Source organism: Sus scrofa, chromosome 1 (assembly GCF_054392235.1).
Source record: "Sus scrofa isolate SSC_HxYL_T2T_F1_AM1 chromosome 1, Sscrofa_HxYL_maternal_Yorkshire_Landrace_v2.0, whole genome shotgun sequence".
In the NCBI taxonomy this organism is placed as follows: Eukaryota; Metazoa; Chordata; class Mammalia; order Artiodactyla; family Suidae; genus Sus; species Sus scrofa.
In genome coordinates, this window is record NC_139383.1 from 281509530 (window position 1) to 282607844 (window position 1098315).

The window sequence follows — 1098315 nt, forward strand, 5'->3', positions numbered from 1 at the left end:
GGCATGCCAGGAAAGTGGTCAATCGGAGCAAAGGCAAAGGGAGATGAACCCTGATGGACCCCAGGGCCGGACAGCTATTCCCGGACTCCTGTAGGGAAGAGGAGAGAAGGGCACCTGCCGTGGATGGGGCGGGGGGGTGGGGTGAGGTGGGGTGGGGGACACCAGATGGGAGGCTCCCGAGTGTCCAGTACGTGGGATTTTTAACTTTATTCTGGGAAGATTGTAAAATTCCTTCAAAGTCCTCAACTCTCTACCAATTTAAAGCAATAAATCTGGCCAGTCATGACCTCTGGGTGGGGGAAGAATGATTTGTTTGTTAAAGGAAAGAAAAATGGTTATAGTCAGTCCACGTGAGGAAGAGGACAGGATCCCGAGAAGTGAGACGTCAGGAAAATTTCTCACTCGAAAAGCCAGGGAACCTCAGCCCTTATACCGGAGGCCGTTTGGGCGTTCAGGTTTTAGTTCTGAGTAAATTAAAGACGCTTGGAGTTCGTGCCGTGGCGCAGAGGAAATGAATCCGACTAGTGAACCATGAGGTTGCAGGTTGGATCCCTGGCCTCCCTCAGTGGGTTCAGGATCCGGCATTGCCGTGAGCTGTGGTGTATGTAGGTCGCAGACGCAGCTCGGATCCCACCTTGCTGTGGCTGTGGTGTAGGTTGGCAGCTGTAGCTCTGATTCGACCCCTAGCCTGGGATCCTTCATCTGCTGCGGGTGTGGCCCTAAAAGAACTACATAAAAAAATTAAAGACTTTTTTCATACATGTATTGGCTATTTGTGGGTGGTTGTTATTGTTATTACTGTTATCCTCTGCTTTTCTAGTGGAATGTCTATCTTTTTTTCTTAATCACTTTTTTTGGTTGTTGTTTTGTTGCTATTTCTTGGGCCGATCCCGCGGCATATGGAGGTTCGCAGGCTAGGGGTCTAATTGGAGCTGTAGCCACTGGCCTACGCCAGAGCCACAGCAACGCGGGATCCGAGCCGCATCTGCGACCTACACCACAGCTCACGGCAACGCCGGATCCTTAACCCACTGAGCAAGGGCAGGGACCGAACCCGCAACCTCATGGTTCCTAGTTGGATTCGTTAACCACTGTGCCACGACGGGAATTCCCTTATTCACTTTTGAAAGCTCTTTCTATAGGAAGGATTTCTCAACTCTGCCAGGCAGCAGCGGGGGATGGAATGGTCTCTGCTCTTTCTCTAGGGCTCTGGATGCCATCTCTGTTCACCAGGCTCTCCCACACCCCTTCCTTGGCCCAGGCCCCAGAGCCTGGTGGAAGATAACAGGCACGTGGACACAACACGGTCCAGATCTGGAGCACAGAGGGAAGGGTCCCCGCCTGCCCACCTGCTGCGCCTGCCCCGCCCCCACCTCCAGGTGGAAGATGCCACCTACAGCTCCTGATTCTTCAGGCCTTCAGGAAGTGGCTTCTGCCAACCCTCTTCCCTGCAGGGCTGCCCCACCCCTCCCCACCCACCCCACCCTTAAGCATGTTTAGAAATAAGAACCCAAAGGTGAAGGAGAAGAAAACTCTACTTGGAAAAGGGAGGGTCCAGAAGGTCAGAGCCAGAGCTTGGACAGAGGCCTGGAGGAGGCACGGGATCTGCCCCAGAACACATAGTTGGGTCCAGGCCAGGCTCCTTCCTGGTCTTGTAAGAAGGGGGAGGTCCCTTCCTTGCCTGGTTGGCCCCTCTCCCTCCCCGTTGGCTCTGAGCCCCAGCTCTGCCCTCCCCACAAACCTGTCAGACCTGAAATAGCCCAGGAGAAAAAAACAAACACCTCAGGTAAACAACAGGGAGTGTGGATGAATCAGGATCTTGTTTTTAAGGAATATCATGTGTCCACCACTGTTGATCCAGTTGGCACGGCCCGTTGTTGCAAGGGACCCTGGCACCCCGCCTAGACCTCCCCTCTTTCTTAACTGTGGGGTGATGGAAGGAGACCCAGCTCACCGGCCAGGTTCCATCTGCCACCTGGCCTCCGGCAGCTAAAGTCCCTTCTTGCTCCCCCTGGTGGCCAGCTCTACCACCACACCCAAGTCCAGGCTCCATGACTGCCAGCCTGGTGGAATGCCCTCCCGTCCCCTGGCTTCCCTGCCTTCCACCTCACTGGGCAGCCAGCTGGATTGTTCCCAAACACAAATAGGACCGTGCCAGTCCCCTGCTTCAAGCCTTCTGTGGCTCCCACTGGCCTGGAGTTAAGTCAAACCCTAGCCATGGCATTTAGGGGTCCTGCCAGTGCCTCTTCTGTGCCTCTTCCCCTGGCACTTCTCTAGTCATAGTGACCTTTCACATCCTCAAACTAGCCCTGCTCCATCCTCCTCGGCTCCCACACATCCTGATTCCCTTTCCCGGCTTTGCCCCACCCAGCACTACTCACCCTTCAGACCTCAGCCAAAAGGACCCCTCCACTCCCACCTCTCCCGGACACTACACTTCTCCTTTTTCACAATCAGCACTTTTATAATTACTTTGTGTGTCATTACTGTTCCCTTCTGAGAACAGCGATGGCCTTGTTCCATATCCCTAGTGTCCGACATAATGGGAGCTTGGGTGAGTGGTGGGCACTGCAGGGAAATTGACAGGGGGCACCCACCTGGTCCTGGGACTCAGCAGGCTGGTTCGTACACCGGCCTAGGCTCATGCCTGCCGTGGCCACACCAACTGCCCTCCCCGTTTGATAGCAAAGTCTGTTCTATAGCGTCTCTGCCAGGCAGAGCCTCTGCTTGCATACCTCCAGGCACAGGGTGCTCACCACCTCCACAGGTCATGATGCCCAGTTGAACGCCACAGCCCCGAAGTCAGACAAAGTGATGTTGAAATGCCAGACAACAGGCAGGGGGTGACAAATAATAGTAACAAGATGATAAAGACCATAGGAGTTCCCATTCATTGTGGGCTTCGCCTGTACCCAGCTCTGCCTCGTTGAATCTTCACCACAGCTCTGTGAAGGAGGCCCTTTGGGGGGACCCTCATCTTAAGATGAGGAGAGAGAATTCGGTCTCGGTGAGGTGAAGTGACCTCCCCAAGGTCACACAACAAGTAAGAGGCGAAGATAAGGCCCACACACAACTCTGCCAGCTTCAGAACCGTAACACGCCATGCTATACACTGCATCCTTCCAGACCCGGTCCCACACGCACATCCAGTTCTCAGACATAAAGTGGGCTTCTCCGCTATGCCCACCATTCACTCACCCCCTTTTGTCTTTCCCTTAGCAGTGTGATATGAGCAGGAGCTCCCGCTGCGGCACAGTGAGTTAAGAACCTGACTGCAGCGGCTCAAGTCACTGAGGAGGTGCAGGTTTGATCCCTGGCCTGGCACAGTGGGTTAAAGGATCTGGAGTTGCCATGTAGGGCACAGCTGAGGCTTGGGTTCAATCCCTGGCCTGGGAATTTCCCTGTGCCACGGGAGCAGCCGTAAGAAAAAAAGAGCATCTCTCCACGCTAATGAATTGTTCATTCTACACACTTTGAATGACTGTGGTGGTTATATGACCCACTAAACTTTTTACCTATAACTGGACACTTTCTTATTTCCTAAGGATAAGTTTCCAGACGTGAAACAGCTGCCATAAACTTCCTTTTGAGGCTTTTGACGCATGGTGACAAATCGCCCTGATGAAATGATGGTAGCAGCCAGCAGCCCCCCGGCACTTGTCATACGTCCCTTGTCAAGAATCCTCGTGTCATGGTGACTGATGCACTAGTCTAAACTCCCAACTCACCCAACCCTCCCCAGCGAGAGCCCCCAGGATCAGGGACCCTGAGCCTGGCCCAGGTCCTGACTTCCCAGCAAGCCCAGGAAAGAGGCTGGCTGCCGAGCCAATGTTGACTGTCACCCCAGTTCCTCCAGGACCGGCCAGCAGGGGTTTTAGGCCCCACCAAGCTCTGCCCAACCCCTTTCATGTCAAGCTTGATTTCCTGCTGCGCCAAAGCTGCCCCTCACCAGCTGATGACTCAGAGCCTGGCCAGGGTGGCAGGGCTGGCAGGGCCTAGCCAGTCCTCCCAGTGACTAAGCTTGCGGTGAGCCGGGGCGGGGCTTCTCAGGGTGGGGCCACCTCCGCCCCAGGGTGGCCCTCCTTCCTCTCTCAGGATCCTAAGGCCTGCTGATTTTTGCCCTCTGGCTTCTCCAGAGAGAATGAGAATAATCCTGGGTTCTGAGTGCCGGAGTGTGTCGGGGGTGACTGAGCTGCCCCCTGGGGGGCACGGCCTGGAGGATAGACGTCATTGTGGGGAGAAAGAGAGGAGGTGGTTGGGGGAGAAGGCGAGGGATTTAGGGGGGAGAGCCCAGCGCAAAGGTTTAGGGTGAGGCTGCTGCTGTGTAAGGGGACGGGGTCAGGGACCCTGGGGCCGGGAGACTTCAGGACCGGGCCTTACCACCCCATCTGTCACCTCCACAGAATTAGCAAAGTCCAGTGACAATGGTCTCGGACAGTCTCGTGCCAGGGCCCTACGTGGCTTGGCAAGGGTAGCACAGACTGGATTCAGCCACCATCACCTCGTCCATCAGACACCTTTATAAAGGGTTTGACCTGGAGTTCCCGTTGTGGTTCAGTGTGTTGAGAACCTGATCAGTGTCCATGAAGATATGGGTTCGATCCCTGGCCTTGCTCAGTGGGTTAAGGATCTGGCGTTGCAGCAAGCTGTGGTGTAGATTGCAGATCTGTTGTTGCTGCAGCTGTGGTGTAGGCTGACAGCTGCATTTTTGATTTGACCCCTAACCTGGGAAATTCCATATACTATGGGCGCGGACCTAAAAAAGGAAAAAAAAAAAAAAAAAAGCATTTGACCTGTGCACTCAGGCAGGGAGCCCCAAGCAAGGAGGCAGCCGCAGGGGCGGTTCCTTCTCCCAAGTGGAAAAGTGCATGGGGTGGGTTTTGTGTAGTTTATTTATTTATTTATGTATTTATTATTATTATTATTATTTTGGTCTTTTTGTCTTTTTAGGGCTGCACCCGCGGCATATGGAGGTTCCCAGGCTAGGGGTCTAATTGGAGCTGCAGCTGCCAGCCTTCACCACAGCCACAGCAACACGGGATCCTTAACCCACTGAGCGAGGCCAGGGATTGAACCCGCAACCTCATGGTTCCTAGTCGGATTCGTTACCCATGGCGCCAGGACGGGAACTCCTATTTATTTATTATTTTTTGGCCTCACCTGTGGCATACAAAATTTCCTGGACTAGGGATCGAACACAAGCCACAGCCACAACCAAAGCCACAGCAGGGACAATGCCAGATCCTTAACGCACTGAGCCACAAGGGAACTCCCAGGGATGTTTTTAATTGTCAGATGTCTTGGGTCCGTGGAGGTGCAGGAGGGGAGGAGGTCCACTGAGGTCCATTTAGTGCCTGAAGATCAGGGATCCCAAGCATTCTGCCAAGACGGCCAGGCCTGCACAGGAGCAAAACCCTCCCCTCCCCGCAAATCCGGGGCTGAGACCCCTCTGCCGCCCAGTTCATTGGGAAGAGGATCATGCTGCCTGTAGAGGGAATCTCCCAGTGTTCGAGGCGCCTTTAAGATATACTATCTCAGAAGTCCCATCATGGCTCAGCGCTAACAAACCTGACTAGTATCCACGAAGACTTGGGTTTGATCCCTGGCCTCGCTCAGTGGGTTAAGGATCCAGCATTGCTGTGAGCTGTGGTGTAGGTCGCAGATGTGGCTCGGATCCTGCGCTGTTGTGGCTGTGGTGTAGGCCGGCAGCTGCAGCTCCGATTTGACCCCTAGCCTGGGAACTTCAATATGCCAGGAGCGTGGCCCTAAAAAGACAAAAAATAAATAAATACGCTATCTCAATAACTAGGCTTGACCCATCCCTGGCCAGGGAGAGCAGCTGACATTTGCATTGTCACCTAGTAATAATGATGGTAAGGACATAGGCATGACACCGAGAGGTCCCCATGTGCCAGGCATTCGTGACCTTCCCATGAGGGCTGCACTATTACTGTCCCCATTTAGCGGATGAGCAAAGGCAGGCTTGGAGAGGTAAGGCCAGTGACAAGGATGGGACAGCTTTTCCAACCTGGGCCTCCTTCACTCCAAAGCCCTCCCGTCCCCCACCCCTGCCTCCCCCGCTGGTAGGACAAAACTCGGTCCATTTGACAGATGGGGAAACTGACACACAGACATCGTCACTGCTCCCCAGAGAGCCACTGGCAGAACCAAGGCGTCTGAGCTTGTTAATCAGGAGCCCTCCCTTCCCGCCCCTTGGCCAAAGGCTTCTGTCTGTGAATGTAGGTGTTTTCATAAGAATAAAAAGCCCAGAGTTCCCATTGTGGCACAGTGGTTAATGAATCCGACTAGGAACCATGAGGTTGTGGGTTCAGTCTCTGGCCTTGCTCAGTGGGTTAAGGATCCGGTGTTGCCCTGAGCTGTGGTGTAGGTTGCAGATGTGGCTTGGATCCTGAGTTGCTATGGCTCTGGCCTAGGCCAGTGGCTACAGCTCTGATTCAACCCCTAGCCTGGGAACCTCCATATGCCGTGGAAGCGGCCCTAGAAAAGGCAAAAAGATTAAAAAAAAAAAAAAAAAAAAAAGGATAAAAAGCCCCAAGGAGAAGTTCCCACAGTAGCACAATGGGTTAAGGATCCAGCATTGCTACAACTGAGACATGGGTCACTGCTGCAGCTCAGATTCACTCCGAATGAAACAATGCAACACACTTTCTTTTGTGTCTGGCTTCTTTGGTTCTATGTCATGCTTCTGAGATGAATCCATGCTGTTACTTGTATCAGTAGTTCATTCCTTTTTTTTTGCTGTATAGTATTCCAATGGATGGATACACCACAAAATGTTTATCCATCCTTCTGCTGCTGGACATTTCTGTTGCTTCCAGGTTGGGGCTATTATAAATAAAGATGCTACGAACATTTGTGCACAAGTCATTTTGGGAACGTACACTTTTCTCCTGGTGACTGGGTCATAACTAGGAATGGAATTTCTGGTTCATAGGGTAAGTATGCCTGTTATTGGAAACTCTCAAATATCTTTTCAAAATGGGCATATCATTTACATTCCCACCAACAATGTATGAGTTCCAGTTATTCCACATTCTTGCCAACATTTGGTATGTTCAAGCCTTTTAATTTAGACTTTCTGGTGGCAAGCATGGTTATCTCATGGAAGTGGTTTTTTTGTTTTGTTTTTTGTTTTTTCCCTTTTTAGGGCCTCACCCGCAGCGTATGGAGGTTCCCAGGCTAGGGAACCAGAGCTACAGAGTCTGGGAACCATGGAATCAGAGCTACAGCTGCTGGCCTACACCACAGCTCACAGCAACGCCGGGTCCTTAACCCACTGAGCAAGGCCAGGGATCGAACCCGCAACCTCATGGTTCCTAGTCGGATTCGTTTCCGCTGCGCCACAGCAGGAACTCTGGTGGTTTTGTTTTGAATCTCTCTTATGACTAATCAAGTAATGAGGCTGAGTATTCTTTCATATGCTTATTGGATTTTATTTTTCATTTAAATCTTGAGTTATTACAAAAGTAAAACATGCTTAAAGTAAGACATTTAACTCAAAGTGTATAAAGTACAAGATGAGGAGTTCCTGCTGTGGTACAGTGGGTTAAGGATCTGGCGCTGCTGCAGCTGTGGAAGGATTCGATCTCTGGCCTAGGACCCTTCATATGCCTTGGGTGTGGCAAAAAAAAAAATGTACAAGATGAAAAAATGTACCTTATTCTCCCCATTTCTTCCCCTGGCATTAGCTAACAATTTTTTATATAGCCTACAAAAACAGATATAATTACATTCACATGCACATGCGTACTTTCATTTTTAAACCGCTCATCAAAAAATCCTTTCTTTGGAGTTCCTGTTGTGGCACAGCGGAAACCAATCTGACTAGTAACCAGGAGGTTGCGGGTTTAACTCTGGCCTCGATCTGAGGGTTAAGGATCTGGCGTTGCCATGAGCTGTGGTATAGGCTGCAGATGCGGCTCGGATCCCACATTGTTGTGGCTGTGGTGTAGGCCGGCAGCCGTGAGCTGTGGTGTAGGTCACAGACTCGGCTTGGATCCCACATTGTTGTGGCTGTGGCTATAGGCCAGCAGCTGTAGCTCCAATTTGACCCCTAGCCTGGGAATCTCCATATAACGCAGATGCAGCCCTAAAAAAAAAAAAATAATAATGATAATCTTTTTTTTTCTTTTTTGGCTGCACCCATGGCAGGTAGAAGTCCCCGGGACAGAGATCAGACTCATGCCATAGCAGTGGGCTAACTAGATACTGAACCCTCTGTGCCACAAGAGAAGTCCAAAAAGCCTCTTGTTTTAATTGAGCATATACTATGTGCAAATTTTAAGCTAAGGGACGGACACACATCTTACCACTGAATCTGTTCAAGAACTGTGATAATTAGAGGAGGAGACTAAAGCCCAGAGAGGTTAAGATGGTTGCCAGAGTCATACAGTTCATAAGTGGCAGTGCCCACACTTGAACCCATAGTCAAAGCACCAGCTGGATTAACTGAGCTATTATCCTCTTACCACCTTAGATTCACTCACTCATTTGTTTTTCATTCACTTAGTATATATATATATATATATATATATATTTTTTTTTTTTTTTGCCTTCTTTTTTTTGGGGGCCATGCCCACAGCCTATGGAAGTTCCCAGGGCTAGGGGTCAAATTGGAGCTGTAGCTGCCAGCCTATGCCACAGCCATAGCAACTCGGGATCCAAGCCATGTCTGCGATCTACACCACAGCTCACAGCAATGCCGGATCCTTAACCCACTGAGCGGGGCCAGGGATCGAACCCGTGTCCTCACATATGATAGTTGGGTTCCGTACCACTGAGCCACAATGGGAACTCCAACTTAACATGTATTTTTGAAGACCATTCCAGGTCCTGCCCTGCCTTTCAGCTCCACAGATGAGCTGAGGCATCAGATGAGTAGATTCACTAATATAATTTGGGGAGAAGCAGGTTTGATGGAGAAGTAGAGGGGGCAAGCCAGACCCAGATTTGGGGTCAGGAAAGGGTCCTGGAGGAAGTGATCCCTGAGGGGTGTGCAGGATGCCCAGAGGAGAGAGGGTACAGAGACAGCCTGGGTGGGAGATGGCCACCGAAGGAAGCCCACCTCTTCCCTGAGGTGGAGCTGGGGTTGAGTGGCAGCAGCTGGAGTGGAGAGGCAGTGCCAGCAGTAAGACCTCGTGACATTCTTAAGGGACCTGGCTCCACTGAGAGCATAAATGCAAACCATGGAAGGGCTGGAGTCACAGTCTTCAGATTCCAGGGTTTTAGGATTTAATTTCCTTTCCTCCCATCTTACAAGATTCCTTTGCAAGGAGCAGTGTTTCCACGGCTTGGAGGCCACCCAGCCACCATGCTCCACAGCTGTCCCCAGGGGCAGACTGGCTCCAGGATTCTGGCTGCCTTGTGGGCCAAGTAGGAACCCACTGCCCCCTGGTGGTGACCAGGATGCAGCCGTGAAGGGAAATCCGATTTCTGTAGGATCCAGGAAATGCGGATGGGGGCAGGGGTCCTGGGGTCTGGTCCTCCCCCCCAAATTTGCCACCGCCTCCCAGTAGGTTTCTCTGCTGTCTGGACCACTATCTTGTAGTCTCTACACAGAAGCTACGGGATATTTTATTATTATTGTATTTAAGTAAGTTATATTCGGTAAATTGCACAATCTTAAACGTACAGCTTGATACTTCTTTTTTATTTTTATTTTTTAAAATATTTATTTATTTATTTATTTCTCTTTTCTAGGGCCACTCCCGCAGCATATGGAGGTTCCCAGGCTAGGGGTCTAATCGGAGCTGTAGCCGCTGGCCTACACCACAGCCACAGCAACGCGGGATCCGAGCCGCTTCTGCGACCTACACCACAGCTCAGGGCAACACCGGATCATTAACCCACTGAGCAAGGCCAGGGATTGAACCCGCAACCTCATGGTTCCTAGTCGGATTTGTTAACCACTGCTCCACGACGGGAACTCCCGATACTTCTTTTTTAATGTAATCATCCATGTAACACCCACACAGATCAAACAATAGAACATTCCCAGCCCTGGAAACGCACCCAGTTTCCCCTCCCCCCAAAGGTAAGCTGTATCTTAATCTCTGTCACTAAAGATCTGTGTGGCCTGTTATTAGGATGCAAAGAAATGAAACCATTGTGTAATGTGCACGCTTGCCTCTCGGCTGTCACACTCAGCACACACTCAGGTGCTGTGTGTATTTACACCTTTCCTTTCTGTGGTTGGGCAGTATTTCATTGTGTTGATGAACAATTTTAAAAACTTTTTATTTGGAAATAATTTCAAACTTACAGAACATTGGCAAGAATAAAAATGGTACAAAGAGCTCTCTTGGGAGTTCCCTTGAGGCGCAGTGGGTTGAGGATCCAGCATTGTCGCTGCAGGGGCTCAGGTAACTGCTGTGGCATGAGCTTGATCCCTGGCCAGGGAACTTTTATATGCCATGGATGCAGCCCCCCCCCTAAAAAAAGAGCTCCCTTGTATGTTCTTTATTCAGATTAAACTCTAGTTTATATCATAGGAGTCTATCTATATACACACACATATATAATAAGAATGTATAGATGTAGGACTTCCCTGGTGGTTCAGCAGGTTAAGGATCTGGTGTTGTCACTGCTGTGGCTGGGGGTGAGGGTGGGGGGGTCACTGCTGTGGCATAGGTTCCATCCTTGGCCTGGGAACTTTTGCATGGAAACATTCCCATATGTGTGTGTACGTGTGAACACAATTTCTTCTTAATCATTTGAGTGCAGACTTTATCAATCATGGCCCTTCACCCCTAAGCATCTCAGTGTATGTTTCCTAAGCAGAGGGATACTTCCTTGCATAACTACAACTCGGTTTATTTATTTATTTATTTATTTTTTTATTTGTTGTTGTTGTTGTTGTTGTTGCTATTTCTTGGGCCGCTCCCGCGGCATATGGAGGTTCCCAGGCTAGGGGTTGAATCGGAGCTGTAGCCACCGGCCTACACCAGAGCCACAGCAACACGGGATCCGAGCCGCGTCTGCAACCTACACCACAGCTCACGGCAAAGCCGGATCCTTAACCCACTGAGCAAGGGCAGGGACCGAACCCGCAACCTCATGGTTCCTAGTCGGATTCGTTAACCACTGCGCCACGACGGGAACTCCTACAACTCGGTTTTAAACTTAGATAGAATTCATATTGCTTCAATCTTTTTTTTTTTTTTTTGCTTTTTAGGGCCACACCTGTGGTATATGGAAGTTCCCAGCTATAGCTGCCAGCCTATGCCACAGCCACAGCCATGCCAGATTCAAGCCACATCTGTGACCTACACCCCATCTCAGGGCCACACCAGATCCTTAACCCACTGAGTGAGGTCAGGGCTCAAACCGGTGTCCTCATGAATGCTAGTTGGTTCGTCTCCTCTGAGCCACAACGGGAGCTCCTGATTCAATACTTTTATTTAATCGAACATTCACACGCTTTTTTGGACCTAATAGCATTTTGCCAAGCATTCTTCCCTCTCCAGCACAGGATCTGGTCCTAGACCAGCTACTGCATGTAGCTGTCACATCTCTGCAGACTGTGTCAACCAGGAACACGTCCCCAGCTCTTTTTGCTTTTATGACTAAAACTGTCATTCTCAACTGGAAGCAATTTTTGACGTCCAGGGTACACTGGACATCTTCTGGAGATGCTTTGGGTTGTCACAACTGGGAGTTTACTACTGGCACCTGGTGAAGAGAGGCCAGGGGTGCTAATAAACATCCTACTATGCTGATAAACATCCTACTATGCACAGGAGAGCCCCCTACAACAAAGGGATTATTTGGACCATAATGTCAATAGGGCCAAGGTTGAGAAACCATAGACTGGAATGAGTTTTGTTTTGCTTTTTTTTCTTTATCTTTTTAGGGCAGCACCCACAGTGTATGGAGGTTCCCAGGCTAGGGGTAGAATTGGAGCTGTAGCTGCTGCCCTACACTACAGCCACAGCAATGCCAGATCCGAGCTGCGTCTGCGACCTACACCACAGATCACGGTAACACCGAATCCTTAACCCACTGAATAAGGCCGAGGATTGAACCTGCATCCTCATAGATACTAGTCAGATTCGTTTCTGCTGAGCCATGAGGAGAACTCCCTAATTTTTTATTTTTTGGCCATGTCCGCAGCATGTGGAAGTTCTCGGGCCAGGGATTGAACCCGTGCCACAGCAGTGACCCAAGCTGCTGCAGTGACAACGCTGGATCCTTAGCCCACTGTGCCACAAGGGAACTCCTTAGAGTGATCTTTTATTTGTTTAAGATATTTATTTTCTTTTTACAACCCCACTTGGGGCATAGGGAAGTTCCCAGGCCAAGGGTGGAATCAGAGCTGCAGCTGCAGGCCTACACCACAGTCACAGCAATGCTGGATCTAAGCTGCATCTGTGATCTACAAGGCAGCTTGCAACAAAGCTGGATCTTTATCCCACTGAGCAAGGCCAGGGAGGGAACCCACATCCTCATGGATACTGTGCTGGGTTCCCAACCTGCTGAGCCACAACGGGAACTCCTAGAGTGATCTTTTAAAAATGGAAGCACATCCCATCACCTCCTGCTTAAATCCCTCTGATGGCTTCCTATCACTCTCTGGATAAAATCCAGGCTCCTAGCATGATCTTAAGCCCTAGGTGACCAGGCCCCAGACCTTGTCACCTCCCTCCCCTCTTTGTTTACTGTGTTCCGACCACACCAATGTGTCTTCTCCAAAAACGTCCCCAGCTCACTCCTACCCCTGGCTTTTGCACCCCCTGTTCCTTCTGTCTGGAATACTCTTCTCCCAATTTCCACTTGGTGGGCTCCTTAGCACACAGATCTCACCTCAAATGTCCTCTTTCTTTTTTTCTTTTTTCTTTTGCTTTTTATCTGCGGCATATGGAGATTCCCAGGCCAGGGTTTGAATCAGAGCTACAGCCACAGCCACAGCCACACCAGATCCAAGCCACGTCTGTGAACTATACCACAGCTCAGGGCAACACTGGATCCCTGACCCACTGATCGAGGCCAGGGATCGAACCTGCATCCGCATGGAACTCATTTCCGCTGCGCCATAATGGGACATTCCTCAAATGTCCTCTCTTTGGAGAAGCTTCCTGACCCCCCAGAATCCCTCTCCCACTGCCCAGCTTTAGTTTTCTTTTTTTCTTTTTTTTTTTTTTTTTGTCTTTTTGCCATTTCTCTGGCCGCTCCCGCGGCATATGGAGGTTCCCAGGCTAGGGGTTGAATCGGAGCTGTAGCTGCCAGCCTATGCCAGAGCCACAGCAACTCGGGATCTGAGCCGCGTCTGCAACCTACACCACAGCTCAAGGCAACGCCGGATCGTTAACTCACTGAGCAAGGACAGGGATCGAACCCACAACCTCATGGTTTCTAGTCGGATTCGTTAACCACTGCGCCACGACGGGAACTCCAGACGCTAGTTTTCTGATAATGCTTCTTATTATCTGAAGTGATCTTGTTTATTTAATTACATGTTTATTGCTTGTTCTCTTTCCAGACTGACTATTGTACAGGGGGGATTTTTAATCATTGTCTTCACTACTATACCCCCGGCACCTGAAACAGGTCCTATCGCAGTTAGGATGCAAAAGTATTTGTTGAATAAGCAAATAAGGCCTAATGATTACAAGAAGGGCCAATAGCCAGGCAGACCTCACACAGAATCACTGCCCTGCCACTAACCAGCTGTGGGCCTTTGAGTAAATGACTTTACATCTCTGAGCCTCAGCGTCCTTGTTTGTACCTGAAGGTATACACGGTGCCTCTATCACAGGGGTGTCCCTTGATCTGATGAGCCAAGGCCATAGCACATGGCTGGGCATATAGTACTTGATACACTATTATCTGTAGTTCAGCCATAGATGAGGCAGCAGTTTAGAGACGGGAACTGGCACAGACCCATCGAGACTCTTTCCTTCCCATGATCCCACATGAAATCCTTCTCTTGGCCGTTTAAAGCTCTTGTAAAAAAAATAAAAATAAGTAAATAAACACTTCACTGCCTTTTCTGGATGCATCCTTATTAAATAGAGACACTGTTTCGGCAGTACCCGGCATAGAGGAACGAAGAAGGAGGGAAGGCGAATTCCCACTTTGGCGCAGTGGGTTAAGAATCTGACTGCAGCAGCTGGGGTCGCTGCGGAGGTGCAAGTTCGAGCCCTAGCCCAGGGCAGTGGGTTAAAGGATCCACCCTTGCCAAAGCTGTGGCATAGGTCACAGCTGTGGTTCAGATTCGGTCCCTGGCCTGGGAACTTCCCTAGGCCGCAGGGGAGGCCGTTGGAAAGACAGACAGAAAGGGAGAAGAAAAGGAAGAAAGGAGGAAAGAAGGAAGGGAGGGAGGAGGTAGGGTGTTCTTGCCTTTGGTTGTGCAGAAGAGGTGAGGTCCTCTGCGGAAAAGCCAGCGCTGGGTTAGAGGGCTGAGAATTAGGATGGGGTTTGAAGCTTCCTGGTTTTAGTGGTGTAAGGTGATGGGAATGGGAGGCAAAATAAGAGGTGGGTGCCCAAATCTCAGTAATCCAGGTAAATAACAGTTGAATGCAATATGTTTTAAACATTAAGATTAGTGCCCAAAATTCCATGATGGACAAAATACTAAAAAAAAATTTTTTTTTTTTTTTTTCCTTTTTAGGGCTGCACCTGCAGCATTTGGAAGTTCCCAGGCTGGGGCTTGAATTGGAGCTGCAGCTGCCAGCCCAGGCCACAGCCGTGGGAATGCCAGATCTAAGCCACGTCTGTGACTTACACTGCAGCCCACGGCAACGCCAGATCCTTAACCCACGGAGGGGGGCCAGGGATCGAACCCTCATCCTCATGGATACTAGTAGGGTTTGTTGCCACTGAGGCACAACGGGAACTCCCAAGATATCAACATTTTAAACAAAACCAGGATTCCCACCAGTGCTCTGCTAAGCCACGTTGGAGCCTGGGGCAAAAGGAAAAATGGGGATCCCATCAACCCTGTCCTGGCCCTCGGGGTCCTGCTATTCCTCTCGTCTACATGTAGATGGTGGGGTCAGCCTGGTTTTGAAAATAGTGTCTGCTGGTCCCTGGCTTTTCAGATCTGGGGGATTTAAGTAGATGCTGACCTGGCTGGATGGGCAATCTGTGATCTTTTTTTTCCTTTTATAGGGCCGAACCCAAGGTACATGGAAGTTCCCAGGCTAGGGGTCAAATCAGATCCCTATGCCACAGCCACAGCAATGCCAGATCCGAGCCATGTTTGTGACCTACACCGCAGCAACACCAGATCCTTTAATCCACTGAGCAGAGCCAGGGATTGAACCCGTGTCCTCATGGATACTAATGGGGTTTGTTTCCACTGAGCCGCAACGGGAACTCCCGATCTGTGATCTTGAATAAGTCCCTTCCCTTCTCTGAGCCCTGGTGTTCCTATCTGTAAAGGACTGGGAGCTCAAATTTTAGCTCTAGCTCAAATGTCTGAGCTTCGGCTTCTTCATGTGCCCTCATTCCTCCTGTCACACCTTTTGGAATGGAATTGGTTTTATTTATTTTCCTTGTTATTATTATTATTATTGTCTCTTTGCTATTTCTTGGGCCGCTCCCACGGCATATGGAGGTTCCCAGGCTAGGGGTCGAATCGGAGCTGTAGCCACCGGCCTATGCCAGAGCCACAGCAACTCGGGATCCGAGCCGTGTCTGCAACCTACACCACAGCTCACGGCAACACCAGATCCTTAACCCACTGAGCGATACCAGGGATCGAACCCGCAACCTCATGGTTCCTAGTTGGATTTGTCAACCACTGCGCCACGACGGGAACTCCTCCTTGTTATTATTATTATTATTATTAAATGGCTGCACCTGCAGCACATGGAGGCTAGGGCTCGAACTGGAGCTGTAGCTGCCACCTATACCACAGACACAGCGACGTGGGATCCGAGCTGCACCTGCAACCTACGTGAAACTTGCAACAACACCAGATCTTCAACTCACTCAGCAAGGCTAGAGATCGAATCTGCATCCTCACCGACACTAGGTTGTGTTCTTAATGCACTGAGCCACAGTGGAAACTCCGGAATATAATCGCTTTCACTTTAGCACCTAACTGCAGGCTCTACATGCTCGGATTGATTGAACACTTAATTACAAGAAACCTGGGAGTTTGGAAGAGCAGAAGCTCTATTGTACAAAGCATTATGGCCTTCCTAATGCGTATAGCATGGTACAGGGGCTCACTCAATGCTCTAATTTTTTTTTTTTTTGTCTTTTGTCTTTTTAGAGCCACACACATGGCGTATGGAGGATCCCAGGCTAGGGGCTGAATCAGAGCTGTAGCCACCGGCCTACACCACAGCCACAGCAATGTGGGATCCCAGCCACGTCTGCGACTTACACCACAGCTCACGGCAACACCGGATCCTTAACCCACTGAGCGAGGCCAGGGATCGAACCCACAACCTCATGGTTCCTAGGCAGATTCGTTTCCCCTGTGCCACAATGGGAACTCCTCAAATATTTTTTATGGTTGAAAGTTATTCATGTTTTTTCTCTTGTAATATGTTTATGTTATGAATTAAGTTGACTGTGTTTCTAGAGACAAACTCTCTTATTCTTGGGGGTGAGAGAGGAGACTCAAAAGTGAAAATGGTCTATAGTTTTCCTTTTTTTTAAAAAAATTATGTTTTGGTACTAAGGATATGTCAGTAAAATGGATTGGAAATTTTTTATATTTTCCTATTGTCCAGAATAGTTTGTATAATATAGGAATAATCTGATTTTTTTTTTTTTTTGTCTTTTTAGGGCTCTACCAGTGCCATTTGGAAGTTGCCAGGCTAGGGGTCAAATCAGAGCTGCCGCTGCCAGCCTACACCACAGCCACAGCCATGCCAGATCCGAGCAGCATCCCCAACCTATGCCTCAGCTTACAGCAACGCTGGATCCTTAACTGACTGAGTGACGTCAGGGATCAAAGCCACATGGTCATGGATACCCATGGTTCTTAACCCACTGAGCCACAGTGGGAACTCCATAATCTGATTTTTAAAGTCTAGGTAAAGCTCATCTGTGGGGAATTCCCTTGTAGCACAGCAGGTTAAGGATCCAGTGTTGTCACTACAACGGCTTGGGTCCCCGCTGTGGCTCAGGTTTGATCTCTGGCCTGGAACTGCTTATCACAGAACCTTTGGAATTGAGCAAGCTAATGGCTTCATTACCATCATTCGAAGCTTGCTGGGAAATGTTTTTAAAACCTCTATGTGAGTAATGACATCTTTTATTCCACCTGAAGGAACAAATATCATGGCCAAATGATCATACCAACAGAAGACCAAGTGAAAACCCCCTGTGCTCACTTCAAGGCAGATGGGCAGGGGCAGCTTCCAAGGTTAACTGTAGGTGATCTTGAGCCCAAGGGAAAGCAAGAGTGTATCTTCCTAATCAACCCGGGGGGAGCCGAGGCCATAAATTTGAGCCACAAAAACCCTTGGTCCCTTTAGGCGCTACCCTATTTCTCTCCACCATCGCAACCAATCAGTTCCCAACCAATCACTGGTCCTCAGAGTTGTAGTATATAGACAATTTTCCAGATGGTATCTGCCTTAATTTATGGGTATGGTTAGGCTGAGTATCTTTGGTATGATCGGTTTGTTCCCAGCAAGAAAGTGCCCTCATATGCAGGTGGCTATATCATGGCATCAGCCAGATACGTCCATCCCATACCTGGGGAATAATGCCACCCAAGAGAACAGCTGTTACATTTTTTGTTTTCGCTTTGGCATACTGCACTACTGGGATGCACTAACAACATCTAGTGAAAAGAAGTGTTTATGGCCAATTCAGAACAGGTGTCATTAACTGGCCAGATTCGAGGGTCCCACTTAGTGACACCAGCAGTAGCTTGCTTGATACTAGAGTTCGCTTCCTCTAAAAGAAAATTTCGAAGGGTCATCCAGTTAGAGCCTCGGAGAGGAGAAATTCACCAAGGAGTCGTGGACAGAAGGGAGTGACCATAATCAACCAACAACTGGATTAGTTTTTAAACTCTGCATAGACTTGTGCCCATGACAGTAAAATACTGATATACATAAAAGCCCCATAATCAATAAAACATTATAAATAATGAGAAAAATCAGGTCCAGCATTGTAGAATAGGTGTCTACTTCTTAGACTGTCTTCTTGTCTTGGTGTGGGTGTAGTTTCTCCTCCACTTGATTATTGTTTTAAATGATTTTTTGGGATTTTGTTTGTTCGTTTGTTTTGTCTTTTCTAGGGCCGCTTCCCACGGCATATGGAGGTTCCCAGGCTAGGGGTCTAATCGGAGCTGTAGCCACTGGCCTATACCACAGCCACAGCAACACGGGATTCGAGCCGCGTCTGCGACCTACACCACAGCTCATGGCAACGCCGGATCCCTAACCTACTGAGCAAGGCCAGGGATCGAACCCACAACCTATGGTTCCTAATCGGATTTGTTAACCACTGCTCCACAACGAGAACTCCTGTTTTAAATGATTTTGAGGTCAGCAGTCCTCTCTATAGACCAGTGTGGTGAGGGGGCCCTTTTTAAATGGGGAACATAAATCCCCAAATCCATCCCCTCCAGTTTTGCTGTGCATGAGCTAGTTAAGAGTACCTGAAAAGGGTCCTTCCATCTAGGTTAGAGAGAGTCCTTTAAATGATGGGTTTTCCAGGATGTATGTATGTTTTCCTGGTTGCAGTCATGCGGCGTCTGATCTTCATCCAAATATGGATTATAAAAATAAGCTTCAGAAACAAACTTAGAATGTCCTTTTAATAATTACTTTCAATAACGTAACATAGCAACAAGGAGCTGCTCAGGAAGGGAGTCTTAGGCAGTAAATACAAAACCTCAATTAACAAGACTAGAATTTAATAGCCACAAAGGCATGCTGCAGAAATGTCATTTTTCTATCATTATCTTTCTTGCTGCCAAGTATAGCCAAATGAAGACTTATCTGTGTGCAGAGTAAGTCTGGTTTTAGTAAACTTGGCCTGAATACGTGAGCGTAATTGATCAACTACACTGTAGGCTTTGTATTAATTAATTGATTTATTTTGATTTTAGGGCTGCTCCTTCGGCAAATGGAAGTTCCAAGGCTAGGGGTCAAATTGGAGCTGAAGCTACTGGCCTACACCACAGCCACAGCAACACCAGAGCCAGTTCCTGTCTGTGACCCACACCACAGCTTAAAGCAAAGCCAGATCCGTAACCCACTGAGCAGAGGCCAGAGACCGAACCCACATCCTCATGGAGACTAATCAGTTTTGTAACTGCTGAGCCACAGTGGGAACTCCAACAGGCTTTTTAAAATCCACTTTACTGGAACTTTTCATAAGGAATCTCAGACTGAACCTTTAAAAACTGTCTCAAGGCCAGGAAAGCCATACTAAGGACTTACCATTAGATTCTGCCTGCAATTTCAACAGATTGGGGTGGGTTCCTCTCTTCTTGATGTTCCCAAAATACCTTGAGACTCCTGCACCTGCAAGGAAGTAGCCTTCCTTATTCACCTGATAAGGCTGCTGGGAGCCCATGAGTTTCCAAATTCTGGAAGGATCAGGTAGAGAGAAAAGCTAAATGTTTCAATTCTGCTTTCTTTCAATTTACCAAATTGCTATAAGTCATAATTAGCCTAAGGGGAACTTTCCCTTACATATGGAAAACAAAGATTAAAAGCCAGTAATATTTCAGACAAAAATCCATACAAATTTTGACCATATTCATCAGTTCACTCTGTCCTATGCAACCCTGATTCTTGATCTCGATCTTTTGTTAACATTTTTTTTTTTTTTTGGTCTTTTTGTCTTTTCTAGGGCCGCTTCTGTGGCATATGGAGGTTCCCAGGCTAGGGGTCCAATCGGAGCTGTAGCTGCCAGCCTACGCCAGAGCCACAGCAACGCAGGATTCAAGCGTCGTCTGCGACCTACACCACAGCTCACGGCAACGATGGATCCTTGACCCACTGAGCAAGGCCAGGGATCATACCCGCAACCTTATGGTTCCTAGTCGGATTGGTTAACCACTGTGCCACGACGGGAACTCCAGTTAACAGTTTTTTGAAGCCATCCGTTTCCATTAGAAATCTTTAATTTCTTACCCAGTTAAGCAGTATGATCTGAAAGTGATCAGAAACCTTACTTGTCAAAAATCCTTTCTGGGAGTTCCCATCGTGGCGCAGTGGTTAAAGAATCCGACTAGGAACCATGAGGTTGCGGGTTCGGTCCCTGCCCTTGCTCAGTGGGTTAAGGATCCGGTGTTGCCGAGAGCTGTGGTGTAGGTTGCAGACGTGGCTCGGATCCTGTGTTGCTGTGGCTCTGGCTCACGATTAGATCCCTAGCCTGGTAACCTCCATATGCCCTGGGAGCGGCCCAAGAAATAGCAAAAAAAAAACAAACAAAAAAACAAAAAAACAAAACCCTTTCTGTGAATCTTCTTTTTTTTTTGTCTTTTTAGGGCTGCACATGCGGCCTATGGAGGTTCCAAGGGTCCAATTGGAGCTGTAGCCACTGACCTACGCCAGAGACACAGCAACTCGGGATCGGAGCCACATCCGAGACCTACACCACAGCTCACGGCAATGCTAGATCCTTAACCCACTGAACGAGGCCGGGGATCGAACCTGCATCCTCATGGATGCTAGCTGGGTTTGCTAAGCTCTGAGCTATGAAGGGAACCCCTCTGTGAATCTTCTTAAAGATAGTATCCATAAGGGTGCAGGTTCGATCCCTGGCCTTGCTCAGTGGGCTAAGGATCCAGTGTTGCCGTGAGCTGTGGTGTAGGTCGCAAATGTGGTTCAGATCCCGTGTTGCTGTGGCTGTGGTGTAGGCCAGTGGCTACAGCTCTGATACAACTCCTGGCCTGGGAACTTCCATATTCCACGAGTGTGGCCCTAAAAAGCAAAAAAAAAAAAAAAAAAAAATTTCACTACAAAATTCTTACCTCATTTATTTAAATTGCTTATAAAAATTCATACCAAGTTATTTTCTTGCTGACAAATTTTGTAACAGAGATAATAAGATCTTATTTGACTTTTAGCAAAAATGGGTACAAATATACTTAATGCTGATGACTCTAATGACATGTCTGTAGTAATTAAACCAACAAATTAATTTTAATTCCAAATATTAATTTAATACTAAATATTTCCCAGATCATGTGAACCCAAAAATCATTGGGTTAATTTATTTTTTATTACCGAGAATTTATATAAGTGCTTAATTTTGCTTTAATCCAATTTAAATAGATCTCATTTACAAGTTAATTTTGGTAATACCGTCTGAAGGTAGAGACATATTTTATCTACCATGTACATTCAGACAAACACAATCAGAGGTCTTATAGCTTCATTTTAAAGTTTAGTTATGGGAGTTCCTGTTGTGGCTCAACAGTAATGAACCCAACTAGTATCCATGAGGATGCGGGTTCAATCCCAAGCCTCGATCAGTGGGCTAAGGGTCTGGCAGTGCCGTAAGCTGTAGTGTAGGTCACCAATTGGCTTGGATGTGGCATTGCTGTGGCTGTGGTGTAGGCTGGCAGCTGCAGCTCCAATTGGACCCCTAGCCTGGGAAGTTCCATATGCCATGGGTGTGGCCCTACGAAGAAAAAATAGGTTCCCTTCGTGGCTCAGTGGTTAACGAATCTTACTAGTAACCATGAGGTTGTGGGTTTGATCCCTGGCCTTGCTCAGTGGGTTAAGGATCCCGTGTTGTGGAGAGCTGTGATGTGGGTCACAGACATGGCTTGGATCCCATGTTGCTGTGGCTGTGGTGTAGGCCAGCAGCTGCAGCTCCAAGTCGACCCCTAGCCTGGAAACTTCCATATGCTGTGGATGTGGTCCTAAAAAGCCAAAAAAAAAAGAAAAGAAAAGAAAAGAAAAAAGACAAAAATAAATGAATAAATGAATAAATAAATAAATTTGAAAAAAAAAATTTGGGAAGTTTCCGTCGTGGCTCAGTGGTTAATGAATCCAAGTAGGAACCATGAGGTTGCGGGTTCGACCCCTGGCCTTGCTCAGTGGGTTAAGGATCTGGCGTTGCTGTGAGCCTGTGGTGTAAGTCGCAGACTTGGCTTGGATCCCGAGTTTCTGTGGCTGCAGCATAGGCCGACGGCTACAGCTCTGATTAGACCCCTAGCCTAGGAACCTCCATATGCCAAGGGTCCACTCTAAAAAGACAAAAGACAAAAAAAAAAAAAAAAGACAAAAAAAAAAAAGAAAGAAAGAAAATTTAGTCATGAATATAAAACTCACTAGTCTGGAGTTCCTGTCATGTCTCAGCAGTAACAAACCCAGCTAGTATCAATGAGGATGTGGTTCAATCCCTGGCCTTGCTCAGTGATTCAATCCCTGGCCTTGCTCAGTGAGTTAAGGACCCCAAGTTGCTGTGGCTCTGGTATAGACTGGCAGTTGCAGCTCTGATTCAACCCCTAGCCTGGGAACTTCCATATGTCACAGGTGCAGTGTAAAAAGAAAAAGAAAAAAAAGATCTAGATATCAGAACTCAGTGGAGCACCTGAGGAGAACCAGGAAGCCCGTGGGGCTCAAAGGATCTGTGCCAGTACCAAGCACTGGTTCTGGGTTCTGGGTAGGCCCCAGGTGTCCTCTGGAAAGCATCTCTGATATCCTGCCAACTATGCCAAGCAAATGTTGATGAGAAAATCACTCAATAGCCAATCAAAGAAAGAGAAAATTTTATTCAATCCAACCTAAAGATTCAACCCAGGAGAGTCTCTCCAAGAGCTCTGAGAAGTGTCCTGCCCACCAGAAGCCAAGAGAAAAATTATATATGGTTTTTGAGATGGAGGATCATACATCAAAATCACATACTGGCATTTTACATAAAGTTCACCAAAGATACATAGTCCAATTCTGATGTACTAGGCTGAGCACAACTCCTTGCAGAATTGAGCAAGGACTGTTATCTTCTAAGGAGTTACATAGGTGGTGTCAGAAGATGAAGAAAAAAAAATTTTTTTTAATGAACTTCATTGGAGTATAATTGACTTACGAAATTGTGTTAGTTTCAGGCGGACAGCAAAGTAAATCAGTTATACATATTTATAACATATTTATAAATATATATGTTTTGATATAATCTGTATTTCTGCCACTGGGGAGGTTTGGTTAATGCATAACGCACATTGAACTCTAAAGGGAAGGAAGGCGGCCCGAATGGGCAGAGAGAAAACTGCATGTTTATATTTTTCTTGTCTTAAAATATGAATCATATTTCATCAATCTGTGAACCAAATTAAATTGGCACGATTGAGAGTAGTTCCTTTTTTTTTTTTTTTTGTCTTTTTGCCTTTTCTAGGGCCGCTCCCTCAGCATATGGAGGTTCCCAGGCTAGGGGTCTAATCAGAGCTGTAGCCACTGGCCTACACCACAGCCACAGCAACGCAGGATCTGAGCCACATCTGCAACCTACACCTCAGCTCATGGCAATGCCAGATCCTTAACCCACTGAGCGAGGCCAGGGATCGAACCCGCCACCTCTTGGTTCCTAGTCAGATTCGTTAACCACTGCGCCACGACGGGAACTCCTGATAATGGTTTCTTGTAAGTCATTCTTGGGAGCATGTTAGTAAAATGCAGTCGTGGTCATTTTCTTCCTGTGGTGTCAGAAACAAAGCTGCAGAGGTAAGGTTATTACATTGAACTAAGGTAATATTAGGGGAGAAAGTAACAATAGCACCTAAGAATATATGTACATAACATTCAGCTTACAGAATAGTGCTGAGCGTGGTGAGAGTTTAGAAGAAACTCAACTGAGTGTGGGATAGAAACACTTAAAGGAACCCCCATGACTATGTCTTCAATAGCTTACAGAAGAGAGCCGCTGCTGAAATAGCCCTTATTCAAGGTAGAAGTCCTTTGGCTACTGAGTCTAACAGCTGAGAGTAATATCCTATGAATCCATGTTGATCACCACGTTTTGGGGTTCATACCCCTTAAGCATTTCCTTTATCTTCAGTACAAAGAGAAAAAAAATGTCTAGTTATAACCGGGGGAAGCCAGAGCCAGCGCTTGAGTTAAGATGGGCTTCAAGGTGCTTATGACGGCTTTTCCTCTTGGTGTCCGTTCAATCAGATTAGGCTGGTCAGACTTAGCAATGCACCTACAGGTTGAGCAATAAGTGAAAAGTTAGGCAACCAATTCCTGTAGCAACTAATTCTAGTGAGTTCCAGAAGTCCTCTCAATGACTTTGTTTATTTGTTTGGGGGAGTGCAGCCAGAATTCCTTTCATTCTTTCAGAATCAGTCAATAGTCCATCCTTAAATATTAAGTGGCCCGAGACATTTACAATAGGTAAGCATTTACAATAGGTAAACAATAGGGATTTATCGGAGTTTCCACAGTGGCTGAGAGGGATAAGAACACTACATAGTGTCCGCAAGGATGCAGGTTCAATCCCTGGCCTCGCTCAGTGGGTTAAGGGTCCAGCATTGCCACAAGCTGCATTGCTGATCACAGACACGGCTCGGATCTGGTGTTGCTGTGGCTGTGGTGTAGGCTGGCAGCTGCAGCTCTGTCTCGACCCCTAGCCCGGGAACTTCCATATGCCGTATGTGCAGCCAGAAAACTAACAAAAAAACCTGGAGTGTATCTTTGGACACCTTTTGTCCTGTAGATGTGAGTTTTTGTAAGAGATGGTATCCTTTGGGGGGATCAAATTTAGTTTGGGAACCTAAATGCCAATCATCGATATACTGGATTCAGGTAGAATCACTAGGAAAATCTACATGAGCTAAATCAGCCTTGAGTATTGGAGAAAAGTAAGCAGGACTTTCAGGCCAGCCCTGTGGCATAAACTGCTCGGGGCACCGATGACCTTCCCAGATGAAGGCAAAAAGATATGCTCTTTTCCCACAGGGGTACAAAAGAAGACGCTGCATCAGTCCTAAATACTGAAAAGCAGCAAGTATCAGCTGGAATGGCTGACAGCAGTGTTTGTGTGTTCAGGACCATGGGAAGTCAGAGAATCACAATATTTATAGCTCTCAGATCTTGAATAATTCTCCAGTCTTTCCCATTTGGCTCTCCCACTGGTAAGATAGGTGTGTCACCAGGACTAGTACAAGGAATGAAAGTCCCTTCTTAAGAAATTCCTGGAGTTCCCACTGTAGCTCAGTGGTTAACGAATCCGACTAGGAACCATGAGGTTGCAGGTTCGATCCCTGGCCTTGCTCAGTGGGTTAAGGATCCGGTGTTGCCGTGAGCTGTGGTATAGGTTGCAGACACGGCTCGGATCCCGAGTTGCCGTGGCTCTGGCATAGGCTGGCGGCTACAGCTCTGATTGGACCCCTAGCCTGGGAACCTCCATATGCCGAGGGAGCAGCCCTGGAAAAGACAAAAAGACAAAAAAGAAAGAAAGAAAGGCCTACCATTTGAATTGTTTATGGCAGCGAGGGAGAGGGCAGTGAATGAGGGTAGGATTAAGCACTGCTAATGCATGGAGTTCCTGTTGTGGCTCAGAATAAGAACCCAACTCGTATCCATGAGGACGTGGGTTTGATCAGGTTCGAGCCCTGGCCTGCTCAGTGGGTTAAAGGATTCAGCATTGCTGTGAATATGGTGTAGGTCAAAGACTTGGCTCAGATCTGCTGTGGCTGTGGTGTAGGCCGGCAGCTGCAGCTCTGATTAGACTCCTAGCCTGGGAGCTTCCATATGCAGCAGGTGTGGCCCTAAAAAAAGAAGAAAGGAATTAATGCAGGATGTACGGTGGTGGTCTGGCAGTTAGGATTCAGCACGTTCATAGCTATGGTCCAGGTTCAATCCCTGGCCTTCGAAATGAGCTTCCCACATTAAGTCCCCACACTTAGCCCCAGCCTCTAAGAGGGCTTTTGAGGTTTCCCCTCTGTTATTTCAACCCCTTCTATTGATGAGGAGGGGAAATACCCTCTCGTGGTCCTCAGAGCACCCCTATTCCTTTTTAGTTTTGCCATGTTCCTGATCCCATTTAAATTTACGGCAATCTCTTTTTAGTTTATTTTATTTTTTGGCCACACCGTGGCATGTGGAAGTTCCCAGGCTAGGGATTGAACCCGTGCCATAGGAGCGACCCAAGCTGCTGTAGTGACAATGCCAGATCCTCAGCCTGATGTGCCACAAGGGAACTCCCTATAGCAATCTCTTTTGAGATGACCAGGTCTTTTGCAATAAAAACAAATATGGTCATTTCATTTTTGGCCAGAGTTAGAAAAAGTTATTTTCAGAGGGCCACTTTTCTTTCTTTCTTTCTTTTTTTTTTTTTTTGGTTGCTTTTTAAGGCTGCATTCGAGGCATATAGAAGTTCCCAGGTTAGGGGTCCTGAGCTGTGTCTGTGACCTTCACCACAGTTCACGGCAACACCAGATCCTTAACCCACTGAGGGAGGCCAGGGATCCAACCCGCATCCTCATGGATCCTAGTTGGGTTCGTTGCACTTCTGAGCCACAAAGGGAACTCCTCTTCATTTCTTTTTTATTTATTTTTTACTCAAGTGTAGTTGATTTACAATGTTGTAGTCTTCCTTTTTCTTTCTTCTGGAAGGTTTCAGAGAGCTTGTCTGCGATAGTGACAAGCACATAAGCACGCAGTGCGGCCCAGCCCAACTCGTGTCTTTTAACTAGCTTTGCTAATTCTTCATCTAATCCTTTTAAGAAGGTTGGATTCAGAATTGGATCATTTTGATGATTTTGAAAATCATCACTCAGGAGCCATTCCAGAGGGCCGTTTGAAGGTTTCCTCAAACCTCTCGAACTGAGCTGAAATAGTTCCTCTGGGCTTTTGTCTGCATTGGTGGGTCATGTCCAATCTATTTTCTTAGGGAAAATTTTGGGGATGGCTTCGTACAAAGTTCGAGAAAGTTCTGTACCCCTGAGAAGATCTGCAGGCTCAGGCTTGTTAAAACCTTCCACAGGTGCTTCCTTTCTGCCTCTCGGAGCCCTTTTTTGGCTTTCCTCTCTGATCCCAGCAAATACACAAGCTGATGGCAATCTGAAGATCCTGGCTCAAAGGTCCTCACGGATCAAATTCTCGAGCAGACCCTAAAGGATCTTGGAAAGGGTCTGGGCAATCCTTAGCTAAATATTTAAGTTCTGGAGTTCCCGTCGTGGCGCAGTGGTTAACGAATCTGACTAGGAACCATGAGGTTGCGGGTTCGGTCCCTGCCCTTGCTCAGTGGGTTAAGGATCCGGTGTTGCCGTGAGCTGTGGTGTAGGTTGCAGATGCGGCTCGGATCCTGCATTGCTGTGGCTCTGGCGTAGGCTGGTGGCTACAGCTCCGATTCAACCCCTAGCCTGGGAACCTCCATATGCCGCGGGAGCGGCCCAAGAAATAGCAACAACAACAACAACAAAAGACAAAAGACCAAAAAAAAAAAAAAAATTTAAGTTCTGCTCCAGTCCAGGAAGCAGACATAAGCGCAGCCTCACGTCCTCCTGTACGTTTCTCCGTTAGAGGCACAGGAGGAGGTAAAGCCAGGTCATGGAAGTGCAGAAAGGAGAGGATAGACCAGCGGCTGAAGGAGAGGAGGGAGGAGGAGCAGAGGAGAGGGAGGCTTTTGAGCTTTTCTCCAATTAGCAACAGCTTCTAATAATTTTCAGTTTCCTGTAAAGGTGCCATGGTATCTATCACCCTCACGCTTCCAAGCTTCCAAGTACCAGTTGGAAAATGCTTCCCATTCTGTCTCTGTGATTTTATAGCCGGCTTCCCCCACCCCCCGCCCCCCAGCTTTTCCATTGTGAATGCAAGTAAACGAATTTTGGCAAGTTGAATGTCCCCGTAATTTAAGAGTTAAGTTCTGGAGTTCCCATTGTGGCGAAGCAGAAGCTCATAACCATGAGGTTACGGGTTCCATCCCTGGCCTCGCTCAGTGGGTTCAGGATCCAGCGTTGCCGAGAGCTGTGGTGTAGGTTGAACACACAGCTCAGATCCCACATTGCTGTGGCTGTGGCGTAGGTGGCTACAGATCTGATTCCACCCCTAGCCTGGGAACCTCCATACACCGCAGGTGCAGCCCTACCTAAAAAGCCAAAAAAAAAAAAGGAGTTAAGTTTCTTTCGTTAGACCTTCCCGTCTTAACAAGTACTTGCATATCTGGGCTGCCCCACCAGGAGCTGCTCAGCCTTAGAAGCACAGTTTCCCATCTTCTTTTTGTCTTTTTATAAGGTCAGAACAATTTCTTTCTTTCTCTGTATTTTTTTGGCTGCACCCGTGCCATGTGGAAGTTCCTGAGCCAGGGACTGAACACATGCCACGGCAGTGACCCCAGCTGGTGCAGTGACAATGCCAGATCCTTAACCCGCTGTGCCACCAGGGACATCCGGGTCTGAACAATTTCTAAGCACAGTGTCGTGGATCAGAGGTGTGTATCTTGTGAGCTTAGCTCCCGGAGGTGTTACCTTCGAGTTGGTTCTCCTCTTTTTGTGTCTCAATTTCTCCGGCCAGTGTCTCAATTCACAGAGGGGGCTCAGAGCACCGAAGGACCAGTTTGTACATGTGTCCCTGGACGAGCCGTAAATAACCTAAAGTGTTCCGATAATGTGCCCTGGGGGACCGCTATTCATCACCAGGATTAATCTTTCCTAGGTTCTCAGTTGCCTGGAGACCCCTTGTGGACAGGAGGAGCAAAGGCTCCTTTTCTTCAGAGCTGAATAGGTTGTCTCTCATTGAGTTGTTAAATAGCTCGCTCAGACCCTGTATACATAATCTTTCCAATTTAAGTCAAATTAAATAAGGCCAGCCAACCCGGTTCACTCAAAAGCTCCTTCTAGGCTTTCCTGGTCTAGGAATATCCCTCCAGATTCCTGCCTAGAAAATTCCCCCTGAGTCCCTTTCACCCAGGAAGTGTGCCAGTATCCCCTTAAGACTCCAAGCCATCTTCTTCTTCTTTTTTTTTTTTTTTTTTTTTTTTGGTCTTTTTAGGGTCGCACCTGTGGCATATGGCGGTTCCCAGGCTAGGGGTTAAATCGGAGCTACAGCTGCTGGCCTACACCACAGCTGCAGCAACGCAGGATCTGAGTCGTGTCTGCAACCTACACCACAGCTCTCGGTAACACTGGATCCTTAACCCACTGAGCGAGGCCAGGGGTGGTATCCACATCCTCATGGATACTAGTCTTGTTCTGAACCTGCTGAGCCACAGCGGGAACTCCAAGACTCCAAGTCTTAAAATTGTAACAGCTCAGATAAAACTCAAGACTACCTGATGGGCTTGACAGGTGCATACCACCATATACAAGATAGATAAGCCACGAGGATTTTCTGCATAGCACAGGGAACCATATTCAATGCCTTAGAAAAATGGAAAAGCATTGGGGAAAAAAAAGGCTACAGCTATATATGTATATATAGCCAAATCACTTTGCTGTATACCTGTAACCAACACAACATTGTCAATCAATTACATTTCAATTAAAAAAAAAAGCCTCAGGACCATCCAGAATGAGGTCCAGATACCAGGAAGAACTCACCCAGGCACCTGAAAGGTGCCATGAAGCCTGGAGCTCAAGGGGCTCGTGCTTGGTACCGAGCGCTGGTCCAAAGGAGACTCCAGGTGACTGCAGGTGGGTCTCTTTGATATCCTTTGCCAAACAATGTCAATCAATAATCAATCTACAATAAAGAATAGAGAAGAGCTTGATTCGAGCCACGCTAAGGATGAAGAGCCCAGAAGGAACCTCTGAGGGCTGCCCTGTTAAAAAAAGGTTTTCAGGAGTTCCCGTTGTGGCACAGTGGTTAACGAATCTGACTAGGAACCATGAGGTTGCAGGTTCCATCCCTGGCCTTGCTCAGTGGGTTAGGGATCCGGTGTTGCCGTGAGCTGTGGTGTAGGTTGCAGATACGGCTTAGATCCTGCGTTGCTGTGGCTGTGGTGTAGGCTGGCGGCTACAGCTCCGATTCGACCCCTAGCTTAGGAACCTCCATATGCTGAGGGAGCAGCCCTAGAAAAGGCAAAAAGACAAAACAAAACAAAACAAAAAAACCACAAAGGTTTTTAGGACAGTTTCCCACCCTGCAGAACAAAGGACATACATCATGTTGACAGGACTACATGCCTTCAAGGTCTCAAAAGATAGATTCACTGTGTACACAGTGAGACAGCAGGACTCTGGGAAGGCAACCTTATCTTCCAGGGAGTGTTGCCATGAATGCCATAGGGAGGGAGTTATTTATTCTTCGAAATGGACATTCTTTACCTTAATGATGAAAACAGATGTGCTGTCAAAGGGAGTTCCTGTCGTGGCTCAGCCAACACGAATCTGACTCATATCCACGAAGATGCAGGTTCGATCCCTGGCCTCTCTCATTGGGTTAAGGATCCGGTGTTGCCGTGAGCTGCGGTATAGATCGCAGACTCAACTGGGATCTGGCATGGCTGTGGCTGTGGCACAGGCTGGCAGCTGCAGCTCCGAATCGACCCCTAGCTTGGGAGCCTCCAAATGCTGCGAGTTCAGCCCTAAAAGCCAAAAAAAAAAAAAAAAAAAAAAAAAAAAGGTAGATTTTCTGTGTGTGTTTGACAGGCCTGAATCAAGCTGTCTTAGTTCACACAAAATTCAGGGTGAACCATGTATAAGCCATGACGACATCCCCTTACCTCAGTACATGAAAAATGTCTCCCTCAGAATGCAATCACTCTTAATTACCTTTCTAATCTCTCCCTCAGTTTTTTGTTTTTTTTAATTTTTTTGCCACACCTGCTGCATATGGAAGTTCTGGGGCCACGGGCCGAATTCAAGCCACAGCTCTGGCAACGCCGGATCCTTAACTCACTGTGCCAGGCCCAGGATCCAACCCACACAGCTGCAGAGGCAACTCTTGATCCCTAACTGCTAGGCCACAGTGGGAACTCCCTCTTCCATGGTTCTTAGTCTGTTAAAACGTTCTGCTTTTCAGGTGAATTTTGATAGTTTATATTTTGCTGAAAAAATCATCTTTCCCTTTGCTATTTCAATTTATTACCACAATATTTTAAATGATTACTTTTTTGGGGGGCTGTACCCACGGCATTCGGAAGTTCCTCACCCAGAGATTAACTCTAAGCCACAGCAGTGACAATGCTAGTTTCTTAACTACTAGGCCACTAGGGAACTCCTGTTTATCTTTTTAGTATTTTTTTCTATTTAATCTCCGTCAGCTTTCATCTCATTCTCCCCGCTTCTCTCTTTTATTTTATTGCTATTTTTCTAATTTCCTAGGTTGAATATTTGATTTGCTTATTTTTTTTATTACTAGTAGAGCACTTAAGGCTTTAATGCTTAATTAATTTTCATCCAAGCCCAACTTTAGCTGTGTCCCAGGCAGTTTTAGTATCACTTCCCTTTTGAGATGCTTTTTAACATTAAAAATATACTGTATGACTTGGGTGTTGAAAAGTGAAGGAAAAAATACGTAACGTCCAGGGAATTCCCGTCGTAGCTCAGCAGTTAACAAATCTGACTAGCATCCGCGAGGTTGTGGGTTCGATCCCTGGCCTCGCTCAGTGGGTTAAGGATCCAGCGTTGCCGTGAGCTGTGGTATAGGTCACAGCTACAGATCCTGTGTGGCTGTGGCTGTGGCTGTGGTGTCGGCTGACAGCTGTAGCTCCGATTTGACCCCTAGCCTGGGAACTTCCATATGCTGCACGTGCGTCCCTAAGAAGCAAAACAAAAAACATAAAGCCCAACCCCCCCATCATTCTAGGACTTCCCTGAAGGGGAAGGGAACACACAGGAATTAGGAATGACGATGGGCGTAGCAATGGCAGAGGATTTGATCTTGCTTCTCAAGGAAGGAGACGGGCACTGTTTCAGCAGGATGAGGTTCAAAAGTTGGGTCAGCAATAGGGTTGGTGGGGTGGTGGGGTGGTAAGAAAGGCATCTCAGAGAAAGAATACCCTTGGCAGGAGATTTCATCTTCAGAGTAAAAGAGGTTTTTAATTTCTTTTCTTTTCTTTTTTTAGCCTCAGAGAAAATGCCAAGGAGGAAGAAAAAAAAAAAAAAAAAAAAAAAAAAAGCAAGCTGTAACCCAGGATGCAAAATGTGAAGTTCTGCCTCCTCTCTTCCTCCCTGAGGCCCCATCAGCAGGAGGATTGGGGGCGTAGGGGGTGTTTGCAGCCTTTCAGCAAAACAGGGCAGAGAACTGCTTATAAATATGCTCCAACTGCTCTGAGGCTGCAGCGCTTTTGCTAAGGAAGGCGGCAGGCATTTTTAGGTTCCAGGGTGGGGTGTCCCAAACAGATGGCTTCAGATTGTTGGGGAACCATTCAACAAAATAGCTGCTATTTTTATTTTCTATATTAAACATCTGTTCACAACAGGGCATGGCTGTGATGCATTCAGCAACAGCTGTGGAAGGGTCACAGTTGAAAGAGTGGAAGGGAGAGATTTGGGGGTTAAGTGGATCTCATTCAGGGGTCCCTGCAGGCCTGGGCAGCGAACCCTGAGCCTCTGGACAATCAGACCCAGGACAACTGCTTGCCTCCCCTGCTGGCCCAGTGGAGGCACCTGAGAGACCTCCAAGGGTGGGCAGGCAGCGAAGAGGGAGTCAGATCCCCAGGGTGGACCCCTTGTGCCTACATGACTCAGAGAGAGGGAGAGACAGCTGGTGGGATTCAGTACAAGGAACCCAGGGCCCAGGTGATGCATAAATAGGAAATGGGGAGACCGATGTCCAGAGGGAAGAAGTGACAGGCAGGACCCCGAGGGCTGGACACCTGGCTCCCCCGGCCGAAGAGTCCTGCCGCGTCTCCACCAGCGTGGAGAAGGCTCTTGGCCCTGACTCTCCGTGTGATAAGGTGGGGAGGCGGCTGCTGTCAGGGAGAGGGGTGAGTGGTGAAAAGCGAGGTGGGAGGAGAGTAGACAAAAGGAGAAGGAGGGAGGGGAGGGAGGGAGGAGGGGTGTGAGGAGGAGGAGGGAAGCTGGAGGGGCCAGAAAGACAGCCTGTGTTTAATTTGAATTGGGAGGAGCAGGCACCCCTGCTCTTCCTAGGCTACTGAGAGCTGTTCAGAGTCTGCTTTTTTTTTTCTTTTTTCTTTTTTGAACTTTTAAGTGCGAATTGCAACGATTTTTCATTTTAATTTCTTATTCATATTTCGATTGATTGATTGATTTTGCTTTTTAGGGCCGCATCTGCAGCACATGGAGGTTCCCAGGCTAGGGGTCCAATCGGAGCTACAGCTGCTGGCCTACACCACAGTCACAGCCACGCAGGATCCGAGCCACGTCTGCAGCCTATCCCACAGTCCACTGAGCAAGGAAGGCCAAGGATCGAAGCCACAACCTCATGGATGCTGGTCGGATTTTGTTAACTGCTGAGCTACGACGGGAACTCCAGGGTCTGCTTTATAAGACAGGGGTGCTGGAGGAGTGGTCTGCTGAGAGCCTTAGGGCACCTCGTCATGAGCCAGGAGGGGGTTAAGTTATTGCTGCAGCCTAATGATGGGGCAACCACCCTCCCAAACATGCTGAGCCAGCGCCTTAGTGGGGACAACGGGGAGGGGGTGCTTTCTTTAAGAATAACAGGAGTTCCTCTTGTGGCTCAGTATTAATGAACCCAACTAGGATCCATGAAGATGCGGGTTCAGTCCCTGGCCTCTCTCAGTGGTTAAGAATCCAGGTCTCAGACTTGGCTCAGATCTGGCATTGCTATGGCTGGTGGCATAGGCTGGCAGCTGCAGCTCTGATTCAACCCCTCACCTGGGAACTTCCATATGCTGCAGGTATGGCTCTAAAAAAAAAAAACCCCAACAAAAAACAATGGAATTCCCTGGTGGCTCAGTAGGTTAAGGACCTGGCATCACTGCTGTGGCTCTGCTCCCTGCTATGGTTTGAGTTCAATCCCTGGCCCTAGAACTTGGCATGCCACTGGTGCAGCCAAAAAGAAAAATAAAACCAAATTAGTGACAGAGCCTTGGAAGGGACCATGCACCTTCTCCTCTGCTCAGAGCCATCGCTGGGGTCTCCTCCCGTGTCCTCTGTGACCCAGGTCTCACCACCTCTGTGGGGCCAAGGAGGTGAGAGCAGGTGGTGCCAAGAGCATGGACTTGGGGGTCAGACGGATGAAATAAAATGTCTATTTTAAGACAGGACAAGAAAATTTAAACATGAAGTTCCATCTCGCTCTGTTTGCACCCCGCCTCCCCTTTAGTGTGCAGTGTGCATCAGCCTTATACACTAACCAGACCTCCTCAAAGATGGGAGTGCCTACCCAACCATAAATATCTTTCCTTTCCTTTTTTTTCTTTTCTAGGACCGATCCCATGGCATATAGAGGTTTCCAGGCTAGGGGTCTAATCAGAGCTGTAGCCGATGGCCTACGTCAGAGCCACAGCAACACAGGATCCGAGCTGCATCTGGGACCTACACCACAACTCACAGCAACGCCAGATCCTTAACCCACTGAGCAAGGCCAGGGATTGAACCCGAAACCTCATGGTTCCTAGTCGGATTCGTTAACCACTGTGCCATGACGAGAACTCCTCATTCTTTTTTTTTTTTTTTTTTTCTTTTCTTCTGAGGCCAGCAATGTAACTTCTTAGATTAGCATTCTTTCCAACTCGGTAAGGAGTCTTGGTGACCTAACTGCTCCTTTTTTTCTTTTTGCTGTTGTTGTGTTTTTGGGTTTTTTTGTTTTGTTTTGTTTTGATCATCGAAGCTCAGTTTTATTTTCTGTGGTTAAGAAACATTTAAGCACCAAACAAAGCAAGTGGAGCCTGAGCGCACAAGGGCCAGTACAGGCAAAAGAATTGGTCCCCATAAGGAAGTGGCAACTACAGCAGGAATCACTGCCCCAGGAGGGCTGCGCTGTTGAGGAGGTGACACAAGGTTCCACCTTAGCCCCTCTCCCCTGCCCAGGGGGCCCAAAGCTCTGCATGGTCCGAATCGCCAGGAAAAGCTGGTCAAGAAAGTTTCCGATGGAAAATCAGAACCCTGGGGGCTGCCGGCCACCTGCGGGGCTGCTGTGCTTGACCCTGCCCTCAGGGCGCAGGTCTCACCCCTGCCCTCTCCCAACTCTGTAAGGGGTTACAGTGACTTCCTGCTCGCTTTGTGTGTTTTTACCTGGACTACGTGTCTTTGGTAAACTTTACATAAAATGTCAGGATGTCGTTTTGATGTGCGACCCTTTGTCTTAAAAATGTATGTGACTGTGCCTTCAACTTCTAACCTGCAGAACAGCTCCAAACAGCTCAGAACAGTCTGCCTCTCTGTGTTACCACCCTCAGTTTGGCTCAGATAAAATTCTCTTTTCCTTCTCGATTGTTAGTTGAATTTTCATCAACAAGACCACTCTGAGCTGGCTAAGCCACTTCCTGTGTGACCCAGGCAGATCACTGCATTCTCGGAACCTCAGTTTCCTCATCTGCAAAATGGGCAGGATATTAAACCTCCTCAGGACCACTGCAGGAATTAAATAAAATATGGGAGTTCCCATCGTGGCTCATGACTAGCATCCAAGAGCACACAGGTTCAATCCCTGGCCTCGATCAGTGGGTTAAGGATCCAGCGTTGCCGTGAGCTGTGGTGTAGGCTGCAGATGTGGCTCTGGATCCTGCATGCCTGTGGCTGTGGTGTAGGCCATCGGCTACAGCTCTGATTTGACCCCTACAACTGTGACCTACACTGCAGCAGCAATATCAGATCCTTTTAACCCACTGTGCCAGGCCAGAGATCAAACCTAAGCCTCCAAAGGATCAGAGCCACTATAGTTGGATTCTTAATTCACTGCACTAAGGTGGGAACTCCCAGGAAGCCCTTTAAAAAAAAATTATGTGTAACATACATCCAATAAAGTACATAAGTGAGAAGACCGGTGAATTTTTACATAACTATGCACTCGTGCTGCCACCACCCAGATCAAGATACAGAACAATTTCAGAGCCCCTGGGGCTCCCACGCCTTCTCCCCAGTCAATGCTCCTTACTCTCCGCCCCCAAGAGAGAGTTATCCTACTTTCTAGTGTCTAAGATTCGAAGGTTCCTAAAACTTCATTTGCATGGACTCATAGTGTGTACTTTCCTATCTGGCTCAAAAAGGTTCCGAGGAGTTCCCTCCTGGCTCAGCAGGTTAAGGATCTGGCAGTGTCACTCGGGCCAATGCTGTGATGACCGTTCTATCCCTGGTCCTAGAACTTTTGTGCGCTGTGGGCACAGCCAAAAAAAAAAAAAAAAGATTCTGAAATAAAGTTAAGAGTTAAAGGAGTTCCCATCATGGCTCAATGGTAATGAACCCAACTAGTATCCATCCATAAGGCTGTGGGTTCTATCCCTGGCCTCGCTCAGTAGGTTAAGGCTCCGTGAGCTGTGGTGTAGGTTGCAGACGTGGCTCAGATTTGGCATTGCAACGACTGCTCCGGTTCAACCCCATATGCTGGGAACCTCCATATGCCGCGGGTGTAGCTCTAAAAGACCACCCCACCCCAAAAAAAAGACAAAATAAAATTCTGAAGCAAAACATGAACTGTCGTTTGTTCTTTGGAAGGACCGCACAGGGATTTGCTTATCGCTTTTCTGTGATCCCTTGCGACTCCTCCAGAAGTTCTTTTCCTATTCGTTGTCATTCTTGCAGAAAGATACGTCCGTACTTTTTGGAGAAGTGTGGACAACAGTTCCCCTCACCTCTCAGGCAATCCTCACCTGTCTGCATTCTGACTTTTGCCCAGGTCACCAATGACTTCTCAACCACTGATGTTTTAAAATTTTAATCAGGAGTTCCCGTTGTGGCACAGTGGTTAACGAATCCAACTAGGAACCATGAGGTTGCGGGTTCCATCCCTGTCCTCGCTCAGTGGGTTAAGGATCTGGCGTTGCCATGAGCTGTGGTGTAGGTCGCAGATGCAGCTCAGATCCTGCGTTGCTGTGACTCTGGTGCAGGCCAGAGGCCACAGCTCCGATTCGACCCCTCGCCTGGGAATCTCCACATGCCGCGGGAACGGCCCTAGAAAAAGGCAAAAAGACAAAAAAATAAAAAAATAAAATAAAATTTTAATCAAAGCCTTGGGACATGAGGTACTGTTAGTTACTCCATCTTTCTGCAGCCTGGCTCACCCTGTGCCTCTCCGACCATTTCCCTTCTGCCTCCTTCTGGTCTCTGCTCCCTTTGCTCTGCCTTAACCTGGAGTGTTTCCCAGTGTCCTTCACATGCCCAGTCCCTGACCCCTTGTGTCATCTATGTCACTCTTCCTGGCATCATCCACTTCATATGGCCTGACGAGGATGCCCAGATCTGACTCCTGACTTTGAACCCATATTCAACTTTCTCAATGAAGTCTAGCCCACCAATCTCCCTTACAATTCGACCCCGGAGTTTCCGTGGTGGCTCAGAGGGTTAAGAACCTGACACAGTGTCCATGAGGATGTCAGTCAATCCCTGGCCTCACTCGGTGGGTTAAGGATCCAGCATTGCCACAAGCTGTGGTGTAGGTCGCAGATGCAGCTTGGATCCAGCATTGCTGTGGCTGTGGCGCAGCTGTGGCAGCTGCAGCTCTGATTCGACCCCCAGCCTGGAAACTTCCATATGCCGTGGGCACGGCCCTAAAAAGACAAAAAAAAATAAATAAATAAATAAAATAAAATAAAATAAAATGCAGCCCCCCAGCCTAATGCTGATTACCCTACTCTATTTTTATCACAGCATTCATCACCTTTGAACACACTATACAGTTTATTGTTTACGTATTTACTGTGTTTCCCCCTCTAGAATGTCAGCTTCACATCCACGGGTAAACTTCTCTTTCATTCATTGTTTTGTCTGCGATGCCTAGGATAGCGCCTGGTACACAGTAGAGGCTCAATAATTAATTTTGCTGAATTAATGAATGCCACCACACTTTGCCTATGCCAGAGTGGCAGCCTTTGTGTCTCAGTCTTTGCTTCTGCTTTTGTTTTCCTTTTTTGGCTGCACCCGTGATACATGAAAGTTCCTGGGTGTCAAAATCTGAGCTGCAGATCAAACCTGAGCTGCAGCAACTCGGGATCCTTAACCCACTGTGCCAGACCAGGAACTGAACTAGCGCCGCCACAAACACAAGTCAGATCTTTAACCCACTGTGCCACAGCAGGAACTCTCCATCATTTTATCATAGCATCCCAGACCAAAAGAAAAACCTAATAGCTCTGCTTCCGAAGCAGTCAGGACCAAAAAACTTCTGTTATATCCTAACAACTTAGCATCATTTGAAAAAACAGTACTTATAAATTGAAAGAAAATAATTTAGTATATATATATATATATTTTTTTTTTTTTTGGTCTTTTTAGGGCTACACCCTTGGCATGTGGAAGTTCCCAGGCTAGGGATCAAATCAGAGCTGCAGCTGCCAGCCTACACTACAGCCACAGCAACGCCAGATCTGAGCCGCATCTGCGACCTACACCACAGCTCAAGGCAACACTGGATCCTTAACCCACTGAGCGAAGCCATGGGGATCAAACCTCATTCTCATGGTTCCTAGTCGGATTCGTTAACCACTGCGCCACGACAGGGACACCTACTATAATTCTTAAATAACCACCATTCCTCACTAATAATGGGCACCTTTTCAGATCTGGGAATCAATCACATCAGACATAAACACCCTCATCTCCTACCCGACACTGATTTTCATGAGCTATTTGCTTCTTACCACATCAACTGCTGAAAACACAGCTTCGCAGAGATATACTGTCATAGAAAGAAATGAAGAAGAGTCTAATGTTGAAACTGTGAACACCTTCTGGCTTGTAGTTTCCATAGTGTCCAACAGATGACAAGAATCACTATTTCTTTTCTAATTTTTGTTTTTTAGGGCTGCACCTGCGGCATATGGAGGTTCCTAGGCCAGGGGTTGAATCGAAGCTGCAGCTGCCAGCCTATGCCAGAGCCACAGCAACTTGGGATCTGAGCCGCGTCTGCAACCTACACCACAGCTCACAGCAATGCTGGATCCTTAACCCACTGAGTAAAGCCAAGGATGGAACCTGCAACCTCATGGTTCCTAGTCGGATTCGTTTCTGTTGCACCACGATGGGGACTCCGTATCACTGTTTCTTTCCAAAGTTTTTAAGAGTCCACTGTGCTCCTCTTGGCTGTGGCACCCCAGGGTGCCTTGCACACAGTTTGGCAATGGTAGGCCTAGGCACTTTTCTTTGGATTTGATCTTCTCTCTCTTCTCAGCCTCTAGGCTCAGCTCAAGTGCCACCTCTTCCATGAAGCTTTCTGACCCCACTGGCCAAGAACAAACCACATCTAAACCAAGTGATTTCTCCACTTGGAATAAAAACTTCTTCCTCTGGGATCCCATGACAATTCAATGTGTATAAATTATTTTCTGGTACCCAAAGGGTAAAAAATGCCCTATTTCTTTATTTCTCTAAATTGATCACAACTCTTTTGAAGTCCCCACTGTCTGAGGTTGCTGAGGTTTCATTTGAGTGGCATTTGGGGGGGTGTAGGGATCAAACCTGCACCACAGCAGCAACCCAGGCCATACCAGTGACCATACCAGATCCTTAAGCTGCTGAGCCACCAGGGAACTCCTGAGTGGCATATTTTTTTCTGGTCTTTGTATCTGTTTTAGGGCCACACCTGTGGCATACGGAAGTTCTGAAGCTAGGGGTTGAATCGGAGCTGCAGCTGCAGGCCTACACCAGAGCCATAGCAACACAGGATCCAAGCTGCATCTTCAACCTACACCATAGCTCACAGGAATGCCAGATCATTAACCCACTGATAGAGGCCAGGTATGGAACCCGCGTCCTCATGGATGCTGGCCGGGTTCAATAATTGCTGAGCCATGACAGGAACCCTGTGGGGTTTTTTAACCCTTCTTTTTTTTTTTTTTTTTTTTTTTTGGTCTTTTTATGGCCACACCCATGGCATATGGAAGTTCCCAGACTAGAGGTCAAGTTGGAGCTGCAGCTGCCACCCTACACCATAGCCATGGCAATGCCAGATCCAAGCTGCCACGGAAACCTACACCACAGCTCATGGCAATGCTGGATCCTTAACCCACTGAGCGGGGCCAGGGATCAAACCCACATCCTCATGGATACTAGTCCAGTTCTTAACCCACTGAGCCAAGACAGGAACTCCCCGAGTGGCATTTTTATGCGGTTCTCTCTGTGTTTCTGGGCTGGACCAGGACTGCAGGATTTCCACCGTCCAGGCAAAAATGAGCTGTCCACACCAGCTGTCCTCACAGGCTGCCACCACAGTGCTCACCAGTCCCATCAAACATGTTTGGCCCTAGGGAGTTGCTGTTGTGGCTCAGCAGAAACGAACCCGACTAGTATCCATGAGGATGTGGGTTTGATCCCTGGCCTCACTGAGTGGGTTAAGGATCCAGAGTTGTCATAAGCTGTGGTGTAGGACACAGAGGCAGCTCAGATCCAGCATTGTTGTGGCTGTGGTGTAGGCTGGCAGCTACAGCTCTGATTCAACCCCTAACTTCCATATGCCATGGGTTCGGTTCTAAAAAGCAAAAAAAAAAAAAAAAAAAAAAAAAAAAAGTGGTTGGCCCTGGAGTTCCCTCTGTGGTACAACAGGATCAGTGGCATTTTGGGAACGCTGGGACGTAGGTTCGACCCCTGGCCTGGCACAGGTGGGTTAAGGATCTGGGGTTGCTGCAGCTTCAGCGTAGGTGGAGACTATGGCTGGGAACCGATCAATGCTGGGGAACTCCACATGCTGGGGGCGGGGGCAAAAAAAGGAAAAGAAAAAAAAAAAGTGGTTGGCCCGAGTCTGCAGCCCCAGAGCCAGCCTGAGCAGAGGGACTCACTCCTGGCTCTCAAGGCTCCCAGGGGACGTCCTGGTGCTTGGTGCCAGGCACTCACACCACCACCACCCCTGTCCAAAGCCCCGACCACTAGGGGACTCTGTGCCTGGGGGAGAAGTTGGTGCCCCCTCAGAACCTACTGTTGGAGGGAATCCAACCTCTCGCTTTGGGAAGAGGTATTTGTCCCCCAGAGTTTGCATGCAGGAAGCCTGGAGGCTGGATGTCACCCACAGATGTGTTTCGTTTAGCCAGTGTAGTGTTACTAGTTTTTGTTTTTTAAATCTATTGCAACATTTAAACTTATTGGGAGATGTTGACGGTTCTCCAACATCTTGGTTTCTTGATGGCTGCATGGAAACCAGTAATTGGAGCTGAGTAAGACTGACCCCTGCACAAGGCACATGCTTTGCCACTGGTCACATTTGTGGTTTTACACATGTCTGCCTGACGCCTACAGTCCTTTGAGTTTGAGATCATGGCTTAGGCTTCTGAAAAATTTAGCCTTTTTTTGGGGGGGGGTTCTCCCCGCAGCATGTGGAGTTCTAGGGCCAGGGATCAGATCCAAGCCATAGTTGTCACCTAAGTCACAGCTGTGGCAAGGCCGGCCAGATCCTTAGCCCATTGTGCTGGGCTAGGGATTGAACCTGTGTCCCAGGGCTCCAAAGATGCCACCAATCCTGTTGCACCACAGCAGGAACTCCAAAGCCTTTTTCATTTGTTTGTTTTCTCTTTTTAGGGCTGCAACTGCAGCATGTGGAAGTTCCCAGGCTATGGGTCCAATCGGAACTGCAGCTACTGGGCCATGCCACAGCCCAGCAACATCAGATCTGAGCCGCGTCTGCGACCTACACCACAACTCACAGCCTTTTTTTTTTTTTCTTTGTCTTTTTGCCTTTCCTAGGGCCGCTCCTGCGGCATATGGAGGTTCCCAGGCTAGGGGTCGAATCGGAGCTGTACACCAGAGCCACAGCAATGTGGAATCCCCGCCTCATCTGCAACCTACACCACAGCTTACTGCAACACCGGATCCTTAACCCACTGAACGAGGCCAGGGATCGAACCTGCAACCTCATGGTTCCCAGTCGGATTTGTTAACCACTGAGCCACAATGGGAACTCCTCCAACTCCAGATCTTTAACCCACTGAGAGAGGCCAGGGATCCAACTCATCCTACTGGATACTAGTGGGGTTCTTAAGCTGTTGAGACTCGAGGAGAAATCCAACAAAGCCTTTTTGATACTGTATTCCAACTTCAAACACACAAAAACTGTTAACTCACTCTTCCCTGCAATGATGTACCAAACTCAAGCACTCCAGGCCCTGTGGTTCGTTATGGGTGTGGGGAAGGGGGTGGGGGGTGCTGCGCTAGGGAAAATTCCGTTTTCATTCTCCGCCAGTGAACCGCAGCAGCAAAAAAGGCAGGATACCAACTGAACACTCCACAAGTATATTCAGCACTGATTTACTCAGATTCGCGTTATGTCATTTTTAACCATATTAATGGCTAACATTTATTGGGTCCTTAACAGGTTCCCAGTATCAGGTAAAGAAGCTTCAAATCACTATCTTGTTGAATTCCTTAGAAATCGCTTCTAAAAGAATGCGGTAGAATCTAAAATCCTAGAGATCAGGAGGGGGTTGGGGGGGGTGAACCCGGAAAAATGCAGCTGATGATGCAGCTTAAAAGCGGAAGGGAGGTAGGTGCAAGCCGGAGACTGTTGGAGAAGCCCCAGACTCTGGACCCAGGACCCCGGGTGGGTGGGGGGAAGCAGGCCGGTGGGTCCGCGGTATCAGCAGGTCTGAAAAAGCCAGCTGCGCGGCTGTGTCGGTCTCTCCCTGGTCCGCCCCATCGCCTGTTGTGGATGGTCGAACCGCCTCTCCCTCGGTTCTACGTCCCTCTACGCCGCTCCCTGTCCCTATTCCCCGAGTCCCTCGCTAACTTCTGCCTCCTCCGCTCTGCATCCTTCTCCCCACCTCCCTGGCTCCTGGCGCAGTCGCCAAGCCGCAAGCAGGCGCCCCACCGTCACGTGACCAGAGCGTAAATCACAGGACTGTTCCCACTCCCAGCTGCTGACCCGCACTGGGGCTCTGCAGAGGCTGCAGGCCGCGCATGCGCAGCTGCAGGCGCACCTGCCCGCCGGGAGGGCGGGGCCGCGGACCAACACAGAGCATCCAGCCCCTGGACCTTCGCCCCTCCCTCAGGCTGGGCAGGGGCGCAGGGAGGAGGACCCGCCTGGGTCCCAACAAACAGGAATTTGGAGTTCCGGTTGTGGATGTGCTCCCAGCAAGCGGTCCTCCTGGCCGAACCTGTCCTTAAGGCAGGGCATTGGCGCTGCCCTCCGGGCGCTGGATGTTGCCCCCCTGGGCATCAGGAAGTAGGACCGCAAGTCCTGGGTCTGCCCTTAGAGGCGGGTAACCTTGGACAAGTGACTTAACCTCCCTGCGCCCCAGGAAAATGGAGTAATAATAGCACTGACCTCGTGGGGCTGTAGTGAGAATTCGATGAAAATTCATGAGAGCCCTTTGCGTGGTGCCTGACGTGTATCAAACGTATGTGCAAATAAAAAATACAGAGCAAAGAATAGTACTGTGGGCTGACTGAGGAAGGATTTTATCCTATCGTGTAGGTCATCTCTCTAGCTCCTCAGAGCCACCTTTGAGAGAAGCCGGGAAGCTTTATTGTCCCTATCACTCAGATGGAGAAATCAAGGCTCAGAGATGTCAAGAGGTCTTAAAACAGGTCTTACACCCCACATTCAGAGAGATTCCAATCTGACACTCCAGTCTGGGGTTCCCGAGTTGAGTTCACAGTCTGTCACCCTACTCCCCTTTTCAACCATTCTATTTAAAATAACATCTGTTCTGATTTTTGCCATCTCTTGTAAACATCTCAGGTACACATCTGCAGGGAAGAATTTCTTTTTTTGTGCTTCCTTCTGCAGAAAATAAGAAACGGCTGTTTTATTTTCTGTGGCCTTTGAGGAGGTCTCCAGGCAGATTCCAGGTCAGTCCAAAGTCCTGGAGGTCTGCAATGAGATCTATCCCAGGAGTTTTCCTCCCCACCCTGGCCCTCAGACTCTCCCCTCTGGTCACACCAGCCCCTCTCTGTTCACGGAAAAGTCAAACTTCTTTCTTAGCACTTGGTCTCTGCACTTTCTGTATATCTACCTAGGACACTCTACCAGACCCCTGTTGCTACCTTTCACTCATCTCAGGAAGCCTGCCCTGACTGCACCCTGCCTGATCTGTCATTGGCTCTTACAGCCCCCTGTCTTTCTGCTTCAGCACTTAGTGGAACAGTAACTCAGTGCTGTGTGGGACTCCTTGATTCCTGTCTGTCTCCTCGGCTAGAATACCAGCTCTCTTTTTTTTTTTTTTTTTAAGGGCAGCACCCAGGGCATATGGAGATTCCCAGGCTAGGGGTCAAATCGGAGCTATAGCTGCCGGCCTACACAGCCACAGCAACATGAGATCTGAGCTGCGTCTGTGACCTACACCACAGCTCATGGCAATGCCGGATCTTAACCCACTGAGCGAGGCCAGGGATCGAACCTGCAACCTCATGGTTCCCAGTCAGATTCTTTTCCGCTGTGCCACGAAAGGAACTCCTAGAATACCAGCTCTTGAGGGCAGTCTCTGTTGATATGTGCCAGTGGGTCACAAGGAGGGATCGTGTGGGATCACAAGGGCATCTTAGGTCCCCTCACATTTACAAATGATCTCCTCCTTTCCCAAATGCAACCCAAGGCTATTAGGACCTTCGTTGGGTAAAAAACAGCCTAGACATGAAGAGATGACAGATGAACATTTTTCTGCCCTAGGAAGTGACAGGAAGTTTCTGTTGAAATAGACTGAGGTGAGGGTGAGAAGATGGCCAGATCTTTGTGTCCTGGGGCTGGTGGCTGAACTAGAACAAGTGGCCTCTTGTCCCTGTATGGCCAGTGTTCACTATGTGACCTTGGGAAAATCCTCCTTTAGGCCTCAACTTCTTTAGTTGTTGCTCAGTATTAAATAACTAGAATTGGATCTTTCAAATTCTAGAATTAGATCTTTCCTTTGTCGCCAGCAAAACACTTATCTTCCACGATCTCCTCCATCAATAAAATCCAGCAGGAGTTCCCGTCGTGGCTCAGTGGTTATTGAATCCGACTAGGAACCATGAGGTTTCAGGTTCGATCCCTGGCCTCGCTCGGTGGGTTAAGGATCTGGCGTTGCAAATGTAGGTGTAGGTCGCAAATGCGGCTCAGATCCCGTATTGCTGTGGCTGTGGTGTAGGCTGGTGGCCACGGCTCTGATTAGACCCTAGCCTGGGAACCTCCATATGCCGCAGGTGGGGCCCTAAAAAGACAAAAGACGAAAAAAAAAAAAATCCAGCAAAAACTGACCTGGGACCGCTTTGGTAAAGATGAATTCCAGGAAAGAGATAGTGAGCAGAGTCATCTCACAGCACATTCCTACTAGATTTGGGATCTAGATATTTCTAGACCTTGGTTGCCCAAAGGCTAGGATGGATGTCTCTCTTTTACGTGGCTAGGGCTCCAATGCCTAGAACATATAGCAGTGGGATAACAATAAATCTTTGCTAATGAATGGTATACAACCTGAGAGCAAGTCTGGTGTTCCTGAGCCTATTTTTTTAAATCTGAAAATGAAGATTAAATGTCCAATTATTGTGAAGATTTAATAATATGATGCATGTAAGGTATAGAGTTTGAAACATAAGAGCTCAGTAAATGGTGGATTTATGGATATGGGTACTCAGGCAAAGCTGGGGTCAATAAACCTCACGTTATGTTGTGGCTGGGATGGGTACTGCTAATAAGAGATCTAGCCTCTGGGTTCCTTTCGTGGGCAGGGGGAAAATGGGAGGCTCTCAGAAAGAGGAAAGGCAGGATGGAACGAGTCAAAAACCTTTGGCCAGGGTTTCAGGTGCGGAGGGACCCTTAGGATCCAGCTCCCCGGGAGCGCGCGTTGGCCAGGGCGCGCGTGGCGCGTGAGGCGAGGGGGACGGCGCGGCTCTCTCGCCACCCGGGGACCGCCTCGCATCCAGCCGCATCTCAGAGGGCGGGGCCGAGCCCCCGGGCCGCGGTGCGATTGGCCGAGGCGCGCGGGTGACGCTCACGGCTGGAGCTAGACCTGCCCCCGGCCGGACCCGCCCCCGAGCGCGCGCCGGCGGGTCGTCAGCCTCGCTCTGGCTCGCGCCGCGCCTCCGCGCCGAGTCCGCGCGTCAGTCGATCCCGAGCGCGGCTGCCGGGCGGCGGGCTGCAGCCAGCGGAGCGCGCCGATCCCGGGAGGCGGCGGTGTCCGCGGGCGTCTAGGGAGGAGGCTCGGAGCCCGGAGATTCGCGCAGCGCGATGGCCCCCATTGGCCTCAAAGCCGTGGTCGGAGAGAGTAAGTGGAGTCGGGGTCCTCCGCGCTGGCGGCCGCTACGGCTGCCTGGGAGAAGCCGGGCGCCGAACCTGCCCGCAGTCCCCCGGCCGCTGCTGGCCGCGCGCCCGACCCGGCCCGGGGCTCCTGGCTGGGAGGGTCCCGTTATTCCGGCGCCGCCCTCCTCGGAGGGAAGTCCCTCCCGGCCTCCTGCGGCCCGCGCCCGCTTCCCTTCTTCCCCCCTCTCGGCTTCCCGCATTCCTCCCCTTTCCCCCACCCCTCCCCTCATCGCCTCGCTCCTAACCCTTCATCCCACCCCTCGCCTCTTCGCCCCGTCCCTCCCCTCCACCCAATCCTTCTCCTTCCTCTTTACCTCCACCTCCCTCGCTCCATCCCAAGCCCCTTCACCGCCTGCGGCCCATTACCCTCCCCGGCACCCCATGCTTCACTCCCATTACCTTCCCCCCCGTTTCCCCTCTCCTTTTCCTGGCCTTCTTTATTCCCGAAGCTCTTTGATTCCACTCCTTTTTCCGTCTCCAGTCCCTCCCACTTTCCCACCCTCCTTGTGGAGTCGTGACGAGCGAGCTCCAGGCCTGCGTCCTCCTCCCTCTTCCTCCCCCCCTCCTGGGAGCCGGAGCCGCGGTCCCCGGCTGCGGAGACCCACCTGGGAGCGGCTCCGCGCGCCCTGGCTCAGACGCGCCGCTCGCCCAGCCCGGGCCACTCCTGGCAGCTGGAGAGGAGCCTGTTTTCCAAAGGCTTGGCACTGCTGGGCTGAGGCCGCCTCACTCCTCCAGATCCAGGATCTTGGCGTCAAGGGCGGGGTCTTATCAGGGTCCTGAACCGCCGTAAATCACCCCGGAGACGAGCAAAGCTTTACAGTGCGGCGGGAGGAGTGGCCCTGCCCAGCACCGCAGTCTGCAGTCTCCTGGTCGCAGGACCTAGCTGGTGCTTGGTTTCGGGCAGTTTCAAATCACTGTTGCAGGGAGGATATGGTGGTGCCTGGGTTTGGACGCAAAGCTCAGCGTAAATGGATTTTTAAAAATGGATGATGGTGGCGAATGCAGGCTGCAGCGGAGTGAGGGCTGACGGTGGCAATGTTTGGAAAACGGTGTCCCCACTGCTAAATAGGATTGGTGATACGTGTAGACAATAGTGCCTCCTCAATATTTTGGCTGTTTCTTTAACAAAACAAACAAACAAAAAAAAATGAGAGAGGACTGCTCTGGCTTTTGCTACCTCTTTTGGAATCGAGAGAAAATTAAAACTGGACTTTTCTCTGCAGGAGAGGATAAGAAAGAAAATGGAATAAAAATGGTGGAAGTTACAGTTTCCTTTGCAATGATTCTCTCCAATTAAAGCGCTTCCTCTCTCTCATGTCTTTGACTGTAATGTTGCTTTTGAGCGTCATAATTGTTTCTTCTTCCTTATTCTTTTCATTGATATATAGAAAATATTCTCATGTGTACAACCTTATCCGACCTATTACATCAGAAGAAAATTGTTATACAAAGGGAGCCCAGATGACAAGGTTTTTAAAAAGTGCCCACTCTAACACCTGCCTTCTCCATGCAGTAAAGGTTCTGATTCACGTACCTTCTATTTTTAAAGGCAAATCCAAGCCTTTAGGACTGGAAGGACCCATGGGAATCCTCTAATGTCAACACCCTCATTCTACCCGTGGGAAGAAATGGAGGCTCAGAGCAGTGAAATGACTTGCCAAAATCAGTGTTAGTTAATTTTTTAAAACCTGGTGTCTTTGCAACATTGGTAAAAAAATAACTTTCTGTATGGTTCTAGCTATAGCATTTACTTCCAATACCCTTTTTAAAGGACTGTGCAATATGGCATGTGTCAAGTTACGTGTTTTGCATTCTTTTAAACGTTGTATTTGAATAAGGTGCTTTTAAAACAAAATCCCTACGTATTAGAGAGATCACATTTTTGCTTCCTTTGCCATTACCCTTGTTTATGCAGGTAAACTGCCCCCCCCCCAACCCTGGGCCTTTTTTTAGAAGCAAGTATCCGAAAGAAATGAATATGTAATATGGTCAAACTAAAAACAAACAAACAAACAACAGTTCTACATAAAATTGGTGACTGTGGGAACAACATTTTATGTCCATAACAGCTGAGTTTGGTATACATTTTGGAAAAAATTTTGCACTTCTTTGTCAGTGACATAAAGAATTCTGTTAATTCTGACTCCTAATTTCAGATGGGGTTTCTAGCTTTGCCTTTTTCCTCTAAAAATAAAAGTAAAATAAAGATTTTTTTTTTTAAACCAAGCACACCAGTTTAAGTGTCACCTTCACAGCCTGGCCTTCCCACTCTAAAATAACACCTCCTAGTCACTGTTTATCAGATTCCCTCATTTTATCGTCTTCATAGCACTTAAAATCATCTGAAGTGATTTTGTCTAGTTTTTTGCTCTTGAGGGGTTTTGTTAGGGCCTTTTTGGTCCTTGTTTGATTGTTTCATCCACTCGATTGTTGCTTTTGAGAGGGCATGGTCTTTATCTGATATGTGCACCCCCGTACCCCATACTGAAAACGGTGGCTGGTCATAGTTGGCAGCTAATAAATATTCACTGAGTGAATCATTGTTATTAAGGATATGATTAAGAGCAAGATAAATGTCATTTGGGGCTTCCTGTCACATCTTCCTGAGTTGAGTTTTAGAGTGGCAGTAGGTACAGACACAACAAAAGCAGAGAACAGTGTTAGCTGTTGATTCAACAAATGTCTGCTCAGAGCCTGGTAGGAATTATGGGGGTTACAGGGATGACTCAAATAGGGGACAGTCTCACCCCGTTGTGACAGACACAGACAGTCCAGAGATGCTCTCCCTGTCACTCCCCTGACACCCTCAGGGCATAATGGGTGTATTGCACTCCTACGGGCTGGTCTCACTCAGACCAGTAGCTCCATCAGGGGAAAATAGGGCTTTGTTTCATTCTTATGTTGGTAGTTAGTGTGAGAGTTAGTGCTTCATCCTCCCAAATGTTGGACAAATGATTTCATCTTTATGTGCAGTGATTCAGAGAATGGGCTCCGGGGTGAAATTTTGATCCACCGTGATGAGCTGTGTGACTGTGGCAAATAATGAAGCCCTTTTGTGCCTCAATTTCTTCTTCATCTGTAAAGTGGGTAATAATAGCACGCACCTTGTGGGGTTCGCTGAGTCTTAAATGAGGTCATGCCGGTGTAGTGGCTAGCACGGTCCTTGACCACAGTCAATAATATCGCTGTGAAAAGACCCACAAAAAAAGAAAACAAAAACAAAACAAACACAAACAAAAAGATCCACGGAGAAGGTCAGTAAAAGGGTTAGAGGGTTTCAAGGAGAGACGGAGTCCCTGCATCCTGTGGGGTGGGTTTTCGGGGAGAAAGTAGAGTCTTACATAAACTTTTTTTTTTTTTGTCTTTTTGCCATTTCTTGAGCCCCTCCCACGGCATATGGAGGTTCCCAGGCTAGGGGTCGAATCCGAGCTGAATCAGAGCTGTAGCTTATGCCGGCCTACACCACAGCCACAGCAACGCTGGATCCTTAACCCACTGAGCGAGGCCAGGGATCAAACCTGCAACCTCACGGTTCTTAGTCGGATTCCTTAACCACTAACCACTGAGCCACGACGACAGGAACTCCTTAGGTAATCTTCTTGAAAGAGAGGCAAATGAAAATGGAAGGATAGACCTGAAGAACCTATGGATGATTCGTTAACCTGACCCAACTTCTATCTCCAGTTCTACTCATTTCTTTACTAGTTTCCCTTTCTTTCTATAAAATGTAGGGTTTTTTGTTTTTGTTTTTGTTTTTTTCTCCCCTGCTCTCTACTTTGCAAAGAGATTGTAGGAGAGAGGAGACTTTTCTTTTCTTTTTTTTTTTTTTGGTGGCATTTTATATCTATTTTGTGTTGATGGATGATGTCTCAATTATGTAAATCCCTGTTGTAATCCACAATTTACTCTTATTCCCTGAAGTTTTGTCAGTATGTTTCAAAGATGCAAGGATTACAAAATGTACTATTTTTCTTGCTTCCTAGCTGTTAGCAGTTTCTCCTCATGTTGGTTTATAAGAGTCACATTCTTTTGGAAAAGAATGTCATTTCAATTTGTCCATTAAATACATACCTTTTTCAGATGGGGCTGTGAGTCATAGAATGTGTCAGATGTGTCTTCAAACCAGATTGAAGCAGTTTTCATTCATTCCTCCTCTTATTTTTTTGCTTTTCAGGGCCGCACCCACAGCATATGGAGGTTTCCAGGCTAGGGGTCGACTCAGAGCTGCACCTGCCAGCCTACACCACAGCCACAGCAACACAGGGTCCAAGCCGCATCTGCAACCGACACCACAGCTCATGGCAATGCTGGATCCTTAACCCACTGAGCAAGGCCAGGGATTGAACCCTCAACCTCATGGTTCCTAGTTGAATTTGTTTCCGCTGCACCACGGCGGGAACTCCCCATTCTTACACTTTTTTAAAAAGGAGACTTTGGTTAGCATACACATAGTGTAAGTATATTTTGACATATATTAAATATATGTTATGTTTTTTCATTTTATAATTGAAGTATTATTTGCATAAGTAAAATTTACCCTTTTCAGTGCACAGTTCTTCAAATTTCAGCCATTGCATCAGTCATGTAACCACTACCGTAATCAAAATACATGATTCGCTTTGCTGTGCACTTGAAACTAACACAACACTGTAAGCCATCTATGTGCCAATAAAATTCATTAAAAAAAAATACACGACAGTGCCATCACCTCTCCAAAGTCCCTTGTGCTGCCCCTTTCTAGCCACCCTGCTCTCCCAAAGCCAGTTCCTGGCCACCACCAAACTGTTTTCTGTCCCTATAGCTTTGCCTTTTCCAGGCGGTCCTATCAGTGGAATCATACAGGATGTCGCTTTTTGAATGTGCCTTCTTTAACCTGGCGTAATGCGGCTGAGAGTCAGCCGTGATACCTGTGTCCAGAGTTGATCCTTTCTGGTTGCTGACCGCTCTCCTGCTGTAGGAATGTACTACAGTTTGTTTCTCGCTGCCCCAACTGAAGCACATTTGAGTTATTTGCACTCTGGGGCAACTGCAGAGGCTTCTAGCCCGCGTCCATAAGCATTCGCAGGTTTTGATTTGTAAATACCTCGGAGTGGGATTAATGGTTTTGTGTGATAAGCATGTGTTTAACTTTATAAGAAACGGTCAAATTGCTTTTTCCGAGTGGCTATTCCATTTTATATTTTTGCCAGCATCCTTATTAGGACTTTATTGTCAGTTTTAAAAATTTTAGCCGTTCTCGTAGGTAGTGGTATCTCGTGATTTAAATTTGCATTTTTCTAATGACGAAAAGAACTTTTTAAAGCACTTTTTTATGTATTTATTTGCCATCTGTATATCTTCTGCGGTGAAATGTCCAAATCTTTTGTGTATTTTTTTTATTGGTTTATCGGGTTGTCTGTTTTCTTATTGAGTTTTGAGAGGTCACACACACACACATATGCTGGGTACCTGTCCGTCAGATACATGAATTAAAAATCTTTTCTTGGGAGTTGCCATTGTGATGCAGTGGAAACGAACCCAACTAGGAACCATGAGGTTGCGGGTTCGATCCCTGACCTTGCTCAGTGGGTGAAGGATCCGGCGTTGCCGTGAGCTGTGGTGTAGGTTGAAGATGCAGCTCGGATCTGACATTGCTGTGACTGTGGTGTAGGCCAGCAGCTGTAGCTCCGATTCGACCCCTAGCCTGGGAACCTCTATGTGCCACAGGCACGGCCATGAAAAAGACAAAAAAAAAAAAAAAAAAAAAAAAATAGTATTTTCCTTTAGCAGAAGTTCGAAATTTTTATGGAGTCCAATTTGTTAATTTTTTATTTTATGGACTGTACTTTATCCTATCTAAGAAATCTTTGCCTAACCCACATTTACAAAGATTTTCTGTGTTTATATGCTTTTTATTTTCTGTGTTTTCCTCTAGAATTTTTATAGTTTTAGGCTTTGTATTTAGTCTTTGATCCATTTAGAGTTAATTTTTCCACATTATGGGTTATGATCAAGGTGCATTTTTTGGTGTATACATACTTTTTTGTTTGTGAGTGTACAGTTGTTCCAGCACCATTTGTTGCCAAGACTATCCTTTTTCCCCATTGAATTGTCTTTGCTCTTTGTGGAAAATCAATTGACCATCGTTTTGGGTGGGTCTGTTTCTTGACTCCCTGTTTGGTTCATGGATCGGCATGTGTGCTTTCACTGACACGCATTCTGACTCTGCTACTGTTGCGTTAAAGTAGGACTGGAAAGCAGATACTGTGAGTCTTCCAACTTTGTTTTTCTTTTTCAAAATTGTTTTGGTTCTTTTGGTTCATTTGCTCTTCTATATACATTTTGGAATGAGCTTGTCAATTTCTATTTTAAAAAAATCCTTCCCGTCTGGCACAGTGGTTAACGAATCTGACTAGGAACCATGAGGCTGTGGGTTCAATCCCTGACCTCACTCAGTGGGTTAAGGATCCCGGGTTGCCATGAGCTGTGGTGTAGGTCTCAGACACTGCTTGGATCTGGCATTGCTGTGGCTGTGGTGTAGGCCGGCAGCTACAGCTCCAATTAGACCCCTAGCCTGGGATCCTCCATATGCTGCAGGTGTGGCCCACAAAAGACAAAAAAAAAAAAAAAAAAAATCCTTCTGGGATTTTATTTGGAATTGTCTTGAATCTATAGATTAGTTGGGGAGGGCGTTGACTTATTTTAATATATTAGTTTCTTTGCTGTATTACAATGTGAAAATAAAACTTCTTAGCTTCACAAACAAGGGAGGAGCCCTATGATAGGGAGAATTGCACCTGACTTAGCAAGATTGCAGGATACAGAGTCAATTTCCAAAACTATATTGTATTTTTATATACTAGCAATAAACAATTGGAAATTGAAACCTGAAATAGTATCCCTTACAAAAACAACAGCAAGTAAAATAGTATCTCTTACAGTGGAACCAAACCATGAAATACTTGGGTAGAAATCTAAAAGGGTTCGTTCTGGACCTGCATGCTGAAAGCTACAGCCTGCACCTGAAAAGGCTGATGAAAGATATCAAAGCTTAAATACACGAAGAGCTATACTATGTTCATGAATTAGAAGAATGTATGTTACATTTATTATTTTTGAAAGTGTATTTTCCATTCTCTTGGGTAGGTACCTAGGAACAGAATTGCTAGGACGTATGGTAACTCTAAATTTAACTTACTGAGGACCTTCCAAACTGTTTTCCTAAGTGACTGCACCATTGTACATTCCCACCAGCAGTATGTGAGGGTTCCAGTTCCATAATATCCTCACCAGCACTTGTTATTGTCTTTCATTATTGCCGTCCTAGTGGGGTGGACGGGTATCCTATTGTGGTTTTGATTTGCAGTTCCTTAATGGCTAGTGATGTTAAGCTTTTTTTTTTTTCCATATGCTTATTGGTCAATTGTGTATCTTCTTTGGAGAAATGTCTACACAAGCCCTTTGCCCAGTTTTAAATGAGGCTGTCCAATTTACATTTTAATCTACATATTATTTTCTTTTGAAATTATTATTTTTACTCTGCCTTTTAAGTGTAAAGGTAGGAAGCTTCAATAAATGATAAGTTTATACTTAAATCTGACCAGTTTAGGAGTTCCCATCGTGGCACAGCGGAAATGAATCCAACTAGGAACCATGAGGTTGCAGGTTCGATCCCTGGCCTCACTTAGTGGGCTAAAGATCTGGCATTGCCATGAGCTGTGGTGTATGTGGCAGATGCAGCTTGGATCCCCTTTGCTGTGGCTGTGGTGTAGGCTGGCAGCAACAGCTCCGATTAGACCCCTCTCCTGGGAACCTCCATATGCCGCAGGTGCGGCCCTAGAAAAGACAAAAACACACACACAAAAAAAAAAAAAGAAAAGAAAAGAAAAGAAAAGAAAAAAAAAAAGGAATGACCATCTAGTTTGTCCTATTTAATCTAATAATGTAATAGAATTAATTAAATGTATAGTAATCATTGTATTTCTGAAATAAACTTTACTTGATAGCTGTGCACTATTCATTTTCTGTATTATTCAGTTCTACTTATTATTTTTGCAGTTATATTCATTCGTATTTGAGCCTACTTGCTGTTCTTTGATCATTCCAACTATGTCCCCACCTTGGGGCTTGGCATCTTGGAATTATCTGCATGCTAATCCCCTTAATTCTTTTGGTCTCCGGTCAGATACCACCTCACCAGTGAGGTCTCCTTTGACATCTTTGTATAACATGGGAAATATCCTCTGCTTTCTTCCATAACTTATTATCCCCCCACCATGCTGAATTGTCACATCAGACATTTCATACTAATGGGTTTGTTTGTTTATCCCGGCCAAATGAAAGCTCCATGAAAGCATAGACATTGTTTTGTTCACAGCCGTGTTCCCAGAATGCAGAACAGTGCTGGTGCATAGTGGACACTCAATGAATATTTGGGGTTTTTTTGTTGTGTTTTGTTTGTCTTTTCAGGGCTGCACCTGCGGCATATGGAGATTCCCAGGCTAGGGGTCTAATTGGCACTATAGACACTAGCCTATGCCACAGCTACAGCAACACCAGATCTGAGTCACGTCTGCAACCTACACCACAGCTCATAGCAACGCTGGATCCTTAACCCACTGAGCGAGGACAGGGATCGAACTTGAAACCTCATGGTTCCTAGTTGGATTTGTTTCTGCTGCACCATGATGGGAACTCCCAATAAATATTTGGAATGAACAATTGAATGCTATGTTGTGTATGTATTATTACTCCTCTCTCCCTCTCTCTCTTTCATCTTTTTCAGATCTTCTGCAACAGAATTTCTCTCCCCTTAAATGAACTGGGAAGCTTCTCATCTTTTTGTGTGTTTCAAAATGGGTCAGATAACATCAATGTATCATTCTCTGAATGTTAGAAATGATTTATCCATAAAACTATTTGAATTTCTTGCTTTCTAGGGGGGAAGAGGATAAATATTTGAAAGTCTTTTAAATTTATTTGTGTCCCAATTGTTTTTTCAAGCTTTCTGCTTCTTCTTGTTTGCCGGTCTCTATTTTCTTTCTTTCTTTTTTTTTTTTTTTTGGTCTTTTTGCCTTTTCTTGGGCCACTCCTGTGGCATGTGGAGGGTCCCAGGCTAGGGGTCTAATTGGAGCTGTTGCCGCCAGCCTACACCACAGCCACAGCAATGCGGGATCTGAGCTGCATCTGCAACCTATACCACAGCTCATGGCAACGGCGGATCCTTGACCCACTGAGTGAGGCCAGGGATCGAACTGGCAACCTCATGGTTCCTAGTCGGATTCATTAACCACTGCACCACGACAGGAACACCAGTCTCTATTTTCCTATAAAATAGACCTTTCAGGGAGTCCTCTTGTGGTGTGGCAGGTTAAGGATCCAGCATTGTCATTGCAGTGGCTCAGGTCACTGCTGTGGTGTGGGTTCGATCCCTGACTCAGGAACTTCCACATGCCATAGCAGTGGCCAAAAAATAAATAGATACATAAAATAGGCCTTTACTTAAATTTTTCAAATTTATTAACTTTAAATTTCTGTGATTTAAAAAAATATCAGGGAGTTCCCATCGTGGCTCAGTGGTTAGTGAATCTGACCCAAACCATGAGGTTGTGGGTTCAATCCCTGGCCTCGCTCAGTGGGTTAAGGATCTGGTGTTCCGTGAGCTGTAGTGTAGGTCACAGACACAGCTCAGATCCCGTGTTGCTGTGGCTCTGGCATATGCCGTTGGCTACAGCTCCAATTAGACCCCTAGCCTAGGAACCTCCATGTGCTCTGGTGCGGCCCTAGGGAAAAAAAGAAAAAAAAAAAAAAACCAGGTGTTCCTGTTGTGGTGAAGAAGAAACAAATCCAGCTAGAATCCATGAGGATATGGGTTTGATCCCTGACCTCACTCAGTGGGTTAATGATCTGGTGTTGCTGTGAGCTATGGTGTAGGTCAGCAGCTATATCTCCGATTAGAGCCCTAGCCTGGGAACTTACATATGCTGTGGGTGTGGTCCTGAAAAGCCAAAAAAAAAAAACAAAAAAAAAACTTCTCCATCAGTATTTGTGATCTCTTTTTCCATTCTACCTTGTTATTATTTATGGAAATACCTGCTAGAGATTTGTCTATTTTAATTATCTTTTTAAAAAAATTAATTCCGGAGTCCCCGTCGTGGCGCAGTGGTTAACGAATCCTACTAGGAACCATGAGGTTGCGGGTTCCGTCCCTGCCCTTGCTCAGTGGGTTAACGATCCGGCGTTGCCGTGAGCTGTGGTGTAGGTTGCAGACGCGGCTCGGATCCCGCGTTGCTGTGGCTCTGGCGTAGGCTGGTGGCTACAGCTCTGATTCGACCCCTAGCCTGGGAACCTCCATATGCCACGGGAGCGGCCCAAGAAATAGCAACAACAACAACAACAAAAAAAAGACAAAAGACCAAAAAAAAAAAAAAAATTAATTCCTTCCTTCTGTAGTGTGTATGTATGTGTTCTTATTCTAATTTCTTGAATCAAATCCCTGGTTAATTTTTTTCCCTAATAAAAGCATTGAAAGATATGAATTTTCCTTTGAGTACAGCTTTGGTTGAATCCCCTAGGCTGCCCCTACCCCCTATCATAGTTCTTAATATGCAGTACTCTTGCCATTTATTTCTAAATGTAGTCTTCTTTGTTTTGGACTAGATGTCACTCTTCTGATGGAGTAATAACTAGTTTAATTTGGGGTTATATTTCCATAAGAAGTGGTTTTGGACTCAAGTATTATCCATGTGGTACCGATCAGATGTCAGAGAGCATAATGGCCACAGGATCCAAAAAGGGCTTTTGGCTTTTTTTTTTGTCTTTTTCAGGCCCCACCTGCAGCATATGGAGGTTCCCAGACTAGGGGTCTAATCAGAGCTGTAGCTGCTGGCCTACACCACAGCCACAGTAATGCCAGATCTGAGCTGTGTCTGCGATCTGTACCACACCTCATGGCAACGCCAGCTCCTTAACCCACTGAGTGAGGCCAGGGATTGAACCCGAAACCTCATAGTTCCTAGTTGGATTGGTTTCTGTGGCGCCACGACGGGAACTCCCAAAAAGGGCTTTTGGAATGTGCACTAAAAGATTTTCCCTTGGGTGTTTTTGGCACACAGCACCTCTTAGACAAACAGGTGTTTGGCAGCTAATGAATATTTTCTTTAGTGGAGTAGTCAGGCCAAATTTTATAGTTATCACTGGCAACTCAGCAGCCATAAATCTGGAACTCCAGTCCTGTGGCTGTCCTCTGCAAGAAGGGCTCGGGGAATCCCCAACACGATCCTCTTAATTCGATTGCTTTGATCAGTTGCTTCTGTGCAGGGCTGTTGCAGCTAAAGTTAGGGTGAAATAGCCAAGACTTCATTTTAATTTCAGCAAGTATGAGTTTTATGTGTTTTTCCCCCCATGCTTTTTTTTTTTTTTTCTTTTCAATTAAAAAATGTCTTTGTAAATCAGCAAGAAGCAGTGTTGTGGCGCAGAAAGCATTCTGGACTAGGAGTCAGAACATCCAACTGACAGTCTCAGATCTAACCCCTTATGGCTGGGTGATCTGGACTTGTTATTTAACCTCTTTTTTCAATTGAGAATTCTAATCCCAGCAGCACAGAATTCTTTTAAGGCTTGCATTAAAAAATGATTCAGGGAGTTCCCGTTGTGGTGCAGCAGAAACGAATCTGACTAGGAACCATGATGATGCGGGTTCCATCCCTGCCCTTGCTCTGTGTGCTAAGGACCCGGCGTTGCCGTGAGCTGTGGTGTAGGTCACAGACACGGCTCGGATCCCACATTGCTGTGGCTGTGGCATAGGCCGGCAGCTGCAGCTCCAATTGGACCCCTAGCTTGGGAACTTCCATATGCCGCAGGTGCAGCCCTAAAAAGCAAAATAATAATAATAATAATCATTCAAAATAATTGCTTGGGTTATTACAATAAACAGTTGCTATAACAGATTGTTATTATTTTCCATATATGATTATTGAGCTAAGGGTCTGCTCAGCATTATGAATAAGTCCTTAAAAGTGTTAAGGAATCCAATCATTCATAGTTTTGACAGGCACAGCATCTACTAATCGCCAGATAACAGCCAGCTGTTGCCCACTCAGTGCTCTTTGGGAAAACATGTGTTGGTTAAAGCAAAGCAATTGCTTCTGATAGACACTGATCTGATCTTAATAGATGTCTCTGGGGCTCCAAGCTAAGAGTAACTACGAGTGGCTCAAATTGCAAGCTCTCACCAGGCAGATTTCCAGTATTCCTTCCTGTTTCTTACATGCCATTGCTATTTCACTTTATCTAAAACTTTTTTTTATTATAGTTGATTTATGATATTTCATTTTAAACGTCTCCCAATTATTTGGCCTACAAACTGACCTTCTAGGAAGTGAATGAGGTATTAAGTACTTGCTGTGCTAGGAAAGCCTATTTTATTCTTGGGAGCAAAAACATTTAGAGAGATATGGAGAAAAGCAGAGAAAAACAAATTTTATTTTTATTTTTTTGTCTTTTCTGGGGCTGCCCCCGCAGCATATGGAGGGTCCCAGGCTGGGGGTCTAATCGGAGCTGTTGCTGCCGACCTATGCCAGAGCCACAGCCATGCCAGATCCGAGCCGTGTCTGCGACCTACACCACAGCTCACAGCAATGCCGGATCCTTAACCCACTGATCGAGGCCAGAGATCGAATCCACAACCTCATGGTTCCCGGTCAGATTCGTTTCCGATGTGCCACGACGGGAACTCCATGGGAGCAAGTGTTTTTTATTCATTTAACCAATATGTACGCAGGCTCTCCTCTGTGCAGGAAGCTGTACTCAGGGCGTGTAATGGTGTGCATGGAGACCTGGTCCACGTGTGATTCAGACAGACAGGTAATTCACTGGGGAGGTGCCCTGAGAAGGCACTGTCGTGTGATGACGTTAGAGCACAGGGTGGAGCCCCCCAAAGGCCTGGGGAGTGAGGGCGGCTGGGGAGACCTGGAGGCTGGGGAGGAGCTGGTCAGGAGGAGGGCGGGGCTGGGCCTGCAGAGAGTAAGTCACAGAGTAATGTCCAGCTTGGCAAGAAAGGGGGACAGGGTCAGCCCGGCTGGAGCTGGGGGGCCGAGGGAGCGTGCAGAGAGAGTTGGAGAGGTGCCTGGGTGCTCTTGTCCTCGCAAAGGACGTTTATCTTTTTTTTTTTTTTTTTTCTTGCTTTTTTTTTATGCCCCAGCCACAGCAAGGCAGGATCCGAGCTGCATCTTCCACCCACACCACAGCTCATGTCAATGCAGGATCCTTAACCCACTGAGCAAGGCCAGGGATCGCACCCATATCTTCATGGATACTAGCAGTTTACAACCCACTGAGCCAGGACGGGAACTCCGGGACCTTTATCTTTATTCCAGGAGCACTGGGACACCGCTGATGGTTTTGAGTCGGGGAGAGACCTGGTTAGGACGTGGCTCAGGAGTCAAGTTGCTGGTCGGTGTGTGGAGGAGGGAGGGGGGTTCAGGTAGGAGCTGTTGTGGCGGTCCAGGCTGGAGTTGGTGGTGGCGGGAATGGTGACCTCTGCCGGGGCGGAGAAGGAGCGGCCAGTGGAGAGAAGAAAGGTGACTTGAAGGCGTCTTCGGAGGTGGACGTGTCAGGCTATGGTGATTGATCCTGTGCAGAGGATGAAGAGGTGGAGCTGGGGAAGATTCCTGGTTTCCTGCCTTGGGCAGCCGATGGGAAGGCCGGGCTGTTCACTGAGATAGGAAAGGAGAAGAAGCAGGTTTCCCGGGGAAGATCAGTGTGCTTCTGGGGCCTGTGGACTGTCTCAGGGCAGCCGTGCTGAAAGCCTGGGCTGGAGATTGGGGCGGGGTGTCAGCAGGTGTTGGAAGGAGTAGGAGTGGGGCCAGATGGCAGAGGAGAGGGTGCACGGTGGGAAGAGGGCCTGGCTTCACCCCCGAGGGACACTGACATTGACAGCTGGGTGAAGGAAGAGTAGCCAGCAGGCTTGAGAATCGGATGGGAAAGGAAGCTAGCAGAGCAGTGGTTATGATTTTGTGACTCCCAGAGCTCATCCTCAAATCATCCCAAAGCAGGCCTGAGCCAGCAGCCCCGAATCTTCATCTAGGAATCAATCTTGGGGTTCCCCGGTGGCTCAGCAGGTTAAGGATCTGACATTAGCACTGCTGTGGCGCAGATTCAGTCCCTGGCCTGGGAACTTCCACATGCCGTGGGTGAGGCCAAAATAAAATAAATCTTTTTTTTTTTTTTTTTGCTTTTTAGGACCGCACTCGTGACATATGGAGTTTCCCAGGCTAGGGGTCTAATCGAGCTGCAGCTGCCAGCCTACACCACAGCCACAGCCATGCCAGATCTGAGCCGCATCTGCGACTACACCACAGCTCATGGCAACACCAGATCCTTAACCCACTGAGCGAGGCCAGGGATCGAACCTACAACCTCATGGTTTCTAGTCGGATTCATTTCTGCTGCACCACAACGGGAACTCCAGAAATAAATTTTTTTTTAATTTTAATTTTTTTTAAAAAAGGAATGAGTCTCCACTCCAGCTGGGGGCTTGGCAGCCAGAAACTTCAGGACTTCTTGCTGTGGTGTTTCCCCTGTGTCTTAGAGTCAGTCTTGCCTGTCTGAACCTCATGGTTCAGGACAGTTTTGAAGAAGAAATGAGATGATTGTAGTCAGTTGTAATGCAAGGCTCTGAGGATTGGAGTGTTGTGTGGTGTGTCACGATGCCCTCAAACGGTGGCATCTTGGCACTGGGATCACTCGTAGGATCGTCTAGTCCCGACTCTCCTCTGGAGCAGGAAGTCAGGTGGCACTAGTCCGTCTGCTGGATGAATGGCATTGGCAAGTCTTTTCCTTCTGGGTGGCTGTAGGGGACACACTGTATCGTTTTCATGCTCTGGGCCAGCGTAGCTTCGCAATGACAGGTGTGAGTACTAGGAGTGTCACCGTAGTGGGGGGGGGAGGCTGCTTATACTGCGCTTAGAGGGAGCTCAGGACGTTCCAGCCGATTCTAATCCCGCCGCAGATAACCCTCATGAACTTCCTTTAATGGCCGTAGGAACAAAGCTGCTTCTGTCTGGCAGCTGAGCGGGCAAAGGAAGACCCTTTCGGCTTAGAGGGGCTCCTACTCGCCCCCGACTCTGGGGGTGATGGGGTGAAGAAGGCTTGCTGACCCTTTTCCCTCATAATCTCTTTCACCCATCTTCCTAATCATTGTAGCCAGGAGGCCTTTCCCTGGTCTCTGGACACGTCGATATTGTTGGTACCAGTTGCGGGGGATTTGAAGAAAATAAAACACTGGAGCAGAGCGAGAGTCTTTCTCTGCTCCGTGTGAATGTCACACTGTAAGCTTTCAACAATAGACTACGAGGAGGCCAACCCCTGAGTGTCCCTCAGTCGACAGACCTCATCATATTTCAGATAAAAGTGCTTGGGATTTGAAGATGAGGTAGTCATGTGGTCACTGAGAGTTTTCTGGTTTGCTTTCCCTCCAATAATCTTGTGCAGGTGATCGTGGGGGGAGGTCACCTTATCCTTTAAGGAACTTTGAAACTCAAATTAGTGGAGTTCCCGTCGTGGCACAGTGGTTAATGAATCCAACTAGGAACCATGAGGTTGCGGGTTCGGTCCCTGCCCTTGCTCAGTGGGTTAACGATCCGGCGTTGCCGTGAGCTGTGGTGTAGGTTGCAGACGCGGCTCGGATCCCGCGTTGCTGTGGCTCTGGCGTAGGCTGGTGGCTACAGCTCCGATTCGACCCCTAGCCTGGGAACCTCCATATGCCGCAGGAGCGGCCCAAGAAATAGCAACAACAATAACAACAACAACAATAACAAAAAAAGACAAAAGACAAAAAAAAAGAAACTCAAATTAGCGCAATAAGGTTTTTTGGGCTTTCATTGAGATGGAAAGATCTGGTCAGTCTCTCTTAGAGAGAGAACACTCATGCTTCCTCTGCCCTCCCCCATTCCTTATTAAAAAAAATATGCAACATACTGAGAAGCAGAAAAAATAGTATAATGATTACTCACATACCCTCTATCCAGGTTTTACAATTGTTAACCCCTTGCTATTTTTGTTTTTCTCTCTTTACACAAGTGCTTTTAACTAAAGGGTAGGGTTAGGGTTAGACCTTGCAGGAGGAAAAAAAATAGTGAACTTGAAGTTAAAGGAATTGAAACTCTTCAAAGTAAAACAGAAAAAAATGAGTGGAAAAAACAAGAGTATCAGCAAGCTTTGGGGAAACTTCAGGGAGCCTAATATATATAAAGGTGAAAAGAATGAGGGGGTCAGAAACAATATTTGAAGAAATATTAGCTGAACCCCCCAAGTTTGATATAAACTATAAACTCTCAGATCCAAGAAGTTCAGTGAACCCCATAAGCAACATGAAGAAATCTCCAAGGTACATCATAACCAAAATTGCTTAAAAGCAGTGATAAAAAGAAAAATGTTGGATTTCCCATTGTGGCTCAGTGCGTTAGGAATCTGACCAGTATCCACGAGGATGTGGGTTCATTCCCTGGCCTTGCTCAGTGGGTTAAAGATCCAGCGTTGCCATGAGCTGTGATGTAGGTCACATACTCGGCTCAGATCTGGCTTTGCTGTGGCTGTGGTGTAGGCTGGCAGTTGTAGTTCTGATTGGAAACTTGCTTATGCCCAGGTGAGACCCTAAAAAGAAAAAAAAAGAAAGAGAAGTGTTTCACTAGAGAGCAAAGATACATTACATACAAAACAGAGATAAGGATGGCAGCAGATTTCTTGTGAGAAACAATGTAAGCTAGAAGCAGCAGAGCAGAGCAATTATCTTTAAAGGACCACAAGATACAAGATATTAACCTAGAATTTTATACCCAGAGGATATATCCTACAGCAAGAAAACTAAATAAACACCTTCAGACATTAAAGAAAAAAAAGGTTGAAAGAATTTATCAGCAGCAGATCTGCACTACACAACATGATACCCCAGGGAGACCTGGTTCTACACAACGGAATGAAGAGCACTGGCCATGGTAACCAGGTGGTAGAAATAAAGCCACATTCCTGCAGAGACTGGTGATTTTCCTCCACTGTACCACCGTTACCCTGGACTTCCACTCACATCCTCCTGGGATTTTTCTCACCTCTCGTTTGGAATCGTCCTGTCTTCTGTATTTTGTGTCTTCCTTTCTTGGTCTACGCGCTCCTGTTTTGGTGGCGCTCTCTCTCCCAGGAACTTCTGAGAAAAGGAAGATAATTATATTGAGACCTTGCGTGTCTGAAAATATCTTTTTAGCCCTCATACTTCATTGGATAGTTCGGAGGATCATGGGATTCTACACTGGAAATTGTTTGCCTTTAGAATTTTGAAAACTTGGCTCCACTGTCATCTGAATTTCCAGTGTCGCCTGTAAGAAATTTGAAGCCCTTGGATTCTTGATCTTTAGTATGTGTCCCGTATCTTCCCCTCTGAAACTTTCACTCTGTCCCCAGAGTTCTGGACCTTCATAGCAGTTTGCCTTGGTAGTTTCCTGTTCTTATCCATTGTGCAAGCCTAGGATCAGGAAACTTTTTCTGTAATGGGCCATGCGTTTAACTACTTTAGTTTTTTTACGACTGGCCCCTTTGTTGTAAAGCAGAAACTATTACAACCTTGTAAATTAACTACACTTTAATAAAACTTACGTGAAAATAGTTTTGGAGATCTATATGTGACCTCTGCCACTTCTTATTTTCCCAGCCCTTTAAAAGTGTAAAGGCTGCTCTTATCTTACGGTCTGTGCAGCAACAGGCTGTGGGTTGAATTTAGTCCCTGGGCTGCATTGAATGGACATTCCCTGTGCCCCTCCAGTCTGGCAACTTAGGCTGTTTACTTCCAGGAACACTTCTTAAGTGACTTCACAGTGATTTCTTCCCAGTTTTCTCTGGATGGAATTTCTACTATTCAGATGTTGACCCTCTTGGACTGGTCCTCTAGTTTTCTTATCTTTTCTCTTTAGTTATTTCTGTCTTTGGCTCCTTGCTTCCCCCCCCCCCCCCAGGAGATTTCCTCAAAATTATATTGCCACCCTTCTATTTAATTTTTGTTCATTTATCTGTTCTTTCAACCAACATGTCCAAAAATGATCAATCCTGCTCCCTTGGTGAACAAATCACCTATCAACCCAGAAGTCTGTTGTGTTGCCTCCTTCTTCTTCACCCTTGATTTTTTTTTTTTTTTGGTCTTTTTTTTTTGCCTTTTCTAGGGCCACTCCCGAGGCATATGGAGGTTCCTAGGCTAGGGGTCTAATCAGAGCTGTAGTCACCGGCCTACGCCACAGCCACAGAAACGCAGGGTCCGAGCTGCGTCTGCAACCTACACCACAGCTCATGGCAACACCGGCTCCTAAACCCACTGAGCAAGGCCAGGGATCGAACCCACAACCTCATGGTTCCTAGTCGGATTCATTAACCACTGTGCCATGAGGGGAAATCCCACCCCTGAATTTTTAAGAATTTTTTTATTGTGGTAACATTGGTTTATAGCATTATATAAATTTCGTATGTGCAGCATTGTGTTTCTACTTCTGTGTCCCCCACAGCGTGCCCACCACCAAACCTCTAGTTTCCATCTGTTACCCTACAGGTGCTCCCCTTTACCCATGTGGCCCCCCAGCCCTCCCCAGCCCTGCCCCTCTGCGAACCACTACTCTCTTCTCTGTATCCACATGTTTGTTTTTGTTTGGTTCGTTAGTCTGTTTTTTATATTCTTCGTATGAGTGAAATCATATGGTATTTGTCATTTTCCATCTGATTTTTCTTCACTTAGCACCATCCCCTCAGGTTCCTTCCATGTTGTCACAAATGGCAAGATTTCTTTCTTTTTTTGGGGGGGGTTTCCCTTTTCTAGAGCCACTTCCCACAGCATATGGAGGTTCCCAGGCTAGGGGTCTAATCGGAGCTGTAGCCACTGGCCTACACCACAGCCACAGCAACACGGGGTCCAAGCCGCATCTGTGACCTACACCATAGCTCATGGCAACACCAGATCCTTAACCCACTGAGCAAGGCCAGGGATTGAACCCGCAACCTCATGGTTCCTAGTGGGATTAGTTAACCACTGCACCACTATGGGAACTCTAAGATTTCATTTTTTGTTGCAGCTGAGTAGTATTCTGTTGTATGTATATTAGGTTGTTTTTCTCTCTTGCCTATTGTAAAAAATGCTGCTGTGAACTTGGGGGGAGTGTGTATCTTCTCAAATTCGTGTTTTTGTAGCCTTTGGGTAGATACCCAGAAGTGGGATAACTGGATCAGATGGTAGTCCTATTCTTTTTTTTTTTTTTGTGGCTGCGCCTGTGACATGTGGAAGTTCCTGGGCCAGGGATTGTTCCTGTGCCACAACAGTGACCCAAGCTGCTACGGTAACAATGCCAGATTCTTCACTCACTGTGCCCACAAGAGAACTCCTAGTAGTTCTGGTCTTAATATCAAATATTAATTTATAAGTTAATTAAAATTAAATTAATATTAAATAATTAAATTATTTTGAGGATTCTCCATATTGCTTTCCATAGTGGCTGCACTGATTTATACTCCTACCAAGAGTGAGTGTTTCTTTTTCTCCACATCCTTGCCAACACTTGTTATTTCTTACTTTTCGCTCCTATTTAATTTTAAATTTCTGCTCTCATGTTCTTTAAAATTTTTCTAATAGCTCTTTTTAATTTTCTTTTTTCCTAGCTCCCTATTCTGCTATACAGCACAGCCTTTGTGCTGTATTTTAGATTCCACGTATGAGTGATATCATCTGATATTTGTCTTACTTCTGCACTTAACTTCACTTAGTATGAGAATCTCTAGTTGCATCCATGTTGCTGCGAATGGCAGTACTTCCTTCTTTTGTATGGCTAAGTAGTATTCCATTGTATATACATACCACATCTTCTTCATTCATTCGTCTGTCAATGGACATTTAGGATGTTTCCATGTCTTGGCTACTGTGAGTAGTGCTGCTATGAACATAGGGATGCGTGTATCTTTTTGTCCAGATATAGACCCAGGAGTGAGATTGCTGGATCAGGTGGTAATTGTAGTTTTAGTTTTCTGAAGAGCCTCCATACTGTTTTTCCTAGTGGTTGCACTTACATCCCCACTGACAATGTAGGAAGGTTCCCTTTTCTCTACACCCTCTCCAGCATGTAGACTTTTTAGCGATTTAGCCATTCTGACCAGGGTAAGGTGGTACCTCATTGTAGCTTTGATTTGCATTTCTCTAACCATTAGCAGAGTTAAGCATCTTTTCCAGTGCCTACTGGCCCTCTGTATGTCTTCTTGGGAGAAATGTCTGTTTAGGTCTTCTGCCCATTTTTTAATTAGGTGGTTGGTTTTTTTGTTGTTGAGTCGTATGCGATGTTTGTATATTTTCCTGATTAAGCCCTTGTCCGTGGCATTGTTTACAAATATTTTCTCCCATGCTGGAGGTTTTCTTTTCGTTTTTTTTTTTTTTTCCCCCACTCTTTTAAGTTCCATAGGTACCTGGCACTGCCAGTTTCTGAAACAGTTGAGGATTCATCCATGTACTTTTGGTGGGTTTTTAGTGTTCCTGACTGCTGCATCCTGCCAAGTCAGTTACCACACATCTATTGTAGAAAATGAGACTCAGAATTTTAAAATAAGACTTTATCTTTCAAAAGAACTGCATTCCAGGAAGAAAAGAAGGGAGTGGCCACCAGCCGGAGGCTAGGGACCACCACACCCAAGTTTCTTAGTAAAGCAAAACCACTGGCTTTGGGGGCCACTTTTATTTTCTTTCTTTCTGAAAGGAGGATGGAAATAGTCTGCTGAAGTCCTTGGGCTCCCTGTCTGAGCAGCAAACAAAAGCCTGATTAAACAGAAACAGGTTTAAAAAGTATTTGGAACATCCTACGTTCAGCTATTTCATTCTGAATTTGCTTTGAAGTAGGAAATCAAGTGAAACCCAGGGTCACTTCTTTTGATTATTTTGTCTTTTTAGGGCCGAGCCCTCGGCATATGGAAGTTCCCAGGCTAGGGGTTGAATCAGAGCTGCAGCTGCCAGCCTACACCTCAGCATAGCAACCCGGGATCCAAGCCACCTCTGCAGTCTACACCACAGCTCACAGCAGTGCTGGATCCTTAAACCACCGAGCAAGGCCAGGGATCGAACCTACGTCCTCATGGATGCTAGTCAGATTCGCTTCCTCTGAGCCATGATGGGAGCTCCCGGGGTCCCTTCTAATACCGGGTATCCCCTCCTAGACCCCAGTATACATCCTCAGTGGACTGGTCTTTGGCTCAGAAGCTTTTACTCAATTATACAATTTGGAGGGAGAAACGTGACCAGTCAGTTCAACCCCACACGCATCCTTTAGCAGAAGTCTGGGCAAAGACCACTGTCCCAGCGCAGAACCAACTCATACTCTGAGGGTGATGTTCAAATAATGCCTAGGTGAATAGGGAGGGGGCAAGGGTAGCCCGCCTATACATTTTTGTACAGTATACATTTTGATACAAGTAGACAGCCAGAGAGAATTGCCTCTGCACTAGGTGATTTAAGCAGAAAAGAAAAAACAATCTACACGGGAACTTTGTGAAAGTTTGGTAGGGAAAAATGACATTCCTGTTGTGGCTCAGTGCTAACAAATCTGACTAGTATCCATGAGGACGCGGGTTCGATCCCTGGCCTCCCTTAGTGGGTTAAAGGATCTGGCATTGCTGTGGCTGTGGCATAGACTGGCAGCTGCAGCTCCAATTCGACCCCTAGCCTGGGAACCTCCATATGCCATCGGTGCGGCCCTAAACACACACACACACACACACACACACAATAGAGAGAGAGAGACAGAAACATGGCATTAAAGGCTCAGGTAGAGGATTTATTCTGGAAAAAGACCACTGGTATAGAGAAAACAATTTAAATCATTCTCATATGTAAAAATTACAAGCCAAGAGCTTGAATGGGAGGTGACATGAAATAACGCAGTGGAAAGCAGGCCAGCCTGGCCAAGGAAACAGAAAATGAAAAATAATAGGATTGCAAAACAATAAACGGATTTGAAAACATAAGCAGAATCTGTTCGCTAGAGTATGGACAACTGACTTGCGACACTCACCCATCCTGCACACGGTGAAAATTTGCACAAACTCAGCCATTTCTTCCGGCTTTTCAATGTTCCTTCTCTTTGGAGCTCCACCCTCGTCCTGTGCTTGATCCGGAGCCCACGTCCCAACAGGATGTTTTCTTGAAGGTTCCAGAGGGGGCTTGACCTTGTGGCCTTGTCATGCTGTGTGAGATTAAACATTTCTTAGCATCCCAGACCCAAAGACCTGTAGCAGGTTCACTCTTAGAGCAGAACAGATTGGGCTGGTCAGAATCTTGGACCTTGGAAGTAAAATGATTTCTGCCACCACTGTCATGGAGAAGACACTTGACCCCTCTCGGGGTCAGTTTCTTTATAAAATGAACTAGATCAGGGTGTCTCACTCTCGGCACTAATGACAGTTTGGGCTGTGCGCGCTTGTGCATCGTAGGATGTGTAGCAGCTCCCCCCACGCCAGCCTCTCCCCACTAGATGCCCATTGCACCTCCAGTCGTGACCATCAGAAACACCTGCAGACATTGCTAATGTCCCCTGGGGGGGGCAAAAAAAAAAAATCACTTCCCACCAAGAAGTGATCTTCTGTCTGCTCTGGGTTTCCCGGCTGATACGAAACACGCTTTCCTCCTTGTTTCAAGGTGTATTTTCTCTAATCCTCTAGTCCTTAGGGAAACTCCCGTTTAGGTCAAGAAATGTGATTTGGGAGTTCCCGTCATGGCGCAGTGGTTAATGAATCCGACTAGGAACCATGAGGTTGTGGGTTCGGTCCCTGGCCTTGCTCAGTGGGTTAAGGATCCGGCATTGCCATGAGCTGTGGTGTAGGTTGCAGATGCGGCTCAGATCCCGCGTTGCTGTGGCTCTGGCCTAGGCCAGTGGCTACAGCTCCGATTGGACCCCTAGCCTGGGAACCTCCATATGCCACAGGAGCGGCCCAAAGAAATAGCAAAAAGACAAAAAAAAAAAAAAAAAAAAAGTGATTTGGAGCCATTAAATGCTACATCTGCCCATTTAAGATACTGGCCACACCTTGGGATCCCGCCAGGATCAAGATAGATACGGGTTCTCCATCCCTGCACAGCAAGCAGGCATGACTGCCGTCGTCCTGCGCCTGTAGACGAGGAGGGCCGGGTCTTTGCAGAGAAACAGATGCAGGCTGGCAGATGGCATGCGGCATTCACCGGCGAGGTCTGCTGCAGTTGCTGACGCAGGAGGGCGCTGTGTTTTCCCTCTCTCCCTCCCTCTCTTTTTCTCTCAAATTCTTCTCAAAGGACTGCATGCTAATCCCTCTCTTATATAAAAATGGCCCTCCTTCTTGAGACCTTTCTTCTCAAAAAAAGTCTTATTCCGCAATACTTAACGGGAAACAGCAGTGCTTTCTGTCCTGAAAGACGAATTGCCATTTAACCACCTTGGTCTCTGTTTGGTCCTTCCGTTTCAAAATATCCATATAGCTAAATAGTAATAGTATTTATTATTGATTTTAAGAAGAGGCATTGATTGATTTTTCTATTTGTGTGTATATATATGGTTATTTCACATCTTTTATCCACATTGTAGGCAATCTTAATTTGAAGAAAACAGCCTTTATTTATTTTTTTTGGAACTGAGGGGAAGTGAATGTTGCATCTAAAGTACCACTGGGGGAGTTCCCGTCATGGCTCAGTGGTTAACGAACCCGACTGGTATCCATGAGGATGCAGGTTCGATCCCTGGCCTTGCGCAGTGGGTTGAGGATCTGTCATTGCCATGAGCTGTGGTGTAGGTCACAGATGCAGCTCAGATCCTGCATTGCTGTGGCTGTGGTGTAGGCCAGCAGCTATAGCTCCGACTCGACCCCTAGCCTGGGAACCTCCATATGCCGCAGGTGCAGCTCTAAAAAGCAAATCATCATCATCATCATAATAGTAATAAAATACCATGGAGAACTCCTATTTCTAGCCTCTTTTTGTCTCCAATTTGAGATTTTCTTTCCACTAATCAAAGTCCTGAGGTCTGTGGGGCTTTGTTTTAGAGATGTAGCTTATTAACCTTTTGGCTCTAAACCTTATGAAAGAGTGGGGCCAGTAAGATCGAAAATGAGGATTTCCTGTGAAAGAGAAAGTGACTAGGGATTCCTCTAAGTCTGTCCAGCATCTTCACAGGCCGAGGCTGGGATTCGGTGTCTCAGATGGCAGGCATTTAGCGTCACATACTCCTCTAGAAAACGGCAGCCACCCACGCTTCGGATGTCCTCACATGGGACATTTGAGTCTTATGCAACCTTGGGGTGTGCTCCCCAGGGCGGTGCCATCAAGCCACCGTTCTCCCATCTCCCCACGTTCTAAGGCTTGGGACCTCCTCCCTTCTCTCCCCTTCCCGCTGCCCTGCTGAGAAAGCAGACTTCAGGAGGGGTTCTCTTAGATTAAGCAATTGCCACTCAACAGTAATAGGGAGCCCTGTGCCTGACAATTTGGGGTCTCTATTTTGGTCTCTCTCACTTCTGCAGTGTACAATTTAGATACAAAAATATATAGGAAACTATCATTTTAGATAACTGATATTTTATAGGCTACCTGCCTTGGGACAAAGACACCATGGAACAGCTCCATATTAAGCAAAACTGCATTGTTTGTTTGAGCTTTTTACGGCCGCCCTTGTGGCATATGGAAGTGCCTGGGCCTGGGGTCAAACTGGAGCCACAGCTAAGGTCTGTATACCACGGGCATGACAACACCAGATCCGAGCTGCATCTGTGACCTTCACTGCCGCTTATGGCAATGCCGGATCCTTAACCCACTGAGCAAGGCTAGGGAGCCAACCTGAATCCTCCCGGAGACAACGTCGGATCCTTAACCCTTAACCCTCAACGGGACCCTCTCGAGATGCTTCTGCTTGCCAACCTGAACGGGCCAGAATAGCCGTAGTGGACCTGTCAGTTTCCTCTAATAGAGAGCCCTCTCCCCAGCAATCCTTGTGTAAGAGTCTCTGGGACTTTTGACCTCGGGGGGGGGTCTAAATCTTTGGGGTGTCAGGAGAGTGGCGGCCCGGGAGGGGTGTGTCGGTGGTTACGGAGAACCCCTGGGTGCGATCCCCTTCCTCAGCCTTGAACAGCGAGCCCCGCCTGGCTCTGCGCTCAGGGGCTCATTCATCCTGCAGTCATTTGCTATCATCATGTTATGCCAGATGCCAGAGACGGGTGGGAGGGAGGGGAAGGGAATTGTCGTGTTTGAAGGTGAACGAAAGGGCTCCGTGTTCAAGGAGCGGGTACAGTGCATGGCTTGCTGCGTCCTCCTCGAAGGGCGGCTCCTGCCTTGAAGCCCACGTGAGACCCAGGCGTGATGCCTCCTAGTGCCGCCTGCGCCACCGTCTCCTCCCTGGAGCTTGCTGAGTCTCTCCGTTCCTACACCGTCCCATCCTAGGTCCTGACTTGGGGACTTTGCCCCTGCGCTTCCTATGCCTGGAAAGCTCTCCCCCCAGATCTTGACAGGGTTGGTTCCTCCTTGGCACCTCCTCTGAGGACCTTCTCCCAACTCCCCCCCCCCACCCAAGTCTTCTTCATTAACCCATTACATTTCCTCTGAGCACTTAGCACGCCTGAGTCGTCTGGTTTATCTCCGTGTGTGTATTGGCCGGCTCGCCCCTTGCACATCAGGTGTAAGCACCTTACCAGCAGGAGTCTTGTGTAGCTTGGTCATTGCGGTCTTCCTGGTGCCTGGAAGGATGTCTGGCACACAGCAGGTATTCAGTAAATCATCACTGTTGAATGGGTTAAAGAAGATGTAGGTGGAGGAGTTCCCGTCGTGGTGCAGTGGTTAACGGATCCAACTAGGAACCATAAGGTTTCAGGGTTTGATCCCTGGCCTTGCTCAGTGGGTTAACGATCCGGCGTTGCCGTGAGCTGTGGTGTAGGTTGCAGACGCGGCTCGGATCCCGCGTTGCTGTGGCTCTGGCGTAGGCTGGTGGCTACAGCTCTGATTCGACCCCTAGCCTGGGAACCTCCATATGCCACGGGAGCGGCCCAAGAAATAGCAACAACAACAACAAAAAAAAAAAGACAAAAGACCAAAAAAAAAAAAAAAATTAATTCCTTCCTTCTGTAGTGTGTATGTATGTGTTCTTATTCTAATTTCTTGAATCAAATCCCTGGTTAATTTTTTTCCCTAATAAAAGCATTGAAAGATATGAATTTTCCTTTGAGTACAGCTTTGGTTGAATCCCCTAGGCTGCCCCTACCCCCTATCATAGTTCTTAATATGCAGTACTCTTGCCATTTATTTCTAAATGTAGTCTTCTTTGTTTTGGACTAGATGTCACTCTTCTGATGGAGTAATAACTAGTTTAATTTGGGGTTATATTTCCATAAGAAGTGGTTTTGGACTCAAGTATTATCCATGTGGTACCGATCAGATGTCAGAGAGCATAATGGCCACAGGATCCAAAAAGGGCTTTTGGCTTTTTTTTTTTTCTTTTTTTTTTTGTCTTTTTCAGGCCCCACCTGCAGCATATGGAGGTTCCCAGACTAGGGGTCTAATCAGAGCTGTAGCTGCTGGCCTACACCACAGCCACAGTAATGCCAGATCTGAGCTGTGTCTGCGATCTGTACCACACCTCATGGCAACGCCAGCTCCTTAACCCACTGAGTGAGGCCAGGGATTGAACCCGAAACCTCATAGTTCCTAGTTGGATTGGTTTCTGTGGCGCCACGACGGGAACTCCCAAAAAGGGCTTTTGGAATGTGCACTAAAAGATTTTCCCTTGGGTGTTTTTGGCACACAGCACCTCTTAGACAAACAGGTGTTTGGCAGCTAATGAATATTTTCTTTAGTGGAGTAGTCAGGCCAAATTTTATAGTTATCACTGGCAACTCAGCAGCCATAAATCTGGAACTCCAGTCCTGTGGCTGTCCTCTGCAAGAAGGGCTCGGGGAATCCCCAACACGATCCTCTTAATTCGATTGCTTTGATCAGTTGCTTCTGTGCAGGGCTGTTGCAGCTAAAGTTAGGGTGAAATAGCCAAGACTTCATTTTAATTTCAGCAAGTATGAGTTTTATGTGTTTTTCCCCCCATGCTTTTTTTTTTTTTTCTTTTCAATTAAAAAATGTCTTTGTAAATCAGCAAGAAGCAGTGTTGTGGCGCAGAAAGCATTCTGGACTAGGAGTCAGAACATCCAACTGACAGTCTCAGATCTAACCCCTTATGGCTGGGTGATCTGGACTTGTTATTTAACCTCTTTTTTCAATTGAGAATTCTAATCCCAGCAGCACAGAATTCTTTTAAGGCTTGCATTAAAAAATGATTCAGGGAGTTCCCGTTGTGGTGCAGCAGAAACGAATCTGACTAGGAACCATGATGATGCGGGTTCCATCCCTGCCCTTGCTCTGTGTGCTAAGGACCCGGCGTTGCCGTGAGCTGTGGTGTAGGTCACAGACACGGCTCGGATCCCACATTGCTGTGGCTGTGGCATAGGCCGGCAGCTGCAGCTCCAATTGGACCCCTAGCTTGGGAACTTCCATATGCCGCAGGTGCAGCCCTAAAAAGCAAAATAATAATAATAATAATCATTCAAAATAATTGCTTGGGTTATTACAATAAACAGTTGCTATAACAGATTGTTATTATTTTCCATATATGATTATTGAGCTAAGGGTCTGCTCAGCATTATGAATAAGTCCTTAAAAGTGTTAAGGAATCCAATCATTCATAGTTTTGACAGGCACAGCATCTACTAATCGCCAGATAACAGCCAGCTGTTGCCCACTCAGTGCTCTTTGGGAAAACATGTGTTGGTTAAAGCAAAGCAATTGCTTCTGATAGACACTGATCTGATCTTAATAGATGTCTCTGGGGCTCCAAGCTAAGAGTAACTACGAGTGGCTCAAATTGCAAGCTCTCACCAGGCAGATTTCCAGTATTCCTTCCTGTTTCTTACATGCCATTGCTATTTCACTTTATCTAAAACTTTTTTTTATTATAGTTGATTTATGATATTTCATTTTAAACGTCTCCCAATTATTTGGCCTACAAACTGACCTTCTAGGAAGTGAATGAGGTATTAAGTACTTGCTGTGCTAGGAAAGCCTATTTTATTCTTGGGAGCAAAAACATTTAGAGAGATATGGAGAAAAGCAGAGAAAAACAAATTTTATTTTTATTTTTTTGTCTTTTCTGGGGCTGCCCCCGCAGCATATGGAGGGTCCCAGGCTGGGGGTCTAATCGGAGCTGTTGCTGCCGACCTATGCCAGAGCCACAGCCATGCCAGATCCGAGCCGTGTCTGCGACCTACACCACAGCTCACAGCAATGCCGGATCCTTAACCCACTGATCGAGGCCAGAGATCGAATCCACAACCTCATGGTTCCCGGTCAGATTCGTTTCCGATGTGCCACGACGGGAACTCCATGGGAGCAAGTGTTTTTTATTCATTTAACCAATATGTACGCAGGCTCTCCTCTGTGCAGGAAGCTGTACTCAGGGCGTGTAATGGTGTGCATGGAGACCTGGTCCACGTGTGATTCAGACAGACAGGTAATTCACTGGGGAGGTGCCCTGAGAAGGCACTGTCGTGTGATGACGTTAGAGCACAGGGTGGAGCCCCCCAAAGGCCTGGGGAGTGAGGGCGGCTGGGGAGACCTGGAGGCTGGGGAGGAGCTGGTCAGGAGGAGGGCGGGGCTGGGCCTGCAGAGAGTAAGTCACAGAGTAATGTCCAGCTTGGCAAGAAAGGGGGACAGGGTCAGCCCGGCTGGAGCTGGGGGGCCGAGGGAGCGTGCAGAGAGAGTTGGAGAGGTGCCTGGGTGCTCTTGTCCTCGCAAAGGACGTTTATCTTTTTTTTTTTTTTTTCTTGCTTTTTTTTTATGCCCCAGCCACAGCAAGGCAGGATCCGAGCTGCATCTTCCACCCACACCACAGCTCATGTCAATGCAGGATCCTTAACCCACTGAGCAAGGCCAGGGATCGCACCCATATCTTCATGGATACTAGCAGTTTACAACCCACTGAGCCAGGACGGGAACTCCGGGACCTTTATCTTTATTCCAGGAGCACTGGGACACCGCTGATGGTTTTGAGTCGGGGAGAGACCTGGTTAGGACGTGGCTCAGGAGTCAAGTTGCTGGTCGGTGTGTGGAGGAGGGAGGGGGGTTCAGGTAGGAGCTGTTGTGGCGGTCCAGGCTGGAGTTGGTGGTGGCGGGAATGGTGACCTCTGCCGGGGCGGAGAAGGAGCGGCCAGTGGAGAGAAGAAAGGTGACTTGAAGGCGTCTTCGGAGGTGGACGTGTCAGGCTATGGTGATTGATCCTGTGCAGAGGATGAAGAGGTGGAGCTGGGGAAGATTCCTGGTTTCCTGCCTTGGGCAGCCGATGGGAAGGCCGGGCTGTTCACTGAGATAGGAAAGGAGAAGAAGCAGGTTTCCCGGGGAAGATCAGTGTGCTTCTGGGGCCTGTGGACTGTCTCAGGGCAGCCGTGCTGAAAGCCTGGGCTGGAGATTGGGGCGGGGTGTCAGCAGGTGTTGGAAGGAGTAGGAGTGGGGCCAGATGGCAGAGGAGAGGGTGCACGGTGGGAAGAGGGCCTGGCTTCACCCCCGAGGGACACTGACATTGACAGCTGGGTGAAGGAAGAGTAGCCAGCAGGCTTGAGAATCGGATGGGAAAGGAAGCTAGCAGAGCAGTGGTTATGATTTTGTGACTCCCAGAGCTCATCCTCAAATCATCCCAAAGCAGGCCTGAGCCAGCAGCCCCGAATCTTCATCTAGGAATCAATCTTGGGGTTCCCCGGTGGCTCAGCAGGTTAAGGATCTGACATTAGCACTGCTGTGGCGCAGATTCAGTCCCTGGCCTGGGAACTTCCACATGCCGTGGGTGAGGCCAAAATAAAATAAATCTTTTTTTTTTTTTTTTTGCTTTTTAGGACCGCACTCGTGACATATGGAGTTTCCCAGGCTAGGGGTCTAATCGAGCTGCAGCTGCCAGCCTACACCACAGCCACAGCCATGCCAGATCTGAGCCGCATCTGCGACTACACCACAGCTCATGGCAACACCAGATCCTTAACCCACTGAGCGAGGCCAGGGATCGAACCTACAACCTCATGGTTTCTAGTCGGATTCATTTCTGCTGCACCACAACGGGAACTCCAGAAATAAATTTTTTTTTAATTTTAATTTTTTTTAAAAAAGGAATGAGTCTCCACTCCAGCTGGGGGCTTGGCAGCCAGAAACTTCAGGACTTCTTGCTGTGGTGTTTCCCCTGTGTCTTAGAGTCAGTCTTGCCTGTCTGAACCTCATGGTTCAGGACAGTTTTGAAGAAGAAATGAGATGATTGTAGTCAGTTGTAATGCAAGGCTCTGAGGATTGGAGTGTTGTGTGGTGTGTCACGATGCCCTCAAACGGTGGCATCTTGGCACTGGGATCACTCGTAGGATCGTCTAGTCCCGACTCTCCTCTGGAGCAGGAAGTCAGGTGGCACTAGTCCGTCTGCTGGATGAATGGCATTGGCAAGTCTTTTCCTTCTGGGTGGCTGTAGGGGACACACTGTATCGTTTTCATGCTCTGGGCCAGCGTAGCTTCGCAATGACAGGTGTGAGTACTAGGAGTGTCACCGTAGTGGGGGGGGGAGGCTGCTTATACTGCGCTTAGAGGGAGCTCAGGACGTTCCAGCCGATTCTAATCCCGCCGCAGATAACCCTCATGAACTTCCTTTAATGGCCGTAGGAACAAAGCTGCTTCTGTCTGGCAGCTGAGCGGGCAAAGGAAGACCCTTTCGGCTTAGAGGGGCTCCTACTCGCCCCCGACTCTGGGGGTGATGGGGTGAAGAAGGCTTGCTGACCCTTTTCCCTCATAATCTCTTTCACCCATCTTCCTAATCATTGTAGCCAGGAGGCCTTTCCCTGGTCTCTGGACACGTCGATATTGTTGGTACCAGTTGCGGGGGATTTGAAGAAAATAAAACACTGGAGCAGAGCGAGAGTCTTTCTCTGCTCCGTGTGAATGTCACACTGTAAGCTTTCAACAATAGACTACGAGGAGGCCAACCCCTGAGTGTCCCTCAGTCGACAGACCTCATCATATTTCAGATAAAAGTGCTTGGGATTTGAAGATGAGGTAGTCATGTGGTCACTGAGAGTTTTCTGGTTTGCTTTCCCTCCAATAATCTTGTGCAGGTGATCGTGGGGGGAGGTCACCTTATCCTTTAAGGAACTTTGAAACTCAAATTAGTGGAGTTCCCGTCGTGGCACAGTGGTTAATGAATCCAACTAGGAACCATGAGGTTGCGGGTTCGGTCCCTGCCCTTGCTCAGTGGGTTAACGATCCGGCGTTGCCGTGAGCTGTGGTGTAGGTTGCAGACGCGGCTCGGATCCCGCGTTGCTGTGGCTCTGGCGTAGGCTGGTGGCTACAGCTCCGATTCGACCCCTAGCCTGGGAACCTCCATATGCCGCAGGAGCGGCCCAAGAAATAGCAACAACAATAACAACAACAACAATAACAAAAAAAGACAAAAGACAAAAAAAAAGAAACTCAAATTAGCGCAATAAGGTTTTTTGGGCTTTCATTGAGATGGAAAGATCTGGTCAGTCTCTCTTAGAGAGAGAACACTCATGCTTCCTCTGCCCTCCCCCATTCCTTATTAAAAAAAATATGCAACATACTGAGAAGCAGAAAAAATAGTATAATGATTACTCACATACCCTCTATCCAGGTTTTACAATTGTTAACCCCTTGCTATTTTTGTTTTTCTCTCTTTACACAAGTGCTTTTAACTAAAGGGTAGGGTTAGGGTTAGACCTTGCAGGAGGAAAAAAAATAGTGAACTTGAAGTTAAAGGAATTGAAACTCTTCAAAGTAAAACAGAAAAAAATGAGTGGAAAAAACAAGAGTATCAGCAAGCTTTGGGGAAACTTCAGGGAGCCTAATATATATAAAGGTGAAAAGAATGAGGGGGTCAGAAACAATATTTGAAGAAATATTAGCTGAACCCCCCAAGTTTGATATAAACTATAAACTCTCAGATCCAAGAAGTTCAGTGAACCCCATAAGCAACATGAAGAAATCTCCAAGGTACATCATAACCAAAATTGCTTAAAAGCAGTGATAAAAAGAAAAATGTTGGATTTCCCATTGTGGCTCAGTGCGTTAGGAATCTGACCAGTATCCACGAGGATGTGGGTTCATTCCCTGGCCTTGCTCAGTGGGTTAAAGATCCAGCGTTGCCATGAGCTGTGATGTAGGTCACATACTCGGCTCAGATCTGGCTTTGCTGTGGCTGTGGTGTAGGCTGGCAGTTGTAGTTCTGATTGGAAACTTGCTTATGCCCAGGTGAGACCCTAAAAAGAAAAAAAAAGAAAGAGAAGTGTTTCACTAGAGAGCAAAGATACATTACATACAAAACAGAGATAAGGATGGCAGCAGATTTCTTGTGAGAAACAATGTAAGCTAGAAGCAGCAGAGCAGAGCAATTATCTTTAAAGGACCACAAGATACAAGATATTAACCTAGAATTTTATACCCAGAGGATATATCCTACAGCAAGAAAACTAAATAAACACCTTCAGACATTAAAGAAAAAAAAGGTTGAAAGAATTTATCAGCAGCAGATCTGCACTACACAACATGATACCCCAGGGAGACCTGGTTCTACACAACGGAATGAAGAGCACTGGCCATGGTAACCAGGTGGTAGAAATAAAGCCACATTCCTGCAGAGACTGGTGATTTTCCTCCACTGTACCACCGTTACCCTGGACTTCCACTCACATCCTCCTGGGATTTTTCTCACCTCTCGTTTGGAATCGTCCTGTCTTCTGTATTTTGTGTCTTCCTTTCTTGGTCTACGCGCTCCTGTTTTGGTGGCGCTCTCTCTCCCAGGAACTTCTGAGAAAAGGAAGATAATTATATTGAGACCTTGCGTGTCTGAAAATATCTTTTTAGCCCTCATACTTCATTGGATAGTTCGGAGGATCATGGGATTCTACACTGGAAATTGTTTGCCTTTAGAATTTTGAAAACTTGGCTCCACTGTCATCTGAATTTCCAGTGTCGCCTGTAAGAAATTTGAAGCCCTTGGATTCTTGATCTTTAGTATGTGTCCCGTATCTTCCCCTCTGAAACTTTCACTCTGTCCCCAGAGTTCTGGACCTTCATAGCAGTTTGCCTTGGTAGTTTCCTGTTCTTATCCATTGTGCAAGCCTAGGATCAGGAAACTTTTTCTGTAATGGGCCATGCGTTTAACTACTTTAGTTTTTTTACGACTGGCCCCTTTGTTGTAAAGCAGAAACTATTACAACCTTGTAAATTAACTACACTTTAATAAAACTTACGTGAAAATAGTTTTGGAGATCTATATGTGACCTCTGCCACTTCTTATTTTCCCAGCCCTTTAAAAGTGTAAAGGCTGCTCTTATCTTACGGTCTGTGCAGCAACAGGCTGTGGGTTGAATTTAGTCCCTGGGCTGCATTGAATGGACATTCCCTGTGCCCCTCCAGTCTGGCAACTTAGGCTGTTTACTTCCAGGAACACTTCTTAAGTGACTTCACAGTGATTTCTTCCCAGTTTTCTCTGGATGGAATTTCTACTATTCAGATGTTGACCCTCTTGGACTGGTCCTCTAGTTTTCTTATCTTTTCTCTTTAGTTATTTCTGTCTTTGGCTCCTTGCTTCCCCCCCCCCCAGGAGATTTCCTCAAAATTATATTGCCACCCTTCTATTTAATTTTTGTTCATTTATCTGTTCTTTCAACCAACATGTCCAAAAATGATCAATCCTGCTCCCTTGGTGAACAAATCACCTATCAACCCAGAAGTCTGTTGTGTTGCCTCCTTCTTCTTCACCCTTGATTTTTTTTTTTTTTGGTCTTTTTTTTTTGCCTTTTCTAGGGCCACTCCCGAGGCATATGGAGGTTCCTAGGCTAGGGGTCTAATCAGAGCTGTAGTCACCGGCCTACGCCACAGCCACAGAAACGCAGGGTCCGAGCTGCGTCTGCAACCTACACCACAGCTCATGGCAACACCGGCTCCTAAACCCACTGAGCAAGGCCAGGGATCGAACCCACAACCTCATGGTTCCTAGTCGGATTCATTAACCACTGTGCCATGAGGGGAAATCCCACCCCTGAATTTTTAAGAATTTTTTTATTGTGGTAACATTGGTTTATAGCATTATATAAATTTCGTATGTGCAGCATTGTGTTTCTACTTCTGTGTCCCCCACAGCGTGCCCACCACCAAACCTCTAGTTTCCATCTGTTACCCTACAGGTGCTCCCCTTTACCCATGTGGCCCCCCAGCCCTCCCCAGCCCTGCCCCTCTGCGAACCACTACTCTCTTCTCTGTATCCACATGTTTGTTTTTGTTTGGTTCGTTAGTCTGTTTTTTATATTCTTCGTATGAGTGAAATCATATGGTATTTGTCATTTTCCATCTGATTTTTCTTCACTTAGCACCATCCCCTCAGGTTCCTTCCATGTTGTCACAAATGGCAAGATTTCTTTCTTTTTTTGGGGGGGGTTTCCCTTTTCTAGAGCCACTTCCCACAGCATATGGAGGTTCCCAGGCTAGGGGTCTAATCGGAGCTGTAGCCACTGGCCTACACCACAGCCACAGCAACACGGGGTCCAAGCCGCATCTGTGACCTACACCATAGCTCATGGCAACACCAGATCCTTAACCCACTGAGCAAGGCCAGGGATTGAACCCGCAACCTCATGGTTCCTAGTGGGATTAGTTAACCACTGCACCACTATGGGAACTCTAAGATTTCATTTTTTGTTGCAGCTGAGTAGTATTCTGTTGTATGTATATTAGGTTGTTTTTCTCTCTTGCCTATTGTAAAAAATGCTGCTGTGAACTTGGGGGGAGTGTGTATCTTCTCAAATTCGTGTTTTTGTAGCCTTTGGGTAGATACCCAGAAGTGGGATAACTGGATCAGATGGTAGTCCTATTCTTTTTTTTTTTTTTGTGGCTGCGCCTGTGACATGTGGAAGTTCCTGGGCCAGGGATTGTTCCTGTGCCACAACAGTGACCCAAGCTGCTACGGTAACAATGCCAGATTCTTCACTCACTGTGCCCACAAGAGAACTCCTAGTAGTTCTGGTCTTAATATCAAATATTAATTTATAAGTTAATTAAAATTAAATTAATATTAAATAATTAAATTATTTTGAGGATTCTCCATATTGCTTTCCATAGTGGCTGCACTGATTTATACTCCTACCAAGAGTGAGTGTTTCTTTTTCTCCACATCCTTGCCAACACTTGTTATTTCTTACTTTTCGCTCCTATTTAATTTTAAATTTCTGCTCTCATGTTCTTTAAAATTTTTCTAATAGCTCTTTTTAATTTTCTTTTTTCCTAGCTCCCTATTCTGCTATACAGCACAGCCTTTGTGCTGTATTTTAGATTCCACGTATGAGTGATATCATCTGATATTTGTCTTACTTCTGCACTTAACTTCACTTAGTATGAGAATCTCTAGTTGCATCCATGTTGCTGCGAATGGCAGTACTTCCTTCTTTTGTATGGCTAAGTAGTATTCCATTGTATATACATACCACATCTTCTTCATTCATTCGTCTGTCAATGGACATTTAGGATGTTTCCATGTCTTGGCTACTGTGAGTAGTGCTGCTATGAACATAGGGATGCGTGTATCTTTTTGTCCAGATATAGACCCAGGAGTGAGATTGCTGGATCAGGTGGTAATTGTAGTTTTAGTTTTCTGAAGAGCCTCCATACTGTTTTTCCTAGTGGTTGCACTTACATCCCCACTGACAATGTAGGAAGGTTCCCTTTTCTCTACACCCTCTCCAGCATGTAGACTTTTTAGCGATAGCCATTCTGACCAGGGTAAGGTGGTACCTCATTGTAGCTTTGATTTGCATTTCTCTAACCATTAGCAGAGTTAAGCATCTTTTCCAGTGCCTACTGGCCCTCTGTATGTCTTCTTGGGAGAAATGTCTGTTTAGGTCTTCTGCCCATTTTTTAATTAGGTGGTTGGTTTTTTTGTTGTTGAGTCGTATGCGATGTTTGTATATTTTCCTGATTAAGCCCTTGTCCGTGGCATTGTTTACAAATATTTTCTCCCATGCTGGAGGTTTTCTTTTCGTTTTTTTTTTTTTTTCCCCCACTCTTTTAAGTTCCATAGGTACCTGGCACTGCCAGTTTCTGAAACAGTTGAGGATTCATCCATGTACTTTTGGTGGGTTTTTAGTGTTCCTGACTGCTGCATCCTGCCAAGTCAGTTACCACACATCTATTGTAGAAAATGAGACTCAGAATTTTAAAATAAGACTTTATCTTTCAAAAGAACTGCATTCCAGGAAGAAAAGAAGGGAGTGGCCACCAGCCGGAGGCTAGGGACCACCACACCCAAGTTTCTTAGTAAAGCAAAACCACTGGCTTTGGGGGCCACTTTTATTTTCTTTCTTTCTGAAAGGAGGATGGAAATAGTCTGCTGAAGTCCTTGGGCTCCCTGTCTGAGCAGCAAACAAAAGCCTGATTAAACAGAAACAGGTTTAAAAAGTATTTGGAACATCCTACGTTCAGCTATTTCATTCTGAATTTGCTTTGAAGTAGGAAATCAAGTGAAACCCAGGGTCACTTCTTTTGATTATTTTGTCTTTTTAGGGCCGAGCCCTCGGCATATGGAAGTTCCCAGGCTAGGGGTTGAATCAGAGCTGCAGCTGCCAGCCTACACCTCAGCATAGCAACCCGGGATCCAAGCCACCTCTGCAGTCTACACCACAGCTCACAGCAGTGCTGGATCCTTAAACCACCGAGCAAGGCCAGGGATCGAACCTACGTCCTCATGGATGCTAGTCAGATTCGCTTCCTCTGAGCCATGATGGGAGCTCCCGGGGTCCCTTCTAATACCGGGTATCCCCTCCTAGACCCCAGTATACATCCTCAGTGGACTGGTCTTTGGCTCAGAAGCTTTTACTCAATTATACAATTTGGAGGGAGAAACGTGACCAGTCAGTTCAACCCCACACGCATCCTTTAGCAGAAGTCTGGGCAAAGACCACTGTCCCAGCGCAGAACCAACTCATACTCTGAGGGTGATGTTCAAATAATGCCTAGGTGAATAGGGAGGGGGCAAGGGTAGCCCGCCTATACATTTTTGTACAGTATACATTTTGATACAAGTAGACAGCCAGAGAGAATTGCCTCTGCACTAGGTGATTTAAGCAGAAAAGAAAAAACAATCTACACGGGAACTTTGTGAAAGTTTGGTAGGGAAAAATGACATTCCTGTTGTGGCTCAGTGCTAACAAATCTGACTAGTATCCATGAGGACGCGGGTTCGATCCCTGGCCTCCCTTAGTGGGTTAAAGGATCTGGCATTGCTGTGGCTGTGGCATAGACTGGCAGCTGCAGCTCCAATTCGACCCCTAGCCTGGGAACCTCCATATGCCATCGGTGCGGCCCTAAACACACACACACACACACACACACACAATAGAGAGAGAGAGACAGAAACATGGCATTAAAGGCTCAGGTAGAGGATTTATTCTGGAAAAAGACCACTGGTATAGAGAAAACAATTTAAATCATTCTCATATGTAAAAATTACAAGCCAAGAGCTTGAATGGGAGGTGACATGAAATAACGCAGTGGAAAGCAGGCCAGCCTGGCCAAGGAAACAGAAAATGAAAAATAATAGGATTGCAAAACAATAAACGGATTTGAAAACATAAGCAGAATCTGTTCGCTAGAGTATGGACAACTGACTTGCGACACTCACCCATCCTGCACACGGTGAAAATTTGCACAAACTCAGCCATTTCTTCCGGCTTTTCAATGTTCCTTCTCTTTGGAGCTCCACCCTCGTCCTGTGCTTGATCCGGAGCCCACGTCCCAACAGGATGTTTTCTTGAAGGTTCCAGAGGGGGCTTGACCTTGTGGCCTTGTCATGCTGTGTGAGATTAAACATTTCTTAGCATCCCAGACCCAAAGACCTGTAGCAGGTTCACTCTTAGAGCAGAACAGATTGGGCTGGTCAGAATCTTGGACCTTGGAAGTAAAATGATTTCTGCCACCACTGTCATGGAGAAGACACTTGACCCCTCTCGGGGTCAGTTTCTTTATAAAATGAACTAGATCAGGGTGTCTCACTCTCGGCACTAATGACAGTTTGGGCTGTGCGCGCTTGTGCATCGTAGGATGTGTAGCAGCTCCCCCCACGCCAGCCTCTCCCCACTAGATGCCCATTGCACCTCCAGTCGTGACCATCAGAAACACCTGCAGACATTGCTAATGTCCCCTGGGGGGGGCAAAAAAAAAAAATCACTTCCCACCAAGAAGTGATCTTCTGTCTGCTCTGGGTTTCCCGGCTGATACGAAACACGCTTTCCTCCTTGTTTCAAGGTGTATTTTCTCTAATCCTCTAGTCCTTAGGGAAACTCCCGTTTAGGTCAAGAAATGTGATTTGGGAGTTCCCGTCATGGCGCAGTGGTTAATGAATCCGACTAGGAACCATGAGGTTGTGGGTTCGGTCCCTGGCCTTGCTCAGTGGGTTAAGGATCCGGCATTGCCATGAGCTGTGGTGTAGGTTGCAGATGCGGCTCAGATCCCGCGTTGCTGTGGCTCTGGCCTAGGCCAGTGGCTACAGCTCCGATTGGACCCCTAGCCTGGGAACCTCCATATGCCACAGGAGCGGCCCAAAGAAATAGCAAAAAGACAAAAAAAAAAAAAAAAAAAAAGTGATTTGGAGCCATTAAATGCTACATCTGCCCATTTAAGATACTGGCCACACCTTGGGATCCCGCCAGGATCAAGATAGATACGGGTTCTCCATCCCTGCACAGCAAGCAGGCATGACTGCCGTCGTCCTGCGCCTGTAGACGAGGAGGGCCGGGTCTTTGCAGAGAAACAGATGCAGGCTGGCAGATGGCATGCGGCATTCACCGGCGAGGTCTGCTGCAGTTGCTGACGCAGGAGGGCGCTGTGTTTTCCCTCTCTCCCTCCCTCTCTTTTTCTCTCAAATTCTTCTCAAAGGACTGCATGCTAATCCCTCTCTTATATAAAAATGGCCCTCCTTCTTGAGACCTTTCTTCTCAAAAAAAGTCTTATTCCGCAATACTTAACGGGAAACAGCAGTGCTTTCTGTCCTGAAAGACGAATTGCCATTTAACCACCTTGGTCTCTGTTTGGTCCTTCCGTTTCAAAATATCCATATAGCTAAATAGTAATAGTATTTATTATTGATTTTAAGAAGAGGCATTGATTGATTTTTCTATTTGTGTGTATATATATGGTTATTTCACATCTTTTATCCACATTGTAGGCAATCTTAATTTGAAGAAAACAGCCTTTATTTATTTTTTTTGGAACTGAGGGGAAGTGAATGTTGCATCTAAAGTACCACTGGGGGAGTTCCCGTCATGGCTCAGTGGTTAACGAACCCGACTGGTATCCATGAGGATGCAGGTTCGATCCCTGGCCTTGCGCAGTGGGTTGAGGATCTGTCATTGCCATGAGCTGTGGTGTAGGTCACAGATGCAGCTCAGATCCTGCATTGCTGTGGCTGTGGTGTAGGCCAGCAGCTATAGCTCCGACTCGACCCCTAGCCTGGGAACCTCCATATGCCGCAGGTGCAGCTCTAAAAAGCAAATCATCATCATCATCATAATAGTAATAAAATACCATGGAGAACTCCTATTTCTAGCCTCTTTTTGTCTCCAATTTGAGATTTTCTTTCCACTAATCAAAGTCCTGAGGTCTGTGGGGCTTTGTTTTAGAGATGTAGCTTATTAACCTTTTGGCTCTAAACCTTATGAAAGAGTGGGGCCAGTAAGATCGAAAATGAGGATTTCCTGTGAAAGAGAAAGTGACTAGGGATTCCTCTAAGTCTGTCCAGCATCTTCACAGGCCGAGGCTGGGATTCGGTGTCTCAGATGGCAGGCATTTAGCGTCACATACTCCTCTAGAAAACGGCAGCCACCCACGCTTCGGATGTCCTCACATGGGACATTTGAGTCTTATGCAACCTTGGGGTGTGCTCCCCAGGGCGGTGCCATCAAGCCACCGTTCTCCCATCTCCCCACGTTCTAAGGCTTGGGACCTCCTCCCTTCTCTCCCCTTCCCGCTGCCCTGCTGAGAAAGCAGACTTCAGGAGGGGTTCTCTTAGATTAAGCAATTGCCACTCAACAGTAATAGGGAGCCCTGTGCCTGACAATTTGGGGTCTCTATTTTGGTCTCTCTCACTTCTGCAGTGTACAATTTAGATACAAAAATATATAGGAAACTATCATTTTAGATAACTGATATTTTATAGGCTACCTGCCTTGGGACAAAGACACCATGGAACAGCTCCATATTAAGCAAAACTGCATTGTTTGTTTGAGCTTTTTACGGCCGCCCTTGTGGCATATGGAAGTGCCTGGGCCTGGGGTCAAACTGGAGCCACAGCTAAGGTCTGTATACCACGGGCATGACAACACCAGATCCGAGCTGCATCTGTGACCTTCACTGCCGCTTATGGCAATGCCGGATCCTTAACCCACTGAGCAAGGCTAGGGAGCCAACCTGAATCCTCCCGGAGACAACGTCGGATCCTTAACCCTTAACCCTCAACGGGACCCTCTCGAGATGCTTCTGCTTGCCAACCTGAACGGGCCAGAATAGCCGTAGTGGACCTGTCAGTTTCCTCTAATAGAGAGCCCTCTCCCCAGCAATCCTTGTGTAAGAGTCTCTGGGACTTTTGACCTCGGGGGGGGTCTAAATCTTTGGGGTGTCAGGAGAGTGGCGGCCCGGGAGGGGTGTGTCGGTGGTTACGGAGAACCCCTGGGTGCGATCCCCTTCCTCAGCCTTGAACAGCGAGCCCCGCCTGGCTCTGCGCTCAGGGGCTCATTCATCCTGCAGTCATTTGCTATCATCATGTTATGCCAGATGCCAGAGACGGGTGGGAGGGAGGGGAAGGGAATTGTCGTGTTTGAAGGTGAACGAAAGGGCTCCGTGTTCAAGGAGCGGGTACAGTGCATGGCTTGCTGCGTCCTCCTCGAAGGGCGGCTCCTGCCTTGAAGCCCACGTGAGACCCAGGCGTGATGCCTCCTAGTGCCGCCTGCGCCACCGTCTCCTCCCTGGAGCTTGCTGAGTCTCTCCGTTCCTACACCGTCCCATCCTAGGTCCTGACTTGGGGACTTTGCCCCTGCGCTTCCTATGCCTGGAAAGCTCTCCCCCCAGATCTTGACAGGGTTGGTTCCTCCTTGGCACCTCCTCTGAGGACCTTCTCCCAACTCCCCCCCCCCCACCCAAGTCTTCTTCATTAACCCATTACATTTCCTCTGAGCACTTAGCACGCCTGAGTCGTCTGGTTTATCTCCGTGTGTGTATTGGCCGGCTCGCCCCTTGCACATCAGGTGTAAGCACCTTACCAGCAGGAGTCTTGTGTAGCTTGGTCATTGCGGTCTTCCTGGTGCCTGGAAGGATGTCTGGCACACAGCAGGTATTCAGTAAATCATCACTGTTGAATGGGTTAAAGAAGATGTAGGTGGAGGAGTTCCCGTCGTGGTGCAGTGGTTAACGGATCCAACTAGGAACCATAAGGTTTCAGGGTTTGATCCCTGGCCTTGCTCAGTGGGTTAAGGATCTGGTGTTGCCATGAGCTGTGGTGTAGGTCGCAGACGAGGCTCGGATCCCACGTTGTTGTGGCTCTGGCGTAGGCCGGTGGCTACAGTTCTGATTCAACCCCTAGCCTGGGAACCTCCATATGCTGCAGGAGCAGCCCAAGAAATGGCAAAAAGACAAAAAAAAAAAAAAAAAAAAAAAAAAAAAGACGTAGATGGAGAAACAAACTGGAGAATGGAAGACGTGGAGTTGGAGGAACTGTAAGAAACCAATTAGACATCACTGGTTTCTCTCTTATTAGGAAGGTCACTTCCCTTGAACACGGATGCGGATGGCGCTGGGGGTAGCCAACCGTGCAAAGTGTCATTCTAAGACCAGATTGAGTGCTTTACACACATCAAGTCATTTCACCCTCCGAGGCATGTGTGGTCATTCCCAGTTTACAGGTGGGGAAACTGTGACACAGAGATTTAGTAACTTGCCCACAGCCACAGCAAGGAAGTGGAGGAGCAGGGATCTGAACCTTAACTGTATTTTAGGAGTTCCCATCATGATGCAGCAGAAACAAATCCGACTAGGAACCAGGAGGTTGCGGGTTCGATCCCTGGCCTCACTCAGTGGGTTAAGGATCTGGCGTTGCCGTGAGCTGTGGTGTAGGTCACAGACACGGCTCGGATCTGGCATGGCTGTGGCTGTGGTGTAGGCCGGCAGCAACAGCTCAGATTAGACCCCTAGCCTGGGAACCTCCGGATGCGGCCCTGAAAAGACAAAAAGACAAAAAAATAAAAATAAAAAATAAAAACTATTTTAAATATGCGTTTCCTTTTAATAGGGTTTTACATTATATTCAAAATCTTGATTGGTGAAAGTGATGTGTTGTAATTTTCTTATTTCCTTGTCTGTATGAATAACATAGTTTTTCAGTGACATCACAATAGGTGCCTTTTGTTAAGCGCCTCTCTTGTGCCAGACACTTTACCAGGCATTTTGTCTCGTTAATCTTCACAACAGGTCATTAGACTATTATATTTTTACTTTTGCAGATGAGAAAACTGCAGACTAAAATGTCTTACACTTGCCCAAGGTCCACAGCTAACAAATCCCTGAGTCTGGATTTTCCGTGATGTGTCTAACTTCAATACTTCCCTTGGCATTTTTTTCTTTTTCTTTTCTTTTCAGGGCCACCTCTGTGGCATGTGGAATTTCCCAGGCGAGGGGTCCCATTGGAGCTGCAGCTGCCAGCCTACGTCACAGCCACAGCAATGCCAGATCCAAGCTGCATCTGCAACCTACACTGCAGCTCACGGCAACGCCGGATCCTGAACCCACTGAGTAGGGAATCGAACCCACATCCTCATGTATACCAGTCAGCTTCGTTACCACTGAGCCACAACAGGAACGCCTTTTCATTTCTTTCTTTCTTTCTTTCTTTGTCTATGTTTTTTAAGTTTTGTTTTTGTCTCTTTGCCTTTTCTGGGGCCGTTCCCAAGGCATATGGAGGTTCCCAGGCTAGGGGTCTAATCCGAGCTGTAGCCCCTGGCCTATGCCAGAGCCACAGCAATGCAGGATCCGAGCCACATCTGAGACCTACACCACAGCTCACGGCAACACTAGATCCTTAACCCACTGAGCAAGGCCAGGGATCGAACCCGCAACCTCATGGTTCCTAGTCGGATTCATTAACCACTGAACCGTGACGGGAACTCCTTAAGTTATTTTTTTCAATTATAGGTGACTTACAATGTTCTTCCAATGTCTGCTGTACAACAAATGTGCCTCATACGTATCTCTGCATTCTTTTTCATATATTCTTGTCCATCATGGTCTATCCCGGGAGACTGGATGTGGTTCCCTGTGCTGTACAGTAGGACCTTGTTCCTCTGGCATTTTTTCTTTTCTTTAATGTAATTTTATTTATCTTATTTATTTTTGGCATTTTTTCTTAATCCTGTGGGACGGGAGTGACCTTGCCCTGAGTGACTAACCTGATGGCCTCGCACTGTGGTGGTTCATTTAAGAGGCTGCCTTTCGGAAGAACTGCTACTCGTGAGGTGGCATACCTGGAAATTTCCCATATTCGGAGCAGTCAGAGACGAGGGCAGTTTGGCCTGAGTTTACACTCCCTTAAATCCCTCTGCAGAGTGGAGGCACTTCTCAGTCCGTCTGGGGACATCTGGTCTCCTGGTGCACAGGTGCAGACTGGCGGGATGCTCTGGGGCCACAGAGCATAAAATATTTGAGTCCCCCGTGGTTTGGGGGACTTTGGTGATGCCCCCACTTCTCCCGAGCTTCCAGCCTAACTAGTATTAGTCGTGTGGTTTCAGCTGTTTTGGGGGCTGAGGGCAGTCACAGGTACCAGGGCTGTAAGGGCTGAGCTTCGAGGGGAGGGGTTTGTAGCTATCCCTAGAGTTTGCCCCTGGGGGCTCCAGTGGGCATACGGGGTGCCCCTGAAGGTATCCCACGTAACCTAGAGCACCTGCTCTTTGTCTCAGGACTTGGGAGGGCCTTGTTGAATTTGGGAGTCATCCAGGACCTCGAGGATGTGGTTGAGAAAGAATCTACTTTCTTGCTCTTCGGCCCCGAGGGAAGCAGAGTCCACCAGGGCCTTGGGTCCTGGCGATTAAGGAGACGTTGATGCTGCGCTGATGTCTGCTCTGTCTACACAGACTCGGTGGCGGTGGATTAGATGTCTTGGCAGTGGCTGCCCGTGGTTTGAGAGGCAGAAATAAGACCTTCTGGCTGGAACAGCCTTGGAAGCCTTTAGGGTTTCTCTCTACCCACAGAGGACACGTAAGGGAGCTGAACTGTGATTGCCAGGGATTATTTATGAGGAAGTAGCCCAGCCCGCTTGATTCTTAATGCTTAAATGAGCTCTAATCCTTGTTTCCTTTTCGGTATTGGATTAGAAGAATGTAGGGCAGGCTCAGAACTGGCTGACAACAATACCCACAGCAAATATAGACCCCGAAGAGTTTCAGAACAGGAATCAGTAGGCAGGAAGAGTTGAACCTGCAAGCGGTATTCCCAGCCAGTTTTTTTGTTTTTTTTTTTTTTTGGTCTTTTTATCTTTTTAGGGCCACACCCACATCATATGGAGGTTCCCAGACTAGGGGTCTAATCAGAGCACCCCCCAGCCAGTCTTTAGCACTTGCAATCTTTGTTTTGATTTTCTGATTATATCTCTGCCTTCCCCTGTCAAAAGGTGACTTGAAGTCACTGAATTTAATTTTATGTAGCGGTGAAAAAAAAAAAAAAACTTGATCCTCAATAATACAAAAAAAATATTGAAATATACCATTTTTTGCAGTTCCCATTGTGGCGCAGCGAAAACGAATCCAACTAGGAACTGTGAGGTTGCGGGTTCGATCCCTGGCCTTGCTCAGTGGGTTAACGATCCGGCATTACCGTGAGCTGTGGTGTAGGTCACAGACGAGGCTGGGATCTGGTGTGGCTGTGGCTGTGGCGTAAACTGGCAGCTGTAGCTCCGATTAGACCCCTAGCCTGAGAACCTCTATATGCTGCAGGTGTGGCCCTCCAAAGACAAAAAGACAAAAAAAAAAAAAAGGCCATTTTCTGTGGTCAGATTAGCAAACAAAGCTCAAGGTATTATTTTATTTTATGTTCAGTATGTTATTTGGAGAGCCACGCAGAATACTGACGTCACTTGTGCTTTGGGGAAGTAATTCAGCAGAATTTATTAAGAGCCCAGCGTACTTATACGCTTTACCTATTCATCCCATACCCAGTAAGCTCTCCTAACAGGATAATTTGTGCAAAGAAAAGCCCTGGAAACAAAGATGTCCACTAGTACATTACTTTTAGAGTATTTTTCCTATTACAATAACTAATCCATGCTCGATGCAGAAAGCTTGGGAGAACATAGGAAGGCACAGATGGGTGCCTAGGAAATTAATCATAATCTTCCTGCACAAAAATAGCATTTTGATATAAAATTTTCTATTTTTTCCTATGCATATATCCTTTTTTAAATTTTTATTTATTTATTTATTTATTTATTTAGTCTTCTTGCCTTTTCTAGGGCTGCTCTGTGGCATATGGAGGTTCCCAGGCTAGGGGTCTAATTGGAGCTGTTGCCACCAGCCTACGCCAGAGCCACAGCAACGTGGGATCCGAGCCGCGTCTGCGACCTACACCACAGCTCACGGCAACGCCGGATCCTTAACCCGCTGAGCGAGGCCAGGGATCGAACCCTCAACCTCATGGTTCCTAGTCGGATTCGTTACCCACTGGGCCACAACAGGAACTTCCCTCTGCATATATCCTTTAAAAAATAGTTGTAGCAAGCCTTTTTGCATAAGCTGCGTATCTGGGACATTTCCTCCTTCTGTTGTACTCACCTGGGCAAACTCTAACCTTAGTTAAAACCAGCTCTTCTTTCTTCCCTGGCTTACACCTAAACACTCAAACATTTTGGGAAAAAAGAAGAAAATCCCTCAATTGAAGTGCTTGGTTTTGTGTTAAATTTATGGTTATGGGGTTCCCATCGTGGCTCATCGGAAACGAATCCGACTAGTATCCATGAGGACGCGGGTTCGATCCCTGGCCTCACTCAGTGGGTTAAAGATCTGGTGTAGGTTGCAGACGAGGCTCAGATCCCACATGGCTGTAGATGTGGCATAAGCCAGCAGCTGTAGCTCCAATTCGAGCCTTAGCCTGGGTGGCTCTAAAAAAAATAATAATAAAAGAAAAGAAAAGAAAAAATAAATTTAGGTCATGAACCTCACGTTAGCCCTTAGAACTGCTGAGAAATGCTAAAACGTCTCTGTAGGAAATCCGCATCCCAGGCTTGAAGAAGATAACGTGACACTGTCTTCCTTCGAACCTTCCACGTACACCACCACTCCCCCCACTCGGCACCAGCGACTCATCTCTGAGGAAGCCCCTCTCCTCTGCCGCCACTCTCCAGGCCCGCCGGTGCCCCCTGCCTCCTACCCCAGGTCAGGGTCTCTTCTTGTGTCTCAGACCCCAGCCTCTCCCTCCTCAGGGACCTCCGTCTTTCTGTGAGCCATCCTCTCTCCCTCGTCATCAGTCTCGCGCTCTCTTTTGGTTTATTGCCAATATCACTAAAATGCTGTAATTCCTCACATCTTAGAAAAACAACAGGACGTTCCCATTGCGGCTCAGCGGTAACGAACCCGACTAGGTTCCATGAGGACGCAGGCTCGATCCCTGGCCTCGCTCAGTGGGTTAAGGATCCGGTGTTGCCGTGAGCTGTGTGGTGCAGGTTGCAGACACAGCTCGGATCTGGCATATGGCTGTGGCTGCGGTGTAGGCGGGCAGCTGTAGCTCCAGTTCGAGCCCTAGCCTGGGGACTAACATGCCGCGGGTGCAGCCCTAAAAAGACAAAACAAATGAAAAACGCTTCCTTGAGTTCGTATTCTCTGTCTCGCTTTCAGACCCTTTCTCTGCTGCCTTTTATAGCAAAACCGCTAGAAAAATCAACTAGTCTGTCTCCTCGTCCTCTTCCTTTCAACTGGCTTCATCCTTATGGTTTCACAGGAGTGCTCATCGGGGTCAATAAAGACCGTGTTTCTATCCCACCTTACAGAACCTACAAGTGGGATTCTCTCCAACTTTCCCTCCTACCACCTCTATGTGCTCATAATGCTCCGACTGTAGACAGTGGCTAAAGGGCAGTCTCTCAGGCTCCACAGTTACCCCCAGCTACCCGTCCAAGGGCGCCTCTCAGTCTTGGATCAAAAAGGGACTCTAGGGAGTTCCCGTCCTGGCGCAGTGGTTAACGAATCCGACTAGGAACCATGAGGTTGTGGGTTCGATCCCTGGCCTTGCTCAGTGGATTAAGGATCCGGCGTTGCCATGAGCTGTGGTGTAGGTCGCAGATGCGGCTCGGATCCCACGTTGCCGTGGCTGTGGCGTGGGCTGTGGCTCCGATTAGACCCCTAACCTGGGAACCTCCATATGCCTTGGGAGCGGCCCAAGACATGGTAAAAAGACAAAAAGCAAAAACAAAAAACCAAAAAGGGACTCTAGGTATTTTCCTACAGATCAGTTCTCCTGGCCGGAAATCTTTGCTGTCCCTACATCAGTTTCTTTGTTTAAGCCAAAAACCTAGGTGTTATATTTCTTTACCCCCCACCCCACCCCGCCGCCCCACACACTCAGTTCAGCAGCTAGCCCGGTTGGTTTTATTTCCAAACTGCCTATCAAATTCACCCACTTCTCGCTGTCTCCACCGCCATCCATCATGGCTGGGCGATTGCAAAGTCCTCCCAGATCTATTCCCCGCATCAGTTCTTGCCCCCCCCACCCAGTCTTGTCTCTACAGCACATCAGGTGACATCCCTACCCTCGGTGGCTTTCCAGGGTCCTTCAAATAAAATCAAACTCCCCTCAAGGTCCTGTGATCTGGCCTCCAGCCTCAGCCTCTCCCATCTTCAGTTGCAAGAACCTCTCAAGCTCCTCTTCCTTTTGCCACCCCAGGCCTTCGTGTCCCTGGCTGCCCCTTTCCCAGCCTTGAATGGCTGGCATCTTCCCCAGAGGGGTCTTGCCTGACCACCTCTTGGGTCGCTCTCCACGTCTGGTTTTTTCTTTGCTGCTGCAGCTCTTATGTATTTGCCTTGGAGCCCCTGTGAGAAGCCGTGAGTGCCCTTTCTGTTTTGTCTGCTCCCTTCACTAGAGTGTAGACTCCAAAGGAGTAGAGCCATGTCTGTCACTGTTCATCCCTGGGCTGGGTCCTGGGCTCGCCCAGCGGTGGGAGCGAATGAAGGAGCAGGTGGTTCTTCCGTGTCATTCTTTTTTTTTTTTTTTGTCTCTTTGCCTTTTCTGGGGCCACTCCCAGGACATATGGAGGTTCCCAGGCTAGGGGTCTCATCAGAGCTGTAGCTGCCATCCTACACCAGAGCCACAGCAACGTCCTAGCCACGTCTGCAGTCTACACCACAGCTCACAGCAACGCCGGATCCTTAACCCACTGAGCAAGGGCAGGGACCGAACCCGCCACCTCATGGTTCCTAGTCGGATTCGTTAACCATTGCGCCACGACGGGAACTCCAGAAATGAGGTTTCTTAATGAAGAAAACATACTATGATATTATATATACAGCATGATCTTCGGTATCTAAAAGTTCATGGGAAAAGCGAGTAGGAAATAAACTAAAGTGTTAACTATGTATTTCACATTGGCAGGATTATGAGTGATTTTTCGTCTGGATTTTTTTTTTTTTTAAGAAGAATACAAGTAATACAGGTATACAAGTAAGAGAGGTTTTCTCTGTTTTCCAAGTTGACTGCAGTGAGAGTATGCTTTCTTATAGTCGGGTAAAAAGTTCTTAAAAATTTTAGAACCCTCGTATGACACCTCAGATTATCGGAGATGGTCCACAGCAGAGCCAGGAACCCCTGTGCTCCAGAGAACCTCCTCTAAGTGTTTGAAGCACACCTGCTAATGACAGCTCTAAGCCTTTGAGCCCTTCCAGGCCTGTGGATGACTTCTCTGTGGCCGGGTAGACTTGCGTGTGGTGCAGCAGCGCAGAGAGTGTGGCTTACAAAAAATGTTAATTTGCAGTGAGACCATTGTCCCACAGATGTGCCCAGGGTTGGAAAGATATCACAACTGCCTTTCACATCTGTTTCTGGAGCTTGAGGGGGCCTCATATGGCCTGGGGTATTATTATCCCAGCATCTTACTCATTTCTCTTAAGGCAGTGGTTCTCAAACCCTCGACCTTTCTAGGAATTTGAGGTCAAAACTGTCTTCTTGAGAAGACTGAGAGGAGTTCCCATTGTGGCTCAGCGGAGACGAATCTGACAGGCATCCATGGGGACGCAGGTTCGATCCCTGGCCTTGCTCAGTGGTTTAAGGATCTGGTGTTGTGGTGAGCTGTGGTGTAGGCTGCAGTCTCGGCTCAGGTCCTGCCTTGCTGTGGCTGTGGTGTAGGCTGGCAGCTGTGGCTCCAGTTTGACCCCTAGTCTGGGAACTTCCATATGCTGCAGGTGCGGCTAAAAAGAAAAAAAGAGTGAGCGGTTATCTGCCTTTTCACTTTCATTCTCTCAGGATTGCACATTAGCATTTTCCAGATGCTCTGTGACTCACAACAGACTATCGCAGAAGCAGCTAGGAGAACCCAGCTGTCCTCTGTGAGGCCAGACATTGAGGAGTTGCAAAAATGTAAAACAATGCCAATATTCTCACTTTTATGGAAAATAAAAATAGCATTTTAGTGAAATAGAACTATATTACCGCAGGATGAGTTTTTGGTGATGAAAATGAACTAATAGACATTTTTAAGAAATTCTCCGCTTAACTAACATAATAAATGTCAATAGATATTTACCCATATACATAAACACGCTTTGGTGTCCACGATTTTTATTTATTTATTTATTTTGGCCGCGCCTGCCGCATGCGGATGGTTCCAGGGCCAGAGGTGGAATCTGCGCCACAGCTGTAACCCGAGCCACAGCAGTGACAACACTGGATCCCTAACCCACTGAGCCACCAGGGAGCTCGCTCAGGTTTTAAGACTGTGAAGGCGTCCTGAGACCAGAAACGTTGAGAACCACGGAATGAAGGAAAAGCTTATGGTGGATTGATGAGGGCTCAGGAGCCCGACGGGTGGAATTGCAGGACTCAGGAGAACAAAGACGATGGAAGGGCAACGACCTAGTCTCATAGGCAGGGGTTGGACGTTCTTGAAATGACATTAACCTTTTTCCTCCTTCTCTCCCTCCCTCCTTCCCCCCTCCCCTTTCTCTCCCTTTGTAGAGATCATGCATGATGTGATAAAGAAGGTAAAGAAGAAGGGCGAGTGGAAGGTAAGTAAGAGAGCCCAACGGACGACCTTGAAGCTGAGTAGTCCTTGCGGACGATTTGGAGGGCGTGGAGCTGGGAAGAGGCGCACAAGCCGGACCGTCCTAGCGATGCCTGCAGCAAAGGCCCCGCCTTCCAGGCTGTAAATGTGGCTGGCGCTGGGGTTCAGCCTCCCTTTAGGACAAAAAAGTACACCCTAAAAAAATACCCTCCCATACGGATTTCTCGGAGTGGGGGTCCTGCGGATGATTTTTTCTTTTCTTTTTTTTTTTTTCTGCATTTTTATGAGAGATTCTTTTGTCCATCATGGGCCAAGGCACTTTAAGCTTCAAAAATTAAGTCACACGCGTGAGAAGGAACACACTCTCCTAGAAGCTCGGGTTCAGTGGGGGAAACCAAAGCTAACACGTGTCTCCGTAAACTTCTGGCCCACGAGGAAGCATGGATACGTCCACGTTCTGTGTTTCGGGGCGCTCTCTGCATTCCGACGTGGTCCACGGGGCGGGGGGGTGGGGATCGCAGCAGGTGCCCTCCGGGCTGTGAGGTGTTTCCTCTGCCTCCAGGTGCTGGTGGTGGATCAGCTGAGCATGAGGATGCTGTCTTCCTGCTGTAAGATGACCGACATCATGACCGAGGGCATCACGAGTGAGCCGCCCGCCCGCCCGCGGGTCTTCTTTCTCCTCCCTGTTCGTGGTTATCTTGCTGGACCGTAGGTCCTCCAGCCACCTGGGTGGTAGGACGGCAGGTCCCTGAGCGAGACCCCCCCCCAGGGTCTCTTGTTCATCACGGACTCCCCAGCACCTAATCCGGTGTTCCAGCCCCAGTACAGATGTGGGAAAGGAAGGCTCCGGCAGGGAGGAAAAACAAAAAGACAAGGAAGAAAGGCGGAAAAGGCAGGCGACCCAATAGAAAAAAATGGACAAAAGAGTTAAACAGGCACTTCACAAAGGAAAAAATCCAAATGCCCAATCAATACGCGAAAATATGCCCCCCCCCCTTTCGTGGGCAGGGGAATGCAGTTAACACCAGCATGAGGGAGTTCCCGTTGTGGCCCAGTGGAAATGAATCCGACTAGTAACCATGAGGACGTGGGTTCGATCCCTGCCTCGCTCCGTGGGTCAGGGATCCGGTGCCATGAGCTGTGGTGTCGGTCGCAGATGTGGCTTGGATCCCATGTCACTGTGGCTGTGGTGTAGGCTGGCAGGTGTCGCTTGGGTTCGACCCTTAGCCTGGGAACCTCCATATGATGCAGTGCGGCCCTAAAAAGCAAACAAACAAACCAGAGTAAGATACTGCTGGGAGCTCAGATTGGGCCATTTAAACTATGATGGTACCAATGACAGGCAATAGAAAAATAGGAACAGTGATAAGTGTCAGTTGGTACAGCTACTTTCAAAAACATGTGGTATCTAGGAGAGTTGAGGTATGCATGTCCCCTATGCCAGCAAGTCTTCGGTTAGATATGTGTCCTGGACAACTCAGGTACGTGCGCCCAGGAGGTTATAACAGCCCCAGAGCGAGAACAACCAAAACGTTCATCAGGAGTAGAAATAAGTGGTGGGACAGTCACACGGCAGAATACTATATAGCAGAGAAAAGGAACCAGCTCTACTTGCTTACTCCAGAATGTGAGTGGATCTGATAAACATGATGATGAGCCACAGAGGCAGGCTACGGCGGAGTATCTAACAACCTGCTTTATTTATTTATTTAGTCTTTTTGCCATTTCTTGGGCTACTCCCGCGGCATATGGAGGTTCCCAGGCTAGGGGTCAAATCAGAGCCACAGCCGCCGGCCTAAGCCAGAGCCACAGCAACACGGGATCCGAGCCGCGTCTGCCACCTACACCACAACTCAAGGCAACGCCGGATCCTTAACCCACTGAGCAAGGCCAGGGATCAAACCCGCAACCTCATGGTTCCTAGTCGGATTCGTCAACCACTGAGCCACGACGGGAACTCCCTTAACAACCTGCTTTAATTCACACAAGGTTCAAAACAGGCAGAGCTAAGCTGGACTGCTTTGGAAGGCAGGGGTAAGTGAGTCTTAAATTACCGTGAAGAGACCTGATCGCCATCCCTGTCATGACGGTGGCTCTCTTTGGAGGGAAGGGTGGAAATTTCGATGAGGGAAGGGATGGAGGTGAGAGAGGGCCCTTCCGCAGTGCTGATGGGTTCGGTGTCCCGACCGGGGTGGGGCTTCTGCAGCATTTGCTTTTTAACTATCTGTATGTTTATGTTTAAATCACTCTTTGGAAAGTGTGTCATAATTTCACAACAATAGGTTTTTCAAATAAGTTAAATCACCAGTTCAAGGTCGCTAGCCAGCATCACACCTGAGACTAGGATGCCAGCCTCCTGGCTCCTGTCCCGAGTTCTTTTTCACATTTGCGTGCAGCTCAAGTCTCAGGAGCTCCTTTCCCAAGAGATCATGTGTTGTAGTCTGTGAAATAGCGTTGATTGAAAAGCAGTCTATTTTGAGGTATTTATTTGCATATATCACCTGCAAATGGCGCCATGTCCATGTGGCACAGGGCACGCATCCTACACTTTATCAGGTGACCAGTGAGACGATGACTTTCCCAGAAGTAGCTGGGAAGGTCATCTTCTTTCCAGGTGGAGTAGCTGACATACTGTAAAAGAAACCAGCACACCCAACACCGGTGGTTGGCGGCTCTAACAAAATGTGATGTTTAGGCTTTGCGCTATTGAGAGGAACCGTAGTACACAGAGGCTGTGTTTGGAATGTCTTCATTTGATATACACAGAGGAAAATGAGAAAACCATCCCGCCGTAGAGAAACAAACCCAACGTGGACATTCTAAAAGAATTGGGATTATCTAGAACAGATGAGAAAAAAAAAAAAACCGAAGGTTTCTCTTTTTCTTTTTTTTTTTTGGCTTTTAGGGCTGCACCCTCAACATATGGAGGTTCCCAGGCTAGGCGTCGAATCGGAGCTGTAGCCGCCGGCCTACACCACAGCCACAGCAACATGGGATCCAAGCCACATCTGCAAACCTACACAGCTCACGGCAACGCCAGATCCTTAACCCACTGAGTGAGGCCAGGGATGGAACCTGTGTCCTCATGGATACTAGTCAGATTCATTTCCACTGAGCCACGACAGGAACTCCCAGTTTCTGTTTTCAATCAGAGCAGATGAAGGAATTTACTTTAGCTGGGGTGGGAAGTGGAAGGTATTTCGCGTGATAAGAGTCCAGGTTTCCTACCACCTTGAGAATCCGGAGACGGGAAAGCAGCTCCTCTGGGGAAGGGGCCTCGAGTCTCTCCTCCCCACCAACTGGAGATTTTGTGCTGCCCGTCTGAAGGCGGCCTCTGTCTATGGCTTCTGGTTTCACGATTTCCGGTTGTGTTTCCTTACGGTGGGCTGCTCTTGTGTTGTCTAGTTGTGGAAGACATCAACAAACGCAGAGAGCCGCTCCCCAGCCTGGAGGCCGTGTACCTTATCACGCCCTCTGAGAAGGTAAGCCCACCCCGGCAGAGCCCTGGCTGCGGTGGCACGTGCTGGCTCCGTGTCTGTGTGGCACAGTGTCTGATGTTTCTGGGTGAAGCACGCACTCAACACACTGCTCTGTTTAAGCACACACTCCACGGTCGGGGGAGGCGGGGGGTGCGTTAAGCTCTCAGCCAAAAGCCAGGCAGGCCGTGTGTCCACACATCCTCCCTCTCTGGGTAGGGGCTCATTTAATCTAGGGAGCCCCCCCCCACCCCCCCCCGCCGCCCTGAGAACTTGGCTCATTTATTCTTTCAGATTCATGTCCTCAGCATCCAGTTAGGGTTCAGATACGCCTGCCTTGTCATTTTAGGGGCCTGGTTCAAAGCAGCATCCAGCTGCACCGGGAAGAACTAGGAAATACGAACAAACCAATCACAGGTTCTGAAATGGAAACCATGATTTAAAAACTTCCCCCAAAACCAAAAGTCCAGGGCCAGGCAGCTTCGCAGGTGAATTCTATCCAACATGGAGAGACGCGTTAACACCTGTCCTTCTGAAATTCTTTCCAAAGATCGCAGAGGAAGGAGCATTCCCCAAGCTCGTTCCCTGAGGCCCCCATCACCCTGATACCCAAGCCAGACAAAGATACCACACGAACAAAGAAAATTACAGGCCAGTATCACTGATGAACATAGACGCAGAAATCCTCAGCACGAGCATAGCAAACCACCATCCCATGATACATTACAGGGATCACACACCATGATCAAGTGGCATCTTTCCAGGGATGCGAGGATTCCTCAATATCCGCAAATCTGTGTGATACACCACAGCAACAAGCTGAAGAGCAAATCAGCATCCAAGCAGAGGTCCACTCCCTTGCTTTCAGTTGCTAGTTGTCTTAGGTCTTTTAATCTATGTAAGTCCCCCCCACACACACTTCCCCAGTTTTCATGTCTAAAAACTGGCTTCTGTGTGAGTTTCTGCAAATGCAGCTAAATTGCTAGCACTTCATCACAGTGGCTCTCCTGGCAGGTTTCTGACCACTTTCCACATTTGTGGGTCCCTTCTGAAGAATGCAAATTACGGTGGCTCCAAAGAAGTGAGCTAGAATGCGCTAGGGAGGCTGCTGTTCACCTAAACTCTGAAATAATGCTAATCTGAAGTCCTCAGAACTCAGTTCTGGCCAAAGAGGGGTTAGAACTATACATCAGAAATCCCCTGCTCTATTGTGCATGTAGCTTAAAGCCCTGGATCTGATCAGGTTCAGGTGTGGGTCCCGTGTGCTTCTGGAATTAAATTCATTTCCTTTTTTCCCCTCGCCACAGTCGGTCCACTCTCTCATCAGCGACTTTAAGGACCCACCGACCGCCAAGTACCGCGCGGCTCATGTCTTCTTCACCGACTGTGAGTATGACTGTGAGCTGCCGCCCATCCTTTTGGGTTAGCGTTGCTGCACAGCCAGACTGACCCCAGACCAAGCCAGGCCAGCAGGGAAGCCATGGGCTGTTCCCATGTTTGTCCTGATCTTTTATCTTCAGAAGGCAAATTGCATAAGAGATAAAAATAAACACACACACATTCAAACCTGCGAGGTCAGGCAGTCCTTTCGGATGAAAATTATCTCCTCTGCTGAGGGCTAGCGTGTTGCACACTGAGAAGAATTTTCTGATGCTAGCCTTGGTGTTTCACTCTGTAAACACCTACCTAGCACTATATGTGAGCTGCAGTGCATTTCCGTCTGCTTTTCAGCTACAAAGTGGAATTTTTCCCAGGTGGTATTCGGATCAGATAGAACGGTAATCATTGTTCCAGAATCTCTTTTCTTTGAGGTTTTTGTGCAGAAGCATCCCGGTCAGTCTTTGGGTTTTTGTTGTTAGGTTTTGTTTTTTCGGTCATGGTGCACAAGTGGCTTGATGTGGGATCTCAGTTCCCAGGCCAGGGATTGAACTCAGGCCGTGGCTGTGAGAGGACCAAATCCTAACCACTAGACCACCAGGGAACTCCCTCGGTCTTTGTTAATAGCAAAGAGAACTGAGTAGGGCTGGACAGTAAAGCGTGCACAGTAATAACAGTTACCCCAGTGCTCCCTCTTGGGAAAATCCCACAAGACTCGCCACTGAGAAAACAAGGAAAGCTTCTTGCAAAGAATCACTTTATGCTTTTTGAAGATGGGTGGCAAAGAAAGCAGGTAGATAGGACAGTAATAATAAACCAATAACATATTTCTGGGAACCTGAAGCTATTTGTCTGGCCCAGGAGAGTCCTGACGAGTGGGTCTCCCGAGCCGCTGGGTTCCTTAGAGGCCCTGGGGAAATGCCGACATCACATTTCCCAATGATTCTGTTTTTCTTATTTCTCATAAGTATCTCAAATGCGTAGTGTTTGTTTATATTACAGGCTTTTTCCTTCTTGATTTCTCCTGGTTCTTTTTCTTCCTCTCCTAATATCAGAAAGTAAATAGTTTTTATTAGCTCTCAGGAGCTCAGTCTTTATTGCCATCTGTTACTTTGTTATATGTTGAGAGCCCTGTAGGTGGTTTTATGTTCCTTTTATGCCCTAGAGGTAGTAGGCTTGAGTATGGGATGAGATTTCCTCCCCCACCCAGGGCCACACCTGCAGCATATGGAAGTTCCAGGAAAAGGGTCAAATCGGAGCTGCAGCTGCCGGCCTACACCACAGCTCACGGCTTAATCCACTAAGCGAGGCCGAGGATTGGACCTGCATCCTCATGGATACTAGTCTGATTCATTTCTGCTGAGCCACAACAGGAACTCCTGGGATGAGCTTTCAATTAGCTTTTTTTTTTCTTCTAAGTTTTATTCTGTTTGCCTTTTAAAAACCCCTAATAAAATAAAGGATTCACTGGACACGTGTGACTATTGAAATGAACCAGCCAAAGGACAGGAAAACCTACTGACATTGTCGTTCTCACAGCTTGTCCAGACGCCCTGTTCAACGAGCTGGTAAAATCGCGAGCCGCCAAAGTCATCAAAACTCTGACGGAAATCAACATAGCCTTTCTCCCGTATGAGTCCCAGGTGAGGCCGCGTGGGGAGGGCATAGGAAGCCTGCATCCTGGTTATTCCAGCAGGAGCTCTGGCCACGTCTGAGAGGGTGGCCCTGGGGTGCAGTCAAGAGAGCCGGGAGGGACTTGCTGAATGTCGCCTGGTGCGTGGATGTTTATGTAACGGAAAGGGTATTCCTTAGGGGTCTGCCGGAGAGGGCCTCGTCTCAGTTATTTCTGACTCTTTCCAGCCACCAGGCCCTTCCTGATGTTCATTTCATCCTCGCTCGCAGTGTTCGCTCCTATTGGCCAGCTCCGAAAAGCAGCCAATCCAGAAAGAGCCTGGGCGGGGCGGAGGGGCAGGGCTCCGCCCACACCCATCTGCTGCGAAGGAGGCTGTTTTTATTTTATGTGAGATAACCTCGGCTTGTCATGTGCTGAAGGAACAGATGGCAGCCTTTGCTATGAGCTGTTAACGCTTCGAGTGCCAAAACCGCTCCCCTTGGAAAAACGCACCGTCGTTAAACCAGTAAAGGTGAAGCTGACTGGGAGCGAACGTACCAAATGTATACCTTAGTATTTCAAGGTTTGTTAAAATGCCTCCTCCTAGCAAAAAAAAAAACACACCTTTTATGCATTTGGTAGAGGTAAGAGATGATGGTGGCCTATTGGGTCTTTACAGATCCGCTTCTAGATGCCAGAGAGTGACGAATTCTCAGGAGAGACGAGATGGGGAAAATAGTGTGAATATTTTAAAAAGACAATCTCCTTCCTCTCTCACTTGGCAGAAAGCCTGTTCCCAGCTTGAGGCCAGGAATTTTTTTTTTTTTTTTCCCCTCTGCGTGAGCCCTGTCACCACCTGGATTGAACAAAATCCAACTTCAGTGTATTCAACCATATCTGTGTATTTTTGAAAAGTAATAAACTTTTCTTTTTTCTAACCTCAGGTTTTCCAGATCAGGGTAGTTTACATAAGAGAGATTCTGAAAAAACACTGATAGCTGGTAGGTTGAGAGGAAATTTTAAACTTCTAGAACCCTCAAAAAAAAAAAAAAAAAAGAAAGAAAGAAAGAAAAGAAATACTTAGAACATATTACTGAGGATAGGAAATTATTAAATCCATACAAATCTCCTTCATCTGCCACAGCACAATTTCTAGCTGGTACCTTATTTATGTAAACTCATAATCCCCATGAGGTCTGATAGGACCTCCTCCCCTGCTCTCCTCCTGGGCTCCTCATCTGTTGCCAGAGAAAGGACTCCCCTTGCCTCAGGGCTCTGGCACATGCTGTTCCCTCCTCAGGGAGCCCCCTGCTGGCAAGAAACCCACACCTCTTTCACACCTTCAAGGAGGCCTGTCCAGCCGTGGTCCTGCTTATTATTTCTCATACACTTGCCCGTTTCTCACTTACTGTAACGTCTACTTTTCATGATGTTTATTGTTTATTGTCTGCCTTCTGCTGCACGATGGCGCACTCCTTGAGGACAGTAATGGTTTGGTCCCTAGCAGTTCCCAAGTGTTTAGCGCAGGGCCTGGCATCCAGCTGACACCCAGCCGTGTTTGTAGAATAAATGAAAATGTGTTCTGTAGCCTCGGTACCAGGGTTGGTGGAAACCCTGACAGTTCACAATTCTGGAAGTGTGTGTATATGTGTGTGAGTGTATAAAAATCCCCTTCTCAAGTGTATTCCTTGGACTCTGCTGACTCCTTCCAAAGCCATACACACAGACACACACACACACACACATATATATGTCCTTCTCAGGTGTATTCCTTGGACTCTGCTGACTCCTTCCAAAGCTTCTACAGTCCCCACAAGGCTCAGATGAAGAATCCAATCCTGGAGCGCCTGGCAGAGCAGATCGCCACTCTGTGTGCCACCCTGAAGGAGTACCCAGCTGTGCGGTATCGGGGGTAAGGCAGTGCACCTGTCTGTCTTCCGTGGCCTCCCATGTGTCTGCCGGGTGAGGCTCCCTCTGGCCTTACGATTCCCGTGGAAGTTGACTCAAGGGGGTCAAGATTTGAGCATCTCAGATTGGTACTTAATTTTTCCAATGTTTTTGTTTTTTTCTAAATTCGATTGTGAAATATACCAATACATGCAGAAAAGGGCACAGCATACATATATTCGTTATCATAGCTAAATGCGAACCCCTGTGTCACTGCAACCCGGGGTTGCCTGCAGTTGTTCGTCTCTTTTGAACCTGAAAAAACAAGAACTGTCTTTGCAAAAGACAGAGTTCCAGAGTAAGATCAGATACAAAGAGAACAACCCTGCAAAGGACACGTTCTTCAGATTTTATGAAGTCACTCACTTATCACTTACCTGACGTATAAGTGCCGGGGGGCCCTAACCTGAAGGTACAGCCGTTACCCTTAGAAGGGCCTGATCTGGGCGGATCGGTCAGATGTGTTTGTTCTAAGGTGTGTGGGCCTGAGCCGTGCACACCTGGGATGTGGACCTGGGAGACCAGTGCCTCCGGACGGGACAGGTCCCGGGCTTGGGCAGCCAGTGCAGGGAGCTGAGAGGAACAAGAATGGCTGCAGACCGGAGGTGGCATCTGAGCTGGGTCCTGGAGGACAGGTTCGGATTTCAGCAAACCAATGAGGACCAGAGGACAGACGCGTTGTGTGGCCAGTAGGGAGGAGCAGAAGCGTGATGTTGGAAAGACACAGGGGCAAGTGTGAGGAGGGTTGGTGGTCCAGCAGGACATGTGCGGGCCGGGAGGCAAGGTGAAGCCATTTCTGCGTTTCTGGGGGGCCTTGGACGCCAGGTTTGGGGTATTGCTCTCCAGTGGTTAGCACCGAGCAGCCTTGGGCGGATTTGCATGGGGCGGGGAGGTGAATGCACTGCCACGGGAGTGTGATCAGGAGCCCCAGTCATGCAGGAGAAGCCGGGCGGGGTGGGCGGGCTCCTGCAGGAGGAGGGAAGGGCCCGAGCTGGAGGTGCCAAGGACCCTCATCGCCCCTTGTCCTCAGAAATGTGCACCCACAGGACAACGCCTCCCCTCTCAGGGTCCTCACTGACAGAGCCTGCTGGAAGTTGAGAAGTGGGGGCTTGGGGTTCATTCACTGGTGGGTGAGGTTGGGAGCAGAGCTGCTTTTGTGCTGAGCGAGGCCAGGTGGCCAGCGGGAGCCACGATAAGCCGAGCTGGGAGGAGCCCAGCAAGTGCTGTCAGGCTCACAGAGGGGGAAGGTCCAGAGGCTCATGCTTGTGTTTTCCCAGCTCTACAGGCGCAAACATCATTTCCAACAGAAGCAAAACAGGGTGCAAGAGAATTTGATTTGAGGGAGGGGAGAATCGGGTGGGTCAGACTCTGACAGCCTGATGATGGGAACAGGTTTGGACCCTCTGCTGAAATGTGCTTGGAAAGACTACCTGTTTCCATTTAGATAGGTTTTTTTTTTTTTTTTTTTTGATCATTTATGTTTCAGGCACTGAGCTAAGTATTTTATTTGTCCTTTTTAATTATACGTGTACCATGAGTGTATGTTCGTTGTAAAATCAATACCTGTGAAGCTCCTGTCTCCCTCCACCCTCCCGCACCATCCTGGCTTCTTCCCGGAGGGCAGACAGCGCCATCGATGGGGCGGGGCGGTCACCCTCTGTCCCTCCTCCTTTGTCAGGGAATACAAGGACAATGCTTTGCTGGCTCAGCTAATCCAGGACAAGCTCGACGCCTACAAAGCGGATGACCCGACGATGGGGGAGGTAAGTCCGGACTCGGGCCCCACGTGGTTCTCTCACCCAAGGACCACGGTGTTGGCGTGGCAGCCTGGGCACTGCTGGGTTCCATTGCTCACGGAGCCCCACCCCTGAGCTCTGAGTTCCAGCCTTCGAGCAGGCGACACGGAGTCTGTCCTGTGCTGCCCAGCAACCAACTGGTTTCTGTTCACTGGGACTTCAGTCCGGTGTTGGCACTGAAAGCCCTGCGTCCCGGGAGCCCCCTCAGTAGAATGGTATCAAAGCCGGGAAATGGACATTGCTACAATCTCCAGACCTTGCTCAGATCTCACTAGTTTGTGCACATGCACGTGTGAGTGTACAGTTCTGTGCAGTTTTGTCACGTGTGTAGAGTCATGTCACCACCACTGCAGTCACGACACACAACTGAAGTTCCCGTTGTGGCTCAGCGGATTAAGAACCTGACTCACATCCACGAGGATGCGGGTTCGATCCCTGGCCTCGCTCGGTGGGTTGGGGACCCGGCATTGCCGTGAGCTGTGGTGTAGGTCGCAGACGCGGCTCGGATCCCACATTGCTGTGGCTGTGGTGTAGGCTGGAAGCTGCAGCTCCGATTCAACCCCTAACCTGGGAACTTCCATATGCCACTGGTGTGGCCCTAAAAAGACCAGGAAAAAAAAAAAGGAAAAGACACAGAATTCTTCCTTTACTGTCTTAATTTAAAAACTGCCCCCCGCCTCGTCTCAGGTCAGCTAGATGGTGGGTCACCCTATATATAGCTGAACCTCAGTGGAACTCCCTTCATAAGCTCGCTTTGGACCCCAGCCACAGGTTGAGATCTGTGTCAAGGGACCCTCATTATGAAACAGACACACTGGATTCTCACATGGTATGTGCTTGGTGTCCTCGTCCAGCGATAACTGGACTTGGTGCTACTTGAGCCAGAGTCCATGTCCTGCCTTTTACAGGAGGGGTAGCTATGCTAGTCGGAAAAGCTGGACCTATATGGGGCAGGTTGTGAAACCATTCATTCCCTGGGTCCTTCTTCCAGGGCCCAGACAAGGCACGATCCCAGCTCCTGATCCTGGACCGCGGCTTTGATCCCAGTTCCCCCGTCCTTCATGAACTGACTTTTCAGGCCATGAGTTATGACCTGCTGCCTATTGAAAACGACGTATACAAGTAAGTACACAGACCCGGAGTGACTGCAGCTTTGCAAAGGAACCAGACACACCTGTAACTTATGTAATAAAAGGATGTTTTTAATCCTAGGGAAAGCAGGTACATTGACAGAGTCTTGCTGATAAACCTGCAAGCTTTTCTGTGAGTTCCCAAAGTCCAGGTGCGCCACCAGCCGGAAATCCCTGCCCTTGGGGGAGACAGCAAGAACTTTAGGTTTGGAGTTCCCATTGTGACGCAGTGGTTAACGAATCGGACTAGGAACCATGGGGTTGCGGGTTCGATCCCTAGCCTCGCTCAGTGGATTGAGGATCTGGTGTTGCCGTGAGCTGTGGTGTAGGTCACAGACACAGCTCGGATCCTGTGTTGCTATGGCTGTGGCGTAGGCCAGCGGTTACAGCTCCGATTCAACTCCTAGCCTGGGAACCTCCATATGCCACAGGTGCAGCCCTTAAAAAAAAAAAAAAAAAAAAAGAACATTTTTCTTGGTAGCAATCACCAGCAACTTAGTCTCTAAAAACTTACTTTTCTTTTGTTGGGCACAGATGATATTGTTCTCATGTCACTTATTTTATAAAGTTAATTGTAAAGGTAGTGGTTTCACAATGAAGGTTCTAAAAATACGACTGAATCTCAGCTTTTCCCCCTTGGGGACCTATAATTCTTGCTTTGCTTTAGATGTTCATGGTTTCACACGTGGAAGTTAGCTAAGAGCTTGTGGCAGCAGCCGTGAAATGCCCTTTGGGTCCCCCACATGTGAAGGTGGTGTCCCAGGCCTTTCCCTGCAAAGAACAGGTGTGCCCTGTCCCTTTCCCTCACAAGCGCCTCAACCCACCCATGACCTGACTTCACGCCTGAGCCCGCTTCTCCGCTGGAGCCAGATCCACGCACGCTGGGGATTTTAAAACGGGACATCAAGTCCCCTGGCTTTGATAAGACCTTTGGGTCTCTCCCTGCCCGAGAAATTGTTCGCTTTGTTCCGTGCAGCAGAGCTGACACACAGTGACACATCGGAGGGTCGGGCCGTTTGCTGTGCCATCGCTGGGGAACTGGATGAATGCTCCGGGCTGGCTGTCTCCTCTGTAGGTACGAAACGAGCGGCATCGGAGAGGCGCGGGTGAAGGAAGTGCTTCTGGACGAGGATGACGACCTGTGGATAGCGCTGCGCCACAAGCACATCGCGGAGGTGTCCCAGTAAGAGCCCGCCCCGCACCCCGCCCCGCCCCGCCCCGCCCCAGGGCTCCCCGCGCCCCCTGAAGCGGGCTCTGTCTGCAGCACCCTAGCAGCGTGATGCTTAGGGGCTCTGTTACTGGAGCTCAGGCGGCGTACACCTGCTTCAGGAAGTTATGGAACACATTCTATGGTAGGGGTGTTTTTAGAATTTTTAGAAAGCATCTGCAGCTCTCTCAGCGAAATGCTTTATAAAGACTAAACATTTAAAGCCAGTTTATTCCATTGGAAGATCCAGACTCTGCTACCTACAGTTCAGTTTTCTTTTCTGAGCCAGTGTGTCCCCTTCCTCCCAGCTGTCATACCTAAAATTTCTGAGCAAGAGCTGACATTTACACTGATAGATAGACTGATCTGTATACCCAACCAGTACCTTGCTCAGAAAATGTTTCTGGTTTTTTTGTTTGTTTGTTTGTTTTGTTTAATTTTGTGTGCGTGTGTGTGTGTGTCGTTTTTAAGGACCACACCCACGGCATATGGAGGTTCCTAGGCTAGGGGTCTAATCGGAGCTGTAGGCATTGGCCTACACCCCAGCCACAGCAATGCAGTATCCGAGCCACATCTGCCACCTACACCACAGCTCATGGCAATGCTGGATCCTAACCCACTGAGCGAGGCCAGGGGTCGAACCTGCATCCTCATGGATGCTAGTCAGATTTGTTTCCACTGAGCCACGATGGAAACTCCATCGGAAAATGCTTCTAACACTGGAGAGAGAGAGAGAGAGAGTGTGTGTGTGGGTGTGTGTTTGGTCAAGGCTGCACCCATAGCACATGAAAGTTCTCAGGCCAGGGGTTAAATTAGAGCTGCAGCTGCCAGCCTACACCACACCCATAGCAATGCAGGATCCCAGGCCCACTGAGCAGGGCCAGGGATCAAACATGCATCCCCATGGATACTAGTCGGGTTTGTTACCTCGGAGCCATGACAGGAACTCCCTAACACTGGATAATTTTTAATAAGAACTTTAAAGTGTAGATAACAAGTCCGCTTTTGCGGAAAGACACATTCTGCTACATGGAGTTGGTGATATCCTTAGGAAATTCACAGGGAAGAGTGAGAAAATTCTATAGCCTGAAATAGTGCTGTTATTTAGAAGAATAGGCTCTGAACTTTTTGGATCACTCAACTTTAGAAAAATGTTAGGGAATTCCTGTTGTGGCGCAGCAGAAACAAATCTGCCTAGCATCCATGAGGATGCGAGTTCGATCCCTGGCCTTGCTCAGTGGGTCTGAGATCCAGCATTGCTGTGAGCTGTAGTGTAGGTCACAGACAGGGCTCAGATCCTGCGTTGCTATGGCTGTGGTGTAGGCCAGCAGCTGTAGCTCTTATTTGACCCCTAGCCTGGGAACTTCCATATACCAAAGGTACGGCCCTAAAAAGCAAAATTAAAAAAAAAAAAAAAGAAATGAAAGATGTTAGTTCACGTTTCCAGTATTATAATTTATGTATGAAATATGTGCCTTATTATACTAGTATGTATGCTTTACAGAATAAACAAAAACATGAAATTGAAAAGGATGAAGTAAAAGTATATAAATAGATTTCCTAACATTTTCTTTTCTGTTCTCAAATTTTCTTGTACACTCTGCTCTGGAGACCCCTGGTTGAGAGCACTAGGAAAATGATGTATCTCTCTCTCCTCTTAGAAAACCATTTTAATTAATTAATTAATTAATTTTTTTATCTTTTTAGGGCCGCACTTGTGACATATGGAGGTTCCCAGGTGAGGGGTCTAATCGGAGCTGTAGCCACCCACCCACACCACAGCCCACAGCCTACGCAGGATCCAAGCCGAATCTGCGACCTACACCACAGCTCATGGCAACGCCAGATCCTTAACCCATTGAGCGAGGCCAGGGATCAAACCCGCAACCTCATGGTTCCTAGTCGGATTCGTTTCCACTGTGCCACGACGGGAACTCCTAGAAAACCATTTTAAATGTGTCGCTCACAGGCAGGCAAAGGGCCACATATTCCTAAAGGAAGAATCTTGCTTGCGTTGCCCCAGTAGCTTCCTTCTTCCTTGTCGAGGCACCGGTGTTGCCCTGGCGCTCAGCTGCCTCCTTCTGTCTTCCAGGGAGGTCACCCGTTCTCTGAAGGATTTTTCTTCCAGCAAGAGAATGAATACTGGAGAGAAGGTAAAAGCTCCGGGGCTCTTTAGGTTAATCCCTGCTTATCCCCTGTGGGCGGGAGGCCGCCCCCTCCGCACAGGACTAGTGAGTTGGGGGCTGGGGGCCGGGGCAGTCAGGGGCCTCTTTTCTCTGATATCATTTTGTCTTATTTTTTATTTGAGATGGAGATCCAGAGTTCTCCATCTGTTGATATTTATAGAGAGCTTCTTTTTGTTACCCTGAGAACTAATGTTTACTGTTGTGAATCAAGATTCACTTTAAGCCAGAAGAAGTTGTGAAAGCTTTTTTAGCTTGCAGTAGACTTAGAATTCATAACCTAATTCACCTGGCCTCTCCTCTGGGTTTTTTGGTGTGTTTTGTTTGTTTGTTTGTTTGTTTGTGGCAGTTGGGAGTTCCCGGGCTAGGGATCGAACCCTCACCACAGCAGTGACCACACTGGATCCATACCCAGCTGAGCCACCAGGGAACTTCCTCCTCCTGCCTATTTATCAGAGGCGTTTCACTCCTCTTTTGTTGGGAGAAATGCAGCTCTGAGTGTGTCCCTCCTTCGCTTAAAACCATTTAGTGACTTCCTGATCTCAGTAGAACCGAGCCCCACCATGGACACGCCAGGTCATCAGGCCCCACAGCTCTCATCTCTGCCTCCCTCCTCACCCCATCGCCTTGCTCAAGCCATGCCTGAGTTCCTTGCATTAGCCTTGCCTCACGAGGTCCCCGTCCTTTGGCTCAGGCCTCATTCTCTCTGGGAAGCCTTCTGGACTTGAGGTGCCTCTACACTGAGCAGCCACACTCATGCTTCCCTCCACGGGCGCAAAGCCACTCCCTCGGGAATGACTCTCTCTTCTGGATGGTAGCACCACGAAAGCAGAAAGTCTTTTTTTGTTTGTTTTTGACATTGCATCTGGCACCTGAAAGTGCCTGATAAATAGTAGTCATTTAATACATTCTTGTTGGAACCACGCGTGGGATTAGGCGGGTCCCTCAGAAAGGAAGCAGACCACTGCCACCTGTCAGGAGGCAGATTCCAGCCTTCTCTTACCTTCTCCCTACTTTCTACCTGTCCACACAACCGCAGCCTCTCTGCGGAGAGGGAATGTGACCCTAATGCCAAGACAGCTTGAGCTGCATGTGCGGAAAAGCAGTATCGAGAGGGGAAAACGCTTCTTTCTGGGGCAAGAATTATACTCTCAGCAACTCTCTAGGGCAAGAAATAGAACATACCAGACTTCAGAGGTCACATCCCCACCTAGGAGACAGAGTATTTGGATCAATAATTTGTTTGAGCCAGAGACCAGAAGCTCTAGACACGTGATCCTGTGTTTAACAGATGCCTTTGGGGGGTTAGAGAGCCTGTACTCAGGAGGTCCCCAGTTGCCTGTCGTCCTGGGCTGCACCTGTGCCCCCCGCCCCGCTCCCTGCACAGGCTCTTAGTTCTCATGCCAAGATGAGACCACAGGCTCTTCTTTCCCTCTAGACCACCATGCGGGACCTGTCCCAGATGCTGAAGAAAATGCCCCAGTACCAGAAGGAGCTCAGCAAGGTATGACCATCCACCATGACCCGTTCAGATCAGGAGTATAAACAGCTGCCCAAAGGCTCCTCAAAGCCCCCCTACACTCAGTGATTCGTGGAAATCCGCAGGGTTTTAGTCCTCTGCAATTTTTAGGAGAAAAAAATATAAGATTGGGATGGAGAGCTTAGTTCCAATGACTTTCTTTTCTCCTCCTCCTCTTTTGTTCTCTGTATCCTTCCAATTGCCCAACCCCACGGGCCTGAGAGAGCGCTGGGAGGAAGCCACGCTGACCTGGGAGTCACACAGCTCTCCCTGCACAGGATTCCCTAGGAGCCTCCAGCCCACAGCAAGGAGGCGGGATTGAGCGCCACCTCCTGGAGGGAGGAGTATCAGAAAATCTGTGAAACCATCGTGCCACCCCCTGCCCCCACCCCCACATCGGAATTCTCCTTCCTCTTGGCTCTTCCAGAAGGTGGTCTGTCCCTCTCCCCGACGCGCACAGTTCTGTCTGGCGGTGTCTGCGAACCGGCTTGCACGTGTGGTTTCTGTCCTTTATGAGGCTGGAGATGGCTCTGGTGCCCAGGGCCGTGTTTATACACAGCAAGTGCTCCGTTGATGCTGCACGAATCAGCGCGTGATTCCTTGACCACACGCTCTCTGCTTTGTCCTAGTATTCGACCCACCTGCACCTGGCAGAGGACTGCATGAAGCACTACCAAGGCACCGTGGATAAACTCTGCCGGGTGGAACAGGTAGGGCCTTTCCTTCCCTTTCTCCTGGGCCCATGTATTTGCAGAATGTTAACATCTGACCTTGAACCTCCTGCAGAATCTTAGGAAATGGAAATGGGAAAGCCCACTAGCTCGTGTGGTCTCACCTCCCTGGAGCCGGTGCCGTTCCGCTCCCAATGGTAGGGACCAGATGGGTCTGAATGCTGTGCCGTTTGGGTTTTGCATGTCTGACTTTCCGGAGGCTTCCTGGAAGGGCAGAAGAGAGCGAGATGGAGCCTGAGCCCTCTGTTGGCAGGGCTGGCTGAACGTTATATCTGGAGTGTCTTTTCCTCCTGCCGTGGCCACACCAGCTTTGGAGAAAGAGCCTGAAAAAGAGTAGTGCAGTCAGAAGTCAGAAATTCGACCACAGGGAGTTCCCATCATGGTGCTAAAGAAACAAATCTGACTAGGAACCATGAGGTTGCAGGTTCGATCCCTGGCCTTGCTCAGGGGGTTAAGGGTCCATCGCTGCCGTGAGCTGTGGTGTGGGTCGCAGACGTGGCTCGGATCTGGCATTGCTGTGGCTGTGGTGTAGGCTGGCAGCTGCAGCTCTGATTTGACCCTTAGCCTGGGAACCTCCATATGCCACAGGTGTGGCCCTAAAAAAGCAAAAGAAAAAAAAAAAAGAAAAAGAAATTTGCCCACAGTCACCCTGCTCACAGCTAGGATCAGCGTGCTGTCTCTGTCACTGATTTGTTTGATGTGCTTGTTTCTCTCTGGTTTATTTTCCTCGTCTGCGAAGGGAAATAACACCGCCGCCGCGTTTCGCAGGAGCATTGTGTGGAGTCACTCGTCCTGACACTCCGTTCCTCGTGCGTGATGATATGAATCAACTAGGGTTGTCTTCTTCTTCTTCTTTTTGTTTTTGGCTGCCCCTGCGGCTTGTGGAAGTTCCAGGTCAGAGACTGAGTCCGGACCACAGCAGTGACCTGGGCTGCTGCAGTAACCACACTGGATCCTTAACCCACTGTATCACAAGAAATCTCCTTGGGTTTCGGGGGTGGTTTTTTTTTTTTTTTTAAGGATCTGCGTCTAAGGAAAGGGAATTAAATTAATGATTCTAAATTAAAGTCCATTTTTACGGAAAAAAACAACCCGAGTTCTCAGTGTGAGGCTAAGATTGAAATCTCCTGGTTTGCTGTGACAGGCTCAGCTTAGGTTTGTAAGACCAGCCGTGATTTCATGGACTCTCTCCTCCAGGGAAGTAGCCCTGCTGGCATCCGTCACGTTCGTGGGTGATCTTTGCAAACACAGAGATGTCCTCTCCAAAAGTACTTGACTGTCCAGAAAGCAGGTTATCCCTAGATCCGTGCAGATGCCGTCGGGATTCATCCAGAAGTTTATATTTTTTCAGAAGTGCTCGGTGGTATTTGCTGAACTGGTCACATTACAGTTGACCTTGAGGGAATTAATATCAGACTCAGGCCCTGCTGGACACATGGCGACTGAGGCGTCCCTGAGGGTGACAGGGCCTTCGGGAGGGGCCCTGCCTTACTCTGACCCGGGCTGGGCAGAAACCAGAACTCGAGATCATACTTATGACGGACCCCTGGGATCTTGAGAGGAAAGGGGGAACCTTCTGGTGACCTCTGTAAGAGCTCTGGAGCAAGTTGCAACCACGTTCAGAATAAGACCAGATGGTGTGGTTTTTTTGGTTTTTTTTTTTTTTTTTTTTTTTGGTCTTTTGTCTTTTTAGGGCCGCACCTGAGGCATATGGAGGTTCCCAGGCTAGGGGTCTAATGGGAGCTATTGCCGCCAGCCTACACCACAGCCACAGCAACGCCAGATCCGAGCCACATCTGGGACCTACACCACAGCTCATGGCAACGCCAGATCCTTAACCCACTAAGCAAGGCCAGGGATCGAACCCGCAACCTCATGGTTCCTAGTCGGGTCCATTTCCACTGCACCACGATGGGAACTCCAGACCAGATGGTTTTTGATTTGCTGAGACTGATGCGCTGCTTCCTTGGGCCATCGAGGCTGTATCTGCTTCTTACCCGAGTGGGAGCAGGGGGGCCCTAGGCCGTGCTAACTTCACTCTTTATCCTCCATTCTGTTGTCAGCCCCCGTCCCTTCCTCCATCGTCCTCAGTGGTATTCGCAGGTTCAGGAGCCCTTGTTCTTTGCTCTTCTCCCTAAAAGTGCTTGGGAGATAAAAAACAGAAGTTAAGAACCTGGAGTAGTAGAGGCTCCGCAAGCCTGGCCTTCAATGCCAGGGGGAGTGGAGCCCAGAGAGTCCAGCCAGGCAGAGGCTCCTTAAACTATCAAGGCTTCTCAGGTGTGGGAAGTGCATCCCCTGAAGCCCTGATCCCTCTGCCGGGCTTCATACCTCTCGAGGACAGACCAGGATCGAGGCTTTCCCTGAGGCCTTGGCACAGGTGCACGCACCTGCACGGAACAGCCTACAAAAGATGGTGAAGAAGGGCGCTTTCTGGCTTTGGAAAGCGAAACCCAGGCTCTTGCTACGGCCATAGACACCGTCACCGATTACAGCAGTGCTCATCACAGCGCTTTATGGGAGCACGAGTACCCGTTTGGAACCTTCGTCACCCACGCTACAAATCCCAGACATCTTTGCACAACCGGTGTTGTAACAGTTCCCGTCTATGCAGACTGTGGCAGAAACAGAGCCAACGTGGTATGTCTTCTGCAGGACCTGGCCATGGGCACGGATGCCGAAGGGGAGAAGATCAAGGACCCCATGAGAGCCATCGTCCCCATTCTGCTGGATGCCAATGTCAGCACTTACGACAAGATCCGCATCATCCTTCTCTACATCTTTTTGAAGAACGGTAGGAAGGGGGGAGTAGAGGAGGGCCCAGACCTTCTTGGGGGAAATGAGGCAGCTGGGAAAGAGAGAGAGAGAGAGAGAGAGAGCAGAGCGGAAAACAGTTTAAAAGACAAAACGCTCAGTTCCCGTCGTGGCTCAGTGGTTAACGAATCCGACTAGGAACCATGAGGTTGCAGGTTCGATCCCTGGCCTTGCTCAGTGGGTTAAGGATCCAGCATTGCCATGAGCTATGATGTAGGTCGTAGACGCTGCTTGGATCCCGCATTGCTGTGGCTGTGGTGTAGGCTGGTGGCTACAGCTCCGATTAGACCCCTAGCCTGGGAATCTCCATATGCCGCAGGTGCAGCCCTAGAAAAAGACAAACAATAAAAAATAAAATAAAAGACAAAGAAAAGGGAAGGAAAGGGGTGTTGAAGACAAAGATCCAAGGGGCTCTTCACGCCTGAGGAAGTGTAATGCGGGCAGATCACTTGCAGCTGGAGGCCGAGTGTCCTCCACCACCCTCCGCCCCGCCCATGCTTCTGGAACTGATCAGAGGGACGAGACAGTTAGAAGAGGACAGGGCGGGGACAGTGGGGAGTCCTTTGGCTTTACAGCCAGCTTATTAGAGCATTTCTGCCAGATACTTTTAACTTGCCTCCAGCTATAATCTGCGCCTTTACATAGCATATTTTACTCACATATAGTTGACCTTTAGGGTTCATAAGTATCCATGGTGCAAAAGATGGACTCAGAGGAGTTCTTGTCGTGGCTCAGTGGTTAATGAACCTGAGTAGCATCCATGAGGATGCAGGTTCGATCCTTGGCGTCGCTCAGGTGGGTTAAGGACCCGGCGTTGCCATGCGCTGTGGTGTAGGTCGCAGACGTGGCTCGGGTCCTGCGTTGCTATGGCTGGACACAGAGACTTCTTTGTCCAAGTTGTCTGTGATACGGGCCAAGGGTGGGGGGATGGCTGGGAAGCAGGAGACTGTGGAAATACAGCCCATGCGGGGCCGTAGCTGATGGTCATAGTCCAGGGACACAGTGGCCAGAGCGGAATTGGCCTGATCTGGTGCAGTAAAGCTGATGTACAGATGAGTTCCCACTAACCCCAAGGAGGCAGAAGGGGCACGGTGCCCCCTCGAAGGTGGCTCTGCCCCTGGGTGTGGGTGGCTCAGTGGCGGGTGTGGTGATCGGGGTTTTGTTCTCAGGCATCACGGAGGAGAATCTGAACAAGCTGATCCAGCACGCCCAGATCCCACCAGAGGACAGCGAAATCATCACCAACATGGCGCACCTCGGGGTGCCCATCGTCACCGACGTGAGTGCCAGCCTTGCCCGCGGCCGGGGGGCAGAGGGGAGGCAGCGGGTCTCGTCTCTTCTCCCCGGACTTAAAGCGCTTAATGATACACCCGGCTTCAAGAAAGAAAAAACATAAAATCAGAGGAATGCAGAAGTAGAGGGTAGATTAAATAGTGGTGTAGCCAAGAACCCAGGCAGCCACATCGAGGGGTCACAGCGTCCCTAAGCTGAGCCATGTCTGTGAACCATCCCCAAGTTGGCATCATGCTGGCTCCATCCTCCAAATCTTGAGTCCTCTGGCTCTGCCGTGGGACACTTAGGCTAGGTGTCTCCCTTGAGGGTGAGAATACAAAGCTTGGCATCAGGCCGTCTTGCCACCTGAGTCTGCTGCTCAGCGCTGACTCGGGACTGAGTCAGGGTAGGTGTGGGCTCTGGAAGAGGCGGGGGCTCCAGGACCCTGGAGAGCCCTCCCCTGGGAACCTCGCCGTGGGAACCCCGCTTCGTGCAGGGAGTCGGTTGACGCCTCAGTGCTGGGAAAGCAGGGTTGTAGGTGCACTCCTGGAATCTTAGAATTGAAAGCTTTATTCCAGAGCCATCAGACCAGAGACCTGTGATGGGGTCTGGTTTGGTGTTTTCAGACCCTTGATCACAAAGGGGCCGAACGAGAATGGCCATGATCCATTCAGTGCAGCCCATGCTGTTGCAGCAAGACCAAGCGATAAGTCGAACCCAAGCAGTATCGTCTCCTGTCATCGACAGCAAACTGTTTTGTTTATTTAACTCCCTGGATTGGTAAAAATAGCACTTAAGGTGTTTGACCCACGTTTGCCATTTTTCATGGCTTTAAAGAACCACGTTTGCTCCAGGTTCTCGGGCTGGCGTCCGGGGGGCATGTTCTGGGCTTTTCCCGGAAAACCTCCCCTCTTCAGGCTTTGCCAGTGCCGGCTCCCCGCGGGGATGCCGGGGTCGGGGGGGGGGGGAGTGGGGAGGGCCCGTGAGGTCCCACAGGCCCGGACCCCGGCTCAGTCTGCTCTCGTGGGCTTGCCTTCAGTCCACGCTGCGTCGCAGGAGCAAACCGGAGCGGAAGGAGCGCATCAGCGAGCAGACCTACCAGCTGTCACGATGGACCCCGATCATCAAAGACATCATGGAGGTCAGTGCGGGCCGGGGCGAGGGCGCAAGGGTGCGAGGGCAGCCAGGCCCGGGCTTGCTCTGCAGGCCCAGAGGCTTCAGCCTCACCTACCCTTGGGTGGCGGTTTTCTCTCCTGGGGGATCTGCCTCCAGGCCTGGGAAGGTTGGTGACGAGCAGTCCCAGGACACCGCCCGATGCAAATCCCTGGGATCCACGGGATTTACCCCCATGGTTGAGGCCCCTCGATGGCCCCTCGATGGTACCAGACACATCCCAGCATCTGGAGGTCAGAAGGGTCGCAGGCTCCACACTGAGGGTGCCGCGGGGTGGGAGGGCCTCCGGAAAGGGACCGCAGCCCGCACTCCTCTCCCACCGCTCCGCTCCCTCAGCCCTGCATCAACCAGAGACCCTCCGGGCACATTTCTCTTCCATCCCACCCCTTGCCTGGAGTGTGCCCTCTGCGCTCCGCTTCTTGAATCCTGCCTTTCTGCAAAGTCCCCTCCAGTCTCCCCATCCCTGTACCCTGACCTACCCGTCTGGATGCCCAGCACCACAGAGACCTCCCTGACTCCTGCCAGGAGGGTCAGGGGTGCTCTTTCCAGGCGTGTGTGCTGCTTGCCGTGTTGGGTCATCTTTTTTTTTTTTTTTTAATCTTTGTAGGACTGCACCCACGGCATATGGAAGTTCCCAGGCTAGGAGTCCAATCGGAGCTGTAGCCACCAGCCTATACCCCAGCCTCAGCAATGCAGGATCTGAGCCACAGATGCGACCTACACTACAGCTCATGGCAATGCTGGATCCTTAACCCACTGAGCGAGGCCAGGGATCAAACCCATGTCCTCATGGATACTAGTTGGGTTCGTTATTGCTGAGCCACAGCAGGAACTCCTGGGTCATCTTTTTAGACCTTGGGCCTGTGCCCACCCCTGACGTGTCCTTTGGCACCATGCCTTGCACACGGCAGGTGTTTCGTATCTGTGACCATCAGCTAGTCCAAGGGCGTCCCTCCCTTCACCCCCACCTGTAGCCCAAAGTCAAGTAAACCCTGACCCACTGCAGCTCTGGATGGGACTTGGAGACGGTCTGCCCAACTCCTGCCCTTGACAGGTGGCCCAGCCTGGGGTCCAGAGAATGAAGGGACTTGCCCAGGATCCCTTTGTTAATTCATAGCAGTCCAGGTGTTCCCACTGAGTTGTACATTAAAATAAGCACATTTTAAAAATACATAGTGAGTCATCTTCCTATTTTTAAAACCCACAAAGCCAAAGGATGGGTGACCATGAGACATCTAGAGAACAGTTACGTTTCCTTGCTCGGCAGAATAAACCCTCTGTCTCATTCCCTCTTTTGTTCTCTGCTCCCTTTTCCTCCCCCTCCTTCCCAGCCCCCCAGAGAGACACGTGTGGGCTCCGCACAGGAGCTGCGAGGAGTATAGACTTCTCAGCAGCGGGCAGTGGGTGGCTGGATCCACCTCCCAGATAATCGGGCCCTTGGACAACCCAGGGCGTCAGGCCTTCTCTTGCTTGAGAGACTGCCTGTGCCAAGGCTGCGCAGGACGCATGGCAAGTGTTAGGAGTTCATTGGACAGAATGCGACATTTCTTAACCTCCCGTGGCATCTAAAAGAGGAGAGAGAAAAGAATAAGTTGGAAGAGAAGCAAGAAAAACTAAAGTTGGTTGAAAAAAAAAAGAAAGAAAGTGAAGAGCAGACCTACAAACTTTATGATATTGTATCTGTCGGTTACGGAGCATCAGGTCCGCCCTGAGCTGGGCATGAAACACCCAGCCGTGGGCAGGCTCTGGTTGTGACAGACCTGGCCATGGCGTTGGCTCAGTGCCTTGTCTTCGAATTGTCTTATCTTGGTTCCGTCAGCCTTGTTCCAGCCGATGGCGAGTCTCACCGCTGGCTCTCTTCCTTCCAGGACACGATTGAAGACAAACTGGATACCAAGCACTATCCTTACATCTCCACCCGCTCCTCGGCCTCCTTCAGCACCACGGCCGTCAGGTGAGTGAGCGTCTCTGAGCACGCAGGCGAGCAAGCGGGACCCTGTCTGGTTGGATGGCGGCTACACCGTGGTCCTGCTGTGATGCCGCCGGATCCGCCAGAACCCTGCCCTGCTTCTCATCACAGGCAGGGTGCAGGCTGAGTCCTTGCAGTGGCTCGTGAGGCACCCCCCCCCCCCCCGCGCGCGCCGGCTTCCAGGTCTCCCCGACTCCTCCTCACGCCTCCCTCTTCTCACCTGCTTCTGCCCCACCAGCCTCCTTGCTCTTTCCCCGACCACCGGGCTTCCTTCTGCCTCAGGACCTTTGCACTTGCTTTCCCCTCTGCCAGAAATGACCTGTCCCCAGATGTGTCTGCGTGGCTTACCTCTGACCTCCTCCAAGTCTCTAATCGATTGTTACCTTCTCCCATCTTCCCCAACCACCCTGTGTTAAAAAAAGTACAGTACACTGCAGTTCCCATCATGGTGCAGTGGTTAATGAATTCGACTGGGAATCATGAGGTTGTGGGTTCCATCCCTGGCCTTGCTCAGTGGGTTAAGGATCCGGTGTTGCCTTGAGCTGTGGTGTAGGTCGCAGACACGGCTCGTGTCCCACGTTGCTAATCGGCTCGCGTCCGATTAGACCCCTACCCTGGGAACCTCCATATGCTGTGGGAGGTGGCCCTAGAAAGGGCAAAAAGGCAAATAAATAAAATAAATAAATAAATAAATAAATAAAAGTACACAAAAACAAAACGCTAAAGTTACAGTACACCAGTGTCCCTGGCAGCATGATTCATAATAGCTCAAAAGGAGAAATGACCAGGAGTTCCCGTTGTGGCACAGTGGTTACGAACTTGACGAGTATCTATGAGGATGCGGGGTTCAACCCCTGGCCTTGCTCAGTGGGTTTAGGATCTGGTGTTGCCCTGAGCTGCAGTGTCGGTGGCAGATACGGCGCAGATCCTGCGTGGCTGTGGCTGTGGCTGTGGCCAGCAGCTGCAGTTCCAATTCAACCCCTAGCCTGGGATCTTACATAGACCACAGGTGTGGCTCTAAAGCAAAAAAAAAAAAAAAAAAAAAAAAAAAGGTATATTCATACAATGGAATATTATTCAGCCAAAATGAGGCACGAAATACTGATTTGTGCTACAACAGCGATGGACTTTAAAAATATTAGACCAGGAGTTCCCGTTGTGGCACAGTGGAAATGAATCTGACTAGGAACCATGAGGCTGCGGGTTCAATCCCCGGCCTTGCGCAGTAGGTTAAGGATCCGGCATTGCCATGAGCTGTGGTGTAGGTTGCAGATGCGGCTCAGATCTGGCATTGCCGTGGCTGTGGTATAGGCTGGCAGCTGTAGCTCTAACTAGACCCCTAGCCTGGGAACCTCCATATGCCTCAGGTGTGGCCCTAAAAAGCAAAAAAAAAAAAAAAAAAAAAAAAAAAAATAGACCAATGAAAGAAGCCAGTCACTAAAACCCACCTATTCTATGATCCCATGTATATGAAATGTCCAGAGTGGGCAAGTCTGTAGAGATAGAAGATTCGCGGTTGCCAGGAACTGGGGGTGGGGGTGAGGGTTAGGGAACGGTGAGGACCGCTAACAGGTACAGAGTTTCTTTTGGGGGCTGATGAACGTGGTCTAGGATTGCCTTTGCTGATGGCTAATGATTCTGTGACTACACTGAGCACCACTGAATTGTACGGTTTAAATGAGTGAATTACATGATGTGTGGATTTATCTCTGCTACAGAAAATAATGAAAAAAATCACAGCCCCCCACCCCTTCCTGTCTCCGTTCCCTGCTTTCTTTTCCTCCATGGGTGACACCACTGCTTAGTATCCCAAGTATTTTACTTAGTATCCTAAGTATTTACTGTCAGTCTCCTCCCTCCTGAGGGCAGGGATTTGTGTCTGTTTTCATCCACAGTGCCCAGAACCAAGCCTAGCAGGTAGTGGGCTCTTGGTAGAGTCTGTCGTCACGTTTCATTATTCATTAATTTTAGTGATTAATTAAGAAAGGCGTGAATACAGAGAACAGAACTGTGGTTGCCAAGGAGGAAGGGGGAGGGAGAGAGATGGACTGGGAAATTGGTGTTCATAGATGCTAACTATCACATTTAGAATGGATAAACGCCGGGGTCCTGCTGTGCAGCACAGGGAACTATCCCAAGCTCCCGGGATAGACCACGAGGGAAAATGATATTAAAGAATGTAGGAGTTCCCGTCGTGGTGCAGTGGTTAACGAATCCGACTAGGAACCATGAGGTTGCAGGTTCGATCCCTGGCCTCGCTCAGTGGGTTAACGATCCGGCGTTGTTGTGAGCTGTGGTATAGGTCGCAGACGTGGCTCAGATCCCGTGTTGCTGTGGCTGTGGTGTAGACCGGCAGCTACAGCTCTGATTGTACCCTTAGCCTGAGAACCTCCATATGCCGAGGGAGCAGCCCTAGAAAAGGCAAAAAGGGAGTTCCTGTCATGGCGCAGTGGTTAACGAATCCGACTAGGAACCATGAGGTTGCAGGTTCGGTCCCTGCCCTTGCTCAGTGGGCTAACGATCCGGCGTTGCCGTGAGCTGTGGTGTAGGTTGCAGACGCGGCTCGGATCCCGCGTTGCTGTGGCTCTGGCATAGGCTGGCAGCTACAGCTCCGATTGGACCCCTAGCCTGGGAACCTCCATATGCCGCAGGAGCGGCCCAAGAAATAGCAACAACAACAACAACAAAAAGACAAAAAAAAAAAAAAAAAGGGCAAAAAGACCAAAAAAAGAAAAAATGTATTATATATATGTATGACCGAGTCACTTTTCTGTATAGCAGAATTGGCACAACATTGTAAATCAACTATCATTTATTTTTTTTATTTTTTATCTTTTTTAGGGCCGCACCCACAGCATATGGAGGTTCCCAGGCTAGGGATCGGATCAGAGCTGTAGCCTCTGCCCTATGCCAGAGTCACAGCAACGCCAGATCCGAGCCACATCTAGGACCTACACCTCACGGCAACACCAGATCCTTAACCCACTGAGCAAGGCCGGGGTCAAACCCACAACCTCATGGTTCCTCGCCAGATTCGTTTCCACTGCGCCATGACAGGAACTCCCTCAAACTATAATTTAAAAAAAAACAAAGGGATAAATACACCATCTGCCTAGAGCCCCCTTTCTCAGCTTCATTCCTGATGGGCACGTAGCTGATGGAAGGGTGGAGGCCTTGGGTTGATTGGGTTTCTGCCACGTGCCGGGTGGATGCTCAGATGTCTCTCTGCTCAGGAATGTGAGCAGACCAGCAATCCACGCTTCCACCTCTGGGGTCTCCAGCCCCTGTGTTTTCTTGGCCGCCCGTGATGCTGTGTGTGTGCAGTTTTGCAAGCTCTTTGTCTCATTCCTCACTGCACCGTACTCATCCATACTCACAGCATCCTCTCCGGCTGTGCTGTGCAGGCCACACCCCCACGTGCCAGTCCCTGGGATTTGAACACAATCGTTTCTCCTCCAGACTCTCTTTTCTGCCTCCCGTGTCTATGTGGCCCAGGTTTCCAGGAGAACCCCCCTCAGGACACGAGGCTTTGTCCCTCTGCTCATGCTTTGCCTACCTGTCTTCTCTCTCCACGCCCCCTTCTGTTGTCACATTCAGGCCTGCGTGGCACCTGCATGGCTCCCACCCTCACCCCCTCCATGCCAGCAGAGGCCAAGTGTTTATCACCAACATTGGAGAAAATTACAAAATCCTCCGTACACAGCCAGGCTGGCTGACGCTGGCAAACATGATTTCCCAGGCAAAAAAGTGACAGTGAGAGCCTTGGGCTGGCCCACATGGGCCCCTGGTGCCTTTGAGATTTGGAAAGTGACTTTAATGCTGTCGTAAGTCAGGAAGGAGGGTAAAGATGCCACCTTCTGGGGGAGTCATGCTCTCCTCGTTTTGTCTTGATTTTTGTTTTTGGTTTCCCCATTTTCTTAACCTGGAAAGCAACTCATTTCTCATTGTTTCTGGGAACAAGGGGAGGCCCGTGGAGGGAAGCCAGGGATAGAGGGGGGCACCTGGGGAACTGTCCCATCACTGGAATGCCTGCCTTTCAGGAGGCAGCTCGGTGTCGCCTCCTCCAGGAAGCCTTTCCCAGGGATGCCCAGTCATCCCTAGACGGCCCTCCCCTGTGTTTGTCCCCAGGGGCACTGAGTTCCTCATCCATTGCAGCATAACGCAGACCCACCTCCTTCTCTCGCCCTCCTCGCCCCCCTTGCCACCCCCACCCCCAGTGAAGCCAGGCTCTCCTGATGGACAAGGGCCGTATCTCACTCTGGTCGGCTCCACGGTGCAGGGGAGGCCCTGGCCCCGTGAGACACCCGGTGCATGCGTGTGCAGTGAACCAGTGTGCCAGCCTGAAGACAGGCCCTGGACTCTGTGGTCACTGCTCCCTCCAGCCGAGGGTCCCAGACAAGCCCAGAACTGTACAGTCCGGGGAGAGACACCTGGACCAACATTAAGTGGGTGAGGCTGTGGACCGTCCACCTTGAAAGCCCAGCTGAGCCTGTCTGTCACCCCCGTGTTTCTCAGAGGATAACAGGCTTACAGCCCAGGCGCTCATAGGGATTCTCTTCCTTGAAGCCACAGCACTCGATGGTTTGCACTGCAGTTCAGTGCCGCCAGCACTAGCTGAGCACCTGCTTCTTCTGCCTTGGTCACGGGTGTACAGAACGGATGTGTGAACAGGTCCTGCAGGTACAAAGTTTAAGGGCTGCGAACGCAGATACACGTAATTCATGTCTTTCTCTCTCCCTCCCCTTCTCCTGCCCCAGCGCCCGCTATGGGCACTGGCATAAGAATAAGGCCCCAGGGGAGTACCGCAGTGGGCCCCGCCTCATCATCTTCATCCTGGGAGGCGTGAGCCTGAACGAGATGCGCTGCGCTTACGAGGTGACCCAAGCCAACGGAAAGTGGGAAGTGCTCATAGGTGAGTGGGGCATGTTTTCTGGGGGGCAAGGGGCTGCTTCACTGCACTCGGACTTCATTCCACGCTTTGGTGTTCCATCCTGTGTCCGGCTCTCCGTTGCCCCTGCAAAAACTTGGTCTGGCAACATGTTTGTAGGCGGCGGACGCTGCAGAACGAGGGGTTCCGCCCCTCACGTCTGTGCTGTGTCTCTTGACGTGCCGCGGCCTCCTGTGGTGGAAAGTGCCTGGCCACAGACCCAGGCTCCCCCTCCTGCTCTGCCACTGCCACGCGGGTCCCCTGGAAAGTGCCTCCCCTGCCATTTCCATACCCAACAAAATGGGGTGAAGAGCTCCCACTGACAGCCTGAACGAGCCTGCGAAGGGGCCTTGTCCATTTTCTGGCCTCGGGCCTCATGTCCAGATCTCAGTGAACAGAAGGTAAATGGTCACGGCTCCGTTACCTGCCAGCTGGAGGTGCACAGACGAGGCGTGCAGGCAGATGTTGCCCCAAATGTATTGGCCTGACTGCTGGGCTCTGCTAAAGGACCCCCGCCCGACCCCACCCCCCAGCCAGTTCCTGCCATGTCTAAGTCTGTCATACCCCTTCTGGTATTTCCTGCTGGAGGAGCTCTCTTTCTTTCATAGGAGCTGACTCAAGGCAGCAGGAGAATATTTTTCTCCTTTTTCGTGCCTGTGGGAGCTTTGGGAGCCCCCCCAATTTGGGGGCTAGAAGAAGGCTGAGCTGAGAAAAGCCTTCCTTTTGTCCCATCTTGCCCTCAGCAGAATGGAGTTGCCCCCACCCAAGTGGCCTCTTGACCTTGACTGGCAAGAAGCTATTAGCACTGCTGTTCCGGCTGGGCCCTGGCCTGGCCCCTTATCTCAATTAGATGTGTCAGGTTTTTGGGAAGTTCCCGTTGTGGCTCCGTGTAAACGAATCTGACTAGCATCCATGAGGATGCAGGTCCGATTCCCGGCCTCACTCAGTGGGTTAAGGATCCGGCGTTGCTGTGGCTGCGGTGTAGGCCGGCGGCTACAGCTCTGATTCAACCCTTAGCCTGGGAATTTCCATATGCCGCGGGTGCGGCCCTAAACACACACACACACACACAAATTTTGTCAGTTTTATATGTCCACTTTGGCACAAGTCACAGTGCTCCCCAGGCGCTCCGAGAGCAGATTGCGAGGACCAGTCCATGTGGCCGCTCCTGGGTGTATCCAGATGGACGTGGCTCTGTCTTCACACCCCGCCGTCCAGAAGCCGCCATTCCGTGGGGAGGTCGCCCATCCCCCCGCCCCTCCCCACTCCCTGAAGCTTCTCCTGTCTGGTCCCCATGTCTCCCTGGGCTTTTCCCCTTTTGGCTACCCAGACCCCGGCGACCGAGCTGTCCGTGTTCCCCGCTTGCATACGTGTCGCATGAACGTGTTGCCTGAAACACAGCCTTCCCGGGCCGAAGCCGTCTCCGCCAGGCTTCCGTGCAAACCCCTGTTCCACGTGGCCCCCGACCTGCGGTCCCTGGTTGGGAGGTGGAGAACCGGGCAGATAAGGTCGCCTGTGCGTGGATCAGTGGCGGAGCCTGGTGCCAACAGACCGCTGACGTCCGCTATGTGGTTTCGTCCGCCCTGTGCATGGCCGCCGTCCCTGCAGCCCTGTGCGCGTGCGTGGCGCGTGCACCGCGCATGCGCCTGTGGCTCGCTGTCCCACACCTCATTGGCTGCATGGCCTCGCCCGCCCTGTGCATGCTCGCCGTCCTCGCGGCCCTGTGCGCGTGCGCTCGCACCGCGCGTGCGCCTGCGGGTGCGGCTCACTGTCCCACACCTCATTGGCTGCATCAAACGCGGGCCTAAGTTGGCATGTTCCTGTAACGTACCTTTGTTCCAGCAGTCAGCCGGCCTCTGTTCTCCCGCAGGTTCTACTCATATTCTCACTCCCACCAAATTTCTCATGGACCTGAGACACCCCGACTTCCGGGAGTCCTCTAGGGTATCTTTTGAGGATCAGGCTCCAACAATGGAGTGAGAGCCAAAGAAACAAAGTAAAAGCAGCTTATTCCAGAAAAGAAACTCTTCCCCGCTGAAGGGCTTTCTTTGTTTATTCCGTCACTCTTTCTTTACTTTTCCCTCTTTTTTTTTTTTCTTTTTAAATTATTTGTTGGATTTTTCTTTGAACGAGAAAATGCTTGCACTTCTTAACACCGATTGAAAATGTGTCCAGTGCTGCCCCTCACCAGCCCCGCCCCGCCCCCGAGCTGCCGGTGCAAGGGCTCGCTGGGGCCTTGGGTCCCCTGCCACTCAGTCACCTGCCGCCCCCAGGCCTGAAATCGGAAAGGACAGTCCTTTAGCTAAAGAACTGTGGGCACAGTGCCCATGCCTCCTGGCCCCGGAGCGAATGTGTGGGCTCCAGGCACAGAACATGTAGCCTCTGGGTTGTGCTGCAGTCTGGGAACCCGAGAGGGAGACCAGCAGGTCCAAGAAGGCGGGGGTCCAGTGGAGCTGCCCGGCCGACACCTGATCACGGTGGAAGGCTCGGCAGAGGGCATTAGAATAGACCCCCAGTCGGTGGTAGTTAGACATGTTGATGCCTCTTTCCCAGGACAGGCACGTATCCTGAGGGATGATTTCTAAGAGGTGATGGGGTCTAAGCCATCTCCCATGTGGTGAACTCCAGCCATCAGTGAAAAGAGCTCGAGTCTCTTATTCCTCTGGGGAAGATGGCACTTAATAGTCATTTGCTCTTGGAGTTCCCATTATGGCTCAGAAGGTTAGGAACCCGACTAGCATCCATGAGGACGCAGGTTCGATCCCTGGCCTCGCTCAGTGGGTTAACGATCTGGCGTTGCCGTGAGCTATGGTGGAGGTCACAGATGTGGCTCGGATCCTGTGTTGCTGTGGCTGCGGTGTAGGCTGGCAGCTGTAGCTCCAATTCAACCCCTAGGCTGGGAACCTCCATATGCCGCAGGTGCCTCCCTAAAAAGACAAAAAAAAAAAAAAAAGATTATTTGCTCTTTCGGTAATTGCTTTTATTTTAATTCTCCTGTGGATCCTTTCAAGAGCTGGGAATTACAACCCTCTCTCCCATCGAGAGCCTTTGAGTTAGAAATCTGTTTCCAACCCTGTGAGCTGTTTTAACGAGCATCTCCTTCCCCACCACGCTTGTGCCTTTGTCTCAGTTACCCAGGAGCCCATCCATTGTCAGTTTGGCAGATGATCCAGGTTTTATTCCTGTCCTCATTCCTTCCACGCTCACTATGGGCTGGGAGCCTCCTGTGACGTGTTCAGGGAGCAGGCTGACACTGAACACCTCGCTGGGGCGGAGTCATTCCTTCGCTTCACTAGGCATTCTGTGATGAGGCCATGTTTTGTGTACCTGACTTTGTCCACATCATTCACAATGGACCCCGAACCCCCACCCCCAGGCTGAGATGTGGCCTGATGAGTCACAGAGGATGAGTCACCTGTGAGTGAGCAGTGGACAGACCTGGCCTCTACCCCCAGCTCAGCCACAAGCACCTGTGAGACTGCAGGAGGCCATTCCCACTGGGCCGCAGGATGCAGGACGCAGGGGCTGGTTTGCAGGGCCCCTGTCTCCCAGGGCTCTGACCATCTGTGATGCAGTCCTTCCCACTGGTGCACACACTCTGGCCACCCTCAGGGGAAGGGACCTCAGAACCTGGGCTGGGTGACATCAGAAGTGTGCTCATTTGTTTAAAGAGAGCATGCTGCATTCATGGAGGACTTCCTCTGCAGGTTGGACCAGAGGCTGCCCTGGTTATCTCGTCCCATTTCCTTGCCTTGGCCCGAGCTGGCTGCCCCGGCGTGGTAGGAAGATGAGCAAGCAGGGGTGGTGGTGAGCCTGGCCATGGCCTTGGGCTAACCTGGTGTCCTGCCTGGGCTGCCTTCCCCCAGAAAGTGAGGCCCGTGGGTGTGATTGTCTTTCGAGGCTGGTCATCAGAGACTCTGGGTCTGGGTGCAGCTGGCAGGTGGCCAGACTACATGTGCTGTGAGATGTATTTTGAGACCTCAAAGGACAAATATTCCAACGAGGCTGCAGCAATGGCAGACCCCTTGTCGAGTCTGAAAGTATCACAAACCCAGACCCCAAGGGCTCCTGCCAGGATTCACTCCAGGATGCCCTGCTTCGGAAGAGCCCTCTCTTTGCAGACTGCTCTCCTCTCTTTCATGTTCAGTCAGCAGAGGGGGTCTCAGCTGCCATCAGAGCAGAGAGCACAGGGGCAGACTCTGGTTGTATGTTCTTGGCTCCTGAAATGCTTTGTCAGGCAGTGGTGGATTTGAGAGAGTTCGGTTTTTTTAAAAAAGCGAGGAGTTCCCATTGTGGCGCAGTGGTTAACAAATCCAACTAGAAACCGTGAGGTTGCGGGTTTGATCCCTGGCCTTGCTCAGTGGGTTAAGGATCCAGCGTTGCCGTGAGCTGTGGTGGAGGTCGCAGATGCGGCTGGGATCCCGTGTTGCTGTGGCTCTGGCGTAGGCCGGTGGCTGCAGCTCTGATTGGACCCCTAACCTAGGAACCTCCATATGCTGAGGGTGTGGCCCTAGAAAAGGCAGAAAGACAAAAATAAATAAATAAATAAATAAGCTAGGCGGAGCCCTCACACCAGGGAAGTCAGAAAGCAGATGAATATCCCACTTGGCCCCTTCTGTTGTGACAGCCCAGGTGACCAAATTCCAGGACAGTGTAGGGCATTAGATTGCCGGGTGGTCCCCTCCCACACATCCCTGCTTGCAGGAACTTAGCTTTTAAGAGAAGATGAGTTTTCCCCTCTTGGCAGCACATAAGCATCCCCAGCGGGCACCATGCGTGGCTGCTGGTGCTGTCCCCCAGCCCCTCCCCCTCCTCCTGGCCCCTCTGTCCTGGAGCTGAGGCCAGCTCCCCAGGTCTGGGCTGAAGGGAGCGGGCATGGAGAACTCAAGTGCCACCAAGCCTCCCTCATCTCAGTCCCCTCTCATCAGTCATTCCTCCCAGCCATGCACAAAACAAAATCTTTTCATTAGATTGTCACCTCTGCGCTCTGGGTGGTTTATGTGAAAAGCACTGACCATTAGGGGATGGCCGGGAGGCTGTCGGGAGCTAATGAGAAGAGGTAGAGAGGCTGGCTTCGATTTCTTACACAGCACTTACACGGGGCATAAGTTTTGTTGAATACTTTGCTCTATTCTAGATCGGGGTCAGATAAAGTTTCATTTTTTTCAGTGGGACTCAGATTTGAATCTGAATTCAGAGCCCGCCCAGTGCCCGGCTGCTCTTCCAACATTCCCTTGCAAATCCCCTCCACAGGGCGCCCGGAATTGAGAGCAGTGGCGTGGCTTCTGGGCCTGGCTGTGCCACCAACCCGCTGCAACCCAGTGCCCCATCACTCTGGGCATCTTTCTACCCAGAGGACCTGAGAGCCAATTCTTCCACGCTCAGCAGGTCACCAAACTCACCTGGGCTGCTCTTAAATACAGCATTTAAATCCACCATTCCCTGGTGCCGCCCCCAGTCGTCTGAGTCAGCAGGTCTGTTTCAGCCAAATCTAGGAGCAATTAGACCAGCTGATCTGTAAGACCTTCTGATTTTCAGATTCTGTCAAAGAGGAAGGAAGGATTTTGTCCTGGCAGAACTCCCTGTGTCTGGCCGCCGGCTGTGACCGTCTTTGGATGACTTTGTTTTGAAGACCAGTGTTCACATTTCAGTCTTCCAGTTCATGCAGAATAAGAACCGTCAGGGCAGAACCCACGTGCTCTTTTAAAGGGCCTACATGGTCAGCCACCCGTGGGTTCTAATGAGCCCCTTCGCAGTGTTTGCAGTGGTGAAAAGCTTGACCAGGGTACTAAAGCAATGTGGCTGAATGCGTGGAAGAATTGGCTCTTGGGTTAACACCTGCCGGTTTGCATCCTTTAGTGAGGGCCCAGGGACATGCCTGTTTGCTGGCTGCCCAATATTCTCGGTCCTGGACGTTTTTTGCTTTCAGTCACAGATGGTCAGCAATCAGATAATGAAGTTCTAGGAGTTCCCGTTGTGGCTCAGTGGGTTAAGAACCCAGCATAGTGTCTGTGAGGATGCAGGTTCCATCCCTGGCTTCACTCAGTGGGTTAAGGATCTGACGTTGCCGTGAGCTGTGGCATAGGTTGCAGACGCAGCTCGGATCCCGTGTTGATGTGGCTGTGGTGTAGGCCAGCAGCTACAGCTGCGACTAGACCCCTAACCTGGGAACTTCCATATGCTGCAGGTGCCTCCCTAAAAAGAAAAAAAAAAAAAAATTTTTTTTTTTTTTTAAAAAGAAAGTTCTAAAGTGTGGATTCCTTCCCCTCGTTTTAGCCTCCCCCTCCCACCCACCCCCCATCTGCATCTGCATGTAAGCAAGGGTAGGGACCACCTGCCATAGACATCTGCCCAGAGGCCTTCCGATTTCCCTCTAAACTGAGTCTGTCCTCTGGTTCCTGGAAGCCTGAGGATGGCTGCAGGGGGAGGGTGTCAGGGACAGTGTTTCTGGCACATACATGGCTTTAACCCAGAAGCCGCCCAGCTAATCCCAGCACGGAGTTCCCACAGCTGTCCCTCGGGTATCAACGCTCAAACCGCATCGCATTGCGTTTGGAAGGCTTCTGTTCTGCCAGGGGTTCTGTTTAGAATTTGGGGGCGTTTGTCTTGTTTCCTCATTTGTGGAGCAGCCTTTGCCCTGTAGGACTCGTTGGAAGGTTGATACGGTCACAGAAATGAGTGTCTTTGGGGGAGAGGCATGCCCTTAAAAATGCCCAGGGACACACGGCTGACATCGGTGTCGCATTTGCTGACGGAGCCTTAGGTCTGCACAGGCGCTGGTGCAGACTGCGCGCTCCAGGCATCGCACTCTGGGCTGTAGCCGTCGCGGGGGTGGGGGTGGTGGGGGCGGTTCCTCCCTCAGAGCAGTGTCTGGGTGGCTGGGACTTGAGCTGCACAGAACAGGATGCTGAGAAGCCTCTCAGGCCAGGGAGGGTTTCACGACTGTTCTCCTGGTCTGCACGGACCAGGAAGGCTCCAGGCCTGCAGCGCCGGCAGCCGCGGGTCAGCTGAGCAAGCAGTGGTCAAGGGGCATAGGGACCCTGGTGTTTGCAGTCATGCCCAACAAGCCAGCCAAACCCTTCTTCTGCTGCCCTCAGGGTGGGCCTCTGGCGTCCTCTGGTTTCTGGCCCCCTCCTCCTGTGAAGGCCCACTCCCTTGCCCGCATCTCCAGGGAGGCACATTTTCAAGTACGGATCTCTTTTGTTCAGTTCTTCTCCCACCGGGATCTCTCCCTTTGAAGCCTCCTGCTGCTGCATGCGTGCAGGCCTCATGCTCACATGTCAGTCACTTCCGTTCTGTTTGAGCAAGTCCATGTCCAAACCACACGATCCATGCATCTTTTTTTACTGCACTTATATTCGATCTCTCGTTCTCCTTCCGAAAAGGACTTCATTTATTTTTTTATTTTTTTATTTTTGCCGTAGACGTATATCTAATGCCATTAGCTTAAATTTTTGCAAGCATTTCTAACCTCTTACAATGCGCGGTCTCTGCAAGGTAAGGCCTCAGGTACCCCGGCCCTTCCCCTCTCACACCTGAGGTCCCTCCCGCCACAGCATCCCAACCAGCTGGCGCCCGGAGGTCACCGGCTTCCCCAGGGTGCTCTGTCCGACCCCTTGTTCCCTGCCTGCCCCGCTCTCTGCCCACATGGTCCCCAAGCCAACCCCTGCCCCATTCCCCGCCTCTTCCCCTGCTGTCTGGTTTGGAATTTCTCTCCCTGTTTCACCCCTGAGTCCGGGAGAAAATTAGAAGCGCAGCTGTCCTGTCCCCTGGCCGATGGTGCTGAGCCCTGGCGGAGAGGCTCCTCCTTCCTTGGTCCAGCCCGGGGCCCCTTCTGAGCCAGAGGATGTGTCCTGTTTATCCACAGGCCCCAAATGCCCCCCTCCCCAGGCCTATAGTGATGTGGCCCAAAACCCTGTCCCCAGCCCCCTCCCCTCTTCCACTAGATCAGGCCGGGGTGGGGGAGGGGGAGCGGCTGCAGCTCTGGGAACCGAGACGGGCAGGAACCGGGGAAACGAGTGCGAAACCAGGCGCCCACGAGCTCACGGTCTCTTCTGCCTCCCCCAGGATCCACGCACATTCTCACCCCACAGAAACTGCTGGACACGCTGAAGAAACTGAATAAAACAGATGAAGAAATAAGCAGTTAAAAAAAAATAAGCCGCCCCTCCAAAAACCAACGCACCCCGTCCCCGAAGTGCTCGCAGCCCCGACCGCTGACCGCCTCGGTTACTCTGCCGACGACCCCCGTCCCTCCATCGCCTCCCCCAGCCCTGCACGCCCGGCCGGCGCTGTCGCCGCTGCGTTCTCGTGTTTGCTGGTGCCCTCTTCTCGTTTGAAACGAAATCATGCATTGTGTTTTTTTAAAAAGAGTATCTTCTATATGTATCCTAGAGAAGCAGTTCGGTTCGAAGAGACACGCTGCCGATGGGTTTCGGTTGCTGGTTAGGATGAATGGACAGCTCCTCCCCGTGAGTCATGATTTTATGACCTTGTACATAACCCAGCGTGACGTGTGTAAATTGCTTGCGTCCGGAAAGGTAGCCGGTTGGGTGTTTTTAGAAACCCGTTTGGGGTTGCTCCTGTCCTTCCCGGGAATCACAGCGACGCCCGTTGGAGTATTTCAAACTGAGGAGTCCTCTGTCGTCCCAGCCCAGTCCCCACCCCTCGGTGCTGGCTCTCATCCAGATAAGCTTGGGAGTGACACTCAGCTGACAACGCGTGAGGTTGGAGCTTTCCCCAGGGGCTCGTTCCCCTGGGTGCGGGGTGGGGGCTGGAGGTGTCCACGGAAAGGCAGGCTGGGTGCTGGGTGCGGGTTGGCACGCGGTCTCTGTCACTGTGCCCGGATGAGTGACGAGCAAGCGCCCCCTGAGGACCTGGGTCTCTTGGAGAAGCAGTGAGACCTGGTCCTTCTGACCAGAACCCATCCTTCCCAGGCATCACCCCCGCACCAGAGCTCCTCTTTCTCCAAGGGGTCAGCCTGGGTAGAGTCCAAAGGGCAGGAAAGGAGTAGAACAAAGTGGGTTCTGCAGGCTCCTGGTGGAGGCCCTTTCCTATAGAGCACGCTCTGTGCCCCTGAGGCTTCAAACCGCTGGATTGCTATGGACCCTGTTCCCACTCAGATTATCCTCAGTTTAAGATACTTCGTAATTCTTTCATTTGTGTAGCGTGGGGTCCTATGTCATCATCGTGCTTGTAAGAGAAAAAGGGTCATTTTATTCTCTGTATAAAAACATAGCTGTATAAAACTTAGCTCTCATGCAGAAATCAAAGACGCAAATGCAAGAAGGATGTTTCGGCGTCCTCAGGACTCAGCAGCTCGCTCTCCAGAAGGGAGCGCACTATTTGTTCTGCTGCTGTTGTCGTGAACTCTAATGACAGTGGAAGTCACAAAAATGTCCCTCGCCCCGCTCCCTTGAACTCCCCGCAGACTGTGCGTGTATTCCTGTCTCGTGCCGTCGTCGTTGCAAACGTGGTGTGTGCTAGTTCCCCGAGGCCCCCCACTTCCCTTTTAGAATATGCCCCCCCGACCCCGCCGCCCGCCCCGTTAGATGCATCGTGGCGTTCTCTTCTCAAGGCTTTGAAATCTCCCCTCTGCACTCAGATTAGTTTTCAGGTCTGTCTCCCTTCTTTCCCCCCCCCCCCACTCCGACGAGATCTTATTTCCTTCGGACAGACTGTAGGTACCTGCCTTGGTTTGTTTCTTCCCGTTCACTGCTTGTTTTGTCCCTCCCGGATCCTCGACCAAACAAACGATGCTCATGCTTCAGGACCTTGTGTGACCAACACGTCAGTTTTCCTTTCTCTGTTATTTATATAAAAATAATTTATCAAAAGGATATTTTAAAAAAAAAAAAAGCTAGTCTGTCTTGAAACTTGTTTACCTTGAAAATTATCAGAATCTCAGTGTTTGGAAGTATTGAAGCACAAACTGTATCATCTCTGTACCGTTCTGTACTAAAGCACTCGAGTCTAATAAATAAATAAATCAGCGCCCATTCGTGGTGTCCAGGGTGACTGGCGGTCCGGTTTTACTTTGGGGAGCGGAAGGAGAAAAGGCTCCCTCCGTGGTCCTCTAGGGAGGAGCCCAGCCACCCTGACTGTGGCTTGGAGCCTTCTGGACCCGGGTCGGGGTTCCTTGGTTAGGACCTAGGGCTGCTTCATGTCTGGGAGAATCTGTGAAGCAACTCCACTGCCTGAGATGAGGCTGTTCTTCCATCGTCCTGTGACTCTTTATAGAGGATGTGTCTCTATCTCAGAGATGGCAGGGCTCCCTCCTCCAGCATGTGGTGGCGGTGCATTGAGGGCACAGGATGAGGTCACTTTATCAGTGTCACTGCCCTCCGTCTCTGTTCCTGCGGCCACACCATCAAGCCTTCTCAGGAACGTCTTTGCAGATCTAGGACGCGTCCCCTGCTGGTCATGCAGCCTGTTCGAGACCTGGGGAGACTGGGAGGCCTTTGGCCCGATGTGGGGAGGAGACCTTTCAGTTAGGGTTGAGGTCACACTGGAAACCTGCTAGAACGAATGCTGGACCCAGGGCAGTGGCGTCCTTTGTGGGAACTTCTGTTTCTACTCTTTTTTTTTTATTTTTTTTTAATTTTTTTATTTTTTGGTCTTTTTGCTATTTCTTTGGGCCGCTCCTGCGGCACATGGAGGTTCCCAGGCCAGGGGTCGAATCGGAGCCACAGCCACTGGCCTACGCCAGAGCCACAGCAACGTGGGATCCGAGCCACGTCTGCAACCTACACCACAGCTCACGGCAACGCCGGATCCTTAACCCACTGAGCAAGGGCAGGGACCGAACCCGCAACCTCATGGTTCCTAGTCGGATTCGTTAACCACTGCGCCACGACGGGAACTCCCTGTTTCTACTCTTTTGTCCAAGTCACTCTCTCATTCAGGTCCTCCTCTCCCTCATGGCGTTAAGAAAGCCAGCTAGTCCAAGCCAGCTAGTCAAGGCCATGGATGCACCATGGAAGGTGTGTCCTCAGAACCAGGCTATTGTCTTGCCATAAGGGGGGTGATGATGACAGTGACATTTATTGAGTCCCTGCTCCAGGCAGGCCCCTCTCGTACCTTGTCTGTTGGGTGGGTTCCATTTTACAGATGGAAACGCTCAGAGAGATGCAGTAACACACGAAGCTCCCTCCAGCCAGGGAACATCATCTCTCTCCGACTGTTCCTGATGGCCTTTGACCCAGCGTGTCTGGCACCTCTTTCTATTTCACCCCCTCCCCCCATCACTGCCCAGTGGCAAACAAGCCTGGCGCTTCCTATGCTCCTGGCAGAAGACCTGGTTCTCCTATGACACAGCACAGATGAAGCCTGCAGGCCATTCCTCCAAAAAGGCTCCGGTGGGGAGTTCCCGCTGAGGCCCAGCGAAAACAAATCCAATTAGGAACCATGAGGTTGCGGGTTCGATCCCTGGCCTCGTTCAGTGGGTTAAAGAGGATCTGGTGTTGCCATGAGCTGTGGTGTGGGTCACAGATGCAGCTCGGATCTGGCATTGCTGTGGCTGTGGTGTAGGCTGGCAGCTGTAGCTCTGATTAGACCCCTAGCCTGGGAACCTCCAATATGCCGCGGGTACAGCCCTAAAAAGAAATTTAAAAAAAAAAAAAAACAGTCTCCAGTGGTGTTAAATACTCTTGCAGGGGCTAGGTGTTGTGAAACAAACCAAGGCATAGGGCGTTGACTCGGTCACTGAGCCATCCTGAACCAGGACAGGCCAAGAGCTGCAGCCAGTTCCTCCCTATGTATCTTGCTGAATGTTCTCAACAACTCTAGGGGTTAGATGTCATCATTAGCCCTATTAACAGATGGGGAAACAAAGGCACGAAGACAGAGTGACTTCACCCAAGCTGGGGGCGGACCTACTTTTCCTGGAATGACACCTGCTCTATAAGGGGATGCTAGGAGCTGGCAGCCCCTGCTCTTAGCTCGCCCCTCCTGGTGCAGAACCTCCACCCTAGGAGCTGGTGGGGGTGGGGGCTGTCCGGGTGCAGGTGTTTTTAACCTGCCACACCTGGAGTGGCACCTCTCCAGGTAGGCTTGTGTGGGGAAGAGTCTGCAACATGGGAGGGAGAAGATGAGAAAGGGCGGCAGTCTGTCCCTCCCAGGATGAACGTGTAGCCCCCCGACTAGGAACCAAGAGGAGAGGGAGCCCCCATCTTGCCTGCCCAGAGGAGTATGCCCGCCCCAGGGTAAAACTAGCAGTTTGCAGAATTGGGAGTGAGCATGTTTATTTCTGACGCCGAATGCACACTTTCCACACCATCTCCCCAAGTCTCTGGCACCACCTGGGTGACCAACAGTTATGTATGTTCTTACCCAAGGGATTTATGTAGGGAAGGGCTCAGTTCCATGAAACCACCCACACTTCCGACATTAGCCACCAACCGGGTGTCCACACTGCCACACCTGCCCAGCTGACTACAAATTCCGGGGTTCTCGTGACACCTTCCTTGGGTTTGCTAATTCATTAGAACAACCTAAAGTGCTCGGAAAGCGCTCTACTGACTGGTTTATCATAAAAGGTACAACTTGGAGTTCCCATCGTGGCGCAGTGGTTAACGAATCCGACTAGGAACCATGAGGTTGCAGGTTCAATCCCTGGCCTTGCTCAGTGGGTTAAGGATCCGGTGTTGCTGTGAGCTGTGGTGTAGGTTGCAGACGTGGCTCAGATCCCTCGTTGCTGTGGCTCTGGTGTAGGCCGGCGGCTATAACTCTGATTGTACCCCTAGCCTGGGAACCTCCATATGCCGCGGGAGCAGCCCTAGAAAAGGCAAAAAGACAAAAAAATAAAAAAATAAAAATAAAAGGCACAACTCAGGAGCGGCTAGATGGAGATGCATGGGGCAACATGTGGGCAGGGGGCCAGAGGGTGTGAGGGTACCCAGGAGTTCCATGCCCTTTCCAGGCACACCACCCTCCCAGCACTCAATAGGTTCACCACCCTGGAAGCTCCCCAAACTCTGTTTAGAAGTTTTTATGGAGGTGTCACTACAAAGGCAGAGTTGATCAAATCATTGGCCACTGGTAACTGAACTCAATCGCCAGCCCCTCTCACCTCCCCAGAGGTCAGGGGTGGGAGTCGGTAGCTACTGAAAGTTCTAACCCTCTAATCCTGAAAGCCTGGTCTTTCTGGTGAGCAGCCCCCGTCCTGAAGCTATTGCCCCTCCATCACCTCATTAGCATAAACTCAGGTATGTGGAAAGGGGCTTGTTACAAATAGCAAAAGACACTCCCCTCACTCAGGAAACTGGAAGGGTTTTAGGGGCCCTGTGGCAGAAGACGAGGGCAAAAAAAAAAGATGCATATAGATTTTATTTTATTTATTACTATTATTATTTTTGTCTTTTTAGGGCTGCACCTGTGGCATATGGAAGTTCCCAGGCTAGGGGTTGAACCGTGGCTATAGCCAGTGGCCTACACCACAGCCACAGCAATGCCAGATTCCAGCCACGTCTGTGACCTACACCACAGCCACAGCAGCAGCACCAGATCTCAGCCTACATCACAGCTCACAGCAATGCTGGAGCCTTAACCCACTGAGCGAGGGCAGGGATCGAACCTGCGTCCTCATGGATGCTAGTCGGATTGGTTTCTGCTGAGCCACGGTGGGAACTGCCTCACCTCCGATCTGCACCAAGGGGCAGGGTGGTGATTTCTAGGACTCTGACCCACTCTAATATTCCCATGTCCACTTATTTCCACTTGAGGGAAGGAGGGGTCTCCCAAAGCCCAAAAGTATGCCCAGTACTCTCTGAGACGCCAGGGCCTGGCACACCCAGGCCTACAGCCTCTGTAGCACTCTTGGCCTTGGAGCAGGAGGGTGGTCTCCCAAGCCCAGCCTTGCCAGGAAGAGGGAAGGTCCCTTTAAGCCCTACCTCACAGCCTCAGCTTGTTGCTATGTATGGGACCAACTTCCTTAGCAACCACCTGGCTTCTTAAAGGGGCCCTGGAGGAGTGGTTGCCACCAGCCATGGCTCCGAAAAAAAAGGCAGGCAAGGGGGCCAAGGAGCCCGAGGTCAAGAAGAAGAAAGGGGGCAAGAAGGACCTCAGCCTGGCCTACAAGTCCATGGAAATGCCCGTAAACGAAGAGACTCGAGAGTTCTACCACATCCAGATCCGAGACCTGGAAGACAGGCTGGCCCGGTGGGTGGGCAGGCAGGGAGGCTGCGCCTGCTGGGTCAGAAGTCCTGCTCAGAGCTGCCGCTGTGCAGGCTCAGCCAGTGTTCTGTGACCTGTGTTCTGGCCTCCCATGGGGGGTCCAGACCCTACCCCACCCCAGCCTGTTTCCTCATAGGTATTGGGGACACAGCGGTGCATGTGACAGAGGCTCCACCCTCACGGAGCTTTCATTCTAGTGACGTCATGAGCATGGGTGCTGGCTGTGGTCTTGAGCGTTGATCAGGGGGCACAGGGGGAGATGAGGCTGGAACCTCAAAGGCCTGCTCTAGGAGGGTCCAGGGAGCAGCCCAGCTCCCGGACCTCTGCCCTGCACCTGCCTCAGGTACCAGCGGAAGTGGGATGAGATGGCCGTGCAGGAGAAGCTGTCTCGCCAGGAGTTTGAGCAGCTGGCCAACAACAAGAAGGAGATTGTGGCCTTCCTCAAGCGCACGCTCAACCAGCGGGTGGACGAGATCGCGGACCTCAACGAGCAGCTCCAAAGCCTGCAGCTGGCCAAGGAGATGGAGAAGGATGCCTTCGAGGCCCAGCTGGCCCAGGTGCGCCACGAGTTCCAGGAGACCAAGGACCAGCTCACCACTGAGAACATCATTCTGGGTGAGGGGCACGGGCGGGCGAGCCTGGGGGCCCACGCCGGGGGGGCGGGGAATCCACGTCTCCGGCTCTTTGAGACAAACCCTAGCGCTCCCACTGCCTACCTCTGTGACCTGGGGCAAACACGTCTCGCTGATCCTGTTTGCTTGCCCGGAAAATGGGGATAAAACGTCTACCTTGAGTAACAGCTTTGTGCGGCTTCCCGCACCTGTCTTCCGTCGTAATTGTCCCAGCAATCCTGCGAGGCAGGAAATACTCTCGTGACCTGCCACTTTGTAGGTAAGGAAGTGCTTTGAGCAGGTGGAGTGTCTCGCCCAAGGTCACCCAGCTGGTTGTGAGTTTCAATGACAGCATGAGTGCCTGACCCAGAGAGGGAGTTCAAATTCAGTGGCCATTGTCACGGGCACTCTCACGAGAGAAGTGTCAGGGGAGGCTTCTTGGGGTGGCAGAGCCTGAACCAGGCTTTGTAAGATTCATGGAGGAGAGGAAGGGCATTCCAGATGAATCCATAAAGGTGGGCAGGACTGCGCATGGCACGTGTGGGGGCAGGGGTCTGGTCCTACTGGATGGAGAGGTGTTGGGGGGGGCATCGCTCAAGGCCCCTCCTGCCCCCACCCGCGGGGCCCTCCCCTCCCCTCCCTGGAGGCAGCCCCTCACCAGACCTGTGCCCTGCGGGTGGGGCAGGGGGAAAGCTGGCAGCCCTGGAGGAGTTCCGGCTGCAGAAAGAGGAACTCATGGAGAAGTTCATGCTGATGGAGGACCAGCTGCGGAAGCAGGAGGGCGAATACAAGGACTACGTACACAACCTGGAGAAGAAGTCGGTGCTGGACAAGGACAGGTGGGCGGGCCGGTGCCAGGTCCCAGGGCGCCCCCGCTGGGACCCAAGTACAGCCCGATCCTCAGACCTCCGCCGGCCTCGGCTGCCAATCGAGGGGGGACTGCACTAGCTCCCTGACGCCCCCAGCTGCTGCTGCTCGCAGTCCTGGCTGATTCATGGGGGGGCGGGAGGAAAGAAACGGGGTCCCGGTTCTCACGCCAGCCTTGGAGAATCCCTGGACTTCCTTTTGCCATTTTTTGTGTGTCCTAAATTATGCTTATTTAATAGTTAATGATACTTTGATAGGGTTCAAATTCCCAAAGGTACCATGGGTGTGGAGTCAAAAGGCTCCTGCGTGTGGCCCTGGCCCCTCCTGGGGGACAGGGCCTAGCGGTGGCCCTCGGCACTCTGGGGACCCTCACAGGGGCAGGGGCCTGAGGCCTGCGCCCCCTCTGCCCGCTCCCCCCACCCCTCCTGATCAGACTGAGGAAGGAGATCATCCAGCGGGTGAACATGGTGGCCACCGAGTTCCGCAAGGTGGCCACCAGCCAGATGTGGGACACCACCAAGCGGGCCATCCTGGAGAACAACACGGTGACCCTGCAGCTGGCGCAGATATCCCAGCGAGGCCTGCAGCTGCTGCGGGAGAACGAGCAGCTCCGGGGCACCCAGGGCAAACTGTCCCAAGAGCTGGAGCTGTTGGAGGACTCCCAGAAGGTCATGGCCAGGCACAGCAGAGGCCACCAGAAGGTGTGCCCCTCCGGGGCCTCGTTTCAGGGCGTCTGGCGCAGAAAGCAGGAGGGAACCCTAGGGCAGTGGGAATCGCCTGGCAGCAGTGGCCCGGGGCCCGGAGCCAAAGGATGAGGGAGGCGAGAGGGATGGGGCTCTCCGTGCGCAGGCTCTGGCTCCCTCTCTGGTTCGTATTTGGTTTAAAGCCCCCATAACTGGTTGAAGGGGAACCCATCCCCGGGGACCCAGCTGCTGTCCAGGGAGGGTGCGGGGCTCCCAGGGCCTCCGCTGGCCTCTCAGGGGCGCGGGGGGTGGGGGTGGCACCTGCGGCGGGCTCAGGGCACGGCCACCTGCCCACACTGCAGATCATCCTCATGCTGACGGAGAAGTGCCGCGAGCAGCAGCAGGGCACAGCAGAGGCCGAGCGGCTGCGCCTCCTGCTGAGCCAGGTGGAGCAGAACCTCCTGCAGCTGCAGAAGGACAACCAGGCGCTGAGGTGCGGCCCGCAGATGGGCAAGTGGTGGGAGCAGGTGGGAAACCCGCCCCCTCTTTGTGGCCACGTGGTTCGGGCCAGCGACTTCCCTTCTCCTGAGGGGCCCCGAGGATGCATCTGACAAACAGGCTGAGGCCTGGGGATGGCCGAGGGCCCCTGTGGGCTGGGGAGAAAAGGCAGCCCCCACCGCCACTGAACGGGGAGGTGGCTGACTTGTCTGGATCCGGCCCCCAGGACCCAGAGAGACCAGCTGAACCTGCAGCTGGAGCGGCAGCAGGCTGAGGCGCAGAGGCTACAGCAGGAGCTGACCAAAGAGCAGAAGGTCCGGGTGAGCCTGGAGACGGCCCTGGCCCAGGCCACCTCCTTCCTACGGGACATCATGCAGGTAAACGGGAAGTAGGTGGGAACGGGGGCCCGGGGAGGATGACGCCAAGGACAGAAACTGCTCAGCAATAACTGGGCCACGAGGGGATGGCCAGGCCAGGGGCCCCGTCTTTCCCCTGAGAAATTCTGGGCGAGTTTGTCCTTTTCTGATTCTGCGCTTCAGAGATCCCTTCGAGGGAGTCTTCCAACCCCAGGTGGGTGCTGGGGTCACTAAGGGCCTGAGCCCACCCACATCTCTACTGCAGATGCAGCCAGAAGGGGAGGATGGTGACCTTGACACAATGTTCCAGCTGCAGCGCAAGGAGATGCTGCAGCACCTGCTGGTCATGCTCAGCTCGGCCATGGTCCTGAGCCCCCAGCTGGCTGTGTCCCCTGGCCAGGAGAGCCACCAGCCCTGGGGTCCGCCCGAGGAGGGGTGAGTGAGTTACCCTGTGCGACCTCAGAGGCAGCAGCTATGGGACTTGTCAGTTGAGCCTGGGCCAGAAATCTGGCTCCTCAGGGCCTCTCTGAATCTCACCTTCCTCATCTATGAAACGGAGATGCTGACACCAGCCCCCTCCCCATAGCCAGCGGAGCAACCAGCCACTCGCGACGGGGTCTCTGCTGCAGCAGCTGTCCAGCATCACACCCTACCAGCCAGGGGATCTGGGCCTGGTACCTCGACAGATTCACATCCCACCCAACCCTGAGGACCTCAGGCTGCTGTCACACACCACCCGTGTGGGGGGCTTTCGGGCGCACAGCATCCCTCAGGTGAGGGAGCCAGGGGCCCTGGCGACAGCAGGATGGCAGCCAGCCCTGGGTGTAGATCATGGCTCTGCCACACCGCATCTGTGTGGCTTCACCTCTCTAAGCCTCCATTTCCCCATCTGCAAAATGGGCTGAAGAAAGGTGTGACTAAGCCTCAGTGGGCTAAGACATACCCACACATCCCCTGGGAGGGGGGAGGGGGGCTTGCTGGACCCTGTGGGCCCCTCTTCCATGGGAGGTGGTGGGGAAAGGTGGGAACCCACCCAAGGAAGCCTCGGCTTCCAGGCTGGCATCTTTATTCTTACAGATCCATACCTCTGGTTCTGCAAAAAAGTTCAAAAAGTTCAGTCTTCCTGGAATTTCACTACTTTCTAAGTAGGACATGGAAAGAAGACCAATGTCCTATCCCAGAAAAGGACCGTTGCGGCCAGTCTCCCCTTTAGTCCACAGGCAGCCTGGGGCAGCCCCGAGGAGTGTAACATAAAAAACAGATACCACAGGTTGGTGTGGCACCTCTCTGGATGTGGCTGGGTATGTGGGCACAACAGTCAGGCAGACAGCCGGGTCCCCTGGCATCAGGGGCCCAATGTAGGCCCCTGGCTTCGCTCACGGATGTGGTCCAGGAGCAGGTCGGTGGCACGCTCTAGCAATGGAGGCAGCAGCTCCTGCTCGGCGAGGGAGAAGCGGCCCAGCACGTAGGCCTGAACTGTGTCTGGGTGTGTCGGGCGCCCGATGCCCACCCGCAGCCGTGGCATGGCCTGTAAGGGGGCCAGAGGGGCCCAGGGAGCTTTGGTGAGAACCGGTGGGGACCCTGCACTGGCCCACCCCACTCCGTGCAGGATAGAGGGGCTGACTCACATTGGAGTTGAGGCAGCTAATACAGGAACGCACTCCATTGTGGCCCCTGCAAGGGATGAGAGAAGGTCAGTTAGGGCTTCCTTGGTCCCATCACCCTTGACCCTATGCCCTGTGGACACTGGGGTCGGCAACCCTGCCCCATTCCAACTGGGACACAAGTTTCCTTATCCCAGCCTGACCAGCTCAGGGCCTCACCTGGCGCTTCCTCCCAACTTCAGAGCCAGTTTCCCCAGTGGCTTGTCCAGCTCATCGTGCACCAGGTAGACCTCCTCAGCAGTCAGCCCAAACAGCTCCGCTTGGCACAGGGGAAGAGAGGGCCTGGTTACTGCTGAGCCTTCCCCACTGAAGGCTCCCCTGAGGCGGGGCAGCAATTCACTCCACTTGTCACATAGAGAAATTGAGGCTCTCACAATTACCCAAGACCAGGCAGCAATTGGAGCTCAACAGGCATCTGGAGCTCCAGGTGAACCGATCTGTGGCAGCCTAGGCTCTGGCAGCCTCCCGGCAGCCCACCCCCGGGGGCCGTCAACTCACCTGCTCTAGCCACGCTGCGCCCGTTGTTGTTCATGAGTCGCCGCGGCCGGAGCAGGACCACCTGGGCATCCCCGAGCGAGGCCAAGGCGAGGTCGGCGGCACAGCGCGCGTCGCGTGCCCAGCTCTCTGCCACACCCAGCCGCCGCGCCAGCTGCCCGAGCACCGCCATGCCCACGCTGTGCCGCGTGCCGGGCAATCCAGGGTTCCCCAGGCCGGCCACCTGCGGGTGGTACCAGTGAAACTGAGGCTAAACAACTCTTCCCCATCCTCTATCTCACAGCTCTTCCCAGGACCCAAAGCAGAGGAAGGTAAATAGAAGGCAGGGCTGGAGTGGGTTAGGGGCGTGAAGAGGGGCCCAAGAATCCTCGGAGACTGCAGAAGGCCGAGTAGAAACTGTTCCTCCCCCGGGGTGGGCAGGCAGGGCGCCCCGGTCCAGGAGCAGAGTTCCTGGGAGTTTGGAGCCCATCTGAGCATCGGACCCATTTCTAGATAAATCTGAGACAAGGAACTGGGGGGACTTTGCCCTGGAGCTAGGGCCTGGGAGCCCCTAGGCTGCCGTCCCCCACTCCACTCACCAGCCACCGCTTCCCCGGGGGCCGGGGTTCCAAAACACACCGGCTCATGGTCCGACTCAGCCACAGACCCGCGCGCGAGAGGCGGGGAGGCGGCATGTTGCCCCCATTCACGGTCCGGACCCCGCCTCCTGACGTCAGCCAGCTATTGACCAATCGCGGCCGCCATCTGTCCAAAAAATGGCCGTCAGCGCCCAATCCAAGGCGAGTTACGCGGCCGCCACGCTTCTGAGGGGCGGAAGCGGCTGGGCGGTGGCCTTGTCAGGACGCCCCCGCGCATTCCGCTACAAAGTGTCGCCTTGTCCTACGCGACTTGTTGGGGACTCTCGGAGCCTTTGCTTGGCCTCCAGATTGGGAAGAAGGAGCCATGTGTTGGCCTCAGCTGTAGGCCTGCCTCGACGCAGCAACCAGGCAAGTCCATTCCTCTTTGTAGACCTCCCCCTCCCCAGCTAATAAAAACTTGCTAGCGTCCTTCCGGCTCTGTTTGAGATTGGATTCCAGGGATTAGAGGCTTTGGATTCCGGGGGCGTGGCTGGAGGGGCGGAGCCTGTGAGTATCCTGGAGCTGATGCCTAGCAACGTCAGGGGTCTGGGCGGGGAGGCGGGTGAGAGAGCAGGCTCAGGCCCTGGGGTCTTCCTGGAAGGGGGCCTCATGACAGACTCCAGAGAGGTGCGAGAAAGCTAAAGCAGAGGCAGAGGGTCGGGGTAGAAGAAACCGCGTCTGGGTTCGCAGGAAAGGTTTTAAGTAGGAGAGATAAACTCAGTTCGATTCAGGAAAGTCCCCGGCCGCTATGCAGAGAACAGAGGGCTTAGGACATGTAGCTGGTGGGGAGGTCAGAAGCGTGACCAGAGCGGGCATACAGGCAGAGATGGCATTGGCCCAGACGAGAGGATGAGAGAAGAGGAGGCATCTGAGAGAGCTTTAGAAAGTAGGATAGACAGGACTTCAGAACTGATGGGACATAGGTTCCTGGCTTGGGTGGTTGGCAGAGCAGGTGGACTCATGGTGGTGGGAAAGCCTGGGGCAGAAGTCAGGTGAGGTGCTCAGTTTGCCCTACTGCATGTGTGCCAGGGTCCCACAGGATATGCAAGAAGATGCTGCACCCCCAGGGCCTGCGGCTTGGGGCAGGGCCTGAGCAGCAGGCAGAGCTTTGGATGTCAGTAGCTGGAGGTAGGAGCTGAGGGAAACCAGGAGGAGAGCAGAGGACAGTATGAGCCTGAGACCCCTGGAGAGAGGTTAAGGGGAATGTGGCCAGCAGTGCCCACCAGACCCCAGATCCTGCCTCCTCCCAGGCCTCATTGTCCCCCCACCTCCTCCATCCTGTAAAATACTTGAGAAGAGTGTGAAAGTGGAGTGGGGGTTGTCTCTGAGGCCAACTCCGCTTGCTGTCGCTTGGTTCCAGGATGTTCTGGAGCTTGACCAGGCTCCCTCACAGCCCATCCCAAAGCCATGGGTGATTCCGGTCCCAAAGGGGATCCTACAGTACATCTTTGGGACCAGCCAGGTGTTCAGGAACTTCGATGATATAAAACCAAAGTCCACGGGGTTACCAGTGCTCCTCAAAATCAAGGAGTAGTGAGTACTACCTTGCCTCGGGGTCCCAGGTTCCTACCCTGCACAGCCACTGACATACTGTGCAGCCTTGGGCCAGTTACTCTCCCTCCCTGAACTTTAGCAAGCTCCACTGTGTAATAGGGCTCTTCCATTTCAGCAGAAAAAAGGCTGCTGGCCAGGATAAGCTCCAAGAATACCAGCCTCCCCTCCCTGGGTCTCTGCCTCTCCGTCTTGTTTCTCTACCCAAGTCCCCCTCCTCCCAAGTCACTCCCAGAGGCGCCAGCTGTGTGCCCTGGGCCAGTCCCAAGTCAAGGCCAGCCCCTGCGCCTATGCCCCTACCCCGCAGCTACCAACAAGGCCATCGGTGCTTGGAGCAAGAAGACTGGGAGGTGGCCGTGCTGTTCTTCTCCCGAGCCCTCCACCTGGACTCCCAGATGGTGAGGGGAACGGCCTGGGAGGGGGACGGCCCCCTCCCTGTGGCACCTGCAGGCCTCTCCTCTCAGAGCCACTAAGTCCCTGCTGGTCAAGCCTCAGGGCAGATTGTGGAGAGGGGAATGGCAGCCTGGGTCCCCTCTCCCTCAGATAGAGTTCTATGCCTTAAGAGCCGAGGCCTACATCCAGCTCTGCGACTTCTCCTCGGCCGCCCAGAACCTACGCATGGCCCACGCCTCCCAGCCAGACAACACCAACTACCTGGAGCGGCTCACCTTGGTGCTTTACCTGAAGGTGCCTGGGGCTGTCCCAGGCCCACACATGGGGCACCCACCTCACACCCCCGGCCCACTGGCTCTCCCCCCAGCTATGGGGGCTCTCCTTGTTCTGGAGACCAGCCCTGACTCCCTGGGGACCTCCTTGTCCCTGGGTCTGTGTCCCCATCTGCTGCCCCTCTCAGGATCTCTCCCACCTCCTGAGTTGGTTTGCCACCAGGGCTGAGTACAGTTTTGCAGCACTGTCCTTTGGAACTTTATGCAATGATGACAATGATCACTGGGCACTGTCCCACCTGGTGGCCCACTAGCCACATACGGTTGAGCCCTCAAAATGTGGTGATTGAGACCGAGCCGCTAATTTTTATTTTCATTTTATTTATTAGTTATTTTTTGCTTTTTAGGGCCCCATCCATAACATATGGCGGTCCCCAGGCTAGGGGTCAAATCAGAGCTACAGCTGCCAGCCTACACCAGAGCCACAGCAACGCCAGATCTGAGCCGCGTCTGTGACCTACACCACAGCTCACGGCAACGCCAGATCCTCAACCCACTGAGCAAGGCCTGGGATCAAACCCGCAACCTCATGGTTTCTAGTTGGATTCGTTTCTGCTGCACCATGATGGGAACTCCTAATTTTTATTATTTAAAAATTTTTTATTTGTTTCTTTTTGACCACATCCGCAGCATACAGAAGTTCCCAGGGCAGGGATCAAACCCCAGCCGAGGCAGCAAACTGAGCCACAGCAGTGACAATGCTGGATCCTGACCCACTGAGCCACCAGGGGGCCCCCAACTAATTTGTAAATTGTACTTCTGTCTCCCTTCCTTTCTTGGTCTGGCTGGCTGGCTTTCTTTCCTTCTTTCTCTATTTCTTTCTTTCTCTCGTTCTTTCTTTCTTCCTTTTTCTTTTTTGGCTGCCCCAAGGCATATGGAGTTCCCAGGCCAAGGATCAGATCTGAGCCATAGTCCTGACCTAAGACAAAGCTGCGAAAACAATGGATCCTTAACCCCCTGTGCCAGGCAGGGGATTGAACCTGTGTCCCAAAGTTCCTAAGACTCTGCTGATCCCATTGCGCCACAGCAGGAACTCCTATATTTCATTTTAATTAATTTAAATGGTACCCTTAGGAAGCAGGCATCTATTGCACCAGGCAGCACAGGCCTAGAGTCTAGAGGCTCTAAGCACTGAATAGGTAATAGGCCCCCCATTTGCAATGCAAAATAACAATAATATTAAATCGTAAAACACCAATAAAGTCCTGATTTTGTTTTTTTCATTTGACACTTTGGTGTCTTTGGGTTTGTTTGTTTTTTGGCTGGCTCCCAGGCCAGGGATCAAACCAGCACCACAGCAGCCACCAGAGCCCCTGCGGTGACAACTGCCAGGTCCCCAACCTACTGTGCCAGGAGGTTTTTAATGTCGATAATTATTCTACTCTGAAAAAGAAATATTCTAATTTATTTTTTAATTTTTTAATTTTTTGTCTTTTTGCCATTTCTAGGGCCGCTCCTACAGCATATGGAGGTTCCCAGACTAGGGGTTCAATCAGAGCTGTAGCCACCGGCCTATACCACAGCTCACCACAGCTCATGGTAACGCCAGATCCTTAACCCACTGAGCAAGGCCAGGGATCGAACCCACAATCTCATGGTTCCTAGTTGGATTTGTTAACCACTGTGCCACGACAGGAACTCCTGAAAAAGAATTATTCTTAAAACCAAACCACATGCTTAAACCTGTCTGTTTGGGAGTCCAGTCCTGCCATTTCCTATGTGGCCTTGGAAAGGTTTCTTCACCCCTCTGAGCCTCAGTTCCTTCGCCTAAAAGGGGAATGTTAGCTAGTCCCAGTGAGAAAACAAATTCAGGTTCTTTTTTTTTTTTTTTTCTTCTTTTCTAGGGCTGCACTCACGGCATATGGAGGTTCCCAGGTTAGAGGTCAAATCAAAGCTGTAGCTGCTGGTCTACACCACAGCCACAGCCACGCGGGATCTGAGCCGTGTCTGTGACCTGCACCACAGCTCACGGCAGCACCAGATCCTTAACCCACTGAGTGAGGCCAGGGATCGAACCCGCATCCTCATGGATCCTAGTCAGATTCATTTCCACTGAACCACGACAGGAACTCCAAGTTCAGGTTCTTAACACAGGGCTCAGCACCCAGAGCCCCGGCCCAGCTGGAGCCTGTTACTCTTCGATCTGCTGTTCTTGTCCACCGCTCGGATGTTCTCCGTTTCTCTCAGTTCCTGTGTCTGTCCTGCCGTCTCTTTCTGTCTCTTGCTGTCTCTCCAGCTCTGTATCTCTCTCCATCTGTGTCTCTTAAAGTCTCCCCCAGATCTAAAGGGCTCTGGCCACCCCCCAACATATGGCTGCTGTCGGGCACCGGGGGGGGGGGGGCTGTCACCAGCAGAAGTGACTGCCCCCTGTGTCCCCAGGGCCAGTGCCTCTTCGAGCAATGTGCCTTTCTGGATGCCCTGTCTGTCTTCTCCCAGGCATCTGAGCTCCAGCCTGAGAAAGCCTGCTTCCGTTATCGATGGTGAGTGCCCCAGCCGCATCCATGCTGTACCCCCAGCAGCCCCTTCCTGCCCCTTCACCTTTGTCCTCTGCCCTCAGCATGGCCTGTCTCCTGGCCCTCAAACGGCATCACGAATGCTTGGCATTCGTCACCAAGGAGGTGAAACATGGCACCACCAATGCCGATGTCTACATCCTGCGAGCCAGGCTCTACAACTTCTTCCACAAGGTAGAGCAGGAGGGTGGGATGCAGGGTGCAAGGGGGGGGCCTCTCCATCTGGGCCCCAAGATTATAGGAGGCGGCCAGGCTGTCAGCCAGCCTTGAAGCCACATTCCCCAGGTATGGGGGGCGGCTGTCCTTCCCAGGGAGAGGCCTGGACCAGCACTGACCACTCCCGCCCAGGCAGGTATCTGTCCCATTGTCACTCAGCCCTGACTCTGTGTCAGGCCTGCGCGGGGCCCGGGAAGCCACAGGGGAAACACCTGTGCCTTCCTACCTGCGCAGAACTCACGGCCCAGGGGAGACGCCCCCTAGCGGATCATCCCACAAAGAATGACTCCACAGCCGTGTGAAGCACCATGAGGGGCACCCGGGCAGCCGTCAGATATGAGACTTGGGGTTTCAAGGGAGGAGGGACTGCAGGGATCAGAGAGCATCGGGGAGTCCCCGTTGTGGCTCAGTGGGTTCAGAACCATGAGGCTGCGGATTCGATCCCTGGCCTTGCTCAGTGGGTTAAGGATCCGGCATTGCTGTGAGCTGTGGTGTAGGTTGCAGAGGCAGCTTGGAGCCCTTGTGGCTGTGGCTGTGGCTGTGGTGTAGGTCAGCAGCTGTAGCTCTGCTTCAACCCCTAGCCTGGGAACCTCCATATGCCACAGGTGCGACCATAAAAAAAAAAAGACAAAAAATAAATAAATCTAAAAAAGAGAGAGCATGGGGCAGGGTCTCATGCACTAAGGAGGACCCTGACTTCTTCGAGGGGGCAGCAGAAGGGCACTCCATGGGGCAGTGGGCCTTAGAAAGATGCTTCTGACCAGGGGAAGGGGCAAATCAGGTGCCGGAAGCCTAGGCGTCATCCATCGGGAGAGGAGGGGGGCTTGGGCAGGGGGGTCATGAGGGTGACAAGGAGGGGGCGAGTTCCACAGACCTTGGAAGCAGGACCAGAGGCTGACCGGGGGTGAGCTTGAGGGAAGGAGAAGCATCCAGAACAATGCCTGGTTTTCTGGCCTGGCCTGGGTACTTGGGATGGGAGTTGGGGGGCACAGGAGGGAGGAGGAAAGGGATGGGCTGGGTGTCCCTAGGGTGTTGACATCCCGAGCCTCCCAACTGGTGGGCTGGGCTTCTCTGTCCCACAGGTGAGTCAGTGGGAGCGTCTCCTTCAAAAGTAGGAGACTAGTAATTATTGACAATTATTGTTGATTGCTGGGATTTTTGCTGCTCCCCACGATGCACAGGCACGTTCCATGCACTGCACTCATGTTTCTCTGTAAGGCTGGCAGTAACCCTCTGCAATAGACACAATCTGTGTCCTCTTTTCACAGATGAGGAAACAGGTCCAGAGGGGCTGGGTGGCTTGCCCAACGTCACACAGCCAGGTCTCAGTGGTGCTGTCCTTGAACCCAAGTCCCCCTAGTCCAAAGCCCTGCCTCAGCCTCTGCCATCTTCCCCCTCCCGACTTCCACTCACACCGGGTGTCCACACTGCCTCACTCATCCTCCAACTCATGACCCTACAGGACATGGGGTGCTTGCTCAAACTGTTTGTTGACTGACTAACAGATCCCCTCACCCCAGTGGAAGGCAATTTGCCTGGGAGGGTTTTCTGCTCAGGCCTAAATCTGTTCTTGTTTAGAAGTTGTCTTGGGCTGGGAATTCCTGTCGTGGCTCAGAGGAAATGAATCTGACTAGCATCCGCGAGGACGCAGGTTCGATTCCTGGCCTCGCTCAGTGAGTTAAGGATCCAGCGTTGCCGTGAGCTGTGGCTTAGGTCACAGACGCAGCTCGGATCCCATGTTGCTGTGGCTGTGGTGTAGGCTGGCAGCTGTAGCTCCGATTGGACCCCTAGCCTGGGAACCTCCATAGGCCGTGAGTACGGGCCTAAAAAGACAAAAAAAAAAAAAAGGAAGTTGTCTTGGGCTTAAAGGCCAGGAGAGTGGGGGGCGGATGTACAGGGGAGACTAGAGACAGCGTGACAGTCATGGTCTGGAGACCACCTTGCCCCCACCGTGAGTGAGCCAAACAGAGGTCCTCCAAGGATGAAGCATCTGTCACCCCATTCTCGAGCAAAACCCACCAAGGCTGACCTGGCTCACCCGAGGTCACAGATGGCAAAGGGGCCAGAAGTGAAGGCGCCTGGGATGGGATTTTCTCACAATCCTCCCTTCCTCCTTCAAGATACAGAAAAGGCAGAAGGGCAATGTGGGGCCACTGAAGCTGGGTGCAGGTGCTGACCTGCCCAGAGAAAGGCCCCTCCAGGCCTGGAAGTCTGCCTCCCCACATGGAGCAGGCCATTCAGCTTGGCCTGTGCCCTCCCGAATGCCATCCCTGGTCCCTTGCAGCCCAAGCTCTGCTATCAAGACCTACACAGTGCCTTGCTCTTGGATCCCAAGCACCCACAGGCCAAGGTGCTGCTCAAGGTGATGGTGGGCCAGGCCCAGCAGGCCCGCCAAGATGCAGGGATCCTGGCCGTGCAGGGCAAGCTGCACCACGCACTGCACTGCATCAACTGTGCCATCGAGAACAACCCTTTGGACCCCGGCCTCTTCCTCTTCCGGTACTGGGTGGGGAGATGCTGGTCTTGGGTCCCAGGCCCTGCCTTGCCTCAGATGTGTTGTGTGAACGCAGGACAGCCCTCGCCCCTCCCCAGGTCTCCGGGGCCCCATCCAGCTGCTGGCAGTCTTTCCTTACTCCCCACTGGAGTCAGGGGATCCTGGGAGGTGGTCTCCGCTACTGCCCCTGGAGGAGGAGCAGGCAGTAGCAAGACTCCTGTTCCCCACCCCTGGCCTGCTGAACAGTTTATTCAGGAGGCTCAGCCCAGCTCAGTGGTTGAGGCTTGGATTTGAATTTGTGCCGGCGGGCCCCCACCCCTAACAAGGATCGACCAGCTCATTCCAGGCCATTTAACTTCCTTGAGCCTGGGTTTTTGCATATAAACAGTGGAGCTAAAACATCTGCCCTGTGTATAAAAGGTCTTACTCTAGAGACTGGCACATGCATGGCTCCCTAAAAGACAGAGGGAAACTATTTGGGCAAAAAGTCAAATTCCCAGTGACTAGCAGGCTATCTGAGTAGCAATCCAGGAGGCCCACGGGCCACCCCTAGTGCATGAGGTGGGAGGCCCCCCCATCTCCCCAAATCAGAGGGCCCAGAGCCGCAGTCCCTTGCATGGCCACCCGTAGGCCGTGGGGGCAATTTGGCCGTCCCTCCCTCCCGCTAGGGGCACCACGTACCGCCGGCTCCGGGAGTTCGACGCCGCCGTGGAGGACCTCCTGAAGGCGCTGGACATGATGACCGAGCACCAGGAAGACCTGATGCAGCAGGCGCAGCGTCAGCTGCTGCTGGCCTACAACGACTTCGCGGTGCACTGCTACCACCAGGGCGCCTACCAGGAGAGCGTGCAGCTGCTCAACAAGGCGCTCAAGGACGAGCAGCAGGAGAAAGGCCTCTACATCAACCGCGGCGGTGTGTGGGCCCCTCCCCCAACCCCCCCCATTCTCCCCCCCGTGAGCCGCTTGCCTCCCCACGGCCTGGGGTGGGCCCTGAGGGAGGGGGGAAGGAAAGAAGGCAAGAAGAACCATTTCAGACTCAGGGTCCCACTGACATCCTTTGGGAAGCATTGTCTTAGACCATCTGACGCCAGTCCTTCAAGAGGCTCGGATTCAGGCAACTGGAAAAAGGTGACCAGAGGCACGGAAAATCTCTGCAGGTGCCCCCGAGCGCCCAGGCTGTTCTCGGCCGCTCGTTGCAGGCCCCACTCGCTGGGGGTGGAGCAGGCTGGGCTGAGGCTCCTGGGCCCTGAGGTTGTGGACGCTCAGCCCCCGCCCCCGGTCCCCGGGCTCCAGATTGCTTCTTCCAGCTTGGCAACCTGACCTTTGCTGAGGCGGACTACCAGCAGGCGCTGGCACTGAGCCCGAAGGACGAGGGCGCCCACCTACGAATGGGCCTGCTGCAGGAGAAGCTGGGCTTCTGGGAGCAGAGGAGCAGGTGCGCGCGGACTGGGAGGGGGCGGGGCTGGGGCGGGGCGGACCGGGCCGTGGGCGGGGCCAGGAGGGTCGGATGCCACCGCCCCCTGGGATCCCTGGGTCAAGATGCCTCTGCTCTCCCAATTAAGTCTTCTAAATATCAATTTTTATTTTCCAAGTTTTCACTAAAAGTCCTTCCCCCCCCCTTTTTTTTTTTGTCTTTTTGCCATTTCTTGGGTCGCTCCCGCGGCATATGGAGGTTCCCAGGCTAGGGGTTGAATCGGAGCTGTAGCCACTGGCCTACGCCAGAGCCACAGCAACACGGGATCCGAGCAGCGTCTGCAACCTACACCGCAGCTCACGGCAACACCGGATTGTTTAACCCGCTGAGCAAGGCCAGGGACCGAACCCGCAACCTCATGGTTCCTAGTCGGATTCGTTAACCACTGCGCCACGACGGGAACTCCCCCTTTTTTCTGAATGTTGTTATTATAATAATTGTGCTTTTTATAAAAAACTTAAGTATTCATAACATACAACTCAGAACATGAAAGTTCCTTCTAATATCTACCTACCAACGCCTCCTCTATTCCCAAAGTTTGGTAGATTCCTCCAGATTGATTGCTCTGCATAAATTAGAAGTTATTGGAGTTCCTGTTGTGGCGCAGCAAAAGGAATCCAACTAGGAACCATGAGATTGTGGGTTCAATCCCTGGCCTCTCTCAGTGGGTTAAGGATCCGGCATTGCCGTGGGCTGTGGTGTAGGTTGCAAATGTGGCTGGGATCTGGTGTGGCTGTGGCTGTGGAGTAGGCCGGCAGCTGTAGCTCTGATTAGACTCCTAGCCTGGGAATCTCCGTGTGCCATGTGCCACAGGTGCAGCCCTAAAAAGCAAAAAAAAAAAAAAAAAAAAAAAATTGTTATTTTTCAAAAGTGAGATCATGCTAAACTGATTTTTGACTTGTGACGTTACCTATAGGATTACCTCATTCTCTCTCTCTCTCTCTCTCTCTCTCTCTTTTTTTTTTTTTTGTCTTTTTAGGGCTGCACCTGCAGCATATGGAGGTTCCCAGGCTAGGCGTTGAATCGAAGCTGTAGCCGCCAGCAATGCTGGCTGGATCCGAGCCGTGTCTTCGACCTACACCACAGCTCAGAAAAATGCCAGATCGACTGAACAAAACCAGGGAATGAACCCGCATCCTCGTGGATGCTAGTCCGGTTCGTTAACTGCTGAACCACGACGGGAACTCCCTCATTCTCTTTTGTCATTTGAAAAGTATCCCATTCTGTGGAGGTACCACAATTAATTTCTTTAGACCATAGTCTGCTGCTGAATATTGGTTCTGTTTTCAAAATTATAAATAATGCAGTCATGAGAACTAGGACATATGTTTTCATGCAGTCATACTAGTTATTCTGTAGTCAGATGGCTGGAAGTTAAACTGTTGGGTTAAAGAGTGTGAAAATTTAATGTTTTAAAAGATAATGCCCAACTATTCTCCAATAACACTGAACCAATATAAACGTTCCCCAGTAAAGTCTTGGTTTCCACAAACCTCCCTAGCACAGGGTATTAAGACTATTTTTCAATTTGCTAATCTGGTAGGCAAAAAACACTCTCTCGCAGTGGATGGACTTTGCTTGTTTAAATTGCTAGTGCACAGCAACATTTTTCACGTGTTATTGACCATTACGGCCGTGTCCAAATCTTTTGCCTGTTTTGCTACTAAATTGCTTATTAAAAATTTTTTTAAGTTGTTTGTTTGTGGTGTTTTTCCTGTTTTGTTTGTTTGTTTGTTTGTTTGTTTAGGGCTGCCTCCACAGCATATGGAAGTTCCCAGGCTGGGGGTCCAATTGGAGCTACAAATGCCAGCCTGTGCCACAGGCACAGCAATGCCACATCTGTGACCTACACCCCGGCTCACAGCTACGCCAGATCCTTTAACCCACTGAGCCAGGCCAGGTAGCGCACCTGCGTCCTCATGGATACTAGTTGGGCTGTTACCGCTGAGCCACAATGGGAACTCCCGTAAGAGTTCTTTGCAGGCTAGGAAAACCAGCTTATTATCTGCCTTATGTGCCAAATATATCTCCCCTGTGTACCATTTTCCTTTGTGATGTTTTTGCTCTTCAATAATGAGATTTAATGATAATCAAATTATGTTTTTCTTTTGTGGGCTGCACCCACAGCATATGGAAGTTCCCAGGCCAAGGATCAAATCTGAGCCGCAGCTGTGACCCATGCTGTAGCTGTGGCAACACAGGATTCTGTGGCACAGTGGGAACTCCCGATTTTTTCATTTTTAGCTGCTGCGTTTATGACATTCTCAGAAAGGCCTTCCCTACTCCAAGATCATAAAAATGTCTCCTTAGGTTGGGATTTTACACTAGCATTTAAGTGTGAGGTCCGTTAAGAGGGGTGTGGTGGCAGGGAACAGAGACCAGCCTGGTTTTCCCCAACTCCCCAGTGGGGTCCAGAAGCCTCCATCCCCCCACCAGGTGGCCCAGCTCAGAGCAACCTGTGCCCCCCTGTGTCCTGCAGGCAGTTCCAGAAGGCAGAGAAACACTTCTCAATGGCCATCCAGCACAATCCCCAGAAGCCCCAGTACTACCTGTACCGCGCCAGGAGCCGGCAGTTCACCCAGAACATTTTTGGGGCCCGCCAGGATGTTGCCACTGTTCTGCTCCTTGACCCCGAGCAGCCAAAGGTGTGTTCCAGCTGGGCCAGGAGGGTGGGCTCCAGAGTCAATGCCCCTGGCCACCTGAAGATACTCCCTGTCCCTAAAAGAAACCTGGTTTCCTAGCAGTGATAAGAGCTGCTAATCCTGGAGCACTTACTCTATGACAGGCACTATTCTTTTTTTTTTTTTTTTTTTTTTTTGGTCTTTTTAGGGGGTTCCCAGGCTAGGGGTCTAATTGGAGCTGCAGCTGCCAGCCTACACCACAGCCACGGCAACACCGGATCCCTAACCCACTGAGCAAGGCCAGGGATCGAACCTGCAACCTCATGGTTCCTAGTCGGATTCGTTAACCACTGAGCCACGACGGGAACTCCTGCCAGCCCCTATTCTAACTTCCTCAGCTTGCATCACCCTGTTCAACCCTCTTCACCTACTAGACAGGTAACATTATCATTGCCCCGCAGTTCAGAGGAAAGCGGATAAGGCTCAGAGAAGTCAGTGCCCTTGGGGAGGTCAGACCCTCATCTGACTGGCTCCAGAATCCTCGATCCGACTCACCATCAGCATCCCCTCCCCAAGTAATTCCTTTCTCATGATCTCCAGAAGGTTCCAAGGCAAGAGGGTCCAGCCCTATAAAACCAACAACCCCTTCTTCAGCCCTGAGAAGGGCCCCTGGCAGCGCAAGGCAGCGCCACACCACCTGCCCACCTCCTGGCCCACAGTTGCATCTGGTCACCCTCTCTCCCCGCAGCTGCTCCCGCTGATGACAAACCTTTTCCCGGGCATGTCAGTGGAGGAGGTGCTGGGGAGCCAGACGGCCCAGCTGGCCAGGCTGCAGCTGGAGCAGGTGGTGGAGCACAGCCTGCGGGCCAGGCCCTCCCAAGACATCATGGGGTAAGTTTCTCCAGCCAGGCCTGCAGGCTAGGTGCGGGGGAACAGCTGGGGTTGAGGGCATCTCTGACCCCAGTTGCCTTCTCAGACCACTGTCCAGTCCTGGGGAGGGTGGGGTAGATCAGGGTGGGGGGGGGGCCTACCTAGCACTCTGGGGTCACGGCTTGGCAGGCAGCTCAAGGAGCGGGAATTAGAGCGCCGGAAAGCCCAGACCCTGCAGTTCTCGTGGAAGCTGGAGCAGCTTTCGCTTGAGGCCTCCAAGGAGCTGGAGGCCACTCGCCCGAGCCTGCGGGCAAAGCCAGAAGGCCCAGAGAAAGAGGCCAAGGCCCCTGCCCATGAGGAGAAAGAGGTGAGTGGCCCACATCTGGGGGGGGGGCGGTCCAGGGTGGAGTGACCCCAAGGCAGGGCTGCTGAGGGATGCCAGCTGGCTGGAGGCTGGCTTCTGGCCCGGCTCTGCCACCCCTCAGTCATCACACAGCTGTGTGACTTGGGCTGGGGATATCTTGCTGCGAGGGGTGGATGGACCCAGGAAGGGGCACAGCTGGAGGGGGTGAGCGAGGCCTTCTCACACCTCATCCATGCTCACCTTCCTAAGTTCCTCTCTGGGCACTGGCCACCTGGGCCAGAATTTTCTTAATTCTTGACTTCATTTTTTTTTCCATTCACTTTTTTGTTTTCTTTTTTTTTTTTTTTTTTTTTTGCTTTTTAGGGCCGTACCTGCGGCATATGGAGGTTCCCAGGCTAGGGGTTGAATCAGAGCTGTAGCCACTGGCCTCTGCCACAGCCACAGCCACAGCCACAGCAATGCGGGATCTGAGCTGTGTCTGACCTACACTACAGCTCACGGCAACACTGGATCCTTAACCCACTGAGCAAGGCCAGGGATTGAACCTCATGGTTACTAGTTGGGTTTGTTTCCACTGCACCATAACGGGACCTCCTTGAATTCATTTTTAAAAACTTTCTATTGAATGGTGGAATTCTCTGGTGGCATAGCAGGTTAAGGATCCGGCGTTGTCACTGCTGTGGTGCAGGGTGGATCCCTGACCCGAGAGCTTCCACATGCCACAGGTGCAGCCAAAAAAAAAAAAAAAAAAAAATTTAAAAAACAATAATAAATAGAAGCTTTTTATTGAATAGACTATAAATATAGAAAAGGACACAAATCATAAGTGAATTTTTGGATGAATTTTCGCAAACTGAATAACCCCATGACACCATTCACCAGATCAAGAAAGAACACATCCGGAGTTCCTGTTGTGGCTCAGTGAGTTACCAACCCGACTAGTATCCACGAGGATTCAGGTTCGATCCCTGGCCTCACTCAGTGGGTTAAGGATTCAGCGTTGCCGTGAGCTGTGCTGTAGGTCACAGACATGGCTCGGATCTGGTGTTGCTATGGCTGTGGTGTAGGCTGGCAACTACAGCTCTGATTCGACCCTTAGCCTGGGAACTTCCATATGCCGTGGGTGTGGCCCTCGAAAGCAAAACAAAAAAAAAAAAAAAAAAAAAAGGAGAAAGAAAAGAAAAAAGAAAGAAGACATCCCTAGCTCTCCAGAAGCCCCTTGTGCCCCCTTCTAGGTCCCTGCGCTCAACCCAGCCCCTCCCCCAAGGCTGTCCTGATTCCTGCCACCATAGACACACCATAGACAGGAGCAGCTGTCCTTCACAACGGAGGATAAACCCGGAGCACCCCCTTGCCTCTGGCTCCTTTCACTAAGCCTCCACATTTGTGAGATGCCTCCACGTGGACCACTCCGGCTCAGTGCTGTAGACAGATCCACGCAGCCACCATGCCAGCTCTTTACTCACTTGACTGCTGAGGGACAGCAGGTCCATTTTTCTTCTTCTTTTTTTTTTTTAAGAGTCATAGCCATGGCATATGGAGGTTCCCAGGCTAGGGGTCTAATCAGAGCTGTAGCATCCGGCCTACACCACAACCACAGCAACGCAGGATCCGAGCCGCATCTGCGACCTACACCACAGCTCACGGCAACGCCAGATCCTTAACCCACTGAGTGAGGCCAGGGATGGAACCCACAACCTCATGGTTGCTAGTTGGATTTATCGCTGTGCCACGATGGGAATTCTCCATTTGTCTTCAAAGGAGACCTTACACCATTGAAGTAAACAGAGTGCCAGCATCCCTTGCCAGAAATGAAAGGGAGACCTCTGCGTTTTCCTAGCTCCCATTAGAATACAAAAATACAGAGTTCCCATCATGGCTCGGTGGAAATTAATCTGACTGGCATCCATGAGGATGCAGTTCGATCCCTGGCCTTGCTCAATGGGTTAAGGATCTGGCGTTGCCGTGAGCTGTGGTGTAGGTCACAGACGTGGCTTGAATCCTACCTTGCTGGGGCTGTGGTGTAGGCCGGCAGCTAAGCTCCAATTCGATCCCTAGCCTGGGAACCTCCACATGCTGCGAGTGCAGCCAAAAAAAGGCAAAAGACCCCCCCCCCAGTATATATATATATACCCACTCCCCCATCTCATCCCGTGCATCCTCCGAGGGTGCAGGTGTGACCAGTAGCCGAGAGCCTGGCTGTGGATCCCACAGACCTGGATCCCAAGGCTGCTTCCCTGCCTCTCCGCTGAGTGCCCAGGGCTGGCTGCTTAGGTGTTTCCTGGCCCATGAAATGGTGATAGCGGGAGCTCCCCCCACATGTGCGGGGAGATGAAGCTGGATGAGGCACATGAAGCACAGGGAAGCCCCTCAGTTTCTCACGAGCCATTCCCCAGGGTATAGCACTTCCCAGTTTACAGAAACCTGTCTCAACCCCTGAACTCATTTGCCTTTTGCGGGTAAGGAGACGGAGGCACAGGCAGCCTTTTTTTTTTTTTTTTTTTTTTTTTTGGGTCTTTTTGCCATTTCTTGGGCCGCTCCCATGGCATATGGAGGTTCCCAGGCTAGGGGTCCAATCGGAGCTGTAGCCGCCAGCCTATGCCAGAGCCACAGCAATGCGGGATCTGAGCCATGTCTGCGACCTACACCACAGCTCACGGCAACGCCAGATTGTCAACCCACTGGGCAAGGGCAGGGATCAAACCCGCAACCTCATGGTTCCTAGTTGGATTCGTTAACCACTGCACCACGACGGGAACTCCCCAGGCAGCCTTTTGACCCAGCTTTTCCCACCGCACCACATCTGTCTAGCCTTGGTCAACCTCTCCGTGTCCCCATCCGGCCCTACCCTGTGCCCCTCGCGGAGCCCTAACCCAGCCTGTCTCTGGCCCTAGGCGAAGCTGGAGCCGGCCCCCAGCACGGGGAGGTCCCTGACCGACAGCTACATCAGCCAGACCTCTTCAGGCTCCACCAGGGGCTGTAAGTTACCCTGCTCCTGCCAGACCTGAGTGAGCCAAAGCAGGGGGGCAAAGGTCAGGGGTCAGAGACTCCCAGGCCTGGGTGTGAATTGGGCTCTGCTACTTATGGCTGTGACTGTGGATGGGGAGACCCATCCCCACTTTGGGGGTAGGGGGTGTGGGGAGCCCAGCACACAGCCCGGGAGTCCAGCTCTCACCATGGGGCTCTCCGCCGGGGCTGCCTTGCTCCAGCCTCCTTCCCTGCTCAGGCCTGTCCGTTTTCTCTCTGCCTCCCTGGTCTCTCCCTGAAATAAGCCCACAAAGCCTATGCCTGTCCAGGGGGCTTCCCCCGACCCCCAATTCTGCCAGGCGCCAGTGTGGACGGGACAAAAGTTAGAACCCAGGCAGGCATGCCGCTCTGAGTCCCGAGGGCAGCTGTGGGCCGGCCGGGGAGGGATGGAATTAGCAGCCACTCAGCAGATGTGCTGAGCATCCCAGGGCTAGACGCTGGTTACAAGCATGAATGGCACAGTCTGTGCCCCTGGGAGCCCTTGGTCCTGAAGGAAAGAGGGACACAGGTAAATAGATAAGCTGAATGGTCCAGACAACCCTGGAGTCCAGAGAGCTGGGGGTGCACTTAGCCCCCTTTGCAGGGTCAGGGAGGGCTTCCAGGACCCCAGGGAAGAGGGGCAGCCACATGGGGGAGGGGTGGAGAAGGGGAAGCTGGCAGGCAGGGCACCGGGCCCACAGAATGCAAAGGGCAAGGGGCGGCCAGCAGAGGCGAGGCCATGCCGGGGCTCAGCACCTCCCTCCCAGCTACGGCCCTGCCTCACCTACAGGGCACAGCTGGTCGGGAGGGCTGGGCTGGTCTGGTACCATCTGGCAGCCCTTCCCCTGGGCCATGCAATGCCTCCGGGACATAGGCAAAGGTGAGGCCTAGAAGCTTCCCTGGCCTGGAGCCGTCTGGGCAAGATGGCCTGACCGCTGCTCTTCCTTCCCAGTCAGGACCACATCCCCCTCAGAGACGGAGACATCCACGCTCAGCTGGGAATACAGGAGTACTTCAACCACTGCTGGGACCTCCTCTACCTCCTCGCTGCTAAGGACACAGGCCTCAGACTCGGAGGGCAACGGGGAAGACCTAAGCCTTAGCCGTAGCCCCAGAAAACCCCAGGCATCCCAGAGCCAGAGCCAGGGCCAGAGGCCCAGCAGTAGTGAGACTGCCCTGGTCCAGAGCAAAAGGCCCAGCATGACTGAGGCCGCCCAGGGCCAGAGAGAAAGGCCCAGCACGACTGAGGCCACCCAGGGCCAGAGCCAGAAGTCCAGCAGTAGTGAGGCTGCCCAGGTCCAGAGCCAGAGGTCCAGCAAGACTGAGACCCCCCAGAACCAGAGGCCCAGTGGGACCGAGGCTGCCCAGGGCCCAAGGCAAAAGCTCACAAAGACTAAGGCCACCCAGGGCTCAAGACAGAGGTTCAGAAAGGCCAAAGGTCCCCATGGCTGGAGCTGGGGACTCAGAAAGGCTGACCAGAGCTGGCGATTGATCCAGAGTCCCAGGAAGGCCTTCTATGACGCACACTGGAGCCTCTGCGACTCCGAGGCCACCCAGGGCCAGGGCCAGGGCCAGAGGCCCAGCACGTCCAAGGCTGCCCAGAATGAGAGCCGGAGCACAAGCTCAGGTTCCAGCAAGACTGAGGTCACATGGGGACTGATCCCAAGTCTCAGCAACAGCCAGACCGCTCGGGGCCTGAGACAGGACCCCGGCCCCGGCAGTTACTGAAGGGGCCGTTCGGCCCCCCTCACTTCTTGCTGGGGATGTGAGGGGGTCTACCCCGCCCCAACCGGCACTCAGGCAACCCCCTCCCGAGCAGTGAGAATCTTAGCCGACTTTCCTCTGGTCCCAGGGCTAAGTTTATTGTATCGGTTCCCTTCTTTTACAAAATGAAAAACTTGAAAAGCCCAGGCCAAGGGGCAGCTCGAGTCCCTCTGTGCATGGAGACAGAAGCCTCGGCCTGGCTTTCTGATACTGACACATAGGGTGTGGGGGGAGAGGGGAGGGGGTGCTGGGCCGGAGCAAGGCCAAGGGCAAGAGATGCAGGAGGAGGGAGCAGCCATGAGCCACCATCCCTGAGTTACAGTTCACATTTTAAGAAGGCTAAAAAAAAAAAAAAAAAAAAAAAGAAGGCTCAGGCTGGAGGGCAAGGCTCGCTGAAGTTCTGGGGTGACCAGTGGTTTCCCTGAGGAAGGAAGCAAAGGCCAAGATGCCCACAGAACAGCTGCGAGGCCAGCGCCTGCCAAGAGCCCTCCTCATCTTCACGCGGTGCTCTGGGCCCCACGCTCCCCGAGGCTCAGGACAAGGGACCCTCCGGCAGAGGGCCCAGGGCTTTCCTGCCCAGCCCGGCCAGCTAGAGGAGGACCAGGAGGCCACCTGGAGAGTCAGAGGAAGAAGGCGATTCGGGAAGCCACTGTCTTGCAGCCATTGGAGGAAAAGAGCTGCTCGTCCTCAGGGAAGAAGGTGGTGCTGTCCAGCACAGCCTGGACGACCTCATCCCGTGGCTCCAGGCCCAGATGGGCCAGCTCGTTGAGCACACAGTGCCGCACGTGGTGTCGCTGGAGCGGTAGGAAGGGCACCAGGACGTCCAGGAGATGCTCTTCCATGATGCCCGAGCGCCAGAAGCCATCTGCAGGCGGGAGCAATGGGGAGAGGCTGTGCTTCCCGGGGAAAAGCTGGGCCCCGCCCCCAAAGGGAAGGAAGCGCGGGAACTCGCTGGGTTGTGTGTGTGTGTGTGTGTGTGTGTTTGGTTTTTCTGGCCACCCCCGAGGCACATGGAAGTTCCCCGGGCCAGGGACTGCATCCAAGCTGCAGCTGGGGCAACATGGGATCCACTGCACTGGGCTGGGGAGCGAACCCAGGGCCTCCACAGCGACCTAGGCGGCTGCAGTCAAGCTCCTAACCCACTGCACCACAGCGGGAACTCCAGGAATGCACTGGTCTTAATCCTTTCAGTCACCTTCCGGGTGGTGGGCTCAGGGAGGCCTTCTGACAGCTCAGAGGGACAAAGCCTGGGCTCAGCAGTACCAGGCCAGCGGGCCGAGCATCACACCCTGGAAAGCCTGGCCCACCTCAGGGAGCACGGCCTGCCCCCAGGTGTGACCTGGGTAAGGCTTCAGCCCTCATCCACCCAGGGGTGGGGTCCCCCGCCGAACTCACGGTGCGGGTTGTCCATCACAGCCTGGGAGACGACTGGCTCCAGCTCCTGCAGGCGGATCTCCTCGCGGTCCCGGCGGCTGCGCCACGCCTCCAGGGCCACCTGGTTGATCTGCTCGCCACCAGTGTTGCTAAATAAAACCACGGGGGACGCAGACAGTGAGGGCAGGATGTGGCTCTTGCTTCCCCAGGGCCACCTAACTCGACCTGAGCCTGGAGGCCTGGCTCAGTGCCAGCAGGAGGCAAACCAACTGAAAACACCACAGGAACCATTTGCCTTCCCTGGAGCTTGTGTCCCTGACCGTGACCCCTGGAAATTTGCCTATACACACTCTGCCCTGAACAGTTTATAGGACACTTTTAGGTCCCTTAAAGGACTTTCCCTCCTCGTTCCACCTCGAGGAGGACAGTGGGGAATTAGGATTGGCCCCGCTGTTCAGAAGAGGAGATGGGAGCTCAGAGAGGGAAAGTGATTGGCCTGAGGAAACACAGCGAAGACTCTCAGAGGTGGGAATGAAACTCTAGCTTTGTTTCATTCCCACCTGTGTCCTCTGGGTCTCAAAAGAGGGAAAAACCTCTTAACCCAGCAGGGGTTCCACAAGGAAATGAGGTTTAAGAGACTGAGCCCAGAATGGGCTTTGAGAATGTCAAAGGGAAGCCAATGACCTTGAATGACAGAAGCACCAGTGAGCGTATGGAGGATGCTGGGAAAGTCCAAATGGGCCTTTGGGGAATGGTATTCTGCAGTGGGACCACAGGCCAAGACTGGATAGCTGAGGAGTTCCCATTGTTTCAACAGAAACAAATCTGACTAGCATCCATGAGGACGCAGGTTCGATCCCTGGCCTTGCTCAGTGGGTTAAGGATCCAGCATTGCTGTGGCTGTGGTGTAGACCGGCAGCTACAGATCCAATTCTACCCCTCGTCTGGGACCTTCCATGTGCCTCTGGTGCGGCCCTACCTAAAAATAAAAATAAAAAATAAAAATAAATTAAAAAAGACTGGAGAGCTGAGACCTCTGAGAAGTGTCCCCACAAAGCCAGCCCTACCTGATGAAGATGAAGATGGCTTTGCGGTAGTTGGTCCCATAGACAACCCAGGAGGAGCCCAAGAAAGGTCGCAGGACCTCTATCAGGCCTGGGGTCAGCTTGTCCATCTCATCGAAGAGGAAGAGGGAACGGCTGCAGGCAGTGAGATTCCCCTGGATCCAGCTCTTGAGATCCTTCTGTGGGAGGCAGGCAAGAGCATGTGGGGGGCCTGGAGATGCTCCCCCGGCCCTGGACTTCTTCCCAAGGCAAGAACTAATCTCCTTCCCAAGAAGACAGGTCTCCCAGAGAGCCCCAATCCCTTAATGAGACTGAGGGTGAAACTGTGGCCCAGAGAGGGGTAGAGACTTGCCCAAACTTGCACAGCAAGTTAGCAGGAGAACAGGGACTCAGACCCAGGCCTCACACCTGCCTGTTCAAGGCTCCTTCCCTGAAATCTACTGCTTTCAAGAAAAGGGATAGGCTCCTTCCTGCTTCCTGAACCTGCCCAACAGCGTTGACAGCTGAAACAGATCAGCCTGGAAGGAACCTTGCATTCAACAGCATCAAGAGTGACATGAGCTAATATTTCCTGGGGGCTTACTCAAATTGAGGCTAAGTGCTTTACAGAGAGAGGATAATGCAGACAGACTGGCAAAGGTAAATGTTCAATAAAAAATACCTGCGAATCTGTAATGTCCCACACAACAACCCTAGCAGGTAGGTGCCATGACTGCTCCCCAGGAATTAAACCGAGAACTCCCTGCCAGATGGCACCATCCCAAGCTCTGTTCAGGATGGGTCCTGAGAGCTGAGGCTTCACCTGGCTGTGTGGCCTGGAGCGAGTAAGGGATTCCCCTCTCTGGGCTCAGGTCTCCCTCCCTTGGGTCTGGCACCCCACAGGACAATGGTCTAGGACGCCACCAGCCTACCTTGTAGCGCTCCATGTGGCTGGGGTGGGGGAAGTGGATGACGGGGGAAAAGTGATGCACATGGGGGCTGCGGAGGCCACCCCGGAAGAGGTAGTGTGCCAGCAGGGAGCTGACATAGGACTTGCCGGTCCCTGTCCAGCCATGCAGAGAGAGGACCAGCGGCTTGGTGGGGGCTGGGTCCTGCACGAAAGCCTTCAGTGCCTTCACCACCAGCGCCCTGGCCAAGTGCTGGCCCGCCAGGTGCTGGGCCAGGTCACACTCCAGACCTAGGACCACAAGAAGGACAGTATCAGAGCTGAGGACACACGCCCACCACGGAAGAGGTTCAGGAGGCAAACCACGTCTGGAACCTGGTCTAAGGATCCGCGTGTTCTGGGACAGTTTTACGAGCGGTCTGCGGAAAGGGAGAGTGGCCCTTGGATTCTCTGGTCATAGGAGCGACCCTCAGGCCTGATTCAGCTCGGCAGCGCCCCCACCAGGTGGCCCTCTGGATTGCGTTCGGACCTAAGGGGGTGCGAGCTGTCAAGAGAATCGCCTCCAAATCCCTGCCCATCTCCAAGGCAGGCTTCTCCCTTGACAGCCAGTCCAGTGTGGAGGCATAAACGCCCCCCACCCCTGCCAAGGCCCAGCTGTCAAAAGACCCTCTCCATCCTGGCAGGACTGTGCCTAGACCCCAGATAGGCATCCCCAAACCCTTGTCCCAAGCCCCGTGCCCTAAGCTCCCAGGGTCCCTCAACGTCAGGCCCACTTCCGGCCTTGGCCGCCCGTAAGTTTGGGGGTCCTGCCCCCCGTTCTCTCCTCCAGGTCCGGCCCCGGAGCAACCCTGGGTTCCGAGAGCTCCCCGGTCTACCAGCTCCCCCAGTTCAGGCTCCCGAGGCTCCTCACCCTGGAAGTCTGGCCGGAAGTCACATTCACAGAAGGTGCCGAAGTTGCAGCGCAGCGATGTCAGGTCCCAGGAGGCGGCCGCGGCCGAGACCAGCCCAAGCAGCCCGAGGAGCGAACTCCAGAGGCTGCAGCCGCACGTCGCAGCCGCCATCCGGGTGAGGCCGGAGCTGGGTCTGAGGCCGCCAACTGCCTCGTTCGAGAACTACAACTCCCGACGTGCATCGCTCTGCGGCAGCCACCGTCTGTAGCCTACAACTCCCGACTCCCCTCTCTCCCCTCTCAAAGGCCCGCCCCTTGGTCGTCCCGCTGCAGGACCGGAAGATGATCTACAGGGGGAGCCCGCGAACCGTCCAATCCAGGACTGCGGGCTGCGTTTCCATGGCTACGGTAACTAGGGGGACCATCACAGTAGCTCCGAAAGAATAATAAATAAAGGATTATGACCACAAAGGGTGACGTAACAATTGTAGCAAAAACTTGTGGGGGCACTTTACACCTTGCAAAGCGCCCTTTCCGTGCTCTTTTTTCTCTTTTATATGATAAAAGAGCGCTGATAGATTTTGGTGAACACCTACTATGTGCATTAGTGTGAGGCGCCTTATATATCTTGTGATAACCGTACCTGTCACACAGAGGAATGGTGATATTTCAAGGAGGTACAGGCACATAAAGTGTGTTGGCTCACAAAGCAATCAATAGATGACCATTGACAATCCATTATGAAACATGGCTGTCCCTTATGTAGCAGCTGCTATGTGCTTTAACATCAAGCAAAAGGGATCAGATCTGTTATTGTCCCCATTTAACTGAGAAGGAAATTGGGACCCAAGAGGTTAAGCCCCTTATCCAAGGCCACCTGGCTAGTGAACAATAGAACAGAACCCAAATCTGGCTGCTGCCAAAGATCTAACACACCGTCACCCATCCTCTCTTGGTCAAAGGCAATGGACCTTGGACAATTCAAATTCAGTCAATAGGCTCCCCAGGCCTCTAGTCTGGCCTGGCATCATGTGGATCTACATTGCCTACCTCCCCAACCCATGAAATCAAGACAACTGCTTTCATGGCTCTCCTCAAAGATTCCCTGCCCCATCTACCCTTTGTGGTCATAATCCTTTATTTATTATTCTTTCAGAGCTACTGTAATGGTACACACACGCACACGCACACACACATATGCATGCACGCACACAGCACGCAGCAAGGATTTCTGTGGCCACGTTTCAAAACCTGAAAAGAAATTAGTGGTTCCCACTTTTGGGAGCAGAAAAGGAAAGAACTCCAGGTCAGGATGCCCAGATTCCAGCCTTTCTCATTCTGAGGCTGGAACCAAGGGCAAGTCCCTTCTCCCTCCAGTTCTCGACCTCCCTAGGGGAGCTGGAGTCTTAGATTTCAAAAAGCCCTTCCACTTCAAGTATCTGGGATCCTTGGCTGTACCTTTGTGCAGAAGCTTTGCTATGGCTTCTGGAGGAAGGGAATGGGGTGGGGGAGGGGACGGGGGGGCAGGATTTCTCTGTTTGGAATTAGTTACCTTCCCTACTGGCCTGTGGGCTCCTCCAGGACAGGAGCTGGGTTTTAGTATTGCCTGTAACTCTGGCTCTGGGTACAATCTGGAATGTTTCAGGTGCTAAATAAGTGTTTGTTGAATGAATTTTTCCACCTTTCACGTGAGAAAAGATGGTTCCTTCCACCCCAGGGCCCCCTGAGAGATAGAAGAAAGTCATAAAAGTTTATTATATGAAAGAAAGAACGTGGTTTCTGTACATCTATTTACATAACAGACAGATGTATTTACAGCCAGAGGGAGGCCTGGGTGTCCGTGGGGGACAGATGCCTGGAGAAGCAGGAGGAGGCGTGAGAAGCCTCCCGCCGCTCAAACACAGGGCACCTCAGCGGGAAGTGGAGAAGCCGAAGCTGGAGGAAGAACCGGGCATTCCAGTTCTTCCTGAAGGGAAGCTTGGTGAATGAGTAGCAGGTGGGATGGAGCCCAGAGTCCACGTAAGACCCTGGCGGTACGAGGGAGATCCTGGGTTGAACCCAGAACATTCTCAGGCTGATCACAGTGTCCCTGGGGTGCTCTGGGGAGAGGTCTGTGCCCTTCTGGCCCCATTGCTGCCCGCAGCTGCAGAGGGGAAGGGTCCATGGCGGGGGTGTCACAGCTCGCTGGAGCGGACGGCAGGTTCCAGCTTGTGTGACAGGGCAGTGAGGACCTTGTCAAACTTCTCGTAGCGCCGGGCCTGGCTGCTGCTGGCACCCTGGCTGCCCCAGAGGAGGCGCATCTGGAACTCCGTGCTGAAGACCTCGAGGAGCTCCGGCCGGGCCTGGAACCCTGCAGGGTGGGGCACAGGGGTCAGGGGACTGCTGTCCAGCTGGGGCGGCTGGGGCTCCTGCTCAGAGCCATCACCTCCCTTGGGGCCCCATTCCAAGGGACCTCCCCCCACCTCTGCCAGGGACCCAACAAGGTTAGTTGAGGAACAAGACCAAGCAGTTCAGCACCTAGTCTCTGTCCTACTATTGGTAACACATAGTTTTATTTATTTGTTTATTTATGGCCGCACTGGTGGCATGTGGAAGTGCCCAGGCTAGGAGTCGAATCCGAGCTATAGCTGCTGGCTACACCACAGCCACAGCCACGCAGGATCTGAGCCTCGTCTTGCAACCTACACCACAGCTCCCGGCAATGCCAGATCCCCACCCCACTGAGTGAGGCCAGGGATTGAAGCTGCATCCTCATGGATACTAGCCAGATTCGTTTCTGCTGTGCCACAAAGGGGACTCCCCCTGCAATGAATTTTTATGACTTAAACATTTCGTAAAGACGTAGGAGTTCCCGTTGTGGCTCAGCAGAAATGAACCTGACTACTGTCCATAAGAATGCAGTTTTGATCTCTGGCCCTGCTCAGTGCATTAAGGATCCAGAGTTACCGTAAGCTGTGGAATAGATCACAGGCACAGCTTGGATTGGGCCTGGCTGTGGCTGTAGGGTAGGCCAGCAGCTGTAGCTTCTATTCAACCCCCAGCCTGGGAACTTCTACCTGCTGTACCTTCAGTCCCCCACCACCCCCCAAAAAGGAAGAAGTAAAAGGTGGATTGTCTGAAGGCACTCTGTCTCTTCTCCATTTCAAGCAGCTTGTGAGCTTCCTGAAGGCAGGGCAGGTCTGCCTCAACCCCAGGGTCCCAGGGCGAGTGTTTTGCAAAGAACCTTGCAAAGTGGGCCTGTTAGGATGCCCACTTCACAGATTAGAAAGCTGAGGCGTAGAGAAGCTAAGATACATAGCTATGGTGCTCTTTGAATCACTCTGTGTGTCCCCCGCCCCTCGCCCGACCTGGTGCCTGCCAGTAACAATCATCAAACTTTCTGAATGAGAGAAGACAAGGGGTGAGAAGAAGAGGTCGGGGAGATGGGGCACAAAAGAGGGATGGAGAAAGGTTGAACGGATGCGTGGAGGAGAGGAGAGAGCAAGTCACGCGGAGGGAGGCCCCCAGATGCCACCTGTGACTCACCCTGCAGCTTGACCTCGGCGTTGGTGTGATACAGGCCGCCGTGGTGTGCCACTGTGCGGGCGGCCTCCAGGTGGGCCAGCACCACCTCCACGCCGTGCTCCGTGCTGCCCCAGGGCTCGGGGCCCTCGGCTGGGGCCGTGTCGCACTCCAGCAGAGTGATGAGCGGCAGCACGTGGGGAAACGTGGTGTTGCTCAGCGGGGGGCCTTCTGCAGGGCGGAGACAGCGCTTAGAGGCCCCACCCTCCACCGCGGTCCCAGAAACTTGAGGATGTGTGGGGGAAGGGGCCTGCCGGAGGTCCCAGAGAGAGCCCCCCAGGATTCGGGCTCCTGAGACAAACCCTCCCTTTCAGAGGCCTCCAGCTGAACCCACTGCAGCCTTGACCCAGCCCTGAGCCCCGCCCGGGAGGTGACATCCGCTGGTGCCAGGTGCGGAAAGTGAGCACAAGGAGAAGAGCAGCCCAGAGCTCAGGCAGGCCTTCATTCTCTCCACCCTGGGGGAGTCGCTGCCCATCCAGAGAGGGCTGCAGTCTGTCCAAGGTCACACAGCAAGGTGGGGGAGGTACCTTTGCCCTCATTGAGGCTCTTGAGAAACGGCTTGAGCTTCTTCTCATAGAGGATGGCGCCCTCTGTGTGTCGCTGCCGCAGGGTCACCCATGTCTGCTCCAGCCGGGCAATCTGGGGAGACGAGACTGTGAGCGACCAGCCAGGGAAAGGGCCTGCTGGGGCCACAGGCCACTCTCCCCAGTGGACACCCAGATATGGCATAATAATGATTAGTGTGGTCACCAATCACATATTGGGGACAGTGCTGACAGCTTTTCACGCCATGTCCCACGAAGCCCTTGAAACAACCTGTTTTACAGATGAGGCAGCTATGGCTCAGAGTGGGAGCGAGTGACTTGCCCGAGTCATTCCAGAAAGAAGTGGCAGAGCTGGGACTTGAACCACTGCCTCTGAGACCCTGTTGTTACTGTTCTCAAGGCAAAGGACAAGAAGTGTAGTGTGGGTGAGGACCAGGCTCTGAATTTAGACAGACCTGGTTCAAATCCCAACTTTTTCAGCCCCGACTGTGTGACCTTAGCTAAGTACTACTCTGCCTCAATTTCTCCATAAGTGAAATGGGGACAGTAAAGGCACGCCCCTCAGGAGATTATTTTGAGGAATCAGTGCCTCTAAAGTACTCAGTGTAGCACCTCGCATATACTCGGTGCTTGCTACTTGACAGCCATTTCATATTTATTCTTTTTTTTTAGGGTCGCACTTGCAGCATAGGGAAGTTCCCAGGCTAGGAGTCAAATCGGAGCTACAGCTGCTGGCCTAGACCACAGCCACAGCAATGCCAGATCCTTAACCCACTGTGCAAGACCGGGGATTGAACCTGCATCATCATGGATCCTGGTCAGGTTCGTTAACCGCTGAGCCATGAGGGAACGCCTTCATATTTCTTCTTTAAACACATATAATGCTCCTCAGTCATTTGACAGGTGGGGGAACTAACTGGAAAGGCTCGGTCTGGGAGCAGGTTAGCACTTAAAGGGCTCAGTTCTCCCAGGTACCCTGTCACCAATGCTACCTAGAAAGTCACAAAGGTTTTCCAAAGGAAAGAATCTCAGGGCTCCTCCAGACAGACTACCTGATGCCCGGCCCTACGTGGGCCCCTCAGTACCTGGGCCATATCTAGGGCACCCATGACTGCTGCGAAGCTGAACATGTTGCCCATGGTGCCCCGAAGCTCCGCCGCCAGCTGAATGGTCTTGTGCAGAAGCGCAGCCCGCTCCTCAGCAGAGCCGGTGCAGCCCAGGATGTCCACCGCCAGCATGATGGACATGGTGTGGAACCTGTCGGAACGGTCAGGTCAGAGGGGCGGGGCCGAGGACCCAGGGTGGAGGGGGCGGTCCTTGCGGTTGGGCTCCCGAGCGAGCGAGCGGAGCGGCGGCAGAGGGCAGAGCCAAAAGGGAGAGATTGCAAAAGGGGGCAAAGAATCAGGGGGCGTGGCCAGAGTGAGGACGAGCAAAGTTAAGGACTTCTGATTGGTCATCATAAGTCAAGGGCGGAGCCAGTGACCCTTGAGCGACAGGCTGAGGCGCCCGTGACCGATCGGGGTGTAATTCACCGGATTAGAGCTGTTCTAAGAAAGAAAGGAGAGAAGACAGAGCCGATGATGCGCGGGCCAAGGCTCATGGATTGTGATCGTTTAAGAGGAGGCACAAGGTGAATTCGGAGAAAAAGGACTACGTCTTTGGGAGATCAAGATTCCTTGGAGCAGGATATCGAGAAGTAGTGATTGGTCAATGGGATGGAGGCGTGGCCAGGACCTCTGGGGAGCCGGGGTGAGAGACTGGGATTGGCCAACCGGCCACAGCGAAGGGCAGCGAAGACGCCTCGGGGGTTCCCCGTGAGTCTCAGTGAGTGCTTGCCTTACCTTTCCAGCAAGTCTAGTCGTAGCTGCCGGCCGTGGGGGAGAGTGAGCAGCTCCATGCCCCAGCGGACTCCCATTAGGGTCTGCATCTCCTTGGTAACGCCCAGTATCCTAGCAACCTACAAGGACGCCCAGAGGGCTGATTAATTTCCTGTCATGGCTGGCCCAAGCCATCTGGGAGTCAGAGAGCTTGATTTAGGAGGGCAGCCTGGCTGGGAGGCCGGGTTTGAATTCCAGCTCAACTGCTAACCCTCCGACATGGAGCAAATGAGCCTCATTATCCCCATCTGCGAAACGTGGGATAAATGGGAAAATGCCCAGAGGTGCCCAAGACACCCTTGCTCCAGAGGGAAAACCTCAGGCCCAGGGAGGGAAAGTGTGACCAGGTAATCAGTGCCGCCCAACCCCCTCCCCCACCCCCCGCCAACTTCAACTTCAGAAGAAGAAACCCAGGCGTAGAACAAGTCAGGAGCTTAGATGGTCAAGATTCATTCAAAGCAAGGGCCCAGAGGTTAACAATGAATGTACCCTCCGAGGCCATGAGTTTTGTCCACTAGGGGGGGTGGGGGCGGGGAGTCTGGCCTTTTCTATTCCCTGGACCAGCTTGACGACTCTCACCAGGCTCCAAAAGTGTCCCAGGGAGCCAGACACTTGATTTTCAGGACTTCTTGGTTCCAGTGTCAAACAGACATCTGGAAGAAGCAAGAATATCTCGGTTTTTGCTTTTTTTTTTTTTTTTAGGAGAAAATGGAGGCCCAGAGAGGTAAAAGTGATTAATCAGAGTCACACGGCAAGTGAGGGACAGCCATAAAGTGAGAATCCAGACCCACTCACTATCCTTGGGAATTTAGGGGCCAGCTCCTCCCCACCCTGACCCCTATCCCAAAGCCAGGGGATAGAGGTGCTGCCCCTGCCCTGTATGCACCCAGCACCTACCAGGCAGTCAACTTTGGTGACGTGCCGGGCCAGCGTCCGGGCATCAACCTCTGCCAGCAGCTCCTTGACCTTACGCAGGAGGCCCACCTCCAGTGGCCGGTTATCCTTGGGAATCAGTAGTGACTGGAAGGTAGCCGGGTTGAAGGAAGAGGTGACTTCCACGACAGGGACTGTGAAGGTCTTGCCCCAGTCCCCCTCAGGGGCCCCATTTTCTGACAGTTCCTTTAGCCTCTCCCCATAGCTCACGGCCTGGCGGTTGGAGGCCTCAGCTGCTGCCCATTCTCGGCTGCCACGGACAGGAGGCTGCAGCTGGCAGTAATGGCCAGAGTCCGGGTCGCTGTAGCTGCTGAGCGACGGTGACGGGGAGGCCTTGCAGAGAGTGTGGGAGGGGCTGGAGTAAGGGACCTTGTCCGACTCTCCAAGGGGCTTTGGGGCACTTCCGGGACACAGCTGGGGTTCGCTGGAGCGGCGGGTAACAGGGGAGGCAGGCAGAGCTGTGGCTGAGGGGGCAGCAGGGGCGGCCTGGACACGGGTCACTGCAGGGAGAGAAAGAGAGAGGACCAGTTACCATGGCTCCCTACTCAGTGAGGTTCCCCCACCCCCTTCCCAAAGGACATGCTCCATCCACCCTCCCGGGGTGAGATCGCCACCTCCCCCACCCCAGCCAGGCCCAGCAGACTCTGGCACACTGACCAGCTCTCGGTGACACTCTGAAGTCACCGGGACCCCAGAGTTGCACTTTCCTATCCTTAGGGTTGCAGGCCTAGTGAACCACTGAACGACTCGAAGGAGCTTTCCCTGATTCAGAGAAGCTAAGCGCTTGCTGGAGTTCACCGGGTGGAATTACTTCTCAATGAATCAGTAATAGTGATTTATGCTGTACGTGTGTTCTGAGAGCTGGTGACAGGCTGGAGATACACTGGTCAAAACTGTAAAACCATCATTTAAAATTAGAGGTGATGTTTATTGAGCTCTTCCTGCCTGAAAGATCCTTCTCTGCACATTAGTCTATTTAAGCCTCTCAGCATCCTATGAGTAAGTACCTTTTTTTTTTTTTTTTTAATGGCCACACTTGCGGCATATGGAAGTTCCCAGGCTAGGCGTCAGATCTGAACTGCAGCTGCCAGCCTACGCCACAGCTACAGCAGGGCAGGACCAGAGCTGCATCTGCAACTGCACCACAGCTCACAGCAACACTGGATCCTTAACCCACTGAGCGAGACCAGGGATCAAACCCACATCCTCATGGATACTAGTTGGGTTCTTAACCTGCTAAGCCACAATGGGAACTCTGAGTAAGTACTTTTATGGTCCTCATTCTACAGAGGAGAAAACTACAGCTCAGAGAGGCCAACTGACCTGCCTGAGGTCACCCAGCCAGCAAGAGGTAGAGCTGGGATTTAAAACTAGCTGTTAGGAGTTCCTGTCGTGGCGCAGTGGTTAACGAATCTGACTAGGAACCATGAGGTTGCAGGTTCGATCCCTGCCCTTGCTCAGTGGGTTAACGATCTGGCGTTGCCGTGAGCTGTGGTGTAGGTCGCAGATGCGGCTCAGATCCTGTGTTGCTGTGGCTCTGGCGTAGGCTGGCAGCTACAGCTCCGGTTGGACCCCTAGCCTGGGAACCTCCATATGCCGCGGGAGCGGCCCTAGAAATGGCAAAAAGACCAAAAATAAATAAATAAATAAATAAAATAAAACTAGCTGTTAAATCCTCACTCCTGGGTACTTCACTGTGCCACCCTGCTTAGAAATTGTCCAATAAATAATTTGCGGTAAGGCATTTTAACTTGTACACTCAGGGGTGGTTGTTTTGAAGGCAAGTGGGTAGTTATGACAAGCTGGCGGGCTTGTGTTTAGAGAAGAATTTGTGACAACCCACAGACCGCGACAAGGCAATGGAGCATCTCCCAGCCAAGGTTCCTCCCGGGCTGCCCCTCCTTCTGCACGCTGTGCCTGCCACGTGGACAATATGCAGTATGGCTTGTTGAAAAGATTATTTTTTTTTCTTCCAGAAGTGAACAAGTGGCCTGTTTCTAGAGTAGGAATTTTCTTTGTATTTAAAAAAAGTGCAGCATTCTATGGTTTCTGCTCAATTTTGCTGTGAATCTAGAACTTCTCTGAAAAAAGCCTCTTTAAAAGAAAAAAATAGGGAGTTCTGAGTCTCAGTCCCTTCATCTAAAAGGGGGATATTAGGGGAGTTCTCGTTGTGGCAAAGCAGAAACAAATCTGACTAGTGTCCATGAGGATGCGGGTTCGATCCCTGGCCTCACTCAGTGGGTTGGGGATCTGGCATTGCTGTGAGCTGAGGCGTAGGTCGCAGACATGGCTTGGATCCCACATTGCTTGGCTGTGGTGTAGCCCGGCAGCTGCAGCTCCAATTTGATGTCTAGTCTGGGAACTTCCATATGCCGCAAGTGCAGCCCTAAAAAGCAAAAAAGAAAAAAGAAAAAGAAGAAAAGAAAAAAATAAATAAAGCAGGCATCACTAGCCTGGTTTGAGCCCACCACTTGGAATCAGGGATGCATTAAATTCCAGATGATACAGGGTCTGGCAGGGCACCCCACACAAGGGGCGGGGACTCAACCAAGGGGGGCTGAGTGTGGCTGTCTTCATGCACTCCACAGCATTGGAGCCCAGATTCAGGAACATTCAAGAGAAGGCACTGGAAACCACAAGCGCAGTGCCTGGTACCCAACGGGGACTCAGTGAATCACCGCGGAATGAACAAGCCATGGATGTGTGTTGCACAACTGACATCGAAAGTTCCACTAGCAACTGTTTAGTGTCAACTCTTGCAGGGCATTGCTCTCAGAAAAGAGGTACAAACACAAGATCACACACTGTAACAGAAGTCATCAGAGACCACTCACAAATGCACCCACAAGGTCACTTCCACCAGATCCCCCTACCTGCCCCCACCCCTCCGTGGGCCATACCAGTACTGTAGGCGGGGGAGCTGGGGCTCTCGGAGATGGGGGACATGGGCGAGTGCAGGTCTGGGATCTGGTCCATGCTGAGTGCACAGTTGCGGATGGATTCCCGAGGGTGGGGCAGTGATGTGCTGTGGAACAGACACTTTTGTGAGCAGAGAGTCCCAAGGTCAGGGTCCTCAGCCAGCATTAGGACCCCCTTCCCTACCTCCATTCTAGATCTGCTGAACTTCAGAGACAGAAAAGGCTTGGAGAGTATCAAGTCCAACCTCCCAACTGACAGGCACAAAAACTGAAGCCCAGAGGAGGAAGGGCTTGTGCAGTCCACAACCTGCATGACTGCTCTCTTCCCTGGGAAACTTGCCCCCAACTTGGAGAACAATCTGGGGAGAGGAACTAGCAGGAAGGGTGGGAAGGCCAAGGGAGCCAAGCCCACCAGCCTGGCCCCTCCTCACTACACTCAGGCTGCCTTGGGCACACATGGCCTAAGGATCCAGGCGCCGTTTTCATCACTGGTTCCAAACCACAGGCCAAGCGGCAACTCCTCCCAGGGTATCCAACCAGCAAATCCTTGGCTGACAGCACCCAGCTCAAACCCAGGGAGATGGGACCTATCCAAGGGCTGGTAGCACCGGATAGCGGGTCTCACTGCAAAAAGCCAGGGAGGCCATAGGAATTTAAGGGCACAGACTTTAGAGTTGCAGACCTGGGCTTGAAGCTCGGTCATACCACCCTCTATCAAGCAATTTCCCCTTTCCAAGTCTATTTCGTCATCTGCAAAGTGGGGGCGTGGACAGAAGCCACCTGCCAGGGGCATATGGGAATCAATGCACAGAGAGCAGGTGGGTACACAGTAGGGCCTCAGGAATGATTTGCTGCTGTGGCTTTTCTTGGGCTCAGAGCCTTGTGTCACCCAGCCCCAGAGGCAACTGGATGTCTTAACAAATGTTACTTAAAACATTCCATTCCTGTGCAGTGGTCTGCACGCGGCAAAGCTTGCCTTGGCCTAGTTACGTGGGGTGGGGAGAGGTAGCATTGCCAACAGGGACCGGGCCCCTGCCAAAGGGCTCCCCCTAGGCCAAAGGGGGCTGTTTGAGTGAGGACCCTTTATAGGTAGGAACACGGAGGCAAGAGAGGACGAATGTCAGGGCCAAGGGCCCACAGATGCTCAGAGCAGAACTGCGATGGCGACCTGTGTTCCAAACCCCCACTCAGCACAGCCCAAGCTTCCTCCCGCCCCTCCCTACACGTGTGGCTCCAGGGCAGTCCCTTCAATACAGACCAGTGGGACCAAGCGTCCTCTTTCTCACCAATCCTCTCATTACTGATGCTCCCCTCCCACCACCGTCACCTGGGGAGACGGGGGCCTAGTGTGGGTTCTTACACACCTGTTGGGGCAGCCGTCACTGCGGGTGACCTTGTCGGCAGTGAGCCCGTCGGTCATGGTGACGCTGCGCCGCTTCATGTGACTGCCCTTGGGGCCCGAGGGGCTGGCGGGGCTGGCAGCCTTGCCACTGCCCTGGCCCAGGCCGTAGCAGGCCTCCAGGTAGCGCAGCGGGAAGGTGCGGTTGACCGGGCAGTAGATGATGGCGCCGCTCTGCTCGGACACAGCCTTGCGGCTGCCCACGTGGTACCTCACAAGGGCGGGCACGTGGTCAAAGCTCTCCTGCTCGAACAGGTACTGGATGTGGGTGTAGCTCTCGCCCGCCTTCACCACCACCTTGTTGATCTTGAAGTGCAAGGCCTGGTTGCGCCAGCGGCACGTGAGCACGTAGTCACCCAGGCTGGTGAGCGAGTCCCGGATGAGGAAGTCGCCGTTGCGCTGCACCAGGGTCTCCGAGACCTGCAGGAGGCAAGGGTCTGGCTGGAGCAGGGCAGGGACAGGAGAGGGCCGGACCAGGACCTGGAGGACCCAGGGAGCAGAGATACCGGAGGCTTGGGATGGGGACACAAAGACCCATTTTCAGAGGGTGCGAGTCAGCCAGAGGCCCTGGGTCTGGGGCATAGAGGCTGAAACTATGCCCCAGGTCTGAGATCTTCTCCTACTCAGGGTTGATCTTGCCAGAATGAATTCCTTTTTTTTTTTTTTTTTTTTTTTTTTTTTGGTCTTCCTAGGGCCTTACCCACTTCATATGGAAGTTCCCAGCAGGGGGTCTAATCGAAGCTGTAGCCACCGGCCTACACCACAGCCACAGCAGTGCAGAATCCAAGCTGTGTCTGTGACCTACACCACAGCTCATGGCAATGCCGGAACCTTAACCCACTGAGCAAGGCCAGGGATTGAACCTGCGTCCTCATGGATATTAGACAGGTTCGTTTCCTCTGAGCCATGACAGGACCTCCCCAGAGGGAATCCTCAATCGTCATTACTCCAAACACCACGTGTTCTGGCAAGTCTCTGGGCCTTTTTACCTTTGAGCTGTTTTCTCTGCCTAGAACCTTGGAGGCATGAACTCCTATCTCTCTCACAATGGCCTCTCTCTTGAGCACCCCTCCCTTGGGACAGCCCATACTGCCCACCAGGCACTCCACTCTTGCTGTCTTCTCCCACTGGGCTCTGACTGTCTGCCTGCCTGTCAACCCCACCCTGGACTGGCAGCCCTCAAGGGAGGCCACCACCTATTTTATCTCTGTATCCTCAGTGTCCAGCACAGGGCCTGGCAGAGGGGATGCTTGATAAAGATGTGGAGCAAGAAGGCAAGAGGGAGCAGGTGGCTTTCAGCCCAAGTCTGTACCATGGCCCAGAAGCTCGACTTTGTCAAAACTGAGTGGTCTAAGGACTGATACTCAGTAACCAAACACACAGAGGCTGATGTATAGATCCATTAACAGTAACAGTAAAAAATAATAGTAGTAATAATAATAACAACAGCCGCAAAGGACAATGTTCATTGAGCTCACTGCATGCCAGACATCGTGTTAAGCACGGTATACGCATTACTTCATTAAATTCTCGCAACCAGAATTCCCACTGTGGCTCAGCGGAAACGAATCCAACTAGTATCCTTGAGGATGCAGGTTCGATCCCTGGCTTCGCTCAGTGGATTAAGGATCTGGCATTGCTGTGAGCTGTGGTGTAGGTTGCAGATACAGCTTGGACCTGACATTGCTGTGGCTATGGCTAGGCTGGCAGCTGTACCTCTGATTCGACCCCTAGCCTAGGAACTTCCATATGCCGTGGTTGCAGCCCTAAAAATCTAAAAAAAAAAAATTCTCACAACCAGCCTTTAAGGTCACACAGTCAGCAAACAGCAGAGCTAGACCTTATCCCAGCCTACTCTGATTGAATCCATCAAACAGTAGACAGAGCTTCTCTAGGCTGGCACTGGCTGAGACAGTGGGTGGAAGGATCCAGGGCTGAGGTCCCAACTCAGTCTGCTCACCTCCCGGGGGATGCGGCCATGGTACCAGGCATGGCTGCGGAGATCCGTGCTGCTGAGTTTGAGCTCTTCCTCCAGCTCCTTGTGCAATTTCTCAGGCGAGGAGTCCAGGATGTACTTCTCCTTGGAGAACTGGGCAGGAGACAGCAAAAGTCAGCATCCAATCTGAAACCCCTCCCTCCATCTCTCCCAACCTCCCCCACCCCGGGTGAACTCATTCCTGGGATGCTAGGAACACTTAGGCACAGATGCCAGAAAGGATCCTCATCCGTGAGTCCCTATTCCAGCAGGAGTAAAGGGATCTCAATGAAGTGCCTACTGCATTCCAGGTCCTGCACTATGTGCTGGGGCAATAAATAAACCTGTCCTCAAGGAAGCTCCTAGTCTAAGAGGAGAGGCAAAAGCAACACAAGCATTTGAGCAGACTGTGGTCAGCACCACAGTGCTGGACAGCGGCAAAGAGCCCAGGAGCTTTCCAAAGGGAGGAGATGGAAGTCCATGCCAGGTGGAGTGCTCCAGGAAGGCTTCCTGGAGGAGACGGGAATCACAAACTCTCATTGCACACTAAATTGATCTTGAAGTTGAGAGAGGGAGGGTTTCTACAGGTGAATAAGGCAGCAGCTACCCAGGCAAAAGCGTGGACAAAAACAGAGCTGGATGGATGAGGATATACTTTGTGACAATGAATTATACAGGCATGGAGGAGGCAGCTACTAACAGGGAGGCCATTCCCCTTCTCCTTGTGATGACTTTTACAATTCCCAAAGCCCTCTCTTCCTTGCCATCTCAAGCAATCCTTGTTAGATGGGGAAACTGGGGCCCAGCAGGGACGCCCAAGGTCACTCACTGGGGATAATGCCCAGGGTCCCCGTTCCACGTGCCCAAGGGGGAGATTCCTGGTTTCCTGGTTACTGTGACCTGGGGTTGGAGGCCAAAGAACAGAGGGAGGAGAGCTCCTGGTGCCTGATACACCCCACAACAGAACCTAGCCCAATCTTGGCTGTGGTGTGTGAGCTCTCTGGGCCTCAGTTTCTTCCTCTGTAAAATGGGTATGATTGAAGAACCTGCCTTACCACGTTGCAAGGATGAAAGGAGCCAATACTCTGGGGCACTGAGACTACCCCACAGATGTCCTCGTCACTGTGAGGACATGTGACATTGCTTCCTCTCCCTTCCCCAAGCTCCAGGCCCTGCAGGTGGCTGGTCCAGGACAGTTAGATCTGGCCCAGAACTGGCCATGCAGCAGAACAGATGAAGGGGGACCCTGAAGGGCCTGGCTTCAGCCCAGATGACAATCTCTCTCCAGGACCCCCCAGTCCCCAGGGTCCAGTGTACTCCAGGCCACTCCCTGAGTTCTCAGAGCCTAACCGCGGAGCTCCAGTGTCCACCCCTCTGCTCCTGCTGCCTTGCTTTGCTTCAACCTGGACACGCTGGTTGCTGGCTCTGGAGACATCTAGAATCTCCGACTCCATTATTTCAACATGGACTACATCTTCTATTTCTACACAAAACTGGATCCAACAACCCGACGGGAATTTCATCAGACATAGACACCCCCCACTCTGGGACAGGTGCTGTGCCAGGGACTGAGCTCAAGGTCATCAGGACAGGCAGCCTCTGACCTGGGGGAGCCACACTGACACTGACAAGCAATCCCAGGGGTTCTGAATGTTCAGAGATGCACAGGGAACTCTGGGAGCAGATGAGCGCATCCCTCTTCATCCAGCCAGGGAGCCGAGTCCCTCAAGAGGCGATGATTCCTCTGAGGCCTGAAGGACTGAATGAGCCAAGGAACAGCATCAGGCTAGGGATAGCCTGGCAGGCAGGTGGGTAGGAAAGAGCTCTGGGAAGAGAGTAGCAAAGTCAGGGCCCTGTGGGCAGAGTCAAGGTCTTGGGGTGGGGGTGGAGTGGGGATGGAGGAGAAGCTTCATAAAGGCTGGGGGTGGCAGGGGCAGGTGTAGCAGGGCTGTGAGGCTGCCTTGGGGAGCTAGGGTTTACTCAGAGGCCACAGCAGCGCTGCAGAAGGGTTTTTAAGTGTCGGGACAGGTTCGATCTGCTGTATGGAGGGTGGCCTAGTGTTTTCCAGGCAATGGCAGGGCAGGGTGGGGACCACGACTATTGATCGGGTATGGACAAGAGGGCAGAGGGGTCAAAGAGGATTCCAGATAGAGAGCCTGGGAGGGACAGTGAGACACGCTCAGAGGTGGGCAAGGTGGGGGCAGGAGCAGTTTGGGGATGGACTCTGAGGACAGATGGTGGGAGTGGGTGATGTTGATGAGTGAGTGCTCGGGAAAGGCAGGGTCTGGGGATGGGGATTCTGTATGCCCTCTGCCCAGGGTGGAAACTGATATCCCAGAAGGGCAGGGAGGCCCGAGGCAAACTGAGATGTGGGCCTTCTCAGATGCCTACACCTCTCCATGGGGCTCCCTCTTTTTCAGACCCCTCTCCTAGACCACATCACACCTTGGGGAGGAAAGAGTAGGAGTCGCAGGGGGAGACCCCTCCTTCATGAAGAGTGTGCAATTAGGAAATTGCTCCAGGGGAGTACCCTTCATGGCTCAGTGGTTAACAAATCCAACTAGGAACCATGAGGTTGCGGGTTCGATCCCTGGACTTACTCAGTGGGTCAAGGATTGGCGTTGCCCTGAGCTGTGGTGTAGGTCTCAGACACGGCTCTGATCCCATGTTGCTGTGGCTCTGGCATAGGCCGGTGGCTACAGCTATTGATCTGGCCCCTAGCCTGGAAACCTCCATATGCTGCAGGAAGTGACCCTAGAAAAGACAAAAAGACGGAAAAAAAAAAAAAAAGTTGCTCTGGTTCCTGAGCTGGAGCAAGAGGGACGGGGGTCAAAGAAGGGGAGAGGTGCTGTGTGGTAAAGAACTTGGCTGCAAGACTCTGCCTGCCACTGTGTGACCTTGAGCCAGTCACTTTCCCTCTCTGGGCTTGAGTAGTCTCACCTGTAAATGGGGGTGGTGGGGGAACCGGGCTCCACTTTTCCAGCCCTAATCAACAGTCTGGGAGCATCTGGGTGGGGGGACATACTTGGTCATTCCACACACCTGAGGTTAGGGAACCTTAGGGTCCCTGTGCCCTCTTCCTCACCTTCGACCTGGGGGTCCCTAGCTCCCAAGGGGGGTTGGGTGCTGGGCACGAATGCAGCATCCCTGCGCTCGGTGCACTGCCATTGGCCAGAGATGATCTCACCTCCTCCCCGCCTGCGAGCGCCTGATTGGCGGGTGCGGGGATGCTGCGCTCCGCCGGCGGCGGGGCAGTCATTCAGGCGGGCTCCGAGCCTGTGTGTGAGCCTGGGGGAGCGCAGAGGTGATGCGCCTGGCGTCCCCCAGGGGGCTCGGGAGGCAAAAGCGCGGAGACCCCGGGTCAAGGTCTTAACCCCTTTACCCTAGCCGGTGCCCAGTAAGCCCCCTCTAGCTCCCTTCAGTCTTGCAACCCTAAGCATAGCCATCCCCAGATGAAGCTCCGCAGAGAGGCGGGGTCCGGGTCCTCCCCTCCACCCCCTTCCGTTTAACCCTTTCACCACCACGGCGCCTTCCCGCACTGCCTGGCCAGCTTGTCTGGGAGACCTGTGCCTGGAGCTTGCCCGAGCCCACCTAGAGACAAGAGGGTGGCGGGCACTCTGGCCCCAGCCCGGGCACCCGTAGCATCCCTTCAGCTTCCCACCCCTCATTCATGCTTTGGGACCCCAGCCCAGCGCCCTCGGTACAATGGGGAGTCAGGCTGCCTGGGTCAAGCTGCAGGAGCGGAGTGCTCACTGGAGGACCGACAGGAAGCCGGGGGACCCCATCTCCCTGTACCCAATGCCCTAGCTTAGCTCCCTCCTGCGGAGAAGGCAGGACCGGAACAGCAGCCTCCGCAGCCCAGAGTCCCGGGAGTGGCGGCTGGACTCTCACCCTGCGAAGTGTCTGGGAGCCCGGAGGTGAGGCTGGGGCGACCCCGCCCCCTCCCGCAGCCCCTGCCCGGCTGGACCCTGCGCGGCGCCACGGGCTGTGGCTCCCCGGCTCCCGGGGCGAGCGGCCGGGGGTCCCAGCCCGGAGCGCCTGGCGGGAGCCGAGCCGCCCCCTCACCTGCACCTGCACGAAGGAGCCGCGGTAGAAGCAGCAGGCGGCGGCCGACAGGGCGCTCCACAGGCTGCACCGCTCGGTCATGGTGGGGCCGGTCGGCCAGGGCCGGGACGGTGCGGGGGGCGGCGGCCGGCGGGGCAGGGGCGCGGGACCGACCGGGCTGGGCACCGGCTGCGCGTGCCTCTCGGCGGCGCGATTACCTCATCGTCTTGTCGGGGGAGGAGCAGGGAGGCGGGGCGGGGAGACCCCACCCTCCAGCCGGCCCCAGGAGGGGAGGGGGCCATTGTTCCTCCCTCCGCCCGCCCCCGGCTCCCCGCCCCTCTCGCCCCCAGCGCTTCAGCATCCCAGCTCTGCATCCCCGGACTCCAGGCTGCTGGGGCGCGCTGGGATGCGGAGTGGAGGACCTGCCAAGGCGGACGTCATGGTGTGGGGGGCGCAGAGGGATGGAGTGGGACCCCCTGGGGCCGGCGAGGGAGGGGGTGTCCTGCCTCCCCCACTGGCCTTACCCCTCACTGACCCGGAGGGGGCAGAGACTTTGAATTAAATCATAGCTAAAGCTGGAAAAATCCCTTTATGCGTTTGACCAAATCCTTTGTGGCCTTAGGAAATCTCCCAGAGCCCAGGATTTCTCATCTCTGATTTGGAATCGGGGTCTCTGCTGAGAATTTCGGGATGTTCGCTGACACACTCCGGGAGTGCGGGTGGGGGTGGGGACAAGAGACTCCATAAGGCCCAACGGTTTGAGAATTAACCAGGATTCAACCCCTCCCCGCAACCAGCCCCTTCTCTGGGAGTCCAGATTCACTACTCTGGAAAACATACCTGTGCTGATCTCAACGGAACTCTTTTGAGCATCGGCTGAGCTGAGGCACTAAAGTTGCCAGGCATAAAGTAAGTGCTCAATAAATGCCTGCTATTGTTTTCAAGCTTCATGTCTTAGAATCTGGACTTTTGGTCCTAGAATCATTGGCTCATCAAGGCAAATAAAGTCATCACTGACTGCATCAGTCAGGCCTGGGGCTCAAATCCTTTTGACAGGCTATGTGACCTTAGGGAGAGGAATCCAACTCTCTGGGCCTTAGACGTTTGATTATTTTCTGTAAATACATCTGAAGCTCTGAGCATGGAACTTGGAATGTTATAGTCTTGGAACTTTAGGATCCCTGCCTTAGAATCAAAGTACTCACATCGTGGTCTGAGAACCCTGGAGTTCTGGAAGCTGAATACCTAAAGTCAGGAATGGACTTGGTAACTGACTTTTTTGTTGTTGTTGTTCTCCTTCTGCTTTTTAGGGCCTTACCCGAGACATATGGAGGTTCCCAGGCTAGGGGGTCTAATCGGAGCTGTTGCTGCTGGCCTATGCCACAGCCACAGCAACACCAGATCTGAGCCGCGTCTGTGACCTACACCACAGCTCACAGCAATGCCAGATCCTTAACCCACTGAGCAAGGTCAAGGATCGAACCTGCAACCTCATAGTTCCTAGTCAGATTCGTTAACCACTGCGCCACAACGGGAACTCTGGAACTCCCCAATGGCTTCTTATCTGAGTCTTCTGGTGATGGCCGGGGACAGGAATCTGAGCACTTCCCATAGTGCTCATTACTAGTCACTTACACACAGTTTTATAGGCAGCATCCTGGGTGATGGCGTGTCCATGGGGTCAGGAACCAGACCGGGCTGCTCTGTTGCAGGCCCAGATCTCCCCTCCATGGGTATGGACTCATTGAGCCCACAGCCACCCTGGCTTGGAGGCACCACTGTTACCCCATTTTACACAGGCAAATATGGAGGCTCAGAGAGGTGACACACACTCCCCCAAAGTCATGTGGCAAGACTAGGACTAAACATGGGTCTGCTGGATTACAAAACACAAGCCCAAACCATTGTGCGGTTCTGTCCTGGTTCCCATATGGGTCAGGAACCCTTGGTCCACAGAGCTGGTGCTCCTTGCCCTCAGCTGTGTGCAGGGGCCCTGGCTCGGGGTGGGTGCTCCTGGATATGGAAGGCCAAGGGCTTTGTCCACAGTCTTGGCATCGACTAAGCTGGGACTGCCATCCCAGGTCTGCTCCGCAGTAGCTGTGTGGCTGTGGGCAAGTCATTGTAGTTCTCTGGGCCTCAAGTTTCCCATCTGTCCAATGGGCTCAAGAAGGACCTCAATGCCCAGGGCTGAAGGAGGAAGTCAGAGACCTCCTTCGTATAAGGAGGGCAGAGCTGCCTCCCTTCCAGAGCCAGCAGCCGGCACACACTGTGCTGTGGGACTCTGCACACAGTGAACACTCAAAACGTTGCTGCGTTACTGCCATTATTACCATTTCAAAACTGCATTTTCAACATTCCCAGTGCCCGGGACACATTCAGCTTGTGATCAATGTGAGCTGTGCCCATTGTCTGTGATGCAGAACTGAGTCATCCTCTCCTGCCCCCGCCTCCCGGCACCAGCACACGCTCGGAGACCAAGTGGGATTAGAGCCAGTCTCCGTGTGGCCACACCCCTGGGGCCCTGTCCAGCTGGCAGCTGGCTGGGGTCCCGTAGTAGCAAACTTGTCCTGAGTTTGGGGCCGGGAAAGCAAGATGGCAGGCATGAGAAGATGCTAGAAACGAAAGCAGAACCCCCACGCCACCCTGACCCCCAGACCCACTCCTCCCGGCCCAGCCCCTCTTACCTTCACATAGTCCCCGCCAGCTTCCGGCTCTCCGGTGGCCCTGGAAGAAGAGAAGAGGGTGAGTGTCCCCAGCCCTGCCTGGCTCCCTAGCTGCCAGCACCTGGTCCTTGGGGCCCCAGAGGCTTCATCCTGAAGGCAGAAGGCAGGACTGCAGCCGATGGCACTTGCTGGAATCTGCTGGCTAGGCTACTCCTCCCCTCTCTGGCTGTGTGACTCTGGGCAAGTCCCTTCACCTCTCTGAGCCTGGCTCTACGGTCTGTCAGTCAGGGTAATGACAGCCTCTCCTTCATTGGCTTGTCTCCAGGACGCTGGGAATTGACGAATGCTACATGCTTAACGCGGGGCCTCCTCCCTGAATTGCTTTTCACTCAGCTCCGAGATGCTGGGCTCTCCTGGTGCTCTCTCCCCCCACTGCTCCCTGGCTCCAAACATTGGTGGCCCCAGACTGGCCCTCAGCCTCTTTTCCTCCTGCCACTCACTCCCTAGTGCTGAAGGACCCGCTCAGTGGCACACCATGGCACCACTGCTGGTGACAGTTGGCTGCAGAATTGATCCCCTCCCCTCAAGGGTGGCCAAGATGGGGTCTACAGAGCCCAGGGGTCAGGGTGGCTGCTTATCCCCGTTCCTGGTGAGGGCCTCTGTGAGCCACTTCTTCCAACTTTGGCCTTAAATGCCGTCCCTCCCCTGATGCAGCGGGGACCTGCCCCTTTGACACCAGACTCATAAGCCCAGCTGCTCCTTATGTTCCCCCATCAGATGTCTGAGATCGTCTTTTTTTTGGGGGGCCGCACCCAAGGCATATGGAGGTTCCCAGGCTAGGGGTCCAATCAGAGCTACAGCTGCCAGCCTACACCACCGGCACAGCAATGAGGGATCCGAGCCACATCTGCGACCTACACCACAGCTCACAGCAATGCTGGATCCTTAACCCACTGAGCGAGGCCAGGGATCGAACGTGCCACCTCGTGGTTCCCAGTTGCATTTGTTTCCGCTGCACCACTATGGGAACTCCTGAGGGCATCCTGACTTTCATATCCAAAACAGGGCTGCTGACTGGACTGTCCCCGGCCCCTGCCACACCTCTGCTCCCCACATCCACTTCCCATCTCCGTTGATGTCAGCTTCGTCTTTGCTGCTTTGTTTGGCCAAACCCCTGCAGTCCTCTGGGCCTCCTCTCTCGCTCACACTCCACACCCAATCCATCAGGAAATCCTGCGGCTCTCCTTTCAAAATAGATCCTGACCACTTCTCTCTGAGTGTCAACTTTGCCCCATCTGGGACGCCCTCTGTGCCCTCTGTGGAACGCACAGCAGCCTTCTTGCTGTGTCTGCTCTCATACCTGGCGGGGGGGGGGGTCAGCTTTCCCTCCATGGCCCAGGCGCCACTGAGGTGAGAGGCTAAGTGGGTCATGGTGCGCACACCACCTCTGACCCTCCAGGGCTCCCATGTCTCAAAGAACAAAATCTAGGAGTTCCCTGGTGGCTCAGCAGGTGCAGGATCTGTCACTGTCACTGCAGCGGCTGGGATTGTTGCTGTACCACAGGTTTGATCCCTGGCTGGGAAACTTCCCCATGCTGTGGATACCCCCCCCCAAAGGACAAAATCTAAACAGCCCCCTTCCATGGTCTGCAAATAGCTGGTCATGTAATTTACCATCCAAACCAGGACTTTTCCTCCTTTATGAGAGTAAAGTGGGTGCCATGTTTTGTCTTGTTTTGTTTTCTTTTGGCTGCACTCATGGCATGTAGAAGTTCCCAGGCCAGGGACTCACCCCAGGCAAAGCAACTACCAGAGCTGCTGTAGTGACACACTGGCTCCTTAACCTGATGCTCCACAAGGGAACTCCAAGAGGATGCCAGTTTTTATGCCAGAAAAACAAGTGTAAATTGGCTCATATGGGTGTTCCCATCATGGCTTATCGGGTTAAGAATCCGACTAGTATCCATGAGGACATAGGTTCGATCCCTGGCCTTGCACAGTGCCTGGCATATCCTAGGAGCCCAAGAACTATTTATTGCTTACGGAAGGTAGGAATAGTAAGCACTCATCCAGTATTAATCACTATCATTATTATTATGGGCCCTGGTTCTCTGGCTGACACATGCCTCAGTATTCCCATCTGCAAAATAGGGAGGAAGGTCAAACATCAGAGAATTGCTTCCTTAAATACAGAAACCCCAAACTTTTTCTTTTTCTTTTTTTTTTTCCTTTTTAGGGCTGTACCTGCAGCATATGGAATTCCCTGGGCCAGGGGTCAAATCAGAGCTGCAGCTGCTGACCTATGCCACAGCCACAGCAACTCGGGATCCGAGCCTTATCTGCAACCTATACCACAGCTCACGACAATGCCAGATCCTTAACCCACTGAGCAAGACCGGGGATTGAACCCACATCCTCATGGATACGAGTCAGATTCTTAACCTGCTGAGCTGCAAGGGGAATTCCCAGAAGCCCCAAATTTAAATGTAAATGTGATAAATCTAATTAAATCAGTTAAAAATGACAACAACAAAAAGCTGAGCTAAAAACAAAATAAAAACTGGGGGGGGAGTTCCTGTCATGGCTCAGTGGAAATGAATCCGACTAGTATCTGTGAGGACATGGGTTCGATCCCTGGCCTCTCTCAGTGGGTTGAGGATCCAGCGTTGCCATGAGCTGTGGTGTAGGTCAAAGACACACCTTGGATTCTCTGTTGCTGTGGCTGTGATGTAGGCCGGCAGTTACACCTCTGATTCGACCCCTAGCCTGTGAACTTCCATACACTGAGAGTGCAGCCCTAAAAACAAAACAAAACAAAAAAACTGGGGAACTGGGGGATGAGGTGTGTGTATCCAGGGCTGAATTCCACGCAGGGTTCCGCCTAGGTCCTGAGGCTGCCTGACAGTTCTCCGTGTTAGGATCCAGAGTCTGCCAGCCTTCCTTCTTGCCAAGTCCCTGGATGGGTTCCCTCCGTCCAGCAGCGGTGGGAGGGAAGGGGAGTTGGGGACCCATCCACCCCCACCCATACACCTCACCTCGGCTGCTCTTCCTGGGTGAGGTGTCCCATCCCAGCGTTTCCGGCCATTCAGGCCCGGAAATCCTCTCACTGCCAGGAACACATTGGCCAGGACACCAGGATCGCCCAGCACTTCCTCCTGCTTCCTGTCCACTTCCCCTCAGGCTGTGGGCAGGAGCAGAGCTTTGGGGAGGGGGTCCCTGCACAGGGGATCAGGTGGCCGAGGTGGTGAAGCCAATGGGAGTGATCAGCGGAGGCTCGGGCCCCAGAAGCTGAGGGCCTGGAGCCAGAGTCACCCCCATTGCCTCTCCCTGGCCCCCTCTCCCTCCAGGATTTCCAAGACAGAAGGTGACCACGGCTTACACCCACTGCCATCACTTGCCTGGACTACGGCCAGCCCTCATAGCTGCCCCCCGCCTGCAGCTGTGCCCCTGTGACTTGTCCTCACCCGAGCAGCCAGGGCAGTCCTGTTAAAATGAAAGTCAGATCACAGCTTTCCTCTGCTCCAACCCCCGGGGCGGCCCCTGGTGTCACTCAGAGCAGGAGCTGAAGTCCTCATGACACCCCGCTGCCCCCCAACCCCCCTGACCACACTCCAGGCACACGGGCTCCAGCCCAGCTGGGCTTCTTGCTGCCTTTTGTCCCCACCTCGGGGCCTCTGTACTTTCTGGTCCCTCTGCTAGAACACCCTCCCTCCGGAGAGCCCCCAAGCCCCTCCCATCTCCCTTGGGGCCTTTACTAAAATGTCCCCTCCTCGGTGAGGCTGTCTCTGCCCACTCATCCGAAGGTGACATGTCGCCCTCTCTCTGCTCCCCACCTGCCTGCCCCGCTTCGCTCTTCTCCTTCGCGCTGCATCCGACCTGACACGCCTTGACTATCTCTTCTCGCTGGAACACCAGCTCCACAAGGGCAGGGGTTGGGTCTGCCTAGAAGGGTGCCCCACATCCCATAAAGATGCTTTTCAATGACTGAATGTCACAGCCACCCCTGGCATCCGGAGGACAAAGTCTAGTTCTCCTGGGTTGGCCCTTTGCCACCGGGCCTCTGCCGGCCGCTCCTCCTGTCTTTGTTAGGTCCTCGGTGCACTCAGGCTTCCTCCAAAGAGTTTACTCCCTGCAGCCTCAGGACCTTGGCACATGATACTCGCTTCACCTAGAGGAATTCCTCCTCAGCCTGCAGACCTCAGTTTGCTTGGAAATTTCTGGAACATTCTCCCTCCCTTTGCCATGCTCAAAGGCAGGAGTCAAAGCTTTCAGTTTTAAAAACTCGGCTCCGTTCATTAATTAATTTCTTATGTTATGGATTGAAAAGGCCCTTCCCCTCTAACATTAGCGGTGAAATCAATTTATAAATAATAGTGACAATTGAGCTAAATCAGTTTCATTAATCAGCTGCATTAATTATTTAAATAACCAACCCCTTTAATTGCCTGTATTAGCTGATTTGTTCCTATAACTGATAGCACTTATTGCATATATTAGCTTAATTAATTGGATTAATGAGCAGTAATTAGAGCCTGTTATCCTTTATTTCCCCAATGAAAGTTTCAGTCTGAGCTTTCCCTTCAGGGCCTCCATCCTGGCCTGGAAGAGAGGATGAGGCTCCCCCAGGACCCTGGAGGTGGAGCTGTGGTCCTGTTGGGCCTCTTTGCCAGGGGCAGCCTTGCCCTGCTGAGCCCTGCTGCCTGCTTGCCCTCTATCTGCCCCCACCCTGGGCCCCCAGGAAGCCTGCCCTACTCCCTGGGGCCTCTGGGCCTGATGATATAGCCTTGAGTGGACACTTCCCCAACCCCTACCCCTGCTACTCAGCTTCCCCCCTGCCCTCCCCTCTCTAGGCTTCGACTTCCTCATCTGTGAAATGGGCATATTTCAACTGTCTTCCCAGAGGGGCTGCAAGGATCCTATGAGAAGGAAAAGGGCATGATTCCTCAGCCCCAGGGACTTCTCTCCCTGTCCTCGCCTCCCCACCCCAAATCCTCCCTCCTCCGGCCCCTCCTGGGGGACTAAAAATTCTCTCCCTCCTCTGCTCCAGGCTTCACTACCCCCAGGCAGAGAAGAAGGCCTGCTCTGTGCCCCTTGGACCTTAAAAGCCAGTAGCAGAGAGAGCTGGGCTGGAAAGCCCTCTCTCTCCTGGGGACAGCCCTCCACCATGGGGCCTTTGGGATTCCCTGCCAGGAAGGCCCCTGGCTTTAGCTCCTGCCCTGCCCCCTCTCCTGCACGATGGGCCACCACTGTCCCAGAGACACCCCTGCTCCTCTCTGCCATTGTGCGCCCTCAGTCTTCTTGATTGAGCTGAGCTCCCCAGCAGAGCTCAGCAAAGGAGCCAGCCCTGAGAGGAGAGGGCAGAATGGGAGCCACTCTTCCCAGGGCAGAGCTGAGGGGTCGGCATCCCGGGAGCTGCGGAGACTGAGCCTCCGCAGGAACTGAGCAAACAGGGAAGGTGAGCAAAGTGCTCAGATTAGACCCGGGGGTCTCTGCTTTGTTCCTTGCACAAGGCGGTCTTCCCCAGAAAAATGCGGACTCCTCCTGGATGGAGACAGGGAGACACTGGGGAGGGGAAAACAAAGAAAAATAATATTCCAACCAGACCAGGAGCCCAGCAATGACACCAGGAAGAGGAAAGGGAGCGGAGATGGACCGAGGAAAGACCCTTTGGGGCTGGGAGGGAGGAGGCTGTGTGACCCTGGGCAGGTCCCCCTGGCGGGACCTCAGTTTCCCCTCCTGTAAATGTGTGTGTACTGGTACGTCCTCGGCCAAGTTCAGGATAAATGCTCTGCCTCATCGCGTCCTCACAATGACCCCGTGAGGCAGGCACTGTTGTTGTCCCCCATCTACAGAAGGGGACACTGGGGGGTCAGAGAGGAGGAGGGGATTTCTCCATGTCGTAAAGAGAGTCAGTGGGCCTCTGGGCTGCAGATATAGCCGACCCCTGCCCCCTCCCCCGGCTGTCATGCCTCCAACGTCCAGCCTTCTGTAAACAGGGTCCCCTGAGGGTGTCAGGGGAGGTGGCTCCAGCTGGGGTTGGGGGGACCGTCCACCCTTTCCGAACCAGCGCCGTTCCCACAGCCTGAGGCGTCTGGGGGTCTCGAGGGCTGTGAGAAAGTCTCCACAGGAAATGAGAGCCAGGAGCAGCTGGGCCCCTTCGGAAGACAAGGACCAGCCGCCCAGAGCCTGAGGAGGCTGAACAGCCTGGGCCCACCGCAGCCCCCTCCCCCGGTGGGTAATCACTACCAGATGCCCGGCAGCTGACGTCACTTTGCAGGGCTGAGAGGGTCGTGGGACTCTGGGGAGGGTTGGGAATTCTTGGACCAGAATCAACATTCCAGAAGGAAATGGGGGGGGGGGGGGTCCTTGGTCTGTTCTCAGTGCCTGGCACCAGGGCTGGGGCAAGGGCACCACGGGGGTGTCCCGGCTCTCCTTTGGGGTGCCACCTTCTCCAAGTCACGGTTTCCTTCCAAACAGCCCTGGGTGGGGTGGGGAGGTGGGGTGGGCTGGGTCTCTGGGAGGGAGGAATGGATGCTCGGGTGAGACACTTTAGAACAAGGAGGTCTGCAGTCAAATCCTTCTCATAGGAGACAGCCTCGTAAAACGCAAGTCACAGCGGGGCCCGCCTCTGCCCAAGGCCAGTGATGGCTGCCACCTCACCCAGAGTCAAAGCCACGTCCTTGCCGGGCCTTCCAGGCCTGACTTATCTGAACCCGTTTCCTCTCTGGGCCTTATTTCCACTGCTCCTCTCCCCAGCCCCCATCTTGCTCTGTTCCAGCCACTCGCATCTCTGCTGCTCCTCAGATGTGCCAAGGATGCTCCCACCCACCTCAGGGCCTTTGTACCTGCTGTTCCCTTGGCCTCTGAGACCCTTCCCTTCCGCAGAAGTCAAGAGGGTTTGCTCCCAGTCCACCTGAAACTAACATAATATTGTACATCAAGTATATTTCAATTTAAAAAAAAAATACAGGGAACTTTATCTAGTCACTTGCGATGGAACATGATGGAGGATAAAGTGAGAAAAAGAATATGTGTATGTATGACTGGGTCCTTTGTTGTATGGCAGAAATTGGCAGAACATTTCAACTATAATGGAAAAACTAAAAACCTTAAAAAATAAAATTAAAAAAAAAAGAGGATAGGTTCCTTTATCTCCTTCACTCAAACATCAGTTTCTCACTGAGACTTTTTTTCCGACTAATTCCTTCCTAAATTGTCATCACCAGCCACTCTCCCCCAAGACCAATTCCGCTACTTGATTTAAATCTTTCTCCATAGTGTTTTTCTCCTCTGTCTGACCTGTATCTTGTTTGTCACCTGTCTCCCCTACACTGGCACAAGGACTCCCTGAGAGCAGGGTTTTGTCTGCTGATCTAGAAGAGTGTCTAGGGCATAGGTGCATCTCAGTAAATACAGAAATGAATGAAATTCCAACTCAACTGTGTCATCTCCTGCAAGCTGTCGATCTCACAAAACCTCCAAGTCTTCCTCTGTCAAATGGGCTCCTATGACCCCCATGCCAGGGGGTTCTAGAAAGTCATTTGAAATCAGGATAGAAAGAGCGCTGAGAGTTTTACTTGTTGCAGGAGGTGAAATGTGGCCTAGTGGTTAAGAGCTTGGCTTTGAGGCCCTCAGGTCAGAATCAAATCTAGGCTGTGATACTTCATCGCTCTGTGACCACAGGAAAGTCCCTTTCTCTCTCTGAACCCCAGCCTCTTCACTGGTAAAATGCAGCCAATAGAGGCTCCTTCCTTGTGGGATCCATGTGGTAGAGGGCACCCACTGGGTGCTCTAGGCAGGGCCAGCCAGTTGTCCTCTGGTGGGACCCTGGCCTGACATTTCCTGTGTGTGGGTGTGGGGGGTTGGGGGCCTTTCCTTCCCTCCCTGAGCCTCCACTGCCTCCTCTGTGACATGGACAGAGGTGGGGTGTCAGGGCCCCCTGGACCACTCTTTCCCTGCAGAAGGCCGAGGGTGCCGGGGGATGTGGGGAGGCAGGGTTGGTGCTCCCCTTTTTCGGAGCTCAAGGCTCTTCATTCCCAGTGCTCTTGGCCCCTCCTCCCTCCTTCCTCCTCCTCCCCCATGATCTCAGCAGGGAACGGAGCACCAGGAAACTCCTGCGGCCTCACCTCTTCCCCTTCCTTCCTTCTGCTCCAGGTGCACCCTGCTTCCCAGGGGGTAGGGGAGGGACACGTCTCCCCCAGCTTAGGCTGTTCCCTGAACAGCTATGCGGATGACCCTCTTGGGATCCTTGGGAATGAAGCCCCCAGTCTTAGGGGCAGGTCCCAAATGCCCTGGTCCCCAAGCTGGATGGATCCTCAGAGACCATCCCAGGCCCATCTTAGCTGCTGGGGAGACTGACGCCCAGAGTAGGGCAGGGCAAGCCTGGAATCACACAGGCAAAGCAGCTTTCCTGACTCCAGCACCCACCGGGCTGGGCCTCACCGGCTCCTAGAAGAAATGCTCAAAAATTCCTGGCCTCCTACTTGGCCTGGAGGGTAGGTGAGACTCTGCGTCCCAGGGCAGCAGGAAGGGGCTCAATCTGATCTGCTAACCCCACACCCCTCAGGACCCCTGGACATCCAGATGATTGGGGTGGGGTCTTTATTTCCTCCATCAGCTCCAGGCCAGGCCTGATGCCAGAATCATCTCTGCCCACAGGGGAGGAAGACTGGGTCCTAGGCCTGGCATTCTCAAGGTTTCTCAAGATCTGCTGGAGGGGAATGGGCTGCCTAGTCGGTGAGGGCCTGTCCAAGAAGGTGGAGTTAAATCCTAATTCTGACTTTCATTAGTTGTGTCAAACGGGGCAAGTAACCTCTCTTTTCTCATCTGTAAAATGGGGATGATGAAAATGCCCCTCTCCTGGGACCGTTGTGACAAGAAGACGCCCAACTCTGTTCCGGGACAGAGTTACACCAAAAGAAGGTGTAAAAGTCGCTGATGCTAAACTCGCGCGCAGGTTTGTCAGCAGCCCCAGGAGCACGGATTTCCATCTCTGACAACTCCCGTTCCCCGGCGGCGGCCCTCTTCGGCCCCAGCTCGGCCACTTACCCTCTGGGTCCCAGTGCAGGGCACCTTCGGCCCACAGCAGTCATGGTTCCCTGCCGGTTGCCGTCTGCAGCCCGGGGACCTCCTCAGCTCTACGGCTCCCGCCTCTCTCTGGCTGCGGAGCTGTGGAGCTCAGCGCAGGACTCCGGGGGAGGAGCCTGGCCGGTAGGCCACGCCTCAGGCACGCCCCTCCGCCCTCCCTGGGGGCGGCTGCGCTGCCTACTCCTCCCTCTGGGAAGGACAAGCCCCGCCTCGGACACGCCCTCCGCCTCCGGTCTCGCACCGCTCTCTCCCCCATCTGTCAGAGTCCGGGCAGGAAGGCCACGCCCCCGAGCACACCCCTCCTCCTCGCCCCGCCCCGCTCCAAGGCCGGTTCCCCCAACAATCCGTGCGCCGCCTGGAAAGGCCCCGCCCCTAGACACGCCCATCCTCCCCGCTTCCTCAAACTCCCAGCGCAGTTCTCAGACTTTGGGTTACCTAACAACACCCCAGGACCTATGAGGCCCTCTCCCCTACATACAGTCCTTGCTCCACGCCCGAATGAGGCTGAATTTAAGAGGGGAAGGCAAGAGAAGGCAGCCTGGAGCAGCCAGAGAAGGTGGAAAAGTATTAGTTTTAGTAATCATAAACATAAGCATTTCTATTTACTGAGTGTTTGTGCTATGCCAGGCACTGTGCTAGGATTTTACTAGTATGATATTCTTGAAATCTCACCACAATCCTACAAGGTAGGTGCTATCATTGTTCCCATTTATAGGATGAGAAAACTGAGGCCCAGAGAAAGGGAACAGACTTGTCTGAGGTCATGCAGTCAGTAATAGGCAGAGCCTGCACGGGATTCCCTCTGCAACCTTACAAGGGGGGATGTCTGGACCAACTCCCCAGCATGCAGAAGCTGCACTTGGTATCTCAGGGCATCTGTAAGATGGAGGAAATAGTATAATCTTCTGCAGAGTTTTCAGGGAGTAACATTTGACACCCAGTAAAATAGAGACTTACTAAATGAGAGCTGTGGTCATATCATCACTATTTGTATTTTTGCCTCAACTCCACTCACCCTATAAACAAGCTGAGTGACAAACTAGACCAGGTGGAGCAATGGGGTCTAGCAGAAGTAAAGGTGGTGATTCGAGTGTGGGGGCCCAGAGCCAGGATCCAGTGATTGGGCTCAGGCCATGCTGGAGGCTGCCTAGGGCTTTGGAGTCAGGTGGGTCTTAGTCCGAGTCCTAACTTTGTCCATTTGGTAGCTACACAACCTGATTGGGGCAGATGACGCTCCCGCACTCAATCTGTTTTCTTATCTGTCATATGGAAATAACAATATCTCCTCCCCAACTGTGTGTGTGTTTTTTTTTTTTTTTGAGAATTAATTATAAGCAAAGGGCTAAGCACGGTGCCTGGTCTATACATTGGTTAATGTGTTGGTGTGTTTGTATGTGTGTGTTTTGTTTTATTTCTACCCAGATGTGTATACTGGAGGCTCCTCTCCAGGCTCGGTTGGCAGGAGCCTGGAGACACCACCCCTGCAGGTCCTGCCCTGCCCCTCCCCCGGTGGGCACCTACCCTTCTGAAGGTACATTCCTGGGGTCTTTCTCCTCTTCTATGTCTGCCCCGGGGTCCTCAGATTTCTTTGTGGGATCCACTTCCACTGCTGAAGGGTTGGGTCTCACTGCTGGGGTGTCTTCCACAGGGTCATCTGTCTCCACTACCATCTCCTTGGCTGCCTCCAAGCCTGGGGGGTCTGGCAGACCTTGGCGCACAAGGTGGCCCTCAGGGCCAGCCTCCCGGGCCTCCCGGGTGGCCTTTTGGTCCCGAGCCTTCTTGATTGCTGGGCGAGGCATGGTGCCCATGTGGCTGTACATGTCACTGGAGCGAGCATAGGCCGGGGGGCTCTTGGGGACTGTCACCATGTCATCCTGCGTGGCATCAAAGGTGTGAGGCTCCAGAGGGGGCTGGATATTGTTGGGGGCCAAAGATCGTCTCAGTGTGAAGGACCGAGGAAGGTTGGAGAGACTCCCAAAGCCTTTGAACTTGAAGAACTCTGGTAGGGGGGAGGGGAAGGAAAGGAATTAATTGCCTTCAGTAATAATAATAACAATAAAACATTCGCACAGTTCTGCTCACTGAGGGTCCGAGGAGGGTGGGGAGCTTCATTGACAGCCCCTCTAAGTGTTATGGTATATATGGCAGCTCTGGAATCACATAGCCCTGGGCTTGGATCCCTTGAATTCCACATTCTAGCTGTGTGACCTTAGGCAAGTCACTTGACCTCTCTGAACCCCATTCTCCACGTCAGTAAAATAGAGATTACAGTACCCATTCTATGGGCAATAGGAGTATTGAAAAAAAGCACAAACCCATCACACAACTAACATGCCTGGGAGTTCCCATCGTAGCTCAGTGGCAACAAACCCGACTCGTATCCATGAGGATTCGGGTTCGATCCCTGGCCTCACTCAGTAGGTTAAGGATCCAGGGTTGCTGTGCGCTGTGATGTAGGTCAAAGTCTCGCCTTGGATCCCACGTTGCTGTGGCTGTGGTGTAGACTGGCAGCTACGGCTCTGATTAGACCCCTAGCCTGGGAACCTCCATATGCCAAGGGTGGGGCCATTAAAAATCAAGAAAATAACGAGGATAATGATGACAGTGATGACAACAGATGCCTTTGCATTTGGCAAACATGCTCCATGCTTTCAATACGTCACTGGATTCTCAGCCCAACTCCATGATACAAGTTGAACCTGCCCATTTTCCAGATGAGGAGACTGAGGTTCTGAGCTAGGAAGTGATCTGCCCGAAGTCACACAGCCGGGAGGGGAAGCATGTATATTGTGCGTGTGTGATGTGTGTGTAGGGGGTGGGGAGGGGGTGTTTGAACAAGGCTCTGGGCCCCTGTGGGGAGGATGAACTGAGATGGGGCTTGCGGGGAGCGTGAGGGTCCCACTCCCTGCGGTTTTCTCCTTCCTGTCAGCTGAGTCCAAGGTCGGGACTCAGGCAGCCGTGCTCGGGTGATACCATCTCCTCATTTCCGCAGGGGTGCCTGTCTGTCCCCTCCCCTGTGTCCCCAGCTGTGGGACTGCCTCTCCTCACAGCCACCACCATCTGACTGACTTCACTACAGCCCCCAGATAAGCAAAAAGGAAAAACTGTGTTTTCCACTTCCTTGGCCAGTTCGGCCTCCTTGGGAACTGGCAACCGCGTTGGAACGTAGGATGCCCCCTTTTGACTGGAGAGGAAACTGAGGCCCAGAGAGGGGAAGGGACTTGCCCAGGGTCACAAAGCAAGGCTGAGCCTGGACATGGGCCCAGGGCTCCGGACTGCCGGGGCCAGTGCTCTGGGGCTTTCCTTCCCGTCCTGCCCACCCTCCCCTTGGTCTTAGCCTCCGCTTCCCGACAAGCTGTCAGAAAACGCTGATGCTCTGATCTCAGAAAGCTACGCCGGGGGCAGAAACCGTGCCAATGACAGCCCAGTGCCTCCTTTCTCAGCACCGCTTGTTTTGTCTCTTGGACACTGATGGGACCAGCAGATCACCAACCTGGGGAAGCAGAGTGATGGGGGGAGCGGAGTGAGGTGCTCGGGGTCCCAGCATCCCTGCAGGTGGGGACATGGGACAGTATCCCATGGCACGCCCTCTCGCCAAACTCAGCCCCAGCCACCCCCAACCTGAGACCCCCACGTGAACCAGCCCCAGAGGCAGGGGACCGAGTGCCTGCAGGTCCCTGGTCCAACCCTGAGGTCACAGGGACCCAGAGGAGGCACAGGCGCAAGGAGAGACTGCGAGACTGCGGGTGGGGAGAGACAGAGAAAGCGAGTTGGGCAGAGACCGGCGAGGGAAGACCGGAGATGGAGAAGCCAAACCAGCGGGAGAGAGTGGACCAGAGTGATGGAGAGATGGCCATATGGAAACCCAGAAGCAGAGGCCTCTGGAGAGAGACAGATGGACAGAAAGAGAAAGAGAAACAAGGCAGAGGGATGAAGAAACAGATGCAGAGAGGCTGCGGTGGACGGACAGACGGAGGGATGAAAGACCGCCCGAACAGCACCCCGCACTCACTGAACTTCTTGCTGGCCTTCTTGGTCCCCTCTGTCATCTTGGCAAGTCGCGCAAAGCCCCTGGCCGGAAGGCAAGTGGCCCCTGGAAGCTCTGGACATCAATGCTGAAGCTGAGATGCCTCCCTCACCTCCCCTTCCCCTTTCTCGCGCCCTCTCACTCGCTTCCTCTGTATATTTTTAAAACAGCGAAACTCCCACAGCCCCACCCTCCTCGTCCTCTCCACAGGGGGCGGAGGCAGGGGCCTCCCCCAGTCCCCAGTGGGCCTCCTCCTTCGCCTCGCCAGCGGGGATGCAGGGGGCAGACCACAAGCGCATGGGATCAGAAAGGTCTGGGAAATAAACCACAGGCTCTGGGAAAGGAGCCCACTGGGCTGGGGGGCTCTGGGGACCTGCCAACAGCTGTCAGGGGGTCTGGCCAGCAGGCTGGGAGGGTGCAGGGGAGTTTATTCTAAGCCTCAGTGCTGGGGGACGCCCTGGCAGTGGTGGCTGGGAGAGTGCTGTGGTTTGGCTGATAGGCTCTGGGACCCAGACCCAGATTCAAGTCTTGGCTGGCCACTGTGTCGCCGTGTCATCCTAGACCAGGAAGCTCATCACCCCAAGCCTCGGTTTCCTCTCTGTGAGTGGGGCAACGGGTTGCCATGTCCACCTCTCAGGGCCTGGGGCTTGTTCTAAAGCCTGGCCCAGAATCACTGCCCACCAAGGCACAGTCACTCCTTTTCAAGCTAGCAGGGATGTGGCCATAATTTGGTCCAGCACACCCATTGCACAGAGATGGGAAAACTGAGGCACAGACAGGCAGAAGATTTGGCTCAGGTCGTATAGTAGGTTGGTGGCCCAGACCAGGCTACAACTGGCCCTTCCAGGCCTCTTAGCCCACTGCCAGGTGCTTTTCCACCTTATAACCAACGTGTGCGTGTGTGTGTGTGTGTGTGTGTGTGTGTGTGTGTGTGTCTAGGTACACTCACATGGGCAGGACAGCGATGAGGAAGTGAAACCTCCCCTGCACAGGTTGTTCCTGACACCTGTAGAGGTTTCCAGCAGCTGCTGGGTTGGGGGCGGGGGAGCTGAAGAACCAGGAGCTTCCAATCCTGATCTGAGTGCTGTGGACAAGTCACTTCTGCCTCTGAAGCCTCAGGCACGTAGTCTCCAGCACGGGCGTGAGTGCAAGGCACACAGTGAGCTGCGGGGGCTCCAGCAGGTTTACGCTGGACGTTTTTACACTGGTCCCAGGGCTGGCAAGTGGGACTGTGAGAGGGGAAGTCCAAGGTCAGATGGGGCCCCTTCTGCATCCTCCGTAACAATAACGACTGTTAACAACGACCCGATCCCCGACTACCCGCCAGGCAGAGGGCTCCGGCCTTGGGCCCTAAACGGCAAACGTTCCTTCTTTTTGTCCTCACTCTACAGATGCGGACACGGAGACCCCCCAAAAGTCAGGTTACCTGGAACTGGGTCCTGCTTGTCCAGCTGTGGAGCCCAGGATCCCAACTCCCACACTCACAGCTCCCGCCACCCTCTGGCACCTGGATGAGCCGTCTGGGGGTGGGGGAGGGGAGGACCGCTGGACCTTCTCCACGGAAAGAAGGGGAACCTGAGCCCCCAGAAGGGAAAGGGACACAGACAGAGGCAGCACCCAGGCCTGGATGGGACAAGTGTTCCAAGTTCAGATGAAAGCGGGGGAGGCTTGGGACCACAGGCTTGGGAGGACGAGGGGATACAACTCCAGCTCCTTCTATGGAGCACTTGACCATGAGCCGGGCATGAGCTGGAAGCCTCCACGGAACCCTTACAACAGACCTGTCCCATTTCACAGATGAGGAAACTGAGGCTCGAGAGGGGCAGAGACTGGACAGACAGATACCTAGACGTTCTAACTTCCAGACCAGTACCCCTGCCCCCCTCTGGGGTGTTATCAGAGGAGGGAGAGGGAGGGGCTCGTGGCCTGGTAGCAGCAGGGGAGTCTTGGAGTGGGAGGTGGAGCGTGGGTCCCCCAGCTTCCCTCCCAGGAGGCAGCTGCAGTGATTTGGGCTAACCGCTAAGGCTATGGCATCACTTCTCAGCCAGGGCCACCCCCACGTGCTGTGTGATCCTCCCTAAGGGATGTCACCTCTCTGAGTCTCGCTTTCCCCACCTGTGAAATGGGGTCACAGTAGCCCCTGCTTCCTGGGATGGCTGGGAAGACCAAAGAAGGAGATATGTTGGCCCAGGCCAGTATGCCTGCCCGTGGCCTTGGTAAACCCCAGGGGGCTGTTTCTGAGGAATGGGGCTGGTTCAGGCCAGCTCCAGAGTGGCACAGGCCAGGAACAGCCCGGAGCAGACGCCTGGTGCGAGCCCTGGAAGTCTCGGCCCCGGCGAGGCGGTGGAGGGGCCTTGTCAGCACTAGGCTGGCCCTGCCGTTGGCCCAGGCGCCAGGGCAGTTGCTGAGTCCCTGGGAGAATGAATGGGGCTCAGTGTGGTGGCTCCGTGTAGCGGCTCCGCTGATCTCAGAGTCCTCTTTGTGCTGCCTCGAGTGGCCGTTGGGAGTGCGGCTGGGGACCTGCTGGCGAGTGGCTGTCCCCAGGGCCTTCCTCAGCCAGCGCTGGAGGCCAGCCCAGCCCCACTCTGCAGCTCTGAACACACACACACACACACACACACACACACACACACACACACACACACACACACAAGTGCTTTCCCGCCTCCAGGCCTTTGCTTGGGCTGCACCCACTCGTCCTTCAATGGGCTCCATCTTTCGCCTCCGCTGAGTCCCTGAGGAGCCCTGTTCTGATATTTGCCCCCTTCGTCCTTGCATCTCTTCCCCCGTCCATGACACAGTCACCTGCCATCCAGCCAGGAACCATTAGGGATTGGAGGCTTTCAACATCACAGGCACAGGCATTGGATGCAGGCAAACCTGAGCTCAGACCCCACCCGCATGACCTTGGGCGAGTCACATCCCCTCCCTGAGTTTCATTGTTCCCATCCATGAAAGGGGGACAGGGAGTTCCCGACGTGGCTCAGCAGCAACGAACCCAACCAGGATCCTTGAGGCTGCGGGTTTGATCCCTGGCCTCGCTCAGGATCCAGTGTCGCCGAGAGCTGCGGTGTAGGTCACAGACGTGGCTTGGATCTAGGGGTGGCTGTGGCTGTGGTGTAGGCGGGGAGCTGTAGCTCTGATTCAGCCTCGAGGCTGAAAACTTCCATAGGCCACAGGTGTGGCCCTAAATAGGGGACAACTACGACGTCCCTTACATGATCCTGTGGTAGGGAAACAACACGTTTATCCCAAGAGTGTCATCTGGGTTATATTCACTCATGTCTTTATTCGCATGTTCCAAACAGAATGTCCTGAGAGGAGCTGGACTCAAGCATCCCTATTAGCCCCGTGCCTGCTATCCTGCAGGACTCAGGAGATACCAGTTGTCTTGCATGGGGGGACAAAGGCAACTGGCTTGGAATCGCAGCTCCATAGCTCTCTGGCTGTGTGGCCTCGGGCAGGCCACTTCACCCCTCGGAACCTCGGTGTCCTCGTCTGTAATCTGAGCTCCATAATGGCCACCTCCCCAAAGGGGTGCTGTTGAGTTCCAGGGGGCTGACACATGGCAACTCGGGGCCAGGCACAGGCAGTTCCCAGCTGGCGTGGACAGAATATCCGTGGAATTGCGGGGCTGTGGGTGTCACACAGCCATTGTCTGTCCTGTATCCTGTTAAGCAGGGACCCCTTGTCTCCCCAGACTGAACAGCAGCCAAGAGCAGCCCCCGGCCTGAGCCTTTCTGTTCTCCTTCCATACACCCTGCATCCTGTTCCAGATCAGGGGGTGAAAACGGAGGGTCCAGGCCAGGGTCAAACATCTGGCCAGGGGCTCCCTTTCCTACTCTGTGCCTCAGTTTCCCTAATGCTCTCAGGGCCTGCTCAGTCAGTCAGCAAACAGCCTGAGGACCGGCCACGTGCCTGGCCTGGCCGGCTTAAGGGATCCATGAACACAGGAGAGAGGTCTCTCAAACCAGCACATCGGGAGTCAAAGGCAGTGAGAAACTGTTTCTGGCTAGGACCTCATTTCTTCTCCCTTCCCCCTGGGTGGGCTGGGGTCCCAGGCCTGCGCAGCCCTCTAAAGGGCTTCTGCCTACCTGCCTGCCTCCCCCAGGGAGGGCTGAGAGGCCGAGACCCCGAGGGGAAGTGACCGGCAATGTCAAGGTTCAGGGCAGGGATGGTGGGAGGTGATGACACCACCGGAACTTCTGCTGAGGCCTCTGCCCACAGGATGTGACTTCGGGAGGGTTCGTGAGAAACACACAGGGGCTCCGGCCTCAGAGTCTGGGGTGGAGGACACCCAGACCCGTGGCAGACCTCCCCTCCCACACCACCCACTGGCATCCTGGGCACCCAGCTGGCAGGGCTGTGCCGTGTCTGTGTCCTAACTCCACCCCGAGCCCCAGTGGGCGGGATCCTGATGCGGGTCATTGCCTGAGGTTGGCACCTGACTGACCAGGGTCAAGAGAGCTGTTTGACCCTGGCCGGGTGATGTCATCTCTGAGTGTCAGCGTCCTTCTGTGTACAGGAGAGGTAATTACAGTATAATACTGCTGAGTGAGAATTGAGATAATTCCCATAAAGTGCTAAGTGTACTGTTTGGACCATTTATTTTCCCTCCATAAATTGTAATTACTACACTTCTTATTATTTTCTCCCTCCTTGACCTCCCCACCCCCGATTCAGCCAATGGCTGCCCTGCTTCTAGTAGTGTACCCAAGAAGCTGACCCCAGATCGCCCCCTGACATGCCTAAAACCCTCGCCAACTCCCCACGGCCTTTAGGGGAGGGCTCGCGGCTCCTCGCCCGACCCTCAAGACCCTCCCTGAAAGGGCCCTCCCCGGCAGAACAAGCCCTCTTGGGACCCTAGGATCAGCAGACCCATTCCTGACTCCTACAAGGGAGCTTCAAGGCCAAGCCATGTGAGCTAAGAGCTGGAGAGTAAGCCGGGGAGGGCTTCCTGCTGGTTGCAGAGATACTGGGGTGCAATCAGGGTGCACAGCCCTGGAGACGGCAGGCCCAGGGCCTTAGGAACACTGTGGCCACAGCCTAGGAGGGAAGCTGGAAAGAGCCTCAAATGTCACGATTCGACTTTTCCTGAAGACAGTGGAGGGACTCCACCTGGGACTGATCTGGCGGATGCTGGGAGGGGGACAGATGGAGAGGGCAGACTGGGAAGGACAGGTCCCAGGGTCCACTGGCAGAGGACTGGGGAGGAGCAGGCAGATGGAAGCGGCACAGAGGAGACAGAAAAGACAGCTTTGGGGGGAGGCTGGTTGTTGAGTAGGGCTGGAAGAAGAAACAGGAAGCTCCTGGAGCCAGGAAGATGCTGGGGAAAGGCCAGGGGAGGGGAAGGGGGCAGAGAGCCAGAGAAGGAGATGGGTGAATGGTGGGCTTGGAACTTGGCATGGACAGCGGGCCTCAAACAGTACCACTGCTATACTCCTGGACAGACTGTAAATAGCCTGAGTCAGAGAATCCTTTTCAAATTCAGACAGACAAGGTTCGAGTCCCAGCTTTGTCACTGTGTAACCTCGGGCAAATGATTTCACCTCTCTGAGCCTCGATGTGCTCTTCTATAAAATGGGTTAGTGACCCTAACTTATGGGGCTGTTGATTCAGGATTCCGCAGGAATGCCCAGCACTTGCTGAACACACAAGGGTTGTCGAATAAATGCTGGCTACTTTTGTGACTACCGACCCAGGCACGACCATCTTGGGCACAGCTCAGCTGGGACGGGGGTCCTGGGACTCATCCCTGCCTCCCAGAGAATAGGGGGCCCGGGAGTTGCTCGCTTGCCGCCTCCAATGTCGCCGCGCCCCCTGGCGGCCATCGGTTGCCATATCAACGGCGGCCGGCGGGGGCCCGGAGAGGCGGGCGGTGGGGGCCGTTCTCTCCTCTCTGGACCCGAGGCTGCTTCCTCGGCGCCTCCCTCCTTTGCCTGTAGGGGGGCACCCGGAGCTGGGAAGGAAGGGGTTCCCTGAAGCTGCTGGCATGTGTGGGTAAACTGAGGCACGCGGCGAGTCGCCCAGCAGCCAGGTGTGGAGCGCGGGGCCCCACCTCCGAAGGCGGAGGAGGGGCCGCGGGCGGTGACGCGCCGAGGGCGGCGGGCGGACAGCGGGCGGGCGGGCGGCAGTGGCGGCGGCGGCGGCGGCGGCGGCGGCAGCGGCGGCAGGTGCGGCCGCGAAGGGTGGGAGGGAGGAGGGAGGGGGCGGGCGGAGGGGGAGGGGAGGGCGAGGCCGGGGCACCTCCCCCTTTATAACGCGCCCCCTCCCGGGCTCTCGGGCCGCCTCCTCGTCGGCTCTTTCCGTCTGGCCCCCTCGTCCGGCCGCCCCGGGCCCGGGCCCGGCCAGGGAGCCCCCAGGCCGAGGCTTGGGGGGCGCCCCCCCTCCCGCCGCCCCGCGCAGCCTGGCGGAGGCGGCGCCGTCGGAGGAGGAGGAGCAGGGCACTGCGGCTGGCCCCGGATCGGGCGCCAGAGCGGCAGCGGCTTCGGCAGCAGCGGCGGCCCGAGCCGATGCAGCGGGACGCACCACCCCGAGCCCCAGCCCCGGCGCCCCGGCTCCCCGCGCCCCCGATCGGGGCCGCCGCCAGCACTGGCGGCGGCGGAGGCGGGGGCAGCGGCGGTGGCGGAGGCGCCTCTGCAGCTCCGGCTCCTCCTGGCCTCCCGGGAACTACAAGTCCCAGGGGGCCTGGCGGCGGACGGCGGACGGAAGAGGCGGGGTCGGCGCCGCGGGGCCGGAAGTGGCCGTGGAGGCGGAAGTGGCGCGGCCGCGGAGGGGCCTGGAGCACGGCGGCGGGTCCCGGAGCGGGAGCGGCGGCGGCAGCGGCGGCTGGAGGTGGCGGCGGCGCACTGGAGGCGGCCATGGCAAAGCAGTACGACTCGGTGGAGTGCCCCTTTTGTGATGAGGTGACCAAATATGAGAAGCTCGCTAAAATCGGCCAAGGCACCTTCGGGTAAGGCTGGGCCCCCAGGGACCAGGAGCCCTGAGCCTGCACCCCTCTGGACCGATGTCGAGACGCCCAGGCCCGTGTCCAGTTGGTTGGGAAGCCACCTAGCCGCAAACTTGTCCCCTGGTCTCGCTAGGCCGCACCGCAGCCCGCCCGTGCCTGACCGAGCCGGCTGGCGGGGAGGAGCCTGAGGCCCTTGATGGGAGGCAGGGAGGGGTTGCAGAGAGGAGCCTGTGAGTGGAGCGGGATCTCTCCCAGCAGCGGCGCCTGGGTGAGGAGAAAGGGCAAAGGGAAGGAAATAGAGGCTCGGAGAGGGACCGAAGATACCGCGCGTTGGTGTAGCCGAGGGCCCTCTGTACCCGGCCCAGCCCCGCCCGGGATTCCCTTTCCTGCCCTCCTCTGGTGGGGGCGGGGCGGGCCCTGCGGAAACGGCCTCAAGAGTCCTCTTGGGTCCCCCTTTCGGCCTGCAGGGAGGTGTTTAAGGCAAAGCACCGCAAGACCGGCCAAAAGGTGGCTCTGAAGAAGGTACTGATGGAGAACGAGAAGGAGGGGGTGAGTACGGGGCGGGTGGGCAGGCCTGCTAGGTCCCTTGGGCAGAGGTTGGGTTTCCACCCTGCTTCTGGGACTTTCATGCTGAGGTTGAATTTATGTGTTTAGGAATTTCTGTGTTCTACGGAATCTGACTTTCAGGTTAAATCTTTTAATTCAAATGTTTTAAAGAGTTTGATGTTTCATTCTCAGGTGCACGTGGTTGGTGCCAGGAGGGGGAGCTCATGCTTGCACTGAGTGCACCCTGGTTCCTGAAGTTAGGAAGTTTTTAAACACTTTTCCTTTGGGCTTTACTTTTGTCGAATGTTTAAAAAAAAAAATCATATGTCATAGCCCTAAAAGAGTAACTGGTATTCAATTGAAATGCTCCCCCCCCCATCGTAGCTCTAGTCCAGTTTCCCAAAGACCTGCTTCTTTATTTTTTGTCTTGTTAACCATGTAACAGGTTAAACACGGGTGCAGAGCTCTACATTATGAGTTTAAAGAAACCGTGCAGCATTTAATGGCTAGTCATAAAGCATTTGTGTGAAGTAGCAAAACTTCAAGTCATCGTCTGAAACCAGCTCCCGAAGGGGTACTTTCTACTAGTATGCCCGTGTTCTAAATATGGCATCTGAGGCAGCTCATTTCAGAGCCCACGATTTGACTCTGTCTCCCAACCTTCGACCCTTACTGTGGATCCCATGGCCAGTTCCTGGGTCAGTAGTGTGCTCTCCCGCTCTTGACCTCCTTGTCTTTCTCTCACCCAGTTCCCCATCACGGCCTTGCGGGAAATCAAGATCCTCCAGCTCCTAAAACACGAGAACGTGGTCAACCTGATTGAGATCTGTCGAACCAAAGGTAAGCTGTTTGGATCTTGCCCTCCGTTTTCAGGTGGGGAGAATGAGGCTTCTCGCCTCAGGTTTTGCTGGCGGAGCTGGAACCGGACCCACTTCACTGCCTCTTCTTAACCCAGACACACCACCTGCAACTGCTTTCCCGGGTCCTTTTGTGGGAGCAGGTGCTTCCCCAGGGCCTGCCACAGCGCCCGGCCCAGAGAAGCACTCAGAAAATATTTTACCCGTGCAGGAATGGGCAGCCACATACCCACTGTCCATAGGTTGGAGGGGGTAGGAGCTGGTTGTGGGAAGATGAGTTGCGTGTGAGGTTTTTGATTTTTTTTTTTTTTTTCCCACCCCTCTCTTTCTCCCTCGTGCTTCCTGACTCAGCTTCCCCCTATAACCGCTGCAAAGGCAGCATATACCTGGTGTTTGACTTCTGTGAACATGACCTCGCCGGGCTGCTGAGCAACGTCTTAGTCAAGTTCACGCTGTCGGAGATCAAGCGGGTCATGCAGATGTTGCTCAATGGCCTCTACTACATCCACAGGAACAAGGTGGGGGCCGGGGTCGGGGGTCGGGGGGAGACCCAGGCTGGCCTGGGCTCTCCGTGCGGGGTGGGTGCGGCTCAGGGCCCCTGGCTACCCCCGCCCGTGTGCTTCCCGCAGATCCTGCACCGGGACATGAAGGCGGCCAACGTGCTCATCACCCGCGACGGGGTGCTGAAGCTGGCCGACTTCGGGCTGGCCCGGGCCTTCAGCCTTGCCAAGAACAGCCAGCCCAACCGCTACACCAACCGTGTGGTGACGCTCTGGTACCGGCCCCCGGAGCTGTTGCTCGGTGAGGACGCTTGAGCAGGCCTAGGAGGGGCAGGAGGCTGGGCCCTTAGCCAGCCTCCGCTCCCCCCTGCCTGGGCTTCTTGAGCTGCCGGCCCTGGGGCCCCGCGCCTCCGGAGGCCGGGCTCAAGGGGCCCTCCTGGTGTGCTCTTCTCAGGGGAGCGGGACTACGGCCCCCCCATCGACCTGTGGGGTGCCGGGTGCATCATGGCGGAGATGTGGACACGCAGCCCCATCATGCAGGGCAACACGGAGCAGCACCAGCTTGCCCTCATCAGCCAGCTCTGTGGCTCCATCACCCCTGAGGTGCGTCGCCAGGCTGTCTGGGCCCCGCAGGCTGCAGAGATCCAGACCTCTCCTTGGTAGAGGAGGGGCAGGGCGGGGAGCAGAGGGAGAGGTGGCTGGCGGAGGGTCACAATATGCTCTTTGGGGCCACATGGACTGTGTTCACCGGCTCCATCACCGGTTAGGTCAATGCTTTTGGGCGAGGCTTCTGAACCTTTCAGAGCTGAGCTCCTCTTCCGGGCAACAGCCGGCTGTATCGGGCTTGCAGGCAGTCGGTGTGAGAGGGCCTGGTGCTTAGCAATTGCCACGTACAGCGGTTACTGCTGCCTTTACCTTGGAGGCATCCAGTGTGCCCTCGGGGGCGGTCTGGGAGCATCTGAAGCGAGAAGTGTTGGTCCCTTCGGGTGCTTGACCTAACAGGCCACGTGGTTCCTGAACTCACGCCATCCTCCTTCCACGCCTCCCACCCCAGGTGTGGCCAAACGTGGACAAGTATGAGCTGTTTGAGAAACTGGAGCTGGTCAAGGGCCAGAAGCGGAAGGTGAAGGACAGGCTGAAGGCCTACGTGCGTGACCCCTACGCGCTGGACCTCATCGACAAGCTGCTGGTGTTGGATCCCGCCCAGCGCATCGACAGTGACGACGCCCTCAACCACGACTTCTTCTGGTCCGACCCCATGCCCTCGGACCTCAAGGGCATGCTGTCCACCCACCTGACGTCCATGTTCGAGTACCTGGCCCCGCCGCGCCGGAAGGGCAGCCAGATCACCCAGCAGTCCACCAACCAGAGCCGCAATCCAGCCACCACCAACCAGACGGAGTTCGAGCGCGTCTTCTGAGGGCCGGCTGCTGGTGCTTCTCGCTAGGGCTGTTTGATTTTTTCCTTCTGCTCTGTGATTTGCGTTGTGGAGATGATGGGGCATTTGAGTTTTTTCTCTAGTGCATATTTTATTTAATCCCCGCCGGGGGCGTCGGGAGCCCGCCGCGCGGACTGGAATAAAGCTGTGGCTGAGAGTCCAGGAGGGCACCTGGGCTGCCTCACCTTGTTCCCAGGCTTTGGGGACGATGCCCAGAGGGTCTCCATTGACTTTAGGACAGGAGTGCGGTGGGAGGAGCGGTGCCCCGCACCAGTGACTTTCTAAGAGATCCCAGCATGCTGGGAGGAGGGGACAGGCCCCTCACCCGTCCCCAACCCTCCCTGTGGGATGAGAAACTTGCTTAGGGGACCGAACCAGCCTCGAGAATGGGCTGTTCTTGGCCTCACCCTCAGAAGCTCTGGGGCTGGCAGGAACTCTTGGTTTTTTTCACTAGGAGAGTTTTATCGTGTTTCTTTTGTTTGATTGTTCGGAGACATTCCTGGCTGCAGTTTGGTCAGTTACAATTAAAGTTGACTTTTTCAGTAAGTGTCTGTGTCCTGTTCTGTGTTCAGATCCCCAGCTCTGAACCCTGTAGCTGGCTGTTGGGATTCGATTTGTCAAGTCTTGGTTCTTTTCTTGGTCCCAGTTCCTGCCTCCTGACACAATTGCAAAAGACTTGTTTTGTTTTTTGCTTGAGTACCAAGAACATTTGCTGTCATGCTCCCCAGAGGGCAAATATCATGAGACACCCCCGCCCCCAGCCGCCCCCGCTCCACTCCTCTCCACTCAGTGTCAGAGGAAGCGGGGAGACAGATGAGACAGGGGGCTTAGTCCCCTGATGAGGGAACTGGAGTGGGCCTGCTGCCAGCTGCGTCTGCCGTGGTGACCTAGGTGGGCAGCACCGGCTGTGGCTGGTAAGCAGATGTGTTCAGCCTTGACTCATGAGCACAGGAGGCTGCATTTCACCTCATCAGTGAAATGAACAAGAGTCAGGTCTGTAACTTGCAGAGTCCTCAAGCTGCTGAATGGGGGCGGCTTAGGGCAGGCAAGAGAAAAAATGATCAGAGAGGCTGAAGGCTCCAGGAGCTCGGGGAGGCGGCACAAGCTTGGATCGGGGTGGTTACGTGGTCAGGAGGACAGAACAGTGTGAAGGCTGGGTCACGAGTCAGGGTCCGAACTGGGACCCTTGGCGGGACAGCACCTTCTGGTGGATACGTGTCCTGAGGATCCGAGTTCAGGGACAGGCACCTTGGAGGCAGACTTGTCCTCTCTCGGGTGGAGTCTCTTAAAGGCGGCCTGGGAACAAAGCTGGGCAAAATCTTGACCGAAACTCTCCTTAACTTTGTAGGTCTTAAACCAAATCACAGCTTCATAAAAGACCCGTGAGAGGAAGGGGGAAAAAAATCCTTTTTTTTTTATGGTCACACCTGTGGTGTATGGAAGTTCTTGGACCAGGGATCAAGATGAGCACAGCTGGGAGAAGGTCAGATCCTTTAACCAACTGTGCCCGGCCAGGGATCAACCCCACACTTCCACAGACACCCAAGGCACTGTAGTCAGATTCTTAACCCATCGTGCCACTGCAAGAATGCCAAGAAAAAATATTTTACTGGTGTATTCGTTTCTTGGGGCGGGCTGCCAAACACGGTGGCTAAAACAAATGGATTCTGCTCTGGAGGCTGAAAGTCTCACATCCGTAGGTGAGGGTGGGGTTGGTTCCTCTGGAGGCTCCGAGGGGGCATCTGGTCCAAGCCCCTCCTGGCTCCTGTGGACCCTGGTGTTCCTGGGCTGGTGGATGCATCGCTCCATCCGCCTCCGTCTTCACGTGGTGTTCTCTGTGTGTGTTCTGTCTCTGAGAACACCAGTCATTGGATTTAGAATCCACCTTGATCTAGTAGGACCTCATCTTAGCCAGTTACCTTGCCACCTGCAAAGACCTTCTCAAATAGGGTCACATTCTGAGGTTCCAGGTGGGCATGAATTTGGGGACGACTCATTCAACTCAAACCCCAATTACAACAGCAGAGAAGTGTCCTGGTGGCTTTCAAGTCTATAGGTTTTGAATGACAACTGATGTGGGAAATTCACAGGGCTGCCCTAAATTTCAAGGTGCTGGTTTTTTTTCTCTAAAGAATAAAAAAGCTTCTATAAAAGCCTCAGGCTTTTTGTTTGTTTGTTTGTTTGTTTGTTTTTGTCTTTTCTTGGGCCGCTCCAGCGGCATATGGAGGTTCCCAGGCTAGGGGTCTAATAGGAGCTGTAGCCGCCGGCCTACGCCAGAGCCACAGCAACGCAGGATCTGAGCCGTGTCTGCAACCTACACCACAGCTCACGGCAATGCCGGATCGTTAACCCACTGAGCAAGGGCAGGGATCAAACCCGAAACCTCATGGTTCCTAGTCAGATTCGTTAACCACTGCACCACGAGGGGGAACTCCAAGGCTCATTATTCTTGAGCCAGCAATTCCATTTACAGAAACATTTAGGAGCAGCTGTACACACTCATTGGCTATGTATTTCAAGGGACAGACTGTTCCAGACCCAATACAGCCATAAAGCAGTGGCCACCCCAATGGAACTTGCACTGTAGAGGCTCAGACTAGTCTGATGGGAGAAGTTCTATGGAAAACAACAAAGGGTGGCAAGAAGGGAAAAGATTTGGCCGTGGGGGTGGGCAGTTGAGGGAGTTAGGGGGGCGTGAGAGCAGAAATCCCAAGAAAAGTGGGGGAATGTATGGGAGCAAGGAATGGGCACAGGTGCCAAGGAGAGAGCTCTGTACAGAGAAAGGGGCACGATTGGATGGGTCAGAAACTCACACTGGGAGTTCCCTGGTGGTCTGGTGGTTAGGACTCAGTGCTTTGTCTGCTGTGGCCTGGGTTCAGTCCTCGGTCTGGGAGCTGAGATTCCACATCAAGCTGCTGCATGCCATGGCCAAAAATAAAAAAGTAAAAATAAAAACAGGGACTCTGCTGAGAAAAACTAAGGTGGCAAAGCTGGAAACTGAGAATGGTTAGGGCTGTCGTAATAATATGGGCAGAAGGTGGCAGGGACCAAGCTTGTCATGAAGCTGGCGGTGAGGAGTGGATTTATAGATTGCTGTGAGGGGAAAATTTGCAGGTTGGGTATGAGTTTGAATAAACGAGGAGTTGGGAGCCCTAGGCTCTGGCTGGAGGGAGGACCGGGCTGCTATCCCTGAGACAGAGAAGGCTGCGCAGGTCAGGCTGGAGCATGGTAAGTCAGAGACAGACAGATGGACGCCCAGGCTGGAGTTGACAGGTATATGTCTGAATCAAGTTCAGCCCTCCCCCGCCCCCACCAAAGTATAGATGCACCTTTGGGAGTTGCCAGCAAGGTTCCTTTTTTTTTTTTTACAGGCATACCAAAGGCACATGGAAGTTCCCAGGCTAGGGGTCGATTCAGAGCTGCAGCCGCTGGCCTGCATTGCCACAGCAATGCCAGATCCGAGCTGCATCTATGACCTATGCCACAGCTTGCCGTAATGCCAGATCCTTAACCCACTGAGCAAAGCCAGGGATGGAACCTGCATCCTCATGGACACTCTGTCAGGTTCTTAACCCAATGAGCCACAGCAGGAACTCCCAGCATGGTGATTTTTTTTTTTTTTTTAAGTCCCAACACGAGATGATGAGGGAGGAGGGGAGAAGGGAGACGGGGCCCACTGGGGCACTCCAGAGATAAAGGTCAGGGAGTTGAGACAGCAGGTGAAGTAAGAAGAGACCACAGGAGGAGTGCGTACCAGAAGCTAAGAGACGGTGTTTTTTTTAGACATGGGAGTTATCCCTTAGACGCGCTACAGATGAGGGCACAAAAGACAGGAGTGAGGGCGGACCCTCAGGTTTAGCCACGTTGACCTCCGTGGTGACCTTGGTGAGAACCACGGGGTGGATGTCTTGGGATGAAATCCTGCCAGGAGCAGTAGGATCCTTGGAGAACAGGAGGAAGGGGACCAAAGACAAGAAGCAGCAACAATGACTGTAAGGAGAATTCGGGAAGGAGCACGGGAGCCGACACATCATGGAATGATGCACTAGGGAGGGCACGTGCTGTCCCGTATACAAAAGAGCCATGCAGCAGTTCCCGTCGTGGCGCAGCGGAATCCAACTAGGAACTATGAGGTTGCAGGTTTGATCCCTGGCCTTGCTCAGTGGGTTAAGGATCCAGCGTTGCCATGAGCTGTGGTGTAGGTCACAGACATGGCTTGGATCTGGCATTGTGGCTGTGGTATAGGCCAGCAGCTGTAGCTCCAATTTGACCCCAAGCTTGGGAACCTCCATATGCTGTGGGTGAGGCCCTAAAAAAAAAAATAAAATAAAAAAAAAATAAAAAAAATAAAAAAAATAAAAAAAAATAAAATAAAAAAAATAAAATAAATTAAAAAAATAAAATAAATAAAATAAAAGCAAAAGAGCCATGCAGCCTCGGGCACAGTGGGCCCCACCAGGGCTAGAACCTCAAAGACCATGTCCCGACGCTGTTCTCTGCCACCTCCGCCTGGGGAATCCATGACGTTCAGGGCATCCTTGCTTGTGGAAAAGCATAAACCTCCATCAGCTTCCATAAGTTAGAGCAGCGCTTCCCCAAGGTCAGTGCAAGCCCAATCCCCATCTCATCCGTCTGGATGGGGTACCTCTAACAAGGGGACGATGCTCTACTGCCCGTGGGGATTTGGGTGCACAGATAGAGCACGGAGCTAGGATGGGTTGCTGGCAGCTGTGTGCAAGGATGAAGTATATACACTGTGAGAGAAAGATGCTTCACATACACCAGGTGGAAAGAGCAGATTACAAAGTATCTCCTGCTTCTGTTCTTTTGTAAGAAAACTGGAAGCAACCACACTAAAACATTACCCATAAATTGGTACAACCTCTATGCAGAACAGTATGGAGGTTCCCTAAAAAACTAAATATGGAACTACCATACGACCCAGCAATCCCACTCTTCGGCCGATATCTGGAGAAAACCATGATGTGAAGAAATCCACGCACCCCAGTGTCCACTGCAGCGCTATTTACAATAACCAAGACATGGAAGAACCCTAACATCCATCAACAGAGGAATGGATAAAGAAGATGTGGAATATACTAATGGAATATTAGTTGGCCATGAAAAAGAACAAAATAGGAGTGCCTACTGTGGCATAATGGATTAAGAATCTGACTGCAGTGGTGCGGGTTCAATCCCTGGCCCTGAGCAGTGAGTTGAGGGATCGGGTGTTGTCACAGCTGTGGTGTAGTTTGCAGCTGTGGCTCAGATTCAATCCCTGGCACAGGAACTTCCGTATGCTGTGGGTGTAGCCATTAAAAAGATAATAATAATGCCACTTGCAGCAACATGGGTGGACCTAGAGATTATCATATTAAGTGAAGTAAGTCAGAGAAGGACAAATATCACATGATATCACCTATATGTGGAATCTTAAAAAAAAAAAAAAAAAGATACTGGAGTTCTTGCTGTGGTGCATTGGGTTAAGGATCTGCATTGCCCCTGCTGTGGTGTAGGTCACAGCTGCTGCTTGGGTTCGATCCCTGCCTTGGGAAATTCCATATGCTATGGGTGCGGCCAAAAAAGAAGATAAATGATACAAAAGAACTTATTTATAAAACAGAAACAAATTCACGGATTTCAAGATCAAATTTAGGGTTACTAAAGGAGAAACCATGGGGCAGAGGGATAAATTGGGAGGATGGGATTAACACATACACTGGACCATGTATGGAACAGATGACTGGAGTTCCCATCATAGCTCAGTGGTTAATGAATCCTACTAGGAACCATGAGGTTGCGGGTTCGATCCCCGACCTTGCTCAGTGGGTTAAGGATCCAGCAGTTGCCGTAAGCTGTGGTGTAGGTTGCAGACGCGGCTCAGATCCTGCATTGCTGTGGCTCTGGCGTAGGCCGGTGGCTACAGTTCCGATTCGACCCCTAGCCTGGGAATCTCCATATGCCATGGGAGCAGCTCTAGAAATGGCCAAAAAAAAAAAAAAAAAATAGAATAGATGACTAACCAGGACCTAATGTACAGCACAGGGAGTCTACCCCATGTTCTGTAATAACCCATGGGGGACAAAGGAATAGATATATGTGTATGTGTAACTGATTCGCTTTGCTATAAACCTGAAGCTAATAAAACATTGTAAATCAACTATAACCCAATGAAAAAAAAATTACCCATAGTTATTTTGTGTGGCTCTATCCTTTATAATTCTCTGTGTTTTCTCATATTTCCTGAAATCATATTTTCACTCATGCAATTAAACTACATTTTAAAACAACCAGGAGTTCCCTTCGTGGCTCAGCAGTAAAAAAAACCAACTAATATCCATGCGGGTGCGGGTTTGATCCCTGGCCCTGCTCAGTGGGTTAAGGATCTGGCATTGCTGTGAGCCGAGGCTCGGATCTGGCGTTGCTGTAGCTGTCGTGTGGGCCAGCAGGCAGCGGCAGCTCCGTTTGGACCCCTCGCCTGGGAACTTCCATATGTGGGTGCGGCCCTAAAAAAAAAACCAAAACCAAAACCAAATAACAACCACCGAAGCAGCCGCTAAACCCTGGAGCTTCAGGTTCTAAGCTCCCCCCGCCCCCTTCCCATAGAACACCCCAGAGAGGAGGCTGGCACTAGCTGGGCAGGTGTGGGTCTGACCCCCTTCAGCCTTGAACCCAGGTGTGATGTGGGTTTGAACCCCTTCTGTGGAAGGAGGTGTGTAGCTGGGAATAAATGCTCCTGTGGGGGCATTACCCCCAAGGAAGCCGACCTAGTCCCCGATACCTGGGAGTCTCCGGAATACTGGAGTGCGTGCGCCGCGGGTCTGGAGAGGCCGTGGTGGAAATGGGACAGGCCTTTTACCAGCTCCTTTGGTTGGATCCTCCATGCCACCCTGGAAGCCCAAGACTGGGTCTGTGTCCTGGCTCTTTTTGATCACATGATCTGGTGACACAGCCCTCGCCCCCGTAGGCTTGGATGTTTAAGCTTAAGGACAACCCTGTGTCCTGTCCCCCCGCCACCAAATGCCAGCCTGGCAGGGCCAGGGCAAACGGCCCTAACGGTAAGGGGAGGTGAGCCGTGCGTGATAAGAGAGGTCAAATAAAGCCAGCCCCACTGGGCAGGAAGCCCAGCCCAAGGTCTGGATGTCTCCCAACCCCCCCCACCCCATCCCCCGCCGCACACCCTTGTCTGCCGGCTCACCTTTATCCCCCGCTCAGTTGTAATTTAACTCACAGGGAGATTCTGACAAGTCCTGCGCGCGCCCGGAAACCCGCCAGGGAGGCCCAGAGATCCCTGGCCGATCCCAGATGAAAGCAGGAACTTATCAGGTAAGATTGTCCTCCCTGTGCTGACCCCCCCACACACACACACACCCCAGATGTGAGGGGAGGCCCCGAGAATCCCCCCAACTCCACCCACCCCCGGGGCCCAGGGCTGCCCGCAGCCCCCGCCCAGGGCCAGCTTGGCAGAGGTGCCCACACCTGAGTCATTTACGCCCCATCCGGTCGGAGAGCGGGAAGCACAGGATGAGAGGTGCCAGGGCCCTGGCTGCCTCCTGGCCAGTGGCTGAGACGCTGTGGTGGGAAGCACCCATGGCACAGCTGGGCCCATCTGGGCGTCCTCTCTCGGCTGAACCCGCCTCCTTCCAGGTAGGAGAACACGATGACGTGGGGGCAGGTAGGCTGCCCCCGAAGCCTCATTTTCTTTCTTTTGAACGATGGGTGTAATTCACGCTCAAGGGTCTGAGGCCATGGGCAGTGATATGGGGCCCCAAGGGAAGAACTTGGCCACCATAAGCCTCGAACTGAAGGCCTGGGGTGGTCAAGACCCCCCATCCGTGGACCTCACAGCCCCCCTTGCACCCAGCTGGAGGCTCCACAAAAGCCTCCTACCCAGTGTGGGTGTGGGGAGTTCTGGACGGGGGGGCTCCGTAGAGGAGATGGGCCAGCTGGCATGGGAGGTGGCAGAGGCTACCTCGAGGGTCCTCCTGTGGGCCAGGGGCTGTTGGCAAACTGGTCTTCATCTGATTTCACTCTCAGGGCTGATCTGGGAGGAAAGGCTGTTGGCTCCATTTTTAATAATAATAATAAAGTTGGTGATGCGGATGGCAACTTGGATCAAAGTGCTTGTTACGGGGAGTTCCCTGGTGGCTCAGCAGGTTAAGGACCCGGCGATTGTCACTGCTATGGCTTGGGTTGCTGCTCAGGGGTGTGAGTTTGATTCCTGGCCCAGGAATTTCCACATGCCCCAGGCACAGACCAGAAGCAGTGTTTACTCCCTTGGTTATCTGCCTTTTGTTGATCTGAGACAATTGTTATCTGTGTTTTATTGATCTGAGACAATGACTGCATTTTATAGATCTGGAAGGTGCAGTTAAGAGCATTTAAGGACTTGGCCTGTTAAAGATTTCTGTCCGCGCTCTTGCCTGGGGCCCTTGATCTGGGTTCCGGGTCCAGCATCCGCCGTTCACCCTGTTCAGCCCTCTGCGGCGGGCAGGACGGCCACCCCTGCTTTACGGAGGAGGAAACAGTGCTTGGGGGGTGAGGACATGGGCTGAGCCCAGGCCCACCAGCTGGGGAGCTGCACAGCCTTCCAGTTTAGCTCGGCCAAGAGCTGAGGATGAAGATCCCGGGCTGGGCTGCGAAAGTTTGGGGTACTAGGTTCTGACAGATGCTCAGCCTCACCCAGCCTCAGCTTCCTCCTCTGTAGAATGGGCACCTTGAGGCTCACGAGGCTCCAGCAGTTCCGCCAGCGTCCCGAGGGCTGCCACTCAGACCTCTCCCACCCCTCCCGCCCCGACAGACAGAACCTTCTGCCCAGCAGCAGAGGAGGGACGGCTCCAGAACCAGGGTTGGGGAAGCTAGGGCCCCTTTTGAGGTCACCTAGGACTCTAGAGAGATGGAGTGACCTTTCCAGGGCCACACCATGCCGTCCCCTCCCCAGGAGAGAGAGAACTGAGGGTGGCCCTCCGCGTCCCCCGTTACTGGGGAGCATGGCATTTCACAGGCTTCTCATGGGCACCCCAGCCCCTGCGCCCCCCTCGCCCTGGTCCCTGTCCGGTGGCCTGGTCATCTGGTCAGCTGGGTGCTGGCCGGGAGGTGGCTCTCACTTCCGAGCTCTGAGGTGCCAGTCACTGAGTGTGGAAGGAATTGCTTACTCTTGTTCCCACTTATGCATGTTCCTGGGGAAAAATTATAAAATAACTAGAAGCAGAAGGAAGAAAAAAGTCCCCTCTAGCTTCCTCTCTCAGAGATAATTACAATTACCATGCGGAGAATAACACCCATACCGTTTTCTAAATTACAATTATTTTAAAAATGGGATCCCAGCGTTCCCATCGTGGCACAGCAGTCACAAACCCAACTAGGATCCATGAGGATGCGGGTTTGATCCCTGGCCTCGCTCAGCAGGTTAACGATCCAGTGTTGCCATGAGCTGTGAGGTAGGTTGCAGACATGGCTTGAATCTGGCATCAAATCCAGCTTTGGTTTGAGTCCTTGCCTGGGAATTGCCATGGGCCACAGGTGCAGCCCTGAAAAAGAAAAAAGAAAAAAAAAAAAAAAAGGGATTCCCACTGTCCATAGTGCTTCATTAACAGGTTTGTTCCCTTAACAGTCGTCTTATATGGAGATCTGAAACACTCTTTTGAAAAACACTTATTTTGAAATGCTAATACAGGCACATGGTTCAAAATTCAAAAGGTACAAAAGGGTAGATGGTGGAAAGACTGTGGCAAGAAGGTGAGCTGAGACCTAGAATGACCCTGAGCTGGTCAGGTGAATGGTCAAGGCCAAAGGAACCCCCAGTGCAAAGGCCCTGAGGCTCTGTCCTGCGTACACTGTTGGTGACCTTTGGCTGGCTGAGTAACCCTGCTGTGCCTCAGTTTCTCATCTGCATAAAGGTAATCACTGTACCTTAAAGCTACTGCAAGATTTAAATGAATACCTTTCTATTCTATTCTATTTTATTTTATTTTATTATTTTATTTTATTTTATTTTATTTTATTTTATTTTATTTTATTTTATTTTATTTTAATCTTTTTAGGGCTGCACCTGAGGCATATGGAAGTTCCCAGGCTAAGGGTCTTATCAGAGCTGCAGCTGCCAACCTACACCACAGTCACAGCAATGTCAGATCCGAGCCTCGTCTGTGACCTACACCACAGCTCATGGCAACACCAGATCCTTAACCCACTGAGCGAGGCCAGGGATCGAACCTGCATCATCACGGATGCTAGTCGGGTTCCTTACCGCGAATCTCCCAGGGGAACTCTGCTGCAGCAGGCTTTACAGTGGTGATGCCTGCAGACAACAGGAGGTCAGCAGATGCTCATGTTGGTGACTCAGCAAAACAGGATGCTTGAAAGTCAGACATTGTCATACACCCGGGACAGCAGGAGACCACTGTGGAGAGAGCGTGTGAGCCCCGGGACCCCACGTGAGGATGCTGGAGGGGAGAGGGCCGAGCCAGCAAGGTGCATCCAGCAAGGCGGGGAGGGGGACTGGGGTAGGAGGTGTCAGGAAGCCCAGAAAACAAAGGGTTTCAGGAAGGAGGGCATCAAGTCACCAGGCGTGTCACCTGCCACCGGAGATGGAAGGCGATAAACTAGAGCACGTGGGGCTCTGAGCACTGTTCCAATGTTCCAACTGTTTGTTTGCTCAGGGTCATTTTTGGAAGTAGTAGAATTGCAGGGTCAAAGACAGGCCCATTTTTTTTCTCCCTTCTTTTATTTTATTTTATTTTTTGTCTTTTTTGTCTTTTTTTTTTTTTTTTTTTTTTTTTGCTTTTTCTAGGGCCGCTCCTGCGGCATATGGAGGTTCCCAGGCTAGGGGTCTAATCAGAGATGTAGTTGCCAGCCTAGCCAGAGCCACAGCAACACGGGATCCGAGCCGCGTCTGCGACCTACACCACAGCTCACGGCAATGCTGAATCATTAACCCACTGAGCAAGGGCAGGGATCGAATCTGCAACCTCATGGTTCCTAATCGGATTCATTAACCACTGCACCATGACGGGAACTCCAGACAGGCCCATTTTTAAGGTCCATGGCCCCTCCTGAGACACTAAATCCATTAACACCTTTGTACACAGTGGGGTGAGGCTAAGGAGAGACTACCTCACTGAGGATATGGAATTCTGTTTAAGGCAAGTTTCTTTTTGCCCAGTGACAGAAAAGGGTTTTCTAGGAGTTCCCATCGTGGTGCAGTGGTTAACGAACTGGATTAGGAACCATGAGGTTGCGGGTTCGATCCCTGGCCTTGCTCAGTGGGTGAAGGATCCGGCATTGCCGTGAGCTGTGGTGTAGGCCGCAGACGCAGCTTGGATCTGGCATTGCTGTGGCTCTGGCGTAGGCCAGCGGCTACAGCTCCGATTAGACCCTTAGCCTGAGAACCTCCATATGCCGTGGGAGTGGCCCCAGAAAAGGCAAAAAGACAAAAAAAAAAAAAAAAAAAAAAAAAAAAAAAGAAAAGGGTTTTCTTGTAAGGTACTGGATATAAATAGATATTCAGAGGTGGGGGTGTCCTTATGTACATATCAGAGGGTCAGAACCGTGGTGTGGTCATCAGAAATATACCCTCCCTGGAGTTCTCTATGGCACAATAGGTCAAGTTGTCACTGCTGCAGCTCAGGTCACTGCTGTGATGTGGGTTTGATAACCTTGCCCGGGGAACTTCCATATGCTGAGGGCAAGGGAGGGTAGGGGGTGGGAAAGAATTGTACCCTCCCTGCTGAATTCTAGGCTTCTGCATAAACCGGCTGATGAGCTTGAACCAAAGAATCGTGGCTGAGGGTGGGGAAGGGGCAGCTGGACTCCTCTAGTCCAGACTCTCTGGAGTGTAGTGGCCTTTGGAGACTCTTGTCCTCATCAAGACCCCCTCTAGAAATCATGAGCTGGGACAGAGCTCATTTCAGCCCTTATCTTGCTAAGGAGGAGACTGAGTGTCAGACAGGATCAGCAAGGGGTAGCAAATTGCCCAAGGTCACAAAGCATTAGGCTGCAGACATTGACCAGACAAGTGGTGGTGAGTGGGGACAGATTTTAGAGTCAGTAAGTCTGGGTTTACATCTTGGCTCTACCACATACTGGCCATGCCATCCTGAGTGAGTTGCTTACCTTCTTACCCTCTTTGTGCCTCCATTTTGTCACCTGTAAAATGGGTCTAATTGCTAATTCATACATTTTTTTTCTTGATCTTTTTGGGGCCACACTCGCAGCATATGGAGGTTCCCAGGCTAGAGGTCGAATCGGAACTGTAGCTGATGGCCTACACCATAGCCGCAGCAACACCAAATCTGAGCCACATCTGCAACTTACACCATAGCTCACGGCAACACCAGATCCTTAAGCCACTGAGCAAGGCCAGGGATCGAACCTCATGGATCTAGTCAGATTCGTTTCCACTGAACCACGACAGGAACTCCAAATTTATACAGTTCTTGTGAGGATAAAAAGAAATTGCAGGAGTTCCCGCTGTGGCACAGTGGGTTAAGAACCCAACTGCAGTGGCTTGGGTTGCTACAGAGGTAGCCCCGAGTAGTGGGTTAAAGATCCAGAGTGGCCACAGCTGTAGCATAGGTCACAGCTGTGGCTCAGATTCAATCCCTGCCCCAGGAACTTCCATATGCCACGGGTGTAGCCATAAAAAAAAAAAAAAAACAAAAAGGAAAAGAAAAGAAATTGCAATGCTAAGTATGGGCTAAGCGCTTAATAATAGCTAAAAGAACACACCCGAAAAAGCCAAGAGGAAGAACTTAGGGGAAGGGTGTTTCAGGCTGAGGCAACTATGTAAATGTAAGGTTGGAGGTGGAAGAGGCCAAGGCCAATTCCTGAAGTCTTTGCCAGCTGTCATGATGGAGCAGGAGACGAGGCAGTGACTCGGGCAGATCTGAGTTTAGAAAGCCCAACATAGTGCCTTGGCTGACCTGCTGTGTGACCCCAAGCTGTCTCTCTCCCTCTCTGGGCCTCAGTCTCCTGCCCCTACAGGTTCTAATCAGGGGTTGCAAATATCCAGTCTTTGTAAGTTTCCTTCTTCACTGGCCATGCGCCCCCTAGACAGGGTACTCCAAGAGTCAAGCCTTGTCATCTGTCCCCAGAACCCAGCATCCCCCACACCCAGCCCAGGTCTGGCATAGAGACCGTGTCTCACCAAATGAAGGAGTGAATGGACGGATGTCTTTGGGAGGGTGGGGGTTAAAGCAGGATTCCTGGCCCCTCACCCTCCACACAGGTCTGCAGACCTGGACCCTGACCTGCTAGCCAGTTCCCCTGTGCCCTTGTCTTTTCTTGGCCGTCCAGACAATGGCTTTGTTTCCATTGTTCTTGCTGGAGAATGAGAATGCGTCGGTGGTGGCACAGTCAATAGTAGTTCTCCAGCTGTGCCATGAAGGTGCCTTTGATTTTCTCCTTTAGAGGCTTCTCTGTTTTCTTCTACAAACCTCTATGGGATTTGCAAATAAAAAGCAGTAATGCAAAGGAGATAAGTGGACCTCAAAGAAAATACAAGGGAATTTTAAACATCAGAAAAAAATACTCAGAGTTCCCGTCGTGGCTCAGTGGTTAATGAATCTGACTAGGAACCATGAGGTTGCGGGTTCGATCCCTGGCCTTGCTCAGTGGGTTAGGGATCCGGCGTTGCCGTGAGCTGTGGTGTAGGTCGCAGACGCAGCTTGGATCTGGCATTGCTGTGGCTCTGGTGTAGGCCGTGGCTACAGCTCCGATTAGACCCCCTAGCCTGGGAACCTCCATATGCGGCGGGAGTGACCCTAGAAAAGGCAAAAAGACCAAAAAAAAAAAAAAAAATCAACTTCTTTCATAATAAAATAAATGCAAATGATAACCACCCCGAGATTCCGTTTTTCCGCCTGTGCGTTGGCCGGATCACTGCTGATTAACAGTGTGTGCTGGTGAGGAAACAGCTGGTGAGGAAACAGCTGGCTCCTGCCCCACGGGGGTGTGGGGTTGGAAACTGGGTCCTGTCCCTCTGGAGGACAATGCGGCAATCTGTGTTTAAGGGTTAAATGCAAGTCACCTTTGACCCAGCAATTGTACTTCTTGGAATTTATCCATCAGATGTGCTCACACATGGAGAAAATGATGTTACCCATTGCAGCATCACTGGTAATAGCACAATGTTGAAAACCTAAATGCCCATCAGTAGGAGACCGACTGAATGTATGACACTCTTCTCTCACAAAGGAGTACTCTGCTGCTTTGAAAAAACAAAAATGAGCCAATGGAGCAGCTCTTATGTACCAGCACAGTCCAGAATAAGGTCCAGAAATTAAAGATACGTGGAAAAAGTACAATACAACATATATTCACTATCTTTGAGTATCTTTGCTACAATATTTATTTGCTATCTTTAAGTATAAAAGGGAAATCAATATATATTTTTATTTGTAAATACATAAAATGGAAAGATCACAAGAAACATAACTTTGCTTTTTTTGCAGGGCGGGGCGGGGGGGCACATGTGTGGCATATGGAAATTCCCAGGCTAGGGGTCAAATCGGAGCTACAGCTGCCGGCCTACACCACAGCCACAGCAACACCAGATCCAAGCCACATCTGCAACTTATACTGCAGCTCCTGGCAGCACTGGATCCTTAACCCACAGGGCAAGGCCGGGGATTGAACCCAAATCCTCAGGGGTACTAATAGGGTTTGTTACCACAACGGGACCTCCGGGCATACGCCTTTAAAAATCCTTTGTGGGAGTTCCTGTCGTGGCGCAGTGGTTAACGAATCCGACTAGGAACCATGAGGTTGCGGGTTCAGTCCCTGCCCTTACTCAGTGGGTTAACGATCTGGCGTTGTCGTGAGCTGTGGTGTAGGTTGCAGACACGGCTCGGATCCTGTGTTGCTGTGGCTCTGGTGTAGGCCGGATGCTACATCTCTGACTGGACCCCTAGCCTGGGAACCCCCATATGCTGCGGGAGTGGCCCAAGAAATGGCCAAAAGACCAAAAAAAAAAAAAAAAAATCCTTTGTGCCTCAGTTTCATCACCTGTACAAGGAGGGTCATAAAAGTTGTACCTATTTGATAGGGTTTTGATGATTAAATGAGCAACTAATGTGGAAGGTGTTTAGAGCCAGTGCCTGGCCCTGAGAGGCGCTACCTAACTGTTTTCTAGGTAAATATCTTACAGGGATCCCTATAAGCTTATGATTTGAGTCAGAAGGTTAAGAGGCAGAAAATATTGTCACTTGCATCAAAGCCCTGTGGATGTCTAGGTGTGTCTGTGATTTTATGACTGTCGAGAATCATGAGGGCGAGGCATGGGGAGAGGGAGAAGGTTAAGCAAAAGAAACATATGTAAAGCCTCTTTATGGTCATTTTTATGAAGTTATGAAACTTTATCCATGGATACATACAAAGTTACAATGATTAAAAAAAAAGGAAACGAAAGGAGAAGAGGACCTGTCTTCCATGGGGCGGGGGTGGGGAGCCCCTAGCAGCGATATGGAAAGTGGAAGTCTAGCCAAAGACAGCATCTTCACAGCATATATATATTTTTTTTTTTTTTTTTTTATTTTTATTGGAAATCCAGCCAATGACAGGATCTTCACAACATACATACACACACACATATATATATATATATATATATTTTTTTTTTTTGTCTTTTTGCCATTTCTTGGGCCGCTCCCACGGCATATGGAGGTTCCTAGACTAGGGGTCGAATTGGAGCTGTAGCCACCAGCCTATGCCAGAGCCATAGCAACGCGGGATCTGAGCCACATCTGCAACCTACACCACAGCTCACGGCAACTGCCGGATCCTTAACCCACTGAGCAAGGCCAGGGATCGAACCCGCAACCTCATGGTTCCTAGTCAGATTCGTTAACCACTGAGCCACGATGGGAACTCCCATTTATTTTTATTTTTGTTTTTTTGCCTTTCTAGGGCTGCTCCTGCGGCATATGGAGGTTCCCAGGCTAGGGGTCGAATCGGAGCTGTAGCCGCCGGCCTATACTACAGCCACAGCAACTCAGGATCCGAGCAGTGTCTGTGACCTACACCACAGCTCACGGCAACGCCAGATCCTTAACCCACTGAGCAAGGCCAGGGATCGAACCCACAACCTCATTGTTCCTAGTCGGATTCGTTAACCACTGGGCCACGACGGGAACTCCTATATATATATTTTTAAATTTACTTATTTATTTGCTTTTTAGGGCCACCCTCAAGGCATATGGAGGTTCCCAGGCTAGGGGTCAAATTAGAGCGGTACCTGCCTGCCCACACCACAGCCACGGTAACATGGCAATGTATATGTTTACTTCAAAATCAAATGGTCTCTTGTGTACTGGTGCTGAAATCCCATTAGCTGTTAAGGGATTGCCTTTTATCTGTGGAAAGTTCTCCAGAGGGTTTTTGCAGCAACCCCCCACCCCCATCTCAACACACACACCTTTCTGGACTTCAGCTGAAAAAACACTGCTTTTTTCCATGCTGGCAGTTGGGGCCAAGAAAGTCATAGACAGAAAAAGTTCTGAGAACTTCAGGACACATGGGGGTCCTCCAGCCACAGGTAGGACACATCATTTCCCTGGCCCTGGATCGTTCTCCAATCTGGAATCTTCCAGTGTAAATCTGATCTTGTCAACCCTTCTTAGGACCATTTCATTGTCATCTAAATGCAGTGCAGGGAGTTCCTGTTGTGGTTCAGTGGGTTAAGAACCTGATCAGTATCCACGGGGATCAGGTTCAATCGCTGGCCTTGCTGAGTGGGTTAAGGATCCAGCGTGACTGTGGCTGTGGTGTGGGCCAGCAGCTGCAGTTCCGATTTGACTCCTAGCCTGGGAACTTCCATATGCCACAGGTGCAGCCCTCAAAAGACTAAATAAGTAAGCAAATGCAATCCAGGAGTTGCTGCTGTGGCTTGGCAGGTTAAGAACCGGATATAGTGTCTGTTCTGGATGCTGGTTTGATCTCTGGCCTTAGTGGCTCACTAAGGATCTAGTGCTACCCCAAGCTGCAGCGTAGGTCCCAGATGTGGCTCGTGTCCAGTGTTGCAAGGCCGTGGCTTAGGCTGGCAGCCACAGTTCTGATTCAACCCCTAGCCCAGGAACTTCCATATGCCATAGGTGTAGCGATAAAAAGAAAAAAAGAAAAGAAATGCAATCCAATTTCTTATAAGGCTACCAGGTCCTGCTGGATGTGACATCCTGTCCCTCCATGGTGATGAGGCCCAACCCTGTGGAAGTGTAGTTCTCTCAGGTGCCTAGTTCTCTCTCCCATCTTTTGCTTTTCACATAGCCTTCCCTCCCTTTGCCTAAAAAGCTCTCATCCCGCCAACTCGCTGTCTGCCCTCCAGCCCCAGGCCTCCTGGGGCCGGGATGTCTCCTCTTTCAGGAAGCCTCAGGCTGCTCAGGAACTATTCGAGGTCTCAGTAGCGAAGGTGCCTGGTCTATTACTGCCCCGCAACTCGGCTGTCAGATTCAGGAGGGCTGGGACCGCTTCCCCCGCAGCCTTGGGTCTCTGCGTGGAGTTGGGCCATCAGGGACCTCCCTGAAAGTGTCCGCTAGCTCTGTCATTCTGTCCTGGCTCGGAGCTGGTTCCGGTCAGGAGCAGGAACTAGCTATTTTGGGAGAGAGGATGGTGACGAAAGGAGTGAGTGTTTCTCCAAGGGCAGAGAACGCCCCCGGGAACGTGCCCCTAATAAACATGGACGAAGCCCCCCAGGGCTTGCCCCTCACAACGATGGCGTCCTGCAGCTTCTTATTGGTGCCGGCTCCTCGGACAGCGCTGATTGGTGAAGGGGAGGGGGCGCGTCGGGGGCGGGGCCAGGAGGGACGTGTTTTTTGGTGGTCTGGGCCTAGCGAGCAGCTGCCGGCGCCTCTACTATGTCGCGGGCACGTAGCCACCTGCTCGCGGCTCGCTTCCTGGCAGCGGTTCCTTCGCGTGGTGCAACAACCGGGGTCGCAGCGAGGCGAGGGTTGAGCGCGTGGCCCGCGCCACAGGAGCCCGGCATGGAGTATCAGGTATCCTGCCCGCCCGCTGGAGGTCATGCCATGACACGTGAGCCGGGCCTGAGTCACTTAGCATCCGGCCTCCGCCAGCTGAGGCAAGGGGCGGGGGGAGGCGGGGGGCAGTAGCCTGGGACTGAGGGACTCGGGGAGCGGGGACATCCAGGAGTCTGGGGTGGGGACAGGCACCAGGAAGTTGGGCCCCGATAACGGGCTCTGAGGTTCTGGAGTTCCAGTGTCGCCGGACCCAGAACTAGCAGTTGGAGTGGGACCGGGGAAAGGGATCCGGGAGTTCAGACTGGAGAGATCCAGGAATATAGATCGGGGGCTGGAGTCTCCAGGATTCGTGGAGATCCACGCATGCCTCGGGGGAGCGGGTGGGTGGAGGGAGGCAAGGACTCTGGAGCAGTGGGGTGGGGTAAGAATCTGGAAAACAGAATTTCCGTTTGCTTCTGTGCCAGCGGCCAGTTGCCAGAGAGCAGAACCTGATGCTGGCCAGGCAGGTAGCACCAGTTTGATGAGAATGGGGCCTCCAACCAGCACTGTGGCCCTGCGGGGAAATAAACCGCAGTCCCACTTTCATCTCCCAGGCTGAACTGTCCTGAGGCTACACCTACCTGCCTCCTTGTCTGGGTGACCCAGGCACCCTCTTTCTTCCTCTGAGACTCCTCTTACTCATCTAGTTGCTTTTTTGTTTTTTTAAGGGCCGCACCCATGGCATATGGAAGTTCCCAGGCTAGGGGTCCAATCGGTTCTGTAGCCCCCCGCCTACACCACAACCACAGCAACACCAGATCCAAGCTGCATCTGCAACCTACACCACAGCTCACGGCAATGCTGGATCCTTAACTCACTGAGCGAGGCCAGGGATTAAACCCTCATCCTCGTGGATGCTAGTTGAGTTCCTAACCGCTGAGCCATGACGAGAACGCCCACTCATCTAGTTGCTTTAAGCAACTCTTCTCTCTCCGAATGTGGAACCCCAGTCCTCAGGGCTGAGCATGGAAGCCTCCAGGAATTCCTCGTCTAATTGCTTCAGTTCTAAGACCCCTGTGGTTCTGTGGTTCTGGCCCTACCTTAGCAGGAGCCCACTACAGTGTCAGACTAGAGGGAGTGGAAGGCAAAGGCGTGAGGGTGAAGCCTGGGGAGGAAGCAAGGCCAGTCCTGTTAGCCAATCTGCCTGCTTTGCCCGGCACTCCCTGGGTGGAGCCCAGCTGCCCCGGGCTCCCATTTCTGCCGGAGCTGGAAAGATGCCACTTCTTTCTCACTTAGCGGTGCCTAGCCTCTAAAATGGGGCAACAGGACAGGCAGGCCTGGTACCCAGGCCCAGCCGCTGGGATGCTGGGTGCTTCTGCCCCTATGGACCCTCAAATGAACCTTAATCTGTTGCCCGGGGGCTGGTTGCCAGGAGGCTGTGCGCACACTCAACACCCTGCAGACCAATGCCAACTACCTGGAGCAGGTGAAGCGCCAGCGGGGTGACCCCCAGACACAGCTGGAAGCCATGAAGCTGTACTTGGCACGGAGTGGGCTGCAGGTAAGGTGGGAAGGGCAAGTGACCCGCTCCTGCTCCTCCAATCTGTCTGTGAGTCCCGTGGCTGAGCGGGGACCTTGTCTGTCTGTCCCAGGTGGAGGACCTGGACCAACTGAACATTATTCACATCACCGGGACCAAGGGGAAGGTGAGGGATAGGGCGCAGGTGTAGGGCGGCCCCTTGGGGGATGGTAGGGTGGGGGCCTCCCCAGACAAAACCTTTTCTTTCCAGGGCTCCACCTGTGCCTTTGCTGAACGCATCCTCCGAAGCTACGGCCTGAAGACAGGATTCTTTAGGTACTGAGGTACAGAGGGATGTGGTGTCTCCTAGCTCTCAGGGGGGCACTGTAGAGCCAGCCAGCCCCTCAGGGCCAGGGTTCCCCCCCCACCAGGAGTTCAGCTGCAGGTCTCTTCCCAGCGTTTATTCATTCATCAAACCCTCGATTTGCGCCATATTGGCCCAAGTTGATGGCAGTCTCCAATTTTCATGATGGAGAAAAATGAGAGGCGGGGCAGCAACTTGAATGGCTAAGTGGAACACACAGCCGAAATAAGTCAGATACCTTTTTATTAACTTAACTTCCATCTTCAGGAGTTCCCTTCGTGGCTCAGTGGTTAACGAACCCGACTGGGATCCATGAGGATGCGGGTTCGATCCCTGGCCTCGCTCCGTGGGTTAAGGATCTGGTGTTGCCATGAGCTGTGGTGTAGGTCACAGATGCAGCTCCGATCTGGCGTTGCTGTGGCTGTGGCGTAGGCTGGCAGCTGAAGCTCTGATTCGACCCCTGGCCTGGGAACCTCCATATGCCCTGGGGTGCAGCCCTAAAAAGCAAAAACCAAAAAAAAAAAGAGTCTGTCTTCAATTTTTAAATCACATAGAAATATTTATCAATTAGGCAGCTTTGCAATAAGGAACAGAAAACCTGGCTTTTAAGGGCTTAAATGATAAGGGTAGTTTATGTTGTCCCCATGGAGGTCTCAGGGTGGCCAGCAGAAGGGAGCCCTTCCTCCATGGCAGCCTCGGCTGCTGCGTTGCCCTCAAGGCAGTGCTCCCCCTTGGTTGCTCTCAGGCACCTAAACTCACACCAGAGGATTGGGGGTGGCTGGGGGGCAGACATGGGTCCCTCTTCTCAGGAGCTATACCTGCCTCTCTTAAGCCCGTCACTGGTAAAGCAGTGAAATTAACATGATGATTAATTGCTCAAGATTCGGCCCTTGGGCTTGGGACATTCAAGATTTTTGCCACCTTTTATCTTACATCAGGTGACCTCTGTAACCAGCTGAAACCAGCTGACTGAGGTCATTTCCAGCCAAGGTGTTTTCTCTAAACAGTTTTTTGTTCAAAATATGTTCTTTTGGGAGTTCCCGTGGTGGCTCAGCGGTTAACGGATCTGACTAGGAACCATGAGGCTGTGGGTTCGATCCCTGGCCTCGCTCAGTGGGTTAGGGATCCAGCGTTGCCATGAGCTGTGGTGTAGGTCGCAGACTCGGCTCGGATCCAGCGTTGCTGTGGCTCTGTCGTAGGCCCCCAGCTACAGCTCCGATTCGACCCCTAGCCTGGGAACCTCCATATGCTGCGGGAGGGGCTCAAGAAATGGCAGAAAAAAAGTTCTTTGTTCAAGAAATGGAGAGGACTCCTAATATGAGAAGGCCTTTGAGGATTCAAATATAAGCCAATAATCTCCCTTCTAAAATAATTTTTTGGGAGTTCCCACATGGCGCAGGGGGTTAAGCATCTGGCATTGTCACTGCTGTGGTGCAGCTTCTGTGCCTGGCCTGAGAACTTCCACATGCCGCAGGTGTGGCCAAAAACAAAACAAAACGAAATAAATAATTTGGGATTAAAAACCCAGCCTTCAACTTGGGCCCATGTGGCCTCTGGGTCAGTCCAGGGGGGCCTTGCCCTCAGGGGGCTGGAAGACCCATGTTATGGGGACAGATGTTGGCACAGTGACGGATCGGCGTGGGATGGGGAAAGCATGGGGGCTGTTGGAGCCCAGAGAGCGTGTCTGACCAGCCTGGTGGGGAGGGACCCGGCCTGGGAGGCCGGGATGAGATGCTGGGACTCTGGAGGGCCGGCGGAAGCCACAGAAGGGTTTTCAGCAGGACAGGGATGCGGTCAGATTTGTTTGTCCGAAGGGCAGGTCTCCCTGTGGGGAGCGGGACAGCCTGGGGTCTTGGGAAGAGAGTCCCAGTAACCCCAGGTTTTTTGGCAGCTCTCCCCACCTGGTGCAGGTGCGTGAGCGGATCCGCATCAACGGACAGCCCATAAGCCCTGAGCTCTTCACCAAGTACTTCTGGCGCCTCTACCACCGGCTGGACGAGACCAAGGTGCCCATGCTGGAGGGCTGGAGGCGGGGGAGCGGGGGGGGGCAGGTGGGGGAGGGGATCGGAGTGGGGGGCCGGTCCCCGAGGGCTCAGCACCTCTCAGGACACCATCTCTGATGGGACCCTGTCCACAGGATGACAGCAGCTGTGTCTCCATGCCCAGCTACTTCCGTTTCCTCACGCTCATGGCTTTCCACGTCTTCCTTCAAGAGAAGGTGGGTGCCCACTCCTGAGAACTTCCTCCGTTGGAGGCCTTGGCCAGGGGACTCTCAGCCAGAGGCTCCCAAGGGGCATTCAGGGGCTCCCGTGCCCCCTTCCATGCCCTCTGATTGTCTGCAGGTAGACCTGGCAGTGATGGAAGTGGGCATCGGCGGGGCTTACGACTGCACCAACATCATCAGGTGAGGGCAGCTGCCTGGGCAGAGGGATGGTGGTCAGAGCCCGGGCAGCCGGGGACAGGGGCATCGTGGCCCTTTCATCTTCCGCAGGAAGCCGGTCGTGTGCGGGGTCTCCTCTCTTGGCATCGACCACACTGGCCTTCTGGGGGACACGATGGAGAAGATTGCGTGGCAGAAAGGGGGTATCTTTAAGGTGACCGGGCAGCCCTGGGCAGAGGGGGTATATGGACAGCCTGGGCCCGGCCCTCAAGATTCAGGGGCAGGGCCGGGTCATTCGTATCCCCTCTCAGGATGAAGTCTTGGCATCTGTGGGTTCTTTTCTCCGCTTTGTGTGGCACTGGAACAAGTTGAGGCCCTTCTCTGGCCTCAGTCTCCTTTTCAAGGGGTTCCCGAAGGTTCTCTTGCGGGGAGGCTGGGTGGGCTGCCCAGACTCCGGGATGCAGGGGCCAGAGATGGGAAGTAGAGGGCCCTGGGCAGCCCCCAGCCCATCTCTCTGTCCTCCACAGTGTGGCGTTCCTGCCTTCACCGTGCCCCAGCCTGATGCCCCCCTGGCCGTGCTGAGGGACCGTGCTCAGGAGATTTCAGTGAGTCTCAGAAGAGCAGCTGGGGTGGGGCTGACGAGCAAGATGCTCCATCCCTTTGGGCCTCAGTTTACTCAGCTCAGCTCACCCAGCTGGAGCACATCTTGGTTCTAGGAGCGGGGTTTGGTGGGTTCTGGTCAGCTGATGGTATCAGGGAGAGCCCACTGGCCGAGGAGGCCACATCAGCTCCCCTGACCAGCTGCTGGCCCCTCTCCTCTGCAGTGTCCCCTCTACCTGTGCCCACCACTAGAAGCCCTGGAGGAAGGGGGGCCACCACTGACCCTGGGCCTGGAGGGAGAGCACCAGCGGTCCAATGCCGCCTTGGCCTTGCAGCTGACCCACTGCTGGCTGCAGCAGAAGGGCCACCAGGGTGAGTGGGCAGGTGAGGGGGTGGCAGGGGACCTGTGGAACCTGCCTCTGAGAGCCCCACTCAGCCCTCCCCTCTCCCCCCCGCCCCCCCAGATATTGGGGAACTGAAGACATCCAGGCCAAGCCTCCTGGGACAGTTGCCCCTGGCACCTGTGTTCCAGCCCACGTCCCGCATGCGCCATGGTGAGTTGGGCCTTCCTGCCAGCTGGGCCCCTTCAGCTGTTTCTTCTGGCTTCCTGTTTGAGAGGTGAGGGCAATTTGAGATGGGGCCTTAAGAGAAAGGACTCTCAAGTCACTAAGCGTCCCTGAGTCTGAGTTCATGTCCTCACTCGAGCCTGTTTCCCTACCTGCCACATGAGATGATGGCAGGACTCACGCTGAGGTGCCATCCCTAAGGGACTGTGCCCAGAGCCTGGCAGGTATGGGATAAAGTGCCCAGCCAGTGGTGGCTGCTGTAACTATCATCTTTGTCATATCATCACATGACAGTGAGCTTCTTGAAAAAAAATGGTGGTGTTGTCAGGCTTCTTGCTTCCCCGTAAAGCTTCCAGCACACAGTAGGTCCTCGTGGCTGTGAAACCTCATCAGCGGTTCCAGTGTGCCCACCAGGTGCCAGGCCCCATGTCAGGGCCATGATATTATAGTCCTGGAACCAGACAGATACATCCCAGCCTCAGGACTCATGTTCTGTGACCTAATCTCTCCAAGCTAAGGATTCTCCACCTGAAACCTGGGTCTAATATATGATAGCCTGCTGCCCCCTATCAGGGCCACCTGGAAGATTCCAGCAAATGAGGCAGCCAGAGAGTTGATCCCCGTGATGGTCGCCCAGGAAGAGGCTTCTGGGCTGATCAGAGTAACCAGCCTTAGAGCAGCGGGGCCTCTGCAGGCAGGCTGAGTGGAGGACTGGGGTAGGAGAGGGGGTAGGTGAGCTGCCTCGCGGCTGCTGCAGAAGAACCACCTTGCTCTCGCGGCCCTTTCCTAGGGCTTCGGGACACGGAGTGGCTGGGCCGGACACAGGTACTGCGGCGTGGGCCCCTTACCTGGTACCTGGACGGCGCGCACACCACCAGCAGCATGCAGGCCTGTGTGCGCTGGTTCCGCCAGGCCCTGCACCGCCGCGAGAGGCCAAGCAGGTGGGCGGCGGGCGGAGGCGGGGATCCGGGGGCAGGGGCGGGACTTGGCCAGTGGAGAGGGGAGGGACCTGGGGGAAGGATGGAGGGGGGAGCGGGGCGGGGGGGGGGCGGAGACTGGGCCTCCGGAAGAAGGGGGTGGGACTTGGGGACAGGGTCGGGACTGGGACAGTAGGGAGGAAGGGAAGTTTCTGGAGGAAGGATGGGGCGGGGCCCGTGGAGAAGGGGTGGGAGGTGCTGTTCTGAGCGGCCGCCACCTACCCCCCTCCTCCACACAGCGGGTCGGAGGTTCGAGTCTTGCTCTTCAACTCCACCGGGGACCGGGATTCCGCGGCCCTGCTGAAGCTGCTGCAGGTGAGGGGCTGGCCGGGGGCGGGGCGGCAGGCAGCCCAGCCCTGGTGCTGACTTTGACCCCCATCGGCGGTGCCTTATCCCTGCGCCTCTGTTTCCTCAGCTGTAGGACAGGACTGTCCCGTGTCCTGAATTGTACTGAGAAGTACAGGTACACGCACGGGGCACAGGGAAGTCAAGTCACAGGCCACTGCCCTCATTCCCCTCCATGGTCACACTCAAGCCCAGGGTGACAGGGAGGACCAGGTAGGCGTATAGGAGGCAGGCTCTGGACCCTGCCCGTGTCAGGCCCCTTCAGCCACTAGCATGTGAGCCTGGCTAAGAGATGGCAGCTCCCTGAGCCTCCATTGCTTCTCCATAAAACAGGGGTGCTCCCTGCAGCTGCGGCTTCTCCTCCTTCCTCCTCTTGCTCTTTTTGATAGCATTTGCATTTATTTAGATTTTTTTGTACCTGCTTCTTAAATTTGGTGTAAGGAGTCCCAGGGCCATAAAGCATACACGGGCTCTTCTCTGCCCAGGCCCGAGGCTGTCGGTCAGGGCTGACGTGGTTCCTAGGGATCATTTCCTGTTTCACAGACCGAGAAGCCGAGGCTCTTCTTCTTTTTTTGGCATTTTTAGGGCCGCACCCATAGCATATGAAAGTTCCCACGCTAGGGGTCCAGTCGGAGCAGCAGCTGCCGGCCTACGTCACAGCCACAGCAACGAAGGATCCTTAACCCACCAAGCGAGGCCAGGGTTTGAAGCCATGTCCTCATGGATACCAGTCGGGTTTGTTACCGCTGAGCCACGACCGGGACTCCGAGGCCGTTTTTTTTGTTTTTTTGTTTTTTTTTTTTTGCCTTTTCTAGGGCTGCTCCCGCGGCATATGGAGGTTCCCAGCTAGGGGTCTAATTGGAGCTGTAGCCACCGGCCTACACCACAGCCACAGCAATGTAGGATCCGAGCCGCTTCTGCGACCTACACCACAGCTCACAGCAACACCGGATCCTTAACCCACTGAGCAAGACCAGGGATCGAACCCGCAACCTCATGGTTCCTAGTCAGATTCGTTAACCACTGAGCCTGTTCTCATCCAGGACCTCGCTCCTTTGTGTTCAGTAGCTGAGCCGCTGTAGGCAAATGCCACACACCCTGCACCCTCCCAGTCTCTGTTTCCCCATTGGTGTTGGGCGGTGCTGCCCAGGCCATAGCGGTACCCAGGTAGATGCAGTGGGAGCACTGAAGTGCTGGGTTTATGCGGCATCACCCCAGTTCAGCTGGCGAAGGGCATCGCCAGAGACGGGGACATGTTTGTGGATCTGGGGGGTGCTGTGTGGAGGCCGAGATGGGGGAGGGGGCATCCTCTCGGGGCTCTGATGCCAAGCGCTGCCTCTTGGCCTTCCAGCCCTGCCAGTTTGACTATGCCGTTTTCTGCCCTAACCTGACAGAGATGTCATCCGCGGATAATGCAGGTAAGTGGTGACAGGCATGGTCCCTGGGGTGGGCAGAGGCGGGAGCCCTAAGAGGGCTCATTCTGTTGGTGACAGTGGGGGCTTTTGAACTGAGGGTCTTGGGCAGGAACTAGATTTATTTTCTTGTATAAATAAATACCTTTTGGTACATTTTGAATTTTGAGTGTGACTGCAGTTCTAAAACAGAATTGTCAGGGAAACCATTTTTCAAAATGTAGGTTATAACCTAGTGGTGGTTCTTTTTTTTTTTTTTTTTTTTTTTTCCTTTTTTTTGTCTTTGTCTTTTTAGGGCCGCACCCGTGGCACATGGAAGTTCCCAGGCTAGGGGTCTAACGGAGCTACAGCTGCCGGCCGACGCCACAGCCACAGCCACACCAGATCCGAGCCCTGTCTGCGACCTACACCACAGTTCACGGCAATGCCAGATCCTTAACCCACAGAGCAAGGCCAGGGATTGAACCCGCAACCTCATGGTTTCTAGTCGGATTCGTTTCCACTGCTCCACAATGGGAACTCCCCAGTGATGCTTCTTGAAATCAGCTTAGTGGGTCTCCACCAGCATTTGTTTTGGCTGTGGCGTGCAGCAGCTTGCTGTGGGATCTCAGTTCTCAGACCAGGGATTGCAGCTGGGCCACAGCAATGCAAGCAGCGAATCCTCCCACTAGAGCATCAGGGACCTCCAGGCACTTTAAATTTTAAATAAAAGAGAATAGGAAAGAGAGTGTCTCTGGGTCTTGCCCAGAGTAAGGGGAGGTACCGTTTTGATTCTGTTCCAGGTATACATGGACGTGGATGTGAGTACTGGGTTGTCATTGCAAAATGTTTTTTTACCATAGGTCATGTTAAAAGTTTCTTTCTTTTTTTTTTTTTTCAAGGGCCACACCCGTGGCATCTGGAGGTTCCCAGGCTAGGGGTCCAATTGGAGCTGTAGCCACCGGCCTACACCACAGCCACAATAATGTGGGATCCGAGCCGCATCTGCGACCTACACCACCAATGCCGGATCCTTAACACACTGAGCGAGGCTGGGGATTGAACCCACATCCTCATGGATGTTAGTTGGGTTCATTAACCGCTGAGCCACGATGGGAACTCCATGTTAAAAGTTCCTTTGCAATAATCTGAAACATACAGACCCCCAGGCCCCGATCAGACTGGGGAATAGTCAGGGAATCTGCATTTGTAGAAAAACTTACGCCCACTTGGTGATGGACCGTCCGTTTTACAGATGAAGGTAGTGCGTCTAGGGCAGAAGGATGTGCTCAGTGAGCAGAAGTCCCCGCTTTGAAGCGAAACCACCCGGCCCTGCCTCTCACGTGCTCTGTGACTACGGGCCAGTCACTGAACTTTGAGTCTCACTTTCCTCCTAGCACCCACTGCAAGGACCAGTAATAGGCATGTTTATTTTATTTATTTTGGGGTTTTTTTTGGCCATGTCTGCAGCATGGGGAAGTTCCCCCGGGCCAGGGATAGAACCCGAGCCACTGCAGTGACACCACCAGATCCTTAATCGGCTGCGCCACTGGGGAACTCGCAGTGATGCCTCTTTCGAGCCTGGCCTTAAGCAGGTGCTTGCTGCATGCATCCCCTCCCCCCACCCCCGTCTGCCTCGCTGATGCGCCTGTCCCTGTGCCCCACAGACCAGCAGAACTTCACAGTGACACTGGACCAAGTGCTCCTCCGCTGCCTCGCACATCAGCAGCACTGGAGCCACCTGCAGGAGGAGCAGGCCAGCCCAGGCCTCTGGAGCACCCCCAGCTCAGAGCCTGGTGGGCCCACATCCCTGCTGCTGGCGCCCCACCCACCCCACACCCACAGCACCAGCTCCCTCGTCTTCAGTTGCATCACCCACGCCCTGCAGTGGATCAGCCAAGGCCGGGACCCCGTCTGGCAGCCGCCCAGTCCCCCACGGAGCCTCCTCGCCCACCCCGTGGCAGGCAGCGGGGCCATCGTACTCCACGAGGCTGCTGCCATCCACGTGCTGGTCACAGGCAGCCTGCACCTGGTCGGCGGCGTCCTGAAGCTGCTGGAGCCCTCCCTGTCCCAGTAGCCGAGGCAGTGGGGCTGGAAGTGGGGTCCTCCCACACCTGCCCTGCGTCCCTCCATGAACTGCTAAATGACATGCCTCTTGTGCCTTCCTGATTGTGTCTAGACTGGCCCAGGGACTTGAGCTCTGGGAAGTGAAGTAGACAGCTGGGGGCAGGAAGCGGAGATCAGACGCCCTCTGACTCCAAGCCTAGGATGCCCTCGGCTTCTCCTTCCCGGGTCCCCCGCTGACCCTCCAGCCCATCCCGCTCCCACCCTGTTTGTTTCCTGCCTCAGGCCCAGCTTAGGGCGTGAGCTGCTTGGCCAGACCTGGGGGCCCACGGGGCCTCCTGGCTGCTAATTTTTAGCTTGCTTCCTCCTTCTGCGAAAGGAGAAGGTCCCTACCTGGGCGGCCCCGGGTGGCTGGAGAGAATTAAAGCCTTTTTTTTTTTTTTTTTTTAAGCATTGGCTAAACATTTGAGTGACTCTTGACCTCTGGCTCCCCCAGCCGACAGAAGGGGGACAGGGGCTGCAGCTGGGACAGAAACCAGATTGTGTAGGCGCCCTGGCTGTGTGGCCTCCTGGGACAAGTCCCTCCCTGCCCCTGAGCCTCAGGGGGCCTCTCTGTGAAACGAGAGAAATGAGTCAGTGTTCACTGACCACACACCAGGGGCCGCTCTGCAGGCCTCCTTGCGAGACCGAGAATTCTCATCCATTTTACAGGTGAGGGGACCGTGGCTGGCTTCAAGAAGCCCTGAGACCTGCCCACAGTCACAGCTGCTAAGTGGCAGGTCCAGGATTTGAACCCAGAACGCTCACACCAGTTTAGGTCCCCCCCCTCCTTGCCCAGCCCAGCATTGGTTTCATGGTCTGGTTTATTGGTGGTGAGTATACAGGGGTGGGCCCAGGTCAGGCAGCCTGGCTGCCTGGGGGCAGAGGGGGGGGGTGTCTCTGTGTGGCGGTTACAGGGAGGAGCTAGGCTCCCCCACTCCCAGGCTGGGAGCCCCTAAACTTCAGTTTCCCCTTGGAAGTTGTGCCAGTCCAGATGGGGAGGCCGCTGGGAGCAGGTCCAGGTGGCTCTGGGCCGGACCTCTTCTGTTCTCGTGGAGGAGGTGCCTGTCAGCCTGGGCGGGCTGGGCTGAGTCCGTCTGGGAGTTTTCAACTCCCACCCAGCCCAGGTCAGTGAGTGCTGAATCCAGGTTAAATCACAGCCCCTTGGGTTGCTACGACAGCGTGGACATGTCGGGAAGTGGTCTCTTTCTCCGTGGTCCCGGGCAGCTGTACCCCAAGCCCACTGGGTTTGACGGTTCGGTGGGGTGGGGTGGGGGGACCCCAAGCTGTTCCAAGCTGGTGCCCTCCCTGGCAGCAGGCCTCTGAGAGGGAGGCAGGAGGGGAGGGCGCAGAGGGCATGGTCCGTCCTTGGCCGAATGGAGGGGTTGGGGTCCTGGGATAAGTTCATGGCCAGTGGTTCCCAGCTGGCGGCTGCTCAGTCTCTCCTGCTGGGCCAGGGCTGGTGGGGTGGCCCCCAGGGCTCCAGGCTGGGCGCTACGCCATGCTGCTGGTGGAGCAGGGCGTGCTCTGCGTGCTCCCGATGCTGTGGTTGGTGCTACTGCTCTCCGAGGAGGCCGGGGCAGCCACCGCCACCACGGGCTCCCGCTTGCCGGGGTGACCTGGGGGCAGGGGCGGAGGTCAGGGCCCCGGCCAGGGCTCCCCACTCCCCCAGAGGCGTCGCCGGGCTTCCCCAGGTGGTGGCGGAGGGGGCCTGAGCACTCACTGAGGGGGCCTGGGATACTCACGCGTGTGCGAGTGGATGTACCAGAGCGCGGCGGTGAGCAGGGCCCCGATGAGGAAGGCGCCGAAGGTGATGCCCAGGACAGCGGGCAGGACCAGGCCTTTGTCTGCAACCAAGGGAGGGCGGCCGTGGTCAGCACTGCTGCCGCCTCCCTGCCCCCCACCTGGGGCCAGTCTCAGCCCGGCCACTGACCCTGACTTCTCGGAACCCGCTTCCTCATCCGGCAAGTGGGTTCCTCGTACCCACGTCTGGCTTTAGGCTGTGGACCATCCACCCAGAGGGTCCAGGCAGGTCTTGTGGGCCATGCCTCTGCCTCCCCAGGCTGGTGGAGATGCCTTTTAAAGGAGGATGAGTGGTATAATCTGAGCAAAGAGTGAGCACAGCCTTAGAGTCTAGAGCCTGCCTGTTCTGCTGTGTGATCTTAGGCCAGTCCCTGCCCCTCTCTGAGCCCCGTACTATGGTAGGGATGAGCCAGAGCCCCTCCGAGGGCTCTTTGGCTCTGCTCTTGGGTTTTCCCAAGCTTTGTTCTTTGCACACTCCTGATTCCTGTGTGACTATGGGCCAGCCTCCGCTGGGGCCTGAGTGCCCATCCATGCAGTGGGGTTGTTTAGCCTTCGGTTGCGGGCTGGGCGAAGGGGCTCAGGTGGGATGGTGCCTCTCCTACCTCTGCCTTCAGTGTCAAGGTCTCTTCTGCCCAGTGGGGGCGAGTGGGGGCCCAGGGGGAACTAACAAAGGCTGGAGGGCGTTGGGTGGAGGGCTGAGAGGAACCTTAAGAAACATGAGGCTATGGAGTTCCCGTGGTGGCGCAGTGGTTAACGAATCTGACTGGGAACCATGAGGTTGCAAGTTCGATCCCTGCCCTTGCTCAGTGGGTTAACAATCCGGCGTTGCCGAGAGCTGTGGTGTAGATCGCAGACGCGGCTCGGATCCTGCGCTGCTGTGGCTCTGGCGTAGGCCAGCGGCGATAGCTGCGATTCAACCCCTAGCCTGGGAACCTCCATATGCCGCAGGAGCGGCCCAAGAAATGGCAAAAAGACAAAAAAAAAAACCCCAAAAAACAACAAAAAAAAAGAAACATGAGGCTAACACTGTTCCAAGTCTGGTCCGATCCAATCCTGATTCGCGGAGGCCCCGCAGCAAGTCAGCCAAGCTCAGCCAAGCTCAGCCAGGGGCCGGGGGGATTAAGAAGAGCCACAGGCCTAGAATCCGATCCCAGGGTGCTCACGAGCAAAGGTTCTCTCTCTAGCAGATGCAGCTGTGGGTCCTGCTCTCTGGGGTTCTCCCTGCTATGGGCCCAGACCCTTCCCTCTGGGCTGAGCACTGTACCCCACCCTGATCTCAGCCCCTGGAACCCTGGAGAGACTTCGGGAGAACTCACCAGGCAGGCCCGGGCTGACGATGTTCAGTCGCGTGGATGCAGTCTTGTGGACATCCTGGGGGAGGAGGAGAGCGAGGTGTGTGGCCCAGGCTTCGAGAGGCAGCTTCCAGGCCTACTGCCTGGCTCTCTGGCCCCGGCCTGTCCCCGTCCACCCCGGAGCCTGGACTTGGGAGATCTGCTGAGGGGGGGTGCAGACCAGACAGTCCTGCTACTGGAATGTTTCCTGTGAGTTTCCCGGAGCCCCCAACTCCCCCGAGGACTGTGGGGACACTGTGTCCATTACACTTGTGAAAGCCTGGGAGGGGGGAACCAGGCTCCCCGTGGCTGGGGGAGAGGCCCACTCAGGAGCAGCCTCAGCGGCTTCTCTGCAACAAGCATCCCCCAAAGGAAGAAGTGTGATCAGTAGCTGCAGAAAATCAGAATGGTGTGTCCTGTGTACTAACCCTACTCCCCGAGGTCTCCTGTTTATTGAGATGCTATTGGTGGTCACACTACGTGGACAGATGGGTGGGTGGGTGGAGGATGGAGAAGGATGGCAGGATGGATGGGTACCTGGGCTGGTGGAAAGCCTGCAGATAAATGACTGGGTGAGATGGTGAGAAGAACCGACTCATTTATAGATGACTGGATGGGATGGGGGCACGATGGCTAGATGACCGCGTGGGATGGTGGATAAGGACGTATCAGATATTAAACTGGTAAGAACAGACACTACACTTGATCTTAGCCAAAGGGCCGAGAAGTGATGAGATGGTGGATGGATGGATAGAGAATGGTTGCAGCTGCATAGCCTACCCGTGAAAAGACACAGCATAGCTGTGGGGTGGCAGAAAAAATGCCACATGCCTGCCTGGGGCCATGTCTCTTGCCCGCTGGTCCCACATCCTCCTGGGCCATCGCATTCCTGGAAACCCCTGATCCAGAAGTCGCCCTTGAAGCTGGGCCTGGGCCAGGCCCCACTCACCAGGGACCAAGTCCTGGGACGCAGGGCTACGGTGCAGCTGAGGATGCCCGCCGTGGGCATGGGCACTACGTAGCCACGGAGGAGGAAGCTGAAGCGCATGTCCCCACCAGGGCTCGGGGACAGCAGGCTCACACAGCTGCTCTTGGCTTCCTGGTTCTGGATGAGGTCCACCATTTCCACGTCAGGCCCCAGATTCAGTTGGCAGCTGTCCAGCTGGGTCATGAGCTCAGGGATGGAGGGGGACATGCTCACCTGCGTGGGCAGGTAAGGGGGACAAGGCAATGGTCAGTTAGTCTTAACTCCACCCTACCTGTTCTCGTGAAATCAGCTAGATTCACTCTAGAGATGCTGCCCCACAACCTTGACATTGCAAGGACAGTCATGGGCCTGTGCTGGGAGCAAACGAGGAGGGGAGGTGACATTTCCACCTGTGCCTGAGCCCTGCCTTTGCGCTTTCTCCCCCACCGTGCACCCCGCTCGCTCCCTCCTCCTTCTGGGAAGTCGGGTACCACCGGGTGCAAAGAAGAGCTGAGAAGTCAAGTGCAGTACCTGCACAAAGCCCTGTTGCCCCAGCTCGATGGTGTTGGAGGCCTGGAGGAAGTGCGGGCTGAGGTAGAGGCCCAGCTGGAAGGAGAGGCTGTCCAGGTTGATGCACTGCACCTGTTTCTGTGGGAGACGGGAGGGAGGCTTGGTCATTCTGGGAGGCGCCCCGCCAGGGGAGTGAGTAGTGGGAGCAGGAGGCATGGTCCAGAGTGATTGCCCGATCCTCATCCTCACTTTAGCCGTGCCCCCCCCGCCCCAAAAAAACCCTAAACTGATATTTATGAAGAACTTGTCCTGAGAGTTACCCTGTGGCAGGGTGGGTTAAGGATCGGTATTGTCACTGCAGCAGCTTGGGTCACTTCTGTGGTGGAGGTTCAATCCCTGGCCTGGGAACTTCCACATGGCATGCTTCCCCCCACCCCCACCCCCGCTGCCAGAAGACCTCCCCGAGTCATCTCAGTGACAGCTTATCAGCTCCCCTAGAGGGGCACCTTTTCTTTTTTCTTTTGTTTGTCTTTTTTTAGGGCCACACCAGCGGCATATGGAAGTTCCCAGGCTAGGGGTCTAATCGGAGCTGTAGCCACTGGCCTGCACCACAGCTGCAAGCTGGCCTACGCCACAGCCACAGCAACACTGGATCCTTAACCCACTGAGCAAGGCCAGGGATCGAACCTGCGTCCTCATGGATACTAGTCAGATTCACTTCCCCTTTGTCACAACAGAAACTCCCTGGAGGCACCTTTTCTTATGCCACTATTAATAGGATCTTTGGGCCCAGAAAACTTAGGTGATTTGCCCAAAAGCGCATATGTGCTTGAAACCTCTGACTTGAGAGGCTAAGACTATAACCCTAACAGTACTGCTCCCGTTGAACAGAGGGGAGCCTGAGCCACACTGGAGACCCATTAGTTGGCCAGGATTGGGGCCTGAGTTTCCTGAGGCCTGCTCCCTCCCGGGCCAGGAAGGGGCCCCAGGACCCTGGACCAGATGGGTTGGCATGGCGACCGTCCATCTCACCCGCTGTGGTGATGAGCTTGACAGAAGGTTGATGACCACCTGTGGGAACAGAGCCAAGAAGCTGGTCAGAGCCCAGAGGGTACCTCACCTAACATACCCATTTTGGGGGGGCGAGGAGACGGAGCCAACCAATGGCTAATCTTGTCGCGTCTTTCTACTGAGAACCTCACCCAAGGTCCCAAGCGCCCCTCAGCCCGGAAGATCAAGGAGGCACCTGGAGGGAGCACGGGCTAAGTCGGCCCCAGTACCTTTCCCTCCCCAGCTCTTACCTCGTTGCTGATCACTACATTTTCTGCCACTTTCATGCCACAGCTGGAGTAGGTGCCACGCAAGACAAACTTGTCATCTGTGTCCTCGGCCTGGCAGCTGGGGTCCCAGAAGGTCAGGCTCGTGATGGTGCACCCCAGAGTCTGGAGCAGGGTTGGGGCAGGGGAGGGAGGGGGCACTGTCAGGAGGCACAGGGCTCCCTGGGGTCTGTCCCTCCCTGACCATCCCCCAGGGGTCCCAGATCACAGCCATGCCTCTGCTCCTGTCCCCATTTTTGTTAGGTCTCATTATCTTAAACCGTGTAAGACATAAGACTTTTCCTGAACTTGACTCCCTTTTGTACTTAGCCATATGATCGGGGACATCAGGAGTGTTTTCTTTTTCTCTTTTTTAAATTTTTGTTACAGCTGCTCCTGCCGCACATGGAGGTTCCCAGGCTAGGGGTTGGATTGGAGCTACAGCTGCCAGCCTATGCCACAGCCACGGCAACGTGGGATCGGACCCACATCTGTGACCCACAGCTCAAGGCAACGCCCGATCCTTAACCGACTGAGTGAGGCCGTGGATCAAACTCACGTCCTCATGGATACGAGTCGGGTTCGTTACCACTGAGCCACGATGGGAACCCCCAGGAGTGTTTTCTTCTCTACAGATATAAGTACTCAGAGAAAATGTGTGGGTGTTTTTCTCTCTCATTTTTAACAAATGGTATCATATGGTCTATCATGATTTAATTTAGTTTTCCCACTGAACATTAAATCCTAAACATTTTTGGAGTTCCCACTGTGGCACAGTGGGTTAGGAATCTGCCTGGTTAGGAATCCACCTAAGCAGCTCCGTCACTGCGGAGGTGTGGGTTCAATCCCCACTGGGTACAGTGAGTTCAAGGATCCAGCGTTGCTGCAGCTGCAGCACAGGTTGAAGCTGTGTCTTGAATCATCCCGGGCCCAGGAACTTCCATATACTGCGGGTGCAGCCAAATAAATAAAGTACATAAATAAAAATAAAATAGACAGACTAGAAGAAATCACAAAGGAGAAGGTGGCCAGCTAGGATGGCCCAAAGTTTTAAAATGTCCAAAAAGTTTAAAAACACTCTGGCCAAAATTTAAAGAACTGTAAGAAACCAGGAGAGATGATTTCAAAAAGAATGATGAACAAAGGGGCCAAAAATGTCTTTCTTCATGTAAAAAAGCTTATAAAAATCAAGAAACAGGAGTTCCCATCATGGTACGGTAGTTAACGAATCTGCCTAGGAACCGTGAGGTTGCAGGTTCAGTCCCTGGCCTTGCTCAGTAGGTTAAGGATCTGGCGTTGCCACGAGCTGTGGTGTAGGTCACAGACGTGGCTCAGATCCCATGTTGCTGTGGCTGTGGCAAAGGCAGGTGGCTACAGCTCTGATTAGACCCCTAGCCTGGGAACCTCCATATGCTGCAGGAGCGGCCCAAGAAATGGCAAAAAAAAAAAAAAAAATCAAGAAACATACCAAGCAACAATGCCAGAGAGATTTCAGTTACTATCGGTCACACGGAGCCAAACCGACACTTGCCACTAATCAGAGAAGTAGAAATTCAAACAAGAATCGAACAGAATGTTCCACCTCCCACAGTGGCAAAAAAAAAAAAAAGTTTTTTTGGAGAAAAAATAATAATTGGGAGAGAGAGAGAGTCAAAGTGTTCTCATTAATCAGCAGTGAAAGTTGGAATCATCTTTTGGAAAGTGTGTTGGCAACATGTATCAAAACTTCCAGAATGTTCACTCATTCTGACCCAGCAATCTCACTCATGTGGAAACCCATTCTAAGAAAATAACCCTATTTAAAGAAAAAGTTCTTGGAGTTCCTGTCGTGGCGCAGTGGTTAACGAATCCGACTAGGAACCATGAGGTTGAGGGTTCGATCCCTACCCTTGCTCAGTGGGTTAAAACGATCCGGCGTTGCCCTGAGCTGTGGTGTAGGTTGCAGACATGGCTCGGATCCCATGTTGCTGTGGCTCTGGCGTAGGCCGGCCACTACAGCTCCGATTGGACCCCTAGCCTAGGAACCTCCACATGTCGCGGGAGCGGCCCAAGAAATGGCAAAAAGACAAAAAAAAAAAAAAAAAAAAAGAAAGAAAGAAAAAGAAAAAGTTCTTGCACAGTGACACTTTCTGCATATCTACAATATTACAGAGTTGGAAGCAAACCCAAAGTCTAAAAAGGGAGGAGGAATTAATTACAGCATGTCAATATCATGGGATCAAATGTGCTTCTAAAGTGATATTATTAAGCACATACGTCAAAGTTCTAAAAATACGTTAAGTGAATACAGCAGGAAACAGGCAATTGTATCCAATAGGACTGACTACACTGTGTAAGAAACACACTGAGGGAGTTCCCACTGTGGCACAGTGGGTTAAGAACCTGACTGCAGCAGCGTCAGGTCGCTGTGGAGGCATGGGTTTGAACCTCAGGCAGCGCAGTGGGTTAAAGGATCTGGCATTGCAGTGGCTTGGATTCAATCCCTGGCCCTGGAAGTTCCGCATGCCATGGGTGTAGCCATAAAAAAATTTTTTTTAAGTAAAGACAAAAGAAAAACACAGAGAAAACATTCCAAAAAGAAAACACACCAAATTTGTTGGTAGCCATTGTCTTTAGGCGGGGAGACTGCGATTTTCTTCCTTTCTAATTTTTCCACGTTTGAAAAAAGCCTGTGTTACTTTTATAATAAATATCCCTGTTCTTCAATCAGGCAGAGATCATATTGTGTGGATATTCTGCGGGGCCCCTCGGCTCAGCCTGCATTTAGGATGAATAATGATGACCATTCAGGACCTATTTATTGAGCATTTACTGACCACATCCGGCTCAGGTAATTCTCACCGCACAGGAGGGACCATTATCAACCCCATTTTACAAGTGGGAAAACTGAGGCTTGCAGAGGGATGTGATTCATCCTCCTGCCTGGATCAGGACCCCAAGGTTCTTGGGCTAGAGGAAGGACCAGCTGCCCACGTCACCTGGACCGGAGGCCAGGGGTGCCCTTACCGAGATGAGATCTTTCCTGAGTACCAGAGTCATGACGTCGTCGGAGCACCTGGGCTGGATCAGGGACAGGAGCAGGTCCTGGTTGCAGCCCTCCCCGGGAGGGGTGATCTGGACCGTTGTGGGTGAGGGCTGCAGCCCACTGCCTGCAGGGTAGCAGAGACGGCCCGGCAGACAGTCACAGCGGGCTCACTGAGCCCTTAGGCACTACGCATGTCTACAGCTAGCTCGGTACTCTCATTGTCCCCAAGTTGCCGATGGGGAAAATGGGGCTCTGACCAGCTGATGCAACGTTCAGTGCACACAGCAGCTTGACGTGACCACCGAGCGAGCCAGGGAGAGGGCAGGGGGAGGCGGGGAGGCAAGGCAAGGGAGCCGGATGCTCACCACAGCTGCGGTCCTGCAGAGAGATGACGCTAGCCAGAGGGAGCTCTACAAAAGATGCTATCACACTGGCGTTGAGCTTCCGAGCCTCCTCCAGCAGGCCTTGGCGTGTGTCTGGGAGGTTGACGCCTTGGATGTTACTGCCTGGAAAGATCTTGAAGGAGTATTCACCAGTGGTCTAGGGAGGGGGAGAGAGGCAGAGCGGAGAGCCACAGACACCGTCAGGGGGTGCCCGCAGGCTAGACAGGGTTTGCCAGGTCTCAGTCCTGCTCTCTCCTTTCCTTCTGCTGGTTCCCCTGCCCGGGGCCACCTCCCCTCACCCTCTGTCTTTTGTCTTATTAGGGCCGCACCCGCTGCATATGGAGGTTCCCAGGCTAGGGGTCCAATCGGAACTGAAGCAGCTGGCCTACGCCACAGCCTCGGCAACCCGGGATCCGAGCTGCATCTGTGACCTAAACCACAGCTCATGGCAACGCTGGTTCCTTAACCCACTGAGCGAGGCCAGGGATGGACCCTGCATCCTCATGGATACTAGTCAGATTCGTTTCCGCTGAGCCACAACGGGAGCTCCCTGTTTCTCTTTCAGTTCTGCTTAGGGTTCATCTCTCCAGAAAACTTCCCTGACCCCCCTTGGGATGGGTTAGGAACCCCCTAAGGGATGATGGAAGGCTTCCTGGAGGAGGTGCCATCTAGGTCAGGGTCTGAAGGTAGTGCACGGGAGAGGTGGAGGGCAGAAGGATTATCATGTGTAAAGGCTCAGGGCTGGGGTGATGGTGCAGGGAGTTTGGGTTTTTGCTTTGGGGAGCTTTAGGGAGACCTGAAGGGGGCTGTCTGGGTCTCAGAGCAAGACTCACCCAGGCCTTCACGTTGTGGTTGGCGTCGATGAGCCAGGACACGTAGGGCGGACCCTGCAAGATGAGCACTGCCTCGGGATCCCTCAAAGCGCAGCTCAGCTCCACCTCCACCGTCACTGTCCGGGGCCTGTGGGGAGACACGCCCCCGCATCAGTGCGGGCAGGTATGACTGTGGGGGGCCGGCGAGGGGCGGAGGGGCTTGATCTGGACTTGTGGGGACCCAGACGAAGCTGGGGGTCGGGCGAGCAAAGGCTACGCTCTTAACCTGGTGCATTGTGGGTCTGTGGGATGGACATGGAAATGGGCGGGGCCTAGAGATAAGTGGGGGCGACTGTACTCTAACCAGGCCAGGGGCGGGGCTGAGAGTTGGAAAGGGCGGGGCGGGGCGGAGGGGGCGGGGCGGAGGGGGCGGGGCGGAGGGGGCGGGGCGGAGGGGGCGGGGCGGAGGGGGCGGGGCGGAGGGGGCGGGGCGGAGGGGGCGGGGCGGAGGGGGCGGGGCGGAGGGGGCGGGGCGGAGGGGGCGGGGCGGAGGCGGACGTCCTTACCAAGCCTCTGAGCCGGGCAGGACCCTCAGGATGTGCGCCTCCTTGTGGCCAGTCACCCCTTCCAGGTGGCAGCCCAGGACCGAGGCCTGGGTGTGAGACTTCCATTCCAGCGTGTGGCCCATGTCCTTGCGGGGTTCCAGCGTGCAGCGGGATGGTGACGTCGGGGCTGTGGAAACAAGCACACCTCAGTCCTCTCCTGGAGCAGACTGGCATCTAATAAACAGGGCCACCCTTGACCACAGTAACCATAGGGTGAGCAGGATGGAGCAGCAAAGAATGTGGGGCATGGGAGGACCTGGGTTCAAATCTCCCCCCGACTGCTTACGGCAGAGTCACCCAGGGAAGTCCCTGGCCTCTGCTTCCTCATCTGCCAACACAGGGCTAATTTAAGGTGTGACACCATGGCATAAGTTAGGGATGCAGGCCAGCAAACACCAACACATCACTTTCCTTTTATCTTTCTTACAGAATTTACCATGACCTGAAGTTGTAGAATTTGTGGACATGTATGTCATCGTCTCCCCGCTACGGTTTGTGCCAGGAGGGCAGGGTCTGGATCTGTCCCCTCAGAGTCACCAAATGCTAGCATAGGGCTTGGCACGAGGAGGTGCACAACAACCAATATGAAAGTGCTTGTTTTTGTAGGTCAGACAATTGACAAAGAGCAGCCATTTCGCATGGTTCAATCTCATAGTTGGTGAAGGAGGACTCACTGTCCTGATAGAGCACTGACTTGCTGTGTGCGATCTGGGGCAAACCGTGTCCCCTCTCCTTGCCTTCGTGTCCACGTGAGGAAAGAACCAGAGGAATTCAGATTCCTCCAGAGCTGAGTCCTGAGCCCAGAGAGGCTGTGGGGGAAGCTGACCTTGGTCCAGACGGAGGAGGATGCTTTGGGGATTGTCCAGCTCAGCAGCAGAGATGATGGAGCCCTTTGTATTTGCCCAGAGGAAGAGCTGGTTCTTGGTAGTGGAGGGTGGCAGCTCTGTGATCACGGCTTTGGGGGCCTCTTGGAGGAAGACCAGCTTGGAATCCTGGAGAGACACGTGGAGGCTCAGAGTGCCATTCCTGGGCCTGAGTCCCCTCTGTCCCGTGCAGAAAGTCAGGAGGGGATTTGAGGAGGCGGCTGGCTGGCTGGGCAGAGGAGGCCAGGGCTGAGGCTAGCGCATCTGAAGTCAGCCCGCAGCCCCCTAACAGGGGCCCCCCAGAGCCAGATCTGCACCATCTCCTTTGCACACCTGGGGGCCTGGATGGACACACATTGGTGTGCAAACACCACCCTCCCACCCTTTCATAGTCATCCTCATTCAACCCACATTTGTGACCTCAGGTGACTGCCCCACATTCTAAGGGTCTATGAAGGACAATGCCTGCCTTGCCCATCCCTGCATGGTGCCTGACACATAGTAGGCACTGAGAAATGTTTGTCGGACTTTGTGCCGGGCCCTGGGCCTAGCACTGGGGATCCTGACATGGCAGCTTCACCCTGATACCTGGCACACAGCAGGTGCTCCCTGCACATGGGAAGGGAGAAGGGAGGAGAGAAGAAATGGACGGGTAAAAGAATGAGTGAAAGAGGAGTTCCCATCATAGCGCAGCGGAAACAAATCTGACTAGGAACCATGAGGACGCGGGTTCGAGCCCTGGCCTCACTCCAGTGGCTTCAGGATCCGGCGTTGTTGTGGCTGTGATGTAGGCTGGTGGTTGTGGCTCCGATTGGACCCCTAGTCTGGGACCTCCATATGCCTCGGGCGCAGCCGTGAAAAGACAAAAAAAAAAAAAAAAAAAAAAAAAGAACGAGTGGAAGATAAACAGGGACGGGCTCTGCCTGGGCAATATTACCATCCAGAAACCAGCCATTTCTGTCATCTGAAGCAACAGAAGACGGAAGATATTATTTAATAAGAAGCAAAGGAGCGAGACACGTCCTCTGGAGGGACAAGGACGAGAAGCTGGGTGTCTCCAGCACCTCATTGCCTCCACTGCGCGTGCTTCAGGAGAGACCCTGGAGGACCGGGGAAGGAAATAGCAAGGACTTCCTGGGGCAGGTGCTCTGTTGAAGCCAAAGGATTCAGAGAAAGCTTTTGGGCCACTGACTTGGAGTTCTTTTTCTTTCCATCTCCAAAGCCAGAGGCATTGCGCCAAAGCAACAGCAGCATGAGGGCTTCAGGCTAGATACTAAGCGGGACTGCCTGACAGTGGCAATAGGCAAGACACCATAGAATGGTCCACCCGGAATGGAGCAGGACTTTAACAAGGGCGCAAAGTGTTGAGCACCTGGGCGAGGAACCCAGCCCCCACCCCATGGAAGGGCTGGAGCCGTGGTTTTAAGCTGGAGATCTAGCTCCTCAGGGGGCACTTTTACCCGCCTGACCCTCAGGGTCATCTTATAAAACCGGGAGGTACTAAGAATTCGAGGGCAAGGCATTTGTCCATCTCCTGGCGCTGGGTCTGGCACAGAGGCCTGCGCCCCCAGTCAGGCTGTGGCCCCAGTGACCTGGCCTGTCTCGGCAGCCTCTCTGTCGCCTCCAGTGGCATCCTGACTCCGGAAGCTGCAGGCCAGAGGCCGCCCGCCGCCCTGGCGGTGCCCCCCCACCAACCCCGTGTATTCTTGGCCCCGGGAGGAAGGCATGGCTGAGGCCAGGCCGTGGCTGCCGTGATCTTCCGGCTGCCCCCTGCATCACTCAGAGCCCCTGGGGCCTAGGTCCCTGAGGGTCCAGGATTGGGAAGGGGGAAGGGAGTGGAGGAGATTTGAGAGGGAGGAGGAGTGGTGGCAGGGCCTCGCTTGCCTGAGCTGGGAGCGGAGGGACGGGCCCCTTGGGGTTGGTCCAGCTCTGTCCTCCTGGTTAGTTTCCACCTGCTCCTTCCCTCCCCGGACTTTGGTGCCGGTCAGCTCTGGCTGCCTCTGGGCTGTCCCTGCCATCAGTCCCACACCCACAACTTCTTTTTGGGTCTGGCCCGTCTCCCAGGCCACCGTGGATCGGGGTCTGTCTTCAGGTCCCCAGCTCCTCTCCCTTCCTCTAACGCTATGGTCTGAGCGTTGGTCTGTTCCTCCCACAACAGGCCCGCCCTCTTTCCATTTCCATTTTACGCTGCTGTTCTCTCCCACTCGTTATCTTCCCCAGGCTCTGGCTCTCTCCCCTCTGCTGTAAACAACAGCTGCTCACATCTGGGGGCCCCCTCCCAGGGCCTTCCATGTGGAGGAGGCGGTGGGACAGTCCACCCCTGTGCCCCCAGCCCTGAGTGCCCCTGGTTGTGCGGGTTCAGCCAGTTGACCTCCTCTCTCTGGGTGGACATGTCTGTGCTTCAAATTTGAATTTTTAAAAAACACTTTTTCTCCAATGTAGGCTGTGTTCGTTAGAGCAAATCTTGCAAATTCGACAAAATGGAAAGTACAAAACGGACAGCGTCCTGTTCTCACTCCCCGGCCGTCACCACTCTTAGCGTTCTTCCTGACCTTTTGCCCCTCTACGTAAATATTTTCAAAGTTTTTGTAACTTTTTGAAAGACAGTGACAAGATTATTTGATGGGATATCATCGACTCCAATTCTCCCATTGGACAGATGGGAAAATTGAGGCTAGGAGCGAGGACGGGAGTTGGCCTGGGTTGCACTTGACCCTGATCCCCAGCTCCCGCTGTGGACTCCACCCCAGGTCCTGTTACCCTTGGGGTTCTCTCTCGAGGGCCCCATGAGATGCAGCAGGCAAGGCCCTGGCGACGAATGTCAGAATGAAAGAGAGAAGCAGAAGACCTGGGCCCGCAGAGGTGACCCGCAGGGGCCTGCCGCCGTCAGTGCCTGAGGCCGGGGTTGAGAGTAACACACTCACGTAGGCCAAGTGGAGTGGGATTTCTGGAACTTGCAACGTCAGGTGGATATTCTTGTTCACACTGAGGATCAGGAGCACCTCTTGGGGCCGGGCGCCGTTTGGGTTGGTCATCTGGACAGTCAGCTCCAGGGTTGACACCTCCTGAGACGGAAGCAGGCAAGAGACACACACACAGAGCAGTCAGCTTGCACCGGCTGTGCCGCCCAGATGAGGCGTGACCATTTCTTTTCATCCGCTTCCACTCCATTCTCCCTGCCCAGCTTGTCTGCCCCTGTCTCTCCGAGCCCAGGACCGTGCCTGGCCCTCAGGAGGCACCCAGAAAATAGTTGCTGGACAAATGAAGGATATGAGTCCAAGGAAATCCAAGGAGTTTGTTTGTTTGTTTGCCACGGGTGTGGTCAGAGGAAGTTCCTGGGCCAGGGACCAAACCTGCGCCATAGCAGCGACATGAGATGATGCAGTGAAAAATCACCAGATCCTTAACCTGCTGTGCCCAAGGGAACTCCACCCAAGGAGATTTATTTAAAGCTGCAACGAGCCTGAACTTTATCCAGTACTGAGTCGAGGTTTGTTATTTCCATTGAGCACCTGCTCTGTACCAGGCCTGTGCACAGGTGTATTGACCTAAGTGTACCCTGTGCCCTTTCTCGGTCCCTATGCAAGAGTGCTGAGGCAATATTCTTATTTGTCTGACTCTTTGAAAGTACTATAATAGTGGGAGTTCCCGTTGTGGCTCAGCAGAAATGAGTCTGACTAGTATCCATGAGGATATGAATTCGATCCCTGGCCCAGCTCAGTGCGTTAAAGGATCCAGCATTGCTGTGAGCTGTGGTGTATTTCACAGATGAGGCTCGGATCTGGTGTGGCTGTGGCTGTGGCCGGCAGCTACAGCTCTGATTCGACCCCTAGATTGGGAACGTCCATAGGCTGCATGTATGGCCCCTCCCAAAACGTCCTACAATAGTACTCCCCATTTTACAATAATACTCCCCATTTTACAATATTTTTGTTTGTCTTACACTTTTAAAGTACTAAATACCCATATTTTTATTGATAGAATACCATTATTTTGATAACGTATAAGGATGTGAAGTTGAAGTCATTTCTGTCTTGAGAGGTACCGACTGCACTAAAAAAAATTTTTTGTGGCCGTGCCTGTGGCATGCGGAAGTTCTGGGGCCAGGGACGGAACCCGTGCCACAGCAGCGACCCAAGCTGCGGCAGTGACCACACCACGCACGTCCTTAACCACTGAGCCACCAGGGAAGTCCCTGACTGCATTAAAATTTTTTTATTTTTTATTTTTTTTGCTATTTCTTGGGCTGCTCCCACGGCATATGGAGGTTCCCAGGCTAGGGGTCGAATCGGAGCTGTAGCCACCAGCCTACGCCAGAGCCACAGCAACGCGGGATCCAAGCCACGTCTGCGACCTACACCACAGCTCACGGCAATGCCGGATCGTTAACCCACTGAGCAAGGGCAGGGACCGAACCCGCAACCTCATGGTTCCTAGTCGGATTCGTTAACCACTGCGCCATGACAGGAACTCCATGCATTAAAATTTTTAATTGATCACAGTGTATGCATTTAGGATGCTTTCATAACAACAACAACAACAATAATAATGCCTAACACTTACATAGTGCTTACTACGTGCATGGTCCATTCTAAGCGCTTTACATGTTGAGTCATTTAATCCTCACAACAACCCTAAGAGTTACCATTGTTATTCTCACTTACCGATGAGGAAACAATACAGAGAGGTTAAGTCGTTTGCCCATGATCACACAGCAAGTAAGGATGGAGCTAAAATGTGGACGGGGCAGGTCTCCCCTCTCAACCACTATTCTGTCCCACGGTGTTTTTCTTTTTCAATTTACTTTAATTTTTTTGGCTTTTTAGGGCTGCACCTGCAGCATATGGAAGTTCCCAGGCTGGGGGTTGAATCGGACTTGCATCTGCCAGCCTACACCACAGCCACAGCAACCTGGAATCCCAGCAGAGTCTTCGACCTACACCGCAGCTCATGGCAATGCCAGATCCTTAACCCACTGAGAAGGCCCGGGATCGAACCCCCATCGTCATGGATACTAGTCAGGTTTGTTACCACTGAGCCACGATGGGAACTCCCCATCACATTTTTCTGTACCTTCTTATTCCCAAGAAGAAAAAGAACACAGCAATCCACAAGGCAGAGCTTCTATTGCGAGAAGAACCCCTGCTCAGCTAAAAGCCTCTCTGAACCAATGGCATATGAACAGGTGACTCCTGAAGCTGAGACAGGTATGTGACTTAGAAGCCCCACCAGGAACGCACAAGGACAATGATGAATGCAAACACTTCACAGAAACGCAAACTCCAGCTGCTTGCAAAAGCTGTCAGTCTCTCCAAAGAGACAAAAAGCTGACTCCCCCAAATCTCCTCAAACTTAGCAAAAACGGGAAAGATAGTTCAAGATGAAGACATCGGTGGAAAGATTTTAGATTTAACTTCTATTTATCTCCTGGCCATTTCCCCAACTGATGCCACAGAGCCAGAGAGAGTGTTTCAGCTGCTGGAAAAATCTGCCCAGAAATATTTCCGTAACTCAGTAATGACATCATAATCACTCTTTGTAAAAGTTTGCTCTTTGAAACAAAAAAGAGCAAAGAATATTATTTCACTTTCAATGTTTCATAAAGGAGTTCCGTTGTGGCTTAGCAGAAACTATTCAGACTCGAATCCATGAAGATGCGGATTTGATCCCTGGCCTCTTCAGTGGATCGGGAATCTGGCATTGCTGTGAGCTGTGGTGTAGGTTGTAGACACGACTGGATCCGAGTTGCTGTGGCTGTGGCTATGGCTGTGGCGTAGGCCAGCAGCTGTAGCTCCGATTGGACCCCCTAGCCTGGAAACATCCATATGCCCAGCTGTGGCTCTAAAAAAAAAAATCGTTTCATAAATAATTTTTTAAATGAGCTATTTAGGTTGCCTTTCTTTTCTCTCTTTCTCTATTTCTCTTTTTCTCTCTTTCTTTCTTTCTGGCTGCACCTGAAGCATGCAGAAGTTCCCAGGCCAGGGATCGAATCTGAGCTGCAACTGATGCCGCAAAGCCAGATCCTTTAACCCACTGTGCCAGGCTGGGGATCGAGCCCACGTCTCTACAGCAACCTGAGCTGCTGCAAATTCTTAACTCACTGTGCCACAGCGGGAACTCCCATAGGCTGCTTATTTTTGAATAATTATGTTTATGTTAATTTCTGGTACACTGAAACGATATGTCTCAAATTTAAGTTTGGATAAGTTCACATATCTGATTAATGTTTTCTAATGGGTTGATAACTTTTGGCTTTTAAGATATTTTGTTTCAACAATCTTTTAAAAATATGCATCCTTGGAGTTCCCGTCGTGGCTCAGTGGTTAATGAATCAGACTGGGAACCATGAGGTTGCGGGTTTGATCCCTGGCCTTGCTCAGTGGGTTAAGGATCCGGCGTTGCCGTGAACTGTGGTGTAGGTCGCAGACGCCACTCGGATCCTGTGTTGCTGTGGATGTGGTGTAGGCCGGTGGCTACAGCTCTGATTCGACCCCTAGCCTGGGAACCTCCATATGCCACGGGAACGGCCCAAGAAATGGCAGAAAGACAAAAAAAAAAAAAATATATATATATATATATATATATGCATTCTAAACACTTTAAGAATTAAATACTGGATTTAATATCATATTTTGGTGAAATATAAAATACCAATCTAAATACCAGAGTAACATTTTGTTCTAGGATAGTGATCGCTGCTTGAAATTAACCAGAGTGAAGGGAAGCCCACCCCCCCGACCTTGGTTGGTGATTCCAGGAAAGGCCTGGGCACAGCTGACATGTCTGAACCCACCCCAGCTTTCTTACCTTAACTACCTATGTATTATTAACTTAAACAATTGAATATGATCACACAACCATGTGTATGTGATAAAAACCACTCACCTGTCCCCCTTTTTAGGGTCGCACCTGCAGCACATGGAAGTTCCCAGGCTAGGGGTGGAATCAGAGCTGCAGCTGCCAGCCTACACCACAGCCACAGCAACACCAGATCCGAGCCATGTCTGCGACCTACACCACAGTTCATGGCAGGGGCGGATCCGGATCATTTAACCCACTGAGTGGGGCCAGGGATCAAACCCATGCCCTCATGGATACTAGTTGGTTTTGTTTCCATTGAGCCACAAAGGGAACTCCTCACCTGTACAATGTAATTTAATTTAATTTTTTTAGGGATGTACCCGTGGCATTTGGAAATTTCCAACCTAGGGGTTGAATCAGCGCTGTAGCTGCCAGCTTACACCACAGCCACAGTAATGTGGGATCCGAGCCATGTCTGTGACCTACACAGCAGCTCATGGCAATGCTGGATCCTTAACCCACTGAGCGAGGCCAGGGATCGAATCTGTGTCCTCATGGATGCTAGTCAGATTCGTTTCCGCTGAGCCATGGTGGGAACTTCCTCCCCTGTACACTTTAAATGCAGATGTTTTCACAATAAAGCTGTTGAAAAAACCAACAATCGAATATCACTAATCTCACATGGTTCCACCTGAGCTGTGCCCGGCCCTGGGCTATGCTCTCACCAAAGCAGGGTTCTCCCCTTTCACAGATGCAGCCGTTGGGGCCCAGGGACGGCACCTGCCAAGGGGACTTCCAGTGAGTGGCAAAGTCAGGTACCCAGCGCACACCCGAGTGGGTGCCAGAGTGGGTGCCTGGTCTCCTTGGCAGCCCGCCTGGACCCCGTCCTCCCGCTCATCCCTGCTGCTCCCAGACGGTCCCCACAGATTGTCACTACCCAGCACCCCCTGGCCGCCTCGCTAGAGGAGTGAACCTTGAGGCCCACACTTGGTGAGGAGATGGGCCCCGTGGTTTGGAGATGCCCTGGGCTGCAGCGGACGAGGACACCCATCCTCTGCCCTTTGGTGCATGCCCAGGGGCCGAGGCACTGCAGGTGACAGAGAGCGGCCGGGAGCGCAGCCCTGGAGCTGGGAGGAAAGAGCCCTGCGGACGTCCATTCCTGCTGCTGCTCTGCAACGCCTGGTTCTCTGTGCCTCAGTGTCCCCATCTGTGGGGGGGGGGGGCAGAGAGACGGGGTCGGGAACCGCAGTGAGGTGGGGCTCTGAATAAAGGAAGTTAAAAAAGAGAAGCAGAGTTCAGGGTCGGGTCGTGATGAGAGTGAGGAAATTAGGAGACTGGAGCTTCGTGACATTTGTCAGGACACTCAGCTGTGCTCCCCGGGCTCCCCCACCAACCCCACCACTCAGTGGCCACCAAGTTCCCGTCCCCTGCAGAGCTGGGGGCTGGGGGGAGGGCATGGAGACGGAAGCCCAGAGAGGGGCAGACAGGGGCCAGGGCCACACAGCAGGTGAGCCGTGCGGAAACTCAGGAAGGCTGGAGAGCTGGGCTCTGTGGGGTCTCTGAGCTCCCAGGCCGAGCCGAGGACCAGCCGGTTGCCAGAAAAATCCAGTCAGGGTTTCCACAGCAAACCCTTCCATCCCATGGTCCTGACTCATCGACGCAACCATTCACATGCTCAAACTTCCCTCTCCCCTCCCAGCCCAGAGCCCAAAGGCAAAGAAAGGGGCCTGGCTTGGCCCCCACCCCAAGTTCCCGGTCTTCCCGAAGGCATTCTGGGAATTCTGGGAGCCCAGCCGAGGCGGGCAGGCCAGCCAGCCCCTCACCTCCAGCTCTGCGACCTGGGCCGGCCCGGCCCCCTCCCCGAGCCAGTGGGCGGGAGACCGTGTTTCTATTTTTGGACCCATGTCCCACAGACGCCATTGTTGGCCCAGCAGTCGGTGGCAGGAAGGGGGGATTTCGGTGAGGAGGCCCTAAGCGCTAGTAGCCACTTATAGAAAGTCGCTTCCAGCAATTCTTCTAGGAGTGGAGACTTGGGGCTGCCTGTGGCCCCCACCCTCCTAGGGCCAGACTGGAGCCGGCCAGGTTGGAGCCGGCTGGCCCTGTGCTATCCACCCCGGCGGACTCAGACAGCACATGCAGGCCGGGGAGCAGGCCACGGAGGTCAAAGCCGGACTGACCTGCATTCAGACGTGGGCTCAGTCATGAGTCTGTGACCCTGGGCAGTTCCTTCCCCCCTCTGAGCCTCGGCTTCCTGATCTGGAAAATGGGCTTCACAATATGCCCACTTCGCAGACTTGGGAGGATTCCGTGAGGATTTTCTGCCTGCAAAGCGGGTTGTTCAGGGCCTGGCTAAATACACGGTGGTCAATGGGTTTTACTCCCTCGAGTCCCTCCCTGCGCACTCATCCCAAGGGCTGCCATGTGGCTGGGGAGGTGGGCCTTGGGGCTGGGTGGCAGTTAGCCGGGATTGGGACATGCTTCAGCCACACCTCACTGCAGCATCCCCTCTCGGGGCCTCAGCCTCCCCGTCTGTGGGGGGGGAAACCAGCCTCGGTGACGGTCTGGTATTGTGTGGCTCCTGGATTCCGTCCTGCCTCCTGGGGCTCCCGGTGTTTGGCATCTGAGAGTTGTGGTCCCCAGCCGGGTGACCATAGAATGGGCTTCTAGAACTCCCGAGAGAGACACGCTACTTTCCCCAGCTGAGGGTCCCTGGTCAGCCCACGCCCTTCCCACCTCCCCAGTTCATTTGTCTGAGAGGCCAGCACTGGGCCCCCGCCTGGGGCTTCCGTGCTTCTCAAAGGGGCCAGGAAAGAAGGCAAACTCTGTGCTCCAGGAGCTTTGGTGGAAAACAAGGCTAACGTCCCCAAACAGCCAGTGACACCACAAACCTCCTGGGGATGGCCAATCCGCAAATGCTTAGACACACATATATATATTCCCTTCCTTCCACTGTCCGTCCGTCCGTTCATCCATCCATCCATCCATCCATCCACCCATCCACCCATCCAACGTTTATTCTTGGTGACCCTGAGCTGGACACCAGGGATACAGCAGTGAAGAGCAGATCTAATCCCTGCGCAGTCTGTCCGGCCCCCCCAATCCACGCCCCTCCACCAAGCTTGCCCTTGAGCTCTGTAAGAACTGGAACAAGCACACAAATGGCAGCCCTAGCCCCAGTTCACCCCAGTTCTCTTCATGTGGACACATACGGACAACCCAGCCCGGATGCCCAAGCTCGGCCAAGCAGCTCCCTGTATCCCTCCCCGCCATGGCAGAGTCAGTACCAGGGCTGCCCACCTCTGCCTTCCCCATGAGTGGCTCCAGGGCAGAGGACAGGTCTGCTTTCTCCCTGCACCAGCAATGCCCACCCTTAGTCACCTGGGCCACCCTCCAGGTGTAGGGAACCTGACCGCAGCCACACAGTGCCCGCTCTAGAGGAAAGGACACGAAAGAGCCCCATCTGACCCCAGGAGGAGGCTCAGCACAGTGGGGCAGGAAATTCTGGAGTCCTGGGTACCCAGGGCAGGGACAAGGGGTGGGATGCAGGTCCCTTTGGCCCTGCAGATCCCCCACCTGGAAGCGGGCCAGAGCAGGGCTGGGAATCGTGGGGCACAAGCAGGGGCTCCCTTGCCCAGGTCTGAGGGACTGCCCTGCCTCCCACAGCCCTTTCTAGCCTCCCAGGCTGGTCTGGGGGAGCGGGTGGGCCCCCTGCTTTCCTGCTGCCTGAGCAGTCTTGTTTGCTCCTCTGGCCAGGAGGAAGTCAGTGCCAGAGCCCAGCACCAGAGCCTCTCTCTGCGGGGCGGGGGGGAGTGAGGTGGCGTCGGCGCCCCGAGTTTGCCCCGAAGTGGGGTGAATCATCGGCTGCCCTGGCTCTGGTCTGGCCGCCTGGGGTTTGTTAGGAGGACAGCAGATCAGCGTAGTCGGCCTGACGGGAACCGCTGAGACACCAGGCCGGTTTCCTGTCTCTGCGGGTCAGGATGTGACCCTGGGCCCCCTCCCGGAATCCAGGCTCCGGCCTGCCCTTCGGGGACCCAGCGAGATAGAGCCCCTGCCCAGCGGCCCCCTCATCTGTCTGCAAGCCTCCCTAGCACACACACTCCCTGAACCTCTCTTCCCCGAGGCTCTTGGCCGCCACAACTCATCTGCCGCCCACCCACAGGAAATCTGAGGATTCAGAGGCCACGCAGGGATGGACAGGAAAGCCGTTTCTCTGTGCCAGGGTTTGAAGGCGGCCATATGTCGGGAGGGATCAGGCTGGCTGCTGAGACGGCCGCCACCCACGCGCTTCAGCTGCCAGCTCGTGTTCTTGCCTCTAGGCCTTTGCTCACGCAGTTCCCCTCTGCCTGGAATGCCCTTGCCACCCCTCTCTGTCTGGCTGGAGTTGCTTCCCCAATGCCCCCTTCCCACCCCGTGCGGTGCTCATCCTCCCGGGGCCCAGAGATCCTCGACCCCCTCCCCCACTGCTGCTTCCATCACTCGGGACCAGGGCTACTGATGCTCACCTCTGCCTCCCTCGGGAGAGGCTCAAAGGCAAGGCCAGGTTTGCTATCTCTCTGCACCATCAATGCCCAGCACAGGGTGGGCACAGAGCAGGCACCTGGCGAGGGCTGGTTGAGGGCGTCTGTTGGGCCATAGACCCCGCTTCCTGGGGGCTATCTGGGGAGGAAGTGCCTTCCAGGGAAACCACAGGTCTTTCAGTGTCACAGCCGTAGAGTCTGGCCCCCTCCTTGGGGCCAGGAGGCCAAGAGCACCCAGTACCATCAGGCTAGAACTCCATGGCTCCCTCTGCAAATGGATTCACAGCCCCCACTTCAGCCCCCAGCAGCAATAACCCTTAGGGATCAAACTAGTTGACTGACGTGAAGATATTCTGGACACGTAGCGAGCCCGGCCAAATGAGGGTATCAACAAGGGAGACAGGGAGCCCACAGAGGAGATGACCTCATAACAGCAGGCAGGAGTTCCTGTCATGGCTCAGTCGTCACGAACCCGACTAGGATCCATGAGGACGCGGGTTCCATCCTTGGCCTTACTTGTTGGGCTAAGGATCTGGCATTGTCAGGAGCTATGGGGTAAGTGACTGGCGTGGCTCGGATCTGGCGTGGCTGTGGCCGTGGCATAGGCCCGCAGCTACAGCTCTGATTGGACCCCCAGCCTGGAACCTCCATATGCCACGGGTACAGCCATTAAACAAACAAACAAAACTACAGGCACGGCGACTGTACACAGAGTTGTGGCTTTGGGCAGGTTGGCGCTCGATATTTTGCCTGCTGGATTCTCACCGCCCTCTGGTGAGGGAGATACGATTATCTTATCATCTCCACGTTTCCCATAGAAAACCAAGGCTTGGGAGAGGAGGTCCAAGGTCATGCCCCTGTCAGGAGTCAGGAGGGTAAGGTTCAATTCGAAGATTATCTGGCTCCAGAGCCCAGCCGTGCATTAAATCATACATACATCCAGCCAACAGTCATTGGTCTACTCCAGGTCCTGAGCCAGATCTGCTGCTCCATGATTCTTTGGTGAGTCCTGGAGCCCAAGGAACGCGTGGCTATTGGAGCGCGGGGAAAAGGAGCCCTCTCTGCTTGCCCAGGCACAAGGTACTGGCCACTGGCGGATCCAGAACTGGAGCCCCCTTTCCCCGAAACCCAGCGCTCTTCATCACCATCTCAAACAAACACACCCAGCAAGTCCTGGAGCCTGCAGCCCAGCTCCTTGAGTTAAAAGCTGGATACTCCATGGACTGAATTCTTCAAAAGAGGCAGAGGGTGACGGGGAGATTGTGCTGTCATCAGCTCTAGGATGATGTGTTGCAACGGTACCCTGTCATGCCCCTAAAAACCCTCTAATGACTATCCCTGCCCACAGGATAAAGACCGAACCCCTTACTGTGGCAACGGGGCCTTGTCTATCTCCCCAGGCCTGCCCCGTGGTGAACCGTAAGCTCCCGCCACCGCAGCCCATGTGTGGCTGACCCCAGTCAAGGCCCACTGCCCTGCCCGTGCATTTCCTCTGTCCTCTGCTCTTCCCCTAGGCCTCCTTCCACTCCAGGAGTTCCTGACGGTCCTTAGCGTTTTTGCTTCCTCCAGGAAGCCCTGTCTAATCCCACAGCGGCGGCGGGGCTACCCCTGCCCTGAAGGCACTAATCGCCTGGCTTCTGGCTCTCTGTCTACTCCCCTGTCTCCCACGGGCCTGGGCGCTTGGCCAAGAGCCTTCTTTGGCCACTGTTGAGTGATTGAGGCTAAGGGGGTCCCGGTCACCGAGAAGAGGCACAGAGACCTGAGCATCAGAACCAACAGAATGAACCTCCAGAAGGCAACCTCATTTTTCATGCCATCAGCCGACTTGAAAAACACTACAATGGCCATGGAAACCACAGAACGTGTGTGTGGCACTATCTGCACCTTGGGGATTATCGAGGCCCACAGTCCTCGCGGCAGGCAGGGTGGTGGGGAGCAGGCCCCCCGATATTGGTGGTCTGGGCACCGTCTTATCACTGCACAAACGCAGGGCAAGCTAACAGTTTCGGGGGCCGCAAGTTCATCCCAAGCTGACACCGCCAGATGTGGCCACCAGCCCAGGCAGGCCAGATGCTGCCAGCACACTGAGACCCACTGGGGAGCCAGGTGACGGCCTAGCTTGGGGTCTCCGGGGATCTAGTGTGAACTCTGGCCTCAGGCATGCGATTTCACCTCTCTAGGCCTGCCACAGGCCGCTCCTCCCCAAAGTGGGGAAACGGACCCTGACAGAGGGGAGGCTTGGTACACGTGAGGTCCTTAAATTAGTTCCTGGCCCTCGGTAGGCTAGCACGGAACCTAGCACACAGCAAGCACTCAATAAGTGTGTTATTGCTATTCTCAAGAGGGACTCAGGTAAACTCATGGTGGACCTTCTTGCAGGAGGGGAGAGGAGTCGCTGAGATGATGTCATCTGGGAGGTGTCTGGGGGGCTACCTGGCCGGGTCACAGTGTTCCAGGGGTGACATTCCAGGAAGGGAGATTTGGGCCCAACTGAAGGCAGCCCTTTCTCAAGGTCAAAGCTGCCTAGAGTCGAGTCATGTCCACTGAGAAGCAGTGAGCTCCCCGCCACTGGAAGTACCCAAGCAACAGCTTGCCTGGCTCTTCCCTCCATTGCTGGCCAAACCCGGCCCTCCCCACCTGGGTCTTGTGGGGGCATCCAGAAGCCTGCCCTGGAAATGCCGCCCCTGATGGGCCCTGTGAGCTACCCATGTCACCTTCCTGGCAGGGACCCTGGTGAGGACGCAGCCCACTGCTCCAGGGACAGCCACAAGGAAGGCTCCCTTCATCCCACAGACCCATGGCCGTTTTCTGGACCCTCTGCCATTGGGCACTCACCTTTGAGAATTCCAAGAAGAGGATGTGGACACCCACGGTGGCATTGGGGACGTGCGCCACACAGCCCTCAGAAACCTGGCTCGTGGTGTATGTCACCTTGGGGTCCACAGGCTGTAGGTCGCACTGGACTCCTTCTGCAAGACCTGCTAGGGAAGCACAGGCAGAGAGAGCTCCAGTTAAGAACAAGGTGGTGAAAATTGCTCCCACTTTCCAAACATCACCTGAGGGCTTGACACCAGCTAAGGGCTTTATTGCATCTCCACGGCTACCCTATGCGGTAGATAGCATTCTACCCATTCCACAGATGAAGAAACGGAGCCTCCGAAAGGAAAAGGCGCTTGCCCAGGGTCTCATTGCTAGTAGGTGTAGGGTTGACAGATAAAATGCAGGACATCCAGTTACATTTGAATGAGTCAAAAATTAAGTAATTTTTTTAAAGTATAAGTATCTTCCAAACATTGCATGGTTGCATGGGCCTTTTTTTTTTTGCTTTTTAGGGCCTCACTGGCAGCATACGGAAGTTCCCAGGCTAGGGGTCTAATCGGAGCTGCAGCTGCCAGCCTACCCCACAGCCACAGCAACGCAGGATCCAAGTTACATCTTCGACCTACTCCACAGCTCATGGCACCATCAGATCCCTGAACACTGAGCAAGGCCAGGGATCGAACCTGCCTCCTCATGGATGCTAGTCGCATTTGTTTCGGCTGCGCCACAGTGGGAGCTCCACATGGGGCATGCTCATCCTAAAACTTTTTTCACCGTTTCTCTGAAATTGAAATGTAATGGGATAGCCTATATTTTCATTTGCCACACCTGGCAACCCTCAAGGTGGGCAGGGCCCACATGTACCTGCACCCAGGCCCCCAGGCTGGTTTGCGCCAAAGGGTCTGCGACCACCCACCCCCTCTTGTGCCTCAAGGCGGCTGGGAGGAGCGGGCCGGGGAGGGTTGAGCGTCTCCTGGCCGCGAGGGACCGAGGGAAGCCCAGGTTCGGAGGGCGGCAGAGGGAGCAGGCCGCAGAGCCCGCCGCCCGGAAACGCAGGTCCCGAGGGAAGGGATTGGAATGTCACCCTGACCCAGCGGAGAAGGAAGAGGAAACGAGGCCCCTACACCTCGTCCTAAGGAATGTGCCGGGGAAGAGGGGGTGCTCCGGAGGAGGGAAGGAGGACAGAGAAGGGGAGACTGTTTGGAAGGTTGTGTCTCCATCTTGTCGCGCTCACTTCCTGTTTTCTTGGAGATCAAAGATGGGCGGGGAGGGACGGGCCACACGTCCCGCCGACGCCAGCTCCGAGGGGCCGGGGGGAGGCGTCTTCCGAATCCCAGACTGTGGGGCTGTCTTTGGCCTGACCCGGCCTCCTTCTCCGCTTTCCACCGCCTCGTTGGCTCAGGACCCCCAGAGGTCAGAGAAGGACGCAAGATGGCCGCCCCGGCCACGGCCACGGCCACGGCCACACCACCCGCCAGCAACACCTTGGGAAGGGCAGCTTCGGGACAAGGACATTTGGCTTCTAAGTCCTTGCCGTGGCCCTGGCCGGTGGGCCAAAGACACCCCCCCCCAGCGCCTGGGTAACAGGCATTTGCAGGAAAAGCAAGATTTTAACCTGGAGCCAGACTGTCCTGGGTTTGAATCTCAAGCCCAACCCATCGTAGCTTCTGTGGCTTTGGTGAACTATTTCACTCTGGGCTTCGGTTTCCTAGTGAGCTAAGGACTGTAAGCACCCATACTACCCGTAAAGGTGGTTGAAGTCCCTCCTAGGACAATCATTTGATTGGCTTAGGCCACTGGTGAAGAATCAGCCGTCTAAGGGGACAGGTGAAATGGTGGGATGGGGTGGCCTGCAGGTGAGGGCCCTCCAAGAGGGAGGTCGCTGGTGGTCTCAGGCTCACATAGACTCAAGGGCTGGAAGGTTCTCCTGCTCTCCCACCCCCCGGGACCCTCCAGGCCCCTCCGTGCACCCCCCATGCCCTGTCCCTATCAGTGAACCCTTCTTGGCTGTCACCTAGTCCCCCTCTGCAGGTGGGGCGACTGAAGCCCAGAGAGGCCAGAGTCACAGCACACAGCTGACCAGGCCGGGCTCGGACCTACTCTCCCCACACGACCCGGGGTCTGGCCCACAGATTAGCGCAGCGCCTTCTTCCTTCCCTTCGGACTTTCCCTGCCCCCTCCCCAGACTTCCAGGAACCCCAGTTCCTCCCGGATCACTGGGGCCGCCCGGGGCCACCTCCTCCATGCCGTCAGCGGGAGAGGCCACAGGCCTGGCCATTATGTAATGATCAGATAACAGGCCAGGCTGGGAGATCAGATAAGAGGTCCATTTATTTTGGGGCCTTTTCGAGTCCTGGCCGCCCCCACCCCGCAGACGAGAATGGGGAGACAGGAGGGAGTGTGACGCCCGGGGCCCGTCTCCCGGAGCCGGAGGCGGGCCCAGACAGAGCTGAAAACAATCCCCTGGCACCAAGGGAAACTCCAGGGCCTCCTGGGACCTGGGTTGTTGGAGGCGCCGCTGGGGGCCTGGGTGACCCTGTGAGAGACCGACCGACTGACCTGGAGCCACTGCTCTGCCTCTGTCCCCTCCCTCTCCGCCCCCACAACCCATGAGCACAGAGCCACCCTGGGGACTTTCCAAATGGCTACCCCAGCACCTGGGGAGGCTGAGTGGATAAGAGTCAGGCCAAGCCAGCTCTGGAGCCAGAGGGTCTGTGTGGAATCCCAGCTCTGCCTCTTAAAAAGCCAATCACCATGAGCAAAAGCTTCATTCTCTGAGGCTGTTTCCCCATGTGCAGAATAGCTGCCATCATGCTTACCGGGCACCAGGGACTATTTTGAGGTGTTCCGTGAGTTTATTCATTTGATGCTCACAGCAGCCCTACAAGGTGGGTACCAATGTTATAACCATTTGACACATGGGGAAGCTGAAGATTAAGGAGCTGCAAGAATTAGCCTGAAGGTCCCCAGCAGTTATGTGGCAGGGCCTGGATTGGAATCCAGACAATCCAGCTCTAGGGCCCAGCACCCCCTTTGCAGGCTGCGTGAGGCCACCCACGTACAGAGCCTGGCACCCAGTAAGTGCTCTGGACCCCGTAGCTGCGACTATTTCTTGAAACCAGAACAGATCCTTTTTAAGGATCTTTTCTGCTTTTTCTCTTCTTCAATCACCCAGCCTCCCTTTGCTCCTTTCAGGGGCCAGTCATGGCCTCACAGTTCTCCCTGCTTTCAGCCCACGACTGCCCCTGGGCCTGGCCACCAGCGAGGCCTCAGCACTCCCTTCTCCAGTCTGTCCAGGGCTGCCCAGTGCCCACGGGTAAGGCCACGCTCCACAACCTGGAATGGAGTTTAAAAGTGCAGGGATCTGATAGATGCGGAAGGTTCAGATCCTGATTCTGCCACCTTCCAGCTTCCTTCCCACACCTTGGTGTTATTATCTATAAAACGGGGGTGGTAATCCTCAAAATACCTTCCTCAAAGTGTTGGCCGGAACACTGGTCAGTTGACGCATGCACAGTGCTAAGCAGGATCCTGGTTATTTATGTTCAGCAATGGGGAGATGGAATTTTTCCTTCAAACACACCTTGTTCCTTGCCTTTGCCATGGCTTCTCCCAGACTAATGGGCTTCCTTTTTTTTTAAGGGCTGCACCTGCAGCATATGGAAGTTCCCAGGCTACAGGTGCAGCTGCTGGCCTACACCACAGCCATAGCAATGCCAGATCCTTAACCCATTGAGTGAGGCCAGGGATAGAACCCAAATCCATGGATACTAGTCAGGTTCATTATCACTGAGCCACAATGGGAAACTCCTGGTCTTCCTTTATTTGACCACTTCTGTTCAACTCCTATTCATCCTTCAAAACCCTATTGTGAGAATCTTCTCATCAGAACCCATCCAGTTGTGCTCTATGTGAGAGGGCCAGTGTAGGTTCAGGAAAGGGACCAAGTGTGCAGGGTGGGAACGTCTGGCATCGTCTCCCCAGAGACAGCATGGTGTATGGTAAGGCCTGAGTTCCATCTACTCACTTCTTTTTTTTTTTTTTTTGTCTTTTTGCCCTTTCTAGGGCTGCTCCTGTGGCATATGGAGGTTCCCAGGCTACAGGTCGAATCTGAGCTGTAGCTGCTGGCCTATGCCACAGCCACAGCCACAGCCACGCCAGATCCGAGCCACATCTGCGACCTACACCACAGCTCACGGCAACGCCGGATCCTTAATCCACTGAGCAAGGCCAGGGATCGAACCCGCAACCTCATGGTTCCTAGTCGGATTCGTTAACCACTGAGCCACGTTGGGAACTCCCGCATCTGCTCATTTCTGAGCTGTGTTATTCCAGCAAATTCCTTCAGCTGGAGAATGGGGGTAACAGGAGTGCCTGCTTCATCAGGCTTTTATGAAGGTTAAGGCTGACAGTGCACATGACAAGCCTAGAGCAGTGGCTGGCATTCAGTAAGCACTGAATCTGTGTCACCTGTCGTATTTGTCTCTTCAGCCCCACCTCTGTCACGGACATTGAAGTCAGCTCAGCCCTGGATGAGAGTCCTCTTCAGCTGCCAGGGCTGAGGCCCCAAAGCTGGGGCTGGAGCTAGAAGGAGGGGCCCAAAGCCAGGGCAATCAGGGATCCAAGCCTCCCAGGCCCAGGCCACCAAAGGTGCTGGAGAAAGAAGCTGGGTTGAGGAGCAGACAGCCTGAACCTGTCACTTGTCTTGAGCCTCAATTTCCTTGTCTATAACCTGGGCATAGAGACACAGGGCTGCCTGATGCCTTGGGGACACAGAAGAGCTGGTTCTCTCCCCGCCACCCCTGCCCCCGGTCAAGATCAGGTCCCCGAGCAAATAAATAGACCAGGCTAGACCTCAGAGGGCCCAGTGGTGACCCACCTGCAACCATGAGAAACAGATCCATTCTTTCTCTCCCTTTGGGTCTTAGTGTCACCATTGGTCTGGCCGAAGTGAGAACCTTAGTGGTCATGCCCCCTTGCCCCCCGGGACACACTGTCCCCAGGGGGCCATTGTCTCCTGGATCACACAGCTCCTGCTCCAGCCTCTTTTTCCTCCTGGCAACTGGGAAGCAGGCCCAGGGCAGGTTCTGAGAGATGGCAAAACTGTGGTTTATACCCCACATCCCTAGCCCGGTCTTCAGACAGTCCCAGGCCCTCATCCAGGGGGCTGGCAGCAACGGGGACTCCAAGTCACCCCTCCACCCCATCCTCCAGAGAACACTCATCCACATTTAGGAAACACTCTTTGATCCCAGCCACCCAGCCTGGGCCACGCACCTCCACTTCTGGGACTCCATCCAAGCGAAATACTCCAAAATACAGGAAAAGGTGCATGTACCAAAAACGTGCATCATAGTAGTATTTATAACTGGCCCCAAAGGGGAAACCACCGAAATATTCAACAATAATGAATTCACTAAGCCAATGATGAGATGGCACATCCAAAGAAGAGAATATTCTATGACAGAACACTGTAAACCAGCTATAATGGAAACAATTAAAATCATTATACAAACTAAAAAAAAAATAAAAAAAGGATGGGACCTGGTGAATGGTCTAGGATCCACTGATATTAAATAGAGCAGTGGTCCCCTTTGCATCCCACCATACCTAACAAAAAAGATAAAATAAAATAAAGAGGAGAATATTCTAGAAGCACAATGGGATGGTTTTGGAATCCATGTGACAACATAGAAGAAAACTTCTGGGACGTCAGAAGAGTACACAAGAGCTCCAAATTTGATCCACCTGCATTAAAATTAAACAGCTAGACAAAAACTAGTAAGCAGTCCTCCAGCGTGCTAACAATGCCGGTATTAATAAGGGAGCCAGGGAGGTCATTTTTCCCCCTCTTAACTATTTTCTTTAAGGAGCCAACTAAAGTGAATATCTGGTTAAATGACTTTTTAAAAATCTCTACGTGTTTGTCCTTTATTTTATTATTTTATTTTTTGCTTTTTAGGGCTGCACCTGCGGCATATGGAGGTTCCCAGGCTAAGGGTCGAATTGGAGCTGCAGCTGCCGGCCTACGCCACAGCCACAGCAACGCCAGATCGGAGCCGTGTTTGCAGCCTACACCACAGCTCACGGCAACACCAGATCCTTAACCCACGGAGTGAGGCCAGGGATCGAACCCGCAACCTCATGACTACGAATTGGGTTCATTACTGCTGAGCCACAACAGGAACTCCTACATGTCCGTTCTTTACAAAAAAAAAAAAAAAAAAAAAAAATCTAACAGGACAAAATAAAAAGTGCGTCTTGGAAAGTGAGAATCCCCTAGAGGAACCTGGTGCTAAAGAGCAGGGACGTTGGGGTTTTTCTTTGTGTGTATTATGTGTTATCATTATTTTATTCTTACAGAAATGGAGTCATTGCTGTCTGGGCGCCTAACGGTGTGTTCCCAGACATACATGCATAGCCCTGTAGCTCTCAGATCTATGGCTTTTTCTTGGTAGTAGCTGTGTGCTATTCCCTTGCCTATAATCCATGTCGTGGGGCCCAGGCTGGCAGACACGGGGTGTTTCCAGTTGTCTGGTTTTGATTACAGATACCTATGCACTAGACATCTTTACAGAGCTGGGCAGGTGACGGCATGGCATTGGCGTGACCAACTAAGTAAGTAGGTTACACACGTTACAGTTTTGAGAGATTCTGCCAAGCTGTGTTCCTAGAAGGCTGGACTCAGGTTTGGGGACCTGTTTGGTCCCCTTTTGACCCCCTCCAGCTTGCCTGAGTCCCTAGCACTCCTACCCCCTCCCCTGGCACAGAGATCAGGCTTCCACCTCTGGGCCCTGGTCCCCACCTGCCCTCCACGGACCTCCATTTCCCAGACTGTAAGGGAGATGGGTGCCTTGGAACGATGAGCCCTTGAGTCTCTGGGTGTCAGAAGCTCCTCGCAGGAGCAGATGGATATGTTATCTGGGGCTTTTCCAACTGGCTGTTAAACACAGGCATTATTCAAAATTAAATTGCAGAAGCTTCCAATTAAAGAAGTGTGCATCTATGAGAGTCATAAACATCAAAACTGATTACTTCCTCATTATTTTATCCCCTTTTATCTGTGCGCCTGAGGTTATCGACACCTGTTGTATCCGTGTGGTGGAAAGAGCAGATAAATGTATATTACTGTGCGGTGGCCCCGACGCCGTGTCTGGGGAGCTGGTAGCTCGAAATCAGCCGAGTGGGGACGTTTACACCAGGGCCATTGACAAACATGGTCTCCCCACCCCCCGCACCCCGCTGTTAATAATTTACCAGCACACGGCTGCCTTCCACCCGACACAGCCAGACCCTAACGATCTGGGCCCATCTTTCACCGATGACCTGGAGGAAGAGCAGGATCTCAAGCTAAGAAGGCTGGGGCTGTGGGAGGAAGGCAGGGCAGCCTGGAGGCCAATGGTGGAGCTCAGGTGGGGCTTCTGTCTGAGCGGGTCCCAGCCTCCACTTCCTCGCCTGTCAAATGGGACCATACAGGCCGCCATCTTGCTGGGTGATCGGGAGCTGAACCAAGACAGGGTCAGAGCCAGGGTTCGAGGGAGCCGCCGGGGCAAATCCCCGCTGGGCCACTTCATGTCTGCGACTGGGTTTCCTGTCTGTCAGTGAGGCCGGGGTAAGAGCTTTACGAATGGAGGATGAGGGGTTTTAAAATGCTCCGGGGTAGGGGAGGGTGGGAGAGGGGCGGCCAGGCCACCACCACTGCCACCACCACTTTTCCCATCCTTTCCCCTCACCCCAGATCCTTCAGGGAGGTCCCTGATGTCCCAGAGGAGAAGGGCCGTCCACGAGGCCATGCTGGGGCTTTAGGTGGCTGAGGGACCCGGCACAGGGAGACCCACAGTGAGAGCGATGAGGGCGCCTCTGCCTGCCCCTCATCTGGTCATTTTGGAAGACAGCAGAGGCCACGATGGCCCGGAAAAGCCCCCAGGCTCAGGAGCCTCTGCAGAGCCCTGCATCCGGCCTGTGCCCCCATCTCAGTGGCTTCTTGCGAGACCAGAGGCAGAGAGAGGGCTCGGTCTGTCTGAAGGGTTTGGGTCCCAGGGAAGGGGAGAGTGGAGGGTTTTAAAACTAATCATAAAACAACAACAGCATAGACACGAGCAGCCGGCCTGAGGGGTCTCTACAAGCACCGCCTCACCACCGACTTTCCCCACAGCCCTAGGGGAGTTCTGTGACCACCCCGCTTGGCTCAGAGGCCCAAAGGCCATCCCCCAAGATCACACCAAGTAAATAACATGAGATTTGAACCCAGAGCCCACATTCTGACTGTGAGGCCATGCGTCCCCCCTCCCCACACGTTCCTTAGATGAGACACTTAAGGCCCAGAGAGGGCAAGAGAATCTCCAGGAGCTGCCCAGCACGCTGGGACCTGGGCTTCCTGGGGAGAAACTGGACGTAGCTGGGAGGGCACAAGCCAGAGGCCCTGGTTAAGGAAAATAACTCATCCTTGTCTGCCTGAGTCTATAAGGGCTGAAGGTTCTGGTCCTGCCAAATCAGGATAATTTGTCACCCTATGGTACCCCCAGGACAGGAGCTCAGGGCACAGGAGCTCAGGGCACAGGGAGGCCAGGAATACTTGGGGCCTGGTCTGTGCCCCAGGGGCCAAGTCTCCCCACCCCGGGTCCCTGGACACCTACCTGTGGGGCCGAAGCTGCAGACGGCCAGCAGCAGGGCGATGGCCTGGGGGAGCATGCCACGGTCCATGCTGTCCACCCTGGGGTCTGTGCGCTGGGCCTTATCCGGTGTCCAGGGGCAGGGCTGCCGACGGGCGCGGGGGCCGGCGTGGGCTCTCTCGGGGACCCAAGGGGAGCAGGCAGCTGGAGCGACAGCGTCCCTGCTCCAGCCTTCTGAGGTGGCGGCCGAGGGGTCAGGAGAAGTGGGCACGAGAGCGCAGGAACGGGCCGGGGGTCGCTGGCCAAAGGATGAGCGGGGAGGGGCGGCTGGGCCTCCGTGGACGGCGGTGGCGGCGGCGGCCGGCCCGGCCTGTGGATGCGGATGGAGGCTGGGGTCTGACCGGCAGCAGTGGGGAGCTCCCGGCTCATCCAGCCTGGCCCGGGGAGGCAGGAAATGCGCTTCCTTAGAGAAGGGGCCGGGCCAGGCGGCCTGCCAGGCGGGGAGAGGAAGTGCCACGGGCTTTGTCGCTGGGTGGGGGGCCCTGGGGCGGGGGGGGGGGGGCATGGGGTGGGAGGACCCAGGCTCCAGGCTTGTCTCCCTACACACCCCACCCTCCCTCCCATCGCACCCTCTCCGGGACTGGCTGGTGGGGAGCGTCTGGCAGCCCCCACAGGGCAGATGCAAAGAATCATCCCAAGAGCCCACCAAGGGGGAACGTTCGGGGGCCAGGTTTGGCCAAGGTGCTTCACGGGGAACAGCTTAACTCACTGTTCCCATTTTGCACAGGAGGAGACCGAGGCCTGATGCGGTGAGATAACTGGCCCAAGAAGATGGAGGAGTTGGGATTTGAACAGGGCTCACTGGGCACCCCAGCTGGTTTACATTAAGTGTGACGCTGGGCTGGTGTCCCCTTGTTTTGTAAGCAGGAAAACTGAGGCCCGGGATAGGGGAGGAACGCTCCCGAGTCGGCACAACCCAGCAGCTGGGGCTGAGGTCTCAGGGCCCAGAGAGGACAGGGGACGTGCCCAGGGCCATGCACTTTATGTCTGCCCTCTCCAAGCTTGGAAAATCCTTCAGGGACCAAAGACATCCCAAATGAAGGAGGACACACGTGCATGGCATTTCTGGAGTAGGATGGCCCTGGGTTCTAGACCGCACTGTGCTTGCTCTGAGCTGTGGGATCCTGAGCAAGGGACCTCCAGCCTCAGTCACCCTGCTCGTAAAGTCGGGTACACCCCCGCCTTCTTCACCAGGCTGTTGTGGGATTTCCATGGGCCTGGCGCTCCGGAAGTGCTCCCACATCAGTGCTCCCTGAGGTTGGCAGACAATCCCAGAATTGACCCTCGTTCATCTTGCAAACAGTGAGTGGCCTCCAGGGAGCTGGACACAGGTAGTGCTTTGGGTCAGACTTACGTGCTCAGGGAGGCTCGGAGGAGGAAGCCCCAGTTGCCTGGAGGAGGTGGTATTCAGGCCTGGCCTGCCCAAGACTGGGCAAGTTGTGTGTGTTGTGGGGGGGGTGGGCAGAAAAAGAGGTGAGCAGGGCATGTCAGGCAGGGGACCAGCCTGAGCAGGGGCACAGAAGCAAGAAGTGGCCGACCACCATGGGACAGCCAGAGGCACAGTGGGGACAGGAAGCCTGGGGAGACAGACTCTGGCCCTGCTCTGAGAGGGGGTTCTTTTTTTTTTTTTTTTAGAAATAGACTCAAGGAGTTCCCGTTGAATCCAACTAGGAACCATGAGGGTGCGGGTTCGATTCCTGGCCTTGCTCAGTGGGTTAAGGATCCGGCGTTGCCGTGAGCTGTGGTGTAGGTCACAGACGCAGCTCGGATCCCACGTTGCTGTGGCTGTGCTGTAGACCGGCAGCTGTAGCTCCAATTAGACCCCTATTCTGGGAACCTCCATATGCTGCAGGTGTAGCCCTAAAAAAAAAAAAAAAAAAAAAAGGCAAAAAAAGAAAGAAATATACTCAAATTTATTTGTTAAGTAACAGAGGAAATACTAAAAGAATTGAGAGTTGAGGCAGGTGGTGGGAGTCAGGGCTGGGAGCAGTGTCGTTAGAAGCTGTGTGGGGCAGCTCGGCTTTTCAAGCTCCAAATATGTATTACGGATTTCAAAGTTGAAGTCAAGGACCTTGAAGTGTCACACCCTTTCTCCTGTGTCCATGCTGAGTCCCCGAGGCTGGATGTCCAGGATCAAGGTGGCACCCGTGTCAGGTCGGATGAGAGTTCTTTCTTGTGGGTCCAGATGCTCTTACCTGGCACAGAGGACGGGAGGGAGGGAGAGATGGAGGTGAGAGGGGGTTTTTGAATGCCTGGACTTTATCCTGAAGGCCACAGGGAGTCACAGAAGGTTCTGGAGCAGCAGGAGCCAGCAGCACAGGCTTTGAGAAGACAAATCTTTCCATGTGCTGTGGGGACCCACAGGGGTCATAGAACCAGGGGTCTTCCTCTTTACACTCCTAGGGGGTCATTGATGGAGAAATCGAGGCCCCGGGGAGGTAGGAGGAGGCAGGAGCCCGGGTGCCCCTGGAGGGAGCAGAGGGCAGAACAGGAGTGTGTTTGTCTCTGCAGGAGCTGACACCCTGCCGGAAAGGGCGGGTGTGGCTCCTTGGGTGGGGATGGGGGAAGGGTCACTTGCCCAGCCCCGCTGCTGCGGCTGCGCAGCCAGGTCCCGGCCAGGCATGGGTGTGGGGTCACAGGAGACGCATCCTGGCCCAGTAGGCCAGGAAAGCCATGTCAGGGTGGAGGGAGCCACCCTGAGATTGGCAGCCCCTCTGCCTTTTCCTGCAGATGTGGAGACTGGGGGGGTGGGGGCACCACAAGGCCAAGGGGGCCTTCAGTGGGGGCTGGTGGGGTGGTTCTGAGGTTTCCCCAGGCTCCCCTAGCAGAGTCTGTGCCCCAGGGACAGTTAGTTAATCCAGTCCCAGGCTCTGTCCCAGGCCCCACCCTAGGCGTTCACCTTATCAGCTCCGAATCCTCACAGCCACCCCCCACACCCCAGGCCTAAGTCACACCATTGACGGAGGAGGAACTCAAGGCTCCCTGAGTTTGAGGGCCCAAGCCCCAAGCTCACTCCTCCCTGCTGCCCCCACCTGAGCTAAACTTGGAGAGGACAGAGCTCCCTAAAGCAGGGGGAGTTGTTATCCAGAACGGGTGTCAGGGCATCTGAGGCCAGAACATGGACCCCATGGGTGGTTCTTTTCCAACCCCCGCCTCCCACATCCCCCAGGCGGCGTAAATAAGACCCACTGGGAGTTCCCGTCGTGGCTCAGTGGTTAACAAGTCCAACTAGGAACCATGAAGTTGTGGGTTCGATGCCTGGCCTTGCTCAGTGGGTTAAGGATCCAGCGTTGCCGTGAGCTGTGGTGTAGATTGCAGACGCGGCTTGGATCCCACATTGCTGTGGCTGTGGTGTAGGCCGGCAGCTACAGCTCCGATTCGACCCCTAGCCTGGGAACCTCCATAGGCCGCGGGAGTGGCCCTAGAAAAGCAAAAAAAAAAAAAAAAAAAAAAAAAAAAGACTCACTGGGTTTCTCTAGAAAGCAGGAGAAGCTGCAGGTGGGCACCAGGCAGAACTCATAAGAAACTTCCAGGGAGAAAAAAAACCTACAGGCCACACTGGAGGGTCTGAAGCCTTGACCCCAGGTACCCGGGGAAGGAAGAAAGATTGGGGACCCCCAGGGTGGAGAGGAGGTCACCCTGAAGCTCCCAGGGCACCCTGAGCCTCCCCCCCCCCACCGCTGTGTGAGTCTCTCTGCTCCACCAGAAGCCCCTCGAGTGCAGGGCCTTTGATGCCTCTGTGCTGCGGTGTCCCCGGCACAGAGCCTGGGACCGTTTGGAAATTGAGATTTATTTACTGAAAGCGTCAAGTGCCCTGGAAGGTAAGGCAGGGGCAGGGCCGTGGGAAACACAGAGAGAGAGGTCTCGAACCTGCTTCCCCGGGGAAGAGGCCAGTCCCTCGGCCGTGCTGCCTGTCCCTAGGAAGTTTCGCGGTCATCCGGCCTTGCAGGTGTGGATGCACCGTGGGCTGGTGGCCTCTCATTTGCCCCCCAGGGGCTCGCCACATCCCACCGGACACACCTCCCTCCTCCCATCCCCTTCAGCCGGGCACAGTTCAGACCAGGAGTGAGGAGGAAGAGTCACCGCCAATTGGTGGCCTCTCTCTGTGGATGGCTACAGCCCCCACCCAGCCCCTCCACACAGCCTTTCAGGCCGAGGGTGGTCGTGGCCCCCACGCTGCCTGCCCAGGGTTCTGCACTGTCCCTGGGGCTCCCCTCCACCCTGCCGGCACCTGAGTCAACAGACCCTTTATTAAACTCTCCTCAGTTGATCCCAGAGGAGCGTGCCATCTGTTTCCTGCTGGGCTTGAGCTGATACAGATGTTTTCAGGTGCCTCCTATCCACACGCCAAAGAGACATGTGGCCAGTGGCCAGGCACCTCTGCTTGGACCTCAGAGCAGGCAGGTGCACAGAATCTGCTCCTTCCTCCTCCGGGCTGGCCCGGGAAGGCCAGGGCCACAGGAAGGGATGGAGCACGTCTACACTGGCCAGCACGTCTACGCTGGCCGCTGGCCACCAGAGGAATTTTATGTAGCCCCCTAGGGACGCCCCTCTGAGGCGCTGGTCTGTCTCCAGCTCCTGCCTGGAGCCAGGGGCTGTTGAAAACAGCAGGGCCTGACCCCCAGGGCAAGGGGGTGAGATCGAGGTATTGAGGCTCTGCCCTGGTGGCTTCGGGCAAGACCTTAATATATTCTGTCTGGGTCTCAGTTTCTCCCCCTGCACAATGGGAGGGCAGCCGGCTGGCCTGACGCAGCTCAAAGCCTTGGAGAACAACAGGACGCACCCCACGCTTCACCCACTTGCCCACCCCGGTGCCAAACGCCACCTGGTCGCCACTTTCACTGGCTGAGACGGTCAGGTTGTCATTTTACAACGGAGGAAGCGGTGCAGGACAGCAGGGCTGAGGAGAAGCAGAGGGTTCTTCACATCCAGGCCTGCCTTTCCTCTCTTGGCTTCCAGAACATTCCATCCTGGTTCCCCTCTCACCTGGTCACCTTATCTGCCCCCTCACGTATCTATCTCCCCATCCTCCCATGCTCAGGCCCTGGACCTCTTCCCGTCTCTATTGACCCTCATTCCCAAGTCAAGGTGTCTCACAGCTCTGTGGCCATGGCCTCATGTTCCAGCACAAACCTTCAGACTCAGGCTCAAATAATTGAAACCAACATTTTTGTGAACCGATCCATACCCTTAGGATGTGCGTCCATCCTGTTCTATTTTCTTTCCAAGACGGATCACAAGCCCCTCTATTGCTTTTATTGTCTACGGATGGCTCTTGGCCATAGAATATAACGTCCTAAATGCTCGAGACTCCAAGCGTAGACTTGGAATCAATCTCCTGGGAGCTTCTCTCAGGCCCCAGGCCAGACCTGCTGAATCAGAACCTGCCTTTAATCTCTATCCCCAGGGCACGCAGGTGCACGTGCAAGTTTAAGAAGTCCGGTTCTTGGCGCCTTCCTTCAAACAGTTTTAAATAACATCCCAACTTTGTGTCTCCAGCCAGAACTCCCCCAGGCTCCTAATAAGCAGCTCAGACCTCACGCATCCCAAACCGGTCTCTATTCAGCCTCTGCCAACCTCCCCCTGCCTCAGTCTCCCCATCTCAGACCCTGGCAGCTTAAGACTTAAGGGTGACCTTGACTCTTTCGGTTATGCCCTTCATCCAACCAACAATAAGCAAATCTTCTTGGCTCCTCCCCCAATTACTCATGGTTTGTGGGGTTCCCACCACCACACCTACGGCTCTGCTCACCACCAGCACCTTCTGGAATATTGCTGTTACCTCCTTACTGGGTTTCCTTGCTCCCAGCCCTTTCTGCAAGTCCGATTTGTTCCTCCTCTGCTCAGTGCCCTCCGAAGGCAACCATCTCACTCAGTGTGAAAGATAGAGTCGGAGTTCTCATCGTGGCTCAGTGGATAATGAATCTGACTCGTATCCACAAGGACGCAGGTTCAATCCTTGGCCTCGCTCAGTGGGTTAAAGATCTGGCGTTGCCATGAGCTGTGGTGTAGGTTATAGACAAGGATTGGATCCTGCATTGCTGTGGCTGCGGGGCTGGCCGACAGCTGCCACTCCGATTCGACCCTTAGCCTGGGAACCTCCATATGCCATGGGTATGCGGCTCTAGAAAAAGAAAAGAAAGAAAAGGTAGAGCCCCTCAAATGGCCCGTGAAGCTCCCCATCCCTCTCAACTCTGCTCTTCCCCCACTGGCTCAATCTACTCCCGCTGGTCTCCTTGCTCTTCCTTGAACGTACCAAGCACATGCCCACCTCAGGGCCTTTGCACTTGCTGTTCCCTCTCCCTGAAACTCTGCTCTCCTGGATAACCACAGGGCTTGCTCTTCATTTTTTAAGTCATAGATCAAATGACATATGATTTGGCTTCCACTGCATTTTTAAATTTTATTAGTTTTTTGGCCAGGCCTGTGGCACATGGAAGTTCCGGGGCCAGGGATTGAACCCATGCCACAGCATGATCCAAGCCACAGCAATGACAATACTGAGCCACCAGGGAAGTCCTCCGTAGCATTTTTTTATTCATTTATAGTTTTTTTTTTTTTTTTCCTGGCAAGATTGGCAGTGTATGGACGTTCCCAGGCCAGGGAATGAATCCAAGCCACAGCTGTGACCTCTGCCGCAGCTGTGGCAACACCAGATCCTTAACTCACTGTGTGTAGCATCCGCCCGTGGCATTTAAAGAAGTTTCTTTCTTTTTTCATTTTTTTTTTAATCTTTTAGGGCCACACTTGCAGCATATGGAGGTTCCAAGGCTAGGGGGTGAATTGGAGCTGTAGCCACCAGCCTACACCGCAGCCACAGCAACGTGGGATCTGAGCTGCATCTGCAACCTACACCACAGCTCACAGCAATGCCGAATCCTTAACCCACCAAGCGAGGCCAGGGATCGAACCCATGTCCTCATGGATACTAGTCAGGTTCATTAACCACTGAGCCACGACAGGAACTTCCCCCATAGCATTTTAAATAGCCCTCTTCCCACACCACCAGTTGCTCCCTGGGCACATTCACCAGCTGACATACTATTGTTCACTTTGTCTCTCTCCCTCTCTAGACCAGAAGTTCCACGAGGCCAAGGGCCTTGCTGTGCTTGCCGCTGAATCCCCATCACTCGGAACGGTGCTGGCTCATGACAGGTGTTCAATACGTGCTCATGCCATAAAGGAATGGACTTAACCACTGGGCTACACAGCCTGGGGTGTCATAGGCTGTGATTCTGAGTCTCCAGGATGTGGGTGTTGGGGTTGTTCGGAGCCCAGGGACAGGAAGAGGACGAATGAGTCCCCAAGAGTACAGGGAGGTGACCAGGGACAGTGGTCCCACCAGACTCTATTCCGGAAGAATGAAATGCCTCAGAGTCTCCCTCTCTTTCCCTGGGGAATGGTCCCAGTACCCGGTGTTCCCCGAGGTCTAGAGAGCCCGGGAAAACCACCTAGAAGGCAGGAGGATTCCACAGGCCAGGATTCTAGATCCTCTGAGTTGTCGGCATCCCGAGATCATAGAAAGGGTAACTGAGGCACCCCATGAACCACGGTGGGCAGCAGAGGCAGGAGACCCTGCACCGGAATCCCAGGAAATTGGCAGAAGCAGGAGAGACAGGCTAGGGTCTAGCCCTGTGATCCTGCCTCGCTGTGTGACCTGGGGCAAGCCACGCAACCTCTCTGAGTCTGCTTGCCAGAGAAGAAGCCCTGTGCTTGCAGGCTGCGCATGTCCAGTAGGGCTTTACACCCGCCCCAAAAGCCCCCCCAACCGTGGAGCCGCCAGGCTTTCCTGTTTACTTGAGGCCCCTCTCGCGGCTGGGAGGCGACAGCCTTGGCCTCCTCTGCTCCCCGCTTCCTTCCTCTCCCACTTCAGCACCTCCGGCCAGGCCCCCAGGGCCCCGAGGCCAAGACTTAGGGGCGCATTCCATGGGGGGGGCATCTGAGGACACCACCCCAGAGGCCCTACCTGGAAGAATTCCCTCTCTGAGACCCCGAGGTAACAGAAGTGCTGGACCAGTCCTCTGGTTAGAATGTTCTGGCACCTTGGGAACAATGATAGCCTGAAGTGTCCCCAGGGAAGGTGAAGAGTGTGACAGCATCTACTGCCTCGGATCCAAGGCCACGCCCACTGCTCAGCCCACCACTAGGGGAAGAGCACAGGCTGACCCTAGTGATGCCCCTGGGCCACGCCATCCCCAGCTCCCGCCTCCACAGGGCAGGTCCACTCTGAGCCCCCCAAAGTGTGGACCGAGGACCAGCAGTTGGGGCCTCCCCCCCAAACCAGACCCGCTGAATCAAAATCAGCTTTTTTTTTTTTTTTGGTCTTTTTAGGGCCGCACCCACAGCTATGGATGTTCCCAGCGGCAGCAACATGGCATCCAAGCCTCATCTGCAACCTACACCACAGCTCATGGCAATGCTGGATCCTTAACCCACTGAGCGAGGTCAGAAATCGAACCCGCATCCTCATGGATGCTAGTCAGGTTCGCTAACCACTGGGCCACGATGGGAACTCCCCAGAATCAGCTTTTTTTTTTTTTTTTGTCTTTTTTCTATTTCTTTGGGCCGCTTCCACGGCATATGGAGGTTCCCAGGCTGGGGTTGAATCGGAGCTGTAGCCACAGGCCTATGCCAGAGCCACAGCAACGAGGGATCCGAGCCGCGTCTGCAACCTACACCACAGCTCACGGCAACGCCGGATCGTTAACCCACTGAGCAAGGGCAGGGACTGAACCCGCAACCTCATGGTTCCTAGTCGGATTCGCTAACCACTGCGCCACGACGGGAACTCCCAGAATCAGCTTTTTAATAAGACCTAGGAAGATTCCTGCTCAGGTTAAAGCTGGAAGCACTGCAGGTCTGACCAGCCTGCCAGGCTATCTCTACAGCAGCTTGGGCTGCTCCCAAAAAACACCCTTCCTGAGCCTCTCCTACTAGTTATTCCTACCCCAAAGCCTTCACCTGAATCTACAAAGCCTCTACACTCACTTGAAGTTTACAAGAAATTCAGGGGACGCAGGAGCGAGTTAAACAGCACCCCGAGGAAACAACAGATGAATCTGGAAGGAGGAATTTTCTGCAGGATAACTGGTTCCTTCACGGGCCAATATCCAAGAAAGAGAGGGAAGGACCTTCTGGGTAAAAGAGGTTAAATGGACATCCCAGCCTGTGGCCCTGGGTCGCGTCTTTGTTTGACTGAAAACACTTTTTTGGGGACGATTGGGGAAAGTTGCACGTGGTCTGATCATTATCTATCAAAACATTACTGTAAACCAGGGGTTCTGAGAACTCTGAGCTGTGGTTACACAGGAAAACGCCTTTATTTATTAGAGAGTCATTCTGAAGTCAGACTTCAGGGGCGAAATTTTTCCTGTCTGTAATTTACTTTAACATAGTTCAGCAAAAACTAAAACAACAAAGAAATATGGGGAAAGATTACCAATTACTCACTGTTGGTGGTGTGTCTATGATGTTTATTACATTATTGCCTCTAATGTTCAGTTCGTTTGAAAGTTTTCACTAGAGGAGTTCCCGTCGTGGTGCAGTGGTTAACGAATCCGACTAGGAACCATGGGGTTGCGGGTTCGGTCCCTGCCCTTGCTCAGTGGGTTAAGGATCCAGCGTTGGCGTTGCCGTGAGCTGTGGTGTAGGTTGCAGACGTGGCTTGGATCCTGTGTTGTGGTGGCTCTGGCATAGGGTGGCAGCTACAGCTCCGATTAGGCCCCTAGCCTGGGAACCTCCATATGCCGTGGGAGCGGCCCAAGAAATAGCAAAAAGACAAAAAAAAAGAAAAAAGAAAAAGAAAGTTTTCATTAGAAATAAGGCTCTGGAGTCCCACCGGGGCGCAGTGGAAACGAATCTGACTGGGGACCATGGCGTTTCAGGTTCGATCCCTGGCCTCGCTCAGTGGGTTAAGGATCCAGCATTGCTGTGAGCTGTGGTGTAGGTCTCAGATGCGGCTGGGATCTGGTGTTGCTGTGGCTGTGATGTAGGCTGGCAGCTGTAGCTCTGATTCGACCCCTAGCCTGGGAATCTCTACGTGCTGCAGGTACGGCCCTAAAAAGCAATTAATAATAATAATAATAATAATATTAATAAGGCTCTTTCTGAGGCTCCCATTGCTCTTAGGGGAAAGACTAGCTACTTGAGTCAGCATTCAAGGCTCTGAAAGCCTGGGAGTTACTGCTGCAGCACAGCAGGTTAAGATGCGACATTGTCTCAGTGGCAGTGCAGGTTCGCCCCTGGCCTGTCGCAGTGGGTTAAAGATGTTCCATTGCCACACCTAAGGCATAGGCCGCGGCTGGGACTCAAGTTCAGTCCCTGGCTTGGGAACTTCCATATGCCACAGGTGCAGCCAAAAAAAAAAAAAAAAAAAAAAAATCCATGAGAATCAGGCCTCCACCACCTGCCAGGCTTGTCTCTCGCTGCTGCATCCCCTCTGGCCTGTACTCTAGTCCCTCTAAGGCCTCAGTTCCTCCTCACCGCCCCCCAACATTCAACTGATCCTCTCCACTTCCATGACTCCGCAGAGCTGTTCCCTCTACCCTTCCATGCCCTCTGTCTCATGGTGAAGCCAACTCCTAGGTATCGTCAAGGCCCCACTCCAGAGCTCCAGCTCAAGGAAACTCCTGCCACCAGAGGCCCCTCTGAGCTCTGTGTGCTGAACTGCCCAGAGCTGGTCTGGGTTGAGTGCGACAGATGGAGTTTTGTGGCCATGGCTGCCTTTGTTCCGGGAGCCACAGCACACTGGGCAGGGGACTTGTGGCCCTGTCTTGCCAGCATAGCAGTTGTTCCGGAAAGTTGCAGAATAAACAAATGTGAACGAAGGAAACCCTCAAAAGGAGTTTGTGGTGACAAGGATGGGGGGCTGGGGGGAGGGGTTCCTGGAACTGTTAACTTTTTTTGTGGGTTTTTTTTTTTAAATGGCCATACCTGCGGCATATGGAAGTTCCCAGCGCCAGTTCCTTTAACCTGCTGCACTAGGCTGGGGATTGAACCTGCACCTTGGCAGCGAGCCGAGCCACTGCAGTCTGCTTCTTAATCCATTGCACCAAGGGGAACTCCCTCAAGGGTTTTTTTTTTTTGTTTGCTTGTTTGGTTGTTTGTTTTTTTTTCCATGAATAAAGTGATTCTATGGTGAGTAGTTTGGGTCAGCTTAGGTTTTCATGAACTGAAGGTACACCTGATTTAATGAAGCTGTCATTTAAAAAAAAAATAGATAATGAAGAAGATTTTGCAGGTGAATTTCCCCAGCTCTTTATCATCTTGGGCGTGTTTCCCCACTTGTCCTCACCACCCTGACATGGAAGGTGAGTGCGTGGGTGCGTGCGTGTGTGTGCATGTGTGCGTGCGTGTGTGTGTGTGTGTGTGTGTGTGTGTGTGTGTGAGCCCTGTTTGACAGGTGCGACATGGAGACCCCAAAGTGGGAGGTCATCGAGCAAGGTGGCCTTTCCGCGCGCCCCAGTTGGCAGGGGCAGAGAAAGACCAGCTACCGAGGCCTTCAGCCCACACCACCACCCATCATCACCTGCATGATGCCTGCCTTCTAGAACCTACCTCCCCTGTACCATCATTTCTTGATGTTCTTCTTTCCATACACTCGCCTCTTATAACTTAAATATGTTTATTTCAAAGGAAAGTTGAAATAACTGCTGTAAATGGAACACCAGCCACGCCTGCCATAAGTAGAAGGGGACACACAACGGGCACCTTCGGCCCCCACAGGACTTTGTTTCAGCTGAGGGTGGCCCGCTGAAGGCCCTCTTGGCTTCAAAGGGAGCCAGCTGGGCTTGGGACAGGGGTTAGGGACACGTGAGCACCAATGGAAACTTTCTCCATGATGAGGTCCGAGAGTGAAAGAGAAGAGGCAAGATGGTTCTTCCCGGGATTCTCGAGCACCCACCCCAAAGCAAAGCACCTCCGCCACTGCCCCCCCCCCCCCGCCCCCCGGCCAAGGCTGCTTGGTCTCTCATCCCACAGGCCGTGGTAACTGACAACACCCCCCCCAGCTCAGTGTGTTCTCGTCCTAACTTTGGGGGCAGGCGTGGGGGAGGAGCCTAGTGTAGATTTGGGAATGGGCTTGGGAAGGGCCCGTTGTGACCTGTCCAGGGTCACACATTGGGAGGCACCTCTGACCATGATGCCGCTTTCAAGCCCCATGCACCTTCCAGACCCTCAGAGCTTCTTGCACCAAGGAAGCAATTCACTGCCCACTCAGCTGATGGGTGCCGACTCCACTGCCCAGGAAGCCCCCACAGCCCATGACAATGCTGCCTGCCACAGCCCAGTGCTCGACGGGGGCTAGGGCCAGAGAGCAAACTCAGAGAGAGATGCGGGGTCAGGGCCAAGGCCATGCAGCAAGGATGCAGTGGAGCCCAGGCCAGGGCCCAGCTCTGCCCAGCCACAAGTCCCCAAGAGCCAGGATTTCGCCCAGGTCACCCAGCATCCCCAGGCCTGGCACAGCCCAGGGCCTGGCACGCTGAGCTAGGAGGGAGGCTCTGGCTGAGGTGGGCTGAGGGCCCCCGAGGAGGAACGGGAGGGTGAGGGGCTGGAGCCCCAAGGCAGGGGTGGCCATACCCCGTGATGGAAGCTTGATGGAAGCAAAGAAACAGGAGTAAAATCGAATGTCCTTGGAAATTCCTTTAGTGTTCGGCTGTCCATGAAAACAGGATAAAGTGGCTTCCTCTGCCTGTGCTCCAGCCGGGCAGGGCGGCGGCGCTGAGCGCAGGCCGGGAGGGCCCAGTCAGGATGAGGGCAGGGCGGGGCTCTGAGCAGGGGAAGGGGCTCCAGCTTGGCTACTTGAGGGTGTCCAAGTGGGTGCACACCTGCGAGAAGACATCGTCCACGGAGCCTTCGGCATTGACCTGCGGGGAGACGGGCCATGAGCGCAGGGTGCCAGGAAGGGCTGGGCGGCACCCCCACCACCGAAGCAGGGGGCTGAGCACCCCTAGAGGCCAGGCCAGGCCCCCCTGAGCCCGGCCTTAGCGGACAGCAGCCTCTTATGGAACCAGTGGGGAAATCAAGGCCCAGATAGGAGGGCTGGCTGCAGGTCACAGCAATTTGAAGCCCAGCCCAGCAAAGACCCAGGTTTCCAAGGGCACCGTTGGGCCCGCACCTTGCGAACGATGCCACGTTTCTCGTAGAAGGCAATGACGGGCTCTGTGGCCTTGTAGTAGGTCTCCAGCCGCTTCTTGATGGTCTCTTCGTTGTCGTCCACGCGCCCACTGGTCTCTCCGCGCTTCAGGAGCCGCTTGGTCATGGTCTCAGGGCCCGCGTCCACATACAGCAGCAGTGTGGGCTGTCCGATCTGCGAGGGGGCACACTAGTCTAGTCACAGGGGCCCTATTTCTGCCCCCTGGGGCCGTCTTGTCACCGTTTTCTCACTTCTGAGGCCTCCCTGGAGACCTACCCAGACCTTCAAGCCCTTCCCCAGCCCTGCCCCTCCTCTGCTCCAACCTCCTCCATGGCTCCCCAGTACCCTCAAGAGACAGTCCAAACCCCTTTACCTGCCCTGCCCACCCCACTCCGCATCCCCTGCGTCTCCTTTGCTCTCTTGTCGGTGGTCTGGGCTCTGACCCGCCTCCTCCGGGCCAGACCTTTGCTCATGCTGGGAACCTCTGCTGGGAACCCCTTCCCTTAATATCAAAGGCTCGCCTTCGGATTTGAGCTAAAATCTCATCCTTCTAGAACAATCTTCCTGGACGTCACCGCCACCACCAGTCCAGCTCTCTGGGACATGCTCTTCCAGTCCCCTTGACTTGGGCCGAGCTTGTCTCAGGAGGGCCCCTGGTTAGTTATTCAATGTCCCTCCCCCCGCCAGGCCGGGACCCCCTGAGGGTAGGCAGACATTTCTGATACCTGTTGGATATGAACTTGACAAAGGAATAAGGGCTGAGTGAAGGTGCAAGAGACCGCTGAGCTCTGGGGGTTCTGAACAATGTCACTGTCAGAATAAGCATTTCATCCACCAGGAAGATTTGGAAGGTGCACCAGTCCTCCTTCAGTGAGGCCCAGGCGCCCCCTGGTGTCCAGAGCCAAGAACACCAGGTGCCCCGACCTCCGGAGGCCCCAGTAGGGCTGGGCTCTGTGCGAGCTCAGCACCCACAGTAGTGCCCCTGACAGCCCCAGGAGGGACGAGGACTTTCATTAATCGCATTTTCTAGATGTGACCCTGAGGTGACATCACACCTAGTGCATTAGGACGTGCCTCAGCGCTGCCTGGCCTCTGACCTCAGGGGCAATGACCTCCCTGCCTGAAAGAAGCCCAGTCAATGTGCCCATTTCAGAGACAGGGAAACTGAGGCCCAGATCAGGACAGACACTTTCTTGAGGTCCTGCATCCACTCAGAGGTCAAGAAATATAGTATCCTCCCTCTGGATGAAGCTCAAAGCTACGGAAGCCCAAAGAGGGTCCAGCCTCACAGAGACGGGCAGTGGAAGTGGAGGTCTGTCCTGCTCCAGGCCCACTAAGATGCCCAGTCCTGGAGTTCCTGTTGTGGCTCAGTGGAAACGAATCTGACTAGGAACCATGAGGTTGTGGGTTCGATCCCTGGCGTCGCTCAGTGGGTTAAGGATCTGGCGTTGCCATGAGCTGTGGTGTAGGCTGGCAGCTGCAGCTCTGATTACACCCCTAGCCTGGGAACCACCATATGCTACAGGTGCGGCCCTCAAGAGACAAAAAGACAAAAAAAAAAAATGCCGGGTCTTCCCCGCAGGCATCCCCACTGCCAAGAAACCGCCCCCCCAGCCCCCGTCCCAAGTCCCCAGCCATCCTCGCTGACCTCGCCCTCCTCCTAAGCACTGGCAGCTTCATCTGTTTCCACTGTGTGGCCTGTGACATCGGAGGTCTGGGTGCACGTGTGTGTGTGTGTGTGTGTGTGTGTGTGCACGCGCGCGCATCTCTGTTCGGATGACTGCATCTGTGTACACACGTTGCATGTGTGTGTATACATGACAGGCCTGTGCACATGAGGGCATAGGCCGCTGGGCTTGTGCGTGTGCATGTATGTTTCTGTCCCTAGGGGCCCAGGGACACGTGCTTGTTCACCTGTGTGCACATGGGCCAGGACATGTGTGTTTGGGGGAGGGGCCCCCACCCCGTGGAAGGCCTTCCCATGGGCCCCCGCTCCAGGCAGCCCAGAGCCACCCTCCTCAAGGCCCATTCTTTCCAGCCAGATTCCCTGTGGTGCCTGGAAGGGGACCAGACTCCTGTCTGTGACATTCGAGGCCTCAGCCCAGCGGGAACCTCCCTCTCCCTCATCACTCCTGGTGGCCCTGTCCCGCTGATTCTGTTCTCTGCACACCAGCCTCACCCTTCCAGCCCTGTCCATCCTGTTCCCTGCCCCCTGACCATGTGTTTATGGGGTGCCAAGCCCCACTTTTGTGGGTTTTTTTTTTTTTTCCATTTTCAGCTGCCCCATAGCATATAGAACTCCCAGGCCAGGGATCAGATCCCAGCCACAGCTGCGACCTACGCCGAATCCTTTAACCCATTGTGCCAGGCCGGGGCTCGAACCCATGTCCTGATACTGCAGAGATGACACCAATCCCCATGGGCCCCAGCAGGAACTCCCCTCCCCAAGCCCCGCTTTTGAAGGGTGCACTCTCTCTAATCCCCATGCTGCCCCTCAAGGCAGCTGCAAACTGTCTCTCCCCATTTTGCAGCTGGGGACACTGAGGTTTGGTGTCAAGGGGCTGAGCTGGAACCTGAGGCCAGGTGTGTGAACACCCCACCCTGGAGCCTCCTCTTCTTCTATAGACTCCCCTCTAGACTCTAGAAAGACTTCCAGAAGGTCTCCCCTGTTTTCCCTCCTCCCTCCCTCCTTCCCTGCATCTCAGCAGCCTCTGCCTGGTTCCCCCACATTACAGCTCCAAGGCCACCTCCCCCCCGCCCCCCCACCCCCGGCCAAGTCACACCTTACCTTCCGCTCAAACTCTTCCCCCTGCTTCACCTCCCGGGGGTAGCCGTCGATCAGGAAGCCTTTGGAAGTATCTACTTTGGCCACCATGGCGTCTCGGAGCATGTCCAACACTGTCTCCTGGGGCACGACAAAAGAAGGGGGTGCCATGAGCCCCCCTTCTCCACTCCTCCTCGGGCCTCGGCAGCCAGAAATGCCCTCTGCCCGAACACAGATTTCCTGCACAGGCTTCCCCCTCCAGGAAGCCTTCTCTGAACGGTGAAGACTCGACTGATTGATCAAAGCCTTCATTCATTCATTCATTTCTTCATCCGCGGACCAAGCCTGACGGAGCCCCTCCCCCCTGCAAACTCACAGGCTACAGAGGGGACAACCACACAGCTGATTTACAGTCCCCAAGCACCACCTGGGTCATATGGGCGAAGAAGGGGAGCTACTGGAGTATAAAGGTGGGGGGGGGTCCTTAGCCCCAATCTGAGGAGTCAGCAAGGCCTAAAAGCCAAGGCGGAAAGAAGATTCTAGGCAGGAAGGAGTGTGATCAGTGTGAGGGGACAGAAAGGCTGAGGGGGGCGGGGTAGAGAGCTGGAGGGAGCCTGGGTGGCGTGAGGCTGGAGGGGTCCGCAGGGCAGGTCCTGGAGGCTCTTGGGAGCTGCTGGAAGGAGCTTTCTGCCAAGGGCAACGGGGACCCTCGGGAAGCTTTGGAGCCGGGGAAGGTCAGGATCAGCCTGGCCAGTGTGTCATGGGCTTTGCTGGCTGGTGTCCACTCGGGGCCACCATCGCCCCCCCACCCCGCGCCCCGCAGGGGCCCACTCACCAGTGGCACCAGCTGCCCCTTCTCCATGATTTCCGACAGCATCTTGCCCCTGGCCGAGCCCGAGCTGACCTCGGCCCGCAGGAGGTCCCCGGTGGAGAGGTGGGTGTAGCCGTACTTCTGGACAATCTTCTCACACTGGGTGCCCTTCCCCGAGCCGGGCCCGCCTGCAAGCGCCCCCCCCATTCAGAAGCCCCGAGAAACAGGGCCCCAGCAGGGACAGGGTCTGCCCGGGGCCACCCAGCGAAATGGGGGCAAAGCCCCGGGTGCAGCCCCCGGGCCCAGGCTCCCCCCCACCCCAGGGCCTGCCCTGTTTGCTGCCGCGCCCGCCTGCCTTGGACTCACCCACCACAAAGATGATCTTGCTTTTCTTCAGCTTCTCTGTGGGAGAGAAGAGAGGAGCAGGGTTCAGGGACTCACTGGACAAAGAGCCAGAAGCACCTCCGGAGTCCCAGGCCTGTGCAGGGCCTCAGGCAGCCGGACAGACACGGCTCATGTCCTTCTGGGGAGGCAGATGAGTCACAGCCCATAGAGGCAAGGAAATGTCAGAGAGACTGGGGCAGGTCAGGGAGAAGTGGGGGTCCCCGGCGGAGAGACCCACAGAGACAAAGGCCTGGAGGCTATGGGCTCGGCCCAGGCTGGGAGAGGGACCCTCTTGGAGGCTCAGAGGCCAACCCTCTCGGTCCCTCCCTGTGGGTGGCTGGACCGAGGTGCCAGGTCACCTCTGGCTTTAGAGTCTTCCACACTGCGGAGGTCTCGTGCCGAGCAGCAGGCCCCCATGGTCCTGTTGGGCTGTGTCCCCAAACCTCCCCACTGCCCACCCACCCCCAGGCCCTGGGCCTGCCCCAGGCCCTGGGCCTGCCTTCTCTGGGCGGTACCAGTGCCGAGTTGGCAACCACAACACGTGTTGCCCGGGAGACGGTTGCCAGGGAGGAGGGCTGTGGTGGGCATGTGGAACCCTTGCTCGGAGACGGAGGCGAGCTTAGGTTTCAACCTCAACCTCCTCGGCGCTCAGAGCCCAGCAAGCCCACAGCCCCACCAGACAGAGGGCAGCCGAGGCCTGGAGAGGCGGGGGCCTGTTTCAGAGATGCCAGACCGGGCGCTGGACCGGGGCCTCTTCCCAGGCCGCCCGGCCTTCCCCTCGCTCTGTGCCCTTAGGAAAGGAGTTCCTGTCCCAGTGGGGAGGTGAGTTCAGCAGCTCCCGAGGGCCTTTCCAGCCCTGGGGCTGGAGGTAGAGAGGCGCTGTCAGAAGAGCCCCTTTCCCAGTGGGCTCCCCGCGTCTGCTGTCATGTGATGGGTCCAAGCCTGGGGGGGTGGGGGGGCCACAGCCCAGTGGTGGCCGATGTGTAGAGCCCCAGGGGTGGAGGAGGACTGCCGGCCTCAGGCCGCGGCAGCAGCAGCAGCAGCAGCAGCAGCAGCAGCAGCCAGGCCTGCTGGGCTCCTTTAAGAGTTGCCCAGGCTGAGGCCCAGCACCAGGGATGGGACGGGTGGTGCTGCCTGGAGGTGGGCCAGCCGGGCTCTCTGCCCAAGTCTCCGTCCAGGTCCCAGCCCCTCGGAGCCAGGAGGGCCCAAGACATCCTCAAGACCCACCCCCACCAGCCCCGGAGAGGGCCAGGAACGTGTCCTTGATAACTTTGGCATTTGCAGGCTCAGGGCGTCTGCACAGGGCAGGCCTTCCCTCGCCAGCGCCACCCCCTCTCCAGAAAGAGCCAGAGACTCAGCTCTATAAATACCAGTGTTGGAGGTGTGCTGTGGGGCCCTTGGGAGCCTCCAGGAGGCCCCAGCCCTTCTAAAATTAATCTTGGAGCTGGCACATCCCCTTCTGGCTGCCCCAGAGCCACCTCCAAACCTTCCCGAAAGTCTCCCCAAATCACACCCCCTTAACAGATGGGCACACTGAGGCCCAGGCTGCGGGCAGAAAAGGGGAGGAGCCTCGTACCTTCCATCCTGCCGCGGTCCGGGGAGCCGAGTCAGCGCTCTGCAAGACAAGGTGGGGCGGGTGAGGGGGAGTCTTCCCCACGGGCTCCGTTCCTGCCCAGCCGGGCGGGGCAGCCAGGCCCTGACCATCCCCTGAGGGAGCAGGGGGACGCTGGGGGGCAGGAAAGGCCCAGGAGGCTGAGAGACCTTCCTGCGTGTGCCTCCGCTGCCTCACCTGTCACAGGGCACAGCAGCCCACTCCTGTCCACCTCTTCCCTCGGGGCCTGGCTGGTGGTGAAAAGGACACCAAGAGGTGTAAACGGCTAGCTGCACCAGCAATGGCGGAGCTGCTCTGCTCACAAGTCCCAGAAAGCCGGCCCTGGGTCCTGCGTCTGCCCCGCGCCTTGACAACGCTCCCCAGGGCCGAGAAAAGCCCGGGAGGCGGCCCGATGGGAGGGAAGCTGCACGCATCTTCATTGAGATGGCCTGGGGACCAGGGTGCTCAAAGGGACGCAGACACCTGAGGGGGACAAAGCCGCAGGGCCACGCATGTGGCCACAGCCCCTAGGATCCTTACCTGCGGTGGGGGGACCCAGGCTCTCCCCATTGCCCAGGCTCAATTTCCACCTCCCCCAGCCCCAGGGGGTCCCTGCCCCCTCTTTTCGCTGCTCCATCTTCTCAGCGTGGGAATCAAGCCCACCCCCTCCTGGATCCACCCCTCCTCCTCTGCTTCCCCAATCTCCCCCTGCCCCTTGCTTCCCATTAGTCTTTTCAGAGTTGCCAACACACATCTTCGGCCCCCACTTCTTTTTTTATTTTTTTTCTCTTTTGGCTGCCCCATGGCATATGGAGGTCCCAGGCCAGGGGTCAGATCCGAGTCACCGTCACAACCAAAGCTGCAACTGCTGCAACCCCGGATCCTTAACCCACCGTGCTGGCCTGGGGATAGAACCTGCGTCCCAGCACTCCCAAGACACTGCCGATCCTGTTGTGCCAAAGTGGGTACTCCTGGCCTCCACTTCTTTATTCCCCACCCACCAGCCCTTCCCAAGGCCACCAGCAACCCCGTCACAGACACTTGACCCTCGGCCAGCATTCCTGCTGCCTGGGACGCCCACCCCAGGCCTCCAGTCCACCCTCTCACCGTTGGCTTCAGGACCCCCATCTTTGCCCAGCCGGCCCAGGCCTCTGTCCCCAGCCTCATCCATCCACAGCCTCTGGACAGGCCTGGAGACCCCGCAGACACCCAGACACTAGACAGTGTCTGATCCCGCAGCCAGAGGCCCGGGTCAGCACAAGCACCTTCTCCCCCACCCACCTCCACCTGACACGTGCATGTCCCAGCCCTGAACGTCTCCCCAGGCTGTGACCTCCCTGTCACTTCCTTGTTCCGAGCATGAGAACCGGCTTCTTCCCCAGCCTCCCGTGGGCCTCCCCAGCCTCATACCCACCAGGTCATCTGCAGGATTTCGTCTGATAAGCATCAGACCATGTCACCCACCGGCTCAAAACCCTTCCACGTGTGGCCCCTTCGGTTCCCCACATAAAGCCTAAGGAAGCTGACAGGGCCCGGCAACCTGGCCCCCACCACGGCCTACAGCCTCATCAGCTGCTGTTGGGCCTGCGTGGAGCTCGCTTACCCACCGTGATCGTGTCCCCCTCCAGGTCCCGGCTAAGGTTGCACCCAATACCTGGATGCCTTTCCCCAAGGTGCTACTGTTTAGGACTCAGTTCAGGTGTCACCTCCTTCAGGAAGCCTTCCGGGACTCTGCCCTCCACTCTCACGCTGGGAGGTGCCTCCTCCGACCATCTCCCAGCGTTGCACAACCCTCACTGTTCTGGGCCTCTCTGTTGTCCTGCAGGCCTGAATCCCGCCAGACTGGCCTTGGCCCTGGTGGAGCAAAAGCTGGGAGCTTTGCTTCATCCTTACAGTCATCTTGGGAGGGAAGTGAGGCTTGTTTTTTGGGGTTTTGTTTTGTTTTGTTTTGTTTTTTGTCTTTTTAGGGCCACACCCGCAGCACATGGAGGTTCCCAGGCTAGAGGTCGAATCGCAGCTGTAGCCTCCAGCCTATACCACAGCCACAGCAATGCCAGATCCTTAACCCACTGAGTGAGGCCAGGGATCGAACCGACAACCTCATGGTTCCTAGTCAAATTCGATCCTGCTGCACCACGACGGGAACTCCCAGGAAGTAAGGCTTGGAGAGCAGGAGAGACTTGCTCCAGGGCCTGGCTGGGGTCATACATGGGGCCGCATTTTCTGTTGCCCTGGGCCTGGCAACCCCTAGGTCCTTCGGCAGCTTTGCTGACCGTCCTGCCACCCGTGGGGTATGAGTTATAGCCTCTTTCCTGCTGAGTGTGCTTAAGAAAGGGTCAGAGCGGCCAATGTCCCTCCATAGCTGGTGGGGGAGGGAGAGGGTCCCCAGGCCAGGGACAGCCTGCAGAGACACCCTGAGGAGTGGCCTCGACCTACCCTGCCCCACCTGCTCCTGGTAACCTAAGCCCCTCTGTCCTGCTGGCACCTGCCATTTCTTGGCCCAAAATAACTTGGTTGTGAGGAGTCCACACAGAGGCCAGGGGTCCGGGACAGAGTTAGGTTACGGGCTCAGCACCCAGGCCTTATAAGGCCCCCAAGTCAGGGCCAAGGTAACTCCTAGCATGACTAGGTGGTCTGCTGAGGGGCCTGGGGAACAGAGGCCCAGAGGGACAGTGACTTAACCTCAGTCACAGGGCAAGGCCAGAGCGAGACCCAGGTTTCCCAGCTCCTGACCAAAAGCACCTTCCCAGGGGTTGGCGATTGGCTAGGGTTCAAATCCCAACTCTATCATTCAGCTGTGTGACCTTGGGCAGCTGGTATGCCCTCTCTGGGCCTGTACCCCCAGGCTCTGTCCTGCTGCTGCTCAAGAGTCCTAGGTAGGTAGCTGAGCAATACTCAGGAAAGGCCCCGTGGGCTGGGCCCCCGAGCTCCCACAGAGCCCCTGACCTTTCAGGAGGCAGGGGCAGGCACAATCATGAGGGGGCTTGCCTTCCGTGCCCCCAGCACTCGAAACAAGACGGGATCGCTCCTCCTATCCCCTAGTCTGCTCCCGCCCCGGTCCTGGGGCAGGGAGTCAAGCCACAGCGCCCCCTCCCCGGGCCCGCCCGAGCTGGGCCGTGCCAAGGGCAGGGACCTGGAGCCCCAGGAGTGCCAGTGGGACAAAGGGGTGACTGTCACGGCGGCTGGGACACACACACACACACCCCCATCCACAAAGGCACACACAGTGTGGCACAAATACCCAGAGCAGAGCCTGGAGAATACAAGCAGGCAGATGCATTCAGATCACAACCAAGAATACCAACACACAGCCACACAAACCCCAAGAATACCTTGCCACACGCAAGCACGCAGACCCCCCTCCCCAGGTGCGTGTGGCTCCCCCACTCCCTGCAGGGGCGCCCCCCTTCACGTGCACAGGCACACACACGGGCACACACTGACCTGGGGGAGGGGTGCGAGTGGGCTCCGGGGCCAGTGCGTGCCCTACCCGTCCTGCCGGGCCGCCTGCAAAGGCGACTATTTATAAGGCTGTCAGCAGCGCGCGGCATGCCGGGAGCCAGCGTTCTGAGCTGCCAGGGAGGGGGGTACGGAGGGAGGGAGAGCGGGAGAGCGGGCCGGGAAGGGAGGGGGCGCTGGACCAGAGCGGAGCCCTGGCGGGAGGCCAGACCGGTGCCCCTGCCATGCACCCCCAGGTGGCTGTGCCTGCAGGCGCATGGCTCCTTCACAGTTTTTCCAGAGGGTTTTTCATTCCTGCATTACCTCCACTGTGTCCACATCACTCCAGGGGGCCGGGACCAGGGACAGTGGCTGGGGGTGGGGGGAGGACTGAGGCTCTTTGCACAAAATCCCACCCACAGCAAGTTGGTGGCAGAGAGAGGCCAGAACCAGACAGAGGGTGACTGAGGCATGGATTCTGGGGACTGTGCTGGCCAGATAGTCCCCCAGCCCCTCCTCAGATCCTGCCCAGAGGCTTTGGGGCCAAGAGCCACCTGGAACTCCTCCTTCTCTGTTGAAAGGGGCCCCAAACGATCCTCTGGGCCTGAAACCCCTCAGGACCCCAGAGATTGCCCACATATCCATCTCCCAGATGGTGACTGTGTAGAAGATGATAAAAACCAGCCCTGGAGTTCCCGTTGTGGTGCAGCGGAAACAAATCCGACTAGTATCCATGAGGATGCAGGTTCAATCCCTGGCCTTGCTCAGTGGGATAAGGATCTGGTGTTGCCATGAGCTTGGGTGTAGGTCACAGATGAGACTCGGATCCTTTACTGCTGTAGCTGTGGCTTATGCCTTTAGCTGTAGCTCTGATTTGACCCCTAGCCTGGGAACTTCCATATGCCACCCGTGCAGCCCTAAAAAGCAAAAAAAAAAAAAAAGCAGCCCTGCCCCCATGAAAAGGCTGTGGGTACCCAGATGGGGGAATGATAATCCTGATGAAAAGAATAGCTCCAATTACTGAGACTCACTGGCACCAGATGTTGGGCAGAGCACTGGACTCAGACCACGTCTGTTAGTCATTAAACGCCGAGAAGGAAAGTGAGGGTCACAGCTGTAAAAGAACTTGCCTGAGGTTCCCAGGTAGAAGGTGATGTATTTACCCAGCATTCTGCACAAGACCAGGACATAGCAGTAGCTGTTCAGTGATGTAGCAGGACAGAGATGAGAGCCTAGGACCATGCAGTTTCCGAACTCATGCACTTGGAGTTCCCTGATGGCCTAGAGGTTGAGGACTCGGAGTTGTCACTGCTGTGGCTCGAATCTGATGGAACGTCTGGCCTGGGAACTTCTGCATGCCGCAAGCACCGCCAAAAACAAAACCAAAAAAAAAAAAAAAAAAAATTCATGCACCTGACCACTAGATCACATCAAGACATTGAAGGCAGCAGCTCCAGATGGTGGAGTGGGTTGAATTTGGAATTTGTCTTATAGGCACTAGGGAGCCACAGAAGGTGTTTAAGCAAGAGGGTGAGACCAGCTTAGATGGGTGGTTTCTTAGCAACAGCAGCCTGGACATCAGGAGGCCTGGATCTGCTCCCAGCTCTGCCACCTGTGACATCAGACAAGGTTCTCATCATTGGGATTTTAGTTTCCCCATCTGTGGGGATGCGGGTGAGTAGTACGTCAGAGGATCTGCCTTAGAAATTTTCTGACAGTGTGGTGGGAATGTAAATTGATAAAACCACTATGGAAAACAGTATGGAGGTACTTCAGAAAACTAAATATAGAACTACCATATGACCCAGCAATCCCACTCTTGGGCATATATCTGGACAAAACTCCTTGAAAAAGACACATGCACCCATATGTTCATTGCAGCACAGTTCACAGTGACCAAGACATGGAAACAACCCAAATGTCCATCAGCAGATGAATGGATTAAGAAGATGTGATATATACACACAATGGAATACTACTCAGCCATAAAAAGAACAAAATAATGCCATTTACAGCAACATGCATGGAACTAGAGACTCTCATACTAAGTGAAGTAAGTCAGAAAGAGAAAGACAAACACCAAATGATATCACTTATATGTGGAATCTAATATATGGCACAAATGAACCTTTCCACAGAAAAGAAACTCATGGACTTAGAGAACGGACTGGTGGTTGCCAAGGGGGAAGGGGAGGGAGTGGGATGGACTGGGAGTCTGGGGTTAATAGATGCAAACTCTTGCATTTGGAGAGAATAAGCAATGAGATCCTGCTGTATAGCACAAGGAACTATATCTAGTCACTTGTGATGGAGCCTGATGGAGGATAATGAGGAAAAAGAATAGGATGTATGACTAGGTCACTTTGCTGTGTAACAGAAATTGACAGAACACTGTAAATCAACTATAATGGAAAAAAATATAAAACATCTTTTAAAAAAAATGAAATCCTGGAGTTCCCATTGTGGCATATCGGAAACAAATCTGACTAGGAACCATGACGTTGTGGGTTTGATCCCTGGCCTCGCACAGTGGATTAAGGATCTGGCGTTGCTGTAAGCTGTGGTGTAGGTCACAGACACGGCTCGGATCCCGTGTTGCTGTGGCTGTGACATAGGCCGGCAGCAACAGCTCCGATTCGACCTCTAGCCTGGGAACCTCCATATGCCACAGGTGCAGCCCTAAAAAGACAAAAAGACTAAACAATGGTATCTTAATGTTGATGAAATAAAGCAGACCCGAGAGAGCCAGTGTGGACACAGCATCCCCTGGGTAGAGGTGGGACTTTCACACTTCTGACTTCAAGTCTTCTTGTGTGTGTGTGTGTGTGTGTGTGTGTGTGTTTTTTAATACAACAAGCATCTATTACTTTACAGACAAAATGACTGCAACATAATGTCCTCGAAGATGTGTTGCTAAGTGAAATAAGCCAGTCACAAAAAGATAAGTAGTGTATAATTCTAGTTATGCAAAGAATCTAAAGCAGTCAAATTCACAGAAACAGAAAGTAGAATGATGGTTACGAGGGCCCGAGGGGAAGGGGAATTTGGAGCTGCTGTTTATTAGGTAGAGAGTTTCAGATAGGCAAGATGAAAACGTTCTGGGGATCCATTTCACAACAATGTAAATATATTTAACACGACTAAACTATACACTTAAAACCTGGTAAGTGGTAAATCTCATGTTTTTATTACAATAACAAAATAGATTTTTAACTCAAAAATTGCATAATATTTCAAGTACTCGTTTTGCTTCTTTTTTGGCTGCCTTGCAGCATATGGAGTTCCCGGGCCAGGGATCAGATCTGAGCCACAGTTTTGACCTATGCCACAGCAGCGGCAAGGCAGGATTCCTGAACCCACTGTGCCAGGCTGGGGATCGAACCTGTGTCCCCGGCACTGCAGAGACTCTGCTGATCCTGTTGTGCCTCAGCGGGACTCCTCAAGAACTTGTTGTAATTATTTCCTTTGTTTATGACTGACGGATTTTCCACCAACACTGGGATATTACAGCTTCAGGATTTTTTTTTCCCCCCAGCTATAATCTAAAGAAAGAAAGAAGACAGGAAGATAAAGAGGAAGGCAGGCCCAAGCAGGGAAGGAGAAAGGAAGGAAGGAAGGAAGAGAGGATGGGAAAGAAAAAAAGTACATGGAAGAAAAATCTGGAAGATTATACCTTAGACTGTTAACGGGAAATAGGACTGGGTGATGCTCTAGATTTCTATCATCCAGTGTTTGTATGGTTCAAGTTATTTTTAAATATTAAAAAAACACCTAAAATGTAATCACACAAAATGCAACCAATTTTTAAAAAACATTTTTTAAAATATTCTGGTTAAAAAATAATTCCAAGGAACCAACACTGGGGCATACAATCGGGGCAGCGACTCTCTGAGGTTCACGGCTGGACCCACCTGTCCAGCACATGGGGCTCCCATGTGGGGCTGCCCCAGGCGGGCCTGACCGGACCACTGAGCATCCGTGGGAAATAGCTGGAGTGGGGCTTGGGGAAACACACGTGGGATTTGCAGCTGGTGGAAGATGCCTCCTCCCCCAGGGAGGGGTAAATGGGTGACAGCGGTACCAGAGGGCTCTGAACCCCAAACTAGGAGGTGGGTTTGGTCCTGGTCACAGTGGCGTTTCAGAGCAAAGCTGGCCATGATGATGGTCTTTGGGAAGATGACCTTGGTAATAAGCAGACCCGTCTGGACGGGTCCCATCTGAGGCAGTGAGAGCATGTGTGGTTGAGGACGAGGCCTCTTGCCCTCTCCATCCTCCATCAAAGTCTTATCTGCTGATGCTGAACGGAGCTTGCCCAGGGTCCACCCCAGCAGACCACTCTTGACTCCCTTCTTCACGCCCCGCCCACCCGCCGTGGGAAAACAGAAGAACCAAGCATTCTGAGTGAAACTCCCCGGAAAAGGCTCTGCCAGGACCCAGATTCCCAGAAGCCTTTGCGTGGGGCCGGAAGTGCGTCGTATTCTCACCTTCCCCTCCCAGGCAGGGCCTCAGGCGCCCCACGTGATGACTTTGCAAGGAGTCCCCTCTCTCGGACACGCTTACCGCCACCATTACTGTGTCTCGTTGCCCCGGGCCTGGACTCTGCAGCCTCCCGGCCTCCTGCTGCCCACCCGGCTGCTGGCTGCCATCTGAGCGAGGACAGCCTCTCTAAGCAGGAAGGATCGAGGCTTGGCCCCGCCTTGGACCACCTGGCCCCAAGCAGTCTCATCTTCCACTGTTCCCTCCTTCTGCAGCCTCCTTACCCAGCGAGGCTCTGGGCCCCTTCTTTTTTTTGTCTTTTTCTAGGGCCACACGTGCTAGGCTAGGGGTCGAATCGGAGCTGTAGCCACCAGCCTAACACCACAGCCAGGGCAACGCGGGATCCGAGCTGCATCTGCACCCTACACCACAGCTCACGGCAATGCCAGATCTTTAACCCACTGAGCAAGGCCAGGGATCGAACCCGCAACCTCATGGTTCCTAGTCAGACTCATTAACCACTGAGCCACAACAGGAACTCCTCTGGGCCCCTTCTTCCCACCCGACATCCCTTCCCGCATCCGTTGCACCTGACACAGCGCCCGGCACGTGGCTGCCTGCTGAGCAAGTGTCCACGTGAACTGAGACAAAAGCAGGGGCCATTCCCGCCGGCCAGTTCCGCGGCCCCCATCCTGCTGGCCCAGTGCCCAGGAGAGCTCTTTCCTGTCCCCAGCAGGCTGCCTGCCCGTGTCTCACAGTCCCTCTTTGTTAGGCCTCTGCTCCCAGGGGCACCTTATCTGCCTAAACAGGGTGTAATCTCCCAGAGTCACGACCCCCTTCCTCCTGCCAACCTGGGGTAAACTGAGCCGTTTTGCTGAAAGGCTGCAGGCGGCAATGAGGCACCCTCGACTCACCACACCCGGCCCAGGGCTGCTCACTCCCTCCTGCCGGGGCCTGCACTTTGGCTGCGTGCCTTCAGCACCTCTCGGCCCACAGCCAACCTCTGACCCCGCCACCTGCCTTTCCCCCTCAACCCGCTGCTCTGGCCTCCTCCATCCTGTCCCCCACAGCTGCTTCTGTGACAGCCTCTCCCATCTCCCTTCTCTTGCTGCCAGAAGCTCTTGCGCCCAAACCTTTGCAGGACTCTTCCTGGGAAAAATGTCACCTCCTCCAGAGCCACATTCACGGCACATTGTGTGGTTCTTTGTGGCCCTTACTGCCCTGAACCAGTCCTGGGGCCTCCTCCCTCAATCCCGGGCTCCTTGGGAGCAGTGTCTCCTTTCAACCAAAAGGGAATTGGGGCTCCAAGAGGGGAAGTGACTTGCTCAAGGTCACAAAGACCAGGGAGGCTGGACTGGAAGAGCCAGGTGGGCTTGGTTCCAGAAACCCCCGCCCCCGCCCTCACCCCGGCCCCCGACACCCAGCCCCCAGAGCTACCAGGTCTCCACCCAAGCTATAAAAGGTATGACTCACTGGCTGGCTGACAAAGCTGGCCACCCCTCCCCACCTGGAAGGCCCGAAGCCCAGGCCTGTCCAGCCCAGACACAGGAAACGGAGCCAGAGCTTAGGTGTGTTTATTCCTGTACAAATCATTACAAAACCAAGGTTAGGGTAGTGGCCAACATCCCCCCCTGCCCCAACCTGGGCCCCAATGTGCAATGGCTCACTGCTGGCCTCCTCCTCCTCCACCTGACCCCTCCCATTCCACGGCCTCCACCAGGAAGCCCTCCAGTCTTTCCTTCGAGACTCCAGAAGAGCAGCGTGGGGAAACCCACCCCACTGAGGCCCAGCAATAAAGTGCCTGGTGTAGAGTGAGGGGACAGAACCCAGGTGACAGCTCCCAGTCCCCTTGAGCCTTTCCAGGCCCAGCGAGGGGGAGGCCCCAGCAGCTGAAGACAAAAGGGCTGCAGGAAATCTCAGTTGGGCTGGGATCCCCCCTTTCTCAGCCCCCAAAGCTCCTGAAACAGGTGGAAAACCTCACTGCTGGATGGCAGAAAAGGGGGCCTGGCTCTTTAAGAGCCAAGCTAATGGCAGCTGGACAGCGGGGCTAAGAAAACCGCCAAAAGTTTATCCTTTCCTTTCAAAGTCCCAAAGCCTGAGGGAGCTTGCGTAAAAATACCTTCAAGTTTCCAGGAGGAGGAGGGAAAGGGAACCCCAGACTCTCAGGGAGCTGAGCACCCCAGCAAAGGGTGTGGCTGGAGGAGTCCAGGCTTAACGGAAGGCAGACTCAGGAGGACAGGCCCAAGGTGGTTGCTGAGGAAGGTGGGAGGGTTCTCGGACCTGACACAGACAGAACAATGCCCAGAGAGGGTTCGTCCAAGGTCACTCAAGGCAGAGCCAAGACCCGACACCAGCCTCCCACTCCTGGGACCCACCCCCAACCCCCCAAATGCCCCAGCCTGGCCTCCAGACAGCTCCCACCCCCATGCAACCTCTTTCTGGCTCTGGGAAGTGAGGGGACAACACAAGGTTCCCAGCTCCTTGGGACAAGACCCCACTGTCCCAACCAACAGGACGTGATCTGGGGTCCATCCTGGGGCTCTGAACCAAGGCCTCATGGGAAAGGACATGACCTCAGCCTCAGATTACTCAGAAATACCCTGATTGACTCTGCTCAGACCCTGACTGGACAAGAAATACCCTCAACACCTGATTAACCACATAGAAGCCCAAATCCCTGATTGGCCCAGAGATTCCCCCCAGGCGCTGAATGGCTGGAGGATACACCCTCTTCTGGCCTGATTGGCCAGAAGACACTCCGGCCAGCCTTGATTGGGCAGGAGATGGCCCTCGGTCGAGCGGCTGGGCGGAGACCCCTGCTCCTGTGTCCCCTGTGAGAGTCCCATGGCGGGGTGGCCTAGGTCCAGGAGGGGTGGGAGAAGGTGATTCCGTACAGCTGGGCCCAGGACGAGAAGACCCTCTTCTCCGTGATGAAGCGGTGGTGGTTGCCCTTGCGGCTGTGCTCATTCTGGATGTAGGTGACACACTCATCCGGACCCTTGGGCTCATAGTAGTGGTAGGGCATGTGCTGTAGTCGCGGCCGCTGGCTGGGGCAGAGCAGACGGGGCCATAAGGGCAAGGTGGAGAAGGGCAGGACCCTGCCCTTTCCAGCCCCTGACCTGCTGTAGGGCCTCAGTGGGGGAAATCCCTGCCCCTCCCAGAAACTCAGTTTCCCCATCCGTGAAATGGGTGTAGGGTAGACTCGCTGTGGGACCCTCAATTTTTTTTTTCTTTTTTGTCTTTTTAGGGCTGCACCTGCGGCATATGGAAGTTCCTGGGCTAGGGGTCAAATTGGAGCTATGGCTGCAGGCCTACACCACAGCCACAGCCACCCTGGATCTGAGCCGCCTCTGTGACCTACGCCAAAGCTTGTGGCAATGCCGGATCCTTAACTCACTGAGCGAGGCCAGGGATCAAACTCACATCCTCATGGAGACTATATCAGGTTCTTAACTCGCTGAGCCACAACAGGAACTCCAATTTTTTTTTTTTTTTTTAATGCAGTAGAAACATCCTTTCCCCAAGAGGGTGGCACCGTGGGGTGAGTGGTAAGGACTGTAGGTTCTGGAGCCTGGCCCCCACCCCTTACTGTTTATGGGAACTGAGGCTGCTCACAAAACCTCCCCCTCCCCCTTCATAGATTTTCTCATCTGTGAAATGGACAGAATAGTGCACCTTTTCCTTAGGCTCACTATAAGGCATAAATAAGACGATAAAAAGCCACGCTTGGGGAGTTCTCGTTGTGGCACAGCAGAAATGAATCCGACTAGTATCCATGAGGATGTAGGTTCAATCCCTGACCTTGCTCAGTGGGTTAAGGATCCGGCGTTGTGGTAAACTGTGGTGTAGGTCACAGTGTGCTTTGGATCCCGCATTGCTGTGGCTGTGGCATAGACCAACAGCTGCAGCTCCGATTCAACCCCTAGCCTGGGAGCCTCCATATGTCACAGGTGTGGCCCTAAAAAGCAAAGAAAAAAAAAAAAAGCCAGACTTGATACATGGTCAGCACTCAGTAAAAAAAATAGCTGTCACCTACCGGGCTTTTCATATAGTAATAATAAAAATAGTTATTATTAATATACTAGACGCTGGCTTATGGGATGGAGGCCCCTGAGGTAGTTCCAAAGAGCCTAGATTTCTGCAAAGAGGTTCGCATACCAGAAAACAGAGGCCCTCGAAGGCACCTCAGCCAAGGCTTCCAGGACCCCAGCTCACCCTGTGGCCAGTGGCTGGGCACCACCCTGGGGATGCTCACCTGCAGTAGTCGGGGGGGACCATGCCATAGACGTGCACGTGGTCACACAACTCCACCGCAATCACCATGGTGAACCAGCCTGTGCTCAACCACGAATGGGACTTTTCCCTGGGGGCAGAGGGGGTCACGATGAGGGGCCAGGCAGGCAGGGGTGAGGCAGGCAGGGAGGAAGGGTGAGCCCGCACAGAATTTCCCAGAACACCCCCCACCCAATCATGGGGCCCTCCCCCCACTTAAATTACCCCCTGACCACCCTGCCGTGGGAGCAGAGGCGAGCTGGCAGAGCGCTTGTCTGGACAGAGCTGATGAATGTGGAAAGGGGTCCTTTGAGGAAAAGAATAGGAAGAGGGCATGCTGGGAATTAACTCGTGGGAAGACTGGTCCCACTTGGGCAGGCTGGGAGTGACCAGGACCACAGAGCATGGTTGGTGGAAGCAGCTGTGTACACACTAAGCGCAAACTCCTAAGGGGAGATTTACGGCCAGTGCAATAAGGCAAGAAAAAGAAATGAGGCATATAGATTGGAAAGGAAAAAACAAAACTGCTTATTTCGATATCTTTTTGCTATGACCATTTGCAGAGAAAATCCCAAAGAATCTACAAAAATATCCTAGAACTAATAAGTAAATTTAGCAGGACTACAGGATATAAGGTCAACACACAAAAATCAATCATATTTCTATCTACTAGCAATGAATAATTAGAAACAAAAAAATTTAAATACTATATACAATAGCTCAAAAAAAAATTAAAAATATTTAGGTAGAAATTAGGAGTTCCCATCGTGGCACAGTGGTTAACAAATCCGACTAGGAACCATGAGGTTGCGGGTTCGGTCCCTGCCCTTGCTCAGTGGGTTAACGATCTGGCGTTGCCATGAGCTGTGGTGTAGGTTGCAGACGCGGCTCGGATCCCGCGTTGCTGTGGCTCTGGCGTAGGCTGGTGGCTACAGCTCCAATTTGCCGCCTAGCCTGGGAACCTCCATATGCCGCAGGAGTGGCCCAAGAAATAGCAAAAAGACAAAAATAAATAAATAAATAAATAAAATAAAATAAATAAATAGAAATCAAACAATATATGGATCTATATGTGGGACATATTAGGTTAAATAAAAATATATTAAATTTGGAGTTCCCATGGTGGCTTAGTGGGTTAAGAATCTGACTAGTATCTATGAGGACATGGGTTTGATCCCCAGCCTCACGCAGTGGGTTAAGGATCTGGCATTGCTGTGAGCTGCAGCGTAAGTCACAGACACAGGTCGGATACGGCATTGCTGTGATTGTGGCTGTGGCAGGCAGCTGCAGCTCCCATTTGACCCCTAGCCTAGCAACGTCCACATGCTGCAGGTGCGACCCTAAAAAGATTTAAATATATATATGTATGTATATACATATATAATATAATTTCACTTATTCCTTTCATTTTTTTTTTCCATTTTTAACCACCCCACAGTATATGGAGTCCCTGGACCAGGGATTAGATCTGAGCCACAGTTGAGACCTAAGCCACAGCTGTGACAACACCAGATCCTTAACCCACTGTGCCAGGCTGGGAATTGAACCCATGTCCCAGTGCTCTCAAGATGCTGCCAATCCCATTTGCCACAGCAGGAACTCCATCACTTATTTCTTTTTCTTTTATTTTTTTAAATTTTATAGCTGCAACCGAGGCATATGAAAGTCCCCAGGCCAGTAATGAATTTGAACTGCAGCTGTGACCTGCAGCTGCAGGCAACACCAGATCCTTTCACCCACTTCTCCAGGCCAAGGATCAAATTCGCCACTCTGCAGTGATCCAAGCCACTGCAGCTGGATTCTGAACCTACTGCGTTACAGCGGGAACGCCTCTTTTTACTTCTTAAACGTGGCTACTCTAAAACTTTTAATTACTTATGTGGCTCACATGATATTTCTATGGGAGAGCCCTTGCGTAGCTTCTCTAAGGCGATGAGTCAGAACGGCGCATGCTCTTAGAATAGAGCATGCTGGAAGCAACTGCGTGCTTACAGCAGGATGTGCGGAGCACGGTCAACGTTTTCCATGCGGCATGGGGAGCTCGCCTACAAAGACACTAGCAATGACCGTGCAACCTTAGGGCAGAACACGCTGGAAGCCCTTGTTCTTCCAGAGCAAGGCACGCCCTCCTTGGGGAGATGTGGCTGCGCGGAGCGTGCTGGGAATGACTCACGCTAAGAGCTGGACCTGAAGCGAAGTCCCCTGGGAAACCCGATCAGAAGGTGGCCGGAAGTGCCCACACCCCCAGAGCAGTGCATGCCGGGAGCAACAGGCCCTCTGAGCGGAGCAGGCCGAGAGGGAGGCCAGGGCCGGCCAGGGGGAGCGAGCCGGAGGCTGGTACCTGTCCTTGCCTGTCTCACTCCGGAAGAGGTCGTCAAACTGGCGCATGCGCCCGAGAGACACGGCGTAGGCCTCCAGGTTGGGGAAGACCAGGCCTGCCCGCTGGATGACGCGCACCAGGCTGCCCTGCGGCTTCTGCATCTTGTTCGGGGGACCCCAGAAGATGAACACGGTTTCAGGGGTCCGGTTGACAAACTCCTGGGGCTTCCGCAGCACACGGAACACACTGGAATGGGCCACCACGCGAAAGGTGGTTTTGTTGCCCACATCGGCTGAGTAGCCCGTGGTGGGTGCGTCATTCATGCGGATCGTGCACTCGGCCCGCTCGATCTCGGGGCCTAGCTTGGTGCCCAGCAGGTGGCTAGAGCTGGTGACAATCACACACTGGTGGCACCGGGAGGGCAGTGTCTGGGGGAATAAGGAAAGCCAACACTGTTAGGACCACTCAATGCCAGACTCCGTGCTCCATACAGCCAGGCCTCCAGCAGGCAGGCATATGATGCCCATTTTAAAGACGGGAAAACTGAGGCCCGTTCCTTCAACATTCAAGTATTCGCAGCAAGCTGGCTAATGGCCAAGTACATGGGACAGAACAATGAACCAAAGAGACCCCACTCGTGCCTATACGAAGCTCACGAATGGGGAGACAGACAGTGAACAAGTAAATGATAAGATAACACCCGCTGGTAAGTTAAACATGCTAGGAAGGAAATGAAATAGGGGCAGGGGATCAAGAGTGGCAGGAGTGAGGGCTGCTCTAGGAAAGTCACGCAGGGCGACCTTTCTGAGCTGACACCTGGAGGACAAAACGGAACCGCGGAGGAGAAAGCATTCTTGTAGGAGAAAGAGCAAAACCAGAGGCTCTGAAGTGGGATGACCATGGTGCAGCAAGAAACAAAAGACAGCTGCTTGGCTGGGGCAGCGTTAAGGAACGGGACAGCACAGCATGCAAGGATGTCCCCAAGGTCACACAGCCGAGGAGTGCAGGGCCAGGATTTGAACCCAGGTCCATATGGCCATGGAGCCTCAGCCCAACTCCCCAGAGGAGACATCCTTCCCTATCACCCACGCACGGGACACCGCCTCATCCCTAGGAAAGGGTGTGGAAGCTGCCCTGAACCTGTTTTCCCATTGGTGAAATGAAGGGGTTGGACCCACACGCTGTCCGAAGCCTATTTTCTGCCGGTGGAATTCCCACACACCCTTCAAGGCTAAGCTCAGCTGCCACCCGCTCCAGGCAGCCTTCTCTGAGCCCCTACTCCAAGATCCAGCAACAGGTCCCCTGAACCTGGCTTGGCCAGCTTTCGTGAGCTCTGCTTTTCCGCCTTCCCCCAAGCAGGCTGGAAACAGCTACAAGCCAAGCTCGGTCTCATCCCCTTCGGCATCACCCACACTCAAGCTGTCCCTTTTCTCCCTTTTGAATTTCTCTTTCAAGGGTCCTTAGCATAGACAAAGTCTCAACTAGGTGTTAATCTGTTTCTAAACACCTGCTAATAGGCTTCTTTCCAGGCTCTACACGCTGAGTACACAAAGCCCTGAGAGATCTAGAAGGGTTGGTGAGGGGGTAGGGGGCCAGGGAGACCTCTTCCTGGAAGGTGGAGCCCATGCCTGAAGCCAATAATTTTCTCCCTGATTCCAGGGAGAACCTCAGGGCTCAGAGGGCTGCAGGGTGAACCCCAGCAATACAGCCTGAGTTTCGTGGCTACCCAAGGCAAATAGAAGCATAACATCTGGCCTCTCTACACAGCTCTAACTCAGCAGGTGTTGGGGAAATACCCTGGGTCCTCCCCTCCCATGCTGTGTGGCCTTGGGCAAGTGGCTTCACCTCTCTGAGCCTCGGTTTCCCTGTCTCTTCAAGGAGATAAGGCCAACTGCACATCCCCAGGTATGAGGATCACGGCTGATCACAGTGCCCAGCACACAGCAGGCAACTGACAATGGGTAGCCGTTACTATTACTGTTGTGCGGTCAAGTACCCTAGCATCCTGCTCCCGAACCCTGTGTAGACCCCCCACACACAGAGACAGAGATCAGTGAAAACTAGAGAGCTTTCCAAAGGGATTCTGACTTGGGAGATGACAGGGCATTAGCACTAAGGGTGACACCTTGGAGAGAACTGAGCCCCAGAGAGCAAGGGGGGTACTGATCCAAGGTCACACAGCAAACAAGGGGCTGAAGGCTCTGGATTCCTGGGGTCCACCCTTTTCTTTAGGAGGGATAGAGGACGTAAGAAAAGAAGCGGAGGAGTTCCCATTGTGGCGCAGTGGTTAATGAATCCGACTAGGAACCATGAGGTTGCGGGTTCGGTCCCTGCCCTTGCTCAGTGGGTTAAGGCTCCGGCATTGCCGTGAGCTGTGGTATAGGCTGCAGACGCGGCTCGGATCCCACGTTACTGTGGCTGTGGTGTAGGCTGGTGGCTACAGCTCCGATTCGACCCCTGGCCTGGGACCCTCCATATGCCATGGGAAGCGGCCCTAGAAAAGGAAAAAAAAAAGAAAAGAGGTGGAAGAGGAGGAGGTGGGAGCGGCGATGGTGGGCGACGGGGGTGGTGGGTCACCAGGCAGCCCCCAGGAAGCGCCCCAAAGCAGCTGCCCTACCTTGTTGCCGAGCAGGGGGACGTAGCCGTCGGTGATGCTCCATTTCTTGAGGTTGACGGGCCGGCGGGTGCGGCCCAGCTGGGAGCCGTAATGAAAGACGTCATTGGCGCTGTTGGAGCTGTAGAGGATGAGGATGGTGATGAGGGCAAAGAGGATCACGAACACTGCCGACCGCTGCTCCTGGAGAGGGGAGAGGCCAGTGAGGGCCCGGCTGCCGGCAGGCTCCTGCTCTTCGTTCCAGACCAGTCCGGGCACCACCTCCTCCAGGAAGGCCTCCTCCAGCCCCCTGAGGACCACCCATCACAGCACCAATTACACTGGATTCGAACTGCCCTCCCCCTCAATTAGGCTATGAGTTCTGAGGGCGGGGACAAAGTCAGCCTTGATCCCCCCCCCCCGTATCTCAGCTCCCAGGACGGGGCCCGGAGTGCGGAAGGATGCCGGGAGACAGGTGGGACCTTCAAATGAGAGGGTCCAGGTCTTTCCCAAACAGTCTCCCAGAAATGTCTGTCATTCATTTAAACCAGCGTGGAAAGGTCCTGGTCAGGAATCGGGATGCGTGGGTAGCTGGTGTACCAATATGCAGCAAAGGGCGGGGAATGGGATCTCCAGAGCAGCCACTGGGATTTATTTGCCCAAGGTCTGCAAGAGTAGATGGGACCTGGGAGTCCTGGCTCCCTGTGCCGGGCCCTCTGTGCTGGGTATCGATGTATTGCTTCTCAGTCCGGGTTTGCTCTTTTGCCTGTTCTGTGAAAATGCATCTGGCCCTGGACACGGTTTTCCCGGCCCGCCAACTGCATAATAACCTTTGCCAGTAGAGGGCGCTGCAGAGGCATCTCAGAAGGAAAGGCGTTTGTTGCCTGGTTCTGGGGGCTTTGTGCCTGGTTCTGGCCCATTTGCTCCTACAGGGCTCATGGCTTTTCCAGTACACGATCCAGTGCTCAGGGGCCAGTAGCTTCCTCCAGCATCCCCCCTCAGGCCGTTACGAGGCAGTGGGCCTCTGACTCCTGCTGTGATCACAGCTTCTCCTGGTTGAGCTCATGCGACACACTCAACCACCTGTAACACCCAAAGCACATAAGCGTCCCCTCCCTGGAGCCATTCTGCATGATGCCTGAAGTGCCTCTTGGGAGTTATCACTGGTGAACAGCCTTTCCTGTAACCTGGCAGGTGGATTTATGAACACCCCACCACAGTGCGTTCTCTGCTATCCAGTGGGCCATAACAGTGTCCTGTCCAGCAAGGCCTGGATGTCAGCCCTGAGGGGTAGTGGCTGCTCCTTACATCTGATATTCCTGTATCCCGCAGAGTTCCAGTGACTTGTTACTCGGATGCCCAATTATAGTTGAGAATTCTTTATATGAAACATCCTCTGTTCAAATTACTGTGTGGTTTCTTCTCCGCATTGAACCCAGACACAACCACAGTACCCCACCCCCTGGCGCTCAGCCTGTGCCAAAGCTGTGGTGCAGTGGATCCTGGGAAAAGGGTGTGCAGGACCAGACACATAGTAGGTGCTCAAGAAAGCATAAATGAGTGGATGATGGGGAACCCTGGTCCCCTCAGAAGTGATGCTTGAAACACTGTCATCTTTGATGACTGCCCCTTCTCCCAGCCCCCCATGCACCCCCACCCCTCCACCCCCACCTCCTGCACAGGACTCTACAGTCATATACTCAGTCGATCCTTTACCGCAGATGGACAAGGCAAGCCTCAGAGGGCAGAGGTAGACATGGGCTCAGAGCAAGGCAGGAGCTTGCCCAAAGTCACAGAGATCCATGGCCACAGAAGGGCTCACACCAGGGCCTCCCAGGCATCGGCTGCTCCTCCGCAGGGAAGAAAGAATTGTGATGGCCTGGGTCTGAGGCGGATACAGAGGAACCCATTTCGTGGAGGAAAATAAGACGCTGAGATGGGGACAAGAAATGAAGGGGGGGAGTTCCCGTCGTGGCGCAGTGGTTAACGAATCCGACTAGGAACCATGAGGTTGCGGGTTCAATCCCTGGCCTTGCTCAGTGGGTTAAGGATCTGGCGTTGCCGTGAGCTGTGGTGTAGGTCGCAGACACGGCTCAGATCCCGAGTTGCTGTGGTTCTGGCATAGGCCGGTGGCTACAGCTCCGATTTGACCCCTAGCCTGGGAACCTCCATATGCCACGGGAAGCAGCCCTAGAAAAGGCAAAAGGGCCAAAAAAAAAAAAAAAGAAGAAGGGGGACTTACTTTGTTGCTACTCATCTCTCTCCGGCGGCGTCTGCTGAGGGGCAGGGGCCAGCGTCCAGCAGGGGGCCCAGGGGTCAGGGATGTGGGCTCACACCTGCAAGTCACAGAAAGGGTTATGGCCCGAGTGCCATCCCATAGGTCCAGCTGGTTCTAGGCTACACCCTCCCCACCCCACCAGCTCTCCTGCCCACCCATGATTTCAAGGCTCAGGGCTGTGCTCATTTTGCAGATGGAGATGCCGTGGCCCAGAAAGGGCAGGAACCAGCCTGAGGTCACAAAGCCAGGTGGCGGCAGAGCCCTGCCTCTCTCCCTGCCCTGTGTTCTCTCTCACTCTGCTCCTGAGCAGGGACCTCCACACACCAAGGCTCTCGAAGGCAGCCTGCAGGCCTAAAGCTGGCTCCTCTGCTGAGGCCCTGCCACCCACCCAGCTGGAGCCCTAGTCACACCCCAACTGTAAACCTTGCCTTTCGTTCCTTTTTTTTTTTTTTTTTTTAGGGCCCCACCTGTGGCATATGGCAGTTCCCAGGCTAGGGGCTGGAAGTTCCCAGGCCAGGGGATGGAAATTCCCAGGCTAGAGGTCAAATGGGAGCTGCAGCTGCCAGCTTACACCACAACCACAGCAGTGCCACATCTGTGACCTACACTGCAGCTCATGGCAAGGCCAGATCATTAACCCACTGAGCGGGGCCAGGGATCGAACCTGCATCCTCATGGATACTCGTGGGGTTCTTAACCTGTTGAGCCACATTGGAAACTCCTGCCTTTTTGTTCCCGAGGCTTTGAAATAAAGCAACATTCCTTGTAGGGTCCCAAATTCCTCAGCGCTTACACCCTTCTGGGTCTCGCATACAGTGGTCCCTCTGACTGGGACACCCACCAGTACCCTGCTCAGGCAACTCATCCTGCAAGCCTAGGGTGGGCCAGGAATGTCCCGTGTGCCACCTCCCCGATGGGCTGAGAGCTCTCTGAGGGCGCAGGCGGCACAGGGCCTCACTCACATTCTCCACTGTGCTCCAGGGCCCTGGAGATGGATGCAGGAGGACCACTGAAGGACTTCGTTGTTGGTTATTTTTTTCGTTTTGACTTCGCTCATTATTAAGTAAGATCTTGGGGGTTAAGGGCTCAGAGTCATCTGTCCGATGGCTATAATCACAGCCCCACCCTCAGAGGCGGGGCGCGGGGGGGGGCGGTGTCTCTGGGGACCAAGCAGCCTTGGGTAGCCTTTCCCTCGTGCCCCAGCCCCAGGGGCCTCGGTCACCTCTGCTCCTCCCTCCCCAAAAGACCCCGCCCCCCAATCCACGCAGGGCGCAACTTCTCTGCAGATCTCAATGTCCCCACCTGTCAAAAGGGAGAAAGTACTTGTGTCCAGCCACCTCCAGCAGAATCGAGGCCAGAAGCCACTAAGAGAAGGAGAGCACCAAGAGGGAGAAACTGGGGCCCAGGGGCTCCCCAGCTTCGTCCTCCCCTCCGAGGCCTCCCAGCTCCCGCCACTATCTCCGCCCCCTGACCTAGCAGCTGTTTACTCCTACGCTGTCACCAGGAAGAGCCGGAGAACCCCAGGCCAAAGGAGGTGCCCCCACGCCACTCCTGATTGGTTAGGCCCTAGCCCCTCCCACTGCCCAACCCCGCCCCCTCTCCTGGGACCCCCCCCCCACCGCCTCCAAGCCCTGCTTCAGGTTTCGCTGCAGCCAGACTTCAAAGCCAGTCGGGGAGGCCCCGCGACTTTCATCGGCGACTCTCATCGGGTCCGGTCCCTGCGGTCCAGATCAGGAAACTGAGGCTCATCAGAAGGGAGGTGCGGCGTGTCCTTGGTCTCATAGCCCCTTAGGGCAAAAGTCGTCCAGAATCCCTGGGTCCCCCATCTGCCCGGACGCCTCTGGCATTCCAGCTGCCTCTCTGAGCTGAGCCTCCTCTCTCACTCCCTTTCCTTCACTAAGCTCCCAGACACACCAGGAGCACTCCAGTTCCCAGGCCCAGCCCCCACTTGCCCACCTTTGCCTGAGCAGTGCCCTCAGCCAGGGCCACTGTACCCTTGGTCGGCCCCATCACAGTCCTGCTCTGAGTAGGCCGTGATCAGTACAGCTTCTCAAGTTCAAGTGGGAATCCCGGTTCCACCACTTACTGGCTGAGGGGCCTCGGACAAGCCATGGGACCTCTCTGAGCCTCAGTTTCCTCATCTGTGAAATGGAATAATAAGAATAGGTAACTCACAAGGTTGTTAGGCTTCAAGCAGATATGGCAAGGGTTTGAAAGTGCTTGGTCAGTGCCAGCCACTGTTAGTTTTCTGGTTATTCATTGTTCAAGGCCTGCCTGTCCATGAGCTTGCCCCAATCCTCTGATGCCTAGCCGGGAAACTTCCCTCTAATATCAATGAAGGCCGAGCCCTTGCTAAGCACCACCCACTCACTGAGTCTTCCTGGTAATTCTGCACAGTAGGGGCTCTTATCCCCACTTCACAGACGAGAAGACTGAGGTTCAGAGAGCAGAGCACTGTCCAGAGCTTGCTGGGGAACCTTGTTTCCTGGTCCCAGGGTTGAGCCTGACCAGATCTCCCTCAAGGATCCCTCAGGGCTGGAACTGACCAGACGCCACGACTGTGCGCCCAGCCCCCGGCCCAGCAGCAGGGAGCAGGCGTGTTGGGGAGCAACTTGCTCAGGCTAGGGAGGCTGCAGCCCAGAGCTCTGAGCCAGAAGCGTGGTCTCGGCCCCAAGGTGGGCCACGCCGAGGGGCTGAATCATGGGCTAACCGGTGGGGGCCACACCCTGCCCTCTGTTTGGGGGCTTTGCTTCTCCTAGCTCAGGGAGTCCTGCAGGGTCAGGACACCCCGATGAGCCGCGTGGGAGGAGAGCTCCCCGAAGTCGGGGGAGGGGAGCTCCTATTTCCAAATGGGGGGGGCCCGAAACCGTGGGTCCACCTGGGAGGGGGGCGACTCACCCTCTGCGCACCGACTCCCCTGACCTCCCCCCCAGCTCCAGCACTCTGGGGAGTCCAGAGCTCCAGCCTCAGCTGGGGAGAGAAGGGAGGCAGGAAGGCGGCAGGGTCTCCGAGCTCTAAGGGGGAAGTCAGCGGCAGGAGGCCCCGCGAACCCCACGACAGCCCTTGGGCGCGAGGGCCAGGATCTCCAGGCGCAGTTGCCAAGAGTGAGTGGGTCTAAAGGAGCCCCGGGGGCCCCCGCATCAATCTCCATCCTCAGCGGCTCCCGACCCCCCACACCAGGGGCGCTGACAGCGCCCCCTTCCCGCTGCCCGCCCCCGCGCGGCGCCCGCTCACCTCCCCGGGGGAGCGCCCGGCCCCCGGCGGCCCCCGAGCCCCCTCACGTGGCGCCGGGAGCCGAGAGCCGGGGTCCGCGCTCCTCTGGCCGCCCAGGCCCCGCCGCAGCCCCGGCCCGCCGGGTCCTAGCGCCGCCGCTCGCCGCTGGGGCCCAGGCCTGGGAGGCAGGCGGAGCCTTGAGGGGCCGCGGATGGCTCCGCCCCCGGGCGGTGCAAGCGGGGAGTGGGTGAGCGAGGCGACCCCGGGTCCCCGGGCACCGGAGCGCCTCGATTACGCCTCTGGGCAGCCTGTATGGACAATAACAACAGGCCTCGGGGAACCTTTAGTGTGGGTCAGGCCCACTTCTACCTCTGTTTACTGGCACCACGACTGGGATGGAGAAACTGAGTCCCAGAGCGTAAGGACGCTTGGAATCAGCAGAGTTTCAGGGGCGTCCCTACCCGGGGGCCTCCAGTGCCCGACACCCAGCAGTCACCCTGGGTAAACTCAGGGGTCCACTCTTGGGTTCAAGTTCAGCTCTGCCATCTACTAGCTCTGCAGCCTTGGCATGTTACGCTTCCCGGGGCTTCGGAAAATCGGGAGAACCACCTCACCGGCTGTGGTTAGGACTTAAACTGTTGCATTCTTATAATTATCTGGATTTTCATCACATCATTTTATGTCATAGTGGAAAATAAGTAGCTACGCTGGACGCCTGGTTACCCTGCCCTGCTGAAATGTAAGATTCAGTTCAATAGGCACGCACTGGAAGATTTGTCCAGGATGTGTAAGTGAAGAAAGCAAGTCTAAAAAAATGCATTTCTAGGAGTTCCCATCTTGGCGCAGAGGAAACGAATCTGACTAGGAACCATGAGGATGCCAGTTCGATCCCTAGCCTCGCTCATGCGTTAAGGATCAGCATTTCTGTGAATTGTGGTGGAGGTCGCAGATGTGGTTCAGATCTGGCGTTGCTGTGGCTCTGGGGTAGGCCGGCAGCTGTAGCTCCGATTGGACCCCTAGCCTGGGAACTTCCATATGCCGTGAGTGTGACCCTAAAAAGCAAAAAATGAAAATAAAAAACGCGTCTCTATAATCACTTTGGAAAACAAAGTTGGAAAATTTTGTATTCTGCTCCTGGGTGTATACCCTGGAGAAATTCTTGCAAATGTATGCAACAGAGTTCATAGCAGCATTGCTCGAAAGAATATAAAACTGGAGGAGTTCCCATTGTGGCGCAGCAGAAACAAATCCAACTAGGAACCATGAGGTTGCAGGTTTGATCCCTGGCCTGCCTCACTCAGTGGGTTAAGGATCCGGCATTGCCGTGAGCTGTGGTGTAGGTTGCAGACACAGCTTGGATCCCAAGTTGCTGGGGCTCTGGCATAGGCCTGCGGCTACAGCTCCAATTAAACCCCTAGCCTGACAACCTCCATAAGCCACAGGTGCGGCCCTCAAAAAAGACAAAAAAAAAAAAAAAAAGGAATATAAAACTGGAAATAGTTCATACATCTATGAAGGAGAATGGAATTTTTTTTAACATTAGGACACAGTCACAGGGTGAAATAATATCCTATAGCAGGGGAAGTGACATGGCTAAATCTTACAGACACAAGAAGTGAAAGGGACAAGTTCTGGAAAAACAATGTAACTACTCAATACACTGTTTAACCATAGGCTAGGCAATAGGCCACCTCTCGTAGCCAGAGACAGGAGATAGTCTTGCCTATCAGAGGATTGAAGTTTTAAAAGCAAAAGTCAAAAACGTGGGCAACTCGGTAATCTCTGCAGGGAGGCAGGGATGCAAAGAAAGAATAAAAGGAGTGCAATTTATAGTAAGACTCTGGTCTTTGAGACGTAGGTTCAAGCGGTTCATTATATCATTTTATTTACAAGTTTAGTAGTATAATTTACAAGTATAGTGCGTGCCCTCTTTAGGGTGCATCACACTATTTAAAAAGGTGAAAAAAAGAAGGAAGAAGATGGGGAGTTCCTGTCTTGTGGCTCAGTGGTAACCAACACGATTAGTATCCATGGGGACTCGGGTTCGATCCCTGGCTTCTTTCAGTGGGTTAAGGATCCATCGTTGCTGTGAGCTGTGGTGTAGGTCGAAGACTCGGCTTGAATCTGGCGTGGCTGTGGCTGTGGCTATGGCCGGTAGCTACAGCAACGATTCGACCCCTAGCCTGGAAACTTCCATATGCCGGCTCTAAAAAGATAAAAAGAAAAAAAAAAAAAAGAATCTGACAGCAGTGGCTTGGGTTGTTGGGGAGATGCGGGTTCTATCCCCAGCCCTGTGCAGCAGGTTAAATGATCCCATCCTGGCCCTGGGAACTTCCTTATGTGGTAGGTGCAGACATTAAAAAAACAAAAAAAAAAAAGGAAGAAGTAGAAGATAAACCAAATGAAAATAAAAAGCTACTTTTGCCTATTATAAGTAAAGTGTCAAATAGCAGTTATTTCCGGAATGATAAGATTGTGGGTGGCTGTTTTCTTTGGGCTTAGCTGTATTTTCCAAAATTTTTAAGATAATGGTCACACCATGTTTTTATATTTAAAAACTTATTTTTAATTTATAAAAAATGAACTGCACATATAGCACGATTCCTTTTTCTTTTTCTTCTTTTTTTTTTGCTTTTTAGGGCAAGACCTATGGCATATGGAAGTTCCCAGGCTAGGAACTGTGAATCAGGCTAGGTGTTGAATCAGAGCTGTAGCCACTGGCTTCTGCCACAGCCACAGCAATGTGGGATCTGAGCCACATCTGCGACCTACTCCACAGCTCATGGCAACGCCAGATTCCCCGACCCACCGAGTGAGGCCAGGGATCAAACCCGCATCCTCATGGATACTGGTTGGACTGTTTCCGCTGCACCACAGTGGAAACTCCCCTCAGCGTGATTCCTTTTTTTGTGCACTATCTATGCATATATGTTCGTAAATGCACGCAAAAGGCTTCTGGAAGAAGCCATGCAGGGCTACAGGTAGCAGTTTCCCCTGGAAAGTGGATGGGGGTGGGGGTGGGTGCTGTTTTCGCTTTATAAACTTCCAGGTGGTCTGCAGTGGACTAATCTGGTAAGTTTATACCACTTTGCTTTTAATTAAAACCAAGGTCAGAAGTTCCCATTGTGGCTCAGCAGTAAGGAGCCTGACTAGTGTCTATGAGGATACAGGTTCGATCCCAGGATTCTCTCAGTGGTTGAAGGATCTGGCACTGCTGTGAGCTATGATGTGGCTCTGATCGTTGCTGTGACTGTGGCCTAGGCTGGCAGCTGTAGCTGGGAACTTCCATATGCTGCAGGTGTGGCCTTAAAAAGCAAAAAAAAAAAAAAAAAAAGAAGAAGAAAAACAAAGACATGAGCCACAAAGTCCAGCTTCCAGGTCACAGAGGCAGTGGAGAGGGGTGGTGTGCAGATGGCCATTGGTGCCTGCGAGGCTTCCTGTCCCTCTGGTGTCCACCTCCACCCTCTTCCTGAGCCTCAGCGCCGCCCTCCACACCCGGGCCCTCCTAAGTGCCTAAGGCCACAGGACAGAAAACCACAGAGCAGGGGACAGGGCAGTCGTGTGGGAAGCCTGATGAACCTGACTGCTGGGGGCTCAGAGAAGGGAAGCCCGTTGCTTGGTCACAGGCAGGTGAGAGGCATTGGGTCCCTAGCCCTTCTCCCAGCCCCAGGCCAATGACCCAGACTCTGGAAATAAAAGGGTGGGACAACCCAGGTCCTGGATCAAATCTAGACCCGGAACCCGGAGCTCCCCTGTCAGGCCTGGCCTGTCTCTGGGCCCAGGCTTACTCCAGAAGATTCTGCTCTGGGACTGGCTTCCCTTTCCTGGGCCCCCCAAACAATAACAGGCACTTTGATAATAATAACGAGGATAAGAAAACCCACAGCTCCTGTGTTGGGTGCCTTCTGCACTAATAAGCACTTTGCAAACACACCTCATTGAATCCTTAAAATAACCTGTGACGTGGCATGGCCGTTACTCCTGCTTTCCAGAAAGCGAAAGTGAGGCACAGAGAAGACACAGGGACCTTCCCCCCCCCACCAGGGCCTGTCTGCGGAATAACCACAAGCCTTTCTGGCCCCCGAAAGCCCCAGGCATGCCCCCATATGCATGTCGGGACCTTCACGAATGGGAGGTTGTGCCAATCCCGACCCTGCCCGGAGCTGGTGGCGGGTCCTTCCGGGAGTCGCTCCCCTATGGTCTGGGGGGTGGCCTCGGCTGCAGCTCTACCTGCCCCAGAGTGGCGGTCCTAGGTGTGACACCCCCACACCACCCCTTGGCAATCTTTGCCCTGGTGGGATTTTTGATGCCACAGGAGACTGGAAAAAGCCCTCAGGGGCCTCTGGGCAGTGGGCCTGGGACCAGGAAGTTCCTGCTTCTTCAGAGAAGGAAGTTGGAACGGTCAGGCTGGCCCAGGTGGCACTGGGCATGTGGGCAGTTGGTCTGGGACCAGGAAGTTCCTGCTTCTTCAGAGAAGGAGGCTGGAACAGTCAGGCTGGCCCAGGTGGCACTGGGCATGGGGGCCCAACAGTGCCTGGAAGAACCAAGGTTCCTTTCGTTGCCTGATTAGATGAAGTTTGAGTGTGAGCTCCTGGCCTATCCCCGAGTTCTTTCTGAGGAGAGCCCTCTTAAGATAGCTCCAGGCCATGAGGCTCAACTGCCTTCCCCTCTGTTCTCAGGAGGAATACATGGGCCCCCAGCAGGCCTGCTGAGGAGGCAAAGGAGCCAGGGTACAACAGGAAAAGAGGCCCGGAGAGGGGCCCACACCAAGCTGTCCCCCCTCCAACTCCTCAGAGCTGGGAGGAGGCTCCTGTTCCCCAACTCACCTCCTGGAAACTTCGGGAACTGCAGGGGCAGAGAAGAGGGTCCAGAGAGCTGTCAGCAGACCCAGAACCCGTCACCAGTCATCTTCATCGGCCTGGAGGAAGTGGCTGGCAGAAGGCTTGTGCCAGATCACCAGTCCAGAAAGCCAATATTTGGGCCAACCCAGCAATAAACACTACCCAACCAAGGGCAGGGCCGAGACAGAGGTACCTCTGTGCACTGGGCCCAAGGGCTGGGCCAGCATCTCCGGGGAAACAGAGCAGGAGGAGGAGAAGGAAGTTCCTGGGAGGGGGTGGACTTGGAGTCCCAGCAAAACCAGTAGACCCTGGGCCTTGGAGACCCCGGACCTGAGCATAACGCTGTGAGCAGAGCCAGCTGAAAGAGGTTGGGAACCTTTCTGCCCACCTGTCTGTCACCACCACGGAGAGCAGGGCCAGGAGAGCAAGGGTCACCCCATTGAAAATGGTGCCTGGGGAGTTCCCGTGATGGCTCAGTGGGTAAGAATCCGACCCCTGGCCTCGTTCAGTGGGTTCAAAGATCCAGTGTTGCTGTGGCTGTGGTGTTGGCCGGCAGCTGCAGCTCCAATTGGACCCCTAGCCTGGGAACTTCCACATGCTGCAGGCGTGAGCCTAAAAAAGCAAAAAAAAAAAGAAAAGAAAGAAAATGATGGCTGCCACACATCAAGTGCCAGCCTTGGGGATAGGCACTCTACAGTGTTATCACTTTAATTCACACAATCCCGTGAATCAGGAACTCCTTTAGTACTTTTTTTCTTTTTTTAATGCCCCCTTGGCGTAAGGAAGTTCGCAGGGTTGGGGTCCAACTGGAGCTCCAGCTGTTGGTCTACGCCACAGCCACAGCAACGCCAGATCCAAGCCGCATCTGCGACCTACACCACAGCTCGCGGGCAACGCCGGATCCTTAACCCACTAAGCAGGGCCAGGGATCGAACTCACATCCTCATGAATGTTAGTTGAGCTCATTACCATTTTAGCCACAAGGGGAACTCCCTTTTAGTACCTTTGACAGATGAGGAAACTGAGGCCTGGAGGGAGGCACTAATCGGCCAAGGTCCCACAGCGGGAAGTGGAGCCAGAATGAGGCAGGTCTGACTCCCCAGCCCTGAGACCGGAAGTTCCCCCACCAACAGCCCCCCTTCCCCGCCTGCCAGGTTGCACCCCATCCTTGCCTCTGCCCAACACCTGTTCAGAGACACTCACCACCACACTCACCACTGCCAGGCTGGCAGCTGTGGCTTGGCTGCCAGCCTGCTCCCTCCCGCGGTAGGCTCCCAGCTTCCCCCAGCTCAGGGCTCTCCTCCCACGCCCGCAGAGGCCTCTGGGCCCACCCGGCACTGGGGAGGAGGAGGCAGGGCACAAAAGGCAGGCCTGTGGGCAGATGCCAGGTCTCCAGCCTCTCCCGAGAAGGCTGCGGGAAGGAAGGGGTGCATCCTGGGTCACCCAGACTCCCAGGCACAAATGGCTACATGATTTATGAGGTCCAGTGCAGAACGAAAAGGCGTGGCCCCTTGTTAAAAATATATACATATATATGAAGAATTTTAAGTGGCGACAGCAGAACGTTAAGTGTGGGGACCAGGCACTGCACAGATCACACGCCAATGAAGCAGCTGAGCCCCGAAGCTGGAGGCTGGAATCCTAGGGCTCCATCCTGGCACCCTGGCCCTCCATTAGTCCCCTGTCTCCAGGAGAGGGAGGGAGGAGGGAGAAGGGAGGAGGGGTGGTAAAGCAACCCCCCCAACTGTGGGCCCTTCCCAGCACCTCCCTCCACCCCCCACCCTGCCCTGTGCAGGGCCCAGACTCAGGCTCAGCTCTCAGACCTGCGATGGCATCCTGGCTCAGCCCAGTGGCATCACCTCATCTGTAAAACGGGCTAGCACTAACCTCCCCACCCCATCAGGTGGCTGGGAGCTCTGTTTTCCCTTTTCCAACCGAGCAAACCAAAACTCAGAAGAGAGCCCTGGGCCTGCCGTCTGCCTTCCTAGCAGTGTAACCAACTCCTGAATTCATAGGGAATTTAACTCACAAGGCCCTTGGAATTTGACCCAGGACCAGGAAGGCAACACGAGGTGAAAGAATTTCCTCCCACCCTGAGTTGTTTCCTTCCAGGCCCTAAACTCTCCTCCCACACAGTGAAGCGTTGGGAGGGTGGGGGGGTCCCATGGAAGTCTCTGAGCTGGGGCGTTTCCGGGGGCCAAGCACAGCCATGGAGCCGGACTCCCTGATTGGGTGGGGAAAGTGGGTAGGCTCCTGGGCAGATGAAAAGGCCAGAAGCTCAGCTGGCTGCAGTCTGCCCTCAAGGCAACCAGTTACGGGACCGTGGCAGGGAGAGGAGCCCCGATCCCCACCCGGACACATGACAGCACCCTAGAGAGGCTTTCAGAAAACGTTTACCCGTACACTCCAGAGGAGTCACAGTTCAGGGAACCCCAAGCTCTGGGCTGCCCGGACCAGGGCGACCAGCTTGAGACATGTGGCACCAAAGGCAGATCGGGAGGGAGTGTGGAGACAAGGCCCGGGGCTGGTGCATGGTCAGGGTCGTGCTGGTGTGTGGGGGTGCCACCAGTCCCCCCCTCCCAGGGGCAGTGGGGGCAAAGGCCACTGGACAGACTCAGAGGTGGGACGAACCCCGAAAGAAGATTCGGATTACTCGAGGGGCAGGGGGTAGGGAGGAGAGTGCAAAGGTTGCCATGGCCCCCCCTGTCCTCTCCTCTAAGTCTAGAGGCCTGAGATGGCCCCAGGTGTCCCCAGGCCAGAGCAGGAAGGGAGCTTAGGTCCGCCCGGCCTGGGGCAGGAGGCAGGATCCATAAATTAAATGATTCTGGTGGAGTGTGGCTGGCCTGGAGAGGCGCCGCGGCCAGCTGGGCCGTGAGGCTACTGGGTCTTCCAGGAGGGGTGAGCAAACACGATAGGCCTCTTCTTAGCCCAGCGGGAGAACACGGCCTTCTCAGTGATGAAGCGGTGAGCACTGCGGGGCGCCCGCTCGTGCGCCAGGTACATCTGGCACTCGTCCAGCCGGCCCTTCTCGAAGTAGTGATAAGGCACCGAGGGGTGACTCTTCTCCCTGCAGGCAAAGGACCAGGGCCAGGCGTGAGGCACCAGAACTCGCCCGCCTCCCGCCAGACCCTGCCACCCACCACGACACCCCTCAGCAGGTGCTACGGGCCACAGAGCCCCACACCTGGACCCAAGGGAGACCCGGACGGATACGGGAGGGACAGGGCAGCCCCCGGGGATCCCAGAGGCCAGGGTTCGAGCCCTGGCTCTGCCTCTTGCCAGCTGGTTGACTCCAGCCCAAAGACACCCTCCATGGGCCTCAATGATCCATCAATAAACCCGGATGGTGAGTATCTTCTCGGCTGAGACCACGGGTCAAAAAACACAAAATGCCCGGTGCTGAGGTCACAGTGAGGGACTCCTTGTTCCCCATGGCTGGAAGCGGCCAGCCCCAAGCATCTACCTACACCCTGGCCCCGTGTACACGGGCAGCCTGGCCAGGTGCCACGGCAGAGGGCACACAGGCTACTGCCATGTCGCCCACGTGCCCAGTAAAGACGTGCCAAAGAGGACAGAGGATGCAGACATGGGGCCCTTTCTAAACTTGGACCATGTTGAACGGTCATAATATCACAGGGCCAAGCTGACAAGGACTGCATCATTGGTTATGGGATTGTGGTCGGGAGAGGAGCCCCGGCGTTGCGGTAAAGACGGTTGGCCTTCTGGCAGCCGGTTCCCTCTCTAAACTTTCCACAACCTTCTGAGGAAAGGACGATGATTTTCCCTCTTTGACATGAGGAAACGGAGGCACTGGGTGGTGGCAGCCGGGCCAAAGGCCAAGCGGGCAGAGGGGACGTTGGGAGCCAGCCCTGCTCCAAAGGCTGGGCTCCTTCCCACCGGGCACCAGGCCCGAGGGGTGTCTGTGCCTCGGCCACCCACTGGGAAGCCCACACACCCTCCCGCGTGGACAGGGCCCGCGGTGTCCTCGCCCGGCTGGCCTGACCTGCAGTAACTGTCGCTAACCATTCCATAGACCACGATCTCCTGGCACAGCTCCAGGGCGAGAATCATGGTGAACCAGCCGGTGCTGAGAAACGAGCCTGACTGCCTCCTGGCAGAGAGAGGGAAGCAGAGTCAGCCCGGCCGCGTCCCCAGCTCCCCGTGGAACAAGGCGCTGCATGGCAGCCCTGCTCAGCTCTCTCAGGGCACAGCAGGGGTTACCCTCCCTGCCAAGAGCCTCTCACCTTGACCCCCACAGCGGGGCTCGGACGCGGGGGGGAGGCTGGGGAAGGGACAGATGCAACCCAAGGCCATGAGTGGACAAGAGGGAGAGGCGGGGTGCGCATCTGGTCTGTTCAACTGCTGCCCACGTCCCACGCAGGACGTGGGCAACCCCACCCCCAGGGGTGGCGCGGTGACTCTGATCACACCCTCTCCTCATCTGAGGGACCAAGCTCGGGGAGATGGCAGGAGGCAGCAGAGGACAGTTGCTGAGACTGGGGAAGAGGGTTGTGTGGAGTCAAACGGTTCTTCGATTTGAACCCTGAATCCGCCCTGGGCATCAGGTTGGCTCATGAACCTCCCCGAGCCTCAGGGACCCATCTGCAAAGTGGGGATAATTATGGGTGGTTATGGACCAGGCACACGGTCTGCCCAGCTCTGCCCCAAAGCCCAACACCCAACTCAGAGCAAAGGGACCCTGCATCCACCCCAGGCCTCAACTCTCTCCACACAGCAGCGCTGGTTCCTCTCCCAGCCGAGGGCAGCTCCCTTCCACCTCTGCCAGGGGCTGGGGGTGGTTCATTCATTCAAACTGGACACACCTGCCCTGACCAGCGCGAACATGGCTCAACAGAGGGAGTGGCTCGGGGAGCCCTGCTGGGAAGACCGGGAAACACAAAAATAGGATGACGGATGTTGGGAGCGGGGTGCTCCTCTGATGGGGCGGTCGAGGTGACCCGTCCTCCACATTCGAATGTAAGACGTCATTCGTGGGAGGATCTGGGGGAAGAAACGGCTCGTGCAGGGCCGTGCGGATGTCATCGGAGGAGGACCAGACATCCAGAGTGGCTGGAGCAGGGAAACGAAGGAAGATGAGGTCACAGAAGCCAGCGGGGGTGGGGGGGATGGGGCAGATCACGCGGGGCTTGGGGGGGTGGGGGGAGTCTGGGCTTCATTCTCCGTGTGAGGCAGGCGCAGAGCTGCCGTAGGGTCAGGGTAGGGGACGGATGCGATGAATTCACTGGGGCAGTTGGAGCTCAGACCCTAGGAGGTGCTTCAAGAGCAAGGGAGGATGGCAGCCGAGGCCAAGGTGGCACCCGTGGGCATGGAAGGAGATTCAAGAGGCCATTGTACATGGCAGGTGATGAAACAAGAGGACTCAAGGAAAAAGCCCAGGTGTTTGGCTAAAGAACTAGAGTACTTCCTGAGCTTCATTCTCCGTGTGGGGCGGGGGAGGGGGGGGAGCCAGTGTGCAGAGGAGGAGGCAGAGGGCTCTTTGGGGTATGGGAGAATATGAGATCTTACATAAGAGCTTGAATGCAGCGTGCTTAACCCAGTGCCAGGTGCACGAACTGTTAGAGCTTTAACTGTTACTGTCATATCTGGAAGGAACTTCAGAGACCATTTCAGGTGTCAGAGCACCCCCTCCAGAGGGAAGAGCTCCCTGACACTACCTCACAGCATTTTTTTTTTTTTTTTGGCCACATCTGTGGCATGTGGAAGTTCCCGGGCTAGGGATCGAACCCCCACCCGGGATCGAACCCCCACCCCAGCAGTAACCCAAGCCACTGCAGTGACAATGCCAGATCCTTAACCCACTGCACCACAAGGGAATTCCACCATTTGGATTTTTTTTTTTTTTTTTTTTTTTAATGGCCACACCTGCGGCATAGGGAAGTTTCTAGGCTAGGGGTCGAATTGGAGCTGCAGCTGCCAGCCTACATCACAGCTTGCGGGAACACCAGACCCTTAACCCACTGAGCGAGGCCAGGGATCGAACCCGCCTCCTCACGGACACTATATTGGGTTCTTCACCTGCTGAGCCACAAGGGGAACTCCTGGAATTCTTGATCCGTATAATAATTCAGTGAAGGACAGGCCCTCTGATTCCTGACCCCCATCAGAGAACAGGACCACGTCTGCCTCTGTCCCTGCTGACCCCCGAGAGCCTGACAGCGCAGACCCGTGATGGACAAGAGGCTCCTCCAGAAAGCAGCCCCCCGCCACCCCCACCCAGCAGGGAGACCCCAGCCGGCAGGCCCCCAGCTCACCGGTTCTTGCCCGTCTCGTCCTGGAAGACCTGGTCGCAGTAGGCCATCATGCGCTCGGTGAAGGTGTACACCTGCAGGCCTGGGTACATCCTGGTGAGCTGCAGCAGGGCGCGGTAGGTGCGGCCGCCCAGCTCGCGGTCCATGTGCCTGCCCTGCCCCCACACCACGTAGAGCGTGTCGCGGGCCTGCTGGAAGTAGTGGGAGTAGTTGCGCAGCAGCAGTGGCACGCTCGTGTGGGAGATGACCCGCAGGGTGCTGCGCCGACCCACGTCCGCCTCGAAGCCCACGGTGGGCGCCTGGTTCATGCGCAGCACGCACTCAGCACCGTCGATCTCGGCGCCCAGGCCCGAGCCCAGCATCTGGCCCGAGCTGGACACCACGGCACAGCTGCGGCAGGGCTCTCGGACCAGCGGCTGCAGGGGGAAGAGGAGAGAAAGAAAAAGAAAGTCACGCCTGGGCGCACAGCTTCCACCCCCCGCCCCGACCCAGGAACTCGGAGCCCCCCAACCACACCTAACACCTGTATCAGCTCCCAGTCTTTTTGTTTTGTTTTGTTTTTGGCTTTTTGTCGTTTCTAGGGCCACTCCCGCAGTATATGGAGGTTCCCAGGCTAGGGGTCTAATTGGAGCTGCAGCACAGCAACACGGATCCCAGCCGTGTCTGCAACCTACACCACAGCTCAGGGCAACACCAGATCCATAACCCACTGAGCAAGGCCAGGGATCGAACCCGCAACCTCATGGTTCCCAGTCGGATTCGTTAGCCACTGAGCCACGATGGGAACTCCAGCTCTGAGCCTTTATCAACACATGTTGCAGATGAGGGAACCGAGGCTGAGCAGATGGAATGACTTTCCCAAGGTCGTACCAATAACAAGTGGCAGAGCTAAGGTTGTGTGTTCAAAGCCCCCTGCTTCCCCATCTGCCATATTCTTGGCCTGGTCTCTATTGCTGAGGCCCTAACAGGCCCCACATCAAGGTTCCGTATTAGGGTTACTGAAGCAAATATTTAGAAAGCAATTAGAGTGGTGTTTGGCACAGACTGGGTGTCATGTATGTGTTTGTTGGGTAAATATGAACCTCAGCTCTTCAGAACCACCCTTCGGTCACTCTCTCTTCTGCCTGGGTTCTGCTCACACCATCCCAGTTTATAAGTAAAAGTAGTCTTTAGGGCCCACGACAGTTTTGGGAGCCTCTAACTCTGAGCCTGAGTCCTGGCTCTGCTCCTTCCTAGCGGTGTGGGGTTAGGCAAATCACTTTTGCCTCTCTGAGCCTCAATTACCTCATCTGTAAAATGGGGATGAAAATAGCATCTATGGAGTTCCCGTCATGGCTCAGCGGAAACAAACCCAGCTAGTACCCATGAGGATATAAGTTCAATCCCTGGCCTCGCTCAGTGGGTTAAGGGTTCGGCATTTCCATGAGCTGTGGTGTAGGTCACAGACGTGGCTTGGATCCTGCGTTGATGTGGCCATGGCATAGGCCGGCAGCTACAGCTCCGATTGGACCCCTGGCCTGGGAACTTCCATATGCCACGGGTGTGGCCCTAGAAAAGGCAGAAAGACAAAAAAAAAAAAAAAAAAAAAGGAACCAGCGTTACTATGAGCAGTGGTGTAGGTCCAAGATGCGGCTCAGATCTGGCATTGCTATGGCTGTGGTATAGGCCAGCAGCTGCAGCTCCAATTTGACCCCTAGCCTGGGAACTTCTATATGTCGAAAGTATGGCCTTAAAAAGATAAAAAGACCAAAAAAGAAAGAAAGAAAGAAAGAAAGGAAGGAAGGAAGGAAGGAAGGAAGAAAGAAAGAGAAAGAAAGAAAGAAAGAAAGAAAGAAAGAAAGAAAGAAAGAAAGAAAGAAAGAAAGAAAGAAAGAAAGAAAATAGCATCTCCTTAACCAGGTTGTAAGGATTCAATTAAAAGTGCCTGGAGGAGTTCCCTGGTGGCTCAGTAGGTTAATGGCCTGGTATTGTTGCTGCTCTGGCTTGGGTCGCTGCAGTCGGATCAACCCCTGGCCGGAGAACTCCTGCTTGCTGTGGGCACAGCCAAAAATAAAAAAAAATAAAAGTGCCTGGAGAGTGATCAGCACAGACCAAGGGCACGATAAGGGCCCAACCCCTACCTTGTTATCCCCCCCAAAGCCAACAAGCCTGCAAACATTCACTGGGGGTCAGGGCTCCCCAAAAAGGACTTGCTCCTTAGCCCAGGCCTCCATGCTCTTCTGGGGGAACACAGGTTTACAGACGCCTGTAAAGGTTATGGGAACATTCGTTCTAGTCAATAAAAGACACACTGTCGGAAGCCGCTCAGGGACATTTTCTGTCTGACATAAGGTTGATTTAAGAACTCATAGCCCTGGACACCTGCTGTCTAGCACGGGGGAATGGACTCGATAGTCTGTGATAACCTATATGAGAGTGGCTATGTGCATATCTATCACTCTGCTGTACTACAGAAATTAACACAACACCATAAATCAACTCTACTTCAATACAATTTTCCTTTTTTTTTTTTTTTTTTCGTCTTTTTGCCTTTTCTAGGGCTGCTTCTGTGGCATATGGAGGTTCCCAGGAGAGGGGTCAAATCGGAGCTGTAGCCACCAGCCTACGCCAGAGCCAGCCACAGCAACGCGGGATCCGAGCGGCGTCTGCAACCTACACCACAGCTCACGGCAACACCAGATCCTTCACCCACGGAGCAAGGCCAGGGATCGAACTCACAACCTCATGGTTCCTAGTTGGAGTCATTAACCACTGAGCCACGACAGGAACTCCAGCTCTACTTTAATAAAATTTTAAAAAGTCAATCAACTGTACGTTCATAAAAAATATTTAAAAAGGAAGAAAGAAAAAAGAAAAACAGCCGGTCATGTGGGTGGGGGCTGGGGGCAGAAAAGAACCCATAGCTCCATTTTCCACGCCCCAGTAAGAAAGAATAACACAGTCTCATTCTGCCCTCCGTTTGAGCCTGTCCTGACAAACTGGGTCTGTTCAGATCCAAAGTCACCACCAGCCCCGGGAGGTGTTCTGCTGGTCCTGCAGAGGGTGTTCAAGATACTTCGCTGATCCTTCATTTATAAAAATCAGCCCTTTTAACATTCAAAACATATTTTCTGCTTCTCTTCACAAACTCAGAGGATCTGGCCACCCTGGGCCCACGTCCCCATGAGATCTGACTGTCTGAAATGAACACCGGCCATGACTATGGAAAATAGGGCAGCGTCCACCCAGCCCACCTCACCATTTGTCCCACCTAGCCAAACCTGTGTGGCACTTAAGTGTGTCCCCACCCTGCCCCAGCCGTTTTCAAATCTTGATCAAAGATTTACACAGCACCTGTCCCTCACACTGTCCATGGATCATCGAGTTGAAACTTCGAAGCAACCCGACCGAAGCAGGAACCTCCTTTTTCAGGTGAAGCAACAGAAGCTCAGAGGAATGAAGACCTGATCCAGGTCTCCAAGCCAGGGTCCCGGATCGCCCCTCCCTGTGAGCAACACTCAGGAAGCCACCAAACTCAGAACTGGAAGCCTCCTGCACTGGGCAGCACTGGCGCTGGGCGGGGCGGGGGGAGGGTGCCTTTGAATGGAGCTGCTGGAATCAGGGTACAAGGTATAAAGTGCCCTGAACCTCACCAGGCAGAGCAAGGAGGTGGAAGTGGCTGCCGTGGGGCAGGGGGCTCAGCTATCTTGTCACCCCTGAGCTCCACTGTCCTTGTCTCTCCTACAGGGAGAGCTCTGCGACTGAGGCTGACTTTTTTTTTTTTTTGGTTGCACCCCCAGCACATGGAAGTTCCTGGGCTAGGGATTGAACCTGCGCCATAGCAATAACAATCCGGATCCTTTAACCACGAGGCTGCCAGGGAACTCCTGATGTGACTTTTATCTGTGCCATCGGTATCCCCAGCAGGGATCAACACCAATACATACTTGCTGGACAAAGAGATGGTGGGCAGACAGTTAAATGTACAGGTGCACAGGACGCATGTATGACCCTCTGGGATGACATCTGTGGCAGTTCCAGGTGGCCGCCCTCTCTGACTCACCTGTTTTATCCCAGCACCCAGCAGAGAGCAGCCAGGTGATATTTGTTGAATTAAAAAAAAAAAAAATCTGGAGTTCCCATCGTGGCTCAGAGGAAATGAATCTAACTAGCATCCATGAGGACGTCAGTTTGATCCCTGACCTCACTCAGTGGGTTAAGGATCTGGCTGGCGTTGCTGTGGCTGTGGCGTGAGCCAGTGGCTACAGCTCCAATGGGACCCCTAGCCTGGGAACCTCCCTATGCCAACCTCCAGATGCGGCCCTAAAAAGACAAAAAAATAAAAAAACTTCCTCTTAGAACTTGGGCCTCAGAGAGGTGAAGCCACTGGTCAGCTGGTAAGCAGAGGAGCCAAGCCCAGGGTCCAGGATGGCCTGCCATGAACTCAGTTCACACTGCCCCCTAGAGAGCCGGGGTGGGGGGGGCATACCCTGGCAGCCTGGGCTGGGCCTGCCCCCGACATGGTGCCCCGTCAACTCACCTTCCCATCTGGCACACTGCTGTATCCACTGAAGTGCAGGGGCCCCGGCACAGTGGGCCTGGAGTTGATGGAGAGGTGGGGGTCCAGGCAGAGGGCCAGGCAGAAGGGCAGGCAGGCCCAGCAGCACAGCAGGATGTAGAAGCCAGAGAAGCCCAGGGAGCAGAGGATGATGAAGAGGAGCCGACCCTGGGGGAGACAGTGGTTATGGGGTGGGAATGGGGGGCCCTGGGATCCCGGGAGGCTTCTGTGGGGGATGGGCAGGGGGAGTGCACACCCTGGCTCCGTAGTTTCCAGCGCATCAGCAGAGTCCACAGTTTCTGTGAACCAGGACTTCCTCTGGGCTGCCAGGCTCAGAGCACATGGGCCCGAGATGAGCCTTATTATTCTTCTCATCTAGATAAGGAAATCAGTTTGGGGAGAAATGTGTCACTCAAAGCTCAGGGGAAGATGGCTGCAGAGTGGGGCCTTGAAATCTCGCTGCAAAGCCCGTGCTCTTAACCAGAAGCTAAGGTGCACTGTGCTGGGCCACGTTGGTTACCACCTGGGTCTCTGGTTTCTAATTCTCTTGCAGCCTGCCCAAGGCACAGGTCCCTCTGCACCCCTCAGAAACTACCTAGCAGCCTGCCCAAGGCACAGGTCCCTCTGCACCCCTCAGAAACTACCTAGCAGCCAGCTGGGGCTTTTTGAAAATTAGAGGCAAGGGAGTTCCCGTTGTGGTGGAGCGGAAATGACTCTGGCTAGTATCCATGAGGATGCGGGTTCGATCCCTGGCCACACTTAGTGGGTTAAGGATCCAGCGTTGCCGTGAGCTGTGGTGGAGTTCGCAGACACAGCTGGGATCTGAGTTGCTGAGGCTGTGGCACAGGCCGGCCGCTGGAGCCCCAATACGACCCTTAACCTGGGAACTTCCATATGCCGTGGGTGAGGCCCTAAAAAGCCAAAAAAAAAAAAAAAAAGAAGAAAAGAAAAAGAGAGAAAATTAGAGGTAAAAAAAGCAGCCCCCATCACTTCCTGCCAGAGACCCACCCTTTTCTGCCCACAAGCCACTTCAGTTTCTAAAAATAAATCTGCAGGCCAGCTGCATGGAGGAAGGGGGTTCAGCCCCTGAGGCCCCAGGCTGTGCCTGACACCTGGTCCCCTGCCCACAGGGGACCCAGAGGCCTTGATTCAGGCAGCTGTGGCTGACTCCTCACAACAGCCAGGGCTTTCTCCAGGGGCTGCTGAGTAAAGTCAAGGGCAGCTACACTGAACTTTCCCAACATATCCCCTCCCAGGCAGATGCTCACCTGGGTGACCTTGGGGACACTCACAGGAGGCAGTGTATTATCTGTATTTTACAGCAAAGAGGAGCAAGGCACTGAAATCAGAGAGAGAATGCCACTTGCCTGGGCCACACAGCCTGCCTGATCAGGGACGGACTTTGAGGCCAGCCTGCCCTTCTCCTCTGAGCCGCGGAGTCAGAAGGGACAGTCAGTTCTGGGGTGGGAGGGGCTTCTGAGGCTGCTGTGCCAGAAGCCACCTCTGAGTCCCCTGTGAGCCTTCCCCCTTCCTTCACTTACCGGAGGCTTCATGCTGTCGCTGCTACTCAGCAGGCTGGTGGCTGCTGCCTCCAGGGATCAGGCCGGGAAGGGACCGGAGCCGGGGACCTGCCAAGAGCCAGAACCTCAGAGTTGGGTCCCAGGCCTCTGAGGAAACTGGCCAGAGAAACTGAGGCAGGAGAGGGTACAGGCCAGAGTCAAGGCAGATGGCTTCTGGGAATCAAATGCCTTAAAGTCCCCAAACACGGGGAAGCAGTGTCCCCATCCTAAAGGAGCTAGAATCGGTGACCCTTGGGAAGTCCCTGCCAACCCAGGCGCCATCGTGCAGATGGAGAAGGAGGCGGACACGGGGAGACCTCGGTTCAAGGTCACCCACGGAGTCTGGGTCAGAGAGAACCAGGAGCCTGGAGCCCCGACTCCCATCGCATCGTTCCTATTTCACCAACGGAGAGGCCTGGGGCGGGACAGGACGAGGGATTCCCACCCCACTCCCAGATTCCACCGCCCCTCTCCCCGGCCGGGCGCGAACCTGGAGGGCGGCTTGGGACGGGCCGGCTGCTCCCGATCCGCTGCTCGGAGCTCCATGGCCCGTGAGCCGGACTGCCGGACTGGAAGCCGGAGCCCCGGGGCGGAGGCGGCGCGGCGCGGCAGCTTCTGGAGGCTGGAAGCCGAACCAGCACCGCCGCCGGGGCGGGGCTTGCGGGGACGGGGCGGAGACAGGCGCGCTAGGGGCGGGGCGAGGGACGTGAGCGGCGGCGGCGCCGAGGCGGCCAGGACCCGGGACCCCGCCTCAGCCGCGGGGGGCGGAGTCTGACCTCCCGCATCTCCCCTCTTCCGCGCTCCCGCGCTTCGCCCAACCTCCTACGGGGGATGGGAGTAGGTGGGGCGCAGAGGGAAAAAACAGCCTGGAGGGTGTCGGAACCTCTGCCCCGGTTCTCCGGCCACCGGACTGGAGTTTCTTCTCCATTTCGGAAGCCGGCGAGGGTAGGGTGGGGGTTAAGCGGGGTTTTAGGGTCAGGCGGCCCCGGGTATCAAGATAGTAGGGTTGCCAGATTTAGGAGGTAAGATAGAAGATGCTCACTTATATTGGAATTTCAGAAACAGCCAATGCCCATAATTATATGAAAAAAATCTGAAATCTCACCGTAACTGGGCGCCCTGTGTTTTCTCTGGCAACCTTACCTGCACCACCTCTGACGGCGTGACCTTCACCTTGAAACTGACAGTATTAAGGGCCTGAACCTAGCCAGAACACAGGTTGGGACTTGAACCCACGTGCACCAGGGGACTCGAACCCAGCCTGAACCTAGACTGGGACTTGAACCCAAGGTTTGGGGGTCTTTTTTTTTGGTCTTTTTGACATTTCTTAGGCCGCTCCTGCGGCATATGGAGGTTCCCAGGCTAGGTAGGGGTCTAATCGGAGCTGTAGCTGCCAGCCTACGCCAGAGCCCCAGCAACGCGGGATCCGAGCCGCGTCTGCGACCTACACCACAGCTCACCGGCAGTGCCAGATCGTCAACCCACTGAGTAAGCGCAGGGATCGAACCTGCAACCTCATGTAAACCCACGGTTTTAAATTAGAATCCCTCATTCTGTGTCTGGACTCACTGAGGCTGAGAAGGAATTCAACCTCAAGGTTGAAAGAACTCAGCCAGAGACAAAGTGATAGGCAAGAAATAGATTTATTAGGATAGGACGCTTTGGAGAGATGGAAGCTCTGCCTCCAGGATCTGGTGCTTTTATCATCCAAGGGGAGTTGGGGTTGGAAAAGCCCGCCTCTTCCTTTCTGGAAGTAGTAGCTCCTCCTTAGTAAGGTGTGGATTCAAATCCGCAGAAGGGTGGTCTTCAAATTCTTGCCCTTGGTCTGAATATGCCTGCAGGCCTCATCCCATCCCCCACCCAACGACCTGAGGCCGTTCTCAAGGCTCCACTAATGCAGCAAAGCTGCCTTGTTCCCGATAGCTTTTGTGAGCAATTGATTTACTTACAGGATCTCCCCTAAGTTTCCCTCATTATCCGTGGTCCTTTATTGGGATTTCTAAAAATACCTGTGTTCACCCCATCCCTATCAACATGAGCGTCAGTTTCTCCCCTCTGTGCAGTGGGGATAATAATAGCGCACACATCCCAATGAGACAGTGCAGCCGGGGGGACACATGGCAGAGCCAAGATCCAAACCCTGGGCTGTCTCACTTTGGAGCCAGGGCTCTGACCACTTACTTTTCCCTTCTCAAACGCCTGTGTTTTGTGGCAGGGCCCAGTGGTAAGACCAGGTGAGAATCAGACGACTGGGGAATACACAGAACAGAGCCAGTATTTGATTTACTTATTTGTTTTGCTTTTCCAGGCCACACCCTCGGCATATGGAGGTTCCCAGGCTAGGGGTTAAATCAGAGCTGCAGCTGCCGGCTTACACCACAGCCACAGCCACCGGGGATCCAAGCCTCATCTGCGACCTACACCACAGCTCACGGCAATGCCGGATCCTTAACCCACTGAGCGAGGCCAGGGGTCTAACTGGCGTCCTCATGGTTCCTAGTCAGGTTCATTACCAAGGCACCGCGGCAGGAACTCCCTGCAGTATTTAATTTACAAGTCACTTGGTTTACTGCACACAATTAGTGTACAACACACATGAGTCAAAGTAAGAACAATAGAAAAGGGGATTAAAAAAAACACTCCAAGTAGTTTGGGAAGGTGGCGTCTCAGCACAAGTGAGCACTGGGCTCTGGTTCAGCTGACTGGGACTCATGACAAAGGTGAGTGGGAAGGAAAGACACACTTGCTTCTGCTCCAACAGAGCATCTGTGTGGAAGAGCTCTCAGCAGCGTGGAGTCTTCCAACAAAGATCTTCAAGTAGCTCAGCTCTGCGATCTCATTTTAAGGGAATCTGCCTGTAGGGTATAACATGATGCCCCCAAGGGATCTCATCTCGATCTGTCACTCTTTCTTCACCAGTAAAGTCTTTCCTGGGAAGCAAATCCCTTATCTAAGGCAACACTCTTCATTTATGACCCTCAGAAAACGCACAGTCCTGTATTGGACCGTTCACAACAACCAATATGGAAGTTCCCATTGGCCACTGGGACTCCATCTTTGAATTGCTAAGCTTAAATCCGATGAGTTTCACACAAGATGAGTAAGAATCATAGCACCAAAGAAATCATGGCATAACAGCCCCCTTTTCAAAGTGTCCTCCAATTCAAAGCCAGCTCAGTGTAGGGTCCCTGCAGGTGCTGAAATGTGTCCCATTTGAAGGCTCACATGGATCCCTCAGGAATTTAAGACTCAAGTGTGTTCTGGGGCCAGAAAGGTTTGAAGGGGCAGATACAAGGCAAGAGGGAGGGGTGGGCCTGCAGTGAGGTGGAGAGCATACTTCCCATCTAAACTGTTTTTTTGGGGGGGGGCGGAGTTCCCACTGTGGCTCCATGGGTTAAGGACCCAACGCAATGTCCATAAGAATGCCTTGCTTAGTGGGTTAAGGATCTGACATTGCCACAAGTTGTGGTGTAGCTCAAGGAGGTAGCTCGGATCCTGAGTTTCTGTGGTGTAAGCTCTGACTGCAGCTGCAGCTCCAAATTGACCCCTAGCCAGGGAACTTCCATATGCCACGGGTGCAGCCAAAATAAATAAATAAATAAATAAAACCCTCCTCATAGACTCAGCCCCAAGGGGAAAATGTGATACCTTCCCTATGGATTCACTGATCACCCACAAAGGCTAGGGAAGTGACAATTCCTTCCAAAGGGAGGCAAATCCCTGCTGGCTAGGACCCCATGGAGACAGGGACGTACCCATATGTCCTAGGCTCCCAGAGGAGATAAAGCTGTCACATCCACCATGGAACTGACTCTGGGTCATCCCATAGCCTCAAATGAAGCTCTTCAACTTGGTTTTGGCAAAAGTCCTCTCTCCTTACCCTGATCTGCAAGTCCCTGCGCGGTCTGAACACCTGCCTCCTCAGTCACCATCCACCCACCCTGGCTGCCGTTCTGATCCTCAATCTTGATGCGCTCCTTCCTGCCTCAGGACCTTTGCACTTGTCACATCCTCTGCCTGGACTTGTCTATTCACATGGCCAGCTCTACTTGTCATTCAGCTCAAATATCCTCAGAAAGGCTCTCGCCAGGTCCTCTACCCTACATCACAGCCCCATCCCTCTTGTCCCACCTTGATTTATTTTTTTCACGGTACTTGTCAATGTGTATTAACTGGCTTTCCTGTTTGCGGTCCACCTGCCCATTAGCCTCTAGGATCCACTTGTGTTCTCAGGGCATTTCCAACACCTGCGCAAATGTCTTTGTTGTTGTTGTTGTTGTCTTTTTAGGGCCACATATAGAGGTTCCCAGGCTAGGGGTCTCAACAGGGCTTTGGCTGCCAGCCTATGCCACAGCCGCAGCAATGCAGGATCCCTGTGTCTGTGACATACACCACAGCTCGTGGCAACACCGGATCCTTAACCTCCTGAGTGGGGCCAGGGATCAAACCACGTGCTCATTCATGGCTACTAGTCAGGTTCATTACCTTTGAGCCACAGCAGGAACTCCCAAATGTCTTTTTTTTTTTTTTTTTTTTTTTTTTTTTTTTTGGCCAAACCTGAAACATGTGGAAGTTTCCCAGCCAGGCATCAAACCCAAGCCACTGCAGTAACAGGGCCAGATCCTTAATCCGCTGCACCACAAGAGAATCCCTAGATGGTTGCGGGTTCGATCCCTGGCCTTGCTCAGTGCGTTAAGGACCTGGCATTGCTGTGAGCTATGGTGTAGGTCACAGACGTAGCTTGGATCCTGCGTTGCTGTGGCTCTGGTGTAGGCCAGTGGCTACAGCTCCGATTAGACCCCTGGCCTGGGACCCTCCATATGCCGTGGGAAGCAGCCCTAGAAAAGGCAAAAAGACCAAAAAAAAAAAAGTGAGAATCTCTAGATAATGTCTGTTGAATGAGCCACTTAGAAGAGCCAGGAGGGAGTTCCTGTGTGGCTCAAGGGTAACAAACCCAACTAGCATCCATGACGATTGGGGTTCGATCCCTGGCCCTGTTCAGAGGGGTAAGGATCTGGCATTGCCACAAACTGCAGTGTAGGTTGCAGACACGGCTCAGATCCTGTGTTGCTGTGGCTGCAGCTGCAGCTCCGATACGACCCCTAGCGTGGGAACTTCTGTATGCTGTGGATGCAACCCTAAAAAGACCACAAAAAAAAAAAAAGAAGAAGAAGAGCCAGGAGTCCTGGGCCCCATGAGACAATGGACAAACCACTTTCCTTCCAGGCTCAGCCCTGCCTCAGCCCATTGCCAGATACCCAGGTGGAGAGGGAACGGGCCATCCCTCTCTGTGAGCGTAGGGACCCAACTCAGCCCTGTCGGATCCAGACCCCAGGGAAATATAGGGCCAAACCCGAGTTTCCTGCCATGCTGCCCTTCCACCACAGACTTTCCATGACCCACCCACTTCTCTAGTGACGACCTTACCACACTCTATGTCTCAACTTCCTGCTGAGCCAGAACGAGAAAAGCTCTGTGGTTTGGGCCCGCTCAGAAAAGTTGAGTAATCGCCCAGCGTCCCACAGACGGCTGGGGGTGAGGTCAATTATACACATATTCCAGGAACCCGCACTCCAGCCCTGCACCCTGAGACTTCCCTTTCCAGAGTTCCTGCTGTGGTACTGCGGTAGAAGGATCTGGTGGTGCCACAGCTGTGGCTTGGACTCGATCCCTGACTATGGAACTTCCATATCCTGGGGGTGCTGTGGGCAAAAAAAAAAAAAAAAAAAAAAAACCCAGCGGAAATGATCACAACATTGTAAATCAACTACTTTTCAATAAAACTTTTAAAAATGAAAGAAAAAAACATGGAGTTCCTGTCGTGGCGCAGTGGTTAACGAACCCGACCTAGCAACCATGAGGTTGAGGGTTCGATCCCTGGCCTCGCTCAGTGGCTTGAGGTTCCAGCGTTGCTCATGAGCTGTGGTGTAGGTTGCAGACATGGCTCGGCTCCAGTGTTGCTGTGGCTGTAGACCGGCAGCTACAGTTCCGATTAGACCCCCTAGCCTGGGAACTTCCATATGCCATGGGTGCAACCCTAGAAAAGACCAAAAAAAAAAAAAAAAAAAAAAAAGAGAGAGAAAGAAAAAATTTTCCCTTTCCTCTCCCTACTCTACCAGCAATTTCCCCTCATTTTCTCTGAAGGTCAAGGGCAGAGCAGTGTTGGATGCAACTGAGTGGCTACCCTAAGGTCTGGAGTCATCCAGTCCTGGGGGCCAGCCCCCTCCCACCACACTGCCCCTCCCCCTACACCCTGAACAGCAACCATGGTGCAATATTATCCTCAAAAGCCAGGCTCTCTTTTTCCCCAGATCTTTGCTGTGTCCTCGGCCTGGGACCCACTCAGGGCTGCTTCTGATTCTTCTGGTCTCAGTTCAGAAGTGAGAGTTCCCACCCCATCAAATAACGAGGTAGGGGCTCCTTCCCTGAGTCCCACGTCCCCATGTTCCTTCGCAAGGCTTTGTCACACCAGGTTGCTTTTGTCACTGTCCCCCAACTGTGAGTTCTGTGGAAGTGGAATCTAGGTATCTTGCTCCACCCCAGGCCCCCATTTCCCAGCAGAGGACCTGTCGCATAGCAGGTGCTCAATAAATATTTAATGAGTTAGATATTTCCATTTTAAAGATTAGACCACTGAGGCACAGAGAAGTTTAGCACCTTGTCCTGGTCACACAGCCAGGTCCCAAAGAAGCTCTAGAAGAAAGGCCCACTTGGCCACGATCTGACTGGCCGGGGGTCAGAGGGAAGGCTGGAGTTTCCTGGAGGAGGGAGAAGGAATGACCAGGGGCTAGGCAGGCAATTTGCTTCTCTGCTTCCGGTGACATCTGTGTGTCCACGTCGCCTGGTCTGACCACAAACCTCTGCTCCCATGTCATAGATGATAAAAGTGACACCCAGAGGCGGGCAGATCTTATTCAAGGTCAATAGTGGACCCCAATCTAATGCATCCCAGTGCTGCAGGACGGCCTCAATACCCCACTTGCATCCGTAGAGGAGCAGGAGGGAGGGGGGCCACCCCAGCCTGAGGCCAGTGGGCCCTGCCTGAGCCAGGGGCAGAGGATTGGGAGGCCTGGCTTCTCGGGCCACTTACCAGTGCAAAACCCCCTTAAAGTCTCTGGACTGCAGTTTCCCCATCTGGACGACAAGGGGGCTGGGCTGGAGCTTTCAGATGCCCTCCTTCCCCAATGAAGATAGGGCTGCAGAAGCTGGTGTGTAAGAATACACGCTCCTGAGTTCAAAAGGTATATTGAGCCCCAACCCATGCACCCTGTCGGCATGGATTGGCCGTTCCCACATCTGTGTGCCTGAGGCTTATGAGGTCAGATAAACTGGGCGGCTGGTTGCAGCATTTATTGCTGAATGATCTTACTCAGTCCCTTCACCCCTTAAGCCTTCATTTCATAGCTGTAAAAAAAAAATGAATATTAACTTTTTTTTCCCGAAGATTAAATGAGCTAACACAGGGGAGTCCTTGGCACGATGCCAGGCACAGCATCGCCATCAAAAGGAGTTCATCATATTAACTAGGGGGATGCTGCCCTCAGGAGGCCAACGGGAGGAACAGCAGGCAAGGGGAGCCTGACCCTCTGCCCAGGCCAGGCTGGAACTCGCATGCCTGGCATGCGCCCATTGTCCAGGTGGGAAGAGTGTGGTCGGACGCTGGTCACTCGGTGTGCGCCTCTACCCACTGGCAGAGGCGACGGGCGTAGCGAGCCGGGCTGACGGTGGAGAAGGTCCGGCCCGGATAGCACAGCGTCTTCCATAGGTGCTCCAGCCGCTTGCGAAGCCCGTAGACCGTGGCGAGATCCACAAGCCCCAAGAAGTAGCGCTGCTCCGGCCCGTCCAGGATGTGTAGGGCGTTGGGTGCGTCGGGCAGCAGCCGGCGGTTCTGGGCTTCCACCTCCTCGGGGCTCTGTACCCCTTGCATAGACCTGGGGGCCGACAGAAGAATGAGGTTACTGCTTCCTCCAGGGAGCCCCAGCCAGTGGACCCAGTGCCCCAGCCAGTGGACTCAACATGCAGCTGAGTACACTGCAGTAGATGGTCTAAAGCTGCGCCGTTCATTAGGCAGCCGCCAGCCAGCCACGCTCGCCACCAAGCACTTAAATGTGGCCAGTCCCAATTTAGATGCGCTCAATATAAACGTAAAATACATACTGAATTTCCAAGACAGTATGAGATTACAATGTAAAATACTCAAAAATGTTTATATTGATTAGATGATGAGATTGTAAGTTTGGATGTCTGAAGTCAGTGAAATATACATTAAAATTATTTTTGCAAGTTCCCATGGCAGGGCAGTGAAAACGAACCCAACTAGGAACCATGAGGTTGCGGGTTCGATCCCTGGCCTCCCTCAGAGGGTTAAGGATCTGGCGTTGCCGTGAGCTGTGGTGGTCAGCAGCTACAGCTCTGATTAGACCCTTAGCCTGGGAACCTCCACATGCTGTGTGTGTGGCCCTAAAAAGACCCCCCAAAAATTATTTTTATCTATTTCTTTACTTTTTAAATTTTTTAAAAAAGATCTTCTTTGTGTGTGAGTGTGTGAGTGTGTGTGTGTGCACATTTTGTTGTTTTGTTTTGTTTTTAGGGCTGCACCTACAGCATATGGAAGTTCCCAGGCTAGGGGTCTAATCAGAGATGCAGCTACCAGCCTATGCCAAAGCCACACCAGATCTGAGCCGCATCTCTGACCTATGCTGCAGCTTATGGTAACGCTGGATTCTTAACCCACTTAGGGAGGCCAGGGATCAAACCCGTATCCTCACAGGCACTACGTTGCATTCTTGACCTGCTGAGCCATGATGGGAACTCCTAAAGTGCTTGTCTTAATCCCTGAGTGATTCTTTCTTTAAAAAAATGCTTTTATTTTATTTTATTTTATTTTATTGCTTCTTAGAGCTGCACCTGCAGCATATGGAAGTTCCCAGGCTAGGGGTCAAATCGGAGCTACAGCTGCTGACCTACACCACAGCCACAGCCGTGCATCTGGATCTGAGCCGTGTCTGTGACCTACACCACAGCTCATGGCAACGTTGGACCCTTAACCCACTGAGCGAGGCCGGGAATCAGACCTGCATCCCACGGATACTAGTCAGGTTCATTTCTGCTGCGCCACAGTGGGACCTCCCAATCCCTAAGTAATTCTGTTTAACCACAAGGTGAGTCTTGGAGGATTGAAATCCGAGTAGTTAACCCAATACTAACAGGAATTCTCGGAAGATGCTGTACAACTTCTCCTTTCTCTGAGGCTCAGTTTTTCACACCTCTGAAATGGGAATGGACCCACCCTCTCAACGACGTCCTGGGTCAGCATGCAAGGATGGACAGCATGCAAGGGGAAGGCAACACGACGGGAGCTCTGGCTGTAGTGCAACAGGATTGGCAGCATCCCTGCAGCACTGGGACACAAGTTGGGTCCCCAGCCCCTGGTTGGGTCCCCAGTGGGTTAAGAACCCAGCATGGCCATAGCTGCACTGTAGGTCGCAACTGCGTCTCGGATCTGACCCCTGGCCTGGAATTCCAAGTGCCGTGGGGTGGCCAAAAGAGAAAAAAATAATGAGGACGAGAACATGACAATGGCGCCAATGGTGGTGACCTCAGTGTCCTCACGTGGAATGACTGGCTGAAGTGGTAAAGGCTTTTTCTTTTTTTTCTTTTCTTTTTTTTTTTTTTTTTTTTTTTTGTCTTTTTCCCATTTCTTGGGCTGCACCCGTGGCATATGGAGGTTCCCAGGCTAGGGGTCGAATCGGAGCTGTAGCTGCCAGCCTACACCCAGAGCAACGCGGGATCCGAGCCGTGTCTGCAACCTACACCACAGCTCATGGAAACGCCGGATCCTTAACCCACTGAGCAAGGGCAGGGATCGAACCCACAACCTCATCGTTCCTAGTCAGATTCGTTAACCACTGAGCCACGACGGGAACTCCGGCAAAGGCTTTTTCTAGAGCCAATTAAATAGGTCTGAAGCCTCCAACAGCTCCACATCCCCTTCTGGAAAATGGGCCGAATCTTCAAATCAGCCCTGAAGCCCTTGTCCAATTAGATCTCACCTGTTCTTTTCCCTGCTGTAGTCCACCCGTGCCCACTGCCCCCGCCTGCCCACCAGGCTTCCCCAGCCCTCCACCGTCCACACACACGTCACTTTGCAGCCTAAGAGCCTTTGCCTGTGTTCCTCCACCTCGCGGTCTGTCTTTTCCATGCTCTCATCACCTCATCCTTGCTGTTGCCTCTGGGGGGCCCACCTGGCTGTGCGGAAGATGAGGCTACTGCCCAGGCCCTTCTCATCCTCGTGGAGGTGCTGGAAGGCCATCAGAAGGCTGTAATCCAGCACGTTGAGCTCCCGGAGGAAGGCGGTGTCCAGTTCCATCTGGCGGAGGAGCCAGCTCCGCTGGGGCCCTGCCGGAGCATCAGTGCCCCCACCTGAGTGCTCGTCGTGCGCCAGGCAAGGTGCTGAGGGCTCCACACGCATCTGCCCCAGGAGGGCAGGGATCATTACTGTCCCATGTCACAGACGAGGAAACTCATCTGTAAGTCGCCTCAGTCACCTGGCTAGAAAGTTGTGGCGCTAGGATTCAGGATTCTCTGCCTGACTCCAGGATCTGGGCTCTTAATGACTCAGGAAGAGAGTGGTTCCAGGGACCCCCTTCCGACCTGACTCTAAATGGAGGAAGACTAGACAGGGACTGACCCCCCCTTGGCTCACCCAGGTTGATGGTTTTGTCCTGAAAGTTGAGGTCTTTCAGCACCAGGACAAGGGGGCTGCCCTCAGGGACAGGCTCCACCCAGCGGCTCACCTCGCAGCCTTTGATGTCATACCTGCGGGGGCAGGCGGGGTGGGGGGACAGAATTCAACGTTATACACACCTGAGATATACAAGGACTCTCACAAGGGAATAATAAGGAACAAGAGCCTCCACTGTGTGCTGTTCAGTCCGCAGCACAGCCCAATTCCATTGCTGTCCCCATGTCAGAGATGAAGAAAAAGGCTCAGAAAGGTAGCTTCTTTCCCCCCCAAGACCACACCGTGAGTGCAAGGCAGAGCAGGACTTCCAACTGGGGCCCTTCAATGCCCAGTCCAGGCTTTCCTCCTGCCTGGACCTGTCTCTTGGCACAGCTATCCCTGGGGTATCCCAGACACAGGGGTCCAGCCCTAGAAGCAGCACCAGAGGACACGAGGAAGTCCGTGGCCCTGGGGGAGCATCACTGTGGAGCTTTCGGGCAGAGGCAGGGCTAGGAGGCTCGGCTGGCCATGGGCAATCAGAGGCTGGATTCGAACCCCTGCGCCGCAAAGAGCTGCTGAGTGGCTTTCCCCTCCTCGGTTCCTCATTGACAAAATTGGAACGACAAGGACACCTCCCGCTCAAAGACGATAATGAGCGCCAAGCGCCCCCTGCATACTGAGTGCTCAAGAGATGCTGATCGTGGGTATCGACCCGTTAGGAGATCTTGGGAACATCCTTTCTCACTGGACCTCGGTTTCACGATCTATTTATTAGGTGAGGGTGCTTCAGGTGGCACATTCGGGGGGCGCCCGGGCCCTGGGAGGCAGACTCACCTCTCGGAGATGCGGCCGGTGGGGTAGAAGACGTTCTGCATGATGATGAAGTATTTCTGGGGAGGGGGGTAGGGAGTGAGGGAGGACAGGCTCTCACCCGCCAGCCGCCCCCTCCGGCCCGGCCCCCTCGCCTCGGCTCACCCACCTTCTTTCCCCGGGCCACCCGCAGGCTGTGCACTCCTGAAAGGGGAGAGGGCTCCAGGTGAGGGGACCCAAACTTGGCAACCCGGGGTCCCTTCCGCCCCTGTCCCATTCCAGGCCACGCCTCCTTCTTGAGATCTGCCGCATCCCGAGCCTTCAGGCCACGCCCCCGGGGCCCCTCCTCATCTTGGGGCGGGGTCTCAACTCGACTGTTCCCTAGATTTAGCCCCCGAGACGCCGCGTCCCCAGGCCCGGCTCTGCCCACATAACCTCCTCCCAGGAGTGTCCAATCCCAACCTCGCCCCCTTGGGGCCCCGCCCCAGGTACTGGTCCCGCCCACCGATTCCCCCGCCCCTCCTACCTTGCCTCTAGGACCCGCCCCCTCACTGTACACTCCCCCCAGCTGGCCCCGCCTCCCGTCCAGTCCCCTCCACCCTGCTCGGGCTCAGGTCCCTCCCTCCCCGGATCCTGGAACCGTCCCACACCCTGGCCCCCTCCCCTTCTCGTTCTCTGTCTTCACCCCTCCCCCGCGCCCCGCTGTCCTGGGTCCCTGGGTCCCTCGTACCCAGCAACCGCGCCAGCAGTGAGTGTGGGTGCCGCTGCAGGTGCTGCACGTAGCGGGGCAGGTGGGTGAGCAGCGCCCGCACCTCCCGGCGCCTCTGGGTCTTTAGGAAGAAGCGCTGGTCGTGGCTGGGGCGGGAGAGGGAGAGGTCACTGACCAGGCGGGGCAGGGGGCCGCCTCCCCACCGCCCTCTTGCCTCCCGCCCTCGGCCGCAGTCTCTCCCCTCCTTCTGACCTCTGTCTGGCCCTGACGCTCCCTCATCTGGCCATTCATTCCATCTTTCTACCAAGCTTCCCCTTCCACCTCCGACCAGACTCCTACTCTACCCCACCCCTGCCCCACCCCTGGCGCCAGCTCACGACAGGAAGAAGCTGGCCTTGCTCTTGGAGGTGCTGAGGAACTGCAGGTAGGGGCCTCCGGGTCCCAGCGAGGCCTGATAGTCCTCCTCTGCCAGCCCTAGGGAGCGCCGCAGTCGCGCGAAGGCAGGGCCAGCCAGGGTGCCCAGCTCGAAGCCCTGCGAGGAGGAAGAACAGCCCCAAGAGTGTCCGTGGGTCCAGGCGTGTGCAGTTGGCCCTAGGGCAGAGGGTCGGGGAAAAGCACACCAATCCTGCAAGGCCCGGGGTCGTAGGTTCCTCCCGCTGCATAGACGGGGAAACCGAGGCGGAGAGGAACACACTCCCTTCCTTGCAGCAGTCTTGGGCTTCCTACCTCGTGAACCTGGGTCAGGACCTCTGCGAAATCCTCCTCCGTGGGCAGGCCCTGGAGCAAAGAGCAGAGGGGCTTACAGAGAGTCTCAGGCACCCACTGCCAGTGCAGGGGCTCCAAGCCACCTGCACCTGGCCTCACCCTCTTCCCCCATTCGATTCTCCCAGTGCGTGGGGACCACACCGGGTGCTCCGGAGTGGCTAGCCCTCGCAGAGCTGGAGGGAGGATGACAGTGACCTGAGGCAGGTCTTAGGTGTGTCCCATCCACAGTTGGGTCCCTAGCACCAGCCTCTGAGTTAAAGCCTGCCACATGCGCCCCGGCCCGTGTTGGCCAAGTGCCACCGGGTGCCCTCCCAGTATATGGGGCTGGACTTGAAGCCTGGGAACTCAGCCTAGCAGGAGCTACTAGTGCCTGATTCAGCCTGGGAGGAGCAGGATCTGAGAAAGCTCCCTGGAGGAGGTGGCCCCTAAGTTGAAATCTGAAGGGTAGTGGAGAGGAGAAGCAGGGGGCTCACCAGGAAGGGAAGGAGAGCCCAGGCGACAGACGTGGGGAAGGGAGGGGTGGATTGGGAAGGAGGCTGGACAGTCGGCCCTTGTGCTTGAGCCAGCGGGACCCTGAGGCCATGTTGTATTGGGGCACTGGGGAGCCATGGAAGATTTTCAGCAGGTGGAGAGAGTTAAAGGACTCCTGCACTCTCCCTGGACCTCTAGGTCCCTGTGCCAAGACCTAGCTCAGGGGATGTGGTCACTCTATGCACACGTGTGCACACACACAAACAACACACATGCTCACCCAGGGCCCGTCCAGCTGCTGAGCTTGCAGTGGGCGACCCTTTCTGCTGAGCCAGCCTGGCTCCAGCCTGAACTCCGGGGAGGATGGGCCAGGCTGATGGGGTGGGGGTGGGGTCCCTTCTCCACCTTACACCCTGGCAGAACTGGGAGGGCTTGAGACCAAGGAGTCAATCCTGCCTCCCATTATACAGATGGGGACACTGAGGCCCAGAGAGAGGCAGAGGCCCATCTAGAATCACACAGCAACCACCTGGGTCAGAGTGGTTCCTCACACTCCCAATGGACCCTGGGCTTTCTGGCTTCACGGTTTCCTGGCTTCAGCCCCCACCCAAGAATGTCCCTCCCTTCCTGCACAAAGCCCCTGCCTTCCTCCGCTTCTAGCCTGCTCTGATCCCCAGCCCTGCAGCATTAACGGGACAGGGCAGCAGCCCGGCCTTGCTGTCAGTGCTGTGGAGGTGCATGGGAGAGACTGGCCACTCACCGTGGGCGGATGGTCCATGGACACTTGAATGGCAGCCCACAGCCCTGCCTGCATCATACACGTCAGTGGGTGCAGCTCATGCTCTGGGCCCACCTCAAACAGGCCCAGGCGAGACTGCCTTTCTCGTAGACGCCAGAGGAGGCCACGGCGGCCAGAGCTTGAGGTGGAAGCTCTGCATCCAGCCTCCGGGGAAAGAGCCAGGACCTGGGGTGGGAGGCACCAGAAGCAATGAGCAGGTGGCAGCATCCTGCAGGGGAAAGATCCTGCTGGGAGTCCCACAGACAGTGCTTGCCAGCTCTCCCCTCATCTCTCTCTGCCTCAGTTTCCTCGGCTGTAAAACGCAGATAAAGCTGGTACCCATCTCACTGGGTGTTGTGAGGGGATGGTGCCTGGCAGGCGATCAGCACCCAAAATAGTGATGGTTATTATTTTTGGGGGTAAGATTTTAATTTTTTTCTATTATAGTTGCTTTACAATATTCTGTGAATTTCTTTCTTTCTCTCCCTTTCTTTCCTTTTTTACTTCCTTCCTTTCTTTTTTGTTTCTTCCTTCTTTTGTAAGAGTGATGGTTATTATAATCAGTGTGTAGAGCATTCCTTCTGCAGCCAAGCCTGGTCCAGGACTGACTGACTCTTCTCAGCAGCTGTGTAACCTTAGCTAAGTCACTAACCTTTCTACATCTCGTTTTCTCATCTGTAGAATGGGAACTATAATAACTCCTTCATGGCAGGTAGTAACTGTTGTTGCTGTTGAGTTTGAGCTCCTTGCACAGAAACTCTTCATAGTAGGAGCTGTGATGTCAGTGATTCAATAATTTATTCCGCTCGCCTTTGCCAAGTTTCTCCAGCCCAGTGAGGAGGGTCAGTAAGAAGCTGAGATCATAGCTGCTGACCCGTTAGCAGAGAGAGCACCCACCATGTGCCCAGCACTGGCTGAGAGCTTGACCTCCTAACAGCCTCATGAAGGAGAAGCTTTTATGACCGTCTCCATTTTCTCCGAGAGGAAACTGAGCAAGTTCTCGGGGAACACCCGCCAGACTCCCCGCATCAGACCTGCGGCCCCATGTGGGGCGTGTCCCAGTCCCGCCCAGTGCAGGACCCCTGCTGGGCTTGGATGGGGGTGTGTCCGCCCCGCACGGGGAGGGGCGGCCCGGCCCTTGCCCTCCAACCCTTTCCTTTCCTGTCCTCTCTAGGGTCTGCACCTACCTCGCGGGGCCCCGGGCTCGGTGCGGCCATCGCCCCCGCAGCAGCTTCTCGGGCACTGGCCGCGTCCCCCGCCGCCCGGCAGCCCGGCTGCAGGAGCCAGGCCCCGCCCCTGCTCCTGAGCTGACCAATCGCGTAGTGCAGGTCCCGACTGCACCCAATCCGAGAGGGGGCGCGGGCGCTCGCCTGCAGGTTCCGCCCCTGAGGCTGCAGCATCCTTCGGACCGCGGTACAGGGCGGGGCGGGGCCGCTGAGCGTTCGTTGGGGTCCCGGAGTTGGGGAGTGGGGAGGTTTGCAATTCCCTTCCTGGGTCGGGGGACTCGGGTCTCGGAGCGCTCGGGGAGGCGGGTAACCCGAGTCTAGTCCAGCCCACTCCGGTGTGACATTCCCCCCTATCGTTCTTTTTAGGGTGAGGAAACTAAGGTACAGAGAAAGAAGTGACTACCTCCAGGTCACACAGGAAGTCGGGGGAATGCGTTCATTCAACACTTATTTTGAACACTCACTATGGGCTAGGAGCAGCGTAGGCCGGGGGGAATTTAATGGTGGCTGAGAAGGAGGAACACAGCTGCCAGCGTGAGCTTTTAAAAGCATAAATCAGATGATGTCACTCTCCTGCTTAAAGTTTCCAGTGGCTTCCCACCGCACTGGAACTCCAAACGTCTCGACTTGGCGTTAGGCTCATCTGTCTACTGCCAGTCCTGTCTCAGATCACTCTCCCTACACCCAGCACACGGCCACGGGGCAGGGGGCAGGGTTCCCAGGTGGCTCTTTGCAGATGCTGTTCCTTCTGCCTGAAATCCTTTCCCATCAGACTTCATTTGCTTCATTTTTTTTCACTTTGCCCGACCATCTCCTCCCCTCTGTCATGATCACATCGCCTTGATTTTCTCCATCACACAACACAGTCAGAGACGGTCCAGTTCATTTATTATTATCTCCCCTCATCCCCACACCGCACTTGCCCAGAGTGGGAGTGCGGAACCATGCCAGGCTCCTTTCCTGGCTCAGTATTTGGCACAAACTGGTGTTGGAGAAGTGTATGCTGAACCAACGTGAGCAGGACGTGCAGAGAACTTCAGTGAGCCCCAGGAAATAAAAGGACAGCGTGGCTGGAGTGAGCGAGCGTACAGGATCTTGCCATCCATGGGAGGAAGAGGAATGGGAACCCAGAGAAGCATTGTATGAGAAAGATGCTCAAATGTTTTCAAAAGCCACTGGCGGTATTGCAGTCAGTTTGGAGGGGGCCTTGTGGGCAGGGAAAGCAGTGAGGAAGCCTTTGATGAGTGAGGGCAGAGGATGGGCTTTGCATCAGGAAGGTGCCTGCGGAGGGAAGAACTGACAGGATTGGGGGGGGGGTCATACAGATGCGGGGTGGAAGAGGAAAGCCAAGATCAGCTATGGCTGCCAGGCTCTGGCTGGAGTCAGGGACATGGATGACAACGCCAGTCACAAGAAGGGGCAGGCATGAGGGGAGAGCCGGATTTGTGCAGGGGGGTGGGGAGTCTGAGAATTCAGATCATGATGGAATGAATCTGAGGTGCCAATATGACATCCAGTGGGGATGTCAGGTGGGTGGCAGGTGCATGTGCAATAATCAGGGCTCAGGAGAAAGCTGGGCTGGAGCCTGGCTAGGGATGAGGTCACCCCTAAGTGTGGGGTGAAAAGGCTCTGTTCAGGGCAGAAGACGAGCATGGGTGAGAGGGAGAGACACACACAAAGTAGAATGGGTCATCCAGCCTCTGAAGGTGCACCCGGGGGGATGTCACTGGCCAACATCGCAGAGGGGGGCCAAGGAAACATGCTTTGGATTTAAAGATTGGACGTCACGGGTGGTCTGAGTGCGGCCCTCCTAGAACGCTGCCAAGCACCGTGGAGGTGAGCAAATGCCGGGACTTCCTTTTGGGAAGCCTGGCTGTGAAGGAGAGAGACCTGGAGGGAAACACTGGGTTGATGGGGCAGAGAGGGGGGGATCCCTTAAATGGAGCCTGTAACACATTCATCGAACCCTGAGCAGACCAGCTGGGAGGAAGAGGCTGTTCCCTTGAGAGGGATCCTAAGACATGAGGTTCCTGCTACAGCAGTGGGAGGAGACAGGACCCAGAGCCCTGGCCAGCAGCTCTGCCTGGCCCGGAGGGTGCAGAGAGGAACAGGGAAGGACAGGCAGGTGTAACGGCAGTTGGTGTCTTTTCTCTGATGAGGGCGGCCCCTCTGCTAAGCGGGGGAGAACGAATGTCCACGATGTGAGGGGATGAAGGCTTACACTAGGCACTGTGGACAGGAGAGCTGGCTGCCCAGAGGGACACAGTGCCACTGCCGGGGACTGGGGCTGGGGCTTGTGCCAGCCAACCTGAACACAGTGGAACCAGCCCTGCTCTGGCTCACAGCAGCCCTCGCTGCTCAGAGCCACGCTAAGCTGGGCGGCCGGGTACCAGAGATAGATGATGGGCTTGAGCTTTCAGAGGACTGGCCTGAGGGTCCTTAAAATACCAGGCCGTGCTGGCTGAGCTGGCACAGATGAGGCAGGGGAGAGGGTGATGTGGCGTTGGCAGACTGCCATGCCCCACGGACTCCCCGGGAGCAGCATCAGGCCAGACCCATGTATGACCCCAGGAGGCCCCTGAGGCACCCTCATTGCACAAACCAGGGTCTCCTGACCTGAGACCAAGGCAGAAGCCAGCTCCCAGCCCCCTCTCCAGGCCCTGGGCCGCCCAGCTCCCCCGGTCAGGATGGCACTGAGACAAACACACCGTCAACGTTTATTGTTGTACCCCCCCCACCGCCCCCACTACAGACGGGGCTGGGGGCTGGGCCTCCACAAGAAGCAGTCAATGGGGGGCCCTACCGTGGCCGCCCTAATGTGCCGGCAGCCTGTCAGGCCTCCCCCCAAGCTTTCCAGGTCCAGAAATCCTCGCAGGGCCTGGGCCTATGTCAGACCTGGGAAAGCAGCCTTTGGGGAGGAGCAGGGTTGGTGGGGAGAGGTCCTGTGATGGCCCAGAACCTGCCAAGTCCAACACCAGCATGTGACAGGTGGGGAAGTGAGCCAAGAGTGTAGACCCGCAGGGAAAAGTGCCGGGGAGTCCGAAGGTGGCGGAGGGCAGGGGCGATGAGCTGCATCTTTCGGGCACTGAGCCAGAAGGGGGTGAGAGGGAGACTTCCAGGGACGCCTCCCTCCTGGCTTCTGGAAGGGGGAGGAGGGGAGGGGAGGGGCTCTGGGCAGTTGGGGGGCGAGTCCTGAACAGCTCCGTCCCCCTTGGGCCGGGGGGGGCCTTCAGGGCAGCTGGGCTTGAGGGGGGCCTCAGGGCCTGGATGGGTCCTGTGGGCCCCCCGCCTGGGTCTGCCCTGGCGAAGAAACGGAAAGGGCCGCAGCCTTATCTTGGCCTGGCCCTCACTGAGCCTTTTTGGTCACCTTCTGGCTCTTCAGCATCACGGAGGTGATGAACACTCCTGGAACACACGGGCCAGAAAGGCCAGTTAAGGTCCTGGCTCAGGGCTGCTGGGAGGCCGGAGCAGGACAGAGCATGACAGAGGGACCCGCAGGCGGGGCCAGGCACCGACCCAGCCACCCTCCAGGTTCCCCCGGTCATTTCCCGAGTGGCTTGCTAAGCCACACCCCCACCTATATTCATTCAACAAACATCAGCTGAGGGATGACCACAGGCCACCTGCTGGATTTGTGTTTCCGATTTTACAGGGAATAAGATCCACCCAACCATCCATCGACTCAGCTAGTCGACCATCTGGCTGCCTACCTCCCCAGCTGCCCACTCAGCACCTACCATCCACCTACCCCATCATCCAGACACCTGATTGCTGACTCACTCAAATGACTTTTTTGAGCACCAACTCAGTGCCACAGCATGTGCTGGGCACCGAGGACACAGTAATGATGAAGATACAGTCTCTGGCCTTAGGAAGCCCACACACTAGACCCTGGGAGTCGGAGGGGTGCAGGAATCAGAGGCCAGAGTGACAAGGGGGTGAGGGGTGATGGTGGTGGTGGTGGTGGTGGAAGGAGCAGGAAACAAGGAGACACCCCATTAGAGTCCAGTGAGCCTGAGGATCGAGAAGCCTGCAGCCCTGAGGGATGAACACGGAAACCCCAGGGGGTGAACTGAGGGCAAGGAGCCTCCAGCAGGTGTACCGCAGGGGCCAAAGTACAGCCGCATGTTCAGGTGTAGGAGAGGGTCATGGGGTCCCTCAGACACCCCGCCCAGGGTTGGGAGAACTTACCCACAAAGAGGAGCAGCAGGAGGCCGGCGGCCAGCGGGATAGCAACAGCATAGGCCCGGGGCAGGAAATACTTGTGGATGACATGCTGACTGTCAATGAATGGCTGGCACAAGGGCAGAGCTCCGGTGAGCATGCCTGGCTCTGCTGAGCGCCCCAAGCCCAAACATCCCACCTCCTCTGTCTCAGGGGCTGACCCCGTCAAAGCGCTGGGGCTGCATTTGCTTTTCTTTAAGATGATGGCATCTTGGGTGCTTTGGTTGGTTCCCTTCCTTCATTTTTCTACAAGTGGTATACTAGGTACTTCCCTGGTGCCTGCTCTAAGCTGCTGCTGGGGACCTGGCTTAAGTCCCCCACAGCTTAGCAGGGGCAAAGGGTACATGAGGAATCCCAATCTGGGCTCCAAGATCTTTTGTTTTTGTTTTTGTTTTGCTTTTTAGGGCTGCACCCTCGGCATATGGAGGTCCCCAGGCTAGTGGTGGAATCGCAGCTACAGCTGCCAGCCTACATTACAGCCACAGAAATGCGGGATTTGAGCCGCATCTGCAACCTACACCACTGCTCATGGCAATGCCGGATCCTTAACCCACTGAGCAAGGCCAGGGACTGAACCCGCAACCTCATGGTTCCTAGTTGGATTCGTTTCCACTGCGCCATGACGGGAACTCCACAAAAGTTTTCTTTACTAAGATTTTTCTCCCAAAGAACATCAAGTTCTGCAAGATTTTGCTTCCCAGAGTTCCTGTCGTGGCTCAGTGGTTAACGAATCCGACGAGGAACCATGAGGTTGTGGGTTCCATCCTTGGCCTTGCTCAGTGGGTTAAGGATCCGGCGTTGCCATGAGCTGTGGTATAGGTTGCAGATGCCGCTTGGATCCCACGTTGCTATGGCTCTGGTGTAGGCCGGCAGCTACAGCTCCGATTCGATCCCTAGCCTGGGAACCTCCACATGCCACGGGAGCGGCCCTAGAAAGGCAAAAAAAAAAAAAAAAAAAAAAAAAAGATTTTGATTCCCAAACACACTGCACATTTTAACACATTTTTCCACCGGGGGGGGGGGGGATATCCCAAAGACCCTCACAAAACCCATTGGCACTTGTCATGCCCAGGAGCCCGCAGGATAACCAGAAGGACTAGAACTCCCATTAAAGGCACAGGACCTTACAGTGTAGTGGTTCAGGATTCTACCTTAGGTCTGAACCTTCTCCTTGAGCCTCGGCTTCGTCATCTATACAATGGGGACACCGCTAGTGTCGTCCTCCTACTGCTGCTCTGACGCTTTCATTACATGGGCAGGTAGGCCTGTCACGTGCTTAAATGTTAGGAGTTGGCTTCAAGATCTAGGGATAGGAGGTGAGAGCGGACGAGGAAGCACACATACCAACAGAATCACCCAGGTGGTGTAGTACGTGAAGATGATCAGGCTAACGGCGACGAGGCCGAGTCCCACCACCTGGTCTGTCCCTGTGGCCTGGAGAAAAGGGAAAGCTCAACTGAGGAAGTGACCCTCCATTTAGGTGCACTAACGGAGGGGGGAGTTGCCGCCTGATTACGCCCATTCACTCAGCAGGCGTATCCGACGTGGCTGACGAGGTTTCCATTTCCTGGCTTGAGACAGAGTGCAGGCTAAAGACCTACCACCCGTACGATGGGCCGGCGGGAGAGTGATCCCGGCTCCCGAGAGCTCAAGCCTCAGCTTCTGAGTAGACCTAGGACCCCACACCCAGACGCCCTCATTCCCAGGACTCCCAGCCCCAAGCTCACCATTTCCCCAGCGCTCCAGGCACCGGAGCCGTAAGCCACATCCGGTTCCGCATCCGGGCCCTCCTGGCCTTGGGCCGCGGGGCCCGTCGGGAGTCGTAGTCTTTAGGCAGTCCCAGGACTACGTCTCCCAAGACAGGCAGGCACCGCCTCCCCTTTGCATTTCGGGAAATGTAGTTTTCAAGAGTATTGTGGGCCGTGTTTCCGAATCACCCTGGGAAATGGGACCCAGTGGGGAACCCAGATAGGCTGCATTTATGGTCTCAGTCGGGTCGAACTCGACCCAGAAAAAAACCCCATCTCAATATCCGAGTCCCAAGGCCAGAGCGGGATGGGGTGGGGGGTCGAAAGTCCCATATTTGAGACGGGGAAAATGAGGCTCAGAAAGAGGCAAGCACTTGAAGATCACAATCCGAGTAGAGGGTGCAGCCGACTCCAGAACCCGAGGGCGCTACTTCCTGGTGTGGTGGCCCCAACTCTTCTGTTGAGGGTAGGGTGCAGAAAAACGTTCACCGGATAATGCTGAGGGTGGAAGCCTTAACTAATTTTACTCCACAATCTCTTAATGATACTGCAGAAGCTATTCCTACCCTAAATATGGAACAAAAACAAATAAGAAAAGTAGTGCTGCAAAACCGAATGGCCTTAGACATACTCAGTGCAGGCCAAGGAGGTACCTGTGCTGTCATAAAATCTGAATGTTGTGCCTATATTCCTGATTATTCGCAGAACGTGTCTGATTCCCTGCGAGATCTCCGGCAGCAGATTCGTGAGATGTCTGATCCAGCTCCATCCAGCTTTTAGAGCTGCCCTCTGGAACGGGTTGACCTCCTCCTCCTCCTGATGGAAATATTTGCTCACCATAGTCATCATTGTGATCTTGAGCCTTTTATTTGGACCCTAGATAATTAATTGTAGGTCTTGCTTTGTTATGTCCTGATTAAAAGCTATCAACCTACAGATAGTGAAAGAAAGGGTACCCAAGGTAATGTATTGAAGCCCACTCAACCGACCGTGCCATGAGTGGAGACCTAACCACTTTCCCTAAGGACACCCCTTGTCAGCAGGAAGCAGTCAGAGCAGTCGGTCATTGTCCCCCCGCCTCCAAAGTTAAAGTCTCCAACTCTGGGGGCGGGGGGGGCACTGAGGCAGAATACTCACTCAGGTAGTCAGTGTTGGGAGCTTGGGCTTCGATGCATTCTTGGATATGTCTATTGATTAACATTTGCGGCTAAAGGGCTCCAGGGAGTAACACCCCCACAGGCCTTGTTTCCTACAGGGAGTGTACCTACGCCCAGATGGACATTAATTTCTAAGCCCCCGTGACTCAGGCTACGGGAAGAGAAGGGCAAAGACACCATGGGACTTACGGGACATTTCCACCCCTAAGACCCTATTGGACAAGGACTGATGTAGGTAACTGGGCAAGGCCAATGGGAGAAAACCACAGCTTTCTGGACCTCACGTTGGTTACCCCCCCCATCTTTAAGGGATAAGAACCCCAATAGAGAGTGGGGCTCTTCTTGCCCTTCCCAGCTGTCCTGGGAGCTGTTTGCTTTCCTGTAATAAAGACTTTGCTTGCTTGCAAAAAAAAAAAAAAAGAAAAAAAAAGATTCACCAGCCTGGAGTGGGAGGAGGAGGGTCTGGCTTGAGTTGCTGGGATGGGGCTGGTTTTGATTGGCTGTGAGGGCACCCCTTTACCGTTGCCAAGCTTCTCTGGCGAGCCGCTCTTCACTGCAGGAATGAGGCCGGGGTGGGGATCCTCCCTCCCCTCTGCTTCTCGGGTCCCGTGTGTGCCACAGCCCAGACAGGCCTTCTGACCGGTGTGCAGGCCCCTCCCTAGGCCTGGAGGCCAGATCACCCACCAGGTCTTCAGCTCGAGGCCTGGAACACTGTCTTCCCACGGCTAGAGGCTGCTTTTCACCCATCAGGTCCACTGGAATCCCCCACTTCCCGGGAAGCCCTCACTGCGGGGCAGCGGTTCTGTCTGTGCTCCACAGCAGCAAGTGTGTCTCCAGGAGGATACTTGTCACTGCATTTTATTTTTATTTTTTAATTTTTTTTTTTTTTTTGTCTTTTTGCCATTACTTGGGCCGCTTTCACGGCATATGGAGGTTCCCAGGCTAGGGGTCCAATCGGAGCTGTAGCCACTGGCCTATGCCAGAGCCACAGCAACGCGGGATCCACAGCTCACGGCAATGCCGGATCCTTAACCCACTGAGCAAGGCCAGGGACCGAACCCGCAACCTCATGGTTCCTAGTCGGATTCGTTAACCACTGCACCACGACGGGAACTCCCAACTGCATTTTAATTAGCTGATTTACTTTTGTGGATCCAGCCTAAATGACTATGAGCTCCCTGAGAATGGGGTCTGTGGTCCCTGCTGTATCTCCAGGACCCAGAATGAGAGCTTGGCACAAGTAAGAGCTTCCCATAGCCAAGCAGCCTGAAGATTTGGCGACTTCTGGAATGCTGCAGAGCCCAGTGTCTGGGGACGCCAGGCCTCTAGAGGGGTCGTGTGTGCTGTCTTCACTTGGGGAGATCAGGTCTGAGCCTGGCATGGCCTGCTCCAGCGGGCAGCATCTCTCTCCTTGGGTCTGAGCCCATCTCAAGGCTGAGAGGCACCTTCTCCCCCTACCATTTGGTACACTGAATTTTCACTTAGCATTACTGTTCCAAAGGAGCAACCTTTGGGGGCCTACAGCCCAATTCCTTCCCTCTTGGTCTCAGGAGAATCTGAGCTCAGCCAGGAGCCAGCTTTCCCTCCCCGGAGTGCACAGAACAGAGGAAGGGACAGAGAATCAGCCTCCAGGGTTCACAAGGGCCAGGAGTGGGCGCTGGCGCTGAGAAGGGCTAGGGATAACGCAGCGCTGCTGCAGGAATGAGGCCTGGTGGTCTGGATCTTTCCAGCTTGTCCAAAGTCCTGAGGCTTCCTGCCCCTTCTGAGCAGAAGTGGCCCAGGGTGACTTGTCTCTCCCGGAGCTTGGCTGTGGAAGCTCCTCTGTAACTGGAGTCGGGGGCAGGGAGTGAGCGGTGGTCCAGGCCTGGAGACAGGGCTGGGAGGTGCTTGGCACCCGTCACTGGCCAGGATCCCCGTGGAGGGTAGTATGCCCACTTCCTCATTTGATCCACGACTGCATTTGCAGCTGAGCTATCTGAGGCAGAGTTATTTGTCCTCAGGCATGCTTGTCAGAAGCCACCCGACCCTGGGGAGGTTAGAACTTGGTCTCATCTATGAGATGAGACCTGCCACCTCCTAGGTGTGAGACGGGCAAGAAACTGCCCTTCTGGGCCTCAGTTTCCTCCCTGGAGTAGTAGCAGTGGTCATGACTCTGACTGCAGCCAGGACGTGGAGAACCCTGGCCACCTACATCTTCCCCACCCCTAGAATGTCACCTTATACATCTGGCTGTTTCTTTTTTATTTTTATTTTTTGTCTTTTTGCATCTTCTAGGGCTGCACCTGCGGCATATGGAGGTTCCCAGGCTAGGGGTCTAATCAGAACTATAGTCGCTGGCCTACACCAGAGCCACAGCAACGCGGGATCCAGGCTGCGTCTGTGACCTACATCACAGCTCACAGCAATGCTGGATCCTTAACCCACTGAGCAAGGCCAGGGATCGAACCCGAAACCTCATGGTTCTTAGTTGGATTTGTTAACCAGTGAGCCATGATGGGAACTCCGTTTCTTCTTTTTTTTTAAAAAAAAAGTTTTCAATATTATTATTTTTTTTTTTGCTTTTTAGTGCCGCACCCGCGGCAAATGGGAAGTTTCCAGGCTAGGGGTCAGATCGGAGCTATAGCTGCCGGCCTATACCACAGCCCCAGGAACACAGGATCCGAGCTGAGTCTGAGAACTACACCACAGCACACAGCAACGCTGGATCCGCAACCCACTGAGCAAGGTCAGGGATCAAACCCGCATCCTCATGGATGCTAGTCGGATTCATTTCTACTGCACCACAACGGGAACTCCCTATTTTTATTTTTCAAATTTTTTGGCCATGGCATTTAGAAGTTCCCAGGCCAGGGACTGAACCTGCACCATAGCTGCAACCCAAGCCACAGCAGTGACAAAGCTGGATCCTTAAACTGCTGTGCCACCAAGGGAACTCCCTACATCTGGCTTCCTTTTGACGCCATCGGTGACCCCCGACTTCAACACAGTAAAACAAAATACAAACCAACACGCCATAACAAACAAAAACTGCAACATTTAATTTTTCCCCCAAACCAAGACACTGACACTAGGCTGATTTCCCCCTTACAATGTTATTTTCTACAACAGGAGCTGGGACAGAGATACGAACACAGCCCACTAAGTCGGGGTCGGGGTGGCAACATTCTGTTAAGAGGGGCATTAAAAAAAAACCCAAAAAACCCTCCCCTCCCCCCACTTCCCCGCTCACCCCTCTAAGGAGAGGAAACCACGGCCATTCTCCATCCTGGCAGGTCATGCCATGTGCTGTTTGTAGGGTGACCGGGGGCGGGGGGGAAACCCTAAAAATATTGTAGATTTTTCTTTTCTTTAACTCTCCTAGTAAAAACGTTAAACTGGCTTTCAAGAAGATTCCAAACTAGCATTGCATAGACCAATTCCTTTCCAAAAATATCTCTAATATATTCTTTCTATCTCTCTCTATATATAGGATTTTAAGTCCGGAGCTGTGGGCACGAGTGGGGATTCACTGAGCTCGAGGGGACCAGAGGGCCGAAGAAAGGACTCCCACGTGGGGATGAGGCCGGGGCGCCAGGCCTCCGGCTCTGCCAACATCAATTTGGTTGTGGCCAAATTCTGTTAGTCCAGTTACCCCGGCCCAGGGCCTGGCGTGGGAGGATGTGGCAGGCTCTGTCTCCTTCTGGGATGACTGTTCAGACCTCAGCTACCGTGTGGCTGGGGTGCCTGGTTTGGGGAATTCTCCCCAACAGCATCGAAGCCAGCTCTCTTATGCCTAATGCCCCAGAACTTTGAATCGGACCTCAAATACACCCTGAATGCATCTCCCCACGGGGTTGAGGTCATACAGGCACAGAAGGGGCTCACTTCAACCGGAGACGGTGCGGCCAACCCTCTTGTAAAGTGCCAGGTGTCTGTGGGGCAGGAAGGGACTGGCCGAGCTGACCAGAGCCTTCTCCAGCCAGAGCAAATGCTCCGTCCTATCTCAGGAGGCACCTTCTAACATTCACTTTCTAAAAGCGTTAGGTAATTAAAAACGACAACAAAAATCCTAGACATGCTCTGGTCCCAATGCCAGGAGGTTCCAAGACCGAGACTCTAATTCTTGCCAGTGGGGCAGAAGGGCAAGGACCCCTCCCAGCCTGGGGAGGGTCCCTCCACCCCCACTGGCACCCCACCCAGCTCCCCAGCCCTGCTGGGACCCAGCCAGTGGGTAGGGAGAGAACAGAACCACTCCCTCGCCTGGGGGAGGAGAAAATACCAAACGGTGAACTCTTAAAAAAAAGAAAAGAATGGAAGGAAGGGGAAAAAAAAAAAAAGAGGAAAGAAAAGGGAAAAAGTATTGGGCTAAGTAAACGCCAGCCTGCTGGGTTTACGCAAAATAAGTGAGGTTGAAGAGTGGCAGGGGAGTCTGTCCGGGAACTGGCTGGCAGCCGGAACCCACCTTCAAGCAAATGAACGAGGATGAGGTGGGGGGGGGCTGAGAGTAGAGGATTTGGTGGGGGTGGGGTGGGGAGGCGAGGCTGCTCCCTGCTGGGAGGACCCCACCTCTCCCTTGCCCAGGGAGGGGATGCTTTCAGAGGAAGGCTGAGGCTCTCCCGGCCAGGAAGCCAGCTCCCAGCCAGTCCAGTCTCAGCCCACCTGCCTCTCCAGCATAGCCCCTGCCTGGGCCAGCTGACCCTGAGGGGAGAGAAGGGGCACTTGGCCTGCCCAGCCCAGCCCAGCCAGGCTGCTGACCTCCAAGGGTTGGGGAGGCACCTTGCCCGGCTTCCTACCAGAAGCCAGCTGCTCAGGACCCAGCCCTGGGCAGAGGGGACCCACCGACCACACTCAGACATTTCTCAGCATGGGGCTCAGGGCTGAGCTGGAGCTAACCGGAGAGGGGGGAGGCAGTGCCACGTGCCAGCCGGGCTGCTAGAACTGGGCCACTGACTGCACAGCAGGCAGCACCCAGGAATCTTTGGGAAGGGCTCAGAGGAAGGCAGGCGAGGGGCTGGGGGCTGTGCTGGAGACAAGCGTGTGCAAAGTGCAGGCTGCCGGGGCAGCAGGAGAACATTCGTTGCAGGGCGAGGTGGGGTCTCAATCTGGAGTGTGGGTGGGGTTTGAGGTCTTGGTTCCCAGGAGGAAGCTGCCAGCAGGTCCCCTGGGACACAAGGGAAGGGACAGCTGAAGCACTAAGCAGTCAGAGGGCCATGGTGGCAGGATTCTGGATGTGGACTGGCCCCTCCAAACACAAGGGGGCAATGGAGCAAGGCCCTGCCAGGGCATGGCTGAGCCGGCGCTCCTGGAGTGAGCAGGGACATAGGACAAGAGGCCCCTTGGGCACAGCATCCTTGCTTGCAAGGGTGCTGCCACATGTCCTCGCTGAGGGGCCAGGTGGGTCCCAGCGGGGCCATCCCTGCCGCAACCGCCGTGTTTATCTGGCCCACCTGCTTCCCGGGCCCATGTGTCCTGCCCTCTAGTGGTTCAGGGGAGAATATTCACAGTGGTGCCCAGGGCCCTGGGGGGCCAGGAGGGTCCCATCATGGGTGAGAGGACAATGGAATGATGCTTTGGGGCTGGAGAGCACGGAGGAGGCACAGATGAGATGCAGCACGGACGGTGACCTGAAGGGGAAGGCCCCTTGTGGAATGACGTGGGTCGGGTCTGGACACCCGTCGAAGGCAGGGCCCTTCTCCAGTCTGGACACCAGCTCCTCAATGGCTTTCAATCACGACTGGCTCGTAGACCCCAGAAGAGACCCTGCAGGGAGATACCAGTCAGCTTGGCCTCCTCAGTGGTGTCTGGGCCTGACCCTTGGAGGTACTCCCCAAGCAGATGCTGTTAACCAGCCCCGTTCTTCAGAGAGGGAAACTGAGGCTCAGAGAAGTCGAGTCACTTGCCCAGGGCAACAGAGGTATTAAGTACATGGGGTCACAGAGCTGGCACAGACCAGGCCCAAGTCCTGCTGGGCACCAGCAATTTGTACGCTGGGGTGTCCTACACCCAACTTTGTGGCAACTCTGGAGGGAGGGTCTGCAGCCAGTCCCGCTTGACAGACGGAGAACCTGAGGCTCAGGAGGATTACGAGTCTTGCTAAAGTGCGGCAGCGGCCTGGGGAGACTGGCTCTTCTCTCCAGTGAAGCCAGGCCCACCCTGGGGCTGTGGACATTCAGGGGCCGGCATACAGCTCGGCAATGACCTTGCTGCCAAATAGACTGGGTTCTCCCCTCCTGAATCTGCTTCCTCACCCTTAGAAGGGGCTAGAGAGGGGTGTCACAAAATCCCAGGAAGTGCCCTGGTTTTTTTTTTTTGGCCGGTTCCACCCAGGGCAGCCCAAGAGGCTGTGGAAAGAAAGCAGTTGCAATTTCAGCCTTAGCCAGCAGGGGTCAGCAGAACAACACCAGAGGGCAGGTCTGGGGACCCTGAGTGGCCCTAGATTTTTTTTTTTTTTTTTTTTTTTTTTGGTCTTTTTAGGGCCACACCTGTGGCATAAGGAAGTTTCCAGGCTAGGGGTGGAGTTGGAACTCTAGCCACCAGCCTACGCTATAGGCATAGCAACGCAGGATCTGAGCCACATCTGCAACCTATGCCACAGTTCATGGCAGCGCCGGATCCCCAACTCACTGGGGCCAGGGATAGAACCTGCATCTTCATGGATACTAGTTGGGTCCATTACCGCTAAGCCACAGTGGAACTCCAGGCCCTAGGTGTTTAAATGGGCACTTTCCCACCCCGCCCACAGGAAGCAGAGGAAAAGGCTCCAGCATAGCCCCGCAGGTGGGAAGCTCCTCCACTCACTCCGTGAGCCAGGCACACAGGAAGTAGGCTGTAAACGCACGACTGTGAGAGGGCACCCTATAAACTGCCGAGCTCAAGCCAAAGCTTGATCCTATCAGCCCTCCATCTCTGAACACCATGCAGGCAGAAATCTGCTTGGCTCACTGCCGGAACCATGGCACCCAGCTCAGGACGTGGTGTCAAGGTGCCCAACTAATGTCTGTTCAATAAACAGACAAGTCGTCTAGGAACCATGAGGTTGCGGGTTCGATCCCTGCCCTTGCTCAGTAGGTTAATGATTTGGCGTTGCCGTGAGCTGTGGTGTAGGTCACAGACACAGCTTGGATCCTGCGTTGCTGTGGCTCTGGCATAGGCCGGCGGCTACAGCTCCGATTCAACCCCTAGCCTGGGAACCTCCATATGCCATGAGAATGGCCCAAAAAATGGCAAAAAGACAAAAAAAAAAAAAAAAAAAAAAAAAGAAAGATGTATGAGGGCCCTGCCACGTGCGAAGCCTGGTGCTAGGCATTTTCCAAGGTTCCTCGGAACCCTCAGAACCCACCCTGGGGTGTTTGTCCCAGTGTTCCAGGTAAGGTGCTGTGACATTTGACAGACAGGGGAACAGAAGCTCAGGCAGAAGTGACTGGTCCAAGGCCACACTGACGAGAGCTGGCATTCGAAGCTAAGGCAGCGGGCTGCTGAGACCATATGCTCTCACCATGGTGTCCAAGCCATACCTGTAACCTGCCCAGAACCTTCACCCCTACCTGTTGGCCAGCTGGATGCCACTCAGAGTAGTGGAGCCATCGCGGCTCACGAACAGCCGGAGGTTGCTGTCTGTGGGGACAAAGGAGAGGGTGGAAGCTGAGGGGGGCCCAGGGCCAGGGAGTCCCTGGGCATCCCCCCCAGCTGCCGGCTGCCAGCTCACCCTCAGTATTGCTGCCATCAGTGAAGTCTTGGCTCTGCACGATCTTCTCCACGATGTCGTCAGCATCGATCCGAGTGTCATCCACCCAGGTCGGGTGGCTCTCCACCGAGTCCTTCTTCCTCCTGGGGTGGGGCGGGCATTGTCACAACAGTCAGGGCAGTAACAGGCCCGCGGACCACAGGTCCGAGCCCCTGCCACCCTCAGGATGCTCTAAGCACACGCACGTTGAGAGCCGGTTCAGGTTGGTTTTTAACCCTCACACCCTCCCTACGCGCTGGTGCTGCTACGACCTGGTTTTAAGAGAGAAGGACACGGAGGCCCCAGAGGTTAAGTACCAGCTTCTGAGAGGCCACAGCGCGGAGGCAGGCGGGGACCTAAGGTGCCCTAAACCACACACAGCAACCACGGAGCATGCGCGCCGGGCCCTCGAGTGCAGGAGCGGGTGGCGAGCCCCCACCCAGCCCCCTGGGGGGGCCCCTTGCCCCCGTGTTTCAGGTGAAGAAGCCAAGGTTCGTTCGGGAAGCCAGCGCAGGAGTCTGCGCCCCAGGAGCCCTCACACGCCTAAATAGGTGCCCGGCCTTAGCAAAAGCCTTACCGAAAGGAGCGGTCAGACAGGTGCGGGGGCCGGGGGGGCCGCGGCGGCTTCTCGGGGGGCCGGTGCTCGCGCTCGCCACCCTCGGGGCCCTCCACGGCCATGCCGAGGCCGCCCGAGGCGCTGCTGCTGGTGGACGTGTTGCGGCGGTGCGTCAGGTCCGAGAGGCTGGAGGAGCGCGAGTGCTCCGTGCTGTAGCCTGGCGGGAGGCCGCGGGGAGGTCATTACGGGGGGGGGGGGGGGGGGGGTTGGGGGGAGGCGGGAGGCCGAGAGCCGGGGGGGGGGGGGGGGCACTCACCGGAGATCTTGGACTGCTGGCTGGCGTAGCTGGAGTTGCGGGAGTGGCCGGAGTGGAACACCTCCTCGGGGCTGGAGAGGTTCTGGTCCGGCTCCTCTGGCACCCCTGGAAGTCGGGGAGGCGCAGGGTCACCGTGTGCCACCCTCGGCCTCTCAGAGTGGGGCGGGGGTGGGGGCCCACGGTGTATTTGCATTTAAGAGACCGAAAAGCCGGGGTTCGGGGGGCAGCAACCTGCCCTGAGCCAAGGTCATCCTCCAAACCCAGGTTCCTTCCTTCGGGCCCCAAACATCCGTTAGAGGATGTTCTCCAGGCAGGCCCTCCACTGGGTGCCCGCAACGGGACACGGGGCGTCCCGGGCACTCGCGGTGGGAAGGAAGAATGCTGAACAAAAACGGCCCACAGGCGGCCACCACTGGTGCCAGGGTGCAGAGGCAGAGCAGGCAGGTGGGGAGCTGACACCTGGGGATCAGGGGAGGCTCCTCTGAGCAGGTGGCTTGAATGCCAGGCCTTGGGGATCCTGGGAGGGAGCCGGCCAAATAAGGCCTCAGGGAAAGGGTCTTCCAGACAGAGGGAGCAGCATGAGCAAAGGCCCTGAGGCTTAGACGCTTGGGTCAGTGTCGCTTGAGTGGAGCAAATAAAGGTGGAGGGGAGCAGCCGACAGCGCTCTCCCAAGTCACCCACAAGCCCAACTTCGAAACGAAACACGCTTGCAGGCACGAGCAGCAGGAGGTGTGGGGCACCCCATCGGGGTCTCTGCATCCAGGGAGCTGCCAGGCGGCTGGGGGAGAAAAAGGCAGAAGATCCCACCATCGCAGGAGAGGCACCCCTTCTGCTTTACACAAAAGGCGCCGTATTGCTGGGTGGCCTGATCCCAGATCTGTCCTCTGGGGATCCCCACCCTGAAGCTGGGGAGAGCAACAGAGCTGGGGAGCCCCCACTCTGCGTGCAGCCCCCAGGCTGAGGCAGGCAGGAAGCCCAGCTTTCTGCTCTGGGCCCCACCTAGCCGCGTCTGCAGGAGAAAGGGGAATGCAGGAAAGCTGGCCTTGGGGTCAGTGTCCCTCACTGCTCCCAGCCCCCCAGGGGCAGAATCACCCAGAGGACAGGGCCCGAGGTCCTATGCCCTAACAGCTCTGGCATCAATGAGGCCCACCATGCTGCAGCCTTGCTTACTGATCAGCTTGGGGGCAGTCAGCTCCCAGCTCTGCCCTCCCTGCACCCAGGGAGGCAGTGCAGGCTGCAGCCTCCTCTCCTGGTAGCACCGCCCCCTTCAATTGCTACGCTGATTCCTCTGGGGCTAGAGGCTCATGTGCATTTTCCATAACATTAGTAATAATGATAATTTAGTGGAAACATGTGCTGGGAAATACAGAGGACACTATATGTGCCAGGTAAGGCACACATGTTTGCTTAGTGCAGCCCCAGAGCCATCTGGGACGTGGTCACTACCGCTGGTCCCATTTTGCAGAGGAGGAAGCTGAGACCTGGAGAGCAAGACAACTGGTCATGGTCACAGAGCAAGTAGCAGAACGAGAGTGCCAGCAGGTGCTTTTGCCAGGAACACCACCCCCCACACCCCAGATTCAGCTCAAATGCCACCCCTCCAGGGGGCGTGCCCTGGCCCTTCCCAGGCGGACACCTTCTGTGTCTCTCTCACAGCTGTAGGCGGGCATGCATTTGACTTATTCTCTCACTGACCCCTGTCGCTCCTGCTAGACCAGGAGAGCCATGAGGCCAGGGGCCTGTATCGTCCTCAGTCCAGGGTGCTTCTGTGATCCTGGGGCCACACACAGTGCCCGGCTCACAGGAGGGGCTCAGACGTCTGCTTAACGTAAGAATGGGTGGGCGAATGCCACCCCACTAGCCTTCTCTTCTAAGTGTCCCCCTTGGGACCTGGGGATCTGGGAAGATGAAAGCCTTGGGCATGGGGGGGGGCAGGAGGGGAAGAGTACCTGAACTGAGGATGGTGGGCCGGGCCTTGGAGGGCCGGGACCCCGTCAGGGAGTTGGTGCTGCTGCTGCCGCTGCTGCCTGTCCCGCCACCCTTGCATGTCAGCTGCAGGGAGGAGTCTTGGCCTGGGATGGAGATGGACTTGGCAGTGGACGGTGGCCTTAGGGAAGACAGATGGGTGTCACTGGGGTGCCCCATTTCAGGGTCAGAAGGGGGAACCCAAGAGCCTAGGGGAGGGACGGGCCCCCGCCCCCGCCCCCGCCCCAGCAGCCTGCACCAGCACTCACGTCTTGAAGCAGGGATCTCCAGAGAGCAGGAACATGCCAATGGTGACCTGGGCGAGAGCCGGAGACATCAGCCACGCCTCCTGCACCCACCCAGCCCCAGCGCCCGTCCTCCTTGCACCTCCCGGCTCTGGCTTCAGATGGGCTTGGACTCTGATCCTGTCTCTGTCCCTTGCTGGCCCAGGCAAGGCCACCGGACCTCGCTGAGCCCCAGTTTCCTCATGCAGAGAAGACTAATCCTGACCCCTTCTCCAGGGGGCTAGTGGAGAGGCCACTGGGTGTCTGGCACGGAGGGACTCAGGAGCGGACGGTTAGCTTCTGTCATTTCACAACTAGGGCTGGACCGTGGGGCCCTCAAGGGTGGGGCTGCAGACACTTCATCCTCAGCACCCCTCAGGCCCTCGGAGCGGCCAGGCGGGCGGGAGGGAGGCTCTCAATGCCCACCTGCTGGGGAGCGTCTCACCAAGACCGACGTGGTGGAAGCAGGGGCTTGGGAGTTTGCTGGATAAAGTAAAGCAAGAAGCCACTGGCAATGCAACACCCACGTGGGCAAAGATTTTGGCAGTGGTCCAAACAAGGCAAGGTGTGGGTCCCCCACTCTGGAGTGGGAGAGAGTGACAGGCACGGGATGATGGGGTGAAGAAGAGGTGCACAGAGCCCGGGGACATGTCCGACAAAGAAGGTGACCACTGGGCTGAGGCTTTTTTTGACGGATTATTTCACTGGGCCACGATAACAACCTACGAAGTGCGTGACGGGTCCAGGCTGCAGAGGAGGGAACTGAGACACCTCGAGAGACCTGACTGTGCAGGGAGCTGGCCTTAAACCCAAAGCCACCTGCCCCCAGGGTCCCCTTGATCTGGCCTGAGGGTGCACAGGGCCACCGGCGTGAGGCCGAAAGGCCTTGGCTCTCACAACAACCAGCCTGGACCTTTTCAGGGGCCTCCGATTTCTTCTGCAAAAGGTCCACCAGGAGGCCCCATGCCCACCCCGTCCTGCCTGGCTCTGCTGCACACACGATGCCCCAGCTGGGTCAGCTCACAGAGGTGTGCTTAGGACAAGACTGACCTTCCCAGCCGGGCAGACGGTGTGGCGACAAGCAAGAGAAGGGTGCTGGCAGCGGACGCCCACATATCCATCCCAAGAGGCCAAAGAGGCAGCTCCCTGGGGGGAGGGCGGGAGCTTTCACCTGCCTGGGCCCACTGAGCAGCCGCCTGGGTCTGCCCGGGGCCAGGGACGCCAAGCCTGTCTGCTCACTGATGCTCTGGGAGCTCAGGCAGCCTCCGTCATGTGGGGCAGGGTTAGGAGCTGGGCTGCAAGGGCAGCTCTGCTTGTGACCCCAGGTGGAGGAGCTAACCTCTGGGCCTCACCCCCTCCTGTGCCAAGCTGAGGCCATAAGAGATACCACCCCCACGGGGCTGCTGTTGGGCACCACGGGATAAGGGGTGGTGGGCACGTGGTGATGCTGATCTCGCAGAAAGTGCTCACCAAAGCCTTGGAGGCCAGCCTCGACCCCAAGATGGATGGGGAAGCTGAGGACAGTGGCAGAGTCAGGCCTCCGATGGGGTTTTCTGACCTCAGGGCCCACATCTTCTCAGTGTCTCTCAGGGACTGAGTGAGAGAGAACATGGATTCTCTCTCTCTCCCTCCTTTTTTTTTTTTTTTTTTTTTTTTTTTGGCCTCAGCAGTGCAGTTGGCTTGATGTGGGATCTCAGTTCCCAGACCAGGGATTGAACCTGGGCCACAGCGGTGAAAGCACCGAGTCCTAACCACTAGACCACCAGGAAACTCCTGAGAACCTGTATTCTTAACAACCCTCCAGGGGCCTCTGACAAAGAGCATGTTTGCCCCCCGCCTCCTGGTGGCCGCAGGGCCCGGTACCTTGAGGATGGAGTTGTCCTGTCGGGTGTTCTTCGTGTCATACCCCTCCAGCAGGCAGCAGCGCACGGTGGAGCCTGAGCCTGCAAACTCGGCCAAGTTCAAGTCAGCAAAGCCCAGCTGGGAGGGACAGCGGAGAGTGTGAGAGGCTTAGGGGTATGTGGGTGGCTAGGCTGGCAGCCCAAGGGTTAGCATGACAAGGTGGCGAGCGGGAGGGGAGGCAGAGCCCCTGGGTCCGCCCCACAGCCCAGAATGACTGTTGCATAACCGGCACCCAAGGACAGAGGCCCCGGTTGGTGGCTCCGACGTGGCAAAGCCAGGGGCTCACATCCCTGAGCTGCACAAAGCACCCTTTGTGCTGCATCCCAGCGTGCACTGGGGCAGCGCCCGAGATGAAAAGACATTGTTGTCTGTGACACAGACGCATTGTTCCCTGGGAAACAAGGCTGAGCTGTGGGAGCCACCAGGGCAGCGGACAGGAGGGGGGACGGCCCGTGGGAACTTGGCGCTGGGATGAGGGGCGGGGGACCCTCTGCAGGGTGGGCAGGAGACCCTGGTGGGAGCTGGAGTGAGGGGCTGAAGGGAACTCCTAGCTGCTCTGGGCTGCAGAGGGAGCCGGGGTGGGGAGGGAAGTGGGACAGTGTGACAACAGGGGCATGAGCTAACGAGGCCTCCTAAGTGGAAGCCAAGTCTGCCAGACTGGGAGGCTGAGGTGAAGGTGCTGGCCTTGGGGACTTAGAGCATAAACCAAGTCATGAGGGACATTTACTGTGCGCCTGCTGCAGGCAGGTCTCTACTGCAGAGCTGAGGGCACATGCTCCAAAATCAGGGACTCGGGTTCGGATCCCAGCCCTGCTGTCATCTCAGAGCAAGCCCCACTTTACAGACCAGGAAACTAGGGCTCAGAGCAGCCAGTGACTTGCTCAGGGGCTCGCACACCTCCACTGGCAGAGCCAGGCCTGAAACCAGGCCTGATCGCCATCAAGTCTCAGGTTCCCCCTCTGATGAAGGGGAGCTGAGCCTGGGCTGGTGGTCTGATGAGAGAACAGAAGGGAGGGGCCTGGCAGGCCTGACACGTGACACAGCAGGTTGCTGGGGGAGGTGGGCTGCTCCGGCTGTTTGCTGGCAGTTTCTCTGCTGCCTGGGCAGCTGTCCTCACCCACGGGCGTTGACAGGAGGAGAAATCTCCGCTCTGACAGGGCCTTCCAGTTCTAGCCTCCCTGCCGTCTGCGTCTGGGGAGGGCGTCAGCGCCCCAGGGGGGCAGGGTGCACAGCCCAGTCCCCTGAGCTCCCTGAGCTCGGGTTGGGGAGAGGGGGGGCAGGAATCGCCCTTGGACCTTCCATGCAGGGTCAGGCGAGGCAAAGGAATGTCCCCTCTGGACTGACAGAGCGCCTTCCTGGGCCACAGAGGGTGGGGAGAGTCGCCCCCCCCACCACACATACAAGGGGACTTAGGGCAGAGCAGGCTGATTCAGAGCCGTCTCCTCCTGCCTTCCCCAGCAGGAAAGGTTTTCCTGTGTCTGTGGGCCCAGGGAAAGCCTGGCAACAACACAGATGCACAGCGGCGGGGGCTGCCTGAGCCCCCTTCCCCCTCCCCCAGCAGGCAGGTGGGCCCTGCGGCTCTTAGAAAGCAAAAGGACATCTCTGGTGACACAAACACATGCCCCGGTATATTGGTAAGCAAAAAAGCCAAGCTGTGGAAATCTGTTTAGGACAAGTCCATCTTGTGAATTTAGAAATCAGATGGTCCCAGAGTTCCCGTTGTGGCGCAGCGGAAACGCATCCGACTAGGAACCATGAGGTTGTGGGTTCGATCCCTGGTCTCGCTCAGTGGGTTAAGGATCCAGTGTTGCCGTAAGCTGTGGTGTAGTTGCAGATGTGGCTCGAATCTAGCATGGCTGTGGCTGTGGTGCAGGCCGGCAGCCATAGCTTGATTCCACCCCTAGCCTGGGAACCTCCATATGCCACAGATGCGGCCCTAAAAAGCAGAAAAAAAGCAAATAAAATCAGATGGTCTGCATGTGCCCAAGTACACACCGGCGAGCCCCTGTGTGACCCTCTGAACCACATGCACGTGTTTTAGTTACTGCTCTCCATGGATGATGTATTTCATGCATTTTTTTTTTTTTTCCTTAAAGGGTCTGGGAAGAGCCTAACCAATCGAAATGGTGGGATCTGGGGGTGGGGGAGGCCTGAGGAGGAACAGGGTGGAAACCACCTGTCACTCTGGGAACCTCTGTGCTATGTGTGCTGCAACAAGCATTCGCTGTGTGTGTGTTAAGCGCAAAGATGGTCAATACAGATATCGCCAAAAAGTAATACATCCATGGAGGGCAGGGTGCCTCCTGTTTGGGGCAGAGACACAGATGGAGCGTCTTCATGCCAGTCCAGCCGGGCCCCAGCCCGCCCCCCCATCCCCTTCACGCGGCCCTGCTTACCTTGGAATAAGCCTTCCCGCCTTTCAGCTCCTGCACGGGAGACAGACACAGGCACGAGGGTGACCGGGGATCCCAGGGACCTCGTGGGTCTCCCCATTCCGCCCCACCCCCCCAATCTGCCTGCCAGGGGAGGAGGCAAGAAGACGGGCAGACCCAGTCACTTGGGGCACGGGCCTAACGCCACCAGGCCAGTGGCCCCACCGGCCCCGCCACCTCACCTTGCGCACTGACACCCGGAAGACGCAGGGGTCCAGCAGGCCGGTGGCCGGGTTGGCGCTCATCTTACACACGAAGGTGAACCTCTTCCGCCACCGCACACAGTTCTCCTGCACCTCCTCCCTGCGGGCCAGAGAGGCAGTGAGCACAGGGCACAGCGTCCACCTTTAGGGCGTGAGGGTCCTGCTACCTGCAGGGGTGGGGAGGGGACCTCTCGCTTTCCACTTTGGATCACAAAGTGTATTTTCAGGAGTTCCTGTCATGATGCAGTGGAAATGAATCCGACTAGGAAACATGAGGTTGCGGGTTCGATCCCTGGCCTTGCTTAGTGGGTTAAGAATCTGGCGCTGCCGTGAGCTGTGGTGGAGGCTGCAGACGTGGCTTGGATCTGGCGTCGCTGTGGTTCTGGCGTAGGCCAGCAGGAACAGCTCCGATTAGACTCCTAGCCTGGGAACCTCCAGATGCCGCGGGTGTGGCCCTAAAAAGACGAAAGACTAAAAAAAACAACAACAAAAACACAGAGATTATTTTCATAACAAGAATCCGCTTTTGTGGGCATGTTATAACAACGAAAAAAACATAATAAAAATGAAAAAAACACAAGGCGGGGTGAGGTCAGGCTGGGGGCAGCTGCCTCATCTGCTTCGGCACTGCCCAGTCCCCACCCCCACCTTGTCCTGGGCCCTCGGGCAGCTCCTTGGCCTGCCATTCCCTCCCAGCAGCCAGATTCCCACTGGCCATCTCCAGTGACCCTCACAACAGGGTGACCAGATGGGCTACCGGCCCTTTTTACAGATGAAGAAACTGAGGCTAAGCAAGCTGCCCAGTATCACCCAGCCAGGAAGGGGCTGGCCCTGCGCCTGTGCTGCTGGCTCCAGAGCCCCTTCCTCCCCGCTAATAACGGCAATGATGATAGTAACGACAGCGGCTCCCACTCAAACAGCGCTTCCTACGCACCAGGTACCACCCAAAGCACTTTACAAAACCAGCTGCCACTGGAGCTGCTCCAAACGGCGATCCATGGTCGCCCCAACCCTCCCAGCAACTGCCCACAGCGGCCACAGTCAGAGTCCAAGCCCAGCTTCAAAGGAACCGGGAGCCCCAGGGCTAAGACCCAGGCCCGAAGCCCACCACTGGCTCTGGTGTCACCGCTCAACCCTCCCCACTGGGAGGAGACTGGCTCTCCAGCCCCTGGAGCTCCTGCCAGGCCCATGGAACAGGCCCAGGCCCCCACATTCAGCACCCTGTGCCCTGGGAGGGAGCAGGAGCCCGCAGCGGTGGCGGCAGCGGCAGCAGCGCAGCGAGCCTCTCCAGCTGCTGCGGGGCCTCTCGGGCCGGGGGTGGCAGGCCCATGGCAGAGATAGCTCGCCCACAGCCCGCCGGGCAGGCGATGCTCAGGAAGGGAGAGGCCAAGTTTGTCCCTCGGAACAGGAGCAGCGGAGCAGACAGCTGGGGAAGCGACTGCTTTACACCCTGCGGACCCAGGAGGCTGGGGTTAACGGCTGGGGGGAGGCGGGGGGCGCTCAGGTCGGAGGGTTGGGGCAGGTTGAGCAGCTCCTGAACCCAGGGTTGCTTGCTTTTCACAGCAACCTGGAAGGCAGACTCCATGCCACCCCTTCCACGGCTGAGGGTGCCGAGGCTCCTGGAAACTGCCCAAGGTCACACCCCCAGGGACAGACAAAGCAGGATCTGAACTCAGGACTGGCCAACTGCAGGCTCAGGGCACTCGGCCATCACCTCAGTTCACAGGCCAAGGGCTCGGCAAAGCCGGGCAGACGGAACCCACTCTGCAGCCGAGGCCCCCACCTGTGTCTGAGTGCCAAGTGTGTGCCAGGCGCTGGACACTGCAGGGGACCTGACTCACAGACTGACATCTGACAGTCACCCAGGAATGACTCGCTGTCACCAGGAGGGGCGGGAGGGCTGAGTCAGGGAAGGTGACTGGCCGCAGGGAGGGGGCATCAAGCCCAGACCCGCGTGACAGATGAGGCGGGAGGCCAGTGGGGGCGATGGTTCGGGCAGAGGGCACCGCGTGAGAGAGGAATGGACACGCTCTTGGTTTCTTGGCCGATGAAAGCCCCGAGCCGAGCCTCTGTGAGGCGCTCCCTCTCGCCCTGCAAGGCTTTGAGGTTGGGGCTGAGGCGTCCCCCAGGTCCTGCCGGGGGTGCAACAAGGACGATCAGGCGGACCTGGGCTCACAGCCTCACACTCTGTGCAGCTCGGGCTGGGGCCTGACCCCTGCATCGTCATCGATACAACGGGCACCACTCACTCCCTGGCAGGCACCTGCAAGCACGGAGCGAGGTGAGGCCTGCAAAGGGCCGGGCTCGGGAGGTCTGCGAGACACGGCTCATCTGATGAAGACACTGGGCGTCTAGAGGGGCTAATCAGCAGGCTCTGACCTTGTCAGGAAGCTGAGCTCCCACAACCCCTGCAGACTGGAACAGAAACGTCAGGGCAGAGACGGAGGGGAAGAAGGGAGAGTTCCCAACCCCCAGTGGATATGGGCAGAGACCCCCCCCCCAGGAAGCAGGTGCCGCAGGAGGGGCAGGAGCCCTGGGCTGGGGCATCATGTGAGCCAGGCACGCCGGCTCCCCTCGGTCATTCATTCAAATAACTGAGCACCAGCTGTGTGCGAGCCCCTGTTCTATGCACGGGGCCACGGTGGGGACGAGCTTGCATTTTGCTGAGAGTGGAAAGAAAGAACTAAAACTGTCTGTATGGGCAGATGACTTGATCTTATATGTAGAAAACCCAAAGAAATCCACTAACAAAAAAAAAAAAACTATTCAAATACGTGAGTTCAGCCAGGTTGCAGGATATAAGATCAAGACACAAAACCCAATCATTTCTATATAGGAGTGAGCTTCCACAATGAAATGAAGAAAACAATCTCAGCTACAGGAGTATCAAAGGAATAAAATAGGTAGGATTAACTTAACGAAAGAAGTACAAAACACATACTCTGGAAAACTTAACAGTATTGGTGAAAGAAATTCACAAAGACCCAAATAAATGGAAAGACATCCCACAGTCATAGACCAAAAGACGTCAGATGGCTAAGATATAATACTCCCAAATGGATCTAAAAATTCAATACGATCCCTAGCAAAATCTTAGCTGGCTTCTCTTTAGAAAATTGACAAGCTGATCCTAAACCTTGGAAATTCAAGGGACCAGAATACTCAGAACAATCTAGAAAAAGCAGAACATGATTAAAGGATTCACACGCCTTGATGACAAAACTTCTATGAAGCTACAATAATCATGAAAATATGGTGCTGGAGTTCTCCGAACTCCGGGTTAAGGATCTGGTGTTGTCACCGCTGTGGCTCTGGTTACTGCTACGGCACAGATTCAATCCCTGGCCTGGGAATTTCTGCAAGAGATGGGAATGGCCAAAAAAAAAAAAAAGTGATCAATGGAATAGCATTGAGAGTTCAGAAATAAACCTTTGCATTTATGGTCAATTAATTTTCAACAAGGATGCCAACAGGGGAAAGAAAAGCCTTTTTAGGAGTTCCCGTCATGGCTCAGTGGTTAACGAATCCGACTAGGAACCATGAGGTTGTGGGTTCGATCCCTGGCCTTGCTCAGTGGGTAAGGACCCGGCATTGCCGTGAGCTGTGGTGCAGGTCACAGACGAGGCTCAGATCTCAAGTTGCTGTGGCTCTGGCATAGGCTGGTGGCTACAGCTCCGATTAGATCCCTAGCCTGGGAACCTCCATATGCTGTGGGTGCAGCTCTGAAAAGAACAAACAAAAAAAAAAAAAAAAGAAAAGAAAAGCCCTTTTGGGACAACTGTATATTCACATGCAAAAGAATGAAGTAGGCTCCATTTCTCCACCATATATAATAATTAACTCAAAATGGATCAAAGACCTAAGTTTAAGAGCTAAAACTATAGAATTCTGAGAAGAAAACATAGGGGTAACTCTTCATGATCTGGGATTAAGCAACAGTTTCTTAGATATAACACCTAAAAGTATAAGCAACGAAAGAAAAATATATACTGAACTTCATAAAAATTTTTAAAAATTTGCGATTCAAAGGACACCATCAAAAAAAGTGAAAAGGCAATACACAAAACGAAAGAAAATATTTGCAAAGCATATATATGATAAGCGACTTGTAGCAAGAATATATAAAGAGCACTTACAATGCAATAATAAAGACAAATAACCCAGTTTTTTAAACGGGCAGGGAGCTCCCATCATGGCTCAACAGAAACCAATCCAGCCAGTCTCCACGAGGATGCTGGTTCAATCCCTGACCTCATGTAGTGGGTGGAGGATCTGGCATTGCTGGGAGCTGTGGTGTAGGTCGCAGACGTGGCTCGAACCCTGCATTCCTGTGGCTGTGGCTGAGGCTGGCAGCTGCAGCTCGGATTCGACCCCTAGCCTGGGAACTTCCATACGCTGCGGGGGTGGCCCTAAAAAGCAAATAAAATAAAATAGGCAAATGATCTGAATAGAAAAATTTCTCCCGAGAGGATATATAAAGAGCCAATGAGCACCTGAGAAGAGGCTCTACATCATTAACCCTCAGGGAAACACAAATCATAACTGCAATGAGTTAGCGCTTCACACCCACTACAATGGCTATAATCGAGACAGGTAATGACAAGTGTTGATGAGGATGTGGAGAAACTGGAACCCTCGTGCACTGCAGGTGGGAATGTGAAACGGTGGCGCTGCTTTGGAAAACAGCCTGGCAGTTCCTCAAAAGGTTAAGGAGTTACCATATGATTCAGCAAGCGTACTCCTAGGTGTAGACCCAACAGAAATGAAACACAGGTCCACACAAAAGCTGGTACACACAGGCACAGAGCAGCATTATTCATCACCAGAAAGGGAAAGCCAGCGTTCTTGTCGTGGCTCAGCAGAGACAAATCCGACCGGTGTCCATAACGATGTGGGTTTGATCCCTGGCCTCGCTCAGTGTGTTAAGGATCCCGTGTGGCTGGGAACTTCCCTATGCCATGTGTGCGGCCCTAAAAAGCAAAAACAAGAAAGTGACCCAGATGTCCATCAGTGAGGGAATGGATACACAAAATGTGGTACATCCATACAACGGAATGTTATTCAGCGATAAAAAAATAAGCATCTAAACATGCCATGTTGTGCATTCCCCTTGAAAACATTATGCTGGAGTTCCCGTCACGGCACAGTGGAAATGAATCCTACTAGGAACCATGAGGCTGAGGCCCCCTGGCCTCACTCAGCAGGTTAAGGACCCGGTGCTGCCGTGAGCTGTGGTGTAGGTTGCAGATGTGGCTCGGATCTGGCATTGATGTGGCTGTGGTGTAGGCCGACGGCTGTAGCTCCGAATAGACCCCTAGCCTGGGACCCTCCATATGCCACAGATACGGCCCTAAAAAAGACAAAAGATGAAAAAAAAAAAAGAAAAGAAAAGAAAAATGTTATGCTAAGTGGAAGAAACCAGTCACAAACAACTATAAGTTGTATGAGTCCATTTCTATGCAATATCTGGAATAGGCAAATCCTATTATGAGACAGAGAGACTGATGGTTGCCAGGGGATGGGGGCATCGGGGAAAATGGGAATGACCGCTAATGGGTATGGAGTTTCTTGGGGGGGGGGGGATAAAAATGTTCTAAAACTGAGGGTGGTGATGGTCACACACCTCGGTGGATGGAGGAAAACTACTGAATTGTACACTTGCCTGGGTGAATTGTGTGGTTGGTGAATTACAGCCCAATGAAACTGGTACCCAACGAAAACCATGGTAAATAAAGAGAAAAATGGAGCAGACAGAGCAGAGAAGGAGGGCAGGGAGCACTTACTGGATGGAGATGAGCAGGTGGGGGCTGCTACTGTGGGCGGGCGGTTGGGGAGAGCCCTTTGGCAGCGATATCTGAGCACCGGCTGGAGGGGAGTGAGGATGCAGGCTGAGCAAAGACCGGGAGGAGATGCGTGAAGAGCCAGTGCCAAGGCCCTGAGGTAGACATAAGCTTGGCAGATGGAGAAGCGGCCAGGGGACCAGGGAGGGAGCTGAGGGCGTGAGGCTGTCTGGGAGCAGGGTCAGGTCACGCCGGACCTTGAGGGCCACGGTGAGAACTTTGAAATGGTCCTCTGGCAGAGGCCCTGTCCTTGACTCTGGATGCCGGCTCGAGGCAGAGGCGGAGAGCAGCGGGAGGCGGTGGGTGGAAGGGGAAAGGCACACATCACTCCCCAGCAGCCGGAGGACCATGCTGGAAGAGGGGAGTGGGGGGAGCCGGGGGCGGCCAGGGCACCCCTGTGGACCCTCAGACCTCTGCCCACCCCCTCTGCTTGCGCGAGCCACCCCAGGAGCTGGAAGCAGCTGCTGGAGCCTTAGGAGGAAGCTCCCAGGGCTGGGCGTGTTGAAACACCCAGAGGAATTAGGATTAGCATCTGGGAACAAAAGCCGCTATTGCCCTCTCTCCCTTCCCCTTCCCCTTGGCGAGTCTGCCATGGGAACGCTGGCCAGGAAGCTCGGGGCCGCCTGATCCTGGTTCCTGCAGGCCTGGCCAGAGAAGGCCACGGAGCCCCTCCCCGGCTCAGGTGACAGGCGGCTTCAGCTTCCTCTCCGCCTGCGGGAAGGTGGGCCGGGCAGGGCTCACGGGATCAGCTCTGGGCCTCCCTCATGTTTCCACAGGGCTCTGAAAACACACTATTAAATGCCACCACTCCCACGGGAAGAAGCTCACGGCCTCGCCCTGGCCCACCCAGGAGGTCACAGCGAGGATAAAACGAACACCCCAGCAGTGGCTATTTCCTGCTGGCCTACTGTGTGGCCCCTGGAGCTCTTCAACATTGCAGGGTGGGTGTTATTGTGGCCACCTGACAGACGAGGACAAGGAGGCTCAGAAAGGCCGAGCAACGCACCCACAGTCACGGGGCAGTGAGCAGCAGAGCCCGGGCTCGACTCCAGACCCATCTGGGTCCAGAGCCCGTGTCACAGAAAGGACAGCCCTGCAGCCACCTCCAGGGCCCTCTGGGCAGAGAGCTGGGCACCCCCAGCCAGCTGTATGGGGTTCCAGGCACAGGGCAGGGATGACGGAGGAGATGAGCTCAGGCTCAGGGGTGGAAGTAGGTAGGGGGCATTCTTTTTTTTTTTTTTTTAAGGCAAGAAATAAGATGCCAAGCAGGGGGCCGGGAGCCCCAAGTGAGAGCCGGCCATGCCAGGTTTGAGGAAATCGCAGGGACTTGATTCACTCAAAAGCCTCTTATTAAGCACTACCTAGGTGCCAGGTAGCGCCGAAGGCCCTAGAGACAAAAATAATGAACGAAACAGAGAGAAATCCCTGGGTTCAGGGGGCTTATCGTCTGGCAGTCGACAGGAGACTGACAAAATGAGCCAAAAATACAAGAGACGGTGGCGGTCACGGCTGCGGGGAGGAAGGAACCAGGGAAGGAGGCAGGCAGTGCCGAGGCCCTGGGAGACGGAGGGCAAGGTGGTGGCTGGGGAAGTGACAGATATCCGAGCGAGGAGCTGAGGAGACCCATGCAGCAACCTGGGGGAGCAGCAGTCCAGGCAGAAGGAACGGTCAGTGCAAAGGCCCTGCAGTGGGAATGTGCCCAACAGGTTTAAGCATAAGGAGGCCAGAGCCAAAAAGCCACTGGGGAATGACCCCCAGGAATAGCAAAGGCCCACGGCAGCACTGCTTAGAGCCCTGAAGGCTGACTACGACCCTGAAAGCTGAGCGCCATCTGACATCTGCCGTGACCTCGATGGACTGTGGCCCCAGGGGGCAGGCATGGGGCAGGCACGGGGCTGCCTGGGTGTCGCAAGTCTCTGCACACATCCCCCAGAGGCGGGAGGGGCAGTGAGCCACCGTCTCAAAGAGGGAGAGGGTGAAAAAATGATGATAAATGAGCATCTCTGAGGAAAAATCATGAAGAAGATGCTGATGAAGTAAACACGGGACAGGAGTTCTTTCGTGGCGCAGTGGGTTAAGGATCTGCTGTTGCCACTGCAGTGGTTCAGGTTACTGCCATGGCACAGGTTCGATCCCTGGCCCAGGAACTTCTACATGCTGCAGGCACAGCCTAAACAAACAAACACAGGATGGTGCTTCCCCGCACCCTACCCCGCTCACCCTGCTGACACGGCTCACATCACATACGTAAAGAAATGTAAAGATGATGGAACCAAGCCCGAAAGGACACCGTCCATAGCCCTGAACTCTGGGCTCCCGAGCCGAGTGGCCTGCTCCACCTGCACAGTGACAGGAGGATACAGCAGCCGAAGGAAGGTGGGAACTCGAAGCAGGTCTGGCTAAGGTGGGGTGAAGGACCTCAGACCTTCATGTCTGTACAAGAATTGTTTCTGTAATTCAAACTGAAACATGAGAACAGGGTGTGAGGTTAAAGGGCTGGTCAAAAGCAAAAGGGATCTTGGGAGTTCCCCTCGTGGCGCAGCGGAAATGAATCCGACTAGGAACCATGAGGTTGTGGGTTCGATCCCTGGCCTTGCTCAGTGGGTTAAGGATCTGGTGTTGCCATGAGCTGTGGTGTAGGTCGCAGACGTGGCTCAGATCTGGTGTTGCTATGGCTCTGGTGTAGGCCGGTGGCTACAGCTCCGATTAGACCCCTCGCCTGGGAACCTCCATATGCCGTGGGTGCAGCCCGAAAAAGGGGAAAAAAAAAACAAAAAAGCAAAAGGGATGTGAATGCCCATCTACCCTAATCAAGGCCTGGGCTCACCCCCCGCCCTCCCAGCAGGACTGGGCACCCCCTTAGTGAGATATGAAATGGCACGAGCCCCCTAGCCTGGGGCGTCAGGGATTGAGCCCCGGCTCCATGCTGCCAGGCACAGGTAATTATAGAGACTGGGTTTTCAGGGGAGTTTCGTTTTTAGCTTTAAAATATACAATTAGACGCCCAAATCCCAGGGAGGCAGGGTGAGCCCTCTCCACCCACCACAGCCGCTGGTGGCCATCACAGCAGCGTAATTCAGCTATTTCTGGGTTGTCCTGAAATAGAGCAGAGCACCCGACCAGGCTGGTGTCCCTCGGAGCTCCCCTGGCCCCAAATCCGGACCACAGCCTCTGTTACGCTCCACAAAGACTCACTGTGGGTGCCGGCTGGGTGCCAGGCCCTGGGGTGTGGGGACACAATGGGAGCAGACCTCCTCCAGGGTCCCCAGCTGCGTGGGGCCTCGGACTTTCACAAAAAGTGACTGACAACTGCCGCCAGCCCGAGGAGGTGGAAGGGGCCACGAGAATGCTGAGCAGATCGGGGCCTGACTTGGCCTGGGGACACCAGAGCGGGACCTCAAGGCTGCAGTGAGCCAGGTGAAGATGCAGAGATGGCCCAGGCGGTGGGGACAGCCCAGCAGGACCCAGAAGGACAGAGGTGGCTCTCAGGAAGAGGTGGGAGAAGGCTGGGGGATGGGGGAAATCAGGCAGGTAAGGGCAAGGCTGCACCCAGGGACCCAGAGGCCCGTCACAGGGGCCGTCGGGGAGACGGCAGTGCCCTGTCCAACTCCCTTCTCCAGTGCTCAGCCAGAGGGGCGAGGCAAGGAATTCTGCCAGCACCGTGTGTGTGTGGCCACGTCCCAGCATCTTCCCCGTGTCAGGGGCCAAGAAAGGCAGCTGGCACTGTGGGACCCCACACAGAGCAGGGGCACGTGGCCTCTATCTGCTGCCACCGCCTCTGCAGAGCCCAACAGAGTTGCACGGAGCGGGACACTGGCTCTAGGACACCCTCTGCCCTCCAGGTTCACCTTTAATTAATCAGCAGTAAAACCAGGTCCTGTTCATTGAGCCTGTTCTACGGGACCCCAGGCTTTAGACACACAACCAACTCTAGCTCAGTCCTCGGAGATACGTGCCGTTGTTGTTACTGTGCTTCCCATCTCACAGACGAAGAAGCCACAGCCCAGAGGTGGCAGAGCAAGCCCGAGCAAGACTGGACAGAACGGTGGGGCTGGTCGCTGACCCCAGGCCACCCCTTCTCGTGTGGGTTCTCCCCAAAAGCAGGAAGGCAAATGCACACCTGGGGGAGGGAATGCTTCGTCCCAGGCCCCCAGTGACCGCAGAGGCGTCCAAGGCTATATGAAGGGGGAGGACCCAGCTGAAATGAGCCACCATCTTCAGGCTCTCAGGCGGGGGAATTTGGGACTCCCAGCTAGAAGCCACCCTAGAGTCCGGATTCGGAGGTCCCCCGAGGCTGGTTCACTGCCACCTCCCCAGCACCCCGCCCAGACCAGCGTCACCACACAGGAAACACAAGATCTCAGAGCTTAGCATCTCCAGGTCTCCACCGTGCAAGTGGCAATGGGTCCACGTCACAGGAGCCACCTCTTGCCCACAGGCTGCCTCACCACAGCATCCTCATAGACAGGGGCCAACTGGGGCCTTTCCCTGGAGTCGAAGCAAAGGCACAGCACAGCCAGCAGGCCAAGAGAAGGGAACCCAGGCCATCAGTGCGACAGCCCTTGGCAGGGCTCCAGGCAGACCCCACACCCACCCTCAGCACCTCAACTTCCCAGCTACCTGGTGGCAAGCACTCTGTCTCATCACCACTGTGTGCCCAGCATGGAGTCTGGTCTGGCAGGGGGCAGCTCAGTTGTGGCCACAATCTAGGGGTGAGGGTGGGGAGACCTGGGGGGCCAGAGCTTCTCAGACTCAAGCCAAGACTGAAGAAGTCCTTGGCTTGTCACAAATGAGGATTCCCAGGCCCCACCAGAACTCCGGGCTCTGCTACGGCGGGGTTTCCAACCTCGGCCCCACTGACACTTTAAGCCAGTTGCACTTGTCATGGGGCGGGCCTGTGCATTATGGGATGTTTAGCAGCATCCTGTCAGAAGCACAATTCCAGTTGTAACAACCAACAATGAGTCCAGATATTGCCAACTGTCCCCCTCCCAGGAACAAAGTCACCCCTGGTTGAGAACCACTGCTGTAGGCCTTGGACGGGACTTTTTTTTTTTGGCCGTACCCCCAGCATGTGGAAGTTCCTGGGCCAAGGATCAAACCCACGCCACAGCAGCAACTCCAGCCACTGCAGTGACACCACTGGATCCTTAACCCAAGGTACCACAGGGAACTCCTAGATTGGCCCTTTTAAACAGGCTCCCAGGAGTTTCTGTGGTGGCTCAGAGGTAACAAACCCGACCAGTACTCATGAGGACGCAGGTTTGATCCCTGGCCTTGCTCAGTGGGTGAAGGATCTGGTGTTGCAGTGGGCTCCAGTTTAGGTCACAGATATGGCTGGGACCCAGCGTTGCTGTGGCTGTGGTGTAGGCTGGCAGCTACAGCTCCAATTGGACCCCTAGCCTGGGAACTTCCATATGCCTCAGCTGAAGCCCTAAAAAAAAAAAAAAAAAAATCCAAGCTCCCAGGTGATTCTGAGGCAGGTGCTGGACACTGGCTGGCGGGGGGGCATGTCGCTGAGGACTGAGTGGGACCCCAGGGACCTCCCAGCCCCATGTGCCCCTGGGTTCCTAAGAGGGCTGGTCCCCGGATTCCTCCCCTCTGTCCCTGTGGAGAGAGACCTGGAGCACAGCTCCCTCGCGTGAATCCCTCCCTGGGCCGGCAGCTCCTGGGGGCAGTCAGAGGGCCCCGCCTGCACCTCCTCAGCCACGGCCACTCCGTGATCTCCCCGTCCTTGGCCGGGATCCTGGAGGAGCGAGCGAGCGGTCACAGTGATGCAACCAAGGTTCCCGGCTGATGAAACCCAGCCCGGGCGGGAAGAGGAGAGAGTCTAATAAGGAAACAATTTAAATCGACAACATCTGCCTCTGCTCCCCTGAAGAGAAGAGCATACAGCCGCCTGGGGAGGGGCCCACCCCGGGGACCAGGCGAGGCATCCATCCAGGGGCGGCAGGACGGTACACAGCCTTCATTCCGGCGACGTGGCCGACGTGGCAGCCCAGCAGCTCCTGCCAGGAATTCAGGGCCAAGTGCAGGGAAGCAGCTTGCTGCAGTGCTGCCTCAGCCAACCCCTTCTACTGTGACACGACGAGGCAGGAAGAAGTTCCTAGAAGTCCAGCCGCTCAGGCTTGGCGGGGCAGCATCAGGGTCAGGAGTGAGGATTCTGGAGTCAGATGCACCTGGGTTCAAACCCCGCCCCTCTCCGGCCTGTAACCTTGAGCTGGATCAAAAACCCAGAGTGGGCAGGTGCCAGCTTCCCGGTTTCACAGACACGCAGCCTCCCCGCTCTGCCGTCTGTCCTCAGCGGCGGGCCCCACGGGCGGCGCGCAGGTGCTCTTCCGAGGGACGCGAGGCGCCCCCCCCACACACACTCTTTCAGCCCAAGGGGAGAGCAGGAGGTTGAGAGGAATCCACAGCACACGGCTGGCTGTGATCAAGTGCCCGATCCAACCCTAGGCACCTGGGGGAAGGTGCCCCGCCACCCCGGGTGGCCCAGCCTGGCTCCTATTTCCGGGCACCCGCCTCTGTGCCAGGTGCTGTTCAAGCACAAACCCTCTGCAGGCACGAGCACCACCCACGTCACAGATGAGCAAACCGATGCTCAGGGAGTCCACAGGTCACGCACAGGCTGAGGAGTGAAAATGCACCCCGAGCCCTGCCTCAGGAGCGCCCACCCCCACCCCGTCCTGCAGGAGCGCTGGTGAAATGCCCCAAAATAGAAAAGCTATTCTCGGGGGACCCGTGACATCAGTCAATGTCCCTCTGCTCTGCGGACGGACCCTCCACCATGAGTCTCAAACCCGGGAAGAGACGGCCTGGAGACCAGGGTTACCCTAAAGGAGGGGTGGCCGCGAGGTCAGAGTGCACGGCCCGTGGGGCATGGCATGGGGCCAAACCCAGCAAGACCTGCTGGTGTTGGGGACCAAGCCTGGTCAATCCAGGGTCGAAGGGAGAAGTGGGAAAACGTTCCTGTTAAAGTTCATAGTATCGGCTTCCTGACTCCTGAGCATCTCCTGCTTATCGGGCACCGAACGGACAGCTCTCCCTGCCTGACCTCCTAGAATCCACACCCCAAGCCTGGGAGCTAGGTACCACCATCCCCATGTCACAGGCGGGGAAAGAGATTCGGAGCCCAGGTCTGCCTGGGAGAGGGCTGTGATCCGATCAGAGCCCAGAGCTGTCTGACCTCAGAACCTCCAATGGGGTCCCAGACCTAGACGCTCAGAGCAAGAAGCCACAGCCGGGCTGTGCAGCGACCTCCCCTCCCTCAGGACCCATGGCTGAAACACAGTGTCGCGGGGCTGGTTCTGCTCAGGGAGTTTAGTTTCCCTTCCCGAGCCCCTGAGACGCCCAGCAGGAGTCAGATAGGCTGGAGTTCAAGGCCAGGATCTGCCATCCACTGGACACTTGACCCCTCTGGGCCTCAGGCACTGCTCTGCCCTGTGTCACGGGGTTGCTAAGAGGCCTAACGAGAGAACAGCTCCTGGCACATACCCAGAAGGCACTCACACAGAACCGGGGACAAGGCCACTGCCATCAGAAGTAACCCCGAGAGAGATGGTCCAGCAGGAAGCCAGGCCCGCAAGGCCCGATGGAAGCCCCGCTTCCCCACTCCAGGACCAAGGAGTGGGACATTTCCCCAGACCTTGAACCTGGCTGGGACATGCCGGGAGGTGGACTGGCAGGTAGCCCAGGCATGCTCGGGCCGCTCATGGCTGACTCATGCCTGGGTGGTGTTTGAATCACCCAAGGAAAGAAACAGGAGGGAGGGATCCCCGTCCCCGGAGCCCAGGTCCTCGAATGGCTGGACTCGAGTGAGTCACAGGGATGTCCCTGTCCCCTGAGCCCCTACGCAGCCCCACTGCCTTTCCCGAAAGCACCCTCCCCACAGCTACTGCAGACAAATTACTTCCTCTTCTGGGCCCCGGTCTTAGGTTTGGTGAAAACGGAGGAAGGCGGCAGCTCCGTCCCAGAGCGCAGAGGTCCTGGAGGCAGGCCCTTTGGTTCACCCACTGCTGCTTCCCGTATCCTAAGGACGACACCTGGCACCTGGGAGGACTCTGATGACTCAAATGGTGACATTCACCACTCCCAACAAAGGCTGCCCTAGGCCTTTCTGCACGGCTATTTCCACCTGCAGGAGGGGCCTCTGGCTCTCCGTGGACATCGAGGGGTCAGAGGCCATCACCATCTCTGGATCTGCCCCAAGGTGTTCCCACAGCTCCCTGGACTTCTGAGGGGACCGGGGAATACTCAGGGACCACTCAGCCAGAGTCACGTCTCTCACAAAACCAGCACAGACTCGGGCCCGTTTTTCCGGCCAGCTTCAGCAGCTCTCGGAGACTCCAACCACAAGACAAAGCACTGGGGGCCCGGTGGGCCCAGGAGGCCCTGACTCACCAACTCCACCGCCCCCCGGACACTGGCTTCGCCTGCAGACTCGCGGACTGACCCCGGGCCGCCTGCCACCCCTGCCATTCGCTTGCTCCACACACACTACCTGCGCTCTTCTTTCGAGCCGGGCCTGAGGGGGACACTTGAGATCCACCCAGAACAAGCCTGGGCTTTGGTGTTGTCTGCATCCAAAGCGGGCAAGGCCATCCTCACCCAGATCTTGGCCAACAGGAAACCCTCAGGAGGGGCTGGAGCCCTGGGTCAGGGCTTCTCTTGCCTCCAGGGAAAGTACCCGAAGGCCAACCCCAAGACAGTGGTCAGGCCCAGGGCAGGCAGGGCTGCGGCTCCACTCCTCGGAGGGCTGCTGTGTCTAACGGTCCCCCCGCTGCCCCCAGGCTCATGGGCCTCAGGGCAGGGACCAGGGCTGTCTCGGCCACCGTTGGGCCCCGTACCCAGCACAGGGCCAGGGCAGCAGTCTGGCTCTAATCGCAAGTGTTTGCCAAAGGAGTGAACCAGGAAGAGGGAACAGAAACAATCAAGGGGAGAGAGGAAGGAAGGTGAACCTTTCCTTCCTGCCCCCACCCTGGATCCCCTTCGGTAACTGCCCTGGAGTAATACCAAGCCCTGCCCGCCTTTCCCAAGCACCTGCGCTGTGCGGGGGGCTGTGCTGCGGGCTAACCCACTTAATCCAAGCACCAAGAAGGGGCTCATCACCTCCTTTCACAGAAGAGGAAAGCAAGGCCCAGAGAGATCCTACGATCTGGCAGCCCCAGGAGCCTGCCCTCCCTCTGAACCGCCAAGCCCCACACCCAGCAGCCCCTGCCAGGGTTTCTAAGAGGCAGGAGGAAAAGCCCCAGCCAGAGAAGACTGTTGGCAGCTGCCGGGGTGAGTTATGGCTCATCAAGAGCGATGCTTATGAGCCAGGACGGTTCAGGCCGCCCTGCCAGACAAATCCTGGAAAGACCCCAGGACCTCCTCCAGGCTTTCAGGTGCCCGGCACCACCAGGGAAAGTGTCTCGAGGCTGGTTCTCACAGACACGTGGCATGTCAGCACACAGCTGGCAGGCTCTCACAACTGTCCTGTGTAACCAGCCCCTGGAAGGAGGACTTTCTAGGTCCCGGAAGTCCCTCCAGACATGACTGCATCCTCCTGACTTGCATCAGGATGGGACTCTTTTAAAATCAGAATGCTTTTGAACTTCACATAAATGGCATCGATCAGCACGCTCTTGCGTCTGGCTTCCTTCCCTCGACGTTGTTTGTGACACCGTCCGTGTTGTGAGCAGCAACGGCTGCTGCGTATTAGGCTTGAGTTTTGTTTTTCATTGTTCCATGATGACAGAGGTGAGAAACAGTTCCCAGCTGACAGCCACCTCCCCTTCTGCAACCTGGAGTCCCAAGCAGTCAGCCGCAGGGCTGCCCTTGGGGGTTCTAAAATACCAATCCGACTGATTCACAGCCTCCTGAGGCTCCCCTCTCAGGTAAGTCCAAGCCCCCCGCCCATGGCCTCCCTGACTCCAAGTCCTCAGGCCACTGGCTCTTCCCCGCTCAGCACTCTCGCCCTGGCCTCCCTCGGCCACTCTTCTCCCACCACCCGCTAACCTACTCATCCCTGGGACCAAGGCCAGCATGGCTTCCTAGGGAGGGGCAGCACGGGGGCAGGGCTGTACCCCAGAAAGCCACACAGGGCCCTTCCCCCCCCCCACTCCCACACAGAAGGTGCTGAGGAAATTGTCCCGGAGGGACTGGGGGGTGGGGGAGCCACAGATGTGCTGCCCCCCATGTCTGCAGAGTCCAGTGCTCTCACAGAGGAAGTGGTGGGAGGTGAGGGCGCTTTGCGTGCAAAGGCCCAGACTTCTGTCTCCCCAGCACCGGGCTGAGCACATCCTCCCCTCTCAGCAGGGTGAGTCTGGTTTCAGCTGCCAGGTAACCCTGATCAAAGTGGCCCTCCGGCCCCCACAGGAGCCACCCCACCCCATTTGATGGAGGAGGAAGCCCAGGCTGAGGGGACAAGGCTGTTGGCCATGGTCACAGAGCCAGTGAGTAGCTGCCAAGGTCCAACTGCAAAGCCCGGGGCAGGGACTGGCCTCCGCCTCCTCCCCATCCCCCTAGGAGCATCCCCACTCCAAACAGAGGGTCCACCCACCACAGCCCATCACTGCCCCCAGCTGCCTCTCAATCGCAGCCTCTGAGCCCATGGTGGTGCCCAGCTGCCCGGTACACAGGCGAGGGCTGCTCCTGACACGCACTGATACCTCCAGCACCAGGGCGGGGAGGGGCCCGGCCCAAGCAGCTGGCGATGACCAGTGCTCAGTCCAGCACCATCAGTGCCCACGCTGCTTCAAGGCCAGGGAAGAAAAGTCCCAGCCCTGTGCCAGCACCAACCCTTGGCAGGAAGCTCCGGCACTAAGATGCAACTGAGGCCACTCTTGCCCACAGACTGGGGCAGGAGCTGAGAGGCACGGCCGTGGATGGCAGGGCCCTGAGATCAGGGCCCACAGGGCCGAAAGGCCTCTCAGAGGAGGTGGCTCTTGGGCTGAGCAGAAGTTCAGCCGAGTAAAGTAGTGGGTAAGGGAGCTTGGGGATGAGGCAACGGCCAAAGCAGACACCAGGAGGGTAAGGTGTAGCCGAGGTCAGCAGCCAGGGCCCCAGCCTTCTCCCCAGCTCCCCCTGGCCCCGACCCCCAGCCGAGTCTGCCCTCCCCCTGGCGGGGAGCTGTCTTCTGCCTGCCAGAGTGGGTTCCAGAGCTGGCTGTGCAGAGGGCCCCTTCCTGCAGGCAGAAGCCCCCCACACCTCAGCCCCACCTCGCTCAGGGCAGTGTTCCAGCTCGCCCTGGCTCAGAGCCAAGCACCCCAAGACAAGGCAGGTTCAAGCCAACAGGGGCAAGAAAAGGCACAGAACCCCCGGGGACCCTGAATTCCAGCGTAAGGCTCAGCTCCTTAGACACCCATGTGCTCCTCGCCCACCTGCTGGAAGTGCCCTCGCACACCACACACCTGGGACCAGAAGACCTGGCAGCATCACGGTCAGCCCTGGCCCCCTGTCGCAGAGGGGCAACCGAGGCCAGCCAGCCCACCTTCTGGACCTGGCCGGGGACGGGGGCGGAACAGACGGCGGCACAGGGCTCCTACCACGTGCCAGGAGCCAAGCTGGACATCTGACAGGCATTATCTCACCGCAGCGGCCCAGGAACACTGCGCGGCAGGCACCAAGAGCCCCGCTCGGTTGGGAGGGCCACTGAGCCTTGGGGACCAAGTCCCCCACTCAAGGTCGCACCAACAAGAGGCAGAGGAGGATGGGAGTGTCCTCCCCACCCAGGCCTGCAAGGGGCAAGGCACCAGCCTGACCGCACAGGTGGCGAGTCCTCCCCAGGGCTCCTTCCTCCCAACCAGAGGGGCCCCCTCCCAGGTGACCTCTGGGCAGGGAGGAGGCGGGTGCTTTCAGGCCTGCATTTGAGAGCTGTTCCAAGCCCCCAGCACCAAAGAGGCTTAGGGCAGAGACCAAGGCTTTGCAATGACAGCCTCAAGCAGACATCCAGGCCAGACACAGGCTGGCAGCTTCAGGCCTCACCAAGGCCACCAACGGCACAGTGTGACCCCATGGAGAGCCAGAAGGTCCAGGGGTGACAGATCTCAGGTCACAGAGTACATGTGGGGCCCAGGGGGCAGGTCTGGACAAGTCCCCAGAACCCAAACCACTTGCCAGACAAGGTAGATAATGAAGAAAGATACCCCACGCCCTCGCCCCATGGCAGTTCCAGGTTTCGTTAGCAGCAAATCTGATTTCTCTGCCCAGCTCGAACCTTTCCAGGCCTGTCTGATGAGATGAGGGTAAATCTACACCAGCTGCCACGCGTGTTATTCTGCTCATCCCAGCAGCAGGCAAGTGACCACGCAGTCACTACACGGCCATCACCAGACTCCACACACCGCGTTCCCAGGCTCCCGAGGCTGGTGGGCAGACGTGCTAGCAGCTATCACGAGGTCCAGACAGGGCTTCCTGAACACAAGTCAGGACTTCCAGGTCCTGAACAAGCAGAGTTCACAGGCACTCGGGGCCATCAGACTCCTACTAAGAAGCCCTGGCCAGAGTGGCTCCCAGGCAGAGCTCAGAGGAAACGGTCTCAGTGAACAGCCCTGGCTCCACAGAACCAGATCACCTCGGGTCAGGGTTCTACCACTGCCAGGCTGGCAGGCCAGTTGGTAGGGGCTGCCAGGCTGGCACCTGCCAATGGTGTGGCCAGCTGGCGAGAAAGGCAGGTCCAAGGAGCAGACACCAAGGCCAAGCACAGGCTGGGCAGCTTTAGGCCTCACCAAAAGCACCAGCAGCAGAGTCTGACCCCAAGAGAGCTCTCGGAGCTGGCCTGGTGCCATGGCCTGGCTGCCACGGGTGGCCTCTGCAGGCTGCCAGCAGGATGTCTCTCTGCAAGCACCCGCCTCTTCAGCCCCCAGCTTGCACACACAAGGCCGTCCACAGGAGCCCCGGGGCCAGGCTGGCAGACCACAGTCAGGGATCCAAGGGTGTGCACTGGGGCCAGGAGGAGCCCAGAGCGGGCAGCCCAGGGCAGAGGCAGTTGCAAATCCCCTTGGGCCAAATGCTGCCACGTGACACTGCTGCCAGATCTTCCTATTTAAAAGAAGCCAAGAGTCTGGATTTGTATGCAGTCAAAAACTAAGAGCGCTGCAGAGGGCAACAAAACCCTGGCCACATTTGGCCACTGTGCTCTCTGTACTTGCACCTTCCAGCACCTACTAAGTGCCAGGTGTGGTGCTAGGGACAAGGAAACCCACGGGCCCACCTGGCCTGCCCACCTTCTCTCCAGTCTGCCCACTCTCCTCCTTCTGCTGCCACAGCCCAACCAGGCCAGCACCACCAGCACAGCCACTCAACTATCCTTATTGAACACCGGTCCGGCCCCCTTGCCTCTTCTCCACCTGGCAGCCAAGAGCCAGTGTCCTAATCAGCAAACCAGGCACCCTGCTCCCCTGTCCCTTGGCTGGACCCCCAAAGCCAAAAGCGGTCCAGCCCAGCTACCCCATCTTCATTTATTCCAGCCGGCCCCAACTGTGCCAGCCTCTTGCTTCGCCCTGGACCAAGTGCCTTCCCACCAGGGGCCTTTGCCCAACCTCTTCCCAACCTGTCTCCAGTCCGATCCCCTCTGGCCCTCAAGGCTCTGTGAAGGGTCACCTCCTGGGGGAAGTCCCCCCACCACAGTGATCGGTCCCATCCTGGGCCGTCATGAGCGCCATGAGGGCAAAGGCATGTCCAGCCTGGGGGTGGGGGCCCAATTGACACCTGCCTAACAGATGGACAAATGCCTCCACAGTCAGTCCTGGGAGGACCTGTCCCAGATCTGCCCAGCTCTGAAGTCTCCGAGATGCCCCCAGACACACCGTCACCACCCCATGAAGAGGAAGCAGGGCTGTCTGGTCCCAGTCGCTTCTGAAAGCCCAGGACCAAGAGGGTGCTCGCTAAGTGTGGAATAGGGACCCATGCCTGCTGGCCTCCCTCGCCCTCCCTGCTCTGTCTCCAGCGCTCCTGCACCGAGCACGGAAGTGGATGCCCTGCCTGCCTCGGGGTCCCATTGCACCGCCACATCCCTGTCCCCTTGGGCCCCAGGGACAGAACCATCTGTCCATCTCCACACCAACTCCATGTTAAGGCGAGTGAGAGCAGGCCTTGCGGGGCAGCAGATACAAGCAGTGTCTGCAGCCTTTTCCCAGGAGGGAGGCAGAGGGAAGCAGAGGCCCAACCAAGCCTGCAGTGTGTGTGCAAAGACCTGGCCTAGCTGCAGGGCTGACCTGTCCAGGGCCCTCTTCACACCCCCAAATCCTAAACATCCCTCGGAAGCCTTCCATGCCCGCCTGCTCAAGGCTGGGCCCATGGAGGGGAGGCAGCCTCTGTGCTGGAGCAGGCGTGCCCTTTTTCAAAAGGCTGCCCAGTAAAAACCTCACTAAGGAGATCAGTGAGAATTCAAGGAAAGAATGAGGGGGGAGCCTCCCTCAGGCACCAGGTCTGCTGCTCAGATGGCCAGGCTCCCAAGTCCAGGGCAGGAAGCCTGGGCACCCTCTTCCCTTTCTGGCCCAGCCCGCTCCTGCCTGCAAAGAGGGGGTCCTAAGGCACAGGAACAGAGGTCAGAGCTGACCAGAGTCCACGCAGCTGTGCCCTTAGCTCCTCGTATGAAGTGACCCTGAACCACGACATTTCTGCCCCAGCCTCGGCTTCCCTATCTACTGGCCAAGGAGGCACGCTCCGCCTGGCTCCCCCAGGGGGAAGTCAACGCCTCCCTCTCACCACCAGCCACGTGCACGGGGCAGGCCACCGGACCAGTGCCAGCTGGGCACGGAGACTACTCAGGATGTTTGGGATTCCTCCTGCCTGAAAGACAGATTGGCTCAAGGCTGGAAGCCCGCCCTGGGGAGACCACAGCCTGGCCCACTGCTTCCCAACTCACCAGACTTGGCTGGGACCTCTGCATCCCTCGTGGACCCCTGGGGAAGCCTCCCTAGGGCCGTTCAGATGCATCTGCTTGGAAGGCCTCTGGCAGAGACCTTGGCAAATGCCCAATGAGTCCTAGTGCCAGCCCGTGCCTGGCCCTGAATCCACAGCAGTGACTTCAGCCCTGCCCCCACCTAAGGCCCGGAGGCCCCTTTCCCTCAGATCTCACGGGATCTGGCCCAGTGCCTTGAAATGATCCAAATCTGGACTTCCCAGTACCACCCGATGCCCCCAAAAGAACCTCATTCAAAGGTTCGGGGACATTCCATGGGGCTGTTGCTGCTTCCAGCCCTCTGCCACCAAGGCAAGGCAGGGCCCTGGAGCTGGACCTGCCTGAATTTAAATCATGGCTCTGCCACTCCCTAGCTGAGGGACACGGGTCCATCGCTTTAGGTCTCTTGACCCCAGCTACCTCACCCGCTCACGGGGTGGTTCAAGGAGTCACCCAACCACGCAGTCGAGGTGCTCCACAGGCCCCTGGGACCTAGTGGCGCACAATCAGAGGCAGTTTCAACTCTAATGATAAAATGGTTATTTTCGGAGTTCCCGTCGTGGCGCAGTGGTTAACGAATCCGACTAGGAACCATGAGGTTGCGGGTTCGTTCCCTGCCCTTGCTCAGTGGGTTAACGATCCGGCGTTGCCGTGAGCTGTGGTGTAGGTTGCAGAAGCGGCTCGGATCCCGTGTTGCTGTGGCTCTGGCGTAGGCCGGTGGCTGCAGCTCCGATTGGACCCCTAGCCTGGGAACCTCCATATGCCGCGGGAGCGGCCCAAAGAAATAGCAAAAAGACAAAAAAAAAAAAAAAAGGTTATTTTCCCAATTGCATTTCCAGCCAGGTGGCCTCTCTGGATGGCCAAGGAGATTAACAGACGTAGCACTTGCAAAACTCTCAGCACAGCGCCTGGCACATAGCACAGGCCCTGAGAACACAGTAGCTGTGAGGACGATGGGCTGTAAAGAGGCCTCAGAAAGATAAGGTTGGGGAATAGTGCAACGTACCACCTGCTCTACCTGCTCAAACTGGGTCAGGCTGGAGCTGTGTACCCGGCTGTTGCCATGACACCCAACACACAGGGAAACACTCTGGCAAGGAGGGTGGGTGCTGCAGGAGTAGGGCTTCAGGCCTGCTTCGCTCAAATGCCACCCATGCCACCGCCGCAGCCGCCACCTTCTGGGCCGGGTCAGGGGTCCCGGGGGTTAGGGGCTAGCAGTATGCTGCTGATCTGGGCCCAGCATCTAAACAGGTCTTGTCACCGCTGACCCTACCCCAAGTCCAAAACCATGGGGTCTTGGCCCTCTGGAGGGGTGGGCTGTGAGGAGGGCCCCCAGTGGCAGGGCAGGGTGTGTGGGGTGGGAGTGGAGGGGGCAGGAACCCCAGAACCCCCATCTCCTGGGCAAAAGCTGAAGTTGCTCTAAAGCAGCCTCAGGTCACGACGTGTCTGTTCCCTCCGCTCATGCTTGCCCAGCAGCAAGGAAGTACCCAGAGCCCACCAAGTGCCCAGTGGTGTGGGGTTCGATGTCAGCTCTTCCCTCATCAGCCACTCAGGTTTCATCCAGGATAAGGGTTGGGAAAAGCTGTGTAGGCTCAGCCAGGTTCAGGGACTCCGTGGCCCCTTGTCAAGAGGGAAGAAGGGGAAAGAGAGGTGACATCCAGATTTTGGGGGCTGAGACCTGGAATCTTCCAGACTCTCCCAGATGAGGGGGCAGGTTTAGGGCAACAGAAAGGCTGACAGGTAAGGTGACAGTAGCTCCAGAGCCTGGGAAGCCAACTGTGACTTCAACCCGGGGCTGAAAATCAACTCCTCAGTAGAATCCAAGGCCCTGCTCCCAACCCTTAGCTCCCATGTAGGTCCCCTGCTGACTCCAGTTGGTCCCCCCAAGACCTAGGAGGAGCTGGGGCCTGGGCCCGGGCCCCTCTGCCATAGTAACCATAGCTCCTGCAACAATCTGCCTGCACCAGATGTGTTATACCTTATCCGGGCTCCACCACAACTCTAGAAGTAGGTATGACTTCTCCCATTTCACAGAAGAAGAAACTAAGGCTCAAAGTCAGAATAGTGCAGTGGTTAAAAGTATATCCTGAGTTTGAATCTGGGGGTTTTTTTTGTTTTGTTTTTTGTTTTTTTAGGGCCACACCTGCGGCATATGGAGGTTCCCCAGGCTAGGGATCGAATCAGAGCTACATCTGCCGGCCTATTACCACAGCCACAGCCACAGCCACAGCCACACCAGATCCGAGCTGTGTCTGTGACCTACACCACAGCCAGGGATCCAACCTGCATCCTCATGGGTACCAGCCAGGTTTGCAACCCGCTGACCCACAAAGGGACTCCTGGGTTCTGCTGTATTAACCGAGGCCCATCACTCCTCTCTGAGCTTCAGTTTCCACAGCTATAAAATGGAAATAATAATCTCACAGGCCCCCACCCCAACCTTCACTTTGCTCCATGGCAGAGTCAAGGCGTTAAGTGAGAGGTGCTAGTAAAACAGGGTGCAGAGCACCAACAATTGCTGGTTCTTGGAATCAGAGAGGTTAGGTAACTTGCCCTAGGTCACCCAGCCAGTGAGTGGCCCACCGACCCCAAGGCCCTAGCTCTGAGCACACAGCCCTTTCCCAGAAATCTTGCGCTGCTCTGTGGGTGGCCACGGGATCACAGCCTTCCCAGGCAATGAGGACGGCCTCCCACCCCCACAGCAAAGGGCAGCCCTTGTCCGAATTCCTCAGATAAGCAGCTCCCAGCCTGAGCGGGCCCAAGTGCAGAGAAAAGGGGCCCCACCCCATCCTGTACGGAGATTCCTAAATCTGGGTTAGGCTGAACGGCTCCTCTCCCTCCTCCCAGCAGAACCTCTGACCACCAGATTCATCCAACAGGTTTCCCAACAGGCCAAGTTCAGTTGACAACCGCCTCCTGCGAGGTCCCTGGCAAGCCGTTTTCTTCCTCTTTCTGGGCCTCAGTTTCCCCATCTGTTAACAGGCCTCAGAACTATGGGACCACAGGGAGCCCTGAGGAGCAAAACGCCAGACCAGTGAAGGGTCCCAGTGGGTCTGAGGCACTGGGCCAGGCCCTGCACCGCATTCTGTCTGCTGAAACTTCTTCACAACTCTCTTGACGGAGAGACCTGTCTTGGGCCCTGAGAGTGGCCGCTGAGCTAGGACTCAAACTCCCATCTGTTGGACAGCAGGACTGCGTGACCCCAGGCGGGCCCCGTCAGTGGGTGGGCACAGCTTGGAAGCTCAGCCGCCCTTAGCGATGAGCTGGGCAGCTGGATTTGCAGGATGGGGAAGAACACAAAACTAAACTTGACCAAGCCTTTTCTTTGAGGCTTTTCTTTGCGAGAGGGAGGCAGACTCCTTGACAAGGGCATTTGCAAGGCAAAGCAGCCCAGCTCCAGCCAGAAGAGAACGGTCACTCAGAGGGGGCTGGGCAGGCCAAAATCCAGCCACCATCCTCCAGCCAGACCAGGAGTGCCTGGGGCCGGGCCGGGCCTTCCCCAGGCGCCACGTTGTGCCAGGGAACCTGTGGCTGGCTGGGGCTCTAAATCATATGACAGCCCGAGGGGTCAGCTGGGTGCAAGATGCCCTGGAACATTCCTCCCCTTCTCAAGCCCTTCCAGGACAAACCCGGCTGGGCTCTTCATGCAAGTCTGCAGAATGGGCCTACTGTAGGCTCTGAGCAAGGCCCCAGAGGGGGCTGAAAAGAACAGACCCCCAGGTATTCGGCTGACCTCTGCAGATGGGTGCCCGGCACCCTGCCAGCTTCCTCAGGCCCAAACCTCCCAGACAGCTCAGTCCTGCTTTGTGCAAACCTGCTCCCGCCCCATCTCTATGACTCCCTGGGCCCCAAGGGGCACTTCCACACACACCAACTGGTGAGATCTCGGTCTTCATCCCCCTGCCCTGCGGGCACGACTGCCCCCAGCTCCTACCTTGACGACAAGCTGACAAAATCCCCGCCATCCAGCAGCCGGACCTTGCAGAAGAGGACCCCGTTCACGAAGGGGACCGCCGTCAGCTCCTCCAGCGTGAAAGTGGTTTGGAATTTGAATTTCTTCTTTTTCATCAAGAAAGCCATGAGCGAGTTCCCTGAGTCTGAAGCCCCGAAGGCCAAAAAAAGGGAGGGAGCCAGAAATCCCCAGGATTCCTTTCCCTACACCACACCCCCTCCTCAAAACACCAGAGCCGGATCCTGCCCAGATGGTGGCTGAGGCGGCAGAGCGGATGGAGATCCGAGTCCAGAGGACGCAGGTCTGAAGGACCAGTCCAGTTCGCAGGCCGGATGGCTTCACCCTCGGGGAGCTGGGGCTCGGAGAGGTTCGGAGTGGCCGGGGGCTTCACCGGCATGTAAACATTGGGGCATGGCCCAGGAGTCAAAGGCAGGGATGGCGGGCGGCGCGCGAGGGGCCGAGCTGGGGGACAGCATCCCGAGCCGCGGTCCCGGGGGAGCTCACGCCGCGCGACCGGGCGCGGCGGGCGGACCGGTGAGACTGAAGGCGACGGGCCGCCCGGTGAGGCCGAGGGCGGCCCCGCCCCCGCCCCGCTGGCGGTCTGGGGAGGCGCCCACGCCGCGCCCACGCCCCCGCACCTGGGTGCCAGGCAGCCCGCGCAGGTGAGTCGGGGGAGGCTGAGGGCAGCCCCAGGGGGCGGATGGGAGCTCGGAGGGCCTCGCCGGGAGTCGCGTCGGGAACGCTCCGGGCCGGGAACGTCCGGCCGCGGCCCCCTCCCAGCGGGCACCGGGCCGGGCTCCTGGCAGCAGGGGCGCCGCCTCCTTCTCGGTCCTGGGTCCCGCGCCGCGGGCCCCGGTGAAGCTGAGGCGCCCTTCCGGCCGGCGGGTGGCGCCCGCTTCACCCGCCGCCTCTGCCGAGCACCCCGCGAGCAGCAGCGCCGCCGCCCGCGTTCCCAACGCCGCCGCCCGCGCTCCCAACGCCGCCGCCCGAGCCCGACGCTGCGCGGCGCCGCTCCGAGGCGCCGCTCCGAGAAAGCCGAGGCCCCGAGCGGCGGCCCGCGAAGCGCTGCCGAGCTCGGGAGGGGCGGGGCGCCGACAATCCAGCCCGCCCACGATTGGGCAGCCCGGCGGGGCGGGGACGGAGCGCGATTGGCGGACGGCGGCGTGGGGCGGGACTCGCGGGAGGCCGAGGCTGCTCAGGGCGCTTGGATTGGTGTGCCGCCCAGCTGGGCCCACCTCCTCGGTCGGGGCGGGGCGGAGGGAAAGGGAGCGGGGCCCCGGGAAGGCAGTGGGAGGTCGCGGGGCGGGAAGCCGGGGCCGGCGGGCAGGCGAGGAGGGGGGCGCGAGCAGAAGAAAAGAGAAACAATGAAGAGAAGAAACAATATGAGCACTGTGGGTGAAGTGTACCTCCAGTGTCCTCCCAGACTGGAGTTCATTGACCCCTAAATCAGGCCCAGAACGTAACGAGTCTCATTTTTCAGAAAACACACCCAGAGAGGTGGCCAGAACTAGACCAAGCGGGTCTTTGGCTTGGAATCTAGATCTCAGCACTGAGAAGGAAGTGCCTGCAAAGGCTTTTCCAGGGGGGGTGAATTGAAGCAGTTCATCACTGCAACATGTGATAAAACTAGCTTCTCCCTTCTTAACTGCTATCTAAGCCTTTTGTTGTTGGTTAGTTTCTTATCTAGTTGTGCCTGGTCTCCCTGACTGCTTTAACCGCCCTGGGCGCAGAGACCACTTCGAGAGCCTTTTACCTCGCAGGCCTTCAACAGATTGCAGTTCACTGAATCAGTCCCCAAATGTTTAGGGGCAACCTGCTCTGAGCCAGGCTCAGACCTAGGGGGGAGCCTCGTGGGCCTGCCCTCTCCAACCTCTCCAAGCTCAGGATCGAGTGGAGAAGCAGACAGGGACCCAGGCAGAGACAAGTCTGGTGGATAAGGACTGCAATAGTGGATGTACAGGGAACTGGGGGAGCTCAGTGGAGGCAGGGGTGGAGAGGAAGGGGATTCAGAGAGAAGGCTTCTCTCTCAAAGTTATCCAAGCTGCAGGCAGGATTCAGGCAGAGGGAGCCTCAGGAGGCCTGGCAGCCAGAGTGGGCAGTGCCCACAGAAAGCTCGAGTACATCCATGCTGCTGCACAGTGGCTAATTGAGAGAGGCAGCAGGGCAAGAGGTGGGCCTAGAAGGCCTGTAGTTACAGCTGAATCTTTTCCTTTCTGTTTCTTTCTTTCTCTTTCTTTTTCTCTTTCTTTTTCTCCTTCTTTTCCTTTTCTTTTTCAGCTGCACCCCTGGCAAATGGAAGTTCTCCGGCCAAGTAGCCAATCTGAGCAGCAGCTGCGACCTATGCCACAGCAGCACCCATGCTGGATCCTTAACCCATGGTGCTACAGCAGGAACTCCTATAGTAGCTGGATCTTGCGGAGTCTTGTACACCAGAGTAAGGAAGGAAGCCACTTACACGTTTTGAGCAGGAGAGCAACCCAGATAGTGTTGCTTTTTGCTCTAAGAAGGCTTGCTCTGACTGTAGGTAGTGTGGACCAGAGAAGATGGGAAACATGGGTGAGGGGCCTGTGGTGGTGATCCGGACGAGAGATGATGACAGCAGAACCACAGCACGGAGGGACACCGGGGGGGGGGGGGTCTGAGAGTCATTTGAGAGACAGAATCAAGGGGACTTGAGAAGGAGTTAGGTGGGGACATGTATCTGAGAGCCCAGGTTTCTGATTTCTTTCTGCCTCCCAGCCATAAAATGGATGGCAACCTGTACATCTCTCCAGTTTGCCCCATAATTTCAAAATCAGAGTTAGCCAGGTAGGAGAAAAATGATAACAGCAGCTCCCAGTGTAATTATGTATACCCATTTACAGCCAGGGAAGTTGAGGCCTGGAGACTTTACATCACCTAACTAGGGTCTTGACCCTGGAGCACAGGTTCTAGAGTGCTAAGCTGTGCTGCTCACACTGTGTGTGTGTGTGTGTGTGTGTGTGTGTGTGTTTAGGTGGGGTGTTCTCCTCCCTAATCCTGGCTGGGCCTGCACCACAGGGGAAGAGCCTGTGGGCTACCTGACCCCAAGAGGGGATTTCAGAGGAGGGAGCCGGCCGAGGATGTCCCCAAGGCCTGGCTGGCTTCTCAGCTGTGACTGTGAGTAACCCCAGGCCTCTCCAACAGGAAACAGGGTGGGCCTGGCTGCCAGACATAGCTCGGGTGGGGTATTTATCTCTCTGCAGCCTTTGGGATGGGAACCCAGGAAGTTCCTCTTCCCCCATTTCCCAGGGGGGTCCTGGGGAAGGGAGAAATCTAGGTGCCAGGGCAGGATGTTGCCAAATTGGGGGCGAGAGAAGCCTGAGCTAGGATCCTGGCTCTGCCGCATATCGGTAGAATGGCCTTGGTTCAAGACACTGAGGCTCAGAAGCTCCAGATGGAGAGGCGGTTCACTGCAATCGGGCTGGGACCACTTGGCTCAGAGCCAGCAGAACTGGGTCTGAAATCTGGTAGATGCAACATTGACCCCCTGGGTCCCACAAACGTTGGGTGTAGTTTTGCATGCGTAGGAAGGAATCCTGAAGGAGACACCCTAAACTTTCTCATCTCTGAGCCACAGTTTCTTCTCCTATAAACTGGGAAGAAGAATATCAACCTTTCCAGAATGTCGTGAGGTCTTCAAGAGGCTGTGCCTGCAAAAGGCTCAGGCCTGGAGGGATGTGGGGTCTGAGTGAACAGTCAGCAGGGGCGTCCAGACCATCCCCTCCTCACTTCTCCAGCCGGCAACACCCCCCTCCCCGCCCCCCGACCCCCAGATTCCCACCCAGAGCTTGTCCACCTCCCTGAAGCCCTGATTGGACTTAGAAGGAAACCAGTACCTAACAAGGTAATTCAGACAAGTGGTCTGGAGAAGGAAATCCAGGGGAACGAGAGAGAGGATGATTGGACTTGGGGAGGGGGGGTTTGATGGAAAAAGGCCCCAAAGAGCATTATCTTAGCCCAGAACCACTTAACAAGGGGGCCCCAAGCACAGGGGGCAGAGGCATAAGCTGGCATGTTTCTGGGACTCCACGTGCCTGGAGGGGAGCGAGTAGAGGGAGGAGAAAGAGGCATTGAGGAGTTCTCCCATGGCGCAGCAGGTTAAGGACCTGGCGTTGTCACTGCGGTGGCTTGGGTCACTTCAGCGGCGTGAGTTCGATCCCTGGCTTGGGATCGCAAGGAGCCCACTCACCTGGGCCTTGTGGGCCTGGGATGAATTGAGGTTTTATTCTAAGCCTCAAAGGGGGTTATAAGCAGGTTGGTGACAAGATCCAAAATACCTTTTCGAAAGGTTTTTCTGATTGATATTTGGAGAACAGATTATTCATCAGCAGGCAAGATCAGAAGCAGGCAGATGGGCGTTCCCGTTGCGGCTCAGCAGAAACAAATCTGACTAGTATCCATGAGGACGCAAGTTCGATCCCTGGCCTCACTCAGTGGCTTAAGGAACCGGCGTGGCTGTGGCTGTGGTGTAGGCCAGCAGCTACAGTTCTGATTCAACCCCTAGCCTGGGAACCTCCATATGCCATGGGTGAGGCCCTAAAAAGAGCAAAAAAAAAAAAAAAAAAAAAAAAAGAAAGGAAAAAGAAGAAGAAGAAGCAGGTAGACAGATGAGAAGGCTGTTAACAGCCATTCCAATAGCAAGCTGGTGGCTCAGATCAGGATGGAGCCAGAATAATGGGAAGAAAGAAGGAACACCTATTGAGCAATCATAGCTACTCACTAGAACTTCTTGAATATTCCCTGGATTAAGAAAAATTTTTTTAAAAATTTTTTGGCTGCCCTGCAGTATATGGAGTTCCCAGGCCAGGAATCAGATCCAAGCCACAGCTGCGACGGCAATGCTGGATTCTTAACCCCCTGTGCCAGGCCAAGGACTGAACCTGTGTCCCAGCACTCCAGAGACACCATGGGTCCCATGGCGCCACAGCAGGAACCCCTATTCCCAGGATTTTGAATTTGACTGAATACCACTCAGTTCTCCAAGTCAGGAGATAAATGAGCATCGTCAGCACTGGAGTGGGAGTGAAGAAGGAGTGGAGGGGATGGAGGAATTGAGTGGGACTGCGGCCTGTAAGTAGAACCACAGCTGGAGCAAGTGGGATAGGCTTAGAGAATCCTTCCCGTTGGCCAGCCCTGGACCAACTCTTGCGATGCCATTTTCGTCTCTCTCTCTCATTACAGCATGAGCTTCACAGGGTCGGACACCTCATCCATGGTGTCCCCACATCCAGTTCATGGCCTGTCCCATGATGGACACTTGTGACATTGATGAATGGTTGTCCAAGGAATGGATGTATAGATGCATGATGTATGCAAGTATATATGTATTATGCATGGATGCATGGATGGATGGATGGATGGATATATGGATGGGTGGATGAATGAATGGATGGATGAGTGGGTGGATAACTGTAGATTTAACCATGTTTCTTCCTACTTTAAAGCTCCTCAGTGTTGGAGCTCCCCTCGTGGCTCAGTGGTAATGAACCCAACTAGTATCCATGAGAATGCAGGTTCAATCCCTGGCCTCGATCAGTGGATAAGGATCCTGAGTTGCCATGAGCGGTACTGTAAGTTGACGATCTGGCTTGGGTCCTGCGTTGCTGTGGCTGTGGTGTAGGCTGGCAGCTGCAGCCCTGATCGGATTCCTAGCCCAGGAACTTCCATATGCCGCAGGTGTGGCCCTAAAAAAAAAAAAGCAGAAAACCAACAAACTCCTCAGAGTTGCCAATAACTATCAAACTTCAGTGTGCATGGGTCCATTTAAAGTAAGTTACCCAGATGTGGAGAAGAGTACAACCACTATGGAAAACAATATGGAGGTACCTATACATAGAACTACCACATGACCCAGCAATACCACTCCTGGGCATATACCTGAACAAAACTTTCCTTGAAAAAGATGCATGCACCCGCATGTTCACTGCAGCACTATTCCCAAGAGCCAAGACTTGGAAACAACCTGCATGTCCACCGAGAGACAATTGGATTAAGAAGATGTGGTACATATATACACAATGGAATACTACTCAGCTATAAAAAATAAAGTGAGTTACCCAGGAGTTCCCTCTGTGGCACAAAAGGATCAGCATCTCTGCAACACCAGGACCCAGGTTCAATCCCCGGCCAGCCACAGTGGGTTAAAGGATCCGGTGTTGTCGCAGCGCAGATCACACCTGTGGCTTGGGTCTGATCACTGGCCTGGGAACTCCATATGCTGCAGGGCAGCTAAAAAAGAAAATAATAAATAAATCACCCAACAGCGGTACTCATACATGCATAAGTTCCGTGTGTAAGATAGCCTCACACCTCTGTCTACTATAGGAAAATATTGGAAGCAGCCTGATATCTGGCAGTAAAAAGAGGCCTTGGGGGAAAGGACTATGTCTTTTTTCTGTGGCAGTTCCCAGGCCAGGGACTGAACACACGCCACAACTGTAGCCAGAGCCACAGCAGTGACGATGCCAGATCCTTAACCCACTGGGCCACAAGGGAACTCCGGGAGGACTGTGTTTGGTCCTCACTCCATCCTCAGCACCCAGGACAATGCCTGGTACCCAGTAGCACTAAATAAATACATATTTGTGGAATGAAGGGAAACTTTTTGTTGTTTTTTTTTTAGGGCCACACCTGGTGGCATATGGAGGGTCCCAGGCTAGAGGTTGAATCAGCGCTGTAGCTGCCGGCCTGTACCACAGCCACAGCTCACGGCAATGCTGGATCCTTAACCCACTGAGCGAGGCCAGGGATTGAACCTGCGTCCTCATGGAGACTAGTTGGGTTCCCTACCACTGAGCCATGATGGGAAGTCCAAGGGAAACGTTGTTAATGAAATGCCATGCAGCTGTTGAGAAGGATGCTGGAGATGCATGTGACAAGCCGGGAGATGGCCACCCTCTCATGGCATAGCAGGTCCCAGAACAGTATGTAAAGGGTCAGCTTAGTTTTGTCAAGGACCATTTTATTTATGGTTGCAGAGAAAGGAATTTTGAAGGATATGCTAAATTGTTACCAGAGGCTTCCAACAGAGGAGAGGGTTTGAAGGGAAAGGTTTATTTTAATGAATATTCTGGGATATTGTTTGGGTTTTGTAATATGATAACTGTATTTTATAACTTAATAATATATAAGTATAAGGATATTATAAACGAAAGGCCTTCCACGCTTCTCTAGCACCCTCTGGATAAAGTCAAAAGTTCTTAGGGAAAAAGACATTTCAAGAGTTCCGTTGTGGCTCGGCAGTAATGAACTTGTACCCGTGAGCATACAGGTTCGATCCCTGGCCTTGCTCAGTGGGTTAAGGATCCAGTGTTGCTGTGAGCTGTGGTGTAGGTCGCAGATGCGGCTCAGATCCCACATTGCTTCGGATGAGGCATAGGCCAGTGGCTACAGCTCTGATTCAACCCCTGGCCTGGGAATTTCCATGTGCCACAAGTGTGGCCCTAAGAGAAAAAAAAAAAAAAAAAAAAAAGAGGCCCTTAGCCAGGCATTCAGGCCCCTCTGGAAGCACCTGCTCAGCTTCTCCCTGCCTGCCTCTCCTGGGCCCCTGCAGCCCTGCTCAAGTGTCCTGGCCTTGTCCTCCTGCCCACCTGGGCACCTACTCAGTGTCAAGCTTCAGCTCAAGCATCTTCTCTCACCCCTTTCCCCCACATCGGGCACTGTACTTGCTCCCTACGCTGTGCCCCCATGTTACCAACCATCTGCATGCAGAGAAAATGAGGGTTCTGCTTCCAGTTTCTGTCACAATAGCTGGTGCATACTTGGCACTCAATAGAAGGGAAATGGGATGGCAGGAGGAAACAAGAAAAGAAAGAAAGAGAAAAGGAGAGGGAGAGAGAGAATGGGTAAGAGGGAGAAAGAAGGGAGGTTGGGCTGGAAAATGTCACTTGCCCAAATCACCCTGAGGGCAGCTACCCAGCTGGCCTGCTCGCTCCGTCACCTGACACCCAGCCCAGTGCCACGCCAAGCTGCCTTCCCAGCGCTGCTTGCCAAGGGCGTACGGTGCTGATTCACCGGTGACTGGGCTCCAATTATCTGCAGAACTGGAAAGGCAGCCGAGCCACCCCGGCAGCTGACCAAGGGCGTATCGATTTGTTCTGTGCTTTTCACTAATATCCGAGCCAGTCACACAAGAAGATAAAGGCCCCAAAGGACTCACCCACAGTGATCTGTCCTGCTTAAACCTCCCACGGCCAAGGCCACAAGTCTCCCCGTTGATCAGCCAACTCTGCCCTTTGCAACCCAAGCCTGACTGACCATCACTCACAGGGAGTTGTCATGGTTCAAAACTCAAGATCTAGAGTCAGGCAGGGGCCCTGGGTTCTGGCCCAAGGATTACTGAGTCAGAGTGCATTTACATATTTACTGTTGAGAGATGCTGCCAAACAGCCTTCAAAAAGGTTGGACCCATTTATACCACCCCCAGCAGTATAAGACAGTGCCCAGGCCCCTACTTTCTCCGTCTTTACCAATCTGTTTGGAAAAAAGCAAAACAAAACAAAAACCCTATACTGCTATACTTGCATATCTTTCTCTAGCATCTTTTCTTTCTTTCTTTGGCAATTTGAATTTGTGTAAATTGCCTAACCATATCCTTTGTCCATTTTTTAAGTAGGAGTAGTCATCTTTTTATTGATTCATCACAGCTTATTACATATTGTGGATATCAACCTCCGTTATACATGTTAAAGTATTACCTTCACTTTATCAGTTGTCTTTGGACCTTGTTTATGGTGATTTTTGCCTCACCAAAACTCTAACTAAGCCCCAGCAAAGAGATAGGAGTCAGCCTATTTAGTGGAGAGAGCACTGGTTTGAGTCAGGACCCCAGGTTCTGTCACCAGTTCACTGTGTGACTTTGAACTAGTCCATGACCTCTCTTGACCTGCTAAATAAGAGCATTGAATTTAATGGTCTCTGGGGACCCATCTACCTCCGTGATAATAATAGACAAACATATTATTTAAAAAAATAGTAGATAATAGACAAACACTATTAATAGAATTTTCTGTAATGATGGAAATTTTCCATCTCTGCACTGTTCAGTATGGTAACCACTAGCCACATGTGGCTGTTGATCATTTTAAAAATGTGGTTAGTGTGACCGAGAAACTGAATTTTATTTTATTTTTTATTTTTTAATTTTTTTTTGTCTTTTTGCCTTTTCTAAGGCCGCTCCTGCGGCATATGGAGGTTCCCAGGCTAGGGGTTCAATCGGAGTTGTAGCTGCCAGCCTATGTCAGAGCCGCAGCAATGCAGGATCCCAGCTGCATCTGCAACCTATACCATAGCTCATGGCAACACCAGATCCTTAACCCACTGAGCAAGGGCAGGGATTGAACCCGCAACCTCATGGTTCCTAGTCGGATTCGTTAACCACTGCACCATGATGGGAACTCCTCCGAGAAACTGAATTTTAAACTCTATTGAGGAGTTTCTGTTGTGGCTCAGCAGTAACAAACCCGACTAGCATCCATGAGGACTTGGGTTCAATTCCTGGCCTCTCTCAGTGGGTTAAGGGTCCAGTGTTGCCTTGAGCTGCGATGTACAGGTCACAAACAGGAGTCAGATCCAGCATGACTGTGACTGTGGTGTAGGCTGGCAGCTGCAGCTCCGATTTGATCCTTAGCCTGGGAACTTCCCTAGGCCGCAGTGCAACTCTAAAAAGACTGCCAAAAAAAAAAAAAAAAAAAAAAGAACAAGGAGAAAAAAACCTCTATTGAATTTATATTAAAATTGTAAATAGCCACACACAGCTAATGGCTGGCAGATATTGGATAGGACAGGTCTGGACAGTCTAGATCCCCCCAGCTCTGGGCGAGCTGTGATACAAAGTGTAATTAAAGCAGACAGAGACTCCCTGTGTGACTTGGGGCAGGTCAGTCTACCTCTCTGAGCCTCAGTTTTTCCATCTGTCCAGTGGGGCCCAGAGCAGTCCCTGCCTCCCGACTGGGCATATCTGATTGGTGAGTATGGGAGGGCTGAGTCCCAAGGCCTGACTCAACACTGTAAAATCTGGCCGGATTCCCAGGCCGAAACACGAAAGTGTGTTTACCCCATTTCTATGATGTCCAGAAACCCACGGTTAGCTTTCCCCAGATAGCCTCAAGGTCAGCCTTTCTTTCTTTCTTTCTTTCTTTCTTTCTTTCTTTCTTTCTTTCTTTCTTTCTTTTTTTCTTTTTATGGCCACACCCATGACACATGGAAGCTCCAGACTAGGGGTCTAATCAGACCTGCAGCTACCAGCCTACACCACAGCCACAGCAACATGGGATCCAAGCCACATCGGCTACCTCTGCTACAACTTGCAGGATCCTTCACCCCCTGAGCAGGGCCAGGGATCAAAACCGCATCCTCGTGGCTATTAATCAGGTTGGTAACCGCTGAGCCACAAGGGAAACTCCAGCCTTACTTTCTTACACCAGGGCTTCAGCTCTAAGACGGCCTTCAGCTCAGGTTTCCAGATTACTGATGGGACAAAGTCCAAACTTCAGCCGGTGTTCCCAGCACTGAGCACTGGCCCTACCCTTGCAGTACTGTCATTCATACAACCTGCAGGTCAGCCCAGCCGCCTCGCCACCCTCGCCCTCTGTCTGCCTCCTAGCCCAGCCTTTCCAGGTCTGCCCAGCCCTTCATTCATTTAGTTCATTCGCTCATCTTTCATTCACAGGTGTTCATCATGCCATCTGCTCTGGGACTGGGCCTAGGGTGATGGGCACGCAGATGTGACGAGAGTTGTAATAACACGGCAGGGGGTGGGGGGGGCGGATCAGGAGGACGTCAGAGAGCGTTGGGGACACAGAAGGCACCCGACCTGGTGTCCACGATCAGAGCAGACGTCCCTGAGGAAGTGGCATGTGAGAGATGAGGACAGGGCCAGAAAGGAAGGTAGGCAGGCCCCGTCCTACAGGAGAGCCTTACTGGGCATGTTAAAAATGGTGTACTTTATCCTAAATGTAATTAATTGGGAGCCATGGAAGGTTTTAGAGAGAAGATGATGTGATTATTCCAGGCCAGCTTCCTACCGGGTCTGGAAGATTCAGGAATTTAGCCCTTTAACCTCCCCTTCTCTGCCTGCCACCTGCATCTCAAGATACATCATGAGCACACAGTGCCCGGGGCCTGCCTTCTGCTTATCATGACCTGGGTTCAAATCCCGGTCCGGCTACCCTCTGGCCCTATCAGTTCAAGAAAGTCACTAACCTCTTTCATGGTCAATGCCCTCGCCCATAAAATGGAGATAATGACGAGTTAGTGCAGTTATCGGATTATCAGGGGAAAGTGTATGGCAAGGAGCCACTTAGGAAATGGAGTCCAGTTAAATTCCTTCTGGGCAAAATCAAACCAAAGCCTGGAGGGGGCCCTTGGGGACTTCCTGAAGGGCAGGGAGCAGTCCCAGTTCTGGGAAGTGTCCCTTTGGCCCTGCTGGCCTTGACGGGGTGGAGGGAAGGCTTGGCTGAGGCCTTTCTCGGACAGCCTCGCCATGTGCCAGGCGACCCCGGAGGGGACCGCCTGAGCTACACTTGACCTTCGGGACCTTTGTAGACCCCCCCCACCCCTTGAGCCAGGAGTCAGCAGATGGACACAGAACTTATATAACTGGCCAGGAGTCCGGCACCTTTCACCCAGTGATCAGGGCTGTGTTTACAGAGCTGGTGTTCCCAGGTCACCTCCCTGTCCTCTCACGCACCTCTTAGGCACACACACAGCCCTTTAGCCCTTGCTGAGCTTTGCTTGTTTTCTGATTTCTTAGTCACAGTCCCTGGCTTTACTGTCAGCAACAGCATTTTTTACATTTTTTTGGCCACCCTTGCAGCATGCAGAAGTTCCAGGGCCAGAGATTGAACCCAAGCCACAGCAGGAACGATGCCAGATCCTCACCCGGCTGGCCCACCGGGGAACTCCACCAGCTATTACTTTTCAATGTGAAAACCATCAATGGTGCCATTTAGTGGTGAGGCACTGGGGGAACAGCGGGGACAGGGGCTGCAGCAGGGACCAGGGTGGGAGTCCCAGAGTCCTCTGCCTGTTAGCTCTATAACCTGGAGCCCGTCACTTGGAGACTCTGAGCCTCAGTTTTTACAGCTGTAAATTGGGTCTAGAAGCCATACATACCTCATGACATTCTTTTGAGGACTCTACAAGACTGTAAAGGACATAACAGGCTTTGTAAATTACCTGACATAAGGGAAGCACGCATCAGATGTTAGCTGTTAAAGACATTTCTCCAAAGAAGGTACACAGACGGCCAATGGGCACATGAAATGATGTGCCATGTCACCAATTGTTAGAGAATTGCAATTCAAAACTACAAAGAAGTTGAAGTTCCCATGCAGGGCAGTGGGTTAAGGATCTAGCACTATCACTGTAGTGGCTTGGGACATTGCTGGGGCGCAGGTTTGATCACCGGCCAGGGAACTTCCACAGCTGCAGGCATGACTCCCAAAAAACTGCAATTAAGTTTCACCTCACACCAGTCAGAATGGCCATCATGAAACAGTCTACAAATAGGGAGTTCCCGCTGTGGCTCAGCGGTGAAAAATCCAGCTAGTGTCCATGAGGACATGGATTCGATCCCTTCCCTCACTCAGTGGGTTAAGGATCTGGCATTGCCATGAGCTGTGGTGTAGGTCACAGACACAGCTTGGATCCAGCATTGCTGTGGCTGTGGTGTAGGCCAGCAGCTGTAGCTCTGATGGGACCCTTAGCCTGGGAACTTCCATATGCCACTAGTGCAGCCCTAAAAAGAAAAAAAAAAAAGAAAAAAAAAAGTGGTCCTCAAATAATAAATGCTGGAGAGGTCATGAAGAAAAAGGAACCCTCCTACACTGCTGGTGGGAATGTAAGTTGGTGCAGCCACTATGGAAAACTAAAAGTAGAGTTACCATATGATCCAACGATCCCACTCCTGTGCATATATCCAGAGGAAACTGTAATTCAAAAAGACATATGGAGTTCCCTTCATGGCTCAGCGGTTAACAAACCTGACTAGGATCCATGAGGTTATGGGTTCGATCCCTGGCCTTGCTCAGCGGGTTAAGGATCCGGCGTTGCTGTGAGCTCTGGTGTAGGTCTCAAACCTACACCAAATATTCAGTTGAAAAATGTACCATATCTTCTCTATCATTCATCTATTGATGGACATTTAGATTGCTTCCATGTCTTGGCTATTGTAAATAGTGTTGCCATGAATATTGGGCTGCATATATCTTTTATTTTTATTTTTTGCTTTTTAGGGCCGCATCTGCGGCATGTGAAGGTTCCCAGGCTAGGGGTCTAATCGGAACTATTGCTGCCGGCCTATGCCACAGCCACAGCAACGCCAGATCCAAGCTGAGCCTGCGACCTATACCATAGCTCATGCCAATGCCGGATCCTTAACCCACTGAGCGAGGCCAGGAGTCAAACCCGAAACCTCATGGTTCCTAGTTGGATTCGTTTCTGCTGCGCCACGACAGGAACTCCTGTTTCATCATGTTTATGTATCATATATATTTCTGTGTGTGTGTGTGTGTGTGTGTATGATACAAATGAACTTATTTATAAAACAGAAACAGACTCACAAACACAGAAAACAGACTTATGGTTACCGAAGGGGAAAGGGAGAGGGAGGGATAAATTAGGGGTGTGGGCTTAGCAGACAGAAACTACTACATATAAAGTAGACAAACAACAAAGGCTACTGTATAGCATAGGGAACTATATGTAATGCCTTGTAATAAACCATAATGGAGGCGTTCCCTTTGTGGCGCAGTGGTTAACGAACCCGACTAGCATCCGTGAGGTTGCCGGTTGGATCCCTGGCCTCGCTCAGTGGGTGAAGGATCCGGCGTTGCCGTGAGCTGTGGTGTTGGTCGCAGACGCGGCTCAGATCCTGTGTTGTTATGGCTGTGGCTGTGGTGTAGGCTGGCAGCTGCAGCTCCGATTCGACCCCTAGCCTGGGAACCTCCATGTGCCACAGGTGCGGCCCTGAAAAAACAAAAGACAAAAAAAACCCCACAACATAATGGAAAAGACTATGCAAAATATATGTAAAACTGAACTATTTTACACCCCAAACTAACACAACATTGTAAATCGACTATATTTCAATGAATAAATAAATAAAATATCCTCAAAGTTAGCTATTAACATCATACTGTGTTTGTAAACTGTCCCTTCGACTCAACTCATAATGCGGCAGTGAGGAATTTAGCACCTGGGGTTTTCTTTTCTTTTCTTTTTTTTTTTTAGGTAATAATACAAATTTAACAGTAATGTCATAAAATAAACAAACATATGAAAATCAAGTATTGAGCATTAGACGTTAGAAAGAACATACAGGAGTCCCTGTCGTGGCTCAGCGGAAACGAATCTGACTAGGATCTATGAGGACGCAGGTTCCACCCCTGGCCTCACTCAGTGGGTTAAGGATCCGGCGTTGCTGTGAGCTGTGGTGTAGGTCGCAGATGCAGCTCAGATCCCGCGTTTCTATGGCTCTGGTGTAGGCCAGCGGCTACAGCTCCGATTCGACCCCTAGCCTGGGAACCTTCATGTGCCACGGGTGCGGCCCTAAAAAGACAAAAGACAAAAAGAAAAAGAGAAAGAAAGAATATACATAAAAGGAGTTCCCGTCGTGGCGCAGTGGTTAATGAATCCGACTAGGAACCATGAGGTTGCGGGTTCGATTCCTGCCCTTGCTCAGTGGGTTAAGGATCCGGTATTGCCGTGAGCTGGGGTGTAGGTCGCAGACGCGGCTCGGATCCCTTGTTGCTGTGGCTCTGGCGTAGGCCGGTAGCTACAGCTCCGACTGGCCCCCTAGCCTGGGAACCTCCATATGCCGCAGGAGCAGCCCAAGAAATGGCAAAAAGACAAAAAAAAAAAAAAAAAAAAAAGAATATACATAATAAATTCAGCATAGCACTGATAGTGCTACAAGAGAAGGTTTTAAGGTTCAGATTACAGATAATAACAATCAGGCTGCTTTGTCCTCAGAGTTTCCAAAATTCTGTTTTTATTACTGAAAGTATCTGGATTTCAATCTTTTTTTTTCTTTTTTTTTTTTTTTTTGGACTTCAATCTTAAATGATGTAACACCTGGGACATTGCAATTGAACCCAAATGACCATCACCTTAACGACCCAACTAAATCATCTCACAGGGAATTAAAAAAGAAAGCAAACATGTCCCCCCTTTGGAATAGCAGTTACCAAAACTGTAACACCTGGGGTTTTCTGATGCATCCCAAGTTCCTGGCTGCCTGATATCCCCAGGCTAGGAACTGGGAATCCTGAAGTCTAATCCCCTGTTTGGCCTTGGGCCTCCATCCTCCCAGGCAGCAGTAGCACCGTGGGGGCGTAGGATGGAGTCTGAAGCCTGCTAAGGGCCCTGCCCTCTGCTTCTGCATTTCAGAACTACAGACCCCAAATTTTCCTTCCTTCCTTCAACAAACGCTGCCCAGGGTTCAAATTCCAATACCACCACTTCTTAGCTGTGTAAGCTTGGACAAGTTCTGTAACCTCTCTGTGCCTCTGTGTCCTGATGTCTGCAACGGAAATATATTACCCATTTCCCAGGGGAGCTATGAGCAGTGAATGAGAGTAGGTTTTTGTAAAGGGCTAGGTGTAGTGTCTGTTTGACTAAACCAAAGACCGGGGGTACTGATGCAGGCACTAGGGAACCAGTGTGCACACTCGGGAAAGCCTCCTGACCTCAGGGAGGTTTTGTTGGCCGGGAGGGTTGATGTGGCCCCGGGGACGCAGCCCGGAAGCAGGACCCTATTGGCCATTCTCCTGCACGGGGCTGGGCTTTCAAGGAGGCCCCGATGCTCTGATGCTGTCACCTCTTTTTGTCTCAATAACAGTAGTTTCTGTGTATTGACCTCACCCTGGGAGCCCATGCTCTGGGCTAAGCCCAATGCTCCTAAGCTGTCCTCAAAAGCCAACAGCCTGCAGGGGGTTCCATCATTGCTATAGACTGAATATTTGTATCCCCCCAAAATGCATATATATTTTTTCTTTTTTGGCCACCCCGCAGCATATGGAGTCCAAGCCAGGGATTAGACGCCAAGCTGCAGTTGTGACCTAAGCTGTGGCAGCGCCGGATCCTTAACCCACTGTGCCAGGCTGGGGGTCGAACCTGTGTCCCAGTGCTCCCAAGATGCCACCAATCCCAATGCGTCATGGCAGGAACTCCATAGGATGAGTGTCCTTGTCCCTCCCACCCTGTGATGGCATAGCAAGAAGTCAGGCCCTCAGCAGATACCGAATCTGTCAGCGTCTTGACCTTGGACGTCCCAGATCCTGAACCAGGAGAAAAAAATTTCTGTTGTTTATAAACCACCCCGTCTGTGGTATTATGTCATAACAACCAGAAGGGACGAAGGCAATCATTCGCCTCATTTCACAGTCAAGTTTATGTCCATCCTTCTCCCAGGCCTAGCACGTAACAGGCCAGTGAGGAAGGGCTGGGGAAGGAGGAAAGAACCAACAAACCCAGAACACTACTCTCTCTCTTTTTTTTTTTTTTTGTCTTTTTGCCTTTTCTTGGGCCACTCCCGCGGCATATGGAGGTTCCCAGGCGAGGGGTCACATTGGAGCTGTAGCCACCAGCCTACACCAGAGCCACAGCAATGCGGGATCTGAGCTGTGTCTGCGACCTACACCACAGCTCATGGCAACGCTGGATCCTTAACCCACCGTGCAAGGCCAGGGATTGAACCCGCAACCTCATGGTTCCTGGTCGGATGCGTTAACTACTGAGCCACGACGGGAGCTCCTGAACACTACTCTCTTGATACTCATTCTTCCGTGGGGCGAGCATCATACCAGGGGTCAGAAGCCCTTTTGCTCCATTGTCCACACGAGGCTCAGTGGAAGCATTCCCGTGACTGTGCTGTTGCCACTGTCCCATCCTCACTATCGTCACAGCTGACACGTCCCTGAACACTCAGTTTATCCCTGCCCCTGGTAACTGATCCAAGGTTTTCAGCATATGAATTCTTTCCATCATTACAATAGTCTCATGAGGCATGTCCCATTTCGTGGATGAGAAAACTGAGGCAAGCCAGGGGATCTCATGCCCAGGGTCACATGGGTGGTGGAGGATGGGCTGATTTCAAATCCAGGCAGTCTGCATCCGGGGCCTGAGCTCTTCTCCCCCGCTCCCGGCTGTGCCATTCAGACTTTCTCTTTCTCTTTTAGTCACTGCTTTGTTGATTTCAAATGTCTTACATGCTCCGCAGCAGATTGAAACTAGAAATCAATGACAGGAGGAAAACTGGAAAAATCACAGATATGTGGGAATTAAAACAACAAGAGTGTATTGTGTTAAGCAACCAGTGAGTCAAAGAAGAAATCTCAAGGGAAATGAGAAACTGTCTTAAGAACAAATGAAAAAAAAACACAACCAAAATTTATGGGAGGCAGCAAACATAGGACTAAGAGGGAAGTTTTACAGCAGTAATGCTTACATTAAAAAAGAAAGATCTGGGAGTTCCCGCTGTGGGGCAATGGGATCTTTGGCCTCTCTGGAGCAGTGGGACACAGGTTCAATCCCCAGCCTGGCCCAGTGGGTTAAGGATCTGATCCCTGGCCTGGGAACTCCAAAGGCCGAGGGGCACCCAGAAAAGAAAAAAAGGAAGCTCTCCGAGTTCCCCTGGTGGTGCACTGGGTCAAGGATCCAGCATTGTCACTATCGTCACTGCTATGGCTCAGACTACACTGTGGCAAGCGTTTGATCCCTGGCCCAGGAACTGCTGCATACTGCGGGCGCCACCAGAAAGAGAAGAGAAAAAAAGATCTCAAAGCAAAAGTAGCACATGCTAATCATTGACAAATTCAAGCATTGCACAGTTTTATGTTTCAGTAAGTGAAAGTTTTAAAAGTGAAAGCCCTCCCACCTCCCAGAGAAGACCTGAGGTATAAATGCTTCAGGCAGATTTTTCAAAGCTTGTAGTACTGCTGTCTTTTTCCTTTTTCTTTTGGACTGTCCCGTAGCATTTGGAGTTCCCCAGTCAGGGATCAGACCCGCAGGGGCCTAAGCTGCAGCTGCGGCGACACCAAATCCTTAACTCACTGTACTGGGCCAGGGATCCAACCTGCATCCCAGCCACCAATCCCATTATGCCTCAGCAGGAACTCCTGTTTTTTGGTGGTTTGTTGTTTAAGAGGGTAACACAATACACATTGTTTTGTCACTTTAAATTTTTTTGAAAAAGTTTTTTATGTATTTATTTTGTCTTTTGTCTTTTTAGGGCCGCAACCGCAGCATATGGAAGTTCCCATCCTAGAGGTTGAATCAGAGCTGTAGCCATAACCACAGCCATAGCAACGTGGGATCCAAGCTGTGTCTGCGACTGACACCGCAGCTCATGGCAACACCGGATCCTTACTGAGCAAGGCCAGGGCTCAAACCAGCATCCTCATGGATACTAGTCGGGTTCGTTAACCACTGTGCCATGACGGGAACTCCTGTCACTTTTCTATTGAAGTATGGTTGATTTACAATGTCGTGCTAGTTTCTGCTGTATATATAGCAAAGTGATTCAATGATACACAGTGATTCAATTCTTTTCCATTATTACAGGGTATTGAGCAAAGTTCCCTGTGCTATACAGTAGGGTCTTTTTTTTTTTTTGTCTTTTTGCCATTTCTTGGGCCGCTCCTGCGGCATATGGAGGTTCCCAGGCTAGGGGTCTAATCGGAGCTGTAGCTGCCAGCCTACGCCAGAGCCACAGCAACGCAGGATCCGAGCCGCGTCTTCGACCTACACCACAGTTCACGGCAATGCCGGATCCTTAACCCACTGAGAAAGGGCAGGGATCGAACCCGTAACCTCATGGTTCCTAGTCAGATTCGTTAACCACTGCGCCACGACGGGAACTCCAATCTGCTCTGTATATAGTAGTTTATATCTGCTAATCCCAAACTCCTAATATATTCCTCTCGCCTCCTTTCTCCTTTAGTAACTTTTCTTCTTTTTTTTTTTTGGCTGTGCCCAAGGCTTTTGGAAGTTCCCGTCCAGTTCCACTAGGCCATCGGGGAGTTTCATAAGTTGGTTTTCTACACCAGCAATGTTTTGTCACATTTATGTGGTTTTATCTAAAAGTGATTCTTAGAGGCTACCCCTTGCTGGAACATTCTCTTCAGGGAGTGCAGTGGTCCACAGGGAGGGTGTACACATGGATTAAGCCAGTTTCATCAGGATACGTTTGGGTCGGCTGCAGTTTTGAATGGTTTCAAGCCGCTACAGGGAGCACTCTTGTAAATGCTCCTGTGTGCTTATGGAAGATCTCAGAGGGGTAATTTCCAGAAGCAGAATCTCTGGGCCAAAGGTCAAGAGCATTTCAAACATCCCCTCCAGGAAAGTGAAACCAGCTTTGCCTGGAGAGCAGAAAAGGGTCAGTTCCCTGGCCCCTGCTATCATTACTGCCGTCTCTGCTCAGCCGGTTGGTAGGAGCCCAGCTGATTGTCTTGCCCGCGGGACCCTCAAGAGTGGCCCGGCCTTGGAGTTCTCATTGTGGCGCAGTGGAAACGAGTCTGCCTAGTATCCATGAGGACGCAGGTTTGATCCCTAGCCTCGCTTAGTGCATTAAGGGTCCAGTGTTGCTGTGAGCTGTGGTGTAGGTTGCAGATGCAGCTCAGCTCCCAACACCTGGAGCTCTGATTCAGCCCCTAGCCTGGGAGCTTCCATATGCTGCGGGCTCAGCCCTAAAAAAACAAAACAAAGCAAAACAAGAGTGGCCCAGCCTCTCATGGTGACGGACCCTCTGTGGCCCCTGGGGTCCCCTCTGTTACCAGTGACTGCCCTTGTCAAGGATATCATCAGGTGCAGAGGCTGAGCACTTCTCAAAAACCTCAGCATTTGCTCTTGAACTCATTTAGGAAAGCTGCAGTGTCCACGGTAAGCCCTGGAAAGAGGCCAGGGCTGCTCTGCATAGACCACTGGACACCCCACCCCTGCTCTAAAGGGGACCGGTGCCCAGGCTGGCCTCTGATTAGCATCTCTACACATGGGTAGCTGGGTCACCTGAATTGCCTTCCTGAATCCAGCGGGAGGCTTTTGCCCTGAATCATTGTGACTCTGGCAAACTGGGCACAGAAGTGCTTAGTATCCTTCCGCGCCACTTATCAAACAGCAATCGAACACATCCACGGGTTTGTCCTGCTGCCACCTCAGAGGGCTACGGGCATTGGACTGTGACTGCCAGTGAGGAGGTGAGGCAGGGTCACAGAGTGCAGGGCCGGTCACCTGGAGGCCAGGGAGAGGTCCTTATCACGCCATTTCACCTTTGCCTGGGGTGACCTTCAGCAAAGCACTTCCCTAATCTAGGGCGCACTGTAGAGGCTGTTCCCTCTCGCCTGGACCTCTCCCTGCCCGAGACTCCTGTCACTCTGCTGACCTCAGTGTCAGCATCCGTTGGTATGGCCCCTTTCTAGATTCTCTTAAAGTACCAAGCATACAGCAGTGAAAACAGCAGTGACAGCTCACCATGTGGGTCATAACAATTTGCATCTACCTCCCCCAGGCCCCCAAGCCAGTGCCTGAAGGGGTGGTGTTTAATTGCCTGACATCAGAGCCAGGCTGCCCATGTTCGAATCCTGCCCCCGTGGACCAGGGCAAGTTACGGAACTGCTTTGTGCCTTAGTTTTCCCGTCTGTAAAATGGGAATAATAATACCCACCTCTTGGAGCTGTTAGGAGAGTTGCAGGAGAGAATATATGTAAGGTGCTTAGAACAAGTGCCTGGCTGGTTGGAGATGCTGGGTCAGTGCTCATGTTAGCATCACATGTTAGTGGTTAGACAAGGGTCTTTGATGGTATAGCAGGCACTGGTGCCTTCCTACCCAGCATCCTCCTGCATGGAAACTGTTCAGCCTGTTGAAACTATGATTGACATGGAGTTTCTGTTGCGGCAAAGTACTAGAATCCGACAAGAATCCATGAGGATGTGGGTTCAAGCCCTGGCCTCGCTCATTGGGTCAGAGATCAGGTGTTGCCCTGAGCTGCAGTGGAAGTCACAGACTTGGCTTGAATCCGTCTTGGCTGTGGCTGTGGTGTAGGCTGGCAGCTGTAGCTCAAATTCAACCCCTAGCCTGGGAATTTCCATATGCCATGGGCATGGCCCTAAAAAAAAAAGGAAAATTATGATGGACTGTGGCTTGCTGTGGTGGTGGTTGTGTCAGCATTGCAATGGTGGGATGGAAGCTCTGGTGATGGTGAAAACACGCCCCTCAAAAGTTACCCTGACTCTCCTCCCTGCGTGGCATCTTGCTGCCCTTCTACGAACACGGCTGAACTTTCCCAGCACAGCTTCTTTCCGATTCCTCAGAGGACTTCTATCCTATTGGGGCAGACTTTGCTGCCCTGGGGCAGATGACTTGGCAGCTATCACCTGGGATGTGCACAGACCTGGGCAGGGAACCACTCCGTGGGAGGGAGTTGGGACCAGACTGGCTTTCTAATGCTTGGGCCCCTCAGCACAGCTGTTGAAGAGGGAGGCACCACGCCGTCTGGGGTCTAAACCACCCAGGCAGATTTCCTCTGCTTGCGGAGCCTAGTGGACAGCCTTTAAGGAGCCGTCCATTCTGCATCCGCCCTTTCCCTGAGAACCCTTAGAAGGCATCTTAGGGAGTTCCCCAGTGGTGCAGTGGGCTAAGGATCCACCATTGTCACTGCTGTAGCTCAGGTCACCGCTGTAGTATCCATTGGATCCCTAGTCCCAGAAATTCCCCATGTCTCTGGCATACCCCCTCAAAAAACAACCAAAAAAAAAAGGCATCTTAGTATACTTGACAGCTCCCCATTGGCTGGATCACAAGACTGGGTGCCACGTGACCCAAGATGGGCCAATCAGATTTTGTCTTGGGAAACTGACTCAGGAGTAGTCTTCCTGAGCAGGTCAGCCACCCACCAGGGTAGCCACAGGCCCAGGGAAGCAGAGAGTGAAGCAGGGGGACCTCTGGAAGGGAGTTCCTGTCGAGGCACAGTGGTTAACGAATCCGACTAGGAACCGTGAGGTTGAGGGTTCGATCCCTGGCCTTGCTCAGTGGCTTAAGGGTCTGGAGTTACCATGACCTGTGGTGTAGGTTGCAGATGCGGCTTGGATCCTGCGTTGCTGTGGCTCTGGTGTACGCAGGCCGGTGGCTACAGCTCCGATTTGACCCCTTGCCTGGGAACCTCCATATGCCGCAGGAGCAGCCCTAGAAAAGGAAAAAAAAAAAAAGACGGAAAAAAAAAAAAAATCAGGAAGGTCCTCCTGGTTTTCCAGGTGCCAGGTTTTGGTTCCTTGGGGGCTGGGCTGCATCGCCTCCTCTTTGCAAATTCCCCTCCGGCTTAATCCCCCGTGCAAATATGAGCGGGGGCCCTTACTCATCCAAATCCTGCACGCATTTCCCTACTTCCCCAGAGGAAATGCTCCGGCCCCTTCCTGGGGTGACTTACTGGTCTGGCCCAGGCCGACCCCTGGGCTTTCCGGGAAGCATCTGCAGGGCTACTGTCACTGCCCTGGGGACCGCTGCTCAAGGGGACCATCTCGCAGGAAGTCCTTGCGTCTGGGTCGACTCCCTGCCTCTAGCTGGCCAGGAAAGGGCGGCGGGGGGCGGGGGGGGGGGAGCAGAGGGAGGAGCCTCCAATGAATGGGCGGGGCTAGGCCCTGCTTGTTGGTTTTCCTGTTGCAAAATGGAAATTGTTGTATTTATTATAAAATATAAATGTAAACATACGGTTGTTAAAAAAAAAAGCAGGAGTTTCCGTTGTTGCGCAGTGGAAACGAATCCGACTAGGAACCATGAGGTTGTGGGTTCGATCCCCGGCCCCCCTTCGTGGGTTAAGGATCCAGCGTTGCTGTGAGCTGTGATGTAGATCGCAGAGCAGCTCAGATCTGGCGTTGCTGTGGCTGTGGCATAGGCTGGCGGCAACAGCTCCAGCTAGACCCCTAGCCTGGGAACCTCCATATGCCTCTGGTGCAGCCCTAAAAAAAAAAAAAAAAAAAGAAACAAGAAACAATATGGGTGTCTGCGATGGAGAGTTATTCTAAAGGGGGGGGAGGCATTACAGGGGAGTTTCCCTGGTGGTGGCACAGCAAGTTAAGGATCACCTGTATTCACTGCTGTAGCTCAGGTCCCTGCTGTTGCACAGATTCAGTCCCTGGCCCTGGAACTTCCAGATGCCCCCAGCGTGGCCAAAAGCAAAACAAAACAGGGCATTACACAAATGCGGAAAAGTTTAAAGAAGAAAAAGTCAGTTTCACCTCTGACCCCCATCACCAGGAAATATACTGTAACGCAAAAACTTTTTCTTTCCCAGGAAGGAAAGCAGGCTGTATATACCCTTGGAAACTGCCCTTTTTCTTTTTCTTTTTTCCCTTTTTCCCAGTTGTATCAAGAGGGCACTTTTTTTCTTCCAGCTTTACTGCAATATAATGACATAAGCACTGTATAAGTTTTAAGGGCCCAGCATGAAATTATTATCACAATAAATTTAATGAACATTCATTATCTCATAGAGATACAAAATTAAAGAAGTAGAAAAAAACTGTCCTTGTGATGAGACCCCTTAGAAGTTGCTCTCTTAACAACTTTCATATATAACATATAGCAGTATTAATTATATTTATTGTATTGTATATTATATCCTTAGTACTTCTTTATCTTATACCTGGAAGGAGGGCATCTTTTCTGAAAAAATAGCTTTATTGAGTAATTGACATGCAATAAACTACACATATTTAAAGTGTATAATGTAAATTTCAACGTGTCTATTGAGTCCATCAGCACATTGAAGGAAATGAACGTATCCACCACCCCCAAAATTTCCTTGTGCCACTTTTTTTTTTTTTTTTTTTAATGTCTTTTTGCCTTTTCTAGGGCTGCTTTCCTTGGCATATGGAGGTTCCCCGGCTAGGGATCTAATCGGAGCTGTAGCTGTTGGCCTCACCAGAGCCAAAGCAACATGGGTCCAAGTCGCATCTGCGACCTACACCACAGCTCACGGCAACACCAGATCCTTAACTCACTGAGCAAGGCCAGGGATCGAACCTGAAACCTCATGGTTCCTAGTCGGATTCGTTAACCACTGTGCCATAACGGGAACTCCAGAAACTACTATTTCTTAAATAAACAAACTGTTTTCTAAAATGGTTACACTAGGAGTTCCCGTTGTGGCTCAGCAGCAATGAATCCAACTAGTATCCATGAGGACGTGGGTTTGATCCCTGGCCTCGCTCAGTGGTTTAAGGATCCGGTGTTGCTGTGGCTAAGGATCCGGTGTTGCTGTGGCTAAGGTGTAGGCCGGTGGCTACAGTTCCGATTTGACCCCTAGCCTGGGAGCCTTCATATGCTGTGGTGTAGGTTGAAGTTGCGGCTCAGATCCTGCGTTGCTGGGGCTGTGGCATAGACAGGCAGCTACAGCTCTGATTCAACCCCTAGCCCAGGAACTTACATATGCTGCGGGTGCAGCCCTAAAAAGACAATAAGTAAATAAATAAAGTAATTAATTAAAAAAATACAATAGTTAGGCTATTTTATACCCTCACCAGCTGTGTACTTGATTTCCAGGGACTCTGCATTGTTAAGATTTTATATGGCTATCTTTTGAATTTTGGCTATTCTAATAGGTGCGTAGTAATGTCTCAAACGTGGCTCTAATTTGTCTCCCCTACAGCAGAAACTGGCACAACATTGTCAGTCAACTATACTTTAATTTAAAAAAAAGAAATAGTTTGTCTCCGATGACTGCAGAGTGGAGCATCTTTTCACGTGCTTATTCAAAGCCATCTTTGTCCACCATTAAATGCAGATCTATATTGTTATTTTATTTATTTATTGTGTGTGTGTGTGTGTCTTTTTAGGGCTGCAGCCACAGCATATGGAGGTTCCCAGGCTTGGAGTCGAATTGGAGCTGTTGTCGCCGGCCTACACCACAGCTCACAGCAACGCCAGATCTGAGCCACATCTGTGATCTACACCACAGCTCATAGCAACGCCAGATCCTTAACCCACTGAGCAAGGCCAGGGATCGAACCCGCAACCTCATGGTTCCTAGTCAGATTTGTTTCCTCTGAGCCACGACGGGAACTCCTATATTGTTATTTTTGACCACTGTGTAGGGCCATGGCATCGAACCCATCCTTTTATTTCAAGACCCCATTGATGGATATCTAGGTCGGCTTTGATTTTTCCCTGTCTTACATAAGGCTGTGATGCACACCCTTCCGTATATTGGCACACACAGTATGTACCCTTCTGCATATGTTTCTATTTCTTTCATGTGGCATCAATGGGTAAAAGGGATGCTTTTTTTTTTTTGGTGTCTGTGTGGCCACACCTGCAGCATACCGACGTTCCCAGGCCAGGGATCGAACCCACACCACAGCAGTAAGCAGAGTCACAGGAGTGACAATGCCAGATCCTTAACACTGAGCTACCAGGGTACTCCCGGGATGCCCATCTTTAAGGATTTCGAAACACACTGACAAAGAGCTCCCCTGGAAACCTGCACCCATTACAGCCCCATTGGCAGCATGTTGGAAACAATCCTGCTTCCAATTCAGGCAGAAACCTCCAGAGCCATGACTTGCAGGGTTTGAGGAAGTCTTTCAAGTGTGACCTTGTGACTTTTGGGCAGCAGCCAGAAATAAGGGAGAATTGGCTGCAGGACTCCTCTGGAAAATCATTAAGGTGGTTTGGGGAGGGGGAGACCATTCAGAGAGGGTTGGGAAGGAGGGAGGAGCTGGGGGTCGGGGCTGGGAGTGAGCCAGTAATCTTCCTGGCTGACCTGGGACCCTGGACCAGCCACTTGGCCTTTCTATCTAGTTTTTTTCAGATGTGGATCAGAACAAATACTACCCCCCCCAAGTGTGTGATAGCTCTTTACAAACTCAAAAACATCCCACAAACGTGTGCTGTTAGGAGCCTTTGCTTCCTCTCTAGAAATGTGGGCAGTACCCGTTCCCCAGGCTCCTTCCTGAAGGCGGGTGCCTGGTGAGACTGGTGAGGAAGGGCAGGACCTGGTGAGGGAGGGAGGGGAGGGTAGTTGGCAGAATCGTGCCCCCCCCCAATATGTCCACATTCTAATCCTGTGATTAGTGTGAATACATTAGGTTACCTGGAAAAGTGGAATTAGGGTTGCTGATGGAATTAAAGCTGCTAATCAGCTGACCTTAAAATAGGGAGATTAGGGGTTCCCGTTGTGGCTCAGCGGAAATGAATCTAACTAGCATCCATGGGGACGCAGCTTAGATCCCTGGTCTCGCTCAGTGGGTCAGGGGTTCAATGCTGCCGTGAGCTGTGGTGTAGGTTGCAGACACAGCTGGGATCTGGGGTTGCTATGGCTGTATATTCTGGCAGCTGCAGCTCAGATTTGACCCGTAGCCTGGGAACGTCCATATGCTACAGGTGAGGCCTTTAAAAGCCAAAAAAAAAGGAGTTCCCATTGTGGTTCCTTAACAAAGCCAACTAGGAACCATGAGGTTGAGTGTTTGATCCCTGACCTCGCTCCGTGGGTTAAAGATCCGGTGTTGCCGTGAGCTGTGGTGTAGGTCACAGATGTGGCTCAGATCCCATGTTGCTGTGGCTGTGGCTGACAGCTAAGCTCCAATTTGACCCCTAGCCTGGGAATGTCCATATGCCACGGGTGCGGCCCTAAAAAAGAAAAAGAAAAAGAAAAAAAGTAAAGCCAAAACAAAACAAAACAAAAAACTGAAAGAAATCGTATATAAATAAAATAATAACATTATTGAACACTAACCGTGGGTTAAGAACTTGACATGATATTTCACTTAATCTCACTGTCAGTCGATGGCTCTCTGGTGTTCTTGGTTTAAAATTCAACACTGTGGCCCACGAGGCCCTGCCTGGTGTAATCCTGTTAACTCCTGGGGCCTCATCTCAGTCTTCTCGCCCCTTCAACTGTCTGCACTCAGGTGCTTTCAGTCCCAGAAGTGAATGAGACATGCCCCTCCCACCTCAGGGCCTTTGCACAAGCCATTCCACCCCCCAGGAATGCAGTTACCCTGCTCTCCACCTCTTAGCATCTTCATCGTATGGGCTCAACTCAGTGGCTGTTGGAGTTCCCTATGGCACAGTGGGTTAAGGATCCAGCATTGTCATTGCAGTGGCTCAGGTCCCTGCTGTACCCCAGGAACTTCTACATGCTACAGGTATGGCAAAAAAAAAAAAAAAAAAAAGCCTGTCTAATTGCTCTACCTTCTAGCTAAATCAGGTCCCTAGCTGCTTGCACTCGATTTCAGACGACGCATCTCCCCACCATAAGTACATAAAAACTGATACCTAGGCAATTACCTGATCCGTCTCTGCCTCCCACTAGACCATGGGAGCCAAGAGGCTGGGATGCTTCTTTAGGATGTTTGATGAAGGAAAAGATAGACAGAAAGATAGATTGATGATAGATCGATTGATAGATAGATAGACAGACAGATAATTTGCTGAAGGAATAAACAGCTCCCAGAGGTTGGTATTGCTATCATCCACATTTTTTCAAAAGCAATTATAGGCTCCAAGAAGATCAGAGGTTTGCCCCAAATCAATGAACCTGGAAAGCTCCTCTCTTTGCAGGAGGTGGGGGCTGGGGCTGGAGCCCATCTGAGCCAGAGGGTCACTGTGAGAGGGTCAAGGCTGGAGGAACTTGAGCTTACCCGTGAATCAGGTCTGCTGGGGAAGTGCCTTCAAGGGCAGTGCTGAAAGAGGATGTGCTGAGCACAGCTGTTGCAGCCAAAGAGGAAGGAACCAGGCGAGGGGGGTGGGGGGTGGGGGGGTTGCTGGGGCCCCAGACTCTGCTCCCTGCAGCTGCAGCAGAATATTCCCCACGGTCGGGGCCCTCACCCTGGCCCTGGCCACTTTGGTAACACTTTCACACACTCCTGCTGACTAATGTTACTGTTTACGTGGCTTTGCAAGCGTGGATCAGGGCATCCATAGTGGGTAGGTACAACCAATTCTGGATGGTGACTTGACCATGGCCATGAGAACTTTTAAAGTGCATACCTTTTGACCCAGTAATTCTCCTGCTGGGAATTTATCCTAAAGACACTCTAATGTCAGTTGGCAATGACATCCATATCCACACAAGGAGGTGGCACTCTTTGTCATGGCAAAGAATCAGAAGCCACCTATTGCCCATCAGTATAAAACAGATTAAGTAAATTATGCTTCAAGGACCCCGTGGAAAACTACGCAGTCATTAAAAATAATGAGCAGGGAGTTCCTGTTGTGGCGCAAAGGAAATGAATCTGCCTAGTAACCACGAGGTTGAGGGTTTGATCCCCGACCTTGCTCAATGGATTAAGGATCCGTCTGGTGTTGCTATGAGCTGTGGTGTAGGATGCAGATGCTGCTCAGATTCTGCACTGCTGTGGCTGTGGCTGGCAGCTGTAGCTCCGATTCAACCCCTAGCCTGGGAACTTCTGTATGCCGCGGGTACAGCCCTAAAAAACAATAAAATTAAATAAAATTAAATTAAAAAATAAAAGAAGGAGCTGATCTCCATGAACTGACTTAGGAGGATGTTCATGATACATGTATTACAATTTTTTAAAAAGTTCATAACAATCTATGTTTCTATCACCTGTTGCTCAGTAGCAAACCACTCCAGAAGAGGCCAGTTCTTTGGCCCATGAGGCATCAGCAGGGCTCATTCCTGTGGTTGCCTTCAACTGAGAGCTTAGCTGGGCTGGAACTTCTGAGGTGGCTTCTCCTCTTCCAGGTCTTCTCTCCACGTAGCTGCTGATCATTCTGCCGTCTCGCCTGAGCGTCCTTGCAGCATGGTGGCTGGATCTTAAGAGTAAGTATTTCAAAAGGATACGCCTCAAAGCGCAAGCCTTCATTGAGCCCTTGCTTGCTAATGTCCTCTTGGTCAAAGCAATTCATGTGATCAGGTCCAAATTCAATGCGAGGAGGACCAACTCTGAGGAGGACCAACCCCAGGGCACAGAGGTTGGGAGGCAAGATGCATTGGGGCCACTACAACCACAATCTAGCACAATATACACAATTAGGTAATATCTTATTAAGAAACTATGCATGTTCTTAATGAAATATCATCTTACAGACATGGTTTTTTTTTTTTTTTTTTTTGGCCTCTTCTAGGGCTGCTCCCGCGGCATATGGAGGTTCCCAGGCTAGGGGTCCAATCGGAGCTGTAGCCGCCAGCCTACGCCAGAGCCACAGCAACGCGGGATCCGAGCCACGTCTGCAAACGACGCCACAGCTCACAGCAATGCCAGATCCTTAACCCACTGAGCAAGGCCAGGGATCAAACCCGCAACCTAATGGTTCCTAGTCGGATTCGTGAACCACTGAGCCACGATGGGAACTCCTCTTTATTACCACTTTTAAATTCTTTTTTTGTTTGTTTGTTTTGTTTTTTAGGACCGCACCCGAGACATATGGAAGTTCCCAGACCAGGGGTCAAATTGGAGCTATAGCTGCTGGCCTACACCACAGCCACAGCAACTCAGGATCCAAGCTGTGTCTGTGACCTACATCACAGCTCACGGCAACGCCAGATCCTTAACCCACTGAGGGAGGCCAGGGATCGAACCTGCATCCTCATAGATCCTAGACGGGTTCCTTAACTGCTGAGCCACGAAGGGAACTCCTTAATTTCTCTTCATAGAGCAGTCAAGGTCCCCATGCCTGATTCTTTTCTTCTTCTTTTTTTTTTTTTAACTTTTTTGGCCACTCTGAGGCATATAGACTTCCCAGGCCAGGGATCAGAGCTGAGCCACAGTTTTGACCCAGGCCACAGCTGCACGAATGTTGGTTCCTTAACCCATGGCTCTGGGCCAGGGATTGAACCTGCATCCTGGTGCTGTAGAGACACTGCCACAGTGGGAACTCCCCAAGCCTGATTTTTTTTTCCCCCCTTTTCTAGGGCCGCTTCCTGCGGCATGTGGAGGTTCCCAGGCTAGGGGTCTAATCAGAGCTGTAACCACTGGTCTATGCCAGAGCCACAGCAATGTGGGATCCAAGCTGAATCTGAAACCTACACCACAGCTCATGGCAACGCCGGATCCTTAACCCACTGAGCAAGGCCAAGGATTGAACCTGCAACCTCATGGTTCCTAGTCGGATTCGTTAACCACTGCGCCACGACAGGAACTCCCCCAGATATGTTGTTTAATACACATATGTGTGTATACGTTTATTTTTGTGTACACATTGATATAAATCTGACAGACAATAAACTGCTAACAGTGGTTAACTTTCAAGATTACAAACTGAAAGGAGAGAAATCTTTCTGCTTTTGCTTTATTTTATATTATTTATTGGTCACACCCACAGCATGCAAAATTTTCCAGGCCAAGCATCGAACCCACTCCACACCAGGAATCCAAGCCACTACAGTGGCAATGCCAGATCCTTAACCCACTGAGCCACACAGGAACTCTCAATTTTACTTTATGATTTTCATTATAATTTGAATATTTTAAAAGTGAGATATAGGAGTTCTCACTGTGACTCAGTGGTTAACGAACCCGACTGGTATCCATGAGGACTCGGGTTTGACCCCTGGCCTTGCTTAGTGGGTTAAGGATCCAGCATTGCTGTGAGCTGTGGTGTAGGTCATAGATGTGGCTTGGATCCTGCGTTGCTGTTGCTGTGGCACAGGCCAGCAGCTAGAGCTCCAATTCGACCCCTAGCCTGGGAACTTCCATATGCTTTGGGTACAGCCCTAAAAGAACAAAAGACAAAAGACCAAAAAAAAAAAAAAAAATGCTGAGATGTAGAAGTTCCCTTGTGGTGCAGCGGGTTAAGGATCCAGTGCTGTCATTGCAGTGGCTGGGTCACTGCTGTGGTGCAGGTTCGATCCCTAGCCCAGGAATTGCCACAGGTGCCACAGGTGCAACACAAAAGAAAAAAAAAAAAAGTGAGATGTATTATTTTTGCAGTAAAAAATTTTTTTATAATGTACAATGAAAACCTTTGCATGTCATTATATAAATAATTTTCAGCACAGCATTGCATAGCATCGCGTTCATTCCTCTGATGCTGGGCGTTTAGGCTGTTTCTTTCCTTTTGTCTGTCTTTCTTTCTTTCTTTCTTTCTTTCTTTCTTTCTTTCTTTCTTTTTTTCTTTCGTCTTTTAGGGATGTACCCTCAGCATATGGAGGTTCCCAGGCTAGGGGTTGAATTGGAGCTATAGCTGCTGTTCTACACCACAGCCACAGCAACGTGGGATCCAAGCCGCATCTGTGACCTATATCACAGCTCACAGCAACGTCGGATCCTTAACCCACTGAGCAAGGCTAGGGAGCAAACCCGAAACCTCATGGATAATAGTCAGGTTCGTTAACCACTGAGTCACCACGGGAACTCCTAAGCTCTTTCTGATTGTTCTTCCATTGCAGGCAACCTTCTGAGGAACATCCTCGGAGCCAAATCTTTTCACACATCCTAAATGATTGTCTCAGGATAAGTTCTAAGAAAAGGCACTGCTGAGTTGAAGCTTGGGAACTTTATAAGGATGTCACACATTGTGTCAGACGGTCCTGCCAACCAGCAGATGCTCCCAGCCCATCAGCAGGCTGGGGGAGGGCATATTGTGGTTCCATCTGGTATCTGCCCTCATAAGAACGCAGTGCCCATTCCACAGATGGAAGAACTGAGACCCAGAAAGAGGAAGCAACTTGTCCCAAGCCAACACAGCAATATGCAGCCAAGGGGGTGGGGCACCAGATCAGCCAGAAGTTTCTTTGCTCCCGTCTTGCCTTGGATGCCCTAGCCTGGGCCACATCTCCCCTCCTGCTCTGGGCAAAGTTTGCCCCCTTCCTGGCAGCCAGTGATCTGAGCTCTGCTCACCTGCCTGCCCCTCCCCCCCTCCCCGTGACCTCCCCCCCTCCCCGTCTGACCTCCCCCCAGATCAATCTGCTTTCAGTTCCCCTGAAGAAATAAAATGCTGCCTGGTCTCTGAACCTTTGTACAGGCTGAGCCCTCCACCTAGAACACCCTTCTCACCACACCCCCCCCCACCAACCCCACTTCCTCCTGGAAGCCTTCCCCGATCACCTGAGACGTTTAGTCCTGTGGTCACATGTACGCTGCTGGATTTTCCACTCTAGATTTTTCACGATGGCTTGCATTCATTTATTCATCCAGTGTTTTCTAGATGCTAGTTTGGGTCAGGCACCAGGCTGGACAGCAGGGCTGTTGGGGGAACAGACCCTCCCTACCCGGCACAGTTCAGCCTCAGTCTAGGATGAGGGAGGGGAAGCGGCTGGGGAGGGGGCAGACAAGGCCAGCCCACGGGAGCACGGTGCTGGGCTGGGGAGGGGCCGTGCACGCGGGAGCCCACTGCTCCTCCAGCTCGAGTAATATATTTTATTTTGGCTGCACACAAGGCATGTGGAAGTTTCCACCTGAGCCACAGCCGTGGCAATCCTGGATCTTTAACTCAATGTGCCACGAGGGAACTTCCTCGAATAACGTAAATATCCATATAAAAGGAGAAAGCCAGAGTTCCCGGTGTGGCTCAAGCGGAAAAGATTCTGACTAGCATCCATGAGGTTGCAGGCTCCATCCCTGGCCTTGCTCAGTAGGTTAAGGATCTGGTGTTGCCGTGAGCTGTGGTGTAGGTCACAGACGCAGCTTGGATCTGGCATTGCTGTGGCTCTGGCGTAGGCCGGTGGCTACAGCTCTGATTCAACCACTAGCCTGGGAACCTCCATATGCCTCAGGTGCAGCCCTAAAAAGACAACAAAAAAATAAAAATTTAAAATTTAAAAGGAGAAAACCACGGGAGTTCCCTGGTGGTCTAGTGGCTAGGATTTGGCCCTCTCACCACTATGGCCTGGGTTCAACCCTTCATCTGGGACCCGAGGGATCCCACTTCAAGCTACTGCACATCACAACCACACACACAAAAAAAGGAGACAACTTCTCAGAGCCCCAGAAAGGTGACATCAATTATTGCCATTAATCTGGTCCCTCAGTACCTATGAACATGATAACCACACTAGCTGACAAGTATTGCACCCCCTGCTCTGTGCCCCCAACCTGTATTACTAACTCACCCAGTCCTTACTACCACCTGCGAGTTAGGGACAGTTAATGTCCCCATTGTACAGAAGAGGAAACTGAGGCTCAGAGACGGGAGTCGTTTGTCCCTAATCGCACAGCTAGGACGTGGCAGAGCCAGGATGTGGAGACACACAGCCAGGGTCCCAAGTCCTGGATTCTTGGCCACCACACCACACAGCTACAAATTAAGCACAAACCAAACTTCAAGAACAACAGCACCCAAATGACTGCCCAAACCCAATGTGACAGACGACAATGTGTTGTGGGAATGAGGTTGCCCCTCCGCCGTGTGGAGGTCCTTGCCTGCGTTCCCTGGGGGGCCCCCGGCCTGCCCACGAGATTTCTGGTTCCAAACCACAAGGAATCATCAGCTTTGTTCTTCACTTGGAATAACAGCAACTTTTTTTTTTTCATTTAATTTTTGAAATAGATAATACTTTCCCGTGGTTCCAAAATTTTCAAAAATTATATGTACATAGGGATTCCCATCATGGCTCAGTGGTTAACAAACCCGACTAGCATCCATGAGGGGGGCAGGTCTGATCCCTGGCCTCGCTCAGTGGGTTAAGGATCTGGCGTTGCTGTGAGCTGTGGTGTAGGTCGCAGATGCGGCTCAGATCCCGGGTTGCTGTGCCTGTGGTGTAGGCCGGCAGCTACAGCTCCAATTAGACCCCTAGCCTGGGAATTTTCACATGCCACAGGTGCAGCCCTAAAAAACCAAAAAAAAAAAAAAAAAAAAACCCAAAAATGGTGAAAAGTGAAAGTAGAAAATAGCACTCCAAATTTGTTTTGCACAGGCCTCTGCAGAGGCCGCATGCACCCCATGCAGCGAGAGTGGCGCTGCCAAGCTGCTTCTGAGGAACTGTACTCAGCATCCCGGTGTCAAACCACCAAAGATTTGAACTTTGTTTATGAGCGTCTGTGCTTTGTCTCTCTCTCTCTCTCCTTATTTTTTTTTTTCCCTTCCAGTGGCATGTGGAAGTTTCCAGGGGACCAAACTCAAGCCACAGCAGTAACCAGAGCCACAGCAGTGACAACACCTGATCCTTAACCCCCGAACTACCGGCGAATACCTGTCTTGGCTTATTTTGTACAAGCTGTGTCCTAAAGTAATTGCGTCTTTGCCTTATGCCATGTTGGCTTTCAAAAGTCTTCATAGGAATACTCTACTGTCTGATACCCTCTATTTGTTGTTGGTATTATTTTTATTATTATCCATCTCCTACCATCCCTGAACTCCAACTCCTTGAGAGCCAGGACTTGGCATTTTGGGGTTTTGCTCACTGCTCTATCCTTGACACGGAGCCTGGCGCACAGTAGGGGATGAATGAATGAAGGAATGAATGAAGCAGAGCAAGGATGAGGAACACTAGGTTTGGGGTCAGCAGACCTGCGTGCACTCTCTTCTCAGCCTTATGCCCTAGATGCTGTGTGACCTTGGGTGAGTGATGTCCCCTCTCTGAGCCTTGGTTTGTCCATCTGGGCCTCCTCAGAGAGTAGCTGGGAGCTGCACAGGGCGTGCAGGCAGGACACAGGGAACAGCAGCCACCTGCTCCTTGACCTTGGCGAGTCGGTGCTGCCAGCTTGCAGATACACGCGGATGCACATGGCAGTTTGCAAACAATTCCTGGGGCTCCCTGACCCCGGGTTCATCTTCTAACAGCCCCGCCCTAGGTGAGGAGCCCGGCCTCTGGGAGGGGGAGGCAGGCGGGGACACCAGGTCAGAAGGCCGTGTTCCTGACGGATGGACCAGACCGCACCGAACAGGCTGGGCCTCCCTCAGCAGAGTTAAAGTTCTAGAATGTGCTGCATAAGCACTTCCTTCCTCTGGGTGACGGGTAACCTCGGCCGCAGGAGGGCTCAGCCCTGATATTCCCGTGGCCGAGGTTCTCGGATACGACAGTGTGAAAAGAGCGGACAGTCGTAGAGTTCCCATTGTGGCCCAATAGTAACGAACCCGACTCGTATTCAGGAGGATGGGGGTTCGATCCCTGGCCTGGCTCAGTGGGTTAAGGACCCAGCATTTCCATGAGCTCTGGTGTAGCTCACAGATGCGGCTCCGATCTGGTGTGGCTGGGGCTGTGGTGTAGGCTGGCAGCTGCAGCTCCAACTGGACCCCTAGCCTGGGACATTCCATATGCAGAGGGTGTGGCCCTAAAAAGACCAAAAAAAAAAAAGAAGAAGAAGAAGAAGACCAAAAGGCAAGAGGTTAGGCAGTAGGAGCCACGGCCAGAGGATGACTGAGCTCTGGCTAAAAGGATGTGGGCAGAAGCGAAGAAGCATCATTTCCAGACCTGACCCACTTCCTCCTCTACCCTCTCTTTCCCCATCTGCCAGTTGGAGGTCTGTGCCCAGGGCCACCTGGGAACCACACGTGGCAACAGCAGAGCCTCCATCAGCCGCCAGCTCCCCTGACGACTCCTCAACTCAAAGCCCTTCCCACCCGTCCCTCTGTGCCCAGACTGAGACCTGAACTCCTAACCGGCTCAACACCGAGACCTCAAGTGTTGTCCGTTCCTGAAGCCTGTTTATTCTGTTTTTCCACCAGGATCACTTTAGACACATCCTTAAAAAAAAATGCTTGTATTTTTCCGCCAGCTTACCAAACTGAGACCGAGCGTAAAAAGCTCCACATGACAGAAATAAGGAGCGAAGGTCTCCTGCGCACCCTCCCTGCCTCTGCAATGAGCGAATCACTATTAATAGTTTGGGTGAAATTCCTCCAGATCTTTCCGATATGCAATGACAGCATATTTTTATACAAAAAGCATCACACGATACATGCTGTTCTGTAAGATTTCCTTTCACTTAGCAGCATACCCTGGATAGCTTTCCATGTTTGGACAGGGGGATTTACTTCATTCTTTTTTTTTTTTTTTTTTTTGTCTTTTTAGGGCTGCACCCATGGAATATGGAGGTTCCCAGGCTAGGGGTCCAATCGGAGCTGTAGCTGCCGGCCTGCGCCACAGCCACAGAAATGCAGGATCCGAGCCGGATCCTTAACCCACTGAGCGAGGCCAGGGATGGAACCTGCATCCTCACCAACACTATGTCGAGTTTTTAACTCACTGAGCCACAATAGGAACTCCTAAAACGGATTTAATGGGAAGTGTATCAGCTGTTTACTGCTGTATAACAAACTCCCCCAAAACTCACAAGTTAGAAAAACAAATATTTATTATCCCAGAGGTCCTGTGGTCAGGAATCCGAGGGTGACTCGGCTGGGTGGTTCTGATCCTGGGTCTCTCATGGGTTGTAGTCAAGCTGTGGCTAGGGCTGGAGAAGTGGCTTCCAGGGCCACTCTTGTGATTGTGGCAGGTGTTGGTCTCTCAGTGGCTGTGACTGGAGACGTCAGCCTCCCCAAAGGCCATCTGAGTGTCCCCATGATGTGACAGCTGCTTGTCCCAGAGGGAGTAATAAAGAGAGGCCAAGCCTCAGCCTTTCATGCCCTAATCCCAGAAGCGGTTATAAGACCACCATGGCAGGAGTTCCCGTCGTGGCTCAGTGGTTCACGAATTCGACTAGGAACCATGAGGTTGCGGTTCGATCCCTGGCCTTGCTCAGTGGGCTAAGGATTCAGCGTTGCCATGAGCTGTGGTGTAGGTTGCAGACATGGCTCGGATCCTGCGTTGCTGCCACCGCAGGCACTTACTGATGGAATGTCGAGATCTCCCCTTTTCTCCGTCCCAAATGCTGCTGCCATGAACACCCTCGCTCGCTTCCCTTCACACACCTGCGGAAGGGAGGTTTTTCATGGATAAGCTCCCCTGGGCAATTTACACACATCAGCTAACGGAGTTCTCCCACTGCAGTCCCTGTGCCCCCTGGGGCAGATGAAGAATTCGATAATCCCGGGGGTCGCTCGGCTCGGTCCCATAAGGATTCTCAGCACCCTCGGGAACAGAGAGGTCTTGGGTTGAGGTTTCTGGGTAGGTTCTTTATGTCATTGTTGTTTTTTGGGCCACTCTCGCGGCATATGGAAGTTCCCAGGCTAGGGTTCAAACTGGAGCTGCAGCTGCCGGCCTACACCACAGCCACAGCAACGCCAGACCCAAGCCTCATCTGCAATCTATGCCGCAGCTCACAGCAATGCTGGATACTTAACCCAGTGACGGAGGCCGGGGATCAAACCTGCATCCTCATGGATACTAGTCAGGTTCATTACCACTGAGCCACAACAGGAACTCCTAGATGGGTTCTTTAGATGGGAGGGGAGGGTCAATGGAGCTGGGCAGTGAAAGTGGCCATGAACCACAGTAACATCCGTCTCACCCCTGGACCTGCTGGAGGTAAATGACAGGTGGGGCAAGACCACCCCGCCCCCTGCATCATTCTGACCAGGAAACTGAGGCTCAGAGAGGTGGAGACTTGCCTCTGGCTGCCCAGCTGGTCAGTGACACACACACACCCCCCCGGGGAGGGGGGGAATCACGCTCAGGTCCCTTGACCTCCAGACCCTCCTCTCAGGGTTCCGCCAGGTGCAGGGCCCCGCACAGAACACGCATCAGCTCCTCCAGGCTCCAAAGAGCCCTGTGCGGTCAGTTTTATTCTTCCTCCCATTTGACAGAAGAGGAGAGGGAAGCAGAGACACAGGTATGAAAATACTGCAAAAGCCACAGGTGGGGCCAGGGCCATATGCGCTGTTGGGGCGGGGGCTGCAGCAGCCCTGCAAAGGCCAGAGGAGAGAGGAAGGAAAGAGGAGGCAGGGTTTCACACGAGAGATGAGCTCCCGAGACGCTATCATCGAAAAGTCATATCTTGAGGCAGAACCGGAAAGAGGATGTAAGTTTCCCTTTAAGATACATGTCAACACCGTGGGAGAGGCGGTGCTGCGGAGGGTTAGAGCACAGCCTCTGGGCTCAGACAGCCCCCTGGCTGTGTGATGGCAGGTACCTGGCTTGACTTCTCTGGGCCTCTGTTAGAAGGGCTGGGGAGATGCTCAATAAATGGTGACGAGAGCTCTATTCAGTGTTGGGAGGTGGGAGCAATTTTTTTTTTTTTCTTTGCCAAAAGATGAGGCAAAGCCAAAGGACGGCTTGGCTTGTTTACCCCTCCCGCAGTGATAACCACCCACAGTCCTTTGCCCCAGACCTTAAGCCCCAGTCTACCTGAAAGAGCAGCCCCAGTCCTACGTGAAAAGAATACAACTTCTGGGAGTTCCCACTGTGGCTCGGCGGGTTAAGAACCTGACATAGTGTCCATGAGGACTCGGGTTTGAACCCTGGCCTCGCTCAGTGGGTTAAGGATCCCGCATTGCTGGGATAGGTTGCAGATATGGAAGCTGCAGCTCCGACTTGACCCCAAGCCTGGAAACTTCCATATGCGGTGGGCGTGACCCTAAAACGCAAAAAATATTTTGAAAAAAGAGTACAGCTCTCAGACAAGCCTCTGGTCTCCACCCTCAATGTCCCCCCACACTGGTGTCCCCAGGCTCCTCCTGTGGGGTCCTGTCCTGAGGGCAGCCTGGCCCAGCTGCTTGCTCATCCAGACACTCGCTGCTGTTGATACCAGGCCCTGCCCTGTCCCCCCAGAGCTGACCTCCTAGGGCTCTGCCTGGGCCCCATAAGTGTTCCTTCCACTTGGCTCCTAAATGAAGCTGCCGTCCGAGCTCTCAGTGGTTGTCTGAGTATTGGGGTAACCATCAGGGAGAGAGGACATTCCAGAGAAAGCCACTGGACTGGGGGATAAAGGCCCTGGTCCAGGCCCAACTTGGTCTCAGTCTTGCTGTGTGATTTTGAGCAAACCCCTGTCTCTCTCTGAGCCTTATAATTGAAAGGATCATAGATGGCGCTCTTTCAAATAATCAAAACGGAGAGAACATACTTTGGAGTCAGAGAGCCCGGACTTTTTTTGGGGGGGGGCAGGGTGTTGAGTCCTGAGGGTTTTCTATGTATAGTATCATGTTGTCTGCATACAGCGACAGTTTTATCTCTTCTCTTCCCATATGGATTTTTTTTTTTAATTGACATGTACTTGACTTACGATGTTGTGTTCATTTCAAGTGTACAGCAAAGCGATGCAGTCATAAATATAACCGAACCACGGTTCTGGTTGCTGCTGTGGCAGCCCTGGAACTTCCATATGCTGCAAGTGCAGCCAAAAAGCAAAAGGAAAAAAACATTGCCAGCCATGGGCGTCCGGGGCACCACTGACCGTAAAAAGAGGCATCTTGATTTTCAAGGTGTTCAAACGTGACCGCATGAGCATCTGAGCATTGTCGCAATAGGGTCTGGCATGGAGAACAAACCCACCGCGTGCTAGAAGGGTAACAACACACAGTGGTTTCCTGCCTGCCCCTCCCCCTTCTCCCCACGCCACCCCTCCCCCCAGAAGCAACCACGTTGGAGTCTTTGAGCTGGTTTTTTCCTGGCATGGACACGTCTCCTACTTCTAAGCAATAAACACATATGCTATCTTTTGAGACTTGGTACCAGCCATTATCTGCTATCTGCTCCTCTGTTTACCTTCCCCACTACCTGTTATGATCAGGGAGGATTTAGCTCCCCGGCACCCCCTCCCCATTTCCTGTTTCCTGTCCTCTGTCACCCACTGTGGAAGTAACGTTGCAATCTGAGGTCGAATCACTAGTCACACACTTCAGATTTGCACACTTCTTCAGGCAACACACTGCCTGCACGGAATACCTCAATTTAAAAAAAAAAAAAAAAATCACTCTTCAGTGTTTACCTGATGTTTCTTCTGTAAATAGTATTCATAGCTGAGCACTGCCTTAACTCTGTTTTTGCTGATTTTTTTTTTTTTTTTTAGGGCCGCACCCACGGCACATGGAGGTCCCCGGGCTAGGGGTCCATTCAGAGCTGCAGCTGCCAGCCTGCACCACAGCCACAGCAATGCCAGATCTGAGCTGCGTCTGTGACCTACACCACAGCTCTCGGCAACGCCGGATCCTTAACCCACTGAGCGGGGCCAGAGGTCGAACCCACAACCTCATGGTTCCTAGTCGGATTCATTTCCGCCGCGTCATGACGGGAACTCCTTTCCTGATGGTAATAATTATTTTTTATTACAGTTTTATTGAGATATAATTGATGAGCAAGAAATTGCTCATATTTAAAATGTATACGTTTCAGAGTTCCCCGGTGGTCTAGAGCTTAAGGACTTGGCTGTTGTCACTGGTGTGGCTCGGGTTTGGTCCCTGGCCTGGGAATATCTGAAGGCCTTGGGTGCAGCCAAAAAATAATAATAATATTAATAATAATAAAGTGTACGAGTTCCAGTATGTGAACATTCGAGAAACCATCACCACAGTCCAGGCAGTGACTCAATCCTGTTACCTCCATGAGTCTCTCAGGCCCTTTTATAATCATGTCCTTCCCACCAACCTGGACACCCCATCCTGCTGGGCAAACAGGGATTTTCTTTCTGTCACTATAGTTTGAATTTTCTGGGATTTTATATAAATGGAATCACTCGGGAGTTCCCTTCATGGCTCAGGGGTAATGAATCTGACGAGGATCCATGAAGACACAGGTTTGATCCCTGGCCTCGCTCAGTGGGTTAAGGATCCAGCATTGCCATGGGCAGTGGTGTAGGTCACAGATGGGGCTTGGATCCTGCGTTACTGTGGCTGTGGTGTAGGCCGCCAGATTCTACCCCTAGCCTGGGAGCATCTATGTGCTGCAGGTGCAGCCCTAAAAAGACAAAAAAATAAAATAAAATTTAGCCATTCTGGAGCTCCTGTTGTGGCTCAGTGGGTTAAGAACCCAACTAGTATCCATGAGGATGTGGGTTCAGTCCCTATCTTTGCTCAGTGAGTTAAGGATCCAATGTTGCTGTGAGCTGCACAGATGCAGCTCAGATCTGGCATTGTCGTGGCTGTGTCTATGGCGTAGGCCGGCAGCTGCAGCTCCTACTTGGCCCCAGCTCAGGGGACTTCCATATGCTGCAGGTGTGGCTGTCACAAGAAACAAAAAATTAGCCATTCCAACGGTCCTACAGTGGGACCTCATTGTGGTTTTAATTTGTACTTTTCTTATGACCAATGATGTTGAGTATCTTTTCATATGTTTATTGGCTATTGATGCATATAAATATTTTTTCTTTGGTGAAGTAGCTTTTCAAGTATTTTGCCCATTTTAAAGTTGAGCTGATTGTCTTATTACTGAATTGGAGACTTGATTTGTGTATTTTGGATACAAGTCCTTTTTCGTTGTTTTCTTTATTAGCTGCACCTGCAGCATGTGGCCATTCCCTGGCCAGGGATCGAATCCAAGCCACAGCCATGACCTCTGACAATTGTGGCACCTCTGGATCCTTAACCCACTGTGCCACAGCGGTAACTCCCTGGTTACACGTCCTTTGTCAGAGGTATATATGGCAAATACTTTTCTCCCAGTCTGCGGCTTGCCTCTTTATTCTCTTAATGACAACCTTTGAAAGGCAAAGATTTTAAAAGTTAAGAGTTTAACTTATTGTTTTTCTTTTATAGTTTGTGCTTTTTATGTCCTTTCTAAAAAAGAAAATCAGTGTGCTTCTATGGCCACGCCAGCAACATATGGAAGTTTCTGGACTAGGGGTCAAATCGGAGCTGCAGCTGTGGCCTATGCCGCAGCCACAGCAACACCAGATCCGAGCCACATCTGCAACCTACACTGCAGCTTTGCGGCAACGCTAGATCCTTAATTCATGCTACAGCTGCAGCCTTTTTTTTCTTTTATTGCCCCCCCCCCACGGCATACGGAGCTCCTAGGCCAGAGATCAGATCCAAGCCGCAGTTGCAACCTAAGCTGCAGCTATGGCAACGCCAGATCCTTAGCCCACTGTGCTGGGCCAGGGATCAAACCTGTGTCCCAGTGCTCCCAAGACACTGCCAATCCCATCGTGCCACAGCAGGAACTCCTACAGTTGGATTCTTAACCCACTGTGCCACAGCGGGAACTCCTAGGCATGTATGAGTAATCCATCTTCTTACCAAGGAATTTCTCTTAGCTCAGTTTCTTCAGTGGGAAATTCCCTCCCACCCTGCACCGTATCCCCTTCAATTGCAGCAGGTCAGATGGAGAAGGTGGAAGGAGCAAACAGATCTGCCTTTCACACCTGGCTCCAACCACTCACTGTAGCCTTGGGAAAGTCATTTAACTCCCATGGGCCTCTGTTTCTCAATCCAGGGAATAAGGGAAGCACTGTGACCTCAGGGGCAGGTGACAAGGTCAGACAAGGAGAGGGCTGTTCAGGGATTGGGGCTTCACAGGAAACCAGGGCTCTTCTGGGCAGCTGGCAGAGGACTTTCAGCCACTTCAGACCTTTATTGTCAGGGGTCAGGTTTGACAGGCTCTCACACTCTCCCGGCATGAGAGGGCGACCGAGGCGAGAAAAGGAAGGGGAGTCAGAAGCACACAGCTGCCCAGGCAGGGCAGGGCCTCTGACTTCGGTCCTAAGCTCTCTCCACACCCAGCACCGCCTCTGGGCTTGACGGGCTGGTAGAACTGGTCATGGCTTCTCCCTGGGGCGGCGGAAGAGCCCGCTCCCCTCCAGGACTGGACACTCCTGAGGTAGCCCTCCAGCCTCACCCATCCCCAGCCTCCGGCCTGGGACGCCTAGTGCTGTGCCCAGGGCTGCGCCTGACTGTGGTTGTCTAGCCCCACCTACAGGACACATGGAGAACAACACACCACGCGGGTTCTCCCGGCCTGGATTCCTCATTCTAGGCTGGAAAGGCGCCCGTGAACAGAGCGCCCTCCTGTGGCCGCCCCCAGCTCTGCGCCCTACAACGGTCTCCAGCACTATCAAGTAAAATAGAACGCAACACCTTCTTATCACTTAGATATTTTATTTTATTCTTATACTTATTGAATACACTACTATTTTTTTATTTTTATTTTATTCTAGTTTTATTTTTTTTGTCTTTTTTTTTTTTTTTTGCCATTTCTTGGGCCGCTCCCGCGGCATATGGAGGTTCCCAGGCTAGGGGTCCAATCGGAGCTGTAGCTGCCGGCCTACGCCAGAGCCACAGCAACGCGGGATCCGAGCCACGTCTGCGACCTACACCACAGCTCACGGCAACGCCGGATCCCTAACCCACTGAGTGAGGCCAGGGATCGAACCCGCCTCCTCATGGTTCCTTGTCGGATTCGTTTCCGCTGCACCACGACGGCAACTCCCTTTTACTTTTTCTTTTTTTAAAATAGTTTCCTTTGCTGTGCAAAAGCCTGAAAATTTGCCTAGGTCTCATTTGTTTATTTTTGTTTTTATTTCTATTGCCTTGGGAGACTGACCTAAGAAAACTTTTATATGGTTTACGTCAGAGAATGTTTTCCTTATGTTCTCTTCTAGGAGTTTTATGGTGTCATGTCTTTTTTTTTTTTTTTTTTTTTGTCTTTTTAAGGCCACACTCGGGGCTATGGAAGGTTCCAGGCTAGGAGTTGAATTGGAGCTGTAGCACCACAGCCACAGCAACGCCAGAGCCGAGCCACACATGTGAGCTACACCACAGCTCTCGGCAACGCTGGATCCTTAATGCACTGATCAAGGCCAGGGATCCAACTCACATCCTCTTGGATACTCGTCAGGTTCTTAACCCACTGAGTCACAACGGGAACTCCTGCAGGGTTTTAATTTGAGATAGAAACTGAAGTACAGTACAAAGAGCCTAAATACCACGCCGAGTCCCACTGATGGAGCTGGAACTGGAACTCAGGTCTGGCTGGTTCAAACACCCAAGCTTTGAATCTTCGCTGGAGGGGCCAGAGGAGGCTAACTACCTGATCCACCTGTTCACTGTCCAGCCGAGGAGCCTGGGGCTACAGGGCACATTGGGACAGGGCTAATCTAGAGCCCAGGTCTCCAGGCTCCAGCCAAGGCCCCACCTCCCTCCGTTGCAAAGAAACTACTGGTGTTTGGAGAGCAAATGGCTGTCCTTTGTAGGTCCCAGGTAGCCGTGTCAGCCAAGTGTCCCCTGTTCCGAGTCTGCACTGGTGGTGGCTGGTTAGAACCTGACTCCCAGGCCAGGCCAGGCTCAGGGTGGACCCAGACCCCGATGCAGTCGGGTGAGACCTGCCCCGCACTCTCCTCGCACCACCCTGCTGGGAACCGGTCAGGTTCCAGCCTCTGCTGACCTCCCCGTCCCTCTAGGCTTCCATCCAGGGCTCGGAGCACACAGGGCACAGAACCAAGATCCAGGGCTGGCCAGCCAGGCATGTCTGCAGCCCCCTCCCGTCAGCACAATCCCGAGACCAAAGATCCTGGGGCAGACTACTTAAATGCTATTGTTTATTTTTTCCAGAAATATTCTTAGACTAGAACTCACCGAGTCAAAGGAAACCGCTGAGTCAAAGAAACCTGCATTTAAAGGTTTTGATGAACTATCAGCAAATCGTCCTTCTAGGGTTTTGCACCAATGTCCACTTTTTTTTTTTTTTTTTTTTTTTTTTTAAGGCCACACCCGTAGCATAAGGAGTCTCCCAGGCTAAGGGTCAAATAGGAGGTGCAGATGCCAGCCTACGCCACAGCCATGGCAATGCAAGATCAGAGCTGAGCTGGGTCTTCAAGCTACACCTCAACTCATGGCAATGCCAGATCCTTAACCCACTGAGTGAGGCCAGGGATCCAACACATGTCCTCATGGATACTAGTCGGGTTTGTTACCGCTGAGCATAATGGGAACTCCTTCTTGCTGCTGTTTGAATTTGCATTGTTTGTCATTGAAGAGAGGTTCTCAGACTCAGTGTGTGTGAAAGCAATCTGGGGCATTTTTACACACATGAAAATGCATACGCAGACTGGGAGAAAACCTTTGCAATAATATATCTGGCAAAAAGCCTATCTAGATATATAAAGAACCCTAAATAGGCATGAATAAGAGGACAATTTAAATCAAATAGACACCTCATTAAAGAAAGATCTTTAGGCGTTCCCGTCGTGGCGCAGCGGAAACGAATCCGACTAGGAACCATGAGGTTGCAGGTTTGATCCCTGGCCTCGATCAGTGGGTTAAGGATCCAGCGTTGCCGTGAGCTGTGGTGTAGGCCGCAGACACGGCTCGGATCCTGCATTGCTGTGGCTGTGGTGTAGGCCGGTGGCTACAGCTCCGATTAGACCCCTAGCCTGGGAACTTCCATATGCCGCAGGTGTGGCCCTGAAAAGACAAAAAAGACAAAAAAAAAAAAAAAAAAAAAAAAAAAAAGATCTATAGATGGCTGGTAGCCACACCATTAGTCCTAGGGAAATGAAAATTAAAACCACAACGAGGATGCGTATGACTGGGTCACTTTGTTGTAGAGCAGAAATTGGCACCACACTATAAAGCAGCTATACTTTAATTAAAAAATTGAAAAACAAACCACAGTGAGGGCGTTCATTGGCGGCCAAGTGGTTAAAGACTCGGCATTGTCATTGCTGTGGCTCTGGTTACTGCTGTGGCTCAGATTTTTATCCCTGGCCTGGGAACTTCCGCATGCCATGGGTGCAGCCAAAAAAGAAAAACCCCCAAATCCCAAAACACCGCAATGAGATACACTTCACGCCTACCGAATGGTTGAAATTAAAACCTCCCCATGGAATTCCCATCATGGTTCAGCAGAAACAAATCTGATTAGTATCCATGTGGACACAGGTTTGATCCCTGGCCTTGCTCAGTGGGTTAAGGATCCGGCGTAGCAGTGAGCTGTGGTGTAGGTTGTAGATACAGCTCAGATCTGGTGTTGCTGTGGCTGTGGTGTAGGGCAGTAGCTACCACTCGGATTCAACCCCTAGCCTGGGAACCTCCATATGCTGAGGGTGTGGCCCTAAAAAGACAAAAACAAAAAATGATAACAACAAAAAACCCACCAAATGTTGGCAAGAAGGTGGAGCCACCAGAACTCTTACACACCTCTGTGGGGAACGTAAAACAGTGCAACCACTCTGAAAACCGTTTGGGCAGTTTCTTAAAGCATTAAGCATGCACCAACTGTATGATCCACTCTTCAGTATTTATTCAAGAGAATGTAAGTGCAGGTACAAAGACTTGTCCATAATAGATCACTGCAGTTTGATCTGTGATAGCTAAATATTGGAACAACTACAATATCCATCTATATATGATTGAATAGATAAATTATGGTGTATTTTACTTAGCAATAAAAGAGTGATCTATTGGTAAACACTTCAACATAAGTCATCTCAAAATAATTAGACTGAGAGAAAAAAAAAATCCAGAAAAAGGAATCGTAAGTACATGCCGCATGATTTCATTTAGGTAAAATCCTCAGAAATGCAACCCCTCTATAATGACAGAAAGGAGATCCGGAGTTCCCGTAGTGGTACAGCGGAAACGAATCCAACTAGGAACCATGAGGCTTCGGGTTCCATCCCTGGCCTCGCTTAGTGGGTTAAGGATCCGGCATTGCCGTGAGCTGTAGTGTAGATCGCAGACACGTCTCAGATCCTGTGTTGCTGTGGCTGTGGTGTGGGTCGCAGACATGGCTCAGATCTGGCGTTGCTGTGGCTGTGGTGTAGGCCGGCAGCAATAGCTCCAATTCAGCCCCTGGCCTGGGAACCTCCATATGCCGAGGGTGCAGCCCTAAAAAGACAAAAGACAAACAAACAAACAAACAAGAAAGGAGATCCATGATTGCTTGGAAAGAGAGATGATTGCATATTTTTTATTTTATTTTGTTCTATTATTGATGATTTACATTGTTCTGTCAATTTCTGCTGTACAGCAAGTAACCCAATCATACACACACACACACACACACACACATATTCTTTTTCTCACATTATCCTCCATCATGTTTCATCACAAGTGGCTAAGTATAGTTCCCTGGGCTGTACAGCAGGATCTCATTCTGATCCACTCCAAATGCAAGAGTTTGCATCTATTAACCCCAGACTCCCAGTCCATTTCACTCCTTTCCCATCTCCCCCAGCAGCCACAAGTCTGTTATCCAAGTCCAAGAGTTTGTTTCCTTTTTGTAGAAAGGTTTATTTGTGCCATATATTAGATTCCACGTATGTGATATCATATGGTATTTGTCTTTCTCTTTCTGACTTACTTCACTTAAGATGAGAGTGTCTAGTTCCATCCATGTTGCTGCCAATGGCATTATTTTGTTCTTTTTTATGGCTAAGTAGTATTCCATTGTGTGTATGAACTACATCTTCTTAATCCACTCATCTTCCAACGGACATTTAGGTTGTTTCCATGTCTTGGCTATTATGAATACTGTTGCAATGAACATAGGGGTGCACGTATCTTTTTCAATGAAAGTTTCGTCCAGATATATGCCCAGGAATGGGATTGCTGGGTCATATGGTAGTTTCTACATTTAGTTTTCTGAGGTGTCTCCATACTGTTTTCCATAGTGGTTGTACCAGTTTATAGTCCCACCAACAGTGTAGGAGGGTTCCCTTTTCTCCAAACCCTCTCCGGTATTTGCCATTTGTTGACCTGTTAATGATAGCCATTCTGACTGGTGTGAGTGATACCTCATGGTAGTTTGATTTGCATTTCTCTAATAATTAAGGATGTTGAGCATTTTTTCATGTGCCTGTTGGCCACCTGTATGTCTGAGAAATATCTACTCAGATCTTCTGCCTGTTTTTCCACTGGGTTGTTGTTTTTTGCTGTTGTTGAGTTGTATAAGTTGTTTGTATATTTTAGAGATTAAGCCCTTGTCAGCTGCATCCTTTGAAATTATTTTCTCCCATTCCGTAAACTGTCTTTTGTTTTTGTTTTTAATGGTTTCCTTCACTGTGCAAAAGCTTTTATGTTTGATTAGGTCCCATGGGTTTATTTTTGTTTTTATTGCTGTTGCCTTGGGAGATGAGAGATGATGAGAAAGTCACATCAAGAAACTTGCTGGTGGAGTTCCCGTCGTGGCGCAGTGGTTAACAAATCTGACTAGGAACCTGCCATTGCTCAGTGGGCTAAGGATCTGGCATTGCCGTGAGCTGTGGTGTAGGTTGCAGACGCAGCTCGGATCTTGTGTTGCTGTGGCTCTGGCGTAGGCCGGCAGCTACAGCTCCGATTTGACCCCTAGCCTGGGAAGCTTCATATGCCGCAGGAGCGGCCCAAGAAATGGCAAAAAGATAAAAATAAATAAATAAATAAATTCTAAAAAAAAAAAGAAAAGAAAAGAAACTTGCTGGTGATGGAGACCTTGGTGACAATCCTCCCTGTCTTAGTTGTGGTTACAGTTTCACAGACGTACTTACGTGCTCATCAAATTGTTCAAAGTACATGGAGTTTATTACATGTAGATTATACCTCAATAAAAGGGTGGGAGTTCCCGTCGTGGCGCAGTGGTTAACAAATCCGACTAGGAACCCTGAGGTGGCGGGTTCGTTCCCTGGCCTTGCTCAGTGGGTTAAGGACCCGGAGTTGCCGTGAGCTGTGGTGTAGGTTGCAGACTCAGCTCGGATCTGGCGTTGCTGTGGCTCTGGTGTAGGCTGGTGGCTACAGCTCCGATTCGACCCCTAGCCTGGGAACCTCCATATGCCGTGGGAGAGGCTCAAGAAAAGGCAAAAAGATAAAAAAAAAAAAAAAAAGAAATAAAGAAATAAAAAAATAAGTGTGGAAAAAAAATACAGATAACTGAGCTCCACCAGACCCACCCATTGATCACAGCTTCCATGTGTCAGGTCCAGGAATCTGCATTCTAAACAGATTCTGGGACACTGGAAACTATGTCTAGTCACTTATGATGGAGCATGGTAATGTGAAAACAATGAATGTATACATGTATAACTGGGTCACCATGCTGTACAGTAGAAAATTGATTGAACACTGTAAACCAGCTATTATGGAAAAAAATAAAAATCATTAAAAAAAAGAGAAGGGATTCTGGGGAAAAAAAATAAAAATAAAAAAATTTTAAAAAGATTCCGGGGAATTCCAATGGCCATCAAAGGATAACAAACACTGTTGTAGCAAAATTCTTCTGCCACCTGTACCTCAGGTCACCAAGACCTCTCCTGCCAGAATGAGTGGTTTAAGCCGGGGCTCCTCTGTAAGGACCCACAGCATGGAGTTGGGGGTGGGGGAGAGCGGGGAGCGGGGGACGGTGTCGTGAATCACAGCGCTGGTCACTTTACAGATGAGACTGAGACTTGGAGAAATAAATCACATCTCTGGGTTAGAAGCCGCAGAAGTCACTCGGGTTAGTTACCGCAAATAGTGGAAGGGTCTATAAAATTAGCACGCAGGCACGGGCAAGGGGGACCTGTGCAGGGGGGTCTGGCTGGGAACCTTCCCGAACTGTGGTCCCTTATGCTGGACGCTCTCAGTCCTGCCTCCCCTCCCGTGTTCCTTCCTTCCTCTCCTTGTGCTGAGTAACCTTTTCTTGCTTTTTGTTTTTTGTTTTTTTAAGGGCTGCACCCGCGGCATATGCAAGTTCCCAGGCTCCGGATTGAATCAGAGCTACAGCTGCCATCCTACACCACAGCCAGAGCCGTAACAACACAGGATCTGAGCCGCGTCTGTGACCGACACCACAGCTCACGGCAACACCGGATCCTTAACCCACTGAGCAAGGCCAGGGATCGAACCCACATCCTCATGGATACTAGTCGGATTAGTTTCTGCTGTGCCACAACAGGAACTCCCTGATTAACCTTTTCTATTTCTTGGTGAATGAGGTGGAAGAAAGTTCAAACAGCCTTAAAGACTGAGCGGGTCTCCAATTCTAAATTAGGGAGCAGAGAAAGCCAATTGGCCGGGTTTGTACCAGGTCGCATCTGCTCGTCCAATCAGCGGTGGCCAGATGGGCGGAATCACGTGGTTCCAACATCAGGGAGGAAGGTGGAAAGGAGGAGGGGCAGAGGTCACCGTGTTCTGGACCTTGAGGTTTAAACAGAATCACGTGAGAGCCTGTTGAAAATCCGCACGTCCCCACCCCGCCACTATCAGTTTTGGTTGGTCTGAGGTGGGGCTCAGAACTGTGTGTTAATAGCACCGGGGATCTTAAAGCGAAATCTCTGGTTATAGCTTGAGAAACATCTAATCTAGGCCAACACGCTGAAGCTATTTTGCCCTGGAATCTAAACTGGAGACCCTCAGGGTGAGAAAAACACTAGGACGCTTTCAGCGGCTAAGGCCAAACACCCGCTTAAAATGACATCCCCCAATCGGAGATGGGCAGGTGCTATAGCTGATATATCTAAGAGGGATCTGCTTCAGAAATTGCTGGATTCGGAGTTCCCGTCGTGGCTCAGGGGTTAACGAATCCGACCAGGAACCATGAGGTTGCGGGTTCCATCCCTGGCCTTGCTCGGTGGGTTAAGGATCCGGCGTTGCCGTGAGCTGTGGTGTAGGTTGCAGACGCGGCTCGGATCCCGCGTGGCTGTGGCTCTGGCGTAGGCTGGTGGCTACAGCTTCGATTCGACCCCTAGCCTGGGACCCTCTATATGCCGCAGGAGCGGCCCAAGAAAATGGAAAAAAAAAAAAGACAAAAAAAAAAAAATCAATTGCTGGATTCACGTACTCAGACCCCAGCTAAAATCCTTCTCCACCCCCTGCTTAGCCTTTCCTGGGTTGGTGTCGTCATTAGGCGCGCTTCCTCCCTGGGGTGACCTTCCCAGAGCCTCAGGTTTTCATCTTGCTATCTGGGAAATAATGGCAGTGATGACGGCCAGAGTCCCTAGACAGACTCTCATTGGTCCATTTGGGTCACGTGCTCTCCGTCAACCAATCGCTGTGATCAGAGGAATGTGTTCCGCTCTTGGACCAGTCCGGGGCCACAGCTTTATCACTCAAGCCAGAGTGGGGATCCCTCCCTCACCCTGCGAGGAGGAGGGATGATTCCTCTAAGAAAAACTAGACTGCAGCAGCCGGGAGGGCCCCTGGGTGCGGAGCAGGCGCTAAAAACAGCCAGAGGAGATAACAAGGCCATTGGGGGCCAGCCTCCCACCTGGACAGGACCGTGTTGGAGGCCTGCCTAGAAACGGTGCTTCTGCCAGCCTCAGCCTCGGTGGGTGTCCTCGCAGGGGGCCAGTCTCTGTGTTTGGTTTCTGACAGGCAGGTGGCATGTGAATATCACTGCCACATGTGTCAAGACTGACTCAGCCTGGAGCCAAGCAAAGAGCCCAGCCCGGATCCTCCCCGTGAGTTGGACCCAGCCTGGGCAAAGGTGGGGCGTCCGGGAGGGGCCTCTTTCCTATGAACTGATGCAGCTATAATGGCCAACACCCATCATATGGATGCGGAGACTGAGGCACAAAAGGAGGGATCTGGTGCCCAGGCCTTCTGCTGCCAAACTCTGCCTCTAGCTGCCCTCCTCTCGCTCCTCCTGAGGGGTACAGCCCTCCCCGCCAAGGGTGAGGTACAGCTTGCCCAACTGATGTGGTTTGACTCTAACCCATAGGTGTGTTTCATCGGCTTTGTACAGGCTTTACAAATATTTAGTAGCTGAAATATTTAAACTGGGAGATTTGGGAGTTCCCGTTGTGGCTCAGCGGTAATGAACCCAACTAATATCCATGAGGCTGCCGATTCGATTCCTGATCCCTCATCCTCTCATCGGCTCTCCGCAGGAGGGGAAACCCCACAGCCCAGCGAGAAGGTGTGACCTGCCCAAGGTCACAACACTCAGGTGAGGCTGGGCCACTCGGGGTGCGGTTCCTGACACACCTGTCAACCTGTTGCAGGTCCAGAGTCCAGGCCACAGCTCCAGAAGGCTGATTCATGCTCAGCCTCTCAGGAGAAGCTGACTCACAAGGAGGAGGCAGCATAGCCAGACACACCTGGGGTGGACCCCCAGCCCTGCCACATACAAATGATGCGCCAGCAGGTGAGTCCTCCTGGCCTCAGTCTCTTCATCTAGCAGATGGGGAAAGGCAAAACATCCCTTGGGAATGCTATTGGTACTCAGTGCCATCAACACTGAAATGAAAAGGGGATTTTTTTCCCTGCTCCTATGCCATGTAGAAGTTCCCAATCCAGGGATAGAACACGCGCCACAGCTTGACCCACTGGAGATCTTTAACTGCTGGGCCGTCAGGGAACTCCAAAAAAATGAGTTAAATAGATACCCAGCGAGTTCCCGTTGTGGCTCAGCGGAAGCAATCCAGCTAGTATCCATGAGGATGCAGGTTCGATCCCTGCCCTCACACAGTGGGTTAAGGATTCAGCATTGCCATGAGCTGTGGTGTAGGTGGCAGATGGGGCTTGGATCACCCATTGCTGTGGCTCTGGCGTAGGCCGGCAGCTGTAGCTCCTGTTTGACCCCTAGCCTGGGAACTTCTATATGCCCAGGGTGTGGCCCTAAAAAAAAAAAAGAGAGAGATAGAATGCTTGTGAGAGACGCAAGCGGGCAGGCAGGAGGCTCTGCCCCCAAGATCCAGTGGGCTACAGTTTTATTATCCAAGGGGAGTGGGGGTTGGAAAAGACCGCCTCTTCCTCCTCTTTCTTCCAGTAGTAGCTCCTCCTTAGTATCCAGTAAGGTGTGCATTCAAATCAGCAGAAGGGCTGTCCTCAACTCCTGCCCTGGGTCTGAATCTGAATGCAGGCCTCATTCCATCCCTGACCCAATGCCTCCATCGACCCAATGCCTCCATCGACCCATTGCCTCCACTAGTCAAGCAGGCCTGCCTCGTTCTGATGGCTTTTTCTTGAGCAATTATTAACTTACTGTGATTTCCCAACATCCCCGAGATTAACCTCTCTCTCTACCATCCTTTACTGGGGCTCCTACAACCACCTCCACAACAGCCTACTCTCTCCTGACCAGAGCCCCTCGCAGAGTCAGGCTCTTGGTGAGAACAAAGTGGACGAGGTTGCTGAAGCCAAGAGGGTCCCAGTGAGGGATCAGCTGGAAAAGAAGCGAGTCCACTCCGGATGAGGCTAAGGGCTACCATGTTGTATGATGCTCCCCTTGGGAGCTACGAGAGGGCACAGCAGGGGAGAGCCTGCCTGGGCTGGGGGAGAGGGGGAGGAGGTAGGGGAGAGCCTCTTGAGAACGTGGCATCCAGGCTGGGTTCCTGAGAGCTGCCCAGGAGGTGGCCAGGGGAAGGGTGGGGCAGAGAAGGTGACGCATGATTCAGCAGAGAACCAGCACATTCCAGCTCAGCCTCGGGGCCTCCGGCACTGGAAAGTCCATTTTGAGAACCCCATCACGCTTTGGAAACACCATGCCAAGTTTAGCTCATCCTCTTGAACCAAAAGAATGGGTTTGTCCCTGCCTGTTTCTTTCAGTAACCACCTTGCCACCCCCACGAGGCCCCAGCCAGTTGTCTAGAATTTCTCCCAGAGTTAAGAAGTCTTTTCCAGGGAAATTTCCAAATGGATCTGCACAGATGGGGCCCCTCCCAGGCCCAAGATCTCTTTCTTTCTTTCTTTCTTTTTTTTTTGTCTTTTGCTATTTCTTGGGCCATTCCCATGGCATATGGGGGTTTCCAGGCTAGGGGTCCAATCGGAGCTGTAGTCTCCGGCCTACGCCAGAGCCACAGAAACGCGGGATACGAGCCGAGTCTGCAACCTACACCACAGCTCACGGCAACGCCGGATCGTTAACCCACTGAGCAAGGGCAGGGACCGAACCCGCAACCTCATGGTTCCTAGTCGGATTCGTTAAGCACTGCGCCACGACGGGAACTCCCCCAGGTCTCTTTCTAATGTGCACAGATTTCCAGAGAAAAAGAAGTCAGCGTGACCCCAGTCCTGCCCAAGATTTTCTTCTAATCTCTCTCTCTCTCTTTTTTTTTTTTTTTTATATCTGTCTCTCTTTTAAAAAAAATATTTCCTGAAGTTCCCGTCAAGGCTCAGTGGTTAACAAATCCAATTAGGAACCATGAGGTGGTGGGTTCGATCCCTGGCCTTGCTCAGTGGGTTAAGGATCTGACATTGCTGTGGCTGTGGCGCAGGCCGGCAGCTACAGCTCCGATAGACCCCTAGCCTGGGAGCCTCCATATGCCACAGGCGCAGCCCTAAAAAGACCAATGTCAAAGCCATGCTGTACCGGATCCAAGCCTAACCTTTGAGAGGACTGACCGTTTGCACGCGTTCTCAGAGCCCCAGCCACCATGCTGTGAGGGAGCCCAAGCAGCTGCTTGGAGAGGCCCGGTAGAGAACTGAGATGCCCACCCCACCCCTGGCCCCAGGTGACAGATCTAGTGAGTACCCAGCCCTCGTGTAGCAGCAGCTTGCGAGGCTTGAGGGTGCCATCTTGGAGTGGATCCTCCAGACCCAGTAGAACTGCCACAGCTGACACTGAGAAGCAGGGACAAGCTGCTCCCTTTGGGCCCTGCTCATACTGCGAAATCATGAGCAAATAAACGATTATTGTTTTAAGCCTCTGAGTTTTGGGGTGGTTTGGAGTTCCCATCGTGGCTCAGTGGTGAATGAATCCGACTAGGAACCATGAGGTTGCGGGTTCCATCCCTGGCCTTGCTCAGTGGGTCAGGGATCCGGTGTTGCCGTGAGCTATGGTGTAGGTCGCAGATGCGGCTCGGATCCCACGTTGCTGTGACTGTGGTGTAGGCTGGCGGCTACAGCTCCGATTCGACCCCTAGCCTGGGAACCTCCATAGGCTGTGGGAGCGGCCCAAGAAATGGAAAAAAGACCAAAAAAAAAAAAAAAAGTTTGGGGTGGTTTGTTATACAGCAATAGCTCACTGAAACCGTTACCATTACTAAGGACCAACTGTTGTGCCCAGTCCTGTGCTAAGTCTTCTCTGAGCATTAACTTGTTAACTTCTTGCATCAACCTCCTTAGAAGAGAATTTTATTTATTTATTTACTTATTTATTTATTTATGCATGTCTTTTTTAGGGCCACACCTGTGGCATAGGGAGGTTCCCAGGCTAGGGGTCGAATCGCCGCCCCCCACCACAGCCACAGCCACGCAGGATCTGAGTCACACCTGCGACCTGCACCACAGCTTAGGGCAACGCCGGATCCTTAACCCACTGAGCAAGGCTGGGGATCGAACCTGCATCCTCTTGAACACTAGTCGGGTTCGTTACCACTGAGCCACGATGGGAACCCCAAGAAGAATTTTTAGATGACGAAGCCAAGGCTTGGAAGATTCCATGCGCCCATGCCAGGGCATATGGCCAATAAGTAAGAAGCAGGCTGACGCCAAAGACCTGAGTCGTGCTTGTGAGGTGACCAGCTCCTGGCCCCAGTTCTCTGGTGTAATGATTCAGGCCCCATCATAGACCATTTCTCAGCTGCACTCCTAGCCGAGGTGCTTCCATGCAGAGGCCTCTTTACAGGGGTCTGGGGATGGAAGCCTTCCCCAGAGGCCTCTGCCAAGACCTTCTTATCAGGAGGAGGGGAAGACGCTTTGCTCTGAATCAGTACTTTCCCACTCCTGGCCCTTCCCGCTCTCATCCCCCCAGCACACACGCAAGTCCACAAAGCAGGGGCTTTCCGGCAACGGCGAAATGAGTCCTCATTGGTAACACCTCTGACCCTGCCTGGCACGGTCCCATGGGGAAAAGTGGAACAGTGAGGGAGCAGGCAATTTCTCCTCTTGCTTTACATCATCACGCTGAGTGATTAAAGGCTTGACTGTTACTCTTGCTGGGGCTTATTGTCCTAAAGACAACTGGGACATGTGGCATCCCAGCTCCTGACAACTTGCTCAACCTGCCTCTTTCAGAGCTTCCCAGCTCTTCCCTGTACTTGGCCTTGGTTCCCAGGCCTCACTCTACGTTCAGTCCTTCCTACTCGCTGCTCCAGGCTCACATCTTTTTCGGTCCTGCTCAGGCCACTTTTGACCAGGCTCCCATAGTGATTTCAAGAAAAGACGCTAATCGAAAAGTTATCCCTCTGGAGTATCAGTAACAGTAATGATAGCGGCCCCTGTTTTTGTTTTTGGTTTTTTTTTTTTTTTTTTTTGCCTTTTTCTAGGGCCACTTTCCTGCAGCATATGGAGGTTCCCAGGCTAGGGGTCAAATTGGAGCTGTAGACACCGGCCTACGTCAGATCCGAGCGGCATCTGCGACCTACACCACAGCTCACAGCAACGCCAGATCCTTAACCCACTGAGCAAGGCCAGGGATCAAACCCGCAACCTCATGGTTCCTAGTCAGATTCGTTAACCACTGAGCCACGGCAGGAACTCCTGCTGTCTTTTTTTAGGGCTGCACTCTCAAGGCATATGGAGGTTCTGCATTTGGAGGGATCAAACCTGCATCCTCATGGATACCAGGCAGATTTATTTCCTCTGAGCCACAACGGGAACTCCAGCAGCCTATGTTTTTTGGACACATGCTATGTATGTCTCAGGCATGTGCTGTCTCATACATGATCTCATGAAATGAGTTAATATATACAGTGCTTAGTACAGTGTCTGGACATAGTAAGTGCTCGATAAATGCCTAACACCTTGTCACAGCTTTGTCAAGTGGGGACTATATTATTCATCATGCCCATTTTATTTTCTTTTTTTTAGGTATAGTTAATTTACAGTGCTGTGTTGATTTCTGCTGTATAGCATAGTGACCCACACATATATATACACATTCTTTTTTTTTTTTTTTTGTCTTTTTAGGGCCACATGCATGGCATGTGGAGTTTCCCAGGCTAGGGGTCAAATTGGAGCTATAGCTGCCAGCCTGCGCCGCAGCCACAGCAACACCAGATCTGAGGCACATCTGCGACCTACACCCCAGCTCATGGCAATGCCAGATCCTTAACCTACTGAATGAGGCCAGGGATTGAACCCATGTCCTCATGGATGCTAGTCGGATGCATTACCACTGAGCCACAATTAGAACTCCTATATAGGGAGTTCCCGTCGTGGTGCAGTGGTTAACGAATCCAACTAGGAACCATGAGGTTGCAGGTTCGGTCCCTGCCCTTGCTCAGTGGGTTAATGATCCGGCGTTGCCGTGAGCTGTGGTGTAGGTTGCAGACGAGGCTCGGATCCTGTGTTGCTGTGGCTCTGGCGTAGGCCGGTGGCTACAGCTCCGATTCGACCCCTAGCCTGGGAACCTCCATATGCCGTGGGAGCGGCCCAAGAAATAGCAAAAAAAAAGACAAAAAAAAAAAAAAAAAGAACTCCTATATATGCATTCTTTTTCTCATGTTATCTTCCATCATGTTCTATCCCAAAAGATTGGATATAGTTCCCTGTGCTGTATGATACGACCTCATAGCTTTTCCATTCTAAATGTATTCGTTTGAAATCTACCAACCCCAAACTCCCGGCCATCCCGCTTCCTCCCTGCTCTCCCCCGTCAGAACTGAGAAGATTTGGAGTTCCCGTCGTTGCGCAGTGGAAACGAATCCGATCAGGAACCATGAGGTTGCGGGTTTGATCCCTGGCCTCACTCAGTGGGTTAAGGATCCGGCATTGCCATGAGCTGTGCAGCTGAGATCCTGCGTTGCTGTGGCTGTGGTGTAGGCCGACAGCTGTAGCTCCGATTAGCCCCCTAGCCTGGGAACCTCCATATGCTTTGGGTGTGGCCCTAACAAGCAAAAACAAAACAAAACAAGAACAACAAAAAAGAATTGAGAAAACTGAAGCCCAGAAAACTGAAGTGAGACCATGAGTAAGGGGTGGAGCCAATCTCACGCCCTGGCCTGAGCCCAGGGGCTTCCCTCAGGGAACCACTGCTGTGCAAACTCTATTGAATAAGAAACAGCTGGGGGAGCTCCCACTGTGGTGCAATAGATCAAGAATCCAACTGCAGACGTTCCCATTGTGGCTCAGAAGTTAACAAACCTGACTAGTATCCATGAGGACGTAGGTTCGATCCCTGACCTCACTCAGTGAGTTGGGGATCCCGCATTGCCATGAGCTGTGGTGTAGGTTGAAGACTTGGCTTGGATCCTGAGTGGCTGTGCTTGAGGCTGTAGCTCCGATTTAACCCCTAGCCTGGGAACCTCCATACGCCACAGGTGCAGTCCTAAAAAGACAAAACAAAAAAAGAATCCGACTCAGCGCTTGGGTCACTGCAGAGATGTGGGTTTGATCCCTAGGTGAGCGCGGTATCCGTTAGATTCGATCCCTGGTCTGGGAACTTCCGTGTGCCACGCATGCAGCCATAAAAACCAACAAAAAACAGCTGCGTAACATCCAGCTCACAAAGGGAATGTTTTTGAAAGACTTCCACCAAAATGGTTTAACATGTAGTGTTTCATCACTTGAAGTAGTATGTGTAAGCAGCTTGGAGGATTTCACTTACATAAAACTCTACCTTTCAGGAAGGATTTCAAACAAATCCCTCCCATTTAAGTGACCGTTTCTGCACCAAGAGATTTAATTCTGCTAAACCACCCTTTCTCTCTATATAAATAAGTCCAAAGCTTACAGAGAGGTCACTGTGTTTCCCTCCACGTGCCAAGAAGAAGCAGAACACAGGCTGCCTCCTGGGTCTCCTTGTTTGAACTCGAAGCTCAAGATCAGGCTCAAATGATCTCTAAGTCCTCTTACACCTCACAGGCAGCAAGGTCAGAGTAGTCAAGAGTTAAGAACAGCAGTTCAACACGTATAGGCCAGGAGTTCCCTTTGTGGCTCCGTGGTTAACAAACCTGACTAGCATCACTGAGGATGTGGGCACGATCCCTGGGCTTGCTCAGTGGGTTAAGGATCCGGCGTTGCCGTGAGCTGTGGTGTCGATTACAGACACGGCATGGATCTCGTGTTGCTGTGGCTGCGGCATAGGCGGGCGGTTACAGCTCCAATTCAACCCCTAGCCTGGGAACCTTCATATGCCATGGGTGCGGCCCTAAAAGGATTTAGAAAAAAAAAAAGAGAGAGAGAGTATAGGCCACCCCAGAGTATAAGGCAGCTGTGTGACTTAGGGCAACTTGTTTAACCTCTCTGACCCTCAGTGGCCTCCTCTATAAACTGAGAACAGCATCAGTACCTAATTCATGGGGCTGTGGCAAGAAGTCAATAAGGCCATGCTTCTAAGACCTGGACAGAGTATGGGCTCGATAAGGATCAGTTTTTATTATTACTGACTACTAGAGAGAGTGATAACTGTATCCAGAAAGGTTGGGCTCCCTCCTGAATGAAGACCCGTTTCAAGTGAGAATCTCTGCTTGGCAGGACTTCTCAACTGTTGAGCAGACATGCCCGAGAACCAGCCCTTCCTGGGGCATTATCCTGATGCCAGCTGAGTGGAAGTCTTCCAGTGTCTGATCCAACATCCTTAACCTTCAGAAAATATCAGAGTCGGAGTTCCTATGTTGGCTCAGTAGTAATGAACCTGACTAGTATCCATGAGGATGTGGGTTCGATCCCTGGACTCATTCAGTAGGTTGAGGATCCAGCGTTACCATGAGCAGCAGTGTAGGTCATAGAAATAGTTCTGATCTGGCATTGCTGTGGCCTGCTGTGGTACAGGCCGGCAGCTGTTAGCTCTGATTCCACTCCTAGGCTGGGAACTTCCATATCCTGCAGGCGCAGCCCTAAAAATCAAAAAAAAAAAAAAAAAAAAAAAAGGAAAAAGAAAATAATCAGAGTCACTCAGAGAACTTGTTTACAACACATATTCTCAGAGTCAGGAGTCTCTTCTAGGTTTTGGGTAAGGCCAGGGACTGGTTATATTTAACAAAAACCCCAAGTAATTCTCACCCAGAGTCTGAAACACTGCTCTGAACCAGGGAGAGGCAGACTTTTCTGGAAGGGGCCAGGGAGTAAATACTTTGGCTTGTGGGACAGAGGTCTCTGTCACAACTACTCAACTCTGCTATTGTAGCAGAAAAACAAGCCAGACATTAGGTAAATGAAGGGGTATGGCTGGGTTCCAATAAAACTTTACAAAGACAGGTGGGGGGGCAGCTTTGCCAGCCCTTGCTCTCTGCCAGCTGGTATCTCTTCTCCATATAACCAATGCAGACACAGACATGTATATTTAAAAACGTGATATTTCTTTAATTTAAAATTATGACCTGGAAAGAACCAGTCCGTTGAAATGATCCAAACTTCCTCGTTACACGCAATTGGAACAGACACAACATTGGCTCAGATTGCCAACCCCGGAGAAAAACCAAACCAAGGTACAAACCCTCAGGAAGTCCCCGAAGCCACCCCGCTGGGGCCACCAGGCTCCACGGAGGGAGGGCGCCCAGGCTGCCGCTTCCCAGCCACGCTGAGAGCTTTCCTTCTGCCACCCGGCTCCCTTACCAGTCTGATTCCTCTCCAATGCTCTGCAGCTGGCACTGCCCTCGGCCCCCCACGGAGAGGTTGGTAGTATGGCAGTCACCACCCAACTGTCTTTGGGGGCATCGTCCCATAAATGCAAGAGCGGAGGTGGGCGATTCTAAACGTGCCCAGAAGGGCAGCACCTCGTGGTTTAGCTGAGCTCTGGAGCCTTGAGTTGTAACCATCGGTCACGGGAGGCCAAGGCCTTGGCAGCAAAATGGCAAGCGGGATGAGTTCCCATCATGGCGCAGCAGAAATGAATCCAACTAGGAACCATGAGGTTGCAGGTTCGATCCCTGGCCTCGCTCACTGGGTTAAGGATCCGGCATTGCCGTGAGCTGTGGTGTAGGTTGCAGACGCGGCTTGGATCCCGTGTGGCTGGGGCTGTGGTGTAGGCCGGCAGCTGCAGCTCCAATTAGTCCCCAAGCCTGGGAACCTCCATATGGGCAGGTGCGGCCCTAAAAAGCCAAAAAAAAAAAAGAAAAAAAGAAAAAAGAAAGAAAGAAAAAAAAGGAAAAAGGAAAGGCAAGCAGGAAATGATTGGGGACTGTGGCTGCTCTGCAAACAAAACAGACAAATGCCACTTGGGTAAAGTCTCTACAAATGGGGAGAAAGTGTCAAGACGGAACAGGGAACACCACCTCTGTCAGCACCCAAGACTGGTCTGCTCCCCAAGCACAAAAGTCCAAGGTCCCACTTCGTAGGTCTCCAACTCCCTCAACGCACCCATCAGGGCCAACCAGGCCTTCTCCCGAGAACACAAACACGAGGCGCCGAACACGGTGAGAAGGGAGTCACGGGGGGGAGGATGCTGAGCAGGTGTTTCTCTGCGCTGAGTTTGGGAAACACCCAGGCAGCAGAGTGGAAAGGAGGAAGGGCGTGGCCAGAGCGGCCCTCCGAAGTCCTGGAGGCCTTCCCAGAGCAGGTTCATGCACCGAATAAATACCACTGGCTTGAAGCAAGCCTTCTGGAAGGAGCCCACAGGTCGCCTCAGAGCCGCTGCTGTGGGACAGCAAAGAAAATTGACAGCACCCAAAGCCTGATGCTTGACCTGAGTCAAAAGCCGTTGGGACAGACCACCAAAGGGCTGCCCGGGGTCGCAGTGGAAGACCAGACGGCGGCCAAGCTGTCCCCACCACACCCAGCATTCCTGATGGGCCGCAGCCTGGGTGTCATGCAGGGGCCCCTGCTGTGCCCAGGCGCGCTGGGTGGGTGGAGAGCATGGCGCTAACTAGAGTCCCCTGAGAACTGAGGCACAGTGACAAGGAGGAAAGGGTGGGGTTTCCTCCTCAGGCCCACACGGCGGTCTGCCTCCCGAGGGAGGAAGGAGATATTATGGTGCTACCGCCAGCACTACTGACATTAGCTTACTCCGGAAGATGGCACCTCGATGGAGGGGGTGTTTCAGCGCAGACGCCCGGCTGTGAGACCCCATCCCTCCCCACCCCCCGCTAGGGAGAGACCGTTCCTTGCAGTGGTCCTGGTCTGAGTCTGGGTCACGTCACAGGCCCTGGCGCATGCCAACTTGGGTCCCATCACCAGCCGCCCGACCCCCACCCACCTAGCCAATCTTCAGGCTCTTCGCAGGACAGTTCAAGGGGCAGGGGTAAGAGAGTTTGAGTCCTAGGAACCCAACCCATTCTTCTGCCCAGTCTCCTTCCAGCCTCAGAAACAGTGGACCCCTAAATGTCTATCGCATTGGGAGCTGTCCACGGGGCGGGTCCCAGCCTGAGGCCACCCACACGACCCACTTGCGAGACCACGGCGTGTCATCCACTCCCGGTGGAAGGCTGGCTGGACCCCGGCCCTCACTGGATGACGCCGTCAGGCTGCCCGTTCTGGGCCACCTGTCCAGGGTCAGAGGCAGTGGCAGGGGTGGGCATGTTGCTTTGCAGGTAGCGGCGGAAATCTTTGATCATGGGCCGGAGGACCTGGATGAGGACGCTCAGGGCCGCCTGGGTGCCCTCCATGGCCTGAGCCTGGCGCTCCTGGGCGCAGGCCTGGACCTCCTGGGAGCGGCGGATCATCTGCAGCAGGTCGTTCTGCTGCTCCAGGTGCTGGGCGATCTCCTTCACGTGCAGGTTGGTGACCCGCTGCTCCTGGATCAGCTTGGCGGAGTTGAGGGCTATGCGGCTCTTGAGCGCCTGTGGCTTGACCGAGGCGTCAGCGTGCGGGGCCATCACCTCCACGGGGGCCTCGGGCGGCAGGGGCGGGGGCGCCTCAGCCGTGCAGTACTCCACCACTCCCTCCTCCAGCGTGTGGTAGGTGGTCTCTGCCGGGACTGTGGGGAAGAGCAAAGGCAGTAGCAGGTCACTTTCTAGAAAGAGTGAGGCTGGCCACGTGGGAGGGGCAGGAGGCCATCACGCCCTGCTCTGGGGAATTCAGGCCTCCCCTGGCTTTATAGCCCTTTATGTATAAGTCTAGAATCTAAGGGGTTTAAAAAAAATTTTTGGGGGGGGGTCTTTTTATAGGGAGGCATATGAAAGTTTGCAGGCTGAAGGTCAAATCAGAGCTGCCAGCTTACACCACAGCCACAGCAACGCCAAATCCAAGCCACATCTGCAATCTCTGCAGAGACTTGCAGCAACGAGGGATCCTTGACCCACTGAGTGAGGCCAGGGATCGAACCCACATCCTCATGGATACTGGTCAAGTTCTTAACCCACTGAGCCACAATGGGAACTCCGTAGAATCTTAATCCACTTAATAACCAAAGGACCAGTCCCAGATCTGGCAAAAGCAGACATACTAATGCTAGGACTTGCAAAAAACAAACAAAAAAAAAAACCAAAACACGTAGAGGACCTCCCATGTGCCAGGCATTGTGCTAACCCTTTGCATTCATTAGCTCCATGAATCCCCATAATGACACCAAGAGGAAGGTAGTATCACCTGCATTCTCAAAGAGGAGGAGTTAGACAGAAACACGGAGGGACTCGCCTAAGGTCACACAGCTCATTCGGCAGGTCCAGGCAGCAAAGCCAGGTCTCCCCAGTACCAGAGGCCAATGTGCTCATAATCACCCACCGGGCTGCTTCTGGCTAATGAAGGAAAGGTCACATGCCCCCCGAAGTGCCAGCACACGGCAGGCATCCTGGGTGGGACCCTCGATGGTAGCGGTTTGCAGCCACACTGGTCTCACCACCCTTGGTGCTTTCTTGACTTCCATGTCTCTTACGGCCAAGGCGAAAGGAAGCAGGAGTGGGAAGCCAGCAGCTAAAGCACCCAAGAAAGGCCTCCTGGCTCCTCAATCACCTTGGCCAATGGAATACCTAAAGGGCCTTCCGTTCCACAACAGCAACTGATCTAGACCAGTGCGCACTCCCCTTTTCCACCTCAACGTCCTTGAGAAATACGACACTGGGGGCAGATGGCACACATACAGCCAGTTCCCTCAAGCCCCACTGAGAATCACTGACCAATGCGGTTCCCAGCCCATCACAAAGAGCAGTAAACAGTCATCCATGCAAACTGAACGAAAAAGTCCAACCAACCAATTTCGTTGTGCTTCGTAGGCTTGAAGGCATTCTAGCTGGGCTGTTTGGGCCTTCAAGCCTGTAGGAAGGAGTTCCCATCGTGGCTCAGTAGGTTAACGAGTCCGACTAGGAACCATGAGTTTGTGGGTTCGATCCCTGGCCTTGCTCAGTGGGTGAAGGATCCGGCATTGCCGTGAGCTGTGGTGTAGGTTGCAGATGCGCTTCAGATCCCGTGTTGCTGTGGCTCTGGCATAGGCCAGCGGCTACAGCTCCAACTCAACTCCTAGCCTGGGAACCTCCATATGCCACGGGAGCGGCCCAAAAAATGGCAAAGAGACAAAAAAAAAAAAAAAAAAAAGCCTGTAGGAAAAGGTGAGTCTTCTCCACCCCTTTTTTAATGCCAACATCTACTGTGTGCTTCCACCCCCACCAAGAAGCCCCCTTTCTCTTCTGAGCTCTTAGGGCCTCCCAACTGACAGTGCCATTATCGACATATGTGTCTTATCTGACCTACTAGAATATAACTGGCCCATCTCTTAGACACCTTGGTAATCCCAGCGCCGAGCACAGGGTCTGGCACAGAATCGCGCTAAGGTTTGAGGCGTGACCAGAGGAGCAGAATAACACCAGGAACCATGAGGCTCCTCAGCAGTGCCCGATGGATGCTCACCACCCTGGAAACTGGAATGTCTTTGTCCAGAATCGATGTCCATCCACCTATTGGTTCAACAAATGTGTCCTGCCTGCCCACGGTGTGCCAGGCCCTGTGATAAGTCCTGTGAGGATACAAACAGGGTCTCTGTCTTCAAGGACCACATAGTTCAGTCATGGACACGAATGGTGGCCACACAGTGGAGAGCAAGCCAGCCTGTCAGAAGTCCAGACTGCATGCTGAGGAAGTCCCAGAAAAAACAAGATCGTTTCTGCTTGCGGAGCTCTTAGAAGGCCTCGTGGTCTTCCAAGGCTCCCATCTGACCTTTGACCCTTGGCAGCCAACCTTCCCTGGGCTGCCCCAGCTCTTGCTGGCCCTTCCCATTTAGGCTCGCCAGACTGGGCGGGAGAGGTCACTCACTCTGTGTCAGGGTGACTGTGGCTGCGGCTGCAGTGGCTGTGGGTCCAAGGGCCACGGGGTGGATCTCTGTGGTACTGGGCAGGCTGATGATGGTGGCCTCGCCCAGGAGGTTGCAGATGCGTTGTTGCATGGGGGTGAGCAGTACGGGGGCTACAGCTGGGCCACCACCGCCACTGCCACCACCTGTCCCAGGCCCACCGGCTCCGTCGTCCTCAGTGGGCCCTGGGGCCTCACCACCCTCCACAGCCGCCCGGACCTGGGCAACCTTGCGACGGACCTCGGTCTTGAGATCAGACCACTTTTTCTTGACCTCGGGCAGCTCCCTGCGGCAGGTGGCCACGGCATTGACCCTTCTCAGGATGCCATGCCACGCTGCGCTCTTGGCAGCCAGAGGGACCCCGGCGTTGAAGTGGTTCACCAGCAGGTGCTTCTTCAATTCCAACTCCTCCACGATGATCTCCACCTCTCGCTCAGAGAAGTTCATCTTCCTCTTCTTGGCTGGGACAGCCATGGCCTCTCCCCACCCCGCCTTTTAAATAAATTATAATCCCCTACCCGCCCAAATTCCCCTTCTCTTCTCCCTTAGCCTCGCTCCTCACCCACCCCCTCCTACAGAGGATAGGCTGGGCTTGTCCAAGGCCAAGCACCAGGCCTTTGGTAACCCCCCTCGTTACGCAAACTGCGTAGGGCCCAGCTCCGACTCGCTCGGCCGCTGCCAGCCAGCTGCGTAATGGCTTCCTGAATCTGCCTCTTCCGCCGGGATGTGCGGAGATCCGCCCACTTCCCCTCTTCCCGCCTCCCAGAGCTTCTCCAGGGGACCCACCCTCCCGGTTGGCCGAGGCTCACAGATTACGTCGCTCACTGGTTCTTTCCATCTGTCATTCAACCAAGGGCCCGCCTATTTACTGAAATTGGCCTGATGATTGGTCTAAAGGCGTGTCTGTCGCTACAGAGCGCGCCACCCAACCTAGCCTTAATTCATTTCCATTGGAAAATAGTCATGTCGTTCAATCATCAGTTTTACGAGTTTTGCGCCGTTAAATTCAGCTCTTTTATTTGTGGTTTAGGGAGTTAGATTACCAAAACTCGGCCTCCTGAGGATCTCTAGTGCTTGCGGCCTTGAGATGTTGGCCAATTAATTTTTAATTCCATCCAGGTGCGCAAATTCTGCCTTGCAAGCGCATCTCACAGTTGCTCCTCACGTAAATCCTACTTCTCACCGGATATTACAATCTCTACGAATAGGACAGCTCCTCCAATCTTTACGATTCCTTCATCTAAACCACGTTTCTCAATGGAAATATGACACGGGGCCTTCTGCCTGCCAATCACAAGACTTGTGCCTATCACAGCGTGACTTCCTCTCTCGGCCGGACCCAGCCAATCCCCACCTCCCTCAGTTTGAATCGGCCCCTGGCTGAGCAGAGATCGCCCCGCCCTCTCCATTGATCTGGGTAAGTCCAGGGCCGCGTGGGCAGTTCTTGGGGAGGCTCCGCCTCTCTAGGTGGCCGTCCGGGTCTATGAGTGGCGGGCGTCGTGCCTAGGGGCGTGACCATCCAGGCGGCAAGAGGCGGGGCCGGGCTCCCGGAAGCCGCCCATCCGGCCAGCTTGCCGGCATCCCTGAACCCGCGCTCAGTGTCTGGGGACACCCGCGTATCTTTCGTGCTCTCCCCGCCGGCCCGTTGCCCTTGCCTCGCGCCCGATGGTGAGCAGTGTGTTGTGCCGCTGCGTGGCTTCCCCGCCGCCGGACGCCGCCGCCACCGCCTCTTCGTCCGCCTCGTCGCCGGCGTCTGTAGACCCGTGCGGCGGCGCCGTCTGCGGGGGCCCGGACCACCAGCTGCGCCTGTGGAGCCTCTTCCAGACTCTCGACGTCAACCGCGACGGCGGCTTGTGTGTCAACGACTTAGCAGTGGGGCTTCGGCGCCTGGGACTGCACCGCACTGAGGGCGAGCTCCAGGTAGGCAATGAGCTCTGTCCGCGTGGGCGGGGAGGGGACTCCCTTCGTTCCCCAGCACCTTCGGGAGGTCCAGGTGACAGGTCTGGTCTGCACCATCGCCTTCTTGGGCAATCCCTTGGAGCTTGGTTGTCTTGGTGGATGACCTCTCGGGTGGGCTGGGACCCTCTGGGTGACAGATGGCACCCCATTTTCTGGTGGGAGTGGAGCTCCTTCTTGACCTCTGTGGGCTCTTGGGCCAGGAGGAAAGGCTCTTCCTGGCTACAGGTGGGCACTCTCTGGACATTCTGATGGTAGAAAAGCCCCTTTCTGGTCGGGCTTTCCCCAAAGTAGAAGGTCAAATCTCAAAAGTTTGCCTTATGTCACCTTCTGACCTCAAGAGTAAGCTTTGATGCTCCCCTCTACCCTTCATTAATGGTTTCATCCATCCTCCTCCAGGGACACCCCTCACTCGCCTCTCCCGCTCCCTTCCATGCCGCCTGTGGGCCCTGATCTGGTTCCTCTCAGAAGCATGTGGAAGTTAGAAAAAAAAAAGAAACTGGGGTTTCTGATGAATCTGGGGGTGTTGAGAACTGATGATTCTCAGGAGTTAGAGCCATCCCCGTGGACACGCTGATTCAGAAGATGGAATTGTGATCTCTTACAGGGTTGCAGATTAGAATGAAAGAATTTAGGGGGAAATCCTTCCTAAAAGTGAAAGTGTGACCCACCCAGGAGGGGGTATTGTTACTCTTGTCCTCCAATAGGCTCCCAGCCAAGGAGGAAGGGCAGACAGAGAAGTGCTGTCCTTTCAGTATTAAAAACCTCAAGCAGAGGCTGTTTCTCTCCCTTCTGTCTCTCATGGTATGTTTCTCCATCTGACTTTGTAGCTGTGGCTGTCCTTTTCCACATGGTTCATCTATTATGGCTTAGCCCGATTTATAAACCTGGAGGAAAACTAATGAGCCCTTTACCTAGTAACCTGTTTCTCTTCGAAGTTTGTTCCTTTGGTCTGTTTTATACACAGCGCAATTAGAGAATCTCTCAGAGCTAAGAGTGGGGAAACATCTGGTCCAATCCCTGTGAATTCAACCAATTTATGGACTGGGTAGTTTAACGTGAAGTGTTTTAAACTCATGTCCAAAATATCTTGGCTCAACATCCAAGATGTATAACCTACTCAGGATCAGCCTAGGAGACCAAGGGTAACCCTGTGCAAGAGAGAATCACTGGGTTAAGTCCGGGAGCAGAGAGACAAGTTTAAAAAAAAAAAACAGAAAAAATCTTCGAACACAAGTTTTATGCAGAATGTTGTTGTGAGCTGGATATTTTCCAATCCATAACTGATGAGTAAGTCACTTGGAAAGACAGGATGGCTAAACTCAGAGGGCCTGTGCCTTTTGGCTGAGGGAGGTGTGTGCCTGTGCCTGGGTGACCCTTACTGCTTTCATGAATGTGGCCACCTGGTGTTTGCCACCTTGCCACCGGGCACATCTGTGCATCTGGCTTCAGGAGTGTATACACCATGCTTTGTGCCTCATCTGGTGTTCCAGTGTTCCCTCGATCCATGACACATTTGGTTTTCTGTTTTGTTTTGTTTTGTTGGTTTTTTAGGGCCTCGCCCGCGGCATATGGAGATTCCCAAGTTAGGGGTAGCATCAGAACTGTAGCTTCCAGGCTATACCATAGCCACCGCAACGCTGAATCCTTAACCCACTGAGCGAGGCCAGGGATCGAACCCGCAACCTCATGGTTACGAGTCAGATTCATTTCTGCTGCGCCACAATGGGAACTCCCTCCATGGCACATTTGATACTGGTCCAAATCCAGTTTTTGGGGTTTTTGTTTTTGGCAGTAAGTGTCTAAGGGCAAATAGGGAGAAGTGGTGGTTTTCCTTTCCAAGGTTGAAAGGAAACCTTTTGGATTAACCAAAGGGAGCCTAGCCTCTTGGGGCCACATTGGCTCTAAAATCTTTAACTCTGTGGCTAAGTTCTATCATCTGGTGTGTGGCTTTAATATGGACTCTGACTATTTCTACAACTCCTTCAGCTTGTGAATGTGAAATTATACAGCTTTGAGAGATTGGGGAGAATCCATTTGATTCATTTACTCCCTGCGAAGGAGCCCAAGAGCTAGTCCTGTGACGAATGCTTTAAGTAGTAGAGAAAGACAGAGTTCCCAATGTGGCCTAACAGAATCGGTGCAAGTTCGACCTCCCCCCCCTCCTGACAACAATGGGTTAAGGATCCTTGATGCCGCAGCTGCGGCTTAGGTCACAACTGGGCCTCAGATCTGATCCCTGGCCCAGGAACTCCATATGCCCTGGGGCAGCCAGAAAAGAAAAAAAAAAAAAAAAAAAAAAGAAGTATTAGAGAAAGAACCTGCCTTTTTGTAAATAGCTGGGCGACAGGAAGACAGCCTGGCTTGTGAACCCTCCATACCACTTCCTGCTGCAAATAGTATCAGTATTAGCTAATGCAGAAAAAGTAATGTAATTTTGCAGAACCAGCAAAGTCAAAGAGAATTTGGGGCCCTCCGTTCAAAATGGGTTTATCTGCCATGGGAATAGGCATTGAAAAACACAACCTCAACCTTTGGCAGCTGCTTGGTGTGACCACCCCCCATCCCCACCCCCCCAGGACCGGTCTGAGATGCTAGGGTTTGTGAGTGCTTATCAGTGGGTGATGGGTAAACCCAGGCCTCGTGACTGCACAAAGTCTAGCTTACTACCGTTGGGTCGTAAGACAACTGCCGGTTCTTGAGACATGAACCGGCAGTTTTTGGCATCTGCTTTGGTTTTAGAAGAAATTGGGACCATCAGGGAAGCTTTATTTAAAATGGCAGTGGGGAGAGAAACTGATGGCAGGCAGCCAGGGGACTTTTCTTTACAGTAAAAGACATGTGAGCCAGAAGCCTGTTCTGGGACAAAAGAAGGGAAGAGTTTATTAAAGACAGAGAAAGACATGACAAAAACAGTAACAACTTTGGGAAGTGACCTCGCTAGAGCTAATTATAGCACTGCCTATTTTAGGCATTTTCATGTGGGTAAATAAAAATCTCTGCCTGCAAACAAATTTAAAACATAGGTTAGAACTGGAGCAGCCACTTAGAGAAAGAACACAAGCTGCGTTACCTGTCAACAGTTCTTCCTTTAGCTGAGGCTTGTCGAGCTCTCTTAAGGGGCCGGGGTTTGATGCTGGTGGGGATTCTGAAAGATGAGATGCTTGAGTTTGCTGATTCAGACACTTGCATATGCACCATCCGGTTTGAGCATCACAAACTGGGCTTTCGGGAGAGTTCCCGTTTAGAACCACATCTATTCCCGAAATAGGTATCCCGATTATCCAGAGATTAGCCTGTCAAAATGAGAATGGGTCCTGTCCTAATTATCTCCTTGATGGGAGCAGTAGGTCCAGGAGCCAGTCTCTGTGACTTGAAATAATTGAATGGAAGTCATTGATGTCACGTTGGTATTGCTTAATCGGACGGCACTGTTGAACTCTATACCTTTTCAATGTTTGGCCATTCGTGGGGCAAGTATTTACCGCAATAGCTGGACCTAGATACGAGGGTCTACAGAAGAAAGAGCCTTTCCCATGGACAAGGGGTAAACATAATTTGGTGTATAATATAGTGACCCATCAGAAAAAGGAAAATGGCTATTGGCAGGTGGGATTGAGTTCATATATGAAACTGATTGTAGTATATGGTTGTACAATTGATTCCTGGCTTCAAAGGATTATCATCAAGTCAACTAGACGATATTTTTATTTATTTATTTATTTTTTGTCTTTTTGCCTTTTCTAGGGCGGCACCTGCGGCATATGGAGGTTCCCAGGCTAGGGGTCCAATCGGAGCTGTAGCCACCAGTCTAGGCCAGAGCCACAGCAATGCAGGATCCAAGTCGCGTCTGCGACCTACACCACAGCTCACGGCAACGCCGGATCCTTAACCCACTGAGCGAGGCCAGGGATTGAACCCGCAACCTCATGGTTCCTAGTCGGATTCGTTAACCACAGAGCCACGACGGGAACTCCCAAGGAGATATTTTTCGAAAGTAGTTGATATCTGGACAGATGGAGCCAGGTACCCTGATCCTAAGACCAAGTAATAAGTGAGCATATTCCAGGAGTTCCCATCGTGGCTTCGTGGTTAACGAACCCGACTAGGAACCATAAGGTTTTGAGTTTGATCCCTGGCCTCACTCAGTGGGTTAAGGATCCGGCATTGCCGTGAGCTGTGGTGTAGGTCGCAGACGCGGCTCAGATCCTACATTGCTGTGGCTGTGGCATGGGACAGCAGCTACAGCTCTGATTAGACCCTCTAGCCTGGGAACCTCCATATGCTGTGGGTATGGCCCTAGAAAAGACTAAAAAAAAAGAAGTAAGACTATTTCAGAGTGGGCCCGACGTGGAGCTTCAGTTGGATAATTCCTCTGATGTTCAAAGAGCCATCAATTGTTCCAGCCTCACAGAAACCACAGGGGAATGAGAGAAACAAATATTTTGCTGGTATTCATTTTCTAGTCCAGCTGAGTACACAGCCGCAGGATGAATTCAGTGAACACAGCTGCACTCAGAGAGGACCAGTCTCATTAAACTAAACCTCAGCTGACTTTTTATGTGTTTTTTTTTTTTTTTTTTTTTTTTTTGTCTTTTGTCTTTTTGTCTTTTGTTGTTGTTGTTGTTGCTATTTCTTGGGCCGCTCCCGCGGCATATGGAGGTTCCCAGGCTAGGGGTTGAATCGGAGCTGTAGCCACCGGCCTACGCCAGAGCCACAGCAACGCGGGATCCGAGCCGCGTCTGCAACCTACACCACAGCTCACGGCAACGCCGGATCGTTAACCCACTGAGCAAGGGCAGGGACCGAACCCGCAACCTCATGGTTCCTAGTCGGATTCGTTAACCACTGCGCCACGACAGGAACTCCTTTTTATGTGTTTTTTATTAAAGTATAGTGGATCCACATGGTGTGCCAATTTCTGCTATACAGCAAAGTGGCCCAGCAGACTTTTTATTTTTACCCACTTCTCTTTTTTTGGCGGCACCTAGGGCATGTGGGGTTTCCCGGGCCAAGGGTGGAACCCGGGCCGCTGCAGTGACAACACTGGATCCTTAACCCACTGCGCCACGAGAGACCTCCCATTTCTTCTTTTACCTAATGTGAATTTGGCAGAACCAAAGAATTCAGTCTTGGATGGGTCCATAGTGCATTCCTTTGTGGACCTGGTCCGGGTGCTGGTGGGTTCTTTCTTAGGGCAGCCCGAAGTCTGCCTGCTTGCATCTGCCCTTCACTTGCCCCAAGGGTAGCTTCAGGAACAGCACGGAAAAGTGACACCATTGTCCTCTCTGAAAACAGCTGTCATCCTATCATTGCTGCTGCTGCTCAAAGCAGTAGGTTTTACTGTGCATTTGTCACACAGTACACTGTCCACCCTTTCAAGGTCCCTCCTCTGAGAACTCCTCTGAGGTCCCTTCGTGGCTCAGCGGTTAATGAACCCGACTAGGATCCATGAGGATGTGGGTTCGATCCCTGGTCTCGCTCAGTGGGTTAAGGATCTGGTGTGGCTGTGAGCTGTGGTGTAGGTCGCAGACACAGCCAGGATCCCGAGTTGCTGTGGCTGTGGTGTAGGCCGGCAGCTACAGCTCCGATTGGATCCCTAGCCTGGGAACTTCCATATGCCTCGGGTTTGGCCCTAAAACGACAACAAAATAAAATAAAATAAAAAATAAAAACCCAGTACAGAAGTTCCCGCTGGCTATGGCACAGCGGGATCGGTGGGGTCTCTGCAGCACCTGGAGGCAAGTGTCATCCCTGGCCCGGCTTAAAGGATCTGGGCTAAATGGGATGGTACTGCCACACAGCTGCAGCAGTATAGGTTGCATCTGTGGCTCAGATCTGATCCCTGGCCTGGGAACCGCATGCTGCAGGGCAGCCGAAAAAAACAAATCAAAACAAAACCCAGTACTGACTTTGCGATATAAACCTGTGTTCAAGTATTTATTTTTGCCTTTGTCACTTGTAAGCTGTTTGGCCTTGAACACGTTAGGGAACCTCTCCAAGTCTCCTTATCAGTCTCCTTATCCTGGATCGAATTAGAGTAAGTACATAAAGAGCCTGGGACAGGGTCTGACCCATAGGTGTTCAAAGTGACTCCCCCCTCCTGCAACTGAGTCGTTGAAAATAAGCTGCCCAGAGCTGGTTGTAATGAGCTACATTTTTTTCTTGGGTCACTCAGGTGAAAAGTAGATGAGAAGGAAGCAGAACACCTGGGGGCAGTGGGTAATAAAGGGTGGGTAGCACCCAGGGTGAGCCCAGCGGTTCTATCAGCTGCCAGGGCTGTGGAAAGCCTGGGTCCTAGAGCCTTTGGGAAGATGAAAACAAAACCAAAAGAATTCGTGGAGTTCCCGTTGTGGCACAGGAGGTTCAGAACCTGACGTAGTGTCTGTGAGATTCAGGTTTGATCCCTGGTCTCGCTCAGGGGGTTAAGGATCCCGTGTTGCTGCAAGCTGCAGCTCCAGTTTAACCCCTAGCCCGGGAACTGCCATCTGCTGCAGGTGCGACTATAAAGAGGGGAAAAAAAAAAAGAATTCCTGGTGGCAGGAGATTTCTGAAAAGTTATTGAAGTGGTGGTGTCACTTGACAGCATAACCACGTCTTGGGCCCAGATGTTTCCCGGGATGGCAGTGAGCCCCTGTGAGCACAGCTCTTGGCAGCCTGCTGCCCACTTCATGAGCCAGGGACCATCTCTTCTCAAATACAGAGTTCACTCGGAAGTTGTGGAAACAGCAGCTTCCAGTAGAACCTTATTAAATGAAGCCTTTGGAGATCATTGCGCTAACCTCGTTGTGTGGACGTGGGACCAAGGCTCAGATCAGAGGTCAGGCTGGCCAAAGGCAAAGGCGGTGGTGGAACTCAGGATTTGGACTCCGCTCAATTTAGCTCAACATACACTGCCTCCTTCCTTCCTGCCAGGGCTGGAGGTGTTAACTAGCCCTTAACCCTTTGCAACCTTTATGTTCACAGTTTGGGTGGACGTGTCTGTGCAAGACACCAGCCCAGGGTTTTAAGAGCCCCAGTGGTGCTCAGGAAATGTGCCCGGAATGACAGGGGCACTTTTCCTAACCCTGGGCTGTCAAAGACCCAACACTAGGCCTCAAAACACAAGTTGTTGTCTTAAAGATGCACCTTCCTTTAAAGTAAATGAATAACAAAGGTAGGACCCTAGGAGCTTTTTATCTGCCTTAAACTCTTGCCCAGGAAGCTCGGAAAGGACATGAGTCATGGCTGATTTTCCCAGGGTCCAGGGGCACCTGGAGGCCGTGGCTGCCCCTGTTCCTGCTACAGCTTTGTCAAGCTTCCTACATTCCATCTACCCCTGCGGCCTCGTGGCCTCATTCCTCCAGCCCTCCCTCCTCCTCGGCTGGAATCTGGTGTAATGCTTCTTACCCAACACAAGGAAAACCACCCCCATGGTGTGAGAAAACTCGCAAAAAAAAAAAAAAAAAAAATGGGGGGGGGTGGAGTACAGAAAGTAGTTCCGATCACTGAGAATAAGCACCCGTGTTAAATCCTTGTCTTTGGTCTGACACAGTTAAAGCATCCTGTTGGTTACAACCAGCCGCTAGAGTGGCCACCTTCACCAGTCTGTTGGCTGCTTCACCATCCCACTTGCTTTTGGTTGATAGCCTTGGACTGAGTTTGACCCCCTAAGATGTTAGAACTGGAAGGGTTTTCGAGGTTTGTCCAGTCCAGAGAGGGTTAAAGGGCTTGCCCACGGCTCCCCGGAAGCTCTCTCGGGAGAGGTGGCACCCCCGTGTGCCTTAGTGATGTATTTAAGGACATGGCTGACTTTCTTCCTTTTGGGTGTATTTTTGCTAGAGTCTCTTCCTTAACCTGTAGAAGCAGTAGAAATAGGATCTGGGCAACAGAACAAAGGGTGGGGGGAAAAAATGTAATTGTAATGTATACATGTAAGGATAACTTGATCCCCTTGCTGTACAGTGGGAAAATAAAAAAAAAAAAAAAAAGAAAGAAAGAAAGAAAGAAATAGGATCTGGAAGATAGTTCTATTGGTAAAAAAATGCCTTTTCTGAATTGTTTCCAAGTGCTGGTTTGGTCAATAAAACCAGTCATTCTTAGACGGAATTCTCCCAGCTCCCCGTCGCACCCTGTGCAGCTCTGATGTATATTTGCTGAGAGCAGCCTGTCCATCCGGTGGGTTTCATGCCTGTATCTGGGCTCCTCTCTCTTCTGAAGAGGACAGAGCAAGCAGCTGGTGGCAGCTCCATTCGCACTCCTTCAGACATCTCTGTCTTAGAGTGTGATCCTGAAATCAGCTTTAAGAGACCACAAACATGTAGTTTTGATTTATTTACCTGTCTGTGGCAGCACCCACAGCATTCGGTAGTTCCCAGGCCAGGGACTGAACCCACACTATGGCAGTGACCTGAGCCACAGCACTGACAGCGCCAGGTCCTTAACCCACTGAGCCACCAGGGAACTCCTTTTAGTGTTGCTTTTAATAATCTGCAGATTTGCCTTCTCAAGTGAGAGAAGAGAAGGAGGGAATAAGGAAGGCGTGGCTGCTGACAGAGGCGGAACACGGCAGGGGAGTTTGGCTCTCATTGGTCAGTTTTGTGTTGGTTGAGAATTTTCTGATCCATTTCGGTGATTGGGTTTTTACACATCAGCCTCAATATCATATTCTCCCCCTTCCTCTTGCACTTGGCATCTAACTAAACCTGAAAGGAGAAAGAGAGAAGAGCAGGAAAAGAAGAGAAATTGTGTTGTGTTTCTGTTTCGTCTCCTGTTTCTACAAGTCTTTTAATTTACGTGCTACCTCTCAAAATCCTAGGCTTAATTTTGTACACCCCTGCCTTTCTTTTAGAGAAAAGAAAAAGAGGTCTTTGTCAGTAGGCATTGGCCTTGAACTTGGGACCTTGGCGGAGACTGGCTTCTCACCAAGAATAAATAAGCCGTCCAAGAGACTGATTTCTCTGCAGTGCACTTTTCTTTTCCATGAGCATAGGAATCCCTGTCAGAGAGCTTTTGCCAAAGCCAGATTTCTGATTTTACTTCCTAAAATGGAAATAGTTTACCTTTTTCATTATGCAGTTTTGTCATCTTCCGTACCAAATGAGGAAAGCGCCTGGCTCCCCTTCATTATCTAAGTGTGGGTTGAGTCCTGGGGAAGGAGGCTGCTCAATAGTCCTGCCTGGGAGTTCTGTCGTAGCTCAGTGGGTTAAGGATCCAGCATTGTCACTGCAGCAGCTTGGGTCACTGCTATGGCGAGGGTTCGATCCCTGGCTGGGAAGTTCCAAATGCCAATGGCAAGGCCAAATAAAAACATCCTGCCTGACATCCTGAAACCCCTGCTGCCCTGGGACGGCACAGGACAGCACCCAGGGTCTAAGCAGTTATATTCGCCAGTTGACTCGTTTCAGGCCAGAGTAGTCACTTGCCACAATGGTGCCTCTGAAATAGCAAATCGTCACTATCACTGTATAGAAGAGATCCTTCAGACTCTTTTGTTCCTGTGCCATCCTAAAAGAACTTGAAAAAACAAATTCTTGCACCTCACTAAGTAACATCTAACCATTCTGGTCATAAGTTTAGTAGCTGCCAAGGATATACTTTCTGGCATATGGTATATCTGCTTTGAAAGTTTTAGTTTGTTGGTTTCAGTTTCGGTTTTGGTCAAAACTTTAGAATTTTGCAGATTTGACTGATTTACTTTGTGAAAAATGCCCACCACATAACCTGCTTGGCCAAGGCAGTCCTCATTTTCAAGTCAGATCAGCTGGGCTTTCTGTCAAATAAAATCTGGCTGCCTTTTTCAATTAAAAAAAGTGCTGGGGAGTTCCCATCGTGGCTCAGGGGTTAACAAATCCGACTAGGAACCATGAGGTTGTGGGTTCGATCCCTGACATCGCTCCATGGGTTAAGGATCCAGCGTTGCCGTGAGCTATGGTGTAGGTTGCAGACACAGCTCGGATCTCGCGTTGCTGTGGTGTAAGCCAGCGGCGGTGGCGACAGCTCTGATTAGACCCCTAGCCTGGGAACCTCCATATGCCGTGGGAGCAGCACTGGAAATGGCAAAAAGACAAAAAAAAAAAATGTTGGGGGAGTTCCTATTGTGGGGCAGCAGAATCAAATCCGACTAGGCCCTAAAAAGCAAAAATAAAAAAAAAAAAAAGGTAAAGTATGCATTTGAATAGATTTTCACTGGCCTCTGAGGTGGCGGTCTCTTCCTTGCCAAGTTCTTTCTTTCTTCTGCTGACTTGGGTTTAATTTGTTCTTTTCTTGGTTTCTCGAGGTGGAAAACTGAGATCACTGACTTGAGACCTCTCTTTTCTGCTCTAGGCATCCCTTCTAAGAACTGCTTTGGCTGCCTCCCAAGTTTGGATGTGTTGTGTTTTCACACCATTCAAAATGCTTTCCAATTTCTCTTTTGATTTCTTCGTTGACACATAGATTATTTAGAATTGTGTTATTTCGTTTCTAAATGTTTAGTTGTTTCCAGACGTCTTTCTGTCATTGATGTCTTTTCTCTTTTTTTTTTAAGGTTTTTTGGGGCTTCTTTTGGCTGATGGGATCTCAGTTCCCAGACTAGGGATTGAACCCAGGCTGCAGCGATAAGAGCACTGACTCCTAACCACTAGGCCACCAGGGAAGCTCCCTGGTTCCTAATTTAATTCCACCGTGGTCCAAAAAACACTTTGTAGACTCCTGAGTTCCCATCGTGGCACAGAGGAAATGAATCCGACTAGGAACCATGAGGTTGCAGGTTTGAGCCCTGGCCTCGCTCAGTGGGTTAAGGATCTGGTGTTGTTGTGACCTGTGGTGTAGGTTACAGACGCGGCTCAGATCCTGCATTGCTGTGGCTGTGGGGTAGGCCGGCATCTACAGCTCTGATTCAACCCTCTAGCCTAGGAACCTCCATATTCTGCGGGTGTGGTCCTAAAAGGAAAAAAAAAAAACAAAAAACTTTGTACAAGTTGAATCCTTTTAGATTTCATGAGGCTTATTTTATGGGCCAGAATATGTTCTATGCGTACTTAAAAAGAAGTGCATTCTCTGGAGTACCTGTCATGGCTCCGTGGTTAACGAATCCGACTAGGAACCATGAGCTTGGGGGTTCGATCCCTGGCCTTGCTCAGTGGGTTAAGAATCTGGCGTTGCCGTGAGCTGTGGTGTAGGTTGCAGATGCGGCTCAGTTCCCAGGTTGCTGTGGCTGCGGTGTAGGCTGGCGGCTACAGCTCCAACTGGACCCCTAGCCTGGGAACCTCCATATGCCATGGGAGCGGCCCGAGAAATGGCAAAAAAAAAAAAAAAAAAAAGAAGTGCGTTCTCGTCTTGTTTGTGGGGTGTTTTAAAGGCCAAGTAGGTCAAGGTGGTTGCTGACTACTATTGCTCAAGTCTTCTGTGTCCTCACTGATTTTCTACTTGTTCCACCATTTACTGAGAGAAGGGTGTTGAGATCTCTGATTGTAATTGTGGGTTTGTCTCCTTTACCTTGTGATTGCATTGGGTTTTGCTTCTTGTATTTTGTTTTTTGGGATTTTTTTGTTTTGTTTTGTTTTTCTGTCTTTTAGGGCCACACCCGCGGCATGTGGAGGTTCCCAGGCTAGGGGGCTAATCGGAGCTGGAGCCACCTGCCTACGCCACAGCCACAGCAATGCCAGATCCGAGCCATGTCTGCGACCTACACCACAGCTCTTGGCAACGCCAGATCCTTAACCCACGGAGCAAGGCCAAGGATCGAACCCGCAACCTCATGGTTCCTAGTTGGATTCATTAACCACTGCGCCATGACAGGAACTCCGCTTCCTGTATTTTGAAGCTTTGTAATGTGGTGCAAAAACATTTAGGATTGCTATGTCTGTTCTTTTACGTTTTAACTACTCTAAAGTGTGCTTCTTATAGGCAATTTATAGCTCAGTCCAGCTTTTTTAATGTAGCCTGACAATCTCTACCTTTGAATTGAGATATTTAAACCGTTTATGTCTACTGTTGCTATTGACATGGGTGTAAGTCTGCCATCACACTCTTTGTTTTCTATGTGTGCCCTCTGTTCTCTGTTCCCTTTCTCTTTCTGCCTTTTTTCTTTTCCTTTTGGCCATGCCCACAGCATGTAGAAGTTCCTGGGCCAGGGACTGAATCCACACCACAGCAGCCACCCAGACTGCTGAAGTGACAATCCCAGATCTTTAACCAGCTGCACCACAAGAGAACTCCTCTTTCTTCTTTGTTGGGGGTCAGTTGAATATTATTTATTTATTTTTATTTATTTTTGTTGTTGAAGTATAGTTGATTTGCAATGTTGCATTCATTGAGTATTAGTTATGATTCCCTTTTCTCTCTATTGTTAGCTTACCAACTGTAACCCTCTTACTTTCTCTCTCTCTCTCTCTTTTTTTTGTCTTTTTAGGGCCGCACCGGCATATGGAGGTTCCTAGGCTAGGGTTTGAACTGGAGCTGTAGCCACTGGCCTACAGCACAGCCACAGCAACTCGGGATCCAAGCCGCGTCTGCGACCTATACCATAGTTCACGGCAACACCAGATCCTTAACCCACTGACTGGGGCCAGGGATCGAAGCCACATCCTCATGGATACTAGTCAGGTTCATTACCACTGAGCTACAACAGAACTCCCTCTCTCTCTTTTTTTAAACAGTAGCTTTAGGAATTATAGTAAACATCTTTCACAGCCTACCTCAACTGATATTATTCCAGTTCATAAATACTTTAAAAGGGAGTTCCCCTTGTGGCTCAGCAGTAAGGAACCCAGCTAGTATCCATGAGGATGTGGGTTCAATCCCTGGCCTTGCTCAGCGAGTTAAGGATCTGGAATTGCCATAAACTGAGGACTAGGTCAAAGGTGCAGCTCAGATATGGTGTTGCCATGGCTGTGGCATAGGCCTGCAGCTGCAGCTCCAATCCAACCACTGGCCTGGGAACTTCCGTATGCCACAGGTGTGGCCATAAAAAAGTAATAATAATAATAAAATAAATAAATACATAGTTTAAGAATCTTAAATATATGCTTTCATTTTTTTTCTCCCAGCCTTTTTGCTTTGGTTCTCATACGTTTTTACTGCTACATATTTTGTAAACTCACAATACATTGTTTTGTTTCATTTCTTTCTTTCTTTGTTTTTATGGCCACACCCACAGCATACAGAAGTTCCTGGGCCAGGGATTGAATCCCAGCCACGGCTGTGACCTATGCCATGGCTGCAGCAATGTCAGATCATTTAACCCACTGTATCAGGCCAGGGGTCAAACCCGAACCTCGGACAGTGACCTGAGCTGCTACAGTCAGATTCTTAATCCACTGTGTCACAGCAGGAGCTCCTACAGTGTTTTATTTTGTTTTAAACTGTCGCTTATCAGAAAGACGCGATTAAGATGGCAGAGTAGAAGGACTGGAGCTCACCTTCTCTCATAAAAGCAACAAAATTATAGCCAACTGATGAACTACCTCCAAACAAACAGACTGCAAACTATCAAAAAAGATATCCTGCTCCAGAAGACAAAGAGGAGGCCACATCAAGACACTAGGAGGGGCGATTATGCCATATAAGCAACCCCATACCCGCTGGGTGGGCAGCCCACAGAATGGAAAGTAACTGTATCACAGAGACTCACCTATGGGAGTGAGAGTTCTGAGCCCCACGTCAGGTCCTCATGCCCAGGGATCTGGTATTGGAAGAAGGAGTCCCCGGGGCACCTGGCATTGAAGGCCAGTGGGGCTTGTGCACAGGAGCTCCACAGGACTGGGGGAAACGGATACCCCATTCTTGAAAGGTGCACACAGGCTCTTATGTGCACTGGGTCCCAGGGCAAAGCAGAGGCTCCATAGGGATTTGGATCAGACCTGACTGCAGTTCTTGGAGGATCTCCTGGGAAAACAGGGTGACTGTGGCTTATCGTGGGGGAAGGACATTGGAGTCAAAGGTCTCGGGAAAAATCATCAGAGTGTATTCCTCTAGAGGTGGCCATTTTGGGGAAAGCTGGCCCCACCCATCGGTGCTGAGAAGCCCCAGGCCAAACAATAATCCAGGTGGGATCAGAGCCCCACCTGTCAGCAGACAGGCTGCTAAAGACCCCCCCCACATACAGCCAGCTTCACATCTCACCCACACAAAGCCCCCACCCACCAGAGGAATAGGAATAAGCTCCACCTACCAGTGGGCAGGCACCAGTCCCTCCCATCAGGAAGCCTGCAGCAAGCCCCCTTACCAACTTCAGCCACAAGGACAGACACCACAAATAAGAGAGGCTACAACTCTATTGTCTGCAAAAAGGAGACCACACCAAAAATCTATACAAAATGAAAAGGCAAAGAATTATGACTCAGATAAGGGAGCAAGAAAAATCCCCAGGAAAAACAGCTAAGTGACCTGGAGAGTATCAGCCTCCATGAAAAAGACTTTAGACTAATGATAGTGAAGATGATTCAAGACATTGGAAATAAACTGGAGGCAATGATTGATTAACTACAAGAAACACTGAGCAAAGAAATACAACAGTTGAAGATTAAGCAAGCAGAAATGCAAAATACAATAACGGAAATAAAAAATTCATTAGAAGCAACTAATAGCAGAATTCAGGAGGCAGAAAAATGAATAAGCAAGGTGGAGGACAGACTAGTGGAAATCACTGATGCAAAACAGAAAAGAGAAAAAAGATTGAAAAGAAATGAAGATAGTCTAAGAGAACTCTGGGACACTGGAACAATGCTAAATGCACCAGCATCCGTATTATAGGGGTGCCAGAAGGAGAAGAGAGAAAGGTCCAGAAAAAATATTTGAAGAGATAATATCCAAAAACTTCCCTAACTTGGGAAAGGAACCACTCACTCAAATCCAGGAAGCACAACAAGTAGCATATAAAGTAAACACAAGGAGGAATACCCCAAGACACATATTAATCAAACTGACCAAAATTAAAGACAAAGAAAAAATATTGAAAGCAGCTGGGGAAAAGAAACAAATAATATACAAGGGAACCCCAATAAGGTTATCAGCAGATTTTTCAGCAGAAACTCTGCAGGCCAGAAGGGAGTGGCATGATATACTTAAAATGATGAAAAGAAAAAACCTCCAACCAAGATTATTCTACCCAGCAAGGCTGTCATTCAGATTTGAAGGAGAAATCAAAAGCTTTACAGACACGCAAAAGCTAAGAGAATTCAGCACCACTAAATCAGCTTTACAACAAAGATGAAATAACTTCTCTAGGTGGAAAAGGCCACAACTAGAAACGAAAATATTACAAATAACAAGGTTCACCAGAAAAGGCATATATATAGTAAAGGTAGGAAATCATTTGCACACAAATATGCTACCAAAATCAGAAATCGTGAGAAGACAGGACAAATGCAGGACCCTGGAGATGCACTTGCAATTAAGAAGCAACAACTTTGTGTGTGTATGTGTGTGTATACACACACACATATATATATATGTTTATGTGTGTGTATATATATATATATATATAGAGAGAGAGAGAGAGAGGCTCCTATATCAAAACTTCAGGGTTACTGCAAACCAAAAATCTACAATAGATACACACACAAATAAGAAAAAGCAATTCACAAATATAAAACTAAAGATAGTCATCAAACCACAAGAGAAGAAGGGAAGAAAAAAGACCAACAAAAATCCAAAAAAAAAATTAAAAAATTAAAAAAAAAACCCAACAAATCCAAAACAGTTAATAAAATAGCAGTGAGAACATATGTAACAATAATTACCTTAAATGTAAATGGGCTAAATGCCTCAACCAAAAACATAGACTGGCTGAATGGATACAAAAACAAGACCCATCTGAAGTGGCCATCTTCAAGAGACCCACTTCACTTCTAGGGACACATACAAATTGAAAGTGAAAGGATGGGAGAAAATATTCCATGCAAACGGGAATCAAAAGAAAGCTGGAGTAGCAATATTCATATCAAACAAAATAGACCTTAAAATAAAGAATTTTATAAGAGACAAAGAAGGACATTACCTAATGATCAAAGGATCAAACCAAGAAGATATAACAATTGTAAATATCTATGCACCCAACATAGGATCACCTCAATATATAAGGCAACTGTTAATAACCTTAAAAGGAGAAATTGACAATAACACAATAATGCCAGGGGCTTTTTTTAATTATTATTATTACTCAAATGAATTTATCACAAAGCCAGGGGTTTTAACATCCCACTTACAGCAATGGACAAACCATCCAGACAGAAAACCAACAAGGAAACACAGGCCCTAAGTGATATATTAGATCAGATGGATTAATAGACATTTGTAGAACATTGCACCCAAAAGCAGCAGAATATACATTCTTCTCAAGTACACACAGAACATTCTCTAGGATTGATCATATTCTGGGCCACAAATCAAGCCTTGGTAACTTTAAGAAAATTGAAATTGTATCATCTTTTCTGACCACAACACTATATGACTGGAAATCAACAACAAGAAAAAAACTGCAAAAAACACAAACACGTGGAGACTAAACAACAGGCTACTAAACAACCAATGGATAACTGAAGAAATCAAAGAGGAAATTTAAAAATACCTAGAAGCAAATGCCAACAAAGACACAACAATCCAAAACCTATGGGATGCAGCAAAAGCAGTTCTATAAGGGAAGTTTATATCAATACAAGCCTACCTCAGGAAACAAGAAAAAGCTCAAATAAACAACCTAACTTTACACCTAAAGCAACTAAAGAGAGAAGAACAAACAAGACCTAAAGTTAGCAGAAGGAAATAAAACATAAAGATACAAGCAGAAATAAATGATATAGAAACAAGGAAAACCACCGAAAAGACCAATGAAAATAAATGCTGGTTCTTTGAAAAGATCAACAAAATTGATAAACTCTTAGCCAGATTCATCAAGAAAAAGAGGACTCAAACCAATAAAATTAGAAATGAAAAAGGAGAAGTTACAATGGACATCACAGAAATACAAAGGACATAAGAGACTACCACAAGCAACTATATGCCAATAAAATGGACAACCTAGAAAAAATGGGCAAATTCTTAGAAAAGTACAAACTTCCAAGACTAAACCAAAATGCAATAGAAAAGATGAATGGACCAATCACAATAACTGAAATCGAAACTGTGATTTAAAAACTTCCAACAGGAGTTCTTGTCATGGCTCAGTGGTTAACGAATCCAACTAGGAACCATAAGGTTTCGGGTTTGATCCCTGCCCTTGCTCAGTGGGTTAAGGATCCAGCATTGCCATGAGCTGTGGTGTAGATCCCAGATGCGGCTCGGATCTGGTGTTGCTGTGGCTCTGGTGTAGGCTGGTGACTACAGCTCCAATTAGACCCCTAGCCTGGGAATCTCCATGTGCCGCAGGAGTGGCCCTAGAAAAGACCAAATAAATAAATAAATTAATTAATTTAAAAAACAAAAACCAAAAAACTTCCAACAAATAAAAGTCCAAGACCAGATGGCTTCACAGGCAGATTCTGTCAATCACTTTGAGAAGAGCAAAAACCTATCCTTCTGAAACTATTCCAAAAAATTACAGAGGAAGGAACACTCCCAAACTCATTCTATGAGGCCACCATCACCCTGACACCAAAACCAAACAAAGCACAAAAAAAGAAAATCACAGGCCAATATCATTGATGAACATAGATACAAAAATCCTCAACAAGATACTAGCAAGCCAAATCCAAGACATTAAAAGGATTGTACATCATCATCAAGTGGGATTTATCCCAGAGATGCAAGGATTCTTCAATATCTGCAAATCAGTGTGATACACCATATTAACAAACTGAAGGATAAAAACCACATGATCCTCTCAATAGATGCAGAAAAAGCTTTTGGCAAAATCCAGCACCCATTTCTGATAAAAACCCTCCAGAAAGTGAGCATAGAGGGAAGCTACCTCAACATAATAAAGGCCATATATGGCAGACCCCCAGTTAACATCATTCTCAGTGGTGAAAAGGGAAAGAATTCCCACTGAGATCAGAAACAAGACAGGGATGTCCACTCTCACCTCTACTGTTCAACATAGTTTTGGAAGTCCTGGCCACAGCAATCAGATAAGAAAAAGAAATAAAAGGAATTCAAATTGGAAAGGAAGAAGTAAAATTATCACTCTTTGCAGATGACATGATACTATACTTAGAAAATCCAAAAGGAGCTACCAGAAAACTGTTAGATCTCATCAATGAATTTGGCAAAGTTGCCAAAATTAATACACAGAAATCGACTGCATTTCTATATACTAACAACGAAAGACAGAAAGAGAAATTAGGGAAACAATCCCATTTACCATCACATCAAAAAAAAGAAAAAGAAAATAAAACCTGGAGTTCCCATCGTGGCGCAGTGGTTAACGAATCCGACTAGGAACCATGAGGTTGCGGGTTCGATCCCTGCCCTATGCTCAGTGGGTTAACGATCTGGCGTTGCCGTGAGCTGTGGTGTAGGTTGCAGACACGGCTCGGATCCTGCGTTGCTGTGGCTCTGGCATAGGCCGGTGGCTACAGCTCTGATTCAACCCCTAGCCTGGGAACCTCCATATGCCGCGGGAGCGGCCCAAGAAATAGCAACAACAACAACAAAAAAGACAAAAGACAAAAGACAAAAAAAAAAAAAAGAAAAAACCCAAAAAACAAACCAAAAAACCCACTTAGGAATAAACCTACCTAAAGAGACAAAAGACCTGTACTCTGAAAACTATAAGATGCTGATGAAAGAAATCAAAGATGACACAAACAGATGGAAAGACACACCAAGCTCTGAGATTGGAAGAATCAATATTATCAAAATGACTCTACAAGGCAATCTATAGATTCATTGTAATCCCTACAAAATTACCAAGGACATAGTTCACTGAACTAGAACAAAATATTTTAAAATTTGTGTGGAAACACAAAAAAACCTAGAATAGCCAAAGCCATCCTGCGAAAGAAAAATGGAGCTGGAGGATCGGCCTCCCTGACTTCAGGCTATACTACAAAGCTACAGTCATCAAAACTGTATGGATACTGGCACAGAAATATATGTCAGTGGAATAGGATAGAGAGCCCAGAATTAAATCCACACACCTACAGTCATCTAATCTATGACAAAGGAGGCAAGAGTATACATACAATGGAGAAAAGACAGTTCCTTTAATAAGTGGTGCTGGGAAAACTGGATGGCTACATGTAAAAGAATGAAATTAGAGCACTTCCTAATACCATGCACAAAAATAAACTCAAAATGGATTAAACACCTAACTATAAGACTGGATACTCTAATAAAACTCTTAGAAGAAAACATATGCCAAACACTCTCCGACATAAACCACAGCAATATCTTCTTAGATCCACCACCTAAAGTAATGACAATAACAATAAAAATAAACAAATGGGACCTAGTTAAACTGAAAAGTTTTTGCACAGCAAAGGAAACCCTAAACAAAACAAAAAGCCTACAGAATGGGAGAATATCTTTGCAAATGAGATGACTGACAAGGAATTAATCTCCAAAATTTATAAACACCTCCTGCCTCTCAATACCAAAAAAACAAACAACACCATCAAAAAATGGGCAGAAGATCTAAACAGTCAGTTCTCCAAAGAAGACACACAGATGACAAAACAAAACAAAACAAAACACATGAAAAGATGTTCAACATCACTCATTATTAGAGAAATGCAAATCAAAACCACTATGAGGTACCACCTTACACCAGCCAGAATGGCCATCATCAAAAAGTCTACAAACAATAAATGCTGGAGAGGGTGTAGAGAAAAGGGCACCCTATTACACTGCTGGCGGGATTGTAAATTGGTACAACCACTGTGGAAAGCAGAATGGAGATTCCTCAGAAAACTAAACATAGAACTACCATTTGACCCAGCAATCCCACTCCTGGGCATCTATCCAGAGAAAACCATGACTCGAAAAGACACATGGACTCCAATGTTCATTGCAGCGCTGTATACAATAGCCAAGACGTGGAAACAACCTAAATGTCCATCGACAGAGGAGTGGATCAAGAAGATGTGGTACATATACACAGTGGAATATTACTCAGCCATTCAAAGCAAAGAAATACTGGCATTTGCAGCAACATGGATGGACCTAGAAATTATCATGCTAAGTGAAGTTAGACAGCGAGACACCAATGTCATATGCTATCACTTACACGTGGAATCTAAAAAAGGAGAGACTGAACTTCTTTGCAGAACAGATACTGACTCACAGACTTTGAAAAACGTATGGTTTCCAAAGGAGACTGTTTAGGGGTGGGAGGAATGGGCTGGGGGTTTGGGATGGAAACGCTATAAAATTGGGTTGCGATGATCATTGTACAGCTATGAATGTAATAAAATTCGTTGAATTAAATAAACTGTCACTGTTGTTGTTTTTTTTTTGTTTTGTTTTTTTGCTTTTTAGGGCCACACCTAGGGCATGTGGGGGTTCCCAGGCTAAGGGTTGAATCAGAGCTATACCGCTGGCCCATGCCACAGTCACATCAACTCGGAATCCGAGCCATGTCTGAGACCTACCTACACCATAGCTCCCTGCAACGCTGGATCCTTAACCCACTGATCGAGGCCAGGGATCAAACCCTCAACCTCACAGTTCCTCGTCGGATTCCTTTCCACTGCACCACAGCAGGAACTCCATGTCACTTATCTCGGAAAGAGATTTAAATAGTCAGAAAAAAGTTCTGTCCACCCACATAATCACCGTCTCTAGCTCCTCATTGCTTTCATTCCGTTCTTTATCCGGCATCATTTTCCTTCTGTCTCAAGGACTCCTTTATCATTTCTTAAAATGCAGATGTGCGGGCAATAATTCTCTCAGCTTTTGTATGTCTGGAAAGTCTTTATTTTGCCTTCCTTTCCGAAGGTATTTACCTAGGTATAAAATTCTGGATTAAACAGGCACTTGAAAAATGGGCAACATCACTAATTATTAGAGAAGCAAATCTAAACTACAGTGAGTACCTCACACCAGTCAAAATGACCATGATTCAAAAAAGTCTACATGGAGTTCCTGTCGTGGTGCAGTGGTTAACAAATCCGACTAGGAACCAAGAGGTTGTGGGTTCGATCCCTGGCCTCGCTCAGTGGATTGTGGATCCGGTGTTGCTGTGGCTGTGGTGTAGGCCGGAGGCAACAGCTCCGATTAGACCCCTAGCCTGGGAACCGCCATGTGCCGACAGTGCAGCCCTAAAAAGCAAAAAAATAAAAGAATAAGTAAAATAAAAATAAAAAAGTCTACAAATAACAAATGCTGGGGAGGCTGTGGAGGAGAGGGAACCCTCCTACATTGTCGGTAGGAATATAAGTTGGTGCAGCCACTACGGAAAACAGTATGAAGTTTCCTCAGAAAACTAAGGATAAAGTTACTATGTGACCCAGCAATCCCACTCCTGGGCATATGCTCATATAAAAAACTAATTCAAAAAAATCCAGGCACCCCTATGTTCATTGCCACACTGTTCCAATATCCAAGACATGGAAACAACCTAAATGTCCATCGACAGATGAATGGATATAGAAGATGCAGTATAAATGTATAACAGAGCTGGTACAAATGTACTAACTCATAAAAAAAGAGCAAAATAATGTCATTTGCAGCAACATAAGTGGAACTAGAGATTATCATTCTAAGTGAAATAAGTCAAAAGAGAAAGACGGGTGCCAGATGATATCATCTATATGTGGAATCTAAAATATGACAAGGGAGTTCCCGTCTGGCACAGCGGAAACGAATCGGACTAAGGACCATGAGGTTGCAGGTTCGATCCCTGGCCTTCCTCAGTGGGTTAAGGATCCAGCATTGCTGTGAGTTGTGGTGTAGATCGCAGACGCGGCTCGGATCTGGCGTTGCTGTGACTGTGGTGTAGGCCGGCAGCTGTAGCTCTGCTTAGATCCCTGGCCTGGGAATCTCCATGTGCTGTGGGTGCGGCCCTGAAAAGCAATAAAATAAAATAAAATATGTGATGAACCTATCTACAAAGACAGAACCACAGACAAGAAGAACAGACTTGTGGTTGCCAAGGGGGAGGGGGTTTGGCCTGGGAACTTCCATGTGCCACAGGTGCAGCCCCAAAAAGGGAAAAAAAAAAAAAAAAGTGTATATGTATAACTGAATCATTTTGCTGTACAGCAGAAGTTAACAGTGTAAATCAACTATACTTCAATTAAAAAATAAAATAAAATTCTGGGTTAACAGTTTCTGATGGAAAGCCCCCTGTCATTCTTATTCTGGTTCTTCTGTAAGTAATGGGTCTTTTTCTAAAGGTGCTTTTAAGATTTTCTTCTTTACCTCTGGTTTTTAGAAATTTAATTGTGATGTGCCTGGGTGTAGTTTCCTTTTTGTTTTGTTTTGATATTTCTTTTTTCTTTCTTTTTTTTTTTTTTTTTTTTTTTTTTGCCTTTTCTAGGGCCGCTCCCACGGCATATGGAGGTTCCCAGGCTAGGGGGTCTAACCGGAGCTGTAACCACCAGCCTACACCAGAGCCACAGCAACTCTGGATCCGAGCTGCGTCTGCAATCTACACAGTCACAGCAACACTGGATCCTTAACCCACTGAGCAAGGCCAGGGATCGAACCTGCAACCTCATGGTTCCTAGTCAGATTCATTAACCACTGCGCCATGGTGGGAACTCCTGTTTTGATATTTCTTATCCTGGGATTGAACTACTTGAACCTGTAGGTTTCAACAAATTTAGGAAAAGTCTGGCCATTATTTCTTTAAATATTTTTTCTGTTCCCACTTCCATGAACTTAACTAATGAGTCTATTAGTGGTTGTCCCACAGCTCACTGATGCTGTGTTCATTTTTTGGCGTTGTTTTGTCTTTTCTCTCTGCATTTCATTTTGGCAAGTTTCTCTTGCTGGGTCTTCAGATTCATGAATCTTTTCTTCTGAGTTGTCTGATCTATTAAAACCATCCAGTGTGTGTTTTTCGTCTCAGACATTGTAAGTTTTTATCTAGATCTACAGTGTATCTCTTTAAGGTGCTGGATCCTTCTGGAACATGTGGGATACAGTTATGACTTGTAATATCCTTGGGTACTAATCTATCACATGTAATCATTTCCAGGTCGGTTTCAGTGGATGAATTTCTCTTCTCATTATGGGTCATCCTGTCCAGCTTCTTTGCATTGATGTTGATTTTTTTTTTTTTTGTCTTTTTTGTTGTTGTTGTTGCTATTTCTTGTTTCTTGGGCCGCTCCCGCGGCATATGGAGGTTCCCAGGCTAGGGGTCCAATCGGAGCTGTAGCCACCGGCCTACACCAGAGCCACAGCAACGCGGGATCCGAGCCGCATCTGCAACCTACACCACAGCTCACGGCAACGCCAGATCGTTAACCCACTGAGCAAGGGCAGGGACCGAACCCGCAACCTCATGGTTCCTAGTCGGATTCGTTAACCACTGTGCCACGACGGGAACTCCCCTGATGTTGATTTTTTAATGGGATTTTATCTTGGATATTTTTGTATTCCTATAAATATTCTTTTTGTTTGTTTGTTTGCTTGCTTGCTTTTTAGGGCCATACCTGTGGCATATGGAGGTTCCCAGACTAGGGGTCGAATAAGAGCGACAGCTGTCAGCCTACACCACAGCCATGGCCATGCCAGATCCAGACTGTGTCTGCGACCTATACCATAGCTCATGGCAATGACAGATCCTTAACCCACCGAGCGAGATCAGGGATCAAACTTGCATCCTCATGAATCCTAGCCGGGTCCTTTACTGCTGAGCCACAACGGGAACTCCCCTAAATATTCTTGAGCTTTTTTCTGGGATGTGGTATTGGGAGACAGTTTGGCTTTTTCAGGGCAGGTTTATCAAAGCTTTGTTGGTCAGGTCAGAACAGCATTTAGTTTCCAGCCAGTTTTGCCCCATTATTGAGGCAAAACCCTCCGAGAACCCTTCCTGAACCCCCTCCCTGTGTTATACGGTTTTCCACTCCAGCTGGTGGGAACAGGAACTATTCTTAGCCCTGTGATACCTTTGGCTGATTCCTTCTCCACCCTCAGGCACTTAGCTCACACTCACGTGCTGTGACTCCTGGGGGCCTCAGCAGAGCTCCAGAGCTTGCTCTGTGCAACTCCGTCCTCTCTGCTACTCTGCTCTGCAAACTAGCTGTCCCACCTCCCAGCGAGACTGCTGGGTGCTGCTGGGTATCCACTCTGCACTGTAGCCTGGAAACTCCAGGTGGGAAGCTGGGGCAACTGAGGTGCTCGTTTGATGAGAAAGCTCAGGAGCCACTGTCCCTCATTGCCTAACTAGGTCCAGTGTCTTGAAAACCATTGTTTCAGATATTTTGTCTGGACCTTTCGTGGTGAATTGACTCCTGTCACTCCATCTTGGCTGGAACCCTCCTGAGTTTATAACTCAGGTCTGGGGTGTGGAGAAGCCCATTAAAGGAACAGCCAGCAACCTACTAAATGAGGGAATTCTTTCATGTTTGTAGATGGGGGCCTGAAACATCATCATCTCCCCCCAACTCACCAGATTTTTAGTGCCTAAAAAAAGATTCATTTCATTAAAGGATTTCTTTAGGGATTTTTGCTCTGGCTTGGCTCTTCTTTAGTATTAAATACTTTTTAGTTCTATGAACTCACAATCTAGATAAAAATAGCTAACATGTGGCATTCCTGTCGTGGCTCAGTGGAAATGAATCCAACTAGGAACCATGAAGTTGCAGGTTCGATCCCTGGCCTCGCTCAGCGGGTTAAGGATCCGGCGTTGCTGTGAACTGTGGTATAGTTCGAAGACGTGGCTTGGATCTGGTGTTGCTGTGGCTCTGGCTGTAGCTCCAATGAGACCCCAAGCCTGGGAATCTCCATATGCCTCAGTGCACCATCCCTAAAAAACAAAAAAACAAAAAAAAAAGGTAATATGTTCTGTTCTGAGAGCATCATACATTATTTATTTTAGTCTTTAACAGACTCTATGAAGTAATAATACGGCCCTATTCCTATCCCCTTTTTGCACATAAAGATGTTAAAGCCCAGAGAACTAAAGTAACTTGACCAAGATCACACAGCTAGTGACGTCCAGGATTGAAGCTGGGCACTGGCTCCAAAGACTAGACATTTAATCAACACACAGAACTGCTTCTAGATGCAGTTGCTCTGTATATCTAATGAGAGGGCAACTAAGGCGGGCTCCTCAGCTTTCAAACAAGCAGGGCCATCTTGCTTTCCCTTCTCGTGTTTTCTTCTTAAATAATTGTTGTATACCACACATTCGTCTAATGAGATATTTTCAAGTCATTCCATCATGGTAGTTATAGAGCTGCCTTTTTTTCGCAGCTGCCTAGGGCTCATGTATGGTTAATTTACAATCTACTCTCCTTTTAAAGACCTTTAAAATTATTTCAAAACTTGTGCTATTATAAACCAGGCTGCCAAAAATATCCTTCTATTTTATCACATGTCTATATCACATATATATCATGTATGTGAATGTAATTTCCCACATGTGCCAGTATATCTGCAGGTTTAATCACTAAAAGGAGAATTGCTATGTCAGAGGGTTTGTGCATGTGACATGTAGGTAGCTGTGACTAAATTGCTCTCCAGAGAGGTTGTACTGATTTATATACTGTCATAGCAGCTGTGAGGGCATATTTTCCCATCCTCTCCCCCAGGCAGTTTTTGGTTGTTTTCTGTTTATTATTTTATTTCTTTTGTGATTTTTTTCTATTATAGTTAATTTACCCCAACACAGTCTATTAAACTTTTTCCTTGCTGTTTGTCTTTAAAATGATGCTTATGAGCACTGTATCGAGGGATTACCTTCCTCACTGCATTTGTCTCCTAGTAAATTAAGAAACAAGTGACCACAGATTAACTCCCTTTCATTCATGATCATTTACTCCGCTCAGTCTACAGACTTCATCTCTGCCTGGTCCTGGGCACTAGGCGTAGACCCAACCATCTGTGAGTTGGCCCCCGTCCCCAGCAGCTGGTCACGTAGAGGGAGACACGGAGAAACGGCTATGATATGGCGTGTATTACGCTACACACAGTTGCAGAGAATGGGATGATGGAACAAGGAAAAGTGTTGCTGGATGTCTTAGTAAGTGTTGCCAGCATCTCTTTCGATCGCGTTGAACTAACTGGATGGGGAACGTTGTCCCGGAAACCGCCAGGTGAAGCGGAGGAAGTTGGGCTCCTGCCCACCAGCCCGTTCAAGGTGGATCCTGGGAGCCTGGGACGCTCCTCTGGAGGTTGCCGCGGGCACCTCCCTGCAGAACTGCCGGCCGCATGCAGGGAATCGGCCGGTTGTGATTGGAGGGACGTTGCTGGTGGGGATAATGAACTCGGTAGTGTCGGCAGAGGTGATTGGCCGCGCCCTGCTGCAGTGAGAATGCGGGCTGGATGCTCGCTCCTCGCCTGCGTGCGGATCGTTAGTTGAGCGGGGACAGCTGAATAACTGGGAGCTTGGAGTGGCTTCTGCCTCGGGGAGAGGTCCGTCGGGCTGCTGCTTTTGCCTTTTTGAAAAAAGCCAAACGTTTGATCACGGTCCGCCTGCAAAAGTGAGTTTTCATTGAAGAAGCTCCAGCGGCTCTCTCGTTTGTTTCCAGCAAGCCGGCGGGGCTCTCAGAGCGAGCTGCTTCTCAGGCTGGGCACGACAGCAGTGCCAGCCCATTTGAGAAGGCAGGCAGCGGCCCCTGCATGCGGAGCCGCCAGCCTTCCAACTCCCCAGGCTAGTCTTCCAAGCGGCTGGGTAGCCAGAGACCCTTGGTATTGTGGTCACATCCCTCCTCAAAAGTGATCGGTCACCGTCGGCGCCGTGGGGAGGAAGCCGTGATGTTGCAGATGCTGTGGCATTTTCTGTCTAGCCTTCTCCCGAGGGCCGGGTGCCAAGGCTCCAGAGAGGGGAGCGGTAATGAAGTCAGAGGCAGCCCGGCTCCAGCTCGGGGAGACCAGATGCCAAGCTTTTTGGGGAAACAGGACGGAAGGGCTGAGGCTGCGGAAAAGAGACCCACCATCTTGCTGGTGGTCGGACCTGCAGATCAGTTTCCTAAGGTAATGTCACCCTCCAGAGGGCCTCCTAGTTTAGCGGCTGACCTACTAGGATCGTTTTCCTGGAAGAAGCTGGAGTGTGGGGAGAAAGAGTGTGGATGAGTTTGGCACCGGGGGCTGGGGAGAAGGGCTTAGACAGTGAAGAAGCCCAACTCCAGTCCAGCATCTCTGTGGCGCTGCACAAGCTTTATTACCCTATCCTGACCACTTCAGTGTGGCCGGTTGAGGAAGGAAGATTAACTGCAAGAGAAGATACCTTAGGATTTGTCACTTTGGCCCCAGAAAGCCATTTGAGTAGTTATGCTGCAAGCCACACGGGAAGTCCCAGAAAGCCATTTGAAAGGAAGGGACAGACAGTTACAATGTGTCTTAGGGCTTAGCTTGTTTGAACAAGGGAGGGACCACAGAGCCCAGCGGGGACAGAGTGAACCTTCAAAGGTGAACCCAGCTTCAGGGAGGTGGGGAGGAACAGGCTGTCCTGCCTCCTGGAGGTCCCATCTTAGCTGTAGGCCTGCGAGGAAGGGAGCGAGGGGGCAGAGCTGAGGCTGGAGTCTTAGTGTGCGGAGGCCAGGGTTCCTTGTGGGCCCGCAGGCCGGCCGAGTGCCAGGGCCTCCCGTCCGTCTCTGTGTCCTGAGCCGTGGGTTATAACGTCAGCCGATCCTCCCAAGAGCCAGGCTAAGAGGTAGTGCCCCCATTTCAGGGATGAGGAAACTGAGGTGCCGAAAGGCTAAGTAATTTGCCCGGGAGTAAACAGAGTCAACAGAAGGGGTAGAAGTGAGATTTCACTCCAGGCTACCCGGAGCTTTGCCCTGTCCTGCCTCGCCTTCTCTGAAGAAAGCCGTTTTTAATGAGACCAGTTGCGTCCTCGGGATTAGAGCGAAAGGCTGTCTTGCTGAGATTTCTCCTGCCTGCAGTAGGAGTACCTTGTTCACCTCCTGAGCCTCAGTTATTCTGAATCTCTTCTCCTCTCTCTGGATAAAAATCCACGGGAAAAAGGAAGGAGATGCTGCCCTGTGTGGGGCACACAGTAGCATCCAAAAAAGGTTCTGCTGCATTGAAGAAAGAAATGTTCATTTCTGCTTTGCTAAGTGGGAGGGACTTTTGATGCAGCACATTTGGCAGTGGTTTCAGGTTAAGCCCTGAGCAGAATCCTTAGTCTGTGACGGGCCCGTCCTGGGCGGCAGGGGTCTCGGCGGCTCTGCTGTGCCTGAGCTGTGCTTTGGTGGGCGTCATTTTCCATCATTTTAGAGGAGCTCAGAAGCGGCCGTGGCTCTGTCTGTTGTGAGGAACTTTTATCTCCAGACCTACTGTCCTTATGGCCAAGGGACCAAGGAATTGGCTCGCTCCCTTTTCAGTTCACCTACTTTTGACATTAATCATTAACTGCTCCATTTCCCAGACTCACACCGACTTGGCATCTCTTGCCAGCGCCCCCACCCCGAGCTGGCATCAGGACTCTGTGTTCAGAACAGCTTCTTTCCTGCCGACAGAGCAGGGAGCAGGGCAAGGTGAACCTGAGACCCACACCTCTCGCCAGCACTTCTCCCCACAAGTGAGATGGAGCAGCTGGCTGGGGGTGGGGGAACCCCCAAGAGGGAGATGGGTCAGCCGGTTTGGTTTGTAGCAAGCAGGAAAGAAAACACGTCTGGGTGTGTGGACTCTTTCAAAGCAGAGAAACCAAGAGTGGCAACAGAGTGTTTCAGCAGCGTGTGTCCTTTGCCAGTGAAGGCAGGGGTTGGGGTTTGCGATCGGCGGGGCCAGTGGGGCCTGGCCTCGCCACTTCTTTCAGGAAGAGGCTGCCACAGCCTCATGGAAACCTCAGTGAGACTTTGGTTCTCAGGCTTCTTGGTTTCCCAGCAGCGCTACTTTGTTTGACTCTCGCTTCCCTCTTTTAAATATGTCTGCTAGTGAGTCAGGCTCCCGCAAGCTTTTATTCTAGGAACTGTTCCAGTTTCCCCCTTTATCTTTGTCTTACAGTTGCCCTGCAGTTGGAGAAGAAAGCCATTAGTCTGGAGTGGGAGGTACCCTCGGCGGCATTCAAGCTTTCAAATCCTGAGGGGCCGTCTTCTCAGAAGCTCAGAGAATTTTGCTCATTGTGTGTCTAATTGCCAAGTGCAGGCAGGTTTCATTGGAAACCGGCTCCACTGGGCTGTCATGGCAACCTGATCATCAAATGACACCGCGGCCACAGCAGCAAATGAGGTTCGCGAGCCTTATGGGTGGGTGGGGCTAGAACAGCCCGATGCTGGCGGCAAGGCTCCTTCACGCATGAACATTTTTGGCTTCGTCTGAGTCATTGGGGAAGGGAGGGGGGATACTTTGTGAGCTAATGCTTCACTCCCAAAGGTATTCTACCTGCCCCGTTCTTACTCACGGTATTCCAGTCCTTACAGGAAGCACCGGTTTCTTTGGCACAAGGCAGCGTGGTAGCACAAGGAAGGCGTGTGGGCCGGGGCGGGAGGGCATTGGCAGATCAGAGGGTGAGAAGATGCTCGGGAGAGGAACAGCCACCTAGCAGATGAGGGAAACCGAATACCACTGGCTCGGACGGGACCTGGAGTGGTGGCCCTTGATTCCCACCCCCAGCTACAGGAATGGACATCGGGAGAAAGGAAACAGGAATAGATCCGGGTCACAGAATTAGAACAGGTAAAGGGAGCAAAGGAGACGTGTAGATGGCAGGAGGGGGAGAGAGAGAACATTACACAAGGATCCAGAAGTGCCTGGAGCTGGTGTGAAGCATCAGGGAGGGAACCCGAGCCCTGCTTTATTCTTCTTCCTTATTTGTATTTCCCACATATGTGTTCAGCGTGTAACAGACTCGGTTTTTTTATGGTATTGTTCTATAGCTAAGGCGAGGGCTGCACTTGCTCCTGACTCCTGCCACCTTCCCACATGAGGGAGTGCGCATGTAATTCTCAGGGTCTGGCTGACCAGCGTCCTTTGGAAACTGAATTCTAAAATCTCTTGTTGGCAGACTCCGGTTCGGGTGCTGTTTTAAGCGGCTTTTGAAACAAGAGTCGGGCCCTGGGTGAGCCTCAGCCCACTGCCAACTGGCTCTGGGGCCTGGGCAAACCGGGGTAGGAGCTCCTGGTCTATTTGATCATCTCAGATGACCCCAGGGCCCCTCTGGGGCCCAGTGTCTGTAATTCCAGGGGTGGAGCTGTTGCCTTAGACACCAGATGCCCGGAGATTGGCTCAACTGACAAGTTCCAGTTTCCTTTTTTTTTTCTTTTTCTTTTTTTTTTTTTGGCTTTTTAGGGCCGTATCCTCAGCATATGAAGGTTCCCAGGCTAGGGGTCAAATCGGAGCTCTAGCCACAGGCCTACACCACAGCCACAGCAACGCAGGATCCGAGCCGCGTCTGTGACCTACTGCACAGCTCACGGCAATGCAGGATCCTTAACCCACTGATCGAGGCCCGGGATCAAACCCGAGTCCTCATGGATCCTAGTCAGATTCATAAACCACTGAGCCACGCTGGGAACTCCCAAGTTCCATTTTCTGTGTGAGAACGGAGTTCTGCATGACCTGTGCAGCTCAGGTGGGTGGATGGTTTAAATAAATAAGAACATACGCCAGTTTACGTGTGTCCAGTGAAGATGACAGTTGCAAAAGAAAATGCGTTGGAGCCCTCTTTTTTTCCTACGATTTGTAACATCAGGGTAGAATTAACAAACGTGTGCAGAACTTTCCAGAGAATGTTTCCTGACACTGTGACCTCATTGGCCTATAGCGTCATGCGCCTCTGTTATAATCAAAGAGATTCTGTTCTGTTTTTTCTAGAAGATAGTTGCCCTTGTTAGATAAAACGTTCATAATTTTTTGTTGTCTCCTGAATATTGATTTCACTTTCATTTGGCATCGTTTCCAAATCTCTTCTCAGATTTGTCTTGTAAATACATCCCCCCCCAAAGAACCCCCCCAAACCCTCAATAGCACAATGAAGTTTACCAGAATTATTTGAAATCTATAGTTTATTGGGAAATGAGCATCTCCAGTTGAACAACGTATTTATTCAGTCAAAACATTTGCCAGTTTGAGTTGGAAGGACTCGAGTGATCATTGGAAAGAGAGACACGTCAACAGATCTGTGTCATTTTTGTTTCAGAAGCACACGTGAATATTTAACACAGGAAGTTCAGCAAAGTTCAGCTCTTTTACTTAGAAATGTGGATTTCCTTTTTTTTTTTATTTCCTTTAAACTAAAAATAGTAATATATTGTCCATTGAGGTGGATTAAAGTACCCTGCAGACTCTCTTCGCAGACCCTTGGGGAAAAAAAGCAACGGAGGGGTCCTCATCAAGGGTGATTGTGTTTGTTTCTCGGGGTCTCAGAGGCCTGCCGAGGTCATTCAGAAACTGCTTCTGTCAAGTACCTTCCATGAGCAAGGCAAGGGCTCTTTGCAGGCAAGGAGGCACTAAGGTTCTGCCTTCAAGGACCCCAAGCGTAGAGATAGGAGGTATGTAACAATAGCCCCAAGGCAGAACGTTCTGGATTTGGGTGGCTTAAGAGGCAGCCGAGTGTCCGGGGTTTCGGGGGAGGCTGAGCCGGAATCTGCCTGGATAATCCTGAGCTGCCTCTGGGTACCTCGTGGGATCCACCCTGGTGGATGGAAGAAACGGGGCAAGACCTGTTTTTACAGACTCGTTATCAGGTCTCTCTTAGAAAGGCCGAGATATTGTATATGCTGTTAAAATCCGTCTCATAATGACGCACAGAGGCATCAGCATCTTACTGTCAAAACCTTTTTCCAGTTCTTAACAAAAAGCTTCTTAGTGAACGCAGAAAAGTACTTTGGTGGGTCCCCCCACGATGCCCATCCGTTTTCACCCATCCTGGTCGTGAGGTTTTGTCTATATTAGGAAGTGGCTGTAAGAGGAACTGGGCGAGATGGATTCCTTTTTCGTCTCTGTGACGTCGTCGTCCTCTCTTCTCTGCAGCAGGAACCTGACACTTTCCGGGGGAGGAATGAGGTGGAGGTGGCGGGCTGGCCCTTACATAAAGATCAGATCTTGACGGCCCAGGGCCTGAGGTTTTTTCTCATCCTCACCTAAACAGGACAGTTTAGGGCGGTGTTGCTCAGTAAACCTTCCATGATGATAGAGATGTATATGGGGAATTTGTGTGGCTGTTGAGTATCTCAAATATGGCCATGTGACAAAGGAAATGAATTTTTTTTTTTTTTTTTTTTTGTCTTTTTGCCATTTCTTGGGCCTTTCTTGCGGCATACGGAGGTTCCCAGGCCAGGGGTCTAATCGGAGCTGCAGCCACTGGCCTACACCAGAGCCACAGCAACTCGGGATCCGAGCCACGTCTGTGACCTACACCACAGCTCACAGCAACGCCAGATCTTTACTCCACTGAGCAAGGCCAGGGATCGAACCCGCAACCTTATGGTTCCTAGTCGGATTTGTTAACCACTGTGCCACGACGGGAACTCCGAAATGAATTTTTCCTTTCATTTGCTTTTGTATTATTATTTTATTTATTTATTTATTTATTTATTTATTTATTTTGGTCATGCCCACGGCATGCAGAAGTTCCCTGACCAGGGATCGAACCTGCACCACCGCTGTGGCAATACTGAATCCTTAACCTGCTAGGCCACCAGGGAACTCCCTAGTTTCCTTTAATTGTAATCCATTTAAAGTTGAAAAACTTTTGTATGGAGCAGCACAGTTCTAGGCCAGAAAGCTACAATCCCCTGAACTTCTGAGTGTTCTGAGTGGACATGGCCACAAAGACTAGGTCTGAGGGACTTAAGTGAGGCCCGGGGTTGACCCCAGATTGGTGCTGCTGAGGAGCGCCCCCCGGCACAATGACCTTTGGCCTAGCATGTCCTCTTCCCGCCCCTGCAATGTCAGCCCCTTGGCTCTTGGTGGGGTCCCCAGGTGGCACCTTCAGGGGAAGGGGTGCTTATGTGCAGGGTGGCATGAGAAAGATCCCTAGAGCCAGCTGAAACAGTCTAGAAGGCCCTGTGGCCCAGGCAGCTGAGTCCAGGGCTCAGCCGGCTTGGCGGGGGGTGGGGGGCAGCCCCCCTGCAGTTGAATGCCCCCCTCCAGCCACTTCCAGGACGCACCCCCCACTCCCGACCCCACCAGCTTCTCCCGTCATGGCTAAACCACCCGACCCGTGAGCACTGAGTCGATCCTCCATCCACTTCTCTTTCTGTTGGGAATTATTTACTAAGGGGAGAAACCACTACTGTGTGACGCGTTTGGGGACCTTGTGGAAGAAAAACAAAACAAGCCAAAGGCTCTGTTTATTTGCAGGGGTTGGCAGCTAGAGGGTAAAGGTTTGGGGCAGGATCCCCAGGCAGGACCGGATGCGCCGCCTGCCTCCGAAGGGTTAACTGGGGAGCAGGTGACGTCAGTCCTGATCCCTCCGCACTCGGGCGGCCGCCTCCACCTCCTCGCGGGGGCCTGTGCTCATTGGCTGCGGGCGGGAAGTACAGTGAGCGACTTTTTTCAATTAAGTAAAAGGGCAGGGCTCAGGCAGCCAATGACAGCCGTGCCCCGGCATATCCTGGGCAAGTGTGCCGGGCTGGGCAGCATTCCCCCGTGCGCACGCCGCCTGAACCGGCTCCCGCCAGCATGCTCTGCCTGTGCCTGTATGTGCCCCTCATGGGGGAAGCTCAGACCGAGTTCCAGTACTTCGAGTCCAAGGGGCTTCCCGCCGAGCTGAAATCCATCTTCAAACTCAGTGTCTTTATCCCCTCCCAGGAGTTCTCCACCTTCCGCCAGTGGAAGCAGGTCTGTACGCCGCATCAGGGTGGGCCGAGGGAATGGATGAACCGGGGGAGAGGGTCCCGCCGCCTCTCGTGTCCCCACTGTTTCTGAACGTGCCAGGTTTTTTTTCCCGCAGCTGTCTCGTGGCGAGAGCCGGCTGAAGGGCTACGTCAAGGGCGTGACTGGCTCTCATGTGACTTCCCAGAAAGGCTGGAATTACAGGGGAGGCATTTGTGGGAGATGGAGAGGAATTCTTTTGCGGAGAGGCGGGTTCTGAGGAGTGTGGGGCCAGGATGTGGGGGCACGGGTCTGGCTGCTGTGGGGCTCTTTCTGAACTGGGGGGCAGAGAGGCCAGCGGGGAGGCTCCTTGTTGGAGCCCCAGGAGTTGGAACCGTGGCTTCGGAGGTTGGAGGTGACAGGGCTGTGCCCTAGGTGAAACCAGCCAAGGGGCAGGAGTGGGGCAGCCTTCCCTGGCGTCTCTCTGGAGTAGGAGGCAGCAGAAATCATCACTGCTTTAAGTTGGGGAAACAGCTAGAGTCTGTGGGGGTGGCCTGCCTCCTAAAGGACACCCTGACTTTTCTGTTAATCAGACCCTGTGCGGTCCCCCCCAGTGCTCCTGATGGCAGTGCAGCTCAGATGGTATCCCCGGGGCGGGGGCAGGGAGGGCGATTTGGGTCCTAGGAGGGAGATAGGTCTGAGGGAGAAGCACAGACTTGGAAGATCTGAAATCAGCTGCATGAGCACATGCTTGGGTTGTCTGTATCAGGGGCACCCACCCCAACAAGGCCCATGGATGGCGTTGGTGGCAGAGCAACCTGGGTACCCACAAGCTTCACGCCTAGTGTTCGCCTCCTCCCTAAATGACATGCAGATTCAATTTCCGCCCCATCATAAATCTAGGGTGGTAACCTATACGTAATCGGTGTCATTCTTGGCGGAGCACAAGTGTCTGTGTCTGCAGGCAGTTAGCTGGTAGAACATGTACCAGCATCTGTCTCACATTCCAGCCCCACCCCCCAGGTGGCTCTTTGGACCATGTTAGGTGACACGGGGTCTGGAGAGCACCAGCTAGCCAGGGGTCCATCCGTTTCCAAACCCAGTGGCTCAGAAGGCAGTGAAACCCACACTGGTTTGTGGAGAGTGAATGTGTGTCTCGCAAAGAGAGCTGGGCAACAGACGGAGGCTGTAACCCCTTCCTTAGGAGATTTTCGGTCCTAGGTTTTGGGGTGTTGCTGGGTCAAAGTGACTCGTGTGTCCCTCACCTTCTTGAGATGAACGTCTAGAAGGGCAGCCACCTTCTAGGGAGGTGGCTCTGGAGTCCAACAGGCTTGGCCTGAATCCCGCCCACCACTTCCCTGGCTGTGTGACTTCGGATAAATTACTTAACCTGTCTGAGTGTCTGTTCCCGTCTCTGAAAAATGGGGGATATGATAGTCCCTACCTCCTAGAGCCATCTGCAAGGATTCAGCAGGTTATGAGAGGTAAAGCATTTAGCAGGGCCTGAGGCACAAGCCAGGTGCTTGCGCTTTTGTGGAAAACTTCCACTTGCTGAACATTCATGGCCGACTGCAGCTGCTGAACAAAGCTCACGGCCAAGGGCAGAGATTTTGGGAACCTCGCTGCCAAGGCACAGGGGCTCTTAAAGCCTCCCCGGATCACTGAACTATTCCTCCGGAGAGCTGCCCTGCTTCGCGGCTCCTGGTTCAGGAGCTGAGGTTGGTTGTAGCATCCCCAGCTCCCCTGGGATCAGAGACAGGCAGTGCCATGAAGCACAGACCCAAGAATAGTCCCCGGGCTCTTCGCACTTCTCTGTCCTACCAAGTTCTCTCTGGCAGTGTTTCTGCCAAGCAGGCCTGGGCAGGGGCCAGCGCTGCCCGGTCCCTTCACCCTAGTCACCCAATTGTTCTTGGGCCAGTGCCACTTTTCGGGATCAAAAGAGCAAGCTGCGGTGTTTCAAGCAGAATCTGGAGCTCCAAGGCCACCCCGCGTTTGGGCAGAGAGCATGTGGGGCTGAGGCCTTGGCACCAGGATGGGGCAGCTGAGGAGCCACGTCTGGGCAGAGAGCATGTGGAGCTGAGGCCTGGCACCGGGACGGGGCAGCCAAGGAGCCGGGCGGCTGATCCAGTGGAAGGAGTTAATCTTCAGAACACTAAACTAAGCCCACCCCATCAGCCTCTGGCTGGAGGGCTCCCTAAACCAAGGCTCCTCTCGGAGGCTCTCTTCCCTTTTTTGCTTCTGAGGGCAGCACACTGAGCTCTTGGCCGAGGTCTGGCCGGCCCTCGGAGGTCCACGTGGTGGCCTTGGGAGTGGGGGCGGGGGGACGTCTCAGGGCACGTGACCCGTGCACAGTTGTTTTCTGGGGACAGGGCCCCACGAGGGACGGGAGAAGCTGGTGCGTGAGCTCAAGGACGAAACCTCACTTCTGTTTTCTAGAAAATCGTACAAGCTGGCGACAAAGACCTCGACGGGCAGCTAGACTTTGAAGAGTTTGTCCATTATCTCCAAGATCACGAGAAGAAGCTGAGGCTGGTCTTCAAGAGTTTGGACAAAAAGAACGATGGTGAGCATTTGCCCACAGCCGGCGGGGTCCCGGGTCTCTCCCCCAGCCTGGCCCCGGGCTCACAGCCCTTGTGGTTCCAGGACGCATTGATGCCCAAGAGATCATGCAGTCTCTGCGGGACCTGGGAGTCAAGATATCTGAACAGCAGGCAGAAAAAATTCTCAAGAGGTGAGTGCGTAGCCAGCCTCTGGGTCCGGTTTAACCAACGTGTGACGAAAGAAATGTTCCCGGCCTCCCTCCGCGCTGCCGTTCACTGTATTGACCCAGTTTCTGCGAACTTTGGCTTCTGGTGCTTGGAAGGGATGAATAAGTAACCCCTGCCAGAGGCCAGCCGCTCCCCGGGTTCCAGGGCAGCCCCCAGAGTCCCAACCCACCTGGCAGGGCATCCAAGTGCCAGCGACCCGTGAAGCGAGGACTCGGGGAAGAGGGGGCGTTTAGTGGTTTCGGCAGGTGAAAGGCGAGCAAGGAGCCCCTTTCTCTGCCTGGCCGAGCAGGGGCAACCCCCCCTCCCCCGTTGGGGTCACTCCCTCTTAGCACTGTAATCAGCCTTGCTAAGGCTGCCCACGGGGGCGCGGTGGTCCTGGAGCATCCTTGGTGGGCTGGGAAACCCAGCAGCGTAGCCCTGGAGCTGCTTCCTGCCCTCCCAAGCCTTCCTAGCCCCCTGGGCCCGAAGCCAGCTGGGCAGGGACGGCAGGCTCCCGGCCTGGCTCCCCGGCGCTGTGGAGGGCGCGTCCTCGTGCTGTGCTGTGCCGTGCGCTTGCCTCACTAACATCCGCTCAGGGCACTTATCTGTGTTGTTTCTCCTCTCTCCTCTGCATCCTCCTTTGTCTGTGTGTCAGAATACGAACGGGCCACTTCTGGGGCCCTGTCACCTAGTAAGTATCCGTGTCACCTTGGGGACCGCCTCCCTCCTTGCCTTCTGTGCCTGATCAGAACGGGCTTCTTGTGGGCCGTTAGATCCCGTTGTCGTGTGCACAGTGGGGGGTGACTGCCACCTTGCCTTTTCTTCGTGGGGACGGAGGCGCCCTCTGTGCTTTCCACACGCCTGCCCGCGGCTCCCCTGGAGGTGGGACGTTCGGCTGATAGTTGGGGCCTGTTGACACGTGGGCACCCGTGCGTTGGTCTTGCAGCATGGACAAAAACGGCACGATGACCATCGACTGGAACGAGTGGAGAGACTACCACCTCCTGCATCCCGTGGAAAACATCCCGGAAATCATTCTCTACTGGAAGCATTCCACGGTGAGTCCCGCGCTCCGGGCCTCGGGTTCAGGGGGCCCCCTTCCCCAAGCCTCGGCCCCCCATCCGTCCTTTTTTTTTTTTTTTTTTAATTTTTTTAATTTTTTTCTTGTTTTGCTTCTGAGGGCTGCACCTGCCGCATATGGACATTCCCAGGCTAGGGGTCGAATCGGAGCTGCAGCGGCCACAGCCACAGCAACACCAGATCCGAGCCTTGTCCGGGACGTCCACCACAGCTCACGGACCCGCATCCTCATGGATGCTCGTCTGGCTCATTACCGCTGAGCCGCAACGGAAACTCCTTGCCTGCTTTTCAGCAGCAGAGGTGCCCACTCCTCTGCCAGCCCGCCATCTGCTCCCTCTGTTTCCCACACGCCGGCCAACCTGAACAGCCTGCCCATTCCGCAAACGCCAGATTTCCTCTGCAGAAACTCTGCCCTCCCATCTCCACGTGCTGCCTGTTTCTTAAGGCCCACTTTAAGCACCCCGCTCCCTGATCCTACTTGTTCTCCCAAAGCCAGTGTGACCCCCTCCTGGGAGGGAGCTGGGGCTACTCTGTAGAGATCAAATACCTGGGAGTTCCCTGGTGGGCTAGTGGTTAGGACTCAGTGCTTTCACCACTGCCGTCTGGGTTCAGTCCCTGGTCTGGGAAGTGAGATCCCACTTCAAACCGCTGCATGCTGCGGCCCAAAAGAAAAACGAAGAGAAAAGAACTATTAAGGGAGGAGTTCCTATTGTGGCTGCACAGGTTAAGAACCCAACATAGTACCTGTAAGGATGTGGGTTGGATCCCTGTCTTGATCAGTGGGTTAAGGATCCAGCATTGCTGCAAGGTGTCTTTTAGGTTGGGGACACGGCTCGGATCCCATGGTGCTGTGGCTGTGGTGTAGACTGGCAGCTCCAGCTCCCGTTTGACCCCTTGCCTGGGCACTTCCATAAGCCGCAGGTGCAGCCTTAAAAAAAAGAAAGAAAAGAAGAAAGAAATATTAATGATCCAATAGCAGAGCTGTGAAGTTTCTCCCCCACTTTTTGTGTCATTTCTCTCTGTGACAAAAGAATATGTTGCCACTGCTGCACACATACCATTCTTTCACCTCCTCACCCCTGGTCGGAAACACAGCACTCTGCACGCTCCCTGGCAGTGGCCCCCTTGACCTCTGCCCGCGAGCCCCCTTCATGTTCGAGCAGCCCTTTCTGCCAGTCTTTGCTGAGTGCCCCCTGATCACAGCTGAGTCCCCCCTAGACTCAGGGCTCGGGCTGGGGGCGGAGGGTGTGGGTGCTCCTCCTCCTCTGTGTGCCCTCAGGGGACCCCTGGCATCTCTGTTGGACGGTGCATGGGTAGGAATGGGCTGCCCCAGGGTCGGAGCAGAGCTGGCTGTGCCTGCCGAGCCGGGCTGTGGCCTGGGAGAGAGGGTGTTACGCAGGGATCTCGGCCCTCTCATGTTTGCAGAAGCCTTGCATAATGTTCTGCCAGCATGATCCAGTTACACATCGGGTTTCAGAAGAATTTTTACCCCTGACTTGAGCTTTTCTGTACAGCCAGGCTGCTGATCCTCAGCTGACATGCCTTTGTAAGCTGTTCTTGCCACAGCCCCTGGCCGGGTTCGAAAGGGCTGTCTCTGCGTGCTTCCAGCTGTGCGCTCAGATTCCAGCCAGGGGCCTCCCCGCCACCTGCCCCCCGCCCCCTGCCCAGGCCACAGTCCGCTCAGAGCTCGGCCCCTCCACATCGTGAAGGTCGGGGGGGTGCAGCCTCACCCTCTGTGGTCCCTCGAGGTGCCATCCACTCGGGACAGTGGGAGGCCGTGGACACAGCCATCTGCCGGCCGGCCTGCCACAGGCCTCGGGAGCCTGCTTGACCTCTCTTTGCCCGCCTTCCTCACAGATCTTTGATGTGGGTGAGAATCTGACAGTCCCCGATGAATTCACAGTGGAGGAGAGGCAGACGGGGATGTGGTGGAGACACCTGGTGGCCGGCGGCGGGGCGGGGGCCGTCTCCAGAACCTGCACAGCCCCCCTGGACAGACTCAAGGTGCTCATGCAGGTACGTCTGGTGTCCATCTCAGGGCTCTTTGCCCGACTGGCTTCCCCTCCATTGCCTGGGGCCCTGCTTTGGGCCCATACTTTTCTAACCCAGATCAGAATTGTAGCTCAAGCAAGAATGACATTAGATCCCGGCCCAGGTGACCTTTTGCACATAGCTGATCTAATTTTATCTGAGGACCTTAAGCCAGGGTCACATTTCAAGGTGGTAATGTGGGCACATGACCCAGTGAGAACTGGGGTGTGGCAGGAACTGGTTTCCTTAGGTGCGTCTTGAAGAAGTCACACGTGGGGGCGGTGCCAGCAGATCCTCACCTGGCCTGGACACTGCTCCCTTGGCCAGGCACCTGACCTTATGTCCACAGGACAGAGATAAGCTGGACCTGTGTTGGGGGCAGGGTTGTGAAATCAATCTGAGGACACACTGCTGGACTAAAGTGTTGTCTCTGTGATGGCCGGTCACCCCTTGTCCTCGGGCTTGTATCCTGGCCCTTTTTGTGCCATGCACCCTGCTCAGAAAAGGTGTCATCCTTTCCCTATGCCCCTCGGCCCCCTGGGCCTACCTCGGGTCCAGGCCAGTGGACTGGAGAATGAGGACTCCCTACCACTGCCAAATCAGGGAGGCAGGGTGGTTCGGGAGGAGGCGCTCCGGGCCTAGGACCCAACCTGGGGTCCCACCCTCCCAGCTGGGTAACCTCAGGCAAGTCACTTTAACCCCAGGGCTTCAGTTCCTCCGGAGACTAAGGGGTTCGAGCAAATCACCTCATCCATTTGTTTGTCTTGACTGAATCCCCAGGAATGCTTTAGAGATAATAGCAGACCTTGGGTGAAATGACACAATGCCTGGGGTGGGAGTGGGAGAGTTGGGGGCCGGGGGGAGCGGGGTTGTTGGGGGGAGAGACACAGATTGGCTGTCATTGGTGATTGTTGAAGCTCCTTATATAATTCTCTAAACTCGTATCTATGTTTGACATGTCTTCATAATAAAAAGCTCAATTTTTTTTTTTTTTTTTTTTTTAAATTTTTAAAAAGTAGTCCTTGGGGCCGTGTCTAGCATGATGTCGGCAGCAGCCGGTCCACAGCAAAGTCTCGTTGGGCCTCGAGTAACCATGGTTGATGCTCAGGGTGCTGGGCTGGTCTCAGGGCCAAGAAGGAAGAGCATGTCTGTTGACCTTGATGCTGACCGTTTGTCCTTCCCGCCCCAGGTCCACGCCTCCCGCAGCAACAACATGTGCATCGTGGGTGGGTTCACCCAGATGATTCGGGAAGGAGGGGCCAGATCACTCTGGCGGGGCAACGGCATCAACGTCCTCAAGATTGCCCCCGAGTCGGCCATCAAATTCATGGCCTATGAGCAGGTGAGGACCCAGCTGTCCAGGGAGAGTCACCAGTCGGCAGCCGCTTCCCAAGCTTCCCCTGGAATGAGGTCCCTGCCCTGTTGATTCCCTAGGACCTGGAGCCAGTCCTTGTACCTGAGGGACACAGCAGGGCCAGAGTGGGAGGGGGAGGCCTGGATCTGCCCCCAGCTCTGCCCCCCTGTTCCACTGGGGACCAGGTCCTTCTGTTTCTGGGCAGCATCAAAAGTGCTAGGGAGAGGAGTTCCCGTCATGGCTCAGCGGAAACGAATCTGACTGGTACCCATGAGGATGCAGGTTCGATCCCTGGCCTCGCTCAGTGGGTGAAGGATCCAGCGTTGCTGTGAGCTTTGGTGTAGGTTGCAGACGTGGCTCAGATCCTGCGTGGCTGTGGCTGTGGCGTAGGCCAGTAGCTACAGCTCCAATTGGATCCCTAGCCTGGGAACCTCCATGTGCCACAGGGGCAGCCCTAAAAAGCAAAAAAAAAAAAAAAAGTGCTAGGGAGGGAGTTCCCATTGTGACTCAGTGGTTAAGAATCCCACTCCTATTCACGAGGATGTGGGTTCCATCCCTGGCCTCACTCAGTGGGTTAAAGGATCCGGCATTGCCCTGAGCTGTGGCATAGGCTGCAGACATGGCTCAGATCTGGTGTAGGCCAGCAGCTGTAGCTCCAACTGGACCCCTAGCCTGGGAACTTCCATATGCCACAGATGCAGCCCTAAAGACAAAAATACACAAATAAAGTGCCAGGAAGACCGGGTCTCAGCTAAACCCAACAGGTTCCGAGAGGCAGAGCGGGACAGAGCAGGTGTTCTGATTTCCGAGTGTATCAGTTTGTTTGCTCCCTGTTCCAGATCAAGCGTCTCGTGGGGACTGACCAGGAGACTCTGAGGATTCACGAGAGGCTGGTGGCAGGGTCCTTGGCAGGGGCCATCGCCCAGAGCAGCATCTACCCGATGGAGGTGAGGGTCCCTGGTCCTGGGCTGGGCAGCACGTGTGCGGGCGAGGGTGGGGGCGGCCGGGGCTCACGCTCCCATCACTCCTGTTGGGCCCTGCAGGTCCTGAAGACCCGGATGGCTCTGCGCAAGACGGGCCAGTACTCGGGCATGCTGGACTGTGCCAGGAAGATCCTGGCCCGCGAGGGCGTGGCCGCCTTCTACAAAGGCTACGTTCCCAACATGCTCGGGATCATCCCCTATGCTGGGATAGACCTCGCCGTCTACGAGGTGAGCCCTGGAGGACTCCAGCCCCTTGAGCAGCACAAGAGACTCAGAGCCCCCCTCCCAGCCGTGGGTCAGACACCCCGCTGGGTAGACCCCCTGGGGACCAGCAAGATCAGAGGCTGGTCTCCTCGCCGGCTCTCCTGTCTGTTGCAAGGGTCTCCCGTCACACCGCCTGGCCCCCGCACCCCCAGGTTCTGTACCCCCGAGGGCTGGGCGGGCAGACTCCGGAGCACAGGAGTCGGGCTCCCTGGGGAGGGAAAGGGGGGTGCTGTCTCTGCCCCCTCCCCGCTCCCCACCTTATGCAGGAATCCCTAGTGACAGCAAAAGCAAAGGGCAGGCGGGCCAGGAGCTCAGCAAGCTCCAGGCCAACCCAGGCCAAGCGAATTGGGTTACAGTGGCCTCCCGCAGATTCCATGTGATGGGGAAACGCCTCCTGTGGGGATCCAATAACTGTCCCCCAGCTCCCCCGCCCAGACGCTCACTGCCTCGCAAGCACTTCCACTCTGGGGTCTGCAGGCGCTGTGCTCACCCCCTCCCCCTCGCCCCTTCCAGACACTCAAGAACGCCTGGCTGCAGCGCTACGCAGTGAACAGCGCAGACCCCGGCGTGTTTGTGCTCCTGGCCTGTGGCACCATGTCCAGCACCTGTGGCCAGCTGGCCAGCTACCCACTGGCCCTGGTCAGGACCCGGATGCAGGCCCAAGGTAAGGCTGGGCCCTGGCCCGTCGGCGCCCAGGGGTCCCTCTCCCGGGCAGGCTGGGATGGAGGGGGGAGCTGGCGAAAGGCCTCTGACGGGCGGCCTCTCTCCCCGCAGCCTCGGTCGAGGGCGCTCCGGAAGTGAGCATGAGCAGCCTCTTCAAACAGATCCTGCGGACCGAGGGGGCCTTCGGCCTGTACCGGGGGCTGGCCCCCAACTTCATGAAGGTGATCCCGGCCGTGAGCATCAGCTACGTGGTGTACGAGAATCTGAAGATCACCCTGGGCGTGCAGTCGCGGTGACGGGAGGGAGGGCAGCCCGCCCGCGGACTCACTGATCCTGGGCCTGCAGCCCTGGGATGTGTCGCCATCTCATTCTGTGAATGTGCCAACACTAAGCTGACTTAAGCCAAGCTGTGAAAACCCCTGGGATGCGCCTGCAAAGGGGGTGGGGCGAGCCGCAGGCCCACTGGGTGTGTCCTGCTGACCCTGGCCGACCCTCACGTCTGTTCCAGGGAAGACCTATGGGTATTCCTCAGGGACCAGGGCTCAGCAGGACACGGGCTCGCGCGCGCGCACACAGGGACGGAATGTTTCCTGCAGCACCTGCCCAGAAGCACGGCTGGGGGGCCGGCTTAGTTCTTCCATCGCAGCATCCTCGCAGCCAGCCGGCTGACACGGGCCGCCTTCTGGCCTGCCGAGCGTCTGCCCCCGGGCCCACCTTGCTTCCTTCCTCGCTGCTGTTGGAAATGGTAGGAGGAGGGCCACCAGCCCACTCCCCATGCCGCTCCCCGCCCTCAGTCCGCCGGGCAGGCTCTGGCTTCTGACGGCCCTGCTGATGGGCACCCGGATGGCACATGCATGAGGGGCGAGGGGCTGCCCGGCATCTTGGCGCATGGCTTTGCGGGTCCTGGAACCCAGACGGCCTCTGCTCCCTGCGCTCCCGGGGCTCTGAGCTGGCCCCGGACGCTGTCAGGCCTGGCACCAGCTCGGAATCAACTCCCTCTCCCCTCGCTGGTATGAGGGCAGCAGGCATTGTGTTGGAGCAGGACGGGCAGTTGCTGCCCGGTGGCTGTGGGTCCTGGCGGGAGAAGGAAAAGGCGTTCAAGGCCTTAATTTTGTATCATTGGGCAAAGGGTTTGGTTCAGAAAGACAAGCTGGACAAAGGTGCAGTTCCGCGTTCTTCCAGAGGGAAGAGCAGGGAGCCGGTGGCTCGGCTGATGGCATTAACGTCTGTTTGTTCCGCGCCGGGGGATTCGTGTCCAATCTCCACGGGGGCAAAGTGGGACCAGCCTCACATTCCACTGCTTCAACGTATCTCACTGCTTGGAGCCTATTTATTTCGTATTTATTTAACAGAGTTATGTCCTAACTATTTTTATAGATTTGTTTAATTAATAGCCTGTCATTTTCAAGTCCATTTTTTATTCGTATTTATGTTCACGGTTGATTGTACCTTCCCAACACCTGCAAGGTGGGGTGGGGAGAGGAAGGAGGGGGGGCCGTGGGAGTGACGTGACCGTTCTCGCCACGACCGTCGTGTCTGTCCAAAGAAATTCCTCTCGGAACTGGTGACAGAAGAAAGGCAAGAAGACAGAAGGGCCCTGACCGCAGAGGAAGCCCTTTGGCAGGTCCGGCTGGGACCAGCACCCAGGAAGCTTCCGGATCCAAGGGTTTGCCTAGGAGGTGGGAAGCGTGGGAGAAATGTTAGCCCTGAAGACAGATGTCCAAACCATTTCTTGGACTGGGAGGATTTCTTTATTCACCCTTTCGAATGACAAGACAGTGAGGCACCCATCACTGTGAGTTTGGGGTGGGGGCCGGAGGAGAGGGCAGCGGGCTCCCCACCTGCACCTGTGAAACAGGCTCCCTCTGTCCGGGGCCCCACTGCCCCTGCTCAGTAATGCTGGTCAGCGTGCAGCTGTGCAGTCACCCCTCTGTTGCACCGGAATGGTCTGATGAGGACAATTTAAATAGGATGCAAAGATCAATGCAAAAATTACTGTTATATATAAATAGTTATAACTGGAATTGGTGACAAAGCGAATTAAGAAAGAATTGGAAGTTGTCATTGAAAACAGCCTTCTAATAAAGTTGTTTCAAAGCAGATGACGGAGCCATGATTCTTCCGATCTGGGCTTGGCTGGTGTGGGGCTGTTTGCATGTTAGAATAAGAATCCAGGAGTTCCTGCTGTGGCACAGTGGGTTAAGGACCTGGCACCATTTCCGTGGTAGCACGGTTTGACCCCCAGCCTGGCACAGTGGGTTAAGGATCCGGCATTGCTTCAAATGTAGCATAGGTTACAGCTGCGGCTCGGATTCAATCCCTGGTCTGGGAACTTCCATATACCATTGGCCAAAAAATGAATTAAAAAAAAAAAAAAAGAATGTGAATCCATTTTTCTCATCAGAGAACATGAGAAAGTTACCCTCCCGCTCAGAGCAGCTACCCCTCTGGGTTTCTGGAGGCTCTCCACCCCCCCATTTTTTTGGCCATGCCTACAGCATGCGGAAGTTCCAGGGCCAGGGATGGAACCCATGCCACAGCAGTGACAACACCAGATCCTTAACTGCTGGGCCACCAGGGAGCTCCCTGTGGAGGCAGTCCCTCTTTAGAGTGAGTGCTTGCTGGGTTTGGGGTGCTCTGCCAGCACCCCGGAAGTTGCTGAGTCTGGAGCTCCTTCCTCAGCCCATCTCAGGCAAAGCTGATCCCTCCTGCTTGAAGCACCTCCAGACACCACGGTGCCTCTCTGCTTGTCCCTGGCTGCCCTTCCCCAGCCTCAGGGTTGGTTCCTGCCCATCTTTCTGACTCAGAGATGCTGGAGGGGGCCCCCAACATTATTTGCTTTCTAGGGACAGGGAATGTGTTTGCAGTTGTACCTCTAGTGCCCAGGGCAATGCGTAGGGCAGTGCCCAGTGCACAGAGTGCTCAATAAAATGTTCATTAAATAACCCCACGTCCCAGTCCCCGTCCCCCCGCCCCCCCATCCCACGACAGCCCTGGGCACCTGGGGGCCAGGCTAGCATGGGACTGTGTAAAGCAGCTTGGGGAATGTGGTGGGGGCTCTGGCGTTCAGAGGCTGGAGGAAGGTGCACAGCGGCATGCCCGTGCGTGTAACTGGCATCACTTGTGCTGGGTTGAGCAGTATCCCTCCAAGTTCATTTCCACTGGGAACCTCAGATGTCACTTGATATGGAAAAGGGTTTTCGCCAATGTAATCGGGTCAAGATGGGGTCATCCTGGATGAGGATGGGCCCCAAGACCAAGGACTGGTGTCCTTAAACAGAAGGGAGTTTGGAGTTCCCGCTGTGGTGCAACAGGATTGGTGGTGTCTTGGGAGCGCTGGAGCACAGGTTCGATCCCTGGCCTGGCACAGTGGGTTAAGGATCCCTCATTGCCACAGCTGCAACCTAGGTGGCCACTGTGGCTCAGATCTGATCCCTGGCCCTGGGAACTCCATGTGCAGCAACGTTTCCAAAAAAGGGAAAAAAAGGGAGTTCCCGTCTGGCTCCGCGGAAACAAATCTGACTAGCATCCATGAGGACGCAGTTTCAATCCCTGGCCTCCTCAGTGGGTTAAGGATCTGGCGTTGCCATGAGCTGTGGTGTCGGTCGCAGGCTCAGCTCAGATCCTGTGTTGCAGTGGCTGTGGTGGAGGCTGGCAAGTGAAGCTCCGACTCGACCCCTAGCCTGGGAACCTCCATATGCCGCAGGTGCGGCCCTAAAAGAAAGCCAAAAAAAAAAAGGGAACGCAGGGGGCAGTTTGGACACAGAGGAGAGAGCGACACAGGGAGAAGCCCGTGTGATACAGGGAGAGGAAGAGGTGGGAGTGACAAACCTTCTGGTTAAATGCCAAGGAGAGCAGACAGCCCCCTGAAGCGAGGGAAGAGGCAGGAGTGATTTCTCGATTCCTCCATCAGACCCTCTGGAGGGAACTAACCCCGCCGGCACCTGGACTTCTGACTTCTGGCCTCCTGAACTGTGAGAGAATTCATTTCTATTGTTTTTAGCCACCCAAGACTATGACTACTGCAGCCCTAGGAAATTAATATGCCATGTGCGTCATTCGTTACCAGGGCAACGGCGTAAACCTTTCCCAACACCATCAGGTCTTATCAAGTGAGTCCCTCCACCCACCCCATCCAGGCTTCCCCTTGGACAGTGGCCAGATGTCAGGTCCTTGGGGTTTCTCCACAGAGGTTAATTTGGAGAGGTGCTCTAAGGTGACAGGTGGTGTGTCCCCAAGCCAACCTTCCTGTGGTCACCTCCCTTGTCCCTTCATCCCTCCGTCCAGTCTTAAACCCGTGTCACATTCTTTTCTTTTTTATTTTTTTAGGGCCGCACCCATGGCATGTGGAGGTTCCCAGGCTGGGGGTCGAGTCAGAGCTGCAGCCACCGGCTGCAGCCATAGTCACAGCCACGCAGGATCCCAGCCGCATTTGCGACCTACACCACAGCTCACGGCAACACCGGATCCTTAACCCACTGAGCGAGGCCAGGGATCGAACCCTCGTCCTCAGGGATACTGCTCAGGTTCATCACTGCTGAGCCACAATGGGAACCCCACACATCACATTCTTCTTCCTTGGTCACCCTACTGATAATGGCAGTCTTGTCCCCCCCACCCCCCACTTCCCCCACCAACCCAGCCCATTCCCCACCCCATTTGTTTGTTTCCCTTGCTCGGCTCACCCTCACCTATAGGGTGCAGGGGACTTGTTGGTTTTCACTACCGTTCCCAGTAGGTGCCTGGCACCCACTATGTGCTTGAGGAATACTTACTACTTGGCTAAAACAGGTGCAAATATTCTAAGTGTGGGAGGCCGAATTACAAAGGCGTCCACAGCCGAATCCCCAGAACATGTGAATTACATGACCACGTGGCAAAGCTAATTAAAGCCGCAGATGGAATTAAGGTTGCTAATCAGCAGACCTTAAAATAGGGAGATTAGCCTGGTTTTTCCAGGTGGACTCAAGGGCTGTCATAAGATCCTTCCATGGGGGAGAGGGATGGGCCAAGACTCAGCCCAAGGTCCCTGAGGTCTCTGGCTTTGGAGATGAGGCGGAGAGCCCGAAGGCAGGGAATGCTGCAGCCTCTAGAAACTGGAACATGCAGGAGTTCCTGCCGTGGCTCAGTGGTTAACGAATCCGACTAGGAACCATGAGGTTGCGGGTTCGAGCCCTAGCCTTGCTCAGTGGGTTGAGGATTCAGCATTGCCGTGAGCTGTGGTGTAGGTCGCAGATGCGGCTCGGATCCCGTGTTGCTGTGGCTCTGGCGTAGGCCGGTGGCTATAGCTCCGATTCGACCCCTAGCCTGGGAACCTCCACACGTCGTGGGTGCAGGTCTAGAAAAGACAAGAAAAAGAGAGAGAAAAGAAACTGGAAAATGCAGAGACTGACTCTCCCCAAGAGCCTCCGGACATCAGCTGCCGGGAGGGCTGTTGGAAAGTCAAGATGAGACAGGAAATGGAAATGGCCTTCATAATTAATAAAGTTTTTGTTTTTTATCTCCCAGCTCCCCTGCCTCTTCCAGGATTCCAGACACACAGAGTAATTTCCCCTAAATGCTTTTCATTCCAACCTGCCCCCTCCCCGGGTGAGGAAGCCGGGGAGCCGCTGGGGCTGCGGGATCTGACCGCATCCTCTTCATGCTTCCTTCCTTCCTTTTTTTTTTTTCCCTTTTTAGGGCCCCACCACTGAGCCATGACGGGAACTCCTCAGGCGCCCTTTCTGAAGCTAGACCCTTTCATCTCTCAATCCTGGGAGCGCCATTCCTGAGCGCCAGCTGGGGCTCTGCACACAGGGGACAAGAGCTGCCACTGCCATGTCCCCATTGTACAGAGGCAGCAACGAAGACTCCCAGAGGGGAAGGGACTTGCCCAGGGCTCCCCGTGAGCAGGTGACAGGGCCTCGGGAGTACAGGTGAGAGTGCCCCAGGTGTGTGGCATGCTTGGGAGTGAAGACAGGGTGGGCTCCCCTGGGGCTCCTGCCCCCCCCACAGTGCCCTGGAACCTGGAACCATGCCACGACCTCCCTGTGGGGACCTTGCCTTGCCTCAGGTAGGTGACACCTGGTCCCTGGCTGCCCTCCCAGACCAGGTGGCTGCAGAGAACCTGAGAAACGTGGAGCAGGCCTGTGCCTGCGTCCTGGCACTTGGCACTGTGATCCTTGGGCAAATCTCCTGCTTCTCTGAGCCTCAGTTGCCTCGCAAGCAAGCGGGGCTCAGTACTTTGCTGAAGGGACGTGGCCAGGGTCATGCAAAGGGCTCCTGTTGTGCTGAGATTCAAACAACTTTGCTGGCTCTGAAGCCACGTTCTCAGGGTTGGCTCCTGGCCAGCCAGATGCCCCCGATCCCCAATCTCACTGGTTTCAGCACCACCGCCGGAATGTAGGGGAAGGGTGAGGAGGAGCAGCCCCCGTGCTGGGCCCTGATGCCCAGGCTTGGACCTTTGCCCCCGCCCTCCAGGGCCAACAGGTGCAGGAGCGGACCAGCGAGGCCCAGTCAAAGTGGCTAGGGAGGCTGGCCAGCACAGGCTGGCAAGGCCGCAGGAGGGCAGGGAGGACCCAAGAATGAGGAAACAGACCAGAGAGGCCCAGAGGCCTGCCCCAGCCCCCCTGGGGGCCAGACAAGCCTAGGCCTCTCCGGCTCTCTGTTTCCCATTACAGGGAGGCTGGCGGGGGCGGGGGCGGGGGGTGGAAGGCAGAGCAGCAGAAGGAATGGTCTCCTTTGGCCACGTGCTATCACCCCTCAGCACATCCCCGTGGCCCAGGAAGAACCATTATCTCCCCACAGCAGTGGTGAAGGCTGGAGGGAGGGGGGCTGGTTCGACCCACGGCCACCAGGGTGGGGCCCACTGGCAGCCAGCACCGAGGAGCCCAACCCCTGCCCCCAATTTCACAGAGGAGGAAAGTGACACGGGGCCCCTGGCTCCCAGGGGCCTTTTCTCCTCCCCGAATACACTCTTTTTTCTACCATCTGCATTAATGTCCCACGGCCGCTGTGACAAATGCACACACGCGCAGCATCTCAAAACAGTGCTGATGGATTCGCTGGCAGTGCTAGAGGCCGGAAGCCCCACATCCATGTCACTGGGCCAAAATCAAAGTGGCCCACGGGCTGGTTCCTTCCGGCGGCTCTCAAGGAGAATTTGTTCCCTTGCCTCTTCCGGCTCCTGGAGGCCGCTGGCTGTCCCTGGCTTGTGACCTTTTCCTGGCCTCTTTCCAGCCTCACTTCGGTCTCACGGTCCTTCTCTAGCCGAACCTCCCCTGCCTCCCTCTTATAAAGAGTCTGTGATTACTTTCAGGGCCCCCCCTGGATAATCCAGGAACCTCTCTCCAGCTCAAAACCACTAATTTCATCACATCTAGAGATTCTCTTTGTCGCAAGAGGTAACATCCTCAGGTCCCGAGGATGAGGACCTGGATATATTTGGGGGCCATTATTCAGCCCGCCACCTCTGTTCCCCCCACCGGCCCTGTTCCCCATTAGACACCTCTCCCCATCAAAATCCTTCCCATTCGACTGGTTAAATAAATTAGGGAACGGTCACCCCTATGGGATATGGTGAACTGCAGAATATTACACAATCATTTAAAATAGAGATGGAGCTCAGTATTGATCCAGAGTATGTTCACGATTGAGGAACTACTGTGTGATCTGAACTTTTATTTTAAAAAAAAGACATTGTGCTGAAGATCATGGACTCTGGAGCCTGGAGCTCTGGGTTCAAATTCTGCCTCTGCCCCTTACTGTGTGACACCAGGCGATTCACTTAACATTTCTCTGTCTTTTTTTTTTTTTTTGCTTATTATTATTATTTTTTTTTTAGGGCCACGCCTGCAGCATATAATGGGTCCCAGGCTAGGGGTCCAGTCGGAGCTGTAGCTGCCGGCCTACACCACAGCCACAGCCATGTGGGACCCAAGCCGCGTCTGTGACCTACACCACAGCTCACAGCAACACCAGATCCTTTAACCCAATGGTCAAGGCCAGAGATCAAACCCGCGTCTTCAGCGATACTAGTCAGGTTTGTTACCACTGAGCCACAATGGGAACTCTGTCACTTAACCTTTCTGATGCCTCGGCTTTCTCAAGTATAAAAGGGGAATGTTTGTACCTAATTTATAGGGATGTTGAAAAGACTAATGAGGTAATATATGTAAAGTGCTTAAAACTGTGCTTGCCACAAAATAGGTTCTGTTCAAGTGTTAGATAAATATATGTATTTATTATATATATGAGTTATATATAAATATAAATTTACATATTTTATGTGCGTGTATATCTACATATAGTAGGCACACATGCTATATGTAGGCTACATAAAACATAAACTAGTAGGCGATACTCCAAAGAATTTTTAATCTTTGATTTAAAACAAAATTTCTTTGGCCACCCCCGTGGCACGTGAAAGTTCCCAGGCCAGGAATCGAACCTGTGCCACAGCAGTAACCCAAGCCACTCCAGTGACAATGCTAGATCCTTAACCCACTGTACTCCTTGACTTTCAAATTTTTTCATCTGAGTGACGAGGCTGGGAATAATCGGTATCATCTTTTTGTTTATCTCTAGGTTCTGTTTATGTACAATAAAAATCATCTGCATAATCGAAATGAAATTTTAAAATTTAACAGTCTAACAAACAAAAAAAGCAAACCAGAATCCTCCTAATCTTCAAAGCCCCTGCTGTGGTTCCTTCTCTCCAGGGAGTCCTCCCCGCCCCCCAGGGAGGAGGGATCTTGCCGTTCTCACGACTCTCTTCCGTTCATACTTCCTGGAGCTCTTGACCGTGAACTCTGGGAGCCCAGCTGGACCCCAAGCAGGGAATCTGAGAAGAGACAGCAGAGCCCATTGGCCGCACAAAAATACCCCTCACACATCAACTGCGCATGTCAGCTTTGTGCAACCTTCCCATCCCTGAAGGGTAACTGACTTCCCAGGGCTTGCCCAAGGTCACAGTTCTACTGCCACCAAACGCCACAGGGCACATGCCATGAACTGAGCATGACCAAGCCGGGGCAAGGGTTCCTGGCCTGAGGCCCCTTTCCCTGAGAGGTGTGATTTTCCCTATCTGCCAATCTTCAGATCCTTGAATGCTAAACCAATTATGCAGATGGGCAGGTGCCAGCCCAAAGGTGCGATCCCAGAATTGGCCACAAGGGGAGCAGGACCAGGCCTCGTTGCCATCTCCTACAGGGCTTCGCGTCCTCTACCGCCCTCTGGTGGTTATGGGAAGACAAGTCCAGGGGTCTGATGAAAGACTGGGGTAACTAAGGTGAGGTTGCCATCTCTGGGAGAAATGCTCAGTGACAGAAGCAGGCCTTATTGCCCTGTGGTGGCCTTGGGTTGACTGGTCATTCTCCAGCCTCAGTCACTGAGAACGGGTCTAGATAGCACAGTCCTTGGACTTTTCATCAAAGTGACCCTTCAGTGGAGGTGGGTGAGGAAGGTGTGGGCGGGCTCCTCTCTGCCTGTAGCAGCCCCAGGAATAAAGCCCCAGTCAGAAGTTGGGCCCCTGTCCCTAGCATGGCTCTGCCATCAACGGTGTCCTCCTCTGAAAAAATACAAACACAGAAGGAATCATCTCAGTTCGTGAAAACAAGGAAGGTGGGGCCCAGTAGCTGGGGTCTGGCCTGTACCTGGGGTCTCCTCAGGGGGACCAAACCTCCAGGGGAAGCTGAGGCTGGGAATTGTCGCTGGGCTGATCAGGAGAAGCAGAAGGGGCAGGGAGCACAGGGCAGGGTCGTGGGATGTGAGATGTCCCCTGGCCACAGTGTCATGGACAGAAGGTGGACAACTGCCCCGAGCAGGTAACACCAAATGTTGCTTTTGGGGAATTCGGGATTGAGACAGAAAAAGATGAGCCAGGAGTTCACTTCGTGGCACAGTGGAAACAAATCTGACTAGGAACCATGAGGTTGCGGGTTCAATCCCCGGCCTTGCTTAGTGGGTTAAGGATCCCGCGTTGCCGTGAGCTGTGGTGTAGGTTGCAGATGCAGCTCGGATCTGGCGTTGCTGTGGCTGGGGTGTAGTACGGCGGCTACAACTCCAATTCGACCCCTAGGCTGGGAACCTCCATATGCCACGGGTGCAGCCCTAAAAAGACCAAAAAAAAAAGAAAGAAAATTCATAAAGAAAAATCATTCTCCCCAGAGGACCTGAAGGGGTTGCCCAGTCACTCCCCAGTAGAGGGGGAGGGTTGTGTCACGCCTCTGGAGGGCCACCTCAGCAGCCCCTTGTCTGCTGCAACCAGGGCAACAGGGACCCCAGACCCAGGGGGTTCTACCCACAGCCCCCTCCTCATTCCCAGAGCTGCTTCTCCCTATAGACCCTGTCCCAGCGCCCACTCCCCCCAGGCCTGCGAGTGAGGACCTGGGTGGCCTGCTGCTGCCATGGGGCCCCTGAGCCTTGGTCTCCTGGTCCACAGCGCAGGGCTGGAGCCATTCTGGCCGCTGCTGAGCCACGCATCCTTCTACACACTGGACAGCCACCCCGTTGTCAACCGGTCACAACTTCCCCTTGAGGTGGGGCCTCTCATTGTGGCATCTGACAGATGATGAGATTTGGGCCCAGAGAGGGGTGCCCCTGCCCGGAGTCCACAGTCAGCGGGGAGCAGAGCTGACCCGCGCCCCAGGCTGTCTCTGAGACTCCCTCCTGCACATCCCCTGGCCAGGTCCCAGGAGCTGTGGGATGCAAAGCCTGCTGAGCCTTTCACCCCAGGCCTGACACGTGGTAAGCGCTGGACCAGTGGTATTTAGCACCAGGGCTGGGCTGGCCTCGCTCAGAAGCTGCCCTAGAGGCACTGCCTGCAGGCCTCCATTACAGCGCCACCACGCGGGGAGCAGAGGGGCCGCCACATGGGGAGCGGCCAATCTCTTTATTGCAAACATGACACACAGTCCAGGGGGCACCTGGAAGGAGCAGGAACAAGGGAGCCAGGCTTGGGGCCTCCCCAAACCAGACAAACCCCATTTCCCTTGCCTGGGCGGGAGCCCAACCCAGTTCCCATCCACGGGGCACAGACAGCACAGCCCTGAGAGCCCCAGAGCAGGCTGACAGCAGGGAGACCCAGGAGGGGGTGGGGAAGGGGGGGTGGCCAGGGAGGGTTGGGGCAGAGAGGGGGGCAGTGGGGGGTGGGGGAGGTAGCCTTCTGTGCCTGTGTGCGCGGGGAGGTGGCTGTGAACGGAAACCAAGCTTGGGCTTCGTCCCCCAGCATCCCAGGGCCCCAGCAAATGTCCTTTGTTGGAAGTGAGAGGTCTGGGGGTGGGGGGGGTGCACAAGAGGCCAGATGACCCCATCCCCCACTGCCCAGCCTCACAGCATCGCCCTGTGCCCCACGGCCGGCATCCTCCACTGTCTTCCGCCTCCTCCTGGTGGGGATGCTCAGCTCACTGGACGGCCTCGGCGATGGCTTTCTCCACCCGCAGGTACCAGGGCTGGATGTGAGTGTGACGCATCAGGTCCTCGAAGGCCTCCAGGCCCTCCATCACCCGCAGCACGCCGTACACCGCCTGGGGGTGGGTAGAGAGGCGGGTTCTCGGCTGCCTGGTCCTGCCAGGTGTGTGCTCTGAGCCTATCACCTCCCCTCTCTGAGAGCCCCCCGACCCAATAAAGGACCAATTTTGCATGCAAAGCTTTGAATGCAGTGTGGGGAATGGCTGCAGCTTTTCCCTGCCCGGCACCCACACCCCCTTTCTGGGTAACCATCCTCCCCCAGGAGTTCCCTTTAGGAAAATGCGCTCCCCCACATCCAGGTCCTGAGATGTGGGGAGAGGGAACCCCATCCCCCAGCTCCAAGACCTAGACCGGGCAATCGACATGTCCCACTCTGGCCATAGACCTGCTTCAAGGACTGGCATTGAAGCCAGGCCAACAAGACACTGTCCCAGGACTTTTGCTGAGTAGAAGCCTGGAGCGCTGGACCCAGGCCTTGGCATTGAAGCCAACTGCACATTTAGTTGAAATGTGGCAGGACGGCCTAAACTCTGGTAACACCACTTGGCCTCTGGATCCAGCTAGTCCTGAAGCCAACTCACACATCCTCCATTTTTTTCAGTTATGTGAACTAAGTTCCTTGTATCTGGTTTTCCGTAAGCCCCTGACACGCAGTGCCTCTGGGTGGAGAAGCTGTGAGACACAGGCATTGCCTGCACCTGGGTGTTCTCCACCCAGGTTCTCAGACCCCAAGGACAGACCCTTCAGTCTGTGCACCCGCTGCCACCCCGACCACACTCACCAAATCAGCCAGGTTCGGCTTCTGGCCCCCCATGAAGGGCCGGTCTTTGCCCACAGCTGCCACCCACTTGTTGGCAGCCTCGTAGAGGTCCTCGCGGACGTCATCCTGGAGGTGGTGCCTGGGTGGGGGGAGTCCATCAGGGAAGCTCCAATGCCTGGCCCAGGTGGGGAGAGGGAGAAGGCCTGGGGGCCAAGGCTACTTGGGGGGCGGGGGGAAACAGGGTAGCAGGAACAAGAGCCCTGACTATGGAGAGGAAAGCAGAGGAAGGCACAGGGCAGGGACCCAGCTCTGGGCTCCACGACCAGCCCTGCTTCCCCTGGGGTCAGGGAAGCAATCACAGGTTCTGAGTCCCAGCTCGGCTAATGCTGGGGGCCTGGGGATGTGTGCGCACACGTGTGCGCACACACACACACACACACACATACACACACTCAGCACCATCACCTGCTCTTGAGCCGCTTGCTGATGAGGTACATGGCAGCGGCGCCCATGTACTTGGCCATGGCGCCCTCCACCGTCCCGAAATTGCCCTCCTTGACAATGTAGTCGAAGGAGGCCAGGGCCTCGGCCGGCGTGCGGTACACGTTGGGGGAGATCAGGTGCACCAGCCAGTCATCTGCCCACTGCCGCCACTTCATCTCCTCCCTGCGGGCAAAAGGGGCACAGAAGGCGAGGCAGGTAGGCTTCTTGAGCCAGGGCCTGGGACGGGGGGTGGGGGGCGCAGGCACAGTATCTCCATCGCCCCGTGCACAGATGGGACGCTCAGCCCCAAGGAGGAGGCCCTTAACGTAGCCCCAGCCCTGGTGGTCTCCCACGCTGCTCCCCACCGCACAGCATCCCGCGCAGCCTGGTCCCCTCTGGGGGAGGCCCCGCCCCCAGGCCCCGCCCCCGCCCCGCCCCTCACCCCACGTACGTCCTCGCCTCCTTTCCACCGTACATCCGCTGGGCCTCCTTCTCATCCAGCATGAGCCAGTATTTGTTGCAGAACTCGGTCACCTCCTTGCCCTGCTCGTTGACAGCCTTCATGGGCGGGTAGTAGGTGACGATGTCTTCCAGGGGCTGCCTTTGGGAGACGTCCTGAGTCTCAGCCCGACTCCATCTTCCCAGATTCAGAGCCCTCCCCTCCTGGGGGGACTGCCCACCCCAGCTGGATCGGGCCCCAGGGCTGCCCCACAAAGGCTTTCCCCCTTCCCATGAGTGACATAGCAGGTCCTGCAGCGAGAGGGATCTGGGGCAGACACTCCGAAAGCATCCCCCCGACAGAGGGAGAGGCGCAGAGGGGAGGCCGTCTCAGAGTGACGGCCGTGGCCCACCGTGGAAATCCAAGCGGCAGCCCCACCCTACTCCACGTGGGAACCCAGGGGAGGCCGCCCTGGGACAGGAGAGGGGACGAGATGCAGTGCCAGCCGGGGGCTCCTTACCCTGACACCAGGTAGGTCTTGAGGGCGCTGATGATGACAGAGGAGTCATTCAGTTGTTGCTGGAGAAGAAGATGGTTTAGATCAAGGTTGGGGGTGGAATGGGGGTCTGGCAGCCACTGGCAGAATCCCGGGGGGCTCCTAAACCAGGCATCCTGCGCAAACTGGTCCAGTGGAACCTGAGCCTTGTTTATCTGCCCCTGGGGGTTCACGCCCCCCAAAATCAATGCCATCGAGCTTCCCCACCCCCAGGACCCAGTCCCCACCCTCAGGACAGCCCACCCTCCAAGTGAGGGAGTAGTGTGGCTAGTGGGGAGGAGGCAGGACCCACCCACCTGGCCTCCTGGACGCTGACAGGTAGGGTGGACTCAGACGCTACATACTAGGAGCCAAGCCCTACACCCCAGACAGTATGGTTCTCTGTTGATGAATGAAGCAAGCCCAGAGAGGCTAAGTGACTGGCCGCAAGTCACAGAGCCAGTGAGTGGCAGAGCCCCACCTTGAACCCAGACCAGCCTGACCTCAAACCCACATTGTTAAGGCCTGTGGTGCTCTTCCTCCCTTAGACAGGCTGCGTCCCAATCCTCAGCCAAGGCCCAGAGAGCCCAAGCTCCTTCCAGCGCTGCAGAGCAGGGCCTGACTCAGGGGGATTCCAAGACAACCCGGGACACTGGAGGGGGCTCCCTGGGGGCTCACCAAGCTGTCTCCTTCCTGGGCCAGCAGGATGGGCACCTTCCTGTAGGAGGAGAACTTGATCTCGGCCCTGCGGACAGGGTTCACCTCCACCACCTGGTAGGGCAGGGCGTGGAAGTCGAGGAAGGCGCGGACTTTGCTGCAGAATGGACACGTCTTGTACTGGTATAGAGTCAGCTGCAGGCGGCTGGACAGCAAGAGCTGGGGGAGGAGCAGAGGAAGGGGGGCTTCTGAGACCTGGTGCCCAGGCCCCGCCCCCGGCCCCGCCCTCAAGCTGAAGTTTCCCGAAGGCGTCTTCTAGGCTGACCCTGAGAACTACAGAAGGAACCGAGGATAGACGGCAAGGAAAAAAGGAGGCGCAGGGAGGGGAGCGGGCTCGAGCAGCGGGAAGCTCAGGCTCAGGCGCCCGACCAGTGGGCTCCCCGGGAAGAAAGGAGGACTCTTCCGGTTTCTCGCCACCGCTAGATAGACATCTCTCTCCTTCCTGTCCCGAGGGAACTTCAGACACTGCCAGGTGGACCCCCCTCCCCGATGCAATTGTTTCTTCAACTTGGGAGTGCCCCCCCCCCAACTCCCCCACTCTCAATCCAAGGGACCTCGGGGTGAGGGGGCAGAGCCCAGCGTTTCCGAGTCTCCAAGAGGGGAGTCCTTGTATCTGGGCCACGGACCTGCATAGAACATGCACAGCAGGAGAGCCCCAGGTAAGCTTGCTGCAGATTCCTATCTGAAAGCCACAGCTGCAGTCGCCTCGCCCCCGACGCTGTTCAGAGATGGGAGACTGAAGCTGGGCCATGGGTGGAGGGGGGGGTGGACAGGGAGATACAGAGAAATCTACTCCTCATCTGCAATTCTGGTTCCCTTGGATTCCGAAACCAGGCGCCTGTGGGGTGTGATGGGACGGGGCTGGTGCTGTGTACAAAGCATCGTAAGGACAGCTAGGGTCATCGGTTTCGTAAAAACACTAATAATAGTACTAATAAATAAACACACAACCTCAGGATTTGGAGACGGTAGGAGGGAGACAAACGTTTGCTAAAGTGATAAACTGTGAAAGAGGCTTTCCGTTTCAGTGATCGCCAAATCTTTCTATTAAGAAGTCTTAAAGCCGGTTAGAAAAACGACCTTAAAACAAAGACAATTCTCGTTAGCTGACATTAGCGCCCCATTTCACAGATGAGGACGCTGAGGGATCAGAGACTTAAAACCAAGTCACTCGCTCAAGGTCAAGAATGGACAGAGGAGACGATTCCTGACCCCGCCGGTTCCCAGAAGTCCCGAAGTTCGGCGCTGATCCCAGCGCCCCCACCCAAGGCTCGGTCTGGCCAGGGCTTACCTGCGCGGCTGTGCGCTCCGCTCGGAGGTCCTGGGCGCGAAGGTGCCACCGCACGGTGTGGTACAGCCCCAGGGCGCCCCCCAAGGCCAGTGCTGCCGCCCCCAGGAGCCGTGGGCCCCCCTTGCGGGTGGTGGCGGTGGGGCCTGGGCCTCCCGCCGCTCCGGTGAAGCCCGCCCGGCTCTGCTCGGGGAGTCTTAGAGAGGGACGACCGCCCAGTCTCCAGGCCAGGGCGCGCCCGCTGGGCCAGAGAACCCGTGCAGCATGGGCCATGTTCGTTTCGCCGGCACCGCGGGAGGGCGCGAGAAACAAAGATGGCCCGGGCTCAGGCTCTCTCTAAAGGGGCGGGTCTCCGGCGCCTGGAGGTTGCCAGGGGTGACTGTGAAGCGGAGCGGGAAGGGACAGCTCTCATGGGACGGGGCGTGAGTCCCCGGCACCCAGCTTTCACACACCCGTCAGAAACAAAGAAACATCTAGGGAGATCTGCTAACTGTCCCCGCTTCTAACGCGTAGATGTAACCGGTCGCGGCGGTGACCCGGAGCCGAACGTAGGAACTCGGCCGCGTAGTTCGCCTTATGGCCCTCAGCGTCATCCGTAATATGCAACCAATAGAAAGAGATTGAACCCTTTAGGATACTGGGGATAGCGTCACGGCATCGGGTCCAGGAAAGCCACGGAAACTGCCCACCGGACCCGCAGTAGGTGGGAGCCCGCGACTGGGGCTTTTTCTGCCCTCCCGCACCGCTGCCCAATTTCTTCTGTAACCTGAACCATAAAATTTTCCGTGCACTCTGGGGGCTTTAGAAACCACGTGTCTCAGATTTCTCCCAACCCGAGGCGCCGGCTGGCCGACCCGCAGGTCCCCAGCGGCAGGATGGAACAGAGAGAATTGGGGTCCCAAGATATTCTGTCCCTCTGTCGGGCTCCTTCGCCCAAGTCGAGGGCCCGAGCCTCAGCCACCTAGGCTTCTCGGCGGGCAGCCCCAGGTTGGCCCCGCCCGGCGATCGCGAGTGGAGCGGTGCTCCTGGAGTGGGAGGGGGGATTTGTAGGCGGAACAGGTTGTGGGCGGGGCAAGACAGAGATTGAAAGACAGGCGGGCACAGAGCTTGACTGCCCCAGAAGAAGAGAGAGCAGGGCTGCTCAGAGGAACCTGCTCTGGATGGGGCGGGGCGGATCAGGGGCGGAGCTCGGGCCTCGGGGCTCCGACCCTGGGGTCAGGGCACCAGCCATCCGAGTGGGTTCCTTTGCCGCTTTCCACTCTTCCAGCTCTGAGTTCCTTCCACCGCCTCCACCTTCCTCCTGGTGCCGGCTGTCTGCGCGACCCTCGCCGCCTTGGATCGTCCCGCGGTCCTTATGGCGCCCTAGCCCGCAATGTCGGGACCTGGGCTCGGAAGGCGGGAACGACGGCTTTGGAGAAGCAGGCGACCCAGAGGGGCTGCTGAGGCGACATTTGCTTTTTCGGGGGTGCTCTCTTGGGAAGAGACCTGGGGTGTGGGATAGGGGCCGGGAAGGAACAGCAGAGCCCTCCTCCATCCCCTCGCCCCCGGGTGGGTCCGGAGCTGCAGGCGTGCTCCCGGGGTTCAGGGCGAGCACTGCTAGCGGGTCTCTGGAAACTGCAGCGTTCAAGAACTGTGGCCACAGGCCACAGATGAGGAAACTGGGGGCCTTTGGATTTGGATTTGTTCTAGCCACTTCTTTCAGGCCCGTTGGAGACGGGGGCTCCTCAAGAGGGCGGGGCCGGGCGTGGACCCTCTGGGTGGGCGTGCCAATTTGCTGAATCAGCATCCCCTGCCCCCTTTGCTGGTGTGGCCTGAAGCCCTGGTGAATGTGACTTGCTTACAGAAGCCGCCTGTTGCCTGCATAGCACTGCGGGGGGTGGGGTGGGGGTGTGGAGAGAGAACCTTCAGCTCCCTTCTCACCTTCTGGAGCCTCCGTTTCCCCATCTGCAAAATAAGAATGACGGGTAGTGTCTCCTGCATTGAGATGGGCCAGGATTAAATGAGAAAACGAATGGGCAGAGCCTGGAGGCTGGTGAGGCCAGTGTTTTAGAGAAGCCTATTTTTTGCCCACTCAGCAGCTTCTCCACCTTTGCCAAGTATAGGAAGGAAACCCAGTGATCCAATCTTCCACCAAACCACTTGGCAAATTCTCCATTGTGTCCTCCTGGAAAGATTGGCAAGAGGTAGGGTCAGGCCTGCATCTCTGCCTGCCATCCAGTGCTCACTACCCTGGGTCCCTGTACTGCCTCTTCCTTAATTCATTCCAGCCAGGGGGGTCTCCTGCCTGTGGCTGAGCTGGATGGTTGCTCAAGTCTGAGCAAATCCCAGGAATGGTTGTGCTTTTCCCTGTTGCTGTGCAACATCTGGGGACAGGTGACTGAGACTCAGGGTTCTCATACAGAAGAGAGGACAGAGCCTCTGTCCAGGCATAGCCCAGATCCTACCAGCCCAGGAGCCCCATTCTGGGCTATAGGTTCTGTGACCTCCCATTCGTATCTGACCCTAGCGGCCAGTCTCCTGGACACATGAGCCCGCGTGGGACCCCACCCCTCCTTGTTTTCCCTCGCTCTGTCTTCTGCAGTCCTGCTGCTTAAGAACTGGGTTCCTCTGTGGAAACGAACCTGACTAGTATCCATGAGGATGCATGTTCAATCCCTGGCCCCGCTCAGTGGGTTAAGGATCTGGTGTTGCCGTGAGCTGTAGTGTAGGTCGCAGACATGGCCCCCAGCTGCAGCTCCAGTTCGACCCCTAGCCTGGGAACTCCCATATGCCACACTTGTGGTCCTAAAAAAATAAAAATTAAAAAAATAAATGATTGAATTGGTAAATGAGAAGAGACAAAAGAGACCTGTGCAAAAAAATTCCAAATAATTTGTGTGTGGACTTCTTTTTTTTTTTTTTTTTTTTTTTTTGCTTTTTAGGTCTGAACCCACAGCATATGGATGTTCCCGGCTAGGGGTCAAATCTGAGACGCAGCTGCCGGCCTACACCACAGCCACAGCAACTCAGGATCCAAGCCCTGTCTGTTACCTACATCACAGCTCACAGCAAGGCTGGATCCCCAACCCACCAAGCGAGGCCAGGGATCAAACCCGGATCCTCATAGATACCAGTTAGATTCCTTTCCCCTGAGCCACGACGGGAATTCCTGTGTGTAGACACCTTGCCCTCGAGGAGGTGGAGGAAAACTGCCCCCCCTTGGATACGGGCTGTGCAGAGTGACTTTCCTCCCAAGAGCTCAGTGTGAGAAGGGGGAAGCAGGAGTGACTTGGCCGTGGAGCAAACTGACCGTCCCTCCTCAGCCAGGAGATCAAGGTCAGCACCCACCGTGAGCAGTCATGTCGATAGGAGGCACCCTTCCCAGGGCAGGATGCAAAAGTGGCACCGGACCTCTGCGCTCTTCCTCCCCAAAACCCACAACGCTGGTCTAATGAGGAGGGAAACAGCCAACAAATCCCAACAGAGGGACGACCTACACAACATCTGATGGCTGTCGAGGTCATCAAGACCAAGGAAAGTCAGAGAAACCGTCAGAGCCGAAAGCAGCCTAAAGAGACGTGATTAAATATAACATGAGCTCCTAGACCAGGCAAAGGGCAAGGAAGTCTAAATAAGGCATGGACTTTGACTAATGATGTATTATTGGTGGTTCGTTAATTGTAACAAATGCATCATACTAATATAAGATAATACAATATATGGGATTTCACAATTTTTCTGCAAATCTACAACTTTTTAAATTAAAAGTTCATTTTTAAACGCTTGTCAAGTGGTGCACCTTTGAGGATGAGCAGTTTATTTGCTTGTCTGTAAGTCTCTTTGTGGAAAGATTGGCTGATGATTGATTGGATTTCTGTAATGGTTACAGGGCAACTCACATTTTCTTTTTCTTCTTAAATTCATTTTAGTAAGTTAGAATTTATCTTTTTTTTTTTTTTTTCCTACCATGCCCGCAGCATGTAGATGTTCCCAGGTCAGAGATGGAACCCAGCAGCTACATGAGCCACAGCAGTGACAACACCAGATCCTTAACCCACTGAGCGAGCTACATGGAAACTCCTTGCCTATCACTTTAACGTCTATGGGATCTATAGCTATATCCCTTTTTTTTTTTTTTTGGCTGCACCCACAGCATATGGAAGTTCCCAGGCTAGGGGTCAAATCAGAGCTGCCATGGAACACAGCAACAGCAGATCCTTAACCCACTGAGCGATGCCAGGGATTGAACTCACATCCTCATAGACACTAGGTCAGGTTCTTAACCCACTGAGCCACAGTGGGAACTCCCAGGATTGCTTTTCAAACAGTCCTCCCCAAAGTCCACTTGGGCCCCAGGAAGACCTGGGCTCCACTCCCTGCCTATCCTTTGGATTAGCTGCTCCCAGCAGCCTCCCCATCCCTGCTCTCCAGCAGGGCCCGATCCTGCCCATCCCCCGCCTTTTGACTTTTCTTGGCAGCGGTCCGACTCCAGTCCACTGGAGTGAGTTGCCCTGTAACCATTACAGATGCTCCAAGATTAGAAATCAGCTCCCCATGGAGTTCCCTTCGTGGCTCAGAGGTTAATGAACCCGACTACAATCCACGAGGATGTGGGTTCAATCCCTGGCCTCACTCAGTGGGTTAAGGATGGAGCGTTGCTGTGAGCTGTGGTGTAGGCCGAAGACGTGGTTTGCTGTGGCTGTGGAAAAAGTCAGCTCCTCGGAGTTCCGGTTGTGGCGCAGTGGAAACAAATCCCACTAATATCTATGAGGATGCAGGGTTCAATCCCCTGCCTGGCTCAGTAGGTTGGGGATCCAGTGTTGCCATGAGCTGTGGTGTAGGCTGGCAGCTCTAGCTCTGATTCTACTGCCTAGCCTGGGAACATCCATATGCCACAGGTGCAGCCCTAAAAAGAAAAAATAAATAAATAAAAATAAAAGCTAAAAAAAAAAAAAGAAGTCAGCGCCCCACTTTTCCTGGCGATTTCCCCAAAATAGCCGTCACTGGGCAGGAGCTGGAGGAAGCAGCTCCCTCCCCGCCCCACTCCCTGTGGGAATAGTTTATTAATTGTATAAAAGGAAAGGGCTCTGGTCTGGGAGGGGGAGGGAACCTGAGGCCCTCAGATACCAGGCAAGTTCCTCTGGGGGGGCCTCTCCCCCTTTCCTAATACAGCTCACACTCCGAGGGAACATTCTGCATGCACCGGAGCCTGGGGGAACTCTTAGCCACGAAGGAAGGCGAGCATCAGGGGCAGGAAGGGGAGCAGATGTGGGAGGAGGGCAAGGGTCCCACACTCCAGCCACAGGACCATAGCACCTGCTGGGGCCCCAGGAATCCCGCCTGGAACAGAGCTGAGCGCCAGGGCTCAGCCAGGGAAGGCGGCGAGCTCCCAGCAGCCCCGCCGCAGCTGCCCACACTTATCAGGCTGCCAAGTCCCCAGGACCCTCGTGAGATGAACCCAAGTTCCTTTGTGCGCAGATCTGGGGTCCGGATGCCTCAGGATCGCTGGGGCCTGGGGTGGGGGGAGACGGGGTGTGTGTAGGTCAAAGGGGACTATAGTAAGCTGAGAAATGCACCCCCCTCGACTCAGCCAAGATATTCATGTCCAAATTCCTGGAACGTGCAAATGTAACAACGTTATTTGGAAAAAGAGCCTTTGCAGATGCAATAAGTTAAAGATTTTTTTCTTTATTACCACATTTATTTATTTATTTATTTTGGTCTTTTTGCCTTTTCTAGGGCCGCTCCCGTGGCATATGGAGGTTCTCAGGCTAGGGGTCAAATCGGAGCTGTAGCCACCAGCCTACACCAGAGCCACAGCAACACAGGATCCAAGCCGTCTGCAACCTACGCCACAGCTCACGGCAATGCCAGATCCTTAACCCACTGAGCAAGGCCAGGGATCAAACCCGCAACCTCATGGTTCCTAGTCGGATTCGTGAACCACCGAGCCACGACAGGAACTCCTCTTTATTACCACTTTTAAATTCTTTTTTTGTCTGTTCGTTTTGTTTTTTAGGACCGCACCCGAGGCATATGGAAGTTCCCAGACCAGGGGTCAAATTGGAGCTATAGCTGCCGGCCTATGCCACAGCCACAGCAACTCAGGATCCAAGCTGTGTCTGTGACCTACATCGCAGCTCACGGCAATGCCAGATTCTTAACCCACTGAGGGAGGCCAGGGATCGAACCTGCATCCTCATGGATCCTAGACGGGTTCCTTAACTGCTGAGCCACGAAGGGAACTCCTTAAATTCTCTTCATATCGCAGTCAAGGTCCCCATGCCTGATTCTTTTCTTCTTCTTTTTTTTTTTTTTTTTTTTTTTTTTACTTTTTTGGCCACTCTGAGGCATATAGACTTCGCGGGCCAGGGATCAGAGCTGAGCCACAGTTTTGACCCAGGCCACAGCTGCACGAATGCTGGTTCCTTAACTCATGGCTCTGGGCCAGGGATTGAACCTGCATCCTGGTACTGTAGAGACACTGCCACAGTGGGAACTCCCCAAGCCTGATTTTATTTTTTTCCCCTTTTCTAGGGTCACTTCCTGGGGCATGTGGAGGTTCCCAGGTTAGGGGTCTAATCAGAGCTGTAGCCGCTGGCCTATGCCAGAGCCACAGCAATGCGGGATTCGAGCCGAATCTGAAACCTACACCACAGCTCACGGTAACGCCGGATCCTTAACCCGCTGAGCAAGGCCAGGAATCAAACCCGAAACCTCATCGTTTCTAGTCGGATTCGTTAACCACTGAGCCACAACGGGAACTCCCCCAAGCCTGATTTTTAAGATGTACAAATTAAATGTATTACTCCCTTCAACAACAAGCTATTTTTTGCCTTGACCCAGATTTTTTTCCTTTCCTGATGGTTGACAATGTCCTAGTTTTTTTTTGTTTGTTTGTTTGCTTTTTAGGGCCGCACTCAAGGCATGTGGAGGTTCCCAGGCTAGGGGTCTAATCAGAGCTGTAACCACCGGCCTACACCACAGCCACAGCAACGTCAGATCCAAGCTGAGTCTGCAATCTACACCACAACTCATGGCAACACTGGATCCTTAACCCACTGATCAAGGCCAGGGATCAAACCCGAGTCCTCATGGATACTAGTCGGGTTCATTAACTGCTGAGCCATGACAGGAATTCCAGTATCCTAGTTCTTTATTCATAATACGACAGAGTGCATTCTGTTTTCTAATTTCTAAAACAATAAAATATTTTCACAACTCACCTACACTTGAACAATAAAAGACAAGTGTTCTAACCTGGGACTGGCCTTTTCCTTCTTTCAATCTTCCCTTCATTCTTTGCCTCTTTTTTTTTCTTTTTAGGGCCGCACCTGCAGCACATGGAAGTTCCCAGGCTAGGGGTCTAATAGGAGCTACAGCTGCCGGCCTACACCACAGCCACAGCAACATGGGATCTGAGCCGTGTCTGTGACCTACACCACAGCTCGTGGCAACACCGGACCCTTCATCCACTGAGTGGGACCAGGGATGGAACACAAGTCCTCATGGATATTTGTCAGGTTCATTACTGCTGAGCCACAGTGGAACTCCCTTCTTTGCCTTTTAAATAAATTGTTATTTGATGTGAGAGCATCTCAGATTATCCAGGTGGGCCATAAATATCATCATGAATGTGCTCATAAGACGAGGCAGAGGCCTTAAGAATGAGTCTCGGAGTTCCCGTCGTGGCGCAGTGGTTAATGAATCTGACTAGGAACCATGAGGTTGCAGGTTCGGTCCCTGCCCTTGCTCAGTGGGTTAACGATCCGGCGTTGCCATGAGCTGTGGTGTAGGTCGCAGACATGGCTCGGATCCTGCGTTGCTGTGGCTCTGGCGTAGGCTCGTGGCTACAGCTCCGATTCGACCCCTAGCCTGGGAACCTCCATATGCCGCGGGAGCGGCCCAAGAAAAGGCAAAAAGACAAAAAAAAAAAAAAAAGAATGAGTCTCATTCGAGCTAATTCATATAGAAAGGCAGTGAGAAGCCTCCTTATAACTTTTCTGATAAGATGGTCACCAGTATAGTGTCACCAGGTTTAGCAAGTAAAAACACAGGACACCCAGTTCATAACTGCATGGGATATACTTCTACAAAAAGATTATTGTTTATCCAGAATCAAAATTTAATTCGGCATCCTGTATTTTATCCAGCAACCCTAGGAGGAGTTCTCTCTTGCGCTCAACAGATACATTCTGATGTGATGATTTCAGTGAATGAGAATAGTTTTTTGTTTGAAGTTTATGGTTTATGTACCTTTAAGATTCTGCTGTCCTGGCAGGTGCCAATCCACGTATAGATATAAATTCGCGTGTTGTGAGGCCCTGGCATGGCACAGCATGTCCAGGCAGAGGGACCTAAAGCTGAAATACTCCTGGCAGGAGTGTGAAGCTGCAGAGAGCCAACGGGATGGGAAAGTGGGGACTAGCCATATAAATTAGGGAGTTCCCATCGTGGCTCAGTGGTGAACAAATCCAACTAGGAACCATGAGGTTGCAGGTTCGATCCCTGGCCTCGCTGAGTGGCTTAAGGATCCGCCATTGCCGTGAGCTACAGTGTGGCTTGCAGGTGCAGCTTGGATCCCGCATTGCTGTGGCTGTGGCGTGGGCCAGTGGCAACAGCTCTGATTAGACCCCTAGCCTGGGAACCTCCATATGCCGCGGTGTAGCCCTAGAAAAGGCAAAAAAAAAGCTATATAAATTAGAAGTACTAGCAGAGTTTTAATAGTCCATAAGACCTAAAAGAGGAGTTCCCATCTTGGTTCAGCAGAAACAAATCTGACTAGTATCCATGGGGACGCAGGTTCAATCCCCGGCCTTGCTTCGTGGGTTAAAGATCCGGCATTTCGTGAGCTGTAGAGGAGGTCAAAGACTCGGCTCAGAACTAGTGTGGCTGTGGCTGTGGCTGTGGTGTAGACCAGCGGCCACAGCTCCGATTTGACCCCTAGCCTGGGAACCTCCATAAGCCTTGGGTGCAGCCCTAAAAAGAGACCAAAAAAAAAAAAAAAAAAAAAAAAAAAGACCTAAAAGAGCCTTTTTAAAAACATTTTTTATTGAAGTATAGTTGATTTACAGTGTTAATTTCTGCTGTCCAGCAAAGTGATTCAGTTTTACATATGTATATTCTTTATATATACACTCTTTTTCATATTCTTGTCCATTATGGTTCATCACAGGATGCTGAATATAGTTCCCTGTGCTCTAGAGTAGGACTCTGTTGTTTATCTCTGCTATATATAATAGTTGGCATCTGCTAATCCCAAACCCCCACTCCTTCCCTCCTCCACCCTCGTCCCCCTTGACAACTACAAGTCTTCATGTCTGTGAGTCTTTCTACTTTGTAGACAGGTTCATTTGTATCACGTCTTAGATTCCACCTATAAGTGATATCATATACGGGTCTTTGTCTGACTTACTTCAATTAGCGTGATAAAATCTAGGTCCACCCATGTTGCTGCAAACGGCATTTTTTCTTTCTAAAAGATCCTTTTACTGACTCTTATAGGAGAGAGAAATGATAGGAACTCTGTCAACATATGGTTTCACTCTGTGAAGGTGGGCAGAACATTTGGCATGTTATTCTTAGCCCTATCTTGCAGGAAGTCTCTGAACAAAAGAAACCAACGACTCTGCCCAGAAAACTAAACTTAAAAAAAAAAAAAATTGAACTTTTTTAAAAGGTTGATCAAAGTGAAGATAATCGAGGGGATTTAGAAACATGATGCTTCTGGAAAGTTTGGGGGTTAGGAAAGAATAGGAAATGTGGCAACTTAGGGATGGAAAGAACCAGCTTAGGAGTTTAGGATTTAGGAGTTCCTATCATGGCGCAGTGGAAATGAATCCAACTAGTATCCATGAGAACTCAGGTTCGATCCTTGGCCTTGCTCAGTGGCACTGCCATGAACTCTAGTAGGTCGCAGACACAGCTCGGATCTGGTGTTGCTGTGGCTGTGGCCTAGGCTGGCAGCTGTAGCTCCCATTTGACCCCTAGCCTGGGAACTTCCATACGCTGCAGGTGCAGCCCTAAAAAAAAAAAAAAAAAAAAAAAAAAAAAAAGTTCAGGGTTTAAGACAAGGGGATGGCTTTGGGCAAGGTGATTATATGTTATATTTAATAGCACCTGCAAATTTTTAAATAGCTAGGGCTTTTAGTCCTTCCACTAAAAAGTCATCTTTTCTCTAGACTTTCTAATGTTTAAAAAAACATTTTTGTAAATCATATTGGGAATTCAACTGAGACAGTGCCCTGTAAAAAGGATCACTGGGTTCGGAGAGGTGTCAGAAGTGGGTTCAAAGTCCCGGGCATATGGAGGTGCTGGGCTGAGGTCTATTATGGTCAGTGTTTCAGGTCTAATTTCAGAGACACTTAGCTTTTTTCTTTCTTTCCTTTTTTTTTTTTTTTTTAAGGACTGTATTCTCGGCATACAGAAGTTCCCAGGCTAGGGGTCGAATCAGAGCTGCAGCTGCCGGCCGACACCACAGCCACAGCAATGCCAGATCCCAGCCACGTCTGCGACCTACACCACAGTTCACAGCACCATCAGATCCTTAACCTACTGAGCGAGGCCAGGGATGGAACCTGTATCCTCACGGATCCTAGTCGGATGTGTTACCTCTGAACCACAACGTGAACCCCGACACTTGGCTTTTCAAGCATTCACGAGCTGTACCGCATGGAGCAAAATTTTTCTTCCCCTGACATAACTGGGGGGCGCCCCCCGCCCCCGCCGGGGAATGCATGGGAGGAAAGTCTTGCTTTCTTTTTCAAAGGTTTCTCTTTCTAACCAGAAGGAGCTAGGCCTACTCACAGTCTCAGCTCAGCCTCCTCCTCCAACATGTGCCCTGTTATGGGGAGGAAAGGGCCCAGGTTTGGGGTTCTGCAGGAATGGTCTAGAAGGCAAACAGAGTGGAAGGCCTGTGCAGGAGAGCAGCTTGCCCTTTGGGTTTCTTTTCTTTTTTTTCTTCTTTTTTTCTTTTTTTGGCTTTTTAGGGCTGCACCTGTAGCATATGGAGGTTCTCTCAGGCTAGGGGTCCAATCAGAGTTACAACTGCCAGACTACACCACAGCCACAGCCACATCAGATCTGAGCTGCGACTGCGACCTACATCACAGCTCACGGCAACGCCGGATCCTCAATCCACTGAGCGAGGCCAGGGATCGAACCCGAAACCTCACGGTTCCTAGTCAGGTTCATTTCTGCTGCGCCACGATGGGAGCTCCGCCTTTGGTTTTTCCTGCTTGCATGTTACTACCTGCTTCTTGGCACCCCGGGAATGAGAACAGGGGGCTGCATACTGGTCAGTTAAATAGCCTTTGGTCTAAGTTGGACTGGAGGGAAAGCAACGTGAATAACGGGCGGCACAGAATATGGGGCCCACTGAGGAGGTCGCGTCCCTCCCGAGGGTGTCCCCACACTCCCAAGACCTCTCCGTGGGCCCGAGGCTGAGCTACACTAATGAGCTAAACTTCGCTCTTCCATCGTATGTAGCCTGATGTGTCTGCCTCCATGAGCATATTCCCTAGGCTTGTCTCCCTGGTCTTGAGCCAGTGTCTCATGGTTTTTTGTTTTTTTTTTTTTTGGTTTTATTAATATGATTTTTTTCCATTATAGTTGATTTACAGTGTTCTGTCAATTTCTACTGCACAGCAAAGTGACCCGTCACACACGTATATACATATTCTTTTTCTCACATTATCCTCCATCATGTTCCATCACAAGTGACTAGATGTAGTTCCCAGTGCTACACAGCAGGATCTCTTTGCTTATTCACTCCAAAGGCAATAGTTTGCATCTGTCAACCCCAGACTCCCAGTCCATCCCACTCCCTCCCCCTTGGCAACCTGTCTGTTCTCCAAGTCCGTGAGTTTCTTTTCTGTGGAAAAGTTCATTTGTGCCGTATATTAGATTCCAGGTATAAGTGATATCGTATGGTGTTTGCCTTTCTCTTTCTGACTTATTTCACTTAGTATGAGAGTCTCTAGTTCCATCCATGTTGCTGCAAATGGCACTATTTTGTTCTTTTTTATGGCCGAGTACTATTCCACTGTGTATATATACCACATCTTCTTCTTCTTTTTTTTTCTTTGACTTTTTGGCTTTTTGGCTTTTAGGGCTACACCCAAGGCATATGGAAGTTCCCAGGCTAGGGATCCAATCGGAGCTGTAGCCACTGGCCTACACCAGAGCCACGGCAACACAGGATCTGAGCCTTATCTGCAACCTACACCACAGCTCATGGCAATGCCAGGTCCTTAACCCACTGAGCAAGGCCAGGGATCAAACCCAAGTCTTCATGGATACCAGTCGGGTTTGTTAACCACTGAGCCATGATGGGAACTCCTACCACATCTTCTTAATCCATTATCTGTCAATGGATATTTAGGTTGTTTCCATGTCTTGGCTATTGAGAAGAGTGCTGCAATGAACATGTGGGTGCATGGATCTTTTTCAAGGAAAGTTTTGTCCTGATATATGCCCAAGAGTGGGATTGCTGGGTCATATGGTAGTTCTATACTTAGTTTTCTGAGGTACCTCCATACAGTTTGCCATATGGTTGTACCAATTTACATTCCCACCAACAGTGTAGGAGGGTCCCTTTTCTCCACATCCTCTCCAGCATTTATTTGTTGACTTGTTAACAAATGACAAATGGCCACTCATGTCTCATGTTTCACCTCTCTCACAACACTTTTCAGAGTTCGTTCCTAATGAAAGAGGTTCACACGATAGAGAAAAAAGCAGCTAGCTGTCACATTATGATAGAGATGAAAAATGCCACCATGGAACTCTCCCCCTGAAGTATCCAGAACACAGCTAAGCTGACCACCCCCAACCCCACAAGAAAAAAGACAAGAGGCACAAAAGCCAAGACATGGAAACAACCTAAATGTCCATTAACAGAGGAATGGATTAAGAAGATGTGGTACATGTATACAATGGAATATTACTCAGCCCTAAAAAAGAAAGAAAGAATGCCATCTGCAGCAACATGGATACAACTACAGATTCTTTTTTTTTTTTTTTGTCTTTTGTCTTTTTGTCTGTTGTTGTTGCTATTTCTTGGGCCGCTCGCACGGCATATGGAGGTTCCCAGGCTAGGGGTTGAATCGGAGCTGTAGCCACCGACCTACGCCAGAGCCACAGCAACGCGGGATCCGAGCCGCGTCTGCGACCTACACCACAGCTCACGGCAACGCCGGATCGTTAACCCACTGAGCAAGGGCAGGGACCGAACCCGCGACCTCATGGTTCCTAGTCGGATTCGTTAACCACTGCGCCACGACGGGAACTCCCAGATTCTCATATTAAGTGAAGTCAGAAAGAGAAAGGCGGATACCATGTGATATCACTTATATGTGGAATCTAAATATGGCACAGGAGTTCCCGTTGTGGCTCAGTGGTTAACGAATCCGACTAGGAACCATGAGGTTGCGGGATCAATCCCTGGCTTCACTCAGTGGGTTAAGGATCCGGCGTTGCCTTGAGCTGTGGTGTAGGTTGCAGACGCGGCTCGAATCCCGAGTTGCTTGGCTGTGGTGTAGCCAGCGGCTACAGCTCTGATTGGACCCCTAGCCTGGGAACCTCCATATGCCGTGACTGCGGCCCTGAAAAGCAAATAAAATAAAATATGGCACAAATGATTCTATCGAAAAAACAGAAGCAGACACACAGACATGGAGAACAGACTTGTGGTTGCCAAGGTCGGGGGGAGGGTGCGGGATAGACTGGGAGTTTGGGATTAGTGGATGCAAACTATTACATTTAGAATGGATAAGCAATGGGGTCCTGCTGTGTGGCACAGTAAACTGTGTCCATTCTCTTGGGATAAAACATGATGGAGGATGATATGAGGAAAAGAATGTATATCCTCCATCATGTTTTATAATATATATGTATGACTGGGTCACCTTTCTGCACAGCAGAAATTGGCACAAAACTGTAAATCAACTATAATTAAAAAAATAAAAAAAAGATACTTCAAAGCATTCCGTTGTGGCTCAGCAGTAACGAACCCAACTGGGATCCATAGCATATGGGTTTGATCCCTGGCCTTGCTTAGTGGGTTAAGGATCCGGCGTGGCTGTGGCTGGCAGATGTAGCTCTGATTCAACCCCTAGCCTGGGAACTTCCATATGCCACAGGTGCAGCCTAAAAACGCCAAAAAAAAAAAAAAAAAAAAAATTAAAAATTTTTTTTCATAAAAAAGTAAGAAAAAAGACAAGGTGACCGCCAGGGGCAAGAAAGAGAAGGTGATGCAGCCGCCATGTCCTGAGCCTCAGGCGGAAGGGCCACCTGGTGGACGGTCTTGAGGAAGGATGAACACCTGCGCCACCCAGTGGGTGGGGGGGAGGGGGGGGACCTCCACCTGCAGAGCCGCTGTACAACATGGACTTGGAGAGCCGAGAGGTAACCCTCTACCTGGGGTCTATCCCGACGGGAGTAGCAGCTGCCATTCCCCGTGGCCAAGTGCCATGTGGCTGGGAGTGATCCTGAACAAATGAGCGAATCTGGCTGGCACCACCTCTAGAAGGGGCACTTGGGCATTTAACAACGGAAAATGAGTAACGACGGATCTCATGAGATACTCATTCCACAGGCCAGGCAATGAAGCATTCAAGTGCATTTTCCATGATTTTGCCCTGAGTATGATTATAGTTGTATGTGAGCTGTAATAATTATTTCTAGTTATAATTCTGTGTGAGCGTCTTCTTAGCACTGGGCTGGGCAGAGCACAGAAGCTGGCAAATAAAAAAGGTACTCTTGGAGTTCCCGTCGTGGCTCAGTGGTTAACAAGTCCGACTAGGAACCAGGAGGTTTCGGGTTCGATCCCTGGCCTCGCTCATTGGGTTAAAGATCTGGCATCGCCGTGAGCTGTGGTGTAGGTCGCAGAAGCGGCTTGGATCCCGTGTTGCTGTGGCTGCGGTGTAGGCCCGTGGCTATGGCTCCAATTCGACCCCTAGCCTGGGAACCCTGCATATGCCATGGGAACGGCCCTAGAAAAGACAAAAAGACAAAAAAAAAGGCACACTCAGTGAAACTTGCCATTGCCCATTCAATTGTAACTGTTTTTTTAATCTTTCATTTGTTGATTTATTTTTGTCCCCCCCCCCACCCTTGGCAAGTGGGATTTCCTGAGCCAGGGATCAAACCCGCGCCACAGCAGTGACAACGCCAGATTAGCCCCCTAGGCCACCAGGAAACTCCGAGAGTTAGCATTTTTTAGCAGTACAGTGTTTTTAAATTAAAAAAAAAAAAAAATGAGGCCAAGGGAGATGATACACACAGGAGAAGGTCATGAAAAGCCAAGCAGGGACTAGAGTGGGGGAGCCGCAAGCCTACCAGGGCCAGCACCCCCTAGAAGCTGGAAGAGGGGGAGTTCCCGTTGTGGCTAACAAACTCAACGAGTATCCATAAGTTTGATCCAACCCCTAGCCTGGGAACCTCCATATGCTGGGGGTGCGGCCCTAAAAGAAAGCAAAAACATGGGAGTCCAAGCCCCGGAGTGAAAGCCTCGGAGTGAGAAGGAGGAGCACCCATCTAAGGGGCATGCGTGGTCCAGGCACCGAAGGACCAGACCTCGTGCTGCTGCTGCACAAGGGAGGAGTCCAGTGGGTGCACTGTGTCGGGGGCATCAGGAGGGGCTGCCTTGCCAAGCTTTTCCACAGGCAGGGACTCCGTTAGATGCAAAAGGTAAGAGCCAGGAGATCCTCAAGGGAGCCCTGATGAAAAGCTGAGGCGGGGGGGGGGGGCGGGGGGGGGGGGCTGGAAAGCTGCTTCTAGAAACTCAAGACTCAAGCCCAGTCTCTGGAGGAGCAGATGCCTCACATGGAACAGTCCTTCCTCCTCATGAGGTGTTTGGACCGGCAGTGGCCCAAGAAGAACCATCTGTGGACACCTAGAGTTCTTGCCTCCACGACCAGCCTCCTGGGGGCATCTTGCCTGCACACGGCTCCCAGGTGTGGCCCCGGCTCCCAGGAACCTAGTCACCCCTGCACCCCTGCCCAGCAACCTCCCCTCAATGCCTGCTTCTAGCGGTGAAGAGAAGGCTGTTTTTTCCCGAAACATCCGAGGAAGAGCTGAACAACTGCCCACAAGCTTCCAGAAACTCGTTAGACCGGATTCCTGAGATGCAAAAACTGCCAGAGAGCATCAGACTGCCTTCCTGATTGGATTAGACCAGGGCAGGGGCCTGGGTCCCCTCCACAGGGAGGTGGGGCCATTGCAGTCCCTGGCTGTGTTGGGAGGGGGTTGGAGGCGGGGGCAGCCTGCCAGGGACAAGCTCAGAACAGCCAGAAAACCTGGGTCTCGGCCACAGAGAGAGCCAGGTGTGGATGGGTGTTAAGTTCCTGCCCTTGCTAAAGATCCAGAGTGTCTCCTAAGAGGGGCTTGGCCCTCAGACTTCTGTGTGGCCACTGGTGGCCTTACTCAGGCCACCTGCTGCTCCTAGAGAGAGAGTGGGGAAAGCCAGCAAGGGTGGCCCTACAGGACCAGCTCAGGGAGCAGCTCAGTAGAAACCAAGAGAGGGGCCAAGGGGAGGCGGGTGAGTGCCCCCCACAGTGCCACATGAGTCCATGGGTGGGCCCCAGCTTTGGGCAATGTGAACCTCCAAGGCCCCTCTTTGCAGGGACCTCAGGGTCCTGTCCACCCTGCCCCAAGTCTAAACAGGAGGTCTAGGAGGTTCCCTTGCGGTACAGTGGGTTAAGGATATGGCATTGCCACAGACATGCGGTTTGGGTTAAAACCACAGTGCGGGTTCGCTCCCCGGCCCAAGAACTTCTACATGCTGCAGGTGGGGCCAAAAAAATAAAATAAAATAAAAAGAGGAGTTCCTATTGGGGCTCAGCGGGTTAAGAATCTGACTAATATCCATGAGGATGCAGGTTCGATCCCTGGCCTCGCTCAGTGGGTTAAAGCATCCATTGTTGCCATGAGCTGCTGTGTAGGTCACAGACACGCCTCAGATCTGGCGTTGCTGTGGCTGTGGCCTAGGCCGGCAGCTGCAGCTCTAAATTGACTCCTAGCCTGGGAACCTCCATATGCTGCAGGTGTGGCCCTAAAAAGACAAAAATATAAACAAACAAATAAATAAATAAATAAATGGAGTTCCTGTCATGGCTCAGAGGTAATGAACCAGACTAGTATCTGCACGGGTTCGATCCCTGGCCTTGCTCAGTGGCTTAAGGCTCCTTCGTGGCTGTGGTGTAGGCCAGGAGCTACAACTTGATTCGACCCCTAGCCTGGGAGTTTCCATATGCCGTGGGTGTTGCCCTACAAAGACAAAACAAAACAAAACAAAACAAAACACACACACACACACAAAAGAAACCCCCATAATTTGAAAGGGAAAGAAAGGAAGGAAGATAAACAGGAGGTCTACACCACAGCCCTCACCTAACCCACCTACTACCTAGTTCCGCAGCTTGTGTGAGGGGGGTGTGCGTGTTGAGCTGCCGGACTCTGAAGCAGCTGGGCAGAGCTTTTCTCTTTTATCTGCAGCCCAGCCGGCAGGACCCTTCCCTTCCTAAGGTGGACGGCAGCAAGCACCCCGGCCGATCCCATCCCCTCGCTGCAGACAGCCCAACACCCATCTCTCGTTGGCTGGGACCGGCCACAGCTTGGCCTGACCTCTGCTCCAGCCATGGCCGTGACCGACCTTGGGCCCCCACGAGGGATGGCTGAGACGCTGCACCCTGCTGAGACCCCAGTCCCCGGACAGGCCTCGTCCCCCCTCCCTCTTCCCTGGGCTCCGGACCAGACCAACCGCCAGGGCTGAGCCAGGAGAGATGGCAGAGGCAGCCAGGTGAGGAAGGGGTGATGAGATGGCCGTCACCAGGTGTCAGCTGAGGCCAAGACCACACGGAGGCAAGGACAGAGACTGAGACAAGGCCAGTGGGTCTGAGACAGGCCTGGAGCCAGCACAGAGAGAAGAACGGGCCCCAGGTGAGCTTGGTTAGAAACCCAGAGGTGACTTCACATAGACACCCCTTGGTGTGCGCCCTGGCTACGTGGCCTTGCGGGATCTGCCTGCAGCTCTCGTTGCAGAGAGGGATGCTGATGGGGTGGGGGAGGGGTGGAAGCATCTGGAGGAGCCAGGATGCAAACGGGGGCCCCAGGGCTGGGCAGCTGGGCTGTCTCCCCTCCTGCACCCAGCCCCTGGTTTCCACATGCTGCAGATGCGGCCCAAGCCTCCCTCTGCAATTCACACTAGAAGAGCAATGCGATCCTGACTTTTAGAATCTAGAATATTCCCTCTGGAGGCTCCTTGGTGATCCAGGGCATTGCACGTCTCCTACTTAAAATTCTTTGGGGTTCCATCCATCAGCCTCCCTGACATCCAGCAGTCACCACAGACTTGAGGATACCTTTTAAGGTCAAAAAGGGTGGCAGGGGTGGAGGCCCTGGGGCCAAGAGTGGGGACGAAAGGAAAGGGGTGGGGGTGGCCCCTCGTGCCTCTGGAGGGCATGGGCTTTGGTGGCAACATCCCTGAAGAAGCTTAGTTCATCTCTACTTCCTGTGCTTTCATCACCCAGACAGGCTGGCAGGGCAGGGCCTGGGGGTCAGGGGTCCTGTGGCCATCAGTTCAAGATCCTTGCAAAGCCCCTACCCTTAGGGCCCACCACGCCAGAGCCTAGGCCTGGGGAGCTGAGTCCCAAACAGCAGGTGGGTAGAGCCAAGGAGGTCCCTGTCAGTCTAGGCCAAGGCCAGTGGACCCCTGACTTCAGGCATCCAGACAGCCTCGGCCCTGGGGGTGAGCTATGCCCAGGGGCTGGGACCCACCACTGCCTCCCAGAGACAGCCAGGCCCCAGGGAGGAAACTGCTTCCCTCCAAGGACAAAGCTGGGATCAGCCAGGGCAGGGATGCTTCTGGGCTGCATGGCCCAAGGCTGTGGCCAGAGACAGCAGATGGACTCACTGACCTCTCAAAGAGAAAGCCAAGTCCTCCAGAGCAGCAGGGTGGACAGCACCCCCTTCAGGCCCCAGCCCCAGCCCCCTCACGTGGCGCAGACACATGCCCCGTGCTGCCCCCACCAGCAGGGCCCTGGGCCTGCAGCATCTGCTCTTTGCTTTTCTGAGCACCACCTGTGTGGCTCTCGTGCCCAGCCTGGGGTCTCCCTCCACGATGCCCAGAGGAGGCGCCAAGTCCTTTAGGGGTTGGCTATGGTCTGGGTTCACACCTCAAACGGGGCCTGGGGCTGGGGGCCGCTGACTCAGGAGCTGGCCAGGATCTGGGCTCCGAAGGCCAGGACACACATCGCACACTATCCTTCCTGCTCAGAAATGTTCACGCTCAGCTGCCCCACCCTCCCCTGTCCCTTCTGAGAACCAGGAAACCATGTGGGCTGCTGGGGTGAGCCGCAGGTTTGGGGAGGGGCCTCTCACCACACATTTCTCCCCCTCCCCCGTAGGGCTAGGGCTGAGCAGAAGCTCCTGGAAGCCCAGGATGACGGCTCACCCTGACTGGGGGACCACTGACCACATCCAGAGCCAAATGGAGCACAGGGACAGCGCACAGGGAGCTCTTGTCACCGCCAGAGGTGCGCTCAGGGGGACTTCGGCTCCTCCCCCCAGCCCCCGTACCGCCCCCCCTTCTGCCCCTGGTTTTGCATAATCCTGGCCAGCGGGGAAAAGGGTAAAAATCTTGCCAAGTATTTCAGCAGGAGTGCTGGCAATTGCCTCACCCTTCCTGGATTTGGCAAAATATGATTCACTCCACCCTGGGGTGGGCCACTGGTCAGGTGGACGGACCATAAATAGGGTCCCCCGGGCAGCCTTCTCACTCGCCTCCCCCTCCTTCAGCGGCTGTCCGGAGGACCAGACTCCTCGGCCCTGCAACCATGGCCCTAAGTCTCCTGTGGCTGGGCCTCACCCTGCTGGGGGCCCTGCAGACCCAGGCCCAGGGCACCATCCCCAACTGGATCCCGGCACCCCCTCTGTCCAAGGTCCCGCTGCAGCCCAACTTCCAGGCTGACCAGGTAAGGGGCCCGGAGGGACCAAGGCGGGGGAAGGGGCCAGACAGGAGGAGAGGGGGAAGGGTCTTAGTAATAAGCCTGCAGGGCCGGACAGCCCCAGGCTTCAGCTCAACCTGCCCTGGGGCCCCCTGATGGAACCCAGGCCCCAGCGCCGCACACCCACCCTGTCACCTGGGCACACGCCTTCCCAGGTCTATCTCCCATAGTCGCCGTAGTCTGTGCCTGGTGGGGACACCTTCCGTCCCTCTACACAATGAGGAAATCGAGGCACAGGGAGGCCAGCTGGCCACTCACCTGGGTCACCCCATCCCTGCCACTTTCGGGGCTCTCTCCTGGCCTGGCCGTCTCCAGCTCCCACCAGCTTCATCAGTGCAGGCCCAACCCAGGGGGCAAGCCCAGCCCCAAGCCCTGAGGCTTCGTTAATGGGGCTCCTGGTTCAGGGTAAAGTGCCCAGAGGTGCCCGCAGGGGCAGAGCAGTAGGCCCCCCCGCCCAGGGCCGTTCGTGGGCTCTACCTAGTATCAGCCCCCTGCAGTTCCAGGGGAAGTGGTACGTCGTAGGCCTGGCGGGGAACGCAGTTAAGAAGGAAGAGCAAGGCCGGTTTAAGATGTACACCACCACCTACGAGCTCAAAGAAGACGGCAGCTACAACGTCATCTCCACCCTGCTCAGGTGACAGCTGCCACCTCCTTGGGGAATGTTGGGGAGACCTGGGAGGAGGCGCTGCCTGAGGGTCTAGAGACAGACTGATGTCACTTAGCCAAGGGCTGATCAAAGGTGAAAGGCATTCCTCCTACAGCACTGGATTCATGCATTTGTTCACCATCTCAGCACAGACACACAGACAGTAGTGGGAACGGACACGGTCAACAGGACACAAGACAGAGACAGCAGGGGTGTCCTGGATGGGGAGGAGGGTCCCTGAATCCAGCCTGGAACCCCACCCAAGGCGTCACCGAGGGATTACAGGCAGGAAGCCTCTGGACCGGGCCTGGAAGGAGCTGGCCTTCCTCAGAAGTGGGCATGGGGTGTCCACGGCAGGGGCCAGAAGACATCACACGGCTGCCAGGAGCAGGGGCTGCTGAGGGGCCTGGCAGGGGGCAGGCCCCACACTGGCAGGGCCCTCAGGCACCAGCGAGAGGGTCCCTCTGGCTGTGATGGGAAAGGAGATGGACAGGTGCCAGGCATCTCAGCTCCATGGGCTTCTGGCTCCGGCATCCTGGAGGGATTGGGGTGGAGCATTTGTGGAGCAAGAAGCCAAAGAAGGATGGGTTTGGGGGGATCTGCTCTGGGAAACCAGGGGACAGGGTGGGATTCAGGTCAGGGTTGAGCCAGAAGCTAGGGGAGTCTTGGCAGGGAGCAGACTGGAACTCGGAGGGTGAATCCCCCAGGAGAGGCTACAGAGAGGGGACACAGAGGCAGGGAATAAACACTTGGGGGATGGGGATAAGCAGACAGTGTGTAGGGAAGGCCATCAAGGGGAGACGGCCCAGAAGAGAAGACAGGGGGTGCTGGAAGGTGGGGGGGGGGGGGGTCTGAGCAGGGTCAGATGGCCCCAGATGGATCAGGCAGGGTCAGCCAGGGGTAGGTGCAGAGGGTAAGACCCAGGCCCATCTAAGCTGGGTGGGGCGGAGACCTCCTGCTGTGGTGGGGGGTGGGCTGCCATAGGCTAGGTTGGACCAGGAGCATCAGAATCCTAGCCCCTCCAGCTGCAGATCTGACCCCTCTTCATCCAGCCCAAGGAGTCCCAGCCTGTGTCCTCCAGCTCTCACTCACCCAGCTCTCACTCCCACAGGGGCCAGCTCTGTGACAACTGGATCAGAACTTTTGTCCCAAGTCTCCAGCCGGGCCAGTTCAAACTGGGTGATATTAAGAGTGAGTCCTGGGGTTCCCTCTGTAGTGCACTGGCTTAAGGACTTTGCATTGCTGCAGCTGTGGTATAGGGTGCAGCTCCGGCTCAGGGCTCAGATTCAATCCCTGGCCCAGGAACTTCCATAGGCTGTGGGGGTGGCAGAAAAAGGATTAAAAAAAAAAAAAAAAAAAGGAGAGAGGGAGAGTCCTGGCAGTTCCCTGGTGGCTCAGTGGCTTAAGCACTGTCACTGCTGTGGCACAGGTTCAATCTCTACTCCGGGAAAGGGAATTTCAGCATGCCCCCCCCCCAAGAAAAAGACTTACTGTTATGGTTCAGCAGGTTAAGAACCCGACTAGTATCCATGAGGATGCAGGTTTGATCCCTGGCCTCGCTCTGTGGGTTAAGGATCCAGCGTTGCCGTGAGCTGTGGTGGAGGCCGGCAGCGGCAGCTCCCATTTGATCCCTAGCCTGGGAACCTCCATATGCTGTGGGTGTGGCCCTAACAGAAAAAAACCAACAAAGACTGAGTCCCGAGGGAGGTGGGCCCTGGGGTTCGGCTTCCAGGGGGCGGGGTCCTCCTGGAAGCGGGGGGGGGGGGGGGGGGGGGGGGGGTAGAGGGGTTGGGGGGGGTGTACACAGACCTGCCTGCCCCTCCCCGCGGATGCTGTCCTGTGGGCAGGGGAGAAAGGAGCGGCTCCCTCCCCCCGGGGGCGGGGGGTGCAGGCTGACTCCCCGCCCCCCCCACAGAATACTCTGGATTGCAGAGCTATGTCGTGCGTGTGGTGTCTACTAACTATAGCCAGTTCGCCATAGTATTCTTCAAGAAGGTTTCCAACAACCAAGAGTACTTCAAAACCACGCTTTACGGTGCGTCCTCACCCAGCACCTCGGGGCCCCGGCTCCTGGTCCCCGGGCGGAGGGGACAGGCCCATTCCCACCCAGCCCGCAGGTCCCCTCCGGTGGCGCCAGCTCCGTGTCCCGGGGGCGGGGGCGGGGGGAGGTCCTTCTGCAGACCCCCCCCCCCACAATGAAGGGGTCAGAAGCCCTGTGCAGTGACATGTATGGGGTGTTCGCTGGCCCCTGGGCCACAGGGAGGACCAAGGTGCTGTCCCCTGAGCTGAAGGAGAACTTTGTCCGCTTTGCCAAGTCTCTGGGCCTCAGCGATGACAACATCATCTTCCCCGTCGCAATCGGTAAATGGGCAGCTGGGGAAGGGGAAGGGGACCATTCAGGCCTGGTGCTGCCCCACCAGGGAAAAGGGGGCAGGGGACGAGGGGCTCGGTCCTCTGCTCCAGTCACGGGTGCCCCTGGGAGCCACTAAGGGTTCAGGAGGACCCTGCCCCACCCAGGGATCTGAGCCCCAAGTGTTCCTCCCTGACTGTGAAAATCTCAGGCCTCAGTGCAAGGGTCCCCAGTCTCGTCGCCCCAGGCCACTTTCCCCTTCTCCCCAGGCCCTGCCACCCTGTGCCACCTCCTCCTCACACCCCCTTGTCCTGGGCCACGTTCCCCCATTGCCTTGGGGCCTGCTCACCACTAATCCAGAAGGTACCCTTGGCTTCAGGCGGCCTGGCCTGGGCAGGGGGCTCCAGCCGGGCCACTCAGAGAGTCACTGGCCTCCCTGGAGCTGAAAGGCTGCCAAGCCTCTGCAGGTAAATGGGCAGAGGCCTGGGTGCCTGAGCGGCTGTGTGCCTGGGCTTCTTCACTGGCCTCCCCTGGAGAAAGGAGGACCCCAGGCTGCACGTCCCCAGGCCCTTCTCCCAATCTCCCACCCCATCCCTGAAGGGAACCCCCAGATCTGCCGATGCTGGGCCAGACTGGGGCCCGAGACACCCTGGGGTAGTGCAAGGGTGCTAGAAGGCAGGGGTGACACACACACATCCCTGCCCATTCTGACGGACTGTCTCCCCCACAGACCAGTGCATCGACGGCCAGTGAGCATGCAGTGAGTATGGCTGGGGAGGGGGCCCATGGGAGCCAGGGTGCGGCCGGGCTGGGGTCTCAGGCCTGCCCTTCCCCCAGCACTGCTGCTGTCTTTACTTCCCTGTCTCCCTCCTAGCGGCCTCCTGTCTCCCTCAGCTCCCATCACCTTCATGTCTTCAGCCTTTGCCCATCATGCCACCCAGCTGTCCTCACCAGCCTGGGTCCCAGTGGAAGGAGAGGGCCCAGAGATGCTTCTCATGGCACTGGCACCAGCTGCTCCCTGGGCTGCCCTGCTGATGGAGCCCCACCCTGCCTGCTAAATAAAGATATCCCCCGGCCCCCAGCCTGTGCTCCTTGACCCCTGTCCCATCTGGGAGGAGGACAGGCAGAGGGTGGGCTCACATTAGCATCGCTCTTGGACCCCCCTTTGTGGTCTTCAGCAAAGGATAGAGGCCACAGAACCGATAGCCAGCATTTTTTTTTTTTTTTTTTTTTTTTTTTTGCTGCACCCACAGCATACGGAATTTCTGGGCCAGGGATCAAGTCTGAGCCGCAGGTCCTGCTTCCCCAGGTACACTCCCAGCACCCTTCTGGAGCCCAAGACTCATCCCTCTCCAGGAATGTCTTGGGTGCTCTCTGCCACCTGCCCCAGCCATGGACACAGCATCTTCTGAGGGGGCTGAGGGCAGGTATCCAGCCCCAAGTGGTAGGGAGTAAGCAGAGGCTTGGCTGGAAGGGGGTACTAGGGGGACAGAGGGAGGAAGGGTACCCACCCCTCAACATCAAGGAGGGTCAGCTGACTTGGGTGGGGGCAGTTCACTGCGATTCTTCCCACTCTGGCTCCGTGGAGGGCGTCGCCTCCACTCAGCCTGGTTAAGGGGAAGGCAGGGCTGCCGTTATGTAAGTCAGTGGTGGCTCTGACCACAGGAGGACTCACTGTGCCTCCGTGTTGCTCAGTTGAAACAATAAGGCAGCTTCTGGGACAGAGAGGATCCCTTCCTGCTGTCATTATCGGGGTCTGGGCCTGACCCCCACCTAGAGGCTGGCCTGTTCGCAGGAACCGCCAGTGGGAGGCCAGGACCAGGCTGTAGCAGCCATAGGGCCTCCTAGCAGCTTCAGCTACAAGAGCCCCAATAAGTGAGCCCCTCTCCCCAGACGCGGACCTGACTCAGCGGCACCCCTGAACGGGTTCACGGCTCTGAGTCCAGCTCAGGAGCAACGCTTTCTGGCTGGGTGACTTTGGGCAGGCCTCCCCTTCCCAGCTGGTAAAAAGGATAGGGTGTGATGGCAGCTGGGTAGACTTTATCCGGAAGCCTTCCCCGACTGACAGCCACAAGCTGCACTCTCCTGACCATGACTCTCAAGGCGGCTGTGAACGGATACCTTCTCCATACATTAGGGGCCCTGGAAACCACGCATCTCAGATTTTGCCCACGCAGAGGCGCTGGCTAGCTTACCCGCAGGTCCTCAGCTGCAGTATGGGTCGGAGTAGGGGTCCCAGGCTGCCCTGCTCCTCTGTCGGGCTCACGTGCCCTCGCCGAGGGCCAAGCCCGCACCACCTGACATTCTCGGCAGGATGCCCCAGGATGGTCTCTCCCGGCGGCCGGGATGGGGGCGGGCCCGGGGCCTGGGCTGGGGTCGGAGGACGTCTGGCGGAAGTGGGCGGAGCTCGACTGTGAGGCAGGGTGAGGGCGGGGCTCGAGTGTGGGGGCGGAGTCTGGCGGCAGAGCAGGGGCGGAGTTCCGGCGGTGGGGCGGAGAGAGGGCGGAGCTCGGGCCCCGGGGCTCCGGCCTCGGGGGCGGGGCCCCGGCCACCCAAGCGCTTTCCTCCGGCGCGTTCCACCCTTCCGGCTCCGAGTTCCATTCACCGCCTCCACCTTCCGCCTGGTGCCGGCTGTCTGCGCGACCGTCGCCGCTTTCCATCGTCGCGCGGTCCTTGCGGCGCCCGAGCCCGCAATGTCGGGCCCCAACGGGGACCTGGGCATGCCGGTGGAGGCGGGCGCGGAAGGCGAGAATGACGGCTTCGGGGAAGCAGGTGACCCAGAGGGGCTGCTGAAGCGACGTTTGCTTTCTCGGGGGTGCCCTCCTGAGAAGGGGAATTGGAGCTTGGGATAGGGGCAGGGAAGGGACTGCAGAGCCTTCCCAATCCCCCCGCCCCAGGGTGGGTCGGGAGCTGCAGGCGCCCTCCCGGGGTTCCGGGAGAGCACTGCCAGCGGGTCCCTGGAAACCGTAGCAATCGGGAACTTCCGTGGGCAAACCCCCGTTTTCCAGACGGGGAAACTGAGGCCGCTTCGGGGTCCCTCGCTCTTTGGGGACTGGGATTTGTTCCAGCCACTTCTTTCAGTCCTTGTGGGGACCGAGGCTCCTGGGGGGGGGGGGCCGGGCGTGGACCCTCTGGGTGGGCGTGCCAACTTGCTGAATCAGCATCCCCTGCCCCCTTTGCTGGTGTGGCTTGGAGCCCTGGCGAATGTGACTTGCTTACTAAAGTCGCCTGTTGCCTGCACAGCACTGCGGGGGGTGGGGGTGGGGGTGTGGAGAGAGAACCGTCAGCTCCCTTCTCACCTTCTGGAGCCTCCGTTTCCCCATCTGCAAAATAAGAATGATGGTTAGTGTCTTCTGCATTGAGATGGGCCAGGATTAAATGAGAAAATGAATGGAAAATACTTAGCAGGTTCCAAGCACGCAAGTGTTCTGAAAGTGGTTATTATTCCCTTCAGTGTAATAAAAATTAGTTTATTAATTTAGAGGGCAGGACAGTAAGCATGGGCTAAGTATGGAGTCTGCTTTTGGTTTGTTTTCAGGAACAGCTTTATTGAGTTATAATTCACATCCTATACAATCTAGCCACTTAAATTGTACAATTCGGTGGGTTTTAGGTTATTCAAAGAGCTGTGCACCTATCACCACAATAGCTTTAGAACACGTCCTCTCTCAGGGTCTGTGTTTAATAAAGAGGTAGAGTAAGTGGGGTAAGTGGTAAGCTGCCGGTTTGCCGGGGGCACTGCTGGTGGACAGCCACCAGGCGTGGTTAATCGCACTGGGAGCTGTGGTGGGAGCATCAAGGAGGACCTCCTGGGAGTCACACCGAGTGGAAGTTGGCAGATTCCCTGGACTTAGTGCATGGCAGAGTGGGGGGTGGAGAGGGCGTCCCCATTGGAAGACAAAGGCTTGGGACTTCGAAGCACCCTTGACACTTGACAGACGAAGCTGAGCCCCAGAAGTGGAGACTTCTGCCTCCCCCATCTTCTTCCTCTCTTGGGTTTCCCAACCGGAATGTGAAATACTGAACGAAGCGCTTGCTGTGGCCAGACCCTGGGGTCTTGATATCTGCATGTGAATGCTCACAACAACCCTTGGGAAAATTCTTGTCCCCCCCTTTCTTCAGAAAGATGCAGTAACTTGCTGGGACAGGCCAGAGCTGGGACTGAGACCCAAGTGTCCCTGCTCCCCAAGCCTGAACTTTGGCTCTGCCAACAACCAGCTGGAAGACCCTGCTTTCTTGGGCCTTGGTCTCCCCACTTGTACCACAAGGGGATCGGACTCTAAGATCCAGCAGAGGCTTTCCAGGACTCTGTCCCCTGTGAGCTGTGCCAACGCTGGGCAGTGGGCGCCCATCCCCCAGAAGGCGGACGCATTTGCACCCTTATCCCAGACACTGTCCTCCAGCCCTGGCCATGTGCAGCCACTGCCAGCCGCTTCCCCTTTGTCCCAAGCTGGCAGCTGAATGTATCTGAGTCACAGGCTGGCTCAGAACTGGGTCCCGCAGTAGGCACAGGCCCAGACCTTGGGTCCTAAGGGACATGGTGTTGCCGAGAGCGGCAGGTCAGGTGTGTCTGTGGAGGAGGGAGGGGTGGTTTCTGGTGGAGACCAGGGAAGGATTCTTGGAAGAGGAGGCATTTGGAAGCTGATCCTTGAACGGCTCTTGTGGTTGAGGCATTCCAGGTGGCAGGAACAGTTAAGCAAAGGCAGGAAGGCTGGAGAGTCGGACTTCATTCATTCATTCATTCATTCATTCAACAAATGCTTACTGTGTGACATGGAGAGCACGGGGGGAAGACAGCAGGGACCACAAGGCCATTCCACCTCTCACAGAGCGCTCGCTATAGTCTATGGGGGAGACAGGTTAGCTCGCCACCAGAGCAGGTGATCCGGAGGTGAGGGCCGAGGAGCTGTCAGTGGGCAAGGGGAACAGGAAGATAGGCCTGATCCAGCCAGGCCTGGGAGGCCTCCCTGTGGACCATCCACGCTGAGGACTTGAAGGATGAGTGGGACTCACCCAGGAGGAGAGGAGGGAAAGAAGACAGAAGGAGGACACAGCACATTCCAGGCAGAGGCCACAGCATGTTCAAGGGGCCTGAGGTGGGCAAAGGCAGGTGTGAGGCAAAGGAAGAAGCAGCATAGGCGGGGCAGGAAAAGAGCGCAGGGCCCTGGAGTCTGCTGGGAGCCCTATCCTCAGGGCAGGGGGGAGCCAGGAAGGGCTGGAGAGTAGGGCCTGCCTAGGGACAGAGGCTTTGATGGCCTGACTCAGAAACAGGGGCTCTGGCCTCTAGGCAGCTGCTGCAGGAAGGGGTGAGGAGACCTGGCACCTGGTAGGACTTCCCAAGCAGGACACTGTCTGGCTGACCTCCCTGTGACAACCCCACCCCCGCCCCCCGCCCCTAGAAAAAACGATGATAGGCTGAAGTATTTTCCAAAGCATTTCCTCTTTTGATATCCACCCATTTTCCAGATGGTGACACCAAGGCTCAGGAACAAACAGGGGCTTGCCCAAAGCCCTTCGAGAGGCAGGCTGGGGGACAGTGGTGGAGAGGAGGGTGCCTGTGAGCTCTGAGGAGATATGGGACCTTGACTCTCTTCTCCCTTCTTCCCAGAATATGCTGCCATCAACTCCATGTTGGACCAGATCAACTCCTGTCTGGACCACCTGGAGGAGAAGAATGACCACCTCCACGCCCGCCTCCAGGAGCTGCTTGAATCCAACCGGCAGACGCGCCTTGAATTCCAGCAGCAGCTCGGGGAGGCCCCCAGCGATGCCAGCCCCTAGGCTCTGGGAGCTCCCAGCCAGGCCCCAACCCTGCCTCCCTGAACCAGGCTCTGGCTGAGCACTCACTGCCTGGCTTAGGTACCTTCTCGAGGGCCGGCCTACAGATCTCCCGCTGGGTCTGCCTGCCTAGGCCGCCCTTCTGGTCCTTCCCTTGGCGTGCCTGGGCCGGCCTCCCCACCTGCCGGTCTCCCCCTCCTGGGGCCAGGGGTGGGCCTGCACCCACCCACCTTGCCTGCCTGCCCAACTCCTGGACATTTCCCACTCTGCCCAGGCCTTGAGTGTCCACATTAAATGGGTCTCCAAAACCACGGTGCCTCTCTCCTCTGTATCCCGGGATGAGGGCCCCAGGGGCTGCCAGAGGCAAACAGGGCAGTGGAGGAACCCCAGGCACCGACCATGTACTGACGGCTCATAGGCCTGGTGGTAGCGCTGTGGGTCTCCGCCTTCTTGTATTTCTGGACACGGAGGTCCAGGTGAGGTCAGGGCTTCCTCCCCGCCTGGTGTGCCCCTGGCCAGCAGCTACTTGCCCAGCCCAGCTGAGACAGCGTCGGACAATGCTGTGCAACCCCATGTGCTGTGCTCAGCCTCTCTGTGTTCTAGGGCCTTTCACTAAGACAGCCGACGCCAAGATAGGCTGGGCCACCTTGGGTAGCACCGTCCCGCTCTTGGCCTCAGTTTCCCCCACTGGCCAGGAACAGGGTTGGGCTGCTGGTCTGTCCCCAAGGGTCTTTCCTGGTGGGGAAGGAGAACTAGAGCCAGCTCAGCCTGGGCCCCATTCGCTAATGATTCATCATAAGGTCGCCTGACAAGAAGGGTGGGGTTCCAGCTAGTAAACCATGAACTTGGAGCAGGGAGGGCCCCCACTCCTGCACTTTGACTTCTGTGGGGTCCAGCTACAGAGAGGCCAGCCCGGGGGCCCAGAGCTCAGGCCTGGCATCAAATCCTGGCCACACCTCAGATGTAGGACCTTCAGCAAGCACGTGACCTTGCTAGGGCTCCGTTTGTTCATTTGTAATTTGGGGCTAACAAACAGACCTTGAGGTCATGGTGAAGATTAAATGAGATCGTACTTGAAGGTAGCACTTTCCTAGCTGACACATTATTAAGAGGGAAACCGAGGCTCAGAGAGGTTACACCTTAGAATCCCCAAGTCCCTGGTTCAGAGCCTGTCTTTGACCTAGTTCTACCACCACACTACCTACAGAGGCGGGGAGCTGGCTGGGCACCAACCCCCCGTGCCCTGCTCAGGACTAGACCCCAAAACTACCTTTTTTTTTTTTTTAATTTAGGGTGGGACCCATGGCATATGGAGGTTCCCAGGCTAGGGGTCTAATGGAGCTACGGCTGCCGGCCTACACCACGGCCACAACAACATGGGATCCAAGCCGCGTCTGTGACCTACACCACAGCTCATGGCAATGCCAGATCCTTAACCCACTGAGGGAGGCCAGGGATCGAACCCACAACCTCATGGTTCCTAGTTGGATTCGTTTCTGCTGTGCCACGATGGGAACTCCCAAACTACCTTTTTTTATTTGATTTTGAGTAAAACACCATGTCAAAGTCTCCACACAGATTCCTAAGAAGCTTAGCAGATCTGGACCCAGACGGGGTGGGTGTGGGGTGCCCCCTCCATCAGGTTTTGAGGCGGCTCGAGCGTCGGGGTAGTGGGGGCTGAGGGGGTTGGGCTGTCACCTTGCTGGGGGTTTTGGCTGTGTCCTGGGTGGGTGTGCGGCCGCTGGAGGTGAACAGAGCAGTCAGGGCGTTGCGGGCATTGATGGCACACCGGCGGCTCACGGGCCTGGTGGTGGGGCTGGGGTTCTTGGCCTTCTTGTATTTCTGGACATAGAGAGTGCAGGTCAGCCCCAGATATGCTGTGTGACCCTGTGTGATGTGCTCAGCCTCTCTGGGCCAGAGCTCTAACAGCCAGGGCCTCAGCAACCCCCCGGAGCAACTGCAAAAAGAGACTAACCCCAGCCTGGCTCTGATTCCCTTTGTCCCCCAAGCCTCTGCCTTCGGGGGCTGAGGCCACGCAGAGAAGAGAGGAGGCCCCTGGCCGTTCCCGTCAGCTTGGATGGCATCTGACTCCCTCGGCAGGAGGCCCGACTCACCTGCAGGTTCTCAAAGTGGGCCAAGGACTTGCAGTGGGAAAGCTGGGCCCCCGAGTTGCTGTGGTAGAACTTGTGGCAAATGCGGCAGATGTAGCCCATCACGGGTACCAGGAAGTCCACACCTGCGGGATGGCAGGGTCTGTGCACTCATGTCCCCCCCCCCCCCCCCCCGCCAGCCAGGTGTCGCCCCTCTCTGGGGGTCCATTTGCTCCCCCACACTCCAGGTGGGAGAAGAGGATGGGGGCAGTGGCAGGGAGAGGATGCCTGGGCAGGATGCTGTGGCTGGGATCTGGGGGTGGGGTGGGGTGGGGAGGTCACCTGGAGGCTGGGCCTGGGGGCTGCAGCTCCTGCAGGCAGGGTCAGGCCTGGGATCTTACCATATGCGGTGTTGGGACTGTAGGTCTCCGAGCCTTTCCACTCCTCTATGGAGATATCTCGGGATCTCACCTGGAAACACACACAAGTGTGGGCCGCGGTTGGTTCTGGCGTCCCCTGGCCTCCTCCCAAAAGCGAGTGGGGCCTGGAACCTGCCCGTGCTCTTCAACCACCATCCCCCTGATTTCCAAGGGGTTGTGGGTGGCCTTCTCCGAGCCTGTGCCCATGCTGATCCTGCCCACCCCCCCCACCCCAGGCGCCCTTCCCAATCTATTCTTTCTAGGCTTGGCTCCACCAGTGCCCTCCTCCAGGAAGCCCTCCTGCTCCCGCAATGGCCACAGTCCAGGCCAGGTGTGCCCAACACCTGCGTCATCAGCCACGTTATGAAGCCTCATAACAACTTTCCATGGTTTCCCCATTTTCCATAAGAGGAAAGTGAGGCACGTTAACGCTCAGGGTCACACAACTAACTGGTTTATGGAGGAGCAGGTAACCAGTCAACCCTGGTTACCCTCTTAACCAGGAGCCCGTTGCCAGCTCCCTGAGTTCCTGCCTGATGCTGCAGCCGCTTCACCCGGGGTGGGGTGGGTTTTACGTGATCACGGACCCCTCGTGTCACTTGCTGGACACGAGCCTCTTCCAGACAAGGCCATGTGATTCCAGCCACATCAGCCCCACCCCGCCTGACAGTGCCTCCCACCACCTGCCAGGCAAACAGATGCGGCATTTTTTTTTTTTTTTTTAAAGGGCCGCACCCGCAGCATATAAAGGTTCCCAGTGTAGGGGCTGAATCGGAGCTGTAGCTGCTAGCCTACGCCAGAGCCAAAGTCACGCCAGATCCCCAGCCATGACTGCGACCTACAGGGCAAGGCAGGATCCTTAACCTGTGGAGTGAGGCCAGGGATCAAACCTGCATCGTCATTGATCCTAGTCAGAGCCACAAGGGGAACTCGGCTATGGCCCCTCCCTTCAGTCTGAGTGGGAACTGTTACTTCTTCTTTTTTTTTTTTTTTTTTTTTTGCTTTTTTAGGACCACACTCACAGGATGCCAGAGGTCGAGTCGGAGCTACAGCTGCTGGCCACAGCCACAGCCACAGCAACACAGGATCTGAGCCGCATCTGCGACCTACACCACAGCTCACGGCAATGCCAGATCCTTCACCCGCTGAGTGAGACCAGGGATCGAACCCGCAACCTCGGTTCCTGGTCGGATTTGTTTCCGCTGCACCACAATGGGAACTCCCAGAGTGGGGACAGTTACTTCTAAGCAGAGGCCACAGGCTCAGAGGTCAGGCCAAGGAGCGGACTCATGCTGAAGGCTGAGCAGCCAAGCTGGCCTCTCCCCCACACTGCTCCGCACTGGAGGCCACCAAGGCCACCCTCCATCCACAGCCCTTCTGCGCACCTGCCCCCTCACCACCTAGGACTGTAGCAGGTACCGTGGCCCCCGCGTATCCCTCATCTCGAGGGCCTGGCCCAGAACAGGTGCTCTGGACACATTGGTTAAACAGAAAAATTCCTCCAGCTCCTCGCTCATGGGAGGCAGCAGAGCTGGGGTATTTTGAGCACAGGCTCCGCAGTCTCCATTCCTGACATGCAAGTCGGCGAGATTCTGCCAGAACAGTGCTTGGTACAATGCCTGGCATACAGGAAGTGCTCAAAAACTGGTGACGGCTCCCGCCATCATCAACCTTGTCATCTTACACTGGCTTTTCCCGTATATAAGACCTAGGTCCACCCCCTGCCCCACCCCGTACCTTTATTTATTTTCTTATTTATTTATTCTTTTTAGGGCCACACCCTCGGCATATGGAAGTTCTCAGGCTAGGGGTCAAATTGGGGCTGCAGCCGCCGGCCTACGCCACAGCCACAGCCACAGCCACAGCCACAGCCACGCCGGATCTGAGACACACCTGTGATCTATGCCGTAGCTTGCAGCAGCACCAGGTCCTTAACCCACTGAGCAAGGCCAGGGATCGAACCCGCATCCTCGTGGACACTAGTCAGGTTTGTCACCACTGAGTCACAACAGGAACTCCCAGGCCTTGCATGTTTCACTTGCCACACTACAGCTGTCATGATGTATCTGTACACGTAGTCATATAAGATACAATGCCTATTTTTTTTTTTTTTTTTTTTTTGTCTTTTTGCCATTTTCTTGGGCCACTCTCACGGCATATGGAGGTTCCCAGGCTAGGGGTGGAACCGGAGCTGTAGCTGCTGGTCTACACCGAGCCACGCCTGCAACCTACGCCAGATCCTTCACCCACTGAGCGAGGCCAGGGATCGAACCCGCAACCTCATGGTTCCTAGTCAGATTCGTTCACCACTGCGCCACCACGGGAAGTCTAGGACACAGTGACTATTAATACTAAATTGTGGCATATGTTAATGTCTACAAATGCCAGCAGAGGGCCTCTGGGGCCCCGGGAGGTGGGGTGAGGTCCCTCCCGGGCCGGGAGTCCGCCCTCCAGCCTCCTTCCCACAGCCCCTCCTGCTAAGCACCTGCTTGCAGAATTCCTCCTCGACCTCGATGTCGTCTTCGTCCTCATCTTCCTCCTCCTCGTCCTCATCACCCTCGAAGCAGCCCACGGCGTCCACTGTGATGAAGTGGTCCTCGTCTTGGCCGGCTATCTCCTTCTCCAGCATCTTCAGCTTCCCCCAGGGGCGGGTGAGGGCTCAGGTCAGCTCTGGGCAGCCAAGGGACCACATCCGGCCCACCCTGCACCCCAGAGAACGCCCATCCCCGCGGACATGCTGTGACTTTGGACTGGGCGAAACCTCAACTTGCGGTGTGGCCTGGGCCAAGGCTCTGTACCTTTCTGGGCCCGTGTCCTCTGAGGGGAGCTGGGGTTACCTCCTTTGCTTTGTCCTTATGCCCCTGGGACTTCACATGTTCCACAAACTTGCGGGGGGTCTTGAAGTAGCGGTTGCAAACAGTGCAGAAAGGTCGCAGGGACTGTTTGGCGATCTGGGGAAAGGCAGGCAGGCCAAGTGGGCAGTGGGCGGCATCCCCAGGTGCAACCAGGCAGGGCCCAGTGAGCCCTCGCCTCCCACCAGCAGGCCCCCCACACCTGCGGAGTGTGCTCCACTGAACACAGGCAAACACATTCCCTCCCTGGGCTGCAAGATGGGACAGCAGATGGAAACAGAGACAGGACGGTCAGGAGACGGAGAGAGGGCAGGTGGCTGAGGACCACAAGCCCCGGCACTGAATGCAGGCCGAGGTGGTGCCTATCCCCACCGGACAGATGGGGAAACCGAAGCCCAAAGAAGAAGCATGACTGGCTCTTCGTGAATTGTAGCCACACAGGGACGAAGACAGATATTAACTTTCCATTACCAGCCTGGGCTCCCTCCCTCCCAGCCCTTGGCTGGTACCTTGTGGTCCTGTGTCCTGCGGTGCTGGATCAGGTCCCCCACGTAGTAGAGCTGGCAGGTGTTGCACCAGCGCCTCGGCGGAGGCTCTCTGAATGGTGACAATCAAAACAAGTACAGTGACACCGGGCTCTCGTTGCAAAGACCGCGGCTCTCCTGGCCGCTCCATAAACAGAACGCGTTCCAACAGAATCACTCTTGGAAACTTAAACAAAATGGTTCTGCGGAGTTCCCTTTGTGGCTGAGTGGTTAACAAACCCGACTAGGATCCACGAGGATGCAGGTTCATTCCCTGGTCTCGCTCAGTGGGTTAAGGATCTGGCATTGTGGTGAGCTGCGGTGTAGGTCACAGGTGTGGCTTGGATCTGGCGTGGCTGTGGCTGTGGCGTAGGCCGGTAGCTGTAGCTCCGATTTGACCCCTCGCCTGGGAACCTCCATATGCCGTGAGTATGGCCCTAAAAAGCAAAATAAAGAAAAAAAGGGGGGGGGTTCTGCAGGTCATCTGGAAGAACACTTTAACAAGAATGAGCAAGAAAACCTGAGGGGAAATGAGATTTAGAGGCACTGGGGATACCAGGAGGCCCCCAGGACGGTGACACAACTGAGGCAAACTGGCCTTGAGAATGTCACTTTATCCTGCCGTTTAAGGGCCCTGTCTGCCTCTTCTTGCCCCTCCTCCCATTCCTGGACCTGCCCCCATCTCAGGAAGCCAGGCCCCTCTCTGGGACCCCAAAGTGCCACTGTCACAGCATTTTCCATGATGGATTGGGAGGACCTGACCCTCTCTCTGCCCCCATTGGACTGTGAGCTCTGGGGGGCCAGGCCCGCAGCCCAACGTCCCCCGGGCCTGGTATGGGATCAGCCCTGAGTTCCTGACTGTGTCAGAAGGACAGGCAGCCCAGCTGAAGGACGGCCACATTCTGGGAGGGGTCAAGTTAGGGTTCAAGGGCAGGTGTCATCAGGGGACCATGAGACGAACCCTCTCCATGTGAAGCTCATTAACAGATTGGGCTGCGTCCCTGCAGTTTTATTCTGCAGCAAGATCTATTTTTATGTCATCAAGATCCTTCTGCAGATGCAATTTTGGATCCTGTTCTAACTTGACATCGCATCATGCATATGCTTCCACATTGGCAGAAATTCTCTGCCATTGTCCTCTGTGTTAGTTACTTCCACCAAGTGGATAAGCCTTTTTTGTTGTGGTGGTGGTTTTTGTTTTTGTTTTGAGGGCAGCACCTGCAGCATATGGAAGTTCCCAGGCTAGGGGGTCTAATCGGAGCTACAGCCGCCAGCCTACACCACAGCCACAGCAACGTCAGATCCTTCACCCACCGATCGAGGCCAGGGATCGAACCCGCAACCTCATGGTTCCTAGTCGGATTCGTTTCCGCTGCGCCACGACGGGCATTTCCAAGTGGATAAGCCTTTAACTGATCTAACTAGTCCCTAGTTTGGGACATTTTAGATCATTTCCGACAAAATTTGTTCACGATTTTGCGTTAATCCCACAAGGAACATCTGTGAGTCAGCTTTCTCCTGTCTCCACCATTATTTCACCCACGTGTAACTCCTAGGTCAGCAAACAGGGGGAGGTCTAAAGTTCGAGAACATCCTACGGAGCCACAGGAAAGCTTCTTGACGTGAGGACCGGCTAACAGAGACACAGTGGCCTTTGGAGAGAGCGCCCCACGTCACTCAGTGCAAGCGGAGGCCACCTGAGGGCTCGTCCTGTCCCCTCATCCCACGTGGGGAGCTTCAGGCTGTGACCTTCTGTAAATACTCACCGCAAAGTCCTTGACCGTGAACCCAGGGCCCACCCAGCCTGTGAAAGGGTTTGATTTGGCCTCCAGAGGACTTGTTTCATCTTGGTTTTGGGTGGTTTTGCTTTTGTTTGTTTGGTTTTTTTTTTGTTTGGTTTTTTTTTTTTTTTTTTTGCTTTTTAGGGCCACCCCCTCGGCACATGGAGGTTCCCAGGCTAGGGGTCGAATCGGAGCTGCAGTTGCTGGCCTACACCACAGCCACAGCAACACCAGATCCCAGCCGTGTCTGCAACCTGCATCACAGCTCACGGCAACGCCAGATCCTTAACCCATGAAGCAAGACCAGGGATCGAACCCGCAACCTCATGGTTCCTAGTCGGATTCGTGAACCACTGCACCATGACGGGAGCTCCCTCATCTTGTTTTAATTGAACTGTTAACATTTTGAAATTGGGAGATTCACATACAAATATGGGTTTCTACACTCTTCTGAAAAACTAGGAGATTAGAGCTGAGGGGCAGCTCCCGTGAGACAGAACTCATATGCCCCAGGGTGGCCTGAGCCAGTGCCACTTTCCTTCTCCCACCGATGACGCCTCCCACCCCTGCAGCCTCTGTGGCTGCCCGCAGAGCTTCCCAGGAGCCAGTCCTCAACTCTGGGAGGGCTGACGTTTCCGATGGACCAGGTCCTCAGGACAAAGACAGGGGAGACGCAGGGAAGCTCTACCCTTGGGCCCCAAGATCCCATTAGGCCCCTGTGGCTGGGGTCAGCACGTATGTCAGGGGAGCAGGGGTCTCTGCCACACCCACTTCCCTCCCAGAGATGGTCACCCTGTTCCTGTCTGTGTGGAACCTTAAGAGACTGTCTAGAGTTTCCACATGGCTCAGCGGTAATGAACCCAACCAGCATCCGTGAAGATGCAGGTTTGATCCCTGGCCCCGCTCAGTGGGTTAAGGATCCTGCGTTGCTGTGATCTGTGGTGTAGGTCACTTATGTGGCTCAGATCCCAAGTTGCTGTGGCTGTGGTGTAGGCCGGCAGCTGTGGCTCCGATTTGACCCCTAGCCTGGGAACCTCCATATGCCGCAGGTGCAGCCCTATAAGGAAAAAAAGAGAGAGAGACCATCTAGTTCATGAATTCGTGCATTATAGCCCTCGCCTGGCCATTTTACAGATAAGGAAAACTGAGGTCCAGGCCACACAGTTAATGGTGTGAAGAAGTGTCGGGGGGAAGGCAAAGCTTAACCCCAAAGCAGACCTTGTGGATGGTGGATTCAGGGCCCGTCTCAGCCTGGGCTGGCTTGCAAGCCGCCGCCTCCCAGCCCCCTGCCAGCCCAGAGCCCCCGAGAGCCCACACTCACTCGTCTTCTCTCTCCAGGACGTCCCGGGGCACAGGCAGCAGGGACAGGAGGCAGGCTTGGCTCATGTGCTGGATCTCTCCGAGCCGCTGCTGGTGCTGGGCCCCCGACATGTGGTCCTGGAACTCCTGCAGCAGGTGGGAGCGAGGAAGGGGCCTGAGGAGCGGCCCCGGAACAGTGGGCAAGGGTGGGGCCCCCCCACCACCGTGAGGCTGTTTTTCTTACAACCCCGTGTGGGACAGAGAAGGACAGTCAACTGAGCTGCAGAGGAAGCACACACCAGCCTGTGCCTCTGCTCCCGCTGGAGACGGAGTGTCTCTACCACAAGGAGGAATCTGACTACTTCCCATCTCAGACGAGACACGGGGGACGGAGGTAACAATAGCAATAATAATAAGAGCGGGATGGTGCTGCGAGTCGCTGAATCCCAAGAACCCCCCAGTGAGGTGGGTTCTAAATGTTTCTCCACCTGGAGTTCCCACTGTGGCTCAGCGGTAATGAACCTGACTAAGATCCATGAGGATGCAGGTTCCATTCCTGGCCTTGCTCAATTAAGGATCCCGTGTTGCCAGGAGCTATGGGAGTAGGTCACAGGCACAGCTTGGATCCCAAGTTGCTGTGGCTGTGGCATAGGCTGGTGGCTATAGCTCTGATTTGACCCCTGGCCTGGGAACTTCCATATGCTACGTATGCGGCCCTAAAAAGACAAAAACCAAATAAAAATGTTAGAAAAAAATGGTTCTCCACCTGACATGGGAGGAAACTGAGGCACATACAGTAGAATTCACCTTCCAAAATCCCCACAGCTGGTCAGGCCTGATTTGAACCAGGTCCACCTGACTCTAAAATCCTGCCCCTTTGGCTAATTGGAAAATATTGTGTAAACAAGTGTCCAGCTCCTGGGGGTGGGGCTTGCAGTGGGAAGGGCAGCCCGGGCATTTCACAGAGACCCCAAACCCTCCACCTGCCCGTGAGACCTCCCCGCCCACCCAGCACAGGTGGCAGTACCTGCTGGCTGCTGCAGTTGGCTTTGCAGATGTAGCAGAAGAACTGAAGGGCCTGCTTAGAGGGCGTGCTGACTGCGGCAGGGGTGGCCGAGGTGGAGTCACTGGCCCGGGGCCCAGGGGTGAGGGGTACAGTGCTGAAGGCCCGGCTGTCACTGCTCTGCAGAATGGTGACCTTCAGGGAGCCCCCGGCACCCCACACCTGCACCGGAAGCAGAAGCAAATGCCGCCAGCTGAGTGCTTACGGAGGGCCAGCCTCGTGCTAAACAGCCAGGGGCCCTCCCGACAGCCCACTTTACAGAGGGGGAAACACGAGCGGGCCCTGGCGGGGTGGGGGGGACAGAAAAAGGCCCTCCCGCCACTAGGCCTTAGGATGCGGTCCTCATCAGAGCATCTCTACCCACCCCCAGCATCTCTCTTGCTCTTTTTTCACATTCTCCCACATCCAGGCCACCGGTCAACTCCGCCTGGCTCTCCTCCACGCTGACCTGGGCACCCACTGGCTCTGGTGAGGCATCCTCCAGGCCTGAAATGAAAAATAGGCTCTGTTTCCCAGGGTCCATCTCCTACCTGGGCCCCGAGGGACCACCCTCTTTGCCCACGGCCAGGACCTTGAAGCCTCTGGTGCAGACGGCCTTGAACCCTGGATCCAAGCAGGCTCAACCCTCAGTCCCAGGCAGCAGGCAATCAGGGCTGGACAGTGCCAGGGGAGGAACAAAGGGTCCAGGCAGAGCTGTCCCATCACCAGGCCGGCTGGGAGCCAGCACTCGCTTACCTGTTCCAGCTTCTTCTTCTTCTTTTTTTTTATTTTGTCTTTTTGCCTTTTCTTGGGCTGCTCCCATGGCATATGGAGGTTTCCAGGCTAGGGGTCTAATCGGAGCTGTAGCTGCCGGCCTACGCCAGAGCCACAGCAACGCGGGATCCAAGCCGCATCTGCAACCTACACCACAGCTCACGGCAATGCCGGATCCTTAATGCACTGAGTGAGGCCAGGGATGGAACCCAAAACCTCTTGGTTCCTAGTCGGATTCATTAACCACTGAGCCACAATGGGAACTCCTACCTGCTCCAGCTTCTACCATCTCGGGCGGTGTGTCCAGCACTGTGGAGTGAACCGGAACCGGTGCTTTATCTGATGGCGGCACCGATACCTGTGGCTGGGTCTGAGACTGTCTCTGGGCCGGCTCTGGTGGCTGCACTGGCAACTGCACTAGAGCTTGCTCTGGTGGCTGCTCCAGTGGCCGGATCCTTAGCTGTTCTTCTGTTGGGATCTGCGGAGACGTCTGTGTCTGTGCCTGCTTCTGCGGTTCCGGCTGTGCCTGCCTTGGGGACTGTGAATGCACCTGCGGCTGCACCTGTTTCTGTGGCTCTGCCTCCTTCTGCAGCTGCAGCTGCACCTGCTGCGGCCTTAAGTGCTCTGGAGAGGTCTGTGTCTGGGCCTGCTTCTGCAGCTTTGGCTGCACCTGGGCACTCAACGGTAGCGTCTGTGGCTGGGTCTGCGGCTGCATCTGGGCTTGGATTTGCAGAACCCGTGGCTGAAATGGTGGCAGCACTCGGGCTTCCAGGGGCTCAGGCAGCAGCTCAGGGGTCTGTGTCATCCGGGTCTGTAGCTGGACCTTTGCTTGCAGTTGCCCTGGGGGACCCTTCTCTGTGGGCTCCTCTGAGCTAGGAAGGATCAAAGGAAATTAAATTAAGATCTTCCAACTGGTCCCAGAGGCTCTCAAGGAAGGCCACCCGGGCTCCAGTCTTAGCTCTGCTCTGTACCACCTGGGGATTTGGGCGAGTCCCTTTGGCTCTCTGGGTCTCAGTTTCACCTAAATAAACTGGAAAGATCATTTGTTCCCACTACTTGCGAATATGTATCCACAGCCCTGTAAGCCCGTCCACCTTCTGCCCGCTCCCTGAGGTCCCAGATGCGCATCGTTGTTTTTTTTTTTTTCTTTTTTGCCTTTTCTAGGGCCGCATCCAAAACATGTGGAGGTTCCCAGGCTAGGGGTCTAATCAGAGCTGTAGCCACCGGCCTACACCACAGCCACAGCAACGCCAGATCCGAGCCGCATCTGCAACCAACACCACAGCTCACGGCAACGCTGGATCCTTAACCCACTGAGTGAGGCCAGGGATTGAACCCACAACCTCATGGTTTCTAGTCGGATTCGTTAACCACTGAGCCACAACGGGAACTCCCGGATGCACACCTTCATCCCTCCAACCTGGCCACCTCACCTGCCTCCAGGTGGTGGTTCAGTCGCAGCAAAGACACCAGAGTCTGTCTGGCCAAGGCCTTCCCAGGTAAGGTACAGATGAGGCCTGACCTTCCTCCAAGCCAGAGGCCAAGGTCTTTTCCTAGCTCCCTTGAAGGATCCCCCCCCCCCCACCTCTGCAGGAATGAGGTTAAGGGCATCTGGGCCCTAGACAGCTTTTCACCATCACTTACCTCTTGGACTTTTTAGCTGGTGGCTCAGATGCCTCACGAGACTCAGGCTCAGGTGCTGGGGTGCGTTTCTCCTTAGTGATGCTGTCAGGGCAGTAGGGAGCATCTTGGTCTGGAATGAAGGGCGGGTGAGTCACCGCTATGCTGGGGGGGGGGATGAGCTCTGGGAGATGGGGCCCCCGACTCATTCCCCACCCCCGCAGGATCCCTGCCTCCCAGAGCTGCCTCCACGACGACCCCTGCCCCCACCTGCCTGCCCTCTGAAGGGTCAGCCGCCCCCCTCCTCACCTTTGGGTGTATCAGTTCGGGGCTCTGCAGCTTCTTCAGACCCCTCTGGGGGGTCCGATTTGCCCTCCACAGGAACTGTCTGGGAAGAAGAATCCTGCTTCCTTTTAGAAACCGTTTTTGATTTCTGCTACCCACTCTAGTCAATTATGCCCTTGCCCAAGACTGGCTGTCACATGTCCTCCAGGGGGTGTAGGGGCCTGGCCCCAGAGCTGCCAAGAAAAGATGCTAAATACCCCAGGCACCATGTCCAGGGGGTTCCAGCTGGCTGCCTGCCTGTTAAGTAAACACCGGTTTGGGGGATGCAAAGCCTTCTCAGGCCCACGGTGCTGCCTCCTGATGCCCCGCCCCTTTGCTAAGAAGCAACCAGAGGCATCTTTCTCAAAGGCTGACTTGGTTTCTTACCTCTTCCAGGCTGAAACCCTTCTGTGGCTTCCAGGAACTCCAGGATACTCCTTCCTTACCCCAAGCTGGAAACCGGCCCCCTCCCCACCCCTGCACTCTCTGGCTGCTACTCCACGCCCACCTTCTGCTCTCCCCGCGCCCCACTCAACCCTCTCAAAATGTCCACACTGGCTTTATGTTTTTATTTTATTTACTTATTTTTTTGGCTATTTCTTGGGCCGCTCCCGCGGCATATGGAGGTTCCCAGGCTAGGGGTCGAATCAGAGCTGTAGCCACCGGCCTACACCACAGCCACAGCAACGCCAGATCCGAGCCGCGTCTGCAACCTACACCGCAGCTCACGGCAACGCTGGATTGTTTAACCCATTGAGCAAGGGCAGGGACTGAACCCGCAACCTCATGGTTCCTAGTCGGATTCGTTAACCACTGCGCCATGACGGGAACTCCTATGTTTTTAGTTTTTCGCTTTTTAGGGCTGCACCTGAGGCATATGGAAGTTCCCGGGCTAGGGGTCCAATCAGAGCTGCAGCTGCCGGCCTACACCACAGCCACACCGGATCCGAGCCACATCTGCGACCTACAGCACAGCTCACGGCATGGCCGGATCCTTAACCCACTGAGCAAGGCCAGGGATCGAACCCGTGTCCTCATGGATGTTAGTCGGGTTCGTTACCGCTGAGCTACAACAGGAATTAATGGCTTTTTCTCTGGCTCCCCAACATCCCAGCCCTTCCCAGAGGCTCAAAGGCATCTCTTGCACGAAGCCCTCCTAACCTGGAGTTACAGGTCTCAAGGGAGCCTTGGGGTTCCTTTTTGTGGCATTTTCCATAGTCATCATTACTTGGCTGGAGCATTAGATGCACTAATGGCTCATCATCGCCGCACTGCTCCTCCCCGGCCCGTGATCTCCGGGGGCGGCTGGGCCACATGTCTTCTCTGCCCCACTGAGTCCTTGCTGGGACTTAACAGATATTTGCTAAATGAACACAAGGCTCTGGACACCGAGGAAGCTCCAGTATTCTGCCTGCAGCTCCCCTCTCTCCGACTAAGACCGGGGCACTGGCTGGCATGGAGTGGAAACAGGCATCTCCTCATGCCACCTGCAGGATCCGGGCACTGGCCTGTGAGTCAGGAGAGCCAGATGCCGGGTCTATCTCGATGGCTCTGCAGCCCAGGGCGCCCACCCGCCCACTCTCTGAGCCTCAGTGGTTCCATATGCAACATGCGGGCAAGGCCGGGGCCACTATAGGCACAGTCACATCAGGACAGACCCGACTGGAGAGAAATGCCTCACCTCCCGCTGTGGGCTGGCCTGAAAGCAGCCAGGAAAAGGGGGTGCTGCCCCCCTCAATGCCCGCAGGAGTGCGAGATGTGTGAGGAGCTTCCAGAACATCCAGGGGCAGGGCAGCCTCAGGAAGGAGGTTCCTTGCTTTGAAAGTCTGAGCATTCCTGCTTGTGGCAGGGAGGGCCTCCTTTTGAGGCCTTTACTGCTTCTCAAAGGAGTTCCTGCTGTGGCCTAACGGGATTAGTGGCGTCTTTGCAGCGTCAGGACGCAGGTTCAATCCCCAGCCCGGCACCATGGGTTAAAGGAGCCAGCACTTCCACTGTGTGACTGTAGCTGGGATCTGATCCCTGGCCCAGAAACTCCATATGCCACCCAGCAGCCAAAAAAGAAAAACAACAACAACAACAACAAAAAAAAAAAACAGCCCTAGGGGCCAGGAGGTAGGGAGATGAAGAAGCTTTGGAAGGCAACAGTGTAGCATTTAAGATTTTGTAACATTGTTTTACCCCAATCAAGTTTCTTTTCCTTCTGCCTGTGGCTCTTCATTTAGAGGTTTTTTTGTTTTTTTGCTTTTTTGTATTATTTCAGGGAGTGATTCCTCCTTAAATAAATGTTAACAGAGAAGTAGCTAGTTCATGTAAGGCTGTGCCATTCCAGACACTAGCCACTAGCCACTAGCCACAAGCGCTGGGCTTTTGAGTGCCAGAGATGTGGCAAGCCAAACTGAGAGGTAAGCCTAATAAGATCGGATTTTAAAGACTTAGTACACAAAAAAGGAAGAAAGTACAGAGGAATGTAAAATGCCTTGTTCATTTTTTTATATTGATTACATGTTGAAATGGTATTTTTTTAACATAGGGGGTTAAATAAAATATGCGAGGAAAATTAATTTCACCTGTTTCGCTGTACTTCTTTGTACAGTGATTACTAGAAAAACTTAAATTACACGTATGGCTCACATTTTATTTCCACTGGGCAGCACTGATTTAAAGAAGACTGTTAGACTACACCTAGCATGAATACAATTTATTTTATTTATTTATATATATTTTTTTTGCGATTTCTTGGGCTGCTCCCACGGCATATGGAGGTTCCCAGGCTAGGGGTCTAATCGGAGCTGTAGCTGCCAGCCTATGCCAGAGCCACAGCAACACAGGATCCGAGCCGCATCTGCACAACAGCTCAGGCAGTGCCGGATCCTTAACCCACTGAGCAAGGCCAGGGATCGAACCTACAACCTCATGGTTCCTAGTCAGATTCGTTCACCACTGCGCCACGATGGGAACTCCTGAACAATTTATGTGTCAATTACATCTCCGTTTTTTCAGAAAGAGAGAAATACTACTAAATAATATTAGTAGCATTCGGAAATAATAGAAATAGGAAATTAAAAAGGAGGAAATACTAGTCCTGGGAGTGTTTGCATGTGGCAAAATCACACTGGAGTTCAGGAATAGTTGAAGTTGGGAAACACCACACAAATCTAACTCCTCCCCGGACTCCCCATTTTACAGATGAGGAGACTGAGGCACAAAGAGGGGTGTGACCTGCGCAAAGGCCAGGGTGAGCCAGAGGAGGTAGAGCTGGGCGGATCCCCAGGTACGCCCTCTCTCATCCCTGCTCCACCCCAGCCACCACTCACCTTGCGATTGGGGGTGGTGGAGGAGGAGGTCCGGGCCTGTTTCTGGGGGTTCCGCCCTGAAAGGTTGAGCTGGGAGGGGTTCATGGGGACCCCGACAGGAGGAGGGCCCAGCAGGGACTGCCGAGTGGCCTGGGGAAAGAACTGCTGCAGATTTGGGGGAGCCAGCTGCGGGGGGGTGAGGCTGGGGGCTGGCAGGTTGGGGGCGGCCAGGTTGTAGCTGCGCAGGTTACCTGTGGGTGAAAAGAGGGAAGAGGAGGGGTTACAACTGTGGCTGGGTGGTAGAGGCCAGGGGCAGGGGTCAGTTCCCCAGAGCATCCTGGGAGCATCACAGATAACGGCAAAGAGGACGACTCCCGCCCCAGGGGCAGTCAGAGTGGAGGGTGAGAGCCCAAGGCCTAGTCCTACCTGGAGCACGGGTGGGGATGGGGCTTTAGAGCTGGTTTTCTGTTCCATTGGGGGAGGGGGGCGTTTCCCTCCCCCATGGCTATCCAGGTCAGCGGACTGAGCACCCCTGGCAACCTGGCTCACCCTCAGGCATGCTTTAGGGTACCCCCCAAGGTATGTGAAAGCTTCTGCACGGGACCCAAGGAAAGAACCAGGAAGGTGACTGCCCCCTGGAATAATCGGAGGCTCTCCTATCAACACCCTACCCTCCACCAAAGCCTCCTGGGAACAAGGCCCTTGCTAAGCACTGTCTATATATGGCCTCAGTCACCCCACCAAGCCCCCCCCATCAGGGTAAGTATTAGTGTCCCTGCTGATGACAAAACAGACACGGAGGGAAGCAGTGGCTGAGCCACAGTCTCTGGGAGTGGCACTGCTGTCCACGCACTGGCTCCCAGACAGGATTCTGGGGGCCCTCCTGACGCCTCCTTCTCTTTCCCCTCCCCCACTTAAGCCCATACCAATCCTGTCAACCCTGTCTGCCCCCCTCTTCCCTTCCAGCCTGACTCCCCTTCAAATCTCTACTCCCACCACCCCGTCAAAGCTGACAGCATCCCAGGTGAATGTCAGCCCTGGAGAGCAGCAAACAGTGATCTTTCAAAAACCACATTCTGAATCCACCCTGCCCCCTGCCTAAATCCTTCCCTGATGCTTGGGAACCAAGCCCACTCCTCACCAGGCAAGGCCCAGCCCTGCCTTCCTCCCTGATCTCCTTTCTGCAATCCTCCCCACAAATGCCCCCACCTTATTCCAACCACCTGCTACCACGCATGCCTCAAACAAGCCTGCTTTAGCCTGCCTCTGGGCCTTTGCACATGCTGTTCCTTGCTCCTGGGCTGTTCTGCCCCTGCTACACTCTCTCCTTCATTCCTCTCTTTAGGTGGTTCTCCTTTGGGAGGCCTTCCCAGACCCTCTCTGTGTCCCCAGAGGCCCTAGCTTCCCTGTTCTAGGACCAACCACACAACTTCCTTGCCTGCTTCCTACTGCCCACCACCTAACCTGGGAACTCCTTAAGGGTAGGCACCTCACCTGACTCAGGGGCCCAGCACTGGGGAAGCATTTGACCCAATAAAGGACAGTTTAAATCCTCGCTCCAGGAGTTCCCATCGTGGCTCAGCAGTTAACGAACCCGACTAGCATCCATGAGGACACGGGTTCGATTCCTGGCCTCGCTTGATAGGTTAAGGATCCGGCGTTGCCGTGAGCTGTGGTGTAGGTCGCAGATGCGGCTCAGATCCTGCGTTGCTGTGGCTGTGGTGTAGGCTGGCAGCTTCAGCTCCAATTCGAACTCTAGCCTGGGAACCTCCATAGGCCGCAGGTGCGGCCCTGTTAAAAAAAAAAAAAAAAAGGAAAAAGAAAAGAAGGAAGAAAGAAATAAAGATAGAAAGAAAAAGACAAATAAATACATAAATAAATAAATTCTTGCTCCAGTGCTGGGATGAGAAGCACAGGGGTTAAGGGCATGCATGGGACAGATACGCTGGGAGAGCTGGTTCAAGTGCAGACTCTACAATACAAGCGCTGTGACCTTGAGCAAATCAGTTTCCCCCTTCTCAGCCTCAGTTTCCTCATCTGTAAAATGGGAATAGTAGCAGTCCTCCACTCACAATGTTTTACCAGGATTCAGTGAGACAAATAAGAGTTCCTGATATTTACTGTTTCACTGACATTAACTTAAAACAGACACATACGTGCAGAGAAAACACCAACCAGCTCTTAAAAACACTAAGAGAAAAGATGGCACACTCTAAAGAACAAAGGACATGGACAAGCCACAAAAAGAATTACAAATGTTTAACAGACAAATATAGAATGTTCAACTGCACCAGCCCTCTAAGAAATGTACACTACAACATTAGTGAAAGAGCATTTTTGCAAAGCAAATTAGTAAATATATATAAAAAAAAGCATATAATACCCAATGTTGCCGTGGGCACAGTGAGACCGGCACTCTCATATGTCGCTGGTGGCATTGCAAACTGGTCCAGTCCTTTGGGAAAGCAATTTAGCAATACTTATCAAGAGCCATAAAACATCTATCCCACTTTTCTACTTTTGGGAATCTCATCTAAGAAAACAGTCTCAAACATAATATTCATTCCACTGTTTAAAATAGCGAAGAAGAAGGAGGAGGAAGAGGGGGAGGGGAGGGAAGAAGGAAAGGGAAGAGGTAGGAGAGGGGGATTCAGGGTACAGAATTTAGGGATTCAAGGGTATACACCTCCAGTGGAATATTAAGCAGCTGTTAAAAATGATCGTTACAGAGATGGTCAAATCATACGGTAATGATCCCGCCGTTCTAGTCAGTGAAAAGGAAACGGGATATAGTCTTTCGCTTATATCGATAACCACAGTCACATACCAATCCCCAAGTTTTCACCTTGAAAAAAGAGAGAGAGAGAGAGAGAGGAAAAACACCAACACTTTAATGGGTGTTTTTTCTTTTGTTTTGTTTTGTTTTTTGTCTTTTTGCCTTTTCTAGGGCCACTCCCGCTGCATATAGAGGTTCTCAGGCTAGGGGTCTAATCGGAGCTATAGCCACCAGCCTACACCAGAGCCACAGCAACGCAGGATCCGAGCTACGTCTGCAACCTACACCACAGCTCACGGCAACGACGGATCCCTAACCCACTGAGCAAGGCCAGGGATAGAACCCACAACCTCATGGTTCCCAGTCGGATTTGCCTCTGCTGCGCCATGATGGGAACTTCCGTCTTATCCTCTTTTAAAATTATTTCTTTGGGAGTTCCCATTGTGGCTCAGTGGGTTAAGACCCTGATTAGTATCCATAAGGATGTGGGTTCAATCCCTGGCCCCACTCAGTGGGTTAAAGATCCAGCGTTGCCCTGAGTTGTGGTGTAGGTCACAGGCGTGGCTCAGATCCCATGCTGCTATGGCTGTAGCATAGGCCAGGGACTATAGTTCTGATTTGACCCCTAGCCTGGGAACCTCCATATGCCATGGGTGTGGCCCTAAAAAAAAAATTCCTTGGAAGAATGTGATTTTTAAAATAAAAAAGGGAGTTCCCGTTGTGGCTCAGTGGTTAATGAATCTGACTAGGAACCATGAGGTTGTGGGTTCGGTCCCTGGCCTTGCTCAGTGGGTTAAGGATCTGGCATTGCCGTGAGCTGTGGTGTAGGTTGCAGACGCGGCTCAGACCCCACGTTGCTGTGCTGTGGTTTAGGCTGGCAGCTATAGCTCCGATTAGACCCCTAGCCTGGAAACCTCCATATGCCATGGGAGCATTCCTAGAAAAGGCAAAAAGACAAAAAATAAAATAAAATAAAAAAGGAAAAGAGGAGTTCCCTTCATGGCTCATCCGTTAATGAACCCGACTGGGATCAATGAGAATTTGGGTTTGATCCTTGGCCTCGCTCAGTGGGTTAAAGATCCGGTATTGCCGTGAGCTGTGGTGTTAGTTGCAGGCGCAACTTGGATCCCATGTTGCTGTGGCTGTGGTGTAGGCTGGCAGCTGTAGCTCTGATTCGACCCCTAGCTTGGGAACTTCCATATGCCTCGGGTGCTGTCCTAAAAAGCAAAAAAAAAAAAAAAAAAAAGGAAAAGAGTGAGAAAATATGTATACATTGTGGGTACCTGTGCGTGGTTTTATCTGTCTACCCGTCCATCTCTAGTTTATAAGCCATCTCCCAGGACCACCCACACCCACGTGGCCCCAAGGGAACTTCATCCAAGAACAAAGTAGGACAGGCTTCCCTCCACTCTACCCCCGCCCATTCCATTAACCCCTTCCTTTACAGATAGAGCCAGCATTACACTTCAAATCCGGTATCCACACCTGCCCGCGAAGCCCGCAGCTTCTGATCTGGCTGCATACCCTGCTGGGAGGCAGGAGAGCCTGCTGTCTCAGAACACAGCTCTGTAGTAAGACCCCTAGTCAACACCTAGGCCTCAGTTTCTTCATCTGCAAAATGGGATCATGAGTGCATCTCCCCTAAGTATTGTCAGCAAAGTCAAGGGACTGAGTCTGTAAGGGCCTTGGCACAGTGCCCAGTCTCGAGGGGACCACCCAGCCAGCCACAGCTACCCTGCAGGAGGGGCTGGGTCTGAAGACAAGCTGGCCCTGGGATTACCCCCACAGTGGCTGAAGTATTAGGAGTCACATCTTGGAAGGAAGGCCTGAAAGACAGCTCTCCACAGGGGAAAACTCGGGTAAGGGCTCAGGCTTAATGCAGAGGGCTAGAGACATCCATCCATTCAGTGATCCAGGCAGTCAGGAGGCCCAAGCCTCCATCTAGCTCAACCACTGCTGATGCTGTGTGACCCAGGGCAAATGACTTTCCTTCTCTGAACCTCAGCTTCCTCATCTGCCAAACAAGATGCGAAGGAGGGTGGTCAAAATAGACCTTTCCACCCATCATCTTCTAATGTGCATGTCAGCAAAGTGTGCTGAGTAGCGCCCACGGAGCTGGCACCATGGCCAAGGGCACACTGCCGTGATCAGACAGACCTGCATTCAGCTGAGCAACTGAGGGACTTCCACCTCCTAGAGCCTCAGTGTCCTCATCACTAGGACCCTGACAGTAGCTCCCTCTCAGGGTTGCCGTGTGGACTTGACATTGAATGCTGTTGAGGAGCTACCCTTAGGATGGAGAGAGACAGGGCCGGCGGCCGTACCTTGCAACTGCTGCAGAAGCAAAGCTCTCTGCAGCACAGAGCCGTTGAGGAGGGAGGCGGAGCTGGTGCCCTGGAGATTCAGGAGCTGCTGCTGTGGTTGCTGCTGGGGGAGCCCCCTGGGTGTTGAGAGCAGGAGTCAGACGGTTACTGGGAGAGTCAGATCCTCCCTCCTCCCTGAGATCCCTCTCCTCCATTCTCTGCCTGCCTCTACAGCAGACAGAGGATCCCCTTGGGGTGGGGAGTAGGGGCCTCCAGGACTCAGACAGGGATGCTCCGGGGAGAAATGTCTTGGGGGGAGGGGACGCACCAAGGCATGCATCTGAGGGGCTGGGCTAAAGCCACCCACCCCTCCAGTGGGAGCTCACCGGCTGACGGCCATGGGCAGAGGAGCCTGCGGAGGGGACTGCTGGAGCAGCTGCTGGAGCTGCAGCAACTGCTGCTGTTGTAGCTGCTGCTGCTGAAGCTGTTGCTGCTGAAGCTGCTGCTGCTGCTGCTGGAACTGCTGGAGCTGCTGCTGCTGCTGCTGGTTGAACATGGTGGCTGAGGGAAGGCGGGGGGAGTCAGGCCGGATCTCCGTCACCCACTCCCAGCCCGCGGCGCTCAAATACCGCGGCTGAGTTTCACAGCTACTGTCCCGGTCCTGCCCAGAGCTGGCCACACTTGCGGCCCATCCTTTCAAAACCCCTCCAATTCCACCAGCAGAAGGGTTCGCCCCCCGCCTCCTGCCAATTTCCCCCAAATCTTTCCAACAGTCCCCCTTTCAAACGTCCGACCCCGCCCCCTATCTCGCCAACTCTCCCGCTCGGTCCTTCCTGGAGGAGCGTCCGACACAAATACACCTCCCACCCCACCCTTCGGCCATTCTCCGCGCCAATCGCGTACCGATGCCAGCCCCTCTCCACTCACACCCCTTTGATACGCCCACCCCGTCCCAAGCGCACATTTTATGTCAATAACATCAGCCCCCGCCCCCACCCCCGCCGCTACCTTTCACTTTCATCCAAGAACGAAGTAGGACAGGCTTCCCTCCACTCTACTCCCCACCCCCATTCCACTAACCCCTTCCTTTACAGATCGAGCCAGCATTACACTTCAAATCCGGTATCCCCACCTGCCCGCGAAGCCCGCAGCCTCCGTTCAAGGGGCCCCTAAGTCTTCGGCCGTCCCCCCAGCGGTGCCCGGCCCGCGCCCCTCGCCTCCCAGGGCGGGAATCGCACGGCCTCCTCCCCGCACTCTCTCCGCGGTCGCGTAGGCCCCAGCGGCAGGGCAGGCCGGACAGGCCGGGAGGCTCCGGCTCGCGGATCCCCGGCTCCCCGCAGCTCCGCCGGGGCCTGGCGCTTCCGAAGGCGGTCTGCAGGCCGGGCCCAGGCAGCGCCCTCTGGAGGCCAGGAGGTCCGGGTGGCGCCCGCCGCGTCGCGAGATCCTCCCCAGCGCACCCGCAACGCGGCAGGGGCGGTGCCTGCTCACCCAGCGGCTGGGTAGTGGAGGGCTTAGTTCCGGGCTGCGAGGCGGTCCTGAGCAGAGCAGACCCTCCGTCCCTCGTTCTCCGCATCGTGAAGGGGCTGCTCTGAGCCCAAAGTCCATCCGTCGCCACCCAGAGTGATCTGTCATCTGGCGGGGACCGTCTCCAACCGACCTCCCCGCGGGTGCCACTGTCCCGCGATCAAGGGGCCCCGCGCGGGGCTGGGATGGGAGGGGGCGTGCAGCTGTACATTAGGGGACTGAGACCGGGCGAGAAGGCGATCGGCATAGCGGGGCAGAAGAATTTGCCCTAAAAGGTCTGGGAGGTGGGTTTGAAAGTTACTGTTTTTTCCCCCTAGGATTTGACTCGGGGGCGGGTGAGGAGGGCTGAGTTCAATGGTTAAAACAACCACAACAAAACCCGGCGCGCATCCTGCCCCCCGAATGGTGCTGCCAGCAAAGACCCTTTAATTACGACTCCGTCCTGCGCCCCGGCGCCCTTCCCAATGGCCCCCACTTCGAGTCACCGAGCTGCGTTACTAAATAGCAATCTCTCTCCCCTTTGCAGTTACTCAAAGCCGTCCTCAACTCTTAACAGCCCCAGGCAATGCGCTCACTTTGCTTTAGGCGCAGACCACATGCCGCACGGCGCATGGTGGCGCTAGGGATGCGCAGACCTGAGGTCCACCCAAGGAGACCCGAGTGTCAACCAATCACTGCAGTCATGTGACCAGTGCTTCCCTAAAGCTCGGGACCCGCTCTACCGCCGCCCCGGGCGGCCGCACAGAGGTGCCTAACTCTGCTTGGACTTAGGCGGGAGGGCTGGGCGCGGCTAGACTCAGGGGACTTCGCGCCTTGGGCGGAAGGGCAACCAGGCTTTGAACACGGGCCTGAAGAGTTGGGTTTTATCTATGGAGGGCAGGGAGCGCTAGAGAAGAGAGTGTGACAGCATCGTATCCACCCAGATTAGAACGCTCGGCTCCAGTGAGAACCAAGGAAGAAGGGGTGGGGTCAAGTCAAGATCGCCCAGGCTTCCAAACAGATAGATCTATCTGGGACCTCGGAGGGGTCCGGGATTGAATTGGGGTCCCGCTGCCTTGTGGCTAGGCGCCCCTGGCGGACCTGAGCCTTTCTTCGTCTGTAAAATGAGTACCCCCTCCCGGGGGGAAGAGTTGTATGTGTGAGGATGCTATTACATAACGTTTAGCACTGGCACCTGGCACAGGGCGAGCTTAGCAAATTGCCAAAGTACAAAAAGCTAAAAATAATGTTCGTGGTGGTAAAGGTAGAGAAGCCAGCAATGGATTCCTGTGTTGGTTCACCTTTCCAGAAAGCATTCTGCAAATTCTCCATCAAGACTCTTGAACGTCTTGAACACCTTGCCCCTTGACCTGGTCACCCCACTTATAGGAATCTAGCCCAAGAAAATAATCAGAAAGAAGTCTTTTCAAAACCCAGCAAGTCACTCACAGAAACATGATTTATCATAGCTGTCTGGAAAATAATCAACTTTGGGGAACAGCTAAATAAAGCATTGGTGTCCGCCTCCTAAGGCACACAGCCTTCAGGAATTATTTCAAAGGATTTTTTCATATTTTTAATTTTTATTTTTGTGTTTTTAAGGCCACACCTTCGGGATATGGAGGTTCCCAGGCTAGAGGTTGAAACGAAGCTGTAGCCAGCGGTCTACACTACAGCCTCAGCAACGCCGGATCCTTAACCTACTGAGCAAGGCAGGGATCGAACCTGCGTCCTCATGGATGCTAGTAAGATTTGTTTCCACTGAGCCACAATGGGGACTCCTCAAAGGATTTTTTTTATTATTATTATTATTTTTTTTTTTTTTTTGCCTTTTCTAGGGCCACTTCTGCGGCATATGGAGGTTCCCAGGCTAGGGGTCTAATTGGAGCTGTAGCTGCCAACCTACACCAGAGCCACAGCAACGCGGGATCTGAGCTGTGTCTGCGACCTACACCACAGCTCACGGCAACGCCAGATCCTTAACCCACTGAGCAAGGCCAGGGATCGAACCTGCAACCTCATGGTTCCTAGTCAGATTCGTTAACCACTGTGCCACAACCGGAACTCCAAAGGATTTGCTGTTATTTTTATTTAATTTTTTTTGTCTTTTAGGATTCTGTTGTTATTGTTGTCGTTGTCTTTCATCTTTTGAGGGCTGCACCCACGGCATATGGAGATCCCTGGCTAAGGGTCTAATCAGAGTTACAGCTGCTGGTCTGTGCCAGAGCCACAGCAACACCAGATCCAAGCTGCATCTGCGACCTACACCACAACTCATGGCAACCCAACGCCAGAACCTTAACCCACTGAGCGAGGCCAGGGATCGAACCTGCAACCTCATGATTCCCAGTCGGATTCGTTTCCACTGCGCCATGGAACTCCCAGGATTTTGTTTTAAATGAGGGTTGCCACGTTTATTTCAGGTTCTCTCTTGTTTTTTTTTGTCTCTTTGTTTGATTGATTGATGTTTCTTTTTCTTTTTCCCGTGTGGTAGTATGTGGGAATTCCTTCACCAAGGATCGAACCTACACTGCACAGCAGTGAGAAGGCAGGAGCCTCAACCTGCTAGGCCATCAGAGAACTCCCTCAAAGGATATTTGAACATTCACATTGATGATGTGAAGTCAACTCAGCAGGTTACAAAACTGCATACACATTATGTCCTGGTTTTAGAAAGGAGAAATATATGTGTGTAGTGGGTTTGTGGGAGAGGTTGCTTTCTCTCTCTCTCTCTCTCTCTCCTTTTTTTTTTTTTTTTCAATTTGCTGTGATCAGTTTGGATAACTTTATCATGGGGAGGGAGAGGACATTTTTTTTTGAAGGTATATGACCTTGTGCTGCCTCCTTGAAAACCAGACTAGATCGTGGATGGGAACACTCTGGGGACATTTTGTGGCTAGACTCATGTTAACTGCTTTTAACAAATCCCTTGCAGGCAAAGTCCTTTAATGTAGTATGTTCAGAGGGAGAGGTCCCATCTCTCTGAAGTTTGTGGATGCATGTCTCCTGGAGACTTTGATTTTTTTTTTTTTTTTTGTCTTTTTAGGGCTGCACGCACAGCATATGGAGGTTCCCAGGCTAGGGGTTGAATCGGAACTACAGCTGCTGGCCTACACCACAGCCACAGCAATGCAGGATCTGAGCCACATCTGCAACCTACATCACAGCTCATGGCATCGCCGGATCCTTAACCTGCTGAGGGAGGCCAGGGATCGAACATGCGCCCTTATGGATGCTAGTCAGATTCATTAACCACTGAGCCACGACGGGAATTCCTTGCCTCTAATGTGAGATGCACCTCTATCATGAAATAGACTCATACTCTGTGGACCTATGTCCAGACCTTTTCTGTTCCAAGAATCTACCTGTCTCTTCCCATGATGATATCACATAATGGGATTATTATAGTTTTGGAATAAATTTGAATGCCCGACAGTGCAATCCCCCTGATATTATTATGCTTTTTAAATTTTTCTTGCCAGTTCCCAATCATGTAAATTGGGGAGGGGGTTATAGAATGATTTTTGTCAAACTTTGCCCCTGCCTCCTGTCCCTCTCACAACCCTACCAAAATTTCAATTGGCGTTACAGGAAATGTGTTTAAGTTGGAGAAGCACAGCCATCTTTATCCCAAGCTTTTCAGTTAAAGAACAAGATAGGAAAAAAAAAAAAAAAACAAGATAAGTATCCATCTTCTTAAGCCTTGTGTATATTATGGTTTTGCAGGTTTCTTGATGTGGCATTTGCACAGTTTCTATGGTAGCTATTGTTGCCATTTTCCTTGTAAGCTTTCTTTCTTTCCTTTCTTTTTTCTTTCCTTTTTTTTTTTTTTCATTTTTTGCTTTTTAGGACCACACCCATGGCATATGGAAGTTCCCAGGCTAGGGGTTGAACTGGAGCTGCAGCTGCTGGCCTACATCACAGCCACAATAACTCAGGATCTGAGCCAAGTCTGCAACCTGCGCTACAGCTCGTGGCAATGCTGGATTCTTTTTTTTTTTTTTTTTTTTTTTTTTTTGTCTTTTCGCCTTTTCGAGGGCCACTCCCATGGTATATGGAGATTCCCAGGCTAGGGGTCTAATCAGAGCTGTAGCCACAGGCCTACGCCAGAGCCACAGCAACACGGGATCCCAGCTGCGTCTGCAACCTACACCACAGCTCACGGCAACACCGGATCCTTAACCCACTGAGCGAGGCCAGGGATCAAACCTGCAACCTCATGGTTCCTAGTCAGATTCGTTAACCACGGCACCACGAAGAGAACTCCAATGCTGGATTCTTAACCCACTGAGCAGGGCCAGGGGTCGAACCCGGATCTTCATGGACACTAGCTACATTCATTTCCTCTGAGCCACGACGGGAACTGCCTGGTATGCCTTCTAACCAGCTATTAATGATGCTGTCTTTATCCCGTCACTTGCTACTTCCTCCCCTTATTTCTTCCCTCGCTAATGTCAGGTGCCCCTTAACAGTAGGATGCAGCTGCTGAGTTGTCCCCATGCCCGTGGGACACTAGCTCGGAGCCCTGCACATCATAGTTGCCTGGGGAAGGTGGATTAATGAGCAAACGAATGAATAAATGAATGACTCTGGGATGCTCTTTCCTCCCTCATCCTTGGGTCGATGTTCATCACAGCAGCTCTTCCTCCTTGACAACCCGGGTCCCTCACTGCACAGAGGCAAGGCCCGTCGAGGCCAGCACTGCACTCCAAGGCAGGAAATAAACTGCACCCACAACCAGTCCTCAGGAAACCCAGGAACACGGGAGTTCCCTGGTGGCCTCATAGCAAGGGATCCAGCATTGTCACTGCTGTGGCTCAGGTCACTATTATAACGCAGGTTCCATCTCTGGCCTGGGAACCTCTGCCTGCTATGGGGGCAGTGGCGGGGGCAGGGGTGATGCGGGAAGAGAGATGAGGGAGGGAGGGAAAGAGAGAGAGAGGGGGAGAGAGAGAGAGGGACTGAGACCTCAGGAACAGTCTGTGCTCCATGACAGCTTCAGATCAGACTAGAACAGAGAAAAATATAAGACCATATGCTCGTTGTGTGGCCTCCCCAGGAGCTGCCACCCACCTGCAACTTTGACCTATAAATAAGTGGAGTGAGGGGGAGACAGAGAACAGAGACGGGGGTGGCAGGGCAGGCACAGCCTTCTTGCTGCCCCTACCTCCCAGTGACCCAGGGCAGCAGCCCTCCTCACTTTGCATCTAAGTTTGGCATCTCTGCTGGACAGGACTGGCTTGCCAGTAACAGGCCAACACCCTACTCACATACCAGGTTCAGCCCCCGCAGCCGCCTTCTGTCCCTAAAAGAACCATATTTCTCTCACGATGCTCACCCTCTCCTCTCACCTGTCGCCAGGCTGACTCCTGTCCAGTCTTTCCAGCTCAGTTTAAGCATCACCTCCTCTGAAAGCTTTCTGTGATTGCCAGATATACCCTCAAAGCCCTCTGTCCACATAACTGGGCAAACTAGAACCCACTGGGGCCAGGGGTTCCCAGAAGCTGAGCCATGGAGAGAACAGACCCCCAGTTCTGACCGCTGGACCTAGCTCTGTCCCTCCTACAAATCCTGGCGTGTTTATAGTCCTTCACGTTACCCCCAGAGGGGACATCTTTTGCCACCTTCATGAGGCTGAAGTGGTTTTTTTTTTTTTTTTTTTCCTTGCCTTTTGTTGTCTTTTTGCCTTTACTGGGGCCGCTCCCGTGGCACATGGAGATTCCCAGGCTGGGGGTCTAATCAGAGCTGTAGCTGCCGGCCTACGCCAGAGCCACAGCAACACCAGATCCGAGCCGCGTCTGCGACCTACACCACAGCTCACAGCAACGCCGGATCTTTAACCCACTGAGCAAGGCCAGGGATTGAACCCGCAACCTCATGGTTCCTAGTTGGATTCGTGAACCACTGCGCCACGATGGGAATTCCGAGGCTGAAGTTTCTTTAGACAGTATAGTGTAATGATCATTATAATAACACTATTTTGTAGCTCTAATTATTCGCTGTCCAGGCACTGTTCTCACGTTTACCTGAATTATTATACATCACTTAATCCCCTCACACAGTGCTCTGAGTTAGGTAATATTATTATCCCCTTTTTACAGATGAAGAAATGAAAATGAGGTGACTTGCCCAAGGTCATTGGGTTAGACAGTGGTAGGGGTGGGATTGCAGTCTAGTTTCAGAGCCATGCCCTTGAACCTCGGCATACAAGGGCAACTGCCTTGTTCTAGGCTTATGGGGAATGCCTCATTGTAAGATGGGGCAGTGCAAATACAGATCCCTGAACCATCAGTGCCCAAAAGCCCCTGGGAAATCTTGACGCCCAGCCCCCAGAGACACAGAGGAGGGCATTGTGTGTGCCTCAGCCTGGCCCAGCTGCTCCCTCGGCAGTGACCTTTCCCCAGACACAGCCAGGTGTCTTGGCTTCATGCACCTGGTCTGCTCTGCTTGTCTTTCTCTCCCCAGTGAATCTGCATTTTAGCAGGACAAGTCCTGCATCTTATTAACCTCTCATCCCCCTGTATCTTGCTTGAAATCTGGTATGAAGTAGCCACTGATCAATACTTGCTGAAGAATAAATGAATGAATGAATCCAGAGGCCACACCCTGAGTAGATTTAGTAACTAAATATAATGGCCTTTTTTTTTTTTCTTTTTTTTTTTTTTTGGTCTTTTTGCCTTTTCTAGGGCTGCTCCCATGGCATATGGAGGTTCCCAGGCTAGGGGTCGAATCAGAGATGCAGCCTCTGGCCTACACCAGAGCCGCAGCAATGCCAGATCCTTAACCCACTGAGCAAGGCCAGGGATTGAACCTACAATGTCATGGTTCCTAGTCAGATTCGTTAACCACTGAGCCACGATGGGAACTCCTAAATATAATGGCTTGATTCAGGAACTGTATTATAAGGCCACTGTGCAATTCAATACAATCAGCATTTATTGAGCACCTGCTGTATGCCCAATAGAAACCCCACCAGAAGGGACTAGTGTTGGAGTTTCCTGGCGGCTCATTGGGCTAAGGACCCAGTGTTGGCACTGCCGTGGCTTGGGTCACAACTGCGTGCAAGTTCAATCTCTGGCCGGGGAACTTCCACATGCCACAGGAGCAGCCAAAAAAATAAAAGTATATAGGTTACAAGTGCTAGTGCAGTACAGGATATAAACCTGGGCGCCCCGAATCTTACCCCTCCATTCACGTCTGCATTCCATCACTTCCTGGCTTCGTGACTTTAGTCACATTCTTCTTTGTGCCTCTGCGGAGGGGAGCGAGTAAGAATGTCTCCCTTCTGAGGGTTGAAAATCTCAGCTTAGTAACCTGGCCCCGGGGGTGGGGTCGGGGGGAGATGCCCAGTGAGTGGTCGTGCTGCTGACCTGCTGGCCCAGGTGGTGGCTACAGCTTCAGGGGCTCCAGAGAGCGGTCTCCCCTATTAGTATGCAAAGTGGAGGGTCAAGGCCATTTGTAAGACTCTCATTTCACTCACTGGCTTCCAGGGCCCCCAGCTTCTCAGCACCTGGGAGAACCATCTGCAGTAGCCCTTCCTCGGTCCTTGCCAAGCCCTGTGAGAGTGAGGCCAGGGCAGATTTCAGATTTGTTTCCTTTCTGATTCCATACCTTTTTTTATTTTTATTTTATTTTATATTTAGGGCCACACCTGCGGCACATGGAGGTTCCTGGGCTAGGGGTTCAATCGGAGCCACAGCTGCCGGCCTACGCCACAGCCACAGCAACATCAGATCCGAGCCACATCTGCAGCCTACACAACAGCTCACAGCATCACTGGCTCCTTAACCCACTGAGCGAGGCCAGGAATGGAGCTCACAACCCCATGGTTCCTAGTTGGATTCATTTCCGCTGCGCCACGACAGGAACGCCTCTGATATCTTTGCTTGTGCCAATTCCTCTGCCCAGAACATCAACCCTCAGCCACATACGCCTGCACCCCTGCAGTGGCATTTTATCCTTCCACTCTTCAAGTCAGCACAGTCATTTTTAGTGGACCAGGAGACAAAACCAGAGCCCTGCCAAACAGTGGGAAACTAAACTATGCAGCCGTGATCAAGGAACATGGCCAATCTGTTCTTACACTGAAAGACATCAAAGACATACTGTTACTTAAAATAAAAAAAAGCAAATTGCATATAACCATATTATATTAGAGCTTCTCCAACTTTGATGAGTACCCTCATCTCCTGGGCTCTTGGTTCTCGTTCAAGGTAGGTTGTCATCCAGCAGGTCATGAGTGAAGGCGGGGATGCTGCATTTATAATATGAGCCCATTTCTGTAAAAAACAAAATGAAACAAAACGAATATATATGGGATCAGCTAGATAATCAACTCTAAATAACAGTGATCTCTGGGTGGGAGGATGACCAGCAGTTTTCAAATACTGTGTGAGGTTGGATTTTTACAAGGTAATTAGGAAATTTACCTATTGCAATTAGGACAAACACCCCAGCGGTAACAGCGCCCTCTAGGCAGACATCTGTAACCTGCACCCTCTCCTTGAATGAATGGCTCCCCTCCAGGCTCCTCTGGTTCTCCTTTCTGCCCTCTCTGGTTCACAGCGCATAAGCACCGGCAGGCTTGGAGCAGCTGCACAGGACATGTGCTGTGTGTGGCTCACACTCCGGCTGTCTGGAAGGCTGTCATCATCTCCATGCTCAAAGCAGCCATTTAATACGGGTCTCCTTTATACCAGGCCAGAGTCACGGCCTTTGCAGGCGTTCTGATCTATCGTTATCCCCATTCCCCAGATTAGATAACTGAGGCTCAGAAGGGATCTGGATGGTAGACTCGTCGAAGGCCCTGACCAGTCTTCTGGGATAGAGTCTGCCTAGTCTCCTCTGCCTGCCTGGGAAATGGGGTACCCCCTCACTTCCACCAGGTCTCTGCTCACATTTTGGGGGGCGGGGGTGGGGACCACACCTTCTGTATATGGAAGTTCCCGGGCAAGGGTCGAATCCAAGCTGGCACTGCCGGCCTATTCCACAGCCACAGCCATGCAGGATGTGAGTCACATCTGCAACCTAACGCCGGATCCTTAACCCACTGAGTGAGGTCAGGGATCGAACCCACATCCTCATGGACACTAGTCAGGTTCTTAACCCCCTGAGCCACAAGGGGAACTCCCTCTGCTCACGTTTTTACCAGAGTCCTCCCCCAATCACCCTATCAAAATAGCAACATTGCCCTCGCCTCCAACCTTCCCTAGCTTTTTTGTTTTCCAAAGCTCCCATCTCTATCTGACAATTCTATTTATTGGCTTGTTTGTGCCTTGTCCTCTTTTTTCCACTAGACTGTTAGCCAGATGTGGGTAAGGATTTTGTTCATCGTGCTCATTGCTTTATCTCTGGAGTCTAGCAGAGCCCCTGGTCAATAAATATGCCTCACACGGGTGCATGAGTGACCGTCTCTGCCTCACAGGCCACTGATCTGCCAGCGCTGCGGCCACTCTGTTCACACACAGGGTGACCCACAACAGCACGGGACAGGCTGGCCTCTCTTTCCTAGCCTCCTAATGGGGAATCCAAATTAGGTTCCTTAAGGGCAGAGGTGGATGGCTAGGCCTGGGGCCCCATGGTCTCTCCATGCGACAAGGATACCAGGGGTAGGGCTGTGGGAGTCCTAGATTCAAATCCCACTGTTTTACCACCACCATGATGGTTGGGTTTGGAAAAGGCTGCCACTTTCCCAAATGAGAAGGCCCAACTCTCCCAAGAAGGGTCTTCCCAGCATCATGTGCTTTGTACTTGTGGTTCACTTGGGCTGGCATGCTCCTCCCCCCTGATCTGCCTGCCTGTGGCTGGTTCCTTCTCATCATTTAGGTCTCCCCTCACATACCACCTTCTCAGGGAACCCCCCCTAATCTCCCAGGCTAAAGAGGCCTCTTTGCACCCACACAGGTACCCCTCTTCACACCCCTTGTGTATTTTTTCCATCCCTATTAGTATAAGCTATTTTCACTTGCACTGTTTCATGTACCTATTTATTCATTTACTGTCTGTCCCCACCACCTGGAAGTAAGATCTATGAGGGTGGAGACCTTGGTTGTCTTGCTCACTGCTGTGTCTCCAGTGCCTCGGACAGGGTCTGGCTTATAAGTAGGTATTCCGTAAATTTTCATTGAATTCATGTTCTGTTATCTTATTCTAGAAACAGGGAAACTGAGGCCCAAGGAGGAGAAGGGACAGGCCAGAGATGAATTAGTGTCAGGATGTACAGTAGAAGGCAGTGAGGCCAAGTGGCACTCCAGGTCACTGAGACTGTGACCTCGCAGGAGGCCCATCTCTCCAAGCCTCAGTTTCCCCATCTGGAAGATGGAGTGAGGCAGCCATGACAACCATCCGTGGGGCCGGGTACGAAGACTGCCTAGTGCCTAGGACATTTTGCCCATTTACAGGAACGACATCTACTGTGAAGCCTTCGCCCCCCCCCGCCCCGCCGCCGCCGCCCAGACACGGCTCCAGCGCCCCAAAAGCCGCAGAAGGAGAAAACTACAATCCCCATGGTGCAGCGGCGGGCGCCTGCGCATGGCTGCCGGCCCGCAGCACTTTGGGCGCCCTCTAGCGGCACCCTGGCGCAGCGCTCCGCTCCGATCCCCGAGGGGCGGGGGACCCGCGGCGCAGGCAGTCGGAGCGCGCGGCTGCAGCGGCGGAGCCGAAGCCGAGAGCACCAGCGGCGGCCGCATCGCAGCCCGCGGGGCCCGCCGCAGCCATGGGCAACCGCGGCATGGAGGATCTCATCCCGCTGGTCAACCGGCTGCAGGATGCCTTCTCTGCCATCGGCCAGAATGCGGACCTCGACCTGCCGCAGATCGCCGTGGTGGGCGGCCAGAGCGCCGGGAAGAGCTCGGTGCTCGAGAATTTCGTAGGCAGGTAGGAGCGGCGCGCCCCTGAGCGCGGACTCCCCCAGCTCGGGTCCTCCCGGCCTTCGCCACCCGGCCCCGACGGCGCCGCGACCTCACAGCCCCAGGCTGGGCGCCGCGGATCGCGCGCCCCCCACCTCCAGCCCGAAGGAGGCGGCCCTCCCCTCCCCAAGAGCCCCTCAGGGGCGCAGCACCCCCTCCTTGTCCGCAAACGTCAAGCCGGCGACCACGGGATCACGCCCCCCTCCTCCGCCCCATCCTTTAGGGAAGACAGCGCTGTGCCAAGAGACCCTGGTAAAGGACTGTCCCCCACCCCCCACCCTCCATGGGCACTGAGGGGCCTGCATTACTCAGCACCTCCCTACGGCTCTGGCGGGGGGGGGGGTCCCTTAAAGCGGGCAGCGTCCCCAGGGCAGTTCCCCCACCCCCAGGCTCTACGGAGGACAGCTCCCTCCCTTCACGGGAATTCCTGGACCTTGGCAGGGGACACCCCCCCCCAATTGCCCCTGGGAGAAGACATAGCCCCCTGGGCATGTCACACAGCCTCCCCCCGCCGTCACACACACACACCTCTGCGGCCCCAGCCGCCATCCGTGCGCAGCGCGGAAGAAGGGGGAGGCGCGGGCTGCAGGATGGGTTGGGGGGGGATCCTTTACTGAGCAGCCGGCCCCTTGCCCCGCCGCCGCCCCTGGGTGGGGGTGGGGGGCGCCTGTCAGTGTTGTTCTCCCCTTGGCCTGGCAGAGGAATTGTAATGGAGGGAGAAGGCGGCGGAGGGCAGAGATGACTAAGACAGGGAGGCAGGATGGCGGGGAGGGGGGGGGGGGAGCCATTTGCACAACCTAATCCCCCTCCTGCCTCTGATCCCACAAGGCGCTGGGAGGGCCAGGTGGCAGGGAGTGGGGGGCAACCACAAAGACAAAGGACCCCGGGTTTAGGGAGGCAGGCAGGGTCGTGACCCCCCCAGGGTTCCCCAAGAAAGGGGAGGTGGAGATGGCTTTTCGGGTGCTGAGAAGGAGAGAGGGGGCGCTCTCCCGGTGCTGGAGGTGGGGGGTGCTGGGCAGACTGAGGGAGGAGGCAGGAGAATTGACACTGACCTCCCCCCTCTGTCATCTCCCTCTCTCACCTTCATCAGAAACCCTAGCTTTCTTCCAATGACCTTCATGGCTAAAGAAGCCAATGGCACATGGGAGAGGGAGGCAGGCAGAACTTCCCCCTCAGAGGGACGCAGTTCTGGGGCAAAACATCCTGGGTCCAAGCCAGGCTCTGCTGTGAAACCTCAGGCGAGTCACTACCCTCTCTGAGCCTCTGTTTCACCATCTCCAGTGCGGACAGCCAGGCTGGAGAGGTCCTGCCTCTTAAATGACCTGGGAAGCCCAGCACCAACCCCAGGGGCGAGAGGAGAGGGTCCTGCCTGGAGCCATGTATCTGTGGGCTGTTGGAAAGCCACTGTGGGGGTGGCCAGACCCATCTGGTCAGCAGAGAGGGGTGCCGTCTGTTTCCAGGGGACGGACTCCCACAGAACCCCCCCTCCTGCTCATGTGACACCCCCCCTCCCCAGAGCTGCAGAGACACCAGCATGAGACACACAGATGGGCCCCTTTCCTAAGGGCCGGCAGTCAGAGTCCAGGGAGGGGGGGTGAACCCTGGAGACAATAAAGCCCTGAGGCCTTGGTGCTGTAAATGACACGGACACCCAGCACTTTACAGCGTGCAAACCACAGTCCTTCCTTCCATCCGCTGGACGGCTGCTGAACCCCTGCTCTGTGCCTGCTGCGTGCTCTGCGCAGGGGCTGCAGAGGGGAAGGTGACCCCAGCAGCCGTCTGCTGAGCCCTTCCCACGGGCCCCACACCATGCTCTATAGGCTGGGTCACACAGCCTCATGAGGCAGGTACCCTGGTGGTCCTCCCGCAGGTGAGGAAACAGACCCTGAGGTTGGAGGCCTTGCCCAAGGTCACACAGCCAGGAAGGACAGCATCTATTAGACTCCCATGTCCAGCCCACCCAGTCTGAGCACCAAGCTTTGCACTGAGCTCGGGGACGTGCAGGTGTGGGGGCCCCATTTTCCGCATCTGGGGAATGGACACACTGACAGCTGCCGCCCTGCCTTCCTGATCTTGGCTGTGGGGCTCCAGGGAGCTCAAGGGTGGCAAAGCCCTCTTTTGTAAACATGTGGGAGGGAGCTGTGGATAGGTTTGGGGACACACCTGGACGGTGGCCTCTTGGAGCGCACTGTCCAGCAGAGAGGTGCCAGTGGGGAGACAGGCCCGGCCACCGTCTGCAACTGTTCGCTTGTCAGCTGGTGGAAAAAGATGTGGACTCTGCTGGGGAGGCCGGGGCCCTCTTTCCACCCTCTGCCACCCAGTACCCGTTGACGGCGGGTGCACAGGGTCACCAGATGAGGCAGGCCCCTGGCAGAGCAGGAGGCTGGGCCTGGAGCTAAGGAGTGAATGGGGAGGTATGGCTTGATCCTCGTGAAAGCCAGCAAGGAGGCCAGGGCTGGAGTGCAGATAAAATGTGAGCATTTTGCCAGGGCCCCAAGCTTCCCTTTGTCTGCCCCCCGCCGCGAGCCCCCTCCCCACAACATCTGTCCAGCCCCAAGTCCAGCATCCTGGAAGAGGCTTCCAGGCTCCTGTGCCCCTGGCCTCGCTCATTCTAGTGCCCAGGCCTGCTGGCAGTTGGGCAGTGCCCACCTTCCCTCCAGCTTGACCCCTGGTGAAGCCAAGGCCAGTGGGAATGTGGCAGAGGGGCTGAGGGCTCGGGCTCTGGCATCAGACCTGGGTTTGTAGCTCAGCTCTGCCACTTACAAGCTGGGCACTATTGAGCATGGTTTTGAAGCCCTGCTCAGCCCTGCCTGCTCTGCCGTGGCTCTCAAGCTCCCGACCTAGGGCTGGGTCCCCAGACCCGTGAGCATGGTAACAGTGGCTCTGCCTCCCGAGGCTTTCCGGCAGTCAACCCCCCATGGAGAGGAAGTGGAAAATACTCCAGAGGAAACAGAGGCTGCTCCAGGCTGGGCTGGGCTCCCGGGCACCCAGGAGGAGCCTGCTGTCAGCTCTGCAATGGAGGTGGCCCAGATAGCTGCCCAGGACCCTGCCAGGACTTGCCTGGGGCTAGGCTGTGTCTTCATTCCCCTTTTAACAGAGGGGAAACTGAGGCTGGTTCCCTCCGTCATTCAGCAGACATCCACAGAGTGTCCATGATGTCTCGGCACTGGGGATTTCATTGTAGAAAAGACAGAAGCTCGCCTTCCAGAGGGGAAGCTCTGAAATAGTAAACACAGGCGCACGGACGTGTGTGTAGGTGAGGAAGGCAACCCGGGAGTGCGGTCAAGGCCAGGAGGGAGAAGGGCTGCGTTCCACAGGGAGGTCCGAAAAGGTTTTTAGGAGGCAGTGGCATCTGGGATGAGAACTGAGGGGTGAGAAACCACATGACTATCTGGAGCAAAGCATTCTAGGCTGAGGGGAAAGCAGATGCAAAGGCCCTGGGGCAGCAATGAATTTGGTGTGTTGAAAGAACAGAGAAGAGGAGTTCCCGTCGTGACTCAGTGGTTCACAAATCCGGCTAGGAATGATGAGGTTGTGGATTCAATCCCTGGCCTTGCTTAGTGGGTTAAGGATCCAGCGTTGCCGTGAACTGTGGTGTAGGTTGCAGACGAGGCTCAGATCTGATGTTTCTGTGGCTGTGGGATAGGCCGGCGGCTACAGCTCCGATTAGACCCCTAGCCTGGGAACCTCCATATGCCTCGGGAGCGGTCCTATAAAAAGCAAAGACACAATAATAATAATAATAATAAAAAATAAAAATAAAATAAAGAACAGAGAAGAAATACTGTGGCTGGTGTTTGCTAAACAAGGTAGCCACGGCTTGGCAGGGGTAGATCTCCAAGATCCTCAGATTATGCTGAGGAGCTGGGTTTGTTTTCATTATCGTCAGAGGCTTTTAAGTAGTGGGGTGACTTGAGCTGATTGCAGCAAGTGTGTGATTTGGGGAGGGGGGCGGGAGACAGCTGAGGAGGCTGCTTCGTGGGGGGCGAAGGTGATGGGGGCCTGGACCAGGGCTTTAGCAGAGAGAGGAGGAGACTGATGGGGTTCAGGATGTATTTGGGGGGAAGGTCCCACGGACCCTGCCGGGGAATGGGATGTGGACGGTGTGAAAAGAGGAATCCCGGATGCCTTCAGCGCCTCTGACCCTGGATGGGTGTTGTTGCCATTAATGGAGGAACAGGTTGGGGGGGGGGGTGGAAGGTGGTAAGGAGTTTGGTTTTGAACTTGTTGTGTCTGAGATGTCAGGTGGGCAGTGTGGTGATGCAAGTCGGAAGCTCAGGGGAAAGGCGGCGGGTGGAAATAGAAATTTGGAAGAGATGGGGTGGAAACCCGTGAGCATAGATGAGATCATCTCGGGGGTAAGTGCAGACAGAGACTGTGTGGGCCCCCAGGACACCCCAGCATTTTGTCAGCAGATGCCAGGTACCCTAGGCTTCCCTTTGTCTGCCCCCAGCCGCGAGCCCCCTCCCCACAACATCTGTCCAGCCCCGAGTCCGGCATCCTGGAAGAGGCTTCCAGGCTCCTGTGCCCCTGGCCTTGCTCCCTCTAGTGCCCAGGCCTGCTGGCAGTTGGGCAGTGCCCACCTTCCCTCCAGCTTGACCCCTGGTAAAGCCAAGGCCAATGGGAGTGTGGCAGAGGGGCTGAGGGCTCGGGCTCTGGCATCAGACCTGGGTTTGTAGCTCAGCTCTGCCACTTACAAGCTGGGCACTATTGGGCATGGTTTCAAAGCCCTGCTCAGCTGCTGTTTCTCATCTGTAAAATGGGGATAATAATAGCCCCTCCGGAGTTCCCATTGTGGCGCAGCAGAAACAATCTGACTAGGAACCATGAAGTTGCGGGTTTGATCCCTGGCCTCGCTCAGTGGGTTAAGAATCCGACGTTGCCATGAGCTGTGGTGTAGGTTGCAGACACGGCTTGGATCTGGCATTGCTGTGGCTCTGGCTAGGCCAGCAGCAACAGTTCCGATTGGACCCCTAGCCTGGGAACCTCCATATGCCTCAGGTGCGGCCCTCAAAAGACAGAAAGACAACAACAATAATAATAATAATAGCCCCTCCCTCCCAGGATTGTGGCAAATGTTGAGATGGTGCCTGTGAAACACTCAGGGTAAGCTGTGGCACAGAGGACTTGCCCATTCTGTTCCCACTCAGGGCATAGATACTGGTTGGGAGGTGGGTGGGCTGGGGGAGGGGAGGGGAGGGGACCCTCCTCCAGCCAGGAGGGGTCCGGGAGCCTGGTGCGGGAGCCTCTGCCCTCGTGACCCCTCCTACCCTGCTCAGGCTCCCGGCCACCTACCAATCCCCTTCCCCCTTCCTCTGTGCTCTCATCCCAGCAGGGACCAGTGCTGCCAGTCTCTGGCCTCCGAGAGCCCCTCCCTCTGTCAGCCCCAGCCCCACCACGGGGGACTGCCCACTCCCCACTCCTAAGCTCTGTCTCTTCCTCCGAACACTTTGGGCTACACCTTAGTGGTCCCATTTCCCAGATTTGGAGATTGAGGCCAAAGAGGACTAGGGGATGACTGAGACCTCGAAACTAGAAAGTCACTGACTGGAGGGGGCAGTGACACCTCCTTGGCACTCACAGTGAGCCAGCCAGCCCCTGAGGATACAGCTGTGAACCAGCCAGACCCAGGCTTGCTCTCAGGGGGCTCACAGCTGAGCAGGACAGACGGACACTAAATCACATAAGAAGCTCCTTTGTTGTGGATTTGAAAAGGGGGCCAGGAGCCTGACATTGAAGGGAGGGGTGTCATCAGGGGGCCAGAGAAGGCATTTGAGCCTTTAGGTCTGGGCCTGAGCAAAGACAGGGCTGGGTCAGGCAAAGGAGTGAATCGCTCCAGGAGCGGGGTCCCACCTGAGCAAAGGCCGGTGGTGGGAGGGACCCCCGTGGGTCTGAAAACCCAGAGGAAGCGCATGTGGCCCAGTGAGGAGCAGAGGCCGCAATGAGACCAGAGGGTCGGGGACAGCCACCCCCACGCAGGCAGCCTCGCTCTGCTCACCCTTCTCCCCGCTCAGAGTGTGCGCCCCCCGCTAGACTTGCATGTCCGTCCCGGCCAGGCCATGACCTCCCCAACCCCCTGCCCCACCCCGCGGGCCCCCAAGGAACTGGGAATGAAAGGCGACTCTGGCAGACAGCATCTGATCCCGGCGCCAGGAGAATCGAGTTTCCCAGGCCTTGGCTGGGGTCGTGGGGTCGGAACCTGGGGGAGGGGGATGCCGGCGGGCGATGCTGTGGGGTCGGGGGTGGGGGGGGGGCAGGAGCGGAGGAAGCCCGGCGCGGTCGGCGTTATGAGGCCTGGAACAGGAACAGAAGTGGAGCCCACGTGCCGTATGTCTAAATATCCCAGTTATAAATCAAGCTAAGGAACTGCTAAATACAATACCTCTGCCCTCCCGCCTAGACAAACACACCTGCAAAGCAACCTGGCAGACTGGTGTTGAATTTAGAATTTCCTCAGAGTTCTGTGGTGAGAGGTGACCTTGTAGGGACAGGTGGCCTCTCTTCTGCGGCTGCCCTCATAGTCCGGCTTCATGCATGTCCCAAGAAAGGATCCCCCCATTGGGCCAGCAGTGAGGGCAGCCCTCAGCTACAGACCCTAGAGGTAGGCTTGAGACCTAGAGAAAAATCCAGGGCCCTCTGTTTTTCCTAGACGGGGTGCACAGGCTCCAGCTGGGCACTCCGCTCGGTCCTTGGGAGCCCCCTTGCTTCACAGGGAAGGTGAGGCCAGAGATCCCAAGAGGGCTGGGGCCCAAGGTCAAGGCCCTGACTCCCCATGTTCAAGGGCAGTGCTGATTACTACCTGTAAGTGGAAGGAGCATCATCCCAGGTTTTCAGGTGGTGAAATGGCACAGAGAGGGGAGGGGACCTGCCTGAAGTCACCCCGGGAGGACAGGAACCAGCACAGGTCCCCTGCCTCCATGCGAATGAACTCCTACCCCCTCCCTGGCCTGAAAGCTGGCCGAAGAGTAAAGACAGTTGGGAACAGTCAGCTTGGAATTACTACAAGCAACAGGGGAAAAAAAAGAGGAATATTGGCCTTGGAAGGTGTTTGAGACATTGTCCTATATGCATCTTCCCAGTGCCCAGGTCAGAGGTCCCGGGGTCAGCGCCCCCCGGCCTCTCATCCTCTCTGTCCAGTTCTGTCCATAAGCCCTGTGGATTCTACCCCGGCCTACCTCCTCTCTCTACCTTGGCTCCCACCCCCTTTGTCTTAGCACCAGCCAGTCTCCTCTCTTGCATTTGACAGCGCAGGACTCTCCATGGCCTCCCAATCTGATCCTCTCCTCGGCCCCCTGCCCTCCAAACAGAGCCTGAGCTTCTGAGCTGGGGCCCCTGAGGCCTGCCTTACCCAGCTGGGCTTCCCCTCCAGCCGCTCCCTCCTGGTCCGCCTGAGTATGTTTTTTTGTTTTTGTTTCATTTTTGTCTTTTGTCCTTTTAGGGCTGCACCCGTGGCATATGGAGGTTGCCAGGCTAGAGGTAGAATTGGAGCTATAGCTACGGGCCTATACTGGAGCCACAGCAACGCCAGATCCAAGCCGCATCTGCCACCTACACCATAGCTCACGGCAACGCCGGATCCTTAACCCACTGAGCAAGGCCAGGGATCGAACCCGCAACCTCATGGTTCCCAGTCGGATTCATTTCCACTGCGCCAGAACAGAAACGCCACACCTGAGTGTTTTATAGTTCAAGGGGAAATGGGCTGTGTCCTCTCTCCTGAGCACCAGTGCCTGTGCTGCTTTCTGCTGGGAAGCTCTTCAGCTCACCTTCATCTTCTTCCTTCACTGGCTCATCCTCCAAGTCTCACATCCACCGACACCTCCTCCAGGCTGCCTTCCCTGACCACCCTCTAGCCCATGACCTCAGTGTTGGGGGCGCAGGGCTCAGTTTTCTCCCAGAATGAGGAGCCATTGAAAGAGAAAAAGGCCCATAGTCTTGGGGGAACTCTTTTTTTCCCCTTGGTCTCAGTGTGCAGCAGCTTGATGTGGGATCTCAGTTCCCAGACCAGGGACTGAACCCGGCCCACAGAGGTGAAAGCACTGAATCCTAAACACTAGGCCACCAGGGAACTCCTGAGGCCCATGGCCTTGGGCTGAGAGTTCCTGGCAGAGGAGGCCCAACCAAGGTCACTATGAATATTTTATCTGTTTATACCATGCCATTCTTTTATCACTGGTCTTAGCACAGGGGAATGAAGCCACCAGTCAGGATGGGGAGAAAAATTTCAGCAGGTGAATGCGTGCTCCCCTCCGCCCTCAGCTCGCGAATGCAGTGCTCTCGTAGGCACCAAATACATGACAGGCACTCAGGTAGCTCGTGGCACCATCCGTGGGCACCCTTCTACAGCCAGGATCTCAGGGCCTTCCTTCAACAGCCCTAGGAGGGAGGTGCTGGCTGGGGTCCCATTTCACTGATGGGGAAACTGAGGTTTGGAGCAGGGAAATGATTGGGTGGTGGAGCTGAGACTGCTTCACATCAAGCTGCTAGTGATAAGAAATAAGGATCCATATTGAGCGACTTGGGACATGTCCATGGTGGGCTGTCAGGCAAGTAGAACCGCTACCTAAGAGTGGCTACGAGCCCTGGGCACGTGAGGCGCGTGAGGGGCACCTGACTCATCTCTTGAAGCCTTAGTTTCTTTCCCTTTAAGATGGGGGAACTAGGGAGCTCGCTTCGTGGCTCAGCAGTTAACGAACCCAACTAGGATCCATGAGGATGTGGGTTTGATCCCTGGCCTTGCTCAGCGGGTTAAGGATCCAGTGTTGCTGTGGCTGTGGTGTAGGCGGGGAGCTGCAACTCCGATTTGACCCCTAGCCTGGGAACCTCCATATGCCACAGGTGCGGCCTTAAAAAGCAAAACAAATTTAAAAAAACAGAGAGAGAGAGAGAGAGAGAGATGGGGAAATTAGTCACAAGATCCTCATATAGCCAATGCATATGCAGATTTCTTTTGACTGCAGTATCTCAAGTCTCTGCAGAGGTGCGGGTTCAATCCCCAGCCCAGCTCAGTGGGTTAAAAGATCTGGCATTGCTACAGCTTCAGAGTAGGTCACAGCTGGGGCTTGGAGTCAATCCCTGGCTCCGGGAACTTCTGTATACCATGGGTGCAGCCGTAAAATTAAAAACAACCAAAAAAAAAACAGGATACAGATTTCTTAAACAGCTTTATTAAGGTTTGATTTATGTCATAAAACTCACCCCTTTTTAGTGCGCACTTCAATGATTTTGAGCATATTCACAGAGCTGTTGTGCAACCATCATCACAATCTAATTTTAGAACTTCCATCACCCCAAAAAGAAACCTCGTGATGATGCCGATTTTAAAGCCCCCAGCAGTTCCTGGCCAGCAGTCAGCGATTCCTCAGTATTTGCCATGACTGTTAACCATAAATGATAAAATGTTTACAATAGTGATCCCCAGGTGGTGGGATGATGGGTGCTTTTTATTCTTTCAAACATTTTATGTATTATTTGAAAATGTTTTTAAAGGGAGAACATAGGATTTTTTTTAAAGTGGGGGCAAGAGAGAAATCTATTTTCACTTTGCAAGTATACAGTCGTCCACGTTTGAAAGAAAGGAGGGAAGGAAGGGAGGAAAGAGGCAAAGAAGAAAGACAAAAAGTGGGGAGTTCCCATCGTGGCTCAGCAGAAACGAATCTGACTCGGATCCACGGGGACGCAGGTTCGAGCCCTGGCCTCACTCAGTGGGTTAGGGATCCGTCGTTGCCGTGAGCTGTGGTGTGGGTCGCAGATGTGGCTCGGATCCCACGTTGCTGTGGCTGTGGCTGTGGCCGGCGGCTACAGCTCCAGTTTGACCCCTAGCCTGGGAACCTCCATATGCTTCGGGTGCGGCCCAAGAAAAGACAAAAACAAAAAAAAAAAAAACAACAACAAAAGATCACAGGTTCTCTTTAATGGAGAAAATGGTTGTGGAGCACTCACCGGACATGGAGTCCAGACAGACCCCGGGGTACAGTCCTATCCTGTCACCAACTTCCACTGTGATCTGCAGGAACACTTGTCCCCCCCTTTTTGTGCCTCAGTTTCCACATCTGTACAATGAAGGCGATGGCGGGAACATTGGAAGCTCGTCTTCAAATCATTCTTTCGGCTGATCAGGGGTGACCTGATCTCAGGCTCCGTGCCAGGCACCCAGCTGGGTGCCGGGCAGACGATGGTAAAAGGACCAGCCCAGCCCCTGCTCTCAAGATATCAGAACATCAGGGGAAGCCAAGGCCAAGGCTGCCCTGAAATGCTCCAACCTTAGCTGGAGATTCATGGGCCATGTGACATGGGCTGGCCTGGGGCCTCCTGGGGCAGCAGGAACAGAGAGGGACTTGTTGCCTGGAGGCAGCCTCACCTCCTCCCGACTGTATTTCTTGGCCTGCCCACTCCCTCACCTCTACCCTAGCTCCCTGCTTCGGAGAGCACCTCGCAGCCTGCCCGGCCCCCTCTCTCTCTACTTCTGAGGCAAGATTTGCATGGAACTGTCCTGGCCTCCGCCCCCCCTTCCTCCGCACCCCCCACCCCCGATGGGTGACACGGTGGTGGGAGCCCAGCCTGTATTCTCAGCTTGCTCAACAAGTTGTATTTATAATCGCTGCTACCATTTATTCAGGCATTAATTTATATAAGCCTCACAGAAACCCCATTTTACTGAGATGGAAACTAAGGCTCAGAGAGGTCTGGTCATTTGTCCATAGCCACACAGCTCCTTCGGGCACCTCTGACATTCAATGCCAGGCCTGTATGACATTAGAGCCCAGGAAACAGGAGACTTAGAAGGATGACCACTGCTGGGTACACGCCAGATCAAGCATGCTGCTTTCCGGTGTTGTCTGCATTCAGCAGGACCTGGGAATCAAGGTCCCTTGAGCTCTAGGCCCAGATCTCAGATACCAGAGTAGGGCTGGGGGTCACTTTGGGTTTTGGGGTAATTTCTCTAGGGCCCCTGGGGTGACAGCGCCAATTTAGACAGGGAGCTTGTGGTGCCTGGAGGTCCTGAGCTGTGTTTATTTCTTCCTCCCTGTTCTTGGGGTTTGAAGGTGTCTCTGCAGTCGGCAAGGCAAGGCCTCCCTGGGAAACTGCCATCTGTCCAGAACAAGTGGGAAGAGCTGGCATGTCACCATCCACCCCTCCCACGCGACATTCGAGGCTGGTGGGCCCAGCACACTTCTCTCTGGGCACCTGTCCTGTCCTCCCTCAGGCTAACCAGGAGCTGGGTGGGAGGTGCTGGGGTGGCTCTGACTGGAGACCAGATCAGGCCCCAATCCCCAGGGAGGAGGTGCCAGGGGGCACTTTAACAGAGCACAAGAGGCAGTCTGTCCAGGTGGACGGCAGGAACTGGGGCGGGGGGGCACACACTTGTGCCCAACCTGTGCCCAGCGGGAAGTCCAGCCAGGAGCTGGGCACTCGCAGTCTGGACAAGGGAACCAGCCGGCGCTCTTCGCTGCCCATCCAGGGATGGGCCTCCCACTCCGATCCCAACTCGGCCCCCTCTCCCATGGCTGTGTGGCCTCACAGCCCCCTGCTCCTCTCCGGACCTCGGTCCCATCCTCTGGACAGTGACAGAGGAGTGAGATGAGCTCTGAAAACTCCTCCTCCTTGCGGTCCATCATTTCCATCCAAAATTCGGTGGAGAGAATCCCACGATCTGATTCAGAGCCCAGAGGAGGTGAGACAGAGGGTTCCTCAGATGCTGGATTTCGTGTTGAAATTTGGGAATCCTCCGAGGGAGGAGGCTGAGCACAGGAAGCGCTCAACAGGCCCCTCTGATGCTGAGCACCTCCTCTGTTCCAGGCACAGGCTAAGCTCTTTCCTTGAAAAGGCTCCACGACTCGTCCTGCAGTCGTGAGTGGTAGCCTGCGGTGCTGGGTTTAGATCATGTGACTTACAGCTGAGAACCCAGAGGCCCAGAGGGGGAAACTACTTGCCCAGGGGCACGGGGTCAGGGAACGGCCCAGGTGGGATTCGAACCCAGGGCCTCTGCCTGGCACTCTCTCCTCATCACTGAGCCAGGGATTCTTAAACTTGACAGGAACATGAAAATCACAAGGGGGGCGCATTTAAGATCCGGATTCCCTCCTCCCCACCCCCATTGAGATTCAAACCCAGCCTGTGTGAAGTGTGTGCATTTTAACAAGCTACCCAGGGAATTTTTTTTTTTACATTTTATTTTATTTAAAAAAATTATTTTCATCATAGCTGATTTGTCCAGGGAATTCTGATGTGCAGGCCCTTTGAGAGCCTGGAATTCTGATGTGCAGGCCCTTTGAGAGCCTGGGCCAAGATGCCCACCCCCCGGCACCCGCATCCCCACCCTGGCTCTGGGAGATCCTGGTCTGAGGAGGTGCTTGGCTCCCACACATGGCTCTGCGCTCTAATCTCTGCTTTCCATAAGCTGCTTGTCCTTTAAGTAGCCCTGGGAGGGAGCGATGGGAAGCGGGCTAGCCCAGACCCCTGACCACCCCTCCAGCTGGGCTCCCCATAGCTTCCATATGACACCTCAGGGGCCACTGCCCCTCAGGCCTGCCAGGGCCGAGTGGGCCCATCTCTCAGGGGCAGTTGTGGGGGGGGTGGGGGCTCTCAGGGAAGCGCTCCGGGAGGGTTCAGGTCTCTGCGTGGGGAGGGGGCGCTTTGTGGGGAGCCTCATCCTTCCCAGCCCCTCCTGCAGTTTCCATGGCAACAATGGTTGGACCAGTATTGCTGGGTGAGGAGCTGGTGGGGAAGACGGTCAACCTCAGGTCCCCAGGCCCACCTCAGCCTCTGTGAGACCAGAGGTCCCGCCTAAGGGGTCACCCCCGGCAAAGGAGTAAAGGATGGGAGAGACAGAGACAGGAAGTCCCCCACCGGCCCCCCAGTTAATCACCTCCCTCGCTGTGCTGCCTGGTGCGCCTCTGTCTCAGCACATGTCACACCGCATTGCATTATCTGTTGACGTGTCTCTCCCACCACGCTGTGAGCTCCTCGGGGTGGGAATTGTCTGACTCATCCTCTCCCATCCCCAGGGCCCAGCACAGGGCCCGGCACAGAGCAGCTGCTTCCAACTATGTTCTAGACTGAATTAAACTGAATTACATAAAAAAGCAAGTCTGGGAGTTCCCGTCGTGGCACAGTGGTTAACGAATCCGACGAGGAACCATGAGGTTGTGGGTTCGATCCCTGGCCTTGCTCAGTGGGTTAAGGATCTGGCGTTGCCGTGAGCTGTGGTGTAGGTCGCAGACTTGGCTTGGATCCCGCGTTGCGGTGGCTCTGACATAGGCTGGCAGCTACAGCTCGGATTCGACCCCTAGCCTGGGAACCTCCATATGCCACAGGAGCAGCTCAAGAAAAGGCAAAAAAAAAAAAAAGACAAAAAAAATTTAAAAAAAAAGGCAAGTCTGGCTCCTCAGGTTTAGGGGGCAGCAGAGTGTGATGGGGAAGTTCCCAGGCTCTGGGGTCCAACAGACGCTGGCTTTGACGCTCAGCCTTGTCATTCCTGAGCGAACTTGAAGAAGTTGCCTCACTTCTCGGAGCCTCAGGTGCCTCCTCTGTAAAAATGATCATTTCCATATGAGAGCACTTTTCCAGGATGTGGGGCTTCAGTCCTCATTTTTGTATTTTTATTTTTATTTTTTGGCCACATCCATGGCATAACAGGAGTTCCCAGGCCAGGGATCAAACCTGCGCCACAGCAGTGACCAAAGCCTCTGCAGTGACAGTGCAGGATCCTTGACTTGCTGTGCCACAAAAGAACTCCTCGGTCCCCGTTTATTAAGGACCTCCCGTGAGCTAAGCCTTGTGCTGGGCCCTGGGATACTGTAACATACACAAGGATGCAGGCCCTGCCCTCTGAAACTCACTGTCCTGCACAAATGAAAAGCATCTGTCTGGCATCTAGAGGTGATGGATAAATGCAGGATTTTTATCATCCTCCTTCCCCATAACGTGGCTGGCTCCTCCCCGCTAGTCTCTGCTCTCCCCGGAGGTAGGGCAGGGTGAGGACAGGGGATGGAAGAGGCCTCCCCAGGGCCCCAGGAAGAGGCCTTGAACCCAGAAGCCTAGGCCTAGTCTGTTGTCTGGGGTGCAGGAAGCTTTGTGAGTCTGGGTTAGGCTCTCAGCTGGGACAAGGGACCCAGGTTCATGCTCTGGCTCTGTCCCAGTCCTGTAGGTCCTTGAGCGTGTCCCTTCCCCTTCCCGGGTCTCTCTCCACGAATCAGGTGGCTGGCCAGATCACTACGGTCCCTCAGGCTCTGGCCTGCTCCCCCTTTCCAGAGTCCTGGGAATCCCATGACTGTGATCCCAAGAGCCTGTCCCTGGAGAGGCTTCCTTCTTGTGCTGGCCTGGGTGGGACCATGGGTGGGTGGGGAGATGAATATTGCAGACGGGACAGAGAGAAGTGGCACGCTCAAGAGTTAGCCAAAAGGCACAGACTTGGAGAACAGACTTGTGGTTGCCAAGGGGGAGGGGGAGTGAGTGGATCGGGAGTTTGGGGTCAGTAGGTGCAAACTTTTACATTTAGAACGGATAAGCAATGAGATCCTGCTGTATAGCACAGGAAACTACATCCAGTCACTTGTGATAGAACATGGTAGAAGATAATATGGGAAAAAGAATGTATATATATTATGTGTGACTGAGTCACTTAGCTGTACAGCAGAAATTAACAGAACAAGAGTTCCCGTTGTGGCTCAGTGGAAATGAATCTGACTAGTATCCATGAGGACGCAGGTTCAATTCCTGGCCTCGCTCATTGGGTTAAAGATCTGGCATCGCCGTGAGCTCTGGTGTAGGCTTGGATCTGGTGTTGCAGTGGCTGTGGCATAGGCCGGCGGCTACATCTCCGATATGACCCCTAGCCTGGGAACATTCATATGCTGTGGGTGTGGCCTTAGAAAGACAAAAAAAAAAAAAAATGTTTAAAAAGAGCTGAAAAAACTGTTGAGGTTGACACCGGCACAAGCAGCTGTCTGAGGAATAGATATTGTCTGGGGGCAGGAGGTGACCTAGCAACCCCTTGGATCTAGTCCTTCAAGGGGAGCTGGGTCTGCAGAGAGCTAAAGGGCAGGAACCTTTCACCAGGGGGTCAAACAGATCAGGTGCCCAAGGGTCTGGTAGATACTGGCTTTGCAACCTGAATGTCTCTGAGCCTCAGTGTCCTCATCTGTAAAATGGGGATAACAGCAGTGTCTTCCTCGTGAGGCTATTAGGTGGAGTCCATGAGACACTACCCACAAGGAGCCTGGTGTGCAGTAGTCACTTAAGAAACATGAGTTTTTTTCCTTGTCTCCTCCTTCTCCCATCCCCCTCATCCTCAACCCCAGCCAGATGGGGCCTGGGAAGGGGAAGTGAGAGGGTGCCTTTCCCCACAGCGGAAGGGAGGGGAGGGGATGCAGCCCCGTTTCCTTGGCATCCATTCTGGACTGGACACTTGGACATGGGTGGCGGGGCACCGCATGCCTCAGTTTCTCCTGAGTTGAATGGAAGTGGCTGGGTTGGGGCAGGAGCTTCCTGTTGGCTTAGAACCAACACAGAGCGGATCTGAGAGTTGTCTGGGGGTCTCTGGTCTTGTTTTGGGGGCAGTTCAGATGCACAAATTCTGTGACCCAGAGGACTCGGAGTGGCCTTTTCACCTTTCTCACCTGCCCTCTCCCCTTAGTGACCTAAAGCCCTTGGGCTAAGGTGTGGCAGGGCACTTTTGGAGAGCTTCGGAGCTCCCAGTGGCAGGACAGGTGCCCCTAGGACAGAGGGAGCCTCCTCAGACCTTACCGCTCCTCTCACTCCCAACTCACTGCAGGGACTTCCTGCCACGAGGATCTGGCATTGTCACCCGACGTCCCCTGGTTCTGCAGCTGGTCAATGCTACCACAGGTATGGGCTTCCCCTCTTGGGGCCTCATTTCCCATCTGAACAGCGGGGATAGAAATGCATAAGGGAGAGGTGGCTTTGTTGTGGGGGGAGGGAAGAGAAGGCGGTGTTGGGGATGCGTGTGTGTGAGGGATCTTTTCCCAGGGGGAGAAGGGATCCGGGTGGGTTCTGGGCTATGATGCTTACTCCCCCTCCCCCCTCCTCCTTCTGGGGCAGAATATGCCGAGTTCCTGCACTGCAAGGGGAAGAAATTCACCGACTTCGAAGAGGTTCGTCTGGAAATTGAGGCCGAGACAGACCGGGTCACCGGCACCAACAAGGGAATCTCTCCAGTGCCCATCAACCTCCGCGTCTACTCGCCGCACGGTGAGGCGACCTGGCTCTGCCCGCGGCCACTGAGCTCACTTCCTGAGCCACGCCCCTTGGGAAACCAGCTCCTTGGCCCCGCCCTTCAGCTGGCACCTCCTTACAGACCCCGCCCCCACAGCGGCTTCTCCGAGCCTCCTACCCCACGCCCCACCTTGCTATGGCTCCGCCCACCCCTGGCCACGCCTCTAACGGGCCTCTGCAGTAGCTCTCTTCCCTAACCCCACCCACCTACGGCCAAGCTTCCCAGCGGATCTCTAAGCTCCGCCCCGTTCCTTAATCCCCCCCCGCCCATGGCCACGCTCCTCGCCTTGAGCCCACCCTCTTGCCGCCCTGTCCAGTGCTGAACCTGACCCTAGTGGACCTGCCCGGAATGACCAAGGTCCCGGTGGGGGACCAGCCTCCTGACATCGAGTTCCAGATCCGAGACATGCTGATGCAGTTCGTCACCAAGGAGAACTGCCTCATCTTGGCTGTGTCCCCTGCCAACTCCGACCTGGCCAACTCCGATGCCCTCAAGGTCGCCAAGGAGGTGGACCCCCAGGGTAGGTTCCCACAGGCACCTGACACGCAAGGCCCCCGGGGTCTACTCACAGTGTAAGGGGGAGCCACCGGAGGATCTCAGTGAATAGCGCTGGGATCATGTTTATATCTTTAAAAATCATTTTAGCCACTGTGAAGAATGAATGAGTCGAGGAGAGAAGAGGCAGGCAGTGGGTGAGGGAGGGAGTGGGCTGGGAGATGGGGGGAGTGGGGTGAGATTGGGAGAGCCTGGGGTCTCCTGTGTGAGGGCGAGTGCGGATGTAGACAACCCTCTCCCGCCACCCACCCCCACCCCCCCCGCCCCAGGTCAGCGCACTATTGGGGTGATCACCAAGTTGGACCTGATGGACGAAGGAACAGATGCTCGCGATGTTCTGGAGAACAAGCTGCTCCCGCTGCGCAGGGGTAGGCAGGCCACGCCCCTGACCCACCCACCGCCCCGCCCCTTGGCCCCAGCCCGCCCCCTGCAGGGCTGGTGGCCCCTGACCTCCGCCCCGCCCACAGGCTACATTGGCGTGGTAAACCGAAGCCAGAAGGACATCGATGGTAAGAAAGATATCACGGCTGCCTTGGCTGCTGAACGCAAGTTCTTCCTCTCCCACCCTTCCTATCGCCACTTGGCTGACCGCATGGGCACGCCCTACCTACAGAAGGTCCTCAACCAGGTAGGGGCTCAGGCCAGTCTGAGGCCTGGGGAATCCGGCATGAGGACAGAATCATTAAAGTTTGTTTTGCGAAGGTTGCCTACCATCCCACAGAGCTTCGCTGACTGTTTTCTGTCTGGGGCCAGGCAGGGGAGCCCCGGAATCCCCCAGGATGGAGAGAAGTCCCAGGCCTCATATGGAGGTTGGCCCTGACAAGGGCTTGGGCTTGGGGACTCAAGACTGAAGACCTTGGTTCCTTTTGAAATGGGGAGAGGCTCATCTGGGGATGGGTGGTTCCAGGGGCTTCCCTAGGGTGCTTCTCCATCTGGGATGGGGCCTGCAGAATTACTGAGGGGTGTGTGTGTGTGTCTGTGTGGCATGGGGCAAAATCAAAGTCTCTGGAGGCCACACACCTGGGTTCCTCTCTCAGCTTTGTCGCTCACCCACCAAGACTCTCCAGCTCTCTGAGCCTCTATTTCTGCATTGGTAAAGTGATGGTTGGTGATAAGACCCATTCCTTAGGGTCGTTGTGCAGTTCCTCGAGATACTGTGTGTGGGAACCTAACCACAGTGAGCCCCAGAACTTGAGAATTACCTTAAAGGAGGCCTTAAACCCAGAGAGCACTAGGGGACAGCCTTCTAGCCATCACCGGCCGGGATTCATTTCGTTTGGCTCTTGTGGTGTCCAAAAATCTTAAATTAGTCAAAATCAGGTAATTTCAAATAAAAATCTAGGGAGTTCCCGTTGCAGCTCAGCGGGTGAAGAGCCCGACTACTATCCATGAGGATCCAGAGTCGATCGCTGGTCTCACTCAGTGGGTGGGGATCCGGCGTTGCTGTGAGCTGTGGTGTAGGTTGCAGACGCGACTCGTGGATCCCACGTGCCAATGCAACCCCTCACCTGGGAACTTCCATAAGCCGTGGGTGCGGCCCTAAAACAAAACAAAATCTAGATTTCTGGCTTCTATTGAAAATGGAGTTGTTGATTTTTTTTTTTTTTTTTTTTGTCTTTTTTGCTATTTCTTGGGCCGCTCCTGTGGTATATGGAGGTTCCCAGGCTAGGGGTTGAATCGGAGCTGTAGCCACCGGCCTACGCCAGAGCCACAGCAACGCAGGATCCGAGCCGCGTCTGCAACCTACACCACAGCTCACGGCAACGCTGGATCTTTAACCCACTGCGCAAGGGCAGGGACCGAACCCGCAACCTCATGGTTCCTAGTCGGATTTGTTAACCACTGTGCCATGACGGGAACTCCTGATTCTTGAACTCGGTTAATGCACCTCTGTAGCATGTACTGGGTGCCAGGCCCTGCCCTCCGGCAGCATTCATTCTGGTGGGCAAGGCAGCAGTGGGTGGGGCTATGGCTACACACGTCACCAGGGCCACAGAGACCCCAGACATCTGGGTCCCTGCCTGATCCTGTGGGCATTCCGGGGGTTGTGACCATGGCTTCAACCCTTTCCTCGACCTCATCCCCAGCAACTGACAAACCACATCCGGGACACACTGCCCGGGCTGCGGAACAAGCTGCAGAGCCAGCTGCTGTCCATTGAGAAGGAGGTGGAGGAGTACAAGAACTTCCGCCCCGATGACCCAGCACGCAAGACCAAGGCTCTGCTGCAGTGAGGCCCTCCCCACCTCCTGACTCCCCAACACGGAGCTGCCCCCCCACCGCCCAGCCTCCCAGCACCAGGCTCTCCCTCCCTTGGGCTGCTGCCACCCACTCAGGTCATAACCCTCTCCCCCGCAGGATGGTCCAGCAGTTCGCTGTCGACTTTGAGAAGCGCATTGAAGGCTCAGGGGACCAGATCGACACCTACGAACTGTCGGGGGGAGCCCGCATCAACCGGATCTTCCATGAGCGCTTCCCCTTTGAGCTGGTCAAGGTAGGCGGGCTCCCCAGGGGCAGGAGGGCTACCCTCCCTCTTACTCACCTACCTAGGTCTCTCCCACGACCCCACTAGAGGCCCTGGTGCCCAACCCTGGGAGCAGGATAGGCCCTGACCCACCATCTCTTGCTCTCCTCCGCAGATGGAGTTTGATGAGAAGGAACTCCGGAGGGAGATCAGCTATGCCATCAAGAATATCCATGGCATTAGGCACGTATGGGGCCTGGGGAGGGGAGCTGAACCCTGGAAAGCAGCAGGGGTCTAGCGCAGAGGCAGAAGGAGTGATGGAGCGAGCCTCCCTCAGGAAGGACCAAGAGCCCCAGTCCCCAGTCTCCTGTCCCCCAGCTTTCTGGCCCCCACTTTGGATGGGCTCTGGCTGGGGGGAGGTGGATGGGAGACGTGGCCATCCCCCTACCTGCAGCCTGCTGCCCTCCTTTGCTTGGCTCTGAGAGTAGGGCCCGGAGGCTAGACCAAGCTGGATGGAGCCCAAGACACAGTGGCTGGAGAAGCACCCTCAGGGCTTGGGCCCCCGGCCCATCTAAAGCTGCCCAGACCACTGGGTAGGGGCCTGGGGTGGAGCATCTAGCTGTTGGTCTGTGAACCTTTTATGATGGGATGGGGCCTCTCCATCCTCCAGATCCTCCCATAATCCCATTAGCCCAAACTTGGCCCCATTCCACCCCACCTCCCTCCCTCTAGCCAACCCCAAAGCCTGTGAAGCAGGAAGGAATACTGGAAATAGACTGTTCCTTAAAAGCTTAGCTCCCCTTCAGGGACTCAGATCTGCAATGATCATTCAACGAGAAAACTTTAAAGCACCTGCTATGTGCCAGGCAGTGAACAAGACCAAAATGTCCCAGGTTCAATTCCAAGGTTCAGCATGGAATTTACAGACTGCATTGGCCAAGGCACAGGGAAAAAAAAAAAAAATCCTCTCTCCTCGTTCCCTTCAGCAGATAGAACCTTTTGGAAAAATAGAATCTTAAGATGAAACAGGACACAGCATGCAACCAGTTATAAGCAGACCTTGTCTTGCCCTAAAGAGCATCGATTCAGAATTCCCATCATGGCTCAGTGGCTAACAAATCCGACTAGGAACCATGAGGTTGTGGGTTCGATCCCTGGCCTCACTCAATGGGTTAAGGATCCTGCGTTGCCATGAGCTGGGGTGTAGGTCGCAGATGCGGCTCAGATCTGGCGTAGCTGTGGCTCTGGCAAAGGCCAGCAGCGACAGCTCCGATTCGACCCCTAACCTGGGAACCTCCATATGCCAAGAGTGCTGCCCTAGAAAAGGCAAAAAGACCCCCCCCAAAAAAAAGAGCATCGATTCAAAGTCCTTCATTAGAACCCCTCCTGCCCATTTACAGGTGGGGACACTGAGGCCCAGAGAGGGGTAGTGGGAGGACCCCGAGGGCAGAGCTCAGGGGGTTGGGGTGGGCCCCTGGCCTGGTGCTCCTGGCAGGAGCTGGCCTGTGACACCGTGCCCTTCTCCTGCTCCGGGCGTTCAGAACGGGGCTCTTTACCCCAGACATGGCCTTTGAGACCATTGTGAAAAAGCAGGTGAAGAAGATCCGAGAACCGTGTCTCAAGTGTGTGGACATGGTTATCTCGGAGCTAATCAGCACCGTTAGACAGTGCACCAAGAAGGTAACCAGCGCCCAGCCAGCCCCCCCTGCCCCGCCCTGCTCTGCTGCTAGGCGCTCCTCCCCCACCTCCCCCACTGCCTCCTCGGTAGCATGTTCAGGCCTCGGCGGGGTGGGGGAGGCAGGCCGCCACAGTCCAGGACAGGGGGACTCTCCGAGGGGGCCCCACTCAGCCCCCGGCCCCTAGGCCCGGGGACCAGGGCTTAGACGTTGGTCAGACAGCTATGATGGTGGTGATCGGTGCTCGGAGCCCACCTAGGGCTCCCCCAGCTCAGGGAGAAGAGGCCTTGAGGGCACCCTAAGCCCCTTACCTGCCCTCAGAAGGGGGGGCCGCTCTGGGGGCTCCGAGAGGGGTTTTGGGGAAGCCTGGGCCCTGGAGACAGATGAGAGACAGGACTTTCTTGGGTGCTGCCCTAGGGGCCTGGAAGGCCAGAAGGCTCCAGAGGACCCAGGTCAAGCAGGTGCCCCGACTCCCCACTGCCCCGCATCTTCCCCATCGCACCCACCCTCACGCAGGACCCTCCCTCGGGACTGAACCCATCCCTTCCATCCACATCCAGCCTTCCAGAGACAGAGCCCACTTCCATCTGCTGCATCATCTGAGCCTCACAGAACCACTCAAGGAGGGCAGGGCAGGGCAGGGAAGAGGGCACCCATTTCACAGCAGGAAAACCCGAGGCTCAGGAGAGCAAGTGACTTGCCCAACATCACATGAGCTAGGAGGTGGCAGAGCTGATACTCGGAGCCAAGGCTTTGGACTCCAAGTCCAGTGCTCGTTTGATTCCACCCCCAGCCTCCCTCCCTTTCCCCTCCCCACTCCTGCCCTGGCCCCTCTCTATCACCATCTCCACTCTTTCTGTCTTTCCTTTTCTCTCTCTTTCTGTCTTTCCAAACTGAGTTCCTCCAGACCCCTTTGGGAGAAAGGCAAAGGACACCCCTCGAGGAGAAAGGGAAGGGCAGGAGTAGAGCAGGGAGCTAGAGAATGGCGATCAGGCAGCTACACAGCAACTCCAGAGGGCACCATCTGCATCTTTGTCTGTGTAAATGGAGCCCCCTTGAGTTGTGCAGTGCACAGCCTGGGCAGCTGGATGCAACGACCTTGATGGAGGTAGGGAATGTTCTGGGCTTTGGAGTAGGGATGCAGTAAATACAGGAGGTTCTGGGAAACCTAGAATTGAAGAAAATATGAGTGGGTGGAGTCCTGACCTGGGTCAGCTCCTCAGCAGGACCCAAGGCTGTGACCAAAATGTTGTAGCAAAAGCGAGAGAGGGCAGGCTCAGTGTAGCTAAAGAATGGGGTGGGGGTGGGGGGAGCAAGCCCTGGGGAGAGAATATGAACTCAATAAGGGCCCTTGGATGGGGCAGGGGCTTGGGCCCTCAGACCCCTCCAGACCCTCAGAGCCCTGGTGGGAGGTGTTTCTTGGCAGCACCTGGGAGGTGCCAGTCCGGGTGGCAGCAGGATGGCCAGGTCCCACGCTCACATTGTCTTCTCTCTCTTTCTCTGTGTCGGTGTCTCTCTCTCTTCCCTCGTGCCCGTGCCATCCTCCACCCCGGATCCTGGCCCTGCTTGGCTGTCACTCCCCTCCTTCTCCTTGCCCGCCCACCCCGGCTGCTCCTCCTCCTCCTCCTGTCCCCTCCTCCTCCCCGGGTGCAGGACGGGCCTCTTCACACCTGACCTCGCTTTTGAAGCCACAGTGAAAAAGCAGGTGCAGAAGCTTAAAGAGCCCAGTATCAAGTGTGTGGATATGGTAGTCAGTGAGCTCACGGCCACCATCAGAAAGTGTAGCGAAAAGGTATGACGGCCGCCTGGGAGGGGCTGGGCCTGGCCGGCCCTTCCTCAGGGCCAGGGCCTCCCGTGGGCAGAACCATCCGCTGAGCAAGCCTGGCAGCCTCTCAGCCACCCACGTGGACCCAGACGCCCAGGCTGGTCCAGGTGATTCCTGGCCCTGAGGTCTCATGCCAGCTAATACCCCTGGGTCTGCCTGCACTCATGATTCCCTCAGGCCCCATCTCTGCCAGAAGACTTTGCTCGAACCCAAGCATCCTCAGTGGCCTCTTTTGATGACCTGGGTGAAAGGAGTTGGCCGCCGTTTATTGAGCAAGTGTTCAGTTGGGCTAAGTGCTTGCCCTTGGTATCTGACATGATCCCTTTAACAACCCGAAGAAATGGGCAGTACTATTCCCCTTGGACAGATGACAAAACTGAGTCTCAGAAAAGAAAAGCAGAGACTCAGGGACGCCAAGGGAAGAGATCTGGGATCAGGGCCTCCTGGGGTCGGGGAGCTTCCCCAGTCCCTCCACATCAATTTGCCGAAAAGCATATTGGATTACTCACTTTTCTGTAATCCATACATGTTTGACGGGTCAGCCTCTTTTGAGTCATCTGTGACCTTTTCGATGCCTTTTTCCTGTCTGTCACCTTTGGGACATGTGGGGGATTTTTAGCCAGACCATCTGAAGCAGTTCTTCCCAGGGGACTAGATGAGCCCAGCCTCGCCTGTATTTGCAAAAGTTCCCTATGCTGGGAAATGGGGCACCTCTGCCTTAACTTCCTGTTTCATATAAGTAGCATGGTTTTCGTGGCTCCTCCACAGATAGTCCCGTGCACCCCTTTCACAATCCTGCATCACTTGTGTGCCAAATGGGAACAGAGGAAGCAAATCAGCATCCACTCGGTGCATGGTCCTGGTGGGATCAAATCTGGGCTGGAGTCTCCATTGCATAATGTATATCGTAGCATCTAAATTATAGTCCCACCGCATCATGAATACTAAGCAATATAATCTTACTTTTTCTGCTTTTTGGTTTTTGCTTTCTTTCTTTCTTCTTCTTTTTTTTTCTTTTTTTTTTTTTTTTACTTTTTAGGGTCACACCCGCTGCACTTGGAAGCTCCCAAGCTAGGGGTCAAATCGCAGCTACAGCTGCTGGCCTACGCCAGCGTCACAGCAATGCCAGATCTGAGCCACATCTGTGACCTACACCACAGCTCACAGCAACACCAGATCCTTAACCCACTGAGTGAGGCCAGGGATCGAACCCACATCCTCATGGCTCCTAGTCAGGTTCATTAACCACTGAGCCACAAAGGGAACTCCCAACACAATTTTACTTTTGCTACACTAAAAAAACATTGAGTTTATTTTAAGCTGCCTCAAATCCCTTTACAGAAGAAGACAAAAGATAACTCAGTTGTTTAAAAATTTGGGTTTTCATTACACAAGTAGCACATACTCAATGAAAGAAAATTTGGAAAATGCCCAAAAGTAAAAAGGAGGCAACAACCCTCCCTTTCCAGCGAGGCACATGGAGATGGCTGTACATTTTCTGCAAGTACAATCCTTATTTAAAAAGTGAAATTATCAGCGTTGGTTTTCTTCTGATCATACGTGATTGTTAGAAAAATATTCAAATAGCCCAGAGAAAGCAAAAGTCCCTATAACCCCACAAGCCTAGAGATAAGGATTGCTGATGGCACACCCTTCCTAACTAATTACAGAGATACACCAGTTTTAACCTAAATGGGATCACGTGATCACACACTGATTCATGAACACTTTTTTACCACGCAGTGTGGATGGAATCCTTCCATGTAGCTACATAAAGATCATGCCCTTGATGGGTTCCCTGGTGGCCTAGCCGTGAGGGATCTGGTGTTGTCACCGCTGTAGCTTGGGTCACTGCAGTGGCATGTTCTATCCCAGGCCTGGGAATTTCCTCATGCTGCGGGTGTGACCCGCCCCCCCCCAAAAAAAATCATGCTCTTTTTTTTTTTTTCTTTTTTGTTTTTTTGCCATTTCTTGGGCTGCTCTCGCGGCACATGGAGGTTCCCAAGCTAGGGGTCAATCAGAGCTGTAGCCACCAGCCTACGCCAGGCCACAGCAGCTCGGGATCCGAGCCGCGTCTGCAACCTACACCACAGCTCACGGCAACGCCGGATCCTTAACCCACTGAGCAAGGCCAGGGATCGAACCTGCAACCTCGTGGTTCCTGGTCAGATTCGTTACCCACTGCGCCAAAAATCATACTCTTGAACGGCTGAATTGTACTCTGCTATAGACATATGACAGGGTTTATTGATGCAATATCCTACTGACAGACAGGTAGGTTATTTCAACCTTTTTTTCCACCCCTTTTTCAAACAGTGCTGTATTTGTCATATTTAGCCTGTTGTTTGTGGAGGACAGATTACTAGTCTAGGATTGCCTGGTCAATGGAGATGAGGACTCACAGTTTTGGTGACTTCTGCAAGATTTGCTCTCCAAAAGGTTCTCACCAGTTCCTCTCTCCAAACCATTTTCCCTATGCATAGGCTTATTTATCTTGTTAGGTATTCACATGGTGAATATACTAGTATCCTGCTTTTTCTTTCTTCTTTTTTTTTTTCTTCATCTTTTTTTTTTTTTTTTTTGTCTTTTTAGGGCTGCACCCGTGGCATATGGAAGTTCCCAGGCTGGGGGTAGAATTGGAGCTGTAGCTGCTGGCCTACACCACAGCCACAGCAACATGGGATCTGAGCTGTGTCTGCAACCTACACCACAGCTCATGGCAATGCTGGATCCTTAACCCACTGGGCAAGGCCACGATTTGAACCTGTGTCCCCATGGATGCTAGTCAGATTCATTTCCACTTAGCCACAATAGGAACTCCTTTCTCTTGAGAATATATATTTTGGGGGATATTATTGCATAGTCTACAGCAGCATTCTTTTTGTTGTTGTTGTTGTTGTTGTTGTTGCTATTTCTTGGGCCGCTCCCGCGGCATATGGAGGTTCCCAGGCTAGGGGTTGAATCGGAGCTGTAGCCACCGGCCTACGCCAGAGCCACAGCAGCTCGGGATCCGAGCCGCGTCTGCAACCTACACCACAGCTCACGGCAACGCCGGATCGTTAACCCACTGAGCAAGGGCAGGGACCGAACCCGCAACCTCATGGTTCCTAGTCGGATTCGTTAACCACTGCGCCACGACGGGAACTCCTACAGCAGCATTCTTAATGATTGCACAACACCCTATTGAATAGAATTATCACGGTTTACTTAATCGTTTTCCTATTGGTGAACATTGAAATTGTCTCCAGTTTTTCAGTATTATAAATAACCTGGCAATGAAATTTTTGTGTATAAAGAACTCTGTTTTTCTTTCTCTTGGATTATTTCCTTAGGATAGATTCCTAGAAGACTGATTACTAGACATAAACATTTAAAAACTGTGGAACGGGAGTTCCCTTCATGGCTCAGCGGTTAACGAACCCGACTAGAATCCATAAGGACACGAGTTGGATCCCTGGCCTTGCTCAGTGGGTTAAGGATCCGGTATTGCCATGAGCTGTAGTGTAGGTTGCAGACGCGGCTCGGATCCCGCATTGCTGTAGTTGTGGTGTAGGCTGGCAGCTGTGGCTCTGATTGGACTCCTAGCCTGGGAACCTCCATATGCTGAGGGTACAGCCCTAAAGAGTGGAAAGAAAAAAAAAAAAAAAAGACAACTGTGGAACCCTTTGCTGAATTGCAGACCAAAAAAGCAGTAATTAGGGTAAATGGTAATGTTTTAGGAACAACCCAAATGTCCATCAAGAGGGGATTGATTATAGGATCACAAACAATGAAAGACTATAGTTGTTAAAAGGCCAAGGACTATTTACTTCCATTCACATGTCCCTCCACAGGTACTATGGAGAAGAAAAAGCAGGTTTCAGAAAAGAATATATAGAATTTTTGGGAAATGGAGTTCCCGCAGTGCACAGCAAGTTGAGGATCTGGCACTGCTGCAGTTGTGGTGTAGGTCGAAGCTGCAGCTCTGATTTGACCCCTGGCCTGGGAACTTCCATATTCTCAGAGTAGGGCCAAAAAAGAAAAAAATATAATAATAATTTTGGGGGAAAAGTAATATATATAAGTGATAAATATATAAGCTATATAATGTATATAATATCATATAGTGATATATGTAAATGATAAAATTCCAAAGGCATAGTTGCCAACCATTATTTTGAGAGAGCAAAGAACATAGGGCTATTTCTATTTCACAAAGTTTAGTTCAGATTTCTTATAATGAGTCAGTAAATTTTTGTGCGCAGAAAGTTAGTCAACAAAAAGCTTAAGAAAGGAAAGCTTTACACTATTTCTACAAAAATATTTTTGCCTTTTGATTGATTTAATACATAGTCATTTTTTTGTTTACATAGTAAAATTCACCCATTTTTGTCTTAATTTTTTTTCCTTCCTAAGTCTTCTCAATCTAGCAAGCCACTCTTTTTTTTTTTTTGCTTTGCTTTTTTCTTTTTCTTTTTCTTTTTTTTTTTTTTTTTTTGTCTTTTTAGGGCTGCACCTTCAGCATATGGAGTTCTCAGGCTAGAAGTTGCATTGAAGTTGCAGCTAGAAGTTGAATTGAAGCTGCACAGCCACAGCAACACGGGATCCAAGCCATGTCTGTGACCTACACCACGGCTCACGGCGAACGCCGGATCCTTAGCCCACTGAGCAAGGCCAGGACTTGAACCTGCGTCCTCATGGATACTAGTCATGCTAACCATTCCTAGCCCTTCTGGGATGAGAGTTTTCACCTCTGCATGAAAGGCAGAGTTTAATGTCAATCACGGGGTGTGCTGCTCAGTCCTCCCAACAGCCCCAAGAGGGCAGCTGCTTTTGTTACATCCATTTCACACATGGCGAAACTGAGCTCAGAGAGGTCTCGTCATTTTTCCAAGGACAGTCAGCGGGACAGAGGGCTGGCTTTGAACCCAGAGCCATGTGGCTCCAGGGCCGGTGTTCCTGACCACTAAACAGTGGGCTCCAAGCTGACTGCCCTGCTGAGCCAAACACAGAGAGAAACGTTCCATTTGAAAAACTGGCTGAAAGTCCTGGAAATGCTCAGAGGCAGCCAGAATGGAAAAAGATGCTCAAAAGGAACAGAACTTCTCAAAGGGGCTGAGGCTGCCCTGTCACGTGTGTCACATGGAAAACTTGACAGATGTGACATCCAGGCGGTTAGTGGGAGAACTGGTCATGCTCTTTGGCAAATTGCTGCCTCCTTCTCCCTCCTTGCCCCCGCCCACCCCCACCCTGGGAGGGAGCACTTGGGACCGTCTCAGAGGAGGCTTTCTGGCAGCCGTGACTCGGTCTCGAATCTGCCCCAACTTGGAGACTGTGAGAAATGAGAGCCCATCCTTGAGCCTCACGGGTCCACTGGGCCCCTCCAGCCAGTGTTGTTTTTCAAGCCCCTGGTCTCAGGCTGCCTCTCTCCCAGGTCCCCTGAGCTTGGCCACATCAGCTACACCTTTGGCACCGCCACGGGACAGTCAAGGGGGAGATGGGAGGATGTGGCATCTTTCAGGTCTGCCTCTCCTGGGCTGGCATCCAGGGCGCTGCTCCCCCCCCCCAACCTCCCAATAACCCCCCCTCCCGCCCCATCTCTTTGGCCTCTGTCTTGCCCTCGAAATCACTACCTGTGACCCGGGCACGCTAACCTCCAGCTCTTTCCCACATAGGGGGACGCACCTGAGGGGCCTGACCCAGGTGCGGAAAGAGGGACAAGAGCTAGGTCTGGGCCCCACTGCGGCAGAGGAGGAGACTCCCACCAGGGGCAGCTCAGCGAGGTCCCCTCTCTGAGGAGTTGCTTGTTCAGGAGCCAGAGGGCAGAGGAGCCCACATGCACCCACCCTGGCAGGGAGGGCAAAGACATTCATCCTTCATTCATTCCCTCATTCCCTCAACATGCCCTCTTGGAGCACTGGTGCTGTGCCCAGCCCTGCCCCTGCCTTCAGGGCAACTAGTGAGGGGGTGGGGCGGGGTACGTGGAGGTCGATAACTCAGATCACGGGTGATCTCGGCAGGCTTCCTGGAAGAGGCGACATGCAACAGAGTCTTGATGGAGGAGTTGACATGGGCTTTGTCCAGAGCCTGGCTGAGCTGAGGACAGAATTCACAGGCAGAAGGGGAAGAGCTTGGAGCAACCTTCCCTTTGCCCTCAGCAGATAAAAACTGGGGCGGGGGGAATAGGGCCTGCTGAGTTCCTACCCCAAAGGAGTGGGGTAGAGACAGGCTGGCTGGCCAGCTGGGAGCCAGGCGGATGTGGTTGGGAGGGGAGGTGGTGCCAGGCCAGGGCATGCAAAGGGAGGCAAAATCGGGTGGATTCTACCAAGAGGGCCCCGGGGTCCAGCCAGGCCCCCGCAGGGTACTGCTCATGCTGCTGGCACCCCAACTCTGCATGCCCCACCCCCACCCCACGCATGCCTGTGCCTCCTGCATGTCCCTTGTGTGACTGCTGGTTTTCGCCTGCCCCCTCCCCCAGCTCTGACAAGGAGCATTGCCCGTCCCCAGCCTGACTCAGGAGGCCACCTGGCACCTTGGGCCCTGCCCTCCCCAGATTCTCCCCGGATAGTCATCTGCAGGCTCTTACCTGCCTGCTGCCCCGCCTGACAGTGCCACCAGGCCTTGGAGAAGGCAAGCAGTAGCCCTGAGGACCAGGGAACACTTGGGGAGCTAACGGCGCCCCAGACCATTCTGTTTCGGAGACGGCTGCCACCGATTCCGGGCGTTCCTGCGCCCGGGAGCCGCCTCCCCCGTGAGGTTGCCCGAGTAGGCTAGCAAAGAGGGCCTGGAGCCAGGAAGACCCTTGAACTGCCATTTGGAACCCACAACTGGCGGAAAGGGGTGGCCGTGGCTTGGTGCCATCAGCTTCCTGGGACCCCAGGCCTCGGCGTTCTGTGTGCCCCCGCCCCCGCGCCCCACGACCCTGGATCCCCCGACTCTGGCGGGTTTGGGTGCTTCCCGCCCGTGCCCCCCGTGTACGTGGCTCTCTCCCCTCCCACCCTTCCCCAGCTCCAGCAGTACCCGCGCCTGCGGGAGGAGATGGAGCGGATCGTGACCACGCACATCCGGGAGCGGGAAGGCCGCACCAAGGAGCAGGTGAGTCCCCAGCCCGCCGCCGTTCAAGCCTGTGACCCTGGGCTCGCCCCCTTCTCCCCGGTCCGGCTCTTCTGTCTCTGTCTCCTTTGTACTTGCTCTCCTCCCACTAACTTTCTGCTTCTCTCGCTTTTTCACTGTGCGAAAATACGTATAACATACATTGTACAATTTTAACCATTTTAAAGCGTGCATTTCAGTGGTATCAAGTATATTCAGATTGCTGTGCAACCATCACAGAACTTCTTCAATCTTCCTAAATGAAACTCTGTCCCTCTTAAACAATGGCTCCTGTTCCCCCCTCCTCCCAGCCCCTGGCAACCACCTGTCCACTTCCGGTTTCTATGAACTTGACAACCTAGGTACCTCATATAAATGAAAGCATGCAACATTTGTCCTTCTGTATCTGGCTTACTTCACTTAGCATCATGTTCTCAAGGTTGTAGCATGGGTCAGAATATCTTTCCTTTTTACGGCTGAATAATATTCCATTGTATGGATAGACTTTTTTTTTCTTCTTCTTCTTCTTCTTTTTAGAGCCACACCCACAGCATATGGAGGTTCCCAGGCTAGGGGTCGAATCGGAGCTACAGCAGCTGGCCTACACCACAACCACAGCAACACAGGATCTGGTGTGGGAGTTCCCTGGTGGCCTAGCAGGTTAAGGATCCAGTGTTGTCTCTGATGTGGCTGGGGTCACTGCTGTGGCTCAGGTGCAATTCCTGGCCCCGGAACTTCTTCATACTACAGATGCAGCCAAAAAAATAATTTTGGTGTGTCCTCTTCCAGACATTCATCCTAGGAACATACAGATTCCAGATTTTCTCTAAATCTTTTTTTTTTTTTTTAGGGCCGCACTCACAGCCTATGGAAGTTCCCAGGCTAGGGGTTGAAATGGAGCTAGCTGCGGCTGCCAGCCTACACCACGGCCACAGAAACCCAGGATCCAAGCTGAGTCTGTGACCCACAGCTCGCAGCAATGCCGGATCCTTAACCCCCTGAGTGAGACCTGGGATCGAACCCGTGTCCTCATGGATACGAGTCGAGTTCGTTACCACTGATCCACAATGGGAACGCCCGGATTTCCTCTAAATCTTAAAGAATCACAAGCCTGCTGTGTGTCTTGCCTTTTTTCTCTAAAGATAATTGTAGCTAACATCTCTTGAGCACCTGTTACATGTCAGACACGTGACTTTCCTCCTCCTGTTGTGTCTTCACCACTTCCGTGAGGCGCAAACACTTCATTTGTGGAACATGAGGCTTTGTGAGGACAAGCTTACCGGAAGCCGCAGGGCCTGGGTCTGAACGCAGCTGCGTGCATCGGGAATGGCATTCTCATCATGCCTCCGTTATAAATCCTATCTTTCTTCATTACTTGCAAAGGGGATTTGTCCAGGCCAGAACCGAGAAGTTATCCTCATTCTTTTGAACCGCTGTAGAATGCTTTCTTATTTAGAAGATACCAGAGTCTATTTCACCTTCTGATGACCATTGGCTGGTTCCCAGTTGTTCTCTGAGAGATGGTTCTAGAAATGAATATATACTTAAAAAAAATTTTTTTTTTTTGTCTTTTGTCTTTTTAGGACCGTACCTGCGGCATATGGAGGTTCCCAGGCTAGGGGTCCAATCAGAGCTACAGCCTCCAGCCTACGCCACAGCCACAGTAATGTGGGACCCGAGCCGCATCTGAGATCTACACCACAGCTCACGGCAATGCCGGATCCTTAACCCACTGAGCGAGGCCAGGGATCGAACATGCCACCTCGTGGTTCCTAGTCGGATTCGTTTCCACTGAGCCAAGACAGGAACGCCTCTACATATTAATATTGTCAAATATTGCCAAACTGCCCTCCAAGAACATGATGCTAATTTACATTTCCACTAATAGTGTGAGGGAATCTGTCTTCCCACCATTGTGCCCACATTGGTCATTATCAATATGTATTATTAATCTGATAAGTTAAAAGGGCCTCATTTTAACTTCTGTCGCTCTATAAATGAGAGGGGCCATTTTTTACATACCCTTATAGGTTGTACGCATTTCTCCGATGGATTACGCATTCGTGTTCTTTGACTGTTTGGATCTGTGTGTCTCGCCTTTCACTTATCCATGGGGAGGAACTGTGTATTTGTGATGGATACTATTATAGATGCAGTTATTTATTTCTTATGGACTAGAGGTTTATTTACTATGGATTCTACATATGCTGCAAGTATGCTTCTCCCAGCTTTTCATGCATTTTAAAACTCTGTGGTATCTTTTCCCCGTGTCTGCTGACCTGTGTATCCTGAAAGGTCATGCTTCTCATCGATATTGAGCTGGCTTACATGAATACCAACCACGAGGACTTCATAGGCTTTGCCAAGTGAGTGCTCCCTGGTCAGAGAAGGTGACATCTCATGTGATTCTGTGTGTGTGTGTGTGTGTGTGTGTGTGTGTGTGTGTGTGTGACCCAGGTCTGCTGGGTTAATGAAGCCCCTGGATCTGGTGCCCACTGAGCAGGGGCGATGAAGCTGAGCCTCTTGAGAGATGTTCTGAAACGCTTCTTTTTCTCTCCCCATTAGTGCTCAGCAGAGGAGCAACCAGATGAACAAGAAGAAGGCTTCAGGCAACCAGGTGAGTGAACCCCAGGGCCCCAGCCCGAGGGATGGAGGGTGCCGGATGGACGCCAAGCTCTGAGAGCCCCCTCCCCCGAGGAGAAGGGTCCCACGGGGGCCAGGGAGCCTGTCAGATGCCAGCCACAAGCCTCCCACTCTGCCTCAGTAACCCTCTCTCCTCTCTCCCGATGCCTCTCGTGGTTGCTATGGTTACCTCTTTGCAGGATGAGATTCTGGTGAGTACCAGGACTGGGGCTCTTGGTTTGTGCAGTGAGGGGGAGGAGGGACTCCTTCGTAGCAGGAATGTGCAGGGGTCAAGAGGGCACTCTTTGGCTTGAGCTGCTTGCACACACAGGCATATGGGTGTCCATTCATGTACTCAGGCCAGAGGCAAGGCTTAACCACACACAGAGTCCTGCCAATCTGTCCATCAGTGCGCATGTGCTAAGCATCTACTTCAGCCGGAGGTAGACCACGTGGGCTGGGGTGGGTGAAAATGGCTGGAAGGGGCCTGGCACTGAGCTTTTTAAAATATCTGCTGGATGGATGGATGGATGGACAGATGGATGGGAGAGACATGTTTTTAAGCTGGCCTCTCTACCAGAGAGTTGAGTGAAGATATGAGTGAGGAATTCCCTGGTGGCCTGGTGGGTTAAGGATCTGGCAATGTCTCTACTGTGGCTCAGGTCACTGCTGTGGCACAGGTTCAACCCCTGGCCTGGGAACATCTACATGTCATGGGTGCAACCAAAAAAAAAAAGAAATTGAATGAAATGGCAAGAGACCGGGGACTTCCCATTGTGGCTCAGTGGAAACGAACCCAACTAGTATCCATGAGGATGGGGGTTCCATCCCTGATCTCACTCACTGGGTTAAGGATCCAGCATTGGCACAAGCTGCAGTGTAGGTTGCAGATGCAGCTCGGATCCAGTGTTGCCGCTGTGGTGTAGGCCAGCAGCTGCAGCCAGCCCCTAGCCTGGGAACTTCCATATGGCGCAGGTTCATCCCTAAAAAAGAAAAAATAAAATAAAATAAAAGGGAGAGAGAGAGAAATAAAGAAATGACAACAGAGTGCCTCCTCGCCTGCTCTGTCCTTCAGATCTCTACTCAAACATCACTTCTCGACCCCAGTGGTACCACCAGCATAGAGTCTGAGCTTTTCCAGAGGCCACAGTTTTTGTGATAATGCAGGTGTCTGTGTCATCACTGACATCGTATCACTTCCCTCTTGACCCCTATGAGGGGAGGGGCTGGGTCTGTCTTGTGCACCAGCAAATCCTCAGCCCCCGGCGCCGTGCCTGGCACACAGTAAGTGCTCAGTAGAATGAAAGAGTTCATGAAGGCACCATCCCAGGACAATTCGGTTCAGCAAACACTCACTGGTGCCTACCCTGTGCTGGCTCCTGGGCAGGAGTGAGACCCTGGCCCTGCCCCTCGGAGACCTGGGCTTGCACTCAGGCCGCAGGCAGGGCGGGAGTTGGAGGAATGGGAAGTCCCTGGTGCCAGGCTCTGGGAGGGGGTTTTGAATGAGCAGGGATGAGGGCAGCGCTGGGGGTGGCTGAGCGAAGACAAAGACTGCCCATCAGGGCAGGAGGGAGGTGGAGAGGTCTTTCAGATCAAGGAGATGGAGGACCGGGCTGTGGCATGCAGACTCAATTCCAAAGACAATGATGAGGAGTTCCCATTGTGGCTCAGCGGTAACAAGTCTGACTAGTATCCTTGAGGGTACGGGTTCAATCCCTGGCCTCATTCAGTGGGTTAAGGATCTGGCATTGCCGTGAGCTGTGGTGTAGGTTGCAGATGCAGCTCCAGTCTCACATGGCTGTGGCTGTGGTGCAGGCCGGCAACTATAGCTCCGATTCAACCCACAGCCTGGAAACTTCCATATGCTGCAGGTGCAGCGCTAAAAAGCAAAAGCAAAAAAAAAAAAAAAGAAAAAGAAAAAAGAAAAAAAAGGCAATGACAAGATGGGGACAGAATGAGAGAAGGCTCATGGGGCACCTGGCTACCATGTCCCTGTTCACGGCCACTAGCTCTGATCCACTGTGCTACGTGAGTTCTCCCCAGGGTTCTCGGGGAAGCCAGAGAGGGTTAAGGGGGGCTCCAGGCGGGGCTCTGAGGGCCTCAGCAGCAGGCTTGACCCTAGAGGGCTTTCTTGCCAGCCCCTTGGTCTTTTCTGGATGCTCAGGAGAGATGCCAGGGAAGCCAGGGCTGAGGGAGGGGGGCAGAAGCAGCTCCCTGGTGCCCTTGGTCTGGCCCACCAGCAGGGTCTAGTCAGTGGTCCTGCCCCTTGGAGTAGAATTGACAGGCCCGGAGTTCTGGTCGTGGCACAGTGGTTAACGAATACGACTAGGAACCATGAGGTTGTGGATTCGATCCCTGGCCTTGCCCAGTGGGTTAAGGATCTGGCGTTGCTGTGAGCTGTGGTGTAGGTTGCAGACGCCGCTCAGATCCCGCATTGCTGTGGCTCTGGGGTAGGTGGTAGCTACAGCTCCGATTCAACCGATTCAACCCCTAGCCTGGGAACCTCCATATGCCGCTGGAAGCAGCCCTAGAAAAGGCAAAATGAAAAAAAAAAAAAAAAAAAAGAATTGACAGGCCCTGGTCTGTGTCAGGCAACTTAGGACAGTCCCAAGGAGAATTGCTCCCTGACGTGAAAGGAGACCCTTGCCCCTTGCTGTGGGCTTTCCCCGGGGAAGGGGGATCTGGGCAGTTTGTGCTCAGCCCCCCACCCCCACCCCCTGTCTGCACACTCTGTCACACCCCCCCGGGGCCTGGAGGCAAAGACTCTTAGACCCCTGCTATCACAGCCTTCCTGTATGCATGCCACAAATATTCAATGACCACTTACTTGCTGTCCTCGGAGCACACAGTCAAAGGCTGGGAATATACATCAGTGACGGAGAGCAAGACAGGCTGACATCAACAGGTAGCTTCACATACACACAGAAATTCCAAGTTCCAGCCACCGCCTTAGAAGAAGACTTAAGAGAGTGATAAAAGATTATAATAGGGGTCCTGGCTTATGCTGGGGCCCAGGGAGAACCTGCCTGAAAACGTGACTTCTGAGTCCACACCCAGACCATGAGTAAGACTTGCAGGGCGAACAGGAGGACATGCTTTCCAGGCAGAGTCAACAGCAGCCTGTGCAAAGGCCCTGAGGTCAGAAAGACGGCTTCGAATAAATTGACTCTTAAGTTGAAAAGATGCTCAGAGTTGTCTTGCCCAGTCGGCCACCGAAAACTCCACTTGCACACTTTTTAGCAGCGGGGAGCTCATCCCCTTCCAAGGCCACCAGTCCCCTACTCAGATGGCTCTGACGCGCAGAAGCCTCTTTATCCTGAGCTGACCTCTGCCTTCCCCCATCTTCCACTCTGTTCACTTGTGGTTCAAGCCAGGGCAGGTCTGGTCCCCACCCTCCCTGACTCAGCCAGACCTCCAAGGGCTGGGGGAGGGCTGGGCTTTTGAGGGATCCCTCTTTGCCTACCATCCTCCAAGGGGGATCCCGGCCTCTGCCCTCTGACCTCCTGCCCCCTCACCCCCCAGGTCATCCGGAAGGGCTGGCTGACTATCAACAATATTGGCATAATGAAGGGGGGCTCCAAGGAGTATTGGTTTGTGCTGACCGCCGAGAATCTGTCCTGGTACAAAGATGACGAGGTGAGTAACAGGCCACTGGTCATCGGGGGGGGGGGGGGGGGCAGGGTTGGCTGATGGCCAGAGTCAGGCCCGGACCCTACACAGGCTGGGACTTGGAGCGGACCACACAACTGGGGTAGCGAAAGTCCCATCAAAGACCTGTGGGTGGAGGTGGCAGGCCCTCCTGGGAACTCATCCAGGCCGGATGGAGAAGATGGCTTTGGCAGGACCAGGGGAGCTTGGGGCGGAGCGCCCTGGAGGAAGTATACAGGGGTGCTGGGCCCGCCAGCCCCCCGTGACCCCACCAGCCCTACAACCTTCCTGTTTTCCTGCTCCAGGGCGTGCCTCCTCCTCCGTGGCCCCCACAGGCCCATGACACACACGAGTCCAGCTGCCAGACACCCTGTTAACCCCTGCACCCCAGTGCCCCAGACCTTGACAGTGGGAGGGAGACACCCAGGGTGCCTCCAGCCCGAGGGGCCAGGAGTGACGGGGTCCCACAGAGGCACCACGCCAAGCCCTCCCTGCCCACGACCCCCGGGGCACGGAGAACCCCTGCCACCTCCCTCCTCTGCTGCTGGTCTCCTTTAAGAATGAGTCTATTTGGCTTCCACATCTGGATTCCAGAGGTGACCAGAGAGAGCAGGGAGGGCTGGGGTGGCGGGGGCTGGGGGGTGTGGTAATGAAGTCCAGCTGGCCAAGGGGTGGGGGAGGGACCCTCTTTTCCCTGTGGGGGCTGTTCAGCTGGGGAGCCCAGAGGGTGCGCTCAGCGGGGGTGCGGAGCGTGGGGTGGTGGCCTGTGATTTTGGTCTCCAAGCCCCCTCCTTGATCCCTGCCCCCCCCCAAGTGGCCCCAGGCCGGGCCCCCCTCCCCACCTCGGGCGGGGCCCTTCGTCGTCACTGGCGGGGGCGCCAAGCCATCTGGACCTCATTACCCCCAGCCCTGGCCTCTCCCAGAGCACAGGGGCCCCGGGAAGGGATGGAGTGTGAGATGGCGGGGCACACGGGTCTGGGGGGCGGCTCCTGCTCAGGGAGGCTCCCTAAATGTGCCCATGACTGGGGATGCCCACGGCTGGCCCCACAACTCCTGGTGCCCCTGTGTTGAGCTTCCTTAGCTGGGGCCGGGGGACAGTGTGACCTGGGCTGAGGGCCAGCGACTGGCTACACTGGGGGTGGGAATAGCTGAGAGGGGCCCCTTTCTTGTATTTGTAAGGGGTCGTTTTTGAGCCTTGTGTGTACATTTGAGTTGAGTCCCATGGGGAGCTGACGTTGCAGTGTGTGTGTGTGTGTTGGGGGAGTGGGGTGGGCCATCCGTGCTGGGAGCTGGGGGTCTATGTGAGGCTTGTGGCCATGATGTGTGGGTGTTTCGTAGGAGCACATTCGGGGGATAAGCATCTGGGCGGGTTCGGTTCATGAGGTCTGCATGTGTGTTTGGAGGCAGACCGTGTGTGCCTGACGTGGGACCTCGGGTGTGCGTGCCCGTGCTTGGTGTGTAAGTGTCGGTGTATACATGTGACGAGTGGGCTGGTGGAGGGAGGGTATGCGTGTGTACTGTTCGAGAATATGTATTGTCTGTGTTCGGTACATACAGATGGGAGAGGGCCAGTGTTCCACTGTGAGTGGGTGTGTGTGTCTGTATGTGCGTGTGTGTGCATGCACGTGTGATGTGTGTGTGCTTAGGACATGGGTGTGGGATTTAAAGTTCGCATGTGGGAATGTACGTTTCTGGGTTGTGGGGGTGTTGGGGCTGAGGCGAGGTTTTGTGTGTGTGTGTGTGTCGGGGGGATGGGGGTAGATTTTTGGGGTTAAAACAGCTGGGGTCATGGAGGTGGTCCAGGCTGGGGGGACAGTGACCTGTCTCCCTTCTCCATCCAGTCCCGAGCCTTCTGGACTTGGGGACTTGGGTGGCCCTCTGGGCAGACAGGCAGCCGCCCACATCCCCAGCCCTCCCTGCTCCCCCATCTTCCGCCGCCACCCACCCTCCCAGCCACCCATGCCTCTGTGCCTCCCCCCAGCCAACCCTGTGCCCCCCCACCAGCCCCCTGCCCCAGCTCCAGGCTCCGGTCCTGGGATGGCGGGTAGGGGTCCATCCGGCTCTCCAGCGGTGGCGCCGAGGGTCTAACCCAGCCCAGCCTAACCAATGTGCAGACTACTGTACAATTTGGGAGTCCTGAACAGATAGTCTAAACACTGGGTAGACGGAGTGGAGGTGTCCTCTGATCCATCCAGGCAGCCGGGTCTGTCTGTCCGTCGGAGGAGAGCTTCGGCCCCATGTCTTGGAGATGCAAGGCCCCCAGCCCAGCCCAGCCAGCCCGGGGTCCCCTCTCTGCTCCGACTCCCCTTCTGCCTCCTTTGACGTGGCAGGGGTGAGCGGGAGCTGTGGCTGGGGAGGAGGGGCCTGGGGAGGGGGCCGGCCTGCAGGAAGGAGGAGGCTGCTCCTACCTAGTGTCCAACCCCAGAGCGCAGGGCGGGTGGCGGCGGGGCCTCCCTCGAATGCTTCCAGATGTTCCCTGGCCGGGTGTGCAACTTCCTCCTCTCCTCCCCCAGCCACCCTCTGGGGCTCCCGGCCACCCGCCTGGCATAAAGAGGGCTTTATGTGGCTGGACGGGCCAGGCGAGTGTGGGGGGCAGAGGGAGGTGGGCAGGATAACGCCAGGACGGGGATCAGGGCGAGACCCATGCCCAAGCCCCGAGTCCCCCAAGCCCCACACAGACGCCCTCACACACCACCCCCAGGCACTGGGTGGGCTAGGGGGGTACAGGCAGCAGAAACCCCTCCCCTCCTCCCATAGCCCCAGCCTGAGGTACCTCCCAAAGATGCCTGAGAATCCCCTCTTGGACAGAGCAGCCCACAGAGGCATGTCAGCCCATACCAGGGGAGCACACATGTCACGTGGGCCTGGCACCCACACGCCCATCCACAGATGCACGTAACTCCTCCCAGACCATACAGACAAACCAAACTGATTCAGCCCATTATGCAAACGATATGCATGTAAATATGTGCACACACAGCACGTGTCCCACAGGCACCTTCGTGCAAAACACAGACATTTACAACCACCACCTACACCTACAGAAGTATGCACACATACCACCATGCTCACACGCACACACAGCCAGCCCGCCACCTCCTCAGGCACACTTGCACACACCCAGGGACACATGGGCGTGCATAATGGTGAGAGGACACGTGCTCAGGCACAGACACACAGCCACACACATTGCACACACAGACTCACCATCTCCAGGCTTGCGCTGTGTGCCTGATTGCTAACACATGGGCGGCTGTGGGGAGTGGGCTGAGCCAGCCCTTTGATGGCTGGTGGCCCCCCTTCGCTGTCTCCCCAGTCAGGAAATGAAGTCAGAGGCTTATCCAAAGCAGGCCCTATTGGCCAGGCCCAGGGTGAGAGAGGCTGGGGTCCCTGGCTGGGGCTGGCCTGGCTCCCCTCCAGGGCTTGATTAGGCTGGGACGTGGCAGCCAAGCTCAGCCAGGCCACCCTGGGCTCTTGGGCTCTGCATGATTGCAGAGGTAGTGGGAAGGGCCTGAATGCCGTGGGGAGCCATGCGGAGCCGAGGCGCCCCCCCAGGCCCAGGGCTCCGAAGCCAGGTTTGCATCAGGGAGAGCCTGTGCCGTGAAAGGGGGCTGTGCCGTGCCTTGGGGTGTCCACAGGCCCAGGGCCACTCTGGGGGTCCACCGCCCAGCGCCCCCCCCCCAGCATGGAGCATCCTTAGGGGGTGAGGCGTGGCAGAGAACAGGGCCAGCCTCACCCACCACTCCTGCCTCTCCTCCAGGAGAAAGAGAAGAAATACATGCTCTCCGTGGACAACCTGAAGCTGCGGGACGTGGAGAAGGGCTTCATGTCCAGCAAACACATCTTTGCCCTCTTCAACACGGAGCAGAGGTGCCTGCCTGCCTCCTTGGGGGCTGGGGGAGTAGAGAGGGTCCCCAGATCCAGAAGGGAGAGGGACCTGGCGCAGGCCCCCCCAGCCAGTCCTTATTCAACACATGTTTGTTGAGCTCCTACTCTGTTGCAGGCTTCATGTCTGCATCGCAGGCCTGTGCTCCCTCCCCCTCTTCCTGTCTCCCTCCCTCCTTCCCTCCCTCCCTCTCTCCTCTTTTTCTCCCTCCCCCCCCTCTTCCCTTCTCCCTCCCTCCCTCCCTCCCTCCTCTTTCTCCCCACCTCCCCTCCTGTCCTTCTGCAGTCACCGGTTTAGTACCTGCCCTGCCTAAGATGCTGGCCCCCTTCTCATGTTGTTCAGTGTCCAGTGGGACCGGCACCAGTACCAGGCCTCTCACCCCCCAACCCTCTAGTGGACTTTCTCCTACTCAGAGATGAGGTTCAATACAGCTGCCATCAGAGTCACCTCCCCTGCCATCAGGGGAAAGCCAGGGGGCTGAGATCTAAGCCAGAGGTTGCACTGCCATGGGTGCCCCTTTTATAAGGGCTCGGTCCCTCTCTTTCTTTTTTTTTAATGTTCTTTTTTGTCTTTTGTCTTTTTAGGGCCGCACCTGCAGCATATGGAGGTTCCCAGGCTAGGGGTCGAATGGGAGCTCCAGCTGCTGGCCATAGCCACAGCCACAGCAACTTGGGATCCAAGCCGCATCTGTGACCTCCACCACAGCTCAAGGCAACGCCGGATCCTTAACCCACTGAGCAAGGCCAGGGATCGACCCCATGTCCTCATGGATACTAGTTGGGTTCGTTAACCACTGAGCCACAATGGGAACTCCTCAGACCCTTTCTAATAGAGTATTTTACCACTCCTTCTGCTGAAGCCTCACAAGAAGCCTAGGAGGCAGGAATTGTCGTTACTAACCCATCTTCCAGATGAGAAAACTGAGGCTTAGAGAGAGGAAGGGACTTGCCCAGTGTCACCCAGCTGGGAAATGAGAAAATCAGGACTGGCCCCCAGGGCATCATGACCCCAGTCCACGCATGCCCTTAACCACCAGGGTGAGTGGCCTTTGCCCTGTCTCTCCTCCCCACCCGCCCCATTGCAGGAATGTCTACAAGGATTATCGGCAGCTGGAACTGGCCTGTGAGACACAGGAGGAAGTGGATAGCTGGAAGGCCTCCTTCCTGAGGGCTGGCGTGTACCCCGAGCGTGTTGGGGTGAGTGACAGGGGAGAGGGGGCACGCTGCTTAACATGGGGTCCCTGGGGTCCATCCTCAGGGATGCCAATCATGCCATATTCTTGAGCTGTTCTTGGGCTCAGAAATAGCTGGGGGAGTTCCTGTTGTGGCTCAGCGGATTAAGAACCTGACCCAGTGTCCGCGAGGATACTGGTTCCATCCCTGGCCTCGCTCAGTGGGTTGAGGCGCCTTGCTGCAAGCTTCAGTGTAGGTCGCAGATGCAGCTCAGATCTGGCATGGCTGTGGCTGGGGTGTAGGCCGGCAGCTGCAGCTCCAATTCGACCACTAGCCTGGGAACTTCCATAGGCTGCAGGTGTGGGCCTAAAAAAAAAGGAAAGAAAAAGAAAGAGGGATTCTCCCCCTACCTGCCCTGGGGTGGGATTGGAGTTAAGCCTTCCTTCCTCCCATCCTTCTCCAGCGCAGTTTACATACGCTTCCTCTGCCTCAGATGGCATTTTGCATCCTTTTTGTATGATGGTAGTTTCCTGCGACTGCCTTCACTTTTCTCCCCACTTTCACGGGACAAGGTCTAGCGTTGCCCTTGGGCTGGGGAGCAGGGCCCTGGGTTCACTCCACCTCTCCTTGTTTTTCCTCTCTGCGTCTGCTTCGACTGTGCTCGATGGTGGCGGCGGCGGTGGGGACAATGCTGGTGTGGTGACCTCCATCCATGGCTTTGGTGTGGGCCTCCCAGGACAAAGAGAAAGTGAGTGTGCCCGTCCCTCACCTTCTGCCAGGCATCTCCAGCCTAGAGCCAAATCTGGCCAGATCTTTCGACTTAGGAAGGGACCTTGGAGATGTCCTTGCCTGGTTTATGGACTGGGAAGAAGGCAAATTCTAGGCGCTAGAGTCACTGCCAAGATAAGGCTGATCGAGAGTCTGGGGTCCTGAGAGACTCTGGGGTGGGCAGAGCCCAGAGCTATGGGGGAGCTGGCATCTTTGTATACTGGCCAGTTGCTTCTCCTGTGCTTCAGTGTTCCAGGCCCCCTTAAAGGAGCTGGGACCCCGGGATGCCTGGAACCTGGCCTGGAGGGTCCAGACACCCTAATGCCCTCTGTTCTCAATGGCAGGCCAGTGAGACGGAGGAGAATGGCTCGGACAGCTTCATGCACTCCATGGACCCCCAGCTGGAGCGGCAGGTGGAGACCATCCGGAACCTCGTGGACTCGTACATGGCCATTGTCAACAAGACCGTCCGGGACCTCATGCCTAAGACCATCATGCACCTCATGATCAACAATGTGAGTGCATCACCACGCACGCGGGGGAAGGGGGCCCTTTGGGGGACCGAGGAAGCAGGTGGCCAGGTTGGCCTGGGTGGGACAGAGTTTGGGGAGGGAGGCGCAGGTCCACACCAGAGCTGTCGAGTAGAAATATAACGTGAGCTTCGTATATTACTTTGTAGACTCACATACCCAAACGTGCTTCACTGTTTTCCAGAAGGGGCTAGGAATCTGCATCTTTTAAGAGCTCCCACACCATGTGTTGAAATACACACCCCCACAGAATCACTTCCACCTGTGGCTTAGTGAAAATACACGGCCGGAGGGAAATGAGAACCCTGTTGGAATCCTGGCTTTGCCGCAAGTTCGCTGGGTGACTTTAAGTAAACCACCTACCCTCTCTGAGCCTCTGTTTTCTTATACGTAAAATATGGATAATAGAAGAGTTGAGGATTCAATGAGTTCCCTGATGGCCTAACAGTTACAGATCTGGCGTTGTCACTGCTGTGGTGCCAGTTCGATCCCTGGCCCAGGAACTTCTGCGTACCAGAGCAAGGCCAAAAAAAGGAAAGTGCATGACAACACACCACCTGGCATGTAGGAGGTGCTCGGCATGTCATTAAATAACGAATAAATGAAACAGGCCTATGGTATAAAAAAACCCTCAGGATCTCTCCATAAATGTTCCAGAGCCAGGGGCAGGTAACATCTGGAGATTTTAAGAACATTAACCCACTCCCTACATGCAGAAGCTTGCATTGCACCCAGTTCAGGCACACATTGACACCTGTTATTCAAGGGCTCAGGAGATTTTAAACTGTCCTCTTCCTTACTGAGGTCCAGTGGAGCATACAAGTCCTTGGAAACGGTGTAACTGCCTTCTTTTACACTGAGGAAACTGAGGCCGAAACAAGCTGTGTGGCCCGTTGTCCTGGTTGCATGATAGGCCCTGAGTTTCCGCTCAGATCTATGACCTTAAACAGTTCACTCTTCTTCTCTGGACCATCTGAGAAAAAGAGCAAGGGAAGCGAGGGAGATCTCTTGAGTTTAGGCGGTGGCTGAGCCCCATTCCCGAGCTCCAAGTCCTAGTCGGGGCCGGCGGGGCGGGCAAATTGGTACAGGCCTCAAATCCAAACCCTCTCCTCTCTTTGCCTGCCCTCAGACCAAGGAATTCATCTTCTCGGAGCTTCTGGCCAACCTCTACTCGTGCGGGGACCAGAACACACTGATGGAGGAGTCCGCCGAGCAGGCGCAGCGGCGAGATGAGATGCTGCGCATGTACCACGCACTGAAGGAGGCGCTTAGCATCATCGGCGACATCAACACGACCACTGTCAGCACGCCCATGCCCCCGCCCGTGGACGACTCCTGGCTGCAGGTGCAAAGCATACCGGCCGGACGCAGGTACCAGGGCCGGCCCCCACGGCCCCAAAGCCCCCCAGCCCGGGGCCCGCGGGAGGAGGGCCGGGACCGGGCAGTGGCGCGCCCGCGTCACCGGGGCGGCTCCCACCTGGAGCGAGGGGCGGAGCTTAGAGAGGGGCGGGGCTTTTGCGGGGCGGGGCTTGCCGTGGAGCGCTGGCTGCGGGGCGGGGCGGAGCGTCTGGGGCCGGGCTTTAACTCGGCCGAAAACCCTAGGGCGCATCGGGGCGGGGCTTGTGCGCATGGGCGTGGCCGGCACCGGGCTGGGGGCGGGCCCTCTGGGTGGGCAGAGAGGCTCAATCTCTCTCTCCCCTCCTTGTCCTTTGCTCCCCGTCGCCCGCAGGTCACCCACGTCCAGCCCCACGCCGCAGCGCCGAGCCCCCGCCGTGCCCCCAGCCCGGCCCGGGTCGCGGGGCCCTGCTCCTGGGCCTCCGCCTGCTGGGTCCGCCCTGGGGGGGGCACCCCCCGTGCCCTCCAGGCCGGGGGCTTCCCCTGACCCCTTCGGTCCTCCCCCCCAGGTGCCCTCGCGCCCCAACCGCGCCCCGCCCGGGGTCCCCAGGTGAGTAGGGCTGAAAGCAGCGGCAAAGACCGCCAGGCGGGCGTGGCCGGGAGGGAGGTGGGGCCGGATTCTGGAGCCCCGGCGCTGGTCGCCAGACCTGGCCCTCTCCATCCGAGTCACTCGGACTGTGGGTGCCAGAGCCACGAGGAAGTGTGGCAGAGGGCTGGCGGAGCCTGCTCCCCAGGGAGTGCTGAGTCCCGCAGGTGGTCGTTTCTGGGGAGGGGGCCGTGGGGCTCCTCCCACCTGCCCCCGTCTCTCCAGCACTTGCATGGCGCTTCCATCCTTTTTCACTGTCTCCCACACATTGCATCCCTTCCCCTTTCCCTTCCTAGCTGCTCTCCGCCGTTCTCCATTCCATCTATCCCATTCTGTCCTCTACTTCTCTCTCCCAGCCCCCAGTGAGCCCTCAGGTCTGAGGATCTGACTGCCCATCCTCTCCGGATTTATAGACTTACACTCAGGGCTACCCGGATGCCCCCACTTCCCAGTCCTGACTCTTTGGACCTGTGCCAGGGGGATGTCTGGCCTCTGGCCCACAGGAACAGAGGCCAGGCTGTGACTGTGTGACCAGTAAGGTGTGTGATGTGTGTGTGGGCGTGCACACGGGTGTGAGAGTGTACGAATGGCACCCAGACATGGGATAGGACATGGAACAGCTAGGGCAAGGGTCCGGGAGCCACGGGGCAGCCAGATGGCTTTCTCCCTTCCCCCTGCCCCTGGCCTGGACCAACGTGGTGCGGGGGCGGGGAGGAGGCAGGAGCCGATGAAGGCTGCCCCATTCCCAGAGATTTTCCAGAGAAAAGGATTCTACTTCATCCCTTGGCCTTGCCTTCTTGATTCGTGAGCCTCTTTCAAGGAAGCCCACTCTGATGGCTCACTCAGTCTGCCCTGTTTCTACTGGCCATGTTCCCTGTGAGGAAGAACACATCAGACCCATAGCATTGGTTTATGTTTCCAGATGGCTGGAGGGTAGGGCCGCGGGTTCTAGCCTCCAGGAACCTAAAATGAAGCAGAGATGGGACCTGCTCTGTGGTGACCTGATGACCAGGGCAGACGGGGTAAAGCAGGCAGCCCTGGGCTGCAGTGGGCCTTTAGACAAGTCATTTTCCCTTCGAGGGCCTCCGTTTTCCTTCTCCCAAATGGTATTTAACATTCTGCCTTTCTCCCAGGGTTGGTGTGGGGATCAAGGGAGATCTTGGCTATAAGGATGCTGCATTAACTGCACCTGTGGTTACAGGCGCTCTTTGCTAACTTCCGACGTGCGTTCAGATTCTCAAGGGTATTTGACATGCCCGGGCCTGTGCTGAGGTTTGTCATGAGAACTGTAAGGTTTGGTACCTGTTCTAACTCTCGTCTGACTGACACATGGAAAACCTTTGCCAAGTCATGGCTTCAGGGGCGAGAGCAGTCTGGGCAGCTTCAAGGTAGTGAGAGCCAGGAGCTGATGGAGAGAAGGCTCCGGTGGTGAGGAGGAGGGAGGGCGTTGAGGTAAGGAACGGCAGGTGGGCAAAAGTTTGGTGCAGGGTGCCTTGAGAGCCACTGGCCTGAGCAGAGTGCAGATAAAAGGAGGAAGAATAAGGAAAGGTTGCCCTGGAGTTCCCTAGTGGCTCAGCAGGTTAAGGAGCTGGCGCTAACACTGCTGTGGCTCTGGTTACAGCTGTGGTGCAGGTTCAGTCCCTGGCCCAGGAATTGCCCTGTGCTGCAGGTGTGGCCAGAAAAAAAAAAAAAAAAAAAAAAAAAAAGTTGTCCTTGTGGAGGCAGGTTTGAGAACCTTCAGACTCCACAAAAGAGGTTGACTTATTGGGACTCAATGCTGTGGGCAATAGGGAGCCAGGGAAGGCTCTTGGGTGGAGACGTGACAGCTGAACCCTAAGAAAGCAAGACCTGTCCCTTCTGGAGCAATGCAGGTGGCCCTCTGAGCACGCCAGGCACGAGTGTGCAGGGAGCTGGTGCAAATGCCTCCTGTGTGCAGGCAAGCTTCTGTGTTGTGACCCAGCCCCCGCGTGTGCTTCAGTGTGCCAAGCGGCTGCATGCCCCAGGTCCATGCTGCACGCGCCGGCCAGTGAGGATGCCGGGCAGGGGGAGGTGGGGGAGGTGTATGCGTGCTGTTCGTGGGCATGTGTGTCAGTGTGTGCATGCGGGGCCGTGGGGCCTCACCGCATGTGTGTGCACGCCCGGGCGTGTGCGTGTGCGTGTCCCCCACCCCCAGGCCTGCCCCCGTCTGAGCGTGTGAACTGCCATGTTGATTTCGTGCTGTCTTTCAGAATCACTATCAGTGACCCCTGAGGAGCGTCAGCCACGGTAGGTACAGGCCTCTCCGCCTGCTGCATGAACGGTGTGTCTGCCCCCTGCCGCACCAGCTCCACATTGCAGGGCGCACCTGGGACCTCAGAGGCAGGCCCCCCTCCCTCGCCCTTCTGCAGCTCCAGACTTATTCTTTCCTCTTTCTGTCCTCGCTGCCAGCTGGCTCTCTCACCTCCCTTTCTCAGCGAGCCTCGGGACTCAGTGCCACTGCCCAAGGCCCCCGTGGCGGAGCCTGGGGAGGTCTTGGAACAGGCTCCGCGCCCAAGCTGGCCGACCTGGCTGCTCTCTGGAGCCATCAGAGAGAACAGAGAGCTCGTGGTTCTTGGTGTCAGGGGCAGGGAGCTTGGTGAGGGTTGTGTGTAGGGCTGGACTCAGGCAGCCAGAGGCCTTGGCACCTCACTCGTTCCCCAATCTGAGCCGTGCTGCCGGGGCAGGACAGTCAGCTAGCTGCCAGCCCGGGAGCTCTGGAAACCGAACCCACGATAAAGCAACGGAGGTCAAGGTCCCACCTCCTTTATCGCGCCAGCAATCGAGCAGCGATTTGGAGTGAAGGCTCTGGTTGTTGGATGATTTCAGAAAGTCTGAGTGCCCCATCCACACCGTCAGCCCAAGGGACACCTCACAGGTCAAGCAGGCCACCGAGCCCCTTCCCCTGCCTCGATGGTGTTGTCACATAGGCTAGTGCACGACAGAAGGCAACGTCCTCGCCCCCTGGTGAAGCACTGTAGCCAGTCCCCAGGCTCATGGACCTGGGCCTGATGCTCTTAGGGGTGACCGACACTTTTCAGCCAAGGAGTGACAGTGTCTGCCGACCTGGGCAAGTCAGCTTCTCTGAGTTCCTCCCCAGCTGGGCCCCCAAACGCCCAGCGAACCCACCTGCCAATGCACCCGTGCTGACTCTTGCTCTTCTGCTTTTCCCCAGCAGGAAGGGCCCAGCCTCACCTACGCGACCTGCAGTCCCCCGGCCACCTGAGGCTCCCCTCTTAGACTTATAAGCCTGTGGCCGCTGGCATCCGGCCACCTGCCCTTCCTCCCTCCCCAGGGTCCCGTCAGAGGACTCCTGGGCTTTCTGCCCACCCAGAGGGGCCTCGAGCGCTCCCTCCAGCCAGTCTTTGTAGCTTTGCCCTCCTGGTTCAAACAGTGTTCTTTGTCTTGTCTTTCTCCATCAGGCCTGGTGGCTGTCACATGGGGCTCATGGCCCCGTGTTTCCCCAGGGCTAGGGGTGGCCCTAGGCCAGTGGGTTCAAAGACAGGAGGGCCAGAGAAGAGGGAAGCCAGAGGGGGCCGAGCACGTGTCTGGAGCTGTGGGTGCACTGCCTGGTGGTGTGTGAGAGACCAGTGTGTGTGGCGGGGGGCGCTGTCCCAGCCTTTACCCCAGAGCCCCGTGGAGCTCTGGCCCCCCCGCCCATCTCCCGCTCCTTCCACCTTCCCTTTCTCGTCTCTCTCCTCTATTCCAGAAGCTGGCCCACACCCTTCCCCGTGTCTTCTGCCCCCGCCCGCCCTCCCCCCACCGCCGGGCTCGAAGGCCCTTGCCTTACCAGCTCTCCCCCCTCCCCTCTTTCTCTCCTTCTCTCTTTGCTTTCTCGCCAACTGCCAGCCGATCGGGTCAGGCAAGTCCATCCCGTCCTGAGAGCCCCAGGCCCCCCTTCGACCTCTAGCCAGATCCCTCCCAGTCCTCGGAGACCTCCCTTCCCAAGCCTGCCTGGACGGCTATTCTGTGACTTGACAGTGGCTACCCAGCCCCAAAGCCACCCCTTCATCTGTGACTTAGTCTGTTGTAGTGGTGAGCTGACACATCCAGGCGCGATGTTGGTGAAACTTGTGCCCCTCTGTGGTGTTGCTCCTGCCCCGTTCTACAAATATCTATAAATACTCGTGTACAAACACACACACACACACACACACACAGCCTCGCCTCTAGTGTTGGGATCAATCACCACGCTGTCCTTGAGGAGTCTTGTGGCCTGACTGCAAGGGAGCACTGTCATCCTGGCATCCCCTCCAAAGCGTGCCACCTCTGATGAGCCGCCCTGTCAACGCCTGGCCTGCGGACAGCCAGCCCCTCTGCCCCCGTCCCCTCCTTCCCCACCTCGAGCGTGGGGGTGCTGTACTGGCAGCTGCGTGGTTCTCTGACCGCTACCAGTCTTGCTGTCTCCTGGCTGAGAATAAAACCCATTTCTGGACAATGGGGAACACTGTGTCCTCTGCTGGCTTGTGTTCTCTGTGGCGCTCCCGGGGAGGCAAAGGTTTAAACACTGGGTGAGGGGTGGGGGAAGGGCCCGGCGCTTGCCAGGGTGCTGTAAGAGGTGGCGGGAAAAAGCCCCATGCTTCGCCAGGCGTACTGGGAAACCACCTGGAGTCAGCCGATTCCTCAGCCCGTGAGCCTGCGCCAGGTGCCAGGGGGCCGGCCAGGCAGGCGCTGGGGAAGGACGGGTCCAACGGGCCGCCCCAGGGGCAAGGTCAGTGGAAAACACCTGGACCAGAGACCAGCACGCACCCGCCGCGCACCCCGCCTTCCCTGCCTGGGATTAGGTCAGGCTTCAGAGTCTCCCGGCCACCAGGGCAGGCCTGCCCCTGACCGCCCCTCAGCAGCCCTCTGGCTTCACCAGGCCGCACGGAGGGCACAGAACACAGAACGTGGAGGATCCAACAGCCCCGTTGGACCGACTCAGGCGCGCTGGGCCTCTGCACAACCAGAAGCCTGCCCTCTGCTGGCAGGCCCCGCTCCCTGTTCCGTGCTCACAGCACAGACCCCAGGACCCAGGGATGGAAGAAAGGCACGTGCAAGCACCAGGCGGTATGGCTAAATCCATTTATTCTGAAATAAAAAGTGAAATGAAACAGGAGTCGACTCACCCGGGCACAAACCCGTCCCCGCCTCCACCTCCTCTCCATCCTACGTTATCAATAAATAAGTTTCCCCAGCCCCAGATATTCAATGGAAACTCCTCCCCATTTACCAGCTCTGACCTCCCCTGTGATACAGGGGGCTGCTCTACCTCCAGAATATACAAAATGTTACACAGTTACAGTATAAACACTGGGGAGGGAGCCCATTCCGCCACCAGCTTATGTCCTTGCCTGGCCTCGGTTTGCCCCAACTTCCCAAGGCCTATTAGAGTGCTGCCCAGTTGTCTAGCTGGACAGGGGGGGACACTTGTGCCCCAAAGTGCCTCTGAATAGAGGATGCATAAGCCCCTCTTAATGAAGGACTGCTTGATGGGGGTGAAGAGGCTACCAGGGAGCCCCTGCTCCCCGAGAAGGGCAGCCTCCTAAATCAACTGTCTTTACCGAGCCTCTGGCTCTTTGTTTTTCTGGAACTATTAATCGTCCAGAGATCAAGACACAGCCCTGGCCAAGACGGCCAGGGGTCTGCACCTATGTGTCTCCCCCCATTAGAGGGGGGGGCTTGTTCCCCTTTCCAGGGGCGTTAGCTTGCTAGTCTAGGATGACGACGTGACTGGGAAGGAGGGCAGGGAGGAGGGACAGGGTGGCGGGGACGGGTGGGGGCAGAGCCCCCGGCCCCAGTTCTCCGGTCTTTGCCTGCCAGCCTCAGGCACTTAGACCACCATGATCTTCACCTCGTCGTTGTCGTCAGCCCGGTAGAAAAAGGGGATGCAGGGGTTGCTGCCCAAGCCCAGGCGCTCCTGGGGGTTCTGGATCTCACGCAGCAGCTGCATGATCTGCTGCGCGGTGGGGTTCTCGGTGAGGGTCTGGCCCAGCAGGGCCTCCCCTTGGGTGGGCTCCACATTGTCCGAGAGGCTCACCTCCAGGAGACCTTGGGAGAGGGAGGGGCAGGCTGGGGAGTGGTGTGCCAGCTCTCCCTGGCCCGCCCGGCCACCCGCCCTCCCCGAGGCTGCTACTCACCACCCTGGTTCTCAGCAGCGCCAAGCTCCTGGGGGGCTGGGGGCGCCACGGTGGGCTCCCCAGCAGGGTTCTGGGCAGCCAGGAATTTGCCTTGCCATTCATTGCGCTCGCCCACCAGGTGTAACACCAGCTCCTGGAGCTCCAGCAGCTTCACCTGGAGGGACAGGCGCTCAGCAACCCCACCCCGGCCCTGGCCCTGGCCCTGGCCCTGCCCGCCCCTCTGCAGAGATGGTCGGGACCCCTACCTTCATTTCCTCTTTGTCCTGAGCCAGCCGGCTAATGTACTCCTCCTTCTCGCGGTGCCGCTCCTTCAGCACCGCCCTCTGGCTCTGATAGAGAGCAATGTACTCTCCTGCAGGGAGCGGGCGGGCGGCAGGGCTCGGATGGTCCAGCACGGCTCCCCCGACCCCCACCGCCACCCCGGGCCCCGGGCTCCCGGCTCACCGATAGTGTCTGTCTCTCCGGACAGCTGGATGCAGCGATGTTCCAGTTCCTCTACCCGCTCCTTCAGATCCACTTTCTCTTGCATGAGTTCAGTAAAGCGGCCCTGTGGCCAGAATGGTAGGGTTGGGGCTCAGCAGCGACCTGCCCGCAGGCTCCTCCCCTCCCGGCCCCCGGTGGGGGCGACTTGCTCACCTGCAGCTTGTCCATGGCCACCTGGAGGGCCTGGTGGGTCTCCACAGGCACACTGTCCCCCCCGGTCCCGGGGGCTGACACACTGTCCCCCCCGGTCCCGGGGGCTGACACACTGTCCCCCTCGGTCCCGGGGGCTGGGGCCTCCTTCTCCACCCCATCTTGGGCTGGAGCTACCAGGTGAGCCAGGCGCTGGCAGCGAAGCTTCTGCTCCTTCAGCTCCCTTCGGAGTCGTGCCTGCTCTTCCTCGGCACTGGCTAAGGCCGAGTTAAAAAATTCCACCTGCAGGCAAAAGGTGTGCATGTGTTTTTTTGGGGGGGGGCATGCTCATGGCACATAGAAGTTCCTGGGCCAGGGATGTAAGCCTCGCCAGACAGTGACAAGGTCGGATCCTTAACCACTAGACCACCAGGGAACTCCGTGCGTTGGGAGGGGCACTCAGGACCAGCAGGGAGACTATGACAGTGGCTCCCAAGGGAGTTCGGGGTCCAGAGGAGTCAGAGGGAGGGAAACGAAGAAGAGCAGGTGCAAGACGAAAGCGGGGGTGAGATGGGCAAGGAAGGGGAGCTCAGCTCACCACGGCCTCTCGGCTATCCAGCTCCTCTGGCACACTCAGCTTTGGCCGGGGAGCTTCCCCGGCCTTGTCCTCGTCCTCAATGTCCAGCTCAGTTCCTGGAGGGGGGCAGCCAGAGGGTCCTCAGACAACCCGGCCAGAGAGATGGAGCAGGCCGGGAGGAAAGCTCGGGGCCCAGCTCTGCCTCCCACCTCTCAGTGCAGCCCTGGGCCAGCCGTCGCCAGAGGGAAAGGATCCGTTGTTGTAAAGGCCTCCTCTAACTCAGTTCTCGGCTGCTTCCACGCCCCCCACCCCCTCCCCCGGGCCATGTCACTTGCCTTCCCCAGGCACAGCCATGAGGGTCAGCTGGGCCTGTAGCTGCTGGTTATGCTGGTTGGCAGCTTCCAGGCGCCCCTACGAGGCCAGGAAAGAGAGTGAGCAACATGGAGTGCAGGCCTCCCTGCCTCGCGGCCCAGCACTCCAAGTCCCTGACCTGGGCCTCCTGTAACTCTTGCCGGGCTGTCTCCACCGCCATCCTGCCCTGCATGTCCTCGTGCTGCAGCTGGTCCACGAGCTGGGTCTGCAGTACCATCTGCTTGTGCAGCAGCTCCTTCTCGGCGGCCAGCTGCTGGTAGGCGGCCACATACTGCTGTAGGTGGCCCAGGTACTGGTCTCGCTGCTGCTGCAGATCCTGCGCCTCTTGGCTCTTGACCTCCACCTGTGGGAAGACCCTGGGAGTGAGGGCAGGTGGTGGCTTGCTTCCGGATTCTGGGCCCGTAGCCTGCGGAAGTCGGGGCTCTGCTGGCTGCCCAGGTCCCTGGCTTCCTTGCTCCAGGGCCTAAGTGACTGCCACCTTCACCCAGCCTCACCCTCATCACAAGCTTCTTTCCATCTGAACTTCAGGCCACAGGCTGGTGGAACAGCAGAGAGCAGCAGCCAACATCGGCGAAGTACACACTGCATGCCCAACACTTTACATGCGGGATTCTCGTTTACCCCTCAACACCTCTATGAGGAAAACACTAACCTTCTTTTAGCTATGCCTGAGGCACACAGAAGTTCCTGGGCCAGGGATCGAACCCAAGCCACAGCAGTAACCCACACCACAGAAGTGCCAATGACAGGTCCTTAACTGCTAGGCCGCCAGGGAACTCCCTGACCTCCTTTTAAGTTAAGGAAACTGAGGCTCAGAGATGTGAGGGCTGAACCCAAGCAGCTAGCAACCGTACACCTTCTCCTCGCCTCTAATTCGGGGCTCAATGCCTCTAGTGGGGATGATGACCTAAGGCCCAGGGCTACTCAACTCCGCAAGCCAGAGGCCAGGGGGGGCAAGAGGCAGTCACAGGCTCTGAAGGACTCTGGGGTCACCTGGCCTGGCTCTGGCCCCGGCCCCACCCTCCCAGGAGGCTGCTGCCCATCTCGGAGCCCTTCCGGCTGGGGTAGGGGTTACCGTCTCCTTCAGCTCTCCCAGGTTCTCCTGCAGCTGGCCCAGCTTCTTGGCCAGCTCCTTCTTGACATGCTGCTCCGAATGCAGAGCGCTGGTAATTTCCATGTTCTCGTTGGACTGCACAGAGAGGAGCAATCAACTAAGCTGGAGCCCGGCTCAGGGACCAGCGGCAGCAGGCGGGAAAGCCCTGCCCCTCCCCAGCCCCCTCTACGCAGGGCCCTCTGGCTCACAGGTGGCCTTCGTGGGCCCCATTTCACTCAAGGGCCATACCACCCATTTCACAGGTGGGGAAACAAAGACCCAGAAGGATGAAAGGTCTCGCCCCCGCCCCAAAGGACCTGGCCAGGGAGGGGGACCGGCGGGCTGGGGAGGGCTGCTCACCAGCCTGACGAATCCATTCTGCAGCTCAGCCAGCTGCTCCTTGAGTTTGCGGTTCTGCGTGAGCGCACGGCTGATGGTGGTGCGGTCGCTCTGCATGCTCTCCAGCATCTGCTTGCGCTCCTCCGCCTGCTCCCCCCAGCACTCGGCCGCCCGCTCCAGCTCCATCAGCCGCTGCTCCTGCTCCTGATTCAGGAGGCTCAGGTTTTCATTGTCTTTCACCTGCGCCTGTAGCTGCCTGGCCAGGCTCTCCACTTCCTTCTGTAACTGCTCAGCCTCTGCCTGCAGCCGCTGTTCAGTCTCCGAGGGCCCTGATGGGGGCGCTTGGGGTGGGGGCACAAATAAGAAAGGGAGCCTGCTGTCAGGGCCTCTAGGCTCTGCCATCTCCAAAAAATCCTCTTCTTGGTCCACAGCTGCTAACTCAGCTTCTTCACCACCAAACCTTGGCTTCCTCGTTCAATCTTTCAAGACTCTTTTTTTGTTGCTGCTTTTCAGCCACACCTGTGACATGCGGGAAGTTCTCAGGCCAGTGACTGAACCCACGCCACAGCAGTGACAACGCCAGATCCTTAGCCTGCTGTGCCACTGGGAAACTCCTCGAGACACTTTCAGACAGAGTTCTTTACATCTTTATACTCAAGACAACCTCGGGAGCTCCCGCTGTGGCACAAAGGGATCGGCGGCATCTTGGGAGTACTGGGATGCAGGTTCAACACCTGGCCCGGCACAGTGGGTTAGGATCCAGCGCCTGTGGATCTGATCCCTGGCCCAGGAACTCCATGTGCCGCAAGGGGTGGCCAAAAAAAAAAAAAAAAAAAAAAAAGACAACTTCGGGGTGAGTGACAGTGGGCTCTCGACCCCTTTCGTACAGATGGGAACACGGAGGCTCAGGGACTGCCACCTCCTGGTACGGACCCCTTTCCCTTGACCCCAGTGCCCTTCCTGCCACACGCCTCCATTCTGAGCCACCTTGGCCGGCCCTGAGCCCACCCTGCTCCCCGACGCCCCCGGCCCCCGCTCACCTGCCTGGTTCCTCAGTTCGGCCAAGCTGGTCTCCAGCTCCTGCACCTGACTCATGCTGTGCTCTTTTTCTGCCCTCAGCTTGTTCAGCTGCCCAAGCACAGGGGGGAGGCCACATGGAAGGAAGGGGAGAGGGTGAAGGAGTGACCTGGTGACCCGCGCCCTCTTCACCTCCAAACACATACTTCCACCTCCGGCTGCGCGTGGCAAGCGACAGAAGATCAAGGGACCGAAGGGGGGTGGGGGCCGTAGGTCACGACTCACCTGCTCATTCATCTGCTGCATCTTATGCTGCCAAACAGTGCTGTCTTCTTTCAGATTCGCCACATACTGGTCTCTCTCTGCCTGCAGCTGCCTCAGCGAGTCCTGCAGCTGCAAGAGTGCGTGCAGAAGTGAGCAGGGGCTGTCACTGGGCCTCCCCTGTTCCTGGTCCCTCACCGTCAGCCTCCCTCCGGATGCCTCCCCCTGCAGAGCCTCACCTGCCCCACACAGGTCTCCAGCTGTGCCCGCTCCTCCAGGGCCTGCTGCAACTGCTGGCTGCTGTCAGGGGTAGGCTGAGTAGAAAACTGGTGAAAAAGGAGGCGGTGAGACCCGGGGGGCCCAGGCTGCTCCAGGCAAAGCCCCCCGCCCCGAAAGGTCGGCGTACAACTCAGGGTTGTCCTCATGTTATCTGTACCACAGGCAAAGGCTTTATCTTCACTAAATGTTCATGCGCAACGATTCAAATATAAGTGTTCGAGGTCCTCCCAACCCTTCCTCTAGCTCCCCAGTCACCCCAGTCCGTGTGTATTCTTCTAGACCCTTCTCCACACACATGCAAACATGTTTAATTAATGCACACTGCAGTTGTGCTGTCGTTGAGTGGTATCGAACATGGTTCTGCAACTTCATTTCACTTTGCTGCAAAGTGAAGACGCACTGGGTTGCTGGCGTGGTTCCATCGCGGTCACTGTGTGCACACGGCACACCCCCAGCTCACCCTTACTGACGGCATGAAGGCAGACAGTTGCCGGGTGGGCAGAAAAACTGAAGGGGAGGTTCTCTGACTTCAGGCACCCTGTCTACCTGGTGGCTTTTGACCCCAAGAGGGAGGAAACAGACTCACGAGTTGGCCTTATAACCACCATTCACAAAACAACGGTTTTCGACCAGGGTGTTTTAAAAAATAAACACAGGAGTTCCATGTGGCGAAGCTGGTTAAGGATCCGTCATTGCTGTGATGCGGGTTTGATCCCTGGCCTGGGAACTTCCACATGCCACGGGCTTGGCCGAAAAACAATAACAATAACAACAAAAACCCCACCCCGGAGTTCCTGTCGTGGCACAGCTGAAATGAATCCGGCTAGGAACCATGAGGTTGCGGGTTCGATCCCCGGCCTCGCTCAGTGGGTGAAAGATCTGGCATTGCCGTGAGCTGTGGTATAGGTCGCAGACGGCTCGGATCTTGTGTTGCTATGGCTCTGATGTAGGCCGGTGGCAACAGCTCCGATTAGACCCGTACCCTGGAAACCTCCATATGCCACAGTTCAGCCCTAAAACACAAAAAACAAAAAACAAAAAACAAAAAAGCAAACCCATCCCTGAGATTATGATTCCGGAGGTCTGGGCAAGGCCTTAATTTTTCTCCCATCTCTGGAGGATTCCATGGCAGGACCAGAACAAAGATCCAAGTCTTCTAGTTCCTGGCCAAGGCCACCCTAGGTATCCCTGAGACCCTGGCCTGCTGCGGGGGGCAGAGGGGCACCCTCCCTGGGGCTCCAGCTCCACCTGCTGCAGCAGCAGCTCCGACATCTCCAGCTTCTTCTGAAGTTCCTCCATCCCCAGCTGCATGGCTGCCTTCTCTGTCGCCATGAGCCGCAGCTTCTCCTCCAGCTCCGACTTCTGCTGCTTTAGGTCCTCATTGCTTTTGCTGCGCTCGGAGGCAGGGGAGGGAGGCGTGAGTGAAAAGCAAAGGACCGCTCTGGTGATCAACCCACCACCCTCGGCACAGGACCACAGGACAGTCGCTTTGGAAGGGACCCCGGGATCAGGAGTCACAAGCGGCAGGCCAGAGACAGGACACGAGTTGCCTGAGGCCGCAGCATGAGTTGGCGGCACAGCTGGCATGAGAGCCTAGTTCTGCTCTCGTCGAAACCTCTCCCGCCTCCTCACCCCGCTCACTGGGATGCCCCCCCAACTTGGCAGCCCCACACCAGCCAAGGCCCCCCACCCCGCCCCGTCCTCCCCATCCTACTTGTTCTTGTATAATTCCAGCTTGAGGGTGTCTCGCTCTTTGGTTAATTCCTTGTTGTACTGCAAAGGCGGAAGGCTGAGGTCAGGAAAACAGACTAACGGCAGCAACAGTAACTCTCAGCAACGTGTCCTCACCTGGTGTCACACTTTACACGTTTCCAAAGCCCTTCCCAAGTTCACGTTCGCATTCGGTTTTAACAGGAACTCGGGAAGAGTGGAAGAGGTGGGTGGAGAGGTCTAACTCCCGGCTGGCTGGCTCCCAGGCCCGGGGCCGGCAGGTAATGCCACCAGCTCTATCACCGTTACCGTCACCAGGTCTGAACCTTTTCCAGCACTTTCCCCTTTCAGCCTCATAATCACCGTGGGAGGCGGTTACTACTACTGCCTCCATCGTACAGGTGCCCAGCACGGAGTAGCAGAGAGCAAGTGGCTCCCCCAAAATCACCCAGAGCTGGGACCAAGCTTCCAGGTCTGTTGGATTCCTTTGTTCCTTTTTAGGGCCACACTCGTGGCATGTGGAAGTTCCCAGGCTAGGGGTCAAATTGGAGTTGCAGCTGCCAGCCTACGCCACAGCCACAGCAGGTCCGAGCCGCATCTGCAACCTACGCTGCAGCTTGCAGCAATGCTGGATCCTTAACCCACTGAGCGAGGCCAGGGATCGAACCCACATCCTTATGGATATTAGTTGGGTCCTTAACCCGCTGAACCACAATGGGACCTCCCAGGTCTGTCTGATTCTTTAACCATGTTTTCTCCCTGGGGTGGGGGGGTGCATTATGAGGGGGATTGAACTGTATTGTGAGCTTGTGTTCATGGTTTGAGTGGATGGTACCTCCGCAGAGCCCCAAACTCAGAAGGTTCAGAAGTGACAAGTCTCTCAGCCACCCTGTTCCTCCCCACCAGGTTGCTGTGAATCCCTCCCCACATGTCTGAATACATCACACACGCGTGCGTCTCCCCTCTTTAGTTTGGCAACGTACTAAAAATACCGTCATGGACCTTCACAGTCCAAACACCTAGCATGGGGGCCAGGGCCCACAGCCAGGCAAGGGCAGGGCTGGCACTCAGACTCTGAGCTCTGCATCCAGGGCTCACACTAGACAGCACCTCCGTGACTGCACTTGCGTGCACGCCCACACACACACACACACACACACACACACACACACACACACACACGGGCAACTGGCCCATGGCAACCAACTCATGCCTGGGTTGCTTCTATCAAGCACACGAGTTTAGAGCAGCGGGAAGTGGCCAGTGCCGCCTTCTGGGCAGCAAGTCACCGCATCCTGTGGAAGGGACCTCTGGGCTCACTCGCCCTCCACTACACGTCCGGGGAGGGCTAGGCTGCCGGGCTCACCCTATCGGCCTGCTTCTGCTGCGTGGACACGGCAGACAGCGTCCGCTCCAGCTCGCCCACGCGCTGCCTGGAAGACTGCAGGCGACTAGCCAGATTCTCCGACTCTCCTGAAAGGACGGCGTGAGAGGTGAAGCCCGAGGAAGGACTCCCGCTCCAGGCCGGCCAGCGTGCCCGGCCCAGGGGGTCACAGGGCACCCAGGTTCCCACCTGCTTTTTGCCGGGCTGCCTGCTGGGTGTGAGCCAGGGCGGTCTGCAGTTCCGTCTTCTCAGACACTAGAATCCCGATAGTCTGGATGTGGACCTGTGGGACAAAGGCCGAAAGGGGGGCTTGAGAACGCAGCAAAGTCACATTTCACGTTTCCTGCCGCGAGGGAAGCCGGCAGGATCCACTCACCTGCAGTTGTTCTCTCAGAGCCCCTTGTTCCTTCGCAAGCTTCTGCTCAAATTCCTTTTTTTCCTGCGGGAAGAGAGGAGAAACAGCTCTCACCTGGAGGAGGTGCCCCCCAGAAAGCCACCACTGGCCCAGGACAGTCTCACCAATGAGAACATATAATCGGGGGTGAGGGAGGGGTGGCGAGGGCCAGGGAGCCCCCCATTTCTCCGGGCTGCGATCAGGCGCGAGGAGAACGGGCCTCTACGTCTCAACCCTCCCCCGAAGCCACCAGCCGTGAGGGGGACAGACACAGAAATCACGTTACTTTTTCCAGTTGATCCAGAGTTTCCTGGTTCTCTTGTTTCTGTGGGGAAGAAGCAAAGGGAGGAGACTGAGGTCGGCCCCCTTTCCCACAATCCTCAGACCAAGGAGGAGGGCTGAGCAGGGGCCGGGGGTGGGCTTCAAAGGAGGAGCTGCTGGGGACACGAAGGGGCCATCGCTTCTCGAGCCAAGAGACTCTGGGTCTTGGGAGGTGGGGCTCACAGCTACAGAAGCCAAGGGTCTGAACCTGATTCCCTTGCGAGGACAAGGACATAAGCCTCTCGAGCTGGAGTGTGAGAAGGGAGCGACCACATCCTCCGCCAGCTCGCAGTCTGGGAGGCTGCATCCGCTCAACACGCACATACCACGGGCTGGGGTGTTCTTACCAGCAAGGATATAGGAATGAGAAGGACCTTCAAATCTTTGACTTTTTTTTTTCTTTTTTTTCCAGCTCAAAGGGACCTTGGACGCCCTCTAATTCTACCTCCTAAAGCCCAGGGAGGACAGGTGACTTGTCCAAGGTCAAAGTTGGAGCGAATCAGGGGCTGAAGCCGGGGCTGGGACACCCTTGTCAAGCTAGTGTTTCCCCTAGAGGCACCAGGCCCAGGGCAAGGGTGGGGAGGACTCAGCAGGGGCGTCTGGAGAACAGAGGAGGCAAAGAGGGCAGCCACAGAGAGAGCCATGCTGCATGCCGCACTCCCGGGTCCCTCTCACTGCAACCTGGGCCCCCGGCACCCCATTCTCCCTCGGTACCAGGGGCCCCCAGCCCCTTTCTTCGGAGCCCCAAGGTGGAACTGGAGCCCCAGATTGGCAGCGTGGAATCAGGGGACAACACTGGACTCTTACCAATTCCTCTATCTTGCTACTGAGTTGTTTGTTTGTTAGATTGCTGGAGTCCAGGGCTAGTGATAGTTCGTGGTACCGGCTCTGAGGCGCATGCAGAGAGGAGGAGGAGTTGGAGGAGGGTGGGGGGAGAGGTAGAGAGAGCAATCATTAGGGTCGGGGGGTGTCTGAGCTGTCTCAGCTGGCAGTGGGGAACCTAGCCCCCGCTGTGGGAGGAGGGGGGGGCGGGAGGTGGCTGACCTGCAGGGTCACGGGGCCACGGTCCAGGCCCACTTACCTCCAGCTTCTTTATGTTAGCAGGAGATGCTAGGCCCTCCCCATTGATATAAGGTGAAGACTAGAAGAGATGAGAGGGCTCACATGGAGACGTTCTCCGTCCCCCTCGAGGCCTAAGCCCTCCGACATCCTGTCTTGCCCATCGACTGGCAGCATTTCCTTTTCTGCCTAAGCTGGTCCCCTTCCCCCTGCTCAAGCCCTCTGTGCCAGCTTCTCTGTGTCCCTCCCTCCCAAGCAGCTCCCATCAGCAGGACAGAACGGTGGAACCAGTCTCATGGTCCAACCCCTTCATCTGTACAGCTACAAAGAGGAGACTCAGGGAAGTAATGATTAGCTAAACATCGTCCAGCCAAGCTGGCCGCTCCCAGGACCTTCCCTCCGCCTTGGGAATCTCTGCCTCGGTTCCTTTCTGCCACCTTTTCCTTCCCTCTCTCGCCCCCTCGGGGCTCCAGGTTGGGGGTACCTCGGACACAAGACCGTTGAGCTGCTGAGATAGCTGTCGCAGGCTCTCGGTGGATGAGAAAGATCTGGGGATAAATACAGGAGTCAGGGGGGCAGGAGGCTCGAGGGGAAAGAGGGGGGTCATGGGCAGTGGCCTGGGGACTGCTGTCACCGTGGGAGACACTCACGTGTTTTCATCAATGGGAACAGGACCATTTTCAGCATCATGGTTCTGTTAGGGAAGAAATGTCCGAAGCCGTCATTTAATTTCTGGTAAGAACCACCCAGGGGCAAGGTGTGCCCAGTTCATTCCAATTTCCTTCCATCACCCCGAACCTTAAGGAGAACCTGGTGTCGGCCTGCCCCATCCCAGCCCTCGGGCAGGGCGCCTGGCTCTAGCAACCACGCCACCTGAAGGAGGGGGAAGGACCACCGGGGGGGAAGAGAGGCGAACAGACAGTGAGGCAGCAGGCAGAGGCACAAACCTGAGTTGTTGCCATGCTAGTGCCACGGAGGGGACTAGCACAGGGGGAAAGGACACCGCCAGGTGACACGGTGTCATCAGCAGACGATGTAACAAGATCTGCACTATCTTTGGGTGCCTGTCACAGAACAGAGCAGGGGGTTAGGGCCATGCAGGGAACAAGGCGCCTCGCTGCCATGAATGCAGGGGTGCAGAGCGGGTAGGACAGGTATTGCTGCAGTCAGAGTGACAGTCACACATGCTGGGAGCCACTCTGGGGTGTGGCTATGGCTCCCCAGACCCCAGGCCACTCTGCAGCCTTCTGGACGGCTGATGCTCAGAGCATGAACTACACTGGCTCCGTGAACACGAGGGCCTCATCTCCCTGGAGCTCAGCCAATGACAGGACGGGCCTGACCTGCAGCAGCCACAGCAGGTGGAGGCAGGTGTGTCAAGTCGGGGAGAAGGCAGGCCCTTCCTGCTCTTCCAGAAAGTCACTCTGCCTCAGGGTGACCGTCGCCCTGGGCCCCTGCCAGGCAGAGGGCAGCAGTGACAAGGAGCAGAGCTACCTGTCTCTTTCCTCTCCTGGACTCCCCTCCTTCCTTCCCTTGTACCCCAACCACTGGCTGCCTCTCCCTCATTTAGGCCTCTTCCAGGAAAGAAGCTGCCCAACCAGAAGCCTCTTGCTGTTCCTGGAGGAAGCATGGCCACTACACCACCACCACCTCCTATCTCCCAAACACCTACCCAACTAGAAACAAGCTGAGAAACCAGAGGTAAGAGGTCTCCCCTTGGACTCTTGGCAGCCCGGAGAACAATCGTGGGATTCAGGACCAGGAGCCATGGAGAAACTCCCTCTTCCCCAGATGGACCCCGCTGGCTTGACCAGAGCCCTACTCAGCCTCTCTCCAGGCTCAGGCCTGACACTGAGCCCAAGCCTCTGGCTCTAGGGATCTAATGTTCAATAGGCCAGATGGGAGAGATGGGGAAGAGGGCTGACAAGCTAAAGCTTGCAGAGGGAAGAGCTCCAGGGAGCCGAGGCCTGGCCAGCGGAGCTGGGTCCAGAAGGAAGATGCTGAACCTCTCCTAGGGGAAAGGGCTGCCTGCTCTCTGGACCCTGAGTCCTGGACACCCAAGTCTACTGCCCGCCTTAGAGCAAGTGCTGCAGAGCCTGGAGGAGCTGAAGATGAAGCTGTCTGTATGGTGACTGTCCACTCAGTGACCTTTGACCCTGGAACCTGCTGTGGCCTTGCCAACCTGCACAACTGAATCTAACAGGTGAGAGCAGGGGTCCAGCGGCTGACCAGGCCTGAGACGTTGGGGGAGGGGAGCACACTCTGACCTTTGGGCCCTAGTGAGCCCTGGGTCCCTCCTGGTACCTTGGGAGCCCATGGACCCCTCGCATATAGAAACAAAGCTCAGAAGGGGGAAAAGATATATTCCTGAGGACTTAAATACACGGAACACTATTTCGTGAGCAACCAAGATATTGCATAAGTTTGAGTCATAAAGCTAAGTATGGAATTTTAAAAAACATTGTCCACTCCCCTCACATGTCCCATTCCATTAAAAAAATTTTTTTCTATCCATTTTTTACTTATATAAATGTCATTAGCTCTACCCAGGATACTGCAAGCACAGCCCTGCATTACCAAAGTAGAAAACTTCAGGGGGAAAGAGTTATTGATACAAAGAGGATTACAAGCCAACACGAAGGGAATACAGGGATCCGGCTCTGCATTTCCAGGAGAGCAGAAGGACGCGGGCCCAGAACCTCAGCAGACACATGGCCTCAGGACTCCCATAGGCCTGCACTCCCCTCCCCGTGCCACCCGGCGTCTCGAGGTGAGTCACTGCACCTGGACAGACCCGACTGACTGGGCGTGAGCAGTCCTGATGATGGGAAGACGAACGCCAGCCAGGCGCCCTGTCCCAGCCCCTCGCCCCTGGCCCATCTCCACCAGGACCCGGCCCCATTCCAACCCTCCTCCTCTGGCCTGGCAGATGTCCCCCAAGGGAGTTAAGGAAGGAGGAAGTGCCCACATCATGTCCAGAGGAGGTCCCCTCCCAGTCCAGGTACATCCCAGGCTCTTCTCCCAGCTCCTGTGAGCTCCCAATCCTGGCTGTTTCCTGGGTTACGCCCTCTGCCCGGGACTCCCATTCCCCTGCTCTCAATGTGTATGGATGCTCCCCACCTGTGGTCTTCAAACCGGCCTCAAATGCCGCCCCCTCCAGCCTCCATCTGGAATGTGGCCACGTTCCACCTTGCGTCTCTCACCTGTTTTCTCCAGCACCTATAGCCACGTGCCTCTGCTCTCAGGGACCCACTGAATACGGTTAAGTGTCCAGTTGATTTTTAAGAGACCAGGGGCAGAATGTCCTGATCACTCATGTGTTTGGTTAACCTCACATCCTTCACAGGTAGTTCCACTGCAAAAATAACTTCAATCCTTGTAACCGTCACGCACACTCCTTGTCTCTTAACCCTCCATTGCCTACTCCCAAACCAAAAGGAATCGATCATTTCCCAAAAAAAAAAAAAAAAAAAAAATCACAAACTGCTTTGTGGTCTATTGGTCTTTTGGGGACAGATGCCTGGGGGGCTAGACTTGACAGCACCACGGGGCATTCAAACTGGAGGCTCAAAAAGCCCAAATCCCACACAGCTGCTCTGGAAGCCATTCCTGAATTACCTTGAACCTTCAAGGAGCATCTTGCCATCTCCAAGAAAATAAAAGATGTGGGAAGCTAGGGGAGCGGGCAAATCCAACCAACCAAGCAGGTGACAAAGCAGACACGAACAGGCTGAGGTTAATGACAGCAACATAAAATAAGCCAGAGGCAAAGTATCCCCCAAACCAGAGAAGCCTCAGGGCATGCAGAGCTGGGAGGGAGCAAGCCAGAGAGGGGGGTCTCGGCACTGCCTCACCTTCCACTTGTCCAATGGGGGGATCGCTACCCCATTGGAGCGGTTAAGGTCGGACACCAGCACCTTCAGAATGTCCTGAATCTACAGGAGGCGAAAAGGGAAAAACAAGGGCAGGGGGAGAAAGAGACAAGTGGCTTAGAGAGAGGCAAGAGAGTCAGGGAAGGAAGAGAGATGGGTTCAGGGCAATGGAATGCTGGAGAAGAGAGAAAGGGACCAATACCGTGGCCTGTGCCATCTTTCCTACCAGCCCCTGGCTGCCTTGCCAGAGACAGAAACCAATGTAAACAAACAGGTGGAAAAGTCCCCTGGAGGATGCAGTCACGTAGTTCCTTAGACGAACAATGCAGCTCTTCACGGCAACTCAGACCCTTAGGCCCAGACGTTTAAAAACCAGACTTCAGAATAAGGGTCTGCTTGAACAAAGGGGGCTACCACTAAAAAACTGAGTTTGAAAGACAATGATCTGATCCAACAGTGTCATCTTCACAGATGAGGAAACTGAGGCCCAGGGGAGGAAGTGATTGTCCTGAGGCCACCTAGCAAGCTGGTGGCAAAGATGGCCTTGAAACTCAGACGGTCTCCTAATCCAAGTGCCTAGGAACCCCCTCAGATCACCCTGGGGCTCTGCTGGTGCTTCTACATGGAGAGCCTGAGGGCAGGCGGCTGTTGGCACTGCCTGGCTTCCCCTTGAGGCTGGGCGTGAGGAAGATGGCCAGAGTCAAATAGCAAGGACTCCTGATTGAATGTTTACTCTGCACCAGGCCCCGTATTAGGGGATTATTATAAAACCAACGACAATCTCATTCAAGCTTCCCAAGGGTAAGACAGTACGACCCCAGTTTTACCAATGAGGAAACAGACCCAACGAGTTTAAACAAGTTGCCCCAAACACATCCCCAGCAGAGGAAGAGGTAGAATTCAGACCCCAAATTCTTAGCCAATATCTGACATTTCTTCCACAATCTTAACCACTACCCTCTACTGTTGTCCCCGGAAGCCAGCCAGGCAAGACTCACATCCTCAGGTGTGGGACAATCCCCAGAAGTGGTTGTCTCAGGGCTACTGCCATTCTTGATCTTTCTTTTTTTCTTAGCGCCTGCAGGAACACCAGGGCTGTGCTTCTGCTGATATTCCCTTAACTGCAAAAAGGGAAAAGCAGTGAGACTCATGAGAACTATAAGTGCGCCCCCCCCATTTCACATCCTACTTTAAAGTTTACAAAATACAGAGGTCCCCCATCACGGCTCAGCAGAAACAAATCTGACTAGTACCCACAAGGATGCAGGTTTGATCCCTGGCCTCGCTCAGTGGGTTAAGGATCCGGCATGGCTGTAAGCTGTGGTGTAGGTCACAGATGCACCTCGGATCTGGCATTGCTGTGGCTGTGGCGTAGGTTGACAGCTACAGCTCTGATTCGACCCCTAGCCTGGGAATTTCCATATGCCATGGGTGTGGTCCCCCCAAAATAAAATAAAATTAAAAAGATTACAAAATACTCTTCCATATGCCATCAGATTTAATGTTACAGCAACTCTACCAGGTGTCATAATTGTCCATGATTCAAGAAAGGGACTGATAACATGGCTAGGGAGGGGGAAAAAAGCAATAATGGGTAATAAGGGAATTTAAACTCAGTCTTCAGACACTGAGTTCTGGGGTTATGACATCTGTCAACAGCTGCCAGAGGCAGAGGTGGAAAAGTAAACATTTAATCAGACATCAGGGTCCTTTCTTACACCTGTTAGAGCTGCACACCAGTTCTTATCAAACTTTCACACCCATTATCCTAATGGTAGAAGACAGTGAAAGCAACACCCCTAGTAAATCTGGAAATGTAACAGAAAGGGGACAACTCAGAGAGAAGTCTATTACAACCTTATGAGTCTATGCAAATGTCATCCCTAACTACATTAATACGAAAGGCTTCTCTCTCAAGAGAATCAAGCCAAATTGATGCTGCGGTCCCACATTTCATCCTGCGGCACTTAGGATGTTGAGATGATGATTTGGGAAAGATTCCCCAGCTGGGAAGTTCAATTTCCGGGGATCTGTTCCACAGAGGATAAGCAGATCTCACTCCAAAGAGCACTGAATGAGGGGCACTCTGGCCTCAGATTCACAGGGAATTAGAGATAGAAAATTCAGGTGAAAAATGTGAAAGTCTCTCTGGATGGAAACCTGGGAGAAAACCAAACTAAACAAAACACATTCTCCCCATTGCCACCCAGAGATGATGTCCATGTTTCGAGATCACTGGTGAAGTGTAAAGCGGGGGTCTTTTACGCTATCAACATCCAAGGATGGGGTACAGTCTAGAGTAAAGGGGCCTGAAACCCAAGTCGGACCTAGGTCCGATAGTTCCGACTTCCCATCAAGCTGGAAATCTGTGCCGCGGCCAGACAAACCGGAAAGGGTGGGAAAACACTAGGGGACCGGGTCGTAGTATCAAACACCGGGGCTCGGGCTCCGGGCGGTAATGACAGTTCCGAGGGGGATTATGACGTAACTACATTCCACTCCTCCCTCCCGACGCCCGAGTCGCCGCTCCGCGGTGGGGGAGGGGAGCGCAAGGCCAGGACCGAGGTCCTTGGAGACCGGGAGACTAGGGAGCCCAGGGAGCCCAAGAGGTCCGGTTCTGGGCGGCGGGAGGCGAGGGCCGAACCTGAAGCGGGAAGCCCCGGGGGTCACCAGCCCAAAGTCACCCGGGGGTGACGAGTGAGGGCGGGGGCTGGGCTGCCAGGGGGCGGGACTGGCTGAGAAGACTTTTTGAGGGGGGCGCCAAGGGGCGCCGAGGGGCTCGCCCCGTGTGCCTTGGAGGCAGCACAGACTCTGGCCATGGCCCGGCCATCGAAGGGGTCTCAGGCTGAGTCAGGGAGCCGCGACCCCGCACGTTTTACCTTTTTCTTGGCCGCAGCCAATTTGCTCTGTCGGGTTTCTTCCGACATCCCGGGACGGGGCGGGGGAAGGGGGGGCCACATCAGCACGATCCCGGCAACCACCGCGGAATTGCTTCCGGCAGTCACCGCGCCACTGTGCGACTGAGCCAGAAAAGGAGGGACCGGGGCGGTTCTAGGCAGCAGCGGCGTGGGCGTGGCCTAGATTCTCCAATCCCATTGGCCGATTGGAAAGATGAAAGGAAAAGGGGGCGTGGCTAGGCCGCCGCGAGCCAGGTGGAACGGGTGGAGTCATAATACAGGCTGCGCGCGCAGCCGCGGTCCCCGCCCACCTCGGCGGGGGGAGGGGCGGGGCCTGCTCTCGCAGGGTGCGCGCGCAGCTGGCTGTATAACGACTCCTGGTCTCCATCACAGGATTCGGAATAGCTGGCGGGCTGAGAGGCCTCTTTTTCGCCCTCGCCCTGGACCCTCCTGCACTGCAGACCCCCCCGAGTCGGGGGCCCCGAACCCCAGGGCTGAGGAGGTGGGCGAGGAGCGGACAGCACGGGGAAAGCACATCCCTTCCCAGTCCCTCTCGCTCCCGTAGCTTTGCCCCCAACTTTCTTTTCCCTGAGATCAGCTCCAGAGGCCTCCATCCGCTCCTCCACACTCTACCCCCTGTCCGAATACCCTCCTCGAGGAACCCCACCCTGATCCCGGGAGCATCCAGTCGCGGTCGCTCCTCCCGCACGGCTGTCCCTCCTCTCACACCCCCAGAGTACCGCTTTCCTGCCGAGGCGGACTCTGGGTCCAATCAACTTTTTCCCTTGGATTCCTCTCCAGGACTCAACCAGGACTTTCCAAAAGCTGCCGCGGGGCCTTCCGATCCCCTGTGAGTATGCCTCTGCCCCCTCTCCGGCCCTCCCACCCGGTTAGCTCCCTCGGCTCCCAGCCCCCCTCTCCGTCCCCAGCAGCGGCTGACCCACCCGCTGCCCTCTTCGAGGTCTTCCCTCAGCTGACCTCATTCTGCGGAGAAAGTCCAGGTCATTTCGCAGTCCTTCCCCTTCTTTTCCTCCTGCCCACCAAGCTTCAAAAAAGAAAGAGCATCCTGGCGTTCGTCAGTGGTACCCCAGGCTCTGCAAGTGGGCTCCGTCTCTCCTCCTTCCTGCCAGCGCCACAAGTGGTTGGTTGGTTTCCTTCTTTCCACACCACTGTCCCTCCCTCCCACTGTCCCTCCCTCACCCGTTCCACCCCCTTGGAAACCACTCTCATTCCCTCAAACACATGTGCTCTCTCCTGTCTTGGGCATTTGGATACACTGACCCCTGTCTGGGATACTGTTCTTCCAGCTTTTGGCCAAACTGATACCTACGCATCCTTTAAAGCTGAGCTTCCTCAGAGAAATCTCAGCCCCACTTTCTGGCTCAGGCCAGTGGCTCTGTGAGACACTCCCTTGGCTCCCTGTACTTCAAAGCACTTTGCAGATGGCAGTTAGTTGATTGGCTGTTTGTCGTGCTCTCATTCATTTGACGGACTCATTTGAGATGATACCTGCTATGCGCCAGGGACTGTTATAGACACAGGGCAATCAGCAGTGAATAAAACAAAGTCCCTGCCCTCGTGGTGTTTACAGCCCCGGGGTATAAGACTGACAATGAACATAATATTCCTGAAATGTACAACATGTCGGGTGGTGACTGATGTTAAAAACATCAGCACAGGGAGTTCCCGTGGTGGCGCGGCAGAAACGAATCCGACTAGGAACCATGAGGTTGCAGGTTCGATCCCTGGCCTCGCTCAGTGGGTTAAGGATCCGGCGTTGCTGTGAGCTGTGGTGTAGGTCGCAGATGTGGCTCAGATCTGGCATGGCTGTGGCTGTGGTGTAGGCAGGCAGCTATAGCTCCAATTAGACCCTGAGGCTGGGAACCTCCATATGCTGAGGGTACGGCCTTGAAACAACAAAAGCCAAAAAAAAGAAAGAAAGAAAGAAAACATCAGGACAAGGGGCTCGTGAGTGACTGAGGAGTGGCCATTTTAGCTGGGGTGGTCAGGAAGCCTTTTCTGATGAGGTGGGACCTGTGAGGAGAGCTGTAAATGGGACTCTCTGGAAGAAGAGCCTAATTGTTGGGTGTTTTATGTCTGGGACGAGGCTCTACAGTCTATGAGGGCAGGGGATCAAGCCTGGATGTCTTATCCATTGCTAAGCCTCTGGAGCCTTTGCCAGTGCCTGGCAGCTAGTATTTACTCATGGTCCGTTGACTGGTTAAAAGCCTCTATCCTAAGTATGGGAACCACGTCTGCCTCTGTCTCGTATTAGAGTTGCTCCAACACCCATTTCCTGAAGACTAGCCGAGTACCAGGCACCAGCCCTCGCAGCTTTTAGAGCCGGAAAGGACAAAGATGAACAGAAAGGTTTTGCTACCCAGTGAGACTATAAACCCAGGGATAACATAGATTTGAGAGGAGAACCCAAGAGGTGGACCTGAAGTGGATTCTCGGGTCAGACTGGGGACCAGGTAAAGATGAGTTTGGCTGAGAGTAAAAGAAAACCCCAAGTAATGAAGGCTTAAACAATCATCAGGCCCCCTCTATAATCCAGGACGCCTTTCAACTCCACCATCCCTCCAGCTGGCAGGAAGGAGGGAGGCCACAGAAAAGCATGCCTTCTCCCTTGGAAGGCAATTCCCAGACGTGGCATACACCATATCTGATTAAGTTCCACTTGCCAGAACTTAGCTGTAGGATCCCATCCGATTTCCAAGGGAAGCTGGGAAATGTAGTCCTGTTCTTGGGTGGAGGGTGTCTGTTACCAACCAGAAGCAGGGACAGGCAACTGGGGGACAACTTGTAGGTTCTGAATTGCGGATAGTTGGTCCGTCCAGCTAATGACTCTTTGTGCCACTCAGCGGCCATCTGCCACGTGTGACCAGGCTGATGCAGCCAGTGAGGATTCTCTGCACCTTGACATTCAGAGGCTGAAGGAGAAGAGGGACATGCTGGACAAGGAGATCTCCCAATTCATATCTGAGTAAGTCTCCTTGGGGTCCTCAGTGTGCTTAAGATAACTACTTTGGCCTCACCCGAGGCATGCGGAAGTTCCCAGGCCAGGGATCAGACCCACACCACAGCAGTGATGATGCCAGGTCCTTAACCCACTAGGCCACCAGGGGACTCCTAAGATAACTTTTAACTAGTGCCCAGTAACTGAAACCTAGCTCAGCATAAAAACAGGACTGTGCCGCTGGTGCCCGGAGGTCACAGTTGCTGTCTCAGGTAATGTGTGGTCAGGCTCAAAAGACCAGGAACTAGGAACTGGAAAGCCGTGGTTCTCCCAGTCTCTGTGGGGCCCATGTTCTCTGTCTGCACGTGGTCTCCATACTCCCTCTGCAGGTGTCCAGGGGAAGCTGGCTCTTCCACAACTCCTGGGTTTCCCCACACACCGTGCTGCAGCCACATGGCATAGACTGAGCAGCCTTTGAACGTGCATTTCACATGTGAGGGGATCTGACTGGCCACTCATGTGCCAATTTGTGTCCTGGGTTACATAGCACCAGTGTAGCTGCAGACCCCTCCCTAAGGGTATGGGAAGAATTTGCCAGGAGCGAGGGGATAGACAGATCCCCTCCCCTACCTTAAGCTTCCCGAGGGCAGGGTCTGTCTTGGCATCACTGTGTTCCCAGTGCCAAGCACCCAGTAGGCCCTTAGTGAACATGGGTTAAATAGATGCCTTGTTACATGGAGTTCCTACTGTGGCTCAGTGGATTAAGAACCTGAAGTTGTCTCCATGAGGATGTGGGTTCTGATCCCTGGCCTCGTTCATTGGGTTAAGGATCTGGTGTTGCAGCAAGCTGCCAAGAAGGTCACAGACTCAGCTCGGATCTGGCATTGCTGTGGCTGTGGTGTTGGCCGGCAGCTACAGCTCTGATTCACCCCTGAGCCTGGGAGCTAACATATGCTTCGGGTGCGGCTGTAAAAAGAGGAAAAAAAATTACTACTCTCTGAAGCTTGGAGCTTTCTAAGGGATTCTCCCTCTCCCTTCCTTCCCCAGAGGCTACAGTGTGGATGAACTGGAGGACCACATCTCCCAGCTCCACGAGTATAATGACATCAAGGATGTCGGCCAGATGCTCCTGGGTAAACTAGGTGAGGGAGTCCCCACGCCTCAAGGCTGGATGGAGTTTACTCCTGGGCCTTTTTTTCTTAGGGCTGCGCCTGCGGCATGTGGAAATTCCTGGGGTAGGGGTCGAAGTGGAGCTGTAGCTGCCAGCCTACACCGCAGTCACCGCAACTGGAGATCTGAGCCGCATCTGCAGCCTACACCACAGTTCATGGCAACGCCAAATCCTTAACCCACGGAGTGAGGGAACTCCCACTCCTGGGCCTTCTAACTTGCCAACCTCCCCTTACCGTTTGCAGCTGCCACGCTCCCTGAATGCCCTGCCCTCCCCGGCCCCTCAGTGAAGCGGCTGTGCAGCTCCTACCTGAGTCCCTTGGGTTTTTTCATTCTAGTGGAGAGCCCGCTTTGGAGCTTCAGGCAGGTCAGAGTCTGGGCTCACCCACCTTCCAGAGGACTGAGAGTCCCAGTTTTCTGGGCCCTACTCAGACTAATTGAGACCACCCCCTTTGCCTCCAGAAGCCAACATGCTACAGAGACAGGAGGTGCAAGGGTGACCCCATGGTTTAAAGGGGTGTTTTGTTCTTCCTTGAACACGACCTCACTGTCCAGGGGCTGAGCCAAGGCACGGACACCTATATGTCTGGGCTGGCTGGGACAGCCCCCCTGGAGGTCAGGAAGGGTGTAGGTGGCCTCGCTTCCATCACGTGGCTCTGATGTTCAGCAACCAGTGACCATTTAGGACAGTGTTCAGAGCCGGGCTGTTTGCCCTGTGGCTGCCTGAGCTGTAGCGCTTGTTGCAGAATTGCCCATCAGCAGCCGGGGTCCCACGGCAGGAAGGTGTCCCAGAGGAGGGAAGGGAGCAAAGAGCAGGAGGGAAATAGAGGTGAAGACAGGAGGAGGAGGAGTCCCCTGTGCCGCAGCAGGTTAAGGATCCGGCCTGGTCACTGCAGTGGCTCCGGTCACTGCTGTGGCACAAGTTCGATCTCTGGCCTGGGAATTTCCACGTGCCGCGGGCACAGCCTAAGAAAAGAGAAAGAGGAGGGTCGAGCCTACGAAGAAAGGAGTGTGAGGGCACCGTAGCCTGGAGGCTGAGGGAAACAAGCTCTTGTTAGACAGAGCCCAGCCTGAGACCTGCCCTGCCAGGTCACAGGACCTGCAGCTGGTGGCCTCTCCTCTTTCATTCATTCAGTGAATATTTCCGGAGCACCTACTCTGTGCCGCTCTACAGGGTCTGGGGACACTGGTGAACCAGACACTCGAAGGTCTCTTGGGACTTATGTTTTGGTGTTGGGGTTGCAGGGGGAACAGTCAAGAAGTAAAGGAAAACAGGAATCCCATCGTGGCACAGCAGAAACGAATCCGACTGGGAACCATGAGGTTGCAGGGTCAATCCCTGGCCTCGCTCAGTGGGTTAAGAATCCGGCGTTGCCATGAGCTGAGGTGTAGGTCGCAGACATGGCTCGGATCTGGTGTGGCTGTGGCTGTGGCGTAGGCCGGTGGCTATAGCTCCGATTCGACCCCTAGCCTGGGAACCTCCATATGCCGCAGGTGTGGCTCTAAAAAGACAAAAAAAAAAAAAAAAAAGAAGGAACACAAGTGAATTATAAAATATGTTAAGTGCAAGGAAGGAACAAAGGGCAGACATGGAAACCATATATGAATAGGGCGGCAGTGGGGACCAGGGGAGGTGGTCAGGGCAGGCCTCTGAGGAGACCCCCTCCCAGGGGAGAGAGAGGAGGAACAGCGTCACCCAACGACAAGAGCCTGGGCATGCGGGCCGGGCTTTGTGGCACAGTGTAAAAGTAAATTTACATTTTCAGCACAGGACTCCTGCTGCCCTGAGCTTTTTTGCCTCCTCTGCAGTGGGCGAGGAGGGTTCAGGGAGTCTAGTTTCAAGTGGCCAGACAGGGCCCACAGCGGAGGGGCCTGGAGGAAGTAGCCAGAGGGGCAGCAGGGAACGGGTGCCGTGGGGGTCCCGGGTAGGCCAGGGCGTTGGCCAGTCCCCGCCCCCTTCTCCGGGACGGACATTCCTCCTTTCTTCCTCCTTTTCAGCTGTGATCCGAGGTGTCACTACCAAAGAGTTGTATCCAGAATTTGGCCTGGACATGGACGACTGAGCAGAGGCTCACAGCCCCGTGTTCACGGTCCACCGGGACAGGTGGATGTGGACGGGAGAAGCAGTGAGAGCCCAGCCAGAGCACCTGCAGCTTTCCAGCGAGGAAGCGTCAGAAGCCCTCTTCTAGAGATCCCAGACTGAGCCAGGAAGGAGCCCAGGGGAGGCGGGGGCAGAAAGGAAGGCGTGTTCCCAGCTCCCAGGTTCCTGAAATGGCCCAGTGACACCTGTGTATGTGTAGAAGTATCCTATTTGTAAATAAACATGTGTGATCTTGGCACAAATCTGTATGTTGATTCCCTCTCCTCTGACAGCCCCCACCTCCCGTCCCGATCCTAACCCCGAAAAGAAGAGCCTGCCTTGGGTTATAACCAACTTCCGTGTACCGGGCACTGTGCTAAGTGCCCTCCATTCGTTATCCATCCTCTGAGGAGTTAGTATTACTTTCCTCATTTTACGGATGCGGAAATTGAGGCTCAGAGAGGCACAGTGACTTGCCCAAGGTCACACAGTAGGTGGCAGAACAGCGGTTGGGGCCCAAGTCTTGACCCTGAAGCTTCTGGCGTGCGGTACTGCCTTTCTGGGCTGGGGAACAAGCGGGTAAGAGCTGAGAGTGAAATAGTGACAGTGGGGAGGAATTCTTCCCTCGTGAATTGATCTACAGAGTGGGGGCTGCAGTCCCCATTGGAATCCCCTGCCAAGTCCAGGTGAGCTGCTGTCATTTCTTCACTGCGCCTTGCCCATCATGAATAACCATCACCAGCAGAAGTGTTGCAGCTGCTCGGTGCGTCCAGAACAGGATTTCGTATGGGACTTACTGAGTGTCCTGACTATGCCAGCTGCCCACTGTCCTGTCCCAGTTGGCCATTCTCATAAGACTTCAGATGCAATAGCAGTGCTTGGGGACAGGCCATCATGAGGTGAAGTAAGTACAGTTTCTAAAATCCAGCCATGTGAGTCAGGCCTGTGTTTGAATTCCAGCTCTGCCCACTTACAAGCTATGTGACCATGGGCATCTGGCTTGGCTTTTATAAATAGAAATGAGGGTGTTCCCTCTGTGGCTCAGCGGGTTACAAACCCGACTAGTATCCTTGGGCATGCAGGTTCGATCCTTGGCCTCACTCAGTGGGTTAAGGATCTGGCATTGCTGCGGCTGTGGTGTAGGCTGGCAGCTGCAGCTCCAATTTCACCCCTAGCCTCGGATGCAGTCCGCATCAGCTGCCTCAGCAGCCCCCACATCTCCACGGCTGAACACAGTAAATGAGCCTTTGTCTCACAAAGTCCGCTGAGGCTCTGGTAGTCCTTACGTTCCAGAGCTTCACCACTGGAGCCCACCTGGGGTCGGGGTGGGGGAGATGGAGGAGACACATCATCCCTGAACTAACTCACCTCCAAATGGACAGACGTCTCTTTTGCTCACAGACGGTGGTCCAGAGCTAGTCCCGAGGGAGGCTGGGAACTGAGTGTGAGCACCTGGGTATTTGATGGGGACTGGCTGCCATCCCAGCGCTTTGTTAACGAGCACTTCATTACAAAGGGCGCTTCAAGGATCTGGCGAGCAACCTCCTAGGACCCAGTGCCCGGGAAGGTTAGTCCAGCTCCCCTTTAATGCCAGACAGCAACCTGTCCTCCTCAGTGGACAGCGTGACCCAGGCCTGAGCTCCAGTCCTTTCAAGAACTGCAGGCAGTCGGTTCTCTTGCTCCATCCACACAAAAAGGCGCGTGGAGTCATGGTTTCTGTGTCTCTGCCCCAAAGTGTTTATCTGCCAGCTGGAAGTCAGGGAACTAAGAGGCGATGAGAGTGCAACATGCTCGAGGCTGTTGTGGGGTTACAGGAGCACATTTGAGTGGCATTGAACCAACTGGGGACATTGAAGAAACTTGCCAGCAGAAGAGACTTAGAAGCCTGTGCAGGAGAAAGTCAGCCAGACAAGAATGCAGGAGGAAACGGCATTTGCAAAGGCCCTGAGGCCGAGAACTGAGTGGGCCCTGGAACTGCCCCCAAATGCAATCTGCATTTTGTACAATGTATCGGGGGAGGGGTGTTGGGGGAAGAAGGATGTAGTTTTTATTTTATTCAACTCACCTTTCTGATTTTTATTTTATTTATTTATTTTATTTTTTTGTCTTTTTAGGGCGGTACCTGCGGCACATGGAGGTTCCCAGCCTAGGGATCAAATGGAGCTGAAGCTGCCGGCCTACACCACAGCCACAGCCGCACCGGATCCACAACCCAGTAAGTGAGGGCAGGGATCAAACCTGCATCCTCATGGACACTAGTCATATTTGTTTCTGCTGAGCCATGATGGGAAATCCTATTTTTATTTTTTTATTTTCGGCTGCCCCCACACATATGGAAGTTCCCAGGCTAGGGATCAAATCCAACCTACATGCCACAGCTGCAGCAATGCTGGATCCTTAACCCATTGTGCAGGGCTGGGGATCGAACCAGCACATCCACAGAGACAAGCCAGCTCATTAACCCACTGTACCGCTGTGGAAAGTCTTTATGATTTAACTCTTTTTTTAAATTTTTCTTTTATTAAAGTACTGTTGATTTATAATGTTGTGTCAATTTCTGCTGTATAGCAAAGTGACCCAATCATGCATATATATACCTTCTTTTTTTCATATTATCCACCATCATGTTCTACCACAAGAGATTAGATATAGTTCCCTGGGCTATAGAGTAGGACCTCATTGCTTATCCATTCTAAATGTATAGTTTGCATCTACTAACCCCAAACCCCCAGTCCATCCCACTCCCTCCCCCTCCCCCTTGGCAACCACAATGATCTAACCCTTATGTTTGAAAAAATCTAATAAAGACATTAAAAGCTGACATGCAGGAAAAGATAACAAAGGCAGTGCACCAAAATAATAATAATGTTTATTTGAGAGGGTAGGGGAGTTCCCATTGTGGCTCAGTGGTTTATGAACCTGACTCGTATCTATGAGGATTCGGGTTCGATTCCTGGACCTCGCTCCGTGGGCTGAGGATCTGGCGTTGCCATGAGCTGTGGTGTAGGTCGCAGATGTGGCTTGGATCTGAGGTGCTATGGCTCTGGCGTAGGCCAGCAGCTGCAGCTCCAATGTGAACCCTGGCCTGGGAACTTCTTCTTTTCTTTCTTTCTTTTTTTTTTTTTTTTTTTTTTTTTGTCTTTTTAGGACCACACCTGCAGCATATGGAAGTTCCCAGGCTAGGGGTCTAATCAGAGCTTCAGCTGCCAGCCTACACCACAGACACAGCAACTCAGGATCAAAGCCAAGTCGTGACTTACACCACAGCTCAAGGCAACGATGGATCCTTAACCCGCTGAGCAAGGCCAGGGATGGAACCCACAACTTTATGGTTCCTAGTTGGATTATTTTCTGCTGCGCCACAGTGGGAACTCCTAGCCTGGGAACTTCCATATGCCATAGGTGTAGCCCTAAAAAGCAAAAAAAAAAAAAAAAAAAAAAAAAGATGGGTGGATTTCCTCCTTTTCCCCCACTTTTCTAGATGGCATGCAATGTTATTAACTTGTCGTCAGTAGCACAGTTGTGGGACTAGGTCTCCACGCCTTCACCACCTCTTACTTGCTCAGTTCTCAATCTAGCTAGTTAATTTTAACTTTCCTGTAATTAATCCATCCTTTATATTCTGTATTTCTTCCACCCTGTTTTGGTATGTAATTTCAAATCTTATGTAGCAAGATATCTTTCCCTCTTTCCTAACTTTATACTAGTCATTTTGTTTAACTCTAACTTATCCTTGACCCTAATTCCAAATGTTACTAGAAGGCGAGGACTCTTCTCACTTGTTCCCTGAAATCCCTGCCTCTTTACAAACAAGGCCATGTGCTTGTTTTCCGATGGTCGCCCTGAGTTGCATTTTTTCCATAAGGGAACAAAAGGTACTAAGGTAGATTCCAGGTTCTCAATTTGAGAATGATGATGCTGCCAGTGCTCTAAAGACTTTTGCACTCCGGGGCCAATTTTAAGGCACCCTGGAGAATGCGTGATAAGCATTTCCCTCTGGGGGGTCAGCTCTCCCAGGTGTCATGGCGGACAGAGGCCTCAAGGGGGCAGTGTCTGCTCAGAGATGTGCATAACCTCCAGGGAAGCTGCCCCTGGGAGGGCTTTGCTGGGTAGGTCCCGTCCTGGCCAAGCCACTTGGCCACCATAGAGATCCTGAGAATGCCCCACATAGAAGGGGGGTTTCTCTCTGGCAGCACCCCTCCCAGAGTCTGAAGTGACCCCCACCACCACCCAAGGCAGTAAGGAGCCCCCTGGTTGTGAGATGGGATGGTAACACGTGCTCAGAGTGAGCCTGGGCGGGGAAAGCAGGCTGCAAGGGCAACTGCCACTGAGCAAGAATGTCGTTTGAAGGAGTTCCCTTCGTGGTGCAGCGGAAACGAATCCTACTAGGAATCCTCCTATGAGAATGTGGGTTTGATCCCTGGCCTCGCTCAGTGGGTTGGGGATCCAACGTTGCCGTGAACTTATGGTGTAGGTTGCAGGTGCGGCTGGGATCCCATAGTTGCTGTGGCTGTGGTGTAGGCCCACAGCTGTAGCTCCGAATCAACCCCTAGCCTGGGAAAAACTTCCATATGCTGGAGGTGTGGTCCCAAAAAGAAAAAAAAAAAAGAATATTGTTTGGAGTTCCCGTCGTGGTACAGTGGTTAACGAATCCGACTAGGAACCATGAGGTTGCGGGTTCGGTCCCTGCCCTTGCTCAGTGGGTTAACGATCCGGCGTTGCCGTGAGCTGTGGTGTAGGTTGCAGACGCGGCTCGGATCCTGCGTTGCTGTGGCTCTGGTGTAGGCTGGTGGCCACAGCTCCGATTCAACCCCTAGCCTGGGAACCTCCATATGCCGCGGGAGCGGCCCAAGAAATAGCAACAACAACAACAACAACAACAAAAAAAAAAAGACAAAAAGACAAAAAAAAAAAAAAAAAAAAAAAGAATATTGTTTGATCACATGTGCAACAAACCTTACTCCAAAACATTTATCATCTGGCGCATACTGGAGTTCAAAACACTAACAAAATACAGCCTGTATTCTCATCCGTGAAAGAGGCTGAAAAGAGGTCGGGCAGCCTGACCTCACCGAAGCCGTGTCACCAAATAGCACCACATTTTAGCTTGCTCAGAAGAGGACACATCTGGGGGAGGGGAGGAAGGCCAGGCCCGCATCCCATGGGCCCCCAACTCTGATGTCTGGAGGCGCTGTGATGAAAGCTCAGATGGTCAGGGAACCAGGTGAAAGGTTGACCATCACCACCCAAACCAGTCATAAGCCCAAGGCTGCCCCAGAGAAGGCTTGAGGGCTTGATTTGTGAAATCCTGTGTGTCCTCATGGAGCCCTCGTCTCCCTGGCCCCTCCCACCTGGAGTGTGTGTAAGTGGAGTATCCTCCTTCCCAAACGAAGGCTGAGGATGGGGCGGTGGAGTGACTCGCTCAAGGTCACAGTTCCCACAAGCAGGTGACTCCAGGTGAGCTGTCCTGCCTTCCCAGCCATGGCTCGGTCTCTCTCAAGTCTCTCACCCAAGGTCATGCCTTAATAAAAAGGAGTCCAAACTTGAACCCAGAACTCTCTGAACCTTTAAACCCAAGGTCTTAGCCACAAATCTCTGCTGTGCTTCTTAGAAGTTGTACCTGCCCAAGGCCCTAGTTGTACCTAGAGGCCAGGCTAGTGGCCAGACACCAATAGCCTTGACCTTAAGTTTGGCCTTGGCCCCTCTCTCCTAGTCCCTCTGAGCAGGAAGCTTTGCTCCCTTCCCAGGTCTGAACAGGAGCAGGTCCTTCTCCTGGCCTGGAGCTCCCTCAACCCCTTGTGTTTGTCCCAGAATCCAGGAGATCAGCAGTCAACCCTGGGAGCACAGGCTCTGCGCCAGGCTCCAAGCGCAGTGCTCAGCATGACTGCAAGTGCTCCTGATGCAGCCCTGAGAGGTACATGGTAGCCCCGTTTCCCAGGTGAGGCAAATGAAGCTCAGGGAGGTTGAGTCACTTTCCCCAGGAAGCAAAGGAGCAGACTCAGAAGGGGAAGTTTTTACAATCAGATCTTTCATCATCAGAAAAAGATCTGTGACTCTAACCCCTCCCTCGGGATTCTGATTGGAACAGGCCTGTGTGTTTTTGGTTTTTTTGTTTGTTTGTTTGTTTGTTTGTTTTGTTTGTTTGGTTGGTTTTTTTGCCTTTTAGGGCCACACCCATGGCATATAGAAGTTCCCAGGGGCTAGCAGCTCTGATTTGACTCTTAGCCTGGGAACTTCTATATGCCATGGGTGTGGCCCTAAAAAGCAAAAAAAAAAAAAAAAAAAAAAAAAAACTAACATGGGATTTTATCTGACTTCTCCCCAGAGCCCTCTCACAGGCCCTGGCATTCATTAGCCCTACTCCTGGGCTGGAGCTGACCTGTGGCTCCACCCTCCGCCTTGGCACCAGCTACCTGCCCAGCTGGTTTACCAGGCAGGAGCGTAGCCTGTTTGGCCTTCTTGGGTCTCCTCTTGCTTCTGATTTATTGGGGGCTCAGGAAGTACCTGTAGGGGTTGGGGGTGGGGACCACAGAACAGTGCTGGGCAGGGAGTCACTTTGACTGCAGGCTGCTTTGCAGGCCACAAGGGGGCTAGGGGCCCCAGGACAGCCCACCACCCCACCCATCACACCCAGCCACCCACGTGATGGTTATTTCTCTTAGGCAACTTCCCCAGCCCCGGTAGCAGCCTGATCTGCATCTCATGTAGACAGGAACTTCTTTGGAGTGACTAATGTGGGGCCCACCTCCAGATAAGTCCCACCCCGCCTGATAAAGGGCTCAAAGGAGGCGGTTAGTCAGGGTCTGACTGGACACTGCAGAGAAAATCAGATGATGAGATGGTTGTGGGTATGGGTTTTTGTTTTTTTTAATTTTTTTTTTTTTTTTTTTTTTTTTGTCTTTTTGCTATTTCTTGGGCCGCTCCCGCTGCATATGGAGGTTCCCAGGCTAGGGGTCCAATCGGAGCTGTAGCCACCGGCCTACACCAGAGCCACAGCAACGCGGGATCCGAGCCGCGTCTGCAACCTACACCACAGCTCACGGCAACGCCGGATCGTTAGCCCACTGAGCAAGGGCAGGGATTGAACCCGCAACCTCATGGTTCCTAGTCGGATTCGTTAACCACTGCGCCACGACGGGAACTCCTGTTTCTTTTAATTCTGTAGCCAAACAGCTGAAGCTCAGCCAGCCATGCCATGTGGAGACAGGTGCAGGAGGCTGGCCCTCCGCAGGCCTCGGTTTCTTCATCTGCAAAGTAGGGAAGCTACGAGTTCCCTGGTGGCTCAGGGGGTTGAGGATCCAGCATTGTCAATGCAGTGGTTTGGGCACGGCCAAAGGAAAAAAATAAACAAAGCAGGTAAAATCATCTCTGCTGAGACCCCTTCACAAAGGATCACAGATATAAAAGCTGGTTTCCTGGCTATAATGAAGTAGACAAACGCCAGCTCATTGATATGATGTTACACAGGTGTGTTTTAAGCATATTCCTGGGCCCCAGGGAATGCAAGGTCCTTATAGCTTAAAGTGGGGCTTTGATGAGCTAATGTTCTTGGTGCAGTTGGGTCTGGGGAGGGGTGCAGAGGGGAGGGCTGGATGGAGTAAGAAAGGGACATGGAGAGGAGTGGGCTGGGAAAGGCACGAAGAGAAAACTCTTACCTCGAAAGCTGGGGTTATCTGGGCATTGAAGTTCATTCATTCAATGAGTTGTTTTTGGTTTTGTTTGTTTGGTTTTTGTCTTTTTAAGGCCGAACCTGCAGCCTATGGAAGTTCCCAGGCTAGGGGTCAAATCAGAGCTGAAGCCACCAGCCTACACCACAGCCACAGCAACGCCAGATCTGAGCCGTGTCTGCGACCTGCACCACAGCTCACGGCAACACCGGATCCTTCACCCACTGAGCGAGGCCAGGGATCGAACCTGCGTCTTCATGGATACTAATCAGATTCATTTCTGCTGAGCTACAATGGGAACTCCTCAGCAAGTATTTTTTTCAGACACTGCTCTAAACTCTGGGGATACGATAGTATAGAAAATAGACAAATATCCCATCTAAGGTGGAGGAGACAGGCAATAAAACTAATAAAAAATAAGTCACAGAGTTCTCGTTGTGGTGCAGCAGGTTCGATCCCCAGCCCAGTGCAGTGGGTTAAGGATCTTGCATTGCCACAGGTGGGGCGTAGTTTGCTGCTGTGACTTGGATTCAATCCCTAGTCCGGGAACTTCCATATGCTGTGGGTGCTGCCAATAAATAATTAAAAAATAAATCATTTCTGGCGTTCTCTGCTGGCCTAGTGGTTAAGGACCCAGCATTGTCACTGCTGTGGAGCACATTCCCTGGCCCAGGAAGTTCGGCATGCTGCAGGTACGGCCAAAAACAAACAAACAAACAACAACAAAAAATAAGTCATTCTTCATACAGTGATACATGCTGGGAAAAGGGATGAGACCTGAAGCCTATAAAATTTGGGCCTCCCTTCCCACCAAATATGTACTGACTAAATTCAAATTTAGGTCCAATTGACAGTTTTTGGGGTTTTGGGGTTTTGTTTGTTTTTGTTTTTTTGCCTTTTTTAGGGCTGCACCCTTGGCACATGGAGGTTCCCAGGCTAGAGGTCCAATCGGAGCTCTAGCCGCCGGCCTATGCCACAGGCACAGCAACACCAGATCTGAGCCACATCTGCATCTACACCACAGCTCATGGCAACACCAGATCCTTAACCCGCTGAGCAAGGCCAGGGATCGAACCCGCAGCCTCATGGTTCCTAGTTGGATTTGTTTCCGCTGCGCCACGATGGGAACTCCCTTGGCAACAGTTTTAAACAGGGTGGGAAGGTGTCAGAGGAGCAGAAACCCATGGGAGGAAGGGACCCTGTGGATACCTTGGGGGCAGCAGAATGAGAGGCAGGAGGGTTTGAGGAATAGCTGAGGAGCCAGTGTGGACCCAACAGCGCCACCAAGCAGGAGGGTAGAGCACATGGGAAAAGAAAGGGAAACTCACTGTGCCACCAGTGAACTCCTACTCTTTCATTTTTGTAGCTGTTTTTGGTTTGTCTCAATTTATTTTACTGAAGCATAGTTGTGTTGGCATCTATTCTTGCAGAGAAGAGAAGGGTTTTGACTAGAAAATTTACAAGATCTGGCTAGTAATTTTACAAAATCCCTCTGTCCACGGGGTGGAGGGGATGGTGCAAGGCTGGTGGGTAGTAAGAAGTGGTCAGATTCTAGAAACTACAGGATTTGGAGGGCAGAGCCAGCAGGGTTTGCTGATGGGCTACAGATGGGGTGTGGGAGTTCCTGTCATGGCTCAGCGGAAATGAATCCGACTAGGAACCATGAGGCTGCGGGTTCGATCCCTGGCCTTGCTCAGTGGGTTAAGGATCCGGCATTGCCGTGAGCTGTGGTGTAGGTCAAAGACGTGGCTCGGATCCCACGTTGCTGTGTCTGTGGCGTAGGCCAGCAGCCACAGCTACGATTAGACCCGTAGCCTGGGAACCTCCATATGCCACAGGTGTGACCCTAAAAAGACAAAAGACAAAAAAAAAAATGGGGTGTGAGCAAAGGGAGCCCTGCTGGCCGGAGCGGGATGGATGGGAGGGTGGAGTTGTGATTTACTGGTGTGAGGCAGTTCGGGGAAGAGCAAGGTGCAGAGGAAGATAAGGAGTCAGGCTGGGGATCCGTCAGGTTGGAGACGCCAGCTCTGCATGGTGAGTGGAGACGTCAGAGCAGAGATGTTGGGAACTGTGGTCCCCTGGACGGGTCCCGAGAGGGAGAGTACGCACGTGGGGCCAGCAGTGCGACAGGTCGATGGCATTCGAGCCGTACGATTTCCAGCGGACATCGCCAAGGAGCAGGTGTGGACCTAGGAAATATCTGGCTGGAGCTTGGAGCCACCAAGGAAGGAGACCTGGGCAGAGGGGCTCCTGCAAAGAGGCTGAGATCCCCTCCGCCAGGGACGGCGGAGGAGACCGGTTCCAGGAAGAGGGGCGACCGGCTCTGTCAGATGCTGCTGAGAAGCAGCCACTGGTTTTAAAGTTCCCCTGGTGGCTCAGCCATCACAAACCCGACTAGTATCCATGAGGATGAGGCTTCGGTCCCCGGCCTCGCTCAGTGGGTTCAGGATCTGGTATTGCCGTGAGCTGTGGTGTAGGTCACAGAGGTGACTCGGATCCAGTGTTGGGTGGCCGAGGTGTAGCTCCGATTCGACCCCTAGCCTGGGAGCTTCCCTATGCCATGGGTACAGCCCTAAAAAGACAAAAAAATAAAAATAAAAAAAATAAAGAGGAGGAGGGCATCGCTGACCTTGGCAAGGGTGGTTTCTGGAAAGCAGTGGAGAGTGAACATCTGCCTAGAGTGAGTTCCAGGGAGTCCTGGTGGGAATTGGGAGCTGCACCTAGAGACAGTCTTTCCGGGAGTTCTGCTCTTCAAAGAGGTAGAGAGATACAGTAACTGGAGAGAGAGACGTGAGGCCACGAAGGAGCTTATATGTATTTTTCTGTTGGGGGCTTTTGGAGGGGTAAAAATACACATACAATTTACCATTTGAGGAGTTCCCTGGCGGCGTGGCAGGTTAGGGATCTGGCGTTATCACTGCTGTGGGGTAGGTTCAATCCCTGGCCCTGGAGTTTCTGAGCGCTTTGGGAGCAACCAGAAACTTTTTTCATTTTTATGTATTTATTTATGTTGCCGTGTTAACCATGGCTAAGCATACAATTTGGAGTTCCCTGTGGCACCGTGGGTGAAATTTCTGGTGTTGTCCCTGCAGCAGTTCGGGTCACTGCTGTGTCTTGGGTTTGATCCCTGGCCCAGGGATTTCCACAGGCTGTGGGCGCAGCCAAAAAAAAAAAAAAAATAGGGTACAATTGAGTAGCATTAAGTACATTCACCCTGTTGTGCAACAATCACCACCATCCACCAACCTCTTGTTCTTTCGATCTTGCAAAACAGAAACTCTGTCTCCATACATATAAATAAACTCCCTGTCCCCAGCCCCTGGCAACCCCCATTCTATGTTCCATTCCTGTGGATTTGACAGCTCTAAGGACCTCATATAAACGGAATCATATAGTACTTGTCGTCTTGTGACCGGCTCAGCAAATAGCTTCCAGCTTCATCCGTGTGGTAGCAGGTGTCAGGAACTCTGTTCTTAAGGCTTGAATGCGCCCATTCCGCTGTCCATGGGCATTGGATGGTCGCCACCTCTTTCTACTGTGACCAATGCTGCTGTGAACACAGGTGCACCAATATCTGAGTCTGCTTTCAATTCTATTGGCTCTATGCCTAGAAGTGGAATTGCTGGATTATGTGGGGATTTTTTGTTTAATTTTTTGAGGGCCTGCGTGCTCTTTTCTGTTTGCTTTTAAGATGGGATGATACAGCAGCATCGTTGTGTGCTGATGGAAATTATCAAATAAAAAGGAGGAAACTGATGAAGCAAAACAGGAGAATTACCTTAGGTCAGGAGAGAAAGTGGGTTTTTGTTTTGTTTTGTTTTTTTTGGTCTTTTGTCTTTTTTAGGGCCGCACCTGTGGCATATGGAGGTTCCCAGGCTAGGAGTCAAATCTGAGCTATAGCCACCCGTCTACGCCACAGCCACAGCAATGCAAGATCCAAGCTGTTAGCCACCCACCTATGTCACAGCCACAGCAGTGCCACACCACAGCTTGCGGCAACGCCGGATCCTCAACCCACTGAGTGAGGCCAGGGATTGAACCTGCGTCCTCATGGATGCTAGTCAGATTCGTTTCCACCGAGCCACGATGGGAACTCCGAGAAGGTGGGCTCTTGCGCGGAAGTGGAGGCTTCGCTGTGGGTAGTGGTCGCAATTTACACTTAATTACAGATTTTATGGACCTGGATGCAGAGAGATGGGGATGCATTAAGGGGAGATTATGGAGTTTCTGTTGTGGCTCAGCGGGTTAAAAACCTGATGTTGTCTCTGTGAGGATGAGGCTTTGATCCCTGGCCTCACTCAGTGGGTTGAGGATCCGGCATTGCCGTGAGCTGTGGTGTAGGTCTCGGATGCGGCTTGGAACTGATGTTGCTGTGGCTGTGGTGTAGGCCGGCAGCTGCAGCTCTGATTGACTCCTGGCCTGGGAACGTCCTTATGCTGAAGGTGCAGCCCTAAAGAGAAAAAGATAAAATGGGAGACTAGAGATTGATCCTTAAACAGAAAGCACTGTGCTTGGTTTTGTTTTGGTTTTTTGGTCTTTTTGTCTTTTTAGGGCCACATTCAAGGCATATGGAGGTTCCCAGGCTAGGGGTCTAATCGGAGCTGTAGCTGCCAGCCTACGCCAGAGCCACAGCAACGCAAGATCCGAGCCGCGTCTGCGACCTACACCACAGCTCACGGCAACGCCGGATCCTTAACCCACTGAGCAAGGGCAGGGATCGAACCCGAAAGCTCATGGTTCCTAGTTGGATTCGTTAACCACTGCTCCACGATGGGAACTCCCATGCTGGATTCTTAACCCACTGAGCGAGGCCAGGGATCGAACCTGCATCCTCATTTGTTAACCACTGAGCCACCACGGGAACTCCAGGTGCTTGTATTTGTTTGCTACTATCACATACACAGCAGAAGTGGGTTTACCGTGGAGGCAATGACATTTAACTTTCATTCCTTTTCTTTGAGAGCCCCCAAACTGGGTAAGTTTCAGGCCCTATGAAACCGGGGTCCACCCTAGGACTGGGTCCACAACGGTTTCTCCTCAGTGGGGCCCCACAGCCTCACAGATGCTCTGCCCCCATATCCATCCTTGGCCTTCTCCCCTTTGCCCACCGGGGGCTTAGCGTCTGAGTTGCTCAGTCTAGAAAGCTCTGCCCTGAGGTATCTGCAGGAGCTACTCCTTTAGCATCCAGGTCCCAGCTTATATGTCACCACCTCAGAAAGGACCTCCTGGACACCTGGTCTAATGTGTCCAGCTCCTCGGAGTTCCCGTCACGGTGCATTGGAAACGAATCCCACTAGGAACCATGCAGGTTCCATCCCTGGCCTTGCTCAGAGGGTTGGGGATCCGGCATTGCCATGAGCTGTGGTGTGGGTCACAAATGCAGCTTGGATCCTTCTTTGATGTGGTTGTGGCTGTGGTGTAGGCCGGCCACTGTAGCTCTGATTCAACCCCTAACCTGGGAACCTCTATATGCCGCAGGTGCAGCCCTAAAAAAAATAAATAAAAATAAAGTGTCCAGCTCCTCATCTCTGCCTCCCTCACTCATCCTGCTTAATTTCCTATCAAAGGATCATCTCGCCCGTTATTTTCTTGCATGCTCGTCCTTCCATGGACACTCAGTGGGACCCAGGACCTGTCTTTCACACCAGGTCTCCCACGCGGAGCAGTGGCCGGCCCATGAAGGGACGCAGTTCATGCCTGGGGGAGGGCTGAATGGGGGAGTGACCAAGGGGGCGTCCCATCAACTCCCACTTTACAGGGAGGGGGACTGGTCTCACAGAGGTCAAATCACCCAGTCAGGAGGCAGGGTGAGTCGAGGGTGAACACCTGGGCCTTTCTGCCACAAAGCCTGGGGCTGCACACTGGTGCCCCTGTCACCCCCGCAGGTAACTGGCTGGCAAGGAAGCCAGTGGGTTTGTCAGTGTCCTTGAGAGCCTGCTCTGTGCAGAGCAAGGGCTATTTTGCACATTCTTTGTCTTCAAAAAGTCTTTTTTTTTTTTGGTGGTGGTGGTACCCATGGCATGTGGAAGTTCCCGGGCCAGAGACTAAACCCAAACAACCCCAGGGACAAGGCTGAAGGCTTAACCACTAGGCCACCAGGGAACTCCCAAAAAAACTTTTTTTTTTGTCTTTTTGCCTTTTCTAGGGCTGCTCCCGTGGCATATGGAGGTTCCCAGGCTAGGGGTCCAATTGGAGCTGTAGCTGCCAGTCTATGCCAGAGCCACAGCAATGAGAGATCCAAGCCACGTCTGCAACCTACACCACAGCTCACAGCAACACCGGATCCTTAACCCACTGAGCAAGGCCAGGGATCGAACCCACAACCTCATGGTTCCTAGTCGGATTCATTAACCCCTGAGCCACAACGGGAACTCCAAAAAAATCTATTTCTTGAACTAAGAAACTGAAGAGTTAAATTTTAAAGCTCAGTTTCCAAATCCCCTATTGCTGACGCATTTGGTACAATTTACCGGTCATTGTCAAGTACTCTCCTTGTCAGGGTTAGAAACGTCCACTGAGAACCAGGGGCCTGGCGTGGTTTTCCTGACAGACGGAGGCTGCTCATTGACTGAATATTGTGGCCATGGCTCAGGGTTCCCTCTGCCCCTTGAAATCCCACAATCATGACAGACCACCCTGAGTCCCCTTTGATAATGTCTTTGCCTCTAAGGACTCCGAATGGGGTGAGGTCCAGATCTTCCGTCCAGGGTCCAGGCCCCAGAGGGGTTTCTGAGTCAGAGGCGATTGCGATACACAGGGTCCAAGGCCCCAGTTTCTGAGACTGTGGGACACTCGCCTCAGGCGTAGAGGCCTCCAGCTGATTCTCATTGATAGGCCGTCGGATTCCCAGGCTAGGGGTCAAATCCGAGCTGCAGGTGCCAGTTTATACCATGACCACAGCAACGCCAGATCCAAGCCTCATCTGTAATCTGCGTCTCAGCTTCTGGTAACGCTGGATCCTTGACCCACTGAGCGAGGCCAGGGATCCAACCTGCACCTCACAGATGTCTGGTTCTTAACCCCCTGAGCCACAACGGGATCTCATCCACCTGGGACGTTACTGCTCCCTGATAAGGCGGAAAACTTTTGAACCAAACTGGCTGTTCCCTTGACCTCAAAGGCTTCTTCCTCCAGGGAATTTTCAGGCTCAGTGACTTGCCACCCTCAGCTCTGTCTTTAAATGCCTCCTGGAGTTCCTGTTGTGGCTCAGTGAGTTAAGAACCCGACTAGTATCCCCGAGGATGAGGGTTCAATCCCTGGCCCCGCTCAGTGGGTTAAGGATCAGTGTTGCCGTGAGCTGTGGTGTAGATCATAGACTCAGCTCAGAGCCAGTGTTGCCATGGCTGTGGCGTAGGCTGGCAGCTGTAGCTCTGATTTGACCCATGGCCCAGGAACTTTCATATGCTGTGAGTGCGGCTCTAAAAAGCAAAAAAAAAAACAAAAACCAAAAACCGAAAACCAAACCAAAACAAAAATACATGCCTCTTTCTCAGGCAACCTTAGTTAACATGGCCAACCTCCCTTTCCCCACTTGGTATTTGGGCTCATTGACTAACGTATCCCTGCTGCCTGCAGCAAGATCTAGCAAATAGTAGACACTAAATGAATATTTGCTGAGTAAATATTGAATAAACCGCCGGGAACCTAGGCCTTTGGGGAAGCTGCCCCGTCCCTGCAGCACAATTTGCACAACAGAAGGAAACAGCTTACTGGCTGGGTGTTACTCAACCTATCCAGATTTGGGATGTTTAGTCTGGGCCGTTGCAAGGATTCAGTGTGACAGTGCAGGAGCAATGCTTGTTACAGTGACTGTCACATCTTAACCATTCCACCATGATGTTAACTGTCCCCATGTGTACACTAAGAATGTCAAAGAGCTTTTTTTTTTTTTTTTTTTTTTTGGTCTTTTTAGAGCCACACCTGCGGCATATGGAAGTTCCCAGGCTAGGGGTCAAATCAGAGCTATAGCTGCCGGCCGACCCCACAGCCACAGCCACAGCCACAGCCACTCAGGATCTGAGCCATGACTTCAGCCTACACCACAGCTCATGGCAACATTCGATCCTTCACCCACTGAGCGAGGCCAGGGATTGAACCCTCAGCCTCAGGGATACTAGTCAGGTTTGTTACTGCTGAGTCACAATGGGAACTACGGGAATGTGAGATTCTTAACCACAGCAACGCAGGATCTGAGCCCCTAAGGAACTCCAAGGAGGGCCACTTTTTAAAACCCTGGTATCTCATACATTGGGGGCTCGCTAAAAGGCAGATTTCTGAGCTGCGCTTGAGACCTACTGAGTCAGAATCCAAGAGCTGGGGCTAGAAGCCAAATTCTCAAAGATCTCTCCAGGTGTACGTTTTCTTCCCCAATAGACTGTCTTTTTAGAAGTTCGAAGAAAAATTGAGACAATAGTAGAGAATTCCCACATAGCACCAGGTTTCTCATATTATATTAACATCTTAGATTCGTGTGATACATTTGTTACAATTAATGAACGAAGGAGTTCTCGTCGTGGGAAACTAGAAATGGCAAAAAGATTAAAAAAAATTTAATGAACGAATACTGATCCTTTTTAAAATTAAAAACGGCAAAAAGATAAAAAAAATTAATGAACGAATACTGATCCTTTTTAAAATTAAATTATACTAATGCTTTCTTAAGCAGTGTCCAGAGATTATTTCCATTTCCTTTGTTTTTTCACCTAGGGTCCCTTCTTTCTGTTCCAGAATCCCATATTACGTTTAGCTGCCATATCTCTTTTTTGGCCAAGGCCTGCAGCAGCTTGATGTGGAAATCTCAGGACCCAGACCAGGGAGTGAACCCAGGCTGCAGCGGTGAAAGCACCAAGCCCTAACCACTAGACTATCAGGGAACTCCCAGCTGTCCTGTCCTTTTAAGGCTCCTCTTGGCTGTGGCAGTTTCTCGGACTCCACCGCTTTTAAGGACCTTGACAGTTTTGACAACTGGTCACGTGTTTCGTCGGAGGCCCTAGGATCAGCATCTATTTGATGTTCTCATGATTCGACTGGGCTTATCGGGTATTGGGAGGAAGACCAGAGGTGAAAGGTCATTTGCATCTTATCCTATCAAGAGTACATACTTGTGCGAGTTCCCTGGTGGGTTAGTGGGTTAAGGTCCTGGAGTTGTCACTGCAATGGCTCTGGTGGCTGCAGTGGCAAGGGTTTGGTCCCTGGCCTGGGAACGTTTGCATGTCACGGATGCAGCCAAAAAAAGAGCGTACGTACTTAAAACATGACCTATCACTGTTGATGCTGATCTTTTTTTTTTTTTTTTGTCTTTTTTGCCTTTTCTAGGGCCGCTCCCATGGTATATGGAGGTTCCCAGGCTAGGGGTCAAATCAGAGCTGTGGCCACCGGCCTACGCCAGAGACACAGCAATGCGGGATCTGAGCTGCATCTGCAACCTATACCACCGCTCAAGGCAACGCTGGATCCTTAACCCATGAGCAAGGCCAGGGATCAAACCTGCAACCTCATGGCTCCTAGTCGGATTCATTAACCACTGAGCCACAACCAGAACTCCTATTGATGCTAATCTTGATCACTTGGCTGAGGCAGTGTTGACACAGCTTCTAACTGAATTTTTTTTTTTTTTTTTTTGTCTTTTTGTCTTTCTAGGGCCGCACTCGCGGCATATGGAGCTTCCCAGGCTAGGGGTCTAATCAGAGCTGTAGCTGCCAGCCTACACCACAGCTGCAGCAATGTGGTGTCCAAGCCACATCTGCGACCGTGTAGGCAACACCAGCTTATGGCACAGCTTATGGCAACGCCAGATCCGTAACTCACTGATCGAGGCCAGGGATCGAACCTGCAACCTCATGGTTTCTAGTCAGATTCATTTCCGCTGCACCACAACAGGAACTCTTCCCAACCGATTTTTATGCCAGAGAATCAAGAGGCGACAAAGAGGCCTCTGACCTTAGCTGGGGCCACTGTTTTGGGTCACCATTCAGGAGAAAGTAGTCATAGCGAGCAGGAAGTTCATACAGAGAAGGTCTTATGTGCCGGCCCTTGTGACAAGGAACTGACTGTGACTTTGTCCCCACAACAATCCTGAGAGGTGGGTGAAATCATTCTCTTGTTCCGGATGAGAAGGCTGAGCTCCCAGCTGGAAACCCACGGAGCCACACCAGCTCAGCACTGCTCCAGGATGCTGGCTGCCCTGGAGTGAAGGGAGGGAGCAATGGTGGCTGGGCCCCCTCTCCCAGGGCAGTAACGGACAAGAGACATGCAGAGCTTCCCCTCAAGGCATTAACCAGAGCCCTGGCCAGAGGCCAACTGGATCCTTCTAGCCCACGTGTTCTGGGTGAGAAATATCCACATGGATAGAGATTAAAAGACAAATCATTGCATGGAGTTCCCATTGTAGCTCAGTGGTTAACGAATCTGACTAGGAACCATGAGGTTGCAGGTTCGATCCCTGGCCTTGCTCAGTGGGTTAAGGATCCGGCGTTGCCGTGAGCTGAGGTGTAGTTTGCAGACTCGGCTTGGATCCCGTGTTGCTGGTGTAGGCCGGTGCTGCAGCTCCGATTCAACCCCTAGCCTGGGAACCTCCATATGTGGCAGCGACCCTAGAAAAGGCAAAAAGACAGGAAAAACAAAAACAAAAAACAAGACAAATCCTGGCCAAAAAAAAAAGTACGAGGCCAAGGTGTCCAAAGCCAAGAGAAATAAAACTGGCAGAAAACAATGGCTAAAAGAAAATCGGGGAGGGGGGATAATTTTCTTGAGGATAGTAGAGCAGAGGCTTTTTTTGTTTGTTTCCTGGCCAGGCCTGTGGCAGGTAAAAGTTTCCCAGCCATGGATGGAACCCACGCAACAGCAGTAACCAGAGCCACAGCAGTGACGACACAGGATCCTTAACTCACTGAGCCACCAGGGAACTCCTAGAACAGAGCCTTTTGACCCTGTGTGTGGCATATTTATTTAAGCAGTCTCTTACTGACTGATGGTGATCATATTTCCTGTTTGTTACTATTACTGCTACAATGCAGCCATGAACATCTATATACCTAAAACTATAACCTACCCTAGAAGATAGATTCCTGACACCGTTCCTGCTGAGTCACAGGCTAGGAGTATTTTATTTTTTTTATTTTTTGCTTTTTAGGGTTGCACTCATGGCATATGGAGGTTCCCAGGCTAGCAGTCCAATCGGAGCTACAGCTGCCAACCTATGCCACAGCCACAGCAACGACAGATCCTTAACTGCTGAGTAAGGCCAGGGATCAAACCCGTAAACTCACGGTTCCTAATGGAATTTGTTTCTGCTGTGCCACAACGGGAACTCCAGCCAGGAGTATTTTACTTCTTTTTTTTTTTTTTTAATTTTTTTTTAATTTTTTTTTTTCTTTTTGTCTTTTTGCTATTTCTTTGGGCCGCTCCCGCGGCATATGGAGGTTCCCAGGCTAGGGGTCCAATCAGAGCTGTAGCCACCAGCCTACACCAGAGCCACAGCAACGCGGGATCCGAGCCGCGTCTGCAACTTACACCACAGCTCACGGCAACGCCGGATCATTAACCCACTGAGCAAGGGCAGGGACTGAACCCGCCTCCTCATGGTTCCTAGTCGGATTCGTTAACCACTGCGCCACGATGGGAACTCCAGGAGTATTTTAAATGTTGAAATATACTACCAAATTCCTCCCGAAAGGCTACAGAGTTGTATGTTCCTACCAACAGTCCATCTTCTTAGATGTCCATCTTCTTAGATCCTTTCCAATTCTGGGTGTTATTTTTTCCTGTTTCTTTTTATGGCCATACCTGTGGATATGGAAGTTCCTGGGCTAGAGGTTGATTAGAGCTGCAGCTGAGGCCTATGCCACAGTCACGGCAACACCGGATCTGAGCCACATAACCACGCCACAGCTTGTGGCAACACCAGATACCTAACACACCAAGTGAGGCCAGGGATTGAACCCCCATCCTCACGGAAACTATACTGGGTCCTTAACCTACTGAGCCACAATAAGAACTCCTATCTTTTTCGTAATTAATCTGAAAGGCAAATATGTCTTTTTTGTTTCGTTTTGTTTTTTTGGCTGTGCTCCCACAGGATGTAAAAGTTCCTGGGCCAGGGATCAAATCTGTGCCACAGCAGTGACTTGAGCCACTGTGGTGACAATGCTGGATTCTTTTTTTTCTTATCTTCCGAGGGCCGTACTGGAGGCATATGGAGGTTGCTAGGCTAGGGGTCCAATCAGAACTGTAGCTGCCAGCCTACACCACAGTCACAGCAACACCAGATCCGAGCCACACTGCAACCTACAGGCAGCTCACGGCAACGCAGATCCTTAACCCACTGAGCAAAGCCAGGGATCGAACCCGCATCCTCACTGATACTAGGCGGGTTTGTTAGCACTGAGCCACAAAACAAACTCCATGTCTTTCATTCTTAGAAAAGGTGAGTATCACTTCAGGTTTACTGGCCGTCTGGATTTATTTCTTTTTTTTTTTTTTTAGCAATTTTCCTTTATTTATTTATTTATTTTTTTGTCTTTTTTTTGCTATTTCTTTGGGCCGCTCCCGCGGCATATGGAAGTTCCCAGGCTAGGGGTCCAATCGGAGCTGTAGCCACTGGCCTATGCCAGAGCCACAGCAACGCAGGATCCGAGCCACATCTGTAACCTACACCACAGCTCACAGCAACGCCGGATCGTTAACCCACTGAGCAAGGGCAGGGACCGAACCCGCAACCTCATGGTTCCTAGTCGGATTCGTTAACCACTGTGCCACGACGGGAACTCCTGGATTTATTTCTATATAAACACACAATTTGTGTCATTTGACCAATTTTCTTGTCATCTTTTTATTTTATATGAGCTCTTTATATATTATAGATATTAGTCCATATATATATATATATTTTTTTTTTTTTTTGCTTTCTAGGGCTGCACCTGCAGCACATGGAGGTTCCCAGGCTAGGGGTCCAATCGGAGCTGCAGCTTCCGGCCTGTGCCATAGCAACGCCAGATTCGAGCCACATCTGCGACCTACACCACAGCTCATGGCAACACCAGATCCTCATCCCACTGAGTGATGCCAGGGATTGAACCCGCAACCTTATGGTTCCTAGTCGGATTCGTTTCTGCTGTACCACGATGGGAACTCCTGCTCATCTTTTCTCTTAGAGCTTCACGGTTTTCCGTCACATGTAAGAAAAGCTCCCCCTCCTCTCTGGTCTGCAAAGTCATCAGTTTTGGTTCATGAACGATTCTTTTTCTTTTTTTCTTTTGGTCTTTTTAGGGCCGCACCATCAGCATATGGAAGTTCCTGGGCTAGGGGTCAAAATGGAGATGTAGCTGCCGGTCTACACCACAGCCACCGGTCTACACTGCAGCCACAGCAATGGCAGATCCAAGCCGCATCTGCGCGACATACACCACAGCTCATGGCAACGCTGGATACTTAACCCACTGAGTGAGGCCAGGTTCATTACTGCTGAGTCGCCAAGCGAATGCGGAACACTTCTTATCTTTATACACCCATGGCTCCACCAGTGCCCGGCCATTCAATGCCCCACATGGCTGTCCGGTCCCAAGGCGGGGCTTGGCCTCTCGGAGTCCCAGGACCGGCCTGGACCAGGGAGCGGCTGGGTAGCCAGCCCCGGCCTCAAGCTCTTCTCCAACTCTGCTGCCACCCGGGGCGCTGCGGCCTGGATGGCATCCTGGATGCTGTGTAGGTCCCACTGGGTCCTCAGGAGGGCGTCGTCCAGGGTGAAGAAGCCATCGCGTGTCCGCCGCACCTGGGTGCAGACAGCGGAACTCTTCAGCTCCAGGCCAATTTCATGTACCAGCCTCCGCAGCTGCTTCTGTGTCTCATGCATGCACTGCACCTCTGCCCAGGACACACAAACACAGATGCGGTCGTCAGGGCACGGCCTCTGGTGTCCGCAGATTAGAACCACACCCCCTGAGACCTCCTGGCTGTGCCATCACCTTAGCAAGACACCTGAGCTCTCTAGGGCTCCCCTCTTCCAAGTGTGGCCCAGGGCCAGCCCTGAAACTTTGTCAGATGACCGTTCAGAATCTCAGGCCCCACCCATGCCTATGGAGTCAGATTTGCCTTAAAAAGCAAGGAAGAAGCCCAGGTTAAAGTGCTGCTCTAAGACTTGGTTTGCTCCTCTGCAAAACAAGTGGTTGTGAGCAATCTGAGATAAGAGAAAATCTCTCTCTTTTTTTTTTTTTTTTTTTTTTTTTTTATCTTTTTAGGGCTGCACCTGCAGCATGTGAAAGTTCCCAGGCTAGGGGTCAAATGGGAGCTACAGCTGCCAGCCTATACACCACAGTCATAGCAATGCCAGATCTGAGCTGAGTCTTTGACCTATGTCACAGCTCACGGCAACGCCAGATCCTTAAACCCTCTGAGCGAGGCCAGGGATCGAACCCTCATCCTCATGGATACTAGTTGGGTTTGTTACTGCTGTGCCACCATGGGGACTCCTAAGAGATAATTTCTACAAGAAGCTTGGCTTCGAAAGAGTCTTGGTCAGCACTCAAGAAAAGGGGAAAAAAATAGAAAGAAAACAAAGCTGGTGCAGTGGGTTAAGAATCTGACTGCAGAGGCCTGGGTTGCTTCAGAGGCGAGGGTTCAATCCCCGGCCAGGCTTAAAGGATCCAGCAGTGCCATAGCTGCATCATGATCGACAGAGAAGAAAGAAGGGGGGGGCAGTGCTGAGCTGGGTGGGGTCCCAGAGGGCAGAGTGACATTGATGGCCCACAACAACCTGAAATACTATAAACGAGTGGCTCTGGAATAGAGCCACTTAAAAAGCAAATATAACCTTTGCTTGTTAAGGTCTGGCTTCAAAAGAGGACTTGGCAGGAAACAGGAGAGCATTTTGTTGCCTGTGATGTGCGAGATCGGCCAAGTATAGCCCCAGGCCAGGAAGGAAGTCGGCCCCTGGTGCCTTGGCCAGCAGAGATCAGGGCTCAATGCGCCGGCCTTTGCCAGGGCACATTTCACACTGACTCCCCAAGCCCAGGAGCCCCAGGGCACCACTCCAACGTCCCGGGGTCACTTACCCAAGAGGAATTCTGGGGGTGCAAACTGGAGGCATCGGATGCCGGTGATTAGCATCGGGGACTTGTTCATGGGCCGGATCACGCCGCTCACGGCCATCTCATAGGCCTCCTGGGTCTGCAGGTCGAGGTTGGAGTACCTGGGGGTCAGGAGGGGCCTGAGTGGGCAGCCGGCGTGTGGTGAGGGAGCTCGGCTGACTGCCTCCCCTGGCTCTGCCCTGCTCGTGCCTTTGCTGAGGCTCTTGCTTCGTGTTCCACCTTCCCTGCCCCTCTAGCCACCTTTGCAGCAGTCTGTCCCCTCCAGTCCCTAACTGCAGGCCCTGCTTCAACCCACGGACACGTGCTAACCGCCCCATTCCGCTGGATCATCAGAGGCTCCCTAAGAGGCTAGCTGAGGTCTCTGGTCCCCTTGGTCTCCCCAGGGGCTGGCCCAAGACCCGGCACAAAGAAACACTTCTGAATGCTGAGAGGGATGGGAGCTTGTGTCCGTTTTCTGGTGGGCTCCGAAAGCAACATCCGTGGAATCTGCCCAGGGTGGATGGAGCCTACAGGGAGCCTATGGGCATCTCCTGTTCTGCCAACACTTCCTTGAAGGCCCCCTTTCAGGGAGGTGTGGTCAGGTCTCACTTACATCACCAGGGCCTTCTGATGGGAACCCTGGATCAGGGCCAGGATGCGGTCCAGCTTCTCTCTGGTCACGTGGTCTGGAAAAGTCAGAGGATGGTCAGCCCACAGGTGCCCACTGAAGAGGGGCAGCAACAAACTGGCCAACTCCCTGCCCCTCTGGACCCAAGGTTCCCATTTAGGGAGTCGAGAATCCTTGGAGAATCTTATGGAAACTCTGGACCCTCTTCTCTGAAAGATACTCAAGAACTCAACAGTTTGAGGACATTTTCAAGGGGCTCACCCTCTCCAGGGGAAGAACACGTTCTTCTGAAATGAGGCTCAAAGATGTCTTGTGACTTGCACAGTAACCTAAGCCAGGTCCTCGAGCCCCAGACTAGGACTTTTCATGCCAGGGACCCCAGGAGAGAGGGTGCCATCGGCCCACATGCAGAAACAGGTGGCAGGAGGTGGGAGTGGCTCTGCCTGCTGGTCCCACACAGTGAGTGCAGGGCAGGCAGCAGCAAAGCCTAGGGATGCTCACAAGCGCTGGGGGGAGGCTGGTCCCATGGGCCAGCTGCCAACCTGTGACTCTACAGGCCAGCGCTCTGGGAGAAAGCGTGGTGATTAGAGGCTGGCCAGCTCAGAAGGGCCTGGGCCTCTCATCCCTTCTGTCTGGTTTCATTCATGCTGTTGTCTGATCTGGGATGTGCTGGCTGCTGCCTTCTTCCCATTCATTCATAGCCCAGCTCAAACGCTGCCTCCTCCAGAAAGCCCCTCTTGGAGCACATCACTTCTTCCTCTTGGCTCCTGCCACTCTACAACTGAGTCTCTCTTTTTTTTGGTCTTTTGTCTTTTTAGGGCCACACCTGCAGCCTATGGAGGCTCCCAGGCTAGGGGTCGAATCAGAGCTGCCAGATCCAAGCCACGTCTGTGACCTACACCACAGCTCACGGCAATGCCAGATCCTGAACCCACTGAGCGAGGCCAGGGATCGAACCCACAACCTCATGGTTCCTAGTCAGATTCGTTTCCACTGCACCATGACAGGAACTCCTGCGCCTGGGTCTCCTTCCCAGCATTTCGTTTTCTTTGATGTTTCAGTTTTAAATTACATAATTGATATATGTGTCTTCTTGAAGAAAGTTTTTTTTAATAGTTCTTTCCCCAATACAACTTTTTTTCTCCTGTGTAGCATGGTGACCCAGTTACACATACATGTACACATTCTATTTTCTCACATTATCAGGCTCCATCATAAGTGAGTAGACATAGTTCCCAGGGCTACACAGCAGGATCTCATTGCTAGTCCATTCCAAAGGCAACAGTCTGCATCTATTAACCCCAAGCTCCCCATTCACCCCACTCCCTCCCCCTCCCCCTTGGCAACCACAAGTCTATCCTCCAAGTCCAAGAAATTTAGCTCAATACCAACAAACATCTCCTCCCCTCCAAATTCTGGCTTCCTCTCTCCCAAAAGTGTCAGCTTGGTAGTTAGGATGTCTTAGAACATGAGGAAAGTGAGAAATAAAGAACAAACCACCAACTAACTACCCACCCACCCATCTATCCATCCATCCATCCACCCACCCACCCACCCAGCCCTCATCCACCCACCCAGCCCTCATCCACCCACCCGTCCATCCAGCCATCCACCACCCAGCCATCCATCCCCCATTCACCCATCATCCACCCATCAATCCTGAACTTGCCAAGTCCCCCGCCCTGTCCTGTGCCCACAGGAATGGAACTACACAGTCCCTGCTCTCATAGGTGACATTCTGGTGGGGAGACAGCTATTAAATAATCTCTAATCAGCAGTTGATGACTTTTCTGACAGCACATTCACTCCAAGCCTAGAGGTTAGGGAGGCTCCCTTGGGGAGGTGACATTTCAGCCGGGTGAGAAAGCTGGGAGGGAGCACAGGGCATTCCGCAAAGCCAGAACGTCAAGTCCATGCCCCCAGCAGCCAGCCCAGGCTCGGTGTGTCTGAGAGTAACTGAGCAGGGGCGGGGGGGGGGGTCAGGGTGAGGAAGCAGAAGAACAGGCAGCCCCCACCCCGCCCCCGCCCCGGACTCCCGCTGCTCAGCTCTCACCAAAAGTCGTCTTCTCCACCAGCCGCCCGTCCTCACAGAAGTCGTCTGTGGCCTTGCCCAGGAGGCCACGCACGGTGTAATCCTGCGAGACAGGGAGGCCACGGGATGGTCAGTCTCTGAGGAGGGAGGTGCAGCCCTGAGGTGCTCGACTGAGGCTCCCCATCTTCCCTCAGGGAACTCACGCGCTCAGCCCCTGCCTGGCTGTCCCCTGGGAAAGGGCACTGGGCTTTCCTGCCAAGGGGGCCGAGAGCCACCCTGTGACCAGCACGGGCCTCCATGCCTCTCCGCTTCCACCCAGCCTGACAACTTATCCCGCCAGGCCCCTCCCAGGATGCTGCCAGCTTCTCTCTCTCCTCCAGATCTGTTCTGTGCAGCTAACGGTAACGACAATGACAACGGCACAGAGAACGACAAGTGACATCTACTGAGCATCCACTATGTGCCAGTAGCTGTGCTAAGAGCGTTCCCTGCAATCACTAAGGAGGAGCTACGATCCTTCTTATTTCAAAGATGAGGAAATGGAGACACAGAGATGTTACGTAACCACCCAAGGACACACAGCTGGCAGAGTGGTACAAGCTAGGATTCTTCTTCTTTTTTTTTGCTTTTTTTTCAGGCCCGCACCCAAGGCATATGGAGGTTTCCAGGCTAGGAATCAAATCAGAGCTACAGCTGCCAGGCTACACCACAGCTCACAGCAACACCAGATCCTTAACCCACTGAGCAAGGCAGGGATCGAACCTGCAACCTTTGGATCCTAGTCGGATTCATTTCCACTGCGCCACAACAGGAACTTCGAAAGCTGGGTTCTTGAAGCAAAGCCACCTGACTCCAGAATTTGTGCTCTTAAGCACTGAAAACACGGGCCAGCTCAGGTGGCATCTCCGCACAGGCTTGTGACGCCAGACCCACGGCCCAGCACAGACGCAAGCCCTCAGAAGCCAAAACAGTGGTGTCTACTTCGCAGTCTCAGGCAGAGAATGCAGTCGGGTGCTGGTGTCAGGCAAATCCAGGTTAAAATCCCAGCTCCGCCGCTTAAAGGCTGTGTGACCCTGAGCAAGTGACATTTTCTGGGCCTCAACTTTCTCATCTGTAAAATGGGCTGAAAACAGAGTCTATTTTATGGGGACACCGTAAGGTGCCCACAGAGGAGTCCACATCGAGCACTTGGCACAGAGCAGCCAGTGTGCGATCGCGCCACCTGTCATTATGTTACTGTTAGGTCCCCCCGCACACAACCACAAAAAATGCTCGCAGATGTCCCCCGTGGACTCCTCTCAGCTTCAGAATCCTACCAGTGACCCCAGGGAAAGGGCCAAGGGATAAGCAGGCCGTCCCCAGCCCCCGTACCTTGGTGAGGTGGGCGTTGTACATGTCTGTGAGGAGCCTGCGTCCGTGTCCCACGCCGAGCACTGCAAGGCACCCAGTCTGCACACCTGGCTCCCCCTTCCTGCTCCCCTGGGACCTCCAACCCCCACCCACTCCAGGAGAACACTTCCCACTTCCAACACAGCGAGGGGCAAGGAGAGCCGCTTCTACAGGGGACGAGGGAGCGCCTCTGCGGAAACATGAAAATGCAGATTTCCAGGTCCCGCCTGTATTTTCTGACTCTGACCATGGGGGAGGCCTAGGATCCTCAGCAAGCTCCCTGGGGGGGCCTGGATTCACTGAAAAGTAAGCAGCCACGGGCCCAGCCACACAGACCTACACCCAAACCTGGGGTAGCTCTAAGCATGTCCTTTAACCTCCCTGGGTCTCAGACTCCCTCGGCAGTAAAATGGGATTAAAAACACTCTGATGCCTGTGGGCTCTGTGCTGATTGATACAACGCGTGGGAAGCAGTCAGCACAAATGAAGGGCCAAAAAACAGGGCCATCGTGGCCACCCCCTGCCTCTCCAGCTCTGTTTTGCCTTCTGGCAAAAGGAAAGAATGACCCTCCATTCACTCCTGGACAGGGAGGGCTGGGCGAGGGGGCAGGAGGTCATGGCCCCTGGCGTGTCCCAGGAAGTAAGGCCAGTTGCTGTGACTGTTGCATGGGGGACGTGGCCACCGCCTGACCCTGGGGACACAGATGGCACATGACTCAGGGCTTTGTGCCCAGCTCTAGCGTCCTCCAGACCCTGGCCAGTGGCACAGAGTCACATGCCTGGCTACCCCGCACAAGCGATTTTTCCCCTCTCTGGACCAGGGACATTCACTAGCCACGTGACCTAGGATGAGTGACCTAAGCTCCTGGAGCCTTACTTTCTTCGTATCATACAGCATCTACCAAATAAAGTTAGGGCAAGACAGGTGCACTAAGGGTTCCGTAGCACATGTCACGGACAGGAATCAGTCGATAAACTGGGCGATTACGACTTCCCCCTTTCCAACAGCCACCTCCCCAGAGGATCAGACTTGGCAGGAACCAGAAGGCAGTGGTGGGAGATGGCTGTCAGGTTACAAGAGGGTTGGGCTCCTGGTGGCTCCCCAATCCCTCTCCCAAGCCTCTATCACTGCACCCCAGGCTCAGCACACCACCTACCCAGCACCCCAGACGCCTGGGCATCCAGTCGGTGTCCCACGCCAACCTTCAGGCTGGTGAATGCTGGTCCACGTACTGGAAGGAAAACAAACAGGATCCTCTTGCTCAGCAAGTCCAGCCTCCAGGATGGGTCTGGGCTACGTGGCACCTCACTCCTAGCGTGTAGCCTCATGGAGCCCAAACCAGGGTCAGGCTGAACTTTCGGACTTCCCCACCATGGAATCTGGAGCCCCAAGCTGTTTCCTCAGTTTCCTGGGCCCAGAAAAAGGCAACCCAAGAGGCCTGTTACTCTCTGCCTTCGCCACTCCCCCCAGTGAGAGGCTCTGAGTGGACTGAGTAAGACACCCGAATCAAGCCTGTGGGGTTCCCCACCCAGCTCCTGCAGGAAGGGGGCCTGAGCACCATCCCAAGGAGATAATGGAGGCTGTGAGCCCCTTTGGGCAGGGCCTGGGTCTCTGTATTCACAGTTCTGATTCCCTGACCCAGAATTCACTGACAGCTTGGGAAATAACTGTTGAAAGAATGAATGGCCACCGATCATATGATTATATTAAGTACATAATACTTTTTTGGTATCAATTTTATCTCAATAAAGCTGTAAGAAAAAAAAAAAAAGAATGAATGCAGGAAAGAGCTAGAAGGTTTTATACTTTGGTAGATCAAGCTGAAGTAAGGAGGAGTTCCCGGTCGTGGCGCAGTGGAAACAAATCCAACTAGGCAGGTTCAGTCCCTGGCCTTGTTCAGTGGGTCAAGGATCTGGCACTGCTGAGAGCTGTGGTGTAGGTGGCAGACATGGAGCAGATCCTGTGTTGCTGTGGCTGTGGCATAGGCCGGCAGCTGTGGCTCTGATTAGACCCCTAGCCTGGGAACCTCCACATCCTGTGAGTGTGGCCCTAAAAAAAAGCAAAAAAAAAAAAAAAAAGGAAGTGAGAAGAAGGGGTGCTTAAGAACCTACCAAGCTACCAAGGGAGTTCTCGTTGTGGCGAAGCAGAAACAAATCTGACTAGGAGCCATGAGGTTGCAGGTTCAATCCCTGGCCTCACTCAGTGGGTTAAGGATCAGGCGTTGCCGTGAGCTGTAGTGTAGGCTGCAAATGCAGCTGGGGATCCTGTTGCTATGGCTGAGGTGTAGGCCGGCAGCTGTAGCTCCAATTAGACCCCTAGCCTGGGAACGTCCATATGCTGCAAGTGTAGCCCTAAAAAGCAAAGGGGGAAAAAAAAAAAAAAAAAAAAGGAGCCTACCAAATCCAGGGTACATGACATAATGTCAACACAGAGCCCAGAGTTCCCTCATGGCTCAGTGGGTTAAGGATCTGGTGTTGTCACTGCTGTGGCTCCAGTTATAGCTGTGGTGCGGGTTTGACCCCTGCCCTGGGAACTTCCACATGCCTGGGGCATGGCCAAAACAAACAAGCAAGCAAGCAAAAAATTCCCATGGAGCCTCAGTTTTCTCATTTGTGCAACGGGACTAGACCCCATCTCCTAGGATTCAGTAAGGCAGTAGTCGGGAAAAGCTTAACACAGTATAATACAAAATAAGTCCTCGACCCATCATACTTATTGTTATTATACTGTGGAGTGACTGTATTTCTGTCCAAGGGTCCTAGAGGTCCCTGGTCAAGTTCCTTAGCCTTCCCAATGCATGCCTGAATCACACCTAGTGGAGGGGGGGGGGTTCATTTTCAGAACTAGTTCTACTGTTGGGCAGCTATATTGACTAAAATGTCACTCTTTCACAGGAGCCCAAAACGCCCTGCACAGGAGTTCTACCTGAGGGCCTCGATCCCTACCTGGAGTCCCAGGATAACAAAGGGGCCAGCAAGCTACAGTCCACAGGTCACATCCCCAGTCCTGGGGTTTTCACGGCCTACCATTTAAACCGGTTTTTACATTTTTCAATGATTCAAAACAAACAAACAAACAAACAAAAAACCAAGAAGGGAGTCCCCCTGTGGCTCAATGCTGACAAAACTGACTAGCATCCATGTGGATGTGGGTTCAATCCCTGACCCTGCTCAGTGGATTAAGGGATCCGGAGTTGCTGTAAGCTGTGATGTAGGTCACAGCCACAGCTCAGATCTGGCATTGCTGGGGCTATGGCATAGGCGGGCAGCTGAAGCTCCAATTCACCCCCTAGTCTGGGAGCTTCCAGATGCTGCAGGTGTGGCTCTAAAAAGCAGAAAAAAAAAAAATTTAATTAAAAAGAAAATGTCTGTGTCCATAAGTAAAGCTTTATTTGGAATACACTCAGGCTCGCTGCTTTACATACTATCTATAGCTACTTCTGCACTACAATGGCAGAGGTGAACCTGCAAAGCCTAAAATATTGACTATCTGGCCCTTTTTAGGAAACTTTGCCAATCTCTGGTCAAATACTTCATCCCCACTGCCACCCTACACTGGTTCGGGACAGTAAGAGTCTGAGCACTGGCTAGGACACTGATTCTGAGCAGGGATTTCCTGGGAAGTGACACCCAGGCCCCTTCCTAAATGTGCTTTACCCAGAGGATGGTTGATGAGGGAGGGCACAGTGGTGGCTGTGAGGGTCAGCTCCTTCTCTTCACTGCCTTCCACCGGACCCAGCAGGAAGCGAACACGCTGTTCAGGAGCAGGAGGCTTCCCAGCATTGAGACCTGAGCACACACATGTAAATAGCATCTCATCAATTCCGTGTGAACACCCAGGGGTGGGCGGGACAGGAAAACACGGGGATGCATAAGACAGTTCCAAGTCCACGGGTGCAGAGATCAGTAGCAATTAGGAACAAGAATTGGAGTCAAATATTGACTCTACTACTTATGACAACTAAAAATAGAGTCTGTTTACCCATCTGAACACCGGGGAAAGAGAGGAACAACAAACAGAGTGCTTACGACAGACGATCAGGAAAAGGCAGCCGCCCAGGCGACGAGGTCACATGACTGACTTTACCCGCAAGGATCAGAAGCGGAAATAGACTCCGAGGGAAATGGGAAGGGGATCGTTAAGACTGGCTCGATGCACTCACCTTTCAAAAGCTGCAGCTCCACCGTATCCCGTAGATGCTTCCATTTTAGCCCCGGGGGCTTGTAGGCGGCAAAGAGCCCATGCAGCCGCGCCAGGCCGGCTGACCCCATCCCGGAGCCCGCGTCTGGGGCTCGCAGGACAGCGGCACCCGGCGGAAATGCCATATGGTCCCTCCCCAAATAGAGTCCTTCCAGAGGACGCTGCCATGTTTCGCAGCCGGAAGAGGTTCTCGTCTTTCTGTCCTCGGGGAAAACGTGCTGCGGTGAACAAAGTACGGTCCGACACTGAACCCCAAAGCCAGGCGGGCTTCCTTAGAGACACTTTGGGGGGCAAGGTGAAATGGGGAGAATTTTATATCCTTGGAATTAGATTGCCTGGGTTTCTTCATACTTAGAGATAGAGACCTTTCCTGTCCGTGCCCTTTCCCCCCTCCCGCAAAAAAAACCCTACTCCGCGCCGTAGGAATCGAGCCCTTTTGACTTCTCCGGCGCGCCGTCGTCGGGGAAGTCTGGGGCATTGGCCTTGCCCTTCCCATCCTCCCGCGGACGTCCGACTGTACCCGCTGCCATGGCGACGCTGCTGCGCTGGGCCCTGCGCCCCCTCCGCGCCTTCCAAGGCCGCGGGCAGCCGGCTGCAGGCAAGTGGCGGGGGCTGGTCGGCGTGCTGGCGTCCCCCGGCTCTTTTGACCGCGCGGCCTTTTTCTTGCCTCGCAGATGTGCCCCTTCGTGCCACGAGCCATGGCACCGGCCTCCTCTACCCCGAACACATCCCCACTTCCCTGTTGCAGAAGGCGCTGTTGGCCGCGGGCTCTGCCGTAATGGCCCTCTACGACCCTTATCGCCACGGTAAGGCTGCCCGCGCCTGGCGTTCTCTTGGGAGGGCGGGGGAGGGGGGAGGCTCACCCTTGCCTTGGAAGTCCCGGGGAGGTCCCTGCCACTGTCAAAACCTCCGTTTCCTTTGGGTAACTGGAAACAAGACAAGGCCAGAGTACCCAGACCAAGCTGCACCTCACAGTCACTTGCAGTATTCATAAAATGCGGATGCCTGGATCCCACCCTAAAACTTACTCAATTCGAATCTTGTGGGAGTGGGGAAGGGAGGCAGGAAGGGGCGTGGAATCTGAGCCTCTGCCTTTTTAAACTGCTTCCCGGGAGATTCTGTCATCCAGCCACACTGAGGATCTCTGGGCTAGATGATTTATGCCCGTAAAAGTATAACGTCCCTTTAGAAATTAAACTTTATGAGGTCGGGAACCATAACTACCCTGTTCCACTGGAGTGGTAGCATTTTGGATAGGGCACGGGACATAATAAATGCTCCGTAAGTGCTTGCTAGACATTTGACTAGAACATTCTTGGATCCTACACTGCCTTTCTCATCCCCTCCAGGATTTCTAAGTCTGGAAAATTCTGTTACTCCTGCTAGTAAAAACAATAATGCTGGGAGTTCCCGTTGTGTCTCAGCAGTTAACGGCGGTAACGAATCTGACTAGGATCCATGAGGACGCAGGTTCGATCCCTGACCTTGCTCAGTGGGTTAAGGATCCCGCATTGCTGTGAGCTGTGGTGTAGGCCAGCAGCTGTGGCTCCAATTCAGCCCCTAGCCTGGGACCCTCCATATGCTGTGGGTATGGCCCTAAAAAAAAAAAAAAAAAAAAAAAAAATGGTAATTGCTCATTAAGCCCTTATTTTGGTTGCTCACTGCTCAGTGTTTTATATACGTGATGTTCTTGATTTTTCATATTGACCCTATAAGAAAGATGTTATCTGCACTTCCAAGTTAGGACACTGAGGGTCAAAAATGTGAAGCAGTTTGCACAAGGTCCTCTAGACAGTGATTGTAGCTGGGGTCGAACCTAGCACTCTGTGATACCAAAGTCGGCCCCTGTCCGTGGAGACATGATATTCTGTTGTAATGATGGATGTGAAAGTGATTCATAAATTTGTCAGAGCACTGTGCTCACCAGAGCCACCTCCCCCATCAGATGAATAACAGTCATAACTATATTGAGCTTTTACTGTGTGCCCAGCGCTTCACTACATGTTTAACTTGAATCTTTATAACTTAGAGGTAGATATTCTGTTTGCTCATGTAGGAAATTGAGGCTCAGACCAGGTCAGGCGATCCACCGAAGATCACATCCTCCACGTGTCCCCATTTCTTTCCTTTCAGACATGGTTGCAGTTCTAGGAGAGACCACAGGACGCCGAACCCTGAAGTTCCTCAGGGACCAGATGAAGAGGGATCCAGAGGGTGCCCAGATCCTGCAGTAGGTCCCAGCTCTGCCTGGGGGATTGAGGGCATTCTTTGGCGCTTCCCGTCTGTCTGGACTTGCATTGTGTTCCTCTGGGGAGCTCTTCTTGATACCCTGGCCGTGAGTGGTGGCCGTGGGCACTGCCCGAATCCATAGGCACCACTCACATAGACACTGTGTTGACCCCTGGGTGATGCAATACGATGGCCTCAGCCTAGTTCCAGCAACAGGGCTCTTGTGCCTTCACGGAGGTCTGTTAACACATACTGCCCGCCATCCCCTCCCTCAGTGCCTTTTGTGAATACCCTGATCCCATCTGAGGCCTCTTTAGCTGCCTTGTGCCCCCCAGCAGGAACCATGGCCTTAGCTCGTGGTAGTCTTCCCCCGTCCCGGCCACCGGCCTGGTCAGTAGTAGGTGCTCCATTAGGACGTGTGGTCCCATTGCTGCCCTCTGTCCCTTCATCTCTCACCAGACCTTTCACCTGCCCCTGCTGGTGCCCTCCCAACGCCTGAGTCCTGGAGTTCCCGTGTGGCTCAGCAGTAATGACCCTGACTAGTGTCCATGGGGTTTCGGGTTTGATCCCTGCCCTTGCTCAGTGGGTTAAGGATCCAGCGTTGCCATGAGCTGTGGTGTAGCTTCAGATATGCCTCGGATCCCTCATGGCTGTGGCTGTGATGTAGGCTGGCAGCTGCAGCTCTGATTCCAATTCAACCCTTAGCCTGGGAACCTCCATATGCCTCCAGTGCAGCCCTAAAAAGCAAAAAAAAAAACAAAAAAAAACCCAATACCTGAGTCCTGCCTTCTGCCTCACAGGGAGCGTCCCCGGATCTCGATGTCCACCCTTGACCTGGAGAAGCTCCGAAGCCTGCCTGAGGGCTCCTTTGGCTGCGAGTATCTCCGTTTCCTGGATGTGAATGTGAGTTTCCAGCTTCTGCGTGTTTGGCAGTCACTGGAAAGGGCAGAGGAATGGCACCAAAATGATGTCCCAAGGAAGGGGCCTTGGGCTGCTGCCATGGGCAGAAGTGCCTTGCAGTCTCTTGGGCCAAGGTTTTGTCATTTTCTCTGGGACAGGCAATGCGCCTGCTCCAAGCAATAATAGCCAGCACTTATTAACCTCTTTCTGCATGCAGCCAGACCCATACATGATCTCACTGAATCTTCCCAGCAACCCTGCTAAGTAGATTTTAACAGTATCTCCTTTTAGCAGATGAGGAAACTGAGGCTCAGAGCAGTTAAGCAATGTGCTGATTTCACAAGCTGGTATTAATAGAAGCAGTATTCAAACCAAGAGTATGTCCTTAACTATTGCATTGTGTTCCCCTGTTCAGAGAGACGTGTTTTCCTTGGGTGTGACAAGTTGTGGCACTTGCCAACCCCAGGCAGAATGCTTAGGTGCCGGAGGGTTGGAGTCCCAGCTACTCAGAAATTCAGTCATTTGTTCAGACAACAAAAAACAAAACCAAACAAACACTGTCGTCAGCAGTGAGGAAACTGAGGCTCAGAGCAGTTAAGCAATGTGCTGATTTCACAAGCTGGTATTAATAGAAGCAGTATTCAAACCAAGAGTATGTCCTTAACTATTGCATTGTGTTCCCCTGTTCAGAGAGACGTGTTTTCCTTGGGTGTGACAAGTTGTGGCACTTGCCAACCCCAGGCAGAATGCTTAGGTGCCGGAGGGGCGGAGTCCCAGCTACTCAGAAATTCAGTCATTTGTTCAGACAACAAAAAACAAAACCAAACAAACACTGTCGTCAGCAATTAGGATACAATGAATGAAACCAACAGAGAGCCTGCCCTTGTGGGGCTTCTGTTCTAGCAGATGGTGCTGGGAGGACAGCAGTCAACGTGACAGAGGGTGGGGCAGTGGCAGGTGCCACTTCAAATCGGGTGGTCGTGGGAGGCCCTGCCAAGGAGACCTAGAAGATGAGGAGTGTTTCTGGCCGAGGAACTGGCAGGCGCAAGGCTCTCTGTGTTTAAGAATGAAAGGAGGGAGTTCCCGTCGTGGCGCAGTGGTTAAGGAATCCGACGAGGAACCATGAGGTTGCGGGTTCGATCCCTGCCCTTGCTCAGTGGGTCAAGGTTCCGGCGTTGCCGTGAGCTGTGGTGTAGGTCGCAGACGCGGCTCGGATCCTGCGTTGCTGTGGCTCTGGCGTAGGCTGGCAGCTACAGCTCCAATTCGACCCCTAGCCCGGGAACCTCCATATGCCGCAGGAGCGGCCCAAGAAATGGCAAAAAGACAAAAAAAAAAAAAAAAAAAAAAAAAAAAGAATGAAAGGAGGAGTTCCTTCGACTAGGAACCATGAGGTTGCGGGTTCGGTCCCTGGCCTTGCTCAGTGGGTTAAGGATCCGGCGTTGCCGTGAGCTGTGGTGTAGGTTGCAGATGCGGCTCGGATCCCGCGTTGCTGTGGCTCTGGCGTAGGCCAGTGGCTACAGCTCCGATTCGACCCCTAGCCTGGGAACCTCCATATGCTGAGGGAGTGGCCCAAGAAATAGCAAAAAGACAAAAAAAAAAAAAAAAAAAAAAAAAAAAAGAATAAAAGGAACAGTGGGGAGTTCCCACCGCCTCGAAGCAGAAACAAATCCAACTAGGAACCACGAGGTCGAGGGTTCAATCCCTGGCCTCGCTCAGTGGGTTGAGGATCTGATGTTGCCGTGAGCCATGGTGTAGGTCGAAGACACAGCTCAGATCCTGAGTTGTTGTGTCTGTAGCATAGGCCAGCAGCTGGAGCTCCAATTTGACCCCTAGTCTGGAAACCTCCATAGGTCACGGGTGTGGCCCTAAAAAGCAAAAAATAAATAAATAAATGGAACACGGACTGACCAACATGGCTGATGGGGCCTTAGAGGAGTGAGTTGGGGGGAAACAGCCAGTGCTCTAGGAGGCCTTGCCTGTCATGGGAAAGGTCACCCCCAAACTGGGTTTACTTCTTGGTGGGTGTCGAGCCAAAAGACAGAAGGAAGAATTGCTTGCGGCAAGTAAGGCTCCTGCTGGGGCTCTTTCCTGAAGCACTGTCACCCTGGACAGCAGAGTCGGGGCATGTGCACGTTCAGGAAGCGGCTCAAACAGAGGATTCCATGTAGAATTGGGGCAAAGGTTGACAGAGTCCAAGCTTCAGTTGATTGAAGTCCCAAGGGCTAGAAAAAGTCAGCCTCATCATTTCTTAGGTTCTGACCAGTCTGACATCTTAGTAGTTGCCATTCTCCACCTGGGTGGGGGCCTAAGTTCCTGTAGAACAACTTAAAGATAGCATCAGATTGTTATCGCTATCTTTTGAGGAGGAGCTAGGACTCTCTTTTATCGCTGGGTTGTTTCTTAACTGCTTTTCCTCCATTCCTGCATTCTTGTAATCCTTTGAGATTGTGAGGTACTGAGACCTGTTTCAAGGGCAAGCATTGTGGCCAGGCTTCGATCACAAAATGGCTTAGGCCTAAAATGGCTTCTCTTATGTCACAAGTGCCATGCCTGGTTCTCCTTCTCCAGGGGCCCCCCTACACTATCTGCTTAGAAAGAGTCTGGAGTTCCCTGGTGGCTTGGGTTAAGGATCTAGCGTTGTCACTGCTGTGTTGTGGGTTTGATCCCTGGCCCAGGAACTTCTGCATGCCTTGGGCATGGCCAAAAATGAAGAGAGAGAGTCTGGTTTTTTTTTTTTTTTTTTTTTTTGGTCTCTTTGTCTTTTGAGGGCCACACCCACGGCATATGGAGGTCCCCAGGCTAGGGGTCTAGTTGGAGCTGTTGCTGCCGGCCTACATCAGAGCTACAGCAATGCCAGATCCTTGCCGCATCTGCGACCTACACCACAGCTCACGGCAACGCCGGATCCTTAACCCACTGAGTGAGGCCAGGGATCGAACCTGCAACCTCCTGGTTCCTAGTCGGGTTTGTTTCCACTGCACCATGACGGGAACTCCGAGAGTCTGTATTTTGTAATAGGAGTGATAGGAAGCCACTGAGGTTTCCAACAGGATGATAGCATGCTCTGATTTATAAAAGGACTGTAGAATACAACACAGCACCTTCCCTGTCCCACTCCTCCCTCCACCCCTCCACACACATCCAGTCAAAGCACCTCTGCTAAGTGGCCTTGCCGTCCAGCTGCGGGAGCCAGCCAGGCCGGTGGGAGTGAGAGAAGGAGCAAAGGTTACTCTAGATCTGGATTTCTCAACCTTGGCGCTGTTGACTGGGGGCTGGGTAATCCATGGTGGTGTGGGCTGCCCTGTGCCTCGTGGGCTGTTTCTCGCAGGGTCCCTGGCCTCTGCACACTCGATGCCAGCAGCACTCACCACACTAAGTGGTCTGGTGACAACCATAGGCATCTCCGGACATTGTAAATGTCCCTGGGAGGACAGTTGAGAAGCCCTGCTTCAGGAGATTATCATCCCTGAGAAGACAAGCTGCTCCCCATTCTCTCCTGACACTTGCCTCTGCCCCGTTCTCTGCCATCTCCGAGATCGCCCCAAGATGCAGGTTTATGTCATTAATGGGAAATCCACCAGGGTGACCTGCTCCAAGGGCCACCCAGGAATGGATAGTCTTCTTCTGAAGCCACCAGAGCCTTTTTGTCCTGTTGCTGATGGGCCTGCCAGGGCCTCTCCGGGCGCCTTCCCCAACCACAGCCTTAATGTGGTGACAGCCCTAGACCGTGACGCATCTAGAGCATGGGATCCAGCAAACCAGGAAGGAGCCCCTTTGTCTCAGCTGAGGTTTAGCTCAAAGTTCAAGGTGAGGCCACCCTCCCTGAGGCTGACGTGGGTGGGGGATGTGGTCATCCTTGAGGCATCAGGATTACAGGGCATGAGCCCTGGAGTTAGGAGGAGGCTGAGGAGCCCCCATGGCTCAGCAGTAACAAACCCGACTCGAATCCATGAGGACGCAGGTTTGATCTCTGGCCTCGCTCAGTGGATTAAGGATCCGATGATGCTGCAGACTGCCGTGTAGGTCGCAGATGTGGCTCGGATCTGCCATTGCTGTGGCCGTGGTACAGGCCTGCAGCTCTGATTCAACCCCACGCCTGGGAACTTCCATATGGCCCTATAAAGGAAAAAAAAAAAAAGGCTGAGTTAGGATCTGCCTCTCTCCCCAGCTTTAATGCCCTGGGCAAATCATTTGACCTCTGAGCCTCAGACCCCTTCTCTGAGATTAGGAAACCTAATGTTTATCTTCCCAGGCACTTATCTGGCTGATGACTAATGGATGTTAAGGCTGCTGGCTTTGGGATTCAGCAGGCTTGTCTCAGAGTCCGATCTTGGGTACACTGCCTTATCTCTCTGAGCCTCATTTTTCTGATTGGTCCCTGAGGGTCTTAACAGTATCTACCCCTCGATGGTGAAAGATGCAAGATGCCAATATGTGTAAAGGACTTCATTCTGGCACAGAGCAGGGACGTGGGAAGTGTCGGCCATCACTGATCACCTTCAGCTTCACAGCAGGTAGAACTCTGTAGAGGAAATTGGGACCAGGGACCCAATAACGTCACACACAGACCATGGCACGAGCCAGCAGCCCCAGACAATAAAAGCATCAAATCCCTTGGCCTTGGACAGGCTGAGGCTGGGCTTTAGCAGTAGGAGAACCAGGCTGTCCCGACTCTGCAGGGGTCTTCTGAGACTCAGAGAGGCGGTGGGTGGGTAGGAGGAAGACTGTTGTCGTCCCTGCCTGGGGTCAGAAAAGCATTGGTTGCTGGCCGTTTACACATGCAGTTACAAGGTGATGGGGGAGTTCCTGTTGCGGTGCAGCAGAAACAATCCGACTAGTATCCCTGAGGACGCAGGTTCGATCCCTGGCCTCACTCAGTGGGTTAAGGGTCTGGTGTTGTCGTGAGCTGTCGTGTAGGTTGCAGACGTGGCTGTGATTCAACCCCTAGTCTGGGAATTTCCATGTGCCTCAGGCAAGGCCCTAAAAAGCAAAAAAAAAAAAAAAAAGAAAAAACAAGAAAAAGAAAGAACAAGGGAAAGATAGATGGATAATGGGAGTTCTCTTGTGGCTTAGTGAGTTAAGGATCTGGCATTGTCACTGTAGCAGCTCCAGTCACTACTGTGGCACAGGTTCGAGCCCTGGCCCAGGAACTTCCAAAAACAAACAAAACAAAAAAAGATGTTTAGGAGTTCCTGCTGTGGGCAGTGGGTTAAGAACCTGACTGCAGCAGCTCTGGAGGTTGTGAAGATGTGGGTTTGGTCCAGCCCAGCACAGTGGATTAAAGGTTACAGCATTGCAGCAGCTGCGGCATAGGTCAAATCTATGGCTCACATTCAGTCCCTGGGAGTTCCCGTCGTGGTGCAGTAGAAATGAATCCGACTAGGAGCCATGAGATTTCGGGTTCAATCCCTGGCCTCGATCAATGGGCACTTGTCAGCCATTAAAAAAAAGAGGTGTTTATTCACCAAGGCCCTTCAGATACAACAGTGGGCAAAACAGTCAGCCTGATCCTGTGCTTCTGACAGGCTGCTGCCATAGTGTTCATTGCAGTAGCATCCAAGCCTCAGAGGTAGTTTAAAATCGGCTGCTAGCCACTTTAATAAAAGCAAAAAGAAACAATTTTAGTAACACAGTTTGTTTAACCCAATCAATGTACTAAATATCATTTCAACCTGTAATCAGTTTTTTTTTTTCCAGCTGCCCCCACAGTACATGGAAGTTCCTGCACCAGGAATCAAATCTGAGCCAAAGTTCTGGCAACGGTGAATCCTTAACCCACTGCACCAGGCCAGGGGTCAAACCTGCACCTCAGCAGTGACACCAGCCACTGCAGAGACAATGTGGGGTCCTTAACCAGCTGTACCACAGCAGGAACTCCCCAATGTTTTTAAATTACCAAGGTTTCACAATAGCTCTATCCATACCAAGTCTTCGAAATCCAGTGTATTATTTTACATGTAGACCACACCTCAATTGGCATTTGTGCTGTTTTAAGCCTCAGTGGCTGCCGTGATGGGCTGCTGGACAGTGCAGGGCTGCAGGAGAGACACTGACAGCCACGTGTGCTAAACCTCACAATGCAATCGCCTTGAACACCACACAGTACAGGATGCCAGCAGGGACCGTAACATGGACCTGGTCTGTCTGAAGGTGGGACAGCCTCCCTGCAGAGGGGACACGTCAGCCCGGTCATAAAGGATAAGATAGGCATGGTCAAGGTGAAGATAAGGGTGCTGGGAAGGAGCAGCTCATCTGAAGAATTAGGGGCGGAGTTCCCGTTGTGGCTCAGCAGTTAACAAATCCGACTAGTGTCCATGAGGACACGGGTTCGATCCCTGGCCTCCCTCAGTGGGTTAAGGATCCGATGTTGCCATGAGCTGTGGTGTAGGTCGCAGATGCGGCTTGGGTCCTGTGTGGCTGTGGCTGTGGCGTAGGCCGGCAGCTATAGCTCTGATTGGACCCCTAGCCTGAGAAATTACATATGCAGTGGGTGTGGCCCTAAAAAGAAGAAAGAATTAGGGGCCTTGGGTGCTCCTTTTTTTCCCCCAATTTAATTTATTTTCTTTTTTATTGATCAGTTTTGTTTCATTATTATTATTATTAACATTATTATTATTATTATTTTAATTTTGGTCTATACACGGGCATGCAGAAGTTCCTGGACCAGGGATTGAATCCACACCATAGCAGCAACCCAAGCAAAAGCAGTAACGACAACAGATCTTTAACTGGCTAGGTCATCAGGGAAGTTCCCCGTTTTATTTCTAATTGGGGTTTTTAAAAGTGGTTACTATCTTAACCACTTCTAAATGGGCAGTTCGGGAGGGTTAAGCTTACTTAACACAGCACAATGCTGTGAAACCAGTCTCCAGAGCCTTTTCATCTTATAAAACTGAAATTCTGGAGTTCCCGTCGTGGCACAATGGTTAACGAATCCGACTAGGAACCATGAGGTTGCAGGTTCGGTCCCTGCCCTTGCTCAGTGGGTTAAGGATCCGGCGTTGCCGTGAGCTGTGGTGTAGGTTGCAGACGCGGCTCGGATCCCGCGTTGCTGTGGCTCTGGCGTAGGCCGGTGGCTACAGCTCCAATTCAACCCCTAGCCTGGGAACCTCCATATGCCGCGGGAGCGGCCCAAGAAATAGCAACAACAACAACAACGAAAAGACAAAAGACAAAAAAAATAAATAAATAAAAATAAAAATAAAACTGAAATTCTATACCATTAAGTAATTCCCTTCTCTCCCCCCCTCGCAGAGGTTTCTTTGCCATAGATTGCCAGTGTACATCATATGTGAGTTGGGGGCGGGGTGGGGGGGATGCCAGTTCACCATCTTCCTGCCTGAGAATACACCCATCCGCATGTGTGGACAGAAACAGTTTCCAGGGATTTTTGGTGGGTTCCATGTGCATTTGGTAGGCATGGGTGAGAGGGTCCAGGAGAGGCTGGCAGTTGGATGCTGGGAACCATCCAGAAGGGGTCTAGGAGAGGTTCATGGTTGTCAGAGGGTCTCCCCAGACACCCGAGCACCGACGCGATTCGTGGATGACGAGGAGCTGGCGTACGTGATCCAGCGGTACCGGGAAGTGCACGACATGGTGCACACTCTGCTGGGGATGCCCACCAACATCCCGGGTGAGTGCCAGCCGCGGCGGGGATCCGGGTCGGGGTGGGGCGCTCCAGCTAGCCTGCTCCCGGGTCTGTCTGCAGGGCCAGGGCAGGGCTCACCTGTCTCAGCCACCCACCCATTAGCAGGCTCGGTGCCCCGTTTCTTGCTTTACCTGAATACCTGGGTGCCTCTGCCCTGCATCCTCACTGCCTCTCTGGCTCCTACGTGGCCGTAGCTACATCCTAACAGCAGGGCTCCCTGCCGTGTCCTGGTTATTAGCTCCAAGCTCTGAAGCCCTCACTGGTTCCCTAAGGCCTGGGCTCCTCCCCATGGCTTTTGGGATCCTCTGCATTCTGACCCGAGCTGCCCTTTCCAGCCCGTATTTCCTTCTGCTCTTTCTTGGACCCTCTTCACAACCGCAAGCCAAGTGCCCCTGGTCCCAGCACAGGCTGGGACTGGGCACTGCTGACCCCCGGTAGAGGCTGGAGGGAAGCAGATGCCACCCGGTGCCCAGCCCTAAGCATCACGGGCCTCTCCTTCTGGCCCTGCTCACCTCCTGCCCCCTCCCCCCCTCCCCCCCGCCTGCCACCAGGGGAGATTGTGGTGAAGTGGTTTGAGGCTGTCCAGACCGGCCTGCCCATGTGCGTCCTGAGTGCGCTCTTTGGCCCCATCCGACTCAGCGCCCAGTAAGTTCTCAAGTGGGGAGGAGCCAGGGCTCCAGCAGCAGGAAGAACCCATAGCTTCACCGAGTGGCCCCCGTGGTTCTCGGGGAAGCCAGAATGGGAAGAGCGGGGCGGAGAGGTGACCCTGGCCTGGTGCAGGGTTCCCAGATGATGAGTGAAGCCCACGACTTGGTCCCTCGGGCCAGGCTTCAGTATCCGGTCAGAACAGTGGAGTCAAGGGCCCGGGGTGGAGGCGGGAGAGGCATTCTGGCCTGAGTTTGTGGAAGTAGGTCGTCCTGTGCTTTGGCATGTTCAGAATGTGCCAGGGGGAGTTCCCATCGTGGCGCAGTGGTTAACGAATCCGACTAGGAACCATGAGGTTGTGGGTTCGGTCCCTGCCCTTGCTCAGTGGGTTAACGATCCGGCGTTGCCGTGAGCTGTGGTGTAGGTTGCAGACGCGGCTCGGATCCCGCGTTGCTGTGGCTCTGGTGTAGGCCAGTGGCTACAGCTCCGATTGGACCCCTAGCCTGGGAACTTCCATATGCCGCGGGAGAGGCCCAAAGAAATAGCAACAACAACAACAACAAAAAGACAAAAGACAAAAAAAAAAAAAATGTGCCAGGGTTTCACCTCACCGAGCTTCTGTTTCCTCATCTGCAAAGTGGAGGTGATATGGGCCTCCTTGGCTGTGTGTGAGGATTAACTGAGAAAACGCAAACCCGCTGCAGGGCACAGGGCGTGCTCAGGACCTCCCGTTCCTTTGGCCTCTGCTGCCCCACAGGAGCCTGCAGGTGCTGGTCTCGGAGCTGATCCCTTGGGCTGTTCGGAACGGACGCAGAGCCCCGTGCCTCCTCCACCTGTACTACGAGCGCCGTTGGGAGCAGCCCCTGCGGGCCCTGCGGCAGGAGCTGGGCATCACGGAGCCCCCCGTGCGCGTCGAGGACCTGGTCTAGGCCCCAAGGCGCTGAGCCAGGAGGGCCTGGCGCGGCTCCCAGCCCCCCAGCCTCGCTCCCGGGGGGCAGAGCGCCCCTTTGCCAGGACCTTTTCTTTGAACTCAGCCCTTGGACATCATTAGTCATAATTTACCATAACCAGGAGTTCCCATCGGGGCTCAGTGGTAACAACCCAGCTAGTAACCATGACGAGGCAGGTTTGATCCCTGGCCTTGTTCAGTGGGTTACGGATCTGGCGTTGCTGTGAACTGCGGTTTAGGTCACAGACTCGGCTTGGATCCCGGCCGGCTCTGGCTGTGGTGTAGGCCAGCACCTACATCTCCAATTTGACCCCTAGCCTGGGAACCACCATGTGCCACCAGTGCAGCCCTAAACAGACCAAGAAAAGAAAGAAATAAAATTGAATTCTCTAAAAACAAAAAATTATCGGAGTTCCCACTGTGGCTCAGTGGAAGCGAATCTGACTAGGAACCATGAGGTTGTGTGTGTGATCCCTGGCCTCACTCAGTGGGTTAAGGATCCCATGTTGCTGTGAGCTGTGGTGTAGGTTGCAGATGCGGCTCAGATCTGGCATTGCTGGGGCTGTAGCTTAGGCCAGCAGCGGTAGCTCGGATTTGACCCCTAGCCTGGGAACCTCCATAACAATAAATTATAACCACTGCGTGGCTTCGAGGGCCAACCCAGGTGGGAACAGGTAGCGCAGTGGAGCCAGGAGCTGCTGAAAGGGAACTGGGAATCAGTCTTCTAGGCTTGTGCTGGGATGGCTTAGGTCCACAAACTCTGCTCCTGACCCCTCCCTGCCAGCTAGGGTTTTCTGGGTGCCAGGCTGGGGGAGAGCTTTGCAGGGGGAAGGGTGATATCCAGTTCTGAAGGGCGGGGAGCAGGGGGCGGGAGTCTGCTCTCTGAACAAAGGCTCCCATCAAGTCAAGGGTCTGCTTCTCCTGCCTTTGCCCAGCGCTGCCCATGACTGGCAGCCTCGGGCCTTGAGCACTGAGGACAGACGTACCCTCCAGCCTGGGCTTCCACTGCTTGTCTCATCTCTGGTTCCTCGTGGCCACCAGGTCCCAGTCCAGGGCTCCCAGTGGCAGAATGAGGGTGTGGGAGGCTGGAGGCCTCAGCTAGAACCAAGAGGGAAGCCTCGCCCTGAACTTCTACAGGAAGAGGAGGGGCTTGGGGTGAGCCCATCACTCTGCAGCACCGGCCACCTTCCCAGGGTCCCAGGCACCCCTACCCTGAGGTTAGGAAGAGCCAACAGTGCCACAGGCAGGGGGAAGGTCAGACCCTAGACAATCTTCTCACCTGCTCCAGCCACTAGGTGCCCAGATGGCCCTGGGCCTTCACAGCCTCGAGGGATGGGCACCAGGCATCAGGATTAACTGGGGATGGAGTCTGGTCTCCAGAACACAGGGTGGCATTTTCGTCCGCAGCTCACGACAGGAGAAAAATTATACCGGCAATAGCTGTGTTCTTACCACAGCCCCTGAGGCCTGCCACTTCTAGAAACTTCCATCCTTCATCTCTGTGAACTTTGTTGGTCTTCTTCCTCCCTTTGGGAACATCACCCTGTCCTAGGTGATTACACGGCCAGCTCCTTGTCATTCACATCTGTGCTGTGTCACCTCAGAGAGGCCTTCCCCGAGGCCTCGGGCAGAAGTCTCCCCTCGCCCCACAGCATCACCGTATTTTCTGCACTGTGCCTGCCACTCCCTGGGATTATCTTCCCATCATTTATTTTTTGAGTCCAGAAGGGCAGGGGCCTCGTTCTAGCCCGCTGCTGCTGGGAAGAGAGCCTGGTGCATGGTGGGGGCTTGCCACTTCGTGGCTGAAGAAGTGGGTGCCAGGCCTGGTACTGAGTGCCTCACCTGCAACCTCACTTCACAGGGAAGACCCAGGGTCTCGGGCCTGGGGAATGTCCTAAGGTCCCACAGCCGGGCCTGTCCTGGGCCACGTAGGCCTTGAGTCCTCTCCCGATGGCCAAGGGGAAGCTCCCTTCCCCCTGCCTGAGGGAAAATTCAGGTGGCGGACCCCACCATAGTGTGTGGGGGCACAGGCTCTTACGGCAGACAGACCTGGCTCTGCCGCTGAGCAGCCCTGCACCCTTGCCGAAATCACACCATCCCTTTGAGCCTCGGTTTTCTCATCTGTAAAATGGGGAGAATACATACTTACCTCACAACAGGGCCACTGTGCCAGCGCAGTGCTTTAGCGCATAGTAAGCACCTTGGAAATGGAAGAGGGGGATTGTTTACCACCGAGGCCCTTCCAGGCTTCTGAAGTCACCAGTACCCAGTCAAGCCAGAGCTATTTATTTTGCACATACCCAGAGTGGGAGGACTTAGAGCCCAGGGGTCCTGATGCCAAATGCAACTGGTTATCTTATCAGTGGGGTAAGCACCTACTCCAGAGATGGGCCAGATCACTTTGGCACCCTGGGGAGGGTTAATATCTTCAAAGGCGTTCAAACGTCAGTCTCGGTTATGCCTGGAGATTTAAGGGCTGTGGTTTGGTCCCTAATGCAAGGCATATGGGGGTGCAGCAGTGGTGGGAGCCCACTATGAGGGCAGCCTAACTTCAGCCTCTCCCACAAATGACAGCCCCCAGCTTGCCCTTCTTAAGAACCCTCAGTGGGGAGTTTCCGTCATGGCTCAATGAAAACAAATGTGACTAGCATCCATGAGGATGCAGGTTCGATCTCTGGCCTCCATCAGTGGGTTAAGGATCCAGCATTGCCGTGAGTTGTGGTGTGGGTCACGGACGTGGCTCAGATCTGCGTTGCTCTGGCTGTGGTGTAGGCCAACAGCTATAGCTCTGATTCAACTCCTAGCCTGGGAACTTCCATATGCTGTGGGTGTAGCCCTAAAAAGACAAAAAAAAAAAAAAAAAGAAAAAACCCTCAGTGACTTGTCAGTGCCCCAGTATAAACTCCCCAGTCTGGTACACAAAGGCTTTTCCAGTCCCTTTTCCCATTCCGTGGCCTTCCCCTCCCCATGTATCCTGATGCCCAAGCCCACTCGTCCTCAATCTTGTCATCAAGATCTTGTAAGTGGAGTTCCCGTCGTGGCGCAGTGGTTAACGAATCCGACTAGGAACCATGAGGTTGCGGGTTCGGTCCCTGCCCTTGCTCAGTGGGTTAACGATCCGGCGTTGCCGTGAGCTGTGGTGTAGGTTGCAGATGCGGCTCGGATCCCACGTTGCTGTGGCTCTGGCGTAGGCCGGTGGCTACAGCTCCAATTCAACCCCTAGCCTGGGAACCTCCATATGCCTCGCACGGGAGTGGCCCAAGAAATAGCAACAACAACAACAACAAAAAAGACAAAAAAAAAAAAAAAAAAAAAAAGATCTTGTAAGCGAGGCCGAATGCGGGGGTTCCGAGGTGATCGAGTCAGTTGCAACCCTGCCCTGTCGGAGTGGAGTTGCTACAGCAGCTGGGGGCCTCCCCGAACCAGCCCCAAGCCGAGCTTGGCCTGCATCATCTCAGAGTCCACACTCAGCCCGAGGTGTGGGATGGAGGCAGAGACTGTGCAGCCCCTATTCGCATTTTACTAACGAGGGCACTGAGGCTCCGGGGGGAGAGGTGATTTACCCAGCAGCTCACAGTTGGGGCTGGGAGTGCCACCCAGATGTGTCCGACTGGAAAGCAATGAAGACAAATCAAAATCCTGTGCGGTGAGTGTTGATAGAAGTCGGGTGAGTCCTGGGGAGGGACAACCTACTCCAGGGATCTAATCTCCACCCACCCTCTCTGTGGGCTCAGCTAGACTCTCAGCAACTTGAAGGCAGATTGTCTCATCTCTCTAGGTCTCCTTGCATCTCTCCCCATCAGGCCAGGCCCCATGTCTGGTGGGGTACAGCTTTGCCCTCACCGAGGTGACCAGGGTGGAGGAGAGTGGGGGTGGGAGGCAGGGCTCATCACCACTGCCTCTTCCTCCAAATTCTCACTTGTCCACTTTGCATGTGACCTGAGCAGTTGACAGAGAGCACTGATCATGCGAAGGTTCCTGGGGTGGATAGGGTCAGAGCTTCCAATTCACTCTGCCTGTCATTCACTCAACAAACATTTATCAAGCTTCTATTATTTGCTAAGCCATGTGGGTGCAATCAGATGTAATCATGTCTAGATTTTGTATGTGCTTTGTGGTCAATGGACCTGTAAGCCACAGTAATAGAAACATCAAGCGCTTATTGAAATACTCCCAGTGACTCGCCACACCAACCCTGTGAGGCAAACACTATTAGTACATCCTCATTTTTTTTCTCTCTCTTTTTTTTTTTTTTTTTTTTTTTTTTTTTTTTTTTTTGTCTTTTGATGGCCGCACCCATAGCACATGGAGGTTCCCAGGCTAGGGGTCTAATTGGAGCTGTTGCTGCCGGCCTACACCACAGCCACAGCAATGCCAGATCCCAGCCGCATCTGTGACCTACACCAAAGCTCACAACAACACTGGATCCTTAACCCACTGAGCAAAGCCAGGGATCGAACCCGCAACCTCATGGTTCCTAGTTAGATTCGTTTCTGCTGTGCCACAACGGGAACTCCCGTCCTCATTTTTCTGTATAAGAAATGGAGACAGAATTTTCTTTTTTCTTTTCTTTTTTTTGGTGATTTTAGGGCTGCATCTGCACCATATGGATGTTCCCAGTTTAGGAGCTGATTCGGAGCTGTAGCTACCAGCCTACACCACAGCCGCAGCAACGCAGAATCCGAGCCGTGTCTGTGACCTATACCACGGTTCTCGGCAATGCCAGATCCTTAAGCCACTTAGCGAGGCCAGGGATCCGACCCATGTCCTCATGGATACTAGTCAGGTTCGTTTCTGCTGAGTAACAGTGGGAACCCCAGACTCTGAATTTTCCACTGCAGAGTTGACCCAAGCCCCTTGGATGCCAATGTCCACACCCAGAACCACTGCACCTCATACCTCCTGGATGCAACGGGGGAGGGAGGTGGTGCTTTAATTTAGTGAGTTCCCCCAAAAGGAGGCAGCCTGTACTCTGGACGAAATGGGTTCAAATACTTGTCAGACCAAATTTTCGCTTTCAACGCCTATAAATATACCCTGAAAACTGTCCTTCCTTGCTTTTAAGGACTCCTACTGGATTATGGGAGTAAGGGCTCTATTTAAGGACAGGTAGCAACTGTGGATGCTCAACACGTTTGATTATCAAGGCACCAAGTTTTCAGAAGCCCAGAGTGACATAGAGCTGGGAAGCTGGCAGATGGCCTGGGGCTGGGCAGGTGGTATGGAAACTGTGGTCAGAGGCTGCTTAGAGACTGATTTGCTGCAGGGTCCGGACCGACCAGAGGCCAAAGATATGTACTAGTCTCAAGGCGCCGTGCCCTTTGTACCAGCAGGTGTGCCACATTGCTTTCAGGATATCAACGAAAGGAAAGGCTTCCTGTGCAGGAATCCCAACGCCCAACTTTATTGCTGTCCCAGAAGCAGAAGTGTCAGCCTCAGGTCTGCAGGAACGATTGTGTGGGTCTCCTGAACCTTAGGGCCTGGGAGGCCACAAAATTTCAAAGAGGAAATGTCCTTTGAAAGGAGCTGTCAAAACCTCGACTCTGGTGGGACTCGAACCCACAACCTTTGAATCACCACGCTTGGGTTGGCTAGAAGTCCAATGCGCTATCCATTGCGCCACAGAGCCAGTTACTGCCGTCTGCCCTCCAGCTCACCTCTGCTGTAAACCGCCCTTTTCCCGCTCTTCTAGGTGTGGCGCTGGGCCTTGGCCAAATTCTGTTCCTGTCTCCGGAGTGTGGACTCCGGATTCTCCGCCAACAGTGCGGTGGGGGTGCTCTCCTCCCACGAAGGGACGCCGGGGACAGAGGGGTCAGGGCTCGGGCAGAGTGCGCCTGTCACCTTCCCGCCCCAGGGGTCTCTGCGGCCGGGCGGGGCGGGGCTGCGCGGCGCGGACTACAACTCCCAGCGTGCCGCGCGGGACACCGCCGGAGGCCGTCGCTCGCGCAGGGGCGGCGGGTCGGGCGGCGCCGCCAGCTCTGCGGCTTGCTCGCGGTGGGCGAGGCGCGGGAGGCGGTGTTGCCGGCCGGCGCAGCTGGTTTGGATTGCGGGAGGCAGGCGGGGGAGGAGCGCCGCAGGCGGGCGGGGCCGGCCGGGTGGCCGGGCCCTGCTGGGCGCAGAGCTGGCGAAGCTCTGCTGAGACCCGGCTCTGCGCGCCCGGGCGCAGCTGATGCCCCCCGCGCTCCCCACTCTGCTACCACAGCAGAGCTGCATCTGGACTGGCGGAGCCGACATCAGGTGAGTACAGGTCAGGGCAGTGAGTGGGTCCTCGGGCTGGGGAATGTGCCCGGCCGAGTCCTGGAGAGGTGGCGGTACCCGCCTGGGTCGGGGACGCGCCCTGGTGCTCTGTCTCCAGCTGGGCATTCTGCTACTCCCCTGGCTTTTTAGAGGCCAGGGCGGTCCACAGTGACCCAGGATCGAGGCCCGAGGGATCTGGGCATCCCCTTTCCTCCCCTTGGTCCCATCGCCCAGCCTTCCGGGACGAGTTCTTGCCTTCTGCCCTGGTGGGCTCTGGGAGCCCAGAGAACTGAGGACCTTGGAGACCCTTGGCATTTGAGTTTGGGGGCGTTGGTTCGGTCCCCCGCCGGGCTTTTGCTTCTCGCTTTGAGGAGGGGGAGGTGGTCTCAGGTGAGCTCATGTCCTCATCTTGACCTGGAGACTCTCAGGCTACATCATAGCCGTGACCTTCAGCCCCTCCCCAAGAATAGGAGAACCTGAAGGAAAACAGTCGCATCGGTTGCACCTCAAGCAAGTGTTTAAAACGCCAGGAGCCGTAATCCTAGCCCCGCCAGCTGTTCCTCTCCCCTTAAGGCCCCATTCCCAAAGATTGATCTGAGTGGCTTGCTGAGTGTATTTGTGGGGGTGCCTTCAAGGCCCTCTTCCTCTCCCTGTATCACTTTTCCCCTCTGGGCGGTAGCACCTCCAGGCTCTAACCTGTTTTCTCCATCGCCCTCTGTGGGCCAGCAGAGGCATGGCGCTGCCTGGGCCTTTGGGCAGGGACTGAGCAGGGCTCCTTCTCCAGATTGGGTGTTGTGGCTTGGCCTGATCATCCACACAAACTCCCTAAGTCTCTGGGTGGAGAGTTGAGACAGAAGCGCTAAAGTCAGTTCCCACTCTAAGCCATTTTGGTTAGGACCCTGTACGTCAGGAGAGTGGACTGTTCTGTTTTGACTGGAAGGGCTTCTGAGAGCAATTCTCTTCACACCCATTTTACAGAGGGGAGGACTGAGAACCAAAGTGGGGAAGGGACTTGCCCAAGGTCATTCAGAGGAGTTCCCGTTTGTGGCTCAGCAGTAACCAACCTGACTAGTATCCGTAAGGACAGTGGTTCGATCCCTGGCCTCCATCAGTGTGATTAAGGATCTGGTGTTTCCGTGAGCTGTGGTGTAAGTCGCCACGAGGCTTGGATCCCACCTTGCTGTGGCTGCGGCGTAGTCCAGCAGCTACAGCTCCGATTGGGCCCCTAGCCTGGGACCTTCCATACGCCTTGGGTATGGCCCTAAAAAGACAAACAAAAACTAAGGTCATTGAAAGAGTCATAGAATCATAAGCAGAGAAGAGATTAGGGGGCTAGAAACCAGCCTCTGCCTCTCAGCTCTGAAACTCCTCACCTCAAGTCCCATGCCGCTAGCCTGCTCCTTCCAAACTGTTCCAGAGAGGATCCTGGTCCTCAGCTACCGTACTCAGTATAGCTAAGCCTCACTATAGGTTCATTGATGCTTTGAGATTATAGTGGCCTGGCCGCCTGGGCCAGGAAGTAGGGGCCCCAGGCATTTGGGTCCACTGACTGCCTTGTGCCCACAGGTCACCATGCTGCTTGGGGCATCTCTAGTGGGGGTGCTGCTGTTCTCCAGGCTGGTGCTGAAACTGCCCTGGACCCACGTGGGGTTCTCCCTTCTGTTCCTCTACCTGGGGTCGGGCGGCTGGCGCTTCGTCCGAATCTTCATCAAGACGGTCAGGCGCGATGTCTTGTGAGTACCTAGTACAGCCCTTCCTGGGGTCTCCTGCTCCATGTTGGGCTCCTAAGCCCCCAAATCTCCCCAAACCAGACAACCATGGCTGCGCCCAGCACAGGGCACCTGGGCCCCACAGGAGCAGCCTCTGCTCCACACCCTTCCCCTTGCAGTAGTACATGGTACCTCCATTTCCAAGGTCAAAGTCTCCTCCCTTAGAATCTCCTTAACTTGGTTCTCCTTAGCCTGGAGCAGACTTGGGAGCCTGGGCTGTACATGGAACCCCAGGCATGTTGAGGGACATTGCAAGGGGTCCCAAGAACATGCTGTAGCTTCTGGGAGGGTCAAAAGGAGCCTGCAGGGAGGGCCCTGTCCTCCAGCTGTCATGAGTCTGAGAGGGCACTGAGTTCTAGAGCAGGGCCCCAAATCATGTCTGGGAGAACCTGCTCCCCAGTGAAAGTCAGGTATGGCCCGCGGGGATATCCTGTACCAGAAACACCTGCTGCCCCTGCTCTGTTCCAGGCGCTGGGCTGACTCTGGGGCTCAGGGGAGAATGAGGCAGACCTGGTCCTGGGGTGAGCTCAGACTGGTCGGGGAGACTGGATTGGACACAGTAAACCTCTAAACGGGCAGTGCCATGCACCCTGACAGTCTTGCTCACAGCAGTGTCCCAGTGACACACACTTAGGACAGGCAGCTCAGTAGTCGTCATTCTGAGTTGACTACAGAAGGCGGTGTGGAGTGGCCACTGCAGGAAGGGTTGTAGCAGCAGAGAGCTGTGGGAGCAGGGGGCACAGAGAGGTGGCTGCAGGCCGGGGCCTTGGGGACTCAGAGACGGCCTCTGGGAGGAAAAGCAGTTGTACTCGAGAGTCACCTCAAGGAGGGGGGAGCCGGGGGTTCCAGCCAGAGGGCACAGCATCAGCAAAGGCATAGAAGCTGGGGAGCTGGGAGAGGTCTGGGATCAAAGATGACAGGGACGGGGCAGGAGAGGGGGCTGTTGCCAAGCGATCCCACAAACACTAACTGAACATCTGCCCTGTGCCCGGCACTGAGTAGGGGGCAAGGTGGGGAACGGGACAGAGTGCCCCCCGCCCCCACCCCTTGCTGGCTCACTGTGATAGAGGGTTGATAGGGGGCTGGGGGAGGTCCGGGCCGAGGTGTTTGGACTTTGACTTGGGGCCCTGGGCTCGTGGAAGGCTCTGTCAGCAGCAGACTCCTGCAGAGCTTAGAGGGCAGCAGGAGTTGAACTCTGGAGCCAGATAGGACTGAGGTTCAAGTGTCAGCCCTGCCACATCCCCCTTGGGAAGCCCAGGGCCAGCCCTCTGTACCATGGAGAGAGTCGTCACCCAGGTCCCCGGTGTTACCATGCAGCATGGGTGAGCCCCGCGTGTCGCTGCCCCGCACACGGGTGCCCGGAAAGGGGAGCATGGCAAGGGACCCCGCTCTGGACCTTCAGGCCAGTGGCACAGCAGCCTGAGCCGAGGTCTCGAGACCCCCACATCCCAGCCCAGCAGTCACGGCTCCCTTGCTTGCTTCCCCACCAGCGGCGGCATGGTGCTCTTGAAGGTGAAGGCCAAGGTCCGCCGGTACCTGCAGGAGCGGCGCACGGTGCCCATCTTATTCGCGGCCACCGTCCAGCGCCACCCCGACAAGACAGCCCTGATCTTTGAGGGCACAGACACACGTTGGACCTTCCGCCAGCTGGATGACTACTCGAGCAGCGTGGCCAACTTCCTGCAGGCGCGGGGCCTGGCCTCAGGCGACGTGGCTGCCCTTCTCATGGAAAACTGTAATGAGTTCGTGGGCCTGTGGCTGGGCATGGCCAAGCTGGGCGTGGAGGCGGCGCTCATCAACACCAACCTGCGGCGGGACGCCCTGCGCCACTGCCTGACCTCCTCCCGCGCCCGGGCCCTCATCTTTGGCAGCGAGATGGCCCCAGGTGAGCCCCCGAGGAGCAGGAGACTGGCAGGGCCCACCCTCCCCCAGGCACTGCCACAATCCCCTGCCAGCCCCGGCAGAGGCTGTGTGGCTCAGAGGTTAGGGGCATGAGCCCTGGCATCGGGTGGCCTGGGCTCTGCCCCAGTTAACCGGAGACCCGAGAGATGGAAGCTCCTGCCTCGTGCAGTTTTCAGGGAGCTGCTTCACCTCAGGCACTTGCAAGGTGGCTGATACCAGGCGAGCCTTCAGCGTGGTCCCTATCCTTGTGACTAATTAGACCTCAGTTGCCTCATCTATACAATGGGACGAGGACTCTGTTCCCTGCTTTCCCGCAGAGCTTATGTTTATTGGCCGCCACTGACCAAATACTGAGCTTGGGGCTTTACCAAAGGAGCTGTGATCTTCACAAAGCCTGGCAAGGTAGAGGTTGTCCCCTTGGCATTAGAGATGAGAGACTGAGCGTGGTGAGAGGCACCTACACAGCTGTCACATGACAGCACTGGGATTTGATACCAGGCTTGACCACAGTGTCCCTGTTCTTTCTCTGCACGCTGCTGTGGCTGAAGGATGATGGGCAGAGGAGGTTATTAAGATGCTGCAAAGGGGAAAGGATGCAGCAGGGAGAGGGCAGGGGGCTGGACAGATCAAGAGGCAGCCAGGGGAAGTGTGACCAGCTGGGCAGGGACTGGCCTGTGCTCAGGCCGGGTGAGTAGCTGGACATCTGTAGTGCACAGAGGAGCCTGAGAGAAGGTTCCTTCCCTCTGAAGAGGCCGGAAGACCACCAGCCTGTGCCCTGCTGTCCTCCCTTCTAACCAGACCCCCGCACACTAGCATAGCACAGTGAATCAGAGGGTGAACCTTGGTGTGGGATAGAGCTGGCTGTGAGTCCCAGCTCCAGTGCACTCTGGCCAAGTCTCTCCCATTCTCAGAGCCTCAGTCTTCTCATCTGTAAAATGGGCTGATACTGGGGTGTGTGAACAGGAGAATGCATGTAAAGAGCCTGCCTTGTGGTTAGCCAGCAGCGAACGGGAGCCCTCGCTCCTGTCAGCATCGTCCTTAGAGTGAGGCCCCAGATGCTTCACCCATCTCTGACCCACCCACCCGGACAGCTTGCTCAGCCCAGACACGAGCAGAGGTCCTGGAACACGGGGTGTGCTGGCCGGCCTGCTGATCTGCCCTGTCTCCCCGCAGCCGTGCTAGAGATCCATGCCAGCCTGGACCCCTCGCTCAGCCTCTTCTGCTCCGGTCCCTGGGAGCCCAGCGCAGTGCCCGCCGGCACGGAGCACCTGGACCCCCTGCTGGAAGATGCCCCCAAGCACCTGCCCAGCCGCCCCAACAAGGGCTTTGTAGGTGGGCCCCCTGCCCCCACAGAGGGATTCTAAGATGGCCAAGGGCAGAGCCCTGGCCTCTGGGCCTGGGTTCTTCTCTAAACTTGACTTGTTGCCTCCCTTTTCCATGAGGGAAAATGAGGACAGTAATCCTGGGCTTACTGCAGAGGCTGCGGGAGCAGATGCAGAGAAAGTGCCAGGCACGCTGCCTTCCTTGATGCCTGACCTGTGTGTGCACAGCCATGGGGAGCCCAGGAGTTTGGGCTGGGGCTGGGGGCGGGAGGCGAGACCCTTTGCATATTCGCCCAGCACCCGCTCAGTGCAGGCCCCCACTGGGCTGTGATCCCCCCTGTGCTGGGCTGCCTGCCCCCGCCCCCTCCAGGCAGCCTCCAGGACGCTCAGGCCTCTCTTCCCCTGCGCGCTGGCCTGCCTTGTGGAGCCTCCAGCTTCCGCATCACCTGGAAGCTCAGAGCCCTGGCGAAGTTCATATCCCAGCTCTGCTGCTTCCCTGTGTGACCCCGAGCTGCCCTCTGAGCTCCGTCCCCACAACCACAAAATCGGGAATGGTGACAGAACCTATGTTATGGAGTGGCTTTGAGGATGAGAAAAGATGCAGTGGGGAGTGAGGGTGTGGCCAGAAGTGCTCCATAACTGGCCGTCGTCATTTATTATTGTGTAACCTCTGCGTATGTGGGTCTTGCCTGCTGGGTGCTTTTGTAAGCTCCTTTTGTGTGTGTGTGTGTCTTTTTACGGCTGCACCCACAGCGCATGAAAGTTCCCAGGCTAGGGGTCAGATCAGAGCTGCAGCTGCTGGCCACAGCCACAGCCACAGCAATGCCAGATCTGAGCTGCATCTGCGACCTATGCTGCAGCTTGCGGCAATGCTGGATCCTTTAACCCACGGAGCAGCAAGACCAGGAATTGAACCCAAACCCTCCTAGACACTAGTTGGATTCTTAACTCACTGAGCCACAATGGGAACACTTTTTTTTTTTTTTTTTTTTGGGTAGCTCCTTGAGAGCAGGGACTCTGGCTAGTTTAGCCTGGTGCTCTCGTGGTGCCCAGCTAGGGCTGGTATACAACAAGCACCCCCAAGAACATGAGATGGTTGCTCTGTAACATGCAGAGGCATCCGGTGGTGTCCTGACCTCCTGGTGGGGCTGAGCCTCAGATGGAAACTGTAACGTGACCATCCCTGGGCCGGGCTATGGGGGGATGAAGACATGGTCAGCAGTGCAAGAGTGACCACTGCACCCGCTCCCTGCAGCTAATGCCTCCCCACACTGAAGACTCGGGGTAGCCGTCACCTCCTTTGAGAAGCCCTCCCTGGAGTTCCCATTGTGTCTCAGCAAGTTAAGAACCTGACTAGTAGCTCTAAGGATGCAGGTTTGATCCCTGGCCTCACTGGGGGGGTGAGGATCTCGCACTGCCCCAAGCTGCAGTGTGGGTCACAGACACAGCTCAGATCCACTGTGGCTGTGGCTGTGGTGTCGGCAGCAGCTCCAGTTCAACCCCTAGCCTGGGCATTTCCATAAGCCACAGGAGTAGTGTTTTTTTTCTTCGTCTTTTTTTTTTTTTTGTCTTTTGTAGGAGTAGCCATTTAAGAATAAAAACAGAGGAGGTCCTGTCATGCCTCAGCAGTTAACGAACCCGACTAGTATCTGTCTTTGAGGACACGGGTTCAATCCCTGGCCTCACTCATTGGGTTAAGGATCTGGCTTTGCCTTGAGCTGTGGTGTAGGTCGCAGACATGGCTCGGATCTGGCGTTGCTGTGGCTCTGGTGTAGGCCTGTGGCTACAGCTCCAATTTGACCCCTAGCCTGGGAACCTCCATATGCCACGGGAGCGGCCCTAGAAAAGGCAAAAAGTCAAAAAAAAAAAAAAATGAAAGAGAACATTTGTTGAAGGAACAGGTGCAGGCATTCGAGCAGAAAGGGGTGTCTGGGGTCCTCAGGGTAGGCTTCCTGGAGGCGGTGTGACGGGCGTGGCTGTTGAGCGATCCACACCTCTAGATGTCTGTCTGTCCGACTCTGCCCAGCCTGTGCTGCCCTCTGTCCTAACTGCTCCTGTGTCTGTTTCTTCAGATAAGCTCTTCTACATCTACACGTCCGGCACCACGGGGCTGCCCAAAGCTGCCATCGTGGTGCACAGCAGGTAGGGGGAGGTGCTCTGGGGGGAGGCCCGGGGGTGGTGGGCCCGGGGGCCTCTCCTCCCGCCTTTCCAGGCCCCACCGAGCCCTTCGCCCTCTGCCCTCCCAGGTATTACCGCATGGCTGCCCTGGTGTACTACGGATTCCGCATGCGGCCGGATGACGTCCTCTATGACTGCCTCCCCCTCTACCACACGGCAGGTATCCTGGGCCGGCCTGCTCCGCTTCCAGCACCCCCAGAGCCTCAGGGAACCCCATCCCTCTTGGCGGGCAGCGTGTTATGTAGAAACGTGAGCTTTGAAGTCACCGCTGGGTTCATTTGACTTGAACCCAGATCCACTGTCATTGCCATGGCCATTGACTTGACCCCTGAATGAGAATGGCCATGCCAGCATCACTGGGTGTGTGGCTGTGTCCCGCAGGGCACCTGGGCTGGTCTGACTTTTCAGTTCATTTCGACCTGTGTGCACAGCCTTGCTGCTTGGTCTTAAGGGCTTATAGAAAGACAGGGATGGGAAGTTTCCATTGTGGCTCAGCAGGTTAAGAACCCGACTAGTATCCATGAGGATGCAGTTTCAGTCCCTGGCCTTGCTCAGTGGGTCGAGGATCCAGCATAAGTCACAGACGCAGCTTGGATCTGGCGGCGCCGTGGCTGTGGTGTAGGCCAGCAGCTGCAGCTTTGATTTGACCCCTAGCCTGGGAACTTGCATGTGCTGCAGGTTCGGCCCTAAAAAAAAGAAAGACAGGGATGGAGGAAAGGTAGTTCCTGCCCTCATGGTGCTTAGAGCTTGGGTGTGTGTGTTTGGGGCAGGATGAATGATGGGAACCTACCCGACCACCCGATCCTAACACAGGCCGTGGCATCAAGTGTGAGGAAGGGCAGGGAGCAGGAGCTCAGCTCAGGGGAAGAGCCCACTGATGGCCAGGAAGGCTTCTGGGAGGAGGTGTACCCAAGGCAGGCCCCTGTGAGGTGCAGAAGCCAGGCAGGCCAGCCCAGGCGCCCCCTGGCTGTTTGGGAGCAGGAGCTTGGGGCAGCTCTGGAGGCCCCGGGGACCGTCTGAGAAGTGTGCCCTGGTCCCACGGGCCCTCGGGAGAGAGATGGGATCCGTGAGGGTTGGAGGGACAGGAGGAAGGAGGAAGACTGCGGAAGGACCTGTGAGGAGGTTGGGCTGTGCCAGAGGAGGCCCTAGAGGGAGGGGCCTCCTGTCTGCGTGACCTCGGGGCCCACCGTCTGCTTTCAGGCAACATCGTGGGCGTCGGGCAGTGCCTGCTCCACGGCCTGACGGTGGTCATCCGGAAGAAGTTCTCCGCTTCTCGGTTCTGGGATGATTGTGTCAAGTACAACTGCACGGTGCGCACCGAGGGGCGGGCATGAGCTGTCCGGTCCCCTCCTGACCCCCACCCGCTCCACCCAGCGACGTCTCATAGCCGAAGGCAGCCAGCCGTCTGTTCAGGGCAACACTCCCCATAGTTCGGAGGGGGAAACTGAGGCCCCGAGAGGGAAGGGATGGCACAGCCCGGCCCTGGGCCGGCCACCGGGCTCCTGGGGTCTGGGGGGCCGGGGAGCCATGGAGCCAGAGCAGCCTCAGGGGCCCAAACTCACCCCATGTCCACCCCCAGATCGTGCAGTACATTGGCGAGCTGTGCAGATACCTCCTCAACCAGCCACCCCGGGAGGCGGAAAAGCAGCACCGGGTGCGCATGGCACTTGGCAATGGCCTCCGGCAGTCCATCTGGACCAGCTTTTCCAGCCGCTTCCACATCCCCCAGGTGGCCGAGTTCTATGGGGCCACTGAGTGCAACTGCAGCCTGGGCAACTTTGACGGCCAGGTGCGGCCCAAGCCGGGGACCACTGGTGGCAGAGGGGAGGGAAGATCTCTAGTGTGGGAGTGTGGGTGCCGCCCGCCCCCCAATTGTCTGGTCTCGGGCCCATGGTGGGAGAGCCAGGGCCCAAGTCTTGGCCTTTGCAGGTGGGGGCGTGTGGCTTCAACAGCCGCATCCTGTCCTTTGTGTACCCCATCCGGCTGGTCCGTGTCAACGAGGACACTATGGAGCTGATCCGGGGACCCGACGGCGTTTGCCTTCCTTGCCGGCCAGGTCTGCTTCAGGGTTGGAATTAGGGGTCAGAGCGGGAGGGGCTGGCTCAGGAGGGAGAAGGGGCAGAGGGGCAGGGGAGCCCGTCCTGATCCGCAGCCTCCGTCAGCTCTCTTAGGGCCGCAGGTCCTTTTTTCATCTGTCACCCTCCTCATCGCTGGTCCCAGCCAGCCCGCCGTCCATTGGTGCACTTCTGTGTTGTGGATCCTGGGTCCATCCTCCTGGGATCAATCCCGGCTCAGGCCCCAGCTCTGTGCCTTGTTCCCCTCATGTGCACACAGGGCTGTTGGCAGCGCCGCCTCCCGGGGGCGCCCTGAGGATCCCTGTGGTAAAGAATGCGGAGCCCTTTGAGTGGAGCCCAGCCCGGGGAGTGCCGGCTCCGCCGAGGCCGGCCACGCAGAGCTCGGCCACCCCGTCATTGCTGGCTTTGACGTTCATCTGTTCAGGGACCAGACGTTCTTGGGTTCCTCCATGGACCGGAGAGAAACGGGTGTTTCGGTGGGCAGAAGGGTGCCTTTAGAGGGTGAAGGCCCCAGGGCGACTCTGACACCGCCTCCCCTGCCTCAGGTGAGCCAGGCCAGCTGGTGGGCACCATCGTCCAGAAGGACCCCCTGCGGCGCTTCGACGGCTACCTCAACCAGGGCGCCAACAATAAAAAGATCGCCAAGGATGTCTTCAAGAAGGGGGACCAGGCCTACCTCACTGGTGGGTGGGCACGTCTCCCCAGGCTTTTAGCCCCTTGGGGAGGGGAGGGAGGGACCGAAGGGGCCTTTTCCCACCTTCAGAGGACCCCTCCCCGGAAACCACCCCGACACACCCCGCCCCAGGCCACACCCCTGAGCCCCAACTCACACAGCTGCTCTCCAGGCGACGTGCTGGTGATGGACGAGCTGGGCTACCTGTACTTCCGGGACCGCACGGGGGACACGTTCCGCTGGAAAGGCGAGAACGTGTCCACCACCGAGGTGGAGGGCACGCTCAGCCGCCTGCTGAACATGGCCGACGTGGCCGTGTATGGTGTGGAGGTGCCAGGTACCTGGTGGGGAGTGGGGGGGCAGGCATGTGGGTGGAGGCACCACAGGGGCCGTTGCCAGTGCTCACTGTCCACTCTGCTGCCCCCAGGAACCGAGGGTCGGGCTGGCATGGCCGCTGTGGCCAACCCCACTGGCAGCTGCGACCTGGAGCGCCTTGCCCAGCTCCTGGAGAAGGAGCTGCCCCTGTACGCGCGCCCCATCTTCCTGCGCCTTCTGCCTGAGCTGCATAAAACAGGTCTGTCCCCCCCACCGCCACCACCGACTTGCGCTCGCAGGGGCCAGGCCCAGGCCCGTTCCTGGGCCTTCTGGAAAGACCAGAGTGGCTGTCGTTCCGCGTGTGTCCACCCCCCACGCCCCACCCCCGCGGCCTTGCTGGGAGGTTGGTAACCTGACCTTCCTGTGCAGCCCCAGCCTTCAGCAGCCCATCTTTGCAAAACAAATGCCGATTGAGTGCCTAGTCTGCTCGGGGCACTGCGGCTAAGCCTTGGGGATATAGGTGACAAATTCCGGCAGGACCTCTTGGAGCTTCTAGAGCAGTAGGGGAGGCAGCCACAGGATAAGGAATTTCAAAGATAAAGATGGAATGGAGGTCACTGACCGAAAGGTGAATGAGGTGGGCTGGGATTGACTGGGAGGCTCCCCGGAGGAGGTGTGGGTTTGGCTGAGACCTGAATGAGAGAGGGGACTTTGTGGGGGTGGCAGGCATTGGGGGTGTGGGAACAGCCAGTGTGGAGTCCCTGAGGCCAGAGAGCGCTTGGGGGCTCGAGGAGGGAAAGGAGGCCCTGAAGCTGGAGCCAGTGAGGAGTGGGCAGCGGTGTGGGGTAGGACAGAGGGGGCTGCAGGGGCCTCATGTCGGGGGCGGTGGGAGAGGGCACGGACTCGGCCAGGGGCAGTAGGGAGCCACAGAAGTGTGTGAGCAGGGTCGTGACCTGGTCAGATTCGAGTGCTGCAGATGGCCCTGGGGGTGGGGGTGGGGTGATAAAAAAGGGGCCATGCTCACCCAGGGAGGGGTGAACAGGGGGTCCACTGGCACATGGCACGGGGGTGTCATCTCTGTCCCCTGCTGACTCTCAGGAGTTCCCCAATGGGCAGGAAGCATGGAGGCTCGTGCCCAGCCCTCCCCTCTGCTCTCCTCGGTCCTTGCTGTCCCTCCTGGCTCCCCGCCACTGCTCAGCTTCTCCTGGCCGCTCAGCCTGAGGCCCTGTCTGCCTGGCTGCCCCAGGGGACCGTGATGTCAGCTCTGCCTTGGCGGAGGGCCTCCCTTGACTCATGTGGGTGCACCTGAGGCAGTGGGAGGGTCCGACGAGGGTGCTCATCCTGCACCAGCCTGAGGGCTCCCTGAGGACCAAACGACCACTGTCACTTCTTTTTTTTTTTTCTTTTTTTCTTTTTTTTGGCTTTTTAGGGCTTCACCCGTGGCAGCATATGGGCGTTCCAAGGCTAGGGGTCAAATCGCTGGCCTACGCCAGAGCCACAGCAACCGGGGATCCAAGCCGCGTCTGCCGCAGCTCACGGCAATGCCGCATCCTTAACCCACTGAGCGAGGCCAGGGATCGAACCCGCATCCTCATGAATGCTCGTCTGGTTCCTTAACCGCTGAGCCGTGATGGGAACTCCCACTGTCACTTCGGTGTCCAAGAGGGGCAGGGAAGCTGTCAGACCTCAGGCCTTGTTGCAGAACAAGCACCCCAAATTTACTGAGGGCTCAAAACAGCCATTTTATTTGTTCACACTCTGTAGGTCAGCAATTTGCAGTTAAGTTCAGCTGAGTGTTCTTCTCTTGGCGCCGCCTAGGGTTAAAGAGCTGCCATTAGGTGTAAGGTGGCCTCCCTCTCGTGGGGCTGCCAGCTGGCTGGCTCTGCAGCAAGGCCCATCAGAACTGCCTGCAGTGACAGACACGGTCACTCTTTGCACCCTCCAGCACAGCCCCCAGTAGCGACTGAGCGCCAGAAGTGGAACCCATGTGACTGAGAAACTGCATTTCAAATTGTGTTTAATTTTCATTAGATTTGCATAGCTACTTCTGGCCAGTGACGCCCCTCTGGGCAGGGCCAGTCTAAGTGGCCTTTCCTGGGATGGTGCATCTTTGCTCTGTGTGGCTTCTCCTCCTCCAGAGGCTAGACGGGTCTTAGGGGTCTGCCACGAGGGTGGGGGTGGAAGCTGCAAGGCCCCTTGGGGCCTAGACCCCCGCAGAACAGCCACAGCACTGCTTCTGCCACCTTCTAGGAGGCAAAGCATGTCGTAAGGCCAGTCTGGATCCAAGGAAGGGTTGAGAAAGACTCCGACTCTTGCTGGGAGAAGTGGCCCATCCCATGTGGCAGAAGAAAACCAGGGCAGGGATCCAGAGCCATTTCCGGCATCTCTCATACCTGCCTTCAAATCCCAGCTCCAGTGCTTCTGGGCTCTGTGACCTGGGCCCAGAGATAGGCCTCTCTGAGCATCCGTCTTCCATCTGTACAGTGGGGCTAATCCCAAGGACTGGAAGGTGCATCATTTACATACTCTGCAGGGGAAACCGCTCCTGGCTGAGCTGTTTCAGAGATGTTAAAAATCTGAAATCTTGCATCTTAGAATCCAGCTGCCCCTGGGGTTGATGTGTGGGTTAAATGAGGTCGCTTCTTTCTGCACCCGGGAAGTGCTCCTGCAAAGGGAGCCGATTCGGGTCCTCACTCTGCTGTCGCTCAGCATGTGGCTCTGGACACACAGCCTCCCCTCTTCAGGCCTCTGCCCCCCTGTCTGCAGGAGCCGGTGGGTGGCAGGGCTGCTCTGAGAAGCAGTACACACTGTAATGGATGGAGGCTTTGCAAACTGTAAAGGGCTGTGCCCCTCCTCCCAAGCTTCCCCTTTCCCAGCTTCTCTCCAGCCCTCCTTCTTGGCCCCTGCCCTGCCGACCTCTGACCCCTCCTTCCCTCTTGCCTTCCTGCTCCCTCAGGGACTTTCAAGCTACAGAAGACAGACCTGCGGAAAGAGGGCTTTGACCCAGCAGTCGTGAAAGACCCGCTGTTCTACCTGGATGCCCGGAAGGGCCGCTATGTCCCGCTGGACCGAGAGGCCTACACCCTTATCCAGGCCGGTGAGGTGAAGCTGTGATTTGCCCCAAGTCCCTCTGAGGCCAACAGATGCTGGATCCAGAGCCCCAGCTCCCAGCCCAGAGGGTCCTGGGCGAAGCCAGACCAAAGCAAGCAGGGCCCGGCACTGTGACCCCGAGGTGCCGACCCCCGCACCCAAACTGCCAAAAGCCTCAGTGCCACCTCCCCCTTTCCCCGGGGCTTTCTGTGAAAGCCTCATGTCCACGTTCTGTCTTGGAGGCCATGCAGAGCCTCTGGCCCCAGGCTGAGACTGAGACCGGGCCCCTCAGGGTGATGTCTTGGGTCAGAGCAGAGGGGAGCAGAGAGTCACCAAGCACTCCACGGAGAACAGGCAGCTTGTAAATGGGACCAGGGCGGAAGCCCCCAGACTCAGGAAGCCAGTGGAGTGGGCAGGGGCAGTGGTGGCCACCGAGCGGGTGTCTAAAGGGGATCCAGGCCCTGGAGCTGATCGAGTGTCACTCAGCCCTGCCTGTCCCTCCCTGAGAGCAGGAGGAGCACTGGAGCTGCAGCCGGAGGCCTGGCAGGAGCACCCCTCATCCCCTCCCCTCCCCTCCCCTCTCAGGTGGCTGCCTGGCTGCCCCTCGGGCAGGGCTGTTCTGTCTTTGTGGGTTTGTCCCGGTCACCTGCTCTATCTCCCCCAGCTATGAGAGGAGAAGGGGTAGGGGGCGCTCAGGAGCCAATAAATTCTGCCTTGACTCCCCCAGCCTGCGTGCTTGCCACTGGAGCTCACCCCCAGCCTGCTCAGGCCCAACCCCTGCCCTGCTCTTGCACTCACTCAGCCACTCGCCCTGAGGGATGGGGCAGATAGGGTGGCACAGCCCCTGTCTGCAGCGCCTTGCCTTAGATGGGGGCAGTTCCCCTGGGCCTGGCAAGGAGTCCAACTGCAAGAGCTTGAACATCCAAACCAGCTGTGTCACTTAGGAGCGCCTGGCCTTAGGCAAGTGACTTAGTCTTATCTGTGTCAAGGGAGTAGTTAGGGGAATTCCTTCAGAGAGCTAAGGTAGACCAGAGAAAAGCCCTCTTCGGGGAGTTCCCTTCGTGGCTCAGTGGTTAACGAACCCAACTAGTATCCACGAGGATGCAGGTTCAATCCCTGGCCTAGCTCAGTGGGTTAAGGATCCTGTATTGCAGTGAGCCGTGGTTGCAGACGCGGCTCAGATCTGGTGTGGCTGTGGCTGTGGTGTAGGCTGGCGGCTGCAGCTCCAATTCAACCCCTAGCCTGGGAATGTTCATACGCTGCCACAGGTGCAGCCCTAAAAAGCCAAAAAAGGAAAGAAAAGAAAAAAGAAAAGGGCTGCTCAGAGCCATGGAGGGTGGAAAGCTTAATGCAGGGCAGGATCCCTTCTGCAGACCCTTGCTTGTTCCCTCTGCCTGGGGTCTGGGGCTGCCCAGCCACCTAGGTGGAGCAGTATGTCTTTCCAGGGCAGTCAGCAATAACAGAGGAGGGCCAGCTGTCCCGGAGAGCCCACCGCTGCCGTTATGCCCAGGCTGGGAATGCATTTCCCAACTGGAAGGGGGTCCAGCCCAACCTAGGGCAGCAGTCGGCGTGCATGCCCCAGGGCGTTCTCTTCACTATGCAGCCCTCACCACTGTGCCACTTGACTGAAGTCGCACAGCAAGTAGTGGGGCCTGGAGCCTCAGCCCCATGCCCTTCCTGCTGCTTCCTGGTGCAGAAGGTCACGGGAAAGCCAGATGAGGTTCCATTCCACACATGCTCTTGAAGCCAACTGTGAGCCACACCCCAGGCCAGCCGCTGACAGTTTGGGTGGTGGGTAGCCATGAGAAGAAATCTGGAATGTCGCCTGAGGGAGTGATCTTTGAAAGACAGTGGAGCCAGGTGCCACGCTTAGGGGAAAGCAGGGGGCATGGGTGTGGGCAGAGCTGGATTGGCCCTTGGAGAGCTATGCCAGTGGGCTTTGGGAGTCGGGGGCATGGCTGCAGTGGCCGAGTATGACCAGCAGAGGGCGTATGGAACTTGCAGAATTTGGTCCAACCCTACCACCCAGCCCTGGGAAGGAGGAAGGGGGGGGGGGGAGCAATTGAGTCCACACTTCGCCCTTAGGCAGGTGCCCAGACCAGAAGACTGTGGTGGGCCTTTGGGCTTCCAAGGGGCTGGACTTGGCCAACAGTGAAGCTTTCTGTCTTTAGCCCTCAGGAATGTGCTCTCCAATGGGAAGGAGCCCCCCCAGGGTCCCCTGTTCCTCCCTGCAGTCACCAAAAGGCAGTATGGAGTAGTTAAAAGCTCCAGCTCTGGGAGTTACCGTTGTGGCTCAGTGGTTAACGAATCTGACTAGGAACCATGAGGTTGTGGGTTCAATCCTGGTCTCATTCAGTGGGTTGTGGCTCTGGCATAGGCTGGAGCAGCTACAGCTCTGATTCGACCCCTACCCTGGGGCCGCAGGAGCGGCCCTAGAAATGGCAAAAAGACAAAAAAAAAAAAAAAGGAGCCAATCTGCTCTGGGTTCAAGTCCACTTGAACCTCAGTTTCCTCACCTGTAAATGCAGGTCCAGGAAACCCTACCTTGGAATATCTGTGAACATGTAATGAGACCTCTCTCGGAAATCTCTCTAATGGCTCTGGTACATGGCAGTTAAAAGAAAAGGGGGGGAAGGATTTCCTGTTGTGGTGCAGCGGTAACAAACCAAACTAGTACCCATAAGGAAGCTGGTTAAGGATCCAGCGTTGCCGTGAGCTGTGGTGTAGGTCACAGATGCGGCTTGGATCTGGTGTTGCTGTGGCCGTGGTGTAGGCCAGCAACTACAGCTCTGATTTGACCCCTAGCCTGGGAACTTCCATATGCTGCAGGTGGGGCCCAAAAAATACACACACACACACGCACACACACGGATAAAAGGGGATATATTCAGGTGTTAAGACCCCCAGATTGGGAGTTCCCATCGTGGCTCAGTGGTTAGTGAACCATGTGGCTAGGAACCATGAGGTTGCGGGTTCGATCCCTGGCCTTGCTGCTCAGTGGGTTAAAGATCTGGCGTTGCTGGGAGCTGTGGTGTAGGTCGAAGACACGGCTCAGATCCTGCGTTGCTGTGGCTCTGGCGTAGGCTGGCAGCTACAGTTCTGATTAGACCCCTAGCCTGGAAACCTCCATATGCCGTGGGAGCAGCCCAAGAAATGGCAAAAAGACAAACAAACAAAAAAACCCAGATTAGGCTTAAATTTCTCACTTCCCACCTCACTTCCCACTCCAGGGTTGGGGGCAGGGATGGCGGGTGCTGCAAGCCCCTCCAGGAAGGCAGGAGGGCCTGAGCCCCGCAGCTCTCCAGTCTGGCTCTGGTCATCCCAAACCATGGCTGTGAGTCATCTTCCCAGGCCTGCCATAGGTGTTATGTGCTTGTGGAGTTAATTAACGATAGCTACTGTTTATTGGCCGTTTCCTGACATTTATATAGTGCTTCACGATTTACAAAGCGCTGAGTCCATCTGCGGAGCAGATTCTAAACGCCTATTCTGGGCAGGGTGGAGGGGTGGTATGAGAGATCTGGACCCTACATCTGCCCTCAGGGAGCCCACCATCTGGGGCAGGGGAGGGGGGCGGCTAGCAAGCCTAGAAGCAGAGAGTGTGTGCTTAACTGCACCCCAACGGGTGGGGGTGGGGGGTCGAGTTTCCTGGTCACGGAGGCTTTTGAAGGAAGAGTTATTCAAGAACAGGAGGATGGAAGGGGCGGCAAAATGTAAACGTCTGGAGGTGAAAGGCGAGCAGGGCAAAAGAAAGGGCGGCGAGGCTGCAGGGGGGGCTGGGGGGCAAGGCAAGGTGTGTGCAAAGTGAATCCTTTGCGGGCACTGCTGCTTGCACGTCTCCAGGAGTGCTGGGTGCTCTGCTAGGGAAAGCCAAACCTTCGACTTGCTACTGCACCACTACGGAGCATGTCCTATGTGCAGGATGCAACGCCAAGCACTTTATGTGCATTATTTCATTAAATCCAGAACACAAAGCAGCTGCTTTTTTTTTTTTTTTTTGACTGTACCTACATCAGGCGAAGTTCCAGGGCCAGGATGGAACCCACACCACAGCAGGGAACCGAGCCACAGCAGTGGTAGCGCCACGTCCTTAACCTGCTGAGAGCCATCAGAACTCCAAGCAGGATTTTAAAATCCTCATTCCACAGATAAGGAGCCTGAGGCTCAGGGAGGCTGAGATTCGCCATAGACCACAGGGCCTGTGAGTAGCAGCGCTGGGCCACAAACCTCCGCCTTCCTATCTGCAGGCTGGGCAGGGATTCAGGGAGGTGGAAGGGGCCTGCCTTGAGTATCCCCGGAGGCCCTGCCGCCCTCGGACAGGCAAGTGGCCGCCCTGGCCAGTGCTTGGCATATCACTTTCAGTTCCTGGGAAGAAGGTTAAATACCTCCAAGGGGCCTATTGAGGCGCTGGCGGCCAGGGGAGGGGCCACCGAGTGACTTTCAAAGGGGCCTGAATGCGTGGCCAGCCCCTCCCCGGGAGGAGGGGGCCCTGCTTCCTCCCAGCCTAATGATATTCTGGGCTCGGCCCGCGTCTTTGGCGGCAGTTTAACCCGAGCCGGGCGGATTTCTTTCTCACTGATCTCAGCTTGACACCCAATTAGCACAAGAATGGGAGGAGGAAGCCTGCGAGAGGCGCCTCCCAGCCTCCCGGGGTGCACGAGGGGGGCGAGCGGGGAGACAAAGGGCAGCGGGCAGGGGGGCACCCGCGCCCTCGCCTCCCCCCACAGCCCCCGCCATTGTGTCCCTCGGAGCTTCGTAGGGGCTGGAGGCCAACGCCCGGCCGGCCGGCCTGCTGGAGGGACGGGTGGGGGCCCAAGCTCCTCTTCTGCGTGGTTCCCCAGGGAAGGCCTCGGGCGAACCTAGCTCAGCAGGACACGGTGAGGGTTAGGGACCCTGAAGGCACAGCCCCCTGGGGTTTGGGCCTGGCATGTAGGGGCCGGGGAAAAGGGCATCGGTTCTGAACCTCGGATTTCACATTTGGAAAGTGGAGCTTGGAGTTCCCTCGTGGCCCAGCAAGTTAAGGATCCGGTGTTGCCACTGCAGTGGCTCTGGTTACAGCTGTGGCATGGGTTCCATCCCTGGCCCCAGAACTTCCACATGCTAAGGTATGACCAAAAAAAAAGTTAATAGAAGTCCCTGTCATGTGAAGTACCTGGCAGGTGCAACCACGGAAGGAACAAAATGTTAGGCTCTTATTGCTACTAATTAGGAGGCTGAGTAGGTAGGCTTGGGGTCAGGAGAAGGGACTTTTTTTTTTTGTCTTTTTGTTGTTGTTGTTGCTATTTCTTGGGCCGCTCCCGCGGCATATGGAGGTTCCCAGGCTAGGGGTCGAATCGGAGCTGTAGCCACCGGCCTACGCCAGAGCCACAGTAACGCGGGATCCGAGCCGCGTCTGCAACCTACACCACAGCTCACTCACGGCAACGCCGGATCGTCAACCCACTGAGCAAGGGCAGGCACTGAACCTGCAACCTCATGGTTCCTAGTCGGATTCGTTAACCACTGCGCCAAGACGGGAACTCCCAGAAGGGACTTTCTAAGAGTGAGAGCAGGCATTCTGAGTGCGTGGACTTGCCCCGATGTGAGCCCCCAGCCTTGGGCTTTGCCAGAAGCTGGGGGACCCCCTGCCTGCCAAGACGTGGGGAGGATTCCTGCTCCTCTGGGAGGGAAGGTGGGCTGCTGGCCTCCCTGAATGCTCTCTCTGCCCACCTGCCCCTCCGCAATTCCTGGGGACTCGGCTGAGATGTGACTTCCTCTGGGAAGCCTGGCTGATCCCAGGGCTCCTCCACTCGCACAGGCCCCGCCTTCTCCCTTTGTAACACTGACTGCGCTGCGTGGTCTATGCTCACATCTGCATCTTTTCCAAAACATCAGCCCCAGGAAGGCAGAGACCCTTTGGCTTGTTCCACCCCCCGTGGCGTTCACAGCACCAGCGCTGGACCTGGCGTTTAATAGGTGTTCAGTAAATGTTTGTCAAAGGGATGCTTTTCAAAAGCTCCTTAGGCGCTCCTGTTCAAGCCCCCGAGGAAGTGATTCCCAAAGTTAGAGGATATTCAATGCCTAGAGGATGGGAGGCCCTTAAGAGAATATTGCCTTGTTGCCACTAAATGACTGAGAAGGAGATTGATAACGTGTTCATTCATTCATTCAGCAAGCAGTTACCAACCGCCTACAGTGTATCAAACGTCTAAGATGAATCAGGCAGGGTTTCTGTAGCTCGGCCCTGGAGGAACTATTTTATTTTTTATGGCCACACCCGCAGCATATGGAGGTTCCCAGGCCAAGGACTGCATCCAAGCCACAGCTGTGGCAACACTGGATCCTTTAACCCACCATACCTGGCCGGGGATGGAACCCAGGCCTCTGCAGCAACCCCAGCCAAGGCAATCGGATTCTTGTTTTTTTTTTTTTTTTCTTCAGGGCCGCCCCCTCGGCATATGGAAGTTCCCAGGCTAGGGGAATTACAGCTACAGCTACAGCTGCAGGCCCACACCACAGCTACAGCAACACCAGATCCGAGCCACATCTGTGACCTACATCACAGCTCATGGCAACACCAGATCCTTAACCCACCGAGGGAGGCCAGGGATCGAACCGGCGTCCTCATGGATGCTATTCAGGTTTGTTACTGCTGAGCCACAATGGGAACTCCTGCAGTGGGAGTCTTAACCCACTGTGCCACATTGGGAACTCTGGGAAATATTAGACTGTTTTTGCTGAAAGGATCTTAAGAGATCATTTGGTCCCCAAGCCTTCCCTACAGAGTGGGGAACCTGAGTCCCAGATAGCAAAGTGAACGGGGGGCCTTCCCATTCACCACAGGATTCTTCCGTGCATTTCGGGGACCGGGGCTGTGTTTTATTTGTCCTCATCTTGCCAACACCCTGGAACAGTGCCTGGTACACTGAAAGGATTCAGGGCTGTCTGTGGAATTGAACACTACAAAGATGTCAAGGCCAGAGGAAGGGAGGTGGGAGGCAGGCCAGAGAAACAGGTGCAGATGAGAGGTGATGAAAGTGGTGCTGGTGGGAGAACTGGGGCTGCAAAATCAGAAGGGGAGACAAGTCCAAATGTGATGACCATCTGGACGTGGAGGAGAATGAAGAACAATGCCTACGGTTTCCTGCTTGGGTGTGTCCGTGGATGGCAGTGGCATCCTTGGAATGAGGAACACAGGTGACTCTGTTTTGTTTTGTTTGGCTGTGCCCAAGGCATATAAAAGTTCCCGGGTCAGGGATCAAACCCACGCCACAGGAGCAACCCAGGCCACAGCAGTGACACCAGGTCCTTAACCTGCTGAGCCACCAGGGAACTCCAGGGGAGACTGTTTTAGGGAAGGAGGCACTGTGCCAAAAACTCAGTTCGTTCTCACTACAACCCTATGGGAGCTGCTATCTTACAGACGAGGAAACTGAGGCACAAAGATGTCAAGGGACTTAACCAAAGACACCTAGGAGTGGTGGTATTGCAGAAAGGGGGAGCGAGGAGTTCCTGTCGTGGCGCAGTGGTTAACGAATCCGACTAGGAACCATGAGGTTGCGGGTTCGGTCCCTGCCCTTGCTCAGTGGGTTAACGATCCGGCGTTGCCGTGAGCTGTGGTGTAGGTTGCAGACGTGGCTCGGAGCCCGCGTTGCTGTGGCTCTGGCGTAGGCCCTTGGCTGCAGCTCCGATTCGACCCCTAGCCTGGGAACCTCCATATGCCGCGGGAGCGGCCCAAGAAATAGCAACAACAACAACAATAACAAAAAAAAAAAAAAAAAAAAGAAAGGGGGAGCGAGAGGAGGATTATGTCCCAAGTATCAGGTGAACGCCTCAGAGGACCCTTGGCTTCGGGCAGGATGGAATTCAAGAGCAAGATACTAAAGTGAAAGTTTATTTACAGAGATCCATGTTCCACAGGCAGAATGTAGTCTATCTCAGACGGCAAGCAGCCCCAGGGTGAGGGGTTGCTTTAATGGGCTGGGTAACTTCACAGGCTAACCCAGTGGGATTATTACAACTACTTTGGGGAGGAGGGCAGGGACGTTCAAGAATTTGGCTACCACCCACTTTTTGGCCTCCTATGATCAGTCTAGAACTGTCCTGGCACATGTGGGTTTGTCATTTAGCATGCTAATATATTACAATGAGTGTAGAAGGCTCAAGAGCTATGAGAAGTCAAGTCTTCCTCCATCTGAGCATAGTTGGCTCTAACCAATAACCTCAATTAGCTGTGTCTTTTTTTTTTTTTTTTTTCCATATGCCACGCCAAGGTATATGGAAGTTCCTGGGGCAGGTTCTGAATCCGAGCTGAAGCTGTGACCTACCCCATAGCTGTGGCAACAAAGGATCCTTTAACCCACTGTACCGGGCCAGGGATCAAACCCATGCCTCTGTAGTGACCTGAGCTGCTTCAGTCAGATTCTTTGGCTTTTTTTTTTCTTTTTTTTTTCAGGGCCACACCCAGCAGCATGTGGAGGTTCCCAGGTTAGGGGTGGAATCAGAGCTGTAGCTGCCTGCCTATGCTGCAGCCACAGAAACACAGGACCTGAGCTGCATCTGCAGCCTACACCACAGCTCACAGCAATGCTGGATTCTTAACCCACTGAGTGAGGCCAGGGAACGAACTTGCGTCCTCATTGATATTAGTCAGATTCATTTCCCGTGAGCCACGACAGGAACTCCTACAGTCAGATTCTTAACCCACAGCATCAAACCGGGAACTCCAGTTATGTCATTCTTTTAACAGTTGTGCCCTAGGAGTTCCCATTGTGGCTCAGAGGGTTAAGACTCTGACTAGCATCCATAGGCCAGCAGCTGTGGCTCTGATTTGACCTCTAGCCTGGGAACTTCCATATGCCATAGGTACGGCCTTAAAAAGCAAAAGCAGGAGTTCCCATCATGGATCAGTGGTTAATGAATCCAACTAGGAACCATGAGGTTGCAAGTTCCATCCCTGGCCTTGCTCAGTGGGTTAAGGATCCGACGTTGCCATGAGGTGTGGTGTAGATTGCAGACGTGGCTCGGATCCCGTGTTGCTGTGGCTCTGGTGTAGGCCAGCGGCTACAGCTCCGATTAGATCCCTAGCTTGGGAACCGCCATATGCTGTGGAAGCGGCCCTAGAAATGCAAAAAAGACAAAAAAAAAAAAAAAGCAAAAACAAAAAAACACAGTTGTGCCCTGTGCCCTTCCCTCCTGCTCAGTGGGGCCTGGATATAAAGCTGGCAGCTGAGTTGAACTCCCAGCTCTGAGCAGTGATTACATCATCACATCCACTGTTTACCAGCAGCCTGTGGTTTTGATGCCTTGGGACATCTACTTCGCTCCCTTTTTTGGGGGGGGGGGCTGCACCCACAGCATATGGAGGTTCCCAGGCTAACGGTCGAATCAGAGCTGTAGCCACTGGCCTACGCCACAGCCACAGCAATGCCAGATCCAAGCCACATCTGCAGGCTACATCACAGCTCACAAGCAATGCTGGATCCTTAACCTAGTGAGTGAGGCCAGGGATCGAATGCGTGTCCTCATGGATGCTAGTCAGATTTGTTTCCACTAAGCCACGATGGGAACTCACCCTCCCTTTTTTTCAGCTGGGCAGACAGCATGTGAAGTTCCCAGGCCAGGGATCAAACCCAAGCCAGACCAGTAACCAGAACCACAGCAGTGACAACACTGAGTCCTTAACCACTTGGCTACCAGGGAACTCCATGCCTTGGGCTTTTGTAACAGGCTCTAGGGGTCTCCTTATCTCCTTTCCTGTTCCCCTCCACAGTTCTCCACATTGAATCCAAGAAGGTATTTTAAAACACAGTTCTAGGAGTTCCCACTGTGGCACAGTGGGTTAAGGATCCAGTGTTGCTGCAGCTGTATCTTGGATCCCTGGCCCAGGGAACTTCCACATGCCTGGGAGTTGGCCAAAAAAGAAAAAGAGAAGAGCAACAACAAAACCCAGTTCTAGGAGTTTCCATCGTGGCTCAGCGGTGTACTCGACTAGTCCATGAGGGCAAGGGTTTGATCTGTGGCCTTCCTCAGTGCGTTAAGGATCTGGCGTTGCCATGAGCTGTGGTCTAGGTCACAGACACGGCTCAGATCTGGTGTTGCTATGACTGTGGTGTAGGCTGGCAGCTACATCTCCAATTCAACCCCTAGCCTGGGAACCTCCAAATGCCGTGGGTGCGGCCCTAAAAAGACAGACACAGACACACACACACACACACACAAAATAGAGACAAATTCTTACCTGGCTCACAGGCATGATTTGGCACCTGCCCACCCTTCTCGCCCTCATCTCCTACCACACCCTCATTCATCCTCTGCTCCCCAGTTTCCACTTTCTTCTCTTGGTGCTCCAGCATGTTCTCCCACCCAGAGCCTGTGCACTTTCTGCTCTCACTAGAATGCTCCCAGAGGTTTTTCTCCCCTCATGATTACCTAGTTAACTCTCCTCAGGCTTTAGAGCTTAGCTCTAGTCTGGGTCAGTCCTTTTGTCCACTTCTGCAGCACAGCACAGAAGTTCCTGGGCCAGAGATGGAACCCGCACCACAGCTGTAACCAGAGCTACTGCAGTGACAATGCCAAATCCTTAACCCGCTGAGCCACCAGGGAACTCCAGTCCTTTTCTTTTTAAAGTTCCTATAACTCCATATAATTTCTTTCAGCTTGAGATTTTGCTTTACTAGCATGACTGGTATTTCCCCCACTAGACTGTGAGTGCCCTAAAGGCAGGAACTTTGCTTATGCAGTTCATCACCGTGGCACGCGGAGGACGTGCAAAAATATCTGCTTAATGAGTGATATCCAAACTGACAGCAAAAGGGGCGGTTGGATGGCGAGTCGATGGCTCAGGAGAGATTTCCGGGCTGGAAATAAAGATCTGGACGGCCTTGCCCAAGCGGTGTGCAGACTAAAGAGAATACGTAACTAAAGCAAGATAAACTGTAAAGTGGCTCACAGTCACTGCGCAAAGTTGCCGGGACTCTCCACCGCCTAGCTGTAGCTCACCCAAGTCGCTACCCGCCCTGGCCGCTTGGACCCGGTTCCTAAAAAGCAGAGGGAACCATCTCAAAGACGATCAGGTACCGCGACCCTCCAGCCTCGGGTCTTAGCTCCAGGTCTTTGTCCAATCGCTGAGGAGCAGGATTTCCCGGCACCGCCTCTTCCGTCCGCGGCTACCGGAAGCGGGGCAGTAGCGCCGGAAGTTGAGGGAGTTTCCTGTGAGCTCGGCTTCCTCAATATGGCGGCGCCCTTGTCAGTGGAGGTGGAGTTCGGGTGAGTCACAGAACTGGGGCGTCGTGGGGGTGAATTGAAGTCGTCGGGCCTGGAATTGCCCTCTCTCTGCCTTGGGGCCTGTCACGACCGAATCGCCGAGGTTTCTGGCGACTTCCCTAAGCTACGCCACTCGCCTCAGAGAGCTCGGGAGGTTCGGTCTCCCTGGGCGACGAGGCCGTATGTTCAGGAATAGAGGCGCATGCCCTGGCGTGAAGGTGCGCTCTGGGCACTCCTCAGGGCCCTGCACCGTGCTGGACCCAAAAGGTGTGACGGTTAGCAGGCGGCCTCCTCACCTTCTTTGCCAACCCCGTTTTGGGCCAGTCCCATGTGTCTGGCGTCTGAGCTCCCAGGACCGAGAAGGACTACCTTCTCCCCGATGTCTTCCTTCGGGCAAAAAGTTCCGTTTACACGGTTCTTGGAGGCTGCTTTCTCGTGGGATGTGTGGTCATGACGAGACTCCTTTTTTCTCTTTCCCAAGCTGTCGGGGGTGCTAAACAGACCTGAACCCCATCAGGTACATTCAGTAAACTTACTGAGTGCCTCCTGCAGGTCTTGAGTCAGGGATAAGGAGCTCAATAAGGTAGCACAGTGGAGGAGACTAGCCGTGACAGTAAACAATGCACGAGATTAAAAAGTGCAGAATTGGGACGCACGCACCAGTAACGGAAGAGACTCAAACCAGCGAGGAGTCTCCTTATGCCACTGTCGTCTTCCTCCTGCAAACAGAAGGTTTTTCACATAATTTCAGAGCTGAGAGCCACCGCAGGGCATAAAGAGGAGGCAAAGAAACTGAGACACTAAGAGATGGGTGGTATCCTTTCCAGAGTCACATGGGAAAGCTAGGACTAGACTTGTCTGTGTGTGTGAAGATAAACAAGTCAAGGCTTATGTGAAAGGAAAAGTAGTGTGGGATGGGAACCTAAAATCTCTGCCCATAAATGCCACCCTTCCACTGGATGCCCCCAGTTTCTCTCATGTTTTCCCTTCATTGAGTAGTCCATTCACCAGTCATTTATTGAGTGCCTACCATGTGCCAGGCAGTGAGCCAGGCACGGAGGATACAAAGATAAATAGAACTTTGTCCATGCCCCGCAGTGTTCAGCGTTTCTATCCATTACAGGGAGGTAGTCTCATGAATGTTAACTGCAGTTTAATTGATGGTATTGTCTGGCCCCATCAGTCCACTTAGAACTCTGCTGGTTTGGCCTCCTGACTCTTTTGCTTTACTGACCCTTTTGCCCAGCTGTGGCCCCCATGGCCTGGGGGTGCTAGGAGGACCTTTGCTGCTTTGACAGGCCTCAGCAGAGCTGAAAAGGGAGAAGCCGCAGGTTGCTAGCATTAAGGTTTATCTACTGCCAGCTTACCTTTCATTCTCACTCTGTCAGGCACAGTACTCAGTCTGCCAGGTACTATGCTGGCAGCAGTGGGGAAGTCCTTTGGGGGAGATGTAGTGCTTTCCCTCCAGAGCTTCCAAACTCGCTTAAGTACCCATTTTTCAGCCTGACCACTGCTGCTTCCCTTCCCCCCAAGAGCAATAGTGAGCCCCAACAAGGCAAGACGGCTTTCCTTCTACCCACCACCACAGTGTCCTGTGGGCACTGCGGCTTCTCGGGAAGCAAGAATGCCCGATGTGTATGCCAGGCCCCAATTCCTCCGCTCTGTCTCTGTCTAAATGCATGTTTTTTGCCCCTGGCCTTTCTTTCGTTTCCTACATCTCTTAGCAGACTTCCTTCACCCCTCTTCTGAACCTAAGTAGATTTGCAACGAAGCCACCTTGCGCATCATTCTCTCCCTTTTGTCCCCAGATACCACCCCGATCCTTGAAGAGTTCTGAGTTCGGACTTTGCCTTTTTCCCCTGAGCAGATGTGGTCCTCTCAGCCCACCAGCCGTGATAGCCACTCTAGAAGACCCCACCCACCTACCCTTGTCCTTCTTGTTAATGAAGGGTCCTCATCTTGCCTCTTGAACAGAGCATTTTCTCAGGTCACACAGGATTCAAAATATGTAGGACAGATGTGTTTCGTGTCCCTGCAGCCCAGATGTGAGATCCCCTCTGCCTTTTCCCATAACCTCTTTCTTGCGTCTGGGAGGTATTGGCAGAGGGAGGGAATGCCATTGAGGTCAGAGGAAAAGTGGGGAAATGGGCATCTTCATTCATTCGGCAGACGTTTCGAGTGCTGTGCACCAGGCCCTGTTTTAGGCAGAACTTGCATTCCAGCAGGTGGAGGATAATGTAGACGATAAAATGATGACAGCAAACTAGAAAAAGCGAAGGCCATTTGGGGAAGGTCTATGCCAGTCACCAGTACCACCAGTACCACCAGACACCTCCCACCGGGAACTGAGGAGTGGGGGGAAAATGAGGCATCTTAGGTTGTCATTCCTTGATGGAGTTTGATTAGCAGGTCCCGGAGGACGTAAGAGAGACTAGCTTAGGTTCTCTTCTGGCCCCTGCCTGCCTCCCTGAATCTCTCCAGAAGCTGGGCCTGCACCTTCTTCCCCTCCAGATGTGCTGTCAGCAGAAACGCCAACCCCTCGCTGGGAGGCTAGTGAACCCAGCAGTGACAGGTCACTCAGCCAGATGGTTCTTTATCTGCTCGTGAAGGGAAAAACAGCCTCGGCCTCTGAGCCTGGCACCACCAGGTTTGGCCAGTCTGGGTTGTTTGCCTGCATCCCAGTGCTTCCAGTTCCTACTCCTCTGACCCCCCAACTCCTGTCGCCCCTTGCCTGTCGCCCTCCCCCACCCCAGCTGCTGCATGTGCCAACCCCCACCCAGGAGAGAACGAGGCTCTTGGAAGGGGATAAATGGAGGCTCTGTGCGGGCCTGCAGCTGAAATGGCCCTGCGCGCGGCCACAGATGGGCCTCCTCTCCCCCTCCACATTTCTGCATCAACAAAGCGTGACCTTGTTTGGATGACAGTCGCCCCATGTTTCCCCCATGACAATGCTTGCCTTGCCTTTGCCTCCCAGCGGACTGTCTCAGGACATCTCTGTTCTCTGAAATGGGGAAAGGGTGGTGGGGTGGGAGGCATCGCATCCGTCAAGAGTCTGTTAAGGCCTCTCAGTTAAGATCCACGTGAAGGCTGAGATGGGAGTCAGGAGACCCAGAGGAGGAAGCAGCGTGGGCCACTGAAAGAGCCCGAGTGTCCGTGTCCTGAGCCCGGGCTTCTGCACTTGGCTTGGAGCGTCTCTGCTGTCCCAGCCTTCCCTTGGCCAGGTGCTGGCACACAGGAGTGGACCAGACTCTGCCCTCAAGAGGCTTCCTGACCTTTTGGGGAGTCTTTTTTTTTTTTTTTTTTCCCTGCTAGCAACCAGTTAGAAGTCATTCTAGTTCAGCCACTGCCTGTCTGGCCTTGGACAAGTCGCTTCATTTCTCCTGGCCTCAGTCTGCTTCTCACATTGGATAGAGTGAATAATATCTGCCTCCCTCCTTCCTTCCCTGAGATCCCCTGAAGGTGAAGTGAGATGAAGAATGATCTTAGAAACAGCAAGTTATGTGAGCTGTGGTGTAGGTCGAAGACATGGCTCATGAAACCTGCGTTGCTGTGGTTGTGGTGCAGCCTGGCAGCTACAGCTCTAATTTGACCCCTAGCCTGGGAACCTCCATATGCTGCCACTGTGGCCCTAAAAGACAAAAAGATTAAAAAAAAAAAAAAAGCGCAAGTTCTTTCTAAGCCCAGTGGGGTCTCTTACCCTCCAGCATTGTGGTGTGCCCACCAGGCCAGCAGCGGGGGGCACGGGCAGGGGCATTTTGAAGCCTCACCTGGCCCAAAGAAACCTCTAGGTACACAGGGTCTCCCATGGCAGCCTCTCAACATTTTTGCAGATGGAAAGACTGAGGCTTGAGAAGGTTCTGTTGCACACCCAGGGCCTCGCCGTGAGGTGCAAGTGGCCCTCCAGAGCCTGTGCTCTGCCCCTGTATGCTACGTTGCCTCTTGAGAAAACAGAGGAGTAAAAACAAAAATGTGCAAATTGGTGGAGTTTTTACGTTTGTTTGTTTTTTAGGGCTTCACTCACAGCATATGGAGGTTCCCAGGCTAGGGGTTTAATCAGAGCCACACCTTGCATCCACAGCCACGCCAGATCCTTAACCCACTGAGAGGCCAAGGACCGAACCCCCAACCTCATGGTTCCTAGTCGGATTCGTTTCCTCTGAGCCACGATGGGAACTCCTCGGGATGTTTAAACATTAGTAAAAATTACTTCAGGATTATGTTACCACCTCAGGAAGCCACATTTCAGAATTGATCGCTGGTACCCAAGGTGTTCCTGCTCCTTGGTCCCTGCCTCTCTTGGGCTTCTGGTGCCAGCGCCTTCTTCGGTTCTCAGTCTCAGCGAGGCATTTGCAGGCGCTTACCCGGCTGTCTCTCTCTCTGGCCTTCTTTTGCAGAGGCGGTGCGGAGCTCCTGTTTGACGGCGTGAAGAAACATCAGGTCACCTTGCCCGGACAGGACGAACCCTGTGAGTATGGGCTTTCTGAGCCCCTCTGTGGGGGCCACACTCAGCCCCGTCCAAGCGGGAAAGCGTAGAATCTCCCTGGCCAGGGAAGAGGAAGGAAGAGATTCCCCAGGCTCTCTGCCCATCCTGTCCGGGGTCAGCCAGCTTGGCCGGAAGGAGATGGCATAGCTTAGCCCCTGTGAGTGCAGGTTCTGTATTCAGACAGTCATGAGTTTGAATCCTCTTAGCACCTTAGGCCGGTGACCTCACCTTTCTGAGCCTTAGCGTTCTCATCTGTGAAGTGGGGACGTTAATCCCTGTCTCTCAGGGTTGCTAGAAGGTGTCAGCAACTAGACCACGCGTTTCTGTCATTGCTGGATGGTGGCAGAGAGACGTTCTCCTGGCGGTTAACCTCTATCAGAGGGGAGTGATCCCGGAGTTCCCCAGTGTGGTCACTGCCACGGTTCAGGTCACTGCTATGGTGCAGGTCCCGTCCCTGACCCAGGAACGTCCGCATGCTGGGGGTTTGGCCAAAAGGAAAAAAGGAGGCTGGAACAATACGGATGGCTTCCGTTGCAGTAACAGGATTCGGATGAGGCGAAAAGTATCCAGCCAGAAAGGAGGTTGGAGGAGGGAGCTTGACGAGAGGAGACAGGATTTTTTCTTCTCATTTGTTCATGTTCACCCTTCTTTGGCACATATGTACTGGGCACCTCCTGTGTGGTAGACCAGGCCCAAGGCACTGGGGAGACAGACCTTGATTTCAGATTGGCGGCGGGGGTGGTAGGGGGACAGTGAGGCGCTGACTTGCAGAGCTCCAGCTGGGTCAATATTAGCGTAGCCCAGAGGCAGGGGCTGGATACTGCAACTGTGGAGGTGCTTTGCAGCCCTAGCAGCAGTTCGTAGCAAGAGTAGAGTGTTCAGGAACGGAGCCCATCTCCTCAGGGGCTGAGATACTCCTGGGGAGAAGAGGAAGTCAGTTGAATGAGGCAGGGGAATGAGGTTCCTGGAGGTGGGCAGTAGAAAATGGTCCAGTGAGGTCTGATAGCAGTCATCTGACAGCGGACATGCCAGGAATCAGATCATTATTGCCCACATTCACTGGTTACCAAGGCTGTCTCTCCCTCGGGTTGGAGAGCGATGACATAGGGTGGGTCTGTGTGCCCCATTCAGAGACGGGGGGCAGGACGCACTCACCAAGGAGTAGGCACCACGAGCCCCCTTGAGCTGGGTGTGGGCCTGAGGCTGGGGGTTAGATGTCAGGACTGTGGGATTGGACCCCCGGTAGGAGAAGACCCAGGATGACAAAGACGACAGTTTCTTAGTTTGACAGATGGCCATGCAGCCTTGGGAGGGAACAAGGGGCTCTCAGAAGCCTTTCAAAGATTCAGCTGTGAAGACTTAGCTGCAAAGTTATTAAAATATCACAAGTTATGATTTATTTCCTCCTGCTTTTGCTTGGCATGAAAGTCCCCAAGTTTAATAATTCCAGCCCTGGAATTCCCTGGTGACTCAGCAGGTTATGGAGCCAGCATTGTCACGGCTGTGGTTCAGGTCACTGCTATGGCACAGGGTTTGATCCCTGGCCCCAGGAACTTCCAAATGCTGAGGGTACGGCCAAAAAAAATATATAGCCCCTTTCATTCATTCATTGGCTGAATGCTTACCAAGTACTGGCTATGAAAGCAAGAGTAAGTACTTTAGTCTTTCCTGTAGCTGGCACACATGTTTTTGAATGCCTGCTTTGTGCCAGGAGCTGTACTAGTTGCTGGATGTTTGGTGGGGAGCAAAGCAGATACGGTTCTTGCCCTCATGGAGCTTACAGAGTAATGGAAGTGGAGCCAGGCAATGACCAGGGAACACAGAAACGTTTGACTGTACGAGTGGTTGTCACTGACATGGTGAGGACAAAATGACACTTGGAATAAGACAAGAGCGTGGTAAGGAAAGGCTCCTTTAAAGAGGTGACTTTGAGGCTAAGGCTCCTGGAAGGAAAAGAAGCCAGCCTAATAAATCAGAGGGCAAGCAGAGGTGTGTAGAGCCCATTCTCGGCAAAAGGAGGCACTTGTGAAGGCCCCCCAGGCAAAGGGCCTTGGGTTAGTCAAGGAACTTGGAGGAAGGCCAGTGTCAAAGGGGCACAGGCTGAGGTTGGCATGGTAGGCAAAGCCCCAATTGTGCAAATAATTGTCACAGATTCTTAGGTGGTAGCTACCATTATTATTATTATTCCCATTTAGGGCCGCACCCATGGCATTTGGAGGTTCCCAGGCTACGGGTCAAATCGGAGCTTCAGCTGCCGACCTACACCACAGCCACAGCAACTCGGGATCCGAGCCACGTCTGCGACTTAAACACCATAGCTCAGGGCAACGCCGGATCCTTAACCCACTGAGTGAGGCCAGCAAGGCCACAACCTCATGGTTCCTGGTCAGATTCGTTCCCATTGTGGCTTAGCAGTTAACAAATCTGACTAGCATCCATGAGGACACAGGTTCAATCCCTGGCCTTGCTCAGTGCGTTGAGGATCTGGCATTGTCGTCAGCTGAGGTGTAGGTCACAGATGTGGCTCGGATCCTGTGTTGCTGTGGCTATGGCGTAGGCCGACAGCTGTAGCTCCGATTTGACACCAGCCTGGGAACTTCTATATGCTGTGGGTGCAGCCCTAAAAAGGAAAAAAAAGAGTGGAAACCTGGAGTTCCCTGGTGGCTCAGCAGATTAAGGATTGGGTATTGTCACCACTGTGGCGTGGGTTCAGTCCCTGGCCCCAGAATTTCTGCGTGCCACAGGCAAGGCCAAAAAATAAATAAATAAAATAAAAATAAAAGGTGGAAACCCAAATTCCGAGACGTCAGAAGTCTTAGCGCCGGGCGTACAGCTATTTAAAATGGCAGAGCTGGGATTCAGAAGCCAGTGTGAGGGCCTCCACGGTCCTTGCGCAGTCCCCCTAAACCATCACCACTCATCCCAAGAGGTTCCCCGGGTCACATAGCATCTCAAGCCTGCAGTGTGTTTTCCAGTTTTTATACTTTCACGCCTCCGACAGCTACTTCTTTCGGTTTTATAATGACCCCAGTGGAGATATCTGTCAGCCCGGAAATCAGACCTCGTGAGACAGATGAAAGTGACCTGTGCAGTTACTCAAGTCGGGGGCCCGGGCCAAGACCCAGGTTTTTGAACCCTCACCCTCCATCTACTGCTTAGGAGGCAGGCATGGGCCTGTCGTCCCCTCTCTGGGATAAAAGAAAAGGAATTGGAAGGGGAGGGGAGGTGGCCCTTGGCAGTGGATCTCTACCTCTGGCTCCTGTTTTTGCCCTGCTGTGCCCAGAGGCATAGGTCACATCGCAGCTACAGAGCTGGCTGGCAGCAGCCAGGCCTCACCCTGGCACACGGAGCCCAACAGGAGGGCAGGGGCCTGGTGCCACAGGGAAAGCCTCCCTCTCCCCCGAGCCTGTGCCCAGATCCCCGTCTGGCAGCCTTCCCAGCCCACGGGCTGCCACTTGGCCAAGCAGGTCTTGGAGACTCCATCAGAGAAAATAGCAGCCCTAAGATTATGGATTGTGACAAGTCTCACAAACAAGGGGCCTCCAGGTCCCCGGGTCCTGGGCCAGGGGAGAGCTTCCGAGCCAGCCAGTTTGGGAGAGGAGGCTGGAGAAGGCATGGGTGGGGGGTGAGACTTCAGGGGGGTGCCCTGGTGATGTGTGTTTGCAAATTGTTTCTACAGGCCTCTTTTTGCCCCCTTCTCCCTGTAAACCAGGAGGTTGGGCTGGACCTAGTCTTGATTGAACTGGTCATCTTTTGACACCTGCTGTTTGGAAAACTTGCTTGCAGATTGAAGTCAGGCCAGTTGCACTGACCCAGTGTGAGGTTGTGTGTGTATGGGGAGTCTCCCAGCCAGCCCCCTCCAGGGAACCGGCCGCCGCTGTGATTGGCAGGGGTCAGCAGGCACCCGCCAGCCTTGGGCCTTTCCACCACTGGGAACTGGCTTTTTGTGCATCCAATCCCTTCAGCTGGAGGCTCCCGGCCCACTCCCTGGTCAGGGGCCTGGAGCAGGCCCCAAGCCTCCTGGGTCCCAGCGTGGGCGTGAGCGGTCCTGCCCCCAGGAGGAGACTTGCCTGCCTCACCTCTCCCTGGCCCGCTCCCTCTGGCTGCCATTGTACTGAGGTGGCTGCCGGGAGCTCCCAGGCACTTTAAACTGCTTAGCATGCATTTCACAGCCTCTCTGGGGCCAGCTGTTCCTTTCTCCGCTCTGGGGCCTGTTTGCTGATCCCCTCCCCACCACCCTCCCCCACCCCACCCCTCCCAGTCCCTGTGCAAAATTGCTTTTGAAAAGATCCACTTTCTGCTTAATTAAACAATGAGGAGCGTCCCCTGGCACATCTGTAAACCTCCTTCTGAGGCCAGTTTAGCCCACAAACTGCTCCATTCTTACCCCCATTCACTTGTAAATGGCCCCTCTGATGTCCCCTCTACTCTCTCTCCTCTTTCACTCCCCCCATCTCAGCTCTTTCTTTCCTTTCAACTGAGGCCTGGGGTGGGCTCCCAGTAGAGCCCTGTCCCGGAGCCTGGTGGACTTGGGGACAGGGGCAGCCTAGACTGTGGAGAAGACCAGGGGGAGAGCTGCCTGGCGTGGTCCCTGGGGACTGCTGGACTTGGTGGGTTGGAGGGACAGGAAGCCAGGGTTCTGGCTGGGGTCTGCCGCAGCCGGGACACAGTGTCAGATGAGACCTGGAGATGGTTCTCTTTCAGCCCCCAAAGCTGGGATCAACACCGTTGAGGGCCTGGCCACAGTGGGTGGTCATGGTCCCCAGACAAGGACAGATCCACTGGGGCCCAGGGTTCTGGTGGGAGCCTTCTTAGGTGTCCTCGAGAAGGGGCGTGCGTGGTGCCCCTTTCCCAGCAGCCTTTAGGAGAAGGTTCTGGCAGCCCACAGGATAAGTCACTGTGGGCAGAGGTACTTTTGTCTTGTGTGTTTGACACTGTACCAGGCTTGCTGCTGGCATTAGGAGTTTGGATTGTTATCCCCATTTGTCAGAGGATGACCCCGAGACTTAGGCAAGTGAAGTGACTTCCTGCTCAAGGCCGTCTGGCGCACGGCCCAGGGCCTTCTGGCTCCAGAATCTGAACCCTTAACCACTCGGCCATGGGTGCAGTAACCCCCATCACTTGCTGTTCCCTCAGTGGCCAGGGCAGATCCACTGAGAAACCTGACATTGGGACGCTCATCTGCCTGCTCTGGTGCTGTGTGCCCTTGGAGTCTGATTCCTTCCACCCAGATGGGAAGACTGAGATGGAGGCAAGGCTAGTGTTCGTGGCCCCTTCGCCACTCCCCCAATGCCCTCATTCCCTCATTCCCTGTCTGGCTTTGATGGAAAGGTAGTGCATCCCACAAAACCCCAGACTGTCTGATCAGTAGCCCTCTGTAGGAGTTCCCGTCATGGCTCAGCAGTTAACAAACCCGACTAGTATCCCTGAGGATGCGGGTTTGATCCCTGGCCTCACTCGGTGGGTTAAGGATTCAGCGTTGCTGTGAGCCATGGTGTAGGTGACAGATGTGGCTCGAATCCAGCATTGCTGTGGCTGTGGTGTAGGCTGACAGCTGTAGCTCCAATTCAACCCATAGCCTGGGAACCTCATTATGCTTCAGGTGTGGCCCTAAAAAGACCAAAAAAAAAAAAAAAAAAAAAAAAAAAAAAAAAAAAAAAACTGTTCTCTGGGTTCTTGTTTGTCTGTTTCCCTACCCCTGCCCCCCAGTTGCCCGAGCATGTCCCCTGGGCAGAGCATGTGGAAGCTCAGGGCAGCAAACGAGATGGAAGAGTCCAGGTTCTTCCTCTGGCTCTGGCTCATAGAAGAGTTATAGCATTGCTGTGCCAAGCACAATGTCAGGAGCCTGAAATGGATCATCTTTGAGCCTCAGCAACTTACCAGGCACTCTTACCGGTCCGTCCCATTTTACACAGAAGGAGGCGCCAGAGAATTCCTTATCCAGGGTCCTGTAACTAAGAAGGGTTGGAGTTGAACTCAGACCCAGGACTGAGTCCCTAATCTGAACCTGTCCTCCTCCCTCCCTCCCTCCGTCTACAGTTTTTGGCACACTCAGGAAATGGCTCAAGGGCGTTGTGTGTGCAAGGTGCTGGGGCACCTCCAGAAAATAGCCCTGGGGCTCCCGAGAAGGGAGCGGCGCTGTCTCAGGGCTGGCACGTGCCCTGCATAGTCTCTGGCCTTGTCTCATGCTAATCTTCTGGCCTCCTCTGTTCCGTTACCTTGAACCTGCCAATTCCACCCTGCCTCAGGTCTTCCCATATGTTCTTCCTTCTGCCCGGCGTGCTCCCCCATCCCGCACCACCCATGCCTTGGGCCTCAGCTTCAACGTTAACATCCTCAGAAAAGCTCTTCCTGAGCCACACAAAGGAGCTGGCCTAGTAAGGAAGGTCCGCCTGCCCTGCTGGCCTCTGAGCTCCATGAGGGTAGGTTCTGCATCGGCCTCGCTCACCGCCTCTCCCTAGCACCTGGCACATAGTAGTTGCTCAGTAAATATTTGTCTTGTGGGTGCTTGCATGGGATCCCACGAGGGAACCCACCCTGCAGCAGTAGCGCTGGGAGGCTGGAGGACCTGAGGGAGGAGAAGCCGTCCCCAAGCCACCAGCCCCTGGCTCTGCTTAACCCTTCCTCCTCCCCTGGGCGCCTTTGGAAGCCGACCATCTGGCTTGGAGACCATTTGCATATTGTCTGGGCCTCAGCAAGCCTAGCACGATGTCCCTTGGGGGTGTGTTTCAGGCCAGGCCTAGTGGCCCTTGCAGCCTGCGAAGGGAGCGGGGACTTCCATCTCTCCCCACCCCCAAATCCAGGCATGGGGGAACAATACGGGTGGTGATGCGGTGGCCTCACCATGGTAACAGGCTATCAAGAATGCCGGCAGGCCTGGGGGGGGCGCAGAGGAGGGAGGGAGTGACCTCAGCAAAGAGGAGCCTCATGATAAATGAGCCAGCACCCGCGGCACACTCCCCCGGCCCGGTCCCCTGGGACTCCAGGACGGTGTCATCACGGGGATGACCCCGACATGACCATTAGTCCTCGGCACCCCACCCCCAGCCTGCGAAAGTGGAGCAGGAGTCCCCTCTTGGAGGGGCCGTTCCCCACCCGGGCCCTGGTTCTGATCAGGCCGGCCGGGACTGTGGAGGTGCAGCTGGTGGCCCTCAGGCCAGGCACTGCCCAGTCCCTCAGCGCCTCAGCGCGCACAGGCACAGCCCCGCCTGCCGGGGCTGGCTGATGGATGTGTCAGACCCCGGCGCCTCTATCGAACGGCTGCAAGATGTATGGGCTGGCGGCCCACCAGACAGCGCCAAGATGGAGGCCAAGGGGAAGGCTCTGAAACCCAGGCCTCGGAGGAACCCAGCCAGGAGGCTAAATGGACTGCAGCTCCCCAGTCCAAATGGAGGCAACACTCCCCATGCCCTGCCCGCTCCAGGAACCCCGAGCACTCCAATCTGCTTTGTTTAAAACTAGGAATTAAAATTGAAAGGCACAGTCTCAGTGCATGGACACTTTGCCCCCGGCCCTGTGCTCTGCTGGCATACAATCCAGGGAAGCTGGCACGGAGCAGAGTGAACTAGTCCATCCAGGATGCAGCCCGCCCGCCTCCCAGAAGGGTGGCAGACAGGCCAGTGAGAATGCCTTAAAACCCTACCCAAGGCCGGTGCTGTGTGACACGTGCCGGGCCTCTCCTTCTCCGGCAGGCTTTTCCTCACCTGCGTGCCAGGGCCCCACCTCCAGGCAGGGAAACCAAGGCACCGCTTGGGTCCTTCTCCGGCTTAGCCCCTGCCTAGACAACAGGCCCTCTGACATTGACTCAGGATGGGAATGGCCAACCTCCAGCCCCCTGCTGGCCTCCCAGAGACTAGCTGCCTCCCCAGGGCCTTCAGTCCTCAAGTCGTTTCAGGGAGAGAAGGAGCTCCTGCAGCTCAGGAGATGCTCTCTGTCGGAGGAGTGGATAGTTGGGAGCCATAGCCTTCAACCTGGGACCCTGTTCCCAGAAAAGGAGAGATGGCTCCGGGGACAGGTGACTCTGAGCCTCCAGATGACATGCAGAGAGCCTGGTGGCTGTCCCAGAACCACAAAGAAGCAGATCTCAGTGTCCAGCTGAGCGGGAGAGGCCCTTTCGACCCTGAACCTCTTGCCTCTTCAGAGTAGCTGCCCTGGGCCAGGGGCAGGGGGTGGGGCATGATTTGTCAGCATCTCTGGCTGGTGAAGGATCCTTCTCCTTCTGCCAGAGGAAATTAACTGATGTTATCGGCCCAGCAATTGTTTTTCTTCCCTCACAAAGGGAAATATATGCAGGCCTTCCAAGAGCATAGCCTCCCCATCTGGGACTAGCTGGAGAGATAAAGGTGGAGGGGCTCTTGGGAGCCTGTCCGGGGCAGTTTCAGACCATCTTCTAGGACTAGCAGGTGCAAGTCTGTCTCGGCGCTTTCAGATGTAACTGGCCCTCCTGCTGTCTGCCTTGAGTCCCACTGCCTCTTCTTCAGGCCTTCAGCAGTGCAGGTAACACTTTCTCTGAAGACCCTCTGGTAGGTCACTGGCCTCTCCAAGTCTCTTTCTCACCTTGGGAACCCACAGGTTCAGGAGCCACAGCAGCTGGGTCTAAAAGAGGCCCTCCAAGCCACTTGCTCGCTTCCTCCTGGTCCAGGCAAGCCCCTAGGGCGAGGCATCATTTGAACTTGACATTAGTTTGTTCTGTGCCTTCCTCTCCAGGGGACGTCCGGAACCTCCTTGTCTGGATCAAGAAGAACTTGCTCAAAGAGCGGCCAGAGTTGTTCATCCAGGGAGACAGCGTGTGAGTCCTTTCTTCCCTTCCCTGAGGAGGGCGGGCACAGGGAAGGAGGCTCGAGCCCTGTCCTTGGTTCAGCCTCAGCTGCCTGCGGGGCCCTCTTCTTCCCGCTCCCTGCAAGGAAAGGGCTGCTGCTGCCCAGCTCTGTCTGAAGTTTACTTTCAGTTTTCTTATTACCACATTGGACTTTGGGTTGGTCTGTTTGTTTGTTTTTTTCCCCAAGGCCCAAGTCAGGAGATTGGTAAACTTATCCAAAAACTGAGATTCTGCCTTCTGGTTGCCACAAACTTGCCGTAGAACCTCGAGCAAGTTACTTCACTTCTGGGCCTCAGCAGCTCTCTGTACAGGAAGGACTGAGAAAAAGGTGCCCCCCCAAGGTCCCTTTCATCCCTTGACAACCTAGGACAGTGCTCCCCACAGAACTTTCTGTGATGATAGCCATAGTCCATATCAGTGCTGTCCAGTGTGGTAGCTGCCGGGCACGGGAAGGTATGGAATCCTTGAAATGTGACTGGTGTGACTGAGGAACCCATTGTTCAGTTTTACTTAGTTGCAATTTAAATTTAAACACGACTAATAGATAACTGTGTTAGGGAATTCTCTGGTGGCTCAGTGGGTTAAGGATCCGGCATGTCACTGCTGTGGTCTGGGTTTCTTTTTGTTTCTTTTCTTTTTTTTTTTTTTGCTTTTTAGGGCCATACCCGCAGCATATGGAGGTTCCCAGGCTAGGGGTCTAATCAGAGCTACAGCTACCAGCCTGTGCCAGAGCCACAGCAACGTGGAATCCAAGCTGCGTCTGTGACCAACACCACAACTCACGGCACTGCTGGATCCTTAACCCACTGAGTAAGGCCAGGGATCAAACCCACATCCTCATGGATGCTAGTCAGATTTGTTTCTGCTGCGCCTCAACAGGCACTCCTGTGCTGCAGATTTGATCCCTGGCCTGGTAACTTCCGCCTGCTACGGGTGCAGCACAAAATAAAAATGGTTAATAAGTTTTAAAGAAAAAATATTGTGTTGGGCAGCGGGAGGTCTAGGGCAGCACTGTGTGTGTGCACACACCTGCATGTTCCTGCTCACAGGGACACCCCTGCCCCAGCCCGGAGCTTCTGCATCTGTCCCAGGCCCAGACTCGCCTCCTAGGAAGGGATCCAGGTTCCATGTGCCAAGATGTCACTTTGCTCCTACAGCAGGGCTGGCTAATATGTCCAAAAAGTGGGCAGGGCACTTGAGGGTGACTTGAAGCAGAGGCCACCAGCAGGCGCTGGAGGGTAGGGCTGCCATCCAACCCGTGGCTCAGGTCGGGGTCCAGCAGTTGTGGAGGTCACCCCCAGGGACGGCAGAGCTATTTAGGTCACTGCCAGCAGGAGCCAGGCTAAGGTGCGTGTCCAAATGGCAGCCTTCCCTGCCATCCCCCAGGCAGGGCTGCTCCCAGGCTTTCAGGGGCTCAAGGCCACTGGCGGCCTTCCCTGATTCAAAGAAGCCAAGAGAGCCGCCTCTCCAGGATGGGCACACGGGCGGCCTCGGATGGCGAGCTTAAGCCCGGGGAAAGTAGGCTCTTCCCCGTGGTTCCTGCCCGACACTGGCAGGCAAGCACCTCACCCGCGTCGCCCCCACGGCCTCTCACAGAGCTTGTGAGGAAGACACAGTAGGTCACCGCGTCTCAGAGAAGGAAACGGATGCTCAGGGGAGCAAAAGAGCGGCCCGAGGTCTGGGGTGTGGTAGTGGCACTGGCACCCGTTTTCCATCGGGCTCCTAGACGAGCCCACCGGGTTCCTTTGGACTTGGAGGGTTGCCTCCGCTTCTTGGGAGAGCTTTGGCGGGAACCTCCAGAGGAAAGGCCGCGCTGCCCTCCCGCCGCGCACGGGGCTGGCCTCTCCCGCCCGCTGCTCACGGCCGTCTCTCCCGCAGGCGGCCAGGGATTCTGGTGCTGATTAACGATGCCGACTGGGAACTGCTGGTCAGTACCTCGGGGGACAGCCCTCCCTCCACTCCTCCCCTCACGGCTTTGGTAGGAAAGCCTTGAACTTCTCCTCAGGCCCAAATAGGGTGGCCAGGGAGTCCCCTGTCCCAGTCTGGCCTCCAAACCCAGGCCACTCAGGTCTCCCACCGCGGGTGAGGAAGGAACCAGTAGCCGGGAGAAGTGGTAAGCGCTCCTCCATCCTGGAGATTGGCTAGTTATTGTATAGGGTGTCTGTTTTTTCTGGTAGCTTCTGTCTTTCTCTCCCAGAGCAGCCAAGCCCTCCCCACCCCCTTCCCCTCCCGACACCTGGGAAGAAACTGGAAAAGTGCCCTTGACCGTCTTCTCATTTCTCTCCTGGACTAGGGGGAGCTGGACTACCAGCTTCAGGACCAGGACAGCATCCTCTTCATATCCACGCTGCACGGCGGCTAAGGGCCCTCCTCTGTGCCTGAGCCGCCTCGGGGTGGCGAGACCATCAGCCGTCCCCTTGGGCCCTGCTTCCAGATCTTCCTGTCCCCCTTGGCGGTTTTCTTCCCTAGTCTGTCCCCTGCGCTCCCTCCAGGCAGGGAAAAGAGGCCAGGTGCTAAAAATGAGCCTCCTCAGGCACGTGAGCAGGGGGAGGCTGAGCAGGGGGAGGCTGAGCAGGGGGAGGCTGAGCAGGGGAAGGTGCCGCTGCGGTGGGGGAGGTGCCCCTCAGTGTGTCAGGAGTGGGGGGGTCTGTGCAGCCAGGTAATAACCCAGCTGCTTTCTGCTCCTCTTCCTCCTCGTGTCTCAGCCCATACACCCAGTCACCACTCGCGGGCAGCAGGGCCCTGCTGAGGAAGATGAATGGACCTGAATAGCTGATGACAGGCCCTCCCTTCTCAGAGATTGGAGCAGTCTCCGCCTCAGTTTCCCCATCTGGAGGGCAGAGGACTCTGCCTGTCCCCTACTGATATCATTATGGAACCCCAGCTGGGGTCCCCTATTCAGTGCTGACCCCCCCCCAACAGCAGCTGCTCCTCCAACCACACCCCTCCTCCTGCTCCCCCAGCCACAGCCCTTGACCCTGGCCATCCTCCCCCAACACAGGCCACCAGATGGGCTCCTGAGACGCCCCCTCCCCGCAAAAGGCCTCCTCCATGCAGCTCATTCCTCTGGGGCTGGAGAGGAGGAGGGTGGAGGTAAATCTTGGACTTGCAGATAGACTCCTGCTGTGCAGGGGGGTGGGTTCCCTGTGCCTTAGTTTCCTCCTCAACCACAACTGAATTTTTATAGTGTTTGAGAAGTGGGGAGATCCTTGGTGGCACAAATGTAGACTTGATCTCCTCTCCCACCTCCTGCAGGAAGCAGGATCGGGGCAGGCAGCACCTGGTAGGCAGGATGGCTCACCCCTCCTCCCTCCATCCCTTCTGGAAGTCCTGGGCCTCAGGGCCTGCAACAGCTGGCCTTGGGCAAATAAAAGACTAGGTTGTTTACTGGACTTGCCTGAAACTTCATCCTCAGAAACGGGTGGCACCCCACGTTCCACCCAGCCGCCGTCTCTGGTCCACCCTCTCTGTCCTCAGCTAAGCCTTTCAGCACTGCCCTTCATCCGAAAAGGGAGCAGGGCTTGACTCAGACTGTCATAGGGGGTGATCTGATAGGGCCATCTGGAGAAGGGGTGGCAGAGCCAGTCTGTGCTGACCAGTCTGGGTCCCAGGTCACGTCCCTGCCCGTCTGTCCAAGGCCAAGCTTTGTCCCGCCAGCTGCAGCTAGTGGCCCCAGAACGGAGGTGGCATAGATAAGAGTGCTGAGCCCCACTTCCCATGACCTGGAGGAAAAGCTTTGTTTGCTGGAGGGAGACCTCAAAAAAAAAAAAAAAAAAAAAAAAAAATAGGGCATTAACATCATCCCATCCAAAACATTGCTTTTCACTAAATGTCAGTAATTTAAAGTGGAGATTCTTTCACTCTGTGGACCCAGTGGCCATTCTAGCAGTGTTGGTGGGGCATGGGAGTGTGCTCATCATTCTCCAGGCTTTGAGGACAAATGACCCCCTGGCTGGTGAGCTTGCCTCCAGCACGGCTGCAGGTGGAGGCCCTCTGGGTATATGCAGGTGGGGGGAGCCATTTGAGGTTATGGATGCAAATTAAGGCCAGTGCGGGTCCAGGTGCTGTCTAGAGAGGCTATATGACCAGTTAGGTGCTGAGGTCAGGGTGACCCTCCCTGTTAGGGAGCGGGGCAAGGGACAGCTTCACTTTAAGGATTAACCTGTCCCCTGATTCTTATAACCTGGAAGTCCTTTTCTGCCTCCAGCCCCACTGAATTTCAGAGTGTCCTGTTGTCGTCGACCCCCCCCACCCCCCGCAGGAGTCCTGGAAACTGGGCCATAGGAATCCTTTCCCCCCTGCCCTGGGGAGAGGTGGGGTAGAAACAGGATATCCCGTCCTCCACAGGACCCCAGTTAACGCTGAGGACTGGGGCAGGAGGACGCGCTGGCCTCTCCACGGCAACGAGGGATGCCAGCATCTTGGCTGAAATTGGCCGGGGCCACACTGCCCAGCATTTTGGGTCATTTTCAGCTTGAGCGTAGAATGGGTTTGGGGATGGATGATCTGGGCTCAGACCAAACTGCTTCCCCCTCCAGCAACTCCTGAACCCACGTTTGACAAAATAAACAAATAAACCCCACCATCTCCGAAGATTTGTCTTTAATGAAAAGGATTCGTTTGTCCAAGTTCTGTTTCCGAAGCCGAGGCGATTGCCCGGCTGGAGCGCATCATTCCCCTGCTTCTCCGACTCAGCAGCGGCTGGTGGAGGAGGCTCAGCCCCTCGGTAGATCTGGAGGGGCTGGCGGGAGGGGACGGTTTATTTGGGATTTAGGAGTCGGTTTAGGCTTTTTTGTTTTGGAGGGAATCGGTAGGGGAAGATAGGTTAGAATCGATTCAAAACGAGTTAGCAAGCGCAGTCCGCCGGCATCTTCTCTCGCCCCCGACCTCCTGCGGCTCCGGCGGAGGGCGAGCTCCCCAGACCACGTTTGGGCCCCGCCGCGGTGCGCCAGCTTCGTTCCCGGCCGAAATTTGAAAAAGGGAAAAGCGACGCGATCGACTGGACTGGTCACCCGCAGAGGAGGAGGAGAACGACGACGACGAGGATGGCGGCGCTGGTGGCAGGGACCAGCGTCCCTCCTTTGCGCGCTCGGCCGGGCCCCGGATCCTTGCTCTGGGACAAGCCAGCCGCCACCCCAAGGGGTCTCTCCCGCGCTGAGCTCGGTCCCTGCGACTCCCGCCCCCGTTGCGCCCGGAGCTCAGCCACAGATGTCCAGCCACAATTCTCGGTTGGCCGCAGACTCGTACAAGAATTGCGTTTGGACAATCAGTGGCGAAGCCCCTGAGTTAAGGGCCCCAGTCTCCTGCGGGGTTCCGCTTCGCTCCTTAAAAGCGCCGGATCACATCTCCGGAGCTGCGCGTACCTCGCAGACGCTCGGCAGTCGCGGCCCATCCCGCGGTAAGGTGGACCAGCAAGCACGCGGATCCCGACCCTGCGTGGGGATCCCCATCGCCCCCGGCGTGTGTCTCGTTCGATTGCGGCCCGGGGTCCCCAGAGTAGCCCGCGTTGGGTCTCTGCGCCGCCCCAGGTGGGGGGAATCTCCTCTGTCAGGCCTGGGGAACCCCGGCTCCCCTCTCCCCGCCCCCAGCCTGGGTTCCCCGGGTTCGCCCGGAATCCGGAAAACGGGCCCGAGGCGGGGTCGCGTTTCCGAACCCAAGGTCCGGGCTGCTGGACTCGTGGGTCTCCCGCCCCCGCCCAGCCCCGCGCACGCACCGGCTCGGGCGCTCTCCGCTTCCCTGTGGCTGAGTCGCGGCCGGGGCGCCGGCGGTAGCAGTGGCGGCGGTGGCTGGGACGGCGGGGAGCGCTGGAATGCGCCGCCGGGTCACCTGCAGCGCCCGGGGAGCCGGGCCGGGAGCCGGCGGGCTGGCGAGGTGCAGGGCTGAGCCCGAGCGGGCGCCTCTGGCGGCTCGGGGCCGGGGCGGGCTTTTAGTGGGCCGCTCCAACAATACGGGCCTGGCGCGGAGAAAGGGGCTCGGCTGCAATTGGTACTGGATTTGAATAACGCCACGGGGCCATCAATGGTCATTGTGTCGGCGGGTAATGAATCTCCGCTGTCTCTCGGGCTGGCCAGGCAGCTGCAACCTGCGCTCAGGCAGCTCTTAAAGACATAGCGTGCCCCTCCCCGGGGGCCGCCCCCCCCTGCACCGGCCGGACCCCTCGCCCTCCCACCCCCACCCTGCAGCCTAGACTCCAGTGCCCCGCCTGCTCCCTCGCCTGAACCCTTTGCCCGTCACCCCCTCCCCCCTCCTGGGCCAGGCACCCGCATCGCGGCCCTGCACTCCCATGGACCTGACTTAGGCCCCTGGCCTTGGCTGAGCTCCCCAAGAGTGTGCGGGGGTCCCCAGAATCTTTTAAGGCTCAGCTCCGGCCTCCCATCTGCATCCAAACCTGAGGCCTCTGGAACTCTCCTGCCTTAAGCTCCTGACTCAGGGGCTTCTAGCTAGAGGGTGAGGGGGAACAGTCTAGAGGTCAGAGGGTCACCCCCTTAAAAGGCTGTGCTGCAGGATAAGGGAGGAGGAGATGCAGCCTGAAGATGCCACCTCCAGAGACCACACCCCCACGAGGGCCCTGGAGACTGCCCTCTCTCCAACCAAGGACAAGGGGTTATTCCCAGGATACCCCCTGCAGGCTCCTGGATATCTCAGCCCGAGCAGGGGGGTGGGAGTGGGGGGAGCAGGAGGGTGTGAGAGGGGCGTGCAATCTATTAATTCTTGTCTTGTCATTGTCTCTTCCCCTGGAAGCCCACTGGTGCAGGAGGGCAGGGCTCTGTCTAGGTCTGCTCTGCCCCCACCCCACCACAGCCAGGCCTGGGAGCCTACGGGATGGGTACCCAATTTCTCACCCACAGTGCTCCCTCAGCCTGTCTTTCCCAACAGCATCTCACCCCCTGGAGGGGACTGTGCGGCCATTCTTCGCATGTGTTCTGCTCTCCGTTTACCCAGGGCTCCTCAGGTGCCCAGAGCATCCCTGCCTCCACCCCTAAAACCCTCTCCTTACAGCCTGTGGCTCATGCCCCCACTGAACTGTGATTATATGTCTATTTTCCTCACTTGGACAGGCCTTTATGTAGCAGATACGGAGCAGACGGTGTAAATGCACACCCCAAATGGTGAAATCCAGGAGGTCCCCAGTATCTGTTTATAAATTATAATCTGGGAGTTCCCATCCTGGCGCAGCAGAAACAAATCAGACTAGGAACCATGAGGTTGCAGGTTCAATCCCTGGCCTCGCTCAGTGGGTTAAGGATCTGATGTTGCCGTGAGCTGTGGTGTAGGTCTTAGACGTGGCTCAGATCCTGTGTTGCTCTGGCGTAGGCTGGCAACTGTAGCTCCAATTCGACCGCTAGCTTGTGAACTTCCATGAGTCGCGAGTGTGGCCCTAAAAAGCAAAAAAAAAAAAAAAAGAGTTGTGATCTGGTCCCAGTCCCACCCCAGCCTGGCAGAAACACAGCCTTGGCAGAGAGGACACGAGTGGTCTCTGCACAGGTGGGTCGGAAGGAGGGCTTTTCTGTGTGTGTGTCAGAACTACTACTTAAAGCCACCAGTCCTGGGCAAAGAAGAATCAATTCACCTCACCCTCAGGGATGCTGAGGCGCCTAGAAGCGTCCTCCCATCTAGTCATCAAACAGACATTTATAGCATGCCTACTGTGTGCTAGCGGGCTGTGAGCAGGTGTGCTCAGAGGGTATGTAGCGCAGAGGCAGAGCCCCAGGGAAGGAGAGGAGTGCCTAGGTGGGCGCTATTCCCAGGAGCCTCCAAAGCGAACAAGCTAAAAGCAGCCAGGATCCTGACAGGTCTGACAAGCTCAGATTTACATTTTTAAAGGTTTGCCAGCCCTGGAGGGGGTGGGGGGCAGGCTGGTCAATGACAGTTAAGCTATGCTGGTTTGCAGGTGAGAGCTGGGGGGAAGGGGGGGTGCCTGGGCTTACGTGACAGCAGGACAGAGTCCCCACCTGTTTTCTTGACAGTCCGGGTGACCTCAGGCGGGTCACTCGGCCGTGAGTTAACATTTAGTGAGCACCTGTGAGGTACTGTGTGTAGGCCAGAGCTTGTGGGGAGAGAAAGATGGACAGAGTCTGAGGTTGCCTGTCCAGAAGTGTCCATGCAGTGGACAGGTGGACAGACGGACACACAGTGAAGGGAGCAGAGCCATGGGAAAACCCTTTAACGGAAGCATTAACAAAATTCTCCGGGATTATAGAAGATTGCGGGATTCAGTCCAACAGGGAAGATATGGGGAGTCGGCTGGAAAAGGCAGCATTGCCTTGGGCCTCCAGACACGCGACTCCCAGTAGACCGAGCCTTAGTTCTTGCCTCTGTGAAATGGGGCCATTATGTCCGTCCTGCTTCCCTAGAGACGGTTACATGGCTGTGCTGCAGGGAAGGTCCGAACCCTTTCACCCCTTGCATTTGCTTGCAGTCACCTTTATCGTTATCTTCCCTCTCTCTCACACACACACTCAACTCTTCCTAGCCTCTACCTTCTCCCTTTTCCCTTATTAAGTAAGCCCAGCTCTCAGGAAGAAGGTGGCAGAGTCGCCCCGTTAGGCCTGCCCTTCCTGCAAAGACTAGACCAAACACTATACCCAGCACAAACGATATGCTGGGTGAATGAGTGAATGAATGCACAAATGTTTTATGGGCGTCATAATTCAGTGAATGGGTAGGTGGACAGACGGATAGATGGATGAAAAAACAGGCACTGGGACAGCTGAATGAGAGAGAAAAGGAATAAAGAATTGACTGTGGGTGCATAGTATAGCCACTCAGCTAAGGTTCTGAGTGCGGAGCTGGAGGCATCGCTGTGGGTGGCTCGCGGAGGGGGCTTCCTTTATGCTGCAGCCTCAGTTCTCTGCTTCAGAGGCCAGCTGAAGACTGGAGCTTGGCAGGCAGGTGCACAGGAAACAGCTGTAGTGACAGGTCAGGCAGGCTGCATCTCTGTTCCAAACATATCCAACCCTGAAGTCCTGTCCCCAAGTGCTCTGGTCACTCCAGGTTTCCCCTTTGCCTGGGAGAGAGCAAAGAGTCCTGCTGCAGCTCAGCACCCCTCCCCAGGCCAGGCCCTTGCTGCTCGTGCTCCCACTGCCCTACTCCACCCTATTCGTGCAGAGGTTCTGAGAGTAGCCAGTGCGCTTATATGGGCTGAAGGGCCTGCCTTGGAAATGAACTGCCAGCCTGACACATCCCCATTCTTAGAAGATGGCAAAGCCAGGCCACTGTTCCCACTCAGAGGGGATCCCAAGAGCCTCTCCACCCTGCACAGCAGGTTTCAGCTTACAAAAGGTATTCCTCCAGTTCCCATTGGGCCTCAGTGGGAACGAACCCAACTAGTATCCATGAGGATGTGGGTTCAATCCTTGGCATCGCTCAGTGGGTTAAGGATCCAGTGTCGCAGTGAGCTGTGGTGTAGGTCACAGATATGGCTCAGTTCCTGACTTGCTGTGGCTATGGTCTAGGCCGGCAGCTGTAGCTCTAATTCGACCCCTAGCCTGGGAACTTCCATATGCCGTAGGTTTGGCCCTAAAAAGCAAATTAAAAAAAAAAAAGAAGAAGGCTGTTCCTGTTCCAACTAGGAACCACGAGGTTGCAGGTTCGATCCCTGGCCTTGCTCAGTGGGTTAAGAATCAGGCGTTGCCGTGAGCTTTGGTGTAGGTTGAAGATGCGGCTCTGATCCCGCGTGGCTGTGACTGTGGTGTAGGCCAGTGGCTGCGACTCTGATTTGACCCCTAGCCTGGGAACCTCCATATACCGTGGGATCGGCCCTAGAAAAGACAAAAAACTAAAAAAAAAAAAAAAAAGGCTGTTCCTCGGACCTTCCAAACTAAAGGAGCCACCTCCCCTCACCTGGGATGCTTCGCCCCATCACGCGCTGCCTTTGCCTTTATTACTCATATCCCTCTCTGAAAGCCTGTTGTTTATCTCTCCACTGAGTGTTTATTTTTGTTTTGTTTTTTGGCTGCCCTGGGGCATATGGAGTTCCCTGGCCAGGGATCATATTCGAGCCTCCTTTGCTACCTAAGCCACAGCTGCAGGTAACGCTGGATTCCCTTAACCCCACTGTGCTCAGCCAGGGATTGAACCTAAGTCCCAGAGCTAGAGACACCACCCATCCCGTCGCACCACAGCGGGAACTCCACTCCACTGGAATCTAAGCCTTACGTGGGCAGGGGTCATATCCTGTTTGTTGCTATACCCCAGCACCTAGAATCCTTAGAAGGTGCTAACTTATTAAATGCCTGGGTAAAGGGATAAATGGCGAGGCGGATGCATGGATCATTGAAATCCAGCCAAACATGACCATAGGAGATCTCTTGTGGCACAGGGGACTAAGGATCTGGCCTTGTCCCTGCAGCAGCTTGGATCGCTATTGTGGTGCAGGTTTTTTTTTCAAGGCCACACCTGTGGCATATGGAAGTTCCCAGGCTGGGGATCAAATTGGAGCTGTAGCTGCCGACCTACACCACAGCCACAGCCAGTCAGGATCCTTAACCCACGGAGTGGGGCCAGGGATTGAACCTGCATCCTCATGGATACTAGTTGGGTTCTTACCACAACGGGAACCCCTGTGGTGCGGGTTCTATCCCTGGCTAGGGAACTTCCATATGCCATGGGTGCAGCCAGAAAAAAAAAAATGGACCCTATGCTAAGTTCTGGGTGCTGGGCTAAACACCTCTCATGGAACAGCTTTGTGAGGAACGCAGTTACACGCCAGGAACCTGAGGACCAGAGAGAGGAGGTGACATCCTCCAGGTGCAGAACCCAGGTGGGGTTTTTTGTGTGTCTTTATAGGGCGGCACCCGCAGCATATGGAAGTTCCCAGCCTAGGGGTCAAATCGGAGCTACAGCTGCCAGCCTACACCACAGCCACAGCAATGCCCGATCCAAGCAGTGTCTGTGACCTACACCACAGCTCAGGGCAACACAGGATCCTTAACCCACCGATCGAGACCAGGGATTGAACCCACGTCCTCATGAATACTAGTCGGGTTTGTTATTGCTGAGCCACAACGGGAACTCCATCTTGTTTTGTTTTGTTTTTAATTTTTATTTTTTTATTTCTTTTTTGTTTTTAATTTTTAAAAAATTTATTATGTTTTTCTTTTTATAGCCACACCTATGGCATATGGAAATTCCCGGGCTAGGGGTCGAATCAGAGCTGTACGTGCCAGCCACAGCCATGGCAATGATGAGTCCAAGCTGCATCTGTGACCCATGCCATAGCTTGTGGCAATACCAGATCCTTAACCCATTGAGTGAGGCCAGGGATTGAACTCACATCCTCACAGACACCATGTCAGGTTCTTAACCTGCTGAGCCACAGTGGGAACTCCCAGAGCCCAGGTGTTAGATCCAAGTCTGCCTAACAGCAAAGCCATGTCCTTACCCTGGGCACCATCTGACACCTCTGACTGCTTCCCCAGCACCTAGTGATGTTGGAGCCACTGGGGGTTGAGCTGGGACTCCAACATATTGTCTGATCTGAGTTATGGAGATATTTATTTATTTATTTATTTTTAATTTTTTTGTCTTTTTACCTTTTCTGGGGCCGCTCCCGCGGTATGTGGAGGTTCTCAGGCTAGGAGTCTAATCGGAGCTATAGCCACCAGCCTACACCACAGCCACAGCAACACGGGATCCGAGCCTCGCCTGCGACCTACACCACAGCACACGGCAATGCTGGATCCTTAACCCACTGAGCAAGGCCAGGGATTGAACCCGCAACCTCATGGTTCTTAGTCAGATTCGTTAACCACTGAACCATGACGGAAACTCCACGGAGATATTTAGAGCAAATCTATAGAGACAGAAAGCAGATTAGTGGTTGCCTAAGCCTGTGGGAGGTGGAGTTTGGGGGGTACAGGGAGGGAAAACTAATGGGTCCCGGGCTTTTTGAGGTGATGTAAAGGTTTGGGAGTTGTGGTGATGGCTGCCCTGCACAGCTCCAAATACACAGAAAACCCTGACATTGGACATTTTAACGCGGCAGATTGTGTGCTATGTGAATTCCATGTCTCAATAAAGCTGTTAAGAGAATGCTCAGAGGTGTTCCCACCGTGGCTCAGCAGAAACGAACCTGACTAGTGTCCTTGAGGACGCAGGTTCCATCCCTGGGCTCGCTCAGTGGGTTAAGGATCCAGTGTTGCCGTGAGCTGCAGTGTAGGTCGCAGACGTGGCTTGGATCTGGCATTGCTGTGGCTGTGGTGTAGGCTGGTGGCTACACCTCTGATTTGACCCCTAGCCTGGGAACCTCCATGTGCTGCAGGTGTGGCCCTAAAAAAACAAACAAACAAAAAAAATGGTTAGAGAGGAGGAAAGGAAAAAAATCCACCACCCCCCCCAAAAAAAAAGAGAAAAAGAAAAAACAATGCTTGGGGCTCAAGAATCTCACCTTTGCCACTCACTTGCCTCTGACTGAGCCTCAGGTTCGTAACCCATAAACTGAGAAGAATAAATGTCTCCTGGTCTTACCAAGAGCTTTAAATGAGATAATACATGTTGTTATCCCCATCTTAGCAAGAAGACTTAGGCCCAGAGAAGGAAAGTGACCTGGCCCAGACTGCACAGCTGCTGGGTGACAGGTGAGGGGCTCCAGCCTGGGTCCCTTGGCACTGCTCCGCTTTTAGCATTGAGTAGATGCGGTCAACGTCTCTGTGCCCACCCAGCCCACCATCACCCCCACTCTCTTCCATCTTCCCTCTTCTCTTGGGCACCAAGGCCCTGTCTCCCCACTGGCCATGCCCACGAGCCGACTGAGGTATCAAGGTCTCCCCAGAGCACAGGACGCCCTCTCCCCCCCGCCCCCACCCTGCTCCCCTCCTGGGGCCATGATGCCGTCTTGCCTTTGCTTGTAATAAAGAAAATATCTCAGCTACCCTTCCACGGTTGCTTGGCAACCCCAAAGGGGGGTGGGGGGAGCAAAGGGGAGGAGGGAAAGGGGAGGATTCTGGAGCCAATCTGGAGACAAAGAGTAGGATTTGGGTGACATGGAGCCTGTTCTTAGTGCTAACCTGGCCTGGCCGGGGCGACGAGTGGGGGCGGGGGGCTTCCTCCCACCCTAGTGTCTCACACCAATAAATATGGATTAGGGAAATGGGCAGAGTTTTTCCCACGGGCCTGAAAGGCCACATCTGACCTTTCTACCCCCTTTATGTACCAACGTGACAGTCAGAGAGAGCAAAGAGCAGGACCCCCTGAGATGCCTCCCCCGTGGCCTTCTGACTTGGGGAAACTTTTCACCCTCCTCCTTCCCGGGCCTCAGACCAGGTCACAGCCCCCGCCTGGGCCCCTAGCCTGGGGATGAAGCCAAGGCTGCTCTTCAGGTGGGCTCAGGAGGGCACCGAGCCTGGTGCGAGGCGCTGGGTCAGCGGGCGCCTATCCTCGGCCCCTTCCCCGGCCACCTCTGCCCTCGGGCCAGTTCCCCCTAGAGCCCTGTCCCTCTCCTCTCCTGACCTCACTTCATGCTCCCCCCACCACCATTTGGCTCCCTGCTCCCCTCTGCTCTGGGGTGGGCCCTTTCTGCCTCGGTTCCCCCTAAACCAGGGAGCCCTGGGGGCAGGAAGATGGCAGGAAGGGGTTGCAAAGGCAGGAGGGAGGGTGGGGGCCGTGATCTCGCTCCCTGGTGCCCTGGCCCGCTGGCCGCTGGCCGGGGGTGGAGGAAGGCTGCTCTGAATGGAGTCAGTGTGGAGACAGGAAAAGCAAACACCTCAGCGGGGGCCGTGTGGCCTGCTGGCGGAGGCGGGGGGGGGGGGGGGGGGGGGGGGGAGAAGAAAGCAGGATGGGGCAGGGGCCTGAGCTGCAACCCCCCCCACCAGCCCTCTCCCGGTTCCCGAGGGCCTGTGGCTTCCTGGACCCTTGGCCCACAGTGTCCAGAAAGGGAGTGGGTTTAGGGACTGGGGACAAGTCCGTAGGAGACCTCTTCACCCTCCGAGTCTTCCCCTGCCCCACTGCCCAACCCCCAGCCAGTGCCCTTCCTGCCTGGCAGATGCCAGGAAAGTCTGTGCCCAGGAAGGGCGGGCTGGCACCTGAGGGTCTGACTGACCAGCCCTGAGCTGCAGCAGGAACGGGGTGGGGAAGTCACCTTGTGCCAGCGGCAGCCCCAGCGGTACCATCCACCTCCCGGGCCAAGGGGACCCCGACTCGCTCTGCCCAGGTGAGTGCTCCTCTGGCCCCCTAGCCAGGCAGTGAGGGAGCAAGAGGCTGTCCTGTTGGGGCTCCTGGGAACCCCACACGCCCTACGCATCGCCAGAAATCTGTGACATTTTCTGTTGGCTGTCTCGTCCTCCATCTGCGGTGCGTGTGTCACCAGTAGTTTGGTGAGGAGAGCAGAGCCAAAGGCTCATCAGAGAAGCTGGAGGTCAAGCCTGGGGATGAAGGAGACAGAGGGGGCTAGAGGCTGGGAAGCGAGACTCCTGGGTTCCAAGCCAACTTTTCAGGTAGACCTGAGGAATCAGAGGCTCCGGTGATGGTCTCCTCGGAACACTTTGGATCCTGAAAGCCTTTTGGAATGAGCTCAGAGAAGGGTAGCCACTCATCCGGGGTGACACAGCAAGTTGGCCGAGCGGGAACCCAACCCACCAGGCCCCCTTACAACAGTGAGGGCAGCGCTCTCTGTGCCGTGGACCCCATGCTCGGCCACCTCTCCTTCCCTTCCTCACAGGCAGTTTGGTCCCTCTGGATTTAAGGGGCAGCAAGGGGAGGATGGACTCTGGAGAGCAGCCCCCAGGGCGTCCTTCCCTGTCTGTCCTCCCTCCAGGCTCTGTGCCCGGGGCCAAGCATCAGAGAAGCCACCTCTGACAGTTCCTGGGAAGCCACGTTGGCCTTGACCTTGCAGATCTGGAGAACGGGGCCCCCTCAGATCTGTGTCTAACCGTGGTCCCTCACGCCATAATCAAAGCCCAGCCACTCCTGGGAAAGCAAGGCCAACCTCTGACTGCACGCCACAGGGCCCCAAGCAGTGCCCACCTCGAGGTGTCCTGGCCGTGGGACCTGGCTCGGAAGACCTAGCAGAGCAGAAACAGGCAGCCCCCACTGAATGAGTCAGGTGCCATTCTAAGGCCTTCCATGTACTTCGCTGAATGATCTCCACACTTGTGCAGGGTGGGTTCAGTTTTACAGGTTGGGAAACTGAGGCACAGACGGTTGAAGTAACTTGTCCACGGACATACTGCCGAGAAAAGTCAGAGCTGGGATTCGAACTCACAGCCTGTCTCCAGCATCCCGAGGCTATTTGAGTTCTCCTCTCCTGCCTCTGATTCCTAGGAGGTCTCCACTAGAGGTCATTGCGTCCAATCCCCGGCATCTGGGGGTCTGCCCAGACCGGCCTCTGCTCGCAGACAAGAATCAATCTAGTTTTTAAAGGCACCTGCTCCAAGGGTGGAATTCCTCCTGGGAATAATCAGACATTTATTTATTCATAGCCTTCTGGCTGGGAGGAGAGGCCCTCCCACCCAGGACTCAGCAGGGTCCAGCTGCCTCACCGTCCCTCTCTCCTCCCCACTGCACTATACTCAGAAGAGAACCGGCCTCGCCTCGTGGCTCTCTCCATAGCCTTCAGGCTGTGTGCCCCAGGACAAGTGACTCCACTTCTCTGAGCCTCAGTTACCAACTCGACTAAGGTGAAGAGTACACCTGCTCTGTGAGGTTGATGAGGATTAAATGGTAAAAGGGGAGGAAAACTCTTCTTCTTTCAGGAGTCATTTCTGTAGCTTGTTTCTAGAGACGTTTCTTCAAGCCTGCAGAGCCCCAGAAACTGAGAGGAGGAGGCAAAGCCACATTCTCTTTTGAGGGTGAAACCTGCTCTTGGTGTGGCTTCTGCAACTGCCATTGGCCCTTGATAACCATTCTTCTCTTCCATTGGGAGAGGGAGAGAGAGAGGATGCTGCCTGAGTGGTCTCCACCATTAAAAAAGAGAAAGGAGTTCCCTGGTGGCTCAGCGGGTTAAGGATCAAGTGTTATCATTGATATGGCTCTGGTCACTGGTGTGGCGCCTGTGAAGTGTCCAGAAAGAAGAGATAAACCCTTCTTGTTGGCCCCACCACCATCATTATCATCCTGGCAGCCCTCCTGCCTGCTGTCAGCCTTCTCACTTAGGCTCCAGGTCACAGTTAGAGAAACTGAGGCCCAGGGTGGGGAAGGGCTTTCTCAGGGTCACACAGCAGGGATGCTCTCAGGTCCCCTCATGTCCACTTGGCTCCCCGTCTCTTCTTTGCTCCTTCCCACCTATCCTGGCGTGCCGTGCCCAGGGTGGAGCCCCTGGCACCCAGTCCTGTCTGGGCAGAGCCCAGGAGAGAAGTGAGCAGCGGGTTGGAGGAGAAGGCACAGAGGCCCAGCGTTCTCAGCCCTGGCTCTTTGTCTGCTGCTTTGTGATGGTAAGTGCAGCTCCTAAATCAGTTCTGTGACACTGTTATTGTTGCCCAGGGCGCAGAGAGTCTAAACTTTTCCCCTGAGGTCAAGAATGTGGCCAGTCCCCAAGCCGCCCCGGAGCAGGGGCTTGGGTGGCTGGGGGTGGGGCTGGGGCCTCGCCCCGAGCTGGGGCGAGATGTTGGGGGGAGGGGGTCAGTGGGAACAAAACGCTTTGAAATGCCTCCTCTCCATCACTGCCAACATTGTCCGCTGCCCGCAGGGGGCCTGGCACCGCCTTGCCGGGGCTCCGGCCCCCAGCCCTGGCCAGGCCCGGCCCGGCATCTGAAAATGGACAGAAGGTTATTGTCCCTTCTCGCGGCCCTTTGTCTGCCCCAGTTCCAGATGTCTAGGCTGGGACCAGGGAGCTGACCCATGGTGGGCAGGGGGGAGGGGACAAAGGGGGAGAGCACGGGTCACTGCATCCTGAGGGGTCGTTCCCAGACCCTGAGATCCCACCCAGCCACGGCCCCGTCACCTTCGGGGCCGTCTCAGCCCTGGGATTGCCTCCGTTCCTGTGGCTCTCCTCCCCTTCCAGACAGACCAGGTTATGGCCTCAGAAGAGTGAAGAGCAGGGCACCTGGGAGTCCCCCCTGCTTTAGCTCCCTCACCGTGTGAGCGGGGCAAGCTCTGCCCCCTCTTGCCACCTGCTATCCCCGTGTGGGTGTCACTGGACCAGGGGGCCTTCATTCGCAAGCAGTGACAGAGCCCTCTCGGGAGCCAGCTCCACGCTGGGTGTGGGGGCCCGCAGTGGTGGGTGGGCCTCTCAGGTCCTTCCAGATTGTGGGTACAGGTCGTCATAGCGAGAAGTAACTTAGGAAGAGGAAGGGGGTACCCGGCTCACCACTTCACCTGCGTTAGCCCGGCCTTCCTTTCACAACAAAATCCAGCACACAGGAGAGACTGTTCTTATAATCATTCTCCAGCTTTGGATGCTGGGAATCAAGAGAGGCAAAGTCCCTTGCCCAAAGCCAGGCTGCCGGGAAGCCGCAAAGCTGGGCTTCTAGCCCAGGCTGACCACCGCCACCAAGAGGAATGAACTGCTAATGAATACTTGGAAGCGGCTGAGCGCAGAGCCAGACTCCAGACTCAGCCTACGGGGCGGGCGGCAGGGTGTGAATTCTACTCCTCAGCCTCCCATTTCCCAGACCGCACCACTGAGGCCCTGCCCCGAGAAAGAAAGTCTTGGGGGAGAGGCTTGGGGAACCTTAAATAGCAACACCAACAGGGATTCCAGGGCCGGCCAGGGAGAGGCAGGTCGTCGGGTTTGGGTTTCAAACCCCAGTTCTGTGTGGGTTTGGGCTTCACGGGGCCTGGATTTCTCATCTATAAAATGAAGATGTCCCCTGCTTCCCAGAGATGTTGTGAAAATGAAGTTTACAGGATACACTGAAGGCATTTAGCACAAGACCTGGCACACAGCAGACTGCTAATGACAGCTATTACTATTGTTATATTATTATTAGTCTGGATGGGGTAACACTTAGCCCTTGGAGGCTTGTCTCACCTGGGGTCACCTAAGGACAAGGCTCCATTGGGGGAGGGGGGGAGCAGTTGCCAAGTGGGGGTGGGGAGGGCAATGCTGGGTCTTCTCGGGGTCTCTAGAATTCTCGAGACTCGCTACTCCTGCGGATCACAGGAAGGCCGATGGGATCAGGTCAGGAGAGGAAGGGGCTGCCTGGGCCCAGAGGAGTTAACAGCTCCCAGGCCCTGGCCCAGCGGGGCTGCCACGCTGCAGTCCAGCCGCAGCAACACAGCAAGCTAGGATTTTTAGTAGAGGAGCCAGAGCCGCTTCCTGATGGGCAAAACAGCTGGCTGCCTGGGGAAAACAGCTGGCCTGGCCCCAGCCTCCTGAGGACACAGGCAGAGCGTCCGAGAAGGACAGCTCCACATCTGGACTCCTAGAGTGGGGGGCATGGCCCAGAGGGAGAGCGTGGCCATTTGGGGTGGGGTGGGCGTTGGGTGGGACCCTTGGAGATGAGGGGCCATGGGCAGATTCCTGGAGCAGAAGCCAAGGTATGCTAGGTCTGAGTGGGGTGGTGACTGGGCTGGGGTTTGAGGGTCTCAGTCTCCCCCCACCCTGCCCCAATAGGAAAGATGAAGGGCAGGGGAGCAGATGGCAGGGCAGGACTGTGCCCAGCCCTGGGTCCTCTTGGAACCGGGCTTGGAATCCGACATGGGAGGGAGCCCCGTGGGGCTCCGGGACCCCCATCTACCGAGCGGCACCAGGACCAGGACCAGGGTGTGTGCTCCACCTCTGGCCAGGATCAGGGTCCCCTCGGCCACAAAGCAGGACAGGGGCCCAGAGAGCCCCCAACCCCGGAGACGTGAAGCTAGCAGCTGGTAAGAGCTCCTTCCATGCATCCTCTCCGCTGTGGGTTCCTTGTTCCTATCCTGCTTGGCTGCCAGGCTGTGAGGACCCCCAACCCTGGGGCTCTGCCTGGGCCCTGGGATACCTCTAAGCTGCTCCCTCCCCCCATTGACAGGGAAGTGGCACCTGAGCCCCCATATCAGGCTGGGCAGGGAAGGCAGAGGGTTAATGCAAGAGTGGCCAGAGTCCACTGGACCACAGCCACCTACCTGGGCTCCTAACCGCAAGTCCCACAGGCTAGACACCCCGGACTTCTCTCTGACCTAGAGGGCTCCTCTGGCCCACCTTCCCAACCTCCGGGAAGAGGGGGTTGCCCACACCTTGGGTGGGCCAAGCTTAGTGCCTCTCTCCCTGATGAAGACCACTCAGCAGAGCCTTTGCCAGTGGGCAGACCTTGCAGATAAGGCTTCCAGAGGGAAGAAGTTGCTGGGGAGGGGGCCACTTTTTCTGGGGTCTCTATTTCCGGAAGATAGAGTGGAGCCTGGGGCACTGGCGCCACCACCTGGCTCTGGCCAGAACTACAATGGCTGAAGGATGGGAGGAAGCTGCTGCGTAGGGGGAAACTCAAGAGCCCAGCTAATTAGGTATTGGTCCAGGGTGGTCTGGGTCTTTTTCAGCCAGATGGACCCAAACAATCCTTTTTTCCCTAGGCATGTGTGCTACATGGCCCTGAGAATGAGGCCTTAGTCCTCAGAGAATGGCAACTTCAAACTTTAGTTGGCATCAAAATCACCTGCAAAGGAGTTCCCGTCCTGGCTCAGTGGTAATGAACCCAACTAGTATCCATAAGGACATAGGTTCGATCCCTGGCCTCACTCAGTGGGTTAAGGATACAGCATTTCCATGAGCTGTGGTGTAGGTTGCAGACGAGGCTTGGATCTGGCATTCCTGTGGCTGTGATGTAGGCCAGCAGCTACAGCTTTAATTCCACCTCTAGCCTGGGAACTTCCAAATGCCTTGAGTATGGCCCTAAAAAGACCCCTCCCCCCAAAAAATGTCTTGTTGATCTAACTTCCACTCCCATCCCAGCACTCCCAGAGTTTCTGATTCAGTAGGTATGAGGAGGGGCCTAGGAATTTGCTTTTATTTTATTTTTTGGCTGCACCTGCTTCCTAGGCCAAGGATCACACCAGTGCCACAGCTGTGGCCCCAGCCACAGCACTGAAAACACCGGGTCCTTAACTGCTAGGCCACCAGGAAACTCCAGAATTTGCATTTTTAACAGTTTCCAGGTGTGGCTGATACTGGCTAGTCCAGGGAACATGCTTTGAGATCCACCACTTCAGAGTTTCTGTGAATTTGGTCCAAAATTACCTTTGCAGACTATGTCTTCCTGTTATATTTTGGGGCCAAACATCAAGTATAAGCAGGATTATAGGTGCTTGATCAGCCCACCCCAGTCAGTGACCTCACCATATTGCTTTCTTTTTTATTATTATTATTTTTTATGTTTAAATTTTTTATTATAGGTGATTTACAATGTTCCATCAATTTATGCTATACAGCAAAGTGACCTCTTTCTCACATTATCCTCCATCATGTTCCATCACAAGTGACTAGATATAGTTCCCTGTGCTACACAGCAGGATCTCATTGCTTATCCTCTACAAACACACGACTTTGCATCTACTAACCCCAAACTCCCAGTCCATCCCACTCCCTCCCCCTCCCCCTTCCCTTGGCAAGTGTAAGTCTGTTCTCCGAGGCCACGAGTTGGTTTGGTTTCTTTTGTGTAGATAGTTTCGTTTGCGCCATATATTAGATTCAAGATATACGTGATATCATATGGTTTTTGCCTTTCTCTGTCTGCCTTACTTCACTTAGTATGAGAATCTCTAGTTCCGTCCAAGTTGTTACGAATGGCAGGATTTTGTTCTCTTTTATGGCTGAGTAGGAGGAGTCCATTGTATATATACCACATCTTCTTAATCCATTCACCTGTCAATGGACATTTAGGTTGTTTCCATGTCTTGGCTACTTGTGAACAGTGCGGCAATGAACATAGGGGTGTATGGCTCTTTTTCTTTCTTTTTTTTTTTTGTTTTAGGGCCACACCTGAGGCACATGGAGGTTCCCAGACTAGGAGTCCAATTGGAGCTACATTTGCTGGCCTAAACCACAGCCATAGCAACGCAGGATCCGAGCCACATCTTTGATCTACACCACAGCTCACGGCAACACTGGATCCTTAACCCACTGAGTGTGGCCGGGGATGGCACCCACAACCTCATGGTTCCTAGTTATGCTCGTTTCCACTGCGCCACAGTGGGAATTCCCATGGCTCTTTTTCAATGAAAGTTTTGTCCAGATATATGCCCAAGAGCGGGACTGCTGGATCATTGGGTAGTTCTAGATTTAGTTTTCTGAGGTCCCTCCATAGTGTTTTCCATAGAGGTTGGGACCTCATCATATTTCTATTGAGAGCCCACCCTGTGCCCAGCTGGCCTTGAGCTAGGGCTGAGAATAAAATGGTGAAGGAGGTAGACGGGTCCCTGCCCCAGAACTCACGGCCAGGCAGGTCTGGCAGGTGATCTTTCCATTTGCAGGTCCAAATGGCAGCCCCAAATAAGGTCCAACCCAGAAGCTGACTTCACTTTCTACCTGCTCCTTCTCAGGTGTGTCCAGCCCACCTTATGAGCCATCCTGATTCCTCGCTCCACCTCTCACCTCTAATCCCATAAGGCTGTGGGCTCTGCCTCCAGTATACAGCCCTCCTCTGCCCACCATCATCTCTCCCTCTCGAAGGCTCTCCCGGCTTCCATCCTTGCCTCTGTGGTCCACCCTCTGAGCTGGAAGAAGAGCAATCTTTTATAGACAAATCACGCCACACTTCTGCTTCTTCCTTCCAATGTCTTCCTATTGCACTTACAAAAAGGATCAGAGTTCCCACTCTGGCTCAGCAGGTTAAGAGCCCAACAGGGTCTCCATGAGGATGTGGGTTCCATCCCTGGCCTTGCTCAGTGGGTTAAGGATCTGGTGTTGCTGCAAGCTGTGGCATAGGTCACAGATGCAGCTCGGATCCAGTATTGCTGTGGCTGTGGTGGAGGCTGGCAGCTGCAGCTCTGAGTCAACTCCTAGCCGGGGAACTTCCATATGCCCCAGGTGCAGCCTTGAAAAAAAAAGAAATCCTGGAGTTGCCGTGGTGGCTCAGTGGTTAACGAATCCGACAAGGAACCATGAGGTTGCGGGTTTGATCCCTGGCCTTGATCAGTGGGTTAAGGATCTGGCGTTGCCGTGGGCTATGGTGTAGGTCGCAGACGTGGCTCGGATCCTGAGTTGCTGTGGCTCTGGCGTAGGCTGGTGGCTACAGCTCTGATTCGACCCCTAGCCTGGGAACCTCCATATGCCACGGGAGTGGCCCTAGCAAAGGCAAAAAGACAAAGAAAAAAGAAAAAAGAAATCCTTCCATAGCTTTAAGGCCCTGAGTGGTCCTCGCCTCCTACCACAGCCCCTCCCTTGCTCACTCTGCGCCAACTGCCCTGGCCTCCTTGCCCGTTCCCCTGCAGGGCCTTGGCCCCACCTGTTACCCCCATCTGGAACCCTCTTCACCCGCATCTGCCCTTGGCTGGCTCCCCTCTTGCTCTGAAATGTCTTTACTGACCCCTGTGTTCCATGCTGCCTCCCATCCCCAGTCACTCTCTGTTCTTATCATCTTGTTTTATTTTGTTCATAGCATTTCACGTTCCTTGAAATTATCTATTAGTTTATCAGTTGGCTTGTTCCCTGTCTCCTTCCTCGCCAGAATGTGAGCACATTAGGAGCAGAGACTGTCTGTCGTGTGCACCTCTGTATTCCCAGCACCCCAATTTTTTCGCACACGGCATGAGCTCAATAAATCTGGTGAACAAATGGGATTATATGGTGTGTCACGGAGGAGTATGTCCCCCAGATGTGACCCTGAGGAAGGCTTTCCAGAGGGCTTGTAGGAGCTGGCCAGGAAGAGAAAGACCAGTTCAAGCGAGAAACATCAACAACAAAGAAAGGATGTGGGAAAGTCCTAAAGTATGGAGTGTTCTGGAAACTGTACATAATCCAATTTGACTGGAGCAGGATATGGGGGAGGGGAGGTCAGAGGAGTTAGAGAAGCCACAGGCTGGCCATGAAGGGCTTTGTTGTCCCTTAAGGGGTTTGAGCCCTATGCTGATGGCCATGGCAGCCCCTGAAGGGTGTAACATCACCTCTGAGTGCAGAAGTTTCCGGGGAGAAAGCCTGAGGGGGTGGGGGGTGCTGGAGGTGCAGTGGCTCAGGTGAGCCATGCTGGTGCCCTGAGCAGAAGGGAAGAGGTGCCCATGTGCCAGAGTTGCTGAGGGGGTCTGGTCAGGATGACAGACTGGGCTGAGAAAGAGGCACTTGTTATCAGCAAAAATCAGGTCCCCAGCCTGCGAGAGGCCACCAGTTTTGGGGGGAAAAAAACTGGGTTTCTGTTTCGGACAGATGGACTGTGGCTCCGGTGGCAAGCTGAGACACGTGTCAGTTTTGCGGGAAGAAGGCGTGGTCCAGCAGGTCAGCTGCTGCAGGCAGCCTGCTTGGATGCCGAGGGATGGCCCTTGGGGGAGTGGCCAGGAGGATGCCTTTTTGGCAGGAGCACTTTGGATGGAGCAGCTTTGGTGTGTGTCAAGCAGCGAATGAAGGTGAGGAAGTGAGACTAGGAGCAAAGCACACATCAGATCAGCCTTTCCAGCGGTTTGGAGGGAGGGAGGCAACTGGCTGTTTTCCTGTTTTAAGTTGGGGAAGGATTTCGCTTATGGCGCAGTGGGTTAAGGATCTGGCGATGTTACTGCAGCACTTGGGTCACTGCTGTGGCGCGGGTTCGACCCCCTGGCTCAGGAACTTCCATATGCTGTCAGTGTAGCCAAAACAAAAAGCATTAAGTTGGGGGAGATTTAAGTCCTTTGGAATGCCGAAGGAAGGATCCGGAAGAGAGGGAGGCTTGAGGCTGGTGATTCAGGAAAGGCAAGAGGTGGCTTTCGGAGCCCAAGGGCAGTTCTGTTATGACGAAGGGGTGCTTCTTCCATGGTGGTGAGAGCTGGGGATGCCTTCTGGGCAGCAGGGGGGCGTGTCGGAAGCTGGAAATGAGAATTTTCGGGTGACGACTTCTCTTTTCTCCAAAAAGGGCAGAGAGACTTTCACTGGGGGAGGGGGAGTGGAGTGAGGGCGACAGAAGACCGGGCATCTGAAATGCCGATAAGGAGCTCAGGGACACTGGATTGCTGGGCTCAGTGAAAGTCCAGTTGAGGGAGTTCCCGTCGTGGCGCAGTGGTTAACGAATCCGACTAGGAACCATGAGGTTACGGGTTCGGTCCCTGCCCTTGCTCAGTGGGTTAACGATCCGGCGTTGCCGTGAGCTGTGGTGTAGGTTGCAGACGCGGCTCGGATCCCATGTTGCTGTGGCTCTGGTGTAGGCTGGTGGCTACAGCTCCGATTGGACCCCTAGCCTGGGAACCTCCATATGCCGCGGGAGCGGCCCAAGAAATAGCAAAAAGACAAAAAAAAAAAAAAAAAAAGAAAGTCCAGTTGAGAGTGGAGATCAGGAGTTGGCAGTAGCCCTAAGCTGCCCCAACGCAAGATAGTTACAGGGTCTTTACAGGCGGGACTGATGGGAGAACCCTGGGGCAGTCAGGGAGTCAGTGACAGGCTGGATTGCTGGATGGCCTGGGGAGGGAGAGAGGTGAGGATGGGAGGGGTCAGTGCATTGGGAGGAGGAGGAGGACTTGAGGTGAGGGAAGAATCTGGAAGCCTGAAGGACTAACAGGATGGGCAGAGACTCTGGGATGGGCGGGGTGGGGGACACTGCTTTGCTGGGGCTGGGAGGGACTTCCAGCAGAGGCTGACCATGCAAAGGAAGGGATGCCTGTATTTCCACAGGATGCTTCAGGGGGGCCTCAGGTCTTCCATTGCAGGACCACTGGCTGCAAAGCAGCTCCACCTGGTGGAGGCTTTGGAGCTGGGCTGGGGACCAGGACTCCAGGGGTAGGAAGCCCCTACAAGCTGCCCCATCGCTAGGCAAGTCTGTTCCTTGCTGGTCCCCCATCCCCCTCCTCCCAGAGGAAATAGTGTGCACTGGTTTAGCCCCCCTCCCTGACCCTGGGAAGAGATTGTAGGGCGACCGGAAGGGGACATAGGAAAGTAGATTCCCGTGGGTGATGGGCTGAATGGAAAGAGAGCCTGCAGAGTTCCCATCGTGGCGCAGTGGTTAATGAATCCGACTAGGAACCATGAGGTTGTGGGTTTGATCCCTGGCCTTGCTCAGCGGGTTAAGGATCCGGCGTTGCCATGAGCTGTGGTGTGGGTGGCAGATGCAGCTCGGATCCCAAGTTGCTGTGGCTCTGGCGTAGGCCAGTGGCTATAGCTCTGGTTAGGCCCCTAGCCTGGGAATCTCCATATGCCGCGGGAGCGGCTCAAGAAAAGGCAAAAAGACAGAAAAAAAAAAAAAAAAAAAGGAGAGAGAGAGAGAGAGCCTGACTTCTGCAGTTCTGTCTTCCAGCCCCAGGAGCCCTTTCTGCCTGCCAGGCTCCACTCAGAGATTCAAGTGACTTCACGCTCTCGCTCTCGAGGAACCTTGCAAACCCTCTAGATGGGGGCTGTATCAGCCCGATTTTACCCAGGAGGCCCTGAGGCTCAGGGAAAGTGGCCTGCTTGAGGGGTCGGTGGCAGATAAGAGCTGGAACCCACCACTGGGGCCTCCAGGCCCCTCCCCTGCTGAATGAGGAGAGAGGCTGAATGAGGATCCTTTTCCATCTCAGCAGTGGCCTTAGGACCCCGACTCTGACCAGACACGGAGTCACCCTGCTTTGGAAGGGGGCTGGGTCACCGTGGGGGGCTGTGTGGTGCCCCCTGGTCCTACAATTGGTCTGAGTCGGCTTTGCTCTCCTAAAGGGCCGGAGCAGTGCCGGTGTTGGCGACGGAGGTGAGGACGATGACGCGCAGAGGACGCTAGACTCGGACGGCGGCGGGATGGCGAGCGCAGGTCAGGGCGACCCCTTCCCTGCCCCCCAGGCAGGGCTTGCTCTCCGCCCACGCGGCGGCTGGCCGGGCTGCGAAGTTCCGTCTGGGCCCGCCAGAGGGCGCCCGGGGCGAAGGAGGGGGCGGGAACCGGGAAACCCGGGAAAGGCCGCGGCCCAGTGGGTGCCCCCCCGCGGGGCCTGCGGCTCAAGTCCAAGGGTCGGAAGCATGGTCAGGGAATACGGATTCAGAGGCGTCAGGCGCTCAGTGAAGCCGGATCCTGGGAGTTGCACGTCCAGGGATTCGTAGTCGAGCATTCTCAGACGCCAGGGTGGCTCGGATGCCGTTCCCGGCGCCCCTCTAGCCGGGAGGGGGCTGCTCCTGGCTCGCGTCTGGGGCGGGTATCCAGCCTCTGGTCCTGCGGTACCCCTGGCCGAGGAGAGGACACTGGAGAATCCACGGATAGGGGTGGGATTGGGCGCTCACTTTGGGGTACGCTCCCCCGACCCCGCTCCGGGCCCGCCCCGGCCCCGCCCAGGCCCCAGGCTCCGCCCCAGCCCTGCTGCGCCGCCCACTCCCCTCGGCCCGGCCGGGAGCCCCGGGGGCCGCCGCCGCCGCCGCCCCGAGCGCCCGCCATGCGCGCTGCCCCCGCCGCCCCGCTGCTCCAGCTGCTGCTTCTGCTGGGGCCACGGCTCCAGGCTGCGGGCATCGCAGAACCGCCGCTGCCCACCGTGGTCCTTGTCATCCTGGCCCGCAATGCCGAGCACTCACTGCCCCATTACCTGGGCGCGCTGGAGCGGCTGGACTATCCCCGGGCCAGGCTGGCCCTCTGGTGAGAGAGACCCGGGCACTGGCACCCACTGGGCATCTAGCCCCAACTCCACCGACAGTCGGGGCTCCAGATGGCCCCATCTGCTCCCTGCCCAGACACCACCCAGACAGGCCCCTCCCCTTGCAGACAGGCCCTCCTCTGGCAGGGACCCCTTATCTCCCTGGCGTGGCAGACAGACGCACCTCTGCGACCTTAGGTTGACATAGGGGCGCCCATCCCTTCTTCTCCTCTTGGGACCTCCTCTGGGTGTGAGTTGGGCCCAGGCCCTCGCGCTCTGACCTCAGAGCTGAAACTCAGCCCTTAGACCCGTGGATGCGCGGACTGACTCAGAGTGGAGCAGACTGGAGCAGCTGGCGTCCCCTGGGGTCTGATGTGGCAGAGATCAGCAGGTCTGGGGGTTCCTGGGGGTTCCTGGGGGCCCGTGGAGGTGGCCTCAGCCTGGGACTCTGTGCTGCTCTCCTTTCCGCTGGGCTGGTTCCATGCTCCCTCAGGAGAGGTCTGGGTCCTGCCAGCCAAGGGCAAAGCCCCCTTCTGCATTCCCCTGGGGACTAGGCGTCCCCGCAGGGTGCTTGAATTAGAAGCCACAGTTTACAGAAGCCAGAACAGGGAGGAGGCCCAAGCTGAGGTTGGGGATAAGCTGAGAGAAATGACAAAACTACCCTCCGAAACTCACCAAAGTCAGGCTGGGGGGGTGGAGCCGTGGCCTGGGATGGCCGCCCACAATTACCACTTTGGGAGTTAGTTAGTTCCCACCCCTGTAAGACTTGACACGTAGTTAGTCCTCACTTCTGGGGAATTGGCTTAAAGGGGCAGCCTCACCTAAAACCCGGACTCTTGGCTAAGCCATCCGCACCCACCTCTGTCATGAGAGCCCCTTTGGAGAGGCTGTGCATGGTGGCAATGGAACTTGGGTCCAGCAATATTTCTCAGGGCCACTCAGAGTGTAGTTTGGTTCCTTGACCGCTTTGGGGCGGAGGCAAGCAGCAGCTCTTCTGTCCAGTCCTGACTCAGAGAGGGGAGGTGGCTGACCTGTGGTCACACAGCAGGGAAGGAAGGTGACCCAGAAATGAGGCAGGTGTGTTCCTTAAAGCTGAGTTCCTTTTCATCTTTCAAAATGCTTCCGAGTTCTGTCATCTCCACCCCTGAGTGGGCCAGGACAGCTTATAGTTACGGAGGGAGAAAGTGAAGCCCAGAGAGGGTCAGGACTTGCCAGAGGTCACACAGTGGGTCACAGATCTATCGAATGGAACCTGGCTGCCTACCTTCCCCTGCAGCACACCTGCCTCTACTGCTCCCTGGAGTGCAAGCGCTGGTGCTCCAGGGGCCCAAGCTGCCTCAGGGTTTGGTCCTTCTGTAGGTCTGTCCCTCAGCCTTCTTCCTCCTTGTCCCCAGGTGTGCCACGGACCACAATGAGGACAGCACCACAGAGATGCTGCAGGAGTGGCTGGCTGCTGTGGGCGAGGACTATGCAGCTGTGGTCTGGAGGCCTGAGGGGGAGCCCAGGTGGTGGCCCGAGGGGGAGGGTTCTGGGGAAGGTGGGCAGCAGCTGCACCCCAGAGAGGGAAAGGGACAGCCCTGAGCCACAGCCTCCAGGCCAGGGCTCTGTCCCCTGCCCCGCAGAGAGGGAGACCACATGCACCTGCCCCACGGCACCATCTCATTTCCTCACCCCCTCAGGTCCTACCCAGATGAAGAGGGACCTAAGCACTGGACCAAAGAAAGGCACCAGTTTCTGATGGAGCTGAAGCAAGAAGCCCTGACCTTTGCTAGGGACTGGGGGGCTGACTATATCCTGGTAAGAAAGTCTGGCTTCCCACAGGTGGGTGTCACCTGTCCTTGTCAGAAATCTTGGCATGACTTAACCACCTGGAAGCTGGATCCTTCAGCCAGCAACCCAGGTCAGAACCCAGATCAGATATGGAGCTTGGATCCTTATGCTTGAGCTCAGACTAGATACCTGAAACAGAGCCCAGGGTATATGCTGAGCCTTGATCCCTGGGCTAATGCCCAGGGTATAAACTGAGCCCAGTTCCCTAGACTAGAGTTCAGAGTCGGTCTTTGAATTTATTTCCTAAAACTTCAGATAAGGTTTTTAGATCAGCAACTCAGGTGTGTCCTCTGGATCCAATCTCTTGAGCCAGACTAGATCCTTGGTCCAGAAACATAGCTACTGGTTTGTAGGGTAGACCTCTCTGAGGGAACCCCATTGGATCCTGGGAGACATTCTGGGTCTCTGGAAATCCAGAGGGATCCCACTCAGTGAATCCTTGGGGCGGCTGCAGCCCAGACAAGGCTGGGGCCTGTGACAACCCCCCTCCCCAAAGTTTGCAGACACAGACAATATTCTGACCAACAACCAGACACTGCGGCTTCTGATAGAGCAGCAGCTGCCCGTGGTGGCCCCGATGCTGGACTCCCAGACCTACTACTCCAATTTCTGGTGCGGGATCACCCCCCAGGTAAGGCCAGGGACGGAGGCGTCAGGCGGTTTGAGGTCGGGAAGGAGGGACGCGGAGGGCAGAGAGCCTGAAGGCCTTGGGGTGGGGTCTGTGGGCCCCGGCAGGGGAGCCGTGTGCTGGGACGGAGGGGTGCCCTCTCACACCCGGAAGCACCCCCTTCCCCAGGGCTACTACCGCCGCACGGCTGAGTACTTCCCCACCAAGAACCGCCAGCGCCGGGGCTGCTTCCGCGTCCCCATGGTCCACTCCACCTTCCTGATATCCCTGCGGGCTGAGGGGACAGGCCAGCTCTCCTTCTACCCTCCTCACCCCAACTATACCTGGCCCTTCGACGACATCATCGTCTTTGCCTACGCCTGTCAGGCTGCCGGTGAGGACAGCTCGAGCCTTGCTTCCAGGCCTCTGGGCTCTTGCATGTGCTGTTCCTGCTGCTTTGCATGCCCTTCCCCACTCCGCAGCTCATCTTGTAACTTCTGTTTGTCCTTCAGGTCTGTAGCCTCCCTTCCTTCCTTTTGAAAATTTTTCTCTTTTTTCACTTTTTAATTTTTATTTATTTATTTATTTTTGGTCTTTTTGCCATTTCTAGGGCCTCTCCCGTGGCATATGGAGGTTCCAGGCTAAGGATCAAATCGGAGCTGTAGCTGCCAGCCTACTCCAGAGTCACAGCAATGCGGGATCTGAGCCGCGTCTGCAACCTATACCACAGCTCACAGCAATGCTGGATCCTTAACCCACTGAACAAGGGCAGGGATCGAACCCGCAACCTCACGGTTCCTAGTTGGATTCGTTAACCACTGCGCCACGACGGGAACTCCATTTTTCACTTTTTTAAAGTTTTCTTGAAGCATAGGATGTTAACTTCAGGACTGAGATCGAAAGCATGTGCAGACAGGCGTTCCTGCTGTGGTGCAATGGCGTTGGTGGCATCTATGCAGCGCCAAGGATGCTGGTTCAATCCCTGGCCTGGTTCAGTGGGTTAAAGGATCAGGCATTGCCAGAGCTGCAGCATAGGTGGCAGCTGCAGCTGGGATCTGATAAATAAAAACTAAAAAATAAGGTATGGGCGGGCATTAGAAGGCAAAGAGAGCAGGACAGAGCGTTTCAAACAACAGCAGGTGCAAAGGTCCTGTGGTGGCAGGGCACACAAAAGGCAGGTGTGGCTGGAGCATAGTAAGCGAGAAGGGCCTGGTGCAGGCTGAGGCAGGAAAGGTAGGCAGGGGCCAGCTTATGTGGACCTGACCAGCTGGTACTCTAGACGCCTGTCGAATGAATAAACATCTCAGCAGAATGGTCCTTAGATATTATTTGATCCAAGCCCTTTCTCCCTCCAGCCCCACAGGTGAGGATGTGAGTTCCAGAGAGGACTCACGTGTTGGGTCCTGGGCAGGACTGGGCCTGAGACCTCTCAGCTGGGTCCTGAGAGCCCCACTCGGCCTCTCTCCACAGGGGTCTCAGTGCACGTGTGCAACGAGCACCGTTACGGGTACATGAACGTGCCTGTGAAATCCCACCAGGGGCTGGAGGATGAGAGAGTCAACTTCATCCATCTGCTCTTGGAAGCGCTGGGTAAGGGCTGCCTGCTGCTGCTGCCCCCTGCCCTCCCCTACCTGCCCCTTGTTCTAGGCCCGGCCCTGGCTGGGCAGGGGGCTGGGGGCTCAGCCTCCCCCCAACTCATTTCCTGACTCTAGGCGAGTCCTTTTTTCCCGCTGGGCCTCCGCCTGCCCATCCATATCATGGAGGCAGGTGGATTCTGTGATCTGCTGGGCATTCTGCCGAGGGGGCAGGAATGAGGCTGGGGTTGGAGGGGGTGCCTAGAACTCCAGGGTGCAGACTCAGGAGTGGGGAACGCTTTCCTCTGCAGTGGATGGGCCCCCCATGTGGGCCTCGGCTCACGTGTCCCGGCCCCCGAAGAGGCCCAGCAAGATGGGGTTTGATGAGGTACGTCGGGATTGGGGCCAGGAGGTGGGGGGGGGCTCCCGCCTCTCCCCTCCCCCCTCGCACCCACGACCCTGCCTCCTCCAGGTGTTTGTCATCAGCCTGGCCCGCCGGCCCGACCGCCGAGAGCGCATGCTGAGCTCACTCTGGGAGATGGAGATTGCCGGGCGGGTGGTGGACGCCGTGGACGGCCGGTGGGTGAGGCTTCCTGCGTGGGGACAGGGCCCTGGGCAGCTGGGGGGCCAGCGTGGTCCCTCAGAGCTCCCTGGGGGCGGGAAAAGCGGACGATGCGTTGAGTGAGTTTCCTGTTCCAGGAGGTATTCAAACAGGGCCTGGGTACCTCTGTCTCAGGGTCCAGGGGAGACCAGATGGGACAGGATGCCCTCCCTCAGCCCACCCGAGGGAGAGGGGACAGTGCTTCAGGCCCAGGGTCTGGAGCTCCTGGGCTGGGGTTCCAGCTCTGCTGCTTACCAGCTGCGCCGCCTCCAGCATGTCGTCCTGTCCCTCCACCTGCTGCATGAGGGCGAGAAGCTGTGCTTTTCTCTTAAGGGTTTGTAAGGGTCCAGCGAAGGCCTGACACGTAGGAAGTATTCCAGAGGTTAATAATACCTTCATCATTATCGTCAGGGTTATTCTTTTCCATTCTGAACTTAGATCCCTGATGGGTGGGGGTGGGAGCAGGCCAGAGGTCACCCAGCCCCATAGGGACACTGCTATTTGCTGCATATATCCCACTCTCTATATTATTGTTATTACTTTTTAATGTTTTCGGCCATGCCCATGGCATGCAGTTCCTGGGCCAGGGAGTTCCCATTGTGGCTTGGTGGTAAAGAACCTGCCTAGTAACCATGAGGACGCAGGTTTGATCCCTGGCCTTGCTTAATGGGTTAAGGATCCGGCGTTGCCGTGCACTGTGGTGTGGGTTGCAGACATGGCTTGGATCCTGCGTTGCTGTGCCTGTGGCGTAGGCCGGCAGCTGGCAGCTTTGATTCGACCCCTAGCCTGGGAACTTCCATATGCTGCAGGTGTGGTCCTAAAAAGAGAAAAAAAAAAAGAAAAAGAAGTTCCTGGGCCAGAGATGGAACCCACACCACATTCCCAAACCACAGCAGTGACAATGCCTGATCCTTAACCACTAGGCCACCAGGGAACTCCTGCCCCAGCCCTTTTAACTGCAAGATGGCCATCATTTGCTTAGGCCTCTGCCTAAGTATCTGCCACGTTGCCCGTATCTTTCTGGGGTGTCTCCCACTCAGACTGCCACCCCCTCCCCTGGGGGTCTCTCTCTCTCGAGGCAGCTACGACACCCAAGGTCCAGTCACTGATGGCTCCGGGCCACATGAAGCAGGAACAAAGGCTGAAGCCTCCTGCAAACCAAACTCCAGTGTGACTGGCCCCACCTTGCAGGGGCCAGGTGCCCCTGGATGGATCCTGGGGGCTGGGGGGGCACCACTAACCCCATGACACCAACTCCCTCAGGATGCTCAACAGCAGTGTCATGAGGAGGCTTGGCGTGGACCTGCTCCCCGGCTACCAGGACCCCTACTCGGGCCGCACGCTGACCAAGGGCGAGGTGGGCTGCTTCCTCAGCCACTACTCCATCTGGGAGGAGGTGAGACACCCCCCCACACACTGCCCTGTCCACTGCTCGTGCCAGTACTTGTGTGACCAGTGGGTGACTAAACAGACTGACAAAGACCCGCCAGCAGCTTTAAGTCTGCCTTGCGTCCAACCCGATACCTCATTCATCAGAAATCTTTATTTATTTATTTTTTTGTCTTTTTAGGGCCGTACTCTGGGCATATGGAAGTTCCCAGGCTAGGGGTCGAATCGGAGCTGCAGCTGCCGGCCTAGACCACAGCCACAGCAACGCAGGATCCGAGCCCCATCTGCGACCCATAACACAGCGCATGGCAACGCCGGATCCTTAACCCACTGAGCAGGGCCAGGGATGGAACCCGCATCCTCACGGATACTAGTCAGGTTTATTACTGCTGAGTCACAATGGGAACTCCTTGTTTTTATTTTCTACGGTAGCCAAGATATGGGCTGTGAGCTTGTGTTTCTGTTTTTCTGCGGCCTCTGAACAGATTGCAGATTGATGTACATTTCACCATTTACTGAGCTGATTTCATGTTCTTTTCACATTTCCAAAGGCTACACAAAGTATTTTTTTTTCCTGGCTATTGGGGGCAAGGGTCTCCCCACTCCCACCCAGCCCTGCTTCCTTTAGGAGAGCTCAGGAGGCGGAAGCGAGGAGCCGGGCCCTGGAGTCCAGCAGAGGGAGGTTCGGATCCCAGTTCCGCCACTTCCTGGCTGTGTGTCCTCGGCCAAGGGGGTTGACCTCGCTGTGTCTCCATCTCCTTCCTGCCGTTCAGGGACATCGTGCCTCCTGAGGGTCCCTGGAGATGAGCACCGCGGGCCCTGGCATAGAGTAGCGCTCAGGGACTGCAGCAAACGTTCTGATGGCCATTGTGAATCTGTTCTGAGAGCTGGACTGGGGCCCGGAGGGCCTGGAATGCCAGAGCCAGGCGTTCCAAGAGTGTCTGTATCAGCCAGGTGGAAGGGGACAGCCTGAGTCTACAGAGCCACCTACCCCCCATGTGCCACAGGTGGTTGCCCAGGGCCTGGCCCAGGTCGTGGTGTTTGAGGATGATGTGCGCTTTGAGAGCAACTTCAGGGGGCGGCTGGAGCGGCTGATGGAGGAGGTGGAGGCGGAGAAGCTTCCTTGGGATCTAATGTATGAAGAAGCCTGTGCCCCCCCCCCGCCCCCCCCCGGGGGGGGCAAGGGAGAGGGGCAGGTCCCTGGGGTCAGGGGGTTCCTGCCTGGAGCCCTGGCCAGCCCTCCCTTCCCCTGAGCCTGGTCCTCTAGATGGGGTTGTGGGAGGAGCCCTGTGACATCCACAGTGACTCCTGGGACCCCTGGTGTCGCCTGCAGCTACCTCGGCCGGAAGCAGGTGAACCCCGAGGAGGAGGCAGCCGTGGAGGGGCTGCCACAGCTTGTGGTGGCAGGGTACTCCTACTGGACGCTGGCCTATGTCCTGAGCCTGGCCGGAGCCCGCAAGCTGCTGGCCTCCCAGCCCCTGCGCCGAATGCTGCCCGTGGACGAGTTCCTGCCCATCATGTTTGACCAGCACCCCAAGTGAGCCTCGGAGGGGGGCAGGGCAGGGTCCCCCCATCCCGAGAGCCCACCTCAGCAAGGAGGAGGTCCCCTCACTGGGCGGGTGGGGAGGCTGCAGCTGGCAGGGCTGAGTCACGTCTTTCAGGTCACCAAGGAAGAGCCCAGCTTAACCTTGGAGGCAGACCAGTCTATGTGTGAATTCTGTGATGCCCTGTGGTTTTCTGTCCAGCGATTTTCCCGTTCTGAGCCTCATTTTCTCCATCTGGGAAATGGGGATAAGAGAAATCCCGCCTCATGTTTGTTGGGAGGACTAGATGGGGAGGGTAGTGAGGGGTTTGGCTCCGTGCTGGCATGGGTCTGGGGGGAGCAGCCCACCCCAGCCCCCCTGAGCCAGCCTCCCACCTCCCAGTGAGCAGTACAAGGCACACTTCTGGCCTCGGGACCTGCGGGCCTTCTCAGCCCGGCCCCTGCTCGCTGCTCCCACCCACTACGCCGGGGATGCCGAGTGGCTCAGCGACACAGAGACGTCCTCGCCCTGGGACGACGACAGCGGCCGCCTCATCAGCTGGAGCGGCTCTTACAAGACCCTGCGTGACCCCCGCCTGGACCTGGCCGGCAGCAGTGGGCACAGCCTCCATCCCCGCCCCCAGGACGAGCTCTAGGGGGGCCTGTCTTCTCTCCCCTTCAGCGCCGTCTCTCTGTGTCTGGATCTCTGTCTCCCCTTCTCAGCGGCCTCCTCTCTCTCCCTCTCTGACTCTGGCTTTGTCTCTCTGGCTCTGTATCTTCGGCTGTGTCTGCCTTTCTCTGTCCATCCCTAGCTCCCCATCTCTCTCTCTGAGCCCCTTCTCCATTGCTCTGTGTCTCTATCTCTGTGTCTGCTTCTCTCCCTGTCTCTCACTGTCCAGCTCTAGTTCTTTCTCCGTCTCACGTCTCCCCTCTCCTGTCGCCCCAGAGGAGCACCCGGAGCAGAGCAGAAACTGCCATCAGGAACCACAGACCCAGTAGAGACCTGACTGCCACCTTGGGCAGGGCCACTCTGCCCTCTGGGCCTGTCCTCCATCAGGAGAAGCCACTCAGAGATGGGTCCCCTTCCCCAAAGGTCAAAGGTCATATACCACAAGGGCAGGGCTCACAAGCCCTTTTACTTTGCCTGGCCTGATTCAGGGCCAGGAGTGGAGGGAGGAAGGGAGGCCCCCCAGCCTTCATCTTGACTCTGGGCAGACACGAGCCCTGCCCCCCACTCAGGCCCCAGCTGCGGTGGGGAGGGGGCACCTCTGCCCTCTGGGCCCCTTCTACCTCCGCCTCAGCTCCCAACCCAGCTCCACGCCCGGCCAATGGGTGGGGCAGGGAGGGGGGAGGAGGACTCGGCACACAGTAGGCCCTCAATAAAAGCTGACTGGTATTGCACTTTATACTTTGTAACTCCTGGCTGAGCCTCTTTGTGTGTTCTTACATCCAGGAGGGAGAGAGCCCAGGCTGCGGATGAGCAGGTGGAGACACGGCGGGGGTGCGGGCAGCCCGGAGGAGGGGCGGGGCCACCGGGCTCAGGCTCCTCATTGGTAAAGTGGAGGCGGGAAGAGAAGGAGCTCAGGGGCCGGTGGGTATAAAGTGGCCGGGTCTGGAGCCCAGCCCACACTGGGTGCTCACCCGCCGGGGCTGTCACGGTCATCACCGGCCTCACCTTGCTTCCCGGGTGGGCCCAGGCCAGACCCAGAACTCCTGAGGGCTCCTTTGGATCCTCTCCCGGGCAGGTGGAAGCCTCCCCTGGAAGCGGTTGCGGAGATCCCGGGCTCCTCTCCTCTCGCACCCTAACCAGTGTGGCCCCCAGAGAGGGCAAGCGAGCGGACCCCGACCTCGTGGGCCAGAGCGCCCTCTGCTGGTGTGGGGCTGACAACGGGCAGGGCACCAGGGCCCCCTGTGCTCCGGGTTACCTGCAGCGGCTCCACCTTCTGCTCTTCTGCGGGTGAACTTCTGGCCCTCCTCCCTCCCCACCCCTGTAGGGTCAGGTTTCTGGGTCCAGCAACTGTCTCCAGTGCCTGCACTCAGGCAGCTGGAAGGGGGTCGGGAGGTGGCTCCCTTGCCTTGACCGTGGCTTCCGCGGCCTCCGGTACAGCACAGCCGTCTCCACCCTTCCCTTTTCAGAGGAGCCCCTCCTCCGTGCAGCCCCTTGACTGGGGCGTGTAAGTACTTGGGTCCCCGCAGAGTCGGCCAGGCGCCCCCGGGCTAGGCTTTCCCTCCATCCATCCTGGGGATGAGGTCCGGCTGGCCCGGCTTTGGTTCCGGAGCCAGGCACAGCTCTGAGAAGGACTTTGGACCAGAGCTGTGGGATTAGTGCTTTGTTCCAAGAACGAAAGTCATTGATTCTGGAGAGCGATGACCTTGACTAAATCATTTCTCCTTTCCAGGCTTCGGGCGTTCCTTTCATTCATTAAAATGAACACTTATTGAGCACTAAGGGCCACGTTTAGGCGCAGGGGCTACAGCAGTGAATAAAATTGTCCAAAAAAATCTCAGACCTCATGGAGCTGATATTCTACTGAGGGAGACAGACAAAACAAGAAGTAGGAGTTCCCGCTGTGGCACAGCAGAAACGAATCCAACTAGGAACCATGAGGATGCAGGTTCGATCCCTGTCCTCGCTCAGTGGGTTAAGGATCTGGTGTTGCCGTGAGCTGTGGTGTAGGTCGAAGATGTGGCTTGGATCTGACATTGCTGCAGTTGTGGAGTAGGCCAGCAGCTACAGCTCCTATTTGATCCCTAACCTGGGAACCTCAGGTATGGCCCTAAAAAAAAAAAAAAGTTCTGGGCCCAAACTACTGTAAGTATCGAAGTTCCATTAAGAGAAAACTATGAGGTAGGGGGTCTGGTTTGTAGACAGATCTGGAGATCGTTTTATTGTTTATTCATTTGTATATTTAGTGGGCGCAATGAGCAGTGACTTGATGTGGGATCTTAGCTCCCAGCCTGGGGATTGAACCCAGGCTGCAGTGGTGAAAGCTATGAATCCTAACCACTAGACCACCAGAGAACTCCCTGGAGATCATTTTGGGTTTTTTTTTTTTTTTTTTTTTTTGGCTTTTTAGGGCAGCACCTGCAGCACATGGAAGTTCCCAGGCTAGGGTGGAATTGGAGCCACAGCTGTTGGCCTGCGCCACAGCCACAGCAATGCCGGATCCTTATCACATCCTCATAGATACTAGTTGAGTTCATAACCCCCTAAGCCATAATGGGAACTCCTACATTCTTTTTCTCATATCATTCCCTGTCTTATTCTGTCCCAAGAGACTGGATATAGTTCCCTGTGCTGTGGAGCAGGACCTCCTTGCTTATCCCTTCTAAATGTAATTCTGTGTATCTACCAACCCCAGACTCCCAGTCCATCCCACTCCCTGCCCCCTTCCCCTTTGGCAACCACAAGTCTGTTCCCCAGGTCCGTGAGTCTGTTCCTATTCTAAAGAAAGGTTCACTTGTGCCATATTTTAGATTCCAGGTATAAGTAATATCATATGGTTTGTCTTTCTGACTTACTTCACTTAGTATAAGAGTCTCTAGTTCCATCCATGTTACTCCAAATGGCATTATTTCATTCTTTTTATGGGTGAGTAGTATTCCACTGTGTATATGTACCACATCTTGTTTTTGTTTCTGTTTTTGCTTTTCGGGGCCACACCTGCGGCATGTAGAAGTTCCCAGGCTAGGGGTCGAATCAGAGCTGTAGCTGCTGTTCTGCACCACAGTCACAGCAACATGGGATCCAAGCCTCATCTGCGACCTACATCGCAGCTCATGGCAATGACGGATCCTTAACCCCCTGAGGGTTAAGGCCAGGATGGAACCTGTGTCCTCGTTGATGCCAGGTGGGTTTGTTACCACTGAGCCACAATGGGAACTCCCCCGCATCTTCTTAATCCACTCCTCTGTTGCTGGACATTTAGGTTGTTTCCATGTCTGGGCTACTGTGAATAGTGCTGCTATGAACATACAGGTTCATGTATCTTGAATTGTAGTTTTGTCCAGTTATATGACTAGGAATGGGATTGCTGGAGCGTACGGTAGTTCTTGGGTTTTTTTTTTTTTGGTTTTTTTTTTTGTCTTTTTACCTTTTCTAGGGCCGCTTCCAGCGGCATATGGAGGTCGAATCAGAGCCACGGCCTACACCACAGCAACACGGGGTCCAAGCTGCATCTTCAACCTACACCACAGCCCATGGCAACGCCGGATCCTTAACCCGCTGAGCAAGGCCAGGGATCGAACCCGCAGCCTCTTGGTTCCCAGTCGGATTCGCTAACCACTGCGCCACGACGGGAATTCCGCGTGTGGTAGTTCTATGTTTAGTTTTCTGAGGAACATCCATACTGTTTTCCATAGAGGTTGTACCAATTTACATTCCCACCAATCCTTTTCTCCACAACCTCTACAGCATTTGTTATTTGTAGACTTTTTTTTTTCTTTTTTTTTTTTCTTTTAGGGCCGCACCTGCAGTATGCAGGGGTTTCCAGGCTAAGGGCTGAACTGGAGCTACACCGCTGCCAGCCACAGCAATGCAGGATCCGAGCCGCGTCTGCAACCTATACCACAGCTCACATCAAGGCCGGATCCTTAACCCGCTGAGTGAGGCCAGGGATCGAACCCACAACCTCATGGTTACTAGTTGGATTTGTTTCACTGCACCGCAATGGGAAATCCTATTTGTAGACATATTAGTGATGGCCATTCTGACTAATGTGAGCTGGCACCTCATGGTAATTTTGATTTGCATTTCTCTAATGATTAGTGATGTTGAACATTTTTTCATGTGCCTGCTGGCCATCCATATGTCTTTTTTGGAGAAATGTCTATTGAAGTCCTTTGCCCATTTTTCAACTGGGTTGTTTGTTTTTTTGTTGTTGAGTTGTATGAGTTGGTTGTATATTTTGGACATTAAGCCCTTGTCTGTTGCATTGTTTAAAACTAATTTCTCCTGGAGTTCCCGTCGTAGCTCAGTGGTTAACAAATCTGACTAGGAACCCTGAGGTTGCAGGTTCAATCCCTGGCCTTGCTCAGCGGGTTAAGGATCTGGCGTTGTCGTGAGCTGTGGTGTAGGTCACAGTCGCAGTTCGGATCTGGTGTTGCTGTGGCTGTGGTGTAGACCGGCAGCTGCAGCTCCGATTAGACCCCTAGCCTGGGAACCTCCATACGCCGTGGGTGCAGCCCTAAAAAAGACCAAAAAAAAGAAAGAAAAAAAAAAGCAACAAAAAAACCCTAATTTCTCCTAATAAAACAAAAACAAAAAAACCCCTAATTTCTCCCATTCTGTAGATTGTCTTTTCTTTTTCTTTTCCTTTTTTTTTTTTTTTTTAATGGTTTCCTTTGCTGTGCTAAAGCTTGTAAGTTTGATTAGGTCCCATTTGTTTATTTTTTTATTCCTATTGCCTCGGGAGACTGACCTAAGAAAAGATTTGTACACTTTGTGTCAGAGAGCATGTGACCTTTTGTGACTATATATTTTTTTTAATTTTTTTAAATTTTTTTTTGTGGAATTTTTTTTTTTTGTCTTTCTGCCTCTTCTAGGGCTGCTCCCGCAGCATATGGAGGTTCCCAGGCTAGGGGTCAAATTGGAGCTGTAGCCGCCAGCCTACACCACAGCTCACAGCAACGCTGTATCCTTAACCCACTGAGCAAGGCCAGGGATCGAACCTGCAACCTCATGGTTCCTAGTCGGATTCGTTAACCACTGAGCCACGACGGGAACTCCAATTTTGTGGAATTTTTTTTTTTGGCTGCACACATGGCATGAGGAAGTTCCAGGGCCAGAGCTCGAACTTGTTCCACAGCAGTGACAATTCCAGATCCTTAACCCACTGAGCTACTAGGGAACTCTTGTGTCTGTCTTTTATCCAGCATAATGACTTATTTGGAAGTTTGATACAAAACTGAGTTTCAGGAGTTCCTTGGTGGCCTAGCAGTTAAGGATCCAGCATTGATACTGCTGTGGGTTGGGTTCAATCTCTGGCCTGGGAACTTCCGAATGCAACTGGGTACAGAAAAAAAAAAATTGAGTTTTAAAATCTTCCTTAAGGGAGTTCCCGTCGTGGCTCAGTGGTTAGCGAGCCCGACTAGTATCCATGAGGACAAGGGTTTGATCCCTGGCCTTGCTCAGTGAGTTAAGGATCCAGCATTGCTGTGAGCTGTGGTGTAGGTCACAGACGCAGCTTGGATCCCCCGTTGCTGTGGCTGTGGTGTAGGCCGGCAGCTACAGGTCCAATTTGACCCCTAGCCTGGGAACCTCCATATGCTGTGGGTGCAGCCTCCCCTGCCAAAAAAAAGACAAAAAGACTGAAATCTTTCTTAATATTTTATACTATAGTTTCTAATCGTAATATACATTATGAAGATTGAGTTATGAAATTTTAATTGAGACTTGCAAATGTCCTCCAAAATATGCCAGACTGCTAAGACGCTTGTATAATTTTTCTTTTTTATTTTTAGAGCTGCACTTGAGGCAAATGGAGGTTCCCAGACTAGGGGGTCTAATCAGAGCTGTAGCTGCCAACCCACACCACAGCCACAGCAATACCAGATTTGAGCCATGTCTGTGACCTACACCACAGCTCACGGCAACGCCAGATCCTTAACCCACTGAACAAAGTCAGGGATCGAACCAGCAACTTCATGATTCCTAGTCGGATGCATTTCCGCTGAGCCATGACAGGAATTCCCTGGTGGACTGCTTCTAATCCACCCCGCTCCTGCCCTACAAGGTCGGCACAATTGTGGGCACACCAAGCAACAGGCGCTCTGCTCTGAGTAAACGCAGGAGCTTCGAGGCCTTGGCTGTTTGCCAGCTGTTTTACCTGCTTAAGGAGCTTTTTGTCCCTTCAGGTGTCTCAGCAGAAGATGCTAGAGAAGAGCCCTTCCTGCAAGCCTGGGTGTGGTCCTGCTGGCTACAGCCTAGGCTCTGGAGGCAGGAAACTGGTGTGAGTCGTCTCAGCCCTTTCTTGCTCTGTGACCAAGTGTCCTGACCTTTCTCTAGGCTCAGTTTTCTGGTCCGCAAAATGGGGTTATACTTGAGCCAGCCCGCCTGGATGTTGTGAGGGTTCATCAAGCCAATGCGGGTGAGCATGGTGCCTGGCACAGGGAGTGGGCGGCCCTGATGGTCCGGGCATCACGGTGACCCTCCAGACAGTGACAGTGAATCAGGAGGGACTTGGGTGATCGGCCTGAGTCAAAGGAAAGAGCGGGGCGAGGCAAGAGGGGGTGTCTCTGGAAACAGGTAGTCTAACTTCCAGTGTCCCCTCTGCCACTTGATTATCTGTGCCACCTGAGCCAGGTCCTGCTCTCTGTACAATGCCTCTGTTTCCCTCTCACTAAAATGAAGGGACAGGACAGGATCTGCCCTCCATGACCCTCCCTGATCCTCTGGGAAGTGGTTCCCAAACTTCAGAATGCACCTGAATCACTCAGAGAACTGGTTTGGGGTTTTTTACCCACGCTCACGGCTTGTGGAGGTTCCCAGGCCAGGGACTGAACCCGCACCGCAGCAAGAATCCATCCACTGCAGTGACAGCACCACAAGAGAACTCTGGGCCACAAGAGAACCCTGGAGAACTTATTAAAACACTGCTGTCCCATCCACCCACCCCAGTTTCTGGTTCAGATAAGTCTAGGGTGGGCCCTGAAGAATGTGCATTTTGGAGTTCCCATCATGGCTCAGTGGTTAATGAACCCGACTAGTATCCATGAGGACGAGGGTTTGATCCTTGTCCTTGCTCAGTGAATTAAGGATCCAGCATTGCCGTGAGCTGTAGTGTAGGTCACAGATCTGGCGTTGCTGTGGCTGTGGTGTAGGCCGGCAGCAATAGCTCTGATTCCACCCCTAGCCTGGGAACCTCCATATGCTGCGCTGAGCCCAGTGTATACCCAAACTTGAAGGCCAAGGCCAGTGAGGGGCGGGTCAAGGGTCCAAGAGAAGACAAGCCTCGATAGGGCCTAGGAGACTTTTCTCTCCTTGCTCCATCCAGGACTTGAAATCTCTACAGTTACCTGAAAAAAAGAGCCCGACCCTGTGTGAAGCGCCCGATTCCTTCTCCCCAGGGCAGGGCTGTGGTGTTGCATCAGAGCCCTGGAGGCAATGCTCCAGGATGGAAACAGCTGGCAACCAGGCACTTGGGCAACTGGAGAGGCTGCTCCAGAGCCTAAGGGCTCCAGCCCCTGCTGTGAGCTGCAGAGAGGGCAGGGGCCCAGCCTGGGAGATGACTGCTCCTTCACCTGTCTGTCTGTCTGTCTTTCTTTCTTTCTTTCTTTTTCTTTCTTTCTTTTTCTTTTTCTTTCTTTCTTTCTTTCTTTCTTTCTTTCTTTCTTTCTTTCTTTCTTTCTTTCTCTTTCTTTGTCTGTCTGTCTTTCTTTCTTTCTCTTTCTTTCTGTCTGTCTGTCTTTCTTTCTTTCTTTTTTCTTTCTTTCTTTCTGTCTTTCTTTCTTTCTTTCTTTCTTTCTTTCTTTCTTTCTTTTTTCTTTCTTTCTTTCTTTCTTTCTCTTTCTTTGTCTGTCTGTCTTTCTTTCTTTCTCTTTCTTTCTGTCTGTCTGTCTTTCTTTCTTTCTCTTTCTTTCTTTCTGTCTTTCTGTCTTTCTTTCTTTCTTTCTTTCTTTCTTTCTTTCTTTCTTTCTTTCTTTCTTTCTTTCTTTCTTTCTTTCTTTTCTTTCTCTCTTTCTTTCCTCTTTCTAGGATCAAACTCACAGCATATGGAAGTTCCCAGGCTAGGGGTCAAATCGGAGCTGCAGCTCCCAGCCTACACCACAACCATGACAACGTGGGATCAGAGCTGCATCTGCAACCTACACCACAGCTTGCAGTAGGGCCAGATCCTTAACCCACTGTTTGAGGCCAGGGATCCTCATGCAGTAACAAATGTGCATCCTCATGGATACTGATCAGGTTCGTTACCGCTGAGCCACAACGGGACCACCACGAGTCAGGTTCTTAATCCACTGAGTCACAGCGGGAACTCCCCTACCCTCTATTCTTAACTGCACTGACCACTCATCCTTGCACCAGATTTCAGGGAGAAGTAATAGGCACAGGTGTGCACTGTGTGAATACACACTCTCTATTACTATCAGGCTTTTGCTTCAAATCCTACAAAAGTTCTTTTTCCCAAAGTCTGGACCACATGGAGCCCCCTTTTTGCCTGGCTCAAAGGCAAGCTTGAGGGGACTCCTTTCTCCCTTTTCCCTGAGCCTTTCACCCCTTGGGCAGGTAAAGAAACGTCAGTCCAAGGAAAATCATGCTGATGAAAACAAGGGCTGAAAGAGGATTTCTCTTTAAGGTCTCTATCTTTCCCTACCTCCTTGCTTATTCTGTTTATTCTTTTATTTTATTCTTATTTATTTATTTTTTGTCTTTTGTCTTTTTAGGGGCATATCCGAGGCATATGGAAGTTCCCAGGCTAGGGGTTGAATCAGAGCTACAGCTGCCGGCCTACGCCACAGCCACAGCCACACCAGATCCAAGCCATGTCTGTGACTAACACCACAGCTCAGGCAATGCCGAATCCTTAACCCGCTGAGTGAGGCCAGGGATTGAACCCGCAACCTCATGGATCCTAGTCAGGTTCTTTAACCGCTGAGCCACGAAGAGAACTCCCTGTTCCCCTTTTTCTGAGATGATTTTCCTCCTCCTCTTTCTTATCACTGACCTTTAGCCTCGTGTGTGTGTGTGTGTGTGTGTGTGTGTGTTTTGAGGGGGATGGCCTCTCAAACCTGCCCATTCTCAAATTCTCCATCACGGAAACCCAAAGACCTGCACTGGTAGAGAAGGACCCTCCCGAGGTGGTCGGTAGTGGGCAAAACAGGGGAAAGATTTAATCACTTCATCTGGTCACACTATGAGTGTTTGGTTATGGGCTCCTTGGAAACTGAATGGGATGTGTTGGTCTGGTGTCCTTGGCACTGGGCTTAGCACATAGTAGAGACTTAGTAAATGTTGGTTCACTGAAATTGGGAAATGATCGACTCTTCTGTGCTGGGGTGGCAAGAGACATTTTACAAAGATGTATATCACAGGCCCAGAAACAAGAAGGTTATTTTGGAGTTCCTGTTATGGCTCGTAGGTTAAGAACCCGATATAGTGTCCATGAGGATGCGGGTTTGATCCAGGGCCTTGCTCACTGGGTTAAGGATCTGGCATTGCCACAAGTTGCAGCATAAGTCACAGATGCAGCTCAGATCCAGCATTGCTGTGGCAAAGGCCAGCAGCTGCAGTTCCAATTCAACCTCAAGCCCAGGAACTTCCATATGCTGCAGGTAATGCCTGACAAAGAAAAAAAAAAAAAAAAAAGGAGAAGGTTATCTTGGGCAGGAAAAAATACCATCCTTTCCTTTGAAGAGGGGGACATAGGATGCGGGCAGTCAAAGGTAAGGGAGCGGGGGAGAAGGCATAGGGAATACCACTAGATGGCTTTCATTTTCTCTATGAAAAAGGTGTATGGGGTGGGGAAGAGGCAAAGATTTGGAAAAGCCACTGTAGGGAGATGGAGGGGTCCAGGGATAAATTAAATAATTGCTGGGCAGTGGTGAGGGCTCAGCTGTGGGCAGAGGAAATGATTTGTGGGTTTTATCTTTGCAGAGACTCAGGTGGTTGGGTTACAGTAGGGACTGGGGACCCATGGTTTATTCAAGGGAGAAAATGAACGGGGTCACCGGAGTAGAGGGCTCCCTAGCACCGGGGAATGAAAACCGTAAGCATTAGACGGTGAATGGGAAGGCAGAAGAGTGAGTTCTGTTGGAAAGAGCTGGTATTTAAGATTCCAGGTGGTGGACCAGGTATGTGACCCTGGGGATGCACGGGGAAGATGCGGGAAGCTGGCAGAGATGAGAAAGTCAAGGCACTGAGGCCAGGTGGACCCTGAGGATGCTAAAGTCTCCCAGAATCCAGGGCGGCTCCGTGAGCCACGTGACAGCCCTCCCACGATTGGCTGACAGTGAAGCATAGTTGAGAAGATGGCGACTCAGCGAGAACCTCATCCGAGTAGGTCTGTACACACAGTGGCATACAGTGTGCAGGAGGGCAGTGAGGAGCAAGGGGAGTGAGGCCCCTTCCTCCCGCCTGCACAAAGACAGGCGATGTGGGATGGGGATACTCTGGGTGGTGTGCGGAAGCCGGCTCCCCTCAGCAACAACAGGGGAGGAGAGACAGGGTTGCATTTCCAGAAGCAGTGAGCAAGCTCCGGACAATAGCTTGTCCTGTGACCGGTCTCTGGGCCCAGGGCCTAACGAATCGGAGGGAGCGGACTAGAGTTTGGGCGCTCCCTTGAGTTAAGGGAACCGAGGAGGGCCTAACGCAGGGTAAAGATGGCGGAGCAGGGAAGCCAGGCTTTGAACGGCGGGGCAAGCCCGGGCCAGGCCCGTCGGCGGCGTCGCGCGTCTCCAAGGCGACGCCACGCGTGGCCCGGAAATGGGCGGAGTTTCTGGCGGGGCGGGGTATCTCTGTGACGCCAGGGGTTGGGCCTAAATGGCGAAACCCGAGAGGCTCCCGGGGGGGTTTGAACTGGCCAATGGGCGAGCTGCCGACCGGGTGTCGGAAAAGGAGGCGGAAGCGGGGAGGAGTCGCCGCGGGAGCTGGTCTGCATCCGCCGCGGCGTCTCCATGGCACGACCCTGGCCTCCGACTTCAACGACTTCATAAGGAGGCGTTTCTGGGCGCAGCCGTGTCGCTCCTGGTGAGAGGTCGCCGGCAGGCGGGACCCAGGGAGGGATGGCCCCCGCCGAGGTCGCCGGGTCCCGCTGCCTCCCCCGGGTCGCCCCCTCCTGCACCCACCGGCGCGCTCGTCCCGCTCCCGTCAGAATCTGGCCTCCCTGCCCCGCCCACCGGCGCGGGCCTTCTCCTCCTCCCGCTAACGGGCGGGCCGGCCGCCTCTCTCCTCACCTGGCCACTGGCAGAGCTCTGCTCCCTCCTCTGCTGCCCTGCGGCAGTGCTTCGCCCCTCTCTCTATGGGCAGAAACTGGTCCCCTTCTGCCCGCTGGTGGGTGATCGTCCCTTCTCACCGCCGACGGAGACTGGCCCCGCGCCCTCCTGCCCGGCAGTGGGCGTCGCCCCGTCCGCTTCGCCCCCCGCCCCCGAGGGCCTCGGCCGGGCGGTTATATGCCAGCTCCTTGTAGGCAGCTCTGTCCCCCGGGACCGCCTCTGGGCCGCCCGACCCGGCTGGGTGGGTTCACCGGTCCGGCGGGCCTCCTGGGGAAGCGGGGGTCTCACACCGGGTCTTTGCACGATCGAGCGTCTAACCTGCTCTAACTCGGATCTAAGCCCAGCCGGCCACTGCTGCGGCCGGGAGGATTTTCCCTCCGCCGACGGGTTACCCACTCGCTGCCTAGCCTCCCAGTCCCCAAGCAGCCTCTCCTCTTCCCTCCTTTAAATAGTATTGGTCCTCTGGGGTATCTATTTTGCTGGGAACGCCCCTTCTCCTAGGAAACTGTTGCCCAGGCCCCACCCCGAATATCCCTCCGGCTCTCCGTGCGGGTTCTGGCCGTTTGGGAACCACTTGGGGCCTTGTGGTTCTCTCCTGTCCACCTCTCACGCCAGCCAGCATTTCAGGTTTTCCTCCTGGTGGCCACTCACCTTTCCTCCCGTCTGGGACCTTGGTGTGGTCCTTTCTCTCCTAGTTCCTTCCCCCCTCACTCCCTGGGGAGGGGACCTCCGACCACCCCGCACACCCGCCACCCCACAGGTCGCTCAGCCTCTCCTATCTCCCCCACTTTGGCAGGACAGTTGCTGTGCGACTTGGACAGTAGAGGAGCGCCTCCCAAGTTTTCATCCACCTGCCACCCCCAAAGCTTCCACCCTTCTCCCCTCAGAGAGGACGTTTGATGCTGGGCCCCTGAGATTCTCATTGACAAGCCCCTCTGGGTCCCCCTGAGCAGAGCCTGCTGACCCAATTGCCCACCTTTGCGGCTTTGATGCCTAGCCATGTCTGCCTCATCCTCAGGCGGCTCCCCCAGGTACTGCCAGTGTGGGGGGGCGTGTCTGCCATAGGGCAGGGAAAAGTGGACAGGAGCTCCGAGGCTGGGCTCACTGGAGGCTTTTCTTTTCAGCTTCCCTGTTCTGTGTACTGAAAGCCTGGATCAAAACATTTAAAAATGATTTTTAAGAGGAAGGAGGAAAACGCAGGCACATAATCCCAGCTCTGCCTCCCCTGGCCCTCCCTCCCCAGGTGCCCCAGTTCCTGATGGCAAATAGGATTGCCATGGTTGTCTTTGGAATACTAGGCTCAGTGTGAATAAGAACAGTGATGTAGGAGTTGGATGCAGCAGTTAGCCAATAGTTGATGGGATCCATGTAGGTTGATGGAGAGCCTGCTGAGAGTGAGAGCTTGCCCAAATCTGTTGGCTTTAAGTGAACATTCTAAACCAGGAGGGGAAAAAAAAAACCTGTCTGCTCAGATTTGGTATTCCTTGGCTAAATGATTAGTAGGGCTCAAAAAAATTTTTTTAATCAAGGTGCTATATACATATAGCCCAATGTATGCTGAAGTTCTTAAGAATTCTTATGCTGCATTATTTGTTCCAAAATAACGGAGAGCGAGGGTAAAGTCATATTTTGGGGCTGTCATCAGGCAGTGAGTGGGATGGATCAAATCTGCTTTCCAGGTCCCTTCCCATTCTGGAATTCCTGGGTACACTGCTGCCAAATTTTGGAGATTAGACTTTTGCTCTATTTGCAAATTTGGTGATGGGGCTGTTTACATGTAAGCAAGATGAATTACACGTGGTATTACAAAATTCCAGAAAGACCAGAAATAACCCTGCTTCTTAGGTGCTTAAAGGGTAGCTAGTAGAATACTTTGGGAAATAGCCATTTTTCATCATCTTTGTTGAATATTTGACTTCGTTTTATGAATTCTGAGTCACAGAGACTTTGTTCCTGAGCCTATGGTTCTGCCTTTACATGTCAGTGATTCACAGAGCATTGCTCCAGGCACTGTCCTGGGCACTCTCACCCTTGGCCAGGCTCATGTGTTGACTCTCAGCCACATGCTGCCTGCTTTTTTGTGTCCTGAGAGACAGGATGACAGCTGGGCTTTTCAGCTAAAGGTCACAATATGTGTGATGCGAGGGCAGGTTAAAAGGCTAGCCCTGCAAATGCCCCCCACCCCCATTTTCCATCCCCCTGCCGGGCACACCATGAGCGTTTGGTGCTCGCGTAAAGGGAGCCAGGTGATTCCAGACTGGTTCTCCTAGCCGTGAACTCGTTTAGCCACCACATGTGATATATAACTTCAGGAGATCTAAGAAATAGAAGAGCCCTAGTTTTCTGCTTATAATCTGGTTCTTGTGCCTGGGTACAGGTTTCCATCGTGTGGTAAGAACGGAGTAACGAGTCTCACGCAGAAAAAGGTCTTGAGGACACCTTGTGGCGCACCCAGTGTGACCGTGACGGTAGGTGCAGCACCCTCCCGCCCGCGGCTCTGCCAGCAACCTCTTCTGCTGGCCCCACAGGGGCTGGACGCTGGGCTCCGTGCCTCCACGCATTTCCTGCTGATGAACTGGGTTTGGGTTTTGCCTGTGGTAAGGCTGCCGGGTGTAAGGAGGTTGTCTGAACCCAATTCTTCCAGACAGATTTCAGAACATCTTAAAACAGATTTTCAAAAAAAAAAAAGTCAAGGAAAGAATGGGGATTGATAGGGCTGGGGGGGTGGGGCACGTGTTCTGCCCTGCTGATGTATTGTCTTCAGAATCCGCACAACCTTCTCATCTCGGCCTTTCCTCCGGCTTTCTGTCTTCCTCGTCTTTTAACCTGCCTGCTGCCTGCTGGCTTTGCACCCTAACTGGTTGGTGTGTTTCCTGTGCTCGCGCGCATGCCCAGTTCAGATGCGGGTGTAAAGGGCCCCCGGCCCTGCAGCTGCGCTGTGCTGAGTCGCAGGAGGGGGTGTGCGTGCCAGCAGGTTTGCCAAGAGATTCATCTCCAAGGACCCAGGGCCGGGGTCTGGGCTCTTCTGTGGAACCTGCGGGTCTTGCAGACCCTTCTCTTGAGCAGCCCGGCATCTCCCCGGTGGTCTTTGGCTGGCATCTCTGCAGGAGCTCGCTGAAGGGCACTCCCGCCTTGCTTCCTGCCTGCATGCCGCTTGTACTGGTCGCTGTCCCGCTCGCTTGGTGGCTAGGCTTTCCGTGGCCCCGAGAGGCCGTGAGCTCTGTTTTTTATGCCCAGTTTACTCGTCCACAGATCAACCTTTTTTGAGTTGTCCTCCCCCGCCTGCCAGAAGCGAACCATGAAGGACCGCTCTTCAACACCCCCCTTACATGTTCACGTGGATGAGAACACCCCTGTCCACGTCCACATAAAAAAACTCCCGAAAGCCTCCGCGACCAGCAGCCAGGTAGGAGCACGCCCGCGGGGCCAGGCGAAGGCTCTGGAGCAGGGTGACCCCCTCCCAGCCCCGCCGCCTCGCGCCTCTCACTCCAGAGACTCGACAGACAAACGCACTGGCTTTCAGAGGGCAGTGGCCTGGTTGGAAGGTAGGCAGGACTGGCACCCCGAAACGGCCGCAGTAGCCTTAGTCAGAAGAGGCTCCCCTGCAGAGTTGCAAGCGGATGCCACCAGAGGGACGCCACGGGCAGCTGTGTGGGGACGTGACCCTGGGTTTGTCCCTTTCCACAGAAATCTCATAAGCGCGGAATGAAAGGGGACACCGTGAATGTGCGGCGGAGTGTCCGGGTGAAAACCAAGGTACCTTGGATGCCCCCTGGAAAATCATCCGCCCGGCATGTGGGATGCAAGTGGGAGGTAGGCTCATTCTTGTTCAGGCTTTTCTTCTCGGACTGGTCAGGCTCTAGCAGGCCTTGCACTCAGTGTGGTTCAGGGTCGGCTGTAGCTCTCAGGCATCCCAGTAGGTCCCGCAGACTGAGCGCCTTGCTAAACCCTGAAGGGGCAAGAATCTTCTCGAGTCCTTAGGGCACCACGATGCAGCAGCTCCCGCTCTCCCAGTGGGCAGAGAGGGAAGCCAAGGCTCAGAGAGGTGGAGTCTCACAGAGAAAGGAGCAGAGCTAGAGTTAGGACTCGGGAGCGTCTCCTTCTAGAAGCTGTGCTCGTAGCCTCTCTGATCTATGTGCGAGGAGCTACATACGCATCTTCTCCCGTGAATCTGTGATAGTGTCCGAAGCCTAACTGTAAAATACACACCAGAACGGATACATCCAGGAAGGCATCGCCTCTTTTGCAGTTGCCCCCCATAAGAGACGATGTACCTTAAAACCACTGGAATGGCTGCCTTTAGTGTTAGTTGTCAAGGTGTCGAGAGAACTGTTGTCTTTTGATTAAACTGTATCTCAGCACTTTTTGCTTGCCCATCCGTCCATCACGCAGTAATTCACACATTTCTTGAGATAACTGCTGTGCCCTGGGGTTATAGCTGCAGACTGGCTGCCGTGCCCCCCTTGTGCCTCCATTTTAGCCGCTTGCCATGAAAAAACTCAATGATAAGACAAGGCCTTATCTTGGGGGTTCCCATTGTGGTTCAGCGGAAACGAACCCGACTGGGATCCATGAGGATGTGGGTTTGATCCCTGGCCTCCTTCAGTGGGTTAAGGATCTGGCATTGCTGTGGCTGTGGTGTAGGCCAGCAGCTGCAGCTTGGACTCAATCCCCAACCTGGGAACTTCCATAGGCCACCAGTGTGGCCCTAAAAAGACCGAAAAAAAAAAAAAAAAAAAAGAAAGAAAAAAAAATAGTAATTAAAAAAAGAGAGAAGGCCTTATCTCATTATCGTGGCAGGTAAAGGGCTTGAGACTACAGTTGGCCCCCGCATCCTCAGGTTCTGCATCTGTGGATTCAACCAGATTGAACCCCCCCCCCCCAAATTTCCAGAAAGTTCCAAAGAGCAAAACTTGCATTTACTGCATGCAGGCAATGAGCGCCTTGCTAAACCCATTTACATCATATTAGGTATTACAAGTAATCTAGAGATGATTTTAAGTATAGGGGAGGCTGTGTGTAGGTTATACAAATACTGTACCATTTTATACACAAGGAACTTTAGCATCCTTGGATTTGGTGTCTTTGAGGGTCCTGGATACTGAGGGACAACTGTACCTTCAGATGACGATGCTTAATCTGGTTGAAAAGATTCATCTTTCTCTGATAACGTATTGCTTTAAAAATTAGAAATAATAGGAATTCCTCTGAAGTAATTACTCTTCATGCTCTTGACCCCCCGAGAGAAACAGGAGTATACATGTTCTAGGGAACAAAGGAGAAGGGTTTTGACATATCTCTCCATATAAAGTATAGGGAAGATTGGAATTAAAATGCTCTCTTGGAGTTCCCCTCGTGGTGCAGCAGAAACAAATCCGACTAGGAACCATGAGGTTTCGAGTTCGATCCCTGGCCTTGCCCAGTGGGTTAAGGATCCGGCGTTGCCATGAGCTGTGGTGTAGGTTGCAGACACAGCTCATATCTAGCGTTGCTGTGGTTGTGGTGTAGGCCAGCGGCTACAGCGCGCATTAGACCCCTAGCCTGGGAACTTCCATATGCCGAGGGTACAGCCCTAAAAAGCAAAACAAAAAAACCCTAAACAAACAAACAAAAATGGTTTCTTTAAAAAAAAAAAAAAGTTTCCTGATAGCTCAGTGGGTGAAGGGTATGGCGTTGTCGCTGCTGTGGCTCTGGTTCCAGCTGTTGGTGTGGGTTCGATCCCTGGCCTGGGAACTTCCACATACTACAAAGAAAAAAAAATTAGAAAAAAGGTGCTTCTCAGTTTTTTTGCTCTGTGTTCCTCGCTAATAATCAGTAAAATGTAAATTAGAAACAACTGTATTTTAGAAAAAACAAGCTATTATTTTTATTGAATGGAAAAAAGGTGAAAGGATTACAAATACCTTGTGTTGACAAGCATATGGGGGGGGTTATCAGTGAATCTTTTTAGACAGTTTTATTTATTTATTTTGCCGCTTTAGGGCCGCACCTGCGGCATATGGAGTTTCCGAGGCTAGGGGTCTAATCAGAGCTACAGCTGCCAGCCTACACCCCAGCCACCACAAAGCAGAATCCAAGCACGTCTGCATCTGCAACGTACACTATAGCTCACGGCAACACTGGATTGCTGACCCACTGAGTGAGGTCAGGGATCGAACCTGTCTCCTCATGGCTCTTAGGTTTGTTCCACTGAGCCACGAAGGGAACTCTCTTTTTAGACAGTTTCGAGTGGATCTTGAAGCCAGTTCAACCACTCTGGAGGCAGTTTGGCAGCATGTGTCTCTAAACATGGAGTCTATAGTTTTACACTTGGGAATTGATCCTAAAAAACTCACAGAAGAGTATAGGCATCTGTGCAAAAGGATGTTTGCTAAAGAAAGCACCATTTGCAATAGAGAAAAACAAGAAGCACCGGAAAAGTCTGTCAGGAGAGCGTGGGTTAAATTATGATGCACTGATGCAATGGAATCCTGTGCAACCCCTACAAGGTTCTGGTAGCTCTTTCTCCATGATAATGAAGCATGGCGTGGGCCAGCATGGAGAGTTTGGCCCTATTCGTGCAGAAAAGGGCATTTGGGGAGTTCCCGTTGTGGTGCAGCAGAAACGAATCCAACTAGGAACCATGAGGTTTCGGGTTCGATCCCTGGCCTCGCTCAGTGGGTTAAGGATCTGGCGTTGCCGTGAGCTGTGGTGTAGGTCGCAGACACGGCTCGGATATGGCGTTGCTGTGGCTGTGGCGTAGGCCAGCAGCTACAGCTCCGGTTAGACCCCTAGCCTGGGAACCTCCATATACTGAGGGTGTGGGGTGCGGCCCAAAAAAAAAGGGGGGGGGGCATTTGGGTGCCCATGTGCATGTGGGTATGTTTGTATGTGCAAGCATTTTCTGGGTGGAAATACAAGACATGGTAAGCAGTGATTACCTGTGGGTGTGGGAGGCTTTAATGCTTCATCTTTCCACGGTCTGCCTGAATTTCTCCATAGCAAACATACTGTATTTTATAATTGAAAATGAGTTTTTGTTTTTGTCTTTTTAATGAAAGGAGTTAATAGTTTTCGAAGTGTACATCAAAGTCATGCCGCTGTGCTAGGGCCTGTGGTCCCTTCCGGAAAGTTCAGTGCCCCTTCCGGTCGCAGGGCCCCGGAATTGTTGAAATGGAGGGGCCCAGGGATGTGACTTGCCATCTCCCAGGCAGTAGCTGTCTTTCGGGCTGTCCGCCTGGGCCAGCCCCTGTTCACTTTTCAGCGGTCCTTCATGTTCCCAGGAGGTCGCAGCCTGACCTTTCTGTTAGAGACGAGAGAGAAAGTGTCATAGGAGGTGGAAGCTGGAAACAGACCCCAGAAGCTGCTATGTGCTTGCAGGCATTCTTGTGTGATTTCTCAAACCCCTTCGATACATAAGTTATCTTTGGGAGAAAGCAGGTTTGGGTTTTTCCTCTCCCCTATTGTTAAATAAGTCATCTCTTTTGATGACAGACAGTTGAAAATACAGAAAAAGAGTAATTCTACCATGCTAATCTGGCTGCTATTGAGTTTTCAAACCTTTTTGTTGGACAGTGCAGGATAGCACACAAATCAGAAGTGTGCTACTTGGAGTTCCCTTGTGGCACAGCAGGTAAGGAGCTGGCGTGGTCACTGCAGTGGCTCAGGTTGCTGCTGTGGCGCAGATTCGATCCCTGACCCAGGAAACTCCATACGCCGAGGGTGCAGCAAAAAAAAAAAAAAAAAAAAAAAAAAATGAAGTGTGTTCTTTTTACAAACTGAATATACCTGTTATTACCCAGCTCAAGAAACAGCATCACCAGCTTCCCCAGAAGCTCCTCTCTGGTCCTGTTCTGTTCCTACCACCCCTGAGGATAACTACTCTCCTGAAACTAATTTTTGGTATATTATCACTTTTTATATGCAGAGGTTCTTTTTTGTTTGTTTGTTTCAGGACCGCACTTGAGGCATATGGAGGTTCCCAGGCTAGAGGTCGAATCACAGTTGTAGCTGCTGGCCACAGCCACAGCCACAGCCACAGCAACACCAGATCTGAGCCATAACCTCGACCTACACCACAGCCACGTCAACGCCAGATCCTTAACCCACTGAGCGAGGCCAGGGATTGAACCTACATCCTCATGGATACTAGTTGGGTTCATGAACTGCTGAATCACAGTGGGAACTCCTGCACATTATTTTTCAAAGCATCCCATTGTGTGTACATTTATCTATATCCTAGCCTTGAATTTAAATGTAGATTCATATCCTTATTCTTTTTTTTTTCACATTCTTAGTTTTTCTTGGTCGAGAGTTCCCATCGTGGCTCAGTGGTTAACGCATCCGACCAGGAACCGTGAGGTTGCGGGTTCGATCCCTGGCCTCGCTCAGTGGGTTAAGGATCCGGCGTTGCCGGGAGCTGTGGTGTAGCTCGCAGATGCAGCTCCAATCCCGAGTTGCTGTGGCTGTGGCGTAGGCTGGCAGCTGTAGCTCTGATGTGACTCCTAGCCTGGGAACCTCCATATGCCGCAGGTGCGGCCCTAAAAGGACAAAAGCCAAAAAAAAAAACACAAAACCCTATTTATGTGACATAACTGTCACCCCTTTCTTGAACCCTTCCTTTTTGTTTCTGATAATCATCATCTCTCCCTGGAAATTGGCACCTCGGCTTAAAAGGGGCAAAGCACAGTGTAAATAATGAGAAATAGCTGTTACTTAATGCACCGAAATATGCTTACAGAATGAGAGAGTCAAGTTTAATACATCAAAACCCATGGGAACACTGGCCCCTAGAATCTCTTTTTGAAGTCTTACACGTAAAGTATTATACAGCTTCACATAAACTTCTGAGGGGCACCTGCATCTTAAAAATATTTTTTATGCTGATGCATTTCAGTAAATATTTTCTAGACATATTATTCTAACCCTAAATTATTTAGTATGCATTTCTTAGTTTAATTTTTTTATGGCTGCACCCATGGCTTATGGAAGTTCCTGGGCTAGGGGTCAAAACCGTGCCTTTGCAGCAACCTGAGCCTCTGCAGTCAGATTCCCAACCCACTGCACCAGAGTTTTTTTAAGGGCCACACCCTCGGCATATGGAGATTTCCAGGATCCGAGCCCTGTCTGCCACCTATACCGCAGCTCTTGGCAATGCCAGATCCTTAATCCACCGATCAAGGCCAGGGATCAAACCTGCAACCTCATGTTCCTGGTCGGATTTGTCTCTGCTGCGCCATGATGGGAACTCCTGTATACATTTCTAATAACATTTTTTTCCATAACCAAAATAACAATTATTCCTGAAAACGTCATTTCTTTTTTTTTGTTGGTTTTTTTTTTTTTCTTTTGTTTTTTGTTTTTTGTCTTTTTTTAGGGCCTCACTCTTGGCACATGGAGGTTCCTAGGCTAGGGGTTGAATTAGAGCTATAGCTGCTGGCCTACACCACAGCCACAGCCACGCTAAGATCCAAGCCGTGTCTATGACCTACACCACAGCTCACAGCAACACCGGATCCTTAACCCACTGAGCAAGGCCAGGGATTGAACCCTCATCCTCGTGGATGCTAGTTGGGTTCGTTAAGCCCTGAGGCACGACGGGAACTCCATAAACTTCATTTCTTAATATCTTATGATATCTGGTGGGTATTCAGACTTGCCCACTTGTCCTTAAAATAGCTTTTATGGAAGATGTTCTGTACCTTTGCAACTATCCCTTATCCTATGTTCATATTCATTGATTCCCATGTCTACCCTGGGAATCTGAAAATATCTCCTGCCCCCAGGTGTTGCCAACGTTGGGAGTTAAGAGTTTTTGCCAATTGGTTATAGCCTTCATTTTGAACTTGACATTGTAACACAGGCTTTTTATTTCCGTGTTAGCAGATCTTCAAAAACGTCATTTAAGCAAGGGTAGGTCATGAGGGACTGTTCCACCCAGAAGGTCAGTGTGTTCCTCTCCTGGGCTCCCTGCCGTTGCCCCTTTGTGGTTGGAGCTCTTGCTCCCTCCAGTGGACAGCCAGGTGTGGTGCAGTCCTGCCTTCTGAGTTCCTGTGTCTCTCCCTCCTCTACGGCAGAATCCACCTCACTGCCTGGAGATCACGCCACCGTCTTCAGAGAAGCTGGTCTCCGTGATGCGGTTAAGTGACCTCTCCACAGAAGATGAGGACTCGGGTCACTGTAAAATGAACCGTTATGATAAGAAGATTGACAGTCTAATGAACGCGGTTGGTTGTCTCAAGTCTGAGGTGAGGGAGGTGGGGGGGGCTGGGGCAGCTAGCATCCCAGGGGTGGGTGGGACTGCCCAGGTGGCTTGCTGGTGGCCACTCGTTCCAGCTGCCTCTGTGCTTCGGACGCCCCCTGGGGAGGTGGTCGGTGGCGGGGCGGGGGGCGGGGGCAACCTGGGATCCCTCCCCATCTGGCACTCAGCCCGGGCCCGGCCCTGACCTTGACTCGTGCTCTGGATGGATGGATGGCCTGGCTTGATTTTTGTAAGAGGAAATGAAGCTGTTGGTATTATTGTCCCTCTTTTGGAGATGAAGTGATTGGGACCCTGGGGCCTCTATTTCCCATTTTATGTGAAAGTTTTTAAAAAGGAAACAAAGCAAAGGCCCCAACGAGGTGACAGAAGTTCGTCCTCAGCTGCTGGGCTGTGTCTTTGGGTGGGTGGTGGCGGTGGCACTGGAAATCACCCAGAAGTCCCAAGTCCAAGGTCCCCAGCTAGGAGTTTGGTGGAGCTGCTGTGAAATTCAGGTCATGGTCTGTGTCATTAATCCTGTCGCGTTCCCGGGGTCCACAGACCCTCCTGGAGAACCTGGGACTGGCTGCCTGGCAACAGGCCCCCTTTCGCTATAGCCCGTGGGGCAGGGGCCATTTTGTGACATCTCTCCTCCCGTGGGGTGCCAGCTGAACCATGGTTTCTACCCCGGCCCTGTCCCCAACCAGAAAGTCACTTGGGGAGTTCCCGTCGTGGCTCCGTGGTTAACGAATCCAACTAGGAACCATGAGGTTGTGGGTTCGATCCCTGGCCTCGCTCAGTGTGTTAAGGATCTGGCATTGCCGTGAGCTGTGGTGTAGGTCGCAGACGTGGCTCGGATCTGGTGTTCCTGTATGGCTCTGGTGTAGGCTGGTGGCTGCAGCTCCTATTAGACCCCTAGCCTGGAAACTTCCATATGCCGTGGGTGCAGCCCTAGAAAAGACAAAAAAAAAAAAAAAAAAGAAAGTCACTTAGGCTCCCTGCACGCCATTTCCTCGGTGATGCAGAAATGAGAGGCCTCGTGTCTGCTCGGGGTCTCTGACGATTGACTGAGATTGTGCCCCCAACGACCTCAGGACCACGGAGGGCTCAATCACAGGTGTCCTGCCCTTGGTCCAAAGCCACGGGCCTGGGATGTGGTGGAGAGAAGCCGCCTCCCCTCAGCGGCCCCTGCCCGCGTGCCCCCCGCACAGGTCAAGATGCAGAAGGGAGAGCGCCAGATGGCCAAAAGGTTCCTGGAGGAACGCAAGGAGGAGCTGGAGGAGGTGGCCCACGAGCTGGCCGAGACCGAGCACGAGAACACGGTGCTGAGACACAACATCGAGCGCATCAAGGAGGAGAAGGACTTCACTGTGTAAGACGGCCCTGCGCCCGCCAGGGCACCTTCCCTCCGGCCAGGCTGCCCGGGCCCTGGGGTCGGTGCTCACGCTGCTCAGCAAAGTTGCTGATGCACTGGTGATTCCCCGTGAGGGCAGAGGACCCCGCGGGGTGCCATGGGAGAGAGCCTTTCTGGAGGAAAGGGAGTCCTGCAGGAGGCTTTGGGGCTGGGCACATGGATGTGAGGGATGAGAGGACCCTCTGCTGCCAAGGCCCCAAGCTGGGAGGAGTGTGCCACTGAGAAATGGCAAGCAGGCCAGAGCCGGGAGAGAGGGTGGGCTGCGGGCGAGGGGGCTGCAGGGGACAGAAGGGGGCTTTTAGCAGCCACTTTTTTGTCTGGTTTTTGTTTTAGGGCTGCACCAGCAGCATATGGAGGTTCCCAGGCTGGAGGTCAAATAGGCCAGCCTACACTGCAGCCACAGCACTGCCAGATCCGAGCTGCGTCTGCGACCTACACCACAGCTCATGGCAACACTGAATCCTTAACCCACTGAGCAAGGTCAGGGATCGAACGTGTGTCCTCAGGGATACTAGTCAGATTCCTTTCTGCTGAGCCACGACAGGAACTCCTTAGCGGCCCCATTGAGGAGGACGCTTGGGAGCCACAGAAGGGTTTTCGAAGCAGGAAGTCCGTGTGACCAGACTTGGCTCGGGTGGGGAGAGAGGGTGGTGATTTGGGGGCCATGGCAGTGGCCGGGGGCAGAGGTGACAGTAGTTTCTGTCTTAGAGGCAAGTTGGTGGCATGGTGTCACCTGATGTGGAGCCCTGCTCTGGTGCCTAAGTGTCCTTCCAGGGGCCGCCGGGGGCCAAAAGGGCCATCCCTGCCCCCTCCCCCACTGTCCCCCGGCCAGGAGATGAGCCTCGCAGGGCATTGTGAGGCGAGCCTCGGAGCTCCGGGCAGGCAGGGGCCTGGGAGGGCCCACACCGTCCTATTCTCTCTGGCCCCAGGCTTCAGAAGAAACACCTCCAGCAGGAGAAGGAGTGCCTCATGTCCAAGCTGGTGGAGGCGGAAATGGATGGGGCTGCCGCTGCCAAACAAGTCATGGCCCTGAAAGACACTATCGGGAAGCTCAAGACGGTAGGTGGCTGGGCCCGGCTGGGCCCCGCGAGGGTCTTGACGCAGTCATCATGCTTGCTTTGTGACATCTTCAGGCCAGGGCAGGGCCCACTTAACTCCTCGGCCCCCGCTCCCTACTCTCACTTCTGGGGCCTGACCCTGGAGGATGACCTCTGGTAGCGAGGGCCTCTGAGGAGCCGTCATCATGGGTCCCCTGGGATCACAGTGAGTCGCGGCATGCGACTGACTCCTGCAAGCATCAGCCACCAAGTGTCGTCGTCCAGGAAGCGCGCCTCCTCCAGGAAGCCCGCCCTTGCGGCCCTCAGCCACGCCGAGTCCTCCAGCCCTTTTCTCCTCGGGGCTCCTGCCCAGCCTTCCAGTCTGCCTCCGGGAAGCCTCCCTCTGCCCACCTCTTCCTGCCTTCTTCCCTCTTAAGCTCCCCCATGGGAACTCCCTGCACCAGCTCTTCCCTCCTGCCCCTGCGCCCGGCAAGGCTGCCTGCTGTCTTCCAGGAGAAACAGATGACCTGCACGGATATCAACACCCTGACGAGGCAGAAGGAACTTCTCCTGCAGAAGCTGAGCACGTTTGAGGAGACCAACCGCACCCTCCGAGACCTGCTGCGGGAACAGCACTGCAAAGAGGTGCGCGGCGGGCCCCGTCCTCTCTGCGCCCAGGCTCCTCTTGCTGCCTGACCTGAGGGGCCGTGGAAAGATCTGCCAAAGTCATTCACGTAAAATGCTGGTGGGTGGGGGTGGGCTTCGTAGTTGAAGTTGGACCTGGTGGCCCAGCAAGGACCTTGGAAGCCAGGAGGAGGGAAGCAGGGGGGAGGAAGGGTGGGCTTAACTCATGCCAGGGGTCAGGTGGCACAGCGAGGAAAGGACGAGACATCCTTGTGGGGACGTAGGGGCGCTGATGACACGTGGTGTGGTATCACTCTGATTCCTTAACAGATGGTCTCTGAAACGTCTCTTAGGTTAGCAAAGGATTCTGAAAAGACTGGCAGGATAAATAATTCCCCTCCCGTTTGGTTCCAACCATGGGGTTACCAAAAGTCTCCAAATAATAATGAAATGATGATGTTTTTTCTAGTTTAGTATCTTTTTTTTTTTAAAAAAGCAGCACTGTCAACTTCTCGTGTTTTTGTTTTTAATAAAAATTTTATTTTTTTAATTTGTTTTTTTGGGCCGTGCCTGCGGCATTGGGGAAGTTCCCAGGCTAGGGATCGAACCCAAGCCACAGCAGTGACAACACTGGATCCTTGACCGCTAGGCCATCAGGGACTTCCTCGTTTTTTACTTAGTATTTAAAATACATAGTGTACAGGAGTTCCGTTGTGGCTCAGCGGTCCGCAAACCCAACTAGCATCTATGAGGACATGGGTTCGATCCCTGGCCTCGCTCAGTGGGTTAAGGATCTGGTCTTGCCATGAGCTGGGCATAGGTCACAGACACAGCTCAAATCCCCTGGTGCTGTGGCTCTGGCGTAGGCTGGTGGCTACAGTTCTAATTGAGCCCCTAGCCTGGGAACCTCCATATGCCACAGGTGCGGCTCTGAAAGACAAAAAGTCCAACAAATTAAAAATAAAATAAAATAAAATACTAGCATATGTACCCCTCAGTTTTGCAAACAAAACCTTGTCCGCACAGTTAAATCCCTCTTATGACCCCTGTGGCAATAACCTCACGTCCCTCCCGTCACAAGAGAACTTCATCTGGAAACCGATTGTTCTTCATTTACCTAAGCATCTCTGAGCAATCGACGGCACTGTGCGTCGTGGGTTTTCAGACTTGACATAAGTGATACAGGGCCAGGTACATATACACGTTTTTTCTTCTGAGTTGGCTTTCTCACTCAGTGCTTTCACGAGAGCCATCCATTTCTATCCTGGAGGCCTAAAGTACTTCACTCTGACTGCTTTATTCTGCTTGATGACAACACCACAACTTAGTCACCCATTCGTCTGTTAATGGAGAGAACTTTCAGTTGTTTGCTCTTAAAACAGTGTTATGTTGTGCATTCATGTGCACTATTCTGAGGCGCTTGAGAGCTTCTAGAGTAGATTTCCGTGAATTTTATTAGGTATAGCTAAGTTATTCTCTTAAAAGAGTTGTATCTGTGTCCTTTCTAGCTCAGTGGTCTCGGGCTGGTGATTTTTATCTCTGTGGGCCTCGGTTTTCCCACCTTTAAAATGGAAGTGGTGTTTTTCACATGGGATTGTGAGAGAATAAGAGGTGATGCGTGGATGAGGGTTGTGCATACGGCCTGACACTGATGGGTGTGGTGCTGCTCTTGGTCCTGGGACGGGGGGAGGGGCTTCAGTAAGCCTCTTCCTATCAGTTTTTTTCCCTTTTTGCCTTCTTGGCCTCTACCATCCTGGAATCCCAGGGGGTGAAGGGTCAGCTAATTTATCTATGTATTCGTCTTAAGGTTTTTATTTTTTCTGCTATAGTTGATTGACATTGTTCTGTCAATTTCTGCTGTACAGCAGTGATCCCGTCATACACACACGTATATATGCATGCTTTTTTCTTTTTCTTTTTCTTTTTTTTTTGTCTTTTTGCCGTTTCTTGGGCCGCTCCCGCGGCATATGGAGGTTCCCAGGCTAGGGGTGTAATCGGAGCTGTAGCCACCGGCCTACACCAGAGCCACAGCAACACGGGATCTGAGCCGAATCTGTGACCTACACCACAGCTCACGGCAATGCCGGATCCTTAACCCGCTGAGCAAGGGCAGGCATTGAACCCGCAACCTCATAGTTCCTAGTCATATTTGTTAACCACTGTGCCACGACGGGAACTCCGCATTCTTTTTCTCACATTATCCTCCATCATGTTCTGTCACAGTGACGAGATATAGTTCCCTGTGCTACACACAGGATCTCACTGCTTATCCTCTCCAAATGCAAAGTTTGCATCTATTAACCCCAAACTCCCAGTCCATCCCACTCACTCTCCTCCCCCTTGATAACCACAGGTCTGTTCTCCAAGTCCATGAGTTTGTTTCTTTTCTGTAGATAGGTTCATTTGTGCCATATATTAGATTCAAGATACGTGATATCATATGGTGTTTGTCTTTCTCTGTCTGGCTTACTTCACTTAGTATGAGAATCTCTAGTTCCATCCATGTTGCTGCAAATGGCATTAGGTTTTTCTTTTTCACGGGTGAGTAGTATTCCATTGTGTATTTGTACCACTTTTTTTTTTTTTTTTTTTGCATTTTAGGGCCACACCCGTGGCATATGGAAGTTCCCAGGCTAGGGGGTCTAATGGGAGCTACAGCTGCTAGCCATAGCCACAGCCACAGCAACATGGGATCTGGGCCGTGTCTGCGACCTACGCTACAGCTCACGGTAACGCCAGATCCTTAACCCACTGACCAAGGCCAGGGATTGCACCCGCAACCTCATGGTTCCTAGTCGGATTTGTTTCCACTGAGCCATGATGGGAACTCCTGTACCACATCTTAATCCATTTATCTGTCAATGGACATTTAGGTTGTTTCCATGTCTTGGCTATTGTCAATAGTGCTGCAGTGATTATACGGGTGCATGGATCTTTTTCAATGAACGTTTTGTATGAATACAGGTCCAAGAGTGGGATTGCTGGGTCATATGGTATGTTCTAGATTTTTCTGAGGTACTTCCATACTGTTTTCCATAGTGAAAACTGTTGGGATTGTGGGATTGCTAGGTCATATGGTAGTTCCAGATTTAGTTTTCTGAGGTGCCTCCATACTATTGTCCACACTGTTTTCCATAGTCAGTCCTAGAGAGACACTTAGTTGTCCCGGGTCAGCTAATTTAACACCCCTCCACACAGCAGGTGTTCCGTCTTCTGCCCAGGCTCTCACCTCCTCCTGCCCAAGTGGCCTTCGGGGCCTCGCCTCCCCACCAGTGCTTACTGGGGAGCGCTCACTGTGGTGGGGCTTGCTGCTCTGGCTCTGGAATCCATTGGCCTAAGGCCCAGCTCTGCCATTTCTGTGCCTGGCTCCTTGGAGCGGGGCATTGATGAGACGGTGTGTTCATTTGTGGAGAGTCTCCCGGAGGCTCAGAGGCATGGCCTCTCAGGCTCTGGGTCGCTGGCCTGGGCTTTCATCCTGTGTTCTTTGCCTCCTCTTGTTGCCGGAGAAACCACAACGCTGTCTTCTTTCAGTCCCTTGGTCCCCAGGAAACTTTTTTCTTGGCTCGGGAAGGGGACGGAGCCGCTTTCTAGGGAGCTGTGTTAGGTACTTGGGAAGAAGAAGAGAGGCGGCTTAGAGAGACACAGCCCAGTGTGAAAGGGAGCAAGGTTGTGAGCAGGCAGTTCAGGGAAGAGGAAACTCAGATGGCAAATAAACATGAGCAATTAGAGAAATGCGAAGTGAAATGGCAGGGGTCATGCGGGCAAGACTGGCCACAAGCAGAGCTTGGCGTTCTCACATCCTGCTTATGGCGACGGGAGTCCATGCAGGCATTTGGCAGGGCGCTTCAGCTGCCACACATCACAAACTTACTGGCCCAGCCATTCTTGCTCCTATAACAATCCTAGAGGGACGTTGAGTTCGTTCCCAGCGACATCCATTGCTGCAGTGTGGGCAGTTGCAAAGCCTTAGAACCACCTTATTGCCCAGAAGTTAGGAGGAGAGGTTAAAAATGCGACGGCAGGAGTTCCCCTGTGGCGCAGCAGGTTAAAGGTCTGGCATTGTCACTCCTCCTTGGGTTCAGTCCCTGGCCTGGGAACTTTGGTATGCTGCAGATGCAGCCAAAAAAATTTCCAGTCGTAGCACAAAGATAGGATGTGATACCATTTTGGTAAAATCACGCATTATCACTGCAAGAGATCATTCTCTAGGTGTAGCTGTGTGTAAATGCGTAGAGAAAGGGTAGGCAGGACGGTCCCCAAGCTCATAACAGTGGGGTGGGCTTTGGGGGTGGACATGAGGAGAACTTGGGCTTTATCAATGTTCAGTTCATATTTTTAGTGAGAATATACTTTATTCTATAGTTGGAAATACAATTTTTAGAAAAGGAACAGGATCAGTAGGATGTAGACATCTCCATTTATTGCTTAGAGTTGGCTTTTCCTGCCTTCCCTTGAAGGATTCCGAAAGGCTGATGGAGCAACAAGGAGCCCTACTGAAACGGCTGGCGGAGGCGGACTCGGAGAAAGCGGTAACCCACAGCGCCCCCTGCCTGCTCCAGGGGGTATAGGCGATAGCGCAGGGGCGCTTTGTGGAGGCAGCGGAGCTGGAGCCCCACTCTGACTTTTCTTTGGGTCTTAGTTTCAGGATCTGTAAAATCTTTAGACAGAGAACCCCTGTCCCTCCGGCTCCACCGGGCTTGTCTAAGTTGATCACTTGAGAGCACCAGCTGGACACCAGCATGAGGGATGGTGACAGTGACGATGGATTTATAAATCATCAGAGTCTGTTACCTGAACTTCCCTGTTGGTATGGGGGTGCAGACTTGTTGACTCAACAATTCCGGTTCTACCAAGAAATCTCCCCCAAGGCAGCATGTTCCAGAGTCTGTTCTTTGGAACTCCAAGTCCCTGCAGGTGTTAGTGGGGGCAAGAAACAAAAGGGGAGATTGGTCCATGGCCACATAAGTTTGGGAAAGCACTGCCTAGCCGGAATGAAGAGTCCTGCCCGCTGCTTACGTACAAGACCTTTTGGAGGCTTTGCGGCATTAATGCCGTTTGAGTCTGCAAGAGAGAGGAAGACGATAGAGGCCACGGTTCCCAAGGTTTGGCCCTGGACGCTCGGTGCCTGGCCGGACATCGCTGTGGGGGACTCAGCAGTCGTGGCCATAATGACAAGACCTGCTTTCCCAGCTTGAGAGTCTTGTCAAATTATGATCTGGGAGTTCCCGTCGTGGCGCAGTGGTTAACGAATTTGACTAGGAACCATGAGGTCGCGGGTTCGGTCCCTGCCCTTGCTCAGTGGGTTAAGGATCCGGCGTTGCCGTGAGCTGTGGTGTAGGTTGCAGACGCGGCTCGGATCCCGCGTTGCTGTGGCTCTGGCGTAGGCCGGTGGCTACAGCTCCGATTCAACCCCTAGCCTGGGAACCTCCATATGCCGCGGAAGCGGCCCAAGAGATAGCAACAACAACAACAACAACAACAAAAGACAAAAGACAAAAAAAAAAAAAATTATGATCTGTCAGTAAATTGAAACATTAAGGTGCTGTCTCCAAAGATGCAGGAGACCTAACCACCCTACAGCAAGTGTGAGATTGTCAGTTATCGAACAAAATAGGACTTTTTTGTGTGTATTAACAGTGATTATCTCTGGGTGGGGGATTATGGAGATTCCTTAGCTTTTTGTGTTTTTCAGTGTTTTCCACAATTAACATGATTTTAAATTGCAAAGTAACTACATTTTTTTCTTTTTGCCTTTTTTGGGGCTGCTCCCTCCGCATATGGAGGTTCCCAGGCTAGGGGTCTAATCGGAGCTGTAGCCACCAGCCTACGCCACAGCCACAGCAACGCGGGATCCAAGCCGCGTCTGCGACCTACACCACAACTCACGGCAGCGCCGGATCCTTAACCCACTGAGCAAGGCCAAGGACCAAACCCACAACCTCATGGTTCCTAGTTGGATTCATTAACCACTGCGCCACGACGGGAACGTCACATTTTTATTTATTTATTTTTTTGCTTTTTAGGGCCATACCCAAAGCATATGGAGGTTCCCAGGCTAGGGGTTGAATTGGAGCTATAGCTACTGGCCTACACCACAGCCATAGCAACTCGGGATCTGAGCCATGTCTGCGACCTCCACCACAGCTCACGGCAGCACCGGATCCTTAACCCACTGAGTGAGGCCCGGGATCGAAGCCACAACTTCGTGGTTCCCTAGTTGGATTCATTTCTGCTGCACCACAACGGGAACTCCTGCTACATTTTTATTGTTAAAATTTTGATATGGATGCTAGGCTCTTCCTGCCAGGGCCTCTGTGACATGGGCTGATATATTTGGGACTTGAGCCCAAGTGGAAGTGTTTGTCCGCCCTGGTCCAGGCCTCCTTGCCCTTCCTGAGAAACTCATGACAGTGTGTATTCTCTCCAGCGCCTGCTGTTACTGCTGCAAGACAAGGACAAGGAGGTGGAAGAGCTCCTCCAGGAAATACAATGTGAGAAGGTACCTTCCCCGACAGTTGCTCCTCCTCTTGGGCCGAGTAGAGCTTGGCGGGCAGCGTGCGTGCTGGAATTGGAGAGCTGGACTCCGATCCCGGCTCTGTCACGTTCTCCATCTCTCCAAAGGCTCAAGCAAAGACAGCCTCTGAGCTTTCGAAGTCCATGGAATCCATGCGTGGGCATTTGCAGGCACAGCTTCGGTGCAAAGAGGCAGAGAACAGTCGCCTGTGCATGCAGATCAAGGTACCTGCCAGCCCCACCGTGGCCTGGCTGTCAAGGGCTCCCACACTCAGGAAAGCTTTGCCCTGAAGGTTGATGGGGCTGCTGCCATCAAAGCACTGGTGCCTCGGAGAGCCCTGGCCACTGGGGGTCTTGGGTGCCCTTCCCAGTGGGGACCGGTTAAGTGCTGTATCCCTGAGCCAGTCCCTTAATCCCTTAGGCCTTCAGTTTTCCTAACTCCCCAGGGGGAGGGATGGGCTCCCACGCAGCTTGTGTCTATGAGCCAGGGACCCTCTGAGGTCACTGCTCTGCTGCGTGGCCGAGGACTATCTGCCCACTCTGCTGGGAGTTCAGGAGGGAGTCCAGAAAAGTTTGATCTTTTTTTTTTTTTTTTTTTTTTTTTTTTGGTCTTTTTGCCTTTTCTAGGGCCGCTCCCGCAGCACATGGAGGTTCCCAGGCTAGGGGTCTAATTGGAACCGTAGCCACCAGCCTATGCCACAGCTCACAGCAACGCCGGATCCTTAACCCACCGAGCAAGGCCAGGGATCGAACCCGCAACCTCATGGTTCCTAGTCGGATTCGTTAACCACGGAGCCACGACGGGAACTCCAAGAAAAGTTTGGTCTTAACTAAGACCCAGTGGGCTCAGTAATGGGCGAGGTGCTGGGGGGACCTGGGACGAGCCCTCGTCTCTGGTCTGCGAGAGGCTTGCACACGCTGCCCTGATTCCTCGCTCCTCATTGCTTCCTCGGCCGCTCCCCTCTGTCCCCTCTCCTCTCTGCCTTGCCTTCCCCCGGCCTGCCTCGTCTCTCTCCTCTCTCTCTGCCTCCCCCTCGTCCCTCTCCCTGACCTGCTCCCGGGCCTTCCTCTCCCAGAACCTGGAGCGCAGCGGAAACCAGCACAAGGCGGAAGTGGAGGCCATCATGGAGCAGCTGAAGGAGCTGAAGCAGAAGGGAGATCGGGACAAGGAGTCCCTGAAGAAGGCCATCCGGGCCCAGAAGGAGCGCGCCGAGAAGAGCGAGGAGTACGCTGAGCAGCTGCACGTGCAACTTGCTGACAAGGTAGCGGCCTCCCCGCGGAGAGGGCTGCTTGGCGGCGGGGAGCGGATGGGTGGCTTGGGTGGGTGGAGGGGAGGGGAGGCAGGAGGGGGATTGGATGGGTAGAAGGATGGTGACGGGGGTGGGCCGGCGGCTGGGGACAAGTGGAGGCTTGTAGGGCCGTTTAACTGCAGCGGTACTGTGGGTGGGGTGATGGCTGAGGGAGGATTTGCAGTCGGGGTGCGTGTGATTGCTGAACATCATGCTGAACATCAAAGCAACGGCCGGGCTCCCGCTTCACTGTCAGTGCTTCTAGAAAGCCATTGCAGGAGGAGGGGGTTTAAGTCATCAGGGCGAAGGGAGGCTCCCTGGGCCGCAGCGCTGACGCCAGGCCGACGGGCCCTGTTATCCCATGTTCCCAGGATCTTTATGTCGCTGAAGCTCTGTCCACTCTGGAATCATGGAGGAGCCGCTACAACCAAGTCGTGAAAGACAAGGGAGACCTCGAGCTGGAAATTATCGTCCTGAACGAGTGCGTCTGTGTTGGGAGAGGGCGTGGGGGCCGACGGGAGGCGGGGTCGGGGTGCAGGAAGAAGGCACCTGGCCACCCGAGCAGCCCACATCCCTCACACGGCTGCCCTTGGGTCTCCTCTGGTCAGGGCTGCACTGGACCGAGATGTGGGCCCCCCTTGATGTGGGCTTTTTGGTCGGACCCGGAGTCGTGGCTGCAGCCCCCGCCCAGGGTCCTGGCCCCCTGGCAGGCCCTGAGGATGGGCCTTCTCTGCTCACACCGCACCTGACTCTGGCATCTGGGCCTGAGCTGGGCCCTCATGTGCATGGCGTGTGGGCACAGGCGCTCTGGTATTCCCACAGGGCAGCTAGTAATCCCTGTGTCTTCTCCCGGTGGTTTTGCCCCCCCCCCCAGGGTCAGAAGGTCTGGCATGGGGCTAGGGGGCAAAAGTGGCCTCAGTTGTAGGTGACTCAACTCACACTTCTCTTGCCACTTGCAGGCTGTCAACAGTGAGCATTTAAGTCGTCCCTGAGTCATGCGTTTGGTTTGTTTAAAGATATTTATTAAGCCTCTACTCTAGACCAGCCATGCGTTGGCCTTTAGGGTTACAGCAGTGAAAAGACAGCTGCATTCCCTGCCCCTGCAGTTAACCGTGCGCTCTGGGAGAGGAGACCCGGCTAGGAGACCCAGACTCCTCTGGCTAAGAGGTCACGGGGAGCCAGCGTGGTCTCCAGGTCAGGAAAGTCTTGCCTGAGGAATGTCTTTGGCTGTCGTCAACTCAACTAGGCTCACAGAGCCTAGGAACCTACCAAATGCCAGGCCCTGTGCCAGGCACTACCCTCAGGGCCTTCTCCGTCTCCTGGGAGAAAACGGGTAATTAAGGCAGATGGATGGATGGTAGGGATGAGAGGGATCCACTGTGGTGCAGTGACATCAGTGGTGTTTCTGGAGTGCCAGGACGCAGGTTCCATCCCCAGCCTGGCACAGTGAGTTAAAGGATCACAGTTGTGGTGTAGGTTGAAGCCACAACTCAGATCTGAGCCCAGGCCCAGGAACTCCATTTGCCTCGGAGCAGCCAAAAAAAGAAAGAAAGAAAGAAAAATTGCAGCTTGCAGATTAAACACTCTGATGTGCTTGCTTGGGCCTCGTCAGTACTCACTAAATACCTGCTGAATGGTGACCTGAAACTTATCAGTCCTGAGAGCACCTGCCGTGCAAAGATTCTGTGGTGGGTCTGCAGTCATGAGCCGCCGTGCTCTTCTGAGGCCGCAGCCTCTGTCCTTGGATCATAGCCCTGTGGAGAGCCTGAGGGTGGGGAACGGGGCTTGGGCAGCAGGGGTAGCGCCTGGGGAGAGGGAGACAGATGCCTGGGAGTTCGGTCCTGACTTCAGTTCCGGAGGGCTCAGAGATCCAGAGGGTGCCGGGGGGAGCTGGGAAGGGCCTGCGTCTCTGGTCCTGGTCGCCAGGGAGTGCCTCAGCCTCACGGGGGGATCAGAGCAGAGAAGGTTTCTTGGAGGGGGTGGCATGGGAGACTTGTTTTTTTTTTTTGTCTTTTCAGGGCTGTACCCGCAGCATATGGAGGTTCCCAGGCTAGGGGTCCAATTGGAGCTGCAGCTGCCAGCCTACACCACAGCCACAGCAGCTCCGGATTGGAACCACATCTGCGATCTACACCACGGCTCATGGCTCCGCTGGATCCTTAATCCACTGAGCGAGGTCAGGGATCGAGCCTGTGTCATCATGGATACTAGTCAGCTTCATTTCCGTGGAGCTATGATGGGAACTCCGAGACAAATCTTAAAGGCTGCAAAGAGGGATGGACCCGAATGCAGCCGCTTCTTGGGGTGGACACTGGGGAGCAGGCAGGGTGCCACGAGAAGGGGCATGACCCGGGTGGGAATCCTTGGCCCCGCTCCACGCGAAGACCCCGGCTGCTTGCGACCTGTGTAATGGGTTCCACCTGCTTTGGCTTTGTGACCTTCCAGCCGGGTGACAGATCTCGTAAACCAACAACAAACCTTGGAGGAGAAGATGCGGGAAGACCGGGACAGCCTGGTGGAGAGACTACACCGGCAGACCGCCGAGTATTCCGCATTCAAGCTAGAGAACGAGAGGCTGAAGGTCTGTGCTGGGAGCCGGGCCCGGCCGGTGGGGAGGAGGGGCAGCCCCAGAGGGGTCCTCAGAGGGTGGGGAGGCAGCGGCCTGGTAAGAGGGCTTGCTCTGGAGTTGGAACGACCCGGATTCAAGTCTTGACTCTGCCTCCTAGAGCTGCAGGACCTGAACCGGAAGTCCTTCCTTTGTTGCTGTTGGGGGGTGGAAATGCATGCCACACACGTGGTGGGCCTGACTGTGTGGCTAATGCCGCCTCTCCTGGGCCGCCGCTGGGCCCTTCGTGAGCATCAATCCTCACTTTATCCTCCCCGTAGTATGATTCTTATCTCTATGGAGTAAAGAAACTGAGGCTTAGAGGGAGGTCAGGTTTCTTGCCAAGGTTTTGCCCTTGGAAGCATGGGTGTTGGGATTTGACCTTGAGTCTGACTCTGGGGCTCTAATTGTTAGCTTTTCACCACTCGCTCTGCACCCTCCCAGCACACCCGGGCCGAGGGCCACCTGAGCGGGGATTGACTTTGCAGAGCACTGCAGGTTTGATCGTGGCTTTTAATTGATCTGGGCAGTAACATCTAGATTGATTGATTGCTTTTTAACTGATTTTGTTAAGTAAGATTGATTTTAAGGCCGTGTAATATAGAAAGGTGCACAAAATGAACATACTTTGGCCATCAGTCACCCTGACTGAATCTTAAAGGTGGCACCCTGGTGACCTTCCCGAGTTACAAACACCCCCTGCCAAGGGGACTGTTATCCTGGTTCTGTCACCACAGGTTATAGTTGGTCTGGCTTTGAACTTTGTGCCTGGCTTTTATGGCTTTGACTCAGCGTTCTGTTTGTGAAAGTCATCCCTCTGTGTGTGTGAGTGTGTGTGTGTGTGTGTGTGTGTGAATGGCGGTTTATTCATTCTCAGTGCTGTACAGTGAGCAGTTGTATGACTACACCACGGTGTGTTTATCCAGTCTGCTGTCCGTGGGCACTGGCATTGTGGGACAGCTTTGGGTGCACATATTTGGTGTATTTTTACAGTTTCTAGACCTTGAAGTAGAAATGCCAGGTCATCGGGTGGTATACATACACTCAGCTTCGGTAGATGTCACCAGACATTAAAGTTGTCCGGCAGATGGCCACGCCCGTAGGGGGTGGGAGTGATCTGCTCCTCGTCTCCTCACCAACCCTTGGTGTTGTGTGTCTTTCTCACTTTAGCCACTCATGCGGGAGTGGAGTGTATCTCGTTTGTGGCAGTGCAGCTGTTGGGTAAATGAAAGACACCCCCCGTGTCTAACAATTAGCTGGGGGATTGCTTGCAGTTAGAGCTGAGCGGTGACATACAGGGCAGCTGTCCAAGTGATGTTTGCGGAAGTGTATCTTTCTGGATGTTATCATTACAAAAGTAACACAGGCTCATAATGAAAGTCGAAACCATTACAGAAACGTGATACGGAAGTGAAGGTCTCTGTCAACTGTAGATGTGTATTTTTCCAGTTTTTCCCCCTGATTTTAAGGTCTGTATTCAAACACATGCACATCCAGTCATCCATCCACTATTCGGCAGCTTGCTTTTCTCATTCAAACACAGTTCATGGATATCTTTTCAGATCTTTTTTTTCTGCTTGATCTCTTTCTTTTAAATGACTGCTTAATTATTTTCTTGAGATATGCTTTTTTTTGTCCCATCTGCTAAGGTGAGCATTTGGGTTGTAGGAAAGCATTTATTGATTAGTATCGATTAGAGAAGTAAGTCCCAGCCAACTTGTTAATTGAAAAGGCAAAAAAAGAGAGAAAAAGTACATGGCAAAATGGTAAGTACAGTATAATCCCATTCTTGTTGGAAAAAAATAAAATACACAGTTCTCAAGGGGTGTGGGTGTGTGTGTGTGTGTGTGTGTGTGACTGAATCACTTTGCCGTACAGCAGAAATTGACAGAACATTTTTTTTTTTTGTCTTTTTGCCATTTCTTGGGCCGCTCCCGCGGCATATGGAGGTTCCCAGGCTAGGGGTCCAGTCGGAGCTGTACCCGCCAGCCTATACTAGAGCCACAGCAACGCCGGATCCTTAACCCACTGAGCAAGGCCAGGGATCGAACCTGCAACCTCATGGTTCCTAGTCGGATTCGTTAACCACTGTGTCACGACAGGAACTCCTGACAGAACATTTTAAATCAACTATAGTAGAAAAAATAAAAATTAAAAAAATAGGAGTTCCCGAAGGTGGTTCAGTGGTTAACGAATCCGACTAGGAACCATGAGGTTGCGGGATCGATCCCTGGCCTTGCTCAGTGGGTTAAGGATCCGGCGTTGCCGTGAGCTGTGGTGTAGGTCGCAGACGCGGTTCAGATCCGCATTGCTGTGGCTGTGGTGTAGGCCAGCAGCTGCAGCTCCGATTCGACCCCTAGCCTGGGAACCTCCATATGCCATGGGTGTGGCACTAGAAAAGGCAAAAAGACAAAAATAAATAAAGAGGTAGATAGATAGAGCCATATGCTAAGGCATCAATCATGATTCATTTTTCTTGGTTTTATCTCCATTTGCTTTAATGAATATGTATTGCTCTTTGTAGTAAGAACTGAAACACCCACAGAAGTCTCTTTTGCGTCTATGTTCACTTGAGTTGGTCATGTCAGGAGACCTGCCCTGAGCCTGGCTTGGGTTTGAACAGAGGGGCTTCCCTTTGCCAGCCCCTTGGAGTAGGCGCTGGGGTCAGGATGGCCACCTGCTCTGGAACCTTCCTGCTGGTTACCCACAAGCCGCCCCTTCTAGGCTAGCTTCGCCCCGATGGAGGACAAACTCAATCAGGCGCACATCGAGGTTCAGCAGCTGAAGGCATCGGTGAAGAACTACGAGGGAATGATTGACAACTATAAGAGTCAGGTGGGCTTCTCGGGTGCCCTGGCTCTGCCAGGGCAGCGGCCGGGAGGGAGATTAACCACAAGGCCCCTCCCGGGAAGGGTTGGGTTCGGAAGGTGCTTTTCACCAGAACTTGGCCCTGCCCGGGATGGCCCGATGCTGTGTTGGTCCCTAGGTGATGAAGACCAGACTGGAGGCTGATGAGGTGGCTGCCCAGCTGGAACGCTGTGACAAAGAGAACAAGATCCTTAAAGACGAGATGAACAAAGAGATTGAAGCGGTACTGCCCGGCTTCCTCGCCTGCATCCCCACCCAGTGCCCTGTCCTTTGATCTGTGCCTGATGTTTCGTCCTTGAGCCTCTGTGATGTGGACAGCAGGGATTCGGGAATCTTCCCATCGCTGGGCGGGAGGCTCTAGAGAGGGCATACCCCACCCCCCATCTCTTCTCTCTTGTGTTTCTTCTTCTTTTTTCAATTACTCAATGAATTTTATTACAGTCATGGTTGTACAACAGTCATCACAACCCAGTTTTATAGCATTTCCATCCCAAACCCCCAGCCCATTCCCCACTCCCCAACCTGTCTCGTTTGGAAACCATATATTTTTCAAAGTCTGTGAGTCAGCATCTGTTCTGCAAAGAAGTTCACTGTCCTTTTTTTAGATTCCACATGTAAGCAATAACATATGATGTTTGTGTCTCACTGTCTGACTGGCTTCACGTAGCCTGGTAATTTCTGGGTCCATCCATGCTGCTGCAATTGCTGTTGTTTCTTTCCTTTTAATATTGTGTTTCTTCATCTCTCTTTCTCCTCCTGGTTTTCTCTTCTCTCCATTTTCCTTAAAAAAAAAAAATCTCCCCTTCTTAGAACATCCAAGTGGGTTCAGATCCACAGATCTGCCAGGTCTTAGGTGTGCCTGTTTCACTCTGCGTAGTGCCTTTATTTTGTACCAACCAAAAAATGTGCCTCTTGTCCCCTTCTCCAAAGACCCTTATTCTTCTTAGAGATGGCTTGGCCTTCTAGAAGCAAAGGGATCATCTTCCTAGTAAGCTTGGAGACAGACTGAGCCCAGGCTCAGCCATTAACTTGTTGCACAACCTTGGGCAAGTCACTGTCTCCTCATTAATACAAGGATGGACCAAGGCCAGGTCGTCCATAGCTTTCCCTCCATCCTAGAGCACTGTGATGGCCTTCCTAGGGGCTTTGGAGTTAGACTGGACTTGAATCCTGGCTCTACCCGTTTCTGGCTGAGTGACCTGGGGCACATGCTCCTTTGATCCTTGGTGTCCTGATATGGGGACAATAGCACCTACTTTGTAGGTTGCTGTAAGAATTCAGTGAGTAATTCAGAGAACCCTAGCACCACGCCTGGGTCCCGGTGTTCGCTGCATTGTTATTCAGTGACTAAAGGAAGGGCAGGCTCAAGTGGCAAGTCAGGGCCACGTGCGTCCCCCCAGAGAACAGCTGGACACCCTCCGGGGCTGGGGATCTTGTGGGATCCGCCTGCGGGGACCGAGGGCCGTCCTACCCTAAGCGCAAAAGGGCTCTCGTCCGGCCCCTTGAGCAGCCAGGCCCTTCCCAACAGTGGGCTCTTCTCTCCCGCTCCAGGCACGGAGGCAGTTCCAGTCCCAGCTGGCTGACCTGCAGCAGCTGCCCGACATCCTCAAGATCACGGAGGCCAAGCTGGCAGAGTGCCAGGACCAGCTGCAGGGCTACGAGAGGAAGAACATCGACCTCACGGCCATCATATCAGACCTGCGCAGCCGGGTAAGGGACTGGCAGAAAGGGTCCCACGAACTGGCCCGAGCAGGGGCCCGCTTACCAAGATGAGCCGCACGCGCCCCCCCCCAAGGGAGGACCACTTCCTTTTTCTTGGCTGCCGCTTTCTGAAAGGAGTGAGCTGTCATCAGTGCTGTGAAATAAAAGTCTGGTGTGCCAAATGCCTTGTGTTTGCACAGAGTGATTGTAGTCATAGGAGCTGCCGCTCGACCGGAGCGGCTGGGGCCTCCCGCTCTCACCCCCGCCCCCGGCTCCTGCCTCCGCCGGCCGCGGCCTCTGCTGCCCTTCACGCTCTGCTGCCGTCCTCAGCCGTGCCGCCACCAGCAGACACCAAGTTGCAGGTTTTCTTTTCCGTTTTTCCATCTTTCTCTTGCTTTAGCTGCCTTTCCCTACTCTTAACAGAACCACTGCCTGAGCCTCTGTCCTCAAAGAGGGCTTCCTTTCTCCCAGAAGCCATCTGCCTCTGGGTCACGGGAACCAAACCTGCAGTGTCCAGGAAATGACATGCCTCCCCTTTGCACCGTGACCCTGGGCAAGACTTTTCCCCCTCTTGACTGCTGCCTTGTAGTGACAGTAGACGTGGCCACCAGGTTTTGAGCACCGTGCTCTGTGCTCAAGTGTTCTCTCATTTAATCCTCCCAGGAACCTTGTGTGGGGTCTTGTTCCCCCATTTGACAGAAAGCAGCCCAGGGCCTGGAGGGGAGAGGTAGTTTCCTGAGGTCACAGAGCCCAGACTTGTCCAGCCGGCTCTGTCTGGTTCCCAAGTCCACGTTCTCAGGACTCTTAAACCACCTGCCTTCTCCTGAACCTGAGTCTTCTCAGGGCCTGCAAGCCAGGATCTCTGAGGCTTCTGCAGAAAGCAGGCTGCTGGATAACTTCTCAAACTTGCCAGCCTGAAGGACTCAATAGATTTCCTGTGGCCCGGCCTGCACCCTTGTCCCCAGTTAAAGAGAATGAAATCAGCGGTTCCCAGCAACGTCCTTGGTAAAGCTCTGTGGTGTGCACCTGCTTCAGCCTTCTCATATCTGCCCGGATCCCACTGACTGGCCTCTCCTGATCAAGAAAGTGTCGTCGTGGCTCTTCTGGATCGAAGCTGGCTTCTCTCGGCGTGGGAAAGCCTTCAGTCTCAGGGGATGGGGGGCAGGCGTGGGACCCTAACCTGTCCCCGCTCCCCTCTCTCCTCCAGGCTGTGCGCTGAGAATCGGATGCCTGCTGAGGGCGGCATGTTTCTCTTCTGGGTGTGGATGATGGGTCCCAGGGAGAAGGGGGGCCTGTACTGGGTAGTTCTTCCGTAAACCAGTCTGTGTTCCTGTCATTTTAGATCGAGCATCAGGGGGACAAGCTGGAGATGGCGAGAGAGAAACATCAGGCTTCCCAGAAGGAAAATAAACAGCTGAGTCTGAAGGTGGATGAACTGGAGAGGTTAGAGGCACTTGGTCCCATCTCTGTCCTCTTCCTAGGACCTGAGACTTTCAGCCACTTAGCTGCTTTGGGCTTAGTGCGCGGAAGTGTTGGAAGGGACTCGAGGCCCTGGAAGGTACTAGGCAGACCTCAGAGGAAGAGCTGCTTCCATTGCAGTGGTAAGCATTGTGGGAGAGAGGAAAGTGGTCTCCGGCCGGGAGCCATGCTCCATAGCAGTGCGATCGAGATCAGACCATCCACGAATTCCCGCTGTGGTGCAGTGGAACTGACATGCCTCGGTGGCTCCAGGAAGCAGGTTCGATCCCTGGCCCGGCCCAGTGGGTTAAAGGATCAGACTTTGCCACAGCTGCGGCACAGGTCACAACTACAGCTCAGATCTGATCCTGGCCCAGGAACTCTGTATGCCTTGGGGAGGCCAAAAAAGAAATAAAAGGGAAACAAGATCAGGCCACCCATAGGCACCACCTCTCAGAAAGGCATGCTTTGTAGGTCTCATTGTGGCTCAGCAGGTTAAGAACCCGACATAGTGTCCATGAGGCTGTGGGTTCGCTCCGTGGCCTCGCTCAGTGGGTTAAGGATCCAGTGTTACCATGAGCTACAGCGAAGGTCACAGACGTGGCTCAGATCCCACGTTGCTGTGGCTGTGGCGTAGGCCGGCAGCTGAAGCTCTGATCGGACCGCTAGCCTGGGGACTTCCATATGCTGCAGATGAGGCCCCCCCCCGCCCCCAAAAAAGCATGCTTCGTCTACACAAACCAGCAGGGCCAGGATGCCGCAGTGGGCAGCCCCCTCACTCTGCACTTTGGCTCTTTGTTCCTCACCAGCCTTCCCAGGGCCTTTGTGCTCTCTTCTTCTCTGTTACTTGTGGATGTTGGAGGGAGGCAGGTGGAGAGTACACCTTTTGGAGTCAGGAGCCCAAGTGGTCCCGACTGGCCACTGAACCTACCTTGTGACCGTGAGCCAATCAGGTCACCCTTTTGAACCTCTTTACTCATCTAGAGAAAGGGGTCAAGCTCATGGGGCTATGGTGAGTCTTCAATGAGGTAATCCTCGCGGGGCTTATTAGCAAGTTAGCTGGCATCCAAAAAATGCACCATAGAGGTTAGTATATACGAGCTGGTATTTCCTCCACTTTAGATATGAGGAAACTGAATTCTGGGAGAGGTTTAGTGATTTGCCCAAGGTCCCATAGCTGGTCCTTGGCCAAGCTGCGATGTAGACGTATCTTCCTCCAAAGCTTTTAGCATCTGTAAAATGAGGCCTGGAGCCTTAGAGCCAATGGGCCTGAGGTTCTATGAGTCTGCAACTGGCCTAGGTGGCTCATGCAGCCTGCGAGCAGGGACTTGACACAGGGGGTCTCCCTTGGGCTCCACCTCTACCTATTGGCTTCAGAGATGCATCTGGATTCAGCAGAACTTGCAGAGCTCCTTAAATTGGAAGGTCTCTGGAAGTGCGGCAGGGACCGTCTGTGTACACGGGATGGCCACGGCTGACCCATGGCTGGTCATGTGTGGTGTTGAGCGGTCCGGCTGAAGTCCCTTTGCCGAGGAAGGCAGCAGCGAACAGAAAAAGTTGAGGGTATGGGTTTTGGCGACAGTCCTGCCAGCTGTGCTGACCTCGAGCCAAGGACTTCACCTCTCTGTGGCTCGGTGTCTTCCTCTCTAAAGTGGGGATAATGATGGAACCCAAGTCCCTGAACTGCAAGTTGCCGTATCACATGTGACGTCAAGTACACTTAGCACAGCCCACGGTCAGTCGGTCAGGCTATGCTCGCTTCTCCCCCTCTTCACACAGCTCCTTGCCGCCTTGCTCATCAGCAGATCTCTTTGGTTTATTCCTGCTGTTTCTTGGAGGTTCTTGGTGTGATGAGAACCCCGGTCCGGGGCGGCTGGCAGCCCCCTGACCATGTGGAACAGGACAGGTAGGGGGGTGCCAAAATCTGATTGAGTGCTTCCACCTAGGAAACTGGAGGCGACCAGTGCCCAGAATATCGAGTTCCTACAGGTGATCGCCAAGAGGGAGGAGGCGATCCACCAGTCCCAGCTGCGACTGGAGGAGAAGACACGAGAATGCGGGTCCCTGGCGAGGCAGTTGGAGAGCGCCATTGAAGATGCTAGGAGGCAGGTCAGTCTCAATTCTGTTACTAACTAGCTGTGTGTCTTTGGGCAAATTGCCTAACCTCTCTGAGCCTATCTCCCCATCTGAGACATGGGCGTATAGTAGTAGTAGTACCTGCCTCATGAATTCATCGTAGGGATCAAATGAGCCATTAACTGTGAAGGACTTGGCACTTGATTCACAGCTGCTCCTTTAGTGGCTGCCCGCGTGGGCCGCAGATAGGGGAACCAATCTTAGGTGATGACTCATGGGAGAGTTGGCAGTGGGCAGGTAAAGCTGGAGGCAGAAGTTGTGCCCATAGTTAGCTCTCACCCTGAGGCGGCTGAGAACTCTCCACAACGAGACCGGTTAGTGGGATCGGCCCAGCCGTCTCTTCACCAGGTGTTCCCCAGGTTACATAAGCCAGCCCCACCTCTGTGCCTTTTGAGCAGGTGGAACAAACCAAGGAGCACGCAATCTCCAAGGAGCGGGCTGCGCAGAACAAAATCCTGGACCTTGAGACCCAGCTGAGCAGGACCAAAACGGAACTCAGCCAGCTGCGGCGGAGCCGGGATGATGTGAGTGGGGCGGGGGGCAGACGAGAGGGGATACGTTGAGACTTGAGCTTCCTGGGGCCTGCAGGGCAAGGAGTTTTTTCTGTTTTTATGAATATGACATGGTTTTCATTTTCTCCCAAGGTCTTCCCATCCCTTCAGGATATCCCAGGCTGAGCCCCCCCTTCCCCCTTTTCTTGTGGCCCTGTTTTGTTTTGTTCTGTTTTTAAGTATAGTTGATTTATAAGGTTACGCCAATTTCTGCAGTACAGCAGAGTGACCCAGTCATACCTAGATATACATTCTTTTTCTCATGCTGTCTTCCGTCATAGTCTAGTCCAAGAGATTTGGATAGCGTTCCCTGGCGTCTACCGTAGGATCTCATTGCTTATCCATTCTCACAGTAATAGCTTGCATCTACCTGAGCCCCTTTTTTATTAACATCTTTGTTAAGACAGTGATTATAAAATTCCCTCACTGAAATTGTACAGGAGTTCCCGCTGTTGTGCACTGGGGTTAAGGATCCGGCATTGCAACAGCTGTGGTGTAGGTCGCAGCTGCTGCTTGGATTCGATCCCTGCCCAGGGAACTTCCATACGCCATGCAAGCGGCTTAAAAAAAAAAAAAAATGTACAGTTAGGGGAGTTCCCATTGTGGTGCAGCAAAAATGAATCCACTAGGAATCATGAGGTTTCAGGTTTGATCCCTGGCTGTGCTCAGTGGGTTAAGGATCCCATGTTGCCTCGAGCTGTGGTGTAGGCCAGCAGCTGTAGCTCTGACTAGACCCCTAGCCTGGGAACCTCCCTATGCCTTGGGTGCGGCACGAAAAAAAAAAAAAAAGAAATTGTACAATTAAGTGGTATTTCGTGTGTTCCAAGTTGTGTAATTATCACCACAACCTAGGTTTAGACATCCATGAATAAAGTCTCTGTCGCTAAGGGCGTGTCTCTCCTGGATGACACACACCCTTGCCCACCCGCCCCCGCTCTGCTCCCCTTCCCAGGCTGACCGCCGCTACCAGAGCCGGCTGCAGGATCTGAAAGATCGCCTGGAGCAGTCAGAGAGCACCAACCGCAGCATGCAGAACTACGTCCAGTTCCTCAAGTCGTCCTATGCCAACGTATTTGGGGATGGTCCCTACACCACCTTCCTGACCAGCTCTCCCATTCGCTCCCGATCTCCTCCTGTCTAGGGCCGCCTGCCACCCTTGGGCGGGGAGCCCAGGTGGATGCCGTGGGAACGAGGCCTTGCTAAGCCATACCTGGAAAGCCTGCTGGTTTTCCTCTCTCATTTCGTGATGAAGTATGTTCGGGATCTTGTCCGAGCTGCTAGCTCCCGAAAAGTGCCTGAGGCAGCCAGAGATGCAGCAGGACCCCCTTGGTTCTCTCCTCTCTGATAGCATCGCCCGACGGAAGTTTTTAATTTCCATGGCAGGCCTTAACATCTTTTACTCCTAGGGTCAGGTTGTAACCCACCGGGACTTTGTTCCTTTCCCAAGAGAGCGTTTGGGCTGGACTTTCCAGTCCCCTTACAGGGTCCTCTTTTTAGGGCTCCTTCTCTTGGGTTTTCTCTGACCTGAACCAGCAGGCGCTGTTTGCCAGAGGTCCTCACCCCTCTTCACAGATCGCTTGCTGTTTTCCTTATTTCCTGGGTACGGTGTTTCGCCCAAGGGGCTCCCTCCCAGGCCCAGTGGAAACCTCTCATGGCCAAGTTTCCTTGAGGCCACTGGCCCTCACGTACTTCCCAGCAGACACGCGCGGGCTTACATCCCGTTGGCTTTGTAAAAGCAGAATCCCAATTTCATGGGCTTTTGAGCCTCTTTGCCAGGTTTGTTCCTATAGAAGGCATTTATTCTTGAAAAAAATGTGTGTCGTTTTACAAAAAGCTTCTATAATCAATATTTAAGGCTCCATTGAATGATTTCCTTTACCCACCTCCATCCCTCTTCGAAAAAATGTTTCAGTAAAATGCCGCAGGAGAGCCAGTAAATGTCGTTAAAGGATTTGGCGCGTGGAGCATTAGACTCTTCATTTCATTTTGGCTCTTTCTCCCTTGTGCACTGTCATCTGTAATCCCACGAAAGGACTGAAAGGGACACACCAGAAGGCAGGGCTCAGGGTTTGGGGGCAGACGGTGTAGCTGTTAGGAGGAAGAGGACATGTGTACATATTGCTATTCTTTAAACATCAGTTGCTTTCGGAATGATAAGATGAGGGGCTATTTTTGTTCTCTTCACATTTTCCTGTATTTATAAGAAAGAGCAACACATCCTTCAGGGAGAAGAGAACAAATCTGGTACTGGCTGCACCTTGAACTTTCCATTCCAGCTGGCATTGGCCTTCTGGGTGATCCAGTCTTGTCCCCTCTTGGCCACTCTGACCCAAGTCCAGAACTCCAGACAATTCCTGTGTCCTTAAAAGCAGTGGGTCCCACTTGGGCCTCTGGATGTCACCATCAGAACCTCTCTCCACCCCAATTTAGGAAACGTTTGTAGTTTCTAGCTTTTTATTTTACCGAGGAAGGTCCCTGAAATAACTACCACCAGCTACCATTGCCACGAAACCAGGCCTGTGGTCACACACTTAATGTCAATGGACTTGTACTTCGTATCGTGTATGAAAGATCTTAAGAGACCGTTGTGGCTTCCTGCTGCAGCGCAGTGGGTTAAGAAATGACCACATAGAATTCCTGTCGTGGCTCGGTGGTAACAAATCTGACTGGGATCCATGAGGATGCGGGTTCGATCCCTGGCCTCGCTTAGTGGGTGAAGGATCCGGCATTACCATGAATTGTTGTGTAAGTCACAGATGAGGTTCAGATCCCAAGTTGCTGTGGCTGTGGTGTGGGCCAGTAGCTGCAGCTTTGCTTCAGCCCCTAGCCTGGGAACTTTCATATGCTGCGGGTACAGCCCTAAAGAGCCAAAAATGAATAATTAAACAAATCTGACTACAGTAGCTCATGTCGCTGTGGATTAAGGTGCAGTGGGTTAAGGAACTGGCGTTGCTTCAGCTGTGACATAGGTGGGGCTTGGATTCCATCCCTGGCCTGGGAATTTCCATATGCCATGGGTGCAGCCAAAAAAAAAAAAAAAAAAAAAGACAGTTGGCAAACTCACACCCATGTGTATTCATTTCTGTATAACTCATGACTCTTATTTTTGTCAAACTAATGGAAACCTCTTCAGTACAGAGCTCTGCTGTGGGTGATGCTGGTGTGGGAAACACCCCCCTTGGGGGCCATTGCTGGAATTCTCCCAACAACGTTCTATTTTTCTTTGTAAAATACTGTATGACAAAAAGCCCAGAGTGTTTTTGATAAATGAAAAATGTTTCTATTGCTTCAGACTCCAGAGCGTTTTCCTTTCTGCCTCAACTGAGATCCCATGAAATGGGGAAAAGAGTCAAAAGTTCAAGTGTCCCTATTTAAAGCTGGCCTCCGGCAACGGTGAATCATTTGTTGAGGTAGAATTCACGTAACATAAAATGCATTCTTTTCAAGTGCATGATCCAGCGGTTTTTCGTATATTCAAAGTTGTGCAACCACCACCTTTATCTAATTCTTGAACATTTTCATCACCCATAAGTGAATCCCGTACCTGTTAGCATCCACTCCCCATTCCCGTCCTCCCAGCCCCTGGCAACCACTAATAAAGTCCCTATGTCTTTTTGGCTTTGTCACTTTGCCCATTTCACATAAATCACAATATGGTGACTGTCTCCTTTCACTTATAGTGTTTTCAAGGTTTCATGTTGTAGGCGTGTATTCGTACTTGATTTTTGTGGCCCAATATTCCATTGTGTGGATACACCATATCTTATTGACTCATCAGTTGATAGGCACTTGAGCTTCCATCTTTTGGCAATTGTACATCATGCTGCTACCAATATTCTACGTTCTTTGTGGACACGTAGCTTTTGGGTATATACGAAGCAGAACTGCCGGGTCAATGTTAACTCTTTAACCTTCTGACCAAGTGCTAGACTGTTTTCCACAGGAGTTGCCCCCTTTTAGACCCCCATCGGCAGTGTCTGAGGGTTCCAATGCCTCTGCATTCCTCATCACCACCTATTCAGTTTTCTGCAAGCTCAAAGGGCCGGCCTTCGAAGGCCTTCGGTCTACCCAGCTCCCTGGAACGCAGCGACAGTCCAGAGCCGAGCTCCGTGCGCAAGCGCGTCAGTGGGCGGGCTCGGCGCAGGGGGCGGGGCCATGCGGACGTTAGGGGCGGGGTTGCAGTGCGCAGCTGCGTGCGCGCCCCGGAAGCGGAAGCGAGCACCCGTTTCCGGGCGGCTGATTCGAGGAGTTGTTTTGTCTCCGGCGGCACCTGTGAGGAGCTGCTTCGAGGCAGGCCATGCCTTCGGAAGGTCGCTGCTGGGAGACCCTGCAGGCGCTGCGCAGTTCGGGCAAAGGTCGCCTGTGCTACCACCGCGACTGGCTGCTGCGGGGCGAGGTGAGCAATGGCCCAGAGGCGCGTCACGGGACGCTGCTTCTTTGTAACAACCAGCCGTTGACTCCTGAGTGCGCCTCACCCTGCCTTGGCGTTTCTGCCTTCTCCCGCCTGGTTTGGCTTTTCGGGGAGCCCCTATTCAGAGGTGCCCTTCTCTGGAGGTTTCAGTGCTCTCCTCCAGGCCGGAGTCAGGCGCCCCTGCCTCTTAGGGTCAGCGAATTTACTGCGCGTCTCTTCCGTTGGGAGATCCAGATTTAGCGGTGAAAGGTTAATGTGACCTAACCTATTGCTCCCAATGAAAAGACCAGATTTTTAGATGACATTGGGCAGACCTGGAAAGTGTAATGGGGGCGTGGTCCGTGCACCTGGGATTTGCAAAGCCCTGTACTGTAGACAGTTAAGGCTCAGCTCTTCTTCCCGAGTCGCTGGTAATCTAGGTACAGACGTGACGTTTGTCTCTTCAGGCTTAAATGTGTCAGTTCTAAAGCATTTCCTTGTTTATGTCTTTGACAGTTTTAAAGAATACATACTTTATATAGCATGAATCCCAGCACGAGTCTGTTTGGTGTAGACTCAGGTTATGCGTTCTTGGCAGGAATACCACAGAAATGATGCTGTGTTCTCAGTAAGTCACATGAATAGGTCACATCAGTAACACACAGGTGCTTCATTCCAGCCCAGCACTGGTGATGGCACTGACCTTGATCACATGGTCACACTGGTATCTGCCAGATACCAATCCACTTGAAAATCATTTTTCCCTTTGTAATTGATTACTGTTTTGTGGGGGGGTATTCCAAGATTAGACCAATATATTTTTTTTCTCATCAAACCTCCACCCTTAGCGTTTATTGACGACTTCTGCATGAATTAGTCTCTTCTGTGATGTAGCCAAATGGTGTTTCTTTATGTCTACCATTCCTTATACATATTGTAAGGAAGTGCTTTCGTTTCTCCCGTTTAATTATTTATATCACTATCCTCACGGGTTCCTGTTTTATTCAGTGAGTTATGATCCATTACTTGTAACCTTGTATGTGTATTTCCGTCTTTTATTTTTATTTTTTTGGTCTTTTTAGGGCCGCACTCATGGCATATGGAGGTTCCCAGGCTAGGGGTCCAATCAGAGCTACAGCTGCCGGCGTACACCACAGCCACAGCCACGTCAGATGTGAGCTGTATCTTCAACCTACACCACAGCTCATGGCAATGCCAGATCCTTAACCCTCTGAGCGAGGCCAGGGATTGAACCTACATCTTCATGGATGCTAGTCAGCTTCGTTAACCACTGAGCCATGACGGGAACGCTTGTATTTCCACCTTGTGTGAAGTATTGTCTTCAGGATAAATGCTAGAAGTGAGATGCTGAGTCAGAAGGTAGGCATAGATGTAGTTTTATTATTTATTGCCACGTTCTCTCTGGGTATATTGTTTGTCTTCCAGTTAGCAGTGCATGATCATGCCTGTTTGCCCACGGCCTTGTCAGCAGAATGTATCGTTTTATTTTTTTTGCCTGTCTCATAGGTAAGAATGAGATTGCAGTGTGGTTTTACAGTATGTTTTTATCTTGATTGAGATCAAACATTTTTTCTATATTCAAGCACCAATTTTATATCTTTACTTGCAAATTTCAAGTTTATATATTTTGCTCCTTTTTTTACTGGGGTTTTGGTATTTCCCCCCAAAATTTTTTTTCTTTTTTTTCTTTTTAGGGCTGTACCTACAGCATATGGAAGTTCCTGGACTAGGGGTTGAATCGGAGCCGTAGCTGCTGGCCTGTGCCATAGCCACAGCAACCCAGGATCTGAGCCACATTTGCAACTTACATCACAGATTGCAGCAATGCTGGATCCTTAACCTATTGAGCAATCCAGGGATCAAACCTGAATCCTCACGGACACTATGTTGGGGTCTTAACCCACTGAGCCACAACGGGAACTCCAGTGGCGTTTTTTGTATATATGGTTTTTATTTTCTACATTTGAAGCTCTGGTCCTGAAATTTATTTTGGTGTAAAGAATGAGTAACGAGGAGTTTCCGCTGTGACACAGTGAGTTAAGAATCCGACTGCAGTGGTTCAGGTCGCCGAGGAGGTATGGATGTGATCCCTGGCCCTGCCCACTCGGTTAAAGGATCCAGCGGTGCCACAGCTGGGGCTCGGATTCAGTCCCTGGGCCTCAAACGTCCATGTGCTGCAGGTGTGGCCAGTTAAAAAAAAAAAAGAAAAAAAAACAAGTAAAGCGTTGTTGCCTCACCGTTATTTCCAGTATGTCTTTATCTTCGTGTGTTTGTGTGTATTTATTTATTTAGGCGTTGGGTTTTCAACAAAACATGTAGTGGATTATAAGGACAAAATTCTTTTTTTTTTTGTCTTTTTGCCATTTCTTGGGCCGCTTCCTGTGGCATATGGAGGTTTCCAGGCTAGGGGTCTAATCAGAGCTGTAGCCACCGGCCCACGCCAGAGCCACAGCAATGCGGGATCCGAGCCGCGTCTGCAACACCACAGCTCATGGCAACGCTGGGTCCTTAACCCACTGAGCAAGGGCAGGGACCGAACCCGCAACCTCATGGTTCCTAGTGGGATTCGTTAACCACTGCGCCACGACGGGAACTCCCCAAAATTCTTTTTGATTGCTTAGATCAGGTGACATGAAAGTTGAGCTTAACTCTCTTCTTCCCTCTAGGATGTTTTAGAAGAATGCATGTCTCTTCCCAAGCTGTCTTCTTACTCTGGGTGGGTGGTAGATCATGTCCTACCTCACATGCAAGAGAACCCTCCTCCTTCCGAGACTTCAGCATCCCCTAGATCTACTTCAGCCCTCGACCAACCTTCGTTTGTTCCCACGTCTCCCATAAGAGACCGTGCCTTCTCATCAGCCTCCTCAGCAACGGCGAATGGAACCGAGGTGAGGCTTTCGGTGGCTGCAAAGTTGAAGCATTTAATGTTGTCCTACTCTGATGACCTTACTCTTGGTGAAAATAATGGCTGCTTCTCCTTGTAGCTATTTGTAGGGACGACGTTTACCACAGCACCCAGTGATCTCTCTGTGAAGACCCAGACAAAGGAATTCCTCCCTATTCTTGGTACCAAGAATAGTAATTAATAGGATTGTTTGTTCTCACGAGCATTGCATCTGTTTAACTCATAAGATCTCCCTTTTTGTTGTTGGTTACTGGAAGCCTTAGAGTAAATTTTATACTCGTTCTTAACTTACGTACCTTGGTTCTGTATGAGTTTTTACCTTTTTTGGGGGGCTCTATTTTGTTCCTGCCTTTGTTTCTCTCATTTAAAAGCAGTGAAATTGTTACTGGTGCTCTGCTCTTCTGTTTCTTTGTATTTCCAGAGGTAGTTTGTATAAATACAAGTATTCAGGACCACATGTACTTCTTTTTCCTTTTTAAACAAAGTTGAGGAAAAACCCCACATGATTGTAATATTAAAAACTGATAGGAGTTCCTGTCGTGGCTCAGTGGTAAGGAACCCGACTAATATCTGTGGATTCGATCTCTTGCCTCGATAAGGGTTAAGAATCCGGCATTGCCCCAAGCTGTGGTGTAAGTCACAGAGGAGGCTCAGATCCTGCGTTGGTGTGGCTGTGGTGTAGGCCACCAGCTATACCTCCAATTTGACCCCTACTATTGGTGCTTCCATATGCCCTGGCTGTGGCCGCAAAAAAAAAAAAAAAAAAAAGAAAGAAAGAAAGAACAAAACTGATAAAGGAATTGGTAAAACTTCAGATGAAATGTTAAAATTTTACAAAATTAAAATGAGATGCCAGCGTTCCCGTTGTGGCACAGTGGAAACAAATCCAACTAGGAACCATGAGCTTGTGGGTTCACTCCCTGGCCTCGTTTAGTGGGTTAAGGATCTGGCGTTGCCATGAGCTATGGTGTAGGTCGCAGACGCGGCTTGGATCTGGTGTTGCTGTGGCTCTGATTAGACCCCTAGCCTGGGAACCTCTATGTGATACGTGTACGGCCCTAGAAGGACAAAAGACAAAAAAAAAAAAAAAAAAATGAAGTGCAATAAACAGTGTCAGTTCTATCACAATATCTATTAAATACAGCAAAAATGTAAAAAAAAAAAATTTGATAGTCTGTACTGTTGGATATCTTGTTTCCATCTGTTTTTTTGTTTTGTTTTGTTGGGTTTTTTTGTCTTTTTGCCATTTCTCGGGCCCGCTCCCTTGGCATATGGAGGTTCCCAGGCTAGGGGTTGAATTGGGGCAACAGCTGCCAGCCTACGCCAGAGCTACAGCAACGTGGGATCCGAGCTGCATCTGTGACCCACACCACAGCTCAGGGCAATGCTGGATCGTTAACCCACTGAGTGAGGCCAGGGATCGAACCCGCAACCTCATGGTTCCTAGTTGGATTCATTAACCACTGCGCCACGATGGGAACTCCTGTTTTTGTTTTTGTTTTTGTCTTTCCAAACTTGACAGTGTATCTTGGAGATCATTCCTTTTCTGTTTCTATCTCTCTCTTTATATCCACCTCATTCTGTTTTTTGGGAGTTTTGTTTGTTTTTGTGGGGGTTTGTCTGTTCATTTTTTGCTTTTTAGGGCTGAAACCAAAGCATATGGAAGTTCCCAGGCTAGAGGTTGAATTGGGGCTACAGCTGCTGAGCCAAATCTGAGACCTACACCACAGCTCTGAGCCTTTAACCCACTGAGTGAGGCCAGGGATCAAACCTTCGTCCTTGTAGATACTAGCTGGATTCATTTCTGCTGGGCCACAATAGGAACTCCCTGCCTCATTCTTTTTAATATGTTTTCTGACTTATAGTTTCTGTTTGTTATATTTCATGTTCCTTTGTAAGCTGTAATAAACCCTTTCTGGATCAAAGTAAGAAATGAGAAGTAGTATTTAGGAGTTCCCTGGTAGCCTAGGGGATTCAGTGTAGTAACTCCTGTGGCTTGGGTTCAGAGCCTGGCCTGGGAACTTCAGCACGCCAAGAGCTTGGTCAAAAAAAAAAGAAGAAGTAGTAGTAGTAGTAGTAGTCGTATTTGGCCTAGAATGTCGAGAGTTAATTGAAAAAAGCCCTCTACTTGTAAGCGTTATTGTGCCTTTTCAAGTTTTAGATTTTTGTGCCAGCAAAATGAGACTAGGTAGCTCAGAATTTAGAAACTCATGTTTAGCTTTCAAAAGATAAAGTTTTTGGTTCTTTTTGTTCATACTCATTGCAAATTTTTATTTATTGAAAATATATTACTGCCTCAGAACAGAAAGTTTAAATCTCCCTCTGATGTCATCATTTCAGTTGGCAGTTATGCCTTTCCAGTCTCACACGCCTGCGTACTTGAACCTCGGCATCATTGAATTGTATGTGCGATGTCGTATTCTACTTTTCCTTCCTGACTTTATTTCGTTCCTGAATCATTTGAATTATTTGTTCATGTTATTTCCACCTTTGTAAATATCATAGTTGGAAGATATATAATATTCTGTAACTGCTCCTTTATTATTAGGCATTTAGGTCTTTTCATTTAATTGCTTTTATTTTTAATTTTTATTTATTTTTTGGCCACGCCCATGGCATGTGGAAGTTCCCAGGCCAGGGGTTGAACCCATGCCACAGCAGTAACCTGAGCCACGGCAGTGACAACATTGGATCCTTAACCCCCTGAGTCACCAGCGAACTCCATTTCATTACTTTTAAAGATACTACACTGAGAAACTTACTGCAAAGGGATTTTTTCACTTAATCTTAAAAAGGTTGCAAACATTTAAAAAAAATGTTTAAATCTTTTTTTTTTTTTGTCTTTTTGCTATTTCTTGGGCTGCTCCAGCGGCATATGGAGGTTCCCAGGCTAGGGGTCGAATCGGAGCTGTAGCCACCGGCCTACGCCAGAGCCACAGCAACGCAGGATCCGAGCCGCGTCTGCAACCTACACCACAGCTCACGGCAACGCCAGATCGTTAACCCACTGAGCAAGGGCAGGAACCGAACCCGCAACCTCATGGTTCCTAGTCGGATTCGCTAACCACTGCGCCACGACGGGAACTCCTAAATCTTTTTTTTTTTTAATTGTAGTAAAATACTCATGACATAGAATTTACCATTTGGAGTTCCCGTCGTGGCGCAGTGGTTAACGAATCCAACTAGGAACCATGAAGTTGCGGGTTCGATCCCTGGTCTTGCTCAGTGGGTTAAGGATCCAGTGGTGCCATGAGCTGTGGTGTAGGTTGAAGACGTGTTGCTATGACTGTGGTGTAGCTGACAGCCACAACTCCAGTTAGACCCTTAGCCCAGGAACCTCCATATGCCATGGGAGTGGCCCTAGAAAAGGCAAAAAGACTGAAAAATAAAATAAAAAAAATAAAATTTACCATTTGGAGTTCCCGTCGTGGCGCAGTGGGATTGGTGTCATCGCTGGAGCGTTGGGACACACTCTTGATCCCTGACCTGGCAAATAGGTTAAGGATCTGGCATTGCCGCAGCTGTGGTGCAGGTTACAACGGTGGCGTGGACCTGATCCTTGGCCTGGGAATTCCATATGCTGCAGGCTGGCCAAAAAAGAAAAATAGAAAAATAAATAAATGTGTCACCATTTTTAAGAGTACAGTCCCATAACATTAAGTATGTTCATAGTGTGGTGTAACCATTACCACTATTCATCTCCAGAACTTTTTCATCTTCCTGAACTAAAAGTGTTACAGTCATTAATCAATAACACCTTATTTCCCATACCTTTAGTGCCTGGTAACCACCCTTCTCGTTTTCTCTCTGTATGAATTCGACTGTTCTAGGTACTTCGTATAAGTGGAATCATGTGATATTTGTCCTTTTGTGACTGGCTTATTTCACTTAGTGTGGCATCATCAGGGTTCATCCACCTTATAGCATGTGTTAGGATTTCCTTCCCTTTAAGGCTGAATAATGTTCTGCTGTGTGTAAGGACCACATTTGGTTTACTTACTCATCCATTCTTGGACACTTGGATTGCTTCTCCTTGTGACAGTTGGTACTAGTGCTGCCCTGAGCACACATAGACATGTATTAGTTTCAGTACCTGTCTGCACTTCTTTTGCTGAGGTCCTCTCAGGTATAAAATTCCAAAATTCTTAGGAGTTCCCTGGTGGTCTAGTGGTTAGGATTTGGTTCAAACCCTGCTCTGGGAATTGAGATCCCACATCAAGCCTCTGCATGTTGTAGCCAATAATAAACACATAAATAAATAACTTCATAGTCCTTAAGGTTTAGGTAAGTATCATATAGGAAGTTTTGGTGTTTAAAACAACAGAAACCTGGCTTGGGTCATAAGCCTCATTCTTGAGGTAGATACTGGGTACAAGGAGATAGAGTAATTTGATTGCCAGGCTGTTCACATGCAGAGTGACTCCTGATGCTAGGGGGTGTGGAAGAAATGGGGAGGTGGCTTGGGGTTGTTCCATCCAAACCACCCCAGCAAAAATGGGCACTTATTAGAAGAAAGGGTGAAAATGTGCTGGGCAAATCAAAACAAACAAGCAAAAAATGAAATAAAATGACACCAAAAAAAAAAATGCCCAATGCAAAAACATCCACTTAATTTATTAAGGAAAACAGTGAGAACAAGGTCAGTTCCCCAGAAGCACACTGATTCTGACCTAAATTGTTTTGTTGTTGTTCATAAGTAGTGATGCGGCTTTTGTTTAGGTGGAGTAAAAGCTTAATTTTTCCATCTTCTATCTGTATAGGACAAACATGAGTCTCCACATACAGAACCTCTGGTACTTCAGTCCTCCCGGGGGATCAAAGTGGAAGGCTGCATCCGAATGTATGAGCTGGTGCACAAAATGAAAGGAGCAGTAAGTGACCTCAGGGAGCCCGAAATGCACTTCCTCGGGGCCTATGAGTGTCCACCATGAGCCTGTTACCATGTCCCGCCTACTCGTAGCTCCCATCCAGCTGGGGAGAGAGTATAATGAAGTCGTCAAGAGTAAGTTCTCTGAAGCCAAATCAGGTTTCAGCTCCCAGCTCTTCTGTTTTACATGTGACCTTGCGAAAGTTACTTAGGTGTTCCTGGCTTCTGTTTACGTCTCCAAAATCTTCGGATGATCTGGGTTGTCAGATAACGTTGCACAGAGAAGATGGACCACGACAACCTCTTGAAAAAAGAGTAGCACCATCGGAGTTCCCGGTGTGGCTAAGCAGATTAAGGCCCTGACAGTGTCTGTGAGGATATGGGTTCGATCTCTGGCCTCACTCAGATGGCACTGTCACAAGCAGTGGCTTAGGTCTCAGATGCAGCTCAGAGTCCATGTTGCTGTGGCTGTGGCATAGGTTGGCAGATCTAGCTCCAATTTGACCTCTGGCCTGGGAACTTCCATATGCCACAGGTGCTGCCTTAAAAAAAAGAAGAGTTCCCGTCGCGGCGCAGCGGAAACAAATCTGACTAGGAACCATGAGTTTTTGGGTTTGATCCCTGGCTTTGCAGTAGGTTAAGGATCCAGCGTTGCTGTGAGCTGTGGTGTAGGTCGCAGACACGGCTGGGATCTTGAGTTTGCTGTGGCTCTGGTGTAGGCCGGCTGCTACAGCTCCGATTGAACCCTTCGCCTGGGAACCTCCACATGCCGAGGGTACAGCCCTAAAAAGATAAAAGACAAAAAGAGAGAGAGAGGAAGAATAGCACTACTTTAATTAGCTTATTTGAAAAACAAAGCATGCTTTTGTAAAGTTTTTTGAAGATTACATGAATTATAAAAGTGAAAGTCTTTTAGCATCTACCCTCATTCATTTATTCATTGAGTCACCAAGTATTCATTGAGCATTTATGTTCTAGGTTGAGATAAAACAGTCAACAAAGTCGACACGGTCCATGTCTTCTTAGAGTTTATGTGCTGGAGGGAAAGACAGAAGTAAACAAGATGAATAAGTAAAATATAATTAGAAGACTTATAATCTGAGTGAGAGAAAGCAATATCATTGAAGCATTCACTTTGACATTGGATAAAAAAGGATGATTTTTGCTTAGACTGTGGGGGCAGGGGGTTAGCCATGAGGATGATGAGAAATATTAGTGTCCGTGTGTGTGTGTGTGTGTGTGTGTGTGTGTGTGTCCGTCCGTGTGTATGTTCTCTGGGTTTCTCAGCTCTGCTCTACCAATCATCAGTCCTCCATGGACTTTCCACCGTACAGATGTAGGTGCAATGTTTTTCCTTGCTAGTGATCTCCCTCGTACACTCTCTGTTGTTGTTTTGTTTGTTTTGTTTTTTGTCTTTTCCAGGGCCACACCCACGACACATGGAGGTTCCCAGGCTAGGGGTCCAATCAGAGCTGTAGCTGCCAGCCTATGCCAAAGCCACAGCAGCACAGGATCCGAGCCACGTCTGCAACCCACATCACAGCTCATGGCAATGCCGGATCCTTGACCCACTGAGCAAGGCCAGGGATCGAACCCTCAACCTCACAGTTCCTAGTCGGATTTGCTAACCACTGAGCCATGACAGGAAACTCCTTTTTTTTTTTTTTTTTTTTTTTTGAAGCTTTAAAATAACTTTTAAAATAGAGTAGCCCAATATCTTAACAACGTATTTTGATATATCTCCATGCCAGTTTATATAGCATGTCATCCTCTTTAAAGGCTGCAGGGTATGCTCTAGTATGACCTACTGTAATATATTTAATTATGTCCCTGTTAGGTTTTTTTTTGTTGGTTTTTTTTTTTTTTTTTTTGTCTTTTTACCATTTCTTGGGCCACTCCTGCGGCATATGGAGGTTCCCAGGCTAGGGGTTGAATCGGAGCTGTAGCCACCAGCCTATACCAGAGCCACAGCAGCACAGGATCCGAGCCGCATCTGTACCCTACACCACAGCTCACGGCAACGTTGGATCCTTAACCCACCGAGCAAGGCCAGGGATCAAACCCGAAACCTCATGGTTACTAGTCAGATTCGTTAACCACTGAGCCGTGACGGGAACTCCCTGTCCCTGTTAGTTTAAATTGTTTTAAATCTATTGCCATTATCAACTGGGCTGTAATGCACATCCTTACCATTTATCTTTGCACACATATGCAAGTATTTTCTCAAGATAGATTTCTAACAGGGAATTAGTGAAAGGAGAGAGATGTATATGTATGTATGTATGTATACACACTCACACTTTAAATTTTGATAGTTAAAATGTCAAATTACCCTTAAAAGCAAATGAGAATACTCTCCTGAATAATAAATGGAATATCTGACACCCTTAAGTACAAAGGAAAGGGACTTTCCTAAGTGAAAGTAGGAGAAAAAAATCCAGGCAGAGGTAATAACTTGAGGAGTGAGATAAGAGTGTGTGCGGCATATTTATGGAGTTAGAGTAAGACTTTCTTTAGATGACCCTGAAACCCGCGTGAGAATATATAGGATGGAAGCGTAAAAGTGCTGAGCTGTGGATATGTTGTTGGTAAACACCCATCCATTCTTAGCTTTGCTGGAGTGACATAAACCTTTTGGAGAAAATTGGAAAAGCTTTCCAAAACAGCTGAGTTTAAAGATCAGCCCAGAGTGGAGAGAGGTGACTCCAGCAAAGGTTTTGAGAAGTAGGCAGATGTTTCTATGCCCTGCAGTGCCTTTGATGGAATTAAAGACTGAGGGAGTGATTGGCCCACGGGGACCTGCTGTGTGGCACAAGGAGCTCTACCCAGTATTTTGTGATAATCTGCATGAGAAAAGAATCTGAAAGAGAATGTGTGCGTGTGTGTGTGTGTCTGTCTGTCTGGGGCACTTTGTTGTACAGCGGAGATTATCACAGCATTGCAGGTCAGCTATACTTAACATAAGTAATTTTTTTTTTTGGTCTTTTTGCTATTTCTTGGGCTGCTCCCGCGGCATATGGAGGTTCCCAGGCTAGGGGTCGAATCGGAGCTGTAGCCACCGGCCTCCGCCAGAGCCACAGCAACATGGGATCCGAGCCGCATCTGCAACCTACACCACAGCTCACGGCAACACCAGATCTTTAACCCACTGAGCAAGGGCAGGGACCGAACCCGCAACCTCATGGTTCCTGGTCGGATTCGTTAACCACTGCGCCACGACGAGAACTCCAGTAAATTTTTTAAAATAAAGGACTGAGGGGAGGGCATCCCACAGGGCAGATGAGCAGGGGTTGTGGCGCTCCAGAGAGCAGGTGCTGATCTTTCCAGGAGGTCTTGAGGCAGTGGCAGGAGGAGCAGGAGAGGAAGGTGCGGGCCCTGTCTGAGATGGCATCGGAACAGCTGAAGCGGTTTGATGAGCGGAAGGAGCTGAAGCATCATAAAGAATTCCAGGACTTACGGGAGGTGATGGAGAAGAGGTGAGTCGCCCTGAGTTATGGCTGGGAATGTCGGGGTGGTCACCCGGAACTCTTCCCCAGTGTGAAACCCAAAGGGAAGGAGGTGAATTTCTTGCTTTCTTTCTTTCTTTCTTTTTTCTTTTTTTTTTTTTTTTTTTTTTGTCTTTTTAGGCAGCACCCACAGCATATGGAGCTTCCCAGGCTAGGGGTTGAATTGGAGCTGTAGCCTCCAGCCTATGCCAGAGCCACAGCAACGTGGGATCCGAGCCGCTTCTGTGACCTACACCACAGCTACGGCAATGCCGGATCCTTAACTCACTGAGCAAGGCCGGGGATCGAACCCAAATTCTCATGGATGCTAGTTGGGTTCATTAACCACTGAGCCACAACGGGAACTCCTAAACTTCTTCTGAGTCCTTAAATATCAAAATAAAATAGCCAGAGAAGCTTAGAACTTCGAAAAATGACCAACCTTGGAAAGACCAGGCAGCACAGAGAGAGGGAGGCTTCTAGGAGAGGGAAAACAGTTTAGGAAGCATCCCTGACTCTTCATCCCTGCCATCTTTTGTTCAGCTCCAGAGAAGCCCTGGGGCAGCAGGAGAAGCTAAAAGCCGAACATCGCCACAGAGCAAAGGTCAGAGCCTGGGAGAATCCGTGTGGGTGTCCAGTGTGTGGCTGTAACCAACTGAGGAGTCAGGTTCTAGCATAGTCAGAGCACCTGGCTCATGTCATGCTCCTGGTGGCTGACTTTGGGCAGTCGTTTTTTTTGCTCTGGGTCCATCTGTGACAGTGTGTCACCCACATAGGACTTGAATGTAGGAAGAGAAGGCCCAGGAGCCCCTTAATTTGACAGCCCTTTCTGTAGATTCTTAACCTGAAGCTGCGGGAGGCAGAGCAGCAGCGCCTGAAGCAAGTGGAGCAGGAGCGGCTCCGGAGAGAGGAAGGCCAGGTGCGCCTGCGGAGCCTCTATGCCCTGCAGGAGGAGGTGCTGCACCTCAACCAGCAGCTCGACTCCTCGGACCAGCACAGGGACCTGCTGAAGGTCGACCCGTCTGCCTTCCAGACCCGAGGCAACCAGCTGTGTGGCCTCATCTCAGGCATCATCCGCACCACTTCTGAGGTGAGGGGGCTTCGGAAGATTCTGTCTTCTTTTTTTTTTTTTTTTTTTTTTTTTTAGGGCTGCACGCGTGACATCTGGATATCCCAGCTAGGGTTCATATTGGAGCTGCAGCTGAGGTCTATGCCACAGCCATGGCAACACCGGATCAGAGCTACATCTGCAACTTACACCACAGCTTACAGCAATGCCGGATCCTTAACCCACTGATCGAGGCCAGGGATCAAACCCACATCCTCACAGAGACAGCGTCATCAGGGTTCTTAACCCTGAGCCACAATGGGAACTCCTTAACACAGTATCATTTTTATCTAGACCATTGCCACAGGCTTTCATTTTTAATTTTTTTTTTTTTTTATTATTTATTTAGTCCTTTGTCTTTTTAGGGCCGCACCTGCGGCATATGGAGGTTCCCAGGCTAGGGATTGAATTGGATCTGTAGTTGCTGGCCTATACCACAGCCGCAGCAATGCAGGATCCGAGCCGCGTCGGCCACCCACACCACAGCACACAGCAAAGCAAGATCCTTAACCCACTGAGCGAAGCCAGGGATTGAACCTGCGACCTCATGGTTCCTAGTTGGATTCGTTTCCACTGTGCCACAGTGAGAACTCCAGGCTTTTATTTTTTATTTTTTTTATGGCTGCACCTGCAGCATATGGAAGTTCCCTCCCAGGAGTCAAATTGAAGCAGGCCTATCCACAGCCACAGTGACACCATTGCCACAGGATTTTAAAAAGTTATTCCAGGAATTCCTGGTAGTTCGGTGGGTCAAGGATCCAGTTTTGTCACTGCCATGGCTCAGGTCACGGCTGTGGTGCATGTTCGATGCAGGTGTGATTCTTGGCCCAGGAATTTTCATATGCCACAGGTGCAGTCAAAAAAAGCAACAATGGCGTCCAGCCAGTGTTGGTGAGAGCTCTGAAAAATCTATACTTTGATACTGTGGATTTGGTGGTCAGTGGACATTACCTTTAAGAGAACGGGAAAGCAGTAGGTATCAACATGCTGAGTCGGGGTGCTCCACTGGCACAACTCCAGCTTAGAAATTTATGGACTTGCATGAGGTACGATGCAGCACCGAAGGTACCTGGGAGATAACCCCTAAGCTCTACCTCTCACTGTGACAGAACGGCTTTCCCACTGCAGAGGACCAGGCTGTGGCAGAGAGGGCGCTGCAGGAAATGCGGGACCTCCTTGCGAACTTAGAGCAGGAGATCACCAGGGCCCAGGAGGACAGGAGGAGGCAGGACGAAGAGGAGGCCCGGATAAAGCGGCAAGAGTCGCAGATGCAGCAGGGGCCAGAGGCCCACAAGGAGTCCCCAGCTCCCAGCCAGGGCCCAGGAGGGAAACAGATTGAAGGTGGGTCTCGGTGTGAAAACGGTCCTTTAACTTAAGATGAAAGAAACAAGAACATGATGGAAATTGTATTAGGTGACGTGGCAATTTACCAGAATTTACGTCATGTAAGATTCAGTACTTCCAGTGAATGACAATCAGTTTTGGTTGATGTGCAGCCTGACTTTAGATTCCAGCACTTGCCATGAGGACTTGAAATTCTGCATATCCTGTCCTAGTAGACGTATTATTGCAAGTATTGCTGCTATTGAGTATTTTAAATAAGTATATACAAAATGTATGTCTGTCGACTGCATGAGAGACTCGATAGGTCATGACGGTTGAGAATGCTGCCGTCGGAGCCAGATCAGTGGGAATCTAGTTTTTCTACTTCCTAGCAGTGTGACTTTGGCAGATGGCTAAACCTTTACATGCCTGATTCCTTAGCTATAAAACGAAGATAACAGTGCAATCTGCCTCATAGGATTATTACAGCAGTGGGAGCAGTTAATACATATATAAGGTGATGATAACGGTACCCGGCTCATATTAAGTGTTCAATAAATTCTGCTATCGTGAAAGTCTTTCATTCCCTAGACCTCCAGGTGAAGGTGCAGGACAGCACGATGCAGTGGTACCAGCAGCTGCAGGACGCCTCCAATCAGTGTGTGTTGGCCTTCGAAGGACTGACCAACAGCAAAGACAGTCAGGTAGGAGGGCTCTGAGTTAGGGACTCTCTGGTCCTGCTGGGGCCCCCCGCCGCCCCCCAGCCTGGTCCCAAAGGAATGTAGCTGGCATGCCACATTCCCTAATCTGCTGACGTCTCCTCAGCTCTTGAAAACACTCGCCACCTTCTCACCATTCTCTTCTGGCAGGCCAAAAAGATAAAGATGGACCTCCAGAAGGCTGCCACCATCCCAGTGAGCCAAATCTCCACCATTGCAGGTGGGTCAGAGGAGTTCTGTGTGGCCCTCACCTCATCGTAGTGCTTTTGAGGCTCCACGTCCACTTCTCTGTAAGGTTCCTATAAACAGAATCTGTTTGAACAAATGTTGACAGCGGGATCAGGTACATAAGCCGTGTACGTGCCTCCTGTTTTCCTCTTCGTTTCCTCAACACGTAGAAGGTCATCATTATGTGTTTGTTGACTCCGTTTTTTAAAAAGTAAGCTAAATATTGGGAGTCCTCTTGTGGCACAGCGGGTTAAGGATCTGGCATTGTCACCGCAGGGGCTTGGGTGGCTGCTCTGGTGTAGGTTCAGTCCCCCCGACCCGGGTGCGGTCACAAGAAAATAGGACGGCTCTTACCTGATGTTGGAAGGTGCTGCGTAAGGTTCCCTTAGCAGCCAGGATGTGACGCCCTTTCCTCACTCTTGTCCTCCAGCACGAGCGTTTCCAAACTGGAAGCCTGCTGGGAACACTTGAGGATGCCTGCCTTTTCTCTGCGGAGACCGAGAGGGAGAGATTAAGAACCAGGCAGGGGCCAGACCCGTCTTGCTCCTCTTCTTTAGGACTGGAGGTTCATTTTCGCAGAGCGCTAGATGTGGAAGCCTCTGGAGTACAGGCTGTGCCGCCAGGTGGCAGGGGAGCCTGTGCGGCTGGCAGGCTGCTCTAACAGCCTGCGTCCTGGTTTCCTTGATTAACTCGTTGCCCAAAAAAGCATAGAAATTGCGGTTCCTGCCCTTGAGAGGCTCTGTGACGGAACTTACACATCACTTTGCTGCCTCGAATTCCTTCCGGAGCAGGGCTAGGTTGGAATAGGTCAGCACGTATCACTCTCTGGAATTGAAAGTGCCAGGTCCTTTGGTAGCAGCAGCAGCAGGGGGTGAGGTGGACCAGGTGGCCGTTCCACACCTTCACTGCTCTCCTCGGGCTCGTTCTCTGTCTTTGTTTTTTTTTTTTTTGTTTTTTTTTTTTTTGTCTTTTGTCTTTTGTTGTTGTTGTTGCTATTTCTTGGGCCGCTCCCGCGGCATATGGAGGTTCCCAGGCTAGGGGTCGAATCGGAGCTGTAGCCACCCGCCTACGCCAGAGCCACAGCAACGCAGGATCCGAGCCGCGTCTGCAACCTACACCGCAGCTCACGGCAACGCCGGATCGTTAACCCACTGAGCAAGGGCAGGGACCGAACCCGCAACCTCATGGTTCCTAGTCGGATTCGTTAACCACTGCGCCACGACGGGAACTCCTCATCCTCTGTCTTTACCCTCAGTTGTCCCCCCACAGCCTTGCCTCCTCCTCTGTCTGGAAAACTGAGGCATCAGGCGTGAGATCATCAGTCTGCCCTTCCACCCGTGCACAGCTGTATTTCCCTCTCAGGGTCCTGGTTCAAAGGAAGGTGCACCCTTCTGCCTTGGCCTTGAACAAACCTCAGGAGCCTTGTTCTCGTCCCTTCCCATCCTCAAGAGAGAGTTCTCCTGCCCTCTGCACAATCACTCCCTTTTTATAGGCTTCTTTCTCATGAAACATGCTCGTCACTCACATTATAAAATACGTTTCTCTTGGTTCTGTGTCTTTTCAGTATTTTCTTTCTCTTTTTTTCTTTTGTGGCTGCATCCACAACATGTGAAAGTTCCCGGGCCAGGGATCAAACCCGCGTCACAGCAGTGGCTGCCCGGAGCCTTAACCCACTGCACCGCAAGGGACCTCCTCTTCTAAGTATCTCCTAATCTTCATGTTTCCCATCGGCTGCGATGGTCATTCCCTCCTCTGTCGTCCCTCCTCTGGCCTCGCTGGCGACGTCAACTTCCAGGTTCTTTCTCCTCCTCCCTCTTTCTCCTGTGTGGGTTCCTCAGTCTCCTGCCACCCCCCGCCCCAGTGATGGGTGTGCCCTCAGGATGTGCTTTCACCCCGCCGGTCTCATTCCACAGACCCCCATGGCCTCAGGCTTCACCTCTGTCGCACCCCAGTCTGCCTCTGGATCATTCCTGTCCTCTGAGCTTCAGGTCCCCTGGCTCTGGCTCCCCGAGGCACAGCTCCGCCTGGATGTCTCTCGGGTTCCTCGGGTCTGTTGTGTTCAGGTGGGAGCCCCTCGTCCTCCTCACGCCCGCCTTTGCTCCTCTTTGCTGTGAGTAATCCATAGCTCCTCAGCTCCTCCGTCCCCTTAGCTGGAGCCTGGGCGTCCTCCCCTGGCTGCTCCCTCTGGTCCATTCTCTGCCTTTGATGAGGCTGCGGCGGTGCCGGTCTTCATCTTCCTCTTTGACATCTGTGGCCCTTCGTCTCCGTCACGGCGAAGCTCTTAAAGAGCTCGCAGCCCAGCCAGCCAGACATTCTTCAGAGTTAGTGCTCAGGGAATGGGGAGCGACTGCGAAGGAGGTGACCTAATTCTAGCTTCTTTTTTTTTTTTTTTTGTCTTTTTGCCATTTCTTGGGCCGCTTCTGCGGCATATGGAGGTTCCCAGGCTAGGGGTGGAATCGGAGCTGTAGCTTCCGCCAGCCTACGCCAGAGCCACAGCAACGCAGGATCCGAGCCGCGTCTGCGACCTACACCACAGCCCACGGCAACGCTAAATCCTTAACCCACTGAGCAAGGGCAGGGCAGGGATCGAACCCGCAACCTCATGGTTCCTAGTTGGATTCGTTAACCACTACGCCACAACAGGAACTCCTAATTCTGGCTTCTTTAAAGGTGGACGTCCGTGAGTAGTTAGATTTGGACATAATTTAACTAGGGATGTGGTGCTGGTCCAGCCTCTGGGATGTGGGGGCCTCGCCAGCCACCGGGTTGGGAGCAGACCTGGCTAACTGGAGAGGCGCCTTAGCAGGAAGGTGAGCTGAGTAAATTTCTATGGAAATGTATGCATTTTAATATCTCAGTAAAGGTAGAGTCTCTGTTTCTCTTTTCCTAGGATTATTAGCCTTGAGATTCTTCAGAGTCTCATTATTTAAATCTTGGTTTCTTCCTGCTTCTTTTACTTTCTAAGAAGGGTACCCCCCCACCAGCCCCTTTCAAATGGAAGAATCAGTGGTTTGGGGAGAATATTCCTGCGATTTTTAAGCATTTCTTAAAGTGATTAGGAACTTGTCAGTATTTTCAAACTGGAGAGGCCATATTCATTCAAACTTTGATTTTAAGTAAAGGAAACTAATTTGAGTTTGCTTAAGCAAAAAAGAAAAAAAGAAGGAAGGAAAGAGTAGAAAAAGCAGGGACAGGGATTTGTCCTAAACGTAAAGCGGATTCACAGAGCCCGTGTCAGGGTCGGGGCTGGAGCTCAGGAGCCAGACGTTTTTGGACCCTTTTTCTCCCCTCTTGGCTTCCCTCTGCACACCTCATTCTGCGTTTGTAGGCTGCCGTTCCTGGTCCACATGGCAGGGCCAACCCCGCCACCTACATGTGTGTGTGTCACAGGACCAGCCACTCATCTAACTACCCGTGCAGCAGATGGGGCACTCGGCTTCTGTAAGGCAGATGCAGCTTCTGTGTGGCTGAGGATGGAGGAAGACAGGTCCGGGAGAAGAGGGGGGCGTTGTGAGTGGAGAAGACCCCTTAGAAGGTTTCCCTAGAGAGGCAAAGGACCGCTCTGGGGACATCAGCCACGCCCGTGGCATCTGTATCAGCACAACGCCCATTTCTGTGCCATTCATCTCGCAGATGTGCTGGTTTCAGGGTCAGTTCATTCCGCAAGTAAGGAATTCCTTCTAAATAGCATCACGCCTTATGTACGTCCGCATCCTTCACACCGTGTGTTTGATTGTCATGTATTTTTCTGCATCTGTATTTTGGCTTTAGGTACTGACCTTCTCTAGGGCTGTATAGCTGGGTTTATATAGAGGCTTTGTTATTGCAATGATGAAAAGTAAATTGACTGCAGTTGTGTCTTTTCACTAACTTTTTCTCTGTCATCCGCAGGCTCAAAGCTGAAGGAGGTCTTTGACAAGATCCACAGCTTACTCTCTGGAAAACCTGTTCAATCCGGTGGGCGCTCTGTGTCGGTCACACTTAACCCACAGGGTCTGGACTTTGTCCAGTACAAACTGGCAGAGAAATTTGTGGTGAGAAACGTGGTTGCCGAGGGTTTGGGGAGACGAGGCTGGGTGCATGCCACTTAAGCCCTTCTTGAGCATTACCTTAAACGTGTCCCCTCTCTGTGCCCCCAGAAACAAGGGGAGGAGGAGGTGGCCTCCCACCACGAAGCAGCGTTCCCCATCGCGGTCGTGGCGTCCGGGATCTGGGAGCTCCACCCCAGAGTGGGGGACCTCATTCTCGCTCATCTGCACAAGAAGTGTCCTTACTCTGTTCCTTTCTATCCAGCTTTCAAAGAGGGAATGGCTCTGGAAGATTATCAGAGGTGAGGTGGTCTGCTTACTCTCCATCCCTAGGGCAATGGATGAAATAGAAACAGGATTGGCATTCCTTTTCCCTCCTCGCAGCATCTCTTAAGTACCTTGAACATTCTGTCAGAGAGTGCGGTGTCTTTCATGCAAACAGAGTGGCTTTTGGAATTTGTGGATTTAGGTATCAATAATCAATATAATATGGTGGAAAGAATACTGGATTTAGAATCCAGGGATCTTAGAATTTTACCCCGGCTTCCTCTTTTAATAGATTTGGAAAAATGGGAAATTCCTTAACCTCTTTTTGCTTTTTAGGGCCCCACCCACGGCATACCTCCATTCCCAGGCTAGGGGTTGAGTTGGAGCTGCAGCTGCCAGCCTACGCCACAGCCGTGCAGGATCTGAGCTGCGTCTGCGACCTACACCACAGCTGACAGCAACGCCAGATACTTGACCCACTGAGCAAGGCCAGGAATAAGACCCACATCCTCATGGATACTAGTCGGGTTTCATTACTGCTGAGCCACGATGGGAACTCCTCATTTAACCTCTTTAAACATTCTTTTTATCATTTGTAAATGGAGGTAGTCATACCCATTACTTCCTAGGAATTTACCTCTCAAGGGTTTTTATGGTGCACAGATTTGATAATGGGTGGGAGTGCTTTGTAAACAAACTATAGTCTACCGATGTAATAATGTATTGATAATGCTAAATGTGGAGTTCCCATTGTGGCGCAGCAGGTTAAGAAGCCAACGTAGTCTCCGTGAGGATGGAGCATAGGTCGCAGCTGTAGCTCCATTCACTTCCTGGCCCAGGAACTTCCATATGCCTTGGGTGCAGCCGTTATAAAAAAAAAAGAATAAAGGAATTGGTGGTCGCTCTGACTTTGGCCTTATCACATTGAATTTTTTCTTCCCATGTAGGATGCTTGGCTACCAGGTGAAGGATTCCAAAGTAGAACAGCAGGACAACTTTCTAAAACGCATGTCTGGGATGATCCGTCTCTACGCGGCCATCATCCAGCTCCGGTGGCCCTATGGAAACCGACAAGAGGTAGTAGAAAAGGCTGCGTCCGAACTGAGAGGTCGGCCCAGAGGCCATAGTCGTGTCTCTTACCTGCGGGAAATAGTGACCTTTCAGAGAGGCAGTCTAGTCACACAACAAGTTCAAGGTCATTGCTGCTGTGTCGAGAAGTTGATGTTGATAATTAGGGAGCTTTGGATCCTCAGACTCATTTATTCAGTGACTTGTTGGCACCTTGAGGTCATCTAGGTCGCATACCTCACTGCACAGACAGACAGATGGAGACTCAGCAAGCGGTAGTCACGCCTCATGCTCCTTTGTCAGTGACAGGCCGTGGCTGCGGGCCAGGGCTTTGACCTGCCAGCCCAGTTCTTTAGTTCAAAGAATGGAGATTAGAGAGTTGGAGAAGTCAATGGATTTGGAGACCTAAACAGAAAGGAATAGAAGTTGATTGATCCAAGAAGTTTTTATTGCGTACCTGCTCTGTCCCAGGTGCTGTGCTAAAGGCACCAAGAACAGTGATTAAAATATCTCGAAGGGTAACTGTCTGTAAGAGTAACCATGGGATCCCTGAAACTGAAAGCTGTGTGTTGAAGGGATCCTATGACGAATGTGGGCTACCCGTGTGTTGGAACATTTAAAGAACAGAATTTGTTGGCTTGTGTTGCCCCTGCCCTGTGGCCCATGCTTAGGTTGGATGATCTGGGAGTTCATGCCCCCTTGGTGATGGCGGGGTGATAATATTAGGAATTTAGCCCTCTGAATAAAATGAGTATTTGAGAAAAAATTTATTGTATTTTATTGTGTTGCTTTTTAGGGCCACACCCATGGCACATGGAGGGTCCCAGGCTAGGGGTCGAATGGGAGCGACAGCCACCAGCCTACACCACAGCTACAGCAACATAGGATCCAAGCCACGTCTGCGACCTACACCCTAGCTCATGGCAACGTCGGATCCTTAACCCACTGAGTGAGCCAGGGATTGAACCCATAACCCTATGGTTACTAGTTGGATTCGTTTCTGCTCCACCACAGCGGGAACTCCGAAAAAAAATTTTTTTAAGATGTTTATTTTTTCTGTTATAGTTGATTTACAGTGTTCTGTTAATTTCTGCTGTACAGCAAAGTGACTCAGTCATACGTGTATATATACCTTCTTTTTCTCACATTATCCTCCATTATGTTCCATCTCAAGTGACCAGATGTAGTTCTGAATAAAATGAGGTAAAATCGTGACCAAGCCTCTCTCCTCCCAGACTCACCCTCACGGCTTAAATCATGGCTGGCGCTGGTTGGCACAGATCTTAAATATGGAGCCCCTGTCGGATGTGACGGCCACCCTCCTCTTTGACTTCTTAGAGGTACGGTTACCGCACGGCCGAGAGCCGTGGGCCAGCGTGAGACCCGACTGGGGAGGACCCTAGGAACAGAGAGCAGTGCTGAGCAGCCTTAGGGGCCGGGGTCAGACGTCTTCTCCCGAGCCCCAAGGCAAGCCTGGCTTTTGACGTTTCTTCCCAGTGCACTTTCCTGCTCTGTGTGGGTGGCCTCTCATTGTGAAGAGCAGGCAGCCGTACCTCTCAGTGCAAGTGAGAAGGGGGACTTGAATCAGGAGGGATGCAGAGGTCACTCGCTCCCAGATAGAGGGTAGGAGGTACAGCTGAAGCTCATCAGGGCCTGGCACAAGGACCTAGAATGGTACCAGGTACCAAGACAGCCTCCCTGGGAGACCGCGTGCTTTCACATTCGCTCTTCCCGCGGGCTGCCTCCGTGCTCTGTAGGCCAGCTCTCTAGTTCTCTGTGCGCAGCAGAGCAGGTGGCCCTCCTAGGCTGCATGTGCCTCAGTGTGGCCACCCGGTGTGGTGGGGCTGGTGTCTCACAGTCGTGATTGCTAATTCCCAGGAGAGAAAATCTGATTACCCCGCTTGGTCAGGTACCTTTCTAGTCTAGAAGGCTCTGTACAGTCCTGTCTGCCTGTGAGGGGCCCCCACTGTCAGGTTAGGGTGAAGGTTTCTGTGGAAAGGAGATAGTTCTTAAGGAATAAAGGCTTGGGGCATGTGCCATAGTGAACCTGGGACCATTTGGTGTTTAATGCCAACAGTTTCTAGTCACCTTAAAGCTCCTGAGGTCAGAGTACGTGAACATTGATCCTGAATCATTGAAAACACAAGCGGTGTTTTGGTTTTTTGTTTTCAATTTATTTGTTTGTCTTTATGGCCCCACCCACGGCATGTGGAAGCTCCCGGGCCAGGACTGAATCCAAGCCAGAGCTGCAGATCTACACCAGATCCTTTAACTCATTGCACTGGGCTAGGGATTGAACCCGAGCTTCTGCAGAGGCCGGATCTTAACCCAGGGTGCCTGGGTGGGAACTCCCGCAAGTGGTATTCTGTATCATCTGCTTATTAAGGCTGGGAGTATGCCAGGCCTTTAGAATCAAATAGTAGTAAATTAAGTACGATTCATGTTTTCTGAAACACCTGGCTACCTGGCAGTCTGGTCAAATGGAGGTATTGAGAAACGCTTCGGAAGAAAGTTGTGTTTTACATGAAGTCCCTTGCTTAGCTAGCTAAGTGGCCTTGTAGCTGAAACTTTTCTCTTTTTTTGGCTGCATTCTCGTCGTGTGGGATTGAACCCACATCACAGTTGCAACCTGGGTCACAGCTGTGGCAACACTGGATCCTTAACCTGCTGCGCCACAAGGCCACGTCCTGAAATTCTTGATAGGAATGAGGGGCAAAGGGCTGACTGTGCTCTGCGGGTCTCCTGTCAGTGTGAACATTCATTCTCTGCTCTGACGATGCCTGCCTTTCCCTCTAGGTGTGTGGGAACGCCCTCATGAAGCAGTACCAGGTCCAGTTCTGGAAGATGATACTTCTCATCAAAGAGGACTACTTCCCCAGGTATTAGACTGAGTAGGCACCAGGGGACCTAGGAGGTGACAAGCTCATGGCGTTCCCTTGTGGCACAGAGGGTTAAGGATTGTCACTGCATTGACACTGCAGGGTCTCAGGCGGGTCACTGCTGTGGCGTGGGTTCCATCCCTGTCCCAGAAATTTCCACGTGCTACAGGAACAGCCAAAAAAAAAAGCCAACTCATGGCATCAGATACGTTTGGCTGCTGTTACACTCTGTTTCTCTCAGTTAAAAGTACCTGTGTTAAGGTGCGTTCCTCTTTGTTTTTGAATTAACGCTTTTGAACTCTAATCTTAAATCTCAAACTTTTGTTTGTTTTTTGTTTTGTTTTTGTCTTTTTTTAATTTTATTTTTTTATTACTCAATGAATGTATTACATTTATAATTGTACAATGATCATCACAATCCAATTTTATAGGATTTCCATCCCACAACCCCAGCGCATCCCCCCACCCCCCAAACTGTCTCCTTTGGAAACCATAAGTTTCTCAAAGTCTGTGAGTCAGTATCTGTTCTGTGAAGAAGTTCAGTCTGTCCTTTTTTCAGATTCCACATGTCAGTGAAAACATTTGATGTTAGTGTCTCATTGTCTGAGTCTCATTGTCTGACTGACTTCACTTAGCGTGATAATTTCTGGGTCCATCCATGTTGCTAAAAATGCCAGTATTTCATTCCTTTTAATGGCTGAGTAATATTCCATTGTGTGTATGTGCCACATCTTCTTGATCCACTCCTCTGTCGATGGACATTTAGGTTGTTTCCATGTCTTGGCTATTGTATACAGGGCTGCAATGAACATTGGAGTCCATGTGTCTTTTCGAGTCATGGTTTTCTCTGGATAGACGGCCAGGAGTGGGATTGCTGGGTCAAATGGTAGTTCTATGTTTAGTTTTCTGAGGAATCTCCATACTGTTTTCCACAGTGATTGCACCAATTTGCAATCCCACCAAGAGTGTACTAGTGTTCTTTTTCTCCACACCCTCTCCAGCACTTCTTGTTTGTAGACTTTTTGATGATGGCCATTCTGGCTGGTGTAAGGTGGTACCTCAGAGTGGTTTTGATTCGCATTTGTCTAATGATGAGTGATGTTGAACATCCTTTCATGTGTTTTTTGGCCATCTGCATGTCTTCTTTGGAGAATTACAGGCCAATTTCACTGATGAACATAGATCCAAAAATGCTCAACAAAATCCTAGCAAACTGCATCTGACAATACATTAAAAGGATTGTATATCATGATCAAGTGGGATTTATCCCAAAGTCTCGAGGATTCTTCAGTATCCGCAAATCCATCAGTGTGATACAAACGGAAGAATGAAAACTGTATGATCTTCAAATAGACGTAGAAAAAGCCTTTGACAAGATCCAACACCCATTTCTGATAGAAACCCTTCAGAAAGTGGGCATAGAGGGAACCTACCTCAACATAATAAAGGCTGTATGTGACAAACCCACAGCAAACATCATTCTCAGTGGTGAAAAGCTGAAAGAATTCCTGCTGAGATCAGGAATCTCGCCACTACCATTCAACATAGTTTTGGAAGTCCTAGCCGTAGCAATCAGAAGTAAAAGAAATAAAAGGAATCCAAATTGGAAATTGTTTTTGTCTTTTTAGAGCCACACCCACAGCATATGGAATTTCCCAGGCTAAGGGTCGCATCAGAGCTGTAGCTGCTGGCCTACGCCACAGCCACAGCAACTCAGGATCCCCAACCCACTGAGCGGGGCCAAGGATCGAACCTGCGTCCTCCTGCATACTAGTCAGTCGAGTTTGTTACCACTGAGCCACAATGGGAACTCCAAATCTCTTTTAAATGTTGTTGGCAAAATAACAAAAAACTAAATAGAAAGATCCTGGATTCAGAAACCTGACATTTTAACCTCTTCCAAATTCCCCAGATATCCTGCGATAATGATGACATACAATCCTGAATGAAACCAAGGAGTCAAACCCCCTCAGTAAATCCCTTGGTGAAACTGATTGGTCAGCTGGTTTGCTTGACTCTGTTGTGGGCTTCACCTTCAAGTACCCATCCTACCCTCTCAACTCACTGGCATTTCACTGGGGGAAAGGCATTGGCAACACCCAGCACACCTGATCACAGAGGCTTTGGGAAGGAAGAGGGCTCCCTTCTCCTTTATCCCCTTGTCTGTGTTTTGTTTTTTTTTATTTTTATACGTTCATTTTTTCTTTTGTTTTTAGGGCTACACCTACAGCATACAGGTTCCCAGGCTAGGGGTCAGACTGTAGCTGTAGCCACTGCCCTACGTCACAGTCATAGCAACACAAGATCCGAGCCACATCTGCGACCTATGCCACAGCTCACGGCAACACTGGATCCCTAACCCACTGAGCAAGGCCAGGGACAACCCATGGCATGGTTGCTAGTCAAGTTTGTTAACCACCGAGCCATGACAGGAACTCCTTTTTTTTTTTTTTTTTTTGCCACACCCACAGCATGTGGAAGTTCCCAGCGCCAGGGGATCTAATGTGAGCTGTTGCTGTGACCTATGCTACAGCAGCAGCAAAGCCAAATCCTTAATCTACTGCACCAGGCCGGGGATTGAACCCTCACCACTGCATAGACAACCCTGATCTTTATCCTGCAGTGTCACGGTGGGAACGTCTTTATCTCCTTGTTTGGAGAAACTGTTGAGACCACTTAGTAAAGCGACATGGTCCTTAGTCCAGGAGACATCTCTGAGTCATTCGATGTGCCCTTTCCTCCACATCAGCCGGCACCTACGTCCTCTCCGCAAGGTAGGTGTCAGTCACAGCTGTGACTCACGTGTCCTCTTTCTCTCCCTGTAGGATCGAAGCCATCACAAGCTCAGGACAGATGGGTTCCTTCATACGCCTCAAGCAGTTCTTGGAGGTAAGATGCTTTTAGACCAGCACCTCCCAAACTGTGCTGGCCTCCAGTGCACCTCTGTCTGACAAGGCCTGAACCTCTGGACTCTGACTTCAGTCTCTCCCTCTTGATTTTTCCAAGAGGGAGAGACTGCTTTTTCATCCATTGCTCTCTCTTCACCTTAAGAGCTGCCGTTTCATCATCTTCCTGTGTGTCATTGTCCATGGTGCCTGTGGGGAAGCTCTCTTAAGAGAGGAATAAAATAGTTGAATGAACCTTATCTCACCGGTACTTTTTTTTTTTTTTTTCTTTTTTTTTGTCTTTTTGCCTTTTCTAGGACCACACCCACGGCATACGGAGGTTCCCAGGCTAGGGTTCTAATCAGAGCTGTAGCCGCTCGCCTTCGCCAGAGCCACAGCAACGTGGGATCCGAGCCGCGTCTGTGACCTAGACCACAGCTCACAGTAACTTGGGATCCTTAACCCACTGAGCAAGGCCAGGGATCAAACCCGCAACCTCATGGTTCCTAGTCAGATTCATTAACCACTGCGCCACGACGGGAACTCCCTCACCGGTACATTTTTTGCATGTTGGCCAAGGTTCTTTTCTCAGTCTCAGGTCTGGGGAGCTGGCACATGTCACTTTTCTCCATGAGACCAGACTGTACTTTCAACCAGACTCCTCTCCTTCTTCCCAGTGCCAAAAATCTTTAAGAGGTGAATTTTGGCAAATAGTCGAGAACTGTGGTACGTCTGCCAAGAGAGCCCGCAGACTTGCAGTTTCCCCCAGCCCAGTTGGGGGAGTGGCAGTAGTGAAGGGGGAGGCAAGGCTGGGGAGGTCAGAGCAGGACAGAGTCATAGCGCGTGGCGTGTGTCCTCTGTTGCAGCGCATGCAGAAAGGGAGGTCTCACACACAAGCTTTTATTTCGTTTGTTTATTTGACCACCATTTCTTCGGACCAGCTCACACTTGCTGTCCCTCAGTGTCCTCCCACTGGCAAGTGCTGGAAGCAGCATTATCAGAAAATCATTCTGTTCTCTTTATCTTTCCCTGACCAGAAATGTTTGCAGCACAAGGATATTCCTGTCCCCAAGGGCTTTCTGACTTCCACCTTCTGGCGTTCCTGATGTCACTCCGTTTGTCACCATGTTGCAAGGGGGCAATAATAAAGCCACTGAAGACAGCTGTATTTGGGAGAAGTCGTGTAACTCTGTATTTTTATGTGTTTGTACGTCGTGACTTGGGAAGAGATTTTTGTGGGTCACAAATCTAGACGGTCCCTTAGTAGATTGATGACCCCTTAAGGGGGGGGCCACACAACAGAGTAAATGGAATTGGCCTTTCTCATTTTTACAAAAAACTTGCAGAACAAAAGAAAATTATGAGAAGATTTTAGCACTTGATCTCATCCTCTGTTTCCTTTGTCTCCAGCATCTTTTAGAAGGCAGGTTGATACCGTGACCATTTCACATTTCACCCTCAGCTGAAGTGACCTGCCACTTTCACGCCACCCCCACCCCCCCGCCCCTCCCGCATGCTGCCCTGTTCAGAAGGATGTCCGGAAAGAGGAAAGACCCATGCAGTCCCTTTACGGTATCACTGGGACGTTGAGGCCCAGATCCTTACATGCAAGACTGGCCTTAGTCCACTTGTGAAGAAATTAGAAATTCAGAAGGAGTTACCATCGCGGCGCAGTGGAAACGAATCCCACTAGGAGCCATGAGGTTGCAGGTTCGACCCCTGGCCTTGCTCAGTGGGTTAAGGATCCGGCATTGCTGTGAGCTGCGGTGTAGGTCACAGCTGCGGCTCGGATCTGGCATTGCTGAGGCTGTGGTGTAGGCCAGCAGCTACAGCTCCGATTAGACCCCTAGCCTGGGAACCTCCATATGCCTCAGGTGCGGCCCTAAAAAGGACAAAAGACAAAATTAAACAAAAAAAATTCAGAAGAAATGCCTGATGCAGACATGGACTAAGTCCCAAATTGCATTGGCAAGAGCTTAGTGTCTGGATCAGGATGGTCAACGCAAGTTACACTGAACCAATTGTCCTCTTAACTTGGAATTTGGTTCCTGGGTGGCTGAGGATGCATGCGCCAACTTTTTTGTTTTTCATTTTGAATTAAGATGGGCTGTGATGGGTCCTGCAGCGTTATACACGCGCTGAGCATCCATGAGCAATAAATCAGGGGCTTCACAAAGGTGTTGGGGAAGAATTGAGAGCTGCCTTATAATTCTGTACCTGTTCTGAGTAACGAATGATGACAGATTTGCCTGATTAAAGCCACTGCAAAAATCGCGTCTGGCTGTCGAGATAAGAGTTGAGGTTTGCCTTATGGAAGGACTCATTCTCTTATTCTGCAGAGGCAGTGGCCATGGACCTGTTTCTCTACACTAAATGCTGTATGTGGGCATGTGTTTGGGGGTGGGAGCGATTCCCTGGTTATCTTGAGCGGTTGGAAGCGACCCATTCTATGAATTGTTGACCATGGTGCCAAAAAATAAGTAATAAAGTTTGGTTTTTAAAAACTCATTGCTGTGATCTAGTTGGTTCAGTATGATCGATTTCCTGTACCTGGATCCGTGTAGATCCTGGCAGTGCACACCTCTAGATACAGAACGGTGTGATTTTCCCATTTTTGTCTTCGTGACCTTCACCTTGGGGGAGGTGCTTTGTTTCTGTCATTTCTTTTTGGAATTATGCACCAGTAACTGACCCTGCTGGCGGATGGGAAAGTATTGATCTCTTGGACACAATGGAATGAACACCAGGTTAGGAGTCAGGAGACTTGGGCTCAATTCCCTTTGAGGTTTGTGACATTGTCCCCACCTGCGAAACACAAGAATTGAACCAGTCGCCAGAGAAACAGTTTTCGAATTGTGCTCCGTAGCTGGTGTGTCACGATACCCGATCTCTGTGGCCCAAGGGGCTGGTGGCCGTGTGCACTTGCCCTGTCTACCTGTGTTTGACAAATGGCATCGTTTCCTGTGCATCATGACACAACAACTTGCCAAACCCTGACTCCAGGGTTGAGACGGGCAGCGTGTGGACGCTTTGTGCAGACGCTTTGTGCAGATCTTTAAAGGGCAGTCCTTCCTAGGTACTACTGCCATCTGCTGGAAAGTTGTCCCTATTAACTATGAAAACCATCCCAGCAGATGAGTCGTGCCTCTGGCTAAAGGTAAGCAGCTCACATTTTGCAGAACCTTAAATGGAAGTAATGGGCCTGCATGGACTCTGGAATTCTCTACGCCACAGCATTTTTGCTTTTTTTGTTTGTTTGTTTGTTTTTCTTTTTAGGGCCACTCCTGAGGCATATGGAAGTTCCCAAGCTAGGGGTCGAATCAGAGCTGCAGCTATGCCAGCCTGTGCCTCGGCCAATGCAACTCAGGATCCAAGCGGCATCTGTGACTTACACCACAACTCACCGCAACGCTGGGTCCTTTAGCCCACTGAGCAAGGCCAGGGATCACACCCACATCCTGATGGACATTAGCCAAGTTTGTTACTGCTGAGCCACAACAGGAACTCCCTGCTGTTTTGCTTTGTGTACTATTGGGGTTCTGTAAAGATTATATATGGGAAAATTCCTTGCCCCAAATGAAAAACTAAAATCACTGGACAAGATGATCTCTTAAGGTCTCTTCCACGTTGAACTTGTACCACTTCACAGAAAATACATCAGAGATTTGCGTGTTCTTTCTCTACATATATGTAACAGTCTTGCATGTGTCATTTGATGCTTGTATTCCTTTTGGGTTCTTAATGGTAAACCAAGGAGAGCATCGGGGAGGCCAGGTTTTCGACACTCACTGATAGCGTCGCCTTCTGAGATAGAGGCCACTGCTGCTGGGCAGGAGCGTCAGACTCCTTAGGGTAGAATACCAAGGACTGCCTTCTGTTTTTAAATTCAAGTCCTCACTTGCCCGCTTGCTTCCTTGCAAGTTTGACCTCATTTCTTAGGCTGAGTGCCCATGTTTTTGTCCTATCACGGCCCGACATCATCTTAAAGCAAATGGGATGATGAGTTGAAAATTCCAGTGGGAGGGAAACCCAACACATCCCTTGGATAGAAGAATGGAGCTGTTTTGAAGATTTCCCACCCAGGCTCTGGGCGCATTCCCCCACTTCTCAAGTTTCCTGTGATGACAGTGGCGGCCTAATTAGGTTTGGATGTCTTCCATCTCAGTGCCAGGACACCCGAAAGAGCCACAGAGCTTCACACAGGTGCGTTATCAGGCCTGGCCATTCACTTCCCTTCTCTCTGTGCCACCTAATGAATTCCTGATACTAGGTTTCCTGTGGATTTGCAGAAAGATGAGGGCAGTGGTCTTCCAGCCGTGTGATGAATTTCCAGAAACACTCATAAAAGAATTTACCTTCTACTTTATAGCTAGGCTCTGTTTAAAAGGGGGGGCACTCTATGCAGATAAGTATTCAAGCAACTTTTTTTGAGGGGGGGAGGGGTGCCCACACCTCGGCACATGGAGGTTCCCAGCCTAGGGGTCGAATGGGAGCTGAAGCTGCCAGCCTGTGCCAGAGCCACAGCAACGCAGGATCAGAGCCGAGTCTGCAGCCTACCTCACAGCTTATGCAATGCCAGATCCTCAACCCACTGAGCAAAGCCAGGGATCGAACCCAAGTCCTCCTGGATACTAGGCGGGTTCTTCAACTGCTGAGCCATCATGGGAACTCCAAAGCAATGTTTTTCTTTTAGCTCCTTCAGGATGTTTATACTAAATATAGTACATGACTCTGGATTGGAACCTGGTCCAGAAAAAAAAAAAATCTTTCTGTGTGTTTATCTTGTAAAGGACATTGGGACAATTGGCAAAACTTGAATAAGGCCTGTATGTGAGGGAGTAGCATTATGTCAACATCAACTTCCTGGCTTTGATCATTGCATTGGGTTATAAAAATGAAAGCACTTGTTCTTAAGGTAACGGTGGGGGCGTAAGTGAGCTTGATGTCTGCAGTTTATTCTCAAATGATTGGGGGAGGATATTTACATGTTAAGTATATACAAACAGAATAATAAAGCAAATGTGGTCAAATACGAACAAATGGGGATGGGAGTTCCTGTTGTGGAGCAGCAGAAACGAATCCAACTAGGAGCCATGAGGATGTGGGTTTGATCCCTGGCCTCACTCAGTGGGTTAAGGATCTGGCATTGCTGTGAGCTGTGGTGTAGGTCGCAGATGTGGCTCAGATCCTGCGTGGCTGTGGCTGTGGTGTAGGCTGGTGACTACAGCTCTGATTCAACCCCTATCCTGGGAACTTCCATATACCACAGGTGTGACCCTAAAAAGCAAAACAAGCAAACATACAAAAACAAATTGGGGAATCTGGGTGAAGGGTGTATGGGATTTCTTTCTATTCTTGTAACTTTTCTACAAATTTGAAATTAATTCAAAATTAAAAGATAATTGGAGTTCCCTGGTGGCTCCAAGGATCCAGTGTTGTCACTGCTGTGGCTCTGGTTGGCACTGTGGCACAGGTTTGATCCTTGGCCTGGGAACTTAAGCATAATGTTGGTGTGGCCAAAAAAAAAAAAAAAAAAAAAAAACCCAACCCAAAATCAGACTTACAGTTCTAATGAGGTGACACATTCAAGCTCTAGAAACGACAACCTTGAAAGCAGTACCTTGGTGCCCAAGGTCACCTTCAAGCCACGAGCCTGTGGCAGACATAGAAAGTCGACTCTAAACAGGTTTTGCAAAATCCTTCCTACTTAAAGTGAAATAGGTGACTTTTGGGGTAGAATTTTAACTGCATGGGCAATGTAATTTTACGTACTTGATGGTTTGAGGTAAAATAGGACGGTTTAGGATAGGACAAATGATAACTCCATGTCATTTAGGCAGCTTTTTCCGGGACATTTTTCTGCAGGATCTTAAAAAGTTCAGCAGTCAAAGAGCTGTGACAGCTACTGTGTTAAAGGTAAACTAAGTGAGATGTAGATGAAAGGATGGCAGGACGTTGGAGTTTCCTTGTGGCATGGTGGGTTAAGGACCCCTGTTATCACTGCAGCGATTCAGGTTGCTGCTGTGACGCTGATGTGATCCCTGGCCCAGGAACTTCCACATACTATGGGTGCAGCCAAAAAAAACTTTTTTTTAATAAAATTTAAACGAATGGCAGGATATTGATAACTGTTGAAACTGGGTGATGGGCAATTGGAGGTTCACTGCACTATTCTGTTTCCTAGGTTTATCTTTAAAATCTTCCATAATGTTCAGATTCTAAAGGAAATTAAAACGGGAGTTCCCGTCGTGGTGCAGTGGAAACAAATCCGACTAGGAACCATGAGGTTGCGGGTTCGATCCCTGGCCTTGCTCAGTGGGTTAAGGATCCACTGTAGCTCCGACTCCACCCCTAGCACCTCCATGTGCTGCAGGTGTGGCCCCAAAAAGACAAAAATAATAATAGGAGGAGTTCCCATCATGGCTCAGTGGTTAATGAATCCAACTAGGAACCATGAGGAAGCAGGTTCGATCCCTGGCCTTGCTCAGTGGGTTAAGGATCCGGTGTTGCTGTGAGCTGTGGTGTAGGTCACAGACATGGCTCAAATCTGGTATTGCTGTGGCTGTGGTGTACGTTGGCAGCTGCAGCTCCAACTCGACCCTTAGCCTGGGAACTTCCATATGCTGTGGGTGCGGCCCTAAAAAAGAATTTTGTATCCAAGGCCCAAAAGTTTGTTACCGAAGACAATGAATGCTGACATGCGGTTGATGTTGAAAAGCAGGTGGAAGTGGAGGAAAAAACAGGACTTATTTATCAAGTGTTGGAACTCCAACACGCACTGGAAGATCTATCTGCAAGAGTAGAGGAGGTTAAGGAAGAAAATCCGAAGCTAAGAAATCAGAAAACCAAGGTCTTGGGTAAGATATAGAAAACCTCATTGTACAACTATAAATGTAATAAAATTCATTGAGTCATTAAAAAAATATATAGAAAACCTCATGTCAGCTTCTAGTGTTTTCCAAACTGCCAGAAAATGCAAAAGAAAATAAGAGATTGATACCCCTTATGTCTTATGGAATTGCTGCTGGTATTTTTGCTTTAAAACTTGATAGATTCCGGGAGTTCCCGTCGTGGCGCAGTGGTTAGCGAATCCGACTAGGAACCATGAGGTTGCGGGTTCGGTCCCTGCCCTTGCTCAGTGGGTTAACGGTCTGGCGTTGCCGTGAGCTGTGGTGTAGGTTGCAGACGCGGCTCGGATCCCACGTTGCTGTGGCTCTGGCGTAGGCCGGTGGCTACAGCTCCGATTCGACCCCTAGCCTGGGAACCTCCATATGCCGCGGGAGCGGCCCAAAGAAATAGCAAAAAAAAAAAAAAAAAAAAAAAACTTGATAGATTCCTTAGAGTTCCCTTCGTGGCTCAGCAGTTAACGAACCCACCTAGGATCCATGAAAATGCGGGTTCCATCTCTGGCTTCGCTCAATGGGTTAAGGAGCCAGCATTGCCGTGAGCTGTGGTGTAGGTTGCAGATGTGGCTCAGATCTGGCGTGGCTGTGGCTGTGGCTGTGGTGTAAGCCGGTGGCTACAGCTCCAATTCAACTCCTAGCCTGGGAAATTGCACATGCCGCAGGTACGGCCCTAAAAAGTGAAAAATAAAATAAAATAAAACTTGATAGTTCCAAAAATGATAGTACTTTTGATTGTGGCCTCACTGAGTATTTATGAAGACAGTGTCAGATCTAGGCAAAATTAGGAGCCTAACAGAAGACGTCCGTGTGTTTGTGTATCATGCTAGCCTCTGAAAATGTGCAAATGTAGAGACTTTAGAAATGCCTACATTGGAGTTCCCGTTGTGGCTCAGTGGTTAACGAATCCAACTAGGAACCATGAGGTTGTGGGTTCGATCCCTGGCCTTGCTCAGTGGGTTAACAATCCGGCATTGCCGGGAGCTGTGGTGTAGGTTGCAGACAGGGCTCGGATCCCGCGTTGCTGTGGCTCTGGTGCTGGCCGGCAGCTACAGCTCCGATTGGACCCCTAGCCTGGGAACCTCCATATGCCGCGGGAGCAGCCCAAGAAATGGCAAAAAAGACAAAAAGAAAAAGAAAAAAAAAGAAATGACAACATTTATGAAAATTGAAAGTGAATGCTTTACCAAATTGGCTTTGATTTATAGCTTTCACATTGTTACTTATTGGAGACATAGTTACAGATACCAAGAAAATAACCACCCTCTTGTGAACACGTGAGGAAAATCGTGTACCCGCAGCTTCACACACCCTGTCCGCCTGCGTGGACCTCTTCTCCGATTGCTTCCTTCCCATTTTCCTACCCCGAAGGAAAAAATTGCTTTCACATTTGTGAAAAGTAATTTCTTTTTTCTTTTTTTTGTTGTTGTTGCTATTTCTTGGGCCGCTCCCGCGGCATATGGAGGTTCCGAGGCTAGGGGTCTAATCGGAGCTGGAGCCACCGGCCTACACCAGAGTCACAGCAACACGGGATCCGAGCCTCATCTGCAACCTACACCACAGCTCACGGCAACGCCGGATCGTTAACCCACTGAGCAAGGGCAGGGACCGAACCCACAACCTCATGGTTCCTAGTCGGATTTGTTAACCACTGCGCCACGACGGGAACTCCCTGTGAAAAGTAATTTCCATAGTTAATCATCCAGGAGAGTAACCTGAAATCTCCTTTTTTTTTTTTTTTTTTTCACTGTTTTTCTTTTTTCTTTTTTTCTTTTTTCTTTTTAGGGCCACACGCGTGGCATATGGTTGTTCCCAGACCAGGGGATGGAATAGGGAGCTACAGCATAGCTCACGGCAATGCTGGATCCCTGACCCACTGAGGGAGTTAGGCCAGGGGTCGAACTTTCATCCTCACGGATACTAGTTAGATTTTTTTCTGCTGAGCCATGTCAGGAAATCCTGGTTTCTCTTTAATCAATTGAAAACAGAGGCTGTAAAAATGTAGATTTTTCTTGGAAACTGAATTGTAATATTGTGAAGATTGGTTGTTAAAAGCTTTTTTTTTTTTTTTTTTTTTTTTTTGTGGCATCCACAAAAAAAGTCCCAGGCGAGAGATTTAATCCAAGCCACAGCTGCCACCTGTGCCACAGCTGTGGCAATGCAGGATCCTTAACCTGCTGTGCTACAGTGGGAACTCCAATTTAAAGCTTCCTTTGGGAGTTCCCGTCATGGCGCAATGGTTAATGAATCCGACTAGAACCATGAGGTTGCGGGTTCGGTCCCTGCCCTTGCTCAGTGGGTTAAAGATCCGGTGTTGCCGTGAGCTGTGGTGTAGGTCACAGACGCAGCTCGGATCCCGCGTTGCTGTGGCTCTTGTGTAGGCCAGTGGCTACAGCTCCGATTCAACCCCTAGCCTGGGAACCTCCATATGCCGTGGGAGCGGCCCAAGAAATGTCAAAAACACAAAAAAATAAAAAATAAAATAAAGCTTCCTTTGAGGGGTTCCCGTCGTGGTGCAGCGGAAACAAATCTGACTAGCAACCATGAGGTTACAGGTTCGACCCCTGGCCTCACTCAGTGGGTTAAGGATCCAGCGTTACCGTAAGCTGTGGTGTAGTTCACAGGGCTCGGATCCCGCGTTGCTGTGGCTATGGTGTAGGCTGGCAGCAACAGCTCCAACTGGACCTCTAGCCTGGGAACCTCCATATGCTGCAGGTGCAGCCCTAACAGGACAAAAAAAAAAAAGCTTCTTTTGAGAAGTTCCATGGTGGTCTAGGGCTTAGGACTTGGCTCTTTCGCCTCTACGGCCTGGGTTCAATCCCTAGTCTGGAAACTGAGATCCCACATAAAGCCATTGCATGCTGCAGCAAAAATAAACAAACAAAACTTTTGTGCAAAATAACTCACTTGGTATCTAGAAAGATGAGCTCTGGGTGTGTGTGTGTGCATGCACGCACACGTGTTTGAAACAATTTTTTTTTTGTCTTTTTTTTTTGCCTTTTCTAGGGCCGCTTCCGCAGCAAATGGAGATTCCCAGACTAGGGGTCCAATCGGAGCCACAGCCACCTGCCTACGCCAGAGCCACAGCAACTCGGGATCCGAGCCATGTCTGCAACCTACACCACAGCTCACAGCAACGCCGGATCCTCAACCCACTGAGCGAGGCCAGGGGTTGAACCCTTAACGTCATGGTTCCCAGTCGGATTCATTAAACACTGCGCCACAACAGAAACTCCTGAAACAGAAATTTTTGAGAAAATACAGCTATCCAATAGGAAAGTGCTTGGTAAGTACTTATAATGAACTCCAAATGTTCTTACTCAAGATTTGTGTTATTCCTGGCACAGACCAGATTTGGGGGGGAATATATAAGAAAATGGATTAACTTTGGCTAATTTTATGTAAACCACAACTAGAAGAGAATAAAGTTTGGTCTCAGGTTAATTCGTAGCACCCAGCAGATCAACATTACAAACTCCCTTAAGATTGTGTTAGTATCAGGAGTTCCCACCGCGGCACAGCGGAGGCGAATCCGACTAGGAACCATGAGGTTGCGGGTTCGATCCCTGGCCTCGCTCAGTGGGTTAAGGATCTGGCGTTGCTGTGAGCCGTGGTGCAGGTCGCAGACATGGCTCGGATCTGGCGTTGCTGAGCTGTGGTGTAGGCCGACAGCTGTGGCTCCAATTAGACCCCTAGCCTGGGACACGAGTGGGGCCCTAAAAGGCCATGTGGCTAGGGCTGTGGTGTAGGCCAGCAGCTGTAGCTCTAATTTAGACCCCTAGCCTGGGGACTTCCATATGCCATGGGTGTGTCCATAAAAAGCAAAAAATTTTTAAAAATTAAAACATAAATTTAGGCTAATTATGGAATAATCTTATGTTTGTGTTGATCGATTTGAGTTGACGACATTGCTCATATGACCATATGATAGTCATACTGCATATTTTGCATCCCTTTGTGACCTAACTCAAATGTTTAGAATTATGTTACAGTTATATTTTGTTGTTTAATAAAAAGCTGTTTCAAAAAAAAAATAGTTTGGGGCATAGTGGATTAAATATCCAGTGTTATCACTGTAGCTGCCTTGGTCGCTGCTGTGGCATGGATTCTTCTGCATGCCAGGAAAAAAAAGTTTGGGTGATTCTGTAGGCAATGGGAAGCTATTAGAGTTTTTTGAGAAGGTTTTACATAGTTTGTGAAAGTAATCCTGTGAGTTCAGGGTGAATAGTACAACCGAGAAGTCAGCGAGCTGGATTAGGAAGATGTGCTGGGGGAGGGAGGGGCTCACCTCTCTGCTGTCACCTGGAGCCCTTTTAAACAAACCAGCTTGTCATTTCCATGTTCCCTGCAGCTCTCAAGTTTATTCTCTGATGTGGTCCCTGATCTCAGAGACAGTCATTAGTAAAGTATACATAACATAAAAATTATCAGAGTTCCCTGGTGGCTCAGCAGGTTAAGGATCAGGCATTGTCATTGCTGTGGCTCTGGTCACTACTAGGGTGCAGGTTCTTCTACCAAAAAAAAAAAATACAATTTACCATTTTAACCATCAAAATTTGAAGAAGTTCCTGGGCCATCAGGGACAAAACCTGCACCACAGCAGTGACCTGAGCCACAGCAGTGACAATGCCAGATCCTTAACCTGCTGAGCCACCAGGGAACTCCTCATTTTAACCTTTTTGTTTTGTTTTAGGGCCACAGGTGCAGCATATGTAGTTCCCAGGCTAGGGGTCTTACCAGAGCTACAGCTGCCGGCCTACACCACAGCCACAGCAAGACCAGATCCTTAACCCACTAAGCAAGGCTAGGGATCAAACCTGCAACCTCATGGTTCCTGGTTGGATTCGTTTCCACTGCGCCATGACGGGAACTCTGGGAACTCCATTTTAACCATTTTTAAGTATACAGTTCTGTAGCATCAAGTACCCTCACATTTTTGTGTTAACCATCAATACCGTCCATCTCCAGAACGTTCTCATCTTGCAAAACTGCACCTCTGTACCCATAAAATACTAGCTCCCCATCTTCCCTTCCCTGCAGGCCCTGGCAACTCCTGCTCTACTCTCTGTCTCTAGGAATTTGACTCTTCTAGGGTTCTCTGGAATCATATGGTATTTGTTGTTTTGTGTCTGGTTTATTCCACTTATTGGAATAATTTCAGCGTTCTTCCAGTTACTCTTCTAAAGATCTGTGCTATGCCCTGCCAGTGCTGACACTGCAGAAACTCATCTGGGAAAGGGACAGTCCACTTGCCAGTGTGACTTCCCAGTCTGCTCCCTTCGATGGGCAGAAAAATAGCCGTGCTTGCCTGTTGACTGTGTGTGTGTGTGTGTGTGTGTGTTTTAGAGGAAGAGAGAGATGTTCTCCCAGAGAACAAGGCCGAGTCACTTTCCATGGCTGGAGTATCTGAAGATTGTTACAGTTTGCGTGTTTCCCAATGTTTGACCTCTCAGGGACATGAAGAGGTGCTGGGACTACCAAAATGCCTAAGTTGAGGGAACATATCAAAACTTCAGGTGTTCTTGGAGGTCCCGTCATGGCTCAGTGGTTAATGAGCCCGACTTGTATCCATGAGGACGTGGGTTTGATCCCTGGCCTCACTCAGTGGGTTAAGGATCTGGCATTGCTGTGAGCTGTGGTGTAGGTCGCAGATGTGGCTCGGATCCCAAGCTGCTGTGGCTCTGGTGGAGGCCGGCGGCTACAGCTCCAATTAGACTGGGAAGTTCCATATGTTGCAGCTGTGGCCCTAAAAATCAAAAAACAAACAAACAAAAAACAAAACCAAAAAAACTTCAGGAGTTCCTGGTGTGGTTCAGCAGTAACAAATCCAACTAGGATCCATGAGGACCTGGGTTCGATCCCTGGCCTTGCTCAGTGGGTTAAGGATCCGGTGTTGCCATGAGCTGTGGTGTAGGTCACAGACACGGCTTGGATGCCGTATTGCTAAGGTGTAGGCTGGCAGCTGCAGCTCTAATTCAACCCCTAGCCTGGGAACTTCCATATGCTGCAGGTGCGGCCCTCAAAAGACAAAGAAACAAACAAACCCCAAAAAAAACAAAACAAAAAAAAACTTTAGAGGCGTTTCCACTGTGGTGCAACAGGAGCCGTGTCTCTGGGGCATTCAGAAGCAGGTCAATCCCTGGCCTGGCACAGTGGGTTAAGGCAAAGGAGCTTAGAATTCAGTCTCATCACTACCCTCCCTGCTACGTGACCGAGAATCTGGGGTGGATTAATTTCAGAGCTGCTATGCTGTCCTGTCCTTTTTTGTCTTTGTTCTCAATGAGTATCTCTCAGAAAACAAAGAAGCCCAGTTTCTGCTTCATCATCTCTCTCCCCACACCTCACAGAGTGGCATTTGGTGAAATTGGTGGGAGATGATGTAGGCAGACAATAGAAGTGGGAAGAACGGCTTTTTCCGTGTCTCATATCCAGTGCCAGGTGAAGAGTGGGTGGATGTGTGGGCGGTGGAAAGGTTTGGAGATACTGGTTTGGGGCCATGTCTCAGATGAGGCAAAAGAAGAACAAATAAGATTTTAGTTTCTGTACCAATACAGAAGCTCTCTCTAAGGTTGCAAATCTGTTTTGCCTCCAGTAAAAGCAGCAAAACCCCCATTTGACTAGGAGGCCAAAGTGATTCAAAAGAAAGCTTTTTCAGAGAAAAATCTTCCTTTTTTTACAGCTTCTGCCCAGGGACCTTGAGACCCTTCCCACACGCACGGTCTATGGAAGTGCCCGGGCCAGGGACTGAATCAGAACCGCAGCCGCAACCTAGGCCACAGCTGTGACAAGGTCAGATCCTTAATGTCCTTTGCTAGGGCAGAAGGTCTTTGGACCTTTTGGAGAGCTGTTATTGTGTTGGCCATTTTGTACCCAGATCTGAATAGCTGCTTAAACCTTTTGCTGCTCCCCACTGGAGAAGAGACTGTGGACGCCATCAGCTGCCTCCAGAAATGCACAGGCCGGGGAGGAGGTACCAGGTCTGTTTTCTCTACACGGAACATTGCAGGAAATGCCTCTCAGCTCCTACGTGTTTCCTCCAGATTCTCGAAAGCTGCTTCTGGGGTGTGGCCACTCCTTTTCTTTTCTCTGCACACCCATGGAGTGAGGGAAGAGGGGAGTTTTTCTTCATTATCAGGGCTCCAGCCTGGGCAGCTGAGAAGCCAGATTGCAGATTCCAGGCCCAGGGAACAAGGCAAACTGCAGAGGGCCAAGAAGCTCAGGGCTGGGCCCCCAGTTCTGGTGCGGTGTCCATGGCCTTCATAGCTATTTAAGGGGCAGCGGCGGCGGCGGCGGCAGCGGCGGCGGCGGCGGCAGCAGCAGCAGGGGAGGGGGTGGGGTGCCTGGTAACCAGGAGGCTGAGGCCGTCCTGAGCTGCAGAGCTCCTGGTCTGCCTGACTGCACAGGAATGATCTGGGTGTTACTCTCAATGGCTGTGGCCCAGCTGTCACCAGAGTGGGGGTGGGGAAAAGGCTTCCTAAATACTGGAGGGCTTCTAGCTACAGAGGCAGGCCCTGAAACTGCTAAGACTGTAAGGAACAGAAATTCCAGAAATCTTATTTCCTTTTCTTGGCACCTCAGCATCCACCATCACAATGCCTCCCCTTTCCTATGACAAGGCAGTATATAGCACAGGGTTTAAAGAGAAGGTTCTAGCTGCCTGGATTGAAATCCTAGCTTTTTTCTTCTGGCTACCTGCCTGACCTAGGACAGGAAAATAAGCTTTGATATCAGTGTCCTCTTTTGAAAAAATGGGGAAAGAACACTATCTCATAAAATTATTGCAGAGATTTTTAAAAATTTTAATACATGACATGCTTAGCAGAGTGCCTGGTACATAAGGAAAGATCAATTCATTGTGGCAAAAAGAATCTTAATGTCTCATTTGCAAAATACGACTAATGCATCCTGTTCCACTGGCGACTTGTCAGAAAGCTGTTGATGTAAGAGCCTAAGAAATTGTTAACTCTTCAAATCTCAGAAAGACAGACATAAACGCCAAATTTTTGATGATCGTATTTGACATCTCTTATTACCTCCTCAAACCCGAAGCCTCAAGTCATTTTCGGTTTCTTCCTTTAGTTTATTATTTTTTGCTTTTTAGGGCCACACCCGCGGCCTATGAAGGTCCCAGGCTAGGTCGAATTGGAGCTACAGCTGCTGCGGCTATGCCACAGCAACGCGGGATCCGATCTGCCTCTGCGACCTACACCACAGCTCACAGCAATGCAGGATCCTTAACCCACCCAGCGAGGCTAGGGATCGAACCCTCATCCTCATGGACACTAGGCGGGTTCGTTATCGCTGAGCCACGATGGTAACTTCCCATCCTCTATTTCTTGACCCCCCAACCCCCAACCCCCAACAGAGAAGGCTGATTTGGGTCCCCGCACCAGCCTTCTCCTAGGGAAAGGGAGCAAGAGGAAGAGAAGCATACGGGTGACCTCACCCTTTGTGACTGGCCGTTTTTCCGGCTGGGGCGCGAAGCATCCCCGGCCAGACTGCAGCAATGGCCCTGCCCCGCCCTTCGCTGCAGTCCTGGAAGGGCTCCCAGGGGCGGAGGGGTGGGTGGGGTGCAGAAGATTCTCTGCAGGGCGGGGAGGGGCAGGATTGGAGGATGCTGGCTGCGGGGAGGGCGGTGCGGCTGGAGCATCTCAGCCCGCCTGGGCGGAGGTAGCGACACCACTGCACCATCAACCCCCACCCCTGGCGCGCGCACTCCTTCCCCCTCCTCCCGCGGCGCTCGCAGGACTCGGCTCTTCCCCCGCATTGCCTCTTCGGCTTCTTCCGGGAGCGCTCGACCCTTTCCGCCTGACGATCGGGCGGCGAGTCGGCGGGAGCTCCGCCCCCTTTGCTCCGCCGGAGCTCGACCCCGCCCCTCGCGCCGCGCCGGGGCCCTTCCCCCGCGCTCGCGCCCGCTCGCCGCCGGAACGCGCGCGGCCGCCTATAAAAGAGGCGGGGCGCGCGCGTCACCGCCACTACCCGCTGCGGAGCGAACGGCGAGGAGCGGAGGCCGCAGAGCCCCGTCGGTTCCCCCAGCACCCCCGGCCCGACGCACCCACTGCCCTCACCCCCAGGAGCCGGTGAGAGGAGGAGCGGGCGAGCCAGGGCGGGAGCGGGGCCCGAGGGCGGTCGACCCCTGGGCCGGGAGCCGGGCAGCCCCTGGGGCGGGGCCGCGCCAGCGCGCGGACAGGTGAGCCCGGGCTGCCTCGCCGCTCCCTCGGTGGGGCGGGGAGCCGGGCGAACCGGCCGCGACCGGCTTGTGGTGCGTGGGCTGCGGAGGAGCCGCGGGGCCGAGCCTGGGCGCCGGCCGCAGGAATGTCATTGACTGGGCGGAGGGGGCGGTGGGGCCGCCAGGTCCCTCCCGTACCCCCCCTCCCCCAGCCGGCTTCGGCCCCGCCCTGCCCCATCCGGCTGCGGCAGGTGGGGCGGGGGCTTCCTGGTCCGCTTGGTTTCTCCATTCTTCTCCCCGAGGGGCGCTTCCCCCGCCGCCCCCAATCCTGGCTCCTCGGTGGGGAGCGACTTGTGCAGCTCCTTTCTCCAAAGCCGACCAGCAGTGCCGGCCCAGCCCTTGAGGGAGGAAGAGCGGAAGATGAAGGGCTCTTTGACCTTAATTTCATCCAATGTAGCGATCTTGGCCTTTTCTCGATGCAGAAAAGTCCGAGATTGGCCATCTCCTTTTCGTCCCTTGTAACAAACATATCTTTCCTCCCCAACTGATTTGCTTGTAAATAACTGGTAGATGCGGCGCTTGCTTTGTAGGAGACCTAAATCAAATAACTTAATAGCTTAGAGGGTTTTTTGTTTGTTTTACTCTGAGACCAGGTCTTTCGAGTCGAGGACAGAATATTTGTCAGAAATTCTACAGCCAGCCGGTGTTTAATGATAGAGCAGCCTTTTGTTTGAAAGCTAGTCCTGCGAATTTGGTTAGATGATTCCCAAAGAAAATTGCTTTTCATTTAAAAGTCTTCTTTGGGAAAAAAAAAAAATTCTCTTCGATGAACTGGGATAAAATGTATTTTAAACAAAGGGCTCGTTAAGGTTAAGGGTTGGATATATTTTAAATTAAAAGCTAGACTAGCCCAGAAGGCTGAGTTGAGGTGCAACACCTTGTCATGTCTTTTATATAATAGATCCTAGACTGTGACTCTTTGTTCTGTCTTCATCCTGATATTTTAGAAAATCTTAACCACGATGGCTGTTAGGGAAGGAGAGAAGAAAGAGCATATGAAATATTTTCATAATGTGTTGAGAAATTGCGTCGTCATAGCAATTGGACTTAACTAAAGCAGAATGTATCAAAGATGGAAGGGTGGGGGTGTCTTGCAGCCAGGAAACAGAAAATCTGAAGAACAGTGGGAACACTCAGCTGTATGAAGCCATGAGCCAAGATTCCAGCTCCTCAAACTCGTCCTGTATTTTCCCTTTTGTTTGCAGCTGATGTCAGGTTTGGAAAGGTCACATTGAAGGCCAAGTTTAAAAAATGTGCTACAGGAAAATAAAAATGTGCTGTGTGCAGGAAATTAACAGTAAGCCTTTTTTAGTAACTAGGCCAGCCTCACTCAAAGGGACCCTCAAAGTGTGTTAGCTGTTATCCAGGGACCTAGATGGAGAGCCGAGCCTCGAGACTCGGTAGGAGCATTGGTCCCTGCTGGACAGATGGGAGGGAGGCCTATGGTGAACCATCAGCTTGGTAACATTCTCAGATGTGTTTTTGATCTTTGGCAGTGTGTGCATAGTAATCTCATAATTAGAGAAATCTGATATGTCATAGGCTCACCCTATAAGCTTGTCTAGCAATCCGATGAACAGGTTAGGTGGGGAGCGCTGCTGTTTAAGTATGGCCTTTGGTTCCCTGGGTTAGAATTTCCAAGAGGAAATTTTTCCTCTACCTGCCTTCATCCCTTTGAGGGGGTGGGGTGGATGGCGGCTGCAGATGCTGAGAAGTGGATGTCAGGAATAGCCCACAGTCCTGTCATTGCTGAACCTGCACTGAGGACAGTGGGCAGGCGGCCGGCCTTGTAATCGATCCTCCGTGGGCTATGCGAGGACTTTGCTAGCCATGCAGTGGGTCTGTTGCAGCCCATCAGCTGTGGTCCGAGGAGGTGGAAGAATGCAGCGCCCTGACGGCAAATGCTGACTCCAGGAATGCCGTGGAGGCACGCAGAGCTGATCACTTGGGGCCAGTGGACGGGAGCAGCTGGCTTCACCTCCCTTCTGCCTCTTTTGCGTATTCCTCGTGGTTGGGTTTTGAACAGGAAATGGTATTTTGTAAAGGAAATGTCCCCGTAACCCAGGTCCAAATCAGATCTTTGTAGCTTGGGTTCTTTCTCGTATCCGACGGCCTCACAAAATTATGCTGTTTTATTACTGAATGGAAGGGGCTACAGAAACCATCTGGTACCAGGAACCTCAGTTAATCTGTGGGAATGTGGGAGGCGGGGAGGCATGTTTAGTGTTAAAAAGTATTTTCGGGGCGTTCTCCTGTGGCCCAGCGGGTTTAGGATCCTGCATTGTCACTGCTGTGGCGCAGGTTCCATCCCTGGTCTGGGAACTTCCGCCTGCCGCAGGCTCAGCCAGAAAAAAAAGTGCATTCACGATTATTCAGGACTGTTTGAAAAGTGGGGAAACCGAGACCCAGAAGAGGGTATGGCTTGGCCAAGGCAGCACATCTGCTGAGACCCGAGAACCTTGGTGGTTTGGCCATTTTAAATTCCTGGTGGGACTTAGAAGCTCTGTGGCGTGAGAAGAGCACTGGGGAAATGTCTACCATGAGATTTTTACCTGTCTTCCTAGATTTGTAAGGGTCCGTGCTCTTCGTTTTGAAGTGACTTTATCAGCCTGCCCTTAGAAGCTTGTTGTCTTGCTCTCCCCCCCCTTTAGACGCCACCTTCCTCCGTCATGTTGTCATCGTTTCGTAAACGCAGAGTCCAGGTATTTGACCAGCATGCAGGAAATGCATTACCTTTTCAGTTTGCCTGGCTTGCAGTGAAGACACACGCGTGTCAAAAGAGGTCGAATGATCTCAAGAGAGGGTACAGAACCCTGCCTGCATGACCTTTCTGTCAAGCACACCGATTAGGCTTTGGGGTTTTGTTTTGTTTGGGTTTTTTTGATGCTGCGTGAACAAATGTCTTCGTAGATTGATTCTAAAATTTCCAAAGCCTCCTGTTTTTTACCTTCTTCTCTTTAAGGCATGAATATTATTAATTTCTTATCACCCTGCTGGTATTTGCATGTGGTGTTTGCTAATTTTTTTTTTTTTTTTTTGATTGATGGTTGCTTGGTTCTTAAGAACCAAGGGATTAAGAAACATCATCTGATATTTGAGAAAGAATAATCTGAAAATGTAGTAAAAAAATAGTATCTTTTCAGTTTGACAAAGATTGTAAACTTGAGTTTGTTTCCTGCTGACTTATGCCACAACTCTTATGTTGAAATGAGCTTGCATTTTTTAAAAAAATCTCACTATATATCTGTATTTATTTGTATACAGTTTTTGAATGTTTTTCAAAAAGAAAAATGCTTAATGTCTTGATAACCCATAAGGAGAAATAATCAACTTTGCAAATTTCTACTGATTATGGGTGATAAATCCAAGGCAAGCCCTTTTATAAATCAGACTCATTATTTAAACAAGGTTTATAAAAATGGGCCCATTTTAACTTTTTCCTGTGTTGAATCTCAGTAACATGTTTTGCACTTAAATACCTCTCATCTGAATTTTACAGGTTATGAAAGGTAAGTAGCAGCAAGGTAGTGTTTGGGAGGCATTCAGAAGTAAATTTTCTCAACCTTGCTGGGTGTTTCTGGATTTTGATGCAATGCAGTATGAATCTTCTGCTCCTTAAGGCTAAATCCCTGCTCCCCTATGCAGAATCCTGCTAACAAGTTGAAGTGATTAATCAATTTGAAGACTGATGTGCAGATCTACAGTCCAGACTGGAGTGTGGTTTAAGCAGAAACATTTGGGGTTTTTCTATGGCTCAGTCTTAATTTATGTATTATTACTCCTCTGCCTGCCATTAGTTCTACCACTGAAATCTGCAGCTGAGCTGGTTTTGAGTTAATTCACTTCATCTGAGAACCAGTTGGTATCAAATTTTATGGGCGCTAACCAGTTCTTTGGCGGCTTGTTTGGGGGGGGGCAGGGGGGAGCCCTTCCATATCCGTCGATGTAATTCTCCTGCTGTGGAAATGTGAAATTTGCTGGCTTTCTCAGCCAGGGGGAAAAAGCACCTTTAGGCTCTGACTAAGCAACACAAACCAAACCGATGCATGGGTCCTCTGACCTTTTGCTCTGGGTGCTGTTTCTGAATTTTTCCATGGAGCCAAATGCTCTCTTCGTCCTCTTAGTCCCCAGAATCCCTCTCCCTTCCGAACGATACGTCTGGGGTCCTGCCCGAGGTCAGGCTTCATTTTGCAGTGTTCCCAACGCCCCTGTGTCCCTGTAACGGCACGTACGCCCCTGTGTCCCTGTAACGGCACGTTCAGCCAGCCATCGAGAGGTCGGCGCTCCCAGCCCTTTGTTTCCAAATAGGCTGCAGGACAGTTTATGCTCTTCTGAGGTTCCATAGAGAAACCCAGATTACTGGATCCTTCCACTGTTGAGAGCTGTGTGGGGCTGTCCTAAGCTACTCACTGCAGGTGCCAAGTTTGCCGAGTTTAAAACATTTGACCTTTGATTTGAAAGTGTTTGTATCTGCAGCCTTTTCTTCTGTTTCTCAGAGTCCTTCCCACCCCTGCCTCTCCCCGCCCTCCAGAGACACTTAGGTCCCTGGCACAGTGGCCTTACAGCTGCTGCAGGTTAGGTTAAGCCTTAAAAAAAATTCCCTAAGTACCAAGCTTCAAACAGCTGTCTGTTGGCGGTCTTCAAGAAGACAAAGGTAATAATTAATGGCTCGGAGGTTAACGAACCTGATTAGTATCCATGAGGATGCAGGTTCAATCCCAGGATTAAGGATCCAGTGTTGTCCTGAGCTGTGGTGTAGGTGGAAGACTCGGCTTGAGTCCCGAGTTGCTGTGGCTGTGGTGTAGGCTGGCAGCTGTTGCTCTGACTCGACCTCAGCCTGGGAACTTCCCTCCATGTGCTGCGGGTGCGGCCCTAAAAAGACAAAAAAAAAAAAAAAAATTAATGGCATCTGCTTTTGTAGGAGTCATTTCACCTGATAACATGTATAAGCGTGTGTTAGATGTGGGGAGTGATTCCTGGCCATTGACTTGCGGTGACACTAGAACTTTCTAGCCAAGATTCCTATCTTTAGACACCCCCCTTTCTTTGCAGAGATCTAGCAGTCCTGTAAGAATGCTGACAAGTTCTTTTTATTTATTACAATAGAGGACATAGTTGTAATTCCTGTTTTATCCCCTGGGTTCAATTCACTTCACTTGCTGAATGATGCAGCTAACATTTTGACCGCTGCATTGCAGCATTTATAAAGAGCCAGTCTTCCCTAATAAGATTTGCCACAATACGACCTTTTTCCTTCAGTTTCCTCAAGTGGGAAGCTATCCTTGAACAGAGAATGCATTCAGCCTTTCTCCACAAACGGAGGTTTGATTGAGAAAATCAGGGTTAACCCACTGCTTTGAGATAAGCAGTCAGTCCGTTGATTGTAGCCCTGGAATTTGGCTCCTTTGCGGCTTTTAGGCCGTTGGCGCGCGAGCTAGATGGGCTGCTGTGGTTGGAGGTTGGGTTTTTTTATGGCGCATTTCCCAGCGTCTTCCTTTGTAGCTCTCAAGAGGTGTTAATCCCATTAAGGCTGGGAACAGCCTGGAACCTTCTCGTTGGAGTCTTATCAGTCAGCTGCATATTTCTGGCCTGGGGTGCAGTTCTTGTCCGTGTGCCGCCACCTCGGAACGGGTTGCACACTGGCAGCGTCCAGAACATTCCGCTGCCTCCCAGAGCTGTGGGGGAAAGGTTGTAGCACGTTGGGTGGCAGCGGGTCTTTGGCGATGTGAAATCTTTTCCTGTGTTTAAGGTGGTCTGTGGCAGTGACCCTTTGAGGAGCAAAAAGAAACTGGAAGTGTAGAGAGAGGGGAGGGGGAGCTGCTGTGACCTGTGGTCACGCAAATGAACACCCTGAGCGCCCACAGCCGCGGAGAGCGCTGATGACTTTCAGATGCCAGGCTCCCCAGAGACAGCCGGTTGTGACTTGGCAGAGCTCCCACCTACTGACGTCAGCTGATCTCCTGCAGGAAAGAAAAGTCCATTATTGCCTGACCAAAGCACTTGGTATAGAATTGACTCGTCCTACTTCACTGGGGTGACAAAGAGGGCCTTTTAGGTTGGTTAATTTCAGCAGGGCCTCGCTGGACTGTCTCCCTGGATTGGTAGGTTCCGATCCGCAAGCTGAACCCAAGCAGGGGGGCTTGCTCAAGTGGAACTTTTGCAGTATTATGTTGGAAGTTCTTTTTTCATCCTAAAGGGCTGCTCCCACATGCAATCCTTTAGAGAGTTCTCTCCAGCCGAAGGAAGCACAGTGAGTCCCGTGACACGGGGAGGCAGGACACCATGGACATTAAAGACTGGGGCATCTGACAGAAACCCTTGTACAGTGGAGCTGTTGTTACATGTTGATACATACGATGCATTCCTTGGAAACTAAATTTTATAAGGAAGCAAATTAGGTGCATAATTTGCTGCTGTTTTTCCATGTTAACTGTTTCCAGAGAGATGAAAACAAAAGGAGCATATCAGTTATTCTTAACTCTAATTGTTTATTAACTTCAAGAAGACTCAATCTTAAAAAATTAAGGCAGTCTCTGCTGGTTTAGTGGGTTAAGGCTCTGGTGTTATTGCTGCTGTGGGGTGAGTTTGATCCCTGGCCCGAGAACTTCTGCATGCCTTGGGTAAAGCCAAAAAAATTTTTTTTTTAATAATTTAGTTCTGAAAAAAATGATTCATATATTCTCCTCTCCCCCCTTTTTCCCCTCCAAAGTGGGGCTGGGCTGGAAAAGATAAGAGGTAGTAAAAGAAATTAATAAATGAACAGCCTTTTTTAGGGCCGCTGTACCTGCGGCCTCTGGAAGTTCTAGGCTAGGGGTCGAATCGGAGCTGTAGTCGCCAGTTTACGCCACAGCCATAGCAATGCGGAATCTGAGCCACATCTGTAACCTACACCACAGCTCACAGCAACACCAGATCCTTAACCTGCTGAGTGAGGCCAGGGATCAAACCGACATCCTCATGGATACTAGTCGGGTTTGTTTCTGCTGTGCCACAACAGGAAATACTTTTCTTTCTTTTTTTTATGGCCACACCTGCAACATATGAAAGTTCCTGGACCAGGAATTGAATCGGAGCCATAGCTGTGTCCTGAGCTTCAAGCAGCGGGAGCATTGGATCCTTTAGCCCACTGTGTCAGGCCAGGGATCAAACCTGGGTCCCCACAGTGACCTGAGCCACAGTCAGATTCTTAACCCACTGCACCGCAGCAGGAACTCCTGAACAGCCTTTAGTAAAGACCAGGTGAGCTCCCGTCATGTTAAGAGTCACTGGCTCTAGGAGTTCCCGTCGTGGCGCAGTGGTTAACGAATCCTATCAGGAACCATGAGGTTGCGGGTTCGATCCCTGCCCTTGCTCAGTGGGTTAACAATCTGGCGTTGTGAGCTATGGTGTAGGTTGCAGACGCGGCTCAGATCCCGCGTTGCTGTGGCTCTGGCGTAGGCCAGTGGCTGCAGCTCCGATTCCACCCCTAGCCTGGGAACCTCCATATGCCGCGGGAGCGGCCCAAAGAAAATGGCAAAAAAAAAAAAAAAGGGTCACTGGTTCTAGCATGCTGGTCTGGGAACCAGAGCATCCGGGTCACTTAGCTCCATGTCTTGCTTAATAGATGACCTTTTGACTCTTGACTACTTAATGAAGTGCCAGTAGTCTGTTTCCAGATTCAGTGCGACTGACCTCTAAATACATGACAAGTTCTGTGGTCAGAGAGCAAAAGTAAGGTAAGATCTTTTTTTTTTACAGTTCCTTAGGAACTCTAAATTCTCTAAAGAATTTATAAAAATCCAGGAAGGAGTTCCCTTATGGCACCTGGCACTGTCACTGCTGTGGTATGGGCTTGATCCCTGGCCCAAGAACTTCCATGTGCCACAGGTGCAGCAAAAAGAAAAAGTGACGCGGTGGTGCTCTCGGAGGGCCACGGAGGGGGTGAGGGCTTCGGATTCAGGACTCGAGAGAGGACAAGGCGGCTGCTTTAGACTCTGAGGGGTTCGAGTGGGTGTGTCGTGGAGTTGGGAGGGGATGTTTCTGCCAGAGGGAACTTTCTGGTCTGGGAAGTGGACCTGCCTAGGGCCTGTAGCTTGTGGTTGGTGAGGAAGTTTGATGAGATAGACCTGGAGCAGATAAGGCGGTCGAATGAGTGAACCGCGTCTAGGAAGCGTGGCCAGAGATGGTAGCGATGCTTGTCCAGATCCTGTCAGAAGCCAGCCTCTCCCAACGAGGCTGATAAACCAAACCACCCTGTTCGGCACAGACCTTCAATTTGTCAAGATTACTCTCTGTTTTTTGTTTTAAGGACTCTCTTGAAGCTCATTTTAAGAACAGGAAGTGTTTTTTCAGACACAGCTGTCTAACCATGCAGAACTCTGCTTCTTGAATTTGATTTGCCTGAGGTCCCACCCTGCCAGCGTGAGAGGAGCGGCTACAATGCCGCCTGGGCCCAGGGTCCGTCATTCAGGTGTGGTCATGAGGTTGACACCTCATGTAGCTTCAGTCAGCACATTCTTGTCACAGATCTAGTTGTTACCTGGACAGAGTCCCAGTTAGACAACATGGCAGATGAAACTTGGGTAGATGACTGAGGGCTCTCCACCCTTTGCACGTGAGCCAGGGTTGCATCTGCTCCGTCATTTGTGCAACAAACATTTGTTAAAGGCCTCTGACTGCTAGAAATCGGGCTGCAACAATAAAGACTACAGTGTGTTCAGTCTCATTATGCTGTGGGAAGTATATGCAGGTGCTTTGTAAATCTGTGGCAAAGTTAGAGTCTGAGAAGGAGAGGAGTTCCCTCTGTGGTGCAGTGGGTTAAGGATCCAGCACTGCAGGTGTGACTCACATTCACCGCCTGGACCGGGAACTTCCATATGCCACTGGTGTGACCGTTAAAAAAAAAAAAAAGAAAAAAAAAAGTCTGGGAAGTGGGGAGGAAAGGAGAGCTGAGTCCAGTCCAATGTGGTAAAGCCTGCTCGCTTCGGGGGGTGTTGAGCTGTGGACGGGAGTTATCCAGAGACGAGGAAGGACATTCTAGGCAGAGGGAGCCTGAGCGAGTGGCTTGGGGTCACACAGGAGAATCGTGTGTTTGGGAGGAGTCCGTGTTTCTGTGTGCCGGGAGGGTGAGGGGCGTGGGTGAGACCAGAGGGTCCAGCTCAAGCGGGACAGTGTATCCTCTCTCAGGAGGGAGCCATGGAAGGTCTTAGAACATGAGAATGACGTGCAAAGGATGTGGCTCTCTTATAGTCAAACAAATAAATCGAACTTTGTGGGAGAAGAATAATAACAAGATAACTGGTTGGAGTTCCCGCTGTGGCACAGTGATCTCTGCAGTGCTGTGATGTGGGCTGGATCTCCGGCCTGGCACGGTGGGTAATCCGGTACAGTGGGTTAAAGGTCTGGTGTTGCTAAAGCTGCAGCATAGGTCACAGACTGAGGCTCAGATCTGATCCCTGGCCTGGGAATTCCACATGCCGAGGGGTAGCCAAAAACCCAAACAACCAACTGGTGAATTTGGAAGGAACAGGGACCCTGCTGTGATCACTCCTGGTCTCTTCCCTAGAGAGGTAGGCTCTCCCTAGAGAGAGTGTCCTCGGAGTTGATTCGGTGCAGACAGTGCTTTCCTTGACACCTCTTAGAGCTGCTTTAATCTCTGAAGAGCTGGAAACGGCCCAGATGTCAGCAGAGGCGGTTACCTCACAGCTGGATTGGGGAGGGGAAAGTGGGGGGCACACAGGGACCTCCCTGCTTGATCCTTAGCCTGCTTATCCTGGCCCACTAGCTGGGCCAGGCAGACAAGGTCACAGGAAGAGCTCTCAGATGTTTGCCAGGCAGCTCAGTTTTTGCATCTTGTATGAATTATGGAGAAGAAGCTTATCAGGTCTCCTTTTTCACCAAGTCATAGACTCTACTCTGTAGAATGTAATTTTAAAGTTAGAAGGGTCTTGGGATCATCTCATTCTCACCTGGCCCTTTCAAGTCATTCTAGGAAACTGAGGCTCAGAGAGGGAAGGGGGCTGGTCCAAGATCACATGCTACTGGCGCATTTAGATGCTCTCTGCCATTGGTTAGTCTGTATCGGTTTCTCCCGTGGGACCGTCCTAGGTTAGAGGATAAAATGGCTTATTCCTCGTAAGGGCAGGTAGCATATTCTGGCTTTTTCCCATAAATAGGTCAGATTTTCTTTTTGACATTGAAATTTGGTGAACCTGTCCAGAAATGTGAAATTTTTTTTTTTTTTCTTCTTTGGGCCGCTCCCGCGGCATATGGAGAATCCCAGGCTAGGAGTCTAATCGGAGCTGTAGCCACTGGCCTACGCCAGAGCCACAGCAACGCAGGATCCGAGCCGCGTCTGCAACCCACACCACAGCTCACGGCAACGCCGGATCGTTAACCCACTGAGCAAGCGCAGGGACCGAACCCGCAACTTCATGGTTCCTAGTCGGATTCGTTAACCACTGCGCCACGATGGGAACTCCCAGAAATGTGAGATTTTAAAGTTGGGGTAGGGAGGTACCACTCACGCAGTTAGCCTGCATTTGTAGTTAACTTGAGCAGGTAAGAGGAAAGTAGGAGGAACCTTTTAGCACACTTTTTTTCCCCCTAAGATACACCGTGAGGGCGTTCTCTTGTAGCTCAGCCAGTTAAGGATCTGATGTTGTCACTGCAGCAGCTTGGGTCACTGCTGTGGTGTGGGTTCAGTCCCTGGTGTGGGAGTATCTACATGCTGTTGATGCAGCCAAGAAAAAAAAAAACACCGTGATTTTCCTTCACTTTTGTGCATTCAGATGAAGCAAAGCCTGTTCATTGCCCAGGCTCTCTGGCAGCCTGAAGAAACTTGTAGGATTGGCTTTTCGGGGTAACTGAGACGTCGGCTACGTTAGGTAAATTCTTTCAGTTCTTGATGTTAAAGACTCAGTTGCTGGGATTTCCCTGATGGCCTAATGGCTACGGATCCAGCATCATCACTGCTGTGGCTCCGGCCTCTGCTTTGGAAAGAGTTCAGTCTCTGGCCTGGGAATTTTTGCATGCCATAGACATGGCCAAAACAATAAAAAAAGACTTGGTTATTTTATAATCATTTCCTTTTCTTCATTGACTAACAGGCCGAGATATAGAAAGGTAAAAAAGCTGAATTAAGAGTAAATAATTTCCAGAGTTCCTGTTGTGGTACAGTGGAAAGGAATCCGACTAGGAACCATGAGGTTGCGGGTTCAATCCCTGGCCTCTCTCAGTGGGTTAAGGATCTGGCATTGTTGTGAGCTTTGGTGTATGTTACAGATGTGACTCGGATCCCATGTTGCTGTGGCTGTGGTGTAGGCCGGTGGCTCCAGCTCCGATTCAACCCCTAGCCTGGGAACCTCCATATGTCGTGGATGTGGCTCTGAAAAGAAAAAAAAAAAAAAAAAGAGAAAATAATTTCTGGAGTTCCCATTGTGGCTCAGCGCTAACAAATCCAACTGGTGTCCATGAGGACTCAGGTTCATTCCCTGGCCTCACTCAGTCGGTTAAGGGATCTGGCGTGGCTGTGGATGTGGCTGTGGCATAGGCTGGCAGCTGGAGCTCCAGTTCAACCCCTAGCCTGGGAACTTCCATAGGCCAAGGGTATGGTCTTAAAAAGACCGAAAAGTAAATGCTTTCTAATCTCCATACCATGAAGTGCACAGACCAGTGACCAGTCACAGACCAGTATAGACCATTGTTCCCGCCGTCACGTTTTTCACATGTGGCCGTGGTGGTGAGGCCTCCTCTGAGGGATCCTGGGGGCAGGCGTTGCAGGCGGTGGGGTAGCCACCTCTTACCAAGGGGCGGGACCTGGGCTTCACTGTCAGTTCCTGAGGGGAGGCCGCCTTCTTCATTTGTCTGCTCAAGCTCTCTGGTAATTTTCTTTCTTTCCTTTCTAGAGGCTTAATTCCACCCAATCTGTTTTGGTAACTTGTGCTTATCTCAGGGCTTTCTGTCTTTTTAGAAAATGGACCCAAGTGGGGTCAAAGTGCTGGAGACAGCAGAGGACATCCAGGAGCGGCGGCAGCAGGTCCTCGACCGGTACCACCGCTTCAAGGAGCTCTCGACCCTTAGGCGCCAGAAGCTTGAAGATTCCTACCGATTCCAGTTTTTCCAGAGAGATGCTGAAGAGCTGGAGAAATGGATTCAGGAGAAACTTCAGATCGCGTCTGATGAGAATTACAAAGACCCCACCAATCTGCAGGTGCGTCTGCGGTGCCTGCCAAAACTCTAGAGCTCAAATGTTTTTGCCCAAAAGTTAGACAAAGACATTTAATGATGACCTTGAGAGACTGAGCAGCAGGAAGAATGTAGATCACACATAGGGAACGACTCCCTCACGCTTCTAAAAATCCCTTAGCGAGCGTGCATGTGGACTCCTGCAGGCTTTAACGTATCTTTCATGGATGCTTTAAGCTGGTGGTTCATAATCCACTGTCCTGCAACCATCAGTGATCCTTCAGCGTTTTTCAAGAAAGGTCTGGGTTGATCTCGGAATATGTGTGTTTTTTTTTTTGTCTTTTTGCCATTTCTTGGGCCGCTCCTGCGGCATATGGAGGTTCCCAGGCTAGGGGTCCAATCGGAGCTGTAGCCACCGGCCTATGCCAGAGCCACAGCAACTTGGGATCCGAGCCGAGTCTGTAGCCTACACCACAGCTCAGGGCAATGCTGGATCTTTAACCCACTGAGCAAGGGCAGGGATTGAACCCGCAACCTCATGGTTCCTAGTCGGATTCGTTAACCACTGCACCACGACGGGAACTCCTTTTTTTTTTTTTTTTTTTTTTTTTTTTTTGTCTTTTTGCCTTTTCTAGGGCTGCACCCATGGCACATGGAGGTTCCCAGGCTAGGGGTCCAATCGGAGCCATAGCCCCTGGCCTACGCCAGAACCACAGCAACACCAGATCCGAGCTGCGTCTGCAACTTACACCACAGGTCACGACAACAACGGATCGTTAACCCACTGAGCAAGGGCAGGGATCGAACCTACAACCTCATGGTTCCTAGTCGGATTTGCTAACCATTGAGCCAAAACAGGAACTCCGTGGAGTATGTGTTCTTGAGAAAGGCATGCTAACCATCAGTGTGGATGCTGCTGAAAATTTATAAAGCTGATTTAAGAAAAATAGAAAACCTTTCTTTTCGTTGATTTTGGTGGAGGAACCCATGATTCCTTTACTAGCCCAGAGTCTTCTGAGAGAGGACATGATCATGCAGCCCTAGGCACGGCCCCTCCCCAGCTTAGTACATGATTAAAAAGACATGTTGGAGTTCCCGTCGTGGCTCAGCAGAAAACGAATCTGATGAGCATCCATGAGGATGCAGATTCGATCCCTGTCCTCACTCAGTGGGTTAAGGATCCAGTGTTGCCGTGAGCTGTGGTGTAGGTCGCAGACGTGGCTCGGATCCTGAGTTGCTGTGTCTGTGTTGTAGGCCAGCAGCTACAGCTCTGATTCGACCCCTAGGCTGGGAACCTCCGTATGCCACAGGTGTGGCCCTAAAAAGACCAAAAAAAAAAAAAAAAAAAAAAAAGGTGTTGAGAAATGGAACGTGTCAAGTCAAATCCGTCGAAGAGTGTGGTTTCTAAAGCAGAGCTTAAAAAAGTGTCTTATCGTCTCCCAACGGGAGTGAGTTAGTCAGGGGCGGACACCACGTGCCAAGAAAGCTCTCAGTGTGCTTCTGTGTTTCTAAGAGGGATTGGCTGTCCATGAAGGCTGATTTCCTGCTAGACGAGAAAATTAGGATAATTTGCAGTGTCTTGCTGTCTGCAAGGTTGTGGGCCTCGGTGGGCCAGCTTCCAGAGGGCAGGTATGGGTGCAGCCACAGTATTTGAGTAATTGAGCCGGTAGGGGAGTGGGCGGGGTGCTGAGTGAGGGGTCTGTAGTGAGAGGGACTGGGATCAGGAGGGGAGGAATAACGGGGGGGCTGGGAGCAGAATGGTGGGTGGTGAGGTGCATCTGTGGCTCACTTCGTGGTCCACCAACAGGGCAAGCTGCAGAAGCATCAGGCCTTTGAAGCCGAAGTGCAGGCCAACTCAGGAGCCATCGTGAAGCTGGACGAGACTGGTAACTTGATGATCTCCGAAGGGCACTTTGCATCTGAAACCATCAGGGTGAGTAGAAGCAGTGCCTGCTGTGGATGGTCTTCCTCTGGTCGGCAGGAGGATAGGGACAAATGCTAGCATGTCAGTTGGGGTTCCTAAAAAGATAGGTTTTTCCAGCTTTTACAAAGACTTGGCGAAGTCTCCTCATGGAGTTTCCCAAATCCTGCCTTTGTAACACGATGATTCAGTACAATCCTAACAGCGTTTGTACGCTCGGTCAGGAAGTTAATGTTCTTTTTGTAGAACCAATTAAGATGCAGTTTTACTTTAAAGGAGACTGTGTATATTAAACTTGTAACATTTTCAGATGGTCACTGGATGGGAGAGCGTATTAGTGAAATGGGTGAATTTAGGGATTAGGACACAAAGATAAATAGAATGAATCACGGACACTAAGAGGAAAGTTCTCTGTCAGAAAGCTTGCTTTCTGGATCTTGGCACTTGCCCCAGGAGGTCTGGTCAGCAGGCCAGTCAAAGGTGCAGCTTCAAGGGATGACCTGGCACCTGCTGGTCAGTGACCGTGGACTGACTTTATAACTGACTTTGAAGCAGGCGTCCTCAGACTCCTGGTCTGGGTTGTTTGGGTGCCATTCATTGGGGTTGGGGCGATCATTCTTCTTTCTCTGTTTAACGTTTCCAGTGACGGGATATTAAGGGGAAAGCCAGCCCTTTGGGACGAGGTGTGCACGCTTAGTTTCTCCTGCCTGGTTGCCCTTCTCTGCCTTTGATTTCCTTCTTGTCTGTCTTTGTTCTCTGTCATCCAAAGTCTCCTTCCGTTGAGGCACCAGTGTCTCCAGTCCTTGGCCAGTCGAGGCAAAATCCCAGAGAGTGAGGCGAAAGCTAGGACGTTTCTTCGTCCGTTGCTGTTCCCTGGTCCCCACCGCGGAGTTTCCGTTCCCCTGGGATCTGGTGCAGGGGTTTCCTCAGTTCACACGCCTCTCTCTTTTGCTCTTATATGCTCTGCCGTCTTACACTGAAGACTTGCAGCGGGCCTTCAGCTTATTAATAACAAGTAAATCATCTGAGTGATGATTGTAAATAGGAAATAGAAGTAAATTCTAAATGCCATATGACCACCTATTTAATCCTGCATTCACCCCGGTTGGGCAATATAATACGTGTCTCTGCAGTTAAATACAATTAGATATTGGCCCATTTCCATACCATTTTAAATGCAGTTTTACCGGGAATGCAGTCAGCAGAGTTAATGGGGCTGCTCTGTGCTGGTTTAACCGGGTTACTCATGGGGAACATGAGAAATAGATCCAGTGTTTGGCTTTAGTAATTAATCTGGGGGAGGGAGACCCAGAGCTCACTTCATTCAGGGGTGTCAGAAAGGCTGTTCTTCCTATAAAGCAGCATTTGAAGGCTCTGTAGCTCCTAGTTGGCGAGGAGCTTTTAGTGGCTGTTTGGGTGCAAACACTTTGTCACCGCTCCAGGGCACAGGAGGCTGGCCGTGGCCATAGTGTGTGGAAGGGCAGAGACAGACGCTCGGGAGTTTGAGTGACCTGCCCAGGTTCCCACAGCGAACGGGTGACAAAACCGGCCTTTCCATCCACTCCTTCCTTTCTCTAATCGCAGTTCGCTGCTTTATTTTCCCAACCCGTATTTCCTGTCGGCTCTTCTTAAATTTTCCCCAAGTGCTGCTCTGCTGCTGCTTGCTCGGGCCCCCATTGAGAAACCCACCTGCGTCGGCCAGGGCTTCCCTCCACCCTGCCGGCCTTCGGCGTGTGTCCTAAGGGCACCTGCCTCCCTGCCCACTCATGCACTCAGATACCAGTAGGCTTGTGACACTGGACTCTGCCGAACCCCCGTGTTGCCAAGAGGAGCCCCAGCAGGAACGGGCACGTTGTTTCACTGCTGGAACGGGCCTTGCCCTGCTTCTTCCCCTGAGGGTGTGGAAATGAAATTTGTGAGTGACCGACCGCTGACTTTAAGGCGAGGGCTTTCCTGAGCCTTCTGTGGCCCCATTTTAGTTTGAGCAAAGGGTTCTCTTGCAATCCCTGCTCTTGTGCTCACAGGTCCCACGGTCATCCAGGCTGGGTAACTATCTGGCCCGGGAACTCAGCAGCTCAGTTGGGCAGGCGGGGTTAGCTTAGAGGAAGGTGGGTGGGTGTGAAGCCTGTTTGTGTCCTGGATAACCTGTCTGTCGCCGGTTTAGACTTTCACACCGTACCGGACGGCGTGGCGTCCCATAGTCACCGCCACCCACATTGGCTCCCACATCCGAGTAGGTGGCGCATGACTTGCTGTTGGTTGCCTTCCCGCCCTTGCCTGGAATGCCTTTCGCGTCCCTCACTGGTGGACTCGTTTTCACCCTCAGTGACGGAAGTGACTGTGTGAGCCTTTATCTTCCCCGTCGGCTTTCTCCCTTCAGATGAACCACCCGTACCTGTTTCCAGGAGCATCCACCCACGTTGACGGCCCCGTGGCTCTTCAGTTTGTAGTTTCCGGGGAGCAGCATCTCAATGATGGGTGGATCCCAGGCTTCTCTTCGGGTGGAGTTTGTGTGTGTGGTACTGGTTTCTGTCTGTGTCACACAGACACTCCCAGGATCTTGGGTGGGCATCACCCGCACGTTGAGATTGGGCTGGGTCGCCAGAGTGCCCCGCTCCAACTTGAATTGATGACACCCCCGGTTCCTGAGTCCTTACTGGGACTGTGGTGTGAGAACCCAGAATGCTGGGAGGTGACTGTGTCTGGGCCTGTGGCTGCCACCTGGGTGTGGCTTGATGTAAAATTCACTTGCGATGTGCCACAAATGCTGGCTTTTCACAGAGGCACCGCATCTTCCGCCCAGAATCAGTCCTCTTTGACGGCTGATTTCAGGACCCCATCTTTCTACTCTTATACTAAAGTTTCCTTCTTGTTTTTTTTTTTTTTTTGTCTTTTGTCTTTTTAAGGCTGCACCCACGGCATATGGAGGTTCCCAGGCTAGGGGTCTAACTGGAACTGTTGCCGCCGGCCTACACCACAGCCACAGCAACACCAGATCCGAGCCGTGTCTGTGACCTACACCACAGCTCACAGCAGTGCCAGATCCTTAACCCACTGAGCGAGGCCAGGGATCGAACCTCATGGTTCCTAGTCGGATTCGTTAACCACTGAGCCACGACGGGAACTCCTTTTTTTTTTTAATGATTTTTATTTTTTCCATTGTAGCTGGTTTACAGTGTCTGTCAGTTTTCTTCTGTACAGCAAGGTGACCCACTCACATACACATATACACTCTTTGTCTCTAAAGGTTTTCTTCTTTACCTGTGCCTCATAATTATTTCTTTACATTTATGGCACCTACAGGACCTCGTTTCGTTTTTTTACCTTTTATCTCCATGACTTCAGAACACATCCTTCAGTGATTCCCGCTGCGGTTCCAAGTTAATTCTCCGTCTTTCCTTCCCCAGCAGTCGTCTGACCTGGGAATCCCACTTCCGTAATTCAATAAGTAATAATAAGTAAAACATTACCTAAATATTTACAAATAACATGACATCGGTAATCACTGATGATTATAACATAATAAATTCCCTCGGAGTAAACCAGAGTTCCGCTGCCTGCGAAAGGTCAGTTGCTTTTATGTTTTAAGACCCACCAAACCACTGTGAGGTGTATGCGTTTTCCTCTCCACAGTTGAATCCCCTCGATGTGGGGATTGGATTATCTTTTGAAAAGACTCGTTCAGAGCGCCCGGAGAGTCTGACTTGCTGGGGCTCTGGAGGGGGAGCCGGGTCCCGCACAGACGGTTGTAACCTGTGGGGTGGGGCTCTCAACCTCCAGACTCGCTTGACGGAGCTGCACCGCCAGTGGGAGCTGCTTCTGGAGAAGATGCGGGAGAAGGGCGTCAAGCTGCTGCAGGCCCAGAAGCTGGTGCAGTTCCTGCGCGAGTGTGAGGACGTGATGGACTGGATCAATGACAAGGTGCGGTGGGGCAGGAGGCGCGCGGGCCTGGGCAGGGGGCGGGGGTGCAGCGGTGTAAGCAGGAGCGGTGGGGGGGCGTCTTCTGACACCTGGAGCCTGCGAGCCGGAAGGGCCACGGGCCCCGCCTGTTCACTAGGAGAGGGACCCTCAGACAGCTCCCCCCCCCCAGTGCTGCCGCGGCCCACCCCGGGGTGACGTTCTGGGAGCCGTTGTCCCCAAGTGTTCCTCGGTGACTGGCTCTCCTGTGGTCCCCGAGTAGGAAGCAATCGTGACTTCCGAGGAGCTGGGCCAGGACCTGGAGCACGTGGAGGTTTTACAGAAGAAATTCGAAGAGTTTCAAACAGATATGGCCGCCCACGAAGAAAGAGTCAACGAAGTGAACCAGTTTGCCGCCAAGCTCGTCCAGGTAAGTGGGGACGCGCCATGTCTTCTCCGAGCACCGGTGTCTTCACGTCCTGGTGCTTTCAGGAGCAAAGCTGTGGCGACACTGCGGAGCTCTGGAGCGCACGTCGGAGGGCTCTCTCTTGAGCAGGGAGGCGGTGATGCTGAGCCCCGCTTTCTCACTTGGGCCGCGGCAGGAAGGGCGGGGCTCGTTTGATCTCTTCCCTCCACCCACTTTCAGGTCGGGCTGCGGAAGCTTTTATTGGGCGGCTGAAGCTGGTTGTCAGGGTTCCTCAGACCAGGGTGTGGCGGGGAGCGCTGCTCCGCGTTGGCAGATGTCCAGCGATGCCTGATTGCTCTTCCCTTTCAGAGCCAAAGCTCCCCTGACCTCGGGGGCCTGGGAGCCCAGTGGTGGATGGCCCTCCGGTCGTTCTGGGGCATCAGAGGGGCTGGCGCAGCCCCTCCCCGTGGTCTCTGAGGGCAGGCCTGCAGGACAACAAGGAAGAGAAACTAGGGGCCTTGCTTTAGGGAAACTTGGTTTGGAGGGTACAAATTTTCAATATGCAGACCTCTCGGGGCTGGTGCTTGTGCCCTTTGGATCAGTGATGAAGGGAAAGAAGAGCCAGCGTTTCCTCAGATGTAACCTCACCCTTCTGAGCGACAGATGAGCTGTCCCAGAATCCTGGGCCGTCACAGGGTTGATCCGAGGAGAACAGGCAGGCCACTCAATCTCCCAGGGGGCTCCCTCAGCCCCGAAGTGCCTCACTTTCTTGCTTCACGTGGTTTTTTTTGTTTGTTTGTTTGTTTTTCCTGCATTCATGGCATGTGGAAGTTCCTGGGCAGGGATCAACCCTGCACCACTGCAGTGACAGTGCTGGATCTTTCACCACTGGGCCAGCAGGGATCTCATTCTATTTTCCTATTTTGTTGTTGTTTTTGTTTTGTTTTATTGAAGTATAGTTGGTTTATAATGTTGTGTTAGCTTCTACTATGCAACAAAGTGATTCAGTTATCTTTTTTTAACACATTACTTTTATTTTTTAATTTATTTTTTGCTTTTTAGGGCCACACCTGTGGTGTATGGAAGTTCCCAGGCTAGGGGTCAACATTGGAGCTGGAGCTGCCAGTCTACAGTACAGCCACAGCAATGTATGATTGGAGCTGCATCTGTGACCTACACCACAGCTCATGGCAATGCCAGATCCTTAACCCACTGAGCGAGGCCAGGGATTAAACCTGTATCCTCATGGATACTAGTTGGGTTCGTTACCACTGAGTCACAATGGAACTCCCTGTGATTTTTATTTAAGCAAAACCAAATGTGCTTAGTAGGGAAGGTTATCTCTAGTGTGGAGTCAGGCACAAATCCTGAAAACCATGTGCATAGACAGGAATGCTTGTTAATAGCCTCATGACATTTGAAATACCAAATTTTGAGAGTTTCTCGGTAGCCTGGCAGTTAAGGATCCAGTGTTGTCACTGCAGGGGCTCGGATTTGATCCCTGGCCCAGGAACTTCCACATGCTGCAAGTGTGGCCAAAAAAAAGGGGGGGGGTGAAGAAATATCAAACTTTAGAGCAGCTGGGGCAGCATGGTGTATGGACGAAGCTCCCACAAAGGTGCAGGCGAAGCCCCTTACACAGAGGTTTGGGGCTGCTGCACAAAACCCCTCTAGAGACTCGCTGCATGGCTCCGGGCTGTAATGGCTCCTCCTCTTAACATAACTGGAAATAGAAGCTAAAGCTTCCCTCAGTCCACACAAAAGCCAGTATTTCTTCAGGACGACAGGGTTTACTGAAGCAGGCTCATCAGGGAGCCGATACCCATGGCCGGGTGATGGGCCGGCTGCAGTCTCTGTTCTCCCTTGTTCAGGAGCAGCACCCCGAGGAGGAGCTGATCAAGACGAAGCAGGACGAGGTGAACGCAGCCTGGCAGCGCCTGAAGGGACTGGCGCTTCAGCGGCAGGGCAAGCTCTTTGGTGCAGCCGAGGTCCAGCGCTTCAACAGGTACCGAGCCAAGCAGGCTTCTGGGATGGGGCCTCCTGGGAGGCGCCTGGCGAGGCCAAGAAGTGGCGGGGCTGCCTGGGTCTGGTTGCCAGCCCTGGACCGTCGTCGTAACTGTGGATATACTGGTGCCCCCTTCTGTAGGGACGTGGATGAGACCATCAGCTGGATTAAGGAGAAGGAGCAGTTAATGGCCTCTGACGATTTTGGCCGCGACCTGGCCAGCGTTCAGGCTCTGCTTCGGAAACACGAGGGTTTGGAGAGAGATCTTGCTGCTTTAGAGGACAAGGTGGGTTTTGAAGCTGACTCTCTGAATGAGTCTGCAGGGGTCAAGAGGGCAGCACTGAAAAGGTGTATCTCCAGGTCAAAGCCCTGTGCGCAGAGGCCGACCGCCTGCAGCAGTGCCACCCTCTGAGCGCCACCCAGATCCAAGTGAAGCGAGAGGAGCTGATTGCCAACTGGGAGCAGATCCGCACCCTGGCTGCCGAGAGACACGCGCGTCTCAATGATTCATACAGGTAGAAACAGCCTGGGGCTCCACAGCCTGTTCCACGAGCTTCTGTGGGTGTTTTGTTTTGTTGTTTTAGGGCCACACCTGTGGCACATGTAGGTTCCCAGGCTAGTGGTCGAATTGGAGCTACAGCTGCCAGCCACAGCAACACAGATCCAAACCACATCTGCGACTTATACCGCAGCTCCTGGCAATGCCGGATCCTTAACCCACTGAGCGAGGCCAGGGATCGAACCTACAACCTCATGGTTCCTAGTTGGGTTTGTTAACCACTGCACCACGACAGGAACTCCTGAAAATATTTCTTTAGCAATCTATGCATCATGTGAAACATCCTGTTAAAATTGAGTAAATCAAGGATTGAAAAAGAATGCTTCTTACTAATAAGTAAGGGGTTGACAAGGGAATTGAAAATAAGAGACAAGCCCAGGGAATTATCGTGGTGCATAGAACCTAAGTTGGTTTTTTTTTTTTTTTTGTCTTTTTGCCATTTCTTGGGCCGCTCTCTCGGCATATGGAGGTTCCCAGGCTAGAGGTTGAATCGGAGCTGTAGCCACCGGCCTACACCAGAGCCACAGCAACGCCAGATCCTTAACCCACTGAGCAAGGGCAGGGACTGAACCCGCAACCTCATGGTTCCTAGTTGGATTTGTTAACCACTGCGCCACGACGGGAACTCCAGAACCTAAGTTTTAAAGGCTTGATTTTGGAGTTCCTGTCGTGGTGCAGCAGAAACAAATCCGACTAGGAACTGTGAGGTTGTGGGTTCAATCCCTGGCCTTGCTCAGCGGGTTAAGGATCCAGCATTGCCGTGAGCTGCGGTGTAGGTCGCAGGTGTGGCTCGGATCCGGCGTTGCTGTGGCTGTGGTGTAGGCCAATGACTACAGCTCCGATTGGACCCCTAGCCTGGGAACCTCCACATGTGCCATGGGTGGAGCCCTAAAAGTCAAATAAAAAAAGGGATTGACTTCAGCCTTCTGCTTTCCTTTCTAGTCTAGGTTGAACGAGACCCATATTTCCCAGGGCTACAGTTTGTATGGTCAGACTTTTGAGAACACAGAATTGGGAGCTTTAGGGTGGCATTTTCCACCCTGGAGGCCTCTGCCGACTGTCCTCTGGTTTCCGTAGGCTTCAGCGCTTCCTCGCTGACTTCCGGGACCTCACCAGCTGGGTCACCGAGATGAAAGCCCTCATCAACGCAGATGAGCTGGCCAACGACGTGGCTGGTGCCGAAGCCCTGCTGGATAGACATCAGGAGCACAAGGTAAGGCCTCCGGGACCTCCCAGAAGTAAAGCCGTGAGCTTACAATGCTTCGCTGTGGCACCGTCACTTGCGGTCAGGAGTGGCTGAAACCTTGTTGACACGTGCTTGGTCATCACCACAAGGATGGATGCTGGCTTTGCCTCTGGAGACTTACTTCACCTGCTTCTAACAGACGGTGAAGCCGGGTGGAGTCGGGGGAGGAACTGTGGTGCATAGCAGCGAAGGGCCACGCTCTGGCTGCCGTTTTCTCACCTGTTCTGTGCCATGTTAAGAGGTGTCTTTGTTTAGGGAGTTCCCCTCGTGGCGCAGTGGTTAACGAATCCGACTAGGAACCATGAGGTGGCTACCTATAATCACATTAACAAATACAAGGAACCTGACTAGTATCCGTAAGGATGCAGGTTGGATCCCTGGCCTTGCTCAGTGGGTAGAGGATCTGGTGTTGCTGTGAGCTGTGGTGTAGGCTACAGATATGGCTCAGATCCTGCATTGCTGTGGCTGTGGTGTAGGCTGGCAGCTACAGCTTTGCTTCAACCCCTATCCTGGGAACTTCCATATGCCGTGGATACAGCCCTAAAAAAAAACACACACACACACAAAAAAAAAAACCACCAAAAAAAAAATACAGCTGAGACAGGAAGACCCATGGCATTCTGGGCAGGACTCACCCTGCCAGGTTTTATAAAATCAAACAAATCCCTCTGGCACAGGGCAGACCGATAGAACAGACAGGTGGCCTGAAAAGCCAGTAGGAAAAAGACTTCTACATAAGTGCTGCTCTCGTGTTTGACATACTAGGCATATATTAGGAAACCCGGCTTTATCTTTGATTTGTTCCTCATTCTGGATGTGATATTCTGACTTTTGGTGATTGTTTGAAATTCTACAGCTAACCCTTCCTGTATGAGATGCTGGGCCTAAGTTGTCCTTTTTTCCTCTGTAGGGTGAAATTGATGCTCATGAGGATAGCTTTAAATCTGCAGACGAGTCTGGACAGGCCCTGCTTGCTGCTGGTCATTATGCCTCAGATGAAGTGAGGGAGAAGGTAAGAGAGAAGAAAAGATTCTTTTATTAAACGTCCCTGAGAGCCTTATCCATCCTTAATTGTCCCGACGTGGAGTCACCATGGTGTGTGAGAAAACCTACACGAGAGGTTCCTCCTGGAAATGAAGGAGCAGCAGCTCAAGAGATTTTAAACAGAACCTGCACTCATTGATCAGAGAGAGAACCTTCCATTTGTTGGGGACACATGTGACACATTTCCTATTGAAAGGGGACTGGGCAGTGAGTTGAGTTCTGCATCAGTAGTTGGAGCCAAGAGGAAACAGATTTTTCCTGGGTTTATGGGTAGGTGTGTAGATAATTCCAAAGTTCCCAAGGACCTTTAGGAAGATGCCTGAGGAACATTACATTGTGATAGATATTTATAGTATTGCATAGACCAAGAAGAGACCCATCAGAGGCGCACTTTATTCATTAGCTTTGGAGCCTAAGAATCACATCTGGGTGTTCCTGGGTCTGGGCAGCGCATTCCGCGGGTACCCACTGCATTGGCGTCTCTCGACTAAAGCCCCGTCTCCATGTGCGCTGCCACGCTTTTCCCTAGACGCCCTTTTTCTTCCTGTTTGTACCACCATCATTTGTGATGACGTGGCAGGAAGTTAATTCTAGACCCATCCGAAGGGGACCGCCCACTTAGGCTTAGTGTAACCTCCCAAGCCGTAACCTCGTAAGCCGCTCAGCGTTTGTGATGTCTTGTGACGTAGTTGACATGTACACGTAAATGTCATCCGTCCCCTTTTGCGAATCAGAACAAAGCGTGAGGCTTAGAAATTCCGAAGCGGCCTCTGTGTCTGACCGGTGTCTCCTTGCCTGTCCCCCCTCCTTCGCAGCTGGCCGTCCTGTCTGAGGAGAGCGCTGCGCTGCTGGAGCTGTGGGAGCTGCGCCGCCAGCAGTACGAGCAGTGCATGGACCTGCAGCTCTTCTACCGTGACACCGAGCAGGTGGACAACTGGATGAGCAAGCAAGAGGTGATTGGGGACGGGACCCGACTGCCTGCCACGTCTGCTGCTCGCTTAGCTTGTTCTGCCCGGGAATCAGGACTAGTTCAGTTTCTCGTTGAGCTGGGGGGTTGCCGGCTTCTGTGGGCTCTGCCAGCACTTCCCCTGCTGCAGAGATTGAAAGGTCCCAGTTTTTTAGACGAGTGTGATGGCATAAAGTAGAATTTTGTTTTGTTTTTTTCTGATTCCGATGCCAGATTAATTTTTTTTTCCTTTTTTCTTTTTTCTTTCTTTTTTATAGAATTTTGTTAAAGTGGAGATCACCCCCCCCCGGCAATTAGCATTATGCATAATTGAAATCTAATAGAAGCAGTGGACACTACTGGAAATAAAAGTTTCAGTAGACTATAGAACAGGGTCATACTGCATTGCTGGATTAGTTTTAAGTGAAACTGAACAGATTTTAGGCTTTGTAAAAGAGATCTGAAAGTTCAACAGCTATAAGATCTCTTTCCTCCTTTTTGTATTTTGACCAAAATAGCCTTTGCTTTGCAGCCTTAAGGGGTTAAAGGAATGGGACATTGTCTCAACACTCTGTTTCCTCCTGCAAGGCTTTCTTGTTGAACGAGGACTTGGGGGATTCCTTGGATAGTGTGGAAGCGCTTCTCAAGAAGCACGAGGACTTTGAGAAATCCCTCAGCGCCCAGGAGGAGAAGATCACAGTGAGAGCGCCTTTTCTTTTTTTCCCCCTTGCCGCCCCACAGCACCTGGAGTTCCCGGGCCAGGGCATCCGAACCGAGCCGCACCAGATCCTAACCCTCTGGGCCAGGCCGGGGATTGAACCTGCATCCCAGTGCTCCAGAGATACCATGGATCCCGTCTTGCCACAATGGGAGCCCCCAAGATCCCTTCCTGCTGTCTGTGCCCCAGATGCTCCTTAGAGTAAACAGACCCTCTTCTTGTTCCAAAAGGCTTCTGAGCAGATTTGGTGAAGGCTCCATGTGAGAGGCACTCTGGGTGTTTAAAATCTCGCGATGATAAGCTCCTTGCTGGAGACATAACACACCTTCTAGAGTGAAATCATTTTTCTCAGTGTAAATCTCCAAATCGAGTTTCCCTTCCCCTAAGAGGAGTTAGGAATTAACCTAAGGGGTATTTTCCCCACCGGACACCAGTCTTAGAAGTGGGAATTGAGAGGCTGTTGACCTGTTATCTGACCCCCGTCCGATCCAGTCCGGACATTAACCGCAGTCAGCATCTCTAGTCTTGAGTCGGGGGAGCGGGGCGTTGTGCCCCCCAAGAACATGGAGCAGAAGCTCAGGAGCTAAGCGATGAGGGTTGTCATAGCAAACCTGACAGGGATAACCTCAACCCGTGTTCAGTCTAGAGCGTTTCGTGTCCTGGCTCCTCTGGGGGCCAGATGTGCAAGGGTCGCTCACCACTGAAGAACCTTGCTCTTCTTCTAGGCCTTAGACGAATTTGCAACCAAGCTAATTCAGAACAACCACTACGCCATGGAAGACGTGGCTACTCGCCGGGATGCGGTAAGTGTGCGGCTGCCCTAAGCACCTCCCTTTTGTCCACGGCCGCCCCTCCCGAGATGGGTCTGCAGGGAGCAGGAACCAGGGTTCACAGGGAGCCTTGTCTTGCAGCTGCTGAGCCGCCGCAACGCCCTTCACGAGAGAGCCATGTACCGCCGCGCCCAGCTGGCCGATTCCTTCCATCTGCAGCAGTTTTTCCGTGATTCTGATGAGCTCAAGAGCTGGGTCAACGAGAAGATGAAAACCGCCACCGACGAAGCTTATAAAGTAATGTCCTGTTGGCTCTGCCATGTAGCACTTGTAAGCTGAACACAGGGTGGTGAGCTAAACACAGCTCTCCCAAATACATCATAGCTAAAGAAAAAACTAGAAATTTCAAAAAACACACCATTTAATGTAAGCTGACCATGCACACGTGCTTCTATAAATATAAGAGGGGAGGGGAGTTCCCATCATGGCTCAGTGGTTAACGAATCCGACTAGGAACCATGGGGTTGTGGGTTCGATTCTTGGCCTTGCTCAGTGGGTTAAGGATCTGGCGTTGCCATGAGCTGTGGTGTAGGTTGCAGACGCGGCTCGGATCCCGTGTTGCTGTGGCTCTGGTGTAGGCCGGCAGCTACAGCTATGAATGGACCCCTAGCCTGGGAACCTCTATGTGCCACAGGAAGTGGCCCTAGAAAAGGCAAAAAAACAAAAAAAAAAAAAGGTAAGAGTGGAGGTAACATCATAAGGTCATGTTACATCAGGTAATGTCACGGCGTGACTTGATGTCGTCAGGTTCAAGGTGGAGCTCCCTTCTTTTTCATCGGCAGGACCCATCCAACCTACAAGGAAAAGTACAGAAGCATCAGGCTTTTGAGGCTGAGCTCTCCGCGAACCAGAGCCGCATCGACGCCCTGGAGAAAGCCGGGCAGAAGCTGATTGACGTCAACCACTACGCCAAGGACGAAGTGGCAGCGCGGATGAACGAGGTCATCAGTTTGTGGAAGAAGCTGCTGGAGGCCACGGAGCTGAAAGGTGGGAGGAGCCGTGCCTGGGGCGGGGGCCGGGGTCTGGGGGGTTAGCTGGTCCTCCCCGGTCAAGTGTTGAGGGACACCCACCACTCAGGTGAGGCGAGCTGGACGCCCCGGGAATTCGGCTCACTTCCTGAGTAGGAATCGCCTTCCTGGGTCCTCGATGCTCTGCTCTTTTGGTGAATGTGACGGAGCTGGTCGGTGGGGGAGCCTGAGTGAGAAGGGAATGATCTGGTCACCTGGCCCTGACCGAGCTGGGCTTCGAACTGAGGGCCTCTGTCCATCTCAGGCGCCCTCCTCTCCTGCGGGGGGAGCGTGCTTTTTAAACGACTGCTAATTCGGTATCTAGAAGGCAGAGCAGAAGTTGCCGTTTATCTTTGCCTTTGTGATAGAAGTGAAGTCATAGCTAAAGTCAGTCTCGACCTGTGGTTCTTCAGCAAGTTATCATCATGGGTGTTTTTGGTCTTTTTGTGTTTTGGGGCTATGCCTGTGACCTGTGGAAGTTCCCAGGCCAGTGATTGAATTTGCACCACAGCAGTGGCAATGCCAGATCCTTAACCGACTGAGCCACCAGGGAACTCCGAGTTATCATGGTTAGCATGGTATTGGCAGAAAGATAACGCTTACTAACAGTCAAACTGCCTCCTTGCCTAGGAATAAAGCTTCGTGAAGCCAACCAGCAGCAGCAGTTTAACCGCAACGTTGAGGACATTGAACTGTGGCTGTATGAAGTGGAGGGTCACCTGGCCTCGGACGATTACGGCAAAGACCTCACCAACGTCCAGAACCTGCAGAAGAAGCACGCCCTGCTGGAGGCCGATGTGGCCGCGCACCAGGTGCGGTGACCTGGGCGCTGTTGTTGGGCGGGTGGCTGCAGAAGCAGTAGGAGCAAGCCTGGCAGGTGCAGCCCACGCGGGTTTGAGGATGGAGTGTGCTGATTTTCACAGAGAGCCTGTGGGCCCCATACGCCTTTGCTCAAGTTAATCTGCCTCCCTCGGCTCCTGGGAGCCCCAGCAAGGGGAAGCTGTGGCAGGAAGAACACTCGGGGAGGTGTCTTGCGGCACAGCGGGTTAAGGATCCAGCACTGTCACTGCAGTGGTTCGGGTTCAGTCCCCAGCCTGGGAACTTCCTCCTGCCGTGCGTGCACTCCCCCCCACCACCCAAAAAAAATACTTGGGTGCAGAAGGAGAGCTGTGTTGTATTTTCTTGGTGTATAATCAGACCACAGCTAAAGTAATCAAGTCAGCCTAGAAGTGTCCAGAACAGAGTTGCCAGACACTGGTTCAGGCTTTCAAGACTGTCCTTTCCTGTTCCCAGGATCGAATCGACGGCATCACCATTCAGGCTCGCCAGTTCCAGGATGCTGGCCATTTTGATGCTGACAACATCAAGAAGAAGCAGGAAGCCCTTGTGGCTCGCTATGAGGCTCTCAAGGAGCCCATGATTGCCCGGAAGCAGAAGCTGGCCGACTCTCTGCGCCTACAGCAGCTCTTCCGTGATGTCGAGGATGAGGAGACGTGGATTCGAGAGAAAGAGCCCATTGCTGCGTCCACCAACAGAGGTCAGTCTGCCCCCATCAAAGGGGAATCAAGTTGGGAAAGGACTCTGCCCTGGGGGCAGGAAGGGGACCAGCGTCAGGAGGAGCAAGGCCAAGGTTAAGTTGAACTGGAAGTTTACGTTAGTTCGTGGGGGAAACTGAGCGTGACGGTTAAGCCAGTTTTTCTTTTGAAAGCTTGAGTGACGTGGGAGTGTTTTTCTTGCAGGCAAAGATTTGATTGGAGTCCAGAATCTGCTCAAGAAACACCAGGCCCTCCAGGCAGAAATTGCTGGACACGAACCCCGCATCAAAGCAGTCACCCAGAAGGGGAACGCCATGGTGGAGGAAGGTGAGTCGCGTCAGGCCAGTGGCTTCACTTTCATTCCTCACGGCTCCCTTCATGGAAGGTTGAGGGTGTGGACCTGAGTCAGGCTGGGCTGTGGGGTAAAAGAGATCCCGCTCTGTCCTGACTCTGACCTTGGCTAGCCTGTAACCTCTCTGAGCCTGAACGTCCCTGTGGTGCGGGGATAACACCACTGCTCCCACGGTTGTGAGGGTTAAAGAGGTCACATGCTGAGGAGCCTGATCCAGTGCCCGGGCCTTGTGCGTCTCCAGGGCTGGGAACTGGGCGGGCTGTTGTTTCTTAGCGATAGCATCACTGATGCCAGCTGGAGATACCTGCTTCCTAGGGTCTAGATTGACAGCTTGGCTCAAGGAGGCCAAAGACGAGCAAATCTGTTAAAGGGTTGGAACCTGAGCCTCTCATAAAACTGGGAAGTACGAAGGGGCCAGCTCACCAAGATGTAGCATCAAAAACGCCATGCGCTCGCAAAGGGCCTTATTGTCCTGCTGAATGCGTCAGCATCTTCCCCTTGTCCCTCCTGCCCACCCACTTCCCAGGCCACTTTGCTGCAGAGGACGTGAAGGCCAAGCTCAGCGAACTGAACCAGAAGTGGGAGTCGCTGAAGTCCAAGGCCTCCCAGCGGCGGCAGGACCTGGAGGACTCGCTGCAGGCCCAGCAGTATTTTGCGGACGCCAACGAGGCCGAGTCCTGGATGCGGGAGAAGGAGCCCATCGTGGGCAGCACCGACTATGGGAAGGACGAGGACTCCGCTGAGGTACCCGGGCCGGGGGGGCCTGCTGGGCTCTGGCTGGCGCCAGTTAGGAAGATGACCCCGGTGGAAGGCGCAGCCTCGTGGCTCTTGCCTTTTGAGCTGTTTCGGAATCTCTTTTCACTTTCCACTGTGAAAATTCAGTCACATCTAAGGAGAGAGAAGACGGCCTGTCCCCGTTTCTCCCTCTGGCTTCGTCTTTCTGGTGCCACCCGCACACCCGTGCGCACAGACACAGGGTTTGTCAGTCGTCTTTTTTGAGTGGAACGAAGGTCCAGGTGTAGCCCTGTGCCCCTCTTCCTTGACAGTCTGCACAGAAACCAGAATGAGCTGGATGTTGACCTGTATATGACCTAAGAGGGGGTAGCGGAAAATAGAAAGGCGCCAGCCACACTGGCGGAAGGGCGTTCCCTGGTGGAGGGCAGTGCATTTGGCCAGCTCCCGCCTGTCGGGACTGCTTAGTTCTTGAGATGGTGGTGGCTCCACTGATGAGCGCGATGTGTCTCTGTGTCCCGGTTTGTGTTTCAAGGGTTGCATAGTTAGGTAAGGGCCGGGTAAAAAAAAGATGACAGAGGAGTTCCCTGGTGGTCTAGTGATTAAAAGACCTGGCATTGTCACTGCTATGGTGCAGGTTCAGTCTTTGGCCCTGGAACTTTCACGTGTCTCAGGCGTGGCCAAAAGAAAGATAACGATAGAAATCATTTCCTCTGAATTAAGTGTTTATCCAAAAGAGAGGGGCGAGTTCCCATCGTGGCTCAGGGCTAACAAGCCCGAATAGTACCTATGAGGATGCAGGTTACACCCCTGGCCCCGCTCAGTGGGTTAAGGATCGGTGTTGCCGTGAGCTGTGGTGTAGATCAAAGACACGGCTTGAATCCCTTCTAGCTGTGGCTGTGGTGTAGGCTGGCAGCTGTAGCTCCAATTCGACCCCTAGCCTGGGAACGTCACATGCCACACCTGCAGCCCTAAAAAGCAAAAAGAAAAAGAGGGAGAGAGGGAAGTGAACAAATCACCGGGTAACTGAATAGATTTCAGAGGCAGAAGGCGTTGGGGGTGGCGGGGGCTGGGCTCGCTGCTCAGGGTCTCCGTGGGGTTTCCGTCTCAGGCTCTGCTGAAGAAGCACGAGGCTCTCATGTCGGATCTCAGCGCCTATGGCAGCAGCATCCAGGCCCTGCGAGAGCAGGCTCAGTCTTGCCGGGTGAGTGTGCCCTTAGGTTCAGCAGCTGCGAATCCCAGGGAGGGGGCTGGAGTCCGAGGAAGCTAAAGGACCCAGTAGCTGGCAGCAAGTGTCGCAGTCGTAAGCGCTGTTCTTGTCACCTTAAAGATGCCAGACAGCTGAACTTCCAGAATTGGATTTTAGCGGTAGCTTCAGAGAACTCTCACCGCATGTTTGGTAAACTTGGGACAACCGCTGGAACGGGAGCCCGTCCCGGGCACAGATGACCAGTGGGGACATCCGTGAACCGTGTCTGCCCTTCCTTTGGGTTTTTAGCAACAAGTGGCCCCCATGGATGACGAGACCGGGAAGGAGCTGGTGCTGGCGCTCTACGACTATCAGGAGAAGAGTCCTCGGGAGGTCACCATGAAGAAGGGGGACATCCTCACCCTGCTCAACAGCACCAACAAGGCAAGCGGAGAGGCGGCCGCCGGGGGCTGTCCGGCGGCTCCGCTGGCGGCAGTGTCCGGGAGGAGGCCGGCTGAGAGTCAGAAGTTACTACAGCTCTTAGTCAACTTCCCACTTCCTGTGGGTTTATCCTCTTTCACTTGTGCGTGTTTAAACGCCTGACAGCTAGTGTGGTGGCTCGGGGACTCACTCTCAAGGGTGGCTCTTGTCACCGTTGACCACCTCCTGGTGGAATGTCTTCTCCTGAGCCAAAGCCCTCCTCTCCCTAGCCTGCACCTGTTGGGTCTCTGGCTGGCCTTCACGGCCATGGCAGGCGACTGAAGACAGCTCTGCCGTCCCCCCAGCCTCCATCTTCTCAAAGTCAAACGCTGCCTGGTTCATCGGCCTCGCTTCCCTGGTCCTGGAGTGAGGCCAAGATGTGCCAGGTGTCACTTGATGGATCCTGAGAGATGCTGCCTCCCGGCTCGGTTGAGGCTGGAGAAGTGTCTTTGGCCAGTGTTGAGAACCTCCTGGCCCCCACCTCAGTTTGAGCCAGTCAGGAGCGTCCGAGGAAGTCTGATCGGGGTCTTTCTGTTGCCTCTCAGCCTGAACTAACCTTCTGGCCTGGCCCTGGTTTACTCGAGAGCAGCGTCATCCAGGGCAATGTTCCGAGGTGGCGGGGTTTTAGGATCTGTGTTGGGCCTGCAGTAGCTACTAGGCCTGGCTGATTACGAACCACTTCAGATGTGCTGAGTGCAGCGGAGTGTTTATCCGAGTTCACTCACTTCAGCGTGGCTCGTGGCTGCAGCGTCAGCGTGGTGCTAGGTCGTCTGAGCCCAGAGAGGCCGGCCTTGCTGCTCGGCGTCAGGGCTGCTTCACTTCTCTGTACTTGACGGAAATGGCAGGTCTCGTGCGAGGGACTTTGGTGCTGTCACAGGATCCTCTGACGTGACTAGAGCTGTCTTTGGTGTATACGTGCGAGCAGGCCTCCTTGGATTTTCGGGAAGGAATTTGCTTTCGAGTCTCTCTGTGCCCCTCAGGACTGGTGGAAAGTGGAAGTGAACGATCGGCAGGGCTTCGTGCCGGCTGCGTACGTGAAGAAGCTGGACCCCGCCCAGTCAGCCTCCCGGGAGAACCTGCTGGAGGAGCAGGGCAGCATCGCGCTGCGGCAGGAGCAGATTGACAGCCAGTAAGGGCCACGCGGTCGGTCGTGAAGGTCCTGGTGCCACTCAGTCACACGTGGCCACGGGGTCCTGAGGCTCCAGAGCAAGTGTTCTGCTGGTGCCCCTTCCCTGCCCTGCGGGAGGACATGTTCCCCCTGCCTCCCCCGTCGCTTCCAGCCCACACCTGTGTGGGAGCCTAAACTCCCTGCCCCGTACCTCTGTTTTCCTCTGTTTGTGTTTTCCCCTGAATTTGCGAGTTTCTTTTCCTAAACAGCATTTTCTAATCATCACCATCTCTCAATCTCCTCCAGCCAAGGAGGTGCTTTTGAAACTGGGCTTCCAAGCTGTTCCACACACCTAAGCTCTGCCCTTTGTGAAAGGCTGCGGGGCGAGTGCCCCTCCCTCCCATGGCTTTGTGCTCTGAGACTGGGGGTATTTTTATGGAAAGGCTCTGTCTCTTTCCTGCAGCTCGGCCCCCTAGAGACCGGGGTTCCTCCTTCAGGGCCTGTCTTACTTCACTAATGAAATCCGAAGCTTTAAACAAGGGCAGTGCCTGGAAAATACGTTCTTGCTAGAGTTTAAAATAATAGAACTCGTCTGACCTTGACCATCCCTGCAAAGGTCAGTTACTCGTGCCCTCACAGCTGCTTTCTGTTACTTTTAGCACATGAGTGAGAGGTTTTGTCCTGGGTCATAAGTAGGAGGGCAAAGAGGTAGACCAGATAGGTGATAAAGGTGCACATCAGCCTCCGTAGGGTCTCTTCCTCGGGTGGCCATCGTCCTCCCTGGCCTTGCTCTGCAGTGACCAGTGTTTCTAGCACAGGACAGTGAACTGCCTTCGTGAGCATGGCAGGCGCCAGGAAAGTGAAGGTGAACGAACCCTGTCGTATCGTTTCGTTTTCCTGCTCTTTCGTTCCCGCCCTGGCCTGCTCCCAAGAGCTCTTGAGTGGCTCCTTGATTTTCCCCACTCGAAGCAGCCGTCGTGGCACCAGTCGGAGCTGCCGCCGTCCCTCCTCGTGGATTAATCCACTAACCTGTGCCTGCCTTTGCTGTGCCCCTCTGTGCAGGACGCGCGTAACTAAGGAGGCCGGCAGCGTGTCCCTGCGTATGAAACAGGTGGAAGAACTGTGAGTAGGCCGCCCGCCCGGCCCAGCGCCGCGCCGCCCGCCTGCCCGCCCGGGCTCCCTGTCCCCCTCCCTCCGCGGGGCGGCTGCGCCCCCGCAGCTGCCCCGCTCCCGAGGGAAGGGCGTGGGGCGAAGCCGCGGCGCGTCTGGTTGGTTGCTTCCGCGCAGCTGTGCCTCCCGTGTTGTCGGTTCCCCTCCTGTCGGCTCGCGAGCTGGACCAGCCTCTGGGCAGCAGGCCTGGCGCCGAGGCTGGACTGGGGGCAGGAAACAGGGCCTCGCTCTCAGACTTTGGTGATTGGCTGCTTTGTTATCTCACCTTCGGAAGCTTCGATTTTTTTTTTTTCTTTTTCTTTTTTGACTTATAGCTCAGTTGTATCAAGTGTGTCATTTTTACATCAAGGTCTCCAAAAACAGTAGAGTTCGGCCTTTTGTATTTTTGTTCCCAAGGGTTAGAGTATTCTTTGGCTCTTCATGAGAAATCTTGAACTGATGAAACGGGATTTACCTGGGGGTTTTTTTCCCTTCTAAAGTGGTCCCTGCTCTCTGAGAAACATGTTCTTTCGGAAACAGTAGGAATTTCCTACTGTTCCGGAGATGCTTAGATCCTACGTGAGGCTGTTTCAAAGCCGAGCGTTCCTTCCCCTGCCGCCCGGCGCTGCTGGCAGACTCCGTCGTGCGACAGGAGGACGCGCCCTCCGCGTCCATGGTGCTCAGCAGACTCATCTCATCTCTCCGCTGTTGTCGCATGACGCCTGTGTGGTGCTGAACGCTTGGTTTCGGTCATTTGTGGTTGTGACGTTGTACGTGCACACTTGGCCGGGGGTTGAGTGTGCCGGGCCCCCCCAGCCGCCTGCTCGTGACCCGTGCACTGTGCGCGCGTGCCCCTGGGTCCTCAGGGTCTCGGTCTTCATCTGCCTTCTGACACGCGTCACCAGGGCGCCCGCATCGCAGACTCCTGGCCCCGACCCACATCCGGGAGGCCGCTGGCCGCTGGCCTTCGGGCCGCCTCTGTGGGAAGCTAACTGCCGCCCCGCCCCCCCTTGTCACCCTCTGAATTCCGCCAGGTACCACTCGCTGCTGGAACTGGGCGAGAAGCGCAAGGGCATGTTGGAGAAGAGCTGTAAGAAGTTCATGTTGTTCCGTGAAGCCAACGAGCTGCAGCAGTGGATCAACGAGAAGGAGGCGGCCCTGACGAGTGAGGAGGTCGGCGCCGACCTGGAGCAGGTGGAGGTGCTGCAGAAGAAGTTCGACGACTTCCAGAAGGTACGGGGCCTGGCGCTCGGCTGAAAACTGCTCACAGACTCGGGTCTCTTGATTTGTGACTGCAGGTTACCACAGTGAAAATCACATTCCACCCTCTGTGTAGCCATTTTAAAATGAGTACAGGAGTTTCCTGGTGGCTCAGCAGGCTGAGGACCTGGTGTTGTCACTGCTGTGGCTGGGGTTCAGTCCCTGGCCTCAGAACTCCCCCTGTCGCAAGCATAGCCAAAGAATAAAATAAGTTTAATGGAAACGTTTCTTGGGCCAGTTTAGTTTTGAGGAAATGCATGCTGTTTTCTCTATTTATTGTTTTGAGAACTTTCCTAAATCTAACATGGCAATGTATAAAAGTTGTTTGGGTTTTTTTATTTGTTTTTATTTTTATTTTTTGTCTTTTAAGGCCACACTCACAGCATATGGAGGTACCCAGGCTAGAGGTCGAACTGGAGCTTCGGCCACTGGCCTACACCACAGCCACAGCAACGCCTGATCTGAGCCACATCCGCAGCCTACACCACCGCTCACGGCCACGCCAGATCATTAATCCACTGAGTGAGGCCAGGGATCAAACCCACATCCTCATGGATACTAGTCAGGTTTGTTACCCCTAAACCACAATGGAAACTCCTAAAAGTAGTTTTTTTGTTTGCTTTTTTTGTCTTTTTGCCATTTCTTGGGCCGCTCCCGTGGCATATGGAGATTCCCAGGCTAGGGATCTAATCAGGGCTCTAACCACCGGCCTACACCAGAGCCATAGTCAACACGGGATCCAAGCCGCATCTGCAACCTACACCACAGCTCACAGCAACGCTGGATCATTAACCCACCTGAGCAAGGGCAGGGATCAAACCCAATACCTCATGGTTCCTAGTCGGATTCGTTAACCACTGCGCCACGACGGGAACTCCCTCACTTAACCATTTTAAAGTGTGCAATTCAGGAGTTCCCACTGTGGCTCAGTGGAAATGAATCCAACTAGTAACCATGAGGTTACAGGTTCAATCTCTGGCCTCTCTCAGTGGATTGAGGATCTGGCATTGCTGTGAGCTGTGGTGTAGGTCGCAGACGTGGCTTGGATCCCGCATAGCTGTGGCTGTGGTTTAAGCCAGTGGTTATAACTCCGATTTGACCGCTCCCCTGGGAACTTCCACATGCCTTGGGTGTGGCCCTAAAAATAAATAAATAAATAAATAAAAATTAAATGAATGCAGAAATACAGCATGCTATTCAGAAGCATTCAGTTCATTCACAGTGCTGTACAACCATCACCCCGTCCAGTTTTTCTGATCACTTCCTTATCACTTCAAACGTTTTTTATCCCTTCAAAAGGAAACCGCATACCCGGTAAGTAGCCACTCCTTGTCCACTCTCCACCCCAGCACCTGGTGACCGCTGCTCTGCTTTCTGTCTCTGGATTTACGTATTTGGGTATTTCTTATAAATGGAATCCTGTGTTATGTGACTTGATGACTGCCTTCACTGAGTGTACCGTGTTCAAAGTTCTTCCTTGTAGGCGAATCAGGGGTCTGTTATTTTGTGTGGCAGGCACTCCATAGTTTGCATACACACATCTTGGTTATCCACTCCTCGGCTTGAAGGTATTCTTGTAACCAATCCGGATGGACAGGGGGCTTTGTTCCATCCCATTCTTCACAGGCATAGGTCCTCCTCCCCCTAAAGAAAGTTTTTAAAAAATCTCCATTCAACCAGAACAGTGGTTCATTAGCTACATCTAGTTCGGTAAATACGAGACACTTGCCAGCCCCGTGCTGTTTTCTTCCTTCCTGCGACAGTTGGCTTTTCTGATTTAGGTCACTGTTAAGGAGTTGGGACAACTACTTACAGAGTAATGTTGGACAGGAATGTGTCGGTTCAAACCAGCGTTCAGGAATATTTGCTGCCCTTTTTGTCCCATGAAGTGCTGCTGTGGGTTTCAGTCGCTGTGTTTTTCTTTGAAGGATCTCAAGGCCAACGAGTCCCGACTGAAGGACATTAACAAGGTGGCAGAAGACCTGGAGTCCGAAGGCCTGATGGCAGAGGAGGTGCAGGCGGTGCAGCAGCAGGTGGGCTGGCTCTGGCCTCTCCAGCCTCTGTCATGGGCGCAGCTCGGCCCCCTCGGGCCGTCGTAGTCCAGCGAGCACGCCCTGTAGCAGAGTTGCAGCCGGGGTGCAGGTTCCCTGTCTGACCTGGGTCGCCGTCGGGTTTACCTTGGGCAGCTGGAAGCACAGCTCTCTTCCTTATGCCCGTTAAATATTGTGAGAGTTGTTTCGTGTTTCTTTAGCCTTTGTAGTAATAAACGCCTGCCATTCCTTAGGTAAATAGATAAGCCTCTTGGTCTCTCTTGACTTTAAGGAGTTCCTCTGGCTGGTGGGGCTGCCTGTATTTTTGTAAATCTCTTCGGTGTATCTGGGTTAGATGTCACAGTGACGACTGTTGCTTGCAAGTATGTGTTTCCTCTAATAATGAGACTGGTTTTCCTCTCTCCTTGTAGGAGGTGTACGGTGTCATGCCCAGGGTAAGTGTCAGGTGCTCTATGTGGAACTTGAACTTGGATTAGCTCTTGGGAAGAATATGAAGTCAAGAGCCTCATAAGAATCTGTTCTTGGAGCTCCCTCTGACATACAGTGGGTTGAGGATCCAGCGATGCTACAGCTGTGGCGTAGGTCACAGCTCTGGCTTGGATTCAGTCCCTGGTCAGGGAACTTCCACGTGCTGAGGAGGGTTAGTCATAAAAAGAAAAAAAAAGGAAATACATTTCTGGAGTTCCCACTGTGGTACAGTAGTAACAAATCCTCCGAGCATCCATGAGGATGCGGGTTTGACCGATGCCCTGGCTCAGTGGGTTAAAGAATCCTGTGTTGCCGTGAGCCGCGGTGTAGATCAGAGACAGGGCTCAGATCCCGCCTGGCTGTGGCTGTGGCGTAGGCCGGCGGCTGCGGCTCTGATATGACCCCTAGCCTCTATATGCCGTGTGTGGGGCCCTAAAAAGACCAAGAAAAAAAGAAAAAATTTTCCGTTTCTGAATCTCAGCAATAAGCCTGTTGTCTGTAAAAATCTGTGGAAAAGAATGAGCAGAAATTGGTTCCTCAAAGCACCCAAAAAGCTTTTCCCATAACAATTGCTCAGGCTTATTATCCCTTTCAGCGTCCTATGAATATGACAGAAAGAAACGCTTATCGAGTTTCCTCATTCTTTCCATTTCTTCTGCTGTGTTAAAATATTTTTTTTCCTCTGCTGTTCGTTTGCTTCATTGCGCTCCATCGGCCTGTGGGTTTGCTGCCAGCCAGTGATAGGTCCTGAGCCCTGAGGGGACCCGCTGTTGTGCCAGGCTTCTCGGTGGCGGTCCCGGGGCTCAGAGCAGGGGCTGGGGGCTGCATATTGGTTTGTGCACAGTTACTCAGCTGCCGAAATTCCTTCTTCTTTGAACAGGAGGAAACTGATTCCAAGACGGCCTCTCCGTGGAAGGTAAGAACTTCTTCGTGGGTTGTTTCCAAAGGTTTTCCAGGAGCAGAAGTACTTTCATTATGTCCCTTCCTGCTGTGCCTGTTTCTGATTTTAGATTTGTCTGAGCCAGTGGTCGTGTCTCGATTTGTTTGGCTGGTGTCTTTCTGACCCTGGCATTGTCTTCTTTGAATCTTTTTTATCTTGAAATGTGCTACCTAATACGCACAAGCAGACTGTCCCCACGCGGATGCTCAGTACAGGTGGGGTTAGGTTTGGTTCATCACACGCCGCCACTGCTGGAGCGCACTGTTGTCCCTCCATGTCTGTGGGCCCGCATCCTCTATGCAGCCAACCACCCATTGAAAATACCAGTATTTGTGGAGTTCCCCTTGTGGCTCAGTGGTAACGAACCCAACTAGCAAACAAGAGGACGCAGGTTCGATCCTTGGCCTCGCTCAGTGGGTTAAGGATCTGGTGTTGCATGAAGTGTGGTGTACGTTGCAGACGTGGCTTGGATCTGGCGTGGCCGTGGCCTAGGCCAGCCGCTGCAGCTCTTAATTCCACCCCTAGCCAGGGAACCTCTATATGCCATGGACATGACCTGAAAAAAAAAAAAGAGAAACTACTAGTGTAGTAGTTGGTTGGTTGACCGCAGGGGTGCAGAACCTTGCACATAGGAGGCTGACTGTAACGGACTTGAGCCTCCAGGGGTTTGGTGTCGGCCAGAACCACGGCCCCTCGGGTACCAAGGAAACAGGGGCGGCCGCACTTTGCAGAGGTCCCACCAGTCGGAGTGCAGCCCAGGAGAAAGTGACCTGAGGATGGAAAGGAAGAGTGCCCCTTCCACTCAGTGGCTGCCTGACCCCTTTCTCCTCGGGCCCAATGAGGGCATCATAGAAATCCTGAGGAGAGATGGGGGGCGGGGGGCAGATGTTTACCAGCTGAGTAGACATTGTGCCAGCCAACTCCAGGGGTAGTGCTTGGCCACGGTGGGCATAAGGTGACCGGGAGGACAGGGGAGAAGGTTTTTCACGTGATGTGTTTATGTGATCATGGGACTAGTTGCCTCAGTCTCAGTTCTAGCATCTTTCCTCCCAACCCAGCTCTTCAGGAATGTGTCACTTGAGCTATAGACAAGTTAGAGCAGATTTCTACTTTATGCAAAAAGCACGAAGATGTGAAGACAGGCTCCCCACAGTGCTCCCCGGGTCGGTCCTTCTCAGCCCCGTCGTCTGGTCTGGCCTCTCGTGACGACCTAGGCTGAAAGGGGTCTGTTTCTTTGGCCTCCTTACTCCTCCAGGCTCTGACTATGCTGCTTTATTAAATAGGCTTCAGGGAGTTCCCGTTGTGCGGGTTAAGGATCTGGCATTGGCACAGCTGTGGCATAAGTTGCAACTGCAGCTCGGATTCAGCCCCTGGCCCAGGGACTTCTGTATGCCACAGATAAGGCCAAATAAACAAACAGGTTCCAAATTGGTGGGTGGGAAAGGTGCATTTTTCTTTTGATTCGGCTTTCTCCCTTTCACTCAGTATTCCTTACGCAGCAAAACTCAGTCAGTGGTGATGTGCATTGGCAGGAGCCTTATCTCTGGCCGGCAGAGTCTGCGGTTTCTCTGGTAAAAGCCTTTCAGAAGTGTATTTTAGATGACTCTGCAAACACCAGTACCGCCTGTTTCTGAAAAGGACTAGAGACAGTGGACATCGACCTTCCAAACCCTGTGGCCCCACTGGCTGAAAGTGTCTCCCGGGGATGTTCTGGGAACACCCTGGGAGCCTGACTTCCCTGTGCCCAAGCTCGGCTCCCGCTTTTCTTTATGTCCTTGAAGATGATGGGCATCGCAGTGGTGATAAAACTAGGCGGGCTTCGAAATCCTCAAGGGCATTTGATTTTTAGAAGAAATGACGCCACTGATGAGAAGGAAGCTGATGCACCAGTTTCTCTTTTTCATCTGCTAAGGCTGTTGCCTTTTGTTCAAGGGGACACTGTTAGAAGGAACAGCAGTCCAGTAACCACAAATAGAAATGAAATTATTGATGTACTTGACGTAAATCTCAGCTGCCGGCATTTGTTAAACTGAGTGTGTTTTCTGGACTGTTCCCCTGAAGTAGGAATAAGAAGACACCAATCAGCAGCCTTGGAGCTGTTTTCTCTGTCCAGCCAGCTGGGCTTGTGCTTTTGTTTTAATTTGGCTTCACCTGCCGCGTGTTTAAGTTCCCAGGCCAGGGACCAAACCCGAGCCACGGCCGTGACAACGCTGGATCCTTAACCATTAGGCCACCAGGGAGCTCCCACACAGCTCTTTTAATTGTGGTTTTCGCTGCTCTTTTCACTCTTCAAGTAAAATTGATCACTGGCTTGGCTGTGATGGTGCCCGTGGGTTTCCTCCTGACCTGCTAGCAGTCGATGCCTTTATTGCTGCTCTGCTCAGAAGGTTGACAGTATCCCTTTACAATCACTTTGGTGGACCGTTGGGACCTGATTAATGGCACTTGCACCTCAGACTTCTCTCTCAATCAGCAGACACTTGATTCGTTTGCTCTTCTGCTTTCCTCCCCCCGTAGTCGGCTCGCCTGATGGTTCACACCGTGGCCACCTTTAATTCCATCAAGGTAAGAAACCGCGGCGCTGTCCCTTGCCCGGCACGTTGCTTTCACGCTTCCTTCTCCTGTCTGCGGCGAGGCTCTGGTCCGCATCAGTGGTGTTAGCTGTAGCACTCGTCGTGTTCCCGGGCCCAGGGACGTCCTGGCCAGTATTACTCTCTCCACGCCACCAGCGGCCGTGTTTGACTTTCCTGGTCAAGACCTCGCCCGGTCTTGTGGGTGGAGGGAGCCCAGGAGCTGCCAGGAGCGTGTTGTCCGGAAGGCAGTGAATTCCTCTCTCGCCTCCTTTCTGGACCCCCAACTGGTCTGATTCCCCAGAACAAGGGCCTGTGGCTCCGCTGTGCTCCTGGGGCTGCTGCTGGCTGCACGGCCGTGCTCGGTATTGGGGGTCCTTAGACTCGGGGGTCTAGCTGCTCCGCAGTTGCTGGGAAGCAGTTGCTCTGAGGCAGGCTAGGAGCCGAGACTCAGGCCAAGTCTGCTGCGTGTCTCCTGCTGCTTCCCAGGGGACTCCAGGTCGGTTGTTGGTGGCGCATTGGCACCGTGGGGTCCAGGAGCCGAAGCAGGGTCTGGCTCTGGACTTGCGTCCTGGGGTGCTCGTCGCTCGACCCAGGAAGGCCGGGAGCAGGAAGCCATCCGCGCCCCAGCCTCTCCTTTCGGGTTACACCCCCGGCCTCCAGTCTGGAGCCTGTTTCCCTGGAATGCGGCATGGGCTGAGGCTCTGCTGTCCTTCTGCAGGAGCTGAATGAGCGCTGGCGGTCCCTGCAGCAGCTGGCCGAGGAGCGGAGCCAGCTCCTGGGCAGCGCCCATGAGGTGCAGAGGTTCCACAGGTGAGGGACAGCCCGGGCTGCTCGAGGTCTGGGGTAACGGCCAGATCTGGTCGACGTCTGCGCTCGGCCGATGCCGCAGCACCCACGGGGAAGCTCAGCTCGGAGTGCTGAGCAGATCCGCGCGTGTCCCCCGAGTTGGCACCCGGATCGGCATCACTCACGGGCCGGCGTGGCTCACCTGCAGAGACGCCGATGAAACCAAAGAGTGGATCGAGGAGAAGAATCAGGCTCTGAACACGGACAACTACGGCCACGACCTGGCCAGCGTCCAGGCCCTGCAGCGCAAGCACGAGGGCTTCGAGAGGGACCTCGCCGCCCTGGGCGACAAGGTGCGAGGACGTGCGTGGGAGCGGCTTCCCTCGATGCGGCCCGCGCAGGGCCCCGGCCCGTGAGGCTCCCGCCTCTGGCCGCTCTCTTCCCGCAGGTGAACTCCCTCGGGGAGACGGCCGAGCGCCTGATCCAGTCCCACCCCGAGGCGGCCGAGGACCTGCAGGAGAAGTGCACCGAGTTGAACCAGGCCTGGAGCAGCCTAGGCAAGCGCGCCGACCAGCGCAAGGCCAAGCTGGGCGACTCCCACGACCTGCAGCGCTTCCTCAGCGACTTCCGGTGAGCGCCCGGGCCCGCACCGGGCCAGAGACCTTTGTAGCGTCGTGGCCGCAAGGAGAGAAAATGGTGAACCGCCGTGACTCGGGCACAGGGAGGCTTGCTGTGGCCTCGGCTTCATCTCTGAAAGTACCCCTGGGAGTAGGCCGCAGACCCCCGCGCTTCACGTCCCACCCTCAGCACCGAGCTCCCGAGGACCGGGCCTTCGCCGTGCCCGTCACCCTCGAGTCGTGTGCGCTTTTTAAAAGCCTCGGCCGGTTTTTGACTGGGACCCGGTCGGGCATTTCCATTGCGCTCAGAGCCTTGTCTCCTCCACCTGGAGCAGTGCCAGTGCCCTCTGCCCTCAGTGTGTCTCTCGTGCCACTGATATATTCGAAGGGTCCCACTGTCGTGTGGGATGACCCGTGGCCCCGCAGCCTCCGCCTTTTTTTTTTTTTTTTTTTTTTGGCTTTTTGTCTTTTGTTGTTGTTGTTGCTATTTCTTGGGCCGCTCCCGCGGCATATGGAGGTTCCCAGGCTAGGGGTCTAATCGGAGCCGTAGCCACCGGCCTACGCCAGAGCCACAGCAACGCGGGATCCGAGCCGCGTCTGCTACCTACACCACAGCTCACGGCAACGCCGGATCGTTAACCCACTGAGCAAGGGCGGGGACCGAACCCGCGACCTCATGGTTCCTAGTTGGATTCGTTAACCACTGCGCCACGACGGGAACTCCCACCTCCGCCTTTTTTAAGGCTCCATGATGTCCCACTGAACGGGTGGTGGACGACTTGTTTCTTGGCCCCGTGCAGGACAGATGTTTCTGGCGTATGTCTTAGGCCGTGTGTCAGTCTTCCTTCTTGCACACTCGTGTGCATGTACACACGCTGTCTGGCCTTCCCTCTGCTGGTGTGGAGTGGCGGGCGAGGCTGTCCCCCACGGGCCCCTGTGGGAGATCCCAGCTGTGGTTTGGTTTGAGGCGAAGGTCGCAGAACAGTTACGTGTTTTGAAGCATGTGGTTGGTGGCGTTTAGCGTGTTCACAGTGCCGTGTGACCCCCACCGCTCCCGTGGCGGAACTTTTCGTCGTCCTAGAACACCCGGCCCTTAGCACTCGCGCCCCGTCCCCTTCTCCCCGTTGAGCCTACTCGCTGCCTCTGGATTTGCTTCCGCGCGTGTGTTTTACCCAAGGAAGTTTACGACATGTGACTGCGCGCTGGCTTTGCACCTTTATATGTGGACACGTGTAAGAAGCTGGATTAAATGCTTGTGTGAGCCTGGATGTTTAATCCTAAAGGCTTACTCCAAAAGCAAGGCGTTGGCATTTGAAGCTGTGGACAGCTTATGCGCAGCAACTGTCTGTTAGAACCTGTTGTTCTTTAGGGCGAGCTCTTGGTTATAACCCTGTCTGTTTTTTCTCTGAGGAACTCTCGATTTCTCTTCTTGCTGTTTCAGGAAGACAAGAGGGTTTGAAATACTTGGTCCAGAGCTATGGCCCATCAATAGCTTAGCTAGACTAACCCCAGACAGGCCACAGAGACCAGAAACGATGCGGTTCTCGCTTTTTCTGGGCAGAAGGCCTGGCTTGCCCGGTAGCGTAATAGCCATTCCTCTGTGGATGTGGTTTCCAGGGACCTCATGTCTTGGATCAACGGAATCCGAGGGTTGGTGTCCTCGGACGAGCTCGCCAAGGATGTCACCGGAGCCGAGGCCCTGCTGGAACGACACCAGGTGGGGGGCCTGCGGAGGAGCGGGGATGTGCCTGCCCTGCCGGCGGGCGGGCCTTTGTCGTTGACGTGAGAGTGGGCAGCTACTGCCAGTTACCTAATCCCTTCCCTCCTCTTGGCAGGAGCACCGGACGGAAATTGACGCCAGGGCTGGCACTTTCCAGGCATTCGAGCAGTTTGGGCAGCAGCTGTTGGCCCATGGGCACTACGCCAGCCCCGAGATCAAGGAGAAACTGGATATTCTGGAGCAGGAGCGCACAGACCTGGAGAAGGCCTGGGTCCAGCGCAGGATGATGCTGGACCAGTGCCTCGAATTGCAGGTGCATGTGCCGGACTGTAGCTTCCTGTTGGATGCTGGGTTGCTGACCAGGTACTGCGCTGTCCAAGGCTCCACCTTCTCACCTGCCTCTCCCCTTCCTCAGCTGTTTCATCGGGACTGTGAGCAAGCTGAGAACTGGATGGCTGCCCGGGAGGCCTTCCTGAACACCGAAGACAAAGGGGACTCGCTGGACAGCGTGGAGGCCCTGATCAAAAAACACGAGGACTTTGACAAAGCAATTAACGTCCAGGTTAGGCCTTTGTACCTCCGATCGGAATCTGGGTCTTTGCGGGTTGATGTCTTCTCTCTGTTGGTGTACTTCCCTCTTCCCTCTCAGTACTAGAACAAAAAAAGGGTTGAATTCAACTGGAGAGCTTTGGCAGCCACCTCAAATTAAAATACTTGGGGAGTTCCCATTCTGGCTCAGCAGTAACAAACCCAACTAGTATCCACAAGGAGGAGGGCTTGATCCCTGGCCTTGCTCAGTGGGTTGAGGATCAGGTGCTGCCGGTAAGCCGTGATGTAGGTCGCAGACGCAGCTCGGATCTGGCATGGCTGTGGCTGTGGTGTAGGCCGGCGGCTGCAGCTCCAATTCAACCCCTGGCCTGGGAACTTCCATATGTCATGGGTACAGCCCTAAAAAGACAAAATAATGATAAAATTCAATACTTGCTGTTAGGAGTTCCCGTCGTGGTTCAGCAGGTTAAGAACCTGACATAGTGTCTGTGGGGATGTGGGTTCATTCCCTGGCCTCACTCACTGGGTTAAGGATCGGGTGTTCCCTTGAGCTGTGGCATAGGTCGCAGACGAAGCTCAGATCTGGAGTTGCCATGGCTGTGGTGCAGCTCCAATTCAGCCCCTAGCCTGGGAACTTCCATGTGTTGCAGGTGTGGCCCTAAAAACCCCCCCAAAAAAGAAAATAAAGTACTTGGTGTTGACTGCACAGGAAGCAGTGGGGTCCCCACTGGGTCCAGGGCAGACCTGTGGAAAAGGGATGTATGTTAATAGGTTTGGGTTTTTTTTGTCTTTTTAGGGCCGAACCTGTGGCATATGGAAGTTCCCAGGCTAGGGGTCAAATCAGAGCTGTAGCCTCTGGCCTATACCACAGCCACAGCAATGCCAGATCTGAGCCATCTCTGCGACCTACACCACAGCTCACGGCAACGCCGGATCCTTAAACCCACTGAGCGTGGCTGGGATCAAACCTGCATCCTCACGGATGCCAGTCAGATCCATTTCCACTGAGCCACGACAGGAGCTCCCGTTAATAGGTTTTGTTTTTTGTTTTTTGTGTTTTTTTTTTGGTCTTTTTGCCTTCTCTAGGGCCGCTCCCGCAGCACATGGAGGTTCCCAGGCTAGGGGTCCAATCGGAGCTATAGTTGCCGGCCTATACCACAGCCACAGCAACGCCAGATCCTTAACCCACTGAGCAAGGCCAGGGATCAAACCCACAACCTCATGGTTCCTAGTCGGATTCATTAACCACTGTGCCATGACGGGAACTCCAATAGGTTTTTTAACTTTATATGTAGTCCTGGCTTTTCTGAGGTTTTAATGATGGAAATGCCACAGGAAGGAAGTTTTATATTGAAAAGGAGGAAAAATCTGTGGGTAGATAAGTGAATGCGTGGACATGAACCAGAAACACGCAGAGCTCTTTGGTTGATCCACAATGCTATACAGTTGGGTTGTGATGATCGTGGTACAGCTATAAATGTAATAAGATTCATGGAGTAATTTAAAAAAAAAATATTCTGTTGAAAACTTGACAATCTTTTCCAATGAAGCCTAATTTTCTGTGTGGCGTCTGCCGGCCTTCGAGCCCCTGCCCCACCCCAGCGTGACCTGGAATCTTCTTGAGTTAAACTCTACTCTAGTAATGATTGAAATCAAGCTTTCCTCTGGCTTTTTACACTCCTGCTTCTAAAATGTCAGTGTATTCTGATCCCGTCACCCACTAGTCACCCAAAATAACTGTTCTCTTCTGGGGACCTGCAGCGCGGGCCGGGCAGGGCAGAGCCGTCCTGCCCACCTTGACCTCTCGCCTTCGTTTGCCACCAGGAGGAGAAGATTGCTGCTCTGCAGTCCTTTGCCGACCAGCTCATCGCCGCTGGCCACTATGCCAAAGGCGACATCTCCAGCCGGCGCAATGAGGTTCTGGACAGGTGGGTGTCTGGCGCTGGCGGGTCTCGCCGCCCTGTGTGAGAGCCCTGGCCAGCCTCGTTCTGTCGGATGCTCACCTTTGGTTCCGCTTTCTCAGGTGGCGCCGTCTGAAAGCTCAGATGATTGAGAAAAGGTCGAAGCTGGGAGAATCGCAGACCCTCCAGCAGTTCAGCCGGGACGTGGACGAGATCGAGGCTTGGATCAGCGAGAAGTTACAGACAGCGAGCGATGAGTCGTACAAGGACCCCACCAACATCCAGGTGAGCCGAGCGGATCAGCTCTTCATCTCCAAGTAGCCCGTGTGATCAAGGAGGCTTTGCTCATCTTTAAAAAGGGGGATCCAATTTCCTTGTGGCCACAGTGATGCCAGGGAAAGGTCACTAAGGTCGTCAAGCAGGACGGGTGGGAAAGCCTCACTTAAATGATCGGAGCCATTTCAGAAGCTCCTTTTCTCATTCGTCTCTTTTGACTCCGTGTCTGCTACTAAAGAGTCTGCAGAAAAGCCCCCTTGTGTTTGCTGTGCCCGAATGCTGACCCTCCCAGGAGAACTATGACAGCAAAACGAGTGTCTATTGAGTAGCTCCTACGTATGTTCACACCCGTGTACTGAACTCTTGTTGTTTTAATCTGTTTTGTAGCTTTCCAAGCTGCTGGTAAGTTTTATGTTCCTTAAGTGAGTTTTAGTTGGTGCGCTGCAGTGTTTGTGCTGTTGTTGTGTATAGATTCCCATTCCCGCGGCCACACAGTCTGCCAGTGTCGCCTCATTCATGCTCTTCATCTGTAACCGTCCATCACCCCATCCTCGTGTCCTGTGGGATGTGGCTTCCTCTGTCATAATCAGCCTGCAGCCCTCCACTCCCTCCCCCTTCCCCATCATGTAGGCAAGTTCTGTACAATGTTTGATTTGGGGGGCAGCAGTTGACAGCTTTCTTTTGAGCAGTGTGCTTCTTAAAACATGAAGTAGTAAGAAAAAAGGGGGGGGTGGAGTAGCTTCTTTTCTGTGTAAGTTTGGGCTTTTCTTGCTGTGGGCACGTGGCTCCTGGTGGCCTAGCACAGGCCAGGTGTGAGAGTCTCCTTACCCAGGCCGTCTGGCCTCCAGCGGAGCCGGTCACTTGGAAGGGGTCAGCTAGAGATCCTGGGAGTGGCAGCTGATCTGAGGGGGACCAGGGCTGAGAGGTTAAGATGAAAGCGGACGCTACCCAAGGGGCAGTGGAAGAGCCTCTTAGTCAAAGTGTAGCTTAGAGAGCTTCCTTGTGGCACACCAGCTAAGGATCTGGTATTGTCACTGCAACTGCTGAGGTCATTGCTGTGGCTTGGAGTTCACCCCTAGCCTGGAAACTTCCATATTTCGCAGGCATGGCAAAAAAAAAAAAAAAAAAAAAGTTAAGTGGGTGGAAGAAATGAGGAAATGTGAAGTGTAGCGGGTAGATTTTGAGCCAAAGGGTGACCAGAACAAGAAGCAGAAGAGGGAGCTGGGCTTTTGTCAGGCTGTGTAGGAATTGGAGGAATGTTTTTATCCTCTCGTACATGGGCTCAGGCGTCAGAGTTCACGGTGAGGACGCATCATCTTCGTGCTGCGTGTTGCCAACCACGTGGCTCCATCTTTCGACAGGTGCTGCCCCTGAAATGAAACATTTGACGCAGACTCCTTCCCCAGTTGTACTGCTTTTTTTTCTTCTAGATCCTTTATCCCCAGATAACATTCTTGCCTGAGACCCTGCATTTCTCACCCAGAATTGTCCCACAGCTGTGTCCCCGTGCTTGTCTATTGCGGTGTTCCTGCCCCTTTGGTTTCCCTGTGGGTTCCCACTTACCCAGCCAGGCCCTAGCCGCAGAAGCCCGTCATTCTCCCAGCCCAGCCCTCTCCTCTCCTCTCCCAGAGAGAAATTCTTCCTTCCAGCCAAGCCTGGGTGTTGACTTAGCCTGGAGTTTGGGCTGATGATAGCTGCTGAATGAGAAGTCAGCCAAGCCAAGGTCTGCGCAGCTGTAGGCTTCTCCTCTGTCCACAGGGGCAGCCTGCCTCTCGGATGCCTGGCTTCCTAGTGATCACTGCCTTAGGTGACAGAAAGGCCACACGTGTGTCATTTGTTAGAGCTTCTGTCCACTAAGGAGAAAGCTGTGGATAGAAATGGATGTAGAAGGGATTCAAAACTCTAGCTGCTGTGGCGTTCCTGTGGTGGCTCAGCAGGTTAAGAACCCGACTAGTATCCATGAGGACGTGGGTTTGATCCCTGGCCTCGCTCAGTGGGTTAAGGATCCGGCGATGCCATGAGCTGTGGTGTAGGTTGCAGATGCGGCTTGGATCCAGTGTGGCTGTGGCATAGGCAGCTCCCACAGGCGTCCTCGCCCAGAAACTTCCACATGCCGCAGGTGCAGCTGTAGAAAGAGAAAAAAACCCCTCTACAGTGGCCGTCTCCTGCGAAACGTTAGCAAGTGTGGGATTCTCGGGTCTCACTCCCAGGTGGCTCATCCAGTTGTTCTAAGAGTTGCCTCAGGTCGCCTGCCCCTGAGCTCCGGCCTTCCGGCGGGCGGGCAGGCGGGTCCTTCAAGTTTGCTTCCCCCTCCTGCTCTCCATCCCGGGAATCCCTGCTCCCTGAGAGCCAGCCTACTGGCAGGACCTGGTTTGGAAAGGTTGGGGTTTTTGGTGTTTTCAGAGCAAGCACCAGAAGCACCAGGCCTTCGAGGCCGAGCTGCACGCCAATGCCGACCGGATCCGCGGCGTCATCGACACGGGCAACTCCCTCATCGAGCGCGGGGCCTGCGCCGGCAGCGAGGAGGCCGTCAAGGTACCATCCCCCGGCCCCCTCGTGACCCAGGGGCGGGGGACGGGGGGGGGGGGGGGGCAGGTACCGTCCGGGCTCCCGTCAGCTCGAAGGCGACTCCGGAATTCAGTCTTAAGAAAGCCAAGACTCGGGCTGCATTGCCGTCGGGGGGGGGGGGGCGCCAGGGCGGGCGCCCACCGGACTCGCCCTCCCTCGCGCAGGCCCGGCTGGCCGCCTTAGCCGACCAGTGGCAGTTCCTGGTGCAGAAGTCAGCCGAGAAGAGCCAGAAGCTGAAAGAAGCCAACAAGCAGCAGAACTTCAACACGGGCATCAAGGACTTCGACTTCTGGCTCTCGGAGGTAACGCCGCCCGCCGCGCGCCTCCCTCCCGCTCCGGCTCTGGCCTCAAGCCCACGGCCCGAAAAGGCAGGGCTCCCCCCGCGTCCCTGGCGGCCGTCCCCCTGGCAGTGGGGCGTGTGCTCTGAGGGGTTCGTGGGCAGAGGGCGGGGACGTTGACAGAAGGTGGAGCTCATCTCCCATGGGACGTGGGACGGTGGGACGGGACTCACCTGCCTGCACAGGAGGAGGGCGTGGGCGCCGGGCGCTGGCAGCTCCCCGAGGCTGTGCCCGGGGGAAGCCAGCCCGGCAGCAAGTCAGGACCCCAGAGTTAGTCACGCAGCCTCTGTAGACACTTCAGAGCAAGTGCAGAAAGCGTAAGGAAGCAGAAATTTTTAGAGACCGTGTGTGTGTGTGTGTGTGTGTGTGTGTGTGTGTGTGTGTTTAGCCTATTCATAGGTTCCTGTAGCTGTTTTTTCTTTGTTTTGTTTTCTTTTTTGGCCGCCCCAAGGCACATGGAGTCCCTGGGCCAGGGATCAGATCCGAGCCACAGTGGCCACGGCCTCGCTAATGCCAGATCCTCAACCCACTGTGCTGGGCCGGGGGTCGAATCTGCATCCCAGCGCTTCCGAGACGCCGCCCGTTGCACCCCTATGGGAACACCTCCTGTAGCGATTTTTATGTCAATTTGATCTTATAATGTAATTGTTTTATTAGTATGGTTTGGTAGTGTTTTTGAGTCATGAAAAATCCTTACTAAACACTTGAAAAACTACCTAAAACTATCAGAGAACGGGCCATAAGTTAACTATTCCCGCATTGTTGGATAAGCTGGTGTTCTCCGCTTTTTGGGGCACACATTTTGCTGCAGGGAACATTTTTGTGTGTTAATCTTTGCTCGTGCTGCTAACGCTCTGCCTCCTCGGAGAGGTTCCTGGAAGCCGGCTTGCTGTGCATTTGGCCCCTGTTCCACAGTGAGGGGCCAGTGCCCCTCTTGTAGCTGGAGTGTTTCAACTCATGCATAGGCCCCTGAGTCTGCACTTGACTATCAGGGAGGGAGGGCGTTGGAGGCCCTGCAGGCTGACCCCGAGGAGGCGGCACCACAGCTTTCGGCTGAAGTTTGCAGCCATCCGAACAAGGGCCCCGGGAGCAGGGGGCACCCGGGGTTTGCCGGGACGTGAGGTGCGCTCCAGACGGCAACCCACCCTTTCCCGTCCAGGTGGAGGCCCTCCTGGCATCCGAGGACTACGGCAAAGACCTGGCTTCTGTGAACAACTTGCTGAAAAAACATCAGCTGCTGGAGGCGGATATCTCTGCCCACGAGGTGAGCAGAGGGGCGGCCAGGCCGGGGTCTTCACGGCCATGCACGCCTCCCGGGGCAACCTGGTGCGTTCGGGGCAGGACACTGGTGCTCTCACCTTGTGGTCTCAGGGCCACTTTATGCTCTGCACTGTTGCTGAGAACCCCTGGGAGAGCTTGTTGTGTAGGCTTTGCCTGTCATTGTTTGCCATTACTAAAAGTAAGCCTAAAGCCTTTAGAGTTGAATTAAAAAAAAAGAGAGAGAGAGTTTCAAAAGATTACCTACCGTTTATATAGTCTTTATGTAACTTTCTCAAAATGACAAGTTAGAGACAACAGATCAGTGGCTGCCAGGAATTAGGGACAGGGTAGGGGTGCAGCCGTAGAGGTTACGGGGAAGTTGCTTTGTGCTCACAGAATGGGGTCCTCTTTCCTGATCTTGGTGAGTTGCGTAGTGACGGAATGCAGGGAGCTGCACACACGTACGGAGACACACAAAGGAACGCATATAAAAATGGGTGAAATCCGCATACGGCCGATGAATTATAGCAATGTGAGAAAACTGAGAAAAATGTGTCAGTTCATTTAAAGTAATAAACTCATTAGAAGTTGCCAGAAGTAACATTTTTTAGTATAATATCTTTGTTTTTCCACACACACAAAAGTGACATTGGTTATGTTTTTGCAGTTCTCTTTAACATTCAGCTTCCTTCTCATGGCTGCTTCCGAATTCAGTCTGTTGTGGTGTTTCGTCTATGATGAAAATGCAGCCTCACACAGGTAGAGCAGGAGTAGTATTTTATTTCAGGTAATTATGGATACTCGTTGACATGACATCAGACTCCGCAAGTTGTGGTTTCCTCGAGGTTAGTTGCCAGTGGTCTCTGAAACCCTAGTAATCAGCTTTTCGTACTGTGTATTGTTTTCATTTTATTGGAGTGTAGTTGACTTACCGTACTGTTTACATTTAAATCCAGTGGCCTTCGACTGGATCTTTTGCTTCCGCGTGAGGCTGTAGAATCACTTGGGAACTACTCGGGGGAGTTAGTAGCTCTGCTAGATGACGACCCGAGTCAGTGGATGGCAGGAAGCCGCGCTGACTCCACAGCGGGTCTCAGCGGAGAAATCTTCGCGGACTGGGAAGCCGTCAGGCTCAGGGAGGTGGCCGCCAGTTTTCCAGAATTCTGATTTTCTCAAGAAAGTGTGAATTCTGTCATTAGCAACAAACTGAGTTTTCCTTAAAGTGACAGTTTCACTTTATTCATTCTGGACAAAGAATTTGCCAGGTCCTGGAGTCGCCTGGAGTCGTAATGACCATAGTTTGTCTGTTGGCCGTTTTTTGTTTTTTTTTTTTGTTTTGTTTTGTTTTTGGTTTTTTTTGTTTTTTGTTTCCTTGTCTTTTTGCCATTTCTTGGGCCGCTCCCGCGGCATATGGAGGTTCCCAGGCTACGGGTCCAATCGGAGCTGTAGTCTCCGGCTTACGCCAGAGCCACAGCAACGCGGGATCCGAGCCGAGTCTGCAACCTACACCACAGCTCACGGCAACGCCGGATCGTTAGCCCACTGAGCAAGGCCAGGGACCGAACCCGCAACCTCATGGTTCCTAGTCGGATTCGTTAACCACTGCGCCACGACGGGAACTCCTGTTGGCCGTTCTTTTAAGTGAAAATGGTAGTTGGTTCGTGAAGCACGTGGCTAGTTCAGCTCGGGACAGTCATTGAACTTCATGCAGTGAAGGTGCTTTCTGTGTGTTTGCATTTTATCAGACAAAGATTAAAATGACATGTACTCAGAGACGGCTCTTAATAAAACTGACAACTTCGCTTTTTTGTTTGTTTGTTTTTTAGGGCTGCACTTGCGGCACGTGAAGGTTCCCAGGCTAGGGGTCAAATCAGAGCTGCCGCTGCCGGCCTACACCACAGCCACAGCCACGCGGGATCCTCAACCCACTGAGCGAGGCCGGGGGATCAAACCTGCGTCCTGGGTACCAGTTGGACTTATTTTTGCTGCTCCACGAAGGGAACTCCACAACTTTGCTTTTTTAAGGATGTTCTTAAGTGAGACAGCTTTGTTCACAGAGCACACGGCAGTAAAGAATCGAGTTTCTACTCGGCACCATTGGCCGCTGCTTTGAGCAGACGTCCACCCAGTTTAAAAGGCAGACAGTGTTTTTGTATTGTTGTGAAAATAGGTTTCTCTTTTTCTTTCTTTCTTTCTTTTTTTTTATTTTGTCTTTTTAGGGCTGCTTCCGTGGCACCTGGAGGTTCCCAGGCTAGGGGTCTAATCGGAGCTGTAGCCACTGGCCTACACCAGAGCCACAGCAACGCCAGATCTGAGCTGCGTCTGTGACTTACACCACAGCTCACAGCAACGCTGGATCCTTAACCCACTGAGCGAGGCCAGGGATCGAACCCACAATCTCATGGTTCCTAGTCGGATTCGTTAGCCACTGCATCACGACGGGAACTCCTGAAAATAGTTTCGATTGCTTAGAACCCCAGGGTCTGCATTTCACGCTCGGAGAGTACACGTGACCGAATCTGAAACCAGCCGGTCGGTGAAGAGGTCCTGAGGTGCTGCCTGGCCGGCGGGTACTTGTGGGCGGCCCCGATTCCCAGCCCCTCCCTGTGTCCCCTGCCTCAGGACCGCCTGAAGGACCTCAACAGCCAGGCAGACAGCCTGATGACCAGCAGCGCCTTCGACACCTCCCAAGTGAAGGACAAGCGGGACGCCATCAACAGCCGGTTCCAGAAGATCAAGGGCATGGCGGCCTCCCGGCGCGCCAGGCTGAACGAGTCCCACCGCCTGCACCAGTTCTTCCGGGACATGGACGACGAGGAATCCTGGATCAAGTACGCTCCCGCTCCAGGCCGGGGCCCTCGGGAGCGCCCCAGAGCCTGGGAGGGCGGGCGTGGGGAAGCGCGCCGGGCCAGGGGTTCACGCTCTCCTGGACGGTGGTGGCGACACAGGGAAGTAGGTCAGAAGGGGCTCAGGCTCAGCACCCGTGCCAGCCTGGGTCCCGCCTCACACACACTCACGTGGGACATCACGGCCTCCTGTCCTGGTGTCTGGTGACAGTGATCGGCGATGGGCTCCACGTGGTGGTGCGTGCTGGCTCCCCAGGCCTTGTCCGGACCCTGCGCGTGGGTCACTGGGACACGAGTGCCTTCGTCTCTGGGAAAGGCGGTCGGATCTGCTAGGGAGGAAGGTGTGCACCCCGCCTTCCCCAGCATTTCAGTCTGGCCTCTCCCGGGCGGCGTGGCCTGTAAACAGGCCATTTTCAAGGACAGGGTCCTCTCAAGGCCTCACTTCCTTCGAAGGCTGTTGGCCTCAGCATCTCCCATATCACCACGTGTGGTCTGTGCGTGTTGGGTAAGGCAGGGTTGCTAGAACGACGCCGTGACCCCTCGAGTCCTCCGAGCACCTGACCCCCTGCAGAGTCGCACACAGTAGGCACCCCTAGAGACACGCGTGGATGCTGTTCCTTTGGGAAGTAGACTTTTCCCAAGGACTTGCAAGGACTTGCCTGCAGTGGTGGGTGGATGCAGGTGAAGGGTGTTGCGGGGTCTGGATTTCCCAGCCCTCCTGACCACGCGTCTCCAGTGGAAACCCCGGGAGGCAAGGCTGACCGCCGGCCTGTGTCGTGCAGGGAGAAGAAGCTGCTGGTGAGCTCGGAGGACTATGGCCGTGACCTCACAGGCGTTCAGAACCTGAGGAAGAAGCACAAACGGCTGGAGGCAGAACTGGCTGCCCACGAGCCGGCGATTCAGGTGAGGAGGGCCCTCCTGGCTGCGTGGACAGTGGGTTTGAGGGGGCCTGGGTGGCCCACAACGAAGTCCTCTGTGCTCATTGGCCTCCCCAAAGCCTCTAGAGTGTTTATGGTCCCTCACCCAAAGCAGGGGTGGGGAGGAGGGTCTGAGTTGGATGCTGTGGCCCTTTCCTGGAAGCATCTAGAAGTGGGCGGTCTGGATGGGCTGTCTAATCGTTCGTGCCTGTCAGGGTGTCCTGGACACGGGGAAGAAGCTGTCCGATGACAACACCATCGGGCAGGAGGAGATCCAGCAGCGCCTGGCGCAGTTCGTGGAGCACTGGAAGGAGCTGAAGCAGCTGGCGGCAGCCCGGTGAGCGGCCAGGGTGGTGGAGCCCCGAGCTCCGGGCTGTGTCCCCTCCACGGCCGGCTTGCGCCAGAGGCGCTCCCACAGGCCCTTCTGTGACGCCAGTGCATGCGCTGGCGCCAGCCGTGCGGTCCCTGCTTTGTACGGGGCAGAGGGCTTGAGCGAACCGGTTGCCTCCCACACTCGTCGTGAACATTGAGTGTCCAGGCCGGAGGAGCTCACGGCTGCCCCTTCACTGTGTGTCGTGATTAGGGGCCAGCGGCTGGAAGAGTCCTTGGAGTACCAGCAGTTTGTGGCCAACGTGGAGGAGGAGGAAGCCTGGATCAATGAGAAGATGACCCTGGTGGCCAGCGAAGACTACGGAGACACTCTTGCTGCCATCCAGGTCAGAGACGCTGCAGAGGCTGCTTGCTGGCCTCTTTCCTGCTACTTTGCCCAGTGGCCAGGCTCTTAGGGGAGGGTGCTCGGGGCCCCCGGGAGAGCTGCTGCCCCTCTGTAGACGGGACGCGGAGCCCTGCTGTCAGCCCAGCCGTCCTGAGCATCGCCACCGAGGGGGGCTGCGCTCTGTCGGTTTCCTGTGGCCGCCCTGACAAAGGGGCACCAAGTGGGGCGCTTTAAAATAACAGCAACTGATGTCTTACCGCTCGGGAGCGAGACGTCTGAGATGAAAGTGTTGCCAGGGCCTCGCTCCCTAGAAAGCTTCTCGGGGAGGAGCCTTCTTGCCTCCTCCAGCTTCTGGAAGCTTGGCTTGTGGCCGCCCCGCTCCAGCCTCGGCCCGTGGCCGTGTCTCGCGTGGACCCTCTCTGGGTGTGTCTGCGTCCAGGTTTCCCACTGATACTAGACTCCAGTTCCCCGGGTTAGGGCCCGCCCTGGTGACCTTGTCTGACCTCGATTGCATCTGCAGAGACCTCTTTACCGCACCCATAGGTGCCGGGGGTTAGAGCTTCATGGTGTAAGGGATGCAGTTCAGCCCGTAACGTCCTTCCTGTACACTGGTTAACTATTGCTGCATAACAACGCAAACCAACAGCTTCTTTCCCACGGTTCTGTGACTTGAAGGGCGTTCCCTCTGCTGCTTGCGCTCGATACCCCCTCACAGGCAGCAGGCAGCGGCCTGGGAGATCCTTGATGGTGTCAGGCATGTGGCTGGCAGCTGGTCCCAGCTGGGACAGTCCCCTCCCCAGGGCCTCTCACTGTCCAGCCAGCCTAGGTCAGCTGCTTCAGGCGGCGTTCAGAGAGGCCAAGGCAGAGGCTGCAGGGGTCCTGAGGCCTGGCCTATGGGGCAGAGCTGTCGCAGAGCAGCCCGGGTCCCAGAGGACGAATCGACTGCCTTCCTGGGAGCACCTGCACGTTTCGGTCAGATGTCCCTCAGTCCGTGCCGGCCTCTGTGGAGCCAGAGTTCAAATCCCGAGAATGGAATGGACCCAAGTCGCATTCCTCTCAGCCAGGACCCTGATCCGCTCGTCGGGGGGTGCAGGGAGAAGTTAGCGGAGCAGGGGACCCCACGTCGCCTGCATGGCCGAGTTCCCTGGAGGCCAGTATGAGGGGCGCTGCCTCCACCACTTAAGCCGTCCCAGGAAAAGAAGCCGAGGGCGCTCGGGTGCTCAGGTTAAATCTCAGGGTGGGCGTCGCTCTTCTGTTGGTGCTTCTCCTACGGGGCCCGGTGTCCCGTTCTGGGGTCTCCTGAAGGGGCTGTGCCCATGGACCAGCAAGAGCTTCCCCTCCGGGAGGCCTTCCCCAGCTCGCCCACCGCCGGGCCCACGGGCGTCTTCATCGGACCGCGTCCCCTGACGTCACCTGTTTGTTTCTCCGTTGCTTTAGCCCCAGCTGGCCCGGGGGGCGAGTGAGGGCACCTGCTTCCTGTCCCTCTGTCCCTGGGACCTGGCCCCCACACAGGCCAGGCGCTCAGTGGCCCCCTTGGTGCTTCCGCTCCAGGGCCTGCTGAAGAAGCACGAAGCCTTTGAGACGGACTTCACCGTCCACAAGGACCGGGTAAAGGACGTCTGCGCCAACGGGCAGGATCTCGTCAAGAAGGTGAGCCTGGCTCGCTGGTGAGACCCCCGTTCCTGCTCGGGGACGCCCGTGTGCTGGTCCCACAGCCGCCCCCAAGCTCCTCCCTGGCCTTGTCACCCAAGCAGAGGGCTGTGGGGAAACTGGTAGCACCTCCATTCCCGTGTCGGTGGTTAACCGGATGTGTTCCCCTTGTTGAAGCCAGTTAGTGAAGTGACTCTGCAGCGCTCGGCTTTTTCCCGCCTTCATCAGGCGAAAGAGCACCCCCGCTGGTCCCTGTGTGCTGGTGGCAGCCTCACCTGGTGCTCTTTCAAGTTTGATTTCCAGCAACAGGCGCTTCATAGAGGTGGGGCAACACCAGCGGGCAAATCCAAACAGTCCCCCGTGAGGCCTCAAGCAGATGACGGCTGGTCCCGCCTGTGCCTGACCCTCCAGGCTCTCTCCTCACACAGAGCCTCCCACTGCGCTGACGGCACCTGTGCGATTGGGTTACACACCACATAAAACCCAGCTGCTGTACGGGACGGGTTTTCTGGTTGTTGGTTTTTTGCTTTTTTTGGGCCACACCCGTGGCATATGGAAGTTCCCAGGCCAGGGGTCGAATCGGAGCTACAGCTGCCGGCCTACACCACGGCCACACTATGCCAGATCAGGCTGCATCTGCGGCCTACACCACAGCTCACGGCAATGCCAGATCCTTAACCCACTGAGTGAGGCCAGGGATTGAACCGGCAACCTCGTGGTTCCCAGTCAGGTTCGTTTCCACTGCACCACATCGGAAACTCTGAGGCTTAATGATTTTTAATATCAGTGTGAAAATCTTGTTCTGAGCTCCTGTTGCATATGCATAGTAGCCTTTAAGTCACAGTTGTTTAGGCTGTTCCTAATTTTTTGCTCTCAAAACTAATACTGATGAAAAATACCATCATTGTGATTTAGGGTTTTATCTCATTCTTCGTTATCACTCGTAGGAGTAGAATTGCCATTATCCGTCATTCTTAGGTTCTTACTCTATATTGTTCTTAGAAAAGCCTTCCCGGGGCTCCCCTTTGGCACAGCGGGTTAAAGATCCAGTGTTGTCACTGCCGCGGCTCGGGTCGCTGCTGTGACGCAGGTTAGATCCCCGGCCTGGGAACTTCCACATGCCGTGGCCAGAAAAAAAGAAAAGCCTTTCCCGCTGGTGTGGTGGCCGCGGGCAGAGAGCACATGGCCCATCTTCCCAGGCAGGGAGGGTGCAGATCGGGCAGCTCGGGACGGTGCGGCTGACCGAGTGCGCCTTCTCCTTCTTCGTGGCCTAGAACAATCACCACGAGGAGAACATCTCCTCAAAGATGAAAGGCTTGAACGGGAAGGTCTCAGACTTGGAGAAAGCCGCTGCCCAGAGGAAGGCAAAGCTGGACGAGAACTCGGCCTTCCTTCAGTTCAACTGGAAGGCCGACGTGGTGGAGTCCTGGATCGGTAAGCGCCACCCGGAGTCCCTTACCCTCCCGGGCCAGGGAGGCTGCCTGCTTCCTGGAGAAGAAGCGGCTGGAATGTGGTGGATCAGAGACCCTGCTGCCCGGCAGACCGGCACACCACTGCTGGCATCAGGACAGGGCCTGAGGCAGAGCCAAGGCCTCAGTGATGCCCCTGGGCCACACAAGGGTTAACAAAAAAGAGGACCTATGATGGTGAAAGGAGCAGTGGACATCACAGCACAAGCAGCGTACCCGCAAGAGCAGCCTGCCTCAGTACATGCACGCACACACGCACTCACGCCCCTCCCAGCCGCTTGGGTCTAGGGTGGGAGCCCGTCCCCGCCGAGGAGGAGCTGGGCTGATCTCCAGACCTTGGTGGTTGCTGTCGCCCTTAGTAGTGACTAAACCACATCTAGGACAGGCTGGCAGGACCTCTTGGTGACACAGATGTCGGGTGGGGGTGCTGCCTGGGTGCCGGGAAGAACCGGCTAGCGTGGGTTCAGCGCTTGCTCTTGGTAATACCGGGCTGGAAACGCAGTGCGATACCAGCTGCCTCCGTCTTCCCTGCGACTCCGCCCCACCGCGTGGCGAACGGATCGAACGGATCGTTGACGCCCTGTGCTTGGTTTTCCAGGTGAAAAGGAGAACAGCTTAAAGACAGATGACTATGGCCGAGACCTGTCCTCTGTCCAAACTCTCCTCACCAAACAGGTCAGTCACGGCCCCCTTGCCGACGGATTGAAATTTACTCAGGTGGTATTTCCTGGTGGCTGAGTGGCAGCGTCCTCCGCTGAGACGGGTGACCGTCTTACACTGGGCCCTGGGGACGCGGCCTGACAGGTGCTGACGGGCCGAGCACAGCAGGATGTGCCGATCTTCACTCACCCAAGCGGCATTTGACTCGGTTTCCAGCAGGCTGGGGTGGCCAGAGGAGACCCCTGCTAGGTCACGGGGGTGAGCCAGGCGTGTAGGAGCGGAGAGAGCCCGAGGCGGGAAGTGGGGCTGGGAGGAGCTGCTGCGGTGACCTGCAGTCTGAAGGAGATGCAGAAAAGTGACCAGGTGTGACCGAGTGTCAGGAGTGGCTGAGGACGAGGCTGGCGGTCTGGCCCAGGCAGCTGGCTGTCAGATGCAGGTGCCCTGCCAGCCGAGGCACCGGCAAGAGCCCGCTCTCCTCTCGGTGCTTTGCTGCACACTGGCGTCTCACTCCTCGTTCAGGAGACCTTCGACGCCGGCCTGCAGGCCTTCCAGCAGGAGGGCATTGCCAACATCACCGCCCTCAAAGATCAGCTGCTGGCCGCCAAGCACGTGCAGTCAAAGGCCATCGAGGCCCGGCACGCCGCCCTCATGAAGAGGTGGAGCCAGCTTCTGGCCAACTCGGCCGCCCGGAAGAAGAAGCTGCTGGAGGCGCAGAGTCATTTCCGCAAGGTCAGCGTGGCCCCGGCCAAGCTCAAGCAGCTCAAGGCCCAGGGAGGGCAAACCCACCTCCCAGGACGGAGGTTCTGCCCAGGCGCGGGGAGGCGACTTAAACCAAGGCAGGGGGGGACCCCTGCTCTCTCGCAGGGCTGCGCTTGGAGGCGCCCGGGCCAGGCCGAACTTGCACGTCCCACGGAAAGGGGAGAAAGACGGAGCGCCCTCAGCAGTGGGACGGGGAGAAGGGAGGCCAGGCCGAGCCCCGAGCCAGCCCCTGCCGCACCGGGACCTTGCCCCGGCTTTCCCGACCCCGCACGGCCCGCCCTCCGGCCGCTGTCCTGACTGGTCTCCTCTGCGTTCAGGTGGAGGACCTCTTCCTGACCTTCGCCAAGAAGGCCTCCGCCTTCAACAGCTGGTTTGAAAACGCGGAGGAGGACCTCACGGACCCGGTGCGCTGCAACTCCCTGGAGGAGATCAAGGCCTTGCGCGAGGCCCACGACGCCTTCCGCTCCTCGCTCAGCTCGGCCCAGGCCGACTTCAACCAGCTGGCCGAGCTGGACCGCCAGATCAAGAGCTTCCGCGTGGCCTCCAACCCCTACACCTGGTTCACCATGGAGGCCCTGGAGGAGACCTGGAGGAACCTGCAGAAGATCATCAAGGTGCCCGGCCGGCCGCGCAGCGGGACGCGGGACGCGGGGAGGGAGCGCGCTTTCCCTCTCGCGGGTCCCCGTCTGCGGGGGGGCGGGGATGACACGCTGCCCCGCCGCCGCCTTGGTCCTTAGGAGAGGGAGCTGGAGCTGCAGAAGGAGCAGCGCCGGCAGGAGGAGAACGACAAGCTGCGCCAGGAGTTCGCCCAGCACGCCAACGCCTTCCACCAGTGGATCCAGGAGACGAGGTGCGGCCCCGCCAGCCAGGCCCGGGCTCGCGACGGGGGCGCTTTGTGCGGAGCCGAAGGCCTCTCGCAATGAGGAAAGGAGGCTCAGGAGCGTGGCCCGATGTGGCTGGAGCCGGAGGGTGGGCAGAGTTAGGAGCGTTCTGGAAGGAGGTTTTCCGAAGGCGGAGCTGCTGGCTGTCGTGGATGGGGTGGGGTCGATCGGGCGTGCTTGGCTCGCTCGCGACGGCGACGGAGGCACAGGGACGAGTGCTGTGTGGATACTGACGACCTTGATTTGTTTTTCTTTTCTCTCTGTGTCCTCTGTCCCCCGCCTCGCGATTGCCGCTGTCCGGACACCACCTTGTCTTGTGGCTGCTTGGATCCCATCTCCGCAGAACGTATCTCCTCGATGGGTTAATATTGACTTCTTACTTCTCCTCCTCCTCCGGGCTCGTGGTGTGGTGGTGTCTCGTGTGCTTGTCTCTCTGCCCTCTGTGCCCCCGTCCCCCTGTGGCCTGGCTTGCAGAGGATCCCAGGATGGGTCTTCCTGCCCAGGGCGGGCTGCACGTCCCCGCCCCACCCGTGTCCCCTCCTTCCCCGGCACCCGCGGCCCACTGGGCCTGCGGTCCGGCGGGGGAGCCACTCCCACCTTCGGTTGAGATCCCCAAGGGTTCTCTCAGGAGATGAGTGGAGCCAGGAGCCAGAGCTGGAGTCAGAGCCTCTGAGAAACCCCCATGCTCGTTCAGCCACTGAGATTACACTGGATCTTTCTGCCTGTCCCCCTTGTGTCTGACAGGACCAAAATCAGCCCCTAGAAAGTCACGGCCGTGAAACAGGATGACACTGTTGAGGGGGCTCAGGCAGGTGCAGGAAGTCCCAGCTCTGCACTGACCCCCCCCCCCCAAGTGCCCCCAGTGAGGGCTGAGCTGTCATTTGCCTTCAGAGGAGGTCCGAGTGGCCAGGGTTTCGGAGGGATGGAGAGAGATGGGGCTTGGGAGGAACCCCCAGAGGAGCAGGACCGCCTGCCCAGTCCCAGGGGTCCTCCCCGTGAGCCCGCGCTGGGCACCTTTGCCTTCTCACCCACGGCGAGGGGCCACGGGGGCTTCGCCTAGTGCTGCTGGGCCCTGCCGGCAGGCACAGCAGGCGGGGCAGGGAGGGATCGGGAGCACAGGTTCAGCTTGAGCTCGTAGGCCACCCCGGTGTCCGTGCTCCTCCCTGGTGCCCGCGGCTGTCCGCTGGTCTTGGCTCTTGTCCCCACGAGGTGCCATGCTGTCCCTCTTGTCTTGCCCAGCCCCAGTGTGAGCTGCCCACGGCTGCCCGCCCTCCCAGGCCGGCCGGCTCTGCCTCCGCCAGGTCCCTCCGGGCACGGGGGCCCCGCCTGTGCACTGCCAGCTTGGGCCTCGTGGTGTGTGTCCGTCTCGGTCTGCTCCCGCCTCCGTCCTCCGGTGTATTCACTTGGTCTCTTTTCTTTGACTAGCATAGCGTATCGTCGGGTCATTCGTGTCTATCAGTATGAAGTTGGGGATGATCTGTCTGGAAGGTTCTTCTCCTCTTATTTCTCTTCTTACCTCACTGTGGTTTTACCGATGCACTCTTGACTTCCCCAGGCAGCTCTGCTTTCTGACTAACCCACCGCCCGCGGCCGCGTGGGAAGGGGGGTCTGTCCTCCTCCCACTGCACCGGCACCCAGCCTCCTGCCCCCAGGTCCCGGGGGTGTGCTTTTCCCAGGGGGACGTGGCGTGACTGTGAGTCTGATCTGCTGGGGTAGGAGGCAGCCGGGTGCCTTGCCTTGCTGGAGCACTTTGAACTTGGGGAGATTTCAGAGCTAATCCTGGCTCGCTGGGTGTTAAAAGGGTAGGCGGGGGCAAATGCGGGGACAGGGAGGCCGGGCTGAACCCCCCCAAGGACACGTGCACAGTGTGACTCGTCCCTGCACGTAACCGCGTTTGTCGTCTTTGTTCACTGGTGGCCTGTGTGACCTCACACTGCGTCATGTTGGGAGGAGACCCTCCCCACCGCCCCTCAGAGTTTGGCCCTGGAAGGAGCCTCTGGCGCTGCCTCTAGATAGAACCTGAAGCTGGGGCTTAGTCACAGCCACCTCCCTCCTTTGGGTAGAGTTGGAACCACTTTCAACTCCCAAATCTGGGAGTTCCGTAGCTCAGCAGGCTGAGGATCCAGCCTTGTCACTGCAGCAGCCCGGGTTACTGCTGTGGCACAGGTTCAATCCCTGGTCCAGGAAATTCCATATGCCGCAGGTGCAACCGAAAAACACGAACCCGCATCTGGTCATGACCTTTTTAGTACGCTGGTTTCCATGTCGAGGGGTCACCTGACTGCATCCCCCCCCATTGCTGTCACTGACCCCAGAATCCGGCTCCCCTCCTCCCCCAATCTCCTATCTCTCCGGTGGCCTGGCTGGACAGGCGTCCTCCCCTGTGGTTGCAGAGGTGGTGCCAGGCCTGCATCCCCTCTCAATTCCCAAGGGGTAATTTAAAATCGGTCCCCGATGTCCCCCTCGAGGGCCCAGCCTGGATCAGGTACCATGGCACAGCCTGGCTGGGCCTGAGGAGCCGTGTGAGAAAGGGTCTGGGAGCAGTGGGGCGGCTGGGCGGGCTCAGCCCTGGCCTCCCCGTTGGCCTGGGGCAGGTAGCGCACACAGTCGGCCGCCGCTTCCTGTCCCTGAAGCCGGAGAGGTAGTACCTGCCCTCCCTGGCTCCCAGGGCCGCTTAGGAAAAGAGAGCCCACAGCAGATAGGGGCTGTCTCCCTCAGGAGAGGAATTGGAGCCCGCAGGCACTTTTATCTGAGGGAAGTTAGTTTCGAGCTCACGACGGGGCCTCTCTGCTCACTCTGCTCCTGTGTCTAGGTCCTGCATGGTGGAAGAATCCGGGACCCTCGAATCCCAGCTTGAAGCTACCAAAGTAAGAGCCTAGTGTTTCTGGCCCAGCTCAGATCCTTCACCCCAGCACCGCCAGCAGGCCTGCTTGGCCTGAAGTCAGGCAGGCACGGGTTGGGCCGGTCGGGTATCACTCTTCCCTTGGCTCAGAGCCCCTGACCCCCGTCATTTTAAAGTCTTTCGTCCTTGACACTTATTACCTGGGGCCCTACTTGGAAGTGGCTCCCTTGGTCCTTGGCACATACCGTTGCCCCGGCTGGTCCCCCCCTGGTTCGTGACTCACACTGAAGTCTCTCCCCCTGTGGAGGCTGTTGGGTTTCTTTAGCTTCACTCCCTCCCCCTTTCCCATTCGAGGCAGCCCTGCCGGTCTCGAGCTGGGGGTGAGCCTCTGCTCCGTGCATCTTTGCTTCCCCACCCCTGCAGCGCAAGCACCAGGAGATTCGAGCCATGAGAAGTCAGCTCAAGAAGATCGAGGACCTGGGGGCGGCCATGGAGGAAGCCCTGATCCTGGACAACAAGTACACGGAGCACAGCACCGTGGGCCTGGCGCAGCAGTGGGACCAGCTGGACCAGCTGGGCATGCGCATGCAGCACAACCTGGAGCAGCAGATCCAGGCCAGGTACCCGCAGCAGCTCGCCCTGGGGCCAGCAGGCAGTGCGCTGGCAGAGAACGAAACGTGTCACCTGACGTGGGGCGTGGAGGACCCAGTCCCTGATTCTCTTCTCTTCCAGGAACACGACAGGGGTGACCGAAGAGGCCCTCAAAGAATTCAGCATGATGTTTAAGTGAGTATACGCTGCGCCCTCCCTGGCAGGGGAGGCGGGCTCGGCAGCTGGGCCTGGGCACTGAGGCCTCGGCTTTGTGCCGCAGACACTTCGACAAAGACAAGTCTGGCCGGCTGAACCACCAGGAGTTCAAATCCTGCCTGCGCTCCCTGGGCTATGATCTGCCCATGGTGGAGGAAGGGGAGCCTGACCCTGAGTTTGAGGCCATCCTGGACACCGTGGATCCAAACAGGTGAGCATCCGGGAACGGGGTGGAAGCCGCCCTGCCTGCGGCTCCTTTCCTCCCCTCCCTGCTCACCCCGCACCTTGGCCTCCCCAGGGACGGCCACGTCTCCCTGCAAGAGTACATGGCCTTCATGATCAGCCGCGAGACCGAGAACGTCAAGTCCAGCGAGGAGATCGAGAGCGCCTTCCGGGCCCTGAGCTCCGAGGGGAAGCCTTACGTGACCAAGGAGGAGCTGTACCAGGTCTGGGGCTCTGCTTCCCCAGGGGGGTGGAGGTGTCTTTGAAAAGTGAGGCCCCTGGAGTTCCCCTGGTGGCTCAGTGCGTTAAGGACCTGGCGTTGTCACTGCAGTGGCCCGGGTTGCTGCTGTACAGCAGGTTCAGTCCCTGGCCTGGGAACTTCTGTGTGCCACAGGCCCAGCCAAAAAGAAATGAAAATTCCAGGCAGAGTTGCTCCTCTGGGTTGGGGGCAGAGCTGAGTCTAAAGTAACAGACCCCAGTTTTGAGCCTGACCTGCTGGGAGAGGCGTCTTGTCCCATCAGCAGGGACGCTGAAGCTTGGGCACTAACGTTTTTGAGGTCCCGTCTGCCCCCCTCCCCACGCCCGGCCTCAGCCGGCGTGGCTGGTGTGGCTTCGCTGACAGGTGCCACCCTCCCTTCCAGAACCTGACTCGGGAACAAGCCGACTACTGCGTCTCCCACATGAAGCCCTACGTGGACGGCAAGGGCCGCGAACTCCCCACTGCTTTCGACTATGTTGAGTTTACCCGCTCGCTCTTCGTGAATTGACCCTCTGCTCCTAGGTTAGCCTGGCCCACGCTGCTTGCCCTGCTGTCACCCGCTGCATGTCAACTCATCTCTGTGCTCTTAGGAGAAATACTCCAGACAGTGTTGCTTTCCAGTGTAACCTTAACCTGCTTAGCTTGGGATAAGATGTAGTAGAAAACGGTGCTTCGAGACACCGCTTCTGGTCCAGTAGCCATCGCCACGTTGCTGCGGGGACCCACTTCCTGTCTTCAGGCCAGCTGCCCCATTCCGACAGCAGAAAACTCAAAGCAGCTGGCTAGTCCCCCTCTTGTTCTCCCCATCCCACCCATTTTCTGTTTTCATGTAAAAGACAAATAAATGACTTGACTCCCCCAAAAGCTTCTCGTCTTCATTCGGCTCCCATCAGAAACAGCACAGGTGCAGCCCCCTCACCCACCACTACCGCCTCACCACGGCCCCGCGGAGCTCTGTCGCCCTCAGGTGGCCACCTCTGCTGCCAGCTGGTCCAGGTCCTCTCTTTCCCGGGGTCCTTGTTCCGTGAACTCGGTGCTCAGCCGCCACACCTTCACCGTGCCCTGGGCATCGCCCGCAGCCAGGAGCTGAGTCTGCTGGCAATTAAATTCAAGACAGTAGACGGGCCTTTCATCCTGGGTTTGCTTGACCGAAACCGTGGGTTTCTGGGAGCTCTTTTGGAGATCAAACAGCTGCACTTCACCTTTCGAGAGAGAGTCAAGCGTTAGGAGAGGCCCTGAGCAGCAGCCCCGGGGCCTCGCAAAGTCTCCGCGCACAGCGGAAGGCTGTTAGCCCATCCAGCACCCCATCCCCGTGAGGAGAGTCACGCTCGCCTCACGTACAGGCTCCCCAACCCAGAGTTCAGGCCCAGGCTGGGCTCACGTCACTTCAATGGAGCCATGCCCACTGTCCGTTTCCTACCTTCCCCAGAAGCAGCTGCGAACACCAAGGGGCGCACTGGGGACCAGCGCACAGCAAACAGGTACTTGTGGGTGAGCCGCAGGGAGGCCAGGGGCGGGGCCTGCAGCATGGAGTACAGGTGGACGTGGCCGTCGGTCCCTGCGCTCAGGAAGAGATTCCTGGACGGGATGCAAGGCAGACAGCCAGGCGAGGGGATGAGCGCCGGGGGTCCAAGAGCGGCTGGAGCCTTCGTGCCAGGCTCCTGAAGCCCTCCCTAGTCCCCTGAACCTGGGGTCCTCTAGAAAGGGGCTGATTCCCTGGAGCCAACCACAGGAGCTCTCTGGTTACTGGCGCTCACATGGGGAAGACCCAGGCCGGGCAGACTGCAGGTGCGCGGAGCAGCTCTAGGGCCTCCCGGGGGCACACCCTCGCCCGCCCCCGTGCCAGAGGCCCCGAGCTGATGGAGGAGGCCCGGCCGTCTGTACCTGTGGAAGGGGGAGCAGCTCACAGAGTAGACGGGACCACCGTGGGGGGAGAAGGTGAACTGTGCCGGGGCCCGCAGGGGCACAGAGCTGGGCATCCGCGTGAGGGCGGCCTCCGCCGCCGCCAGGGAGCACTTGAGCGGGAAGCCTCCCTCTGTGCCCAGCACGAACAGGCTGGAGTCGAAGCTGGAGAAGGCCACCGCCGTGGCGCCCACCTCGGTCTCCCCCCGGGGAGGCTGTGGAGAAGAGAATGCAGGGCAGGGCCCGGTGAGGCCACTCACAGTGGCCCCAGGGAGCCCTGGCCCGCGAGCGGCTCCCTGGCTGGGGGTCCCACAGCCTGGGGCGCGCCCCGCCTACCTTCTTCAGCTTGGTGTTCCTGGGGAGCTGCTGCACGGCCAGGGCGAAGCCCGCGCTGAGCCGCAGCCGGCCCCCCGTGCCCCCCTGCCAGAGCAGCACCTTCCCGTCCGCGGCCGCGCTCAGCACCTGGAAGCGCTGGCTGTGCCGGGGCTCGGGGAGCCAGAGCACCTGGATGACAGGGTGCAGGGCCAGGTCAGGAAAGGACCCCGGCCCCACAAGACTGGATGTCACCCTCCACCCCTGCTTTTCTTCCAGGAAAACAGAGCCTTCAGGATCCACCTTCCCTTCTGGTGCAGTGGATCTGGAGTTGTCACTGAAGCAGCTTGGGTCGCTGCTGTGGCTTAGGTTCAATCCCTGGCCTGGGAAGTTCCACATGCCACAGGCTCAGCCAAAAACAAACAAAAAAGGGAGATTTATAGGCGAGACATAGGAGCGGCCTCACCCACAGAGGGCAAACCCAAGAGGTTCCCAGGTCCCTACCCCAGTCCTAGTAGGAGACCAGGGCAGTGGGGACCCCCTCATGGCAGCTCCAGTGGAGGAAGCAGGGAACAAGCTGACTCGTGGCCTGCGAGCTCTGAGAATGCCAGGGGCAGCTGCCCACTGCCAATTCCTGGTGAACTTCTTCCATGACTGTGCCACGCGGGCAGTGCCCTTGCCTGCTGTGCGTCACAGAGGGAGAAGGAGGTGCCTCCCGACCCCTCCGTGCTGACCTGGTACACGGGATCTGTGTGGGTGTCGTCGGTCAGGCCCGTGCGCCACAGCAAGGGGTCCTCAGGACGGCTCAGGTCCCACACGAGCACCTCGCCGCTGTACAGCCCGCCTGCGGAAGAGCCAAGCTGACCCCAGCCAGCAGCCCAGCTTCCTGGCCGGACACTGCCCTCCCAACCGAGCTGGGACACGGGGCCACTGTCTCAAAACCGTGCTGATCCCCCCAGGAAGCTTCTCCCCCTGCTGGGCTGTGGACTCGGGGTGGGAAATAGGGACGAGGCCGGCTGCTCGGCTCACCTGCAACGTGGGCCGGCTGCGTGGGGTGGAAGGCCAGGCACATGACGGCGCTGGGCACCTCCACCACCGCCGACGGCTGCTGGGGCTTCAGGCCTCGCCGATCCAGATTCCAGGCACACACGAAGGACTTCAGCGTGCTCCAGTCGCCATCATCCAGCCTGCCCAGGGCGGGCCTGAGCCAGCTCTGCGCCTGGGCGACCTCACCCCCGCTCCCCCAAACAGGCGAGCCTCTGTCCCCGTCGCACCCAGACACTGCACTGGGCACCCAAGCGGCAGAGGCTCCTTCATCACACCCTGAGGGCATGACCTGCTCGGGGAAAAGGGTCTCCAGAAAGCTAGGACAGGGGCACACATTGGAGTGGGGGGGGGACCCGGGAGTATCAGGGGACAGCTCTTGGGTCAGTGAGTCAGGCCTGGGGCTCAGAGCCCAGTGTGGGTGGGTGGACACTGGGAGTCCACGGCTCTAAGTCCTTCTCTTCTCTGCTCTTTCTGCCAACTGGATGCCCAGGTGGCCTTGAAAAGGAAGACTCAGAAAGGCCAAGCTCTGAGCCAGCCCGTCACTGTGTACAGGGGGAGACAGAGGCTCAGACGAGGGTTCGAGCGCCTCCTATTGGCCCACAACCACCCCTGCTGCCACTCACCGGCCATAGGCACAGCCCACGACAGAGCCCGTGGTGTTCCAGGAGACACTGGTCACATGCAGACCCTGTGCTTGGGCTGGAGGGTAGCCCAGGGTATGCAGGCAGGTCACCTGAAAGAGACAGACCATCCCCAACCCTGAGCCCCAAAGCCACAGAGCCAGTAGCCTCATGGCCACTGAACAAACCACGCGGCTTGGGCCTCCCAACCCCGTATGTGATTCCAATCTGCTGCCCAGACCCAGAGGAAAGTGCAGAGGCTGCATCCCAACATCTCCCCTAAGGAGGCTTCCAGAAACCCAGAAGGAACCCTTGGGAAGCGGGACAGACATCAGGCTCCAGATGGGAGCTGAACCCCACACTCACGATTCTACACAGTCTCACAACACAGAGCACTAACCACTATACAGGAGCTCCTGTCGTGGCTCAGCAGTAATGAACCCAACTAGTATCACTGGCCTTACTCAGTGGGTTAAGGATCCGGTGTTGCCAGGATCTGTGGTATAGGTCGCAGATTCAGCTTGCATCTGGCATTGCTGTGGCTCTGGTGGAGGCCAGCGGCTACAGCCCCAATTTGATGCCAGCCTGGGAACTTCCATGTGCCGCAGATATAGCCCTAAAAAGCAAAAACCAAACATACAAACAACTTGGAAACGAATCCACCTAGGAACTATGAGGTTGCGGGTTCGATCCCTGGCCTTGCTCAGTGGGTTAAAGATCTGGTGTTGCCATGAACTGTGGTGTAGGTCGCAGACATGGCTCAGATCTGGCATTGTTGTGGCTGTGGCGTAGGCCAGAAGCTGTAGCTCCAATTCGAACCCTAGCCTAGGAGCCTCCATATGCTGCGGGTGTGGCCCTAAAAAGACAAAAAGACCAAAAAAAAAAACCACGAACAACTAACCACTACACAATCACAGCCTCTATACATAAGTTCAAAAGCTAGGGCTTCTGGAGCTGGATGGCAGTGATGGTTGCACAGTGATGAAAATACACTCAATGCCACATGATTCTACAGACAAAAATGGTTAAAATGGGGAGTTCTCTCGTGGTGCAGCAGGTTAAAGATCCAGCGTTGTCACTGCTATGGCTCAGGTCACTGGCCCAGAAATTTCTGCATGTCGTGGGCATGGACCCCCCCAAAAATGGTTAAAATGGTAAATTTTATGTTTGTGTTTTTTGTTGTTGTTGTTGTCTTTTTGCCTTTTGAGGGCCACTCCCACGGCATATGGAGGTTCCCAGGCTAGGGGTCGAATCGAAGCTGTAGCCACTGGCCTACGCCAGAGCCACAGCAACGCGGGATCCGAGTCGCGTCTGCAACCTACACCACAGCTCACAGCAACGCCGGATCTTTAACCCACTGAGCCAAGGCCAGGGATCGAACCCGCAACCTCATGGTTCCTAGTCAGATTCATTAACCACTGAGCTACGACAGGAACTCCTGTATTTTTTTTTTTTTTAATGGCAGGTGGAAGTTCCTGGGCCAAGGACTGAACCTGAGCCCCAGGTGTGATCTGAGCTGGATCTTTAACCCACTGCACCAGGCCAGGGATTGAAGCTGCACCACTGCAGAAACCTGAGCCACTGCAGTCAGGTTCTTAACCCACTGTGCCAAGGCAGGAACTCCTGTTTTGTGTGTATTTTTGGCCACGCAGTGGCATGCAGAAGTTCCCAGGCCAGGGATCAAACCCACACCACAGCAGTGACAATGCCAGATCCTTAACCCACTGCACCACCAGCAAAGTCTTGTTTTGTGTCTATAAACGCACATACAATTTTGTAAAGATCTAGCACCTTGCTTCTCAGCCCGCAGCTGGCCAGCAGCAGCTAATGAGAAAGCCAGCGACGCTGGCCACAGCGAGGGACTGGCACACTTTCCAGCGGGTAAAGTGCACCACAGACCATAACTTCTGTGCAGTCTCATGCTCCTTGACCTCGTAACCCCATGTAAAGACATCGGCCAGTGGAAAGGATCCAGAATGTGTAAGCAGCTCTATGTGGGAACCACCGCACTGCTGGCGAGGATGCAGGCTGGTGCGGCCCCTGGGGAGAACACTCTAGCAGGTCCTCAAAATGTCGAGTTACCACACAGCCTGGCAATTCCACTCCTAGGTGCACAGCCACGAGACCGGGGAACAAACACATGTTCACACAAGCACTCGTACGCAAATGCTGACAGCATTATTCATAACAGCCAGAACGTCCAACAACTGATGGACAATGAAGTGTATTCTTACGACCCAGTGTCACTCAGCCATAAACAGGAATGACAGCCTCTGCAGCCATCTGGGTTGCTGCTGCGGCATGGGTTCGATCCCAGCCTGGCACAGTGGGATCTGGCAGCTGTAGCATAGGTCAAAGCGGCAGCTCGGATTCAATCCCTGGCCTGAGAGCTTCCATATGCTGCAAATGCAGCCACAAAAAGGGGGCGGGGATGAAAGAGGCTACAACACAAGGACCCTTGGTAACTTTCTAAGTAGAAGCAGACAGTGAGACCATTTGTTACATGGTTCCACTCGTGAGAAATGTCCACAAGAAACAGATCCATAGCAACAGAAAATGGATTAGCAGTTGCCAGGACGTGGGGGGGGGGATAAGGAGTGACTGCTAGTGGATATGGAGTTTCTTCTTTGAGGGAGGTGATAAAAATGCTCCAAAATTGGAGTTCCCGTCGTGGCGCAGTGGTTAACGAATCCGACTAGGAACCATGAGGTTGCAGGTTTGGTCCCTGTCCTTGCTCAGTGGGTTAACGATCCGGCGTTGCCGTGAGCTGTGGTGTAGGTTGCAGACGCGGCTCGGATCCCGCGTTGCTGTGCCTCTGGCGTAGGCCGGTGGCTACAGCTCCGATTCAACCCCTAGCCTGGGAACCTCCATATGCCGCGGGAGCGGCCCAAGAAATAGCAGCAACAACAACAAAAAAAAAAGACAAAAGACCAAAAAAAAAAAAAAAAAAAAAAAAAAAGCTCCAAAATTGGAGTTTCCGTTGTGGCTCAGCAGTAATGAACCCAACTAGTATCCATGAGGATGCAGGTTCGATCCCAGGCCTCGTTCAGTGGGTTCGGGACCCAGCGTTGCCACAAGCTGCGGTGTAGATGCGTAGATGTAGCTTGCAGATGTGTCTCAGAGCCCACGTTGCTGCGGCTGTGGTGTAGGCCGGCAGCTGCAGCTCCGATTTGACCCCTAGCCTGGGAACCTCCATATGCTGTGGGTTTGGCTCTAAAAAGACAAAAAGAAAGTCCTAAAATTAACTGTGGCAGTGGTTACAATACCTCTGGAAATACGTTAAAACCCACCGAACTGTACATTTTCAATGGGTGAACTACATGGGATGTAAATTATATCTCACTGAATCTGGGGGGTTTTTTGTTGTCATTTTGGGTTGTGGTTGTTGTTGTTGTTTGCAGGCCCGGGGCACATGGAATTTCTGGGGCAGAGACACTGATCTCGTTGCACCACAGCAGGAACTCCTGCACTTGGATTCTTAACCCACTAGGCCATGGCGGGAACTCCTAAATCTGTTTTTGTTGTTGTTGTTGTTGTTGTTGTTGTTGTTATTGTTGCTATTTCTTGGGCCGCTCCCGCGGCATATGGAGGTTCCCAGGCTAGGGGTTGAATCGGAGCTGTAGCCACCGGCCTACGCCAGAGGCACAGCAACGTGGGATCCGAGCCGCGTCTGCAACCTACACCACAGCTCACGGCAACGCCGGATCGCTAACCCACTGAGCAAGGGCAGGGATTGAACCCGCAACCTCATGGTTCCTAGTCGGATTCGTTAACCACTGCGCCACGACGGGAACTCCCCTAAATCTGTTATTTTAAAACAAAGCCAGAGAGTTCCTGTTGTGGCTCAGCAGTAAGAAATCCAACTAGCATCCATGAGGATGCAGGTTCGATCCCTCGCCTCGCTCAGTGGGTTAAGGATCCGGCGTGCTGTGAGCTACAGAGTAGGTTGAAGATGCAGCTCGGATCTGGCCTTGCTATGGCTATGGTACAGTCCGGCAGCTGCAGATCTGATTTGACTCCAGCCTGGGAGCTTCCATATCATATGCTGAGGGTGTGGACCTGAAAAGCTAAAAAAAAAAAAAAAAGAACAAAAGCTTAGAGCCACCTTGGAGCCTGCAGAGACCTGCTGGGAACAGGATTTCTAAAACAAGCATGTCAGGAAGGTTGTAGTCCAAGGCCATTTTTGCTGGTTATAAGCAGGGTTGGGGTCTCTGCAACCAGAGGGAGCACACAGCTCTTCTCAAAACTGAGGGTGTTTATGCTTGAGTTAAAACTGAATTCTACCTTGGCAAGAGATGTGCTTATCTGTACCAAGCGAAGAATAACACACTGGGAGTTCCTGTATGCCTCAGGGGTTAACAAACCGACTAGTATCCATGAGGATGCGAGTTCGATCCCTGGCCTTGCTCAGTGGGTTAAGGATCCGGCGTTGCTGTGGCTGTGGTGTAGGCCAGCGGCTGCAGGTCTGATTCAACTCCTAGCCTGGGAACCTCCATATGCCGCAGGAGCGGCCCTGAAAATCCAAAAAAATAAAAAATAAAAAAGAATAACACAGTAACTCCTGGCAAAAAAACGAATAAAATCAGAGTAATCCGTGGAAAGGTAACTTGTGCTTATGGACAAGAGACATGGTTTGTGCCAAATTCAGAAGCAACCTTCCTGCTAAGGCCACTGGACACAGAATCTGTGTGATGCTGTACCCTTCAAGGATTTAAACTTATTTAAAAGTAAATAAATAAAAGTGGATTTGTTCTCTTGTTTAAAAAAAAAAAGGAGTTCCCCTCGTGGCTCAGTGGTTAATGAATCCGACTAGGAACCATGAGGTTGCGGGTTCAATCCCTGGCCTTGCTCAGTGGGTTAACGATCCGGTATTGCCGTGAGCTGTGGTGTAGGTTGCAGATGCGGCTCAGATCCTGCGTTGCTGTGGCTCTGGCGTAGGCCGGTGGCTACAGCTCCGATTCAACCCCTAGCCCGGGAATCTCCATATGCTGCAGGAGCAGACCAAGAAATGGCAAAAAGACAAAAAAAAAAAAAAAAAGAGTTCCTGTCACAGTTCAGCGATAACGAACCCAGCTAGTATCCATGAGGACGCAGGTTCGATCCCTGGCCTCACTCAGTGGGGTTAAAGGATGGTGTTGCTGTGGCTGTGGTGTAGGTCACAGACTCCGCTCAGATCCCATGTGGCTGTGGCACAGGCCAGCAGCTGTTGCTCTAATTCAACCCCCAGCCTGGGAACCTCCATATGCTGGGGGTGCAGCCCAAAAAGCCAAAAAAAAAAGAACAACAACAAAAGCTTACCCTCTGTAAATGCAACTGTAAAAGGGGACACAGAGAACTGAGATTTTAATCTCAATGTTCGTTTCTTCATTCTGTTCTTCTTCTGGGGCTCTGCTTAAAATTTTAGATACAATGATTCCACACTTTGGTGTGGCCTTGGCAACTGTTTTTCAGAGCAATTTTGAGGATTTCTCTCAAGTAAATCAACTCATCCATGACTGGATGGGAACAGGGCAGCTGTGTATCTGGAAATAGATGGAAAGAAGGCACAAGGAGAGGCAGAGAGGAGAGAAGGGCTATAACCAGTCTCCATTTCTTTCTTTCTTATTTTTTTTTTTTTTGCTTTTTAGAGCCGCACCTGAGGCATACGGAAGTTCCCAGGCTAGGGATCAAACTGGAGCTACGGCTGCCGGCCTACACCACAGCCACAGCATCATAGGATCTGAGCCACATCTGTGACCTACACCACAGCTCACGTCAACGCCAGATCCCCCTGACCCACTGAGCGAGGCCAGGGATGGAACCTGAGTCCTCATGGACACTAGTCCGTCGGATTCCTTTCCGCTGCACCACAGTGGGAACTCCACGCTCGTCTCCATTTCTAAAGGAAGGAAACACTGTGTAAGAAAGGTTTTAAGGAGGGAGTTCCCGTCGTGGCGCAGTGGTTAACGGATCTGACTAGGAACCATGAGGTTGCAGGTTCGATCCCTGGCCTTGCTCAGTGGGTTAAGGATCCAGTGTCGCCGTGAGCTGTGGTGTAGATCGCAGATGCGGTTCAGTTCTGGTGTTGCTGTGGCTGTGGCATAGGCCAGTGGCTACAACTCCAATTGGACCCCTAGCCAGGAACCTCCATATGCCACGGGGAGCGGCCCTAGAAAAGACAAAAAAGAAAGAAAGGTTTTAAGGAGTTCTCTCCTGGTGTGGCAGACTAAGGATCTGTCACTGTCACTGCAGAAGCTTGAGTCCCTGCTGTGGTGTGGGTTTGATCCCTGGCCTGGGAACTTCCATATGCCTCAGGTGTAGCCAAAAAAAAAAAAAAAGGGAAACAAGAAACAAAGAAAGGAAAGATTTTGATAAACTCCTAAGAAAGAAAGAAAAAGAAAAAAAAAAAGGAGTTCCCGTCGTGGCGCAGTGGTTAACGAATCTGACTAGGAACCATGAGGTTGCGGGTTCGGTCCCTGCCCTTGCTCAGTGGGTTAACGATCCGGCGTTGCCGTGAGCTGTGGTGTAGGTTGCAGACGCGGCTCGGATCCCGCGTGGCTGTGGCTCTGGCGTAGGCCGGTGGCTACAGCTCTGATTCAACCCCTAGCCTGGGAACCTCCATATGCCGCGGGAGCGGCCCAAGAAATAGCAACAACAACAACAACAACAAAAAAAAGACAAAAGACAAAAAAAAAAAAAAAAAAAGAAAGAAAGAAAGGTTTTAAGGAGTTCTCTCCTGGTGTGGCAGACTAAGGATCTGTCATTGTCACTGCAGAAGCTTGAGTCCCTGCTGTGGTGTGGGTTTGATCCCTGGCCTGGGAACTTCCATATGCCTCAGGTGTAGCCAAAAAAAAAAAAAAGGGAAACAAGAAACAAAGAAAGGAAAGATTTTGATAAACTCCTAAGAAAGAAAGAAAAAGAAAAAAAAAAAAAAGGAGTTCCCATCGTGGTGCAGCAGAAATGAATCCGACTAGGAACCTAGGAACCATGAGGTTGCAGGTTCGATCCCTGGCCTTGCTCAATGGGTTAAGGATCTAGCATTGCTGTTAGCTGTGGTGTAGGTCACAGATGCAGCTCGGATCCTACGTTGCTGTGGCTGGCAGGTGTAGATCCGATTAGACCCCTGGGAACTTCCATATGCTGCAGGTGCAGCCCTAAAAAGCAAAAGAAAGAAAGAAAGACAGAAAGAAAGACAGAAAGAAAGACAGAAAGACAGAAAGAAAGACAGAAAGAAAGACAGAAAGAAAGACAGAAAGAAAGAAAGAAAGAAAGACAGAAAGAAAGACAGAAAGACAGACAGAAAGAAAGAAAGAAAGACAGAAAGAAAGACAGAAAGAAAGACAGAAAGAAAGACAGAAAGAAAGACAGAAAGAAAGAAAGAAAGAAAGAAAGAAAGAAAGAAAGAAAGAAAGAAAAGGCTCCTGAGAGAGCAGAACATCCAGAGGCTACACCAGGGTGGAATAAAAACCCTCCTTCAGAGGCTCCCTGATCTCAAAGCCAAGGCTGCATGTCCAACTGAACATCTGAGTTTGAAGGGTGACAGCTCTCAGCTGGCCTCGAGACATTCAGCATGTCAAGGATCCCATGCTGTCACTGCAGAGGCTCAAGTCACTACTGTGGTACAGGCTCCACATGCCGCAGGCGTGGCCAAAAACAAAAACAAAACCAGACAGACTAGAACAGTGTGACTCTGGACAAGCCCCTTAGCCTCTCTGAATCTCATCTATAAAATGGAAGTAGGGATAGCACTTCCTCACCCAGCTGTCCTCAGGGTGGATGAGCTGGCACAGAGAATGCCCGGAGAAACGTAGCTGAGTAGTCAGGAAAACAAGATCCGGGGGAGCTCCCGTTGTGGCTCAGCAGGTTACGAACCTGACGAGTATCCATGAGGTTGCAGGTTCAATCCCTGGCCTCGCTCAGTGGGTTAAGGATTTAGCATTGCCGTGAGCTGTGGTATAGGTTGCAGACTTGGCTCAGATCTGGCACTGCTGTGGCTGTGGCGCAGGCTGGCAGCTGCAGCTCTGATTAGATCCCTAGCCTGGGAACCTCCATATACCACAGGTCCAGCCCTAAAAAGCAAGACAATAATAATAAAAGAAAGAAAATAAGATCCAGAGTCAGACTGCCCAGGTTCAAACCTGCCTCAACCACTTCCTAGCTGAGGAGAGGTGAAAAGGAGAAAATGACAGCACCTACCTCAAGGGGAACAGGGGAGGCCCTGACTTGGGCTTAAAAACTCAGCTTAGTAGCCAGCAGAAAGTAAGAGCTCGGTGAAGGCTGTTACTGTTACCAGCAGTACTATTCTTTGGGTGGCACAAAGGAGGGACTTACAACGGGGCAGAGCCTCAACCCAAGGCCTCCCAAACCCGCACCAGCCCCGTCCTACCGTCGGCTGCTGCTCCGCCCAGTTCACCTCGAAGCCGTCAAATGCATGGCTCTGCCAGTTCTTGTTCAGTTCTCGAGTAACCATGGGCTCCACTCTCCGGAGAAAGGCTGCGAGCCCGGGGCCATCGCTCCAGGACACAGAGGAGGGCACGCTGACTGGCTCGGGGGCCTCGGTCTGCACCTCGGCATCTGCATGCTTCCAGGTCTGGGCGGACACTTCAGTGGTGGCAATGCTGGCCGTCTGACAGCTTTTCTGGAGAAGGATGGAGGAGATCAAGACACAGTTACCAGCCAGCCGTACTCCCAGCACCACCTACCCAGGTGCTCCCCCGCCCCGTCTCTCTATTCTCGGGCTCATGGACCGCTGTTCACCCGTCTAAGGTTAGCCCCGTTCGTCTAGTAAGCAACCCATCTTTCTCAGGAAGAACCCAATCTGTGTGGGGTGAGTGGCAATGACCTCGAGAGCTACATGACCTCCGGCCAGCCCATCAGAGCACTTGACCCCTCCTCCAGCTACAGGGTGACCCAGGAAGAGCTCGACCCGAGACAAACAGAGACATTATTGGAAGGGAACTTGGGAGGGCCCTTCTGGAAGGTACTGACAGCAGTGAGAATCCGGGCATCTCAGGGCCAGCAGGGCTGTCCCAGCCAGCACTGAAGGACCTCAGATGTGGCCACCAGCAAACAACTCCCTTCTCCCTTCCTTGGCAGACAGTCTGCTTTGGTAGGGCACCTTCCAAGGCACCCCCATGATCAAAGGTGGCACAGATGTCCACTACTCTCCAGCTGCCACTTCTGTCCACCCTGCCATCTGTCTCCAATTCCTTGTCCCCTGCTATACTGGGTACATGGACAGACATCAGATCAGAAAAGAGATGCAGCCTTTTTTTTTTTTTTTGTCTTTTTGCCATTTCTTGGTCTGTATCTGCAGCATATGGAGGTTCCCAGGCTAGGGGTCCAATTGGAGCTGTAGTCACTGGCCTATGCCAGAGCCACAGCAACACGGGATCCAAACCACGTCTGCCACCTACACCACAGCTCACGGCAACACCAGATCCTAGTCCAATTCGTTAACCACTGAGCCACAAGGGGAACTCCCAGGCTCCCTTGCTTGAGGACAAGGCCAATCTTTAAGCAAGGAGGGCCCCTTTGTCGCTGAGGTCACTGTCATCTACACAAGGCTCTCCTCACGTGGCCACTGACCAGACACCTGCACACAGAATGAGGAGGCCCAGATCCCGTGCTCCCCTGCTCAGGCTTGGGCACCAGGCCAGTGACGTGAGCCAGAGGAAGGGCTGGCACCATACAGGGCAGCTCTCCCTAGAAGAGGCAGCGCTCGGCACAGGTCCCGCTGCTCCTCTTCACATTCATCTTAATTCTCTTTGCTCGTCCATCTCCCATTAAACTGTGAGCTCCTGAGCGTAAGATCCCCATCTGATCTACACTCACATCCACGGCACTCTGCATGTGCTTGACGGCGAGTCCAAGTTCACGTGTGCCACACACACACACACACACACTTTATTTCTCTATTTAAAATTTACTTGCCAGGCACTGTCAGAGCACTATGCATATAGTAGAAAACAAATGTGTTAGATCCCTGTGTCCAAGGGGCTTCGGCAGGGGTTGGGGCAGGCAGATGAACACACAAGAAAAACCCGAGGAACACAAATGGTGCTAGATGGGGGCAGAGGTGTGGGAGAGAAGAGGACAGCGAGGAGGCCTCTGGGAGATGGCGTTGGAGCTCAAGTGTGCAGGAAAAGTGGAAAGCTGCAGGAAAAGGGGTCTCCAATAGGGACAGGGGCCGCGGCGGGGGGAGACGACCTCAACAAAACTTTATGGCAGACAGGCCTAGATTTGGGGGTGGATTTTTCTCTCCCCACCCCCGCCCCCCAGTGTGTAAGAGTTTGGATTCTTCTTGTCTCTATACCTCTTCCAGGCTACGTTGTCGCAGTTTGAGAGTCTAAAGCATCACCTCCTACTGGAACCCAAAAATCTAGGAGGAGCTTCAGTCTGTGACTAGACTCCCAATGGATTCATCAGACAAGAATCCAGCCTGGACTCTGGAGTCTCCTCAGATGACCATTGAGGAACATTCCCAGGAAATTCCACCTGCCTCTCGACCTGTCTGAAAGGTTCATGAAGAACCTCAGTGGAGGAGCTCCTGCTGTGGCACAGTGGGAGCAGCACTGTCTCTGGAGCGCTGGAACAAAGGTGCCATCCCCAGCCCAGCAGTGGGTTAAGGGTCTGGCCTTACCACAGCTGTGGTGCAGGTCAAAGCTGCGGTTCAAATTTGATTCCTGGCCTGAGAGCTTCCATATGCCACAGATGTGGCCAAAAAAAAAAAAAAAAAAAAAAAAAGAGGAGTTCCCATTGTGGTGTGGCAGAAATGAATCCAATGAGTATCCACGAGGATGCAGGTTCAATTGCTGGCCTCACAGCTGGCACTGCTATGGCACAGGATAGCAGCTTTAGCTGATTCAACCCCTAGCCCAGGAACTTCCATATGCCTCAGGTGTGGCCTAAAAAAGCAGAAAAGGGAGTTCCCATCGCAGCGCAGCGGAAAGGAATCGGACAAGGACCCATGAAGTTGCAGGTTTGATCCCTGGCATCACTCAGTGGGTTAAGGATCTGGCATTGCTGTGGCTCTGGTGTAGGCTGGCAGCTGTAGCTCCAACTAGAACCCTAGCCTGGGAACCTCCATATGCCGCTAGTGCGGCCCTAAAAAGACAAAAGACAAAAAAAATAAAATTGGAGTTCCCGTCGTGGCTCAATGGTTAACGAATCCGACCAGGAACCATGAGGTTTCGGGGTTGATCCGTGGCCTTGCTCAGTGGGTTAAGGATCTGGCATTGATGTGAGCTGCGGCGTAGGTTGCAGACGATGCTCGGATCCCATGTTGCTGTGGCTCTGGTGTAGGCCGGTGGCTACAGCTTCGATTAGACCCCTAGCCTGGGAATCTCCATATGCTGCATGTGGGTGTGGCCCTAAAAAGAAAAAATAAAATTAAAAAATAAAAAGCAGGAGTTCCCGTCATGGCGCAGTGGTTAACGAATCCGACTAGGAACCATGAGGTTGCGGGTTCGGTCCCTGCCCTTGCTCAGTGGGTTAACGATCCCGCGTTGTCGTGAGCTATGGTGTAGGTTGCAGATGCGGCTCGGATCCCGTGTTGCTGTGGCTCTGGTGTAGGCTGGTGGCTACAGCTCCGATTCGACCCCTAGCCTGGGAACCTCCATATGCCGCGGGTGCGGCCCGGGGAATGGCAACAACAACAACAACAACAGCAGCAACAACAAAAACAACAACAAAATAAAATTAAAAAAAAAAAAAGCAAAAACAAAAGGAGTTCTCTGGTGGTCTAATGGTTATGATTTAGCACTGTCACTACTTTGGCCCAGGTTCAATCCCAGCCTGGGAACTGAAACGCCACATCAAGCTGCTGCATGCTGCAGCCAAACTAAATAAAAATTCTAATAAGTTTGAACTTTCAAGATAAAAAGTTAGAAAAGAACCTCAGTAACTAGACTCTCAAGTACAAAACTGCCATCCATTCTACCAGAATATCCACCTTAACAGACTGGATAGAGCTGGTGAAGCCATAACCTCTAGGAGGGGAGGGATGAGGACACTGCTAACTGCTTGGAGAGAAAGGTCAGACAGGATGATTCGTGTATTTTAAACCGCTACAGCAAACCACTTACTCTGTCTCAGTCTCAAACAGAACCACAGAGGAAGGACACTGAGACTCAATCAAGAAAGATTTAGGAGTTCCCGAAGTGGCTCAGTGGGTTAAGAATTTGACCAGTATCCATGAGGATGCGGGTTCCATCCTTGGCCTCACTCACAGGGTTAAGGACCCCACGTTGCCCTGAGCTGTGGGGTAGGTCACAGATGAGGCTCAGATCCCATGTTGCTGTGGCTGTGGTGTAGGCTGACAGCAGCAGCTCTGATTTGACCCCTAACCTGGGAACTTCCACATGCCGTGGGTGCAGCCCTAAAAAAGAATTTGAAACAGGAGTTCTTGTTGCTCAGTCGGTTAAGGACACGACGACTCTATGAGGATGCAGCTTCAATCCCTGGCCTCACTCAGTGTGCTAAGGATCCGGTGTTGGCACAAACGGCAGCATAAGGCAGAGGCAGCTTGAATCTGATGTTGCTGTGGCTAAGGCAGAGGCCTCAGCTGCAGCTCCAAACCTAGTTCCAGCCTGGGAACTTCCAGATGCCACAGGTGCGGCTGTTACACACACACAAAATGGAAACAAATTAGCTTATGTGGAAAGAATGTTGGGTAGTGTGGCAAGAACAGCAAGAACATGAGGGTGTACTCTGGTGGCTCAGCAGGTTAAGGATCCTATGTTGTCACTGCTGTGGCTCAGGTCACTGACATGGCACAGGTTCAATCCCTGGCCCAGGAACTTAAACATGCCACAGGCACAGCCAAAAAAATAAACAATTAAAACTAAAAAACAGGAGTTCCCATCGTGGCACAGTGGAAACAAATCCGACCAAGAACCATGAGATCACAGGTTCAATCCCTGGCCTCACAGTGGGTTAAGGATCCGGCACTGCCATGAGCTGTGGCGTAGGTCGCAGACATGGCTCGGGTCTCTGGTTACTGTGGCTTCAGTGTAGGCAAGCAGCTGTAGCTCCGACTGGACCCCTAGCCTGGGAACCTCCATATACTGCAGGTGTAGCCCAAAAAAAGAAAAAAGAAAAAACAAAAACCAAAAAACCAGCTTGTTGAATTGTAATTTTTTTTCTTTTTTTCTTTTTAGGGCTGCACTCATGGCATATGGAAGTTTCCAGGCTAGGGGTCAAATCAGAGTTGTAGCACTGGCCTACACCACAGACGCAGTAACTCGGGATCCAAGCCACATCTGTGACCTACACCACAGCTCATGGCAACAGAAACTCCATAATAAAAACTTTTGATGTGCTGTTTCAATTTTCAATAGCAATTAAAGGTGTGTACAGAGGATCTTATTAAAATTTGAGGGTGTTCCCGTCGTGCCTCAGTGGTTAACGAACCTGACTAGTATCCATGAGGACTCGGGTTGCGGATCCGGCGATGCTGTGAGCTGTGGTGTAGGTTGCAGACACTGCTCAGATCCTGCGTTGCTGTGGCTGTGGTGTAGGCCGGCAGCTGTAGCTCCAACTGGACCCCTAGCCTGGGAAACACAATGTGCCGCAGGTACAGCCCTAAAAAAGTTTTTAAAAAATAAATAAAATTTGAGGAGTTCCCAGTGTGGCTCAGTGGAAAGGAACCTGACTAGTATTCATGAGGACTTGCGTTCAACCCCTGGCCTCACTCAGTGGGCTTAAGGATCCGGCATTGCTATGAGCCGCAATGTATGTAGCAGATATGGCTCAGATCTGGTGTTGCTATGGCTGTTGACCCCTAGCCTGGGAACTTCCATACGTCATGGGTGTGGTCCTAAAAAGATTTTTTTTAAAAAATCTGAGACAGGAATTCCCGTCGTGGTGCAGTGGTTAACGAATCCAACTAGGAACCATGAGGTTGCGGGTTCGGTCCCTGCCCTTGCTCAGTGGGTTAACGATCCAGCATTGCCGTGAGCTGTGGTGTAGGTTGCAGATGCGGCTCGGATCCCGCGTGGCTGTGGCTCTGGCGTAGGCCGTTGGTACAGCTCCGATTCAACCCCTAGCCTGGGAACCTCCATATGCCGCAGGAGCGGCCCAAGAAATAGCAACAACAACAACAACAAAAAAGACAAAAGACAAAAACAAACAAACAAATAAAAAATCTGAGACATATTCAAGTTTCCTTTTTGGGGGGGGCCTCAAGTGCAGCATACAGATGTTCCCAGGCTGGGGGTCGAACTGGAGCTGCAGCTGCTCGCCTACCCCACAGCCACAGCAACACCAGACCTGAGCCACATCTTCAACCTAAGCCACAGCTACCACTGAGCCACAATGGGAACTCTTTCTTTTTTTTAATCTTTAAGTACTTTAGGAAGAAAAAAAAAAACTTACATTAGAAAAGTTTCCATGCTTAGAGGCTGGCCAGCAGGTGGCATGCCCAGGAGCAGAGGGTGAGGGACAGCGGCCCATGGGCAAGGTCCGTGAGCCAGGATGAAGGCCTGGGGATCCCCTCACAGTGTAAGCCACAGGACCGTGATGAGAACCAGAGGATAGGCTGTCCCTGAACCGAATGTAAGGGCAAATTACGGGAGAAGACAACCAGGGGGCTTTCTGTTAGACCCCTTTTATTTATTTATTTGCTTTTTAGGGCTGCACTGGTGGCACATGGATGTTCCTAGGCTAGGGGTTGAACTGAAGCTGTAGCCTCTGGCCTACACCACAGCCACAGCCACACCGGATCCTTAACCCACTGAGCAGGTCCAGGAATCAAACCCACATCCTCATGGATCCTAGTCGAGTTCATTAACCACTGAGCCATGAAGGGAACTCCCTGTTATACCCCTTTTGGACAGACGCCTCTCAGACATCCACATGGAGGCAGCAAGGATTTCTGAGAGAGGTAAATAGACGTGAAGCTCCAGAAAGCATCCAGAGACGTTGAGACAAGATGAGTCCACCGAGGGAGCATCCACACGACAAAATTAATAGATGGGCACAGGACACCTGAAAGTAAACATGCTGAGCTAAAATGTTAAGAGACCGGGAATAAATCTCAAACTTCCTGGAAACCATGAAGATGGCAACAGCACCAGTTATTAGATGCTAACTCAGGAACAGTCCCCATCACTTTACCTGTACCAACCTATTCATCCTCAAGACCACCCTCTCAAGCAAATCCTCTTTTTGCATCACTGGTGCCAGCACTGAGACACGGAGAGGTAAAGTAACTGACCCAAGGTCACACAGCAAAGACGCAATCACAATAAAGCTGGAACCCAGGCAGCTTGACCCATGACACTAAACCATCTCTCAGGCATGCCATTTTCTCCCAGTATAAAATCCTAGACAGCAGGAGTTCCCCTCAAGGAGCAGAAGAAACGAATCCAACTAGGAACCAATGAGGTGGTGTTCCCGTCATGGTGCAGCGGAAACGAATCCGACTAGGAACCATGAGGATGCGGGTTAAATCCCTGGCCTTGCAGTGGGTTAAGAATCCGGCGTTATTGTGAGCTGTGATGTAGGTTGCAGATGCAGCTCGGATCTGATGTTGCTGTGGTTGTGGCGTAGGCCGGCAGCTGTAGCTCTGATTGGACCCCTAGCCTGGGAACCTCCATATGCTGGAGGTGCAGCCCTAAAAAGCAAAAAAAAAAAAAAAAAAAAAAAAAAATCCCAGCCACCAATCCCATCAGATGAACTTAAAACAATGTAAAATTAACATAAAAGCAGGAGTTCCCCTTGTGGCTCAGTGGTAACAAACCTGACTAGTATCCATGAGGATGCAGGTTAGATCCCTGGCTTCACTCAGTGGGTTACGGATTCGGCATTGCTGTGCGCTATGGTGTAGGTCGAAGACTCAGCGTTGCTGTTGTTGTGGTGTAAGCTGGCAGCTGGAGCTCCGCTTTGACCTCCAGCCTGGGAATTTCCATATGCCACAGGTGCGGCCCTAAAAAGCAAAAAATAAATAATAAAATCTCAACCACAAGCAAAAAGTCCGCAGGGACAGCAAGCTCTTAACTTTTCAAGTATTTCTATTAACGTTCCTTTGCTGCTTGCTTATTCAGGCAAATAACTGATATCAAAATACTAAGGAAAATTTACAGAGGAAAAAAAATTAAAATTACAGTTCCCAGAGTTCCCATAGTGGCTCAGGGGAAATGAATTTGACTAATATCCATGAGAATGCCGGTTCAATCCCTGGCCTCGTTCAGTGGGTTAAGGATCCAGCATTGCTGTGAGCTGTGGTGTAGGCCAGGAGCTCTAGCTCCAATACAACCCCTAGCCTGGGAAAGTCCATATGCTGCAGGGCAGCCAAAAAAGAAAAAACAAAAACAAAAAACTTAACAAATAATGACAATTTTTTTCGATGAACTAGTAAGAAACCACCATTATCCTCTCTTCACACCTCAGTAAGCTGCCACGGTTGGAGAGACGTAACTGGCTCCAACCCGGACCCGCCTTGGGTGAGGCCCCGAGGCTCCCAGAAGAGAAGGACTTGACCACGGCCGGCCCCGACAGGGTGGCACCTCCCATGCCAGGCAGTGTGGGGAGGGGACGAGGTCAAGGCTCCCACTGCAAGCCCTCTGAGAGGTCGGAGGGAGGATTCGGGGTGAGCAGGACCCTGAGCATCCGCATCACTGGGAAGGAGAGTTAAGGACGCCTGGTGCCCCCACACACCCCACACCCCTCAGGGGCACTGAAAGGAAAACAGGGACGCATGTCTGCATCCTAAAGCGTCCGTCAGCAGCTCCCTTGGCTGGTTTCTACTACCTGCTACGAAAGAGTCCTAAACCAGGAGCTCCCCGGCAGCCTAATGGTTAATGATTCAGTGCCACTGCTGTGGCCAGGGGTTCAATCCCTGGCCCAGGTCTGCAAGCTGCGAGTACAGCCAAAAATGAATAAATAAACAAATACATAATAAGGAATCCTAAACCAAACCGGGGAGGGCTCTGACTCCCACAGCACTACCCTGTGAAGCCTCGCTTCCGGAAGAAGAGGTCTCCAGCTGGCCTCAAGGACTGGTCTATCCTTTTCAGGAACACCTGTCATGACAGAGTTTTCTGAGGCTCCTGAGGGTCAGGAGAACAGCCACCCGCTGGCAACAGTTGACAACAGTGACCCAGAGGGGCTGCTCTGTGAGCTTTCCCACCTTCAGCTCCAGGGGTTAATGGATGCCAGGGTCCACGCATGATGCAGTCATTCAGAAACTGTCCAGCCAGAGAAACCCACTCACATGGTATCAACAGGGGATGGATGAACTTCAAGGTCATAAGCAGAATACAGTTATTTTCTTATTAAAAACACACTTTCTAGGAATTCCAGTTGTGGCTTAGCAGAAATGAATCCGGCCATTATCCATGAGGACGCAGGTTCAATCCTTGGCCTCGTTCAGGGGGTTACAGATCCAGCGTTGCCATGAGCTATGGTGTAAGTCACAGGCTAGTCTTGGATCCAGCACTGCTGTGGTGTAGGCCAGCAGCTGTAGCTCCGATTCCATCCCGAGCCTGGGACCTTCCATATGCCGAGAGTGTGGCCCTAAAAGGCCATAAATACCTTCTAGGAGTTCCCGTCGTGGAGCAACATAAATAAATCCAACTAGGAAGTATGAGGTTGTGGGTTCGATCCCTGGCCTCACTGCTCAGTGGGTTAAGGATCCAGCATTGCCATGAGCTGTGGTGTAGGTCACAGCGCAGATCTGGTGTTCTTGCGTTGCTATGGCTCTGGTATAGGCTGGCAGCTGTAGCTCGGACTAGACCCCTAGCCTGGGAACCTCAATATGCCGTGGGTGCAGCCCTAAAAAGACAAAAATGAAATAAATAAATACCTTCTATGGACTTCCCGTTGTGGCTCAGTAGGTTAAGAACCCAACGAGTGGAGTTCCCGTGGTAGAGCAGCAGAAACAAATTTGACTAGGAATCATGAGGTCGTGGGTTCGATCCCTGGCCTCGCTCAGTGGGTTAAGGATCCCAAGTTACCATGAGCTGTGGTGTAGGTCGCAGACACGGCTCAGATCCTGCGTTGCTATGGCTCTGATGTAGGCTGGCGGCTACAGCTCTGATTGGACCCCTAGCCTGGGAACCTCCATATGCTGTGGGTGCAGCCCTAAAAAGACAAAAAAAACAAACAAACAAACAAAAAAAACCTGACTAGTATCCATGAGGATGAGGGTTCAATCCCTGGCCCCACTCAGTGTGTCAAGGATCTGGCATTTTCAAGAGCTATGGTGTAGGTCACAGATGTAGCTCAGATCCCAAGTGGCTGTGGTGTAGACCCCTAGCCTAGGAACTTCCATATGCCTCAGGCATGGCCCTAGAAAGAAAGAAAGAAACAAACAAATAAAGAATACACACACACACACACACACCCCTTCTAGATCTCATTTTGACTACTGATTATAAAACATACAATTATTTAGCAATAGCTCTTCAGGAGGAAACATTAGACATCCATGTCAGTTGTGAGACACACCCCTTTGTAATACCTTTTAAAATAGAGGCTGTGGGAGTTCCTGTCATGGCTCAGTGGTTAACGAATCCAACTAGGAACCATGAGGTTTCGGATTCGATCCCTGGCCTTGCTCAGTGGGTTAAGGATCCGGCGTTGCCACGAGCTGTAGTGTAGGTTGCAGATGAGGCTTGGATCCTGAGTTGCTGTGGCTCTGGAGCAGGCCAGTGGCTATGGCTTCGATTGGACCCCTAGCCTGGGAACCTCCATATACCGAGAGAGCAAGAGAGCGGCCCAAGAAATGGCAAAAAGACAATAAATTAATTAATTTAATTAATTAATTAAACAGAGGTTGTGGGGAGTTCCTGTTGTTGGACAGTGGAAACGAATCCGACTAGGAACCATGAGGTTGTGGGTTTGATCCCTGGCCTCGCTCAGTGGCTTAAGGATCCATCGCTGCCGTGAGTTGCGCTGTCGGTTGAAGACGCAGCTCAGATCCCACACTGCTGTGGCTGTGGTGTAGGCCAGCAGCCGCAGCTCCAATTTGACCCCTGGCCTGGGACCTCCATATGCCGTGGGTGCAGCCCTAGAAAAGACAAAATAAATAAAACAAAACAGAGGTTGGGGGGATGTGTCCTAAATCAAGGAAACACAGGGCCACACAGAGAATGGGCGGAGGTCTGGGATGATGTGCAGCTGGCGGCTGAGCCCCTCACTCGCCCAGGGAGTGACCCCCACCAGCAAGTGCGGAGCACAGCTCCATACAGCTCCTTGTTTCACCCTCCCAGCTCACCTGGGCCGCAGCCTTGACTCCAGAGAGAACAGGACCTCAGAGACCATTCTAGACCAGCATCCTCAAAGAGCAGGGCCCTGGCATCACCTGAAGAAGGCTCGCTCGCTAACAAACTGCCGCCGCCTCCCTCTTCAGAGTTTCTGATTCCGCAGGTCTAAGGTGAGACCCTCAAATGTGCGTGCTAACAAGCCCCAGGTGGTGCCCCTGGAAGGGCACAGACACCCCAGACGTGGGCCTCCTCCCTCATCTGTAAGCTTCCGGAGGCCACGCCCCAGGACCCTCACCTCTGAACCATCATGGTGCAGACAGAGCTCACCTCACCCTCTTCCCTCTACTCCGGGGGCCTGGGTTTCACCTGGGGTAGGATGGGGTGAGAAAGGGCTGCTTTACCGGGGCCGAGCAATGCTGCCAGTGTGAATGGGCACATCACTGCCACGGTGCCACTTCCTCTCAAGCCCACCTCCACTTCCCATTACTCCCCAGCCCTCCCACCTCCTTTCGGAGCCCTGAAGACACACCTGATGAATGCTTGGCTGTGATGGGAGCTGAGATGACCCCTGACCTAAGTCAAAATTTGAGAAGTTCCCGCTGTGGCGCAGTGGGTTAAGGATCCAGCACTATTGCAGCTATGGCTGGGGCTCAGCTACGATCCCTGACCCAGGAACTTCCAAAAAAAAAAAAACCCGACCCAGTAAAGTATATTTCGATGTAAACTAGCAGAGCAGTGGGAATATCTTGGATACAAAGTTGAACATAGTGGGTTCTGTGATGCAACTTAAACGATTACGTTCTCAGCCAGGTGAGAACTCCGAGAGTGTGGGGTAAGTGAACCCAGAACTCCTGTTTACTTGAACTTGCCTCTTGAGTCTATCTGGGCAGCAAACAGCTACTCAAAGGATGACCAGAGCTGACAGTCAACCAATGAAGTGCGCAATGATCAACAGGTTCACAGAAGCTGGAGTTCCCATTGTGGCTCAGTGGTAACAAACCTGACTAGTATCCTTGAGGACACGAGTTCAATCCCTGGCCTCACTCAGTGGGTTAAGGATCCAGCGTGGCTGTGAGCTGTGCAGGTTGCAGACGTGGCTTGGATCCTAAGTTGCTGTGGCTGTGGTATAGGCCAGCAGCTGTAGCTCCAATTCGATCCCTAGCCTGGGAATTTCCATATGGCACAAGTTCCACCAAAAGCAAAAAAAAAAAAGACATTTTTCCTAGAGCTGGGAGACCCTGTTAGGCCACATCACTTTTTTTTTTTTCACATCACCTTTGAGTTATAATTATTTCAGGCTATTTAAGTGTTGTAGTATCAAAACTGTCTAGCAAACTCCAAAAGGTTGAGAACCCCAAATCTAACTCTTGAACATCTTTAAGAGGCCAGACCTCAGATTACAAATGAACATTCTCCAGCAGGGGGTGCCACAGGCTACAGAACCCACCAAGGTGAGGAAGCAGCAGCAGGTCCAGGAAGAGGTTAGAGCAGACAGATAGGCAACTAAGTTCAATTCAAAGCAGGAGAGGAGAAATGCAGCAGAATCCTGCCCATGGATGAAAGCACACAAGAAAAATATTCGATTCAGTATTTCCAGGAGGCCTTTGGGAGATGCAAAAATACATGAGGCCCACTCCCTACTCTCTGAGAGCTCAGAGTCCAAAAGAGACAGACCTGAATGCCCAAAATGCATTCACTGATTAAAAAAAAAAAAACTGGCTCAGCGGTAAGGAATCTGACTAGTATCCACGAGGACACAGGTTCAATCCCTGGCATCAGTGGGTTAAGGATTCAGTGTTGCCATGACCTGTGGTGTAGGTTACACATGTGGCTCAGATCTGGTATTGCTGTGGCTGTGGTGTAGGCTGGCAGCTGTAGCTCCGATTTGACCCCTAGCCTGGGAACCTCCATATGCCATGGGTGCAGCCCTAAAAAGACAAAAAAAAAAAAGTTCTGCAACTGGATGGTCGTGACTGCTGCATACTGTGAATAAACTTGGTGTCACTGAACTGTACATTTTAATATGATAAATATCACATGTATCTTAACACAAAAAAAGAGAAAAGTGCACCCTACATTCTGACAGGATCAGAATGCACTTCAGAAAGGTAACTCTGGGAGTTCCTACCGTGGCTCAGCAGGTTAACAACCTGACTAGTATCCATGAGGATGTGGGTTAAGGACTGGGCACTGCCGTGAGCTATGGTGTAGGTCGCAGACAAAGCTCAGATCCCGTGCTGCTGTGGATGTGGCATAGGCTGGCAGCTGTAGCTCCGATTTGACATCTAGCCACCCCCCATATGCCGCAGGTTAGGTCCTAAAAAGAAAAAAGAAAAAAAAAAAAAAGAAGCCCTTCATCTCAAACAGCTGGACTAGCTGGCTGGCTGCTGAGATTCATAATCCCCACACCTTAACAGCATTGTATTGGGTTCTCAAACTGCTTTCTGATCAGCAATGTCCTTTGATCTCACAGGAAGTCCCCCCTCCCCAGATCTGAGCCGCAGCTGCAACAATGCAGGATCCTCCAATCCACTGGGCCAGGCCAGGGATTGAACCTTTGTCCTGGAGCTACAGAGTTGCTGCCAATCCCACTGTGCCACAGCAGGAGCTCCTACAAGAAGTATTTTAACAAGACCCACTTTATAGAAGAGATCACATGACTGGTTAAATAAAATGAAGTTATAAAAAATTTTTAAACACAAAAGGATATTCAAGGTGTATTAAGTGAAAAAAGTAGGTCTATAAAAGATTACGTATGGTGTGATTCCATTTTTGTAAAGAAGAAAAATAATGGGGAAGACAGACAAGAGAGATGAGGTCGGTATCAACCAAATGGCTGGGGAATCAGACTGTAGGGTGATTTTTATTTCTAGCTTTTGCTTATCCATATTTTTCCTAAATTTTGGATACAGACAACTTTTATAAAGAGAAAAAAAGGTAACCTGGAAAAAGCAATTTACCACTTCTGACTTCCGCAACTTTTTTTTTGGCTTTTTAGGGCCATACCTGTGGCATATGAGGTTCCCAGCCTGGGGGTCCAATCAGAGCTAGAGCTGCCGGCCTACGACACAGCCACAGCAACAGCAACACAGGATCTGAGCCGTGTCTGCAACCTACACCACAGCTCATGGTGATGCTGGATCCTTAACCCACTGAGCAGGGCCGGGGATCGAACCCGAATCCTCATGGATCCTAGTTGGGTTCATTACTTCTCAGCCACTAAGGGAACTCCTCCTGCAACAGTCTTACAATTTAATAAAGAATCTCCTTCAGAATTTCCCTCGTGGCACAATGCGTTAAGGATTCAGCATTCTTGTCACTGTGGTGCAGGCCAGAAGCACACTGTGGGCTAGATGCCTGCTCCAGGAACTTCCACACGCCACAGGTGTGGCCAAAAAAAAAAAAACCCCAAAAAAACTCCTTCAGGGAGTTCCCCTTGTGGCTCGGTGGAAACAAATCCTACTAATATCCATAAGGATGCAGGTTCGATCCCTGGCCTCGCTCAATGGGTTAAGGATCCAGAGTTGCTGAGCTGTGGTGGAGGTTGCAGACGCAGCTCGGATCCCATGTTGCTATAGCTGTGGTGTAGGACACCAGCTGCAGCTCCAATTCGACCCCTAGCCTGGGAACTTTCATATGCTGCAGGTATGGCCCCAAAAAGGAAAAAAACAACAACAACAAAAAAAACCTCCTTTAATAAGACAGAAGAGACTAATGGAAGTGAACCACCTCAGAGATGAAAGCCTTTACACCTCAGGTATTAGAATTAGTTCTTCAAACCCTCACAGGTTAAAACTATAGCAGCTACAAGAAAATCAACAAACCAATCTCTTTGTTTAAAAAAAAAAAAAGGTAAAAGTTAGACTGAGACACTGGTTCACAACCTGGAGTCTTTTAAAGTCTAAATCTTTGGCAAGCAAGAGCTATTTCAAGAATTTTTTTTTTTAAGTCAGTGAATGTTAATTACACACTTACCTTCGATAAGGATGGGTAGCTATAACTAAAGTATCCACTCCCTTTGCTTTTTTTTTTTTTTGTCTTTTTGCCATTTCTAGGGGCGCTCCCACAGCATATGGAGGTTCCCAGGCTAGGGGTTGAATCAGAGCTGTAGCTGTCAGCCTACACCACAGCCACAGCAACTCGGGATCCAAGCCGAGTCTGCAACCTACACCATAGCTCATGGCAACGCCGGATCCTTAACCCACTGAGCAAGGCCAGGGATTGAACCTGCAACCTCATGGTTCCTAGTCGGATTCGTTAACCACCCAGCAACGACAGGAATTCCCACTCCTTATGCTTTTAACCAGAACCATTCCTATGCAGCAGAGTAACGTGGGAAGTACTCTGAAGCTAGATCAAATCTGGTTTGAGAACTGCGAAATGTTGGCTTGAGGCAAATCCTCAAGAGTAGGACTTCAGGAGTTCCCACAGTAGCACAGTGCACTAAGGTTCCAACTGCAGGGAGTTCTCTTCATGGCTCAGTAGTAACGAACCCACTCCACTAGTAACCATGAGGACGAGGGTTCAATCGATGGCCTTGCTCAGTGGGTTAAGGACCCGGTATTGCCGTGAGCTGTGGTGTAGGTCACAGACGAGGCTCTGATCCCGAGTTGCTGCGGCTGTGGTGTAGGCCAGCAGCTGCAGCTCCTATTCGATCCCTAGCCTAGCAACTTCCATTTGCCTCAGGTGCAGCCCTAAAACACAATCTGAATGCAGCAGCTCCAATTGCTTCGAGGGGGTTAAAGGATCTAGTGATGCTGCAGCTGCCGCTCAGATTCAATCCCTGATGAGGGAACTTCCTTATGCCATGGGTTCAGCCATGAAAAAAAAAAAGAAAAAAGAGAGTAGGACTTCGTGGAAATGTCACTGGCGTTGCTGAGGATGTAGGCTCTGCAGGTTCAAACACCTGTGTGGCAAGTGAACCCTGTTTCCTCTTCTGGGAAATATGCAGCCCCCCCGTAACGCTCATTTTTACTAAGGAAAGGCCAACATCCTTACAATGATCTGCAAGGTCCTACACCTGACCTGCCTCTCCTTACCCTCTCTGACCTCACCTGGGGCCATTCTCCTTCCTCTCCAGCCCCATCCGCCTCCTCACGCATCAGATGTGCTCCAACCCCAGGGCCTTTGCACCTGAAGTTGGCTCTGCCTGGAGGGTTCTAACTCAGGTATCCACTTGGCTAAATCTCTCGCTCCTCCAAATTGTTGTTGAAACATCACCCTCTCAGGGAGGCCCGCCCTGCAGCCCACCCTCAAATCCCCAACCCGGTCTTTCTAATCCCGCACCCTTTTCCCTTTGTCCATGGCACTACTGCCTCTAACACACGCTGCAATTTATTTATAACGGACATTGTTTATTTTCTGTCCCCTGCAAAACTACGGCTCCAGGACGGAGCTCCAGCACTGTCGACTGATGAATCATCAGCGCCAGAACAAGTCTCTCCACACCTACAAAACCTACACCCAGACCCCTCAGAAGCCCTGCCCTCATCTCAGACAATCTCGTCTGTGTGCTTTGGGTCCAACTACGTACTCGAAAGCCGGCGTATCTCGACCTTAAGATGCAGCTCGGGCATTTTACTAAGTGAAAGTCAGTCTGAAATGCCTAAAAACTGCAGTTCACACAAAGACCTCCACAAAGTGGGGTCTTTAGAGGTTTTTAAAGAAAAACCCTTTCTGTTGGTAGTCAAAGACTGGGGAAATTGGGACAGAGCATCCCAAGAGTTAGTTTCTGTGCATTAAAATGTAAAAATTAAACGGTGGGACCCGAGAACCTGGCCTGGTGGCCGCGCGCCATCCCTCACCCTCCCGCCCGCGTCCCCCCGAGCGGAGCCCGCGCCCTCACCGTCTCCCCGCGGATGCCCTGGACGGTCCTCCACTGCGAAGGCACCGACGCTACGCCCAGGGTCTCGTCCTGCAGCGGCCCGGGCCGCTCGGGCCCCTCGGGACTCGCAATCCCGCGGGTCGCCAGCGCCTCAGCACCCGCCCTTCCCGCCGGGAAGAGTTGCCCTCTCAGCGCGCAGGTTGCCATGGAGACGGCCCCGCCTCCTTACGCCGGCGCACTCCGCCGCGACCTTCGTCCCTGCGCCTCCAGAGCGGAAGACTGAGGAGATGAGGCTATCGGCGCCATTTTTGAATTTGTCAGAGCGCCTCCTTCCAAGACCCGAGAAGAAAAGATAAATGACTCTTTTCCGACGATGCGACAAGCAGTACTACTTTTGCATTCTCCAACTCCAGAGGGAGCACGCTTAGGGCATGCGCAGCTGCTCTGGAGAAGGGGGACGGGAAGTGCGGATGCAGGGCGCAAGTGCCAGCTTCAAAGATGGCGCTGGGCGGCCAGGCGCAGAGACGAGGGCGGGAGTCTGCGGCCGCGGCGGGCTGGAGAGTTGCGGACTTAGAGGTGCAGTGCTGGCAGTGCAGCCGGATGCTCCAGCAGAGCCCTACGACCCCATGGCTCCAGTTGGCGGCCACCTCAAAGCCAAGTGGTCTCCCTCTTACCATTTTCTGCCTCAATAAAATGGCGATTTTAAATGTCCACATGTAGATCCAGAGTGTGGTTGCGTAGTTGAAAGGCCCAGATGAGGTCGGATATAGAAAAATGCTTAAGCCAAAATTAAAGACCCGAACAACTACCCCATTATTGAGTGTTTATCATGTAGCAGGTCGAGTCCACAGTTTTCTGTATGTTGATCGTAATAACTCCTCAAACTAACTCTATGAAGAATCAGCTGTTACATGTCCCATGAGGGTGGTTGATGGTCAGAAAAGTAACTGCTCCAGATCAGCTACATCGTATTTGCCCAAGATCTCGGGGGCAGCTGCTTGGGCCCAAGGCCCTATTCTGAGACTCCTAGCAAGAGTCCTCCGGCCAGGTCCTCTGGGCCACTTTCCTCCTATCCCTAAACTCTCAGAGGGTTGTAAATCTGCCCAATCAGAGGCCCCTCTGCACCACTTCAGCACTGAGTTCTCATCAGGACCTTTTTCCAGCCAAGGCCTTGAGGACTGATTAGATTAGGGATGGGGGGGCAGTGGGAGAGGAGGCATGGAACGCAACAGGAATTTCTTCCTAAAAATAAAATGGAACCAGATAGAATTCTCCTTGTGAGGCCCTCTTAACAGAAAAATTTGCAAACACCACCAAGAATTCCAAAAATCATACTCAGAAAAGAAGTTCAAGGCTGTAGGAGTCAGAATGCCTGGATTTGAAGCCTGACCAGTGCTTTGTCCCTTTAATAGACTTGGTACCTCTTTGGGCCTTGGTTTCCTAGACATAAAATGAGACTGCAAAAGGCTAAGGCCAGTAGGACCTGCTTTACCTGATAAAGGAAGGAGAATATTTCAAGAAGAGAAGGATAGTCCCAGGTATTCAGTGCCCCAAACAATTTCAGTAGAGTTGTGGGAACAAAAGCCAGCCTGCAGAGGGTTTAGGAGGAAGTAGAGAAAGTAATGGATATTATTAGGAAGCTCAACACAGGAAGTAAGTATGAGTGAAAATAGGCAAAATCTAACAAACTGGACTGTAATTTGACATTAAAGTGAGCCTCCTCTTTAATCTAGAAATCTTACTTCTGGGAATTTTTCCTGAATCAACAATAACAGCTTCAGGAGTTCCCATCATGGCACAGTGGTTAATGAATCCAACTAGGAACCATGAGGTTGTGGGTTCGAGCCCTGGCCTTGCTCAGTGGGTGAAGGATCTGGTGTTATCATTAGCTGTGGTGTGGGTTGCAGACACGGCTCAGATCCGGCGTTGCTGTGGCTCTGGTGTAGGCCAGTGGCTACAGCTCCAATTAGACCCCTAGCCTGGGAACCTCCATGTGCCACAGGAACAGCCCTAGAAAAGGCAAAAAGACAAAAAATAATAATAATAATAATAAAATAAAAACAATTACAGATTTGCACAGACATTGAGACCCAAGGATATTCAGCAATTATTCATTTACAGTAGTATTACTATGATAACAGCAAGATTCTGCAGTCAGCCTAAATTTCTAAGCAAAGTCATGGCACACAACAGGTGTTCACTAAATATTTGAGAAAGAATGGACACTGAGCCTTTGGTTGAGTTTTTCTAATACATGGTATTAGAATCTCAGGTGGCCATTAAGAGTGTTGTTACACTGCTCTTTAAATGTGGCAAAATGTTTGCAGCATAGTAAAGCTTTTATAAAATCCAATTTATGTACATTGCATCTTATCCTATTTTTATAACAATATATGTATCTTTTTCCTTTTTTATTTTTATTTTTTGGCTGGGCCTGTGGCATGTAAGCAAAAGTTCCCAGGGCCACGGATCAAACCCCACCACAGCAGTGACAACGCTGGATCTTTAACCTGCTAGGCCACCGTGGTACTCCACAATATATATTTCTAACAAAACCCAGAGGCATGGATCCAAATATGGATAACAGCTGCTCCTGGGTAATTTAGGTTTTTATTTTTCTCTCTTTGTAGGGTTCAAGTCTTATTGTGGTTTATTTGTGATTAGAAAGGAGGGAATGAAAGAACAAAGGTTTGCTGTGTCAAGTATTACACAGGACAGCTGGGGAAACGTTTCCAGGGTGGGAGAGTCTTGAGCAGGCACTTGTGCCAGAAAGGAGGAGGCTGGAAGGGGAGCAAGGCTCACTGGAGGAGGAAGAGGAGGAGAAGCAGAAGCAATTGGACAGGAAGTGGCCCTGTGGTGCTTGGGCAGGGGTGGGGGTGGGAGGCTCTTTCTCCCATTCTGAAGCTGCAGGCACTCTGGCCATTCCTTTACCCTGACAGCAAATCAAACTCCTCCGCCAGACCTCTGGCCTCCGTGCACCTTCCCTCCACCTAGAGCACTCCTTCCTGCCCTCCTGACCTTCATGCCTCCTTGGAAGTGTTATTTACTACGGGGGCCAGATCTCAAGCCCATTGCTGGCTCTCAGGGGATTGAGTTTATCTCCTATGGAGCACTCCTCAAAATTGTAATTTAGGGGAGTTCCTGTCGTGGTGCAGCGGAAACAAACCCAACTAGGAACCGTGAGGTTGTGGGTTCAATCCCTGGCCTGACTCAGTGGGTTAAAGATATGGCATTGCCGTGAGCTGTGGAGGAGGTCACAGACCCAGCTCGGATCTGGCATGGCTGTGGCTGCGGCTGTGGCTGTGGCATAGGCTGGCGCTACAACTCCGATTAGACCTCTAGCCTGGGAACCTCCATATGCCGCAAGTGCAGTCCTAGAAAAGGCAAAAAGACAAAAAAAAAAAATTGTAATTTAGGGAGTTCCCAATGTGGCACAATGGAATCAGCAGCATCTCTGGGGCACTGGGACCCAGGTTGGGTTAGGGATCCAGCATTGTGGCAGCTGCAGCATCGGTCACAGCTGTGGCTAGGATCTTAGCCCTGGCCCTGGAACTTCATGTGCCATGGAGCAGCCAAAAAAAGCAAAAAAAAAAAAAAAAGTAATTTAGTAACAAGGTAGAAATACCTGTCAGCTCCACCAACACGGGGACCATAACTGTCTCTAGAGCCCAGCACTCTGCCTGGCACAGTGTAAAGATTAATTGAATCAGTAAGAACAGTTTCCAGCCTTACAGATAGGACAGGGCCCCTTTTAAATCTCAACTGGGGCTCACCCGGCCTAGCAGGTCATTTCCACAAGTTTCCTGCTTCCTACTTCTTGCTTCAAAGAAAGTTCAGTAAATGTGTGTTCAGAGAATGTTCAGATACATTCAAAGAGGCAAAGAGGCAACAAAGAAGGCACCCCCACTTTAAAACTTTGGTGGCAATTATCTTACAAACATTCAGTTGTACTTAGTAAACAACTCAACTTTTAAATGTCTATATACCATGTTCCAAGGATGAAACAACTAATGATATAATAATAACAAATAACACATCCTAGCATATGGAGTCATCAGCTAAGCACTTTCAATGAATTCTTACAACATCCTAATAGGTCAAGTATTATAATCCACATCTCACAGATAGGTTCAATAGAGCTTTTTTTTTTTTTTTTTTTTTCTTTTTGCCTTTTCTAGGGCCGCTCCTGCGGCACATGGAGGTTCCCAAGCTAGGGGGTTAATTGGAGCTATAGCTGCCGGCCTGCGCCAGAGCCACAGCAATGCAAGATCCAAGCCACGCCTGTGACCTACACCACAGCTCAAGCAATGCCAGATCCTTAACCCATTGAGCGAGGCCAGGGATCGAACCTGCAACCTCATGGTTCCTAGTCAGATTCATTAACCACTGAGTCATGACGGGAACTCTGGGTTCATAGAGCTTTATGGACTCGTCCAAGTTCATGCACAGCTGATGAGGTAAAGTTTGGACTAAAACACAGAACTGCCTGATTCAAAAGTCTACGCTCTTTTCTTTAAATCACTCCATGCCTCAATTTTCTGATTTATAAAACTGAGATGTTAGGCCTATCTCATTGGGTTGAAATAGGGCTGAATGAGTTAACACTTGGAAAGCAAGCACATAAAACAGTTCCTAGGAGTTCCTGTCATGGCGCAGCAGAAATGAATCCGACTAGGAACCACGAGGTTGCAGGTTCAATCCCTGGCCTCACTCAGTGCGTTAAGGATATGGCATTGCCGTGAGCTGAGGTGTAGGCCACAGACCGTGGCTCAGATCCAGCGTTGCTGTGGCTCTGGCGTAGGCCAGTGGCAACAGCTCCAATTAGACCCATAGCCTGGGAACCTCCATATGCCTCAGGTGTAGCCATCAAAAGACAAAAGACACAAATAAAAAATAAATACAAATAAAAAAATAAAGAACTTATCAGTACTTCTTAATTATTAAAATGATTATTAGGCATTCCTGCTGTGGCACAATGGGCTTGACAAAGTCTCTGCAGCACTGGGACACAGGCTCAACTCCCTGCCTGGCACAGTGGCGTAAAGGATCCAGCGTTAGAGTTGCCACTGTGGCTCAGTGGAAATGAACCCAGCTAGTATCCATGAGGAGGCCGGTTCATTCCCTGGTCCTGCTCATGGGTTAAGGATCCGGCATTGCCCTGAGCTGTGATGAGGTCACAGACCCCGCTCAGATCCCGAGTTGCCGTGGCTGTGGTGTAGGCTGGCAGCTCCAGCTCCAATTTGACTCCTAGCCTAGGAACTTCTATATCCCTCAGGTGAGGCCCTAAAAAAAAAAAAGGACCCAGAATTGCCATAACCCCAACATGGGTCATAACTGCAACTCGGATCTGATCTCAGGCCCTGGAACTCCATATATCATGGGACAGCCAAAAAAGAAAAAAAATATATGAAAATTTTAAAAATAAAATTGTTATTACCACTAAGCCATAAAGGATCACTGAGGCCACACAAAGGGAGGCTGATCCTTGAAGGATGGGAAAGATTAGTCCTGAGTAACAGTGGGTTCTCTGCACACGCGGGCTCACGCACACACGCACACACGACTGGCCATCTAAATAAGTGCCATCTTCTCCCAAGTTGACACCAATTATGTGCCATATGCCAGGTTCTAGGGACTATGATGGTATCTGTCGTCAACAAACTTACAGTTGGGAGCTCCCATCATGTCTCAGTAGAAGCGAATCTGACTAGCATCCATGAGGACACAGATTCAATCCCTGGCCTTGCTCAGTGGGTTAAGGATCCAGTGTTGCCATGAGCTGTGGTGTAGGTCATAAACAAACGAGGCTCGAATCCCGAGTTGCTGTGGCTGTGGTGTAGGTCGGCAGCTAGAGCTCCAGTTGGACCCCTAGCCTGGGAACCTCCATATGCCATGGCTGTGGCCCTAAAAAGACAAAAGCAAAAAGCAAAAAGCTGGAGTTCCTGTTGTGGCTGAGGGGAAACAAATCTGACTGGCATCCATGAGGACACAGGGTCCATCCCTAGCCTCACTCAGTGAGTTAAGGACCTGGTGTTGCCGTGAGCTGTGGTGTAGGTCGCAGATGTAGCTTGGATCTTGCATTTCTGTGGCTGTGGTGTAAGCCAGCGGCTACAGCTCTGATTCGACCCCTAGCCTGGGAACCTCCATATGCCGAGAGTGTGGCCCTAAAAGACATAAAAAAATTAAAAATAACAAAAAATAAAAGCTTACAGTTGTGCAAGAGAGACAGGTACAATAACATGCCCTGCTTCAACTTTGGGTGATGCCAGCTCTGGGTGATGGGCAGGGATGTGTAGCCAGCAGAGGACCCTCTGCAGTTGGGGATCTGGACGGGCCTCAGGGAGGAGAGGTCTTCTAGGCTGAGGTCTGAAGAAAAACAAAGTGAAAATAGGAGTAGGAAGAGGGAGAGGGAAGAAGGAAGAGCTCTGGGAAGAAGTCCCAAAGGTGACAGAGAACGTGGTGCTTCGAGGATGCAGGTGGTCAGGGACCAGGTCATGAAGATGCATAAAGGACATGGAGTTTGGGAGTTCCCATCGTGGCTCAGTGGTTAACGAATCTGACCAGGAACCATGAGGTTGCCAGTTCGATCCCTGGCCTTGCTCAGTGGGTTAAGGATCTGGTGTTGCTGTGAGCTCTGGTGTAGGTCGCAGACATGGCTCAGATCCCACGTTGCTGTGGCTGTGGTGTAGGCCAGCAGCTACAGCTTCGATTGGCCCCCTAGCCTGGGAACCTCCATATGCCTCGGAAGTCACCCTAGAAAAGGCAAAAAGACCAAAAAAAAAAAAAAAAGAGGACATGGAGTTTGGATTTTTTTTTCTTTTTTTTCTCTTTTTTATGGCTATACCCAGAGCATATGGAAATTCCCAGGCTAGGGGTCATACTGGAGCTAAAGCTGCTGGGCTACACCATAGCCACAGCAATGTGGGCTCCTTGACCCACTGAGTAAGGCCAGGAATTGAACTCACATCTTCACGGATACTAGTCAGGTTCATTTCAGCTGCGCCACAAGGGGAACTCCCTAGAGTTTAGATTTTATCACTAGGGCACCAGGAAACCTGTGATGGGTTTTTAGCAAGGGAGAGACTTAATTGGATTTATGTATTTTAAGAAGATGTCTGGGAGTTCAGTGGAAACGAATCTGAGTAGTACCCATGAGGATGAGGGTTCGATCCCTTGCCTCTCTCGGTGGGTAGGGGATCTTGCATTGCCATGAGCTGTGATGAAGGTGGCAGACGAGGAGGCTCAGATCGCACATTGCTGTGGCTGTGGCACAGGCCAGCAGCTGTAGCTCTGATTATACCCCTAGCCTGAGAACTTCCATATGCCACCAGTACAGCCCTAAAAACCAAAAAAAAAAAAGACGCCTGGCTGCAGAGTAAAAAATGGATTGTGAACAATTAGATTCTCTGAGCCCAGAACAATCCACTAATTGGGCTCTGGGATTTCCGTGGTCATTCTTTTTTTTTTTTTTTTTTTTCTTTTGGCCACACCCATGGCATGTGGAAGTTCCACTGGCCAGGGATCAAACCTGTACCACGGCAGTGACTTGAGCCACAGCAGTGACAACCACGGATACTTAACCCTCTGAGCCACCAGGGATCTCCTTCTGGGTCATTCTTTGGTGGGTTTTTTTTGTTTGTTTTTGCTGCACCCATGGCATATGGAAGTTCCCGGGCCAGGAATCCAGGCCACATCTGGGGCAGTGCCCGATCTTTAACGCACTGTGCCACCTCGAGCTGCTGCAGAGATAACACTAGATCCCTAACCCACTGCAGCAGAGTCGGAACTCCTGTGCTTTGAAGCTTAAGACCCATTTACTCAAGAAGAATTCCAGACGTATTTAGAGTAAAGGTGGTATCAGTGAAATAAGAAGAGGGCACTTAGAAGAGGGCAATCCCATGGAGTTCTGGGCAGTAGGCATTACCTCGAAGTCACAGAGGCAGACTTCCCAGCTCAGACCTGGGAAATGATTACCCTACAACCCCTACACGTCAGACATGTGCTTGGGAGCAGGTGATAGCACCACGTAGTCCTGCTGTCCTGGAATTTAAACTCTGAGCATTGACACATGTAATTACAGGAGGGAAAGTGCTTGGAAAAAGTCTAAGGTCATTGCTTGCTTGCTTGTTTGCTTGCTTGCTTGCTTTTATTTTCTTTTTAGGGATGCGCCTGCTGCATATGGAAATTCCCAGGCTAGGGGTCGAATTGGAGCTGTAGCCCTGGGCCTACACCACAGCCACAGCAACACCAGATGTGATGAGTCTGCAACTTACACCACAGCTCACGGCAATGCCAGATCCTTAACCCACTGAGCAAGGCCAGGAATCGAACCCACATCCTCATGGATGTTAGCAGGTTCATAAAATTGCATCTGGGAAGTGCAAGGCAGACAAGGCCAATGTGCAGACAAGGAGGGCCTCTAGGAGGAGGTGATATTTGAGAGGTAAATTCAATCCCTCCAGGCCCCCAAGATTCCCTGCTGACCTGCCCTCTTTCTGCCCTCTGGCATGGCCTTTGCTTTCAGCTTCTGCCTGGGCCCCAGGCCACCCCCACCCGGAAAGGTCCCAGCACAAAGGTGGACTAAGACAAAGGAGCCTTAATAAACTCATTAAAACAGCTTTGTCAGAGCTGGAGTTGGAGAGCGGGAAGGAAGGAAGCGAAGGACAAAGGAGTAAAACTCCTGCCCCCTTCCCCAGGGGCCCAGGAGGAGAAATCCTTCTCCCGGTACTCACGAGCCTTGCCCTAGGCTGAGGCCCAGCCTTGAGCAGCCATCGTTCCATACAGGATCAAATCAGGCCTGATTTTTCTTAGGACCTGCTGTCGTGTGAGCCCTCATGCCAGCCGGGCTAATGACCGTTATTAGAATGGCATGGAGGGAAGTTTGCCATCTGGCATTAGGCTTACTCTGCAGTCGCTGTGTGACTTTATGCTCTTCCTGTCCCTCTGCGAGGAGCCTCAATTTCCTTTGCCTGGAATGTTTGTCTCCCAGCTCTGCAAGGTGCGGGCTCCTTTATTTATCTATCTATCTATTTATTTTTGGCCATACCCAAGGCACGTGGAAGTTTCCAGGCCAGGGATCGAACCCACGCTTCAGCAGTGACCCAAGCTGCTGGATCAATGCTGGATCCTTAACTGAGCCACAAGGAAACTCCACCTTCTTTTTTATTGTGGCTGCCCCATGGCATGTGGAGCTCCCGGGGCCAGGGACCAGATTTGAGCCGAGCCACAGACAAGGCCTAAGCCACACGTGCTGTAGGAACACAGGATGCTTACCCCACAGTGCGGGGCCAGGGATCGAACCTGTGTCCCAGGGCTCCCAAGACGCCACCCATCCTGTTGTGCCACAGCAGGAACTCCCCTTTTTAAGTCTGAGAGCGAAGATTTTCTTCTTAGACCCACCTCCCCTGAGGACTTGAATGGAAGAGGCTTTCCTTGTTCTTCTCCATCACAACTCTGGTTGGCTGCCTTCTTAACTGGGTATGAGGCATCACTGTTGCTTTCTTGCTTTGCAGTGTGTCTCCCACTCCACCACGTGCTGGGATCATTGTCTCCTCATCCTCAAGGAGGGTGCTCACCCACCGTAGGTCATCGGTAAGTGTGTGGCCACCTGGAGTGAATACACATGAAATGGGATGATTACAATACTGGCCACATCTAGTCATTGTGAAGATTCAGTGCATCGGGCACCTGAAAGCACTTAGTAGAGGGCAGCCATAATTAAAGGACCTGTTCCACACATGATCTTTGGTTTGGGGGCTGGTGTGGCCCGACAGAGAGAAAGTGGAGGTAAACGGGGAGTTCCCATCATGGCACAGCGGAAACGAATCCGATGAGGAACCATGAGGTTGCGGGTTCCATCCCTGGCCTTGCTCAGTGGGTGAAGGATCCGGCGTTGCTGTGAGCTGTAGTGCAGGCTGGCAGCTGTCGCTCTGATTCGACCCCTAGCCTGGGAACCTCCATGTGCTGTGGGTGAGGCCCTAAAAAAACAAAACAAAAGGCAAAAAAAAAAAAAAAGAAAGAAAGAAAGAAGAGTTCCCAGAGAAACTGACAGTGCAGCGGAAACAAATCCAACTAGGAACCATGAGGTTGTGGGTTTGATCCCTGGCCTCGCTCAGTGGGTTAAGGATTTGGTGTTGCTGTGAGCTGTGGTGTAGGTCACAGAAGCGGCTCGGATCCTGAGTTGCTGTGGCTGTGATGTAGGCTGGCAGCTGAAGCTCCTATTTGACCCCTAGCCTGGGGACTTCCATAAGCCACAGGTGTGGCCATAAAAAATAGAAAAAAAAAAAGGAACCTACTCTGTCTTTTCCCTATAAGAACATACAAATAATAATAATGAAAGAAATTTGGGAGTTCCCGTCGTGGCTCAATGGTTAACAAATCTGACTAGGAACCATGAGGTTGCAGGTTCCATCCCTGGCCTTGCTCAGTGGATGAAGGATCTGGCGTTGCCGTGAGCTGTGGTGTAGGTCGCAGACGTGGCTCAGATCTGTTGTGGCTGTGGCTGTAGTGTAGGCCGGTGGCTACAGCTCCAATTGGACCCCTAGCCTGGGAACCTCCATATGCTGCAGGAGCGGTCCTAGAAAAGGCAAAAAGACAAAAAAAAAAAAAAAAAAGAAAAGAAAAGAAAAAAAATAATGAAAGAAATTTAAAAAGCCAGATGTAAGATATGACATATATGATTCACTTTATATGGAACATCCAGAAAAGGCAGATTTAGAGGCAGTAGATTAGTGATTGCCTGAGCGTGAAGTTTCTTTCTGGCATGATGAAAATATTCTAAAATCAGATTGTGGTAGAGTTCCCCTTGTGGCTCAGCAAGTTACGAACCTGACTAGTATCCAAGAGGATGCAGCCAGATCCCCTATCAAGCCAGTACATGCCACAGCCAAAAAAAAATAGAAGAAGGCTTATATGCTTAACATGTAAAGTCTATTTATAAATTAACAAAGAAAAGAGATACTTCACAAAAGGAAATTGGGTAAATTGACATGAATGGGCAGTTTTCAAAAGAAGAAATGCCCGAAAGGAGTTCCTATTGTGGCTCAGACATAATGAACCCAACAAGCATCCATGCAGATGAGGGTTCAGTCACTGGGCTTGCTCAGTGGGTTAAGGATACAGCGTGGCTGTGAGCTGAGGCATAGGTTGCTGTGGCTGTGGTGTAGGCCTGCAGCTGAAGCTCCTTCAACCCCTAGCCTGGGAACTCTATATGCCACAAGTGCAGCCCTAAAAAGACAAAAAACAAAAACAAAAACAAAACCCGCAAAAGAAAAAATGTCTTCCATCAAGAAGCATAAGAAGGAGTTCCCATCGTGGCTCAGTGGTTAACGAATCCGACTAGGAACCATGAGGTTGCGGGTTCGATCCCTGGCCTTGCTCAGTGGGTTAGGGATTCAGCATTGCCATGAGCTGTGGTGCAGTTTGCAGAGGCGATCGGATCCCGAGTTGCTGTGGCTCTGGCGTAGGTCAGCAGCTACAGCTCCCATTAGACCCCCTAGCCTGGGAACCTCCATATGCTGAGGGTGAGGCCCTAGAAAAAAAGACCAAAAAAAAGCATAAGAAAAACTATTCTATCTCAGTAGTAATACTAACTCTAGATAAATTTTCCAACTACAAAATATGAACTAGAGAGAATGAGGCAGGGTTCTCTGAAATATACGCAAACGCTGCAGGAGAGTAACCGGATAGTTGGGCAACTCACTATCAACCTTAGTATTTTACCTACTTTCCCACTCAACAATTGTAATTCTAGAGATATTTTCTTTTCTTTTCTTTTTTTTTTTTTTTTTTGTCTTTTTGCCATTTCTTGGGCCGCTCCCGCGGCATATGGAGGTTCCCAGGCTAGGGGTCGAATCGGAGCTGTAGCCACCAGCCTACGCCAGAGCCACAACAACGCAGGATCCGAGCCGCATCTGCAACCTACACCACAGCTCACGGCAACGCCAGATCCTTTAACCCACTGAGCAAGGGCAGGGACCGAACCCGCAACCTCATGGTTCCTAGTCGGATTCGTTAACCACTGCGCCACGATGGGAACTCCAGTCCTCATGTTTTTAAATGCACACAAATATGTTATATGACCTACATCTTATATACTCTAGATAGGTTATATTATTAATTCCTGTTCCTCTCTCTCTCTCTCTCTCTTTTTTTTTTTTTGTATTTGTAGGGCTGCACCCAAGCCATGTGGAGGTTCCCAGGCTAGAGGTCGAATTGGAGCTACAGCCACCAGCCTGCACCACAGCCAAGCAACTCAGGATCCAAGCTTAGTCTGTGACCTACCCCTGCTCACAGCAATGACAGATCCTTAACCCACTGATTGAAGCCAGAGATCAAATCCAAGTCCTCATGGATCCTAGTTGGTTTCGTTACCACTGACCCCACAACGGGAACTCTCAGTTCCCATCTCTTGATGGTGGGATACCAGGTTATATATTTTTAGCCTTATATTAACTTTCTAATTTTTTTTGGCCACACCCACAGCATGTGGAAATTCCTGGCCAGGGGTTGAACCCACAGCACAACAGCGACCCAGACTGCCGTAGTGACAATGCTGGATCCTTAACCTGCTGAGCCACAAGACACCTCCCAAAATGTTGTCTTCATCCGTGCGTGTGATGGGGAGTCTAGCAAGAGATGCCCAGGGATGATCTCCTAGGGTTCTACCAGCCTCAGGGATAAACCTTGTCATGTTCTGGCCTCCCCTGCCAATCTGGCTCTGGGTAGATAACCCGTTTGCATGACAGTAAGGCCAAAAGTGGCCCATAGGGTCCGAAAGACACAGGTTTGAATCCTGACTCATCTACTCCTATCCCTGTGATTTTTGGCCAAGGTTCTTTGTCAGTTTTTCATTTGGGGAGTTTCCTGGTGGCTCAGCAGGTTAAGGATATGGTGTTGCTACTGTGGCTCCAGTCACTGCTGTGTCAAGTGTTCAGCCCCTGGCCTGGGAATTTCCACATGCTGAGAGCACGGCAAAAAAAAAAAAAAAGAAGTTTTTTCTTATTTGGTTTGATTCTCCCATCTGAAAAATAAGGATATAATACTAGGGAAAGTTGATTAAAGGGTTTAAAAGGATAATGCTTATGAAATCTAGTGGTATTTGGGATGTTTTGGAAAATTCTGGTTTATAACCCTGACCTCAGGGTTACAGAATACCATAATCCTGTCAACTTTGGGGTGGGGTAGAGGGAGGCCGTTTATCTCGTTTATCTCGCCCTCACCTTGTCTGTAGCCAGTTCTGGAATGGAGCAGAGATAGACAGTTGCCTAGTAACACCTCTGGGAATCCAGGAAGTTAAAATTTTGGAAGCTGTGGAGGAAAGGAAAGGTGGGGTCTTGCATGTTTTTTTTAAAATTTTTTTATTACCCAATGAATTTATTACATTTATAGTTGTACAGTTATTATCACAATCCAATTTTATAGGATTTCCATCCCACAACCCCAGTGCATCCCCCCACCCTCCGTACTGTCTCCTTTGGAAACCATAAGTTTTTCAAAGTCCGTGAGTCAATATCTGTTCTGCAAAGAAGTTCATTGTGTCCTTTTTTCAGATTCCACATATCAGTGAAAGCATTTGATGTTGGTGTCTCATTGTATGACTGACTTCACTTAGCATGATAATTTCTAGGTCCATCCATGTTGCTAAAAATGCCAGTATTTTTTTCCTTTTAATGGCTGAGTAATATTCCATTGTGTATATGTACCACATTTTCTTTTCTTTTCTTTTCTTTTTTTTTTTTTTTTGTCTTTTTGCCTTTTCTTGAGCCACTCCCGTGGCATATGGAGGTTCTCAGGCTAGGCGTCAAATTGGAGCTATAGCTTCTGGCCTATACCAGAGCCACAGCAATGTGGGATCTGAGCCGTATCTGCAACCTACACCACAGCTCACAGCAATGTCGGATCCTTAACCCACTGAGCAAGGCCAGGGATTGAACCTGAAACTTTGTGGCTCCTAGTCGGATTCGTTAACCACTGAGCCACGATGGGAATTCCTGTACCACATCTTCTTGATCCACCCCTCTGTCAATGGACATTTAGGTTGTTTTCATGTCTTGGCTATTGAAAATAGTGTTCCAATGAACATTGGTGTACATGTGTCTTTTTGAGTCATGGTTTTCTCTGGATAGATGCCCAGGATTGGGATTGCTGGATCAAATGGTAGTTCTATTTTTAGTTTTCTGAGGAATCTCCATACTATTTTCCACAGTGGTTGCACAAATTTACAATCCCACCAGCAGTGTAATAGGGTTCCTTTACTCCACACCCTCTCCAGCATTTATTGTTTGTAGACTTTTTGATGATGGCCATTCTGACTGGTGTAAGGTGGTACCTCATAGTGGTTTTGATTTGCATTTCTCTAATCATGAGTGATGTTGAATATCTTTTCATGTGTTTTTTGGCCATCCATATGTCTTCTTTGGAGGACTGTCTGTTTAGATCTTCTGTCCATTTTTTTGATGGGGTTGTTTGTTTTTTTGGTATTGAGCGGTAGGAGGTTTTTATAAATTTTGGAGATTAATCCCTTGTCAGTCAATTCATTTGCAGAGATATTCTCCCATTCAGTGGGTTGTCTTTTCATTTTGTTTAGGGTTTCCTTTGCTGTGCAGAAACTTTTAAATTTAATTAGGTCCCATTTGTTTTTGTTTTTACTGTCATTGCTCTAAGAGGTGGATCTGAGAAGATGTTGCTGTCGTTTATGTCGGAGAGTGTTTAGCCTATGTTTTCCTCGAAGAGTTTTATAGTGTCTGGTCTTATATCTAGGTCTTTAATCCATTTTGAATGTTTGAATTTTTAAGCTGACGGTACCAAGTGGGTGCTGTACTTAGGTGATCTAAGTGATTCCAAGTACTAGAGCTCAGGTAATCTATGTTTTTTGTTTTGTTTTGTTTTTTTGTCCTTTGTCTTTTTAGGGCCGCACCTGCAGCATATAGAGGTTCCCAGGCTAGGGGTCCAATTGGAGCTGTAGCTGCTAGCCTACACCACAGCCACAGCAACGCCAGATCCTTAACCCACTGAGTGAGGCCAGGGATCGAATCTGTGTCCTCGTGGATGCTAATCAGATTCTTTTGAACAGAGCCAAGATGGGAACTCCTGTTTTATTTATTTTTAATTTTTTTTTTTTGCTTTTTTTTAAGGCCACACACATGGCATTTTTTTTTCCCATTTTATTTATTTTTTTATTTTTTATTTTTTTGTCTTTTTGTTGTTGTTGTTTGTTGTTGTTGTTGTTGCTATCTCTTGGGCCGCTCCCGCGGCATATGGAGGTTCCCAGCCTACGCCAGAGCCACAGCAACGCAGGATCCGAGCCGCGTCTGCAACCTACACCACAGCTCACGGCAACGCCGGATCGTTAACCCACTGAGCAAGGGCAGGGACCGAACCCACGACCTCATGGTTCCTAGTCGGATTCGTTAACCACTGCGCCACGACGGGAACTCCCCCATTTTATTTTTTAAATTTACTTTTTTTTTGGTTGTACCCATGGCATGCAGAAGTCCCCAGGCCAGGGATTGAACCCGAGCCACAGCTGTGACAATGCCAGATTCATAACCTGCTGTGCCACCAGAAAACTCTTGGGTTTTTTGTTTGCTTTTCCCTTTCAGGGCCACACCTGGGACATATGGAGGGTCCCAGGTTAGGGGTCGAATCAGAGCCACAGCTGCCAGCTTATGCCACAGCCACCAGCTTATGCCACAGCGACAGCTATGTGGGATCTGAGCCATATCTGTGACCTATACCCTAGTTTAGGGCAACACCAGATCCTAAACCAACTGAGTGAAGCCAGGGATGGAACCCACATCCTCACAGATACTAGTTGGGTTCGTTTTAGCTGGGCCACAACGGGAACTCCCTCCTGTTTTGTTTTAAGGTGACACATACATAAGTTTCAAAATTCAAAATGTACAACAGGGTGAAGAGGGAAACACCCCTCTGTCCTTGGATTTCTCACCACCCAGTTCCCTCTTCAGGTATGGCCAAGTTACTACCTGTATGGGACTCTTTTTCCTTCTTTCTTTTCTTTTTTCAAAAATTTATATATTTAAAAAAAAATTTTTTTTTTGTCTTTTTAGGGCCACACCTGCAGCATATGGAGGTTCCCAGTCTAGGGGTCCAATTGGAGCTACAGCTGCTGCCCTACACCACAGCTACAGCAACGCCAGATCCGAACCGCGTCTGCAACCTACACCACAGCTCACGGAATCATCGGATCCTCAACCCACTGATCAAAGCCAGGGATCAAACCGCAACCTCATGGTTCCTAGTTAGATTCGTTTCCACTGCGCCATGATGGGAACTCCTCTTTTTTTTTTTTTTTTTAACCCCCCCCCCCAAGCACAGTTCCTAGGCCAGGGAACAGATCTGAGCTGCAGAGGCAGCCTATGACATAGCTGGCAGCAACGCTGGATCCGTAACCCACTTTGCTGGGCCAGGGATTGAATCTGCGTCCCGGGGCTCCTGAGATACCACTGATCCCCTGTGCCACAGTGGGAACTCCACGGGAGTCTTTTAAGAGCTGTGTTAGGGAGCTCCCCTGTGGCTGTGTTACATGTATATAGGCAAATAATCCCCACGTGTTTTCTTTCATTACCCTTCTACACATACTACCTACTTGATTTCGACTTTGTTTTTTTTTTCATTTTACCAAGGCTCTGGTGCCCTTTTTGATGTGATGGTTGCAGTATTCCATTGCATCCGGTATCCCCTTTGGTCTTCCAAAGGCCTAAAGAAATTGTTAGATTGTTTCCAATCCTTCACTTTTATGCTGTTGCAACAGAATTGCCTGGTACAGGTGCTTTCTGATAGTCTGCAATGAATCTGCTGGATAAATTCCTAGACCTGCAATGAATCTGTAGGATAAATTCCTAGAAGGAGAATTTCTGGGTCAAGGGTGTGTACTTTTGATAGATACTCTGATGGTTAAATTGCCCTCCAAAGGGGCTGTATGCATTTAAGGTGCCCTCTCCCAGGTAGGGTGTTGCTAAAATCTGGAGCTCAGGTTGGCAGGTAAAAAATAGGGATCTCAAGGTAGTTCGAATTTGTATGGCTCTCATGAAGCTCCTCTTTCTACTCCTCATTGACCTTCTCTCTCTCTCTCTCTCTCTTTTTTTTTTCCTTCTTTGCCATACAAGCAGTTTGTGGGACTTCCTGGGCCAGGGGTTGAACCTACATGGCACAGCAGCAACCAGAGCCACAGCAGTGAGAATGCAGGAGGCTCCACCTGCTAGGCCACCAGAGAACTCCCCCTTCTCTTTAATTTTATTTTTTGTCTTTTATGTATTTATTTATTTATCTTTTGTCTTTTTAGGGCTGCACCCTCGGCATATGGAGGTTCCCAGGCTAGGAATCGAAACAGAGCTGCAGTTGTCAGCCTACGACACAGCAGCTACAGCAACGTGGGATCTGAGCTGCATCTGTGACCTACACCACAGCTCGCAGCAACGCCAGAGCCTCCCTGAGTGAAGCCAGGGATTGAACTGGAGTCCTCAGGGATACTAATCAAGAGCATTGCTACTGAGCCATGACATGAACTCCTACTTTTTTTAATTAAAAACATTTTTGGGGGGCTGTGCTCGTGGCATGTAGAAACTCCGAGGCCAGGAATCGAGACCCAAGCCACTGCAGCGACAGTGCAGATCCTTAACCCACTGAGCCGCAAGAGGACTCTGAACGCCCGTCTCCTTTGTTTCTAGGACCTGAGTCGGTGTAGCATCCTGTCCACATGGCCGTTCAAGCAAAGGATCTGGCGTTTGCCCCTCAGTTTCCAGAACTCTCCGTTGCTGATATGCCCAGAATCTGTTGCCAGGGCATCTGTCCTCAGTGCATCCTTCTCCTTCTCCGTGGCTTTGGCCGTCCAGCCACCTAGTCTGTGGTCTGGGATTTAGCTGGCTCCCACTTTCACCAAAAGTGAGGTTTTGCTTTTATTTTCCATAGCGGTTTTTTTTTTTTTTTTTGGACAATTTCTTTCCTAAAAACAGGGAGAAGATGACCCTTCGTCCTCAAACTGAAAATCCTGGCGTTCCTCCTGTGGTGTGGTGGGTTAAGGATCTGATTTCAGGGGCTCAGGTCACTAAGGAGGTGTGGGTTTGATCTCAGCCTGGCACAGTGGGTTAAAGGGTCCAGAGCTAGCATTCCCACAGCTGTGGCATAGGTCACAGGGGCCTAGGAATATCCATATGTTGTGAGTATGGCCTAGGAAGCAAGCAAGCAAGAAAACCCTAAAACAAAAAGGCAGGTATTGGAGTTCCCTGGTGGCCTAGTAGTTAAGGATTTGGCATTGTTGCTGCCATGGTGTGGGTTCAATCCCTGGCGGGGAACTTCCACATGCCAAGGGTGCAATGCTCCCCACCCCCCCAAAAAGGGGCAGGTATTATTATTATCATCCAGTTTACAGATGTAAACACTGACACAGGATGTGTAGAAAGGGCACCCCTGGAGTTCCTGTTGTGGCGCAGTGGAAATGATTCCAACTACCATCCACAGAGACGCGGGTTTGATCCCGGCCCTCGCTCAGTGGGTTAAGGATCTGGCATTGTCATGAGCTGTGGTGTAGGTCACAGACTCGGCTCGGATCCCACGCTGCTATGGCTGTGGTGTAGGCTGGCAGCTATAGCTCTGATTAGAGACCCCTAGCCTGAGAAACGCCATATGCTGCAGGTGTGCCCCCCCCAAATAAAAGACACCAAAAAAATGTCTCAGAAGGAGCCTGAAGTTCCTCGAAAGCTGTCCGAGAATAGAGGGATTGGAGGGATGGAGGGGGCAAGAGATGATGGTGGGGCATGTTCTGCCACCGGACAAGCTCGGGTGTTTTTTTCCTCATGTGTGACACGCGGAAGTTCCTGGGCCAGGGACTGAACCCTCGCCATCACAGCAACCCAAGCCACAATTGTGGCAACACCAGATCCTTAGCTTGCTGTGCCACAGTGGGAATTCCAGGCCTTTCCTATTTAATGTCTTGGGTCTTAGGATTGCAGGGTGCATTCTCATTGTGGGTCCTAGCTGTAGTTCATTTGCATTGTTTTATCTTGCTTTATTGTATAAATATCTCACTACCTATTCCTTCAGCTCTTGGTAGACACGTGTATTGTTCCAGATTTTGGCTATTATGAATCTCGCTGCTATGGACACATTTTCTCACACCTGTTGGAGCACAGGGGGGTGCATTTCTCCTGGGCCAGGAGTCAGGAATACATCTGCTGGGTAATGGACTCAGCAGGGGCTCTGCTTTGGTAGAGCTGGCACGCGGTTTTCCAGAGTGGTTGTACCAACCCCCCTTCCTCTAGTTCTTCATTCCAGTTGCTTTCCTTATTCATAGTTATTACCTGACAGGCCCCCAAAAGCCTTGGGTTTGGGGACCCCAGACAAGATGCCTTCTACAGGTTCTCTGAACCCTTAACCTTCTAATCTTTTCTCGAATGAGGGAAGAATGAATGGCTGTTTCAAGTCTTCTCAAGAGGACCTGCTTTTCCTCTTACTTTGTAATCTTTGCCTGGGATTCCTTTTATTTTTTGTCTTTTTAGGGCTGCACCTGCAGCGTATGGAAGTGCCCAGGCTAGGGGTTGAATTGGAGCTACAGCTGCCAGCCTACCCCACAGCCACAGCAACGCCGGATCTGAGCCACATCTGAGACCTACACCACAGCTCATGGATCCTTAACCCACTGAGCGAGGCCAAGGCTCAAACCTGCGTCCTCAGGGATACTAATCAGGGTCATTAACTGCTGAGCCACAACAGGAACTCCTGGGATTCCTTTATTTCAACGTTCATTTATTGCTCCATGCTGAGGCCTTGAGATTGGGAAGGAGTTAGCCAGACACGGCAGTGGAGATGGAGAGACTGAAGAAGAAACTTCCAGGCTGAGGTGAAGCAAAAGCAGTTTAAATCTTCTAGAGGAGTTCCCATTGTGGCGCAGGGGAAACGAATCCAGCTAGTAACCATGAGGTTCGGTTCGATCCCTGGCCTTGCTCAGTGGGTTAAGGATCTGGCGTTGCCGTGAGCTCTGGCGTAGGTCACACACGGGGCTTGGATCCCACGTTGCTGTGGCTGTGGTGTAGGCTGGCAGCTGTAACTTGGGATTTGAACCCTAGCCTGGGAACCTCCATAGGCTGAGGGTGTGGCCCTAAAAAGAAAAAAAAAAAAAAAAATCTAGAAATCAAGGGAAACAAAAAGAAGAGGACACGTTCTCAATGGGGGCAGCGCTGCCTACAGAGAGGATTTGAGGAATGACAGGGGATGGGCTGCTGCTGTTTCAAGACCTGGAGGGTCCCGGAAAGGACAGACCAGCTTCCCACCTGGGAAGCCTGGCCCCCCAGCAACCCAGTGCCCTGAAAGTCCTGAGAGTGAAATGCAAAGAGCAAGTAAAAGAAGTTGATCTTGATTGGAGGGTGGGGAGGAGGTAGAGGCTGGGGGAGGGGGAATGGGGTGTGTCCCACTGACATGTAAATATCCCCTGCTGGCGGCTGGAGCTTATTTAAACCTCTGTCACCTGGGGCCTCAGAGCTCCTTTTACGGGCTGCTACCCCTCGGTGGAGTCTTGCCTTTTCTCCCAGCATGGCCCCCAAACACCAGTCTGCACTTCCGCCTCAAGCCAAGAAACCCAGAAAACCGAGACTGACCCCTGCACCCAAGCCAGAGGAAACTTCCAATTTGCCGAAGGAAGGTATGTCCCAACACTACGTTTTATTGGAGGTTGAAGGGGTTTACAAAGGTTGCCTTTTAAGGAGCTTGGTTTGTTTGCCCCAAGCCTTTGAGATGTGACCGCAAACTCCCCTGAAGGGTTTTGAGCACGGGGGTGTGTGGATTAAGGTATCTGTGGAGAAAGAACGGGAAGGGGTGAGACTGGGAGACGCAGAGCACGTGTGAGCGCGTCCCTGGCCCCAGCCCCACACCTCCGCTGAGCCTGCCTCCCAGCCCCCCAAACGCATCCCTTTTGTCTTGGCTAATGGCACAGGAGCCAGCCTGAGGCTGGGGCAAAGACTCGTGGCCTCTTTCCTCTCCTCCGCCACCCGTCAGGTCCCCGAGTCCTGGTGGTTCTACCTCCTCAACATGTTTCACGTCCGTTCACCTCTCTTTCCTGCTGTTGCCGCCTGCCCACAACCCTGGCCCGGTTACTGTCACCTCCTCCTCATCTTCCTTCCGGCTTCCTCCTCCTCCCATCCAGCCTGAGCAAAGCCAACCACGTGACACTGCTTGCAAACCCTTCCTAGCCTTCCCATTACCCTCGAGGTATGGACGAAGAGACTCCCAGGGCACTGCCCGCCTGCAGCCCTCTCCAGGTTCAAGCTCCCTCCAGCAACTTGAAGCTCTCTCCACCTCCTGGGGCTCCGTTCTCTCACCTGGGTGGTGGTGGTGGGGGCTGGACACCCTTGTGTCCTCTGCCTGGATCAGTCCTCAATCCCTACCTGTGCGTGACTTCTCATTCTGCAGCTTCCCGTGAAAAATCACTTCTGGCAGGCATGCCCCTTGGAGCCACAGCTGTGGGGCATTAGGAACCCCCTTCTGCCTCTGCAGCCCCCAGAGTTACCCCAGGGGGACCTTTCATCAATACATCGTAACTGTCGGTTTCATGTCTGCCAGTCAGTCCCCCCTTAACCCTTAACTTGGCGGTAAGGGTGGTGTTGTGCAGACACACCGCTTGGAGTTGGGCACAAAGATTGTTCCACTGATTGGGCTTCCCTGAGAGATTGAGGATGTGCTGGGGCCTTCGCTGGGGGTTGGGTTTGGATTGGTGGAAGGCAGGAAAGCACTGCCCCAGGAAATGACAGGCGGCTGGCCCGGCGTAGAGGGGAGGGGCTCAGAGCCCAGGAATTTTTTTTTGCTGACTTGTCAGGGGTCCCCCATACTTGTGGAAGGAGCACTGGTTGAGGAGTCCTCATTGCCGAACTCCTGTGGGCCTGGTGGTTGAGGTGACAAGTTTAACTTCCTGGGTTTCAGTTCCGAATGAGATGCAAAGATCCCCTGCCCAGCTGATGCCAGGTGTAGTGGGGTGATAAAGCTAGACAGCCCAGGGCTTAAAACCTGCTTCCCTCCAGCTGTGTGACCTTGCTGGGCAAGTGACATAACCCGTGCTTCTTTCCTCTTCAGTAACATGGGCTCCACAATAGCTATCTGTGAGGCTTAAGTGGAAGTGAAACAGGACAGCAGTTGGCTCATAATCAGTGCTCTTGAGACAGATAGTAAATTCCTTCTCACTTGTGAGTAGCAAGATGTGGATGAGTCCTTCTGGTCGCCTTCTGCTTTGCTTTCCGGGAGAACTAAGGGCACCAGAAGGGATCCCAAGGTGCAACCACCGTCCCTCCAAGGTGGTTCATCCTGGGACAGCTCTGCGTTGTAGGGGATGCTGCGTCGCCAGCATCTCTCTTCCAATCTTTAAGCTGTGAGAGTCTTCTCCAAAGGAGTCTGGGAAGAAGAAGAGAGAGGAATTCTGAGTGAGATGAGAGGACAAGGAGAGAATGCAGAGTGCCTCATGCTGGAGAGGGAGAGAGGCCACAGAAAATAACTCACAGTGGGTGAATGATCTCTTGGTGTGTCCATGCCACTCCCTTGTTTACTGAAACTCTTGCTCTTTTTGCTTTCTCTTTCTCTTCCACTTCCTAGTGGGTGCTCCTTGAGTTCATCTTGAGAAACGCTTTGGGAAAGGACAGGAAGAATGGGATGGCCCTAAGGGCTGGGATGGTGGGAGGGGAGCCTTGAAGCCCATTGCCTAATCAAAGGTATTATAGGCATTCGATGGAGCCCCTGCAGATCTAGGGGAAACACGGGTAGATTAGGCATTTAGAAGAGGCTCTGGGTCACTGGTGGCAAAGAGTGAGCAGGTTTTGTGTATGAAAGCAGCAGCCTTTTCAGACTCTTTCATCCCATTTGTGGGTTATGAAATCATGTTCGTGGAGAGTGACCTGCCTTTAAAGAAAATAATATAGAATATTAAAGAGTCATCACCTTCAGTGAGGGCAAGCATTGTTTTGTAAATGTATACTGGGTCCGAATGTCTTTTTTTTTTTTTTTTAATGAATTTTGCTGCATTTAGAGTTGTGTAAAGATCATCCCAACCAATTTTTTTTTTTTTTTTTTTTCTGGCATCCATGGCATGTGGAAGTTTCCCAGGCCAGGGATTGAACCCACGCTACGGTATTGACAATGCTGGATCCTCAATCCACCAAGCCAAACAGGAACTCATCTAATGTCAGACGTACCTCTTCTTGTAGTTTGGGTCACAAAAAAAAAAAAAAAAAAAAAAAGGGCAAATGTCCTCTTGGGCAGGGGCTTTATTTCCACTAGCTTGGTTTTGCCACTGGCATCAAAAAAAGTTGAGTTTATCTGTGAAATGAGAATATCATTCATACCTGCCTTGTATTTTGTGAGGATTAAATGAGAAGAAAAGGTGTACTCTCAGCCTGTGGCCCACGCTGCATGCTTCAGCAGCCCACTGGAGCCCGGTATTACTTTCCAGCTCTGTCCAGTGACATCACAGTGGAAGCAGGAAATTGGTCTTGGTAAGAGTATTTACAGACCAGTGAAACCAGCAAAGATTACACATCAGGGTTTGGGGTGTTTGTTTCTCTTCTGGGAGCTGACTATCAAACATTTATTTACCAGCTTCTCATTGCTCTTAAGGATTGTTCCTTTCAAAAGCCTTTGCAGGGAGTTCCCACTGTGGTGCAAGGGGATCAGTGGCGTTTTTGGGAGTGCTGGGACACAGGTTTGATTCCCCGCCCAGCACAGTGGGTTAAGGATCTGTTGTTGCCTTCAGCTTAGGTCACAACTGTGGCTTGGATCTGATTCCCTGGTGTGGGAATCACATATGCCAGAGGGGTGGTTTAAAAAAACAAACAAAGCTGTCCAGGAGATCCCTTGTGGTTCAGCGGGCTGTGATTCAGCATGTTAAGTATCTGGTATTGTCGCTGCACTGGTGCAGGTCACTGCTATGGATCAGGTTTTGTCTTCTGTTTTTTGGTTTTTTTTGTCTTTTTGCTATTTCTTTGGGCCACTCCCGAGGCATATGGAGGTTCCCAGGCTAGGGGTCTAATCAGAGCTGTAGCCACCGGCCTACGCCAGGAGCCACAGCAACGGGGGATCCGAGCCGCGTCTGCAACCTACACCACAGCTCACGGCAACGCTAAATCCTTAACCCACTGAGCAAGGGCAGGGACCGAACCCGCAACCTCATGGTTCCTAGTCGGATTCGTTAACCACTGCGCCACGACGGGAACTCCTGGATCAGGTTTTGATCCCTAGCCTTGGAACTTCCACATGCCATGGGGCCCAGCCCCCGCCAAAAAGCCTGCCCAATCAGCTTAGATACAGATTGAACTGGACTCAGTTGAGAATAATATTTGGAGGGAAGATTAATTTCTGGCTTTGGAGGAAAGTCCCAAGAAGACATTCGTATTCTTTGCCCATAAACTGTATGCCATTTAACATTTATCAATCACCCACCAATGGACTATCTCGAACATTCAAGACACTGCTTGAGCTTTAAGAGCTGATAGTAAAATGTGAGTGCTGGATTGCAAATAATGCAACCCCTAGTTTTGGTTACAAATACCCAGAGAGGGATTTCAGGCTTTTTAAATTTAATTTAATTTAATTTTTTGGGTCTTTTTAGGGCCACACCCAAGGCATGTGGAGGTTCCTAGGCTAGGGGTGGAATCAGAGCTGTAGCTGCTGACCTACGCCACAGCCACACCACATCCAAACAGCATCTGTGACCTACACCACAGCTCACGACCACGCTGGATCTTAATCTGCTGAGTGAGGCCAGGGATCAAACCTGAGTCTTCACGGATGCTAGTCAGATTGGTTTCCCCTGAGCCGTGATGGGAATTCTGATTTCAGGCTTGTTGTGGTCCATGTCTGGGCTCTGCAGGAGGGAGTAGAGCAGTCAGCGGTACACTTGCGTTACCTGGAAAGCAGAATTTAAACAGAAATACTTTGGCCTCTTTCATATTTCAAGATTTGGCCCCTAAAGCCCCCCTGTTGTCCTCTCTCTGATAGGGCAAAATGAAATTAGCACCGCCTACCCTATCTTGCAGTTGTGCAGCTTCACTGCAGTGCGGGTGCAGTTGCTGGGACTGGCTCAGCACTCTGTACGGTTTCTTGCGACCTCCTTGAATTACAGCAGAGTAGGGCCAAAAGGACCCCCAATGAATGTGGCAACCCCTTGCCCTCAGAGGACTTCCATTTTAGTAAGGCCCTGCCTTTTTTTTTTTTTTTTTTGGTCTTTTTAGGGCTGCACTGGAGGCATGTGGAGGTTCTCAAGCTAGAGGTCAAAGCTGAGCTGCAGCTGCCGGCCTACGCTACAGCCACGCCAGATCCAAGCGCCCCTGTGATCTACACCACTGTTGACCGCAACGCTGGATCCTTAACCTACTGAGCGAGGCCAGAGAGGGCATCTGGGTCCTCATGGATCCTGTTCAGATTCCCTTTGGCTGAGCCATGACGGGAACTCCCGGCCTTGCTTTAACATCACCACTGACACAAAGTTCCATTTGCCTTTTTTTTTTTTTTTTTTTTTTTAGTGGTTCACACCAGCAGCATTTGGAAGTTCCTGGGCCAGGACCGAACCTTTGCCTGCGAGGCTGCAGTCCTTTTTTTTTTCTTTCTTTTTTCCTTTTTGCAGTCTGAATTTTAACCCGCGGCACCACAGCGGGATCTCGCAGTCTTTTTTGAATTCTATAATTCCATAACAGAAGTAGGTCCAGAGAGGTAAAGTGACTTGCCCAAGTGCACACAACCTGCTGGGACTAAGAACCAGGAAAAGGCCTGTGAGTGGACCGGGCAGCTTCGGGCTTTGCAAATACGCGGGAGAAGAGTCCGAAAGGCAGCTCCCCGTCTGGGAAACAAGACGAGGTGCCACCTAGCTTTCCTCACGAGAAGGAACGCCTCAGAAGTGTCCCTGAGTGCAGAACCCAGGGTGGGTATACATCTGGGCAACGATGTGAAGCCAAGCTACTAACAGGCCTGCGCTTTTGGGGGGCTGCGGAGACCCCTCTCTTCGGCGCCACCCGGCGGATGAGGGAAGCCGCTCTGCCACCACGTGACGCACCCGCCCGGGAGCCTGCGCGCAGCCTGGCGAGGCCCCGCCCCTAGGGCCGTAGCGCGCAAATGTCCCGGGTCGGGCTGGAGAAGGGGAAAGCGGGGGAGGGGAGCGCGGCGCGGGGGGCCGGACCCGTACGTCGCGGCGTTCTTTCCTCCCGCCTCTTCGCCAGGCCCTGTGTCTCCGCGCCGCGGCTCCGCCCCCTCGTCCCTGAGCCCCAGCCAATGGCCAGGCGGCGCGAGCTTCTCCGGCCGGAGGCGGGGCGTGCGCGCGGGGCCTGGCGCGCCTGCGCCCTGCCGCCCGCCCCTCGCCGTGAGGAGGAGGTGGAGGAGGAGGCGGCTCGGGGAGAGCGAGCAGCGAGCTGGAGCGCGGAGCGTGAGTGAGAGAGCCGAGCCGCCTGCCCGCCCGCCCGCCGCCGCCGCCTCCCCTCCGTAAGCAGGAGCCCGGGCCGGGGCCCGGCACGCCGCCCCAGCCCCTCCCTCGTCGTCAGGCCGCGAGGGCAGCGCGCGCGAGCCAGGGGGAGGGAGAGCGAGCGAGCGCCCGGAGGAGGCGGCCGGACCGAGCGAGCGCCCGCGCGTGTGGCGTGAGGGGAAGCCGCTGCCCGCCCCCTTCGCCTTCCCTTCTCTCCCCCTCCCCGTTCCCCCCCCGACCGCGGAGCAGCACCATGTCGGCGCCGGCGGCCAAAGTCAGTAAAAAGGAGCTCAACTCCAACCACGACGGGGCCGACGAGACCTCAGGTGAGGAGCAGGCGAGGCGGGGGCCGGCCCGCGCCGCCATCTTCGCCGTCCGCCCGGCCGCAGGCCGCCGGCGGGGCCCGGGGCGCGCGGGGGGCGCTGGGCGGACGGGCCGGCGCGCGCCTCGGCGCCCTTTTTTGTGCGCGCGGGGCCGGGGCCGGGTGGCGCCGCGGCGGCGGACGGCGCTGCGAGGCGGGGGCGCTGCGGCCTGCTCGGCGCGGGCGGAGGAGACCCCCCCTTCCTCTCCCCCCTCCCTCGCTCTCCTCCCCCTCCCTCCCTCCCGAGAAGCCTCTCTTTATTGTGCTCCGCCATGATGCCTCGCTCCCATCAGCCGCCGCCGCCGCCACATGGTGCGGCCGGACGCGGCCCCGCGCCCGGGCCTCCGCACGGCTCCCCCTTCGCGCCCGGCCCGCGGGCGGCGCCCCCGCACCCCCACCCGGAGGCCGGCCCCGGCGCGGCCCTCTGCCTCGAGCTGGGGCGGGGTGGGGGCGCGGGGAAACACGCGGCCGGCCGCGCAGCGGGCCCCGGCCGCCGGGAGGATGCTCCGGCCGGCCCTTGGCAGGTCCCCACGTGGGGAGGCCACCTCGTCGCTGCAGCGCGCTGAGACACCTGGCGCGCGCGACGGCCGGAGTGTCGGGGGGTCTTTACAATGGCACCTAGCAAACCTGGTCTTTTCCGTGAAGGCTTTCGCGGCGGGGGGGCTGTACATCCCGGGCTGGATGCCGGAAATGAACCGAACGCTCGGGCCCCTTCACGCCCACTTCAGCTCTGTAGGTTTTACATTCTTGAACGGATAAAAAGGCACCATTCCGCAGCACACCCCCTTTTCATCCTCTGCCTTATTGCTCTCATAGTTTTCTGACTTCATGCTGGCTCCTTGTGTGCCTCATAGCCATGTGGGGCCACGTCTGAGATCGGGCCACGTGAATTGGGTTGGAGGGGTGAGAAAGGTAGATTTGAATCCTGGGGTTCCTATGCTGATATGGTGAAATCGAGTGTTGACCGAGGTGGGATAGTTCAAGAGCCTTCTCCGTGTTTGTAGGCGTGTCCGATGTCTTAAAAGTAGTGGATACTGAACAATATTTTAACTTCGTATAAAAGATGATAGCGCCGTGGAAACAGATGGTGTTATAATTTTTGCTATTGTCACGGGTTAGTTTCCGTATTATAGTTAAGAGCGGGTGCTACTTTATTGCAAGTATACAATGTGAGTTTTTTAAAAAACACTAAATTTCTGCATAGGGTTTATTCTCATAATAGAAACTTTGATAATTGGTCTAATGGAACTCTTAAAGTGTTTCAGTCAAACATTTTGAGTAGTCTTAACAGCATGATCTGTGAATAGTCTTTTAATTAAAAAGTAATTTGTCAACTCCCCGCATGAACACGTGGAGAGCATGCCTTGTGTTGTAGGGAGTTTTTTAACAGCTTTATTTGTATAACTCACATCACAGACTGTTAACATCAAGAAGGAAAATTAGTATTGAGTCTCCTGCACTTTTTCTTGCAGAAAAAGAACAGCAAGAAGCAATTGAACATATTGATGAAGTACAAAATGAAATAGACAGGTAAAGTTTTCCTCAATTTACTTTGGAAAAGTTTTCTGACCTTAGTAGGGTTTGGTAATTGAAACTATGGCCAAATATATCTGTATGCACTGGCTAAGTGAAGGTAATTATAACTTAGTTGGAAATACTATGAGGATTCAGTGTTATTTTTCTCAGAAATGCTTGTAAGGTCACCAAAAAGTTTCTGATTGACCTCTGGAAAAATTTGTTTTGCTTTGGTAGGTTACAAACTGGCTAAGTTGCAGTGTGGCAACATATAACAGTTTAGCATTATGCTATTAGTGTTGCTCTGACTTGCCATACAACTTCGTTACTTGGTTGGCAGCTTTTTTGTTTTTTCTTCATTTGCCTGAGAGAAAAAAGATTGCCTGGTAATAAGAGTAAATAAATATACAGTGTTACCAAAATGCAGTTGGGACACTTTAAGCATGTAGATTTTTGAGTGCCTACTGGTAAAGCATATCAAATTGCCATCTCAGTTTTGACTCTGGCTACAAAAATCTAGGTGATGTGGTTATTATAAATTTGCATTTCATTGTGTTGTAAAGCTAATAAGAATAAATACACTGTTATCAGCAGTTTTTGTATTTGTTATGTACCATCATTGTCAACATGTGTTTTCATTTGCTTCAGACTTAATGAACAAGCCAGTGAGGAGATTTTGAAAGTAGAACAGAAATATAACAAACTCCGCCAACCATTTTTTCAGAAGAGGTCGGAATTGATCGCCAAAATCCCAAACTTTTGGGTAACAACATTTGTTAACCACCCACAAGGTAAGTTATGGCAGAGCATTATTAAAGGGTGTGGGATGTTCACTTGAAGGGTGGAGGGACATTGGTTGAGAATTTGGTCCAACATATGGTTATAAGCAGAGGTTGAACTAATCGGTGTGAGGGTTGAAATACTCAGTGTGAGGCTTGGAATTAATGCAGTGTATTTAGAAGAGATTGTATTCTAACTTTGGATTCTGTTTAATAACTTGGTAGAAGGTGGTGAGTGCTCTGACACTGAGCCATTTGGTTTTCAGTTAATAATAGATTTATGAAACCAAAGATGCTCACTAAATTTGGGAAATTTTAAAAAGAGATTGCTTGAATTCTTAATGTTTACTAATTATGTTGGCCTGTTGTTTACTGGTCTAGTGTCTGCACTGCTTGGGGAGGAGGATGAAGAGGCGCTGCATTATTTGACAAGAGTTGAAGTGACAGAATTTGAAGATATTAAATCAGGTTACAGAATAGATTTTGTAAGTATCAGTAACTCACTTGTTTTGTCACTGTGCGAATGAAGCTTTGGTTAGAAGAGCTGTTTATGTTGATTGGCATCTCTAATTGTTTGTTACAGTATTTTGATGAAAACCCTTACTTCGAAAATAAAGTTCTCTCCAAAGAATTTCATCTGAATGAGAGTGGTGATCCGTCTTCAAAGTCCACTGAAATCAAATGGAAATCCGGAAAGGTACTTGAAGAATTCTTGGACACAGATATTATGTGTAGTTTGATTTGGTTGAACCGTTTAACCAATACTTGGTGGTTTGGTGATGTGTTAAATGTAGATCCTTAAAATGTAAAAAGCTCCATTGTGTTAAAACCCAAATACAGTAGCTCAGAGGTCTAAATTATACTGTGTTTAAGATAACTGGTTGTTGAAGTAGAACTAATTTTACTTTTTTTGATCTTTGCTCTTTTTAGGGCCACACTCACGGCACATGGAGGTTCCCAGGCTAGGGTTCTAATCAGCTCTTGCCACTGGCCTACGCCAGAGCCACAACAACGCCAGATCTCAAGCTGCATCTGCTACCTACACCACCGCTCACAGCATTGCCGCATCGTTAATCCACTGAGTGAGGCCAGGGATTGAACCCGAAACCTTGTGGTTCTTAGTTGGATTTGTTTCTGCTGCGCCATGACGGGAACTCCGGAACTAATTTTACTTCAAAAAGCCAGGTCTAGGTGGTAGTAAAGCTTGTCATACGAGTTTGACAATGTTCTTTGTAGACCTAAAATTTTAGGACTTCTCTTTTTGACCGGTTGTACTTTTTATAGCTTAATATGAAAATAACAGTGTAGGTAATATACTAATGTCCATTTTTTTGCTCTGCTTTTGGGTTAGAACCTTATTGTTAAATTATAGGGACTTGAGGTATAGAGAGCCTATATCAAAAGTTGTCCGTCTTCATTTAGGATTTGACAAAACGTTCAAGTCAAACGCAGAATAAAGCCAGCAGGAAGAGACAGCATGAGGAACCAGAGAGCTTCTTCACCTGGTTTACTGATCATTCTGATGCAGGTGCAGATGAGTTAGGAGAGGTCATCAAAGATGATATTTGGCCAAATCCATTACAGTACTACTTGGTGAGTTGAGAACGTTCTTTTTTTGCAAGGTTACACTTGTTGCATTTGTTTGAAAAGGAGATCTCAAGGTAACTCTTGGTTGATTTTTCTTAGGTTCCTGACATGGATGATGAGGAAGGGGAAGGAGAAGAAGATGATGATGATGATGAAGAGGAAGAAGGATTGGAAGATATTGATGAAGAAGGGGATGAGGATGAAGGTGAAGAAGATGAAGATGATGATGAGGGGGAGGAAGGAGAGGTAAAAAGATTTGGTTAAATCCAGAAAGACAGTCTTCAAAGAATTCACCGTGTGACTTTGGAGGTTATGTGTATATTTGTGTATATATATATATACATATACACGTCCACACAGGATAGTGGAACTGACTTCGGGAGGATTTGTAGAGAAGATAAGATGTTTTGCCCAAGATTGAAGGACATTTTGATGAGCTGATTATATCAGCGATTCACTTCTGCTTTTGTGGTTGGTTTTATGTCTGCTCGGTTCTGTCATTCAGAATCAGAAAGTGCAATGGACAGTAACAACTGGTCAAATTCTGAGGAATACCTCAAGTCACAAAAATATGCATGTTTTGGACAAAGCATAAAAGTTCACATAGATTGGGGTAGATTGGTTTTTGGTTTGTATTACTCGGTCTGAAAGATGGCTGTCTAGGTTAGTGCAGAAAAGTTAATTTAGCTAGAGGTAAACATAATCAATGGGTCTTTCAATCAAGAATCTGGAGTTCCCATCGTGGCGCAGCGGTTAACGAATCCGACTAGGAACCATGAGGTTGCGGGTTCGATCCCTGCCCTTGCTCAGTGGGTTAACGATCCGGCGTTGCCGTGAGCTGTGGTGTAGGTTGCAGACGTGGCTCGGATCCCGCGTTGCTGTGGCTCAGGCGTAGGCCGGTGGCTGCAGCTCCGATTCGACCCCTGGCCTGGGAACCTCCATATGCCGCGGGAGCGGCCCAAGAAATGGCAAAAAGACAAAAAAAAAAAAAAAAGAATCTGATACATGGGAGTTTCAGTCGTGGCTCAGCGGGTTAAGAACCTGACATAATTTCCCATGAGGACGTGGGTTCGATCCCTGGTCCCGCTCAGTGGGTTAAGGATCTGGTGTTGCTGAAAGCTATGCTGTGGGTTGCAGATGTAGCTTGGATCTAGTGTTGCTGTGGTTATAAGCCTGCAGCTGCAGCTCCAATTTGATCTCTACTTGGGAAACTTCCATATGCCACAGGTGGGACCATAAAAAGAAGAAAAGAATCCCATGTAGGCGTTCCCACTGGCAGTTGTGCAGTGGGTCAAGGATCCAGTGTTGTCTCTCAGGCGGTATACATTATATCTCTGGCCCAGCATCTGGGTTGTTTCCTGCATTGCCATAGCTGAGGCTTGGATTTGATCCCTGGTCTGGGAGCTTCCATATGCCTGGAGCATGGCTGAAAAAGAAAGAAAGAAAAAAAAAAAAATCAGGCAGACTGATGTTTATTTGGCCCTTAATTCCATAAAGTTCCAAAAAGGAAAAAAGGTAAATTTGCTGTATTTTGGCTACTGTTTACATTGTATTTACTTTGTATTCAACTACTTACATTGTTTTAGGTTGTGTTTTTTTCTTCTGCTGAAGTCCCTGGGCAGGGAGAATCTGAGCCACAGGGATCTATGCCACAGCCACATCAATGCCAGATCCTTAGTCCACTGCTCCACAGCAGAAACTCCTATATTAGTTTTTGTTGGTTTTCTTTTTGGCCACCCTGAGGCATGTGGAGGTCCCTGGCCAGGGATTATATAAGTTTAAAAAAAAAAAAAATTTGGGGGGGGGGGTGACTTTACCTGTGGCATGTGGACGTTCCTGGGCCAGGAGTCGAACTTGTGCCATGGCAGCAACCCAAGCCACTGCACTGACAACACCGGCTCCTTAACCTGCTGTGTCACAAGGAAACTCCTATGCCATTTCATTTATAAGACTTCGGCATTCTGAGCTTTTTTTTTTTTCTTTTTTTTTCTTTTTTCTATTCTGAGCATTTTTGTATCCGGAGGGGTTTCTGAACCATCTTTGACAGATACCAGATGACCACTTTAATAGGTTCATAAAGTTAGTTTCCCTTAGAATGTCATTATGGCCTGTAGAATCCCTAATGATCCATGTGAATATTGGGGTCTGATCTTAGAATTAACCCTAAAGATTAACTGCCTGCTCTTTTTTTTTTTTTTTCTTTTCTTTTTCTTTCTTACAGGAAGATGAAGGAGAAGATGACTAATGGAACACTGATGGATTCCAACCTTTTTTTAAATTTTCTCCAGTCCCTGGGAGCAAGTTGCAGTCGTCCTTTTTTTTTTCCCCCCTCTTGTGCTCAGTCGCCCTGTTTTTGAGGTCTCTTTTCTCCTTTTTACCATGGTTCTCAATTTATTTTGGAGGGAAATACCTTGGGCAGAATTCAGTGGGAAAAGAATCTCTACCCCTTTCTGTTCCAAATTCATTTTTATCCCTTCCTGTCTCAACAAAAACTTTATGGAATCAACACCACCATGCTCTGTGGGAAAAAAGAAAAACCTTCTGCTCCCTTAGCTCTGCTGGAAGCTGGAGGGTGCTAGGCCCCTGTGTAGTAGTGCATAGAATTCTAGCTTTTTTCCTCCTTTCTCTGTATATCGGGCTCAGAGATTACACTGTGTCTCTATGTGAATATGGACAGTTAGCATTTACCAACATGTATCTGTCTACTTTTTCTTGTTTAAAAAAAGAAAAAAAAAACTTAAAAAAATGGGGTTATAGAAGGTCAGCAAAGGGTGGGTTTGAGATGTTTGGGTGGGTTAAGTGGGCATTTTGACAACATGGCTTCTCCTTTGGCATGTTTAATTGTGATGTTTAACGGACATCCTTGCAGTTTAAGATGACACTTTTAAAATAAAATTCTCTCCTAATGATGACTTGAGCCCTGCCACTCGATGGGAGAATCAGCAGAACCTGTAGGATCTTATTTGCAATTGACATTCTCTATTGTAATTTTGTTCTTGTTTATTTTTAAATTTTTCTTTTTGTTTCACTGGAAAGGAAAGATGATGCTCAGTTTTAAACGTTAAAAGTGTACAAGTTGCTTTGTTACAATAAAACTAAATGTGTACACAAAGGATTTGATGCTTTTCTCTCAGAACAGCTATACTTAATATGACTTTCCAAGTTTGACGTCTATAACGTTACAGTCAAACTTGATCACCCTAACTTCGTATTTTTTGATACGCACTTTGCAGGATGACCTCAGGGCTATGTTGATTGAGTAAAGGGATTTGAATCAATGTATTAATATCTCGATAATTTAAGAACTCATCATGGGTACAATTTGCCATCCGTTTCTGAAAAATTTTCACATCATTCAGGATACCAGATTGCTGAAAACTCAGTTCTGAGTATGTTGTACCCTTGGTTTGTATCTCAAATTGGCGTTTCAAAATCATGGGCTTTTATTTACCTGGATCTAATAATAGTGCCTGCCACCACCATCAGACAGACCTGGTGCTCTACTGCCGAGTTAACACATGGGGCCATTGTTGGCATGTCTTCGCTGGCACTGTAAGATGTGGCTGAGAAGACAGGCTTTCAGAGTAAGAAGTCCGTGTTGGTGGTAAGAAACTCAGGTTAGGAGTACTTTGTCTCTTAAGTACCAGCTCTTTAGCATATAGCTCTCAGATGAGACCTGTCTGTAAATCTGGGTGAGATGGACTCTGCTCTGTCTGCTAAATGCCTTTGTGCATAAATAGCATTTTGAGAAGCTACCTAATGCATAAGCTTTTTAATGCTGTAAAATGTAGCTAAGATTAAATGTCACTTTTTCAGAGATGAATTAATGGACAGCCTGGTCAAATTCAAAGCTTTTTGATGTATAAAACTTTATAAATGGAACTACTCCATCAGTAGGCAAAGTGTAACAAAAACCTGTCTAGATGGATAGTATGTAATTTCTGCACAGGTCTCTGTTTAGTAAATACATCACTGTATACTGGTCAGGAATCTTGCTCCAATAAAGGAACATAAAGATTTTTTTGACTGGGGTCATTCTCCTTGTTTGTAGAGAAACATTCCTTGCCTCTGGATTTAGATAAAAAGCTAGTGTTTTTGTGGGTTTGTTTTTTGGGGTTTTTTTTTTTTGGTCTTGTTACTTGTGTTTGTAGTGACTGGGGTTTGGGGAGAGTTGGTTTTCAGATAAGCATGGCATAGTATTCCATCTACATGGAAAGGTGTATTTGGAAGTTGTGGGGACAAGTTACTGTTAAATTTGAAATGTAAGTTCCTGAAGGTATTTAATATTTTGAAGGCTTGGCATTTACGGGATTTCACTGGGGGAAAAAACAGTAGTCACTTGAAATGTGAAGTATGTCTGGTTCAGAAAATCACAGCTTACACAAACTTTATGTGCTAGTGAGATTATAGCACTGTAAGATACTAAAGTTTCATAAGGTTTATGTTGGGAGATGTGGTCAAGAAACAGCCCTGAAGCTAATTGACTCCCAGTTATAGAGACCACCTTCTAGAGCCCTGTAAATCTGAAGGAGTGTGAGATCTGTGAGGCTGTGAGACAGCAGGAGGGCAAGCTTAGTGTACTGGAAAATGGCTGCAAAGGAGATGGTGCACTTTGTTCACAACTGCAACAGTTTGGGGGCTGGCCCTTGGGCAAGTATGTTTTGGAAAGTGCTAGGTGAATGACTAAAGCCCCTTTTGTACAAGGGCATTCAAAAGAGCAAATAGTGGCTGTTGTAGTTTCTCTGGGACATCCTCTTCCAAAGCTGTGCCATACCCTGCTTGTGAGGGGAACTTAAATAAGAAATGGGGCATAGGGGACAGAAGCTTGTGATGTGTCTTCATTTAGTTTCAAAATGTCAAGGAGTACTCAGCAATTGAGATTGTTCAATGATGTATTGATTTTTTAAAAGACTTAATCTGTGCCCCCTGCCCTCCATGGTAGGTTCTGGAATGTAGCGTTTAAATGTCTGTGGAGTACCTTACTTTGTCGGGCTGAAACATTTGCTTTACATTGAGCTGCTTTTCACTTTGTTGGCTGGGTACTAAAAGGTATGAGTTTGTGACTTCATTCTTGGGAGTTTGGGGGCTTCAGAGGACTGTACAATTATGTTTCTGTGGCTTTTTTTTTTTTTTTTTTTTTTTTTTTTTAGGGCCACACCCATGGCACATGGAAGTTCCCGGGCTAGGGATCAAATCGGAGCTGTAGCTGCTGGCCAATGCCACAGCCACAGCAAGGTGGGATCTCAGCGGAGTTTGCAGATGATACCACAGCTCACAGCAACGCCGGATCCTCAGCCCACTGAGTGAGGCCAGGAATCAAACCTGCATGCTCATGGATACTAGGGTTTGTTACTGTTGAGTCGCGACGGGAACCCCCATAATTTGGTAGTCTTCATCATTACTGCTTTATAATACTGCAGGTTTATAACAGGTTTGGTTTCTGTCCCCCCCCCCCCGCCCTTTTTAGGTTAGATTTTATGAATGCTTTCTAGGTAAGGCAAGAATGGAATTCTGTTGCAAAAAAAATGAAGATTTTCAGGATTTCCTGATGATTGAGACAAGCTCTTCAGGAGATTAATTAATAGCAAATTATTCCAGTTATTTAAAAAGCACGACATCTTGGAGTTTCCATCGTGGCTCAGCAGTCAGTGAACCTGACTAACATCCGTAAGGATGCGGGTTCAATCCCTGGCCTTACTCAGCGGGTTAAGGATCTAGCTTTGCTGTGCCTCTGGTGTAGGCTGGCAGCTACAGCTCTGATTGGACCCCTAGCCTGGGAACCTCTATATGCCACAGGTATGGGCCTAGAAAGACAAAACACAACATCGCATTTTGAAGTTTATCCTCTGCCCCAGCAGTAATCTTTTTGTATAGGTGGCTGTACTTAATGAAGACATAAAAGTTTACTTTTTTTTTTTTTTTTTTTTGCCTATGCCCATGACATGTGTAAGTTCCTAGGGCAGGGATCAAACCTGAGCCGCTGCAATGACAGTACTGGGTCCTTAAAACCTGCTGTGCTACCAGAGAAGTCCAAAAAGTTTACTTAGTGATGACCCTGAGGGAAAAAGGAGTATAGTTTTGTGATTAGAATAAGAATCGGGAGAACTTAATGGAGTTGCCACTGTGGTGCAGTGGTTTAGGAACCCAGCTGCAGGCAGGGACTCATGTTGCTGTGGAGGCTCAGGTTCAATCCCCAGCCTCATGCAATGGCTTAAAGAATCCAACTTTGCATAGGTTGTAGCTGAAGCTCAAGATTCAATCCCTGGCCCAGGAACTAACATGCCTAGGGTGTGGCCATTTAAAAAAAAAGACTTTTTAAAGTGGAGGGTGTGTGCCAACTTTATTAGTTGGGGATGTGTACTCAGATATGGTCCAAGTGAGACAAATCTAAATGTAGATGGATTGATGTTTGCAAAACTGAGAAGGACAAAAATGTGTATACAAGGGTGTAAATGTTTCCTTATGTGTCCTGGGACAGATCCTTTCAGGTTGATTTTAACAGTTTTAACAGCCTGTTAGCCAGAGTTGGTTTGTGCTGTTCACTATCCACTGGACGTTGAACACGACCATGAACTTAAGTTTTCCTTAGAATTAAAATTCCATAAAGTACCATTACCATCAGACATGTAAGATGCACCTGTCTGGGAGCTCCCATTGTGGCTCAGGGGTAACAAAAACAACTAGTATCCTTGAGGTTGTGGGTTCAATCCCTGGCCTCACTCAGTGGGTTAAGTATCCGAGTTGTGATGAACTGTGGTGTGGGTCGTAGATAAGGCTCAGATCCTGTGTTGCTGTGACTGGTAGGCTGCTAGCTGCAACTCCAATTTGATCTAGGAAGGCTGGGATCATGTGACCCTAAAAAGAAAAAAAGATACAGATCTCTGGTCAGACTCATCCATCAGCCCAGGGTTCTAGGTTTGCCCAGCTCGGGGTTCCTTAGGACAGATGGATGTTTCTGCTTCTGAACTCTTTTTTTCCTTAGTGGCCAGTGAGCCGGTGAAAACACTTCACAGCAGAGTTGAGAAGTCATTGAGCTCTACATAATTAAGCTTTCTGGTTGTGGGATTGGATAAGTGATCCTCAAGACAGGAAATAGAGGCCCTCCCAAAAGGGGGAACTTTACTCATTAGATTCATGTTCTTAAAATCTTACAACCTACAGTCAGAACCCAAAGATAGTCTTTTTACCTCCAAGTTATTTCTTAACATTCAGCTATGGGCAGCTCGATAACTCCCACTTAAAAGAGCCTACTGTATGCCTGACTAGCTTACTAAGTGTTAAACATCTAGCCTTCAACAACCCTGGTTTGTATGTGTATATAAAAGTGTCACACTTGCCTCTGATTGTAAAATTGTCATGTGCCCCATTGAGCTAACTTGCCTTTGCATTTGTGTGTGCACCACATATGGAGGTTTCCAGGCTAGGGGTCTAATCGGAGCTGTAGCTGCTGGCCTACACTACAGCCACAGCAACACCAGATCCAAGCCATGTCTTTGAACTGCACCAGAGCTCGCGGCAGCTCTGGATCCTTAACCCACTGAGTGAGACCAGGGATGGAACCTGCATCCTCATGGATGCTAGTCAGATTTGTTTTCACTGAGCCACGAAGGGAACTCCTGCTTTTGCATATATTGATGTCTCTTGGTTGACTTCCCATTGCAGGACAACTCCAGGATTGCCCAGGCTTTGCCGATTTCACGTTCCAGTCCACTGTGCAGGAGGTGGTCAGAACAAAGTGGATCTGCCATGGCTACCTCCTGTAAGAGTGCCGGGGACACCTCTTCCAAGTCAGCAAATAAGCCACCTTCAGTATTTGACCCTTACTCACTTCCAGCCCCTTGGATGAGGCTCCTTCCAGTGAAGTCCTGGCACAACGTGCTGGAAGTAAAGAACCAGGGTCCCCTACATAGGCAACCCATTGCCAGGATGCCTAGTGCCGGCAAGTTACTTTTCTGAGATGGTGGCTTTTCCTCAGGGTGTAAAAGTGCCTCCTGTTTACATAGCATAGGCTGAACCACTAAACCGGAAGGCTCCAGTCTAGCCAAGTGATGGGGGCAGGAGTCCTGCGAGATTTTTGGATTTTTTTTTTTTTTTTTTTTTGTCCTTTTAGGGCCACACCTGCGGCATATGGAGGTTCCCAGGCTAGGGGTTGAATCGGAGCTGTAGCCGCCGGCCTACACCTGAGCCACAGCAACGCGGGATCCGAGCCGCATCTGCAACCTACACCACAGCTCACGGCAACGCTGGATTCTTAACCCACTGAGCAAGGCCAGGGATCGAACCCACAACCTCATGGTTCCTAGTCGGATTTGTTAACCACTGAGCCACGACGGGAACTCCTGGATTCATTTGTAATTTGGTATAATTTGAGAATTTATTTTCCAACAATTATGTTCTTACAGTGACTATAGACAGGGAGCAACAGGATTAGCCCATTTTACACCAGTGACTGCGGGGTAAAAAAATGACTCGGGGTGGGAGCCAGCGTGCGGTGGGTTCAGAGGAGGAGGAGGCTGACCGGGCCCAGCGTGGACCAGCCACACAGGCACTGCCTGCTCCCCAGCTGGCAGGCAGTGCTGTCCCTCCCACCCCCGGGGCCGGCCCCTCTGGGCGCGCGTGGGGCAACTGGAGAACCCCGTCCTGGGAAATAGCCCTTCCTGTCCTTGTATCCCGGGGTCAGTGCCGCACGGAGCGGGAACTGCGGCCGCAGGTGAAGGCCGCTGGGCTCCAAATCCCTCCCTCGGGGTCAGGAGTTGGGTCCGGGGCGCGGATCCGGCGCGGCCGAGAGGCGGCGCTCGTCCCAGGTCCCGCGAAGGCCAGCGGACCTCCGGAGGGGGCGCCCGATCCCGCGACTCCGGCGCCGCTTCCCGGGAAGTTTTAAGTTTGAAAGCCCTTGGCGGAGGGGCCGGGGCTTCCGGAACCGGAGTGGTCGAGAGGAGGGGCCGAGCGGCCGCAGCGACGCCATGGAGGAGGGGGCGCCGCCGCAGGTGAACGGCGCCGGGAGAGGACCGGCTGTGGGCGCGGGCCGGGGGGGTGGGGGGAGCCTCATTCACCGCCCCGGGCGCCGCGTGCTCCAGCTGTGTCCCCAGCCCCTCCCTGTGCCCCTTTCCAGCCCCTGCTCTGGGCCCCCCTACACCTTGGCAGGGCAGATCTGAGCACGGGGGTTAAGTCCTACGTGCTTCGTGCCCCCTGGGAACGTCCCCATATCACCTCCGAGTGACTCAGAGCCTCCAGTCAAGCCAGCCCAGGAGCCATTTGAATCTGCAGTCAGGGCCACCAGGGTGGGCCCTAAAGTTTCCCCAGATCGGTTCTTCCAGGTGGGACCGAAAGGCATCCGCTGGAAAAGCAAAAGGGGGGGCCCCAGCGGGCGCCGAGGGACTGGTCCTGGGGGGAGAGGAATGTGTGCGGCAGGCAGAGGGGCCCATTGGGCGTACGAGTGGGGTCCTCCCTAGAACCTGCAAGCCAGGCGGGGAGTGGGGACCGGCGGGGGAGGGGCCTAGCCCCGCGCCCAGGCGGGAACCTTCGGGCACACCGAGGGTTCCAGCCGAAATGGCGAGGAGGAGGCGGGGTTCCTGCCGGAGCTGGCAATAGGTTCGCGGTGGACACAGGGACCAAGGCTGTGTGTCTGTTCTTGGGGAGGGAGAGGTGGAGTTCTAGCCCAGAGCAAACGGGGGTGGGGACGTTGGTGTTCCCGATAGGGCCCAGCCCAGAGCCCAAGCCCAGAGGTGTGTGCGCACTTGGCAGGATTCCAGCCCTGAGCAGGCAGGACCCTGGGCTCAGCTAAAGGGTGAGGTGTCCTCAATAAGACTCCTTGAGGGCCCCCACCCCTTGGGCAACTTGCAGGCCTGCGTCTGCCCCCTCCCTCCCCCTTCCTCCGGAGGTCCCTCTGCGTGTTCCAGCAGTGGCTTGTACACATTTTCCGATTTCCTGTTAACCTCCGCCCAGCAGCGGCAGCTGGGTGACTCAGGACCCCGGTGCCGGGCCCCCTGCTCCATGGGATCTTTGTTTGCTCAGGCCCTTGGCTCTGGCCCTCTGGCCTAGGGCCGCCAAAGGATTTCCTGAGGCCCGCCCCTGCCCTCTGACAGGCTGGCCAGTGGGCCAGAGGAGGCCTGGGGTGGGGGGTCCCTGAGGCTGGGGTGGTCACCCCTTCCACTGGGCTCAGGCGATGGAGAGCCGAGAGGTAAGACAGAGGCCCTTGGAGAGTCCTTGAGGTGGGGGCGTCCGTCATGGGTTACCCCGGGCTGAGGTTGGCTTTGGCACCGCTTGGTTGGAAGTGGCCTCTGGGAAGGAGGTTTCCTCTTTCTTGCTCCCACCTGGGGTGAAGCATGAAAGAGCCTTCTCCTTCCTGCCAGGAGCTGAGCCGGGAGTGGAGCCCCCCCCATCCCAAGACCTCCTCAGCTCCTCTGTGCCTCTGCTTTGCCGCCTGAGGCTTTGGAACGTCAGGGGAACAGCCCTGGCTTCTACTGCGTGATTTCGGAGGTCCCTGTGCAGTGCCGAGCCTCTTTTCTGACCCCCAGACCTCGGCCTGGATCCTAGACTTAGAGCAGTCTGCTTAAGCGTGGCTGGCAGGGAGAGGCTGGCGCCCACTTTCTCTGTGTAGTGACCTTGGGCAAACTACTTAACCTGTGTCTCAGTTTCTTCATCTGTAAAGTGGGGATAATAACTGCACCTCCCTCATGGGCTTGCTATCAAGACTGACAAGGTAATGTCTGCAAAGCGCTCAGACCAGAATAGCATGTAAACGTTACCAATTCCCCCCCTTCCCCTCTAGTGGCTGAGGACAGGAGCCTGGGCTGGATCAATGGCCTTGGGGTTCCCGTCTGGCTTAGGGATACTGGCTCTAAGGTCAGAGATGCTTCCCAGACCCTGTGTGTCCGTCCTGGCCCCCCACCCCACCCCAGTCTGAGATGGTGGAGGGGGGCACTGGGAGGCCTGACTCCTCTGCCTTTGCACAGCCCGGGGCGGGCCCACGGCCTCCAGAGGACGAGAAAGAGCTGATCCGCCGGGCCATCCAGAAGGAGCTGAAAATCAAGGAGGGTATGGAGAACCTGAGGCGGGTGGCCACAGACCGCCGCCACCTGGGCCACGTGCAGCAGCTGCTGCGCTCCTCCAACCGCCGCCTGGAGCAACTGCACGGGGAACTGCGGGAGCTGCATGCCCGCATCCTGCTGCCCGGCCCTGCTGGTGAGTGACGAGTCTGGGCAGCCTCCTCGGGACAGGAGGCGGCAGGCTGACCCAGCTGCTTGGCCTTGACCCTGAGCACTCTCAGAAGCCTCTTCAGGTAGTCTCTGCCCAGGAAGCCAGGGGGGGTCTGGGCGCTGGGTGAAGGCTTCCTGTGCCCCACACTCTGTGCACACAGAACCCGCGGCCTCAGGATCTCGGCCGCTGGCAGAGCAGCCAAGGGCCCGGTACCTGGAGGCTCTACAGAGGCAGCTGCAGGTAGAACTGAAGGTCAAGCAGGGAGCCGAGAACATGACCCACACGTGTGCCAGTGGCACCCCCAAGGTAAGGCCCCTGGCATCTGCTGGGAAGAGATTTGGCCCCCAGAAGATGAGGGAAGGGGGTGATCAGCCCCTATTCTGATAGGGAAATGCAGCCCAGCCATTGACCCTGTAAGGGAGACACTCCCAAATCCAGTCTGACGGGGGAGGAACAGCTCTGAGTCTCAGCTGGGTGGCAAAGGCGTGGCTCGAACTCCTAGTCTAACAGAGGAGGCAAAACGCCAGTCTAATGGGGAATCCCAGCCCAAATCCCAAGTCTGGTAGGGAAGGCCCAGCAGCACGATGTGGAAGCTCGCCCTGATCTAATAAGGGGGGCTTGACCTTAGCCCTTCCTGGTCTGGTCTGATGGGGGAACTCTGCCCCAGACCCAGTCTAAAAGGGGAGGCTTGGAAGTTCTCTTTATGGCTCAGCGGTAACGTGCCCCTCTAGTATCCATGAGGATGCAGGTTCGATCCCTGGCCTCGCTCAGTGGGTTAAGGATCCGGCATTGCTGTGGCTGATTTGACCACAGCAGCTCTAGCTCTGATTTGACCCCCTAGCCTAGGCACTTCTATATGCTTCGGGTGCAGCCCTAAAAAGCAAAAAAAAAAAAAAAAAAAAAAAAAAGTAGGAGTTCCCATCATGGCTCAGCAGACATGAACCTGACTAGCATCCATGAGGACGCACGTTCAATCCCTGGCCTCATTCAGTGGGTTAAGGATCCAGTGTTGCTGTGAGCTGTGGTGCAGGTTGCAGACATGGCTTGGATCCTGCGGTGGCTGTGCCAGAGGCTGGCGGCTACAGCTCTGATTGGACCCCTAGCCTGGGAACCTCCATATGCCGCAAGTGCAGCCCTCAAAAGACATAAATAATAAATAAATAATTTAAAAGGGAGGCTTGGCTGTAGTGTCTGGCCTACTGAGGGAGGGAGGCTTAGCTTGAACCCTAGACTGATGAAAGAGGCTTGCTCCAGTTCCCTGTCTGACCAGGGAGCCTCTGGCCTAGTCCTGGCCTGATGCGGCATATGTCACAACCCCCTAGGAGAGGAAGCTTCTGGCAGCCGCCCAGCAGATGCTACAGGACAGCCAGCTGAAGGTGGCCCTGCTGCGAATGAAGATCAGCAGCCTGGAGGCCAGCGGGTCCCCTGAGGCGGGTGAGGCCTTGAGAAGTGGGGATAGGCACAGCCGGGCAGGGCATGAGCCTGAGGGCTGACCCCCTTTCCCAGGTCCTGAGCTGCTGGTGGAGGAGCTGCAGCACCGACTACGTGTGGAGGCTGCTGTGGCCGAGGGCGCCAAGAACGTGGTGAAGCTGCTTGGGAGCCGGCGAACGCAGGACCGCAAGGGGCTGGCTGAGGTCAGACCAAGGTCGCCTCCCATTGCTGCTCCTCCAAGGGGCACCACCCTCTGCAGTGGCGGGAGACACCGCTGGACTGGCTGTGTAGGGTGGCAGTGAGGAAACGGGGCACATTCTTGCCCAGACCTCATCCTGGGTGTCTCCGGGTGGCCAGAGCCCCTGCCCCCCGCCGGTACCCCAAGGGCCTGTATCCCCTCCCTGTATCCCTTCTGTAGGCTCAGGCCCAGCTCCAGGAATCCTCCCAGAAACTGGACCTCCTACGGCTGGCCTTGGAGCAGCTGCTGGGGGGACTGCCTCCTGCCCACCCTCTGCGCGGCAGAGTGGCCCGGGAGCTGAGGACTGCCATGTCTGGGAACCCCCAGCCGTCGGGGACACTCGTGAAGCCCACCGCCGTGACAGGTAGCCGGAAGTCCTGCCTACTTCAGGCCTCTCCTTCCCTTCCAGGGAGGCCCCGGAAACACAGTGGGGAAGGATTTTTGGAGAAGACGTCCCATCCTGGCTTCACCCTCCCCTCTTTGTGTGACCTTGTGCAACTGACATGCCCTCTCCAAACCTCCGTTTATCAAGCTGTCAAACGGGGGTGACAACAGCACTCACTACCTAAGGTTGCTGCAAAAATTCAGTGAGTGGTTGCAGGTGAAATGCTGAGCACAGTGTGAGCACTGCTGGTGCGGTCAGTGGAGCTATTAGTTAAGTGAGAAATCCTGATAGTACCTTAAAGTGCCAGTGTTCGGGAGCTCACAGCCCTGGAGGCCGTGATAGACAATCCTGGGCAGTTTGGGCTATTAAAGTCCTTTTTTTTTTTTCCTTATGGCTGTACTCGCAACATATGGGAGTTCCTAGGCCAGGGACTGAATCCTAGCTGCAGCTGTGGCAACTTTGTATCCTTTAACCCACCGCATCAGGCTGGGGATCGAACCTGTGCCCCTGCAGTGAACTGAGCTGCTGCAGTTGGATTCTTAACCCACTGTGCCATAGTGGGAACTCCAGAAATTTATTTCTTGTCTGAGCTGGATCTATCTCCTTGTAGTGGCAGCCAAAATGCAATCAACAAATAATCTGACAGGGAGTTGCCTAGGGGTCTAGTGGTTAGGACTCAGTTCTTTCTCTGCTGTGGCCTAGGTTCAGTCTCTTGTCTGGGAACTGAGATCCCATGTCAAGCAACTTTAAGCCATGGTCAAAAGAAAAAAATCTGACAGTGTCTTGCCTGAGACCCAGTGCCAACCAGAGAGCCCAGCCCCTGCCCCGCAGATCTGGTGCAAAGTAGATAGGCCACATCCCTTTGTGAACAGAGCCGAGAAGTGGCAGTACAGGGGCTAGATGGGCCCCTCACCTGGCCTTGGGGAATCAAGGAATGCTTCCTGGAAGAGGTGTCTAAATTTGGCTTTGAAGGACTTATTGGAGTTGGCCAAGTAGACAAATTAGAGTAGACAGGGAGGCTTAGGATTCTGGAGTTCCCATCGTAGCTCAGCGGTAATGAGCCTGGCTAGTATCCATGAAGATGCAAGTTTGATCCCTGGCCTTGTTTGGCGGGTTAAGGATCTGGCGTTGCTGTGGGCTGTGGCGTAGGTCGCAGGCATGGCTTGGATCTGGCGTTGTTGTGGCTGTGGTGCAAGCCAGCAGCTGCAGCTCCGATTTGACCCCTAGCCTGGGAACTTCCATATGCTGCGGGTGTGGCCCTAAACAAAATAAAATAAAAGGCCTAGGAGTCAGGTACTTCGGGGTCACCCTATGTCTTATCTCCTGGCTAAATACTGACCTTCCTCCAGTCTTTCTTCCTAAGATCGTCTTCCCATCCTGGGCACTGCCGCGGTTTATAAGGTCCCTCGGAGTGTAACCTCTGGGCCCAGACTCCCTAAATGGCAGTGCTCTTCAGTCCAGTGTATGTCCTTGAAAGCTGCTAGAGTTCCACTGCCGCTTCCCCCCTTTGAAGGACAAATCTTGAATGACCCTAAAAATGAATCCACTTGGTTGGCAAAACACGCTTGTACACTTTGCAGGAGGTAGGGCTGAGCTGGTGCCCCTTTCCATCAGGATGGACAGCCTGGCATCCCTCTCCTCCCTGCACCTCTCACCCCTGCACCTCTCAGCCCAGGTTCTCCCTGGGCCCTGAGCCCTGGGCAGCGTGTCCCCACGCCCTGGGGCCCCGTGCAACCTGGCTGAGCTCTGAGTCTCACACCTCTGCCACAGGGTCCCGGCTTCTTCCAGCACCCTCCCCTGGGGAGGGTGCTCAGGAGGGGAGGGCTAGTTGGGCTGCTGTGAAGCTGGCAGGTGGCTGCCGAGGCCTAATGTGGGCCGGGTGTGGGTTGAGCTACCTCCAGGAGAGGGTAGCATTCCTGGGGTCCCGGAGACCCTTGCAGGATGGCACCTGATGTCCCCCATCATGCTCCTCCTCAGGGACACTGCAGGTCCACCTCCTAGGCTGTGAGCAGTTGTTGACAGCTGTGCCTGGACGCTCCCCAGCCGCTGCGCTGGCCGGGAGCCCCTCCCAGGGCTGGCTTCGGAGCAGGGCCAAGCAGCAGCGTGGCGGAGGCGAGCTGGCCAGTGAGTAGGGGGCACGGGGAGCTGGGGGAGCAGAAGAGGACCCCGCTCCTGGCCTTCCCTGAGTCCCGGTTCTGGCCCGGCAGGTGAGGTGCTGGCTGTACTGAAGGTGGACAATCGTGTCGTGGGCCAGACGGGCTGGGGACCTGTGTCCAAGGAGTCCTGGGAGCAGACCTTTGTCATCCCCCTGGAGCGGGTGAGGCTGGCCCTTGTGTGGTCAGATGTGCCCGTGGGCCACGGGGTGGGCAACCGGCCAGGTAGGGACTGCTCCACCCCTCACCCTGGCCTCCCCACTGCAGGCCCGAGAGCTGGAGATTGGGGTGCACTGGCGGGACTGGCGGCAGCTGTGCGGCGTGGCCTTCCTGAGGCTGGAGGACTTCCTGGACAATGCCTGTCACCAGCTCTCCCTCAACTTGGTGCCGCAGGGGCTTCTCTTTGCCCAGGTGCCCACTGGCCCCTGCCCTCTGACCTCGTGGGCCCCTGGCTCCGTTGGAGCCCAAGGCCCTCCATGAGCGCCTCTGTGCCACCTGCCCACCCACACACGGGAGTGGAAATTAAGGCCCAGCGGGAGGGAGCTCTAGGAAGGAGGGATTCCCAGCTTCTCTCTGAGTTTCACAGGAGCCAGAGGCCTGCATCCTTGTCCGCCCTGCCTCGTGGGTACTCTGGACAAGTCGCTCTTTCCTCTGGGCCTCAGTTTCCCCACTGGCACCAAGAAGGATGTGGATTCCAGTTCTCTGCGTCCTTCTGGCTCTTGCCTCTGTTGACTTGGGCTCAGGCTGGGATCCTGGAGGCTGAGGAGGTGGCCGTGGCAGGTGGGGTGGGAGGGGACTCGTCTTCAGCCCCGTCTCACCCCGCCCCCGCCACCCCCTGCAGGTGACCTTCTGTGACCCTGTCATTGAGAGGAGGCCCCGACTGCAGAGGCAGAAACGTATTTTCTCCAAACGCAGAGGTGTGGAATGAAGAGGGCCGTGCGAAGAGGGAGCAGGGCTGGGGTGTCAGGAGACCCCGGGACTGAGTCCCCCTTCACCCCAGGTCAGGACTTCCTGAGGGCGTCCCAGATGAACCTCAGCATGGCGGCCTGGGGGCGCCTGGTCATGAACCTGCTGCCCCCCTGCAGCTCCCCAAGCACAATCAGTCCCCCGAAAGGGTGTTCCCAGACCCCAACCACACCCCGGGGGGCTGCTGACCCTGCCTCGCCCAGGTAAGGAGCCACACCCCAGGCTGCCTGCTTCTCTGCGATGTCCTCGCGCCTCCCCAGAGGCAGGGGGACCCTCCGACCCATCTGTCTGTCTCGCACGGCTGTGTGTCCACCCCGCAGCTCTCCCGTCTGCCAGTGCCCGGTCCTGTGTCTGCTTCCTCCTACAGCAATTTTCCACCCAAGAAGTCCCCCTTGCGAGAAGAGATCCAACCCCCACCCAAGCCCCCTCGCCTCTACCTGCCCCAGGAGCCGACCCCCGAGGAGATGCCGGTGAGGGGTGGAGGCGGGGCTGGTACCCCCTGGGGGCTGCCTGGGCAGGGGTGGCAGGGCTGGAGGGAAAGAGGGGAGAAAGCCCCACCCCACCCCGGACCCCTCTGCCCTCACAGCGCACCAAGCGGCCCCACATGGAGCCCAGGACTCGACCCGCGCCGTCTCTGCCAGCCTCGGCCCCCAGGTAGGGACACAGTTCGGGTTTGAGACAGTTCCCCAGTCCCTGGAGTGCTTCCCTGTCGGACGTTCGCACATCGCCCCGCGCTCCTTGGCTCGCTGTCAGGTTCTCACTCGCTGAACCCGCATGGCTGAGTTCAGCCTGCCTAAGAGAGTCCAGGAAACCAGAGTCCTACGAGCCCCCCGCCCCCTACAGGTGGGGGACAGTCCAGGACCTGGCGTGGAGGGTTTGGAGCAGCTCCTGGTGGAGGCCCAGCCCCCTGGTCCTGGGGGGCTTCCTGTACCCTCTCTCTTGCAGGAAACCCCCCCGGCTTCAGGACTTCCGCTGCTTGGCTGTGCTGGGCCGGGGCCACTTCGGGAAGGTAGTGGGCTGAGGAGGGTACAGTGGATGGGGGTGGACAGGGCCCAGGACATTAGCTGGGGGACCCTGGGGGCTGTGGGGCTGTGGGAGGAGGGGGAGGCAGACGCCTCTCCTGCCCACCTGGAGCCCAGCCTCTCTCTGGTCCCCAGGTCCTCCTGGTCCAATTCAAGGGGACAGGGCAGTATTATGCCATCAAAGCACTGAAGAAGCAGGAGGTGCTGAGCCGAGAGGAGATAGAGAGGTGAGTCCTGAGGCCGAGGCGTGTGGGTCTGGACACCTGGAGACCTCCCCAGAATGACAGGCCTGGCCTGGTGGCCCCAGAAGGCAGCCGAATGCTACTGGGGCTTTGAGGAGGTGACCCTATGGGGCCAGCCAGGCCCGGGTTCCCTTTTTAGCAACTGCCGTTGTTAACTCTGTGCCCTTGGGCAGGTCCCCTCTTCCTTGCACCTCAGTTTCCTCATCTGTGAAATGGGAACAGGGTGGTTGGACAGGTTCAACGACCCATGAGAACTCCTGATGCCTGCCCGGCACTGGGACTTCCAGGCCAGTGAGCCAAGTGTGTTGTGTGAGTGACAGGGCACGGCTGGGGTGTTTTCCTTCCTTTGGGGGTTCCCTCCTTCCCTCTAAAACCCATGCCCTCCCCTGCAGCCTGTACTGTGAGAAGCGGATCCTGGAGGCTGTGGGGCGCACAGGGCACCCCTTCCTGCTCTCCCTCCTTGCCTGCTTCCAGACCTCCAGCCACGCCTGCTTCGTGACCGAGTTCGCGCCTGGTGGCGACCTCATGATGCACATCCATGAGGATGTCTTCCCTGAGCCCCAGGCCCGGTGGGTTTCCAGCTCTCTGGTCTGCCTTCCCTGGGCACCCAGCCCCTTCATCCTGCTTTCTCCAGGGTGCCCATCAGCAGAAGAGCATGGAGTCAGGGAGGCCCTGGTTCAAATCCTTGTTATCAACCCTCATAGCATTTGCGACCTTGCATCTGTCTTTGTAGCTATGACTTGGACTTATAACGACCCTTTCATCAGCTTATTGCATAAGTGAAGGTAATATTGATAAACTGCCCAGCCCAGGGACTGTGAGCAGTGATTGACAGCTGGAGTTGTTACTTGTTTTCTTTCTTTCTTTTTTTTGGGGGGGGGGCTGAATCTGAGGCATTTGGACGTTCCCTGGCCTGGGGTCAAACCTTCACCACAGAATGCTGCTGTGTCCCAAGCCACAGCGGTGACAATGCTGGTTCCTTAACCTGCTGAGCCGCCAGGGAACTCCCTGGAGTTATTTCTTGCCCAGCAGAGGATGGGCTCTGGACCCCCCCCAGTTCACTTATCCGCTCTGTCACTAGCCGTGTGACCCTGGGCGAGACATTTACCAGGAGTCTCGGATCCTCATTGGAAAAATAGGCATGATGGGCTTCAGTGGGCAGCTGCTGGGAGGATGCCAGGGCAGGTGTGAGCACGTTCCGTGTCATCCCTGGCACAATTGCAGAGCCCTGGAAGGGTATGCTGTTAGCTGGAGGAGCCCCGCCCTCGCCACACATCTGACTCTGGCTGGGACATCTGGGGTCCCCAGGCCCTGGCCATCCTGGTGCCTCCCTGCCCCCCACAGTCCTGGGCCTGAACCCTCCCCCACCCAACCCCCTCCAGGTTCTACCTGGCCTGTGTAGTCCTGGGACTGCAGTTCTTACACGAGCAGAAGATCATTTACAGGTAACTTGCCCCCGAGGGGCTGGGGAGCGGATGAGGAACAGAGGCTACCCTCCTCCTGGGCTGCCCTTGGGTGGGGCTGCTCTTTCCTGGGCATCAGTGCTCCTCAGCCCCTTCGATCTACACCCCTCCCCGCCCCCCGTTGCCCTCAGAGACCTGAAGTTGGATAACCTTCTGCTGGATGCCCAGGGTTTCCTGAAGATTGCCGACTTTGGGCTGTGTAAGGAAGGTGGGTGCCTCCTGCCCAGGATCCCACGTCCTCTGGCCTTGCTTGCTCAGCCCAGGCCCGGGGTGGTGGGCAAATGGCACCTCCTGGGAAATCTGCTTACTTGGACCTCATTCCACAGCCCAGCTAGAAAGATTGGCTCTTCCTTCCCAGGCCCAGGAGCTCAGAAAAAGCCTCTTGCCCTTGGGAGGGAGAGCCTGGGCTAGGAGAGGGCGCTGCGTTCTGAGCTCTGTGTGACCTTGGCATGCAAGCTTGGCTGAGACTGAGATTCCTCATTAGGCAGATGGCAGAGACGTGTCCCCACTGCCAAGAGTGTGGGGCAGGGCTCGGCACGGGCTTCAGTTCGTGGGGTCCTAAGGCTTGGTCGTTGAGTCTCCCCACTGCAGAGGCTGCTGTGGATGCGAGATACCACGCTGGCATCAGTGTGAATGTTGCTTTGCAGGGATCGGCTTTGGGGACCGGACGAGCACCTTCTGCGGCACCCCAGAGTTCCTGGCCCCCGAAGTGCTGACCCAGGAGGCCTACACGCGGGCTGTGGACTGGTGGGGGCTGGGTGTGCTGCTCTATGAGATGCTGGTGGGCGAGGTGAGTGCTGGGTGGGGGCTTCCAGGTCGGGGAGGGGTGGGGGTGGCCCCCGGGCACCCTGCTGACCGCCATCCCTGCAGTGCCCGTTCCCAGGGGACACAGAGGAGGAGGTGTTTGACTGCATCGTCAATACCGATGCCCCCTACCCCCGCTTCCTGTCGGTGCAGGGGCTTGAGCTCATTCAGAAGGTAATCACTGTGGGGTCCAGGGCTGGGCTGGACGGTGCCCTCGGGACCCCCCCCCACCCAAGAGGTTGGGGGAGGGGGAGGCGGGCAGGGCCTTGGGGCCAAATGCCCTGATTGAGCATCTGTCCGCTTGCCCAGCTCCTCCAGAAGTGCCCGGAGAAGCGCCTGGGGGCAGGCGAGCGAGACGCCGAGGAGATCAAGACACAGCCTTTCTTCAGGGTGAGTGGCCAGGGCCTCAGTGGTCCTGGCGCCTGGCACAGCGGGAGTCATTGAGGGCTCACGGGGGCGGCTGTTCCCATCGTCTCAGGCGCCTTTGCCCTCGCCCCCAGACCACCGACTGGCAGGCCCTGCTCGCCCGTGCCGTCCAGCCCCCCTTCGTGCCCACGCTCTGCAGCCCCACAGACCTGCGCTACTTCGAGGGCGAGTTCACGGGGCTGCCGCCTGCGCTGACCCCGCCTGACCCCCGCAGCCCCCTCACCGCCCGCCAACAGGCCGCCTTCCAGGACTTTGACTTCGTGTCCGAGCGATTCCTGGAGCCCTGAAGACCTCCCAGCATCACCACTCGCTGCCCCCAGGCTGTTAGAATTCCCACTGGCCCACCGGTCTGCCCGTCTGGGCGCCTTGCCCTGTAGGCCCAGCCTGGCCTGGTGTTGATGTGCCCTTGGGACTCGAGGTGGCAGGCACAGGGCTACCGTCGTGGGCTGCGCTCAGTCACTGGGCAAAGTGCTGCCCTCCGCCCCCCTCCCGCTGACCCCTCCTGTGTCCCCCTGGACCAGAAAGGTGGCACAGTGAGGAGTGGTCTGGCTTTTTTTTTTTAATACTTGACTTACTTTATGGATTATTAAATATATAAAACTGTGCACTGGAGGCAGCCTGGCTTGGAGTGGGGGGGGTGGGCCTCTCCGAAGCCCGGGTCCTTTTGTGCCTGAGCCCCCGACCCCCGACAGGTCCTCTTCCTCCCCTTCTGCCTCAAGAGGGCAGGGCCGCCCACCCAGGCAGGGTTCTGTCCTTCAGCTCCGCCTCGAGGCCCGGGAGGAGTGGGCAGGAGTAGGGGGCCGACCCCACCTGGTGCAGCCCCTCTGGTCTTCAGGCACGAGATGGTGGCCCGGCCTCCAGCGACCCTAAACAGCCTGGCTGCTGCCATCCCGCTCTTCCTCCTCCTCCTCGGCCCACAGGGTCTCCCAGGACCCCGAGGGCCATCCACAGAAGAAGTGGGCCAGGTTGCGGGTCAGGCCGCGGTCGAAGGGGTTGCCGGGGCGCTGGCGGAGGTAGGCGATGCGGTGGGAAGAGATGAACTCCCAGGTGGTGGTGTTACTGGCCACCAGGTAGAGGTGTGAGGCCAAGAGCAGGCCGGCCACCAGGGAGAAGAGGGACAGCAGCAGGAAGGTGGCCAACAGGAGCCCGCTGGACCGCAGCCAGAGCCCCCAGGGCTGGAAGAAGCGGAGGCCAGACCTGCAGGGAAGGAGAAAGGCTGGGACCCGGAGCTGGGGGAGGGCGGGGGTGCCCGACGGAGCCCCCAGGTGGGCAGCCACCTGGGAGAGGGCCCGAGGCCCCTGAAGAGGGAGCCTGGCGCTCTACACGCCTGGTGGGTGCATGCTCCCTTCCCCGCCCCACACCCAGGGTGCTGGGGGAACCCACCATGCCAGGTACAGGCCCCACAGAAGCACCACCAGCTGCAGCGCCAGGTAGGCCACAAAGAGCGGGTGGTTGCGCTCCCCCACGCAGTTCTCCATCCAGGGGCAGTGGTGGTCGTAGCGGCGGACACAGCGCCGGCACTCACGGCAGTGCCGGGCCCGCAGGGGTTGCTGTGGGCACAGAGGGAGGCAGGCCTCAACACCCACTCCCCTCTGGGCCCGACAGTGAGGGTGGGAGGTCAGGTCTCGCATCTGGGAGGCCTCCCTGGAGGAGGGGTGAAGCCAAGGAGTCTCAACCTCCCCTCCACCCATCCCACGGAGGCCCCTGCCTCACCCACCAGCACCATGCAGAATCTGCAGCGCCGAAGGGGGATGGCCTGAGGAACCATGGCTGTCTGTTCTTCCTTGGCCTCCTCCTGAAAATGGGGGGGGGACAGAGGATAAGACAGGCTCCCCTTGGGAGGCGGATGACACTGGTGGGTATCTCCCTTGGGGGCCAGCTTAGCTCTGGGTGTGCCCATTTGAGTGGGGTCAAGTGCCTTGGACTGTGTGAAGCTGTGTGACCTTTGCCAGTGGCTTTCCCTCTCTGGGCCTTGGCAATTTTCTCATTGTAGTAGGATGGGGCTCTAGGACTGGCAAGATTCCCTGGGGTTCTCGATGAAAGCCCTCAGCACCAAGTCTAGCATGAGACCCATTCCTGGGGCCCTAAGTTCCCTGTTGGAGGGAGGAGGGGTGCAGGGCCCCCAGTTACCTGGGGCTGGGGAAGGACATTCACGTATCCTGGGTCCATGAGTGACACAGCCAGGTAAAGCAGCAGGGAGCCCAGCACCAGGAGCAGGAAGGTGAGGGGCAGGAGCAGCTCCCCCTGCTCTTCCCACTGCCGCAGTGCTGGAGAGGCCAGAGAGGGAGAGTGAGACCCGGGCGGTGGAACAGAGAGTGCAGGGGTGGGGTGTTGCTGGAGGTGGGAAGTGTGTCACCCTGGCTGAGCAAAGGCCTGGAGACGGGGTTTGACTGATGGTCGGGTGTGGCCACTGCATAGGGTACAGAGGGAGAAGTCCAGGTCCAGAAGAGGAAAAAAAAAGTTTGTCTGTGCTCTCTCTAGAGGGCAATAGGGAACCATGGAAGGTTACAGGATCAGCTTTTTTCAGGTCTGCACCTGCAGTATATGAAGATTCCCAGGCTAGGGGTCGAATCACAGCAACATGGGATCTGAGCCACATCTGCAACCTACTCCGAAGCTTGCAGCAACACTGGATCCTTAACCCACTGAACGAGGCCAAGGGTCCAACCTGTATCCTCATGGACACAATGTTGGGTTCTTAACCCACTTAGCCACAATGGGAACACCCAAATCTGTTTCTTTCTTCCTTTTTTTTTTTTTTTTTTTTTGGTATTTTAAGAATTAAAAAACAATTTTTTTAAATTATAGTTGATTGACAATAGATCTGTTTCTGAAAGCACCCCCCTCTTCCTGCTGGAGTAAAGATGGATCAGAGGGGAAGCCTGGAGGCCTACCCAGGGGGGTTGGACAAAGCAAGGGCAGGATGGGTGGAGAAGGAGAGATGGACAGGAGGCAGTAAGGGGGTGAAGGGGCCAGACTTGACTGGATGTGTGGGAGAGTTCGGGAAAGAGGTCCAAGGGGTTTGTCTCTGAGATGGGGAGAGACGGGTGGGTCTGAGATGCCCCAGACAGAGATAGAGGGGGGCGGGGCCACAAGGCTGGGATGCTGCAGGGGGTTAACAGGGGAGCCCAGGTTGGGAAGGATCCAGCCCATGGAGGTGACTGAAGGTTTGGCAGAGATAGGGGCGCTGAGGAGGGAGGGTCAGGAGACAGCCAGAGCAGAGTATGGACAACTCTGGTGCCCCTTGGTTGTAAAAGGGAGCAGAGAAGGAGAAGGAAGGGGGATCGCATGGGGAGACAGAGCAGGTTTTTAGACTAAAGGGTGAAGGCAGCGGAGGAGACCTGAGAAGGTCTTGGGAGGAATGCCCCAGGTCCAGGGGTTTAGGCTGGAGCAAGGAAGGAGGAGTTGGGGTGTGGTGGGAGTGGTGGTGGTAGTGAGGAAGGGTGAGAACTTGAGGGGGAGCTGGCCTGTGGCAGGTAAGGGTGGGAGTGGGTCCGTGGGTGAATGAGTGCCATCAGGGGACCAATCAAGAATGAGGACATGGGGGGCAGGCTGCTCTCCTGTGGGGTGTTCTCTTGCCTGAGGTCGGGGAGCCTGGACTTGGGCAGCTAGTGACCACGGGCGTGAGCAGGAGGCCAGTCCTTCACCTAGTTGATCCTTGGAATTTTGGGAGTCAATTCCTAGGAAGGGTTGGGCGGTGGGTAGGAGATGAGGCCGGATCTGGTGGGCACCGGGTGGGTCCTGGAATAGACAGGGTATCCGGCAGGGATCAGGATGATTCTGGGGTTAGTTAGGGATCACCTGGGTATTAGGCGGAAAGTAGGTGGCTCTAGGAATGAGAGATGGGGAGGGAGCCTCAGGAGCTGGAAGAGACCGGGTGAATCCCAGGATCTCGGTTTCGGCAGGGGACTCAGTGAGACTCAAACGTCAGGGGAACCACGCGGGATAGGGTAGGTCCGGGGTCGCGCGGGGTCCGGCTCACCGGTATCATGCAGGAACAGCACCAGCGTGATCCCCCAGGTCAGCACGGTGTGCCCGGTCCGCACCAGGACCCCAGGGCTGAGGAGCGCCCAGGGCGCCATGGCCTCGGCCCGGGGCCCCACCCGGAAGAAGCGCCCAGAGGGGCGGGCCCTCCGAGCGAGAAGGCCCCCGGTTACCCAGGGATTGGCTGATCCGGGCGGTGGGCGGGGCCGTCGTGGGTTAGAGAGGCTACCTATTGGGCAACGGCTGCAGCCGAATAAGCCCTCGAGCCAACAGGTGCCTGGAGAGGCTGAGGGCGGGGCCGGCGCGCGCGCAGCCGGTAACTCCCCCAACCCCCCCCCGCCCCCACCAGCCAGGTAAGTTTCGAAAGCCGAGTAGTCGCGAGGCTTCATCCCATCCTACTGGACTTCCACCACCCGCCCAAATTCCACAGTCTCATGCAGGCGTGCGGCTCCCTGGGCGCTTCAAATCTCCAGGTATTGTGTCTCCAGGTTGCAGAATTGTGTCCCGTTGAAAGATGTGATGAGCAAGACCTTGAGGGGGGCAGGAGTCGCCCACTGGTGCCCCTTAGTGACACCCTATTCGTCGTCAGATGTTGCAAATGGGTGAGAGCAGAGTGGAGGTCCCTGGTGTCGATTCTATGAGAGGCCCAACTTGGGTCAGGGCCAGAAATACCAGAGCATTGGAGTTCCCGCTGTGGCATCGTGTAAGAACCCGACTGCAGCGCCTCGGGTTGCTGTGGAGGCGCAGGTTCCATCCCCTACCCCTGGAGTGGGTTAAAGGATCCAACCTTGTGGCAGCTGTGGCATAGGTCACAGCTGCATCTCGGATTCAATTCCTGGCCTAGGAAGTTCCACATGCTGCTGGTGTGGCTATAAAATAATTTAAAAGAAAAGAAAGAAAAAAAGAAGAAATTCCAGCACTGCCTCTTCCTATCCGTTTATAATTTGCTTGGGCAAATTACTGAAACCACTCGAAGCTCTGTTGTCTGTCTGTGCAGTGGGAATGATAATGGTGCCCCCGCTGATGTGGCTGGAGCATCACAGAATGGAATATGGTGTCTAGTCGAAGACCATCCTGTCTCCCCCACTCTAAGGCAGCACCCACACCCTCCTGACTTGCTCAACCCAAGGCATCAGGCTGTCTGCCATGAAACCTCATCATTCACTGCTCACACTGCACCGAGAGGTCCCTAGGGCCTTCCCCCCATCTTCCTCCCTCTGACACCAGTCCAGGTGTCAGAGAAGGTCCAGGAAGATGGATCTTTCTCCATCAGATTGTCACACACCCCCCGCCCCCACCAAGGCAGGATACTTTTCTGACATTTGCTGTTTTTGTCAACTCAACCTCCCTTTCATATCCAGTGTGGTTTTGGAGAAACCGTTTCCCTCACTCCATCGGGTGGTGGGATGCAGAGTGCGCATGTCAGAATGCCAAATATGGTTTCCATCTCATTATCCCCAGTGATTGGTCCTAATCAAAATCATTCCATGAGACTCTTCTATAGATGCTGAGAGAGAAAGGGGCATTCTTTTTTGTTTTGAAGGAGAAAAGAATAGCTCTATTTCTTTGCCAGGCATAGGGGGACAGAGCAGGGCTCTTGCCTTCAAAAACTGTGCATCGTGAAAGGGGCATTCTTTTGGATCTCAAGAATAAGGAATAGGATATAATGGCGATTGGCAGCTGGCTTTATGCTGTGTGGAGAGAAACTCTGGCAGGAGAGAAGGATGCCAATTGTAAGAGCCACAGAGATAAGCGGCACAGAAAGAGGGAGCAAGAGGCAGTCTTAACAACATTGGGCCCCTAGATCCAACTATGCCTGAAGCTGATGTTAATGCTAGAGTCCCAGCTGCATTAATCAATGAATTTCCTACCACCTTTGACTAACCAGGGTAAGTGTTTGAGCTAAGTGTCTCTCACCTGCAACTCTTTTTTTTGCGGGGGAGGACAGCTGGAGCATGTGGAGTTCATCAGGCTAGGGGCTGAATCAGAGCTGCAGCTGCAGGACTACGCCGCAGCAACTCAGGACCGAGCAGACAGTCTGCAACATAGACCAGAGCTTGGGGCAAAACCGGATCCCCGACCCACTGAGCGAGGCCACGGATCAAACCTGCATCCTCATGGATACTAGTCGGGTTTGTAACCCACTGAGCCACAACAGGAACTCCATGGATAGATTTTAATCATAATATGCTACTGCAATAAGGAAGAGGATCCAGCATGAACTGAATGCCACTTTGATTTGTATAGGGGTGACTGGGTATTTTAAAGGGAGGATGAGGGGGTTGAGATGGGGAAGGGCAGAAGCCTGGAGAGACTCAGTGAAAAATTAAAGAGTGAGTCGGGGCAGATGCTGATTAGGCCAGCTGTGTCTGCTAGCTGGCAATGATTGAAGGTGGGTTTTTTTTCTCCCACAGAGACTGGGAGACAGAGATCTGATCCTTCCTGATGATTACTTATTAAAGGGGTGGCTTTCAGGTCCTTGTAGGAGATAGAGATACAGCTCAGAGGGCCAGAGGAAGATCTCACAGTTGTAAGCCCTTTCTAGTAAGTGTTCTAAGAAGGAGTGGTTAAGGGCCTGTGGTCAGGTATTAGTTAAAACAAGGTAAATTCTGGAGTTCCCGTCGTGGCTCAGTGGTTAATGAATCCGACTGAACCATGAGGTTGCGGGTTCGATCCCTGGCCTTGCTCAATGGGTTAAGGATCTGGCGTTGCCGTCAGCTGTGGTGTCAGCTGCAGATGTGGCTCGGATCCCGCATTGCTGTGGCTGTGGTGTAGGCCAGCGGCTACAGCTCCGATTGGACCCCTAGCCTGGGAACCTCCATATGCCGTGGGAACGGCCCTAAAAATGGCGAAAAGACCAAAAAAACCAAGGTAAATTCTTTGGGCAGGCTGGAGCTTTCTCAGGCAGGCCCTTTAAGGAGGGCTGGGGTCATCCTAGGGACGTGACCTTGAGCTTTTAGAAACCGTGTTAGTGTTTAAGTCTTTCAGGGTCAGAGGAGGAGGTGGACAAAGTCACTTGTGCTGAAGGGTCTGCAGTTTTTATAGGTCAAGGCTGGGGCCTGGTGGAGAAGAGGGCTTGGAGCCTGGCTCACAGTTGGGTCAAGGAGAGAATTTTTGTCACTGGGTGCGGGGGACACACCCACCTGGCACGTGTGAGAAAGGAGTCCCTTGATCTGGGACCCGCGTCCAGGCTGTTCTTTGGGAAGCGCTCTATCCCACTGGGTGCAGCCTCAGAGGTCCTTTAGGGGCACAGAGGGCACTGGTGGTAGGTGTCAACCAGGACTGTCACAGGCAAAGCCAGGTCACCTCATGATTGGGCCCTGGTTCTGCCAGCACCCCTGATCTCCTTCACTCTGTGGTGGCCACGTGGGCTGCTTCATGGTTCTCCCTCCAAGGCCCTTCCCCTGGCAGGGCCTCCATCCAGGAAGATGCCCTTTCCCTGCGCACCCCCCCCACCAGCCAGGCCTGGCAGCCTCGTCTTGTCACCAGATTCAGCTCACTTCCCCCTGACTCCATGTTGTCTCTTGTCTGCTCACGGGCTCTTTTCTCTCCCTCAAGGGCTGTGGCCCTGTTACCTCCAGCCTTTCCCGACCCCTGCCCACTGCCATCAGCCCCCAGGAGAGGCCTGCTCTGTGCTCCCTTCTCCCTGATGCTGGCACATGGGGTCACAGTCTCACATTTAACCTTGGTCCCTTCCATGAGATAGCCATTCTGCATCCTGGCAGGGGCCCTGTTGGTCTGTTGCCAGCTGTACCCTCAGGGTCCGGGCACCGGGGTGTGGAGTGTCTGCAGAAGCAAAACAGGTGCTCCAGCCCAATCGATCTGCCACTTGTCCCCAGTGTGCAGTCGACCGGCCCTCTGGGCTGGGCTGGAAACCAACCCACCATCCCCTCCCCACCACAAATCCCACACCCGGGCCCACTGCCTGAGCTGGCCCAGGCCCCTCTCCACATCCCACCCCTTCGGCAAAAAAGACACTTTGCTCTTCTCCACTTTGCACAAAAATGTATTTCTGTGACATCCCAAAGTACAGACATTTATCCAGGCCCCGGGCGGTAAAGCAATGCGATGTGAGCTCTGCCCGGGGTCTGGCTCAGGCCACGTGAGCATGGAAGGGAGGGGCAGACGTGGCCCATCTGCTAAGCGGAGGGACTCAGGGCAGCTGCCCCTGCCCAGGGCTGGGAGGGGAAGGCCCCAGGGGAAAAAGGCCAGGTTCCTCTCCCCTGGGTGACTCATCCAGCCTGTCCTGTCTGGAGGCAGCCACAGGCCCAGGGAAGGAGGGAGAAGAAAAGCCACCCCTCAAGGGCCACCTGCAGAGTCGGCTCTGCTCCCAGGCCCCTTGTCCCAGAGGGGCCTTCTCACCGCCGTCGGTCCCACGAGAAGCAACTCGGAGTGACGCCGAGGGAGGACCACGGGGTGTTCTGAGATACAGTTTGTGGCTCACACTTCTCTGAAACACAGCACAGAGGTTTCCAAGGGAAGCCTGGGGGCAGAGCGGGAGGCGAGCGGGAAGGGCTCCAGAGGGCCGAGCCGGCCACTGCAGGCCCTGCCAAACGCTGGTCTGGAGGTGTCTGCCTCTTGCCACCACCCGGCAAGGCTGGCGTGGGGACCTCCTGCCTGGGAGAGAGGCGTGGGGTCCTGTGGGCAGCGGGGCAGGCAGGGGAGAATGAGGCAGGCTCAGTTCTGCTGGTGGGGTGCCTGGGCACCATGGGTGCTGCGGGCAATGGGGGTGGGGAGGGAGGGAGCAAGCCCCTGGCCCCACAAGGTGCTGGCTTCCAGGGCTGGGGGCAGGTTCTGGATATGTTTGGCAGAAGGGGCAGTGGAATCTGCCCGAGTTCTGACCAGCCCTGGGCTGGGGACTTCAACGGCCTGGGACCTGGTGGGAGACTAGGAGGCAGCCTCCGTAGCAGCGTGGCCTCAGGCAGGCCTGGCCCAAGGGCAGCAGAGCCACTGTGGGCCCTGCTCCTTGGGGGCCCTCCAGGGCTGGGGCCACCTGGATCTAGGCAGGTGGCTCACTTCCCTGCCCCAGAGGCCCATAGCCGGGAGCACCAAGGCATCTGGGAGACCCAGTGGGGTTACTTCTAATCCCCAAACCCCATCAGCTGCACCCAGGAACCTAGATGGGGTTCTCAGGCTTTGGTGGGCGGGTCAGGGTGCTAGAGTGGGCTGGCAAAGCCCGCCGCCTCTCCTAAGAGGGGGTGAGGCTGGGCTCTGAGATTCCAGGGCAAGGGCCGGACACTCACAACGTTAGAGGCATTTAGTTTGGCAGGGGCAGGAGTGAGTGTGGCAGCGATGAAGGCTTCGAGTTGGGGCTTGAGAATGGCCAAGGAAGCTGCAAGGACTCAGGGAGTGTTTCTTTTGTTTTTGTACAGAAATCATACACACAAAACTTCACACTTCCTAACCAAAAAAAAAAAAATAATATATATATAATATATATATAATATATATATCTCACTAATGTTAAGGAAAAGCGTCGGTTGTGCAAAAGTCCCCCTGTGTCCCCTCCATCCAGTGGGAGGCTCCCCGAGTGGGCATCTGCCAGCGGGGCCGCTTGAGAGCGCGTCCTCCCGGCCCGTGGTCCGGAGCCGCGGCAGCTGTGGGGGCAGCTGTGGGGCGGAGGCCTCTATCTGGACGTGTCCATGTTCTCCTCTTTAAAGTTACTGCAGTGCTCAATCACCTTGCTGGAGACAATGGGAGAAGGAGGGTTGGAGGGCGGGCGGGTCGGGGTGGGCCTAGCCCCTCCCGGCTGATCAGGCTGCCGGCTTTGTTAGCAGGTGGGAAACCGTGATGCTGACACCCAGTGAGATGATGTGTACAAAGTGGCTGGCGGAGGGGCCGGTGTCTGTGGGGCACCCAGGAAACGGTACTTGTGGCCGCAAATACCATCAGCTCCCTGTGCTGCCCTCCTACCTCCCCAGGTCCCCCTTCCCACCTCTCAGCTCCAGGGCATCTGTGCTTAGGGGCTTCCCTGAGTGAGCTCAGGCCTGACCTCCAAAACCTCTGGTCCCTTCTTCAGCAACATCTTCCTTCCTCACTTTTTCCCTGCACACCCAGGCCTTTTTCTTCCCGACCATCTACTGGTGGTCCCCAAACTGGCTGCACATGAGGTTCTCCCAGAGATCCTGATCCAGCAGCAGGGCCGGGCAGGGCCAGGGCAGCTGTGCTGGCCCAAGTACAAAGGCCCAACGCCCTGCAGCGGCCAGGTCCCAGCGCCACGTTTGGGAAGCACCGCTCGTGCTCAGATCTCCAGTCTCTCTCCCACTCTCATCTGGCTCTTGGGAGCTGCTGTCCTGCTTCTGTCAGGTGTCACCCTGAACCCAGGACAGCCTTCCCAGGGTTCACACTGAGCTTCTAGCCTGGGAGAGTTGGTGTGTTCGCTGCAGCTTCCATGTGCTCAAGAGGTGCCGCAATGCCTTCTGGGAAGTAGGGATGCCTGGAGTGGGACAGGACCCTTGTTTGGGCCGAGCACCCTCACTGTCATTCACATCCTGCCATCGGGGTGGCCAGCCTTGTTACACATCTCAGGACTTCCAAAGATGTCCAACGTGATGGGGGTAGGTTATGGGTTAGTCTTACCCAGTACTTTTCAGATCTCCTAGGAGCCCTGCTGATAATGCATATTCCCAGCCCACTGCCCAGGCCCACTGGAAAAGAAAATCTAGGGGCGGGGCCTGCACGTTTTTAATGATTTTTTTTTTTTTTTGTCTGTGCCTGTAGCGCATGGAAATTCTTGGGCTAGGGGTTGAACCCACGCCACAGCAGTGACAATGCTGGGTCCTTAACCCACTAAGCCACTAGGGAGCTCCTTTAACAATCTTTTCAGGTGATTCTTTAGGGAGATTAAGTTGGAGGAGCACTCATTTTACCATTCTCAAACTCAGAGAAATCTATCACTTAATGTTTAAGCAGTACTTTCTGCCGAAAATAACTATAGAAAGAGCCGACACTCCCCAGTCCAGTGAGTCGATGGGTGGGGAGCGTCTGAGCTCCGGGCCCCTCTCTGATGGTGTTCTTCCTTCTACACTGTTTACAACGGGGGTGAACTTAACTACGCTCCCTTCTAGAATGGATCCTGGAGAAGGCAAGGTCGTTACTACTGACTGCAACACGTGGCATCCCTAAGGGTCCCTCCTGCACACTGACCGGTGCCAGATGCCAGCAGAAGACATCTGAGACAGGAGGAAAACCACGCAGCAGCAGAAGGCCTGATGGCCCTGCCGGATCTGGGACCTGCACATTCAGAAACTCATAGGCATTCTGCCTGATCCTTAGGATGTATTTTACATACTGTGTTCTCCCTTCTTTTTTTTTTTTTTTTTGGCTTTTTTTTTAGGGCCATACCCGTGGCATATGAAGGTTCCTAGGCTCGGGGTCTAATTGGAGCTACAGCTGCCAACCTACACCAGAGCCACAGCAACACGGGATCCGAGCTGCATCTGCAACCTACACCACAACTCATGGCAACGCCTGATCCTTAACCCACTGAGCGAGGCCAGGGATCAAACCCAAACCTCATGGTTCCTAGTCGGATTCATTTCCGCTTCGCCACGATGGGAACTCCCGTGTCCTCCCTTTAGTTGGAATATCTTTGGCCAGAAATAATGGCCAGTTCTGGCTGGACTTGCTAATGCCCAGCGATGAGAGGATAGGATTTGCTGGGAATAAAAGAAAACAAAGCTTACAAATGAGGGCCATGATGCTTCTTTGTTCAGAGCCTGCTCATCCAGTTTCCGGCGGGGCCATCATGACACTCCGGGAGGCCCCAGCAGGACGTCAGCATGCTGTCACCTCCACACCCAAAGCGCCAAGCTGGCCCTGGGAGTTTCAGCTGTTCCCAGCCCCGAGAGGGTCCGGCTGTGTCCCTCGTCCCCCAGCTCTGGGCTCCGAGCAGGAGCCCTGCCAGCGTCTTACCGGGCCATCTCCTTGGTCTCCTGCCTCGCGGTGGCCATCTTGATCACGTCCCTCAGGAGAGGCATCCCACCTTCTTTGATCAGCAGGGGGCAGTACTTGTCCGCTGTGGGGGAGGGGCAGGTGCAGGTGAGCAGGGAGGGTCTCCCATCCGCCGGCTGCCCGGAAGCCCACCCTTGCTGTGAGGACTGCCCTCCCGGGGCCTGAGGGGGGGCGCTGCTGCAACTGGGCACGAGCCGCCTTTGCCCAGCCCCTGAGGCCACCAGGGGGATGCAAAGGGTGACTCTCTCGGACGCTTCCATTCGTTGCGTCACAGTGGCACGTTCCCCCCAAATGTCACCCAGGCACGTGCCTTCTATTCTCTGAGTAGTTTTTGTAAAAACAGAGCTTCCTGTAAGCACTGCAATGGACTCAGGAACCTGTATCTATAACCGAGTACCTCTAGTGCTCCCGGGACCAGCCTGGATGGAACCGCTGGGTCTACCTATAGGGTGGCTTCATGCTTCACGCCAACAAAGAGCATTCTAGGCTTGGTATCCTGGTGTGTACACTCCACGGAGAACACAGGCATTTCAATGGCCCTTCAGCACCTCTGTGCAACAGAAGCTTTTTTGCTTTTTTCTTTTTTTCTTTTTTTTTGCTTTTTGGGGCTGCATCCGTGGCACATAGAGGTTCCCAGGCTAGGGGTCCAATCAGAGCTACAGCTGCCTGGCCTATGCCACAGCCACAGCAACTCAGGATCCGAGCCACGTCTGACCCACACCATAGCTCATGGCAACGCCAGATCCTTAACTCACTGAGCAAGGCCAGGGATCGAACCCACAACCTCATGGTTCCTAGTCGGATTCATTTCCGCTGCACCACAATGGGAATTCCCGATAGGAGCTATTTTTATCATTTCCATTTAATGATGAAAGAGCTGAGGTTCAGCGAGATGAAGTAATTCATTTAAAGTCACTCTAGAGGCTTGTCTGAGGGAGTCCCAGCTCAGGACACTTCCTCTGTGCTGCCTCTTTGAGGTAAGGTGCTCGTTTTAGTAAGACCAATCTTAAGGAATGATTTTTAAAAAGACCAGTTGCAAGCAGCTTATTGAACAGCTGGTATGTGCCAAGCACTCTTCTAAGCACTTTATACAGGCCCTGTTTCACAGCAATCCTATGAGGAAATACTATTATCTCATTTTAAGGATGAGGAAAATGAGGCACAGAGAGGTTGAGGAACCTGCTCCAAGTAACACAGCAAGTGGCAGAACCAGGTTTCAAACCCAGTCTTTCCCCAGGGCCTGCACTCTTATTCGCTCTGCCAGTAACAGGCCTGAGCCGCATGTGGCCCTGGGGCTTAGGGCTTTCTGCTGCTTCCCTCTTCACATCAATTTTTTTTTTTTTTTTTTTTGCCTCACCCATGGCATGTGGAAGTTCCTGGGCCGGGAATTGAACCTGAGCCACAGCATCAACCAGAGCCACAGCTGTCATGATGCCAGACCTTTAACCGCTATGCCATAGGGGAACTCCCTCACGTCAATCTTATGAAGTAGCTGTTACTACATTTTGCAGAGGAGGAAACCAAAGCCCGGAGAGGTTAGGTAACTGCATGAGGTCACACAAGCAGTGACGGTGAGAACTAGGGTCAAACCTGGCCTGCCTGCAAAGTCTCTTAGAGTTGCGCCCTCTTTCCCCTCCCCCAAAGCCACCGGGCAGTGGGCAGTTCAGGCTCTTCTAAGAGAGGGTGCGAGTCTCTGAGGAAGTGAGTGTTTTTAAGTCTCTCCTCTTCCCTCAGGGGTTCGTTCTCGGCTGGGGTTGGTCTTAGTCTGCCTCACAGGAGGCATGGAGAGCTTGGACTCTTGGCTCAGGTGGAAGCAGGACACAGCAAGAAAGCTGCCTGGGATGTCCAGATGGGCCAGGGCTGCCTGTGGGGACGAGCCAGGGGCCAGCCATGACGCTGGCATCCCACCGCTGTGGGCAAGCGGAGGGCCGTGTGCCGAGGCGCAGACGCCGACACCAGCTCTCCCGCTGCTGCCACCCAGGCCGTCGCCTCCTGGAGGCGGGTCTGCTCTCAGCGCACAGGTGGTCAAAGGGCAAGAGGGCACACTCACGGTAGACAGACACCAAGTTGTACAGGGCCCAGGTGGCCCAATGCTGGCTGACAGGCGAGATGCCCTGGGGAAGGAGGCGAAGGATTGGCTCAAATGACCTGTAGGAAGAAAAATCGAGGTCACTTTTGAGGCTGGGCATTGGCGGGGTGGGGGAGGGTTCACTGCCTCTTGTTGGAGGTTTCTCCTCAGTGGAGGGTCCTGTGACAAGCAGGCCAGTGGAGGCAGCAGGGAGGGGCCTGGGGGCGTCTGGCCCTCCAGCCCACTGCAGGCTCCACAAAGGGAGCTCCCCCGGGACAGAGGTCAGGCGTGTGGACTCACAAGGGAGGTGGTGCTGGAGCTGGGGCCCCAGCAGGGAGGAGGGCCCAGGCTGGGGCGGGGGGCGAGGCGCCCAGGGAAGCAGAGGAGAGGGACAGCACGCCCTGTAAAGGCCTTCCACGGGCCATCTGGGGTCATTGTCCCAAAGCCTGAAAACTGTACGTGCAGCCCTGGGCCCCGGCCAGTGACTCCACGTCACCTCTCATCGGTACCGAGTATCGGCCAAGCGGAGGATGAGCCTGGTCCCCCCAACGTGGGGGTTCAGCTTCAACATCCATCATACAGGGTGGCCCGGCCGCATGTGGAAAGGGACCCAGGCATAAAATGACAAGGGAGACCCAGAGCTTGTGGCTGCAAATTCAGTCACGAGACAGTAAGACTTGATGCCAGTTGGAGTGAAGGTAATTAAATCCGTGCCGAGAAAAACTGCTAGAAGGGGAGATGCCACAATGGTCGAGGGGATTCTCTTTCAGGGAATGAATGGTTTCCGTTTTGTTTCCTGTTGTGTGTCTGTGTTGCCTCGTTTTTTTCCCCACAACTAAACAGGTATCAAATGTTTGTAAACTGTAGGCTCTGGGCCCATGCAGGTTTGGATGTGTGAACGAGGCACGGTGCTGTAGAGGTGTGATGTGTGCCTTTCCGCGCTCTGCTGGTGGTGGGCTACACTCCGAGTAGCAGGACCGGGAGAAGGGCACGCAGCTCTGAGCAGACCTGGTTGGAATGGGCACGCGTGCGGCCCCTGCCCTGCCCCACCCCGCCCCAGCCCTCACCTGTAATTGATATTTCTCCGGGAGTTGATGTCCCAGCTCTGGATGGCTGCCCACATGCGCTCCTCCACCTCCTCCCGCTGGGGCTCACAGATGCCCCAGGCCTCAGGCCCATCAAACATGATGTGGGAGAGGACGCCACAGGCGTTGTAGGAAACCTCAATCCCATCGGCCTTGCTCTCGAGGAGGTTGCTGCCAAGATGAAAGAAAAATGCAATCCTGTCCCCCAAGTCCCTCTTCAGATAGTAGCTGCTGGACCTCTACTTGCAAACCAGATGCCAGAGGTACTACTGATTTCTTTACTGCTTAAAATGCCCACCCAGATGACTTCTGAAAGGGATTTGGGGTTGCTTAAGGTCAGATATAGCTATAAGAGGACCATTTAAGAAGGGCTGAAAGGGTAAGAAAGTGCATCATAGAGTGAAGGCAACAATTATAACAGAACAGTTGTTGCAATGAGCACTGACTAGAGCTCTTAGCATCCTGGTAGCCAAGGCAAAAAGAGAAAGAAGTACCAACCTAAAGACACTGATGAACTGGGAAGTCATCAGCTGGGGCCGTAGCTCCTTCACCTCGGCTACGTTCCCCAAGAGTCCCAGCATATTCCGATGCAGTTCCTGCTTCTCTGGGAACTCCTGGCAAAATGAGAGCCATTGGGGCTATATCAATTAGTACTTACTGAGTGTCGGGTGTTGATAACCTAGAAGCTTTATGAACATCTGTCTGGCCATTTCAGCTGGACAAACAGGGGTGCAGTATGCTGCCCTCCTACCTCCCAGTGCCCCTGGGACAGTGCTGGGCACGCCCCACAAGGGGTAAAATGGGGCTCCCTGCCACAAAATCAAAATCAAAATCAAAGGCTGAGATCTAACCTATGAAAGTATGAACGGGACAAACATCTATTTGCCAAAGCTCAAAAGCTTCGTCTAAGGGAATCCTTTTGGAGATCAGGGCAAGAAAACAAAGAATGAATTTTATGATGAACAGACCAGCCCACTGGACAGACTCGGTCCAGCTGAAACCCCCGTGGACCCCAGGGGGACACGGGGCAGTCTGAGGAATCACTGCTGGAAGGACGGGCGGGGTTCTCCTGGGAGGCAGGGTCAGGGCAGAACCCCGGGGCTCCCGTGAGCCGCCATCCTGGGCCGGTGGGCCTGTGGGTTGGCCCCGCTGCCCTTCTGCTGATGGAGTCAGCTGGCGGGGGGCCGAGGGGCGGGTGGGGGAGCTGGCGCCACCTTCAGGCAGTCCAGGAAGAGCTTCATGCCATTGAAGTTGAGGAACATCTCGCAGTTGTCGGGCGTCTCGTCCGTGATGTTCCACAGGGCGCTCCAGGAGAACTCCATCACCTGGTCACACTGAAGGCGGGCAGGGCTCAGCACGGCGCCGCCTGGACGGGCCCCGCAGACTCCCGGCACCCGGTCAGGGGGCCCCCTGACAATGCGGACCTCCCCCCCAGGGGCCAACCCGTGCCCTCAGGCTAGGGGAGGGCCGAGGTGGCTCCATGAAGACTCAACTTACTATCTTGTCCAGCAGCTTCTTCTGGATGAGCTTCAGCATGGTCTGGGGGCAGAGAAGAGAACTTGAGGGGGGCCAGGGCTTCAAGAGCTACCACGTCCCCCCACAACCAAGATGGCAAGAGGAGGCAGCAACTCTACCCTGTGACGACCTCCTGACAAGGCCAAGTCTGCCTATCTACTGGGGAGGCTGCTGGAAGAAGTACACTGCAGAGACCTGGCACTTGGCATCAGGAGGCCTGGGTGCTAGTTCTGGCCCGACCCGGGCCCCGATGTGGCTGCGGGCATGGCCCCAAACGAGAGGAGGAGATCGGATGTGCCTTCCTCATTCTTTCCTTTCTTCAGCAGACATCTATCATCTCCCCAGGGCACACCCAACCCTGTGCTAGGAAGTGATGGAAGGAACAAGCCTGGCAGCTTTCCCTGTGGGGCTCACACCAGCGGGGAAGCCAGCACTAAACACATGATCCCAGGGGTACGATTTAATCCCTGGTGGGAAGACATGCTGGGGGCTCCTGGCCTGGGGAGGCAGGACCTACGTGCTCAACGGGGCTAATGGGAGGGAGGAGGGGCTGGGAGAGGACGACAGAGCCTTCTAGATGGAGCACATCTGCGGGTCCTCGGCATAACTTTCACTGTCAGGAAACTCCTCCCTTGGTCCAGCCTCAATCCACCCTGCGGCAGTGGGGGCGAAGGAGAGAGGGCAGCCCGCATGCACACACGCACGCACCACCACGAAGCCCATCTTGCCCACGGCCTCCTTGTGGTCATTGTCCACCTGGCAGACCAGGGCGTTGCACAGGTGCACGGCGATGCGCTGGATGGACTCGTCCTGCCGCGTGGGGTTGAGGATGCTGAGCAGGAGCTCGTTGACCCGGCGGTACTGGAACTCCAGCTCCTCGGGGATGCTGAAGTTGCACAAGGTCAGGCAGCAGTTCCGCTGGACCTGGGAGGGGCCGGGAGGCAAGGGGAGCACACTCAGGGTCAGACTTGGGAGCGAGACTCCAGGGGCTCCCTAGAGGTCTGAGGTCATCCAGAGCTGTGGTGGTTCAGGAAGGCTTTCTGGAAGAAGAGACTAAAAAAACTAATTTTTAAAAAATATTAAAAAAAAAAAAGGTGAAATGTAACATACAGAAGAGTGCACAAAACCCAAAGGTACAGTTTTATGAATAATTAGAAAGCAAACGAGGTTTTCAACACCATGTGATCACCACCTGGGCCAAGACGCCAGCACCCGCGAGTTTCCTGATGGCTCAGTGGGTTAAGGATCTGGTGGTGTCACTGCTGTGGCTCTGGTTGCTGCTGTGGTGCAGGTTCTCAGTCCCTGGCCAGGGAATTTCTGCATGCCATGGGCACGGCCAAAAAAAAAAAAAAAGACGCTCTAGCATCTTGCTGCTTTTTGCTATACTGTAGGTTTGCAAGATCAACTACGTTGTCATAAATAGCTGAACTGTTCGTGCCCACCCAGGGATTTAAAAAAAAAAAAAAGAAAGGAGCCGAAATGCATTCATGTTCTCCATTTACAGTGCAGAATTCCAGTTTATTTATCTAGTCCACGGCCGGACGTTCAGAAGACACCAGGGTCTGGCTATCTCGGGCAAGGTCCTGTACCTGCATCCCAGTGTCCACGGGTGTGGGCTCCTCTCGGACACCCAGGCGTGGTGTGGAGCGTCTGGGTCACTAGGCGGGCGTGTCTTCAGCTTTACCAGGTAATGAGAGGCTGTTCCCAAGGCAGCTGTACCCGTCTTCATTCCCACCGGCAGCAGTGGAAGAGTTCGAGGCGCTCCACACCTTCAATTTCGCTTTCCGTTATTTAAGTATTTTCATAGTATTCTCAGCACGCTTTTCTCGTAGTTGAATTCCTTCCATCCTTTCTCATTAGATGTTAGAAATCCACCAGACTTCATTACTTACATAAGGTTGTTAACGCTATCCTTTCCCCCACCCCAATATACACATATTCTGTAATTCGAGAAAAAATTTATTTGATTTTATTTGGTCTTTGTTTTGCCTTTTCTAGGGCCGCTCTCGTGGCATATGGAGGTTCCCAGGCTAGAGGTTTAATTGGAGCTGCAGCTGCTGGCCTACACCACAGCCACAGCAACGTGGGATCTGGGCCACATCTGCGACCTACACCACAGCTCACGGCAATGCTGGATCCTTCACCCACTGAGCAAGGCCAGGGATCGAACCTGCAACCTCATGGTTCCTAGACAAATTCGTTAACCACAGCGCCATGACAGGAACTCCAAATAAAATTTATTTTAAATTATAAAAGCAATACTTACTCACTGTAAACAGTGCAAATAATACTATCTGAGCAGAAAGGTAAAGTCCCTCATTTCATTCTTCAGAAGTAATAGCTGTTAAAAGTTTGATCACATCTTTCTAGATTTTTTTTTTCTTTTGCTTTTTAGGGCTGCAACTTAGGCATATGGAGGTTTTCACAGGCTTGGGATCTAATCAGAGCTGCAGCTGCCAGCCTACACTACAGCCGAAGCAACGCAGGATCAGAGCTGTGTCTGCAACCTACGCCACAGCTCATGGCAATGCCAGATCCTTAACCCACTGAGCGAGGCCAGGGATTGAATCTGAGTCCTCATGGATACGAGTCAGATTTGATTTTGCTGCACCACAATGGGAACTCCTTTCTAGGTTTTTTTTTTTTTTTTTTTTGGTGGAGAACATGGGCGATGATCTTTCTAGATTTTTTTTACCATGCAAATAGAAATATATATTTGGGGGAGAGAGGCAAAAAAAGGTTTTATCCATATTGGTCCCAAACTTTGCTTCACTTATCGACATGCAGGGCCAGCCATCCTTTCACGTGAGCATGTCCAGGTTTACCATCAGATCTTATCATGTGGGTTGATCTTACGTTACTTTTCCAGGTCCAGGCCCCTACTGCTAAAGCACTCTGGTGTCCTCTGACTTCTATTTAATCGAAAGGGAAGATGTATAGATATCTTTTGCCTCTGAGAACACTTCTAACTGTGGCACACCCAGGCCAAAAGAGAAATGCAGTTAAGAGTTTTGGCAGGTTCTGCCCGATGCCCTTCGAAGCGGTTGTTACCAGGGGGAAGGGAGAGTGTGCTTCCCTCGCCTTTGTCAATGCTGGATGACATCAAGCTCTCAAGACGAAATGTCATACCTTGTTACTTTCTTTTCTATTCTTTTTGTCTTTTTAAGGCTGCACCCTCAGCATATGGAGGTTCCCAGGCTAGGGTTTGAATCAGAGCTGTAGCCACCAGCCTACACCACAGCCACAGCAATGCCAGATCCTTAATCCACTGAGTGAGGCCAGGGATCGAACCTATGTCCTCATGGATGTGAGTCAGATTCATTTCCTCTGAGCCATGACAGGAACGCCGTATCTTGTTATTTTAATTTTGGTTTCTTTGATAGAGTTGCTTAGTTTGTTTGGGAGTCTTTTTTTGGGGGGGGGTGCGGGGGGGGTGCACGCACCCAGAGCACACAGAAGTTCCTAGGCCAGGGGTTGAATCCGAGCCACAGCAGCAATCTGAGCCACAGCAGTGATAATGCCAGATCCTTAACCCACTGAGCCATGAGGGAACCCCAGCCTTTTCCTTCTTTTCTTTTTTTTTTAAAACAGACACTCCTTTTACCTGATTATAAAATCAATCTCAATGTAGGAAAAAGTTGGTCTGAAGTCTGGAGTTGGGAGTTTCCATGGTGGTGCAGCGGAAACAAATCTGACTAGTATCCCCGAGCGTGCGGGTTCGATGCCTAGCCCTGCTCAGCGGTATTGCCGTGGGCTGTGGTGTAGGCCGCACATGCTGCTCGGATCCCGCATTGCTGTGCCTGTGGCATAGGCTGGCAGCTGCAGCTCTGATTTGACCCCTAGCCTGGGAACTTCCATATGCCTCAGGTGCAGCCCTAAAAGGCAACAAAAAAACAACTCTGGAGTTGGCAGGCCAGGGGAAAGGGGGCCTCCTCATCCTTGAAGGGGCTGGCTGCATTCCCCACCGGAGCCTCGCTAGAGGACAACTTGAGAATACAGGCCAAATGCTTTAAAGATTCACACACCCACGGGTCTACTTTGAGACACATCTCATAAGGACCATCAGTTAAGTGTGGTCACCAAAGCCTTATTCGAAATAGCAAAAAATAAAAAGCAATCGAGGCGTTCTCTTTGTTGGGTCAGTGGGTTAAGGACCCGATGTTGTCTCTGCAAGGATGCAGGTTCAATCCCTGGCCTCGCGTAGTGGGTTAAGGATCAGGCGTTGCTGTATGCTTGGCGTAGGTTGCAGTTGTGGCTCAGCTCCAATGTGGCTGTGGCTGTGGTGCTTCAGCTCCGATGGAGCCCCTGGCCCGGGAACTTCCATGTGCCACAGGTGCCACCGTAAAAAGCACAAACAAAAAAAGCAATCTAAATGTTCAGCTGTGTGGGGCTGACTCAGTAACTACAGCCTGTGTATTTGTGGGGATGAGGCTTGGCCATGGCCTCTGGGCCCCAGCACAGAGTCAGCACCAGGGCAGCCTCTCCCTGGATGTGGACGCTGGGCACTCTGCTGACACCAACAATTAGGAAGCTGAACCGCTAAAACCAACTGCCAGGGGGAGGAGAGCAGGGATTGGAACAACTTTCACTTTCTGGCTCATACATCTCCGTATTACTTGAATTTGTTTTCTAAGCATTAGATACCTCACTTCTTTAATCAGAAAAGACACATTACTTTGAAAACTTTGTTGTAGAAATGTTGGTTGAGCTGAGAGAGATTCACATTCACAAGACACTGTTAAAATGAAACTCCACATTACACCAACAGTACACACACGACGCTCCCTTCACGCAATAAATATGCACAGACTAAAAAGGCAGGACAACAGACGGGGTTAGTGGTGGCTAACTCTGCATGGTGGGGTTATGGGTGCTTTTGTTTATATCTGTAATTATAATTTTTCTCCAGTAAATTTTTTTGTCTTTTTTAGGCCAGGGATCAAACCCACGGCCTCATGGATACTAGTCAGTTTTGTTAACCACTGAGCCACAGCGGGAACTCCTCCAGTAAAATTGTTTTTTTTTTTTTTTTACTATGTTTACAATAAAAGTAGCTATGGAAAAAAAATACCCTGCCCCCCAGCAGAGTGTTACTGGGCCTCAGGGCTGGGCGGTCAGCACGGGCAAAGGCCCAGAGGCAGGACGACAGGGTCCCTGGGGGAGGGGGCAGCAGGCCATGGACTGGCCAGGTTACGTGGGTCTGAGTGCCGGGTCCCAGAGTCGGGGAGCGATGCTGTGGGGCAGGGGGATGGCCCAGAGCCAGCAGAGGGAGCGGGAGAGCAAGCGCGGCGCTGGCGGGACATGGCCAGGCCGGGGTCCAGGGCGAGCAGGAAGGGGGGAGGCTGGGCCAGCGCATGCAGCGGGGAGGGGCTCACCGTCACCTCCTGGTAGGATTCCATGCCATTCAGCACCACCTGGATGACCTGCCGGCGCAGCTTGACGCTCTGCTCTGAGCGGTACTCGGAGTTGGTCAGGTAGAAGAGGGCGGCGCTGCCTGTCACCTGAATGTTCTTGTCGTACTTGTGGCACTTGAGGGCCGTGATGACCAGCTGTTCAAGGACAGAAGAAGGGCCGGGGTGGGCCAGCCCTGTCGAGGTTGTGCCGGGACAGCTCCTCTGGGGCAGGGCTCACCCCCAGAAGCTGAGGCTGGGGAGCGGGAACGGGGGACAGGCCATGGTTCGGGGCAAAGTAGGTGCTGCGCGGTGGGGCTGGGCTCGGGAAGTAGGACGCCGGGGCCCCGAGGTGGCGGAGGGGGCAGGGGGAGGGAACGGCGGGAGGGGAAGGCTGACCTTCAGGGCCCGGAGAAGCTGGTTGCAGCGTTCGATGCGTGCGATGTCGAAAAGCAGGTTGATGGCCCGTGAGGTGATCTCCGGCCTGTGCTCCGTGTAGGCCTCGATGGCGTTCAGCACCTGCTCCTCATTTTTGTCGCCGCTCACCTGGAGGTGGAACATGCTCAGAACATCCCGGAGCAGGGGGGACCCACCGCCTCTAGCCCCGGGCCAGCCCTCCCCCTCCCATCGTCGGGGCCCTGGTCCCCCCCGCCCCCCGCCGCCCCACCTTGTAGGCCGGGATGTGCGTGAGGCGGCACAGGGAGGTCTCAAAGAGCCCGAGGAACTGCAGTGGCCTCTTCAGAGCCCGGAAAGGCATGATGCTGCTCTTGGAAGGCTCGATGCTGAGGGAAGAGCGTGCAGGGGTCAGTGGCCTGGGGCCTAGGGCTGCCCTGGGTTCAGTGCAAAGGAGGGCCTCTCCCTGGGGAGGGCAAGGCATTTCCTTGGGTCCCTCGGCTACACCCTCCAACCTTGCCTTTTTTCTCAAGGGCAGGGGACTGACACGGACCCCCAGCTCTTGATGGAAGGGAGACACGTTACACTGCAGAACCCGTGGGACGGGAGATACTGTTGCAGCCATCTCTGGAAAGTCCTGCCTGCCATTCTAACGAGGATGTGTCACCACCCTCGGGAAGGGGAGTGCCTGTCAACCAAACCCTGCTCCAGTCCACCATCAGCTGCATGGGTTCAGTTCAGATCTCTCAACCAGTAACCTGGAGACCAGCCTAACTGGTTCCTTCCTACCGGCCTCACCCTAACACCACCACACCATCTCCAGCCAGTCTGAGTGCTGTAATTTCCCAGTCACTCCTGGGGCTTGTACCCCCTGCCTTTGCACATGCTGTTCCCTCTGCTAAAACACCCTTCCTCTGGCAAACTCACAATGAGCTTTTGGCACAGCCTGGAAGCCATTCTCCCTCCTTCCTGATCCTTAGGGCAACCCCAGAGCTCTTTGCTTCCCCTACCGCAGCCCCACTAACGACTTGTCTGGCCCCACTAGCTCATATGGACTCGAGGGGGCCTGATTCGGTTCTTTATCTCTGGCGCCCAGCCTGGCACGTGCCAGAGGGGCCCGCGGCCGATGCTTGTTGAGTGACACCCCGAGAGCACCCAAGACAGGCGGGGCCCCACCTGGTCTGTCCCGCCTCCTCGTCCATCTTGGAGATGCTGCAGTTCTCCAGGATCATGTGGCCAGAGATGTCCAGGGACATCAGGTTCCCCAGCTTCTGCACAAAGAGGCTCAGCACCTTGCGGGTCAGCTTGAACTTGTAGTAGCTGGAGAGGCGGTCTCGGGAGATGTCCAGGTGTCTGGAGATTGGGGTGGGGGACACACATCAGGAGCTGGACACAGAAGTGGGGGGCTGCCGCGTAGACCCCTGCTGCTTCAGTCCGTGGCAGGGGAGGGCTCACTCCGGCTATAAACGCTCCAGGGTGTTCTGAGAAAAACCTATTGGGACCCAGTGCCCTGAACAGCCCGGCTCCAGCCTAGACGGTGGGTTTAAGAAGGGGAACTGTGTCTTCCGTCCCCATCTTCTGCCTGGCCGGGGGCTCAGGAACCTTCTGGGACGGCCCGCCCCCGCCTCCCCGCCCGCCCCAGCGCGCACGCGCAGGGCCGCCGCCGGCTCACCGCAGCTTGTGCAGCTGGACGATGACGCGGATGTGGTCGTCGGACAGGTCCATGTTGTAGAGCACAAGCGACACCAGGCTGTCCTTCCACTGGGTCAGGAAGGCCGCGTCGCTCGTCTGAATGCCCGACAGGTCCAAGGCGGCCAGCGAGTGCAGCGGCCGCAGCAGGGACTCCACGGGGACCCCGTCGATCATGCGGCCCAAGTTGAGGAAGCGCAGGCGGCTAAAGCCCTCGAAGGTGAAGTCCTTGACCAGCACCTGGCACGTGGGGTTGACGAGGCACTCGTCTTCACAGCCGCCCGGGTTCTCTTCCTCGTAGAAGATGTTGGCGCAGCCGAAGAGGCTCAGGGACACCAGGGTGTGGCTGAAGCTCCTGAGCGTCTGCAGGCTCTTGGCGGACAGCTTCTCACAGTTGGTCAGGTACAGCTCCACCAGGTCCTGGCGGCGGGCACAGCCCCGTCATCACCTATGTCCCCACCCCCGGCCCCGGGCCAAAGGCTGGGCCCCGGGCCGGAGCTGGGCTTGGGGAGGGGGCCACACAACAGAAGAGCCCTGGAGGGGCCTCGGGATCCCTGTGCCAGTCGCCGTGTGACCGTCTCGGGGCAGCCTCACCTCAGCCATCCCGGTGCCTGGTGACTGCATCTCACCTGCTTGCGGATGGCTTCCAGGTCCTGGTCCTGCACCAGGTCCTCTCGGAGGTGGATACGGGTGAGGCGGGTGCTGCGGGGGTCCGAGAAGAGGCTGAAGAAGCTCTCGTGGGGCTCAAAGTTGCAGGCGGCATTGACCAGCTCCACATACCTGGGAGGGAGGAAGCCTGGCTCAGGGCAGGGCCCTCACCTTCCCTTGGAGGCCCAGCACTCCCTGCCTCTGAAGCCTTCTCTGACCATCCGGCGTCACCCTCCGTCTGCTCCTCATAGAACCTGGCTGGATCCTGACTACCCTACAGGTGAGATTAGGGTGGCCCTAGGAACCAGGAGCCCAAAGGCAGACCAACTGGCGATGAAGGGGCCTCTTTTTTTTCTTTTTCTTTTCTCCTTTTTGGCCACACCTGCGGCATGTGGATGCTCCTAGGCCAGGGACTGAACCCCTGAACCACAGCCTTGACCTGAGCCACAGGGGTGACAACGCTGGATCCTTAACCCACTGCACCATGATGGAACTTCCTTAAGAGGTATCTCATCAGTGGCAAATCCCAAGCATCTTCCACCCAAACTGTAGACACTTCCTTAACAAATACACACGTCCAAGGAGTTCCTGTTGTGGCACAGTGGAAATGAATCCAACTAGTAACCATGAGGTTACGGGTTTGATCCCTGGTCTCGCTCAGTGGGTTAAGAATCCAGCATTGCCACGAGCTGTGGTGTAAGTCACAGATGCAGCTCGTATCTGGCATTGCTGTGGCTGCGGTTGTGGCCTAGGCCGGTGGCTGTAGCTCCAATTCAAACCCTAACCTGGGAACTTCCATATGCCGCGAGTGCGGTCCTGAAAAGTTAAAAAAAAAAACACACACACAGACACACACACCTGTCCACACTCCTCATTTTTTTTTTTTTTCTTATGGCCACATGTGCAGCATATGGAAGTTCCAGGTTCAGGGTTGAATTGCTGCTGGCCTATACCAGAGCCACAGCAAGGCCAGATCTGAGCTGCATCACTGACCTTCACCACAGCTCACAGCAACACTAGATCTACTGAGCAAGGCCAGCGGCCAGCGATTGAAACTGAATACTCATCAACACTATGTTGGGTTCTTTTTTTTTTTTTTTTTTAAATCTGTTAGCTTTTATTTTATTTCTTTTCTTTATTTTATTTTATTTTTTTGGTCTTTTCTAGGGCCACACCTGTGGTGGGAACCTGAGGTTCCCAGGCTAGGGGTCCAATCAGAGCAACAGCTGATGACAGCAACATCAGATCCAAGCTGAGTCTGCGACCTACACCACAGCTCACGGCAATGCTGGATCCTTAACCCACTGAGTGAGGCCAGGGATCGAACCTGCAACCTCATGCTTCCTAGTCGGGTTCGTTAACCACTGAGCCACAATGGGAACTCCTCATCTTTAAGCCACCTTCTGGTTCATTGATCAGTCCCTCCCAGGATCCTTTCCAACAAGAAGACTGAGCTGAGGGATTTGGAGTTCTCAGCTGGGTACAGGGCCAGCATGCAAGAAAACTGTTGAGATGCCAGCTGATATAAGGATCCTGACCTGGTGGAAAAGGCTGTGGAACCAAACACTCTGGAATTGAAATCTGGGCTTGGCTGTTCACACTACCTGGGCAACTTCACACAAGTTAAGCCGACTTTCCCAGACCTCACTTTCTTTATCTGTAAAATGGACACAACTCTGATCTGCAGTGTGTCCAACCTAGTGCCTGACCCACATTAGAGGATCAGAATAATGACAAGTTGGGCTTTCAAGTCACACACAGGTTCCCGCTTTTTTTAAATCTCCTTTTTACGGCTGCACCTGCGGCACATGGAAACTTCTGGGCTAGGGGTCAAATTGGAGCCGCAGCTGCAGGCCTATACCACAGCCATAGCAAGACGGGATTCAAACCATATCTGCAAACTACACTGTAGCTTGCAACAATGCCAGATTCTTAACCCACTGAGGCCAGGGATCAAACCTGCATCCTCACAGGTTCTTAACCCACTAAGCCACAAAGGGAACGCTGAGGTTTCCACTTTTATATGCACCTGTTTGACCTAGCAATTTCCTGTTGGGCACTTGGACTAATTCCCAGAAGTCAGGCTCCATCCTGCTAGGAGTCTCTCTTCATGGGGTGTCACTTGGAGGAACCACATAGAGAGTTTCTGAACAATTTGATCCGCTCATGCCTCCATTATTCTGGCACTGGGATGTAAGCCTGTATGGGTTCAGGTTCACACACAGACATGTTCATAGGTGTGTGCATGCATGTGAGCACACACACACACACAGAGCACACAACCCCTTCATTTATATTACATAAGAGGTTTCTACAACCTCTCATAGGTGTCACACAAACATGCAGTTTCACACTCAAACCTCCCTGTGCTGCAGAAGCCCACGTGTGTACACACATGGTCTTTCCAGTGATACAACTTCACGGTTACGGAGATGCTGGTGTTATCCTGTGCCCAGGATCCCACATGCGTGCACACCCCCACACAGTGCACACCCGATGCTCCCAATCTCCACACACACTCAGGCTGACAGCCTGCCCCTGCCCCGAGCCCCGGGCCTGCTCACTCATTGACGAGCCGGTCACAGATCTCGCTGGGCAGGAAGATGTCTGGATGCAGCCGCAGGGTCTCCTTGTCCAGCAGGTAGCCCAGGGTGCCGTCCAGGTTGCGCAGGCAGAAGTCGGTGCAGAGGGCCATCAGGGACTCGGGGGTGTCGGACGCCATGCTGGGAGCAGGCAGTGGGCCACTCCGGGACAGGGGCCCCCAGGGGCAACGGTGCCTCTGCAACACTCACAGGATCATTGGCAGAGCCACAGCCTGGGGAACAGGGAAGAGGCAAAGTGAGCCACGCACATGGGCCAGAGCCACCATGTGCCCGAGGTTCCCTCTCCGAGTAGTCAAACCGAGGCCCTGGATGGCACGTGCACAACGGCAGCTTATGGGGTCAGGGCCTGGGACTCCTGGCACCTCCCTTCCCTGCCCTGCCCGGCTGTGCTGCTGTCGCTGCGTGATTCGACCTGCAGAGAGAAGGGGGCCTTGTCTACGCATTTCCAGGCCTTTCCAGTGCCTGTGGGCTTAGTGTGCCCTGGGGACCCGGTGCCTGGGCTTTCGTTAACAGCTGCACTGGGGTATCTGTTGCTCTCTAGCCTCATCTGTAGCCGTCGCTGTCTGAACACTTAGTGCCAGGGCTCTACAGATTGTCATCACCAAATCTCACTGTATCTGGTTAAGAATGAAGGTTCCTCCCGAGAGAAATGAAAATACACATCCACATAAAAGTTGTACATTAATGTTCATAGCACTATCATTTCTTTTTCTTTTTCTGCCGGCCTACACCACGGCCACTGCAACGCCAGATCCTTAACTCACTGAGCAAGGCCAGGGATCAAACCCGTGTCCTCACGGATACTAGTCAGGTTAGTTAACAGTGAGCTACTACACGTACTCCCATCAGTATTATGTCTCTCTCTTTCTATATATATGTGTATACATATATTGTGTGTGTGTCTATATATGTGTGTGTGTGTGTGTGTGTGTGTGTGTGTATATATATTTTTTTTTTTTTTTTTTTTAAGGCCTGCACCCATAGCATATGGAGGTTCCCAGGCTAGGGGTCTAATTGGAGCTGCAGCTGCCGGCCTACACCACAGCCATGGCAATGCAGGATCTGAGCTGCGTCTGCAACCTACACCACAGCTCACAGCAACGCCAGATCCTTAACCCACTGAGCAAGGCCGGGATTGACTTGCATCCTCATGGATGCTAGTCGGATTCGTTTCCGCTGAGCCATATCAGGAATTCCAGTATTATTTCTAATAGCCCCAAATGGAAATAATTCAAATGTCCAACAACTGATGAATAGATTTGACCCCTAGCCTGGGAACTTCCATATGCTACAGGTGTGGCCCTAAAAAGACAAAACAAAAATTGTTAACTTTAATTGTTAAAGTTAACAATTAAAAAAAAAAAGAAAAAAAAAAGAGTTCCCGTCATGGCTCAGCGGAAAAGAATCTGACTAGCATCCTTGAGGACGCGGGTTCAATCCCTGGTCTCGTTCAGTGGGTTAAGCATCTGGCATTGCCGTGAGCTGTGGTGTAGGTCACAGATGCGGCTTGGATCCTGTGTTGCTGTGCCTCTGGTGTAGGCTGGCAGCTATAGCTCTGATTCGCCCCCTAGCCTGGGAACCTCCATATGCTGTGGGTGTGGCCCTAAAAAGACAAAAAAAAAATTTTTAATAAAAAAAACACACATTAGTGAATATAACAAAAAAGAAGCAGACTCACAGATACAGAAATAAACTATAGAGGAAAGAGGGAGGGGCACGACAGTGTGGGGAATTAAAAGGTACAATTATTATATTCGAAAGAAATAATCTGTAAGGATGCAACACAGGGAATAAAGCCAATATTTTATAATAACTAGAAACGGAATGTAACCTTTAAAAACTTTGAACCACTATGTTGTTCACCTGTAACTTATATAATATTATACATCGATACCTCAATTAAAACAAGTGAAGGAGTTTCTGTTGTGGCATGAATCCGACTAGGAACCATGAGGTTGCAGGTCTGATCCCTGCCCTTGCTCCGTGGGTTAAGGATCCGGCGTTGCCGTGAGCTGTGGTGTAGGTTGCAGACATGGCTTGGATGCCGAGTTGCTGTGGCTCTGGCGTAGGCTGGTGGCTACAGCTCTGATTCGAACCCCTAGCCTGGGAACCTCCATATGCAGTGGGAGCGGCCCTCAAAAGGCAACAAGACCAAAAAAAAAAAAAAAAAAATGAAGTCTCCTAGTATTTAAGGACCTTGAGGTAAAGATTTCTTAAGTAGGACTCACAAGGGAAAAATGATAAACTGATCTGCAATGACGTGAAGAGCCTTCATTCATCAGACACAAACCCAGGCCAGGGACCGCACCCGTGCCATGGCAGCACCTGAGGCCACTGCAGTGACAAGGCCAGATACGTAACCCGCTGCACCACAGAACATCCATACACAAAAATTAATTTGAGATGGACCACAGACCTGTATGTGCAAGGCAAAAAAGTAGGCTTCTAAAAGAAAACATAGGAGTATATCTGTTTGTTTTTGTTTTTAGGGCTGCACCCGTGGCGCATGGAAATTCCCAGGCTAGGGGTCGAACTGGAGCTGTAGCCACAGGCCTACACCACAGTCACGGCAATGTCTGATCCGAGCCGCGTCTGCGACCTACACCACAGCTCACAGCAACGCCAGATCCTTAACCCACTGAGTGGGGCCAAGGATTGAACCTGAATCCTCGTGGATACTAGTCGGATTAGTTACCACTGAGCCACGATGGGAATTCTGGAAGTATACCTTTATGACCTCAGGGTAGGCAAAAATGTCTTAACTAGGTCACCAAAAAAAACCATAAAGAGGAATTGAGAAATTGGACTGCCTCAAAATGTTAGACTCTCTTCATCAAAAGGTACCACTAACAAAGAGAAAGGGCCAGCCGCCGACTGGAAGATGGTTCCAATAATATATCCAATACGGGACTCCTTTTCAGAATATATATATAAACAACTTCTAGAGATCAGGACATAGCATCCAATGAAAAAACAGGCCAAGGATGTGAAGAGACGTTTCATAAAGGATGAGGCAGCAATAAACATAAGGGAAAGGGTTCAGCTCCACCAGTATCAGCAAAACCACAATGAGAGGCCATTCTGCTCCCACTGGAACGGCTCCACTGGCAAGAATTCGGGCAGGCCTTCCCTTCATGGCGCAGTGGAAACAAATCCGACTAGGAACCATGAGGTTGCAGGTTCAATCCCTGGCCTTGCTCAGTGGGTTAAGGATCCGCGATGCCGTGAGCTGTGGTGTAGATGGCAGACGGGGCTCGGATGCCACATGGCTGTGGCTGTGGCGTAGGCCGGCAGGTGTAGCTCTGATTCGACCCCTAGCCTGGGAACCTCCATGTGCCCGGAAGTTCCCCGCTGTGGCTCAGCAGGTTTAAGAACCCGATATAGTGTCCTCAAGGTGTGGGTTGGATCCCTGGCCTCACTCAGTGGGTTAAGGATCCAGAGTTGCTGAAGCTGCAGAGTAGGCTGTAGATGAGGCTTGGATCTGGTGTTGCTGTAGGCCAGCAGCTGCAGCTCCAATTCGACTCCTAGCCTAGGAACTTCCACATGCTGCAGGTGCGGCCATGAAAAAAAACAAACAACAATGACGACAAAAACAGAACTAGAATGTCCCCCGCCCAGAGAATGAACATGCAGTCCATACACCAATGAAACACCACACAGCAATGGGATCGCACGGCCTCTCGACAGCTTGGTGGAACCTAACGTTTAGTGAAAGGAGCCAGACGCTGAAGAGTGTATACTCATGTTACCACCTCAAGTTAAAAAACGGGAAAATCTTAGGAGTCCCCACTGTGGCTCAGCGGGTTATGAATCCGACTATTATCCATGAGGATGAGGGTTCGATCCCTGGCCTAGTTCAGTGGGTTAAGGATCCGGCGTTGTTGTGAGCTGTGGTGGAGGTCACAGACGTGACTTTGGATCCTGTGTTGCTGTGGCTGTGGTGTAGGCTGGCAGCGACAGCTCCGATTTCAACCCCTAGCCTGGGGACTTCCACCTGCCTCGGATGCGACCCTAAAAAGCAAAAAAGCAAAAAACAAACAAACAAAAAACCCCCAGGGAATCTAATCTGTGGTGGCAGAAGTCAGGACTGTGGTTGCTTTGGGGGTTTGGTGGGGTGCTGGGAGGCGTCTAGTCCCTTATCTGAGGGCTGGGCATGTAGGTGTGTGCACTCTGTGAATATTTGATCAGGGAGCTGTGTCTCATGACGTGTGCACTTTTTAAAATGTATGTTGTACAAATGCTGGAGAGGGTGTGGAGAAAAAGAAACCCTAGTACACTGTTGGTGGGATTGTAAATTGGTGCAACCACTGTGGAAAGCAGGATGGAGATTCCTCAGAAAACTAAACATAGAACTACCATTGGATCCAGCAATCCCACTCCTGGGCATCTATCCAGAGAAAACCACGACTCGCAAAGACACATGTACTCCAATGTTCATTGCAGCACTATTTACAATAGCCAAAACGTGGAAACAACCTAAATGTCCATCGACAGAGGAGTGGACCCAGAAGATGTGGTACATATACTCAATGGAATATTACTCAGCCATTAAAAGGAATGAAATACCAGCATTTTTAGCAACATGGATGGACCTGGAAACTATCATGCTAAGTGAAGTCAGCCATCCAATGAGACACCAACATCCAATGCTTTCACTGACATGTGGAATCTGAAAAAAGGACAGACTGAACTTCTTTGCAGAACAGATGCTGACTCACAGACATTGAAAAACTTATGGTCTCCAGAGGAGACAGTTTGGGGGGCGGGGGATGTGCCTGGGCTGTGGGATGGAAATCCTGTGAAATCAGATTGTTATGATCATTATACAACGACAGATGTGATAAATTCATTTGAGTAATAAAAAAAAATGGAAAAAAAATGTATGTTGTAATCCAACCAAAAGTTAAGAAAACGGCCTGGACCCCAAAGCGGTCCACCTTCAGAAGGGTTCGGGGTTCAGCTAACTGATGCTGACAGAGGATGAAGACTGAACCTTCACAGGCAAGTTGGGTGAATGAGATGGAACATGGTCAACCATTTATAGACCCAAGGACAGTCAGGAATTAGTCCTAAACCATTTTCCTAACACAGCCGACATCAGAAAGGTGAAAAAAATAGGCCAAATGAATCTAGAAGTCAGGGTAGTGAGTGCCTTGGCTGAGAGGCAGTAATTAGAAAGTTCACCTGTGGAAATTCATCAAACTGCTCACGCCTTGGGGGCCTTTTCTTGTCTATATTATCCTTCAATGGTGGGGTTTTTTTGAGTAAAGGCTCTGTGGTTAGACAGGTTTGTTTCAACCCAGGTCCACAGTTTGCTGGTAAATTATTTAACTTCTTTGGACCTCAGTTTCCTCATCCAGAAAATGGGGGACAGCAATTCCCCATTTTGTCTCAGGCTTGACACAACTAAGCGCACGACAAGTGGTGATTATGAACCCATCTTACAGATGAGGAAACTCAAGCTCAGAGAGAGGGGCTATTTTGTGCGAACTGGGAGATGGACCGCGTCCCTTGGAGGGTTCTGAAGGCAGAGGCTAGGGCCCAGCACTGCCCCTGGCCTCTCAGAGCCTCCGTGTCCACATCTGAGCCTCCCAGGCTGCGCAGGGAACTGAGTGGGCAGCCACGGGACACCGTGCCCTCTGGAATTGCCAGCTCTAAGTCCTGGCACCACCACACGCCGGAGACCACGCTCTGAGAGCTCTGAGGTCAGGCCAACCCAGCCTGAAGTCTCAAGGCTGCTGCTTGAGAGCCGGCGAGCATGGGCCTGTGTCTGCACCTCTCTGTGCCTCAGTTCCTTCTCTAAAATAGAGAACGCCGTGTGCAGACTGCACAGAACCACACAGAAAGGGCTTAGCACACAGCCTGGCGCACGGAAACTGCGCAGTAAGAGGCAGCTTTCAACGTCATCGTCCCCTCCTCCCACCTCTCCTGCCCTGGTCCACAGAGCAGGGCTGTTCTTGCCCAGCTCCCAGGCCTTGCCCCGCAGGCCGCCAGCTGTCCCGCTGGAAAAGCACGATAAACTGGCCGCCTGGGCCCTGGACAGGCCTCCCTTTGCCTCCACTCACTTTCAGATCTTCAAGAGCGCAGCGGCCTCTCTGGCCTGGGAAGCTGGACCCAGAGGGGACACCACCCTGCTGCTGGAAACCACTGAGTCCAGTCTCTTCAAGCGGCCACTCCAAGCCTCCAGAATTAGAACCAGCCCTGCAGCTAGTCCTGCCCGCTGCCTCCCTGTTCCAGCCAAACAAGCCTCCTTCGTTGTACTGGCAACCGGCCAGAAAGCCCAAGGTCACCTTCTGACCTTTGCTCAGTCTATTTTCTTTTCTTTCAACATCCAAATTCAACTAATGATTCCCCTTGCTACTTGGAAAACTGCTTCCACCCCCACTCCAACGCATTCGTGTCTCTTCTCCAGGAAGCACTGCGCAAGCACTCAGTCCACCCTACCTTTGACCTCTCCTGATGCCTACGTGCCCTCTGGCCTCAGCATCCACATCACTTCCTCCGAGAAGCCTTCCCTGATCCGCCAGGGTGCTCCTGCGGAGTGCCGCCACAGGCCCTGCCAGAACAACTACCATTCTGTACTGATTCTGGTTTAATGAGCCGGCTTCCCTGCCAGATGGCCAGCTCCACGAGGGCTGTCTCCTCTGGCGGCAGCCCCGTATTTAGCCCAGGGTTCCTGTCTATTGAGCAAAACCAGACAAGGTCTTTGCCCTGGGGAAGCACCTTGGCCATGGAGGGAGACAGACATCCACTTAAGAAGCACATAAGCCCATGCCGTGGAACTGCGACCAGTGCTCTGAAGGAGAGGGTGCTACCAGGGGCCCGCGGCGGGGGATGCGCCCTGGACTGGGGAGTCAGGGCAGGTGTCTTTGGAAGTGACATTTCAGCTTCAACCCAAAAGATGAGTCATAGTTCACTGTGGTGGCGGGGAGAGAAGGGGAAGGCGTTCCAGGAAGAAGGATAAGGCGCTCACAGGCTGAAAGGGCGGAGGGTGCGGGACATGGGCACCATGGGCTCAATTCCACGCCTGTCTGCTGAAGTGAGGAGGGGCTGCACAGCCCGGGTGGGCTGGACACAGTGGAGGGTTTCATCAAGTGCACGGACCCCCAGAGGCAAGGCCTGCTCTCTCTGCCCGCCAGGCCCAGGCACCCAGAGGCCACTGCAGAACCCTCACCACTCTGGATGAGAGAGCCCCAGGGGCTATGCTCTTTCTGGAGGATGAGCCCATTCACTCAGGCAGCTGCTCTGCCCTCACCCTCCTCCCCAGTGGGAAGAAACACCAGCCTGCCAGCCACCACGCCACCAAAAGCCTCCAAAAGACAAACCAGGCAGATGGCGCCCTTTGGCAGTGCTGCCGGGGGCTGGAGTGAGCTGGAGGAGGAAGGAGCCATCCGTCCTGGCACCGAGGCAGAGAGGCCTGGGGGCTGGAGCACCCAGCCACCTGTGTCCCTTCCAGCTGCAGTCTGGCACCGGCCAGAGGCAGCCACCCCTAGGGCTCCTCATTCTTGTGGCAGGCACCGGCCATCTGGGATTCTAGCAGCTGGAGACAGAGGAAACTCTGATTACAACACCACACCACATAGTAGGAGGCACCCTGGGCCCTTCTCTGTCCTGTCTCTTGAGTGGATCCATCACGAGCCATGACATCCTGGGGGTGGAAGCAGTGGGGAGACAGCAGCTGCTGCTGCCCCCAATTGGTTGCTTCTAGTCGTGGCCTGAGCTCCTTATGGCTTTATTTCCTATCTTCTCTTTCTCAACCGACAAGCGACATTCCCTAGGATCCTGCCCTTGTGGCTAATTCATCACGTGTGTTAAGAGTTTGGCTAATGGCCCCTCCCCCACCGGGCCCATGCGCTCCAGGAGGACAGGAACCGGTTCTGCTTCCACACTCCTGGATCCTTGGGGACCGGCCAGTGCCTGGCATGTGACAGAATAAAGGTTTGCTTTTGCTCGAGTTCCCACACTAAAACCCCGTGAGCTAGAGACTGCTGCCCGCTTTCTGATGAAGGCCCTGAGGCTGGGCTGCGATCGCACAAGGCTGGGAGGCAGTCCTAAACCAAACCCATGCTTCTCACCAGACCATTTGTGTCTTCTGTCCATCCAAGGCGGGGAGAGAGAATCTGGGGTCCAGAGGAGGGAGCATGGGACCCTGCCAGCGTCCTGACACCCAGCCAACGGAGAGGCTGGGGGAGCCCGAAGCTCTGAGCCTTGGAGCAGCGCCCAACTTGTGAAATATTAACGCAGGAGCTGCGGGGGGGGCGGCGGGGGGGGACCCAAACAAATGTCCTATTTACAGAGGCTGGAAGCTTTCCAGGAGGGAGTGGCTCACAGGAGAGGGAGTGGGAGGCTGCTATGAAGGGAGTCAGGGCAAGTGCCAGGGGTCCCCCTGGGGGCAGGGGTGCAAGTGATAATTGGGGGCATCCCTGGGGTGAACGACCTGCAGAGACTAATTTACAGGGTGGGTAAGGTCAGGAAGGTGTGGAAATGGACTGGAGAGGAATGGGATCATCGCTCGCTGGTGCCCCCTGGAGGCAGAGGGGCCTTGAGGACTCCGGGGTTCCAGGCTCGCGGTCATCACAGCCATACCAAGCTCCAGTTTCCAAGACCTCTGCTGAGAACGCCACACGCACGAACCCCTTCAATTCTCCCAACAACCACAGGGGGCAGGAGTTACAATTCACAACTTAGAGTGGAGACAGCCAAGGCTCAGAGGTGACATGATTGGACATATCAACATGTATACATGCATTCGGGAGTTCAAGACCCAGAATTTTGAGCTTTCCATGCATATTCTCACTGGAGCCACAAATAACCTATAAGGACATATTGTTTTGTTTTCTGGATGACTACAGTTCAAAGAGGTGCAATGACACGCCCAAAGTACCCCAGTAAGTGCCTGGCTCTCTCTACCATCGTGCTACACGCAGGAACCGTGCTCCAAGCCTCAGCTCTCGCTTCTGCAGCCTGAGTCCACACTGCCTGCTCACCACCCGGAGTGTCCTTGGGCACTGAGCACGGATGATTAGGCATCGCTGTAACTGTCCTATGGGCACACACCACTTTCTAACCACTGTGCCAGAAGCTTCGTGAGGAAGGGACCCGGTGTGGCCCATGGGGTCTCCATGACACAGTGAGCACATGACTGGTTGGTTGAGGGTGGAGCTTCCGCTCCATGAGGTCCCCAGGCAATATTTTTTTTTTCAGGGACGCACCCACAGCATATAGAGGTTCCCAGGCTCGGGGTTGAATTGGAGCTACAGCCCCCAGCCTAGACCACAGGCACGGCAACATCAGATCTGAGTCACATCTGAGACCTACACCACAGCTCACAGCAACGCCGGATCCTTAACCCACTAAGCGAGGCCAGGGATCAAACCCGCATCCTCGTGGATCCTAGTCGGGTTCCTTAACCACTGAGCCACGAAGGGAACTCCCCCAGGCAATATTTACCAGCCTCAATATCCACCAAGGTCCTCACCTGTCAAGAGGTTGTCAACAGCACTGACCACCTGAGCTTGCCAAGGAGACGCCATGAAATAATGGCAAGAAGGTGGCAACCAACAGTTATGGAGTGACTGCCTACAAACAATGCTTGGAGAGACCCTTCTGTTCATTTCTGAAGCTGGAAAATCAGCTCCAGTGACTGAATCAGATATGGGATGTTGGTCTCAAAGGAAACGCACCCAATAGGGATCTTTGAACTTGCATTTCAGGAGTAAAGAACAGCGGAGGTCCTGAAGCTCTCTGCCCAAATCATGTCTGCAGAATCCTAAGAACAATACCTGTTTTCACTTTTTATTTTTGCTTTTTAGGGCTGCATTCGCAGCATATGGAGGTTCCCAGGCTAGGGGTCGAATTGGGGCTCCAGCTGCCGGCCTATACCACAGCTCACAGCAACACCAGACCCTTAATCCACTGAGCGAGGCCAGGGATTAAACCTGCCACCTCATGGTTCCTAGTCGGATTCATTTCTGCCATGCCATGATGGGAACTCCTTTTACCTTTTTTTTTTAATCTTTTTTTTTTTTTAATTTAAATTTTTTGGTTGTTGTGTGCAGCAGCTTGATGTGGGATCTGTTCCAGACCAGGGACTGAACCTGGGCTGCAGCAGTGAGAGCGCCGAGTCCCAGCCGCTAGACCACCAGGGAACGCTCCTGGTTTTGACCTTGTAGAGAGCTTTGGAGTATACCGAATTCTTTCAAAACCTGCATCTCGCTTCATCCTCCCAAACAGCCTTCAGTGAGAGCAGAGACAGGAAAACGGAGGCCCAGACAGGGGACCCGACTTGCTCTAGTTCACACAATGAAGCAGTAGCAGAGCAGGGCTTGAACCCAGGTCCCCAGATGACCAGTCCGAGGCTCTACCCACAGCAAGTGGCTCCAGCACCCTGGCTCTCAGCATCGGAGCGCTCTGACTTTTCATTTTCAAATCCTCTGGCCCAGCTGCCCTGCTCAGCTTATGACCCAGGTCTGATGACACAGTCCAGGCTTGGGGGTTGAAGAGAGAGATCAACCATTGTTCCACTCCCTATAAGGCAGGCTGCAAAATCTCAGCCTCTGCTGGGTGCTTCGAAGATCAGCAGCCTCCATCAGCAGGTCAGCCACCGCCCCCCGCCACATGTCATATTTATTCCAACCCCATCATTTGGCTTATGTTATGTGGCAGAATGGGGATCTGCTGGGCCTTTAAAAAAGAAAAGACCCCTATAACCTTCTCCTGGTGTCAAAAAAGTCAGGACCAAGCTACCATAAGAGGGATATGCAACCACCATTCCCACTGTCTCCCCCACCATTCACTGAAATTCTCCTAGTTCAGGGAGGCAGCCAAGAGCTGGTGACATCATCAGCTGGTGCTAAAAAGAAAGGCTTTGAGGGCAGACACATGCAAACACTCCCTCCCCATGGTCACTGCCATCCGCAGGCTTGCTGGCTATCTACTGAGGACTCAGTATATGCCAACTAGCGCGCTAGCGCTTCGGTGCATGACCTCGCCTTTGGCCCAACAAGCCTATTTCACAGACGAGGAAACGGAGGTGGGAAAGGGTCCCTCGTCCAAGTTCTCACAACCAGGAAGCCGTGGCATGACTTGATTTAACTACAATGCTCTAAGGCTGCCCTTTCTGCACTTATTCCATCGAGGGTCATTAGAAAGATGGAGAAAGCGAACTTACAACGCCAGGCCAGAGCACAATGGCCACTTGTCATCTAGAACAAACCTATATTTTTTCTAACCCCAGACACTTCGAGTTAGTACAGTTTTGAAAGGGTGTCCCCTTAGACACCCTGGGACCCTGAATCACATGAACAGTCTCTGACATCCTCCGCACCATCATCTGGCCCCTGCTCTTCTCTGTCTTTTTTTTTTTTTTTTGCCTTTTCTAGGGCAGCTCCTGCGGCATATGGAGATTCCCAGGCTAGGGGTCTAATTGGAGCTGCAGCCCCCGGCCTACGCCAGAGCCACAGTCAATGTGGGATCTGAGCCGTGTCTGCAACCTACACCACAGCGCATGGCAACGCTTACAGTTAACCCACTGAGCAGGGGCAGGGATCGAACCCGCAACCTCATGGCTCCTCGTCAGATTTGTTAACCCACTGAGCAGGGGCAGGGATCGAACCCGCAACCTCATGGCTCCTCGTCAGATTTGTTAACCCACTGCACCACGACTGGAACTCTTGCTCTTCTCTGTCTTTGTCAACCACTCTTCCCCTCCTTCACTCGGCTCCAGCCCTATGGTCCTCTGGCTGTTTCTTTCTTTCTCTCTCTCTTTTTTTTTTTTTTTTTTTTTTGTCTTTTTGTGTTTTAGGGCAGCACTGGCGGCATATGGAGGTTGCCAGGCTAGGGGCGGAATCAGAGCTACAGCTGCCGGCCTATGCCAGAGCCATAGCAACGAGGGATCCGAGCCACGTCTTCGACCCACACCACAGATTACGGCAGCGCCAGATCCTCAACCCACTGAGTGAGGCCAGGGATTGAACCCGAGTCCTCATGGACACTAGTCAGGTTCGTTCACCACTGAGCCATGACAGACACTCCCTCTGGCTGTTTCTTAATTTTTTTTTTTTGGCTGCGGCATATGGAGGTTCCCAGACTAGGAGTCAAACTGGAGCTACAGCTGCCAGTCTATACCACAGCCACAGCAACTCGGGATCCAAGCCTCATCTGTGACATACACCACAGCTCACAGCAACGCCAGAATCTTAACCCACTGAGAGAGGCCAGAGATTGAACCAGCATGCTCATGTATACTAATTGGGTTCATTACCACTAAGCCACAACGAGAACTCTGTCTGGTTGTTTCTTTTTCCTTTTCTTTTCTTTTTTCTCTTTTTGTCCTTTTAGGGCTGCACCCACAGCATACAGAGGTTCCCAGGCTAGGAGTCGAATTGGAGCTGTAGCCACTGGCCTACACCACAGCCACAGCCACAGCAACACCAGATCAGAGCTTCGTCTGTGACCTACACCACAGCTCAGGGCAATGCTGGATCCTTAACCCACTAAGTGAGGCCACGCATTGAACCTGCATCTCATGGATACTAGTCAGATTTGTTTCCACTGAGCCACGATGGGAACTCCATTATCTGGCTGTTTCTTTAAATCATCAGGTATTCTACCTCAGGACCTTTGCACTTGCTCAGCTTCCAGAGAGCTATGTGGCTTGCTCCCTCACTCTGTTCAGGTCTCTGCTCAAATATCACATTAGAGATCTTCTCTGATCTCCCTCTAAAAATAGGGCAAGCCCAGCCTTTGCATGGCTCTTCCTGCTTTGTTTTCCTCTACCTTACATTGTTGTCACCTTACATACATTTATGATTTGCTGAATCAATTAGTGACCTGAAACACAGAGACCCCCTCACCACTGGCAACCACCTCCTGCTCTAAGTATAGCCTCCTGTGACCCTTGTTCATATGGGGTGATTTTTCTGTGGAGGCATCAGGCATCTTCCCCGATGTAAAAATCAAACGCACTGACAGGCACAAAGCCTGGAAATCTTGAACTGCTTGGGCCAAACAGCCAAGCCAAGTTCCACCCACAGAACTTTAGTAGCCAGCACAGTCGGTTTCACTTTCAACTCACCTATCAGGCTCCTCTGGCCCTCAGGTTTGCAACCCCACCCCATCCCTTTCCCACCCTGTGCATCCCCCCACACTCTGTCATCCCTTTGGGGAGCTTATCTAGAATCCAAGCGGTCCCTGAGCTTTCAGGCACTGCTTTGGGGGAACTTCAGCTCATCCAACAGGTAGGAGGGGCAGAAGCTAGCCTCTTTAGCCTTGCATTTATCCCCCATTTTGTAGGGGCTAAGCGACAGGGCGTCATTTTCTTTCTGGAGGAATGGAGTTTAGTTTTAATGGCATGTTTCTCTGACGGGGCAGCAGGGGTTAAGAAGGGAACCCTCCCACCATTCGCCGAGATGGACCTTTGCAAGTGGTGGCAGTGGCGATGGTGAGGCACCGGAGGCAGGAGGGGAAAAGAGAGAGGACGCAGATACATCCCTTGGCCCCGGGAGTGGACGAGATGCTTCCTCGACAAGGAGGCGCAGAGGATGCGGCCCGGGAGAATTCCGAGCCAGAGCTCCGGGGGAAGCAGGGGATCTCGACAGGCTAGGGCCAGGGTTTGGGGAAGAAGGGGGTCTGCGGGGCGGAGCTGGGGATCCCAGGGATGGGAGCCCCGGGCGGGAGGGGGTCGCGCCGGGGAGGGGAGACCCCGTGGCCGTTACCTTGCCCTTAGGGCTGCGGGCGGGGCTGAGGGCCGGCGGGTGCTGGCTCCCGGGCCCGGCCCCTCCCCCGATCCGGCTCCTACGGCTCGGAGCCTGCAGCCGCCGCCGCCTCCGCTGTCAACAAACCCGGGGCGCGTCACTTCCGGGGCCGCCCCTTAGCAACCGCGAATGGGTTCCCCCGACCGGTTCCGCGGCGAACCGGGGCGACAGCGGCCGAAGGTTCCGGGGCTCCGCGGCGGCTCCAATCCCGGACGACTCCGATCCCGCCGGGTTTGCGGATGGAGCGGGGAGCATCTGGTCTCCGTTCCGGTCCTGATCGCGCTCCTCACGGGCTCTCGCTGGGCTCCGGGGACGGGGTGGGAGCCTCTCGGTGACACCGGCTTCCGGGCCTGCTCCGGCCTGCGGTTCCCCAGATCCCAGGGAACGGTTAGGGGCGGACTGACTCCACCTTCCTCGTCAGCACGGACGTGCCTCCGAGCCAAGCCCCTGCCTCCCGCGCCCTGTTGAACATCTACCCCTGGCTTCTCCGCAGGTAGCTCACACCCACGCGTCCAAAAGCGGACACCATCTTACCCCTCCGCGCTGCTACTTCTCCAGCCCCGGCAGCTCGGCTGTCGCCTGGGAAACAGGGAGTTGGCCTTGGCCGCTTGGTTTTCCTTAGCGCCTCATCCATGCGTCTGGTCCTAAGGGTCTCAAACCAGCCCCTCCCCTCCTCCTCCGGTAGTGCCCGGCTCTGTCCCCCACCATTTCTTCTCGGGATTTCTGCAACAGCCCCCTAACGGAACTCCCTGCTCCTTCTTCTCATTCTCTCCACAGTTCCAGAGTGAGTTTTCCAAAACGAATAAGTCTGGTCTGAGCCCTGCCCTGCCTTCCACCCTCAAGGTAGACGTCAAGGATAATCTGTCCCCGTCTCTCTCTCTCCAGCCTCTTGTCCCTCTCCCCCTCGCTCCCCGCCCCGCTTTCGTTCTCCATTTAAGAAAATTTGAAGCATTTTTGGTTCTTTTAAAGATCCCCTCGGAGTTCCCGTTGTGGCTCAGTGATTAACGAATCCGATCAGGAACCATGAGGTTGCAGGTTCGATCCCTGGCCTTGCTCAGTGGGTTAAGGATCCGGCGTTGCCGTGAGCTGTGGTGTAGGTCACAGACGTGGCTCGGATCCCGCGTTGCTGTGGCTGTGGCGTAGGCCAGCGGCTACAGCTCCGATTGGACCCCTAGCCTAGGAACCTCCATATGCTGTTGGAGCCGCCGGAGAAATGGTAAAAAGACAAAATAAATAAATACATAATAAAGATCCCCTCCTCTCGCATAGACTCAAGTAAGTTTTTCCGTACCAAACTCTTCTTGCTCCCATCTGTATCCAGTATACACTCCTCCTGCTTCTAGTCTCAGTTTAGAGTCTCCTTTTCTTTTTTTTTTTCTTTTCTTTTTTTTGTCTTTTAGTCTCTTTCTAGGGCCGCACCTGCGGCACATGGACGTTCCTAGGCTAGGGGTCCAATCAGAGCTGTAGCCGCTGGCCTACGCCAGAGCCACAGCAACGCCAGATCTGAGCCACATCTGCAACCTACACCACAGCTCAGGGCAACGTGGAAGCCTTTAACCCACTGAGCGAGGCCAGGGATCAGATGGGCAGCCTCATGGTTCCTAGTCGGAATCGTTTCTGTTGCTCCAAGGCGGGAACTCCCTAGAGTCTACTTTCTTAAGGAACCTTTTCTTGAGGACCCTCTTCCCAATTCTCATAAACTAATTTTGTGGATGTTTTCCTTCTGCATAGTATCTTTTAGTCTTGGACCATATGTAGGTGTGTTCGCACAATTTTGAATCCTTTAAAAAGTCTATTGAGGAGGAGTTCCCTTTGTGGCTCAGTGGTTAACGAATGTAGGCTGGGGCTACAGCTCCAATTCAACCCCTAGCCTGGGCACCTCCATATGCCACAGGTGTGGCCCTAAAAAGCAAAAAATGCAAAAAAAAAAAAAAAAGTCTATTGAGGGTGTTCTCTGGTGGCCTAGGGGTTAAGGATCTGGCATTGTTGCTGCTATGGCTTGAGTTCCCCTCGTGGCTCAGTGGTTAACGAATCCCATCAGGAGTCCGGGAACTCCCTCATACTGAGGACAAAAAAAGGAAAAGAAAAAAGAGGAGTTCCTCTTGTGGCTCAGTGGAAACAATCTGACTAGGAACCATGAAGTTGCAGGTTGGATCTCCTGGCCTCACTCAGTGGGTTAAGGATCTGGCATTGCCGTGAGCTGTGGTGTAGCTCCCAGACGTGGCTAGGATCCCACATTGCTGTGGCCGTGGTGTAGGCCGGCAGCTATAGCTCTGAGTCAACCCCTAGCCTGGGAACCTCTACCTTTTTAGGGTGCGGCCCTAAAAAGCAAAAGCAAAAAAAAAAAAAAAAAAAAAGGTAGAAAAATTAAGAGTCCCATTCAAATCCTAACACAACCCCAATTTCATTCCCCTCCCCAGAGGCAAGCACTCTTTCACAATTTAGATGAGTACCTCCTCAGTCCTTTAAAAATAATGCATGTCTGTTAGAGCAATGATAACTAAATTCAGGAAGGTGGCTTACTCAGAGGTGGAAGTGGTAGGGGAAGGGTGTCTAGGAGAATCCAAATGTACCTGAAATTTTTTTTAGGCCAGGTAAGAGGTTCCACATTGTCTATGATATTATTAACTATATATTTTTGTAAGCCTAAAATGTTTCATTAAAAGGCAACCCAAACAATAAAAAAAATAATAACACATGTCTATGTAAGAGCTAAATCTATAACACTCAGGAGAAAATAAAGGTGTACGTCTCTGTGATTTAGGATTAGGCAATGGTTTATTAGCTATGACACTAAAAGCATAAGCACAAGAGAAAAAATAAACTGGATTTCATCAAAATTTAAAAATTGGGGGCCTCAAAGGATACCATCAAGAACGTGAAAACATGACCCACAGAATGGGAGGAGGTATTTACAAATCACAAGCCTGATAAAGAACTAGTAGTCCAGATTACATAAAGAATACCAAATAATAAAAAGGCAAATAACCCAATTTAAAATAGGCAAAAGAGGAGTTCCCATCATGGCGCAGTGGTTAATGAATCCGACTAGGAATCATGAGGTTGCGGGTTCGATCCCTGGCCTTGCTCAGTGGGTTAAGGATCGGTGCTGCCGTGAGCTGTGGCATAGGTTGCAGACTCGGCTCGGATCCCGCGTTGCTGTGGCTCTGGCGTAGGCCAGTGGCTACGGCTCCAATTGGACCCCTAGCCTGGGAACCTCCATATGCTGCAGGAGCAGCGCAAGAAATGGCAAAAAAAAAAAAAAAAAAAGGCAAAAGAGGAGTTCCCGTCATGGTGCAGCAGAAACAAATCCAACTGGCCTCGCTCAGTGGGTAAAGAATCCAGCGTTGCTGTGAGCTGTGGTGTAGGGTACAAATGTGGCTCAAAACTGGTGTTGCTGTGGCTCTAGCGTAAGCCAGCAGCTGTAGCTCAGATTGGAGCCCTAGCCTGGGAACCTCCATATGCTACAGGTGCAGCCCTAAAAGGACAAATAAATAAATAAAATAGGCAAAAGGCCTGACTAAACATTTCTCCAAAGAAGATATGTAAACGGACAAGAGCCACATGAAGAAGATACTCAACATCATTTGTCATCAGGGAAATGCAAATCAAAACCACAGTGAGAGGAGTTCCCGTTGTGGCTCAGCTGTTAAGAACCCGACGTAGCGTCAGTGAGGATGCTCTTTCCATCCCTGGCCTCCCTATTGGGTTAATGATCCAGCGTTGCCTCAAGTTGAGGTGCAGGTCGCAGATGTGGCTTGGATCCAGTGTTGCTATGGCTGTGGTGTAGGCTGGCAGCTGCAGTTCCAATTTAACCCCTAGTTGGGAACTCCCATGTGCTGGAGGTGTGGCCATAAAAAAAAAAAACACAGTGAGAGGGGGTTCCCGTTGTGGCTCAGTGGAAATGAATCTGACTAGTATCCATCAGGCTGCAGGTTCGATCCGTGGCCTTGTTCAGTGGGTTAAGGATCTGGCCTTGCTGTGAGCTGTGGTGTAGGTCGCAGATGCGGGTCGGATCTGGTGTTGCTCCTGCTGTGGTATAGGCAAGCGGCTGCAACTCTGATTGGACCCCTAGCTTGGGAACCTCCATATGCCGTGGGTGTGGCCCTAAAAAAAAAGGACAAAAAACAAACCCAAAACAGTGAGAGACCACTTCATATCCCTGCAGTAGATATGGTCAAAAAGACAGAAAATAGCAAGTACTGGCAAGGATGTGGAGAAATGGGAACTCTTCTACATTTTTGGTGGGAATTTAAAATGGTTCAGCAGTTTAGAAAACAGTTTTGCAGTTTCTCAAAAAAGTTAAACAGAATTACCATAGGACCTAGCAATTCCACTCCTAAGTATATACTCCAGAGGAAATTTTCGTAGAAGCACTATTCATAATAGTCAAGAAGTAGAAATAAACCAAATGACAGTCAACTGGTAAATGGATATGATATAGGCTAATATATTCATACAATGGAATACTATGTGGCAGGAAAAAAGAAATGAAGTATTGGTACATGTTACAGTATGCATAGACCTTGAAAACATTATGCTAAATAAAAGATACCAGTCACAGGGAGTTCCCACTGTGGCTCAGTGGATTAAGAACCCAACTAGTAACCATGAATTTGTGGGTTCCATCCCTGGCCCTGCTCAGTGAGTTAAGGATCCAGCATGGCTGCAAGCTATGGCATAGGTCACAGATGCGACTTGGATCTGGTGTTGCTGTAGCTGTTGTGCAGGCCAGTGGATCTTGCTCCAATTTGATCCCTAGCCTTTCATACACTGTGGGTGCAGCTCTAAAAAGACCAAAAAAATAAAAAAAAAAATTTAAAAAAAAGGTGCCAGTCACAAGACCATATACTTATGTTTACATTCATATGTTCAGGATAAGCAAATTGATAGAGAAAGTAGGTTCGTGGTTGTCTAGGGTTAAGGTGGGGAGATATGGGAATTACTGCCAATAAGTACAGGGTTTCTTTGGGGGGTGTTGAAAATGGTCTAAAATTAGATAGTGATGATCATTGCATGGTTGGTGGAAATAGTTGTTTATGTATGCCTCTGTGAATATTCTAAAAAACACAGATTAGGAGTTCCCTGGTGGCCTAGTGATTAAGGATTTGGCATTGTCAGTGCTGTGACTCAGGTTATTGCTGTAGCTTGGGCTCAGTTCCTGGCCTGGGAAATTCTGCATGCCGCAGGTGCCACCAAAATAAAAATAATTTTTAGAAACCCACTGGAATTCTTGCTGTGGCTCAGTGGTAATGAACCTGACTAGTATCCATGAGGATTTGGTTTCAATCCCTGGTTGAAGATCCAGCTTTGCTGTGAGCTATGGTGTAGGTCACAGACGAGGCTTGGATCCCAAGCTGCTGTGGCTGTGGTGCAGGCCAGCAGTTACAGCTCCTATTCGACCCCTAGCCTGGAAACTTCCATATGCCACAAGTGTAACTCTAAATAAATAAATAAATAAAAATAATGCGTGTATAACTGAATCACTTTGCTGTACAGCAGAAATTAACACAACGTGGTAAATCAACTATGCTTCAATTGAAATACATATATATAGGATCATTTATATAAATTGTTCTGTGACTTATTTTTATCACATTTTTATGTCAGATCAGATAGTGCTATTTAAATTTTGAATGACTGCATAGTATTCCAGTAATTGCACAACTTTCTTTTTTTATTATATATAATGATTTTTATTTTTTTTCATTACAGCTGGTTTACAGTGTTCTGTCAATTTTCTACTGTACAGCATGGTGACCTAGTTACACACACATGTATACATTCTATTTTCTCACATTATCAGGCTCCATCATAAGTGACTAGACGTAGTTCCCAGTGCTACATAGCAAGATCTCATTGCTAATCCATTCCAAAGGCAATAGTCTGCATTTATTAACCCCAAGCTCCCCATCCACCCCACTCCCTCCCCCACCCCCTGCGCAACTTTCTTATTGGTGGAATTTGGTTGACAAGAAACTCAATCATAAATTCCACTAAACATTTATGGGGTAAATAATATCAAACAATATCAGTTCTAAGAATTCCCAGGTGGCCTAGTGGCTAAGGATCCCACACTGTCACTACTGTGGCTCAGGTTCGATCGCAGCCCAGGAACTTCTGCGTGCCGTGGGTACCACCAAACACACAAGCAATTCTACACAACTCTTCCATAACATTGAAGAGGAGGGAAGACTTTCTACTCATTGTATGAGGCCATCACTCATTACTCTGATCCCAGATACAGACATGACAGGAAGACAAAGCTGCAGACCATGGAGTTCTCGATGTGGCGCAGCAGGTTAAGAATCCAACTGCAGGGAGTTCCCGTCTTGGCTCAGGGGTCAACGAATCCGATTAGGAACCATGAGGTTGCGGGTTCGGTCCCTGCCCTTGCTCAGTGGGTTAACAATCCAGCGTTGCCTTGACCTGTGGTGTAGATCACAGACGCAGCTTGGATCTGGCGTTGCTATGGCTCTGGTGTAGGCTGGTGGCTACAGCTCCAATTAGACCCCTAGCCTGGGAACCTCCATATGCCGCTGGGTGCGGCCCTAGAAAAAGAAAAAAAAAAAAGAAGAAAAAAAAGAATCCAACTGTAGCGGCTCAGGCTGGCTCAGGTCGCTGTGGAGGCTCAGATTCCATTCCTGGCTAGGGAACTTCCATATACCCTGGGTTCAGCCATTAAAAACAAAAAAAAGTATAAATCAATAGCCATTGTGAATATAGATGCAAAAATTTTAACAATTTTCAACTGAATAAATGGATTTTTTTTTTTTTTTGGCTGCCTTGAGGCATATGGAGCCAGAGATCAGACCCAAGCCATGGCAGCTGCAACAACACTGGATCCACTTACACACTGTGCCAGGACAGGAATTGAACCTGTGTCCCAGAGCCCCCAAGATGCCACCAATCCCATTGCACCACAGCAGAAACTCCTGGAATTCTCTCTTTTTTTTTTTTTTTTTTTTTTTTTGTCTTTTTAGGGCCACACCCATGGCATATGGAGTTTCCTAGGCTAGGGATCAAATTGGAGCTGTAGCCACTGGCCTACACCACTGCCACAGCAACATCAGATCCGAGCCACGTCTGTGACCTATACCACAGCTCATGGCAACGCTGGATCCTTAACCCACTGAGTGAGGCCCGGGATCGAACCAGCAACCTCATGGTTCCTATTGCATTCATTTCCTCTGCGCCAGGACACGAACTCCCTCTCCTGGAATTCTTAACAGCGTAACCAGCCATGGAATTGGTGGTAATCTGTTAGAGAAGTCCCAGAGAACTAATACAATAGTCTATAGAGAAAGTTCAGTGAAATCTTCAAAAAAACTTTTCAAACTAATGATTGAGTTTAGCAAGATTTCAGGATATATCAAGGAAAGCAATTAAAAATAAGTACTAATTTATTATTAGAAATTAACTTAGGAGTTCCCGTCGTGGCTCAGTGGTTAGCGAATCCGACTAGGAACCATGAGGTTGCGGGTTGGGTCCCTAGCCTTGCTCAGTGGGTTAAGGATCCGGTGTTGCAGTGAGCTGTGGTGTAGGTCAAAGATGAGGCTCAGATCCTGCATTGCTGTGGCTCTGGCATAGGCTGGCGGCTACAGCTCCAATTCGACTCCTAGCCTGGGAACCTCCATATGCCAAGGGAGCGGCCCAAGAAAATGGCAAAAAAAAAAAAGAAAGAGAGAAATTAACTTATAAGTATTAATACTAATAAAAACAGAAAGCAATTTTATTTCTATATTCGAGTAAGTTAGAAATGGGCAATTTGGGAGTTTCCACTGTGGTGCAGTGGAAATGAATCTGACTTGTATCCATGAAGATGCAGGTTCGATCCCTGGACTCACTCAGTGGGTTAAGGATCCAGTGTTGCCATGAGCTGTAGTGCAGGTGGCAGACACAGCTTGGATCCCGAGTGGCTGTGGCTGTGGCTGTGGTGTAGGCCAGCGGCTACAGCTCTGATTAGACCCCTAGCCTGGGAACTTCACAGCAGCATTTTTTTTCGGCAATAGCTCCAAAGTGGAAGCACCCCAAGTATCCACTGATGGATGAATGAATAAATAAAATGTGAAAAATTATTTCAGCCTTAAAAAAGAAGGGAATTCTTGGTAGCTCAGCATGTTAAGGATCCAGCGTTGTCACTGCTGTGGCGCTGGTTACTGCTGGAAAAAAAAGAAGAAGGAAATTCTGACTCATGCTGCAGTGTGGATGAACCTTGCAAACACTGTACTAAGTGAATTAAGCCAGTCACAATAAAATCATCCCATTTATGATCCCATTTATGTGAGGCACCCAGAGCAGTTGAATTCAGAGGAACCTAAAAGGAATGGAGGTTGCTGGAGGCTGGGGGAAGGAGAATGGGGAATTGCTGTTCAGTGGGTTCAGAGCTCCAAATGTGCAAGACACCAAGAGTTCTGGAGATTGAATGCACAGCAAAGTGAGTGTATTTAACACGACTAAAACGGAGTTCCCGTCGTGGAGCAGGGGTTAATGAATCCGACTAGGAACCATGAGGTTGCGGGTTCGATCCCTGCCCTTGCTCAGTGCGTTAACGATCCGGCATTGCTGTGAGCTGTGGTGTAGGTCACAGACGTGGCTCGGATCCCACGTTGCTGTGACTCTGGTGTAGGCCGGCAGCTATAGCTCCGATTAGACCCCTAGCCTGGGAACCTCCATATGCCACAGGAGCAGCCCAAGAAATGGCAAAAAGACAAAAAAAAAAAAAAAAAGACAAAAAAAAAAAAAAAAAAAGGTTAGGATGGTGGCATTCCCATTGTGCTTCAGTGGGTTAAGAACCCGACTAGTATCCATGAGGATGTGGGTTTGATCCCTGGTCCCGCTCAGTGAGTTAAGGATCCGGTGTTGCCAAGAGCTTCGGTGTAGGTCACAGACGTGGCTCAGATCTGGTGTTGCTGTGGCTGTGGTGTAGGCCTGCAGCTGCAGCTCTGATTGGACCCCTAGCCTGGGAACTTCCATGTGCCTCAGGTGTGGCCCTAAAAAGAAAAAAAAAAAAGACCACACTAAATGCTGGTGAGGATGTGGTCATGGTACAACAGAAACTCTCATGCACTTCTGGGTGTGGGTGTAAAGTGATGCAGCCATTTTGGAAAAGGGTTTAGCAGTCATAATTTTAAAATTCATCCAGCCATTCCATTCCAAGAGAAAAGAAAGTATATGTACATATGCAGACTTATGCATGAAAGTTCATAGCTGCTTTAGGTGTAATAGCCCAGCAATGGATACACCCAAATATTCACCAACAGGTGAGTGGATAAACTATGGTACATTCACATAGTAACAGCTCTACGACAACAAAAAGCAATGAAGGCCTGATACACAGTACAACATGCACAGATCTCAAAATAATTATGCTGAGTGAAAGGAGCCAGGGTAAAAAAATCTATAGTTCTAGAAAATGCAGAGTAATCTGCTGTAACGGGAAGCAGATCAGTGGCTGCCTGGATGTGGGAGGTGGGGCGGGAAGTACAAAAAGAGGAAGAAGGGGGGAGATACAAAAAGGCAGGAGGAATTTTGGGGGTGATGGATGAGTTTATTATTTTAATCGTGATGATGGTTTCATGGGTGTATAAAAATATACACTTTTTTTGGGGGGGAGTATTTTTAGGGCCGCACCCAAGGCATATGGAAGTTCCTAGGCTAGGGGTCCAACTGGAGCTGCAGCTGCCTGCCAACACCACAGCCACAGCACCTACACCTATGCCACAGCTCGCAGCAATGCTGTATCCTTAACCCACTGGACGAGGCTAGGGATCGACCCTGAATCCTCAGAGATGATGGTTCGGTTCGTTATCACTGGGCCACAACTGGAACTCCAGTGTACACTTTACATATGGGTAGTTTATGGAATATTACTTGTATCTGGAAGCTGGTAAAATTGTATTAAAATGAAACCACTGGGAGGAAACTGGGTGAAGAGTACAAAGGACCTCTTTACTATCTTTATAACTTCCTGTGAACCTATAATATTTCAATATAAAAAGTAAAAAAAAATGTAGTAGTGCTTGTGAAATTGCTCTGTGGAAAAGCTGTAGCAGGTACAACCACTATGAAAAACAGTATAGAGATACCTCAGAAAACTAAATATAGAACCACCATAATGAGTTCCCGTTGTGGAGCAGCGGTTAACAAATCCGACTAGGAACCATGAGGTTGCGGGTTCGATCCCTGGCCTTGCTCAGTGGGTTAAGGATCTGGCATTGCCATGAGTTGTGGTGTAGGTCACAGACGTGGCTCGGATCCCACATTGCTGTGGCTCTGACCTAGACCGGTGGCTACACCTCTTATTCAACCCCTAGCCTGGGAACCTCCATATGCCACGGGTGTGGCCCTAAAAGGACAAAAGACAACAAAACAAAACAAAACAAAACACTGTTCAGACCCAACAATCCCACTCTTGGGCATACATACAGACAAAACTTTCCTTGAAGAAGATACCTGCATCTGTATGTTCATTGCAGCATTATTCACAATAGCCAAGACATGGAAACGACCTAAATGTCCATCAACAGAGGAATGGATTAAGAAGATGTAGTACATAGACACAATGGAATACTACTCAGCCATAAAAACAAACAAAATAATGCCATTTGCAGCAACATGAATGGAACTAGAGACTCTCATACCAAGTGAAGTCTGAAAGAGAAAGGCAAATACTTATGATATCACTTACATCTGGAATCTAATATATGGCATAAATGAGCCTTTCCACAGAATAGAAACTCATAGACTTGGAGAACAGACTTGTGGTTGCTAAAGTGGAGGAGAGTGGGATGGAATGAGAATCTGTGGTTAATAGATACTGCAGACTATTGCCTTTGGAATGGATAAGCAATGGGTTCCTGCTGTATAGCACAGGGAACTATGTCTAATACCTTTTTTTTTTTTTTGGTCTTTTTCTAGGGCCATACCCGAGCCACATGGAGGTTCCCAGGATAGGGGTCTAATTGGAGCTGCAGCTGCTGGCCTACGCCACAGCCACAACCACAGCAACGTGGGATCCGAGCCGCATCTGTGACCTATACCATAGCTCATGGCAATGCTGGATCCTTAACCCACTGAGCAAGGCAGGGGATCGAACCTGAAACCTCATGGTTCCTAGTCGGATTTGTTTCTGCTGCGCCACGACAGGAATTCCGAGAGGTCTGTTTCTTCACAACCTAGTGATGGTGGGTTCAGTAAATAGCAAACACTGATTACTTTGACTAGTCCAAGAGGCGCAATAGGGTCTTCAAGTCATATTCCTTTTGGTATTAAACCAGTTTAATATCTTTTCAGGTAATGGCGCAACATTTTAATTTCTCCTTAAAGTGCCTGTTTTGTTTTGCTTTATTTTGTTTTTTGTTTTTTTAGGGCCGAATCCACAGCCTATGGAGGTTCCTAGGCTAGGAGTCCAATTGGCCTGTACCACAGCCACAGCAACACCAGATCTGAGCCGCGTCTGTGACCTACACCACAACTCACAGCAACGCTGGGTCCTTAACCCGCTGAGCGAAGCCAGGGATCGAATCCGCAAACCTCATGGTTCCTAGTCGGGTTCGTTAACCGCTGCGCCAGGACGGGAACTCCGCAGAGATTTAAAAAAAATAAGGACAGGAGTTCCCGTCGTGGCGCAGTGGTTAACGAATCCGACTAGGAACCATGAGGTTGCGGGTTCGGTCCCTGCCCTTGCTCAGTGGGTTAACGATCCGGCGTTGCCGTGAGCTGTGGTGTAGGTTGCAGACGCGGCTCGGATCCCGCGTTGCTGTGGCTCTGGCGTAGGCCGGTGGCTACAGCTCCGATTCGACCCCTAGCCTGGGAACCTCCATATGCCGCGGGAGCGGCCCAAGAAATAGCAACAACAACAACAAAGACAAAAAAAAAAAAAAAAAAAAAAAAAAAAAAAAAAAAAAAAGGACAACCATGCACATTACATTTAGTAGAAGAGAAAAATCATTGTTAAGGCTGCCAACTGTCTTCTCCTGGGGAGGATCTGGAAATTTGGGTTTTCCTTTTCTCCTGTTTTGATATCATGGTACATTTCATGTCCATGAAAATCCAAAAGTCCAGGGAAGACTGAATTGTAGTCCTGCTCTTCAACTAGTACTTACTGAACCAGCTGCTCTGTGCAGTCACTGCTACCAGTGACAAGCCTTCGGCAGTGAGAAGACCAGCTGGGGAGGCCTGTATCCAAGAAAAGATAACTCAGGCTCATCGCAGGTGAAGAATGTGTAAGGAAGAGGACAGGGTGACAGGTACGTTGCTTAGATGGAAGCCGGGGCCCAGGGAAGGGCTAGGAAGAGCCCTAGGGCACACCGTCTGCTCGGTCACCCGACGGACCTCAAACTCCCCGCACTGGGTTCGTGGGCGGGGCGGGGCGGGGCGGGGGAGCCGGCGCCCGGGGGTGTTACGTGCGCCCTCTTGCTCCGCCCACCCCGCCGCGCCGCCAGAGGGCGGCGGGGAGAAGGGGTGGCACGAGAACTCGGCGGGGTGGGGCGGAACGCGCGCGCCTGCGGCTGAGTTTCCGGTCGGAGGCCTTTGCGGAGCGCCCCGCGTCCCTGGGGGGCGGCGGCGGCGGCGGTGGCGGAGGAGGCAGCCGAGGCAGCGGGGGGGATCCGGAAGTCAACACCATGTCGAGCCTGCACAAGAGCCGGTAAGGGGCCACCGGGGCCGAGCAGCAGGACCACCACGGGCCAGGTCGCCGCTTCTGATCTGCGGAGGGGGCGCGCGGATGCGGCCGGGAACTGGGACCCCTCCATCGCCCCCCGCCCCCGGCAGAAGGTCTCGGGCGTCCACTTTGCAGCGTCTTTGCCTGCGGGCCAGAGTGGGGCCCGGAGCGAGGACGCCTCTCCTGCCCCTCGGAGTCGGCCCCCTCGCTCTCTCTCCCGCACCCTGGACCCCTGGTGTCCCCTTCGCCTGGTGTCTCCTTCCCTTGGTGTCTTCCTCTTCTAGGGCTCCGATGCCCCATCCCGCTCCCACCTCCCGTCCCTTTTTCCCTGGTGAACCTTTGGCCCCACTACCCTCTTCTTTCCAAATGTTCCTTGTCCCACGTGCCTTTTTCTTACTAGAAATGCAAGAAAACCTGGAATCTCCAGTCTGACCTTTTCCCCCAGGCCAGTGTCTGCAACGTTGGCTAATTTTGCTCACTCTTCAGTTTTCCTCTGGGACTTGTTTTTTAAAATCTTTTGTCCTTGCCTGAGGGCAGGCCCAGAGGTCTTCTAATGGATATATTTTTGAGCCCAGAGAGCTGTATGCAGATTACACAGGTCCTTGCCTACAGATCAAATTACTCCTGATTCCTAGGGTTCTTTGAGTTCAGATAGCAGCCCTGTGGTTTGGGCCAGGCCAGCAGAAAGCTCCCAGCTCACTAAATATTAGAATGTGTCTAATTTCATGGTCGCTCATTTGAGAACCTCTGGGCAGGAATATCCCCACATTTCTGGGCCTAGAGGAAAACGCTGCCTCTGGCCAGGATCCTGACTGAGCTTTGGCATCTTTCTGTCCCAAGTGGGAGGGAGGCACAGGTTGGAGACTGGTGGTGTAAGGCAGCTGTGGGCTTCAGGCATGGTCACCAAGCCTGTCATCTTGGGGTTTGGTTGTGCTTCATATGCCTCCCCATCCCTCCTTCTAGCATTGCAGATTTCCAGGATGTCCTGAAGGAACCCACGATTGCCTTGGAAAAGCTTCGGGAACTCAGTTTTAGCGGTAAGAGGCAACTCTCCATTTTCAGGGGTTTCCCAGAGCAGCCTTGTGACTAAGATGGAGCGGAAGGTGCCCAAGCCACACCCGGCCAGTTGTGGTGGGCCAGCCTGTTGTGGGGGCCTTTTCCAGATTCTGTAGAGCTAAACAGCCAGTGCAACCCCTGAGCTTCCCAGGGGTTCCCAAAGCAATGGTGGCCACAGTTAGCCTGCCTCTAGGCCTTAAGATAGGGTGCTATTGTCCTGTAAATGATGCTGATTGCTTCCTGAGCATAACTGGGGTGTGTGTCAGGCGGGGTGGGGGTGGGGGGTTACTTCTTGAGCCAAGGTTAAGTCTTTCCTCATTCTTTTTTTTTTTTTTTTTTTTTTGGTCTTTTTCTAGGGCCGCATTCGCGGCCTATGGAGGTTCCCAGGCTAGGGGTGTAATTGGAGCTGTAGCCGCCGGCCTACACCGGACCCACAACAACATGGGATCCGAGCCATGTCTGCGACCTACACCACAGCTCACGGCAACGCCAGATCCATAACCCACTGAGCGAGGCCAGGAATCGAACCCTCAACCTCATGGTTTCTAGTCGGATTTGTTAACCCCTGAGCCACTATGGGAACTCCAAGTCTTTCCTCATTCCTTAGCGAGTTTCCTGTGTTGTAGAATTTGGTTAGCTGCAGAGTTATTCCTGGTTCTCTCCCTGGCTTAGGCTCCAAGCCAACTCAGGCAACAGTGAACTTTGGTTAATGGTAAAAATCCAGCCTTGAGACCCTGCCTTTAAGATGCTGAACCCCAGCAGTTTTGCACTTTGCCTTTCTTGACCTGGTCGACTTTCCAACGCAGAGGCTTTTGCTTGTCTTTAAAAATAACCCAAGGTGTTCTGTGTCGCTTCTTGTGACCCCCCTGTCCTTGGAACTTTGTTAGCAGGAAATGCTTGACTTTCCCCCTTTGTCCCCATGCAGAATCCCGGGGTGGGGGGATTAACTCCTATCCAGGGTACTGGAGTTACCATAGCGACCGCTGCTTCAGTGAAGCTCTGGACAATATTTCAGGAGAAGTTTGTCCTGTTTGGGAGTGATATTTAGGCCCCGGAAGATTTTTTTTTTTTTTTTTTTGTCTTTTTTTTTTGTTGTTGTTGTTGCTATTTCTTGGGCCGCTCCCGCGGCATATGGAGGTTCCCAGGCTAGGGGTCGAATCGGAGCTGTAGCCACCGGCCTACTCCAGAGCCAGAGCAACGCGGGATCCGAGCCGCGTCTGCAACCTACACCACAGCTCACGGCAACGCCGGATCGTTAACCCACCGAGCAAGGGCAGGGACTGAACCCGCAACCTCATGGTTCCTAGTCGGATTCCTTAACCACTGCGCCACGACGGGAACTCCCCCCGGAAGATCTTGATCTGTTTTGGGATCTCTGCTGAGCTGAAGAATCTGCCAGGCCTCAGGGCAGGCAGTCTGCCCTTGGGTTCTAGAATCAGACATACCTGTAGTTGAGCTCTTGTTTGTGTGTGGTTTTTTTTTTTTTTTTTTGGCCAGCCTGCGGCCTATGGAGCTCCCAGGTCAGGGATCAGATTTGACCCGCAGTTGCGACTTAGGCCACAGCTGTGGCAAGGCCGGATCCTTAACCCACTGTGCTGGGCCAGGAATTGAACCTCTGTCCCAGGGCTCCAGAGACGCTGCCCATGCCATTGTGCCACAGCAGGAATGCCTTGTTTCCTCTCTCTTCGTAGATGAGTTTATTAATCTGTAGGATGGGGACAGTGATGCTGATCTTCCCTATTCACTAGGGTTATAAGGAGGATTACGTGAAGAAATGTCTCTGAAGGACGATGCACTTGGCATTCATAGCTTAGTGTATACAGATCTCTGCGCGGTTCCTGCTGTGCGCATGCGCCTGGGTGCCATAGGTACTGGGAGTATAAGACACATCTGGTTCTTGTCTTTCTGGGGCTTATCCAGTCGTAAGGGTTACAGACGTTAAATATAAATAAATATGCAAATTATATTATGCAATCCCAATTGCGATGGCTGCTGTGAAGAAGGGACGGAGCCATTATTGTTTATGTCAAGGGACCTGACTTTGCTTGGGACGAGATGGTGTCCCCAAAGGCTGCTCTGAGAAAGAAATAGCAAAGATGAGAAGGTGTTGTCTTCCAAAGAATTATCCCAGACAAGAGGGAGCTCTGCCCTGGGGGCAGGGGTCGTGGAGAGAAAGCACACAGAGTTTTAGCAGCTAGTCTAGTCATCCCTCTGGCAGAAAACGGTTCTTGAAGTACTTCTCGCCCGCTCCATTCCTGGCCGACTGGCTCCGAGGTGGAGGGCTGGGGGGTCCTGAGCCTCTGCGGGGGCGTGACCTTTGCCTGCTGTGTCCACAGGCATCCCCTGTGAGGGCGGACTGCGGTGCCTCTGCTGGAAGGTGGGTGTGCCTACGGTGGGGCTTCTGCTCTGCTGAGAGTCGCTGGGATCCCGCATGGGCTGCCCCCGCCCCAGCCCCTTCTTCCTGTTCTCTGCCTTTCCTTGCTTGTCCGATGGCGCTCTTCTGGGAAGTTCTGGGTTTTCTGTTTCTCTTGGCGTCCCTTCCTGGCTCCCCTTGGGGATGGAACACTGATGCCAGTGAAGCCCTCCGCTTCCCAGTCCAGGCAGTGCAGTGGAAGTGATGCTTACTGGGACAGGGTTCTGGCTCCCGTCCCTTTGAGCCCAAGGTTTTTTTTTTTTTTTAAGGGATCAGATTTATTTATTTACTTATTTATTTTTTTGTCTATTTGCTATTTCTTGGGCTGCTTCCGCGGCATATGGAGGTTCCCAGGCTAGGGGTCTAATCGGAGCTGTAGCCACCAGCCTATACCAGAGCCATAGCAACACGGGATCCGAGCCGTGTCTGCAACCTACACCACAGCTCACGGCAACGCTGGATCGTTAACCCACTGAGCAAGGGCAGGGACCGAACCCGCAACCTCATGGTTCCTAATCGGATTCGTTAACCACTGCGCCACGACGGGAACTCCTGAGCCCAAGGTTTTATTATCGTTTGGAGAAGTCTGTGTGAGGAAAAGCAGTGGAAAGGGCTGCTTCGGGATAAAGAGGGGGAAGCCGGGGGGGAGGAGGCTACCCCAGCCCTTGCCTGCATTGCTGGGCTTCGTTTAGCCCCTCTGGCCTTCTCTCCGACGTTTTGCTCAAGGCTGGCAGCCTCATCTCCCGCCCGGGCTGGGCTGGGCTGGGCTGGGGGCGTCGCCAGAGCTGTGCTCTTCTCTCTCCTCTGGGCAGATTCTCTTGAACTACCTCCCCTTGGAGAGAGCCTCGTGGACTGCCATCCTGGCCAAGCAGAGGTGAGACCCTGGCAAGGCGGGGTGACGGGAGGGCCTTGGTAGCTGACAGCGCAGGTCCCTGGGTGGGACCTCTGGGGACCACCCCTCTGCCCTCCTCTCCTACAGGGAGCTCTATGCTCAGTTCCTGAGGGAAATGATCATCCAGCCTGGCATTGCCAAGGCCAACATGGGTGTGTCCAGGGAGGATGTGACCTTTGAGGACCATGTGAGTAGGAGTCCGCCACGGGGACGGAGGCTGCGGGGTGGGGAGAGGGGTGGGCTTTGGAGTGGGCTGGGTCCCTGGCCCCAGAGGACAGGTGCAGCTGGTCTGGGTCCCCTCTGGGCCCCCTGGAACCTCCTTTCTGCATTCGCCTGCTCAGCCCCTGTTCCCCCAGGCTCCAGGCCCGGTCAGGACTATGAGTGGTGGCTGGGTCTGGGGAGCCAAGTCCTCCGGTGCCTTGTCTCCCTTCTTCCTCATTCCCCTCCTTGAGGAAGGTTCTGGGATATTGTCGTTGAGGGGAGTGGGGGCAGGGTTGCGTGACGATCAGCTGCCTTGCTGTGACTGGGAGGAAGCCTCATTCTGTCTGGAGTAGCAAGCTCCTCCCTGGCGCTTTGTAGTTGGGACGTGGAGCTGGATGCAACCCTGGCCAGTCCTCCAAGGACTGGAATTGGCAGCTCAGAGTGTTGATGTATTAGATTCAAAGAGACCGAACGAGTCGGCATTCATTCCTTCCTTCATTCCGCAACAAGCACTTAGTGGGCACCTATTACACGCAGCATTTTAGAGCCATGGACAGAAAAGACAGAGGCCTCGCCGGCAGGGAAGTACTCGGAGCAGACCGTGGGGCTCGGCTGCTGAGTGTGGAGTCTGCCTGTGGTTTGGGAGGCTGTGGGGGGCCGGTGCTGCCCCTTGGCCAGCCGTAGCTGGGTCTCTGGCGGGAATGCTGGTTCGGGCTCCTCAGGTGCCCGGACCGGTCTGTACCCTGGGGCTCTCGGCCGTCGGTGCAGCTCCTTTTCCCCCCACAGCCCCTCAACCCCAACCCCGACAGCCGGTGGAACACGTACTTCAAGGACAACGAGGTGCTGCTGCAGATCGACAAGGACGTCCGGTAAGCGGAGTGCTGGGGCCGGCAGCCAGCCCGGGGGGCTGCTGGGGGTGTTCCAGGTCTCCTGCCCTTTCCCTCCCCAGCCCAGGCTCCCTGGGCGTTGGAGGAACTGTTGGTGCCTTGTCCCCGTAGTTGAGTCCGGGCCTGGGGTGGGGGGTGGGGGGCTCTCCTCTCTCCCCGCCTTCGTTTCACTTGTAGCCCAGGCGTCTGGATTCACCTGCTCCTTCCTGTGACAGACACGGAGGCCCCGCCCTGCTGTGTGGCAGGCTCGGTGCTGCTGCCGGGCCGGGGGCTGGGCAGGGAATAGGCAGACGTCCCTCCCCTGAGGTCCTGGGGGTGGGGGAGAGGGGAAGACAGATATTCAGCAAAATAGGTCTTCTGGGTGATGAGCATTGGTGGTAAATGATCTGAAGGCAGAGTTCAGGGGGCTTCAGGGAATTCTCGCCTGAGGAAGCAGTGCTTCAGTTGAGATCTAAGGGGCGGGGGGCCTTTGGAGGAGGGAGGGAAAGGGTGGGTGGGTGAGGAGCTGCCCCGGAGAAGACCCTGAGCCCTTGCAGCTGGAACTTCCCACAGTGGTGTGAAGGCTGGTGTGCTTGAGGCCACCCCTGAGGCAGGCAGGGGTGGGACCTTGGACTCCTTCCCCGAGGCGTGGGGCAGTCAGGCAAAGGCTTTAAGCATAGGAGTGACAGGGTCAGAAACGTGTTTGTTTATGTCTTTTTAGGGCCACACCCTTGGCAACACGTGGAAGTTCCCAGGCTAGGGGTGGAATCAGAGCTGCAGCACACCACACCACAGCCACAGCCACGCCAGATCTGAGCCAGGTCTGCCACCTACACCACAGCTCATGGCAATGCCAGATCCTTAACCCACTGAGTGAGGCCAGGGATTGAACCCGAATCCTCATGGATGCTAGTTGTGTTCATTACTGCTGAGCCACAGCGGGAACTCCAGTGGCTCTGTTTGGGTCAAGAACTATGTCTTGAACCCAGTTTTGGGGAAGGGGGTCTTACCCCGGTGGTGCTCATGAGCCCACCGATCGGTGTTTCTAGAGGGCACGTCTGCAGGGCTCTGCATGAGAAGTCTGGGCGGTGCGCGTCCAGAGCACTACGTGTATTTTAGAAACTTGATCACATGCTAGAGACTCTCCCACCTGGCGTTTTTCTCTCACTCCATCTTGAGTATCTCCCTGTGTCGGCTGTGGAACATTCTCTTGTACAATTTGTAAAAATTTTTTGGTCTTTTTAGGGCCGCACCCGTGGCATATGGAGGTTCCCAGGCTAGGGGTCCAATTAGAGCTACAGCTGCCAGCCTACACTACAGCCACGGCAACATTGGATCTGAGCCACATCTTCGACCTACACCACAGCTCACAGCAATGCCAGATCCTTAACCCACTGAGCGAGGCCAGGGATCGAACCTGCGCCTCATGGATCCTAGTCAGGTTCGTTAACCACTGAGCCACAATGGGAACTCCTACAGTTTGTGAATTAACTAAACCTCTTTTACCACTTTAAACTACAGTACAGTTAATGCACTTATACCTATTAGATATTTTTGACATAGAAAGATGTTTGTGGTTTAAGAGAAGAGTTAGCTTGTAAGTCCTAAGGGCACTTAAAATTGTGTGTGTGTGTCTGTATCTTTGCAAATACCCTTAGGTATATGGGTGTGTGTGCGTATACAACGACTATATTGCTTTTTAAAAACTATTGTCTTTGAAATAAAACATTATTACTTTTTAAAAAAGACCACACGTGAGAGTTCCCCTTGTGGCTCAGCGGATTAACAACCCCACATAGTGTGCATGAGGATTCGGGTTTGATCCCTGGCCTTGCTCGGTGGCTTAAGGATCTGGCGTTGCCTTAAGTTGCCACATAAGTTGCAGTTGCTGAGGCAGCTAGGATCCCATGTTGCTGTGGGAGCTGCAGCTCTGATTTGACGCTTAGCCTGGGTGTGGCTCTAAAAAGACAAAAATATAAAAATTTAAAAAACCCGCAGACAAAAATGGCCCTGGGGGTGCTGGGGCCCCGGCGGCAGGGGGCGCTGATGGAGTGGGAGTAACGTCCTCTCCCCTTCCTTCTCCTCTCCCACTCCCTCTCGACAGGAGGTTGTGTCCAGACATCTCCTTCTTCCAGAGGGCTACCGAGTACCCCTGCCTCCTCATCCTAGATCCCCAGAATGAGTTCGAGACCCTTCGTAAGCGGGTGGAACAGACGACGCTGAAATCCCAGACGGTGGCCCGGAACCGGAGTGGGGTCACAAATGTGAGAGGCAACCTGGGGGCCCCAGGGGCTCGGCGTCACAGCCTTTTCCTTCTTGGGTCCCTTGGGCTGCTGGCCCCAGGCCATCTGGTCTCTGACCGTCCTCCAGGACAGTTACCCAAAGCATCCTTGGCCCTGCCAGGCCCACCTCCAGGCTCTTTCTGAAAGGCAGGTGTCAAAGGCTGGGTGTGACGGGTGCCCGGGAGGGCCCGGCTGTGCAGCGAAGGAGCCACCCTTGTGATCTTGTGGCCGAGGCGGCGCTTGGGAAAGTAATCACAGGTGCGGTGGGGTGGGCAGCTGACCTGGTCTGGGTACCAGGGAGGACTTCCCTGGGGAAGTGACCTTTGCGCTGAGCTCGAAGGTTGAAGGAAAAAGAGCCTTCCAGGTCGAGAGGAGGGCCTGTGTGGACGCCCTCAGGCAGGAGGGAGCAGGGGCATTCAGGGGAGGTGCCATAGGGGGAGAGGGAAGGGTTGCTGGGGAGGAGCATCGTGTGAGGCCACCCAGGCCTTTATCCCGAGGGCTGTGATTTAAGTCTGCCTTGTAAAAGATTGCTGTGGGCCCTGTGGGGACAGTGATTAGCGGGGCCAGGAATGGGGGTGGGGAAGGCCTCCCAGAGGCCCTGCAGTGTCCAGGCAGGGGTGGTGTGGGTGGGGCTGGGCTGGAGTCAGAGGGGTGTGAGAGACCCGCGGGGAAGGAGCCAGAGGTCTTGTGGTGGCCAAGTTATGCTGAGTGTTTGAACCTTAGTCTTCTAGCAGATTCCTGTGATTCTGAGAAGCTGCTTGTAGCCAAACGAACACATTTTCTTCTTTTTTTTTAAGTGCCGCACCTGTGGCACATGGAAGCTCCCAGGCTAGGGGTCGAACCGGCCACTGGCCTACACCACAGCCACAGCCATAGCACTGCCAGATCCGAGCCGCATCTATGACCTACACCACCGCTCACGGCAACGCCAGATCCTTTACCCACTGAGTGAGGCCAGGGATCAGACAGACCCTCATCCTCAGGGATCCTAGTCAGGTTCTTAACTTGCTGAGCCACAATGGGAACTCCACCAAGCTTATTACCTTACTGTTTAACTTACACCTCCTGCTTTGGTATTTGCAACTTTTTTTTTTTTTGTCTTTTTGTTATTTCTTTGGGCCGTTCCCGCGGCATATGGAGGTTCCCAGGCTAGGGGTCGAATCGGAGCTGTAGCCACTGGCCTAAGCCAGAGCCACAGCAACGAGGGATCCGAGCCGTGTCTGCAACCTACACCACAGCTCACGGCAACGCCGGATCATTAACCCACTGAGCAAGGGCAGGGACTGAACCTGCAACCTCATGGTTCCTAGTCAGATTCGTTAACCACTGCGCCACGACGGGAACTCCAGTACTTGCAACTTTGACTTGTTCCTCAAACAACAGAAAATTCTCTGTAACCTCCAGCGAGCTAGGAAAATTCTCTGTAACCTTCCCCCAAGTGGAACGACGGGTAAGGGCTCTGTGGTTTCTAGGAGAGCGGCCATGTTTCACCACAGGCGTAACAGGGCCCGTCGCGGCTGACCCCAGGGTTTATGTGCCCATGACAGGGCTGGGTGTGCCAGGAGGTGCCTAATGTTTGGCTTAAATGACGTCATGGCTGATTTCAGATTTGGACCTGATTGCGATGGCAGAGAACTTGACCACAAGCTTCTTTTCTCCATCTCTGGACCAGTGGGTGGGCAGTTGGGGTTGAAGCTGACCGTTTGGCCCTGGGCAGTAAAGAGCAAACACCCCTTCCCGGGCCTCTGTGTCTTCTGTAAACTGGGCATCATCATTTCCGCCCTGTCTGGCTTTGGAATTGCCGGGAGGGTGAAATGAGGTCATGGCTGTGCAGATGCTTAGAAAGCTGGAAAGCAGCGGGCGCGCTCTGAGACCTGGACCTCAGGGTTTAGGTCCAGGGCCACCACTTGGCGCGTCTCCTCTGAGGAGTGGCATTACAGTTTTGATCATCCGTTTCCTCGTCTTGAAAAGGATGTTGAGAGAATGTTCTAGGCTGTTGAGCACATTCAACAGAAGACTGCTTGTAGAGAGAGCACTGTCTTGCCCATAGAACAGTCACAGTAAACGTTAGTGGTTGGTGTGTGTGTGTGTGTGTGCTCGTGCCGTGTACACGCGCGTGTACGTTCATACCCACGTGTGGATGGGAGGGTCGTGTTCCCAGGACGCCGAGTCCCTGCGCAGCTGTGCCTCTGGCTGTGGGAACGCCACTGTGCTGGCCTGTATCACCATAAATTAGATTTCGGTCCAGCTGGCTTGCAGCACGTCCCACATTCTGGATTTGTCGGCTCCTTTCGGTGGCATTGGCCACGTTCCTCGATACCCTGTGCTGCCCACGAGAGGGACGTGAAGTTTTGTATTAACAGGCAAACCTTTCTTTCTTTTTTTTTTTTTTTTTGTCTTTTGTCTTTTTGTTGTTGTTGCTATTTCTTGGGCCGCTCCCGCGGCATATGGAGGTTCCCAGGCTAGGGGTCCAATCAGAGCTGTAGCCACCGGCCTACACCAGAGCCACAGCAACACGGGATCCGAGCCGCGTCTGCAACTTACACCATAGCTCACGGCAACGCCGGATTGTTAACCCACTGAGCAAGGGCAGGGACCGAACCCGCAACCTCATGGTTCCTAGTCGGATTCGATAACCACTGCGCCACTACGGGAACTCCGGGCAAACCTTTCTAATGAGGACATTTTCTCTGTCACGCCGCCTGCCCTCTTCATGGGCCCCTCTTGTCCCCCAGATGAGCTCCCCGAACAAGAACTCGGCATCCTCGTCTGTGAGCAAGTATGAGGTGCTGCCCAACGGCTGCGAGGCCCACTGGGAGGTGGTGGAGCGGATTCTGTTCATCTATGCCAAGCTCAACCCGGGCATTGCCTACGTGCAGGGCATGAATGAGATCGTGGGCCCCCTCTACTATACCTTTGCCACCGACCCCAGCAGCGAGTGGAAAGGTAAAGCAGTGCCCTCGGCCGCCCAGCCCTTGTCGCCGCCGCCTAGAAAGACGGACCAGGGAACCCTGGGCCGATGGGCTTTATCAAGCCGTGCAGCCCACGTCCCTGTTTTGGGCCTGTTTCCTCTCCCAGGCGAGGGGGTTGGTCTGCATCATCTCGGGGGTCTTTTCTGGCTCGAACGTTCTAGAACATGAGTGTGTGCTGATCTCTTGATGTTCGTAACTGAATTTCCGGTAGAGGAGCTGACTGATAGAAAGGATTTCTTTTATTTTCAATTTTTTTTTTTTGTCTTTAGGGCCAACCCTGAGGCATGTGGAAGCCCCCAGGCTAGGGGTCCAATCGGAGCTACAGCTGCTGGCCTCCACCACAGCCACAGCCACGCCAGATCCGAGCTGTGTCTGCCACCTGCACTGAGGCTCACGGCAACGCCGGATCCTTGACCCCCTGAGGGAGGCCAGGCATCGAACCCGCGTCCTCATGGATCCTAGTCAGGTTCACTACCGCTAAGCCAGGACGGGAACTCCTAGAAAGGGTGTAAATAAAGCGTGATGGGAGCAGCGTCGGCAGAAGAGGAGCTCATCAGTTGCTGAGCAGCGGCAGTGTTGCCGGAGCTGCGGGAAGAAGGGAGTGCCGACCTTAGCCTGGGGGTGGGGAGTGGTCACGGCCGGAGAGGGGCGCAGCCTGACCGAGGCAGGGTGACTCGGGGGGCTCAGAGCTGCGGCGGATCTCAGGGGGCCCAGCGGGGGGACCCTTACCCGCCCGTCTCTCGCAGAGCACGCTGAGGCAGACACCTTCTTCTGCTTCACCAACCTCATGGCGGAGATCCGGGACAACTTCATCAAGAGCCTGGACGACTCGCAGTGTGGCATCACCTACAAGATGGAGAAGGTGTACTCCACCCTGAAGGACAAGGACGTGGAGCTCTATCTGAAACTGGTGAGGGCCCCCAGGACCCCTCGGCCCGGCGCCGAGGACCGCAGGCCCCGGGGCCTCCCAGGCCCAGACTGAGGCCCGGCTCGAGTCGGGCCTTGGAAGTGGCTTCTGCTTCCTGGGTGGCTTCTACTGACCCGGGTGCCAAGGCGGGGCTGAGAGATCAAGGTGGCAGATGGTGGGAGCCCAGCAGGCTGAGGGGAGGGGGGCTACAGTGCCCACCGCATGCCAGGCACAGGGCAGGGCATCCACCATAGCAATTAGTTCAGCCTGTTAGAGTCTTCTGAGAAAGGAGGTATTCACTCCATTTTTCTATTGCTTTTGTTTTTTTGTTTGTCTTTTTGCCCTTTCTTGGACCGCTCTTGCGGCATTTGGAGGTTCCCAGGCTAGGGGTCTAATCGGAGCCGTAGCCACCGGCCTACGCCAGAGCCACAGCAACGCGGGATCTGAGCCGCGTCTGCAACCTACACCACAGCTCACGGCAACACCGGATCCTCGACCCACTGAGCAAGGCCAGGGATCGAACGTGCAACCTCATGGTTCCTAGTCGGATTCGTTAACCACTGCGCCACGATGGGAACTCCTGCTTTTGTTTTGTTTAAGCCTTGCCTGTGGAGTGTGAAAGTTCCTGGGCCAGGGATCGTACCTGTGCCATAGCAGCAACCACGGCTGCTGCAATGACAGTGCTGGATCCTTAACCCACTGCTTCACAAGGCAACTCCTGGTTGTCGTTTTGAAAGTTATTGGGGAGTTCCTGCTGTGGCACAATGAGATCGGTGGCATCTTGGGAGCACTGGGACTCAGGTTCGATCCCCGGCCTGGCACAGTGGGTTAAGGATCTAGCGTTGCTGCAGCTTTGGCCTAGGTGGCAGCTGCGGCTCAGATCTGATCCCGCACACATATGTCACGGGTGAGGCCTTAAAAAAAAAATTACTGGAGTAGCTGCCCATGTTTATTTCAGGAAACAGTTCAATAAAAAGAATATTTATAAATAAAACCAGTAGTTTTGTGGAGTTCCCGTCGTGGCTCAGTGGTTAACGAATCCGACTAGGAACCCTGAGGTTACGTATTTGATCCCTGGCCTCACTCAGCGGGTTAAGGATCCTGCGTTGCTGTGGCTGTGGTGTAGGCCAGTGACTATGGCTCCGATTAGACCTCTAGCCTGGGAACCTTCATATGCCGCAGATGCGTCCCTAGAAAAGACAAAAAAAAGAAAAAAAACAGTTTTGTGAACAAGAAAATACGTGTGAACATACTTTTTTATTTTTTTATTTTTTTTTTATTTTATTTTTTATTTTTATTTATTTATTTATTTTTGTCTTTTGTCTTTTTGTTGTTGTTGTTGTTGCTGCTATTTCTTGGGCCGCTCCCACGGCATATGGAGGTTCCCAGGCTAGGGGTTGAATCGGAGCTGTAGCCACCGGCCTACGCCAGAGCCACAGCAACGCGGGATCCGAGCCGTGTCTGCAACCTACACCACAGCTCACGGCAACGCCGGATCATTAACCCACTGAGCGAGGGCAGGGACCGAACCCGCAACCTCATGGTTCCTAGTCGGATTCGTTAACCACTGCGCCACGACGGGAACTCCTGAACATACTTTTTTAAACAAGCGGAGAATGAAGTCTTGCTGTCTTGTAACCTGTTTTTTCAGTCAATCATATTCACTGGTTGAACGGAGTGTCTGTTGGGAATAGTCGCCTGCGGGGTGGTTTTATGGAGTTTTATGGAGTAAGTGAGATGTTAAACACGAGGCCAGGTTTCTAGTGGGTGCCCTATAACTGTTTCTCAGGCCATAAACCCCAAGTTATCATCTGTATAGTGTCTTAAAAGAATTTGAGCCATCATTTATAAATCGAAGGAGCTTATGTAAAAGTTTGGGTGTCTGGAGTTCCCACTGTGGCACAGTGGGTTAGAGCTTCTGGCATTGCCGCAGCTGCAGTGCAGGTTGCAGGGGTGGCTCACATTCAGTCCCTGGCCTGGGCACATCCATATGCTGCAGGTGCAGCCATAAAAATGAAAAGAATTAAAAGTTTGGTTTTCTGGCTTTGCTCGGAACATCAGACGCTCTGGTCATTGCCTTGCAGCCCCTCCCCCTGAGCCAGGCTCCCCGTGCCATCTGCGGCGCGGTGTGCCTGGCGCTCACACCTGGCCTCGCCATGTCCTCTGTTGGGTCCCGGGCCTGCGGCTTATCTGAATTCACGTCTGATAGGCGGCGTGGTGTTCCGTGGCACCCAGCCAACGGGGGTTCTCGTGCCCCGCCCGCACCTCTGTCTCCCCAGCAAGAGCAGAACATCAAGCCCCAGTTCTTCGCCTTCCGCTGGCTGACACTGCTGCTGTCCCAGGAGTTCTTGCTGCCTGACGTCATCCGGATCTGGGACTCGCTCTTCGCCGACGACAACCGCTTCGACTTCCTCCTCCTGGTCTGCTGCGCCATGCTCATGTGAGTGTCGCCGTGAGCAGGGGTGGGCGTGCGGGCGGGGGGCTGCAGTGAGCCCCTGGGATTCTCAGGCGAGCAGCACACCAAACTGGCTTTGGGTGGTGCGGGAGGAGCGGGAAGGGGCCCCAGGGGCCCAGCACTCTTGTGTTTTTCTTAGACTGATCCGGGAGCAGTTGCTGGAAGGGGACTTTACCGTGAACATGCGGCTCCTGCAGGTAACGGAGTTTGGAGGGACTGGCTCAGTCTTAGGCTGTGAGACAGACCCTTAGCAGGCAACCCCCATCCCCACCCCTGCCCCCGTCCTCGTCCCCATGCCAGCGCTGTGAAAGGATCAGGGCTGTGTAGCAGATCCTAGGTGTCCGGACCCCTGAGCCAGATCTGGGTTTGGGTCTGGGTTGGATCCCGCTTTGCCACTGACCTTGAGTGTGGTGCGGCCTTGGGTGAATGACTCGGTTGCCCTGAACTGCGTGGTCTGGATGAGTAGGGCACACCTGGCACGAGCCTTATCCCGGGACGTGGTGATGAGGCTTGCTGGGGACCGTGTGCAGACCTGGTCGTAGTTGTTCAAGAGTCAGACAGCTTTGGGTTCACATCTTTGTCCTCCTGTGCCAGTCATGTAACCTGAGCCAAGTGGCAGCCTCTCTAGGCCTTGATCTCTTTGCCACCCCCAGGCTTGGGGTTGGTTTCCAGTAACTTCGTTGACTCAATCTGTAAAACGGGCCGATCCACAGTAACCCCTCATTGGGCTATTGTGACCCAGGGCACGGATGGTGTTCAGCCCTGTTCCAGGCTCGGTGTGAGTGCAGCTCAGGGGTCAGTGGCAGGAGGTGGGGATTGGTGCTAGGGAAGGGGCTCGGAGGTCTTTTGGGCGGTGATGGGTTGGGTTGGTTAAGTTAGGGCTGTGGGGGCAGCAGTGGCTTCAAGCAGGGTTTGGTCAGACGTGGTGCCTGGTGTGCTGTGGTCCCTTCCCCTGAGACCCCCTGGTCCAGCATGGTGGCAGGTCCCCTGGGGAGCCCCGTGGGTGGCAGAGGTGGTGCAGGGTGAACTGACTGGAGGGCCTGCTGTTGGCCTCTCCCCTGCCCAGGACTACCCCATCACAGACGTCTGCCAGATCCTACAGAAAGCCAAGGAGCTCCAAGACTCACAGTAGCCCTGCGGCAAGAGGCCTGAGTTTGGGAGAGAAGCCGCCACTGACGCCGCCACCACCACCACCACCTATGTCCTGACTCCTGGGACGCACAGGAGCCTATGGGGTCCCAGCTGGAGGGGCTGCTGCAGGATAGGCCTGCTACAGGCCTTGCACCCTGGCTGCGCCCACTGGGGCACACTGTGCCACACCCCTTACCAACCGCTGAGCCCGGCCCTGGCCTGCTTCCACCGGGACCCTTTGCCCAGGCTGCTGAGCAAGGCAGGAGCTCGTGACATTGTTGCCTGGGGCTGGGGCAGACCGGGGGCCCTGGGGCTGGTGAGGGTCCCTCCCGGCCTCTGCCCTGCTGCTCCCCTCCTCCTCTCCTGCTCTGTCCCCTGGGATCTGGTTGGGGAGGTGCTTGGCCAACGAGCCAGAAGCCACCTCTTCTGGAGGCTGGTGCTTGGGCTTCTCTACGGGGAAGGTGACACTGTGAAGGAGCTAAGAGTCTGCCAGACCCAGTCACACCCTCTGTCCCATTCCCACTAAGTGTGTGTGTGTGTGTGTCTTAATTCCCCAGGCGTCTGCTTCTCCTTGGTCCGTGCGTCTGTGTGTCCAGAGGCAGGTGAATCCCTCTAGGTCTCCTTGTCTGTCTCCTCACCTCTCCACCTCTGCCTCTATCCCTCTACCTCCTCCACAGAGGGTGTGTGTGGCTCTCGCTCTGTCTGCCCTTCTCTCTTGGGGTGCCTTATCCCCGCCTCTTCTCTCTTCTCCTCCCAACACCCATGAACCCTGGAGACAGAATGAAGAGTCTGGCTCAGCAGAGCTTCTGGAGGTCAACCTTGGCCTTTGCAGCTTGTTCCCATCCCCCAGCTCTCCACTCCCAGTGCCTCCCCACCACAAAATTCTTGGAAACCCAAAGCTCTGAGAATTGGCCAGTGAAGCTGCCCGGTGAGGCGGGGTGGAGCTAGCTGAGTCTCCCAGAGGTTCCCCCAAAGGCCCATCTCTCCCAAAGGAAAAGGACATTAATGCGATCCTGTGCTGGGGCTTGGGATCCAGGTGCTTCTGAGGCAAAGGTATTCATTCCTATGGCTACTGGGTCTGGGCCCAGGGCAAGTGAGCCCCGTACAGGGCAAGTGGGACCAGAGGGAGCCTCTCTGGGCCAGGCGGAGCTGAGCTCGATGGCTGGGTGCCATCAGGGCCGGGAGAGCCACGTCTCCCCCAGGCAGGGGAGCTGAAGGAGGTGCTGGCCCTCATGTGGTCACGTGCTTGGGCTGCTCCAGGATCTGGGGCAGGTGTGTCCTGGATAGGAGCAGCTGGCAGTTCCCACTGCTGGGCTGTGGGAAGGGTTGGCTTGTTCCAACCTAGTACCCTCCTCGTTTAAGGAGGCAGGTGGTTTGTGCCTGGAAGGCTGGGTCATGTAGCATGGGGCCTCTTCATCTCAGACTGGCCAGCAGGGGCCCCCAGCCACCCCCCCCCCCATGCCTTCCTGAGTCATGGCCAGGATTTGTGGATGGTGGCCAGGAACAGCTTCCCCAGGCAGCTCCTGTCCAAACTGTCTCTTGGATGCTTGTAGGACTTCATGCACTTGCCTTTATGCCTTCTCCTCTTCCAACAAGGTATTTGAGAGATTTTTGCTATTTATTCAGATTCCTAGTTATTTATTGCGATTGGCAAGTGCTCGATTTGATGAAGGGTGGGGCTGGAAGGGTAGAAACAAGTTGGGGTCAGGGTCTTCCACTCTTCCCGCCTCTGGGACCTGCCTGATTTTCCAGGAGGTCCTGGCTGGGAGGACTCTGTGAGAGGACTAGGTGTGAGGGAGACAACAGCTGGGATCCTTGCCAGAGCCCAAGACCCCGGCTCGGGGCAGAGACACGGCTGCCCAGCAGCCTGGCTCACCCTTTTCCCAGAACTTGTTGCTGGTGGTTCAGCCCCAACTTGATCCCTTCACAGCCTGGGGCCCAGCAGACACTGCCCAGGACACCTGATGCATTCCCTCTTGCCCGTCCCTCTGCCTTCCCTCCCGGGGCCCTACTACTTGAATCACTGCATCTAATTTGTCTAAGCGGCAGGACCTGGGTCCCCTGCCCTGTCTTTGATCTTGTGATGAAGGTCAGAAGAGCACAGGGACCATGTCCAGTTTAGGCTGAGCTCCCCAGTGGGATACTGCCCAAGGGAAAAAACTGCCCTTGGCAATTCCCCCTCCCTAGACTCAAGGGAGGTCCCCAGAGAGCCAGAGACCCCCGGGCTTCCTGCTCGGGAAGCTGCCCCCAGGACTTTGGATACTTACAGAATGGCTGTTTGAGTTCAGCTGGTCTCACTCCAAGGGTTAGAATGTTAGTCTGCTTTTGTTTTTTCATTTGTTTTGTTCTTTGAATCAGTGCTGTTGATGACAAGTTGTCTTTAATAAATCATGTGTTCTTTGCAGTGGGCGTTGGTTCTGGGATGGGCTGGAAACCTTTGAGACCTTGGAGCTGGAAAAAACAGTTGAGCAGGGATGACGTCAAGAGGCTTTCAGAGGAGTTCCCATCGTGGCACAGGGGAAACAAATCCGACTAGGAACCATGAGGTTGCGGGTTCAATCCCTGGCCTCGCTCAGTGGGTTAAGGATCCAGCATTGCCGTGAGCTGTGGTGTAGGTTGCAGACGCGGCTCAGATCTGGCGTTGCTGTGGCAGTGGCGCAGGTCAGCGGCAACAGCTCTGACTAGACCCCTAGCCTGGGAACCTCCACATGTCATGGGTGTGGCCCTAAAAAGACAAACAAAAACAAAAAAAGCCTTTAGAGTAGGCAGAAGAAAAGGCTAGGAAATTTTTGTTGGAAGAGCATGAGCCACTCTTCTTTAATAACTGCAGTTTGTAGCTGGGGGAGAGGAGGCTGTACTGGGGCAGAAGGTGTTATGTTGTGATCGTAGCAAGTTACTTATCTGTTAATTTGCCGAAACCTTCGGCATGCGGAAGTTCCTGGGCCAGGGGTTGAACCTGCACTACAGCAGCAATCAAGTCTTTGATAACCCGTAGTCTGGAGAAAATCACTGATAACATGTTAGTCTTCTTCCCAGAGGTAGATTTTTGTGTGTAATTGTCACCTTCCTCATTTTCTTGTGTATTGTCTCACCCCTCAGGTTAGGTGCTGAGCAAGTTGCTGTATGATTTTAAAATATTTTAATGCACTATATACTATTTTAATATGCTAAAAATGTCTGAAACCAGTTCCTATGTCTGACTATTTTGCTTATTCCCCAGCCTCTATTATGAGTAGTACTGTGGGGAGTGTTCATGTTTGAAATCATTGCATTCGAGGTTTATTCCCCCAGCTCAGTCCTCTAAGTGAGTTAGAAGGTATGAACCTTTTTACGGTTTTCATGCAGACTGCCAAGCTGCCTTCCGGAATCCAGCCAGCAGTTTGTAATACCACCTGCATGCATCGCGGTCCTCACGCTGGGTGTTAAAATCTTTGCTGGAGTTCCCGTCGTGGCGCAGCGGTTAACGAATCCGACTAGGAACCATGAGGTTGCGGGTTCGATCCCTGCCCCTGCTCAGTGGGTTAACGATCCGGCGTTGCCGTGAGCTGTGGTGTAGGTTGCAGACGCGGCTCGGATCCCGCGTTGCTGTGGCTCCGGCGTAGGCCAGCGGCTACAGCTCCGATTAGACCCCTAGCCTGGGAACGTCCATATGCCAAGGAAGTGGCCCAAGAAAAATAGCAAAAAGACAAAAAAAAAAAAAAAAAAAAAAAATCTTTGCTAATCTCCTAGAAATTTTTTGCCTTATCTTACGATGTAATGGTTAGGAGCATAGACTCCAGTGTCGTTCAGACCTGGAGTCTTGTCCTTGTTCTCCCTCGGCGCTCTTGATTAAATCGAGTCATAATACAGGCAGTGTAGACTAGTGCTTGACAGGTCTCTGGAGCTCTTGAAGTAGGACCTCGGCACTGACGCAGAAGAGGTGGGGCGGGGCGGAGCCAGCCCTGGAGCGGCCAGTCACGAGTCGAAGCGGCGATGCCACGCCCTCTCAGGGCTCCCTCTTAAAAGGGCAAAAGGCACGGGGAGGTCCCGTAGGGCCGCTCCAGACCCCCACTGTTGGAGTCCTTTGCACTTTGGGGCGGGCTTTGAGTGGGCGGGGCCTACGTTCCGCCGTCCAGTGCCTCCACCCGGCGCAGTCCCCGCGGTGGGCCCCGAAGGCCTGCGCGGCTCCTTTAAGAACTCGCGGGTCTGACGCCGGAGGTCGCGGCGTTCTTTCGGAGCTGCGGGCCGAGTGCCCTCCACAGCTCAGGCCAGAATCCACGGCCATGAAGTTACTGCGGGCGGGTTTAACCCTAGCGCTGGGCGCCGGGCTGGGTGCAGCCGCCGAGGGCTGGCGGCGGCAGCGGTGGGACGCACGGGAGGCGCCCGGTTTGCTAAGCCGGCTCCCCGTGCTGCCCGTGGCGGCGGCGGCCGGGCTTCCCGCCGTGCCCGGGGCCCCGGCGGGCGGCGGGCCCGGCGAGCTCGCCAAGTACGGGCTGCCTGGGGTAGCGCAGCTGAAGAGCCGCGAGTCTTATGTGCTGTGTTACGACCCGCGCACCCGCGGCGCCGTGTGGGTGGTCGAGCAGCTGCGGCCCGAGCGGCTCCGAGGCGACGGCGACCGCCGCTCTTGTGACTTCCATGAGGACGACTCAGTGCATGCGTACCACCGCGCCACCAACGCCGACTACCGCGGCAGCGGCTTCGACCGCGGCCACCTCGCCGCCGCCGCCAACCACCGCTGGAGCCAGAGGGCCATGGACGACACCTTCTACCTAAGCAACGTCGCGCCCCAGGTAGCGCCTGGGCCCCTCGCCCCTGCGGCGGAAGGCGAGGCCACCCACTGCGCGCCTTCGAGCCTCAGGCTCTCTGCAAAGCGGGAAAGCTGCCGAGGGTGCGCCTAGGTCAGGCGCCTGGCGAGTCACACCGCGCCGCAGGCGGGAGGGACCGAGGGATGGGGCGCTGAGCATCCACTCTGCACTCTGATCTTAACCCCCGGGGGCCTCCCAGATCTTCAGTTTCCTTGTCTGTAAAATGGGGATAAAACGGTTACTCACCTACCCCTTGCAGTAGCGCTGAGGAACTGAAAACACCATTCAGGTACAGAAAAGTACTGAGCACGCTTCCTGGCCCATGGCAAGCGGTCAGTACCAGCTATCATGAGGAAAGCGAGTCTCAGACACCGAGTGACCGGCCCAGTGTCACATGAGGGAGGAGACCCAGGCAGTCTGTCTAGAGGAACCTGAGCTTTCATCCATTGTCCTATCTGCCTTCCTTCCAGGAGTGACAGCAAAGATCCCTGCAGGCACTGGGTGTTCGTAACAGTCACTGTGCACCCTGGACTAGCTGCCCACCTCTAGCCGTGTTCCCATCCTGGCCTGACACGCATGTGAGGACGGATGTCAGGCTCTGATGAAGCTGTAGGGTCAGCTGTAGCCTCTGACCTGACTTGTGACCTCTCAGGAGCACTGTGCCCTCCCGGTTTGATTAGACACTGTCTGAGGACCAGAGGGTTCAGGTTCTGGAGCAGACTCATGACCTTCCCGGCTGGGCTCTGCCTGTGGATCAGTTGAGGGAAAAGGCAAGGAGAGGTGCCCAGAGAGCTGGTCTTCCCATGAGGCCCTGGGGGCGGGGCCGGCCTATTTCTGGAAGATCTGCCCCTTTCCTTCATATGGCTCTTTGGAGCCAAGAGACATTTGTGAGTCCTGGGATGCTTGTTCGGCCCTTCTAGATGGGGTTATGCTGGCAACCCCTCGAGCTCTACCTGGGCTCCACCCTCATGACCATGTGGCCCAGGTGTCTTTCCATCCATGAATCTGTTTCCTCTGCTTGTCCTCACCTCTCCCCTGCCCCCCCCCACCCTGGAATCTTCTGGCTTGGTGCCAATGCCCCACCCTCAGGGCCTGGAGCAGCCCTCTGACAGCCTTGCAAGTGTCCCGGCCAGTCTCACTGAGGCCCACCTCTCCTGCCAGGTGCCACACCTCAACCAGAATGCCTGGAACAACCTGGAAAAGTACAGCCGCAGCCTGACCCGCACCTATCAAAATGTCTATGTCTGCACAGGGCCGCTCTTCCTGCCCAGGTAAGGTTAGACCTGGGGACACCAGCACTGCCCACTCATCCCTTCCTGATGCCCCCAGGCTTTTTATCCACACCACCAGGTCTCGTGGAGTTCCCGCTGTGGCACAGTGAGTTAGGACTGACTGCAGTGGCTTGGGTTGCTGTGGAGGCACAGGTTCAATCCCCAGCCCAGTGCAGGGGGTTAAAGGATCTGTGTTGGGAGTTCCCATTGTCACTCAGCAGGTTCCAAACCGACTAGTATCCATGAAGATGTGGGTTCAATTCCTGGCCTCACTCAGTGGGTTAAGGATCTGGTGTGGCTGTGGCATAGGCCGGCAGCTACAGCTACAAGTTGACCCCTAGCCTGGGAACCTCCATAGGCTGCAGGTGCAGCCCTAAAGAAATCATTTGGCTTCTCAGCATGTCTGCCCCTCCCTGCCTCAGGCCCTCCCAGTTGTACTCCAAGGTCGGAGGCCAAACCCACCTACCCACCTAGACCCCGTGTCCTCTGCCCCTGGGCACCAGGCCCCAAATCTGCCCCTGCTCCTTTCTGGGTCTTCAGTGGTCCCATCCACTCAACTGTGTCCTGCCCAGACTGAAACCCTTGCGAGAGGCGCTCACCTTCACTCTCCTCTGCTTGGAGCAACCCCCCCCCCGCCCCTCGCTTCCCCTGGAGCCCGGCTTTGAACTCCATGTCCCTAACCCTTGTCCCCCCACAGCCCAGCCTCCCCCAGGTAGAAGGGACCAAGCTCCTCTGGGCTCGCTCGGTGACTTTTCTGGCCTGCTGAGGGCTTGGGACCAGTGAGGCGAGAGGTTGTGGCCAAGCAGCTGGCTGTGCCTGGGATGGACTCTGGGCCCTGCCACCTGGTCTCTGGGTGCCCTGGACAGGTGACCTCCACCTTCTCTCCTGTAAGATGGGGATAATGCCTGCTACCTACATAGCAGGTGTTTAAGGGACAAAGTGGGTGTCACCCACTTTAAGGGAGGGAGGATGCCACCTCAGGAAGGCTCACCGTGGGCTTGCTGAGGCGGTGGCTGGGGCACAGATCCTCTTTAATGAGCCAGGGCCTCCCCTGGTCCATGGTCATGGAGCAGACTCTGGGGAGGGTCAGCCTGAAGTTGCCCATCCCACATTCCGGGCACCTGTCATGCCCCAGGCCTCTGCTGGTGCCAGGGATTCAGCCGTCACAGCTCTGCTCCCTTGGCGCTCACTCGCCACCAGAAGAGACGGTCAATCATCAGGTGTCCACACGGATGAATGTGGATGTTTCTTTCTGCAGTGTTTATTGTCACCACACACTCTGGCTGACCCAGTGCTGGGTGTGAGGGAAGCAGGAGAAGAAGCACGTCTACCCAGCAGGAAGCACCCAGCCTCCTGGGGGAGCCAAGCCCGGGGCCAAGAAGCCTCACTCTGTAGGGGCGGTCCTGCAGGTCCAGTCAGGGAAGGCTTCCTGGAGGTGGAGGCCCTTGGTCAGACCAAGCTCCCTGGGAGCGCTGAAAGGCCATGTATGTCTGGGTCTGCCCACAGGACAGAGGCTGACGGGAAGTCCTATGTGAAGTACCAGGTCATTGGCAAGAACCACGTGGCGGTGCCCACCCACTTCTTCAAGGTGCTGATCCTGGAGGCAGCAGGCGGGCAGATCGAACTCCGCTCCTATGTGATGCCCAACGCGCCCGTGGATGAGGCCATCCCGCTGGAGCGCTTCCTGGTGCCCATCGAGAGCATCGAGCGGGCCTCGGGGCTGCTCTTTGTGCCGAATATCCTGGCCCGGACGAGCAGCCTTAAGGCCATCACTGCCGGCAGCAAATAAGGGCCGCCCCAGCCAGACTGTGGGGTCCTGGGGACCAGGTTGAATGAAAGGTATTTATTTTTGGAGACAAGTCTTAGCTGTGTCTGTTCCGGGTGACCTGTGGGACCCTCTGGCTCCACTGCTGCTCCCTGGCCATCCTGGGCCCGACAGAACCTTCAGCTGGGCCGGGCACCTGCCTGGGTGAGGCCAGGCTGCAGGGCGGCCAGGGAGATGAGGATGGCTTCCTGGAAGAGAAGTGCAGCAACAGGCTGGCGCCTGGGAGGCTCCCGGGTGTCCCGGCTCCCAGGCCCCAGCCCCTTGGGGCGTGGGGCCCTCAGTGGGGCCTGGCTTTGTCTGGCAGATCTGTTGCTGGCCACTGCAGGCCCTGCCAGGAAAGGGCCTCACCTCTCTGCTCCTCAGTCTCCTCATCTGTAAAATGGGGCTGATCATCACAATACCTTCCCCCCTGGGGTCTGGAGACGGGGGAGGCAACGGGCAGGAGGACCCTCTGTGTAGCTGTCAAGGGGGGGAGCAGGGCTTCCTGCTGGGGGGCTGTGGCTGACAAGCTCAGGGCACCTGGCCCAGCAGGGCTCTTGGGGACAAGTAGACGGAGGCTGTCTCCCTGATGAGTCTCCAACCTTTGAGCCCAGTGGAAGCCAGGGCACCTTGCCCTAGTAGGTGCCACAAGCACAGCATTCTGTGCTGTCCTCAGAAGTTGGGGCCCAGGTTGAAGGCTCTCAGAGCTGGTCCCCTCTTGTCCCCATTGCGACAGAGGTGCCAGTGAGGGTCTGTGAGGAGGGCTGCCCTGGAGGTGGAACACTAAGGAGACAGCCGAGGAAACGAGCCTGGAGCGGGGCTGGGCGGGGTCTCCGGGGTCAGCCAGCCTGGGAGCAGCTGGATGGGTAGCAGCGCCCAGGATTCTTGACTCCTAGCTCACTTGTTTTTTTTTTTTTTTTCCGGCTGCACCCATGGCTTGCAGAAGTTCCCAAGCCAGGGATGGAACCCATGCCACAGTAGCAACCAGAGCCACAAAAATGACAACACCAAGTTCTTAACCCGCTAAGCCACCAGGGAACTCCCTGCTGCAGTTCTGCTGTGGTGAGAGGCCCCGTGGGTGAGACCACTCCCAAGAAGGCTGGCTCAGGGCGGCCGTGGGTGGGGTGGGGACAAGGAGAGTGGTGCAACCCCCCCATGGACAGAACCCGAGGCTCCGGCCCCTTGCTGGTGGCTGAACAGGCTGGGCCTGGAGGCCAGGGAGGCAGGAGGGCTCACCTCTGTGCGGATGGTGCGGCTGCCCTGGCTGGGGCAGGTGTTGACATACAGGTCGAACAGGACACTGGGTTCAGCCACCTCCAGGTTGGGGTCAGCGTCCACTGCCGCTTCCAGCCCCTGGAGGCCCCCAAACACCACGAGAGCGTGCCTGGCACCCACAGGAGGCAGATCAGTGACCGCCCACCAAGGCCCACTGAATGCAGCCCCCCAGAGCGCTCAGGCCCCCCATACGCACCAGGGGCCCAGACTGTATGGCTTGGCCCCCACCTGTCTGGTCCCCCTGCTCCATTCCTCTTCCCCTGGCTGGACCCACCTGAAGTTGGGAAGCTGGGCGGAGGCCACATCCGAGCCTCGCTCTGATGTCCCAATGGTCAGGTCATAGCCGTCCTGGAAGGGGGCCTCAGCAAACACAGCACCTGCAGGGAGGCCAGCTCACTGGGGGCCTCGTTCCCCACAAGCCGCTTGGCTGTGTGTACTGGGGTGGGGGGGATGCCGAGGGGAGGGGAGATAAGCGAGCCACACCCAGGCCCAGACCCTTCACTCCTGGGAAGCCAGGGATTAAGCAGGCAGAGACCAAGCCTGGGCTGGCCTGGGACAACAGAGCAGTAGACATTTAACTTGTCTGGTCCTTTGGTCCCCATTCCCAGCCCCATGGCAGACACTATTAAAGATGCTTCTCAGACGTCCCTCAAAGCATGCCAGGCAGTGCACTCAGGGAGACCAGGGACCAGAGAAGGAATGGCACTTGTCCAAGGACACACAGCACGACAGTAGGATTAGGACTCTGGGCTGACTTCTGGGGCAAGCAAGGCTGTCTGTGGCCTCACAGCCAGAGAGGATGTATATGCATAGGAGGAAGCTCAATCCTTACTGAGGCAGGAGGCCAGGCGGACGGTGTAGCCCCAGTAGAGACCAGCTTTGGTGCGGGGGTCCTGCGACGACACAACTTTTCCACGGTAGGTCTTGCTCTCTGGGGGGGAAAGCAGAGAGGCTCTGAAGACAGGACAAGGAGACAGGGAAGGAGGAGGCTCCCAGTTTGCAGGCTGGCTGGCCCGGGGACACGTTCAGATACCTGGAAGCTGCTTCTGGTTCAGCCACACTGTCACCCGAAGTCCAGGCTCCAAGTTCTTGTCGATTTTCACTTCCTGGGGAGAAGCCAGAAGAAATTGGTGCTGTTCCCTGCAGGACAGCAGTGGTCGCTGCTCCCCAGATATGGGGGCACTGAAGGGGGTCCAGGTCAACCTTCACGCCCTACTCCCTGGCCCCTGGGCCAGACTTGCTCACAAGAGACCATTCTTATTCTATTTTTTTTTTTTTTTTTTTTTTGCTCTTTAGGGCCCCACTCGAAGCACATGGAGGTTCCCAGGCATCTAATCAGAGCTACAGCTGCCGGCCTACACCACAACCACAGCAACGCGGGATCCAAGCCACGTCTGCAACCTACACCACAGCTCACGGCAATGCCGGATCCTTAACCCACTGTGCGAGGCCAGGGATCGAACCCACAACCTCATGGTTCCTAGTTGGATTTGTTTCCACTGTGCCATGACGGGAACTCCCATTCTTATTCTTTTTTTGGATGCTCTGTGGCATGGGGAGTTTCTGGGCCAATGGTCAGATCATTCAAGCTGCAGTTACAACCTATGCTGCAGCTGTGGCAACACCTGATCCTTTAACTCACGGTGCTGGGCTGGGGATCGAACCTGTGCGCTAGTGCTCCGATCTTGTTATGCCACAGCCAGAATCCACAAGAGACCATTTTTGCAAAAGGAATACCCCCAAGATATTAGTCAAAATGAACGGCCCAGGGAGTTCCCTGGTGGCATAGTGGGTTAAGGATCTGGTGTTGTCACTGCAGTAGCTCAGGTGGCTGCTCTGGCATGGGTTCTATCCCTGGCCTGGGGACTTCACATGCTATAGGCTCGGTCAAAATAATAGTAATAATTTAACAATAAAAAAATGACTGGTCCAGGCCTGGCACAGAGTAGGAGATATTTCATACATGGATGAAATCCTAGTTTCCTACATTTTGGTGGCTGTGCCATTTACTAGCTTTAGGAGTCTGAGCCGTCACTGAACCCCTCTGAGACTTAGTTTCCTAATCTGTCAAACAGAAGACTTCCCATAAACAATAGCTATCATTACAGTGCACGGGACCTGGCGTGAAATACATGCTGCATACATGGGGCCGTGATGGACCACTGCTGTTTGCGTTTTGTCCCCATTTTGCATTCAGGACGGGGCACGTTCTTTCCCTTTGGAGGGTTACTCATGCGTTCCCCCTTTTATCTGGGTCCAGATTATCCTGGTCTGCGTTTATATCAAGTCTGTTCTTTTGGAGGAGGCGGGGGGACCAGCACACGTTTAAATGTTTCTGCCTCTGACTCTAGGAGACTTGAGATTAAATAGGTGGCAAATGAATGCTCCAGTTCCCAGCTCGGCATCATGATGAAGCAGCCCCAGAGGGTTTTTTTTTTTTTTTGGTCTTCTTGCTATTTCTTGGGCCGCTCCCGCAGCATATGGAGGTTCCCAGGCTAGGGGTCAAATCGGAGCTGTAGTCTCCGGCCTACGCCAGAGCCACAGCAACACGGGATCCGAGCCGCGTCTGCGACCTACACCACAGCTCACGGCAACGCCGGATCATTAACCCACTGAGCAAGGGCAGGGACCGAACCCGCAACCTCATGGTTCCTTGTTGGATTCGTTAACCACTGAGCCACGACGGGAACTCCACCAGAGGGGTTTTGAACTTGATTTTGCAGGGAGTTGTTTGAGTTTTGTTTTTCGCATAAGGACTATCTTCTGGGGATAACACTTTTTTTTTTTTTTTTTGTCTTTTTGCCATTTCTTGGGCCGCTTGCACGGCATATGGAGGTTCCCAGGCTAGGAATTGAATCAGAGCTGCAGCTGCCAGCCTATGCCACAGCCACAGCAACACGGGGATCTGAGCCACATCTGCAACCGACACCACAGCTCACGGCAATGCCGGATCCCTAACCCACTGAGCAAGACCAGGGATCGAACCCGCAACTTCATGGTTCCTTGTTGGATTTGTTAACCACTGAGCCACAACGGGAACTCCAGGGGGGATAACACTTTTTAAAAGCAGTCAATTTCGGAGTTCCCGTTGTGGCTCAGTGGTTAACGAACCTGACTAGTATCCATGAGGACATGGGTTCAATCCCTGGCCATGTTCAGTGGGTTAAGGATCCGGCGTTGCCATGAGCTGTGGTGTAGGTCACAGATGCGGCTCGGATCCCGTGTTGCTGTGGCTATGATGTAGACCAGCGGCTTCAGCTCTGATTGGACTCCTAGCCTGGGAACTTCCGTATGCTATGGGTATGGCCCTAAAAAGACACGCACACACACAAAAACCCAAAGAGTAAATTTCACTCCTGGCTCTATTCATTGAGCTCCATCTTGGCACTTCTCTGGCCCAAATCTGCATCACTGAGGGACCGGCAGGCAGAGACGCCTGAGTCCAGGGCTCCCCACCCACTGTAGCCAGGGCGTGTCTGGGAAGTAGGTCTCGACCCATGCTCCGGTTCCTACCTTCTTCATGCCACAGTTGACAAAGGAGCCCTGGCCCGGCCGTGTGGGCCGGTCCACCACGACACCCTCTCGGAACTCGGAGTCCTCGTCCTGACGCATGTGGTGAGGGCTGTCCAAGGGGTTCAGGAGCCCTGTGTTTGAGGAGGAGCCGGGAGGCGTCTGGGAGGTGCAAAGGCACATGGGAAGGCCTGGTCCAAGTTCCAGCTCTGCCCACAGACCTGCTTGGCACCAGGCACAGCCTCATCCTGCCTGGGCCTGCTTTCCCAGCTGTCCCATGATTTCTCAGGGTCTAGGGGATGACCCCTGAGAAATGGGGGTCACCCCCCCACCCCCCAGACTTACCTGCAAACTGTAGATCCTGATGCTTGGGGAAGAATGCCTTTCTTAGGTACCTAGGAGAGGACGCAGATCTCAGGAAGTTCCCAGGGAGGCCACCTCCCATCTGCCCTGCCCCTCGGCCGCCCCTCCCTCGTGCTCTGGGAAGTCTGTGCTCCATCCTCTTACTGTGGACACTCCAGGTACTGCAGGATCCGGGCCAGCTGCACGCATGCCTGCCCCTTCTTGCCAACTCCCCTGAACTCCCCCTCCACAGTCCTGGAGAGAGAGCATGAGACAGGGCTCAAGCCGGGGTTCCCTTCAAGGTCTCCTCCCTCCCGCCTGACCTCTGCAGTGACCATGGCCAGGGGGGACGGTGGGGCCACCGCAGACAGGAGTCTCAGCCCGGGCAAGTAGGCAGGGAGAAGGGTGAAGCCCAGCCAACCCGGCGGCCCATCCCTTTTCTCTGAGCCCTGCTGCCCTCCTGGACGGCCCCTCACTTGGCATCTTGGCCCTCTTCATCGAACACCACGATCTCATCCACACAGAAGATGGCACAGGCTCTGGCAATCTGGCCAGCCAGGTAGGTGCGAAGCTCGGGCGACTGGGCGTTGTCCAGGATGGAGCCCGGCAAGGCCACGCTCAGGGTGTAGTGCCGCCCTGCGCAGGAGAGGGGCGGTCAAGGTCAGCCGGATGGGCCGGGACCATCTCTCCCCTCTCTCCCATCCCAGCCTCTAATCCCAGGGCCCAGAGTTAGAGGAATGTTCCCACCCGGAGGAATTCTGAGATGAGCACAAAGATTCAACTCCTTCTCCGGTCCTCAGTCTCCCCAGGAAGAAACTGGACGCGGTGATCTCCAGGGCTCCCATGAGCAGGGCATCCCACGGGGCGGGTGGGGGTGGGGGTGAGGCTCAGAGGTACTGACCTAGTCACAGCCGCGGCCCCTGAGTGCTTCAGTTCTCCAGGCATTAAAAAGGGCTAATGATGAGAGTGCCTTTTATTTTATTTATTTTATTTTTTTGGTCTTTTTGCCTTTTCTAGGGCCGCTCCCGTGGCATATGGAGGTTCCCAGGCTAGGGGTTGAATCGGAGCTGCAGCCGCCAGCCTACACCAGGGGCACAGCAATGCCAGATCTGAGCCATGTCCGCGACCTACACCACAGCTCACGGCAACGCCAGATCCTTAACCCACTGAGCGAGGCCAGGGATCGAACCTGCAACCTCATGGTTCCTAGTCAGATTCGTTAACCACTGAGCCACAACGGGAACTCCGAGAGTGCCTTTTATGTATGCACATTTAACCAGTAGCCCTAGGAAGTAGGTGGTACCTTGATCCCCACTGAGAGGTGGGGAATCTGCAGCCCAGAGAGGTCAAATACCTGCCCGCAAAAGGCAGGACTGGCTTCAGAGCAACCACCACGCTTTTCCTCCCAGAAGGGTCCAAAGGGAGCCTGCATGTGATAACACCCATAAAGGGCTTCCCAGTGTCTGAGACAGCTGACAAGCTCCGTCTCTGTCCCCACGGTCACCATCATCACTGGTAACCACATGACCCACTAGACCCTTGGGTCTGGTGAAGGAAAAAAAGATACGACTTGTTAAGGTAGATCCAGACGCACAGACACGGAAGGACCGCCAGCACAGAGTGAAGTGGGATGAGGAAGACCAGGTCCAAGTGTGCTGTCGTGGAAACAAATCTGATGAGCATCCACGAGGACGCAGGTTTGATCTCTGGCCTCGCTCAGCGGGCTAAGGATCTGGCATTGCTGTGAGCTGTGCTGTAGGTTGCAGACACACCTCGGCTCTGGCATGGCTGTGGCTGTGGTGTAGGCCGGCAGCTACAACTCCGATTCGACCCCTAGCCTGGGAACCTCCATATGCCACGGGTGCAGCCCCAAAAAGACCAAAAAAAAAAAAGAAAAACAAAAAGAAAAAGAAAAACCAGGTCCACAAGTGCATGGATAAAGCAGTCGCATTCTTAAAAAACTGTCTCTCCCTCTCTCCATGTGTGTAAGTGGGTGATAACATAACAACTGGAGAAATTTTTACTCCAATGTTTACTAGGATTTTTCCTTTTTTTATAGTTTTCTGTATTATTTGGAGAGTTTTGTTTTGAACTTTTTTTTTTTTTTGTCTTTTCTAGGGCCACACCCACGGGATACGGAAGTTCCCAGGGGTCTAATCAGAGCTGTAGCTGCTGGCCTATACCATAGTCACAGCAATGCCAGACCCAAGCCATGTCTGCAACCTACTGTGACCTCACGGCAAGGCTGGATCCTTAACCCACTGAGCAAGGCCAGGGATCAAACCTGAAACTTCATGGTTCCTAGTCGGATTCGTTAACCACCGAGTCACGATGGGAACTCCAAGCATGTATTATTTAATGAGAAAGAAGGGATGCATTCTTATTATGAAGTTGCAATAATAACATGAAAAATGAAACTAAAGCACAAAGAAAGCGTTCAATAAAAAAGTAAAAAAGAGGGAGTTCCCACTGTGGCACAGTGGGTTAAGAATCCGACTGCAGCATCTCAGGTCACTGTGGAGGCCCAGGTTCGATCCCTGGCTGACACAGTGGGTTAAAGCATCTGGTACTGCCACACCTGTGGCATAGGTTGCAGCTGTGGCTTGGATTCAATACCTTGTCCAGGGACTTCCATATGCCACACGTGCGGCCATTAAAAAAAAAAAAGGGAGTTCCCATCGTGGTGCTGGAACAAATCTGACTAGGAACCATGAGGTTGTGGGTTTGATCCCTGGCCTCAGTCAGTGGGTTAAGGATCTGGCCTTGCCACGAGCTGTAGCATAGGTCACAGACGCGGCTCGGATCTGGCATTGCTGTGGCTGTGGTGTAGGCCGGCAGCTACAGCTCAGATTAGACCCCTAGCCTAGGAAGCTCCATATGCCATGGGTGTGGCCCTAAAAAGACAAAAAAAAAAAAAGTAAAAAATAACTATTACTACAATGATGAGGTGCTGGAGACATAAAGTTATGATATCTATGCTTACCCTCCAAAGGATTGAAATCTCTCTAAGTAGGAAGTTAGGACTCAGTTTTCCAGGTCTCTCCCATTCTCTGAGCCTGTCTCCATCAGGACAGATGTCTGGACCCATTGGCCTTTCAGGACCCTTGCAGCTAGGACATTCTCTGCCCTGCCCAGGACCCAGCCTGCTCACCCCGATCCTCCCTCTGGGCAGCTGCCTCCTCCTCCTCCTGCTGGCGCTTTGCCTGTTCCTCCTGGGCTCTCTGCCGCTCCAGTTTTTTCATCATCTTGAGATCCTTCCACTTCTTTTTCTCCTCTTTTTCTGGATGAGAGAACACCCCGAATGGTAGAAGTGAGAGGGACTTGGACTAGTCCAGGAGATGGTGCTCACGCACTAGGGTTGGCCTGGGTGCTCTCCTGCTGCTGAGAGAGCAGCCAGAAGAGCCTCCCAGGGCTTCTGGCCCTTTCCTCCCCTTTGGGGTACTGTGGGACCTAGAGGTGAGCACAGACACTCAGCTATCCATTGAGCCCACCCGCCAGTCCCTTACTTACTCTGTTGCTTCCATTTTCGCCACTCGACCCTTTGGCCATGTTCACCCTGGAGAAGAAGCAGGAGGAGTTTTGGGTGTGAGGCTGAATGCTCACACCTGGGGGGGGGGTCCCATTTGCTGCTCCACACCTGTCCCTTTTTTCTAAGTGGGGATGGTAAGGAAACAAAGAGCTCTCCAACACACACACACACACTGTTCCCGGGGTCAGGAGGGCTGGGGGCCTGCTGTACCCCTAGAATCTGAGACTAGACCCACACATACTAAGCATGCAAGAAGTTGAATGAGATCCCATTGGAGAGAACAAGAAACAGGCTCTGGAAGACAGGACCTGCCCACTGTCACCCCGGGAGTCTGAAAAGATACGCCACGAAAGGGCTCCGGATTGCCGCAGGGTCCCGTCACCTGAATCTGTACCCCGGCCTGAGTAGGAGCTCCGGCAGTGGGTTACCGACATTGTCCCGGGTCTGACTCAAACCCCGCTCGCGCCTCTGGTTCTCACCCGGACAGGGCGCAGGCCACGAGCATGCGGCACATCGGGGATTCCCGTCCCGGATTAGCGAGAAGCAGGGAGCTAGAAGCACGGCCCGGCCCCGCCACCGGCCCCCACGCGGCATTTTCTCTTGCGCCCACCCTGCCCCGGGGTCCCACATCCCTCCACCTACCGGGCCGCACGGCCGTTTTCTAGCGCGCTCCGCCATGTTCGGCGCACACCATCGGCCACGCCTCGCCAATCAGACTCACCCCTTCCGGCAACGCCTCCTCCAAACCGTCCAATCGGAGAGCCAATGGCGCGACGGGGCGTGGCCCAGGCGCAGGTCCTTAAGAACGCCCGGGCCGGGGTGGGGGTGGGCGTGGGCTCCCCGGATAGGGTGGGCTCCTGGAATGGGCCCCGGGAATGGCCCGGGCTCATTGCCCGACAAGGTGTCCAAAGGAGGGCAGTATCCGACGCGCTCCAGAATCGTTGGACGATTGTGGATGAGAGTTGTCCCCGGCCAGGACAAGCGCGAAATTCAAACCTCAGCTTGGTTTAATGCATTGGGGACCTTAACACCCAGAGCTGATTCAGAGCTGGAAATAATTCTGAGATTCAAAGCTGGAAATAATTTAATCCACTTATTTTACAGATTTGTTCATTTAATCTCTCTCTCTTTCTTTTAATTAACAGACTGTATATTTTTAAGGGCCACATCTGCAGCATATGGACGTTCCAGGCTAGGGATCCAATCAAAGCTGCAGCTGCCAGCCTACACCACAGCCACACCCGGATCGCAGCCAGGTCACTGCAGCTCACGTCAACGCTGGATCCTTAACCCACTGAGCAGGGCCAGGAATCCGATCCTCACAGATACTAGTCAGGTTTGTTACCACTGAGCCACACCAGGAACTCTCTCTCTCTCTCTCTCTCTTTTTTTTT

General features: G+C 53.3%; 40 protein-coding genes, 9 long non-coding RNA genes, 4 other non-coding genes and 2 pseudogenes across 361 annotated transcripts; 25 read left to right on the plus strand and 30 right to left on the minus strand.

The window, feature by feature from the left end:
• The first annotated feature begins 45889 nt into the window (after positions 1-45889).
• STXBP1 (syntaxin binding protein 1) lies at positions 45890-821539 on the plus strand. 3 transcript variants are annotated; one of them, XM_005660443.4, is made up of 20 exons: positions 45890-46080; positions 96427-96476; positions 97035-97116; positions 99878-99954; positions 101256-101334; positions 102865-102968; positions 104701-104849; positions 106563-106647; positions 107672-107802; positions 108886-108993; positions 111110-111170; positions 112639-112704; positions 113349-113429; positions 116103-116241; positions 117431-117540; positions 118573-118674; positions 120575-120660; positions 125433-125587; positions 127473-127598; positions 133670-135600. In XM_005660443.4, exons 1-19 carry the CDS (start codon positions 46044-46046, stop codon positions 127580-127582), a joined length of 1812 nt encoding a protein of 603 aa, XP_005660500.2. In that variant the 5' UTR covers positions 45890-46043; the 3' UTR covers positions 127583-127598; positions 133670-135600. The 3 variants fall into 3 exon arrangements, 2 of the variants coding, with proteins under 2 accessions (XP_005660500.2, XP_003122217.4); XM_003122169.7 differs by lacking the exon at positions 127473-127598; XR_014828440.1 differs by lacking the exons at positions 125433-125587; positions 127473-127598; positions 133670-135600 and adding an exon at positions 821369-821539 and having other exon boundaries at positions 120575-121996.
• LOC146407286 (uncharacterized) lies at positions 62613-68272 on the minus strand. Its single transcript, XR_014828899.1, has 3 exons — positions 68168-68272; positions 63200-63294; positions 62613-62747 (listed from the first exon to the last, which is right to left on the minus strand). It is a non-coding gene; the product is annotated as an uncharacterized LOC146407286 (long non-coding RNA).
• Positions 78309-83962, minus strand: LOC146407287 (uncharacterized). The gene is made up of 3 exons (XR_014828893.1): positions 83858-83962; positions 78896-78990; positions 78309-78443 (listed from the first exon to the last, which is right to left on the minus strand). It is a non-coding gene; the product is annotated as an uncharacterized LOC146407287 (long non-coding RNA).
• Positions 138922-145649, minus strand: PTRH1 (peptidyl-tRNA hydrolase 1 homolog). Of its 2 annotated transcripts, XR_014812795.1 has the most exons (6): positions 145527-145649; positions 144952-145171; positions 144613-144712; positions 144418-144463; positions 140491-144317; positions 138922-140371 (listed from the first exon to the last, which is right to left on the minus strand). XR_014812795.1 is itself a non-coding variant. In NM_001258431.1 (5 exons), the coding sequence occupies exons 1-5, from the start codon at positions 145620-145622 to the stop codon at positions 144135-144137; spliced, it is 645 nt and encodes a 214-aa protein (NP_001245360.1). In that variant the 5' UTR covers position 145623; the 3' UTR covers positions 143834-144134. The 2 variants fall into 2 exon arrangements, 1 of the variants encoding a protein (NP_001245360.1); NM_001258431.1 differs by lacking the exon at positions 138922-140371 and having other exon boundaries at positions 143834-144317; positions 145527-145623.
• CFAP157 (cilia and flagella associated protein 157) lies at positions 139514-144058 on the plus strand. The gene is made up of 9 exons (XM_021069345.2): positions 139514-139759; positions 140118-140389; positions 141071-141224; positions 141686-141953; positions 142298-142428; positions 142660-142810; positions 143055-143224; positions 143376-143562; positions 143867-144058. Exons 1-9 carry the CDS (start codon positions 139518-139520, stop codon positions 143936-143938), a joined length of 1647 nt encoding a protein of 548 aa, XP_020925004.2. The 5' UTR covers positions 139514-139517; the 3' UTR covers positions 143939-144058.
• On the plus strand, positions 145704-163530 carry TTC16 (tetratricopeptide repeat domain 16). Of its 12 annotated transcripts, XM_084997477.1 has the most exons (15): positions 146084-146192; positions 146595-146693; positions 146926-147098; positions 147424-147514; positions 147660-147803; positions 150221-150321; positions 150399-150528; positions 152855-153069; positions 153733-153977; positions 154358-154499; positions 157018-157183; positions 157908-158050; positions 158219-158396; positions 161288-161372; positions 162352-163309. In XM_084997477.1, the coding sequence occupies exons 4-15, from the start codon at positions 147512-147514 to the stop codon at positions 163125-163127; spliced, it is 2328 nt and encodes a 775-aa protein (XP_084853603.1). In that variant the 5' UTR covers positions 146084-146192; positions 146595-146693; positions 146926-147098; positions 147424-147511; the 3' UTR covers positions 163128-163309. The 12 variants fall into 12 exon arrangements, 10 of the variants coding, with proteins under 10 accessions (XP_020924977.2, XP_020924996.2, XP_084853624.1 ...); XR_014828239.1 differs by lacking the exons at positions 146084-146192; positions 146595-146693 and adding an exon at positions 145704-145934 and having other exon boundaries at positions 154222-154499; positions 162352-163530; XM_021069318.2 differs by lacking the exons at positions 146084-146192; positions 146595-146693 and adding an exon at positions 145704-145934 and having other exon boundaries at positions 162352-163530.
• Positions 163236-167601, minus strand: TOR2A (torsin family 2 member A). The gene is made up of 5 exons (XM_021069354.2): positions 167398-167601; positions 166513-166778; positions 165605-165780; positions 164559-164686; positions 163236-164028 (listed from the first exon to the last, which is right to left on the minus strand). The coding sequence occupies exons 1-5, from the start codon at positions 167546-167548 to the stop codon at positions 163784-163786; spliced, it is 966 nt and encodes a 321-aa protein (XP_020925013.2). The 5' UTR covers positions 167549-167601; the 3' UTR covers positions 163236-163783.
• On the minus strand, positions 169113-200543 carry SH2D3C (SH2 domain containing 3C). Of its 9 annotated transcripts, none has more exons than XM_084997583.1 (13): positions 200391-200543; positions 197900-198377; positions 187313-187352; positions 182189-182343; positions 180570-180698; positions 178575-179029; positions 177193-177317; positions 174257-174792; positions 173324-173439; positions 172568-172739; positions 171465-171576; positions 170902-171108; positions 169113-169726 (listed from the first exon to the last, which is right to left on the minus strand). In XM_084997583.1, exons 4-13 carry the CDS (start codon positions 182276-182278, stop codon positions 169551-169553), a joined length of 2118 nt encoding a protein of 705 aa, XP_084853709.1. In that variant the 5' UTR covers positions 182279-182343; positions 187313-187352; positions 197900-198377; positions 200391-200543; the 3' UTR covers positions 169113-169550. The 9 variants fall into 9 exon arrangements, with proteins under 9 accessions (XP_084853709.1, XP_084853720.1, XP_020925021.2 ...); XM_084997594.1 differs by lacking the exons at positions 197900-198377; positions 200391-200543 and adding exons at positions 190690-190774; positions 196340-196446; XM_021069362.2 differs by lacking the exon at positions 182189-182343.
• Positions 207159-211241, plus strand: CDK9 (cyclin dependent kinase 9). Of its 2 annotated transcripts, XM_084975778.1 has the most exons (8): positions 207159-207357; positions 207488-207622; positions 207822-207903; positions 208650-208740; positions 209109-209275; positions 209387-209558; positions 209712-209860; positions 210312-211241. In XM_084975778.1, the coding sequence occupies exons 3-8, from the start codon at positions 207883-207885 to the stop codon at positions 210675-210677; spliced, it is 966 nt and encodes a 321-aa protein (XP_084831904.1). In that variant the 5' UTR covers positions 207159-207357; positions 207488-207622; positions 207822-207882; the 3' UTR covers positions 210678-211241.
• On the minus strand, positions 212296-217713 carry LOC146407288 (uncharacterized). The gene is made up of 3 exons (XR_014828860.1): positions 217477-217713; positions 213509-213610; positions 212296-212547 (listed from the first exon to the last, which is right to left on the minus strand). It is a non-coding gene; the product is annotated as an uncharacterized LOC146407288 (long non-coding RNA).
• Positions 217909-239299, plus strand: FPGS (folylpolyglutamate synthase). Of its 5 annotated transcripts, XR_002337664.2 has the most exons (16): positions 228496-228682; positions 230076-230204; positions 230296-230349; positions 230434-230498; positions 232418-232532; positions 232664-232744; positions 232869-232930; positions 233018-233120; positions 233434-233511; positions 233731-233878; positions 233971-234060; positions 234863-235013; positions 235289-235364; positions 236746-236812; positions 238041-238207; positions 238453-239299. XR_002337664.2 is itself a non-coding variant. In XM_021069381.2 (15 exons), exons 1-15 carry the CDS (start codon positions 218001-218003, stop codon positions 238860-238862), a joined length of 1650 nt encoding a protein of 549 aa, XP_020925040.2. In that variant the 5' UTR covers positions 217909-218000; the 3' UTR covers positions 238863-239299. The 5 variants fall into 5 exon arrangements, 4 of the variants coding, with proteins under 4 accessions (XP_020925040.2, XP_020925032.1, XP_020925027.1 ...); XM_021069381.2 differs by lacking the exons at positions 228496-228682; positions 238041-238207 and adding an exon at positions 217909-218021; XM_021069373.2 differs by lacking the exons at positions 228496-228682; positions 238041-238207 and adding an exon at positions 218187-218342.
• Positions 239695-273682, minus strand: ENG (endoglin). Of its 8 annotated transcripts, XM_085009696.1 has the most exons (16): positions 273619-273682; positions 273278-273586; positions 264657-264799; positions 253428-253568; positions 250467-250632; positions 249602-249767; positions 249057-249183; positions 248206-248380; positions 247822-247964; positions 244801-244941; positions 244532-244570; positions 243521-243637; positions 242972-243223; positions 242008-242062; positions 240634-240735; positions 239695-240507 (listed from the first exon to the last, which is right to left on the minus strand). In XM_085009696.1, the coding sequence occupies exons 1-16, from the start codon at positions 273680-273682 to the stop codon at positions 240383-240385; spliced, it is 2265 nt and encodes a 754-aa protein (XP_084865822.1). In that variant the 3' UTR covers positions 239695-240382.
• Positions 242668-242754, minus strand: LOC146407289 (U2 spliceosomal RNA; annotated as a pseudogene).
• On the minus strand, positions 284923-295520 carry AK1 (adenylate kinase 1). 5 transcript variants are annotated; one of them, NM_001444817.1, is given in 8 exon segments: positions 284923-286176; positions 286428-286619; positions 289234-289350; positions 290045-290208; positions 290387-290422; positions 291981-292019; positions 292194-292246; positions 295440-295495. In NM_001444817.1, coding segments are annotated over 6 exon segments (585 nt in total). In that variant the 5' UTR covers positions 291988-292019; positions 292194-292246; positions 295440-295495; the 3' UTR covers positions 284923-286107.
• Positions 301468-314726, minus strand: ST6GALNAC6 (ST6 N-acetylgalactosaminide alpha-2,6-sialyltransferase 6). 50 transcript variants are annotated; one of them, XM_084997946.1, is made up of 10 exons: positions 314607-314726; positions 313459-313513; positions 312675-312736; positions 312335-312442; positions 311337-311430; positions 309925-310177; positions 309119-309298; positions 306523-306929; positions 304165-304272; positions 301468-302956 (listed from the first exon to the last, which is right to left on the minus strand). In XM_084997946.1, the coding sequence occupies exons 6-10, from the start codon at positions 310012-310014 to the stop codon at positions 302767-302769; spliced, it is 975 nt and encodes a 324-aa protein (XP_084854072.1). In that variant the 5' UTR covers positions 310015-310177; positions 311337-311430; positions 312335-312442; positions 312675-312736; positions 313459-313513; positions 314607-314726; the 3' UTR covers positions 301468-302766. The 50 variants fall into 50 exon arrangements, 41 of the variants coding, with proteins under 41 accessions (XP_084854072.1, XP_084854004.1, XP_084854176.1 ...); XM_084997878.1 differs by lacking the exon at positions 312335-312442 and having other exon boundaries at positions 301468-302952; XM_084998050.1 differs by lacking the exon at positions 309925-310177 and having other exon boundaries at positions 309119-309236.
• Positions 321804-332450, minus strand: ST6GALNAC4 (ST6 N-acetylgalactosaminide alpha-2,6-sialyltransferase 4). Of its 3 annotated transcripts, none has more exons than XM_085009203.1 (6): positions 332282-332398; positions 330836-331860; positions 330215-330786; positions 325699-326111; positions 323430-323537; positions 321804-322493 (listed from the first exon to the last, which is right to left on the minus strand). In XM_085009203.1, exons 3-6 carry the CDS (start codon positions 330605-330607, stop codon positions 322304-322306), a joined length of 1104 nt encoding a protein of 367 aa, XP_084865329.1. In that variant the 5' UTR covers positions 330608-330786; positions 330836-331860; positions 332282-332398; the 3' UTR covers positions 321804-322303.
• On the minus strand, positions 338368-347349 carry PIP5KL1 (phosphatidylinositol-4-phosphate 5-kinase like 1). Of its 3 annotated transcripts, none has more exons than XR_014842179.1 (10): positions 347235-347349; positions 346030-346233; positions 344760-344810; positions 344411-344565; positions 344055-344179; positions 343494-343528; positions 343349-343404; positions 342497-342609; positions 342036-342262; positions 338368-339722 (listed from the first exon to the last, which is right to left on the minus strand). XR_014842179.1 is itself a non-coding variant. In XM_021069432.2 (10 exons), exons 1-10 carry the CDS (start codon positions 347262-347264, stop codon positions 339455-339457), a joined length of 1191 nt encoding a protein of 396 aa, XP_020925091.1. In that variant the 5' UTR covers positions 347265-347349; the 3' UTR covers positions 338368-339454. The 3 variants fall into 3 exon arrangements, 2 of the variants coding, with proteins under 2 accessions (XP_020925091.1, XP_084875637.1); XM_021069432.2 differs by having other exon boundaries at positions 342036-342189; XM_085019511.1 differs by lacking the exon at positions 342036-342262.
• On the minus strand, positions 349974-353275 carry DPM2 (dolichyl-phosphate mannosyltransferase subunit 2, regulatory). Its single transcript, NM_001244059.1, is given in 4 exon segments — positions 349974-350678; positions 351465-351567; positions 352842-352931; positions 353225-353275. Coding segments are annotated over 4 exon segments (255 nt in total). The 5' UTR covers positions 353228-353275; the 3' UTR covers positions 349974-350619.
• On the minus strand, positions 357417-395475 carry EEIG1 (estrogen-induced osteoclastogenesis regulator 1). Its single transcript, XM_084998073.1, has 11 exons — positions 394421-395475; positions 369742-369862; positions 369524-369553; positions 367089-367205; positions 365211-365257; positions 364926-365083; positions 362977-363081; positions 362682-362877; positions 362087-362208; positions 361926-361995; positions 357417-360141 (listed from the first exon to the last, which is right to left on the minus strand). Exons 1-11 carry the CDS (start codon positions 394564-394566, stop codon positions 360096-360098), a joined length of 1158 nt encoding a protein of 385 aa, XP_084854199.1. The 5' UTR covers positions 394567-395475; the 3' UTR covers positions 357417-360095.
• Positions 445153-505991, plus strand: SLC25A25 (solute carrier family 25 member 25). Of its 18 annotated transcripts, XM_084960416.1 has the most exons (14): positions 445153-445383; positions 446060-446202; positions 456410-456595; positions 460219-461019; positions 497206-497332; positions 497413-497500; positions 498172-498207; positions 498463-498574; positions 500454-500612; positions 501817-501969; positions 502821-502928; positions 503025-503192; positions 503742-503892; positions 504003-505991. In XM_084960416.1, exons 4-14 carry the CDS (start codon positions 460765-460767, stop codon positions 504185-504187), a joined length of 1542 nt encoding a protein of 513 aa, XP_084816542.1. In that variant the 5' UTR covers positions 445153-445383; positions 446060-446202; positions 456410-456595; positions 460219-460764; the 3' UTR covers positions 504188-505991.
• On the minus strand, positions 454222-459802 carry NAIF1 (nuclear apoptosis inducing factor 1). 2 transcript variants are annotated; one of them, XM_003480616.5, is made up of 2 exons: positions 459063-459802; positions 454222-456795 (listed from the first exon to the last, which is right to left on the minus strand). In XM_003480616.5, the coding sequence occupies exons 1-2, from the start codon at positions 459571-459573 to the stop codon at positions 456323-456325; spliced, it is 984 nt and encodes a 327-aa protein (XP_003480664.3). In that variant the 5' UTR covers positions 459574-459802; the 3' UTR covers positions 454222-456322. The 2 variants fall into 2 exon arrangements, with proteins under 2 accessions (XP_003480664.3, XP_084854355.1); XM_084998229.1 differs by having other exon boundaries at positions 458535-459802.
• Positions 514726-519846, minus strand: PTGES2 (prostaglandin E synthase 2). Of its 2 annotated transcripts, none has more exons than XR_014828807.1 (7): positions 519565-519846; positions 518235-518432; positions 517542-517600; positions 517034-517179; positions 516565-516765; positions 516121-516238; positions 514726-515395 (listed from the first exon to the last, which is right to left on the minus strand). XR_014828807.1 is itself a non-coding variant. In XM_001927936.6 (7 exons), exons 1-7 carry the CDS (start codon positions 519832-519834, stop codon positions 515273-515275), a joined length of 1119 nt encoding a protein of 372 aa, XP_001927971.1. In that variant the 5' UTR covers positions 519835-519846; the 3' UTR covers positions 514726-515272. The 2 variants fall into 2 exon arrangements, 1 of the variants encoding a protein (XP_001927971.1); XM_001927936.6 differs by having other exon boundaries at positions 517034-517183.
• LCN2 (lipocalin 2) lies at positions 538953-543615 on the plus strand. Of its 2 annotated transcripts, XM_021088538.2 has the most exons (8): positions 538953-539075; positions 539338-539513; positions 540044-540180; positions 541304-541383; positions 542108-542227; positions 542452-542553; positions 543273-543302; positions 543417-543615. In XM_021088538.2, exons 1-7 carry the CDS (start codon positions 538982-538984, stop codon positions 543293-543295), a joined length of 732 nt encoding a protein of 243 aa, XP_020944197.2. In that variant the 5' UTR covers positions 538953-538981; the 3' UTR covers positions 543296-543302; positions 543417-543615.
• On the minus strand, positions 542206-543026 carry LOC146407291 (uncharacterized). Its single transcript, XR_014828900.1, has 2 exons — positions 542892-543026; positions 542206-542565 (listed from the first exon to the last, which is right to left on the minus strand). It is a non-coding gene; the product is annotated as an uncharacterized LOC146407291 (long non-coding RNA).
• On the plus strand, positions 545142-548631 carry BBLN (bublin coiled coil protein). The gene is made up of 2 exons (XM_001927625.6): positions 545142-545314; positions 548151-548631. Exons 1-2 carry the CDS (start codon positions 545236-545238, stop codon positions 548321-548323), a joined length of 252 nt encoding a protein of 83 aa, XP_001927660.1. The 5' UTR covers positions 545142-545235; the 3' UTR covers positions 548324-548631.
• Positions 546070-570804, minus strand: CIZ1 (CDKN1A interacting zinc finger protein 1). Of its 6 annotated transcripts, none has more exons than XR_014828269.1 (19): positions 570550-570804; positions 569804-569978; positions 569439-569554; positions 566722-566793; positions 564360-564589; positions 561031-561109; positions 560746-560854; positions 559372-559973; positions 558713-558834; positions 558313-558510; positions 557308-557432; positions 554191-554278; positions 553667-553780; positions 553315-553464; positions 550812-550881; positions 550435-550556; positions 550019-550162; positions 547556-547633; positions 546070-547448 (listed from the first exon to the last, which is right to left on the minus strand). XR_014828269.1 is itself a non-coding variant. In XM_084997562.1 (18 exons), the coding sequence occupies exons 2-18, from the start codon at positions 569971-569973 to the stop codon at positions 547625-547627; spliced, it is 2520 nt and encodes an 839-aa protein (XP_084853688.1). In that variant the 5' UTR covers positions 569974-569978; positions 570550-570804; the 3' UTR covers positions 546070-547624. The 6 variants fall into 6 exon arrangements, 4 of the variants coding, with proteins under 4 accessions (XP_084853688.1, XP_084853675.1, XP_013849352.3 ...); XR_014828264.1 differs by having other exon boundaries at positions 561031-561124; XM_084997562.1 differs by having other exon boundaries at positions 546070-547633.
• Positions 578104-582542, minus strand: LOC102165879 (uncharacterized). Of its 2 annotated transcripts, XR_014828863.1 has the most exons (5): positions 582356-582542; positions 579101-579199; positions 578572-579004; positions 578291-578476; positions 578104-578172 (listed from the first exon to the last, which is right to left on the minus strand). It is a non-coding gene; the product is annotated as an uncharacterized LOC102165879 (long non-coding RNA). The 2 variants fall into 2 exon arrangements; XR_301495.4 differs by lacking the exons at positions 578104-578172; positions 578291-578476 and having other exon boundaries at positions 578508-579004.
• DNM1 (dynamin 1) lies at positions 581529-630722 on the plus strand. Of its 32 annotated transcripts, XM_084997727.1 has the most exons (23): positions 581529-581795; positions 597603-597676; positions 597890-598039; positions 598381-598584; positions 598889-598987; positions 599087-599247; positions 600707-600849; positions 600978-601113; positions 601259-601326; positions 602625-602763; positions 611572-611658; positions 613951-614021; positions 614221-614272; positions 614478-614489; positions 617800-617913; positions 621686-621795; positions 622896-623007; positions 623720-623731; positions 624096-624266; positions 625411-625652; positions 626011-626226; positions 628491-628527; positions 629453-630719. In XM_084997727.1, the coding sequence occupies exons 1-22, from the start codon at positions 581635-581637 to the stop codon at positions 628510-628512; spliced, it is 2556 nt and encodes an 851-aa protein (XP_084853853.1). In that variant the 5' UTR covers positions 581529-581634; the 3' UTR covers positions 628513-628527; positions 629453-630719. The 32 variants fall into 32 exon arrangements, 9 of the variants coding, with proteins under 9 accessions (XP_084853853.1, XP_084853833.1, XP_084853836.1 ...); XR_014828350.1 differs by lacking the exon at positions 623720-623731 and having other exon boundaries at positions 622896-623011; positions 629453-630722; XR_014828351.1 differs by lacking the exon at positions 623720-623731 and having other exon boundaries at positions 622896-623011; positions 629456-630722.
• On the minus strand, positions 620020-620093 carry MIR199B (microRNA mir-199b). The gene has a single exon (NR_035370.1). It is a non-coding gene; the product is annotated as a microRNA mir-199b (primary transcript).
• On the minus strand, positions 631328-649723 carry GOLGA2 (golgin A2). 20 transcript variants are annotated; one of them, XM_084997391.1, is made up of 29 exons: positions 649562-649723; positions 648566-648706; positions 646685-646807; positions 645669-645749; positions 642762-642878; positions 642465-642508; positions 642299-642362; positions 641837-641896; positions 641563-641643; positions 640721-640759; positions 640417-640479; positions 640230-640323; positions 640023-640129; positions 638661-638719; positions 638195-638336; positions 636907-636993; positions 636692-636799; positions 636430-636517; positions 635411-635730; positions 635033-635146; positions 634076-634300; positions 633921-633996; positions 633607-633701; positions 633111-633311; positions 633033-633080; positions 632841-632943; positions 632642-632748; positions 632397-632550; positions 631328-632307 (listed from the first exon to the last, which is right to left on the minus strand). In XM_084997391.1, exons 2-29 carry the CDS (start codon positions 648644-648646, stop codon positions 632090-632092), a joined length of 3099 nt encoding a protein of 1032 aa, XP_084853517.1. In that variant the 5' UTR covers positions 648647-648706; positions 649562-649723; the 3' UTR covers positions 631328-632089. The 20 variants fall into 20 exon arrangements, 13 of the variants coding, with proteins under 13 accessions (XP_084853517.1, XP_084853514.1, XP_020925153.2 ...); XR_014828220.1 differs by lacking the exon at positions 648566-648706 and having other exon boundaries at positions 633033-633084; positions 633144-633311; XR_014828197.1 differs by lacking the exon at positions 649562-649723 and having other exon boundaries at positions 633033-633084; positions 633144-633311; positions 648566-648708.
• SWI5 (SWI5 homologous recombination repair protein) lies at positions 648920-655055 on the plus strand. The gene is given in 5 exon segments (NM_001435675.1): positions 648920-649085; positions 649385-649433; positions 651448-651569; positions 652590-652684; positions 654711-655055. Coding segments are annotated over 5 exon segments (393 nt in total). The 5' UTR covers positions 648920-649023; the 3' UTR covers positions 654776-655055.
• On the minus strand, positions 675255-685895 carry TRUB2 (TruB pseudouridine synthase family member 2). 7 transcript variants are annotated; one of them, XM_001928419.6, is made up of 8 exons: positions 685731-685895; positions 685225-685356; positions 682725-682799; positions 681550-681611; positions 680200-680281; positions 678132-678204; positions 677504-677640; positions 675255-676316 (listed from the first exon to the last, which is right to left on the minus strand). In XM_001928419.6, exons 1-8 carry the CDS (start codon positions 685891-685893, stop codon positions 675991-675993), a joined length of 1050 nt encoding a protein of 349 aa, XP_001928454.4. In that variant the 5' UTR covers positions 685894-685895; the 3' UTR covers positions 675255-675990. The 7 variants fall into 7 exon arrangements, with proteins under 7 accessions (XP_001928454.4, XP_084853986.1, XP_084853980.1 ...); XM_084997860.1 differs by lacking the exon at positions 681550-681611; XM_084997854.1 differs by lacking the exons at positions 680200-680281; positions 681550-681611.
• Positions 685998-698542, plus strand: COQ4 (coenzyme Q4). Of its 7 annotated transcripts, XM_005660481.4 has the most exons (8): positions 686271-686366; positions 686443-686574; positions 687118-687238; positions 687902-687998; positions 688798-688900; positions 696401-696530; positions 697097-697190; positions 697948-698542. In XM_005660481.4, the coding sequence occupies exons 3-8, from the start codon at positions 687166-687168 to the stop codon at positions 698117-698119; spliced, it is 669 nt and encodes a 222-aa protein (XP_005660538.3). In that variant the 5' UTR covers positions 686271-686366; positions 686443-686574; positions 687118-687165; the 3' UTR covers positions 698120-698542. The 7 variants fall into 7 exon arrangements, 4 of the variants coding, with proteins under 4 accessions (XP_084854417.1, XP_005660538.3, XP_001928369.3 ...); XM_084998291.1 differs by lacking the exons at positions 686271-686366; positions 687118-687238 and adding an exon at positions 685998-686063; XM_001928334.5 differs by lacking the exon at positions 687118-687238.
• Positions 702693-718426, plus strand: SLC27A4 (solute carrier family 27 member 4). 2 transcript variants are annotated; one of them, XM_084997740.1, is made up of 13 exons: positions 702693-702833; positions 705518-706109; positions 707636-708030; positions 709221-709379; positions 711442-711511; positions 711616-711707; positions 712748-712857; positions 713127-713336; positions 713477-713603; positions 714168-714305; positions 714468-714632; positions 714723-714869; positions 717567-718426. In XM_084997740.1, exons 2-13 carry the CDS (start codon positions 705949-705951, stop codon positions 717722-717724), a joined length of 1932 nt encoding a protein of 643 aa, XP_084853866.1. In that variant the 5' UTR covers positions 702693-702833; positions 705518-705948; the 3' UTR covers positions 717725-718426. The 2 variants fall into 2 exon arrangements, with proteins under 2 accessions (XP_084853866.1, XP_013849357.2); XM_013993903.3 differs by lacking the exon at positions 702693-702833 and adding an exon at positions 704072-704376 and having other exon boundaries at positions 705943-706109.
• On the minus strand, positions 703678-703768 carry TRNAR-UCU (transfer RNA arginine (anticodon UCU)). Its single transcript is given in 2 exon segments — positions 703678-703713; positions 703732-703768. It is a non-coding gene; the product is annotated as a tRNA-Arg (tRNA).
• URM1 (ubiquitin related modifier 1) lies at positions 728881-746827 on the plus strand. 3 transcript variants are annotated; one of them, NM_001243487.2, is given in 6 exon segments: positions 728881-728947; positions 733339-733409; positions 742134-742215; positions 744124-744172; positions 744539-744811; positions 744862-746827. In NM_001243487.2, coding segments are annotated over 5 exon segments (306 nt in total). In that variant the 5' UTR covers positions 728881-728912; the 3' UTR covers positions 744608-744811; positions 744862-746827.
• On the minus strand, positions 732925-742366 carry LOC146407292 (uncharacterized). Of its 2 annotated transcripts, XR_014828901.1 has the most exons (3): positions 741131-742366; positions 739308-739381; positions 732925-734344 (listed from the first exon to the last, which is right to left on the minus strand). It is a non-coding gene; the product is annotated as an uncharacterized LOC146407292 (long non-coding RNA). The 2 variants fall into 2 exon arrangements; XR_014828902.1 differs by lacking the exon at positions 741131-742366 and having other exon boundaries at positions 732925-734790; positions 739308-739383.
• Positions 746833-748316, minus strand: LOC146407293 (uncharacterized). Its single transcript, XR_014828864.1, has 2 exons — positions 747959-748316; positions 746833-747197 (listed from the first exon to the last, which is right to left on the minus strand). It is a non-coding gene; the product is annotated as an uncharacterized LOC146407293 (long non-coding RNA).
• CERCAM (cerebral endothelial cell adhesion molecule) lies at positions 747199-777722 on the plus strand. 7 transcript variants are annotated; one of them, XM_084997800.1, is made up of 16 exons: positions 747199-747643; positions 758487-758612; positions 761665-761777; positions 765449-765645; positions 767891-767981; positions 770181-770291; positions 770466-770583; positions 771113-771247; positions 771413-771617; positions 772694-772813; positions 773109-773185; positions 773270-773376; positions 774662-774794; positions 775795-775922; positions 776121-776324; positions 776713-777722. In XM_084997800.1, exons 6-16 carry the CDS (start codon positions 770218-770220, stop codon positions 776963-776965), a joined length of 1554 nt encoding a protein of 517 aa, XP_084853926.1. In that variant the 5' UTR covers positions 747199-747643; positions 758487-758612; positions 761665-761777; positions 765449-765645; positions 767891-767981; positions 770181-770217; the 3' UTR covers positions 776966-777722. The 7 variants fall into 7 exon arrangements, with proteins under 7 accessions (XP_084853926.1, XP_084853936.1, XP_003353725.1 ...); XM_084997803.1 differs by lacking the exon at positions 761665-761777 and having other exon boundaries at positions 747287-747643; XM_003353677.5 differs by lacking the exons at positions 758487-758612; positions 761665-761777 and having other exon boundaries at positions 747278-747643.
• MIR219B (microRNA mir-219b) lies at positions 747442-747525 on the minus strand. Its single transcript, NR_128560.1, has one exon. It is a non-coding gene; the product is annotated as a microRNA mir-219b (primary transcript).
• On the plus strand, positions 757916-758135 carry LOC146407294 (small nucleolar RNA U3). Its single transcript, XR_014832734.1, has one exon. It is a non-coding gene; the product is annotated as a small nucleolar RNA U3 (small nucleolar RNA).
• ODF2 (outer dense fiber of sperm tails 2) lies at positions 787266-823938 on the plus strand. 51 transcript variants are annotated; one of them, XM_021097955.2, is made up of 22 exons: positions 787266-787309; positions 789037-789271; positions 790618-790708; positions 791928-792053; positions 798296-798466; positions 799668-799828; positions 800800-800929; positions 801421-801552; positions 805989-806060; positions 807959-808030; positions 808153-808269; positions 809121-809306; positions 809705-809814; positions 811779-811914; positions 814663-814773; positions 814925-815029; positions 816358-816516; positions 816708-816869; positions 817850-817950; positions 819912-820074; positions 820500-820625; positions 821605-823938. In XM_021097955.2, the coding sequence occupies exons 2-22, from the start codon at positions 789240-789242 to the stop codon at positions 821791-821793; spliced, it is 2652 nt and encodes an 883-aa protein (XP_020953614.2). In that variant the 5' UTR covers positions 787266-787309; positions 789037-789239; the 3' UTR covers positions 821794-823938.
• Positions 823939-824865: 927 nt separating this feature from the next.
• Positions 824866-853333, plus strand: GLE1 (GLE1 RNA export mediator). 2 transcript variants are annotated; one of them, XM_084997624.1, is made up of 16 exons: positions 824866-826320; positions 827624-827951; positions 832729-832839; positions 836163-836311; positions 836864-836924; positions 837156-837410; positions 838538-838769; positions 839343-839455; positions 839621-839690; positions 843590-843732; positions 843838-844028; positions 844941-845070; positions 846297-846401; positions 847858-847940; positions 850766-850829; positions 851863-853333. In XM_084997624.1, the coding sequence occupies exons 2-16, from the start codon at positions 827748-827750 to the stop codon at positions 851929-851931; spliced, it is 1980 nt and encodes a 659-aa protein (XP_084853750.1). In that variant the 5' UTR covers positions 824866-826320; positions 827624-827747; the 3' UTR covers positions 851932-853333. The 2 variants fall into 2 exon arrangements, with proteins under 2 accessions (XP_084853750.1, XP_003122270.2); XM_003122222.6 differs by having other exon boundaries at positions 824866-825048; positions 827730-827951.
• A 13368-nt stretch (positions 853334-866701) lies between these two features.
• Positions 866702-932443, plus strand: SPTAN1 (spectrin alpha, non-erythrocytic 1). Of its 50 annotated transcripts, XM_084997004.1 has the most exons (59): positions 866702-866807; positions 869608-869658; positions 878907-879146; positions 880929-881054; positions 884823-884963; positions 885223-885369; positions 887217-887350; positions 887492-887636; positions 887711-887865; positions 888987-889122; positions 890066-890167; positions 891015-891152; positions 891734-891844; positions 892589-892666; positions 892775-892930; positions 893476-893680; positions 894331-894512; positions 894994-895237; positions 895440-895562; positions 896114-896331; positions 897431-897523; positions 897818-897952; positions 898969-899117; positions 900159-900218; positions 901280-901478; positions 903434-903538; positions 903967-903990; positions 904905-904940; positions 907482-907529; positions 908256-908347; positions 908532-908676; positions 908772-908953; positions 910558-910657; positions 910776-910973; positions 911076-911222; positions 913034-913137; positions 913233-913395; positions 913774-913788; positions 915790-915921; positions 916119-916256; positions 917452-917556; positions 920175-920383; positions 921181-921301; positions 921531-921652; positions 921899-922031; positions 923582-923680; positions 924955-925114; positions 925748-925824; positions 926329-926538; positions 926886-927182; positions 927306-927418; positions 927793-927810; positions 928875-928937; positions 930262-930316; positions 930715-930911; positions 931024-931077; positions 931163-931309; positions 931397-931544; positions 931962-932443. In XM_084997004.1, the coding sequence occupies exons 2-59, from the start codon at positions 869626-869628 to the stop codon at positions 932085-932087; spliced, it is 7533 nt and encodes a 2510-aa protein (XP_084853130.1). In that variant the 5' UTR covers positions 866702-866807; positions 869608-869625; the 3' UTR covers positions 932088-932443. The 50 variants fall into 50 exon arrangements, with proteins under 50 accessions (XP_084853130.1, XP_084853145.1, XP_013849361.3 ...); XM_084997019.1 differs by lacking the exon at positions 869608-869658 and having other exon boundaries at positions 866702-866917; XM_013993907.3 differs by lacking the exon at positions 928875-928937.
• On the minus strand, positions 932441-982123 carry DYNC2I2 (dynein 2 intermediate chain 2). 3 transcript variants are annotated; one of them, XM_005660487.4, is made up of 11 exons: positions 981870-982123; positions 969871-970078; positions 960493-962060; positions 943826-944077; positions 935464-935573; positions 934823-934980; positions 934528-934637; positions 933818-933985; positions 933464-933696; positions 933000-933157; positions 932441-932781 (listed from the first exon to the last, which is right to left on the minus strand). In XM_005660487.4, exons 3-11 carry the CDS (start codon positions 960676-960678, stop codon positions 932543-932545), a joined length of 1614 nt encoding a protein of 537 aa, XP_005660544.1. In that variant the 5' UTR covers positions 960679-962060; positions 969871-970078; positions 981870-982123; the 3' UTR covers positions 932441-932542. The 3 variants fall into 3 exon arrangements, with proteins under 3 accessions (XP_005660544.1, XP_084853987.1, XP_084853988.1); XM_084997861.1 differs by lacking the exon at positions 960493-962060; XM_084997862.1 differs by lacking the exons at positions 943826-944077; positions 960493-962060; positions 969871-970078; positions 981870-982123 and adding an exon at positions 935925-936076.
• Positions 939613-940232, plus strand: LOC100626895 (large ribosomal subunit protein eL33-like; annotated as a pseudogene).
• SET (SET nuclear proto-oncogene) lies at positions 980902-995182 on the plus strand. 3 transcript variants are annotated; one of them, NM_001444654.1, is given in 8 exon segments: positions 980902-981127; positions 988748-988805; positions 989439-989581; positions 989951-990054; positions 990153-990266; positions 990992-991162; positions 991256-991402; positions 993378-995182. In NM_001444654.1, coding segments are annotated over 8 exon segments (870 nt in total). In that variant the 5' UTR covers positions 980902-981018; the 3' UTR covers positions 993402-995182.
• Positions 995183-1000054: 4872 nt separating this feature from the next.
• PKN3 (protein kinase N3) lies at positions 1000055-1012090 on the plus strand. 7 transcript variants are annotated; one of them, XR_014828244.1, is made up of 23 exons: positions 1000055-1000143; positions 1002112-1002340; positions 1002516-1002661; positions 1003678-1003789; positions 1003862-1003989; positions 1004205-1004388; positions 1006387-1006533; positions 1006617-1006726; positions 1006830-1006973; positions 1007404-1007479; positions 1007563-1007731; positions 1007896-1007998; positions 1008115-1008182; positions 1008474-1008537; positions 1008686-1008777; positions 1008966-1009101; positions 1009185-1009361; positions 1010175-1010237; positions 1010387-1010463; positions 1010903-1011045; positions 1011126-1011233; positions 1011369-1011449; positions 1011560-1012090. XR_014828244.1 is itself a non-coding variant. In XM_084997522.1 (23 exons), exons 3-23 carry the CDS (start codon positions 1002196-1002198, stop codon positions 1011770-1011772), a joined length of 2550 nt encoding a protein of 849 aa, XP_084853648.1. In that variant the 5' UTR covers positions 1000184-1000473; positions 1001928-1002001; positions 1002112-1002195; the 3' UTR covers positions 1011773-1012090. The 7 variants fall into 7 exon arrangements, 5 of the variants coding, with proteins under 5 accessions (XP_084853637.1, XP_084853632.1, XP_084853650.1 ...); XM_084997522.1 differs by lacking the exons at positions 1000055-1000143; positions 1008966-1009101 and adding exons at positions 1000184-1000473; positions 1001928-1002001; XR_014828254.1 differs by lacking the exon at positions 1000055-1000143 and adding an exon at positions 1001268-1001336.
• Positions 1012020-1015602, minus strand: ZDHHC12 (zDHHC palmitoyltransferase 12). 4 transcript variants are annotated; one of them, XM_084998215.1, is made up of 6 exons: positions 1015468-1015602; positions 1015065-1015226; positions 1013616-1013752; positions 1013203-1013280; positions 1012869-1013035; positions 1012025-1012682 (listed from the first exon to the last, which is right to left on the minus strand). In XM_084998215.1, exons 3-6 carry the CDS (start codon positions 1013652-1013654, stop codon positions 1012352-1012354), a joined length of 615 nt encoding a protein of 204 aa, XP_084854341.1. In that variant the 5' UTR covers positions 1013655-1013752; positions 1015065-1015226; positions 1015468-1015602; the 3' UTR covers positions 1012025-1012351. The 4 variants fall into 4 exon arrangements, with proteins under 4 accessions (XP_084854344.1, XP_020925376.1, XP_084854341.1 ...); XM_021069717.2 differs by lacking the exon at positions 1015065-1015226 and having other exon boundaries at positions 1012024-1012682; XM_084998218.1 differs by lacking the exons at positions 1013616-1013752; positions 1015065-1015226 and having other exon boundaries at positions 1012020-1012682.
• On the plus strand, positions 1014921-1026766 carry LOC146407295 (uncharacterized). The gene is made up of 3 exons (XR_014828891.1): positions 1014921-1014961; positions 1015819-1015942; positions 1022537-1026766. It is a non-coding gene; the product is annotated as an uncharacterized LOC146407295 (long non-coding RNA).
• Positions 1019460-1052655, minus strand: ZER1 (zyg-11 related cell cycle regulator). Of its 4 annotated transcripts, none has more exons than XM_005660496.3 (16): positions 1052529-1052655; positions 1038775-1039025; positions 1036192-1036342; positions 1035546-1035982; positions 1035050-1035226; positions 1034148-1034262; positions 1033880-1034026; positions 1033472-1033639; positions 1028799-1029014; positions 1028073-1028114; positions 1027790-1027909; positions 1027074-1027189; positions 1026558-1026746; positions 1025473-1025570; positions 1023384-1023486; positions 1019460-1021153 (listed from the first exon to the last, which is right to left on the minus strand). In XM_005660496.3, the coding sequence occupies exons 2-16, from the start codon at positions 1038930-1038932 to the stop codon at positions 1021096-1021098; spliced, it is 2295 nt and encodes a 764-aa protein (XP_005660553.1). In that variant the 5' UTR covers positions 1038933-1039025; positions 1052529-1052655; the 3' UTR covers positions 1019460-1021095.
• A 308-nt stretch (positions 1052656-1052963) lies between these two features.
• Positions 1052964-1064818, plus strand: LOC146407296 (uncharacterized). Of its 2 annotated transcripts, none has more exons than XR_014828866.1 (3): positions 1052964-1053060; positions 1053345-1053410; positions 1064668-1064818. It is a non-coding gene; the product is annotated as an uncharacterized LOC146407296 (long non-coding RNA). The 2 variants fall into 2 exon arrangements; XR_014828865.1 differs by lacking the exon at positions 1064668-1064818 and adding an exon at positions 1053537-1053835.
• A 263-nt stretch (positions 1064819-1065081) lies between these two features.
• TBC1D13 (TBC1 domain family member 13) lies at positions 1065082-1082810 on the plus strand. Of its 2 annotated transcripts, XM_021069733.2 has the most exons (12): positions 1065082-1065216; positions 1066195-1066268; positions 1068624-1068664; positions 1069513-1069574; positions 1069680-1069779; positions 1070580-1070662; positions 1072764-1072923; positions 1075677-1075887; positions 1076660-1076823; positions 1079100-1079260; positions 1079415-1079472; positions 1080342-1082810. In XM_021069733.2, exons 1-12 carry the CDS (start codon positions 1065194-1065196, stop codon positions 1080405-1080407), a joined length of 1203 nt encoding a protein of 400 aa, XP_020925392.1. In that variant the 5' UTR covers positions 1065082-1065193; the 3' UTR covers positions 1080408-1082810. The 2 variants fall into 2 exon arrangements, with proteins under 2 accessions (XP_020925392.1, XP_020925397.1); XM_021069738.2 differs by lacking the exon at positions 1068624-1068664.
• A 1804-nt stretch (positions 1082811-1084614) lies between these two features.
• ENDOG (endonuclease G) lies at positions 1084615-1088320 on the plus strand. Its single transcript, XM_003122208.5, has 3 exons — positions 1084615-1085175; positions 1086352-1086461; positions 1087968-1088320. Exons 1-3 carry the CDS (start codon positions 1084669-1084671, stop codon positions 1088248-1088250), a joined length of 900 nt encoding a protein of 299 aa, XP_003122256.1. The 5' UTR covers positions 1084615-1084668; the 3' UTR covers positions 1088251-1088320.
• Positions 1087699-1097613, minus strand: SPOUT1 (SPOUT domain containing methyltransferase 1). 2 transcript variants are annotated; one of them, XM_003122207.5, is made up of 12 exons: positions 1097564-1097613; positions 1096903-1096948; positions 1096544-1096672; positions 1093869-1094028; positions 1093558-1093647; positions 1093396-1093445; positions 1093054-1093184; positions 1090574-1090646; positions 1090373-1090471; positions 1089815-1089917; positions 1089502-1089649; positions 1087699-1088474 (listed from the first exon to the last, which is right to left on the minus strand). In XM_003122207.5, exons 1-12 carry the CDS (start codon positions 1097597-1097599, stop codon positions 1088406-1088408), a joined length of 1134 nt encoding a protein of 377 aa, XP_003122255.1. In that variant the 5' UTR covers positions 1097600-1097613; the 3' UTR covers positions 1087699-1088405. The 2 variants fall into 2 exon arrangements, with proteins under 2 accessions (XP_003122255.1, XP_005660554.1); XM_005660497.4 differs by lacking the exon at positions 1087699-1088474 and having other exon boundaries at positions 1089170-1089649.
• Positions 1097614-1098315: the final 702 nt, after the last annotated feature.

Excerpts from the sequence above, each read along its gene's own strand:
- DNM1 (XM_084997707.1), top strand. The coding sequence starts at position 581,635 with ATGGGCAACCGCGGCATGGAGGATCTCATCCCGCTGGTCAACCGGCTG. Across the intron at positions 581,796-597,602 it reads CTCGAGAATTTCGTAGGCAG|GGACTTCCTGCCACGAGGAT; the intron begins GTAGGAGCGGCG and ends AACTCACTGCAG. Across the intron at positions 601,114-601,258 it reads TCCCCTTTGAGCTGGTCAAG|ATGGAGTTTGATGAGAAGGA; the intron begins GTAGGCGGGCTC and ends TCTCCTCCGCAG.
- COQ4 (XM_001928334.5), top strand. The coding sequence starts at position 686,297 with ATGGCGACGCTGCTGCGCTGGGCCCTGCGCCCCCTCCGCGCCTTCCAA. Across the intron at positions 686,575-687,901 it reads CTACGACCCTTATCGCCACG|ACATGGTTGCAGTTCTAGGA; the intron begins GTAAGGCTGCCC and ends CTTTCCTTTCAG. Across the intron at positions 688,901-696,400 it reads TCCGTTTCCTGGATGTGAAT|AGGGTCTCCCCAGACACCCG; the intron begins GTGAGTTTCCAG and ends CATGGTTGTCAG.
- TOR2A (XM_021069354.2), bottom strand. The coding sequence starts at position 167,548 with ATGGCGGCTGCGACGTGCGGCTGCAGCCTCTGGAGTTCGCTCCTCGGG. Across the intron at positions 166,779-167,397 it reads CTTCCGGCCAGACTTCCAGG|GTCTGGAGTGTGACCTGGCC; the intron begins GTGAGGAGCCTC and ends TTGTGGTCCTAG. Across the intron at positions 164,687-165,604 it reads GCCATCTTCATCTTCATCAG|CAACACTGGTGGCGAGCAGA; the intron begins GTAGGGCTGGCT and ends GGTTTTATTTAG.
- GLE1 (XM_003122222.6), top strand. The coding sequence starts at position 824,950 with ATGCCTTCGGAAGGTCGCTGCTGGGAGACCCTGCAGGCGCTGCGCAGT. Across the intron at positions 839,456-839,620 it reads CCAACAGCAAAGACAGTCAG|GCCAAAAAGATAAAGATGGA; the intron begins GTAGGAGGGCTC and ends CTCTTCTGGCAG. Across the intron at positions 844,029-844,940 it reads GCTCTGGAAGATTATCAGAG|GATGCTTGGCTACCAGGTGA; the intron begins GTGAGGTGGTCT and ends CTTCCCATGTAG.
- TRUB2 (XM_001928419.6), bottom strand. The coding sequence starts at position 685,893 with ATGGCATTTCCGCCGGGTGCCGCTGTCCTGCGAGCCCCAGACGCGGGC. Across the intron at positions 677,641-678,131 it reads CATCAGAAGGCCCTGGTGAT|GTACTCCAACCTCGACCTGC; the intron begins GTAAGTGAGACC and ends CCTGACCCCCAG. Across the intron at positions 676,317-677,503 it reads ACCCCCAGAATTCCTCTTGG|AGGTGCAGTGCATGCATGAG; the intron begins GTAAGTGACCCC and ends TGTCCTGGGCAG.
- ENDOG (XM_003122208.5), top strand. The coding sequence starts at position 1,084,669 with ATGAAGTTACTGCGGGCGGGTTTAACCCTAGCGCTGGGCGCCGGGCTG. Across the intron at positions 1,085,176-1,086,351 it reads TAAGCAACGTCGCGCCCCAG|GTGCCACACCTCAACCAGAA; the intron begins GTAGCGCCTGGG and ends CTCTCCTGCCAG. Across the intron at positions 1,086,462-1,087,967 it reads GGGCCGCTCTTCCTGCCCAG|GACAGAGGCTGACGGGAAGT; the intron begins GTAAGGTTAGAC and ends GTCTGCCCACAG.
- EEIG1 (XM_084998073.1), bottom strand. The coding sequence starts at position 394,566 with ATGGCTTTCTTGATGAAAAAGAAGAAATTCAAATTCCAAACCACTTTC. Across the intron at positions 365,084-365,210 it reads GGAGATCCCTGCTTCAAGAC|GCCACCGTCCACTGCCAAGT; the intron begins GTGAGTGCTGGT and ends GTCTTCCCTAAG. Across the intron at positions 362,878-362,976 it reads CCAGCAGTCCAAGATCTCCG|GCTACAGCACGGAGCACTCG; the intron begins GTGAGTGCCCCC and ends GCCTCCCGCCAG.
- SH2D3C (XM_021069362.2), bottom strand. The coding sequence starts at position 200,427 with ATGACAGAGGGGACCAAGAAGGCCAGCAAGAAGTTCA. Across the intron at positions 171,577-172,567 it reads GTGCCCTAGATATGGCCCAG|ATTGCCCGGCTGGAGCAGAC; the intron begins GTACTGAGGGGC and ends TCGTCTCCCCAG. Across the intron at positions 171,109-171,464 it reads GAGCCTCAATGAGGGCAAAG|AAGGCCCCCCGCTGAGCAAC; the intron begins GTACCTCCCCCA and ends TCCGCCCTGCAG.
- PIP5KL1 (XM_021069432.2), bottom strand. The coding sequence starts at position 347,264 with ATGGCCGCACCGAGCCCGGGGCCCCGCGAG. Across the intron at positions 344,180-344,410 it reads AAGGCCAGCTTCTTCCTGTC|CCACGACCAGCGCTTCTTCC; the intron begins GTGAGCTGGCGC and ends CTCCCGCCCCAG. Across the intron at positions 342,610-343,348 it reads ACCGGCCGCATCTCCGAGAG|GTATGACATCAAAGGCTGCG; the intron begins GTGAGTCTGCCT and ends CTGCCCCCGCAG.
- SLC27A4 (XM_084997740.1), top strand. The coding sequence starts at position 705,949 with ATGCTGCTTGGGGCATCTCTAGTGGGGGTGCTGCTGTTCTCCAGGCTG. Across the intron at positions 706,110-707,635 it reads ACGGTCAGGCGCGATGTCTT|CGGCGGCATGGTGCTCTTGA; the intron begins GTGAGTACCTAG and ends CTTCCCCACCAG. Across the intron at positions 708,031-709,220 it reads TGGCAGCGAGATGGCCCCAG|CCGTGCTAGAGATCCATGCC; the intron begins GTGAGCCCCCGA and ends GTCTCCCCGCAG.
- URM1 (XM_085022597.1), top strand. The coding sequence starts at position 728,913 with ATGGCGGCGCCCTTGTCAGTGGAGGTGGAGTTCGG. Across the intron at positions 728,948-733,338 it reads TCAGTGGAGGTGGAGTTCGG|AGGCGGTGCGGAGCTCCTGT; the intron begins GTGAGTCACAGA and ends CTTCTTTTGCAG. Across the intron at positions 733,410-742,133 it reads GCCCGGACAGGACGAACCCT|GGGACGTCCGGAACCTCCTT; the intron begins GTGAGTATGGGC and ends CTTCCTCTCCAG.
- SPOUT1 (XM_005660497.4), bottom strand. The coding sequence starts at position 1,097,599 with ATGGCGGAGCGCGCTAGAAAACGGCCGTGCGGCCCG. Across the intron at positions 1,096,949-1,097,563 it reads GAAAACGGCCGTGCGGCCCG|GGTGAACATGGCCAAAGGGT; the intron begins GTAGGTGGAGGG and ends CTTCTTCTCCAG. Across the intron at positions 1,089,650-1,089,814 it reads GCCCAGCTTCCCAACTTCAG|GCACGCTCTCGTGGTGTTTG; the intron begins GTGGGTCCAGCC and ends TGTGGGTGCCAG.
- CERCAM (XM_021069637.2), top strand. The coding sequence starts at position 768,592 with ATGCGCGCTGCCCCCGCCGCCCCGCTGCTCCAGCTGCTGCTTCTGCTG. Across the intron at positions 773,377-774,661 it reads GTGGACGCCGTGGACGGCCG|GATGCTCAACAGCAGTGTCA; the intron begins GTGGGTGAGGCT and ends CAACTCCCTCAG. Across the intron at positions 774,795-775,794 it reads ACTACTCCATCTGGGAGGAG|GTGGTTGCCCAGGGCCTGGC; the intron begins GTGAGACACCCC and ends CATGTGCCACAG.
- DYNC2I2 (XM_005660487.4), bottom strand. The coding sequence starts at position 960,678 with ATGGCAACCTGCGCGCTGAGAGGGCAACTCTTCCCGGCGGGAAGGGCG. Across the intron at positions 944,078-960,492 it reads AGGGCATCCGCGGGGAGACG|AAAAGCTGTCAGACGGCCAG; the intron begins GTGAGGGCGCGG and ends ATCCTTCTCCAG. Across the intron at positions 934,638-934,822 it reads GCAGCCGGCCCACGTTGCAG|GCGGGCTGTACAGCGGCGAG; the intron begins GTGAGCCGAGCA and ends GCTCTTCCGCAG.
- ODF2 (XM_021097758.2), top strand. The coding sequence starts at position 787,832 with ATGGGCGAGCTGCCGACCGGGTGTCGGAAAAGGAGGCGGAAGCGGGGA. Across the intron at positions 806,061-807,958 it reads AGGCGGACTCGGAGAAAGCG|CGCCTGCTGTTACTGCTGCA; the intron begins GTAACCCACAGC and ends TATTCTCTCCAG. Across the intron at positions 816,517-816,707 it reads TATCAGACCTGCGCAGCCGG|AGTGATTGTAGTCATAGGAG; the intron begins GTAAGGGACTGG and ends GTGTTTGCACAG.
- PKN3 (XM_084997506.1), top strand. The coding sequence starts at position 1,000,120 with ATGGAGGAGGGGGCGCCGCCGCAG. Across the intron at positions 1,006,727-1,006,829 it reads TTGTCATCCCCCTGGAGCGG|GCCCGAGAGCTGGAGATTGG; the intron begins GTGAGGCTGGCC and ends TCCCCACTGCAG. Across the intron at positions 1,008,778-1,009,184 it reads AGCCGAGAGGAGATAGAGAG|CCTGTACTGTGAGAAGCGGA; the intron begins GTGAGTCCTGAG and ends CCTCCCCTGCAG.
- SLC25A25 (XM_084960416.1), top strand. The coding sequence starts at position 460,765 with ATGGTGAGCAGTGTGTTGTGCCGCTGCGTGGCTTCCCCGCCGCCGGAC. Across the intron at positions 501,970-502,820 it reads AATTCATGGCCTATGAGCAG|ATCAAGCGTCTCGTGGGGAC; the intron begins GTGAGGACCCAG and ends TCCCTGTTCCAG. Across the intron at positions 503,893-504,002 it reads GACCCGGATGCAGGCCCAAG|CCTCGGTCGAGGGCGCTCCG; the intron begins GTAAGGCTGGGC and ends CTCTCCCCGCAG.
- CFAP157 (XM_021069345.2), top strand. The coding sequence starts at position 139,518 with ATGGGACCAACTTCCTTAGCAACCACCTGGCTTCTTAAAGGGGCCCTG. Across the intron at positions 141,954-142,297 it reads ACAGCAGAGGCCACCAGAAG|ATCATCCTCATGCTGACGGA; the intron begins GTGTGCCCCTCC and ends CCCACACTGCAG. Across the intron at positions 142,429-142,659 it reads AAGGACAACCAGGCGCTGAG|GACCCAGAGAGACCAGCTGA; the intron begins GTGCGGCCCGCA and ends TCCGGCCCCCAG.
- ZDHHC12 (XM_021069717.2), bottom strand. The coding sequence starts at position 1,015,567 with ATGGCGCCCTGGGCGCTCCTCAGCCCTGGGGTCCTGGTGCGGACCGGG. Across the intron at positions 1,013,036-1,013,202 it reads GCAGATTCTGCATGGTGCTG|CAACCCCTGCGGGCCCGGCA; the intron begins GTGGGTGAGGCA and ends CTGTGCCCACAG. Across the intron at positions 1,012,683-1,012,868 it reads TGGGGCCTGTACCTGGCATG|GTCTGGCCTCCGCTTCTTCC; the intron begins GTGGGTTCCCCC and ends CCTTCCCTGCAG.
- TTC16 (XM_021069318.2), top strand. The coding sequence starts at position 145,704 with ATGGCCGTCAGCGCCCAATCCAAGGCGAGTTACGCGGCCGCCACGCTT. Across the intron at positions 147,515-147,659 it reads TCCACCTGGACTCCCAGATG|ATAGAGTTCTATGCCTTAAG; the intron begins GTGAGGGGAACG and ends CCTCTCCCTCAG. Across the intron at positions 150,322-150,398 it reads GCCTGCTTCCGTTATCGATG|CATGGCCTGTCTCCTGGCCC; the intron begins GTGAGTGCCCCA and ends CTCTGCCCTCAG.
- GOLGA2 (XM_084997388.1), bottom strand. The coding sequence starts at position 648,646 with ATGTGGCCCCCCCTTCCCCCGCCCCGTCCCGGGATGTCGGAAGAAACC. Across the intron at positions 636,994-638,194 it reads CGGAGCTGCTGCTGCAGCAG|TTTTCTACTCAGCCTACCCC; the intron begins GTGGAGCTGGAG and ends CTTTTTCACCAG. Across the intron at positions 635,731-636,429 it reads CGAACTGAGGAACCAGGCAG|CGCCCCCATCAGGGCCCTCG; the intron begins GTGAGCGGGGGC and ends CCCCACCCCAAG.
- BBLN (XM_001927625.6), top strand. The coding sequence starts at position 545,236 with ATGTCGGGCCCCAACGGGGACCTGGGCATGCCGGTGGAGGCGGGCGCG. Across the intron at positions 545,315-548,150 it reads TGACGGCTTCGGGGAAGCAG|AATATGCTGCCATCAACTCC; the intron begins GTGACCCAGAGG and ends CCTTCTTCCCAG.
- ST6GALNAC4 (XM_085009203.1), bottom strand. The coding sequence starts at position 330,607 with ATGAGAAGAATAATAAGGCTCATCTCGGGCCCATGTGCTCTGAGCCTG. Across the intron at positions 326,112-330,214 it reads GCAGTGTGCCAGATGGGAAG|CCGCTGGTCCGAGAGCCCTG; the intron begins GTGAGTTGACGG and ends TTCCCCCTGCAG. Across the intron at positions 322,494-323,429 it reads GTTAGCGACAGTTACTGCAG|GGAGAAGAGTCACCCCTCGG; the intron begins GTCAGGCCAGCC and ends CTTTGCCTGCAG.
- FPGS (XM_021069368.2), top strand. The coding sequence starts at position 228,545 with ATGTCGCGGGCACGTAGCCACCTGCTCGCGGCTCGCTTCCTGGCAGCG. Across the intron at positions 228,683-230,075 it reads AGCCCGGCATGGAGTATCAG|GAGGCTGTGCGCACACTCAA; the intron begins GTATCCTGCCCG and ends GCTGGTTGCCAG. Across the intron at positions 230,499-232,417 it reads CTGAAGACAGGATTCTTTAG|CTCTCCCCACCTGGTGCAGG; the intron begins GTACTGAGGTAC and ends GTTTTTTGGCAG.
- NAIF1 (XM_003480616.5), bottom strand. The coding sequence starts at position 459,573 with ATGGCTGTCCCAGCCAAGAAGAGGAAGATGAACTTCTCTGAGCGAGAG. Across the intron at positions 456,796-459,062 it reads CACAGTCACCCTGACACAGA|TCCCGGCAGAGACCACCTAC; the intron begins GTGAGTGACCTC and ends TCTTCCCCACAG.
- ST6GALNAC6 (XM_084997863.1), bottom strand. The coding sequence starts at position 313,382 with ATGGGGCCGACCAAGGGTACAGTGGCCCTGGCTGAGGGCACTGCTCAG. Across the intron at positions 311,431-312,334 it reads CCTGGAGCACAGTGGAGAAT|GTGTGAGCCCACATCCCTGA; the intron begins GTGAGTGAGGCC and ends TGTGACTTGCAG. Across the intron at positions 306,930-309,118 it reads TCCCCCTGCTCGGCAACAAG|ACACTGCCCTCCCGGTGCCA; the intron begins GTAGGGCAGCTG and ends TTATTCCCCCAG.
- ZER1 (XM_021072684.2), bottom strand. The coding sequence starts at position 1,038,932 with ATGGCGTCCGACACCCCCGAGTCCCTGATGGCCCTCTGCACCGACTTC. Across the intron at positions 1,029,015-1,033,465 it reads AATCCTACCAGGAGGTGACG|GTCCAGCGGAACTGCTGCCT; the intron begins GTGAGCCCCTCC and ends GGCCCCTCCCAG. Across the intron at positions 1,028,115-1,028,798 it reads GCAAGATGGGCTTCGTGGTG|ACCATGCTGAAGCTCATCCA; the intron begins GTGCGTGCGTGT and ends CTCTGCCCCCAG.
- SPTAN1 (XM_084997004.1), top strand. The coding sequence starts at position 869,626 with ATGTTGTCATCGTTTCGTAAACGCAGAGTCCAG. Across the intron at positions 879,147-880,928 it reads AAGACCCCACCAATCTGCAG|GGCAAGCTGCAGAAGCATCA; the intron begins GTGCGTCTGCGG and ends GTCCACCAACAG. Across the intron at positions 891,845-892,588 it reads CCCAGGAGGAGAAGATCACA|GCCTTAGACGAATTTGCAAC; the intron begins GTGAGAGCGCCT and ends CTCTTCTTCTAG.
- AK1 (XM_084994845.1), bottom strand. Across the intron at positions 286,620-289,233 it reads GGGAAGAGTTTGAGCGGAAG|ATCGGACAGCCCACACTGCT; the intron begins GTAAGGTGTGAC and ends GCCCCCTCGCAG. Across the intron at positions 286,177-286,427 it reads AACGTGGCATCGTTCGCAAG|GTCAATGCCGAAGGCTCCGT; the intron begins GTGCGGGCCCAA and ends GTCTCCCCGCAG.
- CDK9 (XM_084975778.1), top strand. The coding sequence starts at position 207,883 with ATGGAGAACGAGAAGGAGGGG. Across the intron at positions 208,741-209,108 it reads TGAGATCTGTCGAACCAAAG|CTTCCCCCTATAACCGCTGC; the intron begins GTAAGCTGTTTG and ends TTCCTGACTCAG. Across the intron at positions 209,559-209,711 it reads GCCCCCGGAGCTGTTGCTCG|GGGAGCGGGACTACGGCCCC; the intron begins GTGAGGACGCTT and ends TGCTCTTCTCAG.
- CIZ1 (XM_084997530.1), bottom strand. The coding sequence starts at position 569,973 with ATGTTCAACCAGCAGCAGCAGCAGCAGCTCCAGCAGTTCCAGCAGCAG. Across the intron at positions 569,555-569,803 it reads CTGCCCATGGCCGTCAGCCG|GGGGCTCCCCCAGCAGCAAC; the intron begins GTGAGCTCCCAC and ends CTCAACACCCAG. Across the intron at positions 561,125-564,359 it reads CCACCACCCCCAATCGCAAG|GATTCTTCTTCCCAGACAGT; the intron begins GTGAGTGGTGGC and ends AAAAGGAAGCAG.
- ENG (XM_085009696.1), bottom strand. The coding sequence starts at position 273,682 with ATGAGCCGGGAGCTCCCCACTGCTGCCGGTCAGACCCCAGCCTCCATC. Across the intron at positions 249,768-250,466 it reads CCTCCTCCGTCTGGACCAAG|CCCCGACGTCACCATCCCGC; the intron begins GTCAGCTTCCCC and ends TTGTTTCCACAG. Across the intron at positions 243,638-244,531 it reads CAAGCTCATCACCACAGCGG|AAACAGGTGCAGTGCATCAA; the intron begins GTGAGATGGACG and ends CGTCTCCCACAG.
- PTGES2 (XM_001927936.6), bottom strand. The coding sequence starts at position 519,834 with ATGGCCCATGCTGCACGGGTTCTCTGGCCCAGCGGGCGCGCCCTGGCC. Across the intron at positions 518,433-519,564 it reads CGGAGCGCACAGCCGCGCAG|CTCTTGCTGTCCAGCCGCCT; the intron begins GTAAGCCCTGGC and ends CTCCTCCCCCAG. Across the intron at positions 517,184-517,541 it reads AAGACCTACCTGGTGTCAGG|GCAGCCCCTGGAAGACATCG; the intron begins GTAAGGAGCCCC and ends CGTCTCCCAAAG.
- LCN2 (XM_021088538.2), top strand. The coding sequence starts at position 538,982 with ATGACGGCTCACCCTGACTGGGGGACCACTGACCACATCCAGAGCCAA. Across the intron at positions 542,228-542,451 it reads CTTCAAAACCACGCTTTACG|GGAGGACCAAGGTGCTGTCC; the intron begins GTGCGTCCTCAC and ends CCTGGGCCACAG. Across the intron at positions 542,554-543,272 it reads CATCTTCCCCGTCGCAATCG|ACCAGTGCATCGACGGCCAG; the intron begins GTAAATGGGCAG and ends TCTCCCCCACAG.
- TBC1D13 (XM_021069733.2), top strand. The coding sequence starts at position 1,065,194 with ATGTCGAGCCTGCACAAGAGCCG. Across the intron at positions 1,070,663-1,072,763 it reads CAGATCGACAAGGACGTCCG|GAGGTTGTGTCCAGACATCT; the intron begins GTAAGCGGAGTG and ends CCCTCTCGACAG. Across the intron at positions 1,079,473-1,080,341 it reads TGAACATGCGGCTCCTGCAG|GACTACCCCATCACAGACGT; the intron begins GTAACGGAGTTT and ends TCCCCTGCCCAG.
- STXBP1 (XM_005660443.4), top strand. The coding sequence starts at position 46,044 with ATGGCCCCCATTGGCCTCAAAGCCGTGGTCGGAGAGA. Across the intron at positions 111,171-112,638 it reads GAATGAATACTGGAGAGAAG|ACCACCATGCGGGACCTGTC; the intron begins GTAAAAGCTCCG and ends CTTTCCCTCTAG. Across the intron at positions 117,541-118,572 it reads GGGTGCCCATCGTCACCGAC|TCCACGCTGCGTCGCAGGAG; the intron begins GTGAGTGCCAGC and ends GCTTGCCTTCAG.
- PTRH1 (NM_001258431.1), bottom strand. The coding sequence starts at position 145,622 with ATGCCGCCTCCCCGCCTCTCGCGCGCGGGTCTGTGGCTGAGTCGGACC. Across the intron at positions 144,464-144,612 it reads AAGTTGGGAGGAAGCGCCAG|GGGCCACAATGGAGTGCGTT; the intron begins GTGAGGCCCTGA and ends CATCCCTTGCAG. Across the intron at positions 144,318-144,417 it reads TTAGCTGCCTCAACTCCAAT|GCCATGCCACGGCTGCGGGT; the intron begins GTGAGTCAGCCC and ends GCCCCCTTACAG.